Source organism: Ascochyta rabiei, chromosome 14, assembly GCF_004011695.2.
Source record: "Ascochyta rabiei chromosome 14, complete sequence".
NCBI classification, from domain to species: domain Eukaryota; kingdom Fungi; phylum Ascomycota; class Dothideomycetes; order Pleosporales; family Didymellaceae; genus Ascochyta; species Ascochyta rabiei.
In genome coordinates, this window is record NC_082418.1 from 664676 (window position 1) to 1531556 (window position 866881).

General features: G+C 53.2%; 314 protein-coding genes, 2 non-coding genes and 1 pseudogene across 340 annotated transcripts, besides 458 other annotated features; 147 read left to right on the forward strand and 170 right to left on the reverse strand.

Moving 5' to 3' along the window:
- Window positions 1-49: 49 nt before the first annotated feature.
- Window positions 50-195: a tandem repeat.
- A 2821-nt stretch (window positions 196-3016) lies between these two features.
- EKO05_0008149 (uncharacterized protein) lies at window positions 3017-4160 on the reverse strand (the record flags this gene model as incomplete). The annotated part of the gene is made up of 2 exons (XM_038941295.1): window positions 3017-3716; window positions 3763-4160. 2 exons carry the CDS (start codon window positions 4158-4160, stop codon window positions 3017-3019), a joined length of 1098 nt encoding a protein of 365 aa, XP_038796610.1.
- A 706-nt stretch (window positions 4161-4866) lies between these two features.
- Window positions 4867-6061, reverse strand: EKO05_0008150 (uncharacterized protein; the record flags this gene model as incomplete). The annotated part of the gene is made up of 3 exons (XM_038941413.1): window positions 4867-4986; window positions 5037-5474; window positions 5528-6061. 3 exons carry the CDS (start codon window positions 6059-6061, stop codon window positions 4867-4869), a joined length of 1092 nt encoding a protein of 363 aa, XP_038796611.1.
- Window positions 6062-6498: 437 nt separating this feature from the next.
- Window positions 6499-6538: a tandem repeat.
- A 57-nt stretch (window positions 6539-6595) lies between these two features.
- On the forward strand, window positions 6596-8078 carry EKO05_0008151 (Feruloyl esterase; the record flags this gene model as incomplete). The annotated part of the gene is made up of 2 exons (XM_038941335.1): window positions 6596-7114; window positions 7167-8078. 2 exons carry the CDS (start codon window positions 6596-6598, stop codon window positions 8076-8078), a joined length of 1431 nt encoding a protein of 476 aa, XP_038796612.1.
- Window positions 6624-6852: a tandem repeat.
- Window positions 6857-6892: a tandem repeat.
- Window positions 6889-6934: a tandem repeat.
- A 780-nt stretch (window positions 8079-8858) lies between the features above and the next one.
- Window positions 8859-8883: a tandem repeat.
- A 415-nt stretch (window positions 8884-9298) lies between these two features.
- Window positions 9299-11033, reverse strand: EKO05_0008152 (uncharacterized protein; the record flags this gene model as incomplete). The annotated part of the gene is made up of 2 exons (XM_038941241.1): window positions 9299-9562; window positions 9612-11033. The coding sequence occupies 2 exons, from the start codon at window positions 11031-11033 to the stop codon at window positions 9299-9301; spliced, it is 1686 nt and encodes a 561-aa protein (XP_038796614.1).
- Window positions 11034-12091: 1058 nt separating this feature from the next.
- Window positions 12092-13874, forward strand: EKO05_0008153 (Oligo-1,6-glucosidase; the record flags this gene model as incomplete). The annotated part of the gene is made up of 2 exons (XM_038941201.1): window positions 12092-12421; window positions 12474-13874. The coding sequence occupies 2 exons, from the start codon at window positions 12092-12094 to the stop codon at window positions 13872-13874; spliced, it is 1731 nt and encodes a 576-aa protein (XP_038796615.1).
- Window positions 13875-14008: 134 nt separating this feature from the next.
- EKO05_0008154 (uncharacterized protein) lies at window positions 14009-15809 on the reverse strand (the record flags this gene model as incomplete). Its single annotated transcript, XM_038941489.1, has 2 exons — window positions 14009-15441; window positions 15509-15809. 2 exons carry the CDS (start codon window positions 15807-15809, stop codon window positions 14009-14011), a joined length of 1734 nt encoding a protein of 577 aa, XP_038796616.1.
- Window positions 15810-16190: 381 nt separating this feature from the next.
- Window positions 16191-17318: a mobile genetic element.
- Window positions 17316-19182: a mobile genetic element.
- Window positions 19183-20175: a mobile genetic element.
- Window positions 20134-20188: a mobile genetic element.
- A 302-nt stretch (window positions 20189-20490) lies between these two features.
- Window positions 20491-20519: a tandem repeat.
- A 107-nt stretch (window positions 20520-20626) lies between these two features.
- EKO05_0008155 (AAA ATPase) lies at window positions 20627-22623 on the reverse strand (the record flags this gene model as incomplete). The annotated part of the gene is made up of 2 exons (XM_059637223.1): window positions 20627-22503; window positions 22566-22623. 2 exons carry the CDS (start codon window positions 22621-22623, stop codon window positions 20627-20629), a joined length of 1935 nt encoding a protein of 644 aa, XP_059493206.1.
- A 498-nt stretch (window positions 22624-23121) lies between these two features.
- On the forward strand, window positions 23122-23700 carry EKO05_0008156 (uncharacterized protein; the record flags this gene model as incomplete). 2 transcript variants are annotated; one of them, XM_059637225.1, is made up of 4 exons in its annotated part: window positions 23122-23157; window positions 23219-23491; window positions 23564-23613; window positions 23676-23700. In XM_059637225.1, 4 exons carry the CDS (start codon window positions 23122-23124, stop codon window positions 23698-23700), a joined length of 384 nt encoding a protein of 127 aa, XP_059493208.1. The 2 variants fall into 2 exon arrangements, with proteins under 2 accessions (XP_059493208.1, XP_059493207.1); XM_059637224.1 differs by having other exon boundaries at window positions 23219-23700.
- A 2197-nt stretch (window positions 23701-25897) lies between these two features.
- Window positions 25898-26866, forward strand: EKO05_0008157 (uncharacterized protein; the record flags this gene model as incomplete). The annotated part of the gene is made up of 2 exons (XM_059637226.1): window positions 25898-26411; window positions 26466-26866. 2 exons carry the CDS (start codon window positions 25898-25900, stop codon window positions 26864-26866), a joined length of 915 nt encoding a protein of 304 aa, XP_059493209.1.
- A 539-nt stretch (window positions 26867-27405) lies between these two features.
- On the forward strand, window positions 27406-28687 carry EKO05_0008158 (Lactate 2-monooxygenase; the record flags this gene model as incomplete). Its single annotated transcript, XM_059637227.1, has 3 exons — window positions 27406-27646; window positions 27711-28175; window positions 28230-28687. The coding sequence occupies 3 exons, from the start codon at window positions 27406-27408 to the stop codon at window positions 28685-28687; spliced, it is 1164 nt and encodes a 387-aa protein (XP_059493210.1).
- Window positions 28688-28823: 136 nt separating this feature from the next.
- Window positions 28824-29823, reverse strand: EKO05_0008159 (uncharacterized protein; the record flags this gene model as incomplete). The annotated part of the gene is made up of 2 exons (XM_059637228.1): window positions 28824-29568; window positions 29651-29823. The coding sequence occupies 2 exons, from the start codon at window positions 29821-29823 to the stop codon at window positions 28824-28826; spliced, it is 918 nt and encodes a 305-aa protein (XP_059493211.1).
- A 785-nt stretch (window positions 29824-30608) lies between these two features.
- On the reverse strand, window positions 30609-32459 carry EKO05_0008160 (uncharacterized protein; the record flags this gene model as incomplete). The annotated part of the gene is made up of 6 exons (XM_038941514.2): window positions 30609-30730; window positions 30783-31720; window positions 31767-31851; window positions 31905-32107; window positions 32152-32156; window positions 32208-32459. The coding sequence occupies 6 exons, from the start codon at window positions 32457-32459 to the stop codon at window positions 30609-30611; spliced, it is 1605 nt and encodes a 534-aa protein (XP_038796621.2).
- Window positions 32460-33689: 1230 nt separating this feature from the next.
- Window positions 33690-34847, forward strand: EKO05_0008161 (uncharacterized protein; the record flags this gene model as incomplete). The annotated part of the gene is made up of 3 exons (XM_038941251.2): window positions 33690-33756; window positions 33816-34263; window positions 34313-34847. 3 exons carry the CDS (start codon window positions 33690-33692, stop codon window positions 34845-34847), a joined length of 1050 nt encoding a protein of 349 aa, XP_038796622.2.
- A 776-nt stretch (window positions 34848-35623) lies between these two features.
- EKO05_0008162 (uncharacterized protein) lies at window positions 35624-37225 on the forward strand (the record flags this gene model as incomplete). Its single annotated transcript, XM_038946457.1, has 1 exon — window positions 35624-37225. The coding sequence occupies one exon, from the start codon at window positions 35624-35626 to the stop codon at window positions 37223-37225; it is 1602 nt and encodes a 533-aa protein (XP_038796623.1).
- A 594-nt stretch (window positions 37226-37819) lies between these two features.
- Window positions 37820-37868: a mobile genetic element.
- Window positions 37869-38560: 692 nt separating this feature from the next.
- On the reverse strand, window positions 38561-39594 carry EKO05_0008163 (Enoyl-CoA hydratase; the record flags this gene model as incomplete). 2 transcript variants are annotated; one of them, XM_059637229.1, is made up of 6 exons in its annotated part: window positions 38561-38645; window positions 38704-38884; window positions 38965-39081; window positions 39139-39168; window positions 39218-39348; window positions 39402-39594. In XM_059637229.1, the coding sequence occupies 6 exons, from the start codon at window positions 39592-39594 to the stop codon at window positions 38614-38616; spliced, it is 684 nt and encodes a 227-aa protein (XP_059493212.1). The 2 variants fall into 2 exon arrangements, with proteins under 2 accessions (XP_059493212.1, XP_038796624.2); XM_038941211.2 differs by having other exon boundaries at window positions 38561-38884.
- Window positions 39595-40256: 662 nt separating this feature from the next.
- On the forward strand, window positions 40257-41265 carry EKO05_0008164 (uncharacterized protein; the record flags this gene model as incomplete). The annotated part of the gene is made up of 3 exons (XM_038941243.2): window positions 40257-40824; window positions 40885-41102; window positions 41158-41265. The coding sequence occupies 3 exons, from the start codon at window positions 40257-40259 to the stop codon at window positions 41263-41265; spliced, it is 894 nt and encodes a 297-aa protein (XP_038796625.2).
- A 382-nt stretch (window positions 41266-41647) lies between these two features.
- On the forward strand, window positions 41648-43600 carry EKO05_0008165 (uncharacterized protein; the record flags this gene model as incomplete). Of its 2 annotated transcripts, XM_059637231.1 has the most annotated exons (2): window positions 41648-41737; window positions 41786-43600. In XM_059637231.1, 2 exons carry the CDS (start codon window positions 41648-41650, stop codon window positions 43598-43600), a joined length of 1905 nt encoding a protein of 634 aa, XP_059493214.1. The 2 variants fall into 2 exon arrangements, with proteins under 2 accessions (XP_059493214.1, XP_059493213.1); XM_059637230.1 differs by having other exon boundaries at window positions 41648-43600.
- Window positions 43601-44190: 590 nt separating this feature from the next.
- On the forward strand, window positions 44191-45741 carry EKO05_0008166 (Ste24 endopeptidase; the record flags this gene model as incomplete). 2 transcript variants are annotated; one of them, XM_038941341.1, is made up of 3 exons in its annotated part: window positions 44191-44394; window positions 44507-45452; window positions 45509-45741. In XM_038941341.1, 3 exons carry the CDS (start codon window positions 44191-44193, stop codon window positions 45739-45741), a joined length of 1383 nt encoding a protein of 460 aa, XP_038796626.1. The 2 variants fall into 2 exon arrangements, with proteins under 2 accessions (XP_038796626.1, XP_059493215.1); XM_059637232.1 differs by having other exon boundaries at window positions 44507-45741.
- Window positions 44570-44606: a tandem repeat.
- A 361-nt stretch (window positions 45742-46102) lies between the features above and the next one.
- Window positions 46103-46723, reverse strand: EKO05_0008167 (uncharacterized protein; the record flags this gene model as incomplete). The annotated part of the gene is made up of 1 exon (XM_038946458.1): window positions 46103-46723. The coding sequence occupies one exon, from the start codon at window positions 46721-46723 to the stop codon at window positions 46103-46105; it is 621 nt and encodes a 206-aa protein (XP_038796627.1).
- Window positions 46117-46164: a tandem repeat.
- Window positions 46356-46389: a tandem repeat.
- A 293-nt stretch (window positions 46724-47016) lies between the features above and the next one.
- Window positions 47017-47045: a tandem repeat.
- Window positions 47046-47050: 5 nt separating this feature from the next.
- EKO05_0008168 (uncharacterized protein) lies at window positions 47051-47570 on the forward strand (the record flags this gene model as incomplete). The annotated part of the gene is made up of 2 exons (XM_038946459.2): window positions 47051-47121; window positions 47255-47570. The coding sequence occupies 2 exons, from the start codon at window positions 47051-47053 to the stop codon at window positions 47568-47570; spliced, it is 387 nt and encodes a 128-aa protein (XP_038796628.2).
- Window positions 47145-47213: a tandem repeat.
- A 206-nt stretch (window positions 47571-47776) lies between the features above and the next one.
- Window positions 47777-47812: a tandem repeat.
- Window positions 47813-48383: 571 nt separating this feature from the next.
- Window positions 48384-48891, forward strand: EKO05_0008169 (uncharacterized protein; the record flags this gene model as incomplete). The annotated part of the gene is made up of 2 exons (XM_038941485.1): window positions 48384-48676; window positions 48759-48891. 2 exons carry the CDS (start codon window positions 48384-48386, stop codon window positions 48889-48891), a joined length of 426 nt encoding a protein of 141 aa, XP_038796629.1.
- Window positions 48714-48737: a tandem repeat.
- A 229-nt stretch (window positions 48892-49120) lies between the features above and the next one.
- EKO05_0008170 (uncharacterized protein) lies at window positions 49121-50017 on the reverse strand (the record flags this gene model as incomplete). The annotated part of the gene is made up of 1 exon (XM_038946460.1): window positions 49121-50017. One exon carries the CDS (start codon window positions 50015-50017, stop codon window positions 49121-49123), a length of 897 nt encoding a protein of 298 aa, XP_038796630.1.
- Window positions 49527-49577: a tandem repeat.
- Window positions 50018-50034: 17 nt separating the features above from the next.
- Window positions 50035-50081: a tandem repeat.
- Window positions 50082-51103: 1022 nt separating this feature from the next.
- EKO05_0008171 (uncharacterized protein) lies at window positions 51104-52062 on the forward strand (the record flags this gene model as incomplete). Its single annotated transcript, XM_038941192.1, has 2 exons — window positions 51104-51614; window positions 51665-52062. The coding sequence occupies 2 exons, from the start codon at window positions 51104-51106 to the stop codon at window positions 52060-52062; spliced, it is 909 nt and encodes a 302-aa protein (XP_038796631.1).
- Window positions 52063-52900: 838 nt separating this feature from the next.
- Window positions 52901-53943, forward strand: EKO05_0008172 (uncharacterized protein; the record flags this gene model as incomplete). 2 transcript variants are annotated; one of them, XM_038941222.1, is made up of 3 exons in its annotated part: window positions 52901-52915; window positions 52971-53204; window positions 53266-53943. In XM_038941222.1, 3 exons carry the CDS (start codon window positions 52901-52903, stop codon window positions 53941-53943), a joined length of 927 nt encoding a protein of 308 aa, XP_038796632.1. The 2 variants fall into 2 exon arrangements, with proteins under 2 accessions (XP_038796632.1, XP_059493216.1); XM_059637233.1 differs by having other exon boundaries at window positions 52971-53943.
- A 1689-nt stretch (window positions 53944-55632) lies between these two features.
- On the forward strand, window positions 55633-56538 carry EKO05_0008173 (uncharacterized protein; the record flags this gene model as incomplete). Its single annotated transcript, XM_059637234.1, has 4 exons — window positions 55633-55704; window positions 55804-56209; window positions 56263-56387; window positions 56440-56538. The coding sequence occupies 4 exons, from the start codon at window positions 55633-55635 to the stop codon at window positions 56536-56538; spliced, it is 702 nt and encodes a 233-aa protein (XP_059493217.1).
- A 266-nt stretch (window positions 56539-56804) lies between these two features.
- On the reverse strand, window positions 56805-58043 carry EKO05_0008174 (uncharacterized protein; the record flags this gene model as incomplete). Its single annotated transcript, XM_038941212.1, has 2 exons — window positions 56805-57118; window positions 57173-58043. The coding sequence occupies 2 exons, from the start codon at window positions 58041-58043 to the stop codon at window positions 56805-56807; spliced, it is 1185 nt and encodes a 394-aa protein (XP_038796634.1).
- Window positions 58044-58853: 810 nt separating this feature from the next.
- EKO05_0008175 (uncharacterized protein) lies at window positions 58854-59744 on the reverse strand (the record flags this gene model as incomplete). The annotated part of the gene is made up of 1 exon (XM_038946461.1): window positions 58854-59744. One exon carries the CDS (start codon window positions 59742-59744, stop codon window positions 58854-58856), a length of 891 nt encoding a protein of 296 aa, XP_038796635.1.
- A 160-nt stretch (window positions 59745-59904) lies between these two features.
- EKO05_0008176 (uncharacterized protein) lies at window positions 59905-61059 on the forward strand (the record flags this gene model as incomplete). The annotated part of the gene is made up of 1 exon (XM_038946462.2): window positions 59905-61059. One exon carries the CDS (start codon window positions 59905-59907, stop codon window positions 61057-61059), a length of 1155 nt encoding a protein of 384 aa, XP_038796636.2.
- Window positions 61060-61730: 671 nt separating this feature from the next.
- EKO05_0008177 (uncharacterized protein) lies at window positions 61731-62240 on the forward strand (the record flags this gene model as incomplete). The annotated part of the gene is made up of 1 exon (XM_059637235.1): window positions 61731-62240. The coding sequence occupies one exon, from the start codon at window positions 61731-61733 to the stop codon at window positions 62238-62240; it is 510 nt and encodes a 169-aa protein (XP_059493218.1).
- Window positions 62241-63330: 1090 nt separating this feature from the next.
- Window positions 63331-63422: a dispersed repeat.
- Window positions 63423-63907: 485 nt separating this feature from the next.
- Window positions 63908-64283, forward strand: EKO05_0008178 (uncharacterized protein; the record flags this gene model as incomplete). The annotated part of the gene is made up of 2 exons (XM_059637236.1): window positions 63908-64158; window positions 64205-64283. The coding sequence occupies 2 exons, from the start codon at window positions 63908-63910 to the stop codon at window positions 64281-64283; spliced, it is 330 nt and encodes a 109-aa protein (XP_059493219.1).
- Window positions 64284-65174: 891 nt separating this feature from the next.
- Window positions 65175-65231: a tandem repeat.
- Window positions 65232-66031: 800 nt separating this feature from the next.
- Window positions 66032-66406, reverse strand: EKO05_0008179 (uncharacterized protein; the record flags this gene model as incomplete). Its single annotated transcript, XM_059637237.1, has 2 exons — window positions 66032-66177; window positions 66229-66406. The coding sequence occupies 2 exons, from the start codon at window positions 66404-66406 to the stop codon at window positions 66032-66034; spliced, it is 324 nt and encodes a 107-aa protein (XP_059493220.1).
- Window positions 66407-69356: 2950 nt separating this feature from the next.
- Window positions 69357-70237, forward strand: EKO05_0008180 (uncharacterized protein; the record flags this gene model as incomplete). Its single annotated transcript, XM_059637238.1, has 3 exons — window positions 69357-69555; window positions 69602-69875; window positions 69922-70237. 3 exons carry the CDS (start codon window positions 69357-69359, stop codon window positions 70235-70237), a joined length of 789 nt encoding a protein of 262 aa, XP_059493221.1.
- A 1053-nt stretch (window positions 70238-71290) lies between these two features.
- EKO05_0008181 (uncharacterized protein) lies at window positions 71291-74836 on the reverse strand (the record flags this gene model as incomplete). Its single annotated transcript, XM_038946463.1, has 1 exon — window positions 71291-74836. The coding sequence occupies one exon, from the start codon at window positions 74834-74836 to the stop codon at window positions 71291-71293; it is 3546 nt and encodes a 1181-aa protein (XP_038796637.1).
- Window positions 73410-73469: a tandem repeat.
- A 21-nt stretch (window positions 74837-74857) lies between the features above and the next one.
- Window positions 74858-74896: a tandem repeat.
- Window positions 74897-75179: 283 nt separating this feature from the next.
- Window positions 75180-75224: a tandem repeat.
- A 6538-nt stretch (window positions 75225-81762) lies between these two features.
- EKO05_0008182 (uncharacterized protein) lies at window positions 81763-83490 on the reverse strand (the record flags this gene model as incomplete). Its single annotated transcript, XM_038941439.2, has 2 exons — window positions 81763-83083; window positions 83144-83490. The coding sequence occupies 2 exons, from the start codon at window positions 83488-83490 to the stop codon at window positions 81763-81765; spliced, it is 1668 nt and encodes a 555-aa protein (XP_038796638.2).
- Window positions 82509-82618: a tandem repeat.
- Window positions 83009-83046: a tandem repeat.
- Window positions 83210-83281: a tandem repeat.
- A 45-nt stretch (window positions 83491-83535) lies between the features above and the next one.
- Window positions 83536-83605: a tandem repeat.
- A 253-nt stretch (window positions 83606-83858) lies between these two features.
- Window positions 83859-83910: a tandem repeat.
- A 282-nt stretch (window positions 83911-84192) lies between these two features.
- Window positions 84193-84342: a tandem repeat.
- A 52-nt stretch (window positions 84343-84394) lies between these two features.
- Window positions 84395-84438: a tandem repeat.
- A 116-nt stretch (window positions 84439-84554) lies between these two features.
- Window positions 84555-84597: a tandem repeat.
- Window positions 84598-84683: 86 nt separating this feature from the next.
- Window positions 84684-84712: a tandem repeat.
- A 107-nt stretch (window positions 84713-84819) lies between these two features.
- EKO05_0008183 (uncharacterized protein) lies at window positions 84820-85542 on the forward strand (the record flags this gene model as incomplete). The annotated part of the gene is made up of 1 exon (XM_059637239.1): window positions 84820-85542. The coding sequence occupies one exon, from the start codon at window positions 84820-84822 to the stop codon at window positions 85540-85542; it is 723 nt and encodes a 240-aa protein (XP_059493222.1).
- Window positions 85543-86624: 1082 nt separating this feature from the next.
- On the forward strand, window positions 86625-87794 carry EKO05_0008184 (uncharacterized protein; the record flags this gene model as incomplete). Its single annotated transcript, XM_038946464.1, has 1 exon — window positions 86625-87794. One exon carries the CDS (start codon window positions 86625-86627, stop codon window positions 87792-87794), a length of 1170 nt encoding a protein of 389 aa, XP_038796639.1.
- A 568-nt stretch (window positions 87795-88362) lies between these two features.
- Window positions 88363-91060, reverse strand: EKO05_0008185 (uncharacterized protein; the record flags this gene model as incomplete). Its single annotated transcript, XM_059637240.1, has 8 exons — window positions 88363-89005; window positions 89062-89575; window positions 89626-89875; window positions 89928-90202; window positions 90249-90517; window positions 90572-90841; window positions 90895-90957; window positions 91008-91060. 8 exons carry the CDS (start codon window positions 91058-91060, stop codon window positions 88363-88365), a joined length of 2337 nt encoding a protein of 778 aa, XP_059493223.1.
- A 2101-nt stretch (window positions 91061-93161) lies between these two features.
- Window positions 93162-94385, reverse strand: EKO05_0008186 (uncharacterized protein; the record flags this gene model as incomplete). Its single annotated transcript, XM_038946465.2, has 1 exon — window positions 93162-94385. One exon carries the CDS (start codon window positions 94383-94385, stop codon window positions 93162-93164), a length of 1224 nt encoding a protein of 407 aa, XP_038796641.2.
- Window positions 94386-94842: 457 nt separating this feature from the next.
- On the reverse strand, window positions 94843-95916 carry EKO05_0008187 (Adenosine deaminase; the record flags this gene model as incomplete). Its single annotated transcript, XM_038946466.1, has 1 exon — window positions 94843-95916. One exon carries the CDS (start codon window positions 95914-95916, stop codon window positions 94843-94845), a length of 1074 nt encoding a protein of 357 aa, XP_038796642.1.
- Window positions 95917-96783: 867 nt separating this feature from the next.
- EKO05_0008188 (uncharacterized protein) lies at window positions 96784-98691 on the forward strand (the record flags this gene model as incomplete). Its single annotated transcript, XM_038941438.2, has 3 exons — window positions 96784-97099; window positions 97149-98569; window positions 98626-98691. The coding sequence occupies 3 exons, from the start codon at window positions 96784-96786 to the stop codon at window positions 98689-98691; spliced, it is 1803 nt and encodes a 600-aa protein (XP_038796643.2).
- Window positions 98692-99078: 387 nt separating this feature from the next.
- On the reverse strand, window positions 99079-100559 carry EKO05_0008189 (uncharacterized protein; the record flags this gene model as incomplete). Its single annotated transcript, XM_038941400.1, has 2 exons — window positions 99079-100235; window positions 100286-100559. 2 exons carry the CDS (start codon window positions 100557-100559, stop codon window positions 99079-99081), a joined length of 1431 nt encoding a protein of 476 aa, XP_038796644.1.
- Window positions 100560-100736: 177 nt separating this feature from the next.
- On the forward strand, window positions 100737-101599 carry EKO05_0008190 (uncharacterized protein; the record flags this gene model as incomplete). Its single annotated transcript, XM_038941305.2, has 3 exons — window positions 100737-100924; window positions 101005-101309; window positions 101361-101599. The coding sequence occupies 3 exons, from the start codon at window positions 100737-100739 to the stop codon at window positions 101597-101599; spliced, it is 732 nt and encodes a 243-aa protein (XP_038796645.2).
- Window positions 100839-100870: a tandem repeat.
- A 419-nt stretch (window positions 101600-102018) lies between the features above and the next one.
- On the reverse strand, window positions 102019-102825 carry EKO05_0008191 (uncharacterized protein; the record flags this gene model as incomplete). The annotated part of the gene is made up of 2 exons (XM_059637241.1): window positions 102019-102495; window positions 102634-102825. 2 exons carry the CDS (start codon window positions 102823-102825, stop codon window positions 102019-102021), a joined length of 669 nt encoding a protein of 222 aa, XP_059493224.1.
- Window positions 102826-103062: 237 nt separating this feature from the next.
- On the reverse strand, window positions 103063-104412 carry EKO05_0008192 (Protein geranylgeranyltransferase type I; the record flags this gene model as incomplete). Its single annotated transcript, XM_038946468.1, has 1 exon — window positions 103063-104412. One exon carries the CDS (start codon window positions 104410-104412, stop codon window positions 103063-103065), a length of 1350 nt encoding a protein of 449 aa, XP_038796647.1.
- Window positions 104413-104802: 390 nt separating this feature from the next.
- Window positions 104803-104872: a tandem repeat.
- Window positions 104873-105136: 264 nt separating this feature from the next.
- Window positions 105137-105166: a tandem repeat.
- Window positions 105167-105440: 274 nt separating this feature from the next.
- Window positions 105441-108279, forward strand: EKO05_0008193 (Rho-GTPase-activating protein 8; the record flags this gene model as incomplete). The annotated part of the gene is made up of 4 exons (XM_038941441.1): window positions 105441-105492; window positions 105543-105724; window positions 105777-107226; window positions 107273-108279. 4 exons carry the CDS (start codon window positions 105441-105443, stop codon window positions 108277-108279), a joined length of 2691 nt encoding a protein of 896 aa, XP_038796648.1.
- A 401-nt stretch (window positions 108280-108680) lies between these two features.
- Window positions 108681-108757: a tandem repeat.
- Window positions 108758-108976: 219 nt separating this feature from the next.
- EKO05_0008194 (uncharacterized protein) lies at window positions 108977-109645 on the forward strand (the record flags this gene model as incomplete). The annotated part of the gene is made up of 1 exon (XM_038946469.1): window positions 108977-109645. One exon carries the CDS (start codon window positions 108977-108979, stop codon window positions 109643-109645), a length of 669 nt encoding a protein of 222 aa, XP_038796649.1.
- A 711-nt stretch (window positions 109646-110356) lies between these two features.
- EKO05_0008195 (Phosphoinositide 5-phosphatase) lies at window positions 110357-114214 on the forward strand (the record flags this gene model as incomplete). Its single annotated transcript, XM_038941471.1, has 3 exons — window positions 110357-112876; window positions 112924-113368; window positions 113418-114214. 3 exons carry the CDS (start codon window positions 110357-110359, stop codon window positions 114212-114214), a joined length of 3762 nt encoding a protein of 1253 aa, XP_038796650.1.
- Window positions 114215-114678: 464 nt separating this feature from the next.
- Window positions 114679-115739, reverse strand: EKO05_0008196 (uncharacterized protein; the record flags this gene model as incomplete). The annotated part of the gene is made up of 4 exons (XM_038941475.1): window positions 114679-114954; window positions 115035-115481; window positions 115535-115677; window positions 115733-115739. 4 exons carry the CDS (start codon window positions 115737-115739, stop codon window positions 114679-114681), a joined length of 873 nt encoding a protein of 290 aa, XP_038796651.1.
- Window positions 115127-115148: a tandem repeat.
- An 835-nt stretch (window positions 115740-116574) lies between the features above and the next one.
- On the reverse strand, window positions 116575-119442 carry EKO05_0008197 (F-box protein: endocytic membrane traffic, recycling ReCYcling 1; the record flags this gene model as incomplete). The annotated part of the gene is made up of 3 exons (XM_059637242.1): window positions 116575-116845; window positions 116912-119279; window positions 119331-119442. The coding sequence occupies 3 exons, from the start codon at window positions 119440-119442 to the stop codon at window positions 116575-116577; spliced, it is 2751 nt and encodes a 916-aa protein (XP_059493225.1).
- Window positions 119443-120190: 748 nt separating this feature from the next.
- Window positions 120191-120913, reverse strand: EKO05_0008198 (uncharacterized protein; the record flags this gene model as incomplete). Its single annotated transcript, XM_059637243.1, has 3 exons — window positions 120191-120597; window positions 120648-120777; window positions 120827-120913. The coding sequence occupies 3 exons, from the start codon at window positions 120911-120913 to the stop codon at window positions 120191-120193; spliced, it is 624 nt and encodes a 207-aa protein (XP_059493226.1).
- Window positions 120370-120412: a tandem repeat.
- Window positions 120423-120448: a tandem repeat.
- Window positions 120456-120490: a tandem repeat.
- A 943-nt stretch (window positions 120914-121856) lies between the features above and the next one.
- Window positions 121857-121935: a tandem repeat.
- A 2595-nt stretch (window positions 121936-124530) lies between these two features.
- On the forward strand, window positions 124531-124815 carry EKO05_0008199 (uncharacterized protein; the record flags this gene model as incomplete). Its single annotated transcript, XM_038946471.1, has 1 exon — window positions 124531-124815. The coding sequence occupies one exon, from the start codon at window positions 124531-124533 to the stop codon at window positions 124813-124815; it is 285 nt and encodes a 94-aa protein (XP_038796654.1).
- Window positions 124816-125386: 571 nt separating this feature from the next.
- Window positions 125387-125425: a tandem repeat.
- A 666-nt stretch (window positions 125426-126091) lies between these two features.
- On the forward strand, window positions 126092-126622 carry EKO05_0008200 (uncharacterized protein; the record flags this gene model as incomplete). Its single annotated transcript, XM_038941513.1, has 2 exons — window positions 126092-126146; window positions 126297-126622. 2 exons carry the CDS (start codon window positions 126092-126094, stop codon window positions 126620-126622), a joined length of 381 nt encoding a protein of 126 aa, XP_038796655.1.
- A 1124-nt stretch (window positions 126623-127746) lies between these two features.
- On the forward strand, window positions 127747-128984 carry EKO05_0008201 (uncharacterized protein; the record flags this gene model as incomplete). Its single annotated transcript, XM_038941431.1, has 3 exons — window positions 127747-128090; window positions 128145-128191; window positions 128248-128984. The coding sequence occupies 3 exons, from the start codon at window positions 127747-127749 to the stop codon at window positions 128982-128984; spliced, it is 1128 nt and encodes a 375-aa protein (XP_038796656.1).
- Window positions 128985-129449: 465 nt separating this feature from the next.
- Window positions 129450-130294, reverse strand: EKO05_0008202 (Proteasome endopeptidase complex; the record flags this gene model as incomplete). Its single annotated transcript, XM_038941411.1, has 2 exons — window positions 129450-130137; window positions 130188-130294. 2 exons carry the CDS (start codon window positions 130292-130294, stop codon window positions 129450-129452), a joined length of 795 nt encoding a protein of 264 aa, XP_038796657.1.
- Window positions 130295-130674: 380 nt separating this feature from the next.
- Window positions 130675-131409, forward strand: EKO05_0008203 (Proteasome endopeptidase complex; the record flags this gene model as incomplete). Its single annotated transcript, XM_059637244.1, has 3 exons — window positions 130675-130676; window positions 130725-131132; window positions 131208-131409. Coding segments are annotated over 3 exons (612 nt in total).
- A 915-nt stretch (window positions 131410-132324) lies between these two features.
- Window positions 132325-135085, forward strand: EKO05_0008204 (Eisosome assembly protein; the record flags this gene model as incomplete). The annotated part of the gene is made up of 3 exons (XM_038941397.1): window positions 132325-132580; window positions 132640-134187; window positions 134235-135085. 3 exons carry the CDS (start codon window positions 132325-132327, stop codon window positions 135083-135085), a joined length of 2655 nt encoding a protein of 884 aa, XP_038796659.1.
- A 610-nt stretch (window positions 135086-135695) lies between these two features.
- Window positions 135696-141402, forward strand: EKO05_0008205 (Clathrin heavy chain; the record flags this gene model as incomplete). The annotated part of the gene is made up of 10 exons (XM_038941202.1): window positions 135696-135740; window positions 135794-135814; window positions 135888-135914; window positions 135973-136347; window positions 136397-137513; window positions 137566-138265; window positions 138320-139001; window positions 139215-140031; window positions 140083-140996; window positions 141049-141402. 10 exons carry the CDS (start codon window positions 135696-135698, stop codon window positions 141400-141402), a joined length of 5052 nt encoding a protein of 1683 aa, XP_038796660.1.
- A 1911-nt stretch (window positions 141403-143313) lies between these two features.
- Window positions 143314-143349: a tandem repeat.
- Window positions 143350-144146: 797 nt separating this feature from the next.
- Window positions 144147-144185: a tandem repeat.
- Window positions 144186-144208: 23 nt separating this feature from the next.
- On the forward strand, window positions 144209-148384 carry EKO05_0008206 (Pyruvate carboxylase; the record flags this gene model as incomplete). The annotated part of the gene is made up of 8 exons (XM_038941204.1): window positions 144209-144359; window positions 144425-144717; window positions 144970-145514; window positions 145570-145583; window positions 145641-145894; window positions 145946-146868; window positions 146917-148222; window positions 148280-148384. The coding sequence occupies 8 exons, from the start codon at window positions 144209-144211 to the stop codon at window positions 148382-148384; spliced, it is 3591 nt and encodes a 1196-aa protein (XP_038796661.1).
- A 29-nt stretch (window positions 148385-148413) lies between these two features.
- Window positions 148414-148464: a tandem repeat.
- A 695-nt stretch (window positions 148465-149159) lies between these two features.
- Window positions 149160-150539, reverse strand: EKO05_0008207 ([Pyruvate dehydrogenase (acetyl-transferring)] kinase; the record flags this gene model as incomplete). The annotated part of the gene is made up of 1 exon (XM_038946472.1): window positions 149160-150539. One exon carries the CDS (start codon window positions 150537-150539, stop codon window positions 149160-149162), a length of 1380 nt encoding a protein of 459 aa, XP_038796662.1.
- A 142-nt stretch (window positions 150540-150681) lies between these two features.
- EKO05_0008208 (uncharacterized protein) lies at window positions 150682-151351 on the forward strand (the record flags this gene model as incomplete). Its single annotated transcript, XM_038941390.1, has 3 exons — window positions 150682-150749; window positions 150800-151013; window positions 151082-151351. The coding sequence occupies 3 exons, from the start codon at window positions 150682-150684 to the stop codon at window positions 151349-151351; spliced, it is 552 nt and encodes a 183-aa protein (XP_038796663.1).
- Window positions 151049-151079: a tandem repeat.
- A 257-nt stretch (window positions 151352-151608) lies between the features above and the next one.
- Window positions 151609-151627: a tandem repeat.
- Window positions 151628-151749: 122 nt separating this feature from the next.
- Window positions 151750-151774: a tandem repeat.
- A 399-nt stretch (window positions 151775-152173) lies between these two features.
- On the reverse strand, window positions 152174-154018 carry EKO05_0008209 (Rhamnogalacturonan endolyase; the record flags this gene model as incomplete). The annotated part of the gene is made up of 4 exons (XM_038941239.1): window positions 152174-153073; window positions 153124-153252; window positions 153311-153762; window positions 153814-154018. 4 exons carry the CDS (start codon window positions 154016-154018, stop codon window positions 152174-152176), a joined length of 1686 nt encoding a protein of 561 aa, XP_038796664.1.
- A 508-nt stretch (window positions 154019-154526) lies between these two features.
- On the reverse strand, window positions 154527-157553 carry EKO05_0008210 (RING-type E3 ubiquitin transferase; the record flags this gene model as incomplete). Its single annotated transcript, XM_038946473.1, has 1 exon — window positions 154527-157553. The coding sequence occupies one exon, from the start codon at window positions 157551-157553 to the stop codon at window positions 154527-154529; it is 3027 nt and encodes a 1008-aa protein (XP_038796665.1).
- Window positions 154558-154628: a tandem repeat.
- Window positions 157554-157957: 404 nt separating the features above from the next.
- Window positions 157958-160556, reverse strand: EKO05_0008211 (Beta-glucosidase; the record flags this gene model as incomplete). Its single annotated transcript, XM_038941248.1, has 3 exons — window positions 157958-160169; window positions 160219-160385; window positions 160434-160556. 3 exons carry the CDS (start codon window positions 160554-160556, stop codon window positions 157958-157960), a joined length of 2502 nt encoding a protein of 833 aa, XP_038796666.1.
- A 653-nt stretch (window positions 160557-161209) lies between these two features.
- On the forward strand, window positions 161210-162284 carry EKO05_0008212 (uncharacterized protein; the record flags this gene model as incomplete). Its single annotated transcript, XM_038941420.1, has 5 exons — window positions 161210-161302; window positions 161356-161393; window positions 161449-161473; window positions 161552-162010; window positions 162063-162284. 5 exons carry the CDS (start codon window positions 161210-161212, stop codon window positions 162282-162284), a joined length of 837 nt encoding a protein of 278 aa, XP_038796667.1.
- Window positions 162285-162727: 443 nt separating this feature from the next.
- Window positions 162728-164273, reverse strand: EKO05_0008213 (uncharacterized protein; the record flags this gene model as incomplete). The annotated part of the gene is made up of 2 exons (XM_059637245.1): window positions 162728-163944; window positions 164009-164273. 2 exons carry the CDS (start codon window positions 164271-164273, stop codon window positions 162728-162730), a joined length of 1482 nt encoding a protein of 493 aa, XP_059493228.1.
- Window positions 164274-164994: 721 nt separating this feature from the next.
- Window positions 164995-166125, reverse strand: EKO05_0008214 (Protein geranylgeranyltransferase type II; the record flags this gene model as incomplete). Its single annotated transcript, XM_038941185.2, has 4 exons — window positions 164995-165120; window positions 165168-165619; window positions 165671-165956; window positions 166021-166125. 4 exons carry the CDS (start codon window positions 166123-166125, stop codon window positions 164995-164997), a joined length of 969 nt encoding a protein of 322 aa, XP_038796669.2.
- A 399-nt stretch (window positions 166126-166524) lies between these two features.
- Window positions 166525-166561: a tandem repeat.
- Window positions 166562-167694: 1133 nt separating this feature from the next.
- Window positions 167695-167722: a tandem repeat.
- A 273-nt stretch (window positions 167723-167995) lies between these two features.
- EKO05_0008215 (uncharacterized protein) lies at window positions 167996-170163 on the forward strand (the record flags this gene model as incomplete). Its single annotated transcript, XM_038941218.1, has 3 exons — window positions 167996-168353; window positions 168403-169200; window positions 169250-170163. The coding sequence occupies 3 exons, from the start codon at window positions 167996-167998 to the stop codon at window positions 170161-170163; spliced, it is 2070 nt and encodes a 689-aa protein (XP_038796670.1).
- Window positions 170164-170958: 795 nt separating this feature from the next.
- Window positions 170959-175680, forward strand: EKO05_0008216 (bifunctional 4-alpha-glucanotransferase/amylo-alpha-1,6-glucosidase; the record flags this gene model as incomplete). Its single annotated transcript, XM_038941503.1, has 2 exons — window positions 170959-171191; window positions 171252-175680. 2 exons carry the CDS (start codon window positions 170959-170961, stop codon window positions 175678-175680), a joined length of 4662 nt encoding a protein of 1553 aa, XP_038796671.1.
- Window positions 175681-176089: 409 nt separating this feature from the next.
- EKO05_0008217 (uncharacterized protein) lies at window positions 176090-177039 on the reverse strand (the record flags this gene model as incomplete). The annotated part of the gene is made up of 2 exons (XM_038941277.1): window positions 176090-176343; window positions 176460-177039. 2 exons carry the CDS (start codon window positions 177037-177039, stop codon window positions 176090-176092), a joined length of 834 nt encoding a protein of 277 aa, XP_038796672.1.
- Window positions 177040-177693: 654 nt separating this feature from the next.
- EKO05_0008218 (Galactose-6-sulfurylase) lies at window positions 177694-178860 on the forward strand (the record flags this gene model as incomplete). Its single annotated transcript, XM_038941340.1, has 3 exons — window positions 177694-178037; window positions 178101-178493; window positions 178542-178860. The coding sequence occupies 3 exons, from the start codon at window positions 177694-177696 to the stop codon at window positions 178858-178860; spliced, it is 1056 nt and encodes a 351-aa protein (XP_038796673.1).
- Window positions 178861-180222: 1362 nt separating this feature from the next.
- On the forward strand, window positions 180223-181119 carry EKO05_0008219 (Aspartate ammonia-lyase; the record flags this gene model as incomplete). Its single annotated transcript, XM_038941452.2, has 2 exons — window positions 180223-180324; window positions 180379-181119. The coding sequence occupies 2 exons, from the start codon at window positions 180223-180225 to the stop codon at window positions 181117-181119; spliced, it is 843 nt and encodes a 280-aa protein (XP_038796674.2).
- A 158-nt stretch (window positions 181120-181277) lies between these two features.
- Window positions 181278-181296: a tandem repeat.
- Window positions 181297-181562: 266 nt separating this feature from the next.
- EKO05_0008220 (L-lactate dehydrogenase) lies at window positions 181563-182675 on the reverse strand (the record flags this gene model as incomplete). The annotated part of the gene is made up of 3 exons (XM_038941486.1): window positions 181563-181865; window positions 181933-182351; window positions 182408-182675. 3 exons carry the CDS (start codon window positions 182673-182675, stop codon window positions 181563-181565), a joined length of 990 nt encoding a protein of 329 aa, XP_038796675.1.
- Window positions 182676-183069: 394 nt separating this feature from the next.
- On the reverse strand, window positions 183070-184559 carry EKO05_0008221 (Membrane dipeptidase; the record flags this gene model as incomplete). Its single annotated transcript, XM_059637246.1, has 3 exons — window positions 183070-183998; window positions 184049-184267; window positions 184319-184559. The coding sequence occupies 3 exons, from the start codon at window positions 184557-184559 to the stop codon at window positions 183070-183072; spliced, it is 1389 nt and encodes a 462-aa protein (XP_059493229.1).
- A 203-nt stretch (window positions 184560-184762) lies between these two features.
- EKO05_0008222 (uncharacterized protein) lies at window positions 184763-185341 on the forward strand (the record flags this gene model as incomplete). Its single annotated transcript, XM_038941221.1, has 2 exons — window positions 184763-184900; window positions 184949-185341. 2 exons carry the CDS (start codon window positions 184763-184765, stop codon window positions 185339-185341), a joined length of 531 nt encoding a protein of 176 aa, XP_038796677.1.
- Window positions 185342-186096: 755 nt separating this feature from the next.
- EKO05_0008223 (FKBP12-associated protein) lies at window positions 186097-189669 on the reverse strand (the record flags this gene model as incomplete). The annotated part of the gene is made up of 1 exon (XM_038946474.2): window positions 186097-189669. The coding sequence occupies one exon, from the start codon at window positions 189667-189669 to the stop codon at window positions 186097-186099; it is 3573 nt and encodes a 1190-aa protein (XP_038796678.2).
- Window positions 186273-186306: a tandem repeat.
- A 518-nt stretch (window positions 189670-190187) lies between the features above and the next one.
- Window positions 190188-191136, forward strand: EKO05_0008224 (uncharacterized protein; the record flags this gene model as incomplete). The annotated part of the gene is made up of 3 exons (XM_038941463.1): window positions 190188-190285; window positions 190335-190684; window positions 190733-191136. 3 exons carry the CDS (start codon window positions 190188-190190, stop codon window positions 191134-191136), a joined length of 852 nt encoding a protein of 283 aa, XP_038796680.1.
- Window positions 191109-191133: a tandem repeat.
- A 182-nt stretch (window positions 191137-191318) lies between the features above and the next one.
- EKO05_0008225 (uncharacterized protein) lies at window positions 191319-191708 on the reverse strand (the record flags this gene model as incomplete). Its single annotated transcript, XM_038946475.1, has 1 exon — window positions 191319-191708. One exon carries the CDS (start codon window positions 191706-191708, stop codon window positions 191319-191321), a length of 390 nt encoding a protein of 129 aa, XP_038796681.1.
- A 1345-nt stretch (window positions 191709-193053) lies between these two features.
- Window positions 193054-194346, reverse strand: EKO05_0008226 (uncharacterized protein; the record flags this gene model as incomplete). Its single annotated transcript, XM_038946476.1, has 1 exon — window positions 193054-194346. The coding sequence occupies one exon, from the start codon at window positions 194344-194346 to the stop codon at window positions 193054-193056; it is 1293 nt and encodes a 430-aa protein (XP_038796682.1).
- Window positions 194347-195145: 799 nt separating this feature from the next.
- Window positions 195146-195678, forward strand: EKO05_0008227 (uncharacterized protein; the record flags this gene model as incomplete). Its single annotated transcript, XM_038941309.1, has 2 exons — window positions 195146-195330; window positions 195384-195678. The coding sequence occupies 2 exons, from the start codon at window positions 195146-195148 to the stop codon at window positions 195676-195678; spliced, it is 480 nt and encodes a 159-aa protein (XP_038796683.1).
- A 417-nt stretch (window positions 195679-196095) lies between these two features.
- EKO05_0008228 (uncharacterized protein) lies at window positions 196096-197040 on the forward strand (the record flags this gene model as incomplete). Its single annotated transcript, XM_038941378.2, has 1 exon — window positions 196096-197040. One exon carries the CDS (start codon window positions 196096-196098, stop codon window positions 197038-197040), a length of 945 nt encoding a protein of 314 aa, XP_038796684.2.
- Window positions 196634-196695: a tandem repeat.
- A 168-nt stretch (window positions 197041-197208) lies between the features above and the next one.
- EKO05_0008229 (uncharacterized protein) lies at window positions 197209-199650 on the forward strand (the record flags this gene model as incomplete). The annotated part of the gene is made up of 1 exon (XM_038946477.1): window positions 197209-199650. The coding sequence occupies one exon, from the start codon at window positions 197209-197211 to the stop codon at window positions 199648-199650; it is 2442 nt and encodes an 813-aa protein (XP_038796685.1).
- Window positions 198994-199032: a tandem repeat.
- A 172-nt stretch (window positions 199651-199822) lies between the features above and the next one.
- Window positions 199823-205329, reverse strand: EKO05_0008230 (proteasome component M29; the record flags this gene model as incomplete). The annotated part of the gene is made up of 6 exons (XM_038941229.1): window positions 199823-201199; window positions 201253-201454; window positions 201506-204115; window positions 204293-204982; window positions 205034-205077; window positions 205162-205329. 6 exons carry the CDS (start codon window positions 205327-205329, stop codon window positions 199823-199825), a joined length of 5091 nt encoding a protein of 1696 aa, XP_038796686.1.
- A 476-nt stretch (window positions 205330-205805) lies between these two features.
- Window positions 205806-205825: a tandem repeat.
- A 349-nt stretch (window positions 205826-206174) lies between these two features.
- On the forward strand, window positions 206175-207835 carry EKO05_0008231 (Glycerol-3-phosphate dehydrogenase (NAD(+)); the record flags this gene model as incomplete). Its single annotated transcript, XM_038941299.1, has 2 exons — window positions 206175-206664; window positions 206721-207835. 2 exons carry the CDS (start codon window positions 206175-206177, stop codon window positions 207833-207835), a joined length of 1605 nt encoding a protein of 534 aa, XP_038796687.1.
- Window positions 207836-208123: 288 nt separating this feature from the next.
- Window positions 208124-208148: a tandem repeat.
- Window positions 208149-208498: 350 nt separating this feature from the next.
- Window positions 208499-208590: a tandem repeat.
- A 191-nt stretch (window positions 208591-208781) lies between these two features.
- Window positions 208782-208828: a tandem repeat.
- A 17-nt stretch (window positions 208829-208845) lies between these two features.
- Window positions 208846-208878: a tandem repeat.
- Window positions 208879-209038: 160 nt separating this feature from the next.
- Window positions 209039-209068: a tandem repeat.
- Window positions 209069-209279: 211 nt separating this feature from the next.
- Window positions 209280-212942, reverse strand: EKO05_0008232 ([Histone H3]-lysine(4) N-trimethyltransferase; the record flags this gene model as incomplete). Its single annotated transcript, XM_038941526.1, has 3 exons — window positions 209280-209383; window positions 209437-212530; window positions 212604-212942. The coding sequence occupies 3 exons, from the start codon at window positions 212940-212942 to the stop codon at window positions 209280-209282; spliced, it is 3537 nt and encodes a 1178-aa protein (XP_038796688.1).
- A 38-nt stretch (window positions 212943-212980) lies between these two features.
- Window positions 212981-213011: a tandem repeat.
- Window positions 213012-213292: 281 nt separating this feature from the next.
- Window positions 213293-213961, forward strand: EKO05_0008233 (uncharacterized protein; the record flags this gene model as incomplete). The annotated part of the gene is made up of 1 exon (XM_038946478.1): window positions 213293-213961. One exon carries the CDS (start codon window positions 213293-213295, stop codon window positions 213959-213961), a length of 669 nt encoding a protein of 222 aa, XP_038796689.1.
- Window positions 213299-213350: a tandem repeat.
- Window positions 213325-213366: a tandem repeat.
- Window positions 213513-213582: a tandem repeat.
- Window positions 213962-214349: 388 nt separating the features above from the next.
- On the reverse strand, window positions 214350-215094 carry EKO05_0008234 (6,7-dimethyl-8-ribityllumazine synthase; the record flags this gene model as incomplete). The annotated part of the gene is made up of 2 exons (XM_038941290.1): window positions 214350-214945; window positions 215052-215094. The coding sequence occupies 2 exons, from the start codon at window positions 215092-215094 to the stop codon at window positions 214350-214352; spliced, it is 639 nt and encodes a 212-aa protein (XP_038796690.1).
- Window positions 214641-214673: a tandem repeat.
- A 482-nt stretch (window positions 215095-215576) lies between the features above and the next one.
- EKO05_0008235 (Glutamine--fructose-6-phosphate transaminase (isomerizing)) lies at window positions 215577-218175 on the reverse strand (the record flags this gene model as incomplete). Its single annotated transcript, XM_059637247.1, has 4 exons — window positions 215577-217350; window positions 217499-217730; window positions 217820-217890; window positions 217970-218175. The coding sequence occupies 4 exons, from the start codon at window positions 218173-218175 to the stop codon at window positions 215577-215579; spliced, it is 2283 nt and encodes a 760-aa protein (XP_059493230.1).
- Window positions 218176-219732: 1557 nt separating this feature from the next.
- Window positions 219733-222102, reverse strand: EKO05_0008236 (uncharacterized protein; the record flags this gene model as incomplete). Its single annotated transcript, XM_038941329.1, has 2 exons — window positions 219733-219900; window positions 219955-222102. The coding sequence occupies 2 exons, from the start codon at window positions 222100-222102 to the stop codon at window positions 219733-219735; spliced, it is 2316 nt and encodes a 771-aa protein (XP_038796692.1).
- A 5-nt stretch (window positions 222103-222107) lies between these two features.
- Window positions 222108-222133: a tandem repeat.
- Window positions 222134-223081: 948 nt separating this feature from the next.
- EKO05_0008237 (uncharacterized protein) lies at window positions 223082-227176 on the forward strand (the record flags this gene model as incomplete). Its single annotated transcript, XM_038941322.2, has 4 exons — window positions 223082-223247; window positions 223432-224023; window positions 224070-225732; window positions 225845-227176. 4 exons carry the CDS (start codon window positions 223082-223084, stop codon window positions 227174-227176), a joined length of 3753 nt encoding a protein of 1250 aa, XP_038796693.2.
- A 111-nt stretch (window positions 227177-227287) lies between these two features.
- Window positions 227288-227374: a tandem repeat.
- Window positions 227375-227427: 53 nt separating this feature from the next.
- Window positions 227428-228993, reverse strand: EKO05_0008238 (Protein mak11; the record flags this gene model as incomplete). The annotated part of the gene is made up of 1 exon (XM_038946479.1): window positions 227428-228993. The coding sequence occupies one exon, from the start codon at window positions 228991-228993 to the stop codon at window positions 227428-227430; it is 1566 nt and encodes a 521-aa protein (XP_038796694.1).
- A 323-nt stretch (window positions 228994-229316) lies between these two features.
- Window positions 229317-233935, forward strand: EKO05_0008239 (RNA polymerase II transcription elongation factor SpEAF; the record flags this gene model as incomplete). Its single annotated transcript, XM_038941488.1, has 4 exons — window positions 229317-229372; window positions 229496-229636; window positions 229741-232876; window positions 232925-233935. The coding sequence occupies 4 exons, from the start codon at window positions 229317-229319 to the stop codon at window positions 233933-233935; spliced, it is 4344 nt and encodes a 1447-aa protein (XP_038796695.1).
- A 332-nt stretch (window positions 233936-234267) lies between these two features.
- Window positions 234268-235952, reverse strand: EKO05_0008240 (uncharacterized protein; the record flags this gene model as incomplete). Its single annotated transcript, XM_059637248.1, has 5 exons — window positions 234268-234292; window positions 234404-235390; window positions 235447-235545; window positions 235593-235683; window positions 235733-235952. 5 exons carry the CDS (start codon window positions 235950-235952, stop codon window positions 234268-234270), a joined length of 1422 nt encoding a protein of 473 aa, XP_059493231.1.
- Window positions 235953-236988: 1036 nt separating this feature from the next.
- EKO05_0008241 (uncharacterized protein) lies at window positions 236989-237437 on the reverse strand (the record flags this gene model as incomplete). The annotated part of the gene is made up of 3 exons (XM_038941333.1): window positions 236989-237045; window positions 237097-237194; window positions 237251-237437. 3 exons carry the CDS (start codon window positions 237435-237437, stop codon window positions 236989-236991), a joined length of 342 nt encoding a protein of 113 aa, XP_038796697.1.
- Window positions 237438-237495: a tandem repeat.
- Window positions 237496-237998: 503 nt separating this feature from the next.
- On the forward strand, window positions 237999-239371 carry EKO05_0008242 (protein-ER retention protein; the record flags this gene model as incomplete). 2 transcript variants are annotated; one of them, XM_059637249.1, is made up of 3 exons in its annotated part: window positions 237999-238089; window positions 238141-239205; window positions 239277-239371. In XM_059637249.1, 3 exons carry the CDS (start codon window positions 237999-238001, stop codon window positions 239369-239371), a joined length of 1251 nt encoding a protein of 416 aa, XP_059493232.1. The 2 variants fall into 2 exon arrangements, with proteins under 2 accessions (XP_059493232.1, XP_038796698.1); XM_038941462.2 differs by having other exon boundaries at window positions 238141-239371.
- A 296-nt stretch (window positions 239372-239667) lies between these two features.
- On the reverse strand, window positions 239668-240102 carry EKO05_0008243 (uncharacterized protein; the record flags this gene model as incomplete). Its single annotated transcript, XM_038946480.1, has 1 exon — window positions 239668-240102. One exon carries the CDS (start codon window positions 240100-240102, stop codon window positions 239668-239670), a length of 435 nt encoding a protein of 144 aa, XP_038796699.1.
- Window positions 240102-240149: a tandem repeat.
- Window positions 240150-240602: 453 nt separating this feature from the next.
- EKO05_0008244 (uncharacterized protein) lies at window positions 240603-240803 on the reverse strand (the record flags this gene model as incomplete). The annotated part of the gene is made up of 1 exon (XM_059637250.1): window positions 240603-240803. One exon carries the CDS (start codon window positions 240801-240803, stop codon window positions 240603-240605), a length of 201 nt encoding a protein of 66 aa, XP_059493233.1.
- A 1775-nt stretch (window positions 240804-242578) lies between these two features.
- Window positions 242579-243991, reverse strand: EKO05_0008245 (uncharacterized protein; the record flags this gene model as incomplete). The annotated part of the gene is made up of 2 exons (XM_038941184.1): window positions 242579-243602; window positions 243654-243991. The coding sequence occupies 2 exons, from the start codon at window positions 243989-243991 to the stop codon at window positions 242579-242581; spliced, it is 1362 nt and encodes a 453-aa protein (XP_038796700.1).
- Window positions 243992-244344: 353 nt separating this feature from the next.
- Window positions 244345-244703, forward strand: EKO05_0008246 (U4/U6-U5 snRNP complex subunit lsm6; the record flags this gene model as incomplete). The annotated part of the gene is made up of 3 exons (XM_038941401.1): window positions 244345-244462; window positions 244513-244626; window positions 244675-244703. The coding sequence occupies 3 exons, from the start codon at window positions 244345-244347 to the stop codon at window positions 244701-244703; spliced, it is 261 nt and encodes an 86-aa protein (XP_038796701.1).
- Window positions 244704-245383: 680 nt separating this feature from the next.
- Window positions 245384-246520, forward strand: EKO05_0008247 (uncharacterized protein; the record flags this gene model as incomplete). Its single annotated transcript, XM_038946481.1, has 1 exon — window positions 245384-246520. The coding sequence occupies one exon, from the start codon at window positions 245384-245386 to the stop codon at window positions 246518-246520; it is 1137 nt and encodes a 378-aa protein (XP_038796702.1).
- Window positions 246521-248037: 1517 nt separating this feature from the next.
- EKO05_0008248 (uncharacterized protein) lies at window positions 248038-249824 on the reverse strand (the record flags this gene model as incomplete). The annotated part of the gene is made up of 4 exons (XM_038941398.1): window positions 248038-248366; window positions 248416-249169; window positions 249223-249581; window positions 249632-249824. The coding sequence occupies 4 exons, from the start codon at window positions 249822-249824 to the stop codon at window positions 248038-248040; spliced, it is 1635 nt and encodes a 544-aa protein (XP_038796703.1).
- Window positions 249825-249867: a tandem repeat.
- A 1112-nt stretch (window positions 249868-250979) lies between these two features.
- On the reverse strand, window positions 250980-253118 carry EKO05_0008249 (NADPH--hemoprotein reductase; the record flags this gene model as incomplete). The annotated part of the gene is made up of 1 exon (XM_038946482.1): window positions 250980-253118. One exon carries the CDS (start codon window positions 253116-253118, stop codon window positions 250980-250982), a length of 2139 nt encoding a protein of 712 aa, XP_038796704.1.
- Window positions 253119-253637: 519 nt separating this feature from the next.
- On the forward strand, window positions 253638-255318 carry EKO05_0008250 (uncharacterized protein; the record flags this gene model as incomplete). Its single annotated transcript, XM_038941512.1, has 2 exons — window positions 253638-253743; window positions 253829-255318. The coding sequence occupies 2 exons, from the start codon at window positions 253638-253640 to the stop codon at window positions 255316-255318; spliced, it is 1596 nt and encodes a 531-aa protein (XP_038796705.1).
- Window positions 255319-255980: 662 nt separating this feature from the next.
- Window positions 255981-257719, forward strand: EKO05_0008251 (uncharacterized protein; the record flags this gene model as incomplete). The annotated part of the gene is made up of 4 exons (XM_038941281.1): window positions 255981-256362; window positions 256420-256694; window positions 256752-257091; window positions 257151-257719. The coding sequence occupies 4 exons, from the start codon at window positions 255981-255983 to the stop codon at window positions 257717-257719; spliced, it is 1566 nt and encodes a 521-aa protein (XP_038796706.1).
- A 15-nt stretch (window positions 257720-257734) lies between these two features.
- EKO05_0008252 (uncharacterized protein) lies at window positions 257735-259803 on the reverse strand (the record flags this gene model as incomplete). The annotated part of the gene is made up of 4 exons (XM_038941501.1): window positions 257735-259350; window positions 259447-259635; window positions 259700-259728; window positions 259784-259803. The coding sequence occupies 4 exons, from the start codon at window positions 259801-259803 to the stop codon at window positions 257735-257737; spliced, it is 1854 nt and encodes a 617-aa protein (XP_038796707.1).
- A 558-nt stretch (window positions 259804-260361) lies between these two features.
- EKO05_0008253 (uncharacterized protein) lies at window positions 260362-260672 on the forward strand (the record flags this gene model as incomplete). Its single annotated transcript, XM_059637251.1, has 2 exons — window positions 260362-260546; window positions 260582-260672. The coding sequence occupies 2 exons, from the start codon at window positions 260362-260364 to the stop codon at window positions 260670-260672; spliced, it is 276 nt and encodes a 91-aa protein (XP_059493234.1).
- Window positions 260673-260830: 158 nt separating this feature from the next.
- On the forward strand, window positions 260831-261482 carry EKO05_0008254 (uncharacterized protein; the record flags this gene model as incomplete). The annotated part of the gene is made up of 2 exons (XM_059637252.1): window positions 260831-261301; window positions 261342-261482. The coding sequence occupies 2 exons, from the start codon at window positions 260831-260833 to the stop codon at window positions 261480-261482; spliced, it is 612 nt and encodes a 203-aa protein (XP_059493235.1).
- A 72-nt stretch (window positions 261483-261554) lies between these two features.
- Window positions 261555-261893, forward strand: EKO05_0008255 (uncharacterized protein; the record flags this gene model as incomplete). Its single annotated transcript, XM_059637253.1, has 1 exon — window positions 261555-261893. The coding sequence occupies one exon, from the start codon at window positions 261555-261557 to the stop codon at window positions 261891-261893; it is 339 nt and encodes a 112-aa protein (XP_059493236.1).
- A 1937-nt stretch (window positions 261894-263830) lies between these two features.
- Window positions 263831-263867: a tandem repeat.
- Window positions 263868-265069: 1202 nt separating this feature from the next.
- On the reverse strand, window positions 265070-265852 carry EKO05_0008256 (uncharacterized protein; the record flags this gene model as incomplete). The annotated part of the gene is made up of 1 exon (XM_038946483.1): window positions 265070-265852. One exon carries the CDS (start codon window positions 265850-265852, stop codon window positions 265070-265072), a length of 783 nt encoding a protein of 260 aa, XP_038796709.1.
- Window positions 265532-265581: a tandem repeat.
- A 1285-nt stretch (window positions 265853-267137) lies between the features above and the next one.
- Window positions 267138-269682, reverse strand: EKO05_0008257 (Molybdenum cofactor sulfurtransferase; the record flags this gene model as incomplete). Its single annotated transcript, XM_038941276.1, has 2 exons — window positions 267138-269557; window positions 269607-269682. The coding sequence occupies 2 exons, from the start codon at window positions 269680-269682 to the stop codon at window positions 267138-267140; spliced, it is 2496 nt and encodes an 831-aa protein (XP_038796710.1).
- Window positions 269683-270098: 416 nt separating this feature from the next.
- On the reverse strand, window positions 270099-271464 carry EKO05_0008258 (uncharacterized protein; the record flags this gene model as incomplete). Its single annotated transcript, XM_038941508.1, has 3 exons — window positions 270099-270261; window positions 270312-271113; window positions 271164-271464. 3 exons carry the CDS (start codon window positions 271462-271464, stop codon window positions 270099-270101), a joined length of 1266 nt encoding a protein of 421 aa, XP_038796711.1.
- Window positions 270771-270796: a tandem repeat.
- A 40-nt stretch (window positions 271465-271504) lies between the features above and the next one.
- Window positions 271505-271548: a tandem repeat.
- A 245-nt stretch (window positions 271549-271793) lies between these two features.
- EKO05_0008259 (Protein csh3) lies at window positions 271794-272509 on the reverse strand (the record flags this gene model as incomplete). The annotated part of the gene is made up of 2 exons (XM_038941321.1): window positions 271794-272356; window positions 272470-272509. 2 exons carry the CDS (start codon window positions 272507-272509, stop codon window positions 271794-271796), a joined length of 603 nt encoding a protein of 200 aa, XP_038796712.1.
- Window positions 271798-271840: a tandem repeat.
- A 531-nt stretch (window positions 272510-273040) lies between the features above and the next one.
- EKO05_0008260 (DNA replication licensing factor MCM7) lies at window positions 273041-275725 on the reverse strand (the record flags this gene model as incomplete). The annotated part of the gene is made up of 5 exons (XM_038941457.1): window positions 273041-273130; window positions 273184-275101; window positions 275157-275290; window positions 275344-275618; window positions 275677-275725. 5 exons carry the CDS (start codon window positions 275723-275725, stop codon window positions 273041-273043), a joined length of 2466 nt encoding a protein of 821 aa, XP_038796713.1.
- Window positions 275496-275539: a tandem repeat.
- Window positions 275726-275963: 238 nt separating the features above from the next.
- Window positions 275964-276002: a tandem repeat.
- Window positions 276003-276010: 8 nt separating this feature from the next.
- Window positions 276011-276078: a tandem repeat.
- Window positions 276075-279858, forward strand: EKO05_0008261 (Peroxisome biosynthesis protein pex1; the record flags this gene model as incomplete). The annotated part of the gene is made up of 2 exons (XM_038941506.1): window positions 276075-276206; window positions 276265-279858. 2 exons carry the CDS (start codon window positions 276075-276077, stop codon window positions 279856-279858), a joined length of 3726 nt encoding a protein of 1241 aa, XP_038796714.1.
- Window positions 279472-279515: a tandem repeat.
- Window positions 279619-279667: a tandem repeat.
- A 27-nt stretch (window positions 279859-279885) lies between the features above and the next one.
- Window positions 279886-279913: a tandem repeat.
- A 183-nt stretch (window positions 279914-280096) lies between these two features.
- Window positions 280097-280139: a tandem repeat.
- A 15-nt stretch (window positions 280140-280154) lies between these two features.
- On the reverse strand, window positions 280155-280846 carry EKO05_0008262 (pyruvate transporter mpc1; the record flags this gene model as incomplete). The annotated part of the gene is made up of 3 exons (XM_038941394.1): window positions 280155-280425; window positions 280553-280625; window positions 280774-280846. The coding sequence occupies 3 exons, from the start codon at window positions 280844-280846 to the stop codon at window positions 280155-280157; spliced, it is 417 nt and encodes a 138-aa protein (XP_038796715.1).
- Window positions 280512-280538: a tandem repeat.
- A 537-nt stretch (window positions 280847-281383) lies between the features above and the next one.
- On the reverse strand, window positions 281384-282256 carry EKO05_0008263 (Small nuclear ribonucleoprotein-associated protein B; the record flags this gene model as incomplete). The annotated part of the gene is made up of 5 exons (XM_059637254.1): window positions 281384-281493; window positions 281545-281962; window positions 282012-282083; window positions 282134-282142; window positions 282227-282256. 5 exons carry the CDS (start codon window positions 282254-282256, stop codon window positions 281384-281386), a joined length of 639 nt encoding a protein of 212 aa, XP_059493237.1.
- A 410-nt stretch (window positions 282257-282666) lies between these two features.
- EKO05_0008264 (60S ribosomal protein L11) lies at window positions 282667-283244 on the forward strand (the record flags this gene model as incomplete). Its single annotated transcript, XM_038941235.2, has 2 exons — window positions 282667-283004; window positions 283088-283244. 2 exons carry the CDS (start codon window positions 282667-282669, stop codon window positions 283242-283244), a joined length of 495 nt encoding a protein of 164 aa, XP_038796717.2.
- Window positions 283031-283057: a tandem repeat.
- A 994-nt stretch (window positions 283245-284238) lies between the features above and the next one.
- Window positions 284239-284307: a tandem repeat.
- Window positions 284308-284363: a tandem repeat.
- Window positions 284364-284389: a tandem repeat.
- Window positions 284390-284542: 153 nt separating this feature from the next.
- Window positions 284543-284571: a tandem repeat.
- Window positions 284572-284904: 333 nt separating this feature from the next.
- Window positions 284905-284966: a tandem repeat.
- Window positions 284910-284966: a mobile genetic element.
- A 40-nt stretch (window positions 284967-285006) lies between these two features.
- Window positions 285007-285038: a tandem repeat.
- A 207-nt stretch (window positions 285039-285245) lies between these two features.
- Window positions 285246-286798, reverse strand: EKO05_0008265 (uncharacterized protein; the record flags this gene model as incomplete). The annotated part of the gene is made up of 2 exons (XM_059637255.1): window positions 285246-286343; window positions 286376-286798. 2 exons carry the CDS (start codon window positions 286796-286798, stop codon window positions 285246-285248), a joined length of 1521 nt encoding a protein of 506 aa, XP_059493238.1.
- Window positions 286799-288900: 2102 nt separating this feature from the next.
- On the reverse strand, window positions 288901-290523 carry EKO05_0008266 (uncharacterized protein; the record flags this gene model as incomplete). Its single annotated transcript, XM_038946484.1, has 1 exon — window positions 288901-290523. The coding sequence occupies one exon, from the start codon at window positions 290521-290523 to the stop codon at window positions 288901-288903; it is 1623 nt and encodes a 540-aa protein (XP_038796719.1).
- Window positions 290524-291355: 832 nt separating this feature from the next.
- On the reverse strand, window positions 291356-292775 carry EKO05_0008267 (Phosphopyruvate hydratase; the record flags this gene model as incomplete). The annotated part of the gene is made up of 3 exons (XM_038941236.1): window positions 291356-292151; window positions 292202-292677; window positions 292731-292775. The coding sequence occupies 3 exons, from the start codon at window positions 292773-292775 to the stop codon at window positions 291356-291358; spliced, it is 1317 nt and encodes a 438-aa protein (XP_038796720.1).
- Window positions 292776-294053: 1278 nt separating this feature from the next.
- On the reverse strand, window positions 294054-294887 carry EKO05_0008268 (uncharacterized protein; the record flags this gene model as incomplete). Of its 2 annotated transcripts, XM_059637256.1 has the most annotated exons (2): window positions 294054-294773; window positions 294825-294887. In XM_059637256.1, the coding sequence occupies 2 exons, from the start codon at window positions 294885-294887 to the stop codon at window positions 294054-294056; spliced, it is 783 nt and encodes a 260-aa protein (XP_059493239.1). The 2 variants fall into 2 exon arrangements, with proteins under 2 accessions (XP_059493239.1, XP_038796721.1); XM_038946485.1 differs by having other exon boundaries at window positions 294054-294887.
- A 221-nt stretch (window positions 294888-295108) lies between these two features.
- On the forward strand, window positions 295109-296000 carry EKO05_0008269 (Proteasome endopeptidase complex; the record flags this gene model as incomplete). Its single annotated transcript, XM_038941392.1, has 3 exons — window positions 295109-295138; window positions 295189-295336; window positions 295396-296000. 3 exons carry the CDS (start codon window positions 295109-295111, stop codon window positions 295998-296000), a joined length of 783 nt encoding a protein of 260 aa, XP_038796722.1.
- A 356-nt stretch (window positions 296001-296356) lies between these two features.
- EKO05_0008270 (UDP-glucuronate decarboxylase activity) lies at window positions 296357-297485 on the forward strand (the record flags this gene model as incomplete). The annotated part of the gene is made up of 2 exons (XM_038941187.1): window positions 296357-296630; window positions 296782-297485. 2 exons carry the CDS (start codon window positions 296357-296359, stop codon window positions 297483-297485), a joined length of 978 nt encoding a protein of 325 aa, XP_038796723.1.
- A 132-nt stretch (window positions 297486-297617) lies between these two features.
- EKO05_0008271 (uncharacterized protein) lies at window positions 297618-299506 on the reverse strand (the record flags this gene model as incomplete). The annotated part of the gene is made up of 2 exons (XM_038941478.1): window positions 297618-298593; window positions 298644-299506. The coding sequence occupies 2 exons, from the start codon at window positions 299504-299506 to the stop codon at window positions 297618-297620; spliced, it is 1839 nt and encodes a 612-aa protein (XP_038796724.1).
- Window positions 299507-301483: 1977 nt separating this feature from the next.
- Window positions 301484-304373, reverse strand: EKO05_0008272 (Kinesin-like protein kip2; the record flags this gene model as incomplete). Its single annotated transcript, XM_038941206.1, has 2 exons — window positions 301484-303474; window positions 303530-304373. The coding sequence occupies 2 exons, from the start codon at window positions 304371-304373 to the stop codon at window positions 301484-301486; spliced, it is 2835 nt and encodes a 944-aa protein (XP_038796725.1).
- Window positions 304374-304471: 98 nt separating this feature from the next.
- Window positions 304472-304501: a tandem repeat.
- A 277-nt stretch (window positions 304502-304778) lies between these two features.
- Window positions 304779-304801: a tandem repeat.
- Window positions 304802-305070: 269 nt separating this feature from the next.
- Window positions 305071-305117: a tandem repeat.
- Window positions 305118-306365: 1248 nt separating this feature from the next.
- Window positions 306366-308332, reverse strand: EKO05_0008273 (uncharacterized protein; the record flags this gene model as incomplete). Its single annotated transcript, XM_038941469.1, has 3 exons — window positions 306366-307536; window positions 307583-308214; window positions 308297-308332. The coding sequence occupies 3 exons, from the start codon at window positions 308330-308332 to the stop codon at window positions 306366-306368; spliced, it is 1839 nt and encodes a 612-aa protein (XP_038796726.1).
- Window positions 308333-308563: 231 nt separating this feature from the next.
- EKO05_0008274 (U3 small nucleolar RNA-associated protein 13) lies at window positions 308564-311306 on the forward strand (the record flags this gene model as incomplete). Its single annotated transcript, XM_038941198.1, has 2 exons — window positions 308564-308768; window positions 308818-311306. The coding sequence occupies 2 exons, from the start codon at window positions 308564-308566 to the stop codon at window positions 311304-311306; spliced, it is 2694 nt and encodes an 897-aa protein (XP_038796727.1).
- A 291-nt stretch (window positions 311307-311597) lies between these two features.
- On the reverse strand, window positions 311598-313167 carry EKO05_0008275 (uncharacterized protein; the record flags this gene model as incomplete). Its single annotated transcript, XM_038941215.1, has 2 exons — window positions 311598-311634; window positions 311693-313167. The coding sequence occupies 2 exons, from the start codon at window positions 313165-313167 to the stop codon at window positions 311598-311600; spliced, it is 1512 nt and encodes a 503-aa protein (XP_038796728.1).
- A 713-nt stretch (window positions 313168-313880) lies between these two features.
- EKO05_0008276 (Catechol O-methyltransferase) lies at window positions 313881-314840 on the reverse strand (the record flags this gene model as incomplete). Its single annotated transcript, XM_059637257.1, has 3 exons — window positions 313881-313922; window positions 313977-314537; window positions 314586-314840. The coding sequence occupies 3 exons, from the start codon at window positions 314838-314840 to the stop codon at window positions 313881-313883; spliced, it is 858 nt and encodes a 285-aa protein (XP_059493240.1).
- Window positions 314841-316245: 1405 nt separating this feature from the next.
- Window positions 316246-317797, forward strand: EKO05_0008277 (3-dehydroquinate synthase; the record flags this gene model as incomplete). Its single annotated transcript, XM_038941432.1, has 4 exons — window positions 316246-316593; window positions 316643-316671; window positions 316740-317196; window positions 317243-317797. The coding sequence occupies 4 exons, from the start codon at window positions 316246-316248 to the stop codon at window positions 317795-317797; spliced, it is 1389 nt and encodes a 462-aa protein (XP_038796730.1).
- A 1212-nt stretch (window positions 317798-319009) lies between these two features.
- On the forward strand, window positions 319010-320080 carry EKO05_0008278 (Protein-tyrosine-phosphatase; the record flags this gene model as incomplete). Its single annotated transcript, XM_059637258.1, has 4 exons — window positions 319010-319134; window positions 319180-319220; window positions 319270-319345; window positions 319393-320080. The coding sequence occupies 4 exons, from the start codon at window positions 319010-319012 to the stop codon at window positions 320078-320080; spliced, it is 930 nt and encodes a 309-aa protein (XP_059493241.1).
- A 325-nt stretch (window positions 320081-320405) lies between these two features.
- On the forward strand, window positions 320406-322083 carry EKO05_0008279 (Sphingolipid C(9)-methyltransferase; the record flags this gene model as incomplete). Its single annotated transcript, XM_059637259.1, has 3 exons — window positions 320406-320504; window positions 320595-321081; window positions 321140-322083. The coding sequence occupies 3 exons, from the start codon at window positions 320406-320408 to the stop codon at window positions 322081-322083; spliced, it is 1530 nt and encodes a 509-aa protein (XP_059493242.1).
- Window positions 322084-324300: 2217 nt separating this feature from the next.
- Window positions 324301-325595, reverse strand: EKO05_0008280 (uncharacterized protein; the record flags this gene model as incomplete). Of its 2 annotated transcripts, XM_059637261.1 has the most annotated exons (3): window positions 324301-325281; window positions 325332-325493; window positions 325548-325595. In XM_059637261.1, 3 exons carry the CDS (start codon window positions 325593-325595, stop codon window positions 324301-324303), a joined length of 1191 nt encoding a protein of 396 aa, XP_059493244.1. The 2 variants fall into 2 exon arrangements, with proteins under 2 accessions (XP_059493244.1, XP_059493243.1); XM_059637260.1 differs by having other exon boundaries at window positions 324301-325595.
- Window positions 325596-327927: 2332 nt separating this feature from the next.
- EKO05_0008281 (Acetylornithine deacetylase) lies at window positions 327928-329148 on the forward strand (the record flags this gene model as incomplete). Its single annotated transcript, XM_038946486.1, has 1 exon — window positions 327928-329148. One exon carries the CDS (start codon window positions 327928-327930, stop codon window positions 329146-329148), a length of 1221 nt encoding a protein of 406 aa, XP_038796733.1.
- A 707-nt stretch (window positions 329149-329855) lies between these two features.
- Window positions 329856-329894: a tandem repeat.
- Window positions 329895-330080: 186 nt separating this feature from the next.
- Window positions 330081-331919, reverse strand: EKO05_0008282 (histidine permease; the record flags this gene model as incomplete). Its single annotated transcript, XM_038941520.1, has 2 exons — window positions 330081-331579; window positions 331634-331919. 2 exons carry the CDS (start codon window positions 331917-331919, stop codon window positions 330081-330083), a joined length of 1785 nt encoding a protein of 594 aa, XP_038796734.1.
- Window positions 331920-332542: 623 nt separating this feature from the next.
- Window positions 332543-332986, forward strand: EKO05_0008283 (uncharacterized protein; the record flags this gene model as incomplete). Its single annotated transcript, XM_059637262.1, has 1 exon — window positions 332543-332986. The coding sequence occupies one exon, from the start codon at window positions 332543-332545 to the stop codon at window positions 332984-332986; it is 444 nt and encodes a 147-aa protein (XP_059493245.1).
- Window positions 332659-332765: a tandem repeat.
- A 567-nt stretch (window positions 332987-333553) lies between the features above and the next one.
- On the reverse strand, window positions 333554-334102 carry EKO05_0008284 (uncharacterized protein; the record flags this gene model as incomplete). The annotated part of the gene is made up of 1 exon (XM_038946487.2): window positions 333554-334102. The coding sequence occupies one exon, from the start codon at window positions 334100-334102 to the stop codon at window positions 333554-333556; it is 549 nt and encodes a 182-aa protein (XP_038796735.2).
- A 443-nt stretch (window positions 334103-334545) lies between these two features.
- Window positions 334546-334577: a tandem repeat.
- A 155-nt stretch (window positions 334578-334732) lies between these two features.
- Window positions 334733-334778: a tandem repeat.
- Window positions 334779-334788: 10 nt separating this feature from the next.
- Window positions 334789-334829: a tandem repeat.
- Window positions 334830-334852: a tandem repeat.
- Window positions 334844-334908: a tandem repeat.
- Window positions 334909-334969: 61 nt separating this feature from the next.
- Window positions 334970-335059: a tandem repeat.
- Window position 335060: 1 nt separating this feature from the next.
- Window positions 335061-335087: a tandem repeat.
- A 39-nt stretch (window positions 335088-335126) lies between these two features.
- Window positions 335127-335156: a tandem repeat.
- Window positions 335157-335244: 88 nt separating this feature from the next.
- Window positions 335245-335270: a tandem repeat.
- Window positions 335271-335404: a tandem repeat.
- Window positions 335405-335449: a tandem repeat.
- Window positions 335450-335833: 384 nt separating this feature from the next.
- Window positions 335834-335860: a tandem repeat.
- An 18-nt stretch (window positions 335861-335878) lies between these two features.
- On the reverse strand, window positions 335879-338737 carry EKO05_0008285 (uncharacterized protein; the record flags this gene model as incomplete). Of its 2 annotated transcripts, XM_059637264.1 has the most annotated exons (5): window positions 335879-337083; window positions 337135-338194; window positions 338348-338465; window positions 338532-338560; window positions 338693-338737. In XM_059637264.1, the coding sequence occupies 5 exons, from the start codon at window positions 338735-338737 to the stop codon at window positions 335879-335881; spliced, it is 2457 nt and encodes an 818-aa protein (XP_059493247.1). The 2 variants fall into 2 exon arrangements, with proteins under 2 accessions (XP_059493247.1, XP_059493246.1); XM_059637263.1 differs by having other exon boundaries at window positions 335879-338194.
- Window positions 336003-336034: a tandem repeat.
- Window positions 337285-337339: a tandem repeat.
- Window positions 338575-338632: a tandem repeat.
- Window positions 338648-338670: a tandem repeat.
- A 557-nt stretch (window positions 338738-339294) lies between the features above and the next one.
- On the reverse strand, window positions 339295-340350 carry EKO05_0008286 (uncharacterized protein; the record flags this gene model as incomplete). The annotated part of the gene is made up of 1 exon (XM_038946488.1): window positions 339295-340350. One exon carries the CDS (start codon window positions 340348-340350, stop codon window positions 339295-339297), a length of 1056 nt encoding a protein of 351 aa, XP_038796737.1.
- Window positions 340351-340357: 7 nt separating this feature from the next.
- Window positions 340358-340384: a tandem repeat.
- Window positions 340385-340966: 582 nt separating this feature from the next.
- Window positions 340967-342721, reverse strand: EKO05_0008287 (uncharacterized protein; the record flags this gene model as incomplete). Its single annotated transcript, XM_059637265.1, has 4 exons — window positions 340967-341494; window positions 341562-341805; window positions 341861-342287; window positions 342472-342721. 4 exons carry the CDS (start codon window positions 342719-342721, stop codon window positions 340967-340969), a joined length of 1449 nt encoding a protein of 482 aa, XP_059493248.1.
- Window positions 341111-341200: a tandem repeat.
- Window positions 342629-342659: a tandem repeat.
- A 151-nt stretch (window positions 342722-342872) lies between the features above and the next one.
- Window positions 342873-342929: a tandem repeat.
- A 16-nt stretch (window positions 342930-342945) lies between these two features.
- Window positions 342946-342999: a tandem repeat.
- Window positions 343000-343192: 193 nt separating this feature from the next.
- Window positions 343193-343233: a tandem repeat.
- Window positions 343234-343555: 322 nt separating this feature from the next.
- Window positions 343556-346848, forward strand: EKO05_0008288 (Mitochondrial presequence protease; the record flags this gene model as incomplete). Its single annotated transcript, XM_038941492.1, has 2 exons — window positions 343556-344043; window positions 344100-346848. The coding sequence occupies 2 exons, from the start codon at window positions 343556-343558 to the stop codon at window positions 346846-346848; spliced, it is 3237 nt and encodes a 1078-aa protein (XP_038796739.1).
- Window positions 343562-343617: a tandem repeat.
- Window positions 343650-343776: a tandem repeat.
- Window positions 346849-346951: 103 nt separating the features above from the next.
- Window positions 346952-346980: a tandem repeat.
- A 2-nt stretch (window positions 346981-346982) lies between these two features.
- Window positions 346983-347045: a tandem repeat.
- A 226-nt stretch (window positions 347046-347271) lies between these two features.
- Window positions 347272-347307: a tandem repeat.
- A 166-nt stretch (window positions 347308-347473) lies between these two features.
- Window positions 347474-347511: a tandem repeat.
- Window positions 347512-347884: 373 nt separating this feature from the next.
- On the reverse strand, window positions 347885-348779 carry EKO05_0008289 (uncharacterized protein; the record flags this gene model as incomplete). The annotated part of the gene is made up of 2 exons (XM_038941494.1): window positions 347885-348220; window positions 348267-348779. 2 exons carry the CDS (start codon window positions 348777-348779, stop codon window positions 347885-347887), a joined length of 849 nt encoding a protein of 282 aa, XP_038796740.1.
- A 493-nt stretch (window positions 348780-349272) lies between these two features.
- Window positions 349273-350497, forward strand: EKO05_0008290 (S-methyl-5-thioribose-1-phosphate isomerase; the record flags this gene model as incomplete). The annotated part of the gene is made up of 2 exons (XM_038941529.1): window positions 349273-349787; window positions 349834-350497. The coding sequence occupies 2 exons, from the start codon at window positions 349273-349275 to the stop codon at window positions 350495-350497; spliced, it is 1179 nt and encodes a 392-aa protein (XP_038796741.1).
- A 187-nt stretch (window positions 350498-350684) lies between these two features.
- EKO05_0008291 (uncharacterized protein) lies at window positions 350685-350972 on the reverse strand (the record flags this gene model as incomplete). The annotated part of the gene is made up of 2 exons (XM_038941362.1): window positions 350685-350867; window positions 350916-350972. The coding sequence occupies 2 exons, from the start codon at window positions 350970-350972 to the stop codon at window positions 350685-350687; spliced, it is 240 nt and encodes a 79-aa protein (XP_038796742.1).
- Window positions 350973-350996: 24 nt separating this feature from the next.
- Window positions 350997-351035: a tandem repeat.
- Window positions 351036-351313: 278 nt separating this feature from the next.
- On the forward strand, window positions 351314-355657 carry EKO05_0008292 (actin organization and endocytosis protein; the record flags this gene model as incomplete). The annotated part of the gene is made up of 2 exons (XM_038941409.1): window positions 351314-354528; window positions 354580-355657. The coding sequence occupies 2 exons, from the start codon at window positions 351314-351316 to the stop codon at window positions 355655-355657; spliced, it is 4293 nt and encodes a 1430-aa protein (XP_038796743.1).
- Window positions 354858-354889: a tandem repeat.
- Window positions 355056-355094: a tandem repeat.
- Window positions 355466-355497: a tandem repeat.
- A 1092-nt stretch (window positions 355658-356749) lies between the features above and the next one.
- On the forward strand, window positions 356750-358456 carry EKO05_0008293 (uncharacterized protein; the record flags this gene model as incomplete). The annotated part of the gene is made up of 3 exons (XM_038941356.1): window positions 356750-357182; window positions 357232-358100; window positions 358157-358456. 3 exons carry the CDS (start codon window positions 356750-356752, stop codon window positions 358454-358456), a joined length of 1602 nt encoding a protein of 533 aa, XP_038796744.1.
- Window positions 358457-358878: 422 nt separating this feature from the next.
- Window positions 358879-359322, reverse strand: EKO05_0008294 (uncharacterized protein; the record flags this gene model as incomplete). The annotated part of the gene is made up of 1 exon (XM_038946489.1): window positions 358879-359322. One exon carries the CDS (start codon window positions 359320-359322, stop codon window positions 358879-358881), a length of 444 nt encoding a protein of 147 aa, XP_038796745.1.
- Window positions 359262-359332: a tandem repeat.
- Window positions 359333-359630: 298 nt separating this feature from the next.
- Window positions 359631-359754: a tandem repeat.
- A 61-nt stretch (window positions 359755-359815) lies between these two features.
- On the forward strand, window positions 359816-360169 carry EKO05_0008295 (uncharacterized protein; the record flags this gene model as incomplete). Its single annotated transcript, XM_059637266.1, has 3 exons — window positions 359816-359818; window positions 359910-360045; window positions 360108-360169. 3 exons carry the CDS (start codon window positions 359816-359818, stop codon window positions 360167-360169), a joined length of 201 nt encoding a protein of 66 aa, XP_059493249.1.
- A 599-nt stretch (window positions 360170-360768) lies between these two features.
- On the reverse strand, window positions 360769-361708 carry EKO05_0008296 (Glutathione transferase; the record flags this gene model as incomplete). The annotated part of the gene is made up of 4 exons (XM_038941353.1): window positions 360769-360884; window positions 360933-361304; window positions 361423-361522; window positions 361634-361708. The coding sequence occupies 4 exons, from the start codon at window positions 361706-361708 to the stop codon at window positions 360769-360771; spliced, it is 663 nt and encodes a 220-aa protein (XP_038796747.1).
- Window positions 361150-361192: a tandem repeat.
- A 517-nt stretch (window positions 361709-362225) lies between the features above and the next one.
- Window positions 362226-362948, reverse strand: EKO05_0008297 (uncharacterized protein; the record flags this gene model as incomplete). The annotated part of the gene is made up of 1 exon (XM_038946490.1): window positions 362226-362948. One exon carries the CDS (start codon window positions 362946-362948, stop codon window positions 362226-362228), a length of 723 nt encoding a protein of 240 aa, XP_038796748.1.
- Window positions 362949-364112: 1164 nt separating this feature from the next.
- Window positions 364113-366116, forward strand: EKO05_0008298 (Methionine--tRNA ligase; the record flags this gene model as incomplete). Its single annotated transcript, XM_059637267.1, has 6 exons — window positions 364113-364415; window positions 364461-364532; window positions 364586-364672; window positions 364726-364857; window positions 364909-365760; window positions 365808-366116. The coding sequence occupies 6 exons, from the start codon at window positions 364113-364115 to the stop codon at window positions 366114-366116; spliced, it is 1755 nt and encodes a 584-aa protein (XP_059493250.1).
- Window positions 366117-366428: 312 nt separating this feature from the next.
- EKO05_0008299 (uncharacterized protein) lies at window positions 366429-369452 on the forward strand (the record flags this gene model as incomplete). The annotated part of the gene is made up of 6 exons (XM_038941306.2): window positions 366429-366545; window positions 366593-366904; window positions 366956-367147; window positions 367194-367540; window positions 367590-368593; window positions 368644-369452. 6 exons carry the CDS (start codon window positions 366429-366431, stop codon window positions 369450-369452), a joined length of 2781 nt encoding a protein of 926 aa, XP_038796749.2.
- Window positions 369453-369696: 244 nt separating this feature from the next.
- On the reverse strand, window positions 369697-369805 carry EKO05_14t2. The gene has a single exon. It is a non-coding gene; the product is annotated as a tRNA-Trp (tRNA).
- Window positions 369806-369931: 126 nt separating this feature from the next.
- Window positions 369932-369983: a tandem repeat.
- A 173-nt stretch (window positions 369984-370156) lies between these two features.
- Window positions 370157-370209: a tandem repeat.
- Window positions 370210-370265: 56 nt separating this feature from the next.
- Window positions 370266-370414: a tandem repeat.
- Window positions 370415-370424: 10 nt separating this feature from the next.
- Window positions 370425-372442, reverse strand: EKO05_0008300 (uncharacterized protein; the record flags this gene model as incomplete). The annotated part of the gene is made up of 2 exons (XM_059637268.1): window positions 370425-372080; window positions 372134-372442. 2 exons carry the CDS (start codon window positions 372440-372442, stop codon window positions 370425-370427), a joined length of 1965 nt encoding a protein of 654 aa, XP_059493251.1.
- Window positions 372443-372519: 77 nt separating this feature from the next.
- Window positions 372520-372557: a tandem repeat.
- Window positions 372558-372572: 15 nt separating this feature from the next.
- Window positions 372573-372645: a tandem repeat.
- A 691-nt stretch (window positions 372646-373336) lies between these two features.
- Window positions 373337-373368: a tandem repeat.
- On the reverse strand, window positions 373347-375278 carry EKO05_0008301 (MFS sugar transporter; the record flags this gene model as incomplete). Its single annotated transcript, XM_038941437.2, has 4 exons — window positions 373347-373990; window positions 374040-374472; window positions 374546-374926; window positions 374979-375278. The coding sequence occupies 4 exons, from the start codon at window positions 375276-375278 to the stop codon at window positions 373347-373349; spliced, it is 1758 nt and encodes a 585-aa protein (XP_038796750.2).
- A 1397-nt stretch (window positions 375279-376675) lies between these two features.
- Window positions 376676-379919, reverse strand: EKO05_0008302 (uncharacterized protein; the record flags this gene model as incomplete). Its single annotated transcript, XM_038941421.1, has 2 exons — window positions 376676-378658; window positions 378708-379919. The coding sequence occupies 2 exons, from the start codon at window positions 379917-379919 to the stop codon at window positions 376676-376678; spliced, it is 3195 nt and encodes a 1064-aa protein (XP_038796751.1).
- Window positions 379920-380547: 628 nt separating this feature from the next.
- Window positions 380548-380581: a tandem repeat.
- A 512-nt stretch (window positions 380582-381093) lies between these two features.
- Window positions 381094-381136: a tandem repeat.
- Window positions 381137-382099: 963 nt separating this feature from the next.
- EKO05_0008303 (uncharacterized protein) lies at window positions 382100-382784 on the forward strand (the record flags this gene model as incomplete). The annotated part of the gene is made up of 2 exons (XM_038941446.2): window positions 382100-382309; window positions 382362-382784. 2 exons carry the CDS (start codon window positions 382100-382102, stop codon window positions 382782-382784), a joined length of 633 nt encoding a protein of 210 aa, XP_038796752.2.
- Window positions 382577-382619: a tandem repeat.
- A 306-nt stretch (window positions 382785-383090) lies between the features above and the next one.
- Window positions 383091-383120: a tandem repeat.
- Window positions 383121-383826: 706 nt separating this feature from the next.
- Window positions 383827-385141, forward strand: EKO05_0008304 (Glycerol-3-phosphate dehydrogenase (NAD(+)); the record flags this gene model as incomplete). The annotated part of the gene is made up of 2 exons (XM_059637269.1): window positions 383827-383885; window positions 383968-385141. The coding sequence occupies 2 exons, from the start codon at window positions 383827-383829 to the stop codon at window positions 385139-385141; spliced, it is 1233 nt and encodes a 410-aa protein (XP_059493252.1).
- Window positions 385142-386252: 1111 nt separating this feature from the next.
- EKO05_0008305 (ATP-binding cassette transporter snq2) lies at window positions 386253-391165 on the forward strand (the record flags this gene model as incomplete). Its single annotated transcript, XM_038941427.1, has 3 exons — window positions 386253-389605; window positions 389686-390280; window positions 390422-391165. 3 exons carry the CDS (start codon window positions 386253-386255, stop codon window positions 391163-391165), a joined length of 4692 nt encoding a protein of 1563 aa, XP_038796753.1.
- Window positions 391166-391340: 175 nt separating this feature from the next.
- EKO05_0008306 (3-beta-hydroxysteroid-4-alpha-carboxylate 3-dehydrogenas(decarboxylating)) lies at window positions 391341-392566 on the reverse strand (the record flags this gene model as incomplete). Its single annotated transcript, XM_038941188.1, has 2 exons — window positions 391341-391958; window positions 392090-392566. 2 exons carry the CDS (start codon window positions 392564-392566, stop codon window positions 391341-391343), a joined length of 1095 nt encoding a protein of 364 aa, XP_038796754.1.
- A 521-nt stretch (window positions 392567-393087) lies between these two features.
- On the forward strand, window positions 393088-393945 carry EKO05_0008307 (uncharacterized protein; the record flags this gene model as incomplete). The annotated part of the gene is made up of 3 exons (XM_038941245.1): window positions 393088-393109; window positions 393163-393242; window positions 393298-393945. The coding sequence occupies 3 exons, from the start codon at window positions 393088-393090 to the stop codon at window positions 393943-393945; spliced, it is 750 nt and encodes a 249-aa protein (XP_038796755.1).
- A 193-nt stretch (window positions 393946-394138) lies between these two features.
- On the reverse strand, window positions 394139-396454 carry EKO05_0008308 (Translation initiation factor 3 subunit b; the record flags this gene model as incomplete). Its single annotated transcript, XM_038941237.1, has 2 exons — window positions 394139-396098; window positions 396192-396454. The coding sequence occupies 2 exons, from the start codon at window positions 396452-396454 to the stop codon at window positions 394139-394141; spliced, it is 2223 nt and encodes a 740-aa protein (XP_038796756.1).
- A 724-nt stretch (window positions 396455-397178) lies between these two features.
- On the reverse strand, window positions 397179-400889 carry EKO05_0008309 (uncharacterized protein; the record flags this gene model as incomplete). The annotated part of the gene is made up of 6 exons (XM_038941255.1): window positions 397179-398565; window positions 398615-400007; window positions 400057-400123; window positions 400173-400577; window positions 400632-400765; window positions 400826-400889. The coding sequence occupies 6 exons, from the start codon at window positions 400887-400889 to the stop codon at window positions 397179-397181; spliced, it is 3450 nt and encodes a 1149-aa protein (XP_038796757.1).
- A 72-nt stretch (window positions 400890-400961) lies between these two features.
- Window positions 400962-401043: a tandem repeat.
- Window positions 401044-401408: 365 nt separating this feature from the next.
- Window positions 401409-401453: a tandem repeat.
- Window positions 401454-402175: 722 nt separating this feature from the next.
- Window positions 402176-403183, forward strand: EKO05_0008310 (uncharacterized protein; the record flags this gene model as incomplete). Its single annotated transcript, XM_038946491.1, has 1 exon — window positions 402176-403183. One exon carries the CDS (start codon window positions 402176-402178, stop codon window positions 403181-403183), a length of 1008 nt encoding a protein of 335 aa, XP_038796758.1.
- A 774-nt stretch (window positions 403184-403957) lies between these two features.
- Window positions 403958-405009, forward strand: EKO05_0008311 (Phosphomannomutase; the record flags this gene model as incomplete). The annotated part of the gene is made up of 3 exons (XM_038941242.2): window positions 403958-404059; window positions 404205-404452; window positions 404541-405009. The coding sequence occupies 3 exons, from the start codon at window positions 403958-403960 to the stop codon at window positions 405007-405009; spliced, it is 819 nt and encodes a 272-aa protein (XP_038796759.2).
- Window positions 405010-405467: 458 nt separating this feature from the next.
- Window positions 405468-405499: a tandem repeat.
- A 217-nt stretch (window positions 405500-405716) lies between these two features.
- Window positions 405717-405728: a tandem repeat.
- Window positions 405729-405784: a tandem repeat.
- Window positions 405785-405804: a tandem repeat.
- Window positions 405805-406018: 214 nt separating this feature from the next.
- Window positions 406019-406053: a tandem repeat.
- A 266-nt stretch (window positions 406054-406319) lies between these two features.
- Window positions 406320-407309, reverse strand: EKO05_0008312 (annotated as a pseudogene). The gene is made up of 2 exons: window positions 406674-407309; window positions 406320-406622 (listed from the first exon to the last, which is right to left on the reverse strand). Coding segments are annotated over exons 1-2 (939 nt in total).
- A 1770-nt stretch (window positions 407310-409079) lies between these two features.
- EKO05_0008313 (ATP-binding cassette transporter yor1) lies at window positions 409080-413498 on the reverse strand (the record flags this gene model as incomplete). The annotated part of the gene is made up of 2 exons (XM_038941247.1): window positions 409080-409584; window positions 409636-413498. The coding sequence occupies 2 exons, from the start codon at window positions 413496-413498 to the stop codon at window positions 409080-409082; spliced, it is 4368 nt and encodes a 1455-aa protein (XP_038796761.1).
- Window positions 410946-411002: a tandem repeat.
- Window positions 412547-412604: a tandem repeat.
- Window positions 413499-415209: 1711 nt separating the features above from the next.
- EKO05_0008314 (Ubiquitin carboxyl-terminal hydrolase 10) lies at window positions 415210-416895 on the reverse strand (the record flags this gene model as incomplete). The annotated part of the gene is made up of 1 exon (XM_038946493.1): window positions 415210-416895. The coding sequence occupies one exon, from the start codon at window positions 416893-416895 to the stop codon at window positions 415210-415212; it is 1686 nt and encodes a 561-aa protein (XP_038796762.1).
- Window positions 416896-417171: 276 nt separating this feature from the next.
- On the forward strand, window positions 417172-418869 carry EKO05_0008315 (T-complex protein 1 subunit beta; the record flags this gene model as incomplete). The annotated part of the gene is made up of 3 exons (XM_059637270.1): window positions 417172-417183; window positions 417230-417378; window positions 417435-418869. The coding sequence occupies 3 exons, from the start codon at window positions 417172-417174 to the stop codon at window positions 418867-418869; spliced, it is 1596 nt and encodes a 531-aa protein (XP_059493253.1).
- A 1215-nt stretch (window positions 418870-420084) lies between these two features.
- Window positions 420085-420132: a tandem repeat.
- Window positions 420133-420273: 141 nt separating this feature from the next.
- Window positions 420274-423980, forward strand: EKO05_0008316 (Non-specific serine/threonine protein kinase; the record flags this gene model as incomplete). The annotated part of the gene is made up of 2 exons (XM_038941183.1): window positions 420274-422670; window positions 422724-423980. The coding sequence occupies 2 exons, from the start codon at window positions 420274-420276 to the stop codon at window positions 423978-423980; spliced, it is 3654 nt and encodes a 1217-aa protein (XP_038796764.1).
- Window positions 420367-420385: a tandem repeat.
- Window positions 422040-422087: a tandem repeat.
- A 425-nt stretch (window positions 423981-424405) lies between the features above and the next one.
- On the forward strand, window positions 424406-427100 carry EKO05_0008317 (uncharacterized protein; the record flags this gene model as incomplete). The annotated part of the gene is made up of 2 exons (XM_038941263.1): window positions 424406-424881; window positions 424934-427100. 2 exons carry the CDS (start codon window positions 424406-424408, stop codon window positions 427098-427100), a joined length of 2643 nt encoding a protein of 880 aa, XP_038796765.1.
- Window positions 426871-426894: a tandem repeat.
- Window positions 426895-426935: a tandem repeat.
- Window positions 427101-427110: 10 nt separating the features above from the next.
- Window positions 427111-427149: a tandem repeat.
- Window positions 427150-427260: 111 nt separating this feature from the next.
- Window positions 427261-427297: a tandem repeat.
- A 151-nt stretch (window positions 427298-427448) lies between these two features.
- Window positions 427449-428726, reverse strand: EKO05_0008318 (26S proteasome subunit rpt4; the record flags this gene model as incomplete). Its single annotated transcript, XM_038941364.1, has 3 exons — window positions 427449-427569; window positions 427620-428463; window positions 428516-428726. The coding sequence occupies 3 exons, from the start codon at window positions 428724-428726 to the stop codon at window positions 427449-427451; spliced, it is 1176 nt and encodes a 391-aa protein (XP_038796766.1).
- Window positions 428727-428998: 272 nt separating this feature from the next.
- On the forward strand, window positions 428999-430975 carry EKO05_0008319 (pre-rRNA processing protein; the record flags this gene model as incomplete). The annotated part of the gene is made up of 1 exon (XM_038946494.2): window positions 428999-430975. One exon carries the CDS (start codon window positions 428999-429001, stop codon window positions 430973-430975), a length of 1977 nt encoding a protein of 658 aa, XP_038796767.2.
- Window positions 429365-429445: a tandem repeat.
- Window positions 430324-430375: a tandem repeat.
- Window positions 430976-431269: 294 nt separating the features above from the next.
- EKO05_0008320 (Peptidylprolyl isomerase) lies at window positions 431270-433365 on the forward strand (the record flags this gene model as incomplete). Its single annotated transcript, XM_038941481.1, has 3 exons — window positions 431270-431375; window positions 431421-433087; window positions 433228-433365. The coding sequence occupies 3 exons, from the start codon at window positions 431270-431272 to the stop codon at window positions 433363-433365; spliced, it is 1911 nt and encodes a 636-aa protein (XP_038796768.1).
- Window positions 433366-433499: 134 nt separating this feature from the next.
- Window positions 433500-435574, reverse strand: EKO05_0008321 (uncharacterized protein; the record flags this gene model as incomplete). The annotated part of the gene is made up of 5 exons (XM_038941505.1): window positions 433500-433517; window positions 433579-433673; window positions 433788-433958; window positions 434039-435320; window positions 435398-435574. The coding sequence occupies 5 exons, from the start codon at window positions 435572-435574 to the stop codon at window positions 433500-433502; spliced, it is 1743 nt and encodes a 580-aa protein (XP_038796769.1).
- Window positions 435062-435101: a tandem repeat.
- Window positions 435575-436434: 860 nt separating the features above from the next.
- Window positions 436435-439512, reverse strand: EKO05_0008322 (Non-specific serine/threonine protein kinase; the record flags this gene model as incomplete). The annotated part of the gene is made up of 3 exons (XM_059637271.1): window positions 436435-436580; window positions 436630-439258; window positions 439360-439512. The coding sequence occupies 3 exons, from the start codon at window positions 439510-439512 to the stop codon at window positions 436435-436437; spliced, it is 2928 nt and encodes a 975-aa protein (XP_059493254.1).
- Window positions 437222-437254: a tandem repeat.
- Window positions 439513-439700: 188 nt separating the features above from the next.
- Window positions 439701-439738: a tandem repeat.
- Window positions 439739-441768: 2030 nt separating this feature from the next.
- Window positions 441769-444581: a mobile genetic element.
- EKO05_0008323 (cytochrome c1) lies at window positions 443250-444593 on the reverse strand (the record flags this gene model as incomplete). The annotated part of the gene is made up of 5 exons (XM_038941473.1): window positions 443250-443364; window positions 443418-444017; window positions 444070-444132; window positions 444230-444381; window positions 444516-444593. The coding sequence occupies 5 exons, from the start codon at window positions 444591-444593 to the stop codon at window positions 443250-443252; spliced, it is 1008 nt and encodes a 335-aa protein (XP_038796771.1).
- A 1254-nt stretch (window positions 444594-445847) lies between these two features.
- Window positions 445848-445877: a tandem repeat.
- A 122-nt stretch (window positions 445878-445999) lies between these two features.
- EKO05_0008324 (Aminopeptidase 2 mitochondrial) lies at window positions 446000-448913 on the forward strand (the record flags this gene model as incomplete). The annotated part of the gene is made up of 2 exons (XM_038941352.2): window positions 446000-446373; window positions 446423-448913. The coding sequence occupies 2 exons, from the start codon at window positions 446000-446002 to the stop codon at window positions 448911-448913; spliced, it is 2865 nt and encodes a 954-aa protein (XP_038796772.2).
- A 556-nt stretch (window positions 448914-449469) lies between these two features.
- EKO05_0008325 (dolichol kinase) lies at window positions 449470-452340 on the forward strand (the record flags this gene model as incomplete). The annotated part of the gene is made up of 2 exons (XM_038941517.1): window positions 449470-450103; window positions 450161-452340. The coding sequence occupies 2 exons, from the start codon at window positions 449470-449472 to the stop codon at window positions 452338-452340; spliced, it is 2814 nt and encodes a 937-aa protein (XP_038796773.1).
- Window positions 452341-452754: 414 nt separating this feature from the next.
- On the forward strand, window positions 452755-453009 carry EKO05_0008326 (uncharacterized protein; the record flags this gene model as incomplete). The annotated part of the gene is made up of 1 exon (XM_038946495.1): window positions 452755-453009. The coding sequence occupies one exon, from the start codon at window positions 452755-452757 to the stop codon at window positions 453007-453009; it is 255 nt and encodes an 84-aa protein (XP_038796774.1).
- Window positions 453010-453722: 713 nt separating this feature from the next.
- On the reverse strand, window positions 453723-453929 carry EKO05_0008327 (uncharacterized protein; the record flags this gene model as incomplete). The annotated part of the gene is made up of 1 exon (XM_038946496.1): window positions 453723-453929. The coding sequence occupies one exon, from the start codon at window positions 453927-453929 to the stop codon at window positions 453723-453725; it is 207 nt and encodes a 68-aa protein (XP_038796775.1).
- A 977-nt stretch (window positions 453930-454906) lies between these two features.
- Window positions 454907-455505, forward strand: EKO05_0008328 (uncharacterized protein; the record flags this gene model as incomplete). Its single annotated transcript, XM_038941319.2, has 3 exons — window positions 454907-455044; window positions 455096-455188; window positions 455236-455505. The coding sequence occupies 3 exons, from the start codon at window positions 454907-454909 to the stop codon at window positions 455503-455505; spliced, it is 501 nt and encodes a 166-aa protein (XP_038796776.2).
- Window positions 455506-456372: 867 nt separating this feature from the next.
- Window positions 456373-457795, forward strand: EKO05_0008329 (uncharacterized protein; the record flags this gene model as incomplete). The annotated part of the gene is made up of 3 exons (XM_038941355.1): window positions 456373-456701; window positions 456749-457331; window positions 457382-457795. 3 exons carry the CDS (start codon window positions 456373-456375, stop codon window positions 457793-457795), a joined length of 1326 nt encoding a protein of 441 aa, XP_038796777.1.
- A 256-nt stretch (window positions 457796-458051) lies between these two features.
- EKO05_0008330 (uncharacterized protein) lies at window positions 458052-460038 on the forward strand (the record flags this gene model as incomplete). The annotated part of the gene is made up of 2 exons (XM_038941234.1): window positions 458052-458542; window positions 458595-460038. 2 exons carry the CDS (start codon window positions 458052-458054, stop codon window positions 460036-460038), a joined length of 1935 nt encoding a protein of 644 aa, XP_038796778.1.
- A 415-nt stretch (window positions 460039-460453) lies between these two features.
- Window positions 460454-462526, forward strand: EKO05_0008331 (uncharacterized protein; the record flags this gene model as incomplete). The annotated part of the gene is made up of 1 exon (XM_038946497.1): window positions 460454-462526. The coding sequence occupies one exon, from the start codon at window positions 460454-460456 to the stop codon at window positions 462524-462526; it is 2073 nt and encodes a 690-aa protein (XP_038796779.1).
- Window positions 462527-462899: 373 nt separating this feature from the next.
- Window positions 462900-463625, reverse strand: EKO05_0008332 (telomere length regulation protein; the record flags this gene model as incomplete). The annotated part of the gene is made up of 1 exon (XM_038946498.1): window positions 462900-463625. One exon carries the CDS (start codon window positions 463623-463625, stop codon window positions 462900-462902), a length of 726 nt encoding a protein of 241 aa, XP_038796780.1.
- Window positions 463119-463217: a tandem repeat.
- A 7-nt stretch (window positions 463626-463632) lies between the features above and the next one.
- Window positions 463633-463735: a tandem repeat.
- Window positions 463736-463795: 60 nt separating this feature from the next.
- Window positions 463796-463838: a tandem repeat.
- Window positions 463839-463923: 85 nt separating this feature from the next.
- Window positions 463924-463964: a tandem repeat.
- Window positions 463965-463991: 27 nt separating this feature from the next.
- Window positions 463992-464030: a tandem repeat.
- EKO05_0008333 (ARP2/3 actin-organizing complex subunit Sop2) lies at window positions 464018-465112 on the forward strand (the record flags this gene model as incomplete). The annotated part of the gene is made up of 1 exon (XM_038946499.1): window positions 464018-465112. One exon carries the CDS (start codon window positions 464018-464020, stop codon window positions 465110-465112), a length of 1095 nt encoding a protein of 364 aa, XP_038796781.1.
- A 619-nt stretch (window positions 465113-465731) lies between these two features.
- EKO05_0008334 (uncharacterized protein) lies at window positions 465732-468449 on the reverse strand (the record flags this gene model as incomplete). Its single annotated transcript, XM_038941199.1, has 4 exons — window positions 465732-467174; window positions 467221-467784; window positions 467835-468223; window positions 468383-468449. 4 exons carry the CDS (start codon window positions 468447-468449, stop codon window positions 465732-465734), a joined length of 2463 nt encoding a protein of 820 aa, XP_038796782.1.
- A 488-nt stretch (window positions 468450-468937) lies between these two features.
- Window positions 468938-468982: a tandem repeat.
- A 290-nt stretch (window positions 468983-469272) lies between these two features.
- On the forward strand, window positions 469273-469997 carry EKO05_0008335 (uncharacterized protein; the record flags this gene model as incomplete). The annotated part of the gene is made up of 2 exons (XM_038941419.1): window positions 469273-469482; window positions 469533-469997. 2 exons carry the CDS (start codon window positions 469273-469275, stop codon window positions 469995-469997), a joined length of 675 nt encoding a protein of 224 aa, XP_038796783.1.
- A 129-nt stretch (window positions 469998-470126) lies between these two features.
- Window positions 470127-470147: a tandem repeat.
- Window positions 470148-470372: 225 nt separating this feature from the next.
- On the reverse strand, window positions 470373-470924 carry EKO05_0008336 (uncharacterized protein; the record flags this gene model as incomplete). Its single annotated transcript, XM_038946500.1, has 1 exon — window positions 470373-470924. One exon carries the CDS (start codon window positions 470922-470924, stop codon window positions 470373-470375), a length of 552 nt encoding a protein of 183 aa, XP_038796784.1.
- A 655-nt stretch (window positions 470925-471579) lies between these two features.
- EKO05_0008337 (uncharacterized protein) lies at window positions 471580-472212 on the reverse strand (the record flags this gene model as incomplete). The annotated part of the gene is made up of 1 exon (XM_038946501.1): window positions 471580-472212. One exon carries the CDS (start codon window positions 472210-472212, stop codon window positions 471580-471582), a length of 633 nt encoding a protein of 210 aa, XP_038796785.1.
- Window positions 472213-472958: 746 nt separating this feature from the next.
- EKO05_0008338 (UMP/CMP kinase) lies at window positions 472959-473315 on the forward strand (the record flags this gene model as incomplete). The annotated part of the gene is made up of 1 exon (XM_038946502.1): window positions 472959-473315. The coding sequence occupies one exon, from the start codon at window positions 472959-472961 to the stop codon at window positions 473313-473315; it is 357 nt and encodes a 118-aa protein (XP_038796786.1).
- A 24-nt stretch (window positions 473316-473339) lies between these two features.
- On the forward strand, window positions 473340-474064 carry EKO05_0008339 (UMP/CMP kinase; the record flags this gene model as incomplete). Its single annotated transcript, XM_038941466.1, has 2 exons — window positions 473340-473670; window positions 473724-474064. The coding sequence occupies 2 exons, from the start codon at window positions 473340-473342 to the stop codon at window positions 474062-474064; spliced, it is 672 nt and encodes a 223-aa protein (XP_038796787.1).
- Window positions 474065-474339: 275 nt separating this feature from the next.
- EKO05_0008340 (uncharacterized protein) lies at window positions 474340-475714 on the reverse strand (the record flags this gene model as incomplete). Its single annotated transcript, XM_038941208.1, has 2 exons — window positions 474340-475442; window positions 475498-475714. The coding sequence occupies 2 exons, from the start codon at window positions 475712-475714 to the stop codon at window positions 474340-474342; spliced, it is 1320 nt and encodes a 439-aa protein (XP_038796788.1).
- Window positions 474372-474390: a tandem repeat.
- A 2825-nt stretch (window positions 475715-478539) lies between the features above and the next one.
- Window positions 478540-479178, reverse strand: EKO05_0008341 (uncharacterized protein; the record flags this gene model as incomplete). Its single annotated transcript, XM_038946503.1, has 1 exon — window positions 478540-479178. The coding sequence occupies one exon, from the start codon at window positions 479176-479178 to the stop codon at window positions 478540-478542; it is 639 nt and encodes a 212-aa protein (XP_038796790.1).
- A 598-nt stretch (window positions 479179-479776) lies between these two features.
- Window positions 479777-485746, forward strand: EKO05_0008342 (1-phosphatidylinositol 4-kinase; the record flags this gene model as incomplete). Its single annotated transcript, XM_059637272.1, has 5 exons — window positions 479777-479781; window positions 479835-481599; window positions 481650-483337; window positions 483385-484507; window positions 484556-485746. The coding sequence occupies 5 exons, from the start codon at window positions 479777-479779 to the stop codon at window positions 485744-485746; spliced, it is 5772 nt and encodes a 1923-aa protein (XP_059493255.1).
- A 2304-nt stretch (window positions 485747-488050) lies between these two features.
- Window positions 488051-488100: a tandem repeat.
- A 370-nt stretch (window positions 488101-488470) lies between these two features.
- Window positions 488471-488528: a tandem repeat.
- A 1187-nt stretch (window positions 488529-489715) lies between these two features.
- Window positions 489716-489748: a tandem repeat.
- Window positions 489749-489871: 123 nt separating this feature from the next.
- EKO05_0008343 (uncharacterized protein) lies at window positions 489872-492596 on the forward strand (the record flags this gene model as incomplete). The annotated part of the gene is made up of 2 exons (XM_038941376.1): window positions 489872-490820; window positions 490882-492596. 2 exons carry the CDS (start codon window positions 489872-489874, stop codon window positions 492594-492596), a joined length of 2664 nt encoding a protein of 887 aa, XP_038796792.1.
- A 1033-nt stretch (window positions 492597-493629) lies between these two features.
- EKO05_0008344 (P-type Ca(2+) transporter) lies at window positions 493630-496762 on the forward strand (the record flags this gene model as incomplete). The annotated part of the gene is made up of 3 exons (XM_038941510.1): window positions 493630-493747; window positions 493807-493964; window positions 494018-496762. The coding sequence occupies 3 exons, from the start codon at window positions 493630-493632 to the stop codon at window positions 496760-496762; spliced, it is 3021 nt and encodes a 1006-aa protein (XP_038796793.1).
- A 1558-nt stretch (window positions 496763-498320) lies between these two features.
- EKO05_0008345 (uncharacterized protein) lies at window positions 498321-499799 on the forward strand (the record flags this gene model as incomplete). Its single annotated transcript, XM_038946504.1, has 1 exon — window positions 498321-499799. The coding sequence occupies one exon, from the start codon at window positions 498321-498323 to the stop codon at window positions 499797-499799; it is 1479 nt and encodes a 492-aa protein (XP_038796794.1).
- Window positions 499800-501100: 1301 nt separating this feature from the next.
- Window positions 501101-501805, forward strand: EKO05_0008346 (uncharacterized protein; the record flags this gene model as incomplete). Its single annotated transcript, XM_038946505.2, has 1 exon — window positions 501101-501805. One exon carries the CDS (start codon window positions 501101-501103, stop codon window positions 501803-501805), a length of 705 nt encoding a protein of 234 aa, XP_038796795.2.
- A 1151-nt stretch (window positions 501806-502956) lies between these two features.
- Window positions 502957-503496, reverse strand: EKO05_0008347 (Diphthamide biosynthesis protein 4; the record flags this gene model as incomplete). The annotated part of the gene is made up of 1 exon (XM_038946506.1): window positions 502957-503496. The coding sequence occupies one exon, from the start codon at window positions 503494-503496 to the stop codon at window positions 502957-502959; it is 540 nt and encodes a 179-aa protein (XP_038796796.1).
- A 940-nt stretch (window positions 503497-504436) lies between these two features.
- Window positions 504437-506073, reverse strand: EKO05_0008348 (uncharacterized protein; the record flags this gene model as incomplete). The annotated part of the gene is made up of 8 exons (XM_038941314.2): window positions 504437-504808; window positions 504866-504953; window positions 505016-505290; window positions 505382-505393; window positions 505453-505472; window positions 505529-505575; window positions 505630-505637; window positions 505759-506073. 8 exons carry the CDS (start codon window positions 506071-506073, stop codon window positions 504437-504439), a joined length of 1137 nt encoding a protein of 378 aa, XP_038796797.2.
- Window positions 505955-505987: a tandem repeat.
- Window positions 506074-506125: 52 nt separating the features above from the next.
- Window positions 506126-506182: a tandem repeat.
- A 762-nt stretch (window positions 506183-506944) lies between these two features.
- On the reverse strand, window positions 506945-507881 carry EKO05_0008349 (Protein fmp32, mitochondrial; the record flags this gene model as incomplete). The annotated part of the gene is made up of 3 exons (XM_038941386.1): window positions 506945-507002; window positions 507060-507431; window positions 507487-507881. 3 exons carry the CDS (start codon window positions 507879-507881, stop codon window positions 506945-506947), a joined length of 825 nt encoding a protein of 274 aa, XP_038796798.1.
- Window positions 507882-508247: 366 nt separating this feature from the next.
- Window positions 508248-510142, reverse strand: EKO05_0008350 (uncharacterized protein; the record flags this gene model as incomplete). The annotated part of the gene is made up of 3 exons (XM_038941380.2): window positions 508248-508787; window positions 508836-509442; window positions 509490-510142. The coding sequence occupies 3 exons, from the start codon at window positions 510140-510142 to the stop codon at window positions 508248-508250; spliced, it is 1800 nt and encodes a 599-aa protein (XP_038796799.2).
- Window positions 510143-510204: 62 nt separating this feature from the next.
- Window positions 510205-512067, reverse strand: EKO05_0008351 (uncharacterized protein; the record flags this gene model as incomplete). Its single annotated transcript, XM_059637273.1, has 1 exon — window positions 510205-512067. The coding sequence occupies one exon, from the start codon at window positions 512065-512067 to the stop codon at window positions 510205-510207; it is 1863 nt and encodes a 620-aa protein (XP_059493256.1).
- Window positions 511044-511080: a tandem repeat.
- A 1781-nt stretch (window positions 512068-513848) lies between the features above and the next one.
- Window positions 513849-515244, reverse strand: EKO05_0008352 (Ornithine decarboxylase; the record flags this gene model as incomplete). Of its 2 annotated transcripts, XM_038941294.1 has the most annotated exons (2): window positions 513849-514909; window positions 514965-515244. In XM_038941294.1, the coding sequence occupies 2 exons, from the start codon at window positions 515242-515244 to the stop codon at window positions 513849-513851; spliced, it is 1341 nt and encodes a 446-aa protein (XP_038796800.1). The 2 variants fall into 2 exon arrangements, with proteins under 2 accessions (XP_038796800.1, XP_059493257.1); XM_059637274.1 differs by having other exon boundaries at window positions 513849-515244.
- Window positions 515245-516376: 1132 nt separating this feature from the next.
- On the reverse strand, window positions 516377-519479 carry EKO05_0008353 (uncharacterized protein; the record flags this gene model as incomplete). The annotated part of the gene is made up of 2 exons (XM_038941200.1): window positions 516377-518859; window positions 518945-519479. The coding sequence occupies 2 exons, from the start codon at window positions 519477-519479 to the stop codon at window positions 516377-516379; spliced, it is 3018 nt and encodes a 1005-aa protein (XP_038796801.1).
- Window positions 519480-521331: 1852 nt separating this feature from the next.
- EKO05_0008354 (uncharacterized protein) lies at window positions 521332-522338 on the forward strand (the record flags this gene model as incomplete). Its single annotated transcript, XM_038941523.2, has 2 exons — window positions 521332-521482; window positions 521539-522338. The coding sequence occupies 2 exons, from the start codon at window positions 521332-521334 to the stop codon at window positions 522336-522338; spliced, it is 951 nt and encodes a 316-aa protein (XP_038796802.2).
- Window positions 522339-522874: 536 nt separating this feature from the next.
- Window positions 522875-522921: a tandem repeat.
- Window positions 522922-523215: 294 nt separating this feature from the next.
- Window positions 523216-524622, reverse strand: EKO05_0008355 (DNA primase large subunit Spp2; the record flags this gene model as incomplete). The annotated part of the gene is made up of 1 exon (XM_038946507.1): window positions 523216-524622. One exon carries the CDS (start codon window positions 524620-524622, stop codon window positions 523216-523218), a length of 1407 nt encoding a protein of 468 aa, XP_038796803.1.
- Window positions 523512-523545: a tandem repeat.
- Window positions 524623-525080: 458 nt separating the features above from the next.
- Window positions 525081-526241, reverse strand: EKO05_0008356 (uncharacterized protein; the record flags this gene model as incomplete). Its single annotated transcript, XM_038946508.1, has 1 exon — window positions 525081-526241. One exon carries the CDS (start codon window positions 526239-526241, stop codon window positions 525081-525083), a length of 1161 nt encoding a protein of 386 aa, XP_038796804.1.
- A 751-nt stretch (window positions 526242-526992) lies between these two features.
- EKO05_0008357 (DNA-binding transcriptional regulator ume6) lies at window positions 526993-529054 on the reverse strand (the record flags this gene model as incomplete). Its single annotated transcript, XM_059637275.1, has 2 exons — window positions 526993-528860; window positions 528934-529054. The coding sequence occupies 2 exons, from the start codon at window positions 529052-529054 to the stop codon at window positions 526993-526995; spliced, it is 1989 nt and encodes a 662-aa protein (XP_059493258.1).
- Window positions 529055-530409: 1355 nt separating this feature from the next.
- Window positions 530410-530527: a tandem repeat.
- Window positions 530528-530880: 353 nt separating this feature from the next.
- Window positions 530881-530921: a tandem repeat.
- A 1828-nt stretch (window positions 530922-532749) lies between these two features.
- EKO05_0008358 (uncharacterized protein) lies at window positions 532750-535281 on the forward strand (the record flags this gene model as incomplete). Its single annotated transcript, XM_038941223.2, has 3 exons — window positions 532750-532752; window positions 532814-533002; window positions 533053-535281. The coding sequence occupies 3 exons, from the start codon at window positions 532750-532752 to the stop codon at window positions 535279-535281; spliced, it is 2421 nt and encodes an 806-aa protein (XP_038796806.2).
- Window positions 535282-535412: 131 nt separating this feature from the next.
- Window positions 535413-535432: a tandem repeat.
- Window positions 535433-536352: 920 nt separating this feature from the next.
- EKO05_0008359 (Ornithine aminotransferase) lies at window positions 536353-537948 on the reverse strand (the record flags this gene model as incomplete). The annotated part of the gene is made up of 4 exons (XM_038941253.1): window positions 536353-536541; window positions 536593-537294; window positions 537347-537708; window positions 537756-537948. 4 exons carry the CDS (start codon window positions 537946-537948, stop codon window positions 536353-536355), a joined length of 1446 nt encoding a protein of 481 aa, XP_038796807.1.
- Window positions 537949-538830: 882 nt separating this feature from the next.
- EKO05_0008360 (Arginine--tRNA ligase) lies at window positions 538831-540792 on the reverse strand (the record flags this gene model as incomplete). Its single annotated transcript, XM_038941369.1, has 2 exons — window positions 538831-540462; window positions 540514-540792. The coding sequence occupies 2 exons, from the start codon at window positions 540790-540792 to the stop codon at window positions 538831-538833; spliced, it is 1911 nt and encodes a 636-aa protein (XP_038796808.1).
- Window positions 540793-541581: 789 nt separating this feature from the next.
- On the reverse strand, window positions 541582-542662 carry EKO05_0008361 (uncharacterized protein; the record flags this gene model as incomplete). The annotated part of the gene is made up of 4 exons (XM_038941385.2): window positions 541582-541824; window positions 541874-542053; window positions 542102-542410; window positions 542459-542662. 4 exons carry the CDS (start codon window positions 542660-542662, stop codon window positions 541582-541584), a joined length of 936 nt encoding a protein of 311 aa, XP_038796809.2.
- A 2320-nt stretch (window positions 542663-544982) lies between these two features.
- Window positions 544983-545653, reverse strand: EKO05_0008362 (uncharacterized protein; the record flags this gene model as incomplete). The annotated part of the gene is made up of 5 exons (XM_059637276.1): window positions 544983-544993; window positions 545094-545217; window positions 545273-545492; window positions 545542-545577; window positions 545640-545653. 5 exons carry the CDS (start codon window positions 545651-545653, stop codon window positions 544983-544985), a joined length of 405 nt encoding a protein of 134 aa, XP_059493259.1.
- A 3209-nt stretch (window positions 545654-548862) lies between these two features.
- Window positions 548863-548880: a tandem repeat.
- A 653-nt stretch (window positions 548881-549533) lies between these two features.
- EKO05_0008363 (uncharacterized protein) lies at window positions 549534-551709 on the reverse strand (the record flags this gene model as incomplete). Of its 2 annotated transcripts, XM_059637277.1 has the most annotated exons (7): window positions 549534-549541; window positions 549595-549994; window positions 550047-550346; window positions 550394-550873; window positions 550930-551062; window positions 551144-551301; window positions 551347-551709. In XM_059637277.1, 7 exons carry the CDS (start codon window positions 551707-551709, stop codon window positions 549534-549536), a joined length of 1842 nt encoding a protein of 613 aa, XP_059493260.1. The 2 variants fall into 2 exon arrangements, with proteins under 2 accessions (XP_059493260.1, XP_059493261.1); XM_059637278.1 differs by having other exon boundaries at window positions 549534-549994.
- A 4741-nt stretch (window positions 551710-556450) lies between these two features.
- On the reverse strand, window positions 556451-558425 carry EKO05_0008364 (uncharacterized protein; the record flags this gene model as incomplete). The annotated part of the gene is made up of 4 exons (XM_059637279.1): window positions 556451-557179; window positions 557229-557578; window positions 557629-558076; window positions 558243-558425. The coding sequence occupies 4 exons, from the start codon at window positions 558423-558425 to the stop codon at window positions 556451-556453; spliced, it is 1710 nt and encodes a 569-aa protein (XP_059493262.1).
- Window positions 558132-558227: a tandem repeat.
- A 414-nt stretch (window positions 558426-558839) lies between the features above and the next one.
- Window positions 558840-558864: a tandem repeat.
- Window positions 558865-559028: 164 nt separating this feature from the next.
- EKO05_0008365 (uncharacterized protein) lies at window positions 559029-564831 on the reverse strand (the record flags this gene model as incomplete). Of its 2 annotated transcripts, XM_038941417.1 has the most annotated exons (2): window positions 559029-560333; window positions 560383-564831. In XM_038941417.1, 2 exons carry the CDS (start codon window positions 564829-564831, stop codon window positions 559029-559031), a joined length of 5754 nt encoding a protein of 1917 aa, XP_038796812.1. The 2 variants fall into 2 exon arrangements, with proteins under 2 accessions (XP_038796812.1, XP_059493263.1); XM_059637280.1 differs by having other exon boundaries at window positions 559029-564831.
- Window positions 561761-561785: a tandem repeat.
- Window positions 564080-564145: a tandem repeat.
- Window positions 564510-564546: a tandem repeat.
- Window positions 564547-564687: a tandem repeat.
- Window positions 564688-564728: a tandem repeat.
- Window positions 564729-564758: a tandem repeat.
- A 417-nt stretch (window positions 564832-565248) lies between the features above and the next one.
- Window positions 565249-565297: a tandem repeat.
- Window positions 565298-565545: 248 nt separating this feature from the next.
- Window positions 565546-565592: a tandem repeat.
- A 480-nt stretch (window positions 565593-566072) lies between these two features.
- EKO05_0008366 (RNA-directed DNA polymerase) lies at window positions 566073-570332 on the forward strand (the record flags this gene model as incomplete). 3 transcript variants are annotated; one of them, XM_059637282.1, is made up of 11 exons in its annotated part: window positions 566073-566501; window positions 566572-567097; window positions 567150-567496; window positions 567547-567879; window positions 567928-568395; window positions 568452-569322; window positions 569378-569447; window positions 569498-569664; window positions 569875-569992; window positions 570173-570236; window positions 570288-570332. In XM_059637282.1, 11 exons carry the CDS (start codon window positions 566073-566075, stop codon window positions 570330-570332), a joined length of 3438 nt encoding a protein of 1145 aa, XP_059493265.1. The 3 variants fall into 3 exon arrangements, with proteins under 3 accessions (XP_059493265.1, XP_038796813.2, XP_059493264.1); XM_038941467.2 differs by having other exon boundaries at window positions 570173-570332; XM_059637281.1 differs by having other exon boundaries at window positions 569498-570332.
- A 702-nt stretch (window positions 570333-571034) lies between these two features.
- Window positions 571035-571056: a tandem repeat.
- An 83-nt stretch (window positions 571057-571139) lies between these two features.
- EKO05_0008367 (uncharacterized protein) lies at window positions 571140-573729 on the forward strand (the record flags this gene model as incomplete). The annotated part of the gene is made up of 2 exons (XM_059637283.1): window positions 571140-572724; window positions 572774-573729. 2 exons carry the CDS (start codon window positions 571140-571142, stop codon window positions 573727-573729), a joined length of 2541 nt encoding a protein of 846 aa, XP_059493266.1.
- Window positions 571191-571226: a tandem repeat.
- Window positions 571827-571872: a tandem repeat.
- Window positions 573730-573932: 203 nt separating the features above from the next.
- Window positions 573933-573983: a tandem repeat.
- A 54-nt stretch (window positions 573984-574037) lies between these two features.
- Window positions 574038-574073: a tandem repeat.
- A 72-nt stretch (window positions 574074-574145) lies between these two features.
- Window positions 574146-574190: a tandem repeat.
- A 134-nt stretch (window positions 574191-574324) lies between these two features.
- Window positions 574325-574350: a tandem repeat.
- Window positions 574351-574352: 2 nt separating this feature from the next.
- Window positions 574353-574389: a tandem repeat.
- A 403-nt stretch (window positions 574390-574792) lies between these two features.
- Window positions 574793-574921: a dispersed repeat.
- A 1362-nt stretch (window positions 574922-576283) lies between these two features.
- Window positions 576284-577225, reverse strand: EKO05_0008368 (uncharacterized protein; the record flags this gene model as incomplete). The annotated part of the gene is made up of 1 exon (XM_038946509.1): window positions 576284-577225. The coding sequence occupies one exon, from the start codon at window positions 577223-577225 to the stop codon at window positions 576284-576286; it is 942 nt and encodes a 313-aa protein (XP_038796814.1).
- A 692-nt stretch (window positions 577226-577917) lies between these two features.
- On the forward strand, window positions 577918-578952 carry EKO05_0008369 (Succinate dehydrogenase (quinone); the record flags this gene model as incomplete). The annotated part of the gene is made up of 3 exons (XM_038941194.1): window positions 577918-577963; window positions 578026-578576; window positions 578629-578952. 3 exons carry the CDS (start codon window positions 577918-577920, stop codon window positions 578950-578952), a joined length of 921 nt encoding a protein of 306 aa, XP_038796815.1.
- A 1683-nt stretch (window positions 578953-580635) lies between these two features.
- Window positions 580636-580664: a tandem repeat.
- A 204-nt stretch (window positions 580665-580868) lies between these two features.
- On the forward strand, window positions 580869-581645 carry EKO05_0008370 (uncharacterized protein; the record flags this gene model as incomplete). Its single annotated transcript, XM_038946510.1, has 1 exon — window positions 580869-581645. One exon carries the CDS (start codon window positions 580869-580871, stop codon window positions 581643-581645), a length of 777 nt encoding a protein of 258 aa, XP_038796816.1.
- Window positions 581646-582328: 683 nt separating this feature from the next.
- EKO05_0008371 (uncharacterized protein) lies at window positions 582329-582838 on the reverse strand (the record flags this gene model as incomplete). The annotated part of the gene is made up of 1 exon (XM_059637284.1): window positions 582329-582838. One exon carries the CDS (start codon window positions 582836-582838, stop codon window positions 582329-582331), a length of 510 nt encoding a protein of 169 aa, XP_059493267.1.
- Window positions 582839-582879: 41 nt separating this feature from the next.
- Window positions 582880-583755, reverse strand: EKO05_0008372 (uncharacterized protein; the record flags this gene model as incomplete). 3 transcript variants are annotated; one of them, XM_059637285.1, is made up of 2 exons in its annotated part: window positions 582880-583088; window positions 583317-583755. In XM_059637285.1, the coding sequence occupies 2 exons, from the start codon at window positions 583753-583755 to the stop codon at window positions 582880-582882; spliced, it is 648 nt and encodes a 215-aa protein (XP_059493268.1). The 3 variants fall into 3 exon arrangements, with proteins under 3 accessions (XP_059493268.1, XP_059493269.1, XP_038796817.1); XM_059637286.1 differs by having other exon boundaries at window positions 583266-583755; XM_038946511.1 differs by having other exon boundaries at window positions 582880-583755.
- Window positions 583756-585821: 2066 nt separating this feature from the next.
- Window positions 585822-587267, reverse strand: EKO05_0008373 (uncharacterized protein; the record flags this gene model as incomplete). Its single annotated transcript, XM_059637287.1, has 2 exons — window positions 585822-586799; window positions 586851-587267. 2 exons carry the CDS (start codon window positions 587265-587267, stop codon window positions 585822-585824), a joined length of 1395 nt encoding a protein of 464 aa, XP_059493270.1.
- Window positions 586600-586633: a tandem repeat.
- A 1558-nt stretch (window positions 587268-588825) lies between the features above and the next one.
- Window positions 588826-589452, reverse strand: EKO05_0008374 (uncharacterized protein; the record flags this gene model as incomplete). Its single annotated transcript, XM_038941402.2, has 3 exons — window positions 588826-588925; window positions 588988-589231; window positions 589281-589452. The coding sequence occupies 3 exons, from the start codon at window positions 589450-589452 to the stop codon at window positions 588826-588828; spliced, it is 516 nt and encodes a 171-aa protein (XP_038796818.2).
- Window positions 589453-591439: 1987 nt separating this feature from the next.
- Window positions 591440-592264, reverse strand: EKO05_0008375 (Autophagy protein 5; the record flags this gene model as incomplete). Its single annotated transcript, XM_059637288.1, has 2 exons — window positions 591440-592096; window positions 592145-592264. The coding sequence occupies 2 exons, from the start codon at window positions 592262-592264 to the stop codon at window positions 591440-591442; spliced, it is 777 nt and encodes a 258-aa protein (XP_059493271.1).
- Window positions 592265-592520: 256 nt separating this feature from the next.
- EKO05_0008376 (uncharacterized protein) lies at window positions 592521-593312 on the forward strand (the record flags this gene model as incomplete). The annotated part of the gene is made up of 2 exons (XM_038941345.1): window positions 592521-592891; window positions 592958-593312. 2 exons carry the CDS (start codon window positions 592521-592523, stop codon window positions 593310-593312), a joined length of 726 nt encoding a protein of 241 aa, XP_038796819.1.
- A 352-nt stretch (window positions 593313-593664) lies between these two features.
- EKO05_0008377 (uncharacterized protein) lies at window positions 593665-594147 on the reverse strand (the record flags this gene model as incomplete). The annotated part of the gene is made up of 3 exons (XM_038941262.1): window positions 593665-593778; window positions 593832-593884; window positions 593937-594147. 3 exons carry the CDS (start codon window positions 594145-594147, stop codon window positions 593665-593667), a joined length of 378 nt encoding a protein of 125 aa, XP_038796820.1.
- Window positions 594022-594051: a tandem repeat.
- Window positions 594148-594521: 374 nt separating the features above from the next.
- EKO05_0008378 (uncharacterized protein) lies at window positions 594522-595689 on the forward strand (the record flags this gene model as incomplete). The annotated part of the gene is made up of 2 exons (XM_038941507.1): window positions 594522-594570; window positions 594641-595689. 2 exons carry the CDS (start codon window positions 594522-594524, stop codon window positions 595687-595689), a joined length of 1098 nt encoding a protein of 365 aa, XP_038796821.1.
- Window positions 595223-595255: a tandem repeat.
- Window positions 595690-596100: 411 nt separating the features above from the next.
- On the reverse strand, window positions 596101-599337 carry EKO05_0008379 (AP-3 complex subunit delta; the record flags this gene model as incomplete). Its single annotated transcript, XM_038941499.1, has 3 exons — window positions 596101-598304; window positions 598358-598586; window positions 598636-599337. 3 exons carry the CDS (start codon window positions 599335-599337, stop codon window positions 596101-596103), a joined length of 3135 nt encoding a protein of 1044 aa, XP_038796822.1.
- Window positions 596130-596151: a tandem repeat.
- Window positions 596172-596223: a tandem repeat.
- Window positions 596232-596253: a tandem repeat.
- Window positions 596257-596311: a tandem repeat.
- Window positions 599338-599436: 99 nt separating the features above from the next.
- EKO05_0008380 (tetratricopeptide repeat domain-containing protein) lies at window positions 599437-600744 on the forward strand (the record flags this gene model as incomplete). Its single annotated transcript, XM_038946512.1, has 1 exon — window positions 599437-600744. One exon carries the CDS (start codon window positions 599437-599439, stop codon window positions 600742-600744), a length of 1308 nt encoding a protein of 435 aa, XP_038796823.1.
- Window positions 599616-599682: a tandem repeat.
- A 23-nt stretch (window positions 600745-600767) lies between the features above and the next one.
- Window positions 600768-600807: a tandem repeat.
- Window positions 600808-601201: 394 nt separating this feature from the next.
- Window positions 601202-601244: a tandem repeat.
- Window positions 601245-601285: 41 nt separating this feature from the next.
- Window positions 601286-601324: a tandem repeat.
- A 335-nt stretch (window positions 601325-601659) lies between these two features.
- Window positions 601660-601699: a tandem repeat.
- Window positions 601700-601756: a tandem repeat.
- Window positions 601757-601767: a tandem repeat.
- Window positions 601767-601793: a tandem repeat.
- A 166-nt stretch (window positions 601794-601959) lies between these two features.
- Window positions 601960-602017: a tandem repeat.
- Window positions 602018-602089: 72 nt separating this feature from the next.
- Window positions 602090-605048, reverse strand: EKO05_0008381 (uncharacterized protein; the record flags this gene model as incomplete). Its single annotated transcript, XM_038941509.2, has 2 exons — window positions 602090-604814; window positions 604894-605048. 2 exons carry the CDS (start codon window positions 605046-605048, stop codon window positions 602090-602092), a joined length of 2880 nt encoding a protein of 959 aa, XP_038796824.2.
- Window positions 602437-602455: a tandem repeat.
- Window positions 602603-602713: a tandem repeat.
- Window positions 602795-602884: a tandem repeat.
- Window positions 602924-602977: a tandem repeat.
- Window positions 605049-605068: 20 nt separating the features above from the next.
- Window positions 605069-605075: a tandem repeat.
- Window positions 605076-605114: a tandem repeat.
- A 114-nt stretch (window positions 605115-605228) lies between these two features.
- Window positions 605229-605264: a tandem repeat.
- An 81-nt stretch (window positions 605265-605345) lies between these two features.
- Window positions 605346-605427: a tandem repeat.
- A 34-nt stretch (window positions 605428-605461) lies between these two features.
- Window positions 605462-605490: a tandem repeat.
- A 323-nt stretch (window positions 605491-605813) lies between these two features.
- Window positions 605814-605849: a tandem repeat.
- A 307-nt stretch (window positions 605850-606156) lies between these two features.
- Window positions 606157-606193: a tandem repeat.
- A 1-nt stretch (window position 606194) lies between these two features.
- Window positions 606195-606282: a tandem repeat.
- Window positions 606283-606304: 22 nt separating this feature from the next.
- Window positions 606305-606336: a tandem repeat.
- A 56-nt stretch (window positions 606337-606392) lies between these two features.
- Window positions 606393-606436: a tandem repeat.
- Window positions 606437-606451: 15 nt separating this feature from the next.
- Window positions 606452-606496: a tandem repeat.
- A 156-nt stretch (window positions 606497-606652) lies between these two features.
- Window positions 606653-606723: a tandem repeat.
- A 288-nt stretch (window positions 606724-607011) lies between these two features.
- Window positions 607012-607084: a tandem repeat.
- Window positions 607085-607162: 78 nt separating this feature from the next.
- Window positions 607163-607232: a tandem repeat.
- A 183-nt stretch (window positions 607233-607415) lies between these two features.
- Window positions 607416-607470: a tandem repeat.
- Window positions 607471-607811: 341 nt separating this feature from the next.
- EKO05_0008382 (uncharacterized protein) lies at window positions 607812-608150 on the reverse strand (the record flags this gene model as incomplete). Its single annotated transcript, XM_059637289.1, has 1 exon — window positions 607812-608150. One exon carries the CDS (start codon window positions 608148-608150, stop codon window positions 607812-607814), a length of 339 nt encoding a protein of 112 aa, XP_059493272.1.
- A 99-nt stretch (window positions 608151-608249) lies between these two features.
- Window positions 608250-608308: a tandem repeat.
- Window positions 608309-608370: 62 nt separating this feature from the next.
- Window positions 608371-608441: a tandem repeat.
- A 491-nt stretch (window positions 608442-608932) lies between these two features.
- Window positions 608933-609006: a tandem repeat.
- A 142-nt stretch (window positions 609007-609148) lies between these two features.
- Window positions 609149-609180: a tandem repeat.
- Window positions 609181-609328: 148 nt separating this feature from the next.
- Window positions 609329-609356: a tandem repeat.
- A 69-nt stretch (window positions 609357-609425) lies between these two features.
- Window positions 609426-609649: a tandem repeat.
- A 9-nt stretch (window positions 609650-609658) lies between these two features.
- Window positions 609659-609738: a tandem repeat.
- A 266-nt stretch (window positions 609739-610004) lies between these two features.
- Window positions 610005-612374, reverse strand: EKO05_0008383 (uncharacterized protein; the record flags this gene model as incomplete). The annotated part of the gene is made up of 1 exon (XM_038946513.1): window positions 610005-612374. One exon carries the CDS (start codon window positions 612372-612374, stop codon window positions 610005-610007), a length of 2370 nt encoding a protein of 789 aa, XP_038796826.1.
- Window positions 612375-613441: 1067 nt separating this feature from the next.
- EKO05_0008384 (uncharacterized protein) lies at window positions 613442-616176 on the reverse strand (the record flags this gene model as incomplete). The annotated part of the gene is made up of 6 exons (XM_059637290.1): window positions 613442-613532; window positions 613582-614143; window positions 614195-614527; window positions 614574-615777; window positions 615827-615991; window positions 616045-616176. 6 exons carry the CDS (start codon window positions 616174-616176, stop codon window positions 613442-613444), a joined length of 2487 nt encoding a protein of 828 aa, XP_059493273.1.
- Window positions 616177-617671: 1495 nt separating this feature from the next.
- Window positions 617672-617732: a tandem repeat.
- Window positions 617733-618014: 282 nt separating this feature from the next.
- Window positions 618015-618053: a tandem repeat.
- Window positions 618054-618523: 470 nt separating this feature from the next.
- On the forward strand, window positions 618524-621196 carry EKO05_0008385 (ph-response sensor protein; the record flags this gene model as incomplete). Its single annotated transcript, XM_038941371.1, has 2 exons — window positions 618524-618991; window positions 619049-621196. 2 exons carry the CDS (start codon window positions 618524-618526, stop codon window positions 621194-621196), a joined length of 2616 nt encoding a protein of 871 aa, XP_038796829.1.
- Window positions 621197-621705: 509 nt separating this feature from the next.
- On the reverse strand, window positions 621706-622484 carry EKO05_0008386 (uncharacterized protein; the record flags this gene model as incomplete). Its single annotated transcript, XM_038941490.1, has 3 exons — window positions 621706-621874; window positions 622111-622223; window positions 622281-622484. 3 exons carry the CDS (start codon window positions 622482-622484, stop codon window positions 621706-621708), a joined length of 486 nt encoding a protein of 161 aa, XP_038796830.1.
- Window positions 621927-621950: a tandem repeat.
- A 283-nt stretch (window positions 622485-622767) lies between the features above and the next one.
- On the forward strand, window positions 622768-623951 carry EKO05_0008387 (2-acylglycerol O-acyltransferase; the record flags this gene model as incomplete). Its single annotated transcript, XM_038941429.1, has 3 exons — window positions 622768-622790; window positions 622857-623865; window positions 623922-623951. The coding sequence occupies 3 exons, from the start codon at window positions 622768-622770 to the stop codon at window positions 623949-623951; spliced, it is 1062 nt and encodes a 353-aa protein (XP_038796831.1).
- Window positions 623952-624297: 346 nt separating this feature from the next.
- Window positions 624298-624352: a tandem repeat.
- A 302-nt stretch (window positions 624353-624654) lies between these two features.
- EKO05_0008388 (Mevalonate kinase) lies at window positions 624655-626461 on the forward strand (the record flags this gene model as incomplete). The annotated part of the gene is made up of 3 exons (XM_038941449.1): window positions 624655-624700; window positions 624754-624995; window positions 625046-626461. 3 exons carry the CDS (start codon window positions 624655-624657, stop codon window positions 626459-626461), a joined length of 1704 nt encoding a protein of 567 aa, XP_038796832.1.
- Window positions 626462-627093: 632 nt separating this feature from the next.
- Window positions 627094-628126, forward strand: EKO05_0008389 (Translation initiation factor 3 subunit J component; the record flags this gene model as incomplete). Its single annotated transcript, XM_038941296.1, has 4 exons — window positions 627094-627112; window positions 627197-627285; window positions 627368-628059; window positions 628111-628126. 4 exons carry the CDS (start codon window positions 627094-627096, stop codon window positions 628124-628126), a joined length of 816 nt encoding a protein of 271 aa, XP_038796833.1.
- Window positions 627400-627471: a tandem repeat.
- A 2262-nt stretch (window positions 628127-630388) lies between the features above and the next one.
- EKO05_0008390 (uncharacterized protein) lies at window positions 630389-631917 on the forward strand (the record flags this gene model as incomplete). The annotated part of the gene is made up of 3 exons (XM_038941260.2): window positions 630389-630749; window positions 630803-631773; window positions 631831-631917. The coding sequence occupies 3 exons, from the start codon at window positions 630389-630391 to the stop codon at window positions 631915-631917; spliced, it is 1419 nt and encodes a 472-aa protein (XP_038796834.2).
- A 248-nt stretch (window positions 631918-632165) lies between these two features.
- On the reverse strand, window positions 632166-633338 carry EKO05_0008391 (ATP phosphoribosyltransferase; the record flags this gene model as incomplete). Its single annotated transcript, XM_038941214.1, has 3 exons — window positions 632166-632404; window positions 632487-633143; window positions 633194-633338. The coding sequence occupies 3 exons, from the start codon at window positions 633336-633338 to the stop codon at window positions 632166-632168; spliced, it is 1041 nt and encodes a 346-aa protein (XP_038796835.1).
- Window positions 632463-632481: a tandem repeat.
- Window positions 633339-634242: 904 nt separating the features above from the next.
- On the forward strand, window positions 634243-634313 carry EKO05_14t3. Its single transcript has one exon. It is a non-coding gene; the product is annotated as a tRNA-Gly (tRNA).
- Window positions 634314-634688: 375 nt separating this feature from the next.
- EKO05_0008392 (uncharacterized protein) lies at window positions 634689-636839 on the reverse strand (the record flags this gene model as incomplete). Its single annotated transcript, XM_038946514.1, has 1 exon — window positions 634689-636839. One exon carries the CDS (start codon window positions 636837-636839, stop codon window positions 634689-634691), a length of 2151 nt encoding a protein of 716 aa, XP_038796836.1.
- Window positions 636840-637923: 1084 nt separating this feature from the next.
- Window positions 637924-639347, reverse strand: EKO05_0008393 (cyclin-like protein interacting with PHO85; the record flags this gene model as incomplete). The annotated part of the gene is made up of 2 exons (XM_038941359.1): window positions 637924-638100; window positions 638151-639347. 2 exons carry the CDS (start codon window positions 639345-639347, stop codon window positions 637924-637926), a joined length of 1374 nt encoding a protein of 457 aa, XP_038796837.1.
- An 875-nt stretch (window positions 639348-640222) lies between these two features.
- EKO05_0008394 (Proteasome endopeptidase complex) lies at window positions 640223-641101 on the reverse strand (the record flags this gene model as incomplete). The annotated part of the gene is made up of 5 exons (XM_038941246.2): window positions 640223-640544; window positions 640593-640868; window positions 640919-640933; window positions 640984-641029; window positions 641089-641101. The coding sequence occupies 5 exons, from the start codon at window positions 641099-641101 to the stop codon at window positions 640223-640225; spliced, it is 672 nt and encodes a 223-aa protein (XP_038796838.2).
- A 418-nt stretch (window positions 641102-641519) lies between these two features.
- On the forward strand, window positions 641520-642574 carry EKO05_0008395 (bem46 protein, variant; the record flags this gene model as incomplete). The annotated part of the gene is made up of 4 exons (XM_038941442.1): window positions 641520-641623; window positions 641671-642180; window positions 642233-642358; window positions 642427-642574. 4 exons carry the CDS (start codon window positions 641520-641522, stop codon window positions 642572-642574), a joined length of 888 nt encoding a protein of 295 aa, XP_038796839.1.
- A 2723-nt stretch (window positions 642575-645297) lies between these two features.
- EKO05_0008396 (uncharacterized protein) lies at window positions 645298-647451 on the forward strand (the record flags this gene model as incomplete). The annotated part of the gene is made up of 3 exons (XM_038941491.1): window positions 645298-646174; window positions 646228-646817; window positions 646873-647451. The coding sequence occupies 3 exons, from the start codon at window positions 645298-645300 to the stop codon at window positions 647449-647451; spliced, it is 2046 nt and encodes a 681-aa protein (XP_038796840.1).
- A 1196-nt stretch (window positions 647452-648647) lies between these two features.
- Window positions 648648-649253, forward strand: EKO05_0008397 (uncharacterized protein; the record flags this gene model as incomplete). The annotated part of the gene is made up of 1 exon (XM_059637291.1): window positions 648648-649253. The coding sequence occupies one exon, from the start codon at window positions 648648-648650 to the stop codon at window positions 649251-649253; it is 606 nt and encodes a 201-aa protein (XP_059493274.1).
- Window positions 649254-650585: 1332 nt separating this feature from the next.
- Window positions 650586-650629: a tandem repeat.
- A 7-nt stretch (window positions 650630-650636) lies between these two features.
- Window positions 650637-650699: a tandem repeat.
- An 899-nt stretch (window positions 650700-651598) lies between these two features.
- On the reverse strand, window positions 651599-652879 carry EKO05_0008398 (uncharacterized protein; the record flags this gene model as incomplete). 2 transcript variants are annotated; one of them, XM_059637292.1, is made up of 4 exons in its annotated part: window positions 651599-651851; window positions 651901-652436; window positions 652507-652561; window positions 652611-652879. In XM_059637292.1, 4 exons carry the CDS (start codon window positions 652877-652879, stop codon window positions 651599-651601), a joined length of 1113 nt encoding a protein of 370 aa, XP_059493275.1. The 2 variants fall into 2 exon arrangements, with proteins under 2 accessions (XP_059493275.1, XP_059493276.1); XM_059637293.1 differs by having other exon boundaries at window positions 651599-652436.
- Window positions 652687-652755: a tandem repeat.
- A 184-nt stretch (window positions 652880-653063) lies between the features above and the next one.
- Window positions 653064-653102: a tandem repeat.
- Window positions 653103-654046: 944 nt separating this feature from the next.
- Window positions 654047-656511, reverse strand: EKO05_0008399 (RING-type E3 ubiquitin transferase; the record flags this gene model as incomplete). Its single annotated transcript, XM_038941338.1, has 2 exons — window positions 654047-655748; window positions 655811-656511. The coding sequence occupies 2 exons, from the start codon at window positions 656509-656511 to the stop codon at window positions 654047-654049; spliced, it is 2403 nt and encodes an 800-aa protein (XP_038796842.1).
- Window positions 656512-657037: 526 nt separating this feature from the next.
- EKO05_0008400 (Mannosyl-oligosaccharide 1,2-alpha-mannosidase) lies at window positions 657038-659227 on the reverse strand (the record flags this gene model as incomplete). The annotated part of the gene is made up of 2 exons (XM_038941366.1): window positions 657038-657280; window positions 657332-659227. 2 exons carry the CDS (start codon window positions 659225-659227, stop codon window positions 657038-657040), a joined length of 2139 nt encoding a protein of 712 aa, XP_038796843.1.
- Window positions 659228-659863: 636 nt separating this feature from the next.
- EKO05_0008401 (uncharacterized protein) lies at window positions 659864-660946 on the forward strand (the record flags this gene model as incomplete). The annotated part of the gene is made up of 1 exon (XM_038946515.1): window positions 659864-660946. One exon carries the CDS (start codon window positions 659864-659866, stop codon window positions 660944-660946), a length of 1083 nt encoding a protein of 360 aa, XP_038796844.1.
- A 65-nt stretch (window positions 660947-661011) lies between these two features.
- Window positions 661012-661990, reverse strand: EKO05_0008402 (uncharacterized protein; the record flags this gene model as incomplete). Its single annotated transcript, XM_038941320.1, has 2 exons — window positions 661012-661708; window positions 661869-661990. 2 exons carry the CDS (start codon window positions 661988-661990, stop codon window positions 661012-661014), a joined length of 819 nt encoding a protein of 272 aa, XP_038796845.1.
- Window positions 661433-661547: a tandem repeat.
- Window positions 661753-661819: a tandem repeat.
- Window positions 661991-662559: 569 nt separating the features above from the next.
- Window positions 662560-662595: a tandem repeat.
- A 29-nt stretch (window positions 662596-662624) lies between these two features.
- On the reverse strand, window positions 662625-664268 carry EKO05_0008403 (uncharacterized protein; the record flags this gene model as incomplete). The annotated part of the gene is made up of 1 exon (XM_038946516.2): window positions 662625-664268. The coding sequence occupies one exon, from the start codon at window positions 664266-664268 to the stop codon at window positions 662625-662627; it is 1644 nt and encodes a 547-aa protein (XP_038796846.2).
- Window positions 664269-664634: 366 nt separating this feature from the next.
- Window positions 664635-665707, forward strand: EKO05_0008404 (Superoxide dismutase; the record flags this gene model as incomplete). The annotated part of the gene is made up of 2 exons (XM_059637294.1): window positions 664635-664712; window positions 664865-665707. The coding sequence occupies 2 exons, from the start codon at window positions 664635-664637 to the stop codon at window positions 665705-665707; spliced, it is 921 nt and encodes a 306-aa protein (XP_059493277.1).
- Window positions 664727-664815: a tandem repeat.
- Window positions 665708-665885: 178 nt separating the features above from the next.
- Window positions 665886-665920: a tandem repeat.
- A 220-nt stretch (window positions 665921-666140) lies between these two features.
- EKO05_0008405 (Peptidylprolyl isomerase) lies at window positions 666141-667156 on the reverse strand (the record flags this gene model as incomplete). The annotated part of the gene is made up of 3 exons (XM_038941261.1): window positions 666141-666213; window positions 666348-666429; window positions 666610-667156. The coding sequence occupies 3 exons, from the start codon at window positions 667154-667156 to the stop codon at window positions 666141-666143; spliced, it is 702 nt and encodes a 233-aa protein (XP_038796848.1).
- Window positions 666489-666553: a tandem repeat.
- Window positions 666835-666897: a tandem repeat.
- Window positions 667157-667565: 409 nt separating the features above from the next.
- EKO05_0008406 (Ulp1 peptidase) lies at window positions 667566-668638 on the reverse strand (the record flags this gene model as incomplete). The annotated part of the gene is made up of 6 exons (XM_038941257.1): window positions 667566-667656; window positions 667714-668265; window positions 668313-668332; window positions 668383-668432; window positions 668489-668503; window positions 668551-668638. The coding sequence occupies 6 exons, from the start codon at window positions 668636-668638 to the stop codon at window positions 667566-667568; spliced, it is 816 nt and encodes a 271-aa protein (XP_038796849.1).
- A 396-nt stretch (window positions 668639-669034) lies between these two features.
- EKO05_0008407 (Branched-chain-amino-acid transaminase) lies at window positions 669035-670430 on the reverse strand (the record flags this gene model as incomplete). Its single annotated transcript, XM_038941351.1, has 4 exons — window positions 669035-669325; window positions 669379-670139; window positions 670311-670343; window positions 670394-670430. 4 exons carry the CDS (start codon window positions 670428-670430, stop codon window positions 669035-669037), a joined length of 1122 nt encoding a protein of 373 aa, XP_038796850.1.
- Window positions 670431-670873: 443 nt separating this feature from the next.
- On the forward strand, window positions 670874-671484 carry EKO05_0008408 (Thiol oxidase; the record flags this gene model as incomplete). The annotated part of the gene is made up of 2 exons (XM_038941224.1): window positions 670874-671091; window positions 671151-671484. 2 exons carry the CDS (start codon window positions 670874-670876, stop codon window positions 671482-671484), a joined length of 552 nt encoding a protein of 183 aa, XP_038796851.1.
- Window positions 671406-671452: a tandem repeat.
- Window positions 671485-672525: 1041 nt separating the features above from the next.
- Window positions 672526-674304, forward strand: EKO05_0008409 (uncharacterized protein; the record flags this gene model as incomplete). Its single annotated transcript, XM_059637295.1, has 3 exons — window positions 672526-672546; window positions 672647-672769; window positions 672925-674304. The coding sequence occupies 3 exons, from the start codon at window positions 672526-672528 to the stop codon at window positions 674302-674304; spliced, it is 1524 nt and encodes a 507-aa protein (XP_059493278.1).
- A 621-nt stretch (window positions 674305-674925) lies between these two features.
- Window positions 674926-675954, forward strand: EKO05_0008410 (uncharacterized protein; the record flags this gene model as incomplete). The annotated part of the gene is made up of 1 exon (XM_038946517.1): window positions 674926-675954. One exon carries the CDS (start codon window positions 674926-674928, stop codon window positions 675952-675954), a length of 1029 nt encoding a protein of 342 aa, XP_038796853.1.
- Window positions 675955-677400: 1446 nt separating this feature from the next.
- On the forward strand, window positions 677401-679677 carry EKO05_0008411 (uncharacterized protein; the record flags this gene model as incomplete). The annotated part of the gene is made up of 1 exon (XM_038946518.1): window positions 677401-679677. One exon carries the CDS (start codon window positions 677401-677403, stop codon window positions 679675-679677), a length of 2277 nt encoding a protein of 758 aa, XP_038796855.1.
- A 275-nt stretch (window positions 679678-679952) lies between these two features.
- Window positions 679953-680010: a tandem repeat.
- A 53-nt stretch (window positions 680011-680063) lies between these two features.
- Window positions 680064-680843, reverse strand: EKO05_0008412 (Coenzyme Q-binding protein coq10, mitochondrial; the record flags this gene model as incomplete). The annotated part of the gene is made up of 1 exon (XM_038946519.1): window positions 680064-680843. The coding sequence occupies one exon, from the start codon at window positions 680841-680843 to the stop codon at window positions 680064-680066; it is 780 nt and encodes a 259-aa protein (XP_038796856.1).
- Window positions 680844-680920: 77 nt separating this feature from the next.
- Window positions 680921-680955: a tandem repeat.
- Window positions 680956-681100: 145 nt separating this feature from the next.
- On the forward strand, window positions 681101-682702 carry EKO05_0008413 (tRNA(Thr) (cytosine(32)-N(3))-methyltransferase; the record flags this gene model as incomplete). Its single annotated transcript, XM_038946520.2, has 1 exon — window positions 681101-682702. One exon carries the CDS (start codon window positions 681101-681103, stop codon window positions 682700-682702), a length of 1602 nt encoding a protein of 533 aa, XP_038796857.2.
- Window positions 681669-681730: a tandem repeat.
- Window positions 682176-682190: a tandem repeat.
- Window positions 682191-682215: a tandem repeat.
- Window positions 682216-682246: a tandem repeat.
- Window positions 682246-682271: a tandem repeat.
- Window positions 682272-682435: a tandem repeat.
- A 3-nt stretch (window positions 682703-682705) lies between the features above and the next one.
- Window positions 682706-682778: a tandem repeat.
- Window positions 682779-682898: 120 nt separating this feature from the next.
- Window positions 682899-682937: a tandem repeat.
- Window positions 682938-683254: 317 nt separating this feature from the next.
- On the reverse strand, window positions 683255-685007 carry EKO05_0008414 (uncharacterized protein; the record flags this gene model as incomplete). Its single annotated transcript, XM_038941280.1, has 2 exons — window positions 683255-684889; window positions 684948-685007. 2 exons carry the CDS (start codon window positions 685005-685007, stop codon window positions 683255-683257), a joined length of 1695 nt encoding a protein of 564 aa, XP_038796858.1.
- Window positions 685008-685573: 566 nt separating this feature from the next.
- On the reverse strand, window positions 685574-687766 carry EKO05_0008415 (uncharacterized protein; the record flags this gene model as incomplete). The annotated part of the gene is made up of 1 exon (XM_059637296.1): window positions 685574-687766. One exon carries the CDS (start codon window positions 687764-687766, stop codon window positions 685574-685576), a length of 2193 nt encoding a protein of 730 aa, XP_059493279.1.
- A 296-nt stretch (window positions 687767-688062) lies between these two features.
- EKO05_0008416 (uncharacterized protein) lies at window positions 688063-688995 on the reverse strand (the record flags this gene model as incomplete). Its single annotated transcript, XM_038941433.2, has 2 exons — window positions 688063-688487; window positions 688539-688995. The coding sequence occupies 2 exons, from the start codon at window positions 688993-688995 to the stop codon at window positions 688063-688065; spliced, it is 882 nt and encodes a 293-aa protein (XP_038796859.2).
- A 1971-nt stretch (window positions 688996-690966) lies between these two features.
- EKO05_0008417 (uncharacterized protein) lies at window positions 690967-693198 on the forward strand (the record flags this gene model as incomplete). The annotated part of the gene is made up of 6 exons (XM_038941498.1): window positions 690967-691318; window positions 691377-691414; window positions 691497-691610; window positions 691658-691692; window positions 691743-692361; window positions 692410-693198. The coding sequence occupies 6 exons, from the start codon at window positions 690967-690969 to the stop codon at window positions 693196-693198; spliced, it is 1947 nt and encodes a 648-aa protein (XP_038796860.1).
- A 78-nt stretch (window positions 693199-693276) lies between these two features.
- Window positions 693277-693305: a tandem repeat.
- Window positions 693306-693890: 585 nt separating this feature from the next.
- EKO05_0008418 (inc metabolism membrane protein) lies at window positions 693891-695463 on the reverse strand (the record flags this gene model as incomplete). Its single annotated transcript, XM_038941479.1, has 2 exons — window positions 693891-695225; window positions 695281-695463. 2 exons carry the CDS (start codon window positions 695461-695463, stop codon window positions 693891-693893), a joined length of 1518 nt encoding a protein of 505 aa, XP_038796861.1.
- A 538-nt stretch (window positions 695464-696001) lies between these two features.
- Window positions 696002-696052: a tandem repeat.
- Window positions 696053-697158: 1106 nt separating this feature from the next.
- Window positions 697159-699676, forward strand: EKO05_0008419 (uncharacterized protein; the record flags this gene model as incomplete). The annotated part of the gene is made up of 3 exons (XM_038941292.1): window positions 697159-697356; window positions 697563-697816; window positions 697909-699676. 3 exons carry the CDS (start codon window positions 697159-697161, stop codon window positions 699674-699676), a joined length of 2220 nt encoding a protein of 739 aa, XP_038796862.1.
- A 341-nt stretch (window positions 699677-700017) lies between these two features.
- On the reverse strand, window positions 700018-700719 carry EKO05_0008420 (rRNA-processing protein fcf1; the record flags this gene model as incomplete). The annotated part of the gene is made up of 3 exons (XM_038941461.1): window positions 700018-700537; window positions 700594-700612; window positions 700668-700719. 3 exons carry the CDS (start codon window positions 700717-700719, stop codon window positions 700018-700020), a joined length of 591 nt encoding a protein of 196 aa, XP_038796863.1.
- Window positions 700720-701407: 688 nt separating this feature from the next.
- EKO05_0008421 (uncharacterized protein) lies at window positions 701408-702577 on the forward strand (the record flags this gene model as incomplete). The annotated part of the gene is made up of 1 exon (XM_038946521.1): window positions 701408-702577. One exon carries the CDS (start codon window positions 701408-701410, stop codon window positions 702575-702577), a length of 1170 nt encoding a protein of 389 aa, XP_038796864.1.
- A 569-nt stretch (window positions 702578-703146) lies between these two features.
- Window positions 703147-703188: a tandem repeat.
- A 117-nt stretch (window positions 703189-703305) lies between these two features.
- Window positions 703306-703329: a tandem repeat.
- A 584-nt stretch (window positions 703330-703913) lies between these two features.
- Window positions 703914-703944: a tandem repeat.
- Window positions 703945-704938: 994 nt separating this feature from the next.
- On the forward strand, window positions 704939-707223 carry EKO05_0008422 (Protein gts1; the record flags this gene model as incomplete). Its single annotated transcript, XM_038941270.1, has 4 exons — window positions 704939-705053; window positions 705101-705117; window positions 705188-705298; window positions 705349-707223. 4 exons carry the CDS (start codon window positions 704939-704941, stop codon window positions 707221-707223), a joined length of 2118 nt encoding a protein of 705 aa, XP_038796865.1.
- Window positions 707224-708008: 785 nt separating this feature from the next.
- On the forward strand, window positions 708009-708653 carry EKO05_0008423 (uncharacterized protein; the record flags this gene model as incomplete). Its single annotated transcript, XM_038946522.2, has 1 exon — window positions 708009-708653. The coding sequence occupies one exon, from the start codon at window positions 708009-708011 to the stop codon at window positions 708651-708653; it is 645 nt and encodes a 214-aa protein (XP_038796866.2).
- Window positions 708012-708089: a tandem repeat.
- Window positions 708090-708121: a tandem repeat.
- A 247-nt stretch (window positions 708654-708900) lies between the features above and the next one.
- Window positions 708901-708926: a tandem repeat.
- A 155-nt stretch (window positions 708927-709081) lies between these two features.
- EKO05_0008424 (uncharacterized protein) lies at window positions 709082-709859 on the reverse strand (the record flags this gene model as incomplete). Its single annotated transcript, XM_059637297.1, has 2 exons — window positions 709082-709806; window positions 709856-709859. 2 exons carry the CDS (start codon window positions 709857-709859, stop codon window positions 709082-709084), a joined length of 729 nt encoding a protein of 242 aa, XP_059493280.1.
- Window positions 709432-709457: a tandem repeat.
- Window positions 709860-710162: 303 nt separating the features above from the next.
- Window positions 710163-711641, reverse strand: EKO05_0008425 (uncharacterized protein; the record flags this gene model as incomplete). The annotated part of the gene is made up of 3 exons (XM_038941496.2): window positions 710163-710396; window positions 710448-711361; window positions 711569-711641. The coding sequence occupies 3 exons, from the start codon at window positions 711639-711641 to the stop codon at window positions 710163-710165; spliced, it is 1221 nt and encodes a 406-aa protein (XP_038796867.2).
- A 211-nt stretch (window positions 711642-711852) lies between these two features.
- Window positions 711853-711913: a tandem repeat.
- A 376-nt stretch (window positions 711914-712289) lies between these two features.
- EKO05_0008426 (Prenylated Rab acceptor 1) lies at window positions 712290-712928 on the forward strand (the record flags this gene model as incomplete). Its single annotated transcript, XM_038946523.1, has 1 exon — window positions 712290-712928. The coding sequence occupies one exon, from the start codon at window positions 712290-712292 to the stop codon at window positions 712926-712928; it is 639 nt and encodes a 212-aa protein (XP_038796868.1).
- A 128-nt stretch (window positions 712929-713056) lies between these two features.
- On the forward strand, window positions 713057-714319 carry EKO05_0008427 (uncharacterized protein; the record flags this gene model as incomplete). Its single annotated transcript, XM_038946524.1, has 1 exon — window positions 713057-714319. One exon carries the CDS (start codon window positions 713057-713059, stop codon window positions 714317-714319), a length of 1263 nt encoding a protein of 420 aa, XP_038796869.1.
- A 3-nt stretch (window positions 714320-714322) lies between these two features.
- Window positions 714323-714366: a tandem repeat.
- Window positions 714367-714584: 218 nt separating this feature from the next.
- Window positions 714585-714608: a tandem repeat.
- EKO05_0008428 (RING-type E3 ubiquitin transferase) lies at window positions 714607-719342 on the reverse strand (the record flags this gene model as incomplete). Its single annotated transcript, XM_038941518.1, has 3 exons — window positions 714607-715740; window positions 715789-718998; window positions 719049-719342. 3 exons carry the CDS (start codon window positions 719340-719342, stop codon window positions 714607-714609), a joined length of 4638 nt encoding a protein of 1545 aa, XP_038796870.1.
- Window positions 714666-714687: a tandem repeat.
- Window positions 714832-714883: a tandem repeat.
- Window positions 714890-714914: a tandem repeat.
- Window positions 715010-715041: a tandem repeat.
- A 568-nt stretch (window positions 719343-719910) lies between the features above and the next one.
- On the reverse strand, window positions 719911-720660 carry EKO05_0008429 (uncharacterized protein; the record flags this gene model as incomplete). The annotated part of the gene is made up of 2 exons (XM_038941343.1): window positions 719911-720193; window positions 720248-720660. 2 exons carry the CDS (start codon window positions 720658-720660, stop codon window positions 719911-719913), a joined length of 696 nt encoding a protein of 231 aa, XP_038796871.1.
- Window positions 720661-722584: 1924 nt separating this feature from the next.
- EKO05_0008430 (uncharacterized protein) lies at window positions 722585-725389 on the forward strand (the record flags this gene model as incomplete). Its single annotated transcript, XM_038946525.1, has 1 exon — window positions 722585-725389. The coding sequence occupies one exon, from the start codon at window positions 722585-722587 to the stop codon at window positions 725387-725389; it is 2805 nt and encodes a 934-aa protein (XP_038796872.1).
- Window positions 725390-727098: 1709 nt separating this feature from the next.
- EKO05_0008431 (uncharacterized protein) lies at window positions 727099-728292 on the reverse strand (the record flags this gene model as incomplete). Its single annotated transcript, XM_059637298.1, has 5 exons — window positions 727099-727298; window positions 727354-727413; window positions 727458-727541; window positions 727744-727890; window positions 727941-728292. 5 exons carry the CDS (start codon window positions 728290-728292, stop codon window positions 727099-727101), a joined length of 843 nt encoding a protein of 280 aa, XP_059493281.1.
- An 817-nt stretch (window positions 728293-729109) lies between these two features.
- Window positions 729110-729902, reverse strand: EKO05_0008432 (Lytic cellulose monooxygenase (C1-hydroxylating); the record flags this gene model as incomplete). Its single annotated transcript, XM_038941325.2, has 4 exons — window positions 729110-729325; window positions 729409-729582; window positions 729710-729781; window positions 729834-729902. 4 exons carry the CDS (start codon window positions 729900-729902, stop codon window positions 729110-729112), a joined length of 531 nt encoding a protein of 176 aa, XP_038796873.2.
- Window positions 729903-731824: 1922 nt separating this feature from the next.
- On the forward strand, window positions 731825-732784 carry EKO05_0008433 (uncharacterized protein; the record flags this gene model as incomplete). The annotated part of the gene is made up of 4 exons (XM_038941470.1): window positions 731825-731954; window positions 732004-732103; window positions 732172-732524; window positions 732582-732784. The coding sequence occupies 4 exons, from the start codon at window positions 731825-731827 to the stop codon at window positions 732782-732784; spliced, it is 786 nt and encodes a 261-aa protein (XP_038796874.1).
- Window positions 732785-733325: 541 nt separating this feature from the next.
- Window positions 733326-733352: a tandem repeat.
- A 184-nt stretch (window positions 733353-733536) lies between these two features.
- On the reverse strand, window positions 733537-735423 carry EKO05_0008434 (Amino-acid permease inda1; the record flags this gene model as incomplete). The annotated part of the gene is made up of 4 exons (XM_038941393.1): window positions 733537-733791; window positions 733844-734961; window positions 735017-735074; window positions 735139-735423. 4 exons carry the CDS (start codon window positions 735421-735423, stop codon window positions 733537-733539), a joined length of 1716 nt encoding a protein of 571 aa, XP_038796875.1.
- Window positions 735096-735118: a tandem repeat.
- Window positions 735424-738589: 3166 nt separating the features above from the next.
- Window positions 738590-739669, reverse strand: EKO05_0008435 (uncharacterized protein; the record flags this gene model as incomplete). Its single annotated transcript, XM_038946526.2, has 1 exon — window positions 738590-739669. One exon carries the CDS (start codon window positions 739667-739669, stop codon window positions 738590-738592), a length of 1080 nt encoding a protein of 359 aa, XP_038796876.2.
- A 644-nt stretch (window positions 739670-740313) lies between these two features.
- EKO05_0008436 (uncharacterized protein) lies at window positions 740314-742032 on the reverse strand (the record flags this gene model as incomplete). The annotated part of the gene is made up of 3 exons (XM_038941521.1): window positions 740314-741187; window positions 741243-741867; window positions 741918-742032. The coding sequence occupies 3 exons, from the start codon at window positions 742030-742032 to the stop codon at window positions 740314-740316; spliced, it is 1614 nt and encodes a 537-aa protein (XP_038796877.1).
- A 925-nt stretch (window positions 742033-742957) lies between these two features.
- On the forward strand, window positions 742958-746118 carry EKO05_0008437 (Beta-galactosidase; the record flags this gene model as incomplete). Its single annotated transcript, XM_038941300.1, has 2 exons — window positions 742958-743586; window positions 743631-746118. 2 exons carry the CDS (start codon window positions 742958-742960, stop codon window positions 746116-746118), a joined length of 3117 nt encoding a protein of 1038 aa, XP_038796878.1.
- Window positions 746119-746269: 151 nt separating this feature from the next.
- On the reverse strand, window positions 746270-747843 carry EKO05_0008438 (Aldehyde dehydrogenase (NAD(+)); the record flags this gene model as incomplete). Its single annotated transcript, XM_038941256.1, has 3 exons — window positions 746270-747190; window positions 747241-747674; window positions 747732-747843. 3 exons carry the CDS (start codon window positions 747841-747843, stop codon window positions 746270-746272), a joined length of 1467 nt encoding a protein of 488 aa, XP_038796879.1.
- Window positions 746346-746380: a tandem repeat.
- A 985-nt stretch (window positions 747844-748828) lies between the features above and the next one.
- Window positions 748829-748971: a tandem repeat.
- Window positions 748972-749153: 182 nt separating this feature from the next.
- Window positions 749154-749905, reverse strand: EKO05_0008439 (uncharacterized protein; the record flags this gene model as incomplete). 2 transcript variants are annotated; one of them, XM_059637299.1, is made up of 2 exons in its annotated part: window positions 749154-749363; window positions 749468-749905. In XM_059637299.1, 2 exons carry the CDS (start codon window positions 749903-749905, stop codon window positions 749154-749156), a joined length of 648 nt encoding a protein of 215 aa, XP_059493282.1. The 2 variants fall into 2 exon arrangements, with proteins under 2 accessions (XP_059493282.1, XP_059493283.1); XM_059637300.1 differs by having other exon boundaries at window positions 749154-749905.
- A 230-nt stretch (window positions 749906-750135) lies between these two features.
- Window positions 750136-750168: a tandem repeat.
- Window positions 750169-750187: a tandem repeat.
- A 748-nt stretch (window positions 750188-750935) lies between these two features.
- EKO05_0008440 (uncharacterized protein) lies at window positions 750936-753503 on the reverse strand (the record flags this gene model as incomplete). Its single annotated transcript, XM_038946527.2, has 1 exon — window positions 750936-753503. One exon carries the CDS (start codon window positions 753501-753503, stop codon window positions 750936-750938), a length of 2568 nt encoding a protein of 855 aa, XP_038796881.2.
- Window positions 752126-752160: a tandem repeat.
- Window positions 752645-752697: a tandem repeat.
- Window positions 752874-752930: a tandem repeat.
- Window positions 753324-753391: a tandem repeat.
- Window positions 753394-753459: a tandem repeat.
- Window positions 753504-755437: 1934 nt separating the features above from the next.
- On the forward strand, window positions 755438-756819 carry EKO05_0008441 (Salicylate 1-monooxygenase; the record flags this gene model as incomplete). The annotated part of the gene is made up of 2 exons (XM_038941289.1): window positions 755438-756286; window positions 756337-756819. 2 exons carry the CDS (start codon window positions 755438-755440, stop codon window positions 756817-756819), a joined length of 1332 nt encoding a protein of 443 aa, XP_038796882.1.
- Window positions 756820-756863: a tandem repeat.
- A 112-nt stretch (window positions 756864-756975) lies between these two features.
- Window positions 756976-757015: a tandem repeat.
- Window positions 757016-757081: 66 nt separating this feature from the next.
- Window positions 757082-758955: a mobile genetic element.
- Window positions 758394-758587: a mobile genetic element.
- Window positions 758956-764610: a mobile genetic element.
- Window positions 762383-762546: a mobile genetic element.
- Window positions 762386-762546: a mobile genetic element.
- Window positions 764291-764430: a mobile genetic element.
- Window positions 764611-765031: 421 nt separating the features above from the next.
- Window positions 765032-765098: a mobile genetic element.
- A 75-nt stretch (window positions 765099-765173) lies between these two features.
- Window positions 765174-766889: a mobile genetic element.
- Window positions 765732-765985: a mobile genetic element.
- Window positions 765732-765988: a mobile genetic element.
- Window positions 765756-765976: a mobile genetic element.
- Window positions 765810-765976: a mobile genetic element.
- Window positions 765813-765973: a mobile genetic element.
- Window positions 765819-765979: a mobile genetic element.
- Window positions 766002-766126: a mobile genetic element.
- Window positions 766266-766462: a mobile genetic element.
- A 402-nt stretch (window positions 766890-767291) lies between the features above and the next one.
- Window positions 767292-767571: a mobile genetic element.
- Window positions 767337-767572: a mobile genetic element.
- Window positions 767573-767923: 351 nt separating this feature from the next.
- Window positions 767924-767933: an inverted repeat.
- Window positions 767924-768083: a mobile genetic element.
- Window positions 768074-768083: an inverted repeat.
- Window positions 768084-768343: 260 nt separating this feature from the next.
- Window positions 768344-768384: a tandem repeat.
- A 24-nt stretch (window positions 768385-768408) lies between these two features.
- Window positions 768409-768466: a tandem repeat.
- Window positions 768467-768735: 269 nt separating this feature from the next.
- EKO05_0008442 (uncharacterized protein) lies at window positions 768736-770001 on the reverse strand (the record flags this gene model as incomplete). 2 transcript variants are annotated; one of them, XM_059637301.1, is made up of 3 exons in its annotated part: window positions 768736-769024; window positions 769102-769476; window positions 769526-770001. In XM_059637301.1, 3 exons carry the CDS (start codon window positions 769999-770001, stop codon window positions 768736-768738), a joined length of 1140 nt encoding a protein of 379 aa, XP_059493284.1. The 2 variants fall into 2 exon arrangements, with proteins under 2 accessions (XP_059493284.1, XP_038796883.1); XM_038941444.2 differs by having other exon boundaries at window positions 768736-769035.
- Window positions 768774-768799: a tandem repeat.
- A 94-nt stretch (window positions 770002-770095) lies between the features above and the next one.
- Window positions 770096-770542, reverse strand: EKO05_0008443 (uncharacterized protein; the record flags this gene model as incomplete). Its single annotated transcript, XM_059637302.1, has 1 exon — window positions 770096-770542. One exon carries the CDS (start codon window positions 770540-770542, stop codon window positions 770096-770098), a length of 447 nt encoding a protein of 148 aa, XP_059493285.1.
- Window positions 770128-770443: a tandem repeat.
- Window positions 770543-770823: 281 nt separating the features above from the next.
- Window positions 770824-770927: a tandem repeat.
- On the forward strand, window positions 770850-771977 carry EKO05_0008444 (uncharacterized protein; the record flags this gene model as incomplete). Its single annotated transcript, XM_038946528.2, has 1 exon — window positions 770850-771977. One exon carries the CDS (start codon window positions 770850-770852, stop codon window positions 771975-771977), a length of 1128 nt encoding a protein of 375 aa, XP_038796884.2.
- Window positions 770909-770949: a tandem repeat.
- Window positions 771105-771155: a tandem repeat.
- Window positions 771875-771940: a tandem repeat.
- A 42-nt stretch (window positions 771978-772019) lies between the features above and the next one.
- Window positions 772020-772107: a tandem repeat.
- Window positions 772108-772143: 36 nt separating this feature from the next.
- Window positions 772144-772181: a tandem repeat.
- A 75-nt stretch (window positions 772182-772256) lies between these two features.
- Window positions 772257-772296: a tandem repeat.
- A 391-nt stretch (window positions 772297-772687) lies between these two features.
- On the reverse strand, window positions 772688-774076 carry EKO05_0008445 (uncharacterized protein; the record flags this gene model as incomplete). Its single annotated transcript, XM_038946529.1, has 1 exon — window positions 772688-774076. The coding sequence occupies one exon, from the start codon at window positions 774074-774076 to the stop codon at window positions 772688-772690; it is 1389 nt and encodes a 462-aa protein (XP_038796885.1).
- Window positions 772912-772962: a tandem repeat.
- Window positions 774077-774163: 87 nt separating the features above from the next.
- Window positions 774164-776308: a mobile genetic element.
- Window positions 774814-774845: a tandem repeat.
- A 77-nt stretch (window positions 776309-776385) lies between the features above and the next one.
- Window positions 776386-777050, forward strand: EKO05_0008446 (uncharacterized protein; the record flags this gene model as incomplete). The annotated part of the gene is made up of 2 exons (XM_038941315.1): window positions 776386-776509; window positions 776557-777050. The coding sequence occupies 2 exons, from the start codon at window positions 776386-776388 to the stop codon at window positions 777048-777050; spliced, it is 618 nt and encodes a 205-aa protein (XP_038796886.1).
- Window positions 777051-777466: 416 nt separating this feature from the next.
- On the forward strand, window positions 777467-778147 carry EKO05_0008447 (uncharacterized protein; the record flags this gene model as incomplete). Of its 2 annotated transcripts, XM_059637303.1 has the most annotated exons (2): window positions 777467-777812; window positions 777858-778147. In XM_059637303.1, the coding sequence occupies 2 exons, from the start codon at window positions 777467-777469 to the stop codon at window positions 778145-778147; spliced, it is 636 nt and encodes a 211-aa protein (XP_059493286.1). The 2 variants fall into 2 exon arrangements, with proteins under 2 accessions (XP_059493286.1, XP_038796887.2); XM_038941480.2 differs by having other exon boundaries at window positions 777467-778147.
- A 441-nt stretch (window positions 778148-778588) lies between these two features.
- Window positions 778589-779330, reverse strand: EKO05_0008448 (60S ribosomal protein L38; the record flags this gene model as incomplete). The annotated part of the gene is made up of 3 exons (XM_059637304.1): window positions 778589-778647; window positions 778770-778898; window positions 779105-779330. 3 exons carry the CDS (start codon window positions 779328-779330, stop codon window positions 778589-778591), a joined length of 414 nt encoding a protein of 137 aa, XP_059493287.1.
- Window positions 778985-779012: a tandem repeat.
- A 198-nt stretch (window positions 779331-779528) lies between the features above and the next one.
- Window positions 779529-780111, forward strand: EKO05_0008449 (uncharacterized protein; the record flags this gene model as incomplete). Of its 2 annotated transcripts, none has more annotated exons than XM_038941404.1 (4): window positions 779529-779600; window positions 779646-779739; window positions 779847-779893; window positions 779998-780111. In XM_038941404.1, the coding sequence occupies 4 exons, from the start codon at window positions 779529-779531 to the stop codon at window positions 780109-780111; spliced, it is 327 nt and encodes a 108-aa protein (XP_038796889.1). The 2 variants fall into 2 exon arrangements, with proteins under 2 accessions (XP_038796889.1, XP_059493288.1); XM_059637305.1 differs by having other exon boundaries at window positions 779529-779564.
- Window positions 780112-780599: 488 nt separating this feature from the next.
- On the reverse strand, window positions 780600-782764 carry EKO05_0008450 (uncharacterized protein; the record flags this gene model as incomplete). The annotated part of the gene is made up of 4 exons (XM_038941388.1): window positions 780600-781664; window positions 781777-782003; window positions 782050-782533; window positions 782585-782764. 4 exons carry the CDS (start codon window positions 782762-782764, stop codon window positions 780600-780602), a joined length of 1956 nt encoding a protein of 651 aa, XP_038796890.1.
- A 1116-nt stretch (window positions 782765-783880) lies between these two features.
- Window positions 783881-785226, forward strand: EKO05_0008451 (Isocitrate dehydrogenase (NAD(+)); the record flags this gene model as incomplete). Its single annotated transcript, XM_038941472.1, has 4 exons — window positions 783881-783913; window positions 783981-784032; window positions 784114-785092; window positions 785142-785226. 4 exons carry the CDS (start codon window positions 783881-783883, stop codon window positions 785224-785226), a joined length of 1149 nt encoding a protein of 382 aa, XP_038796891.1.
- A 204-nt stretch (window positions 785227-785430) lies between these two features.
- EKO05_0008452 (18S rRNA (guanine(1575)-N(7))-methyltransferase) lies at window positions 785431-786319 on the reverse strand (the record flags this gene model as incomplete). Its single annotated transcript, XM_038941418.1, has 2 exons — window positions 785431-786250; window positions 786297-786319. 2 exons carry the CDS (start codon window positions 786317-786319, stop codon window positions 785431-785433), a joined length of 843 nt encoding a protein of 280 aa, XP_038796892.1.
- Window positions 786320-786584: 265 nt separating this feature from the next.
- Window positions 786585-787452, forward strand: EKO05_0008453 (erv26 super protein; the record flags this gene model as incomplete). The annotated part of the gene is made up of 3 exons (XM_038941288.1): window positions 786585-786654; window positions 786717-786950; window positions 787013-787452. 3 exons carry the CDS (start codon window positions 786585-786587, stop codon window positions 787450-787452), a joined length of 744 nt encoding a protein of 247 aa, XP_038796893.1.
- Window positions 787061-787096: a tandem repeat.
- A 929-nt stretch (window positions 787453-788381) lies between the features above and the next one.
- On the reverse strand, window positions 788382-789305 carry EKO05_0008454 (uncharacterized protein; the record flags this gene model as incomplete). The annotated part of the gene is made up of 3 exons (XM_038941291.1): window positions 788382-788735; window positions 788782-788981; window positions 789029-789305. 3 exons carry the CDS (start codon window positions 789303-789305, stop codon window positions 788382-788384), a joined length of 831 nt encoding a protein of 276 aa, XP_038796894.1.
- A 503-nt stretch (window positions 789306-789808) lies between these two features.
- EKO05_0008455 (uncharacterized protein) lies at window positions 789809-791077 on the forward strand (the record flags this gene model as incomplete). Of its 2 annotated transcripts, XM_038941310.2 has the most annotated exons (3): window positions 789809-790218; window positions 790267-790816; window positions 790867-791077. In XM_038941310.2, 3 exons carry the CDS (start codon window positions 789809-789811, stop codon window positions 790969-790971), a joined length of 1065 nt encoding a protein of 354 aa, XP_038796895.2. The 2 variants fall into 2 exon arrangements, with proteins under 2 accessions (XP_038796895.2, XP_059493289.1); XM_059637306.1 differs by having other exon boundaries at window positions 789809-791077.
- Window positions 791078-791433: 356 nt separating this feature from the next.
- Window positions 791434-791913, forward strand: EKO05_0008456 (uncharacterized protein; the record flags this gene model as incomplete). The annotated part of the gene is made up of 1 exon (XM_038946530.1): window positions 791434-791913. One exon carries the CDS (start codon window positions 791434-791436, stop codon window positions 791911-791913), a length of 480 nt encoding a protein of 159 aa, XP_038796896.1.
- Window positions 791874-791907: a tandem repeat.
- A 3139-nt stretch (window positions 791914-795052) lies between the features above and the next one.
- Window positions 795053-795360, reverse strand: EKO05_0008457 (uncharacterized protein; the record flags this gene model as incomplete). The annotated part of the gene is made up of 2 exons (XM_059637307.1): window positions 795053-795203; window positions 795272-795360. 2 exons carry the CDS (start codon window positions 795358-795360, stop codon window positions 795053-795055), a joined length of 240 nt encoding a protein of 79 aa, XP_059493290.1.
- Window positions 795361-795928: 568 nt separating this feature from the next.
- EKO05_0008458 (uncharacterized protein) lies at window positions 795929-796120 on the forward strand (the record flags this gene model as incomplete). The annotated part of the gene is made up of 1 exon (XM_059637308.1): window positions 795929-796120. One exon carries the CDS (start codon window positions 795929-795931, stop codon window positions 796118-796120), a length of 192 nt encoding a protein of 63 aa, XP_059493291.1.
- A 724-nt stretch (window positions 796121-796844) lies between these two features.
- On the forward strand, window positions 796845-798198 carry EKO05_0008459 (uncharacterized protein; the record flags this gene model as incomplete). 2 transcript variants are annotated; one of them, XM_038941233.2, is made up of 3 exons in its annotated part: window positions 796845-797152; window positions 797199-797686; window positions 797749-798198. In XM_038941233.2, the coding sequence occupies 3 exons, from the start codon at window positions 796845-796847 to the stop codon at window positions 798180-798182; spliced, it is 1230 nt and encodes a 409-aa protein (XP_038796897.1). In that variant the 3' UTR covers window positions 798183-798198. The 2 variants fall into 2 exon arrangements, with proteins under 2 accessions (XP_038796897.1, XP_059493292.1); XM_059637309.1 differs by having other exon boundaries at window positions 797199-798198.
- A 57-nt stretch (window positions 798199-798255) lies between these two features.
- Window positions 798256-798595: a mobile genetic element.
- Window positions 798316-798653: a mobile genetic element.
- Window positions 798654-798664: 11 nt separating this feature from the next.
- Window positions 798665-799022: a mobile genetic element.
- Window positions 799023-799102: a mobile genetic element.
- Window positions 799090-799093: a direct repeat.
- Window positions 799094-799257: a long terminal repeat.
- Window positions 799094-811054: a mobile genetic element.
- Window positions 799103-799368: a dispersed repeat.
- Window positions 799369-804060: a mobile genetic element.
- Window positions 800638-800686: a tandem repeat.
- Window positions 803759-803812: a tandem repeat.
- Window positions 806294-806505: a mobile genetic element.
- Window positions 806624-806856: a mobile genetic element.
- Window positions 807416-808394: a mobile genetic element.
- Window positions 807932-808269: a mobile genetic element.
- Window positions 807935-808269: a mobile genetic element.
- Window positions 807986-808269: a mobile genetic element.
- Window positions 808277-808521: a mobile genetic element.
- Window positions 808277-808590: a mobile genetic element.
- Window positions 808277-808710: a mobile genetic element.
- Window positions 808277-808722: a mobile genetic element.
- Window positions 808286-808524: a mobile genetic element.
- Window positions 808292-808506: a mobile genetic element.
- Window positions 808292-808530: a mobile genetic element.
- Window positions 808304-808542: a mobile genetic element.
- Window positions 808322-808533: a mobile genetic element.
- Window positions 810823-811053: a mobile genetic element.
- Window positions 810891-811054: a long terminal repeat.
- Window positions 811054-811266: a mobile genetic element.
- Window positions 811055-811058: a direct repeat.
- Window positions 811228-812706: a mobile genetic element.
- Window positions 812704-813568: a mobile genetic element.
- Window positions 813563-815431: a mobile genetic element.
- Window positions 814534-814700: a mobile genetic element.
- Window positions 814537-814703: a mobile genetic element.
- Window positions 815432-817997: a mobile genetic element.
- Window positions 817993-817997: a direct repeat.
- Window positions 817998-818152: a long terminal repeat.
- Window positions 817998-820872: a mobile genetic element.
- Window positions 817998-830581: a mobile genetic element.
- Window positions 820893-821025: a dispersed repeat.
- Window positions 821031-823466: a mobile genetic element.
- Window positions 821335-821380: a tandem repeat.
- Window positions 823470-828596: a mobile genetic element.
- Window positions 823949-824002: a tandem repeat.
- Window positions 828597-828653: a dispersed repeat.
- Window positions 828663-830585: a mobile genetic element.
- Window positions 830427-830581: a long terminal repeat.
- Window positions 830580-831165: a mobile genetic element.
- Window positions 830582-830586: a direct repeat.
- Window positions 830830-830839: an inverted repeat.
- Window positions 830830-830914: a mobile genetic element.
- Window positions 830905-830914: an inverted repeat.
- Window positions 831163-831248: a mobile genetic element.
- Window positions 831175-831259: a mobile genetic element.
- Window positions 831249-831386: a dispersed repeat.
- Window positions 831352-831392: a tandem repeat.
- Window positions 831387-837385: a mobile genetic element.
- Window positions 834338-834372: a tandem repeat.
- Window positions 835384-835444: a tandem repeat.
- Window positions 837382-837385: a direct repeat.
- Window positions 837386-837598: a long terminal repeat.
- Window positions 837386-838506: a mobile genetic element.
- Window positions 837386-844948: a mobile genetic element.
- Window positions 838506-838759: a mobile genetic element.
- Window positions 838763-839279: a mobile genetic element.
- Window positions 839280-839304: a tandem repeat.
- Window positions 839305-844944: a mobile genetic element.
- Window positions 842145-842344: a mobile genetic element.
- Window positions 842145-842368: a mobile genetic element.
- Window positions 842148-842368: a mobile genetic element.
- Window positions 842148-842374: a mobile genetic element.
- Window positions 842148-842380: a mobile genetic element.
- Window positions 844738-844948: a long terminal repeat.
- Window positions 844949-844952: a direct repeat.
- Window positions 844953-845046: 94 nt separating this feature from the next.
- Window positions 845047-845196: a dispersed repeat.
- Window positions 845197-845320: 124 nt separating this feature from the next.
- Window positions 845321-845455: a dispersed repeat.
- A 22-nt stretch (window positions 845456-845477) lies between these two features.
- Window positions 845478-845577: a dispersed repeat.
- Window positions 845578-845620: 43 nt separating this feature from the next.
- Window positions 845621-845870: a mobile genetic element.
- Window positions 845870-847737: a mobile genetic element.
- Window positions 846664-846773: a mobile genetic element.
- Window positions 846670-846773: a mobile genetic element.
- Window positions 846778-847010: a mobile genetic element.
- Window positions 846817-847007: a mobile genetic element.
- Window positions 847129-847373: a mobile genetic element.
- Window positions 847129-847385: a mobile genetic element.
- Window positions 847666-847751: a dispersed repeat.
- Window positions 847737-847775: a tandem repeat.
- Window positions 847740-847897: a mobile genetic element.
- Window positions 847895-847944: a mobile genetic element.
- Window positions 847945-847966: 22 nt separating this feature from the next.
- Window positions 847967-847996: a tandem repeat.
- Window positions 847997-848010: 14 nt separating this feature from the next.
- Window positions 848011-848368: a dispersed repeat.
- Window positions 848057-848541: a dispersed repeat.
- A 56-nt stretch (window positions 848542-848597) lies between these two features.
- Window positions 848598-848634: a tandem repeat.
- Window positions 848635-849986: 1352 nt separating this feature from the next.
- EKO05_0008460 (uncharacterized protein) lies at window positions 849987-850525 on the reverse strand (the record flags this gene model as incomplete). Its single annotated transcript, XM_038941365.1, has 2 exons — window positions 849987-850144; window positions 850237-850525. 2 exons carry the CDS (start codon window positions 850523-850525, stop codon window positions 849987-849989), a joined length of 447 nt encoding a protein of 148 aa, XP_038796898.1.
- Window positions 850448-850491: a tandem repeat.
- Window positions 850526-850649: 124 nt separating the features above from the next.
- Window positions 850650-850924: a dispersed repeat.
- A 908-nt stretch (window positions 850925-851832) lies between these two features.
- Window positions 851833-851867: a tandem repeat.
- Window positions 851868-852486: 619 nt separating this feature from the next.
- Window positions 852487-852545: a dispersed repeat.
- Window positions 852546-853165: 620 nt separating this feature from the next.
- Window positions 853166-855034: a mobile genetic element.
- Window positions 855035-855093: 59 nt separating this feature from the next.
- Window positions 855094-855102: an inverted repeat.
- Window positions 855094-855405: a mobile genetic element.
- Window positions 855171-855180: an inverted repeat.
- Window positions 855171-855257: a mobile genetic element.
- Window positions 855245-856071: a mobile genetic element.
- Window positions 855248-855257: an inverted repeat.
- Window positions 855397-855405: an inverted repeat.
- Window positions 855671-855701: a tandem repeat.
- Window positions 856072-856215: 144 nt separating the features above from the next.
- Window positions 856216-856461: a dispersed repeat.
- Window positions 856462-863639: a mobile genetic element.
- On the reverse strand, window positions 856776-857198 carry EKO05_0008461 (uncharacterized protein; the record flags this gene model as incomplete). Its single annotated transcript, XM_059637310.1, has 2 exons — window positions 856776-857113; window positions 857180-857198. The coding sequence occupies 2 exons, from the start codon at window positions 857196-857198 to the stop codon at window positions 856776-856778; spliced, it is 357 nt and encodes a 118-aa protein (XP_059493293.1).
- Window positions 858060-858500, reverse strand: EKO05_0008462 (uncharacterized protein; the record flags this gene model as incomplete). The annotated part of the gene is made up of 1 exon (XM_038941244.2): window positions 858060-858500. The coding sequence occupies one exon, from the start codon at window positions 858498-858500 to the stop codon at window positions 858060-858062; it is 441 nt and encodes a 146-aa protein (XP_038796899.2).
- Window positions 860988-861053: a tandem repeat.
- EKO05_0008463 (uncharacterized protein) lies at window positions 861351-863048 on the forward strand (the record flags this gene model as incomplete). The annotated part of the gene is made up of 1 exon (XM_038941282.2): window positions 861351-863048. The coding sequence occupies one exon, from the start codon at window positions 861351-861353 to the stop codon at window positions 863046-863048; it is 1698 nt and encodes a 565-aa protein (XP_038796901.2).
- A 189-nt stretch (window positions 863640-863828) lies between the features above and the next one.
- Window positions 863829-866656: a dispersed repeat.
- A 119-nt stretch (window positions 866657-866775) lies between these two features.
- Window positions 866776-866881: a telomeric repeat.

Sequence of the window (866881 nt, forward strand, 5' to 3'; positions counted from 1 at the left end):
ACGATCACGCTTCTGCTCCGCATGCAACAGGGGGATTGCTGTGAGACGCGACGACCGACGATAGACGACAGACGACAGACGATAGACGACAGACGACAGACGATAGACGACAGACGACAGGCAACAGACGACAGGCAACAGACGACAGGCAACAGACGACCGACGACCGACGACAGACGACAGACGACAGACGACCGACAACCAGAGGAAGAGCAGAGCACTCGTCGCGCTGGCTGGGTGGGAAGCTTGCGCCTGGTCGAAGGGGCTGTGTCCCCGCCCCACTGCGCCCCGGCTGCAGCCAATCGCAGCTCGAGACAGACACGCCGCGGCAGGACGACGCCGCAGTGGCGCTGGTCGGTCCAGCCAAGATGACGATGGCCATGTATTCCACACATCTCCCGGTTTCACGTCCACCGCAGAAGAATCTGCGATGAAAGCAGCCACGCCACACATTAGTGCCAACCCCGTGCGACAGAAATCACGAAAGGCCAGTGACAAGCGTTCCTGCCGACGTAATGGCGCAGTTTTCCGCCCTGCCCGCCACCTCTCCCATCCGTCTATCCGTGCGCACGTGGGACGGCACATCACCGACAGAGAAGCGTCAGTGCTCGACAAGCACCGCCCACCGCCCACCGCCCCGACCTGACTGCTGATCTGATTTGCTCCTTTTCGCCTGCACGACAGCAGCAGCACGGACTTCGAACGAGTCCGTCACCTCCACCTCTTCGGACGAGAGGCTGAGCGAACGGTAAGCTGACTAGCATGAGGCCGCTCCACGAATCTCTTCGTCGAGAGCAAGAAGCTGCCCAAAGTCATCGCTTTGATTCAACCACTACCTGCGATTCGGCCTCGCAGGTCACCATCCTGCTTTTCCGAATGATAGCCAGGCCACCCCACCCTGGTTGTCCTGTAACTATGTTTTAGGACAGTGATCGGCACACCCGAGTCCTTCGACTATCCTGAGATGCACATAGCGCCACGTACAGCCACTCCTGGGGCCAGATCAACTTGCCGTCGGCACACGCTATGCCTCCCTACGAAGCAGAGTTGCACACGCCTACCAGGGGGGTGCCTAAACGGAGTAGAAATACGATTTGCCGCAGCTAGGGTCTTCTTCTTGTAAAATATCACTAGATGCTCAGTGCAAGCGGCTCGTATTTCTACTCCGTTCAGGCACCCCCCTTGTACCAGACTCTCTCCGCCGCATCGCCACTTGCCGTTGCCTTGTCCATCGGCACAGCTTTGCATGGTCCTATCCTTCCTTGCAGCGTGACATCTGCAGACGAAATCGATGATGATCGTCAGGAACGCCGCATTCGGAATCGATTGCAAGGCAGTGGCGAAGTGTGGCAGCAAACCATGCCAAACTTGGTTCGGAGGCAACCTCCATGGATTTGTTCATCTTCGTTGCCGTGGAAACCTGCGATGTCCTTCAAGGGCAGGTGAGCGCGCTGACCTCAGATTGATTCGTTCACGCTCAACGTTGCCGCATGACGCCTCCCGCAAGTTACCGCTCCTGTTCAGGCATCGACCCATCCAAGACGCTACATAACGAGCCACACCAATCAAGCCACACATGCTGGCCATTTCAACATGTAGAAACAGGGGTGCAGCTTGCTGGCTCGTGGCGCAGCCTGTCTGCTGGACTCACTGTTCTGTTTTTCACCAACCTCTCCAGCTTGTCGATGCGGACTGTGACGTTGTCTTTGCTAACAGTCATCTCACTGGGAGTGAATCTGAAAATGCTCGGGTACCTTCTACTTTGGCTAGACTCACGAAAGGCTAGCCTCTAAGCAAGGTCGCAAAGGCGAATATGTGTACTCACAAGATGTTCCTATGCAAAGTGCAAACACTGTAGGTTGATTTAACAGCATTGTATTTGCTTCTTCCGTCTACGACACAGCTTGCCGCTCTTCCTCCAGGGAGTTGTGGAACGGTGCTGGCATCCCGAGGCCTTATGACTATGCTGAAGCCGTTGTACCAGATAGTGAACTCGCGTAGTAACGTGGTGCAAAGCGTTTCCTTGAAGACATCGCAAGAGTGCCTGTTCCCAACAAGATGTCTGCAGCGCCCCTAAAGGAGAAAGATGCTGCATTTCTGAACTCCTTCCTTCACCTGCTCTTTGCGCTAGCGCCGTTTTGGTCGGTCCTTAACTATAGCTCTGCCATCGTACGCTGCCTTCACCTGCAACACAACTGGGCCATCATGGCTATTAGGATTGGTCTACTTCAACAACATTCAACACACTGCCGACGTGCGCAGTGAAGAGCGGCAAGCATAATCTAGTGAGTGCTGTATCCGCGCCTGAGGCGCTCGCCATCTAGAACCTCTTTCAGCAATCGAAACGAACTACCGCCCGAGCTGTACAATGCAAGCGACTGACGGAACGAGCGTCTGCTCTGTCCGCTACTGCGGGCGCGTGGTCAGTGCTGCCTCGCCAACATCTGCACGCTCCCTACCCAGCTTCAACACCAAGATATATTGCTCTGAGCGCTGTGCTGAACTGCATGTCCGTGGTGAACATTGCACACCTTCTGGACCTCTCGTAACCTGCCATGTTGATCTGAAGGGTGGAGCATGCACACCACCATACCTATTATAGGTTGTGCTCCCAGCAGAGGTGCGTCTCGCAGGGGAGCACAAGAGCATCGAAGTAGAGAGCGCAACACAATACAAGGATGCCTTGGCGCTTGGAAGAATACCAAATAGCATGGCCATTAGTAATATAAATATACATCTACATATGTATCGAGATGTTATAGATAGGAAGTGTAGCTTAGCTGCCAGAAACCCAAAGGTAAGATACGAGCCGCGACGCGCTTGGTGCGATGACTGAAGACTTTGATTTTTGAACATGCACAGATCATGCATGGATGGACATGGTGCAGCGAGCGATGCCTGGTGCATAAACCCAACGCCATTGACATGTTTTGACAGACTCTGCGTACTGTCTCTGGTAGACGAGGAAGCACATGGAGCGCTTGTAATACATCACTAAATCGTGTAAAGCCCCCTTTCAATGAAGAACAGCACGACCGGCGTCATTCGGATGTTGCAACGATACTCCATCGAGCTCAGCCGGCGGCCCGGGTACAACGTGGACCGTCTTGTTCTCGAGCTCCTGCGGCTCGGCTTGAGCCTGAGCCTCGTTTCTCCACTTCCCTGCAATCCACCACTTCTTCTTTGCGAGGTCGTGGTCCTGGTCGGCCATCTCGGACATGACTTGCCCTTGCGTAGCTGGCTGGACTTTTGTCTGACGCCGTCTTCGCAGGCAGAGCGATGCAATGGCTGTGAGAACCGCGACGGCACCAATCGCCGCTCCGATGCCTATGCCGGCTTTTGCGCCCGTGCCGAGCCCTGGCGCTCCTGTTTCGCCTTGTCGTGGTGGACTTGCTGTATTCGTAGGAAGAGCCATGCCGATCTTCCTTGCTAGGGAAGTCGCATAGTCGGGAGGAAACAAACTGAAGTCTTCTGCCTGCCAAGCCACCACGATTGGGTCTGCAACGGCTAGACCTGTGGACAGTAGCGTGGTGCTCGAGGTTGTCCATGTCAACCAACTGCTGGCAGAGGTTATGTAAGTCGATCTCGTGTACTCGTACCATGTCGAGGGTGAAGCGCCACTGTAGGGCGTAGTGATGAGAAGCGCTAGCGCTTGCAATGGAGTAGAAAAGGTACTGATACACGCTTCATAGTACTCGGGCCCAAAGGTCATGCCGCTTTCCTTGGTCAGCAGTGTTTCATTGGGTCGGTTCAGAATCGAACCTTCTGCAGCAACTAGCTTGCCAGAACGTGCGGTACCCCGTAGATGCTTTCACCTGCCACGCAGTGACTTCTGCAATAGTTTGCCCATGTGGACATATGCCGGGGCTGTACGTTGGCGCAAGCCTATATGGCTGACATCTCCGGTAGGATGGATCGGTGGCAGTCCCGTTCAGATCAAGGCTGAGAACGGTGTAGTTTTGGGCGATGAAACCATCTCGCGGTAGCAGTCCTGACGAAGACGTTATGGGCGGAGTAGTGACAGGAGCGGAAAGGCCAAGGACAGATGTTGCTACAATCGTGGCCGCACCTGCTATCGAGGATGTGAAGCTAGGGGGAAGAAGGGCTTGCGCTGTAGCGATTCTGGTTGTTGTGGTGACCACTTGACCGCCAGCTAGCATCCATCGGTCAGCGCATTCCGGTGGCGGGGTGTAGTACGTTGTAAGCGGTGAGAGCAGGGATAGCGATCCAACGAGTGCTTTGTGCAGGAAAGCAAAAAGTAGGCAAGTAGAAAAGTAGCTCTATTCCTTTGTTCTAGACGTTCTATGCTATATTACCTTGACTCTAAAAATGAAAATCAACTGTAACGTTACATCACCTTTAGATATGAACGTAAATTTACCGCAATTTACATTTACATGTAAACATAAAATCCTCTAGTAAAGGCAGATGGTATATTATCTATACTTTTATGTGTACAATGGATGATGTTGATGGTAACTAGTGGTAGTGGTAGTGGTGATGTAGGATCTGCACAGGGAGGGTTGTAGGTGGTCTCATTGTGATGTCAGGATCGGCAATGTACGCGTCTTGGGTCCGCACAGGATCCGATAGTGGAATGGAGTCATGGTGGGTTGAATGGTAAGAGCGGAAGTCGTGGATGATTGTGGGTGGAATAGAAGTGAGTGCACTGAACAATAAGAGTGCAAGTCGTGGGTGACTGTGGATGGAATACAAGTGAGCGCATTGAACAATCTAAGCAACCGTGGTATCGTGTAACATGCTCGTCTCAGAGAAAACCTCGTTGAAAACCAAACGCCAGCGCCATTGCAATGAGTGCCCACTGTACAGTATAAGATGATGATACAAGAGAAAGCAGATACAAGCTTATGCCTTCCACCTGGCCTCGGTCCAGTCGTTGTACTCTTTCATGAGGTCGCGCTGGACCCAGGGAATGGTGATGGCCACCCAGATACCGGCCCACAGAAAGGGCAGGACCCAGCCAACCTAAGGCAAGTGAGCATTTGCTGGTGCGAGAGGAGATGGAATACACTTACAACGTAGGCAGCATCTCGCGGGATGGTGAAGATGATGGCGGTACAGACGGTGGCGCACACGATGGCGCCGATAGCCCAGAACAGGGTCAGGCGGTGTAGCATCTCACGGAAAGCCTTGCTGGCCTGGTAGCGCAGGTTGAGTCTCTGCCTGAACTCGGTGCCTCCGGATCCGTCCACGGCACAGACGTCTTCGATGTAAGCGTAGATACCAGGTCGCAGAGGCGCGCCCTTGGGGAGCGAAGAGATACGGCAGGGTGCTGGGACACCGCGGAGTCGAAGCAGATCGAGGAACAGCAGCTGGAAGCCAATGGCGAACAGCATGGTGGGCGCAGGCATGGCGAGGACGCGGATCGGGGGGTCGTGGGGACAGGTGCCGGCGATGAGCTCAATCATGATGAAGAACCATGCAAAGGACAAGTTCCAGTGGAACCAGTCGAGCTGGGACTGGTTAGCGTTGCTGTGGTGTCATGGGTAGAAAGAAGGCCACTCACATAAGATCGCTTGGCGCCGATGACCCTGCAGTTGGAGTTCTTCTTCCAGAGGCGGTGGAAACGAATAAAGTACTCGACGATGGAAACGGTACCCAGCAGGGCGGTGCTGATACTGAAGACGGCGTTGGCTGACAGCTGGTCGCGCGTGAGGCCGTACCACATGCCAAAGTACAGGGCAATGGGCATGCAGATGCAGTCGAGGATGATGAGGGTCCAGAACCAGAAGATGGCCTTCCTGCGGGTGCGCAGGGTGTACTTGAGGGGCGGGGGCCGCATGAAGTCGGGATCATCGTAGGTGACCTGGGTGTGGGGATATCTAGCGTTGAGGATGTTGTGGCCGTTTGGCGTGACGGGCCGGCTGGGGGTGGCACTGGCGTTGACGGCTGTTGTGCTGTTGTTTGGGTCGACGGCGCCATCGAGGCCGGGGACTTGGAGGGAGCCGTGTGCCGTGTGCGCTGTGGCGGGGCGCTCGGGTTCTGTGAGGGTGGGCGTGGCCGCGCGCAGGGGCTCCGTCGATGTCTGCTCGGCGGCCATGGCGGGCGTGTAGGCGTGCAGGCGTGTGGTCGTGGTTGTGGTGACTGCACTTTAAAGGAGTGGATGCAGCGATGCAACGATGCAGCGAGGCAACATGCAATGCGGCGCTAAGGAAACAAGCGATGGCAAAGAAAGCGGTCGTGCAGGTCGTGTCTTGGCCGGTGGTGTGCGGATGCCAGCGGAAAGCGTGTGTGTGGAGTGACTTGGGCGTGTGTGTCTTCGGCGTGAGGGTGAGCAGGAAGCGCCCGTTTTGCTTGATGAAGGCATCGTATCCTTGCTGTCTCGCTCAAACGCGCCAAAGCCACTACGTCACCGCTGGTCGCTCTCTGCTTGGCGCCCAGCAAGCCACCGGCCGTCGTGCACCGGCAATGGCTGCGCGCCCCGGCCGACGCCTGATCATGTCCGGATGCATCGTCCTCTGACCTCATTCTCGCTCCACTGACAGCGACTGCAGTGACTGACTGCAGTGACTGACTGTCCTCAGCACAGGCCGCCCCCCAGGAGTATGTGATGAAGAAGTTGCAGACAGCCTCCATGGACGCCGTCTCCGCCCTTGTGCTGCCTGTCCTGTCTGTTCTGTCTGTTCTGTCTGTTCTGTCTGTTCTGTCTGTTCTGTCTGTTCTGTCTGTTCTGTCTGTTCTGTCTGTTCTGTCTGTTCTGTCTGTTCTGTCTGTTCTGTCTGTTCTGTCTGTTCTGTCTGTTCTGTCTGTTCTGTCTGTCCTGTCTGTCCTGCCTGTCCTGCCTGTCCTGCCTGTCTTGCCTGTCCTGTCTGTCCTGTCTGTCCTGTCTGTCCCGCCTGTCCTGCCTGTCCTGCCCCGTCTCGTCCTCGTCGCCGCCGCCGCCACCGCCGCCCACGGCCCCCTCCCCAGCACCAACATCGCCAATGCCAACGACACGCTGATCTCGCAGAAGCTCTTCTGGGAGCTCGAGCAGCTCGCGCGCATCGTCGACATCTCCTACTGCGTGGGCACCGCCGGCCTCGGCATCCAGAAGCCCTTCCAATGCGCCAGCCGCTGCTCTGACCGCGACTTTGAGCGCTTCGAGCTGGTCACGGTGCGTCGCCGCAGGCAGCACTGCCGTGTTGACACGCTACTGACTGCGCCAGGCATGGAACACAGGTCCCTTCCTGTCCGACTCCTGCGGCTACATCGCCCTGTCCCACGCCCCTGCGAACCCCCGCCTCATCCTCGCCTTTCGAGGCACCTACTCGCTCGCCAACACCATCGCAGACCTCTCCACCATCCCCCAGGAATACGTCCCCTACCCCGCCGACGACCATGACGGCGCCACGTCCCACTACCTCGCCCCGCATCTGCAGTCCTCTGCCCCGTCTGACCGAGACCCACCGCCTGCAGACCCCCCCAAGTGCACAAACTGCTCCGTGCACACGGGCTTCTACTCCTCCTGGCTGAACACCCGCAAACTCGTCCTGCCTCACGTCGCCGAGGCGCTGGACAAGTATCCCAACTACCAGCTCGTGCTGGTGGGCCACTCGTTGGGTGGTGCCGTAGCCACGCTGGCCGCTCTGGACTTCAAGGCGCGTGGATGGCACCCTCGCGTCACCACCTTTGGCGAGCCACGACTTGGAAACAAGAACCTCAACGCCTACATAGACGCCCGTTTTAACACCACCGCCGACCACGACGCCAACACCTTCCACCGCGTCACCCACGTTGGTGACCCCGTGCCCTTGCTGCCTTTGGAAGAGTGGGGCTACTCCATGCACAGCGAGGAGCTCTTCATCTCGGAACCGAGCCTGCCCTTCTCCTTGGCCGATGTACACTACTGCCACGGCGACCGGGACCCGCACTGCATTGAGGGCAGTGACGACGACCGCCCTGCATGGGGCGTGCCTACGCGCTTCAAGTTCTGGCAGCTCTTCTTTGCGCACCGAGACTATTTCTGGCGTCTTGGCCTGTGTCTCCCTGGTGGCACCCCAAAGGACTGGTACAGGAAGTTTCCCAAGCACAGCAGTGACGACGATGATGACCGTGTACAAGAGATGAACGAACTGTAACGAAGAATGTGGGTGACTGATGACCGTGTACAAGAGATGAACGAATGGTAACGAAGAACGTGGGTGACCTGGTTGAACGTAATTGCCCTTTCTCTAAACATCAGCACGTTTGCATGCATGTCATGGCGTACTCTCACTTAAAAATGGTAATCATAGTTTGAACATTCCACAAGCCTCTCATCTGATCAACATCAAGTCTTGAAGTCACTGCTAGGCATACACGAAACCACAGCAAGAGTCCTGCTAAGCCCTTGCAATAGACTTCCCAACGCATTCGACACAAGATCTAGCAACCACACCCTCTGGAAACACTCGGACGACTACAGCTTGGCCTGGCCATCCCCCTTCAACCGCGCATGATACTGATCCCGCGTTTCTCTCCGCAACCTCTTTCCCGAGGGCGTTTGTGGAATCTACGCTCCTTGTCGGTATCCTTCACAACACGTCGGTACAACGACTCACCGATTCAACAACCTCCACACACCCCGTGAGCCACTTGTGTCTGCTCAGTCTTCCCTTGACCCACTCGTCCATCTTCCTCGCTACTTCCTCTCTACCCTGTTTCCTCCCTTCCTCCGTCACCACGACCCAGGCTCTGACAAACAGACTGCCATCCCCCCTCCCGTTATCCACACCCGCTACACACGCATCCCGCACCAACCCCTCCTCCAGATGCTGCAGCAGCGCGTCTTCGACTCCGGTGGCAGCGACCTGCAGTCCTTTGACCTTGATCATCTCCTTCGGTCGGTCTAGATGGTGGATTCTATCGTGCTCATCCCGCATCACCACCACCACCACCCACCACAGCTCAAAGGGCCTGCTTGAGCACTGACTCCGTTACCGCGTTGATGATCAGGGGGTAGTCTGCTGGAAGCGGGTTCGTCGGTGGGAAGCATAGCTCGTGGAGGTTGAGGATGGGGTGGGGCATGTTGGGTTTTGGACGTGCGGCAGATGCTACGTGTTGACAGCGAGCCTGCGAGTAAGCCACACGCGTGTACTGGTTGGCACCCAAGTACCGCATCTGCAAGTGCCGCTGTTTTTGCCGAGACGGTGAAGAGTCAGTTGCAGGCGTAGTTGTTTCCATCGAGGGAAAGTCAACAAGTGCGTCTGCACAGGTGATTTGATATCATTTACAAACAAGTCTATATATACACTGCGCTGTAAAGTACAACAACGTTGCGCAAAACGTGATTCGTTGGCATCGATTCGTCTTGCCGCATCTACGCCCTATCCTTGGAATGGACGGTCTCCAGATGTGTATGAGCGCCATTCTTCTCCATGCCATAGTCGCTGCTGGAATCGCCATCGACGTGGAAGCTGTCGACAACCGTGTGCTTGAACTGGCGTGCAGGAACCTTCTTCTCGAACAGAGTGTCGAGCTCGGCGTAGGTGCGGCCCTTGGCCTCGGGAAGGCGGAAGAAGGCCCAGACGAAGCAGAGGAAACAGGTGCCGGCGTAGAAAAAGCCGGTTTTGGCGCCCCAATCCTACACGACGTCAGCCACGGGAGTCGAGCAAAGAGGTGGGGAGACTTACCCATGCACCGGGGTTCAACATGCGTGGGGTCAAGACGTTGGCGACGCAGGAAGCCAGATTGTAGAAGTTGCGGGCCAAGACGACCGTCTTCTGGCGGAGACGGGTGGACGGGATTTCAGCGACAATGGCGTAGCAAACGGGGCCGACGGTGATGTTGTAGACGCAGGCGAAAACAAGGAGAAGGGCACCAATGGCCCACTGAGCGCCTTGGTTGCCCTTGGGGATGATTCCACAGAATCCGATGAGGAGTAGAATGGTGACCATGGCCAGATCGCCGTAGACGTAGAGGGTGCGACGACCAACACGAGGAATGAGTATCCAAGCGATGAAGACACCGACGGCGCCAATGGCGTACTGGCCGAGCGACATGGAGAAGGAATTGGACTCGCTGAGACCGGCCTGGACGAAGAAGTAGGTCGATTGTCCAATGAGGGCAGCACCGCAGAAAGCCTGCGTGAACCAGGTCATAGCGGCGATCTCAGTGCGGCGAAGATCAGTTCGGCGGAAGCAGTCAACGTAGGAAGTGCCCTCGGAAACAGCCTTCTCGAGCTCGTTGGTGTGACGCATCATAGCAATGGCCTCGTCGGCGTCGAAGTTGGTGAGCTTTTCAGGTGAGGTCAAGCGCAGCACCATGGCCTTGGCCATCTCATCACGACCCTTGCGGATGAGCCACCAGGGAGATTCAGGGGCGAAGTAGATGCCGATGAGGATGGGAGTAGGCCAAAGCCACTGCAGCGCGTACGGGATGCGGTAGGCCCACTGGTCGGGACGGAGGGCAACGCCCTTGAGAACACCGGAAGCGAGGAACTGGCCCATGACCCAGCAGAGGTTGACGTAGGTGGTAAGGATAGGGCGGAGTGGGACGGGCGTGACCTCTGCGGCATAGGTGCAGGTCAACGTCTGGAAGACACCCCACGGAATACCGCAGCAGATAAGGCCAACAAGGAGCATCTGAATGTTCTGGGCGAAGAAAACAATGAAGATGAAGAGGTTGACGACAAACAATGCGCCCATCATCGTCTTCCTGTAGCCGAAACGATCCGCAATGTAACCGTTGAGGAGCAGACCGAAGAATTCACCAACAAAGGCACCGTTCTGCAGGCCAGACTGCCATGCTGCGGTGATCTCCCAATCTCCATTGGCGAGCTGGGAGCCATATCGCTGTTTGAAAGCTGGGGCGGCGAAAAGAGAGCTGATGAGGACTTTGTCGAATCCCTCCATGATGATAGCGGTGGAGAGCAGGACGGACCAAGCAACAGCCTTGGGGTAGAGCCTGATGCCTTCGCGCAGTGTCATGTTGCGCTCCAGCTCAGTGGCCTTGTTGGCGCTGTGGGAGACGTGCTTGAGATCAGGCATGGCGACGGAGAGCTTGCGCGCCTGGTCGACGTCGACGGCGACGACGCTGCTGTTGCGACGAGACATGGTGGTGGTCTTGTCCAAGTCGAATCAAGGCTCGATCCAAGATAAAGGGGGGAGCAGACTTGAAGTCAGCAAAGACCTCTAGTTCACGGCTTGACCGGGATCCAGGCAGTTGGTTTGCGAGCTTGCCGATGACCCTCTCTTTCGGGTGGAACGCAAGGTCGTCTTATACACCTTGCTTAACCTCAACCCGAGTGTCACGCCTTGTGCATGCTCGCCAAGTGAGCGAATACCGACGGGTGTGGTGAGAAAATGACGCGGGGAGACAGGCGAGGTCTGGGGGCGTCGAAGCTACATTTCTGCAGTCGACCTCTCCATCTGGGGATAGCCGGCTTCTAGTCTGAGGGAGAGGCGCCGACGGGCCAGGCCAGCCAATTCGACTCGCTCAGACCGGGGTCTGTGGTACGTCTGAACTCGGGCCGACTCGTCCAAATTCGGAGCAGCGAGTGCATCCTAGTATCACGTGTGCCATGATATCCCAGTCGATGCTCCATTAGCCGCGCCCAAGCGTGCTTTCCTGTGCTGGAAGGGTGCATAAACTGGGGGAGGCAAGGGTTGTAATTCGCACGTTGTCGGCACGCTGATCTCGAGGCGTTGGTGTCACCGTTCGTGCCTTCCCCGCCCCAAGCCCCAGCACCTCGCTTAATCCTGTCGAGGGGTGTGGAGAAGGCCAAACGTGCACCTCAACTCACACCCCATGGGAAAGGATAGCGTTTTGTGATACCGCACCTAACGACGACTCCCCGCCTCAACTCACTGCCGGACACGACGGCCCGGCCTCAGACCAATTGCAATCCCCCCGAGAGTCCTACCGCCCTTGTGCGTAGAGCTTCAATATCTCCATGGACCCTCGACTACACGTGAGTAGCAGTCTATCACCCACAATCCTCTCCACTGTACGCTCTACTGGAGACGGTGTAGTGCTATAAGAGCCGGTCTCGCAAGCACTCGACTTTCGAAGGAAAAAGCCCCTGATCGTTTGACTTTGTCCGTCTACGTTCAAACTCTTTCGAGCTTTACCTCTGCACTTCTCACATCTTGCTCTTCACAACACACCTGACATGACTGTCACACAGAGACCGTGGTGGAAGGATGGCGTCGTCTACCAGATCTACCCAGCTTCCTTCAAAGACTCCAACGGCGATGGTGTAGGTGATTTCGAAGGCATCATATCGGAGCTGGACTACATCCGCTCAATTGGTGTTGATACAATCTGGATCTGCCCTATGTTCGACAGCCCTCAAGTTGACATGGGATACGACATCCGCAACTATGAGGATGTGTACGCTCCATACGGCACGCTTCAGGATATGGAGAGGCTGATCGCCGAGACACATGCTCGTGGTATGCGCATCATTCTGGACCTTGTGGTCAACCACACCTCCAACTTGGTAGGTCTCCATGTCGCATTCCAAGCAATGGAACTATACTGACCGTCTCGAGCACCAATGGTTTCTCGAGTCTCGCTCGTCGAAGGACAACCCCAAGCGTGACTGGTACATCTGGCGTCCCGCTCGCTATGAGAACGGCGTCCGTAAGCCTCCCAACAACTGGGTGTCAAACTTCACGGGTAGCGTTTGGGAGTGGGACGAGCATACCGAGGAGTACTACCTCCATCTTTTCTGCCCCGAACAGCCTGACCTGAACTGGGAGAATGAGGAGACACGCAAAGCCATCTACAGATCCGCCATGGAGTTCTGGCTTGAGCGTGGTGTAGACGGTTTCCGTGTCGACACAGTCAACATGTACAGCAAAGGTGAAATGCTCGATGCTCCAGTTACAGACCCCGGATCTGAGTGGCAATTCGCTGGATACCAGTACTGCAATGGACCTAGGATGAAGGAATTCCTGGGTGAGATGAACCAAATCCTCAACAAATACGATGCCATGACCGTGGGTGAATGTCCACACACAAAGGACGTGGCACGTGTTCTCGAATACGTCTCAGCGAAGGAAAAGCAACTGAACATGGTTTTCCAATTCGATGTCGTCGATGTCGGCCAGGGTCCTTACAAATTCCAAACCACCCCACGTAACTGGGTCCTGCCTGATTTCAAGAAGGCCATCGCACGCACCCAGGACCTCATCCGCGGCAACGATGGCTGGACAACCGTATTCCTGGAGAACCACGACCAATCCCGCTCCATCACACGCTTCACCTCCGATGCGCCTGAGCACCGCGTTGCCGGCGGCAAGATGCTCTGTCTGATGATGTGCGCGCTCTCTGGTACACTCTTCATCTATCAGGGTCAGGAAATCGGCATGACCAACTTCCCCAAGAGCTGGACCATGGATGAGTTCAAGGACGTCGATTCAAGCAACTACTACAAGATGGTTGCGCGCCGCACAAACAACGACCCCAAGGCGCTGGAAGCCGCACATACAAGCCTACAGCACCTCGCTCGCGACCACTCGCGTGTACCCATGTCGTGGTCTACAGGGCCAACAAACGGGTTCTCGCCTCCCAACGCACACGCAAAGCCGTGGATGCGCCCGCTCGAAGACGCAGACGTGTGCAATGCCAAGCAGCAACAATCCGATAAGAACTCCGTGCTCTCGTACTGGAAGCGCATGCTAGCCGTTCGCAAACAGTACAACGATCTGCTTGTGCATGGCGAGTACGATGATCTGGACGTTGAGAACTTGGACTTCTACGCTTTCACCAAGACATGGAAAGGCAAGAAGGCATTTGTCATTTGCAACTTCACGGATAAGTCGCAGAAGTTGTTTGTTCCTAGCCAGCTTGGCAGTGTTGAGAGGGAACTGCTCATCAGCAGTGTCAATGAGCCGGTGGAGGAGGAGCTAGCTGCTTGGGAAGGTAGGATCTATTTGCTTGCAAACTAGGCCACACGTCGTTGAGGACACGAAGAATCTCGAACCTAGATCAGAAACTCTTGACTCAAACTCAAGAACATACCTGATCCAGCGAGAAGAACGTGGCAATGGATGTGCAAATATCCTCCATGACTTGACAGGTGCTACGAAGTGCCAAAATGTGCCATTGAGAGCCTTCTCGAGATGTGATTCCAGGTAGCCAGCTGGCCAACTCTGACTTCTCTTGATGTTCCCACCCCTTCATCTTGATGTGCGTGCACCTGTCCCGGCGCTTGCCCATCAGCCATCTCTTCGAGCCCTGCAGCGGTTTTGGATTGCGCCACTTGGTACCAGGGATCGTTTGCACAGGGGCTCTGCAGATCCAGCGGCAAACTGGGCGAGCTTGCGTTGCTGACCGCCTCCGGGAACATGGTCTGCAGGCGCTCGAGCTTCTCCAGCAGGATCCCGCGCCGTGTGGCATCAAGCTGGGGGAATAGTAGTATGAAGTCGAGAATAAAGAGGAAGTCGTCGATACGTAGTGCGGTTTCCTCAAGAGTGGCGGCCGGTATGTGGATCAGCACATCGGCAATTGTGTCGGTGATCTCGAAGAGCTTCTGCGTGATCGAACTACCATGCACCTCAATATCTTGGCGTGACATGCTCGACAGCTGATGCCGCAGTGACTGCGATAATCGGACTGGGAAGAGGAGCGACAGGCACTCCTTGGACGATCGCGACGAAAGCAGCGTCTGGCCCATGGCGAGCCGCCAAACTAGTGTGCGGAGCCATTCACGTGTGATGGTCAGGTCTGCGCGCTGCATCATGGAAAGATTCGCTAGCTCGAGCGCGTCGGCTTCTGGATCGCCCTCGAGTTCGCGTGACTTGGCCTCGACCCAGGTACTGGTGACAGGACCGTTCTGTCCAGCTGCACCAAGCCAGCTGCTGAGAAATTCCGTGTCTAGAAGTCGGAAGAGCTTGATGATCTGATTGAAGCCCTCGTGCACCTGAACAGGAATGGTGGGATCGTCTTCGGGTAATGTGTAGAGTGGCACCATGATGGCTTGACGGTAGTCTAGGATTGCGATAAATCGCTCGTGAATGTAGGCCTGCCAATACAGACGCTGCCTTCTCGATCTTTCCGGTGCCGCTAGATTCAAGACATGCTCTGGGTTGTCGATACGCAGGAGCTGGATTGCACTGATCGCATCTCTCATCCAGTGGAACGCCGCGTCGCTACCCTGTAAGCTCATAAGGCAGTTATGTATGAAAATTGACTGCATGGCTCGCATGACGGATGAACGATGAAGTTTGTGTGGAGGCTTCATTGTGTCGATCGATGAATCCATGAGGCTCTCGATGGTCTGCACAACGTCCTCTGTCCTTCGATCCCCGTATCGAGTCAAATTAAGCGTGCAGCCACCGAAAGCATATATGAATGAGCGCATCTCCTGGTCATGGTCCATCGAATGGATATAGTGCCGTAGTTCGAGCTCAGTGATGACAGGCTGCACAGGGTAGACACCTTCCAGATAATCTGGTATGAGATCCAAAAAGAATGCCTTGTTATACTGCAAGGTGACAGATGATTCAGGAGATGCTGAACTGGATCAGTACCGACTCACTGTATTTGATGTCAAGCATTTTTTGATTGCTGAAAGACGTACCTGAACCGAGCCCATCGCGGTCGATGGTGTACGCGAACCCACTGTATGGTTGTATGTGGAGCCCATTCGCCGGTAGTATAGTGGGTGGTGATGTTGTGTGAGCATTGTTCGTCTGGTTCCTGAATTCGGAAATGATATGGCCTCTCTTGCCCTGACTCCGCAGCTTGCCTGTCGCCGAGTACACGCATCTCAAACCAAGGTGACTGCATTGCTGACACCGCTCCTGACCGTTGCACTTCACCTTGCGGCGCTTGCAGGCGTCGCATGCTTTGGAGACTCTTTTCTGAATTGATGGGTCCATTGTAGCGGATCATGTTGTGCAGGCTAGTGCTCTTGTAAAGACATTCATGGGGTGCGGGAAGGTCAAGCTGTGGAGTGCGGAGAAGCCGGAGATCACGCCAGCTAGTGCCCTTTCGGAGCACCCTCGAGCTTACTGATTCGCTCGTTAGTAGTCGTGCCACACTGACAGACAGACACGCGCAGAAGGCGCAGGTACTAGAATCGGGCATGGGAGCAGGGTATGCAAGGACGGGCATGGTGTTCAAACGGGTAATTCTGACGAACTTTGTAACAAGAAGCTGTCGGGCAGGGCGCTTCCACCTCCTTGATCCGCATGGCACGCGCATGTGCTGCCAGGGTAAATAGAGACTTGTCATCTCGTTGACCATTCCACCCGGTCACATACCGTGTCCGTGCGCGCAACAACCGGAGTCGCGCAACGACCGAAAACCACCTCAACGCTTAAAATTAGATAAGGCTATAGAGCCACCCACAACAGCTATTATTTTGTGATTTTGTAGTGTAGTACTAATTAATTACTTGCAAAAAAGATGTACTATTTAAATTTGGCTGGTAACTTGACGTTGCGGCCACGTGATGTGGTTTTAAGTGGGGGAGCTAGGGACAGCAATAGGGGACTACAACCACCAACATTATCCCTAGGACTACGTTTTTAACGCTTTTTTAGCTAGGTTGCTTATAAAGCTTTCTTTTTACCCTTTTAAGGTAATTATATAGCTTTTGCAGCATTAAGCTCTTATTATTAATACTGCTTTTTAGCCTTCTGTTTAGCCTTCTAATTTGCTATATTAGCCTTCTCCTTCTTACGTACTACCTTAGCTGCCTCTTACACTACACGCCTCTCCTCCTTCTCCTTCTCCTTAACCAGCTTCTTAGCAGCTGCTACTTCCTTACTAGTAGCTTTTCTAAGCCTCTCCTCCTTCTTCTTATGTTGTCTGACTTGCTTACAGAAGCGTGCTTTATTAACCTTTCTAGGTAACTAGAACACTGCACTACTATAGTACTCCTGCTGTTGCTGCAAGTCTAAGGTTTTGCTCTTCTTTTTATGCTTCTTCTGCGTCTTTAGAGTCTTTTTAAGGCTATCTATCTTATACTAGAGAAGTAAGGTTTTAACTAAGATATAGTAGATTAATTGTCTTATCTTTTTAACATTACTCTTACTCTAGTTTTTAACTACACGCTGCAACAACGTCTCTATTTTAAGCTAATCCTTGTTGCTATAAACAGACAATAAGGACCTATCTAAATCTAAGCTCTCTAGTGTTTTAATAAAGCAGTAGAGGATAATGTTAGAATTAAGTAGATAGATACCTGTTGCCTTAAAGGACTTAAGTATTAGCTTTTTAGTAAAGCTACACATCTACACTAGCCAGAATAGGCAGAAGAAGTCTGCTCTAGTAATAGGTGCGTTATTTTAAGCCTTATAGATATATATTGTAACTGCTTTTAAGTACGCTGTTAATAGAGGCTTAAACAGTACTATATTAAGCAGCTAGAGCGTTTAGGTTAACGTACTCCACAGGTAAGCAGATTAAACAGGTAAGCGGATCACTCTGCTAAGACCACACCAAATTTCTACCCTATTATAGTTCGCATTAGCCTACTTTAGCCTTATATACAGTAGTGCAGTATATAATATTATTTAGAAATATCTTCTACAGCCTTCTTATATATATATAAGTTATATCTAATATTATAGCACTTTGTACAGCGTCTTTAGGTTACTTCCCCTCCTTTAGCGCGCACTTGCTTCTTTACCTTCTTACTATTACTACGCACCCTAAACTTAGTTAGAGTAGTTAATTAAAGGCCTTCCTTAGCTGTTAGGACTCTCTCCTGCTATAATTGCTTTTTTTTATACAATTTATGTTACGTAGCAACCTTATTTGCTGCTTAAAGCCTAGTAATCTCCCTTTAAGCTAATACTAGCTTATGCGCTACTATAGCTGCACCTTTAGCAAGCTTTTTAAAGGCCTTAACTATTAAAGTTAGTAAGCTGCTTGCATGCCTTTAAATCCTCTCTTAAACCAGCGTTAATTGCAACCCTAATTGCAGGGTAGTGCTTGGGGTTTAGGACTGCTAGGGCTTATCTTCTATAGTAGGTAGTGGTAGGGTATATAGGCGGACATTAAGACCTATTATAACCTGTTCTAGGTTAAGGGGGACTATTCTAGCGCCTTAGAAGCCTCCTTAGATATTGCTAGAAGTAAATATCTCCTTATAGGCGTCTATAAAGCATAGTAGAAACTTAGTTTTAGTAATATAAGTAATGTAGTTATATATAAGATTCTTAGCTTAGCGCCTATATACCTTCTTTAGAGGGGCAAAATAACCTATATCTAGTAGTTATAAGAGGTAAGATAAGTGTAGAGGTATATATAGTGTAACAATCTTTACTTCCTTACAGTATTATTAGAAGTTAAGGGAGTTATAGCTCTTATAGCTGTTAATAAGGAGCAGCTAGTGTACTCCTTAGGTGCGCGTCTTTATATAGGCATTAAAGTGCTTTAACTAGTCTAGACTAAGCTTGTTAGTAGTCTATCTGTTCTTAGAGACTCTAATAACCTAGTTATAGGGCAGATTGTCCTCTTTATACTAGGCAGAGAGGTAGTTACAGCCTTTAAAGATAATAAAGGGTAGAATAGCCTACCCTGTGCTATTAATGCCCTATATAACTGTTATCTACTCTTAATTACCCTACTGCACTGCCTTTAGCTGTCCTTAACGCTCTAAGCCTGTAACAACTGCTTCTGTTAATATCTAGCCTATTATAAAGCCTGTCTTATTAAAGTTGTATATATTATTGTTCTAGATACTATACTTAGCTTTAACATTTGCTATAAGCCTAAACTAGCCCCTAATAATCTCTAGATCCTTATAGAGGGCTCTCTTGTAGTTATACTTATAATTAAACCTTACTTTAAGGTTAGGGTAGCGCTTAATAAATATATTAGGCTAGTTTATGCTAACATGGCCTATATTATACTTAGCACGCAAAGAATTAGCTATATTAGCTATAGTAGCTAGCTAAGAGGCAAATCCTTATGTATCTAGCTTAAGGATATACTTAGTAATTACGTCCTCCTTAGTCTAGTCTATAATCTGTTAAACTGGCGTATAATTAGCTTATGTAGGTTGTCCTATGTATTAAGCGTGTAGTATACTGTAAGGCGCGTTATATATAGCTGCAGCGCATTATAGGGTAAGCATTGCGTCTTATTTAATTGCCTAGAGCGCAAGCTGTATTACAGCTTCTCTTAAGGGCGTAGATTAATGTTGTTGTTAAGGCATTGCGTGGTAAGGTGGAGGTTTGGTGTGGTCTTGGCAGAGTGATCCGCTCACCTGTTTGATCCGCTCACCTGTGGAGTACGTTAAGTAAGGGGGAAGGACAGCTAGAAGGATCTTATAGTTATTATAGTACTTAATAAAGTCTATTATTATATAGGATCTGTAGCTATCTAGTATTAAAAGCCTCTACTTTCTTTATACTTTCTCCTTAGTGTAGCAATTAAACACCTGCTTAAGCTAGGCAAGGCCTATATCCCTATTTGTCCACCCTAAGAAAAATAATGTAACTATTACAGAGTGTTTTCCTAGCTTAATTTTAGCTACCTAGTCTAATTTAATGCTAGCATTGGCTAACTTATAGATGATGCCTAGTAGTAGTACTATCCTATTACTACACACACATGCTATAAGCGTCTGCTAAGCTTAGTTACTATCCTAGATAGATACTTTAATCTCTCTCTTTATCTATATACGCTTACTAAACATATATTTTATTCTGCCTATAATGCTAATTATAAAGCCCTTCTTATCTATATTATATATGTAGCAACCCTTAATAGAGTATTTAGAGATTTTGTGCTGTAGCAGGTTAAAGTAGAGCGTATATTTATTGTAGGAATTAGCGTTATAACATAGTTAATCTATCCTAGTAGAGTAACGCAAGATAAGATAGATAGAGTACTTATTAATAAAGTAGGTAACCTAGCTCTTACTAACTAGATTTTGAGCTACTAGCAACGCAAAATTCTAGATTATCTCTCTAGTAGGTAGTAAGTAATAAGTACTAAGCAACTCTATATACTTTACAAGCTCTATCTCCTGTTATAGCGTTAAACGTTGCTAGTTAATGTCCTTAGTCTCCTAGGAGTCCTAAACGTGCTTATGTCTCTAAGCTAGAGTTATGCAGTTAATGCTGAACCTGGTAGCAAAATACTAATACACAAGTTTTTTGCCTAGTTTTAGCGTATTAATTGCTGCAAGCGCTTTGTTAATAGCTGCTATAGTTGTTAAGTTACAACGCGTTAAAGTATGGTGTAGTTGTGATGATTTGGTTGTTGCGCGACTCCGGTTGTTGCGCGCACGGACACGGTAGTGCATACGTCCAGATTCGCAAACACTTGCACTGCAGTTGTGGGATATTTGGAAGAACGTCACCAGTGGCCACCTGAAACCGCCATGGAATGAGAAGGCGGCTCGAGTGCATCTCGCTTCGTAGCCGCAATGGCGTCGTGGAGCCAAAAGTAAGATCAAAATTACACGCGGCCTGTACATGTGCCAGGCTAACACGCGGCCGAATGCACTAGGAACAGGTGTGTGCACAAGGGGACTAGATCGCTAAGTGAAGAAAAGCTGCTTAATGCCTTGCGACGATGATGGAAACACCGCTCCGACACGCTATGCTATGCTGTACTATGCTATGCTACGAGGCGCCATGCAAATCCTAAGTGTAGACGACTGAGTCTACGCTATGCAACAAGAGGAAAAACGCCAAAGTTTCCTACTATATGTAGCTCATTCTCCTCGAAACAATCATTCATCGTACAGAATCCCTTTCAAGATACTGCTGCCAGCACCGGTGAGAGCTTTCTCCAGTTCCGCAATGCCTACCGCACTCGCAACCCTCCGATCTTCCACGACCACACCGGGAAATCCACTCGTCTTCCTCCCTCTCCTGCTTGGTGTACCAGCATCCGCAACCAGCGATCCTGCCTTGCCTTCAACGGCCGATATCAGCGACAGAGTCTCCAGACTGCCCACAATATCGCGAAATTCAGTGCTGCTGAGCGGGTGAAGCACATTCTCGCGCTTGCAGAGTGCATTGTAGGCTTCGAAAAGCTCCTTGATCGTCGGGGCGGTGTTGTGTGATCTTGATGGCGTGGACAGGACGTGGTCGGCTGCTGATGCGCGCTTCTTTCTCTCTATTGCTGAGAGTGAGCAGAGGACTGCTTTCTGTTGGAGGTTGAGATTCTGTAGGCGTTGAGTGGTGCCGTTGCTGAAGACTGCTGCAGTAATCTTAGCCATATGTGCGATCGTAGCTCGAGGAGCGTTGTCCGCGGTAAGCTGAGCCAGAGAGGCTGTGAGAGCGTTTTGTGATCTGGGTTCGGAGGGAGACCTGACAGCGATCGGTGATGAGAGGTTGATCTTCTCGACTAACGGAGTCTTTGAGGGGGATGGTGTCGGAGACGGTGTGATATCCGAAACCTTGACGGCATGTTGGTTCCGAGTGTCGGCCTCGATCAAGTCAATAGCCCTTCGACAAATATCCAGAGCTTTTCGCAAATCGCCAGATTGTGCAGCGACCTTTTTCGAAAGGAACGTGATGGCGGCCGGATGGATGAAGGGCAACTGATCAGAACCAGATGGTTGCAAGACCTTTAATTTCGAGGCGATGACCGAAGAGATTTGTTGTGCGGTGTAGGGGAGGAAAGGTAGGAGGTGCGGCTTCAGACCGCGAGCCTTGAGCCTGGGCAAGAATCGGTCTGTGAAATCGAGTGCGTTTGCGATGCCGATCAGAACCAGGCTGGAAGACTTCAGCAGAGACCACTCGAAGATGTTGTACAATAAGTCGACGTCCAGCTCCAGCAGGTGATCGACTTCGTCCAATGTAACCACGTAAGATGTTTTGCGCTCCACGAAAAGCCTCCTCAGCTCCTCCATCTCTTTGCCTTCAGTGATCTCGGTGATGTCCACGAATTCCTCGAGTAAGGCCCTATAAAGATCCACGGCGCTCTTGACGCTCATGCAGTTGATGTATCCCGTCTTGACAGACGCGTTTACGGCAACTGTTCGACACACATCGCCAACGAATGCGCTCTTGCCGGTACCTGGCGGTCCAGAGACGTAGATGCATCCGGACTTCCTGTTCTTGCTCCGCGCGGAGATGAAGCTTTGCAGCTCGGTCCTTTCTGCATCGCGCCCGAATAAAATCGTGGGTGCCGATCCGCGTGCGAATACTTGGCGAGCTTCATTGTAGACTGTCGGCACTGTGCTTCGAGGCGAGCCGGTTGTGTGTGGCGTACGGGGAGTCAATGGTCGGCCAGCGATGATAAGCCGTCGTGACGGCGTGACTACGACCTTGTTGGAAAGTGCGTCGCGGTGCCGAGGAGTGGACGGCGTGCAAGAGATCTTCTCTGAGACTCGAGCAGGTGCTTTCGCGGGCGAGTTCTCTTCCGCAGCTGACAGTGGCAGTCGCGATACAGCAGTTTTGGCAGGTGTTGCACGAGTCTTCCTCCCACGTTTTGTGCATGGTTCCTCCTCGACATCCTCGCCCATCTCCACGCCCATTGCATCTTGAATGCCCCCATTCTGCTTCTTTGGCGTGAGGAACGGGTTCTCTTTTTCTGCTTCGTCGAGTATTACAAATGCCGTTTGCCGTGTCGCGCGCGTTGAGATGCGGGGGTTTACATCTGCTGGGCGCGTTAACTTCGTGTCGACTGCGAAGGGGCCATGGAGCGTCTGTGGTACTTACCTGATGCTACTGCACGGCGGGCGCTGCGAGCTCGCTTCCCAAGAACGGTGGAAGGCATTTTGGACGCGTGGAAGGGAAGCGCAATGCGTGGTGTAGGAAGGTGCACCTGGGGTTCGATGATGGAGGAAGGAGCTACACACAGCACGAACGCGAAATAGAAGGCGCGACGCGTTAAGTGCTACCGATTGGGTTAGCGCACGTTCAACATGACCACCCGCGACCTGGTCCGGGCACTGTCCCCCTTCTCCTACGGCCGACAACTTTGTTTTTTTCGCACCGTACCAAGGCCGAATCGCACACGTCCGATACCTCGTGCGGCAGTGCAATTCATCCGACATCTGTCCAGACCAAGAGCGCTGACAACTAAAGTCAATGCCCAACGGCCACCGTCTTGTCACACCAATAGAATCCCTTGTTCGTAGGCTTCAACGCACGTTCTCTGGCGATTCGTGGCGCTCATAGGCAGACACAGGTTGAATGCATTAGTGCTTGCAAGACAAACAGTACATAAGCCCAGCCATCAGCTCACCTCAAGCAGCAGATCGTTCCCAACGCAATGGCACAAGAACTTGAATCAGCAGCGAAAATCAAAGTATGCTCGTGTCCGGATCGCACCGGTAGAAGTACGAAGAAATGAACTCATGCTGCACCAGCTCCCCAGCTTTGGGCCCCCCTACGATGACTGGGGACAAAATCCTGAAAATTCCGCGAAGAAACTTTCGGCCGTCAAGGACTGGCGCCACGCTGTTACATCAATCCGAGAGCGATGCATGTTGTTTTTTGTGAACCAGATATCTGACAAGCCAGGTTGGACACGTAAAGTGAATGACGAAGAGATTGTCGCTAAGTGGAAACACGAAGCCAAGGAACTCGATTGGACTAAAGTCGTCGAAGGCGGCGACATGACTGATAGGATGTTGACATATGTGAGTTTTGGAAAGGCCGTCACAGTTGAGGCTGACGTGTGTTGATGGCGTATCGATGAACTACGCCACAAGGCCGACTTGTACGAGAAGACTGGCATAGTTCCCGTGTTAGACGCTACATTGTGCGTTTTGAAGTCTGATAACGTCGTCTCGGACGAGCTCAAAGCAGAACTAAAGAGGGCAGGTGCGTGACTCGAAGATGTACCTGAGAATCAAAAGGACTGGCATCCAGGGACCGACAACACGGTACTTGACCTGGTACATCCCTCGCTCTTTCCACTTGTATACGGACGCTCGCGTATCATGCCTGATCAATACTATTTCTCTCAGACAGTCGTCGAGAAATAGGCACAGGTGTCGTGATGCCATCTCCGCTTCATCGAATTGGAACAACTAATAGCATTAAACTTGATCACAGCACACGAGAGCTTTGGTCACATCGATTCCAGTGGTTACCGTGTAGCGTATCCTTTCCGGACGGAGAGCATGCACAGATTGACTCACACATCAACAATCTGCATCCAACAGATCACAAAGATCTCTACAAGGTCATTGAGAAGATAATTACCAAGGCCGTTCCTTTTTGGAATGCCGTCTATCAGTGCGTAGGCGACTATGGGCTCCTGGAAACCGGTCTACGAATTGGTTGTTCAAAGTCAGCTACGTATATCCTGATGATGTAGATGGGAACATGCCCTGAGACTTTTCCGGAGACGAATATGATTTCTACAAGAGTCGTGAGAAGCAAAGGGTGTATGATTTACCCGAGCCTGGCGAATTTCGTGAGCCAGACATTACGGTTGACGACGTTGAGAAAAAGTTATCCTTTCTCGACCTCTCCGATGATACCACCGCGAAGAAGAGGCTCCAGGTTATTGTCAAGCTGGCCAACATACATTTGACACCCGAAAAGCCTGAACACAAGGGCGGCTCATGGCACATCGAAGGTCAGCTGAACGAACACATCGTTTCTACCGCTTTGTATTACTACGACAACAACAATATCACAGAATCTCGACTCCATTTCCGTACCAGAGTAGATGCACAGCACTTTGCCGATGATATAAACTACGAACAAGGGGACGATTTTGGGTTTTAGACCATTTTCGGCGTCGACAATCAGGACAGGAACGAACAGCCTCTTGGTAGCGTCTCCACCTGCGAAGGCCGTTTCATTGCGTTTCCCAACGATTTCCAGCACCGCATTGGAAACTTTATGCTCGTGAACCCGACCAGGCCAGGTCACCGCAAGATGTTGGCGCTGTTCTTAGTAGCGCCCACAATCCCGATCATATGAACAGCAAATGTGCCGCCGCAGCAACGTGACTGGTGGCTCCGCGAAGTCAAGTTGGATCAAAGCAGGATCGGACAGTTACCAGCTGAGCTTGCCCAGATGATTGCTGAGGGCGTCGAAGACTTCCCCATTGGGTTGGAAGAAGCGAAGGCAATCCGTCAGGAGCTCATGGTGGAGCGTGGTATGATGAACGAGGCTGTCGATCGGGAAACGTGGGATGAGACTTTCAGCTTCTGCGAACATTGAGCGTACCTCTCTAGAACCTCTCTTGCTCCCTCTCCTTCATTCAGCTTCAGAGGACGGTCTTGCTTCGAGCTTGAAAGGCGGCATGTGTCATAATCGCACCACCCACCTTGTTTATCTGCGCCCTACAGGTCACCTTGATGATGGCAGTGAGCAATGGAGCAGGAGAGATCGTTTATTAAGCCTTCCTTGTTCGTCGCATACTGTGTACATGGATTCTCTCCCAATGCGTCAACGAACCAACCTGATCTCATCACGACAGCAACTCTAATTTCAGCAACATACCCTACACCGCTCTTGTCAAAGACCCCCCCCAGGTGTTCGGCTATGATGCCGAAACCCTGACAACAAGCTCAGAATGGTACTTTGAGAGCTCAGCGTCTCACATCCAGATCGGCGCGCTGACCGTGAGTGGATTTACCCTTATTGCTTCCCCGCCACAACCCCATAAGGAGGGGCAGCAGCGCAAATGAGCACCCCGCAGAGGGTTGATAAAGCTGGGTACACTGGACATCGTGTGTGCATCAACCGCCGCTATTGCTTGAAATGTCTCGATAGCGGCGTCGCGAGTTGCGGCGAAATCCCGGCGATGACGAGTATTGGATAGAAATTTCGGGGCGGTGGACCCAACCAGCTGCAAGAGCCGTAACGAAGCGTTACACCGGTGCAAAATCTTTCGCCTAGGGCCTCCGATACGTCATACTCATAAATGGGTCGATTGCTGATAAGAATGGCGTGGGAGGGCATTTGCGTGCGCACAAGTTTTAGAAACGAACGAATTGCGTGTTGAACACAGAACGACTCAACGCTCACGCCACGGAACAATCATTAACAACAGCTCCCAAATAAACCGAATCTCTACCAGAATCATGTTGGGCCGCCAGAACTCAGTCAACTCGACGCTCTCGAGATCAAGCTCAGGAATTATCGTACCAAATATGCATGCGCCCGTCCGACCTGGCATGGAACGCGCACCGACCAGCATGGCTCTGAACAAACCACTCTCCCGGCTACGACTTGATGGTCAGGTCGCTCTTATCTTTGGCGGAGGTGGAAAGATTGGCATAGAGACAGCAGGGCGATTGCTTGTCGAGGGCGCTACAGTTGCCATTGTGGATATCGACCAGCCAGCGCTCCAGAGTGCTATCCCAGTACTGAGAGCTGCTCTGCCAACTGGAGTGCCCATCGAATCGCGGTTGCTCACCATTGCTGCAGATGCGACAATAGAGGAGGATGTTGAGGCATGTGTTAAAAAGACATTGCAAAGATTTGACAGATTGGACATTGCTCTTTTGAATGCCGGTGTAAGAGAAGAGGCGAAGAGCTTGTTCGACCAGAGCGAGGAGGATTACGAGCACATCATGTCTGTCAACGTCAAGTCAGGTGAGCATCAGTTATCGGAAGTAGGCAGTATAACGTTGCTAATATGAATCCCAGCATTCTTTTGCGTCAAGCACGTTGCAGCAGCAATGCGCGTCCTTGGAAACGGTGGCTCGATCATCTTCAGATCCTCGATTGCTGGCCTGCGTGGTTTCCCCGATCAAGCAATCTACTCAACCTCGCGTTTTGCAGTCCGCGGTCTTGCGCTATCGGCTGCTGAGGAGCTGGGTCAGTTCAACATTCGCGTTAACACTATTCACACTAGCATCATTGCCACTCCCGGGTACAAGGAGGGCTGGAGCAAAGAGAACCTGGCAGAAGTCAAAGAGGATACCTCACTTCCTCGATTTGGCATGCCCGACGACGTGGCGAGCGTAGTCGCATTCTTGGCCAGCGACGACTCGAGGTTCATGACTGGAGGCTGCTTGAAAATTGACGGCGGGTGCGTGAGCTATTAGATCCTGCAGCCTCGTGAGGGTTGGTTTATCGTTGCATTGAGGGAGTTTTGGGACATGCATTGCATGGGTTCGCATCTGGCATAATCTGCAGATTGCCACAGACGTTAAAATTAGACCATAGACATGACGCGCGCTTTAGCACGCATTCAATTACTTCGACACCCAGGAGGTGTCGCACCCAAGCTTTCATGCTTTCCCACCGCCTCCACGCGTCTGCCCCTCATCGCGCTGCAGATTCTGCTATTGGGTTGTGATGTCATCTGAAGCCCCACCACCCCATCAGCTCACTCCACAACTGGAATCACGATATTCTTGGTCAGAGTTTCCATGAATAGAAAAGCCTACGGATCGACTGCTAAGCCTTCATGAAAGCGTTCAGCCGCATATAGCTCCCGTAGCCAAGCTTTTAATCAGGTGTTACCAGCCGCAACCGAGAGCGCCAGCATAACATTACAGTAAACCATACTCTACCTAACAAGCCATATCTATACAGGCATCCAATACTCTTGTTTGAGAGGCGCCCTCGACCTACACCGAAGATGCCCGAAATCCATTTCCATCCTAAGTTTGCGGACCACAGGCCTGAGCAAGATGGTTACCATTACGAGATGGAGATCTACAACAGAGGGCTCGACTTCGAGCGCCCACCTCTTACTTTTCAACGGATAGATGGGAAGAATTGGCATGTTCGCGCCTCAGTTCCGAGGCCAAAGGCTACGTATATGGCTCGGCAAGTACTCGCGAGACTACGAACAAGAACCGCGCCGCCTACAAGAAGTGGTCTAAATCCCGCGCCGCCTCGTCAAAACGGAGTCATTTCCCGACCTTAGCACCACCCTTCTAGGCGAGAAGCTCCAATTCCCCATCGCCCTGGCGCCCGTTCGTGTGCTCAAAATCTTCAATCTCAGCGGCGAGATTGCTGCCACAAAAGCCGCTGCCAAGGAAGCAGTGCCTTATATTTTCAGCTCTGCTGCAGCTGCCACCATTGAAGACGTCGCCGAAGCTATTGGTAAGGATGGCCAGCGCCGGTATCAACTCTACTGGCCCTCACGCGAGCACGACGACATCACTATCTCCTTGCTCAGCCGCGCAAAGAAGGCCGGCTATGGCGTGCTCTTCGTGACACTGTATACATACATCATCGGCTGGCGACCTTCCGACATGGACAATGGATACAACCCGTTCATGGGTTCAGATCGCGTTAACGTAGAACCTGGGCTTACAGACCCGGTATTTCGGAAACAGTTCAAGGAACGTCATGGAGTCCAGATCGAGCAAATGCTGGACACTGCGGCTCTAGAATGGATGCGTACGATCTTCCCAGGAATGAGTAAAGGATGGGAAGATATCTAGTTCTTGCAAGAGCACTGGGATGGACCCATCATTCTCAAGGGCATCCAGACGGTGGGTGATGCGGTTAAGGCTGTGGAGGCGGGCGTGCAGGTTATCATTGTTAGCAACCACGGTGGGCGACAGCAGGACGGCGGCAACAGCAGCCCGGGGATATTACCACACATCAAAGATGCTGTAGGCGACAAGCTTACTATCTTCTTCGATAGCGGGGTGGGTTCTGGTGTGGATATTGCGAAGGCGATGGCACTGGGTGCGGACTGTACACTTATTGGCCGCCCATATGTTTACGGTTTAGCCTTGGGAGGAGAGCAAGGTGTATCGCATGTGCTGAAGAGTTTGGTGGGTGAGCTGGAGTTGACATTGCATTTGTCGGAGATCCCAAGCGTGGATAAGAAGGATCTTAACCGCAGTGTGTTGGTACAGGAAGATGATCTCTTCAACACTGTTAAGGGGATCGATATACATTAGGATGTTCCAATACTTGGAGTACTGCTTAGAGAAATTTAAGAAGAAAAAAGAAGTGAGCGTTCATAACGCGACAAAGACGAGACCAGTATCCCTCCCATCGCCGGTTCTCAGCCAGCTAATACATGGCTCATCTTAACTACCAGTCAAAGAAGTAGTCAATGCCATCCGCCAACGCCGCACCACCAACTGTTGAATGATAGCTGTTTGGGTACACATTAAGCTCCACGTCCCTCAGCGCCGGACTACCCTGCAACTCTGCAAAGAGCTTGTCGCTCAGATCGTTTGTCCTCATTGGCTCCAGAATACTTTTCCTGAGTGCAAATTCCTCGTCTGTCTCTGTCCTCCTCCTCTTCGGAAACTGCTCCAACCCACCATAGCTAATTTGGACAGCGGGCTTGGTCGCATTCGTTACTGTCGCGTTTGTTTTCAGCGGCGCCAAAAAGTCAGTGTGGTTAAATACATAATCGTCATTCCAGTCCAGCGCCGGCGAAGCAGAGAGAAACGTATCAAACAGCTCTGGCCGTGCCGTGAGCGCATACAGAACGAATAAGCCCGCAAAAGAGTGTCCGTAAAGCGCATCCCGATCGAACGTTGCTTCCGCAAAAACCTCTTTTTGCACCCAAGGACGCAAGGCAGTGTCGATGAACGCAATCAACCCGTCCGCGTTAGATGGCACGCCGGGGACCGAAGGCAGAGGGCAGTTGGAGCACACAGGCGGCTGCATGTCGGCGTAGCGACTGGTGCTGTAGGGCGAGTCGGAGATAGTGGTCGGGTAGCCGATGGAGACTATGATGCTGTCAGGCTGCGCGAACTCGACAGGCCGTCTGCGTCGGACAGCTTCTGTTGCTGTCAAGCCCAGAGCGTTGCCGTCGAGAATGTACCTTAGCAGGTCAGTTGTGATGCTGTTGTCGGTGTTGCAATGCACTGAGCATATCGTGGGTCTGTGGGGAGGAGGTGTCTTACATGGTCTCGACGGTTGAGTGTTCAAGCGGAGAAGTCCAGTTCAGTGGCCATGCGAGCTGGATTTGGTACCCCCAGGTGCCATTGCTGGCGTTCCAGAATCCGACGTTGGGTAGAACATTGGTAGGAAACTCTGTGACTAAAGGAGTGAACTCCCATGCACCGATTGAGCTCATAATGGTCGCGATGGCCTATATCTCAGCTCTACCAACGTTCTTTGCTTGCACGACTGGCGGACCGATTACAAACTACTGTCAATCTACGTGAGCCTGGGAGATTTCGATGCGGAAAATTGAAAGCGGGCACCCGCTTTAGCCCCCGAACCACGTGTTATATATGAGCTCAGTATATCTCGTCAGGGATCCCGATCCTTGGTTCTTCTCATTGGGTGCTTAGTACGCGGCAGCCCCAATTCGGGACAAATTACCTCGTAATCAACAGACTTTTTATGCAATGCCGGCCACTGCGACAGATGCAGCTTAACCAACTCTGTAAAATGTCAGATGCATTTACCTTAACAACCAACATGGATACTGTTAAGTGCGCAGTAGCTGGCCACCTTCTACACGTGCTTCGTGTTCGAAACGATCAGTTGGTCAGAAGGCTTGTCGCGCCTTGAAGCTGCGCCAGCCAATATGCACAAATCGAATTCTTGCACTGCGGAATTTATTTATGTCTCAAGGCTTCGTTCTGAAAGACGTATTCTGTCAGGCTCCAGGATCACGAAGATGAGCCAATAACCAAAATAAGCAATGGAAAATGAACTAGTCGAAGATGCCCCTAGGCCCAGACGACGCAGTGGAAGAAGATGGCCTGACCTTGGCGTTGGCTGCGGATTTCGACTTCGAATATTGTATGACAGATATGTACAAAGTGCTCACTGGATGCACGTACTCGAATGCATCTGCTAGCGCTTTTCGATATAGTATTGGGTGATTATGGATTATTATGGATCTTTGTCTTAAAATGCTCCACGTCCAGGGAGTGGGTCGTTCTTTGGAGGACAGGCTTTGTCGTATGCGGTCGCTTCCAAGAATGTTGGTTTCGGACTATTGTTGTAGGCTAAGCCGACAAGAGTCTTGCCTATGAATGACTTCAGTATTTCTCCATCGAGGGGTAGGAACATAATATTTACCGGATTCTGTGTAAGCAGGCCAGCCGTACTGGATCAACCCTTCCTTCGAGTCCCTGGCAAATGCGGCATACGCACCCTGGACATAGTTGATAGTAGCGTCTTCGGCGGCAGAATTGGGCAGACCTGAGTTATCCGCAGCAGTACCAAATACGATGTTGAGATCGACGCCGTGATAGGCAGCACTGCCTCTGGAACTCAGACCTGCACTCGTGTTATACAAGCGGAGATTGTCGAAATCGCCAAAATAACGGTAGCGCCACGTGGGAACACCGTATTGAACTCTGTACCTGGTGGACAGAGCCACTGGGCAAGTGAAACCGCGCTCAGTGAAAAGATTCCATTGAGCATCGGTAAAGCCTAGCTTCGCAGCCCAGCCTGAAATTCGGTACCATCCGTCTTCCTGATCGTTATTGCCGGCTAGAAGGGGGATTCTGGCAAAGTTTCCCGTGGCGGCCAATTGCTGATAGTCATTGAAGATTGTAATGTTGTCCACGGTGGGATGGAAAGTCGCTTGAGCTAGAGCTTGCGTGGAAAGTGCTGGCACCTTCGCAGCAGCAGCTAGTAGGGCTGATGTGTCCTTAGATCGTACGCAGGAGAGTACTGTAGCGGTATCGTCCTTGGGTCCACCACAGCCAACTGTTTGGGAGACGTTGTACCACAGTGTTTGGGCGTAGTCCGGTGTATTGGGCGAGAAACTCAGTGATGTTCCAGACATTGGGATCAAGCCGGCGACAATAGGATCCCTCTTCCAAGCAAAGGACCAGTAGTCGACGCTTGCTCCTCCAGCACTCTGGCCGAGAATGATGATGCGAGAGGGGTCGCCACCGAACGCTGCAATGTTGTCGCGCACCCACTCCACAGCAGCCCGGTGGTCTTTCAGTGCAGCATTTGCTTCAATACCTGGGGCACCTGAGAAGCCAAACACACCGAGACGGTAGCTATTTCATGTCAGCAGAAGCTCTGTGCTTGTTCGAAACAACCTACTTGGGAGTGACTACAACTACATCCTGCGCATCGGCCAGGTACTGACCAATGTATAATGGGCTGTGGGGGCCAGGGATCTGGAAACCTGCAAATGATCTTAGCAGCTAAATTGCGTGTAGTGACTAATGGAAAACCTACGCCCTCCATGGAGGAACACCAACACAGGCTTCTTTGCACTGGTGTTTCCAGCGTTCTTTGTCCAGACGTTGAGCTTCAGGCAGTCTTCCGACGTAGGGTTACTGTTCTGGGCGGCAAAGTTCTTCCACACACGCAACCCAGAAGGCTGGGTGAAGTTCGGGAACGCGCTTACTGGTGGCTTGTTTGATGGGCAGTCGCTGTCTCTAAATCAATATCAGGTGAACCGAAGATGCCCAGGCTTACATACGCCGACTAGTATCGTTAGCACAAGCCACTATGGTGTTACGAAAGAGCATGACATACCCACTCAGAGGCCTCAAAGACACTACCTTGGGGCGCCACATACTTCTTCGGAGCTGCAAATCTCAACACGCCGACAGGTGCTTCGGCATATCTGATGCCCAAGAATTCGGTGACGCTTGTCTTGTTTGATGCCCCGTGTCCAATGATTGTTCCGCCAGTGCTAGTCTGCACTCGACCTGGCTGCACTGGACTTGCAACAGCCGAACCGAGCAGTGTAGCCACGGCAGCAACAGTCAAAACGAAAGGCTGCATTTTGTCAAGGGGGATCAACAATGCTGAGCTCGGCCAACCGTGGAAGCGGCAGGCTGCAGTTTTGAAGGGCCGGTCCTCAGTCCTCTTAGCGTCGTCCCATACAGATTCCGGACGCATGCGATTCAGATCACTCGCCACCTAGCGGTGCCTGCTCCACCCGCTTCAACATGCTGTGCGCGCTAGCAAACCAAGGTGTTGCCGTTAAAGGGCGGTCACAGCGGGAGCGGTAGTGGTTTTGTCGGGACAGTGCAGTCTCCATCGTCAGGCCACCGCGAGAAGAGCAGTGTCATAGAGGGTGTGATCAGTACCTGGAACCAACAAAAACGATTTTATGAGGCATACTGACGTTTCATTTCACTTGCCGTCGACACGGGTCGGTGTTTGCTGATTAGCTACAATCAGGTCCGTGCTCTCGCGGAGGTATATCCAGATCCTTCCCAGTGGCCTGGAAGCTTTCGCTTCCGTTTACGGGTGCCGTTGAATATCTGTCTAGGCGACGTTGACAGCGGCTGTTCCTGTCCGCTCGAGCCAACGAGCAGCATTTATTCCCGAAAGCACGATGTCAACCTCGGCTTGAGTGTCCCTCACCCTACGAGTGTGCGTGTTCAGGAATTGAGGGGCAGAAATTTCAGTCGCCCAAAATCCGGTTGATGCTGATCTTCAGGTCTAATGATAACATGCAGCAATTCAACTCGGCGTTTGTGCCGCTGGGTTCCGTTCTACACTCGGACTTGTAAGCAATGCACTCACTGCCGCCTTACGGTCACCTTCGGAGAGGAGTAATGAGGATCAACGGTAGTTGGAAGAGCTAGCCTAGACGCATTTGCTTGTTCGTCGTGCATTCGCTTCCATCCAAGGAGCCGTGCTGCGGTGCCATCGCTTGAACTCTTTGTAGTGGCTGACCTGCTTTTGAACCTTGCTCGCGCAGAGCAAGGAAATGAGGGTCATCCGATCTTATGGATGAACCTTCGCCCAAGATTCCAGAAGGATCCGTTGTGCTGCGCATATCACCTTTGGCTCAGACATCTGCCATACCGCCGGTACCATTCAGCCTCAGTCTTGAAATTCGACCGCCCCTCATCAATGGCTCCTAATGTTCGTCTTGATGCCGAAGGACCTGTACAACGAGGATGGGGCTTGTGGCTCACTTCAGTGATTGCGGTTGTGATTGCAGCATTGTTCGTGAGCGCACGACTTTTACAGAGGTTTATCAGACGAAGCGGCCTGGGGATGGATGATTACATGATAATTGCAGCCCTGATATCATCAAGCTTGTTGTCTTTGACCGAGTGTCAAGGTATGGATGGACACACGGCTATCATGCTCATACCTGGCTAATATCGACACCTTTTCTAGCTGTTGTACATGGCTACGGTCGACACTGGAAGACCCTCAACCCCGATGCTCGCATGACCGCACGCAAGTGGTTCTACGGTGCCAACATAATGTACAAGGTCGTTCTTATGTTCAACAAGGCATCTATCGCGTGTCTGTACTACCGGATCTTCGCCGTTTCCCAGAACTCGTTCCGCACCGCCTGCCACCTGATGAATGCTTGGATTCTTTGTTCTAGTCTCGCCTTCATCATTGCAACTGTCTTTCAATGCACACCAGTCGCCGGTTTTTGGGATAGGAGCATTCCATTTAAGTGCTTCAAGAACAAGCCCTGGTGGATTTCCTACGCCACTACACAGATCTCAACCGATTTCGTGCTACTCCTGATGCCTATACCGCAAATCGTGACCCTTTCAATGGGCCGCACCGAGAAACTTGGAATTTGTCTGGTGTTTGGCACTGGTGCTTTGTGAGTCCAAATCCCCAAAGCTCTGTGGCAGATGGCTAATATGAGGTAGCGTCACCTTCGCATCTATCTACCGTGCGACCACAATAGCGGCATCTGCAAGCGATCCCGATCCAACATGGGGGCCAATTCCCGCTACTATATGGTCTGTCGTTGAGGCCAACGCCGGCATCGTTTGCGCGTGTCTTCCTATGCTTCGTAGCCCCTTCGTTCGACTGTTGGGACCTGTGTTTGGTCGTACACGCAAAGAAACACGGCCAGATGGATCGTATCATCTCACATGGAGGAGCGACAAGCCGAATGCATCAGCCAATATCTCGAGTCGCAAACGAGCCGCCGACGAAACCATCATGGATCCTGATCGCGACAGCGAAGACGGTATCATGACTAGCGAAGCTGGCGCCACGATTCAAAAGAACGGAAGCAGGATAATGACCCGGAGCCGCAGCCCGAGTGGTATCTTCGTCAGGAAGGAATTCAGCGTGGACGATAATCTTTCCAAAACGAAAAGCGACGCCGAAAGAAGCACTGTAGGAAGTGTCAGTGAAGACAAATCAAGAGGGAAGGCCCCATACTCTCACATTTGAAACTTGAAATACACTCTTTCTCTTCAATCGGCAACGCTACAAAGACACCCAAGAAGGACGGAGTAACGAAGGAACAACGAGACGAGATGACACCTTTCATGACAGCGAGTTTGAGCGTTGCCAGTTTCATCACTGCCCTTGGTCGGCAGCGTTCCTCAAGTTGTCTTCCCTTTTTTCCACATATACCCCTTTATTCTCAATTGAGACTGTTCTACTCACTACCATACGACTTGACATGGCGTGCTTGGCTATAGTGTCGCCTATGTTGTAGAGTTTGTGGTGGGCCACGGCGATGTGTGTGTTTATGGACACCGTGCCAGTCCTCAGCTCTACCTACAGCCTGCCGACAGCCGGCCGCGAGGCCTGCGTGACCTCGTCTACACGTGTCGCGCCACAACACATGGCGGTGACGGACGTCCAGGCAGGCGTGATCAATCTATAGAAGCTTGGTTAACGTTGTGCAACCAAAGCGCACGAATTGCAAGGCGTTGAAAAAGCCTTCAGGGCAATGATCAGCTCGGACCCCGCACGTGCACTTCTTGGGTGCAGTTTCTGCGCCACACCCTCAACGCAACCATTGATCAAGCTTGGAACGGCTCCCTCGACGTCATGCGCACACGACTTTCAACGTATGCTGCTTTAGCTTCACGACGAGCTGTTTCACCATACCCTTCAGCATTTTTTCCAACCCCCATCCTTTGAGCTCGAAGTTGCAACTGAAGTTTCCCCTCCGCGCGAAAAGGTCTGCTTAGCTGGAGAGCATTAGCTACCCCACAATGACCTCAAAAGCAACCACTGAGAGGATCGAGGGCAACACGCCTGGACCTACCAAGGCACAGATCCTGGACAAAGTCTTCTCACTCGCAACGCAATTCAGTACCTGTGTTGAAGCCTTCAACCTCATCCATCCATCCAAAGACAACGATCATGCGCAGAAAGTCGCACTAGTCAAGCTGGGGGTGCAGCAGGGCAGACTGCTCATCTTTGGAGATGCAGTTGGCATTTCGGCTCCGCCTGCGACTATCGCCAGGCACATGATCCCAAGCCATCCTGGTCTTTCAAATCCCGACCCTCATCTTCCTGTCAACTTTGGTGTAAGAGACGCACGTTTGGACAACGATGTGATTCATGAAAAGGTCAGAAGAGCGCTGAACGAAATCGCCGGCCGGCCGGGCCATCTATCGAGAGACGAATTGATGGAGAGATACGGATTGAAAAGTCCCAAGCGGTTCAATATGCTCGAGCACCCCGCATTGGATACAAATCGAATGGAAGCCTTTCGTGAGAAATATGGACTCCTGCAGGACCTTGTCAGACAAAGTGGTTCTCGAGCGAACATCAAGCGGAACATGAGTATGACCACGAACCACTGGACTGTCAAAGACACAACGAGATTCGGTGAGTTTGTCAAGACTGTCCGTACTGAGGTCGACAGCCTGATCGACCTATTTGGCGTCAACGAGCAAGTCGATCGAGGAACAAGAAGCGATATCCGTTGTATGGCATGGCACCCGGAGCTCACGGGACCCGTTGTCCAACAAGACTGGGAAAAGCTGCGTCTAATTCGCGAAGCTTGCGAATTCGATTATCCACAATACATCGAGGTTGCCGACACAGCACTTCAATATATCAACGATGAGCTAAGGGAAACAACACTTGCTAACCAACGCGCTTCTCTCGGAACAGCGACAGGAGATGCAGCTGGTGCACGGCGAAAGTCAGATTACGAGCTACAGGCCCATCCTCAAGTCAGGCGTTCAAGCGGCCCGGAAGAAAAGACGGCTATTCAACTCGCTGCCGAGCATGTATTGAACCCACCTAAACCAGTGAGGCGTCCCAGTAATAATAAGAAGAATAGCTACAATAGTCAGAAAGACAAGCGCCCTGGTTGGCTCAGTGCGTTCAAGTTCAAGTCCTGGTCCAAGAGTCACAGGCACGAAAAAGGACGATCGAACAGTTTGCCCGACATCTCAGACCCCCCACGCTCGCTTTCTGTCCCAGAGCATGAAGTTCTACCGTCGAAAACCACAGAGGAAAAGCATTATGGCCTTGAGCCTGTGCGTTCCAAGAGTCTGGGTAAAATTCCAGCCGGACACGCACTTGACATGGACTCCAGGATGCAGGATCTATCTATCGACGGCAGCAACACCGAGGAGCGGCAAATGCCTGTAGTTCCAGTCAACACGAGGAGTTCATACGATAAGAACACCCTTGGACAAGTCAAGACTGCCAGTAGTGATGGTAATCAACACAACCTTGCAGGAGTCACCACAGTCAATAGTCTCATCGACCGACATGATATGTATAAAGGGATGGGCCGCATTGAAACCAAAGACATTAGAAACGTAGCGCATGAGCCCAGAGGTGGCTTCGAGTGAGCCTACGACTGCGCACTGGATTTTCGGAGTACTGCAAGGGTTTTGTGTGGATACCAATCCGTCCTGTTATTTCTCTCTCGTCACTCATAGCGTGTGAGAGTGCATCCTAATACCATTGTCGTTTGCGCTACAACCACTTTTGCTACCACATCATGCGACTGTGCATTCGTCGCCTAGCAGCAGCATGCAGGCGAGCACGTAAGAGCCTTCCAACGGTGAGTGTAGGCCCGTACCGTGTGACGGATTCGTCCGCCTGTGTACGAAGTAGCTCATTTAATTTGAGCAATCACTTGTAATCCCACTACAACTTGCGCCAGTAGCCACACGCCACAACAGTAGATAACGCTTAAGAAACACCACTAGTATGCCTATGAAGAAATATGATTTGCGCTGTTGTGTTGTAGCTGGATGTTGCTGAGTAGAGTGTTCCTGCGTAAGGGATTGTTCAAAAAAGAACCAACTTCTTTGCATTCGCACACTTCTTTAAAAATAACACCGATCTCGACCCAGGGTCTAGCGTATGTGCACCTGCACCGCAGCCTCCAGAACGCAACATGAACAGTCAGGGGTGTAGAGGCATGTGCTTAGGAGTGGGGAGTGTCAACGTGCACCCCATGATTGGTAACGTGCGCCCCCTTAAGTCACCATTATCAACACAAATAAAGTCACTGTATAGTCTTGTAAATGATGGTAGGAATTGAAACCAGTTTAGCTAAGCCTAAACGTTTGATTGCTCGCAAAATTTTGGTCTGTTTCTACTAGATTTTGAGCTTAAAAAAGGGTTTAAACATAGTTATTTTGGGGTTTTGAAATCCTGCTACGCCTAACTTGGATGTGGGTTCAAGCAGGGGGAGTGACCCACTATAGGGGTGCACGTTGACACCTCCCACTAGGAATCGGATCGACCCTTCCTCCCCGAGGTTCAGCAGGATCGCGTCACAGACGCTTCGCCTCGTCTCGACTCGCGTCTTCCCCACCTCCCTCATTCGTCTCACACGTCGAACGATGTTTTGGCCAAGCACAACAATACCTGTTCACTCGCAACCTTCGATCTCAAGCAGCACATCCACTACACTTGATTACTGTCGTATGAGGGTGGATCCTCGACATTGCCGTACGCTCCATTTGGAAGTCCAGCCCGCCTGTCGTCAACCGTGCTTCGCAGCCCTGTTAAGCATCAACATAGCAATACTGGCAACAAAGACAAACACCGAAGAGATGAAGCTCATGGCTTGGTTTCTAACGTCTACTCGCCAATTTGTATGCCCTTGCAACTTTGTGGAGGGTCCGCTCAATCCTGGAGGAATGTGGCTGGCCGCTTCTCCAGAAATCCTGCTATCCCTTCTTGGCAATCAAGAGATGAAAAAGTACTGTAATACGATGATCTCTCAATTTCCAAACCCGAGTGCAAGGTGGTAGTCTCGGCTTGTTGTCGTTAGCGTGCATACCCTCGGAGTGCGTACTTATCATGGACTTACCCGCCTTCACAGCGTGCTTGGCAAGCCTGAGAGCTGGCGCGGAACGTGCTGCGATGATCTGGGCAATGAGCAGAGACTCTTGGAGAACGTCTTCATCCGCTGACATGACTCGATTGACAACACCACGCCGTTCCATCTCGTTTGCAGTGACAGGTAGCCCAGTTAACACCAGTTCCAGGGCCTGTTGAGTCAGTCTCGCGCCCAGAGAATGAACGCAGAGTTGGGTTTGTGGGCGTGGATTTACGGACCAACGATACATACCTTTTGCTTTCCAATCGTCTTCGTCAAGCGCTGGGTGCCACCCATACCGGGAATGGTGCCTAAAGTGATTTCTGGAAATCCGAATCTGGCATCTGCTGAGGCAAAAATTATGTCGCACTATGACTTGCGTCTCAGTCATTGCTTAGCAAGAACGAACACGAGCGGAGGACTTACTAGTAACGCCAGCTCGAAACCCCCGCCGAACTAATGATTCGTCAATCAATCGCCCATTCGGGCCGGATGCAACACTTACTGCAAACCCTCGTACTGCGGCAATAACAGGCTTACGAAATCTGTCAAGAGCATCGTTGAGGTCTTTCAGCCATTCAGTTCGGAAAGCTTCAGCTGTAGAAATGCTTGCTAGTTCACTGAGATCGGCTCCAGCTGCAAAAACAGGTCAGCGTTGATGCTTTGTGGGCTTGCCTACGGGAGCCTACCACAGAAGGGTCCTTCTTCGCTGCCAGTGAGGACAACGGCGCGCACCGTTGCATCCTGATCCAATCGAGACAAGGTCTTGACCAGTTCATCTATCAGACCCTGCGATAATGCATTACGCTTCTTCGGGCGATTTAGCTCCAACACAACCACGCTCCCCTCGTTCTTCGTTATGATGAGGTCAAATGGTCTCATTGTGTTGGTGCTCGTGTAAGTTGTAATAGCTCACAGGTTCAACAAGAGACAAGAATAGTCTATTTATCTTGTTTGAAAGCTTGGTTATATTACACGACCACAAGCGTAAAGACTAGAACTAGACGGTCAGTATCATCCTAGTCCCACGCGTCCTTACGCACGTGCTGGCTGCCTACCACTTTAGAGAATCATTAAAAGTGCTTGGAACGAGCAATTGACTCTCTTTGTGAAACAAGGAGGTCTAGGTGTTATACGGCCAGCGACCAAGGGAAACACTGACGGTACTGCTTGCCCGATCGAGCTAGTAGTCCTCACGAACCAACGAATCCATATTTAAGTCTATGCGTGATGCCACGCCGAATACCTGCAACCGGGCACCTGCTATTTTGGAAGTATCCCGAGAAATATCCATGCAACACCCAATCTAAAACCAACGAAAGCAAGCTCCTGACATGATGCACGTAACACGGAGCGTAGATGGCACAAGGAAGGACCTGTGGTGCATCAGGGCTATAAATGTAGGCACATTTGCGTGAAAGGACCTGAATATGTCCTTTGATCGCCACACAATATCTTCCTTGTTGTCAACGTCGCCACCACAACTATCTTTTCCTCACTAAATCGACACGAGTGTCACATGCAAACCCTGGGAGGGCCAAGTCATGTCAACTTCCAGGCTTCTCAATGGCCTATCAGGCCTTAGACTTGAAGACCAACAATCTCTCTCACAGTTTGGGCAGGGCTCACATCAACAAGTCCCTCACATGACAGTTCATGAAGCGTTTGAAAGCACTGTTAACACCAACCCTGATTCGATTGCAGCAGTCTTCGAGCAAGCGACTTTGAGCTACCAACAGCTAGATAATGCAGCAAACCAATTAGCCAACCATCTCCTCTTTTCGGGCCTACGCCCGAGAGAACGCGTGTGCCTTGTCGTTTCAAGGTCACTGGAGATGCTTGTTGGCTTGATGGCTATCCTGAAAGCAGGTTGCCAATATGTTCCAGTCGACGGTGGCGTAGCTTCAGACAAACAGATGGCTCATATATTCACCGACACAGCAGCGCGCCACATCTTGTGCCTGCCCAAATTCCAGGGCCGAGTCAGGCAGTTTGCCAACACGAAGGCTCACATCACGCTGCTGAGCTTGGCAAACCCTTTCGATACATCCGTCGAGAGACCCACGGTCAAATCCGGCCGAGCAGACGGTTGCTACGCCATTTACACATCGGGTACGTCTTGTTAGTGTGCGGCACAGATCGCCGTAGTCCATGGCTGACAGATTTTTTCAGGAAGCACCGGAATACCAAAAGGCGTAGATGTCTCGCATGGCAATGTCACCAATGCCCTGTTGCTGGAGCCTGCAAATCTTGGGATCAGGCATGGATCCAAAGTTGGATCTGTGCTGAGTATCGCTTTTGACATGGGTGCATGGGAGATCCTTGCCTGCCTGATGAATGGTGGGACTCTGTACATGAGAGGATCCAACTGGGAGACTACCTTGAAAAAGGTAGGTGACAATCGCTCAGCACACGTCACATTTTCAGGACTGATCAGTCTCACAGATCGATACTCTGATTTCCACACCTTCCATTCTGTCCAAGTATCGAAAAGCCGACTACCCGAACATTAAAACAATTGTGACTGGCGGCGAGCCATGTCCACAGAGGTGAGCTACTCTTGTTGGCAGGTTTCAGATCGCTGGTGCTAATACTCCATAGTCTTGCCGATGAGTGGGCAGAGGAGACCTACTTTTACAACATCTGTGGTCCGACAGAAGTGACCATACTCAACTCGGCGCACCGACATATTCCCGGTACAGCTCTTTCGATCGGCAAGCTTCTCCCCAATACCACGTGTTACATCTTGGATGATGATGAAAACCCGGTCCCACTGGGCGCGAAGGGATCCGCATGGGTAGGCGGAGCCGGTGTGACCAGGGGCTATATCAACTTGCCAAAACTTACCTCAGAACGGTACAAGCCTGATAGATTTATAAATGACGGGCGAGTATCTCTGCACAGCTTATCGACTCTGCTAACATTCTTCAGGTCCATGATGTTCAACACCAACGATATCGTCCGTTGGCGAGATGACGGATCACTGGAGACCTTTGGCCGAGGTGACGATCAAGTTAAGGTTAAAGTCAGTGACGAGACAAACTCGCTCTGTATAAAGACTGACCTTGAACAGGGCTTCAGGGTGGAACTGGACGGTGTATCGGCTACCATTGAAACATACGATGGTGTCTCAAGAGCCGCAGCGTTGAAGATCGAAAACGAGCTCCATGCTTTCTACGCTACGACGAGGACCATTGAAGAAGAAGCTTTACTGACATCTGTCAAACTTGCGCTACCATACTATTCAGTACCAACCTGTTGGCACCTCGTTCATGATATACCTCTCACGGCCAACGGAAAAGTCGATAGGATCAAACTTCGCGATCTGGCGTCCGACCGTCGAACTAGTGCTGATTCTGGTGTTGTCATATCGGAACAAGAACCGCACCAGCCATTGCCCGCCTCTCCAAAACGTGATAGTCTGGATCTGGAGAAGAAACCTGCAACCATTGAGACCGAGACCTCTTCTTCCGTCTCGGAGAAGGAATTCGAAGATACCGAAAAGCAGCTAGTGATAGTCGAGACTGAGCTCACAAAGCATGAAGCGCCTGACGCGCTGCCTCTGAAGCGCGGTCTGCATGGCCAGCGATGGCTTCGGCATCGAGCTTTCATTCTGTACCGCCGCTTTTTCTCCGTCGTGGTCCTGGCCAACCTTTGTGTTGCTGGGCTCATTCTTTACCGAAGGATCGAGCAAGGCCAGCGTGTTCTTGCGGATCTTGCTACAGCGGCCGCCGCCAACCTGTGTATGGCGGTGATGATGCGCTCGGAACCGGTTGTCAATCTGCTGTTTACAGTCTTCTGCTCAGTTCCGACATCTTTCCCACTCGCCATACGCCGGCACTGCGCTCGCATCTTTCACATTGGGGGAATCCACAGCGGATGTGCAATCGCTGCGACCCTTTTCTTCAGCATCTTCACCATAACAGCTACTTGGGAGACGATACATGCGGCAGAGGCACAGCGAGGTGTGTCTACAGCAGCTATTGTGCTGTCGTACTTGATCGTGAGCTTGTTAGCAGCAATTGGGTCGATGTCACATCCTGCAATACGCGCCAAGTACCACGATGTCTGGGAAATGAGCCATCGATTCGGCGGCTGGACGGCACTCCTTCTGCTCTGGATCCAGACCTTCCTTACGACAAGGGACCTCAATTCCGGTCTTGCTCTCTCAACAGCCTACCTCAACTCACCTCCTATCTGGCTTCTCAGCATCGCCACGGCAGCCATCATATTCCCTTGGCTGCACCTCCGCAAGGTGCCCGTCCGCTGTGAAGTACTCTCCACGCATGCAGCCCGACTGCACTTCGAATACACGACGCCGACCGTCGGTACAGCCGTACGCCTCGCTGAGCGACCTCTGGTGGACTGGCACGGCTTCGCAACTATTACCAACCCCAAGACGCCCCAACAACCCAACGCCACAGGCTTCTCTCTGATCGTCAGCCGCGCAGGCGACTTCACAGGGCGCACAATCGAACGAGCACCGACGCACGTTTGGGTCCGTGGGATTCCCACATGCGGCGTTTTACGCATCGCGACACTCTTCAGGTCTGTCGTTCTCGTCGCCACCGGCTCGGGCATCGGCCCTTGTCTCGCGGTGATCCTGGCCAAGAAGGTTCCCGCTCGTATCTTGTGGACGGCACCGAACCCGGAGCATACGTTTGGGAAGGAGATTGTCGACAGTGTGCTTGACACTGATCCTAATGCGGTCATCCACAATACTCGGACGATGGGGAAACCGGACATGAGCCTCATGGCGTACCAGATGTGGAAAGAGAGCGGAGCGGAGGCGGTGTGTATCATCAGTAACAAGAAGTTCACGACAAAGGTGGTGTATGATCTGGAGGCTAGGGGTATTCCGGCCTATGGGGCGATCTTCGATTCGTAGGAGCGCAGGTAAAGGAGCGCAGGGAAGGGGGTTTTCACTTGGTGTGGGGTGCGTGTTGGGTGGCGTTGGGTGGCAGGGTGGGCGTACTCGGAGGTCTAGACTATCGGCTTGTGTTTGTGAGCCTGGATTTGGGTCGGGATTGTGTTTTTTTGGGAAAAGGGGGATTCTGCTGTTTATATGACCAAGTCGGCTTCCCTTCCAGTCCTCACACATGGACTGCAGATGCAGCTGCGCGACGAGCAAGGCTTGATCGAGATTGCGTTGTTCTCCCTTCCACCGGCTGAGGTCGCTCATGGTAATGGCCTGGGACTGATCTCGTTTACCGCCACTGACTGTTCAGAGGCAGCTGTGAGGTGTGATGGGCGGCACGTGCGAGAGTGATGGGCGGCACGTGCGAGAGTGATGGGCGGCACGTGCGAGAGTGATGGTCGGCACGTGCGAGAGTGATGGTGTTGGAGCGCAGACGCGTTCGCGGTGACGGGTAGCGCGTCTGTCTCCGCAGTACCTCCTAGCTCAGGCTTACGAGCCGGAATGTGTCCTCAACTCGCGTGTCTGCTGCCTCGACCCCCAAAACCACGTCCGATTGCAGCATGATCCAGGCATTCTTACAGCGTCTGGCCCTCTGGCTGGACCGGCCGCTCTTCCCATGGAGGAAGCTCGTCGTCGGTTTCTCGCTCGCCGAGTTTGCGCTCGAAAACTGGCTGCTACTCCGCCAGTACCGCGTCCTGCAGCGCACGAGCGTGCCCAAGGCTCTGGACAAGGAGATTGACCAGGAGACCTTTGACAAATCCCAGGTGCGCAACACGCACCCTCGAGGCATTCGACGCACGACGAGAGCTTGAAGCTAGCGGCGGGGCGCTCAACAGTCCGCACCACAGTCCGCACCTGGCAGCTAACACACGACAGGCATACGGCCGCGCAAAGGCCAGATTCAGCTTCGTCTCCGCTCTCTTCAACCAGGCCAAGCATCTCGCTACTCTCTACTTCAACGTCTATCCCCTACTCTGGAGCGTCGCTGGCACGCTCGTTGCACGCTATGCGCCCTCCAGCCTCTCGGGCGAGATTCCACGCTCGCTGTTGTTCATCTACCTCATGACATGGGCGGAAACCGTCATCGGCCTGCCCTTGTCCTACTACCACCACTTTGTCCTCGAGGACAAGTACGGCTTCAACAAGATGACCATCAACACGTGGGTCACGGACATGATCAAGGGCCAGGCTCTCGGACTTGGGTTTGGCATCCCCATTGGCAGCGCTTTCTTGGCCATCATCCGCAAGACGGGCCAGAACTTCTTCTACTACCTGTGGGTGTTCATGCTGGCTGTACAGATCCTGGGCATGACCATCTACCCCATCCTCATCGTGCCCTTGTTCAACAAGCTGGAGCCACTCAAGCCGGGCAAGCTCAAGGACTCTGTCGAGGCGCTGGCCTCGAAGCTCGACTTCCCCCTCTCGGAACTGCAGGTCATCGACGGCAGCAAGCGCAGCGCACACAGCAACGCCTACTTTACCGGACTGCCGTGGATTGGCAAGAAGAAGATTGTCATCTTCGACACGCTGCTGGAGAAGAGCTCGGACAAGGAGGTCGAGGCTGTTCTTGGCCACGAGCTCGGTCACTGGAAGATGAACCACACTTCGCGACTGCTGCTGATTGCACAGGGACACCTTTTCTACACGTTTGCCCTCTTCTCCGTCTTCATCAACAACCGGTCGCTGTTTGCAGACTTTGGCTTTCACCGGGAGCAGCCGAGCATCATTGGATTTATTCTGTTCAACGAAATCTTGTCGCCCACCGACGCCCTGTTCAAGCTGGGCATGAACTTCTGGACGCGCAAGATGGAGTACGAAGCGGGTACGTATCTACTTGTTCATTGTTTGCACGCTGACGCATACACTGACATGGCCCAGACTCGTTCGCCGTCGATCTTGGCTACCGCAAGGAGCTCGGTGCTTCGCTGCTCAAGCTCCAGATCCAAAACCTGTCCAGCATGGACGCTGACTGGTTCTACTCCTCGTTCCACCACTCGCACCCGATCCTCACCGAGCGCCTGCGGGCGATGAACTGGAGCAGCCACGAGAAGCTGGTGGACAAGGCAAAGGACGAGGACAAGGCGGTCAAGGCGTCGGACCGGGAGTTGTAGGACTTGATTGGTAAAGTGGACAAGCGCGTTGAACGAGCCGGGCCCCCCTCTGCGCAAACGGAGGGAGGTAGTGGGCAGGGATGGGCAGGGATGAGCAGGGATGGGCAGGTTGGTGGGAAACTCGGCCAAAGTCGTCCGGGGCGGTGTCGGATAGCCAGCGAGCCCAATGCTAGTAGGTACGCATGCATGGTGGTGCGTGCGTGTGTCCGAATGCCAGGAGTAGCTTCAGGACACCAAGACGCAACCCATGTGTCCCATCTTGGTCCCCTCTATTGTGCGCGGTATGGTGCGCGATATCGACAGGCTCCCGCCTCGCACGTGGCACGTGTCCGCTCAGCGTGTTCTGGTGCTCGGTTTATGCCTATGCCTTCTCGGCCCTCTTCTTCTCGTTCTCCTTCTTCCTCAGCGCATCCCGCTCCTTCTTGGCCTTTTTGCGGGCGTCCTTGTCCAGCTTGGCATCCGCACCCTTGCGCTTCTCGCCCGTGACCTCGACGTCGGGCACGTCGCCCCCCTCGGCCACGACATTGGTCCTGTCGCCCAGATCGCCCATGTCCAACTCGCCTTGCTCGCGCTCGTACACGTCCTTGTCCTGCCACTCGATGTGCACACCGGCTGCGTCGGCGTCTGCGTCGGCGTCGGCGTCGGCGTTGGCAAATGTCGTCCTCTTCCCCTTTCCCTTGTTGCTGTACTTGGCACGAGCACCGTTGGCTTCTTCTTCCTCGGGTTCGGGCGTGGCTTCGGGCTCCAGGTACTCGCCGCGCAGGCCGGCAGCGACGCGGCGCAGGTTGTGCATGACGACGCCGCCCGTGGGGCCGCCGTGCGAAGAGAAGGTCACGCCGGTCGGTGTGATGAGGGCGTCGGGGTGGAGGTGCGGGTGGGCTTCCGAGTTGGCAATGTAGGTCTGCAGCAGGGTGGAAGCGGCCGAGGTGGTGATGGGTTGGGAGGAGATGAGGCGGTGGGGCGGGGGCGCGTCGGGGACCATGGCCGTGGTGGTGGTAGGAGTAAGGGTAGCGGTGAAGGTAGCGGTGGTAGCAGGAGCGCAGGTAGCGGTGGCGGCAGTGGCGGTGGCAGAGCAGGAGCAGCTCGTGGTGGTGAGCCCAGTGCGCGTGCGATGCACTTTTGTGCGCACGGACTAGCGTGGATTTTCTGCCAGTGCGGCCCAGCGAGCGGACGTCTGTTTTCGGACTCGCAACCGATTCCATCCCATCTGTCGCGGCGGCCACCACCCGTCTTCGTCACTGCAAGAGGGACCCAGTGAGCGTGCAGCGGAGACATCCAACCCATCCAACCCATCCAACCCATCCAAGACATGAACGCCCTCCGCTGTCTGCGCGCCGTCGCGCGTCCGGCAGCTCTCGTCCAGCCGTGCATGGCGCAACAGTACGGCGTCCACCACCACCCTCCCTCTCCTCCCTCTCCTGCCTCTCCTGCCTCTCCTGCCTCTCCTGCCTCCCCTGCCTCCCCTGCATCTCTCTCTCCTTCTCTCCCTCCCTACTGACGCCGGCACGCACAGGGCCCGCAACATGTCGCTCCTCAACAGCCGCCGTCCCATGCTCGCCCCCGCGTCTCTGCCCGCGACCCTCGCAGCGCCCGGCAGCGCCCCGTCGTCCGTCACCTCGTCGTCCGAGACCCTTGATCTCGTCGCCAAGATCTCGGCACACCCGGCCTTTGCAGCCCTGCAGATTCGATGCGGCCCCCGCGACACATACAACCCATCGCACATTGTCCGCAAGCGGAGACACGGCTTCCTGTCGAGGCTGCGCACCAAGAAGGGGAGGAAGCTGTTGATGAGGAGGCTGACGAGGGGACGCTGGAATTTGAGCCATTGAGCCCGTCTTGAACTGGCCGCGGAGAAGAGTGAGGCGGGCAACGAGCGACGTCCAATGTGGACATGGACAAGCAGGGCCTGAGAGCACCCATCAGCGACAAGAGCGGTGAATTCTCCACAGAACGCCACCTCTGGACTGCGCCTCAGCCGTCCTGCTGTGCACATGAGGGAAGCACAAGACGGCAGATGCAATGCCCATCGCGGCAATGAGCTGGGCTGGGCTGGACTGGGCTGCGTTGGGCTTGCAAGGGCGATTCGCCAGCTGTAAATCAACTGTATATTGCACCCATACCTGGACGCTTCAGCACATGTACAACATCCATACACGTCGTTTTGGCCATGGCTCGTGTTTCCTTGCACCCAGCCACACTCGATGCACAACCACTGCAGTTGGACCCGTGACATCAACTTCCCACTTGGCCGTACCTCGATGGGCACTGACACGCTCTATGCAGTAGTCCAGCTCCCATAGCCACCCCCGACAAAACATTCTGGAAGCTGAAAACACGGAAAACAAAAACAGGACAGCTATTTGCGCACGCCTGCATTCAGGGGCTATCCTCGGCTCCAAGATCCCTGTACTCGTTGCTGATCGCGTTCAAGTTCTGGCTCCTGCAGTGCGGGGAAGCGCGTATAAGCCATTCGCAGCTGTGCAACCCCCCACTCGCCGTCTACGCGTCAAGCTACCATCAAGCTTCCAGCAATTTCCAGCAAGCTTCTAGCAAGCTTCCAGCAAGTAACACGCTTCAACCATCTCCGTGCATCCTATTCTCTGCTCTTGCCTTCGCGTTTACAAAGACCAAGCAACGCTACAATGTCCAGCGCCCTCATTCAGCTCCCCCAAATCCAAACCTCCAACAAAGCGCTCCTCTCTGCAATCGAGGCGCATCCCGCCTTTCCAGCACAGCAGCAGGCGCGCTCGGGCAAAGTCTACTTCATGCACGACTTTGCCGCTCGCACAGACGCCATGTTCGACAGCATCCTGAACGATGCACCCGCACCCGACACCCCGGCCACAAGAGGTTCCGTACCCCAGGCCAAACCGAGTACCATGACGGCTGGCCAGAGAGACGAGTTGAAGAGCGACGCCATAGGGCGCTGTATGATGTGAGCTTCCCCCAGCAACAAAAGAGGGTAGACCTTTAAAAAAAAAAAGATAAAAAAAAAAGGAAAGAGCTGACCACGCCAGGCTGCATTCCATGATTACAGACACTACGGGCATGACGAGTACCATGTTTGGCGAGCAGCCTGGCAGGGGCGTAGATCTGGGCGATGCCGTCAAAAGGGCGAGCGAGGCGCTTGTGAGAGTCATTGAGAGTTGAGCGACTCGTGTTGGGAATGCTGCGTAACCAGAGCGAGAGGATCGTTGTTTTTCGTACAAGGCGTAAAATCTCCGTACCTGATTTGGTCTCAATGAAGATGAGCGTTCTGTTATACATCTCTGACGGCGAGCGGAGAATGTTGCGTCAACATTTCAGCGAATTTCTCAATCTTTTCCAATCCTTGCAGCTTCTTTTGCGGTTAGCCATGCGACGATTGCATTGTATCCTTTCAACCATTCGTGTCGACTGGATCGTGGGACACAACCTCTCCCTTCGTGTCCTCCTTGGTACTGTCAGCGGTGTCCTGAACATCTGCACTCGGCGCCTTTGCGACTTTATCCAACTCATCAGGCTGGATCTCTGGCGTAATGATTCCTTCAACATCTCCCAGCGCATCATCATCCAGTCCCTCCAGCAACTTCAAGTCCTCATCCGCCTTGTCCATTTGTTTCAAAATCGCTGCGATCGTCGCATCTCTCGCTTTATCCAACCTCTTCAATACGTCCACTCCCGTCTTGGCATACTCCATCCCCTTCTGCGGCGTGACTGGTACTGTCTCCTCCCCACTCAGCCGCGCCTTCTTTTCCGCTAGCAACTTCCTAAGGGCAAAAATACTATGATCCCTCTGTGTCAACTCTTCTATCAACTCTTTCTTCTTCGCCTCATCATTCATCTTCTGCTTCTTCGCCGCCCCCTCCTTCTCGGCTTCTGCCGTCGCAACCTTCCACTTCCAGATCGCTTCCTTGGCACAATTCTCAATGTGCGTAAACCTTACAGGCCCGATGTTTTGGCCACCGTACCAGCGTGCTACTACAACGGTGCCGACGACCTGCGTGTCATTCAGCACGCGTGCAAGACGGGTGCCTGCCCACGACTCGCCGTCGTCATCGTGACTAGCGTCAAAAAGCGGTTTGGCTGGATCCAGAGATTTCTGGCGCGAGGGCTTGCGCCATGCTGCAATTCTGTGTGTCGCTGTGCGAAACTCTGGTACCCGTTGCAGAACAGGGGCCGAGAGTGTGGGCGAGAAACAGCCGATGAAGGAGGAGGTTTGTTCGTGGATTTTCGCCGAGTGGAAGGTTTCTGGAATCGTTGGCATAACTTCTGGATGTGATCTTTTCTGTGCCATTTTTGACTTCTGGAAGCTGTGGATTTGGTGTTGATGTTGATGTTGATGTTGACGTCAGATGTTGGCGGTTTGTGGTTCGGAGAGCAAGGCAAGACTAAGAAAGGGAAGGTTTTGGCGGTGATCGAGGCATGTCTTGCCGGTAGTGAATTTCCCCTCGCACCACGACATTCTTCCCCGTCGTCGTTTCCTTCCCAGATCCATCTTATCAACCAGCATTTGCATTACGGCTGGGATAAGTTTCCTGGACCATCCGTTTGAGGAACCTCTACGATGCCTCCAAAGTTGACGATTGTCTAGTGAAACCTCTTGCCTGTCCGTAGCACTTGGCATGCTGAGTACGTCTGGTGCCCTATGTTAGGAGTTTTGAAAATATACACGTTTCTCGGTCCTTTACCACACGTTGCACTTGAAGACGAATAGGTAAAGGCAAAACTGTCTGCCAAACGTTTTGTACCACTTGCGCTCCTTCCGCCACTATGCCTGAGATAAAAACCCTTTGGCATCGCCTGTTCTCGTCTTTTTGTTCAATTATGAGTTGTCAGCTAAGAATTCCGAGAGATATCGAAGGGTCTGTGTTATTCTTCTCTTTACAATCAAGCATTAGGTGCAATTATTCCGAATTACTTTCACTGCGCTGCAAGCCATGTTGGACACGTGGGAGCAGACCTTCACTTGCTCTGTCCAGCCTGCCCGCCAGGCACCCATTAGATTCTGCACCGAACTAGCGTCTTCAAGCTAACCATGCGTGGGTTCCATATATCTCACACACTTTGACTAGGCTCTCTCTTTCCACCAACCTCATTCAGGCTCAGCTTTAGGACTGCGTGAAGAAAGACCAGTGTTTTTGATCCGATAACGAAAAGTAAGTGCCACCAGTATTATTCAAAATGGCTTCTCTGTTGGGTTTGGTGAAAAAAGGCTTGCTTGTCATTGGAAGCAGTGGTGATGAATGCACTTCCTGTCCTGATAAGTACCAATTCTTCTTATTCCTCCCGCTACAAGCAAGTGAGTGTCAATAACCGCTAATATTGAAAACAGGACAGACTCCTCTGCCCGGATTTGCAACGCCCTCACCACACCGCCAATATGGGGCGCTTCGCAACACTAAATGCCGACACTCAAGACCTTGTGAACTGCCTTCTCCCTGTCCTAGCTGCCGACTTCAAAGTCAAGACCGCGCTGGAGATCATTCCGGTAGACATCCGCATGCGTGCGTGGGACTGTGAACGGCGCGACCACATCAAGGACGAGACGGAGAATGACCCGCGCAATTGGGGTGTCCAATTCCTCAAGGATCTCAAGTCTATCACACGCCTCAACGGCGGTAACCTTGAAGAATTTCAAGCACGCCTAAGGGCCAAGGTCGACAAGCACGAGGCCAATCATCCATGGTGCCGCCTAAGTGACGTCAAGGAGCTCAAGGCTGAGTACGAGCATCCCGATCGCCCAAAGCCGCCATCTGACTGCGAGTCCTACGTTTCTTCCATTGACTCGTACCTGGAAGAGCTACATGAGCCAGATCTGCCCAAGGGTGTGAAGCGGGATCGAAAGCGCAACCATGAAATTTACGAGACTCGTCTGCAACTACCACGAAAGCGTAAGCACCCAACACCGTTAGCGGAGGACTAATGATCTAACACTACACAGAAGGCCGTCTCCGCCGCGCTGAAGACGGCACGGTCTACCGCAAGGTGAAGAATACAGACAAGCGCCGCAAGATCCGCGAATCTACGGAGCGCAGTACGCCCGATATCTACGCTCGTCGTCCTAACAGGACAGTGGCCTCGGATGAGGACGAGGTTGATAACGCGTACTTCGGTGACATGCGTACCCGTCCTCGTTCATCGTTCTCAGCCACTCCACGAGCGTTCTCCCGCTCTGACATTGCAGATGCCGTGAACACATCCAACGAACCACTTGAGGTACAGAAGCTGCAGGCTGAGCTCGAGTTGGCTGAAGCAGAGCTTAGGGCTGCCCGCCTGAAATATCAGTACATTCAAGCGCGAGAGGCCGCTGGAAGAGGTGGAGCACCCAAGTTGGGTTAGAAGGCACACCTACCGCATTCTGCTCGCTAGCGCAATGGTATCAGTACCGCTTTCAGTATGCTCAAGTAGTAGGAAGACCGATTGAGGATAACGGGTAAGCTGCCTACGTGTCGGTGGTAGTGAAATTAAGGAAATCCATGGCTCACGACTTGACGATGTGATTGATTAGCAAGCGGCCATGGAGACTAAGCACGTGGGCGTTTTGAGTTCTGTTTTTTATTGCGCACTTGTGTTCATTTCATTCCATATCCACTCCTAAGTTCCACTGTCCACTACTTGCTATTTCCAGCGAAACCTCTCGACTCTCCTTTCTTTATCACGCCCCATCCTCAACCTATCTTTCTCAATGCATCATTCGTCCTGCTCACTTTGCTCGACACACAGCGGCTTCCTCACCTATGGAAGCTCTAGGCAAAGTTCGATCTCTCTCAGTTTCATCCAGGTATCGCCGATTTGCGATGGCATGAGCTGCGTTTGATCCATTCCCTCTTCTGGCTGTTCTGGAACCTTCCCCATAGGACTGGCTCAGTGTGCAATGTGTCTGCCCCACAATGAGCCTTGCAAACAGCCTCTCATTGGTGCAGGTCAGCACCAAACTGTCTTGCTGTCTCTCTCAGTGGCTGTCGTGTGTTGTTGTGGTCGATGCGCTTAGCTTGGCGTCACGTCTCGTGCCTTCCTTCCTCGAGACCAAAACGCCACCTCACCTTCCTCGATCTATTCATCTTGTTACTTTATCGCAATTGTCACCATACCACCAAGTCAGCTGAGTTTACTTGTTGTGTTTTGCTTCAGCGCTGGAGCTCTGTATCCTACACTGTTGATCTAAACGAGATAGAGAATGTCGAACAACCAGGTATGTCTCACTATCAAGTGAGTTTGACTTTATTCATGACATACTCGCGCTGTAGTACTCGCTCAACTACGCAAGCTATAATCGTAACACCACCGCTACGCACTTCCAAACCGTCAATCCCTATGCGGCTTTGGTGGCAACAGCGGGTCCTGAACACGACGGGAGGAGCTCCTCGTCAGGCTCAGCGCCTTCAATTGGCAGCTCGTCGTCGCTCGTTGGCTACAAAGATGCAGGTCCGTCCAGGTCGTACACACGGAGTTACAGCAGCTCAGGATTGCTACAGCAGCACGTGAGGCATCGGCTCACCTTGCGAGTCTCCCTTCTTGTGCCCACAGCTAATCATGATATAGGTCTCGTACCGCTCGCCCGAAAAGACCCAGAGCCTTGTCCCCGACGCCAACAGCGCACCCACTCGCAACGGCGATGTGGTGTGCTTTGCTGAACAGGGCATCCGCCACACTGCCGGTCGCACCTCTATCAGCTCAGCTTTCCGTGCACTCGCTGTGCCTCATCCTCTTCAGAGACCTCATGCCTCTTCTCTGACCGGTGTTCCCGAGGCTCTTGCCGTCCAGGAGATGGCCTTCCGCCATGGCCAACGCAACAACAGCAGCACTTTCAATGACATTCCAGCTAACCCCTTCGCGAAGCAGTTCGATCAGCTATGGGCAACTTTCTACAAGCTTGGCAAGGAGTGCAGTACTCGACCGGTCTCCCCTCCTGCCAACTTATACTGTCAGAATTTTGCTTGGCCTGTCCTCATCAATCCTCACACGCAGTCTCTGGAGCACCCCAACGGCTCTCTCGATCCCGCTTGGACTGGCAAGATGATTCACATTGCTCTCAACTGTATGGAGGAACTCATTCGCATTACTTGCCGCCGCAACATGGGCTGGGAAAAGTTGGTCGCTGACATCCCATTGCCGGCGCAAGAGGCTTTGATGGCTTTCCCTGACCTTGCTCAGCGCTACGAGCGCCTCAAGCGCGACGCTAAGGAAGCCCGTGCTGGAGGTCGTCCATACGGCTACTGAGTTGCGACGCAGTCCCTTGGTGTACACTACTAAGACCAATGATGCTCCTAACTTGGTTTCCTTTCAACAAAATTTAGATTAGACATCCCAGTCTGTACCGCAAGCGTCGAGCTCTCGTCCGCTCCATGGATGCTGGGCGGTCATGGCAGGCGAAGTTCTCGCGATTTTCTGTTTCAATTTCTGTCAATGTTGGTGGCAAGCATGGTGTCGGCGCAGGAGGTGCTCACGATGGGCTTGTTATTCTGGAAATGGTACGAAGATGTTCAGGAGATTGCGTAAGGAAGTGTCAGTTCGACGATATGTGTCTGCAGAAATGGAACAGGATGATAGCCTGAATAACAGTGTCTCTCACTCAACTGCGACGTGCACATATTCTTCACCACGCCGATTGTTGTATTGCAGCAGCGCCTCGAAATTGGCTTTCGCGTGTGTTCCCTACACAGTGTTCGACTCCATGATCGTTCTCAACGAAACTCTCGAATCTAAACCAAATCTCAATGCAGTCAGCCTGATGACAGCATACTTTCCACTCGAATCAATAGATCTTCTGACAAAGAACACCAAGGATATTATTAAGCTGAGAGTACTATTAGCTTTATGTAGTAGTCAGCTTCGAAATGTTGATGGCAAGCGAAGTCTACAGGTGTTTAGTTCAGTGACAAGGCGTTTGCGGTAAGAGATCAAGATCCGTGTTCAGTGAACAATGACATATGTAGGAGTCAATAAATCAGGAGCAAACAAATCAGTCCAATGGGTCTAACAGGTAATTGTTTCATAGCCACACATTCGGGACGCAAGCAAACTATTCGAGGAGTAGTCTGCTAACGAATGCGGCCGGCAACCTCTACAAGAAATCTTTTTGCATCTTCAACGTTGCAGACACGGCACTGTTTACTGCGAGCACAAACCTTCCTATATTTAGTCATTGTACAACACCCCTCATTGGCTCCAGGTCGTACCTGGCATTGTCCAGCGAAGACAACAATCAATGGAAATCAATAGAGAAACATACGACTGCCTCAGCTATCAGATTCGGGTCTCTGTACGACTGCATTGGTGTTGGGGAAACAATGGTACAGTCATGAGACGGCAGAGATACTGCGGACGTGCTTTACCTTCACTCTGACTGTCCCGCCTCCAATCACCTCGCCTGACTTCCACTGTCCGTTTCCTCCACTCGAAAGTTTTCATTTGGCTGCATAGCCACCGCTCCTAATTAGCTCCTATATTTACTCACATCGTCTTTGTAGTACCTGCTCCACCTTAACATCAAATGAAAATTTCGGATCAATCATGAGATTATTCTGGATCATCATTGCTGTGGTACTGAGATGCGTGGTAGCGCTCTTGAACAATTCTTATCCCCTTTCCCAGTCCGCAAGCTCTTAATGCTGGCACCCCGCTCCCTGCCACAGGTGCAGGTTACATTTATCATAACAATGACAACGACGGCGATGATTTCCCGACTACGTTCCTCGACGAAAACTCATGGGAGAACCTCAAATGTAAAGGGATCAACTTGCTGAGAGCTGTGCATGCGTCTGATGCAGAAGCCGGAATTTTTGGAACCCTCTTGTTTCCTCCGCTGAGAGCCAATGGGACGACTTCCGTAAGTACTGGATACGTCGAACGTATATATAATACCTAATACCAGTAGTTGACCTTGCTGGATGGTATTGGCACCAAGAGATGTCCCCTGAAGAAACAAGGGCCAATTTCCTCGACGAAAAGCCTGGATCGCCGGGATTCGGCCTTGGTTCTGTGCTCGATACTCTAGGTCTACCTAATAAGCAGAGCAACGATCCCAGTACCGGCATTCAGATCATCTACGTCGCACACGCAGACTAACCTCTCTCCCAGCTGGAACGAAATGACCCTAGGTATGTGTCGGTCGATGATCAGACCTACAACGCTGGCGCAACCTACCATGCTACTGGAGGGTACTACAGATTTGGCATCGACACGTCGAATGGCTCTATACTTGGACTCGATCGTCTGGCGCCTGAGAAAGCAGCACAAGAGCGTAAGCCATTGGTTGGAAAGGATGGTCTACCGGCGCTTCAGAGGTACTCAGACGTAGTTTGGTTGTTCTGGGCCAGACAGGCCGCCAGCAGAGACAAGCTGAAATACTTCTTCACGGTCGCCATCACCAACGAGCAAACGCAACGTGCGATCCGCCGAGCTTTCAAAAATGCGAACAAGAAGTACGGTCCATGGCCTGGCGCGACCTTCGGCACTGATTCTGACAAAGGCAAGGTCCTCTTGGGTAAGCGAAGATCTCCAGGCTTCCTCACAGCTAGCAGAACTGATGCAATGTAGGCTCTCCTAATGGTCGTGCGCATGGTTACTCTCTCGCACAGCACAAGCCCCAGCTTGGAGGGAACATGTATATCTCTAAGATACAGGTGTTCCACGGTGAGACGGAGCCGTTTATACCCAACATAGTAAGCGTGTTCACCGGTCAAAACGCCTGGCCTGACGCTGACTATATCACAGGTGCTACACGTCAAACAGCCAAAGCCAGCTACAGAAAAATTGGGAACAACGACGAAGGCGAGGGAACGTGGTTTGCGGAAGAAAAGCGCAAAGATCTGAGTGTACTGGATTGCAAACAGGGTAAGAGTCAAGCGGGATAGTGCAATGGAAAAGCAACTCATCTATTGAATGGCTGCTGATAAAAAAAATTGCCACCGTGGGTATGGCTCGCACGCTGATCCCGAATCGATCTGTCACTACATCCACGCGCGTCAAGGTGTGCGGTGCGAGATTGATCACTACTCAGTTGATTTACTATTGTGATATCTATCTAGAGTCAGACACAGCAAGAACGACTGACCCACATCTTTGTGCGAGGACGTAGGTCAAGGCGAAATTTTGTAAGTCAATCTTCTCGATTTATTGATGAACGAGGTAATTGCATCCGAGAAAATGGAGGCGTTATGCAGGTCCGACGCGCCATCGGGCAAAACTGCTCGATCAACGATTGCTTTTTCGCTCGCAGTCAGAAAGGGATTGTCGTTGGGATTCGCGGATATGTGGGTATTGACTCCGACACGTCCGCTTGAAGCGTCGTAGGGCCTCTGGTCGACAAAGGCCTGCTTTTGTGCTCTAGATCGTCTCTTGTGTGATCGGATCATCATACAGATAACAATGGCGACCAGTATGGACAGGGCGCCTTATCAGGCGTTAGAAAGGTGAGTGAGTGAGAGACGTTGGGTCTGAGACTTACCGAGGATCACGAACAAAATGAGCAGTGTTCTTGCAGTAGGGTGAAGTATACTGCCATCTTGCTGACCGCTTGGCTGGATGATAGGGGTCAGGCTCGCAGTAACTATGACGGTTGTCGACGATACGATGCTCGTAATTGACTGTGCGGCTGCAATGGCTTGCGGGTTTGCGCCGTTTGTAGGAAGGATACCGGTAATGGCAGCGGGTGTTGGGAATGTACCTGTCAGAGCTGTTGTGATTGACGCCTCTCCCTTGCCCTGGGTTGATCGTGTGATTGTAACAAAGGACGTTAACGGCGACAGGACGAACGTGCCGGGGGTGATAGCTAACGAGGTCTCAGCCGATCTGCTTGACTCTGGTGGCACGGTTGAGGATTTCGTGGACTGCGGTGTAGGCGTACTTGATAAGGATGGCAGGGAAGCTGGACTATTGACGAGCGTGGGTGGCGGTGGAGGAGGTGAGGGCACAGGAAGAGGAGCGAGCTCGCCTATGATCGGGTCCGCTTGGTTTTGTCCTGGAAGCGGCTTATTCACGGTGACTGCAGGCGCAGCCGATGGCTCTTTTGGATTCGCTGGTGGGCCAGGCTTTAGCAGTTCTCCCATGTTCGAAGTATCCTGGTTGACACCTGGTAATACTGCAGATTCAATCTTCGATTCATCTAGGTCTGGGTTGTTCGGAGCTTGTTTGGGCGGCTCTTCAATGTCGGCTCTTGCATCTCCTTCGGGCGTTAAAGTTGCAGCTGGTGGGGACTGAATCGACACAGTGTAGGTTGTTTGTGAAAGTGATGCTTGCGGAGCAGAGAAAGTTGGGCGTGCCACTGTAGGCGGCACTTCTTGTGCTGTGCCTGGTGACCTGTCGGTACCATCTTCCATTTTTTGGGACTGCTTCCCCCGCCCTCCACCTCCATCCACCAAACTTTGTCTTCCTTGCTCATCAGACACCTGGCTCGCGGTAGGATTAGTTGTATATATTAGTTGGTGGTCCAGTACCAGTACTGGTGAATTACACCTAGGTGGCGCAAGCATGCTGTTGGTCTGTAGCCATAGAAGCGATGGTTCAGCCAGCAGAACCACGAAGGGATGCGAATGTGGGCAGGTCGTGGATGTTAAACTGCTCAGTGGAGAGGCATGGGTATCAGGAACAGAAGAGGACTTGTTTGACACCCTGGAGACAATTGTGAGAGTCGGAACGTTTCAAGGTGTGGGGAACGCGGCAAGCTGTTAGGTGGGGCGCTGACGATGGACCATTTGGCTCCTCGTATCGCGGGCGATTCAAGCGTATCTGCAAGGATGTGCTGGTGCCTGCACTTTGGTACCGCATGTTGATGTGGCACGTGCTGATTAAGCACCCAGATGTTGATAGTCCAGACATGAGAGGTGTCTGAATTTGCAGAAGCGAAACTCTAAATCGAATCCCCGAAACTTAATGCACCTTGCCCACACCCGCCATGCAGGATGGGGTGGGTGAAGGCCAGTTCGATGCATCTGGGCATGTATGACTAGAGCCGAGGTTTCTGAAAGAGTTGAACGCGTTTCGTTGTGAAGACTTCTGCCAAGCGTTGCAGAAATGTAGGCTTCAAATCCGTCTTTTACAATGCAACCATGAATAGGCATGCAAGAAAAGCACGTCATTCCAGGTGTATGAGAGAAGGTGAACCAGACATCTATTGTACTGACAAGGCACTAACCGTAAAAAACCAGACATCTCACTTCGATGCTTTGTCTGCCCGGCGTGTCCTTTGGTGTCTGGGGGTCTTCGAAGGCTGTGTGTGGCGTTCTCACAGCGAGGCCCTTTATTCCGTTGGGCATGCCCTCACCATATGAGTCGAAGCACTTGAGAAGTAGTACTTCTTCTGGCGTCATATCCTTTTGGTAGTAGTATCGGTGGTTGTCGTTGGGTGCCACGCCCATGGTTTCGCCCTTGACCTCGTAGCCTTCAATGGAGGCATATTTGCTAGGGTCTGGCAAAACCTCCTTGCCACGGTCATCATCGTCGGCGTCCTGCGAGTCTCGACGGGGATACATGAGATCAGTTGCGATAAAGTCAGAAGGCGAGGTCGTTCGCCAGTCAATGACAGCAAGCGGATGGTCCGATGCTGGGTGCTCGATTGGCCTCCATACATTGATGATCTGATAGCGTCCTTGGACAAGCTTGTCTGCCCCGTCCTTGGGCAGGTGGCGCCGGACACGGGCTTCGGCTGCTGCTGGTGTTTGATCGACGTGGACCTGCTGCACGGGCTGGCGAGGAGAGCCCTTTATTCTTCGGCGGATGGTGTGGTCGAAAATGCAGATCTTCTTGATACCAGGAAGCTTGTCACGTAGGAGGCTCTCTACTTCTTGGTAGTAGCCCGTCCTTACGGCGGAGTCGTCTGTGAAGAGCTTCTCCTTGGAGGGGTAGTTGTAGACGGCAAAGCCAGCGTTGTCGGTAGTGAACTCATGCTCTCTGCCGCGAAGGTTGTGGACCTGTCGAGAGTGGTTTTTGCGCTCGAAGTTGTTGCCCGGGCCATCCACCTTGGACCAAGGCTTCCCTGTGTAGGAGGCGGGATCGATGTGGACGAAGTTGGCTGTCGTCATGTTGGCTGTTTCTGACTAGCTGGCGCTGACTGTTCTAGATGGCGAGCAGGCGGAGCAGGGGGAACAGGAGGGCAAGGTTCGTATACTCAAGCTGCGAAAGCTGTGCTTTGAAATGCTGGACCAGGATGACGCCACGGCTCCACTGGGGCCGAGGTGATGGATGCCGGACCAATCGAAAGTCCAAGAAAAACGACAACGACGCCACTCACTCTCGCAAGCTGCTCTACACAGTACAACGGTACGGCTGTGGCACCCAATCGATCAGCATGTAGATGGTACCAACAACACGGTAGGGCAGCTCTCCAAGCAAGCATCTACCAAGTACAATATGCCGCGCCACGTCCGCGACAGTGACAACAATGACATCAACAGCGACGTGGACGAGCTGCCGCTCGAGGACACGACGGCCGCGTTGGCGCTCAAGTCGAAGCGCACCGAGCGCATGCAACGGCGCAGAGTAGAGCGCGAGAAGAAGAGGGAGACCCTGACCAGCCTCAGCAAGCTGCCCACGGAGCTTCTTCTCGCGAGCCTCGTCCACCTGTCGCCACGCGATGTCTTCAGCTTCGGCCTCGCCACGCGCCGCTTCCACGCCCTCGTTGCGGCGCATTCGCACGTGCTTGGCAGCGCCATCATTGCCAGTCGCTATGCGCTTCTCGCCCAGTGCTTCCCCACGCCCAAGTTGCTGCGAGACGTGCCGCCCGCAGTGCAGCCCCTCCTCACTGACCCCAGCCGCCAGACGCAGCTCAACATCCACCGGCGCCCGTACCCGCACATCCAGCCGCCCGACGCCCTCCAGCTATGCACATGCCTCACCTGCATCCTCACTTGGAACAATCTCGGCCTCGTGCTCGACTTTGCCCACTGGCAGACCAACCTCGACCTCGGCATCCCCATACCCACCCTTCCTCGCGGCCACACGGCCGAGTGGAATAGCGAGCTCCTGGCCCGCAACGCCCGCATGGCTCGCAGGGCCGTCGACGACTCGCTGTGGCATGCCCGCATCCTGGAAATTCACCTCGACACCACCGTTCGCTCCATACGCCGTCACGCCAAGAACAAGGGCAACCAGCGCACCCACGTCGACATGACCGACCAAGACGCAGCCGCCGCCACCGATGTCTTTCTGTCCAAGCCCGGGCCCCCGAGTCTGGAGTTCCCCTACCAGCGCGACGAATACTACATGCTGGAGGCCTACCTCCCCAACCGCTGGTGGAAGAAGACCGACGCCCGCTGGCTCTACATCATCGCCGGTCAGCACGACCGAGATCTTGAGCTGGTCCAGCGTCTGGCTGCCACGCACGACCTACACAATTAACCTTCTCAAGTCTGACCTCTCCTTTTACTCGCACGTGCCGCCCAGCAGCATCGCTTCCTGACAGAGCTGCCGCTGGTCAGACCAGAGCCACGCTCGCATTGCTGACTCACGTCGTAGCGTGCATGCCTCTTGGCGGTTGGATGGCAGCAGATATTCTCGATTCAAGACATGCGTGATAGGCAGTACCCGGAGTTTAAACAACTCGTTCCTAATACACGCGTGGCATGGTTGAATCTCTCGGGTCACGGGATGCAAAAGGCCTGCTGCAAAGAAGCCGTACTGTTAGCGTATTCATTCAGCTAGGCCGATACGGCACGGGAAAGCGAGCGTGCGCTGCAGATCAAGAGCATGTCTAAACCATAAAGGCAATATCTCTGCGCGATCGAACAAAAGAGCGCACCAACTCATGCTTGATCCTTGGATCGCCTAGCTGACCGTGCATGAGGAAGAGCTTTGGTGTGGACAGCAATGAGCTCAGAACCTTCGCAGCCACCTGAGTCGTCACAGGTTATCATGCAGCGGTCTTCGGTCTCATCAATATAACGCCTGTTGCAAAGCATCTGGCCATCAAAAAAGTTTGTCCCTCACATCCTACGCTTATCGTGCTTTGGTACTCTGATGTTTCGGGTTAAATCAAGGCTCGCAGCATCGAGCATGTTGAGGCTGAGTCGATGCAACAACAGCAGCCCGACTCAATCTTACAGGCTTTGCGCACGAACCACACACCGTGCGGCCGAGACTACAGAAGGGTGTTTCTCAGGCTGACTCATACGATCGAAATCTGCATCCAGCTGATTTCTTTCAAGCCAGGCAGGAGCAAATCACACAACCTGCGCGAAGTAATAAGGCTTGGAGTGCGACGGTCATGCTTTCGACCGCAACTTTCACCCAATGGATTACCCAACGTTACTCCAGTTGCCTTTACTTGGCATGCGAATTGTTACCATCTCACCGAACTCTGCACGCTGGTTCTGATACGCGCTTGTCGCTGTCTTGTATATGCAGCAGCGATGTATGTCCTTGGCAGGCCCTCAGCATCCCACACTCACAAGCGCCTGTGTCAGAGCAGATCTGAGAAGCTTTATCGAAAACCACATAAGTCACCTCCTCTGAATGATACCTTGAGTCAGCCTTGGGATGTCATCAATCCTGCCCATTCAGCCAGACAAGGCCGAGCCTGAGCTCGATACCTCGAACACACAAGTTGTACCCCACCCTTCTTCGGAACAGTTAAAATCAAAACTGTCGGACATATTCCAGCCAGGATAGTGCTTCTTAGCTGCATTTGGCAGTCTGTGCATTATCACTCTCATGGCTGCACTTGACGCTACGTCGCTTTCCGTAGCACTTTCAGTACGTTGTGAATATCCTAGGCGCCTGCAGGACTACAGCGGAATTCAACGCCTGTTAGATAATGACCAAAGCCCTCGGAAGCTTTGCCATCGAAGATTTCTGGTCGGGAACATCATTCCCATTGACATCAACCATCTTCCAATCCGTCCTGGGCTCCTTTTCGCACATCTTTGGCCGCAAGACTCTGCTTATGCCAGCTTGGCGTTTTTCTCACTGGTTTGGTCATTGCAGAGGTCGCCAAAAACTTCGCGGTCATCCTCGTTGGTCGCTCCATCCAGGGTATTGGTGGTGGCGGCATCATCTGCCTGACTGAGATGGTGGTGGTTGACACAGTCCCTCTCCGAGAACAAGGCAAATGGCTCAGCTTTTCCGGAGCCATTTGGGCGCTTGGTACGGTTGGAGACCCTCTGCTGGGTGAACAGCTCCTAAACCTGTGGTCAAACGCTCAGTATCAACAACAGTCCAGGTGGCGGATTCTCACAAAACGTGAACAGGCGTTGAGTTCTCTGGACCAATCTACCCTTCCTTGGTCTTGGTGGTATTTCAATCACTTTCTTCTTTGAGCTTATTGTGAAACCCAGCTCCTTCATGTCCAAACTTGGACAAATCGGTTGGCTTCTGTTCGAGCTGAGATAACTAGTAAAGAGATTTGGATGGTGAAGGAATTCATCAAGATCCTTTTCTTGTTTCCATGGCAAAGGATCACAAATATTAACTTGTTTAATCCCCCACTAGTCCAGGACCAGGATTGGGTGGGTTGGTAATCCTAGTCCTACTATTCCGACCTGCTTATGTCTCCGTTTTGTTCTACGTGACTGTTATTCTTTAATATAACACACCCCCAAGAAACACAGGTTTTTAATTTTTTTTTTCATAGTAACGTACTCTACAAGCTGTTACAGTCCTGTGCAGGGGAAGTATAAGGTAGACTTCACAAGCATAAAAGTAGCAATCTAGTAAACCAATAGATTCGAAAGTAGAGTAAACAAATTAGCAGACAGCGAGCTATAGCAGTTGTTTCGCTCTGAGAACGACGGACCGCTGGGCTCTCGATCGCTTGGCTATGCTTTCTTTGTTTTCTCGGAGGACAGAAGAACATGATTTGAACAGTCTTTGCTGGGGCGGAAGTAGGCTGACGAAGCATTCATCAAAGGTTGATAGTGCATCGTTGAGTCTGCTTATTAATTGGTCGGTCGGGCTAACGAGCGTTGGGGGCATGTTACGTAGAGATGTTGAAGGAGAGGATGAAAGACAGTACGAGACCGGTCGAGATGGCTCAAGACGGATCAGGACTACCTAAGCCGGATTGTCGTTAGTAATCGGTCAATTAGCGGCGCCTCCGAAACGGGCTGTCGCCTAGTCGCTTTCGAAGGTCTTGGCATCTTATGCCTCCCACCATTTTAAATATTAAAGCTAATCTGGCTATGGAAGTCAACACAAACTCCTATCAAGACACAAACTTGATTTTTTTTAATAGGACTGCATTTTAACAACCATGTCGCGACGCATCTTAATCTTATGTCGCTCGAATCACGATCCCGTTGCTATTGGAGATCTCGCTTGCAAGACCCTTTTGAAGCGGGCGTATTCGTATGATAAAGACTACATACGTTGGGCTGGAATTTTCGACGAATCCAAAACGCAGCCTACGAAATGTCACGTGATACTCGACTGTGATGTTGCGAGCCACGATGGGGTGACTGAGATACCCCTGGTATGCTACAAAGCCATTTCAAAAGATCAGCTGTATGCTGTCCCAGTCCTTTACATGCTGTAACGCTAACGGTTAAAGTACGTCGGTCATCCCTCCTAAAGACCTTCCCCATCGTATAAGAGCTGGTTATGCTTGGGGTCGACGTGGGCCTCCCTGATCAGCCAAACGGCCTCCTTCATCGCCATGTTTGCGTTGTCATCTTCTTAATGGGGTAGTGACAGAGCTGCTGCGCCAATGCTAAGGCGGTTAAGCCGGTGTACAGTCGACCGATGAGGATACCTCAGAGCGGCTATTCGCGCCAATTGCAAGGGAAGGTAGTTGCGCGAACGATCGAAAGCCATAATTACTGTAGTCACAAAGGTAAACTGAAGCAAGCAATCAAAATGACATGTGACAGCGCATGATTGACGAACGATCGAGAGGAACCCGGGCTGCTGGATTTTGTAACATGCCTATGCTAGCTTTCATTTTGTCGGAGCGCCCTGAACCAATACCAATCCAGTAAACAAGTCCCCTAGCTCGATGTGTCACAGTAGATACCAGCCGGTCATGCCTCCACGCCTACTCTCTGCTTTAACTACTCCAGTCATGTAACTAGACTATAGTTAGTGCAGAACAAATACATCAACAGCTCCGTATCGTACCTAAGGAGTGGGATAGGAGCATTCCGGACATTTGCCCTCTTTGGCACCGTAATAGCGTGCTGGCTGCATGCCAGTGCACGCACCTCCTTGTGCTTTACTGGCGCACGGTACAGTATCGCCTACTACTCTGTGACCACAGTCGAAATCGTACGTTTCTGGTGGGCACATAGTTGCTGCTTAACAGGTTAGATTAAGTTGGAAAAAAGAGGTCCTAGACATCTCTAGATCTTAGGGTGAAGGAATACTAACTGTAGAATGTAACTGGCGTTTGTAAGAAAGGACTTAATAAAGAGATTTATTGGATGTCTGAACTGCACAGTGTAAACAGTACTATACTTATACTTAATGCAATGCACCTGTCAATGCGTCCTTTTATAGCATATAGTCGTTTAACCAGTTTAGTGCCTGTCCTGTCCTGTCCTGTCCTGTCCTGTCCTGCCCTGTCCTGTCCCGTCCCGTCCCATATCCAGGTCGCTCTCGTGCCCTCGCTTGACTCCTTTTATCTTATGTGACCAGCATAGTCGTCTGTGCCGCGACACAACCAGGAGTTAGCAGATGCAAGGACGGGCATATTCGCTTTAGGATCTACAGTATAGAACATGATACTAGTAGAAGGCCACCGGCTTTTTTCGGAACTCCGCACTATCAATAACGAGGCGGAATTCTTGCGCCGTTACTAAGAGGGCCTGTTCCCTCTATTGGCGGTAGATCTGGGCGGCACAATTGTGTGGAAGTGCTAGGAAGGATAACCCAGTTCTGCAGATAAAGTCCTTAGAGACCTTGTTCCTTTAGAAAGTTGTCTCTAAAAGACATAATCTAAATTCAGAGCAACAGCGTCCGTCTGTCTTTGAAGCTGATGGTCCGCCTCACGTCTTTATCTCCCAGGCTAAGACTGCCATGTGAGCAGCGCACACATATTCTGCTCACTTCTTCAGTTTGACCTATAGAGGTATTGCGCACTCGCTCTAGTAGGTGATGGGAATGCTGGGTAGGTCTCGCCCTGTTCTAGTAACCACTCCCTAAGCGTAACCAGTTCTGTTCTTGTTTAGGGATCTTCTAAGCTGGCCTTTTGCCAGGGTTAAATATTAGAAGCTAAAGTAACTAAATTGTTATACTAATCTAGATAATTAATACTGCTGCGTACATAGCTACCTATAAGCTCGTATCGCACTATACTCTGCTTGCTTTGGGGAGCATTATCTTTTGTACTAGAGGCCAGCCTGCTTTCATAAGCGATAGCGTCAGCTTCGCTATCTGGCACCTATAGATCCTCCCATTGATCTAGTGAGGCTAAGAAATCGGAAATAGGCCAGTCGTTAAGGCCTTCGGAGAAATTGAAGCCGGACTGAAGTTGGGTCGCGTCTGATGGTGTCTTGTTAAACGCAAAGCTGTGGTTTCGATTGATATCTGTATGGAAATCAATAAATATATGGAGTAGGGTACGTCTTAGAGACTCACTTTGATTCGTAGATTGACTGTGCTCTCTTATTCTTCTAGAGCTGGTTTTGTGAACTCGGAAGTTGGCAGAGGTATCGCGGTGAGGCTTCCCTTGTCGTCCAGCTATTGTTAATTTTTTTTCGTTTTTTTTTGACAGCGTTGACGATGTTTTTCCTTTCCTTAGTATGCTCTGTTCCATGTAAAGGAAGTCCTCGTGAGGTTTTACCGCCTTAAGTGAATCAACAAAAGATTTGAACTTTTCTTCGTAAAGTGTGTCCAAAATAGATTTGACTTTGTTGCTGCTGGTTGCGGTTGCGCAAAGAGCGATAAGCGCGCGAGCCCCTCCATGTTTAAAGAACTAGGCTTCCAGAGATTTTTCTGGTTGTTCTGCAGACAAGCAACTATTTTAGATCCCTTGCAGACAATATAGGCATGCTTTGCGTTCTAATCAAATTGCAGAGCCAAAAGCACTTGACAACTCTAACAATTTAAGAGTTGTTTGCAGTACAGGGTAATTGAGGTAGAGGAACGCTTCTATCAGAGCTTTGAGTGTTGTCTTAGGGCTTGATTGAAACGCATCCGCCGGTTCCAATAGGACCTCACCTACGAGGACTTGCAGCCTAGCAGAAACACTTGCACAGGACTCCATAGGAAGAGTGTAACAGTAACAATCTTGAAAGGGAGATTTGCGATGTCTGTGGAGATTTTGTTAAACTCTTAGGGTGATTTCGAATTCTGTGTAGGAGATTTGGCGATGCGCCGGGTTTTCCACTGAAGATTTGTTGATTCTGCAGGTTCTCTACTAGAGATTTGGTACTTTCTACAAATCTCCAGAACTTTGTTGGCGTAGCCACCCCTAACTTGGCAGGCGATGAATGTCGACGATCGTTACGATGTAGGTCAAGCGCCCAGGGTGATGCATGCAGGTGTAGGGATTATGCAATGTTAGCTAATGCAGTTGCACCTACTCTTCCGCTGGCTCCATACAGACAACCCCCGGTGTTGATCTGCAAGCCATATTGCTCTCAAGATTGGTAGGGGATGCATAGATCGGTAAGAGGTAAATGCTGAGTGCTAATGCTTGTTAGTATTGAAAGGATTCGCGCATTGATTCCGCATTGTAGGATCTACAGCTGACCACTTATGTGATGCAGACAGGGTATACCGACAAGTTTATGAATCAATAGCGCCAATATTAGGAAAGCCAGCTTTACTGACTGGGCATCGTCTATCTGATTCTAGAGAAGAGAAAGGTAAGCTTAATATCCTAAGAGCAGCTCATGTATCCCTATCTTGTTAATGATTCTATTGCTCTTCCTATCCCTGGATAGAAGCTATGAAATTCCAGGAGAGCAACTATGGCGCCGACTCAAAGGATCTTGGACTGCACACTAAGGGGCACAGAGATTCGCATAAGGCAACTAAGAGCACACATTTACTCTTGCAGGAGAAGGTATTGCTGATGTTGGATATTGACCCAAACGCTCAACCTAAAAATTTCGTATTAGCAGTTAGAAAAGTCGACAAAGCGCTGGGCATACGACGACCTAGTTATGAAGCAACACGCCTCGCTAAACAGCTAAGACAGCTTCTGCATAGTTTGGACCTGTTAGGAACAGATAAGACGTTATACCAGTCCAGTTCCCAAGATCAGTGGCGACAGATATTACATGCAGTAGTAGATCTTAACAAACCGGTAGGGCGATAGCGAAGGAGGGTGTGAAGCTGTGTTGACAGTAGCGATAGATCGAACCAGACTGGATTTTACGGTTGCTTTGTCACTCGCTATCTTGTATGTAGTCAGCAGTATCTGTAACTCTTAGCCTTTTTGCTAACATCGCACAGTAGTTGCGGAACTAAACACCTATTTACTTAACATACGTTTCCTTGTCCTAAACGCAATTTTCAGCATCTGCTTCCTCTTGCTGTCTACACTAGAGTGGGTTAGGACTTAGGAGCAGTTGTGGCGCACAAATAATCTTCCAGAGTTTAACAAGCCTGGCTATCTCAAAACAGAAGATAAATTCAAGAGACTTTATAGTTTTAAAATCATCAAAGTTCCCTTTAAGACTCTTAGGTCTGTTTAAACAACCTGGCGTATGTATCTGGGATGTTTACTGCTAAAACTAAAGTTAAATTGTTATTATAAAGTAAGCCATACGTCTATGCTCTCTATATAGTTGTGCATACCAGAGAATTTATGCAAGCCTACAAACAACAGTGGTGATAAGGTAGAGGTTGGTGTTCTTTTAAATGTGGGTGGTAGTGCGATGGTAAGAGTCCCGTTTAATGTCAACACTCGAACAGCAGACTAATGGCAGTATGTGACTGGCCACCCCTTAGATCCTGCTTACCTTTCAGTTACTGGATATTGGATAAAATCTTGGGACACAAAGACCGCGATGGATCTGATGGATGAGACAACAGATTGTCTAAATCCAAACACTACTATACTACTCATACATGGTGCTAAGGACAAGCATGTCTTGCCATTAAGCGCTCAGAAAATGGCGAATAAACCCAGAAATTGGTCTGGGCTGGATGTTGAGTTGCGTATCTTAGAAGGCGAAAAGCATAGATTTGACAACGACATCCCTCTACATGGCAAGAGGATGAGGAATTTGTTGAGTTTCTTGACAAGATAAACAAACGGTCTTTGTGTACGTAGTGTCACATTCCTGCATTATGCCTTATCACTACCCTTGTGCTTTTTAAATCTCTTTTCAGAATCTTGCATCTTAGCTGATACCATGACGTCGACTAAACTCTTCTGTGCATTAGCGCGGCGCTTTCCGCAGACCGTTTTGGTGTGATCTGTCATCTTTGGCTTTTTAGCAAACGGAGTATTAGGTACCCCAGTCTATGCACTTGCTTCCGTATATTGCCATGCCCCAGCTCTTCTAACTAAAAATTTATAATCATAGCCGCTCTTTTTAGTCTGTTACTGCCGCTCAATTGTTTGGCTGACTCCAATAGAAACCATCAAGTAAGGTCCTATCGTAAGCAATATCCAAAGTCATGGTATTGAACTCACTAATAGATCTTTAGTGGTTCGGAACGCAAGCACTAGCCTTTATCACCCTCCCCTCGATTCTCAGACATCCTTTTCAGGATTCTCCAGTCGACAACCGTCTCAATCCCCCACCTCAATGTCATTGTCAATACCCGCCAATTTCATACGCTGTCCACCATGCTTAGAGAGAGGTGAAATTTCCCTAACTGACCCTGGGAAGTTTTTTCCTTCTATTCATCAAGCTACCTACGGCTACACGTTTCCAGCCACCACAATGGATCCAGGGCATCTGGCCGCGCCACTGTCTTTTGCTCGCGAGGCGTGCAACCACTTGAGTATGACCTATCATAATGCCTCTTCTGCCGCCTCTGATAACTCTAGGGCACCAAAAAACGCTACAGTCCTTTTCTCTTGAAAGATGTACTGAATTGAGAGCGTCCGGCAGGGCTGCGATAGTTTTTATCGATAGTGGGCTTAAATCGATCTACAAGGACCAGGTGGATCCAGGAGTTATTAAGACCGCCAGTTTTTGCTTCTATGTATTCAGCTTGATATGCAACTCGTTGGTTCATCAACAGGAGGTGATTCGTCCCGAATTAGTCTACAAGGTCAACAACATTTGCAGTTTCATCAGGAACTTCTTCCTTAAGTCAAAGTATGCTCCCTTTAACAGAATCTGAGAATTATACTAATGTGTTCAGTTTATATCGCTCGCCTCTATCTGATGGGAACATCAGAGAACAGTTCAATCACTTCGAAACGACGTTCAACAGTCTCAGAGCAATTCTTGGCCAATCTGCCTGTGTATACGATAGACATATGACCTTAGGGACTACTATGGAAGATAAGAGGATTACTACAGAGGCCGCTTTGGAAGCGCTCTGGGGTGTGGTTCAAGCCTACTCTCTGTTGCATCGGGTCAACCCCCACCGTAGATCAAAGGAGAGATCGCAGGGCATTCTTAAGACCCGTCAACAGCAACGAAGGTTGGAACAGAAACATAGTTCCCGCGAGTGATTTCCTCAAATATGAATGTAGTGTTTTTGTGGCGAGGTAAGAAAAGGGAATTAGAGACGTCGAGCGTGTCGATGCGTTCATGATATTACACAAACCCCATCGCTACGAAGTATGCAGTCTTAGCTGTAACAGGTCACCCCAGGTCATCGTGGTTGTATTTTTTGGAGCCTATGGGAGGAATTTTCTTGCTAGATCAATTTTATTTTATATCAAATAGATAAGACAAATTTGAAGCACACTGTTACCTGCTTCCGCCTCTTTATGAGACAAGAGACAAGGCTCGATCTGCTGTTTGAATTGATAAGAAGGGGCTCTGATTGGAATAAGATTGGATGGCTGATGCAGAAGGCGAACTCCAAGGAGGCACAAAGAAGGCTAATCAAGAACGAGACATAGTAAGATAAGCTGGCATTGGGTGTTCGTCTACGTTTTTTGGTCTCTATGCTTCCAGTGCCACTCGCAACAGTTTTCAACCCTTAAGTTATACTATAATATCTTTTACTTGCGCAAATTGTAATACCGTAACTTTACAGCGCCTGGTGATCGATTAGGAAAACGTTTGTTTATCTCGTCCCAAGTAGCCTTCTCATTGTTTCTGTAACAGAGGAGACGAAGCTCGTCAGAATCTTTCCAGGGTTCCCGTTTGGATTGGGTATAATCTTTGCTCTCTTCGCTGCTGCTGTCTCATCCTATGTGTAGAGTAAAGTGGCGAATATAGTGGTATCAACAAACCACATGGAAGGCTGATTTTCTGTTGTGCGGCTGAAAGCAGAGCCAAAGTTCTTTCTCAAGGGCATTGGCGCTTAGTCTGCTCATGGATGATCTTTCTGGACTTGTCACCGACGCTCTCTTACTCTTAGTTAGCAGTCATGTGATCTTATGCATGGAGAAAGCTAGCGATTTGCCTCATCGATAGCGGACCAGATAGCGTACAACGCTGCTTCGAATCTATTTTGCTCTACATCTTCCACCGCGGTCGGCGTAAGCTCAATTATGGCGAATGATTGGTAATTCCATACCCAAAACACCCCATATCGCCATGCTCAGCTTACACTAATCACTATCACTGTCACTGCTGCTACTGCTATCATCACTGCTCTCGTTATCATTGACCCCGAGGCCCATGAGCGCCTTACCCTTTGCCAGCTTTCCCAGATTCATTGTCCGTGGGTCAAATTTTTTGACTTGCGTAGCGGCTTGTGCAGCCTTGGTGTCTGCAAGCTGCTCCCTCAGACTCCGGAATCCAGTATATCGCCGACGGTCTGCGGCTTGCACGGAGACGGATTGACTAGAGCGAGGGGCCAGCGAGGATTGTTGAGTGGGGAGTGGATCTAGTACTGGTTGAGTAGGATAGTTGTTTTGAGAAGGTGGGGCTTGACTCGTCTCTGGAACTACAGGCGCTGTGTCTAGCACGGAGCGAAAGGGAGGCGAAGAAGGAGGTACAGGGTTGTTGTTTGAGTTGGTTGTCGAAACAGTGGGAAGGTCCGGCATCTCAACGTCCTCGTCTTCCGAGCTGTCTGAGGAGGAGTCGCTCTCGCTCTCGTCCCTGCTATGTGCCGGAGTCGATGCAGCACGGGACAGCGCGGCTGATGCCTCGTCGGTTTCTTCTTCACTTTCGGATGCATCCGGAGTTGGAGAGTGACTCAGGAAACGCGCTGGTCGCCGTGAAACGGCAGGCGAAGACCGCGTTGATATAGCTACGCTGGCGGAGCGTGATCTGGACGCGTTGTCCTCAATAGCTGTGCTGTAGAGTTCCTGCTCAGCAAAGCCTTCATCGTCTGGTGGGGAAGTTGCAGTAGCTGCTCCCTGGTGCTCTGGTTGATGATCTGGTTCTGGCTTGTAGCTGGAGTTGTGCGTTTGGTCCAAGTTCCCGAAACCCCATACTTCTGCAGCCCAGGGCACGGCTTGGCTCGTGCCTTGTCCCGACGGTGGCTTATCCTGGGTCTGAGGAAGAGCGGTCAGCGTATTGTCTAGGAAATTAGGTATTTCCATCTGGTCCGCCTCCCCGGTTTCTCCTGCGGTATTGTTGTGTGGTGTCGTTGTACTGTCAGTTCGAGTGGATTCTTCACGTTTATCTGAAGCGGTTATTCCTTCAACAGTCCCGTTCATACCACGCTCTAGCACATCATGCTGCCGTTCGTTCTCAAAATCCGAGTAGCCAGTAGAAGAAGGCTCGGCGCTTGAGATGACAATAGCACCATCAGCAGGCTTTGTAGTCGACGTCTGCTCAGCAGACTCAGCAATTGGAGCTTCAGTTGGTTCAACAGCTCCCATTGAGCTAGCTTTGTTGGGTTTTGCTGGTGTTTTTGCAGGCGCAACAGAACTATTCTTGTCGGTCTTCGTGTTGCCATTAGCGAGCGATGAACTTTGCAAACTACTGCTACGCCGCAGACTGCGCACACTGGCAGGCAAAGGGACCTCGCTACGTCGGGGTGTAATTGACACGGTGGGATTTGATGCCATCTTCACTGATGTCAATGACACTGGGGACTCGGGTGTCTTGGTTGCTGGTTTCTTGAACCCACCAACTCCACCAAGCTTTGATGCCTCAGCAGTTTTCTTGAATGTCATCGAGCTAATAGGCGTCGATCTGATGGGCGTCGACGTCTTCACACCCAGAGGCAATGGCACAGGGGTCTTTACCGGTGTCTGTTGCGCTGTTGGCATCTGGGTAGCGGGTCGAGCATTCAGCACTTCGAGACCAGGAGCCTCTGACTCCGGTTCTTTTGCGGTCGAGACTCGAACTCCAGGCGATGATCTGTTGTTTCGATCTCGACTCTGGGTGTTGCTGCTTCGTGCAGGCGAACTTGTGTCATCTCTGCGTTTGGGAATGTTTTGAGAAGCATGAAGCAGGTTTTGCAAGTGTTCCATTCGCGACGTAGTTTCTTGGCTGGGCGCCTTTCTACTCTTTGTAAACTTGGAGCTAGCGGGTGTGGATGGTTTGGCTTTGGCAGCTGGCTTAACTACTGTAGCGCGGGATATTGGAGTGCCAGCGGCCTTGAGCTGTGCGCCACGTTTGGTTCTGGCAGGGGTAGGAGCTAACGAGGCTCGAGATGGTTTCTTCAAGCTGCCCGGTTTGGCAGGCTTGGCGAGCGTCTTTCGCTCAGGGGTCTGGGTGCCGTTCGTCTGGTCTCTTGCGGCTTCGTCGAGGAAAGAGGCAGTCAGATCTGTATCATCATCATCGTCGTCGTCGTCATCGTCGTCGTCCTGAGACTTGCCCTTGTCCTTGTCCACAATCTCGCCCAGCTGGCTGGTGCCACGGCTTTTCTCACGTGGGACTGAGCGCACTTCTTCCTGCGGCGTCGACTCAATCTCATCAGGCTCTGGTCGCTGGAAGGCACGTGCCTTGGTCAAGGTAGAAGACAGTGCTTCGTTTTGGGTTGTGTCCTTTTCTTCGCCGTTACGGGGCATTCGCCGCGCCATGTTCAAGAGCTCCACCTCTCTTTGAATGACGACGGCCGAGCGTGGGGAGCGGCCGTACGTTTTTGGCGACTTGACCGGTGTTGCCTTTGCGTGCATAACATCTGGGGAGCTGGGGACCCGGTAGACGTCTCTGCGCTTCCTGGATGCAGGCATGGGCGCGGGCTCCGCCTCGACTGAAGAAAGGGGCGATTTGTGGATGGCGGTCTCCTGGAGGTCTGGTTTCGGTGATGCTGCAAGCTGGGTAGAAGCGTGGGCAGCTCCACTTGCCGTCTGCACGTGTTTGGCCTTGTCCTCGTTCATCTTGGGCTGTTCGATCTGAGGTGGCTCGCCTGGTGCCGGGTCAATAGGCCGCCCGTCGGACTCAGTGCTGTTGGGGGCGGGCGACTGTGCGGGCGATTGTACAGGCTCGGGCGATTCTTGCTTGATTGTAGTAGCGGTGAAGGGCGTCTGTCCTGTCTCGGTACGGCTCAGCTCGACCAGCGAGACGCCTGACTTGGACCTGGCCGAGCGCTGCTGTGGGTCCATCTCTTCTGCACTGTCTGCATCCTCTCTACGTTCCCCGCTGCCTGCACCATCTGAACGGTGTGTACCATCTGCCACGGCGTGGCGGGACTCAGTCGAGGGGATCGGGCGGTTAGGCGAGGGATCGCGGGCGTCGAGGGTGTCTGGGAGCTGCTTATGCTGGCGCTGGTGGTGCAGCGATTCGACGCGCCGCCGCTTTTGCGTGGCCTGAGATATGTCTGTGTCGTCGGCGTGGTCCAGGTCGTCTCCCTGACGCTTCTGGGCGCGCGAGGGCCGCAGCATGGAGCCCGGCACCACCGACGTCTCGCGGTAGACAAAGTGGGGGATGACGCGGATCAGGTGCATCCTGCGATCGGGCTCGCCCTCGAAGATGGCGCCGACCGTGTCCGTCATGTCGAGGTCGCACTCGTAGGCGTCCTGGAGCTTCTTGATGCTGAACGTGCTCGCCTGGTGCGCGTCGAGGTAGTTCGTCTTGTAGCGCTGCTCAATGTCGGTCCAAACCGTCTCGAACGTGTCGTCCAGCTGCACGGGCATGGCAAACTTGCGCTCCTTGAATACCTTGAGCGCCTCGTCGCGGTACTCGCCGTGGGCGTTTTCCTCGGCCAGCGCCTCGACCACGACGGTCAATCGCATGCGCGCGCCGGGAGCAGCCATTGTCCGAGTGGGCTGGAACCGGTCGTGTCGTGTGTCGTCGTTTCGTCGTTTCGTCGTGTCTTTGGGTTGCGAAGAAGCGCCCAGGCAATTGGGTACCGCAAACACGCAAACACGCACACACGCTGCGCTGAACCGCGCTCGGGAGCAGAAAGTTGCAAGCAGAAAGTTGCAAAGTGGAGCCGCGCTCGCTAGCACCACCGAACCCTGCCCGCGGCCCCGGCTCACCGTGCACGGACGACTCCCCACACTTGATGTACGCAAAGGCCTCCCGCTACCTTTGACTGCGCTCCAGTTGCTTCACTCCAGTTGTCCTCCAACAAAACGAGGGCACCAGGAAGAGGCGGGACTGCTGGACTGCTGGACTGCTGGACTGCTGGACTGCTGGACTTGCAGCTCGATAGCTGCACTGATGCCTTCTTTACACAGCTCGTGCTTCAATCTTCAGCACTGCCGGCATATGAACTATGTCCTTTGCCACCTTCTACGTTGACCTAAACATGCCCGCATGTCTGCCATGGGCGATGAGAAGGAAGAGGCTCGCAGTCCATCTCCTTGCTCAGACCACCCATCAATGCCAGGTCCAGTGGAAGCCGATTTTGCGTGCACGAAGCTGCTGGCCACGTGAGAGCCCGCCGCCGTGCTCGCCTTACCACAACAGTTGCAAATGCACTTGTCCATTGATGTATGACGTAGGTTGTTTACCTTGGACTCCACACTCACACTCACCAGCACTAGCTTTGCAACGCCCACGTTAGCTCCTTTCTTCTCCATCTTGCTTAGTGCACTCACCTGCATACCCATTAAAGTACACGACGAGGAAGCTGATCAATCCGTACACGAGGAAGTTGATCAATCCGCACACGAGGAAGCTGGTCTTGCCAGAGCAAGTTCCATAATATGCTTATGAAATCTCATTCTGACTGATGCAGTCGGGCCAAAGGCAGCCTTCTACCCCGGTAACCATCTTCTTTGAAGACGTGGTCCGTTCATTCGTAAGCAATGTCGCGAACTGATCCAGACTCTTGCAGATAGAATTAGCACGAGGTCCGCTGCTGAGGTAACTTCACGAGGCCCTCTACAGTGACTGCTTCTAATCAAGCTCAGGCCATCCGCATCGCTCAACTTGATGGTCATACTGTTGTCCAGACAGCACAGGACCTCAAAGCAAGCCTCATACGATGTATTCCAAACAGCGCCAAGAAGTTTCAGCATAACAAGTCCAGAGTCGATATCGAGGCTAAATTGACCCCTTGGGTGCTGTCAAAACCCAGTCCCTTTCCGGAACTGTTGTCAGAACCGTTTGTGTCTGCGCACATTATTCCTGTAATCGTCACTGACGCCCTTTGATCGTACGTGGGTGCTGACAATGAACATGAAGCTAGATCTATTGTGCAATTCGCACGTATCGTTCGCCACCTCAAATAAGTCTACGATCAAGGCTCACACTTTCTCTTCCTTGCAGCAGCGAGGAATTGCTCATGTTCGTTTGTCCTATCTTCTGTCAGCTAGTGTTCAGGTGTTGACCATCAAATAATTCCATTCAGGGCCCGAGCTTAGTCCGTATATCGATTCCGGTCGGTTCAATAGGAAAACGGGACATGGATGGCTCGACGAAGCGAGGAATTCCGAAGAGAAAATTGCACCATCCTGCTTTCGAGTACAGGGAGAGGTTTCCTGAACTGAAGTCTACAATGCTAATAAAGACTTGGGAGAGGGAGACAGGACAGATGTGGTGAGCGCCCACAAATGCAAAACGAACATGGGTGCGAACAAGGTCTCTCTCTTCGAATACATAGTGAAGGCGCAAAAGCCGTTTTCTGGAGCTTAACATAAGCATCGATCTCGTCCTTACGCGCAACCAACGTCTGAACCATTGCTTATTCGTGTTCTATGCATCAAGAGCACATTACAAGAGCTGGCCTCTACTTGCTTGGAACTTCTCACCGAGCGGCCTAGGACGTGCACATTTGTGCTTCTTTCGGCCAGTCATTCCCATTACACGGCAGTCGATTTTTCAACGCTCCTGGATTCTGCGTAAAGCGATGTAGAGATATGCGTGCTACTTTGCTCTTGGAACGAGCAAGATGGAGATTGAACAAGTGACTCATCACCGGCCCTTCTGTGCATACCACATACCTACCTGTTGCGACCGTGATACGGTTCGAAAGTCTGGTTGGGCCTAGAATGTAGAGTGATTCGCGATGCGGCTCTTACATCATGACCACCTCCAGAGGCGCACGTCTTGTCTCAAACGCACACCCATGGCGTCTCCACATGTCATGTGTCGCCATCTTTATCGATCCTACCCAGCGCAAGCCCGCCCGAACGCCGTACCGCGTGCCAACATCTATGTTGCATCCATGGTGTGCATGTCCAGAAGATCACGCCCCACACCTTGCATCTCCGCGCTCAAGGCTTCCCTGTCTTGGGCGAAGAGACAGGGACGGCATGCAAGCCTACCCAATCTGCTCAACGTCGGCGTAGGGTTAGTTTGGAGTCGGGGTTGGTATCCAACCAATGAGTCTGGCTTAGCACCCCGCTAAATCTCAATTTGCAACCAAGCACCACGCAATCAACCAAGATCTGTTTTCATCGCCAAGACATGATCTCGTATGTGAGATCTTAGATCGCGGGTTGTGGGCTTCTGACAGCAGTCATTCATCTTATCTCGGCTCAAATTCAGCACGCCACAAGCGTGTCGATTTGCAGCGAACGGACATCTGGTAAGCAATGTCTGACTAATGAACTATGTGCGTATATGTTAAACCTGAACGCAATGGCAGCGTTGATTGCAGGAGAGACCAGCGCGAAAATCGAAACGAATGTCTGGTGTTCCCAGGAAGCTGATCGTAGTACACGCAGGGATCTTCGGTGTATCACGAAGAGTTGTGGGAGGATCAGTAGATCGCGGCTCAAAACTGCGTAGCAAGATGGACATGAAGGTGCGGCTTTTGCATCCTGCCCCGTCCAGTTGCTGATTCCCCCTGCTTTCCGTTCCTGTTTGTCGTTTGTTGGTCAAGAAGGGGCTGCCCGGTCCCTTGCGTGCTTGTCAGAATATCGACCTGCAGGAAACTTCCCTTGGGACGTTGGCGTCCAAGACCTACACGGCATGTTGGCCTGTGTTGGCTATTAGTCACGGTATACAGCCAGCCATGAGAATATCAGTCGCAGCCAGCCATTAATGTGTCCAGCCTATGCGAAAGGATTCAGCCCCTTGCAACCATGCATCCATCGCAAAATCGTCATCGACGCTTCCGTGCTTGCCAACGCAGAGGCGAGGAGCAAATTGCTTGCCTACATAGTACATCATTATGGAGGTGAGAATAACGTCCGGACAAGTCTCCCCGCCAATGAGAGCGTCTGCCGATGCTGCAAATCATTTTTCATTTTGTTTTATTGGCCGTCAGCCAACCGTATGGATTCCGAGATGCGCTTATCGAAATAACTTGATGAATGAGTCTCTGCTTTTTATTACCTGAGCGCTGACAAGGTCTTTGATAAGATGTTGCTGTAGGTAAGGTCGCGGACTTTTGCACACAAAGACGACGAAGGTCCCACCAACTAGCCCGTTTCCAGCAAACAGAGCCGTGGAGTCGATGGCCGCCTGAAGGCTTTGGTATCGATCATAACGGCTTCGACGATGCCGCGTGCGTGAGGATCGATAAGCGATAACGGCATGCCGAGGAGTACGAAGACGGCGAGGTCAGTGGTTACTCAATACCGAACAGATGCGTTGCACTGTGTGCAGCTGTCACGCAGAGGTTGCATCACAGCACAATCGAGACCCTAGATCCCAAAGTGCTCACGTGCCTTGTCGTTCACTTTCTGACATGCCGCGGTAACGACGTTCCCTGCGTTGATCTCCATCTCGATCCTGCATGTCAAGCGTAGACAGTAGACTGACTGGCACTTCTCCATTTCGCAGGCCCACCCTCTTACATCGGTGGACAATATCGGTTTTTCCTAATGGGGACTTGCTTGCAGGCGTGCCGTCCAAGCTTCCGAAACATCTGGACGGCATGCTCGAGTCTCAGAGCAAGTCACGACTTCAAAGCCTCGCAGTAGATGTTTCAGTGATATGGGGACAGGATGAGGCCCCGTATCAAGCCTACTGCCGTGCCGCAGCAACCATGACCCTGTCATGATTCTTTTGCATATTTTTGCACGGCCGCGGTTACTCCTGCCGAGTTGTTGGCGCTAGGCACGGAAGCTGCCTTCCGCTGCGCATGGGGATCGAGTCAGTCCTCCATGGCAAACAGGGAACCATAGTCGTTGAGAACGGAGGGCAAAAACAATGGGCTCGTGCTGCCAGACTGGTTGTAGATAAAACGTCGATGTTGGGCAAACGGAGCTCATTTCTAGCACCAGCTAGTCATTGAGTCGAGGCGAGTTTTTCTGCATGCTTACCTGTGGTCTCGTCGCCTCTCTCCTCTCGCTAAAGCATGGTTCGACAGGGCTGCTTTGTGGGGCCAGCTCAGTTCAGGATTGCTGTGTGGGGCCTGGTCAGGGCTGCTTTGTGGGGCCTGTCCAGGGTTGCTTTGTGGGATCTGTTCAGGGTTGATGCTAAGACCGCTTCTACATCCTTCCTGGATGAATCCACCGACGTTGCACCGCAGGGCTTTACCCAGCATGGCAAGTGGTGCCCTTTCTCCCTTCGGTTAGATTTTTGATAGCCGCCTGCCACCCCACCTCCACCCGCCATTCGCTCGCAGACGCACGGCAGATTTGCGTGGCTTTGGCAGTGGCAAAGGTAGGTCAGCCGACATGTTTACGTTGCCAGTTTTGTTGCAAAATCACTTGCGCGCAACGAGGTTGTCTGTGCATGACCATACGAACGCAGCGCTGATGCAGCTACCTCGCCAAGATGGGGAAGCGGATGAATAGCCATGTGTACAATTCCTGCCGTAAGCTCTGGATTCGGCACGTGAGACCCAGGCTGAGGAACCAGATGAGCATTGGGCATCTCGAATCAGCTGTTTTGGCCGCTTATGCGCATCGAGGTTATGGATGTTGGATACCTCCCAAGTCAAGCCCTGAAACGGAGGCTCGTACGGGCCGCTTCTACGATGAGGGCTGACGTGGCTTCAAAGACCGGGTCCTGGTGACATACCTTCACAAGCGATACTTTGCATGCAGACCTAGCGAGTGACTGAGCTTGTTAGGTTGCTGACCACCGACATGATCGTTTTCCTTCAGCTGTGACCAGGTGATGAGGTCCCAGTTTACATGGTGTTCGTGTTGTTGGCTTAGTAGCTCGCTGAATGTCTCGTCAACGTCACATCACGTGCCAAACCCGTATTTGCGGCTTTCCCGGCGGCCGCTGCCATCTCACCAACCAAGATCCAGGCTCGCACGCAAACCGTTCAACAGCCGATAAACTTTGGGGCTTGTCGTCCATCGACAACATGATTTACCCGAAGCGGATCTTCTTCCGCGATTGACGTCTACGGATACTCACCTTGCTGGGGCATCCCAAATGGTGCATGTCAAATAACCGGACCGCTGGGAATAAATAGGCAAAACTGATGGCTTGGAGGGGATTGCGCTACAGAGCGACTGGACACGGGTCGGTCGGTCTTCGTTGTATCAACGAGGGATCTGCGAAAGGCCAGTGAGGCAACTTGTTGATATATCCCTAGTGGTTGAGAGTGAAAGTTGGTTTGCCGCTGTTGTTGGCAGCTCGACACAAGCAATCGCATCGCCGTGATGAGATTCCGGATGTTCTGGATGGGCACCAGCCCGCTGACGCGCCTGCATTGGTCTGCATGCGACTGGCACGCCCCTGGCGTCGTCGATGAACTGATCTGGGAGAGGGTCCTGCTCTCCTGCTCCATGCATTTTGTTGCGACGCCATCTCACCCTAAACTCCAATTGCCTCCTTTCCAAACTCTGCATCCACTCGGAGGAGAGCCAGTGTGAAGATCAGTGATTGGTTGCGGATGCATTTCCATGCGTTCTTATTTCGGGTAGCCCCGCTCGACAAGCGCCATGGCCAGGTCTGTCTGGATAAGAGAGAGGTACGGGCGGCTTAGGCGCATGCGAGTGATGTTATAGCGCATCCCGAGTGGCTTCAGGTGGTCTGACTTGCCAGCCGTGCGCAACCACGCTGCAGCTGGCCTTCTGGACAGACTGAAGTGGAGCAGCTGGTCGAGCTGCCTCTCACAACGAGCAAGCAAAGACCGCTGGCTTTCACTCAGGGGAGGGGAGCTGAACGCTGTAATGAGCGTTGATCCGCTTGGCAGCGTGTAGCGTTTGTCTTACGGGCCGTTTGGACGCTGGCGCTGGCGCACGAGCACCCTCCCGCGACGAAGCTCGGTCCACTGTTCCGTGACAAAGGTCACTTACAAGGCTCATCGCAGGGTCTTGAGAAAAGATCGATTGCACATTCAGGATAGTCACGAAAGTATGTGCTGCTGAATTTGGAATGGGCCAAGATACGGGTAGTAGAGCACATTGTACTTTGTACATTGCACGTTGCTTTAGCCGCGTGCTAGAAGCAGATTGCGTGTAGCAAGACCGCCCACACGATGATAGTGTTAAGATGCGTACAATGTTTGATACATGAAGGGCGTGTAACAACAGATAGAAATGTAGTTGGAACTAAGAGACATGCAAGTCGTCGGAGGGGCGGGCCAAGTTGAAGAGAAGCCGAGATTCCTCGCTGTTATGGCCGTGTCCACGATCGTAGCCTAGAGCGCCGCGAAGACGTAGGAGCCAAACTCTTGACGACCTTTTGTTCACTCCCTCCACGCCTCATTACTTCTTTTGGTGCAGCGACAGGGGGAACGCGAATGTGCAACATGTGCAGCATAGAACCAAAGGGGTATAACACATGTCCTTCTTTTACCAAGACCAACACCAGTCCAGTATGCAAATGCAAAGTCGTACGTCAAGGAAAAGAAAAGAAGTTGCTTGGGTATCGTTGATCAAAATGACTCGAGCCGACGGGCCGGTGGTGCCGGACTTGTATCCATTCCTCTTTGCTGCTTCGAAGCAGAATGTGGCTCGTGTGGAAGCTCGGATTTGCGCTTGCGGTCCGCTGTGCCATTGGTCGACCCTTCAGCACGAGACTCTGAATCTGCTCGCCTGGGCGCGTCCTCTACAGATGCAGTGGAGAACGGGCTTGCTGGTCGGTAGTTGCAGCGAGTGTGGCGCCACTTCCATTCATCGTACGCAGCGTCGGCCAGCTTGTTCTGTTTCCGCAGCCGCTCAATCATGCTGCTTGCAATCTGCTTATACTCTTCGTTGGTCTCTGCTGGCGAAATGTGGCGAGAGCCCAGGTCAGGTATGGGTCGCCTCCAGGCCTCGTTGCACCCAGAGCAGCGCTCTACAGAAGGCTCACGCTCTCCACGCTCTCCACGGTCCCTGGCGTCCCTGGTGTCCCTGGCGCCTTGTGGTTGAGGCTCAGTAGGGTGGGTGCTTCCATTTGCCGTCGATATCGAGGACTCTTCTGTCGTCGTGACAAGTGCAGGGGAGCTCCTTGGTTGCTCTGGCTCAACAACCACTGCTGGTGTTATGTTTGGTGTGGGTGGGTCGTTGCGAGATTTTTGCGAGGGCGGCATGTTTTCCGAAGTATAATTGGCGGCAAATCGTACGTTGTAGCGTTGTTGACGAGTGCCGTTGCTGCTCTGGTTTCCGTAGAATGGTTCAAGAAGAGAAGAGGCTCCATTGATGTTGTTGTTGTTGTTGTTGTTGTTGTTGTTGTTGTTGTTGTTGTTGTTGTTGTTGTTGTTGTTGTTGTTGTTGTTGTTGTTGTTGTTGTTGTTGTTGTTGTTGGTGTTGCTATTGTCGTTATTACTGTTGCTGTTAGGTCTCGCGTCAGGAGCGTTCCCGATGTCGACAGGGATGCTTCGCTCTGTGCGGTGCTCATGTGCCCTTTGTGATGCCGCCGAGTGGGGAAGAGCCGAGGACAGCGACTTGGAGTGCTGGCGAACTGGATGTTGTGCTCCTGGGTGGATTGAATGTATCTCGCCTTGAGGCGATGTAGACTTGGACAGGTGGGCGTCGTTGGCCGGCTCAAAGCGGTGCTGGCCAATGGCTGAGTCTTGGCGTGCTTGTATCGTCGACGAATGAGATGTGGAGTGCCTGCCAGAGGACAGGTCCGAATGGTGGGTGGGTGCGTCTGCTTTTGGCGACTGCTTTTGGCGGAACTGAGGCTCCTGGTAAACTCTCGGTGTTGGAGTTGGGGTTGGTGTTGATGTGGATGTGGTCAAGGTTGACATGGATGGTGGACGCTGTTCTGTGGGGCTGGCAGGCAGGCAGGGTCAGTACAGCGAGTCACGACGACGACAGTGGCACGCTACTCACCTGACGGGAGGGCTTGTTTGGCGGTGGTGCACGAGGTTCCAATACGGCGGAGCTGCGGCACTGGGATGGAAGTGTGAAGTGGAAGTGGAAGTGGAAGTGGAAGTCGGAGTGCAAGTGGAAGTGGAAGTGCAAGTGGAATTGAGATTGGAGGCAGCGGGCGGTGTGGATCGGGCATGGTAGTGGTAATCGTGGGGGTGGTATGCGGGTACAGGTGCAGAGCTGTCTGCAGAGGGCCGTGACGAAGAGAGCAGCTCGGCGACGCTGGGAAGGGTTCGTATGGGAGCGGGAGGCTCGGTGAATTGTGACAGTGGGTAGGCGCGGGGATCGCGAGGCCAGTCGCCTGCCATGGCGGGCATGAGTGCTGTCGAGGCCGTGGAGAGCGTCTGAGGGGGGCAGCGGCAGCGACAGAGTGGCAGTGGCAGCGGCAGCAGCGTCGGCAGCAGCGGCAGCGGCAGCAGCAGCGGTGATGTGGGAGCAGCGTCGTGGAGGGCGGTGGCACAAGGGAACGAGGGACAGGAGAGTCTTACGGGCAGGCGCACGAGGTAGAGGAGCTAGTCGGTGATTGCCAGAGTGGAAGAATCGAAGATGCCATGGCGCGCTGAGTCTCCGCTCTGCGCCTTGCGCTCTGAATCTGCGCTCTGCGTCTGCGGCGTGGACAACGGATAGGACGACGGATCAAGACTCCCTCCCTGCTGGCTAGGCGGGCGAGGCGGGACCAACAGCAGCAGCCAGCAGCTAACAGGCCAGCTAGCAGGCCAGCTAGCAAGGCTCCAGGGCGCTGCGCGGGTGCCCTCATTTGTGGAGCCGCCGTCGACTGCATGCAGCACGGCGAGGTGGAGCGCCACCCACTCCCACTCCACCCAGACGCAAGGCATACGCCAGGCGCGCTAGGCCGGGGCAGCCCCGCCAGCTGTCGAGCGACGAGCCGGAGCGGGCAAGGCGCGTCCAGCCGTCAGGGTTCGGGGAGCCGGGCGGCGGGGGCATGCATGGCCGGGGAGCTGGGTGCAGGGAGATGGGAGCGAACAGCGAGCAGGGGGCAGCGAGCTTGGGGAGCTTGGAGCTTGGAGCCTGGAGCTTGGAGCCTGGAGCTTGGAGCCTGGAGCTTGGAGCCTGGAGCTTGGAGCTTGGGAGCATGGGGAGCTTGGGAGCATGGGGAGCTTGGGGAGCTGGGAGCTTGGAGCTTGGAGCTTGGAGCTTGGGGAGCTGGCCACCTGGGCGTGGCCGCTTGGAGCTGGCCGTTCGCTGGTGGGCCTGCCTGCTTGCCTGCTGCCTGCTGCCTGCTGCCTGCTTGCCTGGGAGCGGCAGCGCGGCAACCGGCAGCCAACCGAAGTTGCCCTTCGAAGACGACCCTGAGCCACGCCCAGCGAAGCGAACCCCCGCCGTCCCGTCTCTGGCAGCTGCACCACCGTCACCTCGACCGTCGACCGTACCGCCACCTGGCCCTCGGCCCTCGGTGCTTGCATCCACACAACACAGCCCGCAGTTCCAGACACTCACACCCCGTGCTCACCTCACAACTGCCTCTCCACCGCAGCTTCATCGCCGCTGCCGCCGCCGCCGCCGCCGCCGTCTGCATCGACGTCACCTGCCCCCCTCCATATCGTGCAACATGCACCTCTGACATCCCGTAGGCTGCCCTGAAATTGCGCTGCTCACCCTTGACCGATGACCAGCACATGTCAGCGAGCACTCTGCTTGCTTCTTACGCCCAGCTGCATGCATCCTGGCATGCTGCAACGTTGGCCACCCATCGTGCCAGGAACGGAGATCGCCAGCAGTGTGCGAAAGTGATGAGCATAAGCGATGCACCACGGCCGTCTATCCTGGTCGTGCAGACACAACCTCCCTGTCCACCGCCCCCATGGCGAGGCTCAGCCCGAGTCGCCGTGACCCGTCTCCCTGTCTACACCGTCGACTGTCGGGAGGGACAAAGGTCGGCAAGGACGACGTCGTCGACTCTATTTCCTCTCGGCCCGAGCGAGCACATCCCTCTCTTCCTCGCACTGCTTTGCGCACAGTTGCACAAGATACTCCCTACTGTGACACAGAGGCTTTGTAAAGCGGAGCAACGACAGCTTGCAATGTACCTGATACAACCGTACAGCTGCATGTCAGCAAATGCGCTTTCGCAGACATCCTTACCATCCTCCTCCTTCTTTTATGCGCCATGTCGTCTAACACGTCTATCGACCTACATCGATATGGGCTCTGCATGCTTGTCTCCCAGCGCAGACATCTTCGTCTGTGCTTCTCATCACAATAAGCGCGTGTCTCAGGCCGCCTTACAGCTCGCTTCCCTGCGTAACCATGCTGATCACGTCACAACAAGCCAAGTCCAACGACGCGGTTTGCCATGTGATCCTGGGGCTAAGCCCTACAGCCGTGACGAGCTCTCCTAATCCTTACTGCCGGGAATACTTCCCCGGCCACGCTGAAGGGACAGCCTGCGCTAGTCAAAAGCCATGTTCAACGTCCAACATCGAATCGCCTGTCACTCACGGTCGTACACCCCGCAGCGATAAGGCGCCTCCAGAATGCTATAGCCTCGCTTACACACGCATGCGCAACATCCACCTGGGGATCGTCAACCCTCTGGGCCGAAGCCATGGCATAAGTCGTCACCGCAGACGGGCCAATATCACGCCGTGCCAGCCTGCTGGCCGTGCAGCGGTTGTCCATAGTCTCTGACTTGCGCGGCATCAACAATGCGTGCGTGCGTATGCACAGCACGCCAAGAAGAGTCCTGTCCCGGCGGCGCTCGAGCAGAGGTGCTTAGAGCGCTTGCAGTAGGCCATTACCGCAAATTCCTTCCAGCCGGGCCTGTGACACGGCTAGGCTTACTTGGCTCCTTCCTCCTTTAGTCGCGACACATTTCATTTCTGAACGGCGCACAGCGCACTACCATTGTACCCTCTTCTGTAAGCTCTGCATTCCAGTCTCCCAGCCCTCCTAGATCCGAATCCAACCTAAGCATGTCAAATCGTGAAGTAGTAGATATGGTGTTCAACATGACAAGCCCGAAGCAGGCAAGTTGGGTAGCACCAAGGACATTTACTCTCGCCAACCAGGTTGGACAACTATCCGGACTGCTGCTCTTCTGCTAACATCCACGTGAGGCTCGAAAATACGGCCAGTGTATCTGTACTTGCAAACGATCAGTACAGCATCGTTACGAGCAATTAGCCTGGTGGCAGCGAACATGACAGCATCACGACCATTGGACCATTTCAACACTCACGACTATATGATGCCAGCAGGTCTATCCCATGCCGCCTCACATCCTCATCGTCGTGGAGTCGTGTGAAGACGTCGGTTTTGGTCGCAAGAAGCGAATGACGTAAGTTCGGACATCCGTCGTCGCCAGACGTTTCAGGGCCCACTGTTGTGTACATCACTGGCCCCGCCCACGGCTTCGAAGCTCTCCAAGCTCCCGACTTCGACATTCTACCTTTACACCTGACATCACTTACCCTGATACACTATGCCACCTCACGAGGGCCTCGTTCATCCACAAGAGTACGACTGGAGAGACTCCAACATCGAGCTTATCAACTCAGACATCGATCATAAAGTCAAGTTCCAATCTGCAGCCAGTGAGCCTGCATGGAATAACGGCACCGTTGGCAATCAGGCAGGCCTCTTCGTCTGGCGCATTGATGACTTCGAGGTTGTACCCTGGCCGCGTGAGAAAACGGGTAGCTTCCATGAAGGCGACTCCTACATCGTGCTCCACTCTCAGCAAGTCAAAGGCGACGCAGAAATGCACCTGATCCACGATATCTTTTTCTGGCTCGGTCGCGCGACAACGCAAGACGAAGCCGGGACCGCAGCCTACAAAACAGTCGAGCTTGATGAGTTCCTTCACGGCTCGGCTACCCAGCACCGCGAACTGCAAACATCGCCCTCCGATGCCTTCTCTGCCCTGTTCCCACGCCTGAAAATCTTGCGCGGCGGTGTGCGCTCTGGCTTTACCCACGTCGAGACGAATGACGAGCCGCAGCGCACTGACAACCTTCTTCGCGTGTTCAAGCACCCCAGTCCGACTGCTGGACGCGACGCAATTCTCGTCCATGAAGTCGAGCCAACGTGGCACAGTCTGGACGAAGAGGATGTGTTCATACTGGACAAGGGTGACAAGATATTTGTTTGGCAGGGGCGCAAGTGCTCACCCATGGAAAAACTCAAGGCTGCCCAAGTGGTTCAGGATCTGACCATCGCGAAACATGTCAACGTTGAAGTGCTGAGCCAGGAGGAGGCGAGGAGTAAAGTCATAGTGGACTGCCTTGGGGGCCAAAGCTTGGACTTTGGCACACGATTCGAGTGTGCACGACCGATATCTACTGCTAGCGAGAGAAATGTCAAGAAGCTGTTTAGGCTGAGTGATACGGGGGGTCATCTTGCGTTCAATCTCGTCAAGCAGGGTAATGGAATTGGAAAAGAAGACTTGGACGGCGATGACGTATTCTTGTTGGATGTGGGAAAGAGCATCTGGGTGTGGGAAGGCAGCAGAGCAAGTCGAGCGGAAAGGTCAATGTGGTTGAAAGTCGCGCAAAGGTATCTGGGTACGCAGCCCGATGCGAAGGATCTGAGTATTGCAAAGGTCAAACAGGGCAACGAGGGAAGAGCTTTCTGGACGGCCGTGGCGATATGAATCCCTACCAACAGCAGAGTACACGAAACACTCTGAACAAGAAAGGGATTGTAACATGTACCTCTCTCCCCGATATGGGTGGCTCATCAGCAAGGTGAACCTATCCCCCCAACTACTTGCGTTGGCCAGGTCTCTTGAGCGAAGCTACGTCTACACAGATCACGAGGACAGGTGGAGAGGGATCCCAGGGCCATGAACGTGACTCGAATGCTAGCGTCTCGCTCACCTGAGAGGCCTCCTACTTCCTATCGAGGGATAAGAAACAGGGACGCAACTCAGAGCACAAAAAGCTGTGCCTTGAACGAAAACCTATGAGCCTGCCTTTGTTATCTCGCATGTATCAAAGCGTTTCAGCCTGATGCACCATCATGTCGAACCACGCCAGCGCGTGATGAAAATGTACCTGAGATTTTGATGCAAGTTTTGGACGAAAACAGAGAGTTTGTCGCTGTCCAGACCAGGGAGTGCAAATGGTACACAACGATCTGCGCTGTTAGTGTTCGGACCAGTGTGTGCTGGGCTCCACACATCTTTTTACAGAGCTTTGCTACCTATTGCACGGTCGCTCTTACAGCAACACACTCCTATCTGTTCTGAACATGCGAATAGCGATCGTGGCTGCAATGCGTCGAGACCGTGCACGTTGCATTCTTCCATTGACATGTGTCGTGCTCATTTCATGCCCAGTCGAGTTGCAGTCAGGGAATGCACATCTGCCCACCCATGAGGGCCCTACAGTAGCTTCGACTGTTGCTAGGGGTCTATGTACGAAACTGGACAGCACTCGCAAGGTCAACGTGCTGTCCAACGTGTGAGTACGCAAATGTTGCAGTGCAGAAAGTGTTCCATTGCGGTGCTTGGACATCATCTTGCTATTTGCCATCACATCGTCGTTCGTGCCGTCATTCGCTTCGTTCCTCCTACATCTTCCCGTGTAGACCTGAAACTTCCCCGAAATCTTCTCTGTGTTGCTAGACCTCCTCTGCGTGGGGTCTTCGCCTGCCGCGCCGACACTGGCTCGGCGCACAGCATCCTGTTGCTCCTTTTCTTCAGCGCCCTCGAAGCTCCAAAGTGCAGGGCATGGGCCAATCTTCTTCCTCAGAACCCATGTCTTGATCCACCAGGGCAGAACAGTGAAGCATTGGTGGCGCATAAAAGTACGCTGTGGAATCGCGAAGATGTAGTCAAGCTCTTCAAGTGTTCGTTGCTTTCTACAATGCCCGTCAGTACATCTTTCAGATCTAATTGCTATGTTCTCATGACCTACGTCTCTGGCACAAACAGGAAAATCATCACGAGTGCTATGAGGTTAAAGCCTGCGTACAGACCGAACGCACCGGCTGGGGTGAGCGCGCTAAGCATGCGTGGGAAGGTGATGGAGAGAACGGCAGCCCAGAACAAGCAAGTTGCCACAGCCCACGACATACCGACTTCACGGTGGGAAAGCGGAAAGACCTCTGCGGAATACGTGAAGGGGACAGGCCCCTCGCCTGGAGAGTACCAGGCTCCGAAAAGGTAGACGAACAGAGCGACAAGTCCGAGGTGAGCCTTGCTACTTTGTGGGATTAGGTAGCACAGACCTGCAGCAAGCAAGGTCCAAGCCATTTGAGGGAAGGTGAAGAGCAGAAGAGTTCGGCGGCCGAAGGTGTCGATGGTCCATATAGCTGGCCAAGCAAACACAAAATTGACCAGACCGAAACCCATGGATGCAATAAGAGATTCGGTCACGCTGGCGCCAGCCTGCTCAAAGATTGTGCTAGAGTAGAATGTGATGATGTTGACTAGATAGAGTCAGTGCCTTTGCTCTTGCACAATGTCTGTAGATACTCACTTCCGCACATCTGCTGGGCAATCATCACAGTGCCAGACGCGACTGTAGCTCGTCGGAGTCGGGGGACTGTGAAGAGCTGAGTGAATCGGGTAATGTAGTTGTTCCTGACAGTGTGGGCTCCAGCCTCTACACGGAGCTGGGCATGGATGTAGTATAGATCGCGAGCGGCCTGCACCTCGTTGTTCCTGAGACGTAGGAGGGATCTGTACGCTTGGTGATATTTGCCTTTCTTGATGTACCATCTAGGAGACTATGGGCTCGTATTAGCAGTTTTCTTGTTCACGTCTGGAATGCACACGTACCTCTGGACAGAAAAATACACCAATTAGAAGTGGGAGCGCAGGAAGCAGAGCGGAGCCAAACTGCAATCTCCAAGAGATTTTCCCTGTATCCTTGACAGCCAGATTAGCGACTGTGCCCATGAAGATACCGAAAGCGGTCCACAATTGCCAAGTCATAACCAGAGCACCGCGAATGGAGGCCGGCGCGTTCTCGGCGGCGAAGATGGGGACTGTGGCGCCTTTGCATCCCATGCCTATGCCGAGAAGCAGACGAGTAACTAGAAGCTGTTCCCAGGCTGCTCAATGTTAGAGCTTATTCTTCAGAAATGGGTTTGTACTTACTCTGAGCAACGGCAGATACGATGGGAGATAGAGCGCAGAAGATTGCAGACACAAAGATACAACCTCGACGGCCAAAAAGATTGTTCAGAGGATCCGAGCACCAACATCCGAAGAAAGCAGAGGCAATGTAGGGGCCAGCATTGATTAACCCTTGGTACCATTGGTTGCGTTCAGCGTTTGGGTTGGGATTCTGAGGGGTGGACGCTCGGACAGGAATACCAAGAGCTTCTGGGAACGACAAGTTTGCACCGTTAGAACCCGTTTGGTCCCTAGTCTTGTAGTCAGAACGTTGTCACCACGATATTATGAATGATTATGCGTACCAGCCCTGTACGGCTGCACCGATAGAGCAGAGGATGATCGTGAAGTAGAGGACCTTGGGCTGGCGCCACTTGTGCAAGACTTCGTTTGCAACGGCACTCTTCTCTTCTTTGGTAATGCCAGGAACGGTGGCAAAATTTGTAGGGTCGCGCGCAATAAGCGCGCCCTTGCGAAGCAGGGGCTGGATGTCCTCGAATCTGTGCTCTTTTGAAAAAGCATCGACTTCGCGGATACATTCATCCTCGCTCATGTGTATGAGCGGGTTTTGGATTCTAGAGCACATCGTCAGCGTTTAAGGTTGGCCAAAATAACAGAGTCAACTCGCTTCGCGGATTGGACGCCGCTTTGCGGGTTGGTGGCGTTGACCGAGCCATTCTCTTCATGGACACTGCAAATAGTAAGCGGCCTGTTGACAGCGATGAATACTGTGCAGCATACACATCCTGCCACTCGGCGTGCAGCTTATCATTCTGGATCGGGTGACTAGTCATAACGAATGATGTGACGCAGGAGCACTGTAGTCTGATCAGCGACACCGCGGGGGAGAGGGCGAAGTACTTATGCTACCATACGCACGGCAAAGAAGTGAAGGGGCTCCACGCAATGCTGCTGGCGTACGCGCTAGCTAGGTCAGCACGAGTGAAGGCCAATCCGCAGCGGAAATGATCAGCACCATGCTCTCCGCGCGCCCTTATGGTGTAGAAGGCACCCCAGCTTCACGAGGACCTCGTGGTCATCTCTGGCTCTATGGTTTTCCGAGGCGTCTACAGTCCTGCGCTCGAGACGTCCGTCAACCCATGAGCACACATGCATAGAGTCCGGTCTGTTCTGCGCCGCGCGAGGCAATACGGACATCGTGGTCTGACAGAGCCTCAAGCGACATCCCCGTGGGGATTCGTGCCTCCAAACCCTGCTTGCACAACCTCACCCTGGTCGAGAGCTTCCGGTGAAGCATGATACCAGATCACGTATGGCGGCTGTGAAAGCGTAAGCTTGTACAACTCGAAAACGGTCAAATTAAGCCTGGTGCCCAGAAATCTTGTCTCCAGTGGCGTGCTCTTGAGCCCACTTAGCGTCTGCAAAAGGTGGGTTCGAAGAGCTTGTCATGTGCTGAACTCCATGGGGTGTCGATCCCAGCCTCCGCCAAGACGCACTAGCCCACGGGGTGGACGCTGGGGCCGCACGCCGCAGAATCATCAACCAAACGGCTACGATGTGGGGCGTGTCGCATGTCCATGTTCCATCCGCGCATAGATGCGACCTCTTCTCGGCCTTCGTGAGCGAGCTGGCGTTGAACCGATTTTGCAGTTAGCAGAGGGGGCACCATAGAAGTTTTCATGGAATGCTAATCGCAGCTCACACGCAATCTATCTCCACATGTTCTGTTCACAGACCCTGGTGCTCATGTTCTTCAGGCTGAACATTCGAAGCTTCACAGAGCAGACGCCAGTGGTGATGGTGTGGCTTTCTAGTTGGAAATTCTCCAACCACACACATGATCCCATTTCGCGGCATCGAGATTGTATTGCTGTCGGCCAAGTCACTGGACCCCTGCTCTTACATAGTGCCACGGGAGGATTTGCTCTGCTGATGCATCTTAAGCCGAATGGCCTGGAACTGGTAGCTTGGCCACTACGGGCTGGCTCAACAGGCGCCGCCCTATAAGGCGCCTAACAAATCCCGTTACGCGCTGTGAATAAGCCGAGCCTAGTTTTGAGAAAGTAATAACACACCTATCATGGTACCAAAAGGTTTCGCTCGAGTTTCCCATTGCTGTAATGACAAATGTGACTAGTCGGACGGTTTGCCAGGAACAAAGCGCATGCATCCACAGGTCTAGTATCATGTTGGCCACTGCGATTCTAGGCCAGTCCGGCATTGGCCAACACTGTTCAGCTTTGTGTCCGGGATGCTCAGAATCTTTGTCCGCGGGACTGAGCAAGCATACGGGGATGATGAGTAGTCTACTTGTACGCGTGTCTCTTGCCAAAGTTTACCATGCTCGGTAGCTTCATAAACTGAAAATACTTCTCAATGGCTGTTCAGTGTGACACACCCTTCCTGCTCTGATTGACAGATCATTCAAATAACCTTTAACCTTGTATGTCTTCACTCAACACACCAGTTGGATTTGCGTGACCTATGTACTCGTTTAAGAGCGTCGATTGTGCACATCTACCACGCTAGACAATGGGAATTCACAAATCCAGTAGAATCCAAGCAATCTGAGGGGAGTGGAGTCAAGATCGGCGAACCCTCATTGCCGTGCAGGACGTACTGTGTGGGTATCTAATTTCCGTCTCTATATAACATTCTAGGCGCCAGAGAAGGATTGCATGTGTTGCTGGCCCTAGTGCTCACCCCAAAAAAAACGGGAGAGCACCATTTGTCCTTGTAGATAATGGGTGAGGACGAAACCGCAGAGTCAAACAGGAAGGCTTGAAGATAAGACTTGGCAGCGCCCATAATTGGTCAGATGCCGCAGATACCAGCAAGGTCGTTCGATGGGAGAGGGAGAGATTCAGTAAGGTCCATGTGATGCAAGTTGCTTAGACACCAGATTGTTATATCAGGCGAGTTCTGTAGATCTCATTACAATGAAAAAAGGCTCTCGCCACTGTTCGATTTCACCTTGTCTTGCCCAGCCGCGTTGTTCATCACCTCCACGGCGTCCTCCAGTAGGCTCTCCTTCTCCGCATCGTCATTGTACGGCTCGAACAGCCTTCCATCCGCCTCGTCGCCTATAGTCCTCTCGCCATCTCCAAACGTCTTTTTGAACACGCCATCGTAGCTCAGCCACATTCCCGCAAAGACCATGGCAGCGAGTTTCGCAAACCACTTTGGAGCCCTGCCTTTGTCGTCTTGTAGTCTCCGTGATATGGCAAAGATCATCAGGATGAACGGCATCCATATCGCGGTGAATAGCACCTTGCCGGCTGCCTGCTTCCTCGATGTGATGGTGTATGGTCGGATGTTGTGCAGGTACTCCTGGTACTCGGCAGGTAGTTCGCACTCTGTAGCACCATCGGTGATGAGCTTGAGATAGCGGGCAGAGGGCTGGGCGTAGCTGGGGTCCGGGCGTGCTATGCGATCTGCAGTACGCGCTTCGTCTGGCTGGACCGTTGGGGCAAAGAGCGTGTGCGCTTTGAAGGGGGCGGTGGTTGGGTTCGCGGGCACCGTGTCGGCGAAGGGGAGGACGTAGCAGTCGATGAGGATGTCGTGGTAGGAGGCGCCCCCGCCTTCTGTGGCGATGATGTGCGCGTAGTCGCTCCTGGTCACCTCGTAGACGACGCCTACAAGGCCCTTCTGCCAGCGGTCCTTGTGGTACCTGGGTTCGTCTGGGTCGGGGACTGGCGCGTTGGGGATCCGCCGCGCGCTGTTGGCGAAACACGGCTCTGCATAGGGAATGCCAGCGAGGTCGAAGGTCAGGCGCAGAGAGGGTACGAGGACATTGACTTGGGACAGAGGCTCGATGCCTCGCACGCCTCTGAACGTCTCATTGCATAGGTTCGAGCCGTATGCGAGATATAGGACTGTCTTTCCCTTCTCCTCGGCAGCCGAGATGGTCGACGGCGTGGTCGCAGCGGCATCGAGCGGCGCGTCGTTCAACGAGGCATCGAGTCGTGCCTGTGCAGTCTTTGGTATGGGCGCAAAGACGCGCTTGGGGCGGTTGTCGCGTCGCCGCGGCGAGCTCAGGCGGTTGACAAGGTCGCGGCAATAGCTGACCGAGAGGTGTGGCTCGGACGCTATCGACGCTCCCTCATAGGTCGCGTGTGGACTCTGTGGAGTGTGCATCGTCGAGGCCGGCGCGGTCATCGTGGAGCCAAATTGCGTGCTGCTGACTGCCCCGACATCATTGGTTGGTTCCTGCATGTCTATGGCTTTGGGCGTACCACACTTACTGTTCTGGTGGGACCACGATGTCAAGCTGTTCTGCTCTCAAGTACAGGCCCTAGGTGTGAAGCAAGAGACGCTTGTGCTGCTCTTGAATTTCCTTGCAGAAATAACCGTTCAAAGTTTCGTCCGTTAAGGTTCAAGCCTGAGATCATTGATTGATCATCAGTCGGCGCCCCGATCTACCGACATTGCTTGCCCAAACCGCCACCTACGCTGCCCACGGCCCATGGAACGCCAGCGCTCACTGCTTGACGATAGACGCCTCAGATCGAACTCGACCGGTACTGACACTGGGTTTCAATTGAATCTAATGCTGGTCTGGGTATCTTCTCATTCACTCGTCTCTTCCTCTCTGATTGGCAGCCTCAGCTCCACACTACGCGTACTTCTTCAAGCACTCATCAAGCATGGCGAGCAGCTCATCCTTTCGCTGCTGCCCGATCCAGCTGCCGTGGATCGAGTTCTGGACAATGACCTTCCATTCTTCCTTCGTCAGCTCAAAAGCCTTCTGTACAGCGCAGTAGTTCTTGAGGATGTACCCGCCAAAGTAGGCGGGGTCATCGCTGTTGATGCTGAACTTGACGCCCTGTTCCAAAAATTTCCTGATCGGCACCTCACCCACCTCCTTGACGGCCTGTAGGCAGACATTGCTCAATGGGCACACGGTCAACAGAATTTGGTCCTTCACAATGCGTGCCAATAGCTCAGGGTCCTGGACAAGCTTGATACCGTGGTCAATGCGCTCGCAGTGCAAGGAATCCAAAGCACCGCTGATGTATGTTGGGTCGCCCTCCTCGCCTCCGTGAGCAGTCCTGTGCAGCCCCAGTTCTTTGCCTTGCGCGTACTGCTCCTTGAAAAGCTCAGGACGGTACCCCACCTCACTAGAATCAAGGCCCAAGCCAGCGATCACGCGCTCCTTGCCCTCCTGCTTCTTGAAATACCCACCGTCGACAGCGCTCTGCATCGTCTTCGCGGCGCTGCTGGCGGGGAGGTGACGGAGAAAGCACATGATCAAGCGACTGGTGATACCTAGCTCTTTTTCTGCGCGCTCACATGCTGCGTTGAATCCAGTTACGACTGTCTCAAAAGCGATGCCCCGGTCCGTGTGGCTCTGTGGGTCAAAGAAAACTTCTGCATGCTTGACACCATCTGCATGGGCGGTAGTAAAGTACTCCCAGCCAAGCATCTCGAAGTCGTCCTTGGTGATAACCGCGTCCAAGGCAAGGTAATAGCAGTCAAGGAAGTCCTGGAGATTGTCGAAATGCTCATAGCGCTTCTCAAGTGTCTCAACGGACTCGTACTCCGGTTTCTCCTCTTTGCTTGGCAGCTTGATGTTGTTCTTTGTAGCGAGCTTGAAAGTCAAAGACGGTGACAAGCATCCTTCCAGGTGAAGATGGTGTTCGCATTTTGGCAACTCAGCCAGAAAGTCGTGGAGTGGTGTTTGGCACATATTATGAATAGGAATCAGTTTGAGTTGGTCGATTAACTTTCTTTGTGCATGCGCAACTCAAGCTTTTTATGTGTTATCGGAGCAAGAAGTCTTTTCAGTCCACTTTCCCCGTTAGCGGCAGGTTTCGGGTGACGCCGATGTGCGCAGGCAAAGGACCCATTGCACGAAAACTCTGAGAGAGGTGAGACGATAATTGGACCTTGCGCACGCGGACGGGCTCTGCACAACGGCAGCGGTGAGCCTTTGGAAAAACAGTGTGGGTTACAAAAGCATAAAGAGTGCTACTAAAGCAAGCAGCACTAGGCTACTCTGAGAGCATGCAGGCTCCAGTGCAGCGTCAACAAGACTCCTCTCCTTGTTCAATTCGATGATCTGAGGTCTTTGACAATCTGCATCTCATCGCATTGTGATCGAAAGCTCGCCTCATACATGCGGTGACTGCGCTTAACAAGCTACAAGATTTTCCTCTTGTGTATGCAAGTGAATACCATATTGCGACTTCCTTCACATTGATGTTCAGCAGTCGAAAGCGATTGAACATATGTATCTTATTCCACTCTTTCGCTCCAACCATTATACGCTCAATCGAAAGCTCTGACAGCAGCTCAAGCACCCCGCGCTCCCTACTCGGCATCTCACGACGGACGAGCTTCACTTAGGGAATCTGTTTGAGGAAGGCATGATACAACACAGCCGTCACGGCTGCCATTCGGAATGTTCTATTTGCGAACATGGACACGACAGACAACCATACGAAAGACTCCCCAGACGGCAGTACAGAGCGATGCCGCCAACAGCGAGATTCGCCGAGAAGCTCGGTCATGACGTCGACACCCCCCTCCTCTTGAATTGAATTGGACAGTCTACATGACATTACGATCCTGTAGTATACATCAATCAGAGTATTGCTTAAACAGACTTACTTACCGTGGGTCCATGGTACTGAACATCTCCCCACAGCTAAAATCGCCGAACTTCTGCACAAACAACATGGCAGAGATCACATATGCTGTGCTGGCTCTTGTGCCGGTTTTGATATTTTACCTATATCATCAACTACAACAATATCGCTTCAAAATGTTCGCGCACATCCCATCATCGCTGCAGCCTAATATCTTCTTCGGTCATGTTGGCCACATGGCCGCTGGGTTCAAGAAGCTCGGCAACTCCAAAGCACATCCAGGTATAACTGAGTTTGCATCATGTGAAGGTTGACTACTGACCGATAATAGATTATGTCCTCGAGGATCTTTGGATAAACAACGGGCGACCCGAATTCATGTTTCTTGACTTCAGACCCATACAGTACCCCATACTACTCCTCACAACACACGACCTCGCCGAGCAAGTCGTGAGAGCTACGAGGTCACGTCCATACAGTGTTACAAAATCCCCGACCGTTCAAGGAGAATTTGGTGCACTGGTAGGAAAGCGTTCCATGTTGACTCAACACGATGGCGAAAGCTGGAAAGCCCTGCGCAAACAATTCAACCCCGGTTTTGCACCACAGCACCTAGTCACACTACTTCCTGTTATAATCAATAAGACTAGCCTATTCATAGAGAAGCTGGACGCTGCTGCTACGTCCGGTGCAGTCACCGAGATGGAGAGGCTTTGTGTCAACTGCACCTTTGATATCATCGGCGAGGTAATTACAAACGTTGACAGTCATGCCCAAGAAGAGGAGCTCGCCGATGGAAACAACTTTCTACGGAACTTCCGCCTCCTCTCCGAGACCTACGTTTCCGGCAGTGGCCTTGGACTTGCAGCCATCAACCCGCTTACCCAGTTCAAACGATATTTCTACAGCCGACGCATGGATGCCGCCCTTCATGAGATCATCCAGGATAAATTCAACACTATTCAGCAGTCCAGGGGTAGCGAGACCAAACAAACAACGGACCGGTCTGTCCTTGCCCTCGCGCTGCAAGACGTCAAAAGCCTGACGCCTGATATCAGTCAAACTGTGGCCGATCAATGCAAGACATTTCTCTTTGCCGGACACGACACGACGTCTATACTCCTTCAACGCCTCTTGTATGCGCTCTCCATTCACCCTTCTTGCCTTTCCAAAATCCGTGCCGAACACAACTCCATCTTCGGCTCCCAGGACCCTCAAACTGTGCTCCTCTCCCGACCTGACGAGACGCTGAAGTCGCTCGTGTACACCAGCGCATGTATCAAAGAAGCACTGCGCCTCTGGCCACCGGCGGCAACAGCGCGCATGAGTCACGATGGGTTCAAGCTTAGAACAAAAGAAGGCGAACAGGTCATGGTGGACGAGTGTGTTATCTACCCTATCCAACACATCATCCACCGCGACCCTTCTGTTTATGGTCCTACAGCGGACGACTTTGTACCCGAGCGCTGGACTGGCGACACAGATACGTCTACCGCCACCAACGTCGACGCGAACGGGACAACTACCCCTACCGGTACAATTCCAGCCGGTGCGTGGCGGCCGTTTGAGCGCGGGCCGCGGAACTGTATTGGCCAGGAGCTGGCGAATCTAGAAGCTAGGGTCATTCTTGCGTGTGTAATACGGCGGTATGACTTTGTCAAAGTTGGCGTTGGTGAGATTGAGAAGAACGAGAAGGGTTTGCCGCTTATTGATGCGAAAGGGAGGTACAGGACTAAGTCGGAATTGATCAGTGTAAGTTTTGTGTCATGATGGCATACGGTACATGCAGAAGCTGATATGCGAAACAGACCATGAGTGTAACGAGCAAGCCGATTGACAAGACGAGAATGATTGTCAAGCACCGTCAACCCTAACTTCATATGCTGTCTTGCTGGGCTGTAGTGTGGGCTTCCTTGCCCTTCTACGCGTTGCAAAGATGACAGAAGAGAAATGGATGAGAGAGGAAGAACGGTGAGACTAAGAGACAAGAGCAGTGAAAACACTAGATACTCAACGCTTGTCAGACTTCCGTTAAATGAATGGATAGTAATGCGAACAATTACCGTCTACAGACTCAGCGTGTTGCTAAAACCCCACGGAATCGAAAAAAAGGTATCCAAAACAGTACTCCAGGGTCATGATGGAGTAATACACGGAAACAATTTAGCCTCCATCAACATTTAAAATCAGATCACGTTCCTACACACTGCCCGAGCGCGCCTTAGCTGCTAAGGGTGATGGAGGCCAAGTCAGCAGGACATCTACAGCCCCTCTGGAAGCTGTAACTGGAAGTCACCTAGCTCTTCATCAAGGGGGTCGATACCACCCAACTGATCGTTGAAGCTGTTCATCCATGCATCCACTTCTTCGCCTTCTTCGTCTTGGAGCGCCAATAGCTCAAGCTCGCGTTCGACACTCTCTGCCGTTTCTTCAAACTGATCTGCATGCAGCGGGGCGACCAGAGTGGCATTTGTGGAGGTTGAGCTCGAGCGCGAGAAAGGTCGAGATTTAGAAGATGCAGCGGCACTGACGGTGCGTTGATGCGCTGATGAGAGAGACGGAGTCATAGTACCCGCACGCTTCGAAGTTGAGAGGCTAGGACCGACAGGTTTGGTGACATTCGAAAGGGGTGGGCGCATTGCTGAGCCGGAACGCACTGCGCGTCCCTGTGCGTAGCCGATAGTACCCTTGGACGAGGCGACGGCCGACGCATGACGGGCATGACGAGCAACGGTCGGTTCTGCGAGAGGCATTGGCGTCTTCCTACCAGAGATAAGGCCTGTAGGTACGCGTGACTTTGCGGCCGTGGTGGATGCACCGAACCTAGGGGTAGATCGATCGATCGGCGCAAGGGCAGCAGCAGCTGACCTTGCGCGCATCGTTGAAAGACCGGTGGCTGGCCTCACGGATGAAGCAGCCTTTGCGGTGGGCTTTGGCGCCTCCTTCTTCGGTTCTTTGATTCCAAAGTAGCGTCTCGACTCAGCATCATCCTTGGCCATCTGCGCCTCGAAGATCCTGTCGAACTCATCGTCTCGCTTCTTGCGATCACGCTCCAGACTCTCCTCGAACTCTCGCTGTCCCCTTGTGCGGCCGTCGTCTTCGACTGGGTTATGATATGCGCTCGTAATGCCGCGTGACGCGTTTTCGCCTCCGAGAATGGAGAAGTCCCAGTCCCGAGGCAAGTAATCGTCCATGTCGTCCGGAAGGGGAACCTCCTTAGGCGGCATGTACTCAATCTCTGGGACGTCATCTTCCGAGTCCGCCTCCGCTTCAGGCTGGTGGACCTTCACTTTTGGGCGGCGCAGGCGCGGGCTTGCCTTGAGGGTTTTGGCCGAGGAGCCGAGAGGCGCAGGCGTTTGGATAGCTTTCCCCCTGGCGTTTGTCGTCTTTGCACCGAGCGGAGCGCGGTTGCGTGGGCCTGCACATGGTGTCAGTGATTGTCTTGTGGTGACCGCTGCTAGAACGCACCAGCAGGCGTAACGAAAGCACTGGCGTCCAGCTTGCCGCCCTTCCTGGTAGTCAGAAACAGATTCTCGTTTCCCTTGCCCTTGCCCTTGCCATCCCCCCCCTTGGTGAAGATATTCTCGTCGTTGAGAGGGATCTTGTAAGGCGTCTTTGGGGCCTTATTCCCTGGTGTTTTGGCGCCGAAGCCCTTCACGCCGGCGTTGAGCGGCTTCCCGCTGGGGCCGATCTGCAGGTTGCGCACTGCATTCTCCTGGTCGTGTGCTGCGAGAGTAGCCATGTTCGCGGTTACATTGGACGAGTCGTGGTATTGCTGGCGGTCGGTGGCGGTCAGTGACGGTGACGTTGGGTGCGCTCACCGGTTCGTTTGTTTACGTGCCGTTGCTAAGGGCAGGCACGATGGACCCCCGGCCGGTGCTTGGCGAGACAGGGGTACTCCCTTTCGGCAGCGGCGCCCATGCCCGCATTGTCAGCTTGCCAACGAGACACAATTCTCAGACAACAATCAACACGCCCGCCTTTTGCACCCTTCACAGTCTGCTGCGACCTCACCTGCACTCCTCCACACCACCACCACCGCCACCACCAACAACCCCTCACTAAGCAACCCCCCCGCTCTCCGCAGCCATGGACCAGATCAAGAAGGTGAGTTTGCCCGCTACCCCGCCGGACCCTTTCTTTGGACGGCCTGCACCTGCTGCACCACAGAGCTGACGGCCCTGCAGCGCATGGAGGCTCTCCGCGTCGAGGCCGACGAGAGCGGCGCCAAGGCCGAGGAGTACAAGGCCAAGGTCAAGCAGCTCGAGGGCGAGACGACACAGAAGGAGCAGGAGATCACGTCGCTCTCGCACAAGAACTCAGTCCTCGAGGGCGAGGTCGAGAAACTCGAAGCGCAAGTCAAGCAGTTCAAGGACGAGGCCGGTGCAGGTGCTCAGGCCGGAACCCAGGCCGAGAGCCTGCAGCGCAAGATCCAAGTGCTTGAAGAAGAGGCTGAGGAGTCTGACAGGACCATCCGCGAGCTCAACGAGAAGTGAAGCCCCCACGGCCTGTGGACATATGTGCACCGACTAACAGCGCCCAGGCTCCGCCAAACCGACGTCAAGTCGGGCCACTACGAACGCAAAGTCCAGGCTCTCGAGCAGTCCCGGGACCAGTGGGAAACCAAGTACGAGGAGATGGCCAAGAAATACGCCGACACCAAGAAGGAGCTCGATGACTTTGTCAAGGAGATCGGTAACATCTGATCTTCCTGGCCACAACTCTCCTTTGCGGTGGTTGACTCTTGCCAGTGGACTACCCCGTCTAGAGCGCCAAATCTAATCTGCAGTTGCTCCAAGCCATACCGAGACGAGCGTGCGACCGTGCGGATCTACGAGGCTTGAGGTGGAGACGGACACAAGGCAGCACCACAACCCCCTTTTCCCCTATTGCACATATTGCCTTGTCTTCTGCAGCCGTTGGTCATGGGCTTGTACACTGTTGATGTGTCCCGAGGGAGCAACACTGCTGGCGGTCCGCACAATCACACCCTTTCTACGTTCATTTACCGCTCCATGTCTCATTGGCCTCTGTGACGCCGGACTGTGATTGCATCGTGTTGTTTGTAAATGTTTGTAATCTCGTTGCGCCCTAAACTCCGCCCCATGCGATGTGATGCACAACTGGGTATCATCCGACGTTGACCAGACACGATTCATCTAATCTCAACCCACCTGATGCAGGCGCTGAGTGTGAGGCCCCTACTCCTTGGGCTTCCGCTTCTCGGCCAGCTTCTTCTTCTTCATACCCTGCTTCATCCTCTCCACCTTCCTCTCTGCCTTGGTTTCGTACCTAAACTTGACCTTCTTCTTCTTTGGCCTATCACTCCTGGGTTTCTCCTTGGTCCACACCCTCTTCTTCTTCTCTTCGCGCTCTTTCTCCTCTCTTGCCTCCTGCTCCTTCTTCAGTTCAGCCTCTTCCTCACCCGGACGACTGAAGCCTGTGCGGTTTATGCCCACCGTTTCGACAGTCACGGTTGTGTACTTGTCCTCGTCGATGTACTCGTCTTCCTGGTTTATGGGGTCGTCGAAGCCGTGGAAAGTGGCTTCGGCGGGGTCCGCATCCGAGTCCGAGGACGAGTCTTCGGCTTCGCTTGGGATGTCGCCGTTTGCGAGGCGCATGAGGCGGTTCGTCTCGCTGACGTGCTTCTCAAGGTCGGTTTTGCGCTGTTGTCGCAGCTGTGCAGAGTTGGTCAGCTTGAGCTTCCTACCGGTAGTTTTCACCTGTGTTCCTGATTGCGAAAATTTCAAATGGTCGAGCAGAGCATTTTGCGCGTTGTGTGCTATTTTCTGCGCTGCTGCCCAGGTGCAACGTACCTCCCGCCTGAACTTCAGTTTCTCCTCCTTATCTTTCTTAGCATTTTCCTCTTCTGCGTGCTTTCTCCGCGCGACTTTGCGTTTGTGGAAGCCGGTGAGGTATTCTTCGCGCGCAGCTGGGTCGAAGTCGATTTTTTCTTCGGTCACAGTCCGAATCTTGCGCTTTTTCGAGGGCGGTGGTGCGTTCCTCATTGTGTGTTCGTAGAGCTTGAATGTGTGTGAGGGAGTGGTTGCACTGTACAGCGCGCCAGATGTAAAGGTTGCTAGAAATTGTTGCAGGGGTCTGAAGGCTAGGGTAGTATGAGCCGAGTGGCTGGAGTGCTTGTGCAGCTTGTGCAGTAGGAGCAACACCAAAATGGTCCGGATCAAGGGTCTCGAAGGCACGACAGATCGGTTGAGCATGAACACGTGTGATCACCTGCGAGGGCTCTATGAATCTATCTGCGTCCTGTCCGCCGCAACTTGCGTGACACTGCCTTCTCTACCCGTACCACTGCCCTTTGACGCCAATGCCTTGATTCTCCACGGCAGTGACTCCAGATGCCGTTTCGCCCTATCTGTAATACATAGCGCCGCGTCCACGTTTTGCAAGCCTGGCTCTCCAAGCATCGCCAGCACCATCATGCCCAGGAAGGAATGGTACATATCCGGTGGGTCACCCACGACTTTGCCAAACCCTCCAAGTGCATGCTGCGTCTTGTCGAGAAGGTATTTGCGAACTGGCTTGGGCGAGATTATGTCCATACGGCCAAGGATCTGAAGAGGCGCCGACACCCAGTATGCGTAGCAGGTATCTGCAATCTTGTTGCAGCGTCCGTTCATCCCCACCCATGCGAGATCGAAGGGTACCTTTGGTTGCGAGCCCACTGTGAGATCCATCGAGACGGTTGGGTAGGCACTGACTTTGACGAACGAGTGAGCATCATGGCACGTGTTGGCGGTATCGGTTTCGTCGTCGAAAGTGTCAGTACCGTCGTCATCCTCGAGTGTTGCGGTTTGCCTGGAAGCCAGCCAGTGCAGCGTGTTGTTGAGATTCGAGACTCCACGTAAACGACCGTCAGGAACTTGGCCAGGTGGCTGCGGCAGACGATCGACAAACGACAGAGCAGCGATGGCACAGCTTGTGAACCCAGCATGGGCCTCGTGATATGGCGCTTCTGATATGCCCCCATCGTAGGACTCAGCTTCGCGCACGCAGGTCACAAAGTCGTCGACTCTGATGTCCGGCACTCCGTCGTACGGCCCCTCCAGATCACCACGGAGTATCCAGCGGATTGCTGTAGCCATGTAGCCAAACCTCGAGTCGTTTCCGCCATGTACGAAATCATCTGCTCCCAATGCTTCGCCGAAGCCACCCTCGGACCTTTGCATTTTGAGCAACCATTGCAGGATTTCCCTCCTCTTCACCTTCTCCAGATTGTCTCCCAAGACTACAAGAGTGAGCAGCGCGAAGAAAGTGCCCGGCACATGCGCCGGATCCCAGATCTTGTTCTCGTCGTTGCTCCTCCTCCCAAAGGCCGATCCTGGCCAGGGTCGAAAGCCTCCGTCGGGCAGCTGGCAGCTATACACCCAATCGATGTGGCCTTGGCGTTCTTCTGCCGACAAAGCTCCGTCTAGATCTCCCAATATGTCGAGTGCAGAGACGGTGAACAGGGCCAGGGTCATTCGGCTGGCGTCATTGCTGGTGTAATAATGGGGAAGGTAGGTCTTCAGATTTCTCCGCCAGTATTTGATCTGGCGAGCGTAGTTGAACTCGCTCTCTGGTTGGGAAGGACCCATGGCGGTGGTACACGGTAATCGGTACGTGGATGCAGTCTGCCGAGACAATCGGTGGGTGTGCTTTAGCGGGCAATTCAGAGGCAATTCAGAGGCAATTCAGAGGCAATTTCCCGGGCGATGGATCTAGCGGTGGGGTTGGTGGTAATCAGTTTCAGCGTCTGGCGAAATCACGGGCAATGGAGATGACGCGCGCGAGAGATGCTGTAGTCGAGTCTTTGCAGCCCAAGGACCAGCCGATCGAGCACTTGTCAGGCGCAGAGTCGCAGACACACCGAAGGGGACTTGTGCCGCGTTATGGGTGATGGCGTGTGGCACAGCAGCTGTCTTTATTCTGGTGGGCGTTGGAGGATACGGTGTTCGCAGTCTGCTCCACGAAGGCGGTCTAGTCAGGGCTCTGGCTCTGGCTCTGGCTCTTGCTCTTGCTCTTGCTCTTGCTCTTGCTCTGGCTCTGGCTCTGGCTAGTGACCTGTCTCCGTCTCCGATGATGCCTCGACTGCACGTCGTGTGCGGTGCTCGAGTTGCAGGGTCGCGCTCCCTAGGCCCTGCAGGGACTGGCGCTGCTCGGTGAATTGACGTCGATATTTATAGTTGCTAGACAGGCAAGGCTTGCCCAAAGGGTCGCCGCCGTGCCAGCAAGTCACAAACGGCCGACAGGGGTCCTCGTGCATTCAGCTCTGCCACAGCTGGCCTGCAAAACTCCTGAAGAGCTGCCGTCATCTCCTCTTGTTGTCTGTCTGTTGTCTGTCTGTTGTCTTAACGAGCCCGAACCCACGGCCCTCCGTCGCACAGTGTGCCCACCGCCAAACACCGTCCCACCGCTCCCGTCGCCCGAGCCCTCTGCCACCCACGGCAGCTCTACGGGCGTTGCATCACAGGGCCTGCGCTTGCGTGTTCCCCAGACCTTCCTTCTCCACGCTCACTACCAGCGCCTGCCCGAGCTTGTCTCACTCTAGTCTCGCCTTTGGCTTTCTCCACTCGCGCTCTACGGGGAGTTTTTGCATTTTGATACCCCCAGCGACGTCATCACCATGGCCAACACTGGCTTTGCTGCCTCCTTTTGGTCGCAGGACTATGCAGGTGGTAAGCGGGGCCGCGCAGTCGTCGTCGCTATTGTTGCTGACCACCAGCAGGCCTGGGCGTGCTATTCGGAAAGCTGCAGCAGGGCGTCCAGGAAAATCAGCAGATCCTGACCGTGGCCCGCCTGCGCGCCGATGCCGAGGAGCTGTACGCGGGCAGCCTGTCAGGCATTACGCCCGCGACGGAGCGCATTGCAGGAGGCTTCTCCAGAGACGAGGGCGCCAGCGTGCGAAAGGTACGTGGGGACAGCACACAAGGACACATGCACCGCAGCTCACCGTGGCCAGGCTTACGAAGGCGTGCGCACCGAGATGGAGTCCGCTGCGTCCAACCACAAGAAGATTGCCTCCAACATTCGCGAGCTCGTCATAAACCCCTTTGGTCGCTGGTGCGAGGCGCACGCAGCCCGGGTGCAGAACTCGCAGGACGACCTTCAGTCGCGCATCAAGATCCACGACCGACAAGCCGACGCCGTGCGCAAGTTCCGCTCGCAGTACTACAACAAGTGTCGTTTGGTCGAGGATCTCGAAGAGGAGGACAAGCTGGCTTTCCAAGACCCTCAGAGCGAAGCACTGGCGAGCCCCAAGGCAAGGGTCCCCACGATCAAGATGACCGAGCCCGAGGAGAACGAGGAGGAGCCTATTGACCTGGGCGACGAGACCTACCAGCCCGAGCAGATCAAGAAGATCCTGTCGCACATGCTAGACAACATCAAGATCGCCGAAGTCAAGGTCCCCATCATTGGAACCTACCAGAACTGCTCTACTGGCGCGGACATTACCGATTACATCCAAAAGCATCTCGGTGCTACCAGCGTCAGTTACGCGGAAAGGATCGGTCAGGACATGGTCACCCACGGCTTCTTGCGTCTTATTGGTAACGTTGGAAACGCGTTTGCGAACAGCTCCCGCATGAACTACCAGTGGAAGACAAAGGTCTTCACTCTGACGGGCATCCCCGAGAAGAAGACGCCTTTGGCACGCACCAGCACCGCCGCGTCCACCATGTCCAACGACAGCTTCACGGTAGATTCGCCGGGTGGCGTCGTTCAAGAGTACCTCCAGGGCTGGAACCCGCTGAACAACCAGTACCCCAACGAGACACCGCCAGAGAGGCTGCGACGAGAGGCCCGAGAATCCGACGAGCGTTACAAGGCCGCTGTCAAGAAGCTGGACTCCTTGCGGTGCAACCTGGAAGAAGCTATGGTCGACCACCTCAAGTTCATGGAGCGCTGCGAACTGGACAGGCTAAAGGCCATCAAGGCTGTCATCCTCGACTTTTCTGGCGCCATCAGCAACGTCATTCCTAGCTTGCAGAGCACCGTGGATAAGATGATGCTGTTCCAAGAGACCGTTCAGCCATTGGGCGATCTCCGGTACATGCTCGAAAACTACCGCACCGGACCGTTCGTACCCAAGGTCACGACGTACGAGAACTACTACAACTCGGTCGACGAGCAAACCTTTGGTGTCGATCTGGAAGCTCGAGCTCGCTCCGACAAGAAGCGCGTGCCTGTCCTGATCACCACCATCCTGACCTTCCTAGACAACCACTACCCTGATCTCGAAGGTGACGAGGTTCGCCGCGGAATCTGGCTTGTCGACGTCCCGTTGGCGCAGACGCACAACCTGCGATCAACTATCAACACTGGTAAAAGATTTGAAGATGAGATACTGGAAAAGTACGACATCCCCATTGTTGCAAGCGTGTTAAAGCTTTACCTCCTGGAGCTACCCGGTAAGTTATCCCTGGCCTGCACATGAGATGCGACTAAACGCAACAGACTCTCTCGTATCGTCTCACGTTTACGAAATTATCAAGACCATCTACAGTACGACGGCTACAGACGTGGATGAAGCAACACGAGTTGCAGTTCTTCAGTCTACGCTTGGTCAGCTTCGTCTGGCCAACATTGCTACTCTTGACGCGATTTGTACCCATTTCACCCGCTTGATCGAGCTAACCTCAGCTGATGAGACGTACGTTGCCGCATTGGCGAATGCACTTGCACCCTGCATCCTCCGCCCAAGGTTGGAGAACACCCTAACGATGAACGAGCGCTACAGCTACCGCCTCGTGCGCGACCTCTTTGCTCACAAAGACGCTATCTTTGGAGAGTTGAAGCGTGCTAGCACCCTGACTCATTCTGCTTCTGGCTCGCAGCGCCCTCGCGCCATCTCCACTGATGAGAGCAACCGACGTGCCAACATGGAGGAACGTCAGCGCGCAATTGCCGCTCAACGATCTCCTCGAGGCGTCTCACCCGGTCCCAGCAACCGAAGCAGCGGTTCCCATCGCCGCGACCGCAGTCAGACGCGCTTCCCCGTGAACACCAATTCACCCACCGAAGCACGAAAGGCGCCCACCAACCGTGGCTCGCTGGAAGTGCCTGACCCTGACAGCCCCAGCGCAAGTGCCAGTGCCACCGCGGCTGCTGCTGCTTCTGCGAATGGCACAACAGAGGATGAATCTGAAGCACCAGTGTCTGTGTCTGCATCCGCACCGGCACGTGCCGCAGAAATGTACGAACCTACCCCGCTCACGCCTGTTGAGCATCCTGCCCCTTCAAGCACTCGTGTGCCACTCGCACTTGGCCCGAGGAAGCACGCTGGAAGCTTAGCACGAGGCAACCGAGATTCCACAGGGAGCCTTAGCAGAGGCGGCAACCGCGACTCGACTGGTAGCCTCAGGAGTCTCGCGAACGCACTCGAAGAAGCACCCCGAGGAGTCACGCTGGAAGACGCAGCACCTCGGGGCGTAACGCTGGAGGACAAGCCCATGGACGACTAGTGGTTGTTCTGAGGCCCAACTTCAGCACCACCTAACGAAGGACCGATGTCGATGTATATTGGGTTAGAGAGTTTGACGCCTGATGTGATTACGGGTACGATATCAGCGACTAGCGTGTAATCATTTATTGGAACCCTTGGCAGTTATTTTATTAATACTGGCAATGATCACGAGCATAAATACCACAACATTCAAGTTTCCGCACTTCAGGGCTCGACGCTGCCGAGCGGTGGTTGAGGCAGGCCTGTACCTGGGGCTAAGAGCGGCTGACAGGACACTAGAGCCCATGTGGTTGGAACGTCGTCACCAGACTCGGGCTTGAACCTCGACATGGGGTCTGCCATGGATGCAGATGCAGATGTGGCTGGGCCGCTGCCAGCCCGATGGCAGCGGACCATGGCGCTTCTGCCTCTGCTTTTGCTTCTGCTTCTGCTTCTGCTTCTGCTTCTGCTTCTGCTTCTGCTTCTGCTTCTGCTTCCGTTATTTCTCTCTCACAGCTGCCGCTCGTTTCGCGCTGACACGTTGCGCGTCTGCGTCTTCTTGTACACGCACCCAAGCAACAACCTTGGCTCTCTCCAGTCCGTCCAACCCTCGTCGACGAACCCCACATTGATCGTCCCACGAATCACGTCGCGATCGCATTTCTAGCACTCTAGCGTCGCATTCATAGAATCACAACCACTCACCCTTCAAGACCATGTGTCTCGTCAAGGTCAAGCAAGAAGAAGACGTTGTAGTCCCCTACCGCGTGGTCTCGCGACACAACCACTCTCCTCCTCGGCGCCGCGCCTCTCGGCAATCAACGCACCGCTACTCTCGCGAAGTCGTGCGTGAATCCCGCCATGAGTCCCCCCGCCCTTCAGCGTCCTATGTCGCGGTCCCCACTCCGCAGCCCAAGCCCCTCGCCATTCCACCTCCGCAGCCCGTGCCTGTGTTTGTAGAGCCGCCGCCAGCACCCGTGTATGCTCCCGCCCCCCCACCGCCGCCGAGCCATATCAGCAGTCGACACAGCCACCACGGCGCAGCGCAGTACGTGGAAGTCTCTCCGCGATCGAGCTACAGCTCGCGCTCTTCTTCCCTAGGCCGCAGCGAGTACGTGTACCGCGAACGAGAGGTCAGGCGAGAGAGAGCGTATAGTCCCGACCGCGGACCGCAGTATGAGCACTATCGCTACGTGGAGCCAGCGAGGAGTGAAAGCAGTTTTGGAGGCGGGAGAGGGCACGGAGGGAGGGAGAGAAGTAGGTCCAGGGTAAAGGTGGATCACACGAGACAGAGAAGCCGGAGCAGAGGGGACGGCTACAGGGAGGAGAGTACAAGGGTAACAATTGTGGACGATGATGGGAGGAGGAGGAGGGCGTACGGATGATGAGAGCAGATGATGAGTGCAGATGATGAGTGCGGATGATGAGTACAGATGATGAGTACAGATGGTGAGTATAGATGATGAGTACAGATGACAGGTACAGATGACAGGTACAGATGACAAGTACAGATGACAGGTACAGATGACAAGGAGGCCGCTGCTGGAAAGATTTGGTGTGGAGCGAGCTTTGCTGATTGTTTGTTTCGCACGTCGTAGCATCTGGATGTGTCTCTTTTGGGCGTCGTCGTTTTCGTCAGTAATGTCTATCGTAAGAAATGTGTATAGAAGACGTGTGCTCCCGTCACCATGATGGAAGTCTTGACCGGATTGCACGGGCTCCAGATGCACATGCCACAACCCATTGATCTGAGCTATGAGATCATTCGTGACCCTGAGCAACGGCAAGGCGCTGCCGAAGATTCCGCTTGCCATGGAAATAGCGGCACAAGGTATTTCTGTCTTCGCATGTCCCCAGATCATCCACCCATCTCCACATCGGCTGCCTTGGTCAGCGCGCTGTCGAGGAAGCCCTGCACGCATTCGGGCACCAGTTGAACGGCGAGGCAGTTGGACGTGCGGCGATCCATCAGCAGCCGTCAGGCCAACGTGAAGCTGCGGCCTGCGTGTGACCGTCAAAGCACACGTGCTTGCTCGCAACGACCCGTTCATTCGACCTGCGCGCACAAACGCAGCGTGGGAGTCGAGTGCTAGACAATGTCCATCCGCGTGCTGATCAAAGAATACCCGCACCGCGCCATCGCCCTCAGCACGCCCTTGCACGCCCTCGTCCTCCGCCATAGCTCCTCCTCGACCGAGCACAATGCGAACCCGAACGCCTCGTCGACGTCGCTGGGAAGCAATGGCGCCAGTGCCGCGCGCTGCATGGTCGAGTTCGCGCGGACAGAGGACGTCGACCTGAGCGACTACCGCGCCCTGCACTCGGCCAACGCGCACGGCACCCTAGGACTCATCTCCGTAAACGGCGATGTTTTCCTCGTGGTCGTCAACGGGGCGAGCAAGGTGGCGACGGTGCGGCCTGGCGAGACGGTGCAGCGCATCCACTCGGTGGGCTTCTACTGCCTGACCAGCTCCAGCTACGATGCCCTCCTCAACGACGAAGTGAACCCCTATCCCACCGACACCATCGACGACGAGGGCTACGAGATGGGCTTCGGAGGCAGGAAGGAGCAGTCGCCGCTCGAGCATCCGTGTCTGGCGCTCAAGAAGCTGCTGAGCAGTGGCACCTTCTACTACAGCTCAGACTTCGACTTGACACGCCGGTTGCAGGACAGGTCAACAGACGCCGCGACCGTGTCCATTGATAGTCTGGATGCTGGCTTCCTGTGGAACTCATACATGATCCAGCCGCTGGTCGACTTTAGGAGCAGGCTTGCACCGCGGGACAAAGAGGCGCTGGATGCCTCGGGTATCTTGACGTCTGCCATTCGTGGCTTTGCACTTACTGTTACGGTACCTATCGCATCGGCGCCTATCAAGGTTCGCGGATCGGGCATGCCGTCTTCTATGACACTGATCTCAAGATTGTCCTGCAGGAGAGCGGGAACGCGCTTCAACTCCCGTGGTATCGACGACGATGGCAATGTAGCCAACTTTGTTGAAACAGAAACCATATACTGGGCGCCATCGGGTGTCTGCTTCTCGTACGTCCAGATACGAGGCAGCGTTCCCATATTCTGGGAGCAGCAGTCTGGGCTGCTTCCAGGCCAGCAAAAGATCACTATAACGCGAGGCCCTGAGGCTACCCAGCCTGCTTTTGACAAGCACTTTGAGAGCCTCGAGCTTGCCTACGGCGCTATGCATGTGGTCAACCTGCTCAGTAATGAGAAGCCGAACGAGATAGAGCTCACTCATAGGTATCGGGATCACATCAAGAACAGTCCATTGAACTCCGGTGTGGAAAAGAGCGATCGCGAACACGAGCTCATCAAGCTCACCGAATACGACTTCCATGCAGAGACAAGAGGTCCGGGTGGCTACGAAATGGCCAGCATGATCGCACGGTGGATCCAGCAGTCGGCTGATGGCTTCGCATACTATTTGTCCGAAGATGTGGATGAACACATCAGGTCGAATGGACAAGACCATGTCGTGAAGCGCTCGACACCCATCCTGGGCCAGGAAGGTGTTTTCAGAACGAACTGTCTTGACTGTCTGGATCGGACGAACCTCGTGCAGACCATCATCAGCAAGATGGCGCTGGAGATCTTTCTCGGCCACAAAGGACTGGGAGCAAGCCAGGACTTCTGGGTTCGGCATTCGAGCATGTGGGCAGACAACGGCGATGCCTTGTCCAGAATATACGCAGGCACTGGAGCGCTGAAGTCGTCCTTCACAAGACACGGTAAGATGTCGCTAGCCGGTGCCCTGGCCGACGCAAGGAAGAGCGTCACGAGAACATATATCAACAACTTCGCCGACAAAGGCCGACAGAACACAATCGATATGCTTCTTGGCCGGCTAATGGGACAAGTCCCGGTTCATCTGTACGATCCCATTAATGATTTCGTCATCGCAGAGCTCACTCGACGAGCGCCCGAATTTTCGGAAACGGAAGTGATCAACTTACTCGTTGGCACCTTCAATCTGAACGGCAAGACACATGGCATCGACCAGGACTTGTCGCCGTGGTTGTGTCCGGATGTTGATGCTTCACAGCAGTGTCCAGAGATCGTTGCAGTAGGCTTCCAGGAGATTGTCGAATTGAGTCCGCAGCAGATCATGTCGACCGAACCGACAAGGCGGCAGGATTGGGAATCTGCTGTTAAGCACTGTCTGGACAAGAATGCTGCAAGACACGGAAAAGAGGAGTACGTCCTGCTTCGAGGTGGTCAGCTTGTAGGTGCAAGCTTGTCTGTCTTTGTGCGCGCCGATAAACTCAAAAACGTCAAGAACGTCGAGGGCAGTCTGAAGAAGACTGGCATGTCTGGCATGGCGGGTAACAAGGGTGCTGTTGCGATACGCATGGAGTACGCCAACACCTCAATTTGCTTGGTAACAGCGCATCTTGCGGCTGGATTCGCGAATTACGAAGAACGAAATCGCGACTACAAGACGATTAGTCACGGTTTGCGTTTTCAGCGAAATCGATCGATCGAAGACCACGACACCGTGATCTGGCTGGGTGACTTTAACTACAGAATTGGTCTCAGCAACGACAAGGTCCAGAGGTTGTGTCAGATGAACGACCTCGAGACATTGTATGACAATGATCAGGTACATCCCCCATCAAACCATCAGGGGTTGCCTGCTAACCTCTGCAGCTCAATCTTCAAATGGTCGCTGGCTTGACCTTCCCGTACTATTCAGAAGCTCGCATAACATTTCCTCCTACCTACAAGTACGACCTGGGGACAGACACTTATGACACATCTGAAAAGGCACGTATCCCCGCCTGGTGTGATCGCGTGCTACGCAAGGGCGACAACATCAGGCAGATTCATTACGATGCAGCACCACTTCGATTCTCTGACCATCGTCCTGTGTATGCGACGTTCCAGGTCATGGTCAGGAAGATTGATGACGGCAAGAAAGATGCTCTCAAGGCAGAGCTGTACAAGTCAAGAAAAGCATTCGTTGGAGATACTCGAGCAGCGGGACACCTTGGCGAAGATGAGTCGGACGACGAGGATTTGATCGGCTACGAAAGTGTTGAACCCGGTCTGCCGCCCGCCAGCTCAGACCGGAGGAAGTGGTGGCTTGACAATGGTACCTTTGTCCTCCTTCCTATTGTCGCTTCGATGCTTATCTTTGGAAGGTCTACCAGCTAAAGCGCGCATCCAACCACCATCTAATGATCATATTCCGAATCCAAAAAGGCCCAGCAACCCATTCACACCCAGCCCAGAACCAGACTGGGTTGAGATCAACAAGCTGTCAAGCAGACCAGAGCCACCTCCCGCTCGCGGCTCCCAGCGAGCACGCACCATGGACTTCAACAACCCAAACAAGCCAAGCTCTTCTGCGTCAAGCTCAACAACTAGCCTGCACCAGGCGCAACACCCCAACCCCATGGCACGGAGAATGATGGCACCACAGTACGACGCCAAAGACCCCGCACAAATCACGTACATGGATGGCGCACGCGATGCCATCAGCGACCTCCGCCGCAACGCCTCCAACGCATCAACGCGCTCCCTCCCCATTCTACCCAACCGCAACCTGCCACCCGTGACATCTTCCCTGCCAGGCCCTGCGGTGCCCATGGCCAGCAAATCCCAAGTCCTCCGCAAGCCCGCACCGCCACCGATACCCAACAAGAAAGCGTCCCTGCTGAGCAAAACATCCAGTCCGTCTCCCATGCCGCTGGCGCCGAGTTACCGCGACGACCCCACAGAGCCGCTGCCCAGACGATCCATGGCGCCTCCGCCTGCAAGCACGAGGAAGCCTGTGCCGAATCTGATGGATGGCGAGGATAGACCGCCTGCGCTGCCGCCGCGGACAGGGACCGGGTTGGGCGCTGGCAGTAACGGGCGGGCGCGGAACTTTTTGGACGATGAAGGTGATATGAAGGGGTTGGATGGTTGGGAAGTGTTGAGGCCGGATAGGTCGTGAGATGCTGGATGGAAGGCCTGTAGCGTTGTGAGAATAGAAGCTGTTGATACAAGCTCACTTTGGATAGTGTTGGTATTTCTCGTTCCTTTCTGTGTGTGTGTGAAAGAGAGAGAGAGAGAATACTCCAACACATCGACATGCCGTCCTTCTTTCATACACAAGACTGTAAATCATTGTTATCAAGTAACAGTTCATTCGTGGAATGATTATGCACCATGCACAAACACAGGCTCCACTACTCCTTTGGTGTCATCTCTCCGTCTATTCGTTGGCCAAAGATGCGCCCCAAATGGTAAGTAAACCAACGCAATGCGACGACCAGGAAATGCGCACAATAACGCCATGCTAGATATTCACAGTCGAGCCCAACCCAGCCCAGTCTTTCTCCGATTTGTTCCGTCACCCATTGAATCATCTCAGGCAAGAACCATCATCTCTTTGTCCTCCCTAGTCACAGCTACTCCCTACTCCGAGTCAGATGGGACCTGTACCGGCACCGCAGTAATCTCGTCGACGGCATAGAGGTTCTGGTTCAAGATCTTGTTCATGGTGAACATGTGTACTCTGTCCTGTTTGAAGACGGCGCGCATGGCATCGTCGCATCGGATTTGCCGCTTGTCGGCGGGATCTTGCAGATCACGTTCCTTGATGTACTCCCAGACCTTCTTGACGGTTTGTGGGCGTGAGAGTTGCGTTTCGTTGACGAGGGAGGAGAGGGCGGGGGAGAGGGCCATTGGTTTCTAGCGCGTGCATTAGCGGACGAACCGAGAATGTGAGTAGAAGCAGTGGCAGAGCAAGAGGCGAGGGAGGAAACACGAACATGGAACCCTCCTTTCCGGCTCGGGGTCTTCTTCTCCTTCTCGCTGCCAGAGACGATGTCGCTGTCGTCTTCGTCCTTGACGCGATTCGAGCTCTTCTTCTTCGTCTTCTTCTTTGGCGGTGGCGCCTTCCTCTTGTTGTTCGCTCCTCTTGTCGAGCGGGCGCTGCGCGCGTTCTCCTCGGCCTGTAGTTGGCGCGCGAATGCAGCATCGGCGTCTTCGGAGGCTCTGCTCTTCTCTGCTTTCTTCTTTGGGGGCGCGGCATCTTCGAGCTCCGAGGGCGCGGAGTCGGAAGCGGGTGTGCGCTTCTTGTCTGGCGTTGCTGAGGCCGAGACGGAGGCGGCGCCGTTTTCCACAGTAGGGATTGGTCCTGAGGGCTCGGTTGCGGCGCCGTTCATTTCCGAGTGGAACCTGTCGAAGCGCTGCATGATGAGGGCTGTGATGGCATCCTGGGCGCTCTGTTAGCATCCGAGGCAGGTCGCGCGTGCAGCGTCTGACGCACCTTCTGGTTTGCGGTGTCATGGCCGGTTTGCTCTTGCAGCCCCTTTCGTATGCGCTTAGCAGAAATTGTGTTGAGGTCGCTGGCGCGCAGGATCTCGTCAATGACGGCGGTGTAGGTAGCCTCCACTTCGGCGGGGAGAGGATCTGGTCGTTGTGAGTATCTGGCCGGGACGCGCGAGGCCCTCAACCGAGCACGTACCGGACATGGCAGCTGGGTTGTGTGCTCCCTCAGAGGGCTAAGCGGCAAGAAGGTGCGTGTCTGCACCGGCGGGGCTGCAGAGCTGTAGAACAACGGGTCGGCGCGAACCGCGTAGCAGGAGCCAGGATGGTCGGTGCAGAGGGTGGAAAGGCAGTGGGGGGGGGGGGGCTAAGGGCCAACCAGCAAGAACATGTACACGAAAGAGCGCGTAGAGCACTCAGCAGAGTCGCGACCCTGCACAGCCTGTCGCTCGCCAAGCAGCCGGTAAGGCGTGTCTCTTACCAAGCAGCCGGGAGAGCCTGGCTCAACACAGGCGCTCAAGATCAAGACAAGTGAGTGAGAGAGCCGGACGGTCCAAAGCGGCAATTGGTGCCGGCGGGGCGGGCCTGGCAGCAGTGCGTGTAGAGCCGTGGGGAAAGGAGCGTCTTGGGGAGGATGCAGGCAGCAGACAACGAGTCGCCGAGATGAGCTTCAGCGGGAGACGAGCGCCGAAGAGTCAATTGATCCTGCTGCGACGTGGTGAGGTGGAGAGGAGAGGTCATCCGTCGCCGGTGCACGGACCACAGCTCCAGGTACGGATTGGGAAGTGGGAGAGGCTGGGGAAGCTTCCCGCGCTGAGCTGCAGCTTGCCAACACCACGACCAAAAAGAAAACCGACCCACGCGAAAAGGAGGCTCCAGGGCGCAGCAAGAGGTGATGCAGCATGAGCAGCAGCCGGTGTCTCCATGTCATTGTCTTCGCTTGACTTGCTCCGCTCGAAGCACTGCAAATCTGCCCAAATGCGGCCATCACGCTACTTCATGGTCGCAGAGCCGCATGCCTGCCCTGCCCTGCCTGGCCCTTCACATCACCCAACAGCCAACACCGTACATCTGCTTCTCAACCGCGCTCTTAATCTGATACCAGTCCGCTCGTCTCTCCGCATACTCGTACACCTCCTCCGCTCGGAAGATGCCGTGGTAGCGATCCGTGTCTGCTATGATGGTCGCAATCTCTTTTGCCTCCTTGGGCGCAATCAGGTAGATCTGCGAAAGCTCACGCAGAGCAGCAAAGTACTGCATGAGCGGCTTGTTGCGCAACGACACAATGTACGCGTTGTAAGCGTTCATGTCGCTGTCTCGTGTTAGCAGACGAACGGAGAAGCTAGCAAGGCATCAATCACGTCTGCCTTCTTCTTACCTGATCAGCACAATCGCACCGTCGACACTCACTCGTTGCCGCTTGAGGTGCTTGCAGATCGCGGTAAACAGCCGCACCCCAACCTCCTGGTTGAACACGTCCAGCACGTTCTTATCTGTGCTACCAACCAACATGCTCGTGTGTGACGACACCATATCGACGACTCTCCTCGCTGTCTCGCTAGGTCCAATGTCTGCCAGCTGCGCTATTCCATTGGGGCCTACGGGCGGGTTGAAGTCAGACGGTTGCTGCAGGGTACCACACAAGTACTCCACTTCGTCCATGAGCACATCAATGCCTTTGTTGAGCCCTGCAGCCACACGCTCATCGAGCATCTGCTCAAACTTCTTCTTCTCCTTCGCTGCAAGACTGAGAAAGTCGTCGCGATCGGTGAGATTGGCAGCGACCAACTCTTGCAGGTAGAACACTTCCACCATCTGTTGAATCAGGTCTCCAACATTGACCAGCTCCAGGAAGGCCACAAGTGGTGCCACGCCTTCCTTGCTGTGGTCCGCTACTTCGCGAGGTTTGTAGTCGGCCAAGTGACCGACTGCCTTGTCGAACCCTAGCTTCATGTGTCGATTGCCAAGGATTTGCACAAGGAAGATGAAGATCTGTTCGCATTGCTCTTTCGCTTCTTCACCAGACTGTCCACCGAGTCTGACAAATCGTGCCGCTCGCTCTAGGCTTGACTTTGCCTTGTGTGTCAAGTCGAGGGCCACTTCGATGCTAAAGAGCGTTCGGATGCCTTCTAGTCGAGAATTCATGATCGCTGCTTTTGCTGCGAGCTCGGTTGTGGGTGCTTGCAGTCCTGGCGAGCGTGCGCCATCGCCTGATGGTGTGTCTGATCTTGTTGGTGTGTCCAATGCACCATGACCGTTGGCTGCAGGCGCAGCGGCTACGGAATTCCTAGCTCCAGAGCCTCCGATGGTTGGTAGGACGTTGACGGGCATCATGACAACTTTCTTGAAAGAGGAAAGAAAGTCCTGCTTGGCCGCCTTCCGATTAACGTTGGACATGTAGAACGTCTCGGCCGTTTGTTCCTCTTCCGTCAATCGCTTCTCCCAAGCCTCGACCTGTTCTACCGACTTTCGTTTGAAGAAGTCCAGCTCCTCCTGCAAGTACAGGTCAATGTGTTGCTCGAAGCATTGTGAAATGATGCGAACTGCCTCTTCCTGGAAATCTGCCTTCGAGCCCTTCGTCGGCTTCAGTGAGATGGCAAGTTGCGACGCTTGATCGAATACGCCTGCTACGGCTTTGAGATACACGTCGGTACTGACATCATGTGCTTCATCAAACAGCGATGTGATGTACTCCGATATGATGTCTTCAGCAACACGCTCCAAGAAGGGCTGGAGCACGTCGAAGGTGGGCGGAAATACTCGTTCGATAACGACTGTTTCGTCATTCAGGGCAATTGCCAACCCATGGAAGAATTCACGTGATGGCTCTAATGTGAGCTGTGCCAAGCTTGTTCCAGGCAGGCAATCTCGTGGGTTGCCCAGCTGCTCTTTATTCAGCATCAACGGGTGATTGTGAATGAACGAGTCCAGACATGCCGCACCGCCGTTCAAGTGGAACAGAACGGACGCGAATCTCTTCATGCGACCATCATAATCTTTAGCTTCGCAGCCAGTCTCGAATTCTCTCAGGACAGCGTTTTCAAATATGCCGATCATGGTGTCCAACTTTTCCTCGCGCTGACCCCACCCTTGCGCAAAGTCGCTCTTGGCGAACGTCTTCAGTTGCGCAAGCATTTGGGCCTGCTGCTCGGGATCGCGATATGTGCGGAACAGAACGGGATCTGTATGGCTTCTCGAGCGCGCCAGATCGAAATAGTATGGCGCCAGCGCTCCATAGACTTTGCCGTATTCCTGTCGTGCTCTGCCTCTGATGGAGCGAACACCTGAAATGACCTTCAGCGCAGCTTGCGGATCTATCATTGGTGTCCTTGCTGATGCCGCTGTGAACGTGGGCGTCAATGTCATGTCGTTGAAGCCCTTGTCGAGTGTTGTCGATCTTCCTCTGCTCTTTTGTTCTAGCGACTGCCGCTGTATGTCTTCGTCGGCGTCGAAAAGTGTCATGCTACCACGCGGCTGTTCGATCCCGCCTATCCCAAGCCCAGCGCCACTTCCAGGCAAAGGGACGCCCGCTCTTTGCGCCTCTTCCGCTTTTTGAGCTTCGAGTTTCCGGCGCATAGCCTCATCGAAGCGTTGCTTTGCCTCCACATCATTCCAACAGCCCATGCCCTTGAGTCTTTGTATCCACCGGGTATCATCGTAAACCATCTCTTGCATGCGCTTCGAGGTCCGGGCAAAGGTGAACATGTCGGCTATGGGAAGGTAGTCGAGGATTGTATTGATGAGTTCTTGGCAGGTTAGTTACATTGTGCAATTGCAGCCCACGCAATAATACGTGCCTGCTGGTAGAACAGCTTTCGACTCATCCATCATCTGTATGGAGCGCAGTGGGGCCAGAACAGACGGCTGCGCCTGGGGCAGCGCCCGTTTGAAATTGGATCTCGTAGCCATTTTGCTGGCTGTTGTTGGTTCAGTTCAGTCTACATGTGCCGGTATCCAGGCCCTGGTCATGTTCGCGACCCGTCGAGCGGTGGTGCGTGATTGTCGCGGAGAGCAAGTGAACAAGTGTGGGCGGACTCGGTGGTGGGTGGAGACATGACGCTCGAAGCTTAGCACGCGGACTCCGTGTTACTAGGCTCAAACAACACAACGTTCATCAATCAGATTCGTTCGTGTCCTTGCAAGTGCCCAACAAACTGCGATTTACAGTTTGGAAGGTGGTAACGAACAGCGTCGTGTGACTTGCTTGTGCCTGCGTCGGGCACCTGGGTCCAGAAGCGCCTTTGTACGCTAACGCTCATTACAAAGGGTCTCTTATGGGGCAAAAACAGCTGGATACGATTGTTGGTACACTCTCACTAGATGGTATGGGATTTCCAAGGAATCAACAAGATTTTGGGATTCTGGAAGGTTAGCGAATCCACAACCTAGCTTATACAGTTACCAGGTACATAAAAGGTCACTAGACAGCGTTGATCATGTGAGGGCTTTCATGTCTCGCGTCTTTTGCACTGTGAAGTAGGGTCTGAACATGCTTCAAGCAGAACTTTACTTGACAATATGGGGGCCAGTAGCCGACGTCTCCTTCAATAAGACTAAACCTCGTAAATCAAACACATTAAACCCATCCTCGTACACGTTAAACCCATCCTCGTACACTCGTCCTACGTGTCGCCAACAGTGCCATCTAGACCAGCTTCTACAAAGCAGCTAGCATGCCAATGACGGCCGCACCAAGACCAAGACCAAGACCAGCGCCAGCGGTTTGGAAAGCAGCAGCCGCAGTGCTACCAGCAGCGGTTGCCGTCGCACTGCTAGATCGAGAGGCGGTTGCAGTTGCGCTACCAGAGGGAGTGTTCGTCCTAGAGGTGCCAGATACTGAGGCAGAGCGCGAGGCTGAGGCTGATGATGCGGCAGAAGCAGCAGAGGAAGAGGCTGAGGCTGAGGCTGAGGCTGATGACCCGGCAGAAGCAGAAGCAGAAGCAGAAGCAGAAGCAGAGGAAGAGGCTGAGACCGAAGCACTCGAGCTTGCCGCACCGCAGTCGGGGGTGGTGTCCAGGGTTACGCCGGCTCCTTTGCAGAGAGTTTCGGCGAAAGTGATGGTAGCTGGCACTCGCGTCAATCAACTGAAGATATTGGAGCTATGGTGTGCTTACTGTTAATGTCGGCAGCATTGCAGGAAGACAGGGCGCAACATGCAACGCTTGTGATAGTTGAGCTACTGCAAATGCAAGCAACATCGACAAGACTGCAGCCGCCAAGGTTGTCGGTTCCGAAGCAGCTTTGCTGATCATGGATTAGTCATTGTCTCTTCAAAGCTCGACGCTGTACATACGGCGCACTTCGGGATGTTAGCTAAGTTGCCCTGACCGAGGACAAGGGAGCTAAGCGCTGCAACGGTTGCGATGATTGACAACTGCATAGTGTCGTGCGTGGAAGGCAAAGAGCGACGGTATGAGACGAGGATTTGTAGGGTACAAGTTTACTTGGAAGAACTGGAGGATTAAAGCAATGCAGATGAAAGCCTGGGGGCAAGCCGAAGTATATAGCCTGGGTTTCCTACAAGGCTATCTGCCCAGGCTGCGTGATTGGACCGTTTGAAACTATTGGCTGCACCCGGAAAGCGCGCCCAGCTGAGTGAGAACCTGGTTTGCGGCTTCCGCTAATGATCGCGCCAGAGACAGCGCTGCTGTGTCTGGAGCTGGCTACAGAGAGAAAGCGCTGCGACTGTTACATTACATTGTAGTCTGCACTGTTCTCAGCTCGCGGACGACTACCAAGGCGTTTGTTCTTTGCTCTGCTTGTTCTCTGCAGCTACTTTGACTGCCCAGCATGAGCTTCAGCCGTGTAGGATTGTAGATTGTACTGTGTGTTGAAATCTCAGCCTTTGAGGGACGATATCGAAATAACCGTACAATTGGCCGACATTACATCTTATCCGGCTGCATCCGCATGCTGCTCTGCCAGTCAATGCTATTCCGATAATTTCATTGTGTTGTTGTCTGATTTGGTGCCATTTGAGAGGAGCGTAAAGGTGTGATAGATTGACGGGTTGGGTGCGATGGTGTTCACAATGCGTAACGTTAAAGGTACCTACCTACATTTCGACCTTTCGGCCTTTCGGCCTTTCGATACCACAGTAACACATATCTGAAGTCTGACCTAAGTGGCTAGACAGCGAGCAGTGATGCGGCTTGAAGATCGTAATGACCAAAAGGCCGAGCTGTTTGGCGCGGACCGTTACTTTGCATGATGGATTTGCTCTGTGAGAAATGAGCAATAGGCCGAGTACCTAATGAAGCGCTTGCACGACACCATAATGCACCTGAGAGCCGCCGACGAGTCACGTCTGTGCACTACACAACTCTTCTTCTTCTCCTTCTTCTTCTTCTTCTTCCTCCTCTTCTTCTTCTTCTTCTTCTTCTTCTTCTTCTTCTTCTTCTTATCAACAGCATATATACAACATTTGAGCTAGAACTCCAAAACTGCACAGGTTTGCTAAGAGGCATTATAGAAGCATCCAAATAAATTCACAATAAGCTCTGGCTATGCCTTGTTGGTTGCGGCTGGTGTTGGTGTCGGCGGCTCTCAGTTACAGTGTAGCATCTCGAGGACTCGTAAGGCACCCACAACGATATCGCAAGTAGGGCTGAAAAGAGGCTCTCTGAATCCAGGGTCAGGTGACTTTGCCTGATTACCTAGGTACGCTGACCGATGCGCGCATCCGTCAGGTTCCCGCGAAAGGGCAACCAGCGACGATCATCGAGGGACCTTCGACGGACTTTTGGTGGCTTGGAGTCGACGCAATCATGTGTGTGCCGCACAAGGCAAGAAACTCTCCTCTGGAGGGCAGTGCAGGGCGCACCGTGCGGGCTGCTTCGTTGCCCCTTCATGGTGTGTGTGTCTTTGCCTGCTTGCTCAGGCGAGTGGCGATCACAGGGCACAGGGCGACGGGGCACGTCTGTCAAACAATCGCCAGGGCGCAATGGTGAGGGCCGAGCAAAAGGCCCTGTTTCAACAAAGACCGTGCTCTGGCTGCCGATTAAGGGATGAAACATGGGCGCACAGGTCAAAAAGACGCCCGCGAGCAGTCGGCGAGAAAGACCGACACACCACGTCTTGTTCCTGCGTCTGAGGATGCTGCCCGACTGGACCAAGTTCAGCCTTGCTGGTCCGCACATAACGTGACAGCGTGTTTGGTTTAGCTGGCCACACGTGTGACGCCGTGTCGCCAGCGCATGGTGGGTTTGGTGGGTCGGATGGCCTGAGACGCCATGTTTCCGCAACGACTCTGCTCCATCGAAGCCGCGAGGAAGGCGGCTAGAAGCCGTGGCACAAGGGTTGATGCTTGAGCAGGTGGAAGCGCAGGGCCGCAGGGTCCGCTTGCAAGGCGAGCCAATGGTGAAAGTGAAGCAAGTGGACTTACCCACCTTGGCCCAGAGTCCTCCAAGGTCCTTACTCGTGATCTCGCGACAGCTTGTGTTGTCGACCCTGAACGTCAGTGCTGTAGACGTCAGACTTGAGACACCGATTGATGAGGCGGAAGCACGATTGGGAAGCGTGTCACAAATTGTGGGCCACAGACCTCTGTCTCGTTCCATCCCCTTTCAGGTACCGGTCCTGGAGGCACCTGGAAAGGCAATGCGAGCTTCACTCGTCGAGCAATGCTCGGGTGTACGTACTCGGAAGGGCCACGTACTGTCGGTTGCCCTCTCTCGTCTGTCGCCTGTTGCCCCGAGCTTGGGCAATGATGAAGGGCGCTGGAAATAGTCGTGAAGCTGGGGAGGCCATTCTTAGTAACTCTCAGATACAAAAGCATCTCTGTGACCCGCTTGTAACAGAGTACTGATACTTCCAACGCACTGTTACTGTCAAGCTTGCCATTCTATTCCAGTCTCAGACCCCGTCTCACAGTTACACGCTCTTAAACACCCTTTTGGAGCGCATTCTTCCAGACATGCCACTTCCCACTTCCAGCACAATGGCACCCATCATGCAGAAAGCACCGAAAGTCCCGGGCGAAGAGCAGCCCCGCGATGGATTGTAGCGAGTGGGTTTCCATCCAATCGTCTACAGATGGGCCTCGTCGCTAACATGCTCGATAGGGAATCCGCAGACGCCAGCTCGGGCACTTTGAGCGACTGCGCCTAAAGCAACTCGTTTTGCGACTCCACGACCATTTCGACGCAGGGCGTCATACATGGTACTCGGACTTCCACCTAGCCTTTTCCCGGCGCCATGGTCATTGTCAACGCTGCGGCTTGTTGCGCACAGCGCTCAACCTGTCTCGCATTTCGGTTTTCGACACAGCGGGCATCTTGAGCCTACGCTAGCTAGCGCACAATCGATAACCAGAGTTACGAGGCGCAGCAATCCCTGGAACATGGTCCGAACGACAACAGCATCAACCGTACTCACCGACGCTGGGCTGTGTCTCCGGTGAACGAGGCTGTCAGGCAGCGAAGAGTCATTCTCACTGCTCGAAGGACCCCCGGGGAGTACTTATCGAAGTAGGCAGTGACTCTGAGGCATGTTGTGTGCCTTGAAGTCTGCCGCATCCGCAGTAGAGGCCCCCAAAGCGGCTGTGCTCCGGTCGCGCTTTTACGATTTGGTTTAGCCTAGCTAGGCAGCGAACGGGGGTTCGTCAGTGGACAACGCATGCCGCCCTTCTGCCTGAAGGCAGCCTCAAAAAAATGGCCCGTCTCGTACTCCGGCCTCAGTCATCGTGGCTCGGGCCCACCAGGAGACCCTTTCGCGGTGGACCAAACGAGTCACCAGCTCGTTCTCCAGAGCCGTTGGACTTCGTTAAGGCGCGCTAGAAGAATGGCAGCCTATTTATCGCCTTACCCATCAGGCTTCAGCCAATGGTTGTGATCAATTGGCCAGGGGTGGCGCAGCAACATCGTCCTTTATGCTCGACACTGATGAGTGCGATGGAGGAAATGTATCGACTTCTGCGTCATCCTCCGGGCAAGAAGGCAGTTGCAGGCCTCAGGGTGCGGGGAGTTATATACGCCTCAGTCTCCAATATGTTGAGACATGTTCACACACACACACATCGACCTTACAGTCTGCCTACATCCACATACATCGATACGCTCTACAATCAACACGACCGCAGTCAACTACCAAGCCACACAAGAAACACTCATCACATCGACCGCCATCATCATGCAAGTCCCCAGCTTCAACATGAACAACAACTTCAATCTCCTTGGTGGCTCTGAATCCCGTGACGGCGGTTCACCCAATCGATCCGCCAAATTCAACTTGCCAACAATGAAGGCCATGCGTGGTGGTCCGGAGTCTCGGGACGGTGGCTAAGCAGCCAGCTCAAGTATGTTGATCGCTTGAGTTTGCCCTCGACTTGATCTAACAGCTTCAAGATGATTTCTCCAATACGCTCAGTATCGGATGTATCGGTTACGTCTTTCCATCACCACCCTCGGAATCTTGGTGTCTCAGCGTTCGGCGATTTTCAAGGCGTACTCGGTGTTTGGGCTTTGGATTTGGTGTACGATGAACGGCTGCATGATACCACGGCGTTCTTTTGCTTTTGACCTTGCATAGATGGCGCTACTACAGGACACAGGGCAACCTCGGGTTACTAGATGTTACTTGGCATGGTAGACTTAGATTAGACAGGCGCGGGCGTCAGTGCTTTGTTTGGTCCGTAGCACGGAAGTCGATCACAGACGGAGAAGGATAGTCGCGATAAGGACAGTAGTTGAGAACAAGTCAATGAAGCCAGTTGATAAAGCAGCATTCCGTACCTAGTTTCCAGCAACGCATGTGAACGAGAAGTTGAGACTAGAGCTGACATCAAAACGGGCAACCGGGTCACGAAATTGAAGCTTGATATGTTGAGTGGTGTTGGGGTAAAGTGGAGAACTGGTCTGTGATCTGTGATCTGTGATCTGTAATCTGTGATCTGGTGTTCGCAACTCATGTACCCCACGTTCTTGGCATCAGTAATAGCATTACATGCACGTTTGCTTCTTGCCTCTAGATTGCGAAAATCGATGCCGCAACTCGACTTTCTCACACATCCAGATGGTTGTGCTGCACTCAGAGAGACTTGCAAGCGAGCAATCACCGATGCCATTGTCGTATGGAACGACCTCAGACAAGGCAGCAACGCTCTCGGTAGACGCTTCGAGCAATCGTGCACGTTCTCGTGCTCCCCGAAGGGCGTGTCCATGACTAATTCCAACCCGAAAACAGTGTCAGGCAGGCGCAAAACAGCAATTTCCTACCGAGTCGCCAGGCGATGGACCGCGCGAAGGGCAGCCGGCGTCAAACTCGCCCAGACGCGAAATGACGGGCGATGCTAGAGCTCAAGAAAACATGATAACGATACCGCGCGCTGGTTCACGTCCGGGCACTGTCGCCCTTGGAGCAGCTCAGCCGGTTGCTTTGCTCGCCGTATGGCGTGAAAGCCAAGAGTGTTTGAAGAGCATTTAAGGGTCGACAAGCGATCGCGTCATCTGTTGGCTACTGTCTCTGTCGTCCTCTGCCCGCAGCGTTGAATTTTCCGACACAAACGTGAAAACTCTAGCCTGCTGCACCAGACCACGACTTCGCCTAGACACACAACAGAATGACTGCACGACCAGCCCAGGACCGCATTGCCTCCCACGGCCGTGGCGGAGCAGGTAAGTGGTAGCGTTGCAAAACACTGTTCGCGCAGACCTGGGCAACTTCAACACCTTTGCGATTATGCAACGTTTGCGCATCTGCTTGGGCGGTCTGCGCGCAGCCAACAAAGGACGTCATCCCCTCGAATCCTGGCTGACATGGACGAGGCAACATTGCGCCAGATGTCAACACAGCCTACACGAAGCCTGAGGACCTAGTCACTCCCACCATCAAGTCGAACACATACACCACCGGTCGCGGTGGACAGGGCAACATGGCGAAGAACGACAACCCAGACAACGCTCGTCTGGCCCAGGATGTCAATGGCCCCGTCCAAATATCCGAACCCAAGGGAGCCGTGCATTATGGACGAGGCGGCGCTGCGAACATCATCACCGACAAGGAGCGCATGAGCGGCGAGGCCAAGCGCAGCGACTCTGACGCTTCTACTGAGCAAGGCCTCATGTCCAAGGTCAGGGGCTTCTTCAAGTGAGTGAGGACTGCAGGACTTCCATGGTTCAGCGCCCAGATGAGGGGTTTTATGGAAGCAGGGTGTCTTTGTTTGGTCTTGATATACCCTGGAGTCGGAATGCGCTTTTGATACTACTCTCAGTTCATCACCTAGGACACGGAGAGGACTCAGTCTGCAGTACAACGCTGCGCAATATACGTAATATTATGCCTTCCTGTCAACGGCTCTGGTACAAGTTTCCGTCGCCAGTTGATGTCGCAACTGAGCTTGCCCTCGCTACTGCTCAGCCCTGCCCGGCTATTCCCATCCATTCCAGCTTTGGCTTGCATGAAGCCACACACTTAGAGTCTGCAAGCGCTATGCGGGGTCTTCCATGGTGGGGCAGGAGTCGAAAGCAACAAGCAAGAGCGGCCGACCTCCAAATGTTCTTATCCATGTCTTGCATCATGTCCATGTCTGCTTGACCTGCCGTTCCGCTTGGCAGAGATGAACATAGGTGCTGCATGTGGGTAAGGAACCTTGTAGGACCAGGCGGCGCTCTGCTCCGTTCCGCCCCAATAGGCCTAAGCCTGATCGTCTTCTGTCCATCCACCATGTCCCTAATGCGGCAGATTGGTGCAGGATAACATGACCCAACAGCCACTCTCCATTTCTTATGGCAAAATACCTGCACACCACCTACTTCCAGGATGGTACTACGTATAGTGTTCACTATCCACATCTAGACACCTGACCGGAACACTATGCTACAAGCCAGCGGCTCCGCTCCATTGTTACTAGATGAGTGTCTATGAAGTGCATATCGGCAGACGGTTGCATGCATGACAATGTGTCTCATGCTAAGGAGTCGAACTAAACCATATGCTGCAAGACTACCACAATTACCCTCGTCACCGCCAGCTTACCACATGTACCCCTTCGAACCATTAACGTGTTGATTGATCATTGGTCACTAGAAGAATACAACGGGGAAGTTCGTTACGATAAGCTTCCTTGGTAATCTCTTCGTGTAGAGGAAGGCATCTGATGCAGCAACAACAAGCGCTTGATTTACTCGGAAGGGGACCGTCTCCAAAAAGGTCCGGCAATACCTCATCATCGACAGCTGCTTCGTGACATATCACGACTCAAAGAGGATCTTGAGAATGTTGGCGACTGCCACATCCACAGAAGAATCCTGGGTCTACTACCACGACGGGGGCATTCCTGGCCGTCGAAAAGTCAGGACGGGCGTAGCAGCCAACCCTTCTTTCAATGAGCTCCCCAAGATTGACTTCCAGCGCATATACTCAAATGAACTGTCAGATCGTCAGGAGCTGGCCGAGGAGGTCGGAGTTGCCTGTCGAGATGTAGGATTCTTCTACGCCGTAAATCACGGTGTTGATCAAAACCTGCTGGAAGACACTTTCGATGCGTTGAAGAGGTTCTTTGATCTGCCACCAGGAGTAAAAATGGAAACATATGATCAAAAGACAGCAAAATTTAGAGGGTATGCTTGTCCCGACGGTCGAATAGAAGAGATCGTAGCTGACGTGCTGTCCAGGTATGAAGCCTTTCTAGAAGGGAAATTGGACCCCAGTACAAGAGGAGGTATGTTTGCCTCTGGACCTGAAACGACTTGTTTACAGCACTGATGTGATCTCCAGATCTGAAGGAAGGTTTCCTCATGGGCGAAGACGCCACAGATCCAGAGCAGAACCGATCCATAACCCCCTCCACCGTAGAGCCGCGAAACGAATGGCCAACCCACCCCTCGGCACTCTTCTGGCGACCGGCAATCTATCGCTACTACAACGCCATGTACACCTTCAGCAAACGCCTTTTGCGCATCTTCGCCCTCGCTCTCGAGCTCCCGGAAACCGCCTTTGACGAGATAACCACCTCTCCCATGACCAACGTCCGCGCCGTACACTACCCACCCCAGGAGCACGAAACCGACGTCGGCATCGGCGCACACACCGACTTCTGCTGGTTTACGCTGGTCTGCCAATCCGCCACCGCGCAGCCCGCGCTGCAAGTCCTCAACGCAAACGGCGTCTGGGTTCCCGTGCACCCGCAGCCGCACACGTTTGTGGTCAACATTGCGGATTTCCTCAAGCTGGTTACAGGCAGTACGTGGCAGAGCACCGTGCACAGGGTACGCAACACGGGCGGGGAGGAGCGCTACAGCATGCCGTTTTTCTTTAGCCCGAATGAGGATGCCAGAGTCAGTGTGCTGGAGCGGTTCAGGAAAGCGGGGGTGTCGTATGACGAGTTCGGAGTGGGCGAGTATTTTCAAAAAGAGGTTAGATATCGATCGTACGACCCATCTTCGTGGCGAGGAGGCGGGGGAGAAGAGAGGGTGTTGAGGCTTGACTGTGCGGCTTTGGTAAAACGACGATGAAGAATTCAGGCAGTCTGGAAACGCCGATACCTTCTTTTGAAAGCTCTCACTGGCTTGAGTGGAGGTGGTTATGCATTTCCGCAATACGTAAACTTGCGTAGCGTTGGTAGAATTCGTCTAAGGAGAGGTCCTTTGCGTATATAGTGTACGTCTTTCTGAATGGAATAGTACAACAGAGAGGACGTCGAAAGTCCGGGTGAAGTTAGTCCGCGGTTCTTGTGGGAAGAAACAGTACGAGGGTCTTGGAATAGGAGAACGGAGGAGGTGGAAGAGGCGGAAAGGATGGTAACTGAGATGACAGCAAACAAGAACGCAGACAAGACAGCTGGAAATCACTTCAGGTCTCAGTAGTATGTAGTGTTGATCACTGCTTGTATTGATCGTGTCGTGCTGTTCGTACACATCCATTGCGGATGAGTTCATGTCGTTGATATCATCTAACCGCGCTCTGTCCGGCTGGGCCCTTTAGTCCTTCTTCAGTGGCGTGAATGTCTCGTTGATGCCCTCCTTTGTGATGATCATCATCTGCAGCCCGTCACCCACTTCGATATGCCTCTCTACTGCGCTTGTGAAGGCATCGCGCACCAAGTCCTCGACGTGGTTCTGCGGCAGAGGTTGTGGCACGACGGTCTTCAGGTTGTGTCCTGTCCCGCTGCCCGGCTCGTACTGGTTCTTGAAGTTGACCTGGTTGTCCAAGAAGGGCATGATGAGCGAGGCCGCCGCACCGGCTGCTCTGCACTGCTCCCTCTCGTAGCTGCCGACGGGGTCGTACGAGTACAAGGCGCCCTTGCCGTCCTCGTCCAGGCCACCGAGGATAGCGTGCACGTAGTACGGGAAGAACCGCTTGTTGTAGAGGATGTGGCTGAGACGCTGTGCGCATGCAGAGACAGACATGGGCTTGCCGTGCTTGTACTTGTACATCTTGACAATGGTGTCCAGGTGCTCCTTCAGCGCATGACCGTCTGCGGCGAAACCGACCACCGAGAGCACTATCCGTGCGCCCTTGTTCTCAGGGCCCTCACCGCCAATCCGGAAGAGCTTGGGCTCGTAGCGTGTGTTGATGTTGTAACCGGATGTGGATCGAGTGTCGCCGGCGAGGATGGCGAAGTCAGCACCCGAGATGCCAAGCGTTGAACCGCCGTTGTCGGTGTAGCTGTTCAGGTCAGCATGTCGGCCGTGCAGTGAAGGCTCTGGGCGACTCACGGGTAGAAGCCGTGCTGCCTTTCGCCGGAGGGAACAGCTGTGGGGGTGCTCGTGAACGAGTAGCCTGGGCCGCCCTGCGGAGGTGCGCCAGAGAAGATGGCGGCCATGGTGATGGTATCAGAAGCTGTGGTGGTGGTGGGAGACGCGGGTAGAGGAAGAAGGTGGGTTGGGCGACAGATAGCGTGGCGATGGGCGTGTTTGCTGGGGGTGATGTTGGCGCTCGAGTTGACGCGGGCGATTGCCTGCGCCGCCAAGACCCGCCCGGAGCTTGAAGCTACGACCACCACCGCCGCCGCCGCGTCGTGGAGCTGCCTTGACGGCGACAGTGGCCATCAACGACGCTTTCCACGAACAACGCTTCTTACAGTCCAGCCACCGCAAACAGGGTCTGCCTCACTTGGAGCTCCACCCCGTTCTGGAACCAACCACCACAGACTACCTCTGGTCAAACTGAACACCGTCCCGCATCACACTACACCAAGTCAACATGTAAGACCGCTGCACGATGCCTCTGTCGACGTGCTGACTCTCGCCCAGGGAGGTTCTACTTGGCATCACGGGAAAGGACTTCACCCTCATCGCCGCCTCCAAAGCCGCTATGCGAGGCGCCACCATTCTCAAGGCTACCGATGACAAGACCCGAGAACTGAACAAGCACACGCTGATGGCCTTCTCCGGAGAAGCTGGCGACACAGTGCAGTTTGCCGAGTACATCCAAGCAAACATCCAGCTCTATTCGATGCGCAACAACATGGAGCTATCGCCTGCTGCCACCGCCAACTTCGTTCGTGGAGAGCTCGCGCGCGCACTGCGATCGCGGAAACCCTACACCGTAAACCTGCTGCTCGGAGGATACGACAGCATCGCCGACAAGCCCACACTTTACTGGATCGACTACCTAGCCAGTTTGGCGCCCGTCCCCTACGCGGCACACGGATACGCCCAGTACGTTTCCTCCTGATCCCGTCTGCAGCGGCTGTCTGCACCATCGCCTCGAGAACAAGCTAACGCAGCATCTAGGTACTACTGTCTGTCGTTACTCGACAAGCACCATCACCCCGACATCGACTACGAGCAGGGCATGAAGATTCTGAGGATGTGCACAGAGGAGCTGAAGCGTCGCTTGCCAATCGACTTCAAGGGCGTTCTCGTCAAGGTCATCACAAAGGATGGCGTCAAGGATGTTGAGTACGAGGACGATGTCAAGGTCGCGATACCTTGAAGGAGTGGTTGGTAGGAGAGCGTACGACATCTGAGTTATCAGGACGATAAGTAACTGCACCTGCCATGAAACAGGGCCATGGAGCACTCAACATGCAGAGCGCGAGCATTACGACTGAGTTACGATGGAGACGCCATAGTCAATGACAAAACATCATGAACAAAAGCCATTAAGCAGCTGATAGTGAAAGTGTCCTTAGGACTGATCGTCGATCGGCAACCTCCACCAACAACAAATTAATTTGACAAGGAAGCTTACCTGGTCCTGCAGCTGCTAGCTTTTGACTGTACGTTGTTCTTTTGGCAAGTACGAGATGCAGAGACGACGCCAGATCTATAAGACCACTGATTGCCGTTAGAAATCATCACAGATTTCTCCGAGCGTGAGTCTAACAAGCAATTTAGGCCTCTGCATGCTGTGTGTGATACAGAAGGAAAGTCATATTTGGCCACACAATGGATAAGGACTGCCATCGGCGGTATGTTGTGTGACTGATGGTGAACGAGCGTGCATACAAGAACCTACCTGGTTATCTTGACTATCTCTAGGGCTCGTTTGAGCGGACTGTGACAAGTCTTGCCCGCTTTCGTGATGCGGACGATCCGCTTGGGGTTAGAGTAGGCTTGTGATCTCCAAACACATAGGATCGAACCTCAAGGCGGTTAGAGTGGGTGTGTTGCGGAAGATCGCCGCGGCTTACAGTTCGCGCTGTGGCTGCGTCAGTCGTCAAGAATGACATCACCGGACCAAACCCTAGAGCTACACCAGTCCATCATGATTAGCATGGCCGCTGCAAGGCGGCTAGGGTTGTGTTCGTCATATCCTCTTTTGTTTTACATTTCTGCGCTCCCTCAGCTCTCCAAACAGTTTGCTTCCACAACCCTGTGACGATCGCCTTAACCTGAGTTTCTCGAAATGGCGACAACAGGTTTGCCCACGGCTGTTCCCCACATCGGTGATGTTGCACCCCTGAACAGCACGGCAGATGCTCCACCGCGAACCTCCACCGACACGGGCATGCGATGCCCTGATCCTTCGGCGCATGTTCGTCAGTCTCACAGTAATGCTTTGCAAAACCAGGCGTCGACTGCGGCCTTGTACAGTACAAGACCGGCCAACGAGCAGCAGAGAATCAACCCGCTCGGACCGGACGGAAAGCTTTCGTCAGCAAGTGAGTCGCGTAACCAAGCAGAAGCAACTGTGTCGAAGTGGATCTGACATGAACGCCAGGCGCTGCAGCCAGCCTGAAATACGCAAAGGCAAGCGATCTTCCTAGCTTCCCAGTCGTTGGCATCGACACCTCTTCCTCGGCTGGAGCAGCTGCGCTACTTGCAAACCAAAACAAGAAGAGCCCAGAGTGGTGGAAACCAGAGCAATCGTCTACCGCTGGCAAAGCCGCGCTGTTGGCAAACAATTACAAGATGAAGCCTTTATGGCAACCAGAAGCAAGCGCTGCGGGCTCCAAGGCAGCACTTCTTGCCCACCGAGATGGCGTCAAACTAAACCTGTGGCAGCCCGAAGCCAGCGCGGATGGCAACTCAGCAGCCAACATTGCCATGCGCAAGACGGGTTTGGGCCCTCAAATCGACTATGGCTACACCGAGGACGGCAGGAAGAAGGCATTGGTAGCAGCTACTGGGGCCCACTCAGCAGCCGGTCGCAAGCGCGCGCAGTCCATTCCCATGTCTGTTCCACTTTACCCTGACTCAAAGAACTCTGCCAAGAATGCACTGAATGCCGCCACGGTAGCTCACAGCCCGTCGATGAGAGCCTCGAAGGCACCAGCGGTGCAGCTCCAGGACTCGAACCGACTTGGATCTGGCGCAATGGAGGCAGCAAGGATTCAGCATGCTAGGAGCGCCAGGGAGATGTACACGAGTGCTCCACCTGTTGCACTGGAAGTCGAGGAGAAGAATCGGAACGACGCGCTTCGAGCTTCAGCCATTGTCATGGCCAAGAAAATGTACGATATCCAGCAGCAACACATTGAAGGAGCTTCTGGACGCTCCGGTGTATCTGCAGCTCGCACAGGTGCTACTGCTGCCCACGGTCAACAGCCTGCTACTAGCGAGGCGGATATCAAGCAACAAGCTATGCAGTATATTGGGATCCAGGAAGCTGCACAGAAGCTGGCGCAGGAGCGACTGGCCAAGATTGGCTATGACGAGAACGCGGCTTACCGAAGTTACTATGGCTACGACAAGCAAAGCCGTTCTAAACTCTCCATGCGTCGGGGAAGACCTCGCGCTCGCAGCACTTCTGAAGCTCCTCCACAGGACAGCGACTCTGACGAAGACGACTTCCGTTCCAGACGCATCCGCAATCAAATGAAGCGGTTCAATGAGCAACTGGCTGACGTTGATGCGAGGAAGCGCGACCAGGACCGCAAGGGTCTGATTGCTGCAGCGGAACGTAAGGTGCAAGCGCAGATGCAGGGCCTTGACAAGGATATCTATAATAAGACAGGCAAGATGTCGAACTCCATGATGGATGATTGGGATGAAAAAGCCCGCCAGCGGGCCCTCGCAAACTCTGAAGCTCGCATGGAAAATCACGGCAGGGTCATGATAGGTAACGGAAAGTGGATGGATCAGGCCGAGATCGATGCCATTGCGCAAGCCAGGCTCCAACCGACCCTTGACGAGATTACTGAGAAGGCTGAGAAACGAAGAGCTGAAGATGCCGAGAGGCAGTCCGAGCTGGAGAAGAAGCAGCGGAAGGAGCAAGAGGAAAAGGCGCGTCTCGCAGAGATCAAGAACGAAGAACGCAGAGGCAAAGGTACTGCGACACAATTCTGCTTTAGAAGAAATACTGACGTTCAAAAGATGAAGAGAAGAGAGCAGCAAAGGCTCGCAATGCAGAAGAAAAGGCAGCTGCAAAGCAAGCGAAGGACGCCGAGAAGACCAGGAAAGCCGAGGAGGACCGTCTGGTCAAGGAAGAGCAGCGCAAATCCAAGGAGGCTTCTCGTGCGGCGCCTACTGCTAGACCTGCTTTGGGAACTACTGTCGTCGCCACTCCCACCGCCGCAGTTCCGGCCACGGCTGCCGCTGCTACTGACGCGAACAATGATCTGTATGAAGAGCCTACCGCTCCTACGGGACTCTCTAACATCACCGTGCCAACACAAGACTCCACCGTCATGGCCCCTGCTTCGACCGACCCTACATCGCCCACCTCACCAAACTCATCTAAGGGTCTCAAGTCCATCTTAAACAAGCTGAAGCGCCGCTCTAAGCACGACTCGGCTGTCACTACTGGTGCTGAGGGCAAGACCACAGAGAGGGACAACACTGGCTTCATTGGTGGGGCCTCCCTACGCGCATCCGAGTCCAAGTCTCACTCATTGACGACACCATCAACTTCTCATGCTGAAGCAAGTTCCACAACTCGTCCAACTGACTTGGGCGATGTTGAGCCTACAGTTGTACCTCACGTCAAAGATGACGGCTACTCGGATATCTCATCGCTCAGCAGCGACGATGAAGAGATGACAAGGGGTCGTCCCCGCCCCGCACGTCTTCTGAGCGACGACACCAGGGCTTCCTCAGACTTTGAGGAAGCAAGGGACCACTTTGATCAAGACCTGGCTCCTCCTCCAACATTCACGAGTGAAGTAGACAAGGGCCGTCTCAGCAGCCCAGTTCGTGACTCGAAGTTCCATGAAGTCGGTATCTAATCGGATCACGCCGCGCTGGGGAGGAAGTAATGCTTGATAGCGATAATTTGGGAGATTGTAATGGGCGGAAGCTGAAGAGGGCACAGTTACCTGCGGTTACGCTTTTTCCTTTACCCTTGATACCGTACATGTAATGTTTGGACTTGATGAATGAAAGCCGTCTTTCAGCAGTATTGACAGCGCCCTATGGCTTGCAACAACGTCTCGTGAGCTCATTTGATAGTGTCACTACTCTCACCGGCTTGCTGTTTGGCAGTTGCCGTTTGTAGGGTCCGCAAGTCCACCGCCGTTGGAATTCTCGAAAGTGAGTTTGTTGGTGACTTCGTGTGCGTTTGGGCGCGACAATCGACGTCAGCCCGCTTGATGCGCTTGCCTGTTTACGGCCAGCCAAGCCCCGGCTACTCCAGCGTACTGTGGAAACCGTGGACAACCACGAGCTCCTGAGCATCACCAATCCCACGCACCCCACACCGTCTAACGACACCCTCTCATTTTCTATTGCGCGCCTCTGGAGTTGTGCATCTGGATTTAATACTTCTTTCCCTTCCGATACCCCTCGTCGTTGAGCGCCCTCTCACTCCAGTGAGCTTGGAGCTGGTCGGTCGCAAACATGGCTCAGCGCCAGGTCCCATTGCACGTCACGCAGCCGACGCTGGTATGTCTGTCCTTCAACTGGAGCTAGAGGGAAGCTAACTGCTGACTGTGTAGCTCACGAACCTGAACATTCTCGTACGTCAACCTGTGCAAACGAGGCTCCCAATCGAGTCCCGGCCATAGGACAGCAAGCTAACAGGATCCACAGCCGGCATCGATATCGTGGCAGAACTGTGTACGTGGGATAGTTCCTCCACATTGGCCATCAGGCAACGCGCTGACAGCCACCATAGACTCTCGAGTCCGACAAGTACGTTTGCGTGCGCCAGGTCAACAACGACGCCAACACCCCCGCCGAGACCGTCATCATCGATCTGAAGAACACAAACAATGTCATCCGCAGACCGATTCGCGCAGACAGTGCGATTATGCACTTGACTGAGCCCATCATTGCTCTCAAGGCGCAAGGCCGCACGCTGCAGCTCTTCAACCTCGAGACAAAAGAGCGCCTGCAGACATACAGCCATCAGGAGGACATTGTGTTCTGGAGGTGGATCAGCCAGACTACGCTCGCGCTGGTCAGCTCGAAGGCTGTGTACCACTGGGACGTGCTGGAGTCGAAGACATCTACACCACGCAAGATCTTCGACCGCCAGGAGCAGCTCGAGGTTGGTAGTTTGGGCCCCGCGTTTTGACCAATTCTGATATCCTGTCTAGGGCAACCAAATCATCAACTACGTAACAAACGATGACGAGAGCTGGTCTTGTTTGGTTGGCATTGCGGCGGGTCCCAATGGAGGCATCCGTGGCAACATGCAGCTGTTTTCCAAAGCAAGGAATGTTAGCCAGCCTCTCGAAGGTCACGCAGCCACCTTTGGCACACTCCGTCTCGATGGCGCGACAACCGACACCAAGCTCTTCGCGTTCGCTGTAAAGTCGTCCTCCGGCGAGGCTAAGATAAACATCGTCGAAGTCGACCACGCCGCCTCAAACCCCGCTTTCCCCAAACGACTGATCCCGATTCACTGGCCTGCTGAGGGTACTGGTGATTTCCCGCTCGGCATCCACATCGCGCACAAGTACGGTATCTTAATCGTAATTACCAAGTTCGGTTTCATCCACCTACACGACCTCGAGACCGGTACCGCTTTGTTCTTGAACAGGATCTCGGAAGAGACAGTTTTCACCACGGCCCGCGACGATGAGGGCACCGGTGTGGTTGTGATTAACAAGCGGGGACAGGTCTTACACACAACTATCCGTGAGGACACGTTGATTCCTTACATCATGGAGAACCCGGCGTGTGCGGAGATTGCCTACAAGCTCGCATCTAAGGGTGGTCTTCCTGGAGCTGATCAGTTGTACAACCAGCGGTTCGAGCAGTTGATGAACCAGGGCAACTTTGCTGAGGCGGCCAAGGTGGCTGCCAGCTCACCTCGCGGCTTCCTTCGCACAATGAACACCATCAACCGTTTGCGATCGGTTCCCCAGCAGCCAGGCCAGATCACTGTCCTCCTGCAGTACTTTGGTCAACTGCTTGACAAGGGCGGCCTGAACCGGGAGGAGACACTGGAGCTAGCGCGTCCTGTGTTTGCGCAGGGCCGCAAGCACCTCATCGAGAAATGGCAAAAGGAAGGCAAGCTTCACTGCTCTGAAGAGCTTGGTGATCTCGCCAAGCCCCACGACCTGAACCTCGCGCTGGCAATCTACAAGGAGGCCAACGTCCCTCAGAAGGTCGTAGCTGCTCTAGCCGAGCTTGGCCATTACGACATGATCGTTCAGTACTGCAACTCTGTTGGTTATACCGCTGATTACAACGTCCTCCTGCAGCATGGTAAGTTGTACAAACACGTCGTTTCGGCTCAAAGTACTAACTGACCGTTCAGTCATCCGAAGTAACCCAGAGAAGGGCAGTGAGTTCGCTATTCAGCTCGCGAAGAACGAAGGCGGCCCACTCATTAGCACTGACCGCGTTGTGGACATCTTCCAGTCCCAAGGCATGATTCAACAGGCCACTGCCTTCCTCCTGGATGTTCTTTCTAACGATCGTGAGGAGGAGGGTCACCTGCAGACCAAGCTGCTTGAGATGAATCTGCTCAACGCTCCCCAAGTTGCTGATGCCATTCTCGGAAACGAGATGTTCCACCACTACGACAAGGCCCGCATCGCCTCCCTTTGCGAGAACGCTGGTCTGCTTATGCGCGCATTGGAGCACAACGATGACCCTGCAACTGTCAAGCGCATCATCGTTCAGACCGACAAGCTGCCCGAGGAGTGGTTGATCAACTACTTCGGCCAGCTCACAGTCGAGCTCTCACTAGAGTGTCTTGACGCCATGTTGACTACCAACATCCGACAGAACCTGCAAGCTGTCATTCGCATTGCCCAGAAGTACTCGGACTTGCTCGGTGCCACCCGCATCATCGATCTCCTTGAGAAGCACCGCACAGCCGAGGGTCTGTACTTCTTCCTAGGCTCCATCGTCAACGTCAGCGAGGACCCGGACGTCCATTTCAAGTACATTGAGGCCGCGACAACCATGGGCCAGCTGAACGAAGTTGAGCGTATCTGTCGTGAGAGCAACTAGTAAGTCTTCTTATTAATGTTTCTGTTCATACATCGTACTGACCCGAAATCTAGCCTCAACCCTGAAAAGGTTAAGAACTTCCTGAAGGAAGCCAATCTGACCGAGCAGCTGCCTCTCATCATCATTTGCGATCGCTTCAACTTCATCCATGACTTGGTTCTGTACTTGTACAAGAAGCAGCAGTTCAAGTCTATCGAGGTTTACGTGCAGCGCGTCAACCCCGCCAGAACTCCTCAGGTCATTGGAGGTCTGCTCGATGTCGACTGCGACGAGAGCATCATCAAGGGCCTCTTGGCTTCGGTCACACCCTCCTCAATCCCTATTGACGAGCTTGTGTCTGAAGTCGAGTCGCGCAACCGCCTCAAGCTTCTTTTGCCCTTCTTGGAGCAGACCTTGGCTGCTGGCAACCAGCAACAGGCTGTTTACAACGCCCTGGCTAAGATCTACATTGATTCTAACAACAACCCGGAGAAGTTTTTGAGGGAGAACGACCAGTATGACACCCTTACCGTCGGTAAATACTGCGAGAAGCGCGACCCGAATCTTGCGGTCATCTGTTACTCCAAGGGTCAGAACGACCTGGAACTTGTCAATATTACGAACGAGAACGCTATGTTCAAGGCTCAAGCTCGCTACCTGCTCGAGCGAGCTGACTCGGAAATCTGGGACTTTGTCCTGAACGACAACAACATGCATCGCCGATCCTTGGTCGATCAAGTCACCTCTGTAGCCGTTGTAAGTACTCCGTGGGTCCCTTGTGGGATTACATGTTCCCTACAATTGGGGTTTCAATTTCCCCGTCACTAGCCTTTGGTTCGGTGCACTGAGTACCTCCTGGGTCCTATTTGAGGTTCCAGTTTGGGGCCTTGGATGCTTGAATCCTCCGTATCCTCCGAATCAGGAACCCCTTCAATTCTTTCGACCATACTCTCACTGACTCCAATCCAGCCTGAATCAACCGATCCCGACCGCGTATCAGTCGCAGTCAAGGCGCTTATCACCAACGATATGCCAGCTGAGCTCATCGATCTGCTCGAGAAGATTCTCCTCGAGCCTACCACGTTCAGCGACAACCCGTCCCTGCAGAACCTCCTCATGCTCACAGCAGCCAAGTCCGACCGTGGCCGTGTTGCCAACTACATCCAGCAACTTGAGAACTACACTCCTGAGGACATTGCTCAGCAGTGCATCGAGGTTGGCATGTATGATGAGGCCTTCGAGATCTTCAAGAAGCACGGTCAGCATGTCGATGCCGTCAACGTCTTGGTCGATCACATTGTCAGCATCGATCGTGCTCAAGACTATGCAGACCGAGTGGACGCACCAGAAGTCTGGAGCAGAGTCGCCAAGGCTCAGCTGGACGGTCTTCGTGTCACTGACTCGATCGAGTCCTACATCCGCGCTGGAGACGCTTCGAACTTCCTCGAGGTCATCGAGGTTGCCACTCACGCAGGCAAGGACGAGGATCTTATCAAGTTCTTGAAGATGGCCCGCAAGACCCAGCGTGAAGTCCCGATCGATACTGCTCTGGCCTTTAGTTTTGCTCGTACCAACCAGCTGCCAGAGCTAGAGGAGTTCCTACGTGGAACCAACGTAGCAGATGTTGAAGCATCTGGAGACAAGGCTTATGAGGAGGGCTACCACGAGGCAGCCAAGATATTCTTCACCAGCATTTCGAACTGGGCCAAGCTTGCCACCACTCTTGTACACCTCGAGGACTATCAGGCTGCCGTTGAATGCGCTAGAAAAGCCAATTCGGTCAAGGGTTCGTGCATCCCTCCCATTTCTTCTGTGGTAGAACACTAACTCGTCACAGTGTGGAGGCAAGTCAATGAGGCCTGTGTCGCTAAGAAGGAGTTCCGCCTTGCTCAGATCTGTGGTCTCAACCTCATTGTTCACGCTGAGGAGCTTTCCGAGCTTGTCAAGCAGTATGAGCGCGACGGCTACTTCGACGAGCTTATTAGTCTTCTCGAGGCTGGACTCGGTCTAGAGCGAGCACATATGGGTATTTTCACCGAGTTGGGCATTGCTCTCGCCAAGTACCACCCAGAGCGTGTTATGGAACATCTTCGCCTCTTCTGGTCTCGCATTAATATCCCCAAGGCGATCCGTGCTACCGAGGAAGCTCATTTGTGGCCTGAGCTGATCTTCCTGTACGTCCACTATGACGAGTGGGATAATGCAGCATTGGCAATGATGGAGCGTGCATCTGATGCTTGGGAACACCAAGCTTTCAAGGACACCATCACGAAGGTTTCCAACGTTGAGATCTACTACCGCGCATTAGGCTTCTACTTGGAAGAGCAGCCAACCTTGTTGACCGACCTCCTGCAAGCACTGGCTCCCAGGATTGACGTCAACCGTGTGGTCCGTATGTTCCTCAAGTCTGACAACATCCCGCTCGTCAAGCCGTTCCTCCTCAATGTCCAGTCCCAGAACAAGCGTGAGGTCAACAACGCCCTTAATGACCTTCTGATTGAGGAAGAAGACTACAAGACATTGCGCGACTCGGTCAACAGCTACGACAACTACGATCCTGTTGATCTTGCTCAGCGTCTTGAGAAGCACGAGCTCGTCTTCTTCCGCCAGATTGCGGCCGATATCTACCGCAAGAACAAGCGATGGGACAAGTCGATTGCGTTGTCGAAACAGGACAAGCTGTTCAAGGATGCTATCGAGACGGCGGCGATCTCGAGCAAGTCCGAGATTGTGGAAGACCTGCTTCGCTACGTAAGTGATCTTACGTGCACCAAATTGATTTTTCCGTGCTAACCTTCTGTAGTTCGTTGATATCGGAAGCCGGGAGTGCTACGTTGGTATGCTCTACGCTTGTTACGATCTCATCCGTCCTGATGTCATCTTGGAGATATCATGGCGCAATGGACTCCACGACTTCACGATGCCGTATATGATCAACCTCTTGTCTCGCCAGACTGCGGCTATTGAGTTGCTTACGAAGGACAACGAGGAGCGCAAGGCTCGCGAGACATCACAGCAAAAGAAGGAGGACGATACACCGATCCTCGGTTCGAGGCTTATGCTGACGCAAGGCCCGATTGCTTCGGCACCGTCACCAGGTCCTTACCAGATGTCGAATGGGATCGCTCCCCAGCCGACGGGTTACCGGGGCTTTTAGGATGACGGACAGTGATGATGATGTTACCGGTCTTGCATGAAGGAATGATGAGTGATTGCTTTCGATCTACATATTGATCTTTTGGTGGGGCTTGCAAAAGCGAGTGCATTCCTGTACTCTTAAAGGCGTTTCGCTGGAGGTTTCCTGGTCTGCATTTCTATGCACTAGGCATTTTCAGGCTCATGTATAATTATTGCAAATTGATGCTCTACAACTGATTGCTCGGTGGCTTGCTCGGACGCTTGAAATCGCCGTGCAGGGAAGGTTGATCATGGCAGTCGCCATTTTCGTGTGAACAATGTGAAGAAGTCTGTAGTCACTTTCTCGAGCTCAGTAATGTTTGCGCTGAAGACTTCCTAAGAATCCAAGAATGCGCACGCTCTGTGTGTGGTATCGTGGTGCAGAGAAAACTGATCGTGACAGTCACAACTTTCATGTGAATCACGTATTACAGAACCTGTAGTCCTCTAGAGCTCTGTAAATCTCCTCAACTGAGCAGAGTCCTACGCGAAAGGCGTCTCGAAAACCCGAGAGTGCGGACGCTCGATGTGTGGCGTGCTGATGAACCGTTTGAGTCTCTCGTCCAGCTTCGTGGTCCACCCGGCCAAAGTTCGTGCGCTTGCGCTTCGAGCCAGCGACAATCTCGAAGAGCCTCTCAGGGATGATGTGTGGTCGGCTATTCTGGCTCCTCTACGGAGGCCAGGCAACTTCGAGCCCTCTGAACGCCTCAGGGTCATGGGCCAACGGAGGGACTACAAGAGACAGAAGGAGCCATGGACTCGCACTGAGTGAATTGCCTTTGTGCTCAAATGGTTGCCAGCTGAGCTGACTGTCCGGGTATCCAGACCATAACGCTGGCGTTGAGAGGTCGACGAAAGCAGAGAGTCTGATATTGGAATAAAGCAGTGCGACGTAAGATTGATCGGTATTCAGTAGAAAAAACACGCTAGTACCAATCAGGTGGTGCTGATCGGTGGAAACCTGCTCCCAACACCTGAGACATGTAGTCGAGGTTGAAGAAATGTTTGCTCTTCAAGCTGAGTGGGAGGAGACAAGCTTGAGGTGGAGACACATAGGGTGGGTTGAAAGATTGAACGCTGCGATGCGCCAAGGAGCTCGAGACGCAGGGCGGATCCGCGTTTGTCTGACGAAGCCCCAGCCATCCAATGTTGTCAGGGAAGCTCGGACGCAGCCGCTCTCCCAGCTGTACTCCAACAACTACCTAGGCCTGGAGGTCTCTGGCAATATTCCAGCAAAGAGCTCACCTAGGTGCAAAGAGCTGTATTCCCTAGAATATCTCTATACGTACCATACGTGCGCAAAGGTATCCTGAATGCCTCCCGTTGTACTGGGTAGAGAGAAGGCTTGTTCTGCAATGTGAGAAAGAGGCACTACTGCTGCATGATCTCCGCCAAGTCGTCTCCTACTACGATTCATGTAGAACACTTCCAGATGCAGACATGCAGTGCGCGGAATGACTCATGGTGAAAGCCATCACCACAGGGCCGACACAGCGGCTGGAGAAGCCCCTCGCGCCATGCACACGGGTCGCGAGAGGGGACCTGAGAAACTAGGCATTGCCCAGAGGTTTCGAGCCGGTCTTGGTCAGGTCGGCGAAACTGATTGTGCAGCACTCGGCACCAACACGGTCGAGGAGGAGGGTCGGGCAGGCAGCCGAGCCCCCGAGTTGTTCGCGATGCCATGCAGTGAGGGAGGTGCCGGAAAAGGGTAGCAGAACGAGGACATATCTCGGGCCATCAGCACATGTCGCGAGCGTGTTACTCGGCCCACACTGCGCTCGACCGAGGCGCGCCGAAGCAAAGCGGACGTTGGCATGGCATTTCTCCGCAGATATCCCACATTGCCGAGCTGTACCCTACACAAGCTGTGGGACGGAGAATAGCAAACTGACAGGCAGGCAGGCAGGCAGGCAGGCAGGCAGGCAGGGTGGCAGTGGGATGCGTAGGCCGCGGTCGAGCTGGACCGAGTGGCGAGCGCCAGTGTGTAGGAAGTGTTTGGATGAGGCGTGGGCCAGTAGCGTTGAACGGCTTGGCTGCTTGTCAGTTGTCACGACTTCCGCTGGCTGCGTGGGGTGGGCAGAAAGAGGGTTTGATGTCTGTTCGACGCCCCCATCCAGGTGAAGTCAGGGTGGATCTAGGGCCGTGGCATGGCGGCCGGCAATATCTTTTACATGCATGTGAGCATGGGGGGGAAGGGGGGGCTCGCGCGGGGACTTGTCGACAAGCTCGAGCTCTGGTGAGGGGCGTAGCGTCGACAGCTTCACGGCGGGCCAGAAGAACAAAGGCTGTTGAACTGTTGAGGACGTCGAGGGCATGCGAGCTGAACGGATGCCATCATAGCCTCGTCTTGTATCCAGATAAGCATTTCACGTCTACGGAGAGGCCTCGCGTAGTGTACCATGTCATGTACAGCTTGACCAGGCCCGAGTCTGTCTTCCCATGCACCATGCACAGCACCAGCGAGCTCTAGCCAATTCGTGGCCAGCGGCCAGTCTGCTGCGCAGAAAAGCAACAGAGCTGGCGGCGGGCCACGACGACATCAGGTGCGGGTCCTCAAGTCTGTGTTTCGATCTGGTCTTGGCCCTCCAGCTTCCCTAGGTAGCTGTTTTGGGATAAGGTTGCGCTGCTCCCAGTGACTCGTAGCTTGTAGCAAGGCCCTGTCCGATACCGCCTATATAGTTGCCCTCGCCCGGCTATCTTGATCCAACAATCTCTCCTCTCCCACCTCCCATTCCCACCCCTCCCCCTCCCTACCCTACCCTAATCGTTCACTGCAGTCATCCAGCATGACGACGCTTGCAGTTGACAAGAACGCCTCGAGCGCCATCGACGAGAATGACTTCGACGAGGGCCATGGCGAGCACCACCCTCACAGAAACTCGGTCCACCACAAGCTGCGAGCAAGCAGCTCCATCATGCAGCTGAAGAAGATCCTGGGTACGTGCCCGCGAGACGCAATGGCTTCTCTCCAAGCCCCCAGACCCCTCTAACAGCTCGCCCAGTCGCCAACCGAGGAGAGATCCCCGTCAGAATCTTCCGCACCGCCCACGAGCTGTCGCTGCACACCGTCGCAGTCTACAGTCATGAGGACCGCCTCAGCATGCACAGGCAAAAGGCCGATGAGGCCTACGAGATTGGGCAGCGCGGCCAGTTTACCCCCGTGGGTGCTTACCTCGCCGGCGACGAGATCATCAAGATTGCCGTCGAGCACAATGTCAACATGATCCACCCCGGCTACGGCTTCTTGTCAGAGAATGCCGGCTTTGCTCGTGCCGTTGAGAAGGCTGGTTTGATTGTGAGTTCTGCCCTCGGTATCCGCTTTGTTTACCCTATGACGAAATCGGTGGAGGGGTCGCCGTTGCCAATCGCACCTGTTGAGCGTATCTGTGCTCGAGCCTGCAGCGGGGCCGCCGGCGCTCCACCGAGCCAGTCCTGTTGTGCTATCTTTGCAGCGCGGCGCGTCAGCGACCCAGCAAATACGGGATCCATTTTGCTTACCATTTTGCATTGGCAAGCGGGCAGAACCCAGGCTTACCATCTATCCTAGTTCGTTGGACCCTCGCCCGACACCATTGACGCACTCGGCGACAAAGTCTCTGCGAGACGCTTGGCCATCAAGTGCAATGTCCCCGTTGTGCCCGGCACACCGGATCCCGTCGAGAGGTTCGAGGATGTCAAGAAGTTCACCGATGAGTTCGGCTTCCCCATCATCATCAAGGCCGCTTTCGGCGGTGGTGGCCGTGGTATGCGTGTAGTGCGCAAGCAGGAAGAGCTCGAGGACGCGTTCAAGCGAGCAACATCAGAAGCAAAGTCGGCCTTCGGCAACGGCACCGTCTTCGTCGAGCGCTTCCTCGACAAGCCCAAGCACATTGAGGTCCAGCTGCTCGGTGACAACCTCGGCAACGTCGTCCACTTGTACGAGCGTGACTGCTCCGTCCAGCGCCGTCACCAGAAGGTCGTTGAAATTGCGCCTGCCAAGGATCTGCCCGTCGAGACCCGTGATGCTATCCTGGCCGATGCCGTCAGGCTCGCACAGTCAGTCAAGTACCGGAACGCTGGTACCGCTGAGTTCCTGGTCGACCAGCAGAACAGGTACAAACCCTTTCAAAAACTATGGCCACTACGCATGCTAACCATCGGTTTCTAGGTACTACTTCATCGGTACGACACGATCCAGCTTCATCTGTGTCAAGTGCACTCGCTAACAACCCATTCTAGAAATCAACCCCCGTATCCAGGTCGAGCACACCATCACCGAGGAGATCACGGGTATCGATATCGTTGCAGCTCAGATCCAGATTGCCGCCGGTGCATCCCTCGAGCAGCTTGGTCTGACACAGGACCACATCTCCACACGCGGTTTTGCCTTCCAATGCCGTATCACCACAGAAGACCCCTCCCAGTCGTTTGCTCCCGACACTGGCAAGATCGAAGTCTACCGTTCCGCTGGCGGCAACGGTGTCCGTCTCGATGTAAGTTCAGCAATTGATGGCTACAATGCACAAGCGACTCACCAATTGTAGGGAGGTAACGGTTTCGCGGGTGCTATCATCACTCCTCACTACGACTCCATGTTGGTCAAGTGCACATGCCGTGGCTCCACATATGAGATCGCCCGCCGAAAGATGCTTCGTGCGCTTGTTGAGTTCCGCATCCGTGGTGTCAAGACCAACATTCCCTTCTTGATCAAGCTCCTCACAAACCCCACCTTCGTCGAAGGCCAGTGCTGGACAACCTTCATCGACGACACACCTGCGCTCTTCAACCTTATCGGCTCCCAAAACCGTGCCCAGAAGCTGCTTGCATACCTTGGTGACCTTGCTGTTAACGGCAGTCAAATCAAGGGCCAAATTGGCGAGCCCAGGTTCAAGGGCGAGATCCCCATCCCTATCCTTACTGACAACAGCGGTAACAAGATCGACACCTCTCAGCCGTGCACCGAGGGCTGGAGGAACATCCTGCTCAAGGAGGGCCCTGAGGGCTTTGCAAAGGCCGTTCGTGCCAACAAGGGCTGCCTCATCATGGACACGACATGGCGTGACGCCCATCAGTCGCTCCTCGCTACCCGTGTGCGAACCGTCGACTTGCTCAACATTGCCAAGGAGACCAGCCACGCTTACTCCAACGCCTGGGCTCTGGAGTGCTGGGGTGGTGCTACTTTCGATGTTGCCATGCGCTTCCTCTACGAGGATCCCTGGGAGCGTCTGAGGAGGATGCGCAAGCTCGTACCCAACATTCCCTTCCAGATGCTTCTCCGTGGAGCCAACGGTGTTGCGTACTCTTCCCTCCCCGACAACGCCATTTTCCACTTCTGTGAACAGGCCAAGAAGAACGGTGTCGATATTTTCCGTGTTTTCGACGCTCTGAACGACGTTGAGCAACTCGAGGTCGGCATCAAGGCTGTCCTCAAGGCCGGTGGTGTTGCTGAGGGCACTGTATGCTACTCGTAAGTTTTTCAGGATCCAATCTTCTCAACAAAGCTAACTGTAGCCAGCGGCGACATGCTCAACCCCAAGAAGAAGTACAACCTTGAGTACTACCTCGACGTTGTTGACAAGATTGTCAAGATGGGGGCACACGTACTTGGCGTAAAAGACATGGCTGGTGTGCTGAAGCCTCGTGCTGCCCGTCTTCTCATTGGTGCCATCCGCAAGAAGTACCCCGACCTCCCCATCCACGTTCACACCCACGACTCCGCCGGTACCGGTGTTGCATCTATGGTTGCTTGCGCTGAGGCCGGCGCTGATGCCGTCGATGCTGCCATTGACAGCATGTCTGGTATGACTTCGCAGCCCAGCATTGGTGCTATCCTCGCATCGCTCGAGGGCAGCGACTTCGATGCAGGTCTCGATGCACATGCCATCCGCAGCCTGGACGCATACTGGGCTCAGCTCCGTCTCGTCTACTCGCCCTTCGAGGCTGGTCTGACCGGTCCCGACCCCGAGGTCTACGAGCACGAGATTCCTGGTGGTCAGCTCACCAACCTCATCTTCCAGGCCTCGCAGCAGGGTCTCGGTGAGCAGTGGGCACAGACCAAGAAGGCGTACGAGCAGGCCAACGACTTGCTTGGTGACATCGTCAAGGTCACGCCTACCTCCAAGGTGGTTGGTGACTTGGCTCAGTTCATGGTCTCCAACAAGCTCTCCTACGACGACGTGCTGAGCAAGGCCGAGCAGCTCGATTTCCCATCCTCCGTCCTGGAGTTCTTCGAGGGCCTTATGGGCCAGCCGTACGGCGGCTTCCCCGAGCCTCTCCGCTCGCAAGCTCTCCGTGAGCGCAGGAAGATGGACAAGCGCCCTGGTCTGTACCTCGACCCCGTGGACATTGCCAAGGTCAAGGCAGACCTCAAGAGCAAGTGGGGCGATGCCACCGAGTGCGATGTCGCCTCGTCCATCATGTACCCCAAGGTCTTTGAGGATTACAAGAAGTGGACCGCAAAGTACGGCGATCTGTCCGTTCTGCCCACACGCTACTTCTTGTCGCGTCCCGAGATTGGCGAGGAGTTCCACGTCGAGCTCGAGAAGGGTAAGGTACTTATCCTGAAGTTGCTTGCTGTCGGCCCTCTGTCCGAGCAGACTGGTCTGCGTGAAGTCTTTTACGAGATGAACGGAGAGACGCGTACCGTGACGGTCGAGGACCAGCACGCGGCCATTGAGAACGTCTCGAGGCCCAAGGCGGATCCCACAGACAGCAGCCAGGTCGGCGCACCCATGTCTGGTGTGCTGGTCGAGGTGCGCGTGCACGACGGCAGCGAGGTTAAGAAGGGCGACCCCGTCGCCATTCTCAGCGCCATGAAGATGGTATGTATTCAGCAAAGCAACTAGGTGATTTGCAAACGGTATGCTAATGATTTACAGGAAATGGTCATCTCGGCACCTCACTCTGGAAAGGTGGGCAACCTGTCGGTGCGCGAGGGTGACTCTGTCGACTCTGGCGACCTCGTCTGCAAGCTCGTCAAGTAGAGTGACGGGCAAGTACAAAGAGCGTGTCTGATGGATGGAAGTATGGATGGGTGGATGGTGGACGGATGGATGGAAGGGTGTCCGCTATACCTGCAAGGACAGGACAGGACACCTGTAACGATTTTCCTTTTCCCTTGCGCAACGAACGAGTACGAACGAGTATGGTATATGGTTTATTGAATCAAGGAAGTTTATTACCAAGACTATATTCTTGCTCCAAATTCCCTATAGTGAGGGCTTCACAAATGCGCACGAGCGAGAAACTACTCTCAGACAGTTACGTCCAATCTTGACGTGGTATTGAGTCGTATCGTATCGTGCTGTCTTGTCTTCTTCCCTCTTCCAGTCCGTGGCCCAGTCCTGCATTCGGTGCATCTCGATAGGCCTCGGGGGAGTGCTACACCGAGATGGCTCGTGTACCCCAGAGCCACTCCAGACCCCAGACGAGCAAGACGGGTATTCCAGATTCAAGACCCGCATTACCGCTGCTCCCGAAAACGGCCCTGATTGTGCCTATTTGGCGAGGAGGGAGGGGGGGGTGGGGGGCGGACCCGCTGCCCGTTCCCGTAGACTCGGGTGTTTTCGGATCCCGGCATGGCAACTGCATGGGGCACACGACGGGAAGCTTAATCTGACTTCTCCGCGCGAAAAGAGCTTGTGGGCGACAGTGGTGTCCGTTTCGCTACGGTTCCGTAGTCAAGCTTTCTTCCGTGTTGTGGTTCAAGCCCGAGAAGGAGATTCCCAATTTTGATCCATGTGGTAGTTCAGTTCAAGCTCACATGCCGCCAAAGTCAAGCTTTCGCGCGACTTTATCGCCTCGGCTGGCGCCTGCTGGGGTCTCGCCTCCCTTGCGCTTCAGGTCTTCGCCCTCCTTCTTCATGCCCCCGCCCTCGTTGGGCAGGTTCTCCTTCTTGGTAGGGCGCGGTGCAGACGTCCAGTAGCGGTGCTTCAGGGCTTGTTCGGCGGTCAAGCGTTTCTGCGGATCCATGGCCAGCATGCCACGCACCATGTCGATGCCGTCGTCGCCCAGCAGGGGCAGGCGGCCTCGCCACCAGCTCAGCGGCTGAGGGAGCTTGACGGCAGCGCGGTTCGGCGGCGGTTGGTAGTAGCGGAGCGAGGAGACGCCAGGCCAGCTCTCCTCGGTCGGGGTGCCGAAGAGGTCGACAATGACAGACAGCTGCTGGAGGTCAGTCTCGCTGGGCAGGAAGAACTGGCGCAGCGCGAGCTCGGCAATGACGCAGCCAACACTCCACATGTCGACGTTGCCGGCGTAGTGGTGGCAGCCGTACAGCAGCTCGGGGGGCCTGTAGAAGCGGGTGATGACGTTGGAGGTCATGTTCTTGCCGGGGTCAGCGAAGGAGCGGGCGAGACCGAAATCGGCCAGCTTGACGGTGTTGTCGGCGGCGATGAGCAGGTTGTTCCCCTTGATGTCGCGGTGCAGGATGTGGTTGGCGTGGCAGAACCAGATGGCCTGGCAGAGCATGTTGCTCCAGGCTTTGATGTCGGCCGAGGTGTAGGTGATGGTCTTGTTCTTCCACAGGCCCTCGAGGTCGCCGAGGGGCAGGTGCTCGAGGACGAGCGACAGGTTCTGGTCCTTTGTGCTGAAGACGGCGTGCAGCTTGATGATGTTGGGGTGGGCGAGCTCGGAGAGGTACTTGATCTCGCGGATGGCGTCCATGGCGATGCCGTCTTTGAAGTCGGCGTTGAGCTTGATCTTCTTGATGGCGACCAGCTTGGAGGGGTGGTGGCGGTAGTGGCCGGCGTAGACTATGGCGTAGGTCCCCTCGCCCAGACGCGCGCCCGAGACGAACTGCGAGCGCACGGCGTCGTTCATCTGCTCGGCCATGTCGGTGTCGCCGCCGGCGGGGGGGTTGGCGACGCGCGAGAGGCCCGAGAGGGTTTTGGCGCGTGAGAGGCCCGAGAGGGCTTTGGCGCGCTCGGGCATGGCGAGGCGCGCACCGGGCGGATTGGGCCGCGGGCTCAGGGCGGCGGGTGAGGAGACGCCCATGATGGGCGGTGGGCGGTGTTGAGCCTTGGGGGCGAGGCGCAAGTGCAGTCGGTGGGCTGCTCTCGCGTGCAAGGGGATCAAGGAACGGCGCCTCGCCTTTCCGTCTCTTTCGCCAGCGCGGGTCCGAGACGCTGCTGCTGCTGCCATGGTGGTTGGCCCTGCCTCGCGCGGACAATGCGGCGAGCACGCACGTCCCCGAACTTTTGCCTTGGCGCGATCATGGCAGCCACGGCCGCGATTTCTGCGGGGAGGATCGCTCACCACCGAGACATCCACACATCCACACAACATGGCGACACAAGCGCGTGGACCCCCGGGAGCAGTGCCCGCGAACAAGGAGGGCGCCCCCAACAGGACGTGAGTCGCCCCCCAAGCGTCTGCGCAGTCGCCGCGACTAACGACGCCAGCCTGTACGTCCGCAACCTCAACGACAAGCTGCCCAAGCAGGACCTCAAGCGCAACCTCTACATGCTGTTCGCCACCTACGGCGTCATCCTCGACGTGGTCGCCCTCAAGACCATGAAGATGCGCGGCCAGGCGCACGTCGTCTTCCGCGACATCGACTCGTCCACCCAGGCCATGCGCGCGCTGCAGGGCTTCACCTTCTTTGGCAAGGACATGGTGCGTTCGGCCTCCTCTGCACATGCGTTACAGCACCACGCCACTGACACGCCACTGACACGCCACAGCAAATCGCATACGCAAAGACAAAATCAGACACAATAGCCAAGCTCGACGGCTCCTTCAAGATGCCTGAGCCCGATCTCCCCGAGAAAGAGACAGAGGTCGCGTCCGCGCAATCCACTGGCTTCGGTGCCGCCCTGGCAAAGGCCGTGCCCGTCAACGAGCAGGACAGAGCAAAGGGGCAGAAGAGGAAGGCAGAGGACGAGGAGAAGCAGGACGAGGACGAGGATGAGGACGAGGATGCTGAGATGGAGATGGACTCGGACTCGGACTAGGGAGAAACACGTGAACAAGAAATCAATTCCACGAAACAGCAGACACGGAGAGGGGAACAGATACCCACGAAAAACGCCAGTACAGGGGGACACGCAAGGCCGCCGGCCAGGTAGAAGAAGCCCGCGCCACGGCCTGCCAGAGCGGAGCGACAGGCCACGATTTGTTGGTACCAGCATGCACCGGCCGGCCGGCCGAGACGGGTGCTGACACTTCACGCAAGGGTATCCAACGACGCCAGCACGCCGCCCTCGAAGATTACTACTACTATTACTACTCGAGGCGTAGCCATGATAGCATGCAATCCATCATACCATCTACGCAGCCTCCGACATTGAATCCATGATTTCACCACCCTCTGTCCATCACTAGTTTCTCTGTGCACCATCTGTTTCTCTCTACAGTCACAGTCACAGTCACAGTCAAGATAACACAGACCACACCTCTCACATCGCACTGAGCCCCAGACCCTCTGTCAGACTAGCCAATGCAATCATACAAACATGTAACTGTATAGAAATATAGTCTTATAGAAATGTTCTTCTATAGAAATACAGCCCTAGAGAGGTGTTATCTTGTACGGCTATTATCTAATAGAAGTATAGTTTAATAGAAGTATGATTTAATAGAAGTACAATCTTATAGAACTATGATCTTATGGATGTATAATCTAATAGAGGTATAATCTAATAGAGGTATAATCTAATAGAGGTATAATCTAATAGAGGTATAATCTAATAGAGGTATAATATTATAAAAGTATAATCTTAAAAAAATAAATTCTATAGAATTGCAACTGTATAGGCTACATGTCGTCTCCTGCCTTACAAGACCCACTCGAGGATAATGCTATCCCACAGCACCCCCCGCCACAGTGTATACCGATCCGTCGTAAACGCCAGCACATTCCGGCCCTCGACGAGATCCCCCGCCGCAATCTCGTACTGCAGCAAGTGCCACTCTCCACTGATGGTGCCCGAGCGGTACAGCGCCGGGTCGCTGCTCAGCGAGTCCTTGCTGATGCTGCCTATCGTCTTGTTGCCGTTGAGCTGGATCGTCACGCTCGTGCTCTGGCTGTATCCCGCCAGCGACACGGAGAGGCGCGCTTTGGTGCTGGCGCGCGGGCGCGTCGTGTTGAACACGACGGCCCACGACCCCAGCTTCGACGACGCGTAGTTCCACTCGGACGTCTTGGAGGTGCCGATCGTGTACGTCAGGTTCGCGGCGCTCTTCTCCGTCAGCCCGTGCACGTGCGGGCCTGAGTTGGTGAAGCCAGTGGCCTTTTTGTCAAAATCCCCTATCTGGAAGATTCGCTTCGTGTTTGCGGGAACTTGCCATGTCAGGCTGCCTAGGTTTGATGTCTTGCCTTTGCTGACGACGATGGGAGATGATGTGAAGTTGGTGTATACGTCTCCGATTACGCCGCCGTTCGACGCGGCGACGAGCCCGTAGGAGCCGGAGCGGACGTTGTGGATGGAAAATCCGCCGCTGGCATCGGCGAAGGTGGTGTAGTAGTAGTTCGACCCCTGAACAAGTGGACGAGTAGAGGTGTCAACGTCGCCGACGAAGACCGCTGCGCCTGCTGCAGGACGACCGTCGGAGAGGGTCAGTTTGCCCTCAATTTTCCCGCGGGAGTGGTAGGCTGTGTTGTTCAGGAAGGCGTAGGGGAACGTTGCGCGCTCATGGGCAGCACGAGCACGAGCATCCGACACAGAGCCGTCGTTCTTGAGATGGGTTAGACAAGACAATCGAAGTCATTAGAATAACAGCATACCAAGTACCAGAGCCAAGGGCCCCAGACCTTACCAACAGGCTGAGGCGTCTTGACACCGACGCGGAAGTGGGACGTGTCTTGCACTACATTGAGCTGTACAGCGTCTCCTGTTGCCGACTCGCGATGGACCTGATCCCATTAGCTTCTCGCGCTCATCTGCCTTTGAGAGCCTCCAGGACGGACTTACCGTCAATGTCTGACTCAGGTGGTTTCCTGGCTGATACTCATTCGTTGGGTGGATGTACCAACTCCCCGTCTTGTCTCCGTAAACACCCACAAAGTCTCTCTCTCGAACATAGTCTGCAAAATCGTATTTTGTCACATAACTTCTATCGGGGAACTGAAAAGTCTCATCCTGGATCTCTGGGGCATTGGCGTACAGGGCAAAGTCCGGCAGCTTCTCGTTCTTGTTGGTGTTGAAGCCGTGCGTGAAGCGATCCGGGTCAAGACGCCACAAGGTGCGGAATATGGAAATGTCCGGCAATGCTTTGTTGACAAAGTATTGATAGGCCCCCGTCAGATCCGGGTAGATGACCCAGTGGAGGTCGCCAAGGGACGAGGAGAAGGAGACGTCGATGTACTCGGCGGCAGAGTTGGAGACGATGGCAGCAGACGTGAAGACCAGGTTGGATTCGCCATCTATCGTGAGGTCAGTCAAGTCTACTAACATGCGATATACAAATGACGCACCATATCCAGCATAGTGACCTTGTGCTTTCCCTACAGCATCTGAGCCTTGGTATTGCAGGTTGGTAGCGTATGTTGCGCCCTGGGTCACGTTCCACAGGTCATTACCAATCACCCACTGATCCGAGCTAATCTTCTGGAGAAACGGGCCCTTTGCGAGTATCGTCTCTGCCGCAGCAAGTGCTGCAAAGATGGAAGTGGTTCGCATCTTGGGAATGCTGCTGAGCCTGAACAACTGCGAGAGACATAATTTCGAGGTTTTCGAGTGCTTTTATTGATTGTGTGCGTTTGCGAGCACGCAATACTGTCGCGATAAGACGAGCAGCTCGTGGTATCGGAGATGAGGGCGAGTGTAGGACTTGAGAAGGCAAGGGGAGCTGACCTTAATCGAAAGAAGAGGGCGCTATGGACCGTTGAGCAGGGGTAATAACATCCGTTGTGGGTCTACGCAGTGTCAGCGCCTTGCGATCTTCTGTTGTCATGCGTTATCGCCGGAAAAATTGTGTCGTGATTGCAAGCCTTCAAGACGTGAGTCGCTTACAAAAAAAAAGGAATTAAATCCCATGCCTCTTCAAGCGCAGGATTGTAGCCGAGCCTTGGAAAACAAGCATCAGAGAGCCGCCGTAATGGGTATACCCTAGAGACAAACACAAAGCCTTTTCCGCCCGTTGCCGTAACCTTCCCCACCATAAATCCGCTGTACATGGTTGTGCAAATCACTTCTTGCGTGCGCGTCCGCCACCACTTCTGCCGCTGCCACTGCCGCCACCACTTCCATTTGCACTTTCGGTTGCAAGTGCACCAGCACTCCCACTCCCCTCACTCTGACCAAGCAGTCTCGTCAAATCACTCAGACCTCCGCTTCGGACATTCTTTTTCTTCCCTCCTTCTTTCTCCGCAAACGCCATTGCCATAAGTCTTCTCTTGTCGCTCTGGATGCCCAGCACTCTCTCCTCAACGCTGTCCTCGACAACAAGCCGGAAGACAGTAGTCTCGCGCTTCTGTCCCAGACGGTGGACGCGGTCCACAGCTTGATCCTCGATGGCAGGCGCCCACCAGCTGTCCGCCATGATGACCTGGTTGGCGGCGACGAGATTCAGGCCGACTGAGCAGACAGAGAGAGATGCCAGCATGATGGTCGTGTCTGGGTCGGAGTCGAGTGCTTCGAGAGCCGCATCGCGTGTAACGGCGCTCATGGAGCCATCGATGCGTGTGTATTTGTAGCCTGCCGCCGCCAAGTGCACTTGGATAAGATCGAGGAACGAGATCCATTGACTGAAGATGATCGTCTTGTTCGTTTTGTCTTTGGCGCTAGCGGCGAGGATTTGCAGGAGTTGCTCGACTTTGCTGGACGTGTTCTTCTCCAGAGACGCCTTGTCTGCCTCGGATACGGCGGTGTGCTCGTGCTTTACAGATGTCTCGGCAGCGGGCTTGACGGTTGTAGAGCCGAAGGATTCGAGCTCGGCGCGGCACATGGGACATTTGCCCTGCAGTTCGATGACACGTTCTAAACAGGGTGTGCAAAATGTGTGAGCGCATTTCGTAATCACCGGGTCTTTGTATGTGTCGAAACAGATCGGGCAGTCTTCCTGGGAATCGATGGAGAGCTGAAGCATCTTCTGCAGAGCTTCTTTGTTCTCAGCGGTGAGGTCGACGACGCCCTCGGCCTCAAGCTGCTTCATGATCGACTCGAGCCGCTCTTCACCAACAAGCTGCCAGTGGTTGCAGAGCTGGCGCATTCGTAAGAGGACTTCGAGGAGATGGCGGTAAGTGTCAAAAGCCTTTTGGTTGCCAATGTTGCTCTTGTAGATGTCTAGTGTGCCCTTGGCCTGGGCTTCGAGGGCATCATACTTCTCCTGTTCATGGGGGTGAAGCTTGAACTTATGGACATACTCGGACAGCTCAGGGAGACGCAGGTCGATGAACGGCATCTCTTTCTTGCGTCGCAAACAAATGCCGCCCATGAGCAACTGTAGTGCCTTGTTTCCTTGCGGATCACCGGCCAACACAGGACGTGAGATAGCACCGTGGAAAATCTCGAATGAATCAAGCCCTCCCGAGAGGCGCAGAAAGCGGAGTTGACTATAGAGATCTTTGAGATTGTTGATAATCGGAGTGCCTGTCAAGGACCAGCGTGATTGAGCCAGAAGATTGCTAATGGCGATAGTCTTCTTGGCTTTGGGGTTGCGAATGTTATGGCCTTCATCGAGAATGACCCGCCTCCAAGTGATAGAGAAAGGACCTGACTTCCTTGGTAGCGCAGTACTCTTCTGCGAATACCAATCTGACGACACCGATTCGTATGTGCTGATGACTACATCGTAGTTCTCGATTTGCTTGGGTGTGATAGGCTCCTTGCGCGTACCATGCCAGAACATGATACGGAGGGCGTATTCTGGTTTGATGTGCCTCTTCATTTGCGTGCTCCAGTTACTCATGACGGAAACTGGCGCAAGGATGAGTGTCGCGTCAGCTGCACTGGGAGAACGACGTCCGAGGGCTTTGTCGGCCACGATGAGCGAAATGACTTGGATAGTCTTCCCTAGTCCCATGTCGTCCGCCAGAATACCTCCAGATGCAAGAACGGGATTAGTGACTGTGTAGTTCGTTGCCAAATTTGTGTAAGCATTGGGCATCCGAGAGTGACACTGCCAGAGCTGAACGACGTCCTTGGTGCCTTGAGCTGGTAGTTGTGGAGATTCCTTGTCCAACATCCACTGCAGTCCCTGAAGCTGGAAGGGGTGCATCTCGGTCTGCAGTGCCTCTGGCTGAGTTGCCTTGGGCATGGCGGCGAGGTCCTGTTCTTTGACACCGAACTCTTCGACCACGTTCTCGAAATTCCTGGGATTGAAGCGCTCACTGCCTCCGATGATGTCTTCCAGACTCGGCCCTGGGCCCATACCATCGGACTGTGACGAGCCAGCCATGTACTCGCTCATGCTGTTCTCCCAATTGTAGCCGCCATCAACAGCAACAACAGTACCCCCATTCTTCTTTGCCCTTTTGGCAGCCTCCTTGGCCAGCGCCTGCCTTTCTTTCTGCGCTGCCGCCTCTTTGCGTTTGCGATCTGCAGCATGCCCGACAGGAAGTTTGTCAGCCCTCATTTGAGCAACCAGCTTCTCGCGCTCAACTGGGTCATTCGTGCCATATAGTCTGATCTCAAGAGGGCAATCGAATTCGCCCTTGTGCCCGGTGATATGCGCCTCCACTAGGAGACTGCGGTTGTCCATGTACTTGGCCAGCTTTGAGGCCCATGTCTTTGGGATATGACCAATCTGCTCTCCCTGCACGTTCAGAACCTGGATTGCGTTTCTGTCGTACCGATTGTGAGGCTCGCGCCTGCAAATGACCATCTCTCCGACCGTTGCGTAGCCATTGTAGTATCTGACGCCTACAATCTTGTTCTGGAGCATGCCATAGAGACCGTAGCTGTACTGCTGTTCATTATAGCCCTGTGTCGAGTCGAGCACTTCTTGCGACGCGTCGTCGTCGTCGTCACTGTCGATGACTAGAGGCTCATGCTGGGAGGAACCAGAGATCATACGCGACGGATGCGCATTCTGTGCGGTACGCGGCTGCTTGGGTGCGCGGGCATATTGCTGAGACGGCGAAGAATGCGCGTAACCCTGCGACGAAGTTGGGTGCGTGTACCGTGTGGAGGAAGACGAGTGCACGTTCTGTGGGGAATTGAAGGGCGAGGGTTCATTGCCAAGATCGCCGAACAGGCGTTTCTGGGGTGGCATTTTTGCGGGCGGAGTGCGACAGGAGGGCGGCACGTACGACGGCCTCTGGGTAGGATTTACATATGTGGGAGACAGATGGGGAAGCAGAAGCTTCTCGTCGCGGATGTGTGCGGAGAAGCAATATAGGTTGGGCACTGGGCATTGGGCATGGGCATGGGGACGCGCTAGAACGCGAAACCTCGTGACATCATCGCCGTCGGTACACACGCCGGTTGCCCTTCCGCATAGGCCGGCGGTGTCACAGACTCCTTTGAAACATTTTGTCTCAATGTTCGATGATCAGCATAAAACGAACTCAACGTTCGATTTGATCTTTCTGTCCAAGATAAACGCCGTGGTTGCTGATGCGTTCTCGCATTCTGTTGTATTGAGCCTTAGAGAATTATGCATTGAGAAGGATTCACTCAAACCTTCAGCTCTCGACTACCCTCAACCTCCAACGTAGCCACACTCTCAACGTGTGCCGAGGACTGACCAAAGGAGAAGTCGTATTGCCCACGATCAACCTTCCAACCCTTCGACACCTCATCGAAGTACGCAAAGTCCTTGAGTGCCAACGACAATTCCACTTGCTTCTCCTCTCCGGCTTCTAGATGCACCTTCTTGAATGCCGCCAACGTCTTGACTGGGTGTTCAGGAGATTGCTGCTTCCTGCCGACGTACAACTGGACTACTGTGGCCCCTGGGAGGCTGCCGGTGTTCTTGGCCGATACAGTAGCTTTGAAGGCGTCTGCAGAAGTTTGCTCAATCTCTCCATTCTTGAAGGCAAAGGTAGTGTATGACAGGCCGAATCCGAAAGGGAATTGAACTTTATCCTTTGACACACGGTCGTAGTGGCGGTAGCCGACGAAGACATCCTCCTCATACTTGACAGTAAGTTGGTCGCCCTTCTTCTCGCCAGGGAAGTTGCCGTAGGCAGGTGCGTCCTCGAGGCGCTTGGGGAAAGAAACAGGCAGTCTCCCTGAGGGATTGACAGCGCCGGAAATGATGTCAGCAATCGCATTGCCGGCTTCCTGGCCGGGGAACCAAGCCTGCACGAGTGCCGCGACCTTGTCGAGCCATGGTATAGCGACGGCGACACCAGTCGAGTTGACTACGATGGTCTTACGGTTTAGCGACGCGACTGCATCGACAAGGGCATCCTGAGATCCATCGCGAGGTAAATTGAAGCTTTGTTGGTCCTGACCTTCAGTCTCCCAAGCTGGAGTGTGTCCAGTGAACACAATCGCAACATCAACCTCTCTCGCAAGCTCCTTTGCCTGAGTGAGCATGTCGACATCGTGCTCTTCTTGCAACATGAAGCCCATCCTGAACCCAGGAAGACCGGCTAGGATGCCCCAGTCGGATCCGCCTGATGGCGGGATCGTGTGGATCTGAATTTTGTACCTTTCAACTTCCTTGAATGGAATGGTGAACTCTTTCTCGGGATTTCCACCAAGCAGGAAGCCCATTGGGTCTGGGGAGTTTCCCTTCTGCTCGAAGACCACCTTTTCGTTGATGGTGACAGTTGTGGGACCTATGCCAGAGCATCCGAGATAGTGTTTGCCTGTTGCAGATGGGATGAATGTTGTTGTAAGTCTGACTTCCTTGCCAATCGCTTCGTTGTCCAAAATAGGGCTAAATGCAGACTCTTTGAAAGCGTCGACGGTCTTCCAGGGCTTTGAGTCGCCGTCTTTGAAGAATTCCATCCTCCAGCCGTGGTTTCCTTGGGCATCCTTGCAGTGTTTGGCAAGAGGTGGCAATAGGCGATACGTCTGGGCTCCCTTTGCGAACTTGAGTTCAACATCGTCGCCATATGCAGCCTTCAAGCCTTCCTCAGGTGTGATGCGGTAATGGGCGTTGAGACTAGCACTTCCACCTCCATGGATGAGTGCCTCTTTGGCAAGCCCAAAGAGTCCGATCTTCTTGCCCCTTGCCTTTTCCTTCCTTAGTGGAAGTATTGCACCATCATTCTTCAGCAGCGTAATGCCCTGACCAGCGACATCTCGGATCAGCTTGCTGTGCTTCGGGTTGACGATGGACTTTTCAGGGGGGATCTCAGGATTCTCGAATGCTCCAACCTTTTCGATGAGCTTCAACACGTTCCTCGCGCGGTCAGTGATCACTTGCTCGGATACTTCACCATCCTTCACAGCCTTTACGACAGCGTCCTTCGTCCGCCATCTTGTAGGACCAGGCATTTCGAGGTCTAAGCCGGCATTCAGCGAGTCAGCCGTGGAGTTTGTACCTCCCCAGTCGCTCATAACGAGACCGTCCCACCCCCATTCACCGCGCAGTACTTGCTTGAGGAGAAACGTGTTTGAGTCTGCATGTGTTCCATTGACCTTGTTGTAGGCGGTCATCACAGCCCAAGGGTTGGCCTCTTTGATAGTGATCTCGAAAGGCTTCAGGTAGATTTCTCTAAGCGCACGCTCGGAGATGACCTCATCCACAGCCAAACGCTCGGTTTCCTGCTCGTTGGCCGCAAAGTGCTTGACGGTGGCTGCGATACCCTTCTCTTGGATACCGTTGACCACATTGGCAGCCATCTTGCCGGTCAAGTAGGGGTCTTCGGAGAAGCTCTCAAAATTGCGGCCTCCAAGAGGATGTCTATGGTTGCACATGGTCGGTGCAAGCCTGGAAGAGATGTCAGACATAGCTCATTGTGGTCCGGAGCAAGACTTACAGGACTCGCGCACTCTTCGTCTTAGTCTCTTCCGCCAACGCGTTTCCTATTTGACGGGCGAAGTCTGGGTTCCAAGTTGCGGCAGAACACACCGCTGCTGGAAAACATGCTGCTCGTGTTCCTCCAGCAAAGACCTCGCCTCGTGCACCATTGGGTCCGTCACTAGTCTGTCTATTGTCAGACGACGCATCCGACTGTCAGCCCGTATTGCGTACCTTGATAGCTGGTACTCCCTTGTCCGAGATTGGTACAGTCTCCCAGAAGTCTTTCCCAGCGAGCAAAGAGACCTTTTCCTCCAAGGTGAGAGACCCGAGGATGCTCTCAATCTTTGAGCTCATGTTCGTCGAGTTCTTCCAGTAGACCACCTAGTAGAGTGATGTAGATCCTCGAAGCCGAATTTATCGTAACCTTTGGATTGAATGCAGTCCAAGAAAGAATTCAGAAGAGTGTCGTTGCTGGCCTAACACCATCCACTACAAGCGCCGTCGTCACCCTTATAGGATGCGGACCTCGTCATCTCGCGACCGCTACCGGCAACGCTCGCCGTGTCTCCGTGCCAGACCAATACCCATAGCTAAGGCATCGTGCTACAGAGTGGATCTTGCACTTTGGCTCGAAAAGGAAAAGCAGGTTAAGCAGCCCGAGGTTTATCCAGCAAGATCCATAGCAAACCGAGCTGCGATTCGCGGAATGGACTGCGACGGATCTACCGAGCACCGAAGTCCTCCCGGTTGCACGAAGAGGGATCTGTGGAGAGACGCGGGTCGTTTGGTATGTGAAGACGCGAAAGCCTGCAGTAGACGTTGAAGGAAAAGGCACGGGGGCGCAGAGTGTTCGGTGGAAGGAGCTGCACTTAATCCGCCCACGTGGGGCTATTGGCCTAGGCAAGACAGCTACAACACGTCATTGATTTTGCCGTAAACTCTGCGAGGCCTTATTATTTGGATTCCACTTTCATCCTCGTGTTGCGTGACAATCGATCCACGCCACAATGGGCGCGACTGAGGTAGCAGCTGAGCTGGGCCGACGGCATCCGCTTCAACGACTCGAAGCTCCATCGAAGGGATTTTCAGGTGCCCTGCATGTAAGCACACTTCCGCGTCTCCAGCAGCAGTAGGGAGATTAACGTGATGCAAGGTCGCTGGTCTTATCAGCTTCTATAGCTCCTTCAAGTTGTACGTACTCGTCTCTCCAAACCTTTGGTTCGGACCATGTTGACGTCATCTCAAGCTTGCACGATAACCCCAATCAATTCGTGAGTATGCCTATCGATTGCAACCGGCCCAGGAGGATGTTTCATGCAAACAACGGGACAGTGGCTGACCATCTCCAGAATCTTTCGTACGGCTGGCACCTCCAATTCCTGACCATCATTGGCATATCAATATCAACCCTCTGCTTTGCCTTTGGTCTTCTTGCCGACATCCTCTCCTCCTCATCCACATCTCCGACCACACCGACCAATGCCTCTGCATCATCCTCCCGTACTTTATCCGACTACTTCTTCACCGCCAAGAACTATCTCTCCCTTGTAGCGGCCCCTGTTGAGATCGTAATCAGCATCCTGTACTGGGGTCTCCGGTTTATTGACACTGGGCTCGTTGTGCCGCCGGACCTACCCCTGCCACCGCTCGGTGTGGATCTTTGCTTCCACTTGGTGCCTGCGGTAGTACTGACTATTGATGCCATCTTGCTATCTCCGCCATGGCCGAGTAGCCCAATGAATCCTCAGGCGCCGCTGCTGACTTTGGGGGTTAGCACAGGAGTTGCATTCGCTTATTGGTGGTGGATTGTAAGCGCCATGCTACTGTCGTCGAGACTTGACGGCACTAACAAAGTCGCAGGAGATCTGTTATTCGCATAACGGGTACTACCCGTACCCAATCTTTGGGTTGCTGACTACATATCAGCGCATTGGTCTGTTCACGATGAGTGGGGCGACGATGTGGGTCGTTGGTGGCGCTCTACGAGCTTTGTATGCGTATGTCAACGGCTACGAAATAACGGAGGCTCTGGAGAAGACGCAAAGAGCACGCAAGATGGGATCAGAGGGCAAGTGGGAGTGAGCTTGACAAATGCGGGGACCTTATCGTGGATGCATGGAGGCTGCTGGCGGCGACACGGGTTGAGCGGATGTCCAGAATGCAGAGCCATGTACCAAAAATCTATTGAGCCATACATAACGAAAAAGCACAACCTGCAACCCATCTGCATCCACCAGTAGGGAAATCGCACTTCGTGATCGTAGTGTACTAGTTATTTGTAACCATATGAGAATGATAGAATGTCGTTAATCATGATCCATATCGCATGACATCGGTAAGTGAATCAGCACCAACACAGAGAAGAGGCAGTCACAAAGGTAGTGATATCCCGCTTGTCGGAACAGAGTAAATAAACAATGTGAAGCGAGAGTGTGTCAGTCTGGTGTTGCGCCCTTGAGTCGGCAGCTGAGAAGATCAAGTAAATGTTGGCGCGCTGCCGAAATGATGTCACTCATGGCATGCATCTAGCTTGTAGTTGGAGACGGGGGAGCTGTTATCGTACGTTGATCATCGTCGTCATTATCGTCCAGCTGCTGACGCTGCTCATGTTGTTGCTGATAGGCATTGTTTGCATTGAGATATTGCCCACCATGTTGGAAACCTTGCTGGCCTTGATCGAGACTGTAGCCATACGCATGGTAGTGGTAACCGGGGATCTGATGGTTGTGGAGGTTGCCATAGATTGGCTGAGGGAGTGACGGAAACACGTTCTCCTTGTTATCATACTGAAAGGGATCATTGAGTGATTTGTAAGAGCCATACCCAGGGAGGGGTGACGGGGACGGCGATGTCTGATGACCGAAGCCTGATGTGAGGTAGTTGAAGTTGGCTGGTTGGGAGAAGGTTATTTCGCTGTCCTGAAAGACGTCGAACGCTCGTTTACGCTTGGGAGCGCGATCACCAATGCCAAAATCATAGCTTGAGCGGCCACGTCTCTCTTCGTATTGGCTGCGAGTCTGGAACGGAAATATGGCAGCACGAGTGCTTTGTCGAGACCTACGGCTGATGTTGGGGTCCATGTCAACAAGGACAGGTCTCGAAAAACTTGGTCGCGGGCTTTCAGTTTTGATCTCAATCTCTTCCTCATCGTCGAACATTGAGCTAGAGATTCTTCGTTGCCGCTTGAAGGACCCCTGCGGCGTGAAGATGAGCTCGGTAGCCTCCACGTCCAGTGAGTTGAGCTCCAGTTGTTCAACAACCGAGTGATCTTTCTTCTGGTTCCTCTTACGCCGCATGTCTGGCGTGGCAGAATCGAAGATGGCCATGCCGGGCCAGTATACGCCTTTCAACTTGGTGCTTTCACTGACCGTCATAGTGTCTTCAGCATGCTCGGGAGGATCATCCTCAATTGCGCATGTGTCCGCTGCGGTATACTGATATCGCCTCTTCGGTCTCTCGCCTGGGTCTGAGTATTCGCTCGAGGTCTCGTAGTCTGGATTGGTATAGCTACGCGAGCTGGCACGAGACTCGGTGGGCCAGTATTGCAGGTGAGGTGCGAAAGACCTTGGGCGCAGGAAGGGACCTGGTTGCGGTGTAGGTGTAGGGGTGCCAGAGTCTGGTTCGACCTTGATAACCTGTTGTTCTGAGAGACGCGGATCGAGAAGATTGCTGACTGCGGCGCGACGAGCTGGTCTTGGAGCCGGAGCCGGAGCCTCAATCCTGGGAGCAGGAGTAGAGCGAACTGCTACAAGCGAAAGATCAGTAACGGTCTCGAATGCACGGCGCAGATGGAGCAAAGACTATACCAGCGGGCCTGGTACGCGTGCGGCGCTTGTCCTTCTGATTCATCCGGTCTGACATGAGCTCTTCGACACTCCACTCGGCATACCATCGATCGTAGGTGTCAATGATACGGCGAGAGGCATCTTCGTGTGTCGATCGAACCTTGACCTTATAGTAATGGGACAAATGGCCCTTGCTGGCGATGTGCGTGAGTAGGTGGGAAACATCGCTGAAGCTCGGCTTTTTGGGGCAAATGTTGCATAGAAGCGGTATGTTGTTGGACGCCATTGCAAGACGCTGCAGCGGGGCAGCGTATTGGTAAGGAACGTGAGTGGTGCAGACAAACTCAAGGCGGAAGGACAATGCTTGCAACGCAATGGTGCACAAAGTAACGACGCGAAAGGAGCGTATTGAGTGTATGAAGCAGGCGGAGTGGTGGCAGCGGAAAGCCTGCAGATACGAGAGCGGCTACCAGTCACTGCCGCAGTTTCATGACCGTCTCTTGCTGCGAAAGAGCAACGAGAAGGAGAGATGCATGAGTGCCCCTTTGGACAGTATGAGGGAAGGAGGCCGCTGTGATGAGAAGAAGGAGAAGATTTGTAGGTGCAGGTTTGGCAGCTGGAGCACGTGGAAAAACCCAGCTATGACCCAAACAGGCAACACCGTCACTTTTCTCTGGCTTTGTATCTCACGCCTCATTATCAGGAAGCGTGAGTTATTAGATAGCGAGAGGTGATACTATGGAGCGAGGTGAAGGTGAGGCTTGATATCGCTCTGCGTGCATGTAGCTTGAGGCGTCGTCGGCAGAGCAAGCTTGCCGCGTCTTCACCACCAACACCACTCTTAGGTTGCACTACAACCTACGCACAGCATATGGATAATTTTTTTTTGTTCTTCTTTGATTATGTTCTCGAATTTCACTTACCTAAGCACCGCCTTGTTACAGAACGAGGCATGCAGCTGCAATGGCGTCAGTATCTGTACCGGCGGTTGGATCCAGGATCACTTACTACACAGGGTCAACTTCTTCCAAGCCAGGATACTTGAGCAAGCTGAGTCCGGCAATGCCAAAGACTGTGTGGAAGACATCTACCATGTCTCCAGGTCGATCAGCTAGACCCCCGAGTTCAGGATCCTGTCCTTGTCAGCTTCGTGTCGACCAGCATGTTCAACGGTCCCAACCTGGCACTGCAAGATGAACTGCGTCAATTTCTCGCCGTCGATCCAGTGAAGCTTGTTCAGCATGGCCATGCTGCTCATCACCCACCAGCTGTAGCAGACGTCTTCTTTCTTCTCTGGCCTTCCGTTCAGGCCTCCGTTCTTGAGTTGTCGTTCGCTTAGCCAGGCTCCCAGTTTTTCATGATCTACTAGATCAAGCCTCCCCGCGATGGCCAGTGCTCCCACACACGTAAACACTTGGCCTGAGTGAGATTCTGCGCCCGGGCTCGTGCCATAACCACCGTCAAAGTTGGCACAGGAGTGAACGTGCTGAACCGCCTTTTCGACGTCGACTGAATCGAGAAGGCCCAAAAGAGACAAGGCGTTCAGTGCACCGTAGAGGAAGCGCGTGTCTCGCTCTCCCCACTCATCCCCCGCGAACGTGCCTGTCTCAGGGTCTTGGAGATCTGCAACGACTGAAAATCATGAGCATAGACACGGTAGCAGGGGTTCCATGGCGGACGCACACTTGCCCACTTTCTGCTTCCCGTCTTTGACGCGGCCTTCGAATTCTTCGAAAGCATCCAGGGTCGCTAGAATCTGCACTGCACTGACCGTGTAGAGCATGTGGGCGTCGTGTCCCGGAGCAGCGCCGAAACCACCGTTCTCGTGCAGACAGGAGCACACGAATCCGAGGATTTCACTGCGTGGGAGGGCATCCGGCTGGCCCAGCAAGTGCAGAGCCGTCAGTCCCCAGTACAGGCCATTGAGACGCAGGTGCTCCGTGAGCCAGTACTCGAGCTCGTCTTTGCGCTGGAGCGGGTCAGCGTGGCGATGGTGGGGTGGCTGCGTGCAAGTCGGCGAAAATGGCACGCACCGTGTCGAGGCTCTGGATGTAGCGAACGTGTCTGTCGACATGAAGCTGCATTTCGGCGGGCGTGTTGCCTGCGCCTGCGCGACCCGGGCCTGATGCCAGCGACATGGCGGCAGTCGAGTCGAGAGGTGGATGCAGGACGGCCTAGTTTCGAGACGCGTCCGCCGTCCAGCTACCCAGCGACCCATGTCGAGAGGGTCCCGCTTGGCGTTGTGGCGGCAGCTCTTGTGCACGATGAAGCTCGCACTGCGACAGCCCAAGCAGCGAGTGCATCGTGCTGAAGCAGTCGACCACAGCGCCGGCTCACTCACGGCCAGACGCAGCGCCACGCCGGCGCTCCCAAGCCCACGGCGCTGCACTCACCAGCGCGGGTGTTGGTCGCCGTGAATGCAGCGCTGGGCCTCGCAAACCATTGACTCGGAGGTTCGTACTCGTAGCCTCCAGGGGGCCGTGCATCCCATCACTGGATTCAGGTACGGCCGCCCATCGCTGCCGCCGCCGCCGCGCTGTTGGAAGTGTTGGAAGTGTTGGAAGTGTTGGAAGTTGGAACTAGGCACCCTCCTGCCTTTTGCAGGTCGCAGTTTGGGCTCGCGCTGAGACGTGAGCCATTCGCGCCCAAGACGTGAAGACGTGTGGGCGTGCTGCACGGCATTCAATCCGTTGTGGGCGCTGGGCGACACCTCCAGCACTTGCTTCTGTCTCTGTCCCTCGGTGTTTCTGTCTCTCTGTCCCACGGTGCTTCTGTCTCTCTGTCCCACGGTGCTTCTGTCTCTCTGTCCCACGGTGCTTCTGTCTCTCTGACCTCTGTCCCTCGGTGCTTCTGCCTCTCTGTCCCTCGGTGCTTCTGTGACCTGTCTCTCCGTGCCTGCCCCTGTCCCTCTGCCCTCTGCCTCTCGTGACGCAGCGCCCCTCGACCGCGCGCCGTAGCCTGCGCTGACGCTCCTCTACAACGGGCGACTAACGCCTGTAGTCAGGGCCGCACGTTCGCTGAGCCCCAAAATAGCTCCACCGCGCCGAGCGAACCACTACCTATCAGAGCGGCCAGCCCGCTATCGACTTGGTGTGCGCCGGTCCTCCGCACGCAGACACCACGGCCACCACAGCCGCGTGCGCTTCTTGGTTTTCCCCTTGTTGCTCTTGTCGACGTTGCGATTGCAGGCGTCAAGTGGGTAAGTGATGCATGCCCGCCAGCGATGGACCCTCTCTCCCCGCCAGCGCCTCTTTGTTTGTTCCACTGCGGTACCGGCCCAATGTTGTACAACATGTCGCCCGTAGCGCTACCGGCCCCTTTCACGTCGCGCAACCACTGCTGACACGGTAGCCCAGACTGCTGCTTGCTGTGCGCGACGACCTCGACACCGACCCCTCGACGACCAGTAGCTGTGCACACGGGCTGTCCGAGTAGAGAGCCGGCAGTCGCAGCTAGCACGCGCTCCACACCCCGAGTCCCTGACCGCAGCCTTCTGCAGACGAGCCTCACGCTGCCAGCGCGCACCAGCCTCGAGTCCTTGCCGCACACGCATCCGTGTACGCCTGCAGACCGCGCTGGCCAGGGGACACGACAACTCCCCCAGCGCTCTCGACGTTGGTACCACCTCCCGCGCCCTTTAACCCGCTGCACCGTGCCATCTGCCTTTCGCACCTCCTGCACTCGCTAACAACATGGGCAGCAAACAGAGACACAGACACAGACACAGACACAGACGCGTCGACAGCGCCATCACCCTCGACCGTTCGTCCGCGACTGCCGCGACCCATGTATCGTATTCACTAAGACCCTCTTTACTCCACCCGTCTGCGACGCTCCGCTCCCTCGAACGCACACCAGCCGGCCTGCAAACAGAGGCAATCCTAGAGGACTGCTCTCCCGCCGAGGTACCTCGCCCACGACCTCAGCACAGCCAAGTCACACAAGCGTCGACGAGTAGCACTAAGCGGACAGCAGCCACAGAACCACCCGCGCAAGCAAGTTCGCAAGATGCCGAAATCCTCCACGCTGTCACTGGCTATGCGTTCCAAGTCAGGAGGAAAGGAGAACAGCAATGCGCCCATGAGCCCACACAGTCCTCGATCGCCGAGCATACCGGAGTTCGCCTCCCCGATCCCCCCGTTTCACAGCATGCCAGAGTCGCCGGCATCGCCAAAGCCACGGAAGGACTCGAAGAACATATTCTCAAACTTCACTGCAAACAAGTCTTCGTCACGGTTGAATATGCAAGATAGCTCCAACCGGCAATACCCCGCACAGCAGCCTTCACCGACATTGTATGCCAACGGACGGGGTGGTTCTTCGACACCAGATCTGAGTCGCCCCGTTCGAACACCCAACTCTGATGGTGAGCGTCGTGCTGTCCGCAGGGACGACTGACATACTGACATCTACAGACAACCGCTCAGAGATAGTTCGACTCGATCAGCGAACCGGCTCAGGCAAATCGACCGAATCAGACCCCCATGCCGATTCGACAAAGCGAGCGGGGACGAAGACTAAAAAGCAAGGCACACTGTTCCGCTCCAAATCAATCAAAGGGGACGAGACTACTGGATCTCGTGGCAAACTCAACAAAGCCCCACCAGGCCAGCTTTCACCAGATGTAGGAGCAACCTGGACCACGAACGGCGACGGTACGCCGCTCAAAACCACGCCTGCGGACAAAGGAAAAGCTTGGGGCAACAAGTCGGCACTGGGGAAGCTCAGAACACATTCGGCTGATCGCCATGATGCAGGCCAGCTGGTACATCGCGAGAACGATAACGGCCCCAGGAGAGACAAGAGCGAACAAGGCTCGTTACAGTCAAGTTCCTACAACGACAACAAGGGTGCTTCACTCATGTCTAGTCTTGGCTCCGGCGCTCGTAAGATGGGAGACAAGATGGACTCGGCTCGAAAAGGCATTTTCGGAAAGCTGGGACGCAGCCACAGCAACCACGAAAGTCCTACACACATCTCGAACGAACCCTACGTATACAAGGTCATCCATACCCCCCTTGTCGAACAAACAAGGTTGACCAGGATATCGTCGCGACTGGAGCAGTCCAGGGATAAAACAGAGTTCTGGATGCCAGCGCTCCCTTGGCGCTGCATAGACTATCTGAACATGCGAGGCTGTGAGGAGGAAGGCCTGTACCGAGTTCCAGGCTCTGCCCAACAGGTTCGATACTACGAGCGGAAGTTCGACCAAGGTGAGACTTGACTTCTTGTATCCCAAGATCAACTGCTTACATTTGACAGATCGTGACATTGACCTCATATCTGACGACAACCTCAACGACCCTAACGTCATTGGATCGTTGTTCAAGAACTGGCTGCGTCAACTACCCGACGAAATCTTCCCGAAGGCAATTCAACACCGCATCCAGCAAGAGTGTCAAGGCGTAAAGACTACACCGCAAATGCTGAAGGATGAGCTCTCCAAGCTACCCCCTTTCAATTATTACCTACTCTTCGCAATCACCTGCCACATCAGCCTCTTGCACTCTTGCTCGGAGTTCAACAAAATGAACTACAACAATCTGTGCATTTGCTTCCAGCCAGCCATCAAGATCGACGCTTTCTGCTTCCAGTTCCTCATTCTTGACTGGCGTAATTGCTGGCAGGGTTGCTGGACGGAGAAAGAGTACCTCACGGAGGAGCTCAACTACTTGAGTGCTCTGGAGCAAGAGAGCTCGGAGCGTCCACAGCCAACACCTAGCCGCAATGGTCAGTCACAACCGTCTGGCCGGAGCAAGAGCTCAAACGCGTCGCCGCACGTTGCTCAATCACGGAAGTCCACCTCGACGAGAAGCAATTCCGGCGATCAGAGCAAATCATCTGTTCGCGCTCTGTCGTCAGACAGAAATGGACGCGCTACGCCGCCTAACCCTCCTCTCAGGGATGCAGACGTGCCGCCACAATCAGCGCCACGCCTGCGAGGTGGACATGGCGAATTTGATTCTTTGGCAGAAAGGGCAATATCGACATCAGATGGACTCAACATCCGGGGCGCGCCTACGCGCCCGCCGCCTTCAGTCAGTACACAAAATTCGACCGAAGGAGAAGACGGTGCAACACCAACACAAGCGTTGCATAGTCGTGGTCCTTCGGACACGCAGTTTCGCTTGGATCTGAGTAACCCGCCTAGCTCACCTTTTAATATCAAGTTTTAATAGATGGACGGACGCATGGCGGGCGTTGTGCTCGCTTGAAACGACGACAAAAGAGCGGTTGGATCTGGGCTTTGAAGTTTCGCATTTTCTGCTGGTTGTGAGCTGCCAAGAGGTTCGCGATACCCATGCACCAATCTTTTGGACTCGTGGCGGCTGATCTTTGGTTGTGTGTTTGTATCTTCGTATCAGCGGTGGAGTTGGGCCCTATTTTTATTAGCTGCGATTTGTGGCAATCTGCCGTTCTGCTGCATTGAGGCGTTACTTCTGGCCTGGGACGTTTAGCATCTTGCGGACAGGATGGAAAGAGAGTATTGTACGATATGCAAAGGCTGGGCGGTGAGTAGAATTGAAACGACCCTCCGCGGGTCAGCAAGTTTTTGTGCTTGGAGGCTCAAATGCAGTTAAGTTGCAGGGATCATTATTGGCTGCTTGCGTCCCCATGGGCGTTAAGCCCGGGAAACTGGTGTTGTTGAGCGGGAGCCCCACGCCAATGACGTCTGGTCTGGGTCGCGACTGCCACAACGCCGATCGCTCACGTCTCTCACGTCTGCAGCTCTTGCTTCCTTCCTCATACTGAGAGGGCAATTGTCCCTCGGCGCCTGCGTGCGAACTCTGATAGTGTTTGCTACTTCGATCGAATCCCAGATCGCGTCCATTCCCCTCCCACCACACCCTCTCCATCCGAGCCATCCCGCACTATTGCTATCACGAGAAGTCTCTTACACCTTTGGCCATTGTCTACCAGCCTGTCAATATCGCATCATAGTCTCTCGCTGTTCGTCTGCACACACAGTCATGTCTGCACCACACAAGTCAGCCGCGCAGGCCGTATACCTGCTGCCATTGACCGACGCCGGCGCACCAGACGTACCGGGGACCTACATCTACCTACCACCGCCGACTGAACCTGCCTACTCCGTTCGCTTTCAGATCCAGGGTACCAGCTCGATATGCCGTCAAGGCAGTCTCTGGGTGAACATCCCAGCCAAGGGCGAGCAGTTCAGCCGCGGTCACTACCGCGAATACAAGTAGGTGTCCAGGGCAATGCTACATCTCGTTGCAGCGCACAGCACTGACGTCTCATACAGACTGAAGCCTGACTTCAACGGCATCACCGAAATCGATGTCCCCATCTACGAGGCCAACGCTTACTCTTTCTACACCACCTACACACCGCTGCCGCAGTGGTCGTTCACAGATGTCGCAACACCAGAGCCCACACGGACGTCCACATACTACATCGATGTCTGCCCGCGCCTTACCCTTCAGGGCCAGCAGCTACCAATTGAGGCTGTCTCGCTCTTCTCTTGTCTCTCGAAATTCATGGGCGAATACCCTAGCGACTGGGACAAGCACCTCCAAGGCATCAGCCAGCGCGGCTACAACATGGTGCACTTCACTCCTCTCATGATCCGCGGCAGTTCCAACTCGCCCTACAGTATCTATGACCAGCTCGCCTTCGACTCGACCGTCTTTCCCAACGGCGAGCAGGATGTTGCTCGTATGGTCAAGAAGATGCAGTCTGATTACAACCTTCTTAGTATGACGGATGTTGTCTGGAACCACACAGCAAACAACAGCAAGTGGCTCGAAGCGCATCCTGAGGCTGGATACAATGTTGATACCGCCCCATGGTTACAATCGGCGCTGGCGCTCGACACCGCACTTCTGCAGTTCAGCAAAGATCTCAAGGCACACGGCCTCCCAACCAAGTTCAACAACACGGAAGACCTCTTGAAGGTGATGGAGGTCATTAAGACAACTGTGTTGGGCAGTATCAAGCTTTGGGAGTTCTACGTTATCGACGCAGAGAAGAGTGCCAACGCCATCATCGAGAAGTGGATAGCTGGCCAAGCCAAGTTCACAGATGACAGCTTTAGTGCGGCTGGTCTTCGTGGTCTTGATGCTGTCAAGAACTGGTCCCTCAAACAGAAGGCTGATTGGCTCGTGGAGCACGCGCTGCAAGGCGGTGATAGGATGGGTGAGCGCTTTCGTCGTCACATCGATCCTGCCGTGGGCGCTGGTCTTCTTTGCGCCCTTTTCGGTCGCTATGACAGTCGCACTGGTAACACACCCGACGAGAAGGAAGCTCGTGACGCCATCACCGGTATTTGCAACGAAATCAATCTACCCTTCTACCGCGAGTACGACAGTGACAAAGCCGAGATCTTGGAGCAGCTCTTCAACCGGATCAAGTATGTTCGATTGGACGACCATGGTCCTAAGCTGGGCGAAGTCACTGACGCCAACCCTCTCATCGAGCCTTACTTCACTCGCCTGCCGCTGAACGAAACCACCAAGAAACACAACCCAGATGCGCTTGCACTGGTCAACAACGGTTGGGTCTGGGCTGCGGATGCCATGAGGGACAACGCTGGGCCCAAGTCGCGCGCGTACCTGCGAAGAGAAGTCATTGTCTGGGGTGACTGCGTCAAGCTTCGATATGGCAATGGACCTGAGGATAACCCCTTCCTCTGGGAACACATGTCGAAGTACACACGGTTGATGGCGAAGTACTTCCAAGGCTTCCGCATCGACAACTGTCACTCCACGCCGATCCATCTCGCCGAGTACATGCTCGATCAGGCACGACAAGTCAACCCCAACGTTTTCGTCGTCGCTGAGCTGTTTTCAGGCTCAGAAGAGATGGATTTCAAGTTTGTCATGCGTCTTGGCATTGCCTGCTTGATCCGTGAGGGTATGCAAGCGTGGAGCACCCAAGAGCTGAGCAGATTAGTGCACCGCCACGGTGGTGTTCCAATTGGCAGCTTTGAAACGGACGAAGTATTGAACGCTGACCACGCGAGCGGTACGACTGGTTCCGCCAAGAACCGCACGAGCATCAAGAAAATCAAGCGTAGTCCTGTACATGCACTGTTCATGGACTGTACACACGACAATGAGACACCTGCTCAGAAACGGGATGCGCGCGACACTCTTCCTCAAGCCGCTCTAGTTGCCATGTGCTCCTGCGCCACTGGCAGTGTCTTTGGCTACGACGAGGTCTACCCAGAACTCATCGAACTCGTCCACGAGAAGAGACTTTATTCGTCGAGCAACTCGACTGGAGGCCCGATCAAAGCACAGGCCGGTGAAGGCGGTATTGGAGGCATCAGGAAGATCATCAACGACATTCACTACAAGATGGGCAAGGAGGAATACGACGAGACGTACATTCACCACGATCAAGAGTATGTTACCGTCCAACGCGTCAATCCTCACACCCGGAAGGGTTACTTCTTGATCGCTCACACAGCGTTCCCTGGATACGGGAACGGTAATGGAGGCTTTGGTCAGACCAAACTACCAGGAACGAAAGCGAAGCTCATTGGCAGCTGGAACCTGGAAGTTGACAACAGTCCTGAGACCAGGGCCCGGATCATCGGCGACAAGACTACGCTCCGTGGTTTGCCTGCTCAAACACACGACCTCAAGGGCGTTGTAGTTGAATCTGTTGGCGACTCGACTACCATTAGCATCCCCGACAAGTTCCCACCTGGCAGTATCGCTCTCTTTGAGACATGGGTGCCAAGTGCAGAACACGCTGACGGTCTCGACAAGTACGTCACAGGTGGCGCTCGTGCTGCTTTCCGTGATGTCGACCTGATCGACCTGAACTACATCTTGTACAGATGCGACGCTGAAGAGAGAGACGCCACGGACAACAAAGATGGGACATACAACGTGCCAGGACATGGCAACCTCGTCTATGCTGGTCTCCAAGGTTGGTGGAGTGTGCTCCGCGACATTGTTAACGAAGACAATCTTGGGCATCCTCTTTGCAATCATCTCCGAGAAGGGCAATGGGCTCTTGACTACTGCGTCGGTCGACTTGAACGCATCTCAGAGAAGAAGGAATATCACAGAATCAGAGGCCCTGCCAAGTGGTTGAAGTCGAGGTGTGACGCTATCCGCAAGCTACCGAATTTCTTGCTTCCTCGTTACTTTGCTCTGGTCATTCAGACTGCCTACAACGCTGCGGTTGACCGGTCTATCGAGCTCATGGGCAACAATGTCCGCAATGGTCAGCAGTTTCTAAAGAGCCTTGCCCTTGTCAGCATCCAGGTCACCGGATACATGAACAGCGCATCGCTCTGGCCTGAAAAAAAGGTTCCCAGCATGGCGGCCGGTCTCCCTCATTTCGCATACGACTGGGCTCGTTGCTGGGGCCGCGACATCACCATATCAGCTCGTGGTCTATACATGGGAACTGGTCGATATGCTGATGCAAAGGAGCACATCTTAGCCTTCGCCAGTGTGCTCAAGCATGGCATGGTCCCCAATCTCCTGAGTGGCGGCAAGCTTCCCAGGTACAACTCCAGGGACTCAGTCTGGTGGTTCCTGCAGAACATTCAGGACTACACCAAGATCGTTCCCAATGGCTTGGACCTGCTCCAGGACAAGGCCAAGAGACGCTTCTTGCCCTATGATGACACCTGGTTCCCTCATGACGACAAGCGGGCTTACTCTGTGTCTTCTACGATTGAGGATGTGATTCATGAAGCGCTGCAGCGCCACGCCTCTGGAATAGAATTCCGCGAGTACGATGCCGGGCCGAACATCGACAGCCAGATGAAATCTGAAGGCTTCAACATCAAGATCTGGACCGACTTCGAGACGGGTCTGACTTTCGGCGGTAACCAGTTCAACTGTGGCACCTGGATGGACAAGATGGGTGAGAGTGAAAAGGCTGGCAGCAAGGGTGTACCTGGTACCCCCCGTGATGGCGCACCAGTTGAGATCATTGGCATGCTCTACAGCACCGTTCGCTGGTGCGCAGATCTATACGAGCAGGGCAAGTTCAAGTACGAAGGCGTTACTCTGCCTGATGGCAAGCACACTATCACCTACAAGGCGTGGGCGGACAAGATCAAGGCCAACTTCGAGCGTACCTTCTACGTACCCCGATCCTCGGAAGAAGATGGCGACTACGATGTCAATCCTAGTATCATCAACCGTCGCGGTATCTACAAGGACTTGTACCGATCCGGAAAGGAGTACGAGGACTACCAGTTGCGACCAAATTTCCCTGTTGCGATGTCCGTGGCGCCAGATCTCTTCGACCCTGAGCACGCTCTGTATGCTTTGCAGATGGCCGATCGCGTGCTGCTCGGACCGCAGGGCATGAAGACACTTGACCCTAGCGATCTGAACTACCGTGGCTACTACATCAACAGCGAGGACTCGACTGACTTCCACACCTCAAAGGGTCGCAACTATCACCAAGGTCCTGAATGGGTCTGGCCGACAGGATTCTTCCTCCGTGCACTGCTCAAGTTTGACCTCAAGCGCCGCAATACGCCTGAGGAGCGCGTTGAGAGCTACCAACAGGTTACACGCCGCCTTGCTGGCTGCATGAAGGCCATCCAGGAGAGCCCCTGGGCCGGACTCACCGAGCTCACCCAGAAGGACGGAGAGTTTTGCGGTGATTCGTGCCCCACGCAGTCGTGGTCCGCTAGTTGCATAATCGACTTGTTCCAGGACGCGCGAGAGTACGAACTCAAGGAGTCTTCGTAAGCTTGAGTCCATCCAGGTTTCACATGGTCAAGCTCGCAGGCTTCGGTTCTGGCAGGGGCACTCAATCTGAATCATGGGCTTGTTGTTGCGGGATCGAAGGTCTTCACCTTTGTACATAATCATACCCTAATTGACCTCGTTATCTATTGCATCGTGGCATCTTTTGAGCTTGTCGTACATGTTCTCGGCGTTGCATATTCATAGCTTTGCTGGCTCACACATCACCAAGGGTCCTATAGGTGGTCGCTCCGTGATGATGATCGCAGAAAAGATGCTTTCACTCGCACAGACTTGTTTTCAATCGAAACGTATCGGAGTCCTCAACTTTGAGAAACGTGCAGTAGTTGCTCGACTTGTCAAAATGAGGAAGTATACCATGACGCTATCGTTGATGTTTTTGAGGCCGTCTCTACACCTTTGTGGGCCTCAGCATCAAGTACCTTACGCATTCACCTGCACTTTCTCTCCTTGCCGTATCCACTGGTAATCTCACTGCTTTCTTCACTTGAAATCCCAGTTCCTCATACGTTGCCTTGTCGGCCGAACTGGCTTGGACGTAGACACGTTTCCCCGCCTCATCTGCTTGCGACAAGCCCCACGAGATCATGTCCCGCCAAACCGAGGCGTGCTCGTGCGAGGGCGCGAGGAAGACGAGGTAGATGTCTGTCTCCGTCAGTACCGCGTGCGTGGGGAGGTAAGGAGGACGAGGAGAGGGCTAGGGCTACGAAGAACGAGGGGGGAGCAGTGTGCGGTGAATATATGTGTGTGGTGGGACCTACGCCAGATATCATAGTCGCCCTGTAGAAGCTCGTCTCGGCTTTGTGCAAGACGGTCGTCGATTTCCTTCTCGATGCTGCCTGTCTCTTCCTTGCGAGAGGGCGCGGTCCATTGCAGACCGCATACTTTGTGGGTGAGGAATCCGGCGGCGCCGATCAGGGTTCCTCTTTCGGTGGCTTTGACGATCCTAGCAAACGGGTTTTGAAGGGCTAGCGTCCATTCTTGGAGTCGGTAGTCGTTCTTCTCTGAGTCGGAGAGATGAGCGCTTGTTGTGCGTTGGAGCGATTCGTCGGCGGTGGCAGTGGCGTGGGCAGCGATGGCAGGGGGGATGTCGGCTTCAACGAAGGGACTGAGGGTGAATGTCATGGTTGGAGTTGGTTTGCGAGTGGATAGCGGGCTCGTGACGGTAGTCGTGGCAAGATGTAAACTTGTGGCTATGGCTGAATCTCGTCTCGGTGGTAGTGCCCGTGAGACGGGGGTTTGAAGATTGTGGTCGCAGTTGTAACTCAGTCCTTGATACCGCCTACTTGAGTCGCGGAAGATGCTCACTCGCGGAAGATCTGCTGCGTCGAAGAAACTCATGGTGACTAGTGAGGTTCTAGAGAAACAGGATCCAAGATCGTTGTTATACGTGCAGCTGTTGCTGCTCAGAACGAAGGAGCCTTCAGAACATGTTAGAGTAAGAGTGCGCACCTTGCTACATTGGGTACAGACACCTCAGGAGGCGTTATGGCGGTCGATGTGCAGAGCGGAACAATACCAAGGCTGACAGAGAGGAGACGATGAGGAACAAAGGGAAATGCTGGGAGCGAGTGCATCAGGCGGCGAGAAAGCCGGGGTGTACTTTGAGCTGTGCTGTGTGGACTGTTGGCAGAGAACCTGCATAATAACGATACGTGAAGTTGGTGGTGTTCAGCTTGGAGGTAGTGATTGAATTCAGCGATTCAACCGTCAAGTCATACCGAATATCAACTTCCAGTACGAGAGAAGCTTTGGAGAGTAAACCTGCAACCCAATACCCTAACACCTACTGCTTGAGCATGTCTTTCATTCCGTTGTCATTGGAGTGCTGGATGTTGGTGTGGCACCTATGATAGAGGGCTGCCCTGTCTGACTCGGGATTGGCAGTGAAGAGCAATATTGCAGGTGCACTTCGATACTCGAATTGAGCTTAGCATTGTTCTGTGGATGTACTTGAAATGGGAATGGTGGCCGCTCCTCGTACGCGACCCCACCATGTCCCTGCAGCTGATTCGCAGCTTCATCGCCAACATCTTTGTGTCGCCATTCCACGTTCCACGCGTCATACTCGCCCAACTTCGCAACACTCTCCAAGCCAGCTCGACCGACGCAATGCCGCCGCCCAGATTCTACCACGACGACGAAGCCTGGAAGGATGTTGAGCCTCTCCCGCAGGACGACGGCGGAATGCACCCGCTCGCAGCCATTGCATACACGGAGGAATACAGCGAGGCTATGGGCTACTTGCGCGCGGTCATGGCGAGCAACGAGTTTAGCGACAGAGTGCTGGGGCTCACAGAACACATCATCAACATGAACCCGGCGCACTACACAGTTTGGTACGTTGCGCATACAGCCAGGCCCGGCTGTACAGTGCCAGAACGTGGACTAACAGACTGCAGGTTGTACCGCGCAAAGACAATCTCAGAGCTCGGCAAACCACTGCAAGACGAAATCAAGTGGCTGAACCCGACTGCGCTCAAGCATCTCAAGAACTACCAGATATGGCACCACCGCCAGACCATCATCGATGCACTCGGCTCGCCCGAAGGAGAGGCCGACTTCGTCAGCAAGATGCTCGAGAAAGATGAGAAGAACTACCACGTCTGGAGCTACAGGCAGTGGCTGGTCCAGCGCTTTGATCTGTTCGACAAGCCGGAAGAACTCGAGTGGACCGAGAGCATGATCGATGCAGACGTCAGGAACAACTCGGCCTGGAACCACCGCTACTATCTGGTCGTTGGCGGTCGTGGAGGCAATGCTCCAAGTGAGCATGTGACGAAGCACGAGATTGCGTATGTTTTTAACCTCCTTGCGCCCTGCAACCATTAACCAAGGCCTAGATACACTAAGGAGGCTATTCGCAAAGCACCTCAGAACCAGAGCTCGTGGAACTACCTGATGGGTATCCTCCGCGCTGCTCAGCTGCCAAAATCGACCGTCAAGGACTTTGTAACCGAGTTTGCAGACATAGAATCGCCGGATGATGTCTACTCCAGCCATGCGCTCGACTTGTTAGCAGACATCTATGCAGAAGAAGAGAATAACAAGGAGTCAGCAGAGAGAGCTTTGGATCTGTTGGCGACCAGATACGACCCTATCAGAGCCAACTACTGGAACTACAGGAAGGGTCTGCTGAGCCAGCCTGAAGTTGCAGCTTGAGCGTTGGATCGATAGACGACATAAAGACGTGAGATGTTCCCGCGGGACGTCCGTCGCCGCGATGGAGTTAAGTGTGATGAGATGGCATTTCTACATGCAACATCGTCCGGTTGGGGTTCCAGATCCAAGGGTGGTATGCACATTGACACAGCACGTGCGGCTCCGCATGATGTGCAACACGGATGCTCGACCAGGGTGCCCTCGGGATCAATTGCATGTAACCACCGCAACGTGCCTCATAAGCAGTCTGGACCATGCACGGACTGGATGTGCTGCTGCGACCAAAGCCCGCAATTGCGACCCTTTGCATACAAACCCCACAACTCATCGATGATACCTCAGATCATTGTTGTTTACCACTCCGGCTTATTCTCGACCACCTGGACCAACCTTCTCCTTACACTCAAGCGCTGACGCAAATGCGGTGTAATGATAGGACACCACTTGCCAAGCTGGTCCTATCCCCTAGGCGGTAAGCCATGGCAGAACCCTGATACCGCGGATACCCGTTTTAGGGCACTGAATCCACCGGTACTGCTCCCGAATCACGGGGTTCATTTGTGTCATCTTTCGGTCGTACCTAGCGGCTTTGGCCTTATCGAGAATCTATAGGGTAATTCCTAGAAGTTACATGGTAATCAACGCTAACATTGCGGTATTCACCATAACTATCCCCGACGGAAAACCCACGGGCTGCGGGATTGCGCGAAGCTGATAAGCATGGCGTTTGAGGTAGTGATCTTACTTCTATATTTGTGATACCAGCAGTTGTTATCAAGTCGACTTGGGTGCATCCTCTTATCAAGTTCTTCCAGTTACAACACCACCTCCTCTTCGCCTATTCTTCTTCAAATACCACTTCTCTTCGTCAATCTCATATTTTAGGAGCGTTCAACATGACTGTCAACATCAACTCTCCATCCGAGGAGCAGTCAAACCCATGGGTTGAGACCCCCTTGAGGGAGTCGTACGCTCTGTCTGAAGCAGCGGGATGGTACGGTCACACTTCCTCCGCCCTTTTCTATGTCATCCTATTCCAGTGACATCCGTATCAACCCCATGTAAAGAGATTTCTAAATCGTAGAAGCAGAATTTTCCTGAAGTTGGAGAACCTACAGCCTTCCGGATCCTTCAAATCACGGTAAGCGTGCATCCAATCATCAGTTCTGCAAACGACCATACTAACGATGCAACAGAGGAATCGGCAACTACATCCTCCGCCGCCTTGAAGAGCTACCCGCTGGCTCCCAACCGCATATCTTCGCCTCCAGCGGTGGAAACGCAGGACTTGCTGCCGTTCACTCCGCCCGTGCCCTAAACTTGAACTGCACTGTCGTCGTCCCTACAGCGACATCCGCTTTGATGGTTACCAAGCTCCGCGCTGCAGGCGCATATGATGTGATTTCGCACGGCGCCGCATGGCGAGACGCTGACATGTACCTCCGTGAACACGTCATGCCATATGTACATCTCTCTCCTTCCAATTCGTGTTGTATTCCATGCTGATCTGCTGAACAGTATGAAGGCGCAACCATCTACTGTCCGCCCTTCGACCATCCAGACATCTGGAACGGCAACAGCACGGTGATGCACGAGATCGCGTCCCAAATGCCCAGCCGCTCCGCGCCCGACGTCATCATCTGCTCCGTTGGCGGCGGCGGCCTTATCAACGGCATCTGCCAGGCCATGGACGACATCAACATGCACACGCCCACGATCCTCGCCGTAGAGACAGCAGGCGCAGATAGCCTCGCCGCCAGCCTATCCGCAAACGAAGTCGTCACCCTCCCCAAGATCACGTCAAAAGCGACAAGTCTGGGCTGTGTGCGCGTTACAGATCGAACTTTCAAGTACTCGCAGCGCAACAACGTGCGCTCCGTGGTGCTTCCAGATGGTGTCGCGGCAATGGGATGCTGGCGCCTGGCCGACGACGAGCGCATGATGGTCGAGCTTGCATGCGGCGTCAACGTCGCGCTGTGCTACGACGGCCGTCTGGAGAAAGCCCTCGGGCGCCCCGTCAAGCCTGATGACAAGGTCGTCATTGTCCTGTGCGGTGGCAGTAATGTCACGAGCGGCATGCTCTGCGAGTGGCGCGAGGAGTACAAGCATGTCGTCGACGACGAGCTGGAGTCGCTGCGGAGGGATAGCGCCTACACAAGTGCCGAGGCCAGCCCGAAGACGGCACCGACAGTACCCAGCGAGTTGACCATGCCAGTCATTGAGGGGATTGAGGTTGGCTCCTTGGCAGTGAGGGCTTGATCCTAGCCGTGTGGGCAAAGGATTTTTTTCAACCATGTTACCGGCGTTTAGGATAGCGATTGAGCACGATTCCGCTTTGCGGTGGTAATGATGAAATGCAAGAGCTCTGATTTCAGACCCTATCTATCACTTGTGCTTCATCCTCCGAAGTGAGTCTTCCCCCCCCCCCCCCCCCCCGGTCTTTAATTCAGAATCTGACGCGTTGGCTGATGCCCACGGCGTTGCAGAACAAATGGAGTCTAGTAGCTGCCAGTTCAAAGCTTCTAGGAAAAAGTCTGGGAATCTTTCCTGGGTTTTATGCAAAATTCAATCATGTATGAGACCGTTGTAGGCTTTTATCTGTCTATCAAGTAGGAAGTGCTAAACACAGCCAACTTGACAGGCATCCAGTAATTGGAGAACCGGAATGTCTGTCACCCGCTTCTTTGGAAACATGAGTCCACTTAAGCTCCCTTGTCATCTTCCAATGCCCTCTTTAGCTGTTCATCAGCAGCCAATTCCTTCTCCGCGCCCTCAATTACGCCCCGCAATCCATGCGCACACTTTTCCAGCTCTGCCTGCTCCAATTCATCGAGCTGAATAGGCATCGGTTTAACGATACCCTTACGGCCGACAACAGCCGGCATCGAGAGACAGCAGCCGAGGGATGGTTGGTAGAAGGACAGCGGGCGTACCGAGCGGCTGTCGAAGAGTATGTACTTGCAGATAGAGGCGGCTATGTTGCCGATGCCATAGGCTGTGCAGCCCTGTAGGGTGTCAGTAACGGTATCCTTTCAGCCCAATAAGTGCTGGAGGAAAGAGCGTGGAACGTACCTTTGCAGCGATGATGCTCCCCGCCGCTCCTTTCGTGTGGCTTGCAATCTCGGCCTTGAATTCGTCATTCAACTGGTCCTGCAAGACAAGCTTCAGAGGCGTCGTCCCAACACTCGCACTGCTCCACGCAATGAACTGGCTGTCGCCATGCTCACCCAGCACGTACGCGTCGATACTGTTCGGCGCAACCTCAGTCTTCGTGGCCAGGATGCCGCGCAGGCGCGCAGAGTCAAGAGAGGTTCCTGTGCCAAGGACTTGGGATTCCGGCAGGCCAGAGAGCTTCCGCGCAAAGTAGGTTAGGATGTCGACCGGGTTGGCGACAAGTAGAAGGATGGTGTGCGGGCTGATGGGGGACATAGCGCTGAAGATAGCGGAGAGGATGTGTAAGTTCCGCGATAAAAGAGAGAGGCGCGATTCACCTGGCCGCCGCCGTCAGTAAGTTCGGATACTTTTTCGTTCAAAGATTGAGTATTACCTGTCTTCTGCTTCGCTCCCGCTGTGATGACGACAATATCTGCTTGCCCGGCGTCCTTGTGAGTGCCCGCACGTACCTTTACGCCACTACCGCCGCGGTATGTCGCATCACCCAGGTCTCGTACTTGCGCCTCTAATAGCTCTTTCTTGGGATCCACGAGAATTACTTCGCTGCAGATTGGCTGGAGAATGAGCGTGTACGCGAGTGTTGCGCCAACATCACCGCAGCCAACGATCGCGATGCTGGTCTTGAGCTTGGGTCCGGCCATTTTGGAACGGTGCTGGGTACGGACTTGAGTTGTTGAGTTGTGTTGCTCTTGAGGAAGTAGTTATCAGCACGTGAAAGTTGGTGTCCGGATGCGGAAGCAGGTATCTTCACTCTTCGGAAAGCAGTATTGTTGCGAGTCTGACGTGCACGATAGCCTGAGCAAGAGTAATAACTGTCAAGTATTCGGACTATATAACCTGTGCTTGGTGAGATTACATAAGGTAGAAGCACGCGGTTGTTGTAACAAGATACGACCTGCCAAGGCCTGGGCTGAATGGGCGGTGGTGTGATGTGGATCACCTGCAGCCCGCAAACTCCGCCACACATGAGATTGTGATATTGAATTTTCTCTTTTATGGCACTGAAGATGCAATAGATCCTTATGAGAACTGCTCTTAGACCCAAGGGTTCTGGATATCATCCTCCAGAGGCAACATGTGCTTCTGCAGCTTCTTTGCGATTGCGTCAGCCTCTTTCCATACTCGTAAGACGTTGCCGCCTGCGATATTAGCAGCGTCTTTGTCGCTGACACCTTGACGCAGAAGCTCAGCGATTAGGTCTGGAAATTTGGAGACATCCTCAAGCCCAGCAGGTGTCGCTGCGATGCCATCGTAGTCTGTGCCAATACCAACATGATCGTAACCAATGAGTTCACCGATGTGCCTGATGTGACGAACGACCTGATTCAGTGTGACATCTGCAGGGACAGTCTCAGGAAGACCAGAAGTCGAGTTGCCTGGCACGCAAGAGATGAAATCGGGATTGAATTTCACCATGACCACAGAGTTGCGCTTCTTTACCAGATGAAGGATGTCGTCTGGTACATTGCGGGGATGAGGGCAGATGGCGTATGCTGAGCTGTGGCTGAAAATAGGTGGTGCAAGACTGCCCTCCCAGTCTCCATCGCCTCTGCCAACGAGCACATCTCTCATGGTGTCTGTGCTGACATGAGCGAGATCGACGAGCATGCCGAGGCGATTCATCTCCTTGACAAGGTCCCGGCCAGCAGGGCTAAGACCTTTCCAGTATGGAGTGGCAACGCGGGCATCGGAGTTGTGTTCCGTCTCAAGAGCAGCATCTGCATATTTGTTGTGACAGTTCCAGGTAAGGGTTGCATAGCGGACGCCCAGTTGATGGTACAGGCGTAGATTGGATACTGAGTTGCCGATCTGGTGCAGACCCTCAATGGCTGCAGGTGAGATGAGGCGACCATCTTCGAAAGCCTGGACTGCTTCATGACTGTTCGACGACGGTGTAAAGTACTTTGGGTAGCGGTCTCCAAGACGCTTGTATAGGTCAAGCTGATCAATGGTTGCTTTCACGACTGCTGCTTTTAGTGAAGTATATGTTGAGAGTGAAGTCTTGTTAACCTACTTCCCGAGTATCGCTCATCAGCGAAGTCTGTCGTGTTACTTCCAGTAGGGCAGACGTAGAAAGCGCTCCAGAATGCACCGCCTTGCAAGCCCTTCTCCAGACGCGGAATATCTACGTGTTGCGCAAGTCCTCCGTGCTCAAACTTCTCTTGAAATTCGTTGCCGTAGATATGGTTCTGGTACCTTCCTCGAATGAAGATCATCAAGTCATTGTGGCCGTCTTCGCAGCATCAGTATAATAGGTGACATGGTGTTGTGCGACTATGCTAACCAATGAGCGGATGCTTCTTCAATATCCTTGCAGCTCTTTGTTCCGTCGTGAGCTTATGCTTGCAGCCATGGAGTCCGATTGTAAAAGCTGGACGGATGGTCGTGAACCAAAAGGTAGCAACGAAGAAGAAGAGTACGGCAACGATTGCGTGATTCGTCCGCTTGGAACGACGATGTGGAAGTTGGTCTGGCTGCCTCGTAGGCAACTGATCGGCCTTGAGAAGCTCGAGATCTTTTTCCATGGCTCTTTAGATGGTCAACAACTCCCAGAAGAATGTTGAAATGTAGTGGATGACCGCTCAAGACCTTGGACGGACGATAAGGCGTTGCTCGTCATCCGCCTAGCGCGTTCGGAGTTTAGAGGTCTTCTCCGGGCGACATTTTGACACAACACCAACACCGACACCACGTCTCCTGTTCTCACGAGAAGCCCACTACCGTAAAAATGGCTATCATATCAGCAAACTCGATGATCCGCAGCTTGGCGCTGTTCCATCTAACGCTTGCGGCGCTGCTGGTCAAGAACCCAAAGCTCGTAGCGAATCAGAGCGTCATCATGGTTCTTGGAGGTTCGATGCAGCTTGTATGTAGCTTAACGATGTAATGGAGCACAGTGCACTGACGTCTCTAGCCCACACCACGAGACTTTGCCACGCCCTCCGCAGCTGTAGCCTTCATCGCTGTCCTCTTCGCGTTCATCGGCATTAGCGACCTCACCGCAGCCTCACTTCCCGAAGAGGTCTTTGATGCATACTGGGGCGCCCAGACGCCCGTCCGTCTCGTGTTCCTGTTCACACTGACTGGTTACACGTTCTTGTTCAAGGAGGGCGGGATGTTCGGCGGAGCCAAGGGTATCGGGTACTCAACCAGCCCTGGTAGCTTTCTGAAGAACAGTGTAGTGTTCAGCTGGGGGTTCATCGAGCTGTCGATGTGGTTCTGGATCTTCGTCACTCTTCGTGAGGAGCGACGCGAACGTGCAAGGAAGATTGTCGAAAAGCGCAAGGCGGAAGCCGACAGGCTGTGAGCTGCTCCGGAAATACAACACGTTAGATCAACGTTTCCGCAGCTTTACAAGGCGACTGAACAGACCCGCTTTATTACCGCAAAGAGGATGATTCCTGCTCTACCTACTAATAGAGCCGCACCGTGTCAAGGACAGCGGCGCTATTACGATGGGAACATAGCAAAAATACCTGCTGCAAAGCAGCGTGAACCAAGCCAGAAGCATGCCCCACAGCGGCCATGTTTAGAAGTTGATAGCGACAACCAAGTGAAGGGCAGAAAGAAGTAGAAGTAGAGGCGCACAAATCAGAACAACAAAAGATGGGCGCTTCAAATACAAAAGCCAACCATCTAGTTCACTCTACTTGTTCCCATCTTCCACAAAGATCCAATGCAATGACACAGTCCGTAATCCTTGTACGAGACCTCGCGGCTTATGAGGGAAACACTATGTACGAGTTGTTACTTCGCTTGGTGAGTGGGCGATGGCTATTTGTGTGATTGAAGTTGACAGTGGCAGATTGTGAGTATCGATGTCGAGCTGAGAGAGTGGGAGATGTGTCGGTGATGGATGTGTTGGTTATGACATGAGCTTTAGGGTACGGTTGCGTGCAAGATGATATGCCAGTGTGACGTTAAGTTGAGGCGAGCGATAATTGAGGCATCAGCGTTTATATCGCATTCAGCAAGATGCATTTATCGAGAGCTTAAGCTTTTAGGTATTATCGAAGTCGTATTCTTTGTACTGCAGCTATCTTGATATCAACATCAAAGCCACTACTCGTCGTCTAGATCAGACCATCGCCCCAGCAGTTCACCAGCTTTAGAAGAAATGGGCGTATCGTCTGAAGAGCCCTCGGCAAGGCCTCTGCTTCGGGGACGTGAAGGACCGTCGTCTTCACTAACCGCTCCGCTGGTTGCACCGCTGTTCACGCCACTGACCCTCTCTTTGACTTCTTTTTCTTCCTTCTCTTCTTCTTCTTCCTCAGCGGCTTCCCAGTCTTCCGCAACAGGGGCCGGCTTCTCCTTCTTCTTTTTGCTGCTCAAGCTGAGAACGGCAAATCCACCCTTGTTCCCAAACGGTGTACTCCTCTGCAGCTGGCGTACAGGAACGCCACGGGAGGCGGCAACTTGGCTCCATCCAGAACCTGGGCCGATGTCCGACTCCTTGCGTAGCACATTGAGAGATGCGTCGAGGCGTGCTAGCTGTAGAGAGCCAACATTTTGTGCGGTGAGAGCCTGTGACAATGGCGTCTTCACAGACTCGAGCATTGTCTGGATCTCTCGCTCCTGGATATTAAGTCGAGCAGCTAGCGGCGGCTTGAGGGCAACCGCTTCACTGGGAAGAAAACTAATCTCAAACTCGAGTGGGAAATTGGTTTGTGGAAGGACGTTCTTGAGGACCATGCTGACTTCTTCGATCGTGAGAGCGAAGCGTGGGTTTAGAATTAGGAAGGCGTTGTAAGGATCACCAGTAGTGTTGCTTGGTTTCGGTCGGAGTGGAGCTGCTGCCGTCGGTGCAGGAATGGGGCGCTGAACCTGGCGAGTCCTTGCACACTCGGCGAGTGTTTTCATTGGGGCCATCACAAATTTTGGCGTCTTGAAGACCGCAACATGGCGATGAGGTTCTGGATCCATGCTTTCGGTGTCAAAGCCAAAGTCCTCTGCGAGGTAATGGATGAACTTGCGCTGATGCTTGGGCATCGGCTTGAATCTGAGCCGCTTCTCTTCTTCGTCAGCTGCGAACAGTCTCAGTCGTTTCTCGTGTGCAGCCGCCCAGGTCGAGTGCTCCACATAAAGGTTTAGCGTAATGTCGGAGTAGGGCACATGATCTGTCGCATGCTCTGGATCGACGTTGAGTGCTAATGCAAGCTTGCGGTTGCGTTCAAGGCGCGAACACTCTTCATCGCACTTCAGCGTCTTCTTGTTGTTGCCTTCGCTAGACTTCGAGGCGTTGCACTTCGCTTCCTGCTTGATTCTCTGACATTCGCAAGTGATGATAATCTTGTGTTGGCAGGGCTTGTCTTCCTTACAAGGTTGAGGGAAGTGACAAGGAGCCATATCAGGATGTCCACATGCACTGAGTTCTTTACCACAAGTCTGCTTGCAAGGCTCTTCGCACTCGCCAGCACGGTGACATTGCTTCTGGCATTTGTGGATACCACACTTCAACGTACGTCCGCAGATCTCACCGCAACGAACTTCGCTGAGCCAGCAAGGCTGGTTCTTGATGACATTTTTGCCACACATGCAAGACTTGGTCGTCAGGTAGGGGCACTTGGGGCAGTCCTCTTCGTCTCCGTGACAAGTGTGGCCGACTTGAGGATGGCCACAGCTTTTTGGTCGCTCGCAAGGGAATCGACATGGAGGTGGCCTAGTACCGCAAGGAAGCGGAGGTTGCAGAACAGTGCGCCCACAGTTGCAGCTGATCTCGTCGAAGATGGCGTCTCGACAAGACCCGCAAGGACCCTTGTGACAGAGCTCCTGGCAGCGATGCTCAGGGTTGCCGCATTTTAGCTGACGACCACATGAACGGGTGCAGATGTGTTCTGCCTCGAAGTTTTCTCCAGGCCGTTGAGGGGCTGAGTCCAGAGGGCGTGGCTTCCTTCGGTTTGCTTGCCGCTCGGCGGCTTTGCGCTCTCCAGCGCAACAGTGCTCACCGCACTCGTGTCGTCCACAGTTGAGCGCGATACGACAGATGCGCATGCACTGTGGAGCCTCCTCGGTTCCTTGATGGCAGATCGTGGAAGACGTTGTACGACCACATCTACATGCAATCGTGACCTTCTCCATACAGGGCCGGCATTCGCCTTGATGGCACGCCTGCTTGCATTTGTGACCACAGTTGAGTGTTGTGTTGCAAGGCTTTGAGCAGTTCGGAACGGGGTCCCCACAGTTCTCTCGACGAGCATTTGATAGCTGTGAAAGACGCGTCTTGCCGCAAGGACAGTGGGTGACAACGTCGGGAGATCGTGGACAGTGAGCCGAATCGGCGTTCTGTCGGTGGCATGCTTGTTCGCAGGCATGCTTGCCGCAGTCGAAGAGACGACCACACGTGTTTGGACATTCGAACGATCCAGTCCATTCTTCGACTGTGGTAGTACCATCCACTGCAGGATGACGCTGACGGCTGTGCTTCGCCTCTTCGCGATCGCAGCACATGATGTCCTTCTGGATCTGACCGCAGTAGCAGCGCGCCGGAACACGCACATCACAAGCTCCACAGGGACCTTCGTGGCATGGCCGGGGACAGCGGTGCTCTCCACAAGCCATCATCTCGCCACATACCTCACCGCAGCTCCAGCCGTGCTCATAATCTGTGTCTACGCAGCGTCGAGTGACGGACTTCCCCCCGCAGAAGCAGTGCTGAATAGGGCCCATCAAGGAACAGGGCGGGCAGGGACCGGCGTGGCAAGTCATCCCGCAAGGATGAGGACATTTCTTCGGCAGAATTCTAGGGCGAGAGCAGGTTTGTCCGCAAGAAAACGGCGGTAATCCTGTAAGAGGCTTCGGATCGAGTTCCTTCTCACACCAACAAGAGAAGTTCTTCGGTAGAACGTCCTTGGGTAGGTTGCACCCAGGACAGCGCCACTGCCTCGGTGGTGGTGCTTCGCCATCCTGCGCTTGCTGGCGAGCTGCTGCTGACCCCTCGTTGGTCGACCACTTCTTTATACAGCCCAGGTGGAAGACGGTCCAGCAGGTCCGGCATGACCATACACCCTTGGAGCGCCGCTTGATGTCCTCTGTACAGATGGCACACTCGTAGTGACCGTTGTCGATGTCCTCGTGCGTTCGTGTGGCGATATCTGGTGCGGTCGACTTTGGTGCTTGGGGCTGCTTCTCTTTCGGTGCTCGTGGCTTGCAGCCCACAAGTGGCCTGCCTGGTTCGAACTCGGGCGCATCTGCTTGCAGGCTTGCAGAGGCTACAGATTCAGCATCGTCTTCGGTTGTCAGCTGTCCTCCAAACTGGCGGCCGCCTGCGGCTGTGCGCTGAGGAAACCTTTGTGCGCCACCTCTCCCTGGCCCTCCTCTCCCTGATCCTCCCCTCCCTCGATGGCCTCCTCTTGTCGGTGTGGGTGTCGGCGCTGTATCTGAGCCTTGGCCAGGCATTGCTTGCAAAACTTGGGATGGTACCAGAGAGTGACCTCCTCGCCCCCTCCCTCGTCCCCGTCCGCTTCTTCCACCTCTTTGTGACTGCTGCTCTCCGCTCGATTGCCCCTCATTCTGCGCGTCGGATGTCTCGTTTGGTGCGCGGTTGCGGTTGCGGTTTCGTGGTCGTCTTCCTCGTGAGCCTCCGTCTGCCCCTCCAGACGCACCGACTGGCGCTTGTGCCGTTGCAACGGTCGACATGCTGTGTGGTGAAGACGCAAATGCTTCCTATGGTGACCGAGTGTTGATTGGCGGCGACGGCACCACTCGAAATGTAAGAAATAATGTCCAGGCTCTGATAAATGTACGGCCTGGTAAACGCAAAAAGAAAAGGTCGGGCTGTGGAAGCTTTGTGGTGGGGAAGAGTGCAAGTGGCGTGCAATAATTATATTGCCTATTGCCTAAGGAAAGAAGGCTAGCGCGAGGTTCCAGAAAGCGCACTCGATTGCTAATGAGTCAAAACCCGTCACAGGCGGCAGGGCTCCGAGTGCAAGGGTCCAGTGAATTTCAGGCCCGGAGTCGAGTGGCGCAGTGCAGCTGAGAGCCTCTGACTGTGCTCGCCCGTAGTCGCGATACGGCGGAATTTCTGTGACAGCGCGTCATAGCAGGCGGTGGCGGGTTATCTTCGGCCCAGAGCATCGCGGCAGCATCGCAGCGGCAGGCATCGTGGCAGAGCTTCGTATCATCGCCGACCCTCAACACCACGAGCCGACGACAACATGGCCAAGACACTGATCGGCGCTCTCGCTCTGGCGTCGCTACCCTCGGCGCTCGCCTTCAGCAACACATCGCCCTTCTTCCTGTTCTCTACCGCTGAGTACGCCTCGCCGCAGCTGGTCCTCACGCTTCGACGCTAATGTCTGCAGCTTGCTACTGGAGTCCTCTGGCGCATCGATTGCCCAGTCGACCAGCATCACCGCTGATGTGCTGGAAGCCCTGAAGGAATGCCCGACGAACAACTACGTCGTTGTTGAGCAAGAGGGTGTCTCCGCTGCCGACTACGCAGACGGACGCTCGACGCCACGGTTGAGGCAGTACATGGCTGGCCAGCACGAACAAGTCAAGTCGACCGTTTCCGTCCCAGACGTCGTTGGAAAGGTTGATGTGGCCGAGATCACCAAGTACCTCGAGACAAAGTGCGGCTCTGTCAAGACTGTACAACTCGACACACCGCCAGTGTCCAAGGCGCTAAGGGAGCTGTATATGGGACAACAAGGTACGCTCGACCCATCGAAAACAAGTCTGCATCCAATAACATCCACAGACCAATTCCTTGAAGACAGCTTCTCCAAGTACGCCGAGTCGCAAGACTATACCGTCATCTACATCACCACCCCTCCCACCGAGTCACAAGCCAAGGCCCAGCTCGAGGCCGAGCAGCACACCTACGAGATGGAGAACTCCTTTGGCGATGCCGTGCAGATGGAGCTGAAGCGTGACACCTCTGCGCACTACAAGCGTGCAAACTCGACCAGCAACGAGGGTGGTCTCTTCGAGAGGTACCAGTACTTCACACCTGGCCTGTTTATGGGCTTCGCTGCTATTATCCCGCTGTTCTTGATTCTGCTTGTTGGCATCCGAGCCCTGACTAGCCTGGAGGTGTCGTACTTTGCTTTTAGCAAGGAGATGGGTCCAAACGCGCAGAAGAAGCAGCAGCAGCAGCAGTAAGGTTGTCGTGAAAGGAGTGGAGGGTTCAGAGAGTCCCTCATGGGCGATGTAAATCTTGTATCTTCGTAAGAGCATGGGCATCAGGCGTTTTCGTGTGCTTTATCAGGGTTGCAGCGAACAAGGTATCAAATGATATACACAATTGAAATACTTTCTTCGATCCTATCACCACAAGACTCCACCTAATCGAACTTGCCCACCAAGCGATCAAAATGCACAAAGCAGTACTTGCCGCCCACGAAGCACGTGGCCATCCACTTCCACCAACTCGCGCTCAAAACCTCGACTCCATGCTTGCTCAGCCGCTTCGTAAACACAGCCGTCTCAATTGCATGCGCGCCAAACAAGAAGTAGAACAGCCCGCTCTGCGCCCACGAAGCGTACTTGAGGCCGTTGGCGGACAGCCGCGACAGAGCGTAGTCGTACAGAGGCGAGCCAGGGGAAATGACTTCGCGGCGCGAGGACAGCGCCATGATGACGCCACAGATGAGGATCGGTTTGAGGTAGGGCGCTTGGGGCGCGATGTACGTGTTGCGCAGGTTCTTGGGAGGCGTAGGCTGAGGAGTCGGCATGATGGGTGTGGTGGTTGTAAGAGACAGCTATGAGCTTGTGGTGAAGAGGTGGTGATGTGTTGCAGGTGCGGTTGCTGTCACAAGAACACCATGGTCTACGGAAATGAAGTCATCGTCGTCCCCCTAGAGCTCCTCACTCGTCTACTGGTACCCACAGCTCTCTGCTTGCTCAGCAGCCTCGGTCGGTGGTGCACGCTAAACACGAGTCAGTTCTCCAGCCTTTCGAACTTCCCTCTTGTGCATGACTTGCCGCTTCAGGCAAGTACCACAGCAAGGCTGTCGATTGCTGGAGCGCGAACGCCTGCGAACTGGAAGAAAGACTTGTTAGCGTTTGGGGGGTTGGTACAGCGTCGTGCGATCACGTGCGTTTGAAGGACAATTCAGGTGTGCTCATTGGTTGGAGCTTGGATAGGGTGGTGTGCCGGTGAGAATTGAGCCCGAGGAGGGTGCGTGCTTGGCAAGAGAGCGCCTTCGTTGTGCGAAGGCGTTTGTGTCTTTTCCTCGCCTCATATATAGATGTCGTCGCGTTTCTCGAGCCCGCAGTATTCTTACCTCCAGTCATGGGCTGCTGGGCACTTCGACGAACGTCGTTGGACTGTGAGAAGTCCCGAGTTTAACAATACCGGCAGAGCCCGCACAAAAAAGTAAGGATTAGCATCAACTGCGCAGACTGATTCGTTCGGCACTGCTAGTCACACATGGAATCGTCCTTCCCGCGACAGCCTCGCTCAAAACGCCTAATCTGGACTGCTCACAGTTCAAACCCACCCTAAAGCAGCCAATTCCATGCAACCCTACTCTTGATGGCCGCGCATTAGGGAATTCCTGGAAAGCCTTCCTTGCGCATGAGCCCACATTATGCAACCATTTTTGTGGTGTCAGTTTGCGATTGGTGCAAAGCGCAGCATATCCTGGAAAACGACGGGTGAGTGCCTTCGTTTACGACAACCATCACGATCTTTCATGGATCAACCTTCAAGCTCCACAGCCATCGACGGAAAACTCTTGTCTTGCCTGAAAAGGTAATAGCTGCTTGACGGGGAGCTGCTGCGATTGTATGGTGCTTTCAAACTCATGGAAAGTGTCGTTTGGGTGGCGTTAGGCTTTCGGAGATAGGTGTGGTAGCACAAAGCTAATAAACTCAAGTTATTGGACCTCTGGTCTCCACTCACAACTCCAATGCAGATGGCGGCGCAGAGGAGCATAAGCTACGAAGAACGACCAGACAACACTGCCACTTCTACCACGCACGGTAAGCTTTCAGGCCCTTGAACTGCTTTGGATATAGAACAACTTTTCAGCTTCGACAAACAGTGATTTGGATAGTTATTACACGCTATCTGGATCAGTATCCTATCTCACAGGTCGTAACGTCTTCCACAAAGTGCTTCTCCCGATATCCCCTCGTCCACCACAAATACCACGGTACAACATTCATCTTGATGCGATGCCCAAACCATCCCACCTCCTGCACAGTCTTAACCACACTCTGGCTCTCATCCCACGCCGTCTCAATTCGCGCCCTCCTCAACGTCTCATACACATCAAACGCTTCTTTGACAGGCGTCCCATCACTCCCATTCCCACTCTTCTCCATCCACCGGGCCAAAACTCGCGAGAACAGCACTCCGTCTTCAAACACAATCCCTGTGCTTTCTCCCTGCGGCGGCATAGCGTGCGCAGAATCGCCAATCAGCATGACCCTATCTGTAGCCCACTTCCCACTCCTGGAGAGCGTGAACACAGGCCACAGATACAGATCCTGCGCTTCTTTGATCCACTCTTCGATCGCTGGCTCCTTGGCCCCGGAGTACCGTTGTAATATGTCGCTCCTCGTCTTCTCTGCGTCGGCACCTATCGCTTTCCAGCCGTCTCTGCTCTCGACCTCGGGGGCGGGGACTTGCATCAGCGCGCCGACGTATATGCTGTCCTTCTCTGCACTATGGAAGGATGTCAAGAGCATGCCGCCGCGCGCAAAGTTCATCCCGGAGGCTTCGAAGTGAGGCGTTTGATGCGGTCTGAGTGGGGAGAAACCAAAAGCGTTGCATATACCGGAGTAGGTTGCTGTGCGCTCGGGCTCGACGTGTGTGAGTCGTGCGACGCTGTGGATGCCGTCGCAGCCGATCAGGATGTCGGATGTGCTTGTCGTGCCGTCTGCGAAAGTGAGTGTCACATCGGTTTCTGTCTCGTGGATTTTGGCTGTCTTTTTGCCACAGGTCAAAGTGATGTTTGGAGCTTTGGCAATCGCGGAGAGTACACCCTTGAGGGCTTCGCCGCGTGTTATTCGCAAGGCTGTGAAGGGTGGTTTGCCCAGTCCTTTGCCATCTGGTCCTCGGAAACTTGACTCGGCAATCTTGGTCCCGCTGTAAATGTCGAAGACTTCGACAGCCGAGCACTCTGCGCCATAGTTTGCGGCTCGGATCTCTTGTAGGGCGCCTAGGTGAGAGAGCAGACGCAGGGCGTTTGGGGTGAGGTTCACGGCACCGCCGATTGTTGCGGGCTGTGGGCGGATCTCGTATATTGTAATGAGAGGTGGTGGCGAGTTGGAAGGGGCAAATTTTGTGAGGGAGAGGGCTGTTGTAAGACCGGCTATACCACCGCCGAGGATGGTTATGCGCAGTGGTTTAGTGCCCGACATAATGAATAGCACAAGATGTAGGAGCTGCAGTTAGTACGGGGTCGAAGCTAAAATGCTTTGTTTAGCCTGGGTCAAGGTCGTCAATATCGTTTTCACTAAAAGAAGTTTGGATTTTCGACATCTTGCTTGGCCAAAGTCGTGCTTATGTATGTAGATAGACGTGTTCGGTGGTAAGCACTTGATACGCCATCGGCAGAGTCGGGGAACCGAGTGTAAAACATCAACGTAGAGCCACATAGCCGGTCGGGAGTCTTACGGCAGTCAGGTTCAGGTCCGGGATATCATATTTTGAGCAGCACGTTCATGTTGACTGGCAATCAGGGTACGCATTGGGATTAATGGTTCTTGACAAGCAAGCTCAGCAGTGAAGGACCCAGGATTGGGCATTGATCATGACGCACTCATCTTCGTGGTTGATTCTGCGTTACAAAATAATGGTGAGAAGTGCGCATGAAAGTGAGCCCCATAAAGCGCAGCGACTGGTGTTGAGTGCCAAACTATCTTGTTGTCGTGTTGCGGTGAGAGAGGGAGATCAAACTTCCAGACTGGGAAACTTCGTGTCGCCGTTGAACGCAGAACGAAAAGCCCTACTGGGCTGACGACGAACCTCCCCCTTAATCTTCACCATATCTTGGCCCTGAGATAAAGCAATCCTTTCCACATGATAGAAAGCGTCCGAGACTTTTACTGACGATGTATTGAGCATGTTAGAGCTGTTCGGATAGCCCAATGCGGGGTTCCGGAGGAGTTTATATGAGAAGCTGAGTGCAACTACGTTCCAACATCGAAGTCCGCCATCATGTCCAAAGTCAACCCACTTGATGTCCTCGCCATCAAGAACGTTATATCGCGCTATTGCGAGTCACTAGATGCGAAGGACTTTGCGCTTTTGGATAAGGTCTTCGTCCAGGATGTTAGCGCAGACTACCCCTTCAACTCGGATCTGCAGGGCGTCGAAGCAGTTGCAAGAGCCATTCGTAATCGGTATTAAAACTTCCTGGGCCTCCTCTCTGATCTGGGTTCTAATCACGTCTTAGTCTGGGCCCAGTCCGAACTCATCACAACCTTACAACGCAGAGGATAGTCTTCGACAAAACAGGGAGAACTGCGCACGCAATCACTTACTTCCAGGGCGCACATTTTGGGCGAGGCCTGCACGAAGGCAAGCTACTATGTGCTTACGGCAGGTACATTGACGATATGGTGCTTCAAGAAGCCAGTAATGGTGACTGCGAGGGTGTCCCGGGTGCAAGTGGCATCTGGAGAATCAAGCAGCGCAAAGTAGCTTTCACGCAGAGGATCGGCGACGAAAAGATCATGTCCGAACACTGAACCCGATGCTGTGCGGCGAGTAGGGGTTCGAATCAAATCGGCAGCTGCATACCAGCGTTCCTTCGTGCTTGTTCCTCCACTCGTACTGCCTAAACGCTTCGTCCACGTCACCTTCACACGCCGCAATAGCAATTCCCAGCAAAAGATTCAGCATCATCGAATTAGTTTCTATCTCTACCCCACCGCACACACCATGTCGGATGGATCTAAGGAAAGCGCTGTTTCCAAGGAAAGCGTTGGTGCAAGCGAACCGCGATCTTAGGAAGAAGCTTGGGGCTTGGGTTCATGCCAGGTATGCATGCTATTGTGAGTTTGTGGCTGCCTGCTAGTGTCTCATGTGCTTACTTGCCTAGTATCTACGATAAGAACCTTGAGCTCAAAAGAAGAATACAAACTCTGGCCGCAGAAGACCCTTGGATGCAGAACGAGTGTGCAGAAGATCCAGAATCTCAATACGACACGAACGGCCGAATGTGCTGCGTATACATCTCCAACTTCTTCAGCAACGGAACCGGTCTTGTTTGTTACATCGGTGGCACGCGCAATGTCGAGATGTTCCTCGGCGGCATGCACGGGATGCAAGCTTTCAACGGCCCAACACTTTTTGCGGTCAGCTCGTACGACCTGTCGTACATAACAGAGTCTATCACTTTGAGTACACCTCCTGGCAATCGCAGAGAGAGTGTGGTCAAGGACGAAACACCGCTCGGACGCAATAAATGGCGATACATATACGAGACTGGCAGACTGGCGTGGAGTAAGGCCGATGTTGATACGGAAAAGCTGCGAGAACTTCAGGAAATGGCATATGATCATAGAGACCTCAACACAATCCGCTTGGACGCTGAACGAATGGATATCGACCCAAAACATGACCAAGATGGAGGCGAAGCATCCGAGACAGGATCGGGAAGCATACCGCAAGACACAGAACCGACAATGAGTGCAAAAAAACGAGGCAAGATGAAGGCTGTGGAAGAGCAATTAGCAGATCCAGACACAGAGGTAGAGGCAGAGCGCCCACACGAAAGCAGGATGTTCGACATCAGACTTGGAGGCAGTGTCAGTAAGACTGATACAACGCTCAACAAAAGAATCAGGGGATCCTACGCTGTACACTCGGAAGAAGACCGTATAAATCTCGAAGCCTTCCAAAAAGCAAATCAGCTTGACACTATGGATAAAGCATGGGTCTCGCTCAAGGACTCCATTCGCCGCGACAGATTCGATGGTGTCAAACTGGACGCAGTTACAATGGAGCTAGCTGATCAAATTACTTCCCTGGAAAGGCGTGAGCAACGACTAGCCCAGACGAAAGCAACAGCTTCGAGCAGCAGCGGAAATTCGAAGATTATAGCATAGCTTGCTAAATCGGAGAGAGAAATTGCGACTGATAGATTTCGCCTTATCCAAAGTACTGCCAATGCTTCTGCTCACACGTGGAAAAAGCACCGCAAGAGGAAGATCACCGATCGGATTCGTTCGCTACAAGAGGGGGATGCCAGCAAACAACAGATAAAGAACTCTCTTATGGACTTGCTGTTGTCCGCAAGTCGAGACAAGCCTTTGGGGGGAGCGCACAATGCCCTGCAGACTGGAGAGATACAGGCTGTCATGAACCTCGTTGACAACATGGAGCTTCAGAAAGAATATTTTGAAAAGGTACAAGGCATGGATAGCAACGACGTCAGCCTCAAAGACCTAGGCAATACACTCCATCTCGACAGTCAGAAACATGTGTCAGATGTTGTAGCCATCTTGTTCAGATACAGTCATGACATTCAGGTCAGAGGCATGATGGACATCACGAATCGAGACGAGGCTTCCGTCGAAGGACTGTCGGATTATCAGGAGCAACTTGTAGCGAACGTCATGGAGACAATAAACCAGAGCAGACTTGTTGCAGTTGGCTTACTGTACAAATCTTGGTGGAACGTCGAAGTAGCAATCACGCGATGGTACGAAAGTGAAGCTCCTGTGGAACCAAAATTCAACGCCAACATTTTGACCAATAACATCCGTGAAAGCGACCCGTCGTTGCCTGGTTCTAGCGGCCTGGCGAAACGACCGTATGAGGCGGAGGCTGGACCAAGTGGGTCAAAGAAAAAGCCAAGGACAACCAGTCCTGACCAGCAGAGCTTGGGAAGCCCTGAAGAGGATCTCAGCGCTGCTCGAGCTCGACTCGATCGAATCATTGCTGAGGAGCTCGCAGCCGATTTGAAGCGAGCGAGGAATTTTCAGCAGGAGACAGACAAGAACAAGAATGCACAGGGAAGCTCGGAAGGTCCGAAGCCAACACTTCAGGGGAAACTCACCGTCGGCTTTGAGGGTTATAGCCTTGAAGCATTGAAGAGTATGGTTGCAGCCGAAAAAACTGCTCCGGTAGGAGGCTTACAAAGTAAGGAGGTTTCAGAATCGAGCAAGGAGACCGCCCCGCGGTCCTCCACAGCCGACCAATCGTCAAATATCTTACCGGAAATCAACAGGAGGTACAATCTGAGAGATCGAGGGGGGAATATTGACTACAGCGACGTGAACAGGAAGACAGAAATGGTACTGCAAGACGAGGTGGCAGCGGCAAAGCTATCGACGAGAATGAGACAGCAAGTCAGTGGAGCGGAAAACAATGAAAAGAAGCTTGAGAAGCTGGGGCAAAGGCAATCAACACTACCTCCTGCGAGTAAGCCACCTTCGTACGACCAGAAATCCGTAACCCTCTGGCCCGAGAACACACCCCTGGGTATGTTAAACCCTCGAAGCAGAACACCCAGCGGGAGAGAGCTTAGTACTACCCTATTGAAGAGCCTCCCAATTCCACTTTTCAACAATACATTTTCTACCATAGGCTCGTCTTCTCATCTCACGAAGGCATCAACTAGCCATATTCCAGATATCGAAGGCTTTCAAGCGCATTCCAAACAGTCGTGGAGCACAGAAGGCCTTGATGGGAGCGGAAAAGACAGTCCAAACAATTTCACTCCACAAGAAATCGGAAGATTGGCAGAGCGCTACACAGATTTGCAAAGACAGAAAATCAGTCAGCCCTTCCTTCCGATGACCCCAACTAAGACATTGATTTCGGATCATCTGAGCCCAGGAGAGGGTATGCACAAAGCGTTGAAATTCCCACACAGCGGTTCTCTCACCCTGTTACCGCAAATTATGCCTTCCATCGATCAGCTAAGAAGCACGACACCGAGTAAGAGCACTCCTGAGGTACCATCGCCACGAAGAGGACCACCAGCCACACCAAGAGACGCTCCAGACATGTCTCCAGCACTCTCTTTGCCACTGCAAACATCCCGACCTGCAAGTCCATCACAGCCGTCACGGCCATCACAGCCGTCACAGCCAAAAACTTCCACACTAGACCAGTCCCCACATGGCTCGCCCCAGGCACAGTCCAAATCCAGCGGCCACACAATAGAAGGCGTCCCGTATTCTACCGTCCCATACACTTTTCCGTCCTCACCTGCGCTCCGACCATCCTCAGGTCCTTCTCTGGCCTCAGATCGCGATCTTTCATCACTTTCCGAGTACTCACCACCACCGACCACACACCCAGACTCTGCAGTTTTGGGTCATTACGGTGCAAAGATGAACGATCCTCTGTTTCAAGACAACCCAGCTAGTCGGGCCCCACCCCTCGACGGAGCTGAGATCGCGGTCTCGGGTACAGAGAAGGTAGACAATTGGCGGAGAGACAGTGCACAGAGAATGAGTATTGCGAGCGCAACAGCGCTTGCGCAGAACCTACTTGATGCGGAGGAGGCGGCGAAGACGGCTTCTGAAGCCCAGCCTGGTGTTGATGAAGAAGCAGGGAGGAGAGTGAGGTTTGCTGATGATGAGCAGATCATCGCTCTTGGTAATGGCGGTGATGAGCTGGGTGTACAGGACAATAGAACGCAGAGTATGGTGGACGAAGGAGTGGGTGAGGCAGAGTGCCCCGAGGAGTGGTTTGAGGACGCCTGAAGTCTCAATGATAACACAATTGTTAGCACAGATAGACAGTGCGCTAGTATAATGCACTCGATTGAATAATTGTTGGAGTCAGCTCAATGCTAGATATTCCACGAAAAGTCGTCAACGGGAAACACAAAGCAGAGCGCTACACATCTTCCACCGTCTCCACTCTATATGGTCTCTACGCACTACCCGAATGCTCCTTCAACTTCTCCAACGCAGGCCTAACGACCTTCTCATTAGCCCCCTCCTTCCTCTTCGCCTCCCTCGTAGCCACCTTCTCCAGCTCCTTGACCCTCGCCCCCTTACCCTCCTCTTTCCACCACGCGTCCCCGCGCTCCACAAACCTGACAAAAGCATCCAGCACAACCTCCTTTCCGTCCCAGCTCTTACCACTCAGCGCCTTATCCAGCACGGGCCAGATCTTGTCCGCTGACGCCTTGTCCAGGTTCTCGCTCCCGACGGCCGAGGTGATGGACAGTACGGCGTCGGCAACGGCTTTGGCAGCCGTGTGCTTGATGGCCCACTGTCTGCTCTCGAGATGTGTGTCGCACAGGGCGAGGATCTCGGCGAGGTACAGCGCCACGCTGCGGGGGCCGGCGACGTGCTCGTCCCATGTCTCGGTGAACACCTTGTTCACGTTATCCTCTGCGTCGTGCTTGGCGAGGAATACAAAAGGGAGTAGCTCCGAGGCTAGGCTGGTGAAGCGGTCTGTGGCGTGCTGGCTGATGGCGTGAATGATGTCGCCGGAGAGTAGGCGCGCGCGGTCGCTTCCTTCTTCCGTTTCGAAGTACTGCGTTTTGGCGAAGGTGATGGTGGAAAGAAGTTGTTTGTCGGATGCCAGACGCGCAACGTAGCCGGCTGCGGCAGCGTACGAGGATGACACGGTCTCATTGCGGTCGTGGATGTGCTTGTGGATTAGCTTGAGGAAATAGTCGGCGTAAGGGCCGAAAAGGAAGCGGTGTCGTGTTGCCAGCGTGACAAGAATGCGGCTACAACCCACTTTGCTTGGAAGGCCGACAGCAGATTTCATGGCGGCCTCGAGGCGAGGGATGAGTGCTTTCATGGTCTCCGCATCTGCAAGATCGAGACAGCGCTCTATCGACTCGGTGAGGGGCGATGAGCGCACGGAGGCGAGGCGCATGTCGTCGATCTTCTGGGCTGTGAGATTGTACTTTGAAGCATTCAGGTGAATGTAGTTCACAGCCTCAGGCTCCAAACTACTCAGTAGTCCCAGCAGGCGCTCGACCAGCTCGGGAACGTGCGGGTTCAGAGTTTTGGCACTCGCCTTCTTGACGATCTGAAGGAGTGTGTGTACAGAGAACATGCGTACTTCCTCAGCTGAAGACTCGAGACCGGATGTCGAGAACAGAAAAGGGAGAACGCGGGATAGTTGAGCGTTGGCTGTTTTGATTGATGCATCGCCAGCTTCGAGTGAGCGGGTGAGGATCGCGGTCAGCACGCGTGCGAGAGATGCAGCGGCGACACGGACGGTCTCTTTGATGTCATCGAGGACCTTGAAGCATTTGTCCCAAACGGATGTCAGATACTTCTCGTACTGCATAAAGTCAATAGTTGTCTGGAAGCTTCAATGTACAGGGTTTGGCTTACCTTGTCGATGCCTCGTCCTTGGATAAGGTCGGCTACCGCAGCGCACGTAGCTTGTCGTACACGCCACTCTTTTGCTAAGATGCTTACAAGGAGATCGTCCATGATTGCGTCAAAGTACTTGTCGATAGTAGCAGATGAGTCTTTGACTAGTGCGTTCCAGATGTCATTCATGGAGCGCTGGACGTTTGGATTTGGATCAAAACTGATTGTGTTAGTACAGCTGATACTAAGAGTAATACATGAATGTACACACCGGTAACGATAAAGCTTTGGATACAGTTTTGGGTTCTGCGCCAGGTAGCCATCGACGCTCGAGTCTGAGAAGATGTTGCTGAGGCCGAATCGACCAAAGGCCGCTCGACTGGACCAGATAGAGTTGTTGGATGCCATGGACATGAAGCGGTACACAAGGCTTGAATCACCAACTTCAGCCGCAAGGCTCATGATGTCTTTGTACGTTGTGATAGACTTCCCGTCGCCTGTAGGCAACGCACCAGGTTCGAAGAGCTGTGTGTCTTCAGACACTGTGCCTGACATCTTGGATTTATTGTCGGAGAACGAACCAACGAGATCGCGAACAAGGTCATCCTTGAGTTCCCGATCACCCTTCTCATAGACAAGACCAAGACCCCGAGATGCGGCTTCCTGAACAACCTCGTCACGATCGGAAAGACAGCTCTTGAAGGCGACCTGGCACTGACCGAGGTAGCCCTGCATTTCAGGCTCGTGGCCACAGTACTGCAGTAGACACAGCAACCAAATGACCGACGCTTTCTTTAACGAAGGCTTGGTCTGCACGCATCCCTTCAGTGTCTTTTCTAAAGTAGCTTTTAGTGTCCTTTCACGTGTTGGTCCAGTCGGTGTCCGCAAGGGTGCATCCCATGGGTCTTCAGGTTGTTCCGGATGTAGGATGTCGAGTTCAGCGATCAAAGCCTTTGAATCCCAGCCGATTGCGAAACAGCTCAGTGCTTCACCTACTGAGAACTGCACCTCGGGCTGGCGAACTTCATGGAGCTCGCACAGCTTGTCACCAATGAGCTTGTAATCTGTCGCTTCTTCATTCTCTTCGCTTTCGTCAGTAATCATCGACAGGTGACCCAGCGCCAGTATGGCACTTGTAACTCCAGTTTTTGCCGACTCGTAGATCTGTGCAGCAACATCCTCAATTTTTGCATAATTCGAGACGGTTGAAGGCGCGATGACATGAAATAGACTGAGCTGGTCAATGCATGAGAATGTTGCGGTCTTAAGCATTGCGTCTCGTGTGTCTTTCATAATCTCAACCAGAGTCTGCAGCAACCGATGGACAGGATGATCTTCTGGGATATCACTGGCCGACTTGCTACCCCTCCAGTGCGTTCTACTGAAGTAGAAACCAAGAGCAATGATGATGCCGCTGATTTGGTTAATGTCTGCGCCAACAGCTGTCTTCCAGGTGCCGAGCTTGTCGAAGAAACGGGTCTGTGAAGTCTGAACCGCTGCCTGATCACAATCTGGATGAGATGCCAGAAGACCGTACGTGTGGGCAGCAGCAAGACGACGGCCAGGATTATTCGACAAGACGGAGGGTTCCAATGCACGGAAGTCTTGGATCAAATGCGCAAGGGTCCAATAGCGCTGCGGACAGAGCGACAGCAGTCGCACCATTGTGCTGCCAATATCGCCCACATCGCTCACATCGTCTCGAGTGAGTCTGTCGAAACTGGCTCGAATGATAGCAGCAATAGAACGGCCATGCGAATTGTTTGCTGCAAACGCGCGGAAAGCTTGTCTAGCACGTTGATCCGTAGACATCAGAGTGTCGAGCTTGCGACCCCAGTCTTCCGAGACGTCGTCATTGATGTTCTTCTCGACAAGGGCAGACTGTAAAGCAACTTGGGAGCAGAAGCTGATGACTGTGGGCAAAGCGTCTGGGTAGTGCTGGTAAAAGCGCTGAACTTGTGTGAGGACGTCACTCGATCCTTCAAGATCCATGATGTCTTCATCTTCTCCTTCTTGTGCAAAGATAAAGTTGACGAGCTGATCGAAGTCAGGAAAGTGGAGCTTCCGCTGTTCATGGCCTATCTCGGGTGCCATGTTTGACGTCTGGAACCAGTAAGGATCCAACCCTCGTCTCCCTTCTTCGACGACTTCGTGACGCTCTGCGGAGCCTCCGCTGACAGCGAGAATATCGATCCATCTTGCGAGAACATCCTCGTATGGTAAACATCTGTTAGCAAATCTCGTGGCCACATAGCGTGTGCTTCTTGTAAAATGAGCAGAAGCTGGTGTGTTGACTTGTCCGGCAGTAGCATATCGTAGCAGAATCTGTCGAAACCTTGGCATAACTGATTTGTCGAAGGGCTTAGAGAATGCGCCAAGTACAGAAGACAATGCCTCCTCTATGCTAACAGCGACATCTTTGCCAGCCGAGTCCTCTCGAAGAGATCGAAACAGCCACTCGAGCATGTCTAGTGTAGGTTCGATGAGTATCTTCTCGGGCGCAGCTTTCGCTAAAAGGCCAATTGTCTCGTAGCCATAACCGCGCAGTTCCATGTCCTGATCACGATCGGCGGCTGGCCAGCCTTGGTCCTGGATGAAAGCACGCAGATTGCCCACAAGACCGACTGCAATTGCAGAGAGGTCAGATGCTCCGCCACGGCGAGCGACAAAATTGACGAGAGAGAAGATTGCGGATCGAAATTTAGAGGCCTCCCTACCAGCGGTCTTGTTTGTTGGGTTTAACTCTGCTGATAGAAGACCGTCTTCGACAATCTTTGCTATATTGTGCGGATATGTTGTGCATTTGACCGACTTTGACAGTACATTCAGTATGCGTATCCGCAGTGGAGTCTTCACTGGCAATGTTCCGTCGGGGGAAGCGCTGGCAATATGTTAATGAAATGGATCAAAAGTCAAGAACAAGGCCTTTTCGTTCTGAAAACTGTGAAGTAATGTTGGACACATGATGACCGCTGTCCATAGTGTTCGCCTGGTCAAGCCCAACAGTGTAAGACATGTGACACTACAGCACGTATTTAAGAAAACCAAGAGCACTTACGAGCCAAAGTAGAGTTCGAAGAGAGCTTCCACGGATTTGGAGTCTTCCAGATCTTGGGTCAGTGTGACGCGCTTCAGGATGTCTTCACCAACCTCTGAGATCCGCGAGTTGGTATCCGCTGACGCGAACAAGGCCGGAAGGAACTTCTCGTCGTCCTTGAACATGCCGCTCGCTAGGAGTCGTGTGACCAGAGCCTTGGACTCGGTCAGACTAAGCCCGGCATCGGAGCTAGGATCCCAGGCGTCCGGTTTGCCTTGCTGAGTAAGGAATTTGTAGTCCTCAACGGATAGTCCGGGGCACCTTGTCGTGCTTGCGGCTTCAGGCGTACTTTGCCGTACCGAAGTGAGAAGCAAAAGTTTGCCGAACCACTTGGAAAGAAACGCAGCATCTTCGTCAGTGACGCCGAGAGTGGACCTCAGCTCGCTGTCTTCTTTGTTCCCTCTTGCTGGAAGCTTGAAGTGAACGAGGAGGCGCAGAATGAGGTGAAAAAGTTGAGAGGCATGCTGAGCAGACTTCTCGTAGTCGGTAGATATCCCTTGGATCAGAATGGGTAGAAGCTCTAATCTATCGGATACTGGCAGCCGCGAGATGCCTTGTTGGATGTATAGAATGTCGAAGTGGCGTATTAAGGCTACATCTGCGTTTTCTTTGTATTGTTTCAGGAGAGCAGCCACTGGAAGTTTGAGGTCCCTGGGAAGCGGTCAGCTCTCTATGCGGCCGTTTCTGGTGTTCAAGGCGTACTGTGATTTGATACGAGTGTTGATGTGCTGGCAAATGGAGATGACCTAGAAGATGGACCGCAATCAGCGATGTTCACCGAGCAAACAATCGAACCTACGGCCAAACGACAAAGTGGGTAAAGACCTTACCTTGTTTCTTACAGCCACATAGTCAGAGCCCAGCTTGAGTAGTAGAGGGGCGAGGTACACTTTCAGCAGATCTTCAAGCTTCTTTTCTGAATCCGCCAACGCAATGCGCATCTCGACCTTGCCCACCAGAGCAAGCTCTTTGGCTTCTGTAGACTGTGCTGCAGCCATGATGAGGTGTGAGGTAGGAAGCACGCCCAAGGAGGGTTGGATTGTAGAGATGTGGCGATGTATCAAAGCATGCACGGCAAGTGGAAGGCGGATAACGCGACCTGTCAGCTGTTGAGAACGACGAGCGGCCGGGGTGATGTTGCGGCTCTGCGTTTGAATAAGACGCCTCAAGCTTGTTCGTCCGGTGCTTGCCACATGTCGTGCCGCCGTGTCTAGAGTGAATGGCTAGGGTGGCACGGACGCGCCTCTTGAAGTGCGTCACGGCGCTGCCTGCAGCAACAATTAGTCGCGTCCTTCGACTTGCTTCTGTCGACGTCGAAGGTTCTGTTTGCTGCACCCTGTTTGCCCACAGTCACAGGCTTTTTCGCCGCTCAGCGCTTGTTCCAGGCTTCACTTTTCACAAAATCGCATTATATCCAACCAAAGCAGGCATACCGAGCTTGCGCAGATCTATCGGAAGCCACCATCGTTTTGTGCCACCACCACCACCACACACTGTGCAGTCGTTTCGCAGTGTTCCCACCTTTCACGCTGCACGGCTCTGTAGCGACCAACACTTGTGGCCCCTGGATTTGAAAGTATACCAACAGCCACTCGCCAGACACGAAGAGAAGAGCGAACTACCCCACCGCCCCCCACCCCAGCTCCAACTCGCCACCCAGGACCGGTACTCGCTACCGCACTCCTACTGCAAAGCGCACAATCTGGGAGGTACGGCGAACTAGCAACATCCCGATTCGAGCTGAAACCTGCGCGGTGAAGAGCTACCTCACCCGTGCAGTGCTTATCTCAGTACTCACTGCGAATTCACTGCCACAGGCCCAGCACGCAAGCAACTGCCCACCATGGACGAAGAGAACGTACTCAACTTTGTCAGCATCACCTCGTGTGACCCTGACAAGGCGGCCCAGTACCTGCGCCTCACAGACAACAACCTGGAGCAGGCCATACAGCTCTTCTTCGACAGCCCAAACCTCGACTTCGGGCCTGCGACCACAGCAGCCACGTCCACTGCTCCTGCAGCTGCCTCATCAGCGCAAAACCCTACCACCATCGATTCGGACGACGAAATGTCCGACTTCAACCCCGGCGCGCACACAGATACCCCACCCGTACGGTCACAGCAGAACTTCGAGAGTGACGAGGAATTGGCACGGCGGCTGCAGGAAGAAGACTATGGCGCTCGTGGCGCAGGAGGCGACCCGGACGAAGTCCGCGCTCCCATGCAACGAACGACAGAGACATTGGTAGGACCTGGGTCAGATTGGGGGCCTGCAGACGCAGATGACGACATCGACGCCATGGTGCAGGAGCAACTGGCGCGTCGGCAGCGAGGTAAGCATCCACAAACCCAACCTTGACAGGCTCGAGAGCTAACGTTATGCCTCCAGGGCGAGCCGGCATCTTCAACCAACGAACCGCGCAGAGCTCCGTATGGGATAACTCCGCCGACGCAGAGGCCAGGCGACGAGAGCTGGCGACGTCAACGGGCGGCGCGTCGGAGCAGAGCGCGAAGATGAACATGCTCGCAGAGCTGTTTCGACCTCCATTCGAGCTGATGTACCAAGGGTCGTGGGAGAAGGCGCGAGACATGGGCAAGGACGAGGAAAAGTGGCTCATCGTCAACATCCAAGACCCGGCCATTTTTGACTGCCAGCTTCTCAACCGTGATATCTGGAAAAACGACGACATCAAAGCGACTGTACGAGAGAACTTCCTCTTTATGCAATATGCGAAAGACGACCCCCGCGGCCAGCAGTACGTCAACTACTACTTCCACGCCCGCGATAGCTCGGATGCATACCCACACATCGCCATTGTCGACCCCCGAACAGGAGAGCAAGTCAAGGTCTGGTCTGGCCCGCCTATCCCCGCTCCCGTCGAGTTCCACGCCCAACTTCACGAATTCCTCGACCGCTACAGCCTCAACGTCAACGCCAAGAATCCTGTAGCCAAGCGCAAAGCGGAGAATAAGAAAGTGGATGTCAACCGCATGACTGAAGAGGAGCAGCTGGAATGGGCGTTGCAGAACAGCATGGACAACGGCGGCAGCGGCAACGAAGGGCCTAAAGACAACGATCCGGACGCGCTCACAAAAGACGAAGGCAAGGGCAAAGCGCGCGCCACATCACCTGTCCCAGAGGTGGCAACACCAGGCGCAGTTGCAACACCAGCAACAGAAGAGCCTGCAGCCGCTGCGAACCCGCTGTTCGCCTCCATCTCCTCCCACGTACCCCACACCGAACCCACGGTCACAGACCCAAAGATCACAACGCGCATCCAATTCCGCGGGCCGTCCGGTCGACCCATTGTGCGGCGCTTTAACCTGTCGGATCCTGTACGACGCGTGTACGAGTGGATCAAGAGCGACGCGCCGTGGGAAGGCAAGCAAGGCTCCGAGTTCGATCTGGTGTTCATGGGCAAGAACTTCATCGAGCATCTCGAGGAGACGATCGAGGCCGCAGGACTGAAGGGCGCAAGTCTGATGGTCGAGTTCGCCGAGTAGACAAGACGCAGGGAAGAGAAGAGAAGAGAAGCCCAGCGTGGTACGGTGGATGACAGATCGTCGGATTGATAGCATCGCTACGGCGTTTTCGGGTATGCTCACGGCGAGGAGAAGACAAAGCGTGTTAATTAGCTAGACCTAGACGTGTCCAGCTACTGATGGGCTGATACCCAATGTCTCTCGTGCTCAAATGGGGTGCATAGTAGGTGTAGATGGCACGAGACACAACGTCCCCCTTTATCTCTCAGCATACATGGCAAACCAATAATCATACTATATTCTCCAGCCCCCTCCCTCCTTCCTTCCTTCCTTCTCACTCCCCCGCTCCGCTCGTCTTGCCCGCTTGCCTGCCATCCCCACGCGCCTCCCAGATCCCACTTCCCGCTCCTTGCACTCCGTCAAGCCTCCTTTGAGACGGCCTGAATAGACTGCCTAGACTGCCTAGACTGCCTAGACTGCCGTGCCCGGCCCTGGCCGTACACGGACTTGTTCATGTGCAAGTACAATGTCAGCACGAAAGGAGGGCCGAAAGCGCCGCTGCACGACGCGAAACGGTGGGGTTTGATTTGCTGCTGAGTGCGCTGCTGGATGCAAGGTACTGTTGGTCGGCTTGGAGCTTGGTGAGGGACGGATGGACGCATGTATCGGTTGGTTGGTTGGTTGGTCAGTCAGTCAGTCAGTCAGTCAGTCAGTCAGTCAGTCAGTCACTCAGTCACTCATTCACTCATTCACTCAGTCATTCAGTCATTCAGTCATTCACTCATTCACCCATTCACTACCATACACAACTAGTCAAGGAAGCGACACGGTCATACGCAGCTCAAGACCTTGGTTGCATTCATTCCATGCCGATAGATTCGTTGATTCAACGACACTAGCCAAAAGCTTGCGACGAGCCGTAGCCAGCGCCGATAGAATTACTTGTTTGCCGCCTGCGCGAGCGATGCGTACGTACGTTGTCCGTCGTCCGTCGTCCGTCGTCCATCGCCTGTCCCATACGAACCAGCCATCCGACCAGCCGCTCAACTGACCGACCGACCGACAGTAAGCCACGACCAGAGAAGCAGAAGAAAAATAAAAAAAAGTACAATGTTGGGAATCTCAACACTAGGCGTGATGCAAGAAACAGACCGCCGCCTCGACATGACCGTGGTGCCAAAAGGTGACGAAGACGCCTATCCATCTTTTGTTCGAATAATACATGGTGGGAGGGTAGGTAGGTAGGTATGTAGGCTATGGGTGAAAAATAAAAGTATAACGCCGATGAATGCAGTCTTGTTCCGGAAAAGAACCGCAGCCAGACTCTTGGCCTGGGGACCCAAACACCCTTCCGTCCTGATCCTGTTCCTGCTAGTGTTGAAGAAGCGCTGAAGTACGCAATGACGTTTCGATATGGCCTAGTTGAAAGCAAATGCAAATCCAAGTGTTGAAAGATGATGTGCGGTCAGTTGAGGAAGCCTTTGCAACCAATGGAGCCGCAGAGACAGGGGATACGGTCCGTGGCATCCATCTCGCGTTCGAATTTGTAGTCGTAGGTGAGTTCCTCGTCTGCAACATGGTCAGTATGAAAGTGTGGTGTGCCTCAGAAGCATGCAGCTCACCTTGGCTGATGTCTCGCAAAGCATAGATGACAATGCGCTTCGAGTTGTCGACTCGAATGATCTTCGCTGTACAGTTTGGCGTACAGCTGTGGTTGATGAAACGCGCAATGCCACCCATCTTTGTGGCATCAATGACGGTATCCTCGTCGATACGGAAGAGGTAACTGGATCCAACCCCTTGCATGTCGTACTTGGCTTCGCGCAAATCTGCGACTCGCTGTCGCACTCTATCACCAACGTACTCGATAATCATGTCGTTGGCAGCAATGTTCTCCTCCGCGTACAATCCCCAATTGTGAATGGCAGATCGATCGAACTTGACGAGCTTCTTGCGCTTCTTCAGCTGGTTGAAGCGTAGAGCATCACCCTCAGCACCAGAAACCTTGGAAATATTGATATCGTTGACCATACGACGGTTGTTCGCACGGTTTGCGCGAGAGTTGGCGGTGGATGTCTTCTGGGAGCCGGTCTGGAACTTGAAGCCTTCCACGGAGATGACGGACTTGTCTTCCTGCTTCGCGCGACGTTGACGCTCTTCGCGCTCCCTGACGACGCGGATACGATGCGGCAGGTATTTCGACTTCTCGGACTCGCGGATCTTCTTAACACCCTCGGTCCTCGCTGACCCGGTCGGGTTGGGTACGTAGTAGCCTTCGATCTTGGTTTCCTTGCGAGACACACCTGCCTCGCCAGAATTGTTGAGGTGCTTGATCGACTTCTGTTTCCAGGCCCATGACTGCGCATCCTGAACCTCGGCGGGAGAGACTGACTGCATGGCCGTGTGGAGGTACTTGAGATCCTCCTCGTCCTTGAGCAAATGCTGCCAGCCGTCGATATCCATCACCACGCTGAAATCATCCTCGACTGTTTTCCGCGGCTCGACCGATGACACGCCACAGTAGACAGAGCCGCGATCGTCCTCTTCTGGTGTCTCAGTAACAGGTACTTCAGTCACTATGTCGGGCTTGACTTCCGCAAGCTCCTCTTCAACGGCTTCTGCGACTTCTGTGACCTCCTCTGTAATCTCCGCCTTCGCAGCCTTGATCTCTTCTTCAAGCTGTTTCTTCGTCTTCTTCTTGGGTTTGGCAACACCCTTCTTCGCCGGGGCAGGTACTTCCTTCTCAGTGGTTTCGATGGGTTTGGCGGCTTCGTCGTCTTGAGTGATGGTGACTGTAGGCTCAAGTTTGTCTTCTGGTGGTGTTTCCACCCCAAAGATTGCGTCCGCCTCTTGTTCGATCTTTCGCAATCGCCGGAAACCTTTGAGTGCTTTGTCTGCTTTCTTCCAAATGGGCGAAGAACGCGGAAGAATCGCAAGCACTTGTTCCAACTCTTTCTCTGCCATGTTCTCTGGGTCTTTGTGAATGCAGTGAGCAAGCAAGCTCCTGGCGTGGGTATCGTCCATCTCTTCATCACTGTCCTCGCCCCACCCGGTCTCGATACGCCGCCGCTTTGCGCGGTGGGCTCTTGAGGACTCTTCCTCATCTTCAACGTCGGTGGAGTGGGCACGGCTGATAGGTCGGCTTTCCTGCTCTTCGGTGCCGCGTGTAAGAGTACTACGGCCCTCGTCATCCGACTCGTCTTGGGGTTCGAACATCTCCAGCATCTGTCGATGAAGACCACGCGCGATCTTTGGCTTCGGCGCAGACGCTTTCCTTCGCTCGTCTGCAAAGGCATTGACAACTCGAAGAGGCTTCTTTCCTCGCCTGTTGTGATCGAGAGGCCCAAGCGCGTTGCGACCACGTCGTCCACCGAAGCCCCCGTTGCGTCCTTTGGGCGTTGCTGCAGCAAATGGATCCAGCGTAGGGGTTAGCATGGAGGGTAGGCTCCTACTGTTCTCTTTCGTCTGCGGATCCTGGATGTTCAGCTTCCGTCGCTTTGCCGCCTGGCGTTCTGACGACATGATGTCTAGCAAAGCAGGACCGGCGATGCGCGTCTTGATATCTCCAAGCAGCTTCTCCGACAGCTCATGCTTGAGCTGGTCGAGAGCTGCTAGAACGGGATCCAGGGAGTCAGCCCTTTGCTTCTTCTCCAGCTCCAGATCCGCGGCTTCCTCCTCTGCAATACGATCTTCAACAGCCTTTCGCTTCTTGTCCGCCATGACCCGCTCGGGGCTCGGGCTTCGCTCGTATTGTGGGTCGCCGTACTGATTGCATTCCATGTTCATCACGTAGGTGAACAGTGCTTGCATGTGGCATTCGCGAAAACAGCGTACCGTTTCGTCCTCGCCTCGCTTCGACTCTTCAAAGGTGACATAGTAGCCCGTCTGATCGCAACGGACTGCGCTCCATTTGAAGTTCTTCAGGCGCCTCTTCAGATGATCGATGGTGGTGCTCAGCACAGGAACGTATTGGTGGGCGATGAACAGGTACGGCGTTCGCTTCATCGTGGGCTTGATCGGCTCTCGTTCGATGAGGTAGGAAAGTGCTGCCTTGCGCGACAGGGGCTCTCGAGGTATCGGTATTGGTGGGCGCGTGCCCTTTCCCGAAGGCCCCTTTGGCACGTTTGCTGGCAGATCGAAGCCGGCAGGCGCAGAAGGGGCGGAGCCCTTGGCCGTTTGGGCAGCAAGCTTCGCCCTCAGCTTCTCCTGCTCCCTGCGAGTCTGCTGGACCGCCATACCCACGAGCTTCGCGCATCTTCTGCCTTCACGATCTGTGTGGACTCTGACTGGGTGTGTCCCTGTGCCAATGCGCTGCCCTGTGCCCTCGCGCTCTGCGCGTTTCGCCGATGTCGAGGCTTTGACCGCTGGCGTGTTGCGCATAGGCGCAGTGTCGCGGAACTTGATGAGACATATTCCCAGAGGACTGCCATTGTCGGGGTGGACCTGGTTTTGCAGCTTCTCGATTTCACCGTAGATGGAGAAGAAGCCGCGCAGTTGCGCGTCCGCGGTCAGTGGATCGAAACCAGTCACGACCACCTGGGTGGCGGGGCCAGGGCCGCAAGATATGCGCGCATCGAAAGCGTAGGGTTTGGCGACATAAGGCGCCAGCCGCAGTTTCGTCTTGGGTGCCGCTGGACCGACGGTCTTGATGGCGTAGGCACCCGTGCTGTAGCCAGCAATGGCCAGACGGGGATCGGGAGGGGGAGACGGGTCGCCCTGTAACACAAGTGAGTTAGCCTTGATGTCACAGGGCGACCAGCTCTGGTCATATCAAGTGTAACCTTCATACCTTGTCCAGTATTTGTTTGTATGTCGGCGGCCGCGACTGGCGAGCCTTTTTATCCAACTTGGAATCGAGAAGCGGGTCGTAGGTGATGCGTTGGCCGAGGACGCCATCTGGGGGGAATATGGATATCCGCGTCTCGGGCGGCGTGTTTACGGGTGTGATGGTGTCGGTGCCATTGGGTGGCGCGCTCGACGGCGGTGCACGCGAGGCAGCAGACTTTGGCATCGTGTCGTATGAGGGTCTCGTGGACCGTGGGCTGGGCTGCTTGCCCGGCGGAGACGAGTCTGCGTTGGTCAAGGGTGTGAGGGCTTGCAGTGTGAGGTGTTGGCCAGAGTGCGACATTGTGCTCTGCGCCGAGGATGGGGGGGGGGGGCTGTTGGACAGGCACAGGCGCAGGCGCAGGACCAGACAGGGATGCGGTGGGTGGTGGTGGTGAAGACAAGCAGGTCGAGAGCGTTCAGCAGGTGGTAGGGGCGCCGCTCATGGTTGACAAGCCAGGACAGGTCGTGTTGGAGGGGGGCCGGGCCTGCGTGGGGGCGTTTGGCTGCGCACGGCGAGGCGTGTGGGAGGCCGAGTGCCGTCGTCTCTGCACACGCTGTCTCTCGGTGCCGGTCTCGAGATGTGCGTCTCCCACTGCAACGGCGCACCGAGGTAGCTGGTGTCCGTGGGTTTAGCAGGCCGTTGCTCGCGCCATGCCCGTGTCTGGTGTCTGGAGTCTGGGGTCTGGGGTTGGGTGTTGGGTGTTGGGTGGTGGGTGGTGGGCGGTCGAAAACAACGTCAGACGCGTGCTGGACTCGGCGGCGCTGCAGGGTTGGGAAGGATGGGATCCACAGCGACGCGGTGCGTGCGAGCGTGTCGGCAGCTCACCACTCGCGCGACGCAGCGGAGATGCAGCGGGAAGCAGAAAGACGAGGCGGGCGGGCACGCAGCAGCAACGGCGGCGGTTTGCGCAGGCAGACGGCGGGCGGCGGGCGGCAGGCGGGCGCTGGCTTGAATGCGAGGTCGTCTGGAAGATTGGCTCCAGCGAAGACGGTCGCGCACGGGCAGCGCAGCGCAGCGCCTTCCCAGGAACCGCCCCTGGCCGACGCGGTCCTGCACCGACAACCAACCATCACCCGCGCATCCAACCCCTCCACACGTCGACGCACTCTGGAGCCGTCTTCTGCACGATGGACTCACTCTCGGCCGCCGTCCCCCGCGCCCGCATCGACTTCTCTCACCGTCTCACCGCGTGCTTCACCCACCGCGTCTGGCCCAGCGACGTCATCGCTCCCCGCACCGACAGCACACGGTCGAATGCACAGACGTCTTGCTCCACGACACTCGAAAACTATGGCCTTGGACCGGGGACAGAATCATGACTGACAGCACAGGGCACGCCGTAGCGCACGTGAGCGCTGGTGTCTGCTCTGACCCTGCACGCGATCGTCGAGAGCGCGGGAACAACGGCCGGACGCAGCTGTTCACTCGCCCTCATGCTCGGGTGGGACGCCATATAGTGGGAAACCCGAGTGTCTGTTGTGCCTGTAGCCCTCAGCGTATGCACCAATGCCCTTGTTGTGGAAACCAGAACGAGGACATCGCAGTGACCCGTAGGATCGTCGATTCTATCTAGGATTGGGCAGCCGTGGCCTTTTTTCTTTCTTTCAGTCTGCAGAAGCCCCCTAGTTCTGGCTGGAGCCTACGTAGGGTCTGCACGCGTCCGTGTCTTGTTGGACTCCTGCAAACGCTCCCTCGTGCATCTGACGCTCAATCAACGTACTTGCCCTCCACCCACCCCTTCCTCTTCACGCCCAACTCGACCGCCGCACTCCCCCAATCACTCCCGTGGTTGTGCCCCTCGTTCTTCCCCGCGCCCGCAATCCCCGCGCGATACAGGCCCTGCTCCTCGCTCAACAGTGTCAGCAAGCCAAAGATAACCGGCACGTTGCCGTCGAGCTGCAGCCGCATCAGCCCGTGGCTCACAGCATCGGCAATGTACTCGAAATGCATCGTCTCGCCTTTGATCAGCACCCCAATGGCGATGATGGCATCAAAGGGCGCCGTCGACGTGGCCGACGACGACGACGACGAGCCCGAGACGTTCAGCTTGGTCAGGTCCGACGCCGAGCCGAGCAGGTCGGCAGCTGCGCCCACGACGCCCGTGGAGCTCGACTGCACCTGCGAGGCCGAGTAGAGCTGCTTGACGGCGTAGGGCAGCTCGTACGAGCCCGGCACGCTCTGGATCACCAGGTTCTCGTCCTTGACGCCCGCGTCGGCCAGCGCTTTCTTGGCCCCGTCGACGAGTGCCTCGATGAGCGTGGCGTTCCACCGCGCGTGGATGATGCCGATGCGGAGGTTCGAGCCTGTACCGCGTCAGTCCGTGTCTGCCTACAGTCGCACGCTTGCCTCTGCGCCATGCCACCTCCATGGACAAGGACACAGCGTGGGGGAGGAGGGCGGGGTACACACCATCGTAGCTCTTGGGCTCGCCGGGACCTTTGAGGATAGCCATGTCGATGTGGAGTGGATGATAGAGGACCGTCGATGTGGAGTGGATGATAGAGGACTGTCGATGCGGAGTGGATAACAACGACACTCGATGTGCGTGCGGTATCGCTTTCGTTGCTTGGACAGCTGGACAGCTGGACAGCCGGAATGCAGGAACGGGAGTCACCAGCGAACCGCTGCCCCGCAATCGCGACAGGGGTTCTGCAGTCACGTCTTGGCATGATCACAGCGTGCCTTCGTCTGAAACACCAACAGGAACATCACCATTTCCACATACGAAAGCACAATGCAGCAGCAGTCTTCACAGGCTTGCAACAGGTGATTTCGTTCATTCCAAGCTTCGCATCGACCCTCTTGGGTACAACACAGCCGATCCGTGTACATGATCATGACATGCAGCTCCGTCCAAGGAGCTGTCGTAACACCAGCCAATCCGTACCTATCGTAGACCAACTCTAATCATTAAAACGCAAGCCGCTCGCCTACTTACTCCACCGTGACCGACTTGGCCAGGTTGCGGGGCATGTCGACGTTGACGCCCTCGGCAACCGCCATCCAGTACGACATGAGCTGCAGAGGAATGACGTTGATCAAACCCTGCAGGCAGTCGACGTTGGTGGGGACCTCGATCTTGTCCGTCTTGTCTGTGGGGAATTCGGGGTCGTCCTGGTTGCAGATGATGATCGGTCGTCCGCTACGCGCAATGACTTGCTGGTACGCGTTGAGCGACTTGGCGAAGATGTCGTCGCGCGTGAGGATCATGACAATCGGCAGGTTCTCGTCCACGAGAGCAAGAACACCGTGCTTGAGCTCTCCCGACATGACAGCCTCGCAGTGGAGGTACGAGATTTCCTTGATCTTCAGGGCACCCTCGAGAGCAGTGGCGTGCTGGGAGCCACGGCCGAGGAGCAGCAGGCTCTTCTGGTCCTTGAAGCGCTCGCAGAGCTTCTTGATGGGCTGGTCAAGCTTGAGTGTCTCCTTGAACTGCTCCGAGATCTTGGTGAGACCAATCATAATCTCCTCGCGCCTCTTCTGCTTGGACGCACGGTCCTCGCTGAGAGACAGCGCGAACATGACCATGCAGACGAACTGGGAGGTGTAGGCCTTGGTGGACGCCACACCGATCTCGGGACCGGCGTTGATGTGGACACCGCAGTGGGTGAGGAGCGAAATCGAAGAACCGACGTTGTTGACAACACCGACGGTCAGGGCACCGCGCTCCAGGCAGTAGCGGAGAGCCATGAGCGAGTCAGCCGTCTCACCAGACTGGGAAACGAAGACGCACGTGTCGTCACGGAAGACGGGAGCCTTGCGGTCCAGGAAGTCAGAGGCCAGCTCGACAGCAATGGGGATCTCGGTCAGCTCCTCGAAGATACCACGGACAGCCATGCAGGAGTGGTACGAAGTACCGCAGGCAATGAAGATGATCCTGCGGCATCGGCGGATGGTCGCAAGGTACTGACGGAGACCACCGAGTGTGACGGTCTTGTTCTCGGCGTCGAGACGACCACGCATGGCGTTGACAACCGACTCGGGCTGCTCGAAAATCTCCTTCTGCATGAAGTGGTCGAAGCGGCCCTTCATGATCTCCTGGAGCTGGATCTCCAGAGTCTGGATGGCACGCACGTTGGAGGTGCCGTCATCCTTGTTCAGACGGTGGATGTTCAGCGAGCCCTCGTGGATGTGCGCGATGTCGTCGTCCTCGAGGTACAGGACCTTCTTGGTGTGCTCGACGATCGAGGCGGGGTCCGAGGAGAGGAAGAACTCGGTGGGCATGGGCACGCCGTCGTCGGAGAGGAAAGCGCGCGACTGCGAGCGGTGCAGAAGCGACTTGTCAGGGGGTGCGAGAAGGTTGTTCGACTTCTTCAGGGCAACGTTGTGGGAGGCGCTCTCGGCGGGGAGAGCGGTGTGCTCGTCGTTGTACTCGACATCGACAAAGTCGACCTTCATCTTCTTCTGTGTTCGGACACCGATGACAAGGGGCGAACCCTTGCGGGCGGCGACGACCTCATGGGGGTAGTGGATCGACTTGATGAGAAGCCCAAAGGCACCCTGCAACTCCTTGATGACAGCCTTGACCAGGGAGGGGAAGCTGAGGTCAGGGTGCTCCGAGTGGATGTACTTGGTGAGCTTTGCAATGGCCTCAGTGTCGGTCTCGGTCTCGAACTTGTAGCCCTTGCTCTCGAGCAGAGTCTTCAGCTCCTTGTAGTTTGTGATGATGCCGTTGTGGACGACGGAGAATTCCCAGTTGGGGTCAGACCTGCAAGCACGAAAAAGTCAGTCCCCGTCCTCGGAGGTTGCGTAATGGCACGGGTGGCACGGCGGGGTCGGCGAATCCGCAGGAGCTCAACAGTTCCGGCTCGAACACGCCACGCGCGGTGCAGCCCGCACAAGGAAAAACCACGTACCTGTGGGGATGGCAGTTGACGCGCGAGGGAGGGCCGTGGGTGGCCCATCGCGTGTGGGCAATGCCGGCGTGTGAGTCGAAGACCTTGTTCAGGTCGAAGTTCTGCTCGTCGACGAGCTTCTTCAGCGCGGCGACCTTGCCGACCTCCTTGACGGCGTAGACCTCGTTCTTCTTGTCGCCGTCGATGGCCAGACCGGCCGAGTCGTAGCCGCGGTACTCTAGACGTGCAAGACCTGTTGGGTGCGCTGTTAGGAGCTGTGCACGGGGCGGGAAGCAGGCTGTTGTCGCTGCGAACTGCAGGTGCAGCCAGATCGCTACATACCATTGACGAGTGTGTTGAGAATGTACTTCCTGTCCTTCTCCACCAGGTAGTTGATGTACCCGAAAATTCCACTGTTGGTCGTCGTCAGCCCTTGCCTGTTGGGCCCGTGGCGGCTCAGCTCGCAAACACGGGCGGGGCAGTTCCACTTACCACATGGCGAGGAAACGAAAGTACTGTGGGAGACGAGAAGAAGAAAAACGATCGTAAGGGTATCTCGTGCAGGTGGGCAGGTGGGCGGGTATGGAGCAATATGCAGGGAGAGAGAGGAGATGGTATGAGAGGAGCGAAAAGGCGGTCGGTGTTGATGATATTTGTATCTGAACAGGCCAAGCATGCAGCGTCCCACCATTCTCCATATCTACCCCCGGCTAGGGTAGCTCGTCTCTGCGACCAGTGGCGCCTTGACACTAACCACATCATCCTTTCATCTTGCCTCTGCCTTTGCCCGTCCACCCTGTCGTGTCCCGAGCGCTGATTCCACCTCGGATCGCAAATCCATTCCCAACAAGACGACTCCTATTCTGCCCAAACGTCATGGCTCGCCCGTCCACCGTGGCCTCGGACACGGCGGCCGCTGAGGTTGTTCCTGATCTGCGCTACCGTCTATTGATGCTCAGGGACGCGAGGCTGAGCATCCTAAACATAGCAACACCATGCCCGCTTTCTGTCTTTTCACCACCACGCTTGAGGATTTTCTCTCCGCGACGCTATTTTGTGGCGCATTCAATTCTCGTGTCTAGTAGCGCACATCGCTTTGGCCGTGTCGAACGTGCCCGTGGTTCATGGTCCATCGCTTGCTTACCACGGTATGTTTGAGAGGCGTGTTTCTAATTACACCGCAGTGCCGAAAACAGGTGCTCAGGCTACGTCAGCAGCGTTATCCATGTCGAAAAGTGCCCCCCCCCCCCAGACAGTGCACATTGGAGACGCTGGCCCACCCATCCCGGTTACACGGGATTTGTTTTCTCGTAAGTGAGTATGCTGCCTTGGTGTCTGCTTCACCCGTCGCCTTGCAAACACGGCAGGAACCACAATGTGTCTGTGTTTGTGTGTCGCCCTGGTCACGGTCGTTGTCAAGAGGCCCCACTGTCCGCGATTCATGCAGCTGCCATCAAGCAGAGTTGAGGATGTATTCGCCATGCAAGAGCGTCTTCTGCATAGCTGTTATCAGCCCGCAAGCCCTGTCTCACACTGCACATGTGTATACAGCAAACCTCGTCTCAGCCTTCCCCTCACATGAACGAGATGCATGGGCTGATAGGTGGTTGTCCTCACGCCGCAAGCCACCATGTTTTGAGCTCACCCATGCACCGCAGTACTGCCTGAGAAAAGGCTTGTTCAGGGTTTTCGATGTTTTGTACGATATCAAAATACCGGAAATGTGCCTGTATAGTGTGCGATACACGACTGTACGGTGAAGGGTGCAGCACACTACTGCACGTTGTGGCGAGCTAGCTCGTCGATGTTGCGCATACCGCAACTCCAACGGCGAGGCAGGCTTGCCGAGAGCAGACCGTGAGGCTACGAGAAGGATCTCGTGGCGGTCTGTTGCGGGCCGTGTATCAAGAAGAGGCTTTTCACTGTGGAGTCTTGTCAGACAGGCTCACCGTGTGGCGTCGCGCTATCAGCCGCACTTCAGCCTTACAGGTGAGGTGGCAGCTGACCAGTGCTGGCAAACTAACGCCCTAAAAATCCTTGCGGCTCAACATGCACCGCTGCATGTCAACTTAACGCTGACCATGACTTGTGAACATATGTATATTCGAGGCACAGCTCCCTGCTTTGGCTCGTACCCAGTCTGAAGGCGCTCTATACCCCACCAGCCAGCCTGATGAACAAAACTATGTTACAAGGAAACCGCCTGCCCACATGCATGCTGCGTGAAGATAGATGAATGAGAGCTGACGTTGCGCTCATCGGCCGTCGCAATACCCGGGAGCCTTGGGTTTGCCTCCTTCGACCCAGCTCTGTACGGTGAGAGAGGTAGTATAGATCATAGCAACCAAGCCCACGACGCACATGACAACGTCCAGGGTGCGTGCAAATGTGGTTCTGGCAACAGCGCGGTAGTGGAGCATAGGCTACAAGCATTGTCAGTCGTTGGAATCACACCAGGAAGGGGGGAGAGGACTTACGGGGTAGATAAACACCAGCGGAATACAGGCGAAGCTGCCCACAAGACTGACGAACTTGTCGAGGTCACCAGCACCCGCCCAGGCAATGCAAGCGCAGAGCACAACCATGAAGAAGCGGAAGAAGTTCTTCTTCCACTTGATGAGAGGGTTGTACTTGCCAGTCCTGCTGAACAATTGCTGGCTGGTGATTTCGATAGCCGGGTAGATTTGCAGGGGTGTCGAGAGCAGAATAGCGAGGGAGTAGATGAACTGTACGGCGTTGACGAATCTGTTGTCCTGCGGCATGTTGAGCAGAACAACAGTCTTGGTCTTGGAGCCAAAGGCGGCATAGGAAAGGGCGCCGGCGCTGACGAAGATCACAGTGATGATGATCATGACACCTCCAAGAACCTTGGGGAATTTCTTGGGATCCTTCATGCCGCTCTGGATTGGAATGATCAGGCCAATGCCTTCGAACGTGAAGATTGCTGTGCCGATGAATAGCGTCCAGTCCTTGGGGTTGAAGTTGGCAATGTCGGAGATGCCGCCTTGGTGGACGATTGTGAACAAATCGTAGTAATACAGATAGACGAGGCCCAGAAGGATGAAGGCGTCAGCAATGAGTGCAAGCTTCTGAATGTTGTTGATGTTGCGGTAGAGCGATAGCGGCAAGAAAACGACCATCTGCATCAAGATCATGTACTTGATGTCGATGAAGGTTGCGCAGTTCGTGACGGCTAGCACGAACGCTTGCAGATTCTCGGAGACGAAGACAATGTAGGCTGACGAGAAGCCTATCTGCGAAATGACGAGGGAGAAGTTGATGAGATTTCGCATCCATCGACCGTAGAGATGGAGGCCCATGTCGCCGAACGAGCTCTCGACGGCGAGACGTGTGTCAACGAGCAGCACGAAGCAGAAGTAGGACAAACCAGCTACAGCCAGAAGCACTACGTTTGAGAAAGCCATACCACCGTTGAGAAACGCTCTAGGCAGGAATAGGACACCCGTGCCAACGAAAGACTTGAGGAGCAGCATAGCCGCACCTGTAGGCGTGCCCTTGCCCTCGGGCTTCGGCTTCCTCTTTCTCCGTTTTCCTCCTGGCGCAAGGAGACCGCTGGATTCACCGTACTCGCGTCCTTCGTCCTCGGATTGGTCGCCTGAGTCCAGGGCGTCGGAGGAAAAGTACTCGTCGGGGCCAAGCACTTCATCGTCGTCTTCAAGCGACTCACCGGCGAAATGGCCATACAGGGTCAGGAACTCTAGGAAGTTGCTTGTGAAGGGTTGGGACGGTTGCCGAGCTGGTTCGCCGACGGTGCCGTAGCCAGAGGGGCCGGGTGCAGGGGACTGGCTAGGAGCGTTCTTGCGCAGGTACTGCCGACGAAAGCCTCCTGGCTGCCGAATGGACGACGCACTTATGTCGTGGTCGTCCTTGGGGCGGGAAGCGTGGAAGCTCTTGCTGCGAGACATTCTGCCTCGCTCCTCGGCAGCCTGCTGCTCGCTCCATCTGTATATCTGCCTGGTGATGTCGCCGCCCTGTAGCTGCAGGCTGGAGAACTCTTCGTCCTCGTCGTCGTCCCCTCTTCTGCTCTGGGAGTCGTCGTCGCCTCCAAAGCCGCGGGTCGAGCGGCTGGGTGAGCCATACTGGCCGACCAAGTGCCGGCGCACAATCTCAGGGTCCTCGTAAGGCACGGGAGAGCGGCCTCGGCCGTCGTAGGAGCCGAAGTTGCTAGGGGGTCCGCGGGTTGAAGCGGCAGCGTTCACGGCAGGCGACTGCGGTGTGGCCGGTGGTTGAGGGAACCTTGGAGGGCTCTTGCCGAGGGAGTCCTTGAGCGCCGAGGACAAGGCGGAAGTGCCGGGGCCGGGCAGCGACGACTTCTGCTCAGCACGTCCAGCCAAGGGCGTCTGTATCGGCACTGGGGAGACTTCCTCGAGCTGGGCAGGCGTCGGAATCTGGCCGACGGCGGGCGCGCGGGACTGGACAGACGAAGGCACGGGCGAGCCGAGCCTTGCGGTCGAGTCTGCGCGTGGGACCGACTGCGGGATGGACTGCGAGATGGACTGCGAGATGGACTGCGAGATGGACTGCGAGGGAGAGCTGCGGCCGGAGTCCCTCGACGATGAAGGGACTGCCAACGGCCGCGACGAGTCTGGGGCGTCTGTTGCCATGTTGCTCGCTGTCGCTGTCGCTGTCGCTGTCACTCTCGCTTTCACTGTCACTACCGCGTCTGTCGCGTGGTGTCGAGCTCCCTGCTGGGCTTCCAATCAGGCTTCGGCTACTCCTGTGTAACGTCGGCGATGGATATTTCTGCACCGCGGAGGTTAGCTGCAAGAGCGCTGGCGGGTCTGAGAGCTGCACAAACGTACCGAGAGGCTCTCGTGTAGCGTTCGAGAGCGTTGCACAAGCAGCGAGCGAGCAAAGATGGGATGAAAGCAGATACGAAGCTGGTCGAGGAATGTGCCCATGTGCACCAGCACCCTGGTCTGAGGTCATTGGATACCACCGCGCGAGCGTGCGCCGCGTGGGGCGCGCGTGGGGTCACCTGCGTCCGACACCCTGGCAACCTGCAACGGCAAGGTCAGGAAGCGTTGCAGAGCTGGATCGTGCTAAGCCGCCAGAAGGAGCCCCAGTTGTACTTGGCTGGAGACGGTGACTTGTCCCATCGTCATCGCCAAACGCGCGAGTTTCAACAGCTGGAGCCCGTCGCCCGCTGTTCCCCATGCCTTCCTCACCGGACTCGACTTCTTGCAAGCATCAACGGGCCGATAGGCGGCCTGCACACCCTCGACCGGTGCCCTGACCCACGATTGGAACCGCCGTGCCATCCTCCGTCAACCGGACTGCACCATGGCAGGTGTCAGCCACGAACAGACAAGTCGCGTGTTGCCGAGGTCCCGCTCCAACTTTGCAGCACGAACAGCAACAGATGCTTCTGAGCGGCTGCGTCGACGTTCCTTTGCACAAAGCTCCCCTCCACCCACCGAGAGAACGCCACTCCTACCCGGTGGGCGCCAGGGCTCAAGCAATCCAGAGGAGGAGGGCCATGGCGTCGAATGGCTGAGGAGCTGGTTCTGCAACACGTTCCACCTGTCACGCTCAAGGTCGAGTTCAAGCAATCCCAATGGCAGACAACGAGACAGCAGCGACATGTCCAAGCCTCGGCCAGGCGCCTTCCCTAGACCCGTGGGAGACACTGACAAGCTGGGCACATTCGCTGGTGTCTTCGTGCCTGTCACCCTTAATGTCTTGAGCATTCTGATGTTCTTGCGGTTTGGCTTCATCCTAGGCCAGGCCGGAGTCGTAGGCATGATGGGTAAGATCTCCAACCTTCGGCGGTAACAAGGCTGTGTTTCTCCGTTGCTTGCCTTGAGGCTTGATGGCAACTAGGCCATAGCGCCCAGTGACATCGCAAACCACCAAGCGCAAGTGGCAGTGGAGAAAGCTCGCAAAGCGTACTCGAACAACTCCACGGTATCACGTGACGCTGACGAAAGTAGGTATGCTTGTGGCCGGGTATGCAATCAACCTTCTCACCACCATGTCCATCTCGGCCATAGCTACCAACGGAACTGTGCGTGGGGGAGGAGCCTACTACCTCATATCCAGGAGCCTTGGCCCGGAATTCGGAGGATCCATTGGTATCGTCTTCTATCTCGGACTCGTCTTCAGCACCAGTCTGAACGCAGTTGGTCTGGTTGACTGCACCATTGAGAACTTCGGCAGTCGTACCGGCTCCATGTCTCAGTGGATGCCTCAGAGCTATTGGTGGCAGTTCCTCTGGGCTACAGTCGTGCTTCTCGTCTGTACACTGATATGTCTCGCTGGCAGCGGGCTCTTTGCACGCTGCAGCAACGGTCTGCTAGTCATACTGCTAGTCGCCATCATCAGCATACCGGTGCCAGCAGCGATCAAAGACCCTTACCTGGATGCAAAAAATGGTATCGTCTTCACTGGATTCAATCTGGATACCTTGCACGAGAACATGATGCCTAACTTCACCAAGGGCGCTGCTGGAAGTGTCACCAAACATCGCGAGAACTTCCGAGACTTGTTTGGGATCCTCTTCCCCGCAACAGGGGGCATCTTAGCGTAAGTGCCATGTGTGAATACAAAGCTTTCGACTAAGCGGTTTTAGTGGAGCCAGTATGTCCGGCGACCTGAAGCATCCCTCCAAGGCGATCCCAAAGGGAACTTTGTATGGACTCGGATTGACATTCGTGTTGTACGCTGTAGTGATTATCGCACTGGCGGCCTCCATTGGAAGAGAAAGCTTCTACAACAACACCAACGTGATCCAACTCACCAACGTATCCGGTGTTGTCATCTTACTCGGAGAATATGCAACGTCGTTGTTTTCGGTTCTGATGGGTGTCATCGGTTCAGCGAAACTACTTCAGGCACTTGCACGCGACCATCTAGTGCCAGGAGTGTCCATCTTCGGCCAAGGCACCAAGGCATCAGATGAGCCCATCTATGCTATTCTTTTCACGTATGTCCTTGCACAGCTCACGATGTTCGCCGACATCAATCAGATAGCTTCTTTCATCACCATGACCTACCTCATGACTTTCCTCGTTACCAATCTGGCCTGCTTTCTGCTCAAAGTTGGCTCCGCGCCGAACTTCCGGCCATCATTCCATTTCTTCAACTGGCAGACCGCGGCAGTAGGTACGTTGGTTTGCGGAGCGACTATGTTCTTCGTCGACAGCTTCTATGCCTCTGGATGCGTAGTTCTACTCCTGGCTGTCTTCATACTCATCCACTACACAACACCACCAAAGCCGTGGGGGGATGTCAGCCAGGGATTGATTTACCATCAGGTCCGAAAGTATCTTCTTCGTCTCCGACAAGAGCACGTCAAATTCTGGAGGCCACAGATCCTGCTGATGGTGAACGATCCACGACGCCAATACAAGCTAATTCAGTTCTGTAACTCACTAAAAAAAGGTGGTCTATTCATACTAGGACATGTTATCGTATCTCCAGACTTTGGTGCAGCTGTCCCTGAGGCGAGGCGACAGCAGTCGTTATGGACCAAGTACATTGACTTCTCAAAAATCAAAGCTTTCGTCAATGTTGCCATCTCTCCAGCGGTAGAATGGGGTGCCCGAAACCTTGTCCTTGGTGCAGGGTTGGGCGGCATGCGACCGAACATCGTCGTAATGGGCTCCTACAACCTTACTGAACTTAGAGAGTCTCAACCTGGCCTTGGTATCCCATCCCCTCAGCCATCACGACCATCGAGCAAATCCACAAATCACTCGATCTCTCGCAAGGCAATACAAGCGACGGCGAGACGCAAGCAATCAGATAAGTTAAACGAAATACTGCCAACCGATACGATAAGACCAGAAGGTTCGGTGGGTATCCAAAGCTACGTCACGACCATCGAAGACCTCGTGCTCAGATTACAAATGAACGTAGCCATTGCGAAAGGCTTCAAAGATTTGGAATTACCACATGCTCGACCTCCTGTAATGAAGCGTGCACTGGGTCAATGGGGACTTGCAGATATCGAAGTGGATGAGCCGACTAAGACCTACATCGACTTATGGCCTATTCAGATGTCGGCTGAGGTGGCTACAGCTGGGGAGGACCCAAGCCGTAAAAACGTGCTGACCGCAAATTTTGACACATACACGCTCATCCTCCAGCTTGGGTGTATACTGCATACTGTTCCATCCTGGAAACGAGCATACAAGCTTAGAATCTGCGTCTTTGTCGAGTATGAGACGGACGTTGAGGAGGAACGGGGACGAGTCACTACGCTGATACGAAACTTGCGGATAGAAGCCGAGGTAGGTCACTCCCGCTCTTATTGGCCCCAAAGGATCGTATCGCGACCTCGACCTAGCCTCGGAGATCGTCGCTTGTTTCCCTCAAATCATTGCTAACACGTCACCTACCTAGGTCGTTGTATTTTGGCTCGCAAGTGGCGACCTGAAGACGTACGAGGTAATCGTCAACGGACAGGACGAAGGCGAGTTTGAACAAGCAGCCAAAGATATCGACTACTCACTGGAAGACGAGCGTTGGTGGCAAGATATCAAGAGATTGCGCCAACCGAATGCAATGAGCGCAAGTCAAGAATGGGCACAAGCCATAAGTCTTCTGGAGGCTGTCAATCAATGGCCGATTGCCTCTTTCCAACATGGCAGACGCGATAACAGACCGAGGCGGTTTTCTGCGTTGCAGAAGATGCTTCGTAGAGCCAAGAGCAGTGGTTCTGTCGACGGCAATATCCCTGTTGGTCAGCTGCCCGCCAATATCCTGCCTGAGGACGACAGCGATTCTGGAACTGCTCTCAGTGATGGAGACGAAGCTGATGACGAGGCTGCAATTACGGAAAGCGAGGCGGGTGTGAGTGGCAGCAACTTTGACGAGTATGATCTGGATGCCTCGGAAGACGAGAGCGATTTCTCAGATGTCCAGCGACCGCGATCGCTTGGAAGGGCAAAGACTATGCCATCTCGCATTGGCATACCTTTCCTTTCGAAGAAGCTCGATCTCAGGAAAGCGATGTGGAAAGGTTCACCGAAAGACGGTTCACCAAAGAACAGCCGCCCTACAAGTGAATCTGTCACACCTCTCAAACCACACCCTAATGCTGCTGCATCCGATACCGCCATCATGCACTCCCCGCGCCGCAGCAAAAAAACCAAGAGCACTGGAAGCAGCACTTCCCAGCTTTCCACATCCCAGATCTCTTCCTCTTCCCGAGCACCTCCACCCCTCCCTCCAGGATCATTCACTTCCAAACCAGTACCACGAACCGCCGTCGCGCAACAAGAAGCATCAGGTCCATCGATCATGTTCGTCGACACGCCAGCAGCACTACAACGCCAAGACCCCCTCGCGACCGCCGCCCTTCCTCCGGAAAGCCCCACACCCTCTGCCTCCCACTTCACCTCCTCGCTCCAACACTCCCCCGCCCCATACCCCTCACCCAACACCCAGCCCGCCGCCTCCCCAGCCTCGGGCTACCCGGCCCAGCAATCCATACCACTTTCCTTCAACGACCTGCCCTGCCGCGCCCAGCATCTTATTCTCAACGAGCTGATACGCGGCCAGACCGAGGATACGGCTGTCGTGTTCACAACGCTGCCCAGCCCCATGGACGGCACGTGTAAGAGCGAGAGCGAGAGCGTCAAGTATGTCTCTGATTTGGAGGTTCTGACCGAAGGGTTGGGGCCCGTCTTGTTGGTTAGTGGGGGCAGTATGACGGTGACTATGAATCTGTAGGGATGGGGATAGGTGTGAGTTGGAGAGAGCTGGGCTGTGGATCTGGTTGAGTAGGGTTGTGTTTGCTGGCTGCGCTTCGAGTTGTGACGCGAGGCAATATGCATTCTAGGTAGATGGAGATGGAGATGGAGATGAGATGGAGATGGTGATGAGATGGAGATGGTGATGAGATGGAGATGGTGATGGTGATGGTGATGGTGATTTAGCCCTGGTATCATTGTATAACTATATAAATCTCATAAATCCTACAACTACTCGCTATCTTCGCTCTCACTCTCGACCTCAATCTTCTCATCGATAATCTCCTCTTCTCCATCTTCTGGTTTCCCCGTCATCGGATATGCCTTGAGACACGTTATCCGCGTGCCTGTCGAGTACGTAGCGAGCAGTCTTCCAATCTGGTTAGCGGTGAACCCGCTGCCCTTCTCTGTTTCCGCGTCGCTCTGCAGCTCCGAGGCATTGATGAGCCAGAGGCGCACTGTGCCGTCGCTGCTTCCGGTTACGACAAGATACTGAGACTTGTTTGTCGCGGAGTAGGAAAGTACTTCGAAGTCCTTGATGCGGCCTGTGATGCCTGCTGCGGGGCCACCGATCTGCGCAATGAGTTTGCTGGAGGGCAAGTCGTCTTTCTTGCTTTCCGCGTCCTCGTCTTGCGTCGTGGAGCTCGTATCGTAGAGCAAGATACGACCGTCTTCGGTTGAGACGAGCAGCGTGTTCGGCCCATCGGCCGATGGGAGGTAGTGCATCTGGTGGATCTTGGTTCTGGGCGTGGGCGCGATCTTGGACTTTGGCTTTGAGTCAATCCCAAACACGACCACCCCGCGCTCAAACGCAACGGCAAACTCCTCCCCCTCCTTGTCCCAAATCACGCGACGGCCCTCGCCGGACTGAAACCGCCCTTCGCCAACCGAAGCTAACATCTCGCGGGAGAAGTTGAGCACACCGGCCTTCTTGCCAGTCACCAGATTCCACAATCTCATGCACTTCTCGCCTTTGCCCACGCTCACCATGAGCTTCATGCTTGGGTGCACAGAGAAATCGTTGATGCCGGAGGGGACTTCGCCGGGTCCTGCGGTGTCGCCGCTTGGTCGGCCTTGGGGTTTAGGGATGGGTGCTTTGATGGTGGAGAGTGCGGTCCAGTCGCGGGTGCGGGTGATTGCTATCGTGCTGTCTTCCGCGGCGCTGAGCAGCTTGGCGCGTGTGGGGAAGTAGAGTGCTGTGATGTTGGAGGAGTGATGGAGGAGAGAGCCCAGTTCCTTGTTCTTGGAGTTCTCGGTAATGGCGATTCCTGTTAAGCTGGGAAGTTTGGGGTTCTTTGAAGGTACTGGTGGTGCCGTTGAGAGCGAATACAGGTTGATGCGCTCATCCGTTGCACCGGTCGCTAACGTGACTTTATTTGTCTCGTCGGAAAGCGGTGCGAGGGCTAGACACCGGATGGCTGAGGCATGAGCGTTGAACAGAAAGGTATCTGTGAAGTCCACTTTGGTCTTTTCGGCCTCTGGTTTTGATGCATCGTGCTGTCCTGTGACGAGTTCTGACGGAATCGCAGCAGCAAACCCGTGCAGAACTCTCTCGTATGATCCAGTGATTATTTGGAAGCTCGAAGTTTCCGAGGCTTTGTCTGTAGCTGTGGGAGCTGATTCCACTACTGCCTTGCTCTTGCTCGGAACGATTTTCCCACTGCCTGCACCTGCCTTGCCCTGTACTGCTTCTTTCTTCGTAGGCTGCTTGGTGACCGGTGCACTCTCTTCTTTCCTACTCTTCAACGATTTCGGTACCCGCGCAACTTCCACATTGTCGTTCTTCCTTTTGGCCATTTCTAGGTTGTGATGTCATGCGTGTTGTTGCTATGCAGACGTTTTTCGTGGCCTAGAAATTTTGAGAAAGCCGGCAATATTTGGTTGGCTAGCCGGATGCAGTCCTAGCGCAAAGCTTATCTGGGCAAGTGAGGGCGGTGACGAAGACGCGCGCGGAGAGAGGTAGGCGGCCCTCGTTTCCTCACGAAACTCCAGTCTCCCATCAGTTCAGCGGTATTGTCAACTACATTTTCATCAACGAACGCGCTCTACACCCCCCATAATCCATCACATTGGCGACACTCGTGAACAACGGATGTCGGCCACCGTTCGGCGGTCCTCATATGTCCCTCGACGGCCATCGTGATGCATTACTTAGGGAGAAGCGGAACGAGAGCGTGTAAGTACCACGCGTCGAAATTGTCGCACTGCGGTCCATATGATTCTTTGAATCGATGCGACACCGAAAAATCGCTCGTTTTGTTTTATGATGTCGTGTTGGTGCTGATATCGTGGTCCCTAGGACGTGCAATGAGTCTCGCAAGCGCAAGCTGCGCGAGCTTTACAAGTATACGGTCTACTTGGAGGTGCCCGACAAGTGGGCCACCAACACCCAGCTGGACCAACTTGAAGGTCGCTTTTTAGACGAGAACGACATTGAAAAGTAGGTTTTTTTCCTCCGTCTCTATTATTCGTCATTTTTGCAACATGGATTCACAAATTCCATGTTGTTATTGTCGTTCCATTCCACTGACCGCAGCCCTGCAGAGGTCGACGCTTCAATGATGCGACAACACTTCCATTCCCACACTCTGGACAGCAACCAACCTTACCATCGACACTACCCTTCGCACATCCTGGAAAGCCTGTGTTCTCCCCATTTGCGGGATCGTCGCCGTCTCCGCTTACTGGCGCCAGTCTGGAGGAGCAATTACGTGCAGCATCAGCCTCGCCGTCCGTTGTTTCGCAACCACTGCCACCTTCTGATGCACTGACACACAGCGACGAACATCGCACTTCGAGGCCATCATCAATCGCCCCCCCGGCAGGCACCCCGTCACCATCCCAGGCGTCCTTTGCAGAAGAGCGGGTTTCTAGCAAGGCCTCCACCACGGCGCAGCCCATCACCGAAGTACCGGGTGTCCAGGAAGTTGGAGTAGGAAGCTTGGTTGACCGAGAAGATCCTTCTGTTGATCCAAAATCTGTTGCTGATTCGGCCGTCGGAGACCAGGACGCGTCGACTATTCCTGCGGTGAATGAGAAGCCTAGGACACCCAAGGTTGTTCATCTCCCGTCGAAGGAGACTCAGGAATCACGATTGCAAGAGACGGAACGCAAACTGGACCACGTAGCGAACAAAGAACGGAGAGAGGATGAACGATTTACATTACCACAAAGCAACGGTCCAACCGAGATGGTCTCATCGCCGTCCTCGACGGTCGGACCGTACTCTCAAGCAACACCGCATGCGCCCCACCACTCTCCCGATACGAGCCCCGATACAGAAGCCTTCCACGACACTACCCACCCGCTCGAATCCAATGAGGATATTCTGGACCCTGCAGCACAGCAAGTGAAGGAAGACCACGAGCGCGCTTTACAGAAACAGATGAAGGAAGCTCGAGAACGCGCCCGTAGGCCCGATTCTCCGACATCAGACGTTGAAAAGCAAATCGAAGACGAGCAGGCTATACGCCTAGCACGAGATGGAAAGAGTCGACTTGGTGAATCGACAGACAATACAGGCCATTCACTGACGCAGGAAGCCGAACAGGTCATCAGTGAAAGTGATGTTGCACAGAGCACGAAGGAACAACCAGAGCATACGGCAGACTCACTTCCTACACCAACCACAACTGCACCCGAGCCATCTGTTCTGGATCGTGAAGCCACCGAGACCGTTATGGCGCAATCGAAGGAGAATCCGGCTGCAGACCACCCTACGCCTCCTGCTGATATCGATCTCGACATGACTCAAGCACCGGCAATGGCTCAGGAAGAGGCCACACTTGCGCAGACCTCGCCGCGCTGTGAGCGTATGACTACTCGTGTGTCTTCCGGTGCTATCCGCCAAAGATCGGTCTCAGAGATCATCAGCGAGCATGCAGCACAAAAGACGTTCCTGACACCACAGTCGAGTAACCTGTCTAGTCCCCAGCGCCCTCGACATCAGGACAGAAAGTCCATGGAGGTGTCAACAGTGGTGTTTGCGAAAAAGAACCCAGTCAAGTCTTACAAGACGACGCAAACCTACGACCAAGACTATGCATCGTTGCAAGGGGCTTCTGAGGATTCAAGTCGGGACTATCTCGAGGGCCTCTTCAAGTTCCAAGCTCATCATCCACCACGGTCCGTGCCCTTGCAAGAGCTCGTTGCGTCTGCTCGGAAAACTGTTTCTACAGCTGGCACCCTTGCTATGATTCGCGAAAACCAAGATTACAAGATACTAAAGCGTGTTTACCAGCTTCAGAATGCAAACCGATGGTCTTTGCGACAACTGCAAAAGTCTGCTGAACCGGAGCGTCCTTTCACACATCAAGATCTTCTTCTTCTGGAGATGAAATGGATGCAAACCGATTTCAAGGAAGAGAGAAAGTGGAAGCATGCTCTCGCAGCGACCCTTGCAGACTGGTGCGCCGAGTATGTTCACAGCAGCCCTGAAGAGCGCATAGCTCTTCGAGTTAAGACAAGCATTCCAAAGTCCATACTGGAATCCACAAACGACAACGATATGCACGATGCGCCGACACCAGATCTTGTACCTTCGGGCGCTCACGAAACCGAGAGCGAATCATACGCGGACGAGGACGAGCTTCTGACGCCGTTCCATGCCGACCCTCCTGCTGGTGTGTTCTCGCTTGGCTACAACGACGTCGTCATTAAGATCGATCGTACTCCGGCCAGCGATCACATGTTCCGCGAATTGCCGTTCTACGAACCCATGCTTGAAGGCGCTAGCGATGTTACGCCTTTTTCGATATCCGAACCTCCTATTCTTCCTGTCTCGAAGTTTGTAACTGGCAAGTTGGTTTCACAGATCAGAGGTCCACCTAGAAAGCGCAGCAGATACGACTATGATTCTGAAGACGAACCTTCCACACCGCCTAGCCGGGCTGGAACCTCTGCAGAGCACTCAATGCCCTCTACTCCAGGAAGAAGGCTGTTCTGTCGGAATGATCTTCCTCCTGAGATGACTGATGTTGCCCTGTTTAATGCCGAGAACAAGCATGTTCGAGACAGACTGCAGGCAGCGCACCAGTTCAGGCCACCGACTGAGTTCAACATGCCCTCAGTTGCTTTCTTCGAGAATAGAACTCCGTCGCAGTGGCTCTGGGAAGAAGATCAGAAGCTCCGTGCTCTCGTCAAGGAATACACCTTCAATTGGTCTTTGGTGGCGCAGCAGTTAGCATTGCCATCGAAATTTACTTCGGGGTCTGGGCGCCGCACGCCTTGGGAATGCTTTGAGCGCTGGGTACAGCTAGAAGGGTTACCTGCTGAGATGTCCAAGACGCAGTACTTCCGCACATACCAAGGTCGATTGGAGCAGGCAAATAAAGTCGTGTTTGCTCAATATCAGGCGCAGCAACAGCAACAGCAACAACAGTCTGGGGGACAAACACCAGGGCAGCCTCGGAGACGCCCTACGACCACACCAATTCGCGTGGAGAGGAGAAGAGAGAACCGCCACCTTGCCATTATCGATGGTATGCGCAAGCTCGCCCGAAAGCGGGAATCGGTCGCACATAAGCAAGCGGAATCGCAAAAGGCTGCGGCGCTCAGGAAGGCGCATGAGCCTGCGCCACCCAAGAACAATGTGCACACTCCGCAAGAGTTCAGCCGTCTCAAGTGGGAACGCGAAGAGAGGCTGAAGCAAAAGCAATTGCAACAGGAGATCGCCGTCAGAGTAAGTGCGGTTGGCGCCCTTGATGAGCAAGACACTAACAATTTGCAGAATCAGATGGCGGTGCAGCGCCAAGCTCAACATAACGCGCAGAACGGTGTCCCGAACGGCGTACCGCAAATGCAACGCAACGGCACACCCGGCGGCGCCAACTCCAACATGCCCGCGCAGATGGCTAACAACCCATCGCAACAGGCTCAGAATGCGGCAGCAATGGCAGCGCGAGCTCAGCAAAGCCAGCAAGGAATGCCAAACAACCTTGGCAATGCCAACATGACTGGTATGTCCATGGGCACACCCGGTGTTCCCCAGGCACAAATGCAGAGCAACATGCAGAACGGCCAGCGAATGGGACCTCCAGACCAGATGCGTATGGCGATGCAACGGAACCAATTCAACAGTCCGAACCAGCAGCAGTTTCACTTGCAACAGCAACAGCAACAGATGAGTATGGCGAACGCTCAGGGCATGAATATGAATGGCATTCCCAATGCGAACATGATGGCGTCAATGAGCAACCAAAACCTGAACGGAAACATGAACGCCTCCATGAATGGTATGCCCAACGGCGCCAGTTCTCCACGAGTGAACCAGGCAGCGCCAAACATGCAGCGTCCGAACGGAGCCAACGCAGGTGGCCACGTTCCTCAATATCTGCAACTGCAGAACACCATCAAGATGCAGCATCCGGATTGGACGCCAGAGCAGGTGCAGAAATCAGCTTCTGACCAGCTCCAGCGATACATGGCTAAGCAACGTGTGCAAGCAATGAACGCTGCGGCGGGCTCTCCAGGAATTTCATCGCCATCGCCGCAGATGGCCAACCAATTCATGCAGCAGAACGGCGGCATGGCTAACAGCCCGCCTGTCAATGCGGTTCAAAACTACCAGCAACAGTTGGTGCAGCAACAACGACTAATGAGCCAACAACGACAACCGCAACAGGCCGGCAGCCCGGGAATGAATGGACGACCACCGAGTAGAAGCGCAACACCACAAAACCCGCAGCAGATGCAGCAGAGTCCCGGCTTGGTACAAGCCCAGCCCAACCGACCTACCTGATCAGGCCATGGATGTCCTCTGCGAGGCGATCCTTTATCTTCGACGCCTGTTTTGCACTGTATATATCTTGTAATGTTCTTTCTTCTTTTTTTTGGCCTGGACGACAGTCGTGCGTGTATTCAAGCCTGTTCAGGCGATGCGCAGACGATGCAATAAGCATACATGTCAGGGGATATGTAAGCACGGTGTTGGCGGCGTTCAAAGTCGCGGGAGCTCGATATGGGTGGTCTGATGGGTGGGCAACAGTAGCTAGCGCAAGCGACATGTTTGATGGCCAAGAGGCTTGTCGAACTTTGAATACAATTCGCATCTGACATAAGTCAAGACCATGATCAGAGCATCCAATCGCATCCCTTGCTACTTTGATGTCAAGTATCAGCTTGGTTTCGCCAAAGCACTAGATATGAGTATTCTGCAAAAGCTCTCTTGGAAAACGCCTTGTTATTCGTAACAGCTAGACGTACTTACACGACATGCGTAACATTCATGGCCTCGACCCACGGCTTCCAGAACTCCTCGACGCCCCTCTCATACTGCCAGCCCGTCCAATCCGGGGTAGTCATCCCCCACGTATCCGTGAAGCCTTGGACTCCTGATCTGATCCTGTAACTACCCGCAACGCCCCACATCATCCAGCTAATGCCGTTCTCAACCGTGTACTCCTTGAGACAATTCTGGAGCGTATCGTTGAACAGCGTCTCGTCCTGTGCGGAGCCAAACTCGGAGATGATGACGGGCGTCTGGGCGACGGCAGGCGGACAGTCGTTTGTTACGTTGCATGCCGGCGGCGCGTCGATGCCGAGGGCATTCATGCCGTTGCGGTAGAACCCCGCTTTGATGATGTCGCAAGTACCCGTGTCGACGTCCTCGCTCATGCGGTACAGGTGCAGTTCCCAGACGAGTTTGTCGGCCCAGGCGTGGTCTTGCAGGTTGAACACGACGGGGTCGCGGCGCGCGGCGTCGCGGATCGCGGTGCATTTGTAGCAGGGGGCGGCCAGGATGTTCTTCCCGCTTGTCAGCGCGCTCAGATCCTGCCCGTACTGCATGCCGGACCAGATGATGAGGATGTCTGGGTTCGCGGTGTGGATGGCGTCAGCGCCGGCTGTCATGTTGCCCACCAGCGTGTCCCAGTTGTAGTACAGGTCTGTTTTGTTCCACGACTCGCGCAGCTCGTTGCGCAGCGACATGCTGACGATATTGGGGTGCTGTTTCGCCCAGTCGGCGACGTAGGAGATGCCGCGGCGCCAATGTGTGGCGTTGAAGTTGATGTCGTCGAACCAGGCGTTGCCGTCGATGTGGGAGCAGCACCATTGCGCTTTGCCGACGTGCACGTCGGGCGAGATGAAGATGCCCTTGGTGGCGGCCAGGTCAGCAATGTCGGACCAGATCTGGAATCGAGTCGTCTGAGATGTCCATCCGGGGTTCTTTGCGATGATCTCGTTGGTGACTTTCGTGCTGGGGTTTGTTAGTCGAGCCGAGCGTTGCAAGCAGCGGAGCCTGTGTGAACGAACCCGTTTACATAGCCTAGAGCATTGATGAGAGCAACCTCGAGAGGAACATCTGTTCCATTCCTGTCGTAAACTTGGTCGATCATTTCAATGGCATAACCCCTGCACATGTCAGCTGGAAGTTCTGTTTTCTGGCCCAGGTTCCACACATGCGGATGTAGTTCCAGCCAACACTTGCAATGTCGTCAAGAATCTCGTCCGCTGACGCCCACTCAAGGCCTTCTGGAATCATGGTTTCTCCTACACGGTTGTCAGTAATTGCTGTGGCCGACTTCCCGGGTGTACATACCAGACATGGGCCAATTGACACCCGCCCATGTTATCTTTTCTCCGCGACTGTCGACAATGTCTCTGCCCTGCGTACTGTACGGGCCGTGGAAGTTCGTCCCGTTGCTCTGCCTTTTAAGGTTGAGTGAGAAATGCGGGTTCTCAGCAGTGGGAGGCAGGTAGCCAGCAGACGCAGCAACGGCTGCAATTGCCGCTGCGAACATTAATTGTGGTCCCAGCATCTTGTCTTTCGTCCTCCTATAAGATGGAGTACTGGGGGAAATACATGCATCAGCAGGTAGCGTGCATTTTATATTCCCCACCTGACGATGTTCCCAGCATCGTAACCTGTATAGCCCTTCTAAGTTTTTCAGTTACTATCCTAATTGACGTAGATGTCTGCTGATCGCAATCGGGTTATCGGTCCATTACTGAGCGACGGACGGGCAATTACTGGGAAAGGTATACCGTCCGTCAGTGCACATGTGGGGAAGCGGTTGTCCAAGACTGAAAGGCGCTCTCCGTGTGGAGGATGAGCACTCGATTGCGGAGAAAACGCCGCGCTAGAGAGATTTGAGCCTCAGGGACCGGCATGGCTGCCGAGGTTGATCAGGGCCGGCTGTACACACAATCATGCAGTCGTCGCTACAATATTACCTTTGTGTTTCTTCTATTGGTGGATACATGGGTGGAAGTGTTGCTACGAAATGGAACGGCAGATATAGGTTTTCGCACGCGTTCTGTGATGGTTGCGGGCTCACAGCCGCAACTATGATCTGCAAGTCACATAAGTTACCAAATATCAGATTGAGCGTCACGACAGAGATGCGTGGATGCCCTCGATTGAGTGGTTGTTTTGGGGTGGTGTTTCTATAATTTTCCAAGTGCCAACTCATGTTGCGATTCGCAAGGACGATCAGCCGCCCACAGCTCCGTGCTGTGTGAATGGCCGTGACGCGGGGAAAATGTCACGATGCGGTCGCCAGACATCCTTGCAGTCCTTCCACCTCGTGTCAGCTCATCCGCGGAGCCACTGCACAACATGCGCCTCGCACGCAACAAACGGCAATTGGAAGGTTGAACGTAGTTTACATTTTGGTGTCTCATCTTGACGACGGAAAGTCGACCAGTGACAGAATACATGTACACCAGGACTCTCTTTACGCTCTCCAAACGCCGAATCCCCAACTGATGCCTCGAATGACCTCGGAGATCTCGTGGTGCCCATGTCGCACTATGCTTTTGTATACGCACTCAATGTCGGAGGTGGTGGGCTGCTTATTTGCCCTTGGGGTTGTTGAGCTGCTGCTCGTAGAACTTGGCCGGCCAGACGCCCTGTACAAAATCAGCCATTGATTTCACAACGCACCCGAAAGGAATGCTTACGTCGCTCTGCTGGGACGAGTGGTTGCCCTTGAAATGCTCCGAGTCGGGCCCTTTGTTGCTGCCACCCTCTTTCCTGCCCTCGTTGTCTGATGATGAGCCTGCATACGCGTTAGCACGTAGATCTCTGTTGGGGTCTACGCGACATGATTAGTACCTCGCATGCTTGCCTGGGCAGGCGTGTGTGTGGGGTGGCCTCCACCAGCAGAGAAGCGGTCTTCAATGTTCTGCACACCCTGTGTCTTGTAGGGGTTCGGGAACCAGTATTGGCGCATGTATAGGTAGTAGCCGAAGCCGACGGCGCCGCCAGCCATGAAGATCTTGGGTACCGAGAGGGGAGACATTGTGTGTGGTGTTGTGCTGTGTGGTGTTGTGTGTGGTGCGTGACGTGCGGTTGTGGTGAGAGGTACGGTGGTGAGAGCTCGGGAAGGCCTGGAATGCAAGATGTGATGAGTAAGGGTACTAAGGGTAGATAGAGGGTGTGGACGACGTCAGAGTCCTGGAGCTTGGGGAATTGCAGGTGATGTTACTCGGCTCTCAGGCCAATGGTACGGCAGCGGAAGGGCGTCGCAGTTATTCGGTCTGCTCGAATGGTGTCGTCATGTCGACGACGCCCTACGTAAAGCTTCGTGGAGCTGGGACCTTGGGCGAAAGCCGTTAGAGCAGGCTGCGTTTCAGCCGCATGTGTGGCTGACTGTGGCTGCGAATTTGGCGGAGACATGGGCTGGGGTCTCCTGGAACAGCAATTGGACACGCAACCAACTCGACAATCACCCCTTGCGCTTGCACCAATTGCTGAGGGACGAGGCCGTCACTCGTTTCCTTGCGCAGGCTCAGAGCGACCTCCATGACGATACGGCAGGAGCAGATTTGGGAAGCAGTGACCGCGACAGCCTCCCAACACCATGGACGGCGATCCAGCCGTTGAACCAGAACTCGATGGCTTCAGCCGCGTGCTGCCATTGCCATACCGCGTGGCCCTGATCATCGTGCTAGGTACGTCTGGTCAGAATCCGCCCGCCAGATGCGCATGCTAACCACCCACAGGTATCTGGGCATGGGGTCTCAACCTGCACTACCTCTCTCTGATCCGCATCGACGTCCCCTCGCTCATTCGCTATCCTTCGCGCTCTTCGCCGCACCACCTCCCACACCACCTCTCCTGCTACCGCATTGCGACCTTCCTCTCCATCCCGCTCGCCTTCTCCCTTCTTCTGTTCTGGACCCTCACGAACGGCAGCCCAGCAGACATCGCAGCATGGGACATCCTCCCGAACCTATACCTCCTCGTGCTGGTAGTGGGCTTCATTGCACCGCTCCCCTTCGTCTCGCGCGCAGGACGTAGCCGTACACTTGCGACCCTGAAACGAATAAGCATCGGCGGGATCGCAGAAGCCGCCGACGGCAAATTTGGCGACATCCTGCTCGCTGATGCACTCACATCCTATGCCAAAGTCCTGGGCGACCTCTTTGTGTCGCTCTGCATGTTCTTCTCCTCCTCGCACAGCAGCACCGGCCCTCCGAACCGAAGTTGCGGCGGTGCCTTCTGGGTACCCTTCATCATCAGCATTCCTTCGCTGATTCGCCTGCGACAATGCATAACAGAGTACTTTCGCGTCCAGCGCGCAAACGCACAGACGGGTCAACCCTCCAAAGCAACAGGGTGGGGTGGGGTGCACCTCGCCAACGCGCTGAAATACAGCACCGCATTCCCAGTCATCATACTCAGCGCCCTGCAGCGCACGCCAGCGCCAGAGAAATACGGGGTCAGTGAGGCAACGCTTTTTAGAATGTGGATGGTGGCCGTGGTGATGAATTCTGGCTACAGTTTTTACTGGGACATTGCCCGCGATTGGGACCTCACGCTGTTCTCGCCGGTGCGCAACAACCCCGAACACCCCTACGGATTGCGACGGCACCGGTATTTCCACGCCAAGGAATTCTACTACGCCGCGATCGTCATAGACGCTCTGCTAAGGTGCACGTGGAGTCTCAAGCTCTCGCCCCATCTAGACCATTTTAATGATCTCGAGGGTGGGATATTTACCATGGAAGTGCTCGAGGTGTTGAGGCGATGGGTATGGATCTTCTTCAGAGTTGAAACAGAGTGGGGTGAGTACAACTACATCTACTATGCTTTCAAAGAGCAGGTCCTTGAGTGTGAGAATGCTAATGAGCGACAGTGCGTACCCACCGTGGTCCAGCTCCAGATGATATCCTGCTCGGCGATGTAAACTCGAATCGATACGATGACAGTGAAACAGATCGCTCAGATTAGCATTGAACAGGGAAAGTGTCATCGCACATGAGATGAACCCATCTGCAAGTTTATTAGGCAAAAAGAGCAAGAATGCTTCCTTCACATATATATATGCCGTGACTGTAGTCACGTCATGTTATCGTCTGATCTATGCCAGCATGCCTCCGAGCAAAAATTAGATACCCATAGACTAGACCTTTACTTTGCAATGATACCCATGTCGCATAGTTCGACCCCCACAGTTGAAAACGACACGAAATTAGCACCGCTCAGTATAACCACAAATACCACTCAACCAACCCAACCAATGTTCATCACTTCCACCAAACATCTTTCTCAAAAACCCTGACACCCTCCCAGTTGACCCAGCTCCGCCCCCAACGAAACTCCCCCTCTAGCCGCCACTCATCCTGCCCACCCGCCTCTCTGGTCTCCACCTCATCCCGCCGAGCAGACACGCGCGTCAAGCGGCACAATCCCATATCGTCCAGTACCCGCCCATCCACGGCTCCAGATCTCTTCCCCGTCTCCCCTCCGCGCGACGTTTGGGGGTCAGACTGAGTGTGTGGCGCCCAGAACTTGCGTACGCTTCGAGGCATGTGGAGATGGCGTTTTACGTCTTTGATGATGTTGCTGGGGTGGAGTTTTGGTTTCTGCGGTTCCTGCGGGTAGGGGCTCTTTGGGCGGCGGTGCTGCGGATGTTCGGGTTTTGGTGGGGCTGTGGGTTGGAGGTGGAATTTGAGGGCCATGGCGGTGGTGATGGTGGTGGTGGGATGTTCGGTGTGTGTTTTGGTGGAGTTTGGAGCTGAAGCCTTTGTGCGGGATTTCTGGATCTTGATGTGGAAGCTCTGCTGTGTAGAGCTGAGAGGAAGTTGAGATAGATTGGGTTTATGTGTGTTGTTGATTTTGCTGGATTTTTCGAAATGTGGTTCAGTCTCCTTGGGATGGCGGTGAACCAGATATCTGTCGTTGCTGAACCATGACTATATTTCCAAACACCATGTTTCGCAACGGCGAGCATACAATTGAGCGGGAGATATCGCATTGTTATCCTTCCTTCGCCCAATTACGTGAGTGCCGCCGGGATAATGTATGGTAAACCATAGTTGTATAGACAATTCAAGCGACCCATAAAAACCAACACCAACCATACACGGTTGTTTTCAGTCTGCAAATAATTTCTTATAGTCAAATAAGGTATCATGAGCAGAAAAAGACAGGAGAATATCAAGTCTCGAAGTTCTGTCGACTACATACCGCATTCCGATTGCAAAGAGGTCTTGTCTGATATCGATCTTGGCGTACGTGCAAGTACCAGAGCTAGCGGAAGGAAGCGGTGAAACAAAAAGAAGCAGTAATAATTACATGAATGAGTCGAGTAAGATTCGAACCTGCAAAAAAATGGTAGCTTCTCTTTGATTGAGCGTGTCATCCTTAGTGCAGGGGCCATGCTAATCTTCTCTGTATCGTTTCAAATTGACCATATGCCCGAAGGCAAAAGAACGCCGAATATTTAACAATATGTCCTAATAACGCCTATACAATGTTGTGCCAGAGGGGCCTCGGGATGACTTTGAGGCACAAGGCAGCAGTGGTCACGTGGGTTGCACCTGGTCTGTGTCAGTGTCAGTGCAGGATCTATGGCTTGAACTTTACTCAATTCGGAGGTGTGCAACCTCATCCCTCCTGTACATCCGGGTTCTTCCTTTTGCTAAGCCCTCCATCCAAAATCATCTCCTGTCGCACATTCAGCTGAGCGTCCAGGTCGTTTATCGAGATATCGACATGTATTTGTCCGCTCATGAAACCGGCGCCCATCGCATACTCAATTGCTTCAGTGATGTCTTCTCCCTGACCCACCCGGCCGGCGAGGTGCTGCCTGTGGTGTATTTCACTGTGATTTTCCGCCCAATCTCTAGCCTCGTCTTTCTTGCATCATCCTCATGTGGCGCTCCTGTAGTTTTTGTAGCCGCTTTGTCGCCTTCTTTGCATTCGTGTGCGACGCTGACCCAGCCTGGCGAGATCATGTTCACTCTAATACCCCAGCGCTGGCAAGACACCGCCATGGCCTGCGTCAAACCTAGAAGTCCAGCCTTTGTTGAGCCATAGCATTCGCAATCAGTATCTGACTGGTGAGCTCGGAAAGAGGAGATGTGGAGGATGGAGCCGCCCTCGTCAGATTTGTCTTCACCATGCAGGTCATCTTGAAGATCCTTGAATTCTGCTTGTCATTTGGTGTCTTTGCCGCGTTCAACACCTTTCTGCTCAACGTTCCTTTGCCTTTATTTTGTGGGCTCTGAGCTTTCATGGACGGGATCACAGCTTGGCTCACCCAAAACGGCGCGCTCAGGTTGGTGTCAATCTACGCTTGCCATTGCTCAACTGTGGTTACGTTTTCCATGGTTCCGTTACCAGCCGTGAAGAAAGCAGGCGCAATACCTACACGCTCAGGTTACCTCGTATTCGAATTGTTTACTGATCAGATCAGAATCCCTGCGTTATTCACCAAAACATCAGCTCTGCCACGAAATAACTCTGCAGCTTTAGACGCAGCCGCATGTATCTCTTCTGGGCTTCGAAGATTTGCCGTCGCTTGGCCGACGCGCGGAACATACGCAGACAGATGTTTGGCGGTCACATATTCACATATTCGAGCTCGTCGCCACCAATGTCAATGAGGTAAACGCGGTGGGGAAGTGGCTGCGAGAGAAGATACCGCGCTGCGACACGCCCGATACCGCGGGCACCACCCGTTATTATGATGTTTTTGCTCTTTGTATTGACCATCTTGACGCTCTTCAGTACAGGTCGCGGATAACCTAGACGAGTCGACTGTTACTATAGCAACAACAAGTACTCAACTCTTCATCTGGGGTAGATAAGGCGGGCGGAGGAGAAAATGAGCGCATTACACGACTTCGATTATGTATTGCTAAAAGCAGGATCGACGGGATGCATCGTGAGATGCACGTAAGTTGTCACATTTACGTCAGGCCGCGGTCTGAGCTGCCCAGGATGCATGAACAGCATCAGTACATCTGCCAATGCAGCCTGATCATACTAAGCTCATTTTCTCTAACGTGGTCACGGTGGATTTCAATCATATTTGAGAATTGAAACGCCTTACTTATTGGGGTATCTACCACCAACGCCACGCTTGCAATGTCCCAGAGCAAATGCCGAGATTCCAAATCAAACAACGACAAATTTATACGTGCCAATTGCTCATTTGAGCATCACGTCAACAGCATCCATGTCTTCCAGCTCAGTATCCTGCACAGTATCCATTGGCGACAAGCGCTCTCCATCGAACATAAGCGTCACAGGCTGCGTCTTTGGTATGTTGCGTTTTGTTCTAAACGCATCTGCGAGTTGTTCGAACGTGGTGTCAGGTTTCACTTGTATCTTTACGTCTTCCATTCCCTTCGCCTTCAGGTACAGGCGGTACTTTTGCGCTACAGGTGTGGGTTCAGGTGTAGGCTCGCGCTCCTCGACAACAGGGTATGGCTCTGCTGCTTTTCGTGCCGCTTCAGCCTCTGCGGCAAGCTCTCGCTTGTGCTGTGCAAGTGTCTCGTCCGTCCATGCCTCGACATGTACTTTGGGTAAGTTTGTTTCGTCATATATGTTCGACTCATCGCCTTCTATGGAAACGTTTCCGTGATCATCTACTCTGATGCCCAGGCGTTTTATGGTGGTGCTGTCGTATAATCGAATCCCTCGCCATGTGAAGAAAATATTCCGTGTCATCTCGGGCGTGAACTTCTGCCTCGCGCACCAAGCCTCGCGAGGTTTTTCGATTGTACTGTCTATACGCACTTTGACCATCAGGGGCGCTGTGTCTGGCAGTTCTGAGGCGATGAAAAGCTGCGCAACTGGTGCTTTGCTCCCACTTGCCGCTGCCGCTCTCTTCGCTGCAGCGCGAGCGCGTGCCCTTACTTCTATGGCTGCGATCTCTGGATCTTGGATCTCCTCCAAACCATCGTCGTCTAAGGGCAGACCCTTTGATGGACGTCCCGCCATGTCATGCTTTGAGTCGACGCCGTACGGTGCATCGTCCCAATTGTCCCCGAAAGACTTCGATTTGTAGTCGGAACCGTCGCCTTCGTCGTCCGAGTCACCCAAGTCGACAATAACAGGTCGCGGTTTCGAGTCTCGTGACGACGTGGATCTCGCAAGGGTATCGTACCGCGCCGCGAGAGAGTTTGGTGGTATTGCTGGTGCTGTGGGGGAGAGGGGAGTCCTGCTTCGTCTGATGGCGGTCAGCTACGCCCGGCAAGGTGCACGAGGAAGGCAAACTCACGCTCTGTCTTCTGATCTGGTTACCCTTCCAGAGCCCCCAGAGCCACTTTGAGGCAAAAGAGGCTCATTATAGTCTGTCGACACTCTACGTCTCTTGCTCTTCTTCTCCTGTGTCTCAGCTTGTTTGCGCTTTTGCTGTTCTTCGGCTTTTCGTTGCGCCTCAGCTTGTTTTCTCTTGACTTCCTCTTTCTGCCTGTTCTCTTCTGCGACTATGTCCTTGAATTCGTTGGAGTGGCTAAATATGTCCTCGCTCTCCTTCTTTGCAGCATCTTGCCAGGCTGCTCGCTTGAAAAGAGACCGCTTCTTTGGTGCAGGGGCGCCTGAAGTGGTTTCCATCATCTCAGATGCATATGAGCGGGCAGTGGTGTGTCCAAGTCAGCGCAGATAAAAAGGCGTGGAGCAGTTTTGGTGTGTTTGTCCAGCATGGTGAGGTGCAGGCGCAGCATTGACGCGCGATCACGTTCTTCGCGACTGCATTGTGGAGAAAGGTCCGTGCACGTCGGTGCCTTCACCTTGCACGCCAACCACAGCTTGATCGTCACGACACCTGCAGTTAAACATCAGTGCTTGGATAGACAGTACCAAGTCAAAATAGACCAGAAATCTTGTAAGCTAGACTTGATGCAGCCCGTAGGTTTAGCTCTGACGTTGTTTATAGAATTTTCCTCCCACAAACACCACATTCGTCGACCATGTCTCAAAGCCCAGCGCCAGAGAGCAACGGCGACTCGAGGGACCCCAGCGGCTTCTTGAGCGAGATCATCGGTGCTCCTGTCACTGTCAAGCTGAACTCTGGCATCGTGTACAAAGGTGTGCCAGCACGTGATTACACACCACACGTCTAGCTAACCGCTCTTCAGGTGACCTTCAGTCTGTCGATGGCTACATGAACATTGCTCTCGAGCGATGTAAGGAGGTTTCAGAGGGGCGTGTCACCCGTAACTGGGGTGATGCGTTTGTACGAGGCAACAACGGTATGCAGACAGCGTCCGTTGAGTTGTCATGAAGCTAACATTGTGCAGTCACATACATCTGCGCCGACAACGCATGACAAAACTCCCAAAGAGCCTTAGTAGGTGGATATACGTAGCCACACTTTTGAATGACGGCACCACGAAGATACCATATCCGTACTATCAATGAACAAGTTCCATTGATCGATCGCACGGAGTGATTGTTATTTGGTATTTGCCAAATGCCAATCCAGCATCCCGGAACTACTGTTTGCTGGTTTCTACTAAAGCAAAGCACTCTCGATTCCATATAACTTAATAATGCAATGCTCCGGCTCTTACAGCTAGTGTGAGTCGCCCTAGGTCTTGCCACGCTGGCTGGCTTCTCCACCATTATATCTCGTTTTCCCGTTAAAGGTCCCGATATGTCCTCACAATATCTGACACTTTCACCGCATCTTCACCTACACACCACGACCCTCGGAAGGCTGGTCACAATGACTGAATCAATTCACCATCCTCCACTTGCTCTGCGTACTGTACAGCGTCTCCTTTCCCTGCATGTGCTTGTCAGTCACTCTGCCCCGTCTCCAATCTGTCTCGCCATCTCCTCTCCCGCACATAACTAAGCAATGCTTCTTTCTCTTGTCATTGTTTATCGCTGCGGTCAAATGTACTGTTCAGTTCATTTGCTGTCGCATCACCATCTGTATATCGGCGTCTTCACCTTTTTCGTGTCGTTCTTCCTGCAGCCTTGCAGTCTCCTGGTACAGCTGCCATGCTGATTCGTAAGCCGCGTGTTCGGTTCCAATGGCAGAGCAAGAAAGGCAAGCGGGACGATGCCGGGAAGGCACAGCGCGAGCCTGTGAGGACCATTCACGTCGGCAACCCGGAAACGACACTGTTCGAGGGAATTGGCGAAGCGTCACTATTCGCAAGGAAACGGGTTCCATCCGTTGATGAGCTTGGCACTATCTTGCGCAGCAATCTGAGCACTTCGCTCGCTGCAGCGAGAGCTTCCTCAGTGAAGCACAGTGCGACTTATCCGCCATCGACACCGACTGGCAACGTGGTAGCACAACCTCATGAGCGCGATGATGATCCTCCAGCTTCGTTCTTGGAGTTGGCGCCCATGTACCGACCGGTCGACGACCATCTCGTGCCAACGGACTCCCGTGGTATCATGGACGACGAAGGTAACGGAGACGATGGACCGCCGGCATCTCTGTTGGCCACAACAGCAATCTACCGGCCAGTCAACGATCGCCTCGAGCCAGCAGCTCAAGACCTAACGACTGCTGTATCTATTGCGGAATCCTGCGCCATTGAGGACGATGACGACCCTCCGGCATCTCTTTTAGTAGAGAATCGAGAATCGTTGATGAATTACATCAAATCAGCACCACGGTCAGGAACAGAACCTCTCCAGCCGTCTAAGTGTCACCTTACCTTGTTACAGAAAGTCGTTGGACTCTTTGCCGGTCGTCGACAGTGTTCATTCATCAGCGAAGACAGGCCGGAAATCGTTTCCAATCAGTCCAAAGTCCAAAAGCCATCCTCACCAACTGCCACCAATCTACCTTCTGCTCCGCTATCTCGACGGATAGTATCTGACCCGAACCTACCGCTTCGAAAATCCATTCCTCGGAGAAATCTGCCTTTGTCCCCTCCAATCCTCGTCACCCATCATCCATACCGCCCATTGCAAGAAAATCTTGATGAGCCCTTCATCGCACCAGCAAAAGAGCACGATTACACGGGTGACTACTCGGTGGCTCAAGACGTCTTCAATCCCGCAGAGATCCACCAAGGGTTTGCATCACCAACCAGCCCTGTGTCAGCTACACTAGCGATCCGCCGCCAGAACTCTGCCGCAATGCTGCTCGACCGCGACGCAACAGCCTGGGGGAAATGATATGCCAAGACAGCAAAGCCTGAGCGCCTACCCTTTGCAAGAGCGAACAGCAATGGGCGGTCGAGCGGGCTGGATGAAGAGCTCACAGAGCAGCAAGCCTGGGATGCCCACCGCAATGCTCTCATTCGGGCACGAACGGAAAGCGATAGACGCACGTCGGATATGAGCGAGTCTCAACACGCAGAAGTTGCGGAGCAGGAACGAGCTTCGCGACTGCGGCATCACCAGGGGCATTGCTTTGCCGCGCTGACGGGGGACGTGTATCCATTCCAGAGTGGGCGCATCGTCTAATGGGGTTGACACCCAGAGTGAGAGAAGGGCTCGTGTCGAGTAGGCGGGGACAGTCGTCACTCTGCAGCAGTGGAGAGCGACTTGCTTGTATCCACTACTGCCCAACGCTTACGCACGGGGGAAAATGCCCACGTGCAGCCAGCGAGTCTGTGGAGGAGCCAAGGGGGCAGTGGGCTCCTGCAGCACAGGAGTGGAGCTCCTTGGAAACTCAAAGGACGACATATAGTTGGTGCATATGAGTGGATCTCCGAGTCTACCCGGTGTGGCATCTTAGGGTCTGTACGAGCTCGAAAAGGCTTGCACGTGGACGCGAGGCCCTCAGCATGGTTCGGCGTTTGATATTGCATTTTCTTGGCGTTTTATACCACTCTGGGGCGACGATCGCATTATCGGCGTTTGATCGCTTCTGTCAGGACTCCTGCTAACCCGGAGCTCTCAAGCCTTGGGTTGATCCGTTATGGTCCGGCTGTCAGCCATACTCTGTACTAGTGCTCACGGGTCACCCAAAGGATATAAGGGATATGTGATTTGCTCCAGTTCAGTAGCGATCCGTCTATCCTTGCCTGCAATACATCTTATTCCCTCTGATCATCTCACCCTTGAGTCCTGCTACGTTACATGATCCTGACAGCTTTGGGGAATTTTGGGGAGGGGGTCATCATTACATCACTTGGCATGTCGAGTATTTCTAGATGCAGCAATTGGCCAGATCGGCCCAGGAGGTGGTTGCTATGTTGACGATCTGGGGGCTTAGTGATATCGAAGGCGCCAATACACGATCAAAATCGAAGGAATTAGTGTCCGCATAGTTCAGAGCCCTTTGGAATCCGTGAGCACGTTTCTTGTATTGCAGCGAGTGCAGATGTTGATGTTGTGTTCTCAACGTTGAGTGTCCAGGATCTGACTCTGAATCTGAATGTCTTTGATGAGTTGAAAACTCCACTACACTTGGCGAACAGTTAGAGGACTTCAACTTTCTGAAGGAACCTGAAATTTTGGTGATTCAAGCCCAGTCTTAGCAGCTGCTCATGACGAGACTGCTTGGTTCGCACGACATCGAATGGGGGCTTGTAGTAGTAGTGTGAATATTGCTATTCTGGTATCATATCGTGACAGTCATGAGAGATCCCGGGATCATGTACGGCGCTAAGAAAACGAACAAAAGCAACCCTAACCATCCATGCTTAACAAGTATTCTACAACCCTCCTCCGTGCATCTGGCACGCCTAGTGACCCATCGCGGGTCCCTGGTTCGCAGCGTTTATCTTCGCAAACTGCTTGTTCTCCTTCTGCCACCTATTCGCGTAGCGGACACCGAAGCCGTGCTCGAAGACCTGGCGAATGTGCTCGAGCGGCATGCCCTTGACTTCAGGGAAGCAGAAAACGACGAACAGCCAACCGAAAAAGCAGATTCCGGCGTAGAAGCCGAAAGCTCCGGAAGGGGTGATGCCCTTCATCATCGTAAGGAACGTCGAGGAGATGATGATGTTGGTCGACCAGCATGTCACTGTGTTCAACATGGTGCCAACAGCGCGGACCTCCATAGGGATCAATTCTAAATTTCCGTTAGTACTTTTCGATGGAGGAAAAGGAGTAAAGCTTACCCGTTCCAATCCAAGCGACTGTGGCTACTCCAGAGCTGTAGAAACCAACGAAGATGATAATGGTGGCGATGAGCACCATTCCTGGCCAGCCGATCGAGTCGCTCTGGACCTCGAGGGTGTGGAGATCGATCGGAATGTACGAGAAGGAGACAGCAGCGACGACCAAACAGATGGTCATTCCGAAGACGGTGACGAGAAGGATCTTGCGACGACCGAACCTGTCGACGATGACCAGGTTGACGAGCGAGAAAACAAAGTTGGTGGCCGAGACAGTAATGGCAACTGCGGTGGCGTTGTTGAAACCAACAATCTTGAAGAGGGTTGCGCTGTAGTACATGAGTGTGTTGAATCCACTGAGCTGAGAGATAGCCATGATGGTGCAGGCAGTGAAGACAGCGCGGAATGTGGCAAAGTTGGTGAAGATACTGGCCAGCGTCTTGATGAAAGAATCATCGACCATTGTTTGGGTGGCCTCCTGGATGCTCATCTCGATTGAGTGAATTTTTGCGCGGCGCTGCTCTTCGTTGGAAGTCGGGTAGATACGGGTGAGAACGACACTGGCCTCATCCACCTTTCCGTGTGCGACGAGCTGGCGCGGGGACTCAGGGCACAAGGTGAGAAGACCGGCAAGCAGGATGGCGGGTGCGGCACCAATGCCGACTGTGGCTCTCCATGCCTGGGAGTTCGCGCCACCAACTTGCGCAAATCCAGCACCAATGCCAGAAGCGAGGAATTGACCGAACGTGACAGACATCTACTCAGAATTAGCTCACTGGTGTATCGTAGGTGGTGAAGAGGAAAACGAACGTTGTTGAACGCGATCATGCGGCCCCTGTACTTCGCGGGAGCCAATTCTGAAATGTAAAGGGGCACGACCATGGCGGCGCCGCCAACGCCAAGACCAACAACGAATCGACCGACGGCGAATTGAGGGAGGTGGTACGCGGCAGTTTGCAGGACGGTGCCAATGACGAAGACGATGCAGGCGAGGAAGATAGGCATCTTGCGGCCATGCTTGTCTGCAATCAACCCAGCAATCACGGCTCCCACGAGGGCGCCGCCCGATGTGAGCGAAGTAACGAGCTCCTGCTCAGAAGAGGTGAGTTCGTGACCGAGAGAGGTGCCAATGGTGACGAGAACGGAGGAGATGTATCCCGTGTCATAGCCTGGTGATGTCAATTCGGTATCCAGAAGTGAAGTGACTTGTCAGTCTCACCGAAAAGCAGTCCTCCTAGCGAAACAGTGATGGAGATTAACCAAGCAGCCTTTGAAGCAGCCGTGGCCTCGATACTCGAGAGTTCAGCGAGGCGCTGGGCATGTTCTGACTCGGCGACGTCCTCGATCTTGTCTGTGGTCGAGTTCTCAAACTTGACATCCTTCTCGTCGAACGACTTGGTTTCGTACGCCATTGGGTGAAAGTGGGTGGAAGTGGGTGAAAGTGGGTGAAAGTGGCGAGGTAGGTGTTGATGGGGGTAGAGTAGAGTAGTGTGGTCGTTGTCCAGTTCAGTGAGAGCCGGTGATGAAGCAAGACACAAGGTGGAGATGACAGTCGTACTTATGCCTTCTGGAGTTGAGCTGGATCAAGCGTGTCGGGGCCAGCTGCGGGACAAGGATTCATACGCTACGACGATTCAGGATTTGCTACGTTAGGATCCATGTGGTGTGGTCTGTGGGCGACCCATCTGTGGTGCCGGCGCCGACAGCTTCCCCAGATTCAACTCTCCGCACAGCATCGGCCCGACAACCAAGCGAACTCTGGGGCTCTGGGGCGGGGGTGGACCCAACCGGACGCGAAGACGACGCTGTTGGGAATTGGGAATCACATTGGTGTAAATTTGCATTTGCCGGCAGACGGACCCAAGGCGTTAGGCTGCAGATGCTGCGCGTAATTGTGCGGCGCTGCATTGGCTGGAGCGGATGTGAATATTCGAGACAGACACGGGCTGAAGCGTGATTGGATCGGAGGCCTGCAAGAAGCGCGGAAGCAGGGCGGGGCGGCATTGGCAACTATGTTGGATAGCGAGGCAAGTCTCCCCTTACGTCGGCGGATTTGCCATGTTCGACCATGTTCGATGATAACGTTCCAAGGCAGCGTGGTCGTCGGCGGTGTCAAATGCCTCAGTCATGACGTCACGGGCGCACGGTTCGGCACATGACCGAAACCGCCAGACCGTCCGAGGCCGTTGAACCCCACAGCAGCGCCTTGTCTTCAAGCCGGCCTGACTTGGCCCCGTCGCCTCGAGCGCCGAAGGATTGTGCGGCTGAGTTCAAATGACGTCCGTTGCCCGTGCTGTGCGGAGCCTCAAACCTGGACGTGACCACGTTGCCTTGGGCACCAACTGTCGACATGCACGTCGAGGCCAAGTCGCCGAACGTGCACGTCCACCACCGTTCCATCAGTGAGCTGCAGTCATTGGCCACCCCACCTAAATGCGCAGTAAATGTTGTAATACAGGCTTGCTTGGTGTCACAGGCCACCATGTATGTGCGTGAGTGCGTGAGGATGACGATGTTGAACAGGAATCAAGTTCATTCAACTCTATTTGTCCTGATACCATGAGCAGTCAACCCCATACGTCAGCTTTCCACTTTCCTCTCTTCTTGAGACTGTCCGCCCATGCTTTGACCTCGCTCTCACCCACGCCCTTTGCCTTGCTTACGGCGTCTTCCAGTTTCATGTCGACCTCGCGCGCCATACTTGCCTTGCCGCAAATGTACATATTTGCACCGGCATCGAGAAGCTCCAGGACTTCGCTAGCGTGCTCACCAACGCGGTCTTGCACGTACGTCTTCGGCCCGTCCCTGGAGAACGCAGTGATGATCTTGAGCTTGTCACCCAATTCACCCTGAATCTTGTCAATCTCTTCGCGATAGATGAAGTCATCCTTGTTGCGGCAGCCAAAGAATAAAAGAATCTTGCCAGCCGGCTTGCCGATTGCATGCAGTTTTGCGCGTTCTTGCAAGAAGGCTCGGAAAGGTGCGAAACCAGTGCCTGCACTAATGAGGACCAGTGGTGTCGAGGACGTGATGGGCAGCTTGAACTTGGATTTGCGCACATGGGCCAGAATCTTCGATCCTTGCAGACCCTGACCTTCGCTCATTCGCTGGTACGACGGTGTGGGGACGGAGGCGTTGGAGGCAACGTTGGACGCGGACAACAGATAGTTCGACGTCAGACCGTGGATTGTGCATGTCGATTCATCACCAATACTCTTGTTGACGACTAGAGCAGTCACAGCGATGCGGCGAGGAGCGATGACGGAGCTGGATGAGATGGAGTAGTAACGCGGCTGCAGTGACAGCAGGCTCTCCATGACAAATTCAAAAGGCAGCGATGTCCATGGCACACTGGGGCTGGCAAGCTGTAGAAGCCGAGCAAGCGTGATATGCGAACCTGAGATAAGCTGCTCGTAACACTCACGCTTCTGTCCAAGCTCGAGCAAAAGTGCCTTCGCTTCGGGCGTCGGTGCGAATTGAGCAATCTCTTGCACTGTCTTGCGTGCAACTGGAGCACAAATCTCAAGATGGTGCCGGAATGCAGTTTCAAGCGTGGTTGGCGAAGGAATCTTTGGCCTCACAGACTCGTTGTCACTCGTGACGCTAAAGCGCTCGTTCCTTCTTGCCTGTGCTCCAAGTGCGCCCAGAAGTCGCTCAATCTCCTCCTCTGGATTGCATGGCCAAATGCCAATGTGGTCTCCAGTCTTGTATACAATGTCATGATTTCCAAGGTCGAGCTCCATGTGTATGCAGTTTCGGTCACCGCCAGCGAATAACTCGTGGGCGCTCTTGATGGTCAAGGGAACAATGCCGGACTGTGTCGAAGTCTGCTGATGAATCAACGATGTGGCAGGACTCGAGTCTTTGTCGCTGTTCGTCTCGCCGCTGAATTTGATCTCAATCGTTGGCTGATACTCCACGGTCTTCTGTTCAAAGCCAAGCTGGCGGAACAATGCGAAGAGATCGTCCTTCCAAGCCTGGAAGTCTTCTTCTGTGCCGCCGTTGGCATCATCAGCTTTTTGGCGGGGCATGAGAGTGGTGGCACCGGCATTGTCGAGTGCGTCGGCAACAACGTCGAGTACTCGATTGTAGTACTTGTAGTTGCTGTTTCCGAGACCGAACGCGAGGTATCGCAAGTTTTCAACTCTGGTCTTCTTGTCTTTCACTTGCTTGATCCAATCCCATAGTCCAGCAGTGTTGTCGCTAGGGTCGCCCTCGCCGTACGTGCTGAGGATGAAGATCGCAAAGTGTGTCGATTCGATTTTAGAGATGCTTTCCGCGTCATAGTCTGAGATATCCGCTACCAGGGCATGTATACCAAAGTATGATAAGCATTCGCGCCCAAGGGTCTCCGCGAATCGTTCAGAGGTACCAGACTGAGAGCCCCAGAAAATAACGCATTGGTAGTCACCTTCTACCAGCTTCTGAGCGATATCTCGAGTCACAGCAGCTCTGCCGCTTGATGCACCGTCCGCTAGTTGTGGCTTTTCGAACCAGATACCGTGATGAGGATCAGGCTTGTCCCAGACACGGCCATGTGTGAGGTAGCCGAGGGCCGAGAGAAGAAATAGAAGAATAGCAACACCATCTGCGGTGCTGGATGGCTTGGCACTTTGTACTGCTGGCGAAGCAAGCAGTGACTGAAGAAGCGGATTCAGCTTCGTCTGTAGATCCGAGAGGTCGACTGGGAAGCTGAGAGACTCCATGATGGACAGTAGTAAAACAACGCTCGGTATGCTTCACAAGGCCGCATCCATTGCTCGTACTTGAACTTTTTGTGTTACAACTCTGAGGCTTGAGGACCCTGAGAAGTTAGCTCGGACACTGAATGGGGAGAACTTCCAACTCTGACGTACTATCTACTCCTGTCAAAGAATCTGCCGGCAAGTTCTTTACGTGCCATCTAGTGCTTGGCTCTTGTTGATCTCGTGCTAACTGTGATAGACTGGGCCCACATTAGCCCCGACTTTTAGCACTTACCCCACGTCCACCCCGCACTTGCACTGCCAGATATGCATATCATCCGCTCCAGTAAGCCACGTTCGATCTGGTAAAGTTCTCCGTACACTTCTGTTTCGAATGCCCGCTCCACTTCGTTGCAGCCCGCCAGTTGGCAACGAGAATGTCTTATGGAACACTTAAGGGTTTGTCGGTCTCCTTTGAGATTTACATCGATCAAGTGTTCTGAGCTTCTCAAAGTACACTGCCTCAACTTGAGCCGCATTATGTCGACTTCTATCCTCTCCAGTCCCTACGCTGCCGCGCTAGGTGCCTGCGTTTTCTTTTATTTCATCGTATACCCAGTTGTGACTTACTTCCGCGATGTCAATGGTCTGTGCCCCTTTTCACCCCGCTCATCCATGTCTCGGTAGATCGTTGCCTGATTTCAGTTGCGGTTTGATACTTACCCAATCAGGTCTTCGTCGTTATCCCGGCTTCCACCCTCTTGCTGGATTTTCCAATATCCCTTTCATGATCCTCGCCCACACCGGCGCTCGATCTGTTTACCTCGAGAAGTTGCACCGAAAGTATCCGGTACTTCGGACAGGTCCGAACTCGTTGTCGTATGGCGACCTGCGTGCCATCAAAGACATCTACGGCCACAACACACCTTGCACGAAGGACGGCGCTTACGTGGTCACCGCCGGATCCCACTACCATCTCGCCGATGTTGTCGACAAGCATGACCACGCCCGCAAGCGTAAGACACTCAGCTCTGCGTATGCAATCAAGAACTTGGAGGGCTGGGAACACAAGGTCGCCGACAAGACACAAAGATTGATCAAGCACATTGACACATGCTGCACTGCGCCTCTGGCTCCTGGTACATTGCCCAAGCCCGAGGATATTAACCTTGACTACCGTAAATGGACCAACTTCTTCACCCTTGATGCCATCGCCGATATTGGCCTCTCGGAGAAACTTGGATTCCTTGACCAGGGAACCAGTATGGTAACAGGACGCAAAACCGATGGCACGACATACCAGTGCGATCTTCGACCTGCTCTTTACCAGACTGCTCGCAAGCAGTCCCTTCTGCTCTGGCCTTACCAGTGGTATTCGACCATCAACAAGCTCGTCGATATCCTGCCATTCTATCGCCGCATGGCAAACTACTCGAAAGAGTGGGATGGCATTCCCAACGAGTTGGCGCACAGACGCCTGCAACGCTACCGTGCTGGCGAGAAGTCTGATGATTTCTTCCAGGCTCTCATGGAGGACAAGAACGGATCACCGAACAACCTTGAATGGGGTGAGATCGTTGCCGAGGTCAGCATCATGATGAACGCCGGCTCAGCAACCACTGCCATCGCCATCGCCAACGCGACTTTGCAGTTGATCAAGCACCCAGAATGCATGAAGAAAGTGAGGGAGGAGATTGATGCCGCGCTCGAAGACAACGAGGATGTCGATGAGACAGGTGTGATTGCGTACGATACCGTCAAGCATTTGCCTTACCTGCGCGCTTGCCTTGATGAATCACTTCGGCTCTTCACACCCACGCCTCATGGTCTTCCGCGTGAGACACCTGCGGACGGTGCAAATATTCTCGGTGACTACATCCCAGGAGGTGTGACTGTCGCGATGTCGGCCCATGTTGCACACAGACAAGAGTCAGTCTTCCCGCAAGCTGATCAGTACATTCCAGAACGATGGCTCGGCGAGCAGGGCAAAGCGCTGCAACCTTACTTTCTCTCTTTCTCGGCTGGTGCGCGTGGATGCATCGGCCGCAACATCTCTTACCTAGAACAGACCGTAGTGTTGGCGAGTCTGCTGCGGAGGTACGAGTTTGCGTTGAAAACCCCTGATTGGGACATTGAGCGACTAGAGACGATGAACTGGATCCTAGGTGAGATGCCAGTCAAGGTCTGGAGAAGGGAACGAAAATCAGCGTTGAGCGGCTAGCCGAAACACGTCTGCCTCGTCTTATTTAGCGTCTGTTTGTTGCACTTGCATCTTCCGCTCAGCATTTTTGCAGGACACATGTTGAGACGAATCAATGAATTGTTATTACTTCCTCCAGATTGCATTGCGACTTTGTGTGATGAGAGCCCAGACGCTAGCCCACAGAGGCTAATTGCCCCCCGCAATTCATCTCTCGATACAACCCGAAAGTTCCGAGCTCCAATCACGACATTTGATATTTGGCACTCGACTCTCCACAAGCTCCTGCGACTGCTGTTCGGACACAATACACTAGACGCATGTCACAGCTGGCACAGGAGCAACAGCAGCCTGCAACTCCCGCAGGGCTTGCTTCGGAGCAGCCTCCATCTGCGCCCCGACCAGCAAGGTCCAAAAACGGCTGCAATGCTTGCAGGTAGTCGATCGGTTTGCTTTGTGTTAACCTGTGCTGATTCTTATGGAGAAGGAGAAAGGTCCGCTGCAACGAACGACGGCCCAGATGTGGCCATTGTGAGAGACTGAATCTCGACTGCACATGGAATCGACCTGATTCAGTACGTAGCGGCAGTATTCAATCGACACAGTCGTTTGTTGTTACTACACCCCAATCGGCTTCTCACCAACTCTATAATTCCAACGTGACGCCCTTAGAGGGGTTTGGGATGGGCGGAAATACCTTCTTCGATTTCTCTGGGCCTCTCGGGTATGGGGCATGGGATGAGGCTATGCTTCTCAGCCCCAATTCATGGCCTACAGATCCTACAATAGCTGCAGCTACTTCACACTTGGAGACTGTCCCACAACCTATCTACCACCTACCACTCGGCCACCAATCGTCAGGTCCGCTTGTGGCCCCCGCCCCATCAACACCTCAGATAGGCTTCCATGCATCGACAGGGCAGGGAGATGTGCAGCAACCTGACCCAGCATCGACTTCGCCCTTCTCTCATGAGGATACATTGAGTGGAGCCACTGATGACGACTTGCTTGTGCAAAAATTCTTACAAATGCTCATGCCACCTATCCTGACGCCAGTAGAGATTGGTGCGTTGGAAAACCCGGCTTGGTTTCATTTTGTCGTTGAAGCTGACTCCATGTTAGGTCCAAAGTGGGCATCTACACGGGCCTTCTTCGAGGCAATGGCATCAGAAGCTCCTGTTGTTCGAAGTGCAATTGTGGCTTTCGCAGCTATGCAGATGCAACGGAGCGGACTTGGTGGCGAAGCTACGAAACCTGATTGGAGACCGCTGTACGATGCTGCTGCCAGACACTTGTCGAATGCTCTTGCAAAAAGGCGGAAAGAAGGAGGTAGCGAGACGCCAAAGAGTGAGCTGAAGCACATCCTGGCATCACTCTTCCTGTTGACATATACTGACGTGAGATGCCTTTATCTTTGGTTGCTGCAGAAGGCTGGATGCTAATAATGGCTGCAGCTACTTGCAGAAACTCTTCCCAGAGCGCATGCAAACTTACGTGAAGCTTATACGCTTATACAAAGCACAAACAATACGAACTTCACTGTTCCAGAAAAGCGGCTGATCTCCTGGCTGCGTCTGCTAGATGCACGAGCAGTGTCCACTAATGGTGGCGAAGGACTCTTCCTTGCCGATACAGACGAATCTCTATTCGATGCCTCACCAGCTCCAAATACAACTGCAGACCCCGAAACACAGGATACCGAGATCGAAGAAATACTGTTCGATGTGCTGTATCACCCCGGGGTCGTGTTTTATCAGAAAGTACAGTCCTTTGTCGGGCGCATCACACGCATTGGTGAAGTTTACCCAACCAAAAAAGACTTTTGAGAAGATGCTCGAACTAACAAGTCCCAGATCCATGGCATCGCAGCCGCGGCACGGTTCAGGATGAAACTGAAGTCATGGCACTGGCAGCACAAATTTGCAGAGATCTCCACGCTCTCTACGGACAACGACCAGCTCTTATGGACCATGCAGTCGCAGGCAACCTGACCGAGAAACACCTTGCACAAAATCTAGCTGTTCCACTCACGAGGAGTTTTCGCACATATCTCGCAAATTATTATGCTTCGTTCATACACTTACACCGTGTGGCGTATGTACAATATCCAAAGACGAAAGACGTCACTGTGGCCATCGCCAACATCAAGCGCCTCTCACATCTCATGGCGCAAACCGACGAGTCACTACCAGTAAATTTGCTATGGCCGCTTATGATCTGGGCAGCAGAAGAAGAGAATGTGGACGAACGCCGATGGATTCTTGAGTCCATCAGAGGTCTCGAGAGCATTGCATCTAATGCAAAAGCCACTGGGGACCTCCTTGAGGAAGTGATTCGACGGCAAGACGAAGAAAAACGAAGGGTTGACATACGGAGTGTCAGCCAAGAATACTTTGCGAGCCATCATTTTGCGATTGTTTGAGTACGAACTACTGATTCAAGCCGACCATTGCTCCCTTAAATCTGCTATGACCTTGTCGGTCCTCCATCCTATCCTTCTCTGCAAGCTTTTCAAGTATTCTACACAAGCTTCCTGCTCTGCGGGGTCGACGATATACGCACCACATGCGCTCAGTATGTGGCTGCCTTGGAACATGGCATTGCCGCAATGCTCGTTACTTATACCGTAACCGATCGTTATGCGTATGTGTTTCCGTATCGAAGAATCTGTTGCCTTACGTGCCCTTACCCCCGCAAGCCCGACCAGCGATGCGTTGGGAGAGTAAATAGTGAGAATGATCTTGCACAAATGGTAATACTGCAAGCCTATAGCGACCACACCCTGGGTGCAGGGAAGGTCAGGCCAGCTTCCATTGTACTTCTCCCCGGCATTAGGCTCGACATGGAGCGCAGTAAATGTCCATGGCTTGGTGCGTTCCCACTCATCAATCTCAGCATGCAGCTCAGACCACTTCTCCTTGGTCAGGCTGTTGGTGTTGGCTTCGCCGCTCTCCTCGAATATGCTCTGGAGGATCGTTGCGAAAAGGAAAATGGCTCGGTTCGTCCAAGCCTCGTCATCGAACTCCCGAAACACTGACGAGTGGCGGTAGTTCTCAAGGCTCAAATTCAATGGCTGCTGCGATGTCAGAGACACATAGATGTGCTGTCGAAGCGACACCCAACTTGCTGATTCTCGAAGGCCGCCATCTGCTGCAAAGGATGATATGCTGTTTAGTATTCGGGCCGTGCCAAAGTGGTGGCACTGCTCGTCTGCGTCGCCCATCTCTTCATGCAATCGCAACAGGATCACGGCGACGAGAAAGTTCTCATCCCAGTGAGCAAGAGGGTCTTCTAATGCTACAATGAGCGCGTTCAAACACTGGTCAACCCACAGTTGAGAGTGGTCTTCTTTCTCCTTCCCCATCAACCATAAATGTCGAGCTGCTAATCCAAGAATACCATGTAGGATGACTGGGAAATGTGCTGCGCGCTTCGGCACTTCTTTCGCAAAGTGGCAGCGTGGATCACATACGTCTATCCAGCTTGTACAGTGGATAATGTAGTGGTGGAAGAGCCGAGCTTCATAAGCATTGTTCACTGGCCACTTCGGTGTTAAAGACGACGAAGGACTTTGGACGAAGGTTGTGGAGTTGTAGGGCGAGATATTGTGAACTGAGTCGAGGGGACTTTTCTTGAAGACCTGTGGCGAAGAAGGCGTCCGAGGATTCGAATCGGGACTGTTGTGCCAGTTGGTTGTCTTTTGCAAGGCATTGGGTAGCGAGTCGTTTCTTCCAAGGTGTGATGCCTGATAGTCGACTGGAGAGATGTCGTCCAGGGTGACTGTCCGGCTCAACACATCATGAATGGAGGGCAGGCCATCGGCTTCGCTAAACACAGGTACGGAGATGCTCGAAAACGGGGAATGATCGTTGTACGACAAAAGCAGGTCCGTCGAAACGGCATCTTGATCGAACGTACTGTCCCTGTTCCCTTGGTCTCTTTGGCTGTCACTGGATTCATCTGAGGCAGTCTCAGGTGGGGCCTCGACTTGGGTTTGTATTTCGAGTGGTTCCACCTCATCGTCGCCATCTGTGTTGGGTGCAAAAAAGTGTACTATCAACAGAACATGTCAGCTCAGCTTATCCGCCTTGTTGGGAAGCGCGAACTTTCATTCATTCATTGCAGATCAACCGGGCCAGTACGACTTACGCAATCTGGGTATCTCAACCCATGTCTGGCCAGCGCCAAACTCTAGGCTCTGCTCAGCAGAACCAATGTCCTCGCCAGCGTTGAACTTTACCGCCTTGACAGGTCGGAAGCGAAAGGCATTACCCCTGATGCAGGGTCTCTTCCGTTCTGTGCAGTACTTGCATTTCTCGGTATCGCGCAGCTTGACGCCTAAACAGGACGGGGGTTAGCACGGTCGTTGCGCCCACGTCTGTTTCACAATATTGCGCCTTACATTTGATGTGACGTTCCCGGCATGCCTTACTGTACGCAGATGTTCAGTCGTACGTCATATATGGAGGTGGACGGGATAACCTACCACCCGCTTCGTTGTCGCATCTCCTTGATTTTGCGATGATCCAGGAAGGCGATCTGAGTACCGTGGCCGGTGGAGTGAGAATTGACAAAATTGCCAGATTTGAAACCGGGAAATGGCTCCCGTTTTGTTCGGGCTCGAAGCGACAGGACTTGACGCGCTTACCCCGCAACTTGCCCCAGACTTTCCTGGAGCCGCAGGCCGCCAAGGTGTGGGTATGAGCGTGGGTTAGGCGGAAAGACACGGGTAGTAGCAGGCGTCGTTTGAGAATTGTTTGGGCGTTGCTCCAGTCATGGCAAAGCGGCACGCACTACCCAGTAGGTTCCAAGTGATCACCCTTGGCAGGCTGAGGAGGCCGATGCTGTTTCCGCAGTGCAGTGAGCCTCAAAGTCGTATCTTCGACGTCGATTCTGGTAGACACGTGCCTGGAGCATGGTGTAACAGCCATCAACCAATTTCCAAACTGCCAACATGTAGTCTAGAGTGTGATTGAACCATTCAACAACCTGACATTGCGCGTCCTGGTAACCTCGGGCAACTTCGCCCTTTGACCCGCAGCAACCTGCAATGCGACTTGGCGCATGACGCTCGACCGTGGATTCGTGTATTTGACCAACTCTCTCCCACGCGCGAAACCCTCCCCCGAAGCTACCAAAACTTCCTCCGAATATACATTCGCCAACCGTTGCACCCAAAGTACGAAACCACCCACCTACCGTTCCGCTTGCTTCCAACAACCAGTTCAACAACAATCCCGCGCCCCGCTGTAGTTGCCAACTTGTCCTTGTTAGGGATCCGTTTGCCAATAAGAAGAGATGGCTCTGAGCTTCGTGAGGTTGCAAAAACCTCCTCCGAGCACCGCAGAAAACTCTATAACCCAGCGCACAAATAACATAAAACCGATGATTCAATATATTCTCTCTTTCTCTATTTGTCCCCTCCTGTCTAAGTCACTCCCTCTCTGAATCCTGCATTTCTGCTCTCTTCAAATCTCTGCATACCACAATGGCACCCCACAAGCTTTAAGTCGCAGTCGCAGGCCTCGGTCGCATGGGTGCTCGTCACGCCCTCAACTTCCTCGACAGCGTACCCCGAGCTGAGCTTGTCGCCGCTTTCTCCCCAGCCAAAGAACTCGAGTGGGCTAAGACGCACCTTGAGCCCTTCGGCGTCACGCTATACGACGACTATAAGAAGATGCTAGAGCACAACGACCTCGAGGCTGTCTGCATTGGCACAGTAACATCGGTACATGCCGAGGAGTCCATTCAGGCAATAGACAAGAACCTACACGTGTTATGCGAGAAGCCACTTTCGACCAGCGTGAAGGTCAACCAAGATGTCGTCGACCATGCTGCGAAAAAGCCGCATTTGATGGTCATGTCTGGCTTCTCGAGGAGATTTGATGCCAGTTATCGCGACGTAGCAGAGAAGATTGAAGCCGGCAAGATCGGCCGCCCAACGATTCTGCGCTCACAGACGTGCGACAAGCATGACCCGTCAGGTGCGTTCATCCAAACTCTAGTCATCTTGATCTCAGAGTGCATTAACTAAAACTCACCAGGCTTCTTCGTCGCCTACGCTGCATGGTCTGGCGGAGTCTTCGTCGATCGATCTCACACTATGGTACTTCGGCTCCTCTGTTGTACCCAAGAGCATCTCCGCCTACGGTGTCGTTGCTGCCCAGCCCGGTCTCAAGAAATAAAACGACTATGATAACGCTGTTGGTGCTGTCGAGTTCTGGGACGGGCGTATCGCACACTACTACGCATCACGCATGATGCCGCACGGACAGGAGGACGTCACCGAGATCATTGGAACGGAGGGCAAGCTCACTGTCAACCTGAACCCCCAGAAGAATTTGGTGAATTACTACCACAATGGCGGTATTACAAGGGAGGTGCCGCATGATTACTGGGGAAGGTTTGAACAGGGTTTTGTGGGCGAGGCGAATGAGTTCACAAAGGCATGTTTGGACAACACGCCTGTGCCGCTGGAGTTCAAGAATGCGGTCAAGGCGGTGCAGATTGGTGCTTGGCTGCAGGAGGCGCTGGTCAGTGGGAAGCAGCTCAAGTTTGACGAGAGTGGGAAGAGGATTGAGAAGTCGAACTTGTAAGGATCGAGATGCTGAAATGTGGATGCACACTTACGCAGATGGAGAAAATTTGCAATAGAACGCACGATTTTCAAATTTGGTTCTCAACACTTTACTGTCGTGTTCGGAGAGGCGATCAGCTCGACGGCGGATCTTTAGCCTTATAGCACCTCAGCACTGACAATGTGGATCGTGGATATATCTATGCACGCATTGCAAGCCGATAGATCTCCCTTAATCACAACAACCATGAATCTGGTCATTAGAGTTTGTAGGCATCACACGTAGCGCTCCCAAGTGATTCCAGTCTCGTATCGAAAACGTCTCCGCCAGGAGGATCCATACACGTCCGCTTCACTGACATATGTCACAGCCAATCCACAAACTCTACAGACGGTGACGAACATGACGGGGGCTGCTTAATGCTATTTTTGATAAAAGCTCAAGCTAAAACACTCCATGCCATGTCTGGGACGTTTGAGCCTTAGAACTGGACTGGATACTTTGCAGTGATATCCGAGCTGAAGCCTTAGGCGACTGCGGTTTTGTTTCACATCCTCCATGAGGGAGGCTTACCGACACGATGATTCGAGTGGACATCTCACACACAAACAAGAGACATGCACTAGAGAAGCATCAAAGGAGACCATTGACTGAGAGCAGTCCCTCATGCACCGACTCGAGTTCCGTCTGATTCGAGAGCAAGGCAGTTGAATTTGCTGGAGCTATGCCACATCGAAGGCATCTTCGTCAACAGTGCTGACCCACCTCGGGAAGCTGAGCCACTACAAATCAATGCCGGGCGGTATAGACTTGCGGTTTCTCAGAGGTAGCTGAACGAGCATTTTCATTGTACGCAAGTATACTTGAGATGAAACGGCCCGAAGCTCTCCACGATATGTCAGGCAATGAAAGAAGAGGTTAAGCAGCGGTGCACCCAAGGAGTACTCGGAAACTTGATCAGAACCTCAGATTCCAAAGGACCGCATCCAATCGACTGATACATTTTGCTGGACAATGTACAAATTTGTAGTACCTCAAGCCACTGTCATACAGGATGTAGTTACAACGGCTGCGTACGAACCACACGATACTTCCGGCGTCCAGTTATATTGTTGTTGGGAAGATGAGCAGACTGTTATGGCTGGGAAGGAGGAATATCAGTCTAATGGAACAGGCAGCTTATTCATCTTGAGAGTCATAGAAAGTTTCCAGGTAACTCACATAGTGAGCAGAGAGTAAGTGCATGCACTGATCCTGTCCTCTTTTCCACACGCTGCTTTTTACCTGGATCAACACACCAGCTATCACAAAACACAACCACAGGCTAGTTGACACTTGATCGTCCTGCATCACTATACATTTCTACCCTCATGGATGGATCGTATCCCAATTGCTATCGTGAGACGAGCCAGACGGCCACGGAACTACGCTACTCTACCCCGAAAGTCCAAAGAAAACTTACGCTTGAATCCGACTTGACTTGCAACGTGAGAAAACGTAACACTTGAGCGGAAAACTAGGTATAGACGCGCCGCATCAGGACCCTTCACGGAAGACTCAGTACCTACAAATACCACACGTCGCGCTCTACGATACAGTTGCAGACGCGCCACAGCTTCAATGCAGGCAAGCAGATACACTCCTTCCAAAAACCCTCGCCTCGCACCCTCCACCCTTGGCGATACTGCACGCACCCTCTCATCGAGCCTAGCACGAGTGCGATCCCTGCACGAGCAGCTCGTGCACGACGATACCAAGCAAGCAAGAGCACAAAGCACAGCATCCTTCCCCTACGCGCGTTGCTCGAAGCTACACACCGCTGCGTGTATCGGGTGCCCGCAGTGCGCACCTCCTCCAGAGCCCCCCCCCCTCTCAAGCTGGGAGAGCAACACGATCCACATCCACATCCACATCCGCGGCGCGTTGCCAACGCGTACTTGCACACTTCTACCTGTCACCCAACCAACCACCCAGCCAATCACACCCCCTCCCTCTCTCCTCGCAATCCCAGCACCGAAAAACCTAAGCGCCGACCCAGCCATGCCAACCCCTGCACCGCCCTACTTCGGCACTGTGATTCGCTGCGCCCTAGCAGCGGCACGCGGTCCGCGACCTCGTCACCCTACCTGTGGGTGTGATGGGGAATGAGAAGTGGAGGGTCGGAGCTGTGGTGTGAGCAAGTGCGCGGACGGTAGCGTTTTTAGAGTGGGTGGTGGAGTGCCGTGTTGTTCAGGGTGGACCGGAGTGTGTGATCTCTCACAGAGAAAGAGTTCTGGTGGTGATGTTGAGTGTGTGAAGTTGGGATTTGCAAAAGAGAGGCAGAGTGGGGATCTGAGGGTCATGTGAGGTCGTGTAGCTGCGTGTTGGGTGCTATGGATCACATGCGGGATTGCGGCGGCGCTGTCTGTGTGCGGCGTGCAGCAGCCAAGTTTGACGTTTGAACGGCGACGTAAAATGACGGTTGAGCTACGTTGAAATTGCATCACGAGCACAGGAAACGATTCAGCAGAACGGAAGGCGTTTGGAATGAGCATGTTGATTGGTTTGCTTCCTCATGGGAAAGATGAGAAAGCAGTCATGCTCGGTTGGTGGCTTCTTTGCCGCCAGCCACACCCCAGGTACTCCATCCAAATCCCCTCTCCTCGCTCGCAACGCGCCTCTTCCTCTCGTAATCAAAAGAAAACCAGGATCCATGTGATCCTAGTGTTGCGCCTTAGAACACCGCAAGCGCCTGCGCACCAAAAGGTATTCGCGATCGAGAATATCCGCAACACCTAGGAATTTTCCGGCGCCAATCTCGGTCCATGTTTGAACCGTACAGGTCATGAGAGAACAACACGAACATAACTTGTTCCTCTGATAATGGATAAACAAAACAAAAATTGTGGGTAGGTGCACCAGTTCCAAGATTTGAACGTTGAAGAGTCGAAAGGAATGGTAGGTGCGATTGAGTCGCCAGGACCCAAGTATTAGTTGGTAGGGTAGGCTGAACGTCGTGAACGTAAGACGTGATCGTGACGCATAAGCAAGGAGCAGAAACGTGTGGTGATGATTTGTGACATCTCAGGCGCCGTGGCAGGTGGTGCCGAAAGATCATGGCCTCCAGGAAGATTGGTGTCGCACGCGGTGGTTGCACACCCGCTCATGCTCGAGGTTGGGCTGCAGTACAGGCAAGTTGTGCGACCATCCATTGTCTACTCGATTTTTCTCCTCTTGCCACGCGGTGCGGGGTCAATCTGCGGGAAGCTTGGTGCTTTCTTGTCGACAGGTGTGCTGCTATATGTCACTGTTCGGGTGACGACCTCTCGCACGCTGACGCGCCTTGAACGGCCACTCTTGGCTTCCGCTTCCCAGACCTTGGGTGAGGCAGTGGGAAAGGGAGAAATGGCTGAGTTGGTGGCTGAATTGGTGGCTGAGTCTGCGCTGGTTGGTGACCGTATGGCTGCTGGCGAGAAAGGCGACTGGGGAATGTAGAGACGTGGTGTGCGCGCCGACTGTGGCCGTGTGAACGGTGATGGAGGTGGGATGGTAATGGTCTGAGTCCTGATCTTGGTTGGCGGAGCAGACATCGGGACCTCGTCTTTCCCGTCCTTCGAATCACTTCGACTGCAACTGCTTGATCTTGAGGTTGCGGGCGAGTCTTTGTCTGCTGGGCCGGATGTGGATGTGAAGGAACCGCTGGAGGTTGATGAGGTGATGGATGTGGGGCGACCTTCGAAGACAAATCTGGTGCTAGTTCCAGTAGACATAGGGCTCATCAAGGCGGGTGACAAAGTTTTGAGGAAGTCCAGGTAGGCTGCCGGCGGGGTGATGGGTGTCTTTAAGCTGTCTTCCCGCTTGATCCAGGCGAAGGTGGGTGTTGTTGCAGACAAGATCATGGGCGACTTGAGCTCAGACGGGTAAGTGGCAGACATCGGCGTCTTCAATGACGACGGCAGAGGTGCCGGTGCCGGCTTCGCATCGGTGGTGGTGGCCATGCTGGCGATGTTTGCCGCGTCGTAAACGAAAGACGGTCGCTTCTTGTTGATAGTCCTGCGAGCGAGGGTGGGCTGTGCTGTGCCTTCCACAGTTGAAGTGGACAGGTGAAGACAAAGACAAGGCAAGACGGAAAGGCAGGTACTTTTGTCGCCGGGCAGGTGTATGTTTATTGCGTCGACTAGCCTGACGCGTGTGCTGTGTTGGTGGCCGCTGACTGGGTCCTAGAGAATGGACAGGCTAAGAATAGGCGGGCGCGTAGCAGAGTGCCAGTGTCAGACGGGGGCTAACGAGCGACCGTCTTCTAACAGCCGCCTACTCCTGCGGCGCTGCAAATCAAACGTCGAGCTGTAGGCGCCGGGCTGGCCTGTGCGTTGAGGAACTGCCTCTGCCGTCCAGAGATGCAATTGGCCCGAGGCAATGAACCAAAGCGTGTGACCCGTCTGCGGCCCCTGCAGGTCTGAAGAGCAGAGTGGTCTTCTGGACCTGTGATTTGCTGCGTGGCTCGCGGAACTGTGATGCAAGCGTCGATGTGCGGGATGGAAATACAACCAAGTTCAATTTAGTTCGGCGGAGTGAACCTGAGACAAGCGTATGAGATGTTGATGTCTGAGGAAGAAGCGATGGAAGCAAGTACGCTACTAGAGCGAAGTGTTGCCGTGAATAGAATCAAAGCGAATGTGCTGATGCAGGTGAGCTGTGCAGCTGGTCTTGTGGGATTTTATGTATCGCTTCCAGCCGCTGCATGTCTCTATGCCTGCGTATATCTGTCGCGCGCTTCCATTTGCTACCGTCTCCACGCCGCCTGGCTGCCGCAAGACCGGCCGTTGAACCACTGCGAGGGCTACCTCTGGTTCGCCCTTGAGCGCGCGCCTCTCAACGCCAGCGGCACGCCCATGTCAACACACATGCCGTGCGGGAGAAGACTGTCCAAAGCTTCCTTACAGGTTCATGTACCTTGAGCACATCTTCCTTGAAACCGCAATCTACAGCGCCTACCCTTGCTGTTTGCTGCAAGCATGGTCATCTTGGCCAGACGAAGCGCCATACTTCCTCGTTGCCATGTGCGATACATCGTGGCCGTTCCAGGTTCGTTGCACCGCTGGCACTACAAACCTTGCCAACCAATCATGGACTTAGTTGCGTACGACGCGAGCCACGCGTAACAACTTCCCAGATGCACAGTGTACTCCTGACAGGTATATTGATGCTCGTAGCATAGCTAAGTATAGTGGTCCTTCGAGCCTTCATCGAGACGCCGACCAAGAGGCATCGCATCCACTCTCCCTAACCTACAAGGGACAGGAGTCGATTGTCTTGACTAACCTCTTCGTCGCGGTACGGCTGTACGACATCGCCGACCATGATGGTGGGGTTTTGCTCGAGTGTAGACGAATCTTCTGTAGGAAGATGACATGTATGCTCCCCAAAGTACACGCGGCCGTCGAAACGGCGCGTCTTAGCGAGCGTGGTAAACGGCTCCTGGTCCCGCTCGGCGGTTTGCTGATCAATACACACCATCTGACACCTTCGGCAAGCACCCAGCATTTCGAAGTACTGCTGCCCAATCTGGAGATAGCGCCAGTCGTCTTCCGCATATGGGTCTTCGAGCCCTGGCGGGTAGTCTGGGTTCTCCGCAACCACTATGTTGGCTCGGAAGACTTCTGCTTGCGCCGCTTTGCCGCCATCCGCTTTGATCAACTCGTTCAGGCGATTGAGGCTTGATCGCGAGATGGTCAAGATAGGACTCTCATTTGACAGTAGAATTGCTTTGGATACGGACGTGCCTGGTGTAACGGGCGTTGCATCCGGGTAAGCGCCGGGTATCCGCATGCTGCGGCCTCTTTGGTATTTCTGTAGATGCGCTTTGGAATGCCTGGGCGAAGAGCCGCTCCCGTTGCCGGCGGCTGGGAAACGGGCGAGATGACAAGCCACCCCGAGGGCTTGAGAGAAGAAAGCTGACACTTTGCTAGACTTGTATGTCTTAGCTTGGACCGAATCTCCACACACTTTGGCGCTGGCGTCTCTGTACATTGCGCTGTCGGCGAACATTCGTGGATCGGCCGAGAGGGGAACCGTAATATGATCAACTGCAGTCGTGCCCTTCAGCAGACCTGCTAATCGAACACGTAGCACACCCTCCTCTAAATCGATACTGGGACGAATGAGGGCCATCTTTGGGTAGCGCTTCTGGCTTAACGCTGCACCAGTGCCTTGATGGACAAGGCACCACTCACGATCCCAGGCAAGTCCCTCTGGATAAACCTTCCAGGCCTGCCCTGGCGGTACGCTGAACCCCGCACAACTCTTGATAGGATAGATTGACAGGCTTTCCACGTGCAGGCGACTCGCTGGCAGAACATCGAGGCCACCGCATAGAGCTGCCGGCATCGCGCTGGGTGCCTTGTTCTGCACGAAGAACTCGCGCAGAAACGCAACGAACGAGGTCACATCTTTCAGGGTACTCATTGCTCCCAGGCTGACACGTATCATGCCAGTCGGCTTCCCACGCATGACGTCGTTCTCATTACCACATCGCTGACCAGCGGAAAAGTTCTCATGCATCTCCCACGGAGCCAACTCGAGCGAAGAAGCAACACCGCCTGGGTTGCAGAGCCCGCCTGTGCGTAGATGAAAGTTCTTAATTGCCGCCAGCTTCTCCACCTCTGCGTTGCTCACCCAGCCGCCAGTTTCGTTTCGCATATTGAATGCAATAATCGGTCCTTGTGTAGCTGCATTGCTATAGGTAGATGCGGGATCCTTGTATATCTGACAAGCCTTTTGGCCATTGGCGTGCTGTAGAGACAATAGCTCGTTGTACAAGCTCGTTGCTAGAAAGCTCGTATGATGCGAGACGCGTGCTAACGAGGTGTACAGTTCTTTGTGAACAGCCATAGCGGAGTCAAGCGCCATTATGCTGTGAATTGGCAACGTACCGTCCTCCAAACGTTCGTGAAGCGAGTCTGCCTTCTTCGCGTGCCATTGCTCTTTAAGACACACAACCATCTCGACTGTGCCTCCACCAAAGTAACGGCGCTTGTCAAATGCATGTGCTGATGCTTGCCTGACTATCAGCGCACCCAAATCGGGGAAACCAAACATTTTGTATAGGCTGAGCACAGTGAAGTCAGGCGCAGCTTCGGCGTCACTCAGGTCGAGTGGCGAGGTGGACACGAGGGCTGCGGCGTCCAGCAACGTGAAAGTCTTTCCTTTGTTACTTGCGGCGCGGATGTGTTGGGACCATTCTAGCGGCAGTCGACGCCCATTCATATTCGACTGGGCGGGATATGCGAACAACCGTGTCCGTCCCTCCTCCTGCGCCGGTCGATGGATCCAATCCACGACTTCTGCATCGGTGGCAAAGCAGCGATGCTCAGCTGCAGTTTCCCGTATGCCTATGAGGCTTGTATGCGCATCCCTGTGGTATCCGTACCAGAAGCCATCCTCATGATCCCTGAACGCATCCATGACCAGCTTGATGCCCGCAGTAGCGTTGGCTACAAAAACCACGTCAAACTCCTGCGGGTCCGCGTTGAAGAGCTCCAATAGTCGTAATCGTACATCTTCGATGCGGCGCGTCGTCAGTTGGGAGGCGTTCGAGGCGGAGTGAGGATTGCCATAGAGGTTCGAGACCATGTCAGTGGAGAAGCGTTCGATGAGCGATTTGGAGTAGAGGGTGGTGCCGGCATGATCAAGGTATGTTGTGCCTAGTATGCAGTCAATACAGCACCTAAACTGTGGCTGGACAGAACGAACCCTGGAGCATGGGGTATTCCCTCTCTCGGAGCTCTTCAACAACCTTATCGTACGCGATGTGAGCTGCGTTCTCCATTGTGTCGTGTTCTAGTGCATGCTACACTTGTCACCCGTGGTCTACAAAGGCAGAGAAGAAAAGGAACAGAGCTCGGCGGAGCCCCATTTGGTCGCAAGCGTGGTGGATGGTTGCGAGAGTGGGGGCGCTCACGGAGGCAAATGGTGGAGTAGGAGACCCTGAAAACGGTCAGCTCCGAGGTCGTCGCTGCGCAAGGCGGCCAGAGCCGATGCGCTAGTCGTGAGAGATCGCAGCTGTCAGTTGAATTATGATCCTGCGCTCAAATAGACAACTAGCCGCATGTACAAATGACTACAGACATCCTCACTAGAAACTACAAAGAAAACGCTGATTTGACGAGCGTCTGGCGTCTGGCGTCAAGAGTCCTATTCTCCAACATCGACCACAAGCTTGCTCACATGCATGTCTACATCAACTCAAACACCCTGCTCCACAGCCAATCTGACATGGACTATCAGCCCGTACACTTGGCCAGTCATGTATGAAGCCTGAATAGCAGCTTTTCTGCTAGACATGTTGATGTGAGCAGTCTGAGTACGCCTCAGCGGATCCCTGTCCGGCAGGAGGGCAATGTTGACACTACAATCGTTGATATTAGCAACGAATGAGGAAGTTCTGTGGTCACTTACATGTCGAGACGTTGCTTGCAGAAAAGAAGCTCCAGTTCTTGCACATCTGCGCCGGCCGCCAAATTGGAGACCACAAGGCGCCTGTAAAGCTTCATCTCTTCTTCCTTACGACGAAAGCCTTCCTCGAGCTCCAGGACACTGTAAACAATATTCTTCAGCGCGTCTTCTGCACGTGCTACTGCAATCTCCTTGTCTTTGCAGGCCTCGTAGCCATCCAGACTGGAGCTGTACTGATATGTTGTCCAACCTTGTGCGTGACACGAGTGTTCCAGCTCTAAAGCAATAACGTATGGTATGACCTCTGGGTCGATACGAGTGTTGAGTCTTCCTATTGTCTCTTCTTGTTCATAGTGACCGGTTGTCTTATCGACGTGAGTGGGGTTGCGAGAAGCCATCTGTAGAGGGATATTGAGTTCCGACCGCAGGTCCTCAAGCCTCATGCGGAGTACGTTGATATCGTCATCATCATCATCATCATCATCATCGTCGTCACCATCGTCGTCTTCGTTGGTGAGCGAGCTGACTTCTCGGCGATCAGTTGCTGGCAACGCTGCGAGTTCTGCAAGCATTTGTTGTGGATCGTCATCTGTAGGCCCAACTGCAATCGTAAGTGGGGGCGATGCTGACTTGTCGAGCTCGACCAGCATTTGTTCAATATCGCCATCACCATCATCATTACTTTGGCTGTCCGACATGTATGCGACATCTCTCAGACTTTCCGGTTCACCGAGATCAGCCCTGGCATCGTCTCCAACGTCTGAGGTGCCATATGTGTGCACGGTGGCAGCATGCGCATCGAAGTCTGCGGAACGTTAGGTAGGCCTGGCAAAGAGTGTGCGTACAAGCGCTCACTTGTTGCTTTTCCAGTTGCGTGCTTTCTTGCGCACAGGTCACTGGCGGTAGCAGCTGTGGCATCTAGCTGCGCGGCTGCTGGTGTAGGATGAGTCTGATCCGGCTTGTTGACAGGCACGGCTGGCTCAGAGACAGAGGCTGGACCTGCTGTCGCTGGGGATACTCCAGCAGAGCATTGCACCTTCTTGAGCTCCGCATCACGCCGCTGAGATGCTTTAGCAAGCGTGTCCGTGATGCTCGCCAACTGCCTGCTCAAGAGATCTTTCGATGCGGCCGAGTCGGCTCTTCTCCTGCGATTCATACTTGTGGGGTTGCTGAAGTCAATTCGGACAATGTTTTGCGTTGTTGTTGTTGTTGTTGTTGTTGTTGTTGTTGTTGTTGTTGTCGTCGTCGTCGTTTGATGTTGTGAAGTGGTGGAAGCCGCGAGGGCGCAGCAAACGAGCGGTATCCGGTCGGCGGGACCCAGAATCGACGATATCAGCATGGCTCAGGAAATAGAACTTAAGACGCGAAGAGATTGGTGCAAAACTGAATTAAACACTGAGGCGGTCTTCTCCATTACCACGAGTGTCGCGCATGACCACCCTATACATGCATAATTACTCCCTCTGATGCTGACTGACATCATGCTTAATTCTTCTTCTTGCCCGCCGTCTTCTTCTCCTCCTCCTTCTTCTCAAACTCTTTAATCTCGTTCTCCTCGGCCCTCTTCGCATACCACTGCCCAGCCTGTAGGACCAAGACACCCACCAAGACCAGCGCCAGGATGGTGTTACTTGCAGCAAAGACTCGCAGTGTGTCCTCGCGGCTGATGTAGTCACCCTCGCCATCATCGGCAACAGCATCCTTCATCTCCGGCGTAACGTTTCCGTAGATACCCGCGGTGACGACCCTGAATCCCTTGACAATGTTCGTCAGGTACACCGTGATGCCTGCCATGTAGAGCACCAGACTCGCGCCATCAAACAGCATGTTGCTCTCGCTCGCGCGGAAGAGCTTGAGTAGGAAACCGAGGATGCCCGTGCCGATGACCATGTTAAGGATGCGCGAGATGATGGGAGGCGACGCGTAGAGGAACTTGATGTGGTCTTCGAGGATCTTGAAGTACGCTTCGCGGTCATCGGGCACCGCCCAGAGCGCATTGTAGTCATAGGGCAGAGAGGCGAAGAGTATACCAAGGAAGAAACATGTCGCTATGCTCTGTCAGTTCTGCTCGCCCTTTCGGTAGTCAAAAGGTGCTTTGGAGAATCGTAGCCTGAGGCGCACGCATGGATGTGGGGTAGATCTGGAGCCAGTGGGTACATACGTCCAATTACCAAAAACTGCGCAAACGTGTTGCCGGCCATTGTCGCGATCTAAAGCTGAAAGTTCGGTGTCGCGAAGCTTTGCGCAAGGGTTTAGCGGTGTTCAGTGAGATTGAGAGGTGGTGTTGTGGGATGGAGCTCTGGGCGGGCCGACGGGCTTATCGGTTGCGGCTCCAAGACTGACTACCAACTAAACACGGTTGGTAACGAACGGGTGACCGGTTCCTATCTGAGAAGGTGGGCGTGAGGACTCGTCCTCACAATCGAAGCTTCAGTTAAGGACGGAAGATTTAATTCTTAGCTCGTCGAAGCAACAGATTAGCTTTGCATAAGAAGCGAGCTTCAAGACCAAGACCCCGTAGGCGCGGTGATGTTGAGCTGCATATCGAGTCTTGGCGTATGCTCACGAGGAACAACGGAGAATCCAAGATGGAACAAGTGATATTTGTTACTACCAAACAAGCATGCCCATTTACTACAAATCTTGCACCCGATGCTGATGGGTTTGTGAACGCCGTTATGCGCCATAACCAAGAACTCCACTGCCCACCAATACCGTCACTGTCGCATCACTCAAAAGTCGTTGTCTGCATCCATGTCTTCGTCTTCGTTACCAGCTTCGATGAAAACAAGGCGAGTGCCTTCGCCAGTCGTTTGCCAGACCTGTGCACGATGGTTAGCAGTCGCGCTGTGAGTTGGAAGATGATGTGACTTACATCGAGCAAAGAGTATTCGTCGATGGCCTGCTCGAACTGGTCGGCGGTAAAGCCCTTGGCCAAAACTCGTTCCCTGACCCTGCGAAGATCCAGTTCTCCTCGTGTGCCGTCACCAACAGCCGCAGCTCCACTGGCCTCCATAGACTTGATGAGGTGGTAGATCTTGCTGCTGGGGGTGTGATCATCCCTGCGGTTCTCGTCGGCGTACAAGCTAGCCTTGCTGACTTCCGTGAGACGCAATGCCTCGTCAACATCCTCCGAGATGACCTCCTCGGCGAATCGTAGACGGGCCAGAGCTTGTGCAAGACGCAGTACACCAAGCAGGGTACGAGGCGAAGTATGGGTGAAGGCCTTCTTTGAGTTCTCGTCGCGCTTTTGCTGTTGGCGCATGCGAACATACGCGCCGACCATGTAATCAGAGACCTCCTTGGGCACGGTGGGCCTGTACGAGCGTGCGCGAGCAACCCACTGGCGGACTTCAGCTGGGCTGAACACAACACCTCCAGCAGGCTCAGGATGAGCGTTGTGCATGTGAACGTAAGCAACGTGACGCGCAAGCTCCTCATCAGAGTCTCGCGAAGGGGTATCAAGAATAAGGAATAGAACATCGAAACGAGACAAGAGTGCTGCGGGGAGGTTGATGTTCTCGACAGGCGAGATGCGAGGGTTGTATCGGCCATACAGAGGGTTGGCGGCGGCGAGAATCGATGTGCGGGCGTTGAGCGTGGTGGTGATGCCAGCCTTGCTGATCGAGATCGTCTGCTGTTCCATGACTTCGTGAATTGCAGTTCGGTCACTGTCGTCCATCTTGTCAAACTCATCAATACAGCACATGCCATTGTCCGCCAGGACCAGAGCACCGCCCTCGAGGACCATCTCGTCCGTCACAGGGTCGCGCATGACAGCGGCAGTGAGACCCACGCCACTGCTGCCACGACCTGTCGTGTAGACACCTCGAGGGGCCACTTTGGTGATGTACTTCAGCAGTTGCGATTTGGCAACACCAGGATCACCCATCAAGCAGACGTTGATATCGCCACGGATGCGCATACCGTCCTTGACTTCCTTGGTAACACCACCAATCAGTTGCAAGAGCAAGGCTTTCTTCACGTCGACATGACCAAAGATTTCGGGGGCAATCGAACGCGAAAGGTATTCGTACAGCTGACCGGTCCTCTCCAGCTCGTTCATCCTCTTCAGTGTTGGCTGGGCAAGGATCATGTCATCGTAAGCCTTCTTGTGCTGCATCACGAACTGCGCCTCCAGATAGGTATCTGTAAGCAGCCCAGCGCGAATTGCCTTGAAGCCGGTGTACGGTGTAGGAAGGAAGATACCCGCAACGTCGACAACGTCACCGGGATTGATCTTGCGCACCAGAGCGCCGTGGCAGTGGATTGTCAGCTGTCGAGGGATGTGACCAACAGGCACCTGATCAGCCATCTCCTGGATCTTGACTTCCTGGAAGGGGAGGAATTTGGAGGCGCGAGTAGACAGGAAAAGCTGGCCCTTGGTCTTGTTGTTCTTGCAGTCTTCTGAAGGGCACTCGACGAGCGGAGTGAACTGTTTTGTGCTGACAGGCTGGAAAACCTCGCTTCCGCAACGATCGCAGGAGTAGGCATTGACCAGCACGGCTGGCTTTACGTCCGAGACCCTGGTCGCGATTCCACGGACGGTGATGAGGTGGCCGAGGTGCTCTCCCTTGACGTTGCGGACGGCAAGAGCCTTGATGGGCCGCTGGCTGCTGGAGCCAGATGCTATCCTGGGTGCAAAGTTGAGCGTGTATCGTCGAGTCAAGGCTGCGGGGAAGATGGACTCTGGTGCAGCCTGGGTGGTGTCCTCGACCCCCTGCAGCTCTTGTATTCTCTCATTGCGTTTCGATCGCTGTGTCATGATCACGTCCAGGACATCGTCCTTGAAGCTGTCTCGCATTAGCATTGCCGCGTTGCGCTTGGGCGGATCGAAGAAGGCTGTACTTGATGTCTCTTGTCGGTGGTGGCAGGCATTTGTCTACTGCGCGAGAGAGAATCTCGAGGTAGTGGTGTGCATTGCGCTCGATTGACTCGACTAGCCTGTAGTTGTTGTCTTCATCCATGGCGGCCATCTCGTACTGTTGTGGTGCGTTAGCTCTGCGCTCGTGCTCCCATAATGCCCGGTACGTACTGCCTCGATGTCGTTCAGGTCAATCAGAATGTCGCTGCGCACGCGGTTCGCTACGTCCTGCAGGATGTCCATGTACTTGAACTTGGATGGGCGGTTGCGTTGCGGGCCGGGCGCTGGGTCGTCCGACTGGTCAACCATGTCATACTCGTCGTCGTTGGCATTGCCCTTGGCGTTGGCGTTGGCGTTGGCGTTGGCGCCGAGGGTCAGGCTCTCCAGCTGCTCTTCCGCCTCGGTCGACGAGGACTTGAAGTGCTTGAGGAAGTCAACAAAGGCAGCTGCGGTTGTTTGTGCTTAGCCAGGGTCCTGCTGTGTTTTGCGCCCGTGTTTACCCACCTTCCTGCTCCTCGTAGTTGACCAGCGCCTTCTCGGTAAGAAGCGCCATTGCGTCTCGGGCTGTTTAGGGGGAGGGAGACGTCGAGTGCGGGCAGACAGCCGTATGGAGGATCGAGCGGTGCGGCGCGGAGGGGGTGGAGGGGGTGGAGGGGGTGGAGACAAGAATTTGGGAGTCGCGTTGCTACACGCCAGCGCGTCGCGTAGGAACAGCCCGCCCCACCGGACTGTGATTGGCCGGCGTGTGCCAGCAGCGGCCGCCTTCATCGGCGCTGACGAACCTCGGCAGCTCGAGGTCGAGGTCGAGGTCGAGGTCGAGGTCGAGGTCGGCGCTGGTCCACCACCGCGCACTCGGCACCACGCACGACACATCCCCCACCGCTCACCGCGCACCGCGCACCATGCCGCCGATGCCGCCGAAGAAGCCTGCTGGCAGCGTCGTCCAGGCTGAGGTCGCCCTGCAGCAGTCGCTGAAGAACTGCCTCGTCAATCTCCCTGCATCGCTCGTCGCGGTGCTTGTGAATGCGAATGCGGTAAGTCGTCCTCGGCCACTACAAGCTCACAACGCCAACGCCCACGCCCCCGCTGTAGGTCGCGCAGAACGTCGTCGTCGAGCTCTCGTACCGCCAGCCCCCGCCCCCCGGCGCCTCGGACGCACGCAATGCCTCCCCGCCCAAGTCCGTCTTCGTGGGCTGGACGGGCATGCAGAGCAAGCGCAGGCTTGCAGCCGTCGTCGATCGAAATGGGCTGCGCAACAGCCCAGCGGCCAGCCAGCAGGACATGGCCGCCGTCGAGGTCGATGCCACCTTCGCCAGGCTCATTGGACTGAGCGAAGGGCAGAAAGTGGGCATACAACTGCACCTGGACCCCCCGCAAGCGCACACTATCAACATCGAGCCCCTCACGCCCGTAGATTGGGAGATGATCGAGCTCCATGCCCAGTTCCTCGAGCTCAACTTCCTGTCCCAGATTCGCGCACTGCCAAACCCTCAGGCGCAGACACCGCACCCCTTGACCCTCCACCTCTCCCCAACCACCACCGCAAACATCGTCGTAACCTCGGTTACACCTGCGCCCCCTGCAGGTTCGCTCTTTGTCAAGATCTCTCCCGACGCCGAAGTCATCGTTGCCCCAAAGACGCGCCAAAAGCCAGACCGAAGCTCGGCGAACCGAGAGAGCAGAAGTGTCGGCGCTGTGTCGAGAAAGAGCGGGAAGAGTACGGCAAGCACGGTCCGGCGTCGAAGCGGTCGCGATGAGGCTGCTAGCAAGGGCGCAGTCTTCCTTCGCGGTGTGGACCGCAGTGTGGCTCACGAGTCGTTCGACGAGGAAGATGATGCAGATGCAGACGGCCTGAAGATCTGGGTGGACAAGCATGTCCTCCTCACAAAGGCGCTCCGAGGAGCGACATGGGTCTCCGTCGCTATCATCAAGCCTGCCGGCTTGCAAGAGCCAGTGGACATGTCGAAAGAGCAAGACCAGGAGAAGACTGCTGCTCGCATAGTCGCGAGGATATCAGCATGGGAAGATGCGCCAGACAGCCGACATGTCGCGCTCTCCACCGATCTTTGCAAGGTCCTAGGATTCGAAGGGTTTGTAGGAGGCCTGGTTCGCATCGAAGGCGCCCCGAATCAGACCCCAAAGCCATCAGCCATCAAACCCTCTACTCCTGCTTCAAGAGACGCGAAAGAGGCAGTCGTAAAGTCTATCAAAGTCATACCATTTGCTTCGGCCGCTTCTTTGGGCAATGCAAACCTCAAGTTTGGCGGCGAGTCAAAGCAAGAGCAAGAAAATGCCATACAGAGACTCAAGGCTATATATGGGAAAAAGAACGGCTTGTTGGATGGTCCAGTTACAGACGGCATGGTCTTACCGCCGGTGATAGAGCCTGAGTCGACCTGGCAAGGAGGCATCGTCAAGTTCGACCCTCCACAGCCATCTAATGGCATATCTTGGGTATTGTTCCCTGAGAGAAAACCGGCCATCGAACTGGGAACCGAAATCGCCACACCATCAAGTTGGGCCAAGAGCTGGCAGCAGGGCGATCCGTTACCCAAAAACCCGCCAGAACTTGTCGGCATCAACCCTCTCATCGATCAACTGCGCTCGCATCTGACGCATAACTCATCAGTTCTGCTTAGCGGTGGACTAGGTGCGGGTAAGTCAGAGTGCGCTCAGCTTCTTGCACATCAACTACGAACGGAGTATCTATTCCACACCATCTACTTCCCTTGTCGAAAACTCATAACGGATGAGATAAGAGTGGCGACCATCAAGGAGACCCTAAACCGACTCTTCGCGACTGCAGCATGGAGTGCGCGGTCGGGCGGCAACGCTGTAGTCATCCTAGACGATCTCGACAAGCTTTGCCCGGTGGAGACGGAGCTTCAAGTGGGTAACGAGAATGGGCGCAGTCGTCACGTCAGCGAGAGCATCGTCTCTATCGTAAGACAGTACTGCTCGATCGACTCTGGTGTAGTTCTTCTCGCCACAGCACAAGGCAAGGAGGCGCTGAACAACGTCATTGTCGGTGGGCATATTGTTCGTGAGATGGTCAGTTTGAAGGCACCGAACAAGGATGGAAGGCGAAAGGTGCTGGAAAAGTTGGCGTTCAAAGATGCCAAACCGCAGCCACCACGACCACAAACGAACGGTCATGCTTTCCCACCATCACCGTCAAACAGCCGGCCGAGCACATCCCACCGCAGCCAATCCAGCATCGGCGGTATACAGCACGATACTTCAGACGACTATGGTTTCGTCGTCGACTCCACGATTGACTTCCTGGATCTTGCCGGGCAAACGGATGGGTATATGCCAGGCGACCTTGTACTGCTCACTTCACGAGCCCGCAACGAAGCTCTCATTCGATCCGTGACCGACTCGTCGAACACCGTCACTCTCACAAGAGACGACTATGCGTCGGCTACTAAAGGCTTTACCCCAGCATCACTCCGAAACGTAACACTGCAGTCATCGACGACCAAATGGGACTCGATCGGAGGCTTGACAGCAACACGCCAGATCCTGCTGGAAACACTGCAGTATCCCACCACATACGCACCGATTTTTGCTCAGTGCCCACTGCGATTGCGATCTGGACTGCTGCTCTATGGCTTCCCTGGCTGTGGAAAGACTCTGCTTGCGTCGGCGGTGGCTGGTGAATGTGGCCTCAACTTCATCTCCGTCAAAGGCCCCGAGATCTTGAACAAATACATTGGTGCCTCTGAGAAGTCTGTCCGAGACCTCTTTGAGCGCGCCGAAGCAGCACGGCCATGCGTCCTCTTCTTTGATGAGTTCGACTCCATCGCGCCAAAGCGTGGCCACGACTCCACTGGCGTCACAGACCGTGTTGTTAACCAGTTGCTAACGCAAATGGATGGTGCTGAGGGTCTCAGCGGCGTCTACGTCCTTGCCGCAACATCTCGCCCCGACCTCATCGACCCTGCGCTGCTGCGTCCTGGACGTCTAGACAAGTCTCTGCTCTGCGACATGCCCGACGTGGAAGAGCGCATTGACATTCTGAAAGCCGTAACCCGCAAACTGCACCTCGCACCCAGCGTCCTCTCGATAGACTCAGCCGGGGAGAATCTGCGCGAGATAGCCCAACGCACAGAAGGCTACTCAGGCGCCGACCTGCAAGCTGTAGTCTACAACGCACAGCTCGAAGCCATTCACGACGTACTCGGAGATACGGATCTCAGCGCGCCGCCACAGAGTAAGAAGAATGGCTCTTCCACCCCGACCAACGCAAAGGACAAGGGCATCCCAGACTTTTCCTACTTCCGCTACGGCGACACCCCTTCTCCATCTTCTACCTCCCCCCCCTCCTCCCTCTCCGCCTCGCACCAACTGACCGAGCGCGCCCAAATCGCCCTCAAAATCCAAGCCCTGCAAGCCCTCCGGCGCAAGCAAAAAGCCCTGCAGCGGCCACAGAGCAGCGGCAAAGACGACAACGACGACGACGATGACGATGGGGCTGCGGATGACGACGCCGCGGAGAGGAAGGAGCCGCAGATCCTGTGGAAACACATTGATAGCTCGCTGAGCAGTGGCCGCAGCAGTATCAGCGCGCAGGAGCGCCTGCGGCTGCAGAGAATCTATCGCGAGTTTGTCGAGGGCCGCGAGGGGAATCTGCCGAGTGGGCAGGGCGGGAGTGAGATTGGGGGGCGGACGAGTCTGATGTAGTGGATTGTGGGTGGATGAATAGTTCTATTGTCGTTGTCGTCGTTGCTGTTGTTGTAGCATTACGGGCACGATAGCTGTATGCGGAATCAACGTGTAGTACCTTGTCCAACGCGTGGGTGTTGAGCACGTGCAACTCGTCGATCGATTCAATGGTGCTCGAAATAGCTTCCTTGATGCAGTGTCCGGTATCGCAAATAAATATACACATGCACACACCTGGCCCTCTTCTCAACCACGTCCTCCCTGCCTCCCTTCCTGCCTGCCTGTCTGCCTGTCTGCCTACAACCACAATCCCTCTATTTCGAAACAGCAGCCTTCGCCTTATCCGCGACCTCCTTGGCCTTGCCGACCGCCTCGGCGCCGACCTGCTTGGCCTGGTCGCCCAGCTGCGCCTCTCGCCCGCCAAAGTGGAAGTAATTGATGTAGCGGTAGCCCTGGACGAGCTGCGAGGTGAAGTTGATGGCGTGGCACCCAAACAGCAAGTAGTTTGCGGGGCTGACAGCCATGGCGTAGCGCATAAAGGTGGCCGAGTAGAGGGTTAGCGCGCCGGTCATGCGGCCGGATATGCTGGGGGGTGGTGTTAGAAGGGAATGTACAGGTGGCTTTGTGAGCGGATGGGTGGAAGGGTTGGGGAAGCTTTTGTTGCGGGCAAGTGTGCTGTGCTGTGCTTTGGTTTGGTGCCGTTCAGACGTACATCTCCGGGTCCTTGCTCATGTCTGCAATTGCGGCAATGGGGATACCAAAGTTACTGACGGGGCCCCAGAAGTCTGGCGAATAGTCAGCACTCTTTGTACGCAGCCTCCTCTGCCCACACCCGAGATCACGACCATCCCAGAGCTCCCAATACCAACACCCCCCCCCCCCCCCAAAAAAAAGGACGCCGGGACAGCCACGGCGGGAGAGGACGCAACGTACGGGTCGAGCAGATGTAGTCGGTGTACTTGTTGGAGCGGATCTTCGCATTGAGGGCTTTGATTGCGGCGGCCATGGTGGGCGGGTGGTGCGACGGCGTGGGGTGAACGGGCGGAAAGGTGCGTTGCGCGTGAGACCGTTGGCAGAGGCAGGGTGGAGCTCGGGGCGTGAGCCGCAAGCTTTGGTGTTGAGATTGCCAAGCGTTTTCCGGACAGCCGCCCTGCGAACGAGCGCTTTTCGGAGCTGGCATGTCACGTGCGCCTGTCAGCCTGGACATGGTAGGTTTATCATGGTCAAGAAAACGAGCACTGAAACAGTGTTTGCGATTCGTGGTATAATAGAGCAGGCGTTCACTATATCGCTGCTTCTGGCTAAAACATCCAAAATTGAACGCTTTTGGCTTGATACACCTTCCAAACAGCACCAGACACTTTTTCAAAATGCGCTGGGCCACCGCTGCTCTAATTGCACCCTTTGCGTTAACCATCTTTCCAGCTCAGTTGGTGCGCGTTGACTGCGCCAGTTCGCCAGACGCTTCTTCGTGGTGTCTTGCAGTGAAACAGCGAGGCGGATTGCTGGGAGACTCGAACGTCGAATAAACTGCCTCCTCTGTCTATCGTCCGCCGAAACCTGGAGGGCCACCGCGCCCCTGGAAACCAGGTGGTCCACCAAAGCCAGGGGGACCACCAAAGCCAGGAGGTCCGCCAGCAGGTGGGAAGCCAGCTGTGACATGTCAGCATTGAAGTCTACTGTTACTTTCTATGTGCAACTTACGAGGTCCACCCGGGGGACCACCACGACCGCCAAAGCCAGGAGGCGGTCCTGCGAATCCTGGTGGGCCGCCAGCGAAGGGCGGTGCACCGAACCCAGCACCGGGTCCTCCTACACCAGCAGCAGGTCCAGTGAGACCGACGGGCAGTCCACGTCCTGCCGGTCGCGCAACACCAGGTCCAGCAGCCAGCGCCGCAGCCGTCGAGGGTCCACTAGCGGCAGCTCCCAGTCGTGCGGCAGGGTCGGCGGGCGGTGGTCCATCTACGGACAGCGAGATGACGTGCGCGCCGCGAATGATGGTGAGGCCAATGGCACGTCGCTCCTCGGTTTCGGTGACCTGCTGGGTTGCGCCCGGCGCGGCCTTTCCCCTTCGTCGTGTGCGGCGGAACTCCTCCGTGTCGGCGAGGACGAGGTTCATGTGCTGCGCAGAGAATTAGCAATGGACCTGGCGGGCCATTATCCGAGCCTACCTTGTCGAATGCGAGCATCTGCCCGACCATCTGCCTGCCGTCTTGAAGTGTCACCTTCATGCGGTAGTTGATCTGCGCAGAGTGAGTTGATGGCGAGCGTGTGCGGATAGGAGGGCGCTTACTAGGTTTTGCTATATCCACGCACGTCAGTCAGTTTCTATATGCGCATCTTCTCTCAGGCTCAAGGACTCGAGCGTGCAGAGAGAGGCACTTACCATCTTGCCCTGTCTGTTGGCGGCGGCCATGGCGGCGGTTGCGCGTCCGAGGACGACTTGAGGCTCAAAAAGTAGGCGACGGCGGTTGTCTGCGCGCGAACCCCTTCCTACGTGGTGTCGGTGAGGTGGGTGTGGATGTCGCGGTGGAGCTGCACGTGTGTCCGGTGCTGGTGGTGCTGGTGGTGCTGGTCGAGAGCTTCAAAGTTGCGACGCGGCGCTCGGGCCAGCCAAGCCATTCGTCGTCTAGCGCGCCGCACGACGCCCACAGCCGAGCCCAAATTATCCTCGTCTGCACTTTCGACCGTCCGCCCTTCCCTTCGACAGTCCACCTCGCCTACTAACTCCCGTAGCAGTCACCATGGTATGCGCCCGCCGCCGCCCACAGCTCCTCGACGGAATGCTAATTGCTATGCCAGTCCGACTCCAAGGCCTCCAACCCCATGCGGGAGCTCCGCATCCAGAAGCTCGTCCTCAACATCTCCGTCGGAGAGTCTGGTGACAGGCTCACTCGTGCCGCCAAGGTGCTCGAGCAGCTGTCCGGTCAGACCCCCGTCTACTCCAAGGCCCGCTACACCGTCCGTACCTTCGGTATCCGCCGTAACGAGAAGATCTCCGTCCACGTCACCGTCCGCGGCCCCAAGGCTGAGGAGATCCTCGAGCGCGGCCTCAAGGTCAAGGAGTACGAGCTCCGCAAGCGCAACTTCAGCGAGTCCGGCAACTTCGGTTTCGGTATCTCCGAGCACATCGACTTGGGTATCAAGTACGACCCCAGCATTGGGTACGTAACATCAGGAAGACGACGACGAAGAAGAAGAAGAAGAAGAAGAAGAAATCACCGCGGCCATCGCTAACACGGCGCAGTATCTACGGTATGGACTTCTACGTCTGCATGACCCGCCCTGGCGAGCGCGTTGCCAAGCGCAGGCGATGCCAGAGCAGGATCGGCGCCTCCCACCGCGTCAACCAGGCCGAGACCGTCAAGTGGTACAAGAACCGCTTCGAGGGCATTGTCCGATAAGCGCGTCATGAGTAGGGTGAAGAGGGAACGAAATGAAGATTCTGAACGATTACCAGCATATTCCGTCTCGGAGGGTTTGGTCCTGCGGAGTCCCGGAGTGTACTTAAAAGAGCAAGCATTGAACTTGCAAGTTCAGGCCTATCAATGGAGCTGACCTCGTCTCGAACGAGCGGGTCTTCGATCACATTACAATGGAGGCTTCACTTGGGTGATGTTCCGCACAACCATTGGTGATCATCTATCATGTCCTTGTCTTGTGCGTGCGTGTTTGCCTCTGTGCCGCTGATCGTGTTCGCCCAGATTGCAGCTGCATCTATCGAGCCTTCTCATCTACATACCCAGGCAATGCATGATCGCTACCACGTCAGCAGCTCCTCTTCCCGTACTGCATTTCCACATGATGTACACTGACAGCAGTAGGTCTTTTACACGGAAATTGTGGTCAAACTTGACGTGAATAACGGCGCACTGTTGACGTATTTTACACTTGGACCCGCACCTGCTCCGCACACCTACCAGACTTCTCAACACTGCAAGGTACTTCGATGCTCGTGTTAACAGTACCTGCACACGACGAACATCTGGTAAACCAGCAGACACACTACGTCATCGCCTCTAAACCGCGGCGTTGTCCGTGTACATGAACACTTGGCTCCAGCACGTCCATCACATGTCTGGTACTCTATCCAGCTAGTAGCCCTAATCAAGTACGACCAGAACTAGAGGTACGAATCAGTATCGTGACTTTGCACACAAGTAATCGTTGTGTCCGACTGTAGACACGCATTCATAGCAGCACAATCAAGAAAAAAATCTCTATTTTTTCTCTCCTTCTATCATATGCAAACGAACTACCCTCATCCCTCTCTCCCTTTCTCCCTTGGACCCCCCCCCCCCCACCACCAAGATTCTACCTTGCAGCTATACACATCTAACGCTCATTCAAAGAGGAGTACCTCCTAGCTTCTATCGTCTACAGGACTACTGCATCCGAACGGCACAGCATGGCAAGGCAGGGCATGGCACAACAAAGCACGATACAACACAGCCCAACACAGCCCAACACAACACGGCACAACACGGCACAGCACGGCACAGCACGGCACAGCACGGCACAGCCCAGCCCACAAACCGCAGCACAGAACCCCCGCACCGAAACCAGCTTTCGACAAAGGAACAAACACGGCCAGAAAGCAAGCAAAGACGAAAAGAAAGACGAAAAGAAAGAAAGAGAAATGTTTTCCGCAACCGCCCGAGCCAAACACGCTGATGAAGATGTGTCTGCACGCCGAGTAGGATGTGTGTGTGTGTGTGTGTGTGTGTGTGTCTGTCTGCACGTGCACGACCAGAGCGGCCACGAAGCGCGGTGAGCATGGACGGATGCACGTAGAACAGCGCAGACTCAGCACGAAGCACCATCGCCAACCGCGATCGTGGCCGCGATGACGACGAGTAGAAGAGCGTGATACACGCGTGTTGGGAACCGGGTGCGCAGGCGAGACGGCGCGGGGTTCAGGGACGTGATGGGAGATTCACAGACGCTGAGGAGTCGGCCTGGAGCACGGGCATCTTGACTCTCGACGTGCGAGTAAAGGGCCGATGTGAGTACGAGCGAGTGTGAATAGGTTTTTGATTCGTCTGTACGTGCCAGACATCTAGTCTGCTCTTACTGCTATTGCTGCTGCTGCTGCTGCTGCTATCGGCTACTGCTATTGTAACTGCATCACATGCACATATCAATCTTGCTCATCGCCGAGGAGAGACTCAAGACGCAAACGCAAACTCAAACGCAAAGGTATCTCGCGGAGATTCAATGAACGACGACAAATGAAACGACGCACTCCAGCCAGAAGCCAAACTCATGTATCAAAAGGGGAAAATGTACAAAAGCACCCGTGATCGCCAGTCATGCTCAATAATGACCCTGATCCCAGATGGAAGAAGAAACAACAACGATTTGCGTGATACCACTTGAGCTGGGAAATATACACACGTGCAGGCTCATCGACCCGCATGAGGACCAAAGTCGAATCCTTGCTGTTGCTGTGCCGGTGGGTACGAAGGCGATGCCAGCGGTGTGTATGCTCCTGGGATGGGAACAGCTGCGTATTGCTGTTCTCCCGGTGCGGCAGCCACGTGGTCGTTGTGTCTCTCAATCCCAGGGGAAAGAGTCGGCACGGGTGGTGAGACGGTCTGTGTTCGTGAGGGTGTATCAAAGCCGTCCTGGCTGATCTTGGGTGTTGCGCCAGTGACCTTGATCGGTGGCGCTTGCAGGGTGAACGGCTGTGGCTGAACAATCTCACGGATCTGGGCGTACTGAACCTTGCCGTTCTCGCTGTCTTGAGCCATGGCGTTGGGGTCGACGTAGTCAGGGTGGCCTGGGGGTGGGCGCCAGCCACCGGAGCGGGGCGAGAGAGGGCCGAATCCGGGGGTGTTGGGTGCTGACTGCGAGCGGAGTTGGGCAAGGTAGAGGTCCGATCGAGCTTTGTCGCGGACAGCCATGGACTTCCTAAGCTTCCTCTTGGACCAGAAACGGTAGAAGACAATTCCGTAGATGATGATGCAGAGGACTTCAACGACGACTTCGATGATGCAGCAGACGAGTGCCCAGTTCTGCAGGCGGCAAACGAGACCGTAAGCAATATCGTCCTCGAACAGATGCCGCCGCTTGTTGTCGACGCAAGACCAGCCCCACATGTCTTTGTTGCTATTTTGCGCTTTGCTCTGGTTGAAGACTGCTGCACCTACAGCCCACATGATGATGCTGAAGATGAAGAAACCGACGGCGAAGATGGTGTAGTAGGCTGCCACCTTCTCGGCTCGGTTGTGACCTCCTCTGCAATACGCAATCATCACGGTGATGGACATGACAAGAGAGATGATTGCAATGACCAACAGGAGAATCTGCGGCCATGTCTTCGTGTTGTCGGCCCAAGGAGGAAGGTTGTTTCGTTTTGGGAGTGACTTTGTTGCGTGGAAGATTGCCAGTGCAGTTGCGACCATGGAGAGAACGATAAGACTGCAAGCGAAGTTGATGCCGCGCAAGAAGATCTTAGCGATCCTTACTCGGACCTTGACTTTCTGCTCGACGTTAGCACTCTGTTGAAGTAGTTCAGTCTACGATGACATACGATATCCTTGGCCTGCTCCTTCTCCAACGAAGATTCTTGCTTCTCGAGATCACGCTCCTCCCTGAATGTAGGGCTGAGGATCATGCTGGGCCTGCCAGGTGTCCGCGGTGGCGCGCCGGGCGACTTCAACGCACTCTTGAGGGGACCTCTTGGTGTCGGAGGAGGGAGGTATTTCCTGTCGGTCTCTTCCATCTCGACGGTTTGGACGTAGCCAAAGCCCACGTCCGATACTTGAGGCTGCGGCTTGTAGTGGTTTGTGGGGTAGGAGCTGAAAGGTGACTTTGGAGCGTCGATGGGTGAGTAGACTGATGTCGCTTCAGCGAAGCGTGCTGTGCGTGGTGTCTTGACTTCTGATGTGGTTGAGTCGTCGGTGTTTCGTCTTTCAATCGTAACTGTGAGACCCTTCTTATTGTTGGTGGACATGCTTGAGCTTTGCGGCGTTCACGTGGCGGAGCAAAAGGCTCTCATGCGTCAAGACAGAGGGGTAGAGAGGTGTATGGAGGGAGGACGACTATAATCCAGGCCAGCTCAGACCAGTCGCAGGAGTACAGAGGTGTGCAGCAAGAGAGACAGAATGCAGAGACGCACAAGGTATTACAATGAGACCTGCTAGAGAAGAGAGAGGAGGCAATGGGCGAAGCGCCCGGTATCTAAAGCGGGCGCTTCGAAGGCCGCGAACCCGTGGATTGGATAGAGGGGAGGCACGGGCAGCTGCCGGTGGAGAGAGATGGGAAGGATAGCGGGCGGGTACTTACAACGTGTAAAAGGCAAGATGCTTGCACGACTGCAGGTGCCCGTCTGATAGGCTGGCGGGGGAGACGAGTAGGTTGCAATGGCGCGCAGAGGAGGGCGCGGAGTGGGTGGCTCCAGAAATAGACGCCCGGGAGAAGTCAATAGACGAGGACCAAGAGATGCACGTCCAGAGCAGGGCGCTGTTGTGCGAAGGTGGTGGTCTTGATATATCTGACAGCCTGCTGATCCTACTAGTCAGCACGGTTGCAGAGGGCAGTCCAGAGCGGTAATCGTGCGCGTCGTCAAGGTCGCACGCAGACTGTCTTGCGCCCCAGAGACGGTGAGGTCTTCCAGAGAAGAGGAAGGCGGCAGAAGGGGGCCATGTTCACACCTCGTGCCCCTCGGGCGCAGAGCGCTGCCGAGCGTGCGGGCGTTGAACGTCCAGGACACTGGACACTCGACGTCCAATTGCTGCACGCTGTTTCGCGCCTGCAAAACGCGACATGGCTGTCGTGAGAGGTGAGTGGTCGGAGGATGCAGGGACTGTGCATTCGAGTACATTTACGCTAACGCGGGCTCCCGCCAATCGTGATCCAAACTCAAAGGCGCCGCCCCGCCGTGGGAAGCCACAGCACGACCTCGAGAGTCGAGTCCAACTGTCCAACTGTCCAAGACGGTCGTCGTGGGCAAGACGCTCGCTCGAACCAAACCTTGTTTTCCTCGCGTGTCTCCGTTGCCGCCCGTTCATGGCATGCGAGCACCCTGCCGTCCGCGCTCTTATTTTAACCCAAGCTGTCTGCCTCCGTTCGCCACAGCCGTCAGCTCAGCGCACGTCTCGCCAGGCTGGGAACGTGAGCAGTGAGCACGGTAGCGCCGCTGATCCTTGCGCTGCAGCTGCAGGACGAGGCACATCGCATACAACGAACGCTAGTGAGCCACGCGTAGACCCAGCCTGTGCAACACACCACCAAGCATCCAGGCTATTTACCTGGACACTCTCCATGCTCTAGCCATAGGAAGACTCATCTGTTTCGATCATCCCCCGCCTATTCTTGGGATCTCTTGCACGATGTGAAGTGGAGTGGCACGCGGGCCGCAAAATACCTGCCATGCCCCCAACGGTCGCAGCAAGTGAGTGTGTTGGCATCTCTCTACAAGTCCACGTTGTCTGCGAGGCGTGCTTGCATCTTCGTGTCGTGCGTGCAGCTCTTAGCATTGAACACGACCAGGTAGAGAATCCCCCTCCCTCAGCCCTCCCTCCAACATGGCAGCATGTGCAGAATTCCAGCCAGGCACGCCGCCGCCACGAAGCGGGCGCTGTCGCTATCTACCGGACTGCTATGCCTTGCTTGCGGTGCAGTTGAGACATGCGAGATGGAAAGCTCACGCACGGCTGCTGTGTCAGTCCTGGCTGCAGACATGGCTACTTTGGCCCGGCGCCTTGCGTGTTTCCGCGTCTCACTGCCACGCTTTCGGCCTCTCGCACGCACTGCGTACCACCGTCCAGCCGTCTGATGACGTCACGACTGCGCGCCCTACCGCCAGCCCATTTGAGTTTCTTTCGCATCGAGCTGCAGTCCTCAGCAGAGCAAGAGTAGCGAACCTCGCTTCAAGCGTGCAGTGTCGTGCGTGGTGTACATGTGCCACAATCTCAGCAGAGAACAAACACGAACACGCTTCTCACCTACCCAATGCCAACCCCTCCACAAAGTGCAAAGAATAAACTTCATATCCACCTACCAGTCTTCCTCTCCTCAGCCTTCTCATCCTCCACAAAGTGCAGAGAATATGTTTCATATCCACCTACCCGTTTTCCTCTCCTCAGCCTTCCCATCCTCCACATCACAGTAACTCCCATCAAACATTCCTCCCGTGAACAGCGGCTCAGGCCGCATCTCATCTTCACGCCCCATCCTCGCCCCATCCTCGCGCACATCCCGTTCCGATTCAGTCGTGCATGCACCACACACCAGGCCCTCGACCACCCCTTGGCACGTGAAGCTTTCCTCCAAAGCCAGCCGCTTCGTAGCGCGAAGCACCCAAGGCATCCAAGGCCGTGCAGGATGCGCAAGCCTGTCGAGCCCGATAGCCGAGGAAAGGGACGTTGGCTTACCTCGTGCCTTCTCGCTCGCCGTGTCTGGATGAGGAGCGGGGCGTCGTGGGGAGAAATCGCCAGCGACAGCAGCAGGTGATGGGGGCATAGGTGCGGAGATTTTGGCTTTCAGGACGTCGTGCGCTTGCTCCGCTCCGCTTGGCTTGCACGTACCCGTGGGGCTGGGCTGGGCGTCTGGGGCTCTGGTTGCTGGGCTTCGGAGCAGCCGTGTGGCCAGTTGCGGATCCTGGGCCACGTGCTTCAGGCTACCTTGACTTGGTACCTTGTTATGACAGTCTGATGACTCCGAACCTACTGTTGCTGTATAGGTAGGTGGCCATGGTGGCGCTACAGCTGATTCCTCACTCCCTTCCGGGGGCTTTGGTGGCATGGGAAAGCACGGGAAGGGCGTCCGAGGCAGAGGCTTGTTCAAATCCAATCCTCTACCCTGATCACGCTGCGAACGTCCTCTAGGGGCATCACCCAACGGAGGCTGTGGTGGCAGGCATTTGTTCGTGTCCAGTTCCAAGACGGTTCGGCGAATCTTGATGGGTACTTCGCGTGATGTGCGCGAGACGTCGCCATAACTTACCACAGAGTCATTTCGTAGTCTCCGCTGGCCTCCACCTTCGCCGGTGACGTATGCCGCTGTAGGTGAACGACGTTGTCGTGGATCTGCAACTTCCTCTTCCACCACAAACTCCGGCGAGGGCACACGGCTGCTTTCATCGGTAGGGTGAGGTTGATACATCTCGAAGACTACACCTGTCCGCCTTTCCCTCCAATAATCCCTCAAGCCTCTCCAGAGCAGCTGACCCTCGCCTGGCGGTCCCGCTCGGTAGATTTCTTTGAGCCTTTTGATGTACGACTGACCCTTACCGCGTTGGTTCTTCAAATCCATCGTTGTACGCTGTTCGACGTCAGTATCAACATCGCTCCACTCTGAACTCGAATCTGGGTTGGATTCTTTGACCGAAGCTTGGAAGCTTGGGAAGACAGTCACAGTTGAAGCCGTCCTCGCTTCCGTTGTACGCAGTGTGCTAGGTTTCAGGTAGGTGGGATCGCAATGCGTCGATTGTGCGTACCCTTCCGTCGTGTAGAGGTCGCAGTAATAGGTCGACGCTCTTGGGGACAACTCTTCATTCTCACTAGACCAGGATTTTGTACTCGGAGATTGCATACGAGCTGCTGGGTGACCTCTGTCGTCGTGTTTATTGTGATCAACAGAATGACCTACGGTTTGGGTTTGATCTTGCACGGCTTCAACACCAGTGGAAGTCCCTCCGTCGTCTTCTGTGTTGCGTCTAGGGCAGCTCTGGCTCATTACTGGCGGCTCAGTATTTGTTCGATGCTCAGAAATCGTCAGTGGATAATACTCTTGCTCAAAGTCTGTTCGGTTTGGACACGGTTCATGTGCCGGGTGGATCAAGGGCGTTTGTTGTTATATAGTCCTTCTTAAAGCTGCACTGTGCGGTCATTGAACAAAGAAGCCACAATGGCCGGAGCATCTCAAAGTTTCTAGAGATGGCAACAAAGACCAAGCTGTCCCCAGAATCCACTCTATCGACTCGGTTCGCTAAGTACTTTCTAACATGATCTGGGCTGACTAGGTTTTTGCTGGTGGATTGTACTAGGTGTTTGTACATGATGTTCCGTTGAAATTTTGCACGATGAGCAGTAGAGAGGTCGACAAACTGGGGCTTCTTGTTGACAGCGGATCGAGCGTGCCAGTAAATTATCGTTCGGGTACGATGCTGCAGCAAGTCTATCAAATACCGGAGAAGTGCGGAAGTAATGGTGGTCGCGCACCTCGGGACGGCTGTGCGCCAGAGGGTAGTCCCGGAAGCACGCACGTACCCAGAGGACAGCTAGGAGCTAGACAAGGGAGTTAAGGGTCTGCATTAGTACTGTCGTAGCGTAGAACAGACAAGCTCGGATCGGAGATGCATTCACAATGCAACAATGCTAGACCTTGACTACGCATTTTTGTAAGCTGGTTCGTGGTGAGAACAACGGATACAAGACTCTTCGAGTGCATCATTAACTTGGGTATTGGATTGCATTTGTTGCATCTCGTGTACAGAAAATCGCTATATCATAATCATTGCACTTCTTGGTGGTGCTTTTTCGTCACTTCTTCTCTCAAAAGCAACCTCTTACATGTTGACAGAAGTCCTGAACTTGGTGCCAGCGTAGACGGCGTTGTCACCAAGCTCCTCCTCGATACGGAGGATCTGGTTGAGCTTGGCGAGACGCTCAGATCGGGCAGGGGCACCGGTCTTGATCTGACCAGCACGGAGACCGACAACGATGTCAGCGATGGTAACATCCTCAGTCTCACCGGAGCGGTGGGAAACCATGACACCCCAGTCGGCAGCGAAAGCGTCCTTGGCGGCCTGGATGGCCTCGGTGATGGTACCGATCTGGTTGACCTTCAAGAGGAGGGCGTTGCAAGACTTCTGCTCGATGGCCTTCTTGATGAACTCAGGGTTGGTGACTGTCAGGTCATCACCAACGATCTGGAAGTCAGAGGTCTTGAAGAAGTAAGACCAGGCCTCCCAGTCGTCCTCGGCGAAGGGGTCCTCGATAGAGACGATGGGGTACTTCTCGGAGAGGGTCTTGTAGAGCTCAGCGAGCTGCTCGTAGGTGAGCCACTTGCTCTTATCGCTGTCGGGGTTCTTGAAGTCGAGGTCGTACTTCTTCTCATCGGCCTTGTAGAACTCGCTGGAGGCAACGTCCATGGCGATCTTGATCTGACCAGTGTAACCAGCGGCCTCAATGGCGTCAGTGATGAGGTCGAGAGCCTCCTCGGCGGTCTGGACGTCGGGGGCAACACCACCCTCGTCACCGACGTTTCCGGCAGACTGGCCGTACTTCTTCTTGGCGAGAGACTTGAGCTGCTGGTAGACCTCGGCACCCTGACGCATGGCCTCGGTGAAGGTAGGAGCCTCACTGCTGGTTGTTAGACCATCTCTTGGGAATGTCAACGTGAGGAGACGTACGAAGGAACGATCATGAACTCCTGGAAGGCCATGCGGCCACCAGCGTGGGAGCCACCGTTGAGCACGTTCATGAAGGGAACAGGCAGAACGTAGGGCTTCTTGGTGCCGGCCAAGTCGGAGATGTGGGCGTAGAGAGGGACGCCCTTCTCGGCGGCAGCAGCCTTGGCGATGGCCATGGAGACACCGAGGATGGCGTTGGCACCGAGCTCAGTCTTGTTCTTGGTTCCATCGAGCTTGATGAGGAAAGCGTCGACAGCGGACTGGTCCTTGACGTCGAGCTTCTCCTTGATCAGAGCAGGGGCGATCTTGTCGTTGACGTTGGCAACGGCCTTGGTCACGCCCTTGCCACCCCACTTGCTCTTGTCACCATCGCGGAGCTCGCAGGCCTCGTGGGAGCCAGTGGAGGCACCGGAGGGAACGATGGCGCGGTGGAGGCCAGTCTCGGTGACGATGTCGACCTCGACGGTGGGGTTACCCTGGAGGCAGTCAGCATGCTGTCGACGGGCAGTTGCATGATGGAGACACGTACGCGAGAGTCGTAGACGGAACGGGCGTGGATCTTGGTGATGGCCATGGTGTCTGTGTTTGGAGGCTACGATGGCTTGATCAGTGAGAGTCAATGGCAGAAGTGGAGCTGAGCGGCGTCGAGTCTATATAGGCGCAGTCCAGCCCTACGACGCGGTGCGTGGCAGACTACAACGTTCTGGTCAAGCGTCACCGGCCGGCGATGAGGTGGATCCCGAAGAAACACTCGACCACTGCCCAGCCCTTGACTGTCAGAGGCCAGCGGAGCCTCAAACTGGCATTGGGTGTGGGATGGCACGGCCGGCCGCGGATGGAAGGCTGGTGAAGAGCTTGACTTACCAGGTGGGTGAAAAAAGTTGCACTGGGTGTTTTGTTTGGATGTGTCAAGGATCAAGTAGTTGATGAGAAAGAGGGGCACGTCGCGACCTCGTTGAGCACATCGCCTGCCCCGCCATGCCGCAGGGCTCATTGGCCGCCGCGCCGTGTGTCGTAAGAGCGTGCGTTGATCGTATCACAAGAGCATTGGCGCAGCTGTCACGGCCATGACCGTCTTCTAGAAATGTTGGGAGGAGGCTTCCACCATGACTGCCTTCTAGAGTTGTTGGGAGGAGGCTTCCACCACGACTGCCTTCTAGAATTGTTGGGAGGAGGCTTCCACCTCGACTGATCGCCGGTTGGATGTACCCCTCCAGTCTCTGATCGTCACCACATCTACGCACTCAGCTTCGAGAGGCTTCTCCGGTGCACCTCACCTGAAAGCTACCCAGAGCTTGTGGCAGCTTGTTCCAGCTTATAAGTGATACAGCTTGGAGCAATTCGCCGTCTTCTCTCTTCAGATACACGGTTGTCCCAATGCACAGCCGTTGGCCTAGAATGGTGTGATGAACCCCCCCGAGCAGTTCCAGGCTCAGGCAGACAGCAGCCGGGGACCTACTGGCGGTGACCACCGAGCTCTCTAATTGCAAGTGAAATGCTGCGTGTCACGGTATCTGGTATCTGCAAACGGCCTTGTGCTGAATCTTTACATTACGTTGAACGCGCTACCGCCATGTACCTGACAAGGCAAGTACCCGGATGACGCCAGTGCGCCGATCGCGCCTATCGTGCAAATTCGCCCAGGCTTCAGTTTAGCGCTGGATGCGCTGGATGCAGACTCCAGACACTGCGCAACAGAGGGACTATACCGAGGTTTCAGAAAGAGCTGCATCGGATCTGTGTTCCTGCGTTATTATCGTAGTTGGGTGCAAGCTATGCGCAACGCACGATTCGCCGACAACGTACGCGCCTGCACATTGATTGGACGTGTCTCACGATAATGCGCTGGTAATCACCGTCTTCTTTTGGGTGATCTCGATGTACTCCTCCGTTCGCCTCCTGCCAATGATCCTTCTCGACTTCTGTGTTCCAGCTCCTTCCTCTTGCTTGCGCTTTGCGATGCAGAGGTCCTCCCAGAAGATGTACTTGTGCGACTCGAGGTATCAGATCTCGTCGCAGAGACAAAGTCAATAGCCTCTCTCGGTGTTCTGGCTTTCTCCTGCTCCTTCGCCTTCAAGATCCGCTTCTGCGAGGCCCTCAACTCCTCTACATATGCCCAGGGTGGAAACACCACAGGCACAGCCAGACTCTCGGGTAGAGTAGATGCATGTTGCTCCTCATCGCTGATGCCAGCAAAGCTCATCAACTTTTGCGAATGACCGGGGTCGCGCAGCACCGAAGAGCTCTCCAGCCGTTGATTAAAGTGCTGCCCCTTCTTCTTCAACTCGAGAAATTGGGCAAACTTCTTTGTCGCTCGTTGTGGCGGCGAGCCCGGCGGCGAAGCTGGGATCTCGAAATTGGGCACGGTGGGTAAGGTTAGATTCTGAATGACAGCTCGATTGGACGTGTACGGCGAGCCTGGAGGAACATCGTCGGCTGCGTCGTTGTCTGCTGGAGGAGGCGACGCAGTTGGGCCTTGCGCAGGCCCGTTGACTGGAGCAGGCGGCGGTGAAGTGACCTTCTCGGGAGCAGCTTCGGGGACGGAGACGGCTGCTACAGGAACGTTTGCCAACTCGATATTAGTAGCTATCGAAGTCCTCCTAGGTACATATGCGAGTCTCACCTTGGCTGTCGTCGCTGGGAGCTGCTCCTCCTCGTCACTGCTTTCATAGTTTACTCCCAGCATTGTGTCTTGTACTGAGGTGAAAGAGCAACCACCAAGATCTCGTGTGGAGTGTGGCCCGTGCCCAAGCTACTGCCAAGCATATCGTGGTGGAGCTGCCTGCACGGCGACAGTGACCATCAACCACGCACCTCCGAACACTGCCTTCTCGCCAACACACGCCGTCAACTCCCGAACAAGACATCCAACGCCACAACAAGACATCCAAGACCACCAAACGCACGATGAACCACCTTCCGCAAGCCTGGGGCCGTGTAAGACGCCTCCCCGCTTGACAAACACCGCCATACTGACATCAACACAGCCTAGAGACGATGTCTACGGCGCGTATGACCACTCACACTTCCAGTCGATGGGTCCGACCCAGCACTCGCAGCAACCCATCGTTACGGGTACTTCGGTGCTAGCGGCAAAGTTCAAGGACGGCGTGGTCATTGCGGCGGACAATTTGGGTATGATGCAGCCTACTGTCACCGAGCTACAAGACTTATGTGCTGATCTTCTGCCACAGCCTCGTATGGATCACTCGCCCGCTTCACCGATGTCAAGCGACTACGGAAGTTCAACGATGAGGTAGTTGTAGGCTTCGGCGGTGACGTCTCGGACATGCAGTACCTCGATCGCCTCCTCAACTCTCTCGATATCCGCGAGAACTACTCGTCGACAGATGACTCTCTCAACGCCAAGAACCTCCACACATATCTCGCCAAAGTCATGTACAACCGCCGATCGAAGTTCGACCCACTGTGGAACCATCTTTTGATCGCTGGCCTGGATGGCGAGGGCAAGCCTTTCCTTGCGAGTGCAGATCTGCTTGGCACCACATTCTCCTCCCCGTCGATTGCCACAGGGTTCGGAGCGCATCTTGCACAGCCCATCATGCGGACAATATTGCCTGACGAGGCATCCGTACAGAACGTCACCAAGGAGCAAGCGGTAGAAAAGGTCAAGGAGTGCATGAAGGTCCTCTTCTACAGGGATGCCAGGAGTATGGACAGGTACTCTATCGCCGTCATCACCAAGGACGGTGTTGACCTGAACGAGGACGTCAAGCTGGAGAACCAGAGCTGGGCTTTTGCCGAGAGGATCAGGGGATATGGCACGCAGACGGCGTAAGGCTGACCTAGATGTTGCATGATAGCACGGAGATGATGATACGTCCAGAGCCAAGGAGCTCTTGAAGCTAAACGGCTGAACGATAGGCATGAATAAATGTACAATCTGATGGGATCATGATCAATCTCAAACTCATGCCGTCCTTGGGGCAAGCCACACGCTCCCGTCTGCAGTGTCCACCACTTCGGCGGCAGGCCGACCTTGCCAGAACGGCCAATCGCGCTAGAGCCGGCGCGACCACTCCAAGCCACGATGCGGGGAAGCTCCGCAGTTACCACCCTCGTATAAAGACTTCAAGATGGAGAAAGCCCTGTTGAAAGATCCTGGTACCGGTTCATGTTTCCCCTGCCGTAACTATGTCGAACAAAACCCCGTCCAGTTCCAAAAAGCGCATAGTGATCACCGGCGGCTCAGGCGTAGTAGGGCGGTGTGTGATCGAGAAGCTGCTCTCGTACGGCCATGAGATACTCAATGTCGACCAAACACCGTTGGACAACCCAAAAGTACACACGCTGAAAGCCGATCTCACAGATGGCGCGCAAGCATTCAATGCCTTGAGCTGCCACTTCCAAATCAGCGAGCCTTTTCTCGAGGAAATGCGCGCGCCGGACGTCGTGATACATCTCGCTGGTGCGTATTCCGATATCGCAGTGATATACGCGAAAGAAGTTCAAAAGGAGAATACAAACATATAAAGTGAACTCCACACTATAGAAAGACTTGAGACTGGATTGTTTGTTTCCATCTGATTGATCATCACACGGCTAACAAACGCACTCAGGCATCCCACAACCCAACCGCATCCCAGATAACGAGACCTTCCGCGTCAACATGCTCAGCTCGTACGCGATAATAGAAGCCGCGTGCAAACTGGGCATCAAGAAGATCATCCTCGCCTCCAGCATCACCGTGTACGGCGTGACATACGCCGAGGGCAATGTTTCGTTCCCGCACTTCCCCATCACCGAGGCCACGCCCACGGAGCCCATGGACGTCTACGCCACGTCCAAGGTGTGCATGGAGCGCGTGGCTGCCTCGTTCGAGAAGCGCTTCCGCGCAATGGCCCGGCCCGTCGACATGTACTGTCTGCGGTTCGGCGCTGTGGTGACGCCGGGCTGCCATCAGAGGACCATGACGGCGTATCTCGACCGCCCGCGCGACTGGAAGGTGCACGCCTGGAGCTATGTCGATGCGCGGGATCTGGGCAATCTGGTGCAGTGCTGCATTGAGACGGACGGGCTGGGCTTCGAGGTCTTCAATGCCGTGAATGATGAGAACACGCTGCCCGATGGTGACGCGCATACGATTGACTGGCTGCGGCACTTTTGTCCAGAGTCGGAGATTCTGGACGAAGAGGCGCTGAGTGGGAAGAAGGCGCCGATTAGCAACAGGAAGGCTAAGGAGCTGTTGGGGTTCAAAGAAGAATTTCCCTGGCGCGCCGAGAGGACAAAGTGGGTGGCGCAGGGGATTAGGGATGAGCGGTGATTGTTTGTACAGTGCTTTGTATAGTACGAAATCAGGGTTCGATTTTGGGGCGAACGGGGTATCTTGTCATTCTTCAAGCAACAGTAGAGAGGGAAAAGAAAAATGGTAGCGAATGCGCCAAAACAAAAACATCTACCAGTCCTGGCCTCTCCAGTCAAACTCCCCATCCACGTTTCGCCAGTTGCCTTGCTGGATCGCCTTGTCCCATCCCATCATGACAGCGAGTAGCCGGCATCCGATACTGCTGACGGTGCACACCATGGTATCGGCCTTGCCCAGCACCGCCAGGTCAAGCAGATACGCCCGACCCACGAGTTCCCTGAGCTTCATCGCCTGCTCGGGCACGTTGTCGTTGTCGAGCTTCTGCATGTCGTTTGCGTTGCCCACAGGCTGGCCCAAGCTGAAGAAGACGTCGCGGTAGAAGCCGCCTTCCCAGCCCGTGATCTCGTCGATCCACGGGTTCTTCTTGCCTTGGGCGGCCTCGAGCGCGGCTTTGGTGGCAAGCACGATGCGGTCTTGGGCGCGGATCGAGTTGGGGCCTACTTCTGACGACTCGTAGACGAGCGGGTCGTCCGAGGCAAGGACCATTTTTGACGTGGTATGACGTGTGAGGAGTGTGTTGCCTGCATCTAGGCTGCGCTTCTTGGACTTCTTGCCTGCGCTCTCGACCAGATCAATGTAGATCTCGCGTGCTGTGTCGGTGTAGCGGTCCAGCGGGATGTAGTCTTTCTGGTACTGATACTCCAGAGGGTGCCTGTCACCGTGGCGAACGTGCATACCGATGCTAATGCCGCCCTCCGACTTGATGTCGCCGTACAGTTCCAGGGCGCGGTTAAGAACGTATTTCGCATCATCGGTACGGAGTTTGAAGAGCGCCTCATAACCTGTGCGCAGCAGGCCGAAGATTTTGTGCTGGCGTTGGACGCGCATCTTGGTGGCGTCCTCCCACTCTTCAGTAAAGGCATGGCCGAATGTTGAACGAACTGTCGCTCCAGAGACTACGATGTGTCGGGCGTTATGCGGGCAAGGAACCATATGCGACTTGGGCGGCGGGAGACACCCTGCTGTAGGAGGGTTGATAAAGTATGACAAGTATTTTCCGTAGAGCCTGTCAGTGGTTAGACCCGATGAACACAGGTAGTTCATATGTGGACGTACCATCTGCTGTCGTCGATGAAGAAGGCTCGGTTCTCAGCTTTCGCCAATCCATACGACATCCACAAACGCATCAGAGAGTTTCCGAAGCCCGCGTCTTCTGTCTCCAACACATATGTCAAGGTCTTTTCACAGACCTTGAGTCCAGTAGTCGATAGTCCATCCGCAATCATCTCGTCCTCTACAAATCCCTTGGGCCTCCCGCTCGGCTTCGATGGCGGCAACAGTGCCTGCTCTTCCGCTTCCTGTACATCAATGTAGTACTGATCTTTCTGATAGTAGTTGAGCATGCGCTTCGCAAAGCCAGCTGATGTATGCGCCTCCTGACGCATATCCTTGGACAGCTCCTCAGCCTGGTGGCATATGTCGCGATACTGAGCAGGTCGCAGAGGGAAGTCAAAGTTCGAAGGAATCGACACGGTCCACCTCATCTTGCCCGCGTTGTCTGCCATGGCAACTATAGACGGTTCCTGGGGTAACTGTGTTCCTCCTGCCATTTCCCACTCCTCCCCATCTGTATCATAGCTCGAAGACTGGGCCGAGGCATGCAGTTGGCGGACAATCAGCCACAGCAAGAGGATTACTGCGAATGCTCCGATAAGAACACGCTTAATCAACCGGGTGTGACTTGTTTGTGGTAGCTTCTTCCCATGACGGGGGATCAGAGACGGAAGGCTAGGCGAAGCGGGTGGTGACCGTGAAAGTAACCCGCGGCGGGAAGCTACTGTTGGAGACAAAAAAGCACCTGAAGTCGCGGACTGAATAGGTGGGGTAAGCTGGCTATATGCCGCCGTGGACTGGATAGACAGATTGGGATTCCGTCTAACATGCATCTTGGAGAGCTTCTGGGTTGCTTGGTTCAGCATGTCGAAGGTCAGGATCCAGGATATTCAAATTGCTGATGTCAGGTTCGGCACTCTGGGCTGCTGCAGTGCGATGATGAATGCTGCAGATAGTCACCTGTCCCTGCAGGAGTTGTGTAACGGAAAGAGGGGACGAAGCACCGTCAAGATGCCTTTGGTCAAGGAGTGTAAGAATTGAACAAGGAAAAGAAAAAGCAAGCTTTGGTTGGACTTCAAGAAAGCGTAGAAGTCATTGAAGAGAGACAATGAAGGAGAGAGGGGGAGAGAGTCTATGCCTCAGAAGTAGAATCCCGAGCGCGAGAAGTTTCACGAAATTGAACAGATGAGCAGGATCTCCATCAAGGAGTGTCCCGAGGCTCGACACCGCGAGAGGGATCGTGGCCTGTTCTGGTAGGTGTAATTTGAGGGCACATCCATCAAGGGAAGAACCCCATGATAGACCTAGCGCCAGCGGACACGGCTTGCATAGCTCGCATGTTCAGGAAGGTCGAATATGAAGCGAGAAGCAAGCGAGCACCGTTTGGAGGGGCAGCCTGGTTGTGACGATCTGCAGGTGCATGGTTGGTGTCCGTGTCAGAGTCTGAAACACTCCAGCATGTGCGATGATGGAGCCCTGTCAACGGGTTTCGCCCAATCTGCACAAGCTCCTTGCACATCACGGTCCATCTTCAACACGACATCTCCGAGTAACGAACTCACAGACACCAAACGCTTTCATGCCGCCCGCCACTCTTACCTTCTGTTCTCCTGTCGACGCATCGCTCTGTCGCAGAGAGCCTAAGGGTGCGAAACGGACAATGTGTGTGAGAACCTGAAACACTCCAGTCTGTGTGACGTTGACGAAGTGGAACCAACGGAGCGCTTGGCGGCACCCATGCAGCACTTTAGCAAAGCGTAGCGCCGACCCGACTCGACCGGCTTCAACGGCTGCGAGTACCATGGGTGGCCTGTTTGGCTGCCTGTTTGAACGACGACTTAGGTAAGATGAGAGAAACAAATGAAGCGTGTTCGTTTGACGCTCGATGCAGATGCCAGCCTTCATGGCGCTAGTCGAACGCTTGCCTATCACAACTGAAAGAGCAGGTGTTTTGGGTCTCTACATCCACCCTCGCATCATGCAAATCACTACACGAGTATCTGAAAGTCTCTCATAGGCTGTCTTGGTGCTGAGATTACTTTCGTAAAGTTTGCTCTCAACGTTTACGGATGTGAAGTAGGTCGTATGAGCGGCGTACAAGCATCTGGGAATGAGCCGGTCCTTCTGCGTGGAATGATACGATCGCCACCAAGGAAGACGAGCCTTGAGCGGTTACTCCCAGGACCCTGGGAAAGTGTTACGAGTCCCACGTACCCTTAATCTATACCAGACAGATCTGTACCGGCGCGCGCAGGAAGCAATCAGCTGGGGGCGAATCGCCTTGCTGGGCGGCAGCACGTAGCGGACCGGAGGTGAACGTTTGTCTACGACGCATACCAGATACAAACGTCACTCAGCACTCTCCGGAAAACAGGGCTCAAGATGAATATAAAGGTATGAGTTTTGCTATTATGGTCTCCTAATCAAGACCTTTTGTAGACGAGCATACGGGGTATCAGATCTTCCTCCCTCGGCGCGACAGGCAGAATGCCCTCTCAGCGCCAATGTATAGTATAGTACAGTCCACGTCCGAGCAATATGCGAGGATAATATAAAAAAAGCGGCCATGCGTCGCTTTGTGTACAACGCCTGCGATGCGGGGTACCGGTTCCCCGCCAGCATTCCAATGTCCCAGGTAACGCCAGGGTGTGCCCCAAAAGAATCAGTGTGCAATACCTTCTCTTTCGCCATGCTGGTGCAGGGCTCTGTCTCATCTTCATTACGTGGAATCCGTTACGATCATCATGTCTCTCCTCAGCTCGTGCGGGGTCCCTCAGAGGACGTATCCGCGTAATCACAATCCTCAGTTCGCAGTCTCGTGTCTTGAACGCCCTTGCGTGCCTTCAAGACCGTCGAGCCTCGGTGCCAGACATAAAGCTGGTCCGTCTTGCAGCCCTGTCGACTCTCCCTGTGATCATCTCGTCTAGCATGCGAGTCATTTCCTCGATGTTCTTGCCCGCGCTCGAAGGAACAGGAGGGAAACAGGGAGGAGGAGGGCTGGTGGGTGACGTTGGGCCTTTGGCGTTTAGTACATTAATACTGCTGCCCTCGCTTCGTTGGTAAGAAGAGGTTCGTCGGCTGCCTGGTGAACTGTCACTACCGACGTCGTGTGCGGTATCGTTTCTCTTGCGCGCTGCTGTCAGCGCGGTTATCATCCGCTCCTTATCTTCAAGTTGTGCCCGCAGAGACAGTATCTCGGAATCGCGTTCAGCAATAGTTGCAAGCAGACCGCCATCCTCGCTGCCTCCGTGTCTTGAGCTGATCGACATGGATACACGAGAGTGGCTTGACCTCCGTGCTTGCAGTAGTCGCTTCTCCAAGGTGGCGATGTAGCGATTTCTGTCTGCAAGATCAGCTTGTAGCGCCTGGATCTGGACGCCTTGGCTCGCTAGACCGTCCCCGTTCTCGCCAACCGAATCGTCTTCTTCCGAACCTTCTATGGGCAAAGGGAATGACTGAACCGAAGCTCGCGGCACTTCAAGGGTGGCGTGACTTGCAGAAGATCGTACAGACATGGGTCGGAAGTCACTAACGTGACTAAAGGTAGAAGTGCGCTGGAGGCTCAATGACGAGTATGTTCGACCGTTGTTCACCCCAAGCGACTTGGAGCTCAAGATCAATCGGTTGAGATGCTCAATACGCTCCTTGAGGGCAGTGCGAGCAAGCTGCATTTCCAGCATCTGCTCTTCGTGTCGCTGCTTGTCTTGCTGTTCGCGTGCTCTTTCTTCTTCTTTGTCTCGCCTGAACTCATCCTCCTCTTCATCTCTGGCCTCTCTGTTCTTGCCCTCTTCTAGTTGTTTCTTGAGATCCTGGATTTCAAGGCGATAGCGGTCCAACAGAGCCCGGCTTCCGGCATCACCGCCAGCGCCTAACGAATCGTCCGCTTTCTTTGCATGGCTGACAATGTTGTTCTTGGCTCGAGAAGCGAACTTCAAGGTGTTCAGTGTCTCATTGTTATGGCTGGATGATGCTGCGACGCTGCCACTTGCACCGATCTGGATTGTGCAAAGAATGCTGACCAAGGAATTACCAGACAGGGCGCCCTGCAAAAGACGTGTAAGCTTGCTGTCTCTGTATGGTAAGTGGTTGTCCTTTTTCCCATCTTTTTCCGTCTTGTTGCCCGCCAATCCACCGACAACAGCTCCTAGTGTGAGCAAGCTCTTGTTGATGTGAGATCCCTCGGTCCGTCTTTCCTTGTTGTCTGCTGCCTTTTCCGATCCAGCCAAGTCAATTAAACTGAGTGTTGATACACGAACACCACCGGGCACGATAGCTGATCGTTTGTCGCCGCTCAGACCAGGTCCGGGTGCTCGTTCTCTGCTCTCCACAACAATCTGTACGACAGCGTGACTGCGGGAACTTCGAGAATTGAATTGTGTGCCAGCGACTCTTCGAGCCTGATCACCACGCGAGATGACGCGCAGCAGTTGTGTTGGACTCTGCACGATCTCTTCCTTTAGCGGCGTCGCGTAGACTCCCCGTTTGCTGTCCTCGCGCAGCTTGATTTCGTCCTGTTGACCAGGCTGGCCGCCCATGCCAATAACGGGTCCGGCCAGTAGGTCGTTTATCTTCTCGTTGTAGATTTCGAGGTAGCTGACTCGCAGAAGAAACTCTCGGTGTGGCGTTTCCCGAATGTAGGAGAAGATATCAGTAATCGCTAGTGGAATCACACCAGGATTTGTTGCCGTTCCTTGCATCGAGAACGTCTTTCCTGTCCCGGTCATACCATACGCGAATACTGTTCCGTGGTAACCTTCCATGACTCGCCTGACGAGGCGTTTTGCTGTAGCATCATATACGCGAGCGTTGTTGTCTTGAGTATCAAAGACATTGTCTGAGATGGGGTCAGTAGGCTGAGGACCAATACGACCTTCATAGTATGCGCTCACCATAGATGTAATCTCCACCTCCGTCACGACCGTGGTACGAGACGGTATGACGCTTGCCGTTAACCTCCCAATCTCGGTCCTGCTGGCCGTCTTTCGGTCCTACATCTGGCCGCACTCGCACACTAACAATAACGTTGCCTTTGTTGGTTGGCTCGCCGTCTATCTTGCTACTCCCCCTCCCTCTTGCTTCGTCGTCACCGTCTTCGATGGTGGTTGCGCTCGTTGATCGCGATCCGTGAGGCGAAGTGTTGCGACTCTGTGGTGGAGACGTCAGGCTGAGATGACTGGTATCTATTGCGACCGACTCTGCACTGCCATTACCGTTGAGGAAGCTTGGCGGCGACAACGGTGACTTTGGCAGTAAGCCTCTACCTCCACCTATATTCGATGCTCTGGGTTTCTTCAAACTGCTTTTTCTTGACGGTATCGAGCCTTTGGAGCCTGTCGACAGCCGCTGGTCTACCGAGTCGCCGTTGATCGAAGCACTGGAGGCCAGTGGGCTGCTCGGCGTTCTCCCTACGTGTTTGGGCGGCTGCGGGAATGCACCGATGCTAACGACCTTGCGCAGCGACTTTCCAGTAGGCGGACCACCTGGCGCATGTTCGGCTGCTATGGTGGGCACTGATGGGGATGTGATGTGTTTTGCGTTGCCTGGACGGTAAGGCGAGGTTGAGTACGAGACGGCGCGATTCGAAGGGCTGGAGAGTCCGCTGGGGAGTCCGCTGGAGGGCGTGCGGAGAGCTGCGGGGCTGACGTTTGACGAGCGTTGTTTCGGTACTGGCAGCGAGGGCAGAGGCCCTGTGGGAGGAGCGATGGAGCGACGAGGAAGCGTGTTGCCGGACATGTTGGCAGAGTGGGTGAGTGGGTGGGTGGAGGGCAGCTGGTGTGCTGTCAGGTTGGTCCAGACGTTGCTCCCACGAGTGCGCAGACGGCCCAGACGTGTTCTCTTTCGCTTCTTTTGTTTTCCTTTCTCTCGTCAGGCTTCCTTCACGAGGTCGCACGCATGACAGACGTCACGGGCAGGCGTCGTCGACGAAACTCTGCTTGTCGCCTACAGTTTGCGGGGCGCGCAATCTGGGCAGCGCTGATGCAGCTCGCCCACTGGGGAGCACCTGGGACAGGTGGTGCGGCAGCAAGCGACACGGTGACAAGCGCGTGGTGCAGCTCGAGCGGGTGGTTGAAGCGGGATAGGGTACCGGCGGCTTGGCTATATTGGCATTGGCAGGCGCTGTGCCAGTGCAAGCGAGGCGCTGCTGCTGCTGCTGTTACTGCGAGTGGGCGATAAAGGAACCGCGGGCTGTGCGCGACAGAGGGTCCTACGTCTTTCCTGGGTCGTGGCAGCAAAAGAAGGAGAGTCCGCGGGGAGAAAGGAGCGCGTAGCCAGAGGGTGGTCGGCGGCCCAACAAGCGTGTACACTGTGCAGGGGATACTCGGTTCATGCACAGGCCCCAATGCGCCCGCAAAGCATCGACAGTCCCAACTGATTTGGTGGGGAGACGCAGGAGAGTAGAGGCCAGCTGGTGACCTGGTAATGAACGTGGAGGGAACGGCAAAAGCAAAGACAAAGGCAAAGGCAAGAGCGAAGGCAGGGCTGACCTCGCGCGCGCAGACAGAAAGGGGTTCGCATCGGCGTGCTTCTCATCAGATCGTTGCCGTGGTGGTTAGGTCGTCCCAATGCGGCACAGCGGAATCTCGCCACAGCTTCCCGCCCATCACCCTGCATCCGTCCCTGCTGCTTTAGGCCGACTATACCGCAGTCGCTGCACGGTTCACCACCCTGACGAACGACCTTGCTCACGCTCGTTAGGGGTACGGTCTGACCCTCGTGACTCTCGTCACCGCCGTTGAGCTGGATGCTCAACCAAGTGTGGAGAGCCAATGCACGTGTGCACAATCGTATTCGTTGCCGCGCCGCGTCTGCCACCGGAAATATGAAGCCCTTTCTGCAGAGCGCCTCATGCCGTCACGCTCGATTGGCCACCTGGATTCGAGATAATCTCCGAATCACAAAAGGATTTCGAAGCTGCGTCCTCATTCGCTTTGCCGCCAATCAACACCTGCACTCCGCGGATGCAACGCTATTGCACGTGTTGTTGCCCCCGTACCCTCCCATGCTCCGACACGCTGGTGCCATGGCCAGATGCCATAGGACGAGCTTCGAAAACACAGTAGTCGAGCTCGCTTCCTTTCCGTCTCCAGATGCGTCCCTGTACTAAGACCTGTTGAACACGACTACGGTGCCGTAATCAACATGACTCGAATGTATCGTACCTCATACGCGTTCTTTGGTATACAGACTCTCTGCATGTGCTCAAAAGTGTGGTATAGTGTGGTCCATGCCTATGGGACTGCTCTGCTCCGTACTACGTGTCGGACCCCTCAGAACAAAGGTTCGTCAACACATGTACATCTGTATTGTGAGCAATAGTTGCAGCAATCTCTGCACTGTCCTGGAGTTTTACAAGCATGCAACTGCCGAGCTGTCGTAGTCAACAGCGCATAATGCCAACACCTCCCCATGTGTCAGCGCTCGCTCTCGGTATCCACGGCGCCATCCGAGAAGCACGAAGATCATCGGGCGCTGCTCCGTTGGACAAGAGACAATGAATTCGGTTTTGTGCACAGGCAAGGACCACAACAATAGACTCGGAAATTCTCCGCTCAACGCTTGCTGCTTTGTCGAGTCTATTCGGGCGCTGGTGAAACCTCGCAACGAGCCGTCCGGGAACCTCTGCGGCGGTATCCCACATCATATTTATGCGAGCACGTCCCACCCATGCAGGAACACACAATGCTAAAGTTTGTCCTTTACACGTCTCGGCTCCATAGCATTCTGCTAGAGATGGCCCCATCCGAAAAGACGCTTGCCAACGGTAGTGACAGCCAGGTATTGCGCGCTCCAAAGACTGAGGTCGATCGCCAGTTCGAGAGCTCCACAGAGCGCTAACCGCGATACTCCGGTACCAATGGCTCGCAAGCTTAGGTCGCTAGTGGCGGAAAGCGGTTCGACAAATCGTGGTACAATGCCATTGTGTGTCTGACTAGCGAGGTAGTGAGATGCTACCAGTCGAAGGACAACAAGCTTGAACGGCAGAACGGCAAGTCCAACAAGCTGCGCCTTGACAATGGCGCCTATCATCTGTGAAGGTTCTGTGGAAAGCTGGGTAACGCGATGGTGTGGTCGAGATGCTGGCTGGCGACGTCTAGCCCGCGACGCATCATGGTTGTGTCTCGCAGAGGTTGGTTGGGCGTCAACGACTTCGCTGTGCGAAGAGATGATTCGTGCCGGTAGTCGTACTTCCATCTCCACGATTCCCTCGCGCGAAGTAATCCTAATCCTTGGGTCATTGTCGTCGTGATCAGAGACCGTGGGTGTTGGTGGCGTAGCTGGACGTATCCGATCGTGTGCATCCTCAACAGCTACAGTGGCGACATTTTCGTTGACGCCGTCGGTTGCAGGTCCGTCCGTATGGGAGATGGGAACATGGAGAGGCACTAGGTTTGTGATCTGCGCACTACCAGTCTCTATGTTCTGCACACCACCCAGTATAGACTCTGGCAGCGGTCTTCTTTCCGTCTCGCTCCAGCCAAGCAACATGAGTAGTTTGTGAACAGTGTTCCGTATGAGAGGCTGCGATCTCCGATGCAAGCCCAGTATAGAGGTAGCACGATCTTTACTGATGGCGTCTGGACTCTCTATATCTGCATTGTCGGGTCGAATGATGAAAGTTTCCACAGCTTCGAAGATTGCAGAGTATATCCAGCGCTCATAGAAGTGCTCCGCAATGATCAGTACCATGGGAGATGTCAAAATCGTCCTCACAGCACCCATGGCGGAGTCCGATACATTGTGGTGGATTGAGAGTGGCGTGAGAGGTGACCACGGTGAAAGAGGGATGAAGGATTTCCAGTAGGGCAGCAAGGGTCGTGCTGGAATCAGTCCTAGCCTTTGCAAATTCGCGTGGTAAGAGAAAGGATAGAAAACGACTTCGAGGGCTAAGCGGAACCTGTTGCCAGTCAGTCCTGCCGGGTTGAATACTCAAACGTACCGACCCAAATGTCAACACGCCCCTCGAACGTCGTATGAAGCGACGCGTCTTAGCGCTCGCGCGCGTGGCTTGTACCAAGCGTTCGATGGGCTGGTAGACGTATGCACAGTAGACGAGAGTTTGGATGCCAATTGTGGAGACCAATCGAGAAGTGAAGCCAGTGTACGCGATGGAGTTACCCGAAGCGGCGCGCTCGGAGGCCACGATCTGAACGTACGGAATCGCAACTGGGATTCGGAAGGTTAGTATGCGATCTCTGATGGTACCGATCCACCAGGTACACAAATTTTCGACGACAGTCGATGCTAGTGCGAGTGTATTGCCCGCTGTCTCTTCAGACTCGAGCTCTTCGAGCCGCTCCCCGTAGGAGCCAGGAAGCGCCTCGGACGGAGACCTTCGCCTCTCCACCACACCCACAGAAGCTAGCACATCATTCTGAGCATCTCTGAGTTTCTTGCCGTATGTATGAGAGCGCGGGTTGATGGGATTGCCGCGCTCGTCGTACAGTTGAATGTAGTTGTTGGCAGTGGCTTCACGATATCGCCGAGGCAGAGGCTCGTCGGGCTGAGAGGCACCAATCTGTATGTACTCCTCTGACTCTGTGACTTGTTCAGCAGGCTCAAAGGCCGATCGCCCCTGCGGTTCCTGTTAGTCACGTGGGGGCTGGAGCATGGCGAAGCTCTTGCGTTGCAACGCTCAGAGAAGCGGATTGACGCACGAAAGCAATCTTAGCCAGGTAGGCTTGCCGGCCCATAGTCAAGAGCCTCAGAAGCGCTGCTCATTGACGACCAACGAACACGTTGCGGATGAGAGAGTGGATGAGAAGACGAGTAACGAGTCGTGGTCCCTGGCGCCAGTCTCGCTAGACGTCAGATCACCGACCTGCCCTGCTGCCCGGCTTATCGATAAGGAGAAACTTGAACTTTTCTTACTTCCTGGCGTCTTGAAGCAGCACCCTCGGCTCGAAGCAACGCAGCGCATCGACATGGCGCAAAGAACAACCGTCAGGACGACCTACGAGGTCGAGCGCACGTTGCAGCCAATCTACTCTGGCGGAAGCATTGCGCTTAGTGAAGATGGGCGCATCTTGGCCGCATGTCTCGGCGAGGAGGCACTGCTCACACATCTTTCGACCGGGAAGGAGTTGGGCAGGGCTGAGGGCGACGGCGAGGCCATTACATCGCTGGCTCGTGAGTTCTCATCTGTGAGAGATTGGCTTGCAGTGGCTAAACGTAATAGTAACACCCTCCGCCTCGCACCTCATTGTATGCTCGCGCTCGCTGTCGATGCGCATCTATGCTCTGCAACCCTCGGAAACGGACGACGAAACCATACAAATCGAGCTCCTTCGATCGCTGAAGCCGCATGCGGGCTCTGTAGTGACGCTAGCCGTGGACAGCACGGGCACCCTCGTGGCAACCGGCGGTGCAGATGGCGTCGTCAAGATCTGGGATATCCGCGCAGGCTACACGACACATACCTTCCACGGCCATGGCGGCGTTGTGTCTGCGCTCCACTTCTTCCAGGTCGAGGTGACGGCAAAAGACGACACTGCAGACAGCAGCAAGAAGAGGAAACGGAGCAAATCCCAGCAGAGATCGGACGAAGCCCAAGGCGAAGTCACGCTGGAGTACCGACTGGCTTCCGGTGCCGAGGATGGCAAGATCCGTGTTTGGGATCTACACAAGAAGAAGAGCATCGCTGTGCTGGACTCGCACGTATCCGTTGTGCGTACGCTGCAGTACTCGTCGCAAGAGAAGGTGCTGGTATCAGGAAGCAGAGACAAGACGCTGATACTATGGGCTTCGGCGAAATGGAAGCAACAACGCACCATTGCTGCCTTGGAAGGCGTTGAGAGCGCAGGCTTCCTCGCGAACGGACAAATCATATACTCGGGTGGAGAACATGGCAATGTTCGATTGTGGTCCACAGCAGCTGGCCAGGAGCTGACAGAAGAGCAAGAGCCAGGAAACGAGACGGATGAGATTGTCAACATACTCCACTACGCCTCCCTTCCCTACCTGATCTCGGTCCACGCTGAGCAGGTCTTGAACTTCCATTCGCTGAAATCAATCGAGCTACCTTTCGTCGAAGAAACCATCGAGCCACTCTCCATATTCCGGCGCGTATCGGGTACACACGACGAAGTGATTGACATCGCCTACGTCGGACGGGACAGGTCGCTCCTAGCCCTGAACACAAACTCCGAGGACATTCGTATAGTCACTTTGAAAGAAGATGCAGCTGAGGGGAGATATTTCGGTGCAGATGTGGGCGTGCTAGAAGGGCATGAAGACATTGTCATTTGTCTGGATGTAGATTGGTCAGGGCATTGGCTAGTCACAGGTGCCAAAGACAACACTGCGCGACTATGGCGACTGGACCCGGAGAACAACTCCTTCGAGTGCGCCGCTATTCTCACCGGTCACGCCGAGTCTCTTGGTGCAATCGCTCTTCCCCACACAGTGCCCCAAGAGTCCTCGGCCGCGTTCACAGACCCACTGTCTCACCCACCAGCGTACATTGTCACAGGTTCCCAGGATCGAACAGTGAAGCGATGGGACATCACCAAGGATACAAAGAAGCTACGTGCAAAGTACACACGGAAGGCCCACGACAAAGACATCAACGCTATCGATGTCGATCCTTCTGGCACCCTCTTCGCATCAGCATCACAGGACAGGACAGTCAAGATCTATTCGGCAGCGGAAGGTGAAGCCGTCGGTGTCCTTCGAGGGCATCGCCGTGGCGTCTGGACAGTCAAGTTCGCACCAAAAACGTCACAGGTTCCGAACTCTGGCAACAAGGGCCTGATAGCCACAGGAAGTGGAGATAAGACTGTCAAGATTTGGAGCCTATCAGACTACTCCTGCTTACTGACACTTGAAGGCCACTCTAACAGTGTGCTCAAGCTCGCATGGCTACCCTATCGACCCGTCGACGCGCGCGACAAGCGTGGCCCGCAGGTAGCATCCGCCGCTGGTGACGGTCTTGTCAGGATCTGGGACTCTGCTTCAGGTGAATCCATGTCTACACTCGACAACCACGAAGACCGCGTCTGGGCTCTCGTCGCACACCCCGAAACAGGCGCCTTGGTGTCTGGTGGCGGAGACAGCATCATCACTTTCTGGAAAGACACAACCACCTCAACACTGGAAGCCGCCACAACAGCCGAAACAGAGCGTGTAGAGCTCGACCAGAAGTTGCAGAACTACACATATTCAGGCAACTACCGTGAAGCCATCACCCTGGCGCTACAGATGGATCAGCCAGGCCGCTTGTTCGCTCTCTTCAAGAGCGTTGCCGAGACAGAACAACCAGACGAGGGGAGCCTGTCTGGTCTCAACGCCGTCGACGATGTCCTAGGAAACCTCGCGGACGAACAACTCTACAAACTCCTCCTTCGCCTGCGCGACTGGAACACAAACGTCCGAACCGCACCCGTAGCTCAAAAGATGCTCTGGACAGTCGTCAAGTCGTATCCTGCCTCGAGATTGGCCAGCCTGAGACCAAAAGGCAAGGTCGGAGCCAAGGGCAGCCTGAAGGATGTTCTCGATGCGATACGCGCGTACTCGGAGAGGCACTACAAGAGGGTCGAGGAGTTGGTGGACGAGAGCTATCTCTTGGACTTTACGCTCAGGGAGATGGACGAGGTGGGCGATGTGAAGGCCATCACGAATGGTACGTCACGGCTGGAATTGGACCGTGATGTGGTCATGGCGGAATAAGTCATGGCCTAGCTGAAAACCAATATACCCCGTTTTACATCTACATCTATGTCCACGTATGTTATCTTCCTCGCGCCTCGTACGCCGTTCTAATACAGGCAATCCACGCGCACATGGTCGTGGAAAGAAGGCGATTACCGTGAGTTTGACGTATATTCAGGTGGTGACGCTACTCCCCTAATCGGTGGACAGTAAGCCTGTCCAAGACAGTGTCGAGACCCAACGATAGCCGCTCGACTGCCCCCTCCAGGATTCCGTTCGTGCAACACCTAAGAGGTGCCGCTGCTGCGCTCAGATCTCAAACATCTTGGTGGTGCTGACATTGATTCTACACAACGAAGTCAGCCATCTGTGTTCGACAGCAGGAATCCACAATCTGTACTCACCTGCTCCACGCCTTGCCTTTGAACAGGCACTCCAAGAACCTAGCAGGCCAATACACATGGTACAGCACGAAGAACGGCCACGGGTCCGCAACGGTCAGCGTACCGTCTTTCCAGTTCGAGAAGTGGTACCAAAACGTCGAAAGGCCGTCGAGGAACTGGCTCCACGAGCCTGCACCGAACATGGCGTCCAGGAACGGCAGGATCAGGAAGCTGACCAGATCATGTCCGAACCAGTAGTAGCTGCTCGTCGGGGTCCGTGGGAAGACGGGTTTCTCCTGCTCGCCAGAGTCTTTGCGGTAGTCCAGCGCGGAGAGGTATGCGTCGGCCATTTCGGGGGTCTTCTCGAAGAGCACAACGGCCGTGTGGGCGCGTGGGTTGCATTCAATGGGATACAGTTTCACGTTATCCTCGTCTTCGACTAGGAAGTCAAAACTGAGGTGTCCGCTGAAAGTTTTGCCGCCGTCAGCTACTACACGCTCGGTGAATGCGAGCATCTCCTGGTTGAGTTTCGAGTATGCTGGCAGGGGCTCATAATGCATGAGTAGCTCCAGAGATGGACAGCTGCAAAAGGCCTTGACTTTTCCACGAATTACGAGAGCGTGCGTGCAGTATTCGTTGCCCTTGATGAACTGCTGGAGCTGGAAGGGGTTGGAGGCTGAAATGTTGAGGCTGTGAATATACTTCTTGGTCTGCGAAGGCGAGTCGAAGGGCAGGAGAGTCATCATTGCGTTGCGAGCGTGGTCATCTACGCCGATGGGTTTCATGATGAACTTCTTGTTGCCATCTTCGCTGTTGCCGACATTGCGAAGAAGCATGCTCAGCGCCTCCCCAGGAGATATGATCCGGTGCGATTCGGGAATCGACAAATCGAGAGATTGAATGTAGTCGATGAACTTGTCTTTCTCGTGGAATTTTTCGACAACATCTTCGTAAAATTGAATCGCCTCGAATCGCCTTCCCGCGTCCTTTGCCTGCTTCTGCGCAAGTCGAACCACCTGGCCGTCTTCGACTGCCGCAATTACCGATGAGCAGCTAATCCAGAGGTCGACCTTCTCGTTACGGATAACCGACAGGATGGAATCGATGTACGGCTCCGCATTGTCGCCGTTGGGTGTGTCCAATCGGTAATACTTTGCTATTGCGCTGGAGAAACGGCCTGGAGAGAGGGGAGAAATGTCTGCGCCAATGACACCGTGTTGCGTGTTCTGTGATAGAACTCGCGCAATTGAGAGGCCCTTGGTCATTGAGATCCCCGTCACGAGGATGGTCTTGCGCTGTGTTACAGCCGTGCTTCTTTCTTCTGCTTGCAGTACTTTGTCGCGACCATTAATCCGCTGCACGATGATACTGAACAGTACGAGAACCGCCGAGACGGGCAGGCAGAGTACGCTCAGCGCGACAAGCGACACATTCTTCCAAACGTGAGAGTAGTAGAACGGCTCTAAGCCTTTCTGCTTTTCACCCTCTGCGCCCATTGCCGTTGTTGAGGTGTTGCTACAAGCCTTTCTTTTCGCGAGGTAGCTAGCTTTCCTTAGTCGTTGCAAACAAACCTCGTCAAAAGGGACAAAAGCCTCGGACTTCATCAGCCCGAAACAAAGTCGCACAACAAAGACTAAGAATCCCTAGCGGCTAGCACGGCTGCTAGAACAGTTGCTACCACGCAAGAGCTTTGCATGCAAGTCGTGTATTCTTGTTTCTCCGAATGCGGACATAATCTCGACGTCATCGTTATACGTCGACTCGTATGCGGACCCTGGTAAGTGCTGATTCCCGCAGTTCTTGCATGCTGCAGGGTTCCAGCGGATCAAGGTCCAGGCGCCTGCAATTACAGAGAGATTTTGTTTGGTAATACGATGTGCATGGTGGGGTGATTTAATTGTTTGGGTGGGGTGTTGGATCGCCAAAGGTCAATTGTAACACCGACAACAAGATCAGCATTGGTAGTTTGGCGAAGGTGCAGAAGGAGTTTGTTGACTGCTCGATGAATCGATAGATTGATTGCAATTAATCTAGTTGCGAAGCTGTTGCTACAGGGACTGTGCATACGTGCTGGAAGCAGCTGAGATTGTCCTGAAAGCTTTGCCTTCCATGTCTATCCGCGGGTTCCTACGTATCTTATAGCACACTTGTACGACCAGAACTCAACGTCAAGTCTGTTCCAATATCCCGTGCCTTTCGAGTTCATTGCTCATTTCTGTTCTCCGGTACAGCGAGTAATCTCGATACCATCCTACGACGAGTCAGTGTGTGATCAAGATGGTTGGACTTGGATGTGAGAACTCACAGGTACACCTGTCGGTTCATAACTGTTCACCAACTTGCTCTCGTAGATGAGAGTCGGCTTTCCAGGGCTTTGATTGAACTTGGCCTCGCCGTACCTCTTCTCGTACATCTTAACGTTGGTCTCCGCAATACCCTCGGTGTTGCTGGAACCACTCTGCTTCGCCTCCTTCACTTTTTCCTCTACAGTGCTCCTGACATACTTGAGGTATGGTGGATTGCCGGGCTTGATCACGTTATCGGCGGCCAATACTGAGCCCTCTGTGATCAGACCCAGTTCTTCGCACAGCTTGAGGTCGGTTGTATAGGCAGGCTTGTAATGGTCCAGGAACATGAGATCGATGTGCTTCAGCTGACCAGATTGGTACAGGCGAGCAATTGATTCATCGCTGGAGCCAACAATGACCTTGACGACGTCGGAGAGACCTGCTAGATCCACCAGAGACATGGTGACTGCAGCGAACGCAGGATCACGCTCCAAGCTGAAGTATCGTTGCCCTCCAGCTTTCCGGACTGCTGCACCAAAGAGCACGCACGAGTAGCCAACGTAGCCACCAAGTTCGACCTTGGTTCGTTCGTCAATTGGGTACTCAAACTCTACCGTTTGACTTACCATTGTCTTGGGCTTGGTTTCCGCGATCAGATCTGTCACTATGCGGCCCTTGTCCTCTCCGACGTTCATGAGGTACTTCTTCGTTCGCCCATACTCGTCAATGGCTGCGAGAACGTTTTCGGGTGAACCCCGGATCTTCTCAATGTTAGGATGGGAGTAAACGAAGTGTAGAAGCTCAATTTCGCGACCATCGTCAAAAAAGGCACCCTCCTCCTCCTGCGCTGCGTATGCTTTACTCTGATCGAAGCTGCCCATTGTTGTTTGTTGTGCTGATCGTGAGCGGTGCCGAGTAGTGGTAGACCTGGGAGCTCGACGCGTCCACAAGGCGCCCAGCATACCCCTCAACAGAATGCCCCGCAACGCGTAACTTAGTGCGGGGCATCAGATCAACGATGACGGCGGTACTGCATCGTTCGCGCTGCAGACGGGTCCACTCGTGGGGCCTGGTGCAAGCCAGGCACTTCTCTCGGGAACGAACAGCCAGACAAGCAGCATGGTGTCGTCAGTCGTTAGGCAATCATCTTAGCAACTATGCTCCAGCCATGCTCATTCGTTCCCTAGTCCTGCAAGTAATGTTGCATGTCACTGCAAGTCACAAGTGCAATGCACCGTTTTCGCCATGGAGCGCGTGTCAATTGGCTCCTTCAGCCCAGTTCCGGCGAGCCTGTCGCAGACATGTGAATACGCGACAAAACGCGACATTGGCGCGGCGTTGCGTGGAGCACGCAATTGGTGCATTTTCGCATTCCCAAAAAGTCTTGACGTTGAGAAACACGTTCCTGATCCAAACGGTTCTAGGCATGTTCAATGTATCCACGTTAGCGGGTACTTGCTCCACAGAACATGACATGACTAAATGCGCTTGCCTGCTATGGCGATATCCCTCAAAGATCCAGGATCATCCAAACTCTATCTACCCGACACGGGAGCTAAGATCGCAAGATCTCACTAGACGTCATGTTGACTCTCGAGCCTGGAGTTGAGGGATCGAAGATCAAAGTAACGCTTGCTGTGGCTCAGCTGCAAGCCAATTCGCTGGCATACGGTCTTACATTCTATTGTTGAGCTGTCCCTGTTTCTTGACATGTCCAAAACGGGATAGTGGCACGGCGATGGAGTGATTCTGCTGGGTGCCCCGCGACGCAGTCAAACCGAATGTATCTCCACACCGGGATGTACTCCGTGCGCAGCACTAGATTGGTTAGTGCACGTACTACGCTCTTTTGGTTCCTGCGCCGCAAACAATTACGATTACACTGCTTTCTCCAAGCCATGTGGAAATCTCGGTTTACTGTGAGGATTCGTGATTTCCCTGTGTGTCGGGACCGGATTGTGCCGCTGGCAGTTCGTTGGCCACCAAGTCATTTCATCATGTTCAGCCAGTAACAGTTTAGTTCTCCATGTATAGTCGTACCGTATCCACAGAACAAGGCATACGCAGACCCTCGGCATAGCTGGCGAAAGATTCTGCGAATGGTTGACATTTCTGTGAAGCGTTGCCGGCATGTGTGAGCCAATTGAATGACGGCGTGTCCCCAGCCTGCTGTGCCTGGTCAGAGACGACATCGGCCTGGAAACAGTTTATATAGCACCCAGGACCCCGCACATTGGCTCAGCAGACACTCAACGTATCTCTCTCTTACATTTCCATATTTCCATCATGTCAGACCTTAAAGCTACTGTCGCCGAGACTAAGAACGGCTTCCACGTCGAGGGTTATGAGAAGATCGAATATGACTTCACCTTCATGGATGGCGTCTTCAACCCCGCCAACCCTCAGCTTGCCAACTGCTACGAGCGATGGGGCCGCTGCCTTGCCATTATGGACCTGAACATTTACAATGTCTATGGCAAGGACATGCAGGCATACTTTGACCACTACAACATGCCCTTGACCATCCACAAGACCATGATTGGCGAGAAGGCCAAGTCGATTGAGACCTTCTTGAGCATCGTCGACTCTATGACCGACTTTGGTATCATCCGCAAGGAGCCCGTCCTTGTTGTTGTAGGTTCAAGCCTATCATCGCTCCCATAATATTGCTGACATTAGCCAGGGTGGTGGTCTGGTGACCGATGTTGCTGGGTAAAATTATCTCTAAGGCACTCTGGCCTAAAAGCGTTGCCACGACAGAACTAACTCGAAAATCGTAGATTCTCGTGCGCAGCATACCGCAGGAATACCAACTTCATCCGTATCCCCACCACAGTCATTGGTCTCATCGACGCCAGTGTCAGTATTAAGGTTGCCGTCAACTACGGCAACTACAAGAACAGGCTCGGTGCATACCACGCCCCAATCCACACCTTCTTGGACTTCTCGTTCTTGAAGACCCTGCCTGAGGCACAAGTCCGAAACGGCTTTGCTGAGTTGATCAAGATCTCGACATGTGCTCACAAGCCTACATTCGATCTTCTTGACAAGTACTGCGAGAAGCTGATCACTTCTCGCTTTGGTCGCGAGGGTGATGATCAGGAGGTCCGTCAGGCTGCTGACACCATCAACCGTGCTGGAATCCATGAGATGTTGAAGCTGGAGACACCCAACCTTCATGAAATCGGCCTTGACCGTGTCATTGCCTACGGCCACACATGGAGTCCTCTTCACGAGGTATGTTACTTGTAATCTGAGACCGGATAGCACTGACGTTTATCAGCTCTCCCCCCCTACTCCCCTTCGTCACGGACACGCCATCTCCATCGACATGGCTTACTCAGCGACCTTGGCCAACCAGCGTGGTCTTCTCTCGGATGAGGAGCACCGCAGGCTGCTAAACCTTTTCAGCCGTGCCGGTCTGTCCATGGACCACGAGCTATTCGATGAGGACATGCTCGACAAGGCTACACAGGCCATCCTCAAGACCCGTGACGGTCTTCTTCGCGCTGCTGTTCCTAACCCCATTGGTACCTGTGTCTTCTTGAACGACGTCTCCGCCGAGGAGATGAACAAGGCTCTGCGAAAGCACAAGGAACTAATGAAGGAGTACCCCCGCAACGGAGAGGGTCTTGAGGCCTATGTCGATGCTTCCGACACAGGGTACACACAGAACGATGTACCCATCGAGGATGCATTGCAGAAGAACCAGGTTGCCGAGAAGCTAAGCAATGGTAAGGCTGACGGGCTGCCTAACGGCAAGCAGCAGGCCAACAACGGCATTCCTGCCGGTCTGCAGGGTATTGCCAACGGCTACTCCAATGGTTACAAGAACTAAGTGGGGTTGTCGTCGAGAAGGAGAAAGAATGAGGAAAGCTCAGGAAAAGCACTTCATTTGGCGGCAGCTTGGATAACACCAGGAGTTTAGACCGCGTTGCATCTGCAACTTATACCTCCTTAATACCAACTATTTCATTTCGCACACTTGATATTCCAGCTGCATTACAAGTGATAAAACGATAACTGTGCTACAGTTTCGGAGGTTGGGATTATTCAACTGCGTACCTCTATTTGTTGCGATGTTGGTCCACCACATGTCTCAGCCTCAGTGTTCGGAACCATCCATGCTCACCTGAGTCGTAACAACACACACATGGCATGGCGATATCGCAGCGCCCCACGGTCCGACAAAAAGCCATTTAAGCAGCTACATTGACGCGCGTAGCATGCTCATCTCGTTCAGATGTTCGACGAATGTATTCGCAAGCATACGTCAGATGAAAAGCTGTCCAGCCATTTCTGGCTTCACACATGCACTGCACGTTCATTGGTGCACAGGCGTGCTGAGTACAAAGATATGTGCTCCCTAAAATCGACACCGACATCCCATCGCCATCACTGAAGACGACCCAACGAGAAACCAGTTTCCTAACAGGAGAGTTGTTCGCGGGGCCCACGCCACCGTAGTGACTGGCAACCAAAAGCAGTAGATGATGCTAATGGTCGTGGCTGGGCCCCTGAGCTTTTTTGATGAGGAAACAGAAACGGGTGTGGGCGCTGTGAAGGTTTTATACCAGCGGCGACGGAGCAATCGGATTGCCGACGCGCTAACCGTCCTCGTCTAGAGGTCTTCTCGAACTTCTGCGACAAACCAACACACACCGTCATCAAGTGACCAGCTATCCGCACGGTTTAATCGGTTCATCAGCTACCGCTCTCATGGGCACGCAATATACAGTTGCAATTGTAAACTATTCCGTATCCAGTGCGGTGGTGCTATAGCACGCTGGAAATAAGATCCGCTCTTTCCTCTTTGATCCTCCTATCGTGCGTGGAGTGTGAAGTCTACACGTCGCAACCTTGTGCAACTGTTCTGGTGATTCAGGTAATTAGTAGCATCACAAGCACACGCGACCGCTGTCCCAAAAATCAGGAATTTGACACGGTTCAACCGTCGTTAGCGTGATCTGCAGTAATCGACGTCAGCGACATCTTCCGTAAACATACATTTTGCCCAGTCTCTTGTTCGCACCTTCACAGCACTAACACAATGGCTTCAAAGACGGCTGCGCAGGCAATTAACCCGGCCGATGCCGAAGATCTCAATACGCCACTCAAGAGCGTGCTCAACTTTCGTGATGTTGGCGAGTTTATAAACAGAGCCACGGGAACAAAGTAATTTAACCTACATCTGCAGTTGGCAAGACTGATCAGTCGTAGGCGTTTGAAGACAAGATTACTGTATCGAGGTGCTCGACCAGGCAAGTAGCTCGCTCGAGGTCATACGCGTGCGTCTACTGATCCCAGCAGACGAAGCAACAGTTCGGGATAGGGAAAGACTTGTGAAGGAGTATGGAGTCAAGAGCATTATCGACCTTCGAACAAAGTATGCATGCCACCTGTTTCCGGAGATGCGCAAGCTCACAAAAACAGAACCGAACACATCGAACAAGCCCAGAAGCGAGACGCCAAGATCAAGGCGTCAGCTGCAATTCCTCAATCCAACGACGATGTTGCCGGGCCGCTGAAGATGCCCGAGGTCACGTACCACGAGATCAACTTCAACGGCTCCGCCTTCTCGCGCATGCTTATCTCCAAGCTCACCTGGATGGAGTTCTTTCGACTAGCTGGACTTATGATTTTCGGACATCGTCTCAATGCGATCAAGATCCTCTCGCCCCATATGGAGGCAATGGGCCTCGTGGGTCTGGCAAAGAGCTCAATAGACGTATGCACCAAGGAAGTCAAACAGGTCTTTGATGTGTTTGCAGACGACAGGAATTGGCCTGTACTGGTCCACTGCACGCAAGGCAAAGACCGAACGGGCTTGATTGTAATGCTTCTCCTGTGGTTGGCCCAGATCGACGATGAGGTTATCGAGGAGGATTATCTGCTATCAGAGCCCGAGCTTGCACCAGAGAAGGAGTCGCGAATGAAGGAAATCGGCGCGATTGGCCTATCTGAGCAGTTCGCCGTGTGCCCGCCAGGCCTGGCCAAGGAGGTCCATTCGCACATCCAGGAGAAGTATGGCGGTGTTGAGAAGTACCTAGTGGAGAAGGTTGGGGTTAGCAAGGAGACGCTAAGGAACGTAAGGAGGAGGATGCTGGCAGCTGATTCGTAGAGAGCGTCGGTGTATCACCAAGACTCAACTTTTGAGCCTGGTCGCTGTTGAACAGATACCATATTGCAGCATCGACGGTCGCACAATACTACCGAGTGCAACACAGCTCCTCAAGAGATGCGTGACTCAAGACTAGCCGCTTAATTGACAGTTCTGTCGTCTCTGTCGTGCTTCTTATCTTGGGTGTTGGCGTTTCAGGTGTAAAGCTAGGACTCGAAGCTCCCGGTTCGCTTAGTGGACTCACCGCCAGCTTGGCGCATGCAGCTGTCTTCTGAAAACACCACATCTACTCTTCATCTTGCAAAATTCACCAGTGTTGGGCAAGATGAGCGGCAAAACCTCTGAGGAGACTTTCGAGTTCATCGAAACGCCTGCGGCGTCTTCGACCGTCTCGGAGTTCGATTGCGGGGTCAAGACCACTTCGGTACGTAGTATCTCAACATTTGGGCGCGCACTCGGCGAGCCATTGAGCGCTCAAGTGAGGAGCAATTGAGCTAACATTCAATGTGTACAGTACCCCACGATTGCCAATGCTCCTCTCCCCGCCGAGGGCTCCGGCCGCGAGTCGTTCTCGAATTACTTCCTCATCTCGCTGCTTGTCGGTGTCCCCGCCTACTTCACATGGAACCTGGGCGGAGGCTTCAAGACTTGGGTCTTCCTTGCCCTTCTCTTGGCCCTGCCTATTCTCGGTCCCTTTTGGTGGCTGACCTCTGAGTTTGCGCCCCGCAAGAACGAGAAGGCCAGGCTGCCTGGCAAGAACATCGAGCACTACCTGAAGTTCAAGAAGGAGGAGGATCGCGACGCCTACTATGGCAAGAAGAAGATCCCGATCGAGACTTTCCAAGAGAAGTACTTTGATGGCGAGATTGAGCTCAACGGCGATATGCTCGAGATCCTCGAATGGCGCCACGACTGGTCCAAGCCCCGCTTCACTCTCGGTCTGATCAAGCACTTCCTCTTCGGCATGATTCCTGAAATGATTGTTCACTCCAAGTCTCAGGGTATGTACTTCCCCCTTGCAAACAGCTATTGCGCTGGATACGGCTAACATCATATCAGACGAAGAGCAGGTCCGAGACCACTACGACCGCGGTGACGACTTCTACGGCTGGTTCCTCGGCCCACGCATGATCTACACTTCCGGTATCATCTCTGACATCAACAAGGAAGAGTCCCTTGAGCAGCTTCAGGACAACAAGATGGCTATCGTTTGCGAGAAGATCGGCGTCAAGAAGGGCGAGAAGATGCTCGACATTGGCTGCGGATGGGGCACTCTCTCCAAGTTCGCCTCCGTCAACTACGGTGCCCACGTCACTGGTATCACACTCGGTCGCAACCAGACTGCCTGGGGCAACAGCGGTCTCAAGAAGGCTGGTGTCCAAGAAGACCAGTCCAGGATTCTCTGCATGGATTACCGCGAGATCCCCGTGCCCTCTGGTGGTTACGACAAGATCACTTGTCTCGAGATGGCTGAGCACGTCGGTGTTCGTCACTTGAGTGGCTTCTTCCGTCAGGTTTACGACATGCTCGAGGATGACGGTGTCTTCTTCCTGCAGATCGCTGGTCTCCGCAAGGCATGGCAATTTGAGGACTTCACCTGGGGTCTTTTCATGAACAAATACGTCTTCCCTGGTGCTGACGCTTCTACTCCGCTTGGCTTCGTTATTGACACTCTCGAGGGTGCTGGTTTCGAGGTCAAGATGGTCGACACAATTGGTGTCCACTACTCGGCTACCCTATGGAGGTGGTACCGTAACTGGCTTGGCAACAAGGACAAGGTCAATGCCAAGTACGGCGCCCGCTGGTACCGCATCTGGGAATACTTCCTTGCCTACTCCACGATCGCGTCTCGCCAGGGTTCCGCCACTTGCTTCCAGATCACCTGCGTCAAGAACCTCAACGCTGTTCACCGCATCGATGGTATCAACACTCAGTTCTCTCTGGCTGGTGCTCTCGAGTCAAGCAAGGCTAAGAGCGCCAACCTCCTCCCCAAGAATGTCTAGATACTTGCTCGGTGTGCTGCTTCGGCACAATGCAAACAGTATCGTCGATTCGATGGAGAATATGCTCGGGGTGGATTTGAGCGATATGTAGACAAGAATATGGATGGAGCCTCATTCGATATATCAATATTGGCCTGGTAATGAGCATGACTCTAAGACGACACGGAACAAATACTGTCATGATATAACGCTTATAACAATGAAATTTTCTGTGACGTTCAATATTTGCCTTATCTCGTTTCATCGATCTCTACTTGCGGTCTCAACCTCCGCTGTTGGTAAGTATACACAACCGTTTGCAGGATCGCTTCCCCGATTTGACAGCCTGGTCTTCATTCGACCGACCTTGCATGGTTATCAGTAGCGTTACATCCCCTGGTAGAGGCTTCAGTTGTGTACTTGGACGTCTTGCGTATTTGTACTTGAGTATGGAGCAGCGGGCCGGTGTCCCGACCTTCTTTCAAGACACTAACGTCAGGAATTTTTTTGAAGCAACCCCACCATCTTTCAAGCTTCTGGAAGTGGGGCATAGTATCAGAATACCTCAACTGAACCTATTGTAGCTGGTGGGGATTGACTGCAAGCAAGAAAACGGCATGCTGAATAGAGGCGACATTGAAAAACGTACACTATATTTGTTTTAATGGAAAAATCTTTTATCAAACAACACCAATCAGATCCCAAAATCTGACCTACGGTGGTATGGTGTAAGTTCAATTCACCAATCGAAGCTCTCTCGCAGCGTCTAATAAATCCTCAGCTAGTGGTATGACGTCGCGTTGTGGCTGGCGAACACGTAGTGTTCCGATCCAGATCCGCGCCAGCCCGTGTTCGATTCACGGTACCGCCAATAAGTGCGACATTGTTTTTTTTGGGCTTTTCTTGCTTTTCGAGCTACCAAGGCCTGATCGTTGCAACCAGGTCTTGTGTTTTTGCACCCAAGCTCTGTTTCATCGCTTGTAGTAGTCAGCGAGCTTCTTGACATGTGGTGCTGTATTAGCGTGTTCGCTGGATCGTGTTTGTTGTACAGCTCCGTATATATAGTTACATTGAAGCAGTTCCTGACAACGAACGTTATTGAGTGAGTACTTACGTGAGGAAGGATACCTTCACGCAGACCCAGGGGCTGGTGAAAGTATGACGGCCTACCAAAGCCCTAGGTGTCTACTTAGCACTGAGAGGTAATACTTCACAGGAACATTACGCTTGTCTTTTCCCAAAATCCAAGTGCTTCCTTCTCGTTCGCGCCTACCTTACCTCGCAATACGAATTTCAAGTCTAGCTCTCGCCCTGCTATACCAACTCTCTGGTCAGTTTACGTTTGAACTTCTCCAACAAGCTGTCGCGTACTTTATTATCAATAATACCCGGGGCCTCAGCACATACCTTTGGTCTCGCCTTACAAGAAACCATCTGCACTTAATATCAGTCTACACATATATACTCTTTCTCATCATTTCATGTCTTGGGCGTGCTCGCTCGGCGTTTTGTGTTTGACACTCAGTCCTGTCTACTCGATGTCCTGACAGGGTTATCTCGTGTCAATTGGTACCGTATCAGTATAGAACCTACGGACTTGAGCGATACTACTAGCGTTTTGGAAGCTTCACTCTGGACTAATTGGAAGGAAGATGGGGCAAGCCAACAGCCTCAGTGAAAGAGGTCATGTGGTGAGAGTCAACCAGTGTAAGTGGCTGTTAAATTGCGTCGACGATATTGCAAAGACCGTGGGAAGCCACAGCTTTGTATGCCTTTTAAAAATTGGACACTTCGACTGTTGAGATAAGAATGTGGACTTGACCCTACATTCTAGTTCCAGCCCGCGCCTCTGTTCGTGGCGGATTGGCTTCATGAAGAACCTGCTGACCCAACTCTACGCTCGAGCCGACTGAACACCATCTAATTCTGGAGGTTCGATCTGCTTTGAACATAGTCATTGGCCTTGCGCAAGCTTACAACATCCCGCGAAATCTGGGCATGAAATGCGCATCGAAACGCTGAAGCTGGTAGCTCACTCAACATCTACATCACATACACTGTGATATTCCTGAAGTCTTATCTTTTTCGTGTTCCAGCAAATGGCGGGTCAAGAGTCGTGCATTATACCCAGGGCGACACTGATGGTTGAATGTGGTCCAAATTGAATCCACTTGAAAGCGTATTAATATATTCAGGACTGTGGCCCCAGAAGGGCCCCAGAAGGGCCTCAGAAGGGCCTTATGTTACATGGTTCTGCAACGATATCTTGCTTGTCTTGTGAATATGACCATGGCTACTTTCGCCCTCGCTGGTCGCTGTTGTTGGTCTTTCTTTGCTCTGTCTGCCCAGGCTGTAAGCATCTACGCCACCTCCGACTTGAGTATATGGTCCATCAGCAGTTGAAAGTGCTGTTTCGCTCGGTCGTCTGTTCATACGCGTGCTGCCGATAGTTGTCCTTTTCCATTTAGAGCTGAGACCCAGTTCAATACCATAACTCACGCCACCGGTCGTTCGCGTGCGACTTCGTGAAGATGATCCAAGTAATTTGGGCAGAATCTTTACAACAAATGGTTTGATGCCGGGCGCAGAGGCGCATAGCAAGCTGACATAAATTTCCGTGGATGTCCAGATTGACACATCATACGAGTCCCAGCTAGGCTCGAAATTCGGCATCTCGATTGCGGTGCCAACCCGCACCATGCGTACTATACCGGCAGCTACAACCAGTGAGCCGAGAAGCACGATGCTGGTCAGTGCCCACTTTTGTCGTGGATGCAGCTTTAGTTCGAGAACACGAGGTAAAACAATGGCCATGAGCGCAACTTCGACAAATATGTTGAGGCTACCGCTGAGTATAAAGCCTGGTAGATCTTGAATGCACTTGGCAGCCGGTCGCCCTTCAGTCCAATAAACGTGCACTGGTCGACACTGGAATGTAACTTGGAAACCGAAGGGCACAATCAGAAGGACAAGAAGGACCATCAGTGCCTGAATCATATATCGTCCGCGTTTATCAAAGTAGAAAATGCGGAGATAGGTAAGGCATATGCTGAACTTCGACAGTGAGAGAGCCGGGAAGAGAATGATCTGGGCCGCGTAGGCGTATTTCCGTGCCGTGATGTGTGCTTGAGGGTTTTTAATGGCTGTCGCAGCGGCATGGCTTCCAGCACCGTTGCTGATTTGACCGTACTGGCAGACGCTGAAGCCCGTGCAAAATAGCTGCTGAAGCGTGAGTTTAATGAAGGTCAAGAGGATTGCATTGTACCTACCCAGGCTAACGCAAGGACATGGTCTTCTGCTCTCCATGATTTGGTGATAGCGACTCGGGAATATGCTCTCGCAAAGAAGAAGAGAGAACCGACGGTCTGGACAACGACGTTGCCTACAATCATCTCCGGTTGGCGTGATTGTGCAAGAAAGCCCGATGACAACTGTAGCCCTTTGTCAATCAGTCTGCATCTCTGTCTGTGAGCTTGCTGTCATACCTCCAGGCTGCCATCATCCTGACGCACAACATGCTGAATGAGCCCCATTGACTCCCGTTTACGTCTTCACATCTGCAATGTGAAGTGGATGCAGAAGCTGTCAGATTCTACGGGGGCTCAGCGAGGGTCTTTCGCGGAGTGTCGCCAACACACCATCAGGGGTGATGCAAGTCAACACATTCGAGATGTCAAATCAGCGTACCCCAGACGCAAGCACCCCGATGCTAGTGCCATCCGCGTTGTCCCGCAGTTTGAGGCCAACCTAGTGATCAATTAGAGTTTCGATAGCTCCACTCTGACACAGCCACAGCAGCGAATTAAAGGCTTTATGTGTGCAGGAACGGACTGTCAGATCCAGGTACGCGTGTTTGCAGTCAGAACACCAAGGACTCTTGGACATGGTGATTGTACATCATGATGTCTAAGCAAAGTCACTTCTGGTTAATGATATGTGTCTCGGTTGTGTGACCCACAATGACGATCCGGCTCGGGCAGTGATCGAACATCGTGAGATTGATCCTTGTGCATATCGATCTCACTACAAGGGGTGTGCCTGAATGAAGTAGAACTACAATTTGCCACAGCCGGGGTTTTCTTCTTGTAAACGATCACTAGATGCTCAGTGCAAGAGGCTCGTATTTCTACTCCATTCAGGCACCCCCCTTGTACCTGAAGTGCAATAATCCTGGCATCTAGGCTCAAAGTCGAGATCTCCCCAGTGGATAAAAAGGCATGACCTGAGGTTTACGTACTTCTAGAATATAATTGTGATCAGCAGTGGGGCGACTCATTGCAACCCAACGTCCTGTCTTGTCAAAGTAGCATGGTTGTCACGAACTTCGTCAGCTGAAACCGTAAGCGCGACAGACGAGGAGTCGCGGATTGGAGTACTTCACAGCTCGCAATGGCGTACATTTGGGGCAATTTTGCCGCTCTTGTATTAAGCGTGATAATTCGTAAGCTTCGCTCTTCACTCCTGAAAGCCGAAGACACTAACTAGCTGGTCGCCTGAAGGCCAATCTGCGAGGATTCGACAAGGCTGCAGATTCTGGCAATCCGTGGCGAGGTGGCGACCGTCTTAAACCTTATCCTGAACTGCTGGCTTTACTACAGGGAAGCTGATGTGCAGGCCGCTGCAGCGTAGACAGGGCGTAAAGGGCTCGTTGATTACAACAAGTGTTGACTGGAGTCGATTCTGCGCGTTCATACCTCTACGACCATATAATTCGACGAACGGAAGTCATCCTGACACTTGTTCCACTCGTACCGTCATCGTACCGCGCTCCACACCGATCTACTACAAGGGGGTGCCCTGAACGGGCGAGAATACGATCTTGCTTGCACTGAGCATCTAGTGATCTTTTACAAGAAATAACCCCGGCTGTGGCACACTCGTATCCTGGCCCGTCCGGGGCACCCACTTGTAGGAGTAGACAAGTCATCTCACCCATCAAGCGGAATAGCGGCAGGCTGCCGATGCCACTATGATGCCTCCAATGGCAAGAACGAGTTAATCAGAAGCCCATCGCGGCTGTTGCGTGATTCGAGCTCGACTACAGGGGGTCTCTGCGATACGGCTCTGAGGCTGTGCATCATCGATGGAAGGCCGGTGCTGTAAAGAAAGGTCTTCTCGCTGTCGTCAACATACCATGCCCTGTACCTGAGGCGTCATCCAATCTTCTTCCACCCTGTCTCTTCTTGAAAAGGCTGCAGTGATTGTTCAAGGAAGCGTCCCTTCAATGGAATAGATTGTTCCGGACTTGGTGATACTTTTTGTTGTTGCCTTAATGTGCTCTCCCATGAACGAATCTCTAGTATTCCTTCGCGTGACATGGGCAAGACCATGCATAACAGCCAACCAATCTTTTTCCATTGGCTCGAAACCACAGTAACCCTCTTGTGGCCGAATTGGCGGCGTTCATGGTAGAGCATTGCATGATCAGTAAGCCTCACGGTCCCTTTCCTTCCGCGCACGAGAAGGCTGCAAGCTTCCAAACACCCCTCTTGGCAAATCCATTGTCACCTATATGAAGCGTTCCCGGGTGGTAGGGACCTGCAGCGATACTTTGTCGGGAGCGCGGAGACAGGAATTGTGTAATGATTGTCAGCCCAGCTTTCGAGTAGCATATAGAGCAATATGGCCAAATTGCAGCTTAAGCTATAGTATGCACCCAGGATCGACAGCGATTCAGAGTTGATGCAATTCGACAACGCACGATGTGAAGCGTGATCAAAGAGGCAGGCACGAGATGGTGTTGCTCGCTCGCTCGGCGCTCGTCATCCCGAAGCGAAGCTCGAGCTTGAGCACCGCCATCTCCAGCTCCCCTCCCCTCAGTCTCTATCACCCAATCGAAGCGCTCCAGCTTCTCCGCCTTCAAGCATGCTCTTCCAGAAGCTCTCACTGCTCTTCTTGGCCCTGGGGAGCTATGCAGCCACACTCCAGACAGCTTCCTCGGAGGTCACCACGCTCGACTCTTCCACGTCCAAAGAGCTGCTCGCCCTGCACAAGAAGCTGGTCAAGATCGAGTCAATCAGCGATAACGAGCTCGAAGTAGGAACATGGCTGGCATCGTATCTCGAAGACAACGGCTTCACGGTGGAAAAGCAAGAAGTTGCAAAAGACCGCTACAACCTCCTCGCCTACGGCAGCAAGCGCGACACCACCATCCTCCTGTCCTCGCACATCGATACCGTTCCCCCATACTGGCCGTACTACTACAACAAGACTACCGATGTCATTGGTGGTCGTGGTAGTGTCGATGCGAAAGCCAGTGTTGCAGCGCAAATACTGGCAGTTAAAGGGCTTGATGAGGACGGCGAAGCCAGGATCTTGCGCGACGACATCTCGTTGCTCTTTGTTGTAGGCGAGGAAACTGGTGGTGAAGGCATGAAGGCTTTCAGCTCGTGGAAGAATCGTCCTCGGTATGACATCGTCATCTTCGGTGAACCAACCGAGGGCAAGCTGGTCTGCGGTCACAAGGGCATACTAGGCTTTACGATCCATGCAACGGGCAAGGCAGCGCACTCGGGCTATCCATGGCTTGGTGTGAGTGCTAACGACATCTTGGCCGAGGCTTTGAGCGCGTTGCTTGAGCTGAGACAGCATTTACCCTGGAGTGAGAAGTACGGCAACACCACCATGAACTTTGGTCGCATCGAGGGCGGCGTGGCAGCCAATGTCGTCGCGGAGACAGCGAGCGCAAAGATTGCGACACGTCTTGCGGCTGGAACGCCGGAGATTGTATCAGGCCTCATCATCAATGCTGTGAAAGATGTGAAAGCCAGCGCCCAGAAACAAGGCGGTGATCTGAGCTTCGACTGGAGTGGCAACGGTTACGGTCCGGTTGACATCGACTGCGACATTGACGGGTTCGAGAAGCTGACCGTGAACTACGGGACTGACGTGCCTAACCTTGAAGGCGACCACAGGCGGTACCTATACGGTCCGGGCAACATCTTTGTCGCACACTCAGATCACGAGGCGTTGAAGAGAAAGGAGCTTGAGCAGGCAGTCCTCGACTACAGGAGGCTCATCATCCAGGCCTCGAAGATGGAGCCCAAGCAGAGTTCGGACATTGACAACGAGCAAGTCGAGTTGTAGATACGCATTTGGTCTATATGTATATACCCTTGGAGGGCACGTAGAGGAATCGATCTTGACCACAGGCCTTTCCATCACTACTTTTGCCAGCCGTGTTCAACTTGAGCATGGGTGAAGAAAGCTACTAGAAGGAGTTTTGAACGCAAACCACGGCTGTGCCTAACATTGGTACATCATGGGCCACTATGAGGATCCACCAGCCAGCCCCACTTCCCCACCCCGCTACCACCTGTCCGAGACCTGCACAACGACATCGCACTGCCTTACATACTCCTGTCTGTGATCATTGCGCAGGTTATAAGGTGTAAATAAGCTGGAGTTCTCATCAATAACAACAACAACTTCGGTTTTGTAGTGTACGTTCTTCCCTGATCAAATTAATCCGATCAACCACTAATCCCTAACAGGTAGCGGTTATCACTCCGGATTCTGATCACCTCAGTATCTTCCGGCAACCCCGGTTCGATTCCGGGCAAGACCTCTCTTTTTTTTAACGCGTCGAGAGGCATCTTTTCGTGCGCGTGTTGTTTTTGCGCTTGCGTGGGCAGAAGAAGTGGGGGCGTTAGCGAGGACAGCCGATCTTGCTTGTTTGGTTTGCTTGCAGGTGCAGATAAGAGTCATGCGATTCATGCTCCGTGTTGGTTGGATGGATAGAATGTCTTCATTATTTGGCGTTTTAGGTCGTCTCTGTAGTGCTTTGTCTGCTGTCTCTCTCTCTCTCTCTCTCTCTCTCTCTCTCTCCCTCTATCCACACTTTCTGCAGCAGTCTAATAATAGCGTACAACATAAAAACGTGCAAAGGCTGCGCAATGCTGTTAAGTTGGCATGCCGCCTGGTATCAACTCCAACCTCAGCTAAATGGAATGCGATGCGTGAACGCTGCAAGTGACGAAATAGACATGAAAACACCAAAGCGCTTGACACGAACGGTTTCAGCAAAGGAACTTGTAGGTTTTCTTCCACTTGGGCCACTTCTTCCGCTCTTCGCGCTCCTCTTCGATCAGCGCGTCGATGTTCAGCTCGCGGATGCCCGTGTGCAGGTCCATGTTGTGGGACCGCACTACCAAGGTGCGGTAGTAGAATTTGTAGGGGATGTAGAACGCGATAGTGACGGGTAGCGCGAGGTAGATGCTGAAGAAGCGCTGCAGACGGTCTGCCGTAGATAAATACTTGTAATCGAGCGGTACCACGGCGACCCAGAACTGCGCAATGAGGACGAGACAGTTGAAGAGGAGGCCAACGTAGGATCCAATCAGGCCGGGTTGTGAGCGAAAGGCAAGTTCGGACAGGCTGTGCCCCTGTACGTGCCAGCCCTTGCGGAAGCGGATGTGTGCGAGACAGATGGACAGCCATGTGAAGACGGCGGAAAGCGCAGAAAGGGCAAGCAGCCAGTTGAAGACATTATCCCGGAGATCGTCGTTGGCGCCAGCGAGGAAGGCGAGAAGACCGATGGCCAGAGCGAAGGCAATCGATACGAGAGGGCGGCCCTGACGATCGATGTAGGCAAATATCCTCGGAGCCTGATGTTGCTCTGCCAGAGCGGCGAGTGTGCGAGAAGAGCCGTAGATGGACGAGTTACCAACAGAGAGTACGGCGATCATGATGACTGCGTTGAAGACGGAGGGGAGCCCTTCGATGCCTGCGTTCTGAATGGCGATTACGAAAGGAGAAGCCACGGCATTCGCGCCGTTGTAGTTTTGTAGGAGACGCTTTTCGTTGTACGGGACCAAAAGGCCAACGATTGTTAGGGAGACAATGTAGAACAAGGTGATCCTCCAGAAGACCTGCTTGACGGCCGTGGGCAGTGACTTGCGAGGATTGGCGGTTTCTGCAGCGGCGAGACCCACGAGCTCCGTGCCAGAGAAGGCAAAGGCAGCGTTGACGAAGACGCTGCAAAGACCCTTGAACCCATTGTTGAAGGGGCCTGGGTTTCTCCAATACGTGCCGCCGATGTAGCCACCATCAGGTCCGCCACCGATGTTGATGATGATGCCCAGAATGATGAATCCTATTACGGCAGTGATCTTGATGATGGCGAAAACGAATTCGGCCTCGCCGTAGCCCTTGACACCAAACAGGTTGATGACGACGATGAGGACCAGGAAGACGGCCACGTAGGCGTTGTTGTTGATGGTGCCGGCATGGTCTTTGGTCCAGTACTCGATGGTGAATGTAGCGGCGACGATTTCCAGAGGCAGGACGACGAGCCATTGCAGAGCATAGTTCCACCCCATGGCGAAACCCCAGGCCGGGTCGATGAAGCGAGTCGAGTAGGCCGAGAAGGAACCAGCAACGGGAAACAAGACTGCCATCTCACCCAAGGCGTGAACGGTGCAGTACAGCATGATACCGACCAGGCAGTACGCTATTACTAGCGCAGCTGGCCCACCGTTGGCTAGTGCTTGGCCGGAACCAACGAAGAGGCCAGTGCCTGACAGAAGGTTAGCAACGGATCGTGACTCGCGCAACAGAAGAACGAACACACCTATGGAGCCTCCGATTGCAATCATCTGCAAATGACGACCTTTGAGTCTCCGCGCCAGTGGTGAGCTTGCCGTGTTGGCTGCTGCTTGCTCGACGTCGTATACGGTACCGTCGGCACCCAAACTACCCTTGGGGGTCATGTGAGAATTTGGATCACGCTTGAAACTGTCCAGCACCCTCATGGCTATACCGTCTCGATGCACCGAGCTCTCACCATAACAGTCCGAGTTTTGCGATGCCCTTCCGAAGCTCTTTTCTGTGCCGTACATGTCGTCGTCGACAACCATTTTCGATGACAACGACAGCGAAGGGACCGGATGCGTAGGCCAAAGAGAACAGCAGCGGGCGCTGCGAGCTCGGGGGGTGTCGCGGCAGTGCAGCCTTGGGGCGTGGCTGCTCGTTCTCGTGGAAAGGGCGCTGGGAGATAAAGACGTCTGTCGTGCTTGTGCGTAGTCGGCAGGGGCCAGGCTTATTTTCACACAGTTGACCAGGGTGAATCGACCAGGGTGAATCGACCAGGGTCTGGAGAGACGGTACGTGAGGATTAGGCGCCGGGGGTGGGAGGATATTGGGGTTAGAGCGGCGCAGCTTCTATCGCGGCGCGGGCTGCGTCTATCTATCACTGGCCTGAGATGCGGTTCCGCCGTGGAGACGTGCTCTCGAAGATGGAAGAGGGAGTGGAGGAAGTGCGTGACTGGGTGCGGCCCACCGCCCACGAGGGTGCTGATCCCCCCAGCAGGTGATGATCAAGGCCGCCCTGTGGTGCCTGGGAATGGCAAGGTTGATTCAATTGATTGCGACAGTTTGGTCCCATGTCTTGGAGGCTTGGAGGCTTGGAGTCCAAGCACACCAGTAGGCACCCGCTGCTCATTACACCGTCTTGCGGAGAGCGCCGACATCGATACGATCCATGGAACGTCCACCTGTCACCCTTCAGCGTTCCAAGGTGCCACAGCCACTTTCATCTGGCGGCCGCCACTGTTGTCATGCCTCGGCGACGTCTGGGTGGCGCTTGACGGTCTACGATCTACGGTCTACAGTCTACCGTCTACCGTCTACCGTCTACCGTCTACCGTCTACAGTCTACAGTCTACCGTCTACCGTCTACCGTCCACCATCCACCGTCCACCGTCCACCTTCCACAACTCTCCAAGACGCCAGCCCGTGCCCGACTTCGTTATCAACCGAGCGACAGATCTGGCATGTGCTCGCAGGACCCACGTTTCCTCATTTCCTACTTGGTGCCTATCTCGTCTTGATAACAGCACGAATAAAACAGATACGCTGCTTGCCCGGCCTTGCGTCCGTGTCTTCGATGCTCGACGCTTGTGCCCGTGCTCGAGTGCTGAGGTGACATGTTGCGTGTTGCGTGTTGACAACCATTGGCGGAGAAGCGCCGGCAGGCTCCTAATACGGATCCCAACATTGCCAGACACACCCTACACGGGCCATCTCAGCAGGTAGCGTCTGCAGAGTGCAAACCCCGCATCATGGTTCGCCGTCCAACGGCTGCGGTCAGCCCACACCGCTGCAATCCCTCCAATCCGTCGACACGAGGAACGCGTGAACAAGGCGTCAACGTGGATAGCCAGCCGAGATGGAGCTCACCAGCCGAAATCACGCACGTTCATCAACCTATTGCCAACGCTGCGGCTGTTCAGGAACACCCCTTTTCAGCCTGTCGTATGCAGGTACAGCTCTCACACTACTCGTTCCACTCTTCTTTTGCACACCACCCTGATGATGCCAATACTGCGAACCACGAGTACGGAGTGTAGGAGCAACATTTTCTCGCCGCGATCCGACCTCCTCAAGTCCTCCACATCCCGAGCTGGAGCCGGTTCGAGAACTGTGCAACGCTCTGCGCCTTCCATTGCATCAGCACCGCCCAAATGCGTTTCCAGCTGCATTGTGCGACGGCCTAGCCGGGCCAGGTACGTCCATTTATGCGGTTGGTGTTCATCTCTTGGATTTGTGTCCGCTCGTCAACACGATCAAAGTTCTGGTCCCTGAGGAAGTTCTGTCCCAAGTAGATGCGCGGGTTGAATGCAGGCCCAAGGCGCAGGATCATGCCTTGGGCTCGTGCCTTCCTCTCCCGGCTAAGTGGATGCATGCCATACACCCTCAGCCCTGCCAGTCGAAGCGAGCAGGCCTGATGCCTTTTGCGTCCTGGGAGGCGTTGAGGCATTTCTCGTGCGGTTCGCAGCCCAGACGATGGAATTGGCGAGACCCTGGCATGTCGCTGGAAGCTGCAAATTGATTGCTTGATGTATCTATCCAACGCCGTATGGGAGCGGAGAACAAACCCGGCTCTGGTGCATAAGACGGTCCGAAGCATGCATGTACAGTACAAGCAGCACTTTGCTTCTTGCCAGTTCCATGGCACAGACATGCACGTCTCCATCCATCCGTCCGGCGCCGCCGTCGCGTTGCAATTCTCGCTGTTCGAAATCCCCTTTGACCAACACATCCCAACCTCGCCCTCGACCCAACTACGCCTCCTTGCACCCACCCCTTCCCCTATCCAAGACACGTCGAATCCATGTCTCACCGTCCCCCAATAACGCGAAAACACACACCCTTCGCACCCGGTCCCCACGCCGGGCGCCCGTAACAGGCCATCTTACATGTACGTAGCGCGCCGCGACCCAGACCTCCGGCACCGCACGTGCGCACCGCATGGCACCATGCTACTGTAACGACTGGCCAAACCGAATCTACACCTATGTACTTCTCCTCCTCCTCCCACCCTCCCCCTTTGCGCGAGGTGTTGTGAGATGCCGTGACTTCCGTCCTTGCTGGTCCCGTCAACCCGGGTATCGTCTGCGCGAGAACCCGCAGGTGGTGTCGATGGCTGGCGCGCGTGCTGTGTCGTGCAGTGTCGTGCAATGTCGCACGGCGCTTGGTAGCAGCCGTCGTCGTCGTCGTCGTCGTCGTCGTCGTCGCTGTCCTCGCTGTCCTCATCCCGTCCTGTGCCGCAGTGATACGTGGGGTACCTCGATAGAATCGCCAGACGTCCAGTCCATTAAACCGCCTAGCTAGTTGGCGATTGCATAGCGAAGCTTGTTCTTGTGTCTGTCTCTCGTGATGGCGTTGTGGATACTACTACTACTACTACTACTACTACTACTACTACCACTACTACTTTCACCACCACTGCTGCAGCAGCTGCTGCTGCTGCTGCTATTGCTATTGCTAGTGGCTCCGTTGTTACTGTACTTTACATTTGCGTATGGATATCCACATCCACATCCACATGAACATGAACATGTAGATCCAGCGTCGTAAGAAGCGTCAGGAACCCACATTGCTTGCACCGTCCACACAGAAAGCCATGCATACATACATACATACATACATACATACATACATACATACATACATACATACATACATACATACATACATACATACATACATACATACACGCACGCATGCATGCATGCATGCACGCACGGACACGAACGAATACAGCATAGAGATGACAGTAAAACGCGAGCGAGCTAGCGAGCTAGCTGGCTGCTGTCCTGTGCGAAAGAATCCGGCATTGAGATTCTCGACTGGGAGAGTTTGGGATTGATTGTGCTCTTTTTTGAATTCGATAATAGCGACGGCATAGCAAGGCATAGCAAGGCATGGCAAAGCATGGCAAAGCAAAGCAAAGCATAGCAAAGCATAGCAAAGCAAAGCAAAGCAAAGCAAAGCAAAGCAAAGCAAAGCAAAGCAAAGCATAGCAAAGCATAGCAAAGCAAAGCATAGCAAAGCAAAGCAACAGCGATGCAACGGCAGCGGCGAAGTAACGGCAAAGCAACACAAGATAACACAAGATAACAATAGTAATAAAGAGAGGTATCTAGTCGCAATATCGCAAGGGGGTGAGCAAGCAAACAAAGTCTATAAGACGCGCCAACGGGACGAGGAAGGGGAAGGGGAAGGGGTAGGGTAGGGTAGGGTAGAGTAGAGTACAAGATGGGATGAGGTAGGGAAGATGAGAGGGATAGGGAGGGAAGGGAAGGAGAGGGAAGGAAAAGGAAAAGGGATCATGTAGGTACAGGTGATGGGTGGGTGGGTGGATGATTGGTGGACCCTGGGCAGAAGGTGGAGAAGGAGAAGGGAAGGTAGAGAAGGGGAGGATGAAGAAGAGGGATAAGCCAATGAAGTGCAAACAGGATCGAATGCCATCGCTGCTTTTCCATCCAATCAAGCCAATCAAGCCAAGTCAAGCCAAAGTTCGACTCGACTCGACTCACGTCTTCGGCGGTGTAGGCGGCGGCCTCTCCGTCTCCTCCCCATCATCGTTGACCTGGACAATGAACTCGCCCGGCTTGAGCCCCGGGCTGAAATCATCCACCTCTTCAATGTCCTCGTCTTCCTCCTCCTCCTCCTCCTCCTCCTCCTCCTCGGTGATGCCCATGATCTCCCCGCTGCGCCGGCCCTGCACGCTTGCACCCCTGCTCCCCGCATCTCCTCCGCTGCGACTCCGCCATGGGCTCGCTGTGTTGCTGGGCTGCCCTAGGTTCGGGCCCTTGAAGGGCGAGCGTTTGCGCTTTGCGAAGATGAGGCCTGGGGAGGGAGGTGGTGCGGTGCCGAATGCAGCGCCGCCTTCGTTGAGAGTGCTGATTCCTAATGGAGGAGCCCCAGCTCGCACGAGTCGGATGTTGGACGGGAAGGTGGAGGATACGGGCGTTGCTGGTAGGACCTTGATGCTGTTGTGCGGACTCTTTGTTTTGTGCGAGCTGATGTGGCCGCTGATGGTCGATACACTGGGCGAGGCAATGGAAGCGCTGGAGGTGGAGGAAGCTTTGCTGTGTGTGTGGTGGTGGTGCGGCATGGACCGAATGCTTGATACAGAGGAGGATGTTGATTTGCGTCCCCGAAGGCCGCCGGAGGAGCGCCGGTAGGAGGAGCGTGGTGTCAAGGGCGCAGGCGAGGCGGACAGTCTGCGTATCGAGCCGGAGCCGTGGGTTGTTACGCGCGGGCGGATAGGCACGTTTTGTGTCGATGGAGGCGGGTGTGTATACACTGAGCTGCGGTTTGCATTGCTGGCACGGCGGCCACTTCGCGATTCACCCTGGGATCGCGTGCTTTCGGGGATCTTGGGAGACTTTTCGCTGCTGGCTTTCGAGTTTGGAGAGCGTGCGCGCTTGGACGTTTCTTTGATCCAGTTGCGGAGTGACAAGAGGTGGTTGATAAAAGGTTGCTTGCGGCGGCGTTTGGGAACGAAGCCATTGGGGTGAAGAAGGTCAGGATTAGCGCCCACAACTTGCAGCATGCTACTGTGTGATCTCCGCTTGTGTCTCTCGAGATCCTTCGCTGGTGGTGGAGGGCGAGAAGATGAATTTGATTGCCGGCCGAAGTCTTTCTCGAGAGGTGGCGGAGGCCGCTCGACGACAAAGTTGGGACTCGAACTTGACTCTGGAAGGTCCGGCAGGTCTGGGACGGGCGGCGCGCCTGATCCACTGGTCAATACAGGCACATCACTCGGCAGGCTCACATAGTTACCATGCGTGCTCCGGCGGTTGATCGACCTTCCCCGACTCTTGGGAGGATCGCCTAGGACTGGGTAATGCTGACCTTCCTCATCTGTTTCTCTGATTGTGGGCGCGAGTTTGTCGAGTCGACTGCTAGCCGCGCTCAACCTTCTCAAGCTCTTCGCCTCAGCCTCGCGCTCTCTTCGCTTGCCTTCTCTTCTCCTGGCCTTGCGCTCCTCCTTCTCCAGCAACAAGGCCCACCACCCTGCTAGGGAGTCACAGCGTTGCGCCAGCACGTTTTCGATGACCATGTCGATGTCCACGCCAGCCGCTCGCATACGCTGTAGGACCTCCTTCTCCAGCTCCGTCGAGAAAGGCGCGGGCTGTTGCAGCTTCAGGATTTCCTGCTGGCGTGGTGCGTATTCTGACAGCCACGGGTTTTGGAGAACTTCGGCCAGCGTCGGTCGCAAAATCGGTCGTTTCGAGAGCAGCGACTGGCAGAGCTCCCGCGCTTGCGGAGGGAAACTGTCCGGATAGCTGGCCTCCTCTTTCAGTATCTTCATCTTGGTGACCATCTCGTCGTCGTCGTCAAACGGCAGCTCGCCCACCAGGAGGGCGTAGAGAATGATGCCCAGGCTCCACACGTCCACCTTTTCGCCCGCGTACTTTTCGCCCTTGAGCATTTCGGGCGCGCTGTAGCACACGGTGCCACACCATGTCTGCAGGTAGTTGCTTTTGCCCTCATACTCGCGCGTGAACCCAAAATCCACCAGCTTCACATCGCCGTGCTTGTCCAACAGTATGTTCTCGAGCTTCAGGTCGCGGTGGACGCAGGACTTGTTGTGGACGTAGGAGACGGCGCCGACGAGCTGGGTGAATATGCGCTGGACCTTGGGGGGCTCGAGGGCGCCCTTCTGCAGCAGGTAGTTGTAGAGCTCATCGCCGGGGCAGTACTCGAGAGCCAGCCAGACCAGCTCCTCAGTGACGATGACCTCGTACAGGCGCGCAATGTGCGGGTGGATGAACTGGCGGTGGTGGTGGATCTCGCGCGCGAGGTTGGCATCGTCCTTCTTGGCCGATTTGAGCACGACCTGCGTCCTGTCAGCATGCCGTCGTTTGGTTTGTGGCGCATAGCAGCCTCGCGAGTCTGTAGCGCATAGCAGTCGAGTCTGTAGCGCATAGCAGCCGCGTTGAGCCTGTAGCGCACAGCATCCTCATCGAGTCTCTCGTGCAGGGCTGCGCACCTTGCGGCCGTTGCTGAGCTTGTGCGAGGCAAGGTAGACTTTGCCAAAGCTGCCCTTGCCGATCAGCCTGCCCAGCGTGTAGTTGCCGACGCTCTTGAGATCCGCAGCCGCAAATTCACTGTCGCATCTAATCAGTCCACGTCTCTCTGCAGCGCGGGGGGTGCGCGCGCGCGCTCTTGCTTACTCGAGAAGCTGCTTGTACGAGTTGGCGAGCTGGGCGCTGGTCAGTGTGCTGTGTGTGTGTGTGTGTGTGTGTGTATGTGTGTGTGTGTATGTGTGTTTGTGGGCGCGCGCTGCCCCCACACCCACCCACACACACACACCCTCTCTCTCCCCGCAACGCACCTTCTTTCGTTGGGCCTGCTGTTCCGCGGTGGCCCGGGGATTCATGAGAAGCGCCACGTGTGCGTGGAGACGGGCGTGCTTTCGCCGTCATCTAACACGTCCTGCGGTCTGACGACGGGCCTGAGCCGCGCCGTGGTGAAGGTGAATGTGGATGTGGATGTGGACGCCGCACAAGCCAGGCCGTGGGTGGTGCGTGGGACGGGAGGCAATGGGGGAGGATGGGCTGGCCAAAGAATATTGGGCAAAGGGCCGCACTTGTCCGGGGGCTGCGAGTTACGAGGTTGCGCTGCGACGTATGCGTAGTCGACGATCTCGAGAAGCGGAGCGTCCCCTGAGCTCCGCGGTGGTGTCGGTGTCGCCCCAATGGCCCCCCCCCCCCCCCAGCGCAGATCCTCCCGGCGCCCTGCGGCGTCACCGTCACTGGCAGCCATGACCTATATTTACGTACGTGTGCAATGAATGGATATGGGTTGCTAAGCGACTGGGAAAAACTGGACGTGCACAGCAACGTCTTGTGGTGCTTTTTTGTACGACAGCCTCACGAGAACCGATCCTGGACACGGTACTACACGGTACCTCTCTGCTGTCCAGGCTCCATCGCCCTACAGCTTACTCCCCAACGGCGCAGCTTCAACAAACGTCTGCCCTAGCCTGAGCATGTGCACGGCTTCGCTCACCATGTCGTCCACAATCTGTTTCGCCGGCTTGATGTCCTGGATCACACCAGCGACCTGTCCCATTAGGAATGGAATATCCACATCCTTGCCGTCGTCCATATCCTGCGCGAGCGGCACAACTCCCTTGTCCAACAACGCCTTCATCTCTCCTTCTCTTGCATGCCACGCGTTGATGTAGTCATTGTACTTGACTCGGAGTGGCCGCCCAGAAACAACCAAGGTTCGCCCTGTGTCGGCAAAGTCGGCTGTTACGACGTTCTCCTTGTGCATCTTGGAGCACCCAGCTTCTGTCGAGGCAACGAAGCGTGTGCCAACCCAGACGCCCTGTGCACCCTGCATCAGACTGCTGGCGAGACTGCGGCCGTTGTAGATGCCTCCTGCAGCAACGACCATGGCGGGCTGACCGGTGAGCGGCGACTTGTACTTCCGTGCGACGTCGACGACAGACGGGATGAGGATGCTGTTGGCGATATCTCCCGTGTGTCCGCCGCCTTCGCCGCCCTGCGCGCACACAATGTCCACACCAGCGTCGAGTGCTTTGACGGCGTGCTTTGGATGTCCGACCATGTTCATGATTAAGACCCCCGCTTCGTGAAGCCTCTTGATGGTACGCGCGGGCGGCACACCAACAGCACTGACGAACAGCTTTGCGCCGTTCTTGATCGTAACTTCGATGAGGTCGTCGAGCTGTCCGTGGGTGTAGTCGTGGTTCGTCTTGCGTGCACTCCCACCGACTTGGGGGAGGGCGAGGTCGACACCAAAAGGTAACGCCTGGTCCTTGAGATTGCTCTTGAGATCGTCGATGATGGACTGCAACTGCTCAGGTGTGTAGCCGAGCCCTCCAATGACACCGAGTCCGCCAGCGTTCGAGACAGCAGCCGCAAGTGGGCCTCCAGACGTTCGTGCCATACCGGCAAGGATGATAGGATACTGTATCCCTAAGAGCTTCGACAGTGGTGTTTGTAGCGAAGGCGTCGACATGGTGAGTTGTGTGTGTGTGTGTGTGTGTGTGTGTACTGTACAAGTTTACAACGGACTTGGTAGAGTTATGGAGGGAAGAAACAACAAGAATAGACACGGCGCGAGGCCAGAGGAGGGAATGAGCTAGTTACGAGATGCATGAGGAATCTGGGGTCGTTGGTGCTAAATAGTCACCCGCTCGGAGGTGCAGCTCCCCCCCCCCGCAAAGAACGCCTCGGCACGATTCGACTCGACACTTGACGGATGCTGTGCCGCAATCCCAAGATGCCGAGAATCGCTAGACTGCGAGCGTCAGCACAAACAAACATGTCGTCGACTTGATTCAGTGCAGAGTCCTTGCACGAGCAAAGATGGGAAGAGCGGTACAAGGGTGATGAAGGAGAAAAGAGGATGAGCAGTCCAGACTAGTGTCATTGCCTTGCGAAGAATAGTGTACAAATCATGGAGCGAAGCCAGGCGTATCTTTGACGTCCTCTTGCTCTTGGTACGGCAGCACAGTCGTACGGCGCATCAGTCAAGATGTTCGTAGAATCTGCCGCGTACCGGTGCATGAGGCTGCGTCGGGACCGTAGAGGACCGCGCAGAGGGACCGGCTTGCGACTCTGAGACATGGCAATTAGCGCTTGACTCCATTGATCTGCCCATTGGGCTGTTTGTGGCTAGCCATCTTGCCATTCACAGCGTTCTGCGGCGGTGGCGGAGGGGGTGGAACGGGCCCGAATGGTTGACGTTCTGGTGCGGGATCGATAGCATCCTCTTCCGTGTCGTCGTCGTACTCGCCGCTCCCTTCCTCGTCGTCTTCTTCGTCTTCGTAGTCGTACTCGCTCTCCGTGACCTCTTCGTCCTCTTCCAGCTCAGGCATGGGCACCTGGCCTCGCCCCTGGGCTTGCATCCCACGGCAGAGCGTCTCCAGGCGAGCAATCTTCTTGCGTTGATCCTCGGCCTCCTTGGTCTTCCTCGCAAGCTCCTCTTGCATCCGTTGCCGCTCTTCTACCATCTCGCCAATGTTGCGGTTCGTGATCTCTTTGTGGCGTTGTAGGTTTTGGTTCTCCTTTTCCAGGCGCTTCGTCTTCTTGGACATCTCCTCCATCTCCTTGCGGAAGGTCAGGAAGAGATCGTTTGAGTTGTTGAGTGTTTCCTCAACCTGCATCTAGTCAGTATTAACCAAGATGCTACCAGAACAACAATGAGGCGCATTGGGGAAGACTCACCTGCTTGAACTTCTCGACATAGATGTTGAGTTGCGTCCTGAGCTCGGTTTCGGTTTGCGAGAAGGTCGAGACCTGTCTCGTCAGCTGGTGTGATTTGGAAGACTCGGCCTCTTGCTGTTTGCGCTGCTGCTCCAGCCGGGCCATCTGGTATTGTATTTCGAGCTCTTTGGTGCGGAGGAGCGAGTGAAACTGCAGTTCGCGCATCTCGTACTGATCGATGAAGGACTTGAACTTGAGTCGAAACCTGACGGGCGTCAGCACGCGTGTCAGAGAGGGGAGGGGTTAGCCGTGCGACGTACGCTTCGTCCAATTCGAGGTCGCGGTCGTCCTGACGCTCCGGTCCCTCTGCCACTCGGATGCAATCGTCGACTTCTGCGATCAAGGTCTCGAGGCGGGTGTGCAGCTCGTGCCTCGCGGTCGACTCGCTGTTCTCGAGCTTGTGCAGTTCGTCCTTTAGCTTCTTGTTCTCCTTGGCAAAGTCTCGGGAGAGCTTGTCGAGCTTGTCCTTCATGGTGGTGACCTTTGTCAGTTCCGACCTCTGTGCGTCCTTTTCCTTCTGCAGCTGGTCGCCGCGCTTCTTCGCCTTTGCGTGTTCGCGCTCCATTCGCTTCATGTCGGAGAGGAGGTCGGTGTACTTTTTCTGCAGGGCCGTCAACTGGGACATGGGGCCGTCCATGTTGGAGAGAAGCGAGGCGATTTCGCGGTTCGCCTTCTTGACCTCGCGCTCTGTGCAGTCACAAGTCAGCCCATGGCGGTGGAAGAAAGCAGTGACGTGCCCTATGCCATGACATGTGCCATAGCACACCTGCTCCACGGTACGCAGACGCGGCGAGTGGCACGCGACAGGTGGGACCCCCTCCCCGCTCCCCCTTCTCTCTCCTCGCACGCACGACGGAAAGGGATGACGCACCGACTTCGAGTTCCTGCTCCTTGTCTCCGGCAGCGTCGAGCTCGAGCTGGGCAATCTTGGCCTGGATCTGCTTCTGCTGCTCCGAGGGGTCGGTGGCCTTCTTGCCCTTTCCCTTCTTTGCGGGCGCGGGGGCCGGGCTGTGGTGGGCGGGGGCCATGGCGGGCGAGGGCGAGGCAGAGGCGCTGCGACTGGAATCAGGGTGCGGGCGGGACTGGGCGGACGGCTGGCGCTGCTGGGCTACGGTGGCCATGGAGGCGTGGGTGCTCGGTAGTCGCCCCAGTGCCGTGCTCGACGGGCGGCCGAGCTTGGTCAAGGAGCGCCGGGCGGGGGGGGGGGGGGAGGGGGAGGGAGAGCGGGTTCTTCACGGGGCACGAGGGCGCATGCGCAGTCGCGGCGGCCGACGTCTTCTCTCGTCGTGTCTCGTCGTGTCTCGGCTCGGCTCGTCTCGTCTCGTCTCGGACGGGGTCGAGGTGCGCAGGCAGGCAGGCGGGCAGGCAGGCAGGCGGGCAGGCAGGCAGGCAGGCAGGCGGGCGGGCGGGCTACAGGGCGCTGGGGGCTGGGGGCTGGGGGCTCTATGGGCACACGGCTGTCTCCAGGCTACGAGCAAGCGGGTGGTCGCGCCGGGCAGGGTCTCGCGATGGGATGCAGCATGGATGGGGGAGGGGAGCTCGAGTGCAAAGTCCCTTCCTTCCCTAGTCGGCTCCGGCCAGCACGACACGCTTCTCGTCTCTCGTCTCTCGTCTCTCGTCTCTCGTCTCTCGTGTCCAGTCTTCTCGCGACCCTCTCGGCCGCGCGCGTGCAGCGGTCTGGCGGGCACAACAGGCATGCCGCAGCCGTTGCAGCCTGCCTGCCTCGCTCGCCTGCACCGCACGACGGCCGCATGTGCACGCTGCACTGCGGGCTCGCGGCTTAGTCACGGGCGCATTGTGCCGAGCGCGCCAGACGAGCGCTGGTGGTGGTGCCCAGCGCCGGCCAATCGGGCGGGGAGGCGGCGCTGTCCCTCCCACGGCTGGCATCATCGCCCTTGCCAGGCCCGTCACCTTTTCCACGCGCCGCCCACGACCGCCTCGACACCACCGCGAACATGTTGCGCACCGCCCGGCTGCAGACCGCCCGACTGCAGACCGCCCGACTGCAGCCCGCCCGACTGCAGCTCCGCAACCTGCGCACACCTGTTTCCACCACCACCGCCACACCTGTTACCACCACCGCCACACCTGTTGCTACCACCACCACACCTGTTGCTACCACCACCACACCCGTTACTACCACCACCACACCCGTTACTACCACCACCACCACCACACGCGGGTATGCAGCACTCACCGACGTCACCAACTTCCCCCAGGTCGGCGAGCAGCTCCATGGCTTCACCCTCAGGCGCGTCAAGCAGGTGCCCGAGCTGGAGCTGACCGCCCTGCACCTGCAGCACGACAAGACGGGCGCCGAGTACCTGCACATTGCCCGCGACGATGCCAACAACTGCTTCTCCATTGGCTTCAAGACCAACCCCCCCGACGACACGGGCGTGCCCCACATCCTCGAGCACACCACCCTCTGCGGCAGCGACAAGTAGCCAGCCCCTGCGCATGCACCCCCACGCTGCCACACCCCCTAACAGCCTCCAGGTACCCCATCCGCGACCCCTTCTTCAAGATGCTGCCGCGCTCGCTGTCCAACTTCATGAACGCCTGGACCTTCCCCGACCACACCGCCTACCCCTTCGCCACCACAAACGCCCAGGACTTCCAGAACCTCATGTCCGTCTACCTCGACGCCACCCTGAACCCGCTGCTCAAGGAGAGCGACTTCACCCAGGAAGGCTGGCGCATCGGGCCCGAGAACCCGCTGGCTGCCGACACCGACGACCCGAGCGCCAAGAAGCTGGTCTTCAAGGGCGTCGTGTACAACGAGATGAAGGGCCAGACGTCCGACGCAAGCTATCTGTTCTATGCCCGCTTCCAGGACCACCTCTTCCCGGCCATCAACAACTCAGGCGGCGACCCGCAGAAGATCACCGACCTGACCTGGGAACAGCTGCGCAAGTTCCACGCCGACCACTACCACCCCAGCAACGCCAAGATCCTGACCTATGGAGACATGCCACTGGCGCACCACTTGAAGGAGGTGGACCAGCGTTTGCGTACCTTCGACAAGATCCCCGTCGATCAAGAGGTCAAGGCGCCCATCGAGCTGAACAGCCCCAGGGACGTCACCGTCCCTGGCCCGCTGGACCCTCTGGTGCCTCAGGACAAGCAGTACAAGACATCCGTCACCTGGCTGATGGGCGACACCGCCGACTCTGTCGAGAACTTTGCGCTCGGCGTCCTCAGCAGTCTGCTCATGAACGGCTACGGATCGCCTCTGTACCGCAACCTCATCGAAGCAGGCCTCGGCGCAGACTTCAGCGCCAACACGGGTTACGACAGTGCCGGACGGCGGGGAGTCTTCTCAGTCGGTCTGGATGCCGTCAAGGCTGAAGATGTGCCCAAGGTCAAGGAGGCCATCGTCAACACATTCCAGGAGACTCGACAGAACGGCTTCGACAAGATCAAAGTCAACGGCATCCTCCACCAGCTGGAACTTTCCCTCAAGCACAAGACCGCCAACTTCGGTATGGGCATCATGCAAAGACTGAAGCCCAGCTGGTTCAATGGCATCGATCCCATGGACGCCCTCGCGTGGCAAGACACCGTTGACGCGTTCCAGAACAAGTACGCCGAGGAAGGGTACTTGGAGAGCCTCATTGACAAGTATCTCCTTACCGAGAACACGCTCACCTTCACGATGAAGCCATCCGAGACCTTCAGCCAGGAGCTCGTCGAAGAGGAAAGCCAACGATTGGCGCACAAGATCTCCGAAACCACGAGCCAGTTTTCCAGCGAGGACGAGGCGCTGAAGTATCTGGAGAAGCGTGAGCTGGAACTGCTCGAGATCCAAGAGAAGGCTAGAACCGAGGATCTCAGCTGCCTGCCCACAGTACACGTCAAGGATATCCCGCGAGAGAAGGAGCGGAAACCTCTTCGCCACACCGATATGGGCGATGTCAAGGTGCAGTGGCGCGAGGCTCCCACGAATGGTCTGACGTACTTCCGTGCCGTACATCGGCTGGAGAACCTCCCGGATGAGTTGAGGGAGTTGATCCCGCTCTTCACCGACGCTCTCATGCGTCTGGGCACAAAGACCAAGACGATGGAGCAGCTGGAAGAGCTGATCAAGCTCAAGACGGGAGACATCTCGGTCGGCTACCACTCCAACCAGTCGCCACTATCGCTCGACTCCTACGAGGAAGGCATTGCTTTCTCAGGCTATGCCTTCGACCGCAACATCCCCGACATGTACGAGCTGTTATGCACAATCCTGCAGGAGACGGACTTCGAAGGGCCAGAAGCGGAGAAGAAGATCAGGGAACTGCTCCAAAGCTCGTCAAGCGGTGCGATCAACACCATTGCCTCCTCCGGCCACTCGTACGCCATGCGCTACGCCGAAGCAGGTATCAGCTCCATTGGTCGCTTATCAGAGCAGACTGGCGGCCTGACCCAAGTCAAGCTGACGACCAGCCTCGCCTCTCTTGAATCCCTCACACCCGTCATTCAAAAGCTCAAGGCCATCCAGTCCTTCGTCATAGCGAACAACGCCCAACTCCGTGTTGCTCTCAACTGCGGCGCCGAATCCGCAACCCCCAACCAAGAAGCCCTCTCCAAGTTCCTCCAAACGTTACCAAAAGCAGTCTCCGTCCCCACAACAACCCAGCAAAACACGTACCCGCGCAACTCCAAATCCTTCTTCCCCCTCCCCTACCAAGTCTACTACTCAGCCCGCGCTGTGCCCACAGTGCCGTACGTCGATCCAGCCGGCGCCCCGCTCGAGATCCTCGCCAAGCTACTCACCTTCAAGTCACTGCACCCGGAGATCCGCGAAAAAGGCGGCGCGTACGGCGGCGGCGCGTACGCGCGCGGCCTCGGGGGCGTGTTTGGCATGTACAGCTACCGCGACCCGAACCCGGTCAACAGCCTGAAAGTAATGAGCGAAGCGGGCGTGTGGGCGCGCGACCGCACCTGGAGCGCCCAGGATCTCGAGGAGGCCAAGCTCAGCGCTTTCCAGGGCTACGACGCCCCTCAGAGCGTCAGCCGCGAGGGCATGCGCCTCTTCCTCTCCGGCGTCACCGACGACATGCTGCAGACGCGCCGCGAGCAGCTGCTCGATGTCTCGCCCGAGCAGGTCCAGCGCGTGGCTGATGCGTTCCTCGTTCAGCGCGCCAGCCAAGCCAACGTGGCTGTGCTCGGCGAGAAGAAGGACTGGGCGGACCCCGCGAGCGGATGGGAGTTTAGGGATCTCGGTATGGCGGAGAAGGTTGAGGAGGCTGCGGCTGCGTAGTCGCACATGTTCCCGCCTCTGCCTTCCGCGCTGTACGTCTTGTTTGTATACCATCTTGTACATTACTCTACTCCAGTTTAGACCATTGTCGTTGTCAGCATCGGTGCTGGATCTGTAATGTACTGTACTGTAATGCATAGCATAGCATAGCATAGCATAGCATAGCATAGCATAGCATAGCATAGCATAGCATAGCACACCAGCACCGCACCCACCCGGGCGCCTTGCACCGCCCCTCTTCCCCTCCCCCCTTCCTATCCCCCACGCCCCTTTTTATATACAAAAAAAATATTCGTAAATCCAGCGCTCGAACAGATCCACAGACGTCCCGCCTTCGCTCCCCCATGGCGCGCGACGGTCTGCCCCCGCCTTCTCCTCTCGCCTCTTCACAGAGAGAAAAAGAGAGAAAGAAAAAAAAAAAAAAGAGAGAGAGAGAGAGAGAGAGAGAGAGAGAGAGAGGCAGAGGGTGGAGACGGCGCAAGAGCAACGTCTCGCTATGCACCCAGGCTCGCGATGCTTGTCGTCGCCGCCTTGGGTGTAGGTGCGGCGGCACTTCCTTTCAGAACTGCCTGGTTGAGTGAGAGCTTTCTCCTGGCAGACTAAGTGTGAGGGCACATTACTTGACTTTTTTTTTTTTTTTTTTTTTTTCTTTTTATTCTTTTTAACCTGTGAAGACGGTTGGGTGAGTGTGTGGGGAGGGATGGATAGGTTGCGGTGGAGTCGAGGCGGCTCGTCACAGGCATAGTTCCAGGTAAAAGACTTCTGGGGGTGGCAAAGTATTGCATTCTATCAGCGTTTGCCAAAACCTGTCCCTCCAGTGGTCCAAGTCCATTGCGTCTGGCGAGGAATCATACAAGGCCTTCCACATCCTGGCACTGCGTATCCGCAGCTCCTCGTCGTATTCCCATTCCTCCCAAGGCGTCAAGGTCAGTTCCTAAAGCCACGTCTCGAGTTTCTTGGTGACCGCGTTGAGAAGATCTTGTATGGCATCGCATCCTGGAATGGCGCGCAGTGCTCGCGAGCCACCAGCCGGTCTCTATTCGTTGCTGACTGCTTGCACCAGCGCGCCCTTTGCCGCCTCGTCCAGGCTGTCCAACTTGGCCATGTCGTCCTTGTCGAGCTCGAAGCCGTAGACGTCGGCGTTGCTCGCGATTCTGGACGGGGTGTCACTCTTCGGGAGTGGAACGAAGCCCCTCTGCAGACTCCAGCGTACGAGCACTTGGGCGTCGCTTACGCTGTGCTTCTTCGCGATACTACTCAGTGTCTGGTCCTCCGCTTTTTGGTTGCGGACGAGCGGGCAGTATGCTTCGACGACAATGTTGTTTTTCTGGCAGTACTCGACGGCGTCCTTTTGCTGGCACCAGGGGTGGAGCTGAACAGTTTTAGTAGGCTAGCCTGGGATATACAAGCCAACGTACCTCGATCTGGTTGATTGCAGGTGGCCAGACCTTGCCAATCTTCTTGATCTCCTCCATGTGTCCAATGCCATAGTTGCTGACGCCAATCTCGCGTGCCTTGCCCTCAGACTTTGCCTTTTCGAGCGCGAGCCACATCAGCTTCCTCTTTTCAGGGCCTGCGTTGGGGCTGTGGATCAAGAACAGATCTACGTATCCGTCCTTACCGGCGAGCTTCTCGACGCTCTCCAAGACAGTTTGGTAGGTCGAGTCAACGTCGTCGCCTGGGCTGAGAATCTTGGTCGTGAGGTAGACTTCCTCACGCTTGAGGCCAGACTCCTTCAGCGCCTGCCCGACCTGCTCTTCGTTCGCGTAGTACTGCGCCGTGTCAATGTGTCGGTAGCCGGCCTTCAAGGCAGCGAGACATGACTTGACACATGTCTCTGGGGGCGACTGGTAGACACCGAAGCCAAGCTGGGGGATCTTGTGGGGGGAGTTGGGAAGAGGAAGGGTGGAGTTCAAGCTGAGCTTTGACATGTTGGGCGTGCTCTTAGTGATAGTTGAGTGACGATGTATCGTACGAGTGACTGTCGAGGTACAGATGGCAAAACGAAACAAACAGATCAGTCGAGGTGCAGTGAACATGGGAGAAAGCTGCAGAGTGGACAGCTGTTACCAATCACTCTTGCCCTGGCGGCTCTAAACGCCGCCCTGCGCATACCGCACGCTCGTCTGGGTAGTCCTGATGTCATTGTATTGGAACTCTCTAGACTGGACAGTGGGTCGCATTGGCAGACGCGAGCTTTATTGAAAGCGACCAAACCAGACTTGGGTGTGGTTTGCATGGAGAGCTGCGAGGTGATGTCTCAATGGTCCTCGTGGAGGTTTTGTTTCTGGGTACCTTGTTCATGTGCTTGCTGCCCCTCGATGAGGGTTGGTGGGGTAAGAACGACGACGACCCAAGCTTGTCGTCATCTTGAATTTTTCTGCCTTGTCCAATCACTCCACAGCCAACTTCAACAGCAACAACATGGTGCTCCAAGCGATCAAGTACTCGCGGGGTTATCTTGAGATCCTCGATCAGCTCAAGCTGCCCCACGCTGAAGAATATGACCACATCTACTCCAGCACCGATGCGTGGCATGCAATCAAGGAAATGCGAACGCGAGGAGCACCCGCGATTGCCATTGTCGCTGCTCTGGCTCTGGCCGTCGAGCTCACCAACATGAAGCTTCCCTCGGTGGCGGAAGAAGTGAAGGTGTTCATCACGGAAAAGTTGGACTACTTGGTTACCAGTCGGCCAACTGCTGTGAACCTTGCCGATGCGGCCGGGAAGTTGAGAAAGAGCACCGGAGACGCTGCTGCGCAAGAGGGTGCTAGCGGAGATTCTGTGAGGGACTCGTATGTCAAAGCTGCAGAGCAGATGCTGGTCGATGATGTGAGCGACAACGAGAACATTGGCAAGCATGGCGCAGCGTGGATCGTGAAGAAGACAGAAGCTGGCAAGAAGGGGCCGGTAAGCATGCTGACGCATTGCAATACTGGGTATGTGCTTGTCACCGGACGCAGGTACCATGGTTGACTTTTCTAGATCACTTGCCACTGCTGGGTACGGGACTGCTCTTGGTGTCATTCGATCTCTGCACTCTAGCGGATCGCTGAAGCATGCCTTCTGCTCAGAGACTCGTCCATACAACCAGGGCTCGAGGCTGACTGCATTCGAGCTGGTACATGACCAGATACCGGCTACCCTGGTCACAGACTCGATGGCCGCGGCACTGCTTCGACTCAGGGGTGGCAGCGAAAACATTGCTGGCATCGTTGTCGGCGCTGACCGCGTTGCTGCCAACGGTGACACTGCTAACAAGATCGGTACCTACTCTTTGGCTATTCTTGCGAAACATCACGGAGTCAAGTTCCTGGTTGCTGCACCCAGGACCACCATCGACCTCAAGACCAAGTCAGGAGCGGACATTGTGATTGAGGAGCGCCCTGGCAGAGAAGTGACTCTCGTCAAAGGGCCACGACACGACGGAGTCAACCTGGACCTCGCAGCCGTGGAGACGGTCAGCATTGCGGCAAACGGGATTGGTGTGTGGAACCCAGCATTCGACGTGACTCCTGCCGAGCTCATTGACGGCATCATCACCGAGGTGGGTGTGTTTGAGAAGGACAGCGAGGGCGCATTCCACCTGGACGAGGCGTTCCAGGCCAAGGGCTCCAACGCGAAGCCGTCGACCATTGGCGGGTTGTAGTCGAGCGTGTGCAGGCGTGTGAGAACAGATACCCAGCCAGATACAGACGTGAAACGTGAAGCAGTGCCAAGACGACAAGGCGACAGCCGCCTGTATTCCTATTCATCTATATTCGTGCATCTCGTCGTTGACTCGGTCGAAGTCATGGGTATCGCTCTGATCTTCCTTGGTGGCACTCTGGAACGCTTCACGAGCGCTGTGCTTTGTCTCGTGAAGGCGGCTCCCCGCTCGTCGACGCGGCACCGGCGTGCATGTCCCTTTCCGCCTTCTCCGCCTGTGCGAGGAGCTCTTCGATCTTCCTCTCCAGCGAGTCGAGGTGGCGCTCGAGGGCAGAAGCGGTGCGTTCGCCGCGCGCCAGCTCCTTGATCGCCTGCAACGGGGATTAGGCGCTGTTGTGCAGCGTGGAGAGGCGCCCTACCTCGGCGAACTCAGCCTCTGTTCTCGGCGCCGGGGCTCCGTTGTGCTCGTGCGACATGGTGGGTGGGATGGGATGCAGGGAGGTTGCGGGTTGCGGGTTGCGGGTTGCGTTGCGGGTTGCTGTCTGCTGTTGCGGGTGGCCCTGACGCGCGTGCGCGAGTTCGTGCCCAATGCCACACGGCTGCATGACGAAAGCTCCTGGCCTAGCGTTAGCGCGACGGGAGCTGGCTGGACTCGCTGGAGAGAGCAGCAGCCAGCAGCACAGACGGAACCCAACCTCACACCTCGCCCTCTCCACCCGTTCCGTTCGGTTCGCGCGCACTCCCTCCTGCGTCTCCCGCAACACCTCGCATGTGCAGCACCCGAGCCGCCTAATCGACCCGCGACCGCTCGCCCGCCATGTTCTCCGGGTCCAACTCGTACCTAGGGGGCGGCAACAGTGCTCGAGGGCCACCGCAGCCTCCGTATGGCCAGCACCCGCCCTTCGGCCAGCAGCCGGGCTTCCAGGGCGGCATGCAGCCCCAACAGACGGGCTTTGGACAGCAGCCAGTGCAACCGCAACAGTCCCAGCAGACGGGCTTTGGAGGAGGCCCCATGCAGCCCATGCAGCCCATGCAGCAGCAGTTCACCGGCTATCCGGGCCAGCCGCAGGCCTTTGGACAACAGCCCCAGCAGCTGCAGTCGCAATTCACCGGCTACCCGGGCCAGCAGCAGCAGCACCAGCAGCAGAACCAAGGCTTCCAGCAACAAACACCGCCACAGCAGCCCTTCCAGACCGGCGCACCGCCACAGCAGCAGCACCAGCAACAAGCACCCCCGCAGCCACAGCGACCCCAGCCCACGGGCATGACCTCGTCCGCAATGGTCGACTCCTTCAGAGCGCCCTCGTCCTCGGTGCCGCCGCCTGTTCCTGCAAAGACGGGCAGCAAGATCCCCAGCATACGCTTGTCCTTCATCACGGTACAGGACCAGGCCAAGTTTGAGCAGCTGTTCAAGTCCGCCGTAGGAGACAGCCAGGCTCTGTCAGGAGACCAGGCCCGCGACCTGCTGCTGCGCTCGAAGCTGCCAGGAGACGCCTTGGGACACATCTGGACGCTGTCCGACACCACCAAGTCGGGCCAGCTGCTGTTTCCCGAGTTCGCCCTCGCCATGTACCTCTGCAACCTCAAGCTGACGGGTAAAGATTTGCCAAACAGTCTGCCTGACCGCGTCAAGAATGAAGTCTCGAGCATGGTCGATATCATCTCCTTCAACACCGCAGATGACCAACCCAGCCGCCCTGCCCCGGCAAGTAATGCTCCATCCTTCAACGAGCCTCCTGCCATCCAGCAGCCGCAACCCCAGCAATCGAACAGCCAGCTGCTCTCCTCGTTGGCCCCTCAACCCACCGGCTACGGCCAACAGCCTATGGGCATGCAGCCCACAGGCGTGCAGCCTCAGCAGACTGCCTTGGGCCAAGGCATCGGAGGCGGATACAATGGCCTGCGGCCTCCGATGCCCCCAATCCCCACTGGCTTTGGCAACAACCTCACCCCCCAACAGACCGGCATGGTACCGCTCAATGCTCAGCCAACAGGCATGCCTGGTCAGTGGGGTCTGGTCAACACACCCTCCACTGGCCTCCCCAACATCGAGGCACTAGCAGGCCGAATGATGCCCCAGACTGGGCGAGAGGGTGGCAACCAGACAACGGCTGGACTTACTGGAAACGCGACCATCCCGTGGGCTATCACAAAAGGAGAGAAGAAGCTGTACGACGATACCTTCAGAGCTTGGGATGGCATGGGCAAAGGCTATATTGCAGGCGCGCAGGCCATTGAGATCTTGGGTCAAAGCGGTCTGCCAAAGGCCGACCTGGAAAAGATCTGGACACTTGCCGACTCGGCGGATCGTGGCCGACTTAATCTAGACGAGTTCGCTGTCGCCATGCATCTGATCTACCGCAAGCTCAATGGATACCCTGTTCCGAATCGTCTGCCTCCCGAGCTGGTACCCCCGTCTACGCGCAACATCAACGACTCGATCGGCGCAGTGAAGAATCTGCTTCGCGGAGATGCTGAAGACAGGAAGAACTCTGGCGCCTTTCTACAGCCTCAACGCACTGGTGTCAGCTATCTCAAGACGCACTCCTTCCGCTCTGGGAGTCCAGCGGCTGGGGGCCGAAAGGACGCCACCGTGTTCCGGAATAACGACGACAACGCTGGCTACCGCTCAAGCGCAAGACATCGTGTAGGCGCTGGTGGTCGCTCACCTTCGCCTGCTTCTGGCGCATCTTCGCCTATCCCTGGGCGTTCGGACGAAATGTCTCTGGATCAGCTCAAGAAGGCGGTCAGGGAGAAGCAGATCTTGCTGGATGCCATGGACACTCAGGACGAGAACGCTGCTGATGAGGATGACGCGCTCGATCGCCGGGACCGTAAAGAGGCGGAAGAACTGTACCGCCGCATTCGCAGAGTCCAGGAAGACATTGATGCTCACCCTAAAGCATCTCTACGAGGCAACGATTCAGATGCCGAACGCCGTGCACTCAAGCGGCAGCTCCAAACCCTGACGGACCGTCTGCCCGAAGTCGCTTCGAATGTACGCCGGATCGAACGTGAGATCGCTGAAGCTCAACTCGAACTCTTCAGACTGAAGGATGCCAAGGCGCACCCTGGCTCTGCCTCTACGATTGTCGGCACCGGACCTGGCGGAGCGGTGACAGAGTCAGACCGATTGAAGGCACGTGCCAAAGCCATGATGCAAGCACGTTCCGCCGCCTTGACTGGTAGGCCTGCCCCTGCCAGCGATGACACAGGTGCCGCAGCCGAGCGTCTGGAGAAGGAACAGTCCCGGATTCGATCTGAGAAGGAAAACAACGAGCGCATGATCCGTGACGTGGAGGATAGCGTTAAAGAATACACAAAGGGACTGGAGTCCAGCCTCAAAGAGGGTGGGCACGACAACCGCAGCGAGCACGAGCGACGCAGGTGGGAAGAAGCTCTTGGTGTTGAGGATGAGGTCAAGGACTTTATCTTTGATTTGCAGCGAAGCAGCCGTGCTGCTCGCGTCCGCAAGGAAGACAAGTCTCGTGATACTGGTCGCGCTTCATCGCGCTCCAACGAGACCCAGTCTACCTCTCGTTATGAGAGCCCCGCTCGTGCTGCTGAACCTCAGCGCTCGACACCCACGCCTGGTGGCGCGTCTTCATACAGGACGCCAGCGGAGCGAGCTGCTTTCATCAAGCAACAAGCTGAGCAGCGCATGGCTGAACGTTTGGCTGCCTTGGGCCTTCGAGCCCCCGTCAAGGCTGGAGAAACTGCCGAGCAACGTGCAGAACGTGAGAAGAAGGAACGTGAGGACAAGCTCAGGCAAGCTGAAGAAGAAGATGCACGTCGCGAGCAAGAGAGACAGAAAAGACTGGAAGGCGAGTCGACTGCGCCTCCCGCTCCATCTAAGACTGCTGGCAAGAAACCCGCGCCTCCTCCGCCAGCCTCGCGCAAGAACAAGGTCGATGTTGCGCAGCACGACACACAGCAAGCCGACGCCGAGGCGAAGAGGGCAGACAACGAGATCGCCGAGCAGGCCCTTCGAGAGCAGCAGCAAGCTCAGGAAGCGGAAACCAAGCGCATGGAGTAAGTCGACCAAAGAGCAAACAAGGCGTAGTTGCTAACGATTATCTCAAGAGAGGAAGAACGCCGCCAGGAAGACGAGCTAGCCAAGGAGCGTGAGGCTGCTCAGGCTCGCCTGAGAGCTTTGGAGGAGCAAGTGCAACAGGGTAAGCTCAAGAAGGCTGAAGAGAAGAAGCGTAGAGCTGGCGCGCAGAAAGAAGAGAAGGAGAAGGAAATCAGGTTGGCCGCTCAGCGTGCCGAGATCGAAGCTGCTCGTGAACGCGAGCGCCAGCTGCAGCTCCAATTGGAGGCTCTCGATGACGAGGACTCCTCTGACGATGATGGTCCTCAAAACATCACACCACAAGAGACCACACCCACCACAAGTCAAGAGCTGCCCCAAAGCACCGCACCGCCGCCAGCGCCACCCATGCCACAGCTTCCCGGATCGTTCCCTAGCCCGCCCGCATCAGCTGTCACCAGTCCCCATCCAGTCGCTGGGGGCGAGACCACCAACCCCTTCTACAAGAAGATGGCGATGTCTACCCAAGACAACAACAACAACAACAACAACAACAACAACAACAACACTCCGCCGCCTCCGCCTAGCAACACCAGCGAGGTATCTACCAACCCCTTCCATCGCCTGACGCAGGAGAATGCCAACAAGGCTGCCGTACCAACCTTCAACGAACCTGCTGGCCCATCCGCTCGCACCGCCCGAGGGCGCCAAGATGATGACGACTGGTCCGTCGTTGATTCGGACGATTCGTCGTCTGACGACGATGAGGCTTCTACGCAGGGGGGTGCCAAACATCTTGCCTCGATCTTGTTTGGTACAATGGCACCACCGCGTCCCTTGTCCTCGATGGACAACAAGGATTCTCATGCTGAGAGTCCAGCTGTGACATCCCCACCAGCGGGCATTCCGCCGCCTCCACCGATGCCTGCAGGCTCTGCTCCACCTCCACCCCCAGGCCCACCACCGCCCCCTATGGGGGGTGCTCCTCCACCACCCCCAATGCCTAACATGAAGGCACCGGGTGGCTTGGACCGTGGCGCCCTTCTGGGTCAGATCCAGGCTGGTAGAGGTCTGCGAAAGGTCGAGACCAAGGACAGGAGTACGTCATCGACCGCCGGTCGGGTTTTGTAGACAACAGCAAGTCGTGTGTGTGAATAGGTTATAATGCGGGTTGCCCGTTTGATTGCTTCCCATTGTACATTGAACTATCGACATTGTGATGTGCTCCGTCTTAGCAACGACCTTTTCAGCAAACATTCTCGAACGTTGTAGGGTTCGGACCGAAAGCCCATGGCCTGAGAAGCAAGTGGATCGGACTCGAGTTGCCGGAGAGGTGCGGAAGAGCGAGGATCTGGGGATCAACCCGCTACAGCGGGGCTATTTCACCTTAAGCCAACGTCGCATGCTCTTCATTGAGATTTCTACATGGTCCATGTCTTGATATCCGATACAACATGAGGCATTTCATTCCCTCTGGAAGGCTGCAGCCAGGTTTGGGTAAGGGTGTAGGCCTACTGGAAGCAAGGCAATCAAGCCACTACGCTTCCGCGGGATGCACTGCGAGCACCAAATACCAGCACCTCTACACCTCACGAGCAGACAGCAGACATCAGCCCCGAGACATGCGCACGTTTAAGAGGGGACCCAGGAACATCGTAAAGAGCGTATTGACGACTAGTCAACCCCTAAGATACATCGGGCGGCTCAACGACTCCCTGGAATGCTTTAGCCCTCGGCTACCATTTGTGCCGACCCTCCCTTTATCTCCGCTGCGGCGTGCTCTCTGCCGTGTTCAAGCTTGCCTCGACCGTGGCTAAGCTTTTCCCGAGCAGGATCAGCGGCTTCTGATCAACCAGCGCTCGCCGTGATTGGTGAGTGGGTTCAGTGTGTGTAGATGCGAGTGCGACACGCTCTCGCTTTCGGACCATCCGAGATGTTTGGTCGTTACCTCCTTCCCCACTGCCTGGGTTCCTAGCACAGCTCCGAGTGACTGGCCATCTCCTCAATCGACACGGATACTTGAACACCACTGCGCGCACGCCGGCCAAAGGCATACAGCAGTTGCGGCTCGGCCTCTTTCCACAACGGGTCGCCAACCATTGTGCACTACCAGTGGGTAAGTCTTCAGCAGGAATCACCTTTCTTGCCATGTCAGCTTCCCATGCGTAGCCTTGCGCAAGCACACCAACAGGTCACCTTGTAGTATACTCCTCAACCTACACCATGGCAACGCCAGCGACATTCCCCAACCCTACACGGGAAGCACAGGGCCTTCAGAATGAGAGGGCCAGCGAAGCCTATCAGCACGGACAAGATGCCGACACATACACCGCAGACGTAGAGAAAGGCGCACAAAGCCAAGCACTATCAACACACACTGACAAAGGCACACTGAGCGGCGACGCAGCTGCACAAGAGGTACGAGATTCGAACGTCGTCGACTGGGACGGACCAGACGATCCTGCAAATCCTCTCAACTGGCCAGCGAAAAAGAAATGGTCCATCATCGCCGCGCTGGGGGCTGTCACCTTCATCACACCTCTAGCTTCATCATTTTTTGCACCTGGTGTGCCGCAGGTCATGCGTGCTTTCCAGGAGGAGTCCAACCTCATGGCTACGTTTGTCGTGTCAGTCTATCTCCTCGGATTCGCCATTGGTATGTTGCTCCGATCCATGCTCATTGCTCAGACTGACGCCTGCTTCAGGCCCCCTCGTCATCGCACCCATGTCTGAGATGTACGGACGCGTGCCCATCTACAACATCTGCAACGTTCTCTTCATCGTCTTCAACATTGGCTGCGCCTTGTCCCGATCCATGGGCATGCTGATTGCTTTCCGACTGCTGGCTGGCTGTGCTGGTGCTTCCCCGTTGACATTAGGTGGGGGGACGATCGCCGACATGTTTCCCCCGCAACAACGCGCTGGTGCCATGGCCATCTACTCCATGGGTCCTCTGCTTGGTCCGATCGTTGGTCCCGTGTGCGGTGGATTCCTCGTCGAGTCGCTCTCCTGGCGCTGGGTGTTCTGGATCCTGGCCATCTTCGGCGGCGTCTTTGGTGTCTCTCTCGCTCTCGTTGGGCGTGAGACGTTCCACCAAGCTATCCTGGACAAGAAGGTGGCTCGTCTGCGCAAAGAGACGGGCAACATGGAACTCCGCTCGAAACTCAACAACGGTCTGTCACCCAAGGAGGTGTTCTTGCGCGCCATTGCGCGCCCCATGAAGATGCTTTTCTTCTCGCCTATCGTGTTTCTCATGTCGCTGTACATCTCCGTGAATTACGGTATCTTGTACCTGTTCTTCACAACCATGACTTTTGTGTTTGAAGGACAATACCACTTCTCTTCCGGCGCCGTCGGGCTTGCGTATCTGGGTATGGGCGTCGGCATGATCCTAGGCATGGGCGTGCTCGGAACAACGTCAGACAAGAACATCAAGAAGCACCAGGCCAAGGGCAACGCGAAGCCCGAACACCGTCTTCCCATGTTCCTCACCATCCCAGGTGCTGTCAGCTTACCGTTCGGTATCTTTCTCTACGGCTGGACGACTTACTACGGCGTACACTGGATCGCACCTGTAGGTCGTCCGCAACCAGGCCCTAGCATGGAAACAGTCGACTAACAGCCTTCCAGATCATCGGCACAGCCTTCATCGGCGTAGGCAACCTCACCGCCATGATGACCATCCAGACCTACCTCGTCGACGCCTTCACCGTGCACGCCGCGTCCGCCATTGCCGCAAACACGGTCCTGCGCTCCGTCTTCGGCGCCGTGCTGCCCCTCGCCGGGCTCGACATGTACGATAAGCTCGGCCTGGGCTGGGGGAACTCGCTGCTTGGCTTTGTCGCGCTGTGCTTCATCCCCGTGCCCGTGCTGTTCAGACTCTACGGAGAGCGCATCAGGACGAATCCCAGGTTCCAGGTGCAGTTCTAGGGTCTTGCTTGAGTCTTTATTATACAATGAGTCTTGGTTGAGTCTTTGTCATATAACAAGTATTGCTTAAGTCTTTATTATATAATAAGTCTTGCGTAAGTCTTTATTATATGATAAGTGCATGCTTGCCATGAGGACGAGCTGGTAGGTCGCCGAGGTTTCCCGCCCTATCCTATCTGAGCCTCGCATTGCCGCCCTATCTGCGGTTGATCGCTTTGAGGTGCGTCTCGGAGCCACACGTCTTACCTGCACATACTATACACGTGCTCTGTGAAGTCCTCCCCGCTCGGGTCTCGCGAGTGCCTGCACATGACTGGTGGCTTCGCGCGTCGATGATGTACCTCGAGCTGCGCGGTGCACGTGTCCGCAAGAGCCAACCGCAGAAGCAAGTCGTCGAGACCTAAAAGCTTGGTTCGCTCTGCTCACCAAGGCCACCAACCCCCCTTCTTCACGCGCGCAGCAACACCCAAGCCCTCTGTCGCCTCTCCCGCCTTATCCCCGAGCTCTCCCACCCTGGCTCCCACGCCCTCCATGGCACTCTCGGCGTCTCTCCGCTTGGCAGCAATGACACTGGCCAGCTCGGCGTGCAAGCCGCTCATCTCCGTCTTCTTATCGTGCGCCTCCTCGATCGCCTCGAGCTTCATCCATCCAAAGTACGCGAGCTGGTATGTGAAGAGGGCGCCAAGGAAGCACTTGAGGATGGGTGCGGAGAAGGACTTGTAGAATGCGCCGACTCGGGAAGGCTGTTTGGGGGGCTGCGGTGGCGGGGGCTGCGGCTCGATGGAGAGGGTGCGGCGTGTGGTCCGGGGGAGGAGTTGGTGGGCTGTGGTGCGGCGTAGTAGGTGGGTGGCGCTGGTGGTGGTCATGGTGCGGGTGCTTCCTCGCTCGTGTGGTTGTGCAGGTTGTGCAAGCATGCCACGTGCTCTTCGTGTGGAGAAGCAAGGTCGGCGGCGGTAGGGTTGTGTTTTCGCCTCGCAGTGTGGGTGGTGGGTGTGGGCGTGGGCTGTGTGGGACGGTAGTGAGGCATGTTGGAGCTCCCATGCCATCACAATCCCAAGCAAACCTCCGCCTCCCGCGCGGAGGCCCGCACTAGCGCCGTCTGTGCGCTACCCTTTCCGAAGGGAACACCTTGCATCACTCGCACATCCCTACGCACCACACCACGCGCCCGCGCCTTCTTCTTCTTCTTCTTCTTCTTCTTCTTCTTCTTCCCTCCTTCCCTCCTTCCCTTCTTCTCTCCTTCTCTCCTTCTCTCCTCCCCTTCTTCCCTCCTTCTCTCCTTCCTTCTTCCCTCCTTCCCTCCCTCCCCAGCCTCGCCTTCTCTCCCCGAACGGCGAACTCCGCACCACGTCCGTCGCAATGGTACGCTATCCGCTAGTCCCCCTGGCTGCTGCGATGCTCCTCCACATCAGGACAGCTCTGCGGGAGCAAGCTGGCTAACGGACGCGGTCAGGCACAAACACCACAGCAGCGCCAGGCCAACATGCGCTTTGCGAAGGCGCAGGAGAAGAAGATGGGCCGCCCCGAGACGGTGCAGGTTGTCAAGCCGCGGGGACCGCAGAAGAGCCCCATCAGCAAGGTCTGGATCAGTACGTGGCACACCACCTGGCACCACGGGAATAGGGCACGCGTGCTGACTGCTTCGGAATAGTCTTGCTCGCCTTTGTCCTCTGCGGTGGACTGCTTTTCGAACTCCTCAGGATGTTCTTCTAGCTTCCTGCTCCGCGCCTCGACGTCCGAGCTCGGCATCCGCACCCCCCTTCGACCGCGAAGGCCCGGCCCCTTTACCGCTGAGCCCGTGGTGGAGGCGCCTACGCAAGACCTGGCCTTGCAAAACGCCCATGGCGTCTGTGGCGAGGAAGCGAGGCGAACACGGCGGCGCGCTTCACGAAAAGCACTTCTTCTCTTTCCTTTTAGGCCATTCTGTTGGACATAGGGCGCGGCGTTTGGGCGCACTACACCTCTGTGCATAGAGCACTTTGGAGTCGAGCTGAGGGCATATACCAATGCAACTTTTACTTCCTCGTCTGTTCATGACACGTTGACAGTTGGCCGGACAGGAATCGTATAGGCTAATGGCTGGACGGCAGAGCTGGGAAGCAAGGCGCTCAATGGGCAGCAGCACCACTCGTCCATCATAACACGTTGCGGCGCGTCTTGGAGATCTGACGCGCAAAGTTCGAATACCCGTGCTTCCTTGCTCCAGCATTGTGGAAGAAACGTCCAAAAACACTCGATCCTCCACACTATTCAACCCGATTATGGAATACCTCGCCTTGATCTCCTGCTTGGTCAATCTCACACAATCCCACCTACAACAGCGCCTTCCAGCCCCTCCCACTCGGCCTCTCGAGCCCCAGATGATCCGTAAGTTGTCCCATATGGTCAACGCCCCAAAACCCCTCCGTCTCGCCTTTCGCATTCGTAGCTATTGAAACAGTCAGTCCAGCTCATCTCCCAGACACCACGCACTCACCAACAAAGTACGGCAGCCCAAACGCCCCATGCCCAAACGCCTGCTCCGTGTTCCGCGTAAGCGCCTGCTTCACCTCGTCCGTCTGAGCCCGCTCCAGCACTCTCCTCGCCTCCTCATCGCTCCCGACAAGCGTGCGCAGGATCGCAAGCAGGTTCTCCGGCTTGGTGGGCTCGCCCCACTGCACCCACGTGTTCTCGTAGAACAGCGCGACGGCGCTCGCGACCGACTGCGGGTGCGAGAGCGAGAGCGAGACGAGCGCGCGTTGCACGGGCAGCGTGCTGATGGGGAACCCTGGGGGTGGCGCGCGCGAGATGGGGATGCTGAAGTAGCTGGCCCAGCGTGTGCGCTCCGTTTCTATCCACTTGTCTTTGTCTGTCGGGGTGTTAGCGCGGTCGTGACTTTCTACGATTTCACACAGCACGTGAGAGAATACAGATGCGATGCTCGTGCTGCTGTACATGCCCCTACACGGTAGCGTCGTGCAACGTACTTTTGATCGCCAACGGAGGCGTGTTGCCGCAGCGCTTCATCAAGCCGCCCAAGAGTATAGGCACGTATTTGATATCGCACTGCTTGAACACCGGCGAGTTCTGCGCGCACCCCGATTAGTCCAGCGCTCGATGCTGCATCCAAACAACGCACACCCGGGCCCGCTACCACAACCACGTAGCATCCACACCGTGACAAGAGCTCCAACGTACCTCCAAGACAGAAAAAGCAATGTACGCAAACGGCGACACAATGTCGACGTACAACGTCATCTTCGACTGTGCCATGCTGCGGAGTAGTCTGGTGCAAGGGTCCGTGGAGCTGGGCTTGTCGCGTCGCTGCGGTGATGCAGACAGATGGGTCTGTATCCGACAGCCGAGGCGTGCGAGGTGGAGAACGCAAGGGAAATCCGGGGGGTCTTTGGCGCTACGCACCACTAGCCCCGTTTCCATGCTCTGGGAAAGAACTGAACGGGGCCAGGATGCTGGAACGTCACCATCACACAAGGCGGTAAAGAGGTGTGAGACCATGCATAACAATATATTGGTGCGGAGAAAGAGGCCAGTATCCCATCGTCGTCACAACATCCTTCGTGCAGATGCCTCTGATCGCTGAGAACCCGTCCTGCCCTGTAGAGTCCCCAACGGAGACAGACCTGTCCCGCGCTGGACACGGTGTATTCAAGAGCTTCATGTACAAGATGATCATATCCGTCGTATCGCTGTCGAGTCCGTCGAATATGCAGAAATGGAGAAATCGCGATGCGTTCCTTGTCAAAGCTCGTAGTCGTCGGCGACGGAGAGCTTACTCCTGGGCGTCACGCTTGCCGACGGGGAGACCGATGGGTCTGTAGGGGGGGCTCCAGACCCAGTTTCCCTTTCCAGCCTCAGCCTCAGCATCACGTTTGCCGACCGGAAGGCCGATGGGTCTGTAGGGGGGGCTCCAGACCCAGTCACCCTTTCCAGCCTCAGCCTCAGCTTCAGCATCACGTTTGCCGACCGGAAGGCCGATGGGGCGGTAAGGAGGGCTCCAGACCCAGTTTCCCTTTCCAGCATCGGGCTGAGCGTCACGCTTACCGACTGGGAGACCAATGGGCCTGTAGGGAGGAGACCAGACCCAGTTTCCGGCCTGAGCTTCGGCCTCAGCATCACGCTTGCCCACAGGCAGGCCGATCGGGCGGTAAGGAGGAGACCAGACCCAATTGCTTTTTCCAGCCTCAGCCTCCGCATCACGTTTGCCGACCGGAAGGCCAATAGGGCGGTAGGGAGGAGACCAGACCCAGTCACCCTTCTTGGCCTCAGCATCGGCTTCGCGTTTGCCGATTGCTTCCTCGGAAGCGTCCTCGACGTAGTAGTAACCCTCGGGGATTTCGAAGACATCGTCAGCCGAGCCGGTGGTTTCAATACCCTCAGTCGTCTCAGGGGCGATCTCAGCGACCTCGGCGGCCTGAGGGGCGGGGTTGGCGATGGCAGCACCAGAAACGGTGGCAGCCAAGATGGTGGCGGCGATGACAGCGTTGAACCTCATCTTGAACGTTCAGAAGAGTACTGTTGAGTGAATGAATAAGTTGGTAGTTTGGATTGACTGTGACCAAATGATTGACTGGTGTGTTGTCGATGAGTCGATGGTGAGTATGTTGCGGTCGCAGATAAGGTGTCTTATAGTCGAGAATCGTTATGGAGAAACAAAGAATCGAGGCCATGTCTCTGCTGTGATATGTCAATAGGGTCAATAAGGTACACTGAGTGTCAACAGAGCTGACTATAGAGACGCGATGGCGTCCAATAGACGAACGTTCGTGAAGGTGAAGGATAGTCTTTCACAGGGTTTCCCTCCGTTTAGATACTTAACACCCAATCATAATGCTCTTTGCAGATAGAGGAACCCGTATAGAGCAGCAAAAAACCCGCTCAATAGCATGCACTGATACTTAGGCATATCGGTACCATCAAGCTGGTCAGTTTGGTGCCGGAGGTACAAAGAACATGTCAACTCGCAGGACGTTTGAGAAGGGATTGCTGTTCGCTTGAGACAGCGAACGTGGTGAAAGCGAAGGTTGATAGTTAGCGTTTTCAGGTTTGAATAGCATCTGAATAGCGAGCTGATCCTTGGCACGCCGCACGTTCACCTACGCTGACCACTGACGACGCCTCTCGCGCGGAATCGGTGAACGAGACAAAAACAAACGTAAGGGCTGACCAGATACCAGAGGTCAGTGGCGCTGCGCAAGCAGTGGGCGTTCGCACGTCGTCCTGGACATTTAGCCAGCCTCAACACGTGTGGTATGGCAGCGCCGCAACCGAGACTGGAGCTGCTCGAATCCATAGCCAAACAGAACAAAATTCGGGTTTCTTTGTATCAACATTTCCCAGCTCTTTCCCTACTACGTGCTCTTTGTGGACTTGACTTTGATTGTGGCGAGCTACATTTTCTCCACACTCCATATGCCTGCCTTGTAGCCTGCATTTTAGGTCCAGAACGGATGTTGATGCAAATTCCAGAACACAGCAGTAACCACTGAAGAACGCCGGACGATTCAATTGTGATTGTGGATGTATCGTCGGGCACGTCAGTACAGAGTATGAGAGGTTCTAAGCTTAGTCACATGTGCTAGTCCAGTCGCAGCTAGCTTACCTCGGAGCTTTGAGCCCAGTCGCGAAACAGTGCGCGTCGTGATGCCATTGAGACAGAATGCGTACACGAATAGCCAACTCGACGGTCCCAGCATTGCGTAGCGTGTACTCGACCTTTACCAGGAGCTCGCCTTGGAGCCGCCGGTCATGTCTGGTTTACAGTAGTCACAGGCGATCCATCTCGACCAAACCTGCGCCCGAGAAGCCCTACTACATCACTACACCCATCTTCTACGTCAACGCTGCCCCTCATGTCGGCCACTTGTATACCATGGTCCTTACGGATATTATCAAGCGATGGAACGTGCTCAGAGGGAAGAAGGCGATCATGTGCACCGGCACAGATGAGCATGGATTGAAGGTAGTTGGTCTTGCAAACTTATATGCATGTGCTGACTGTGTGAAGGTCCAACGAGCAGCTGCCAAAGCTGGCGTTGATCCTAAATCTTTCTGCGACAAAGGTGCAGATATCTTCCGAGTACGCACTACCATTCCAAGTACATAAACCCGTCTTGGGCTCACACCACCTAGGACCTTGCGCTCAAGGCGGAAATCTCCAACGACCACTTCGTACGAACAACGGACCAAGACCACAAAGATGCTGTACAATATGCTTGGGTATGGGAGCATGCAGGAGTATGACATGGACACTGGTGGCTGATAACGGACAGTTCTTGTTACAAGAGAAGGGCCTCATCTACGAGCAGAAACACGAAGGATGGTACTCAGTCACCGACGAGTGCTTCTATCCGCAGTCAGGTGTACAGCCATGGATTGAACCATCTACGGGAAGAAAGATCATGGTATGAATTGGCTTGATATTTAGTCCGAGCAGTGAGTTGACCGATGCACAGACGTCCATCGAGACAGGCAGTGAAGTCGAATGGTCCTCCGAAGAGAACTATCACTTCCGCCTCTCTGCTTTCCGTGAGCCGCTTCTCGAATTCTACAAGGCCAACCCGGAGTGGATAGCGCCAGAACACCGCATGAAGGAGGTTGTGCAGGCTGTGGAGTCCGGCCTTGAAGACCTGTCGATATCTCGTCCTTACGACCGTCTCACCTGGGGTATCCGAGTCCCTGACGATGACTCGCAGACCATCTACGTCTGGCTTGACGCTCTTATGAACTACGCGACCAAGGCGGGCTATCCTTTCACGCCAGGCAAAGAACGAGACGGAGGCTGGCCCGCTGACTGCCACGTCATTGGAAAGGACATAGTTCGCTTTCATTGCATCTACTGGCCGGCATTTCTCATGGCACTTGGCCTCCCTCTTCCCAAAAAGATCTTGACACACGCCCATTGGACCCTTGGAGGCGCGAAGATGTCAAAGTCGACCGGGCGGGTTGTGGATCCTTTCCACGCCTTGGACCGATACGGACCGGATGTCATGCGATTCTACATGGCTCACGATGGCGGCATACAAGACGACTCGAGCTACGACAACGTCCACATTATTCGACTGTACAACAAGTTCTTGAACCAGCAGCTAGGGAATCTCGCGTCTCGCATAACCAGAGGCAAGAAATGGAGCGTCCGCGGCGCAGTCGAACGCATCGGCAGTGCACCAGCAGAGTACTGGTCCGAGGGACCTGGATCAAGCTTTTGGACCAATTCTCTGAGCACCGTCGCATCCAAGGTCGATGGCTCGTTCGACATCTACGACCCCCGGAAGGCATTGTTCCAGGTAACAGAATTCGTACGAGGAGTAAGTGTACACATTGTATAGCGAAAGCATCGACTAATATCCCTCAGGCAAACGCGTTCTTCCAAATGTCGAAACCATGGGATAACATAATCGAGTTTGCTCCTGGCGAGCCCGGGGAAGATGTTGACCGTACCATTTACCTTGGCGCCGAGGCTTTGCGCATGACTGGCATCTTGCTCCAACCTTACATGCCGAACAAGGCAAAGAAACTGCTGGACCAGCTTGGTGTCCAGGAGGACAGAAGAACCCTGGCTTATTGTCAACCTGGCGCTGATCTTGATTATGGTACACCCATGATCACACTAGGATCGAAGCATGAGGGCGTTCTTTTCCCTCCTCTGGCAAGTGAAGAGTAAGGATTTGGGTTTGTCGTGTCACAGTATTGTAGCATATGTACTCTAGGGCCCGTGGCGATATCTCAGACGGATGGGTGAAAGAAATCAAACATGCCCTGTTCAAGCTCTTTTTCTCGACTGGCCTGTCAAAAACACTGCTATCGCACGACACTACCTACAGGTAAGTTTGCGCAACAGTGTGCACGGGCCGACGTGCTCGTCCGCAGGGCAGGTGCAGCCGAGGTTCGCGAAAGGTGGGCTGTCTAGCCTTTTCTCGCCCTTACGCTTTTGTGACCCAGCATCGCTTCACACACTCTTTTGGTAGCGGTCGATATGGCTTTCAACTGGGACAAGCTTTCCAAGGCTCAACGCGAATACCCGAAGCCCAAGTTTGCGCTGTCTTACATTGATAAGTTGCTGAAGAAAAATCCAGGAAACCCATATCTGACCGTAAGTCAATCCATATGTCATGTGATACATCGGCTGATCTCCAATAGACATGGAGAGCCGATGTCTCTCTACAGTTGCAATCCGAGCCCGAAGTAGTCGCCAAGTCATTGCGGGATGTCTGTCAGCATAAGACAACGCTCGTGGATGAACTGTTGCTTGAATATGCATATAGGCTCATTGTGGAAGCAACCCTGAGATCGAACTCCAAGCTTCAGCACATCAGCTCTGTAGGTAATGAGGGTGTCAAAGCATGGCAAAACGCGGCGGCCCTCAAGACTACCAAAAAAGGCCGCAAAGATCTGTGGGACGGTCTGTTCACGACAGCCATGCGTCAGGGATGCTGGGAAGACGTTCGCACCGTATGTTGATGCAAACATAAATATTCGGCTTGACACTATTAACGCTTACAGGCGATTGTGAAATACCGAGCAGAAGGAGCATCGTCCGACAAGCTGACTTACTACACACAAATATTCGCACAGCAAATGTCGGCTGAGCAGAAGATCCGCGCAAGTCAAGCGACAGGTGTTGCCGACCGAATGGCCGAAATTCAGCTGGGTGTGGCCTTGAAGCAGATGAAAGATGCATACGAACGGCCCGAGGTAGGCCTTAACCCATCAAACATACGGACTCTTCTGACAGACTCAGACCGACCCGATCAGCGTGAAGGATATCCGGGATTTACGGTTCATGGCCAAGATCTATGCGCGACAAGGAAAATGCGCTGAGCTCGTGGAACTCTGGAATGCACCGCCTGCTCATTTGCAACCTATCATGGAGAAACAAGCGCTCGACATCTCGTTACTGACGGTCGATGTACTCGCGAGCACCCAGGAACACGAACAGCTCGAGAAACACATTTTGGCGTTGGTCGAAGATGCTACCGTAGCCATGAGCAAAGACGATCTGGAGCCTCTGCGACAGCTCTGCTCAGCGAGGGTGAATGTTTGGATTTACCTCATCGATGCGTCTACGAAGTTGTACACCCCTGAAGAGTGAGATTTCCCACACATGAAGTTTATGACTGCCAGCTCATGGGAATAGGTCAAGGAACAAGATTTCGTCGATCAAGAATCGTGTCTTCGGTTCTGACACGCTAAAGCTCGATCGGCCACTACTCCTTGTACGCCTGATACTGCGTACTTATCTCGGAGAGAGCCTGCTACAAGACTGTAAAGAATTTTGGAAGCGCTTCTCGCGGATACCCAGCTGTTTTACCGACCTTCGCCATGCTGTCGAGAAGATGAGCGACGAAGAGAGGACAGGCTTCCTTGCGCACATCGAAGAAGACATGACCGTCACCAAACCGAGTGCTGAGGATCCTCAGTCCAAGCTTGAGGACTGGGCGCGTGCCGAAATTTGCGTATTAAAGTTCACATACCTAGCCACCGTCTCTCTGCCGGCATCGACCCCTCCCACAGAAGTGTTAGTATCACTGATCGAAAGGGCATCGAAGGTTAGCCAGATGTTGCCAAAAGATCCCGATCCGATCATGTTGATAGCTTACTGCCTCACCAACATGCACCATCAGGGTCTGAGTTCGAGCGATACCTCCAGCCATTCCCCTCGCATTCTTCTGCAAGCTGCAATGTTAGTACGCGCCGCTGTAGAGCGAGACTTTGAGAAGGAGAACCGCCCTCTAGCTTTTCTAGCTGCTCGTCTGCACCTCAACCTCGGCTTAGGAAGGGTTGCATTTCAACTATGGAAGCACGTCAAGGTGAAGGAGATGCTTGTAGACACCTTATCGCCGTACCTCCTCTCACGCATAGCCGAAACACATCCATTCGACGTCAAACATCACCAGGGGTTCTCCGCAGACAGGGAGCTGAAGCATGTCATCGACACCATTGACAGAATGAGCAAAGTGCAAGAAGGCTTGATCTTCAGGGACATCAAACGCTTCCACTGGGATTCTGCAATGGATCTGATCTCTATGAACGAGAAATTGACTTCCTCTCTGACAAGACATACGGCCGTCCTCGAGCGCCGTCGCATTGCTCGTCTCAAGGGAGAGTCAGCAGGCGATCTGCCTGACGTCGAATATAGGGGTAAGATACATCGTAGCCCGCTCAAGCACTGGAGCTAACTAGCAAACCAGAGACCCAAAGTCTCGCAGACAACATCGACCGTTCTGTTTTCCCAGCATACGAACACTCGAGCGTTCACCGACCCTACCCAATCCTCATGCCCGCCGACATCCCATCTACAGACTACGTCCTCACGCAGGGCCACGAGCGTGAATCTGTCTGCAAGATCCTGTACCGCGACGGTCTACCCACGAGCTGGGCTCCAAACGCAGCGCCAGAAACCACCGCAAACCAGACACCAGCCGAGCGCCTGGTCCGTGAAAACTTCTGGCATCCCATCTCCACCCTGCTCTACGCAGCGCTCCATCCCGACACCAAGGTCGACGCAAGCATCTTCACCACCCTGATGGCGAATCTCAAGCAGCTCCGCGAAGACCAGGAGAAGCTGATCGCACCCTCGTCAAGTAGCAAAGACCCAGCAGACGAACCAACCATGATACACGAAAACATGCTGATCTCGAGCTACTCAGCCCTTGAAGTCCTGCGCACGCTACCCCGCCTCGCAAACGAGATCAAAGAGCGCGTGACGCAGAGCAAGACGCCGCACCCGATGAAATCGCAGATCCCCAAGGACTGGGCCAAGCAGCTAGACACCGAGGTGAAGAGCGCATTCGACGCGGTTGGCAGGGTGGCGCAGTCTTACGTCGTGTTGTTGCAGACGAAGGGTGCAGCCGCAGTCAAGGCACAGGTGCGCTGGGGCGCTACAGGCGCGGCGTTACAGTTGCTGATCAGCGAGGGGGACGTGGAGTACTATGCACGCGAGTATGTAGACAGCGCTGTCGAGGCGTGGAAGGGGGTGTTACAGGTGAAGCTGAAGTAGTAACGCTTGGAGCAATGATATCGCTAGATGGGTATCGAACAAAAGCACCGTGAATTCAAGAACTGCACACACACTCTCTCTCTCTCTCAACCATACAAATAGCCATTCGACGTGAACCAACTACATCCCAGCACCCTTCCCCCGTCCTGCCTGTCATTATGCACCACCCATCCACCCACTCGACGCCACTACTCCCCAGCGACAACCACCACAAAAAAAGAAAAAGAAAAACAGGAAAAAAAACTGACCCGAAGGCGATTTGAACGCCTAACCTTCAGGAACCACCACTTACTTACAGTAGACGACTACCGTAACAACTGGAATCTGACGCGCTACCGTTGCGCCATCGGGCCTAGTTTCTGGCTAGCATAAAAAGACCTTGTGTTTGTGTGGAATATTATCTTGATGCGTAGATGGATTGATATAGAGTGGAGTGAAGCGGAGAGGACATGAGAGGGGAGGGGAGGGGAGAATACAGTGTATGGTATGGTATAGTGTAGTAAGCCAAGGTAAGGTAAGGTAAGGTAAAGTGGGTATCTTCATCTCGGTAAAGAGAGCGTGTGTGCGGTGTGTGCGGCGTAATTGAATCGGCACCTCCCCCCCCCCCCCCTTCCCTCTCTTTTACCTCCTTCTTCCTTGCTGGCGAGCTGGCGAGCGAGCTGTCTCGGTTCCGGATGAAGCGTAATCAACGTGAATGGAAGAGTATGAGATAAGATGAGATATTATGAGATCGGATAAGACAAGATGGGATGGGATATGCGCTTGAAAACGCACAAAGTTGATCTTGGAACGAGGACGAGAATTCTTGAGACAACGACAATGACAACAATGACGACAACGACGACAGCACGACAACGACGACAACGACGACAACACGACAACGACGACAACGACGACAACGACGACAACGACGACAACGACGACAACGACGACAACGACGACAACGACGACAACGACGACAATGACAACATCTCATGGCTGGCCGGCTTGCACTTCGGCCGTATTACTCGCTTCATTGCGCTGCACCTTGCTCTGCCTGGCTTCTTCTCTCTGGCGCGCGACGTCCTCGTTGTCCGCGTTGGCGGGGTGATGCTTCCCCCTCCAACCTTCGTGGTTGTTGCTGGGCGTGAAGTCGGCCATGTGGTGTTTAATGGCGCCGGCCTTGGCGCCGGCCACGCCCTGCACCTGGTGGCGCAGATGGGATTCCTCGCGCTCGCCCGCCTGCTCGAGGTGGTCCAGGTCGCTGATGTCGGAGCTGCTGACGCTGCTGCTGCGACTGGCTTGCGTGTAGACGACGTGGTCGCCTTCCTTCTTCTTCCTTTCACGCTGCTCGTTCTTCATGTGCTCCATCTTCTCGGCGTCGCCCTGGCAGTCGAGCGTGCGGACGTGCAGGCCGGGGAAGTTGGCTTCGAAGAACTTCTTGAGCTGGGGCAGAAGCTTGGCATTGGGCCGGTAGGTGCCGCTGTCGTTGTCGATGATGAGTTCGTAGTATGCGGGGTCGGTCTTGGGCTCGGTCTTGGGCGGGCCGTCGTCCAGATCTTGCGGGGGGTGGGATTGTTGGGACGTATCTTCGGGGGATTTATGCGGGTGTTTGAGGCGCCGAATGAAGAACTCGCCCGAGAAGGCGATGTAGGCTGCTACGTCGCTGTGCATGGTGTGTTTGGACAGCATGTCGATGCCGAATTCCTTGCCGGTTTCGGTGAAGCGGAAGAGGGCATCAAGGGTGAGGACGTAGGTGAAGATGCGGCCGCCCTGGTCGTAGTGGACGAGGTCGAGGAACTTTTGCGTAAAGGCTATGCAGGGCTCGGAGAACTCCTTGTACTCGGTGGCCTGGTCGAAGTTGTAGACGCGCGCGTGCTGGTGGTGGAGGGCCTTGGACAGGATGAAGCCGCGGACGCCCTTTGCGGTGAACATGCTCTTGATAAAGGGCTTGAAGACGACATAGCGGTGGTACATGTGCTCGGGGACGGGGCCGCGCAGCTGCAGCTGGTTGGACTGGAAGTTGTAGCGCTCTGCCTTTGTCTTGCCGGTGCGCCGCGAGACACTGCCCGACTCGTCGGGTTCCTTTTGGCCCAGCAGACGGCCCAGCAGCGGGGAGAAGTGGCGGATCCAGAACTGGGGGCCGATGGTGTAGACGCGGCCGCCGTGCTCGTCCTGGGTGCGGCCCAGGACCTCTACGCTGACGGTCAGGGTGCCGCTCATGTGCTCGGCCTTGCGGATGCACACGGCGACGGCGCGCAGAACGAAGGCGCGCTTGCTGACCATGCGCTTGCGCAGAGGGAAGGCCTGTTCGCGGATGCCGCCCCAGTTCTCGTTGACGGCGGCCGACTCGACGTGGACGTTGCCCAGGCGGTCGTCGTGGTCGGCCGGGTCCTCGTCGTAGATGCGGCATTTCAGGCGGAAGCCGCTCGAGGGCACGTTTGCGACAATCCACTCCTGGTTCCACTCCGGGTTGGTGCTCTGGCGCACGGTGCGGGTGCGCAGCATCAGCGGCGGGTCCTCCTTGTGGCGGTTGGGCAGGGCTGTGGTCAGCTCGGCGAGGATGAAGGGGTCGGCGGAGAGGGTGTTGATGTCGGCGAGCGGCAGGTTGCTCGCGCGGTGGAAGGTGAACTTGACCGTGTAGCCGGGCTGCGGTGCGTTCAGCGAGTGGAGCGTAGGGGGTGGGGAGTGCTACTCTGTACCTCTCTGCGCACTATGGGCGTGTCGTCGTAGCCGCCCTCGGGGCCCTTGTGGCTCTCGTTGGTGCTGCTCTTCTGAGGCTTTTGCGGCGCAAAGCCCTGCTCGTCCTGCTTCTCTGCGTCGGCCATGACGCCCGTCGCCTGGCCCTGGTGCGTCTCGTGTATGTGGCTGTTTTGCTGTGTATCGTCTGTGTGGCCGTTCCGCTGTGTCTCGTCTGCGTGGCCGTTCCGCTGTGCCTCGTCCACGTGGCTGCCATGTGGTGTCTCGTCCATGCGGCTGCTGACGGCGTGGCCCTCCTGTTGGTGAGCCATCGCCTGAGGCGGGATATACGCTCCGCGCTTGCGGTGCGGTGGTGTGTATTCTTTGCGCCTTGCGCTCAATCGGCCCTTGTGTGTGTGTGTGTGTGTATCTGGGAGGGTGGGCGTGGAGGAGCGTATCTCGGTCGCAGTCACAGTCGCAGTCGCAGTCACAGTCGCAGTCGCAGTCGCAGTCGCAGCCGCAGTCGCAGCCGCAGCATCACCGTGTACGAAAGAATCGCAGGAACACGGCGCGACTTGCTCATCACCCCTTGCACGTCGCAGATTGCAGGTGGGCAGCGTGCGGCGGGCGGCTGGGAAAACAGGACCCCGCGCGTCGAATGCGGTGGAGCGCGGTTCCAGGGCGCACCTGCTGATGGGCGGCTAGTCGTGGCTAAGCTTTTGATGGCCGTCTGGGCAGAGGCTTGACGCCGCCAGCCATTCCTGTTTGCAAGCCTTGACATGGGTCACACCATGCCTCAACCGTGTTCGCGATTCCCTTTTGGTCGCCAGTCTGCGCGTCTCCGGCTACCCGGCAGCATGTGCCACTGCACCGTGTCATGCCGTAATTGCAGTTGCTTCGGTCCGAGTGCAATCTGCCTAAAAGAAAAATCAGCAAATGGAAACGAGAACCGGAAAACCTTGGACATGAGGTCATGTCATGGTATTCACATGGAGAGAGAGGTTACCCTAGTCTACTGCCAGTCATCCATATGTTACGTATTGCATCCAAGCTGAAGAGAGAAGTTGCTCTAATTTACTGCGAGTCATCCATCTATGGCAATCTACAATGCAAAGCCCTACCTGATACACCGGTAATCACACAAGCGCCTGCTCGCTCGTGCTGTCCGCTCCAAAAGGGTATCATACAAAGACAGTCGTCCAAACATGCTTCTCGCCAGTGCTGACTCGTCGTCGCCTACGCCATCGCCATCTCAATCTTCTTGCCCTTCATGCTCTTCCACTCCACAAACGCCGCCCCGACTATCGACATGGCGCCTGCTGCTACAGACACGTAGAACGTCTGCGTCAGCGTGAGGTTGTACGCTGAGAGCACACCAGGCAGGAACCGCTCCTCGATCTGCTTCTTCAGCTCCGTCGCACCCACCGTCAGCACAAAGCTCGCATCCAGTTCAGGTACCACCGTGTGAAGGTTCTTGATCAGCTGGTTCGTAAACACGTTCTGCCCCACCGAGATGAACAGAGCACCACCAAGCGTCTGGCTGAACATCATCGTGGCCGTGCCGATGGGTATGTCGTCGGCCGGCAGCACCGTTTGTACGGCAACCAGAATCTGCTGCATGCCGAAACCAACACCCGCTCCGAAGATGAACTGGTAGCCAATCCACTTGGGCGAGTTGGTGTCGGTTTCAAACGTCGACAAAAGACCAGCTCCGATGGCCATCAGGACCGAGGAGAGGAGCATAAAGGGCGTGTAGTAGCCAAAGTAGGTGACGAGACCACCAGCAAGCATCGAGACGATAACGAGGCCGAGAATGGCAGGTAGGTTCATGATGCCGGATTTGGTGGCCGATACACCCTTGACAGCTTGGAACCAGATGGCTGCGCTTGGTCAGCTTGCATTCTAGACGCGCTCAAGGGGCACACTTACGCAGATAGTAGACCATGACGAAGAAGGATGAACCGAGCATGGCTCCGAACAAAGCCGATCCCCAGACATTGCGGTTGAGGAAGACGCGAGGAGGCACGGTCGCGTCCTCTTGCTTCCACCACTGCACAGCAATGAATCCACTGATGAGCACAACGAAAAGGACCAAAAGCGCAATGATACGCCCGCTGCCCCACGCGTACTTGCTACCACCCCACTGCAGAGCAAGTAGTAGGCAGATGATGGCAGGCAAAAACAGTGCGGTACCCTCGAGATCAAACTTCTTGATCTGCTCCCTGAATGTAGCCTCGCTCTTCTTGCCACGGCGAGTGATTGTGAAGAACGGAATGATGAACGCAGCGGTGACGGCCCCTAGGGGGAGGTTGATATAAAAGCACCATCGCCATGTCAGGTGATCGGTAAAGGCTCCACCCATCTAAGACTGATTAGCACACGCTTGGTTGGTGCGAAGACCCGCTTCTCCGCAAATCATGGACATCTCCACTTACCAAGGGTCCAGCAACTGACGCAACGCCGTACATGCCACCAATCAGACCCATGTAGGCCGGACGTTGGCGTAGAGGAACTGTGCTTGCGATGATGAGAATGGCACCGCTGAAGATGCCAGCAGCGCCCACGCCGGCGACTGCGCGACCGATGATGAGTGCGGTGGAGTTGGGCGCAACACCGCAGATCAGAGAACCGACTTCGAAGATGAACAGGGCAGTGATGTAGACCCACTTAATCGAGTAGAACGTGTAGAACTTTCCGTACAGAAGCTGGGTCGCGCAAGTGGTGAGCAGGTACGACGAACCATACCAGCCGACATCGTTGAGTGCTTTGAACTGATCTGTTATACGAGGAATGGCTGTTGCGATGATTGTGTTGTCCTGTAAGGGTCAATTTGCCAGTCCGGAGACAGTCAACAATGGGTTCACCTACCAGCGCCATGCAGAAGACAGAAAGACACAGTGCCAATGTGATGATGGCAAGCTTCCATTTGGTGGGATATTCGAAGTCGTCCTCCTCGTCGCTGTTGCTGGGTTTCGAGTTGCGCTTCTCGTTGACCTGTGCCTCCTTCTCGTCGGTGATCCTATCGTGCACGGAGGCAGCGCGCGAAGGCAAACCGCTCTCGCCAACACCCATCTCCTTCTTCTCGAGATCGCCCACGCTACGCGCAGCTGTCTTTTCTGAGTCGGCCATGCTCACCGGCCGTAGCGTCTGGTTCTTTGTTTGGCTCATCTGGTCGGTGGGTTACAAAGGGCTGTTGAATGAGGTAAGGTAAGAGTATGCGCCAAGGCGAGGAAGGGTCCAGGTAGTGTTGTGTATTAGTGTAAGGAAGGAACAAGAAGCCTGAGGGAAGGAGGGACTATAAGTAAAAGATGGATAGGAGCGAGATGATTCAGAAGGGCGGGCTTGATGTTATGGTCAAGCTGGAATACCAAGACATTCGTTCATTCGGTACAGTTAGGGTGTGCGGGAGCTAGCCTTTGTTTGCGCCCCGGGGTGCGAGACCAGGTGCCCCGAACCGCCGTCGGTGAAGGGCTGCAATGACGCTGGCATGTTTTCGTGGGCAGAATCGGATGAACTTTCGTCCCTGGTCTGCGACGCCTTGCAATGTTTGGCCGCATGGAATCTTATGATTCATTCTTCGTGTGTGACCACAACAGCGGGCGGCTGCGTCAGTTACACCTGCACGTCGCCATGTTGCACTGGGCTCGTTGACCGGGTGCAGCTCCCCAGACTGCTGGCCAGCAAGCAGTGCGCTGCATCAAAATCGTTGCGGACTTCTTGCGCCCCAATAGAGCGATTCCAGACCCTCAGATCTACGACCAACTGATCCGCAAACGTGAGTCGATCGCTCTCATCTTTAGTGGATCTTACAGAAGTGGGGCGCGTCAAGCACAGGAAGGCTTGAAATTCTACCACAGGCTAAACTATTCCATCGCTTCATGACTGTTCAACGGGAACCACAACAGGTTGAATTCGCCATACGTCCGTAGAAACTTCATCACAGGCGCCAGCGTGGTGTTGAATATTCGTCCGTCGATACATGGCTGACTTGGTTGCCTGAAGATCTGGCTGGATATGCGCCGGTGATCGGTTGCAGATTAGGAACATGGCTTTCCACCCGTCTTTGTTTCGTGACAGGAGTCGGTGCGGCCAGAGAAAGTCGTCCGACCTCCGACATCTCGTCTTCGTTTCGATTGTTCCGAGCTGTCATCGTGTCACGCTAAGAAATCATACCGTTTAGAATGTTGCTGCCTGGTGATTTGGCGACCCACCGCCTCCCTGATGGGCGTCAGGGGTTAGTCTTACAACAGACATATTGTTGACCCCCTCGCAACAAGGTATCCGCGTCATCAATTCAGCCTTTCATGTTAGCCTCATGTAGACCATGCAGCACACTGCACAGTACGTATGTAGCACGCAACTCACACGTAGATGATTCGCTAATCTCGTAAATGAGAGCATTGCGTACATATTCTTCGAGTATATGATGCGTTTCTCCGAGAGGCACTACAGCAAGTCTTGAAGCTCAGCTCACCGATCACTACAGGAGCAAGTTCTCACTCTTGAATTGAATCGTCGGTGAGTGTGCTAGGACGGCGTTGACTACCACCGAGCGTAAATCTTACTCAGCGCACATTCGCTTGCACCCACTCCCACACCCTCTGCATATATGACTCGTCAAGCGGCTTTACATCCCTCAGGCTCGGCGCGCGCTTTTTGCTCCCTGTCATAGCAAATTGCGGTCTTTGAGATGAAGGTTCCTGAACACCATTGCCGTAAGCTTCCTTCCACAGACCCAGCAATTTCTTCGCAGGATGCTCGGTATCGCTGTCCTCCAATCGCTGAAGCCAGTCCTGGGGTGAGACAATCTCAAAGTCTGCCTGCTTCTTCAACCAAAGCAGCATCTCGTGCCAAGTAGGCTGGCGGTGTGGGTTCAACACGTGGCAGACGGACATGTGTCCCTGATTGCAATTCTCTTCCCTTGTCGTCTCGAGGAATGCTTGGGCCGCGATATCAACAGGTAGCCAATCCAGTGCCTCGTCACCCAGATCAGGCAGGCACCTGATGATGTTTGCAGTACTCAACATCATTGGCCATGCTTCTTTGGTGTTCCATACCCCTGACAACGAGTCTCCAGCGAGTTGTCCAACACGGACGATAGCAATCCGACCGCGAAGAATGGTCCGGTTGTCTGCTTCGGCGCAGATATGCTCTGCTACCCACTTCGATCGTGAGTAGCCAAGTGGAGACGCTGAGGACGGGTCGGACAAAAGCTTCTCAGGCCAGCAGCCGGACTGATCTAGCTCACCGTTCATGACGGCAGCTGTGGATGAACAGTATGCAAAGCGTGGAGGCTCAACGCGACCTGCCTTCAAGGCGAGATCGAGTAGGTTTCTGACACCAGCGATGTTATCCTTCGCAAAGCTCCTCAGCTTGAGACGGAAATTGACGGTCCAAGCCACATGGATGATTGACGTGGCTTCTTCTGCCAGATGATCGTACAGTTCATCGCTCAGGCCAAGACGTTTGTCGCTGAGTTGCGCGAGAACCACTTTGACTTTATCGTTTGCCATGCCAGGTGCGAGGATACTTGTCAGACCTCTTTGCTCAAGAGCCTTGCTGACTCTTTCCTTTGCTGCATGTTCATCTGCCCCTCGTACTAAGCAGTAAACACTGTTGACTGTGGCAGTCTTCTGAAGAAGATCCAAGATGTGCGCCCCCAGAGCGCCAGTGGCTCCAGTCAGTACAACAACATCGCCCTTCTTGCTGTCCCTAGGCTGACCAATTTTTGCAGGTCGCAATGCGCTTTTGTCAAACGAGCCGTACTCTTCTACTAGGTCCTTCATCAGTTGCTTCTCGTCCTCCTCTACCACAACAGACTCCCCATGTCTTCTCCGTAGGACGTAATTTGTCAGACGCTTGATCGAACCACAGTCTTCTATGACACTCATCGGCAATGGCTTGTCGCAGTTCGGTATAAGACCTCGAAGTCGAGTCCTGAGTTGCATACACGCGATGGAGTCAACTCCGTACGAGAACAAATCCATGTCCTCTGTCAAGTCGATCGATTGAGATGTAATGGACTGTATAAGACCTTTGAGATGCTGCGGCAACTGTCCATCTGAGATGTCGGATGACTCGTCTGAGACTTGCTCGTCGTATGCACGGTTGATGACTTCCTCAAACCTCGCTTCAGCCACCCTACGAATCAGAGTCCCCTTGCTGCTCTTCTCGAGTGGATCCTGGTGCGGTAGAGGAATTAGCATATCAGAAGGTATTCTAGCATGGTCTTGGCTATCACGGTTGATTCTCTCGATTGCAGGCTTGACTGCATCAAGTAATTCCTGATCGGACATTCCGCTGGCTTGTTCTGATCGTAACAACAGCGCTCCAGGGTAAGGTCGGTTTGTGCCGAATATCAGGACGTCATCCAGGTGGGGCGACGTAGCTATGGCATCCTCCAGTGGTGCAGGATCGAACTTCTTGCCCGTGATGAGGGTCAGCTGAGAATCAGCACGTGAGTCGTATATCCATGCATCCGGGATCGTGGGATGCGGTGCGAATAGATCCGCAGTTGCGAAGGAGCCATCCGGTCGGTTTTGTTTTGCCTGCAAGGAACATTAGCGCGTGTGCGTTCATCTTGAAAGCTGTACGCACCATATGTGGCCAGCCTGGTCTGATCACGAGCTCAGCCAGGTTATCCTCTCGTGGTTCAAAGCTTAGGAGCTTTCCTGGATTGTAATTTCGCAGATACTGCCAGTCGCTGTCTGCCGAGAAATCGCGGAATGAAGACATCACGAACCCGCATTCTGCGCTACCGAATCTTGAGATGAGGTTCACTCCACTCTTCGCCAGCCGATCGCCTACCTCTGCTGGTAGCGCTGCACCGCCGACGCCGACGATATCCATCTTTTGCAGTAAAGCCAGACCTTGTTCGTCAGATTCCATCATCTGGAGCACGTATGGCACCGAAGAGAAGTACTTTACTTCTGGAAGACCTTCAGTAACAGAATATGACGCGGCTACTTCGAGGCTTTTGCAGATGTTTCGAGCCGTGATGGGAACGTCCTTGCCTGGGAACAGCCAGATGAGCGCATTGCTGGTCCATGCTCGAAAAAGGTCCGCAATTCCACCATGGTAAAGAGGTGTTGTAGTGAAGGTTGCCACTACAGGTATCCGGGGTAGATGAGGAAGAACACCCAGCCCCGCGCGATGGGATTGTGGTATGGGCTTTGGCAAACCAGACGAGGTTCCAGAAGTGTGGTGTAGATAGGCAACTGTCGTCTCATCCAAACTAGGCGTGTCGAAGCTTGGGTCTACTGTCTCGCTAGCCACCTGATAAATATCCTCTCCCTCCTGCAGTGGCAACAGATGAGAGTCGAAGCTAGTCACAGCTTCCTCCTTGGCCAGGCTGGAGGTCTGCTGCGCTCGCTCTGCATGTGCAATGTCATAGAAGAAAGCGGAGGCTCTGCACGATTGATAAAGGTGCAAGATAGCAGCGGGCTGACATTGAGGTGCAATCAGGAGTACCGAATAACCCAGCCTCATCAAAGCCAGCCAGGTAAACAGAAACTCAGGTGAGCTGTGACACAATAGTGCTACTGTTTCGGGACCTTTTGGCGATCTACGCAACGCTTGAAGTAGTCTTTCCGCAAACACATTCGTGCCTTGGTTGACATCTCCGAAGGTCAGAACCTTATAGTCCCATTTCTCTTGCTCCGGATGAGGAACAGGAAATCCAACGGCTGGCAAGTATGGATGGTGGTGCGCTTGATAGTCGACGAACTGGCCGATTGTCGTGTATGGGTTGGGTCGGCTGTTTAAGGTGGCGGCTTGCCCAAGCGTGCAGACGAAGTAATTGGCCTGCATACCGGTGGCTGGAGGTTATGGTCCTGACTAGATTAGTATCCTCAATCAAAACCTTGGAACAGGTTTGCACGTTGAGCAAAATCGTACTCAATTGTGAGTGAACGCAAGAACGAAGTTCCAGGAAGGCGCTTAAGTCGTGACATCATGCTGCAACTAGATCTGCCGAGCACTTTAAATCTTGCATCAGAACCAGAAGGACCAGACTGCAGCAGACAGTGCAGAACCAAAAGCACAATTCTCTGTTTTGAGCAGAGCATTACCAAAAGCAGCCACAAGGAGTCGCATCCAGCCAGCATGGAGAGAGAGCCTAGTGCACGGGCTATTTCCCAATCTGCGGGGAAGCATGTCCCGATGACATGAGTGCACAGCCTGCCTCAGACAACAAGCGTCAACTCAGCCAAGCACCTCGTCTTGTAGGGAAACCATTTTCTACACTCAAGAGGTGTACTGCTGATCAACATTGCTTGCTGTTCGTAAAGATTCACTACGCCACACATTTATATGGGAGACTGCGATTGAGCTCATGTTTAGCGCTCTATCTATTCATAACAGCAGTTCGCAGCCTGGATGCAACGACGACAATCGCCAAGAAGAATGCTGCAGCACTGCCTCTATCGTCGTAAACTACCGTCGTCAATTGTCGTCGTCAACTGTCGTCGTCGCAAGTGGGTGATGGAGCCGCGGAAGAACGTCGTCGTCCTCTTAGCGTCGTCATCTGCTGATGACGTTAAGAGAATGACCACCAATGAGTTGCAACTTGGTGCGATGGAAGTAGTGAACTACACTGCCCATAGGAATGCTTTATTCCCGGATTGGTGCGTGTCTGGCAAGTGCAACGTGCAAGCATGCCAATCTGTACTATAGCCACCAGCAAACACTTGGAGCGCGGGCACATGCATCCTCGCTAGCATGAGCGATGTGCAGATCCGGCAAGATAGCTCTGCAGTCCTCCGATGGCGTGTGGCGAGACAGCTGGTGGCGAGCGCATCCGAGGCCTGTAAGAGCGTCTTTTATGGGAATTTGTCAAGCAGGGAAGGTGGTGTTGAGTTCGCGATGGCCTGTGCGGCCCGAGGTCTTGGGTGGTTCATGCAAGGCCTTGACCGTATTGGGCAACCGTGGTCGGAAAAACAGGAAGTTGACGCTTTGTTGATTTGGCGACGCGTCGGACTTTGACTGGCGTGTTGGCGTGTTGGCGTGTTGGCGTGTTGGTGTGTTGGTCAAAGTCAACTCGCCAGCCACTGTCGCGCACAGTGCCCCTGCTCAAGGGAGGCTGTCCGAGACAGTGCGACACCAAGCAGGAGGATGGGGGAGAAGCAAGGCTGGCAGCATCGCAGCGCCGCAGATGATGCAGCCTGTGGCTGACGTGGAGCCCGGCCCGTTGTAAGATGCCTGCTCAACACTGGCACGCCCGCCGGAGCCGAAGTGTCAGTGACCGGGGTTTCCATGGAAATGAATGTTGAGCACGGCCACAACGACACGGACTCGGTCTCATTGCAGGTTGCCCCAGCCCCAGCTATACCGGTAGCCTCCCGCCGTCGCAAGTCGATGTTTTCTGCGCTCTTTTGGTGCTGGTGCGCGTCACTTGGCGCGTGGGACTTGTGGAATGCACAGCCAACCGTGTTTCCTTAGCGTGCGACTGAAGGTCGCGGCAGCGCGGCACGGACATGGTGGCCATTCCTTTGAAACAGCATCTGCTGCAAGAGAGGGAGAGGCTGTCGAGGGCTCCAAGCCAGCGCGCGTCACTTGGACGAGCGTGCGGTGTTGACGAAGAAGAGTGCCAGGTAGATTGGCCGCGGCTCCCCAAACTTGCCATGGGAAGACAGAGCCAACGGCAAACCGTCCGAGCGTATCGTATCTCTCTTGCGTTCAATGAATGAATTGGACTAGTGCAGCCTAGTGCAGGTGCAGTCTGTGCCGCGTATCATTTAAGACTGCCTCGCCCGCCCGGCACACCCGCCTCCCAGCACCCGCCTTTCTCATCCCAGAAAACAGCCAGCACGACAGTAAGTCATATAGCTCTCCGCAGTTGCATGTGCTGGACGCGCCTCCACTCCGCCCGTTGCGCCCTCCACTTGTCTCTCCACCGCGCAACTGCTCTCCACCGCCGATCACTGCTGATCTCCCGCTGACTCTGCTTTTGCGCAGGCATTGATACTCTCTGCGCTATACAGCCCTTCACCATGCTCTACTCGTCTCTCGTCGTCGCCGTCTCGGCGCTTGCCGGCTTCGCCGTGGCTCAGAACAACACCGTCATCCCTTGCTGCACAGTGCCCATCAACAACGTGCCCGAGGGCGACAGGGAGGACTGGTGCAATGCCCAGGAGAACACTTGCGTCGACCTCTGCGGTGGCCAGCGCAACGTTGCCAGCAACGGCAACACGTGCGATGCCGTATGTGACCCTGGTCTTGTCTCGTGCGTAGCTATACTAACGGTGCCTGCAGTCTACTCTCAACTTTGATTGCAAATGCACCAACGGCACCGACATCTCCTCGGCCATGAGCGCGTACGAGCAGACCGTCCCCGCCCAGATGTGCTTCTTCTGGTACGACGCTTGTGTTAACGCCACCATTGGCCCCAACGGCGAGGGCAACGCTGCACAGCAGTTCGACTGCGAGACCGCCCGCAACAACACGTGTGGTACACTCACGACCGATGATGGCTCTTCTGGCTCTTCTGGCTCTTCTAGCTCGTCTGCCTCTCCCTCCGCTACCCGCTCGTCCACCGGTGGTGCCTCTAGTTCCCAGGCTTCCACCACTGCGTCTAGCACTGCTGCTGCTTCCTCTGGTGCTGCCATGGCCAACCTTGCTCTCGGCACCCCTGCTCTTGCCGCTGGTCTTCTCGCCATATTCGGTCTTGCCTTGTAAGAAGGTTCACCTATCTCAGCGTGGATGGCGGGCCGGTCCCTGGATGTGGTAATTATGGAGGAGATGAGAGGTTTTACGAAGCTACTTTGGCGTCACGTTGCAACGTCTTGCATGCTCGCTTGCGTACGGTATGGAGAAGAAGCTGGGGGAGCTTTAATGCGACGACATGAAGGACACACGACTTGCAATACCCCGAATCACATTTTCAATTGTTCACAGTATCTTTGAGCATGCGTACGTGAAGAATTGATACACATGATCTTACACCCGTCCGGCCTGGCAACCGTTGTGATCCGTCTCGTCCTTGTGGTGGTGCGTGGTGCGTGGTGCGTGTTGCGCACCAGCCCGGAAGCATACAACGCGAACTTTGCTCTTTCGCAGGGTCTTGTAAACAAACAAAGGAACTTGGGAAGCGAGCTGTCACGCTGTCACCTGCACCACCAGAACCGCAAATGTCATGGTCTCCGCCAGTGTCAGCCTCGATGCAGCGATGAATGCCATTGGTCAATTCGTGCTGCAGCGTTGATCAGTTGGCTCGCCCCGACTTCCGGCGTGCATAATCGGTAGCGATCCTTGCAAGGGTGTTGACTGAGCTGCATCGTTCAACAATCTCCAGTATTTTGACCTGCCAGCTTCGTTCACGCCCCATCTCGGACGCCCTTCTCTTCACGCAACTGCAGCAAATCTTCGTCGCGACCCTCCGCCTTGTCCAACACTGCCTTCGGCCTAACCGTGTCACGAGCAGCCGAGGCTCGAGTATTCCTTCCGTTTTAAGAAGCAACGAGGCAATCGGTGCATTGCAGCTGAAGTCGCGAACCGCAGTGGCTGGACGTGCACTCTTCCAACTTCCGACTCCTCACACAGACTCCGCAGTGTACATAAGCTGGCTCTCTTCACGTTGCTGAGGTCATTGTCCTCGCCGCGCTTGCCAGCAAGTTACGTCAGAGCTTGTCGACGCCCCATACCGTTTGCGCGAAAAGCACCGACGAACGTCAACCCGTACATCACACTCTCGCAAGCCGCAAAGGAACCACACAGGACCATGGCGACGCTCAGTGCTCAGCGCAAGCACAAGGTGACCATTGTGGGCTCCGGCAATTGGTATGTAGCATTCTGCACTGGCTGCACACACCCTGAACACGGTCAATCTCTAGCCCTACGAACGTCGAGCTGATATGTGTAGGGGCACCACAATGGCCAAGCTTGTGGCCGAGAACACCAAGGCCAACTCCTCTCTCTTTGAAGAGGAGGTGCAGATGTGGGTCTACGAAGAAGACTACGCAATCCCAAAGAATTCGCAGCACTACAACGGCTCAGACAAGCCCGAAAAGCTTTCACAGCTCATCAACAAAGTCCACGAAAACATCAAGTACCTACCGAACATCACGCTGCCTCCGAACGTCGTTGCCAACCCTGATCTGCCCGATGCGTGCAAAGACTCCACAATGCTCGTATTTGTGCTCCCACATCAGTTCATTGCAAGGACATGCTCCCAGCTTTCAGGCAAGATCTTACCATACGCGCGAGCTATTTGCTGCACAAAGGGTGTCGACGTCAGCGAGAAGGGTATTCAGCTCATGTCAGAGGCTATTGGAAAAGGCTTGAACATCTACTGTGGTGCTTTGTCAGGCGCAAACATTGCCTCTGAGATTGCTAAGGAGCTGTACTCGGAGACCACCGTCGCATACGACCCACCACCAATGGACTCCCGTCACCCAACACCAAGCGGGTCACCGAGCTCTTCGCAGGTCAACTTGATCAACCCTGGCATCGAGCCTGGCACACGCTCAGCCAAATTAACACCTCTACCATTCGAGTACCCTCCGCTATCGCACGAAAATATTCGAAAGCTCTTCCACCGCCCCTACTTTCACGTCCACCTGGTCAACGATGTTGCTGGTGTGTCCCTTGGCGGAGCTTTGAAGAACATCATCGCTCTTGCGGCTGGTTTTGTCGATGGCTTGGGCTGGGGTGACAATGCCAAGGCAGCTGTTATGCGTGTTGGCATACTCGAGATGGTCAAGTTTGGGAAGACCTTCTTTGGGGAGAGTGCCCGTACCAGCACCTTCACCGAAGAGAGCTGTGGTGTTGCCGATGTCATCACTTCGTGCTCGGGCGGTCGCAACTTCCGATGTGCAAAGATGGCCGTCGAGCGTGGAGAATCGATTGGCGACATTGAAGAGAAGGAGCTTAACGGGCAGAAGCTGCAAGGTACCAGCACTGCCATTGAGGTGAATCAGTTTCTCAAGTCACAAGGCAAGGAGGTCGACTTCCCATTGTTCACTGCGGTGTACAACATCCTGGAGGGCAAGGCCAAGCCTCAGGACATCCCTGAGCTCATTGAGCCAAAGCATTAGACACATCGTATTCTGAGTTGGATGGAGCAAACATGTGGGGCCTGATGCAGGTGTACGAATTTGCAAGCAATACCCACTATAGATTTCTAATGAACCATTGTTGTGTTTTTTTGTGGACAAGGACACGTCTTGATGCATATTCGACATCCATGCCTACTTGTATATTGCACAAAGCAAATGTATGAAATCTGCTGACAATACCTGAACCTGCACTGTGGTGGGGAACGATGGCAACAGGGTGCAGATACTATGTAGCAGCCAAGGCTGTTGATGTCAATCTTATGCTGCAGACAGACCGCAAACTCCGACATTCAAGCTGCTGACACGCTTGGCACCAAACAACCGATAGAGATAGAGAAGGGTTTACATCAATTACGACGTTTGCAAACACCCTGTCGCAGACTGATCCAATGTCAACATAGGCATTACTTGGCGCTTAGTGAACTGAGTTATGCCTGCCACCGACGTATCTGTTCTAAATGTTAGAAGTGTGCAACGCAGTGTTCTTTCCTTATCTCGCTCCATGTCCGCGGAGCCCTGCTTAGAAATGCGCTACGGAACTGTCCAACCAGAGCTCATGGGCCGTCGCCGAATTTCTGCGCGACGATCGCCGCAAGTTTGTCAGACATGGCTTTGCCTCATCCACCACTTGATTCAGGAAAGCATATTCCGAATGTGATATGCAGGGACATATCTTCATTGAGCGGTTAGCTGCCGGCGAAGTGGGTACGGCGATTGGTAATGTGTGTCGCACTTGCTAATTTTGCAGCTTGGAGCCCAACAAAGTGTAGCTTTGCGATGACGTTGTGGAGTTTAGACGCGGGCAATTCTAGGCGCAGGGCATCGCTACTTCATCGTTTTTCGGAATGACGACAGAGCATGGCTTTGGGGCCGGCGTTAAGTCCGTATCCCCTACGCCTGTCGGGAATGGCTGGGTTTTCGTTGAAAGGTAAAGGCGCGTAGCGTTACTCTCAATTCACCATTGGTTGCTCTTGGTGTCTACGCTTCCTCTTGTCTCGCCGCACGTTGTTGTTTCATCATCATCATCGAGCTGGATTGCTCGTGCCTCATTCGGCCATCGACTACGTTCTAAAGCACTTGAACCGCGAAGATGTTATGGGGTTCTAGTCTCCAGGACCCGCGCGACCAGGATCGCAGGAGGAATCCATGGCACAACGAGACTGAATACCTCCAGGATGGTAGAGAAAGAGTCGCAAACGGGGACGCCAGCAGCGACAGCAGCGGCACAGAGGGTGTTCGCAGGACTGGAACTTGGGGCGAACCTGACGCTGGTAGAATTGATCACTCAATCGCTGCAGCAGACATACATGCTCTTAGAGAAGAACTCGCAACGCTGTCCCGTACACGATCACAAACAGCTCGCTCAGAACGAACCCATACTGATAGCCTTAAACGAACGATTAGCAGGAAGAGCACACGCCGCAGCGTGTCTCGCCAGGCTTCACGCGTATCTCATACGCATACGGATGGGTCAACAGCTGCAGAAGACGAGGAGACGACAGGTGCTGCTGTGGCAGCCGAGAAGGAGGATGAATTTGAGCTCAGCGACTTCATGAAGGAAGGATACTTCGAGAAGAGAAAGGACGGAAAGTCGGCTAAGAAGGTGGGCGTTGTGTGGAAAAGCCTGAACGTCAAGGGCGTTGGGTCGACAGCAACCTTTGCAAAGACTGTTCCCGATGCCATCATTGGCACATTCGGTCCTGACCTCTACCGCCTTATTACACGCTTTATCCCTGCTCTGCGCCTCGGGCGCAACCAGCAGACCCGAACACTTATCAATGACTTCTCAGGCGTGCTCAAAGATGGCGAGATGATGCTTGTCCTTGGGCGGCCAGGCTCAGGATGCTCGACTTTTTTGAAGGCCATTGCAAACAACCGAGAGAGCTACGCGGCAGTCGAGGGCGATGTATCATATGGCGGTATCTCGGCTGAGAAGCAGGCGAAGCAGTTCCGTGGAGAAGTCAACTACAACGAAGAGGATGATGTCCACTTCGCCAACCTGAACGTCTGGCAGACATTGACATTTGCGCTCACGAACAAAACAAGGAAGAACAAGAAGGATGAGATCCCAATCATTCTTGAGGCGTTACTGAAGATGTTTGGTATCTCGCATACAAAGTATACGCTGGTAGGAGATGAATACGTTCGTGGCGTATCTGGTGGAGAACGAAAACGTGTGTCTATAGCAGAGACACTTGCTGCGAAGTCCACCGTCGTTTGCTGGGACAACAGCACGCGAGGCCTTGATGCCTCGACTGCACTGGACTATGCAAAGTCGTTGCGCATTATGACTGACCTGAGCAACCGAACAACATTCGTCACCTTGTACCAGGCAGGAGAGGGAATATACGAGCAGATGGACAAGGTCATGGTAATCGACCAGGGTCGCTGCATCTACGAAGGCCCGGCGAAGGAAGCGAAGCAATACTTCCTCGATCTAGGCTTCTACTGCCCCGAGCGACAGACTACTGCCGATTTTCTGACTGCAGTTACTGACCCTACCGAGCGTCAGTTCCGCGAAGGATACGAGAACAGTGCACCAAAAACCCCCGAGGACCTCGAGAAGGCTTTCCGCGGCTCTGAAGCCTACCAAAAGATCCAAAGAGACATCAACGCCTATGAGGAAGAGCTCAAGAGGACCGACTACATCGATGCCAAGGAGTTCGAAGGCGCCGTGGCTGAGAGCAAGAGTAACAGTAAGCTCAAGTCGAAGAAGTCACCCTTCACTGTGTCCTTCGTGCGGCAAGTTCTAGCGTGCACAAAGCGTGAGTTCTGGCTTACCTGGGGCGACAAAACAACGCTATACACGAAGTTCTTCATCATCATCTCCAACGGCTTGATTGTCGGCTCTCTGTTCTACGGACAGTCTTTAGACACCTCTGGTGCCTTTACCAGGGGCGGTTCGGCTTTCTTTTCCATTCTGTTCCTCGGCTGGCTTCAACTTTCCGAGTTGATGAAAGCTGTCTCTGGCCGAGAAGTCGTCAAAAGACACGAAGAGTACGCGTTCTACCGACCGAGTGCTGTCAGTCTGGCCAGGGTCCTGCAAGACCTGCCTTTGCTCTTGGCTCAGGTCATCCCGTTCTCAATCATCATGTACTTCATGACTGGACTTGATATCGATGCTGGAAAATTCTGGATTTACTTCCTGTTCATATACACAACCACCTTCTGCATCACCTCGCTCTATCGAATGTTCGCGGCAATGTCGCCAACGATCGACGATGCCGTGCGCTTCGCTGGACTTGCGCTCAACATCCTCATCGTGTTCACTGGTTACGTTATTCCGAAACCGCAGCTGTTATCTAAATACATCTGGTTTGGATGGCTGTTCCACATCAACCCTGTCGCATACTCGTTCGAGGCGGTTTTGACGAACGAATTCTCAAACCGAGTCATGGAGTGCTCGCCTTCTCAACTCGTTCCACAAGGCCCAGGTATTGATCCTCAGTATCAAGGCTGTAGTCTTACTGGCGCACAACCTAACGCGAACACTGTCAATGGAGCCTCGTACCTGCAAACCTCATTCGAGTACACACGGTCCCACCTATGGCGTAACTTCGGAGTCGTCATCGCGTTCTCTTTCTTGTACCTTATCGTCACTGTCTGGGCCACCGAGTGTCTGTCATTTGCCAAGGGCGGCGGTGGAGCACTAGTCTTCAAGAAGTCGAAGCGTGCAAAGAAGGCTGTGAAAGAAGAGTCCACTGACGAGGAAAAGGTTGTAGCCGGCAAGTCGAGAAATAGCTCTTCCGGTGACGGTACCAACGAAGAGGAGGCACTCGCGTCAATCTCGAGCAGCGAAAGCGTATTCACGTGGAAGGATGTCGAATACACTGTGCCATACCAAGGCGGTGAACGCAAGCTACTCAACAAGATCAATGGTTTCGCAAAGCCTGGCGTCATGATCGCCCTCGTTGGTGCTTCTGGTGCTGGAAAGTCAACTTTGCTGAATACACTATCACAACGTCAGAGTACAGGTGTGGTCAGTGGAGAGATGTTTGTAGACGGCAAAGATCTCGGCAAAGCCTTCCAACGTGGTACCGGATTCTGCGAGCAAATGGACCTACACGACGGGACTGCAACCATCCGGGAGGCCCTCGAGTTCTCTGCGATCTTACGTCAAGATAGCAAGATTCCGCGTCAAGAGAAACTTGATTACGTCAACAAGATCATTGACCTGCTTGAGCTCCAAGATGTTCAAGATGCTCTTGTATCCAGCCTGGGTGTCGAGCAAAAGAAGCGTGTCACCATCGGTGTAGAGCTTGCAGCAAAACCTTCGCTTCTGCTCTTCTTGGACGAGCCCACCAGTGGACTTGACAGCAATTCTGCCTACTCAATCGTTACTTTCCTCAAGAAGCTAGCTGCGGCAGGTCAGGCGATCGTCTGCACTATTCATCAGCCTAGCAGTGTCCTCATTCAGCAGTTCGACATGATCCTTGCACTCAAGTAAGTTCGTAAATATTCGTTCTAAATAATCTGGAGGTCTCTAGGCCCTACGAAGACCCGCGCTAACGATCCTCTTCTAGCCCCGGAGGTAACACCTTCTACTTTGGTCCCGTCGGCGAGAACGGTAAAGATGTTATCAAGTACTTCGGTGACCGCGGTGTCCAGTGCCCACCAAGTAAGAATGTTGCCGAGTTCATCCTCGAGACAGCTGCAAAGCCAGCCAAGCGCAAGGACGGCAGCCGCATCAACTGGAACGAAGAATGGGTGAAGTCTGACAACGCCAAGGAGGTACTCCAGGAAATTGAGCGCGTCAAGAGCGAGCGCAGTCAGAAGGCTCCAGCTAAGCAAGACGCTGAAGAGGAGTCTGAGTTCGCCGCTCCTGTCTGGCTACAGACCACAATGCTCACGAAACGCACTTTTGTTCAACAATGGCGCGATCCATCCTACGTCTACGGCAAGCTCTTCACCGCTGTCATCATCGGTATCTTCAACGGCTTCACCTTCTATCAGCTTGGCAACTCTATCGGCGACATGCAGAACAGGATGTTCACCTCCTTCTTGATCATCTTAATTCCGCCTACGGTCGTCAACGCTGTTGTGCCTAAATTCTATCAGAATATGGCATTGTGGCAGGCAAGAGAGCTGCCTTCTCGAATTTACGGATGGGTTGCATTTGTGAGTAACTCCCCATTTCAACCAACAAAACCTGTGCTGCAGTCCTCTGCCCTAATATATCTCCGGGCTTGCGTACCTTGAGACTCTTCGACGAATATCAGAACGTCCAGACTCTCCAAACAATTACTAACCATATCCCAGGTCACCGCGCAAGTTGTTGCCGAGATCCCAAGCGCTATCGTCGGCTCGGTGTTGTACTGGGTTCTGTGGTACTACCCATCCGGTCTGCCTACCGACAGCTCCACTGCTGGCTACGTTTTCCTCATGACGATGCTTTTCTGGCTGTTCATTAGCAGTTGGGGACAGTGGATTTGCGCATTCGCGCCATCCTTCACCGTCATCAGCAACGTGCTGCCTTTCTTCTTCGTCATGTTCTCCCTCTTCAACGGCGTAGTTCGTCCGTACTCCATGCTGCCTGTCTTCTGGAAATACTGGATGTACTGGGTAAACCCTTCTACATATTGGATTGGCGGCGTCCTCGCTGCAACGCTCAACGGCATCCCGGTTGAGTGCGCCTCGCAAGAGACTGCTCAATTCGATGCACCGCCCGGCCAAACTTGCTCCAGCTACGCAGGCAGATTCCTCGAACAATCCCCTGGCTACCTCCTCAACCCTGACGCGAGCTCGGGTTGCATGTACTGCCCATACACTACTGGCAACGATTACCTCGCCACGCTTAACATCCAGGCTAGTCAAAAGTGGAGGGACTTCGGTATCTTCTTGGCTTTCTGTATCAGCAACTGGGCGTTGGTTTACTTCTTTGTGTGGAGTGTGAGAATCAAGGGCTGGAGCTTTGGTTTTGGCAAGCTATTTGGAACACTGGGGAAAGGTGTGGACAAGGTCAAAGGCAAAGGCAAGAAAAAGCAGGATGACGGCGAGGCGTAAACAGATGGGAAGCGACATACAATGACCAAGGTTAGAGGTCTTCACGTACCTTTAGAGTCAAACGACTTTTGTTCGATCGTTGAAAGCTAATGACCACGTGCTTTTCAGTTTAAACACACCTTTCATCTACGTTCTGCCTGGGTATATTTATACACCAGACAAGTTGCTTTCTATTTCACGACCAACCATCGTTATATTTCTTTACCGTCCTCCGCCCTACAACCCCCTTGTACCACTCACAGCTCATCCTTATCCCCTCATCCAATCCCACTTTCGGTCTATACCCCAAGACCCTCATCGCCTTGTGAATACTCACATACCGATCTCGACACGCATCATCCACAGCCCCTCTACTCAAACTACCCTCCACACCCGTCACCCACCCAATCATCTCAGCAGCAAGTCCCATCCACCACGCCAGGCGTTCAGGGACGTTAACCTCAAACGGCGGAACATGGCCAAACTCGCGCCAGATGCCACGACACATATCACGCAGCGGGACCGGCGCGCCGTTGGTGATGAAGAAGGCTTCACCAGCCGCAGTCTGCGAGTTCAAGAGGTTGGCGACGGCGAGCACGTGAGCGTCTGCGACGTTGGTTACGTAGACGTAGTCCTGCAGGTTTGTGGCCGAGGTGCCGAGGATGAAGGGGGTTTGGTAGGCGGCTATGCAGGCGTGCATTGTGGGTATGACGGTGGGGTCGTTGGGACCGAAGATCGGGGCTGAGCGGAGAGAGCAGGTTGCGAAAGAGTTGTCTGCGGTGTTTGCTGAGAGGACGAAGGTTTCGGCTGTTGTCTGCGTGGTTTGTTAGATGATGGTGGGGAGGAAGGAGGAAGAAGCATCGTGGGGTTGGAGATGGTGATGATTAAACTGTGTTATAAGGAAGAGCTGAATGTCGAGAATCAAGCAAAGAGGATCTAAATTACCTTGCTCTGCCCGTAAGTCGTTTTCGCCCTCCCAGTAGGCCATTCTTCATCCACGTTTCTAAAGTCCTTGCCCAATTCATCAAGCAGCACGGTCACACTACTCGTGTAAACCAGCCCTTTTGCACCGCACTCCCTGCTCGCTTCGAGCACGTTCCGAGTCCCATCGACGTTGATCGTGAATTCGCCCTCCTTGTTCTTCGTCGAGTACCGCGCAGTCCCTAAACGGTACACACCTACTGTATGCACCACCATAGCCGGCCTTGCCTCGTCAAAGACCTTGTGGAGTGCCTCCCGATCCATGATGTTAGCCCGCACATACCGTACAGATTGCGTGAAGGTCGAAGTGCCGAGAGCCGGGGGGTTGATGTCAATGGCGGTGATTGCATAGCGCTTTGTAGCTAGCAGCGCAGACACAATTTCGGTACCCAAGAAGCCGCAGCCACCGGTCACGAGAACGCGGACCTGTTCTGTTGACATCCTGGTGTTGATGTTGGGAGGGTGAGTGAACAACTGGCTGTACGGCAGGATTCATGTGCTGCCAAGTTGGCTTCTCGCTTTTGTCCGCATGTTGATCCGCAGCTCTTCGTTGAGGGTATTGGTTTCCAAGCACTTAGAATTGCCGCCCGGTTTATGAGCTCTTTGACTTTGATATCTCAACCTCGCGTGATTGACTCGATAGGGAAAGGACGAGGTTCGTGATGAATACAGTAGTTAGGCGGGTTAGAAGATGGCCTTGCTGGATGAAGCTAGCCGTCAACACTTGATTCCGAAATTTCGGAACTGTTCGAAGCCATCACAGCAGCAACTTTTGCATCGAACAGAGACTTGGACTGCTACTATAAGCCCGTATCGTCATACTTACTCGAGAACCAACTCGGGTTGAGTCGGTGTATATAACTGCTCCATTATCAGGTCTCTATAGTAGCAACCACCCTGTCAAGCCATCATCAGAGGTTTGAGAATAAATCTTGTCCATCGTATACTTGAGTACTGCAGCGATGAAGATCAACGAATACTCCAGTCAGTCACACCAAACCTACACCAAGTCATTTTCCCCTTTCTGAATGTCACAGGTATTATAACTCCGCGCATCCTCCTCGTCCCGTACAGCACCCACCACGTGCCCACGTACCACGAGTGGATGCAAGACGAAGTAACTACCCAACTCATCTCTTCTCTCGCCTCCCTCTCGCTAACACCGCTGACAGGATATTCAAAAAGCCACAGCTTCAGAACCGCTAACTCTAGAAGAAGAATACTCCATGCAGCGCTCCTGGCGCGAAGACGGCGACAAACTGACCTTCATCGTGTGCACACATCCGGGAGAGCAATATTACGACGACATGATCAAACACTCGCGGACACGCTCCATCAACCCGGGGAATCAGGACGCGCCAGAGAACATGATTGGAGACGTGAATTTGTTCCTCTGCGATGACGAGGACGACGATGAGACGGTGCAAGAGCAAGGGAAAGTAAGGAGCGTAATTGGCGAACTCGAAATCATGCTCGCCCGCAAGGATATGCGGGGTAAGGGGATGGCGCGGGAAACGCTGACAGCGTTCATGTCGTACATACAGGCCTCTTTGGATGGCCTGCTGGTCGAGTACGCGGGGAGGGAAAGCGTTGTGTTGAAGTATCTACGGGTCAAAATTGACAAGGGCAATGTACGGAGCTTGAGTCTCTTTGAGCGTATGGGATTTGTTAGGACGGCGGCGGGGCCGAATTACTTTGGGGAGGTGGAACTCAGGACGCCGGTTGTGGACGGGAAATTGAGAGATGTTGAGAGTAAGATTGGACTGGTCGGGTTCGGGAAGCCTGTAAGGTACGAAGTCGAAGGCTATGGAGAGAGGTGAGCGTTGGGCTTCTGGGGCATCTAGAAGTGTTGCTAAGGCTTTGCTAGTGGGTTCAGTTGGTACTAGGAGTTTATCTTTCATGTGAAAAGGCATTCTCCGGATTCCATTGAACCTAGCAATCGTATCTGCGATCGTCTCTCGTACATCCATTTTCGCATCTACATACACAAGACTACCCCACGTTGTGTGGTATCTAATTGATGATCTCCTCAGTCTCCTCAATGATCTCCTCGACGATTTCCTCAATCTCCTCAGTCTCGGCATCGCCAGCATCGCCAGGCACCTCGCCCTTTCCAGCGCTGATCTCAAGCTCAGCACCCTCCTCACGCAGCCTCTGCTGCACCTCCTCACGCCACTGGTTCCATTCCTGGAGCGTTTCCCTGCGAGCCTCGACGACGGCGCGGTTGGCGGAGCTCTTCTTGGCAACATCCTGCTCGTCGAAGATCTTACTGTAATTACGAAGGTTCTTGCGGATCTCGGCCTGCTCCTCCTTGGACAAAAGTGTAGGAGGACGAGGACGCCACAGAAGCTGCTTAAAGCCATCAATGTGCTCTTCACGCAGAAGAGCACCCTTGAAGTCGTACAGGTGGTAGCCGTTCTCCATGCGGTGACGGAAAGCACTAGCAACAGTGGCAACATAGCGGCCCGTAGGGTCCCACTCGATGTCAGTTACACCGTAGTGCTCAGCCGTATCCATGAGCTGCAAGTTGGCGTTGAGCTCCTTCTCGCCCTTCTCGGCCTCATCCTTTGGCTTCTCGAAGCTGAGATCCCAGAAGTCAAGGTCGAAGGACTGTTGAGACTGGAGAGCAGCGACAACAACGAATCGACCCTTAGGCGACCAGTAAATGGCGTTGCTGTTCTTCTTGTCGACAGTGCGAATGTGGCGGAAGTTACCGGGAGCACCGCCCTTGAGCTTCTCGGGGGCGAAGAAAGAGACAGCAGTCTTGGGGGGGACAGCAGCCTGAACAACGACCTCACCAGTGGTGATGAGAACGAAACGGTTGCCCTTGGGTTCCCAGGCGAAGTTGATGACGGCATCCTTGATGGAGTCGACAACCTCGACGGGCACACCCTTTTCGCGAACGCGGAAAATCTCGAGGTTTGTGGCCAGAGATTTCTTGGACTTTGAGTGACGATCAACCTTGACGCAAACGTAGGCAGCCTCAGATTGCCAGTGAAGCTTAGCATCAGACACGTTGAAGAGGTTTCGTGTACGAACAATCTCCTTTGAAGGAATGGACATAAGACCGACCTTTGCGGGGTTGCTGCCAAGCTCAGGAGTCCAGTAACAGAAAAGTTGCTCGTATGTCTTGACACCATCGCGCTTGGGAGTAGCAGGAGCCCACTCGAAATCTACAACACCCTCAATCTTGATGGAGGACTTGTCCAGCAGGTTCATCCTAGGCAGCTCGTAGACTGAGATGGACTGGCCCTGGGTCAGACGAGCAACGTATTTCTCGTCGGCTGACCACTTGAATGTCGGCCACTGCATCTTCTTCTTGATGGGATTGCCCTCGGCATCAATACCGCTGGGAACGTCGATTGTAGCAAACGAACGCAGCGGCTTGCCAGTCGCGACATCCCAGATGACGTAGTTCTTGCCGTCGTCCTCCAATGACAGGGAGGGGACCGGGTGGTTCTCATCGACCTGCAGCGGGCGGTGCGACCAGGTAGTCAGGTAGTTCTCACCAGGCGAGTAGTCGACGAGGTTGACACCGGGATGTGCGAATCGCTTCTGCCTGCTCCATGCCTTGCCACCCCAAAGCTGCACACCTTGTGCGTGAATTGAAGTAAGGTATGTCCCTTGTGGTGACCACTGGATGAAGGATTCGGTCCAGTTCTCACGGTCAACAACAACCTCGGGCTGGTCTTCCCGGTCATTCCAGAAGACACCGACCTTCTCACCGCGGTACATGGCGACCTGGTCACGGCTGTCTGGGTCTCCCAGCCACCACCTCAGGTGCTCCTTCTGCTCGAAAGGCGCGATCTCGGGCTCGTGGTACTCCTCGTCGATGCGGCCTTCCTTTCCGTAGCGGTCGATGTCGGTGAGCTTGTTCACGGCCATGATGTGCTTCTTGTCGAGCGGGGTTCCGTGGAGCTGCTTGACAGCTGCGATAGCCTCTGCGGGCGCGCTGTACTCAACGAAGGCATAGCTGTGAAGCAATCAGTAGGTGGCCACCTTCCAGCTGCGCGCGCAGTCGCAAGAATGATGCCTGCGATGCTTGCGCCCTTGTATTCTCACGTACCCCTCAGTCTTGCCATCCTCGCCTACGGGCATGTGCACGCCATCGTCCTTGACGCGCCCCACGCTGTTCAACTTTCTCAACACGAATTTGACGAGCTTGGACTTGCTGTCCTCGGGGACAACAGGCAGGCCGTCGATAACGACAAAGGCATCGAGACCCTCGTCAAGGCGCACTTGGAACTGTTCTTCGATGTCGGTGAAGTCGATCTGAGACTCGTCGAACTCGTCATCCTCCAGCGGGAGGTTCTCGTATGAAGTCGCCATTTTGTGTTGTCGTTGCTTAGGTGGGGTCGCCGCGTCTAAATTCGCCAAAATCGAAATTCTGCGTGCTGCGCAGTCCGCCGCTAGTGCACGTCACGTGCCAGTAGTCCGACTCACTGCTGCGGGGAATATACTCACACCAACCACGTCTAGGTAGCCTTCCCAAATGATACAGGAAATTTGACTCATTGCAAAATCCTGACTGCGAAGTAGAGTCATGTGTGACCACAACAGGACAAACCGGGATCATTGTTGTACGCAAGTCCACTGTGTACTCAGGGAACTTGGGCCAAGAACAATAGCTAGCTCTCGAAACTCGCGCTGTGAATCAGGAATTATAGGCAACAAGTTTCTTAGGAGACAGTACATTGTCATATTGCGCGCTATCGTCACGTTAGTCCACTAAATTTTGGTGGGATTTAGTTGACGTGAATATCTGAACGGTCTTTCCAAGTCCAGGATGTTAGTCAAAGCCAAGGATACGATATGATCGAAGAAAGATGGTCTTTTCTCAACGAGATTGCAGTGTAGACATTATCGAGGCTATCCAAAGCCCGTTAAGCAATAGCTGTCATTCCAGATCGCTTCGCTTTCCAACACACCGTCATTCGCCAAAGATTCGTGTACACATTGCCATCATCCTGTCGATGCCCATCGAGCAATTCCGCAAGCCACCCAGGGCAGGTATAAACTAGAAGCAAACAGAACTAGTAAGCGTCGGCTAGCCCTATGAGCCACGCTTACCTTCAGCGAAATCTTGGAATGTGTTCTTGACCAACCTTCCGCTAGCAGAAACACGTTTCTGTAACCGCGCGTCTCGCTCACGAGCTCGCTCGGAAGGGGTACTACCGTTGCCGGCTGTGATGTGTGGGAGTGCCGGGAGAACGTCGCCACTGGGGTTGGGCTGCCCCCCGGGTATTACAGGTACTACGCGTTTGCCTGCCTTCTGGTCCGCTTTGAAGTCGAGATATTGACGCGCAGATTGGCTGAGTGGGATGGGTGCCGCTGTCATGGGTAGGTCTGCACCATTCTGCAGCAGTAATTCCGCTACAGGGAAGGGCTTGCGTATTGGCTGCGGTGTTGATGGGCGGGCGTCACGGCCAGGTGAAGTTGCGGGAGATGCTGATGCAGAGGGTGACGCAGGATCGGCTGCTGCGAGGGCTAAGAATACAGCATGTGTCCCTCTTGATCGGTCTCGGGAGTTAGGATTTGCGCGTAGCGCGAGTGCGTACAGGACATTCTGGATATCGTTCTTCTTGACCGAGGCGAGTAGTGTCTCATCCGGAGTGCCATAGTGTGAGATGGCAGGCGATATTGGGGAGACGTATGCTCGGTCCGAGTATTTGGCAGTGATGAACCGCAGTCTTTGTTCTCTTGTAGACATTGGCCCTGGTTTGATAGCAGGATCGAGCCTTGCTTCCCAGATCATGTTGCTGACGCGATTGCCGATCTTCAGCAGTATGTCGATAATATCGGGCGTGAACGAATTTACGTCGAGAGTCAAGGACCGCACCTTCGTGATGTGCGTACCCAGCGAACGATGGATGCCACTGCACTCGATGCAGATCACGATGCCGAGGTTGATCGACACCCAGTCGGCCTTGCTTTCTGAGCTGCAGTCCGCGCATACTCTGTTCCCAGCGTCGGCTTCTCGCACTTGTCTGAGGAGCTTACCATCGTCCCCTGCAGGCTCCTCGCGCCTGTACCCAGGTTTGTCGCCAACTGTGGCATGTCGAGCGGGTGCCCTGGAACTATAGTTGGTGCGGTTGCTGGAGAGTGAAGGGCTTTTCCCTGTCAAGACCGATGCAATATCTCGACGAGTCTGACCAGGTAATGAGTCAGTCGAAGGACGATCGTTTTTTGGTGCAGTTTCCACTGCAGTCTGCAAGGCGTTGTTGACGGCGGATATCCAGGATCGAAGGTCATCCTCATTGGTAGCCTGGTAAACGCGTGTGAAGTGAGGTGTAATGACCTCGAAACAGAAGCGTCGATCCGCATTACGAGCTTCACGCACCGAGGCCATGCGCAAGTCTATCGGCTCCATATGTAGTTCTAGACTTTGCTTCCAGTTTGTGTATTCGGAAAGTTTGCCTTGATCTAGTACAATCCAGAATCTGACAATGTTAACCCGGTGTTACCAAACAGACATATGCGGGGACTCACTTGTGCCAAGCTTGCTTGTTCAAGCCCTTGGGGTCAACATGGCTGCCAGGCCTACTCAGAGCCCACAACAGACCCTGCTTGCGATGAGCGCCGGGAGTAAGCTCACCTATGCAGGCTCGATCTTCCAGGTCCCTGATGCCTTTAAACTTGTCTGGCTGAGGGGTTATGGTAGCTAAGGTTGCTTTGCCGGCCTCTGGACTCTGCGGCGAGCTTACGAAAGGATTGCTCGCCGATGTGGGAAGTGGAGGTGGGCTAACAGTGCTCTGGAAGACGGGCGCTATGCTCGATTTTCGTCCAGGAAGTTCTCCGTCTGCACTTGATGGGGCCCTCGGTGTGCTGCCATTGGCAGTTGTCGCGGATGATACTGACTGAGACGACGGTGCATCAAAGGACTTGTTGTCCTTTTCCAATGCTCTCCTCTTCTCTTCTCTCCCGGTCCTCTGAAGCTGGAACTCTTTGTCTGCTTCCCTGACTTCTTGGCTCAATGCTTCTAGCTGAGGGAGCATAGTTTCGATGATCTTTGCGGTTGAGAGGAAGTTATTAGCCTGTGTGTCCGCATACCTTGTCAGGTTCGAGAGAACTTCTTGGTCTTTGCGTCCACCGTGAAGATCTTGCATAAAGGAAGAGTAGTCGAACCGCTTCAGCTCAAACTTCCGTCTCTTGTCTTGGTACTTCGAGTCTGTCTCGGCACGCTTTTTCTCTTTCAACGAATCTTGCCGTTGTCCGAGATATCGTCCAAGGTACTGGTAGTAGTCCTTGCTCTCCTCTTCGAAATCTTTTCGCTTGGTTTCTGCTTGCTTAATGTCGATGTTGTAGAGCTTATGTATTGGATCGATAATCAGCTTCTGAATGTTGGTCGCATTTGAACGCTCATAGGCAAGAATGTCCTTGGCAATCTTGTCAAAATAATGATCAATCGCAGGCTGCACCGCATTCGCATTCGAAGACGAGGCCTCTTTCAAGGCATCCATCAAGTGCGACATGGCGTTGTTGCAGTTCACTTGCGCTTCCATTGCAGACTCTGCTCGCTTCAGAACTTTCTTCCACCGCATACGCATGTTGCCCGTCTTTTGCTCGAGGGATTTCATGGTCGCTCGGAACAAGGGTCCATCATCGGTTTGACTAAGGTCCTCTCCGGGTCGCAAAACGTCGACTTTGACCGAGGCGCTTGTGAGTCCCGTAGCTTGCGTTGGCACAAGAGACAATCCATTTTCTGGTATGGCCTCGAAGATGGGAGACCTTGGAGGTATGTTATCCCAATCCCGGTTCTCGTCTGCCGAGTCGCTGACCCGCGAGTCTATCGATTGCGCCGAGGGCACTCGTAGTCTTGGCGGTATGCCGAGTTCTAGTCGCGGTGTTGTCACCTTCGGACTGTGGAGGACCTTTGCTGTATCTGCCAAGGTCAGTCTTCCATGCTTGCACTCCAGAAGCTCAGTACATACTCTGCACCCAAAATGCAAAGTTGGCCAGTGTCTCTAACCGATGTGCCCGCTGATCATACTCTACAAACTTCATGCTGTCAGTAGTTGGTGGTGTAGTGGAAGGAATGCACACGAACACTGCAGCTGGTGCGCCAACCTCCACCTCGACACTCATTTGTCTTGGGAGGCGTAAACTTCCAAGCCCACTGAAACGAGACCGAGGAGCTCCCGCTCGTAGCATAATCCCCGACAAGTTCGACCTGCGGATTCTTGTGGAGGTTGGGATTGGCGTGAAACTCCCGCGTGACCAGATTGTCGAGCTCCCTCGAGCTGGACGCAAACACAAACGTCAAGCCATTGATAAATGTGTCGATGAGACCAGCCGGGGCCACTGTGTTCGATACGCTGTTAGCGTGGTAGCTCGAAGGTACAGCTAGTTGCTGGCGGAGTATGAATGTGAAGTTGAACGTGAGCTCTTCGTCGTTGGGTAGGCGAATAAGGAAGGACGGCGGTCCGTCGGCGGTAGGCGATGTGTCTGGATCCTATGCAGGCCATGTTTAGCATTGCGCGCTGCCAGAGGCTTGTGAAACCCGTACCTGGATATACTCTATAACGCTCTCGTCGCCCAGCTCCCTCCTTGGGCTGTATCTTGTCGCGGGGAAGGCATTCGGTGTAATGTTCAGGAGTGTGCGACCACGTGCATTGGTGATGTTGCAAGCAGCGACCGAAACTTGAGAGTGTTATGTTAGCGGCGCATTCACCAGCTGCTTCAATGGGAGGGGTCGCCTACACCGAGTCTGGTCGCGTAGGTACAGCGGCCCGCCCTCACCTGCTTTACTGGAGATCTGGCCCATGGTCTTGAGGATCGAGGATCAGCGTGCAGCCAGCGTGGGCTTGAGGCGCTGCGGGCAGAGTTGTCAGCTGCCAGTCGCAAGTCGCAAGTCGCAAGTCGCAAGTCGCAAGTCGCAAGTCGCAAGTCGCAAGTCGCAAGTCGCAAGTCGCAAGTCGGTGCTCAAGGCGCGCAGATCAGAGTGAGCGGGCGAAGCAGCATGCCTGGCCCGAAAGAAGGAGACGACTTCTCGAGACTCGGGTATCAATCGAGGTCCAGGATTGTACGCTTAATTAATACAGGGTTGCCCGGCGCGCGGGTCGTTTATGGAGGGGATGTCGCGCGCTACGATGATCAGAAGCGCTGCGCGGGGCGGGTTAGGGAGCTCAAGACTCAAAGTATGCTGCTGGGTAACGCTGTACGTTGACGATGGTCAGCCAAAGTGCAAACTCTGCTGCGCTGGAATATTGATAGAGATCCAGTCGAACGTTGAGTCGCAATCAACCGTCTTTGTGCGCGTCGATCACAGGCAGGCGCAGTGCGGGACACGCAGACACGCAGACACGCAGACACGCAGACACGCAGACACCACGCTACAGCTCGTCACGCAGGAACGTTGAAGGTGAGACATGGGACAAAGCGCTTGTTGATGACCGCCTGCATGGCAGTTGCCTACTCTCCTACAAAGAAGCCACATCGTACTGCCCGTCCCGTGCTTCGCCATCCTCCCTGAGACAGGCAGAAGCATTACTTGCAGCATGGCTTGCTGCGTCACCCACCAATGGGTCTGTCCCTCGATGCATGCTTGCCTAGGTATTTCGAGCCCTGAGCCACATGATCAACACAGCTGTTCTGCTCAGCCAGACAATAATGACGAGTGCCGTTCCAAGCACGCCAGCGTTCATTGAAACGTTGCCCGCGCCCCAATCCTCCGAGTCCTCCTGTTGTTAAGAAGACAGCCACGAGACGAGGGTCCACTACGAACTGCATTCCTACACTTCATGCCCATGTTGGGCAAGTATATCTTCCCTTCTGCCTTCACGCAGCACGCTTTGCACTACCTGGCAGTTCGGTCTCCTTCAACCTGAGATGATGCTCGTTTTGCAGCATCGATTCACTCTCGATTTGTTGAATGGTTGTTCATCTCCGAGCCCGAACTGGGTCAATGCCGCGGTCTTGAAGTAGTAGTGATCACCTCTCAGGTCCTTGCGTTCGATCAGCCAATAGGAGTCCACGGGTGGCGGCGACGGCATCTTGTCGAATTGCCGTTTCAAGCTCCGTCGTTGTCGACAAACAATACCATCAGTAGCCATGGCCCTTCGCATACCGACTCTACGGCACGCGCTCCGTCAGCCTCTGCCCAACCCGAGACTGTGTCAGCGCCGCTGGGCCCAGGTCCAGGACGTCCGCTTTCTTGCAACTCACAGTGCGGAAGAAAGGATCTTGTCCAAGTACAAGGACAAGCTCGCCTCCAAGGCACAGAAGGAGGGGGTGAAGGACATCGCCGAGCTGAAGGAAAAGCATCGAGAGAAGATTGAGGAGCTGAGGAAAGCCGCTATCGTTCCTGGCGCAACAGGGCCTTTGACACCACCGCCTTCGCCATCACCATCTGGCTCCTCGCCATCATCGCCTTCGTCTACATCCACCGTATCATCCTCGCCATGGCCTTCTCCGCCTCCTCCGCCAAAGCCTCGAGACCCTAAAGCGCCACCGCCAGGCATCAAGACACTCGCTTCTTTCCTCGATGTCTCCAAGATTAGCTCGCTGCCCGAGAAAGAGATTCAGACTCTCTGGAGACTGCGCCACGCCTCGAACCCGCAGAGCATACACTTTTCCGTCCCTGCTAGCACGTTTTCTTCGCTGCTCCAAACAGCGAAGCAGCACCCTGCATTTGTGCTACCGGTACCGCGAGAGATTCCTGTCGAGCAACAAGAAGGCGGGCAAGCCAATGGTCAAACACAGCAAGCTGCTGAGCTACACTACCTCCAATTCGCACACCCGCATGTGGATACGACGACATTACTCTTCACATCGCTTGCCGAGTTCAAGCTACGAGGCGAATTCGCCAGCCCGCACACAACCATAACATTCCATCAAGAGCTGGCAGATAGTCACAACCTGGTTCTTGGCCAGGGCCTCGTAATGGAGGACAGGGGTATTAAGGTGGATGAGGCGAGGTGGTTGGTCATGTGCATGCAGAAGTTTTACGTACAGAGTGAGGAAGGCAGAGGAAGAGGTGAACTGCTCAAGCAATTCACGTCAGGCGATGCAGGGTTTAAAGTCGAGAGGCTGATTGACGAAGCTGAGAAGGTCTTGTGAAGGCCAATCTCTGACACGAATTGTACGACCACCGATGTAAAATACAAGTTGTGCATATAGAAGCATATCGTATCTATATGAACTAGGGCTACATGTTCTTGACATAGGCATTGTTCTGGTATAAACACGCTCTGACTATTCGTCGCTCGAATTATCAAGGATTTCAAATATATTACAGAGTTGGTACATGGATGACAGCGTCCCTGACTGCATTTGTGGACATATCGAGGCAGCATGCCCCCTTCAAGATGTCGTCGTTTTCAAGCTTGGCTCACGTTGAGAACATTTGTCTTCACTGGTCACATGCAACAACACCAACAAGCCATGGTCGTATCCTCACCCAAGGTGTTGCTTTGACTCGTACAAGTACACGCAAGCAGCAAGCCTCTTATCTAGCAGTGAAGCTGGCAACCCTCGCATCAAGTATTCAAAATCATCGAGACTACATGCAGTCTTTTATCTACCTTTACGTTGCAGAGAGCTCGACAGAGTTGCTGTGACAGTCTTCCGTTCAAAGAACCCTGACAAGGGAGACCGAGCAAAGTGACTGGACCCTGGCGGTAGTCGCAATCGAGTTAAACTGCAGCCCCACGCGTCCTGAGGCGGTGAGGATCATGAAACCCTGTCAGGCCCCTCCAAAAGACACGAAGTTCATTGAAGCTCCCTTACATATTGTCAGTCCGTCCGACAGTTGAGTATTCAAATTGAACAGTTGTTGTCTACATAGTTGACAACCAATCATCCCCACGAAAAGACATCGACTCGTATTTCAAGATGGCCGCCGCTGCTTCTGTTTACCCGCCGCTTGACCAACGTCCGGTCAAGAACACAGTGCTTCTGTTTGACGTTGATGACACACTCACAAAGCCGCGACAGGTACGAAGACTTTCTTTTCGCTCGACAAAGTTCCCGACTATCCTCCCAGGTCCCTCAAGATTTAACAGAACTGCAACGAAACCTGGGCGATCTACACCATCACATACATCCACGGTCATGAACGCAGTGCTGACAATAAATCCAGCTTGTCAAGCCGGAGATGCTCCAGCTGCTCTCTGAGCTCCGTCACAAGGTCGCCATTGGCTTCGTAGGAGGCTCGAACCTGGCCAAGCAGCAAGAGCAGCTCGCAACCGCGGACATCAACGTCACATCCCTCTTTGACTTCTGCTTCGCCGAGAACGGTCTCACTGCGTACCGGCTGGGGGAGCAGCAGGCTAGCCAAAGCTTCATTGGCTGGATTGGCCAGGAGAAGTACAACAAGCTTGTCAAGTGGTACGTCCCCCTCTGTTTACGAGAAGCTTCATGACAGGTCAATCGACCAGACGTCCAAAAGAGCCCAGAGCTAACAAACTTGTTCTAGGATTCTTCACTACATTGCAGACCTCGACATCCCCATCAAGCGCGGTACCTTCGTCGAGTTCCGCAACGGCATGATCAACGTCTCACCCATTGGCCGTAACGCCTCGACCGAAGAGCGCAACGAGTACCAGAAATACGACATCGAACACGACATCCGACCAACCATGGTCCGCAAGCTGAAGGAGGAGTTCCCAGACTACGGTCTCACATACTCGATTGGTGGGCAAATCTCGTTCGACGTGTTCCCAACCGGCTGGGACAAGACCTACTGCTTGAACTTTATTGCGAAAGAGAAGGAGAGGGAAAACGGTGTGGATTACCAGACGATTCACTTTTTCGGCGACAAGACCTACAAGGGCGGAAACGACTACGAGATCTACAGCGATGAGAGGACAATTGGACACTCGGTCAAGAACCCAGACGACACATATGCGCAGTTGCAGGAGTTGCTCAAGTCCTTTCAGCAATAGCAGGCAAGTCTGTGGGCGATTTCGATGCGAATGTGCAGGCTGGAGATGTTTCCGCTACGAGAAGTATGAGGTGAGCATAATATGATAGCTGGCATAAGTCGTGTAGTGTGTAGCGGTGTCCACGGGTACGGACCGAGAACAAAAAATCCTATTATCCGGTCTAAGCCAATACGATTAACACTGGCTGCTGACTCTCATGCTGTCTGCCCTGTGCAGAGTTATAAAAATTGCAATATGCAGTGCTTGATCACAAGGCACTGCACGACCCACCTACACAACTCATGCCAGCTACCATATCAGAGCGAGCGTTTCCTATAATCAAAAAACCATTTAACATGGCATCACCACGTGCAGATGATATCCGAGTTCCAACAAACACGTCCAAAGCACCACTCAAAACCAACCCCTGAAGCACGCACTCAAGTCGTAGAACCAAGAACCAGCCCAGCGTCAGCATTCCTCGTCCCTCGTCCCTCATCCCTCGTCCCTCCCTCAGACCCCTTATTCAGAGCCCCCCTTCCTCCGCACATGCCGACGAGACCCTTGAACAAACCAAAAAGCCATAACAAACGAGTCGTAACAGCGTATTCCCGATACGGAGGCGGTCGTATTCGCATCTACATCCTTAACTGCGATTGCACTGGATCGAATAGGATGGGATGCGGTAGGTAGGTAGGGTAACGATGGAACATGGTGGGACATGCCAACTAACTACCTGACTACTTACCTACTTACCTACTTACCTACCTACTTACCTACTTACCTACTCACCTACCTACTTACCTGCCTACCTACTGTGTAGTGCTGCGCCTCTCCCGAATCGAATCGATATCCCGTCTCATCCGATCCTATACACACATGCTATATACCTACCTACAGCTGTGCATACTATACTGTATGCATGCCGATCGAATAGTCAATAGTGCGATCGAAGCAGGGACCCGGCGTGTTTTCGATGCGCGGGTCCGATTAGCTTTTTGATTTGTGTTTTGAGGAGGAGGGTCGGGCCGCAATTGCAATTGCAGTTGCAGTGCTGTGCAGTTGTGCATCAGTCTAATTGACAGTTTCAATGACCGCGTTTCGCATTAACGAACACGTCAGAAATGTTTGTCCTGGGGGCGCGCGTTTGGGAACGGGTCACGTGCAAAATATAAGTCGTGCGCGACATGCCATGGTACAGCAAGTGGGGGGGCTCTAGTGAAACTATTGAGGGACGGACACAGATTTGTTCGCAATGACGTGCAGTGCTACCATACTGAGCAGGAATTGCGACTTTGGTGTTCAGCCTTGCTGTACAAGCAAAGGCCATGTTAAATTCGACTCTCTCTTGTGCGTGTAGCTCTACTCTGGATCAGTCGCAAGTGAAGAAAACGCCTTGTAAACACCGAGCTCCTTGTTTCCGGCCCAAATGCATTGATATGCCCTGAGGCGGAATGCGCCCGGTACCCCCAATCGCCGTGTCCTGTCGAAAGAAATATAGGCAAAGACGAAACAGAAATATGTACATTAGGTACAATCAATAACGTCAGGAAGAGGATATCATAATGATACCTGAGAAAGGTACGCGCGTAGTCGTAGTCGATGATCATGCTCGAACGATATACTGAGTGACTCTAGCAGATGTTAGCAGTACTCTCGTGTGTGTGCGATGCAGGATAACGGACCTGTGACAGTGTTGTTGCTAATGGAGCCCATTTTGGAGCTCAGTTGTGTGGTATCTCCTTGCTCTTACCGTCACCGGCCCATACACCACCGCCAACCGCTCGCGAGATGCCTACGCCAAGACCGACCGCGGCGCCCACGACGAGGAGAGCGATGATGATCTTAACCCATAACCTCTGCTTGCTGGTCAGGCTTTGGAAAAGGTTGCAGCCCTTCTTGCGCTTGTGGTCCTTTCGCTTGTCGAGCACAGCTTGCCTCGAGGGCCACATTGTGCACTCCTTGACTTCCTTGACGCGACCGTCGACCGAAACCTTGGGCAGCTGCTGTGTGGTGGCGGCTGATAGTGGAAGGCCAGCCTCGAGGTCTCGCTCGTAGGGGTTGATCTCGAGAAGTGTCTTGCTCTGTGGTGCGCTGAGGTTGTCGAGGGAACGACGAGCATCAGGGTGGTTGTAGAAAGCAGAGTAGGGGTTCGACGAGTCGATAGCCATCTCTTTCTTGGCGGCTTCTGCCGTGGCTGTCGTCATTGTCGACGCGTTGGACGATGGGAGCAGGGGTGTGGGCGACGATATCGACTTGGGGATGTCCTCAATGGTGGCGCCAAAGGTGATGAACTCGTGCTTTTCGTTGTTGGCAGCCATTGCGATGTTGCAAGAAGTGGTTCACGCGGAGGGAAAGTGTAGTAGCAAGGACAGTGGTTGCAGTCGTGGTGTATGTGGTGTACGTGGTGCCGCAGGGACTGGCTTACTGCAGATGCAGATGCAGTGGAGTAATGTTGTGCGACGTTTGGTGACCAAGCTGAGTCTACGAGTCTACAGCAGGTGATTTGACTTGGTGTCGACTGCCGCGAGGAGAGATTCAAGTCCTGAGATGGAAGGCTCAACACGATAGGGGTGCCGTTGTGCCAGGAAGGAGCGAACAAGACAAATGAAATACAAGGTAAGGTAAGGTAAGGTAGCTGGTCGACCGGCGCACGTCAGCTACGATTGCTGCAGGGGAGGAGCAGAGAACGACGAGAGAGCAGCGGAGATGAATCGTTCAGCTAGCAAGAAGAGCGTAGCTGGTGGGCGCAGGGCATGATAATGAGCGATAATGAGCTTGGAGGAGAAGCGCAAGGCCCAGGGCCGGGGGCAGGTCTGAGCGAACGTTGAGTTCCAGGCTAGAGGGCCGATCGAAATGCTAGGCCGGATACAGCACACGATCCCTGCAAAGCGACGACTCTCGGCCCTTTCGTTTGATAGGCTGAGGAGGCAGCCACTGCTCTTCACTTGTGTGCACTTGTCTGTCCCAGCAGCCGTCTGCGCTCACCCCCAACGCCCGCTACGGTCCACGTCGACAAGCTTCTCAAACACCGCTCTTTCGTTTCTTGGACTGCAGCCGTCTTGTCGCAGCTGAGGAGCTTGTTGCAGCCCCCCAAGAACAAAGTGTCTTGACGCTGCTGCAAGCCTTCCATGGACTCGTCACGGCGTCCCTGAGCCAGTCCTGAACAACACCGCGCTGGAAGCAGACAAGCTTGCTTGGTCTGGAATCCGTGCTGAACGACTGGAGCTTGGCGAGCAAGCATGAGCGTGGGCGAGCAAGGTTGCGATTAGGGCGTGCAGGACTTCCATGGCTTGCCCGCGCTAACAGCATCCTGCCCACGCGGAGAGGCTGGCCGAGAGCTTGGGCGGCGCCTTGGCTTCATGCAGCTTGCTTGCGGCGCGAGTGATGGGCAAGTGACCTACTCGTCTGGTCGTGACAGACCACGCACCAAGGCGAGTCTGCTGAGAGTCTCCAGACTTCTGGAACAGCGTCTCGACTCTCGACTGCGAGCGTCGGCAACGCCGCACCGCCGCCCCGCCGCCCTGGCACAGCCAACAAGCCTCGCCGGAGCGACTCTAAGCGGCTGCTGGCGCCCGTGGATAGTCGAGTTTTAACGCACGTGAAAAGACGCTTGAGGAGCAGAGGTGCTTCGACACCAAGCCGCTAGCTCCTACCACGGTTTCTGCTGTCGCCTCAAGCCTCGCCAGCTGGTGAAAGTGTATCGAAGCAGCAGCCTTGCCATCAGTGAAGCTCCGCCTGACGCGGCGCGTAATTGGCCCTTGCTCAACACAACCATGATTTGAGTATGGTCAACTATCGAACGTTGCATGGTTCGCTCAACATAACGCAGTTGTCATTGACTCTCCCGCTGGTGCGAAACAGACCCCTCGCTACACATGCCCCACCCAGCCCAACATTGGAGGAAACCAAAAGATCCCACATGCCGCCACAAACGCCACAAACGCCATAACCATGCGCATCAAGCTTCGCAAAATTACTCGTGTACGAATTAAGCCGGTCATGGTGGACTGCGAGTGCCTTTGACCCCTCCAACGCACCGCGATAAGACACCATGACCGCTAAGGGCCACACTGCTTGCGCCTTTGCCTCTATCGCGCGCCTGCCCCTTGGTTCTTCCCAAAGAAGTCATCTCGCCGGATTCCACTGCGCTCACACATGCCCTTGAAGATGCCACCCTGATCGTAGAGATTGATGGGCGTATCAAGCTCAGCAATCTGACCCTGGTCCATAACGCAGATGCGGTCGTAGTTGATGATGGTCTTGAGACGATGCGCGATACAGAGAAGCGTTTTGCCTCTGAATCCTTCGACAATCGTCTGCTGGATCTTCTGATCCGTCTCGAAGTCGACGCTCGACGTAGCTTCGTCACAAACAATAATTTGTGAGCCACGAACAAGTGCGCGAGCCAGAGCAAGCAGTTGGCGCTGGCCCAGGGAGAAATTGAGTCCCTCCTCCTCCACTACAGAGTCGAGGTGGATACGCCCTGTCTTATCGCCCATCTCTGCATCGTTTGACACAAGATCAGCCTGTCGCAAGGCAGACCACAGATCTAGGTCGCTCTTGGTGTGGAAGGGATCCAAGTTACTTCTTATACTTTGCAAAGTCAGTATGATCTTGATCAAGGATGAAGAAGGTTGTACTTACGTTCCCTTGAACAAGGTAGGGTCCTGAGGGATGATGGCCAAGTTCGATCGTAGATTCTGAAGACCAATCTTGCTAATGTCCATACCATCGATGGTGATGGAACCGGCAGCCAGCTCCTGAAGACGGAAGAGTGCCGACATGATCGAACTCTTACCTGCTCCCGTGCGGCCCACGACACCGATACGCTCGCCAGCACGTACATGCATGCTGAGGCCCTTGAGCACCAGAGGCAGACCGGCACGGTACCGCATCTCCACGTTGTCGAAGATAATCTCGCCATGTTCGGGCCATGTTGGTCGAACCTGGACGTCGGTGTGCAGAGGAGCTTCCTCCTCGAGCTGGGTACCGTAGTGGTAGATACGCTCGGTCGAGTTCATGTCGTTCTCTACTTCGGCCAGTTGGCGGACTGTGAACTGGATCATCTGAACAATGGTGAGGATGTAAGACAGCACCAAACCAGCGATACTGGGGTCGACTGAGAAGCGAGATGTGACGACCAGAATACCGGTGGTAAAGACGAGCAGGATGCCAACAATGTCTAGACGGGAGCTCAACCATCGCTGGTTAGCAAAAGTAAGGTAATAGGCGCTGTTCATGTCGTCGATGGCCTCCCTCACAGTGCGAGAGAACTGGTCCTGCAAGCCATAGGCGCGGATAGTAGGTGTACCCATGACAGCCTCGCCGAAACGGGCGAACACTGTACTGCGCATTACAGCTTCATGACGCTTGACTTCGCGAGCCGACGATCTGTAGAAGGCTGCTGAGAAGATGAAGAAGATGAACAGCGGACCGAGGGCGATGGCGTAGTAGTAATAGTAGGCGATGATCAAGATGAACACCGAGATGATCATGGCGAGGGTAAGGAAGTACATACGGATAGCATCGGTGAGTGTGTTATCCATGACATCGATGTCCTTCGAGAAGCGGTTCGTGATGCGTCCGAGAGGCGTCGTGTCGAAGAAGGACATCGGTGCGCGGAGGACTCGATTGATAGCCATATGCAGCATCTTCTTACCAGCCTCGGTACCGAAGACTGAGACGCTGAACGAGAACAGGAACATGAGAAGCGCTTGACTGAAGCCAAATGCAGCGTAGGCCCCAATGTATGCGCCTTTGCTGTAGCCAAACTTGTCCGAGGTCCAGTACGAAAGCCACAAGCTGGTGACGATGTTGGCTCCCTGCGAGAGGACGAGCAAGATGAAGACAAGTGGTCCTACCCATATGCCGCCTGCAGCTCTGATGTACTCGATCCAGACATCCCAGGATACGTTCTTCGTGGCGCGTTCCTCGACTTGCATCAGCGCTGCAGCCTTCTTCTGCTTCTTGGCCTTTTTAGCCATCTTTTTCTCGTCTTCCACTTCATCCTCCAGGACCTCATCCTCTTCTTTGTGCTTGTCCTCCGAGGCAGTCATGGTCATGAGCTGCTGGAACCCTTTGTTGTGGGCCATCAGGTTATCAAAGGTGTCAACGGCCTGAATACCGCCTTCCTCGACCCAGATGATCCTGTCGCATCGATTGAGGACGTGAAGCTGATGAGTAGCCAGGATACGGCATTTGTCTTTGAGCAGCCCGCAGATAGCATTATCCATGATGTGACGGCCGACGTGTGCGTCGACAGCGCTGAGTGGATCGTCCATGAGCACAATGTCAGCATCGAAGTAGATAGCTCTTGCAATGTTCATTCGCTGCTTCTGGCCTCCAGAGACCGTGATACCACGCTCTCCAATCTCAGTCGCGTCGCCCACGGGAAGCATGTCCAGATCCGGCCTGAGAGCACAGGCATCGATGACCTGGTCGTACCACGTCTGCTTGAACTCCTTGCCGAAGACAATGTTCTCGCGTACCGTGGCGTTCTGGATCCATGCGTACTGCGGGCAGAAAGCACGGGAAGCACCCATAACGACTTCACCGTTGGTTCTGCGCATATCGCCAGCGAGTGCGGCGAGAAGAGAACTCTTTCCGGACCCAACACTTCCGATGATGGCAACAAGCTCATTCCTGCCGAAACTGAGGTTGATACCCTTCATCTCGAAAGGTTTCTCTTCTGCTGCATCCTTCTTCCTCGCCGTATCTGCGTCGTGTTCATCCTTCTCTGTTTGCACTCTAGCCTTTGTTTCGGCCTTTGTTTCCTTCCCGATCTTCTTTCCTGACGGCCCATCCTTGGCCTCGTCGTTCGTAGGATGGCGCTCCCAGGTGAAGTCTGCATTCGAGAGTACGATGGCATCTTTGGCGTTGTAATCCCACCTGGCGCTGTCCTCGGCTTCTTCAGCCATCAAGAACTCCTGAATGCGCTTCACTGATGCGTTTGCATCAATGACCTGGCCAATGACCAGTGGCAGAAAATTCAACGGGATTCGCATGGAGTTGAATAAAGCCAGGGACGAGAAGATCTTCGCTGGGTTCAGGGTGGGGTTGACCTGGGAGAATGTGATGAACGACAGCATAGAGGCGAAAACCGGCATGGACATTCCGACAGCGAGAACGGCGTTTCGAATGGTCAACAGGATTTGGATGCCGTGGATTTCCTTTTTCCTTATATCCTGGATGCGTTTGAGGAAGCTTGTCTCCCAGCCGAAGAACTTGACAAATCGCACAGCTTGAAGAATTTCTTGTGTCAAACCGACACGCTGATCGGTAACCTTATTGATGGCTACACGGCGACGGAACAACGACTTGACGGATCGTGCAAGTAGGGGCATGGCGATCAGAATGAGTCCGAGACCGGGCAGAGCGCTGTAGCTTAGGTTGACAAGAAGGAGGGCCGTCGTAATCAGGATACCGATTGGTGCGGTCCAGATCATATGGAAGAAGCCACTGGCTTGGTCGACACGGTACGTGTCGGTGGACATCAGGTTGACGATTCGGCCATTGCCCCAGCCTTCGCCACCCCCAGCGATGCCTTCAGGGCCCGTCTTCGCCTTCTTCGCCTTCTTCTTGAGGATCTTCTGGTACCACTTCTTCTCCTCTTCGCTGCCTGGCTTGACGTCTGGGGGTGGCGCTTCTATGACAGCTTGACCACCTGCCTTTGCTCTGCCTGAGAGCCTCATAGCCTTGTCAAATATAGCTGTGATTAGCACAGCACGGGCTTGTCCACCAACCATCATACCACGATACATGAACTGGTTAGTCGCTAAACTTTGCAGAGCCTGCATCGCTGTGATACCGACCACGAGTCCAATGCCTTCTCCAATGTTCGGCGCTGGCGCATCTGTTCGCTGAGCGACATAAGCTCTTACAGCAAAGTTGATCAGATATCGCAGGACAAATGGTGCTACAGCCTGAATGACGGATGCCGACAGCTGACAAAGACCTCCGACGATGAACTCCCGCTTGAAAGTGTCGTACATGGCCATCAACAATGGTTTGTCGCCTCCCTCCTCCAATCGTTTGGCGAATGCTGCATTCAGGCGCTCTATCAACACCTCAGCGCTCCTGTCGGGGTTGACGGCCCAGATATCAGTCTTCTCTAGAGGTCGTTTGTACCCAGTGGCCATCAAGGGTTGCATCCACTGGAACGAGATTCGACTGAGGAGTCCAGCGGTGTACTCTGGGCATATTTCTCGCTCCTTCGGTATCGGTGACTTGGGGCCCCATTTCAGAGGATTGAGCCTCTTGTAAAACCTCTTGTTCTTCCGTATCGAGCTCTTCGTACTTGTTTCACTGTCGCTGAAGTCTGATGTTGCGCTGGTGCTGCTCTCGAGCCGAGACAAACCTTGTCGCCTCTTGGGATCCGCCTCTGGGTCATGTGCACTCGGTTCCGTCTTTATAGGCTCATATTCGGTGGGATTCTGTGCTGCTGCCTGTGGGTCGCCAAGTCCAATGTTCTTCTCTTTCTCTCCAAACGACGACGCTGAAGATGACATTGTATGTTGATGTTCGCCAGAGGAGGCGACAACGGGAAACCGACTTCCGAGATCTCAAAGTCAAGAGGAGCCGGTCCGGACAGCTCTGCAATTTCGATTCTGCAACGCCCTTGATCAATGAAAGCGACTGTTAACTCCGAGGGATAGAGGTGCAACGAGTGAGTGTCGCGAAAGCCGTAAGGAGGCGTTTTTTCGTGTCTGCGCGATGCAGGGCTAGATCCTATGTACTGCCTTGCGGCAAGTGATGAAATCAGTACGTTTCCTGGAGCTAGCCCTTTGACATATTGCGTCACCAATCAGGCACCACGCGAAGGGCGGCAGAATCTGGGGATCTGCTAAGCATCAAAAATGTTTTACGCCATCGGGTGCTGTTCCTGCCCGATATCCCGAGCTTCAGCTTCGTAACCGTCCGTGGAGCGTTGCCTTTACGAGCAGAACGCCGACAGTTTTTGTTCTGACTAGTAGAATGCCAACCGTTCTTGTTTTGACTCATTGTTGATCTCTTAAATGCGACGACTGTAGTTTGGCAATTCCCTACGTCCCCTTGATAGCCGTCTGTCGCGTTGCTGTTTCCATGGCTCAAGAATCGTACTGACGTATCTGACGTCGCCAGCTGACCCAAGCCCACTTTTCGATCACCCGACTAGCGGCGGATGGTTAAAGCTTGTGGTCCCGAATATTGGTTACTCACCGGACGGACTGCTCTCCAACATAATCATCGTTCTTGAATGAAAGAAGAATGTCCTGGGAAATCGATTTCGTACACATTCTCGCAGGCTTCAACGTGAAGCAGCGAGCTGTTGTGCTCCAAGGTTGGCTTCTTTCCCTATATCGCTCCGACGGCTCTCCACCCGCAGTAGTGGAAAACCTACAGCAGGTGAGGTGGCCGCAACGGGTGCAGCTGCCATGAGCTGCATGTAATGACTCCCGTTTGCTGCGATGCTTGTCTGATGGTCGAAGTATTGTCTGCACAGATCGCTGACGGTGTCCATGCTGGAATAGTACCGCAAGCAGCTCGTAGCTGGACCACCTGCCTGGTATCCACAATATGACCTAGCTCTTGATTTCTCACCGCATCTACAGCTTAGGCGTCAAGGTCGGGGCAACGATTTGTCCCTGCCGTGCATCTATGCCCCTCGTTGACTGACCAGAACAAACCTAGCGTCCGGTAAAGGTGGGAAATCGGAGAGCTGTACGTGCCGAAGCAATGTGGATTGATGTTAAACCAACTACTCGTATCAAGAGCTAATGAGTTCGTTCGAGTTGCGTGTGCGCTGATGCCGGGAGCATGTGTACAAGTGGCGTCACTGAGCGGGCTGAAATTGCTAGAATATTCTACTCTTGTGAGAGATCACTGACTGCTCGGTGCAAGGCCCCTTGTATATACTATATATCCAGATCCGGCGCATGCCGGATCTTCTTGACACGTTCTCCGAAATGAAATGACGTTTGAGATAAATGCAGATCGTTGCTGGTGATGTACAAGACGATTTTGCACTTGAATATGATTATTGCAAAATCCTTCAAGCCACACAAGAAGAATTTGAGACACATTGTACCAAGCATACATTTGAGAGGCTCGGTAGGGTTGCGCAGTCAGCGCTAGCAATTATTCCCCTATACACGCCTATTAGGTCTGGCAGCATACTAGTCTAGTCTTACATTTGTAATGCCTGATCCTGAACGGATCCCTGCAAGGGTTACATGCTCATCAAACCTTACCCTTGCCATTGCCATTGGCAGCCGGCTTCGCTCTCCGCCGCTCCCACACCATGACATACGCCTCTTTTGTGAACAGTGTTTCGCCTTGCTCCTTCTCTACGAAGAGATCCTGAATACCGTACCAGTCGTCCCGACTCCTGTCTTTGAGCTGTACTCTCCACACCTTCGATTCTTGTTCTCCTTCTACGCTGTCGTCCTTCTTCTTGACGGCTTCGTGTGTGATGTTGGCAACGAGGTCGTAGTAGATTGGCTCGCCAGGTGGGTATTCCTTGGGATTGGGCTCTACATAGGGCGACATGTCCAGAGATGTGACTGGAAACGTGACAATGGTTGGGTTGCGCTCCGAGACAAATTTGTTCTTGCTGAACCGCTTGATGTTGAAGAGCAGGTAGGGTGGCAGAGGGTGTAAGAGGCGGTATCGCACTCGATCCTTCATCTTCTCTTGTGGTTGTATGCCGTTGTATTTGTTGAGGATAGTTGTCAATGGCACCTGAGGGATGATGTTCTTCTCCAAGGCGTCCTGAAAGAGTGGTGCAGCTGGCAAATCTAGCGTAAGGACCAAGAATTTGGAAACATTTGATTTGACTGCAGCGTCCTCGAACCTCAGACGATCTCCGGCATCTGCACGGGCTGTGATTTCTTGTGACTCGATCTTTAGTGTTCCCTGAAAGACCTTCTGTACGATACTGGACCCTGGTCTAGTCTTTGAGCCTCCAACAGCCAAGTGGAGGTTGTTGAGGAACCAAGACAGGAAGTCGACTGGGTCTGACTGCTCGCTCAGGCTGAAGCGCTTCGAAGACCGCAGGGCGATTTCTTGCAGCAGCTCATGTGGTGATACATGAGTCTTGAACGCGCGGGGATTCCATATCTTTCGAACCAGAGTGCTGAACCGTTGCGCGATTTGCGGTCTTGACGAGAGATCTTCGAGCATGAAGTAATTTCGCAGAGGAACAACGTGCGACAATGCTTGCACTACTACATTGAAGTAGTCGTTCGCTTTGATGTTGTTCATGCCCACGAAGCCTGGTATGTACTCTCTGTTGAAGAGGTCCCATGATACCTTTGGCTCCCTATCCAACCGCGCTACTTCTGCCTTGTTCATGCGCGGATCCACCACGAATTTGATGTCGTCGAGTGATTTGGACTTCACTTCATATCCTTCTGGTAATACGTAGACTTTCTTCGTTTCCATATTAACGTATACGTGGTGACCTTCTTCCAGCGCATGGAAATACGCCTGCGACCTCGGTCCTCGACCCTGAAAGTACTTTCCGCAGACGAGACAGGCGTAGACGTTGATGTTGGACAGTGTGACGGAGCACAGCTTTTCGAAGTCGAAGTCGAGTACTTTGCGGTTGATCGTATCGAGGTACAGGTCGGTGTAACCAGCTTCAGGCGCAGTCTGTCGTTTCGGCGCAGCCATTGTGGACTCGTCGTCGTCGGCATCGTCCAGCGCTCCAGCTTCCTCGAGCTCCGCGTGCTCTTCTTCATCTGCGCCTAGGATGTCGATCTTTTCCTGGTCTTGCAGTCGCGGAGACATGAGTCGTCCGTTGGTTGGCGCGCCATTTATCTGAGGGCTGTCCATGTCGACATCGTCTACTCGCGCTCGTTTCGAAGCTGGCGACGGCGCATCGAGGACATGTTCAAGAGGCTCAAAAGCCTGTCGCTTGGACATGGCAGCCGTGCTGAGTCGCGGGAAGAGCTGGTCGTCGGCGCAATTTTACTTTGGCAGCTATACAAACGGGCACTGTAAGGCTGGCGCTGTTCTAAGAGTTGTTGTATGCGGCATGCTGTGTGTTGCATGCTCATGATCGGAGCTCTCAGCGCGAGGCACGGGCCCAGGACCAAACAGTGCAAAACTTCTAAAAAGTCGCGTCTGCAGGCCACCACAGCCTGCAACCCCACATCTCCTTAGATACCCCTCCTTGCTTGTTTACCACCCACTTGCAAGATGGTATGTAGCGTACCATGGCTGAAATCAGCAGCATCCGCTTACCACCCGTGTGCAGTCGAACCCCACTCAGATCTTTGCGGACGATGTCACGGAGGAGAAGGGCGAGAATGCGCGTCTCTCGGCATTCGTAGGAGCCATCGCCGTCGGCGACTTGGTCAAGAGCACGCTGGGGCCAAAGGGAATGGACAAGATCCTGCAGTCTGCGTACGTTATACCCCGCCATAGTCGTGGGTGAGAGCCAAACTCACACACACGTGCAGTTCCACAGGCGAGATCATGGTCACAAACGACGGCGCGACCATTCTGAAAGCCATCGCCCTTGACAACGCTGCCGCCAAAGTTCTCGTCAACATCTCGAAAGTCCAGGACGACGAGGTGGGCGACGGCACAACCTCCGTCACAGTCCTCGCTGCAGAGCTCCTCCGCGAAGCCGAAAAGCTCGTCGACCAGAAGATCCACCCCCAGACGATCATTGAGGGGTACAGGATAGCAAGCCGCGCCGCGCTGAGCGCCCTGGAGAAGATTGCGACAGACCACAGCAAGGACGGACAGGTCTTCAGGAAAGACCTCGAGTCTATTGCAAGGACGACGCTGAGCTCCAAGGTTCTGAGTCAGGACCGCGAGCAGTTCGCTAAACTTGCAGTCGATGCTGTCCTCAAGCTCGGTGGCTCGACCGACCTCACACACATCCAGATCATCAAAAAGGCGGGAGGAAAGCTCAAGGACTCCTACCTCGACGATGGCTTCATCTTGGACAAGAAGTTTGGTGTCAACCAGCCCAAGAGGATAGAAAACGCCAAGATCCTGGTCGCAAACACATCCATGGACACAGACAAGATCAAGATCTTCGGCGCCAGGGTGAAGGTCGACTCGACAGGCAAGCTGGCTGAGCTGGAGAAGGCAGAGCGCGAGAAGATGAGGGCAAAGGTCGAGCGCATCAAAGCACACGGCATCAACTGCTTCGTCAACCGACAGCTGATCTACAACTGGCCAGAGCAGCTCTTCGCAGATGCCGGCATCTGCTCCATCGAGCACGCAGACTTCGACGGTGTCGAGCGATTGGCATTGGTTACTGGCGGAGAAATCACATCGACGTTCGACCACCCGGACCAAGTCAAGATTGGCGAGTGCGACTTGATCGAAGAGGTGATTATTGGCGAGGACACCCTGATTAGGTTCTCTGGCGTCAAGGCAGGCAAGGCGTGCACGGTTGTGCTCCGCGGTGCTACCGAGCAGCTCCTTGATGAGGCAGAGCGATCGTTACACGATGCCCTTGCGGTTCTTTCACAGACAGTCAAGGAACCCAGGACAACACTCGGTGGCGGCTGTGCCGAAATGAACATGGCAAAGGCCGTTGCGGAGGCTGCACAGAACGTGGAGGGCAAGAAGGCGATTGCTGTCGAGTCCTTCTCCAAGGCGCTCCAGCAGTTGCCTACCATTCTGGCCGACAACGCTGGTTTCGATTCCAGCGACCTCGTCACACGGCTCCGAAAGGCGGTCTACTCGGGTCTTACCAGCTCAGGACTTGACCTTCTGTCGCCCGGCGGCGGTATCGCGGACATGAGGGAACTGGGTGTCATTGAGAGCTACAAGCTTAAGCGTGCGGTCGTCTCCTCGGCGTCAGAAGCCGCCGAGCTGCTCCTACGTGTTGACAACATCATCCGGTCGGCTCCCCGTCGCCGTGAGCGCATGTGAGCGCGTATGACGACGCGAGAGGACAAGCGTGACGCCATGATGGAACAGACGAAGTGTATATCACGAAACGAAATTCATGCAGTCAAAGACGTCTATTGAGTGTGTGCCAACCATTGACGTGTAGCAACGAGTGCAGTGAAGGCAGCCAGTTGACAGGCTGCTCCTTGGATCAAGAGCTGTACTCAAACATGACGTCGATGAGCGAGCCAGGACCGAGGCGAAGCCATGTTTCAACGGCGATAGACCTTGCAGATGGATCCTCGCTCGACAGTTTCACCCGCCGATGTTGAGTTCGACACAAAGCTGCAAGGACATGATCGAGGACCGCTCTGAGCCCAGGCGACACCACCGAGTAGGACAACCGCTTCTATGGTCTTGTCCCAGTTTCTTGCGAACCTTTGGGTGCAACAAACAGCCTCTTGAAAACCCTTGGGCGCAACAAACAGCCTCTTGAAACCCTTTGGGCGCAACAAACAGCCTCTGGAAAATTTGCCTACTCGGACCGTTTTCGCAGCTAGAGAACCTTATGTGAGTATGATGGCCCAAAGCCTACAAAGAAACCGCAAACCGGCCGCTAATTGGAACAACGATTGTTTGACACACAAAGCGCGCGTTGCTGTTGCTTGTGTGATGCAAGGACTTGACTTGTTCACCAAGGCTCCCAGCCCAACACCTATATGCCAAGACCATCCTGTTCGTGGTTGTGGTACGTTGGCGTGGAGTGTGTTTGCAGTGAGCTCATCACAACCGTGTCAATGTGGCGATGGTGGTGAGCCAAAGGCCTCCCTCCGTCTCGTGTCTTGCAAGCCCAGCGGACACACGTGCAAACCCGCGGTGAAGCGGACCTAATGCAGGAGCAGCTGCAGGCGACGCAGGGCTGATGTAGATGATTGCCGGTTTGGTGGTAGTGGGCGATGCTCCCTTCCTGGGGTGATTTTGGAAGGGAAAAGGCTGGACCGGCGCTGAAGTGGTGCTCTCGGTGCTCTCGGGGGTTCACCAGCCAGCGTGCCACTGCCTGTCACACGAGTTGGCACACGAGCGGACAGCCTCGCTCACGTCAAAGTTGGGAGATGGTCAGCACGGCGTCTACCATCAATCCGCCGTTTTACACCTCTCGCTCTAGCGCCGTGGGAATCTAAATCAGGGAAGCCAGGGATCCCGCCTAGCCCCTCAGCGACCCAAGCCTGTGCTAACGCTCCGCGCCGACGGCGAAGGCGCACGTCGCACGTCGCACGCCGCACGTTCAGCTCGCTCCCCGCCCGCCGTAATATCGAGGTTTTGAAATTCGGCCATCCTCTCCCATCACCCTCACCCCATCTCTCACCCCGTCCATGACCCATCCCCTCGACCACCACAGCCCGCCCCAGGCTTCATCCCGCGCATCGTAGACGCCGCCCATCCGCCATGCCACGCCCGCGCCGGCCGCCGGGTGCTGGCCTCGCGCTCACGACGCTCCTCGCGCTGGTCATCCTTGGACCGTCCATCCTCGCCGTCGCTCAGCAGCAGCAGCAGCAGCCAGACCACAGTGTGCTTGCACACACCATCCCCTCCAACCACGGCAAATCCACCCACTCCCACTCCCACTCGTACTCACAGGAGCGTGCGGGACATGTCGCCAGACGTCGACCGAACCCCCCCGTCTTCGCCCAGGATGAGAGCGCCCTTGCAACAAGAGTCTCCTCTGCTCCAGCCGTCACCGCTGTCAGAGCCCCCTCCGCCAGCAACGCAGCCACAGGTGCCCTCGCACCGAGTGCGCGTTCTTTGCAGGACTGGGAAGTTGAGGACTTTGTGCTCTTGGCGACCGTCGACGGCCGCATTCACGCACGAGACCGCTACACAGGAGAGGAGATATGGGAGTTGACCGGTCAGCCCATGCTCGAGACCATCTACAACGTCTCCGAGGGCACCGGCAAGCTACAAGACCAGCCTTTCGTCTGGATTGTCGAACCCAAGGAAGATGGCGCCCTCTACTTCCTCACTCCTGGCCCCTACCCAGCCCTCCACAGGCTCGGCATGACCGTCAAGCAACTCGCCAACATAGCCCCCTACTCCAGCGAAGACCCTGCGCTCCCAGTCGTCTACAACGTTGAAAAGTCCACCTTCATGCTTGTCGTCGAGGCAGCATCGGGCAAGATCAAGAAGAGCTTCAGCCCTAGTGGAACCTACTCTGTTGACGACGAGAGCTGTGCACCCAAAGGCAGAGACTACTTCCACGCCCACGAGCGAGAGTGCTCAGGCTCCATCAACCTTGGACAGACGCAATACACCATTAGCATCCACAACAAGCAGACGAACGAGCACATCTGCACCATCAAGTACGCAGAATGGGCTCCGAACAACCGCGACCGCGACCTGCAGATGCAGTACTCAGCTACCATGGACAACCAGTATATCTACAGCATGTTCAACGGAGAAGTGATTGCCCTCGACCACAACCGACTCGGAAAGTCTCGCCAGCGGCCTCTTTTCAGGCAGGAGCTACCTTATCCGGTAGCACGAGTGTTTGACGTCGCCCGGCCTACCAACGATGACTCCCCTGAGCCTGCCCTGATCCTACTTCCTCAGCCAGCTGGGAAGGCGGGTTCAGAAGAGAAAGCCAAACACGTATGGTTGAACACTACCGAGACGGGCGCCTGGTATGCGCTTTCGGAGCAGAACTATCCTGTAGTGACGGATGGCGCTCCGACAGCATCTTGTTACATGCAAAACGACCTGCGCGACTGGGATGGCTCTCACACCCTTCCCGACCAGAAGAGCTTGGTAGGCGTGCATGTGCTCGACCACAAGCTTGAGACCCCATCCAGGTACCTAGCAATTGCAGCCCCTACAGCCTATCACCCAGATGAGGGTCAGCCAATCTCTCGACCACCAGAGACTTCGCCTATGGAGAGGCCAATGATTGACCCGCCGCCTCGTGCCGAGACAATGATTGAGACACGCGCAGCCGCCGTCTATACCGTCCTGCTGTGCTTCCTGGTCATGGCCGGAACCGTTTCAGTGATGAAGTATCCTCCGCAGCTCGACTTACTGAAGAGCCTCTTCTTCAAGCCAGCTGAGACTCGCAAGATGAGCGAGGCACCCATCTCTATCGCTGCCTCTATGGCCTCAGAGCCAGATGCCGAAGTTGAAAGCCAGGCAGAATTTAAACCGAAAGTGCACTCAGAAGTACGGCCTGAGCCCGAGTCTGAGCCTGCGTCTGAGCCTGTGTCTGGGCCTGATGTCAAAGAGATCACCACGCCAGCTACCGAAGAGTCTGTTGCCGGAGCTGCAACCGTATCAGAACCGGCAGAAGATGCTGCAGTAGAGCGACCCATCAATCATGAGGTGAAGGAGAAGAAGGTGGTGACCTTCAATATTCCTGAAGACGAGGCAGACCTTGAAACTCTCTCTCGAACTACTACAACAGAACAGGCGTCTCCGACAGAGGGTGATTCCGACGACGCCATGGCAGACTCAAACGGAGAGACCACGGCCACCACTACCAACGCCGAATCATCCACCCAGGATCCCAACACTGCGTTGACCACCCCAACAAAGAAGAAGAAGACACACAGGGGAAAGCGAGGCGGTCGCAAGCTTAATAAGAATCAGCAAAAAGAGGAAGATGATGTTGATCGTATCGTCGACGCCGCAAAACAGCTCGATCCGACACCTACCCTACATCCTGATGAGGTCACCATGAATGGCGACGACATGCAGGATGTCTCCAATATAAAGAGAATCGGTAAACTCACTATTGATCAAGATCGTCTCTTGGGTAACGGCAGCGGTGGCACCTTTGTGTTCGAGGGAAAATGGAATGTATGTTATTCAGGTCTTGCATTGTTGGTCTATTTGGCTGACCGATTATCTAGGAACGCGACGTTGCGATTAAGCGAATGCTACCCCAATACTTTGGGCTGGCTGAGCAAGAAGTCAAACTGCTTCAAGAGAGCGATTTACACCCTAACGTCATCCGTTACTTTGACGATGAGAAGGACGAGAATTTCCTATACATCGCCGTCGAAATGTGTCAAGCTAGTCTCTTCGACCTGTTCCGAGATGGCAGACCTGGCGAGGATCTCACTGATTCCCAACGACGCTTGGTGAACGAGATCAACAGAGACGTGCAACGCGCCCTGTATCAGCTCGCCAACGGCCTCAACCACCTTCACAGTCTGAGAATCATTCATCGTGATATCAAGCCTCAGAACATTCTGATTGCTTACCCGCAACGAACGCAGAATAAAGGTCCACGTCTGGTGATCTCTGACTTCGGACTGTGTAAGACATTGCCGGATAACGTTAGTACCCTCATCGGTACTACCGGCAATGCGGGCACAGTGGGTTGGAAAGCCCCTGAGCTGATTTCGCAGCCCAGAGATGTAGACCGCGGCAGCTCGACTGGCTATTCTCGCGATTCTTCTACCTCCACAGATCCTGTCGCGCAAGGTGTCAAGCGGGCTGTGGACATCTTCTCCCTTGGGTGTGTGTTCTACTACGTACTCACCAATGGTTCGCATCCTTTCGATGACGAGGAAGGGTGGATGCAAATGCGTGAATACAACATTAAAAAGGAGAAGGCAAATCTCGAGGGGCTTCGCCTTGGTGACGACTCGGAAGAGCCGTACTGGCTCATCCAGTGGATGTTGAAGACGCGCCCTGAGGATCGTCCTACCGCTCTTCAAGTCATGAACCATCCATTTTTCTGGTCAGCAGAGAAGCGCCTGAATTTCCTCTGCGACTGTTCCGACCACTGGGAGCGTGAGCCACGCGACCCACCTTCTCAGCACTTGTCCATTCTTGAAGACTGGAGTGACGAGATCTTGGATAAGAAGCGTAACTTCCTCGGCAAGCTGGACCCTGCCTTCATCAACTCACTGGGCAAGCAGCGCAAGTACACAGGAGATCGGATCCTGGATCTACTCCGTGCTCTCAGGAACAAGAAAAACCACTACGAAGATATGGACGAGAACGTGAAAGCCAAAGTCGGTCCTTTGCCTCATGGATATCTGAGGTACTGGACTACAAAGTTTCCGACGCTGCTCATGTCCTGTTATGAGGCTGTACAGCAATGTGGGCTTGAAAATGAGCCTAGGTTCAGGCCATACTTTGAGGGGCAGACGATGTAGTTGTCGGAGCGGTGTGTAGCTCGGTGTATGTATATTGTTATAGGACATGTGAATAGCGTGCATAGCTCAGGTGTCGATACCATAATCATTATCTTGAAGCCTTTCACCAACCTTTGCAACACCGCTTGCCACGTGATCCGTGAACTCGTAAGACCCCTCTTTTCCCTGCTCGCGGTTATGGAACGCGTCGGTCAAAGTTCCGACCCCCACCTGCTCAAAATAGCGACTGTGCGCCAAGTTTCGATACTGCGTTCGGGCATCAGATTTGCGCTAAACATGAGACGCCGATTCGCTTAGACTCGAGTACAAGCCTCACCTCCTTGATTGATAGCGGCGCAGCAGGTATTCGTTGCTGCCATTTGTTCTTTTCTTCGCTTTGATGTGCTGTCGATACGTCACAACCCACGGCAGTCGAGCGACTGAAAATGACCGTCCGTCCGATCCCCGCTGTAGGACTGGCCTCGGCCATTCTCCAGCTCCTGGACTTTGCGATTAAATGCCTGAGAAAGGACAACCCCGTCTACCAGCCCGGCGAACCTGAAGCGACTCTGCCTGTGGAGAACGCGCAAGTCCTGCAAAAAATTGTCGATAATCTGTACCGCCTTACCGACGCGATTGACAACAGCGAACTCAAAAAACTGCACGATGGAAACAAGGGCAAATTGAGCGAGCCGGCGCAACACCTCCTCAAGCTCAGCGAGGAGACGAAAGAGTTGACGAATCCGCTGATTGATGCGCTTCTTGCGGCCCAGGCGAAAGGCAGTTTTGGCGACCCGAGATGGGGCACCGCACGTGAAGCGCTGTGCAACGGGGTCTGGAAAGAGAGGGATGTCACAGGATTGAAGAAGAAATTGAGGGCTGTGAGAAAGGAAGTTGATGTCGCGCTTCTGCTGGCGCTGAGGTACGTGTGTTTGATGATCTGAAGGGGGGGAAGGGGTCTAACTGAATCACAGACAATATCTCGATCAATCCGCTGAGACAGGTCTCCCTGTCTTCAGCGATGGAAATGGAGTCACTTTGCCACACTGGGAGAAGTGGCAGAACGAGGCGCTAGATGCTGTGCATATCAATGAGTGGAAACCGAAGAGTAAGAAGGATATCGAAGAGTTCTCAAAACAGGTCGACCAGCTAATCTCTGCGGCAAACGAGGCACATTTCTGTGATCAGATTTTTGAGAGACTGGCCTTTGACGAGCTGGACCACCGGCTACAGTCTATTCCTGCCCCGCACGAGGGCACGCTAGAGTGGGCGTTCGATGACCAGCAGACCGATGAGGGGGGTGTGCTCGAATGGCTGGGGAATCAAAGAGGTGACAATCTCTTCTGGGTTACGGGGAGACCTGGCGCGGGAAAGACGACACTGATGAAGAAGCTTTTCCGCAATGATCGAATTTTTGACTATCTGGAGGCTTGGTCTGGACACGCACCTGGGATCACATCTGGGTTCTTCTTCTGGAACTGCGGAACTGAACTGCAGAGATCTGGGCTCGGACTGCTACGTTCGTTGCTGTACGAATCGTTGCAGGATATGATTTACGGACCTCTGGAACAGGATATAGGCATCGTCCAGCACGTTTTCACCGACCGATGGGAGCAATTCCGATCTTACGGTGGCGGTCTCTACACGCTCTCGTACGCTGAACTACGCCGCGCATTCGAACTCATGATTTCAGACGCCAACAAGAAGTTTCTCTTCATGATCGATGGCGTCGATGAGATTGACGAAGCTAGCGACCTCGTCGACGTAGTTCCCTTCCTCATCAACGCCAGCAAGAAAGAAAACGTCAAGATTATTGTCTCAAGTCGCCCGTCTCCAGCGTTCCAGGAAGCCTTCGAGAAGCGCCCGAGACTGTGGGTAGACGACCACACCATGAACGACATCCACGCTTACGTCCTCCACGGATTCAGTCAAGACGAGTCTCTCGCGAAATTGCGTGGAAACACTGATGTACCTGAAGAAATGGATATCGTACACCTGCTTTCCGAGACAAGCAGCGGTATCTTCCTCTGGGGCATGCTTGCGACCAAATTCTTGCTGCAGGAATTAACGGGCAACGACAACTTCACCACGCTACAAAACCGCGCGGAGATGTTGCCATCAGATCTTGACGAACTTCTCTCACACATCATGAGCAACTTCGAACCCACCGACCTCGAGCGAGCGTGGAAGGTCAGCGTCCTGGTCGAATCGCACGGCTACCCGTCTCTCCTCCCGCTCTCTTTCGCCCTCTCAAGCGACGAGAAGAGCAGTGTGGCAGCAGGGCGGCGTCCGTTGAAACTGGCAGAGGTAGCACAGAGGATCGACGACATGCGGCACACCCTGACCTACCAGTGCCGCAACCTATTCTCCATCTTCAACACGCAAGCGCCAGAACAACGAACAGCGTCTATCGAGTCCCCAGAAACACTAAAGGTCTACTACACCCACCGTTCCATCCGCACATTCTTCCTCTCGTCGCCCGCGCAAAAGGGCAAGCTCCTCACAAACGACTTCAACCCCACCGCCGCATGGGCAAACGCGCACCTCATGACGCTCAAAACCCTCGTCCCGCCCACGAGCAGCGGCACGATGCCCGTCTGGGCCCCCTTGACCCGCTGTCTAGAATCCAGCCTAGGCCTAACCCAGCAAACGAACAAACTGCACCTGAGCTACGTCGACAGCGCGCTCGAAACCGCTCTGGCACACCACACGCAGACGCCCAGCAGCAGCTCCTCGTCTTCGCTCGCATCCAGCAAAAGGCCCACCAGCAGCTACCCGTCGGCCCCTGTGCACATCACCTCGGACCTCCCGCAGTTCCCGGGCGTGCCGCTAGCCAGCGCCTTGGATCTCGCTGCCCTGCTGAACCTGCAGCTGTACCTGGGCGCGCGCGCAAAGGACGCGGATCGCAAGACGGCGCGCCACGCGCTGGACTACAGCGGCGCGGTGCGGCGGCGCATCGGCGTCGGCGGGGAGGCGAGGTGGTTGGGCAACAAGGAGCCGGGGGGTGGGCGCGGGCTCGAGAGGTTGCGGGCTGAGTATGGGCGGAGTCGCGCCGAGGCCGAGGCGCTGCTGGAGTATTATGCGCAGGCGGTTAGGTGGGGGAAGAAGGCGCCTGTGCTTGAGGTTCCGGAGACGGTGTGAGGAGGGGACGGGGAGGGAGGGAGGGAGGGAGGGAGGGAGGGAGGGAGGGGGCGTTGGAGGGTTGGAGGGTTGGAGTGGAGGTTGAGTTTTCAAGAGTGATATCCTGGGTAGATCTTAAACCTTTTTTTTTTCGTTGTTTTCTTGACGCAGAAGAGTAGCAGTGGTTGTTGTTGTTGTTGTTGTTTCGACGTTGTGGTATCATTCTCGCAGTCATGTTTCTTACAAGACCAGGGTGGATGCAGAGTGTTCATTGATCTGCTACCAAGAAATGTCATATTATCGTACATGAAGATCATGCTGATGATCATGCTATCGTGCAAAGCCAGCAATAGGCTCTCATGTCCTCCCCTACAACTTCTGGTAGTCCAGCTTGCCCTCCAACTTCTTCGATTCGGCCATCTTGCGCACGGCCTTGTTGAAGTCATCCTGGTTGATCGAGTCTCGGTAGTCCTTGATAGCGAAGAGACCTCTGTAAACACGTTAGTGATGGTACGAGATGTACTTGTTGACGTGACTCACGCTTCTGTGACCACGTTCCGCAGATCGGCACCGTTGAAGCCGTCGCTCATCTTGACGATGCTCTCGAAGTCAATCTCGCCGTCTGTCTGCACGCTGGCCGAGTGGATCTTCATAATCTCAAGACGGCCGACCTCGTTGGGGAGGGAGATCTCGATCTTACGGTCGAGACGTCCGGCACGCAGCAGAGCAGGGTCGAGGGTATCCGGTCGATTTGTCGCCATGATGATCTTGGTCTGTCCGAGGTAGTCGAAACCGTCCAGCTGGTTCAGCAGCTCCATCAGCGTACGCTGGATTTCACGGTCGGCAGATGTGCCCTCGGAGAATCGTCGTCCACCGATGGCGTCGATCTCGTCCATGAAGATGATGCAGGGCTCGTGCTCCTTTGCGTAGCCGAACATCTCGCGAATGAGACGCGCCGACTCTCCGATGTACTTGTCGACGATGGCCGAGGAGACGACCTTGAGGAAGTTGGTCTCCAAGCTGCTCGCCACGGCTCGCGCCAACAGTGTCTTTCCGGTACCGGGCGGCCCGTAGAGCAGCACACCCTTGGGGGGCTTGATGCCGACTCTCAGGAACAGCTCCGGGTTCTTCAGCGGCAGCTCGATGACCTCTCGCAGCTCGCGAATCTGCTCGTTCAGACCACCGATGCCGCCGAAGCTGACCTGGCCGGGGTCTTCCAGCGACATGTTGTAGACGAGCGGGTCGACTTCGCGGGGCAGCATGCGCATGATGGTGAGCGTCGTCATGTCGAGGGCGACTCGGGTGCCCTGCTTCAGCTTCAGCTTGTCGACCTTGGACCGGCATCCCACGACGTAGCGGGGCCCCGAGGAAGCCTTGACAATGACTGCGAGCGTTAGCCTACCACGCCTGTCGCTGGTGCTGGCGCATCGACGTACATCTCTCTTCGTCCAGCTGCTTCAGGACCTCTCCTATTATCTGGCCGACGCTCTGCAGGGCCTTGATGTTATCCTCGGACACGTCAAAGTCATGCTGCAGGCCCTTGATCTCTAACCGCAGCGACTTCAGCTTTGCCTCCCACTCTCGCGACTCCAGCAGCTTGCTCTTGTAGCCATCGAGGGCGTGCTCGCGCTCCGGGTCGCTGCTCATGGTGACGGGGTGGCGGCGTGGGGGGGTGTGAGATGACGGGGTCGTGGGCGGACGGCGGTCGGAGAGGCGAGCTCCAGGTGGTGATGTCGTGTAGACGCGGCGCTTGCGGTGCCAAGCAACGAAGAGAAGCGCGCACGGGGTGGGGTGGACGGCGAACGGGCGGCGAACGGGCGGCGAACGGGCGGCGAACGGGCGGCGAACGGGCGGCGAAGGGTGAACGGCGGACGGCGAGCGGGGGGTTGGCCTGCTTGGGCGGTGTGCAGGGCGGGTGAATGGGGGATGAGGGCGATGGCCTTCTGCTGCCGGAAGCTTCTCGCTCGCACGCCGCTGGAGCTCCGAGGGCAGGCGGCGCACAGGCCCGAGCGCGACGCAGAGGGGCTTGGCGCTGGTGTCGGTCGGCGGTTCGGCGTTGGAAAAAAATAACTGGAAAGGAAAGTGCAACACACGAGCGCAGGCGTCGCCCTCCCCTCACAGCGCCCGCCATGTCTTCCTTTTTCACCACGCCCGCCTCGCAGCGCAAGCGCAAGCGGCCCGATGCCAACTCGACCGTCCCTCGGAAGCGCAACCCTGCAGCGCCGCCGTCGAGAGCCCCCGCCCGCACCGAGCGCGAAGACTCCATCACCGAGAGCGAAAGCTCAGACGCCGAGCGCGCCCACGCCTTCGACGACGACGACGACGACGAGTCTGAGACGTCGGACGACGAGAATGAGACGGCGGCGGAGAAGCGCCTGAGGCTGGCACAGCGCTACCTCGACAACCTCCGCGGCGAGGTGGAGGAGGAGGTCGGCTTCGATGCAGCGCAGATCGACAAGGACCTGATAGCAGAGAGGCTGAAGGAAGACGTGGCCGAAACAAAGGGGAAAATCTACAGGAACATTGCCGAAAAGCTGGATTTCGTCCAGGCACCCCACGTCTTTGGCAAATCAGGACTGCACAAGGCCATCACCGGCTGCGCCGTCAAGCTTCCGTACGCATGGACAATCAGCAAGGACCTGGTCGTCGAGAAGTGGGAGATTGCAGACCCAAAGTCGTATGCTGCCGACCCCGGCCGTCCGTCCAACATCTCTCCACGACGGACCCCCAAGAAGCTCTTCTGGAGAAAAGGCGACAAGAACAAGAAGGGCGAGAGGGAGTACCTGGGTCACACGGGTGAGATCATCTCCATTGCCGTGTCCGACTCTGGAAAGTACCTGGCGACGGGAGACAAGCACGCACGCCTGATCATCTGGGACGCCGAGTCCCTCACCCCGCGCAAGCTGTTTACACGGCATCGCGACGCCGTCTTGTCGCTCTCGTTCCGGAGAGGTACTGAGCAGCTCTTCTCGGGAGGAGCAGACCGAGCCGTCATTGTCTGGAGCGCGCCCGAGTCAGCCTACATCGAGACGTTGGTCGGACACCAGGACGCGGTTGTAGGCATTGCGGGCGGAGTGGAGATGAACCAGGAGACATGTGTCAGTGTCGGCGCACGCGATCGCACTGCACGATTATGGAAAGTCGTCGAAGAGAACCAGCTAGTCTTTCACGGCGGTGGCACAGTCCGACAAAAGGGCCTGGAGAAGCTGCGAAAGGGTCGATTTGGCAAGAACGTCGATTATCTCGACGAGAAAGATGAGGACAAACAGGCCAACGGTGACGACGACGACGACGACACACCCATCGCCTACGCAGAAGGCTCCATCGACTGCGTTGCTCTCCTCGATGCCAGTCTGTTTGTTACAGCATCAGATAGCGGCTCGCTGTCACTGTGGTCCGTTCAGAGGAAAAAGCCGCTGTTCACATACCCACTCACTCATGGTCGAGACCCCGCCTTGCCTGCGGAGGACATGTCAGCGAACCACGATGCAGCAACCTCGGGAAACAAAGGACCTCGTTTACCCAGATACGTCACCGCACTTGCAACAGTACCCTTTGCCGACCTCATCCTCACAGCAAGTTGGGACGGCTGGATACGAGCATGGCGAGTGGGCCCGGAGAAGCGCACCATCGAGCCGGTAGGGAAGGTTGGCCGGATCCCGGAAGAGGAGGGCGCAGATGGAATCCTCATTCGCGGCATCGTGAACGGGCTTTCGGTGCAAGAGAGGGGCGATAGAGGCAAGGAGGGGTTGTGTGTGGTAGCTGCTGTTGGCAAGGAGCCCAGACTTGCTCGATGGATGTCAGGGAAAGTCAAGAACGGTATTTATGTTTTCGAGGTCCCGAGAAAGGCTCTCAACAAGGATGCCGCAGTTGACGACGAGGACAACGAGGTGTAAAAAGCAACATACTTTGCATTGGAGCGGAGTCCTGCATTTAGATACCAATACCATTCCGGCATCTGTTCTGACACTTTATTCACCATATCCCATGACTCTTGACGCTATCTACATGTCTTGCTCTTGATTGACGTTCAAACAACTCTTCCAACGCAAGTATGATGTGCCTTGGCCATGATTGTGCACACGAACCGTGGGTGACACGTGAGAGCGCGATCCGACTGACGAACTTCAACTTTTGCGCCCGGGACTGCACGCTTACCAACAGTCAATATACAACACACCTCCGCAGCCATGGCTTCCAATGGATCAGAGTCGCCTAGTAAAACAAAACGCTCTCGCGCAGATATGGAGGCAGGGGACCAGGATATGAAAGAGCCTGTCGCGCAAGCCAATGCTGGTATGCACCTTTATAATCCACGCGCAAACCGGCTGACAGATGTAGACGACTCTTCCTCTGACGATGACGACTTCGGCCCTGCACTCCCCTCGTCCGCGCCCAAGAAGAAGAAGCGTAGGCTCCCCTACGAGAAACTCTATGTTGCTGCGCTGCCTGCTGCCCAACGCTACAGCAAATCGCTGATGCACCGCGACCAATTGTGCTTCACCACCTTCACACCGTATACCGACTTCCTCATAACCAGCTCTATCGACGGCGTGGTCAAGTTCTGGAAGAAAGACTTTGGAGGCATAGAGTTTGTGAAAGAGTTCCGGGCGCATACGGGCGAGATACGGTCGGTCAACGTCAGCGCAGATGGACGCAGTTTTGCCACGGCTGGGTCAGACAACACAGTCAAGATCTTTGATGTGGTCACGTTCGACCTGCTGGCTATGCTGAGCTTGGATTACAGCCCCAAGGCGGTATGCTGGGTTCACGGTCGCGGCGCAAGCTTCCCACAGCTGGCCGTAAGTTCAGAAGACAATGCTTGGATACGGATATACGACGGTCGGGGCGAGAACCTGGAACCACTGCATACCTTGAAGAGCATACACCGGGCACCTGTAAGCCTCATGGCATACAACAACGCATACGACTGCGTGGTCAGCGTGGATCAGGGCGGCATGGTAGAATACTGGCAGCCGTCAGGCAATTTCTCAAAGCCCGATAACGTCTTCTCCATGAAGTCCTCAACAAACCTCTTCGACTTCAAAAAAGCAAAATGCGTACCCTCGACCCTCACCATTTCGCCAACCGGCCACCAATTCGCAACCCTCTCCTTCCCCGACCGCAAGATCCGCATCTTCGACTTCGCAAGCGCAAAACTCCACCGCACATATGATGAATCCATCGAAACCATCACATCCATGCAGCAAGCCGGCACCGCGGTCCAAGTGCTTGAAGACATGGAATTCGGGCGCCGCCTGGGCATCGAGCGCGAACTCGACACGCCGCAACTGCGCACGCGGCAAAACATCATCTTCGACGAGACAGGCAACTTCATCCTCTACGGCTCCATGTACGGCGTCAAAGTGCTCAACACGCTGACCAACAAGCTCGTCAAACTGTACGGGCGCGAAGAGCCGCTGCGCTCACTATGGCTAAGTCTGTACCAAGGCCAACCCGACAAAAAGCGCGTGACAACCGTCGAAATGGCGGCGTCAGAAAACCCCCTACTGCAAGAAGCCGAGGCCAGAGACGCCATGCTGGTCAGCACCGGCAGCGGCAAAGTGCGCTTCTACATGTACACCAACGAAACCAACACATCCAAGGATCGCGACGTGCAGAACGAAAAACCGCTCTCAGCCACACGCACGAAGAAAGACAGCGAATCCGCACAAGCCGCCACGGGCAGCACAGCCATCCTACACACGACCTACGGCGACATAACCCTGCGGCTGTTCCCCGACGCAGCGCCCAAAGCGGTCGAGAACTTTGTCACGCACAGCCGCAACGGATACTACAACAACGTGATTTTCCACCGCGTGATCCGCAAATTCATGATCCAGACGGGCGACCCCCTCGGCGACGGGACAGGCGGCGAGAGCATCTGGGGCAAAGACTTTGCCGACGAGATCAGCGTGCTGAAGCACGACAAACCATACACCCTGTCCATGGCCAACGCGGGGCCGGGAACCAACGCGTCGCAGTTCTTCATCACCACGGAGAAGACGGTGAGTCCCCCTTCCTTTCTGTTCACCCCTTCCTTTCTGTTCACCCCTCCTTTCTGTTCACCCCTCCTTTCTGTTCACCCCTCCTTTCTGTTCACTCGACACGCATCTATGCACGCGTTGCTGATCGAACACGTGTACAGCCCTGGCTCGATGGCAAACACACCATCTTCGGCCGCGCGGTGCAGGGTATGGATGTCGTGCACAAGATCGAGAACGCTAAATGCTACAAGGAGAAGCCCGAGGACGATATCAAGATCATCAGCATCAGCATTTCGTAGTCGAGGGCTGGATTGGAGCAGATGGTGGTTAAGGATCGGGAATTGCTAGTTGATCGAGTGCTACATGTCTCAAGGCGAGAAAAGGTACATAAGCCACACAAACATGAAAACCCCCACAAGACGCAACCATCGCCCTATTTACGGCTGAAAGGCTGCGGGAGGGGATTGTTAGTTGCTTCATACTTTTTTTTTGAAGGGTTGGAATCCACGTACCATGATCTTGACGATGCCGTCTGCGACCCAATCGCTAGCTTTGAAGAAGACGTTGTGTCTGTGGAAGAAAGAGCGGTTCTTCTTACCGAGGACGTCTGCGTGATGTCAGCTGAGACTTCTACAACCGGGACGGCTGTCGTAGACACCGAGACCTGCTTGATAGACGAACGCGATCTGGTTACGAAGAGAGAAGGTCGGCGGTTACTTACACATAGGAATCGACAGTGCGCAGATTGCGACTTGCACGCTCCCGAGCGCAATGAACATGTTCTTGGTGCTTTTGGTTTGGACCAGCCAGTCGAAGCCCTCGAAGGTCAGGCCGAAGGAGAACAGGTTCTTGAAGACGAGGAGGCAGGTGAAGCCCTCTACACTCATGTCTCCTGTGTGGTGTTAGCAAGTACATCTCCCAGGACATACCGGGAGATTCCTTCACTGGCTGTCAGAGAGGAGGGATACGTACGGTGAGCATCCACAATGTACAGCGCAGACGCGACAGCACCACACACCATGCCCATGATGACCAGGGCGAAGAAGAAGTCTGGCCACAGCCAGCCGTACTTCAGCGGCTCGCTTGCCGTCCATCCGAACCCGTACAGCCCTGCGCCTCCCAAGACCATCTGCGGGATGACCAGCACCATTCTGAACTCGGGCTCGTAGACGCCGTTGTTCCAGCGCGTAAGCAGTTTGGCGCTGGGATCGCTGATCAGACCGGTCAGCAGGAAGCCGAGGATCGCGCCGATAAAGGCCCCCGTGTACATGTATCCTGTCTCGAGCTCGCCGAACCAGAGTGGTGGGCCGAGGAAGAGGGCCGCAAGGGTTACACCAAGGAGCACTGTGAAGCCGATCATTACGCCCTGAATTAGACAGGCCCACAGGATGCCGGGGTGGAAGAAGAGCGGAAAGGGGCGGAGGAGAAGGTGGATATAGTGCTCGTCGGTTTTGCGTCCATTGAAGAGTTTAAGGGTTTGCAGGAACGTGGCTTTTGGTGGTGGTGAGGAAGGAGCGGTGCTGGGTTGATCAAACGTCTTGTGGCCTTTTAGGAAGCCCCCTCTTTCGGTCTCGCCTGACGTGGAATTGGAGTTTCTTCGGTTGTTGCTGGCGTCCTTCAGCTCTTGCCCTGGCTGAACCACCAAATTACCCATGGTGTCGATGTCGAAGTGCGCATCCCTCCTGTAGCTCGTCTCCGGACAGAAGAGGATGAGCAGGGGCAGCAATGCGGCAGAAAAGATAGCGACGAAATAGAACGTCCACTGATACCCAATGCGATCTGCAATCATGCCCACAAACACTGGCGTCAAGAACGCGCCGCCGAACAACGCAAGATTGGACAGCGCCATGCGCAACCCACGTTGGTGGACATGATATAGATCGCCGACCGAAGCGTTGACAAGCGCTTCAAACGGTGCGAGTCCTACGCCCTGGAAGATCCTCGCCCATAGGAAGGAAGTATAGTGTGGTCCAGTCGCGCCGCCCCAGATGCAACTGAAGATGACGATGACGGTGCCGAGGATGTAGAGATGTCGCTTTCCCCATATCCGTGCGCTGGGTACGAAAAGGAAGCCCGCGAGTCCAACGCCGAGGAGGTGGTACCCGGTCAAGAGGGCCATGTCGGTAAACGAGCGTTTGAACTCGATGGCCAGTGAGACGGTGTTGGCGGCGAGGATGGGAGAGAGAGTTGCAGCTATGACACTCAAAAGCGATAGAATTGCTACGATGAGGTCGCGGCGCCAGAGGGGCCAGTTCTGTGGGTGTCAGTACACAGGTCTCGACCTTCACACCTCACATATCGTGTAAGGCTGAGGTTTGGGTCGCAACTTACAAGGGGATCATTTGGATCATCTGATGGCTGCGGGACAAGCAGTATCTTGCCCGTCTTGTCATACTTCAGATGGCTTCGCGCTGCATCTTGCACGACACCTCTTTTCTTGTCGCTGTCGAGCACAGCCGTTCCGGGGACGTGCTCGAGGTGACGATCTTCCAGGATCCCGAGACCCATCGTAGACGGGACCAGAATATGTCACGTTCAGCCTTGCGTGGTTCAAATATACATTAAAGAAGTAGTAGAGAGTTATATTGGCGTATGTTCAGGGTCGGTAGTTTACATGACAGAGGAAGCGAAGAGAAGTGTCAGACGAAGAACAAGCTTATCGTTGGGCTTAGGCTGAGGTTTGTCGGAAGCGCGGAAACTCTGGAGTAATAGCCCACGTGTGTCAGTCTAGGGATGCTGGGCCGGACCCTTGTCCTCATCTAAAGGGGACAGTCCTCATCTAAAGGGGACAGTCCTCATCTAAAGGGGACAGTCCTCATCTAAAGGGGACAGCCCAACTTCGACCCGGAAAATGCACCAAAGACGCTTAATAGATTGCAACACCTGTGGATGCCAGCTTCATATGCTAAAGATGTGACTTGTTTTTGGATTTCGATGCTATTATCCACTAGGCATGATGACGTCCTCCCAAACACTGCTGACCATCCAATCACTCTTCTCGGTCGTCCATTCTAGGTGCTCACTCATCTTCTCCATGCTCCATGCCGGTCGTAGCTGTGTCATTCACATGCTTACATCCTTTGCGCCTGGCCATACCCAATCCCGTGAAATCAAACGCCGTATATTGGAAAATGCAGTTGCAACCTGGTATCTATGCTGATGTATGCTGCGTACGCCGCAGAACACCGGACCTTACGTTGAGACCACGTAGGTTAACAAGAGTAAAATCAGTAAATCAAAACAGACACTATGTGAGAGTGGGGCGTTGTGACCTGAACACCCCCATGAATATGATGAACGCCAACCAAATGCAATGCTGTAAAGTCAATCTGTGTGCTGTGTCAATTTCGCCCGAGCTCGATGAAGATTCATCGGGCAGTTCCCTGAGACGAGGGTGAACTGCGGCTGGTAGGATATGGCGAAGGCGCACTAGTAACCGATGTGCGCTTCTGTGCCTTCTGGATTTCGAGCTTCTTCTTCAATGCTCGGTGTCGACCCCTCATTTGATCAAGGACTGTAGACTGTTAAAATGCACTCATGACATGGAGGACGAGTAGACTTACGCTTCTGAATCGATTGACGGTCCTCTGACTCCAGTCCATTGATCTCTTCACCATCAAGCTTGCGGCTGGACGATTCATCTTCCTCCTCGAGTATTGCTTCGAGCATGAGAATGGCAGTCCAGTAGTTGAGATCGCAGCCTGGCAAATCTGTGCTGACAAGTTCGTTCACGGCAGCCGTCCTGCTCATTTCGAGTGCTCGATCATACATCAACTTCTCAGCTGTAACGCCGGTGGTGAGAAGTATGTTCTCGGCAGATCCAACAGTGGTTGCAGAGCCTGAGGCGGCCGAGAGGTTCTGCGGATGGCTAGGATGATCGTCTGGCAGCTGCTGTTGGGCTTGCTTGAGCTTGCGAGCCACAATCTCAGACTTGATGCAGCATTCGTTGAATCTGTCTCGAGTCCATGACACAACTCGATTTAAGCGGTCGGAGTTTGCGGCCGCGCGGCTCATTGCTTCAGGAGAGGTACCTCCACGACGTTGTCGGTTCCAGTAACTGCCAGCCACGTCCATAGCCTTATTGAGCATGGCGAGTGACTTGACGTAGAGGACCAAGGCTTCTTCGGAGATGATCAGTATCGTCTCGGGGGTGAGGTCTTCGTCCTCGTCGTCATCCTCGATCACGTCGCTACTAGGCTTCCTTGCAACTCCAGTGGGGCCGACTCCTAGTCCCTGATCACTTGGCGCGACAGGTACTAGCTGCTTGTACTTGACTTCAGCAAAGCCGTAGATGACATGGCTCAGTTGAGCTAGCTCTTCGATCTTCTTCACGGAGTTTGCATCTTCATCTCTGGCTGATATCTTGCCACTGTCGCCAACGAGTAGGAGACTGCTTTGGGCGGTAGGGTATACAGGAAAAGCAGCATAACCTTGCGGCGGCGAAACACCCTTCATCATGGGTGGCGAGAGGCCGAGACCTCGAATGTTTACCATGTTCATGGCCTTGGAGAGTGCAGAGGTGGCGCTTTCAAAGCTGGGACGATACTGTCGGCGTCGCTCGTAAGAGCCTGGTCTCTGGATGACAGCCGGTGTCTTCTGTTGGATGGAGATTGCTCTTGAGGGAACAGTCGCGCCTGTCGTGGAAGTTGGTGACCCTTGGGTTGTGGCCCTTCGCCGCAACGCACCATCTCGATTAACCAGGCGGTCCCTTGGTGTCTGCGGACTTGCAGCAATCTCGTCGGCAAGAGCATCGATCTCCACACGGCGCTTCTCCACAAACACAAACCCTTCGTCTAGGGCTGTATCTTGTGCAGCTCGCTCTGCTGCATCCTTCATAGCGCCAGCCTCTGTCTTTTGCGGTAAGCGCTCACGCTCAAGGTGCTGCTTCAACCCCGACGACACAGGGGGAGGCTCATCTCGTGAGAAGCGGCGGCGGAGGCCAATTGCCATCGATGGGTCCTGTACCATGGGAGGGCGTGCAGGTGCCGTCATTGCATTTGGAAGGTTTGGACGCCGCTGTTCACCCACAGGCGCGGGTACGTGCTCCTCGATAGGTGCTATGGGGATATTGCTCGCTCGTCGGGTTGTCGGGGCACGAGGAGGAGTACCGGCAAGGTTGCTGGGACTGGCTCGCGACGCTGGACGGATTGGCGGCGTACCTCCAAGACTAGTTCGGTCTCTGGGCGACCGCGAGTACGGGCTCTCCGAAGCTCGTCGTTCCATCTCGACAGACATCTTCTGGACTCGCTTGGGTTGCTCAACCGGTGGTTCTGGTTCTGAAGCTTGCATGTTCAACGGAACGTCCTCGTCGACAAGGCCAGGAATTTCGTCACGAATCACAGGATCCGAAAAGAAGCTCTCATACGACATGCGCTCAGTAGGCTTGCGCTTCAACAACGCGCGGATGAGCGTCTTCATTGCTCTGGTCGAAACTAGGCCTTCTGGAAACCTGATCTGGTCTTTTCGTTCCTCGATCTTGCGCAGAAGCTCGACGTGGTTGTTTGCTCGGAAAGGTGGGCGTGCAGACATCATTTCAAACAGCACAGTGCCTACAGACCATAGATCGGCCTTCGCATCGTATTTCTCGTAGCGCAGAATCTCAGGAGCCATGTAGAGAGGAGAGCCGCAGAGTGTTTCCGCCAGCGAAGTTGTTGGGAGAATCCTGGCGAAGCCGAAATCAGCAATCTTGAGCATGGGTAGCGTCTCGATTCCAAGCGCAGGTATCAGCGAGTTCGCATCAGCAGCCAGTGGCATACGTTCGAGAGTACCACTTTGGGAATAGTACAAAGATGATGGGTTCAGCAGCAGGTTTTGCGGTTTCAGATCACGATGGATGTAGTTCTTGGATCTCAGGAATTCCAGGGCGCTGGCCATCTGTTTTGCGAAATGCCTCACTACGACTTCGTTCAGTCCTCCCACCGGTGGGTTCGGGTACTTTTCGATCATGCGCTGGGTTTGCGGGTGGTTGGTCAGGTCTGCTCGTTTCTTGATAAATGCTGATAGATCACCTAGCTCACAGAACTCCATGATGATGTGCATGCGAGACGGTGTTTCCTGGCAGTCGATGAGAGAAACGATGTGTGGATGGTGGAGGCTTCGAAGGATCGAGATCTCGGACACGAGGTTGTCTTTGAGCTTCTTGTTGAGCTTGTTCATATTGACAGACTTGATAGCTACGGACGCTTTCTTCTCCTGCTCGAGCATCAGAAGGTTAGTAGTTGTTTGGCCGTGTAGACTCTGACGTGACGTGCAATATGCATGGGACGTAGAGCAGAGGCAAGGTAGTGACGTACGATGTGTATTCCTCGATAGACTTCAGCGAAGCTTCCCTTGCCGATGTGTTCCAGACGCTTGAACTTGCCGATGACCTGTTCGGTGGAGGCTGAAGAGGCCGGCGACGCGGCCGACCTGCGCGGGGCGTAGGCATTCGATGCTGGTGCTGCCATGATGGCGATGCTGGCTAACCAGCCAAGACCCAGCTTCTTCTCAGAGGGCTTGCAGTTGTTCAACTACCAGCGGAGATGTGGGTACAGAGTTGCCGTGAGGGCGTTGCACATGGACTGGCGACAGGAGCGGAGACGTGCGCGGGGGCGGTTGAAGTTCGTGGTCGAGGCGGTGCCGGGGTCTTGTACTCGGCGGCGAGGCGGCAAGGCGGCAAGGCGGCAAGGCGGCGGACAGGGATGAGCACCCAGATGTACAGCCAGGCCGGTAATGTGTCGTTGTTGAGCTTGCGCAAGCTGCGCGGCGATGGGTTCAAAGTGTCGGCGTAGGCTCCGGGTGCCTGGACTGTAGGCGGCCTCGAGCGACCGGCTGGGGATCTTGTCCGGCGAACAGTGCGGAGGTGCAGGCGGACTGGCGGCGAGTCAACCTGGAGAGGTCGATGGAGGATCAAGGGCGAAAGGGGAGAAGAAGAATACACAAATTAGTCAGAGAGAAGAGAAGGCTCGCAGGAGAGGGGGAGGCGCGCTGTGATGCAGTCCAAGGTGTGATGATGCATGGGTATGGCCGTCCTAGTCATTCACGCCAGGCGTACGCGCTAGTGCTTCCTATAGCGCAACTGATAAGCCGTATCGCACGCGTTGTGTACATGCGCCTGGCGACGGTGGGCAACTTTGATCTCGGCGAGCAGACCTGACCTCTACACTGCATGCGCAGCCTCGCGGTGAGTCTTCTTCTACACAGTCCTGGCGGTGCCACTCTCGTCTCGTGGCGTCGCCGTCCCCGCTGCCTTAGACAAGACAAGTCATGTGGCCAACATGGCGGAGGTCCGAATGACGCCTGAGCTCGCAATCCGCCGTACACTTGCGCCTTGTGCCACGCCAAAGACGTCTTTGCCGCTTGACAGTCCTCGACACCTGTTCCAAACAGGCAACTGCAGCTCTATGACTGCAGCAGCAGCCCATCACAAGCATGGGATTTTGCACACCATGCCGACTTGCCGCGTTGCGGGTTGTCCTCTTTAGGGCGCGTCTGGCTGTCTGGCCAATCAGAGAGTGTCCCGCATCAACGCTGCCCTTCCTCTCCTCATATGCTTATCGTGGGGAAGACCGTCACAGCATTGATAGGCTGTTGGCGGATTACGACCCCTCCTCACCACCCTCTCTGCATGCTGTTCGTCATGCAGTAGAGAGTACCATGGGGCTCCGGACAGCCCTGGCCCCTTCGCCGCTTCCTTCTCAGCCAACCGCGCTAAGTCGCGACATGGAGCCGAACGATGAACGCTCTTCGCCCAGCATCTGACGCTATCCTCGCTCATGCCCAAGCAAAGCAACGCTAGCGACAGCCTCAAACGCCCGAATGGCGGTACCAGACGACCGGTCATTCGGACGAGCCTTTTGTTCTTCATCGATCAACCGTCCTAATCGGCATGCGGTCGGCGTTGAGCAGTCATGGCGTGTTTCATTCAGCCTCAAGCTAAGCTACTGTGACAGGAGCGACATGACCTTGGTACGATCTCAAACACACTACACGTGATGCTTCTTCAGAGACACCTCTGATCACGCAGGTACGAGGTACAAGCTGCCGAGCCAGCTACGTCATCGAAGGACCTCTGGACCCTGCGTTAGGTCCTGGGTGAGACTTACTGCTCCCACGTGAACCACCCGCATGCAAGCTAAACGTCGCTTACAAGAACTGCTGAATGCTTGGAGTTGATCGCCGATTCCGTCACTGAACAACTTGTCAACAGACCAAGAAAGACTTTGCATGATTCCACGGTTCTAGAACGGATGCAACCAGCAAACTGTCCACACATCGTGTCTAACTTGCGCTGCTCAACATGTTGTATGAAGGACACAGTAGAGAAACCGTAGATATACGTGTACTTCCCAGAGCGCATAGCCAGATCCACCAGTATCAATCATTTCTAAACCCGCCGTACCCAATCTCAAGACTATGCACAGCTGAAGTACGGTCGAGTACCCAATACAGGCATAGCTCTGCATGTGCATGTACTCTCACGTAAGCACAATTTATTACAGGAGCGAATCTAGCAAAACATAACAATGGCTCTAGCATCTATACATACTAAGTAATACGTCATTTATATGCTCACATATGCAGTACCTCTACAAGGCTTCAACAAGGCTACCGAGGAGTATATAGGCAGTGAGAGAGCACCTCTACTAACAGACCGCGACAATATAGCAGTGAACGCTGTCGTCAGTATCAAGAAAGAAATAGCATAGAGCGTCTGCAACGCCTCCCTACTAATAATCTCATAAAGCGTATTCGACTCTATATAAGCCCAGGCTGTAGCTGTTTACGTCACGCTCAATTCTAAGCTTCTGTGCAACCTCTCTCTAAACCACCGAGCTCGCGATTGTAGGCAGGTGCTTTGTGCCTTTGAGGAGCCAGTGATAAAGCTTACTTTGAGACAAGACCGGTTGTAGGCGATATCTCCGTTCATGTCAAACATGTATTCCAGCACGTGTAGTTATCAGGGTATACTTTCTAGCAGCAAGATCTACTCATACACAATGAGTGCATGACAGGAAAATTACAGATGCGAGGCGTCTGTTCGAAGGTATCCAGACCTCACTTTACAGCGCGCATACAGGGAAGCAGCTTGAGATGCTCTCGCTACCCAACGAGCCCTACACTCTCGGGAGAGAAACGGATGGAGAGTCCTCAACTGCGACTGAGCAGCTCCATTGACCAAAGCTGCAATCAAGCGTCGAGTATCACATACGCTTCCCCAAATCCCGAATACAACTACCGAGAGAAGTGGCCCCTTGGGCACGTCTACTGCGTCATATTCATGAGTGCTTTCTACGCGGTGTGTCGCCATACACGCCCATAGCCGACCATCTCGAGGCTTTCATGGTAAGCGTCCACTCGCTTGCTTGTGAGTAGGTTTCATACAGGCTGTCTGCGTACCAAAGCATGCCCCCCAACCGGCGTTGAGGTTGAGCGCAAAAATAGAGACAGTGGGGATATGAAAGATGTTGCGAAGGACGGGGTAGTGTGTGATCATCTGCGTGTAGGGCAAGGAGAGGGATTGTGCGGCAACCTGTGCGTTCAGTGCTGCGGTTAGCTATGTGGGATCTGATTGCCACACAACTGCACGCAGTATAACACCACACCATTCCAGTACACCAAACACCATATCCTTCCATCGCGAAAGACCGGTACATCCCAGCGTATACGTTCCACCCACTACAACGCATGTCGCTTCTCCCCAACACCCTCTTTCACAATCGAGGAGCTGGTAGTCGTTCGTACGAACGTGCGGAGTTTTTGGCTTCTGTGAATACATTGCCACATCTGAACTCTTTCGCTGTTGGTGGGTCTGCGCCGTGGTGGCTGGTCATGTGGGCTCGAGGTGCTGTTCATCGAGACGATGATCGAGATGGTGATCGTTCAGCATGCCTTGTGTTTGTTCCCCGCTTTCGACAATATAGTCTGTGGCACTCAACTGCTTCCTGAGAAAGTACGCTTCTTTGTCATCGCTGCTACAGGAAACGAGCCTGTATCAGCGCTGTAAGCTTTGCACAGCACTAGATTCTCAGCAAGATCCGGCTCTAGAACAAATGAAAGATACTTGGGAAATCTACAGCATATCACTAAGCTAGAAGGTTCCAGAAATCGTATTTTGGAAGTAGCTGGCACTGTACAAGATATAGAACACACGCTTCCACTGCTCGTTCCTCCCAAAACCACCAGATGCAAATCTACGCCACGTCTATTGGTTTGTCTTGCCCTGGTTGTTGGGCTTGGGAACCTGGTCGAGGATGCTCTTCTTCTGAGCGGGCGGGCTGTAGAGGATCTTACGAGTCTTGAGCGGTGCCCACTTGTACCTGTTGTATGCGTCAGTCCCGTGGTTTCTAGAAACATCCTTGCCAACACTGACCTCTTCACCCAGACGCTGAGGGTGAACAGCACACTTGTGACGGCCAGAACCTTCCAGCCCATCTTCTTGCGGTCGTCCATCTCCGGCTCAGCAGCCCAGTTGAGGAATTCAACGACATCCTTGGCCATCTGCGAGGTCGACGCCTGTGTTCCGTCCTCGTACTCGACCAAGTCGTCGTAGAGCACACGGGCCATAGCAATACCGGTTCCAGGGAAGTAGGGATTGAAGTTGAGACCCTCTTGGACAACAGCTCCGGCAGGGGGCTCCTCGGGGTAACCGGTGAGCAAGCTGAAGATGTAGTTGCAGCCGCCGTGGCGGGCCTTGACGATGAGCGATAGATCCGGGGGCAGAGCACCGTTGTTGGCAGCGCGGGCAGCCTCGTCGTTCTTGTAGGGGGCGGGCATGTAGTCGGAGAGCTTTCCGGGGCGCTTCTCAATCTCGCCCTGGTCGTTAGGCTCGGTGTCGTACTCGTTCTCCTCGGCGAGAGCCTTGGCCTCATCGACGGTCATCATGGTACCGACGAGCGATCGGTAGGGGACACGGGAGATGGAGTGGCAGGATGCGCAGACCTCGCGGTAAACCTGGAAACCACGGCGGAGACTGTCGACATGGTTAGAGTAGAAAGCGGCTGACCGGGACTGTGTACACTTACGCCTGGTGGTCAAAGGTCTTGTTCCACTTGGTGTGCTCCCATGGGTACTGAGTGGGGTGAAGACTGTCATGGTCTTGTCAGCCTCTGAGCGTAACCGTATTCTCGCGGCCATGATTTCGCCGCGACCAATTGTACAATTCTACATTCCAGGGCCACTCACCCTTCCTCAGCAGGTGTCATGGCATCAGCATTGCCTCCGTAGAGGTGGAGGTACCATGCCACGGAGCCAATCGAGAAGATGGTGGCGCCAGCGGGGAGAGCGTTGTTCTTCCAGGAAGAAGCAGCTCCCTCGGCGGAGGTGGAGGCGGAGCGCTGTATCACCCAATTCGTCAGCAGTTGTACCAATGGACAGAACAGGTCCCGTGACCGATGTCGCAGGGCTGTAGATGGATTTGTCGAAGCTCGCGGGAGCTGAGCGAGTGGCAGAGGGCTTCCGGGGGTCGTACCGAAGCGGTTTTGCTGGCAGCATTGCGGGCTGCGGCGCCGGCTGTGCGCGCCGTACGCAGTGCTGATCGAGCCAACATGGTGATGTGAAGGTGGCTCGGAGCCTACGGAGGAAAGAGGGGGTCGATGGGGTTGACGGCGGTGATGATACTAGACGTTGAGCGCAAGAATCTCGCAGAGGCACGATTTGCCAAGCCCGTTCGTTATTAAGCACACTTGATTGGGCGACTCCAATGGTGGACTTACCAGCCCTCCAATGATGGACTTCTCATCACCAATCTATGATTGCATGGACTCCGGCTGCCCAATGCCACAGATATTTGAAGATGTGTGTTTGCTGGCGTTTTAATACCAAACCAAACCAGCGGCATGGAGTCCATTTGGGAAAGTCTTCACGGTTGATGGTGGCAAGCACACACAGCGTGCTCCTTCCTACATGAAAAGGTTTTGCAAATATCATTCAGCGAACAATGTGCACTTTCATCTCCACCTATCTTGAGGTGTTCACGACGTCTCATCGCTGCTGGATACATGCTCTGCACAGTCAGCCTGTTCTGGCCTGCAACCTGCATTACCCGAGTTCTCCCGAAACCCTTCGAGGTCACGCTTGCACTCAAAATCGACGAGGTTCGGCTCCAAACCAGATTGCAGGCTGCTGTGAATCAAAACACAGCGTGTCAACTTCCACACCAGACAGGTGTATGGTTAGATCGGCAACTGACGGTGGAACTAACCAGTCACATGCTCTGTGGAGAGCGGCGACACTGCAAGTCATGCATTGCAGCAAATATACAGTGGAAGACTGCTTTTGGATGCTGCAGTGTGAAGGCTAGCAGCTTGTGCAGAACAGCGGTCAGCACGAGCAAGACTTGCAGGAAGCTCTATATATCATACTGGGTTCAGGGCTCCTGCTTGAATGTACACAGTACGTATATTTCAGGGCCTAATAAAGTATAGTTGTTCAATATGATCTTCCTGGAACACTGTGGAGAGTATGAAATATGCAAACATGGTGTTTTGAGTACACAGACACGTTCACCTGGGGTCTACCGAGGTGAAAGGCTTCTCGTGAGGCCTGACCTCTTCTCAAAAGTAGATACAGCTCTTTTCATCTGACATGTTGCAATACTTCTATACCCGACGACTCATGGAATTTCGTGAAGGGCTCAAACGAGTGCGGATAGTCTGGCAAAGACTGACGACATGTCGCCAGACCCCAGCGCATCCGTGAAGGCGGTGCGCTGGAGCTGTGCATTGCGGTGTTAAGAGAAGAGACTGGCCGTGAGCTGCAGGGTTTTGTGGCCCAGGGGCGTGCGCCCTTGGCGTGATTGTGCGTGCCTGTGCTTGCGACTTGCGTGTGCCTGCAGCTTCGCATCTGCTTCCGGCGCATTCACCCCCAGTGTTCGCTGCATCGCAGATAGACGAGTAGATGCGTTGCTTCAGGCACAATGGCGGCCTGCGCAGAGCAGATCACGCGCTCACGACAATGGGAGGGCGGCTGCCCCGGCGCGCAGTCACCGCCTCGCTCCCATTGTCTGTCCCGCTGCTGAGCCCTCGCCGCAGCTTGCTGCATACAAATAGCCCCACGAAAGCTGTCTGCTACCCCACCAACACGTCTCGCATCACAAACACAACCCCGCGACGGACCCCCCAACCCTCTCGACACACTCCCTACATACCCGTCAGACACTGCTCCCACCGCCGCAACATGTGCAGACACTCTGGCGCAGACGTTCACTCCCACGTGGACGTCACCAAGTCCCGCGAGGTGCTGCCCACCAACGTCAAGCCGATCCACTACGACCTGACCCTCGAGCCAGACTTTGAGAAGTTCACCTACGAGGGTTCTGTGATCATTGAGTATGTACGTCACTGCAGCATAGCGAGGTTCCCCTACTAACCTGTCCAGTCTAGACGTTGTTGAAGACAGCACCTCCATCTCGCTCAACACCAACGAGCTCAAGATCCACTCGACGAAAATCACCGCCGGCGACGAGCTCATCTCCAGCAACCCAAAGCTCTTCCACGATGGAGACAAGCAGACGACCAAGGTCGACTTCGACCACACACTTCCCGGCGGCAGCAAGGCGAAACTCACCATGACCTTCACCGGCACGCTCAACGACGACATGGCAGGCTTCTACCGCTCGTCGTCCAAGGCTGCAGACGGCTCGGACACATGGCTGGCCACATCGCAGATGGAGCCCACTGACGCTAGGCGGGCATTCCCCTGCTTCGATGAGCCAGCACTGAAGTCCAAGTTCACAGTGACACTGGTCGCAGACGACAAGATGACCTGTTTGAGTAACATGGACGTGGCTTCGGAAAAGCAAGTAGACTCCAAGGTCATCAGCGGAAAGAGGAAGGCGGTCACCTTCAACCCCACTCCTCTCATGTCGACATACCTTTTGGCCTTCATCGTAGGAGAGCTGAACTACATTGAGACCAGGGACTTCCGTGTCCCTGTCCGAGTTTACGCTCCCAAGGGTAGCGACATTGAGCATGGCAGATTCTCGCTCGACCTTGCTGCGAAGACCTTGAAGTTCTACGAGGAGACGTTCGATAGCTCTTTCCCGCTCCCCAAGATGGACATGGTTGCCATTCCTGACTTCAGTGCCGGTGCCATGGAGAACTGGGGTTTGATCACCTACCGTGTGGTCGACGTCCTCATTGACGAGAAGAATGCTGGTGCCTCTACCAAGCAACGCGTTGCGGAAACCGTACAGCACGAGCTTGCTCACCAGTGGTTCGGTAACCTGGTCACAATGGACTTCTGGGAGGGCTTGTGGCTGAACGAGGGTTTCGCGACCTGGATGTCTTGGTACTCTTGCAACGTCTTCTACCCTGACTGGAAGGTCTGGGAGGGTTACGTTACAGACACACTTGCGAGCGCCCTATCCCTTGACGCGTTGCGCAGCAGCCATCCCATCGAAGTCCCCATCAAGCGAGCGGACGAAATCAATCAGATTTTCGATGCTATTTCGTACTCTAAGGGCTCGAGCGTCATCCGTATGATCTCGAAGTATCTGGGCGAGGACATCTTCATGGAGGGTATTCGGAGGTACCTCAAGAAGCATGCTTACGGGAACACACAAACTGGCGATCTCTGGGCCGCTCTGTCCGACGCCAGCGGCAAGGACGTAGAGAAGGTCATGGACATCTGGACCAAGAAGGTCGGCTTTCCGGTCGTCAGCGTCACCGAGAACGCCGACTCCATCCACCTCAAGCAGAACCGTTACCTTCGCACAGGTGACGTCAAGCCTGAGGAAGACGAGACCCTCTACCCCATCTTCCTGGCTCTGCGTACCAAGGAGGGTGTGAACGAAGAAGTCACACTATTTGACCGTGAAACCAACCTCAAGCTGAAGGACACTGATTTCTTCAAGCTCAACGCCGACCACTCGGGTTTCTATCGTACTTCATACACCCCTGAGCGATTGGAGAAGCTTGGCGTTGCAGCGAAGGAAGGCCTTCTCACCGTCGAAGACCGCGCTGGTATGATCGCTGATGCTGGTTCCTTGGCTGCATCTGGCTACCAGAAGACTTCTGGCATTCTGTCGCTGCTCGACAGCTTCAAGAAGGAGCCTGAGTTTGTCGTTTGGTCAGAAATCGTCACCCGCATCGCCACACTGCGCGGTGCGTGGCTGTTCGAGGATCAGAAGGTTAGGGACGCGCTTAAGGCATTCCAGCGTGAGCTGTGCAGCGGCAAGGCACATGAGCTGGGCTGGACTTTCACCGAGAACGACGGCCACCTGGAGCAGCAGTTCAAGGCCATGATGTTTGGTGCAGCCGGTCTCACGGATGATGCTATCACCAGGGCAGCGTTCGACATGCTGGAGAAGTTCAAGGCTGGAGACAAGAAAGCCATCCATCCCAACCTTCGAGGCAGCGTCTATGCCATCGTTCTGGACAAGGGTGGTAAGGCAGAGTACGACATTGTTGAGAATGAGGCTATCAACGCTGAGACGAGCGTCGAACGCAACACTGCGCTGCGTGCTCTTGGACGAGCCAAGTCTCCGGAACTCATCCAGCGCACACTCGACCTCTCGCTCAGCAAGGATGTCAAGACCCAGGACATCTACCTGCCTTTGTCTGGCCTTCGCGGACATGCGGAGGGATGCAATGCGCTCTGGAAGTTCATCAAGGACAATTGGGATGAACTTGTGAAGAGGCTCCCCATCAGCCTGCCGCTTTTGAGCTCTGTTGTTGCCATCGCTACATCAAGCTTCACACACCGCGAGCACATCAAGGATATCGAGGCCTTCTTCAAGGACAAGAACACCAAGGGCTTCGACATGTCACTTTCCCAGGCTCTCGACAGCGTCAGCGCGAAGGCTGCATGGCTAGAGCGTGACTCGGAGGATGTCAAGGCCTGGCTCAAGGAGCACAAGTATTTGTGAAGGGGTCCTGTAGTGATCACCATTTACAACTTGTGACATCCAGGACAGAACCGAGATGATCTGAAAGCAAGTGTATAATAGGAATAAAGTAATAGACACATCACTCACATTACGACCCGTTCGCTACTTCGAGTGCATGTGAATATTGGGAATGCACAGACTTAGTACTGACAATTCGGGTTAAAGTTGCCGTGTGCTTTCCGAAAGTGGAGACGCAACGTCAGCACAGGTTTCCCCAACACGCCATCCCGCTAAACATGTGAGAGCAGCCTCTCAAAGCTTCAAGTCTAGCTCAGACACGAAATTCCATAGACTATGCAAGACTCGACGCTGACGCAAGCCAATTCACTCGTTATACCCCTCCAAGTCTCACACGACTGGCGTTGACTACCCTCGCTGACCTTGGAGCATCACAATGCTCATCGAATCCACCGAACACGACGCTTTCGTATAACTCCAGACAACCTCGCCAGACAAGACCAACACAACCATCGAACCATTATACACTTTGTCTCACGTACACAACGTGTGCAAAGCTCCGAAATTTCACGGCGCAATGCATGAACCAGACCCCCCAGATGCGCAACTGGATGCGCCTACGGCTTCTGAGGTTGAAACACTCGAATTATTTCGTCGCTCTCCGCACCCATACCTCCGCCACAGAGCAGAGTTGAGTCATGCTCAGTTACCTAGCGAGATTCCCAGCAACGATGCCTCGGCAGCCCGAACACCCCCTCGCCCGTCCGACCGCACAATATCAGATGAAGAGCACAGAAAACGCCGCAAACGCAACTCGCAATCACCTAGCGAGAGTGGCACCGAAGCAGACGATGAAGGCTATCAATTTGTGAAAGCATTGCCTGCCCCTCCCTTGAGGCCACGCAAGGGTCTCCGCGACAGACAAGGGCTCGGGCGAGAGGGGGGACTTAGCCCTTTGTTGACCCCAACACAAATCGAAGAGGAAGTGCGCAAATACTCCCAAGAATACTTCCACGATAAAAAGGACACTTCACAGGGTGGAGTTGCATCTCCAACAGACAAGGAAGCAAATGCAGCCCGACAAAAGTACATCAAGAGGCGGCGCAACGAGGTGATTAGGAGAACCACAGAGACAGCGCTGCTGGCTGTGATAGGGCTTCTTGCCATGAATGGTTGCGACTGTTGGCCTAAGCTGCTGGAGTGGCATAGAGGTGAGTGTGAATAGTAGGGAGAGAGCACAAAGGACATGGCTAATCTATACTTGGCAGAATTCGCTGTACATGCCGCAATCATGGCAGGTGTTTTAGGACTTTATCCTATCAGACTGCTTTACCACTCATGGAAGGCGGACCCCCCCTCGGCACTACGACTTCGCCAGCGGATACGAGTACCTGCATCATTCGACCCGGCGCCTATTTTATACCCAGCTATCTTGCCCGCTCTGATATCGATTTCCCTTTTTGCATCATACCCGAAACCTTTGCTAGCTAATATCATACTTGGACTGGCTGCTTTGCCACCACAGCTCGTGCCGTTCGGCAAGCCATTGCTGGGCTATTCTTCGGCTCACTGGCTCATCTCCATCCTACCACTTCTAGCCTCGGAGAACACTGATATACCCTCAAAGCTGCTCGCATCGCGACCATACAAACTCAAACTTCCCCCACCGGAACAAGGACTGGACCCTGAGAGACTGGTGTCGCTCTTCGCGCTTCACCAAGCTCTGCTCCCGCCGCTCTACTACTTGACCACAACGAGTCTGTTGTCTACAGAGTTACACTTGCTCTCTATTGGGTTGATCAATCTTCTTATCTTCACTGAATCGCCGCAGGCGGACATTCTTAAGACACTGATGTGGCTCGGCGGCGTAGGACTCTTCGTATCATGCGGAAAAATCCTGAAATGGGGTGTTGCGCTTGCTAGGATCCCACGATGGCGCTTCAGGCGTGCTGGGCAAATCATCAGAAACCAGCAATCTTTTCTGCAGACCTTGAACGAAAGCCTACGGCCCAAGCGCACCCGGAGTGTGGCGAGGGGGCATGTCTCGGACAGCGACGCAGACGACGAACCCATACTAGGAGGGCCACTCCGGAAGACCATCAGCTTCAAGCCGAACCTACTAGATTTGATGCGCAGCAACAACATAGCTAATGGACATGAGCCACAGTCGGCGGTGGATTATAAAGAGACTGGTCTTGACGAATTTGACAACAATCCTAGTCAAGCAAACGGTTCAAGAAGACTGCGAAGCAATACATTGCCCGCTTTAGTGGCCGACGACCATACGTCGAAACACCGGCTTTCAACCCGGAAACGTTCGAAGTCTATCGCACAGTCTTACCTATCCTTGACACCAACACAGGCCTTGGTCCGGAAGTGGGCATACGCTGGGTACTTCTACGTGGTTGTTGTGGTGATGATACTCGGCCCGTTAAGATATGTCATTAGCAAGTATGCACTTGGCAACCACGAGCCGTTTGGCTGGGCCATAGGTTACCTTTTCGGGAACCTCCGCAGAGTACGGTGGGAGGTCTTCCACTGGAACCTGGATTGGTGGATACCCCTCCCTCCCATACGGGATTCAGATGACTTGGCACAGATAGCTGCGACCCTTGCACCAGCAGACTACGTCCGCAGCATATTATTCGGCGAAGCAAACACACGGCTACTGTTATGCGTCTACTGCGCTGGTACCATAGTCGTTGGTCTACTGTCCGTCTTCTCACTCTCCGCGATAGTCGAAGTCGACACGCGTAGAAAGGTCTTCCACGGTACGATGGTAGCCATGTTACTGCCGACCATCTATATCGATCCATGCTTTGTCGCGCTTGCACTCGGTCTCGTACTCGCCATCTTCCTGATTCTTGACCTTATTCGAGCAAGTCAGCTACCCCCTCTCTCTCGACCTATCGCCAGCTTCCTCACACCATACGTGGATGGACGAGACCTACGTGGGCCTGTTGTCGTCTCGCACATCTTCCTGTTGATCGGCTGCGCCATTCCGCTCTGGCTATCTTTGGCTGGGGTTGATCGCGCTGGCGACGAGCCATGGGAAGGCTGGGAAGCTACTTCAAGAGATGTCAGTATGGTTGCGGGAGTCGTCTGCGTGGGCATGGGTGACGCAGCAGCATCGCTCATCGGCAGGCGCTACGGCAGACGCAAGTGGCCGTGGGCTGGTGGGAAGTCTCTTGAAGGCTCGTTGGCATTCGCTGTTGCCGTCACCATTGGTCTTGTGTCCGCTAGAGTCTGGCTGCATTTTGGCTGGGGTAATGTTAATGCGACACAAAAGACGGCTGTGGAGTTGGCAACCGATGCATTGATCACGGTTGGGAAAGCTGCGCTCTGTGCTGCAGGCGCCAGTCTCAACGAAGCGGTACTGACAGGTGGGAACGACAACGTCATCGTGCCTGTGGTGCTGTGGGTGCTTGTTAGAGGCGTTAGACTCTAGTCATGTAGACAATGCATAGATTTAACGAACACATTCACCATCCAGTTTGTAGTGTTGGAAAATAGTGAAGGGTGAAAGGCAATTTTGGTCACTGAAGACTGTATGATTATGTCCGGAGGCCTTCACATCTAAGCTTACCGGGGTAGTTGCCCTTCGGCCTCAAGGCTCTGCAAGAAAGGGCGATTGGCCTCATACTCAATAACTACATAAGCACCGCACTCCTGCACCCCTCTCTCGCCGGTCTTTCTCGATTTCCTGCTACCCTTCGCACGCCACAACAATAGCCTTCGCCTACCGCTACCGCATACACTCACCGGCTTCCAGCAACCTCCTGTACGACCAACCTGTCACCAAACTCACGCCCTTCAGCCCCACCGTTGCCCTTCCAACTACTTCAACAACAACGAGTACAGCATGCAGCTCGCTGCACTTGAAAACGATCCCTCGACGTACGACAGGGCCACGTTGCGAGAGGAAGTCGACGAGGCTCTACCTGACAGTGGTGGCTTGTTCGTAGACATTACGCTCGCTTCACTCCAGGAGGAATCCACGGACGTCGATTGGCTTCAGCTTGATCAGGAGCTGGAGAACGGACCTTGGCGTGGCGTCTTTGACAAGGACACTTGCGTCCTGGGCGCTGACATGCAGCTTCTGGCCAATACGAGGTGAGTAAAAAAAAGAAACAGGCTAACAGAAGGGCAACAGTGTCGAGTATCGACTGGGTTTACGCATGGCTATGGAGCTGCAGGTCCAGGTTAGCGAACCTGTGCTAGAAATCATCCATCAGTCTACGGTCATGTCCACGGAAACCACACCTACTTTCGTCTGTCATGTTCAGTGCTGTAGGTTGAAGACTTTCAAGCGTCGTGCTGAATTAGCTCGACACATGCTAACGCATGCTGACAAACGACAATTTCCCTGCCTAGCAGAAAATTGCAAGTACGCCTTCACCAGGAAGGACAAGCGTATCGACCATATGCGCGCAGGTCACGATAAGGAAACACCATTCGTTTGTCCGAAACCGAATTGTATGGCAATGCTCACTCAAGACATTTTACCTTTGCACGTCCAGCAGCTCGCATACATACAGAAACAACGGGGTTGCCCCATGCCGAAATGCAAGTTTGGCATCATAGTAGGGCCTCAAAGCTCTCTAAATCTGCTGCAAGATCACTTGAAGAGCGAGCACGATGCACGTGGACGCGCGCAATTTGTCGGCCTCCTTTTGGATAGAGGCTACGAGTGTGCCTCCCTTCAGGTGATTTGTCATGTTTGTCCAGATACTGGTGGATTCGAACATCATGCCGATTTCTGTCGTCATTTCCTCGTTACCCATATTCTCAGAGACGTACCTTGTCCTCTGTGCCCTGGAAAGGGGTGTTCTAAGTCAGGAAGACTTCGAGGTTCATGACGGTCAACATGATACGTATCATGTTGAACGCCTTACGTCCAAAGCTCTGTCCACTATGGCTCAGGGATATGGTAATGGGACCGCCTGCAAGGCTATTCGCTCGTGTGAGGTCGTCCCCGAAGGGGTTCGTAAACACTGCCGTACGGTGTTGAGCCTCTGGCCCGACTTCGAGGATCATCCTGTATGGGACGACATCAAGCTCTGTTGATCTTCAGGTGGTGGATGATTACTCCTCATGGGGTTCTACATGTGTCCTGCTCCCCTCGCTCCCTTGTCTGTATGGGTGGGGGTCTGTTCTTCACAGGGTTAGCGAAAACTACCGCACGGTGCCAGAGGTGTGGTTCTGCTTCGATAATCCGCTTTTTGAGACGCTATGGAGCAGTGCACTTCTCAGGCTACTACCATAGCTGGTGACGTTCAAGGTGGATTCTCTTTGTTTGGATTGAAATTTGCTTTAACGTCCCAATTATGTACCCTTATGTTACTTACTGTTGTTCCTATTGAAGACTCCAAGTGCATATCTTTTCATTTCCTTTTTGGCTTCTCTAGCATTCAGCATGTGATTTTCTTCCATAAGCTAAAGAATGAGAACAAGTACATGGTTCTCCTGGTAAGCTTCTCAACTGTTCAAATTAATACCCTCTCAGCACAATCTTCGGGCCAGCCCTTGACAGCATTGCGACAATGTGACCCCCCGAGCATCTATGTGGCTGTAATATCCCAGACCATGGGTGCGAGTAGAACCTGGGAAGTTTACCTGCGAGACGACATGGCAATCTGCAATGACCTGAATCACGCATACCCCCTCTTGTCTTGCCGTGATCTCTCAGAGTCGTCGGACAGTCCTCGGCGAGTCTCGATGAGGCAATTCTCTGGTGTAGTAGCGCAATGACCGACTGGGGTTGCGCAACCCCAGATCCTCACATGCACGGCAGATCATCCCCGGAGACTGCAGCGGACGACTTGGACTGGATGGTAGTGCGGACAGTTCGAGTTTGGATGCCGGGAACGCGTGGAGTGTCTTCCAGCACGCCATGTGCGCTTGTTTCGGCAGTGTGCAATTCGGCCGAGCTGGCTGTATACATATTGTGGGTTCGGATCGTGGAGTGAGTGCACGGTACATTGGAATGCGTTTTGCATGTCCTGATTGTTGAAATGGCAGCCTCGTCGACAAACGATAGCATCGAGCGTCTTGACGATAAAGCGCGGGCTAGGTATGCTGATGTCGAGAGACAGCCTGCGGTTGAGAGTGACGAGCCTGACAAAGTCGCGCCGAAGAGCTTGGGATCTGGAGTGAGTTGACTGTATCCATGGTAGTTACTCGATCATCACTAATCACTGCAGACTGCCCTCGCGATTGGCGTCTTCGCGACAACACTGACTACGCTCTCGCTGAGTCTGATGGAGTGGCGCGGCGTGAAGACCAACAACGTCTTCGTAGGTTCAAGCAGAGCTCCATGACCAACGTAAACTGACTCCGTAAGGTTGCCAACTTCTTCTTCGCAGCGGCGTTCGGTCTCGTGGTTACTGCGCAATGGGAGCTTTCCGTCGGCAATGGGTTTGCATACACGGTGTTCAGCGCTTTCGGTATGTTGAGGAGTACATTTCAAATCGGTTTGATGCTGATCATGCAAGGCTTGTTCTACGCTGGCTATGGAGCAATATTGACCCCGGCGTTTGGAGTTGTTGCAGCTTATGGAGACAACACTACCGAGCTGAACAATGCGCTGGGATTCTTTATGATCTGCAAGTAGATATCCTGACCTGATTTTGGAACAATACTAAGCAGCTGCAGTATGGACGGTATTCGCAGTAGTATTCCTCGTCGCCTCACTGCCGACCAACCTAGTGTACATCGGAATCTTCTTCACTGTAGTGTTTGGCTTCTTACTCGTAGCCTCAAGCTACTTCGCGCTTGCAGATGGCAACATTGCAGCCTCGGAAGCACTCAAGAAGGGTGGAGGCGGTTTCTGCTTCGTCTCTGGATTGATTGGCTGGTAAGCTCAACACTGTCTGTCTTCAATACACGGCTGAGCATCAAACAGGTACTTGACGTTCCATCTTCTCTTGAAAGACTCTATTGTTGAGCTGCCATTGGGCGACACTTCTCGGTACTTTGCAAAGTCCAAACAGGCATAGAAGGGGAAACGTAGGGTTCATGGTGTTTAGCGGCAGGTTGGGGAATCGTTGCAGATCTTGGTTCCATCCAACCTCGTGTATATGCCGGAGAGACGGAGGACGCGTCGTTGTCCAAAGGAGTTTGAGTTGCGCTGGATGAGGTGATTGCGATGATTGATTGCGAACGCATCGGATGTTGTTGGTAGACTAAACTCAGTTTAGCTAGTTCTGCTTCACTAGCACCATCTCCAATGCTCCTCACGTTCTTGACGGACGGGAAATCAGCAAATCGGCGCATGTCGGCTGTACTCACCTGTGTAAATGGTTTGTTGTAGATAAACCGCGGGGTTGTCTCCTGCTCAGCTGTGAGGCCCCGCACGATGGGTGACATGTGGGTGTATAGCACGCAATATGTAGCAATTGCAGCAGCCATAACTATGTGATAGCCGGCACCCACCTAACTGTCGGTGATTGTCTCTGCCCACGACTGACTATTTTCGACAATGACTTCGACGAATGGAACAAACGGTACTCACGGAAACGCAAAACAGGTCCCTTTTCGCGATCCAGCTGCCTACTCACAGTATGAGAAGCAGTGGAGCAGTGCCCCTGCAGACGAAGCTGCCTGGCTCAAACGCGCCCAAGAAGTAGCTGATGTTCTCGCTGTTGATGCTGTCGTGAGGGACCAAGAGAACAAGTCCCCACGAGCCGAAATCGCTTTGCTGAAGCATGCTGGCCTACTGAAGATCCTTGGCCCGAAGAAGTATGGAGGTGGTGAGCAGCCATGGAGTGTTGGATACAAGGCAATTCGTAAGGTTGCAGAAGCAGATGGGTACGTTGGATCTAAAACCCCACCTGCGCTTGTACTGACAGACGAAGCTCGATTGGCATGCTCCTTGGCTATCACTTGCTGTGGAGTACGACGGCGAATGTGGTCGGGACTGAAGAGCAAGCGGATCGCTACCAGAAGCTGATCATAGGGAACAACTACTTCATCGGTGGTGCAGTGAACCCACGGGACAATGACCTCAAGATCACCGCCGAGGATGACAAGCTTGTGTTTAACGGCTTCAAGCATTTCAACACTGGTGGTGTCATCTCAGATTTGACTGTCCTCGAAGGCGACTTTGATGGAACTGGCGACCACATCTTCGCTTTTGTCTTCACCGACCAGCCGGGAATCCAGTTCTCTCATGACTGGAACAACATCGGACTGCGGCTGACCGAGTCCGGGAGCGTAAAGATCGAGAACGTATCAGTGCCCTGGTCAGATGCGCTAGGTTGGGATGCCGAACAGAAGAAGCCCGATCCGAAGGTGTTGCAGATACCATTTGCATCCCTTCTGCTGCCTACGATCCAGCTTGTCTTCAGCAACTTCTACCTTGGAATCGCGCTTGGGGCGCAGCAATTTGCATCGAACTACACCGTCAAGGGTACACGAGCATGGCCGTATGGTGGAGATGTGAGTCTCAGACCCTTGTGAATGTAATCGAGATGCTGACGGTCCACCAGAACAAGGAGCGTGCGATAGACGAATTCTACATCCTCGAGCGGTATGGCAACTTCCACGCTCACCTGCGCGCCGCTGTCGCACTCGCAAACAGCGCAGGGGAGCAGGCCAACAAGATCTACGCCAGCTACTCTGGCCATCTCGAGACTCGAGCGAAGCTCACCGCACGCGAGCGAGGTGAGCTGGCCGAGTGGGTTGCAAGCGCCAAGGTCGTCACGACAGACACTGGTCTAAGAGTTACTGCGGGTGTTTTCGAGGTTACAGGTGCTAAGGCGACGAGCCAGAAAGTCGGTCTTGATCGGTTCTGGAGGGACATCCGCACGCATACTCTGCATGACCCTGTGGCGTACAAGAACCGCGAGTTGGGGAGGTTTCAACTGCTGGATGAGATACCAGAGGTGACGTGGTACACTTGATGGTTGAGAAGCAGAAACGAGTCGAGCATATCGGACTTGAGTTGGTCAAGGTCTCGTTCTGGGGAGAGGTGGTTGGCATGCAGCTCTGTGCCGACGCGGAGTGGGTCCGAGTGCGCAACCCCAGACGTCGATGATGTTTGCCATGACTTTCGCCGCTCGTTAGCTTTCAATGCCTAGAGACTTCTCAGCACCTACGCACCATGATAGCACACTCTTCGTAAGCTGTTCCGCTGTGGGCGCTTGTTAGGCGAAAGACATGACCAAATCCGTGGCGACCGCGACCGCGGTACCGGTAGACCTCGAGGTTGGAGGAAGCAGGGACCAGATCGCCGCCAGTGGATCGGCCTCATTCACCCCAGACGACACCCCTTCGAAAGCCGCAACACCACGGACAAGCCTCGAGTTCGAGGACCGGCCTTCACGACTCTCATTCGTGGTAAAGACATGGAGAAAGACCGAGGAAAGGTTACCCGCGCCCGTCACGCGATGGAGCCGTAAAGCGATGGCATGGATCAAGGGTCCGGAAGCACCTGAGTTGCACCGCATCAACCCCCTGTTCGAGCCTATACAGACTCTCCCTGCGCGTTTAGTTGCGCGTCTGCCCAAGCCGGTGCGCTTTTGCCTTTTCGTAACTGCATTCGTAGTCTGGGCAGTGCTCTTTGGAGTTATCATCAGCGATTACAGCTTGCCTGCGAATCTTGCGGGCTATGGAGCGCCAGTCAGGTTGGGCTGTACTGCGCAACTATGGTATGTGAAGCTCAAGGTTTATTGACTCGTTGGCCACGCTGACCTCAGCCAGGCCTAATGCGCAGAGCTGCGGTGTAGACGGACGAAACTGCCTTCCTTTCGACAACTCTGCGTTCGCGTTCAACTGCCCGGCAGACTGTGCAGGTACCCAAGTCTTGAACCCTCGTGCGATCGGTAACCAGTCGATTGTTTATCGATCGTTGGTGGTGGGAGGTACGTCGAATACCTCAGACGATGACGCGCTTGTATATCGTGGTGATTCGTTCATTTGCGGGGCAGCCATACATGCAGGCGTCATCAGTAATGGAAGAGGCGGCTGCGGAGTCGTCTCTCTCATAGGAGAGCGGAGCGGCTACGGTTCGAGCAACAGGAATGGCATCTCGAGCGTTGGGTTTGACTCGAGCTTCCCTCTGTCGTTCGACTTCAACCGAACAGAGACTGTGCTGAGTGCTTCAGACAAGTGCCGAGACCCTCGATGGGATCTTCTTATCTTGTCTACTATCTTCACAGCTCTGTTTGCTCTCTTTACGTCTAGTCCTGCCACGTTCTTTGCACCGATTTTTGTCATCATCTTCTTTCAGATAGCCATGGCCTCCGATCCACCCTCGTACTCCAACTACCCGTCGCTGGCTTCTACAACACTCGGACGCTTCCTCCCGGCGGCGTTTGTGGCTGCGTTGATATATCGGTTCAGCATTGGCAAAACTCTGCTCAACTGCAGAGCGCACATGGAGAAGACGATCCTTTGGGTGGGTGGGTGCTGGGTTGGGGCACTGGGCAACTACACCTTCGAGCAGATTCCCATCCAACGGCTCACATCGCATGACCTACATCAACAGCCTGGCGCCATCACCGCATTGATCATCATTGTACTCGTCCTTTTTGCCATTGTTCTGTATCAAGCTTGGTGCTTCAGGACGGAAAGGCGTCTTCCCAGGATGCTAGGGTTGTACGCGATCCTGGGGACTGGTTTACTCATCTGCCTTGGTATTCCAAAGCTGAGCCTGAGAATACACCATTACATCCTTGCTTTGCTGCTGCTCCCGGGCACTTCCATGCAGACGCGGGCCAGTCTTCTCTGCCAGGGTATCTTAGTCGGACTGTTCATCAACGGCATCGCACGCTGGGGGTTCGATCCTATCCTGCAAACAGCTGCAGCGTTGCGAGGCGACGCACAGCTCGGCTCTGGCGTACCGTCTATCGTTGCAGCAGTGCGCGGCAGCAACATCACATTCACGTGGGACGGCATACTGCGAGGCTACGAGGGCGTCAGTGTGATTGTCAACGATGTGGAGAGATACAGAGGCGTTCACGCTGGCAGCGATGGAAACTTTACATTGACACGGCAGGCTGCAGGTAGCCCGGAGTACTTCAGGTTTGGATTCATCAACTATTTGCCGTTTGGCAGTGTGTCGTACAGCGACTTTACCAAAGCGGGCACTTGGTTTTCGAACGGGACGTGGAGTGATCCTATGCCCGGGCGTACTTTGTACTGAGTGCGGCGTAATGAGCCTTACCATTTTTCTCGCGATTTCCCCAACTCCTGTCATCCCGAGGTGGCTAGCATGACAAAGTTGGCGTTGGCCAATCTGCAGTGAAGGCTAGTTGTCGCTCGCATTCACTTTCACTTCGACTCGCCGCAGCCACGTGATGATTGTTGTTATTATCTCTTGATCGACGCGCCATAGCTTCCTCGCAGCTTCCTCGCACTACCTCTACACGCCGTTGTCGCTCGATCCAGCAGTTTTCGGTATGTGATGAATTGCGGCATGCACGAGACCACCACTGACCTCTTTCTAGTCCGATCTGTTCTTTGGTGCCCTCGCTCGACTGTTCTTTCTGCAGTTGCATCTCGAGCGAGCGATTCCGCCTACACGCTGAGCAGGCAGGACTGCTTCCAAGCCATTGATCATGTCGCTCAACAAGCGCACTGGTCTCTACGTGATGCCCAGCCATCATGTATATGGTGCAAATTTCACACCACGGCCCACGTTCAGCAGCATGGATTCTGTAGCTGGTGAAGCAGAGCTGCCCAGCGTCGATGGCGGGTCAGTCCAGTCTGCGAAAGACAGTAGCACTGCTAGTATCGCAAGAGAGAAGAAAGACAGGAAGAAAAAGAAGAAACAGTCCATTACGGCGCAAGGCGTTCAACAGGTAGATGTACGTACACCGGGAGCTTCTACTCCGCTCGTCAAGGTGACGCCAGCCACTGGCAGTTCCAAAGGCAAGAAAAAGGACGGAGCGCAGCCTGGCAAGAAGCGCAAGCGCAAGAGTGAGCAGGACGACAAGACGCTGTCAACGGCCCACACGTCGTTAGGCAGTGGTGGCTTTGTTGTCGGAGAGAACATGCTGCAGGACGTGCAGACTTTCGTCAAGGCCGCTGGCAATGCTTTTACCGAACGCCCTGCCCCAGCAGCAGCAGCGGAACAGCCTGCGAAGAAGAGGAAGGCAGAGGCTTCTCGCAAGAGCAGCGACAGCGTCGATTTCGACCGCATGGCGAAGGAAACTCAATCGGTTGATAAGAAGGCGAAAAAGAAGCTGAAAAAAGAGAAGCGTCGCAGCGCCCGTGGTACCCCAGCTCGTCCATCCGTGGCAGCCCCAGCTTCTGTCTCTCTGCCTTTGGTTCTCTCTTTGCCGCCTAAGAACACGCCAGTGCCTCTTCCTGCAAACGCTCGCAAGGCAGATAGGATCGGTCACAGCGAGTCCCGTCTTGTCGTAGTAGAGACACCCCCCTCGCAGCTTCCAAAAACGCCGGTCAAACTCCCTGGCTCGCCCATCCCGTTCAAGCTCCCAGAGGCGCTGAAGGCGACAGGACGCAGGAAGTCGGTGAAAGAGGTGGAGGTATCGCCGCCAACGCCGGTCGTGGAGGAAGCACCGTCGTCTGCGCCTCGCACGCTGAGCGAGGACCAGAGGATCGAAGTCAAGCCGGTTGGTCGCGTGTCACTGACGTCGTCCCACTTGATGAGGTACACGCAGCCGCTGAACGACGAAGCCAGGCCCAAGCCCGTCTCGCGAGCAGCATCCGTCGCAGCGTCCACTGCTGGCTCAACAACGTCCGGGGGAACGACTCCAAGCATCCAAGAGCTCTTCGCCCGCGTCGGCAAGCCGTACTCTCGATCCGGCGCCGAGATCGACCCTTTCGTAGTGCCCGAGGTCAAGAAGAAGGCACACCGGGAGTCGCACGACGAAGCCGACGCAGAAGCGTTCACGCAGCGCTACCGCGCCGCGCAAAAGGCCGTCAACTTCTCCGACGAGCTCGAGTACCTCGAGCAAGCGAGCTCGTGGCGCACCGCAAACGCCGCCCTGGGCCCACCCGCGTGCCTGGGCATCAAAGCCTCGGGCTGCAACACGAAGCGCGAGCAAGTCCTGCGCCTCCGCAGAGGAGACGCCTCGAACGCGCTCCACCCACCCGCCAGGAGCGACGCCGAGCAAGGCGCTCTCTCAGCAGCCAAGCAGCGCTCCGCAGCCGCTGAGTGCTTCCTCGCCCACGCCATCTCGGCCCGGGTCCCTGTCGCGCTCGGGCGGCTGTCAGGGGTGTGGAAGCTCTTCTGCCCAGCGTACTCGGACAGGCACGTGGACAAGTACGGATGCGGAGCGCGCACGCTGAGCATCTTCTCCGTCGCGGGCCTGGGCAACACCGCGCAAGCCGCTTACACGGCGCGTCTCAGCATCCCGCCGCGCTCCATGCTGTACAGCATCCTCTCCTTCGCTGCACCGCCGCACGCCAGCTTCCGGCCCACGACGCTCAGGACGGCGGCCGAGGGGTACGCCATGGATGTGGTGTTCCTGGGCAATGGGTATCTGAGGCTAAGGCTCGACTTGGGGTTGCTGCTCTGTGGGAAGCCGACGCTGACGAGGCTGGGGAAGGGGGTGCGGATGGAGTTTCTGGGGGTTCATGAGAGTGCGGTCGTGTGGCGCGAGGAGAGGGATGAGCTCGAGGTGGTGGGGAGGAAGCTGTTTGCCAAGTACGACGGGGAAGTGTAGGTGGTGGGGTGGAGATGACGTGGGGGTAGGATGGTGTAGCTGGATGTTGGGTGAGGTGGTTGGATGGGATGGTTGGATGGGATGATTGGATGAGGTGGTTGGATGAGATGGTTGGATGAGATGGTTGGGTGAGATGATTGGGTGAGACGGTGGGTGCGACGGTCATAGGTGGTGAATTCGGGGTGAGATGGCGTGGAGTCATGGGTGGTCAAGGTTGCAGGTCAAGGTTGCAGGTGTAAGTGTGCTTTGTACGGGCAGTCCAAGTACGCCAGGAGACGAGTCGCTGGCCAGAACCGTGGTAGTGTACATTCTCGAATACACGCTCTTGTACAGTGTTAAGAGAGAAGAAAAACAACAAGAAACCAAACACGCTCTACCTCGCCTTCTCCTTGTTCTCGGCGGCCCTCCGCTTCGCCCTGACCTCGGCCCTCCTTCGCTCGCCGCCGTCGACCTTGTGTCCGCGCGTGTGCTCCCACATGCCCTCCTGCAGGCGTATGCGGGCGCGCAGGCCGTCGCTGCCCTTGAGGGGCTCGACGTAGCTGCCCTTGATGGTCTTGGCGCCCTTGAGCAGGACGCCGTGGACGGGGCGCAGGGCGGCGAGCGGGGCGGCGGGGGCGTGGCGCGGGGGCACGTTGACGACGAGGCGGCGGGTGCCGGGGGTGTGTGTGGCCGTGGGGCTGGCGGCGCGCGGGCTGATGGAGTTGCCCAGGTGCGGGTTCGGGGCGACGGGGGCCTCGACGACGGCCAGCTCGGCGACGCCGTCGGCAACGTGCTGGCAGTCGCCGCCGACGCCGTACTCGCCGTTGCGGAACTTGTCGCGCCAGTGCAGCAGGTAGCGGCGCGAGCGGGCGGGCTCGATGCCCAGCTCCTTCAGCTGCGGCGAGGTGAGGGTGAAGAGGGCGTCCCACGAGGGGATCTTGGTGGCGTGCGCCGACAGCCCGCGGCCGATGGCGGTCAGGAAGGCGGCGGTGTCGGGGATGAAGGGCGTCGCTTTGGGGACGGGCCGCATGGGGATCGAGTGCTGCAGCTTGCGCACGCAGGTCCTGGGCGCGGACACGACGGCCGTCGAGGCGTGGAGGAGCGGGCGTCGGAGGATCATGGCGGCGGGTGTGCGGTGGCGGTGGTGGCGGTGGGTGGTGCTGCCGGGGGTGGTGCTGCTGGTGGTGGTGGTGGTGGTGGTGCTGCGTGTGGTGCTGCTGCCGGTGCTGGAGTCGTTCGCTGAGGCCCCGTCGACGAGCCTGAACTTTTCCGCCCGAGGCGCCAAGACATCCAGCTCCCGCTCCCGCACCCACGCCCACGCCCACGCCCACTCGACGCCGTCCGTGCGCCAGCTCCTCGACACGTCCCCGCCCGCCGTCACCGCTGAAACACCGCCCCTCTGCCTCCACCTCCACCTCCACCCACACTCACACCCACACCCACACCCACACCCACACCCGGCAGTAGTAGAGAGTCTCCTACTGCTCCCCGCCCCGCCCCGCCCCCTCCACCATGGCCGCCCCCGAAGTGCACCACCTCTTCCACCACCCCATCGCCGACCACTCCTTCTCGGCCGACCGCCAGACGCTCGCCGTGGCCCGCGACACCCACGTCGACTTGTACGCAAGGTCCGGCAGCACCTTCAAGCTGCAGGACGAGCTGACGGGCCACGACAAGACGGTCACGGGCGTCGACATCGCCCCCAACAGCCGCAAGATCGTCACGTGCTCCCAGGACCGCAACGCCTACGTCTGGGAGCCCTCGCCCCAGGGCTGGAAGCCCACCCTCGTCCTGCTGCGCATCAACCGCGCCGCCACCTGCGTCCGCTGGGCCCCCTCGGAGACCAAGTTCGCCGTCGGCTCCGGCGCCCGCCTGATCCCCGTCTGCTACTTCGAGCAGGAGGACAACTGGTGGGTCTCCAAGCACATCAAGAAGCCCATCCGCTCCACCGTCACCGCCGTCGCCTGGCACCCCAACTCGGTCCTGCTGGCTGCCGGCTCCACCGACGGCCACGCCCGCGTCCTGTCCTCGTTCGTCAAGGGCGTCGACCCCCGCCCGGAGCCCTCGGCCTGGGGCGAGCGCCTGCCCTTCAACACCGTCTGCGGCGAGTTCCTCAACAACACCGCCGGCTGGGTCCACAGCGTCGCCTTCTCGCCCTCGGGCAACGCCCTGGCCTTTGCCTCGCACGACAGCACCCTCACCGTCGTCTACCCCTCGGCCCCGGACCAGCCCCCGAGCGCCGTCGTCAGCATCAGCACCCAGGTCCTGCCCTTCATGTCGCTCGTCTGGAGCGCCGAGGACGAGATCATCGCCGCCGGCTACAACTGCGAGGCCTACCGTCTGCACGGCTCCGAGCAGGGCTGGCAGCTCGCCGGCTCGCTCGAGACCAAGGGCCGCCCTGGCCTGGCCGAGGCCCGCGACGAGAGCGCCTTCAACATGTTCCGCCAGATGGACCTCAAGGGCAAGAGCTCCGCCGACGACACCAAGCTCAACACCGTCCACCAGAACACCATCAGCACCATCCGCAGCTACCAGGAGACCGCCGGCAAAGTCACCCAGATCAGCTCGAGCGGTGTGGATGGAAGGGTAGTCATTTGGAACCTCTAAACAACCTACAATCTACTACAACATTCGATGTGGTATATGTCTTTTACCAGGTCCATCTCACAAGCTAGTCATGATTGATTACCAATTCATTTCCCCTTGTAATCGAACAAACAAACCATGTCTACATGTCCTTGCCTAACTAGCACAAGTAGAGTATTAGAAGTGAACACTAAGTAAACCCTTAAAAAACCTACATTGTACTATTAATTAAGTTAACTTATATTACATCCTATCTTATAAGGCAGTTATAATTAATTACTAATTTATTCTCTCTTATAATTAAACAAACAAACTATGTCTACATGTCCTTGCCTAACTAGCACAAGTAGAGTATTAGAAGTAAACACCAAGTAAACCCTTAAATAATCCCACATTGTACCATTAATCAAGATGATTTCCATTACATCTTATCTCACAAGGCAGTCAGTCATGATTGATCATGAATTCATTAAATCCCGTAAACAAGACAAAAACCAAAGCAAAGCAAAACAAGCCAAAACAACGTTTGCCTGCATTGCGTCGCCCAAGCAGCGAAAGTGGAGTATCGAACGTAAAGAGCAAGAGAACCGTTGGCAAACGCATATCATACAATCCATCTCCAGCCCGTCTCCAACCCAGCTCATCCAAAACCGGTAAAGCCGGTAGGAAAGGCATCCATGGTGCCCTGTCCCACAGGCAAGGCGCTGCCCACGCCGACACCCTGCGTCTGGTTGTCGTTGAGGAACCAGCTCCAGTCCTGGTCAATGTCCATGGGCATGTGCTGCCAGCTGAAGTTGTTGGTCGGCAGCGGGAAGTTGCTCATGCTGTCGTCGTTGATTTGCGTCTGTACGTTTCCACCAGAGCTGGAGCCTAGTTTCGGAAGGACTCTTCCTCCTCCTCCGGCTGTCGTCGTCGTCGTCGAAGGGGAATCCTCGGCGTTGAGCGTCGTCCAGTTGTAGAAGCCGTCGTACGCAACAAACGGCGAGGGGTCCAGCGCTGCAAACGTCGACGGCGTGTGCGTCGGCGGCGAGAGGGTGGATTGGGGCGTCAGGTTCATCGACGCCGGTGCCTGCTGCGGAAACAGACTCGCGCCGCTCAGCCCGCCCGTCTCGCTCGTCGGCGTGTACAGCGCCTGTCCTGTGCTGGCGCTGCGCCCGGACACCGAGCCTCCCGGCGATAGCGAGGGAAGTGGTGGCAGCGGGCCCTTGAGCGTGCGCCCCCCGCGCCGGATCGAGATGGTGCCAAAGTACGGGATGACCATGTCGTCGCATTCGCCGTCGTCGCAGGGGCCGTTGGTCGGCGTACATCCGCTTTTGAATTTGGCTTGCATCTTCTCAAGCACCTCGGCCGACTGGAGCGCCACTTTGCCGCCCTTTTCGCTCGACGCGCGCCGGAAGATGTCGATGCTGATCTCGATCAGGCGGACGTCGCCCTCGAGCTCCTGCATGCTCTTGGCGTCTTGCACGACCGCTGCGAAGTTGAACAGTCCGATTTGGATGAGCACGGCAGAGGTGAAGCCGATGAAGTCGACCGCCTTGCATTCGTACAGGGGCTGCACGGTGCCGGTCCGCAGGGCCTGGTACAGGCGCAACACCTCACGCGAGCCGTTGAGACAGGCGGTGCGTGAGTAGGTGAAGCGCGAGTTTGTCGCCGACTTGAGCATAAAGGGGAGGTGGAGATAGACACGGATCTGGTGGTAGACCATCTGCGCCATGATACGCTCCCGGAGCTCAGCAGCGTTCGATTCGGGCGTCGCGAGGAGCTCGGAGAAGTCCAGCCAGGTGGGATCGACCTTCTTCCAGAGCGTCTCGAGCTCTTGGTCGAGCTGCAGTGCCCAGGCAAACGACTGCTCAGCCGTACCTTGGTTGCGGTCGATGACGCGTCCTGCCAGCTTGGACACGTTGTTGATGAATACCAGGGGGTGCATAAACTCCCCGCCAAAGTCGGGCATACTGAGATCGCAGTGCGAGTCGCTGATGCCGTACGGCAGACCAAGCAGAAGAGACAGGAAGCGATCGCCATGGTAAAGACCCCACCAGATGGTCTCGTGAGCCACCGATGCAGTACGTTTGCGGTGGAGCCCCTGCGGGTGTTAGCTGCGATGCGCGTGATCAAGTCACTCAACATACCATGAGCTGGGCGTACATCAACCCCTTGCGGTAGCAGATCCACGCCCGTCGCGGTTGGCCTACGTCGGCGAACCATTTCGACTTCAGAATGAGGCATTCCATGCCTTCTAGACTAGCGGCGTACTCATCATCCGACAGGACCCATCGATCGACCGTCTCGATATATCGCTCCACGTCGTCGTCTTCGGCGGAAGAGCAAATACCAACGGCCAGGACAACTGTACCGATGGCTCCGATATTCCCACTTGCCAAGGCTTGCGCAGCAAATTGTGGCAGTGTTTGCTCCGGGCCAGATGTACCGCTGCACTTCCGCCTCCATGTTTGCCACCAGTCGCTGTTGCTGTTGAGGATCTTGGTGAGCTGGTCGTAAGGAGGTAGCATAGCAATGAGAGCCTGCTTCACCCTCTCCCTCTTCGCTGATGTGGCTGGTGACTCTTCGGGTACATCGTCAGGATGTTTGTTGACGACAGTATATCTATCATCAGCTCCATCGTCCGGTTGTGGAAGCAAAGGCTTGTGTTGTGGTCCCATGCGTGCCTTGATCTTCTCTTCGGCATCGTTGAGCTACCAGTGTAAGCAAGCTTGACTCGGAAGGATAGGCCGAAGAGACTTACAGCATCCTCAAACACTGAGAGGATAGGGATATGGTGACGTCCGTTGTTCGATGCTGGCACGCGTTGAATGTCCTGGAGGATGTTGGATGAAGCTTCGGAAGACAGCGGTGTTGGCGGGAAGGTGTCCTTGGTGTACACGTTTCTTGGTGACATCGTCTCTGCTTGGCTCCGGTGACTTGGGCTGTCGGATTTGACACTCTTCTCCTCCAACAAAGAATCAACGAGGGCCTCTAACCGCGAGACCCTCTCGCGAAGGTTCTTCCTGTGGTCGACAACGACATCTGGACTTGCATTCTCCTGGTCGATGCATCGACTGCCCCTGGCGAAGCACTCGGAGCAGACATCTGGGTTATCGGACTGGAAGATGCATCGGATCTTGCGGCGGCGGCCTGGGGTACGTCAGAGACGGGCAGGGAATGGAAGCGTACGCATAGAAAGCAGAAGGGTGGAGTAGATGGCAGGCGTGATTGATTGTATGCAGTGTACGACGAGAAAGAAGAGCATGTGTGAGACGAGCGAGTGCAGAAGGCAAAACCGGACGCACGTACATTCGAAGCAACTATGCGTGCCCTTCCGCATCTTCTTCCGAGTCGGCAACGAGTCTTCCTTGGGCATATTGATGGTGGGTGTCTCTTCGCACCAGTCTCGCACTGTTGCACTGCTGCGAGAGTTTCGTCCGGACTTCAAGAGGTTGCGTGCACAAGCCTATATGAAGACGAAATCAACGCGCACCTGAAACCCAGGTTCTGAATAGAAAGCAATGACGACTGTGAGACGCGGAAACTGCAGAAACCGCAGATGACAGGGTCTGGGACAACGGTGGTGGAATCAAAGGGAATCGAAGAGGGTCGGACGAGAGTTCGTCCGCGATGTTGGTGGATTGGTCAAACGCCCAGGACTGCTGACAGAGACGGGTGCTTCGGTCTTGGTGGCGAAGCCCAAGCCAATAGGCATCTTCGCGGTGCGATGAAGGCTGTGCTGATTTCTCGATTAGGACCTTCCTGGAGATTGCGGACAATGCGAGCTGCCGCGGGCACCCGAAACACCGACATGTAAATCCTGCCCCCGCGTTGTTCGAAGGGCTTTCCTTGGGGGCGGAGGTCGGCAAGTGCGATGGCAGTGGCATGGCACTGGGCAGCATGGCATGGTGCGCGTTAGGACCCGGGCAACTCCCTGCGATCTGCGCAGGCCAGCAGCCCTACCGATTGATTCATCACAGCCACAAGACAGGACGTCATCCCTGAACGCATACACGAGCTCCACGCACGAGGCTACACGCCGCGCGTAGGCCAGGGAAACACGCTGGCCTGTCTACCAGTACCTACACCGTCGTGACCGTCTACCCAATTGCACGTGCTCTGCCCTGCTGCCCCGTTGTGCACAGGATCCGGGCTTCCGCATAGGGTACTTTTGCGCCTAGGCTTGTCCATGCTACACCATGGACGTCCCTGCACAGGCTGCATCACACAAGCACCGCCAAAAGCAATTCCTGCCGCCCAGTCCACCTCTCTCTCCACCAACTGCACGGCGCAGACACAAGAGGCGCCACGATGACGAATTCGCAAAGCTGGCAGCCACGCCGTTGCCGTCTCCCACTCTGTCTGCGGCATTCGACAAGGAAGACAAGCCAGAACCGCTCCTCACGAGGGTACGCCCTTGCTCCCATGCTGCTGGAAACCCGACTAACAAGAGGAGCAGATCGTCTTGACTCCAGTCCTGTTCACATCCTTCCTCTTCTCCCTCTTCCTCGTCAACGCCCAAGACCGCGCCCGCCGCGCAGCAGCCCACACCCCGCCTTCCTCCTACCTGGCCTACCTCTTCCCCTCCGCCTGGCTGGACCCCGAACCCTACCAGGACCACAGCGACTCCACCTGGGGCCGTCGCGGCGCTGCTGGGCACGTCGAGCCCCATGGCGCCGTAGCCCCCAAGCCCGGCCAGCTTGACGGCGCTCAGGGAGACGAGCGAGCGAGGACGGCCAAGGACGGGAAGAGGAAGAGGAGCTGGCACCTGAACAAAAAGATTGGAAAAATGGCGAGACTGGAGGTTAGCGATGCGTTTGACAGCCAGGGAAAGGTGGTCGTGGTTATGATGGCTACCATGGTGTTTGGTGTTATTGGGCTTTGGGTCGGCATGCGGTGGATCTGGAGATCCATGTTTGGGTGAGCATCACGTCTTATGGGAAGAATGACAGGTAACGAGTCGGGTGTTTTTGGGCATGGGCATTTCACGAGGCGTTGTGTAACGAGATGGGAGGCACGCAGCTACACGAATGGATAGACAAAATATAGGGTGTATATATATATATATATAAATTACAAGCAAACACAGAGAAACCTGACTCTCATTCCGAGCCTTGATAGTTCAAGACGTCGTTTGCTCAGACTACGCTTCGTGTGTGTATCATACAGCGATGGCTGCCACTACCCACTTCGAACCGTGTCCCTTACACTCGTCGTGTGCTACCTTCGTTGCAGTCTGACGCCCTTCAACCGGCGAGTCAGTGAGGGTACCCGCTCTCCTCACTCGAGCGTGTCCGACTCACGTTCCCTGCTGTCGACGCCCTGCCTCCAGCCTCCTGACATACATGATCAAAGAGTTGTTCTCCTCGTTCAGCTTTTGAATCTTCCTGTTCGCCTCCGCCAGCTCGGCCTTGACCCTCTTGTACTTGGTCTCCGGCACCATCCTGACCCGCTCCGGCTTAGGCGCAGGCTGATTCTCGGGCTTCTCCTTCAGCAGATCGCAGATTCCCTCGATCAAGAAGTCCGCATCCACGCCCTCGCTCAAGGCGAGTTCAAGAGCGGCCTTCAGCTCGTCCAGGAACTGTGTCATCTTGGCTGGGATGCCTTTCGAAGCATTCAGATTCTGGAGCCGGCGCCGGAGTTCGCTTTCGAGTTGCTGCAGCTCCTTGTAGACTTTCGAGGGTGTGTCTGAGTTTTCGGCGCGCTTGTATGTGGTGGTCAGAAGCCCGTAGGTGGTTCGGCAGTGCTTGTATCCAGGGCGATCGACGGTGTCAGGCGGCAGGTATGGCCCCATGTCGCTGATCATGGCCCCAATGGCAGCGTGGCCGCGGCGGACTGGCGGTGAGGCCATTGTAGCCGATCCGAATTCACTGGAGGTCGAAATGTATGTTCGTGGTTAGTGGTAAGCAGGTTGGCGCGTGTCGACCATATACGTCAGCAAGTGAAGGCGCTAGCAAGTGAAAGAGGCAGCGATGAGGAAAGTGAAGTACGAAGCTCGTAACATCTGCATTCAAAGGATAGAATGTGCCACTATATGGCTTTCTATGGTTTTACAATGTTGAGAGTTCAATGCTTGCTGTAGCATCTCGGCCAAAACACGAGCGCGTTTACCCTACATTCAGTCAAGGGCCTGTCTTTGCTGGCACAATCGCATGTGATCTGGGATGGCAATTACACTTCAAGCTACGTACCATCGTCTCCCTATCGCATATTGCTCCATGAGAGGAAGCGCTTGATGTGATGAACGTGTGGGTGTCTGAAGGTGAGGAAGCGACTGCCAATCACAGTCGTAATAAGCAACCATCGCCGGAACAACAAAACACCCAGGCTCTCAGAGGGTTTGGGAGAGATGTTACGGTGCACAATGTTGATTGCAGGTTTCTACGCGATTTTCTTTCACGTCAGACATTCTCATACGGATCTCGAACGTGGATCGTGATCAGGAATTCTTGAACTGCTGAACCGCGCGTTCAAAATCAGACACATACACCTCAGCAACCTAGTGCTCACCAGCCTGTCTTTGCGAAGCCAAGATGGTGCTGCCATATCTTGTACTTGTCGTTCCACGCCGTATTGAATGCAGTCATAGCTTCCTCTTCCTTCGCCCCAAGTATAGCACGGCTGATTCCCTGACCGAACAGTCTGTGCAAGTGCTTGCATGCTTTTGACAGGCGCGTGTTCATTTCGAAGTTGTGTTTCCATAGCCGGGATTTGACTTTGATATTGGCTGCCTGCAGGGCGTGCAGCTTCTGTGTGAGTTCCATACTGCTTGGCTCGCCGTCCTTGTTCTTGTTCAAAGATAGTCGCCGAAACTGCAACAATGGCTGGAGCCACTTCTGGCGAAGGTTGAACTTTGGAGCATCTTCATTGATCCAGATCTCAATCGCAATCTCTCGCAAGCAGGTGAGACTCTCAGACGCAACCTTGAATGCACGCACCCAGCTCTCGACATGTTTGTCCTGCCAAGAGACGTCGTTCGCCGATAAAGGACTGCCGTAGGTGTTGTAGTAGAAGTGTAGCTTCGAGACGTTGTCGAGATGCTGCTGTGGAGCCCTCCGAAGGAAGCTGATGATGCGGCGAGGCGCTTCGAAGACGAACGTTACTCGCTGATGCAGCAGTGGTAGAGTCTCCGTATGCATCTGTTTGCAGCTAAGGATCAATCCACAGAAAGAGTCGAGCCAGCACGTGCGGGAGCCAGGAACAGCGTGGTGTCTCCCGCGAAGGCGCGGTGGAAGTCGTACGATTAGCGGTTCGGCAGACCTGAGATTGCCCTGGTACTCTCTACGGCGTGGCTTTGAGTTTACTGACTCATTGCGCAGTAATTTGACTGTCTTCGGCACGGCAGTGGTGAAGTTGCAGCCCTGCCCTACGAGCTCGCAGCGAAAGCTATCCTGGAAGCAGTACTGATAGATTTGATTTCTGACCTCTCCGGGCAGGTCAAAAAAGCCTCGAGTCTCTCTCGTCTTTGGAAAGGCCACTCTAGGTCGAGCCCGTGAAAAGAGAGAGGTCTTGGGGTCTATTGTGGAGTTGAATCCTATCGACGGTCAGCAGGTAAGAGGTTTGGATAAAAGCGAGATGCTTCACGCCAGTCAACGCCCCCATGAGATGAGTGGGCCATTGTCGAAGGTGAGCCTTGGGTGAGATATCGCGGTTAGTGACATTCAATTGGCTGAAAAGTCGCTCTGTGCAGTACGTAGCTGTTTGTTAGCAGCCACACTCAAGAGCTCGATCAGGAGCATGGATTAGGCAGAAGGACGCAGATTTGCACCTTCTTCACCTCGTTGATGATGAGGTGAAGAGCACTCTGACCGCCATTGGCCTGCATGCACATGCCCCACGCTAGCAACGAAAAGAGCCGATGCACAACACGGTGTCCCGCATCGTCATGGCCACTCCCACACCAACCATGCCTGCAACACTCACCACCCTCAAGATTCGCACCGCCCGTCTCGCTCTGCCCACAGCTGCCCGTCAGTTCAGCACCAGCTCTCCACGCTTCTACCGCCGCCAGCCCGGTGACCCCACAGGGCCCAACGAACCCCCGACCCACATCAGTGCTCCTAAGAGCAAGTCCCCCCTGAAAGTCTGGCCCATTCTCGCCATCTTTGCTCTCGGTGGTTTTCTCTTCAAGAAAATCGTTGATGAGCGCGAGGGCCAGTACAAGCCCGTTGGACCTATTGCCGGCCACTCTCCCAGTTCCAAGCCAGCTACACCGCGAGCCAACAACCCCGTACCCCACTAAGCACCGCCTTCTCTACCTCCCACGATGCCTGCGATTGAGAACCTCGGCGCCACGACGCGCACCAGCCCTCTCTGGTCCCCGGACAAAGTCACTGTCATCTTCGTCCTCGGTGGCCCTGGTGCGGGCAAGGGAACACAGTGCACGAAGCTCGTCTCGGACTACGGCTTCAAGCACCTGAGTGCGGGCGACTTGCTGCGCGAGGAGCAGGATCGTCCTGGGAGTGAGTTTGGCGAGATGATCAAGACATACATCAAGGAGGGTACAATCGTGCCCATGGAGGTCACGATCCAGTTGCTGGAGAACGCCATGAAGAAGGCTATGGAGATTGAGAACAAGAGCTTGTTTCTGATTGATGGTGTGTTAATTTCCCAATTCTAGGGAAGAAACGCAAGGCTGATTTGACAACAGGTTTCCCTCGCAAACTTGACCAGGCCCACGCCTTTGAGCGCTCCGTCGTCCCGTCCAAGTTCACTCTCTTCTTCGACGCTTCTGAGGACGTCATGCTCAAGCGTCTGCTGCACCGCGCCGAGACATCTGGCCGTGCCGACGACAACATCGAGTCGATCAAGAAGCGCTTCAAGGTCTTCGTCGACACCAGCATGCCCGTTGTCAACGAGTTTGAGACGCAGGGGCGTGTTGTCAAGGTCGATGCTGTCCAGGAACCCGACAAGGTGTACCAGGATGTGCAGGAGAAGATCAAGGCACGGGGTGTCGAGCCGATCAGCTTGAAGTTCGTGCAGACTGCATAGGTCACAAGGAAAGGATCGTGGGTTCGATGCGTATAGATGTACAGGCAGTGTCGGTAGATTCCAACTGGAAGCAAGCAACGTTACAGCGAATCCCTGTTCCAATACATGTGTGAAGTATCTGTATCGCATTTTCTAAAGCGCAGCGCGAGGGCTGCTCATTCATCCATTACCCAGAAAGAGCCGTGGTGCCATGCGCTCAAATCCCTACTCCTTTTGGTCGTGTCGAGACAAACGAAAGGAGCACTTCCACTCCCACATGTCAGCTCCATCTACATCTACTCCGCATCCTCGTCAATCGCAGCCCTGGGCTGCTTCTGCTGCTGCTGGCCCCCTCGGCCCTTGAACCTCGACGCCATCTCGGCCTTTTGATCGGCCTTGTTGGCCTCGTCCTCCTTCTCCTGGATGAACCTCTGCTTCTCCTGCTGAATGACCTCCAAAACACCGACCAGGCTATTCCTCCACATGTCGAGCCTGCTCGCAACCTCTCTCCACTGGTTCTCGCCAAAGACGCGGTATGTGGAGCGGTGGATCAGGAACGTCTGGTTCAGCTGGCTGAGCTTACCCTCGACGAGGCCGGCGCGAATCACGTCGATGACCCACATCTCGACGTCCTCCCCGGGAACTTGCAGCGCGTTTGCGATCTTGGCGTAAGGGAGCGACCTCTGCTGGCCTGATGACGCGGCGATCGAGGCAAGTGTAAGGAGACGAATCTTGCGGTTGAGAGCTGCGCTGTCAAGACCTGACTTCTCGATCCAACCATCATGCTCATCCTTGAAATCGTTGAAGTCGTCTACCACGTCGGAGTTGAAGATTTCAAGGAGCTGGAAGTAGACGGGTTCGGAGTTGCGGAGGGCCTGGATCGAGTCAAGGTCGGTGAGGTCCTGGAAGTCAAAGTGGCTTGGGTGTGTGAGCGCGGACTTGAGCGCGCGGAGAGACAGCTCCTGGGCCTCTGTGGACGAGGCATCCTCAGAGGGGAATGTTCGGAGCGCACGGAGGAGGTATGTGTACGCCTGCTCGTCCTCGCCAGCGGCAGCAGCCGAATCGCTGACTGCGAGGTACAGCTTGCGCTGCTCCTCCTCCTCGACGTCCCATGTCTGCAGCCAGCTATCCAGCTGCTTAAGCTGTGGGCGCAGGTACTCGAAGTTCGTTGTGGCGCGAATGACGCGGAGGATGGCAAGCAGAACATGGTAGCGCACTTCGCTGTCTGCAGGAAGAATGTTGAAGATTGTGCTGAGAATCGAAAGGGCGAGGCCGCTGCCGTTGGCGGGCGAAGAGGTGACCGGGGTGCTCAGGTTCTGGCAGATCTTGGGCAGGAACATGGAAACGTTCGGCGACTGGTTTACGAGGTGGATCAGCAGATTGTAAGCTGCTATGAACTCTGTTCACCGCCGTGTTAGCCCCGCCTCCCATGCTCATGACTGTTTCTCGCATACCCTTCTCAGGCGCCTGGTTCAGCGCCTGCGCGCCCACGACGAGCTTCTTGAGGACTTCATCCTTCTTGTTCTCCTTCAACAGGTCTGCGCTCTCCTGCTGGACGTTGGAGCTCTCGTCGCCCTGGGATTTTTTGAGCGTATCGATGTATTGTGCGAACTCGTCGGTAAGCTCCTCGAAGGAACCTTCGATCAAGAGCGTGTTCTTGGGGCCCGGCATCGTGTTTAGCGTGTGCGAGTATGCCTGGAGAAGTGGGCGGGCGGGGTCGTCGAGCGCTGGACGTGATTTGGGCGTTGTGTCGTCGTGGGTTGCGCCTGCCGTGGTGGGATGTGCCAAGCCAAAAGTTCAAAATCCCATCGATAGACGACGCTGGCCAATCAGCGATGGCAGTGGCGGGGCCCTTTCCGAGCCCTTTCCGTCTACGACGAGCGCCAACAGGACAGCCAGGACAGCCGGATACGAGTTCGCGCGAGACAAGATCTCATGTGATGGCTACTTTATATCGGTACTGGGGTGGAGAAGAATGAGGAACGTCGGCAACCGTAGACAAAGTTTCGTAGAACCCACTCACTCTGGTATGTATCTACACAGGTCTGAATTTTGCTGCTAGAACAGAATGCTACCGATTGTACGGGGGCTGTCTCATCCGGTAGCCAAAAGGCACAATAGTCTCAAGACTGACTTTCGTCGTCCATATATGGTCTCACGATATCTGGTTGGAACCACTCTCGACCATAGCACTTCACCGTAGATACCAGTATTCGAACATGTCTCAAAATCTGCAGAAAAAACACAACTCACTTCCTCTCCCTCTTTCTGTCTTCGTACACCCACCTCATTCAAGCAAAAAGAGCGAAACTGTCAAGACGAACACCATCGCCCTCACCATATCCGCCCTTCAGAAAATGAATGAAGAATGGGAACGCACCTCGCTTCCCTCTCCTCCCCCCTGCTCGTCAAAGCCTATCCTCATCGACTTGGACATCAAATCAGATCAGAGCTGCGACACTGAAGACATCGGTAACTTCGACCTCGATGAAGATAATTCGTCATGCGCTTCGGATTATAGCTCCACGAACAGCGACGTCAGCTATCTTGACCTCGATAAGGTTGATGAGGGCAACCGATCTGATGGCAAAGGATATGGGTCTGTATATGGAACTGTAAGGTACCTACTTTTTAGAGTTATTCATGCTGATTACATGCAGGAGCGTCCAAGTCAAGAGAAACAGAGAGGGGAAACGAAAGCCGATCAACACACAAAGGTAGTCAGATACTGCTTCGTTACTGTATCCTGCTCGGAATCTGAAATCGAGTGCGAGATCGATGTGTTAGAGGCCATTTGCACGGTCTCGCTGGGGCTTGTTTGTCGGCGCTCATATCGCTATCATTCTTAAATCTTGTTGGCGAGGGCACATGAGGTAGGTTGATCACATCAGATAGACTGATCACACATTTGAAAACGTTTTGCTCGTCTGTTTAACTACAAAGAACTGAAAACGCTAAGAACCACAACCCATCCCATGGAGCACCACTACCATCCTAGCCGACCTCGCCTTGGCCGCTCATGATAGGGAGTCCTGACCGGCGTGAGTTGTACGTCCCGCGCCAACTGCCTCAAATGACGAGAAATGTTCTTGTAGAGCGGATGATGTCCATGAACGTCGTTGATCATCAGAGACATCTTTTCGAGCTGCGACGACACGTCGTAAGTCCTACACTGTTCTTGATGCATCAGGTCGCAGAGCATCATCCAAGGGTTGGCAAATTGTATATCTTCGAGCAGATCCTCAACCTGTATGGTAGCTTTAGACAAATATCATGGTAACCGGTGGGAGCACAGTACTTACAGCTTCTCGAAGGTCACTCTTGAAGAAGTCACACATCCCGCAACCACACCCCCGACGCGTGTACCTCAGAGGAAACGATCTCATCGGGCAATATATTGAGGGGTCGAGATATCGTGGCGCCATTCGTGCTCCACCAAAGTCATCGTCGTAGTCGAATGCGTAGGGACGGCGGGAGCTGTTACGACTGAACCTGTGATTCCCGTGAAACATGTTGTTAAGAGAGTACGTTGTTGCCGAATCGATGATTACTATATAGCGATACTATTGCGAAAATTCAGATGACAATGTAAGGAGTTGAAGGGTAAAATGTATAAAAGGCTATGTGCTCACTCTTGCTCTTTGTATCGGGTAGAATCCTGGGGTGAGAAGCATGAGGACGCAGTTGTACAACATTCAGCATTTTCCCAACAGTTCCAATGTGGGCGCAGGGTATCACTAGATGGGGCAGAGGTGTGGGCAGTGGGTCATTTGGTAGTATTTCCATGCAGGAACCTCCAGTTTCAGCTCGTTCGACTGCAGGGCTGTGGTGCTTCTGCAGTGAGATGGCAAACAATAATCCCTGTAGCGTATGCTTGGTGCAATGACTTTGATCGGTAAGCGTGATCTGAGTTCGAAAAGGGTGGCCATGTCTGTTTCGCAGCCAGTCTGCAGAGCTCGAACACTGCTGTAAAAGAGATACCGGAGGACAGTGTGGAGAGAACAACCTCTTCCAACTTTCATTCAAAGCCAATAATCGATCGTCATTTCTCATTGCGCGTATCTGATATCGGGTGTTTGCATGTGTTCCAAAGATATGAAGTACTCAAGTGTCTGAAGTCTAAGCACGACCACTGAACATGGAGTAACAGGTAATCAACAGTGCACATGACAATACCCCTGTGCAGTGACACTGTCATAATACACTGGTCGACTTTCGCTAGAAAGCCCTGCAATGTGTTACTGGAGTTGAATATGCTTTGATGTTGCAGGGTGTGATATGATGTGTCTGTCAGCATACAGGAGTGTCGTCAAAAGTGGCGGTGACTTGAGCTACACGTTTGGACTGTTCATAGGTTGGAAGCATATGCCGTGCTGTCCTCGATGTGTTCTTGTACAGAGGCAGCATCGGAGGTAGCAAGGTAGCACACCGATGAAGTAGGCCAATCCCAGTGCAGGCATGGATGTAGGAAGCCGCACCCAACGTTATGTATTCCTCTAGCGCGGTTTCGACAATCGTTCGTCAACGTTGATCTCCCGCAGTAAGACCAGGAGGCGATAGCCATACTTTGAGCCCCCGTGACCAGCGGGTTTTTCGTGTGACCGTACTAGCCTCCCACCCTGTTTCAACCAGAAAGGTCCATTGAGGCACTCGACAGCCTGAATCCAGATGTTCAACGACCCATGCGGCCCTGTAGTATCTGTTCCACGCTTCGAGTTCTCCTGCCTCGCAAGCTCGTCGATCAATGCATCTACACACTGTCCTGCCAAACCTCTCTTCATCCAGTCCACATGTGTTGTGACCATTTTGATCTCCCAGCCTGACTCGCCCTCTACAGCATAGCCCTCAAGGTCGGTATTCCATCTCTTTGTCGCAGCACATGCTATAGGTATTCGCATGTCCGGATCGTAGGCGACAGCGAAGAGGCCATCGTCGCCCAAGGCTTCGTGGATCGATTCGGCGGAGGCCAGCCGATCACTCAGATCTGGTTCCCACCGCCCTCTGTTTTCCGGCGTCATGTATCGATAGCCTTCATTGACGAAGTCCGTTAGATTGGCAGCAAGCCTGGGTTCTGCGCGTATGGCTGAGGCATGATGGATGCGTGGTGTAAGTCGCGAGTCTGCCTGAGGAATCATCCTAGCGACTGGCGAAAGCCTCATAAATTTGTCCAAGTGTCGGTCGTACCTGTCTAGTTAAGTCAGCGGACTTATTGTGCATAAAAGATGACTCTTCTATGACTCTCCTTCCGAGAGTCTTGGGTCGCAACCTTGCCCTAAAAGGCTCATATTGAATCCTGCCGTACAGCTCAGACATTTGTTTAAATGCACAATTCCATATTACACTGCTCCTTCAATATGCTGGGAGGGGAAATACCGTATAATTATGAGTGCAACAGCCTCGAGAGTGATTAAATGCTAGGATAATTCGACCGTCGCAGACTGTAAATATGGCTTTCCAACGACTATGTACACTGGTAACTGTCAAAAAGGATGTCAGTTCTAGAAAGATCAGCCGCGTTTTCTGGGATTATCCTGGCATCTCTGGTGTTCTCCATTGCGCCTTTGGAAGAGCGAGTGCAAGGCCGTGAGTGTGGAGAGCATCCAGTTGGCAGGAGCCACACCGCTGGACCCTGAGTCTCTGCCGGGGCATTTCGTCACCCGTCAAGGCTACGTACGACTGCTTACCGTTCGCTACGCGCATTCAGTCGCGCAACGCGTAGAAGAAGTCTGCAGCATGGCGTATATCTCTCTGAACCCACTCCAAAGATCCTGCAGCTGATCAATATATATAGACGCACAATCCGAGGCAATGCGCTTGAGAAGCTTGCTCGCCTTTCCGCGCAATCGCCGAATTCGACATCGCCCACCAACGACTTCGAAAGACTATACAAGAGATGCTCGAGCACTTCCAAACCTTTCAATGGAGATAGTGGAGTCAAAATTACAGAGCTCGAAGCAATCCTGGCTCTGTGTAAAGCTGCTCCGTATGTCGCATCCATCGACGTCGCAGCGCCGCTCCTCGACCGTCTCGCTGCCTATCTACCAGGCATATACGCCCGAGTATTGCTGCCGTCGCCGAGCGTTGGCGGGATCCAGCCCTCACCGTATGAAGTGCTCTCCTATAATTTGACCTCTGCAATCCTGCAACTCGGCGCCAAACATGGCCAGTTGCGAGCAAAGGTTACGGACACGCTGGCAAGCTATGTGCAAGGATGGACTGCTGCTACTGCCGAGCTCTCGGCGGATCAGTTCGATGAAGATGAGAGGTCTGACTTTGCTGCAGACGGAGAGCTTTCGCAGGTCATCACGCATAGCTTGTCACTCCTTGGCTTCCTAGATGCTGCTGCTGAGCATGCCAAGTTCTGGAACGCATATGAGAGGCTTCAGTTTGTCGAAGAGGTCAAGGCAGCGCTCTCGGAAAAATTCCTTATTGCTTTCGAGACGGCTTTGTCTATTGCGCGTAATGCGCGCTCACATCAGCTCGGCTTGAGGGAGTGGAAACGCTACACGAAGCACTACGCAGCTGTAGGACGACCACTGGGAGCTATGATTTTACACGATTCATTCCTCAAGGTCGTGGCCGCATCTGCGTCGCTGCTCGTGGAGACTCCTGCGCGCAATCATCGCGAGTCCATATTGGCCCACCTTCAAACATCGTACAACAAAAACCGTGCAACTGGAGATACGTCTGAGGATGCCCTTGCTGAAGGGCTGACTAGCATAGCGGCCAATGAAATGAATCGTCTGGAGAACGATCTTGACTACCTACAAAGAGTAGGTTCTGCGTGGCAGCAACGACAGGCGTCATCGGTCAAAGCTAAGGTTATCACGACTTATCTGTGTTGCGCTGTCTACGACGAAGACATTGCAGACGACGAAATTCTGCTGACCTGGCTTGACAATGTGCTTAATGACCCTGCACAGAGTGCTGACCACGAGTTGGCATCTGCTGCGTTGCAGTCAATGGCTGTATTGGCAAAAGTATCGCCATCTACAGCGTCGACTTTGGGTCGTTCGCTTCCCAGACTCATCGTTCAGGCGAACTTCGACCAACGAACCTCGTCTGTGGCAGCAGATTCTCTCGCAGCTGTGTTGAGCCTTCTTCCTCAAGATGCTATCATCACAACTTTGTACAGCCTTGGAAATGTCATAAGCGCCGGACCTGCTGCTGCTGGTGCCTCGTCTTCATCGCCCTCTACGAATGGTACTGGCAACACTTTGCGCACTCCAGGGATCTATGCGCATCAATCCAACGGCAGCGCAATATCGCTTACCTCCAGTGATATCGAAGAACCTCATCATGTGCATACTACCATTGTGGACACCGTGGTATCCGTGGCGAGCAAGTGCAAAGATGAGAAGATCACAGCATTGGCATTATCGATGCTCATACAGAAGATTGGGAGAGCAAGCAAGGTTGTGGACGTGAAGATCATTACCGATGCCGCCTTATTGGGTATTCACACTCCACCTGCAGAGTTCAGATCACTGCTCAAGCTCTACACCAAACTGTGCCATGATGCCCTTATCAAAGACGACGCTGCTACCTTGGAAGCTGTAAGTTTTGCGTCATGAAAACAATGTCGACCCTATTAACACAAGCTCAGGTTATGAACGCGCGACTCAACATCTCGAGAGTGGTTTCCGAAGATGAAGCTTTCGAAGTGTACCTCACCCATCTACTGGATACAATCGTCAGTAAAGGTGACGCGCAGGAGACATCTCATAAACATCTGCGGGATACTGAGTTGGCGTCGCAAGAGATTGCTCAGATGTTGAAACCTTTGGCCACGCTTCTAGCTCGCAACGCTCAACGAGCCGATTCCATCGAGCTTGATGATTCGATTGTCAACTTGCAGCGAGATGCTTGGTTCAACATTGTTGTTCACGGGTTTGACACCAACTCGGATCTCGGGCGACAGTACATTGAAGAGCTCCGAACGCTCGCTCGTTTCAGCAAACCTCTCATTGCCGAAGAGCGCCCAATGCTGTCAGAGAGCGATATCGAGCTGAACACGGTACTGCGCCGTGGTAAGTCACCTGAGCACACAGCTGAGCAAAAGAGACGCCTGGTGAAGCTCTTGCCTTCGTGTGAGGCAGACACTAAGCCTCTCACCTATCCTGAAGCTGTGTTTTTGAACACAGCATATCTGGTAGAAGAATTGCGGGCCAGCACAGGCGACTGCACAAAAGCGCTCGCCTACTTCTTGGACCCCAAGCTGCGGACGGGCTCGGTCGGCAACTGTATGTCCGCGATCACCCTTGTGGCAGTCAGGACATACTTGGTGAAGACGCTTTCTGGACAGCATCACACCTTCTCCACACCATACCTTGCACAGCAGCTTGCACAGATCTTTGCCGCCTGCTGTCACCGTATTGCTCGTGTCCAGCAAGCTGCAGCTGCATGTGCTGATATCATCATTCGTGAAATACCATCAACTCTGTGTCAAAAAAGTGCTCTTTTTGCGCTCCTCGAGCTTCTTTCCATTATGTGGTACAGCTGTCTCGAGGGCGAAACCGACGAGTATACATGGAAGTCGACATTCACTTCGAAAAAGTCCGACATTACAGTAGAGCTATCGGATGATTACAATTTTCGTCGAGCAACTCTAGAGACCTTGCATAAGCGCGCTACCTCTTGGGTGAAGGGAGTCATAGAAGCAGCTCCTCTGGACATCAAGGGACTCCTCCAAACATACCTATCGGAGTTCGATGATGAGACATCTTACGGCCATGTCTCTCTGGGTCGATCATTTGCCCTGGAGATGGGATCTGTGATACCTGTCAATGATCAACGTCTCGGTGCTATTGAACGTCAAGGTATCAACATCAATACCGCTTCCGACTTCATCACGCAGTATACTACGCGACAAGAGTATAAGTTCCTCGAAGGCAGCAACGACCAGCAAGAGGAATGGCTCAACGGTGGAAGCTCAGCCGGTCCTATGTCGGCATATCTCTCTCGAAGTCTCCAAGACGCAACAAAGCTTCTCGTCGATCTTGAACAGCGTACACTACACCACAAGCACGTTACCATTGCTGAGCTAAGAGACATACTTCGACGAGCGGCTGCTCTTCTCTGTCGAGTAAAGAGAGACCAATCGCCAATCGTTCAGCACCTGGTCGGCATTCCTTTTGCAGTCTTCTCAAAGCAGTCGATCAAGTTAGGCATTTCGCTTTGGACTAGTGTCATCAAAGAGAACCCTCGCATGGAGTCTCGTGTTCTGATGGCAATTGCTGAGAACTTTGAGAATACGGTGCGCAAGCGGAGAGGTCTCTTTAGCCCTTCGTTGAGGTATGTACGCACCCGTTACTATCAAGGCAACTGCTAATACTATGAAGGCATCCAGATCCCTTTTATGGTAAACAAGAATTTGCTGCTACCGACAAAGAAGCTTTGAGCAAGCACCAGCAACACATCTACAATCTCATTGCACCTCACTTCCGGCTGGTTCAGTTCCTCTCGAGCCATTTCAGCGCCTCTCGCCTCAGCAAATCGGACTTCGAGCGTGTATACGTCCGCCTGATTCATGTCACGCTCCACGCGATGAGCGAAGGATGCTCTCAGCCTTTAGCTAGGGAGGCCTATTTCCATGTCATTCTTCTGGCGCTGCGAATTGTCCGCCATAGCACGACCATCTCATCGGCTGCTAAGTGGCGCCTCATGGACCGTCTCTTGACTGCGGCCTTAGCGTGGTTTGCTCACGCACCACAATGGTCGTTCGGCGGCAACCGCCTCCAGATTAAAGCTGAGACTCAGGTTTTGTCAGATGTACAAATGCACCTCGAGGCTCTTGGGAAAGTGGCTACAGTCCTGGATTCGGCGTCGAGACAGGTCAAAGCTAAGCAAGACCTATTGTCTGTACTCATCTCTAACGAACAAACGCGTCTGACGGTCTGGCTGTTCCCTCTGGATAACGGTAAGAAACACCACTTTGGCTCAGGTGGTGCCAGAAGTGGACTCCTAGACGCTGCTGTATCGGTCCACACCAAGACGGCATGGGCAGAGAACCCCGCCATTGCCATCCATCTACTCAAGCGCTTCCAGTCGCCGCGCTTGCAAAGTGAAGTCCGGTTCCAGGTTCTTAACTTCCCTCACAAGGTCTTAAATGAACCGGATGCTTTGGAGATCATGCTTGGAAACCAACTGCCAGGCGACGTCTCTTTCCAGCTTAAGTACCTGCTGTACTGGGCTCCTCTAAATCCTATTACAGCGGTAACGCTGTTCATGCCGGCTTACGGCAACCATCCGTTCATCATTCAGTACGCAATGCGGGCACTCGAGAGCCACTCGGTTGACGTCATGTTCTTTTATGTCTACCAGATCGTCCAGACACTTCGATACGACGTGTTGGGCTACGTTGAAAGATACATCATCGAGACAGCTAGGTTCTCTCAGCTGTTTGCTCATCAGATTATCTGGAACATAAAGGCGAACTCTTACAAAGACGAAGCTTCAGAAATAGTAGGTCTTCTTAGTCGACTTCCCGATACATGTACTGATTTTCACTAGCCCGATCCTGTCAAGCCCACCCTCGACAAGGTCATGGCAAGCCTTGAGTCCAGCTTCTCGAAAGAGGATCACGAGTTCTACGAGCGCGAGTTTGCCTTCTTCAACGAAGTCACTGGTATATCTGGTACTCTTCGGTCCGTCCTGCACGAGCCGAAGGAAGTCAAGAAGCAGAAAATTGCAGAGGAGTTGCGCAAGATTGAAGTAGAGGTTGGCGTGTATCTCCCAAGTAACCCTGACGGCCAAGTCATTGGTATTGACCGCAACTCCGGCAAGCCACTGCAGTCGCATGCAAAAACACCCTTCATGGCTACGTTCCGCATTCGCAAAAACAAGCCCGACACTGGCCTCATCGAAGACATTGAAGAAGAGCCTCGTTCTGGCCTTCCTGTAACGAACAACACCTATGAGACTTGGCTTTCTGCCATCTTCAAGGTTGGCGACGACTGCCGTCAAGACGTCCTCGCCCTCCAAATGATCGCCGCGTTCCGTGGCATCTTCAACACCGTTGGTCTCGACGTCTGGGTATTCCCTTACCGCGTCACCGCCACAGCGCCCGGCTGCGGTGTCATCGACGTGCTCCCCAACTCCATCTCGCGAGACATGCTAGGTCGCGAAGCCGTCAACCGGCTGGACGACTACTTTGTCAGCCGGTACGGCAACGAGGACAGCATCCGCTTCCAAGAAGCGCGGTCCAACTTTGTCAAGAGCATGGCAGCCTACAGCGTCATCTCGTTCCTGCTGCAGTTCAAGGACCGCCACAACGGCAACATCATGATTGACGACTGGGGCCACATCATCCACATCGACTTTGGCTTTTGCTTCGATATCGCCCCGGGCGGCATCAAGTTCGAGCGCGCCCCCTTCAAGCTCACCGCCGAGATGATCGCCGTCATGGGCGGCAGCACCACGTCGCAGCCGTACCGCTGGTTCGAGGAGCTGACCATCAAAGCCTTCCTTGCGAGCAGGCAGCATTGCGATCACTTGTGCCACATTGTGGAGCTCATGCTGGACAGTGGACTGCCGTGCTTCAAGCCCGAGACGATCAAGAACTTTAGGGATAGATTTGTTCTCGATAAGACGGAGAGAGAGGCCGCAGACTATATGAGGGGTCTTATCCAGAAGAGCGCGAGTAGTTACAGCACCGGCACGTATGATCGGTTCCAGTTGATCACGAATGGAATTCCGTACTAAGGGGCGTGGAGGGGAGTGAGAATGTAGAGGTAAGAATAGACGGCAGCAACGACAACAACAAGGTTGTTCTTACCGAGTTATGTATTTAACTAATGTGCAGCGTGATATTTACTTGCTTGCTGGTGATGAGGTTCTCTACAAGTTCGCTACCTACGATCACTGGAATTTGAACATGTTCTGTGCCGTCCGTCAGGCTCATACAACTTGAATGCGAGATCGAGTTTGCAGATGTGGATTGGCGAAGCGAATGTTGCATTGCAATCTAGAGGCTATCCATTAGCACCTGTATGTGTGAAGTGACGATACGTCACAATTTTGCTCTTGCTGTTGCTGTGGCGCAGGCCTAGACTTGTGCACGGCTGAAGCCACAAAGACAGAGCTCGGTTGTCTCCCATCCGAACGTTGTTACAAATAAGTAGGCTTGCAGTTGCCGTTTCACAGAACACATCATGAGTATGCTACCAACGCCAAAAACTCCGTAGCATGCGAGTTGACGGAGGTGCGGGCCATGGCCTAGACTGGGCGGCAAGTTGCGTAAGGTGTGTGAAACATGGCGAGCGGTGTATAGTCCTAAGCCGCTGGGTCAGTTGTAGCTAGAGGCAGGTCTTCTGAGCGTGGCAGATATGACGGTCTTTGTAGAATCTAGATATTCTATCAACCGTGTGTTCATCAAGCGCAAACGAGGACTCCATTACGAAGACGCGTCTTGCATTCAACTATCATAGACTATGGTTTCAGGCTGTGCTTGCATGCAGAAACGGTGGCCCACCGACCAGCGCAACAATTGTTCAGACGCAACAACGATGCTGTGAATCTGCAGTGTATTGGCCAGACGCGTAAGTTGCAGCCGTCGTCTGTAGCCGTCGTGTCGTGTTGTATGGAAAAGGCAGGTGCGGTAAGTGGAAACGAAATTACGAAGAGCTAGGCCAGCCCAGATGCAGCTTGCATTGAACAACCACGGGTGTTGTTATCGTGCACTTCCTTTTTGGGACAACATGGAAGCTGCAACACCGCACGTTTGCACTCACATTAATGTATTGTGTCGTCGATCAGGCGAAAGAGCGGTCGCGATGGTACGTTCGTCCAGGTGTCAACTTGTACGAGCGGTGTATTTGGTCACGATCTCGATTGTGGGGTCTAGACCATTGTGTCGCTCGAAGCAAGTGTGAACGCTAAGCTGACAGGCGACGCCGGGGCGTACGCCTGTGCACTTCACTGACTGTCCTGTCCCTGTGCGGCCAGGCATGAGGTCCGATATAGACGTGGTCCAGAACCGTTGCCAAGAGATATAGGTTTACTGCAGCGGCTGCAGACGCCCATGGCGTCATGCATTTTGAGTATCGACGTGGGCTGTTGATAGTCGAAACACTTGTGAGTTTGATTCCTTGTTGGCAGTAAAGGCTACAGCGTGGAGAATGTAGCCCGCGCGATTGAAGAACAAGGCGGAGGCTGTCGTCTGACAAGTCCAGCCCTGAAGGCTTCCTTCCGCGGGAGGACTAAACAGGCTGAAACGCAAAACTACGGGCTGTTATGCAGCGGCATGCAGTCTCGATGGAGGGCAGGGTGGACGGATGCATGACTGTGTCGTGTCGTCAGCACGTTTCTGCCAGGAATGGACCTTGCAGCCATGGCTGTCGGCATCTGCGCGCCAACAGTCGGTGTTCGGCGTCCGGATATGGTGAGCTTGCGAGGGAGGGGTTCAGGGCCCCTTCATTCTAGATGCTTCTGAGTTCTGACGGTACTACACGCGTTTGAATGGTAAGTTCGGAAGACGCCATTCTCGATGCCCAAAAGCGCAAGACGCTCAATGGACTGCGTCGGCGCATCGGCGCATCTTCTGTGACAGCTCGTTAGCAAAAAGGGTGTAGGGCGGGATACCGCTTTCAGCGGATCTGTGGTTTTGAGTGGGCATTTTGGGAGGAACTGAGGAAGGCGCGCCAGGGACTAGTTCCGGATAGTAAGATCCCGTGCCGGTTGCGAGCTATTGACTTGGGTAGCGGCGTCTGAACGACTCTGTCTTGACGGCACGTGGTGGAGTGGACGAACTACTGCTGGAGTTGAGTAGAAAGGATGGAGAGGAAGAACGGATGCGGGGTGCTGTTGTGGTTGCTTGAACACCTAAGCATCCTTTGACCGCGAGTAGAAGTTGTGATCGGCGAGCACAGTACATCATTGCCATTCGCGGTAGGCGCACGGGACACACGTATCACGTGTTTCCCGTTCGGTGGTTGGGGAGTCGCAGCAGAGCCCGATGCACTTAGTCGGGGGATGTGCGCCGCCAAGGATGAGGGCTGAGCATCTCACTGTTCAGGTGTTCAGGTGTCCAGGTGTCCAGGTGTTCAGGTGCTCAGGTGCTCAAGTGCTCAGCATCTGGAGTCTATGCTCGGGCAGCTGCTCCAGCCATGTAACGTTACTTCACGGGCCTCTCGAGTGCAAGCTGCGGACTATCAAGCCGAAGCCAGAACCAGAACCAAACATTGCGGAAGGAAGCTGGCCCATGATTGGCCTGCTATATGGAGGTAGCGGCATGTCTGGAGTTGAGCTCATGTCCTGCGGCCTAGAACACAAGACCAACACATGGCACACAACAACCAGAAGATAGCAATTCGCCGAGCTCTTGCTTCGGCCTCATTTCACGTGTCAGTTTGGTGATGGCACGCGCAGCTTCGACCAGGCCCACACGGTACTCTGCCACGGCGGTATTGATCGGCACTCGGTGCGTATTGTGTACAGTGTACTGTGTACTGTACTGTGTACCGTGTACTGTACTGTGCACTGTGTAGGCGAGCCTGGTCCCAGCTGTAAGACAAAACACAGCTTGTTGCACACCTGCTCGGCCATGCCAATGACGTGGACCGCAGTGTGTGATCATTGATGGATGGCAGCAGCAGCCGTGTGGACGGTACCGTGGTGCTCGCTGCGTGCTCACTGTTCAAGCCCCAGAGCTGGCAAACAAGACATGCATGGAGCCACTTGGTCACTTACACAGTACCTAGCACTCGATTCACTCTTCTCCACGATCTTGCACTCGGTGCCGAGCATCTCCACCAGATAGATTGCGGCGAGGCAGGTTAGCGGCTTGCACAATCCACACGGCCAGTCGTCATCATGTCCCCCAGACGCCCTCTCTGCGCACGCGATCCCACTCGCGTCGGCGGTGTCAGTAGGCAGGAAGTGGCTGGCTCGGGCTTTAGGAGGCTTTGAGACCTTTAGCGGCGCAAATCGTGCAGGGCGCACTTTGCACCAAGCATTCTAGACTGGCCGTCAAACCGCGATCCACTATGCCAGGATGCCAGGATGCCCGGATGTCAAACGTCGAACGCCCGAATAACAAGCGCAAGCGCAAACCTGCACGCCTGCAGACCAGCCGTCAGTCCGCACTGCGCAGAGCTGCTTCGGCCCATCTGGCGAGCTCGACTGCCTTGGTGCCTGTGCTGTGCTGTCCAGCACCGCTCATAGCACCGCTCGCAGCACCGCTCGCAGCAGACCACCACCGCCGTGCTCTTCTCCAAGCAAGACGCAACGCGCTCGCTCGCAGGGGGCCTCAGCGTGCTTAAAGAGCATCACCGTCCAGATGCAGCAGCTAGGCAGGCACCAGATGCGTCTCTTTGTGTCTCCACTACAGGGCATCCGCCGGAGCGCAGGGGCCGCAGAGGCCTTTTCTGCTGCAGCGGAAGGCGTTCTAGATCGCCTTGGATGCGCAACCTGCGGCCAGCCCTCTTATGTGCGACTCTAGCAGTCCGTCTGCCAGTCCAACCAAATGCGCAGACTCAGCCCTCCTCCCTCGCAGTCTTCGATTCCTTCTGCACACAACCGCATTCCTCGCCCATCCCAGCTGCTTCTGCACCTTACCACCATTTAGTCAGCCTGTTCCGGATACGGCCCCGTTCAACCTTCGTCACCCATTTCGTCAGCCAAGTCTCGGACATTGCTCTTCACCACAGCCGTACTGCTGTGTCCACATCCAGTGTCCACCGTCCACCGTCCACCGTCCTCCGTCCAGTGCGCCTTGCAATCCTCTACCCCGGCGTGGGTACTCTACCCACCACCTGGTCCAAACCTGACCACCACTCCGGCCCACATCTACCTGGAGCCCCACCTGCCGTCCGGATGGAAACGTAGAAAATGGGAGAATTGTCCACCAGCCCTGTTCCACCTGATATAATGGAGCGCCGCTCCGTTGCTTTCTCACGACCTAGCCCAGGCGTCGTCGTGCAAGAGGGCGAGAGTGGTTTCAAAGAAGAGCTCTCTCGACTGTATGACCCCGCTGAGAGCAACGCTGCCGAACAACTCGTCCAACTCAAGAGCACACTGAGGACCGCCGATATCGACACCTTTTGGTCTCTTCTCACAGAGGGTCTAGCACGCATTGCCGACGCACAGTATGCTTTCGTTTCAAAGAGGATCTTAGTCGATGAGAAGGATGTTGCAGTGGAGATGCCGCCCATCGGAGAGCCTGGGTCATGCCTGATGGGAGAAGCTTTCTACATCAACGAAGACCATGGAGATGGTCCTGGTCACCTTCGCAATTTCAAGTATCACGCCTACCAGTGCCCGTGTGCCTACATGAAGCACGATAAGATTTTCGTCATCCCAGAGCGATTAAACGACTTCATCGTCGACAACCCGAACGATCTAATTATTCCTGGAGAGGCTTACCTTGGAATTCCACTTTTCGCCGAAGGAAAGTGCTTTGCGCACTTTGGAGTAATGTGGGGCGAAGAGGGGGCTGCCAGACGCACACTGAGCTGGGGCTTCCTTGAGACCCTCTTTCATGCTTTGGAAGACCTGATTCTGGACCGAGTTCTGGAGGGGAACAATTTCGCCAAATCCGCACAGCCGGTTCAGGACCAACAGCCCAAGGTTGTTCCGCACAAGGCCATCTCCGTTGCCCAGTCGTTCAAGCCTTATGCTAGAAGCCTATCCCATGAGCTCAGGACACCTATGCAGGGCGTTGTTGGTATGCTCGATGTCATGATGGCAAACGTGAAAGAAGCAGCGGAAAACATGGACATTGATGTACGAACTCGTCGCATGCTCGATACCCTCAAGGAGAACATCGAAGCTGTGCAAGGTGCGTGAAACCGTGCTATTTTTTCAAACAATTATCCGCATCCATACTGACTCTAAAGCAGATAGCTCAAGGCGTGCTGTTGAGGCCGCAGACAACGTAGTCCATGCTTACGATATGAACATGGGTGTTCCCGAAACACCTGTTTCGCCACTAGACAAGAGTCCTAACCAGTGGAACACATTCTGGCGGGAGGCTCGACCAGAGCTTCCGGTTGCACGCAGCAGCATGGCCCGAGAACAGCAGCGTGGTGTGAAGAGGAGAAGGGAAGAACTCACATGGGGAGAGAACCAGACTCGCGTCGCACGCCCCATCCGACGCAGGACTCGGGATACCTTCTCCGAAGAGCCTCCTTCTCGTGGATCGATCTCCTGTCCCCCGCAGTCTAGTTTGAGAGAGATTGAGCAGCTGGAGAGCTGCGCAGGTCGCTGCGGTGGCTCGACGAGCTTTCCCAGATTTGTTGCTGGGCACCAGAAAACTCCGAGTCTCCGCCATACCAACCTCAGGGAGGTCCTTCACTATGTGATTGCAGATGCACTCAAAGTTGGCGGGCGACCAGACTCAGCTATTGCTGAGTCGACGGACAACGGCGAACGAATTGAGGTACGGATGCGAAGCTCTTATGGAGAAGCGTCTACCAAATGGGTCGAGTGGAGCGTGTCTTCAGACGTACCAGACTCGATTTTGATCGACGAGAAGGACTTGGCCAAAGTAGTGTCTTGTGTGACCTTGAACGCCATCAAGTTCACCCAGAACGGTACAATCACACTTGAAGCCACTCTGAGTGCCAAGGGACGCTACATCGTAATCAACGTAAAGGACACCGGCTCTGGCATCCCCGCAGCATTCTTGCCCAACTTGTTCAAGCCCTTTTCTCGAGAAGACGACTCGACAACACGGCAGAGTGAAGGCCTCGGCCTAGGACTCATGGTAGCCAAGGGCCTCGCCAGAAAGCTTGGTGGTGATTTATTCTGCTTGCGCTCGCACGTAAGTGGACCAAAGAAGGGATCGGAGTTCGAGTTGCGTGTTCCACTCACTGCGGGTGAGGTTTGCAGCCGGCCCTCGTCACCCTTTGGTTCACCCACGCCTTCTATTCGAGCTCGCATGTCTGTCGATCCTGAGGTACCCCATCTTAATGTTTCCCAGGAACCGATCACGCCTCCTTTGTCTTCAGAGCCCTTTGCGAGCGACCTTGGACAAAAAGAGTACGCTACAGGGTTAGATACGCCATCCGTTGTTGTTCATCCTACCCCGTCGGCGAATATTTTGGGGCTTCTGTCACCACGCCGGGCATCGTCGCCTCTTCGCCACATGTCGAAAGAGCCTGTCCGCGCACCAGCATCTGCACCCAAGCTCGCAGAGGAGCTGCCTCTCAACTTTCTTGTCGTCGACGACAACGCCATCAATAGGCGCGTTTTGGTCAATATGCTCAGCAGGCTGGGCTACAAGAACGTCATCACAGCTTTCAACGGCAACGATGCCGTCGAGGCCATGCACCGCAACGCATACGCCCCTCCTCCTGAGGCCATTGACGTGATTCTTATGGACCTCTGGATGCCACTACTTGATGGCTTCCAGGCAACCGAAAGCATTCTCCACATGCCAGAGCTCGAAAGCACAGGTCGCAAGCCTACCATTCTGGCTGTGACTGCCGACGTCACAGACGCTGCGCTGGACAAGGCGGCAAAGAGTGGCATGAAGGGCTATGTGACCAAGCCATTTGTGACCAGAGACCTCGTCAGGTTAATCCGGACGTACTGCGCGACTAGGGAGTCGTAGACTACCCGGCGCACTTCGCTTCATCCAAGACATGGACACTGTCTTGGTCTATGCAAAGTATATATTCAGCATCAGCACATTCGATGTACAGTGATTTGGGGTACCCGAGCAAAAGTCCCATGGCGTATGGATTGGGTATGGGCACGATGATTACGATAGCGTTTTGCAAGACCGGTGAAGTTATCCCGGCATTCGGCTTGATTCCCCCTGGCCTGCGGGCCTCGTTGCAGCTCTGCGACGACTGCACGGTTGCGTTGTTACCTGATGCGTATGTAGTACTATAAACCATTATCATCATGATCACCTCAAAGCATGAATACGAGTCTGGTGCCAGGGTCTGCAGATACCGGCATGCGGCTCTTCGTAGAATTCGCTCTGCAGGGCGACGCAATGCAGAGCCGCATAACCGTGTCGATGGTGATGCTGAGTGGGGGACCTGAGTTCGTGGGGCAGAGCCGACATGCCGGAAACAGCGAAGCGGCCGATCGAACGAATGCATGGAGATGCAAGCAACAGTGTGTCTCCATAAGGAGCGCGGCTTCCAAAAGAAACAAGAGTCATTCGAAAACACGATACAAGAGCACGAGAGCAAATCGCAATCGCCGACTCGAAACGTGGGCCTGCTCTGCGGTGGCTGGTGAGCGTTGGAACCCTCACGCGGCCTAGCGCCAGTGTGGAGTGTGTGGCGCGTCGATGAGCTAACTGAGAGGACAGATTTCTTGAGAAGCTCCAGATCTCTTCTGCCGAGTTCCAGATTCGCTTTAAGCCGTCTGCGCCCCGAGGTTTCGAAGATTCGAGAGGTTTCACCCCCGTCGGTCCTTTGTGCACCAGCTTTTGCACCTATCACCGCAGTCCGACCAGCCGAGCACCCTGCGCATAGAATTCGTAGCAGCAGTGTACCGCAGTTCTATCTTCAACGACGTCGAGCCCCACACGTTCCCTCCCACGACCGCGCGCCGCACACTTCGATTGACAACGGGCAGCAACCCACGAGTTTGAACAGTACCCGCGGAGTGACTTTTGTACACAGAGCATGGAGAACGCATATACAAGAACGCCCGAGGAGGCGCTCCAGCATTTCCAGGTCACGGAAGAGAAGGGTCTTTCAGAGCAGCAGGTGAAGAGCCTGCGAGAGAAGCATGGCAAGAACGGTATGCTGGCGACAACCCTACCAATTACGAGAACGTGCGTACGCTAACGCAGAGAACAGCCCTGCCCGAGGAACCACCTACACCCATCTGGGAGCTCATTCTTGAGCAGTTCAAGGACCAACTGGTCATAATCCTACTCGGTTCCGCAGCGGTATCCTTTGTGCTTGCACTTTTCGAGCAAGAGGAGGGCTGGACAGCATTCGTAGACCCGGCAGTTGTAAGCAGCCTCTTCACCTTGGCCACAGGTGTGCGCTAACAGCCCGCTCTCAGATTCTTACAATCCTCATCCTGAACTCCGTCGTTGGTGTGTCGCAAGAAACGAGCGCTGAAAAGGCCATCGCTGCGCTCCAAGAATACTCGGCAAATGAAGCAAAGGTCGTTCGTGACGGAGCAATCAAGCGCGTCAAGGCTGACGACTTGGTTCCTGGAGATGTCATCTCTGTGGCAATCGGTGACAGGATCCCCGCGGATTGCAGGATACTGTCCATCTCGAGCAACAGCTTCAACATTGACCAGTCCATCCTGACAGGTGAGAGCGAGAGTGTGAACAAGGACATCCGCGTTGTTAAGGATCAGAACGCGGTCAAGCAGGATCAGATCAACATGCTGTTCTCCGGGACAACTGTCGTCACTGGGCACGCAAACGCGCTGGTAGTTCTGACCGGCGCGAACACGGCCATTGGAGACATCCACGACAGCATCACTTCTCAGATTTCACAGCCCACCCCTCTTAAGGAGAAGCTCAACGACTTTGGTGATCAGCTCGCCAAGGTCATCACGGCTATCTGTATCCTCGTCTGGCTCATCAACATCCGCAACTTCAACGACCCGTCCCACGGAAGCTTTGCCAAGGGTGCCATCTACTACCTCAAGATCGCGGTTTCCTTGGGTGTGGCTGCCATTCCTGAAGGTCTTGCCGTCGTCATCACAACTTGTCTGGCCCTGGGTACACGCAAAATGGCCGCCAGGAACGCTGTCGTTCGTAGTCTTCCGTCTGTCGAGACACTGGGAAGCTGCAGTGTCATCTGCTCGGACAAGACTGGTACCTTGACCACTAACCAGATGAGCGTCAACAAGCTTGTCTTCATCAATGAGGCTGGCAATGGGCTCGATGAGTTCGATGTCGAGGGGACCAGCTTCGCTCCCGAGGGTCAGATTTCTTTCAACGGCCAGCCTGTTGAGAATCTCGCTGCGTCTTCCGCTACTGTTCGCCAGATTTGCGAGGTTTCTGCACTTTGCAACGACGCTTCTTTGGCCTACGACTCCAAGAACGGCACCTATGGTATCGTCGGTGAGCCTACTGAGGGCGCTCTTCGCGTCTTGGCCGAGAAGGTCGGTACCCCTGACGCAAGGCTCAACTTGAGCAAGACCAGCATCTCGCCCGAAGGCCGTCTTCACTTCTCTAGCAAGTACTACGAACAGCACGCCTCCCGACAAGCTACCTACGAGTTCTCGCGCGATCGCAAGAGTATGTCTGTCTTGGTCGGCAACAGTCAAAGCGGAGGTCAGAAGCTTTTGGTCAAGGGCGCTCCGGAATCCATTCTCGCCCGCTGCACATCAGCCCTCGTTGGCAAGGACGGAAAGAAGGTCCAGTTGAACAACCAGTTGGCTAACCTGATTCAACAAGAGATTGTCGACTACGGTAACCGCGGTCTACGTGTCATCGCCATCGCCTCGGTTGACGACGTCTCCAACAACCCTCTTCTGTCCAAGGCCAAGACCACCAAAGAGTACGCTCAACTCGAACAGAACATGACTCTGATTGGTCTCGTTGGCATGCTGGACCCTCCTCGCCCTGAAGTTCGCGCCTCGATTGCGAAGTGCCGCTCCGCTGGTATCCGCGTAGTTGTCATCACCGGTGACAATCAGAACACTGCTGAAGCTATCTGCCGACAAATTGGTGTGTTTGGTCAGAATGAGAACCTCACTGGCAAGAGCTACACTGGGCGTCAATTCGATGACTTGAGCGAGGCAGAGCAGATGGAGGCCGCGAAGCACGCTTCGCTCTTCTCCCGTACCGAGCCAACCCACAAGTCCAAGCTGGTCGATCTCCTCCAGAAGGCTGGTGAGGTCGTCGCCATGACTGGTGACGGTGTCAACGATGCACCAGCGCTGAAGAAGGCCGATATTGGTGTCGCAATGGGCTCCGGTACTGACGTCGCCAAGCTCGCCGCCGACATGGTCCTTGTTGACGACAACTTCGCCACGATTGAGGGTGCCGTTGAGGAGGGTCGCTCCATCTACAACAACACTCAGCAGTTCATCCGCTACCTCATATCTTCTAACATCGGCGAGGTCGTCTCCATCTTCCTCACTGCCGCTGCAGGCATGCCTGAGGCTCTTATCCCCGTTCAGCTCCTTTGGGTTAACCTTGTCACCGATGGTCTCCCCGCAACAGCACTCTCGTTCAATCCTCCTGATCACGACGTCATGAAGCGCCAGCCCCGCAAGCGCGACGAAGCCCTCATTAGCGGCTGGTTGTTCTTCCGTTACATGGTCATCGGAACCTATGTCGGCGCAGCAACCGTTGGTGGTTACGCGTGGTGGTTCATGTTCAACCAAGAGGGTCCCCAAATCTCTTTCCACCAGCTCAGCCACTTCCACCGTTGCTCTTCCCAGTTCCCCGAGATCGGCTGCGAGATGTTCTCGAACTCGTCTGCACAGGCCGCTTCCACCGTCTCACTGTCCATTCTTGTCGCCATCGAGATGCTCAACGCCATGAACGCACTCAGCTCCTCGGAGTCTCTGCTGACCTTACCGCTCTGGAAGAACATGATGCTCGTCTACGCTATCTGCCTGTCCATGGCTCTGCACTTTGCGCTCCTCTACATACCTTTCTTGCAGGGTTTGTTCAGCGTCATCCCGCTTAACTGGAACGAGTGGAAGGCTGTGCTTTATATTAGTCTACCCATCATCCCACTCGACGAGGGTCTCAAGTACCTCGAGCGTAAGTTCTTCCTTCAGACGACACAGGTCGATGAAGATGCGCCGAACGGACGACCCAAGAAAGAGTAGAAGAAGAAGCAGTATGACCCGCTCGTGAGAGTCGTTGGGGAGCATTTGTACTATATTGGTCGTGTATACAGAGAACAAGAGGTTCGTTGCAGCGTCTGATGTAGTCGATGTTAGCTCTTCGATACCATTAGATTACAGAGTCTCGCCCCAGCTACTGGAGCGGACAGCGTACTTGTGTATATTGTGCATCCACGAAGAATAAATTCATACTACGCTCCACTGTCCGGTGTCCTGTGACTGAAACTTACAGATGTGCGTTTGAATTATGCATGAGTGCGAGTGAGTCACCAGCAGCTGCTACCTACCGTCTCGGTTCGGATGTGCATCTCTCCTCTTTCTGTCCTGGATAAGTCCTCTCTTACCAAACACTGCGAACAACCAACGCCGCACGCGTTCTCACCGCTCTCTTACTCCTTCAACCGTAACGATGGTCATGTGGCGGGCGACTGCCGGGGTCCAGGTCTCCGCACATCGATCCACAATTCAAATCAACTTTTCTTCAGCTTAACCTATTGGCCACTCATGGTTCTTAGAGTGGATCATACCGAGAGATGGCAAGAGGTCATTTTTTTTTGAATATTCTAGTAGCTTGGAGGTGTCTCTAGCTCATGTTACTACTAATCATCTGCAATTCATGTGTACTCCAAACGTAGAATGATTCCTTTGCCTTGTTACTAATAATCCCTTGTCAATCTATAGTTTGCTGCTCAAACTGATCTACGGTCCTACATATACGTCTAACTCTTGTCACCTAAGCCATCTTCAGACACTTCTTTCTGTGCCGCACAAGACAAACTTACAATCAGCAGTACTAACTCCGGCATGCAGCGAGTGTCTAGATCGCAGCTCGAAGAATGGGAAGAGCCGCAGGGTGCCAGACAAACTTCCTGCTGCAATTGTGCGCACCCTTCCCGCGCGGTTGTGGTTGTCGATGCTGCACTGAAGTTGCTCAGGTTCCGTAGCAAGTATCACAAGCCGGTTGTGATCTGCGACTGTAGTTGTCACACCAACAAGAATGGAGGCATGAGATGAGGAGGTGACTTTCTTTTATCAACGGATTGTGGGCACGATGCTGGTCGGATATTTCGGATGCTTTCTTGAACGCTACTTACCTGGATACAATCAGAACGTGGCGAGAACAACGGGGTCTTTAAGCTCCAATAGCGCTCGTTCATCATGTAATGCAAGGTTAAATTAGAGAGTATAGAGAAAGCACGACTTGCCCATGGCCCTTTCCTTCTGTTGCAAGTGAGCAACGTTCAAGATAGTCGTGACCGTGGTGATTGTGGACCCGCACTGAATCGAGTTGTGCGCGCCTTTCACCTCGATCAAAATATGCTCATCGTCATCGGTGCAAACGCGTTACGCAAGCTCTCACTTGAGATCAACATTTGTTACTATTCAACCTCCCAGCACAGACAACCCACGGAAGATTTTAGAAAGCAGCGAATCGCACACTCTTTTGGGCTCGAACCAACCATATCTCCCCGGTTCGTACCACCTAGAGCTGACTCTAGCAAAGCTTACACACATCTTAGCTCTATTCTTAACCATCACGATGTCAATTGGCTCTTTTTGGCATCATAGGCGATTCGATCGGAGTGAGCAGGTCAATGGCCCCTCCCAGGATACGGGTCAGACTCCCAGTACTTCGGATCAGACTCCCAGTACTTCGCCGAACCACGACCAGCATTTCAACAGCGATGCAACGCCTGTAATCAATAATCACACGCTCAACGCTTTCCAGTTTCAAGACGGACCAAGCGTTTTACTTACTCCGCCCGACGATGGCCCTACAGTACACAATGAACGAGGCGCTTTCTATCAGTTCGGTGCCAATCCGACAGGGATAGCATTGAGTGAAGTGTCACGGGTGCCGCCTCGCCCGCTTGAACAATCCTCGTGGAGGTATGGGAGGGATCAGGCATGGAAAAGAGATAGCTCGGAATCTCTCTTGAGTACGCCAACAGACCAACAACACTCCTTCAATCCGAACACGGCCAGTAAGCGGCATGGTACGATCGCTCTTTCGAACTTCGATAGTGTTCTGAGCAGTCGTCGCTCGAGTGCGGTGCCAGACAGCATCCTGGGACAACTCGAAGAAGCGGCTTCGGAAAGAGGCCGTCTGAACCATCCTGAAGGTGAGGAAGCGCAGGAAGTTCCAGCTTCAGCGCTACACGATCAAAATGCGGACGATGCTCCAGTGTTTCTTCTCCAGGAAGAACATATCACAATCAGTAATGACATCCCACCCATCGGCAAGTGGCGTTGTTGCGAGTGTCAAAGAGGACACGAGATCTACCGCTTTGAGGCAGGTCAGCATCTGATTAGTATTCTCAATTGCTTGTGCAAGCATCGTTCATGTAGAAGTTGCACCTTCCAGGGCAACGTAAGGCGGTTCGCTCCGATAGACGATGCTGCTGGAGTGGCATCCGTTCCAGTCCTCGAGGGTGATGGCAGAACCATACGTTTCGGCGTGATCTGTCGCACTTGTGGCTTGTCCTGGAGAGCAAAGAGAGTCGAGGAGGCAAAGCGCCCGGGATTGCTCCGTCGAAAGCTGTCCATCTTACCAAAGAAGGTCAATCCATTACACAAGCTGCGCACTACACGATCGATGATCTATCTCGGCATTTCTCACGACTCTCGTACGGATGTGGGCCGTCCTGGAAGCGCATTGTCCACGTCTCGCTCGATCTTTAATCTCAAGTCGGCTTCGGATGCGCAAGGGAAGGACGCAAAACTTGCAGAACAGGCTCAAGGCGCCTTTGTCAGGTTCTATGGCATCGAGTGTACATGTGGCAGTATCACCAATGCGAGTTCAGTTTGCTTCCAAGTCGTCGACACGGCCGAGGTCAACGACGATGGCAAGCCGAGGGGACAATCCAGCGTTCAAGTTACTGAGACAGCAGAGTCGTGTTCTACGTCTGAACTGGAGGCTAAGGGCTATGGTACGCCTACCCTGCATCTCAAGGGTGGCTTGCATCCTAACCCGCTCCGGCGTAATCCGGTGAAGAGGTCCGAATCGCCGCAGGGCTGACACAGTCGAGAAGAAGGGAGATGAATACAGTCATATGCTCGTGTAGTGCAGCTTGTGGCGTCTGTCTGATGAAAACAGTAGTACAGAACACCTTGAGATGCGAATTGATGTCTGGCTAGATGATGATTCCTTCATGGTGCCTACGCTTGATGTCTTGCTGTAATCATGAGCCGAACCGGAAAGGCTGGAGAGGCATTGCTCGAACAGGCCCGGGGATTACCTTGTAGGAGAAAGATGGAATCAGACTCACCGCTTCGTTAAGTTGCCCAGGCGCGCGCTTGTCATACGGAGCATTTACCAGCCGCGTGAAGGCGGTACCGACTGCTGAGCCTTTTCACACTACTCCACAAACCCCACTCGTACCGGTCGAGCGACTGCGGTAGCGTTTACATTTTGGCAAGTGACTGACAGCGGCGTAGCAGCCTCCACTTTGACAACTGGTGCTGGCCCTCGTAGTCGGCTTACTGCAAGTGAGCGGGTCCTTTCATCAACCTATCATTATCATTCATCGCTCCCTCCGATATGCCACGGTCCGATATCAAACAGTTTGTTGTTCTGGAACTTTGTGTTTCCCTGGTTCGAGATGCTGGAAGGGTGGAGTTGCGATTGCTCGGGGACAAAGGGCTTGAAACGAAAGCCTTGGAGTCAGCCGCGCAGGCGCTTAGAGCTCAAGCGACAGGTTACAATTTTATTTGAGGATCAGCCTAAGGATTCAGTACTGGACCAACGTTCAGGCACCTCTAGAGACATCACTGTGGACGGATCGCAAAGTACGGTGATAGGTTTGCTGGAGCCTGAGGATCACTTGTGCTACACAGCCCGGGCCGGGGCTGTCATTCGCCTGGTGATGTGGGGCCCGGGCTCAGCCCTGTTTGCAAACAGTTGGGCTTTGATGCCCACGACATCAGAACAGTCAGATAGTTAAATTCAACTTGACCGCATGCGAACAATGGAATTCATTCACAACATAACCATTGTCTCCAGCGGTCTTGAAACACGTTGTTTGCAGCACACAAGCAAACACCAACTCTACTGTCTCAGCCCTCACAATGTCACTAGCCGCTCACTCGGCGTCGTCCAATAAAGCCCTCGGTGGTCCCTTCCAGACTTCTTTCCCCAACGCCTCAAGATCATCGACCTTTCCAAAAAGAGCTATTACCGTGCGAGACCGAGTACGCAAAATTGCGAGTCCCCTATTGAGATCCTACACCTTCACTCTGACCCAGCCTTGTGGACGGACAGCATCACGCGACACAACAACACTGAACTTGAGAAGAACGCACACCAACCAAGCCCCGACCATGACATCAAAGCAAGAGCTAGAATCCAACGCATGCCCGACGTGCAAGAGGAAGTATGAAGACAAGCTGGAGGAGAAGCCGTCAGAAGAGAAGCCCTCCAAGCCGGCGAAGACGGACACCACCATCGATATCGACGCGATTGTCGAGGACAAGCACAATCAGTTACCTCCCCTACCCTCACCTCCTCTCAAGCAACATCCCCGGTTTGTGCATTGCATGCCACCTGAGAGCCCCACCTACCGCGAGTTCTCGGTTTTCCTTGCTGGCAGCATCGAAATGGGACGAGCTGTACAATGGCAGAAGCACATGGCGACATTCCTCTCCACACTCCCCATCACAGTCAACAACCCACGCAGAGGACACTGGGATCCAGCAGCGACGCAGGAAGCCAAGAACGAGTCGTTCAGGCACCAGGTGGAGTGGGAGCTCTCGGCGCTGGAGAAGGCGGACGTGGTCTGTTTCTTCCTGGACGTCAGCACCATGAGTCCTGTGACGATGCTGGAGCTAGGCCTTTGGGCAAAATCCAACAAGGTGATTGTCTGCTGTGGCAAGAAGTTCTGGCGCGCTGGCAACATCCACATTGTTTGCGAACGCTACGGCATCCCGTTTGTGGAGACGTTTGAGCATCTCGTGCCGGCCATCAAGAACATGCTCGTTGAGAAGGGCATGAAGCTCGATGAGAGCGGCGACCTTGTCAGACCGTAGACATGTGCATTTCCACGGTCATCTGGGCAAGTCTTCGATTTCTGGCGTTCGGCGTTGGGTGGAGGTTTGGGGTTGGCAGGTTGAGCGCGAGTGTTGATATAGATGGAGGCGGGCAGTTGTAGCATCCTTCCAATGAACCGAGTACCTCCAGATCCTTTCAATCTAACATGTTTCGTGCGTGGTTTAGGCACCATAGATTATCCCTTCTGCATTCCCGATCACGCACTTCGTTCCACCACACTACAGAGCTGCAGCTCCGCGCGGAAGCAACCCACCAACCACAGTCCTGACAGTCCTGAGGCATTGCTCAGACCACAAGTCATGCTTACACGTTGACAGTAGCACACCAGAGCTCGTCTTCAGCCCGACCATCTATTGTAGCCCATGCATCAGCACCAAAGACTGCACCAGAGTGGAACGAAGAAGCCCCGTCTCCCTCCAGCCCAGCCCCAACAACAACAACAACCTTCTGCATTCTAGGAAGCCGACCCAGCAACATCCACGCCCGCGAAGCCCCCTGCCCCTGGACGACACCGACTCCTCCAACACCAACAAGCGCACGACCCATCGACAACCTCCAGTCGAGCAGCAACCGCCACAAAGCGCGTACAGGAAGCGGATCAGACGTGTCCCGTGGCCCCGGAGGAGATCCGTGATCGGGGGCGGCGCTGATGCATGTGGACGTGTGTATTCTTCTTTACGCGCGGTGTACTAGCGATGCGCGGAACGGTCACGCTTGGTGGGATTCGCAGAGGCCTGGCACGAAGTTATTTGTGAGAGGGGGGTTCTGGGGTTATGGTGTACTGCGCTTGGTGGGAAGGGGGTGCGACAACGAGTTGAGACGACCTTGGATTGGTGGGATGGGGATCTTCGAGAGACGGTGGGTGGTGTCTGTGTAGAGTGGTTCGGGGTGGGGCTGTAGCCTAGCCTGCGAGTGATGGGGGGGGGGATCGTTGGAGGAAGATTTCTTTTGGGGGGCTGTGTACGTTGCTCTCCGTGCTGCTAGGATCGTAGGATCTCTGCGGTTGGGTTGTATTCTGCAGTAGTTACCAAGCGTCCTTGCCGTGATGGGAATGCTCCTTCCAAGCGCGTGAATATCGAGGCTACCAAGAGAAGACCGACCACGACAGCCCGTCTTCCACATGTCGTCCTCAACCCTCCTCGACATCAAACGCCACCCGCACCCACAAACTACACCCCCCGCAGCCTACCAGCACCTCCTTCTCCCCCCTCTGCTCCGCATCCACGAGATCATCCTCCCGTATCCTGAACCCCTTGTCATCCCCACATCTACACGCCCTCGTCCACTCCGCCTCATCAGCCACCTCGTGCTCCTCGAAATCGCTCAAATCCAACAACTCGAGCCCGAGTAGGAAGTCCTGACTGGACGTGTGCACCCCAGCACCGTCGTCGCCGCCCTGCGACTCGGTGGCCAGAACGTGCGGGTTTCGCAGGAGCCAGTTGTCGTACTGCGCCCTGCTGGCCGCGCTTTGGAGGATGCGGAACGCTTCGCGCACATCGTCGACGCTGTGGCTGCCCTTGCTCGTGGCGGTCTTCTTGTCTGGGTGCGCGGCTAGCAGGGCATTTCTGTAGGCCCGCCTCAGCTCGGCTGCGGGGTGTCGATTCGATAGAGAGCCTGGGCTGGGCGCACGGAGGCCGAGGATGTGGTAGTAGTCTTTGGTGTAGGCCATTATGGCTGGCAGTCTTGGGTTGGAAGAGTCGCTCGGTATCTGACTGTGCTTGACTGCGCTCGGTGTCTGACTGCGCTCGACTGCGCTGTGCGGTACAAAGATTGGTACGGTCGCGCTGGTCGTCTGTGACACGTTGACCGTGGGTAATCTGAGCCTCAAGGCATGTTTGCTGTACAGTGTACGTCACAAAGTACTGCACAAGTCCTCGAGGGTGGTAGTCGCACGAGTTGCATCGTGGAGGTGGGGAATGAACGTGGTGAGGATTCACTCAGAAACCGAGTGGGGCAAACCCAGATTCATGGCACGACAAGACAGGGTCCAATGCACGCATATACGAACCCATCCGAGAGCAAGGAAGACTGGAAAGATACGCCCAAAACTCAGTGACCGGGCGCGGCACCAGAGTAATCCCATCCTTCTGAATCTATAGTTCTTGAGCATATTCGACATGGCACAGTCACGTCAGGCCTGCTGGGGTAGGTGCAGCTGCTCTACAGACCCAAGGCATACCGAATACTGTCCCGAGGGATGTGCTTGTCCAAATCGCCATGTTTGTAAAAGAGATGCTAGGAGCAAAGTCGCAGAACAGGGGAATAGGGGATTGCATTTGAGGAACCACGCCAAAACCTCCACCTCCGCGTGCAGTAGTAGTGCCCTCCGTACGAAGGATACCAAGTATGTAAGCGATCGCGCGATTGACGCGACCTCGGTAGACTGCATGCTCAATGGAAACAGTGCGGGTGATACAGGAGAGTAAAGGGAAACACATCAGTCATGGGGAATTGGACCATCCGACCCGCTCGCTGCTAAAGCCAATTTTCGAAATCACAGGACACATACAACTCCATAGGGCGCTCGCTGCCGTGGCAGCCTCCTTCGTCTATCTGGGAAAAGGAGACGGTGACTGGGGATGAACCAGGTCTAGAGAGGTAGGAACTGCTTAAGCGGCAGCGGGGGCGGCAGCTGGTGCCTCCTCGCTCTTCTGCTCGACAGGCGCGGCAGCCTCGGCATCGGCAGCCTTGTCCTCCTTGGGGGCGGAAGAGTCGGCAGCCTCGGCCTCGTTGCTGTCCGATGATGTCCAGAGGGTGAGGTTGTCACGGAGGAGCTGCATGATGAGAGTGCTGTCACGGTACGACTCCTCAGACAGGGAGTCGAGCTCGGCAATGGCATCGTCGAAGGCCTGCTTGGCGAGGTGGCAAGCACGGTCAGGTGAGTTCAGGATCTCGTAGTAGAAGACCGAGAAGTTCAGAGCCAGACCCAGGCGGATGGGGTGAGTGGGGGTGAGCTCGGTCTGGGCCACGTCGGTGGCCGTCTGTGGGAGGGCGTCAGTGGTTGCATCTGCGTTGGGCAGGCAGTTATTGCGTCATACCTTGTAGGCCTCGTGTGCGGCAGTCGCAGCGACCTTGCGCTTCTCGCCGGAAGCGAACTCGGCGAGGTAGCGGTGGTAGTCACCCTTCCTGTTGCAGCGGTCAGCCTCGCGGTGTCCTGTGCTATCTTGTGCCGAGCCGTGTGGACGCACATCTTGTGGTAGAAGACCTTGGACTCGCCAGACTCGGCCTTGGGGATGAGGGACTCGTCGAGGACGTTCAGGACATCCTGGCAGACCTTCTCCAGCTCCGTCTCGATCTTCTGGCGGTAGTCGCGGATGGTGCCCACGTGCTTCTCGGAGCCCTTGGACTCCTCCTTCTGCTCGATCGAGGAGATGATGCGCCACGAGGCACGTCGTGTGCCGACAACGTTCTTGTAGGCGACGGACAGGAGGTTGCGCTCGTCCACGGTGAGCTCACCGCCAATCTGCATCGTGTTAGGGCAGGCTGCTCGGCGTTGCAGGGGCACGGCGACGGGGGCCGCGTGTTGGCACAGCGTGCGGGCGGCGTGGGCATACCTTGGCGACTTCCTGCGAAACAGTCAGCTCGTGAGTCGGGGTGGCTACGGCGGTGTCTGCGGCGGACTGACCTTCATGTACGTGACCATCTCTGTGGGCGGCAGGGTTAGCATGCGTGGGCGGCGGGTTGGGCACACCAGCACTTACCATCGTAGCGCTCGGCCTGCTCGCACAGCCTGGCGAGGAAGGTCTTGCTGTTGCGACGTCAATAGGGCGGTGGTGCGGGGGCGGCAGCAGATAGGCCGTACCTCTCGCGCTGTTGGGGTGGCCAGGTTAGCCTCTGTTACTGTTGACCATCATCGTGGGCCGGGGTTGAGCGCCCGAGGGGCATCCCGCCGGCCAGCAAGGGCGGGGAGCGCAGAGAAAGGGTCACGTACCTCGTTCGCCATTGTATCGGACGTGTGGTGGACGGGAGTGCTGGTCGGATGGGACGGGGGTGGGTGCAGAGGTGCTTGGGGAAGGATACAGGCGGTGTGGGTGTGCTGCTGACGTTCACGGAAGAGTTTGTCGACTTGTTTGGGGGAAGATGGGAGGAAGCGAGCGGCTGTCTGGACAGGTGAAGACGGCGCCAAGGAGCGACTGAGCGACTGAGCGACTGAGCGACTGCCCATGGACAGCAGGACCAGCAGGACCAGCAGGACCCCACTGCGCCTTCTCTTCTCCAGAGGGCCGCCAATACGGTCGACTCCCATGGCCGCTGCCTTGGCCGCCCACGACCCGGCTTTTTCTTCTGCAAACGCCGCGCTGCCTCTTGCTTCTACTTTGCTGCTCTCTGCTCTCTCTCTGCTGGTCATGTGCTCTTGGCAAGGAGGGGAGGGGTCCAGAGGGCTAGCAGCCCGTCGCTCGTCGTGCACACAAACAGACGGCCACAGCCTGCACACACGCTCTGCTCTTCTCGCTCCATGTACGCTCCGTCTTGCACGTCTTCCACGTCTTCACGTCTCCGCAATGGCGATTGCAATTACTATTGCCGCCGCTGTCGCACTAAATCACGCGGCTGCCAGCGAGTCGTGCGCTGGTTGGCCCCCGACGTGGCATGGCCCATCAGCCAAAGTGAAGCCTGAAGCACGCCCATGAGTCGTGTCACTTGAGATGAACGTTGCATTCACCAAGCACCTCTCACTCGGTGCACGGGAGCCATGACAATGCGCACCTCGTCGATGCGTGCACACCTGCGCACATGGCCTGAAACAGGTTGTTGGCCAGCAAACTGCTTCATCATACGACGGCCAGCTCGTCTTCAGCGCCGCAACCAATGCCGTGCTTTCCTCCTACCCAAGCCACCGTATTGCTATCGCTGCTGTACCGGCACCTTGCCTTGTCCAGCCTCTGCCTTTCCTACCCCAGCCCGTCAACGGCTCCCCGTCCGCTGCAGCACGCATCCGTCATGCAGCGCAGGCCTGGGTGCGTCAACTGCAGCACGTGAAGCTTCCATGTGCCCGTCTGTAACGCGGCCGCCATTGTCCTCCCGGGGGGCAACCTGATCATCTGAGACGGCCCTACCCAAGTCCCTCACGGCGCGTCTATGCCCTTGTCGACTGCCTGTTTCGAGTGCCAGTTGCTTCACATCAACAAACGCCAAACACCGAGCATGAGCGCCGCAGTACCCGTGCAAACACCCCTACAAACTGGTCAGCAACGGCACAGGAAGCCAAAGCACAGGGGGGCTGTGACGTACATCAACCACTGTAGCGTCGAGAACTTGACTGCCTCGAGCCTCTCTCGCAGCTGCGCTGTCTCCTGCTCGATTCTTGTCTCCGTCTCCTTCAGCTTGAGCTCTTGCACATTTGCCTCCTCCCTGATGCGACCCTTCTCGAGATTCAGGTCCAACCGCACAGACGCCTGCGTCCGCTGTATCTCGTCCCGCAGTCGCGAGTTTAGCTTCGCCAGCTCGTTGGTTAGCCGCTCGTGAGATGCGCGCGTCAGCGACGACTCCGTCGAGTCGGCCGTCATGAGCTCAGACCGGAGCTTCGCGAAATCGACCTTCTGCGTGTACGTAGCCTTCTCTTGGTCCTCGCGAAGCACCATGGTACGTGTGAGGTTTTGTATGCTGGAGACGATCAACCAAATGCTGTAGACGTGCTGTGCGGTACGAGCTGACCGACCTTTCCTCTATGACGTCCCCGAGCACTTTCATCATCCCTTCTGCTTGCTCGTCTGTGAACCCTTCCTCCTTGAGACGCTGAACAAACTTGAGCGTATCGAAGTGGTGATCCTTGAACTGCGGTGCGCTGGCGCTGAACTTGCGACGGAACGCGACAGCGGAAGCGTAGCCAGCAGCGAAATGGGTGCCCTCCTTGTGCCATCGCAGGATGCCTTGCCGCTGCAACACCGCGCTTACATGCTGTGTGGCGCTTCGCTCAGGAGCTGGAGCAGGCCGACGCCGTCTTGCTTCTACCAGACATTGCGCCGCCGGTCGGGAGGCAGCCGTGATCGTCCATGAGGTTCGGGGTAGCCAGAACCGCGGTATCGCCGTCCTCGCGATCGTAGGTGCTGCCATGGTGGTGTTGTGGTCGGGAAGGGCAATGGTCCGCTGCCGCAAGAAAGCGTGTGAAGCTCACTCGACTCGCCGCGCTAGGGACGGCGGCCATGTCATGGCTGCTGTGTGGCCAAATACGGCAAACGCTTCCCGTCATCGGCACGCTTGTGACTTGTCTGACGCGAGCAAGGATCTGGTACTGTCGACAATGGCATTCTTTTTGTCAAAGGTAAGCTTGGAGTACGTTGTAAGTTATCGCTGATGGTATCGCGCCAAAGTCTGGTAACCGCCGAGAGAAGCGCAACACAAATCCCAATCATCCCCTGCTATGCAACCGCTCAAACGCAAGAACAAAGCACGCCAGCTTTCACCGCACATTACCACACTTCACCTCCCATACTCCAAGCTCGGTACAATGACAGGGCCATACTTCATGGGCGCGCTGTAGCCGCCGTCGTTCTGCACCATGAAATCCACCGCCAAGCTCAGCTTCCCACTTCCATGGCCGGGCACGGCTTGGCCGAATGTGCCATTGACAATCTCAGGGTCGTAAATGACACAAGCGACATAGTTTCTGCGGCCCATGAGCCGCTTGTATTCCCGAGCTTGCCCGTTCACGTCCTGCGTGAAGATCTCCATCATGTCTTCCTTGGTATCCGTAGGCTGTTGACTGCTGCGATGACCGTTCTGCGGTACGTAAAGCGCCCGATTGTTGTGCAACAGTCGAAGAACGTAGTTGCCAGGTGGACCATTGACCACAGAAGACGAAATGATTTGGTACATGGTCTTGTGGTCTTGCGGTCTTGCTGGGTCATGTACAAGACCAGCACCGCAGCAGTCGACCGCTCCAGAGAAGAACGTCATGCGCAATGACTTGTTGTGAGCGATGCCTTGCAGAGTCCGGATCAAGTAGGTCCGCTCAAGGTCCTAATCTCATTAGCACGGTCCGGAGATGTGAGCAAAAGAGACGGTTACCTTTGATTCGTGCGTCCACATATCTCTCAACTCATCGAGCAAGTCGATTTCTCCAAAAGGACTGAGAACACCGCTCATCAGACCAGACTTGCCGACAGCCTTCTTGATTGAATTGAAGCCATCGCCAACCACGCTCTTCGCGCCGACAACGCCAGCAACACCGGCCGTGACCTTTCCAAGCATGTTGAAGGTGCCAGTAACCGCCTTCTTCCCCGTTGCCATTGAGTGTGCCAGGTGCTCGACAGACTCCAGGCGAGGATAAACAATTGGGACCGGAACCATCCAGATACAATGCTGCACGCTCGGAGGCAGCGTTGCAACTTTGGGGAAGATACCTTGGTATGTCGGACCGGCCATGACCTGATGCGGGTTGCGTTCAGACCGACAGTCTGGACCAACGACTGTGACGCAAGGTCCGAGGTACTTGATGAAGTGCCAGCCAGTTCCTGTAATTGTAAAGAGGTCCATGTCATTACTGACGTTTCGGAGAATCTCAAGTGTGGTGTGGTGTTGGAAAAGCAGATACATCTCAATGCCGAGCCGTCCAATGTTCTTGAACATGTTAGAGAACTGCATATACTCAGGGTAAGAACCGAATCCATCAAAGCTGTTTGCTGTCAGCACCGTGCTTTTCCGAATGTGCAAGATACGTACATGTCGTGATCATCCAGTGCAAGGATATGGGGAATCTGAGCAAAAGCTTCTCGCAGGTTCGGTTGATCAAAGTGGCTGGTATAGTAGTGGAAGTAGGCATGGCAGACCTCTTCTTCATGCTTTGCTGTCCAAGGGGCATTCTTGCGTGCCTCTTTGCCGCTTGTTGCCGTCCATTGCTTCAACAACGGAATCTCCTTCCAGAGTCTGTCTGCGTAGATCTGACCGCCGAGTCCCAACTGCACGTGAAAGCCGCCGCACTCGGCGTTCTTTTGCAGTATGTCTTTCCACATGAGTCCTACACCACCAAGCTTTGTTCTATCGTTGGCGCTCACATTGAGCGCGAAGTCGTTGCCAGAATGAGCAATGAATCTCCAGCTGGTCTCGTGGCGTCCGGCAACCAGGAACTCGTAGCGCGTACAGCCCAGGTGTGAGGTGATAGCGTAGGTCCACTTAGCCGCATGCTCCTCGTCCATCCTCAAGTCGATGTCGTATCGGTAGAATATCCATGTTTGATGAGTGTAGATGGGGTTTGCCTTCAACTGCCGCGGATTCGGTGACAAATCCTGGCTCTGATGGATGTGGATGGTTGGAGGATTAGGAGTGTTTGTAACCAGTAGGATGGAACCAAGCCACAATCCTCGCTCAAGATCCATATTTGTATATCTCAGGTACGGCCCAAAATACACTCCATTTGTAGGCTGCACTTTATAAGTATCTACACCTGCGGTCGGTGGCGGGCCTGTAAAGCCCCGGCGGTTGGCGTTGCCAGTGGCGCCATTCCAAAGTCACTGGAATATCCCACAGTTTGAGTGGGGAATCCTGGTGAGGCCAGAGGCTGCTTGCCAAAAGATGGAGATGCCAAAGGGTTGACGAATGTGCCTGTAGGAGACAACGGCTCATTCAAGTTCAGTGGCGTCGGACCCTTGGGAAATTCCCATTGTGTTGACTGTGTAGGCAGGTGAATGTAGTAGTATTGTCCCGAGGAAGGGTCCAGATGTGCAATCCATCCTTCAGGCAAAGGCGGGGGAGACGCTGGACCTGCTCCTGGCGCTGGGGCTGGGCTTGGGGTGTGAGTTGGCTGCGTGGTTTGTATCTGCGGCAAAAATTGCTGTGGTGTAGGCGTTGGCGAGACAACATTGACGGGCTGCGATGGTCCAGCTTGTTGGGGTCGTGGATCGTTTGCAAATGCAGGATGACCCTGCATTGGATCGCTCAAGGATACGCCTTGGGGAATGGGCTGAGGCTGCTGTCCTTTCTCGTTTGGGTATCGCTGTGCCTGCTGAGCATTTGCCTGCTGGATGCTCGAGTAAGATGGTGGTGGTTCATCGTTAACGTTCATCCGGCCCATATCCTGGGTCAAAGGGTGTTCTGGTCGCATGCTGCTGGGAGGTGGCGATGACATATTGCCAACACCGTTGGGTGCCTGCGGAAGAGGGCCTTGAGGAGGTGTGCTGGAAGCGCCTGGTTGGGCCTCTCCCATACCCTGATACACTTGTGGCTGGCCGTACGGTGTCTGTCCTGGCTGCTCTGTGGGCGTCCATGGCCTTCGTATGGGCTGTTGCTGCTGTTGCTGCTGCTGCTGTTGCTGCTGGCTCGGAACTGGCGAGCTGTGTACTGGTCGAGGCTGTTGATTTGCATAGATTTGGTTTCTTTGCGCAGCAGCCGCATTCTGGGCGCTCTGTGCCTGCAGACTTGTCAATGTGGACGTCCCTGCAATGCCGGCTGCTGCAAATCGCGCTTCGATGCCGCCACCAGGAGGTGGAATAATGGGAGTCTCGGGGGGTGGGGGCGAGCCTCGCTGAGCTTTCACTGTGGAGGTGGAGGCTGTCGAGCTCAGACGGTTGATGCCTCCAGGGGTTGGAATGTTTAGTGTTTGTGGTGCTGGCTGGTTCGAAGATGTCCCTGGGGCAGTGCCTGCGCTCGGTGGAGGCCAGTACTGTTGGTGGTAATCTGGAAATGGGTTCGGGTCTGTGCTGCCTTTTCTCTGTGGCGCTCTCGCAAACAGGCCCTCCTTATCTGGTGTTTCTGGTCCTGGAGAGTCCGGGAGCGGCTTGGGCGCAGTCCCTCGTCGCTCTGCCAACCGCGAAGGCTGGATCGAGCCGTCCTGGTTTCTCCCACCGTACCCTCCTACACTCGGCCTGTTGGGGTCGTTTGCATCGAATCTCGCGCGCTGCTCGGGCGAGATTGGGACGGGCCCGGTTGCATGTGAGCTTCGTCTGCGGCCCTCTGGCTGTGGCGGAGTCGCGTTGCGTGCTGGGCGCTCTCGTTCGCCAAGGGGGGTGTACCGTCCTTGGGTGAGCGCGGGAGGCGCATCGTCCACTGGGTAGGGCAGCGGAGCTGTTGGTGGTGGGACTGTTGGTGGACTTGAAGGAGGCGCTGGAAACGAGGGCATGGGCGGCGGGCGCGAGAAGGCTGGAGGCTTGCTCGCATTGCCGGCCGAGTCTGCTCGCGGGGGCGGGCTCTTGGATGTTGGCGACTGCTTCTGTATCCTCAGGGGACCGACGGTAGGCGTGCGCGCATCTGTCTCATACCGCAAGAAGAGCTCCTCTTCCGGTCTTCCTTGCTTACGGCCCTCCATGCTGGTTCAAGGCTGCAGTCTGCACGCCGTCTTTCTATGCGTTCGTCCCTGTATCGCCTGAGAGACTGGAGGTACTCGAATCTTGGTTCACGCTGACCTGAGTTGGGCGCTGCTTAGCGACCGTCCCAGGTGGGCAGGAACGTGGTGGGGCAGTGACAGATGACGTCTGACGCAGGAGCGCAGCAGGTACCTTCACATGCACAGGGGCCAGTGGGGTTATATGTCGAGGGCTGGAAGACCGGCAATGCACCTGACTCCTGATCCCCGCTGCCGTCCGAGGCCCTCTTACCTAGCCTCCCTCCATGACTGCACTGCAACACGTTGGGCTGCTGCGGGTCTGCTGCTCTCGACGCGCCCGCGTCTCTGGCCTCCTATCCTCCTATTGGCTGGCTACACCCTCCTGGCTGTGCCCTCTACGCGCCGGCGGCCGCTTTGGAGACCACAAATCACAGCTTGGCGGGCGCATAGCAGCCATGTTCCAGGCGCTCGAGCTGATCCTCCAGAAAGGAGACGTTCCGACTCGACGGCTGCGTGCAGCTCTGGGCTTCATGGTCCCTGGACCGCGACGAAGATCCTGGAAGAGTTGGGCATGAAGACCTTCAAAGACTCCAGGCGAGGTGAAAAGAAGGCGAAATCTCGAAAAGCAAGCCACGCAATGCGCAGACTGCATTGTCTTGTACAGTTACAACACTAGAGAAGGAACGAAATATTCTCGACCGTGTAAGAGCATAGTGCACATTCATGTCTGGTTGCAGCTTCGGCCAGACGCCAACGACCCGAGAGCGCGTTCCATGCACCGGGACGATGCGTGCGCCCGTCTAGGATTCACACGAGCTCGTCAAAGTAGCTAGCTTTGTCTCTGTTGGGGAAACGGCGCGGTAGCACAAGCAGCGTCCCATGGTTGTGCCTCAAGGACCCTGACGACCTTCACACCGCTGTGGTACCCTGGCCACAATCTCTCGCGCGCAGCTACTCGGCATATCAACCCTCTTCAACGACACACAAGGCTGTCACCTTGAAGTCGGCTAAAAGCATGCAGATTGTAAAGCGTGGGCTCATTTGGTCGACAGGGACCGCTGCCAGTCACCAGAAGTGGTAAGCACAAAGCCACAGGACAGGGCTGACTTCAGCTGCAAGTACGAGCTTATCGTCCACCCTCCACAACTGCTGTTGTCTACCAGGCTGGGTAAAGGTCTCCATCGTGTCATCTTCCCCACTTCTCTCTCTCTCTTCTTTCCAGAACCACTGCATTGTACACGCTCATTCTTATATGCTCGTATAAATCGTAGAGCTCATCGAACAGAAACAGTGGCTCGACATGCCTATCGTACAGCAAGCGCCAACGGTAGCATCGCTCGACTCTCAGACGCCAGGTCTCCCACCACATGCGATGGAGATGTTGTAGATGGGGAGAGGGTGGGTACGGCGAGGGCTAGGGTGGTTGTGTTCAGGTGTTGAGTGAGGGACAGAGAAGACAGGACGGGTCTGGACCAAGGGCGTGGAAGGAGCGACGTAGAGGAAGTGAGACCCGAATCTTGAGTTATAGATAGGGTGAGATAGTCATTACTAGACATGGCAGAGTAGGCTCAGGCAATGCTTGTTTAAGAGAGGAGAGTGCAGAGAGGAAGCCATGTACAGATGTATTAGAAGTCACGCATGCTACAAAATCTATCAAACGTTCAAAGAAACCAAACCAAACTTTTCCACAGCAACACAACGCGGTTCACACCGCCTATTGTCCTTTATGCACATAACGCTCGTCAAGATATGTACAACACGATTCAAAGACCCATGAGAGCCTGGGCGCCCGGCTCGCTGCATACGTACACAACATCGTGGCTGTCGGTGAAGCCGTTGAAGCGGGTGGCAGAGCACTTGGTGTACGCACCCATGTCCTCAAAGTACAGCCAATCGCCGACGTCCAGGAGCTCGGGGAAGGTGCTGGACGAGGAGATGATGTCAATGCCGTCGCAGGTTGGGCCCCAAATCGAGTACTCGACTTGGGACGGCGTGTCGTAGCCCGAGCGGCGCGCGTCGTACAAGACATCGTTGCCTGACTTGAGGACCCTTGCGACAGGGTGCTGGTGGTCAAAGATGATGCTCGAGAAGTTGCCGTAGACGCCGTCGTTCAGGTACAACATGTAGTTGGTCGTGCCCAGAGTAGCGTCGGTGACAGTGCGACGGGCAATGACGTGGCAGGCGATGGTGAAGGCCGTGGAGACGTAGTAACGTCCAGGCTCGCCGATGACGCGAATGTGGGGCGGAAAGTACTCGTCCAAGGAGGCAGACAAAACCGCAGCCATGGGCTCGAAAGTGGCATCGCCAGTGAAGCCACCGCCAACGTCCAAAGTATGCATGTTGAAGCCAAGGGCAGCCGCTTGGTCGAAGACAAAACGAGCGTCCTGCACGGCCTTGATGAAGGCCTTGGGGTCGGATGCGCCGGAGCCCACGTGGAAAGCTACGCCCACAACATTGAGCTCCAGCTTTTTCGCAAGCTCTAGCAACTCGCTGGTCTGATCCATGGCAGCACCGAACTTCTGGCTCAGACGGCACAGACTGGCCGTGTCGTCGGTGATGATGCGCAGATACAGCTCAGCACCAGGGAAGAGCTGCTTGGTCTTGTAGAGCTCGTCGGCATTGTCAAAGGTCATTTGCTTGACACCAGCATTGGCGGCGTAGCGGACGTACGACTTGGTCTTGCAGGGCTGCGCGTAAATGATGCGAGAGGGGTCGACGCCAATGTTGAGGACTGTCTCGATCTCGTTCTTGGAGGCGCAGTCGAAGCCGAGCCCAAGCTCCGTCATGAGGCGCAAGACTTGCGGGTCCGGGTTGCACTTGACGGCTGGTCGCATGTTAGTAAAGACAAGGTACTGTAGGGGCGATGGGCTGCGGCTCACCATAGTGTGGCTTGACACGAGCCAGGTTCTTCTTCCACCGCAGGTGCTGGCGGTAGACCTCGCCCAGATCGGCGACGAAGAAAGTGTCCTCGTCGCCGACATCACAGACATCGTGATCGATAGCCTCGACACGGTTCTTCAAAGCTGCGCCAATGAGCTGCTTGGCTTTTCCCACGCCATGGTTGTCGACGCTGCCAGGGGAACAGTCGTTGAAGTACGATTTGTGATTCAACGAGATGTTGTATTCCTCTGGAGGGGGCGTAAGAGCAGAAGGTGCCATTCCCTTACTAGTGGCCAGTTGGGGAGCAGCTAGTAGTGATTAAGAGGGGTTGCTGGATGGCGAAGGGGCGTTAAGGCGGCTTGAAGGGCGCGAAGCCGAGGCTCGTTGTCGGGCGAGGCCTCCTGTCAGACTGTTCCTCGACGGAACAGACCGCAAAGAGCGTGCTATGCGGCAGCTGAGATTCGGGCGGCACTGGGGACTGGTTGTTGTACGAAAACAACACGCGCTCGAGTTCCTTCCTAGAAGTGTGTGGCAGGCGGCGGGGGGATGTTGTTGAAGACGTGTGGCGCGGGTCGTGCAGAGACAACTTGAAGATTGATCAGGAAGAGGTGGCCGCGAGCCGTCTTTAAGGGAGGCCTTTGATAGCGACCAAAGGCTGTCGGTGCGGTATTTTACGTGAGCAGCGAACGACAGTCGCGGAGTGATCCAGCGGCTGTGAAAGGCAGAGACGAGACGGTGAGAGGAGGTGAGGTGAAAGGAACGGAGCGGGTGGCTGCGCTGAAAATTGGACTCCCCCGCCAAGTGTGTTCATGGAAGGGATCCATGCGTTGCCTGGATTCAGGGCAGCGTCACAGCCATTGGGCATCTGCGGAGGCCCCACACTTCAACAAACCACTCACAGCTGCGTCATTGACCCGTCGATGATCGGGCGCATTCTCAGGCACGGCTGGAGCAGGAAAAAAGTGGGATCCTCGGTGCGCCTTGTCGAGTTAGTCATTTCCACTCCTGCTGGTTCCGGAGATCGACACAATTTGCACACACACATGCATTGACTTGTGTTGACAGCTGTCACAATACCCATACTCGTTTGCACGTGCTCTCACATTCCTCGGCCCTGTTGACCACGACGCGCTTTTTCGACGCACTTGGTCGATGCACCCTGTCGATGCACTTGTTTGGTCGATGCACTTTGTCGATGCCCCTTGTCGATGCACGTTCATCACAAGTACGCAATGCAATCAGAGCAGCAACCACCAATAGCAAAAGGTCATAAATGTGTTCGTTTCAACGCTGCTTGTATGTGCGTGGGTAGGTTCCGGAACGCTATCTAAACGCTCATAGGTGCTCGAATCGAAGGTCATTATTAGTATCCTATTCCAACGCCGTCCAACGTAAATGCAGGTCAAGGCTTCTATTGCCGCTGTACGAATATCGGCACATCAGACCGATCCACGCCGTAGCTCTGCTTGAAGTGCATGCTCTTCGGTGCGGCGTAGCTGTGCAGCTGCCGGGTGCCGGCTGAGCCACCAATCTGGCCACGGCCGTCGTGGTCATAGTCGAGCCCACCACTGAACCGCCCAAACGTAGTCAACTCATGCGGCGTGTAAGACATTGGGCGAGGACGACGTGCAGGTGCGGTGTTTTCTTTAGCTTCAACCGTTGGTCGCGCTCGCAGGATGCCGCCGATGGACTGGCGACGCTCGCTCCATTGCATGGCGTGCTGCTCCCAGTTGACCGTGTGCTCCCAATCGACGTTCTTGTGAGCTGACGGCGGTCGTGTGTGGTTGTGCCTCAGCGGTGACTGTGGACGGGAATTTGCGCAAACGCGAGACTGGTTCGCTGCTGGAACATTTGCGTTCTCCAGTCTGGGCTTGGCCGATAGTGGCGCTGGGTACTTGGAGTGATCGATGGTTGGCATTGGTGGAACCTCGTCAAAAGAGAAGGTTTGCGGACGACGCTTCGATCGCTTCGCCTCACCGATCTCCATCTTCGGCTTTCTGCGTGGTTTGCGCTGCTGAGGCATTTCTGGCATCTCTGCTTCGGGGAGAGCACGATCCTTGCTGCGCATGCGCGCATATTCTGCGGCAGTGTCGGAACTCATGCTCACCACTGACTGTGACCGTGATCGTGCTTGACCAAGCTGATGAGGATGTGTGGGGTGCTCTGCTGCCTCTCTCTGGAAAGAACCAAACATCGAAGGATCGTACGGTGAAGCACCGAGCGATACCGCGATGGTACCGAGATCAAGCACCTTGGGTGAGGGAATTTCTTCTTCGTGCTCGTCTGCCGTCTTTCCTGTCATCGACTTCCTCCGGAAGAAGGACATGCTTCTGCGGCGACTACGAGTTGGCGATGCAGGTGTGTCGTCGGGCTCAAGCTGGATTGGTATCGAGACCGAGTCGACAAGGCTGAAGTCAGCTGCGAACTCAGCTGAGTTTACGTGGTCTTTGCTGGGGTAGGTGTGAGTCAAACACTCCATGCCAGGTGTGGTTGATAGTCGTCGAGTAAACTTGACTCTTACGTTGTCCGGAACTTCAGGAATAATCTCGCGGCTTGGCTGGGATGACTGAACGACAGGAAGCTGAGGCTGCGATGGCCGGCGCTTCTGTAGGCGTTTCGTCTGCCTCGGTAGCGGCTTCTCAGAGCTCTTAGAAGTCACTGATTGTGGTGTACTGGGCGCAAGCACCGAGTCCATAGACGGTAGCTCTGCAACTTCCCGAGGGATGTCTAGCGACAGTGTGCGGCCGTGTCCGTGTCTGGGTACAGTGGCTAACAGAGTCCGTTCGGTATGATCCAGCAACCCTCCTTGAACAGGCAGTTCGAAGCTCATCGTCTGTCTTCTGTCGGCACTGTATTTGGAATGCGGCGATTCGTCAAACGCTGGAACAACCACTCGAAGTGCGCTGGGGTGTTGCTCGCTTGTGAACGCTCTTGAGCTGCCACCAGATGAGCTGACAGAAGAATAGCCAGAATCGGATGTTCTTGGTGACGGCCGGAGCATCTGATGCTTGGGTGTTTCCAACGTATTGACGCTCGTGGCTGTGGAAGGAGGTGAGAGTTCGGTCACATCAGTGATAGTTGCTGACAATTCCACGAGGTCTTTGTGTGGCTGAGATTGTAGGTCTTCGAGAAAGAGTTCGTCGGTTACTGCTTCCTGGTCCTGCCAGATGTTGTGTACAACCATGCGATTTCCAAACGGACTGTATGGGATGTAAGCCTGATAATCTTTGGCAAGAGTATCAGCACTCTGGGATGACCGCCTTGTGCTGATAGCAACGCTCTGCGGCCGCTTTCTTGGTTTGATCTCTGGTTTGATGTAGGTGATGGGTATCTTTTCTTCGCCTGCTGGGTCTGGGGTGCTTCTCGCCTTGCTGTCACGCAAGCCAACAGCTGACCTACTCCTTCCATGCGCATCTTTCTTTTCGTTCTTCGCAGCCAATGGACTACGGCTGGATTCAGTTACCGAGAAATAGTCGTTGTTCTTGTTGGCTTGGGCAACGCGCTGGATATTAATCGTGCTTGATGCAGGCGAGGCGGCACCGTTGACGACCATCAGTGAGCCTGGCTTGTACATGCCCAGATGGGAATAATCCAGCTCTCCAGGAGTCTGCGCTCGACTGTTGTCTGCTAGATCCAGAGCTAGTAGGCGACCCGGAGGAGAAAGTCCTTGCTGTGGAGCTCGCCATTTGAATTCATCTTCGGGGTTCACGTCCGGCGCCTTCCATGAGTTCCATGTCCGGCGTTGGCCATTGACAGGCGAGATGCGGGTCGCCACGCCTGGTGTCTGAACGAGCGACTTCCTCCTCGTCAATGCGCCGCTGATCTCTGGGCTGGACCTGTCGTACTCTTGTTCTGAAGCGGCCACCGATGCTGTTGGACGTTCCAAAGCTTCGCCTGTAGCAAATGCTGTTAGAAAGAAGCTACATGTAGGACGGTACCTGTGGGTGGATGGCCGATATGTGCCACCAGGAGTACTTACGCAGCGCTGCCAATTCCTCGGGAGACGCATTCCGTTTGACTTCTTGCAGTAGCCTTATCGCCGCATCAATGTCCGGTTGCGTAGTCGAGGCCAATGAGACCTTGGAATCCGGCAGGTTCTTGAGGTTGGCTGTCGAGTTCCGTCTGCTTCGTACAAAAGAGCGCAATGCAGAAGCCGACCTTGAATGCGCACGTGAGTTTGATCTTGAAACGACTGTCGAGCGACGTCCGCGCCCCTCCGCTACTCTTTCGGTGTCGAATGTGTCTTGATCGGGCCCAGTTGCTGATTCGGCCTCTTTGCTTGCTGGCCACAGCATCGAGTCCCTAATCTGTTGCCGATCTGTCGCACTCGAGTCCGCATACTGTGGTGAGTCCGGGCAAGGGATGTCGCTATTGACGATAGGACTTGCGGGTTTCGAGTTCGAGTTCGAGTTCGTGTTTGTCCTCGGCTTCGATAGGCGGTTGTGTTGAGGGGTGCTCTGGCCGTTGTACGTCTTGCTACGGCGTGCGACGCGGTCCTTGAATTGAGAAAACATATTTACAGAAAAGCTATGGACAAGAATACATTGAACGAACGGCTAACGCAGACGCTGTCAGTCCCAGGAACGAATGCGGGGGTGATCTTAAGACATGCGCTCGCCCTATATCAGGCTTGAGGATGGCCGGGACACTTGCAGTGTGGGGGCTGGGATAGTGTTCGACTGGAAGCTTAGTGCAACGCGGGCAACATGGAGCTCACGGCTTGTCTAAGTAGGAAGACATGCAGCTCTCCTCAAAACAAGGCGCCTGGGTCGGTCAAGGCCCGCCGACCTGCATCGCGTCTTGTCAAACGTACGATTACGAGTCTGTGCATGTCGCAAAGTGGAGAGTGCAGCGAAGCAGCAACAAACTTGGAAGAACTCTGGACTTGAAACCAGGCGCCTCCACCCGCATCAGCGATCACGCCTCGGCTGCCAATCAAGCAACGAGGACACAGGAGGCTGCGCAATGTGCCAGCCAATGAATGTAAAAGGGTGCGTGGCTGAAAGCTTGACCCCAGTGTCGATCTCGTGTCACGGCTCGTTGTCCAGGTCCAGATCCTGGATTCCGAAGTGTGCACTGTGAGGCTCGCAATTCAAGCCAGCAATTCCCTGAAGCTCTGCCAAATTTCCATGCGCGATCCTCCCAAAATACCGATGCACAATGGGGATTGCAGAATCTTTGCAATTTCTGTGTAGGGAACATGGGTTTCCCACAGCGCACTCTCGCATCGGCCCGCGATAACCAGAGTCTGCTGCCGTTGATTGCATGAACGATAACGGCTTCCTGGATGGAAGTCAACGCCAGCGTTCGCTGAGGCCTGGACAGGGACGACTCGAGAGACACGGGATCTTGCTGCACGTGTCAATTTCGCTGGAGTTGCATCTTCATTTCACATCACAGGATGTAAATCACCGTCATCGCAATTCTTCCATGGTCTCTCGGAGAATCCCATATTTGCACGTGCCATCGTTGCCAAGTGATCTCGGTCTGAACGGCGATTCGTCCTTTCATGCGTCGGTGGTTCAAGTTGCAGTTCGACCTTGGAATCAGAGAGCCGACCCGGACGCGCACGCCAGGGCAGTGCTGCAGACAGCGTAACTCTTGACTTGTAATGACATCGCCATCTAGCGGTGCCTGGAAAACCGGACAAGCAACCGCGGTGCTCGTTCGGAATCGGCGGTATCGTGAAGCGAACGCGCTGCCGAATTGCCTGCCGTCTTTCCCGACTTTGGAGATAAAGGCCTGGATCCCACTACCTCTGAAGAGTGATGTTGAAACCGCAGTTGTCAACGCACACATCCTGCACGGTTGCCCGTGCAGGGCAGAATGGGGCGCACGACCGATTGACCAACCGCTGCGGCAATCGATCGTGCCTGCCGCAGATGCACCCGTTGTCAGCTCAGCGCCCCCAGCAACGTCAACCACATTTCGTCCCTTCACGGCCACCGCCTTGCAACGGCCACCGGAAGCACGCGTTTTCCGTAGATGAAGGCCTCCACACTTACCCTGCATCCAGTGACGTGGAGACGATGCGCAGCCCGTCGGACGGTCGCAGATCGCGGGAGCTGGCGGAGCCTACAAGGCAGTGACGTCAAGCTTCGCCCGACAGCCATAATAGCGTGTGTGGGATTCATTTGCGCGCAAGACCAGCTTTTCGTTGTTTCTGCGACGACCCTTGATTCATATACATCATTCTGATCTGCCCAGGAACTGCCCTGTTCACTTTCGGCGGCCTCCTACTCGTCTTCGACACGTAGCGAACGCGCAGCTTCCACATCCACGTCTCAACGCAAGTGCCTATTCGACTAGAGAGACGACTCCTCTGCACCCCTTAGACCGCCGTCTTACCGCCTGACGTCAGCCATCATGTTGGTGGCTTCGTTTTGGGTTGTGCCCATATTCAGTTCGGTAGTATGGATGGCCATGTTAATCACAATGCTGGCCTATTGGAGCGCGAAGGGACACCCAATACTACCTACTATGGCGGACCGGCCGTCGACAATTCCTTACATCTCTGGTATGCTCACCCTGTTGTGTCTGCGGTCAACGTGCATCAACTCTAACGTGGTCCAGATATCGGTGCACAAACCCTCAAGCCTATGTTCATCGCCATGTCCGCAGTCACTGTGGTTACGTTCGACCTTGCCTTCATTCTCGAGCGCTACCTGCGCCATGCTGGCAAGCTCGCGCCCAACACTTCGGTCTGGCAGAAGGTCTATTCTATGATCAGCACAATAGCTGCAATCGTAGGCGCAGTCGGTCTCATCCTCCTCACCATCTATGACAATTACCACCACGACCGCATGCACAACATTTGCTTGGCCGTTTTCATCATTGGCTACATTGTCAGCGCAATCTTCATCTGCTGGGAATACCAACGTCTGGGAATCCATTACCGCGAACACTCGATTCTCCGCATATCCTTCTGGGTCAAGCTCGCGTTCATCATCGCAGAGATCATCCTATGCATAATTTTTGGTGTTACCCAGATATACGACTACTATAACGTAGCCGCTGTGTTTGAGTGGATCATTGCCTTTGTTTACACCTGGTACGTGTTGAGCTTCTTCATCGACTTCCTGCCCGCAGTACGCGGCAAGCACCACCAAAGCTACCAGACCGAGATGCAAATGGCCGAGGAGGCTGGACCTCAACCCAGAACCATGGGCGACGGTGCGGCTGAGAGCCAACAATACTTCCGCGGTCAGCCGACAAATGATGTGCCTCACGTCGACGGCAACGGACGAATTACCGATGCGTACACCAACGGCTACGGCAATGGAGAGCCTGGTCAGAACTTCTATCCCAACGCCAACGGCTACAACAACCAGTATCCTAAGCCAGTGGCGCCTCTACCATCGAGGAACTTCTAGGCAGCTTTCCTACGACTATTTTCATGTTTGCATGCCTTTTCCTCTGTACATACCCGCCTTTGTTTTGTATTAGTTAGCGTCGAGACGAGCGATGACGTGCGTCGACTTTGTTTATGGCCTAACGATATATCGTATCTTGAGCAAGGTCTTTCTTTTGTGTGCGCGTACTGGCAAGGGTTTATATAAACATACCATGGACTCCTGGACAATGGGAGGTTCCTACTGCATAGATAGAGCTTACCTAATCAACGATTGAAAACACGCCCTCTCTCGTATGTATGGGGTTTGAAGTCATCCGCCAAGTGATATAGGTGAATCAAGTGCCACATGGCGTACAACCTGTCTGGGTTGTCGTCTCGTCTGAGTATCAATGGCAGTTATTTCACGAACGATGACTATTCGATTCTCCACGTACAGCAATCACCTGCCTCGTATCACAAGCCTGCAGCCTACTCTTCGGTACACATCACCTGTCAACACAGCGGTAGAAGGGAATTTCTCTTTTGCTGCTACGTCGTAACACGTCGTCGCCAAGGGGCAGGCAGGCAGGCAGGCAGGCAGACAGGCAGGCAGGCAGACAGGCTTGTCCATGTCAGCACTGCTATTTCCGTTTGCCGTTTCCAGCGCCCGTCCATCGAGCACGGCGTCATTGATCTTTGCAACTCGTGGCCTGAAATCGATATCTGCAGCTGCGGGTGCCGTTTTGCTTCGCTGCTGGGTTTGTGTCGGCTGTGGCTGGATTGTGTGCCTGCGAAAGAAGAAGGGAAATGTCTGGATCCTGCCGTTGTGCGTCTTGGGTACGCCGTCTGGAATGTGTGTGTGTGTGTAGATTCGATATCGTGCTAGAGACTGCGTGCTTCTACGCAAAGGGACCACGCTATCTCCTCGAGCTCTTGTCGTCTCTATCTCTCCTCCTCCCTTCACTTCGGTCGTCATCGTAGTCTCGCTCCTTTTTCCTCCGCCGTCGGTCGTCAGAGTCGCGGCTTCGACTTCTGTCCCGTCTGGCGCGCTTGTCCTTTGAATCGCGGCTTCTGCTCCGGTACCGATCGCGCCGCTTGTCGTCGCGAGGACTGCGGCTCCGGTCTCTCCTGTCGCGATCTCTGCGCTTCTCTCTCCTTCGTTCGCTGTCGTAGTCGTCTTCTCGGTCCCTGCGCTTCTCCCGCCGTCGATCACTGTCGTTGTTGTTGTTGTTGTTATCGTACTTGTTTCGCTGGCGGTCGTCCTTACGGTCCCTTTCGCGTCTTCGTTCGCTGTCGTAATCGTCATCACGCCGCCGGTCGCGATCTCTGTTGTCTCGCCTGTCTCTCCTCCGCCCGCTCTTCTCATCGTCATCATCGCGCCCGCGCGAGTCCTTTGAGGGTTTCTCGTCTTGTACGAGGTCCTGGCCCTCCAATTTCGCCTTGAGCTCTTCTTCTGTAATGACCTCGCCCGTCTTTTTGTTCCGTAAAGTAACGGGGTTGTAACCTTGCGCCGCATCTTTGTCTTTACCCTTCTTGCCTCTCGCCTTACTGTTGAATTCACCCAGCTCGACATCCTTAGCAGCATCCTCCTTTGCGCCGATGCCCAGCAGTGCAGGCCGGCGCTTAATTTCTTTTGGTGCTTTCGCGCCGTTCTTGCGTGACTCTCCATCGCTGTCCTTCCAGCCCATGCCGCGCAGCATTGCCAGGCCAAAGCCTTCAATGGGTGTAGCCTCGTAGGCGTCGAGCGAGGGCTCGTCGGGGGCCTCGTTGAGATCGTTTTGGAGGGCTTCTTCGTCAGTTATGGCGGGGACAATGCGCGAAGCGTCGGTGGATTTGCCATTGAGGAGGGATTCGAGAGCCTGCTTTTCGAGCCGTTGCGCCTCCGTCAGGTTGTCTTGTGGATCTACTTCCATAGGTTCTGCAGGTTCGGTAACTCCGTTTTCTTGCGCTTCTTCTGGTTTCGCTGGTACGGTAAGTCCATATACGACCTCCTTCTCCGGTTCCTCCATTACGACGTCGACACTCTGTTGTTGTGTATGCGGCGCCTTCTCCAGTTGCTTCTTCCGCGCTTCTTCGCGCCAGTTACGATTTGGCAATGAAGGTATGACCAGCGGCCCTTGCTTTTCTTTGGGGCCATTGATATCGATTGCGCCGCCTGCTGCTACGTCGAATCCTGAGATCTCTTGCTGCTTGTTTGTGTCGTCGGGCTCGTCGTCGCCAAGAAGCGCTTTCTTTGGTTTTGCGTCCTTCTTCAAAGCGATTGATTTGAGGCCTGGCTTCGCCTTTAGGCCGCCCAGCGACATCTTAAAGCCGCCCGCGGCCATGGTGGTAAGAGTGTAAGTTGTCCAAAATTTTGCTGCAGTCTGGAAGCGTTTGCTCAACCCGAACGCGATGTAACGTTGAAGCGCGCGATTTGAGGCCCGTGATCCAGGGAGAGGTGTTCAATTCAGGGCGTTGGCGTTGCCTAAGCTAAGTTCTCTCCGGCACCGAAAACTTGCCCTGATGACATCGATGCTTGGCAGGGTTCAAGGCAGGCAGGGTCATCACGTGCTAAGTAGTTCCAACGCAAAAAAGAGGTGCTTCCCATAGTCTTGAGATCAGCATGTTCAGGGCGATGCATTTCATGTATGCAATTCATTCAGTCATAAAGCTATGCTCTTTCAGGAGGGAAGTCCCAGGTATCAATACGCACAAAAATGTCTGCTAACTGAAGTCTACCTACAAATCAACCACCACTTCGAAGTAAAGACGAGACTTGCTCTCGCTCCTTCTCTCGTCAAATCTATGTGGCATGTTCCCTATGCAAATACTTTGCTGTGTCGTTTCCCGCAAACGAGAATGGACTCTTTCCTATTTCAGGACTTCTTGGATCAATTGGGCTTGCAAAAAGGCCTTCGTCTTTATCATCATCATCTGCAGTTGCCGGTGCTCGAGATTGGAAGATAGGTGCTGGACTTGAGAGTGCGTTGAGCGACGCCATTCCGGTAGAGTTCTGTCGTGCAACAACCGAGGGAGGTGGAACCTGGACCGCAATTTTTCGTGGCGCTGCTGTTTGTGAGGACCGAGGCGGTTGGGGTGGCTTTGCTGCCAGGGATGATGGGTTCTCGCCTTTGAGCATAGCGAATGAAGAGAATGAGGATACAGCGACGTCTGAGCCTTCTGGCGAAAGGGGGTTAGCGAACCGTGCGTCGCCGTGTGCGTCTTCAGATTTGGGTGTGAGGTCTCGCTGGTTGGTGTTGAGCTTCAAGCCCGCGAGCTTGTCCAGCAGTCGTCCCCCACCGGGTGACCTGGGGCTTGCTGGACCGCTTGTGGGCGGTCCTGTTGGGAGCGAGATGCTGAGGCCGGATGGTCGTGCATTGACGCCGAACGTTTGCTCGATCCATTCCTTCTCTTGTACCGCCATGAGCAGCCCAACGCCCTCTACGTTGTCTCGCGACTCGGCCTCAATCTCCTTTTGCAACACCTGTAACCTCTTCTTTGCCCATATCGTGTGCAGGACACCTTTCTTCCCGGCCGCGCGTGCTGATGCTCCCAGCTCTGGTGGGAACAGCGCAGGCAATGGGTTCGTGTGCCAGACCACGGGCGTCCTGTCAGCTTCCCGCGGCTGGTGTGTAAGGGTGACGCTCTTGGGCACTGCGACGCCTGGTGGCAGCAGGAAGTACATGCGGTTCACATCGCTGGCTTGCTGGTCGTCCGCCGGCAAGACTCGTGTGCTGCCTTCCCACGACACATGCCAGTCTCCACGAACCCCGCGCGTTGAATCATCCTCCTCCCATTCTACCATGAGAATCTTGGTACCCCCTGGCGTGGCATGGTCGTACTCGTAGCGTGCTAGCGCATTCGCGACAGAGATGCTCGGCGACTCGACCTCATCCTTGTGCGGTCCCTGTGCCGTTGTGTCTACGGACGTAAAGGGTTGTGTGGCCGCGGACGCCATGGGCATGTGCGGAGTACGATGATCGAAAAGTGCGGTACGGAGGCGTCTACCAAAAAAGGTGGGGGCGGAAAGCGGAAAGCGGAATACGAAGTCAGAGTGCTATGTTCACACAGGGCGGCTGATTAGGAAGGGCCCTGGAGGTAGGCGCGGCACGTAATCGACGGGCTCCAGATCAGCTGGGGCTAATTAGACCAAGGCAAAACCTTCTTCCGTCTTGGTAGAGCGACCAGAGAACGCGCTGCAGACAAACTGCAGGACAGAACCGTCTCTCAGTAACCAACTGGCTAATTTTAGACATCGGTCTGTCAGAAACGGGGCAGGACCTACCGACAACATGCGCCACCTGTCGACGTCGCAGCCTCGAACACCAGCAGCCAATCACGTTTTGTAATGCAATAGGGCGGCAAAGTGATGTGGGCGATACGCCAGTGTTGGCTTCGATTCTTCTCGAGCTGGGCAATGCCCCTACCAAGTACTGTACAGAAAGCGGGAGCTGCGCTAGCTTCCCAAATGCCCCGTTCCCACTCCAAGATATGCGGCCGTATCGTCATAGTCCTGCATCATCGTCCAGTCGATGCTCCGCGCCGAAAAAATGCTTCTAGCTCACCAGAGCCGACAATGCTGGAAAGTACAGAAAATGGGTATAGTGCGAACAGAAAATATGTGCAAGGAAGAAGCAAGTGCTTTTGGGCGAAGGTCGCCCGAGAGAAGTGTACAAACAGAGGATGATGCTGGTCCAGCAGACTGGCGAGGATGCTCAGATGAGCAAGAAATCCCAGCCCTTCTGATGCATCGTATCCCGCCAGTGGACACTCTGTCTGATACCCTTGGAGAGATTGTGGTCGTTGACTGCCCATACCTCGTTGAGCAGCGCCTTCATCCTTCCGAATGAACCAGAGTTGGAGGCATCTCCGAGACGGCTGGTGCGCTCGGAGAACATCTTGCGGAAAGACGAGTTGGGGAGAGATACTGTGCCTGCAACAAGCAGAGGCCAGACGAGGGAGCGGTCGAAGCCGTCAGGTCCAGCCGGGATGTAGTCCATAGCCTTGCTGAGTGCGCTGACAAGATTGGCATTGATGGGCTGAGTGCGGTCGAAATCTGGAACCAGGCTGCAGAGGTAGATGCGAGCCGCCAGGCGGTAGACTGCAGTCATATTTCTGCGGAGCTGTCGGGGGAGAACTTCACCAGTAGATGAAAGCGCACTGTTGTTCGAACCAATCGGTGGCTCTGTCAGGCTGATTTGCTCCCCAAGAAGCTGAATGTGTTGACAGAGCTGGACGTCGTCCATGCCCTCCTGCTTCAGGGCATCGAGACAGGCGATTTCCGAAATCAAGTACATGATTCGGTCTTCGCAGCCCATGAGCTCAGCAAGACCGGATGGTGCATCAGCAATCAGCTTCTCGCGGTAGGTGTCAGCGAAGGATGGTGTCCTGCCAAGCATGGTTGCGCCGAGAATGTCAATCCATGAAGCGAGGGTCATGTTGAAAGGAGGCTGGGGCTGCTGTTGACCATTCATTGCGACAAGCTGGTTGGGAAGCTCCAGCTTGTGGACCAGGCTCTGAACAGCTTGAAAGTGCTGGTGCCACGGGATGTCGACCAGAGCATCGTCGAATCGACCGACCGAGCAAGGGAAGTAGATCATTCCGAGAGTAGCATCGAGGGTCTCGGCGTGGTCGCGATCGCTCATTAGGGAGTCTGTGAGCTGCTGGACAGCCGCGAAGCGATTCCTGTAGACATCGTGGTCGATTTGCTCTCCTTGCAGTCCCTGTGTGGTCTTCATGTGCAGCGCTGAGACGCTCAGACAGGCGTGCAAGTAAGCCTTGTTGGTCTCAAGCGCAGGCAAAACAACTTTATCGCGAGCCGATCCGGGCTGGTTGGCCTCAAGCACTGGGTACACCATGTGCATGACATTGTCGATGAAGTGAGTAAGAAGGTGTTGATCACACTCGTCCACTTGGACCATGGGCTGATGGGAGGGGCTGAAGGCGCCGTGGGTGGGGAAGTCGAAGGTATTGAACTCAAGTGGCTCCTCAGCAAAAGACTCGCGATGGCTCTCGAAATAATCCTGCTGGACCCAGTTGTCGGTAGGGTAACCCTGGCCGATAGCGGGTGGTGTCTGGTAATGGCTGAAGGTGGAAAATGTAGAGTCCCTGCGAGTGGGAATGTCGTTGATGAACATCTGACTCTCTGTTTTGATGTCGATTTCGTAAGGTGCGAATTGTCCAGGATGTTGGTAGACGGGGGCGAACACTGGCGGTGGCATCGCCGCGTTATAGAAGTCAGGCGGCGTAACTGTGTTGAAGCTGTAGTCCAGAGAGTTTTGAGAGTCAACGGATGGTGCGCGAGTGCAAGCAATACCGTCAGAATAATGATCAGCGGTCTGGGCTGAGTGGCAGAGACTTGGTGGTGTGTTGGCACCCATTGCGACTCCTTGTGCGGTCTTCTCGTTCAGCTTGGTGCGCTTGATGATGTTCTTGATGACTTCCTTCTGGTTTCTTCTCTGTTCATTGTTGCTCCACCACACTGGCCTCTTGTATTCGCACTTGAGACCAAGATGCTTGCAAGCACGACACGAGTGTTTACCCTCGTCACACTTCTTCCGTCGCAGACGGCATGTGAAGCACCCTGTGTAGATGCGATGAGCTAGGTGTTCAAGCGGGACGCATCCCTGCATGGTGATGGAGAGGGTTGTTCTTACCTGTTCGTGATCGACGGTGCATCTTTGCGGCAGCTTGTTTTGCTGCATTCGCGGCAGCTGTGGTTCCCACCATGGTTGAAGGTTGCTGGGCTGTCGAGGAGAGTGCTGAGGAGGGCGACATGGCGATGTATGTATTGCACCGGGCAATGGTACAAAAGGCTAGTAAACAATGCGGCAATGGCGACTAATGCGCGACGGGACGATTTGCAAGGGACAGGATGGCAGGGCTCGGCCGGCTGCTCTTAATTAAAGGTAGGTACGCGAAGTTCGACCAGCGGACTTCGATGTGAAAAGAAGGCGAGAACCAAATTATGCTGCTGTCTGGTTCCTTTGGTGGGCTGGGAGTGACCTATATGTACCTTAAGAGTACCACGAACGGCAGAAATGTGAGCAAATCCTGCTCGGTCTATTCTTGGACGCCATGCTATTGACCCAGTGGTCAAGAGAAATCGTCCAACGGCATGGTGTGCGTGTCGTACCGCGTGGTAATTGGTCAGACTAGCTGTACGCTGCAGGCAGATATCGAAATTTGGGGCCTTTCGAGATTGCACCTATTTTGGGGCTTACTTACCCGCCGCGCTAGAGGCAGCTGCAGGATTAGGCTTGGGAGGGGTACCTCTCTAGACGGCTGTCGATCGGTTGGAAGGCTCTCACGAGCGTGTCGAGCACGTTGATTGACCTAGTCTGGACTAGAGAGAGGATTTCCTGGTCGGGCTCGCGAACTGTGGTAACCAGGTCCGTGTCTCTTGGCTCGTCCATGTGCCCAACCTCTTGCGGGACAGCAAGAATACAGGCGTGAACACTTGCAGCGGCTGCGATAACTGGCCGGCCCGAACGTTGCTAGCGAGTTGATCCGTCTGTGCAGATCGCTGGCTGTGAGATGCATGTGGAGCGTTAAATGAACGTGTTCGATGTCGTGAAGCGTGACAGCATGAGGTTGGTTCCTGCTTTCGAAACCAAAGGCTGGTAGGTCGTGGTAGCGCAAGATGCGGCTGCTCCTCGAAGCCATTCGTTGGTGCAACGCATGGCCAGAACGCCGGGGCAAAAGCGAGGGGTCCTGCAGATGGAAGCTGGCCCCATTCGAGGTCGCAGTTGTCGTGATCATTTCCACAGCGGGCCTCCACCACCGAGCTAGTTGGACCGAGGAGAAGACAGAGAGCATGGTCAGACCCAACAGGGCAGGTCGGTTGGTGCGTATTTCCGAGCTATGCGAGTTGCAAGTTCTTGTGTGACGCGGCACACTGGCATGGGCGCAACATGCAGTAGCGATGACTGCTCCGCGCGGGATTGCGCGCTGAGTGGTGCAGATGGCAGATGCAGGCGTGGGCGTTGGATTTCGCCTGACAAGCTTTCTCTAGTGCAGCCAATGGCGATGGGCAGACGGCTAGCTTCCATGGTGGGCCAGCCAGACGACAGGGGCCGCTCCGCACAGCGTTGCCGCTGCCAATGGTCCCATAATTAGGTCATCGTGCTCCAGAAAAGCGAAGAGCGAAAAGGGAAAATGGAAAAGGGAAAAGGGAAAAGGGAAAAGGGAAAAGGGAAAAGGGAAAAGGGAAAAGGGAAAAGGGAAAAGGGAAAAGCGAAAAGGGAAAAGCCAGCTAATTAGGCTGGAGGTGGTCGGAACCCTGTGAGCATGGAGTGCTTTGCTCTTTCCTGTTCGGATGGCTTACGGCCACTGCAGCCTGCCATTGGTTACCGACCACACAGTCAATATTTGGTAGTCCACGAATGGCTCGCGAGTACACATGTACCCCTCTGGCGTCGAACACGCGTGAGGTCTGTTCACCTGACCGCGTGGTTTCTATGCTCACAGGATACCCACTTCGACCCGTTGCCTTCACCCTGGTCTTCGGTAGACCCCTTTCTTTCTCGGCCTGGTGTGCGCCTGGCCAGGATGGCAACGGACGAAGGTACACGTCCAATCTTCGACACGTCTCCGAAAACCCTTCCTTCCCATCCTTACCATCCTTACCATCCTTACCATCCTTCCTTCCCATGCGTTAGCTACGGCGTAGTGCCCAGGTAAACTTCACGGGCAATCACCGGCAAAACGCCTCGGAGGCTGATGCAGGCCTGGACGAGTTCAGACTCTTGCGCACGCCAATTACAGCAACCGTTGTGTCGGCGCTGTGATCGCGAAAACTGCGCAAAGTAGCTTTCCACATTTCTCTTGGCAAACACGGTCGAATGTGGGCTTAGGAGGATGCCTGCGAGCACGCTCTGTTAGCGAGTCGTAGTGCGCTTTCCAGAGAGCTGCTTTACGAGCTGATTCGTCTCGCCCTACCACCCTTCAACACCCCCATTGCTGCAGAGTGGAGGGCAGGAGAGAGAAGACTCAGTTCGACCCGCATCGGTTTTCAGTCACGGGAGCGTCGTGTGCCAGCTTTCTGCCACTTCGTTGGCTGACCACCCTGCGAGGGTTCCATCGCGACCTCTCACAAGCTGCTAACTGGAGTAGTGAGCCTGTTACGGCCGGAACAGCGGTCAGCACTCACGACCAACCGTCGATACCGCCGAGTCACGAGTGGCCGAGTGCTGGTGTTGCAACGAGTCGATGCTCCATCCGCTATCGGTCGCAGATGGGCGCGTTGTACAGCTGCCTGGGCCGAAAACGCCTCTTCGTCGATTCCATGCGCACGCAGGTTGAGACCGAACGAGAGACTGATGACGTGCAACCGCATGGCTGTGCTTCCGAACACGCGAGAGCACGCGGCTTGTCAGTAGCCGTGCGTCGTGTGCTGAATCCTGACACTGTCTGTGATGAGCTGTTGCCAATATCACGCGTTGCAGATGGCTTGGGGTGAGGCTGTCGCTTCATCCCTGCCGGAAAAGCCCGTCCGCATCCCGCAATCTGTAATTCATCTCAACCATTTCCATCCACCCCAACCTCGCTGGCCAGCCACGACGCTTGCAGCCCGAATCTTCACCGACAGGGGGCCCTCTACCATCGAAGCCCAAGCCCCGGCCAGAGTCAGTTGACCGCTGGACAGGCAAACTTGTTCGCGCAACGGAAAACAGAAAACTGGGATTCGCACACACCATGGCTCCGGAGGTACCCATGCTACCTGCCATCGCGAGGCTGTGCGGCCTATCGACTCATCGACGCAGGCACCGTACATGGCACCCGTACACACCACGGCCAACTCAGATCTGCAAAGAGTGCATTTGGCGCTCGAAGCCGCCGTCCGCGATGATCGCCTCTAGCGCCTTTAGACGAATCTCCCTGTAGACTGCACCGTTGACGGTGCGCCCAGTGCCGTCGTGCCGAAGCGAGCCTAGATCCAGTCCAGTGCGGGCCACTTTGAACCCCAGCCTAGTGCCGCGTGACCTGTGGTGAAAGATATTAATGGCATTTACATTGCCTGATCGGGACCATTTAGGCTGCTCTCCAATCTGCAGAGCGACGAATAGCGTTGCTGTCGTGCCCTCTCAACGCCGTCGTACAAGCGCCGGCCTCACATAGACCACAATGCGGGCGGGAGACCTCCGCTCGCGGATTGGCGGAGGCTTCGTGTCTATCTTGGACTCGAGAACTCTCACTGGGGGATACAACCCGGCAGATGTGCTCTCTCTGCAGCGGTCAAACTGTGACAGTCTTGAGCCACCAGCATCTACTGTCCACCGTCACTCGACCACGCTCTACAAGAACACCTGCAAGCGCCCTCCACCCGAAGGGCCCCGTTTCCGATCCTCCAACGTCGGTCTGACACTGTGCGCTTGCCATGCTTGAGAGCATACCTCGGATACTTGTCACATCACCATTGAGCGATTAACCCTTTTCCTTCGACTGAGTGTGCGCATCGCAAACCCGTGATCATGGTAAGCCGGGAACACGGGCCCAAGGCACCTCAAACAGATGGTTCTAACGACCTTCAAGCAGGCCATGATGCCCATCACCCCGTTAGAACCGGGCGTCGAGATGTTCGAGAGGGGCAAGGCAAGAGATTCCTTCTTTGCCTCAACCCTCACAGTACGCTCGTCGCTTGAACGGCCAGTGTCGGGGATAAGTGTTGCATATACCGACATCGAGGACGACTCTAGTGAATTTGAAGAGTACAGTGGCTCGTCTGTAAGGCTTCCCCGCTATGGTGGTAGTTGTGTGTGGCTGACGTACACTAGAGCGATAACAGACGGAGCCAGACCACAATCTCAACTTTCGAAGAGGTGCGTACACCAGGAGACGACATACGACCACAGTATGTCGATTGGTACCTGCCAAAGGCTGTAGAAGGGCCCAGAGGTCCGCATCTCTTCCGCGCATCCCATTCTTCCAACGACTTCGACTACGCCTTGCAAATGTCACCACTTCTGCCAAAGGACATGCCATCCCCCTTTCCAACCTCGTTTAGAGAACCCACTCCCGCTACAATCGTTCCGCAACAAGAGTACAACAACATTGCATCAGCGGTGGCACATTTAGACAACAGTGAAGTGCGTGCCTGGTGCTCGCGCGATGTTGCTACCTGGATGTACCAGAATGGGTTCGAAGACGATGTGATTGACAAATTTGTGACTCACGACATCACTGGTGCAGTATTATTGGACCTGCAATTCGACGATCTGAAAGAGCTGGAAATTCAGTCTTTCGGCAAAAGGCATCAATTGTGGCATCAAATCGATTCTCTACGTACGGCAGATGGCTTTGCCTTTCCTATCGCTCCTGCTCCGATACCCACCCCATTCGAGGATATCGAGCGCCCTTGCACCGAGGCTAGGGACAGATCAAAGAGCAAGAATCGCGGTGGGCGTCGCCGACGCAATCCTGCAGATGATCTGATCACACCTGCAGAGTCCGTCTCCATCGTTGCCATCGAACAGCTATTGCCCAAGCCGCATGTGTGTGCCAAAGGAGAGCGTTGCGCCAAGTGGAGAAAACAACAGCGTCAACTGGCCAGACTTCAAGACGAGCATGGGTTCCCAATCTCACCAGAAAAGGGCGGCAAAATATTCATCGCAGGAGATCCTGGTAACGCGAACATCGCATATCGCGCTGTAGAGAACGTACATAGACCGGTCTCTGAAGCGGCGCCATCTGTGATCGTACCGTCCGTGGTAGCATCTTCCGACGTACTTGGACCGGGGCAACTGCCAGACTTCACCTTGCAGGATCTTCAGAACCTGGAGCAATGCGACCCCCAAGACAATGTGCGACACTTTCTTTCACTCCAAGGCATGGATCACCCTTACGCAACGGCCACTCCGATTGAGGCTCCGCCAACACCGCCAATGGACATGTTTCCTGCTCGTCCCCAGCTGGTCATACCACAGACACAACACTATCCGCAAGTCTCAGCTTTCTCTGCATCCACGTCTGCCCACACTATGAGGTTCGACCCGGCAACACTCCCAACCCCCGTCCTGTATTCTCCAGAAACCACACCAGCCCCGCACTCGAACCTCAGGAGTCTCCCAAAATTGACGATACCACGTTCCACATCCGCCCACCCGCAGGGCAACGGACGCCATGCTGTACCACAGAGCTCGTACGTTGCACCAGACACCGCCTTTTCGCCAGCTTGTGAAACGGCCGTCTCGGGCGGCATCTACCGATTTGGTACCCCAGCCTCCATGATGGACGTACCGGTAACGGCCGTCCACGTAGAACCTGTGGCTCGTGACACAAGCCAATCTGTGCCACCGAACATGCAGTACAAAGTCCAACTCCAGAGGACTGGATCACGCAACGAGCGACGCCGGCCGTCGTTGACCATGCCGGCGCTTAATGAGAACCATGTGTTCACGCCAACAGGTGCACACTCGGACGATGACACGTACCGTGGAACGCAGTTCTTCGACAATAGCCCTGCATCGTCGCCCACAAAGGCCACAGAGCCTGCAGGCATCCAAGAGGCCGAAGACCAGCTTGCGCCGCTGCCCAAGGGCGGCTTTGCATACAAGGGTGTGAACCACCATGGCTGGATGAAGAAGCGTAAGACAAAGATGTTGCGCCACGAATGGCAAGACCACCACTTCCGCCTCAACGGCACCATGCTAGCCATGCACCCCAACGAGCTGCCGTCCTCATCGGCGCTGCAAACCATTGACGTCGACGACTACGCCGTCGCATGCTCGTCGCTCGCCTCTAACAAGCTGTCCGCCAAGCTGCGCGCCCTCAAGCTCACATCGAGCAAGCGGGAGGAAGTCCTGGCCAATCCGTCGGCATTTGAGTTCCAGCTCGTGCCTACCGTTGGCGAGACGAAGAGGGTCATGCCGCATGGCAAAGTGCACCACTTTGCCACCAAGGGCCGCGATGAGCGCATCGACTGGATGCGCGAGCTCATGCTCGCCAAGGCCCTCAAGGCCAGGGCCGAGGGCTACGAGGTCACTGTCAACGGCGCTGGCGTGTGAGTGCAGTCAGTATCTCACAGCCGCTTATTTTTATTTTTTTTGATCATCTGTCCTGTCTTGTTTTCTTCCTTTACCAGATCACGGCCGCTATTATACCCTTCCGAGTATTTCTTATCGCTTGTTCGCATTTCCTCTCCTCTCTCTCTCTCTCATGTTCATAGCATAGCATAGCATTTCTCTTCCGTTCACATCACCGTAAAGACTTTTGGTGGAATCAAACCGCAAGGTTGAAGTAAGGGAAACACGGCACACGCACACACGACGTTGGCTAGTAATGGACGGGGCATCACAGCATCACAGAAGCATCTAGCGTCCGTACACAAAAGCCGTCGTTACATGGATATTAGAATGGACTCCGGCGGAGGTGATGGATGGGTTAAGGGGGGATGGGCGCGGATTGGGCTTAGGTAGAATGAATACCGCAATGAAAAGGGATCGATCTTGACCGCATTCTTGGCTATTCGTGCTACGTGCATAACTTCAGACAGGTTGCGAATTCACGTGCCTGTAGAGTGCGCAAAGGCTCGCTCACCACTGTCACGTTGCATGGAGACTTCGGCTGGCAAGCGAACGACTGTCACACCGTTCGACGGGTCACAGCTGGGGTGGTGCTGATCACAGCGCTTTGCTCCTGGATTGGATGTCGGCCGGACTTGTTACCGCGAAGGTGGTAGTCGAGTAGAACAGAGTGGTGGTAGAAAGAGTGACAGCGGGTTACAGCAGTAGTAGCAGTCACGTCGATTCACACGTATGGTACAGATTCATTGGTTGCTGAGGGCGTGATCTACAAAACGCCATGGTCATGCTATATACCCAGCTGCACAGATGCAAGCGAAGTCGGGTGTATTGTGCTTTGAGTCGCATACGATCAGATGCGATAGGCTCGCATGCATTTCCTACCATATCTATATTTGCTTTTTATGCACGAAGTTGTCCGCAGAGTCATGTTATTTACTGTGCGGATTCACTTCTCAAGAAGTGGTAGGATGCACCCAAGAACGCCAAAGCAGGCTAAAGCCGCAGTCAGACTTTGCAGGGTATCGTGATTTAAGAGGTAGGACGCCAATTTTTTCAGTTGTCAACTCCGATGTGGACGTTCTTCTCGCTGGCGTCAGGAATGACCTCCTTCTCCTTCTCGTCCTTGAGGGATGGCAGCTCCTCCATAGCCTCCTTGATGATTGTGAGAGCGCTCTCAATCTCTTCGTCGGTGATGACTAGGGGTGGTGCCAATCGAATGATGTTCTGGTGAGTGGGTTTTGCCTGTGGGACACGTTAGGTTCCTATGTCCACGATATGCTGGTTTGAACTTACCAGAAGACCCTTGGCCTTGAAGAGCATGCACAAATCCCATGCGCTGTGGCCATTGGTCTTGCTTTCGTCGATAACAATGGCGTTCAACAGACCCTTTCCACGGATAGTCGTGATCATTGGGTTGTTGATGTTCTTCAAGCCCTCGCGGAACTTGTTGCCCATTGTCTGCGCACGCTCGACCATGTTCTCCTCCTGGATGAGCTCCAGAGCACGAATGGCGACGGCCGAACCCAATGGGTTGCCTCCGTAGGTCGAGCCGTGCGTGCCAGGCTCAATCGTAAGCATGACTTCGCGCGAACCAAGCACTGCCGACACGGGGTACATGCCACCAGAGATGGCCTTGCCGAGCAGAACAAGGTCTGGCTTGATTCCACTCCACTCGTGGCAGAGCATCTTGCCTGTCCTTGCGATACCTGTCTGAATCTCGTCGCAGATGAGAAGGACGTTGTGCTTGTCGCAGAGCGCTCGGACTTCCTTCAGATAGCTGTCGTCTGGCACGACGATACCTGCCTCACCCTGGATGGGCTCAACAAGGAATGCAGCTGTGTTCTTGCCGTGCTTCTCGAGAACTTCACGTACGTCGTCCACGTTGTTGTAGCGAATGGCCTTGCCCGTCGAGGGGTTGACGCTTCCGATGTTCGGTAGGTACGGGCCGTAGTTCTCGCGAGACTCGGGGTCGGTGGACATGGTAATGGCCGCAAACTAGGCGGGGGTTGTCAGCTGTGTCTGCTTGTGTGTCCTTGTTCGTGCTTACTGTTCGCCCGTGGAAGTTCTCCTCGACAGAAAAGATCAGAGCCTCATTTTGTGGGATTCCCTTGACCTTGTATCCCCACTTTCGCGCAATCTTGACGGCGGTCTCAACAGCCTCGGCACCCGTGTTCATGGGCAGAATCATGTCGAAGCCAAAAAGCTTGGTAGCATACTCAGCAAAGCGTGGGAATACATCGTTGTAGAATGCACGGCTGCTGAGTGTCAACCGCGAAGCCTGCTCAGTCAAAGCCTTGACAAGCTCAGGATGGCAATGGCCCTGGTTGACAGCGCTGTACGCAGAGAGAAAGTCGAGGTAGTGCTTGTCCTCGGGATCCCATACGCTGCACCCGCTTGCGCGAGCGAACACTGGGTGCTGTCAGTATATGCGATATCGAAGAGAGTGGCGGACGCACCGATTGGGAGTGGGTGGTAGTTGTGAGCAGCATACTTGGCCTCCGTTGCGGTCGCCTCAGAGGACGAGGATGCATGGTACTTGGAGGGATCAGGAGTGCCAGAAGGGTGGAACGAGCGGGCAGTGGGCTTCAAAGAAGTGCCGCTGCTCGCAGGCGCAGGCGCAGCCTCAACCTGAATTGCGCCAGGTGCCATGATGTTTGCTGCGTAATCGGAGGTGGATGTGAACGTGGGGTAGGAGTGGTGGGGGAACTTCGCAGTTGTTGAGCGTTGTGGTAGAGAAGAGATGCAGGAAAATCAGGAGAGGTCAGGGGCTTTATTTTGAATCACTACTGAATCATGGTGCCGACAACAGCCTACAAGTTCCATTAGAGTACAACTCTTTGTAGCCATCGTGTATACCTGCGCTTAACGGACAGAGCCAACGGCAAGCCCTCGGTTCAGAGCGGCCGTCTCCATTAGCGCATCTGCCATTGGCTCACAGACGTGATCTCGTGGTGTGGGGAGCAAGGTCTCGAACAAGAAGACACACGCGGAAATATACGCAAACGTAAGAGTGTCCAATATCGAGAAACATCAAGGTTGGAGGGAGGTCGTTGATGGAGGTTGAGTTGACTCGCAATGTCCGGCAAAACTTGTCGTGGAAGGTCGCGCAGACTGTCGCGTGCTGCCACCCTGCCAATAGCAACGCGCTTGCGCCATTTTCCCACCTTCAAAGTGCAAGAATAACCTCACAACTTCGATCCCTCCGAGATCAACAACATGCATTTATGCGTGCGCGTCATGATCGCGTACATTTTCACTTCGTGGTGTGATGGGGCCGGCCCACCATGCAGTGGCGGACAGGCTGAAGAAGAGACGCAGCAGCAGGAATCATAATTGCTGACTTGACAGCCTCCTAAGATCACAGACGTGAGCAAGGCGAAACGAGTAATTGCGGACGTTGATAAGAAACCGCATATTCAATAAGGAAGAATACAATGAAGGGTGCTGTTGGATGACCACATCCGTCAAGAGACAAAAGAACTATATAACACAAACAACCAAACACGAAGAGACAACGGCAGTGCGATGCTTTTACCCTGCTATAGGTGTGTCTGCCCTTTCTTGTGGCAAATCTGAAATGGGGACAACCCCGAGCAGCTTCATACCGTTCTGCAGCACAATCCTAGTGGCTTCCAGCAAGGCAGCAAAGCCTGGTAAGATGTCACCGTCATTATCATCCTCTCCAAGACAATCAGACAGCTGCTCAGCAACGGCAGTCAAGTAGGTAACGATTCCAGCTGGCTCGAGCGAATGAATTGTGGCGTTGACAACCTCAGGATATTGGGCCAGTACGCGCAGGAGATTGGCTTGGTCCTCGTCTGCCAACGACTTGAATTGATCTTCCGCTAGATCTGCGCTCATAGTCTGTCCACTCAGCAAAGCGCAGACCTTGGTGCACCAGAATTGCAGATCAGATCCAGTCCCAGGCTTGAAGGACGCAAGTGCACTTGTGTCGAAAACATGAGCGCTGGTTGCACGCGTCGATAGCTCCTGGAGTAAGAGCGCAGAGATCGCCAAAGTTTTGTCAGTCTGCTCAGAACTACCCAGAAACGCAGCTTTGTATGCATCAGCATCCGGCAGAGCTTTGATTGCTCGCTCGCACTCGTCGATGACAGCTTGCGGCTTGTATCCTTTCCCTAGAGTAGCCGCCATCTTGGACACCTCGCTGAATCGGACATGTTGCAATTTGCTGGCGAGGTCTTTCAGGTCTAATGCCTCCAAAATTCTGAACAATTGCGCGAAGTGGACGCTGTTGTCGCTCGCCACAACATAGACCATCTTGTCGAATGCGTACTTCCTCGAGCGTTCCAAGACAGCAGCGAGATCTCGCAGGAGGTACGTGCTGCTTCCCGACCGGTCTCGAATGATGGCAGTTCCAGCTTTGGCGCCGAGTTTTTGCATGTGTACAATCCACGCTCCACCGCTCTCCTCCGAAAAGCCTTTGTTTTTCAACAGCTGTTCGACTTCAACCATGACCTCCGGGGAACCTGTCGACTCGCCTGCGTACTCATCGAACCGAACGCCCAGTCGCTCATAGAATCCAGTGTAGTTGTCGATATTTGCTTCTCGCACACGCTTCCAAAAGGAAACGATCGCTTCATCACCAGCCTCGAGCTTCTTGAAAGCTTCGTTGCGTTCTGCAAAGATACCCTGGCTTTCAATCTGGACTTGTGCCTCGCCCTCATCTCTACCTTCTTTGGCTGCATCATCTCTGGCTTTCTTGCTCGCCGCCTGTTCAGGCTGGAACAGGCTTTCGATCTGGTGGTACACGTCGAGTAGATGACCAACTGGATCCATCGCAAAAGCCTCCTCTGAGCCGAACTTGTCCCAGCCGACTTTTAGTAGGGCAATTGGTTTGCCCCAGTCGCCAAGGTAGTTGATACGCTTTACTTCCCATCCTAGGGATTCGTACAAGCGGCCGATGAATGCTCCGATGATTGTACTACGCAAATGTTTTCCTTGGAACTCACTCGTTATGTTTGGTGACGAGAACTCTACTACGAGCTTTTTGGGTACACCAGTCGACAATTGGGAACCGTAGCTGGACTTTCGATCTAGGATATACGGCAGCAGGAGGCGTGCCACAACCTCGAGCTTCAGAAACACGCGCAGATGCACGCCATCAAGAAAGGGTGGATCGAAGAGTGCATGGTCTTTTGGAAACTGTCCTCGAAATCAGCTAGATGGTCTACAGTGGGTTTTGCCTGTGATTACCTTGTCGACCAGCTGGGAAGACAACTCGGCGGGCTTCTGCCCGGGACAAAGCTTAGGAACAGTCACAGACAGGTCGCCGTTGAAGATGTTATTGGGCCAGTGGATAGACTTGTATGCAGCCTGGACGTCGCAGTCCACGAGACCAGCCAGCAGCTCGGCAAGCGTTGAACGGCACAAGTCGAGTGGATTGCTCAAGGCGGTAGCTTCGGCAACCTCCGAGGTAGGAATCGATAGGCTCTCCAACAGTTGCATCAGCCCAGCCTGATCGAGCGTCGACATTGCGACAACACGGCTGTACCAGCCTTGGGCAGCGAAAAGGCGAAAGTGAGGCGTGGAGTTATCAGATGGTGCCCGATGGTACAAACAAAGCGCAGAATTGGGAACGTATCGCAGGGCAAAGAATGCTCAATGTCTCTAGATTATACGCATTCGAGGTTGCGGAGTAGCCGATATTATGACAGCATATCGGTGTTCAGCCTCGTCTCTATGTGGCTGCCACGCTGTTCAGCAGGTGCTTCACTCGTGGTCATCCCGGATTGGCCATGAGCTGCATGCTCTCCCATTTGAGTTGCCCACGCATACGCGGGGTCATAATCACGACGCAGAGGCCGACTTAAGCTTTTGCGAGAGTAGAATTTGTCCGCTGACATCTTCAAGCCTGATGTCTTACAGAAACACCCGCTATTAGTGCATGAAAGAATGTATACACCCACCCCAGATTTACACTGTTGCGATCGAAAATACGGCATAGACAAGCGAGAGGTTCTAACTGGCCAGCTATAACTAGTTGACAGTGAAAATGACAGGTTGGGTGACAGCATGCAGGACAAGACGTGACAACCACAGAAAGCTAGTCACCTGCTCACCTGTCCGCATTCATATTCTGTGTTGACAAATCAGCGATCCAGATTTGAGCGGGTGCATACATCTGAGCAGCAGTTATAATGCGCAGGGACGAAGAACACTGAGCTGTATTGGGAAACACTGCAAACACAGAACCGGGATCTGGAATCAACTAACGCCTGTAGGCACCAGATTACCGTGACAATAAGCCTCCTTTCACGGTCATCACACATCAACCTTGTCGCAACCTTCGTCGTCATCATCCATGTTTCGGCGACTCTCTCGACGGATATACTCGTACCAGAACTTGTTCGCGTACCCAAGAATACACATCGCCAACGGTAAAGCACATAGTAAAATGGCGCATGTGATGCCGAACGTCTTGGGGCTGCGGTCAAACGAGAAAATGTCCTTTTCTGCGCCAAAATACTGTAATGCTAAGAAGAAGGGTGTTGTGATGAGGAAAAGCTGAAGAGGTCAACAACAAGCGGTGGATGCATTCTTGGGCTATACGTACTTGTACGTTGATTCGAGTGGTATGTGTGGTTGCCTCGGTTGCCTCAGTGCTCTTCCTGTTGAGTTTGTACATGCTGTGGCTCATGCGAACGGTCTTCAAGTTGTATCCTTGGGCTTGGCGACTGAATTCTCGCGTCTCTGAATTTGCAAGGTTGCTGTCGTGTTCAAGATGAAGAGAGAGCTTCAGAGGTGTTAGAAGTGCCCCCAGTTATGGAGGAGACTCACTTACAAGCCGTTGTGATTCGTTGCAACTCTTCTTCAGCTGAGACAATTTCTTTTTCAGGTCAGACATCTCCTCAAAAGAATTCTTGAGACTGCTTAGCATGCATATTACACGAGCATCTCGCATATCAGCAAAGTAGCCTCGGTCACCATCGTGAGCATTGAAGCGGGCCCAAAGTTGATTTGTTTTGGCGAACCTCTCATTTAGCTTCCGTAGGAGCTGCATTGTCTCGATGGTCCACTCGAACAGCTCTTCCAGCTCGCTGCGATTGCCATTGCCCGTGTCAGCTGAGCGACTGATTCGATGCTTGTCTTTCTACCCTTTCTGTCAGCTATGATGGTGACTTAAGAGAGTAGCACTTACCCAATCTTGCACACTTTCTTCGATGCTGAACACCAAGAATCTCCATTGTTGCAAGGCCATACGCACACGGATCTCGACATTGCGCAACCAATACTTCCGAGGATCCCATTCTGGAGTGTTGGAGTCGACGACGAGACCTTCTTCCGGGCCATTCCCGTCTGCGGCAAAAAAATCCTCTTCCAGACCACATTCTTCCTCGTACATCGTCGGATCGCCCGGAGTATTTGATAAACCCCATCCCACCCATTTGTTGTGGTCGTGGCCACAGATGACGATTGAGATAGCTGCATCTTCAATGACGAACCGACAAGGCCCTTCATGACCTTCGGAGCACTCTATGTCAAGAAAGCTCAAGTCGGGCCATCTTTGCGTTACACTTTTGTCTTTGCAAGCCACATTATCCTTTGCTGTGCCACCACAATGCCGGAGAGTCAAGAATGGAAGATGAAACTCCAGTCGAAAGAAGGTAAAACCATCCAACTAAACGGCAAAATTAGTGTCTCAAGGTTATTACAAAAGGCTTTGTGCAGAAATCGTACCGGAATAATGACGCGAAGAGATGCTTCGAAGGCGATATGCTTCCAAATGGTCTCTCGTAGCGCCTGGACTTGGTCACTATGTGCGGTTCGCACGAGAGCCAGAACGTACTCCGGGGTCAGTCGGTGGATATAACTGGTGGAATATCAGCTCATGTCAATTATTTGAGGCCATATCTTACATCAAGCGGCGATCTGCATTCTGATCCTTGTTTACTGGGCAGTTAAACCGCTACCAAAGTAAGTAAAGGTCTTGCGCAAAGGTTAGGAGTCGCACACCTCAACATCCAGGGATTCGCGAAGGGCCTGTGGAGTGAGCCATGGCGAATATATGCGCTTCAACTGAGAGTGATGATCCCGGTCGTCAAGCTTCGCTCGAGCCTGGTCCTGGTTCAAGGTTGCGCCTGGCTTCGTGGCCTTGAAGAAACGCCGAACGACACGGAGCTCCCATGAAGGTATGGTAGTTTCATACTCTTCAAAGAAAGATTCCACAATCTGTTTCGAATCCTCTGTTGGAATAGCTCGGGATCCAAAATAGAGCTTGTCTCTATAATCACGATCCTGGGAAAAGAGTTTCCTCCATCGTTTCGAAGCTTGGTTCCTTCGTGGTACTGCTAAACGCTTTTCCATCTCACTCCCTTTGATGTTCCTGTTGGATGGTCTCAGTGTCTTACTGTAGGTATGTCTTGGTTGGTCTGATCGAACTGTCATTGATAAAAAAGTTTTGATGCCGAGGATTCCGCTATGTGTTGCAACGCCCAATACATGCTTCTGGCGCAGAGTCGTGAGCGTGCGCAAAGTTCTTTTGTCTAAGGTGTACGAAAGGATGGGTCTTAGATATTGCTTCTTTTGCAAAAAAATCGGTGGCTACTGCGTGTTGATGGCCTTACAGGTGAGCGTCTGCAACCGCTGCGGCTGCGTGAATCTCTGGCATGAGGAGGCTTATATCCATTGTCGAACTCAGCGCTCCATCTCTCGTCAAGGCTATAAAAGCTCTCTAATGATAACAGGGCTAGTTCCCTCTCGGAAGAACAGCACGCCATAGAGTCCTATCAGCGAGCTGGAGTTGAGCGCGAGGCAAATTGGGCTCCTAGACAGCCACGTAACGACCCTTGAATGGAGTTACACGTATTCACAATGTCGTATGCGACCTTAATCTCTGGATCTGCACATCATTTCTATGAGGCTGTGTTCTTCGGAGAAGGGCGAGGCTTTGACGACGCTCATGTAGCCCAGCGGTGTCGGCAGATGTGATGTTTACGATTCGCTACATCAGCGCCCAGGGCTTAAATGTGTTCGAAATGCGTGTAATAGAATGAAAACACGGTCAGGTGGCACATTTGCCTTCTCTTGCATGCTGTGGGAAATGAGTTCTCGTGCGTCACCCCGCAGAGAAGGACCTCGAGATTCGTAGGTGCCAGCACATCAAACACTCAAAATCAGTCATGCGCTTATGGTGTCCAAGGTATGGAACCGGCCCGCCCCAACTCTGCGCATGGGTTGATTTTGGTCGCGAATCAAAGAAAAGGTCGTCCCGAGAAGGCTGCGAATGGGGTGCCCGACGATAGAGCACGCGGCGCATCTACCCAATATGTCATCTAACAATCACACTGAACCCAAGAATGAAGACGATGTAGGTTGACTTCTGTATGCGACTCACGTTAAACCACATGCTCGGGTCCGTTGGTTAGTGCCCCATGGACAAATAGCTGGGGAAATCCACTTCAGCCTTAATAAGGTGGAGCCCAACGGCCCGTAGCCACGTTGAGCTATATGCACCAAGTCTGAGATGATTGGACCAGGGTATGATTCGGCCTGCTCACCAGTAGTTGATAAAAGAGAGGTATTCATTGTAGCAGAATTCAAAAGAGCAAGCCCGGGACATGCTGAGAGACAGTGGAACGAGATTCAGATTTGTGTAGATCACGCAATATAGATCACTGCTATTAGTCGCCCAATACGATTGGTCGTGAATTGAACCGGATGTCTTACACGGGAGCTTGACAAAATCAGCTACTGCAATTCATGACCACATTAACCTCAAGTCCAATGGCTGCATATTGAAGTACTGGGGAGGCGCAAGGTCTCTTCAAACTTACATGAAAAACGAAATTGGGAGGTATACGCAGTCATTTGGCTGTTGTAACTGCGCAGTATGAATAAGCAATCTTCAGCCAACCCCTTGTGCCTCGAAGTTGGCCCACGAACTTTTGGGTAAGACAACTACGAATTACATAAGTACAAAAGCTAAGACAATCAGAATAACGTGCGAATGTACAATAGCTCTTGTGAAATATGACGAATGATTCCAAAGTTCGATAGAACAAATCCAGACGTCCATTGACTGGGGCATGGCGAAGAGGCTCGAGTCGAAAAGAGGAGTGTCGGAAGTCCTAACGCAGCGTGACTTTGGTGATGTGACAGTTGCCACAGCGGGCGTACCCGCATGACGGGCATCCAGCGCTTCTATATGGTATAGAAGGGTTGCCACAATAGCACTGCGAGCATGTTAGGTACAGCAAACAGCAATCGACGAGTAATACTTACGCACTGCCACACATATGTGTGCCTCTTCTTTGCTGCCTGTGGATCGTTTGTAGTGTGAGCGTAGTACACCCAGTTTTACCTCAGGGCGGGTGACGTACCATTTTTTGCACATGATTTTCAGATGCGTCAGATACGAGGGGAAATGTTCGGGAAGGAACGGGAGCGGCGTCCATCACTTTGGGAAGCCTTTCCAACCCTTTTGATAGGCATGTACGACCTCTGTGCATATCTGAATGGTCACACACACATGCGCGGTGGTAGACTTGGCAAATGAGACTTTGCGATGGTATGCAGTGCGTTTGTATTTGCTGCTAGCTCACGCCTGCTGGCAGATGCGCAATGAGGTCAATACTCGTGTCTTTAGACGGCTATGGTCTTGATCTAAATACTTATATTAGCCAATTTGAATCGGAAACGCGGAAAGTTTTGATAGCTAACCTTCAGGCATCAATTTCAGGTCTCAGTGTGGAGTAGGGTTCGGACTAAAGGTTTGGATTTACCCCACAACTTTACGTCGTGCCAGGCCACGTCGATCCACTATCGCAGGGATGAGTAAATGAGGACGTCGATTCTGCTCTTTTGACTACCGCAATATAGTGTCGAGTGAACATCAACACCAATCTGCTCAATCCAGAGTCTGTCAAGATGCAATTGCTCGAGAACAAGAAATTCATAAGATGGGCCCGTCACGAATATTCGGGCATTTGTGCGGCGCTCTACTCACTTTAAGTACACCCTTGGCCTGTAGCCAGTGCACAACCACTGAATCTCTCCATAGGGTCGAGGACCGTCCTTTTGTGAAACGTATTACCAGCATAGCTGTAAACATGATGCTTTGGCTCGCGCAAGCGAAGGCAACACGCGAATACTTCATCACACACTGAATTAACGCGTGGCAGAACACCCGCTATTATGTCAGACAAGTGCAACTCGACCAGAAGTCCGTAACTATGCAGGAAATACAGTACTGAAACCTCTCAACACGAACATTGCGGCGGCTTCTACATTGTGGTATGCATGGTCTGCTGCAGATATAATCAGCTCGTCATTCTCTTGTGTGGAAAAAAGCGCACACTGCCCACCGCACTTAAATGACACTCAAATCGTTTCGCCTAAGTCGTAAAAGCTAAGACAAAGAAGAGCAATAGCTGCACTATGAGTATTGGTTACCAACGTTCGTACTGATTGCCCATTGGGGCAGTCATTCCAGAGCCAAGGACTGTACGAATCGAGAATGACCAATACCTCAGTTGTCGTAGTTGTCTTAGCAAATAGTCCCGCGGTACAAAAACGTACTAGTAAAGAATACACAAATACGTGTAGATGTATCATTTGGGAATGACTGATCACTAAACCGCTAAGAGCCGTGAAGATCGATAGGAACAATCAAGTTTGTCAAGGGCCTAAGATGGTGACAGTTCGGGTCACAAGCGCATTGGACCTGGAATCAGAGGCTTTTTAGGGATGTGCAGAAGCGCCTGTGGTACATCACCACTATTTGCAGCCAATATTTATCACGTAGAATAGATCTGGTGAGTGAAAGATCGTGTTGTAGTCTGACTCAGAGTGTGCCCTACTCGAACCTGGCAGTTGAGTCAAAGAAAAACCCAAGTCGTTGGTGGGGCAGTAAGCATTCTTAGTGCAGTTGGTTTCCGAAGCTCAGGAACCTGATGAGGGATGGGTACTAGATCTTTCATAGTGGAAAGCGTCCAGAGGCAGGAGTCCAGAAATCTGTTCTAAAGATTTTGGCACCTTTGTGACGTGGCATTCACCACATCGTCCTTTACCGCACGATGTACAGCTGTTGCTGCTGTACGGTATAGATGGTACGCCACAAGAACACTGGTATAAAGTCAAGATAGCTCTGGTCTTCAGAAAATTGCCGCGAAGATATAGTAACTCACACACTGCCAGGTGTACGTGTGCCCTGGCTTCTCACGAACGTGTGAGTAGCCCAATCTTATTTCGAGCTGTGTGGTGTCGACGATCCAGGAATTTGGCATGTTTCAACGCGTGTCGGCTTTGATAATTCAGCTTGAAACTTTGCAATAGATATGGCTTGGCAAATGCTGCTATCGAGAGCTACGTTTCGAATCGAGATCTCTCGGTTATCCTTGGGCAGATGAATCAGGATTGCAAACTACGTGCCTCCCTGTGGTGAGAACAACAGGGATGAGGGAGACTGAAAACAACAGACTAGAACAGTTATGACAAAGAAAGAATGTATGATTTGCTGCAGCGATTTGGCAAGTCAGTCTGGCGAGAAGTGACTTGGTCGATGTTGGAGGTCATTACTCGAGAAGAGAGCATCCTAGTGGGAAGGTATAGAAAAACGATTCCCTACTACAGTGTTATTAATATAACGCACCTTGGATCGATATCTGATGTCTCGGTCAGCGAAGTTACAATGTCACTCGATGTTTGTGACTCAATGTGAACTTAACCAGGGGACGACAACTTCCAGACAAGCACTTGTGGAGCACCTAATTCGAGATGTTTCGTTACAATACATCACAAATCCCTTGTTGCACACCGGAAGGCCTGTGGTCCCTTGTACGCCACTTACGTAGATTCTCAACAAGCCTCCGGTGTCACAAGACCCAAGTAAATGAGGTGCCAATTCATCAACAAGAATACCAAAGATTCACCGAGCGCAGACTAGAGATATTCATGCCAAAGGAATTGTCATGCGCACGGCGATCGATCGAATCCGAGATCCTCATGTTTGATCGTTCACGTAAGACGTTAATCACACTGGCGTGATTGTCGGTCGCCTAAACATCGTGAACGCATCGTCTCAAAATCAGTCCCAAGTTCTCAATGCACTGAGGCTCGCATAGTCAGTTCTGAAACGGAGTATCTCGTGAAGCGATGCCAGGGTCCAGAGCGCACGAACTTGTACGAGCGCGTCAACTTTCGGATTTACGCGCAAATTGGCTGACAGATACTGATATTACACCGATCAAGACGACAGATGAGTTCTAATTCCCATTAATACGGTCCTCATTCGGAATGAAGAAAAATCCTGTGCACCTGAGACTTTGGGGTCCCTTGCAGAATGTACAATTCACAGGTTGATGATCAACGCGTCAGGAGGCTTCGGAGCATTTGCTTGTCCGACGGGCGATGCGCCGAAGCAGAAATAACCAGGTGTCCTTCTGCTCTTTGAGGATCACGTCTGCAAGATGGATCTCGAGGCTAACAATGGAGGCCAGATCATCATCTCCTCACACTTAAGCTTTGGTTTGTCTCTGTGAATCGTCATTACCTCGACATTGATCTCGTTTGGCAGGTATATCAATGACGCATCTGCAGCTTTCTAAAAAAAAAAAAAAAAAAGGTGCCTGGAGACATGTAGCCGTGTCTGAGAACTACTTCACGCGGGTAGGTAGATAATTAGCTAGTATTCTGTAGTTGTTACCCTTTGCCCTCCACGCTGTCCTAACCTATCGTTTTCACTGCTAACTAGCTATAGCTAGCCATTCAGAACCTCTCGGTTGTCTATGATGTATTTTTGATCGTAGCCGTGCGAATCTGGGGTGGGTGTAGTGAGCCTTTGCACCTAGAGGTTATCGAGTCTTCTATAAAGTGCTAATGTACTAGAGAGTTCACGACAGAATCTGAACCTACCCTGCGATTTTGTAAATCCATCTTAGGCCTAATCGTCGCTCAGCCTCGTCTTGACTTGTCTGTTACGCTGCAGGTGAGAAGCCTCGAGTCGTGCAATATCTTCCCCGCATCCGTCATAGACGCATGTGCAACCCCATCAATTCTTGCCAGCATTGGTAACGCAATAATTACCGGATGGTACACTTTGGGTGATTTCAGTAGTTGATTAACTCTAGCTTCAAATCACGTTCGATGATCATTGAGTATTTCTCCACTACAGAACTGAACGGCAACAAGGTATTGTGAGGTTGTACAAAAAGAAATACAAAGAAGAGACAACGTTACAAGAATATGAAGAGGACAATCAGGAGTATCACGTGCCACTAAACAACTGTGGAATCATCAGCTGTTACGACTGGGCATGCGGTACAGTTGTGTACTCACTGACAGCACCTTCTTTGTCTTCAGGTCCAGTTTTGCCAAAGATCCTTCGAATCAAGTTATCCCAGGTTCGATTGAGCAAGCTAAGAGCATAGGTCAGGATGGGTAGGGCGAAAAATAATACACAGACAGTGTAGCTAAAGGTTTTGGGGTTGCGCTCGAACGAGAAGATGTCTTTCTCTGCACCAAAATATTGCAGAGCTAGTATGACGGGGGTGGTGATCAAGAACATCTGCATGTTGATGCGTGTGGTACGACTCGACTCGACTGCTGCAGCTGTACTCTGACGATTGAGCTTGGCTGTCTCTTGAGTAATAGTGATTTTCTCAAGATTGACTGCATGGGACCGAAGACTGAGTGCCTGGCTCTCATTGTTGATCTTCTTCCCCATGGAGAGCGTGAGCTTGACGAATATTAGAACTTGCCTTTTTCTGTAGATTTTTGGAGGAGCTTACAATCTTCTCGGCCTTCTCGCAAGTCTTCTCTAAGGTTTGCAGCTTTCGTTTTAGGTCGACCAGGCATTCGAGGATCCTCTTGTGGCTAGTCAGAGCTGATATAGCCGAAGCTTCCTGCAGATCAGAGAAGCAATTCCTGTCGCCGTTGAACCGATCCCATGCTCGGATTGAGTTTCCGAGGTTCTCATTGAGCTTTCGTAACAGCTCGATCTTCTCCACAGCCCGATCAAGCAATTCCCCCAGGCGATTATGCTGGGTGGTCTCCAAATCCTTGGTTGAGAAAAATCGGTTTTTACTGACCTACACGTACGTCAGCAAAGCTACGATTTTATGGGTGGCAAACAAACCCAAGCTTTGATATCGGCTTCTGTACTTCGCACAAGCCACGTCCACTCCTTGTGCACAATCTGCATACGAATATCTACAGTCTGCAACCAATACCGTCGAGCACACCAGATTGGTTGTTCCAAATTGATGGTTCGACCATCTGCGGGCCCTTCGCCATCGGTAGACACATAGTCTTCCTGATATATATCAAATTCTTCCGAGGGCTCCTCGTTCCGTGTGGTGGGGTCCAGATGAGTGTTAGAAAACCCCCAACACACCCACTTCGAATGGCTCCAACCGCATATCACCACAGATACGTGCGCTTCCCGGATCACATACTTACAAGTCCTCATGTGCTCATGGCACTCAATATTTAATGACGCCATCTCCGGCCACGCATCATCAGGACTCCCGTCTGAGGTTCGACCTCGGAGTATGCATTCTCGTAAGGTAAGGAAGGGCATATGGAACTCCAAATGGAAAGTGGTGAAATTGTCAATCTAATGCATGTGTCAGGATTTCGTTGCCGATTTTTCTGAACGACTTGTCTACTCACAGGAGCCTGCACGCGCACCAAAGCCTCACCAGCGATGTGCTTCCATATGGCTTCTCGAAGTGCCGCCTGCTGATGATAGTACGCTGTTTGAAGGAGAGCCAAGATATATTGGGGGCAGAGACGGTAAATGTATCTGTTCAACAGTCAACGCATGTCTCTCAGGTATCAGCTCAGTGTTGGAAACAAAGATATACGAGCTAAATTGAATACTTACACTATCTGGCGATCAACATCCAAGAATTTAAGTGCTTTCGATTGGACTCCAGACTGTTCCTCGGACTGATCTCTAGATTGACCTGCGGCTGGTGCTTCAAGCCAACCCTCGGACTCATCTTCTAACGGACCTATAACTGGCCTCTCATGCTCAAATCGCTAATCTTGTCAACTCATGTGCAAAAGAAGGTCTGGTAGCCGTACCTTCTCGTTCAGATACCGATATAGATCAGATGGCGTTAGCCACTCAGGACATCTGCGCTTTGTTCCTCGTACAAGACCACGAGCATCGAGCTTGGCCCGGGCCTGTTGTTGTTGCGTCCCTGTAACGTTTCTTGCATAGGTCCGGAAGAACTTGCGCACAACGTAGATGTCCCAGGATGGTATGGAACTCTCGAAATCTACGAAAACTTCCTCAAGGATATCTGGCTCCTTCAGCAATATAGCTGCTCTGGTTTCAAGAAATCGGAGATCTACGAACCGCCGATCATGGGTTGGCCATTTGAAGTTTTGCTGCCGAGAAAGCGCTCTGTCGCGCTTTCGCATCGTATTCTCGAGTGTAGCCATCGTGATAAAGTCGAGGATGATTGGAATGAACGTACTTCTGACTTTGACTTACTTGAAATTGCTTGTCAGGATTGTTGTCTTTGATATTTGAATCGATCAAGACGATATTTCAAAATACATGCTCGTAAGTTCCTTAGTGCTAAACTTTGGACGTCACTGCCCCACGTTCGAAGAGCTCAACGCTAACCAGACCTGTAGGGCGTGTGGTGAGAGAAGCAAAGAATATTTTCAACACATGGAGCGTATAGTTTATATCTTCAAGAGAGTCCCGCTCGAACATTCGATCTGCCTATTCGCGCGTCGTGAAAGCTGCAGAGCCTATCAACAAGCAAGCGCGTCAAAGGTGCAAGCTTGTGCAGTCATATTCAGACACGTAGTAGCTTACCGATAGACATACATGAACTGAGAATTAGTCCTTCGCGTACACCACGAAGGAGGCTATGTTACCACTCAAGGCATGCCTCTTCTTCAGCGACAGTGGCCGATGTGCCCTGTCGAATCCAGATCATTCAATTCGTTGTGTTCAGCTTCGAGGCATAATAACGTTAAGATGAGACCTTCCAAATGTGGTAAGCAGACGAGTCTGCCTTGTAGACTGTGTTTAATTAAGCCTAGTTGCATCATCCTGCATGAAGGACTCTACGTCTGCATGAGCCAACGCACCGAAATGTGCAGGACAGTTATGAGCCCATAACCTCCAAAGAGACACCTGATCCGACACTGATGGATGCGTGGTTATCTTGGCCTGATCTGGGGTAGCAGTACGGTCGAACAATCGCGCAGTCGACGGGGCACGTTGCCGCAAGCAATTGCAACGCGGAATCGATGCTGTGATGCCTGGTATCATCTCAACGAAGCGAAATTATCGTCGTGACATAAGCATCTGGCATCAGATATGGCAAGGCTTGGGTGGATCCAATGGGCAGATGACACGTCGGCAGCCCAGCGCTCTCCTGCTCTACATTTTCCCTCCAACCAGTCCAGGAAGGTGCGTCTTGGAGAGAACTTAAAAACAGGAAATTTTATTGCATATTGGTATAGGAAGACTCTTTCTCGCTAGACTGTGGACAATAGCTGGTTTTCAGAAAGCACATCTTTCGTCTACCCTGTATCAAAAAATAGCGCGCCGTACGGACGAAGTGATGCGAGCGAATTAATGTTGAATTGCTGAAAACCAATGTGACGATGTCATGCTGCAAGGCAAGATTCAGTCAAGGAACATTGAAGACGTTCTGCGACCTCATCTGAGTAGAGCTCCCCAGGAACGCTACTGAGCGATGCTCATCGGTGTTCGCCTTGGCTCAGCGAATTGTAACTTTCGTTATGCAGCAATCGCCGCAGCGAGCATAGCCACACAGCGGGCAACCATAGCTTCTATATGGTTGGTATAGAGGGGTAACCACAATAACACTGTAGGCTGATTAGTCTGCGCTCGATAAAATGTTTGTACTACCAGTCTTACACATTGCCACACGTATGTGTGTTTCTTTTTAGCTGCCTGGTAAAAGAAATTCCATCAGCCGAGTTTTGAGTCCACGAACGATTTACTCACGAATGTCTGTTTAGGAGTAACTGTTGTAACAGCTTCTGATGTCGCCATGGCTGATGTCGATAGGGGAACCACGGTTGGTGTCACCTACGCATCCATATCCCCCACACCTATAGTGGACCTTTCACGCCTCATTTGTAGATTCCATCCCCAGCTGGTCCACCAACCCAAGTAACGACGAAAATCCGCAATGACGTATCTTTGGAGAGAATGCGCTCGATCTTGACACCTTGCGTATGGCCTGACGCGAGGTGACTAGGTCCGGTCCAGGCCGATCGTATGCTATAGCTCGTTAACAAAAGACCGTTTACACCTCATCACGATATATAGGAACGGTAGTGTACTCGGTATTCTGCTATCGTACACCGCCCCAAGTCTAAGGTTTAGCGCCCTTATCAAAGTGGAATTACCTTCGCATTAAGTGCACTTTTGAAGATAAGGGTAGAGGAGTCTGCGCTTAACAAGACTTCGCTCCTTTGCTAACATAAACTTACAGTATTTTTTTTGCAATTAATTAACAGAATCTCACTCCTAGTACTCCTGCCACAGGATGTAAAAGCCTGAGTTGTCAACAAACAAAATTGATCGACGTTTTGATACGTGAACAGACCAAGAGCCAGGACTTGCACAGCTCCACGGACAGCGGTATGCAACGTGCACGCCCAAAATGATATCAAACAGGCGATCAATTTTGTTTGTTGACAACTCTGGTAAAAGGTCTTCCGTTCACGTCTTTAATCTGCTGCGAGCACATGTTAGTAAGAAGTATGGTATAAAGACTAGGGAATGATGTGAGAGCCATCTGTTACATATATACTTTTCGGTGGACATACCGAGTCACAGGACGCGATGCTAGCTGCAACGACGCGGAACAAGTGCGTAGGAATTAACAACATGTCCAACGTAGGGAAAGGGGCTCGGGATTCACCTCAAACAAGGAGCGATGAGTTTTTTGGAGTGGAGAATTTAGTCAATACCACTTGCTCTTTATACGGTTGGAAGGAAACTGACAGCAGCAGATTCAGCGTGGGTTTTTATCCCAGTGTTGAGATCGTGTCGCAGCAGCAGGGGAAGTACATAGTGTCCAACCCTTTCCTTCAGGCAGTAAAATTCCAAGGACACAACTAACAGAACGGAGAATATACGCCTACCGAACAACCAATGTCACGGAGCTAGGCGTCGTGGAGTCCGATGGTAGGTTTACCGACGAGGCGAAAGCTTTGCGGTCGAAAATCCAAGGGATGACGAAGTATCTGCATGAAGATGAATTGTGAACCCCAGAAAACTTAAGATTGGGCACGGCTCGTAGCGCACAGACATGATCATTGAATCTGTGCCTAAGAGGTTGTTCTACTCTTCATAGTACCATTGGCGCTTTTGCCTCATACTGTGCACCTATGCAGTAGAACGTCGCCAAGCAAAGTGAAGATGAAGGATATATCACTCATTTGTCAGTGGAAAATGCTCTTGCGAAGTGGTTGATACATGAGTTGTTGATGGTAAAAGAGCAGCCCGGCCAGGTGATCTGCTCACAAAACCAATCGTCCGTACATTTGTTGGTTGTAAGCTTGATCTAGTCCTGCTACGGTCTCCGATCAGATACCCTTGAGCACCAAACAAGTAACTTCGGTTTTGTGGAATTATCAAGGCCAGAGTTCGAATTGAGTCAGAGAGTTTGGTAGTTTGGACATGGCTGAGCCGTTTGATCAACTATCTCACTTGGATCTTCGAAATGTTACAATTCTCACAGCGTGTATAGCTACATGACGGACAAAGATTGCTTCTGTAGGGTATGGAGGGGTATCCGCAATAACACTACGAGTTTCAGCTAATACCTCTTTCTTCAAAGTATTCTCGCTTGGGCTTTATACTTACGCATTGCCAAACATAGGTGTACTTCTTCTTGTCTCCCTTATCATGTCAGTAACCTCTAAAGGCTGTGGGACCAGTCACTTACAGGGCATGCAACGCTATCGCTTTCTGACAGTACTCTCGTATACATCCTTGATAAGGGCCCGGCTGTTGGTCCGCGCGTCTGGCAGTATGGCTAGCCGATATCGACTACGATCGACTCTAAGCTACAAACTGGCGGATAGGTCGGACGTTTAAGAAGCCACAAGTACCGATACTTCGACAAGGCAATGATATCAATATCTACAGCATTTGTGAGTGGACTGTCTTTACTATTTAATGTTCCTGAGTACTTAGACCGACAAGTCATGGTTAACTGTGGTCGTACGTCCAAGTCTTCTTCAAGGCTGCAATTGTTCCACGACATGGAAACCCTCCGCACGGTTCGGCCCAAACAACTTCCTATCGTAGATCAAACCGAATTTTTTAACAGCACAAAGAGGGTACTCTGCAGTTTGGCGGGCACATGGGCCTAATGAGAAAGAGACTTTGGAATTTGACATTGTGATCGATCTGCCGTGGCGTCTGCTCGCGATGGTTTCATTCGATGTTGAGGAACGTCACGCGCAGAAGCGATGGAAACACACCACGAACAGGACGTCATCGTAGTACATATAATTCTCCGATTCGTGGGACGCTTCGAGTGTAAAAGGTCTGGAGAGCTGAGCTGAGAGAGTACCATGTGAGCACCAGGCCTGAGCGTCGCAGATGTCTCAGGAATGAGCCTCAAAGCATCCATTTCAGTTGCGCTTACCCACCGCTTAGGTGGTGGTGGTGATAAGGCTTGGCGTGCGAACTGTGAACTGCAAGCTACAGGACGCTTCAACTGGCCCATTGTCATGCCAACTGCCATGTCAACAACGCGCTGCCTCACATTTGGCACTACAAATATTCGTGCAGGTGAACAATGACGGAGATGTGCGTAGATTCACCGGTTTTGAGTTCACCGTCACACATACTGTATCGCAATCGATCTTCCGGGCGACCGGAATGCTAGCGATTGGCATGGAGGGGTCGTCCAAATGTCACGGGCGGAAGATATGCGAGCAGCCCTGACATCACGAGCCAATCAACCATCAGTCGGGCATGCTATGTTCTCCCAACAAAGAAACACTGTAGCCTTCCATGATAGTGAAGAGTCACACGTCGGAGATCCTGCACAACTGCCTTCCGTGGAAGGGCCCGAAAAGGTACGAGGGCTTTTATCAAGCCTCGCAAAGCAAGAAACAACAATTGTATTCGCCCTTATCTAAACTTTTCACTGTTGATTTTTAGATAGATTCACCTCTCTTCAGGGCGTTCCTTCTCTTTTCGTAACCCAGTGACGGTCTCCACGTGTTCCGTCCCCAAATGCGCCGCTTCAACGAACAGACTGGCAACTAACGAGAGGAACGCAATCACCGTCAACATAATCCACATGTTGCGCGTTGCCCATGCAAAAGCCTGCTTCGCAGCGAACTCCCAAGCCGGGTTGTCAAGTGTACTCGGCAACATGACGTTCGCCAGGGCATTCTCACCGTCCAGCTGATCCAGCAGGCCCTGTGGCAGACCAGCAGCACGTAAGTATCCACTGCGAGCCGACATGGAGTTCTGGAAGATAGTCCCGCAAACGATGACGGAGATGGAAACAGCGATGTTGCGCACGAACGCCATGGTTGCGGTAGCAGTCGCTACATCAGCCTGCTCGACCTGGCTCTGGATGGCGATGAGCGGTGCCTCGAACAAGATGCCCTGTCCTAGGCCGGCGATCATCTGGAAGCCTACTACGCGACCGGTCGATGCGTTTGCGTTAAAGGATACGAAGAGGCCGAATCCGAGACACATGAAGAATGAGCCGACCCACATAATCTCTCGGAATCGTCCGGTGCGGTGGATGATGACGCCGCATACTACACCGAATACCGCTCCTGTCACGATCAGAGGCAGAAGGAGCACACCGGATCGAAGGGGAGATGCTTCCAGGACAGACTGGAAGAACAACGGCATGTAGAACTCGGCCGCGATGAAGACCTGTGGGGGTGGTCAGACCGTGTCCAGATGTGGAGCGTAGAACACTTACGAAGCCGTGGAAGAAAACCACCAAGAAGGTAGCCACGTTGGTCTTATTCTTGAACAAAGACATAGGAATGAGGGGATACTTTGCGAACCTCGCCTCACTGTAAATGAAGGCAAAGATCATGCATCCTCCAACCACAAGCAACGCTATGATCTTCGCAGAGTCCCATGGAAACAGGACACCTCCAAAGTCGAGCCCAAGGAGAAGCATGAGCGTGCATCCAAGGAAGGTAAAGATTCCAAGCCAGTCGATTGCCTTCATACCGTCAATGAAAGACGTATGCTCGTGCTTGATATCGAGGAAAATCAGGATTAGGATAGCTGCAAGTCCGCTGATGGGCAAGTTGATCCAGACTGCAGAAAATGTCAGCGCGAGGAATTCGAAGAGAACCAACAGAACCCACAACACCACCTCCAGTTCACCAAACTGGCAAACACACCCCCAAGAATTGGTCCAATCCCGCCAGCCAACGCCCAAATCCCTTCAGTCAGCCCCATAAGCAGGCTCCGCTGCCTCAAGCTAAACATATCACTGATACAAACATGCACCAACAGGATCAGCCCACCACCAGCAGCGCCCTGAAACGCACGGCCAATAATCAACGCCTCCATCGTCTTGGCCGTGGCGCAGACAGCCGAGCTAGCAAAGAAAACAGCAAGTGCAAGCAACACAATAAGCTTGCGGCCAAAAATGTCAGAGAGCTTCGCCCAGATGGGTCCCGATGCGGCATTGCCGAGCAGAAACGCTCCGCCAATCCAGGTGTAACCTGCCGCAGACTGCAGGTCGTGAGACATGGTGGGCGCGGCCGTGGAGACGATTGTTGCATCCAGAGCTGCTACGAAGAGGGAAAGCTAGGGGGGTGGTAAGGTTAGCTAGCTGGCTCCATTACACACGTAACTGAGTGTGGAGAGAGAGAGAGAGAGAGAGAGAGAGAGAGAGAGAGAGAGAGAGAGAGAGAGAGAGAGAGAGAGAGAGAGAGAGAGAGAGAGAGAGAGAAAGAGATGTGGCTGAACATACAAAGAGCGCTGTTAGAATGGCAAACATCTGCAGTTTGCTTCTCGCCTTGCCATCGGCCGGCGCTTCGTCTTGCTGCTTCGTAGACGCCTTGTCGAGAATTCGCTCCAGCGAGGCATCGGCATTGTGCTGTGTCGAGGTTTCGCGCTGCGACTGCCGAGATTCCATCTCAATGTCACGCTCCATGGTTAAAGATGTATATACCAAAGAAACAAAAGAAGCAGAAATGATTTCTTTTCAACTCATCCTCCCATGGCAAGACGTCGTACTTGTAAGCGCTGACTGAAAGTCCGGGGAAGCCCTTTTTTCGCGGAGTCACTGAGAATTACTGGCCAATAGGGAATGCGTGGGTGGGGACGATCCGTCACAACTATTGCCAACTGGGGCTGGCGTGCGCCCTTGACGACCACCTTCTCAATTGAGAACCCTAACGAGTCAAAAGCGGATGCAAAGATGTTGTGATAGGACCATCAAAGATGTATTGTCGTGGTGTTGCTCATATCATACACCGAGTATAGCTCTCTGCCACAGTCATTCCTGTTCGTGTCCACCAAATCGTTCATACATGGCAAGAAATTGCGCCAGCAATGCTTGTGATCGCACACACCCACACGCACACTCACACTTCCCAACCCTTTCCGTATGCGCCGAATCAACCCTAAGCGGTATGTGGAGAAGCTGAAATTCAAAAATTGGGGAATCTCGAAGAACGAGGGAAGATGGAAAACAGGCAAGGAAATGAGCCGACGCGCCCACAAATATTCCAAACATTCAACACATGCTGATGGTTCACGCGTCTTCAGGAAGTATACGCGCAAAATGCTTCTCCCAAATCCAGCCAACCGTTTTTTTCGAATCATCTTGGTTGCGTGCCAGCCACAACTCGCCTTTCATACCGATGACATCGAAAATCTCGCCGGGAACGTAGACAAGATACGGAATTCCGCCTTCGCGACGGTCGTGTGCAATGTTAAACTCGAAGAGACTTGCAGCCAGGAAGAGAACCTCAGGCTCGTCGGTGTCGCCAGGGGTGATGGGGAGCTCTTCAGCACTACCGCGCATAGGAGTTTCAGACATCGGCAGAGCTGAGTTGAAGACACCGGACTGGCGAGTCGAGCCTGGTAAGGAAGGAGGTTGAGAGTTCGGCGCGGACATGGTGAGCATGCTCGATTGTGTAGGCGAGAGGAAAGAAGCGCCAAGTTGCGGTGGGAAATCAAAAACACTCGCAGTAAAGGAAGAGCGATCGTCAAAGTCGACGACGCCATCCATGCCTAGGTAATTGTGGTTTCTCGAACGAGCCGAATTGCGACGCTCCTGTTGAATGATGGTTGCTTCGCTGTTATCGGAGACTGCGCTGAGCGCTCGAGCTTCACGGCTGGTCGTGGGAGCCAAGTTGTTGCGAGCCGAGGAATTTGTGTTCTGATAGAGAGATGGATAGGCTGGACCTGCAGGCGAGGAACGTGGGGGTCCGTCCATGGAGCGCATGTTAGATCGTGTACCATAACCGCCACTGTTGCGATTCCGTGAATCAAAAGCAGATACGTCACTGCTCATGGATTCAGTGCGCCGAGACGAAGAGTTGCGTCCCGAGCCCGCGCCATCAGACGGCACGGGTGATGTCATGCTTGAAATCTCCTTCAGCAGCATGTGACTGTTCGTAATGCCAAAGCTCTTCGCCCTCTGCTCTTGCACGTTATAGTCGGACTTGAAGCGCTCCGTGTATGACTTCAGATCGTAGTCTATCGAAGTGGTGTGCTGTGGTTCGGTGTCCAACAGCGGGAGGATCTTCTTCGAGCAAGTCTTGTACCAGTCTTTCTGTAGGGCCATGAACAGAGTCATCACATTTCGCATGACACCCTTTGTCTTTTCGTAGAGTATGGGCAGCTCGAGTTTCAGTGTGTCGTTGATTGTTGTGAACTTCTCCGCCGATGACACGATCTCCGGGTCGGGTTTCTCGCCACGATCAACAGCCTGTTTGTGCTTGACGTAATAGAGTAAGAACTTCTTGCGCTGTTCTATAGTCTTCTGGTAAGATACCCACATCTCCCAGAGATCTGAGATTGGCTTCAGCACACGACCGCGGACAGCGGCTTTCTAAGTTCAAGTCAGTACAGCCATTTGAAGTACATTTCCGGATACCCACGTGTTCTTCAAGAGCTTTGTTCTGGAGCTCAAAATGAGCCATAGCCCACTTTCGCCATGTGCTTTCAATCTCCGGGTTGACCGAGGGAGCGACCTCGCAGACAGTAATGAATCCTAGGAAGACGATGTTGAGCTGTAGATAATGCTCAGTGATTGACTCGAGGTAGTTCTCAAAGTCACGCATGACAATTTGGAGCTGGAAGAAGTGACCACCAAACTTTTGTTCTTTAGACTTGTAGTCTTGGTCCTTGAACATCTTCTCAGCTTCGTCATACGTCTTCGTCTTGTCTGCCTTGGGGATGAAAGCTTTTACGAAAGCGTTCCCAAGCCCTTTCCCTTTGCTCTTCTCTTTCTTGCCTTCTGAAGTCGCAGCCCGGAAGGTATCCGCGCGCTTCTTTGCGTCATTGATACGTCCACTGATGGCAAGAAGGTCGAGGCGGGCCTTGTTGATGTTCGCCAGATCAGGGTGGTCCGCATCGGTGACTTGCTCGAGGGATTCGAGAAGTAACGGGTACTTCAACAAGCGCTGTGCTGGCTTTACAAGTAAAGAGTCAAGATCCCAGGCCTGTGTCATATTCTCAACTTGTTCAAAACACGCAACGACCCACCCGGTGAGTTCCGGGTTACTCTGGTTCTTCTTGATGTACGCGTGTTGGTTCTGCGAATTGAGGTAGTAGGTCGTATACAGTCGTTCCATTTTCTCCAGATTGTCGAGAAAGACTCGGCCGATCGAGGTTTGATGATCGTTCTCTAGCGTGCAGTTCTCGAACTGGTTGAACTCGTCGGACCGAAGGTTTGCTGGCAACTCTGCAGAGCCGAAAGATTTGGAGTCGGTTGAATCGCGGCTCCAGGGACCTGTCGGTGGAGGCATGTCATGGTTGACAATGGGTTTTGCCGCTTTCTTGAACGCTCGAAATAGCGAAAGTGAGAACTTCTCCAGGTCTTTGCAATTACTGAACAGCGCACGCTTTTCTTTTTCTGTCATGATACTGCCAGCCGTCGCCTCGAAGATGTTGTGAGCGATCATCATGTCTATACAGAATTGATGCTCTGTTGTCAGCATCTCCTCGAGAATCCGATAGCGCTTGTTCAACGCTTGCTTTGCTGGGTCTGGGGGAGTGTCTCCAGGCGCTGCCGGTGTTTTTTGTTCCGGCATGTCAATCTCAGGTAGTGGTTTGTCACTAATCTCTACCGAATCTGATGCGCTATAGGGACCATCGTAATGTCTGTCGTGCGTATGACCAACGGGCGTGTGCGCACGCGCAGGATGTAGCTCAAAACGCTCGTCGGTCTGCAATGCAGGGGACGGCCGAGCGTGCGCTGAAAAAGTATATGAGGGGAAGGAAGGCGAAATCGGTGACAGCTCATCAATAGACTTGGGAGGCGGAGGTGGCGGCGGCGGCGAGTACACGGGCCGTGGAGGATGCTGAGCCGTCGGTGAGGGGACTGTAGGTGAAGGAGGCATATAGTTGTTCATGGAAAGGCCAAGACCTCCATTGGTCCATGCAAGCTGCGGCAAATCAAGCCCGTTTGTCGAAGGTGACGCATTGTTGTACGCTGTATTTGGTAACAAGGTTTCCTGAGACGGATTGCCGAAGGAGCTGCCTGACGGGGATGCATCTTCCTGTATGAGTGTGGTTGCCGACCCTTGAGAGCCACGAGAGTAGCGGTGTGACTCGGGAGGGAAGACGAAAGCCGGTATCTGGTTGGCAGGATCTGGCGAGGGTTTGCTCGCTTGATATACGTTTGGCGTGAGAAGTGGCAAAGATTGTTTCTCGCGAGGAGTTTCGTTGGCGTTTCCCTGATCTGATTCGTTGGCGTCACTTAAGATCTGTGCTAGGTAGGTTTCTGTGACCTCTTTCGATGCCCAATCCGGATGCTGCGCTATTATGGGCGAGACCTGCTGAACTCTTTGTCTTGAAAGAGAAGCTAATTCTGGCGAGATGACTGGCGACTGGTGATAAAGATTCAGCACGGAATTGATAACGCTGTACATATCGCTTTTAGCATGTGAGGGTCTAGCTGATCGGTACGGGGCGACGCTGATCGAGTCATCTGGGTGCAGCGAGTCGCGGTTATAAAAGGAATCTGTGGGCAAGTCCTCTCCCTTGAAATGAAGTGCAGGTAGTAGAGTCTCATGCCCATACACCTGCACCGAACGTCTGGGGGGAGGGGGAGGCTGCGTGTTTTCTTCCTGTGGCTTTGGAGCGCCGTTTAGATCGGCGGGCAGATGCTCATTGTTGAACATGATCGGTATCGATTCTCTGACGCCCAGTATCGACTCTTCGACTGGGGGTAATTCGGGGGCTTGCTCGCTACCAAGTGCACGGAATACAGCTGGTCGGAGTAGCTCCTGTTCGTGTTGAGATTCTCGCGTATACTCCTGCTTAGGCTCCAGTTCAGGTTCACACGTAGTCTGCTGCGTCTGCGCTTCTTGCGACTCTTGCGACTCTTGCGGAGCTACCGGAGGGGTCAAAACGAAGCTGCCAGGAATGCCCAGTGTTGGAGACTCGTCGAAATCTGTCACCGCAGACCACGGCTGCGTAGGTGGCGGTATACCCAGGCTAGAAGTTTGCAAACTCAGCGACTGCTGGCGCCTTGGAGATAAGGACTGGGTGTCCTCCTGTGGATGCTGAGTTGGAAGCGGTTCGGTGTCTTGCTCATGCGGAAAAAGCACGCTTGGCGAGAAAGAGAAATTCAGGGTCTGAGATTCACTTTCACTATCCAACAGTCCCAGTTGGCTCGCCAAAGGGTCTGGTTTCGGGTGAAGGTGGTCGGCCAGTGAAAAGTACTCACGTTCGCCATGCGAATCGGGTTGCGCATTCGGAGACTGCAACGGTTGTCGTTCTCTTGAATTACGCAATCGTGGGGAGGGCGGTGGAGGTGGGGCAGTCACGACTGCTGGTACGCTGGGCCCGGTCCTTGCGGGAGATTTCCCTCGTTCTCGATATCCACGGTAGGCTAACGCAGGTAGCGTAGCATGATCCGCACCGTTGGTCTTTACGGGTGTGGTACCTCCCACTGGGTTTCTGCTCATGTTGCGGTTCGGGGAGGATCGGTTGCTGCGAGTGGGTGTGTACTTGACTGACTGGGCTGTAGAGCTGGCCTCTGACGCGTTGCTCGACCGCCGTGAGCGCTGCGACATGACTGGTATTCGAGAAGGTGGAGATTGGCGCGGTGGGGACTGTAGAGACCGCGAGGGGGGTCGTGACTGTCGTTGTCTGGTAGAGGTTGTCGTGGCATTGCTCTGTGAGCGCTGGTGCTGTGGCGAGGCAAAGGTGGTTGCAGGGAGTTGGGTCTCGTCAACCTGTGTGTCTTGAGCGTCGTTGGCCGGGGGCAGAGGGATCTGTGCGGCTTGTGCGGCTTCTTCGCGGGCTGCGCTCGCGAACGTTGGAATCATGTATCCTGGCAAGGTCGCGTCCTGCCCACCTACGATTTCCCCAAAGAGCTGTCGCGCGCTCGAAGACGCGCGTTGGAGGCCAGGCCGTCGATTCGGCGAAGAGATTGACTGCTGTGATGGCGAGGTGACCGAGTGTCGTGTCGGCGAAAGGGTCTGGTCGATGCTGCTTCTGCTTGCATGGCTTGCGTTTGTTGCGCGTCGTGCTGTTCGTGGAGGTGACGTAGGTGCGGGTTGCGTTCGTTCGCGTGGCTTGAGGTTGTTGAACTTGTATGATCCATAGGTGGCTTCCTTGGAGTTGCGCGACGCTGACGCCGACGCCGACGCAGACGCAGGCGAGGACGTTGGGGCGACGTGACGCTTGACGGGGTCGTGTGCTCCAGCTCGCGTGGGCTCCCTCGACCGCGCGCGTATGACAGAGGGGATGACATCGCCGCCCGGCGAGCGCTCGAATCGTTCGGCGAGGGCCTTTACTTTGTTCGACGCCTGTGGGGGCGAGCGTGAGGAGGCGACCGAGGAGGCGGGGCCAGAGACGGAGCGGGCGGTGGCTCTCGGGGGCGAGCGTATGTTGGTGGAGCTCGCGATGTTCTGGCGCTGGCGGGCGACGTGCATGTCGAGGGGCGGCACAGGTATGGGGGGCGCGGTGGCGGCTTCGTGCTCGGTCATGGGCGTGTAGGCAGACTTGTAGTAGTCATCGGGGGAGGGGCTGTCTGGCGCGTCGTCGGCACGGCGGTGGTGGTGGTGGTAGTGGAGGTGGTGGTGGTGGTGCTGCTCCTGCTGCTGTTGTTGTTGTTGCTGTTGTTGTTGCTGGTGGTGGTGCTGGTAATGGTGCTGCTCCTGCTGCTGCTGCTGCTGTTGTTGTTGTTGTTGTTGTTGTTGTTGCTGCTGCTGCTGTTGTTGTTGTTGCTGCTGGTGCTGGTGCTGCTCCTGGTCCTGGTCCTGGTCCTGGTGCGGCGGCGGCTGGTCCAGGTGCTGCTCCTCAATGCCGGCCAGCGACATGGACTGCACCCAGCTGGCCACGGCCGGGTTGTATGCATAGTTGGGCTCGGCCATGTTGTCCCTCCTCTACGGTTCCATGCTCCTGTCTGCGGGAAGCGAGGGCGCGAATCAAGGCAGCGGCCAGCACCGTCGTGGTCCAATCGACCGTTGGGGCGTCGGTACACCAAGGTCGCGGCGACAGCTCAGGCCTGCGAGGCTTCGGCGGTGCAGCCAATGGTGGGCGGTGCAGCCAATGGTGGGCGGGGGAGCGGCCGTGGCTGCGCGTGTTTCAGCCAGAGAGCCTGGCAGCAAGGCGGCCGGGTGCCGGGCTACAAGGTCGCTGGGTCGCGGGCAGAAGCGCGTTGCTGGCCTTGCTGGCCTTGCTGGGCGTCACGGGTCAAGCAGCAGGCGGGCAGAAGCGCGTTGCTGGGGTCAAGCAACAGGCGGCCAGTATCAAGCGTCGGGCGTCGGGCGTCGGGCGTCGAGCATCAACGGGCAGCGGGCGGCAGGCAGCGGGCAGCGGGCAACGGAGCAGCGGGCAACGGAGCAGGAACGTGGGTTCGAGTGGTGTGGAGATCTGCCGCACGCCCAGCCCAGCCCAGTTCGACCGTCTGTCGCTGCCTGCGAGGGCCTGGTCGATACGGCAGCGGGCAATCCACCTGGCACCCACTCAACCCAACCAGCCCGCTTCAACGGCACTGCAGCACCTCTGCACAGCTGCTTGTGCCCTATGCTATCTATTCTACGAGGCTGCAAGGGGAGAACAGGTCCAACCGCTCTTTTGGTGACGCTGCTGCTGCTGCTGCTGCTGCTGCTGCTGCTGCTGCTGCTGCTGCATGGCTGCCTCCTCTCCTCGCAATCGTCCTCGACATGTGCGTTTGGTGGAGCCAGCCCCGGTCGTCGACTGTCTGGCGCCGCCTAGCGCGCTCCCTAGCTCGAATCCAGTCTCCATGCCTTGCTGCTCCCACACATGGACCTGCAAGTTCCTGGGAGCACTCGGAACTCTACTGCAACCACAGCCTACCTCGACTGCTCCCGTCTCCCCGGCTCGCACACCCAGAGACAGCTGTCGTCCGTGTCGCAGCATCGTGACGAGCCGTGCAATGGGTGTTGAAATACGCTGCACATACCGGTAGTCAAGGTGCGCGCATCCAACATCCATCGCCTGTCGCTGGCGTACCTTCTTCTTCTGGCTACCCAGATACAACAACGGCCCCCAACCACGCACCAGCCCACGATCCTCTGCCACTTCATCTACGCCTGCCCTGTTCGACGCCTGCACGCAGCCGCCGTTACATCAATGCCGTCAGGCCAGCATGAAACGGAAGTGCACATCCCACGCGGCTGGCTCTCGCAAGAAGGCGCACCTCGTTGACCAATCTGCGAGCGCCACACCAACAGCCATCCAACAGCCTGTCTTGCAACACTTCTATCCCCGACTGCTTACACTGCGCCACTACCTCTTGTCACAGCTGCCCAACTCATCCAAGAACAGACGTCGAAAACTGGCCGAGCTGGGCCTGGCAGCCGCGACCAAGACCGCTGCAGCGTCAACATGTGATCCTGACTACGAGCTTGGACAGCTGCTCGATTCCACTGTGATCGGTCAGCAGAGCATGGCAAAGACGGACAACCAGCAACAAATCACAACAGAGCGTAACAAAGACATCGAGGCTTTCATTCAGCAGCTGTCGCCTGCCATCACCGGCGGCACCTTCAAGCCAGGCTATTTGCTGCAATCCGAGGTAGGTCTTGTCGTGCAGTGACATGTCTTCGTGTGCCAAAACATACACAGGCGGGTGCTAAGAAGCACAGATTGTTGACATCGTGATTTGGCGCCTGTTCAAAAGGTCTTCGTCCCACAAGATTCGCCATCTGATCTGCCATGGCTTTGAACGATCCGGATCAACGTACCGTCAAAATGCTCTCGACAGGGACAACAGTTCCTCGATACCTGGCCTGGTTGCGCGCTACCCTAACAACTATGTGCGTACACTGAAAGGGCCGCTATGGTGTCGACTACAAGCTGTCCTTGGCGAAGGCGGTGATCGAATCATGATGGACATGCTTATGGACTGCGCTATATTCCGCCCCGTCGACGGGACCTTTTCAAACTACCATCAGCTGAGCGGTCCTCCCATATTCGACTTGAAGCCTTGTGTCCCTCTGAAGGAGCCTGCAGCAGAACCTCTATCGATGAATCCCAGATCGAGACAACCTTCGGATTCCGCCAGCGACTACCGAACACTGTGCAAGATAGCCTTTGTGCGCAACCGAATGTTGTATGCCAAACCTGCTCTAAATGGCAAAGGTGGTATCACTTTCGGCATGCGCCATATCCGTCCGTGTGCTCCTGAGGTCCATGTGGTCTTCATAGCTGACACGACTTACAGACGTGCTGAATCGTTTTTCCCGCCGAGAAGACAAGCAGCAGGTCATTCAAATTATGAGATATATATTTCCACGACAGTTCGGCTTGCACAATGTCTTCACTTCCAAGGTCGACGCGCGTGAGACGGCAATGCCACTCAAAGACTATACCTTGCGAGAGAAGGAGATTCACCAAGGCATGTGCCGAGACTTGGGCGACAAAATTCACAACCCAAATGAGGTGGCCAAATGGAAGTTACGTGTACCAAAGAGGCTACGAGGCGATGTGGTCTTGATGATCGAGAAGCTCCGCATACTCAATCAGAGATGTTCGTATGCAGAGATGCTACGCCACTACTGCCCAGTCGAGGTATGTCTTCATACAAGATAGGTGCGGAATTGAAAACTGAAAAACCCCAGGCTTTACCTCTATCGTCAAATCCAGTGTGGAGGAAGTCTCATCTTCACCTGAAGTATGCTACCACGGAATCCACAGGCGTTGCGAGCAGAAGGAAGAACCACGCTATAGCTCAAGCAGACGAGCAATCGAATGAGGAGGCATGTTTTACAGACATGGCCTGTCCCACAGCAAACGTATCTGCGTTCTGCAGAGCTATTGTCTCTAAAGTCATCCCAAAACGCTTTTGGGGCGACAAAGACATCAAGCGTACAATCATGCATTACATTGATCAGTTTGTGAGTTTACGGAAGTTCGAGACATTGACGCTGCACCAGGTTACACAGAAGCTGCCGGTACGTACCATCCAAGTTTTGGTTCATTCCGAAACTGAGACATCACAGATTACGAGTCTTGCGTGGCTCCGGCTTCCTGGTCAAGACGAGACCGCCAAGCTAGCGCGGTCTGACTTTGAAAAGCGCAAGGAGATCCTTCAAGAATTCGTGTATTGGCTCTTCGATTCATTCCTGATACCCCTGATCAGATCGAACTTTTATGTCACAGAATCAAATGCTCACCGCAATCGACTATTCTACTTCCGACACGACGTTTGGCGAATGCTCGCAGAGCCGTCGCTATCGACCTTGAGACTGAAGATGTTCGAGGAGATGCCGACAGAACGCGCGAACAAGCTCCTGGCTGTTCGTCCACTCGGCTTCAGCAAGATACGCCTTCTGCCGAAGAAGCAAGGTATTCGCATGATCATGAATCTGAAACGAAAACTACAAGTGACGCGATATGGCGCCATGACCCTCCAAAAAAGTATCAATGCGGTCATGGCGCCTGTCTTTCATGCCATTACATATGAAAAGGTCTGTAGTCGACACGACACGACACAACACAAGTATATTGTCCTAATCTGTGGCAGACCCTTCAACCCGAGAAGTTCGGCTCCTCGCTGTTTTCAGTGGGCGATATGTTTCCGAAACTCGAGGCATTCAAGAAATGGTTACAAGAACAAGGGTTGAGTGGCAGGCCTCTGTACTTCGCCAAAGTTGACGTCCTGTCTTGCTTCGACACCATCCCTCAACAACGTCTGTTGAGTATGATGGACAGCCTCGTTCCAGCGCAAGCATACCAGACAGGTAAGCATGTAGAAATCAGTCCAATGGGTGCCTTACAGCGTCTCGACGGTCAGCACGTCAGTCCAGCCCCACTGAAGCGCTGGGTTTCGCATACCGTAGCTGCCAACGACACACAGTCATTCAGCCAGCTTGTACAAAACAAGCTGGTAGGCTCGAAGAGCAACACCATCTTCGTTGACGCGAACTTGCAGCAGCAAGAGACAAAAGCTAATCTGATGCATCTACTTGGCGAGCATGTAGAGCGTAATCTTGTCAAGATCGGCAAGCGCTTCTATCGCCAGAAGAGGGGCATTCCACAAGGCTCGATCCTGTCGAGCATCCTGTGCAACTACTTCTACGCTGAGCTTGAACGTGATGTACTAGGCTTTGCACTGAGCAGTGACTGTCTGCTCTTACGTTTGCTCGACGATTTCCTGCTGATAACAGTCAACCGCCAGCATGCAGAGCGCTTCGTACGCGTCATGCATCGCGGCCACGCAGATTACGGCGTTGAGGTCAAGCCTTCGAAATCCATGGCCAACTTCGATGTGACCACTGAGGATGGCACTCGGCTCCCCAAGTGCAGCCCGGCCACGGATTTTCTGTACTGTGGAGTTTGTATCGACACCACGACGTTAGAAGTGAGGAAGAATAGTGAACGTTACACAAGGACTGGTGAGTGGGATCGAGTGGCTTGCGGAAGCTGGACAGGGAGACTGACGTGCAGTAGATGTTGGGGACTCGCTGACCACAGAGTTGTCGAAAGTGCCAGGACAGACGTTCCATCGAAAAGCACTCAAGTACGTGGGCAGCTGTTCCCAACCTCCAGCTCGGCGCTGACATGACACAGTGGGTTCAAGATTCAGCTTAAAGCCATGTTCATCGACACGGCATTGAACAGCGTGTCGACAGTACTAAGCAATTTGCACCAAAGCTTCCATGAAGCGGCGGTGAGATGTCTCGAATACGTGCGCGTGTTGGCAAAGGTGCGAACAACGTGTTCCAGCCTGCTCATCAGTGCGTTCACTCCAAGCCCGACCCTTTCCCCAATGTACCCGCGAGATAGGTTGGAATCCTAATGGGCTTGCTTCTCCAGCCAGTCGGAAGAGAGGCAGGCGCAAGCGTGGGTTGGATGCACAGATTAAGCGAGGACACGAGTAATCTGCAGTGCAGCGTCGATCGTCACGGCTATCTCTACCGATCATGAAGGACTGACGAGTTGCACAGGGACTGTAGACAGCATCATCGCGCTAGCATTTGTGATGGTGCAGCGACGTGCGCGTTCTCGCAGCGACAGAAGCGTTGTGCATGTGCAGAGCGTCATCTCACGCCGACAGCTCCAGTGGTAAGTGTGGCTGAGGCCAGCGTCTCACAGTGGGCGGAGACGGAGCTCGACGGCTCTTTCCCCCATTGCGCAACCCAGGCCAGGGGACCTTCGGACGAACGCCAGGGTGCGCGAGACGGTCTGGCGGGGAAGTGGTGTCACGGAGAGTTTGATGGGCGCCAAAGGCTAATTTGAGGACAGGCTCGCTTGTAAAGCCTTCCACACGGTGTTTCAGCGCGCGCAGACCAAGCATAGTGCTTTGCTGGTATGGCTCAAGGCATCGCTCAAGGCGGCTCGCATGTCTGATGCAGCGCAGAGAGAAATGCTCGAGGCGGCTGCCAGTGCTTGGCAGCGAAGATAAGAGACGCTGATCGTGCTATGCGGATGGTGTTGTGGACGGCAGGCAAGCTCAGAAAGCTGGCTGCAGCGTGGAAGCAAGCAAGTCAAAGCGCGTTCAACGGGGTCAAGATCGGACGATCGGACCCGGGACATGTGTTAGCGGCGCGGCGCCCGAGGCTTGGCTGCATGGACGGCGCATGGCGGAAGAGCAGCAATGTTGACGTTCCCAAAATCCTGCTTTCGTCGAGCAACCGGGAGGTAATCATCATGGAAGTTCCCATTTTGTGCACTCGGGGCGATCAGCCAGCGGGCAAAGGTCCAGCGAGCGCTGATTGCTGGGAGGAGCCGCAAAAAGTGGTGCCTCAAGCGTGCCATTGGTCGGCGGTGGAATTTCTCTGATGTCAAGTCCAAGTCAAGCGTGTCAAGGCGTGCACCGATGAATTGCAGGGGCCGGGAGCAGCGGTACCAGCCACAACGAGCCATGACGGACTTTGACGGTTTCACGTTGGACGGTCGTCCAGTCCCCAGATGCGGACGGGCATGGGCGCTGCAGACGCCATGGGAGATGCCCGTTTAGAGCTTTTCTGGTTCAAAACTCCGGCATCCCTTGCGCGCGTCGTGTTGGAGCTGCCTCATTACCCACGAACATGCCCGCTCGATACACCAGTGCGCCCTCCCCACCCGTGCATGCAGCGACCCTCTTATCATCTCCATTGAAGTGCGAGCCTGCCCGCCTGCCCGCCTGCTCGACGTAACAGGACGAGAGAGCAGCCGTCCGCGCGCCTGGAACAACGGCTCGAGCAGGGATCATCAGGGGTCTAGCGCAGCCATGCCTTCCCGAAATTGCGTCGCCCAGTTGGAGCACCAACACCAAGTCTGTGACGAATACGACGACGACAACGACGACAACAACCACCCAGCGGCGGGCGAGCGTTATTTTTCAAAAGGCACCGCGCTGTACATTATTTCAGAGCATGACTACGGCAGGCAGCGCTCGCTGATTCCGCTCCCGGCCTCTCGCGTCTGCGCCCAGCGAACAAAGTCGACGTCTGCGTACCTTCTTCCTCACCGCATTGGGGCCCCAGTCCCCGTCCGCCCGCTTGCTCAGCGCCAGCCACGCTCGCTCATGGCCACGCTTGCATACGCCCAGGGCATGCAGCCCACACAGCACCACATGGCCTCCTCGTACGAGCTGGAGCCGCCCGACCTCACCAACTCCAAGTCGAGCAAGTCGTCCAGCTTCCACTCGGAGACGCTCTCCGACTACATGGGGCCGAGCGACCTCTCGCACTTTGAGGAGATCAATCTCGACGACGTCAGCAGCGGTCCCAATGCCTTCCCCATGGCCACGAGCCCCGACCACCGCGTCGTCTACGAGGCCCGCAGCATCTCTTCATCGTCGCTGTCAAGCATCCGGAGCACTCCGCTGCCGCACCCAGCCCAGCACTCGTTCCGCGACCTGACAGGCAGAAAGCCACAGTATCCGAGTCTGACGGGCCACGTCAACCATGCCGTGCGCCAGCCGCCGCCGCTGCCGCCGCCGCAGCAGCAGCTGGCACCCGGAAAGATGCGGAGGGGGTTCACGTCGCCATCAGCACCCTCGCTCCAGACCATGAACCTGAACCTGGCAGCACCGCGACACGCCTCCCGCTCGCCCTCTCCGTCGAGTGCACACACATCGGCACCACGCACACTCTCGCAAATGAGCTCGCGGACACTAGACGTCTTGCCTTCGCCCTCGGTTAATGCCCGGAGGCAGTCGTGGCAGGACGCAAAGCGCAAGACAGTGAAGGAGAGGGAGGCAGAGTGCGACGACGAGGACGACGAACTGCCCGAGGACGCTGTCATCTGGAACATTCCCATCTCACCGCGCCCCGCTCAGGAGCGATCACCAGCCCCGTCAACTAGCGGCAGCCCCCCACAGCCCTCCCCGGCCGCCAGTGCAGCCAGTGCGGGCCTTTCGTCGGCGAGGACATCGCCAGCCCCGAACTCACGCTCTCCACAACCGCCATCACCACACCCCTTAAATAGAACAGAATCACCGCCCACACTAGAAAGACAGCGGACGTACACATGGCAGGATGCCTACGGATCTCTCGACCCGGATGCGAAGACAATGACGGAGAAGCTGGAGGAATATCAGGTGGAATTCGAGCGGAAGCAGGAGGTCAAGCGCCAGCAGCCGGGACTTGCAAGATCGACCTCCCTAAATCAGCCTAAGCCCAAGACGAAGAAGACCACATTACCACCCATCCGCAAGAGTGACCCTCTGATCGACCCGTTCCAGCCATCCGCTGAGAAGCAAAAGTACCTCTCGCGCACTCGCCCTTCGTGGTTACCACCCAAGAACCCGAAGGAGGAGAAAAAGCACCTCAAAGAGTACCAGCGGATGCTGGCGCGGATCGAAGAAGCTGGTAAGCTGCACAGCGTTCGTGTAGAGGTGTCGCAGACTAACGGTTGTAGAACGCCTCGAAGCCCAGCGCGCTCAAGACGAGACCCTTGCACGCGAGAAGGCCACTCGCATAAAAGCAGAGTACTGGTCGAATCTGCTACTTCCCAACTGGGCCACTGAAATGACGAAGCCTGAGCTCCTAGCTTCACACCGGAAAATGTGGTGGAACGGCGTTCCTCCACGGTTAAGAGGGCAGGTCTGGTCAAAGGCAGTAGGAAACGACCTCGAAGTCACAGAAGGCACCTTCAAGATCGCACTCGAGAAAGCACAGAAAGAGATTGCGCAACTAGGCACCGAGGCACTGGGCGGCCGCTACGCACAAATCCTCGAAAACACGCGCTCTGTCTTCCCTGAGCTGAAGATGTTCGCCGCTCCCTCCTCCTCAGCCGCAAACGACGAGCAACCACTGCATCAAGACCTGGTCAATGTGTGCCTGGCGTACGCAACCTATCGCCCCGACATCTCTCACAAAGAGAACGGAATTCACCACATCGCGGCACTGCTCCTGCTCAATCTTCCCACCCCAAACACTTTCATCGTGTTGTCGAATCTGCTCAACAGACCCCTTCCGCTCTCCTTTCTTGTCCAGGACCCAAATGCTATCCATGCTGCATACTCCACCACGCTTCACGCCCTCTCCAAGAAGTCACCCAGCCTCACAAAGCGATTGGAAGACCTTCGCGTGGAGCCGAGAGACTACCTCTACCACATGTTCAGCAGCCTGTTCTGCGGGCGGCTGGGCGTCGAGCACGCAGCCCGCGTCATGGACGTGTACGCCATTGAGAGCGACAAGATCCCTCCGCGCGTCGCTGTGGCGATCATGCTGGTGCTTGAGGGCAGCTGCATGGAAGGCGAGAAGGGCGCTGTGGAGAAAGTGCTGGGCGAGAAGAAGGTAGCCCTGAGTGTCGACGAATTCATGGCCAAGGTGTATGAGGCGGGCAAGATGAGCTCGTCGCCGACGCCTTGAGCCCTTTCGACGCATGGAGGAACGAGCTGTTGTATAAAGGAAGGAAAGCAGGAAAGAAAGAAAGACGACGATGATACGACATGACGCATCGAGCTTTATTCACATCACACGGCTGCGACCTGCTGTCAGCGCGACGCAGCGCACCACTATATTGAGCATTTACACCACGGCGTTGGTTCTATCAGCTTTATACTGCTACCTATCTATCCTTTCCTTTCCTTTCCTTTTCGTTTCTTTCCATTCCCTTGTCTTTCGTCAACTTTGTCATACTACATCCCCTTTTACCATCTACATCTAGTTGTATATACACCTTTCCACCTACTACCTACCTTCCTACCTTACCTCTCAATAAGAAGCGCGAAACCCCCCAACACAAAGAAAGGGGCGAGTAGCTATATTCTTCCTCTTTCCACCTACTCTTCTTCTCTCTCTGTGTGGTCTTTCCTCTCTTTCTCCCCTCTAACTTGCGATGGAGGAGGCTGGGAAGTCGCCTGCCTTGTTATGCAATATTCGTCAGTAACGGTTCCTTGTAGTTATGCATGTGTGAACATTTAAATGTATATATGTATATTCCCGTTTGTCAGTGTCCCTTAGACCCCCCCCCCCCCCCCCCCCCCCCCCGACTGCAACCCCAGACCCTGAATGCTGGACCCTGAACCCCCGACTCAGTCCACATGTCACATGTCACACACCCTGTCATTCCGATGCCACATGCCAAACCCCTGCCACTCCACCACCCATCCTTGAAACGTGGCGTCGGCGTTGGTTTTTCTGGAATTCTCTGGTTGTGGCGCTCGTGGGTTTCAAGCAGGGTTGGCTGGCGGCGATGCAGAGCCGAGGGGGACGCTACGTTTCAGTGCTGTGTCAGCACTCGATACGGTGATGTGGGTTGGTGGTTTGTGAGCTTGAAGAAGGCGGTCAAGTAAAGGAAGGGGAAGGCACGTGGTGAACAGAGTGTGTGTGAGAGGGCTTGTGAACTGGTGTTGCTGTTTTTTGTTTTTTTTGGGGGGGGGTTTTTTTGGTGACACTTGTCAGGCTCTGGCTAATGAGGCTCTCGGATATCGGCATCTGGCAAAGCGTCTACCTTTGACTAGGTTTGGCAATAAGTACTGTTCTGGCCACGTGCTCACTATCTGAGTGAGCATTGATGCCTTTTTGGCATGCCTTGGCACGGTGGGCAGAGCTGTGTCCTGACACCACACAGTAGCAGGAGTTCCGGCGAGGGCTCTTGCGCTTTGAGATGAGTCGGTTCGTTCTTCTGATTGCTGGGTGTGGTGTGTATAGACACACATTTCCTGGTTGTTGGTACAGTCGTTGACTCGATGGTAATATCTGCTGCTGCGTCGCTGCTGAGGATAGAAGCAGATGGCTTCTGGTGCTCGTGTGATATTACCAGGTGGTCTAATGCCTGCGGACAAGATTGGAGATGACAGTGGAAGTGTGGCTATACTGATGACTATAACCATGCTGATGTTGGAGTCACGGGTCATTATCTACACAGTCGGAGTGAAATCCTTCTCATGTCCAGTATACAAGGATTCGGTACGTCGAGTTTTCAGCACAGAGGCTCATGGACGCATGGGTCTATAACGGCCTAGTCTTGCAATCACATCTGATAACACCGGTAATAGGCTGTGTGGATTCGACACGGTGGGGCTGCTGGTTGGTGGAAATGCATCATTTGGAGATTCGTGTTGTGACGAAGAATTCTTGTGTTGAAATATTTGAAAAAAGGGTGTGAGACTTCGAACTCCTCGGGCTTTTCAAACCTTACATTGAGGATGATGCAGATGATAGGGGATCAGGTAAAGGTATCAAGCATCTATTCGCTTATATGACTGGTGTGTCGTATTGTCAGTGCGGTACTGAACACGTTTGATACTCAAGCACTGACGGGGATTTCTCCACACCCCAGATGCTGTCAAATGTCATCTCGTCCCCATTCAGCGTGAATGATCCCAAGTCCTCGGTGTTGGGTGTCCAACCGTAAAGTAGCAGCTTCTCCCAAGGGTGCAATGACGCAGTCGAGCTCCTTAGACCAATCTATGATGTGATAGACTCAAATGTTCCTCGTCTGTGGCTACCGCGGTCCGCATGCGGTGCTTTTGAAAAGGCTTCCATTCTCGCGTACGATTTACAGATCAATATTCTCGTTCTTAATGACTCGGCCAGGCATGGCCAGTCAGCCCTTGCTGAATTAATCATTCTTCGTGATCGCATCTGAGAACGAGAAGACCTGACAAGAGGTAGAGACCGCACTGCCGTGCGCAGCTTTCGGTCTTCAAGAGCAGATAGAGATACGGCCGCGGATCTACTTTCACGAAGACACACAACAGGAAGCGATATACGGGATAGGTATGGAGCGTACCCAGATCCAACAGAGGCAGTTGGAGTATGCGTTGAGCTGAATTGTTCGGGCTTTCACGTAGGCTTGGATGATGTTGGACAACACGGGTTGCCAGGGAAGAGTGCGTAATCTTTGCGGTCAAAACCTCCAGCATGTGGCCACCTGAAAGCGGGAAGTATTTTCGATCGAGAATAAAACAGGTCATGGTCAGCGTATGCTTGCGTTGTGCGCTTCAATCCACGTTTGTATCTCAGCAAAGTCGCTCGCCCACACCATCTGCCACTCGTCTGCACACTTCCAGTCCTGCAGACGAGGACAGCAGATACCAAGGTCTTGCAATCGCTCGGCCAGCTTCTTCTGCGAGCTACCGATGGGATCATCGCGAACGCAGATGCCAAGGTCGGCTTCCAAGAGGCATTCTATGTCTGTCCAGCTGTCCCCAACATATACAATTGGTCTGCTGGAGCCGGGACATTCGTTTCTAGATTCGCGATTCTGCTTCCGTAACCGCATCAGGTATTCCAGCTTATCACCACTGGATATAATCTTCATCATCGCGTCCTCGACGGGACTGATCTTTCCGGTAGAAACCAAGTCCCTCTCGATGCCATCAAGCTCATTTGCGTGGACTGCCTGTGGGTCCATGTAAGCTTCTCCAGCTTCCAGGCAGGATCTGATGAAGTGACGACTCCAATTGACACTCAGAATGTCTAGTTCATCGCGGTCTCGGCTTTGCATGCGCTGAAGGAATTGCGCGAAACCTTTGCGCAGCTCTACTTCTCTTGAATCGATGACGCGTTTTGCACCTTCGGCCAAAAGCTTCCTAGTCAGGCCCGCGAAAATCCCAGATGAGGAGACACGATCGAGACTCGCTTGCTCGACACTTTCAAGCGCCCGAAGCAGATCTTTTTCTTCTTGTACTGTCGTTGGTAGATTACTACCCGGGGCAAGCCTCTCTATTGCAGCAGTGTAGTCGGTCATGTAGGCCTCCGAGACGCGTTTCCATTCGTCGAGTACAGGTGAACTAGGCTTAGAGGAAGCCGCGATGCTGACGAGTGCATCGAGAGTGTCACGGCGTGTAATGGTGCCATCCCAATCCAGGACCCAGTGTATTGACTGATTTGGATCAAGGGGTGGTTTGGCGGTCATTGTGTTTGCTCGTCTTCTGAAGGCGCGTGTAGGTGAACAACGAAATGCAATCACTTTAAGCTTGTAGGAGCGTGACAATATGTGCGACATTCAGAAGAGTTGCCGACTCGACGTTGCTTGCGTTTGCACGCATGGAGCTCGGCTCGTGCAAAAGGAGAGCACGACAAAATACTCACGTGACCTATGTGAGGCAGACGAACGCCTCTCCAGCGGCGGTTGCAATGCACAGACACCGGAAAAGCACTCAAGTGTCCGGGTTCCTGCATGTTACGACAGTCTTTGCACATGATTTCGTGTTCTAGACGTTGTTGACTCTGACAGTTGGGCGAGGGAACAGGTCGTGGCTACGTCAGATCTTGTGAAGACAGGAGCAACTGCTGCATCAATGCTCCTTGTTCCAAGGTCTGATCATCTAGATAGAATCCGAGTATATTTTGAAAACCGACGTCGAGCCGCTGACGTCCAACAAGCGCAAGATAGCGGATTCGAGTGTTGACGTTTTCGATGTTTAAGATCGTGGCAAGGGTCGGAAACCAAGTCCGGCTTTGTCCGAGGCTTGCACACAATTACGTGACGCTTGATTGGCCACACGGTGGCTCTTTGCTCACCCATTGCCGAGGACGTTCGAACTTCTAAGAAGGCACCTATCTGACAACAGGACATCCCGCACTCTCCACTCCACACAACCCACAATGGCCTGCACACGCACTTTCGCTCGTCTGGCTACAAGGCAGACAGGTATGCACACGACCAACACCAGCTGCATGCGCCATTGAGCCCTGCTGACGCCATTCACGTAGCCTTCCGCCCGGCTGTCTTCTCGCGCGGTTTTGCCTCCGTCACCGACACGACCGCCCGCGAGCCCATCTCAAAGGTCGCTGAGAGCATCGTCCCAGACCCGGCCCGCAAGCCCGTCCCCGAGACCAAGACATCGACCAAGCAGGAGCCCGAGCCCAGCAAGGATGCGAAGACCAAGACCTTCCACATCTACCGATGGAACCCTGACGAGCCGTCATCGAAGCCCAAGATGCAGTCGTACACGCTCGACCTGAACAAGACCGGTCCCATGATGCTGGATGCACTCATCCGCATCAAGAACGAGGTCGACCCCACCCTTACCTTCAGGAGAAGTTGTCGCGAGGGCATCTGTGGAAGCTGCGCCATGAACATTGACGGCGTCAACACCCTGGCCTGCCTGTGCCGCATCCCCACAGACACCGCCAAGGAGTCTCGCATCTACCCGCTCCCCCACATGTACGTCGTCAAGGACCTCGTGCCCGACATGACGCTCTTCTACAAGCAATACCGCTCCGTCAAGCCCTACCTCCAGCGCACCACCCCCTCGCCTGACGTAAGTACCAACGATCACCAGCAGCAACAGCCCACTCACTAACACGATCCAGGGTCGTGAGTACCGCCAGACCAAGGAGGACCGCAAGAAGCTCGACGGTCTTTACGAATGCATTCTGTGCGCCTGCTGCTCGACATCGTGCCCGTCCTACTGGTGGAACCAGGAGGAGTATCTCGGACCCGCCGTTCTCCTCCAATCCTACCGCTGGATTGCCGACTCGCGTGACGAGAAGAAGGCCGAGCGCCAGGACGCTCTCAACAACAGCATGAGCTTGTACCGATGCCACACCATTCTTAACTGCTCGAGGACATGCCCCAAGGGCCTGAACCCCGCGCTGGCAATTGCTGAAATTAAGAAGAGCATGGCTTTCACCTAAGCAAGACGACGGAAGTTTGGATTAGGGAGAGAGACGAAGGAAGATGGTGATGATTAGCATTCGCTGTGTGCACACAGGATCGACTTTTTGAGTTGGTGTTTTCGAGTTAGGCCTGTATTTTTTGGAGACATGTACGCAAACCAATCCATTTACATTCTACCAAACCCTTGCTTTCGACAGTGTCATGAGAAACTCGTGTCCCAATGGCAGTCGTGTGTTGCGAGACTTGGGAAGTGGTCAACCCTCTGGAACTGTTTCGCGCAACGTACACCGTTTGATGTTTGCCACAACGCCTTAGACACAACTGTGGCATTGTCGTCAATTGCATTAAGCGACACTGCGAGCCTCTCGTTCGCACAGCTGATGTCCACCAGAAGGTTGGAGCGAATCGCAGCCAGCAGCTGATTTGCTTCGCGTACTCGGTCGCTCAGAGAGGCTGATTAACCTTTAGGACGTTTGTCATCGTAAAGTCGGACAAAGACTACTCGTTTCATGCATTGCACTGTTGGCAAGATGTAGGTTGTTTTGCAGCACCCGTTTCACCTTTGCTCAAGCCTCAGGCTTGCAGTACATCGAAGTCACGTAGTCAAAGGACTTCTAGGAGATGGTTCAACCATTTCGCATAATTCCTGGTTGAACAGATCGTGTTAGCCCCCGTTGTATCTGATCAGCTCATCACGTCCAGGTAGGCCTTCCAAGCCTACGAGTTTTGTCCGCAGAAAAGCCTTACGATTGGACTGATGCAAGCAGGTTTGATGGTATGATCACAGGTTTCTAGTCAGTGATCTAGGGTTCTCAAGACCGTGGGGTGCACTGGATCTGACATCAATGCGAATGCCAATAAAAACAGCGTAACGTGATTATCTACGCGCATATATCAGTCGGTCCATCGAGCGCTATCTGTGAGTGATGCTGCATGACTTGTGCTGTGATTCAAAAGATCTTGCCGCTTACCTGAACCTACTGTTCTTCTTCTTCGACTAAGAGGACGAGAAAATACAGTTTTAGATATATCCTCGCATCAAGCAACAGATACTATTCACGTCGGCACTTTCCTTCGGTTACTGCACTGTGTCATACCATCTGAAGAGAGTATGAGGTAGTTGATGCGGGAGAAGGGTCCTTCCATCAGTTAAACGTATCCTTCCACTGGTGACAAGCACACTCTAGATATGCTCTGACTCCCCATGGCCTCTCGGATGAGTATCGAAGGGCATGCATCGTGAAGAGCCGTTTACGTGGTAAGGCTCCTTCAATGCTTCACATTGGCCTACGAAGTGAGCTGACAGCGAGAACCACCAGGTAGTATCCACAAACGAGAGGTGGAACACAGCGGAGCAGAGCCTCATCCTGCACCCACGCGGACGACACGAAAGACGACGAACATGGACATGTGATGGGTTGACCGAAGAGGAAGGTGCGATGATCTGTGCCACCCCATCCGGGCGTTCCAGGCCTTTCCCCGCCCCCAGACTCCGACAACGCACCAACGCACGCACCCAGGGTCCATCGTGTTGATTGGTCTTCTGACCAACGGTCACCTGCCCGTCTCCTTGGACACGCCCAAGACGGGCTTGGGGTGTTGGCCTAAACCTAGATGTAGGATGCCGTGACTTGTGCGGCGCGCGGCAACATGCTCGTCCCGAGCAAGACCCCTCTCGGCACGAGCTATAGCGATGGCTTGGAGGGACGACGGACGGCCGGCCGGAGGAAATACCGGGTGACAAGACGGGCTGCGCATATATCGACGGCAGGATCGCAGCACTTGTACGTGGAAAGTCGGATCCCGGTCTGCTGTGAAAGTCGAGAGTCAACAGTACGTTCACACCTCGGAACACAACATCGAAAGCCTCCCTAAGGTGGTCCGTTGTATCAACATCAAGATCATTACCAACGAGGACAAACATCTCTCCACAATGCCGACATCGTTCCTTGACCTCCCTCGCGAACTGCGCGACCAAATATACGATTCCTTATGGATCGCCACCCCCAAGATCTCTCTCCTTGACCACCCGTCCATGGGTCGCATCGTCGCCTGCTACAAATCGCTCCTTACCCCTGAGACTGCCCTACCAACATGGCTCCTCACCAACAAGCAAGTCCTCGCAGAAGCAACAGCACAAATGATCCGGCACGGGACCTGGGTCGTACGACTGCGCAGCGAGTACGATGAGCAGCGAGTCGGCGCAGTGCTCTCTCCGTTTCTGGCTCGGCGATTGACGGTAACGCTCACCCACCCACTCGAAGGACCACGACCGCGGTGGCCACACGTCGTTTCCGAAGCCACACTTCGTCCATCGAAAGAGAACGTCGCGTGTTTGGCTCGCGTCATGTCCCAAATCTCCTCCACGAACAACGCGCAGGATGTCCGCTTAGTGCTCGAGCTCGTGCGGGAAGAGCCGGATGCGCGGATCGACCTCTCGCCATTGGAGGTTGCGAGCTGTATGAAGCCCGGTCTGAAGAAGCTGGAGGTGGTGGTTATGAGGGAGCAGATCTACCGGATGTATAGCGCGGAATTTGTCGAGGCTGTTGGTGCCGAGGTCAAGAGGGTGGGCAACAACATCATGGGCAACGATGAGGACCCGAGTGTGTGTGGATTCTTCCAGAATAGAGGGCTGATGTATACTTTTGAGCATCCGGCAGAGATGGAATTGTGTCGGGTCGACTCAGGGCTTGGCGGGATGGCATACTAGGGCCCGGCGTTGTGCGGGTGTGATATACCCCGACTTGGCTATAAATAATATGCTGTGTGAATCAACACTTCTACTTACACACAGCATGAGGAGCGTTCAAATCGCGAGTACGATCTTCGGTCATCCAGACCATAGTGCTGCTTACTTTTTGTATCGTTTGATGCTGTAGTGTAAGACTTACACCAGGCAAGTGGCCTGATTGCCGTCAGACTACTGGCACCCCTGAGGACCAGGTCAGACCCAGTAAGAGCTGCGCTTATCTGCGCGCTGAATCGACACTTGGATGTTGCACGTTGGGGCTTGTCAGGAACGTATGCTCTTACTCAATGTTCACGGATACGCATCCCTGAAACATGAAAATGAAGATCGTGACGAAGGCAAGTGCAGATACGGAAAGGATGTACATGTGCAGGTGCACATCACAATTTACAGTGTTGCACCAATGTCAATTCCAATTCCAATTCCTCGGAACACACAAGTTTGGGGTTCACGCAAGGCTCGGATTTATATGATTGTATTGGTATGGTCCTTTACAAATTTCGAGTATACATCCGAGAACCACAAGAGCTGTCGCTGGTCTGCCCTGCCCTTGGTAGTTTCGTGCGCGGAGTTACACATTTGTTAATAAGAGTAAACAATGCCCCCGTCGTAAGATCATAAACTCCGGCCTTGACATGAGCCTCTCAAGACTTCCAGCAATTTGGTGTCGCCGTCCATACTCCGTCAGACTTTGTTGAGACCTGTCGAAGTTTAGTGAAAACAATGTCAGCGTGTGACGAGCAAAACGTCCATGAATGCTTCGAGATACCCCCAGAACGAAGCACACAATGGGCGAGGAAACTCGAAGCCTGCGTATCTAACAAGAAACTCCAAACCACACCTTCGATGAGCGAGAGGTAACGCAGCGGTGCGTATGGATGTACCGGTGGGCGTCGGCTAAGCTCAAGTATGGAAGCCATGTTTAACGAAAAGTGTGATGAGAAGATAAGCAAGCATCCGCTCAGTGGAGTCATTGCGTCCCCCATCCTCGAAACCTCGAGTGATGGTTTGTTCCAGAAAAGACGTGGCGTAGATATGCATCGCTCGTGAACGCTAGGTAATGCGGGTCGTACATCTTCGTGAAAGTGTGGTTGACAGATCTGTTCTGTATATGATTCTGACGGTGGAGTCAGTCCTTGGAAATTCTGAGGCATGGGCGCTGGGGGACGTCAACATACCACAGATTGATCTCCATCTAATCCATGTAGAAATCGCCCTTCAGGATTCGCTCCTGCATAGCGTCTGGTTGCTTCGGCTGCTTCGGCATCTCACGGACGGGAGGTTCCATAATGGCAACACTCTTCGCACGTTGGTGAGTAGGCGCGCTCAGCATCGGAGACGGGCCAGAGATTGAGCCACGCTCAGCTCGGGAGCGGAGGTTCTCCGCGAAGTTGTAGCCTTCGCCTGTGGATGACCATGTCAGCGAGTGTTCATACTCGGGATAGTCTTCGACATTCTCTGCGATAGTGTGCGGCCAAACAGAAGATATAGATATGGAACGCCTCGAGGAATGACCAGGAGGTGACGAAGAGTGCAGGAAGGGTGCTGAAGTGGGCAGAGAATTCGACAATGAAGACAGACCTCGTCCTCGACCACCAGTCGGGGGAGAGGCTTTATGGGTGGAAGGTCTACCATTTGGGTTTCCAACACTACCACTGCCCTGCCTGACATCCCGCAGTGCTCGTGCACCGAAGCTGAGCCGTCGAGCGAAGGGGGTGGCTGGGTTGCTACCAGGAGCGGATGCGGAGGGGGCGTAGTCGTCTTCGAAGGGACTTTCGTCCACTGAGCCAGAGTTGACGCTGGAGAGGCTCTCAGTTCGTGTGCGGGGGTTGCCGAGGAAGGGTGACGTCTGGCCCGGCGATGCCGATAGGCCAATGGTTGTGAGTGAAAGGCGCCGCTGCTGAGCGTTGACAGCAGCTGTTGTGATGGGGCCTGACCGTCCACCTTGCTGTCCAGAATAGCTGCCTGGGCGGCCGAACAGATCTTGAAACGTCTGTCCGGTGATCGAGGCACGCCGGCGGTCCGTGGGGCCCGGAGACGCGTGAGGTGGTGAGTTGTTGCCGGAAGACATGGTGTTGGCGAGAGGTGTGCCTCGGCGGTAGTGTCGGTTGTGTGGGATTGGATTGCTGCAAGTTGGGTTTTGTGTACGTGTGTTGAGCTGAGCAGGTTGAAGGATGCGTCGAAAGGAGTAGGGGAGGGTGATAAGGTGGTAGATGTATGTGGCGCACGGACTCAGGGTCTTCGCAAGTGCAGTACGTCAGCGGGGCGGAATGGCGTGATAGGCCAAACTCGGTTTCGGAGGGAGGCGCGATAGCAAGAGCGTGGTGTGAGCCTGTGAGGAGAACTAATAGTGGAGCATAAGGAGCTACGTGAGACAGAGGCAAGGACGAGTGATGGACTGTAATATAGCATCCGCAGCGGTGGGTACGAAAGGCGCGACGGGGGGATCATCCAGTTGAAGCGCTAGCAGCGAGATCGGCCTAGCGTCTTCCCCCCGCAATTCGACCTGGAAGGAACAAAGCACTCCATGTGGATAGCATCTGCATCGTGAGCCAACCAGATGGTGGCTACGCGAGGCTAGTTTGTTGCTCCCCACAGCCCGACCAACCTTCTTGTGCCAATGCCAACTTGATGCACCACAGTCATCTTGGCGCCTCCACCTCTGCACAAGCCTTGGTGCTAACGGTGCCTCGCGTATCCGCCCACATGCCAATTGATCAGGTCGTCCATCTGCATAAAGCAGTGCTGATTATGAATCTCCTATCATCATCTTCTCGGGGGGCTTTTGGGCTTATCCAGCTCAGCACATGACGACTGTGCTACCAACCTCCTGCAAAAGCCATGCTGCCATGCTTGTAACGGAACCCGACGCAGCTGTTTCATCCAAGAAATGACTTCGCCTGCGCTGCACTGCGGGGTTGGCTTACAGCAAGTGCAAAACACTCGTCAACGAACAGCAAGATAAGCAATCCGTTCCAGTAAGCTCTCTAGAGCTCGATGCAGGCCTCGACGCATAGTTCTGTGGGCAGTTTGTTGGCCTCACCGCTGGAATGAGAGCACCTGGACAAAGTGATCCTGATGTGAAAGGGTTCCAAACGTCGTTTGATCCACTGTATCGGGGAGCGAACGCACACTGCATCGTCCATTTAGCGGCAACGCCAGCCGGCCAGTTACACAGATGAATGACCGAGTTGCTTTGCAAAGCGTGACAGCCCCTGTTCTGATTGGTTCCATAGATGCTCACACAATCTTCAACGTAGATGATCGACAGACCCGACATTCAGTCCGACATTCCTGTACGCTCAAACGTCCTTATCTTGCTGGTAGACCCGGCCATGAGAAGGACGCACATACGGGCGGTCCTTTACTACACTCGGTCCCATTATCGTACTCGGCCGTACCTCAGTGATCTTACTGCATAGCTTAGCAGCTGCCGGCCGCATCCTAAAGTTCTGGCACTGCACAGTCTGGATCTTGGCAGCGCCTACTGTACGGATGCGGGGACGTATCAGCTGAACATCTTACGACTCGCGTGCACTGCCTATTGACATGTTACGAAGCCCTTGCAACTTGAGTGGGTCATCACCGCCTGCGGCATGCTGTAGGGCTAATTAGGCCCGCACTGCAGGACTTCACGTGAGCATAAGGTGCGAATCGTACGAGTAAGAAAGCTAAAATGGTTTGTGTAACGTATGTACAGCGAATGTAAGAAGCGAAGTAAAGAGAAGAAACCACATCGAACGTTGCTCACAATTGTTGCTTGGAAAGGTAGGGCTTTCATCTCAAAGAAAGGGTAACGCAAAAGTATAGACCAGACTCAAGAACACATGCCGATGCATGATCAAAGAAAGTAAGAAAGGTAGTCAAGGGTATCAAGGAGAGTATAGAACAAGAAGAAGGGATGATCTAGATACGAAGGAGAGTACAGAACGGCAAAAACAGTCGAAAACGCTCAAATATTAAGACTGGAAAGGAGAGAAGGCCCAAGACATGAGAAGGAGTGGAGGAGATGCAAAAATACCACCAACTCCAAAGACCGCAAGACAAGAAGAAAAAAAACAGAAGCCGATAAGTGCCAGCTATGAAAGACTGGTAGGAGGATTGAAGAAAAGAGAAATCGGTGAACGGGCTTGCCTTTCAGGAAGCTGTTCGCTTGACTTGCCCACCACGAGCTTCTGAAGCAGCTCTCTTGCGACTGTCATGGACAACTCTGCGAAAAGCATTCAGGTAACTGACCGGGGTGTTGTGCTCGTCGAGTTTCTTCTCAATGCCCTGTAAGGTTGCCCAATGGTTGCGAATGACATCTTCGTGAGGCAGTGACTGGAGTGCATCCAAGACGAAGAATGACTTGCTGGCTGCCGGTGCGACGATAAGAGCGTAGTACAGGTTGTTCTCACTAGGACTTTCAGGCCGCATGCCCCACGTGATGTCCTCGTAAGCATCGACGTTGCGATCTGTAACCAAGTCCAGAATCCGTACCAGGGCTGCAGCTGCTCGAATCGCAATATTCTTTGTATCAGGGTCATCCTCGTCTTGTTGTTCGTAGAAGTCGCTGATAGCTTCGACCAGGGCTCTGAGCTTTTTCGCGGTGGTTGGCAGGTCAAACCGCAGCGCATCCACAGAAGCGTCTGTAGGACCATGGTCGATGTACTCAGCTAAGGCGTTGAAGGTTCGCGTGATGCGATTCTCGATCTTTTCAAAGAACACGCGACTCTGAAAGTTTGGGTCGATGATGTCGCGCATACTAAGAAAAAGTCCAGGGTCTGCAGCGGCGTACTGGGTGAACAGCGCAGCGAGCTCTTGATATTTCTTCGAACGTTCTGATGTAAGAGGCGACTCAGGACATTTGAACTCCTCAGGCAATGCTTCCTGGGGCTCAAAGACTGAAAGCATACTGATAACTGTTTCTCTGATGTCATCTTCGTCTTCGGGCACATCTTCGTCCTCGTAGACCCAATCCAGGTCGTTTGCAATATCTTCTAGACCCTTCTTGCGCAGCACGTCTGCTGGCTTGACGTGCTGGAAAGTTGATCCATCTGTCGAAAGTTGCAAAGGCTGATCTTTGACGATATCAGGAACCGTAGAGACAACGTGATCGCCAATCCAATAGATGTGCTCGACGAATGTCAGTTAAGCATTGCAGACTCGGTAGGTGACTCGACATACCTTACAAGCGACGCCATTTTCATTGGCGCCACATGAGCATCGAGGTTTTTGGAAGTTTCCACCCATGGTCACTTCAACGTCGTCGTTGATGTAGAAATACTGTGTTTGGATGCTTGGGTCTTCATCGTCGATGTTCGTCGTACAATACTTCATTCGGATTCCATTATCCTGGAGTCCTCTTTTGACCCGTCGCCGTTGGTTGGCATCGAATGTGGATACATTGTAGCTGAGATTGTTTGTCGATATGATGAGGGAGGGCGTGGGTGATACGGGCGAGACTGGTTCGACAGAAGGTAGAGGTGAATCTTGATCGAGATGTTGAGGTGGGCTTCCTGTCCTTGATGCCTTGATGGCCCTGGCTCGAGTAGTCACCATGGCCTCCTCGAGCGAAAGCTGTGAGAAATCCTCCACTGACATGAAGACCGAACAAGCTGGAGTGCTACATCTTGTTCAAAGCACATCGCAAAGATATATATCGTTCAACCTCGCATGTCCTGCGCCCCAAGGCTAAGGAATTCCCCGAGCAATGCGTGAAAGTTGTCCATTCTGTCGTGGGCGCTTAGGACGTTGGCCCTCCGTGCCGTCGAGCGTTGAGGCGTGTGGACCGGCTGTGGCTGTTCAGAGCAGAATGGTAAGAGACCAAGACAATTAGTGACGCCACAAGGCTGCGCGACCAACCACGAACAGACACTGAGCTTTGAAGGGGCCAATGACTGTTCTCTCGGGTATCTTCTGGTTCCTGAGCTGCACCGTACTTGCCGTCAGCAACATCGTGTTCCTGACACACATTGCGACAAATATGCAACTTCTGGCAATTTGCTGCCATTTGCGCACCAATAGACGTAGACCGCACATCACCTCCAAGGCAATTTGCCCACATACGGCGCTATTAGGGTCCAATTACACCTCGCGAACTTCCGCATGCGGTCAGTTATAGTCCTTTTCCGCCGTACCCCTGACCTGAATACGCCGTTAATATACTCTGTCAGGCCATTGCGGGGGAGCGTTCGTGTGCGCCGCTGCAATGCAGGACATTTCACGTCACTGCAGCCGCATTCGAATCCGTAATCGATGCCGCGCATTTCAGAACACAGGCGCATAAGCGCCGTCGATACACGTAAGTGGTGCTCGGAATCAGGCACAATGCGGCTGTAAAGTTGCGATGATGAATGCTGTTGTTGCAGCGCCGGCCATGTGGAGATTGAGAGAGGGTTGGCCCGCTCAGCCCTCTGGAGCCACCGTACCTAAGGACTCTATGAACCCTGCACCCGCCAGTCGTCCTACGCTATACCACGTTTTGTCCAAAAATTGCGAGGCTGATTAGCTGAAGGGATCGATAGCCTTTGGCACAAGCTTCTGACTGTTTCCGGACTTGCTGTGCTATGTCATGCAAAGACACCGCCCTCATCGTTGAGACTGCCTTGGGCCAACTTCCGGAGGCCAGCATAGGCAACTATACTCAGCCGCACGCCAGTGTTTAGGCAGCACAAATCCGGGCAGGAGAGCAATGCACGAGATCGGGGTTCAAGTCGTCTGTTTGACAAATGATACGTGACTTGTATGTACGTCGGTATTGGAACATCGCACCGGGCCCTTCCCGAAGAGGTGTGCAACAACACAGCGCGGCAGAGCGTGCCTCGTTCGAAATTTTCGCAGCGAAATAAGTGACCCAGGAACTTGGGAATACCGAACCAGGCTTTGGGGAAGACAGGGCAAAATTCACCCATGTCGATAATCGAAGATTTGACATTGGCCACTAAGAGAAAAGATGTAGCCGCCGAAGGACATGGAGACATAAATTGGGACATAGTACAGGCATCAAGCCCTATCCGTCCAGTCGGACCACTGCAGCTCTGCGGCTATGTTTTTAGAGCATCAACCTAGCCAAGCTACTCGGCTGCAGTAGTCGGATGCGCGTGGTGCACAGTGTTGTAATATCAAGACAAATAGCGAACGTCACCAGGCCCAGCTCGACTCATGATTCATACGGTTTGGAGAAGCGCTGTGTGAACGTTCCAAAAGGTCCCCACGCTGCGTGGCCACGAGCAAAGTGATCGGTAAGGCGCAGTCCTAGTCTGAGGTCACGTTAGTTGTACGGACACCGAAAGAAAGCACAAACTCACGCTGGATCCCTCACCTGTTGCTTCCTCCCGCTCGCATAGCGTAGACAAAGTTTTCCCGTGAGCTCTGTTGAGAGCTATGTTCCTTGTTCTGTCCTACGGCAACGATGTGTTTGAAAGATATCCCTCCCCAAGGAAGACCTGAAAGTGTATGATGGTCGTCAAGGTGGGCCGCTTCTGGGGGTGTGTAAGAGCTTGCTGCCTGTCGTACGTTCTCCATCTCACGCTCTGCATCCTCTCTATGCTCCTTGGCTTTGGCTCCTGTAATAAATTAGTGTCCGTGATCTGCATTTCGAATGGGACCACTTACTGAACCTTTGTTGGGCCAACTTGTTCTGGATCCTCCGTCTCTCCGCCGGATCTGTAACATCTGTCCATTCCTCAGACCGTACTTCAGTAGAAGATGTATTGGAGGTCCAGTCCCCACCGACCGGAGACGGAGACTGTGACTGTTGGCCTTCACCACTTTGTCCGTAAGACATACTGTCCAGGCCTTGTTGAGAGGGGGCTCGTATGACACCGTTGACAAGTCGACTAGAAAGAGCTGTTTAGAGTATAGGCGTGTGAATGCGATATTGTCGGCAGGTCTCGCTTCAGATTTGTGGTTTGGCAAGACGAATATGGAAATGGAAATCCAACATCGAAAGGTGTCGCATAGCTTGGTGACCAATATGGCCGTGTTGGCCGGCCCTGGCAGGAAGAGGTAATATAATAAAGTATTGTTCTCCAGCTGTTGGATGTTGTAGCCTGTTCTATTACTGTATGGACACAAAGGTGATGTTTGGGGCTGTAAAGGGACCCAAAATAGACACGCATATATATCCCAAGAAAGGTAAGAGGGTAAGACTTCAGAGAAGAAGGTTATGTACGTCTCTGGAACATTGCTCAAAGTCTGGCTATCAAGTCAATGAAGAGAATATGTCGGATGTTGAACGGGATTCAGGTTCATGTCCTGGTTCACGGCTAAGCAAGCTACGGACACACCGCAGCGGGCCACATCATTGGTATTCACGTGGATCTTACGTCCGAGGGACTAGGTCACGAAAGGACCATGGGGGCTTACCCAGCCTAGGCTCCGACACATGGTCTTCAGCCTTTTGCAATGGGATTTTCTGTGAACGACCCGACGAATAGAAACGCAGGGAGCCTCATACAGTCGGCCCTCCCGTAATGTGGAGTATGAGCCGCACCGATGACGTTCCTGTGATAGTTGCTGCTTACCGGTGAAGAACAGGATTCAGTCGAAAACTCCGCAGCCCTGCAGGGTGGCCCGTTTCGTCACCGTGAAACTTGAGTAACACAGTCAGAGCCAACGCCTGATTGGTATCCGAGTAATTGAAGTAGCGCCGTGCACCTCTCGATGAGTGAAATTGAAGGTGTCGGAGGAAGTACCTGCATGGGTCGCTACCGCGGGAATGGCATGCCATCGGCAAGGCCGGTGACAGCCTTATCACAGGGCTGAGGTACCATTGATGTCAATTGACCCTCAAATTTAGCGCAAGCCTTGGGCAACCGTTTGATCTAGCCAAGAGCAGAGAGGGACAGTGCTTCAGCCTTCGGTTCGTACTGCCCCCAACCTTATCTTCCTCATTGTTCGTACTTGTTAGCGTACGATAGTCGTGGTATGCGACAAAAATGCCTGACCCTATTGAAAGTGCACCTTGCTTGTTGTAGATTGCTGCATAGTTGACGTCTCACCGAATTGATCCCCTACGTAACGTCGAACCATGTGAGCGCAGACGATGTGCCGAATAGGTATCGCGTGCGAACAACCTCAAGCTTAGCCGGGTTACGAATTCACAAACCGATGCAAGAGCGGAGATGGGTGAGGACACCCGGTGAGCAATTCAAAGGTTTGGGTGCACGCGGCATGTAGGAGTATGAAAGACGCGAGTGAGGAAGTTGCGGTCTCGGGAACGGCGCGATGCTCGATCAGGGCTCTGGTTCATCAAATCCGCCAATGAAGAGAGCCGGCCCGTGCTCAGCCACTGGAAACGAGTTCGGCGTCACCGCTCATCGACACTCAGGTCCCCTGATATAGGATATCATTGTTGGCAAGGGGACCCACACGTATGCCTGGAGATCTTCAGTACCTTCGCATTCCCTTCCCAAGTTATGCATCGACAGTCACTGTTCGTGCAGCAGGGAACGAGACTCGGTAATCCTTTCGCATTAGACGGCACTATTGTGAGATCACGGGTTTCGCATTCACAACCCTACGTAACTGGCGAGCAATCGTTTTACGCCATCATCACCACAGCAATGTGGAGCCATCCATCCAGATATGCAGTTGCTCGTAACAGATCCTCGACACTAGCACTTAACGGCAAAACTGCACCGTGCAAAACTGCTTGTGCAAGGAGCGGACTACGTCTGCTGGGAAATAAAGTCGGCAAAATTTGATTTAATGCTGTGCCAATAGTTTGCGGTTGACCTGATGCATTGTCAGCCTGACGATTTGCAGCCTGCTCACCGCATTGCCCACTTACGCGATGGGAGATTCGGCGCGACCAGACTTTGTACAACTCTCAAACTACCAGGACTAGTTTCCTTTTGCTCGCTGTTATTCGCAGCATGTGGGAGATATATGCGTACAGGCAGGTGTCGTAGTGCAGCTCCTTGAGGGTTTAATAGCTTCTGGTTGATAGGGTTGTACAGCGAGAAGTCGTGTCGCCTGACTGCGTCCCAGAGTTGTGTGCTATCTTTCTCACTCAGAAACATGACGGTCTTCCCAGTTCCGTTACGTAGATAGTCGGCTTCCTTGACGCTGTTTCTGAATAGATCGTGCATGACTTTGTCCTCGATGTCAAGCCGAACGAGCTGCTCCGCTGGATAATTGGAGAAATGGACTGTAAGCTTCCATGGCAGGCTGCGGTGCTCGTCTTCCGAGCTTTCAGTTCTGTGGGATGGCGACAAAGGCGACGAAACGTCTGAGGGATATGCTGGCTCGGCTCCAGAGTAGAGATCGTACAGCAATCCGAGAGGGTAGTGCCACTTCAATGGTACACCTTCGTATGATAGCCACAGGTCTGTTGAAGAGACATCAGGATAGATCAAATTTGGTGAAAAGAAGGTATGCAGATTGCGAACAAGTAGGCCAAGATAGGATAGTCTTGGGAACTGGATCTACGAACGCATGTTAAGATTAGTTCAAGGTGCTGAGTGTGCTCTTACCAAGTATGGATCAGACTTGTCGAAGGTCCTACAATCTTCGTTATGCAACCGCACTTCTAGAGGTATACTACCATTCCAGACACTCTCACGCAGTCTGCTCGCGACGTCTCTTGAGCCCATCACCAAAGATGTATAGACTAAAGTGTCTGTGGGGCAGGCGGCGTTCCGGGTAGCGTGGGGTGCAGGTGATGCGCAGGTGCAAGGGACCTCGGCAGCCGCCAACCAAAAGACCAGCAAAAGCAACTTCGTAAGATTGCGCGTTTTTCGTTTCTCACGCGTCTCTACAACAACGAGCAATTTCGCTATGTAATATCCTGTAGGACTGCTGATCTTTCCCATTTACCTCAACACGATCCACGGCAATGTGCGCACGCAAATGGTCGACCTCCTCTTCTTCCCACGACCGCGCACCATGAGTGCACGACTCAGTCGCAAACGATCCCGCCTAGCAACGGAGTCAGATGATGATGAAATACAACAGTTACGAGAGCCTTCACCAGCACTGCCTTGGCTCGGCGACACGCTGAAGAGGTCAAAAACTCAATGCGAACTCGACGAGCTAGACATCGTTGAGCCCACAGATGCGTGGACTGTCGACGTGGACGCTATCCTAGCCAGCACAACGCTCGCTGCACCACAAGGCAGTAGACTCAAGTCTCACAACAATTGGCAAAGATACGAAAAGGGAGGGTCTACTACAATATTTTGCGTGCAGGGCAATCTACAACTGCACTATGATCTGTTATGGTACGTATTTCGAACCCTTAAACTTGCCATCACTGCAGTACCAGATCGAAGTCTAACTAGTCACAGCTCTGCTCTAGATGAGCTCTACGCAATCGCACCCTCGCTACAAGCCTTCGTGCTATGCTACGATCCCGCTACACACAACCTTTCTGAGACTGCGCCCTTCTCGCTCCCCTTAATCTCGGCCGTCGATCCGCCGAACAACCACTTTGTCCGCCTAGGGCTGTTGCATCCGCTAGGCGGAGGTAAGTTTCCTCTAGATGCGTTGGCAGTTGTGGACAAGAAGGGTCACCGAAGGCTAGTGTTGCCGTTTGGCTGGGGTGCTGGCAGACATGCAGATACGCCGGCTGGCCGCAGCATACAGAACAAGATGATGATGTTGCTCAAGCATTGCGTCGAGACCCTAGAGAGGGAAGCATAGAGCAGAGAGGCATCTGGTTGCGGGTTGCTACTGTGTCAAGGGAGCACACGTTGAAGACATTTAGAGAGCACATGATACCTAGAACAATGAGAAGATCCATGCACAGAAGATACGATACTGCCACAAGATCTTTCTCAGAGCCTTCAAAGCGCTACCTCAACAGCAGCAGTGGTTGTGGTCCATTACTCAATGCCGACTCCCTTGACTTGATCAGTAGGGTACCCCGAAGATCACAATAGATATGGGGAAGAGATTGGAGATTTTCATTTTCAATTGATGAGTATAATCGTAACTTCATGACCATGAAGGCTGCTTCAAGTCGCAATGTGTCAAGCCTGGGCGAGTGCAAGCTCTAGCCGAGCCTAGTCTCCTTGTCTTTGATGGGGATATCTGAACCGGTAGTGGTCTTGTACTGGCCTCGAATGAAGTCGGAGATTTGCTCGTCCTTGGCCTGCTCGACAGCAGACTATGGCTGCATTAGCATGTGTGCAATGTTCCCCGGTGCAAGTGACGACATACCTCGTTGTCCTGAGCGCCCTGTCCAAGGAACTTCTCCTGTACAAAGTCGACGCCTGTGGCAGGTAAGTATCCGAGCAATTGCAGCACACGATCAGGCCAGCTTACCCTTGTCGAGGTAGTCCTCGTTCTTCTCGCTCTCACGGCCGCCTCCAGCAGCAGAGTTGAGCTTGTCGCCAATACCGCCGAGGAAGCCGCCGCTGCCACTGCTCTGCTGCTGCTGTCCTCCAGCAGATCCACTCGACTGAACCTGCTCGTTCGAGGTCTGACCCTGGCTCTGGCTGTTGCCGCTGCCGGTGAGCTTGTTGACGAAATCCATTGTTGTTGAAGGTGTTGGTTGATGGGAGTTGATTGTATGGGATGAGGAGGGGTTAATGCAGGTAAAGGCAGGTTATAAAGCTGTTGCAAAGCTCGAGCTTGGTAGGCTGTGTAGGGGAGTAAACAGGATCTAGGCGGTCTTGGTAGTAGTAGTGCAAATGATGCGCTGTGGGATAACGCGTGCCTGACGTGCTAGGAAGGCGCTACGTCATTGTCGGCCGGACCCTTGCCATGCTACGCTCGGTGACCCCGCTTTGGATTGGAAAAAGCAGCCGCGACTTGACGCGGTGCCAAACATCCTCTCGGCACCTCCGATTGATCTGCGAGAAAGGGGTGACACAGGTCTCACCGCACGACTGTCGGAATAGCGTCATCATGATACCCATCACCATCGTCACCGGCTTTTTGGGGTCTGGGAAGACCAGTAAGTGTCTGGACTGCTCAACAATGTTGGTCAACTCCCAAATTTCAATACGGAGACTGATGTATTGTAGCGTTGATCTTGAACTTGATACAACAACTACCCAAAGACTACAAGCTTGCCCTCCTCAAAAACGAATACGGTGATGTAGCCGTCGACTCTCAGCTGGCTTCCTCTCAAGCCATCTCTGGCGTGCAAGAACTTCTGAACGGCTGCATATGCTGCAACCTTGTAGGCCAATTGTCCGATGCTCTGGAGCAGCTCTCCAACGATGTCCAGCCAGACCGTATCGTCATCGAGACCTCTGGGTCAGCGTTTCCCGCTACCTTGGCAATGGAAGTGAACAGATTGTCGCGAGACACAGGCAAATATGTACTTGACGGGGTGATGAGTGTTATCGATGTCGAAAACTGGAAAGGGTACGAGGACACCAGTTACACGGCGAAGATCCAAGCAAGGTACACAGACTTGATCGTCCTTAACAAGTGGGAGCTTGTCGACGAGAGGCGGCTAGAAGACGTCGAAGACAGAATTCTGGATCTGGACGTAGATCCTCCAATCCCCAGGCAGAAGAGCAGCAAAGGCTGGGTAGACAAAAACATTGTATTCGGTCTGGATGCAAAACTAGCAAAGTCTGTCGAACAGCCGAGCGAGAACGGCAACGGCCACGGCCACGGCCACGGCCACGAGCACAACCACGACCACTCAAGCGAGGTGGAGGTGCTCAGCATCACCCTATCAAGCAAGAACAGCTCCGACGCAGCCAACGTCGACACAGAAAAACTCGCAAAACTTCTCCAAGACCCCACCAAAGACGAAGTCTACCGCATCAAAGGCGTACTCTACGCATCGACGCCTCCACAATCATCGGACAAAGACATCAGCACGCCCACCACCGCCACGGGGCGGGGACGGTACATTCTAAACTGGGCGTTTGGCCGCTGGACATTCACACACGTCCCGGAAATACCGTCCACGAGCGAAGAAAGCGAGCCAGCGCTCCGCTTGACTGTCGTCACAGCGCGATTCGAGTCGAACAAGTGGAAGAAGCAGATCGAGGGCAGCGGGCTCATCGCCCTGCAAGACGGCGCAGAAGCGCTGTTGACGGTGGAGAGGAAGTGAGAGCACGATACCCAGATAGCGATGAATCTTTCAAGTCCTTGCTGCTATGCACACTGTTCTATTCTGGCCTTGGCTCGTTTCGTGACGTGGAGCAGGTCCGTCGAATTGGTGTCCTCCCAAGGCAATCTATGAGATCCGGGTCCTAGTATGGCTCTGGTTTCAAGACTCGCTGGTGGGCGAGACGTCGGTACAGAAACCATATCTGCCTCTTCAACGCCACGCCGTTGCACCCCCACGCCATTTCCAAGCATAGGCTGTTGCAACGACGATAGGTTTGAACCTGGATCTAGTGACAACGAACAAAGCATGAGTATGTGATCACGTGAAAGCTTGCTGAGCACGACTTCACAAGACGACTCGTCTGACAGAGAATGCAACAATGGGTTGAACGTCCAATGTATCGGATTTCTCCTACATACCCTCATCCATGATGACGACTCTCTTCTTCTTTTTCTTCTTCTTGACTTGCTCCGCGTCGGGCGCCTCGCCCTCACCCTCTATCTCTGCCTCGACGCCACCACCACGCTCGCCCTCGGGCTTGGTCTTCTTCTTTTTCTTCTTCTTGAGCGGCGCCGCGCCACCGCCGTCGTCCTGCGCGGCCTGCGCGGCCTGCGCTTCCGCCTGAGGAGTCTGTGCGTCGTCGCCCTCGACGGCAACCTTTCGCACCTTCTTCTTCTTTTTCTTGACTACGCCCTCCTCCCTGACGTCGACGCGTTCGGTCGCGCGTTGCATTTCCAAACGCGAACGCTCGACGGCCTGTAGCGCGCGTGCCATTTCTGCTTCTTCTTGCTCTTTGCGCTCGATTTCTAGCGCGGTGAGGCGGCGGTTGCTGCTCGTGCTGTCGTCGTCGAGAGACAGCGAGCCGAGGCCTGAACTGTCGACTTGCAGTAGGGATTTCTTATTGCGCGTCGATGCGGGTTTAGGCGTGACAATGTCCTCGCGCTCGGGATCTTGGGACGCCGGGCCGAGCGTCTCGTCGCCCATGATTTCAACCCGTCGGACGGGTTTGCGTGGGCTACGTGCGCGTGGGATGTTGTCCGAAGATGCGTGTCTGCTGTTTGTAGAAAGATCGAGATCCATAATGGGTATCGAGTCGATATCCAGATCGTTGCCGTCTCTATTCCCGTCGCGGACGATTCTGCTGAGCGGGGTGACGGCGCCGCTGCCGCCTTCGGGGTCGATGTAGAAGGGGTCGTCTTTGTAGCGTTCTTTGCGTTCTGCTTTGCGGCGCGCAATGATGTCGGCGTCCAGGTATTCTTCCTCCACGGCATTTTGGTAAGACGCGGGCTCTTTATGGGGAGCGTCAAGACGGTCGGCTGCTGGAGCAGAGGTGGGTTCTGAACTAGTGTAGGAGGCGACGGGTTCACTGTAAGCAGCGTACACCTCGTCTTCGTCTGCTTCGAAACCGTCTTGCTCGGCTTGAGAAAGAAGACTGTGCAAGTTCGGGTTGATTGGGGTGTCGAGATCGAGATCGTCTGGTATGGGGACTTTGCGCTGGGCGCCCGGTGCAACAGGGTTGAGTTCGGCGCCGGAGAACAGCGCAGGTATGGCTTGGGTCAGCAGGAGTGGTGGTTCAGTGAAGTCTCCCTCTGTATCTGTTGGTGCTCCAGATGCAGCCTCGGCCGCTAATCGCATCAACTCGAGATATTCGACTGCGCGTTCCTGAACCTCAAGGCTGGGGTGTGTGGAGAGCGGCTCGAGGAAGTGGATGATGCGTGCCATCAGGAGAGACATTAGTGTCTTGCGTTCTGGCGTCCAGGATATCCGCTCGTTACCAGCCATGCTCGAGAAGACCTTGGGTATTGCTTGGAGATACACCGCGAGCGTCTTTGAAGAGAGCTGGAGAGATGCAGGATGGAGCAGCGAAGTCATGACGGGCTCCGGTTGTGAGAGGTACGAAGCGTATTCACCGACGAGCCAGCCAGCATATTCGAGCACGCCTTGTCCACCATTACCTGACGCTGGGAACATTCGATCTCTGCGGTCCACGAGCACCAGGGACTGTGCTGCATCTACAGCTTCGTGGCGTACGCTGCGGACTCGAACAGCAACGTTCTGTAGCTCGTGTCCAATGCCAGCGCCGACATCGTCAGAGTGCTCTGGATCCTCCTCCTCTTCTGTCATTGCTGCAAGCTTGGTAGCGGGCGAGACGCGAACAAGCTGCGTAAGCACATCGATATACCATTCAAAGTCGGTGACGTTGCTGTACGTGTCGCGCGAACACATCTCTAAGATCCTTCGAATGACATTGGCTCTGTAGTCATCAGGCAAAGGCGGTGGCTGGTCAGATCTCTGCTCGTGCGAAGGAAGTGCGTTCTCGGCATCCTCATCATCAGAGTCGGCGTATGGCACAACACCGGTATTCCTAAACCGGTCGTTCCCTGGCTCGTCTGCTGCGGTGGCTATGGGTGCGTTCCGCAGCTGGCGCATGAGGCGTCCTACAATCGCGGTGAGGTTGTCAGGATTGACCATGCCAACGACAAGATCAAGAGCACGCATTCGTATCGAGATGTCAGGGTCGTCGATGCATTCCAGTATGACATCCTGTTGTTGGCCAACGAGGTACGGGTGCGAGCCAACAATCTTGTCGAAAGCGAGTAGCGCCACGTATTTTACTGCAACGGATGAGACTGGGCTTGAGCAGTAGATTCATGTGGAATGAGCTTACAGTTGGAGTCGCCCTCTATGACCATCATGCCTCGCAGCTTGCCGACGCATAACTTGGCTACTTCTTCGCCTTCCGAGGTGCCTTCGACGGCTTCCAAGATGCCCCCCTGTATTATGCCGCTGATGCATTCATACAGCAGAGACATGGCGGATGTCTCCCGGATGATCTTGGTCAGCGGAGGCAGCAGTTTCTTGATCAGTCGAGGCTCGAGGGGGGTCAATGTCGCAAACTGCACGTGGTCAGCACGGTGAAGAAGGCAGGCAAGGAAGGAAACGTACGAGCTTGATGAGCTTGATAGCCATCCAGTTGTTTCCTCCCTCGACCAGAAGGTCGAACAAGCGCGGGGCAAGCGGCAGGAAGTCCTGTGGTCGCCTCCAGCCCAATTCGCAGACGACGTTTACAATCGCAGCCGTCACGCTGGGATCCTCATTCTCGTCGAGGAGGCGGTCTTTAATCTTCGGCCATGCAGGTCGCAGGGTCTCGGGATAGACCAGGGCCAGTCGGTACAGCGTGACGACGGTCTTCTTGCGAATCTGGGGGTGAGAGTGCGTCAATCGCGGGATGAGGTCGGAGAGGACCGAGTTGGCCATGCTTGGGTTGATGACGTGCGGTATGGCGGCCAGGGGCAGCGAGATGAAGGGCGGCGTGGGCAGCATGATGTCCTTCTTCAGCTGGTTCTCGGCGAGCACCAGGACCTCGGTGTCGCGGCGGAAGCTCTGCACGGCGGCCAGGTAGCCGGTGCGCTTGTGGCGGAACTTGGGGCTCGACATGACCTCGAGCACGTTGAAGCTTGCCCAGGACATGTCGTGGCCGAACATCTCAAGGTAGGTGAGCTTCATCAGGGCGGTCGACTTGAGGTCCATGTCGTTGGAGCGGATTTCCTGCCGACATTCCTTGATGCTGTCGGCGATGTACTCCCTCTCCGAGCCCTTGTGGTTGCGCAGGCCCCGGATGAGGTCGTAGAGGGATTTCTCGAACATGGCGCCGGCTGGTCACGCAGCGTCGTGCGGGTGGTGGAGCGGCCGAGGAGGGGCAGGCGGGCAGGTGGGCGGGCGGTTGTGAAGAGCGAGCCAGTGGGCATGATCATGGAGAGGCCGAGCACATATCCAAGCTCGTTCCAGCCGCAGCAATCGGGTCTGCAGGGGCGCACGAGCGCGGTGCGGCGGTGTTGGCCATGGAGAGGGAGCGCGAGTCGAGGCGCATCATCCCGCCGGCGACTCGGCGCCGACCCCAAGTGGAGCTTGGACGCCATGTGCATGTGGACGGGGACGTGGACGTGGACGTGGACGCGGACCGGGACCCGGACCTGGACCTGGACCTGGACGCGGGCCGCTGGACCTCCGCATGCACGACGAGAGCAGGCAGCCGACTGTCGGTCCACAGTGCACACACGCCCTCCCCCTCGCCAGAACGCCCACAATGGCGACCGCCAACCTGCTCACCCCGCCCACCCGCATCCCCCGCCGACCGCCCTCGCGCTCTCGCAGAAGGCGCCGCTCATCCTCTCCAACCCGCCCACCTCGTCCCTGCCGTGGCCGCTGTCGCTCCTCTTCTCGCGCGAAACGCCCGAGTCGTGGGCGATCCACGAGAACCTCCTTCTCTCCGCGCTGCGCACCGGCGACGAGTCGTCGGCCGCCCAGATTCTGTCGCGGCTGGAGTCGCGCTTCGGCGAGCGCAACGAGCGCATCATCACGCTCCGGGGCATCTACAACGAGGCAACCGCCCAGACGCCCGCCGACCTGGAGCGGGTGTTTGAAGGCTACGAGAAGATCCTGCGCGAAGACCCAACCAACGCCAGCATCCGCAAGCGCCGCGTCGCCGTGCTGAAGAGCCTGGGCCGCACCAGCGACGCCATCACCGCCGTGACGGTGCTGCTGCAGAACTCGCCCACGGACGTTGAGGCCTGGGCCGAGGCGTCGGAGCTGTACGCGAGCCAGGCCGCGTGGGGGCAGGCCATCTACTGCGCCGAGGAGGTGCTGTTGATCGCGCCTCTGAGCTGGAGTGCACACGCGCACGTCGCCACGCTGCACTACCTGTCCAGCACAAGCAGCAGCCCCGCGAGCACGAGCGAGCTCGCCCTGGCGCTGAAGCACTTCTGCCGCGCCGTCGAGCTGAACCAAGGCTACCTCCGCGCCTTCTACGGACTGAAGCTAGTCGCTCCGAAACTCATCCCCTTGCTCCCCGACGCATCTGCCTCGTCGAAAAAGAAGAGCGACCAGGACGACGACGACGTGCCTCTCCCCTCGCTGACGAGCGTGCAGAAGCTGGACGAGATGGCAACCAAGAAGCTAGGCGACTTTATCCGAGACTTTGCGAGCGCGAAAGAGGGTCAGTCCGGCTACGACGAGGCCGAGATCATCGCAGCGAAGGAGCTGTTGAACCGGTAGGCTGCTGCTGTACCATCCAGCCAAGCAGAGCAGAGCAGAGCAGAGCAGAGCAGAGCAGAGCAGCGAGTCCATTACCAAAGCAAGGAGTTGAGGCGTTGATCAAGACGCCCAGACACAAGACAAGTGGTGCACATGTAGACGACCACTACTGCTCAAGACGCAAAGCCATCAGCCCGCACCCCTGCAGACCCATCTTCTACAATAAACATTCCAGCTGTCAGACACCACCGATGAACTCCATCCATGCGCATATGCCTAACCCCCCCCCCCCCCCCTCTTAATCGTAACTCCAATGCACTCCACCTACCTGCCCTGAGTCTATTGCACTCCCTCCCTGTACTGCGATGCCATGCATGACACCCCAGCGCTCTGAAGCACTCACCCACCCTGGTCGTTTCTTCAACACACGCCCACCGAAGCACTCACGCCTATAGGTATGCAAACAAACATGTACACATCGCAGTCTCAACTCTCAACTCTCGAGTCTCGAGTCTCGAGTCCGTGGGAGAACGGGAAAAGGACAACGCACCAACAGCAACAGAGAGAAAGAGAGAGAGAGAGAAAGAGAAAGAGAAAGAGAGAATCAGATGAGTTGAAAGAAAGGGGGGGAGGGGGGGATATAGTTATTATAATTACAGCGAAACCTCTTGGCCTAAACTCCAAAGAGGTTCTATTTCCAGATGCCTCGAGATGTCTCGAGATGCCACAACACCTTTCCAGATCCATGGCCATGTTCATGTGCATTTCTTCCTTGACCAACTTCCTCACAACGCCACGACGCCTCACACTCCTCGGGGCTCAGTCCAGCGCTACTCCATCTAGACCGAGGTGATAGATTATTGAATAGAGGGGAAAAAAAAAAGAAAGAGCCTTCTACTAGGAGGCTTGGGATAGATATGCATAGATGCGATGTGCTCTTTCTTCTTCTCTTTCTTCTTCCGTCTTCCGTCTTTTTTCTCTCTCTCTCTCTCTCTCTCTCTCTCTCTCTCTCTCTCTCTCTCTCTCTTCTCTCACTTTTCTTCTCCCTCGCTCCGTCCTTCCGTCCGTCCACCCCCTCTCCATGCCATGTATGTATGGTGATTCAATCAATGAGCAAAAAAGGGGGTAGTCGCGCCGATGAGTCATTTTCCGGTACAGCGCAATGATGATGAAGAGGAAGAAGAAAGCAACTCAACCAAAAACGCCATGTAAATGCAGTCAGCAGATAGAAACCCGAGAAGAAGAAAAAGAAGAAGAAGAAGAAGAAGAAGAAGAAGAAGAAGAAGAAGAAGAAAACGCTCCCATATCACACGTGGCCCGTCAAATCGCAACGAAACATCTTCAGCCTCCGAAGAAAGCAGCCTCCCTAGAGGTTCAGGCCGCGGGTGAGGTCTTCCAGGCCCGAGCTCGCATTCTCTTTACCCTTGCCGAACTTGCTCTTGCGGGCCGCCATGGAGCCCCAGTCTTCGTCGTCCTTTTCGTCTACATCCAACTGCGGGCTGCTCTTCTTCAGGATGCCCTTGATCGCGCCGGGCTTGTTGCCGCCGCCGCTCGTGGCTTGCAGCGTCATCGAGGTGCCATTCGAGACTGCATCCGAATGGTTAGTGACCGGTCGGTAGCGCGCAGAAAGACCAATGTTGGAACGCTCAGAAGGTGCTATCGACGGTGTGTATCCCGGACCGGGTCCCATACCCATGCCAAAGCTCGAGTACGGCCGCTGCTGCTGCTGCTGTCCGTTTGTAGATACCAAAGACATGGTTCGATTCTGAGGAGGTTGCATACCATTCTGCATGCCTGGCACATTCAAAAAAGAGTTGTTGCCCATCATGTTTTGACCCTGGCCCATCATGCCGTTGTTGAAGGCGTTGTTTGGCATAGCCATCGGCATCCGGGCATCTTGCTGCTGTTGTTGCATCTGCTGCATCTGCATCTGCTGCATCTGCATAGCCATCATCTGCTGCATCTGCTGGTACTGCTGCTGCATTTGCATAACGTCGTTTTGCTGTGGCATGTAGCCCATGCCCATCATCGGCATCTGGCCAGGCGAGCCCATGGCTCCTCCCATCATGGGGTTCATGCCGTTCATGCCGTTCATGGGGTTCATGCCGTTCATGCCGTTCATGCCGTTCATGCCGTTCATGCCGTTCATGCCGTTCATGCCCATACCATTCATGCCCATACCATTCATGCCCATAGCGTTCATGCCCATGCCCATGCCCATGCCCATGCCGTTGCCCATGCCGTTGCCCATGCCGTTCATCATGGGCATCTGCGGCACGCGCGTGGGGTTATGAAGCTGGCCTTGGCTGTTCATCTGGCTGCCCAGCATGCCAGTAAAAGGACCTCCCTCGGGCTTCTTGCTCGAAGCGCCGCCCAGATACTTCTTCTTGGTCATGTCGCGCATCTGGATCTGGTCGACGAGGGAAGGCGCTGCCATGCCGGCGTCTTGGTACATGAGCGGTGGTGGTGCGCCCATGGGTCCTTGGCTGTAGCCTCCACCGGTCATTGCATCGCCGGCGACCGACTGTGGGCCACGAGGGAGGTGGTTGAAGCCGAGCGATTCGCGGTTTGCGTGGTGCACCAGGCCGCCGCCAATGAAGGAGCTGTGTGGGTCCATGGGCAGATTTCTGGCAAAGGCAGGAAGGGCGGTTCCGCGATTCCCACCCATGGCGCCGGCAGAGGCTGGGCGGTCGGGGAGGTAGGAGGGCATGGCGTTGGTGGGCTGGCTGGGTACTCTGTTTCGCGATGTGCTGGGGAAGCCGTGCTGGGCAAGTATGCCCAGAGGAACGTCCTCGTCCTCCCATTCGTCTGCCTTGATCGAAGTCTCCGAGGGGAAGCCCATGGTGGACGAGGCAAAGGCGCCGTCGACGATGCTCTCGGGCCTGTTGGGGTTGCCTGGGGCTGTCGTGGAGCGACGCATGGCTTCTCTCGCAAACGTCATCTGTTGGTTCTTCCGCCTCAGGACCTCCTCCTCTTGGCGCTTCCGGATGGCCTCCTCTTCGTCCTCGTAGTCTTCGTCGGAATCGCTGTCTTGCGGGGGCGGGGCGGCGGCTCGCTTCTTCTGGTACTCGCGAAACTCAGCCTGTGACATGACGCGCGAGCCTGAAGGGTCGAGGGGGCGAGGGGGGTCCTTTGGGACGGGAGGGGCTTGCTTGGGTGCAGGCGGGGCCGGTGGTTGGGGCTTTTGGGGCGGCGGGGCGAAGAGGTTGTCCTCGTCGTCATCGTCGTAAGCAATGGCCGAGGGCGGCAGGGGCGCTCTCGGGGTGGCGTTTGTCGAGGCGGAGCGGGACGAGAGGGGGGTCTCCAAGGAATTGGCGGACGAGGTGGAGAGGGAGGTGGGGTGCTGCTCGGGCGAGCTGGGGGGGTAGGTGTCCTTTTGCATAAAGGGCTGGCGAGCTTGGTGGCCGTTGGGGTCGTGGAAGGTGGCGGACGAGTGCAGGTCGGGGCTGTCGGGGGCCATGGAGACGGGGGCGTACTGCTGGTACTTGTGTGGGGGCGGCAGGGGCGGTGGGGAGTCGTCGTCGTCTGAGCGCGGCGAGCCCATGAGGTTGTCGGCGGAACCACGGCTGTCCCAACTCCTTAAAGGCGGCTCGACGTGGGACTGGGACAGGACTCTGATGGGCTCGGGCTGGAATGTGCGCTTTTCCGCAAGGAGCGAGCGGCCCGGGGGCTCAGGCTGGCGGGCCATGTCAGGGGATTCCTTGCGGTTGAGGCCGCTGAAGATGTCGTCAAAGGAAGCGTCTTCTCCAAAGGACAGGTCTTGGTCGAGCTTGGGCGGCATGGCGGTGCTGGCATAGCTCGAGGTGGTCATGGCGCGATCTCGCTTACCAAAGCCAAAGGGCATCGTGTTGCTATTATTGGCGGGTGCTCCTGAGCTAGTCCGCGGCAGGGCAGGGAGCGTCTTCTTGGAGCTGAAGTAGGAGCCGGGCGAGGTGCTGTGCGGCGCAATGTGGGGGCGCGGAACGGTGGCAAAGAGGTTGTCGTCGGAGCCCGTGTCGGTGGACGAGGGCAGGGTTGAGGTGGAGCCGTGGTGGGCGTTCATGTAAGGACGCGAGGTGGAAAATTGCGTCCCACTGCTGGACTTGCTGTCACTAATGCAGGAGTCAGTGTCAAGGGTCAAGGCGCAGCTACAGGGACGCCGGCGCTACCGCATGGGCCAGGCTGCCTTACCGCTTTGAGGATCCTGGAGAGTCGTCCTCGAAGGATTGATTGCGCGCCTTGGAGGTTCCGCTGCCGAAGCCGCTGAAGCGCGGGAACTTGGACGACTTTTCCTTTTCCATGGTCTTGCGGCGCTCTGCCAGCTTGTCCACCTCGGGCCGGCTCATGAGGCGGAAGCCGCCCGAGTCGGTGGTGGCGGCGGGCGGGGCAGGGGCCGGGGCCGGGGCAGGTGCGGCGACATCAGGGCTCGTGGGTGCGCCGGCTGCAGCCACGTCGTCCAGCCCATTGCTCTGCGACTTGCGGCGGGCGGTGAAGAGGCCGAGGCCCGGCTTGCCCATTGCGTGCGTGTGGGTGGGTGGATGGGTGTGAGGGGGGATGCGGTGCGCGCGAGGCGCTCTCGATGCCTGAGGTGGCCTGGGACGAGCGGGCGGGCTATCTCATGTAGGTGCGCGCGAGCGGGCGGTGGACAGGTGGACAGGTGGACAGGCGGATAGGCGGACAGGTGGACAGGCGGATAGGCGGACAGGCGGACAGGCGGACAGGCGGTGGACGGCGGCCGGCTGTTGAGGACCGGCGGGTAGGCGTGGGCGTGGGCGTGGGCGTGGGCGTAGGTGGGAGAGGCCGAGGGAGAGCAGGCGGAGGGATAAGAATGCGGTGCGGCTAGAAGCGAGTGTGAGTGTGAGGTTGGGTCTGAGGGCGTGATGTCAGCCGGGGCGCACGATGCAGAGGCAACGTCGAGCCACGTCGAGCCACGTCGAGCAATGTCAGGCAGTGTCGAGCAATGTCAAGCAGCGTCGAGCAGTGTCAAGCGGTGCAGTGCAGGGCGGTGCAGTGGACGGCGTGATGGGTGCGTGGCAGGAGCGGCGTGGAGGGTGCAGGCGGCGAGAGGGCCAACATCAGACAATCTCCATCAGACGCAGACGCTTGCTTGCGGTCGACGGTCGACGGACGATGGTCGATGGTCGATGCACTAGCAGCCGCCCGGCGACAGCTCCCAACTCCCAACAGCCGCACACGCAGGAACGCAGGCCACTTGCTTGCGAGGCGCCCTTTCTGTCACCACCCTTGCCAGGCCTGCCAGGCCTGCCAGATGCTGGCTGTAGCTGTCTCTCGCCCTCGCTCTGCTGGCGCTGACGTTCCACGCTCGCTCGCCTGCCTGCCTGAGTGCCGCCTCGTCTACACAATGCTCCCAGCGCGTCGGGAGCCCGGGGTTAGGGGTGGGTAGTGCGGCCACTTACCAGACAGTCTCCTGCTCTGCAACCAACAACAGCAGCAACGACGACGACGACGACGACGACGATGACGATGACGATGACAATGACAATGACAATGACAATGACAATGACAACGACAACGACAACGACAAAGACAACGACAACGACAACGACAACGACAACGACAGCCAATGACTATCAACGACAATGGCAAAGGCAAAGGCAAAGGCAAAAGCAAAGGGTGCGGGCGAGGGTGCGCAGAGGGAAGAGGGTGGAGAGGGCGCACGGGCGTACAGCAGCAGAAGCAGAAGCAGAAGCAGAGGCTGAAGCAGAGGCAGAAGAGGTGATGCTGTTGCGGGAGGCGTACGAGCAGGTGGTAGGGGTAGGGGTAGGGTAGGGGTGGACGGTGGACCACTCGCAAATGTCCAAGGATCTACCGATTGCAATAGAAATTATAGAATCGTGCCGCAGACAGGCTAGCGCCTCCGGCTGGCCAGGAGTCGTGTCTTGGTCTTGGGCCTGGCTGGCAATACGGAACAGGGAGCAGAAGCCTACTGAGTGTGTATGCTGGAGCGTCAGGTGGAGCGTGTAGCGTGTAGCGTGTCGAGCGTGAAGAGGAGCGAGCAGCAGCAAGGCCGTCCTTGCTCGTCCGTCGCCTGCCCTCATCAGCACTGCACAGCAGACTTTCTGCCACTAGAGCCTAGCGTGTGCCGTGCCGGTGCTGGTGTGGCCGGCGCACCATCCCACCGCGGCTGGCTTGATGCTATGCTGGATGCTTGATCCCCAGCAACCGCGCCAAACTCAGTCCAACCACGACGCATCCAATCATTGAATCCAGGCACGCCTTTCGCCTGCACCTCTGTGTTGACGCGCAATCGCCTGTCAACACTTGACCATCGAGCCCACCTGCAACACGCCTCCTGTTCACCCTCCTCTTCGTCCTTGTCCTCGCCCTCATCCTCATCCTCATCCTCACCCTCACCGTATCCCTCGTTGAGCTGCTGTTTCAGATGCACCGTCACACACCCATCCTGTGCGACCTGGGCCTGCGGCGTGCGCGAACTTGTTGACCGTGACCGTGACCGTGGCCGTGACCGTGACCGTGGCCGTGACCGTGACCGTGGCCGTGACCGTGACAACGGCACCCATGAGGAGCGGCTCTGCTCCTGCTTGGGTGGCCATGGTCCAAGCACCAGCCACGCCTTCGCTCTCGGCCAGACCATTGGGTCTCTGCCGCCGGGGTAGAGCCCTGCGAGGCCGTCGAGCAGCAAAAGGAGACGCTGCATCGGTGCATCCAGCCTCCCCTCCTCCGACCCATCACGCCGCGCTGCGCTTTGTGCTCGTGCCCAGCCTGCACTTGACTGCGCTTCGCTGCATTCTGCTGCACGCTCGTTTCCGGGAGCGGAACACGGAAAAACGGCCCCTCTTGCCCTGTACAGTGACATGCTCCCTCAACACAAACACCACACCATGCTCCCACGACCCTCTCGACGTCACTTTGACCACTGCATCCCAGCCCCTCTTCGTCCCTTGCTCTCCCACTCCCCACCCCACCTCGTGCTGCACATGCCTCCCATGGACATGGTTGCATGCTCATTCCACTTCCTGAACTGCTAGACGTCCATCCTTTTCTGACTGCGCATTGGCTGCACCGCTCCCGGCCTCACGGGCGTGCAGCGAATCCCTCTGTGCCGCCATCCCACTCGCTCTCAGCAGTCACACAAGCCTGCCGCTGCCGCTAGTCCTCCCGTTCCTCGGATTTCCGCCGTCCCTCACCACCCAGAACGCCTGCAACGTGCCAGCTCTAGCATCCCCCGCAAGCCGGCCGCCGTTGATGGCTGGCCGTGGCTCGTTGACTGCTGATCGACATGCTTTCTGCCGCAAGACAAGCCATTGTGGACGCTGTGGAGGTGCAACGCGTGGGTTTATGACGATCAGGTGGGGATCGACACGCACCGCGCCTGTCAACATCACACATGGACATGTCGCGCATGCATGACCTACTGCCCTAGAGCGCCCGTCCTGCTTAGTATCGCAAACATGACCTCTCCTCATGCTCCATTACAAGCACACAGCCAGTCTGCCTGGATTGCATTCTCGCTCAACTCGCTGTGATGCTCATACACGCGTGCACGGCTCATTTCGTCTCATCTTATCCATCTATCCATCAACCCAACCATCCATGAATCTCAATCAACGAATCTATCAGTCAACCGCGCCCTCTCAGCCTCTCCAACCTCTCCAGCCTTTCAGTGCATTGGTCCGTTGGTCCGTTAGCCCTCCAGCCCTCCAGCCCTCCAGCCCTCCAGCCCTCTTGCCCTCCAGCCCTCCAGCCCTCCAGCCCTCTTCAGCCTTCTCTTTGCATCCCAGATCCCAACCAACCCCACTCCACCGCTCCACCAGCCACCAACTGGACTCCTCTACCCATCCACTCAATTATCAGGCCCTAATACCCACATGATTTCCGCACTGGCTAGGCAATACAACGGATCCAACTTCTCTTCACTTTTAGCGCCAGCTTGATTTCTCCTTTTAGCTCCCCTCCGAATCCCACTCTTGGTCTTAGCTCGAGTCCTCCATCTATTATCGCCTGCAAAGAGGGAAAGAACAAGAGAAAACGCTACTACGTATATCGTGAGCGTGACTTCTTTAGACGTCGATTATTGATGTTGGTGGGATTTTCTGGCTTTGATTTACTCGGTTTACTAACCCTGCTTGCTGTACTCTATCATATTCTACTATCATATCTACTATCATATTCTACTATCATATTCTACTATCATATCTACTATCATATTCTACTTACTACACCCTACTATACCCTACTACACCCTACTACATCACATCACGCCACATCACACATCACAACCCACACCCTCCACAACCCAGAAACCCCCCGAACCCAAAGCCAAGAAAAAAATCACAAAGCAGGGCCGATAGCGAAGGGAGAAATAAGAAATAAAAAAATTAAAAATAAAAAAATTAAAAAAAGGGTGCTCGTATAATCCACGTAGCTGGGCAGGGGGGTGTTTCATCTCCGAGGTACGAGCGAGGTCTTGTCTTTGTCTTGTCTTTGTCTTGTCTTCATCATCACTGCCATCATCACTGCCATCATCACTGCCATCATCACTGCCATCATCACTGCCATCATCACTGCCATCATCACTGCCATCATCACTGCCATCGTGATCGTCATCAACATTATCGCTATCACTATTATTATCACTATTACTATCAAGATCAAGATCAAGATCAAGATCAGAGTCAGAGTCAGAGTCAAGGTATCAAGTAAAGAGGTAAAGAGGTAAAGAGCACCGACGAAAGGACGAGAGAAAGAAAGAAAGAAAGAAAGAAAGAAAGAAAGAAAGAAAGAAAGAAAGAAAGAAAGAAAGAAAGAAAGAAAGAAAGAAAGAAAGAAAGAAAGAAAGAAAGAAAGAAAGAAAGAAAGAAAGAAAGAAAGAAAAAGAAGAAAGAAAGAAAGAAAGAAAGAAAGAAAGAAAGAAAGAAAGAAAGAAAGAAAGAAAGAAAGAAAGAAAGAAAGAAAGAAAGAAAGACAAATAGACAATAGATAAAAAGATAAAAAGATGAATAGATGAATAGATAATAGATGAATAGATAATAGATGAATAGATAATAGATGAATGGATAATATATAAAAAGACAAAAAGACAAAAGTTGAATGAATGAATGTATGAACGTACGAGTAGGTAAAACCAAAAAGGTGCTAGCAAGACAAACCCACCCAACTTCTACCCAACATCTTCACACATCCCCCCGCCTCCATCACGCATCCCGACAGCCAAAAACATCAACCTCCTCCACAGCCAGCGCTCGGGGCAAGCGCCTCAACACAGTCGACGCTCAACCATTCAACCCCACGCCCACCCTTCGCTCGCTCTGCAGACGCTCCTACTCGTCTGCATCTCCAGGAACATGGCCCGCGCCAGCAGACGGCGGCGCATCTCCTATGACCACGTCGCCCTCTCCATCGACTTGGTACGCCTCGTGCACAAGGCCGCTGCGATCGAGGCGCTGCGTCGACCGTACGACAGCATCAGCCGAGTTGCGCAGCCGCCACGTCGTGCAGTGCGACGAGAGTGTAAAAGCCCAGATGAGGACATCGGGATGTGTGTGAATCGCCAGCTCGCAGATGCCAGGCAGTGTGCCGATCATGGTGCCTGAGAGGTAAACCGGCCAGACGGGACGGTCGGCGCCGTGATCGGGGCCTTCCTCCCACCAGTTGAGCCAGTGGTCTGGGTGTCTACCCCCTGGCGACAAAGGGGGCGCGCTGTACACGTCCCAGCCCTCTGCTGCCTGCTCGAGCCGGGAGAGACCGAGGACCGCTGGGGGGACGCTGTACAGCATCATGGTGTTGTCGTAGACGGCTACGATTCGAGCTCCGCAAGACATGTCCGCCGCTGCCGTGTATATACGCGGCACAACCTTGTCTGCTGGCGGGTGGAAGACAAGCTTGCGCACTAGCTTCGTAGGTCCACCTAGCGGTGCGTCACATCCCAGCGCGAGCCGGCCGTCGGATGCATCGATGAAGAGGACGTGGTGCCCGTCACTCAGCGGCACGGCGTGGTAGTGATCGCAGTTGGGCGCGTGGACCGAGTGTGACTCCAAGCCAAACGAGCCCCAGAAAGATCTTTTGGCCGCATGGTTGAACAGTCGCCGGCTGATGGCTGGGCGATGGCTGGGGTGTGCGGCACTCGAAATCAGGCGTAGCTTCTTGGCTGATTCGAACCCTGAGCGAGGCGAGAGGAAGTATAGATGGTCGCTCGGTGAAGTAAGTGGGAACCAGCGGCTCAAGCTCTGTCCAGTCAGGGCGTCAATCCAGTGTAGCTCTATGCCTGCAGAGCACCCAAATGCAACGCAACGGCGTTGCGGGCATATCGAGACGTTGCGCGGCGGGTCGTCTTCAGAGCACAGATGTCGGTAGAAGGTAGACGTGCCGCTTTCAATGGGTATGCTCTGCACAGGCACGGTTGCCTTGGAGTTGGATCGGAGATTCTTCAACGGTCTGCGAAGGCTCAGATTCCACGTTTGAGTAATCAGGTTTCGATCATGGGCGCGCGTGTCGTCGGTGCCTCGGAGACTGAACCCTTGGTCGTGCGTCTTCAGCTCGATCGCGTTGAAGGAATCCACGTCGGACTTTTCGTCGTACGGAAAACTGCGAGGCAGTAAAGGCGGACTGGGTTCTGCAGGATTTATCGTGTCGTGTAGATCTCCCATCACCCCAGTGGCTCTCGAAGATGGAGTGCTCATCTGGGATGGACGGACGTCGCCTTCGACGCAATGTTCACCAGGACTGGGCTCCGGCGCTGGATGACCATATCGGAGCTCGCATACCATGCCCATCCTCCCCTCCAAGAGAGCGGCAACAGCATCCCGCCCCACAGAAGCGTCCATGCTCATGGTCAGGATCCTCCTCGGACACACCACGCTGGTAAGCGGTCGCAACAGCCCATCCTCCAGACCGTAAATGTAGATCAGAGTATCTTTCGCAACGAGCAGATACTTGCCGCAGACACTTGACGTGAATATAAGGCCACCGCTGGCTCTTGTTTTCTGACAAGCATAGCCATGGGCTAGCTCTGAGAAGTCAATATTGGAATGTTCCACAACCGCAGGCCTGGCATCCAGTCCATTGCCAGTCCAATGAGCGGCTAGAGCACACTGGCGTGACAGTCGTCGGCTGAGAATCCACTCATGGCTGGATTCGGTAGTCGAGTGGTTTCGCGTGGCATCATCGTCCTTCGTCCGGCCGTCGTCATACCAGCCTCCACGGCGCAACATCGTGATGAGGAGACTCTTGTTCAGGCTTGCCAACATCCAACCTCGACAAGTTCGCCGAGCAGCGTTGAAGTCTTTCGCGGAGAGGTCGTTGTAGACATTGAGTAGTATTTCGGTAGGTAGTCTGACAGAAGCTGGGCGTGTAGGCCGTGCAAAAAAGCCAACAGCATTGTACCACGCTCGACACGTCAGCCTGAGATTGTTCCTTGTAGTGGTATCCGAATACCGTAGAACGAGGGCTGCCACGACGAGGTTCTGAGGGACGTCGTTCGCGATGAGCGAGTAGACGCTACTTGACTGGAATCTGTTATGCGTGAGGCTACGGTCTGACGAGTCAATACCGTCTTCACAGCTCGCGAGTAGGGGGCCCTCCAGCTCTCCGACTGGCGTATCTGCTCCGAGGAACACGTCCGACATGCTCCGCACTACGCCTTGACCAATGCACTCATGCAATTCGTCTTTAACACTGGCACTCTCGACCATGGAAAACGAATCTGAACGTATACGACGAAACAAACGTGCGTCATCAAAGGACTCCGTGATGCTCGGCAGTCTCGAGATGGAATCGCGAATTGACCCCGCAGACTGAAAGCTGGGTCCGCTGAATAAGAATGCGCCAGGGGATATCAAGTCAAAACTTGGGACCGAACCGTAGATGGAAGATCCTGGCCTCGAATCCAAGCTTGATGCTCTCGACCGTGCCTGCGGACTATCACTGTGCGCTCCTCGTCCTGAAGTGTGTCCGAAGAACGTATTGAAGACCTTGTGAAATGTGCCTCTCGGTTTGAGCTGTTGTCTGTACAAAAAGGCACCTCTGTAGTGATCGGGTTTGGAAACACGGGGTACGGCACATCGGCGGCTAGGTGTAAGACGGCGTGAGGAGCGAGGAAAGACATGGCGAAGGACCTCTGAACGCTTTGTTGCCGGCGTAGCCTGACCAGTGTGTGGACGGTAGGATGACTGCTCAATCACCTGCTCTTGGCTTGTGTGAATGCATGGTAAAATGTCAAGTAAGGGTTCTGATGTGTGAGACATTTGTCTAGGCGGAGGCTGACTGGGACTGAGAGACAGTCTGCGAATGCTCGGCGATTCGAGGGAAAATGTAGCCTGTGAGGATTCGAGATCGAGTACAGGTAGAGCGGGTTCGGATCTGGTTCCAGCAACTCCTCTCGAGAGGTAGATCTGAGAAGACGTTGTTGCTGCACCCCCACTTGGAGGCTCTGTAGAATGACGGCGCGTGTGGTCGAGTCCACGTTGTAGTAATAGGTGGTTGCTGTATACTTAGGTGGATACGGTTAGGGATGATGAACGATGCGGAGAGTAACATTAGCGATGTTGTATTTGCGAGGAGAATGCTGGCGCATATCAACCAGTAGCGATAGTTGGGGGCGAGCGAAAACGTAGATTGCATTTTGCTAGTGGGTATCAGAATGGAAGAGGAAGAACGCCACAGGCTCATGCAGGAAAGTACAGACAACATGTATGCTACAAGAAAGTGCTATGCCAAATTGAAATGTACAAGGCAGAAGGTGCGGCCGGTCGCTATCAATTTAAGTACTGCCGTTTGTGTTGTGTGGAGTCGATCCATTCGATCCACTTGTGGATCTTGCGTTCTTGTTGGCGAGCCAGACTTCGGTCAAGCTGCAGTTCTCGTCAGCATTTTGTATACCAAGCGCATTACTAGACTTACGGCATCACCAAGCTTGGAGTCTCAAACTTCAATCCGCTCTCTCTGGCCTCGTCGAGAGTAAGTCGTCCGGCTGGTCTTCGTCTTCCCTCGTGCTGCGCATGCACAGCTTCTTCTTGAATATCGCGCCCAAGATTAGAACGTTCGGGATCTTGCAAGCTTCGCAAAGCGATGAACTTCATCAGAGGCCTATAGGTTCGCGCGTAGACAAACAAGAACCACACTGTGCAGATCGCCAGCGGCGCGACCAAGATGGCACGTTTGAACGCTTTCTTCAGGGCTAGCTGCCCAGCCACGGTGGCCTGGAATAGTACTACACCAATGATGACGCGATCGCACATCATAGTCCAGCCTCTACCTGTCGAGTGTTGACGATGCTCCATCGCATAAAGCAGCTGGTACTTGTGAACGAATTGACCGATGATGAAGTAGGCCAGACCCGTGAGCAAAACCTGCCAAGAGTCTCTCAAGACACTGTAGACGACACAAATGATAAAGATGAGTATAGTCTGCGGCAAGAAGAAACCGTAGCTGAAGACAGGGGGCTGAACAAGTTCCGCGTAATCTAGTTGGATGGATGTAAGCGTTGGTCTTTCTTCTGAATATAGGTATTTACCTCGGGGCGTCTTCGCTCCAATCAGGTAGATTGGATAGAGCGAGAGGGCACCAAACTCCAGGAGGCGAAACGGAAACAATCCAAAGGCTTGTAGTATGATGAAGTTTGTGTAGAAGCCAAGCAACTGCGCAAGAGAGTTCGCCAAAGCAAAAGCGATTTCAGTGGCACTTGTCAACTTTTCGCCAAACTTGTTCAGCAGATCCAGAAGGTTGGAAGCAGTTCCAAGGATCGTGAAGAGTATGAAGAAATTGAAGAAGGTGAAGAAGAAGTTCTTCGATATGACGGAGAGCTCAACGTCGCCCTGCGATATCATGCCTTGCTTGTTTGCCAGCCCTGAATGATGTCAGCGAAATTAGGCAGGTTGCAGCGGATAACTCACAGTCGTAGAGGAATGGTACGAGCACGTTTAGCAGCGTTGCTGAAAGAGTCGGCAGTTGTGTGTTGACAAGAGTTTGCAGCAGCTTGTGTCGACTAAGCGCACCCGCGATCCCGGGAAAGACTTCGCTAATAGAGCATGTGTTCAAGGCGCCCGCAATCGGGACAAGTAGGACCGTCCAAAAGATACTCAACACCCCAATGAAGAAGGTGATGGACCAGGATCGGAAAATGCGCTGACTTCGCGATAGATACGTGTTGGGCCAAACGACGTCGGATGGGGCAGGACTGTTGTTCGCGAGCAACTGCAGCGGCGACGGGTCAAGAACGGCCTGGATGGCCATTTGCGCACTTGCTACACTGTCCATAGTAACAAAGGCTAACGGTGTTGGTTCGAATTCTTTCTTGCGCAGCTCTTTGACTTCATCATCCAATCTGCGAAGCTTCTCTTCATAGTAGTCGATGGCGTCGACTGTCCTGTAGCGCAATCGCAAAGGGCCATACCATATCTTCGCTGTTGGACGTTGGCGTGCGTACGGAGCCTGGCAATCGGGGTCTCTGTCTGTGTCGCTGAGAAGTCTACTGTCTTCCCGATCGTCAGCATTGGCCTCGGGTGGGCGAGGCTGAACCACTGGCAAGGTCTCCAAGCTGCGCTCGACTCTTCTGCTTCCCAAATGAACCGTCCAAGCCTCCTCAAGCTTTCTCAGTATGGTTTGCCGCCGTGTGATTCTCTCGTCCAACTCTTTCCAGTTCCTGCAAAGTGTCACGCTTTCGACTTTCCCGATCCCAAGGTCCTCGATGAACTGTTTTATCTTGTCCTCGGAGCGGAGGTCTAACGGGATTCCCGACAGTCTGATGGTGCGGTCGGTGATGGTAGTCTGGCTGCCCAGATACTCCTGCCTGACGTCGATAATCCTCCTGGTTTCAGAAACGATCAGGTAGAGAATCAGAGCGGTAAACAGATATACGAAGACAAGATACATCCACAAATAGTCGGTGTAGTATTCGTAGTCGTGCCCAGCAAATGTTGTCCAAAGCGTGGTGGAGCGCATCTCCAAACGCTCGCCTTCCTTGTCGCCATCAGCGCCGGAACGGGGCTTCTTGCCCTCCTTTTCTTGATGTGTGTCGTGGACCGGCTTGATTACGGCGAGGGCAAAGAAGAGCGTAACGAGGAGGAACTTGATGGCCATTTTGAAAAAGGCAAGGTACTACGGCTTTGTCAGCTTGGTGAGCCTGAGTGTTGGGCCCTCTACATACCACGTAAGCATCAAGGCCAGCCGAAGCCAAGACCTGCTTGTCGGTGATCTTCCATAGGGGTACAATCCAGCCGAAGAAGGTGTCTGGAAGCTCTGGAAGCGCCGTTGCCAGATTGTTCTGCTTCTTGCGCGCAGAGTACAGTCCTTTCCATCGCGGCCGCAGGAACTACAAGGGCTGGTTAGCCCGTAATTGTTGAGTCGCATCAGGTGGGGTCATACGCAAAAGAGTAGGAATGCTCCCACGCCCAGCGTCAAAGAGATGTAGAGTTGCAGTAGGATATCGCGCGGACGATCCCTGCCATATATGTCGTCGTGATCGCCCGGGCACGTGTTGTTCCCGTAGTCTGTCATGGCCGAGTGTTGTGATTGATAGCCATGCCAGAAGGTAAAGAACAATGGAGGGTCGAGGTAATTGTCAAGGCGCGTGCACGAAGTGTGGCCAGGCGGTGAGCGTCATCGTGCATGCGCGACGTATCCGGCTGGACCCGACGCTTTGACAGCAGCCCTGCCGTTCTGACACAGCCTGAGCCTATCAATACTCACAACATGTCACAACGTGGGGCATGCACAACACCGCAGGCTCGGTGTTTCACGTACAGTCTGTCTGGAATCGCAAAGCAACGTGGGCATTGCCCCTGTGGATCGCGTGACACTGCGAGACCAATAGATTCGACCGCCGACAGCAATCCACCCACCTGCCATGATGGCTGCAGCTTGGAACCATCATGGTCTGCAATGCAAATTCGACGACAGTTTGTCTTATGGGCTAGCACCTACGAAATGCGTCTGGTTTTTGGTCACATGACCTCTTCATCCATGCTGCTTCACTCTCCTGAAAGTGTTCAAGATCCAGGCAGTGATCGTTTCGCAAGGGCAAAGGTGTGAAACCGTGCTGGTGCACCTCGAAGGTACGCTGAGATTATGCAAACAGCAGAGGCAGCTATGCAGACCGTTGAAACAGAGAGCTGGAAGAGTGTTTATTGTTCACAGGCCAATTCGGGGTAATTCGAAGCAAAAGAGCGAGCGTTGCAGATCCTCGGTCAGCTCGCCGAATTCGGGAGGCCTTCGGCAGGTCTCAGAAAATCGTCGGCTGCGTACAACTTGACTCAGGGTCTCTATTGTCTTTTTGAGCTAGGAGAGTACGTGTACGTTGAGCACCTTGCGCAAACCGTAGAAGCAGGAATCTCATTCGGCAGCACAGGAGGTTCATGGAATACAGACAGTTCAACTCACTACGAAATGCGCTCCCCATTTCAGCGCGAACACATGATCTGTGTGGGAAGGAGATGTACCCCCACCTGATAGCGTGGAGAGACAAGCATTGGAGGCTTCTTGGCAGAAGCTTAGCTGTGTGATGACAGTCGCAGTCTTGCGTCTCGAACACTTGAAAATGTTGGGTTGACGAGATCCGATCCGGGACGCGCAATCCGTGTTTCGAGGTGCGGTCTCTTTGTCGTCTTGACAGGCGGTAGTGTGACGGTCAAAGCCCGGCTAGGAGGATTCGACGACGCCCGACGTAATTACGAGGCAGAGGCCGGCGTGCGGATGTGAAGCCACGTCCCCATCTGCATCTGCGACACGGGCGGGCCGAAGGGAAGGACAAGGCTCGTTTAGCGGGAGCTCTTCGTTGACGCACAGGTGGCCGACAGAGTGCAAGGTTTGCCTGCGATCGATGCTGCGTCAGCTTCTTCCGCTGCTTACAGACCATATCCCAGGCGCCTTCCCCGTTCCGCAGGGCATGGATTGGGCCCTGGGGCACGGTGCGTCTCTAGGGCAGCTTTCAGAAGACGCATATCGCCCATCTCTCTCCTCACATCGCTCGCAACGTTAGCCTGGCGCTCCAACCCTTCTTGGCTTCTTGACTTCTTGACTTTTTGACTTGTTGACTTGTTGACTTGTTGACTTCTCGACCTCTCCCCTTCTCCACTAGACGCCGTGCGCCGTACGCCGGTCTTGTCGACAGCAACCGCAGCCATCGTATTCGCGCTCTCGTTCTGATCTGCGCTGGCCGACAGACCCTGTCCTGTGTTCCCGCAGCGTGCGTCGCCCTTGGCAGCCAAGATTGGTGCGGCTCTTGGGACAGCCTTGATTCCCTGCACCGACGTCAAGTGGTACGCACCATGTAAGTCGCCACCCGCACTGCGAATCTCGGCCTCTGCCAGCGCCTGTGCGAGCGCTGGGCACGGTGTTTCTGCGCTTCTGCGCTTCTGCGCTTCTGTGCTCCTGCGATCGGCCTCGCTCCCTCGCGCTAGAGCTGCACTGCCCCGATCGATCGCTCCCCACACCCGCAAAGACGACTCTACTTGCCACTACTGCGTGTGTAGCGGTCCGCAATGCTGACTGCAAGCCAGCGCATTCCCGCTCCTGACCACCGTCGTCGCCGTGCTGCTCTCTCCACAGCCCCCTGCCGACCTGAGACAGTTGCCCCAGCGCCGGTGCTGCCAGTGCTGCCAGTGCTGCCAGCTGCCAGCCCGCCCCAGCACGCGTCCTCTGCGCAGTCGCATCCCTCCACCTGCCCGAGCACGCCCTGCCCACCACCACGCCTCCACCAGCTCGACTCGCGCTTCCAGGCACCCCACCCCCGCCCTCGCCGTGTCCCTGCGCAGACGCAGCTTCGCGCCCCCTGGGTGCTGTGCGGCCCATCTCCCCACCACACATTGGTCGCGGATAGCCGCAGCATGTGCGCGTTGCAAGTAGCATGACTTCCAGCTCCAAGCGTGACTCCGTCTCCTCAAACTCCCCAGCACCCAGCAGATCGTTTCTGTCGCGACTGAAATCGCCGCTGTCGTCCAAGTCGCGCAACTTCACCGACTTCTACATCCAGTCGGACGACCCACACCGCCAGTACCTCCCCGGCGACATCATCAGTGGCACCGTCATCATCAAGGTCGTCAAGCCTCTCCGCATCACCCATCTCGTCGTCTCGCTGCACGGCTATGCCCAAGTGTTCAAGAACCCAAATGCGCCGGGCGACGCTTACAAAACCTACTTGGCAACCGTGGGCTCCGGCAGAGGCAAGAAGCAGGGAAGCTACTTTGGCAATGGCTTCGTATCACTTTTTGAGGACGAAGTAGTTCTCTGCGGTGAAGGCAAGCTAGCAGAGGGCGTCTACCATTTCAACTTTGACCTCGAGTTTCCCTCCAAAGGCCTGCCAAGCAGCATTGACGTAAGCGCAATGCACTGATCTGCTCACTGACCCTCCCGTCGCTGACCATCCTTCTAGTTCGAACGCGGTACAGTATGCTACATGCTGACCTCGACTTTAACCCGCCCTACGACCATGTCGCCTACCGCCACATGTGACACCAAGGTATCCCTCAGGGATGTGATCGATGTTGCCCCCATCGCCGAGCCCAAACCTCGCGTCATATCTCTGGAGCCCATCTCACGACGGACGCGGACCAAAACGCCTCGAACCCGGCCGGGCACGGCAAAGACGGACAGTGTGCCTCCCACCCCCGGCCGCTTGGAAGCACCACGCTTAGCTCCGAGGTCAGAGCCACCACTTGGAACACCCGAAGAGAGCGTCCATCCACGCAGCCCATCCCCCAGCGAAACCAGCTTCGCAAGCCAGATGAGCAGCAGCGGCGCTTCAGGCACAGAGTACGGTGTTCGTTCTGTCAACACCGTGACTGATGCCGGTGGCTTTATAGCTGCCAACGGAAGCCGACCGACGGTCAAAGGGAAGACTATTACAGCCACCATCGACGTCCTGAAAGGTGGCTTCCTTGGCGGCGATCAGATACCTATTAGGGTCACTGTCAACCACAACAAACACGTAAGGAGTCTGAAAGGCATCATCATCACACTCTACCGCCAAGCAAGGGTGGACATGCATCCTGCACTGCCTGTTGGGCCGAACGGTAAAGGCGACAAGACAAAGTCGGAAGACTACTATCCAAAGTCCAGGACTGGACTCGGTGGTCTGTCTCTGTCGTCCGCTGGATCGAGTCATACCTTTCGCAAGGATCTCGGGCAGTCGTTCGCACCCCTGTTTGTCGATCCACGGACGCTGACCGCGGACATCAAGTGCTCTGTCCGAGTGCCTGATGATGTGTTTCCCACAATCTCCAACGTACCTGGTGCAATGATCTCGTTCAAGTACTACGTCGAGGTCGTCGTGGATATCCAGGGGAAGCTCACTGGGTTGGATCGTATGGTTTCCAATGCTGGTGTGGTTACTGTCCCCTCTACAACAAACACACCTGGCGGGATGGGACGTGATGAAGCCGCGAGCAACACGTTTTCGACGTGGGGCGGGAATTTTGTCGACACAGATGGCATTCGCCGAGAGAAGGGGGTCATTTCTTCCCTGTTTGAAGTTATTGTTGGCACCAAAGACAGCGAGAGGAATGGCAAACGGAAACAGACACAAGGACTGCCGACCAATGATCATCACGGAGTCCACGAAATACCCTATGGATCCTACGACGACCCCAACGCACCAGGCGGCTACGATCAGTACGACTATGGGTACGATGAGAACGGTCAATACTATGATTATAGATACGATCCGGGGTACTACGACGTCCCAGGGTACAACGATGGTGGTGTTGGAGGGAGCTCGTCCTACCATCCGCCCGCCCCAACGCAAGAAGAGCACGGTCTGTCAGAAAAAGAGCGACTGCAACGAGCGGAGGCACTTTTGTTACCCTCTCAACCGCCTGGCGCTGCCAATGGTCTCTCAACTGCCAATGGGGGGTTTCAACATGGCATGCCTGCATCTGCGCCAGTGCTACCTGAGGATGACGACCCTAACTCTTCGTACGTCCCCGAGGCTTCATCGTCATCATCATCAGCGCCTGCGCACCCGCCTCCACCATTCCGTGCCGCCACGGACCCCTCAATGTCCTTCAACGCCTCCGCTCCCCGCCCTTCAATACAGCGCCATAGGACAGGGCTCCTAGATGGAGCACCGCAGATATCCGCCACTGGATCATCGTCCACCATCAACTCAAGCCAAACAGCTACTGCCCCACCAACAAACGGCGCTGACGACCAGTCGAAACCTCTACCTTCCCTCCCGCCTCAGTCGCCACCCAGCACAGCACCCGACTATTTCCCCTCTTCCTCCCACGTGCCTGCCACAGACGACAAGCAAGAAATGCAGCGTCAGCGATTGGAAATGGAGCGCAGTGCGCCACCGCCTGCACACGGCCACGACGAGTCAGGAGAGAGCTCACAGGGTCCGTCCGCGCCGCCGCCCGCCGACGGCATGCGCGGACTTAGTCTCGCACCTGGGCATCTGGCACCTTCGGCGCCGATGCTGGATGACGAAGACGAGGAACTGGCGGCAGCCATCACGCCCGTCAGAAGTCGGGTGCCGAACGACAGACCAGTCAGTGAGGCGTTGCCCGAGTATCAGCGGTGACGTGGGTAGCATGGGCCAAGGGGTTCGCCTGTTGATGGTCTTGATCTGTAGATGTAGGGTGCTTTGCTTGTTCCGTGTAGGGGTTCAAGGGTCAAGCCCCGGTTCCTGGTTTGTACATGGCAAGTTTGCAGCGTTGGATGTATGCGATACCCATATTTCAAAGGCTTAGTTTACGTTTAACACGAGTACACCGTCTACACGGCATTACATGCCCAGACAGGAGGCCGCCGAGATTTTGACAAGACATAAGCCTTCCTGTTTCACGCTTGACCGTTCGCCCAGAATGTCCCCAATACGAACGCGGAGAATCCCACGTGCCCAGTTTCACCGACGCCCATCTGGCGGTCTCCTCACCCAAAGCAGGCCCAGCCACCATCAACTCATCCGCTAACCCAGTACCAGCACGATAGAAGCAGTCAAGCACCTCTTGGCTGCCGGGTAATCGGAAGCCACGCTCTCACCACACGAGGAGCGGTTGGGAGTCGAGACTACCGTCCACGACCACCTAGTCACTTTAGCTCCTTGATTCGAGAGTCCACGGCCCTGCACAGCTCCTCGGAGTGGGTGTCGTAGGCTGCGCTCAGATCGGCTAGTTTGCGTGCCATTTGCGATTCGAGCGAGGCTTTCAGGGCGAGCAGGTCGGCGAGACGGGCCAATTGCGCGCGGTGAGCCGTGTTTCTGGGAGGGTTGTCAGGAGATTGTCATTCGAAGAGACGTGTTGGTGGGTTAGTGGATAGATGGATGGATGAATGGACGTGTCAACGTTTTTGTGTTGGCGAGGTTGTGTTAACCCGAGACTCGGGTGGAGAGAAGTATTTGGCAGATGCAAGAAGACGCAGGAGAAACCAAAGAAAGAGGACGAGGAGGTGGAATAGGAGGGAAGTTCGTGGGTTGCGGGTAAGTCAGCGACTCACGACTGGTCCTCATGCTCATCGAACAGCTTGTTGATGTCGTCCTGCAGACTGGACTTCGTAGCGCTGTATGCCTCCTTCACTCCTTTCTTGTTGGAGGCATGGCGCTTCTTCTGCTGTTGGACTGTTAGACTGCCCTGTATTGGCGGCTAGGTAACCAGATCACTGCACACATCATCGAGACTCTGGAACATCATTTTCTGGTGCTTCGGGCCCTGCAACGCGTCGGGCTCGTCGTCTTCTGTCTCATCGGCCATGTCCGTACGATCAGCAAGAGTCTCTTCGTCAGTCTCCTCATCGACGGGTCTGCGACTTTGGCGCGACATATTCTGTGCAGTCGTGGTACTTGACTTCTTGGATGCACGTGGGGGGGCCATGATGCTGGGTGAGTGCTGATCGTTAGTGATTTGACGGTATGCACTTGCAACAATGCAGTATTGTGTTCAGTTCAGAGCTCGAGGCTGACAGTCCTGGAGTTGTTTTTCTGTCCTGGAGCTGTCAGAAACAAGCGGCTCGAGAAGGAAGGAAGCAACAAGGGTCCTTCGAGTCGGGCCCCCACACGTGGGTCGAACTCTTGGCGGTCCGCTCTCCACAGAAATTTATCTGGCGATCCGCGAACACTCTTGCAGCTCCTTCAACCCAAAGCAACCAGCCGTCAAGATGGGTCTCGCTCAGCAGAAGAAGTACGCCACATTCATGCTTATGTTTTGCAACTTATAGTTACGCGACAAATGCTAACAGTCAGCCAGTCGCTCCAAAATCTCCAACGACCCGCAGAACACCACCTGGGCGAACAATACTGAGCGCTTCGGGCACAAGATTCTTGCCGCACAAGGATGGAAAGCCGGCGACACACTCGGTGCCAAAGACGCTGCCCACGAGGCGCACTACACACAAGCGTCGCAATCGCACATTCGTGTCTTCCTGAAGGATGACAACCTAGGTCTGGGCGCCAAACGGGGCAGTGAGCGTGCGGAAAACTTTGGTCTGGCCGGCCTAGAGAGCATCTTAGGGCGTCTAAATGGCAGGGAAGAGGAAGTGAAGAAGGAAGAGGCGAGACGGGAGGAGATTGAGAAGAGAGCCTACGTGTACAGGAAGTTCGGCTCGATGAACTTCATCAGTGGTGGCTTCCTCGTCGGCGACAAAATTCAGAAGAGGGAAGAAGTCAAGCTGGAGCCTAAGATCAAGGAAGAGCCGGACAGCGACGACGGTGCGAGCAAGAAGCGCAAGCGAGAGGTGGCTGATGCTGTTGAGGAGGGCTCAGGAGACCAGAAGCTGAAGCGCAAGAAGAAGAGCATGGACTTGCGCGAGGAGGCAGGCAAGCAAGACAAGAAGATCAAGAAAGAAAAGAAGGATAAGAAGGATAAGAAGGACAAGAAGGACAAGTCTAGCAAGAAGATCAAGAAGGAAAAGGCTTCGTCCGACCCAGAACCGATGTCTGATGATGCGCCCACACCTGCGTCCGACCCTGAACCGCTCACAGACAAGGCGAGACGGAAGGCAGAGAAGAAGGCTCGCAAGGAAGAGAAGAAGCTCAAAAAGGCCCTTAAGAGGGCTGCAAAGGAAGCCAAGAAGTCCAAGGGCAGCGCAGAGGATTCTAGTTCGGAGAGCGATGACGACGATACCACACCAAGCTCTTCAGTGCCAGCGACAGGCACATCGACACCCAGCTTCGTGCCAAGGGGTGTGCAGACAGCCAGGCACAGGCACATCATGATGAAGAAGCGCGCAAGCATGGATCCACAGGCACTAAAAGAGGTAGGTGCCGACCTCGTACGACAGATTCGCATCTTGTTGCTAACACATGCATACAGATTTTTATGATCAAGACGCCAGTAGCATAGTCGGCCAAATCTGGTTGGTTTCACGTGCATAGCGAGGCGTTTGGGATATTCTTTGTTAGCATGATCATTGACACGTTGTGCTTCGTTCCAGTCAAGTAGAGTAGACAACCAAGAGACCAGTATGTGCTTGTGCGCAGTTGCATCCGCTCCCAGTTGGGATTCTGTACATGACATTGTGTGCGTTGCAATCGAGGCTGTGTCGTCCGGTGCACTCCGCGTCAGGAACCGGTCAGTAAATGGCAGCACAGGATGCGTGTGTGCATGTCATCTCGAGCTGCTGTGAGAGTACGAGGGAGACAACTTGCAGCAATCGACCCCCTCCCTCTTTTACTGATTTGGTGTGAAAGGCAGTTGGCAGTTGGCAGTTGGCAGTTGGCAGTTGGCAGTTGGCAGTTGGCAGTCTTATGCGCAGCGATCAGTGCACGTTGACGACGCCATGCGGCAGTGAATGTCTTGGTAACCAAGAAGCGGCCATAGGGCAGGCGAGCAAGCGGCAGGGTCGACTCCACACCCCCGGTTACGCCGACGTTCCTGCATGGCCGCTGGGAGCGTCGCGCGATTGAGGCAAAGGCTAGCGCGCCATTGGCATCGCCTGCGTAATGAATGTTCGAGGTTATCCAGCGGACCAGCGCTCAACGCCTCCTGAAGAGCGCCCGTCGACGCATTCTGCCCCACCCAGATTTGCCCTCTGCGATACACAGGCATGGCAGTCGACGGCAGTGTGCACAGAGCCACCTTTGACGCGCCTCGTGAGTTGGAGAGCACCGTCAGCCCTAAAGCTACGGCTAATCTTGGACTGAAGTCATACACCAACAGCGCTCGACATCACGCTCGACCTCACACTCGACGCAAACACCTGAACACTCACCTATCGACACTGCACGCGCCCAATTGGCCTCGAAAATGCCTTCGGTCGCCGCCTCAGCAGCAGATGTTGCGCCCGCCCTGAAGAGGAAGCAATCGTCGCCGATGATGCCTCCCTTTATGGTGTCTGCACCTGGCAAAGTCATTGTGTACGGAGAGCATGCAGTCGTGCATGGCAAGGTACACTGTGCGCAACACTGACCCCGAGACTGCAATCTAACAGCGTGCAGGCTGCGATTGCTGCTGCCATCTCGCTCCGCTCCTACCTCCACGTCTCGTTTCTCTCCAAATCGAACCGAACCGTGAAGCTGCGCTTCCCCGACATACAGATGGAACACACGTGGAACATCGACGACTTGCCCTGGGACGCTTTCGCCAAGGCAGGGAAGAAGAAGTACTACTACGATCTGGTGACCGCACTGGACCCCGACCTCATGGCCGCCATACAGCCCTTCATCGATGAGGTCTCGCCCAAAGCCCCCGAGTCAATGCGCAAGATACAGCATGCCTCGGCTTGCTCCTTCTTGTACCTCTTTCTCTCGCTGGCTTCGAGGAAGACACCACCGTGCGTGTACACACTGCGCTCGACAATACCCATAGGCGCCGGACTGGGCAGCAGTGCCAGCATCTCTGTTTGCTTGAGCGCCGCTTTGCTCATGCAAATCCGCGCGTTGAGCGGGCCTCACCAAGACCAGCCGCCGCAGGAATGCGAACTGAACATTGAGCGCATCAATCGCTGGGCATTTGTTGGAGAAATGTGCATTCACGGCAACCCTTCGGGCATCGACAACACAGTGTCGTCGGGCGGCAAGGCAGTACTGTACCAAAGGATGGGCGAGGGCAAGCCACCTCGCGTTGAACCGCTCCACAACTTCCCAGAGCTTCCCTTGTTATTGGTGAACACACGACAGTCTCGCAGCACAGCTACTGAAGTCGCAAAGGTCGGCACGCTCCGGACCCTGCACCCAGCCCTCGCCGAGAACATTCTCGAATCCATTGGTATGGTCACCGAATCCGCTCACCAACTTCTCACATCCCCCGATTTCGATCCTACTTCTCACGCCGCACTCAAACATCTCGGCGAGCTTGTGACTATAAATCACGGCTTGCTCGTCTCGCTCGGCGTTTCGCACCCCAAACTGGAGCGAGTCCGCGAACTCATCGACCACACCGGCATCGGCTGGACGAAGCTTACCGGCGCCGGCGGAGGAGGCTGCGCCATATCAATCATCAAGCCCAAGCCACCGGCGCTCTCCAGCGGCCACAGCAACGGCAATCAGGAACTCTCCTCTGACGAGTCTGACAATTCTTCCGAAGCCGACTGCAGCGCATCGGTGATCTCGAATGGTACCAGGCTCAAGCACAAGATTTTGGATTCTCTTGAAGCCAAGCTGGAAGACGAAGGATTCGAGAAGTTTGAGACGACGCTCGCCGGTGACGGTGTCGGCATCTTATGGCCAGCTGTACTACACAACGGCAACGAGGAAGAGGGTGGGGAGGAAATTGACCAAGAAAAATTCCTGATGGCTGAGGGTACTGTGGGGATAGAAAGGTTAGTTGGCGTGGCGAGCCCTAGAAGAAAGCTTGCGAAGGACGTCCGAGAAGGCTGGAAGTTCTGGAGACCGTGGGTCACGCACGAGGAATGAGCTACAGGGCCCCTTTTTGGCCCCAGCTCGTTCCACTTCCTAACATTCACTTCAGAACCGCCTTTTGGTATGTATGTTGTATAATACAGCAGGGACTGTGAAAAGGAAGACGCAAGAATTTGGACGCAAGTCATTCTACTACCAGTGGGCTGGTTCTTTTGACAGCTCTGCATGGTTGTGTCGCCTATACTCTTTGTCAATATCTAATAACTATCATTCGCACAAAGCATGCTAGTTGCTTCCCGTCTGATCGAGCTGAAAGTGAATGTGCACGCACACAACTTACCCAAGGTACCCAACCAAGGTAACCGCAACGAGTACGATGTCAAAGACCAACTTCGACACCATGAACGCGTCGATGGTAGCACTCCAAGTTCACATTTCACATGTCGAGACGGCTGTCAGACATGATTGGACAGGGGACACGGCAATTTTGACGTAGATGGGTAGCGAGCCGGGCTTTCGCGTGAGCCCAACCATTGTTGTCCGCGGTCAACTTCTTTCGTAATTTCGAACCAGCCCACTTCTTTCACCTTCTCTTCCAACACTCCACGCGCACACACCAAGCCTCACCCGTGAGCACTTTACCGCACTCGACAGCCCCGTTCGCGCGTGCATACCCCGCTGCAATCATGGCTCCTGGAAAGTGGGGTACGTCACATTCTCATGTTGTGCGCCTCAAACTATGAATGCGCCTTGCCCTGTGAATAGCGTGGCTGACCACCACGACCGCAGACGACGAAGAGTCCGGCTCCGACTCATCCTCACCCGCCGCCGCCCCTATCGCCCGCCGCAGCAAGTTCGACGATGAGGAGGAAGACGATGTGCGTTCACCCGCCATGCCCCGCGCCTGCACAACTTTTACCCCGCCACGCACAAAAGAATACGTGCTAACCCCCAACACAGGTCCTAGACGCATGGGACGAAGCCGAGGACTCCGAAGTCGAGCGCGAGAAGGCGAAGAAGGCGGCCGAGGCCAAGGCCAAGGCTGAGGCCGAAGCAAAGGCAAACCACAAGAGCAAGGCACAGCGCATCGAGGAGCACAGGCAGGCGGCTCTGCGCCGACGACAGCTGGACGAGGACTACGAGTCGGAGGAGGAGACCGAGGAGGAGCGCCGCCAGAGGCTTCGTCAGGCCGAACAGGACGGCTCGCGCGCCCAGGCCGAAGAGCTCTTCGGTGAGCTCAGCGTCGGAAAGGCCAAGACTGCAAAGGCTGTCACCGTCTCCGACGAGAGCGACCCCACCAAGTCTGTCGACCTCAGCGCTCTCTCCATCTTCAACCCCAACACCAAGGACCAGTTCACCAAGCTGCGCGAGACCCTTACACCTCTCATCGTCAACAACTCCAAGAAGGGCCAGTACTCGTTGTTCTTGCAAGAGTTCGTCAAGGGAATCTCAAAAGAGCTGCCTAGTGACCAGATCAAGAAGATTGCGTCTGGTCTGACTACCTTGAGCAACGAGAAGATGAAGGAGGAGAAGGCCGCCGAGAAGGGTGGAAAGAAGACCAAGGCAGCAAAGACCAAGACCAGCTTGAACGCTACAAGGGATGTTGGTCGTAATGCGGACACATCAACATACGACAACGACGACTTTGGCGAGTAAGTACAGACGGTCGCAAGATGAACGATCTGCCACTGATAATTTCATAGTGACGACTTCATGTGAGAAGCGACAACCTCATAGTGGAGATTCACCTCTCCGCCATCCCTCTTCCCGTACGAAGAACAATCATCGGGCAGTCGCCGAGTCCGCCTTCAAGAGCGTCAGCCGGTGGCAATGCTGTCTGGTGCCCTTCCACGATTCCCCATTTTTGCTTCGTTGGCTTTCCTAGGGTGGGACTGGTATAGTTTGCATGCATAGCATAGGACGAGTAAGGAGTGACGGCAAGACACAGATAGACGTTGCCGATGAATACACGATCTTATACTTATTCAACGGCGTGTTTACGTACTTTTAGTTTGCTCCGTGGGAATGGAGCCTTGGTTCGTCAGACAGACGTTGGTAGCAAAGCTCGTACCCTGAATACAGCATGGCCATAGAGAACACCTTTCCTAGACTGCATGGACGGTGTCTTCGGATTCTTATTGGTGGTACACTCTTTCATATGGTAGGCTATTTGTGCTATTCAGCTACAACCTCAGCCCACGCTCGTGCGGCTGGAGCATTCACACTACACCAATTCCAGGCACGTCTGGCGTGATGTGTCTTCCATCGCTAACGTGGAAGATTCGATCAGAGGACGAACGTATCGATCAGCCACTTGGAGGGCGATAGCTTGCATGTGTTGTGTCGCGAGATCGAGGTTGGCAGGATCGAACCAAGGTGACGCAGGTGAAAGATTATCTCTGAGTAGTTTACCAGTTCATATCAGGTGACGCTTGAATGGCAGCAGAATTTCGCAGGGAGCAATTGATGCGAAAGCCGTCAAGTTGAGGTGTGATGCTTACCCCACGCTTTAGAACGTACTTACCATCGGAGGTTATCTATGCCGCAAAGTCTAGAGCTAATGCAGCTCCTTTATCGCAGCTCTAGTCCATCCATCGAACGCAGAGGCATACAAGGCAAAAGCTAGCCACCTTTCGCACAGGTCCAAAAGCATTACGCCAACGTCCAAGAGCACCTCGTTCGAGCAAGGACTCCTGCTACATGCGCCACGCTGTCGCATGGCGTGCTACACATGCCCTCGTTGCATCGTATAGTGTCCGGGAAGCCCGCGAACGTCCCCGCTCCCAGAACGACTCAGCTAGAGGCTCCAGCTCTGCAGGTTATGATCGCTCGCCTTCCGTATAACATCTCGTAACTAAGGCGCCGGGACATCACTGCCGCCCAATCTGTATTTGTTCGTCACAGATTGACCCACTTCACAAATGCCTCGCCCAAAGAAGCCCGGCGTCGAGCCGAAGAAGAGATCGCGTAACGGCTGCTGGCAAGTCGATGCATGCCCATTTACACTTGTCGGAACTAATCCCTTACGTAGGCCCTGTAAAGCGCGCAAAGTCAAATGGTGACTATCACCCGTGCAATGTGTGATACTGCTTGTTATAACAATTGTGCAGTGGAGAGGAGAAGCCGAATTGCCTGAACTGTGAACGCCAGAGAGAGCCATGCGATTATAGTATCAGACTGAACTGGAGTGGACGTACGAAGCGGGAGCCAGCCAGGTCGGGCTCCGGAGCATCGACTACAGGATCTGGCAGTCCTTACATGTCGACTTTCTCCTTTGAGAATGATGCCGGATCGCCGTTGCATCCACCAACCCCAGGATCATCAGTGCCACCCAACACTGTAGATCGACATGTTCGCTCGATAACAAGAAACTCCCCTACTCGATCCAGATCCACCACCATCGACCCTGGTTCAATCAGACTAAGCCGGTCAGGATCTCACCCAAATGGCAGTCAACTTGGACTTCCTCAGCAAGGCCACTACACCCAAGCTGTGACTGGTCTGCCTGCTCCGGCGCCCTTCCACCAAATCCAGTTCCATACACAGTTCGAAACTCCGTCGCCATCAGACCCTGCTTTTGAGGGCTTTAGTTACAGCAATGTCGGATTCACTTCTGTCAATGCCGAGGAATCACTCTCTCCATCCTCCATGCCTCCGCCAAGAGGATCAGCAGACTCGATGTACAAGCGTCATAAATCCAATCATTCAGCAGATTCACCTGCAACGACTCTTTCAGATACATGCTCTCCAAATACAGGTCCGCCCACACCCTACAACCTCTTTGCTGCGATGCCGTTGACCCCGAACTCTTCAGTAGGCTCTGAAGATCCAACCGCGCGCTCTTCAGCGAACCAAGAAAGCCCAGCATATGCGCCTCTTGACCTGCGCCGGCTATCAGTAAAGTCCTTAATCAATAATACATATGACGGCAGTCTACAAGAGAGCAACTCGGAAGGCGAACCCAGACGACGATATCCGGTAATGGACTCTGTATCAACAACCTACGGCTACGACATGGGTTTGGCGGACTGCGACACACCCAGGAACAAAGACGACTCTGCTATTGCAATCTATAGTCCACCAACGAACACATTGGAGCTCAACGATGACCTTCCACTCGCCGGATCAAAACCTCAGAAAAAAGATATGGCTTTCGGCAAAGGGGGTTACTATGCCAAACCAGTTCAGATACGCATCCCGAAGTCACTGGAGCCACTACCTCCGTTGCTCAACGAGAACAAGATGAACCTACTCTACTTTCACCACTTTATCAACCACACAGCTCGCATCCTTGTTCCGCATGATTGCGAGAAGAATCCCTTTCGCCAGATTCTACCAGAAAGTAAGCAAGCATGTGTCCAATCTCCCGCATTACACATCAGCTGAAGCGAACAGTGGCCGTACGCGATGAGAATATCATGAACCTATTACTTGCTTACAGCGCTTCACACCGGGCTCGAATGCTCAACCAGCCAGAGCCTGCTAATCGCATTGCTGTCTGGGTACAGGATGTATTTCCAAGACTACGTCGAACAATTACGGAGAACCCTAACCACATCTCCAACAGCACACTAGCTGCCGTGATCATGATGGCAAGCCTGGAGATAATCGCCTCCAACACATTCGAGGTTCCCATTTCCTGGCAGAGCCATCTGCAAATGGCGCGGCAAATGGTCGTAGCAAGAGGAGGACCGCAGGGCGTAGACCGACAAGATCGCGTCGCCTACTTCCTCTCACGCTGGTTCGCATACCTCGACGTCGTCGGCTCCCTCAGTGGCAACAAAAACGACACACCTCTCGGGTCTTTCTACTGGTCATCGGAAAACGCTTCGGCTGACGAAGATTTCGAGATCGACTGCCTGATGGGCTTCACGAACCGCTGCGTCGGCAGCCTGGCCAAAATTTCCGAGCTCGCAAAACAATGCGAACCACTGCGTATCGACGAGGAGGGCAACATCCGCGAGAACTGGCACCCGAGCCTTGACGTCTATAATCAGGCAATGCACATCCGCCACGAGCTCGAGGAAGGCCTGTCAGACCAGTACATCCACCGGGGATGCAACCACGGCAGCGAGTCAGAAGGCGCGTGGGACGCCACGGAAATCTACGCCACGAATGAAATGTTCCACTGGGGCGGGCTAGTGCACCTCTACCGCCGCGTGCTGGGGAAGCCAGCCACAGCCGCGGAAGTGCAGAACGCCATAAGAGAGATTGTCGAATTGCTGTACAAGGTGCGTCGGGGCTCGTCGGCCGAGGCGTGTCTCCTGTTCCCCATGTTTGTCGCAGGGTGCGACGCGCAGGACGAGGGACAGCGCGAGAAGATTATGGACCGGTTGAGAGGTGTTGAGGGGTTCGGCATGACGCAGGTGAGCATCTCGGAGCCGCTTTTGCAGAGCACGAAGATTGGCTAACAAGCTGCTTAGATCGATAGAGCGAGATCGCTTATGCGACGTGTTTGGGACACGGGAAAGCCGTGGGAGTCACTTGTCTCGGGCGAGTTCTTTGGTTGAATCTCACGGCTTCTACATCGCCTGATAGAGACGACGATGAAGACATGACGAGCGCGAAAAGGAATCGGTCGCACTCCACGTTGTCTATCCCGAGATATTCGCTTTTCTTCTTTCCTTTTTCCATGTACATCACCTCACAGTTCTGCGATACCCCCATGTAGACTCTCCTTTGCAACGAAACCACCCATGTCATATTGCGTTCTTCTATCAAAAGCGCCGTCCATGGCCGTCTTCTCGTCCAACCCGTTCTAATCGTGAGTCCTCGAGTTCTCGATCTTGGTGACCAAGATGTCGCAGGCGCCGGCCTCGGTCAGCTTGTCCATGGCAATGGCAATCTGCTTCCGCTGCACCATGACGGAGATGGCAACCCAGCCGGTCTCCTCGAGCGAGGTGACAGTCGGCGCGCGGTTGCCCGGGGTGATGGTTTTGGCCTCGTCGAGCTTCGCGCGCTCAATGTTGTATGTGCAGAGGACGTACTTTTGGGCAGCTATCGACAGTCAGCAAGGACGAGGACTCGAGAGTAGAGATGCGCAACGCCGGTGCGTGGGGGGGGGGGGGGGGGGGCTTACTGATGACACCCTTTATCCTGGCTGTGATCAGATCAACAAGCTTGGGGTCTGAGGGGTGCTTCGACTTGATCAGGATAGCGCTGGACGAGACGACTGTGGAAATGGCCTTCAGGCCCGCCGCGCGCATCGTCTCTCCGGACTCGACGAGATCCACAATACCATCTGCAACACCGAGCGCGCATGCCGCCTCGACACTGCCGCCGACGTATTTGATGTTTGTCTTCAGCGGCGCATCCTTTGCGTCGCCGTTTGTCGACCCGCTCTGCTCAGCCTCCAGCTTCCTGAAGTACTGCTCCGCCAGGTTCGTGAAGGAGGTGACGACGTTCTTTCCAATCAAGTCCTCAGGCTTGGCCAGGTCGCCTTTCGAGGGCACCTGGACCTGGAGACTGCACTTTCCAAAGTCGAGGTCGAGCACTTCGACGACGCCGGTCGTTGCTGTGGGGGGTACGCCGCATTCGTGCTCCTCGACCTGGTCGCGGCCAGTGATTCCGAGGTCGACGCGACCCTCGCCGACGAATGTGGGGATGTCGGCGGCGGGGAGGAAGACGAGCGCGAGAGGGAGGTTCTTGACGAGCGCAATGTCGAGGCGCGAGTGGCGGTGGAATTGGATGTCTGAGCCGTGGAGCAGGTCGAGACAAACTTGGTGAAGACGGCCCTCTGTTGCAGTGGTTAGAGACGCTTGAGGACCAATGGGCAGGAGAGCTCACTCTTGGGTACCGCGAAGAGTAGTCGGTCGTTCAGGCTGTTGCCCAATGTGTCAGTCATGAATGGCAAGCTTCGACTGCCTTGGCGCGCTCTTTGCATGATGTACTCCATCTCGTTTGGCCCGTTGGCTCCATTGGCGTGAGGCATCTTGCAAAAGTTGTGCGGAAAGGAAGGAGGAAGCGGGGCAAAAGCACATACGAGTTGACTAGATCCATGTTGTTTATGCTGAATACGCGACTTAAGTTATGGGGTATTGCAAATAGCGGTGCGACAGAGGATGGCTAGACGTGATGTTTTGCGTGCGGGCTGAGACCAAGTGCCCACGTAGGAAGGTCCAATTGGGTGCTGCTGCGTCTGGCGGAGGACGGAGATATGCGCGTGCTGCAGATGAAGTGGGTGGGATGTGTCGTTTCGTGGTGTACAACTTTTGCAAGGTGCGAATGGTAATGCGCCTTTGCCTATCGTGCCCGCAGGTGAGTCAGGAGGGGTGTTTCTTGCACGTGTAATGAGCCAGTGGCTACTAGATACTCGCAGAGCTTGGCCACAGCATTCAACAGATACTAGAACTGCTACTGCTACTTCGTCGTCCGCTCTGTACATCTGTTGAACAAAAAACTGCTGACCATAGCTCCGAAGTACGGCTTTGACTTTTGAAGGATGACATCAATTGGCAACGAGCACATGCAGCTGCCCCGCGGCGGGCGTGCTAAGCGAGGCTGCTGTGAGACCAGCATCACCAAGCCTGACAACTTGCGTGAAGCAATCCGCAGAAACAGGTAGTTTATGGAAAGTATGATACCAGAAGACTCGAGTTATGACGGTGATACTCGACATGAATTGACTTTGTACGATTCGCCGCAGTTGCTTATTGAATTGCAACAACTGTAATGCCAAGCGCGGATTGACTTCCTAGACGGGCCGGGCATTCTGCTTCCAGCTCCCTAGCATTGGTTGGCAATCCAAGGAGAAGTACAAAGTACGAAGCACGACACCTCTGAGCGTATCTTGCAAATACATATATAATTTTTAAATTTGATTCTGGTTTCATCAAGCATTCTTGGTCCAACGGTAGGATAATTGCCTTCCAAGCAATTGGCCCGGGTTCGACTCCCGGAGGATGCATAAGATCCTTCTTATGATTGACTTGGAAATAACCGTTCTTTTTGCCCAGGTGGAGCCGACTACTGCAGCTCACGACTTCTCTTTTTGTACGAGTCATCGAGAACATGGTCATCGCGTCGCTACACAGAGGTTGTATTGATGTTACTTCAGCTTCAAGGCACACCTTTTAGGTAATTCATCTTTCTGGAGTGTGTTGACCACGATTGTGGTCTACTTTCGTTCTGCAGCACAGTTACTCACAACAGTGTTATGGCCTTTCGTGAAAGGAGTGACAAGGATATAATAATCATTACATCTATGTTGCTAACGCTACACAAGACCAACTAATCAATCAGGGTATCACGTAATGTCAGGCCCCTGGGCTCGTGTGTCCGCTTACGGCAAAACCTTGGTCTCATCCTCATGCCTGATGCGATAAGGTTCCAAGGCGATTGGCACGTCACCGGAATAGCCAACCTCCCCCTGTGCTTTCTCCAGCTTCCTCGTGATCTTGCCCACCAATCTCGCGATCCAGCGATCGTTGGCCATAGCAGACACTGTACTGACGCCAGCTTTGCGCATGTTGGCAGCTGTTCTGCTGGACGCGTCTTTGAACCCAGTGTCTACTTTGCGTAGGAAAGACTTGAAACTCTTGTCCTCGCTGACAGTAGCGTCCGATGCCGCACTGTTCATGCTGGATACAGACTCGCTGTCAGAAGCATTAGTGCTGACACGCTTGAGCTCACGCAGCACCTTTGCATCTTCAAAGTCCCTGTCGCTCTCGATGACCTTGGTCGCTTTGACAATAGCGGCGATGAAGTTGAGCATCTCCTGGGAAACGACCATCGGAAGGTGGGCGTGTGCGCTGACATGCATGTTCGCTTCGTCTTTCTTCAGCTGTTTAAGCGTCTTGTGTGCCTGCGTCACCTTGGCTGTGTTCTCTGCCTCTTGAATCTCGGTCTCCAGTTCCAATTTCTCGAAATCGGTTGGCACCTCGGGGAAGATGTGTTCATGGTGCGGGAACAAGAAGATAGGAACGTTGAGAATGGCGTCTAGGCCTCCCACCTCAACGACCCGTTTGAGATCCACTGCATCCGCTAGCGACCGGTAAGCCATGATGTCCGACACGTCGAAGTGGCATTTTATATCGTAATTCGTGTTGATCGGAAACGATGCGCTGCTCACAATCTTGGTCATCTCGACACAGAAGTTGGCCTCTGAGAAGAAGGACGAGATGCGGGCCTCCAGCCTGCGGATTTCGCCATCCTGCGATGAGTAGTGCTTGAACAGATACTTTTGCATCAGTGCAACAAACCACTTCCCAGAACCCGCAGCTGACACCGACTTGAACTTGACAGTGTGAAAGTAGCAGATAGGAAATAGCATGAGTCGATACAGGAAGGGGAAGCGGTGTAGCCACCTTTTGACATTTGGATACGATGTCTTTCGGAGGGTTGAGACTCTTATCGATTTAGAGGGAGGGTGCGGGATCGAAGGACCGCTGTGGATTTGAGCGCAGATAGCCGCACGGAGGTCGTCGACCTTATCGGGGTCCAGGTTGTTTTCGTCTTTGCGCGCTTTCTCGATCAGTTGCTTCTTCGCTATCTGAATCGAACTGGTGTCATTAATGTGCTTGATATATTGCTGATACTTGGCGTTTGCTTTCTCCTCGACCGGGGATAGCTGCTTGACTGAAGAGAAGGCAGATCTGGCATCTTCGGAATCTGTAGGGGGCGCGTCTGCTGTCATGTTCCTAACCATCTCTGCAGGCCGTGCTGCAGCTGCAGCTTTTAGAATGGCGGTATCGGCGACGATCATCGAATCGTCGCTGTCTTCTTCAGGTTTGCCATAGGGTACATCTCCGAATGTTACCTCCCATTCTCCTCCCTTGATGTTGGCGTACACATCATCGACATGAATTGTCCTAAAAAGGGGTACAGTCACCTTGTCGACCTGAATTCCAAGCTCAATCTCATCTGAGAGCTTGATGCCTGCTTCGATTCCATACGCTACCAGCGTCAAGGTGGAGAGCGACAGCGTAATACCCCTGATGACGAACAAGCCCTTAACTTCTGTGTCGATTTCCAAAGCAGGGAGATCGAAAAAGGCTATCTGATCGTTGATAAAGTGCAGATCTCGAAGGAACGTCTTCCGTGAGAGACGTCTCGCAAGACCCGCAGGAGCGTCGAACTGGAACAGACAGGCTATGATGAAAGTCGGCCAACACGCAGCCCAAAACACCCAGAACAAGAGCCAAGATGTCGAGCATACCGCATACACGAAGTTGACTGTAGCAAAGATAGTCCACAAAGGTACGAAAGGCAAGACGCGGTTGCCTTTGGCCTCGCCCAAGAGAATGGCGTAAACCAGCTGAGGTGCTCCGGACATTATCCAACGGAAAGGCCATGCGAAGACCAGGGCAGCTACTGCTGTGGCTACTAGGAAAATGAGGTGCAGGCTATTCGTGACACCAGTCTTTCGTTTGACGGCAGGTGTTGTGGAAACAGGTTTCCGTCTTGATACACCCGGCGACTTTGATGGCTGCATGGTGATAGCAGCAAGATGCAGACTACAGGTAGAACAGTGTGGTGGGTAGGTTCAAGGATATCAGGCGTTCATTGTGGGCGTGGGGGGTCTGTTACGCAGGTACAAAGTGAAAGGTGCAGTGTGGCCAGCGGCAAGAGGTTACTTGTGATCATTTATTCACATGTGACGTCACGGCTCGTCGGTTTTAGCCGCAATGCTAGACACATTCTAGACGGATTCTAGACACGGATCTGATTCAGATTTATGCATCTAATAGGAAAGATGTCCACTAGCTCAGTAAAGCTGGGTTTCCAATTTCTACTCACAGAGGCTGTCGATCGTCTAGGGTTGACTCTTTAGCCAGGCCCTCCTAGTCCGCAACAATCTGATTCGCCGACATCTCAGGCTTCGAGGCCCTAGTTCGAGACGACACCTCTCAATAGCTGCCAAAGGATTTCATGAGACAGGTAATTTTCCGCAAAGAGGACTGAGTGGATGGCATGGTGACCGACTGTACGTCTGAGTAGATCTGATGCGCTGCAGGATACAAGCAACATGCTAAACACTTTCGAATCCTCATCACGATCAAGGCGCACTGGTTTGCAAGTTGGGAGCGGGAAAGATTGAAGATAAAATCAGTCCTGTTCAAGATATTATGCTCGCCTCCGAACACCTCTATAAACGCCGCCCTAATGGTCTTCGAGAAAGCAATGAGAGTGACTGAAAGCAGGGATCAATCAACAAAAGCATTTGTGATCTCATCTGGTGTCAACCACTCCGCTGATGCTGGTGTTCCGATGCTTGGGCAAAGTGAAGGTTCGCTCTAGGATATTGGTAAGACAAAGGCCGTTCAAAACTAAGGACCAAGGGATCGAAGTCTTGAAGAGTTGAACGCCTTTTCCCAAAAGGATGAGGTTCGAAACATCCATCTGTTCAGTTGTGAGGCAGATGGGAAGAGCGTCGTCTGTCTCGTTCGGTCCATACCCATGTAGCCAGCTTCAGTGCTGGTTGGCACCGAGGGCTCCTTCTCTCGTCTGTGCCAGGGCCACATGGAACCTATTATGAGCATACTGTGAGTCGCTCCCGTAGACGCGCAGGCGTTGATTTACTGTCTTCCTCCGTTCTGTCGCTCGTGCTGTTCGGCCACCTCTCGCGCATAAAACTCAACCAGCATAGTCCCGTAAGCCTCCATCTCTTCGAGAGGCACAGCCAAACGGAAATCGTTCAGCAACAGGAACTGCAGCTCTAAATGGTTCAGCTCAACCAATGGTAGACCACCAACCTATGTTGATTAATTAACGGACAAAAGGCGGGTTACCAATGCCAACATACCTTCGCGTATCTAGAGTTGGTGTAGAACACATCGGAGAAGAATTTGCTGGCGCAAGTAACACCAGCGATCACAAGTCGGTGAATGTTGAAGCTATCCACTACAAAGAAATGGGAAAGGTTGTATGCATCAGAGTCCAGGTCTTGCTGGGGCGGGGACGGAGGCTGAGCAGCGTGTGCTGCAGGCTCTTGTGGCCTGCCGAGAGATCCAGATGGGGGTGGTGTTACGCTTTGAGCTGCAACTGATGGGGTCTGCGAAGCCGCCGCAGCAGTCGTGGTCGCCGAAGCAACAGCTCCTGAGCGTTCTAACGATTGCTGGTTGGCCTGGCGGAGGTTGAGCATAGGTCCCGCGTTCACTCTCTCTGTCATTCTGTCGAAGTACACAAGAAGACTGAGGAAGACCTCGTAGGTGGTAGGACAATACTTGTGTATGCGGCTGAGATAACTCAGTATCGATATACTGGGCACATTTTTGCCGTGAAAGGCTAGTACACTGGTTGTCTGCTGGCTGAGTCCGGATGCTCCGTCTACGGGCGGTATTTGGCGATGCAGATGATCATGCTGTCGATCGTTCGTGGTAGTGATTTTGGTCAGCAACCCAGCGACCATCTCGATGATATCCGAGACAGGCATCTCGCTGATCTCATATTGTGGTCCGACGTCTGCAGGGTCTCGTCGTTGACGCCGCGACAACGAGCGCGTCTGGGAAAAGGGACTCGACTCATCGACGGCAAAACTTTGGATGTGGGCCAGGCTGGTGACCTTGATCTTTCGAGGCGACGCTGCGTTCGACTCGGCAGGTGAGCGCTGCAGTTGTGCTGGTGAGCCCTGGACAGATGATGGTCCAGATGAGGGCACGGTTCGAGGCTGTGCGGCAGAGGGCGTGGGCTGCTGCGAATGTGGGCGAAAGCGGGGGCTAGAAGGAGGTGCCGGCTGCTGCTGCTGGGTGGATGTGTGTGGGCTGGGTTCCGGGGGGTTGTGCTGCTGCGCTCGCTGAGCTGGTGTTGAGCTGGATGGTGGGGCTCCCGCATCGGCCATTGGAACGTCAGCCACGGCTCGAGGCGGCGCGTCCACTGACGACGAGGGCCGTCCCGAATGCGAAGAAGGAGGTTCTTGCGCCTGCTGGTGTCCACTGCCACCACCGAACACGGGTTTGTGAAAGTGGTTCCCACCGAAGTCGCTCACTACTATCGATCCCATTCCGCGGGTCGCAGGACCAACTGAACTCTACGAGGATGGCTGGGTCTGAGCAGCGCAGAGGAAGGCACGATGCCAGCACCGTCTTGTCTTGAAAGGAGCGTGTGTTGAGCGTGCGCCAGGTAAGAGAGGCAGTGCGGCTGCTGCTAGGTTCGGCCGGTGCGAACAAGCTCTTATCGTTGCAGAGCCAGCCGGGGGAACGCAACGATTTAAGGACAATCGAGGGTTAACATGCCCAGCTCTTTCGTGCCGTGACCAAAGTGAATTGGACGGCAACGCGTCTATAACAAAGTGAGGGGGACGGGTGTGGGCTGCAGGGTCAGTTTGTGGTGTTGAGGGTTAGATGTTGTTTCGGCCAGTAGCGCGCAGACTAGGTTCGTCATATGGCGGCACGCTGTGCATCATCTCCTGCGTGTCCAAGAGCGCTGCAACATACGAGACCCTGCACGGTACAGACAAGGGTGCATTGGCCAAGCTCTTTCGAGCTTCCACCGCCAACTGAACTCAACTGCGCTCGATGCTGTCGCAATCATCTTCTGAGAATGGCTGGGTGGCCCACGTGAACATTTAGTTGGTTGAGAGAACACAAAAAGCTGATTCTTGATTGGATTGACACCGGTCCACTTCAAAGTCTCATTACTATCGCGTTCAACCGCCGCTGTAGTGCACAGCAGCATCCAGCTGGACAACCAAATAGCTTTATCTGGACGAAGCCATCCTATTCAATACATCATATCGCCTCGTTGTGGTTTGATTGTCGCCGAGTTTGTACAGGGCTTCGTTTCATCATGATGGTCATGCCTCGCTCAGAGTTGCAGATCTATGTCTTATATCTCGAACGCATCCCCCTCAAGCCTGGGCTGTTTACCGTCTTCTGCTTACTGCCTACCAGGACCCTCGTAGTTTTGGTCTGGCAGGTACAGATGTCGCTGTGCGCCCGTGGCTGTGAGCACCACCATGCGAATCACACCGCCAGAGCTTCCGTCCCACTTGATGGCCTCAGAGAGCGCACCCTTGACGAACTTGATGCCTTCCTCTTCCGTCATGTGTTCCTTCCAGTTTGCGTCACAGTATCCGTAGATGTATGTGGACCCCGAACCGCCGATCGCGTACGCTTGCTTGTGCAGGGAACCTCCGAGTGGGATCGAGTATACCTGGCCGCCATGCTTGTGATCCCATCCCGCAATGATCAACCCAGCCCTAAGCTCCTATCAGTGCTGTTCAAACCAAGGTCGCTGCATCACTCACGAAAGAGAGTCCTTGTTCGAGTAGCAGAGCTCTTGGAAGATGGCCGCTGCAGTCTGTGTTGTCGGAGGTTCATCGTTGGTGATGCCGTACATGCCGAGGTGGTAGTGTACGATATCAGCTACGGCCTGTGTGTCCGCTGCCGAGCCGGATCTGCAACACCAGATCGTGTCGTGAACTTGTGTGAGCTTGTCGGTGACTCGATTCGCAATGTACGCGCCGGTCGTCGTTCTGCTGTCTGCGGCTAATATCACGCCGTCCTTGAAGTTGATCGCCATACTGTTGAAGCTGTCAGAGACGGTAAGATGGTGGGGCGCGTTGGGACGGACATGGAGGTTCCCAGGCTGTCGTGGTGTTAGCACTGCTTTCCTGAGGTTTTAGCGATAGTCCTTACTTGACTTCACCCTTCTTCAGGTGATTCATGTCCACGTGGATGCCATCTGCGCAGTCTGTAAGTACCAAGCTTGCGTGATGGGGGCAAAGTCACTTAGTCACCTACCCTCTCCTAGCATTCCGGTAGACATCATCGCTTTGGTTTGAGCTGACTGTAGGTAGAAGCTGAAAGACCGGAAAAAATGTGGTTCTGTGACTGTGGTGTGGGGGACAAGGAAGCTGTAGCGTTACAGACGTGCAGTTGATGATGGTAAACGCGCAACAGCTACAGCCTGCCCATAGTCTTGGCGCCTCATTGCGCTTGCTGAGTGGGGCAAATTGGCCCACCGTACCGCGTGGACGACGCCATCACCTACGGTTCCAGGTGGCCATTCATCTTCATCGGTGGACGATAGCTAGCTGTTACACATCAACTCATGTAGAACCAAGAGGTAGATATTCTTTGTACGGACTTTTCGCCTTCAAGCCATCAGAGAGGCTCCGAACCCGTTCACCGTATACTCCACCCAGCAGATCCCCCAGATTGTGTCGGTCGACATGGGTACCGCTCTCGATACGCTCATGTCCTATCTGCGAATACCGCTACTTGCCTCTTCCGGCATCGCGGCACTGTGTAGTGGCCTCCTATACTTTAAGCAGAAGTATGTCTCACTTGATGGCGACGCCAGCTTTCCACTGACGTGACCAGTGAGCTCATCTACCCAAGAGCATTTCCACCTGATGCTCGGACCAATGTTCCGCGTCCTTCACAATTCGGTCTTACTGACTACGAGGAGCTTTTCATCCCGACTCCGGACGGCGAATCACTCAGCGCGTTCTACATTCGGCCAAACAAACAACATGCTCGCAACGTGACTGTTCTTATGTTTCACGGTAATGCTGGTAACATTGGCTATCGACTTCCGATCGCTAAGGTCCTTACGAACGAACTTGGTTGCAATATACTCATGCTTCAGTATCGTGGTTACGGTCTATCGTCTGGCAATCCCAACGAAAAGGGGCTTATGATTGATGCTCAGACTGGCCTGGACTACATTCGCAATCGATCAAAACTTCGGGGCACGCAGATAGTCATCTATGGACAAAGCATTGGGGGTGCTGTAGCTATTGGACTCGCTTCGCGCAACCAGAAGCAGGGTGATATCGCTGGCGTTGTGCTAGAGAACACATTCACTTCACTCAGAAAGCTTATACCATCGTGAGTAGCTGGTCAGACCTGGATGAGTACCTTGTCATCTAACTCCCCGTAGTGCGTTTCCCCCAGCTCGGTTCCTCACGCCGTTATGTCACCAGATATGGCCCAGCGAGGATACACTACCAACAATCACTACGATACCGTTCCTGTTCCTCTCGGGACTGAAAGACGAAATTGTTCCGTAAGTCTTCCCTTTTGTGCATAGGCATGAAGACAATGATGAGTTCGATCACTGATTTGTTGCATTAGAGCCTCGCACATGGCCCGTCTATTCAAGGTTTGCAGAGCTCCCAAAGTATGGCGCGAGCTTCCCAATGGGACTCACAACGACACAGTAGCAGAGCCAGGGTATTTCCAACATATTGATGACTTCCTAAGAAAATTCGTCACAGCATGAGGGTCGTCAGGTCATGTCACGCATCCAGATGGCACAGAGAGTCGGCCCTTGTATGGATCGCCAGCGAGGCGACACTGCGTGCTTCGACAGGGCCAAGGAAAGACAACTGGAGTCATGAAGGCCCATCGAAAGGGCGAATTTGCGCATGCAACGGTCGCATCGTGGAATCATGCTCATCATCGTGTCGTAAGGTCTGTTGTTGGCAGTCGTAGTGGTGTGAAGAGTGCAACGAGAGCTTTTGGCGCTGAAAGTACGGAACACTCCCTGATAGCTACAGTTCCAAGATAGCAGTGATAGACACTCATGTGACCCAGACATTCCAAACCTGCAGCATGGAGCTCCACACCCGTCGCTGTGCAAGCTTGGATCCAACAGACCGAGGCGTAGACGCACATGCTAAGGAAATGTTTCCTTCCATGCTGTGAATGCAATAAGCTCGAATGATAGTCGTCGTGTCACGCGTGCCTGTGTTTCTAAAGTTGGTACGCTCAGGGTCTAAGTCCAGACTCTGAGCACCAAAACACTTGTGGAGTCCAGATCGCCAGGGGAGCCATTTCACGGCCTCGCCCCAGACAGGTACGGGCATGGCATGGCGTGGAACCCCGTCATAGCAAAGATCCCCATCACAGCCACTCTCGCGCGAACTCTCGCCACACATATGGACTGATCGTTTTCGCGTTCGGCTTCGCGCGCGCTGACGAATACCGCCAAACTGCAGAGGCCCCGCAGTAGTGGTTGCAGGGAGCGGACAACGACAGCAAGAGTCGCTTGAACAAATTATTCGGTTGGCGTGCCCATGACTATTCCCGGCAGTTGGCACAGGAGCGTTGCGCTTGCACGAACAAGAACAAAACTTCTGCAAGCTCGGGTTGCGCCACATCTACGTCATGCCAGAAGCACTCTCCGCCATGCCACGGGTAGCGGAAAGGCTCGCTTCAGCATAGGTGACGACGCAGCTTGCAATGCCTTTACATAGCTCCCACCATGTGAGACACGAAGAACCAGGTTATCGATGCACAGTACAGGAGTGTGACTGCAGTAGGACAACATGTACCGTAAAGCCTGTCAGGCGTTCTCCTACTGCTCTCCCTTGCAACGGATCTCCACACTGCAGTTTGCGGCTGTGCTCAGCGCTACTGTCGATCCCGACTGGCATGGCAGGTGGAGCTTGTGATGGTCGTCCCCCGACGCGGTGTCACCGAGGGTGGCAAAAGAGCTTTGTTGCACATTTATTGGTGGGTATCGTTCCATGTCAATTCTTCACGACAACGGCTGCAAGCTATACTTTTCAGCCGCCGAGCCGCTGCCGAGCGAGTCGTGAACTGGCGCCATACGTCTTTCCTACAACCTCCTCTTCGTTCTCTGCAGGTCTGGTTTCGGCCCGCCAGGCGAGAGTGCAGTCTGGCGCACCAGCCCCGGCAGGTTTGGTTCCAGATGCATGCTCCACTGTATCACGCTGCTACCAGCCTGCCTAACATGCTGCTCAGGCACAGGTCACTGCAGTGTCAAGCTATCTTCTCCTAAGCATCTCTATTTGCCAAATCCGTTGTCGCGCATCGCCCATGTTAGTTGGACTTGACCGACAGCGAGCGGCGCCGAGTGGCCGTGCTAAGTCCAAACATTTCCTGGCACTTTGTACCCTCTCCCACTGGCCCGCAGTCCATGTTCGTTTGGATTCGTTCGGGTGGATGGTCAGCCTATGAATTAGTTCATGATCTTTGACTAGCCTAAAGAGTATGGCCGGACGTTTTGTTGCAAATTTCTCAAGCACGTCTGCTCTCCCTTGTCGGCCATGTTCCCCACAGTCGGCACTTGATGAATTTCAGGGTTGATCTAGCGCCTGCGTGTCGAAGCCTGAGGTGCTCTGCCGTCACTGCTTTGTTTTGCGGTCATAGTTCGAACTCTCCCGCATCTCAAATGCCAGGGTAAAAGAGGGTCCACTAAGCTTCACAGACAAGTGATCCAACAGCAAACGCCACCGGCCCATTGATGATCTAGAAATAGAGCCACTCGCCACATTCTATCATGTCTTCTTACGCTGCACCTACTTTACCTTGCAATCGTTTCGTGGCACCCAGTTGCCTCGTCTTTTGAAGGATCTAGTCGATCATTTCGCCTCCAGAGCATCGGTTCCCATCCCGTCATTACACAGCCATTCCAGAAGCTACAATCTGCAGTCGAGGCAGAGGTCCTGTAAAACCCTCGCGCGGCATTCCCGTTGTTTCTGGGTCAAGCCAGTCAGCACTTTCTCCGACAGCCCCTCGCTTTCCAGTATCTAATTGCCAGTCCCCACGTAGTCGCCAGGCTCCTCCTTCTTCCGGCCACTGCCGTTATACTAGCGGCCTTGTAAGGCCTCAAAGACTCGGCCTCGCCGTGTGAGTGGCCGCGCGATTTTGATCATCATCTCGCTCCGCTCCAAGCGAACACTCTCTTGAGTGGGCCCTCAACCGCAGCCGTCAGTCGTCCACTGACCGGCCTTATCTACTCTAAGCTTCTTTTTTTACACACAATCTTCCTCTGCTTCGTACCCTCATTGGCACACTCAAATATCAGGCATTGCGAAGCCTCATCCTCTCGGTTCCCAATCCATCCGGCTTGCCACATCTGCCTTGGGCATACTGATATAGATTCAGGTACGTTGTATATTCGGGTTGAATCTTGTCTCGTTACATTTGCATAGCCGTTCACTAGTCACTCGTTTTGCACATAGAGCATGGACTGACATGTCTTTCGTTTGGGTACAGCAGTGGGTTGCGCTTCCTGTCGTTGTCGAGAGAGAGATGGGTGATATACCGTCCGAGTCCCGGTCCCACCCCATGGACTTCACCGCAGCTGGTCTTGCGCGTGATGACCAACATGCGCCAATTCCATCCTCATCGCCTTACAAGACGCATGACAACAACGCCCCGTTTTACTCTCAACTAAGCTCTATCCCCCAAGCACAGCATCGACCCGACCATCGTTCTTCCGCACAAACAACTCAGTACTATCCATCGCAACAACATGAACCCTCCACGTTTAGGATGGGTGCAATGGTTGGCGCATTGCCCGAGTATAGCTCCGAAACAGCGTCATTCCAACAACAGTCGGTTCCTCGTTCGCTATCCGGTGCATCCACGTCTGCCCTTGTCTATCAACTCGGCCAAAGTTTGCAAATGCCTGCGCACACTTCAGGCAGTATGTCCGTCCACCCTTCGTACGGCTCAGGTTACGCAACCAGTCCCTATCAACAAAGCTATATGCCACCGCAAAATGCGCAGAGCGGAATCTATCCTACGTACAACACAGCTCAGTCACAGGTCCAAGGCGTGAATCCAATGCACAATCCTTACCAGCAATACCCGCAAACATCTCAATACATGTACTATCCCACGCCGTATGGAGCACAGGGACACTTTTCTGTAGGCTATGCAGTGCAAGGCGTACAAGGTCAGGCAATGTTTGGAAGGAGGGCTAGTCTGGTGACAGCACCCATTGGAAACCCTAGCCAGAATGCCGAGCTCTCACCCCACGATGCTAGCTACACAGGTGCAAGAATGGTACACGGGGACCCCCCTACAAATGCTGTGGCATTCGGCGCACCATTTTATCCAGGTCCTGGTACGTGTTATATATCACACGGTGACTCTGTTGCGCCAACTGACTCTTCCCAGCAATACCTCGCTCTGCATCTGTTAGCTCGATTCCCCGTGGACCGCCTCGGAAACCAAAGCAGTCTGGTCATGCCCTTTGGGTAGGCAATCTCCCACCAGGCACGACAGTGGTATCTCTTAAGGACCACTTTTCCCGCGAGGCTACCAAGGACATTGAAAGCCTTTTCTTGATATCCAAGAGCAATTGCGCTTTTGTCAACTATCGTACCGAACACTCCTGCACTGCGGCCATGCACAGGTTTCACGATTCACGCTTCAATGGCGTACGTCTTGTCTGTCGATTGCGTCGCAGCTTAGCGCCAGCATCAGGAGTGCCTATAGGTCCCTCAGCTATGGTTGGCACTCAGCAGACGAGTGCGTCTCCGCCAATGTCTCCCAAGCAGGCTAGCGAAGCCGTGGATGGCTTGCAAGACGAGGCACCGGAATCGCCTGTACACCAGAGTGGCGGTGAGACTCTCAGTAACTCCACAGCCGCTAACAAGTATTTTATTGTCAAAAGCCTTACCTTGCAAGATCTGGAACTCAGTATACGGAATGGAATCTGGGCCACCCAATCTCACAACGAGGATGTATTGAACAAAGCCTACCGTGTAAAACCCGCTTCAGACGTCGCGTTGCTTGTGGAATACGACTAACTCTAGACAGTCTGCAGAGAATGTGTATCTAATCTTCTCGGCCAACAAGTCCGGAGAGTACTTTGGCTACGCACGTATGATATCGCCCATCCTAGAAGATGGTCCAGACCTCGCACGATCAGCTCCAAATCCCGAGAACATTATCGATGCACCAGATGTTCCCAAGTCGATTCCTACACCAGCAACGGAATGGGCTCCAAGGGGTAGAATCATCGACGATTCAGCTCGTGGGACAATATTCTGGGAAGCAGAACTGTCCGAATCAGAGGGCGAAGGAGAGGTGACGGAGAAGGTTGAGAATCATGTTGACGAGGACTCTGCTGTTGTCGCGCAGAGCTGGGGCAAACCGTTCAAGATTGAATGGCTTTCTGCAAATCGCCTCCCCTTTTATCGCACTCGCGGCCTTCGCAATCCCTGGAACGCCAATCGCGAAGTCAAGATCGCACGAGACGGTACTGAGCTTGAACCCAGCGTTGGTGAACGTTTGATACAAATGTTCCACCGTCTGGGCCCGACAAGCTCGGGGATTCCGATGATGCCACCAGTACAGCTTGGTGGGCCCGTCATCCCTCAGATGCGACCCTTTTAGGCGTGTGCTTTGATGGACACGCTTGTTGCATGATTCTGGTGTTTTGCATGGCGTTGCTCTGGGAGTCTTTCGCTTTTGGTGGTAAACGAAGAGACATCGAACAACGGCGCCACTCAACACTGAACCTCGTCATCCATCCTGGACATATATCGATATGCCAGGTAATTACAGCCAACGCTCTGCGTTCGCTCATTCGGCTGGATCGAACGTCAACAAGTCACGAAGAACCACCAAAGATCAAGACACAAGGCCATGACCCACTTACGTGCACAAGCACAGACGATTGGTTTCTTTTAGGCCCATACGCCTATCATCCCCGGTGTATCGTATTCGGCGTCCGGGAGTCCTGGGATCCCATGACGCACAACAAGTAACAATAATTGCATGGTTTCCACAACGTCTCCCTCATTACCCTGGTTCTCGATTCTTCCTTGCCTCCCTCTATCTCTCGATATTTGCAATCCCGTTGAATTCCATCCATAGCTGCATGGCATGATGTGCGCTTGCCATTTAGTGGATATGGTTTCTGAGGCCAATCAGCAGCGCCCGTGCAATGGAAGATCCTTCGGCATCTGTTCGGCCATACATTGTCTGACAATCCGCTGTGCGACTGCGCCTAGCTATTCGGAGGTTCTGGAGCTGCACGTATTTTCTTTTGAGCTTGGGAGTTGCAGAAGTAAGGAATGAATCGCATTGAGCCGCGCCAAGTCCGAATATTCTTCGGCCTACCACGTTCTTCTTTCGGCCCTTGCAAGGAACGGGGCAGCAAGCGCGTCAATTGAGGTCCGGCGGTCGCAGATGATAAATTCCTCCGCCTCGGTGCTCGCTCACAGAGGCAACGAAGCGCTCGACCGCCAGGCCCGCTTGCGCTGCCTAAACCCAGACAGCGCAGATCACATCATGCCATGCGCCACCCATGATCATCTCCGCCATCTCCGAGCCCATCCATACGTGCGGTCCCCTTGGCTGTTGCGCTGTTTCGAGGCCAGGTTGGTGACGTATACGCACCCGTGATTGACAACGCAAATCTCGCATCTGGTTTCTGATGCAAATTTCAGGTTTTGCATGTGAGACCGTGCATCTGTGGCGGTGCAGTAAGTCACGGTAGCTAGGACCATGCTACCCAAAAACAGCTAGCGCCCGTGCAGCTTCCAAGCTAGCGTGGGACGAAAGGCGGGTCGTTCAGACCACGAGTAATGATGGAGAACCTGGCAGCAGAGGACTTGACAGAAAGCAGGCAGGTCGAGCGGCTAGAGTCTCAAGCTCAGGATACTTCAAGCGAGGGGGTTGCAGTGCCTGTGGGTGTGTGTGCATCTGCAAGCACTATCGTTGGTACACCTAGGCCCGAAGGTTCTACCGCACATAGTGACTCATCACAATCCAGACTAGGTCTCGTGTACACAGAGATATGCAGAAGCCTGGCACCCGGCTCGAGTACACGACGCTTTCGCCCTGTGTCTGCCCATGTTGTGTTCTACGACTGTCGATCGGCCCTTTTCTACACCTCCAGCCAATGCCCGCATTATTCTGGCATCTTCCACAGCTTCAAAGGAGACACACCCTGGCCGTTGTTCATCCTCCGCGGGCGCACCTTTCAACTATGCGGAGATTGCCAGATGCACGACAGCAAACAAGATACGGAACCGATCAGGTCGAAAATGCACCTTGCTTTCCGTCTCCACCGGTCGCTCTGCGCTAACGACCCTCCCTTCAGAGAAACCAGGTTAGGCTACATCCTCACTCTCGGTATCTGGAGCACGCTGGCAACGATCTTCCAGCAAGCTTCGGCGGCATCCATCTAGTAAAACTGTACGTTGGGTTCGCTGCAGCTTGTCTGCGCATCGTGCTTGATTACGCCATGAACGGACTCACTTCTACACTACAACTGCACAACTCGATACAGCTCGTCACGTCGCCAGACCGAAGGCGAAAAGTAAACAATACCAGCAGTGGCCTCGAAAGTAGGCAATCCCGCACGCACCCATGAGACGCCAAGGCAGACCAAGCTGTAGAACCAGTCCAGAGATATGATACGTAGGTACACACGACCGACGACAAGACCCTAGGAGCGTAGGCAATAGTCAAAAAAGGCATGGTTCTGTCGAAAAGTGGTTCACAGCTTCCGCATACCAGTCAACACGAACCCAGGGAGTTGTAGATTCGGTCACCGCTCCATGCCTCTCCGATATCGGATGACGGTGGACCGTACAACGTCGAGATGAATGACTAGACTCGAGCCAAGGGTTACGTCCCTGTGCGGGAAAGGAAAGAGACTTGCACTTGAAAACAGTCAACGTACCCAGCTTGTAAAATTTCAGCTCCCATCCACTTCGAGTGGCCGCTGGTACTGCAGGGACAGAACCGGTCCACTACCGAACCCTACTTCTTGGACACGACCTCTCGTGTCATGGGTGGAGTGATCTCGCAGCGCTCCAAGGTTCACCGTACGCCCGGACATTCGTGGACCATGTCGCCCTCGGACAGAGAGAGCTGTGGCTACAATCTAGAAGCCCCGATGTTGGAGCTGTGTCGGGCTTAATCTGCCGGTTTTCGTTTTTCGTTTTTCGACAGCACGCAGGTCCATTCGAGCAACATCTTTTCCAAAGCGAAATATCTGCACAGTTCAATAGTCATCTCAATGCTACACACAGACATGAATCCAACAATCCACGACCGACCCTCCAACATGTCAATTCCATCTCCACACACCCCGTCCATGTTCAAGCGATCGAACCTCTCCATCCCAGCAATGCACCCCAGTTTTCCGTAGCCCAGCTTCCGATCCGCCATCCCCTCTTCGAACCCCAAGTCTCCCCCCCCTAGCGCACAGCGACCTCCGCCCACAGAACCCCAATCAACCACCCACCGCTCTCCCAAACCCAAGACGCAGACCCAAGAAACCGCTTTGTCCACGCTACGTCCACTCACCACCGCAGCCACTCGAAGCAGACAACCACCACCACGCTCCGTCCCCCGCCCGACATGTCTCCACGCAGACACCCCGCTTCCTGACAGCGTATGCCACTAGTTGTCCCCGACAACGTCACGCGCGGAGGCGGAAGCGCAGATGTGGTCCAGAGCTTCAGGGTTGCGGGTGGTGCTGTATCGTAGCGTGTGAGGTGGGTACGCAGGTACTGTCCTGTCCTGTCCTGTCCTGTCCTGTCCTGTCCTGTACTGTGCGGTTCAATATCAAATATCAGATATCCGACATCAAATACCAAATACCAAATACCAAATACCAAACATCAGGAATCCACCCACGCCACCGCCGCCCCCCCCAAAAAAAATCCTTTCGGTCGAAAACAAACTAACAATCCACTGCCTCGGCGCGGCGCGGCGCGCATGCCACACAACCAGGTGCACAGCAGCGTATCCCTACGCGCAGAGCCCTGCCGTGCATCTCAAGCACGATCAGAAGGCTGGAGTAGGACTTGCTGATTCGTTTATCTCGTCGTGAGTTTGGATTTCCATCGCGCCCCGTTGCGTGGTGCGAGGCGGGGAGGCGTTTGCTTGGAACTGGGCCCGTGTCGTTTCCTCGCTTCTTGTTGATTTCGTGCTGGGTTTCTCCATGCGATGCGTTGTCTGTGGTGGAAGTGTACTTTGAGCGTTGCTGGGGGATGAGGTCGTGGGTCTGGCCATCGGCTTGGAAAACATATGGTTGTGGGGGTTTGGGCTATGGAGGTTGGGAGGAGGGGTAGAGTGTCCATGTCGATAGTTGCCAACGCCTCCCAACAGGTGATGGGTGGGTGGTCTTGTAGTCGGGAGGCATTTGACTGAGAGCTGGTGTCACACATGCACACACGCAGAGACACTTTAGAAACACAGTGCATCCCATTCACCGTCTACTTATGGCTCATGTTCCTCTGTTCTCTCCCGTTGTTTATCGTCTTCGCAGTGCAACAAGAAAGGCCACCGACGCCAACTCGTCTGTCTCACTTTGGTAAGGACCGAGCCATTAGAGTACAACACTGGTGTGGTGAAGAATGTCTTCGAGAGCCAGCACCAGGCATGATGTGAAATCGAACTGAAAGACTGGATGAATGTCGTGATGATCGGGGTTTGATAGACGTTGATTATTGTCGTCTTTACGAATAAAACCCTCGGTCCGCGGATCTAGATCTTCGCATGTGATGACGTCCCCCTTCGATCAGTCATCGGCGTCAAACTCAGATTGGTTGGCCAAGCTGCGGGGTCCGTCTTTACGAATAGGTATTTTGATACCCTGCTGCGCAAAGCACTTGCTGAGCGTCGTGCTCTCAATGACACCAGGGAACTTCTTCGCCGAGTACACAGTAAACGGGTCCGAGAAACAGCTAGCAAGCATGGGGGTTTTCTCGCCGTGGCCCAGGATGCTGTTGAGGTTTTCACCGCTGCCTATGTTGAAGATCATGAATTTGAGTCTGTATTCGTCAATACCGTTCAGATGGGTTATATGGAAGAAGAGCTTGCCGGAAAGTACCCTCCGTGCGCACAGAAAGATCTTGGAGGACGAACCAGAAGCCGGGTTTGCCGTCTGGGTCGTTCAGCTTGAAGGCGTTGACCGAGGTCTGGCCAATGAGATTCCGTGTGTGGTTGGAGCTGGTGCTTGGTGCACTCACAACCTGCGGGCTGTAGCTTGCACCGTACGGCGGATACCCAGGAGGTGGCTGGCCGGGATAGTACTGTTGCTGGGCATATGGATGAGGGGACGGCACTGGCTGGCCATAGGCGTTGTACTGATGTGTCGGCATACCTTGGGCCAGGAACATCTGACGATCTGGCACCGGAGGGAAGGAGGTGGTTACACTGCTACTAATACTCACCGTTGGCGCTGCGCTGCTATGACGGACCAAGTTGCATGCACCGCGCGAAACGTCCTCGTGCCAGAGATCGACGACGAGTGTGTAGAAGGTGGTGTCGATATCGTTGGCGTCAATCTCCTGTCCTGTTGTAGCGTCGCACATGATGAGGCGGATGCAAGGAGGCGGAGTGATGGGGCGTCGGTCCTGTCATTGGCCACATGTCTCAGCGCTGTGCGTTTACCAGAGCAATGGGTTGCTGCGCGAGCTGTCTTACCTTGTCGCCAAATCCACACATTCGGGCCCTGATGGGCTGCTGGTCGACTCGCAACCTGCCTCTTGTGAGCTCACGTGCAGACGACTCGACCGCAAGATGCGCACCTGTAGGTTGAACCAGCCTGCTGGCCTACGTAGTCGCCATTCTGGTCAGCAGGAGACACGTCTTGGTAGACCATTGTGCGCTGCATCTGCTGCTGCTGCTGTTGCTGCTGCGGTGGAGGCTGCGGCTGCTGCTGTCCTGGTGGTGGAAGATGCATCATCTGGTTGGGGTCGTGAAGCTGCGGGGGTGGAGGCAGGGGAGCAGCTCCAGGCCGCTGCTGCGGGGGTGCTGGGATGGGATACTGATTGCTCTGACGAGAATGGGTATACATGGTGGCTAGGAGGCGACGTCTGCGCGGCCCGTCTCGTCGATCTGGGGACCTGACTAAGTGGAGACGCACGGCGCTTAGGGGGCTCACAGGAACAGCGGCGACCAGGGCTCAGGTCGTCCAGGGGCTGCGCTGCTGGCGATGAAGGTCGTGGTTGGGATCCGCGCAGTTGCGCGCTGCTGGCGAGAGCTCAAAGCTCAAAGCTCAAAGCTCAAAGCTCAAAGCTGTCGCGCCGGAGGGGTGCTGCGGGAAGTCGCGACTAGCGGCCTGTGGGGGAGAGCGTGTGTAGATTACGCTCTGGGTCGAGGACGGCGCCAACGGCTCTTTGCGCTGGATCCTGTCAAACGGGCCACACGGTGCGAGGCTGCGAGCGTTGTGTGTGACTCTGGTGGTGGTACCCGCCGTCACAGCTGGTACTGAAGCCACGGGGGTTTGTGGCAGAAGCGTTGGAGACAAGTGTGGAGGAAGAGGCGTGCGAGCGAAAACGGACGAGAACTAAGAAGCGCACCGCATCGACTCGATTTTCGCGCCTATGGGCTTGGTGCGGTGCTTGCCCAGGTGCAGCCTCAGTACCGTGGGTCACTTGGTCGGAAGCGTCGTCTGAGGCTGAGGCTCCATCCAGAATGACCGTTGCAATGCTTGTCCGCTCCTTGCCACAACGCGCCGACGGTTCGTCCCATTCGTTCCCACTGCAAGGGCCGCGGGAACTTGCGCACCATTTCCGTCGCAACGGTAGCCGGCGCCAGCCAGCCTCGCCGGTGCTGCAAGCCATCTTTCTTTCGCGAGGTGCGAGTGAGACACCGCCTGGACCGCAACGTCCTATCATGCATGGGCTTGCGTGCTGCTGCTCTCTGATGCCGCTGCACTGCCGAGGCAATGCGGGCTGGGCTAGGCAGCATCCGCAATCCTTGGATCGCTGTTGGTCATCAACTTTATTGGAACTACAGATTGCTGCGACCACTCTGGAATACCGGATTTGGCTCTTTCTCTTCACGCATGCCGTCAGCCCTACTCTACACGATACATATGCACGTTTGGAGCGCACTCTTCGACACTTTGAGCTTATCTGGCCAGCACCTAAACCGTGTGTCTATGCTTGCTTCTGCCTGGTCACAGTCCCTTGACAGCCAGGCAAACCATCCTCTGTGATCCCTCGACACCACGGATCGTCTAGCCGAAGTGGAACAGTGTCTGCTTCTTGTTCTTATTGCCTTTCCTCTTTCCACCCGCGCCATCTTCAACCGTTGGTGTTGTGGAGCCACTTGCGCCAGCACTTGGCGCCCCCCAAGCCTGGTTGACTGGCGTGTTTCGACCGCTGTTGTCTCGTCGCAGACCTAGACCTGTGTACCCAGGGCTGAAGATGGTGCTGGTTGGCTTAGGTGCTGCCGGCAGGGCGGGAAACCCGTCCGAAATCGCCTTGTTGCTCTTGTTGGCCAGTCCAGTCGATGAAGCAGCGCGCGAGGGTATGGGCGACACGCCGGTGCTGCGCACAGGCACAGGCTTGGAGGATGAGGACATCCATGGTGTCTGGCCCGGTTTGGCTCCAATGCCGCCGCCGCCGCGACTCGATGAACCTGCCGCTGGCAATGCTGGGAACGAACTGTTGCCTGATGACGTAGTCGACCAACTTGCCTTTCGATTGGCTTGCGAACGCTGTGACTGTGCTGTCGAGCTCTTGAGTTTCAGCACTCTCGATCCTCCACTAGTTGCAGTGCCGCCGTTGAGCGCGAGCCCTGTTGCCGAGCCAGGCAATGACGGGTAGTCCTCGTTGATTGCTTTCCAGTCGCTCCAAGCCTTCAGCAAGCCCTCCCGCTTGCTTTGGATCTCGAAGATGTCGGCCAGCTCCTTCACTAGCTTGCCCAGCTCCTTGGAATCGTTGTCGAAAAGCGCAAACAGTCCTTCAATGAACTGCGCTGGCGAGACCTTGGAGTTACGGTACGCCGATACATCAGCGCGGAACTGCTGCAGCTTGATCTGGTCGTTGCGCAGCATGTTCGTTGCTCGCTCGGTGACGGCGTTGTGTCGAAGAAGTCGCGCTTGGTCTTGGGGAGTCTGCGGTACGCTAGGTTGCGAATCAACGCTCAGCTGGCTGACGCTGTTCGCGATGTCATTTGCGGCCGGTCGACTGGGTCGTGAGGCGGTCTGAGTAGCCGGTGCAGATGCATTGGGAGCCGGTCGCGCTGCAAATGCTTCGCCAGGCGTAGGAGCTGAGAGCTGACCGCCGAACGTGCGACCCGTTGCTCCGGACTGCTGAGCTTCGACTTGTCGCTGGAACGCGAGCTCTGCGCGGCTGAGAGTTTGCGCAGAAGACGCGGGCAGTGCCTCCGCGTTCGGATCTCTGCCTCGCCCACGAGCTCTGCCACCTTCCCGTCTCCGGTCGTCTCGTCTTCCGTGCTCCTGTTCGTGTGGTGCGCGGAACTGGAATCCAGACATGTCCACCCGCCTCGCATCCCGGAGAGCATCCTTGGTCAGGCCATTTGGATGCGACTCGATCTGATGGGCCTTGAGATCCATTTCAGAATCAAACACGACAAACTTCTTCTCCAGGCATTCCCGGTCTGGACACAGGAAATGATCCTTCCGGAAGTGCTGCTCGAGCGAATCGTAGTTGACGTAGTATTGCTGCTGTCGGCCGCCATCTTGGCGGTCGCAGATGTGGCAGCGTTCGTGCTTGTCTCGGCAATGTGTGTACAGCTCATCGTCTCCGTAGAAGCGCTGACGACAGAAACCGCATTCAGGGTGTCCCTTGAACCCGCTCTGATCGATTGCGCCCGGATTGTCATCACCGAACTTCTGGTGCTTGCGGAGGTCGGCAAAGGAGAAGAGCTCGTGCTCGTGAGTGAAGACTTTCTTATTTCTCGTACACAGGTCGCTAGACGCAATCAGCATCTGGCTAGAGCAAGAACTGGACATCAGGGTACTGTCGATACTTACCACATAACCTTGCCGTGCGCCGTCTTTGTATGGCGATGCAAATCCGGCCAGCCCAAGCACGCAACATCACACTCGCTGTCCGGGCAGTTGTACTGCAGTAGCAGTCTTGTGTCCTCGAAGATGTCAGGGTTCTCGAACCGGATTCCTAGGTTATCGTCGGTCTTGAAGAAATCGCCCGGGGAGAACTCCTGGTAGGGCTTCTCGTGATTGTCAGTGAGTACGACATGGTCAGACTCGGTCCTACAGTGCGCGCAGGCTTTGGTCTTGTACAGTGCTCTCATTCTAATCGAGCAGATGTGGCAGCTCCTGTGGTTGCATGGCGCGACGGCGGTATGCTGAACAGGCGAGGCGCAAATGAAGCAGACCTCTGCATCATCATCGTCGTCGTCCACCGCCTCCTCCACAGATGGTTTTGCGGCCGCGGATAGCGCTTCGCTCCGCTGTTCTCCTTCTACTGCAGGCGCTTTGCCCTTTTCTGCTGCCGGCCGTCCCCCGCGGTTGTTTGCGCCGTCCCCTCTCCCATGACCCCCTCGTCCGCGACCAGCTGCGGAGCCACCTCGTCCTCGTCCTCGGGCGCCCGAGTTCTCGTGTCCATCCTCACGCCCAGAATGTGCTCCTCTTCCACGCCCTCGGCCTCTTCCCCCTCGCCGCGCTGGGCTGGTAGGTCCCTGTGAGTTCTCTTGAGCTCCAGTATCGGCCATCGCGGGGTATTCGTCTGCGGTGAAGCTTCTGGGGTGTGCTATGTGCAGGCAATTGAAGTGCCAAATGGTACAGAGAGCAGGAAGATAGGTGCAGTGAAGACAACACGGAGAATTGGGCGGCGCAGGCCAGCGAAGGCGGTTATTAAAGCGTGGTTGTGACAGTGAGAGTTTGTGAACGCTACGAGGATGACGCTCTTCTGCAAGCGAATCAATGACGGGAAAGTTGGCCCATGCGCAGTGTCAGCCACAAACGGATAGCCTCAAACCAGTCATGGGGGGTGACTCAGGCACGCATTGGGACCTGGTGCTGATGATTCGAAATGAGGAATCTGCATGGTGTGCCAAAGGGAGTGCTGATGAATACACACAGGTGGCGTCCGAAAGACATCTTCCACGCATGTCAACCTCGGCGTTTGCACGTCACATGCTGTGATGGTACGCGTATTTCTTCGGTGCGACAGAGCGCACAAGATGACCTTCTTACAACGCCAGCAATGCATACCGTCTATACACCAAAAGATACGTCTCAGCCAAGGCTGCTCGAGCCCCCCGTGCTCTCCTTCGCCGCATCTTCCTTCTTCTCGTCTTCCTTCTTCAAAATCATCTCTCCCTTTGCATCCCTCGGTATCCTCGCCCACCCCGTCTTGAACCGCTTCTTACTCGCATCGAAGCGCGGGAAGGCATGCGCTTCCGTATTCAGCACGATCTGGTCGAGCGGCAGGACATCGTCGGGCCCGAAGAGGAGGTAGAAGTACTTGAGAGTTTCGGCCTGTGCATCGTAAGCATGGTTCGTAGTATAGAGACAAAAGAGTGGACCTACCAGCCAGAAGCTTTCCATGTTGTCCCTGCTCGGCGGCGGGACCTTTGTCACGTCATTCACAGAGGTGTAGCCACCGCCACCCTCGATGGCAGTGTGGTTCTTGAAGGCCGAGAACATCTCCCACCCCCATTCTCTATACATCTCGTCTCCAGTAATGCGCCACATGTAAAACAGCGACTCTACGGTCTCAGGTCGTTGGAGGTTGTGCGCATCAGCCGGTTTGATGATGAAGTCCTTCTTCCACCCTTCTCCCTCCGGCGTATCAGCCTCCAACTCCGTCTTGGAAGCGAGCACCTCTGTATGGTACATTTTCGGCTCGTCGTCGAGCTCGAAGTGTGCGATCTCTGGTGACAATCCAGTGGCAGTGGAGCGGTACATACCCATGCAGGTCTTCATCAGCTCGCGCGCGAGCAGCATGTTCTCTTCCTGCGCTTTGCCCCAGGAAGGTAGCTTTTGGGCGTCGGAGAGCGAGAGGCCAGAAGTCTGCGCGAGAGCAATGGTGCCGGGCATGAAGCACACCAGATGGTCCATTTTCGGGTGCAGCTGTCCGTCTAACCCGCCGGGACGCTCGGCAAGGACTGTCAGGTGGGCGTCCTTTGTGTAGGCGAGGAGGTGTTGCTTCACGCCTCGAAGGGTCTCGTCCCACATGTCCAAGTAGATGGGCTCTTGCTTCTGAGTCTGAAGGTATTGCTTGATGAGATACTCGTAGTAACTATCTCCCCGAGAGCCCAGGCGAATCTCGCTGCCCCTGAAGGTGCCACGATCAGCGTAGATGAAGATTGGGACGAGTCCGTCTTTGGCGCCGTTGTCGTCGACGACCTGCATCACCTTCTCTGCTTTCTCCCAGTAGTGCGATTCTCCCGTGAGGTAGGCGAGGTATTTCATTTCGAGCTGCAACGTGGTCGCTTCGGCGGTCGACGAGGCGCCGCCGTCGGCGTGCGAGGCTTCGCCTTTGCTGTCCTTGAGACGCACACTGGCCCAGGGGATGCCAGATGGAGACTCGTAGGCGCCCATGAGGCGGTCTGCGAGGTCGGTGGCTTTCTCAAGGAAGAGGTCCTCCTCGTTGGAGTTGTCGGGCTTCAGCGCAGGGAAAACATCCTGCAGGTAGTGCGCAGACAGCAGTCCTCCGAGCATTCGTATTGTGGTCTCAAAAGTGTTGACGTCCTGGTCCTTGTCGTAGTCCAGGGTCGTCGAAACCCACTCGCGCGCGTGCCTGAGCTCCCTGGTCAGGTTCATGAGCATCATGGTGTCCAGCGCATCGACGATGATCCAGCCCAGGCCATTGGGCTCTGCCATGTATCGACCGTTCTTGGAGACGGGGTGGTATTCGTCGTAGCCCCACCCGTGCTCCTCGTATGCGTTCCAGCTGAGCAGGAAGGCGTCTTTGACTTCCTGTCTCCTCTTCTCCCAGACTAGGGCTTTCCTGCTTGCTGCGCTTCCACCGAACCAGCTCCTCCCAGCGCCCAGTCTTGCAGCTGGAGACTGGCTCGAGCGCGGCACCACCATCCAGTACAGGAAGCCCAGCGCCAGCAGTGCGATTGTGGCCAGGCCCTTGTTGCTCCTCACGAATCCCCTCTTCCCCCTGCCACCCCCGTACCCATATCCCGCAGGCTTGTCCTTGTACATCGGCAAGCCTTTCTCGTTCCCCGTGACCTTGTTCCAGACATTCTCCTCGAAGCGGCGTGATGCAGACTCAATGTTGCGCGGGACAGCGAAGGACATGTCGGAGTCGTGGAGCGCCTGCCTGGTAGCCTCGACGGCCTGCTTGGTCGATTGCTTGGTCGACTCGACGGCCTGCGAAGTGCGCGTGGCGGCGTTCTGGAGGAGCGAGAAGGCCGAGGGCGCTGCTTTGGATGCTTTGCTGCGGAGGTTGAACGGGTCGCGTGTTGTGTACATTGGCGACGCGTGGGCCGTCGTAGCGTGTCAGGGCCCAAGGCTAGCTCATGGTTCCACCTCCGCGGTTGCTGCAGTCTCGACCTTGTGACGAGGCCGGAGGACGCTGACTTGTATGCTTCCGAGTCGCCAGGTGGCACATGCACAGTAGCTCCCTCCCATCCCAATCGAGACGACAGGGGTGTGCGGAGATGCGGTCGGACATCACATCACAGCCTCCTTCACCACCAACCACTTTTAGACGCTGACCAGGTTGGCCCACGCGGCCTCCACAGTCCACACAGCCTCGCCCTGTGGCGAGACGCTGTAGCTACAGGAAGAAGAACACGCACGATAAAGCTGCTCAGAGTGAAGCACGGGGGAAGCTCAGAAGTGTTCAGTAGATCCTCCCGTCCCCATCATCATTACCACGTCGTGCTGGCGTCATTGATCGCCAAACATGGCCCTGTGCGCCGAAGAGCTGCGCTTTTTGTTCTTTGTTTTCTGTCCCCATCTTCCTCTGTACAATAGCTACCGTTGCAAGCGCACAGACTCGGACGGACCAGCTACTGGCAAATCAACACCAAGCTTGCACAATTGGTTGCGCAGAGCAGAGTACGAGACAGCGTCAGGTGCAAGCTTCTTGGAACCACAGTCGCCATGAAGCACCTCCAGCTCACCCCCGGCGAAGGCACCAAGCCCCTGAAAGACGGCGCGTCCGTCCCTGCTGCATTGCCAGAAGCCAAAGAGACCAAGCTCCACCCGGCAAATGCACCCGACGCCTCGACTAACGCCTCGCTCTTCTTCGTTGGAACAGCGACTACAATCCTAGAGTGGGAAGGCCTGCGCATACTCACAGACCCCAACTTCCTCCACGCAGGCGACCACGTCCACCTCGGGCCCGGCGTAAGCGCAACGCGGAAGACGAATCCAGCGATCGATTTGGAAGAGCTCCCTCACATCGACGCCATCCTGCTCTCCCACTACCACGAAGACCATTTCGACAAGCTTGTTGAAGACAAACTCTCCAGGAGCATTCCCATCATCACCACCCCTCATGCGCATGGCTGCCTGACCTCCAAGGGCGCCGACTCCTTCACCAACGTGCACGCCCTCGACTTCTGGCACGGCCTGATGATCGACGTCAAGCCCAAATCCGTCACCACCGGCCCAACGCCCAGCCTGAAAATCACAGGCATGCCAGGAAAACACATCCCACCGGGCCCTCTCGGCGCCGCAAACGACATCCTCGGCGCCGTGCCTCCCACCAACGGATGGATGATTGAGCTGGGCTACTCGTCGCCCAGCGCCGCCAATGCAGACGAGTTCAGCAGCGGGTACCGAGCGTACATCACCGGCGACACGCTGATGGTGGACGAGCTCAAGGAGATACCGGAGCGCTACAAGGACCACAACATCGACCTGATGCTGATCCATCTCGGCGGGACCACGATCCCCGGCCCGAGCATGCCGCTGCTGATGGTGACCATGGACGCCAAGCAGGGCGTCGAGCTGATGCACTTGATCGACCCGGATGTCACGATCCCCATCCACTACGACGACTACGACGTCTTCCTGAGTCCGCTGGACGACTTCAAGAAGGCCGTCGAACACGCCGGGTGGAGCGGGAAAGTAGTGTATCTAGACCGCAAGGACCAGTACAAGTTCCTAGTCAAGCAGGAAGCGGACAAGGAGCAGCAAGGGCTCGCGCAGCTTCCAGAAGCCAGTCGAGGAACAAAGTAGCATTGAATGTGAACACGAACCCAGAGTGAATTTCCCGTTCCACCACGACTTTCCCCCCCGCCTTCTCACTCCCCCCCTCTCAACCACCCCCCAAGGACCACCAACCGATCCTCCGTCCTCCAGCTCCCCCCAATAAAAACCGCCTCCCCCTTCCACTCAAACACACCCCTCTCCTGCACCCCACACCTGCGCATAACCGCGCGACTAGCCGGATTCCTCTCGTTGACAACAACGCGCATCCACACGCCCTCCCAGCCGGCCCAAAACGCCTCGCCCTGTTCGCTTCGAGCAGCGCCCAGCACGGCGGTGATGGCCTCGGTGGCGAACCCGCGACCCCATGCGGCGGGCAGGAAGGCGTAGGCTAGTTCCACGACCAGGGTGCTGGGTTCCCGGGCTGTGGGGATGGTGAGGTGCGGGGGGAGGGCGAGGTGGTTGTCTGTTGTGGGGAGGAGGGAGATGACACCTATGAAGGAGGGTTTTTCCTCTTTATTGTTGCTGCTGTTGTCGTTGTTGTCGTCGTCGTCGTCGTTGTTGTTGTTGTTGTTGTTGTTGTTGCCGTCGTCGTCGTCGTCGTCGTTGTCGGCGGCGGCGTCTTTGTCGTGGGGTTGAGAGGCCAGCGGGAGTCGATGTACGGCGTACGCGATTCTAAACCTCGCCTTGTCTCCCGCGTCCACGGTCTCGTTGGTGCGAACTGGTGCGGAAGGGAGGAGGCCAGAGATTAGTTTCTGTGTCTCGGAGAGTGTTTTGCTTGGTGGGTGGATGCTAGATCCCAGTATGTCAGCTTGTGCGTGTATATAAATCTCCTATATCCTGTATACTATGTCCCGTATACTATGTCCCGTATACTATGTCCCGTATCCCGTATCACGTATCGTCGCGTCGACGGTGGGTGATTGACCGAGTAGAAGGAATGCAAACGTACCTCCACGCCATACTCGCTGCATTGCTCCTCCACTCATGAAGCCAGCCCAGCTCCTCACTGCCTTGTTCCGCGCTGGTTAGGAGCGAGAGGCGCAGGCGGGGGGTGTGGAGAAGGGGATCCATAGTTTGGTTCTATTCTCCGACTTCAGACCCTCTATCTTCTGGAATGTATATCGGTAAACGAATCAAGACCACACGACTGTGGTGTTTCACTGTCGATACGCGGATCTAGGTGATGTTGGGTGATGTTGGGTGATGTGTGGTTTTGTACCGCAGCTGTGTTTGGCGGACTAGGTGTGAGATTCAGGCCCTCCGCGCCCTACCATTGCTATCGAACCATTGCGGCCCAAAATGGAGTGTAGATGCGTTTCAGACACGGAAAAATACCGTAGAGGGCGTGGAACGGGAAGTGCGCTGCCGCTCAGGGTGGGAGGTGCGCCCTGTCGCGCGATGGGATGTGAATGTGTGATGGTGGGTGGGCGTAGGGCGCGAACACGAATCGACATGACGAACCACCTCGATGACATGGAGTTTGGTAGGCGTTGCCTAAGGAGAGGCGTTCGGGGGTAAGGAATAGATAATGCTATCAAAGCTATATAATCAAGAATTGAAGGAGTGGTCTCATGCCTGGTATCTTCATATGTACGACTGCCGTGGCAAGCGGCAGGGACAGCGCGGCTGTCCGGGTTTCCAAAAAAAAAAAAAAAAAAAAAAAAAAAAAAAAAGAACACATTACTTGGTCCATCGTGCCATCACGCTAGAACCGCCCTGCGGGACTGCTGAAGTTCTTGACGTCCCTGTTCACGTCGTCGTCAAACCCGGCCCGCTCCATCAGCTTGGTGAAGGTAGTTGTCCCTGAATCGCACGTTGCTCTGTTCTCCCGCATCCCCGGCGCCTTGGGCGGCGCAAGGAAACTCAGGTTCGGCGCTGGCATCAGCACGTCGATTGTCTCGGTGCTGTCCTGGCGGTCTGGCGGGGGAGGACGCTGTTCCATCTCCGGCTCGCGTCGACGGTGGCTGCGCGAGGACCTGCTTGTGCGGCGCTGCGAGGGAGCGCGCTTGGGCGTGAAGGTTGGCGTTTTGTAGGGATCGCGGTCGCTGCTGCCAGCACGGACTGCCGGAGCTGGGCGAGCTGGGTTAGGGTTGGCGGGCAGGCCGGGGCCGTTGGTGAAGCCAAAGTTCAGCTTGGGTGTGCGGTCCCACATACTCCTAATCCGTGGCGTGAGACCGGTGCCTACGGTGGGCTTGCTCGGCATGCCGTTCGAGACCATGCCCGTGTTGGAGTTGTAAGAGTTTGGCGAACGGTGGGTAGAGTGCGACGGGCGTCTGATGAAGTCTACTCGTGCGGCGTGCTCGGGGTCGTAGATTGGGTCGCTGATGTGCCGGGCTACGTGGCCAAAGTCCCCAGAGTACTTCTTCTCGCTCTGTGATTCGCGGCGCGTGTTGATCAGCCACATGAGACCGATGGCCCCCAGGGCACCGATGACGAGACCGGGGAAGAGGCCAGCTGCAAAGGACTTGCCGTCGAAGCCCTGCTTCACGGGCACAGGCGCTGGGCAGCCGGAAGTCTGCGACGAGGACGCAGGCCTCGTGGGCGATGGTGTCGAGGTGGCCGACGAGGTGGGTGATGGACTTGTGTCGTCTTTGGAGCACATGCCGCTCTTGCATGTGTAGCCTAGCGGACAGCACTGAGTGCCGCACGTAGGGAGCTCTATGCCGGCTGTGTCGGAGAGGTGCATCTGGTTGTCAGGATGCAGGGTGGCGTTGAGCTGTTTGACGTCGCAAGTGATGGGCTGGATGAAAGCACAGTCTGCGCCGGCAGGGCAGCAGATGACGGACTGCACGTCGGCAGTGTTCAAGGACATGCACGTCGAGTCTGTGGGACAGCAGAAGTCGGACGGGAAGCTGCTGCCGCACTGTTGCAGGCCCTGGACGCCGCCACATGTTTGCGCCTGTCGAGAGAAGAGGGTCGATGCTTGGGCTGGTGTGACGGCTGAGGTGAGAAGGAAGAAGACGGACAGCCTGGACAGCCTGGACAGCCTGGAAGCAGTGGTCGAGGAGGGCATGGCGTGGATGTGTGAGGAGCTGAGCGAGCAATTACAGGCGTGTTGAAGGGGGTGGAAAGACAGCTCGGGTACCAGACTCGACAGAAGCGAAGAAACGAGAGAAGTGAAGAGCAAGAGAGACGAAGAGACGAGAGAAGTGAAGAGACGAGAGACGCAGAGACGAGAGACGCAGAGACGAGAGACGCAGAGACGAGAGACGCAGAGACGAGAGACGCAGAGACGAGAGACGCAGAGACGAGAGACGCAGAGACGAGAGACGCAGAGACGAGAGAAACAAACAGCGCGGAGACAGGAAGCGGTTAGAGAAGCAGAGAAGACGAAGACGAGTTCATACATCAGGAAACACAGCGTGTCCGCCGGTGGCAGCTCCCGCGCGCACCTGGGCGCTCTCGTGGCCAGCCATGTTGTGGCCCAGGGCTCCAGAACAGAGCGGTGAGGCGGCGAGTGGACGACAGGCCGTGGAGGAGGGCTGCAGGTGGGGGTCAGTCACGTAGGGTCGCGTTGCAGAATGCGATGCTCGACGTGTGGTTGTATGGCTGTGCGGTCGCGCGCAGGTGGGCGGGTGAAACGCGCACGGGCGGCTGTGTGCTGTTAGCGCGCCGTCGTGCGCCCGTCGTCCCCCCGGCGAGAATTGTTAGCCTCGCCTCTTGCTCTGGCGGCCCTGCACCTTCGGCCTGGCCTTGCTCTCACCACCCACACGACATGACGGTTCTGCGGTGCCTAGCCAGACGGCCCGCCGCCACGCCTTTCCGGGCTGCGGCCTCGGCTGCGAGCGTATGCGTATGCAGACCCCCGATGCTGATGCTGATGCTGATGCTGATGCCGATGCTGATGCTGATGCCGATGCTGATGCCGATGCTGATGCTGATGCTGATGCTGATGCCAAAGCGAATGCCAAAGCGAATGCGCGTCCGAGACTGACGGCGCCTTAGAGAGCAGCAACACGACAAACAGCAGCAGCACCGCCGCCCGCCCGCAGCCTCTACACCGTCCCCACGCTCGCCAACCACGACCAGCTCACGGCCAATGGCGTCCCCGGCCTCTTCTCCAAGCAGGCCTTCCGCACCGCCTACACGCAGTACCAGCAGCACATCATCGACGAGCTCAACGACTCCACCGCCGGCACCCCGTTCGAGGGCCAGGACACCAAGTCGCTGACCATCGAGTTCGCCCGCGACCCCACCAGGGCCTACGGCTTCAACCTCGCCAGCATGGCCTTCAACAACCACTTCTTCTTCCGCGGCCTCAACACAAACCCAGACGTGCTCTCGGCGCCCCCGTCCGACCTCGCCATCCAGATCAAGCGCGACTTCTCCTCTATGGACACCCTGCGCGCCACCTTCCTCGCCACCGCAGAGGCCATGTTCGGCCCGGGCTTCGTCTGGCTCGTCCAGACAAAGGACACGGAGCTGGGCAGCTTGCGCATCCTCCCCACCTACCTGGCCGGCTCGCCGCTCTCGGGCGCCCACTACCGCCGCCAGTCGCACGACCTGAACACACACAACCCCGACTCGTACGCCGCCGTCAACAAGGTCGGCAAGTTTGGCCACGCCGCCCAACACGACGCCCGCCCCAAGAAGCCCCTGGGCGGCGTCGACGTCGTCCCGCTGCTGTGCGTCAACACCTGGGAGCACGCCTGGCTGCACGACTACGGCGTCAAGGGCAAGGCCGCCTACCTGCGCGCCTGGTGGGACAAGATCGACTGGGACGTGGTCAGGCAGGGCGCCACCATCTCGCCCGTCGAGAACAGGAGCAACCAGTTCATGTACAAGTAGGCGAGCCCTGTTCACGGCATGTAGCATAGATGTACAAAATCGCCCCAGTCTTGCGCTTGTCACCAGGTTCCATTGCAGTCAGCATGTGGTCCCCGTGTTTGAGCAGCCCGAACGCAGCATGTAGTGGTTGCGTGGGATGCTACCATCACTCCCCTGCACACATGGACAGAGAGGCCTCACCACCCCACGAACAACAACCACAACCACAACCACCTCATCGACAGAGAATCCATTAGATAATGACATCTACTACAGCCCAGCCCCAGACAATCCAAGACCGTGGCATGCATACCATCGCATCGAGAGAGAAAGAGTCTCAGGCCAGCCACTCTGTCACCCTTACTACTCCCCCCCACTTCCACTTCCACTGTAGCAGCATCCTTCCATCTCCCATGTACCCCGTCTGCCTCTTCCATGAACAACGAATGCCTTTTCAGTTGATCTTCTTCAGCTCCACCTCGAAGATGAGCTCAGAGTTGGCCGGGATCAGTCCGCCGCCGACGTCCCTGGTTGGTCTTGTCAGCACAGCATCTTGCATAGCATCTTGCATAGCGTGGTATCGTGGTATCGTGGTATCGTGAGCGAAGCGTAGTGAAGCGTGGTGAAGAATCAAGTGCAGTGCAGCGAATGCTAAACGTACTGGCTGCCGTAGGCAAAGTCGGAGCTGATGTCCAGCCTGGCCTTCTCGCCGAGCTTCATCTGCACGACGCCCTCGTCCCAGCCTATGTCATGAAGAAAACGTCAGCTTTACAGTTCCCAGCTTTTCAACCTCTCGACACGAGGAGAGTGATGGAGTGAGTGATGGAGAGTGATGGAGAGTGATGAAGTAAGTGATGGAGAGTGATGAAGTAAGTGATGAAGTGTGATGAAGTAAGCGTTGAAGTAAAAGAGTCAAGACGCACCCTTGATAACGCGGCCAACACCAATAGGCGTCTTGAAAGGCCCGCGGCCAGGCTTCTCCGTCGTGTCGAACTGCTTGCCCTTGCTGTCCTTCTTGCCGGCCTCCTTGAGCCAGCCTGTGTACAGCATCGTGACGGTGTCGCCCTGCTGCGGGGACGGGCCGTTGCCCTCGACGAGAATGGTCTTCTGGACACCCATGTTGCGAGCTGTGTTGTGGAAGAAGAACTTGGTGCTGGTGCTGGTGCTGGTGCTGGTGCTGGTGCTGGTAGCGTTGGTGATGGTGGTGGTGCGGGAGATGCGTGGGAGAGAAGAGAGGGCTCGCAAGGACATGGTCGGTTGGGTGCGCGGGTGGAGGGGTAGTCGTAGTGGGTCAGAAGTGCACAGCCACCAGAGATGCGTCTTGTCTGCAGGAACGTCGCCGCTGAGGGGGGAGAGAGCAAATGATCGGCGCAGGTGGGAGCACGCCTTCGCCGATCTGAGCTTCGGCACGGACGTGGGACCCTGATGCTGGGAGCTGGATGCCCGGAGCTCAGGCTGAACATGCTGCATTCGATGCAGCGACGGTCGTCTGCCACGTACGGTCACGTCTCATCTTCTGATTCAACTGAATGATACAGCACCTAGTTCTGTCAAATTGGACTCTAATGCATCACTCCTACTACTCCGCCGCTGATGCTCGTTCTACCAAAGCGCAGTGCATCAAATCATATACATAAAACGCGTTATTCGTCTAGTTGTTTCGTCATGTCGGCGTATATTCATGTTCTCAACCTCTTCTCGCAGACGAGATGGTGGTGGAAGACGTGTGAGAACCATCTGAACAGAGGAGCTGCAGAGCGACTGAAGCTGCGAACGTAACAGTAACAATCTGCTCGGCGCAGTGTCTTGAGTAGTCCTGGTATTAGGCAGTTCGACAACTCAGGCCGTCTGGACCGTATCGCTATATCTTCATAGACCATCAGTGCTGCTTCTCCTCTTCCTGCTCCGCGCCGATGCGAGGTGGACTCTTGGACTGCGCCGAATGCGGTCTGTACGGCGAGTGACTGCGTCTGCAGGACTGTTAGCATATCCGCCGCTGTCGACGCACCTTGATCCAAAAGACTTACGACCGCCTTCTCTCGCCTTCCTTCTTCCTCTCCTCAATGACCTTCAGCATCTGCTTACGCCCATCGCGTGCGTTGATGTGTGCGTCCTTCATGCTCATGCTGATCTTTCGGCTTGCATCTGCCCTCAATAGCCTCTTAAGCAGGAGATGCTTCATCAGCACGCACACAAAGACGCCGCAATCGCTGCCGTTTTCCTGCTGCGGTGAGTCGTGCATTGGTATGAAGCGCAGCCTCTTTCCAAGCAGTTGTTCCATCTTCATCGTTGTGCTCCGTGCTTCTCGGTCGTTGGACGCAGACATGGAATCGTAGTGGAACGCTACACCGTCGATAACAGAGACGAGCAGTAGTGACCAGTGTGACCCGCCTTCTGCGGCTGTCACGTCGGCGTTGTCGTTTATTGGCAGGAAGACGTGCGTGGTGGTGCTGAAGTTCGGAAGGGCTTCTTTGAGGGAGAGCGGCTCGGGTGTATTCATGAGCATGAAGCTCATGGACGGGCGGAGGAGTACGATGCAGGCTTTGGGAAAGGCTTTCAGGTCTTCGCGCTCGAGGTATCTAGGCACAATTAGGCCGGCCTAGATTTTTTGTACAGAGGTACGGACTCTTGCCAGAATGCAATAGCCTGTGCGACAGATTAGTTGAAGCAGTAGCAAGACCAGAGAGTACACGCACATTGTCCGTGAGCCAGTCATCCTTGATGCTCTCGACATCCGTTCGCATCACTGTGGCGCGTCAGCCTGGTCCGTGGATGCGCGCGGAGCTGACCATGCGTACTCACACCTTATATCGTGGTCTGTCAACGTTAGCATCTTAATCTACTGCACTCATGTCTGGACTCACAAGAGAGGTACGCATCGTCGGTTGGACTCAGGGTCTTGTTGAAGTGGTGTCTGCCCTTGTCCATTAGCCGGCTGAGACCGCCGGGCATGGTGCTGCTTGGCGCGCTGCGAGAGTGTGACTGGTGTGACTTGGTTCTCACTATGTGCAGTACGTTAGAGGAAGCTGGGCGCGGAACAATGTTGTCTGGGGTTCGTTGTAGTTATGCAGGCAACATCTGCCTTGCGCAAGGTCTCGACTGCCGAGGGGCGTGGGGCCCGCGCGGAGGTCCAATGCTACGTCATGCACGTTACTCCATTGGACAATGCACGAGAGCAGGCTGGTGTTGAATTGCACGGCAAGATGCTTTCTGCAATGCCTAATGAATCATCTATGAGGATCTCTAAGTCGGAAGCATCCTCGCGGGCTTCACTCGGTTGGTAATTTTTGTCTAGCTCATAGTCTTGTGCATCTATCATGCTGCTCGTATGCTTCAACCATAAACCGTTCAAGGCAACTGTCCGACCATCTTGGCATCGCCGCTCGTCCCAGTCTTGCCAAACTGCTCTGGCCTATCGACCTTGTACAGCCAGCCCTGCTTGTCCTCGATCTTGCCCTGCTGAAGACCTCGCAGTGTGGTGAGCAGCTTGACGCAGACTGGGCCCGGCTCGTTCTCCGCCGCAGGGAAAGTAATCTTGTCGTTCTTTGACTCCAAGGTGATCGACTTGATAGGCACCAAAGCTGCTGCAGTTCCTGCGGCCAGCACCTCATCAAACTCCTTGATCTCATCGTATGGGATCTACTTGATGTCAGCACATGACTCGTTAACGTTGAAGGTGACTCGTCTCATACTTCTCTCGACTCTGTCTCCCAGCCGAACGACTCGGCAATCTTGAGCACACTGTCTCCAGTGACACTCTTGATGACATTCTTGCTGCCGGACGCAACGAGCTTGACCTTGTCGCCATCCTTCTTCACACCAATGAACGCCGATGTGGAGAACTCGTCGACCACGCTGCGAGTCTTGCTGTCCAAATGCAGAGTAATGCCATAGCCTGCCTTGTACGCCCGCTCGCTGTGTCGCAGAACAGGGGCGTAGTTGCCGCCAATCTTCGCCGAGCCAGTTCCCTCAGGTGCCGCCCGATCAAAGTCCTCGAGAATGAGAGCGTCGACAGGGTTTGTTCCGTGGTAGACTCCAGTGGGAATGCAGTAAACCACGAATGTGTACTCCTGAGGTGGGTTCAGGCCCAACTGCGCCGAGCTACCAAACAGCAATGGACGGATGTACATGGCCGCGCCTGTCTCGTGAGGAGGCACATACGCTGCGTTCATTCCCACAGCCAGAGTGCAGCACTTGAGGTAGTGGTCTGTAGGTACACCGGGAATCGAGATGTAGGAGGCCGAGTGCTGCATGCGCTCGGCGTTCATGTTCGGCCTGAAGATGTTGATGGTATCATTGGGCGCACGGAATGCCTTCATGCCTTCGTAGCACTGCATGCCGTAGTTCAGGGCAGGTGCCATACCATGGATCCGCAGAAACGGATCCTCGACGAATGTTGGCTCTGTCCATTTTCCGGTTTCGACAGAGTAGCGTGACTCTACATGTCCGGCAACTACAACATATTAGAAATCGACTATGACTGTCCTTCGCCAGATATGTAAAGGAAGGCAAGGGTTTGCCGCAATGCCCAATTTTAACCCTTTCTATTCCAGCGCGGCAAGAACAATAGCATCTGATAGGTCTTGACTTCGCTAAGTGGAATGTGTAACGAATTATATCTCACCTTCACGGATCTTGAAGCCTACGTTGCTCCAGTCTGTCAAGCTGTCAGCTACGCTTACGCATAGTATCGGTCGAGGTTCATACCAATGGTATCAACAGGCTTGGGAGGGAAGTCAGACATGTTTGCAGTAGATGTATGGCTGCTGTTGTGGTGTGTGGAGGGCGGAGGTATAACCAAACTCGGCTTCTTTGGATTTTGATTGCTCTTAACGTTATGTGAGCACTTGCGATGTCGCCCCGGCGATATCCGAGTCAGCCACAGCAGGCATGCCAAAAGCGCCTCAACTGCTACATCTGCGGAGGCATGTCTTCCAGTCGCCGCCTTTATTCACGCTGACAACACGTTGCATCGGAAACCAACGACTACGTGAATCAGCAAGGGCGATTTGTTTCGCCACTGGTGGTCCGGACATGGGCTGTTGTCAGAGATGCCTTGGCGTGGCCTGAGAGATGTCGACACGCACCAGGACTTCGAACCACGGTTTATATTATACACTCTTGCACTCTAGTGACGACTGCCTACGGAGCCTCTCTTCTCTCCTCTGCTACCACAACACACCTATCATGATACGCACATCAGGTCCCAGGAGTCGGTTCGCCGTCCTCGCCCTACTCGTCTTCGCTGCGCTCACATTCCTCTTTCTTGGACCCTACAAAGCACAACTGCCCAGTGCAGCCTCAATAATTCACGATGGCCAACAGCAGAGTCGTTCTAGTGGAGAGAACCAGGCTCTACTCACAGGGCATGCGATTGCGCCAAAGCTAGGAAACGCGACGGCCAAGTAGGTTGACGTCGATGGTTGAGGTCACAAGGACACCACGGCTAACACAGCATGTACAGGGCAGAACTCGGCCGCGCGGCTTGGAAACTCATGCACACGACCTTTGCTCGATTCCCAGAAACACCTACAGACGACGAGAAGGAGGCACTCCGATCCTATGTCCATCTGTTCCAGCGACTGTATCCATGCGGAGAGTGCGCCGAGCACTTTGGTCAAGTCCTCAAGAAATACCCCCCACAGGTATCGTCGCAAAAGGCAGCAGCGCAGTGGGGCTGCTTTGTACACAACGTCGTCAACAAGAGGCTGAAGAAGCCCGAGTTCGACTGCGACGAGATAGCGAGTCACTACGACTGTGGCTGCGCGGACGAGGAGAAGGAGCCGAAAGCTGCGTGATCACCTTGACGCACCGCGCTGAGGAAAAAGCAAACACGACCTGCATAGCATAGTCTTGGATACAATGCGCCACATCAAAGTCACTGCTCCGTGTTGGGGACGAGAGCTCATGTCGAAGATGGCTTCGAGCCAACACGTGCAGACTAGCCATTCGTTGCACTGGACCCGACTTTGGCCCTTGACAAAGAGGTCGCCACCTATGCACACCTGGAGGTACATGTCTCACTGTACACAAAGCAGGTGATGCAACGAGCAAGACAGGTCAAACATCGCGGGCAAAGAAGACGGTACCCGTCCGGCCTTCCGGCTGATCGTAATTCGTGCGCGTCAGCCGGACTTGATAGAGGAGTGTCCTAAACAGGCCCGATGCTGCTGCTGTGTTCTGGTAGGGAGGTGTGGACCCAGGCACTGGACTTGAGATAGTACATGTGGTCGATGAGCAAATGAGCAAATGGGAGCTCACGCGCGCGCGATCAGCCTGGGAATAGCCCTGCAGGAGAGCCACGCGTGCAAGCGCGAAACCAATGTGTGTTCGATCAACGCAATCAAACCTCGTATGTGGATGCTTGTCTTCGCGCGACGACGTGACAGCATGTCTCTTCTCAGCAAACACCATGAACATGGGACACCGGAGTGCGTGGTGGTACGAGATCGTCACGTCGCAAGTCGCCCGCGAAACACCCTCCCGCAGCAGATGTGCAGGCCAGCATCCACCTACCCACCAGTTCTGTGACGTCCCCGTCGGTGGCTTGCGTCTGCGGCCCAGTCGCTGGCGTCTGACAATGCCGGCGCGTGATAGGCATGGTATTTCGGGAGCTGTGCAGCACCTGTCAGGGGCCACGATTCGGGATGCCCCACAGGAGCTAGGCTAGTCGCATGGATGATTTCTTGTGTTGATACTGCGAATCTCTCCATCTGAAACCTTCTGGGCACAGGAGGGGTGTATATGCTGGCGCCCACGCTCACCGACCTCTGCGCCTCTATTCTCCCCTTGCCAGCTGTTCACCGCTACCAACATAGCGCCCCCGTCATCGTCCCACTATGGTCTCCTTCTCGTGCGAAGTGAGTGTTTACTTATTTGTGCCCCTCTGCTCCGCCGCGCACTCCGCGAATGTCCCCTCACCCTCTTGGAGACGCATTGAAGCTGATTGCGACTCGCTAGAACTGCGGTGATGTGCTCACCAAGAAAAAGCTGGACCCGCATAGAAACCAGTGCTATGGCGCATCTTACACCTGCCTCGACTGCATGGTGCACTTCCCAGGTACCAGCTACAGAACCCATACGGTACGCGCCCAAGCCCTCCAGCTCTCCGGCCCTCCTCTACGAGCCTCTCTCTACGAGTGGCATGTATGATAACAACTGCGCTGTGTGCGCATGTTATGCGCTCCGGAAAATTTGCGTTTGTCCTACCACAACGATAACTAACCGACACCCTGCAGGCCTGCATAACGGAAGACCAAAAATACCAGGGCAAACTGTACAAGGAGAAGAAGCCCAAGGGCCAACAGCAGAAGCGCGACAACGACTACCAAAACAACTCACAGGCCCTTACTTCTCACAACGCCTATGTCGAGGATGCGTCTGGAGCAGACAATGCTGTTGCGCTCGTCGATGCGCCCCCTCGCGCCCCCACTCCGCCGCCCACCGCTCATTCTCTTGGATATCATGAGCAGGCTGCCCTGCCGCCAGTGAACGTCTTCGACTTCCTTGACAACTCCGCAACACCAAACACCCGCCGAACTGAATCGCACATGATCGAAGACAGCGCACCGCCAGCGTATGCAGAAACACCCATGCCTGCAATCGCAGATGTCATGTCCTTCCAGCTGCCAGACGATGCGTCTTTCGTCCAGCCTAGGTTTGCATACGGCGATGAGCCTGTTCGACCGTCAAACGAGCGATTCGATTCGTACACCACACCAGCCCCCAAATCCAAGAAGTCAAAAAAGGACAAGGACGTCGAGACGACTTCCAAGAAGAGCGAACGCAAGCGCAAGCGCTCGCCTGCAGAGCTCGACATGTCGCTCGTGCGTGCTCAGGACGAGAAAGATACAATGATGGAAGACGCACCTCCCGTGCTTCATTCTGGCCTCACTGGCGGACTCAACAGACTGCTTGCCCGACCAGAGCTCCCGCCTTCGCCCGACGACTCCGGAGACTTTGCCAACTCCCCACTGAGTCCCATGAAGCGCGCCAAGCAGGGTACATCGAAAGCGTTGATGCGCGCGCAGAGAGACTGGGAGATCCAGCAGCAGAAAGAGAAGAAGGCGGATATCAAGGAAGAGAGGGAGCGCCAGAAGGGCGAGAAGAAAGGAGACAAGAAGGAAAAGAAGGAGAAAGAGAGGGGTCGTGAGAAGGAGCGTAAGGAGCGCAAAGCTAGCACAGCACTTGTCAAGATCAGACCGAAGAAGAGGAAGGACGAGTCCACCCAGGTCAGACGTCGTCGCCAGTACTCTTCGTCGGTGTCGCCCGCGCCACGAGAGCGTAAGCCCAAGGCCATTGAGTACAGTCGATCGACCTCGGGCTCGCCGGCTCCAGATGGCAACGGCCAGCTTGTGGTACGTCCTCAAGCTGGTGAGCTTGCTCTGCCCATCAGCACGCGGGCTGAGTTGTTCATGTCTTTCATCAACAAGGGTCCCGAATCTGAGCGAGGCGTGAGCGTCAACAAAGCTCTAAAGAGGTATCACCGCGAGCGCCACGAACGACGAGAAGACGATCTGCACAAAGCAGACGACGAGAAGGAGCTCTGGAAAGACATGCGCCTTAGGAAGAATGACAGAGGCGAGATTGTCCTTTTCTTCGCCCCCGAGTCGTCCTGACTAGACCTGGATCTCGACTTCGTCAAGCAGATGCGGGACTGCAGCTGCTCCGAGCCGTCGCCGAGTCAAGAGTCGCACGACACCGACGAATACGTTCTGGTAGCGAGTGTCTGAACCGACAATCCTCTTTCCTTACTTCTTTCTGGTAGATACCCGACACTCGTCAACACTGGTCTGGGTGGCTTGGTGCATGTGTACATCTCTCTGGGCGTTGAATTTCCTCTCCTCTCCTCTCTCGTCGCAGACCTATATCTGCATGATTGTCTAACCTCGTGTTTTCCATTACGACTGCAACCGTACTCATCATACCAATGGCCTCAGATGTCTTGCCTTTGGAAGCTGATTTCTTATGGTCAGTCTTCGTGCCCCTAATGCTCCTTGGGCTGGGCCCGCACACATGATAGCGAATGTTGATGACTTGAATGCTCAGAGAATACACACTCAATTGCAGTTATCCGGCTTCCTACTTTGCAGTGAATCTGCAAGATTTCTTGATAAGGCGGTAAGCATTACTTCGTAGTGCTTACTTTGTGTCACGATGATGACTCCGCTCCCTCGACGCCACAGCTCCATATCCTAGCCCAAACCCCCTCACATCGTCCCTTCAACAAGAACATTAACATGACCATGAACCGCGCTACCAAACACAGAACGCACTTCTCTGGCCCGAGGCAAGACATACGCCCTATATTCACATCTCTGAATGGCGACAACTCGTGGCTCTTGTCGTTCCCTCGGCCAGTCGCAGAGCGTAAGAGTACAGGCAAAGCATACTTCCATGTAGTGCTCGAGCCTTGGCTCAACGGCCCTCAAGTGGAGTACGCATCGTGGCTAGCCCACCTCAGTCTTTCATCGCAGCCAGCCGTCAGCGATGGAGCGGGTGTTGAGAATCTTGTCCAGGAGGTTGAACAGGCAGCGGCAGACGCAGGCATTGTCTCCCCTCGGGCCGTAACACCAGAAGCCAACTCACCGATCGATGCTGTTTTCATGAATTTCCACTATGGAGACCATCTCCATGTACCCACTCTACTTACCTTCAACCCCACCATCACCGTCTTCGCGACTGTGGAAGCCGCAGCCATCATTAAGAAGCTGAACCACTTCGATAATACCGTCACTTACAAAGACTTGGACTCGAAAACTTTCAATGGCGACTGGACGAATTTGCATCCTGGCCGCCTCCTCCCCTCGTACCTAACACTCTTTCGCATCCGCGGACATCACGAACTCAACTTCCTCAGCGCGCTCATCTGGAGTCCCTCGCCAAACAACCACGAAGCAGTGTTGTACTCTCCGCACGGTCTGCACACGTCCACACCGGCACTGCAAACGCTACTCCACCACTCTGCTCCCGAGTTCAAGACACTAGCGCTCCTCCACGGGCTGAAAGAGAGCTGGACGTTCAACTGGCAGACGACGTTTGGAGTGGCTACCGGTCTGGAGCTGCAAAGGGAGACGAACGCCGAGTACTGGATTAACACGCACAATGACCGATTGGGATACTGGGGCCTGGTGTGGTTTTTTGCCAACGACATCTTCAAGACGATTGAGTGGGGGCTAGGGCAGGAGAAGAAGGGCGAGAACGGCGAGGTGAGGAAAGAGGTAAAAGTTATCGATGTAGAGAACGGGGGATGTCTTGTGCTAGAATAAATCGAATGAATGTGGCGCTTTGAGAATGCACGACTGATTGCGCGCAACCTATCCTCATTTCCCTCGCCGTTGCAAGACGCAGAGCCGGATGTCGACAAAGGGCCCTGAGTGAGGCTCACTAGCTGCAGCGATGCAGGACGCTGCGTCAAGGTTTAGCGACGCCTTGACGTTTGCCTGCATGAGGCACTTGTTCGGCACCGGCACCGTTGTTCCACTGCGAGGCACTCCACAAGGCGGCTTCGCGAAGGTTGTCAAGATGGGGTTAGTGCGCTGATTGCTCAGCCCTGCAACTGAACCCAAGCCAAGGGCGTCGGGAATATCTCCATGCAGCGGGAAGTAGTCAACCAATGACGCTGTGGAGACAGCTCACACGTGTGAGCACAGTTGTTTCTTCCTGCTGCGCGATTGCATCAAGCCGGGTTGTGGGGCGAGGGCCAAGTCCGCTAGGCATGATTGCGCGAGCTGGACGTGTAAGTGGCCGACGCAGTAGGTATACTTCCACCCATTACTAAGGTCAGGCAGAACAATCACACGTGTCTCTTGGAGGACGTGCAACCTGTGGTGGGCGTGCGACTTGGCTCGGAGGATTGGAGTTGAGGCGTATACGCGGCGATCTGTCTGAGGGTGAATGTTTAGTTGAAAGGCCATGAAAGCTACCGCGACATGTGCCCTTTTCCCCACGATGACATGACGTCTGCACAGCTCATCCCAGCATCTCATCAAAACCTTCATCATCAAAGATCGCCGCAACGTCGACAACATGCGTTCGTACGACATACAGGTGGACATCCCAGCGCAGTGCCACAATATCTCGCAGGGCGCAGTCCTTCCAGAAGCCTTCCTCATTCTCACTCGCGTCAAAATCCCGCAGCTGCATCGAACCCACATCTCGGCACCTATTGTGCATCATCTGCACGCCTTCGCGTCTGATTTGACACTGACGTTAGGCGGGGAACTGCATCCGCTGCAAAGGTGAACGCTAGCTCGACCGTTTAGGTTCACCGGGCGCAGCACAGTCGCTGCGTGACCCATCTGAACGCCCTTGCTCTTGTGGTTTCGATGCAAATGCTCGCCAGCCGAACAACTCTGACACGGGAAATACACTGATTGACGAATGACGGCCAGCAACGTGATAAGGGCCCGCGAGCCTACTCGTTCATGGCCGGCGGCCCTAGTTGTGAGGCAGAGAGGTCCTTGTCAGCCGCAGTGCTCATAGCACGTAGACGGCTACACGGAACGTAGGTATAACAACACAGCCTGTCGCACCTATGGCCGCCATCGCAGCCTGACAGCACTCTCCCCTCACCTTCGACCTTTCGACCCTCTTCTCCAGTCAATTGGCATTTGCATGATCCCTCTTTCCGAGGGTAAGCCGTGACAATATTCACCAGAAGACATTCGAATTCAGCCTTGTCCGTTTGAAAGAGCCTCTACACCATAGCCGAGATGTCCTTTCAAAATTATACTGAGACTCCTATTGAGGAGTGGCAAGACTTCGTCCTTTGGGATGACGACTGCTACAACAACCCCACGGTCACGCGAGGCAACGGCCGTCATGGCTACTTAGGGGTTGAAGTCTCTGGCGTCGAGTCACCGTACGTGACATCGGCACCTCCTTCGAACTACGACGGCCCTTCATCGTTCGACTATGTCGTCTCTGCACCACCCTCCATTATTGATGAATCGTCCTCCTACGGCCAATTCTATGGCACCTCGCCGACATTCTCGTCCACCGCGACGTCCCCGCTTGTAGGTCGAGACGATGGTCGCTACTTTGACTCTTTCGGAGCTTGTGACTACCTTCTCCCCCCCGTTCGAGAGGCTACAGAATCGCCTCTCTTAGACACCACTCGCGAGCGGATCGTCGATTCACCCAGCTCTCTAGCAACAACCGCGGGCACGTTCCTCAACCCACACGTGGCAGGATCGTTCCAAGCCTTCAGCAGACAAGATGTTGTGGCATCTCAGATCCTCGCGAGCACAGGTGGCTGGACCGACCGGACCTTGATCAGTGAGCCCATTGCAGAACGTGGCGAAGATAGGGCTTCAACATCACCGATACCGATCATACGAGCACAGAGTCAGAGCTTGAACAGCTCCTTCGAATCCTACGATCACCAGATCTACGATCATCGAACGAGGGCCATCACCATTCCACAGCCAGGTGGTAGGTCTACCGGCCGTAGTGCTGGAATGCCACACCCTCAATGGGCTTTGAACGCACCACCAATGCTTTCAATGTCCCCTGTATCTCAACGGCGACCCCGCAGTGCCACTCTGTCAAGAAGCAGCTCACGTACTGAACAACGCAAGAACCGAGCATCCCCGTCACCAACATCTGCACATTCCTTGGGCTGGATCTCCATGCAGATGAACAACCAGTCTGGACGGATGGCAGCTGCATCTACTGAAGGCACTCCAGGACGGATTCCAAAAGGACGCAAGAAGGGTCTTGATCCTAGGCAACGAAGCGAAGCGGCCTTGATGCGGATCATTGGCTCGTGTTCAAACTGCAAGAAGCGTAAAGAGAAATGTGACCCTGGCACACCTTGCAAGTCCTGCCTCAAACACTACAAAGGCGACTTGGTCAAGAACCCTTGTCGGAACCATTTGCTGGCCAACCTCACCAAGGCGTTCCTGTCTGATCGCCACGCATGGCACCCTACAGCCCGGTCACTCGAGTCGTGCATCAAGTCTGGCGCATTCAATGTCTCGACCGATGTCACCCACAAGATCGAGCTTTACTTCGGCTTTGGGCAGCCCATGAAGGTCAGCGTTCACCCAGTCGAGATAGACAGCCTACAGCCATTGGTGCATGAACATCTTGTCTACTCATGGCCCCCTCAATCTTCGACCTCTTCCACTCACATCCAAGCCGTTCTGCCCGCAGTCCTGACAGAAGGGAGTATAGCTGGGCTCGAGGATGCACTTGATGCTCACCTCGCCCATCTTGTCATGTCGGAGTTCCAGGCTTTTCCGTTGTATTGCTCGCTGCTCCGAACGCTTCACAGGGTCTACATCTTCTTCCGCTCCCTGCAGCCAGATTCTGCACCCTGGCGTCTTCTCCTCGACGCTCTCAAGCTCCTCGTACTTGTGCATGTTGGGGGCGACATCACGCTCCCCAAGCAGTTCGAGAGCGCTCCTCTAGCACGTCTTGTGCGCAACACCATGAACATTTCTCCAGACGACCAGCCCTCGCCTTGCTTCATCAGAGCGCAGTTTGGCGGTGTGATGCCCACGCTTGCGAACAAATTGATGGAACGGGTACTCTCGTCCGTGGAACGGCTCTTGCTCAGCCGCAACGGCGACCACTGGCCTCTCGCGCTCGCCACCCTCCTCGTCGTCCTGATGACCGTCGAATCGATCCACTACCACGCAGCCAAACTGCCATACCACGACGCGTACGACGCCCACGGCGCGACCAACTCAAGTGACGGCCTCGACGCCGACGACAGCGCGGTAGACACCATACTAGCCTTGTACAAAGCCTGCTTCTCCGCTTGCCACACGCGGCTCCGGCCCGATTGGGAAGGCGAGCTCGGTACAGCGACTGGGCCCAGCTCGCCGGCGGATCAGTTCGTCAAGAGCGTGCGCGAGGCCGTGGGCAGAGCCCGTGCAGGCGACTATCTGGAGAGCAAGGTCGGCGAGAAGAGAGTGGACGAGGAGGACATGGGCTTCTTCTTTGACCGGCTGGTGGCCAGACTGTTGCTGTTGGAGTCTTGATCTCCGGCTTCCCGTTGGCGTAGTTGGGTATTTGGCGTTGAGCCATGGCTGGCATGACTTGACGGCTTACGACTTGATGACGCCATGGCATTTTTGGGGGGGTTGTGTTGGCGCTTGGGGGCTGTTTGATATCTTCGTTTCTCTAGATCCGGTTTTGTATGTAAGCTAGTGTACGCAGAGTGTTTGTCCGTGTTGGATACCAAGCGAAACTACTTTGTTCAAGCGGTGTCTCCCACGGTGTCTATCCAGGAATTTCTGCTTGTATGCACGATATCTATACAATCTCTACCATGCTACAATATACAGAATCTACGATGCTACAATATACAATATCTACAATGCTACCAATGTGTCTATGCTTCTCTTCTGTACAGTGTCCTACACGCTCACTTCTTCAGTCGACTCCCGTCCAGCTCCTCCAGCTTTGCCGTGGCCATGTCTGGGTTCTCCCTCAACAACACCCTCACCCTCTCCTCAAACGCCTTCACCATCGCCTCGGCCACCTTGGGGGCAGCACCGCCGCTCAGCGCCGCGTACAGGGGGTTCGCAAAGGCAAACTCGAGCGCAATCTCGATGCGCGTCTCGCTCTCGCCCAGCGCCTCGACCGTCCATTGACTCCGCAAGTGGGTCAGCAGGCCCTCGCTGCCCTCGGTCTTGACGCGCGCTTCGGCGGCCCGGCCCGCGTCGTCTAGGTGGTGGGCTATCTGGTCTGCGGACAGCGAGGTGGACGTGTCCCCCCCGACGCTCTCGACGACCTTGCCCGGCACGCAGTAGATGCGCGACGTGAAGCTCTCGGTCAGGTTCCCGAAGCCGCTCGTCAAGATGCCAATGCTTGGCCAGCGGCGGCCCGTCACAGCGTCGGGGGCGGACCAATGGGTGATGGTGGAGCGCTGGCAGTAGGGCAGGAAAGAGGCGTACGAGGGCACGTCGGCGATGATGGAGTAGATGGGCGCGCTGGGGTAGGGCAGGGTGCGCGAGGCGCGGAGGGTCTGGATTTCCGAGGTCGAGGCGAGGGGCGAGAAGATGTTGGGGAGGAAGTGCCGTGTGTTGGATGCAAGGCGAGGCGCTTGGAGGGCGGGGCGAAGGGCGGGGCGAAGGGCGGGGCGGAGGACGGGGCGGAAGGCGGGGCGGAAGGCGGGGCGGAGGAGCGGCGCGGGAGTCGCCATGGCGGAGGAGTCAGTCGGGGGGAATTGCTCGCGAAGGACGTCACCGTCTCATGCTGGGGTTTGTGTAGAAGACGCTGTGGACATGGTCATGGACGCGACATGACGCATGGACCCCTGCGCAGCCGCATGTCAGGGCCCTGTGCTAGCGCGCAATCTTATCGATTAACTTTTCTCGCTCTGCAGAACCGCCCACCAACCCCCCCGCGCCCTCGCACCGCGGCAAACAAGAGACGGAAATGGCGGCGAACCCAGACAACATGGCGGCGGCGGCAGAGGAGGCGCGCTTCCAGACGGACAACAGCGTGTCCGCCAAGCAGCACCCCAAGCAGCAGCTCTCCAAGGCCATGGAGCACATGCGCTTCGCTGTGACCGTCGACCCCGTCACGCCCCCAGCGGCCACCAGCACCGCGCCCCCCGCAGAAGTCACAGCGCCTGCAGAAGCCACGTCCCCGCCCGCGGAGAACGACGCATACGGAGTCCCCGCCGCGATCCAGCCGCTCCGCAACCCGGCCTCGCGCTCGCACGACCCGTCCAACAACCAGAAGCGCTCCGACCCCTTCTCCTTCGGCTCGCGCACGCTCGAGGAGGGCGACAACATCTTCGAGTTCAACGCGTGGGACAACGTCTCCGTCGACGACACGTACAAGCACTTCTCCGAGGAGCAGTTCTCCAAGCAGCGCGCCGACCCCGTCTCCGACTTCGACCGCAAGCGCTTCAACGACAACCCGGAGAAGTGGTGGAACACCTTCTACAAGAACAACAAGACCAACTTCTTCAAGAACCGCAAGTGGCTGGCCCAGGAGTTCCCCGTGCTGAGCGACATCGGCCGCCCGGACGCCCCCGCCGCCACCGTCCTCGAGGTCGGCGCCGGCGCCGGCAACAGCGCCTTCCCCATCCTGCAGAACAGCGCGAACCCGCGCCTCAAGATCCACGCCTGCGACTTCTCCAAAAAGGCCGTCGAGCTCATCCGCGAGCATGAGCTGTACGACACCTCCAAGATCCAGGCCGACGTGTGGGACGTAGCGGCGTCGCCCGACAGCGAAAACGCCGGCCTGCCACCGGGGCTGGGCGAGGGCAGCGTCGACGTGGTGCTCATGATCTTCATCTTCTCGGCGCTCAACCCACGGCAGTGGGACCAGGCGGTGCGCAACGTATGGCGCGTGCTGAAGCCGGGCGGCCAGGTGCTGTTCCGCGACTACGGGCGCGGCGACCTCGCGCAGGTGCGGTTCAAGAAGGGGCGGTGGATGGAAGAGAACTTCTACGTGCGTGGAGATGGCACGAGGGTCTACTTCTTCGAGCAGGACGAGCTGGAGAACATCTGGGGCGGGAAATCATCTACCTCTACATCAGCCACAGCCACAGCCACAGCCACTACAACGACACCACCCACATCCACATCCACAGAAGAAAAAGAAGAAGAAGAAGAAGAACAACAACAACAACAACAACAACAACAACAACAACAACAACAACAACAACAACAACAACAACAACAACAACAACAACAACAACAACAACAAACACAACAACAACAACAACAACAACAACAACAACAACAACAACAAACACAACAACAACAAACACAACAACAAGAAAACAAAAACGACGACGATACCCCCACATCCCCCTCACTCCCACGTCCAGCCTTCGACGTAGCCCACTTCGGCGTCGACCGCCGCATGCTGGTCAACCGCCAGCGCCGCCTGAAAATGTACCGCTGCTGGATGCAGGCCGTCTTCAGGAAACCCGGGTCCGCGCTGGGCCTGCAGAGCGAGGTCCCTACCAGTACGCTGCGGCAGGACAAAGCGGGCGAGGGCGAGGGCGAGGGGGAAGCACAGGCAGAAGGTGAGAGTGCGTAGGGTTTGGTTGGGTGGATAGATTGGTTGGTTGCTTGGTTAGAGGGTTAGATGCTTGCTTGGTTGCTTGCTTGCTTGGATTAGGGGTGCAAAATACCCACTACTTCGCTTCTACCCCGTCGTCCGTTGGTTTTTGCAGTGATCCTCCTCTTCACACTCTTCTCCGATATTTGCAACGTTCCCATGAGACGTCGCTACGCCTCGCCTCGCCTCACCTCACCACACCACACCTCCCCTCTCGCCATCACTTGCATCTTCTGTTTCGGCCCACCACGACGCCGAGATTGCCCGCAAGGGACGTGAGTCGATGTCGGAGCGTTCGGAAACTTCGAAGTTGGCAGATTGCTTTGATTCAATGACCCGCGTGGCGGGCATCCTTTTCCAAACACTAGGCAGTTTGGTGGTGCGGTCCTGAAGGCGGTTGCTTGTGTTGAAGTGTTCCTGGGTGGTAGTGGCGTTCAGACTCGGGCGGCTCTGGTGGTGTTGTTTTCTGGACGGTGGCGATGGTGTCCGGCTGAGGACAGGCCATGTTACTCGACGACCGTGTCGCGACACTCACGTCGCGAGTGCAGTGCCGGCACTGAATTCCGCAAACTTCGACGGCATCGAGTTCGACTTCAGCATCTCGTTTACGCTGTCGGCTAGCACAACCGCCTGTCTCGTGCCGATGCGCAGAGCTACGAAATGCAGCATGTCGACCACCCACTTCCGCATCTCGTTGCTCGACAGATCCGACATTCCTGCTGCATACAGCGGCCAGATGAGGTGGTGCATGCCAGTCGGTCGCGCCGGGTCGAGGAAAGTGCCTGGTGGATGGAGTTTGAATCTGGGGTCGTTGGGACCAGGCACTTCGGGCTGCCACCCAGTAGACGACCCGTCGGGGCTGGGAGCACGCCATTGCGGGAAGGCGACCATACCGGTGAGCTGTGGTGCCGACGCGCATATCGCTGCCGTAGTCGTGCGTACGACCTTCTCGGCTGCTTCGATCTGAGGCGCGGCTTCTTCCCTGGAAAACAACGGCGGTTGGCACGTGTGTCCCTTCCAGAGCTGCTCGCGAATGACTCGGTACAGGTGCATCCGGCATGACCTGAGGTTGTTCCACATTTGGGCGATCCAGGAGTCCGTGTAGATGTGATAAAATGTACCGTACGCGTACTCAGCCGACTGCTGGAGCTGCACGGTCTCGTACTGCCAGGTCCTGTTCATCAGCGCTTTGATCCGGTCAAGTTCGCGATCGAGGCTCGTGGCTTTCGTGATTAGAGTGATTGGGTCACTTTCTTGATCTTCATTCAGATTGATGGAGTCGTGCATGAAATGCGTGAGCCTTGTTGTCCATTGACGGCCATGCACGGCGTAGTCCGAGGATGGATTGCCGTAATCGTATAGCTCTTTGATACCGCTAGGAACCGCCTGGCCCGCTTCAAGTGAAACCAACATGATGAGTCCGTACAGCTGATGAAAGATGCGTCTCGCGGTGTGGGACTCGAACTGCTTCTTCCCTCGAAGATTCAAGAGAGCAGATGCTCCCTGAATGTGCTTCGCCCACGCTTGAATCGACCGCTTGTCCTGGAAAACGAAGCTTTCGTACAGACCCAGCATGATGACAGAGATGATTGTGCTGTCTTTCACCGCAGTCTCTCTTGCGCATAGAGCGTTGTTCGTCATGCGCAGAGCCGAAGCATAGGCTGCATGCGCTTTTGCCAAGATAATAGGATTCTTTGTAGAATTCGCGAGTCCGGCTAAGCTTGCAGCGTTGACACTGCTTCGAAGAACTTCTTCGCAACCAGGCTGTTTCAAGGCTTCGAGCACCCAATCGTACTGCCCTCTTGGTACGAGTGTTGGTTGCGATACGTGGTTCGAGATGAAGAACCCCATGGCTTGATCTTCGATCGAGGGTACAATTTCCCGCGCCATGCTCTCAGGCGTCGGATATCTCGTCATCGATGCAGAGTGCGGTCCCAAACTGTGGGAGTTTGCGTCTGTCCAGACCATAGTCGGATACTCTGAGCTGCTTCCAAGAGTCTGCTTCTCTCTCGACTCCGAGCTTGCCAATGCTTCATATCGTTTCTCTGCCTTTTGAGTCACAACTGCAGTTTCGTCCTTGAACATCATTGTCAAGGCATCGCGGTAGCCATTACACTCCTTGCCGGATCGTATACATTGCGAACAAGAAGGCCGCTTTTGATCGCACTGGAAGGGTCTCAGTTCGAGACCATCGAGTTTGGATTTTGATCCTTGATAAACGTACCTTGACCTTCCTGTCTCTGCATGGCTTACATCCTTTTGATGGTCTTCCAACATTTGGCATCGTGTTCGATGAACGACATTCGAGCTGATTGACTCATGCATGCGGACTGCCCTAACACTCGTTTGGGGGCGGCTGCCTAGCCTGATTCATCAAACGTAGGCTTCGTTTCCACTCCGTCGGCGTATTCGGTTCTTCTCGCTCTCCTGCAGATACCTGTATGGAATTTTCAGGATGACAGAAGCAAATGACTCGGCAGCAGTTACTGGTCGATGCCCGCAGGAAGATGGAGGGCTGGCTAGCTTGTTCATGTGGACGGGCTGGGCCGAAGCGAACAGGCTCTTGCATGTCACTACGTCATGCTCTCCACGACACCTTCACAATCTCACCAACCATGTTCGTTCTATGTAAGGTTCGTTGCATTCCGACTGCTAGGGTATATAAAGAAACGAGCGAGAGGACAGGTGGAACTCCTATCTCCACTTCTAACACTACATGTATTTTGTGAGCCAGTTCTGAGCGACTCTCTCTTCAGCAGCTCTGGCCACAACCTTTCTGGGCACGACGCCGCTCAAATCAGTCTCTGCTGTTGTATAGCTCGACCTGGAGCTTGGTCCAGAGGCACTTTCCTAATGCGCGATACCGTTCGTGGTCAACCCGCTCACAGCATCGCCATTCACGTAGCCGTTGGAGTATCCATTGATCGCATGTCCATTGGAGTGTCCGTTGGCCCCGTTGACTCCGTTGACCACCGTCTCATCGTCGTAATGCAGTGTGAGACTGGTAGGTATCGGGCTCTCGTTCGCGCTAGCATCAAGGTAATGTCGCATTGTGATGCCAGCGAGCTTGTGCTCAGTCGTTGTAAAACGACCTTGCTTTCCAGGCGCACGACGGACGTTCTTCAGCTTGAAGACCTCTCGCAAGGTTGCTGCGATTGAAGGACCGACAAGCCTGGCACCGAAGCAGAAGTGGAGGCCATGGCCAAGGAGGGTGTACTCCTTGAAAGATCGATGAGGGTTGAGGATTTCGGGGTTCGGGAACGCAACAGGATCCATGGCTGCTTTTGATGTGGCAATCAAAACTGTGTGGCCCTTTTTGATGTGCACAGGTCCGCGAGCGCCATCCATGACCGTCACGTCTCTGGTCGCAACGCGAGGCAGGCCTGGTACAACTCCCCTATGGCGCATGCCTTCGTATACGAACCCTTGTAGTTCGCGATCGGAAGCTGCGGGGTCCATATGTGCAAGCTGAACGATACGTTCTTTGTACTTCTCATAGCCGGGGCTGAGGTACAGGTCGATCAACAGAGAGGCCTGTTGCGTAATGTTGCCGGCAACAGGTGCACCCATGCCAATGCAATCACCAACCTGATCTCCAATGGGCAGCTTTGTGTCGGCGAGTGCTTTGTATATGCGATCAGCATGGGGTCCGACCTCGAAAGCGCTCCCCTTCGCCATCCAATCGACCAAACCCTCCAGCCGACCAGTCTGGGTCTTAAGATGGGTCTCGAAGATCGACCGTAGCGGAGCAGCTGCTTTCATGGCGCCTTCCTTCAGCTTCCATTCGTTGGCCGGCATGATGTTGAAGCTCTGGTACATGAAGAGCACAAGGTAGGCAGTGAATGCTTCGTGGAGAGACAGCAGACCTTTTGGCTGCTCCTGCGTCTTAAGAGGCAGTGCAAAGCGCTCTGCAAGCCAGAGGATGGGCACGATGTTGGTCACATCTCGGACAATGTTGATTGAAAGCCTTCCTTTGGGTCCTTTGACGGAATTTTTCAGAATTTGGTTCCGAACATTAACGCCGAAGAAGTTGTTGATGTTCTTCTCAAACCCTTCTTCGAAAAAGATCTTGTGCAGTATGTTGGAACGATCTTCATGCTTTTTAGCATCGTCCCAACCAATCATGAAGTCATGACCTGCAGTACAGTTGCGAATCGCAGCCTGATACATGACGACGAAGCTATCGCGATCTTCGAAAATCTTCTTGCATCCCTCTTGTGTCTGGACGCTGACTATGTCGTAGTCATTGGCCGGTCTCTTGAGATCGTACTTCTCTAAAGCCTTGTTGCCTTGCACGATCCCCTTCGCCGCTTCTGGAGTGTAGAAAGGCAAGAGTGCGTACGTCGAAGTACCGGTGAAACCGCCGGGAAGGCCTTGGAAGATGAGTCTTGGGAACACTCCACCATAAGCGCCGGGCGTGGTTTGCTGCAACAGCGCAGCTCCCCAATTCGTCAGAGTGTTGGCGTTAAAGTCGTAGCTGAGGAAGCGATCGCCACGGACCAGGGCAACGGCATCGTCCAAGATACCTCGTCCAGTGGTCTGCCCTGGGCAGACTCCGCTTCCTGGCATAGCGGGCTTGGTGCACTCGGCCATCAAGCCGGGGTACAGTTCCATGTTTTCAATGTGACCATAGAGTAGCTCTGCGGCACGGGCTGTCTCCTTGTCTGCATTCCAGTCTTCGAATGTTTTGTACGGCTTCAGGTTCAAATACCGTCGGAACTCGTTGAGTGTACAGACGTTGAACATATCACGTGCCTGTAGCTGGCCCATCAAGTCAACAACCTTTAGACTGGCTGGGGTGCCATGTGCGCCAAATGCATGGGCGGGCTCTTCGATGCAGCTCTTCATCAGCTCAGCAAGCTCGCTGTCCTTGAACCTTCCGTCCGGTCCTCGTTGGAGGCCTCCGAAGGTCCAGTCTCTTGCTTCTGTGCCAGGAGCAAAGAGCTTGTGGCCATAGACCTTCATGACCTCCTGGAACATCTCGACGGTCACGTCGTCGATACTGCCCAAGTTAGGGTGCACTGAGCGTAGTATGTCCTCCATCCAATGGTCGTCAGCAGCACTGAGAGCGGCATGCCAATGGTAAAGAACGGCAAATTCTACGGACACGGCACTACCCGTGCCACGTTCGACGCGGGTGCCACCTTGTTTGATCTCTTTTCCAAGATCCAAGGACCACTCTGAATTGGCTCGAGGGGTATTCAGAATTGCTGCGACATAATCTTTCAGGACAACTGATGCAAAGAAACCAACGTTGATGTTGCGTGTGATTTGGAAGATGTCTTCGTCTTGCCTGGTGTGGAGGTGAGCGTCGTGCTGGGAGAAGGAATTTTGGGATCTTACCATTTCCTTGCCTTCTCGTCTAGCTGGTCCCAGGGCTTGTACTTGCCATCTTCGTTGACCGAGTACAACGATTCGGCGACATGGTTGTGATTTCTCGAGAACATCAACAGCACTGCAACGACGCCTGGCGGCATCATCATGATACGTTCCGATGCGATTGAATCTGGATAGATCAATCCGTTCTTGTATGTTCGGACCCGTTTTTGGTGCTCCCCTGTGTTGCCGTATAGTGTGCTCAGATCCACGTAGCTGGAGGTTTCGTTTATCCAAGGGTTCTCTCTGGACGTCTGGAAACATTCATGGATCACGATTGTTGCAAACGAGAAAAAGAGACGGTTCAAGCCTGAAGGATGTGGACGGAACGGACCGTCGCGCTTCAGCAATGCTTCGTACACGTCCTCGACGTCGGGAAGATTTGGCCCTTCATGACTTTGTCAGTTGTGCAATGTTCAACAGAGACCTTGACGCGTACCTTTTGGCTTGGATGGCGGCACATTACGCGCGTAAGGCGACCCAGCCTTGCCCATCTCTGGATTCCAAGGGTTGTTCCCACTACCATCATGTCGACGGTACCGTGCCGTAGGGCCAGCCATGGTGGGCGTGGGGTGTGGAAGATCGTGCCATAGCATTGTGATGAAGCCGTCCGAAACCTTCTCGCTGAGTCCGCTATTGGGCGGCAGCCCCTGCAGCATTTCGACGCCATGCTCTAGCAAAAGATCCTTATCGTCCAGAGGATCGCCAGACGCCAGTGTAGTGATTGCCTCAAGTGCGAATCTGGCGTTTTTAACGCCGAGATTCTTGAGATCATGGCTCATAGTCGTCTTCTCATTATTCTTCATACCGCTCGAGGCTTCAGCTGACCGGCCATCGCTGGCTTTGGTTGGCTTCTTCCTAATGGTGCCCAGCAATGATCGCAGTTGGCCAGGCATAGTGAAGGATGGCACACGTCACCACGTGCGAGCGCAAACAATGGATGAAAAGACGAAGAGAGTCAGGGACGTGTAGGAATAAAGTGGAGGTGGAGTTGAACAATATGGAGGAAAAGATTCGGGGTCAGGAGCGTCTTTGAGGCAACTACAGCACATGCCGAACCGCATCCCCACGGTAAGAGCAACGCAATGACATCGCTAGCAAGCACGATCATGCAGTGTACTGGTCGGCGAATGCCTTGCAGACCCTCACCCAGTCAGTGCACATGGTATCACGCCCGTATTGGCATAATGAGGATTTGGGTGGGATACTCAATGCCAAAGCTTCGGTAGATCCAATTAATTAAATCTCATTGGTGGTGGCTGGCTGAGTGGAGTGCAGTGTTCGCTAGCCAAAGCTGAATTGGGACAAGAAGCGATGCACACCAAGACTAATAAATGAACAGCATGTGAGCGGCGATCTCGTCTTCACCGATTGCCTGTGGCTGGTAGTCAATGTACGACATGTCGTTGCGTGCAGCGAATGCAAGGGTGGTACGCGATCATTGGATGTGGAGATACCTAGGGGCTGAAGGAGGTAGCAGGCGTAGATCAGTGCTAGCTAGTCGTAGTGACCACGCATATGGATGGTCGATCCCAGGAGCTTAACAGTAGATCGCAGATAGACGAGGTATGATGGAGGGGCTGGCTTTTGCGGACGGCAGTCCGCCAGATGCTTGAGGTCAGTAGTTCCTGGATGCATCCCACACCCAAACCCCACCCAGCATGCCGAACCAGACGCGAGCAGAGTGTTGACAGCTGGAAGGCATAAATCCACCATGCCAAGTGCACCAAACGCGAAGCGAAGCGGCGTGTGAGCAATGGTATACACATGGCCCACAGACCAAGTTGCACTGCGCACGCTGCTGCAACGATGAGACCGGACTGTCCATTCAGCTGGTGTGGGCCCACTGCACGAGACTCTTGCGCCACACACGAAATACCGGGGTCTTGCACGAAACACTCGGGCAAATACAAACGCGATCGGCCTGTACCGAGACGCGGTTCGGGTCTGGAAAGTTGGAACAGATGTGCGGAAGAAAGGACGATCGATGCGGGCCGCTTCCTAAAGTGGGGCCTCCGCCCGATCCGGAACTGCTTTCTCGACGACGTCGCCGAACTCGACGATTTGCTCAAGATCCGCATCATCGATCAACAGCACTGCATAAGCGAGCTTCCAATTCGAGCCAATCACTAGCCGAGCGATCATGAAGACGTGCACCATGCTCTCTGCACTCCCTCGCTCCAGTCAAGTTGTGAACTCAATGTGCAGCAGTTCCCCACTTCCAATATATGCTCGGTGTGGCCGTCAGAAGATCCCATTGGCACGTCTGGTCGTTGTTGAATACGTGTAATCATCTGCTCTGGAAGCAGCGTGTCACGAGAGGACGCTCTCGCATTGCAGAAATAGACGGACCACGCGGTCTCAGCGCCAGCCCTTCAAGCAGTACCGCTAGCGGCCTTCAGCGTGATGGTTATTGCTCTGCAGCTTGAACCATGGTTGCCAATGTCTTGCTTTCTAGATTGCAAATGAATTCCACGACGACATTGAATACCTCTTGTACAACCGAGGACTGTTGGCTTGTTTTGTGCAACACGATAGGGACGCACCAGCTGCTGTGTAGCATACCAAGAGCTCTCAGAAAACGCTCATGCAACATGTGAATCTCCACGAGGTCGAAGGATCAGAGAGCTCGGAGCCTTTTTGGGCGACGGTGATCGACCAGCACATGCATGGTGGCTGATGAAGCAACGCCGGACGTGGAGTTAGCGGTGCACCAAACCTGAACGGTAACCACAATTGCAGATGGAATCTGTGTAGACGATGGCCATTACCCTGGCCACAGAATATTTACGTGAGTCGCTATACCGGTCATTGCTCCCTTGCCGTCAGTCGCGACTGCCTACTTCCTTTCTCACCAAATCTGCAGAATGGTGCCACAAGAGACCGAGCAACAACGCCCTCAGGGCATTCCGTCACGTGCTGTTTCCCGCTCACAGCAAGACAGAATGGAGTCTGCCGCCCCTCTGCAACGTCGAGGTCACGTACGCAAGCAGTTCGTCCTGTGCTTCGATGGCACGGGTAACAAGTTCAGCGGGACTGATGCCGATTCCAACATCCTCAAGGTGTATCGCATGCTTGACCGCAATGGCGATGATCAATTCCATTACTATCAGCCTGGCATCGGGACCTATGTTGCGCAGACTAACAGCTCTATGTCTAAGAGAGGGCGAATCGACAGACTCAAACACTGGTACGCAAAGGCAAAAGACAGCGCCGTCGGTAGGTCCTCCTATAGTGTTCAACTCAATATTCAGGAGACGTTCATTGACGGTATAAGGCACGTCGTTTGATCTCCACGTTATGGCTGGCTATCGGGTAAGTCGACTATGCTGAGCCCTTGCGGGCAGCTCTGAATCAGAGCACGAGATATCTTCAGCTCCTTCCTGACGCGATCCAGTTCTTAATGAGATACTACACACCAGGAGACGACATATATTTCTTCGGCTTCTCAAGAGGTGCATACACCGCTCGCTTCTTAGCGGAGATGCTTGATCACGTCGGTTTACTATCAGTGAGTTACTAACACATCCGAAGCCACGACGTTACTGACATACTAAGGCTGGTAACGAGGAGATGTGCCACTTTGCCTGGAAGTAAGTACCCTTGAAACGGCTCTAGGCTGTGAAGCTAACAGGCAACGTAGGACATTTCAGAAGTGGCAATGCCGGTTGGAAGGCGACGAGGAGGAGAAGAAGGAGAAGAGGAAGCTGCTCGAGTTCATGTGCGCATTCAGGGAAACGTTCAGCCGCCCGGTGCGTGCGATCCGCTTCCTCGGTCTTTTCGATACGGTCAACAGTGTGCCACACTTCGAGAATGCATGGATGCAGCGCAGCCGGTTTCCCTATACCGCAAGGAGTTCAGCGCGGGTCATACGGCATGCCGTTTCGATTGATGAGCGGCGTGCAAAGTTCCGGCAGGACCTCATCTCACAAGCGAAACCAGACCATGCGATGCTTTACAAACGACACCATAGGCGTCATCACATGAAGGAGCCTTCTAACAGCGGCGACACGAACGACGATGATGATATGTGTCAGGACGAAAAAGACGCCGAGCAGCCTAGAGGGCGTCGCGATACCCTCGCTCCGCCTCAAAACTTCAGAAACCCACACGAGACTTCAGGCGTGCGTAACTTGAGCCCAAACTATTCGTGTAGTGGCGTATCGATACAATCGACGGATCCAATTCACACACAGGACTCTTGGGATGAGGATGAGGGTGAGCAGGATATTCAAGAGGTGTGGTTTCCGGGCTGTCATGCGGTAAGTGTGATGGGCAACCTCGAGAGCGCACAGCCTGACTTCTATTAGGACATTGGCGGAGGCTGGCCTCTCGACTCAGGTCACGAAGCTGCTTTGAGCCACGTGCCTCTAGTATGGATGGTTCGCGAGGCACAGAAAGCTGGCTTAGAGTTTGATGACGAGAAGCTTGAAGCTTTGAGCTGCAGCCACGAAGATCGCACATTTGGCGGCCCGCGTCGTCAGACAATAGTTCCCGCCATCGCTGTCGACCCAGCTTCGCCCGCTCTCGACGGTAGCCAAGCCAACAGGAACGAAGCAGCTGACGTCTTTATTGACGCCCAGCACACGCTGATCCATCATCACACCCACCCGGACACTAGTTTCCACAGAAAGCTTCACTACGCCGCCACACAGGGCCGCATACACGACGTGCTTCGGTTTGACAACGGTGCTGGAACAATGGGCGTAGTATCCTGGAACATCATGGAATACCTGCCCTTCCGCCGTATGGATCTCTGCGAAGACGGGTCCTGGAAAGCCATCCGTTGGCCACTACCCAAAGGCGAGACACGCGACATCCCAGCCAATGCCACGATCCACTCCAGCGTCATCAGGCGTATGCTCGCAGATCCGACCTATCGGCCCGGCAATCTGATTGTCGGTGGCGGAGGGCGAGGCGTAAGGAGAGCCCCCAAAGATATGGGTATCGGCAAGTGGATATGCTCTGGCGAGGATGGACATCCCGTGGGCGAGTGTTTTGTCAGGAAGGAAAAGCCGGTCAGGAAGGCGACGGAGCAGAGCTCGCATTCTAACGTCATGCCGAGTGGACCTCAGGGGAACTACTTTTCTGGTCGGTGAGCTGGTATACTCGTGGTTGGCGAACGATGCGGGTCTGTGTGTTCTGAGGCGTTGTTGGTGCAAGAGTGCCTTGACGATGATCCTAGATCCTAGATCCTAGATCCTAGGTACAATTTCTATCCATTATTGCTGGCAACCACGTACGGAAGGTGTGATCTTGCTCCTTTGACTCGTTCGGCATAGATGTGCTCGGTTTTGGGATGAAGTATCATCGTGTCTGAGCAGACTCAAGTCCAAATAACAAGACTCTTCTTCCACGAACTCACACGGTTAATGACGATGAAACGTATTCTAGTGCGATACCACGGGGTGCTAGTAGTCGCTGCGACAGAGGTGGGGGAATAGCAAGTGTCGTGCTGAACCATGTCACCGCGCACCATCCGGTCTGCAGTCACACGTCTCTGGATCGAAGAGCATCAAACGTAGCATGGAAGACGGGTGTCGTGATTGTTCAATTGGATGATAGTGATGTAAGAAGAAGAAAGAAGAAGAAAAAAGAAAGAGAGAAGGAGAAAAAGAGAGAGGGTCATCAACAAACTCCGAATCTTATGCGCAGATGTCGAAAGCGCATCGCGCCTCTCTCTCTCTGTAAAAGAAACGAACGTCTACATGCCTCCGCATCAAATGCTCAGTCGCTCAAATGCTGCAAACCAACGGCGCACAGAAAGAACAGTAAAGAAAGTAGAGAGAAGCTAATAGACCGAGCAGCTAACTTGTGCCCGGGTCATGGCCGACGTGAACATGGCCTGCATGGCCATGTAGTGGAAGACGATACCTCCCAGTACGGCGAGGTGCCAGATGTTGTGGCTGCAGCCAACGTAATCGAAGAAACCGGGGAACCAACGCTCAGGGCACTTGCTTGCGTACAGCACCGCGCCGGTGATGTACACAATCAGGCTCTTGGTGATGGGCGCATAGAAGTACAGCGCCCATTGAGGGCCGCGGGTCCAGGACAACTGGAAAAAAGGTATGAATCCCGTCAGGGCGAGAGAGCAATAGAAAGCAACACGCAGCCAGGCCATGTCGGCGCGATTGAAGGTTGGCTGCCAGGGAAGGATAACGCCACCAATACCAAGAGCAGCTGTGAGGATCATGTACGACCAGCGAGAGACAGGCTCGCAGTAGAAAGCAGCGTACTCGGTGGTGAGGATGGAGGCGGCGACGAGAAGTGAAATGCCTGTGTAGTCGACGCAGGCGAAGCGCTCAAGCAGCGTCTGTTCCGAGATACTGCTCATGGTGTGCCAGATGGTGGAGCAAGCGAGGCACTTGCATGCTGCGAAGAAGAAGACGCCAGCAATGAAGATGTCGGCCTTGCTTGATTGGCTCCAGTTGACGCTGGAGGGGTAGAAGTAAAAGGCCAAAGCGAGGACCATGATGAAACCCAGGAGATGGGACCAGATGTTGACGAGCTCATTGTGGAGACCGAAGACAGACCGCACGCAGGCCCACTTGCCTTCCGAGAAGCGGTAGCCCTTGAGGATGTGGGGGTTGATTCTCCAAGGCTCAGGCAGGTCGTCGTAGTGAATCAGGCCACGCTCCTTTGCGCGGGCCAGGGCGCGTTGCACACCGTGCTCGATTGTGATCTCGACGGTTTCACGAGCTCGGCGAGCCTTGTCGAGACCGCTGTCGACGACGCCTTTGGCAGCTTCGATTCCTTCGTCCATCTTCCTCCGACCACTTTCGTACATGTCGTGGGCGTACGAGCCAAGGGTACCGTCTCTCAAGGCATACGCGCGTGTTTCAAACTCGGTCAAGTACGAGTCCATGAGCTGGATTCCTTCCATGACCTTCTCGCCCAGCGTCTCTTGCGACTCGAGCGCTTCTTTGTATCGCTCCTCGAGTGTCTCGACGAAGACGGAGGCCTGTCGACGTCCAGCTTCGAGAGCGCCGTCGGAGATCTTCGAGCATGATTCGCGCACGGTAAGGAGGGTGGTGTATGCATACTCGACGCCTGCGTCGTATTTGAGATGGCCATAGTCGTCGAGAAGGTCCAAGCGGCAGTTGAGGTCAGCCAGGAAGTTGCGGAGCTGTACGTGGCGTCAGTCAGTCATGGCGACGGCACTCGCGGAATGAGAGGCTTACCATGAGGTGGAAGTTTTCCGCTTCATGAACGCAAGATTTGGTATGCCATGAATGACGTCGCTGGCGGTGCTCCTCAAAGGTGCCATAGCCGGGGCGGCGCAAACGCTGGACGGGCTCTTCTTGCAAAGTCATGACGGCGGTGCTCACACCCGCAGAAGACGTGGAGCGCGGCATGAGGGGCATTCAATTGATATGTACAGGCGCGCGGGGCTGGTGGAGGCGTGGCGAGGGCCGCGGTTGCTGAGCGGTCCAATCAATCGATAACGGTCCCTGATCAGGAAGGTCGGAGGTTGACGGCGTGACAAGACGGCTGGCTGACCTTTGCATGTGCGCGCAATGGGGCTTTCTGGCTGGGTGGCTTGCTGTCAAGGAGTGAATGAGGGACTCCGGGCTAACGAGTTGGTGGGCTGTTCTCTCCGCGAATGAGTGGAGTCCAAGGCGCGGCGTGGATGGCGGCCGAGAGCAGAGTGGACGGGCGCTGGTCGCAGAGAACTACGAGATCATGTACAGGAGGAAAACCGAGAGCAACGGCGCTGTGGGCGGCAGAGTGCCGATTGAAGTCTGGAAGAAGGCGGGAGGGTGGAAGCGACGGCGCCTTTCGCGTTGGCGCTCGTCATCCAAATTTCTCATCCGAGGCATCGAAAGGATGGGGCTGCTTCGGTGCGTCCCGATCCCTGCAAGTCCTGGCGTTGTTCAGGGACAGAACATGCGTTCATGCTAGAGCTGAGGGCTGAGGGCTGAAAGCTGACAGCTGACAGCTGACAGATGGCAGGCGAATTTTCCACGCATCGCTTTCAACGGCGCATATACAATGCAATTGCTTCCCATCGAGCATGATCCAGAGCAGCAGAGCACGCGGGAGCATGTGGGGAAAGCGGCTCGAACGGCTTGGCACTGGCTGGATTCGACTTGGTGCCCTTTTGCTGCCAGCAGCATCCATCGCGCTTCGCCAACGCACCGTTTGCTTGATCTTAATTGTTATGAGCAACAGTTGATCATCTACTTTCTTTTGCAGCACATTCCACTCGATCTCATGTTCAATCCATCTTGTTTGGTTTCTGCCGCTGCGTATGCAAGGCTGCTGGCTGACCCACGAGCTGGCTGGTTACCCCTGACTGCGTCATGCCAACCAAGCCTGTGATGCCAGACATTGTGGAGCGTAAACTGATAGCAACGTGAGACTAACATCTTCCTGCGCAGGTTGCGCGACTATCGTGCAGTTTCTATCGTCGCTGCTCATCTGCTTCAACATCTACGTACGTCTGTGCAACCTTGCTTCGACTGTGCAACATGTACATTGTACACCACATGCGCCAAGCACTCGGCTTGCACTCTCTGCAAAGTTGCAAATCGAGAAAATCAGCCTGAGCCCTGAACATCACACACACTCGCACCTTCACGAACATGAGCACTCACCGGACCCTTTGTACGGGATCCCTTGTCAAAGCGGCATCACCTCCAGGTGTTACCAACAGAGCCTCACCCCTCACGCGTGGCCAATCGTCTTTGCGCTCTCGGCGTCAGGTGTGCAATGCCTTAGCGCAGCTTATCCTATTTCATACTTCGTACGGAGTACTGCAGCGCGAACCCAGTCCAAACTATACTGGGCTTGCCCGGCAACGCCACCATCTCGCCGAGCTTGCGTTCACCAATTCCTTTTGCGTATGCAGATTCGTTGCCTGCTCGCTCGTCAGCCAATCACCGACGCCTTGAGCTCCGCTTCGCATTCCCGGTCAGTAGCGATGCCCTGCATATCTTAAACCTGCCATGACCTCAGATCACGAGCATCACAACCTTGCGAACCATTCGGCAATTTTCTTGACTTCTCCACATAACACTTGTCAGTCCGAATTTTGGATGCTTCGATAGTAACCAACCATGGCCGTACTCGCGGCAATATTACCGGTCGTTTCGCGCAGCTCTTGTCTCGTACTGGAACTGTACCATTTCGCCGCTTCGTCACCCGGGGAAGCAAAAGACTTTGTGAAGGTTGCGAAAGCAATCAACAACTTTGCCTCGATCCTGAAGCAGGTCGGAACTATCATCAAGGAAGACGACCGGCTACCTTCTTACGAGGTATGTTCCTTTCTGCAAGCCTGCTATGCCACCGCTCAACCCATAATTCGCACGTGTCTGGCTGAAGGGATGTTGGCTGAGGACAATTTCTTGACAAGGCCGATATTCGAACCAGTCTTCTGGTACATGTTAGACACGGAGATAAATATGGTGTTATCGTAGTTTCATGGTGGTACTATGCACCTCTAGGCTGACACTACAGACAGGCTCTGGATGTTCTGGAGGATGTTACCGTGCAGTCACAAACCGTGTTAAAAGAGATCGAAAACGCGACTGAGCTCCGCAGAAATGAGCACAGCGGCGGAAAAAAAGAAGCCCCATCGTCCAGGAATCTTTCGCGAAGCGGATCGCTCAATGCGACCAGGCTGGCCTATCTTGCTGCACATCTCGAATGTCTGAGATTGACACTAGCCGTTCTCTTACAGACTTTGTATGCTGCCCAGAGCATCATGTGGTCGAAGTAAGCTGACATCCCCATTTTCGTACGCCTGTATAAAGCGGAGCAAGCCGCCATCGACACCTTTACATAACTTTGCTGACAATCCCCGGCAGGCTTCGCCCCACAGTATCGCCAAAGCAAGCGGCAAAAGCGGTGACAAACGAGAGGATTCAGCTCCAAACACTCATCATAGAGCAGCAAATGTCGATACTCGCCACATCTGTGCTCCATGAGCAAATCCCTCGTCATGATGCTAGATTTCTGATGGAAGCGGACAGCTCCCAAAGCCTTGTCATGACAGGGTCCGAAAACACATCGCCCAATCCGAATCACCTCTTTCAGTATCAAGACAAGTGTCTTGGGAGTCTTGATACCTCCGGTTCCACAGAGGATGAGTGGCTACCGACGGTATGTAGCGTCGCTGGCGCGCGAACTGAGCAGCTGTTGGAAAGGTGGACAAGTCTACCAGACTTTGACCACCGCCTCCGTGATGCAGAACGCAGAGCGCGTACCCAAAAACACGAGAACCAGCAAGCAACCGTCGAATCGGATAGTGAAGAGAACAAGCGATCAAGGTACGGTCCTAACGGTTCAGGCGTCGCTTCACATACATCTCAGCGATCTGGCAGCGTGCAGCCACTGTTCATGGATACGACTTCTTTGCCCATTCCTGTGCCCACCTCGAAATTTGGGCCGTCGGCTCCCATTTCACCAGCGGCCTCACCGAGAGCTTCCCGTACTACATTCGAAACACCCGCATCGCCTCATACTAGCATAGGCAGTTTACCTATGGAAGCAGCTGCAGCAATCGAAGCTCAAGAGGAAGACGAAGGTCTGGAACTCGAGATACCGTGGAGCCTCCGCACCTCGAGATATGAATGGAAGTATATTGATGGTAAAATCGTTAGCTCGAATACCGATCTACCACCTTCAACTGCATATGCAGAGCGTCGGAACTGGACAGAAGTCATGGCCAGCTGGGTCTGCAAAGAAGCCATCCAGGAAGCTGGCTACAGGTTCACGCAGGTGCAGAAAGAGAGAAAAGATGGACGGAGGACGAGGTTCGACACCTGCTTCTGCATCGAGCAGCCACTGAAGTTCGATCAAGTCAAGCACCTGGTTGAGCGGACAGTCGAGATATATCGAAAGAACGTACCAGCAACCCCGCCTCAGCCCGCACCGCCACGCATCAGGCGTACTTCCTTTGATCGACCACCTGCTGGCCCGTCTCCAAGCTATCTGGCTAAGATGGCTGCCCAAGACCGTGATCGAACACCCACTGCAAGTAGGCCTCAGGTGCCCTTGGAGCGTTCATCAAGTACGCTGTCGTATCCTCCGCCACCACCGCCATTGGACCGCTCGATGTCTATGCCGGGGCCAGGCATGTTCGCCCCACCACCCTACCCACCAAGTGTCAACTCGCGGGCATCAAATCCGCCCTTGACAATGCCTACCCCAGGGACAATGCCTGTACCGATGCCCAACGGCCAATACTCGTCACTACCGCCGCAAAGTCCCTATTCTCCACAGATACCACCTCCACCGCCGAACGCACAACAATACCCTTACCCACCACCTGGTGCGCCTTACAACAACTACCCTTATCCGCCACACATGCAACCCTACGCCAACCCATCGAACGTGCAGTCGCCACTACGCCAGTCGTATCCTGTCCTCAGACCAATGGACAGGTATGACGACGACTCCATGACCTCGGACTCGGGCAGTGGGGAGCGGCGGAGACGCAGGTCGAAGTCACGGAGAAGGTACGACAAGGAAGGTGAAGGGAGGAGGAAAAAGCATGGGAAGAGCGCGGCAGTGGGGACATTGATGGGGATTGGAGGGCTGACGGCGTTGCTGGATGGGCTGGGTGGGTTGTGAGGTGTGGAAGGAATGATTGAGCGTTTCCGTTTGTTGTTAGCGGAATGGAACAGTTTGATAATGCACGCCTTTTACCATGTATGCACAACACCACGTTCTATGAAGAGCCTGGTTTTGATCAAGCTGTGACTTTGACCCAGGGAGCATGCACAAGCCACCACACAAAAAAAAAAAAACGAGCTTCGTTATGTATCGAGAATCCAGTTGCAGAAGTTGTTTAGTAGGAGCCACGAGGCCGTCCGTGCCACTGTATCTTGCGATGTGCCATCAATATCCCAAACGCCGCGCTATGCATGAAGCAGATCTTTCCTTCTTCTTCCTTCCCGGCTTGCGCGCCTCGTTCACCGACTATCAGCGACATCCGGCAGCCTCTCGATGACGTACTTGCCCTTGGCCACGCTCACAATCGGCACACCGGGAATCTTTCTGATGCGCCTCTTCAAATCCCTATCGTTGGTCGCGACCAGATAGATCCTGTGCTTCATGACCCTCTCCACGATACAGTCGTCGGCATAGGTGCCCTTGTGGTCGCACTTGAGGCGCTCCCAGCGCTCATCTCTTGCAATGCGCAGCGCGATTCTGTACTTGGGGCCGAGTTTTTCCAGCTCGGCCATGACGCAGGTGGTGATGATGGGCGTGGCTTTTGCGTACAGGAGGTCCATGAGGGCCTTGTCGAGCTCGAGCTTGGCGTGCACCGTGTGCGAGAGGAAGTTGGTGTCGACGAGGACCGAGTAGGGCGGGCCCAGGGCCGTGTTGGCTTGGAAGAAGAGGGCGGAGGAGACTTGGGGGATTTCGCGCTTGGCTACTTCGGCGGCGGCTTTCTTCTTCGCTTCGAGCTCGCCGTCTTCTTGGTTCTTCTTTCTGCGGAGGGAGGTCAGTAGAGTGGACGGAGAGGTGGCAAGGCGCGCGGCGCATACAGTCTTCCATCCTTTTGACCTGTGAGTTGTCAGCGCTGCACACGTTCGCAGCGTTCCTTTTGTGTGAAACCTACCGATGACTCTCTTCATCTGCGCAAACTTGCGCGTCTTCTTTTGGACACCCATGGCTGCGAGAGGCTGCTGTGCTGGTGCGTTCGTGCTGCGAATGTCGATAGGGCGCTGATACTTTTTGGTGGAGTTGATGCCAAGAGTTCGAAAAATGTCGGCGTAAGCAACGACCGATGCCACGCTAGCGACAGGGCAAAGGCAAGCGGGTCCAAAATAGCAACAGCAGGTGCAGCACGCAGGGACACGTCTAGCAGGCAAAGGGTTCACGATGAAAGTTTCGATGCCCTATCCAGGTCCCCGACAAGGTATGAGTGAGCCCAGCAAGTACATCACACAGCATATTGTTTTCTTGCCTCTCGCCGTTGCTCTTGAATCGTCTTTGGCAAGTCTGTCATCGTCCCTCGCTCATCTCGCCGCCCCATTCCGATCGCTAGCCCGTGCCAAACACCAAGCGAACTGGGCGCTCGATCCTCAACTCCGCCCCTGCAGGCCCGTTCTCTCTCCGCCAACAGCCTAGCACACAGGGCCGTCTCCACCTCTCGCTGTGCTGTCGCTCGCTCTATCCAGGCATCACCGCATTTGGCCCACGAGCGACACTCTTCACCGGCCACGAACAGCCTCGGCCCCTGAGACACGGTCGGTCGCCTAACTCGGCGTCACCCTTCACCACGCCGTCCCCTCGAGCGGGCCCCTCAATACCCCAAACCACACGACAACCCACGTCGAACGTCGTACGAACTTCGGAATGCGCTCCTCGGTAGGGTTCCTGGGCCTGCTGCTCGTCGCAGCGCCTGCCGCTCTTGCGCAGGGCAACAACAACTTGCCGCAATTGTCAACAATACAACAGCCAGACGGAGAGGGAGCGTCATCCAGCGCAGCGGCGTCGTCGTCGGCGGCACCCTCCTCGGCCCAGACATCCACCTCAGCAGCAGCGTCGAGCCAGGCGCCGTCAGGAACAACAGCTGCCACCGCTGACAATGGCGGCAGCTTCCCAACCGTTACGCAAGGCATCGTCGGACTGTCCGGCCTGCCTACGATTGCTGGTGTTGGTGTGCCCAACCAACAGGTCCCAGACACAGCTGGTGCGCTCTTCATGCAAAAATCAGATCTCCCAGACGGAACCGTGTTCATCTGCGTTGGCGCAATCCTGGGTTTCCTTGGTGCTTGCGTGCTTCTGTGGCGTGGTCTGGTTGCGTGGTCGCTGCACAGATCTGTCAAACGCGCTGCTCTGGCGCAGAACCTGGCTGATATGAAGGCCATGTCAGCAGTACCTGGCAAGAAGCGTGGAATGTACACCCACGTCGGTGCCAACTCTACCATGTCTCTGGATCACCTTGCTGCGGCGCCGACTGGGCATTCAAAGCCCCAAAAGCCATTTGCTCAAGCTCCTGGTGGCACACCTCCCCGAACGACGTCTTCCTTGTTTTTCTCGCCTACCGCAGGTGGTGCAGCTGGCCTCGCAGCCCCGGGCAATCGCTCGTCAAACTACCTGCCTGCAGGTTACTATGCCAGTGGCAACGCAGCGCCTGCTGGCGGAGCTCCCATGGCGCATGTAGGCGGACATGCTGGCCACTTATCAACCAACTCGCTGGCGCTCCCAGGCAACCGCTTCAGCCGAGCATCTGGCGTCTCGCCGCCAGGATCGCCGTCGCTTCCGCCCTCGCGCGGCTATGACCGTTCTCCGCCGTCGAGGGATGGTTACTCGAACTATAACCGTAACAGCGTCGCTGGCCCCAACACAGCAGGCAATACAAGAAGCAGTGTCTACGGCCACGGCAACGGCAACGGCACCATGAGCAACCTGTCTTTGAACGTGGCCGGCGGAACTACAGAGGCTGGTGGCCGAGCGCCGAGTGCGTATCTTGAGGATTTGTTTGAGAACCACGGCGGTTCGCACTCGCAAGAGAGGTTCTAGAAAGATCTCGAGCAGCAGCAGCCCGTCATGCAAAGGATGTCGAGGTCGCAATCTTTGATTGATCGCACGGCTGATATCTACCGCGCTGTATACACGACGGGTCGAGAACGGGTTTGGGATATCGAGATGGCGTTGGAGAGATCCAGGTCTGCATGCATGTGGCAGCAGAGCAGGGAGGGTCGGCGGAGACCAAGATCCGCGCCTCTGTTATGATTTCGACACACCACATTAACCAGGATCTTGGTGCTAGGTATCCTTGTGTTGTGTTGAGGTCGTGCTGCATGCGCGGGTACGCGTAATACCTCGTCGACTGCGGCGCTGTGCCACGTTTGCGAAACGAGAAGGTGTCACCTCGCTCGTTCATTGTTCTTATGATTGTTGCAGCCCCGCGCTTGTTTCCCTCTTTTTTTTTTCCTTTTCCCGCATGAGCAGGTTTTGCTAAAGCATCATGGCTGTGTGTTTTGCTTTGATTCAGTTCTTGTCTATAGATACCTTGAGATAGCTATTGTTCGTAATGACGCGAGGAAGGAGAACATCATCATGCTTTTGGTAGTACCCATGCCCTAGCTTGCCGTGTCGTGCCGTGCCGTGCCGTGTCGTGTCGTGCCGTGTGATGTGATGTGATGGACGTGTTCTGTACACTGCAGTCTCGTTCGTGGTATCCGCGTCGTGATCGCATGTCCTACGCACCAATCCAGCCAACCCGCCCCTGCTGATCTCGGTCGTTTCGTGCGTGCGTGCGTGCGTGCGTGGATGCACTGTAAGCAAGCAGTACATGCACATGGGGGCAGGAAGGGCAGATTCGACGTGAAGAGCAGCAAGGTGTTCAGCAAATCATGCATATACGTCTTCCGGTATCAGGATATCTAGTTCGCGATGACAAGGCTCCCGCGGACGCGTCGTTCATTGGCTGGTTGGTGCTGGTGTACCGGGGCTAGGTAGCTGTTGATTATCTTGATTCTTGTGAGGCGAACACGTTGGCAGCATGGCATGTATGAGCTGGTCAACACGTGCGGAACCTGCGCAAGACGCCAGAGCCGCCTTTCGAGCATGCAGCCCACAAAAGGGAGCACGGCATTATGAAAAAAAAACGAAAGAATCATGTCACGAAGAATGTTTGTCGTAAAAATAGTCCTACGCATCTAAAGAGACGGCAATGCGTAGGGTGGAGTAGACACGGTCCTGCTAAAAACCTATTTTCCTCTCCCACTCGAAGGATATGTTGCTCTCTGGCCATCGGGCGAAGATCCAGAAAGCAGGCAATCGTGGGGTATGTGTGTGTGCATGTATCGAGGTAAGTCTGTCGAGACTACCTGTACCACAAACGCACTTGGCGAGCAGCGCAGCAACAGCAGCAGCAGCTGCAGACGACAGATGGATCGTCTGGATAAACAGCAAGCCGGCTCGCTGGCGTGCAAAGTGTTTGTTGGTGGATGTGGTGAGCCAGGGGAACAAAAAAACTCAGAGACGTAGGCGTTTTGCGGCCAATCGTCGGCCCGGGGCGGCTTGGCGCTTGCGAGCCATCAAAATCTGCAGCGCGGTCGCCCATGGGGTTTTGGTTCCTTACACACACACAAAATACATTTGGACGATTAATCAACGGCCACGACGGGCACATCTACCGCGTGGTTGTCATATTTGCGTTCTAGAGTGAGATTGGCACTTTTAGGCTTCGGGCTGGTTACGCTCTTTCTTCGGAGAGGGTTCGATAAAGCTTGGAGCCACCTGCGTGACCCTACATACTCGTTCTTTGCTGCGTGAGGGTGTTGGCGACGATTCTTTGGGCTTGGAGGTTTAATGTGGATTGCTGGGACGATCTTGCTTGGCCAATTTCGCTGGTGGTCGCCGGTCCGTTTCGTTCAGCATGGAGGCTTCCTGGTCAGTTCCGTGTTGAGCTTCTGGCAGAGATGAGAAGCGTGTTTGGCAGATGACCAAGGAGACGTCAAAACGCTCGCTGCCGATGTGCAAAGGGATATTGGGACCGATGTGCACAGTTTCTGCATGCCAGCTACTGTCATGCCAGCGGCTGTCATAGCAGCCACTGCCAACGCGAACAGGGGCAAGGCTGAATATAGCCAGCGCCAGGCCCAGCAGGCCCAGGGTTCTGGATGGAGCGACGCCATGTGCTGAAGCGGAACGGGGTTGCATTACTCGTCATCGCGTGCGAACTAAGCAACTCTTCGCGGTCTCCTTTCTTCTCTGCTCTCGTGTCTGGCTTGCGGTTGAAATGTCCGGGCGTGCAAATTGATCGCTGTGCTGTGCTACGTGTTCGCCGTGCCGTCCTCAAGTCCCCGCCGAATACGCACGTTCTACCGCTCCTGCACTGAGCTCCGGTCTGCGTAACGCTTACGGCGCGACGACATGGCTTCCGCTCTGAACAAACGCCAGCAGGCGCGTAACGAGCGCCAGCTACAGGAGCTGATCAAGACAGTGCCTGGAAACGGGGCATGCGCCGACTGTGGTGCGAAGAATCCAGGTAAGGGGAGCGTGCATACTCAAGGAGCCAGGCTGACGAGGACACAGGATGGGCAAGCTGGAGCGTACGTCTTCCTCACAGCGAGCTCTACACCGTCTCTCGACAGAGAATCCAGTACTGACTAGCGATCGCAGTTGGGCATCTTTCTATGCATGCGCTGCGCAGCCTTGCACCGCAAGCTGGGAACACACATCTCCAAGGTCAAATCGCTGAGCATGGACAAGTGGGATAATGCGCAGGTTGATGTGAGAGGAAACATGACCAAGCCGGCCTGAGACAGCACTGACGGTAGTAGAACATGAAGCGCATCGGCAACGCAGAGTCGAACAAGATATACAACCCGCGCAACGCGAAGGCGCAGATACCAATCGATGTCGACGAAGTAGACGGTGCTATGGAGCGCTACATTCGACAAAAGTACGAGCAGCGCATGTACATGAACGCATCGCAACCGGGCACGCGACACAACACGGGCAGTACGAGCTCCGAAGACAGACCGCCGCCACTGCCGCCGAAGCCCACAGGGCGGTTTGGCTTTGGGCTGAGGAAGACGTCAACATCGAAGAATCTCTCGCCTCCAACATCTCCAGGCTTAGGATTTGGACAGGAAACCTCGCCGCCGCGAGTCAACAAGCCATCCCGAGTCTTTGGGTCCAACATACACACGTCCGGCGATGGTCTCGACTCGAAATTGGCGACGCTGCGAGACATGGGTTTCCCAGACGACAAGCGCAACTCGACCGTCTTGAAGGGCTTGAACGGAAATCTAGACAAGACTGTGGAGGCGTTGATCCGGCTGGGGGAGCAGGGTACTGGAAAATCTGGACGCACGACGCCGACTCCACCTGCGAAGAATGCCGCAAATGGCCTGTCGTTTGACAATGTTCCGCACAACGCATCTGCTGCGACTTCGACCAATCCGTTCGACGCGCTGGATGCGGCGCCTCTGGCTCAGCAGCAGCCTCAGAATCAGCAATTCAACTACAGTGGGCAGCAACAGCAGGCAAACCAACAGGCGAACTCCTACAATCCATTCTTGTCACAGGGCCAGCAAGGCCAGTATCAGCAGGGAGGAGCACAGCAACAACAAAACTACGGCCAGCAGCAGCAATCCCAGCAGCATCAACCAACTCAGCAACAGCAGAGCTATGGCCAGCCGTACAATCCATTCGGGCAACAGCATCAGCATCAGCCTCAGCAGCAGCAGCAGCAGCAGCAATCGCAACAGAGTCTGGAGCAGTCGTTCCATGGTATGCAACTGTCCCAGCAACAGCCTCAGCAGTATCAACAGCCACAGCAACCTGCACAGCCGTTGTTTCCAAATCGGACAGGAGGACTCGCCCAACCTAACCCTCCGTTTGCGCAAACGAATCCTTTCCAGCAGTCTTTCACACCACCGCCCATGCCACAGATACCCGAGCAATACAGCTCATTTTACACAGCTCAACCACAGTACCAGACGCTGTCTCAGCCAGCAAGCCCAGGAAACCCCTTCTTGAAGTCTTCCAAGAGTCAGCTATTCGCACCTTCAGCAAACGCCAATCCTTTTGGCTCCAGTCTTGCCCAAGGACAACCGCAGCAACTCCAGCAACAGCAGACGTCGCAACAGCAAGCGTTCAATCCCTGGACGTCCCAGCAGCAGACACAAACGCCGACCACACAAGCTCCGAATCCGTTCAACAACATGGGGTCGAGTTACCAACAAGCGCAAACACGGACGACCCAAGCGGCCAACCCCTGGCAGTACCAGCAACAGCCCGGTCAGCAGCCCAGCTACCCTCAAAACAACACGCCATTCGACAAGTACGCGGCATTTTCACAGTACAGCCAACAGCAGTCTGCGCCCCAGCGGTCAGCGACAATGCCAAACCTGCTGATGGGTCAGGCAGGGGCTGGAGCACAAGCACCAGCCACACCAGCCACACCCGCTGCGCCCGCGGCGCCCGCGGCCACCGCGGCCACTGATGCTTTGTCGTTCTCGGGCCATTCGAACCCCTTCACAAGCGCAGCACCTACGCAAGCAGCGCCACAAGCCAAACCCCTGTCTGCCATATCCCAAACACAGGGCATTAGGCACGCGAGCAATGAGAGCGTGGACTTTGCAGGATTGATGGGCGGACGGCATTCGCCTGATGCGTTTGGATCGTTGAGCTCGAGCTTCAGGAGATGATGTGTCTTGACCTACAGCGCGTGTTGTGTGTGTGTCAGCATGTTTATGGAATGCATAATTAGGGCCAGTTCGTAGGTAGACGAAATGCACTCCAGCCTGCGAATCGAGTAGCCTAACCGTTTAATTCAAGACTTTTCTTACGTCGGGACTGTGCTTACATCACCACAAGCATGGTGTGCTGCTGTTGTGGGAATGGCTTGTTTCGTCGCAGATAGCCAATCAATCCTGCCGTCGACGGGTTCACGCAGAACATGGCACACGTGCATAGTCTCTCAGCATCGGACAGCTCGACGCGGCATGCAGCTGCAGGGGTACCCGCCTCTCAGCAAGAAGCGGTGAATTAGCTCGTCTCCCTCCGCCGCCTGCAACGACGATCATCCAGCGCAGCTCCACACGTTCGCGCACCGATCCGATCCCTCAAAACCCCTCTGCGGCCCCAACCGTGCTCTCGCTCCCGTCCTGACACTTTCCACTGACATTGACACGCTGCACTACGCGCCCGCCCTTGTCGACGCCGGACTCGAAGCTTGGGAGACGGACGATTCCAGGGTCCAAGCTACTGCTGTTGAACGCAGGAGAGCGCAGGGCGACAGCGCATTGTTAAGACAGGGAAGATTTTAAGAGAGGCGGCCTGTGGAGGCCCAATTCGACCCACTTCCCAACCGGCCAACCTTCTGGACCTGGATTTGTTTCTGCACAGCTGCAGAGGGAGTCATTGCGACTGCGCAGACACGGCTGGCGTCGATAACTTGAAATCGAGCATTGCGCGCATAGCTACGTCGTGGATGCACACACTCAGACCTCACACTCAGACCTCACACTCAGACGTCACACCACCGCCGTCCCAACGACCAGCTACAGCCTTACACCTCACCTCATCTCACACACCACATCTCACAACCACAACCATGCCCTGGAACCCCTTCTCCACCTCCCCAACACGCAGCAGTCACTCCTCGCGCCCCCGCAGCAACTACGCGCGCAGCTCCGCAGGCAGCAGCTACTCGTCCTCGCACCGCGCGTCCACATCCCGCTACGGCCGGCAACCGCGCGACGGGTACCTCCAATCGCTGTACCGCAAGCTGCGCCAGCTGTGGCGCGAGCTGGTGCAGTACGCGCGGCGGCACCCGTACAAAGTCTTCTTCGCGGTCGTGATGCCGCTCGTCAGCGGGGGCGTGCTGCACAAGCTCGCGAGGCAGTTTGGCGTCCACCTGCCCGACATGGGGCGGTCCGGGGCGAGCGGTGGGTTTCCTCGCCGCGGCCATGGTCGGGCGAGCGCCGGGTACTACGGGAGCGAGGGGTATGGACCGCCGCCGTCGAGTGCTGGTGCTGGCGCTGGCGGTGTGTTTGGGGGCCTCGATGTCCAGAGTGTGGCGGGCGGGATTGGGAATCTCGCCACCATTGCGCAGATGGCCAGTAAATTCATCTGAGCCCGAGACGAGAAGGGGGTTCAGCCGTCCCAACGCGGTTGAATGACGGGGGGTTCCCAAGTGACGACGAATGACGGGGGGTTCCCAAATGACGACGAGCGACGGGGGGTTCCCAAGTGACGACGAGCGACGGTCTTGCGATCCTGCTGTTTCGTTCCTGCTGTGCTTCTTCTAGATGGATCGATTGTTTTTCTCTGCGGGCTCGTTCATGGTAGATATCCCGGGTGTTTTTGGCGTACTGGAATGTCACACACACACACACACACACACACATGTATTGTTGGCTGTCGATTTCGATTGTTTGTTCGTGTTCATCAGGATATCATACTGTAACCAAGAGACGTCTCCACCCACCTCTCTCTTCCTGCACCGAGCAGCGAGTGGTGATTGCACCCACCACCTTCTTCCTGCACCGAGCAGTGAGCGTCTCACCCACTCACCGCCGAGCTCAACACCTTGGCGGCAAGACTGCTCAGCAACCTCGCCTTATCCGCCTGCGGCATTTCCTGAAAGACGGCGTAGACGCTCTTCCCCTTTGCATCGCGCACGCTGCCCAGTCGATTCCCCGCGACAGCACCAGCGACCATGCCAGGGAAGTTTGCGACAATGAAGCCCATGGCGCCACCGCTCAGGCCGCCGACCACGCTCCAGAACTTACCGGTGGGGCCGGCGTCTTGGTCCGCCATGCCCTCCTCGCGCAGCATCTCCTCGAATATGCCGCCGAACTGCTCTTCGCTGAACTGGTTGTGCGACTCCTCGGTGCTGCCCGCTGGCTTGTCGCCGCTGCCGCTGCCGCTGCCGCCGAAGCCAAAGGCGCTCCAGGGGAACCCGCCGAAGCCCCCGCTCGACTGCCCGGCGCCTGCGTCGGCGGGCGGGACTTCATCGTCCCAGCTGTCGTCGGGCGTGGCGGTGCTGCCGGTCCAGTGGTTGTAGGAGCGCGCGGCGTCGTACTCGCGGCGCCGCGTGGGGTCCGACAGGGTGTAGTAGGCGTCGTTGATGGACTGGAAGCGCTTGGTGCGGGCGCTGCGCTCGGGCGAGTCGGCGGGCACGCGGTCCGGGTGGTGCTTGAGCGCGCATTTCTTGTACGCGTCGCGGATCTGCTGCTGGCTGGCTTTGGGGTCCACGTCGAGGATCTTGTAGTAGTCTTGTGTTGCTGTGGCTGTTAGTGGGGGGCGCACAGTCTGCCGAGGTGCTGGGCTTACCCATGGCGGGCGGTGGGATGTGCTGGTGGAGGGCTACAGGGCTACGTTGGGGGAAGTCGGGGCAAGTGTAGGAGGGTGGAGAGCACGGTGAGAGCTCGACGGGCAAGGTGGTGTCGCGTCCGCTCGATGACGTAGCCGTCCGGACAGAGTTCAGCCACTGTGGCTTCCCTTGACATGCGCGTATCTTGCATCTTGAGATGCATCGTGGTAACAAGGTAACATTCACTTTCACTTTTGAGATATCTATCTTACACGCCCCTTGGTGGCCACCCCATCCATCGCCTTCCCACCCCATCCTGCGAGCGCACTACCTGGCGCGGCTCTGAGCCTTGGTCTTGCGCTTTCTTGTCTCGCCGTTGATGTTCTGAGCCGTGGCCGACTGGATGGCTGCCTCGTCCTCGGGAAGCTCAGACGTCTCGAGCAGAGGCTCGTCAACGAGCTCCTTCTTGCCAAGGACACGGCCAGCAGACTGGTTGTAGATGAACCTGGGAAGCTTGAACAGGAGAGTATCGAAGAGGGTAGGCGCAGGCTCCTCGTCGGGCTGTGTTGGTTAGCATGCGGTTCGGATGAGGGTAGTGGCAGGTCCACTTACATCGAGCAGAAACTCGGCCTTGATGCCATCCGCAGTCTCCTCCTCGAGGAAGACGTTGCCAACCGAGTCAACAATCAAGACCTTGCCGTTCTCTGCCACAATGCGCTTCTTAGCACCCTGGGGGCCGGAGATGAGCTCCGTCTCGACGGGGGCGCTGATGCCAGCGGCGCGGGCTTTCTTGGCAACGACCGGCTTCTTGCTGTTCTTGCGCTGGTCCTTCTCCCAAGCACGGGCCTCGCGGCGGTTTCTTGGGACGAACTCTGGCTCCTTGTCCTCTTCTTCCTCGCCGTTGTCCGACTGCTGGGCGTTGACGGGGACCGGGGCCGGGGCAGCGTCGGCGCCGGGGATGCCCCGGATAGCGGTCTCGTCGCCCCAGGCCGTCTTGCGTGCGTGTCGGATGTAGCGCTCGACAAACTCCTTGCGGCGCTTCCAGCCCATGAGCAGGGCGAAGTAGTGCATGCCGCCTCCCATGACGATCAGGACACCGATGAGGACGGAGCCGAGGCCAGGGCGGAAGCGGTCGTAGTAGTAGCCAGAGCCCTTCCAGGCAGGGAAGCCGTTCTTCAAGAAGTGGTCGTAGCGCTGGCGCTCAGGACCCTTGAGGATGTTTGCCACGACGGACAGCTTCTGGTAGCGAGCCGTGACCTTTTTCATGTGCGCATCGATCTCCTTCTTGGAGGGGCCCTTTGTGGCCTTGACACCTGGCGTCTTGCCGGCCTTGGCTGCCTTGTTGGCGTAGTTTGCGAGGAAGGCCTTGCGCGCCTTGTCGGGGTGGAGCTCGCGGCCTTTTGTGCGGTAGGCCTTGTTCAATTCGTCCTGGCTGGCGCCGGGCTTGACGCCGAGCATGTCGTAGAAGGTGACATTGGCGCCTTCCGACTTGACGACCTCGTCGCGCAGACGGAAGATTTCGTGGTCTACGCAGTGAACTGTTAGTTTGAGGATGTTAATGCAGCGGAGAGGATGGTAATGCAGCGAGAGGATGTTAATGCAGTGGAGAGGACGCCCATGAGGACGTCCATGCAGTGAAGAGGACGCCCATGCAGTGAAGAGGACGCCCATGCAGTAAAGAGGACGCCCATGCAGTAAAGAGGACGCTCATGCAGTGCAAAAGGGAGACATACCCTCTTTTGACCAGGCGGCGGCAAAGGCGACAAAGACGCCCAGGAGCAGGGCAAGCACGGCGGTAGACCTCATGGCTGTTGGTGGTGGAGGTTCCCGTCGAGTTCAAGCCAGATGGCGGACTGGACAGCCGTGGGAAAGTGCAGTGGCTTGTGCGTCGAGTAGCGCGGCGGACGGTTGAAGATGGCCATGGAGAGAGAGAGAGAGTGCAGCACGGTTGTTTCTTCACACACGCTCCCAAACTATAGCACAAGCAAACCTATCATTACCCCGTCTTCATGTTTGAGTCCATGTCCAGTCATGTCCATGTCATGTCCATGTCATGTCCATATCCATGTCATGTCCATCGAGATGGTACCAGGTGTCCTTCCAGCGGCGTGTAAGACCAACTAGGACGCTAGGAAGCTGCGATCCGGTCCCTTCTTCTGGCGCAACAGCCCCTGCCGCGAATCCCTCAACAGCCTCCAGCCTTCGTCTCGCCAACACTCATTCCACGGCCGCGTCACCACCACCCTCTCTCGGCACTCTCTCGACACTCTCTCCTCACTCTCTCCTCACCCTCTCCTCACCCTCTCCTCACCCTCTCCTCACCCTCTCCTCACCCTCTCCTCACCCTCTCCTCACCCGCTTCGTACTGGTAAGGCAGTCACCCTCTTCACCTACGGCCCAGAAGCCACCTCTCCCCTTTTCCCTCCATCCAGGCACGCGCAACCACAACTGACCATGCCCTCCTCCTCCCCTGCAGACGTCGAAGAACAGCAGCACACGCTCATCACCCCGGACGTGCCCCCATCTCACAACACCCACACAAACAACCGCCCCGACTCCATCATGTCGCGCTTCAACATCCCCATCTCCGCCCTGACGTCCCGCATGGACCTCTCCGGGCGCTTCGACGGCCTGCGCTCCACCTCGGTCTCGTCGCGCTTCGCCAACCTGCGCCCCGTCGGCGAGTTCCTCGACTTCAAGCGCATCTCCAAGCCCGCCAACTTTGGCGAAGCCCAGAGCCGCGTCAACTACAACCTGGGCTACTTCTCCAGCAACTACGCCGCCGTCTTTGCCATGCTCAGCATCTACAGCCTGCTCACCCACCTGCTGCTGCTCTTCGTCATCATCTTCGTCATTGCCGGCATGTACGGCATTGGCAAGCTCGAGGGCAACGATCTCCAGCTCGGCACCTGGCGCGCCACCACCTCGCAGCTCTACACCACCCTCGCCATCATCGCCATTCCCCTCGGCCTGTGGTCGTCTCCCTTCTCCGCTGTCCTCTGGCTCATCGGTGCCTCCGGTGTCACCATCATTGGCCACGCTGCTTTCCTCGACAAGCCCATCGAGTCGGCTTTTTCCGAGGAGGCGGTCTAGATGGTCGGCCGCGAACTCTTCATACTTTGCCCAAATGGGTAAGGCCATTAGGGGGATCAGGTGTGGGGAGATACTTGGAGGGTGGGGAAGACGTGTATTCCTTTCAGGACGAGGGTAGTGATACCGAAATGGCTGGCGTTGAGATAGACCAAGCGCACCACCAAGCTTCAAAAGGCAGGCAACTGCTAAGCAAGGACGATTTGTACTTCAACGACATGGACATAAGAGCATGGGAAAGACGGACAGCGGCGCTGGGGGGCGCGCCCAACAGGAACGTCCACGGCTATCCAGAGGACGAGGGCTACTACGACGATTCTGGAGAACTCATGTCTGCAGCTGAATACGAAGAAGTTCTCTTTCAACGTGTCCTCGACAAGATCCGCTTAGCAAGAGCAGCAGACATGCCCGATGTGCAGCTTACTCCCGAGGAGCTTGATGCCTACCAATCCAAACTTCACGGCACCAGAGCATCCGCAGCGCGCTCGCCACGAAGCCCACGGCCTCCGCCGCTGAACGACACGATGAGTGTTGCAAACACCAGCGCGGCCGGCAAGAAGGGCGCCAGCAGTTCACGGAGCAAGAAGGAACCGCAACGCTCATCACTGTTCGCGTCGAAACCTAAAAAGGACAAGGTTAGCAGCCACAAACGCACAGCTTCAAACGCTGCGCCTGCGCCTCCACCAGGATTTATGATACCTGGCCCGGATGGACAGCCGATATACACGCCGATCAATGCATACCAAGGCAGCCTGGCCCGCGATCCAGTAACACCACCTCAGCCCGCACCTCCACCTACCTCGTACAGCGAGCAGCCTCCAATGCCAGTGCGCACTGCTATAAGAGAAATGCCAGGAGCTTTTCCAGGCGCGCCCCCCACTTCTCCACACCTGTACCGCTCTTCAACCCCTTCACGAGACGTTCATCCTTCGCTGCGAGACTTGGATCCTGGCTTCCAAGGTCTGGGCATCAGGGATCAATCCTCTTCAAAGCAGACCTCGAAACGCAAAACTACGCCTGTCGAGCCCTACCAGTACCACAACTTCAGCTCGTCTTCCTCCACGCAGTCCTCGCCTAAGCAAAAGTACACAAGAAGAGTCTCCTCGGCTGAGAGCAGCTACACCGCAATGCCGCGCCGCGTACCCGTGCCAGCGTCACGTCCAGCGCCAGCTCAAGCCAGCTACCCCGAGTCCACCCTCGGTCCTCGCGCGTCTAGTTCGCGGGTCGAGAGGCCGCCAGCTGTGCTCGACGAAGACCTCGCCGTGGCCGATGTCGACGTGCAGACCGATAGCGGCAAGTCGGTCAAGAGCAGCTCGAAACATGCGTCTGCCAGCGGTGGCGGCAAAGACGGCGAGAGGAGGCGGAAGAGCGGGAAGAGCAGGAAGAAGCACTGAGGTTTGTGGCTTGCTTGTGTTTGTGCTTGCGCTCGGGTTGTCCTTGTCGGTTGGAATGCGTAGATGTGAATTGTACTTGAAAACATTGCATGCGTATATCCTTTACGGCCGATTCACTAGAACCGAATCCCCACCTTTCTCCAAAGCTTGCGCAAGAATCTTCTCAAACACACCGCATACCTTTCCGCTCACCAAACAGGACAAAACGGATCATGAGTGCCACGACGGGGTAGAAACCTCCACACGACCAACCCCCCACACAGCCTCCCTCCTTCCTTCCTTTCTCCCTACAACCCCATCGTAACCCTAAACCGCCCCTCCCCCTCGTGCCTCAGCGCCGCCGTCACACCACCCCCACCACCACCACCCTGGCCGTCTCTCCGCGGCTTCCCAAACAAACAGCTCCACAGATCGTCGTTGCGCACGGCTTCGCCCCCGCCGCCTTTGCTGAGCAGCTGCTTTAGCGGCGCGGCTTGCATTTCCGCCGAGTTTGCCATGTCGAGCGAGGTTTCCTGCTCCTGCTCCTGTTCCTGCTTCTGCTTCTGCTTCTGCTTCTGCTTCTGCGCGGCGGGTGGTGGTGGTGGTGGTGGTGGTGTTCCTGTCGATGTTCCTGTCGATGTTCCTGTCGATGTACCTGTCGATGTACCTGTCGATGTACCTGTCGATGTACCTGTCGATGTAGATGCAGATGTTTCCGTCTCCGTATCCGTTTCCGTTTCCGTCGATGCAACGTCGGCGCTCTTCATGTGCTGCAGGCGGCGGGCGACGGAGATGTCGTAAATGGCCTCCTCGACCGTGTTGGCGACGAGGTACATGAAGACGGCGGTAGGGCGCTGCTGGCCGATGCGGTGCACGCGGGCAATGGCCTGCAGCTCGAGCGCAGGGTTGATGAGCGGTTCGCACAGGAACACGTAGGTTGCGTTGACGAGGTTCAGGCCCGACGAGTCGGATTTGGCGTCGAGTAGGAAGGCTTCGGTGGCTGCGTCTTGCTTGAAGCGCGAGATGCCGTCTCTGTCGCGGATGCTGGAGGTGCCGATCTTCCATGCTTTGAAGGCTGTGTCGAGCACGTCGAGGAAGTCGCGGTATTGCGAGAAGATGACGGATTTGGCGCCGGGATCGTTTGCGCGGATCCAGAGCAGGTGTTTTGCAATCATGTCGATTTTGGAGCCGTATGAACCGGGCAGGTCGATCATCTTGATCTCTTTGACGGTCGTGTCACTCAGGTCCGAGTATATGGCCATGTCCTTTCGCTTTGGAGTCGACGCCTGAGGAGAGGCTTCTTCTGCTGGAAAGTCCGTTTTCGCAGTCATCTCACTTGGTTTGAGACTGATATCTTTGAAGTCGGAACTCTTCAGTTTCTGCTTGCACAGCGGGCATGTGCGGTGCGCGTGCCACCACTGATTGATGCATTCTTTACAGTACTGAAAACAGTGTTAGTTCAGCTTGACGTCGAGATAGACTTTGCTCACCTTGTGTCCACACGTTGTGAGAACACCAACCTCAATGGCTTCCTGACAGATGATGCAGTCGGCAGCTACGTTTTTCTGATCTTCGGCTCTCAAGTTTAGCAAGTAAGCATGCTTTGCCCTGAAGGCATTCACGGCCTCCAAACTCTTGCCTCGCCGGTAGTCAAATACCTGGAAAGTCGCTTGGTCGAATTTGTCGTCCAGCTTCTCTTTGTATGAAGCGACCGTGTCCGAGATGTGCTGGAATTGGCGATAGTATTCTAGACGTTGATTCATCGTGCCACGGAATAGTTCTTGCTCTTTTTCCATTTCGACAAGGGCTTTCGACTGTTGTGTCATGATAACTTGAACACTGCTCAGATGCTTGTGGAGCACGGTAGATTCAGCTGCGGCGCGGTTGTCATCGTTCTCTGCTCTCCATTGCAACGGAGTGATCTTCGAACGAAGCTCCGCAATCACGCCCTTCAGAGAGCTGCCGTGCAGAGTCGACAACAGCTCTTGGCGTTGTTTTACAAACTCGAGTAGTAGCTCAGGCGCGTGGCCATTATCTTTCTCAGGGTCCGTGTTGCGAGCTTTCTTTTCAGCGGTCCTGAGCTCTTCATCTATAAGAGTATCCCGCAACCCGTGGACTGCAAGGCTCCGGTCTGCGACAAGAGTACGAAGTGCCATGATCGACACATACAGCTCGTCTTGCGCTTTTAAAGAAGTTTCATACTCTTCTCCGGTGGTTTCCAAGTCATCATCGTCGTCCGTCAGACGCATCAACAGGATGTCGACAATCTTGGTCCTCCATTCTTCAATCTTTGCAGCTTGCGCATTCATAAAATCGCTGATTTCATCGATCGTTTCCAAAACCCGACGGCTCTCAATTCCGCCAAGATCCGGAAGTTCGTCAACAATAGGCAGTTGGTGAAAAGGTTTCCGGGTCTCGATTCTTCTCATTTGACGTTGAGTAGTAGTCTTGACTTCTCCCAGTAGTTCGCGTCGAACTGCCTTGGCCTGGTCATACCACTCTGTTTCAAGTTGCTCTTCACGAAGAGACGTTTCCGCATCTGTTTGTTGTGCATCGAGGTATTCCTTCTTCTGATGATGCGTTGTGGCGATGAAAAACTTGCACATGTGCTCAAGTTCCAAGAATGACCGCAGCGTTCTGCGAATGGAAGATATGTTGCCTAGGTTATCTTTCTCCAAGCCTTCTTCAGCGTCAGAATCTCCATCGCATTTGAGTGCGACTGATACGCCTAGCTTCTTCTGCTCTTGCTCGAGTTCCTGTCGGCACATGGAAACATACACTTTCGTATCCTCCAAGGCCTCGACGTAAAAGGGCAATGCAGTCTCTGCACGGTTCTCGACATTGCCAGCATACGCCTTGACGTGGCCCATTTTGATTCGATTCATGATTGTTTCACGTGCATCAGCCTTCCACCTGGTACTGTTCTGATCGATCATAATTTCTAGAACTTCATGGACTGTTCGCAGAGGTCCATTTCTGGTACCTAGAGCTCTTCTGTTCTTGCGTCCGACGTGTGCATGCAAACATGTTTGTCTCAATCGAACAAGCCACTCGCGCATTCGCTCAAGAGTTTCCGGGCTGGTAGGATCACTGTCTGCGTCCAACGGCTCTCCTTCTGGTCCCAGCCAGCACTCATCACACATCTGACGGACCAGATCGGCGTAATTCTGCTCCTCGATGGCCGTGAACGGAATAGTGATGACGGCCCGCTTCTGCGGAGGAAGACGAAGATCGTTGCGGACTTTTTCTTTGGTGTGCCGCAGAGTTATGTGATTGAAAATGGCGTGAAACGAGGATTTGTCCAAGCGTCCCCATACAAGCTTGTTCTGAGCAAAAGTGTCGCATCTCAAGAAAGTCAAAAGACCACGCAAGTCCTGTATATCTTTCCGCAGTGGAGTCCCCGAAACAGCCCAAGCATTGCATCGAGGTATGACACGAGCAACTTTGGCCGCATTGCTCACTCCACTTTCCACCATCTGTGCCTCGTCCAAGCAGACTCTCCACCACGATATCTCGACAAGCGGGCTTTTGCGACGCTCATGGCGTCTCTCATATCGAGACGGTCGATCAGGAGGAGGCGTGGCGTAATGTATCTCTTTTGACAGTACGCCGTAAGTGGTCAAGACCACGTCATACCGCATCAGCTCATCGACCGTCGCTGTCGTGTGTTCCTTCTTCGATGCGCTTGATGGTGGCAGGCCTTTGTAGTGGAAGACTTTCAGGTCTGGCGCGTGCGTGTGTATTTCACTTCGCCATTGCTCGAGGATACTGGGAGGAGTGATGATAAGGGTGGCACCAGACGTCCGAACGTGAGCTCCTGCATTCGCATCAAAGACTGTTCCGTCCAAACTTGGCCGCTTGTGATGTGAGATCAGAGCAATCAGCTCGACGGTCTTGCCGAGACCCATCTCTTCCGCTAGAATTCCGCCCTTTAGCGATTGCAGTGCATCACCTTTCGCAGCCTCTAAATCCGCTACGACCATGCCTCGGAGCCCACTGACGTAGCATGCAGTCCCGTTCGCATCTTGCGCCACCCTGAAAGATGCAGGTGGCACATCTTCAACGAAAGGCACCAGAAGTCCAGCCTCCGAATACGCCACACCTTCTCGTCGCAACAGCCAATCAACAGCCCTCTGTTGAAACGGATAAAGGGTAGTATCGACCAACTTGTGCTGAATTTGGGGAGAAACGTGCAAATCGGTAGGTGGGACATGAACTGAATTGTAGAAATCTGAGAGTTCCCACAACGTGTCAGACTGTGCGGCCGCGCCACGAAGGTATGTCGAGAGCAAGCGCAGGTCTTCCTTCATGTGATGGACGCTCACAGAAGGATCTTCTACGACAGATATACCCAAGAGCCACCGAATCTCAATCTCCAACATGTATAGGTGCGATGCTGCAGTAGAAGGTGTAAGCAGACAGCGAGAGAAGGCGGCCCGCGGCTTGGCTCGATTTTTGCGGCGTTGCGTGTTGTGCGCGAGCGATGCGGCGGCTTTAACGTGCGCTTTTATCGACTGTAATGCGCCGACCTCTATGGTGGCAAGAATTTCGATGCTCGAGTTTGTGGTGATGTCGAAGAGCACGATTCTGGACTCGCTCGCATCGAATTCGGAGAAATTGTCCAGGCACAATACAACGGGCTTCGCAGTGTCCCATAGCAGTGGTGTTGGGCGAGATGCTGCTAAGCTCGGAGCAGGGTTCTAAGGAATTATTATTTCGACATGTTGAATCGTTCGACATGGTTTCTCACCAGATTGATGGAAACTTTTGCGAGGAGTATGCTCCGATTGTCTGGAAAATATACGGGATGTGCCTCGGCCAAGGGGTTGCCTTCAAGCTTGCGCCTCTTCTGCGGACGCTCTTCGCCGTGGCATTGGGAAGCAGCAGCGGCGAAGAGACCATCCAAGGCTTCGAGGCCGTGAACAGCATCTTGGTGTATCAGTGGCGTTGAAAGTGATGCACTGCCAGAGCTTGCTCCAGGAGGGTCGTTGGCTGCATGCGACCAGAGAGCCAGGACCCCCGCGTCGACCTGGAGACAAGCCATGCTAGGCGGCTGCAGGTGAAGAAGCGGCCGTGGAGAGCGATTGCGATTGCGATTACGATTGCGATGAGGGCGTGACGGGCGCCCGCTAGTTTTATCGATAAGCAGGGATCCGCCGACCCACCTTTAGGCAGCTGTCAGACTAATGCAGCAGTGAGCACATCGTTCTGTCAGCAGTGAGCACATCGTTCGGTCTGGATATTGTACAAGCGGAGTGCCTGAACGGAGCAGAAATACGATTGGCCACAGCCCGAGTTTTCTTCTGGTAAAGTATCACCAGATGGTCAGTGCAAGCAGCTCCTATGTCCATTCCGTTCAGGCACTTCCCTTGTACATGTCTGGCACCGAATGGTGTTTGTGGATCAACACGTATCGCTGTAAGTAGCTTTGAGCCGATCTTGACTGCGCGTTTCAGTACGCATGCTCCCAGCTCTGAGTCGCATTCTGCAAGTGCACGTCGACAAGATGCTCGAGCCCAAAGTGAGGTTTGAAAAGATCGTATGTACTTTTGTTGGCTGTATAGGGTATCAAACGCGGTAAAACAAGTTCTGTTTCGTTGCCGTGGCATCGATCACTCGGTGGCAAGGACCTTCTTGATGGGCTCAGCGGCCTCAATGAACTTCTCGACCATGGTGTCCAGCTTGGTGAGATCATCCTTGCCCTTTTTGACCTCGGCAATAAGCTTCTGCTTCTGCTTAAGCTTCTCTTGTCGCCGCTCTTCCAACTTGAGGCGGACCTGGTGTTCGTGCTCGATGCGTGTTGTAGTCAGATCGTGCTCGGACAGGTCTTTATGCTCAGGGAATTCTTCGAGGAACTCGTCGACAGGTATAAGGGGTAGTTTCATGTATTTGTGACTGCAACGTTGCGTCAGCTTCAATAGCACTCCGTTCTTGCCCATTGGCACGTACTCATAGTTCTCTGCAGCTGAGATCTCAGACCGCAGTGATTGCTCTTCATACTTGAGGTTGTGCAGTCCTAATATCAATGCGTCGTTTACTGCCTTTACGTCTGCAGTATTTGCCTTTTCCTCGCGCACGCGCAGCACGCTCTGTCGATACAAGGTCTTGATGATTGAGAGTTGTGCCCTGATGTACTTCTCCTTCTTCTCGATCTCGGTCTTGACCTGCTTCTCCTTCTCCGCGGAAGCCCTCTCAGCCAGAGGATGCGCTGTCTGGTAGTCCACAAGTTCGTTGATGAGCTTCTTGAGCCTTTGTACCTCCTGGTAAAGGCGCGCGTTGTGCGGTGTCTTGAGAAAGTCTGGGATGTTGAAGCTGGACAGGTCAACGGGCAGCGTATCGCTCGACACCATTTGTTCGTCCATGGTGCGCGTTTGTTGCGGTCATGACGCACAGGCACAGGTGGGCTCTGGCGGTTTCGAACATTGCCAAGACATCACCAGGTCACGTGCGCGCCGCAATCGCGAATCCACCCATGACAGAGTGTGACGTTCGGGGGCATCTAGCCGTTCCAAAGCCAGTGGCCCTGCGCCATGGCTGTCAATAAAGAACCATTCGGCTTCGCTGGTCTTGTGAATCTCCATGCTTCCATGCGATTTGCAGGCCCAAATCATCAGATAGCCCCATAGGGCTAGGTAGGTCAGGGTGGCTGCATCTCGACACCCTGGGAGAGATCTCTTCGATCTGCTGGGCCGCGTCGGTCACCCCGCTCCCCAGCCCTGAATCTGAGACCTACCTACACCCTACATCTATACCACTCTCTGCTGCGCTTGCTATCGTCTTTATTGTCTTGTTAAGGTCTATGTCGATCAAGACGTTCAACAACAGCAGACAACAGACAACACGGGGAAAAAAGGCCGTTTCTACTAGCTAGCTAGCAACGGCGGAGGGCTGAAAGAAGGTCCAGATTGCCAGATTGCATCTGGTATGGCGCGGCAGATTTGCATCTCGTCAGCCTAGGTTCCAATAGCGCGGGCACGGAGATGAACGGCGTCTCGAAGCTCAGCTAACCATGCGGACCACCCGGGCACAGGCGGGGAACTTGTGAAACCTCAGCACGCATACAACACACAATCTATACAGATGCAGATGCACGTAACCGTTTTACACGCTTTGTCTTTTGGTTCATCACCCGACACGGCAGTGGAATTTGCGCGTCGGGCTTCCACTCTAGAAGCTGTTGTCTTTGAGGTAGCCATTCGGGTTGATACCTAAGTACGCTCGGGTTCGGTTAACGTTGACCTAAGGTGGTCGGCGATCCAACCACGACAAAGAAACGCGAGACAGCTTGGCTCGCCCTTGACACGCGCGACTAGAATCTTTGCATTGGAACGCCAGTCGCACGCAGAGGAAATACAGTGCAGAGATCCAATAAGGGTATTCTCCTAGCAACACCATTAATATCAGGCGTCAATGCTAGGCCGAGCAGGTGGTGCCCACCTTGTCAGCGAACTGACGGCTTAGCTCTCATGTCCAAGATGTACACAGGTTCATGGATAGGCACCATGCAGGATCGATTGAGGCACAGCCTGAGACACCTCCGATTGACCATCAATTATTCACACTCATATAAGGCTCGACTAATTTGTACAATAAGGCGTGCCAGTACTGGCGCTCCAGAAGTCGACTTGAGATCATATTCTGTCACACGAGTCGCAAAGCCAGCTAAACGTCACAATAATCCTGGAGGATGTGCGGGCCTGCATACGAGATTGCGCTGATGTTGGTGGCGGCACGGGAGGCATCCTTGTCGATTGTAAAGCGCACTCCTGTCACGTCTGTTATTGCACGGCACTTGGAAAAGATTCACTGGATGCTACTGGTGCTGGGCAATCAATTTAGTTTCACACATGCGACGCGTCTAGGACAAACTCTGAACGTTCGTGCGTGCCCACGTGGCGGTGCGGCTGTCAGGGTGTAGGGCTTCCTAGGATCTCCCTAGAACAACATCAGATCTACGCCATCTGGCTGGCTGCGCAGTGGGGTGGGTCTTAGCGCTGGCTCCGGGGCAGGCGATGATCTGAACTTTATCCCGAGCCGTCGGTTGCCCTCGAGTCCAATGGTCCATCACCAAAGTTTCATTCGTGTGAAGAACGTGATTCGCGGATTTGCATTACCCAACTTGGACACGCTTATAGAACTTTTGTGCTGGCGTGGCCCAGAGCGGGCGGACGGCGAGAGTAACCATGGAACAAAGACTGGGCCACAGCTCGCAGTCGGGAACAAAAACCGAGAAACATCCCAGATCCTCTGTTCCTGTTGCCTTGTTCCTTTCGCAACGCTTCTGCAATGGCTCCACCAAAGAAGGAGACGTCGATCCAGTTATGCCAACGGGCAACCTCTCAGGGCAACACCATTTCCATTCGCATGCTCGAGTACCTTGGCACGTCCAAGCATGCCATTCCAAGATTCGAGACCCTTGCCCACGAATTCATCGAGCTTTGCCGATTGCTCTGGTCTATCGAGGCTGGGCTCATAGAATCCTCCAAGAAACCACGCAATGCCATCCCCGTTGAGGTCACTCAGGAACTAGACAGGCGGTTTCGTCAAGTCAGCGACGAGTTCACAGTACTGCAGCAAATGGTGGTCAAGTTCGTGGACAACGACGCTGGAAAGGGCGGTGGTTTTGGGCGACGCTTCCGCATGATGTTTGCAGACACTGATGTTGACAAGATGCGTACAACTCTGTCAAAAAGCCGGGATTCGCTCAAAGTTAGCTCGGCTATGTTCCGCTGGACGATTGGCGATGCCCGGGCAGATGCTACCATGGGCATTGGCTACGCTGGCCTGATCGCTGCTCTTGAGCGCATAAGCCCCAGCAAGGCCTCTTCTCTGCCACCAATTGGCCCTCCACCAGAAACGCGCCTTCCTAGTCCCCCGGTCAAGGACGTATTACACCACTCTGAATCTCTCCTGCCCCCGAGTCGTCTTGCCGACAGGCCATCACTAAACGACCTACGATTCACAGCTGGCAGCATACAATCCTACAACGCTGATTCCCGGTCATATGCGGGGGAGAGGTCGTTACGCCACGATGATGATCTCGGTTTATCCCCTGGCATTGTTGACCTGCACAAGAATTGGAGAGCGCCAAGCGTGCGCTCAAGCGACACCACAGGCTCCGTCAGAGACACAATCTACAAAAATAACACAAATCCTGCCAGACACCACTCAGAGCCGGTCTACGAGGACTTATCATCCGAGGATTCTCACCGATCAAGGATGTTGATGGAAGAAAAGATGAACGACCTCAGCGTTCATGAGCGATACATGCACGAGAGTACGCATAAGTACGACCCTTCCAGACTAGATTCTCCCATGGCACCATCATGGTCACCGCGCCACCACGCGGCATCGAAGGCATCAGGTGGCAGGTCTGCCATTGTGAACGCCGTGGAGCAGAGGAAGCATCGAACTCTCGAGCAGTTGCTGGACGGTGGCGCGAGGGCAGAGCCTCAGGTCGAGGCTGGTATGCTCCGAACAGCAGCTCAGAACCGCGACATCGAAAGTTTAGCGTTGATGCTGCAGTACGGAATGGACGTCAACGGTTTCGATAGAGAAGGAGTCACTCCACTCTTCGCCGCTACACTGGCATCCTGCTTCGAGAGTGCAAAGATGCTTCTCAAGCAGGGCGCTGATGCCAATCTATCCGCTGGTCCCAACTCTGAATCTCCCTTGTCTTTGGCTGCAAGCGAGAACCAGATCGATTTTGTTCAGTTGTACCTCAGCAACGGCGGGGATGTCAACATGATCATGGATAACGGATCTACCACGCTTGTCCAGGCCATGAACAAGATCGTCTCGCCAAAACTTGTTGAGCTGCTGCTCACTTCAGGCGGTGACGCAAATGCGAAAACCGGTGAGGGAACAACGGCTCTCTTTCAAGCTATCCAGGCAAATCGTGTGGACCTCATGACTGTGCTGCTCGATCATGGCGCCAATCCCAACTTGCCTGGTCCCAAGCATCCGCTCTGGCCGTCAACCTACAAGCCGAAATGCCTCCAGCTTCTCCTTGCTCGTGGAGCTGACACCAAGAAGACACCTGGTGTTATGGAACTGGCGTCAAGTTTGAAGAAGCTTGAATCTGTCAAAATTCTTGTTGAAGCTGGAGTATCACCTAACCTGAAGAAAGACGGCGTTTACACACCACTCTGCTCAGCTATTCGTGATGACACTCCTGAGATTGTCGCTTACCTCCTCGAAAACGGTGCGGATCCTAACCTGAACGCCGCGGAATACCCTGCGTTCAAGTGTATCACTCACAAGCGTATCTACTTCCTGCCTCAGCTCGTTGCCGCTGGGGTCGATCTGAACACACCAAAGGGCATCATGGAGACAGCTGTTCAGTTCAACGACAAGGACGCTATGGTGTTTTTGTTCGACCATAACGTCAACCCTAATGACCGCACACCCGAGGGCAACACAGCTCTTACAACCGCGATCCGAGAGGGCCGCGGCGACCTGGTCGATCTTCTTCTCTCCCGTGGTGCAGACCCGACCGTTCGTGGCCAAGATTGGCCTCTCTGCATGGCTGTCAAGCAGCCCTCTATCCTCAAGAGAATGCTGGCTTCCACACCGAACCCCCGTGCTTTCCGTGGAGTCGTCGAAATGGCTGTCGTAGCCAACCAACTCGAGTCCATCAAGCTTCTCCTCGCAGCCGGCGTCAGCGTTGAAGACAAGAACTGCGGTGTTTTCTCGCCTCTCACTACCGCCATCCGGGAAGACCGTAACGACATCGTCCGCTACCTGCTCGATGTCGCCAACGCCGACGTCAACGCCCCCGGCGAGCATCTCCCCATCGTCAAAGCCCTGCGCAGGTACCATGGCGACGCTGAGATCCTCACCATGCTGCTCTCCCGCGGCGCAGACATCAACAAGATGCACCGTGGCTGGAACGCCATCCTACAAGCCGTTGAGAACGGTGATGCCAAGATCCTCAAGCTGCTCATCGACATGGGCGGTTCAGTTGATCTGCAGGCCCTCGATGAGAATGGGAGGCCTGTCATTGATATCGTGAGCGAGAGAGGTTGGGAAGAGGGTCTCGCGCTGTTGTTCCCCAATGCTACGACGCCGGCGCAAAAAGCTAGGCAGTAGGTAATTTGGCCCAACATCTCCCTTCTTATGAATCGAATACCAACACATCACAGACATCGAAGAAGCTTCTCCATCTCAGATTGGAAGTGGATGGCTGCCTCGTTGGAGCGCGGGGAGAGGTACAGCTCAGGCGAAGACACGAGGACGGTGTCAAGCGGCTGTATCCCTAGCTCCTGACGGGGGCGCACAGTGCTGTGACGGTGTAATGTGTACTGGCATGATGTGGAAAGGCGTTTCTGGCATACCATTTGCTTTCTCCCCGGATTTCTTTTGTTACTAATACGTCTGGTTCAAGATGACGGAGGCATTTTGCAGCGTAATTCCCCTTTGCTAAAACTTGGTCGTGTCGTAGATTGTACATGGTACCCTATGTATTGGATCACATCGTATGATGTGTTTGCGCGGTATTGTTTGCTTTCAAGATGATGTGCTTCGTAAATACTACGCTCGTGATTGGCAGCGAATTAGTTTGCTTTCCCTAGCGATTGATCTAAGGGCATTGAAAGCTCTGGTAACGAGGGTGTATGGCTTCCACTCCCCCTTTGAAGAACAATCGATATGGAGCAATGCATCACTTCGTTTTGGCTTGGCAGGAAGCATTTCACGAACTACTGAGGTACATCAGTACTTCCGTGGGCAAGTGAGGTGACAATGTCTGGCGTGCAGAAGGTCATGACAGGAAGAGATGGGGGAGCAAAACTGGCAACGTGAGATGGCACAAAGAATTTATGCGGAAGATGCTTGCATGGAATGCAAAACTAGGGACAGAGATCTGGCAATGCAGATCATGTTACACACTGCGTGTGAGCTGCTTTGAGAGTCTTGCTATTCGTGCACTAGCTCTTTCTGTCCGGTGGCCTGCCTCATCTTCATGCATTGCAGGTCTACATGCTTCCCGCAAGTGTTTCAGTCGGGTTCAGGGCAGCTACGTCGATATTGTGGAGAACTGATTCGTTGAGAGTGTCAAGTGATTTGATGTTCCTTTCATGTTCGTCTTGAGAAGGCGACGACTAACAGCAGTCGTAATCGAGGAGCTGCTTTGAGAGGTGTTTGTCGGTGTCAGCAAGTTAGCACCCATGCCCAGGATTTCAACCCAAGACCAATCAGATCGAACAAAGTGTTTTGGCAGCGTCTCGACTACAATAGATCTGCGTGTGGGAGAGTTGGCTTTGGATATGAGAAAGTAACTAGATTGATGGAGCTTTGTAGTCCTAACATACAATTTTTGGTCATTGAGGCCACAAAGACAACCCGGAAAGTCAAACATCAGCATCTTAGGAACAGAACAGAGAAGAGGCAACACCGGGTTCCATGGGATGCCATTAACCTCCAGTCGCATGTACAATCTGCAATAACGACAGGGGGAAGGGTACAGGTGTGAAATGGCAACGGTTGCTGAACAAAGTACAACTGTGATCAAGGGGACTTTGAGAACGAGACTGACAACCTTCAAGGACTCTTGAAGCAGTTTTGAGTTTATTATCTCGAGGCGATGCTGGACATCGTGTCCGGAGTTGGTTTGATATGGGAAGGAAATAATGGCGAGTAAGATAGCGACTCCTTGTAGACCAGCAGGAACTATGTTCGACAGGTGTGTATCTTGAAAGGTCACAATGACCACCACTAGGGAGAGAGTGTTGCTCGTTGTGAAAGAAAGGCTACTCAAGGGCGACGCACCATGAGCAGGTTGTATTCGAGAGACAATGAGGCTACCGAGCCGTCGTGTAGCTGCGAGGATATGCGTATTGTGGTTGCGACGTTGGAGATCCGCTGGCACCGCTGATGGCCTTCCAGGCAACTTCGGCGGCCTCCTCACGCGACTGTTCCAAGTACCGGTAGTCTCGCCATAGGTGAGCTCGGTACTCTCGACCGTGTACGAAGACGCTGCTAGACCAAGCCGTCCTTACACCTACGAATGTGTTAGCGTACACTGGTTGGTAGAGGCTGTCAAGGGCTGTGCAAACCTCGAGGGTCAGAGTAGTCCTGGAATTGAGGTTGTGCAATCTGGTTTGTCGCGCAGTAGTCTAGGATGCTTAGCTTTGCATGGCAGTGATGTTGACGAGCCTACGCTGGAGCTTCTGGACGTAGCTTTCTGAGCCGTTGGATGTCATGACTGAGTGTGACTGGTCTGTCAAAGTTTGGTAGCAGAATCCTACAAAGTAGCGTTGAGCGGGGGTGTTTCTCGCAAGTGGGGATCTGTAAGGATCTGATTGCGCGCCGTCTCTGCAGAACAATATTCGTTAAGGGGACATCAGGACCATGTTTATAGTTCGTGACAGCTGTCAGAGCCTCATGTTTCTCAATCCTCCGACAGCTCTGTTGCCACATGGTCGTTCCGAAGAGACCGTTCTTACCTGCTGTAGCACATATCATTTCGAGGCATGCCATCAGCTTGATGCTATGCTGCGCTGGCAATCGTATTCGCTGTTCATTGGGCTGCAGATAAGTCTGTGGGTAAGAAACTGCGGGGGTATTTAGGAGCAAAAAGCGGCAGATCCCCACTGCAAATCGTTAGAGCCAGGTAACGCGATATACGACATGCTGCTTTGACCATCAGGGACCGAAAACTCGGACACGAAAGACCAATCAGCTGATGCGGAAGAAGTGGTGAAAGCTGCTGCGTTGCCGTTAAGAGCTTGGACTAATGTATGTGCTGGCACTTGAAGGACGACCGCAAGACTTGCAAGGCTGCCCTCTCGAGACCGACGGGTGCCAGATGTATTGAGCAGATTGGCCCAGCTTTTTCTCGGACAAGGATCCACTTTCGGTAAAGGCAGAAGCGTGCCGTGCCGCTTCCGTTCCACAGTCCATCCATGGGCGCGCGTCATCTTGAACGTTCTTCCTTCGCGTGTCGATGCTGGGAAAAGGCCTGCAGAGACATGCCGCTTATCGAGCGGACGCATGCGAATTTTTGCAAAAGCAACCAATCGGACCCACAAAAGCCGGCAGCATGCAGGCTCCACACGATTCAAAAGCAATCCGTATTGCTTGGAAGAGCAATTGATGTCTGATGTGTTCCTGGCATGAACGGCTCAGCCCTGAGGATCTCCTAAGCGGTGCGTGATGCAGCCCATATCACTATCACAGTTCCCCAAACGTGCCCGTTCCTGAACACACGTGCAAAGACCATGAGTTCAGTTACCCCTTACGGAGTTGGCGTGGTCGTAGTTTAGCAGTCGCTGAGCGCAACGACGCTCGGTCGATGTCGGCTCCTCACGGTCCTGCGCAAGTGGACTGGGGGAGTCACGGATGACTGCGCAAGCCCAGATGTGGGGGTTACCACCCTCCATTACCTCTGCTCTGAGCTGGCAACCGTTGTGTTGTTCACCGAACGTCTACGGCGTTGAGTGTGGCGGCGCGTGGAAGATGTGTGACGTGTTCCACGAGGTGCAGATTCTCGCTAACCGGATCTGTGATGCAACGATTTCCCAAAAGAAACTCCAGATTCATGCATGGCTTTCGCAAAACAAGAGAACATATCATAAAGTGGAGCAGAGTGGAGCAGAGTGAGGCGAAGTAAGCCAAAGACAGTAAATTGAGCTGCATGAAAACCCACATGTTTGCCCATGAACGACATGTCATTGAGGCAGCTTTGACAGCGCTTGACGCAGTAGTGGACTGTCGAACACTTGGCTGGACTCACGAATTAAGACGAATCGACGATGCACAGCATGCCCAGAGTGCGGAGCAAATTTCTGGATCTCGAAAGTCTCGGCGATATCAGTACCGCATCTTCGCCAACATACGTTTTCCAGGTGTTGATCTAGCCTTACCAGCAACAGCTTCGGTGCCTCCAGAGATGACAGCCGGCCCGGGAGCAACGTATTGGGTAAGCTTCTGAAAAATGTTGATCAGAATACCTGGGCCATATGCTTTGTAAGCGCCAGGAAAGCTAACGCCGCTTGGGTTCGTGGTTCCTGTTCCAGTAATGGTAAGCTGGCAGCAAGTAAGATAGAACTGTTTTCCGATAATTACTCATAATTGCACGTGCTGAAATTTAGGATGGCTTTAAATCTTACCTGAGCCCCACCAGAGCCACCTGCAGAGTGCAGGGCGATTGCCTCTGCTCGCAGCAAATAATCACCTGGGGCAAGTCCGGTAGGGATCTTAACGTCTAGCTTTCCGCAATGCGTGTTCAGGTCCTTGGTACCCCAGTAGTCGTCTGAGCCAGAAGACCCAGGAGCGTTCTTGCCCTAAGTGTCTTCATAGATCTTGAAGAAGGGTGTCGAGCCATCAGCAGTGGCTGAATCAAAGGCTTTGCTCAGGTAGACCTAGATTTTGTTAAGTAGTAACGAATCAGTAGGTGTGTAGTTAACTTACCAAGACAGGACCGTAGTGTGCTCCGCCAATAGCCTCGTTTGAACACGAGCGGTCTAATGCATCTCGATTGTTCTAAGTTGCCTTTAGCTCTATGTAGTCGCTGATCCTCATATGCTGTTATGACTTCCACGGTGCCACCAGCAGCGACACTGCACTTGGAAGCAGCGAAGCCTTGGTTGGCGTTACCTGCCATGCGTGTAAGTAGAAGATTCCACTGAGTTTGGTCAACACTCACATCGAATATTAGTACTCGTCACGTCTGTGACCGGGCTGTTGCTTGTTGGGAGCCTTGCGAATATACCTTGGTGCTTCGCTGTCAGTCAAAACTATCTGCTAACAACAAGAGGAAGTCTTATCTTGTCTACCCCGTTGACCCAAAGGTCTGGAAAGGTTGCATGCCCGGCCACTCTCGCTGCAAAGGCAGTCACGCTGGCCAAGATGACAGTCGTTTTCATGTTGTTTTGAAAGATCTGGATATCCGAGTTGCCAATGCTCGCGCGTTGTATTGTCGTCTCGCACAGTGACGATCACCTCTCTTATATGAGAATCGCCCTATCTGTATTCACAAGCTCATACATGTAGATATTTCGTATCGCGCCATGATCATCAAGAAAAGTGGTTCCGCGCGCTTGTGTGACCTCAGAATAGATTAAGAATAAAGCTTGTCGAAAGTTTGGACTGGGCATGTCAACCTCCCAGATAAGTCACCTTGATCTCCACCTTTCATGTTCGAGGATGAATAGGGTGAGGGATGGAAGGAGTGGTAGCAGCTGTATTGCTAGTGTCTTCAGCCACCTCAGATCAGGTTATTTTGGCTTCTCGTGTTGCCTTGATGATGTTCCATGCAGCTCTATTGGCAATTGCGAGTTGTGTTAAAGATGAGCAGGACACGTAACGGACAGTGAAGTATCTCTGCCGATGGCGTAGTGCTCAAGCACCAAGATCTGCATACCAAAATTCACTTTGAAATATAATGCATTTCCCGAGCTCTTTTACTTTCAAATTGTGGCGCGAATCCACTCTTCTGACTTATCCAGAATGGTGGAAAAGGAGTCTACACACCGCCACCTTCTTCCTTTCCTGCTATATCTTCTCTATCCTTTTCGCCTACATAACGCCTGGTTTTTTTAATGCATTATCGTATGTTATGGACACGTAATCTATTCTGCTGCGACGAATGGCGGTGGCTTTTCTGGTTTGACTACTTACATGGTTGTATCCGTGCCAATTTTCGTTCCACGCCATGCTTCCTCACTACTTTCCTCATACGCCTACACGATAAGATTTGCTCTAATGGCGCTGCAAAAACTCGTCAGTCAATTCACCTCGGTATCTTCCGGCGGTAAGGCAACATTACGACATGAGGACCTTGTTCCTTTAGGTCCATGTGATCGGACAATTCCGAAGACGACTGACGATGCGGATCATCCAAAGCCTCATGAAAACCGCTATCTCCAAGGTCTAAGGCTGTTTGAGGACATAAGGACAGATCGACGAGGGGTCGTAACTACTCATCAAAGCCATCGCATCGGCCATGGAGGCATACCTCTTTGCCTGCGAACAATGGGGAACAGCCTCCGTTACGATGTCGTGGTTTCTAAAAGAACCCCTTTCACGGAGGAAGATGCTGGCCGTATCCATCGTGGTGTCGCGATTCGATATTAAACTGACGTCATTGAGCTAGCTACCAATCTCGCCCATAGTCCGATTGTCCTGATCTCGACTAGAGATGATGTCAAATCCAACACACAGCCCCAGACATGCCAAAGCAGTCGCACGCTGCCAAGCCAAGATGAACAGTCGATTGAGGTATCACACGAATAGGAGCGACGCAGCCCGGGAACTTGGCTTTCCAAGACAAGGCGAGATGAAAGCGATGGACGAATCAGGAACTTGCCCCGCGCTTGATTATTTGTCCCACAATTTTGGCCCGTTCGCATACTAGAATGGTTCCGAAGCACTTATCGTCGCTGACATCTTTTGGTCTGGGCAGTCTGTGCTTCTGGCGTGCGAGCTGCAGCTGACTGTGTTCGCCCTTTCTTCACTGCTTGCTGTCAGGCCAGACAGAACTTTTTACCTGCATCAGGATTTGCTGCCGTTGCTTTAACAGTCAAGATGATCAACCTGCGACAATGCCTCGTTGCAATAGCGAGCGCTGGTACCGCGCTAGCTGCATCCTCCTATGCGACCCTTGAAGTTCGAAACGCTGGAGTGCCTGCTGGTCAATTGAAGAACGTCAGTGGAAGTGAGTGTATGCTCGAAGTCGGTTCTGCGAAGGTTCTTACACAATGTAGTTGAGATCTACCATTCGTACCCACCCAACAACAACACTTCAGAAAAAGCCATCATCCACCTGACCGACATCTTCGGTTTGCCGCTGTTGCAAAACAAGCTGTAAGTTGTCTACTCATCAATTCCAGCCACACGAGACCAACTTCCGTCAAATACTGATTGCCTCTAAGACTCGCCGACTCCATCGCCAGCAACGGCTACCTAGTCCTTGTCCCTGACCTCTTCGCTGGTGATCCCGTAGGCGTGGAAGAGCAAGAGGCCGGACTTAACCTCACCGAATGGCGCGCCCTACACCCCCAATCCGCAGTCGAGGCTGTCATCAACAGCACGATCCAATATGCACGCAAAGAACTCGGCATCGCAAAGATCGGCGGCGTAGGGTACTGTTTTGGCGGCAAGTATGTAGGACGGTGGCTCAAGGGGGACGACACGGGCCTAGACGTAGGCTTCGTCGCGCATCCAAGCAACCTCCTCGAGACGGAGATCCAAGCCATTGCCGGACCGCTGAGCATCGCCGCTGGTAGTGAGTCCCCCTCCCGTCCCCTATCACATCCGAGGGCGTAAACTAATCTCAAAGCAGCACTCGACGCTAGTTTCAACGCCACGGCCAAGGGGAGGGCAGAAAGCATTCTCAACGCGAACAACATCACGTTCCAGACCAACTTGTACGCGCAGGCACCCCATGGGTTTGCCGTCAGGCCCAATCTCACGCTGCCGCTGCAGGCGTACGCGAAACAAGCGAGTTTCGTGCAGGCGGTCACGTGGTTCGATGCGTGGTTGTGAAGAAGACGAGGACGACGCGCCGCGAAATGGCGGTTGTGTATCTTCGTTTCACCTCGAAGAGAGACTGTCGAACGAAAGAAAAAGAAAGAGCTAGGACTCGAACTAAGCACGAGAGTCACGAACGATCGCAGTGAGCCATCAATTCCACAGAGCTTCTTTCACTCAAAACCAAGTTTCCATCATGCAATATACCCGCTCCTCTCTCCTCATTCTGTGACGTGCATGCATCTATTCTGCCCACAGAACTGCACACAAACACGAGCGTCACCTTCGATATTGCAGCATGCAAAACGATACAGATGCTCTAACAGCAACTAGTTGGAAGTTCATTGATTGCGAAAAAGCGCTCGAAGCACCGTGCGGGTTGACGAAGAACCCGCTAGCGCGTTCGCGACGATCACGGCGGGTGGGTTCGTGGGTTGGGTAGGTACGAGGCGCTTGGCGTTCGAGGTTGGGAAGCTCGAGAGGCAAGCGAATTTGTTTGTGGGTTTTGGCAGCGGGGGCGAGTGGGAGAGAAGGACGTGCGTGGGAGAGAGCCTCTGAGAGAGAGAGAGAGAGAGAGAGAGAGTGAACAGTATGGTAGTGGTGGAGTGCGAGAGTGGTAGAGATTAAAAGCCTCCATTCATACAAGTGAAGGTACACATTACACGACTAACTAACAGGTATCATCTATGCGCCAACTGCGCTGCAGTACCACTGCGGAAGCATCCTTGAAAACACCAACACACAGTAAATCAGCTTCACTGATGCGCTTAGAAGACGCGTGCGAGGAAGCGCTTCCACACAGGCCAGGTCTTCATCTCCTCGCGCTCGCGGTTGATAAGGTCCCAGTCGAGCTCGCGACGGCCCGTGTCGACGTCCATCTGAGCGGTCCTGAGCCATCCGGCGCGCTTCCAGAAGTATCCGGCGACCCAGAAAGCGGCGACGACGAACAGAGCCAGGTAGGACTGGAAGAATTGTTCGGCAGTACCGAGGTTCGAGCCGATGGGTGAGATGGCAGTGTAGAACTGTTTAGCGTTAGTTTGTGCCGTCCTGACTTGCAAAGTGAGTAAAACATACCTGAGCTGCAAGAACGATGAAGATGATCGAAAGACCGAGCCAAGATCCGTAAACGCCAAAGGCAGCCTTGAACGGGATCTCGTCAACAGTGTGGCCGTGGTAAGCCCAAGCCTTGCGGAAACGAATGTGTGCAAAGCAGATGGAACCCCAGGTGAAGAGGGCGGCGAGACCGGACAACGCCACGAGCCAGTCGAAGACAGTGACACCAGTAGCGCTGATCTGCATGTAACCTAGGGCTCCCCACGCGAGGATGAAGATAACGGAGTAGAGCGGGCGACCGGAGCGGTCAATGTGGGTGAAGACCTTGGGGGCATAGCCTTGTTCAGCGAGAGCTGTCAGGGTACGGGAGCCACCGTAGACACCGGAAACACCGATGGAAACGACGGACACAAGAATGACGACGTTCATGAAGCTGTCAAATCCGGCAAGACCACCATCGCGAGCGGCAATGACGAAGGGGGAGGCGTTGGCACCCGTCGCACCGAGAAGATCGGGGTTGTCAGAGCGGACAAGTAGACCCACGAAAGTGAGACCGAGAACGTAGAAGAGGGTGATACGCCAGAAGACCTGACGGATAGCACCGGGAAGCGACTTCAGGGGGTTCTTTGTCTCAGCAGCGGCAAGACCGACGAGCTCGGTACCGGAGAAGGCAAAGGCAGCCGTGACGAAGACGGTGCAGAAACCTTTGAACCCGTTGTTGAAAGCACCGGGGTCATACCAGAGGCGGGCGCCCCAGTACTCGTTGTAGATACCGTTGTCAGGGCCTCCACCGAGAACGAAGACCAAGGCGATAATCATGAAGATGATTGTCGCGCTCAGCTTGAGGCAAGACGACCAGAACTCCTCCTCTGCGTACCCCAACGTTCCAAGCACGTTGATGATGACGATGAAGAGCCAAAAGACGGTGATCCAGACACCTAGGTGGACGTTTGCGGCGCCGTCCCAGTAGCCCACGGTAACACCGGCAACGACCAATTCGAGTGGCAGGACAATTGCCCATTGGAAGACGTAGTTCCAACCCATGGCGAAACCCCAGGACGGATCAATGAAGCGAGTAGAGTACGTGTAGAAACCACCAGAGACGGGGAACATGACAGCAAGTTCACCAAGAGCGTAGACTGGAAGCTTGTCAGATACACATTCGTCAGTCAAAAGTGCCACAAAGCCACGTACCGACGTTGAAGATCATGATACCCATGATGGAGAAGTCGAGGAAGACCGAGGCAGGGCCCTAAGACTTGATGTGAGCACGGATTTATTGATTGATAGATTGATGAGAAACAGCGGTAACGTACACCATTGGCCAGAGCTTTACCAGAACCGACGAAAAAACCAGCACCGATGGAGCCACCAATGGCAATCATGTGCAGATGGCGTGTCTTCATCGACTTGTCGAGGATGACCATTGGGCCACCTTTGGGGCGGCGCTGAAAGGACTTGAAGTTGAGACCGTTGCGGGTCGCAAAGTCCTCCTGTTCACGCCACTCGCCCACTTCGTCGCCCTCCTGGGAGGAGACGGTGGGCTGAGTGTGGCCATGAGGGGCCTTCTCGTCAATGGGCGCGACCTTTTCGTGGTCCATGGGGGGCGGTCTGCGAAAGAAGGAGAGGCAGAATAAAGGACAAGAGCAAGGTCGATGCCGGGCGGGCGGGCTCTTTAATGTGCAGTGGGATCAGCGGAGAGGGAAGAAAGGCTATGCCAGTCGTTTGCCTAGCCTGTTCCGCAAACAGTTGACCTGGGGGGGGGGGGGGATCCTCTCCGGAAGCCATGGATAAGGCACACGGGGCGCACAGAGTAGGAGACGGCGGCCCATCCTTCACAATTAGAGGCCTGGGATTCTCGAGCGAGCGACTGATACGCTTGCACCCGCTCTGAGTGGCTGTCTGCTCGCGAAGAAGCGTTGGACGAGTGTGCACTAGCTAGGGAGCGGCGCGGCATGTCTTGGCTCTTGCCGTCGCGGGGAGGTTCTGCGCATTGGCATCGGTGGCGGGAGTGCTTGGCATCCACTAGCCGTCCAGTGACTATTGCGGTGGATTCTGGGGAGGCCTGTTGGTCAGCCCACAGGCCTGGCGCGGAGATGAAGCCCAACGCGGACTGATAACGACCTGGCGATGCCTCTCTTCCCTACGCACCGCGTTCGAGCAGTCTTTCTAGAACCGCAGCACCTCCTGGGCGCCTCTTGGCTAGGCGTTCACTCACCACACGGAACGCCTGTAGTCTTGTCAGCTGCCCATCCTGGCGTGTCCATTGCCTCCATCACATCCATCACCGTAGGCGCGGCTGTGCCCTGCAGATAAGACACGCGCGCTATTTACAGCACCCGCAACCTTCGAGAAGAGGTTTCTGAATTGCTGCACGAGTCGCCAAGCAATTGCAAGGGAATGGCTAACAAACCACTTCGTGCTTGGCACTAGCCATGCTCACGTGCGCCTTCCCCGTCCTCTGCGAAATGCGTGCACCTTCCGTCTTAGGCTAGCCCGCGGCGTTGACGAGCAGCCATCAAAGACATCGCGCGCTTGGCTCCAACACATCGAACACATCGCCAGTCACTAACGCTCCCTCGCATTTGTCTTCGTCATAATCGAAAAGGTGGCTGCGCAGCCATCACACTCTTTCGCCTGCGCGCGCGAGCTGACGGCCGGAGTAAAGCTGCCAGTCGTCCAATTGCCAGTTGCCATCTCGCACCAGAGTAGCCAAGCCCACATGAAGTGCGTGGCGCACTGGTGTACTGTGTAGGTATTACTTGGGCGCCTAGGTACTTCTCAACATCCTTGCGTCACACTAGACCCCGTTGTCCCACGGACACGGATACTCGGCGCCTGTTATCAACACAGCTGGCGCCTGTTTCACTTACCTCAACACCACCAAACGCATGTTCGCTGATCTTTGGTCGCTACGTGGCGGCTCGCTCTTGCCCGCAGGGGGCAGCGCCGCCGTGAGAGGCTGAGCAGCTCATTCTTCAGTCGACTATATCCACCTCGAATCCACGACGCTGGCCATCTTCAGACACCACTGTGCGTTATTGTCATCTTCCAAAAGAACGCTCATCGCATTGGCGACCATGTTCACTGGCCAATGGTAGCCAATTGCGATCAATACGAACCGCCCTCGAGCTTACTTGCGCCGTTCACTTTCGCCAAGAGCCTACACGCGATCAGCCTAGTGTCTTCTTAGCTCGAATCTCGCATGGACTGGACCACATGCAATTTTGCCATCTGGAGACGCCGACAGCATGATTCGAGAGCCGCCAGCGTTTGCATTACACAGTATGATTGAATCACTCTTATCGCGCGACGTCAGAAGAGAGACTCGGCAGTCCACTTTTCTTCGTGTTAGACAGCCCCACTGATAACTGACTGTGGGATTGTTAGTGTCTAAGCTTCCGATCCCCACCCACACAGACATCCTGCCACGATATCAGGGTCCGCCCACTTACAACCACCATACACTCTCAGCTTTCCAACGCGTTTTGTGAGCACGACACTGCACTCTCCTCGACTTACCGTACACTGTAGTATGATGTACCCGCATCGTGCCGCTCCGCAGAAGGGTCCGCTCGTAATGCAGGGCTTCGCCCGCACGTTCCTCTGCCAGGTTCTGATGTCTGCCTTGCACCAGTGTCTCACACGTGTGGCTGTCCTGAGGCTATGTGTAAACCTGGTGCCTCCACTTCTCACCATTCCTGACACTTGTGTCACAATGTCTCGATCTTGAGCAACAATATATTAGCCGCAGCGGAAACCTATTCTGGGCGCGCTTTAGGTTCCTCTGGCACGGTGCGTAGACATTGAAATATCTTGGGGCACTTTGATGCTCAGTCGCAAGCACGCAGAGGTACCATTTACATCCACCGCATGCATGCAATGACTTCCAAATGGTGCTCCCAGTCCCCAACACTGGCTGAAAAGCGGCGTTCCGATAAGCCGGCGGAAGCCGCAGCGCGACACCAACCCGCCGGATCATCCCCAGATTTTCTCCAGATCACCACAGCGAGACTTCTCTGGGGTACATTCCCGCCCGTGTTATTATGGAGCTGTTACGTGAGAGAATCCCTTTAAAACCTCGGACCAGGCGGAACCAGGCACGTCGTGGCTACTTTTCGCGCCGTGGGGATTGTGCTGGCTTGCCTTCCCCAGACTATCGAATTTGAGCTCTGCAAGTCTGCGGGGTGTGTTCTCGTCAGCCTTTGGGTGCGAGACACCCTTGCGTATGTGAAGCTATCACTGCAGCTGCCATGCAAGAGGGAAGGTAAGAAGGCTAGACCGCGCAGCATGAATGCCCTTCACGCGCTCGCATAGGACGGGCTTTGGCGAACGCAACAGTGCGCTTTATATAATGGACCCTGTATTAGGTATACACTTTGAAGCCCGATGTCATCCCGCTTACCGGTACAAACATCGATCGCTGCACGGTCCGACTCGCCCACGCTCGAATCTATGAATGTGCATGCAAGATCATCGAAATTCACAGAGACTCACCAACAGCATACATAGATAGACCCATGTATGTGCGTCCCACGTCTGAGCTTCCCACGTCTGGACTCCGCTCCTAGCGTCCGCCAGCACTGAATTCCACCCCATGCACGGCACCATCGTCGAGATCACGTGCAGCCAGAGCATCGGGCCGACGAAACCACCACTAGGAACGGACGCAAGATAGGAAGAAGAAAGAGCAGATATCTTGAGAGAAGTCAAAAGAAGAGCGGGACTCAACAACTACAATGCTGTTCATCTGCGACCCATGCCCGTTCACGCTCGCGATATCCAGCCGCGCCATCCGCTGATTCGACGCAGCCTGTCCGGCTCGCACTGCCTCGACTCGACTCTGGCATCCGGTGCGAGCTTTTCTCGCAGCTTCGCGAGGGGTCTCTTGGGGAGCGGAGAGGCGCGTGTCGGCGCGGCGAGGGTTTGCATAGCGGCTGCGCGCCGGGCGGCGAGGACGTGGTAGAAGGCGACTTTCAGTTTCTTTCGCTCTTGCGAGGGCGTGGTCGAGGGCGCGCTGGGGGATGTTTCAGCGCTGCTGTTCAGAAAAGGAGGGGTGGTGGTGGTTGAGTAGCTTCGCTGCAAGCTTTGTTCGTTTCCCACCTCGATGCTAGATGGGCTTATCGTGTGGATAGTGCGCGGCAAAGAAGGTGCAGGCCGGGGCCAGAGAAACGTCGGACTCAAATCCGCACACGCATCACCTCCTTGCTTCTCCTCGCTTCGACTCTCCTCACGCTCGCCATCTGCCAGTGATGGCGTTGCGGTCCGCAGGAACGTGTACTCTGCCCAATTCGGCGTCGCGGGCGAGGAAGGCGCTCTGCTCAGTAGAAACGTCGGCGATGTGGGCGAGATGGCGCGGTCGAAGATTGATAGGGGTGATGCGGGAAGTAATGGGGAGGCCAGGGTGATCAGGGCCGTTTCATTCCAGTGTGGCACCGGGGGTGAGAGGAACGGGTTGTGTGGGGATTGTGGGGAGGTGGGCGAGATGGGTGAACGAGGTGGTGCTGGGAGGTATGGTGAGACTGTGGGGAGCAGGAGACTTCTTGGTCCCGGTGGTCCTGCTGAACGATCCAGATGTGGTGGTCGAGTTGGATCGTTGGGCTGCGAGTAGCAAGATGACAGTGCGGGCGTAGACGAGATAGGCGAAGTCGTTACTGCTGAGCACGTCGGCAAAGGCGAAGGCGTCTCAGGAATCCAGAAAGAAAGCGGTGGCACCGGAGGGGCATCGTAGTCGGCAGGCAAAGGATACGTAGCCCGTCGAGGCGTGGGCGGTCGACACAGACGCCAGAGCGCCGTCGTCGGGATAGGAATGAAGAGAGACATGGCTCTTGGACGAGCTGGCGGCATATTCAGTCTTCACGTCTCAATGAACCGTTGCTCAGTATTGAGATATCCGAACAGAAGACGGCCATTGTTGTGCTTTTCTGCCCGCTCGCTCCGCCAAGTTTTGTACATCTACATCAGTGCGTCTCGACGCACCGTCGATAAGCGTCAGAAGAGCAAACAGCCCAGGCTAGAACTTCTGCAGCAAACCGCCTTCTGAACGACACGCGAATCATTGACATTGCAACGCAACACGTGGAAGTACATCTATCTACCTTCAGTGGTCGATGAGTCGGTCTTAGGTGCAACCTTCCTAACACGAACAATGCGTTGTCTTGAACATCAACTTGATTCGGAGCTATGTGGGCTGGTGGCCAAGACACGGGAACGTGCGTTGGTCAGTGTGGTGGTCTCATGGCATACACGTGGATGCCATGTGGAGGGTCGTGCTAGTAGCTGGGGCGGGGCTGTATCAATATGAGACAAGGGAGACGAAGTATCAGGATGACGCCCGTGCGTGTAGACGGAAATAGAGCTCATGAGTAGGGTTCAAATCGAGTGTTGTTCATTATTATCGATCATTAAGTATTTAAAATTGATGGATGGGATCCAAAAATCCCATGTGGTCATGGGTTGTGGGTATCAAGGTTCTCGGTATCCATACAAACTCATGCGTCGGTAACGTTGTGGATCTGGCCACCAGCGACTTCGACCTTGGCGCGCTTGAGTGACGCTTTACGCGGGTTGGGCGCCTCGAAGATGCCCTTCAGCTCTTCGAGCGTCTTGCCTGCTGTTTCAACGAAGAACAGGTAGATGAAAGCAATCTCAACGCAGATCCAGCCAATGTACACAAGGTACAACTTCCACCCAATCTTCTCCATTCCAACCGAGATACCGTATGTGTTGACGACCATGGCAATGTTCAGGAAGAGAAAGTTGGCTCCACTGCCCTTCGCCCTGGTCCTGTTTTCCAAAACCTCCACGGCGTACAAGGTCTGGAGCGGTGTCCAACCCCATGCAAAGATGATGCCGAAGCAGTAGATCGAGACAATTACGCCGTAAGCAAGATCGTTACTAGGCTTTGCGGTGGCAGTGAAAGCAGTCAACAAGACGTAGAAGAAAAGGCCACCACCCAGACCACCGAGCAGCATTTTGCGACGACCAAGTTTGTCGAGGAGGGTAGCTCCGTAGATGGCACCAAGCATGCTGAAGATTGGGTTGATTGCGTTGATAAGGAGCTGTTTGTCGGGGTCGGTGATACCTGCGTTCTTGACCATGGCAGGCATGAAGTAGGATACCACGTTGTTACCAGACCATTGACCAAAGAAGGCCATTGCAATGACCATCATCATGCGGTAGCGGGCTGCCTTTGTGTTGTACAGCTCGCGGAAGTCCCACCATGGGTTGTCATTGCGTGTGACTGAGAAGTCTTGGGTGATTTCATGTAATTGAAGTTGGACAAGAGGATGATTGGCGTCACCATCACCGTGGTACTTGGCCATAATCGCAATTGCGTCTTCGCGTCGGTCCTTGGCAAGCAACCTAATTCATGGGTCAGTTCTCAATTCGTAGTCACAAAAGCATGATTGAAGCGTACCAACGAGGTGTTTCCGGGAAGAACATGATGCAACACATGACAAGGCCCGGAATGAAGCACTGAACGACAGTAGGGAGTCTCCATGCCCATGAGTTGGCGAAGTTCTTGTTGGTTCCGTAGGTCGTCCAGCCCGCGAGGATGTTGCCGAGCCACCAGAAGTTGTTGTACATACCAGCCATGGTTCCTCGGTACGCAGGGTGGGCCAGCTCGACAGTGTAGGCAGGTCCCGCAGCAGATGCGATCGATGCACCGAATCCAAGTAGGAAACGGCCGCCGATAAACTGTTCCATGCTGTTTGCAGAGGCCTGAACAGCAGTGCCGACAAGGACAAGCGCGCAGCCAACAAAGATGCAAATGCGTCGACCGTATCCATCAGCGAGGAAGCCGCAGAAGGGGAAAGCTGCAATCTGTCCCAAGTTGTAGATGATGAAGATGATGCCAGTGCTAGATCCCTCGCCAGACAAACCAAACGTGCTCTGATAGGGCTTCATGGCGTTGATGGCTCCCATGAGGGATGAGTCGAATCCGTTCATTGTCGAGACCAGGTATCCAATACCCATGATCATATACAATTGAATCATGCTTTTCGACCATAGCTTAGGTTTTGAGGCCTCCATGGCAGCAGCTTTGCCCAAGTTAGTATCGACTCCTGGCAAACCGGCGCGAGTGACACACCTAGAGCTACTGATGCCACGGTTTTCTCCTGAACGTCACCATCTTTGCGCAAGTCGTCGTCCACGGCGCTTAGTTGGTGGGTAACGGCACCCATGTTCTCTTTGTTGTCCGCCATCTTGAGACTGAAGCACGATATTCTGCTGTCGAACCTAGGTATGCGTAGCGGTTGAGTGCGATCGACAACGACCCATACAACCCGGGGTAGCGGCTCACTTTATAGACTTGGTCAAAGGACAGGCTTCTCCGCAAAACGGGGAGTTCTAGAGCTGCATAAAACCTGCACCGAGGCAGCTGCCCTGTTTCGACATGCTCCGATGCCCGCTTCTCCCCCATCAAAGTACGGCGGTTACTGCCACCCAGTACTGCCAAGTGAGCTTGCACGATCGTATCGAAGTCAGCAAATTCAAACGCGCTTTAGTATGGACGCAGGGCGCCAGAACGGCGGATGAAGAGCTTCGAAAGGGATAGGCAGCGGCTACGACTCCCAGAACGTCGCAGTCATTACGAGATGGCTATGGAAGCATAGTCAAACATGATTCGCAAGCGCACAGCGTTGGTCGCTCTACGATTCGTGGCAATGACCCTTGACGACGTCGGTTGCGCTAAAAAATCGTGGAGACGACTTTGTGGAGTGATCCGGAGAAAATGCGGGTCCAGCTGCGGAAAACGTGATGGAAAAGTATTGGCGCTAAGAGGGAAGAAGTGAAGGCCCAACAGCATTACACTGAGACTAGGCCAGAAGTAGTAGTTACACCGCCGATCTTGGTTGGACCCCGCCCAGTCCAACACTAACGCGATTCGAGCAGACTTCAACACGCAACGCTCCGTTGCAACCTGTCAGCTATTGCCAGGCCACTTCATCTGCATCACATGAGGAGCAAACCACCGTCTTGGCTTCGAGATGCACCCGCGGACGGCTTGCCCAATCCGTGCAGGCCACGCTCTGCGGGACACAGTCCTCCGTGTATTGTGGAGCAACATGGCTTTTTATCAATTGAGCCGATGCTCTCGCTGGAGTTTCTGTTCCCAACACCTTCATCATGGCTTCAGGCGCGCATCCATCAGGCCTCCCAGATTGGAACAACCTTGATGTTCTGCACAAAGGCACACTTCCAGTCCGCGCCTATTTCCACAACTACGCATCTGAAGCCGACGCGTTGACTTACGATGTTGTAAAGTCCAAGACGCACAGCCTCTCCGGGACATGGAAATTCGAGCATGCTTATTCTCCCTTCGAGGCTCCTGAAGGCTTCGAGGCAACGTCGTACGATACATCCAAATGGAGCGATATTGCTGTACCTGGCATGTGGCAGCTGCAAGGATTTGGAAAGGGCCCGCAATACACGAATGTCCAGTACCACATCCCAGTCGACCCTCCCAACGTCCCTTTCACGGAGAACGAGACTGGCTCGTACGTGAGGAAGTTCAGCGTGCCAGAAGATCTCAAGAACGGCCAGATTCGCCTCAGATTCGAAGGTGTTGACTCTGCATTCCATGTCTGGGTTAATGGAAAAGAGATTGGCTATTCTCAGGGAAGCAGGAACCCTGATGAGTTTGACATTACATCGGTAGTTGACTTGAACGGCGAGAACACTCTTGCAGTTCGAGTGTACCAGCATTGTGATGGCACGTACATCGAAGACCAAGACCAGTGGTGGCTCTCTGGAATGTGAGTGAATTCGACCCTTCCAACTCCACGGTCTAACTCTCCAGATTCCGAGACGTGTTCTTAGTCGGGTTCTCTAACAACTCCCGCATCGAGAATGTATTCGCTCAGACCATCTTGGACTCCTCGTACGTCAACGCCGAGCTCAAGGTCAAGGTTAGCGCCACTGGCTCTGGTACGATTTCCATCAAGCTCCTGGACGCGGAGAAGCGTGTTGTGGCTTCGAAAGAGGCGGATGCAATCACGGGCTCTACAACAGATTTCAGCATCCCTGTTGAGGATCCCTTGAAGTGGACTGCCGAATCGCCCAACTTGTACCATTTGATCGTCTCGCTCGACTCGGCACAATACGTCGCGCATCGTATTGGTTTCAGGCAAGTCGAGATGAAGGATGGACTGATTAAGGTCAACGGCCAGAGGATTGTGTTCCGCGGTGTCAATCGCCACGAACACCATCCCAAGTTTGGACGGACGATCCCGCTCGATTTCCTCAAGCGCGACCTCCTGACGATGAAGCAACACAACGTGAACGCTATTCGGACGTCACATCAGCTGAACGACCCAAGACTGTACGCATTGGCAGACGAAATGGGATTCTGGGTCATGGATGAAGCAGATCTGGAATGCCACGGATTTGAGTGCATCGCCGATGCTGCGCTTGACTCGAAAGAGCGAGCACTTCCCTTCCGCGAGCGCCAGCTTCTGACCAGATCTAAGGCGGCTGAGTGGACCACGAACAATCCAGACTGGACCCATGCGTATGTTGATCGTGCTGAGCACTTGGTGAAGAGAGACCAGCTACACCCCTCTATCATCGTATGGAGCTTGGGCAATGAAGCCTTCTTCGGTCGAAACTTCAAGGCCATGTACGAGCACATTAAGGCATATGATGACAGCAGGCCTATCCACTATGAGGCTGACATCTTCGCCGAGACCATGGACATGTACTCCAGGATGTACCCGCCAGTCGATGAGATTGTCAAGTTTGCCGAAGATAAGAGCAAGACTAAGCCTCTCGTGTTGTGCGAGTTCATTCACGCAATGGGTAACGGGCCCGGCAATATCAAGGAGTACATTGACGCCTTCTACAAGTACCCCACACTGCAGGGCGGTTTTGCTTGGGAGTGGGCAAACCACGGTCTCCTCACCAAAGACAAGCAGACATCGGAAGAGTTCTACGCCTATGGTGGTGACTTTGACGAGGAAGTCCACGATGGTACCTTCGTTATGGACGGGCTGGTCAACTCGGATCACAGCCCTAACGCTGGCTTGGTGGAGTACAAGAAAGCAATTGAGCCTGTGCAGCTACTCGAGTCCGACGGAAAGAAAGCCAAGTTCATCAACCGATATGACTTTGTGACGCTGGATCACCTGACGCTGCAGTACTCTACCGTATCCGAGTCTGGCGCGGACGCTCAGAATGGGTTGATCAAGATTCCATCTGGAGTTGCAGCAGGCCAATCGTTTGAGATTGATTTGCCAGAGGTTGGTGATTCTGGAAGCGAGGTTCTATTGAGCCTTTCGTTCCAGCTGAAGAACGGAACGCCCTGGCTGGAGAAAGGCTTCGAGATCGCCACTGCACAAGTGCCTGTCGTGCCGTCTCTTTCGCTGAAAACGCTGTCGACCTCAGACAATAAGCTCACCGTCGACACCACCTCGCGAAACGCTCTCAAGATCACCAGTGGCAAGTCGACATGGATCTTCAACACCCTACACGGCACTCTCACAACTTGGAGCCGGGACTCGACCAACATCATCACCAAAGCGCCAGAGCTCGACATTTTCCGGGCGCCCACCGACAACGACATCCCGCAAGACGGCTGGGACTGGGACGACAAGAAAGTCCACCTTGCGAAGCCGTTTGTGCGCAAAGTCGAATGGTCGCAGCCCAGCAGCACAGAGCTGCAAGTAACCGTGCACCAGCGAATCGCACCTCCCGTCTTGTCCTGGTCCATCAACAGCATCCTACTGTACACATTCCGCGCCGACGGCTCGCTGTCCATCCGCGCCAACGGCATACCGCAGGGTGAGAACCTGCCGCGCACACTCCCGCGCATCGGGCTCGTCACAGAGCTATCCCCCCAGTTCCAGCACGTCGAGTGGTTCGGCCGCGGTAGAGGCGAGTCGTACCGCGACAGCAAGCTCTCGCAGCCCGTGGGCAGGTACAGCGTGCCGAGCATCGACGAGCTGTGGGTCGACTACGAAGTCCCGCAGGAGAGCGCGAACCGCACCGACACGCGGTGGGTGCGTATCAGCGACGGCACGACGGCGCTGCTGGCGCAGTTCGTCGACGTCAAGAACGGTAGTCAGAACCGGACGACGTTTGATTTCCAGGCCGCGCACTACCGCATGCGCGACGTTGCTGCGGCGAAGCATCCGCACGAGCTGAGGAGGAAGAAGACGCAGCAGGTCGTGCTGAGGCTCGATGCCCAGCACCATGGCCTAGGCAGCGGGAGCTGTGGACCGCGGACGCTGGACGAGTATGCGCTGCTAACGGGGCCGTTTGAGTTTGAGATACTGCTGCAGGTCGAGTAGCGTGATAGAGAAAGGCGGTGGATCTAAGAGGGTGGCACATTAGCTATTCAATGACCATGATGGCATGAAACTCATGACAAGGCCTCAACGCCAACTTCATCTAGCTAAAATACGTCTAATTCGCTATCCACCCTATCCCCTATCCCACGCCTCACGATCCCCCAATCCCCCCAACCCTCACATACACACTCTTCACCTCGAGGTAATGCTCCATACTCTCCAACAAGCTCTCCCTCCCCGTCCCACTGCCCTTCCACCCACCAAACGGCAAATCCCAGCAGTTCGTCGGACTGGTGCAGTTGACGCCCAGCATGCCACTCTCGAGCTTCTTGGCCACGCGCAGCGCCCGTTCCAGGTCGCGTGTGTACAGCGACGCGTACAGGCCGAACTCGGTGTCGTTTGCTTTGGCGAGGGCGTCGGCTTCGGTGGCGAAGGTGTTTATGACGACGACGGGGCCGAAGATTTCTTCTTTTGTGAGGCGCGACGTCTCGGGCACGTCGGTGAAGATTACGGGGTGGATGTGGTGGGGGGACGTGCCGGTGTTGTTGGGCGCGCTGGGGCTGGTGTCGATGGTCGTGCCGGCGTCTTCTTTGCCCAGCGCGATGTACTTCTGCACGGCTTCGAACTGGGTTCTGTCGGCTTGCGGACCGTGGTTTGTGGCAGGGCTCGTTGGGTCGCCTAGTTTCCGCGCGCTGGCTATGCGTGTGAATGCCTTGATGAACTCGTCTTTGACGCTGTCCTGCACGTAGATTCTGCTACTGGCGAAGCAGGCCTGGCCAGAGTTGGAGTTGATGCTGAGTTCCAGCTCTTTCGCTGCCTGGTCGATGTCTGCGTCTTCGAAGACCAGGGATGGCGACTTGCCGCCGAGCTCGAAGACGACTTTCTTAAGATTCGACTTTGCGGCCGCAATGGCAATAGCGCGACCTGTGCGGGTCGAGCCGGTGAAAGATAAAGCGCGCACTCTCATATGTTCAGCCAGAGCTTGCCCTGAGGTCTGTCCGTGGCCCGAGAGCACATTTACGACACCAGGAGGGAACCCGCACTTCTCGATCCACTGCGATACTTTCCAAGACTGCAATCATGTCAATCAATACCTCCAAGACGAGTGATCATGAAACCCACTGTCAACGGTGCCTTCTCGCTGCTCTTCACCACAACGCAATTCCCAGCTGCCAGCGCAGGCGCGACTTTTTTCGAGAAGAATATCAACGGCGCGTTCCACGGGATGATGACCGCAACGACACCAAATGGTTGGTGCAGGCTCATGTTCAAAAACCCCGGCGTGTTTAAGCTGGTGCGACCTTGCGGATACGCAGCCTCGGCGAAGTAGTTGTACTGCGTCACGGCATAGTTGACATCGACAGCGTGCGTGCTGATCGGTTTGCCCATGGAGATGGCATCGAGTTGAGCGAGTTCATCCTTTTCTGATACGTGCAGTTGTGCTAGTTTCTTGAGCGGTGCGCCACGCTCTGCTGGAGAGAGGGCACTCCATGCGGGAAACGCGGCTTGGGCAGCGTCGACGGCGGCGTTGACATCGTCGAGGGTTGCTTCTGCGACTGCATGTTCTGTTAATACTTTGTACGTTGAAGTAAGTACTGCAGAACGAAACTCACCCTTCGCAACAAGCTCCCCAGTATGTGGAGAGAGGAGCTCGAACGAGCCATTATCGCTTGCTGGAACCAGTTTATTGTTGATGAGCAGCTGTGTCTCAACTACATCTGTCATGTTTGCGTGGGCAGGACTGTAATCGCCCTGGGTGGAGCAGTGGTGAAGTACATATTGCACTGCGCGGTGACGTCAACAGGAGTTTGCACAGGGCTGAATCGCTAAGTCCGCGAACCGAAGTGCGATCACGTCCGCCAAATCCGCTCTGCACACTGAGCACCGTAGTACGCACCAGACCGACCCAACAAACCCAACAAACATCCGAGAGTACAAGCACATTCCCAAATTAATCCTGCAGCCCCACACACCCCTCCAGACCCCCAAAGCCCCGAGACACATGATGAGCAGCATCTCCCCTCAGCGGGAGAACTCGGCGGAATCAGAGTCATTGGAGTCATTGGAGTCGATGGGAGTGACTTGCAGTAGTCCACCCGAGTCAAGCGATTCGACAACCCCTCGAGCGTAGGTACTCTAGATCCACCCACAACAAGGGATCTACCGACCAATCCGCATCCTCCAACCCCCAACATGCACCGGCCCCGTATCATTCTCCACCGATGCACCGCACATCTCTGTCTGCGCAATTGCGTGTCTACAGTGGCGTTGCAACCGTCCCAACTAGCAGAAGTTGTGCAGATGCTGGGTTCTAGGCAGATGGATGGCGGAATGGTGGATTGTGTGGGGTAGTCGAGATGAATCTTGGTTACGGATTGTGGTACTGTTAGTGCTACTATTACCACCTCTCTCTCTACCACAAGACTAGATGCTAGCAAGTACACGTACATCTTCAGTGCATAGACACTATACTGCTTCCGAGCTATAGTGCGTTTATTTTTTACGCCTTTCAATAAGTATTTTAGTTGTTAGTAAGCGGATTTAGGTTGGGTTGCTCTAGCGGGGAAAGGAAGACGCTAGGTGTAATGAGGTGTATGGTTTTGTAATCTTACAGAGAGTTTATGGAGACATGAAGACGGTGGGGAGGATAAAATGTGGGGAGTTGTTGTACATGTATTAGTTTCGCTTCCTGCACATCCATCCATCCGTAATCAATCCATCAATCCATCAATCCATCAATCCATCAATCCATCAATCCATCAATCCATCAATCCATCAATCCATCAATCCATCAATCCATCAATCCATCAATCCATCAATCCATCAATCCATCAATCCATCAATCCATCAATCAATTAATCTATATGACTCAACGCCATTGCACACGCAGTATACACGCAGAACCCATCCCAACAACCGCTACCCACCCCCAGATCGCGGGTCACCGGACGCCAACCATTTGACCCCGGCTAGGACCCCATCGCATTCGCTTGTGCAAAAGCGCTCTTCATCTTGCCTCCAGCCAGCACGTTGCATCACTGCTTCCCCCTCACAACCTGGGCGAGGTACCGCGGCTCGCGCTGCTCACGAGCACGATACACATCATCGGGCTGCTGCAGACCCTGCTGCACCATCACCTCCTCATTAGTGCCGCGATTGAGGACCGAAGAGAGCGGTTCCCCATTGCGCGATTTGCGCGAGTCGCGGAGTTCGCGGATTGCAATGGCCAAGGCGTAGAGTTCGAGCTGGTTGGGGTTGGGTTAGCAGCTGCGTGTAGCAGGTGTGTGAAGAGATGTGGCGAGGGGGTTGATACGGAGGAAGGGAGGATATAAGGGAGGGGAAGACACACTTGATGATAACGGCGAGTCCAACGACGACCCAGCTCAGATAGCATATCACGCCATCGCAGCGGGACAGGTTGGCCTGCATTACGCGGAAGGCGACGGCGCCCCAGAAGACGATCTCCGACAGCTGATGATAACATTTGCTTTGTAGCTGCGCCATCTACGCAGCTTGGAGACGTGCTCCGTGGCGAGCATGTACATGAGTAGGATGAGTGATTTGGCACCCTGGCGGTTGTTAGTATCTCGCTTTCGTGCAGAGCCGGCGAAGCCCATACCATGCCTAGGGCGATCGTGCCGGCCCGTGTTCGTGGCTGGTTTTTCATGAACACTCGTGGTACTGAGAGACCGATGACGATGATGACCAGGATGCCGGTGAGGATGTGGATGCGCAGCTTGAATCGGCTATGGAACATGAACTTGTCGAGGATGTCGAGAATGGCCATGTTAGTGATCGATTAGTTTGTCGATTCGGTTCTTGGTGTCGATAAAATCGCAGAGACAGGCTTTTTGTGATTCTTGTCGGTGTGCCGTAAGAGCGGTGATAATCATATTCTGGGGACCACCGCCCAAGTATATAACATCGCATATGGAGTTTGGCGTTGAAGCAACACCGCACAGCACCGTCGACTCCGCCGCATTTGTTTAGTGGTTTGGTGTTGCAGATACAAAATATCGAGTGCGAGTGCGAGTGCGAGCGCGAGAGCGATCCCTAGGACCGAGAGCGACAATAGCAGTCGGCCCGAACCACATCAAATCAGCCCTACCACACTTGTCACTGTGTTTCAATTGGCCATGACTGATGTCAAGCTTTTGTAGATCTGGGATGAACCTCATCTGTAGAGGCTTCTGGTATGGAGAATCCCGTCTGATCGCTGGGGCTCCGCTACATCCGTCAGATCGTTCTGTTCCTGGTAGCTGATCATTCATTTTGGATATTCGCGGGTGCAGTGCCGGTTCCATGTGCTCTTAGCGTCACTCAGAGCGCCATTCGGGTTTACTTTGACCAAATGAGCTGACCTGGCTGGTTTCGTGCGTTAGGCTTGCGAGCCGAGAGGTTTTTTAGTTGTTTGTCCTGCATTGAGTTGATCGTATTGCTCGTTCCCGTATTACGCTGTCCTCGAGGCGGGGCGACTAGGCAGGGGCTCATGACAGTAGAAGCTTGACTGCGATGTAACTCTTCTGCAGGCATTGACTGTGGCTGGAGGTGGAGATGTTTTGTTTACGGCGCTGATGAAGCCGTACATTGAAGAGAAGGACCGAATGTGATGGCTTTGATCAGGGTGTGAGTGTGTCCGGTGCACTAGATCGCTCAGATGAAGCTGTGCGTCAGTAATGGTCAGATTCGCGGAACCGTCAGGGTTTGTGTCGATTACGCACATGAAAGAAGGAGAAAAGGGAGAAGGCAAAGTCAGGTTTCATGGTTGTGATTGTGCAAGGGTTGCGTAGTAATCGTTCGTATTGAGATGATCCTTGTTACGCAGGTGGAGGATGGCCATTGGGTACGTTTTCGTTGCCCAGAAGGCTTCCCAAGTCACCCCAATTCCAATCGTGGATGTTGTTGATGGTAAAGTCCATGAAGCTTAGCTGGGTATTGCGATCAAATCGTGCAGTGGAATAGGTTGGCGCTGGATACTGTGGCTCTGGATAGAATCGGCCGGGCATGTGGTCGGCGAACATGTAGGCGCCGCTGTTTGTCGAGACTTGGTGGAAAGGGTACGCGGCGGGCGCTGGTTGTGGTTGTGGTGGCGGTCGGGAGGTTACGTGGCCGATGTTCTCGGGGGGCTCTGGCTTGGGCGCAATGGAAGCCGGTGGCCTTGCCTTCATTGCGTTGACCATGGACTGTAACTCAGGCACGATGGAGGCAAACTTCTCGATAGTGCCGGGCATGTGCGGATTCCGCTTGTGTCGCTGGGCCAGATCGGCAAGCTGTGAGAGCAGGATGCGAGACGCGGACATGTCTGTGCCGGTGATTTTGTTTAGGCAGACCAGATCAAGAACCAGCACTGAGCTGGATGCCAATGCATACCAGATATCCCACCAGACAATGGCATCGAACCTGCCAATGGCCTCGAGCTTGAGCAGTATGCAGGCCAAGGCGCGCCCGGAGTCTGAACACGAGTCTGCCATGGCGGCGAGGGCAGTGTTCTTCGCGTCTTTCCCTTGCTTGGACAGGATGTTGGCGCGTGTGAGCAGCGCTGAGCGGCACAGCACGATGACGGTATAGTGATACAGGCCGTGCAGCATCAAGATGGGCCGCTGGAAAGGCGGTGGATTGGAGTCCAAGGGGTCCATGCGCAGATGCTGGGGAAGCAGGTCGGTCCAGCGCTCCAGATCTCTCAGGACGCCCGCAGCGGGTGACAAGGGCCCTACGTAGGACTCGTCGCTGGCGTTGGCTCGCCCCGTTTTGGGGGCGCGGCAGGCGGAGCCCAGATGAACGATGAGGCGGTTGTACCACTGGCTGTACTCGGGCGGGTTGTGCAGGTCCGAGTCCATTAGACGCTCGTTGAGACGGCTGATCTTGCAGCCAGGATGCTCGATGGCGCTGGGGCGGTCGTAGGACGAGACCTGCATCTGCTCGTAGCCATACAGAGTCCACCACAGGCGCTTGCGCAGCTCTCTGGCAAGCGGGGTTTGCATGGGGTTGACCTTGTCCTGGTGCAGGCCGATGGCGAAGGCGATGCGCACGGCGGTGCCGGTGAGGTTCCAGCAGGCGTCGCGGTGATTCGTGTTGTGCAGGTGCAGGGCGGCCAGCATCAGCGCCTGGACGGCGACGACGCTGGAGGTGAACATGACGACGGGCAGCAGCGTCTGCACTCGGCGCCACCACAGGCGCTCCTGGGCCTCCTGGAAGGTGATGCGGGCGACACGGCGCGAGAGCAGCAGGACGCAGAGGAAGCTGCACAGCCAGGAGGGGTCGGCGTTGGCAGGGTCGACGAGCCAGGCCTCGTAGGCTTCGCGAAACGACGGCTCGTACAGGACAGGGAAGTCTGGGTTGATGTGGTCGAAGTAGGCGCCGATGAGGGCCTCGAGGCTGGGCACGTCGCTGGGCTGGGCGCTGGAGTGGGCGTGGACGGCGGTCTGAGGAGGGCGGGCGGGCGAGCTGTGGGCGATGTGGTTGATGCGGGTCATGTGGTCGGTGGTGGAGGCGGCGCTCGGGGTGGAGAGGGAGAGGCTGCGGGCGTCGTGACCGTGAACCTGGCCGTGGCCGTGGCCGTGACCGTGACCGTGACCGTGAGCGTCGCCTTCGCCCTCGACGGGCTCCTGGTCGTCGGCGGCGTTGCGTCCAAACAGCACAAAGGAGCGCAGGGCGCCGGCGCCTATCAGAGAGCGCAGTTTCAGATGGAACGCAAAGGAGCTGGCGGGGCCGATGTACTGCACTTGGCCCTGCTGGTCCGGTAGCAGCGACATGGAGTCGTCGTCGTCGTCGCCGTCGTCGCCGTCGCCGTCGCCGTCGCCGTCGCCATCGCCACGGCCACGGCCACGGCCTCGCCCACCGCTGGCCTGCTCGCCGTGCATCTGAGCAGCAGCAGTCCCTGGGCCGGATTCGGGCAGCGGCATGCCCAGCTCGCTGGCCAGGCGTCGCAGCTCATCGACGTCTGTCACGTCGGCCTCGGGCAGCAGGCCCTTGACCAGCGCCTCAAGCAGCGCCAGGCGGTGGCCCAGGCCCTCGACGCTGCCGTACAGACGTTTCTTGCGCGGCTGCGTGGTGAGGCATTCGATGTTGTGCACGGCGCAGTACCGGCACGTGTTCTGGCCCGGCTCTTTCCTGCATTTCTGCTTGCGCGACTTGCACTTGTCGCACGATGTCTCGGTGCGCTTCCGCTTGTCCAGCGGCACCCGGCGCGAGTGCGAGCTGGCTGCGGTGGTGGTGGTGGGCTTGGCGGTGGGCTTGGTGCTGGTGCTGGTGGTGGTCGTAGTCGTGGGCGTGGGTGTCGAGGTCGAGGTCGAGGCCGAGTTCAAGGTCGAGGTCGAGTTCAAGGTCGAGGTCGAGGTCGAGACGTACGAAGCTGCTGCTGCCGTGTCGCACATCCCAACACGCATCACCGCGTGATAGACGAACGTGACGGTGGCATGTACCGCTGACTCGTTGGCGTTGGCTCTGGCTCTGGCTCCACGCAAGCAATGGTTGATTCCGAGGGCGGCCGGGGGCTTTGGGTGCGGGTGAAGCAGACAATGCGCCTGCAGCAGCCCGGCAGTACCAGACTAGGCCACTCTCCCTTCCCTGCCCGTCCAGATTCCAGGCTTCCAGATGCAGACAATGACTTCAACACCGTCTCGAGTCGCCCGGCCATCTTCGGCGACGTGCACCAGCCACATGTCCAGCCACATGTCCAGCCACATGTCCAGCCACATGTCCAGCCACATGTCCAGTCACATGACCAGTCACCACACCAGCCACAGCCTTCCACCGTCCGTGTGCTTCCTATTCTCCATCCACTTTTCCGACCTCTCTCGCACGCTGGATGTGCGTATAGCCACACTCCGTCTGCGAGCCGTCAGGCGAAACTCTAGCCCGTGGCTCCCCACGCCTTGCCTAGCACCGAGCACCTCCTGATACATGCCAAAATTTCCCATCTTCAAAATTTCGAACCCCCCACGTGTACCAAAACCGACGGCGTGGATCATCCTCGATGGAGTCCTAGCCCGGTCGCCGTCAGGACCTTGTGCAACAGAGCTCTCTACGACACCATGACTGCATACAGCCCCGTCCAGCGTCCATTAACATCTTCCACCTGCTGCTACAACATGGGCCACATAGACTGCATGGACCGCACGGACGTCAGTGGCCGGTCTCAATGAGCCACCGTCAGAAAGCGACCAAGTGCGGGCACCTGCTACCACTTTGACTCAGCAACATGTTTCCTTTCGAATCACCGCCAACAAGCAGCGGCCTCGGGATCTGCTCAAAGACGTGCAATCCTGAGGTGGCTCTAGGCTGCTCCGCGAGTCCGTGCCGACTGGAGTCGACTTCTTGCTGAACCACTGATCAATGTCTTCTCCCGTGTCTGTCGGGAAGGCCTCGCGCTAAACTCTGCATCCTCTTCGGCGTTGACTGCGGTCTCCTGGCCAGCATCACGGACGGCAGACGCGCCTCTACACGGATGGTCAGCCAGGACGAATGATCCGACGCCGGTGACGGCTTCGACGGGCTCGACAGCTCGACATGGCTACTCCACCGTGATCGGTGTGATGCAGGGCCGGAGAGGCCCTGTCGAAGCAGGGTTTTGACTCTCCAGCTACGAGCGCTGTCTTGCGCGAGCCACGGTTCGGTGGTAACTCAAATGCAGCAAGACATCACCTGATGTTGCCGTTTCTCCCGCACCACCCTAAGAGGAATCGCATCAGCGGAAGTTCTTCCGTAAGCGAACTCTCTGTGGAAAGGAACGGAATGGTCTGTGACACGCAAGCCGCAATCCTACAGCCATCATGGAGCTGAAACCGAGTGTCTCCGCGGAGTGTTTGTCCCACAGCCAACACCTTGCAACGGCCTTGGCAATGACCTTGCGGTAGCCTCACGTAATAGGCCCTCAGAACAGCCGAAGCGGGCTGTTTTCTCGCAGATGCCAGCATAACCAGCGGAAAACTAGGCGCTAGTTGGGCGGCACAACCTGCTTCTATCTCGCGCTACTCTCCACTATTTCCCCGTGTCCTATTCTTTGCACAGAAGGGACATTTCGCCCGCGCCTCTCAACCCATGATTTCATAAGCAGTACACTGTTCCCGTCTCCTATCCGCTGACCCGGGTCGGCGGGGCCGTGCTTTAGTCGTTTGTGGGGCTTACTGTATGGTCCTTCAAGAAAAAACCACATGCTGCCGGGCTTCTGCAGCGCTTCGCATGCCAGCTGCCGACGACATGGGCCGCCTCAAACGTACACGTTGTGTAACTGAGAGTATGTCTCCTTGAAAGGCATGCATTCAGTCACCGTGAGCTCCTTTGGCCTTACCCTTCTGTGTCCGACACGCGAATTTATGACATGGCGGATCAGCAGTCTGGCATAGCCATTGTGGGAGCCGGCGTAGGCGGCCTAGCTTTTGCTATTGGCCTCACCCGCCACAGCATTCCCTTCACCATCTACGAATCCGCGCCAGCCTTCTCGACTGTCGGCGCTGGCGTAGGCCTGGGCCCCAACGCGCTCCGAGCCATGGACCTCATCGACAAGCGGTTCCGCGACATGTACATGGATGTTGCCACGGGGAACCTGAACCCTGAGAAGAAGCACGTCATGATGGAGGCCATGCGCATGGAAGAAGGGTTGGGTCAGGGTGAGAGCTGGTGGGGCCATGGCGAATGGGGGGCGCCGTACTTTGAGCGGACAGGGGCTCACAGAAAGGACCTCCTGGACATCATGACAAGCCTCATCGACAAAGACGCCGTCCGGTTCAACAGCACAGTGGTGGACATTGAACAAAGCAACGACCAGGTCGCGTTGACCTTTGCCGACGGACGGGTTGCAGGCCATGCGGCAGTGATAGACTGCGGTGGCATCAGAGGCCTCGCGAGGCGCATCGTCCTCGCGGACCACTTCCCAGAGGCCGTCGAGCCGCAGTACACGCACAAGTACGTCTACCGCACGGTCGTGTCTACTGAGGACGCAACGGAGATGCTCGGGGAGCTGGCCACGGACGCGAAGATGTTCGTCAGCAGGGACGCGAATCTCTCAACGTATCCGATCAGCAAAGGCAAGCAGGTGAACGTGGTCGCTTTCAAGCGCGATCCGCATCCATGGCAGCACGCCCGAGGCACTCTCGAGGTCGACAGGAAGAGCATGCTGGAAGACTTTGGCGGCATCGGCATGGACAAGCGGTTGTCGCGATTGCTCGAGGTGAGCCAACAACACCGCACCCCAACCACAGAGTCCACTAACCCACCCAGCACGTTGCCCCGATCCGCTGGCCCATCTTCGACCACCCCACCACCCCAACCTACCACAGCGGGCTGCTCTGCCTCCTCGGCGACGCCGCGCACGCCAGCACCCCCCACCAAGGCGCCGGCGCCGGCCAAGCCCTCGAAGACGCCCTGATTCTCACCGTCGCGCTGTCAAAACTACACTCCACCCTCCCTCTCTCGCTTCTCGCCACTCCATCCCCCGCCCGCACCGCCGCCTTCACCGCCGCCTTCACGGCGTACGACGAGGTGAGGCGGCCGAGAGCGCAGAGACAGGTCGCCACGGCGCGGGAGTGCGGCGAGCTGTACAACCTGCGGGATCCGAAGACGGGGGACGCCATGGGTGTGGAGGAAGTGCTGGGCGAGTTGCGGGGCCGGTTCGAGTGGCTGTGGAGCCATGATCTCGAGGGGGACGTTGGGGGGGTGGAGGACAGGGTCCGGGTGTTGTTGAGAGAGGGCGGGGTGTTGTAGGCAGGGCGGTGCGGTGCGATGCAGTGCAATACCATGCAGTCCAGCTCAACATGCTAGAACCAAGCCCACCACCCCACCCCAGTCACCGCTCCCTCCGTCCAGCGATGTGAACAGAGTAGAGAATCTAAGCTGATCTAACCATGCACAGCTTCGTTCCTCTTTCTCTCTCTCTTTCTCTCTCTCTCCCTCTCTCTCTTTACTGGGGCATTGACTTAGACGTCTACCTGTCTTTTGCGCAGAGGGCTGATATATCGTAAGCTATTATATTATAACGTACTCCACAGGTGAGCGGATCAAACGGGTGAGCGGATCACTCTGCCAAGACCACACCAAATTTCTACCCCATTATAGCTCGCATTAGCCCACTTTAGCCTTATATATAGTAGTGCAGTACATAATATTATTTAGAAACATCTTTTATAGCCTTCTTATATATATATAAGTTATATCTAATATTATAGCACTTTATATAGCGTCTTTAGGTTACTTCCCCTCCTTTAGCACACACTTGCTTCTTTACCTTCTTACTATTACTACACGCCCTAAACTTAGTTAGAGTAGTTAATTAAAGGCCTTTCTTAGCTGTTAGGACTCTCTTCTGCTATAATTGCTTTCTTTTATACAATTTACGTTGCATAGCAGCCTTATTTGCTGCTTAAAGCCTAGTAATCTCCCTTTAAGCTAACACTAGCTTATGCGCTACTATAGCTGCGCCTTTAGCAAGCTTTTTAAAGGCCTTAACTATTAAAGTTAGTAAGCTGCTTGCATGCCTTTAAATCCTCTCTTAAACTAGCGTTAATTGCGACCCTAATTGCAGGGTAGTGCTTAGGGTTTAGGACTGCCAGGGCTTATCTTCTACAGTAGGTAGTGGTAGGGTATGTAGGCAGACATCAAGACCTATTATAACCCGTTCTAGGTTAAGGGGGACTATTCTAGCGCCTTAGAAGCCTTCTTAGATATTGCTAGAAGTAAATGTCTCCTTATAGGCGTCTATAAAGTATAGTAGGAACTTAGTTTTAGTAATATAAGTAATATAGTTATATATAAGATTCTTAGCTTAGCGCCTATATACCTTCTTTAGAGGGGCAAAACAACCTACATCTAGTAGTTATAAGAGGTAAGATAAGTGTAGAGGCATACATAGTATAACAATCTTTGCTTCCTTATAGTATTGTTAGAAGTTAAGGGAGTTATAGCTCTTATAGCTGTTAATAAGGAGCAGCTAGTATACTTCTTAGGTGCGCGTCTTTGTATAGGCATTAAAGTGCTTTAACCAGTCTAGACTAAGCTTGTTAGTAGTCTATCTGTTCTTAGAGACTCTAATAACCTAGTTATAGGGCAGATTGTCCTCTTTGTACCAGGCAGAGAGGTAGTTGCAGCCTTTAAAGATAATAAAGGGTAGAATAGCTTACCCTGTACTATTAATGCCCTGTATAACTGTTGTCTACTCTTAATTACCCTGCTATACTGCCTTTAGCTGTCCTTAACGCTCTAAGCCTGTAACAACTGCTCCTGTTAATATCTAGCCTATTATAAAGCCTGTCTTATTAAAGTTGTATATGTTATTGTCCTAGATACTATACTTAGCTTTAACATTTGCTACAAGCCTAAACCAGCCCCTAATAATCTCTAGATCCTTACAGAGGGCTCTCTTGTAGTCGTACTTGCAATTAAACCTTACTTTAAGGTTAGGGCGGCGCTTAATAAACGTGTTAGGCCAGTTTATGCTAATATAGCCTATATTACGCTTAGCACGCAAAGAATTAGCTATATTAGCTACAGCAGCCAGCTAAGGGGTACATTCTTGTGTATCTAGCTTAAGGATGTACTTAGTAATCACGTCCTCCTTAGTCTGGTCTATAATCTGTTAAACTGGCGTATAATTAGCTTATGTAGGTTGTCCTGTATATTAAGCGTGTAGTGTGCTGTAAGGCACGTTATATATAGCTGCAGCGCGTTACAGGGTAAGCGTTGCGTCTTATTTAATTGCCTGGAGCGCAAGCTGTATTGCAGCTTCTCTTAAGGGCGTAGATTAATGTTGTTGTTGAGGCATTGCGTGGTAAGGTGGAGGTTTGGTGTGGTCTTGGCAGCGTGATCCGCTCACCCGTTTGATCCGCTCACCTGTGGAGTACGTTATATAGTAAGTAGGAACACAACCCTTATAGTTTGTGTTTAACCTTATTAATTAAGTTTGTCTTTAGAATCTTAACCTGCTCTTAAACTAGACAGTCTACTCTGTACTATTTATTGCACCCTATCTTTACAAGCTTTGCTTAGTTAATAACCCTAACTAATCCACTAGTGCTTATCCCTAAGAACCAATAGAATCAGTGCTTACGGTCTTTAACTAAAGTACAACTTTAACATTTTGAACACCCCTAAGATAAGTACTATTAGATCCTGTGCTACCTCTAGCAACTCTACGTCTAGCAACGTTAACATAGATGTAACTGTTACTACCAGCACTATAAACGTTAACAAGCCTAATCTCTATTACAGAGATTATAGCAAGCTTAATAACTAGCTTATATAATAGGACCTCTTCTTTACCTTCTAAGGCAAGAAGGTTTCTAAGGTTAAACAAGTAGTCCTTGCAGCTAGCTACATGCGTAGCAAGGTGTTAACCTAGATTAAGCCCTTTGTACAGCAGTACTAAGCTGGTAAGGCCCTAGACAACGTAGATGTATAGATAAGAGACTTTAACCTATTTAAAGAAAAGATTAAACTAATCTTTAGAGTCTCTAACAAACCACACATTACCTAACGCAACATTTAGAAGATTAAGCAGGACAAGTCAGCTGCTAACTACGCCGCAGAGTTTCAGCAGCTTGCTGCCAACACTAACTAGGACAACACTGCCCTAATTACTATGTTCTGATAAGGATTAAAGCCTAAGGTTAAGGAAGAGCTTATGCGCACCAGCGTGAGCACAGAAACCCTTAACAAGCTTATTAATACTGCTATTAACATTAACGTACAACTCTACAAACTTCAGCAGGAACTTTAAGACAACCCTAGAGCACACACTACTGTTATTGCTACCAACCATCTGCTACTAAGGAACCAGTAGCGCGATAACCTAAATTAAGGATAACAAGGAGGCCGCAATTAGCTAAACACTGGATGTTGCACCCACAGCAACACACAGAGTGGATACTACAGACCTGAAGTAATAGACCTCTTAAACCTCAACAAAGGACTACCTAAGCGATAGAACAAGAAACCTAGAGGGGGTAAGCAATTAGAAGGCAGTAAGGACTGCTACAACTGTGGCAAACCAGGCTATTTTGCTAGGGACTGCTGGATAAACAAGGTTCACTGCCAGTTAAACGTACTTACCTGTAATTATAATAACACAGATGCCAGTAAATAGGAAATTCTTACTAATAACATAGGACGACTGCTAGAAGACCTAGAGTCTAGCCCTAAGGACAATGACGACTATATTGTACCTCTGATTCATGTAGCAACACCTTACCAGGACGCCTAGACAGGCAAAGAAACAGAGTACTACTCTAACAACAATTAACAATACTACGCGGTAGAATACAAAAGGACTAAGAGTAGAGTCTAAGTAGGCAAGAAGTATGACAGGCCCTTCCACAAACAAGGAACGCGCTACCTCACCCCTAATAGTGGAGAATTAATAGTTATAGAACCAAAACCTAAAAGCGCACAGAAGGACAACATGCTTAACAACATCATAACCTACAAAGAAACGGACGACTACCAGCAAAAGATAGACAACCTGCTAGACACCTTAGGACGAGAGTTTAGCCAGATTGGCACCCTACTAACGCGCAAACAAGAACGCATAAACTAACAGCGTTAGAAGCGCGAGGACAAAGAAGCCTATTGCTAAATGTGTTAAGAACTTGTCAGCCCTATAGTAGGACCTCCAACTAGAGAATTCACACCAGAACTCTAAGAACTTGTTTAACAGTTTAGAAAAGAAATTAACAACAGTAAAAAGTTTGCTAATAACCTGGAAGAAGCTAAAGACTAGCTTTAGTGTAAGTAAGAAATATAGCTTAGCCTAGAACGTATGCAGAAGTAGAAAGAAGAGCTACTACTAATTAGCCTACAACCACAGTACATCCTAGACTACTAAAACATAAAACATAGAAACCTTACGTAGACAGCATGCACTAAAGACAGGTGTATAATCTACTACAATAAGAAGCTTAGTAGAGGATGGTTCCCTGTATAACAAGGCCTCTGTTGTAACTAATAGTACTAGTGTTACAATAACCTGTGTAAACTTCATCTTATTAACAAACACTAGAAAGCACACTTTCCTAGAACAGATAACCTACAGGCCACAATACAAATGCAGTTAGTAGTTAATAGAAACTGCTACAACGCACACTAGCAGAACTGCCTTAACGCAGACTGTAAGAAGCACTACACCACTAAGGAAGCTAAAGGGTTCAGTAACAAGGGGACTTTTTTAGGCCAGCGCCTACGAGCCCTAGGGATCAATCCATTAATAGTATTAGGAACAATCACCTTATTAAGCTACCTATTAAACTAAATAGGGTAGCCTTAACAGCACTCTTAGACTTAGGAGCGTAAGCAAGTTACATATCTAGAACAGTAATATAGTAAGCTAGACTCAGATTATATTGCAAGGAGAACACTTACTTGCTCTAAGTAGCTAATAGAGAATTAATACTAGATAAACCGCTAATTATGTTTAAAGTGATAGCAGCACCCCTACAGATACAGGGGCACTATAAGGAAATAAACCTAGACGTCTTTGTAAAGGCCACGCACAACGTTATACTAGGACTTCCCTAGTTACAGAAGCACAACCTAAAGATAGACTAGGCATAAGAAAGACTTTTGTTAGAAGGATATAAATGCGGCACTAATACATCTACGCCTACGCAGCGCACGCAGCAGCTAGTAGATAAGAAGGAGATTAACAATGTCTCTTTAACACATAAGACGCGCTAAGATAGAGCAGTTAACTCTGCAGATACTAAACGCCCTACAGATTACAAAGCAAGAGTTAAGGAGAACAAGAGTGCACCTCCTGCTATCCCTATTGTTTACAGACAGTATGCAGAGATGTTTAGAGAAGAGCTTACAGTAAAAGCCCTACCTAAGCACAAACCCTAGGATTACAAGATTAAGCTCTAGGAAGAAAAGACACTAACTTTTAGGCTATTATACTAGTTATTAGAAAAGGAACTTAAAGTACTTTACAAGTATATTAAGGAGAACCTTAAGAAGGGATTTATTAGAAGATTAGAATTACCTGCAGGGTACCTAATTATGTTTGTTCCTAAGAAGGATAGCAAGCTATAACCTTGCATTAACTTTAGGAAGCTTAATAAAATTACTATTAAGAACCACTACCTGCTCCTGAACATTACAGAGTTGCAGGACTGGCTAGCAGGAGCTTAGTACTTTACAGCGTTAGACCTACAAGGCGCATACAACCTTATACGCATAAAGGAGGAAGAAGAATAGAAAATAGCATTTAGAACGCAATATAGACTCTATAAGTACCTTATTATGCTGTTTAGTCTAACAAACGCACTAGCTACGTGTTAGGAGTTAATTAACAACGTCCTTAGAACACACCTTAACAGGACAGTAGTAGCGTACCTAGACAACATCCTAGTGTACTTAAAGACACTAGAAGAGCACACAAAACACGTCACTAAAGTGCTAGAATGCCTAAGACAGGCAGACCTACAGCTTAAACCTAAAAAGTGTAAATAGCATAAGGAGGAAGTTAAATTCCTAGGGTACATTGTAGGACGATATAGAGTTAAGATTAGTCTAACAAAGGTAGAAGTAGTTAAGACTTAGCAGACGCTAAAGACGGTTAAACAGATCTAGGAATTCTTAGGATTTGTTAACTTTAACTGACGCTTTATTAAGGACTACTCTAAGATTGCAATCCTGCTAACAAAGCTTACGCGGAAGGATACACCATTTAAGTAGGGATAAGAACAGAACAATGCGTTTAAGGCACTTAAACAAGCCTGTATTACACCTCCTATATTGATTATGTTTTGCAGTAGTAAACTAATACGCATAGAGACTAACGCCTTAGATCTTGCATTAGGCGCCTATATTACATAAGAAAAGAATGGACTATAGTACCCTATTGCGTACTACTTACGTAAGTTCTTAGAACTAGAAGAACGCTATAATGTGTACAATAAAGAGTTGCTTACAATTATATTAGCCCTAGAACATTAGCAACTATATGTAGAAAGCTGCTTAGAACTTACTATCTACACTAACTATAAGAACCTAGTATACTTTACTACCACTAAGGTCTTAAATTAATAACAAGTATGTTAGTCTAAGATACTTAGGTAATATAAATTTAAGATATTGTATACGCTAGGCAAGGACAATAGCAGAGCTAACGCACTTAGTTGACAACACAGCCTTACTAGAGAAAAAACAATTAACTAGTTCGCAGTGTTAGGCATTAACAATAATAGATTACTTAGACTATTGCAGTAACTAAACAATATAATGCAAATTAAAAACAAACAGCGCATTACATTAGACGTACTAGAGGAACTTTAGGACAAAATTATAGCTAATTACTACAATAACCTACTATATAGACACCCTAGAATTACACGTATAATAGAACTTATTAAGTAATACTATAAGTTTAGCAGTATAAAGGACAAGGTTACTAAATATGTTAAGAACTGTGTTAACTGTTAGTAAAATAAACACAGTACACATGCAAAATACAGAGAAATGCAGGTAATAGAACCACCTACAGCACTATAGACGAACATTACAATAGATTTTATTACACAGCTGCCTATCTTAAGAGACCCTGTTACTAGATACAACTATAACTTAATCTTTGTTATAGTTAACAGATTTACTAAGTACGCTAAGATAATACTGTTTTAACATAGTTATACTGCAGAGCAGCTTACATAAGTGTTTCTAGATTAACACATAAGGCATTATAGCATACCAGAATTAATTATTAGTAATTAAGATAAGCTCTTTACGTTAAATTACTGGACTACGCTCTTAGCAGCTATTAGTACCAAGAAGAAGCTTTTAACAGCCTATTATCTGCAGACAGATAGATAGACTAAAAGAACAAATTAGACTATAGAAACATACCTACAGATATACAGCAACCAGTAGTAAGACAACTAGGTTTTACTGTTACCTATAGCACAGATTGCATATAACAACAAATTGTTAGAAGTAATAGGAGAATTACTATTCTTCCTAAATTACAGGATGCACCTAAATCTCTTTACCAGAAGTCTAGACACACTAATTTAGACTAAATTAGCAATATCCTTAGTAGCAAGACTAAAGGAAGTGCATAAAAAGGTATAAGAAAATATTAGCAAGGCTTAAGAACAAGCAATCTCATATGTTAACTAGAAAAGAAAAACAGCACCTTAGCTAAAAGAGGGGGATAAAGTCTATCTTCTTACAAAAAACCTTCGCACATAAAGACTAACAAAAAAACTAGACTATGTTAAAGTTAGACCCTTTTTTATTTCTAAGCAGATAAGCGTAGTTAACTATAGACTTAATCTGCTAAAGGATGTAAAGATCTATCCAGTGTTCTACATATCGCTATTGGAACCAGCCAATCCTAGAACGCCCGTCCAAGAGAACTTCTATTATTAAGCTAATGGCGAGGATGAATAGGAAGTTGAAAAAATAGTTGCAGAAAAACGTACCCTACAAGGCATTTAATATCTAGTTAAATGGTTAGGATACCCTAAATTGGAAAACACATAGGAGCTACCTACAAACCTTACAAATTGCCAGCAGCTACTAAAGAAGTTTCAGGAGTGTTAAAACCCCAGATAACAGACCAGTTGATCACTTTAGCCTGGGCAGGCGCCTCCGGGTTAACAGACGCAATTGCTGAGTTTAACACTTCCTGCTAATCTAATCGCTCTAAGTCTTTAGCATCCGCCGCACCTGCATTAAAAATCTGCTGCTCCTTCTGTTTTAACAAAACCTTCTGCTTACGCAGTTAGCAACCCTTTGCGCGCAACGCTCGCATCTCTGCTAGCGCAGCCTCTGCAATAGCTTCTTGCGCTTCTAGCGCCAAATCAGTTTCTTCCTCTTGTCTCCTTAGTTTTTCTATCTCCGCGTCAATGCAAGAGAAGTTTAGAGCTGGAACATCTACTGGTACACACGGCGCAGACCCCACGCAGACACAGTGTCCACACTGTTCACTTAACGTGTTTTATAAGCGAGCGCCGCGTACAAGCGAGCGCCGCACCCCACCAGGTTTGCACATATCTGTAAGCGTGTATCTTAACAACGTAATAACATAACAGTTAGACAATTATAGAGTAGATTAAGCAGTATCTAAAGTATCTTTCTTACACGTGCGTGAGTTATAACCAGTCTCTCTGCACCTTGTACAGCGCGCAAGAGCCTAGCGGCTGAGGCCTGATTGCTCGCCTCCTTAACGCTCTTCACGAGCAACCTGCTGATCAGCCTTACGTTAAGCAAGTATATCCTTGCTAGCTCCCTTTATTAAGACTCCTTGCTTCTGTATACGCTTTTTCTTGCGTTATTTCTGCTCTAATACTGCCTTATTAGCCTTCTTAAGGCTAGCGATCTAATCGCTTATTAGCTTAGCAGAGAGCATTATTACCTTAGCGCCCTTTTTAAGCTAATTAATTGCTTTAATAATTAAGGCAGGTAATAAGCTCTTATGCTGACGTACACGATTACGTATTAATATTAATTAAGCATTAAGCTTACGTACGTTGCTTGGCGTACAAGCCTCCTAGAGGGTCTCTGTAAGAGCAGCAGGAGAAGGTGTACGGAGCTGTACGTCTAGCTTTAATAGAACAGCGTCTGGCTAGAGGGGAACAAGGCCTGCGCCTTAAAAAGCTAAGCAGATATTAGCTAATGTGAATAATTAATTAAAGGCTGCCTTAAACGCTGGTAGAAACTTAAGCTTAGTAATGTGGTTAATGTGGTGGCAGATTAGGCTCTTAATCTCACGACTGTACGCGCGCTTCAACAGCAAGAAGCAGCTAACATTAAGAGGCTGTAGCAGGTGTAATAAGTGAGGCGGCATACAGAGCGTGTAGATGTTGTTCTCCTTGCAGAGCTGCTTAAATTTAAGAGAGTGGTGGCTCTTGTGGCTGTTAAGGATAAGCAGGCGACGTGCGCCTACTACCTAAGCCTCTGTATGCTTAATAAAGTGCTTCAGCCACTTAACTCCAAGCTCGTTAGTTGTCCAGCCGTTGTTGCTGACTGCGATCGCCCAGTTGCGTGGGATCTCTGCCTCCTCGTACCAGGCAGACAAGTAGTATTAGCCAGCAAAGATAAGGAAGGGTGGGATTGTCTAGCCAGCAGCGTTAATTGCAGCGATAACTGTCACCCACTCGCGATTGCCAGGCTGAACAGCTTTTAGCCTGCCTCTCCTCTCTGACCCTGTCACAACAAGCTAAGTTGTGATCTTGCCTATTATAAAGCCAGCCTTGTCAAAGTTGTAGACGTTATTATTGCAGATGCTGTACCTAGCCTTTGTCTGCTCCACAAGCTTAAACCAGTGGCTAATTAAGACTAGATCCTTACAGAGGGCTCTCTGCCTATTGTACGCTTGGTTGAAACGCGTTGTAAGACTCTTAGTACGCTTAACAAAGTTGCGTGGCTAGTGGACGCTAACCTGACCTGCACCGCGCGCAGCTAGTAGCTTATTAGCTATATTACGTACGGCTGCGTATATAGGCCTAAATCTACATTAGTCTAAGTTAAGTATATACTAGACTATTACCTCCTCTTCTATCTAGGTTAACTTCTTTAAGTTAGGTTAGCAATCACGTTAGGCAGGCTTGCTAGCGCGTTAGTGGCGGATTGTTCGTTCAGACACGTTATAGACAACAGCAGCATTACAATTACTCTGTATTTAATAGGAATTAATAGATAAGATAGCAAGCTAGATATCTGCTTTATTTGAAGCTAATATAGTAGCGCTGCGTTAAGCCATTGTACGTTGAGATAGGAGAGGTGCGCAAACTTGGTGGGGTGCGGCGCTTGCTTGTACGCGGCGCTCGCTTATAAAACACGTTAACAACAACAGCTAACATAGTAACTTTTCTTTAGTACAGCGCTTACAGGTAACTATAACAGCCTAACCTTTGTTGTTTATGCGATTACTACGCTTGTGACAATAGACAGTACTGCAAGACGTTATTTAGTTAGCTTACAAGGACATAAGCCAGAGAGGAGGAGGATAGTGTTACAAACATGAATCCTAAGAAGGGAATTACTAGGTTTTGTTGATGGATATTACAAGGCGGTACAATAGCTAGTAAGGAGGCTATTACTCTGCAGGTAATAATAAGACAACTTACGTGTAAGCCGCTAGGGCCCTAACAGGTAAAGCGTCCTATAAGATAAAGGCTAAGTAAGCTATAGGATTTATAGGATAAATAACTAGCGTCCTATAGGAATCCTACAGGATCCTATAAGACTTATAAGACTATAGAACTCTGTTCTATAAGACTATAGGACATCTTAGGTATATAGTAAGTAGGAATACAACCCTTATAGTTTATATTTAACCTTATTAATTAAGTTTGTCTTTAGAATCTTAACCTGCTCTTAAACTAGACAGTCTACTCTGTACTATTTATTGCACCCTATCTTTACAAGCTTTGCTTAGTTAATAACCCTAACTAATCCACTAGTGCTTATCCCTAAGAACCAATAGAATTAGTGCTTACAGTCTTTAACTAAAGTATAACTTTAACACTATGTTGTAAACTACTATGTTATAAGCTACTATGTTGTAAACTACTATGTTATAAGCTACTATGTTGTAAGCTAAGATATTGTAGTCTGCTATATTATAAGCTAATATGTTGTAAACTACTCTATTATAAGCTACTATGTTGTAAGCTAAGATATTGTAGTCTGCTATATTATAAGCTAATATGTTGTAAACTACTATATTATAAGCTACTATATTATAAACTACTATATTATAAGCTACTATGTTATAAACTACTATGTTATAAACTACTATATTGTAAACTACTATGTTGTAAGCTAATATATTGTAGTCTGCTATATTGTAAGCTACTATGTTGTAAGCTACTATGTTGTAGTCTACTATATTGGTAAACTACTATATTATAAGCTAATATATTGTAAACTACTATGTTGTAAACTACTATGTTATAAGCTAATATATTATAAACTACTATATTGTAAGCTACTATATTGTAAGCTACTATGTTGTAGTCTGCTATATTAGTAAACTACTATGTTGTAAACTACTATGTTGTAAGCTACTATATTATAAACTACTATATTGTAAGCTACTATATCGTAGTCTATATTTCTGGGTCAGGGGATGGGGTTAGGTTTGTTGCGCGTGGCAAGTGGTGACTACTTGGTTGTTCGATGGATACCGCGTAGCAGGGCGTCAAGATCTCGCGGGGGAGCAGTGAATAGTGAAGAAGAGCACCGTGTACAGAGAACCAGGAGTCCTGAATGTCGTGGGCCATTGTATGTGCTTAGGTTTTTTTTTTTTTCTTTTTTCTTAATATTTTTCTTATTTTTGGGTTTCGCTTGCTTCTCAGCTCAACTCACCAACACACAACAAATACACACACACCCTCTCAAAAGCAACAACACTCACCCAGTAGCATGCCCGTAGCCAGAACAGATCTCGGACAGAGTCTGGCTCCTAGACGAGAGCTCCCAGGTACCGGTGTGGGACGTGGCAGCGGCGCCCGGCACATCGGTGGCCTGCGTGACCTGGACGGGGCTGTTTGGTTGCTCGAGCGTCCCTCGTGCGAGGCTGTGCCTTGGCTGCGACGGAGCTGGCTTGGAGGGTACTGGCTGTGGATTGCGTTTCTTTTGGCTCTTCTACGGGCATTGGGCTCGCTGCAACAGCCACTGACAGCACACCTAAACCTCCAACTCTGCACCTAAAAAGATAGAACGGGGAGAGAGAAGAGAAGAGAAGAGGAAGCTCTCAGCAACAAACATCAGCCCCTGAATCGGTAAACATGCACATCGACCCTCTCCTCCCCCGACTGCATGTCGCCCGGTAGGTCGTAACGCAAGACTGCCGTCTCGAGGAACCCGGCGTCGGCCATGAGCGAGAAGAAGACGCGCTCGCTTTCGTGGCGCAGTTTCAACGCTATGGCTACTACAGTGTGTGGGGAAGTGCGGGTGAGTGCAGTTAGGGTGCGGACTAGTGCCGGACTGGGGGCGTTAGGTCTGTATTCTGCTCTGAAGCAAGGGGAGTGATAAGGGAAGGGAAGCACACACCTGCTATCAGGATTGTACGTGCAGTCAGCCGCCAGCACCATGTCGAGTTTGGACTCGGACTCGGCGAGCCAGGGGGGGAGGGGGGCGTCCCAGTCTAGCTCTGCGAACGAGACGAGGGAGCCCGGGGCCAGGGTGGAGTGGCTCAGGGAGAGGTTTGCCGAGACGATGTCGTGCGCTTCGGGCAGGTCGGTCAGGGTCACGGTGCAGTTTGGAAGGAGAGAGGCGAGGGTTATGCCGACTATCCCACACCCTGTGCCTAGCTCCAGGACGTTCAGGGTGCCGTTGGGCGGGGAGGGGAGGAGGGCGGTGGAAAGGGCGTGTGTGGAGTCGGGGAGCAGGGAAGACAAGTGGTGGGCGAGCGTGATGCCAGCGTCCCTTGGTGGTGGTTAGTAGGGAGGGTGCAGACACGGCGATGCGTGGGTACCATAGATGTCGTGCTATGCTCTCCCCCGTCTCTTCCCACACACTGACGACGGCCTGTCCGATTGTGAAGCGGCGCTGCACCAGCTTCGCACCTCCAGCGTTTGGCGGCGAATTGAAGTCTGCGCTCCACGCCGACACGATGCCGTGTGCGTCGGGGTGAGACAGGTCGTGCAGAGCATCAGACTGCGCCTTGGGCTCTACGCCAACGCGCACTCGCAGAGCACGGGAGGCGTAGGATTTCTTCAAGGGCAAGGAGATGGCCAGAGACCGCATCCCTGCGGCCCACTGGACGGTGCGCCACACGCACATCTCGCCGCCACGCTCTGGGGAGACGAGCTCGGCGGCCAGCTCGACATGGTGAGGGAAGAACGAGTCGCCCAGGTCCGAGGTGATTGTGACCAGGCAGAACACGTGACTCTTGGTGGCGCCCTTGTCGGTGGTGATGCGCGGGGGCTTGAGGAAGCGGACGTACCGCATGGGTGCGGAGGGGGAGGGGAGGGGAGGGGAGGGGGGCGGACGTGGGGTTGGGGATGCACTAGCTTCTTTGCCGGGTGAATGGCGCGCAAGGGCGTCATCGTTGGAGGTTGATGGACTTGGCCGCATCACGAGACGAGACGAGACAACACAACACGATACGACACGACACGACACAATACAACACAACACAACACAATACAACATAACACAACACAATACAACACAATACAACATAATATAACACGACACAACACAATACAACACAACACAACACTACACCACACAACACCACACAACACCACACAACACCACACAACACCACACAACACCACACAACACAACACCACACAACACAACACAACACCACACAACACAACACAACACCACACAACACCACACGACGTTGATGGACATTCGCAGCATCACGACACCACACCACACGGCTCCAGGCGCCTCCAGGCGACGTCCGTCTGCGGTCCACCATGTACCGCCGCGGTGATCCTCGCTGGAACCGCACGATCCAGCACATCTCGGAGAACATCGAGCACGCCAACGAGGCGGCGGCGGAGAACCTCTACGGCTTCACGCAGCGCTACGTCAGCCCGTGCGTGGCCTCGCTCACCACGTGCTGCAACGCCGTGACGGCCCCGTGCTTCGCGTCGACCGGCGGCCGGAGGCGCAACAAGGCGCGCGCGCGCGGGCGGGCCGAGCTGAGCTTCGACTTCTACGACGACTGGGAGCACGACGAGAGCGACGGCCTGCTGGGCTGGGGCAACGACAGCCTCGAGCGCTTCCTGGGCGCCGCCAGCAACTACGGCACCACCGCCCAGCCCGCCCGCCAGCGCGCCATGAGCTACGGCCCGCGCGCCCGCGACCCGCGCTTCGACGCCGCGAGACGCAAGTCCGCCGCCCACGCCCACGCCCGCGACGCCCAGGACCCCACGCTCATCCCCGGCTCCTCGTACTTTGGCTTCCTCGGCCGCCTGCCCTTCAAGCTGGGCGGCCACGGCCTGCGCTACAAGCCCAGCGCCGCCGACCTGACCGACCACCCGGGCGCCCAGCACCAGCGCCGCAGCCTCGACGAGGAGCAGCCGCTGATCGAGGACAGCGACGAGGACCGCGACGGGCACAGCGACCCGCACCGCGCCACCACCCTCGCCCACCCCGGCAGCGACGTCAGGACGCACCGCCGCGCCCGCAGCGACACGCACACCTCGGGCCACACCACCGACTCGTTCAGCTCGCGCGGCGACATCTTCCCCTCCGAGGACGAGCTCGACGACGCCGTGCCCCTCGACGACGAATTCACCATTGCCCTCGAGCGCCGCACCACGGGGCAGTGGGACGACGGCGTCAGCCCTGGGAGCGGACGCAACACGCGCAGCAACAGCAAGCGCCCCAGCCGCAGCGCAAGCTCACGCACCGTCAGCAGCGGCAAGCGGAGCGACGACGACCCACGGCCGGCCCACGCATCCAACAACATCATCGAGGAGGTCGACATGGATGCTGACCTCAACATGCCCACCCTGGACGAGCTGTCCCGCGAAGAAGACCAGCTGCGACGAGCCGAGGAGGCAGGCGTCGCGCGCAAGAGACACGAAGCCAAGCAGCTGGCCCTCCAGCGCGGCCTGGCTCCCTCGGCGCCTGCAACACCGCACTCGACGATGGACGGCCGCGATGTAGCAGACTTTCCATCCCCTAGCTCTAGCGAGCCAGTCCTTGAACAAGACGGGCTCCCACACGCACTCGATGCAGGCTCGCCGGCGAGCACACGGCCTAGCACCGCGGTCAGACGGGGGGATGCAGGTGTTGATGCAGATAGCAAAGCACACGTCCAAGCCGACGTTGGTGCAGATGGAGACGCACCTGTAGCAGCAGAAGCAAGGCAAGGGCAAGAGGAAGAGCAAGAGAAGGCGCAAAGAAAAGCAGAAGAGCTAGAAGACTTCGTCCCAGCGCGATTACCGCGTTTTGGCTAATGTAGATGTGGATGCAAATAGCTACCTCATTTCAGTCTAGTCCAGTTCAGTTCAGTTCAGTTCAGTCCAGTTCAGTTCAGTTCAGTTCAGTTCAGTTCAGTTCAGTCTAGTCCAGTTCAGTTCAGTTCAGATGCAGAAACAAGGTCTCTCCAAGAACACGTCCAAGCAGAAGTAACAGAAGTAATAGAAGTAATAGAAGTAACAAGAAAACAAGAGAAAAAGCAAGATGACTTTTGTTCCACCATAACCACTCTATTCCAGCCAACTACAAATCACCACCACAGACACAGACACAGACAGACAGACACAGACACAGACAGAGAGAACAGAATCCCACAACCATGTATATAACCAACTATACCAGTCATCAAGAAACCACCAACCCACGCAAGAGCACCGCACGCTCAAACGCAGCAGAACCAACGCGGGCTTGATGCCGAAGCAGCAGAGTGTTTTTCATCGCAGTCTGTAACGTGATGGAATATTGATTCTGCGAGTGATTTTCTTTCTCTCCCTCTATAATGTAATGGTATGTCGATCGTGCGAGTAATGACTTTGAGTGATGTTTTCGAACCATGTTTTTAAGCAATGTTTCAAGGTATGTTTTGAGTGTGTTTTTGAGTGTGTTTTTGTGTTTTCAAGTGTGTTTTTGTGTTTTTGTGTTTTTGAGTGTTTTTGAGTGGTTTGTATGTTTTCGAATAGGTTTCAGTCTACAACCCCATATTCCCAAACGTGACGTTGCGCTTCGTCAACCCCGCGTATATATCGTCCAGGACAGCCCTCTTCCTCTTCCGCCCCGCATCTTTGCTGATTTCGTCTTCGCGCTCCTCCTCCTCCACCTCGACGTCTTGCGCTGTCCGCGGCCTCCACGCGCAGATGCGGCCGTCGGCGTGTGCAGAGTACAGCTCCACGTCGTGCGCGCGCCACGCGAGACTGGTGATGCGGGAGGAAGTGGTGGTCGTGGACTTGGTGGAGGCGTTGGTGGCGACGTCAGCAGCCCGCTTTTGGGTCTCGGGCTGCCGCATGCGCCGCAGCAGTTTGCCGTCGAAGAGCTCGTAGAAGAGGATCTCGTGCGCGTTTGGGTAGAACAGCACGTCGGAGTGGGCAGGTAGGTAGTGCCGCGGCGGGAGGACGGGGATTACAGGCGCGAGGCCGCTGTTCTTCACTGCGGGGCCAAAGTTGGCCAGCGTGTTGGCGTACGTGAGCGTATCCCAGACGCGGATCCGCTGATCGTGGCCGGCGCTGACGAGGTGCCGGCCGTCTTCGGTCCACACGAGTCCGTTGACGGCGCCGCGGTGTGCCTGTGCCTGCCCGTGCGGCTGGCGCTGCGAGTACGAGGGCGCTTGTGCGCTGCTGTGGCCCACTGAGTCTTCGAGATGGAGCGTGCCGAGCGAGCCCACACTGCACCGGATGTCCCAGAAGCGCACTGTGCCGTCTGTGGCGCCGGAGGCAAGCAGGTGGTCCGTCACCGGGCTCCATGCTGTCGAGAGCACGGCGCCCGAGTGGCCGGCGAGGCTGTGCGCGGTTGCGCCTGAGCGGAGGTCGACGAGGCGCACATTCGGGCCCTGGGCGGCGCAGGCAACCAGGAGGTGCGACGCGATGGGCGAGAGGGCGATGTTGTAGACCACGGCGCCCAGGTCGAACGAGGCCGATACTGCGAGCGTCTCACTGGAGTACAGCTTGACCGTGTGGTCGTACGAGGACGTGAGGAAGGCGAGAGAGTCGAAGGGGTAGAAGGCGAGCTGCGTGACGCCGAGCCTGTGCTCTTTCGCCGTTCTGTTCACCGCGCTGAGGGGGAGGTACGCTTCCCCGCTCTCGGTGCTGACCGTCGCGGCCTCGAGGTCCCACATTGCGACCGACGAGTCTGCGCCGCCCGAGAGCAGATAGCGGCCCTCGAATCTGTCAATTGTCACGGCATTCACGCCGGCGACGTGTGCTGGGATCCGCGCATGAGGGTCGTCTGCGGAGGGGAGTCGCCGGCTGAAGGTCACGGCGGCGGGCTGCAGCGCGTCGATGAGGCGTGTGGCCGTCGCGCGTTTGAGAACATCCTTGGGTGTGAAGCCATATGCGCGGTCGAGCAGCTGCTGTTGGCTGGTCATGTGCGCCTACATGCTTTGCGCGTGGAGGTCCGAGAGACGGTCGTGGTCGTGGTCGTGGCTTGGGATGACGTCGGTCGTGCCTGGCCTTACCGTGTCCGTGCGCGTGATGCCCGGATTCGCGTGACGCCCCACCAACCGCCTCAACGCTTATACAGAGATGGGGTTATATAGCCACCTATAATAGCTATTATTATATAATTTTATAGTAGAGTAGTAAAGTAATACTTATAATTAATTTAGCCTATTTATATTTACTTAGAAGTGTAATGTTGTAGCTACTGCAGGTAGTAATAGTTAGGGCAGCTAGAGGCAGCAATAGGGGACTACGTCTACTAATATTATCCCTAAAAGCATGTTTTTAACGCTTTTTTAGCTAGGTTACTTATAAAGCTTTCTTCTTACTCTTTTAAAGTAATTATATAGCTTTTACAGTATTAAGCTCTTATTATTAATACTGCTTTTTAGCCTCCTGTTTAGCCTTCTAATTTGCTGTATTAGCCTTCTCCTTCTTATACCTCTCCTTAGCCGCCTCTCTTACTACACGCTTCTCCTTCTTCTCCTTCTCCTTAACTAGCTTCTTAGCAGCTGCTACTTCCTTATTAGTTACTTTTCTAAGTGCTTCCTCCTTCTCTTCTTGCTTTTTTATCCTTTTATAGAAGCGTACTTCTTTAATCTTCCTTAGTAACTAGAAAACAGCACTACTATAGTACTTCTTTTACTACTGTAAATCTAAGGCTTTATTCTTCTTCTTATACTTCTTCTACTTCTTAAAGGTCTTTTTAAGGCTATCTATCTTATATTAGAGGAGTAAGGCCTTAGCTAAGATGTAGTAGATTAATTATCTTATCTTTTTAGCGTTGCAACTACTCTTATCTCTAGCAACCCTCCACAACAACGTCTCTATTTTAAGCTAGTCTTTGTTACTATAAACAGAAGATAACATAGTATCTAAATCTAAGCTCTCTAAGCTCTCTAGTAGTATTTTAGCAAAGTAATTAAGGATAATGTTAGGATTAAGTAGATAGATACCTATTACGTTAAAAGACTTAAGTATTAGCTTTTTAGTAAAGCTAGAGATCTATACCTAATAGAAGAGCTAAAAGAAGTCTACTCTCTTAATATTTATATAGTTTTAAGACTTATAGATTTCTATTATAACAGCTTTTAGGTATACTGTTAATAGAGGCTTAAATAGTACTATATTAAGCAGCTAGAGTGTCTAGGTTAAGTAAGGAGGTAACATAGCTAGGAGTATCTTGTTTTAATTATAGTAGTTAATAGAGTCTATTGTTACATAGGATCTATAGCCATCTAGTATTAATAACCTCTACTTCCTCTAAGCTTTCTCCTTAGTATAGCAATTAAACACCTACTCTAGCCACGTAAGCCTAATCTTATTATTTAACTATCCTAAGAGAGATAAGGTAACTATCACCAAGTGTACCCCTAGCTTAATTTTAGCTACCTAGTCTAATTTAATGTTACTTTTCTTAGACGTGTAGATAAGCCTAGGTAGTAACACTAATCTATTAGCACACACACACGCTACAAGCGTCTGCTAATCCTAGTTACTATCTTAAATAGATACTTTAACCTCTCCCTTTATCTACATACATTTGCTAAACATATATTTTATTCTAGTAGTCTGTCTAATTATAAAGCCCTTCTTATCTATATTATATATATAGTACGGCTTAATAGAGTATTTAGCAATCTTAAGCTACAGTAGGTTAAAATAGAGCTTGTATTTATTATAGGAATTAGCGTTATAACGCTAGCAATCTATCCTAGTTAAGTAATGTAAGATAAGATAGATAGAGTACTTATTAATAAAACACATACCTAGCTTTTAGAGACTAGTTTTTAGGCTAGTAGTAACGTGAAATTCTGTATTATCTCTTATATAGGAGGTAAGTAACAGCTAGTAAGCAATTCTATATACTTTACTAGCTCTATCTCTTATTATAGGTTAAGTTATTGTTATTTAATAATTTTAGTTGCGTGTGATGCCTAAAGGCCTTAGTGTCTCTAAGCTAACGTTAATCTATTAACACTAAACCTAGCTGCAACTTTGTTATACAAAAAATCCTCTCCTAGTTTTAAGGATTTAATTGCTTCTATTACTAATTAAATTAGATCTATATTAGTTGTGTTGTGACGCGTTAAAGATTAGTGTATTTGGTGTTGGTGGGGCGTCACGCGAATCCGGGCATCACGCGCACGGACACGGTAGCGCACCGACTTGCACCACGCTAAACTTGTCCGCGCAAGCTCCATGCTACCGTCTTGCTGCACACCAACAAGCGACCATGTCGGCCAGGCGACACTATGGAAACTTCACTCGTCCGCCTTCCGAGTCCTCCGTTGACGACGCGAGTCTGACCTCGGAACAGCCGTCAAGGCGCCCTGCAAACGTCTACGATGCTGTAGCAGGTGATTGATTCCAACGTGCATGTAAGTTCGAAACTGACGACGCCAAGGACGCGTCACACAAGCTGGGTTGATCGGAAACATCACCGACGTGAAGAGCTCTCGGCAACCCCTTCGCCCGGATGAGGTCCTCTTCAAGCAAGCCAACGCGCCAATCCGGTATGAGGAGACCGACTACTACAACGCCCATGCCAGCCTGCCGGCAGATCAGCAGCTGCCGAGCGGCGAGCTTCTCACTGCAATCCACGCCTATGTCTCAACACTGTACTCGCGGACCGTCGAGGGCGACAGCCAGCCCACCTGGAAATGCATGGATGAGACTGCACTGATTGCCTTGGCCATTCTCATGGAAGAGACGGCGCGAGAAGTACTTGGCGAGACCGGTGACTTTGCCTTTGTCGAGGCGGCCGATGATGAGGAAGAGGAAGTGCTTGGAGTCAGGGATGAGCATGAAGAGCCGGAGGAGGACAGCCTTGAACCGATCGAAGTGGGAAGCGAGTCGACAAGTGACGGGTCTCGTTACTCTTCTGAAGAGTCAGACTGAGCAGCGCGCAATCAAAAAGAGCAACATGCCTGAGAGTGAGGATTGAGGTGGAGAAGAGGAAAAATGCATGAGCTGAGCGGCGCTGAACGAGCACAACGTCAGCGGCCGTATGAGACTGCAAGGAATAGCATCATCTGTAATTCTGCAGGGCCAGTAGAATCCGCCTTTTGCGACGCGGATCGTGTTCGACGTTGGAAGGTGGGTTCAGCCGCGTGACTGCCTTCTCGAGGAAGGCACGCCCGGTCACACCCAACACTATCCGCTTCTCTTCTTTCCCTACCTGCCGCTCGGGCTGCTTCCACACTCGACTTCTCCGACATCACAATCATTACAGACGTCATCAAGCATGGTAAGCCACTGACACTCACCCCTGCACACCCACTGACCTCAGCCAGGCGCCCAAGACTACAATCAACATGCAGAAGCAGGGCACGATTCTCGCCTGGTTCCACAAGACCGCACTCGCCTACAGCATCAAAGACCTGGAGAAGCTGATACCCTCGGTGGCCTCGATCAACGGCATGGCGGTGAAGGATTACCTGCAAGCGCTCCAAGACGACGGCCTGATCCGCACAGAGAAGATTGGCAGCGGCAACTGGTACTGGAGCTTTCCGAGCGAGGCGAAGAAGGCAAAGGTGGATGCATTGGCAAAGGCTCAGAGCGAGTTCGACAAGATCAGCGCTACGGCTGCCGATCTGCAGGCGAAAGTAGACCTAGCTGGTGCTGCGCGCGCGGAGGACGAGGAGGTGCTTGCGGAAACAGGTCCGTCTCGTGCATCGTCTCTCGCTGGTGGTACTGACAGCCCAGGCGGTGACCGCAGGACACTCGTTGCGAAGCATGAGGATCTCACCAAGCAAGTCGAGAAGCTCCGCACGGAGCTGGCTGCGTACAGCGACTACGACCCAGTCGAGCTGGACAAGAAGATTGATGACACGCAACGCTTGCGAGCTGCTGCTGATCGATTTACCGAGCACATCTACTGCATGGAGGGCTGGCTCAAGGAGCGGGTGCTCGATCGGGAGAGTCAGACTAGAGCCCTGAAGGAGCTCTACGGCGACGAGTGGGACGAGGACGAAGGTGGACTCCGGGAGCTCTGATGCGCTGCATCCGGAGCATGGTTTGTGTAGTTGGAAAAGCCGAGTCGAGATGGAGGATGTGAGAGTACTGCAGCTACAGAGATTGCGGGGAGCATGTCGATTGAAAGCAATGACAAGTCCAGATAGGCTTTCGCCGGTACTCTTCTCCCAGAGCCGCGTCCACATGCAGGCCTGATGGTCACCCCCACTCACACCATCACAATTTACTTATCCAAAACACAGCACAGCACGATGTGGGAGGTTTGACGTTTTATCATTCCAGTGGTGCCCCATAGTAAAAGGGTCCCTGTTTCGGTACAGCCTTTGCCATTGCCAGAAGAAGAGCTTATCCCATGTGACGCCCTCGGCCAATGCAATGCCATGTCCTAGCTTCACGCCGTTCCATCCTCGCCCATTCGTAAACCCGCGCTCACAGCATGTTTTCCCATCGAAGCAAGGCGTTTACGCGGCAGCGTGCCTGCCCTTGGGGTTCTTCTTGCCGACGTCGGAGATGGTGAGACCTGGGGCTGTTAGAAGGTGCGCAGTGCAGCGGTACAGAGCGAACGAATGAGATGGGCGGGTATGTGTCGAGGAAGACGAAAAAGGAGGAGATGAAAAGGAAAAGAAAGAGAAAATGGCGTACCCGGGGGAAGCGACTGCTTGAGCTTCTCGGCCTTGTCGGTGTCCTTGAGGACGAGGGTGTAGACGTTCCTCGAGCAGCGGACCTTGAACTTGATGTTGTTGACCTTCTTGTTCTTCTTCACGCGCGCGGCTGTGTGAGGATTGTCAGCTTCGTGAATCGCCTTGAGAGGGTAAGAGTTGCGCAATCGCTGGACAATGCGCATCGCAGGTGCATTCGCTGCTGCTCCGCTCTGCTCTCCTCGCTGCGTGCGCGTTTTTGCCTCTCTTCCTCGTCTGCGATGCGCTGTCCACCTCTTCCTCGTGCGTGGTCGTCTCGGGGTGTAGTGGGCTACGTACACTGGGCATCCTTGCGGCGGCAGATCTCGATGAACTGCTTGATGTCGGAGACTTCGGAAGGCATGTTGGCGGCTGGTGGGGTGGTCGAGTCGTGGAGATGTTCGTCGAAGAGTCGCTGGAAAGACCTCAAGACGGACCGCCGTATGCCACCCAAATCGTTGTGGTCTCGCTTATTTGCCGCACGGGCTTTCATGGGGCGGTGTTGCGCTAGATGTGCAATTGGCATGGTGGGGTTGCGGAGTGGGGCGCCGTGTGGCGCAGAGCGAGACGTTGCGGGTGCCTGGAACAACGGCGGACGTCGTCTCGAAGAGGTGGTGCTTGCGACACGTAGTATCCTTATACCTCCTTAACTGCACTCTTCTTCCTCACTCGCACTCATCGTACAGCGCGAAAGATTGCAGTTTAGCCATAGCTCTCCTCGATCATGCCGACGCCCCTCGATCGCGCAACGAGCCAACGTGTAGGTGACTTCTGGTCCTGGAACCTGATATACGTTGTGTGTAAGCTGGTCAGATGAGCACCCAAGCGCTAACAGAACCAGGCCCCCTTCTTCGCCTTTGCGGCGCTCGTCACGGGTGTTGCTGCGTGGAGCATCTGGGGCCAGGACCTGTTTCCCAGCTCAGACCCTACTGGTGGTATGCACCCTTGTCTTGTTCGTCGCAGGTGCCCTCGTGCTGTGCGAGGCTCTGTGGATTATCTTGTGATGTATGGGGAGAATGCTGGGCTGACGCTTGCTTGCTAGATCCGGACACATGGACACACGACCAGTGCATTGCCTGGCTCAACCACGTAAGTACTGACATGCGCCATTATCCTGTTTTCTTCTGTAAAGATTCAGATTTGGAACAGTTCACTACTTCAGTGCCGATCTTTGGGGCTGACAGTCTGAATAGCGAAACCTTCACCCTTCTCCGCTCGCCACTACAGCTGAGCTGCTAGAGCGTATCAAGGCCAACCTGAGGGTCGCCAGAGATGGCAATTACGGTGCAACTGGGCGCCAAAACTAGTTGGATGATCGTAACTGCTTTGCTACAGATTGCCTTGGGCGTGGAGTTCCGGTCGTCGGCTTTTATCACTTCAAACACCCTACTCACGTATACATCAAGTTTCCGAACTTGCAATCTCGTTCCTAACATCGAAGTCTTGCAGCAATGTAGTCATGGCCTCGAACATTGATGCAATATTGAACTCGGCCAACCATGTATTCGCAATCATAATTCGATCACCGTAACACCTGGCTATACGATTCCCTCCCATTTAAGACGTTTGGCGCTGTCTGGCAAATGGAAGGAATACACGAGTAACCACCTTTCTGATTGTGCCGACTTTCATCGAGAACCTACGATGATCGTAAGGCACCACAAAAGCGGCCCGACTGTCCGACCATGATACCGCCCGCCCAGCTAGAGACCCTCGAGACTCCAGAATCTTCAGAAATTCGGACTATATTTCGATGGAGGTACCAGAACATCTTCAAGGCTTCAGAAACGCCACCTTAAACACCATTGTCACCCGCACGTTCGAACTCGGCCAGCATCGCCTCGCTAGCATGTATCTCCTCCTCCTCTTCGTCCAGCATGCTCTGTTCGGCGGCCATCTCTTGTTGAAGTCGCTCCAACTCGTCAGTCATGCGCTGTTTATAGGGTGCCATACGCTCGTCGATAACAGCCTTCTTCGCTGCCATCTCTGCCCGCTTCTTGCGCGTAGCTTCGAGTCGCTTACGCTGTTCTGCGACCTGAGCCTCGATTGACATCGCACGAGGGCTTGGCGATACAGAAGAAAGACGCGCAGGCATGGTCGGCGTTGAGGGTGGTACCAGGTCGGTCTTGATGCGCTTGACGTTTGGTGGTGGGGTCAAGGTGCCTCCTGGAGCGCGCTTCACGGGCGTAACGGGCGAGAGAACGGCCATCGGTTTTTTCAAGAGCGTGGAGGTAGTCGTGTCGAGGAGCGCAGGCCTAGCCGTAGTCTTCCTGAAAGGCGGAACGAACGGCTGAGCGCCATTTTTGACGATATCCTTGGTGCTGGACGTAATAGCTGACTGGGCGACAATCGTGCTTAGAGTTGCAGGAGGCTGGAGGATGCTATGAAGGTCCGCAGATGTCGACATCGCTGGTATGTTGTCCGCCTTCGTAGTAGAGGTCTTGGGGGCTACATCTGCCATTCCAAGCTGCAGTTCGTCGCTGGGCTCCTCGACTTTCTCGACCGATTCCTTGCACTCAACAGGTGTGTCTGGCATGTCAATAGAGGCCTTCTTTGCTACCTTCTTAGTTGACTTCTTTGAACACAAGGTGAACAAATTGCCGTCAGTGTCCTTGGTAGCAGCGGAGGCGCTGTCAATCAGCTTATCGGTTTCGGTGCCCCTGGCAGTAGTGGATGAGCCGTCCTTGACTTGCGGAAGTGCAGACTGACCATCGTCAACATCCAACGTATCGAGAGCGTTACGAGTAGATAATTTAGCAACCGTTGCAGTTTCAATGTCGATAATAGGCATCATTGGTGGATTTGAGTTCGTAGTGGCAGAAGTCGTTTTGGTGTGTTGCTTCCTGACGACGGCTTTGGGCTATATATGAAGGTCAGCAGCAGGCTTCAGCTGTCTTTTACCACGGGCGCAAAGCCAAAATGACGTAAGCCAAAAAGAACGAGCTACACAAAGAAGAAATACGCTCTCTCACCTGAGAAATATTGGTCCTCTTCGAGCCCTTGATGGGGGTTGATGGCATGTCAGTAGGTGCAGGCGACGAGGTGCGCACTGAACAGTCTCCATCGTTCTTACTTGCTGGCTTGGATCCTAACGGCAACTCCGGTACAAGTTCGAACTCAAGAGCATGAGGTTCTGCTTTTGCGAGATTTTTGTCGTCCGCACAGAACGTTAATTTCATGTCGCTGCCGAGGATTGACTCTAGAGTCTTGATTAGCAATGCTCTTCGAATGAGAAACAAGCTTACCTTTGCTGCGATAGTGGAAGCGAAAGATCGCCCAGGGCTCTGTGCCGGGACGCTTCGCATAGACTTTCCTTCTCTCCCGGTTGCCCTTAGCGCCGTCAAGTGTGGAGCAATTTTTCTCAAAGGTCATATGAAACTGAGGCGCCACATCTTTGTAGCTCGCAACTCGAGCGCCGATGTTTGCGTTATCTTTGATTTCATCGTACTTGTGAATGTCGTTGATGTCGTGCTCGATACCCAGCTGGCGCGTGATATAGACGCGTAGGTCCATTGTACCAATGGTTTCAGGTGCATCCTTGCTGTGGGTTACGGGTTCTGAATGTGGGGAAACCAATATATCCGTGTCGATGACACCGTCTGGTGTTTGATAGAGGAATTTTTCGAATTCAAGCTTCTTGCTCTTTTGCAGTTGCACAGATTTGCTGGCGTAGATATGGGCCTTGCGGCATACCCCATCTACCAAGAAGTCATAGGAAACGGCCAGAGTCTGTGGACTTAGGTGTTAGTGTGAGAGACTGTCGTGAGGATCGCAACATACCACGCCTGAAAAGCGACCATCGACCTTGATCTTTTGTCCTTCCTCGACAGCAACATAGCAGCAGACGGCGTTGTCGCGAGCATCAATGTACTGGCCGTATTCTTCAAGTGGCTTTACTCGACCATCGACGTAGATGTGCGCGGAGGCCGTGCGGTCAGTGCCAGTTTCGGCGACCTTCATGTTATTGAACTGAAGCTGCTGCGACCAGGTGGATGAGGGGTGTGAAGAGGAGGTACTTCACCAAAGTGTGCGCGCGGCGTGCCAAACACTATACGGCGAGTGGGTGCCGGGTAGAGTGGAGGCACCGTCAACGCTGGGAGGGGCTGGTAGATAAATGAGGTGCATGGAGCAGCAAGGCGATCAGCTAAGTATTCAACAATTGACTGGTGGTGTAGGCAGGAGGTGTGAAGTAGATAGTCGAGACGAAGAAGCATATGAAGGCACTTATGAAGGACAAACGAGTACCGTGGTAGCGAGGAGCGTCCAGCTCGTTGGCGCAGGTAAGAGAGCGTGGATGTAACGGAAGGAGCAGAGTTTGGTGAGATTTGCTGGTGTCAGGACAGTGGCTGCACCCTTCTCTAAGCCTTGGAAGGCTGCAACAAGTGCGAGGAAATTTAGAGTGTATTTGATGGGAGGGACAGTGAAGAGTGGTTCAAGCTCGATACTGGGTGGTGTTGAGGTGAACGTCAATTGCACCTTCCGTCTCTTTGAAGCATGACCTACACATGTTGTCTTCAATGCCAGTGTCTGCAGCGTCTATTTTGAAGCATAGCAGACATTGTTTTTAGCCTTCACACGTACAACGGTTGTACCACGTCGTTCGGAAAAGCGCACCCAAAAACAAATTCATTGTTCTTGTCCAAAAAGGACGTCAGAAGAGCCATCAACTGGATGTGCGTGTTGAAGATGCAGCGACGACGACCTCAGCTCGAGCATGACGTTGTGCGCCCCGACGCACTGTCACATGCCAGAGACTCTGCGGAAGCTCGTCGTTGGGGCTGGAAGACGTCGAGCGGCTGCGTGCATCGAAGAAGCAAGAGCAGTAGTATCGCATGGCTATCTGCTGCCTCACACAGACCGCAACATGCCGTCAGTCATCGTGCAAGAGAGCGCAGTGAAGGGCACGAGAATGGGCCGGAGATGGATTGATTGGATCAAGCGGCGGAAGGACGGATGCGGCAAGGCTGCGTCGGCGTACTCGCTGCCAAGCTTTTTTCGCAGACGGCCGGCAGCTGCAGCTCGTTTCTCTACGACCTCATATCCCTCACCAGCACCACCCGCTAGACGCCGCACAACATGTTGTCCAGGACCTCCCAACGCACTGCGCAGGTACGGAAAGGCGCACACTGCCGCAATTGGGGCTGTGCAATCGGCCAAGTGCTAACGCGACACGCAGACACTCCTGCGGGGCGCCCAGCGCGCAGCCGGCCCTTCGATGGCTGCTCGATGTACGTCGCTGCTATGCGTGATGGCACAGCATTGCCGTCACGTGCCCCTCAAACACTCGGTCAACGTCTAACAGCCCGCAGCCTTCGCTACCGTCGGCCAGGACATCTTCAAGCCCACCAAGTTCGGCGGCAAGTACACCGTCACCCTGATCCCCGGTGACGGTATCGGTGCTGAGGTCTCCGAGTCGGTCAAGGAGATCTTCAAGGCGGACAACGTGCCCATTGAGTGGGAGCAGGTCGATGTCTCTGGTGTCGACTCGGGCAACGTCCACTCCGAGGAGCTCCTCCGCGAGTCCATCGCCTCGCTGAAGCGCAACAAGCTCGGTCTCAAGGGTATCCTCCACACCCCCGTCGAGCGCTCCGGCCACCGCTCCTTCAACGTTGCCCTGCGCCAGGAGCTCGACATCTACGCCTCGATCGTCCTCCTCAAGAACATCCCCGGCTACGAGACCCGCCACAAGGACATCGACTTCTGCATCATCCGCGAGAACACCGAGGGCGAGTACTCTGGTCTGGAGCACCAGTCGGTCAACGGCGTCGTCGAGTCGCTCAAGATCATCACCCGCGAGAAGTCTGAGCGCATTGCCAAGTTCGCTTTCGCCTTTGCGCTCGCCAACAACCGCAAGAAGGTCACCTGCATCCACAAGGCAAACATCATGAAGCTGGCCGACGGTCTCTTCCGCAACACCGTCAAGAGGGTCGGCGAGGACTACCCTACCCTTGAGACCAACGACATGATTGTCGACAACGCCTCCATGCAGTGCGTTTCGCGTCCCCAGCAGTTTGACGTCATGGTCATGCCCAACTTGTACGGAGGTATCCTGTCCAACATCGGTGCTGGTCTCGTTGGCGGCCCCGGTATTGTTCCTGGATGCAACATGGGTCGCAACGTCGCCCTTTTCGAGCCTGGATGCCGTCACGTCGGTCTCGACATCAAGGGCAAGGACCAGGCCAACCCCACCGCCCTGATCCTGTCCGCCGCCATGATGCTGCGCCACATCGGTCTTGACGACCACGCCAACCGCATCTCGCAGTCGGTCTACAAGGTCATTGCTGACGGGTAAGTTGATCTGCACCTGAACGGCAACCACGTACTAACAACTTGCCAGCCAAGTCCGCACCCGCGACATGGGCGGCAACTCGACCACCAACGAGTTCACCCGCGCCATCCTCGGCCAGATGGAGAAGGCATAGACATAGGTAACACTTGCTCTCTCACGTTCTGCTTGACGATTGGATGCTCTACCCTTGTACAACTAGATCAGCGGAGTGTGGATAGAGCTGTACTTCTAGTTGGTATATAGCATGCTGCATGATTGAATTGACATTGTTATACCCTCCTGGAAACGCCGCAACCCAAACGCCTCGCTATGCATGGTATCGTAACGACTCTTGTATCTAGAACTGGATCCTCCTCTTCCTGCCGGTGTACTTGGACGATGCCTTGACGACCTTGCCCTGTCGTTCCTGCTGCTCCTTCTTCTTCAGAATCCAGCCCTTGCTGCCCTTCTTGTCTACGCCTCTCTTCATTGTGCCGGCCCTTCGTCGTGTCTCCATGACATCCACACCCTCCATGCCGCGCACGACGCCCGTAATGTCGCCGTCCAGCTCGCCGCCTCCCACTGTAAGCACCAAGTAGGTCTTCGCACTTTTTGTCCCTGGATCGTCCTCAAGCAGACCGGCGCCAAATCCAGCCTTGATGGCCGCCTGGGACACCATCTTCTTCTGCTCGTCGTTCTTGGGATAAAATTGGCAGCACGCTCGTCCACCCCTCCTCAAACTAGCGTACAGCTGATTGAAGAACCTGCTCAACCTCCCAGCGGGACTGTCCTCGCTCGTCTCGGCTTGACACAGCCATTGGATGGCACTGATGCTGATTGCCGCATCGAATGTACCTGGGCGAAATGGCACGCCCTGCCCTGCGTCTGCGAGCAACAGATCCCCTTCGACCTCCTTCTCAAGCGCAACCCCCAGCATCGAGGCGCTGATGTCGAACCCCACCCATACGTGCGGCCCCGCGGGTGTGCCTTCCTCGGTCGTTTGCGACAGGATCTCGCCAGACAGGCAGGAACCACAGCCCACGTCGAGGATCATGGAGGGCTGTGTGAGGCCAATCAAATCGAGCGCGCGGTGCGTCATGTCGGCCTGAATGCGCTGGATTCGCGAGGAGGTCGTGTATTTGCGCGATTCGGTGTCATTGTAGTGCAGGTCGGGGGGTCTGAAGGCGTCAGTGTGGGTGCGGTGAGTGATGAAGCAGGACGCACAATATATCCTCGGGGCGCGACATGCTTGCGGCGTATCTCGAATGCACTCAAGTTCAAGCAGCGGTGAGGTGGTATCGAAGTCTGGGTTTTTATGGTGTTGCACGTTTTGGTGGAGTCGACTTCGCGACCGTGAATCTTTACTTTTTGGTGGGCTTGACCCCACAAAGATGCCGCACCAATCAGAAATGAGGCTGCCCCGCTTATTCGGGGCCTAATGCCACCTTTGACCTCATCGCTCTCCAGGTGTCTGGAGCTGTCCGTGTCCAAATCTCACACTTCACAGCCAACATGTGGATATTACCAGCCCTCGGGTATATTGGCGTCATTCTAGGCTTTGCCTTCCTGACCCTAGCTATAGGTAACCAACTCTCTCTCTACCCAACGTAACATTAAGTGCGCGCAGTGCTAATGGTCATGCAGCATCTGGACTGTACTACCTCTCCGAGCTCGTGGAAGAGCACACTGTGTTCGCGAAGAAGCTGCTCAGCCGCTTGATATACGGCGTCATTGGCATTCAAATCCTCCTTCTCCTGATCGACGGCTTCCCAATCGGTCTCAGCGCGCTCAGCGTCGTCAGCCATGTCATCTACGCGCAGAACCTTCGACGGTTCCCAATCGTCAAGCTTACGGATCCGCTGTTTCTCCTCTCTTGTGGTTCGTCTCACGCATCAACAACACAGGTTTCTCAGTTCAACACACTAACGGTAACACAAAAGCCCTTGTAATAGCCAACCACTACCTCTGGTTCCGCCACTTCAGCGGGCCCTCCCCCTCCTCCTCTCAGTACTCCTCCTACCCCTACGACCGCCCCGACATCCCCTCATTCACCGAAATCGCCTCCTACTTTGGCCTGTGCGTGTGGCTCGTGCCCTTCGCGCTCTTTGTCTCGCTGTCTGCAGGCGAGAACGTGTTGCCGAGTATGGGCTCCGAGTACGCCACAGGAGAAGGAAGCAGCTACATCACTTCTGGAACTGCGCCTAGCAGCGGAAGCGCATTCGGTGCTGGCGGTGCAGGCGCGCCGGGGAAGAGGAGAGCACGGAGCGGGACGAATCAGGGCATGGCGAAGCAGGTTGTTTCGGGCGTGAAGGATTGGGTGGGCGAGACGGGGGAGGTTATGGGGCTTTGGAAGGGAGAGCGGACCAGGCCGACGTTCTAAACCGGGCAAGAGTCATGGTTGTATGAAAAATGGACCGCAGGTTGATATCTACGTTCTTGCACCGCTGCTCTGATGTTCGCAAAACGCCCACTGACAATCCCTCGCAAAGTGCATATGCGCTGGTCTCGATCACTTCTGCCACGCAACCGGGCCCACAGGATCACGCGGAGTACTTCCCTAGCCTGCATTGCACAGCAAGACCGCTGCTCCAGCCGCACCTCAGGTTCAGAGCGAAAGCACATGCCCCGTCTTTCTGCACGCTTCAAGCCCTCCTCTTCTTTTCTCTTCTCTTCAAATCGCTAAACAGCGAGCCATCACCATGCACGACGGTATCCGCTTCAGCAAATCGAACACCAACGATTCGTCACTCCGCACCGCACCGGGCTGCGAACACCGTCACGGCGAAAAGCAAGCGCGCGGTTGTGGTACTGCAGCTACAGATACGGCAAGCGTGAAGCATCTGGCTTGCATGTAGTGATGGCTGAAGTTAGAATCTCTGTCGTTGCAGTTTGCGTTGTTGGCTTCTTTGGAAGCGTGGACATGTGCAGCAGGGGTTTGGTGCGGGGGTGAGAGTGCTTCGAGGACGGCTGCGCTGTGGCGTGGATGGACGACGACTGAGGAGGTGAGGTCGAGATGCATGGCTGCGCGGTAGTGAGGGGGGTCGATGGTGAGGTTGGAGGTTGGAGGCTGAAGTACCGTTGATCAAAGTTGTGCTGGAACTGAATGGATCTTAGTTCGTTGATCATAGTTGGAGTAAGAGAAATTGGGAGTTGGAGAGAAATTCAGATAAGTTTGATCATGGCATTATATCGTTTGTTCATTCTCGTCAAGACATGTAACAGCAAAGTGTTCTTCAACGGCGCACAGACAGAGAAAGTCTTCGTCCTCCGCAGAGGCCGCTGGAACGTCCCCTACGCAACCATAGTGATTCAAGCAGAAGTCGACCCGGGCGGTGTGCTCAAGCTCTTCGCCCTCAGCTCATACGCGTCTTTGCTTTTCAATCCTGTGTTCTTCCCTCGTCTCCACAGAAAGAAACCAATGGCGCCCAGAAGCGCAAGACCGCCGACAACCGCACCAACAGCGATGCCTGCCTTCGCGCCGGTGGATAGACCACTGCCACCACCAGAGGAATGGTCTGGGGAGGCTGATTGTGAGATCGAAAGGCCAGTGTTTGATGGACTAGTGCCCGAGGCGCTGGCGCTGGGTGTGGGTGCGTTGAATTCATCGCTCGTAACATTGAAGCAGGGGACTTTGATGGAGAAATCGATTGTTTCGACAAAGGTCTATGTCGTCAGTCATATCACATAATACTTCACCACAGGAACTCACAATGTCAGCACAAGCAAAGAATGACTGGTTATTCCCATTGTTCTCGCCTTCGTACTCAGACCAGTATTCTAGCTGGATAGTCGCGTTGGTGCCGGCCGGTATGCCTTCAAGCCGGTCGATCGAGTAGCATTGGTGGCCGGGGTCGATGTCGGTTACGTTGTTGACGACTTGGTCGTCAAAGTCTGCTTGGGTTGTAGGGTCTGTCCTCGTCAGTCTCGTAGCACACGTACAGCTGAGGCGATCTTACTATCCGATACGGCTAGACGGAAAGCAACGTGCCACGCTTCGTCCGCGATGCTCAACGCGACCGCACCCTGCGACAGTGGGTAGATTGTTCGGTTCGACGGCTCAGCCGAACTTCCGCAAGGCGCTGTGTTGTCGTGCTGCGCGTCCCACACTCGGTCCGGTGGCCAGAGGAAAGCTACTGGGCCCATGCTACTTCCTTCTTCACCTTCGCCATGAGTTTGTGCATTGCTCAGCACAGCTGACACAGCAATAAGGACATACAGGAGGGTTGTGCGCATGTCGAAGTCTTATCAGCAGGTCGGAGTGTCCAAAGCAAAGTCATCCGTAAGGTGCGTGACGCGACCGCCGCTATATGGACACTTTGCACCGTTACTCACACTCCCTGCGTGTCATGTGTAGCCAGCCCGGGGGTCAGATAACGACATAGAAACCTCGTATTCCGACCAATTCCTGTCGAACGTTGCATTGCCAAGTGCTTCGAGTATTGCCTTGGTCTCTGCACTTCGAATCACATGTTGCCGTCTGTCGCAGCCCACTTTCTCTGGCGACCTCTTCGAGCGTCCAACATCTCCAGCAGTACATTGCATCCAATGGGAGTAGAGACGGCAGCAGTCCCCGCATGCTCGGATATTGCAGATAGGAGGATAGAGTTATCAGATGGTGCTAACGAGTCGTGGTGGCGCCGCCCAGCGAATAGGCGACAGCCACTCCACCGGTTCTGGCTTAGACATTCACTCGGCATGCCATCTTATCAGCTCATCTGATAAAATTTGCATCTCCGATGTTCGGCCGATTGGATCTTGTTCAATGCTCTGTATGCCTTGAAGGAAGTTGTGCATGTGAACCTGCAGAGCCTGGGATAATAGTCGCACGCCGCGGGAAGAACAGCTCGGGATCCGGCATGAGACGAGAGCGCCTGCGGCGCCTGTCAGAGCCACAAAACCCGCGTTGCCCGTTGTCAAAGCAGCACTATATCCTCAATCCGACTCTTCAGCGTCTGCCTTGCAGTACCGAGAAATTCGCTCAAACACTCGTCAGGTCTTTCACTATGGTCGCTTCCCAGATCCTTGTAGCTGTGTTTGTCGCGGCTGCCAGCGCTACCAGCTTGGTCGGGCGTGAAGATGTATCCTTTGCCTCGCTCTTGAAGCGGCAGGAGCCCGGCACGCCTGCGTACAACTGTCACGACAACTGGTGCGTAGTAATTTTGGCAGGCCGGAATATTTCTAATATCACCGTCAGCGGCTCTGCCATCACTCTTTCCCGCACTACAAACCCATGCGACAACCCAGCATTCGTTGCCGACTACAACAACTGCTTGAAATGCTCCGGACCTGACAACTACAACATCTGGCGCTACTATGGCGGAACTTTGAGTACCGCTGGCGCTGGCTGCGGCTTCGACACCGAGCCGCTGAGTGGCAAACAGGAAGATGTTCCTGAAGCTGGCAGCACCGGTGCCGCATTTTCAGCTGCCCCTACACAGACTTCGGCTGCTGTACAGTCGTCTACAGTTTTGTCTGGAACTCCGTCTACGGTGTCCTCAGCAGCTTCTTTGGCTTCATCTACCGCTGCACCAATAAGCAGCCAAGCAGCAGCTACGACCCAGGCGGTGACAAGTGAGGCTCCCGTCTCTTCTGTTGCGACCCTTTCAGCTCCGCTTACGACCGTTAACATACCTGCGGTTTCTTCTGCTGCAATCCATCCCACTCTTATTGCGAACGCAACGCTGAGCTCTTCTGTACCAGGTGTGCCATTGCCCAGCGCCAATGCTAGCGCGAGCTCCACTACTGTAAGTACGAACTCCGCTTCATCGCCGATGTCGTCTAATGTGTTATATAGTCTGCTCCTGCAGAGGTGGCAACCAATGCTGCTTCTAGTCGTCGTACTGCTGACGTTGCTGGTGTTGTCGGTGCGATTTTCTTTGGTGCGCTGTTCGGCATGTAACTCAACTTTTGATTTCGATTTTGACAGGATGCTGATTGAGAATGTATGGCCAACAGCTGACTATTACTGTTATCGTATACCGCATTTTGATGAAGCGCGGGTGTGATTCTGAGGGGTCGTATTCAGATGTAATTATGAACGAGTTGCCTCTTTGGCGTTTGGTTTCAGGCTGACGCCCTGCTTGATAGACCATATTGAGCTGGGCTATCGACTCACTGCTGACGGTAGACATACATCTTTTAGCACGATAGTAGAGCACGATAAATACTTTGTAAAGTTTAAGATGTTCAAAGTGGAGGATTTTTTGCCGTGACAAGAATGAGACAGCCTGGTCTGTGCGGGTCTGAATAACCTCGGCGCGTCGTCGTCATAGTCACTCTTCTTTGAACACCTCAGTGCAACATAACATATCAGGTGCAACACCGAATTTCCGTTTGGCTGTCAATTCCAGCTCCATCAGAAATGTCGCGTCCTCAATCTTCCACACGCGGAATTCCTTCTTTCTACCGCGTCTTCTTCACTATCCTCGACCCTATCATCTGCATCTGGGGCGCCTACATGGACTTCTTCGACCCGCGCATGGTCCTGTCATCACACATAATTGCCGACACGCCTGACATCGGACACATCATGATTCTCAAGCAACGCGGCGGCGCCATGCTGAGCTTCGGCTTCATTTCCGCTGTCTTGCTTCGCTACACGCAGGACATCAAAATCTGGCACATTGTCGAGATAGCGCTCCTGCTTGTCGATTTTGCGTACTTTCCTGCTGTGTTTGGGGCGTTGAACGCGCAGACAAGGGTGCTGCCGGAGACGTGGAGGGCGGAGGATTGGGGAAGCTTGGCGATCACGGGCACGGCGACATTGGTTCGGCTCGCGTTCCTGGCGAGAGCTGGGTTTGCGGACGAAGACGAGGACGTGGAGGCGAAGAAGACGCAGTGAGCCGAGGTCGTTTTGTGTGTTACTTTTGATGACTGGAAGACTCCTTCGCTTTTGCGTTCGCTTTTGCGTTCTCGATGCTGGCTTTGTTTTGGTAGGATTTCTCTGACCGAGATGCCTAACTACTTGGACCTTCCAAAAGTGTTAAATCGTTCTAAAATCTGAGGATCGATTCTACGTCTCTGCCGCCTTTCACAAACGATAAGCAGCCTGGCAATACTCCCACTGGCCGCTTTCTACTTCGCCAAGGCTTTGAAGAGCGGGGCTCATCATCTGCAAAGGTTGCGTCCGTCATAGTGCTGGAGTTTGAGTGGGTGTGAAATGCCTGATTACCCGTTCCAGTTCAGGGTTTGGTCGTACCGCTGCGCAAACTCGCCTATTCGTGTAAGCGGAGTTACTGGTCTCCCCGCGGAAGCTGTTAAATTCCCGGAAAGGCGACCTGCCCCCTCCATCGTGGATTTGTTGTCATTCATAGAGGTGTTCGAATTACTAATCCGTTCTTCTACGAAAGACGTGGTGTGAAAATTCAACAGTGGACTCACCACCTCTGCTCAACATTCCACTTCCATACGGGATATCAACCTTGAGTGCATCATCATGGTCGGTTAAGATCCTCCACATTGACGTCAACGTCACATCTAAATGGGCCATTGTACTTCAATTCGGATTCGTTTGCTTCGTTGTTCAAGCTATAGCCTCGTGAGCGTCACGCGCTTGGTACGAGCGACAGAAAGGATGCAGCGCCATCCCTCGCTACCCAAAAAAGATTTCCTGCATGGAATTCGACATTGCCTTTGGAATAGCCAAGTCACTGAAAGATCGCACATTCCTGCTTTGGTTGCGTAGTCTGCACGACGGGTTTCCTGGCAAGTCGAAGACATTTTCCACTGACATTTTCAATTGACATTCTCGGTAGACACATCATACAAACTATCGAGCCCGACAACATGAAGCATTTGTCTTCGATTGTGTGGCAGGACTTTCGTATTTGACTCCTGTTCTCTTTGGAGGCGGCCCAGACGTTGTCCAGCTCAACTTCTAGTTACTACTGAGGCTAGCTACATCATTGCACGATTTTGTCGGCGGTTTAAGACGTTAGAGACACGTGATGGAAGCGACTATATTCCTGTTATACGAGCTGGTCCCGTCAACACCAACGGTATGAAGAGATCTGTTACCGTAGCCTATGAAAAACGGCTCTGTTAGCACTAAAAATATAGCGACAACAAACAAAGATTCAGAGCGCTTTCATTCTGTTGCTCAGACAATTGTAGTTACAATTTTTTAGATTTTCGAAACAGCATATATATCGTATTTTATGAAATAGTAGGTTATATACAAGGCCTTCTACATTGTAAAGTAGTCTCGTAGAAAAAGGAATAAGCTTGGCTGGTTCGTTTCGTGACCAAACGCGACCAACCCTTGAAAGGTAAGAAAACATCAGCACCAGAGGCTTCGTAAAAAACACAGCGTACGCTTCCAGTCGTCGCATACCAGCTAAAGCACAACGCCCCTTTAGTGACAACCTATCAGAATTCAGCCTGAGCTAGATGCTACATGTACTGATACTGAGTCCCACCAGTCCGAGTAAATGCAAGAGGGAACATTTGATACCGTTGATTCAATGCATAGTTGCTGCGAGGGGAGTTCAAAGGTACTCTCCCATAATTGGCGATCAACGAGCAATCGAAAAGGTCGTGGCTGCATCTGAGATACTGCTGCGCTACTATGCATCTGGAGACGCGTACAATCGTAGCGATTGTCAGTCTGAGTAGGCTTGACACCTCCGCGTTGTGGTCACTAGCTCGGCTCGCAAGCTGCGGAGCGTTTTGCTGCTTGCACTTGTTCTGGGGGATGCTCACGCCGTAGATGGGGATGAAGGTCAAAAGACATCTAAAGGAAAATAGCACGTATAAGTATCGACATTGGATCCCATACCTGTTCGCATAATTGAACGTACCACAGGCATACCTAGGTTAGGTTTTTAAATCAAACCAAAAGTGTCGAGATGATTTCGATAGCCAATATCCTAATAGATTGCTCACTGCATCATTTCCTAGATCTTGCTCAGAGCCCTATAGTAGCTGTCAACGATATAGATCTACTCCAAGGGTTGTGCCTAGGGGTGATAACAAATAATATCTACACAAGCAGGGCCTCAGTAACAGCACACTAGAGAATGAATCAGTACAATGTTGTTTGGAATATGCTCTGTAGATGGAGATAAACACTTCCTTGGATGATAGTGCCATATGCTTCGGCCCAATAAGCACAGGAACCTTTATTCTTTTAGTCATTTGATTTTCCTTATTACAAGCCTCGTGTACAGAGCCTATACAACACTTGATAAATCAGTTATATTTTATGCTTTCACTGTGGACAAAACTTGTCACTCTCACCAAACTGATACCACCCATTGTTTGCAATTCATACTCGATTTGGTGCTCGGCCCTATACAGAATAATAAGCTGTAAGGGAGAGATGAACTACAACTGTAGCAAGATGCATCTTGAATGTGTTAATACGTGTGTCGAAAATTACCAGAGATGGAGATGTTAGTATGTTCGGAATAATCCTGCATCTTCTTAGATTAGACGCCTATAGGTCAGAAGCGAGGTGTCTTCTAACCGTCTCTCACAAGGTCTCAGTGGAAACCAAAGATGTACCTTGATGTTGTACGAAAGTCCAAAAAACCCGCGTACAGTATCAACGCCCATATAGCTGGCACGTGTCTCGGATTTTCTTGACAATATCAATGCACAAGTGATGTTATGGTGGCTTCGAAGCCTGTTGAGTGTGCCCAGTTCTGCTTCAACAAACATGAGAAGCCAGTGAATTGTGGCCAGCTCCAACGTGGCTAGAAAAGTCTCTCAGCGGTCTTTGAGGTCCCTATGAATGCTAATGCCACCAACAATATCATGGAATTTATTGCACTCTTCTTCGACGTGTTCATTTCCGTTATTTTACACACCGTACCTCCTACTAAGAAGCCTGAGCTCTCCTCTCGTGCACTTGGATTGCTTCGGTTGGGTTGACAAGGGATGGGATAGATCGAGTTGGACTGCCTGCCTGCCTTGGTTGGCAACCATTTCGCCTTCAATGCTTTTAGTTTTATCACGCCTGAATGCGCTCTGCAAAGGAATTAGTTTGATGCACAATCGGTTTTCTCCAACAGGCTGCAAGCCAAGAGCGGCCCAATACGGATTGTCACGAAATGAATGCCCTCTGTCGTGATCGAGGTAAATTCCACCACTGCACCAAAACCGCTCACACGCCGGTTTGGCTCTTTCGCCCTACGTCACGTCAAACACATCTCTTTGGAGTAAAACTCGCTTAAGCAAGCAGAGTTCCCAGTGCTTACCCTGGGTAGCTTTTTGCGGTAATTGTTGCAGCCATTTCGAGCGCGGAGCGTCGCCGTTTTCCCGGTGTCAGACTGTGGAGATTGGGCATGATTGGGTCACTTTTTGTGACTATGGAATACAGCTTGGAAGATTAGATCTGGCATAGACGCACACAATGTTGAGGGTCCATGTCGATGTAATCAAGGCAGTCATGGTGTTGTTGAGAGATGAAGCGCACCCTGTAATCAGGCGTCTGCAATTAGTTGCGCAACCTGCCAACGGAGGCAGCAGGGACCGAGCATAAACTAGAATCACATTCTTTTTCCCAGAACTACAGTGACTGTTGGCATAAGTTTTGTAAGTGGGTCGCGCTGTAGCTAATGATCAAGCCTTGCGTATTGAGTTTTTTACAGCTTAGCACAAGGAGACAGTAGGGATAGTGAGCATCTAAGTTTATCCTCACACTGTATTGGTCCGGGTAGATAATCCGAATTTCTGCGTCTTCAGTATGTACCCCAAAACATATGCAAGCATCCACAACGGATGGCGCTATACTGCTAAAAGCTAGAAGGTAAATCCTCGACCGTTTTTGGCAGGCCTACCGATTTGACTGCGCGCACGGATACTAGAGCGCTTTGCATTCTGTGGGGTTCCAGACCGGCATAAGTCACTTTGATATGCGCGGTCATCCCTCCGATGGCGCTTGTTACGCCTCTGCTCTCTTGTTTGTTCTTTTGGTCGCCTGCCCCAAATGCTCAAATACGGGTGACTTGACCCTGTGCATCGTTCTCGCGCAACTCATTAGCCAGGTCGCGAATGCCTATTGTTGTTTGTTTTTGCGACTTTTTTTTTTACCACGGAACTTTTGACTTACGTTGAAAATCATCTAACACACAGTTTGATTCTTGTGAGGCGAATATTACATCTAACTGTGATAAGCCTCGAACATAATTCGCCCAGGCGTGGCCAAGATGATGGTTAGCGGAACGCCATAGCAGGCAAGAGGGATCCACAGCCCCATCTGGACTTGTTTCTGTTAGCGTTTCTGCGCTGCACTGGAATTTCTTATGCATAATTCTAATTCTGTTGGCTGTCCTGATGGTAGTTCGAATCTTGCAAAAGTGCCAAACCGCAACTCGAACGCGCTTTGTGCTATGTGCACAAGCCGCCGAAAAAAGCTTTCCATCTAACGAGATTCGCGTCGCTCGCTAGCTACTGTGTTTCTGTGCTCGTATTCGGAAACCTTATCTTCGGGAGAGCTAATCTCCATCTTAGGAGACCCCGCCGTACATGCTAGGTGGTCGAACGTGAAAGCTATTTAGCAGCAACATTGGAAGAAAGCACCTCCGATCGATGTGTTAACTCCCCTGTCTGAAACTCTGGTTCGCATCGCTAGGCAGCTGATATGCGAGCTGCGAGACTCCTCATCCTGCGCATGCTCGCTCTTTATTAGGAATTGCACAGCTTATAGTGCCCAGAAATGCCCGCCCCCTTATCCAGACATAAGCATTGCTCTTTTTTGCCACAAAACGACGAACCAACGTCGTAAACTCTCATTTGGATATTGGTCGCACACAAAAAGTCAGATCTTACATGGCACCAGTCAAAGACAACAAGTTCCTGCCTGAAATCTGGGTGTTGTACTCTATCGGCGTCTTATGGGTGGCTTTACGCTTTGCAGTGCGGATCCGAACGGTTGGAATACGTGGACTACGAATAGATGATGGATTCGCCTTTTTCTCAGTGTTGTGCTGGACTATCATTGTTCTCGGCATACACATCACGTACTTCACGGGCACGAACGTTGACTACTCAGCAACAGAGGTATGGGACCTCACTGAACGCCAGGTCGAGAGGGCGTCGTATGGGTCCAAGCTATACATTATCACATTATACGCGTAGTGAGTACATGATGAGCTCGAGAGTCCAGTGTCTAACTTCGACCAGCATTGCGATGGTGTTCAGCCTCAAAGCAGTTGTCATCATTCTATATCGACGGCTGGCCTTCGGAAACTGGCAGAAAAAACTACTTAACTTCACAGTAGCGATTTGTATTGTCGGGTTCGTATCAACGACCTTGATGCTGAGTCTGATGTGCCTACCCTTCGAAAGGAGATTTCGAATACGACCTCTTCCGGATAACACATGTACGGCATCATCGACCTTCTTCATCGTACTTAGTTGCTTCAACGCATTCACGGATGCACTTTTGCTCACCGTACCTCTTCCGATGCTTTGGACCCTACGGATACCGCTGTACCGACGAATAGTGGTATTCATGCTGCTTGCACCAGGCATATTCGTCATGGCCGCGTGCATCATTCGCGTCGCTTCCACTGTCGTGCCGGACATAACAATCCGCATTATCGCCCGCTGGGGAGCTCGAGAAATAGCCATCGCCCTTGTCGCTGTCAATACCGCAAGTCTTCGTCCGAGTAAGTAGTGGGTTGGAATCGGAGATAGTAAAAGCCATTCAATACCTGACATGAGTACCTAGTGTTCTGCAAATCATTTTGGTTGTCAGAAAAGGCCCGCGTCGAGCAAGCCCGATTTCCTCGTCGAAACCTTTACGTTTGGGGCTCCTTACACCGCGTCCAGAAAAGGCTCAAAACTCATCTTCCACTGAACTCGACATCGGCAGGCGAATCTACTATCAGAAACTTTGCCGCCGAAGAGTGTACAAGATCGCAGATCTCTTTTGAAGACCCCGATTACCAAGCTATTAGTCCGCCCAAGGCAGCACTTCAATCGACTATCGAGCGAAGAGACGGCTTTGCAGGTAGCTTTATTGAAAAGCTTGCCTACAGACAAGCGGGTAGCCGAGGCACGAGGGTAGAGAAGGAGCAAGATTTAGAGAAAAACGAAACACAGCGCACCGAAAAGCCGATTACAAGAACAGTAATTGATTCGTTAGATACAGGCTTAAATTAATACATCATACAGAAGCTTTAATTCACAATTTAAGACCAAGAGCAGTTTTATTAAAAAAAACTTTTAGGCTAAGAGGTACTCGTATGTAGCAGAGTGTATTTCTAACTTAGTATAACTTACTCTATAAGTATACTGTAAAGAGTATACAAATCGTTTATAAGAAAGAATAGGGTTAAAGAGGATAGCAGGTGTATTAAGGTACGTAGTATATAGTAACAAGACTAATTACTAGTATATTAGTAATAACCTCTAACACCCTTATATATTCTAGGCTAACTAGCCCTATAGTAGCTTGCTAAGAGTAGTAGAGGTACCTCTAGGCCTAGCGCCTAATAATGCCTATCTTCTTTAGATTATTTAATTTAAATAATAGTATAGTTAGCAATAGTATATCTTATTAGCCTAATTTTAAATACCTTTACTCTATCTGTTAGACTATACTATTATACCTAAATCTAGCTAGTTTTAGGCACCTATGTTACTATTAGGCGCTAGGCCTAGAGGTACCTCTGCTAGTCTTGGCGAGCTACTATAGGTTTAGTCAGCCTAGACTATATAAGGGTGTTAGAGGTTATTACTAATACACTAGTAATTAGTATTATAAACACATACTACGTACCTTAATACACCTGCTATCCTCTTTAACCCTATCCTCTCTTATAATTACCTTATATACTCTTTATATTCTAATTACTTCTATATTATAATTAAAGATAGACCTTAGCTACTATAAGTCTTAAACTAAATTATTTAGGCTTACTGTCTTTAGAGAGGGACTAAGACAACCTACCTGTAGGAGAGCTGGTAGAGCGTGAGGTAACACCTCCCCCTGCAGATAAGGAGATACATTAACAGACACTAAGTGTCTATAGTGCCTTAAGAGGATCTGTAGGCTATCTAGGGGGTACACCTGTTAGATAACCGACCTTGCCGAACCAAGTTGGGGGGTTTAGGGTTAACCTTGGTTAACTTAGGGGCTAGCGGCACACACACATAAAATGAGCCATTAAGACAGATAATTATTAATTAATCACCTTTATTATTATCTTTGCACATTAAGCATATTATCTAACAATTAAGAGTCTTACTAACACTACTAAAATACCCTTTTAATATGTTGCTATTAACTATATATAATTTAATAATAACTAATTCTTATAGATTATATAACCTACACACCTTAGTTGTATTAACTGTAGACCTGCTGCGCCTCTCTAGACATATAGAAGAAGATAGACCTAAACTAGACTATCCCTCTAAGGACTAAGCTATAAGTACCTAACGCCCTAGACATTACTAACTATAAGAGGATGCTAGCCCTTAGCAATAATAAATAAGGAAACCCTTAGCTTCTAGAAATCCTATCTAAACTATTAGCTAATAGCCTAAAGGCATAGAAGGAAGATAATAACTATTAGAAGAGCTGCCTTAAATCCTATAAGATAGCAGATAGAGACTACTATAAGGAACAGACTAACCTAGACAAGGTAGTAATGTTTATCTAAAGCTTAGTATTACCTTACCTTATAAAGAACTGCTGCTAACTAGGTAAATTAATTTAAATATAGCTTATTAGCCTTAAACACATAGTTAGTATTAATGCTAAAGAAGAATAATTACACGCACGCTACTAATACCTAGCAGCCCTTAAACTAATAAGATAACCTAGGAGCTAGGATACCTAGCTCCTTAAGTATAATTATGCTGCAACTAACGCTAAAATAGAGAGTATTGCTGAAATATACAATATACAAGATACTATCTAAGACTTCTTAGATTTAGTAATAAAAATAGCGCTAACTTAGGTAACAACATTCTAGGACTATAGTAGATAATAACAAAACATAACTTATAAAGAAATAATAAAACGCTTCTAAGAGTATATAAGTAAGTACTACCCTAAGGGGAAATAGTAAAGGGGCACCTTTACTACAGGGAATAACTTAACTCTTACTACTAGTAGTAAATCTACCCTAGACACTCATAGGGACGCCTCTTATGTTATTAAAGACGTATTATCTACTCCTACTATATAGGGGAGTTAGGGAAGACCTTATTAAAAACAGAATATTAGTTAAATAACTACATCTAAGCAGTCCCTAAGAGGGGATACAGCAGCAGCTAGAGAAGCAAAATGCCCTACTTATAAACAATGCTATAGACTAGAAGATTACTACTATGTCTGTAAAGATAAAGCACTAAAATAGTTTACCCTATATAATAGAATTGCTAAAATAGTATAATTTAGAATAGAATAAAATGCTAACCTTTAAGATTAGGTTAGATCTGCAAAACAAGCTTGCACTAAGACACTAGCTATTAAGACATCCTAAACACTAGAGGCACCTCTAGGATAACTATAGGGATAGAAGATATTAATAATTAATATAAGTCTAGTTAAAGAATTATACAATATAGAGCTACTAAGCTACCCTCTTAGGAACTCCTTTATTCTTAACTTAGAATTAATAATCTATATTATAAATAATAAGGACTAAATATAAGACCTTACTCTACCTGCATTAAACAACTACCTATAGGTAGGAAACTCCTAGGTATAGATATAGGGATATAGCACTGTCTATCTCTATCTATTAAACACAAGCTAACTAACTACTCTTAAACTACATAACGTAGCATAGTGCCTAGACATACTTTGCAACCTTGTCTCTTTCTAACAATTATGTTAACAGGGCATCTAGTAGGACACAAAAGGAGATCTAACTTAGCTTAGATAAGTAGATAACACAGCTATTACATCCTTAGATAAACAACATAGATAATAGGTACTTAGGGAATAGCTATAGGCAGCATTTATAATATAATTAATATAAGGCTAAATACCTAAGACTGCTACTACTCTGCTATAGCACAAGCAAATAGGGCACCCTAGAGCTGCTACTATTAAACACCTTATCTAACAATCTTAGGGGGTAAGAGTTAGGGGTATTACTACAGTCTAATGTAATGCTTACAGACAAGCTAAGACTAAGAGGCAAATTAGTTAAACACTACAAACAAGCGATAAAGGACTAGGAGAATATATAGTAATTAACTTCTACTTATATAAAGAAGGAAGCTTTACTAAAGAAAAGAGCTAATTACTTGCCATTAACAGGCAATCTAGCTTCCTCTAGGACTTCTATTTTAAAGATAATTAACTAGAAAAGACAATTATCTACTTCCTAGACACTCTTACATAATTCCTGTTAAAACAATATAAGGTCTAGGTTAAGGTAATTAAGTGTAATAGTAAAATTACTATAATAAAACTAGAAGTATTAAGATAGTGCGCTGCACAATTAATTAGGCTTAAGCCTTCTGCACTAGACACCTAAGCACAGAACAGAAGTGCTAAACGCTTAGGGGGTATAATAAAAGATAAGGTACGCACTATAAGATTAGACGTAAACCTACTATAGGAAATATAGCTAGAGATTATAAGGGCAGCAGTGTACCTACATAATTAAACACTAAGGTTATTAAATAACTAGAAAATACCCTATAATGTGTTCTTTACCTATACAGCTTAACTAGCTAGCCTAAACATATAAAGTAGGAAACTAAACTAGGCATATCTAAAAGTATATAGATATAAAGCCTTTACTCTTATAAGTAACACCCTTTAAGGAAAATTATAACTCTAGTAACTAGACCTAAGAGCATACGTAGGATACCTAGTAGAATACTAATCCTTAAATATATACCAGATATAGATTCTAACCTTAGCAAAAGTTATTAGCATAAGAGACGTAATCTTTAATAAGGATACTGTCTTTAGCGGCTAGACTTAGGACCTAATAGACAACCTTATGCACAGCACTCTTAAAGAGATAGTAATATAGATAAGAAGCGTAGAGCTTCCGCCCCTACCCTAAAATAAGGCTAAAATCTAGTTATTCTATAAGGATAATACTATTGCACACTTAAATACTATAGATAATTAACTAGGATATAATAATAGACAGAAAGCTAGACATATATATATAACTCCTCCTCTAACTCTGCCACTAGTTGCGCTGTTAATAAACATGTTGTTGCTATCCTAATTAGCAAGAGGTAACAGCCAATTAGGAGTTAGCAGGTAGCACTAGTTAACTACTAATTAGTTAGAATTAACGCTAGCGCAATCTTAAGGAACTTTACAAAATATCCTATAGAAAGCTGTATTTATAGCTAGTATATAAGGTAGATGTATAGGCACATACTAGAGTAACAAAATTAATAAGGCTAGGTTAAAATAAATGCTAATAAAAGGGCTTAAGCCTTATTAAAGCTAACTCCTACTAGAGCCAACGGCACAATTAAACCTAGAGGACTACCCGCTTTACTAATAGTTTAGAGAAGCTAAGCAAGAAAACCTTAGCAGCTATTAGAATATAAAGTTATAGTCTAAAGTACCCCTAATAAAGACTAAGGTAGCAGGACACTAGATACTTAACTGTATGTGGGTATACACGTATAAGCTTAATAAGAACTACTACCTACTTAAATATAAGGCGCAACTAGTAGTCTAAGGTAACTAGCAACAAAATATTACTTCTAAAGATACCTATACAGTAACACTAGCTAGCAGGTCCTTTAGAATGCTTATAGTAATTTTAGCAGCATATAACCTAGAACTTAAGCAGTTTAATATTATAAACGCCTTTATTTATATATTAATTAACAGAGAGGTCTATATAAGGATGCTACGTAGGTATTAGAAACTAGGTATAGTCCTGTAGCTACACAAGGCACTATATAGACTAAGAATCTCTCTACTCCTCTAGTAGAAGGAATTTATATCTACTCTAACAAGCTATAGATTTGCAGTTGTTCCCTATAAACCCTGCTGCTTACTTAAGAATAGAGTTACTATCTTCTTCTATGTAGATAATATTATTATAGCTTATTACCTAACTAGAAGACATAAGGCAGATAAGGCCCTTAGCTATATTACTAATAAATACTCTGTTTTAGGAGGAAACAATCTGTAATAGTTCCTAGGAGTAGAGATAACCTAAGATTAAGACAACCTAAGGATCTTCCTCTTATAGGCGTTATACATTAACAAAATTATCTCCCTAGTAGATAAGACAGACATATAACACAACATACTAATATTAAGTATTAAGCTTCTACTAAATAAAGAGGAAGCTGCAGCATTAGAAATTAACAGATACTAGAGAAAGATTAGATCTCTCCTCTTTACTGCAGTTACTACTAGGCCTAACATTGCCTTTGCCACATCTAGGCTGGCACAGTTTCTAACTAACCCTAGACAGTAGCACTATAATGCAGTAGATTAAGTATCATTATACCTACAAGGAACACAAGACCTATCCCTTACCTTTAGAGGCAATAAGCACCTAGTAGTTGCTAGTAATACATTATTTGCTAATAATACTCTTAATAGGAAGAGCTTCTAAGCATATACTATTAAACTATATAGAATACTTATTACCTAGAGAGCTAATAAACAAGACATAGTTACTATATTAACAACTAAAGCAGAGCTACTTGCCCTAGCACAGGTAGCTAAGGAAGCTATCTTTATCTTACAACTATTATTAGAACTTAGCATACACCTCTTATAATTAATAATTACTATTTAATATAATAATACCTAGACTATCTAATTAATTAATAAGGAAGTCTTAAAACTCTAAACTAAACTACAACATGTAGACATTTATAACTACTAGCTATAACAAGAGGCAAATAAAGGCACTATAACAGTAACCTATGTCCTATCTACTAAGATGTTAGCTAACAGACTTACAAAGGCTCTGCCTGCAAGCAAGTAGTTAACCTTTCTAAGGCAGCTAGGACTAGAGAAACATACTAAACAAAGAAAGCTAGCTAACACCTAGATAGAATTACTTAACTAAAAGCTCTCTGTTAAGGGTTAAAGTGGCCTTCTAACGAGTATGCATTTGTCCTATACTACAGAAGCAGAAAGATAAGAGAGAAAGACAGATTGCCTCTTCTCGTACAAGATATAGCAAGATGCCAAGCTGTGCTCTATAATCACGTGCGTAGGTTTAGTGCGTAGTCTTGTACACTTAGGGCTTAGCCCATTACAATACCCCTCTCCTTTACTTTAATACTTTTGCTTGTACGTAAAACTCAGAGCAGTAACATAACAGCAAAGCAGTTACCTAGAGGTTACTGTTCTTAAAACAAGGCACAGCGTCTAAATTAGGTAATCTAGATTTTGCTGTAGGGCCGTGATCTTGTTGTGTGCGTGCTCCTTCACTTGCACTTGTACGGCACTGGCCAATTACAGTCTGTTTGCGTACAGCTTTGGCACTAACAGCAGTCCTAAATTGTTGTGTTGCCTTGTCTTGTAACTTAACTCGCGATTGCTCTCCTGTATGGTAACTGTTAGTCTGTTAACTTTACCTTAAGACCTCTGTAGCCTTGGCGGGGGTATGTAGGTCTAAGTCTCCCATATAAACTGTACAGACCCCTCTCTAGAGGCTCTTCTCTTTCTTTACCTCGCGCTTAACTTATTAATTGTTCTACAGGTTTTATACGCTTTTCTAGAAGTCTTTCTTTTTAACAATCTTCTACTCCTATATGTTGTTATGTCTGCTCCCGCTCGCAGTATGTGGGGTCCTGGTGGCCAGCCAGGTGGTGGTCTCAACCATCTTCAAGGTTCCACTGGTGGCTCTGTGAACAGCACTCACTCTGCTGCCTTTGACTACCTTGTTAATGTTGCTTACCAGCTTGTTACTTGTACAACTGCTGGAAGTGTTATCCCAGCTAACATCAACATTCCTTAAGGTCCTGCCAACTTTAACTAGCACTACACTGTGTGGTACATTATAGACAAGGCTGTTACTAACAAGATCTGCCAGATTCTTGCGTTTGCTCCTGTACGGTGCTCTTCTTTTTATAGTCTTTTCCTTTGCTAACACTCTATGCAGATCAATATCTGTCGTGTTGCTAACTACTTCCTCCGTCCTCGCAACCAGTCCCTGTACGACGCCGTTTTCGGTACTAGTGTCTGCGATTACTCCCCTGTTGTCGCTCGTACGACCGTTCACGCTCGCCAGCTGCTCACCCAGCGCCCCTCCTACCTTAAGGCTTTCGTCATTCACTCCTGTGGTGCTGTTAACCTCACTGGTTATACCAACAACTGCGCTGCTGCTGTCTAAGGTAAGAAGACATTCACAGCTTTCCTTAGCTGCGTGTCTATTAGTAGAGAGTAGAATAGGGCTTGCTCTAACTGTGTGTGGAGTGATAGTGGTGCTCAATGCCGCTTCGCCAACCCTCGTACGGGTACTTCCTCTGAGTCCACCAACGGTGCTTCTGGTGCCTCTGGTCGTTCCGGCGGACGGGCTGTCGTTGCTCCAGTGGAGGAGGGACACTTCAGCGATGCTGAGTAGGCTCTTAGTAGTGTGTGCGGTCCTTCTGTACAGTTGCTGTTCGCAACATAGGTAAGGTTCTTCCTCCAGTTTCTGGCTAGTCTTCCTGTAGGTAGCCGTACATCTCTTGTACGAGCCATCCAACTTTTATAGGCTTCAGTATTAATAACATTAGCTCTTAGCTCCCAAGTCAGAGCTTTATAGCCTGCCTACTTAACTTAATATTATAGTTAATTATTCCGTACGCGTTTATTAACAATGCCTTTAACAAGGTATTCTAGGTGTTCCTCTTAGTCTTCATCTCGTACGACAACTGCTCCTGGTGCTTGATTGTTGTGTTGTAAGGGCAGCGGATCAGTCGCAGCAGGTCGTAGTAAGTCAACATGGTAGGACTTGGTCTGCCATAGGACATCAAGTTCAACCCAGTAGGGGTCTCGTACGCGGGCTACTTGGAACTTCCCATTTTTCTAATCTAGCTTTTTACTAGGTCTGTTAGTCTAAACATTCTTTAGGTTTAGCCAGACCTAGTCTCTAACTTGGTATTTAGGCGCTGGTTGTCTTATACAGTTGGCCTGAGCTTCCTGTTGTTGTTAGGCGTATGTTATTGCTAAGATTGCCCAGTCTACTGCTTGGCGTAAGGTCCGTCTAATTGTTTCAGCCTGCTTCTTTAGATCTGTCGTACGATCTATTGGGTCGCCTTTAGCTAAGTTATCTGGCAGGTCTGGAGGGAACAGAGTGTTCTTAAACCTGTGTTAAAGGAAGAAGGGTAAGACTCTAGTTGTTGAGCTTGTATGGGTGTTAAGCATTAGTTCCAGTATTAGAGTAAGTGTAGCCCAGTTGTCTTGCGCTTGGTTTGCGTACGTACGTGCCACTACTTCAATATCACTATTAGCTCTCTTAGTAAGTCCATCTGTTTGTGGGTAGAATGCAGTAGAAAGGTTCTGTTGTACGCCTAGAAGTTTGCACACTCTTCCTTAGAGTTCACTAACAAACTGAGTACCTCTGTCTGATGTAATTAATCTTAGGAGTCTGTGTAGCCGGTATACTTCTCGTACAAATGCCTAAGCAACATTGTCTGCCTCAATCTTCTCTAGGGGGACTAAGATTGTACCCTTACTTAGTCGGTCTTTTATAACTATAAGGTTCACACAGCCTAAGGAGAGTAGAAGACCTGTAATAAAGTTAACAGTAAGGTCTTGCCACGTACGGCTTGGCACTAGTAATAGTCGCAGGTAGCCATGTTTCCCATCTCTCCAAGGGGTACTTTGTTGGCAGATGTTACAATTCCGTACGAAACGGCGGTTATCTTCGCTCATCCCTAGCTAGTACCACATTCTCGCGATTGTGTAGTATGTCTCTTCTCTTCTAGGGTGTCCTGTCTGGACAGTAAGGTGTGCTTGCTGTATAATCCCTGTACAGATTAGCTCGCTATCAGGTACCTATGTCCAGTTTCTCCATTAAAGCTTGTTGTTGCCTGTTACTGTACAGTTGCCTAGAGAGACTGCAAGCTTCTTTGTAATTGTGTTTAGAGACCTTGCGCCACTTTGTACAGCCTGTCGTACAGCCTAGTAAGTTTCATCTTGTTCTACTGCTTGGTCCCAGTGCTGGGTTATTAGGTTGTCCAAGGATGGTGGTTAAGGCAGATAATTTGGTAGAATGGAGCCTTCTGGTGTAAGTGTTGGCGCCTGTACAGGTGCAGCGTATGTTAGGTCTTGTTAATTATATAGGACAAGCATTATAAACTCTCTACTAGCAAGTCTTTTATTGTCCTCTCCTTTAGGCATGTCTTGATCTCTTCTTGAGAGGGCATCCGCTCGTACGTTGTCCTTGCTAGGTCGGTATTGTATCTTCATGTTGCTAAACTGTGACATAATCTAAGCCTATTGTACGTGTCTTTCAGTAAGCTTCTGTTTCTTCGTAAAGTACTCTAGGTTTTTGTAGTTAGTAACAACTTTAAACTCCTGTACGCTTCGTAATTCAGCGTCCCATTCCTGCAAGCAGAATATTACTGCAAGGAGTTCTTTATTGTGGATAGGGTAGTTTGCTTTATAAGGCAGGAATTTCTAAGAGAGGTATGCCACCGTACGAAGATTGCCAGATGCGTCTTCTTGCGAAAGGGTGGCTCCTATGGCAAAGCCAGAAGAATCACATTCTACTACGGCTCTCTGCTCAGGGTTAAGGGTAGCAAGGACCTCTTCTGACAGGAAGGCTTCTTTTAGGGCCTGGAAAGCTTAATCTTGTTCCTCTGTCTATTTGAAAGGGAGATCCTTCTTAGTGAGTCGTACAAGCGGTTCTGACAGTGTAGCAAAGTCTTTAATAAACTTCTAATAGAAGTTTGTAAACCTAAGGAACCCTTATACGCCTTTAACTGTAGTAGGTGCTTGCCATTCCTAAATAGCTTGTACTTTTTTAGGGTCTATTGATATACCCTTCCCTGCTTCTAGGATAAATCCTAGGTACTTTGTACGCTGTACGTCAAATTCGCATTTGCTAAGTTCTAAGTTTAACCCAGCTTCTTGTAGGCGTTTAATTACCTGTTGTACGTGCTTGTGGTGTTTGTGTAGAGAACCCTCAGTAAAAATCAATACATCGTCCAAGTACGCTGAGGCAAAGTCGTCCAGAAACTCTCTAAGGGCCCAGTTAATGTACCTCTGGAAGGTACTAGGAGCGTTAGCTAATCTAAAAGGTGTTACTAGCCACTTGTACGAACCAAATCGTGTACAGAAGGCAGTCATCTATTCCTGTCCTTCTGCTATCCTAATCTTGTAGAAGGCAGCTGTAACGTCTAGTTTAGTGTACCAGGTGGCTCGTCCAATCATGTTCAGGGTCTCCTTGATTAGGGGAAGAGGATACCGGTCCTTCTTGGTTAGGGCATTCAGTGCTCTGTAGTCCACACAGAACCGTAACCCGCCTCCTGGCTTCCGTACGAACAGTACCGGTGATACAGCTAGGGAGTTGCTGGCCCTAATAAACCCTTTTTCTAACAAATCTAGTAACGTACGGCGTAGGACTAAGAGCTTATCCTGAGACATAGCGTAGAGGGGACCGTACAGAACCTCCAGGGTCTTGCCGTCTACTTTATTTAGCTTGATTGTATGGTCCACTGTTAGGCCACGGTAGGGAGGCAGTTTATTACCTTCTTCTGGGACAAACAACTTAACGTACGACTGAAGGTACGCAGGTAGCGCTGCTTTAACCTCCTGTATAGTCATCTGGGTCTTCAGTTTTAAGGCCTTCTAGATATCCTTTATGCTAGCAGCAAAGACTTAGATTCCTGAGTTTTCCTTGCGGCTCTTTCGTACGTGGTACTGGAAGGCTACTGCTGATACTGGGTAACAGTCTAGTAGGGTAAGCACTTCAGTGCTTCGTACGGTAACGTTATACCGTTCCATAGATAGGAGCTTGTCCTTAGTGCTGATTACACCACCAACATCTTCTAACCATGTCTTTCTAAGGATTATGTTGTAGTCGTACGTTAAAGGGGTGATGTACGCTGTAACACGGTGTTACTGTACGCCTCTAACATTAAGGGTAAATTCTGTAATAGCAGTAATAGTGCTTCTTTAACTGTTGACTCCTTCTATAGTTATAGGTGTAATTAGGATGCGTAGTAAGTTTATCTTCCGTACGGACTGTTCGTTCACCAGGCAATAGGTACAACAACCATTATTAACTATGGCAGTAGCTGGCGTGGTAGAGTTGATAACTGTATGAATTGACATTAGTTTAGTCGCAGCTAGTTAATAGAGCAGTGAACGTGTTAACCGTACGGGCTTAGGAACTTGTTAAAGAGGCCCTAGCGTACGACTTTCGGCTAGGGCTGTTCTTTTCCCTCGTCTTCTGATGAAGAGGTCTCTTCAGCTGGTTGTATGGCTGCTACCTTAGGGATTCTTAAGGTTAACTTTTGTTTGTTCGTACGAGCAGGTAATTTGGATAGAACGTTCTTCTTGCAATCACGTACCATATGGCCTTTGTTGCCACATTTAAGACAGGCTCCTGTAGCCCTTCTTTTACAGATTTCTTTATCTGTTCCCTAGTATTCTCTTTTCCTTGTACGGGGCTGGTGAGCGCCTACTGTAGGCTGCCAGTCCATTTCATTGCTGTTCCTACGTGGGTTTTCCTGGGAACTAGGGCTGTTATACGTCTGGGTGGAGTAGCTGTTACTTATAATCCTGTCTACAGCCTTAAGGTTCTCCCAGGTTATCCTAGCACGCTGTACGAACTGTTCGTACGTCTCAAGTCTAGGTAGTTGGTATCTAGCTTAAGCTCTTAACAGCTTGCTGTTTAAACTGTTCTTAAGATAGTTAATCTTCTAAGCGTGGCTTGCTCCGTCCAAGGCTGCCTCTTGCAGCTTTAAGTTAAACTTCTGGATATGTAGATTAAAGTCGTTTTTGCCTTGTTTTGTCGTACAGAGGTACTTAAGGGCTTTCTCCTGGGCAGTAGGGTCCTTAAAGAACCCGTCAAGGTATGCCCAGGCCTTCTTAAGCGTTGGCAGGGTAGTGCCGTTTATAAGGCTTATTATTATTAGAGATAGAGTATTAAACGCTTGACCAGTTGTACAAGTAATCACGTAGTTGACTTAGTCCTTCTTAGTGGGGTACGCCGGCTGGTCCCTGTACAGCTTAGCCTGTACCTTTATCTTCTATTAAAGATATTATTTATGTGATCCTTTGTTAAATACTTCTACATTAGGAAGCCTGGGCTTTTTAGCCTGTTAGACGGTGTAATCTTAGTAGTCACTCAAAGGGGTAGGACTAGAGGAAAAGTTTTGTCTACTTCTTTCTGAGGTTTCCGGACGAGTGTTGTTGCTCAGCATCCCCCTAAGTTTGTTTATTTAGGATTATAGCTGCTTGTACAGTTGTCTCTCTTGCTTACTTGCCAGTTTATCTAGGTTGGCTTTTAGGGATTGTATTGTTGCTATCAGATCGTCCACTGATAGGTTGCGCAACAGGTCTTGCTGTTGCTCGTACAGATGCTGCGATTGCATCTGCTGTTCGTACGTTGGCTGGCTGCTAGGCAGCTGTTAGTTGTGAAGGCTGTCTCCTTCCATTGTCGTACGCTTAGGGGGTTTGGTTAGTTTTAATCTTTCTGCTTATGTTAAGGGTTAAAGTAGCCTTCTAACAAGTATGCATTTGTCCTATACTACAGAAGCAGAAAGATAAGAGAGAAAGACAGATTGCCTCTTCTCGTACAAGATATAGCAAGATGCCAAGCTGTGCTCTATAATCACGTGCGTGGGTTCAGTGCGTAGTCTCGTACACTCAGGGCTCAGCCCATCACACTCTCTAACCTAGAGGTATAATAAGAGCCAGTTATGTCTAACTTTAATTAGGGCCTTAAAGCTAAGGGGGTGTGTCAGATAACTAACCTTGCTAAACCAAGTTGGGGGGTTTAGGGTTAACCTTGGTTAACTTAGGGGCTAGCGGCACACACACATAAAATAAGCCATTAAGACAGATAATTATTAATTAATTACCTTTATTATTATCTTTGCACATTAAGCATATTATCTAACAACACCTTACCCTAGAATTTATATCTGCAGGGCAGCTTTAGCTAGAGAGGGTTAGAAAAACCTAGAAGTAGGCAAACAATAACAGGAGTTAGAAAACTTGCGCAAATAGTTATAAGAGAGAAAAGACTAAGAGGAACTTTTCTTTTTTTATAAACTTAGACGCCAATATAATAAAGGAGATCTAGTAACTATTTTATCCTTTTAAAAAGTACTAACGTACCCTACAGGCGAGTTAGACAAAAGGCAAGTTAGACACTTTTACTAAGCCCCTACTAAACACCACCCTATTATAGCCTAAAATAACCTAGTTTAGTACTGTAACGTGCAGTATAGTCTGTAATACTATTTAGAAACTACTTCTACCTCTTTTTTACACGTTTGTACGTTATGTCCTGTCTAATTACACTGTCTGCAGCGCCTTTAGGAGGGCTTACCTCCTTTAGCACGCACCTACTTCTTTGCCTTCTTCCTATTACTATGCGCCCTAAACTCCTTAAAAGCTGTTAATTACTAGCCCTCTTTAACTGTTAGGGTCCCTTCTGCCTAAACTTACTTTCTTTTGTGTAATTCTTATTGTGTAGCTGCCTTATTAGCAGCGTAAAGCTAAGTAATCTCCTGTTGCGCTAACACTAGCTTATACGCAATTATTGCTACCCCCTTTACTACCTTATTAAACGCCTTAACTATAGAGTTAGGCAAACTATCTATATACCTCTAAATCCTTGTCTTTATAAGCATTAATTACAACCTAAGTTTAAGGGTGTTGCTTAGGGTTTGCGACTGCTAGAGCTTATTATTAACAGGTAGTAGTGGTGATAGAGTGCGCAGCTTTACATTAAGGGCTATTATAACCTAGTCTAGGTTAAATAGAACTAATCCAGCACCTTAGAACCCTCCCTAGATATTTTTAGAAGTAATTACATTATTATAGGCGCGTAAGAAGTATAGTAGGAACTCTGTCTTTATAATATAGTTAATCTAGTTCTATATAAGTACTTTAGCTTAGCGCCTATACACCTTCTTTAGAGTAGTAAAATAACCTATACTAAGGGGCTGTATAAGGTGCAATAACTAAAAAGGTAAATAGAGAGTAAATATCTTGTTATCCTTACAGCATTGCTGGAATTTAAGAGAGTTGTAGCTCTTATAACTATTAATAATAAGTAAATAGTAGGTGCTAACAGTACGCTCCTTTATATACCTGTTAAAGTAGTTTATCTAGTCTATACTAAGCTTGTTAGTAGTCTAGCTGTTATTAGAGACTCTAATAACCTAGTCTTAAGGCAGTTCTTCCTTCTTATACCAGGCAGAGAGGTAGTAGTAGGCCTTAAAGATAAGGAAGGCTAGAATGGCCTATCCTTTAGTATTAATGCTTACTATAGCTGTAGCCTACTCCCAGTCGCCTGGCTAGATAGCTTTTAGCCAACCTTATTGTTCTAAAGCTGTAACAACTGCTCCTAGCGAGATCTGGCTTATTATGAAGCCTGTCTTGTTAAAGTTGTACATGTCTTTATCCTAGATGCTATACTTAGCTTTAGTGTTAGCTACTTGGCTAAACTAGCGCTGTATAACCTTAGGATCCTTACAGAATGATCTCTTATAGTCGTACTTGCAATTAAACTTAACTTTAAGTTCTAGGTATTGCTTAACAAACTGTTCGATGTGATAATAATTGTAGTAGGTTGATGATGATGTGTTGATGTATGTTCTTGTTCTATGTAAGGGTCATTTTCGTCTAATCTAGGTTCTAGTAGGGGCCCCTGCACGGTTTCTTGGCAGGTATATTGCCTAACCTATTTCCCTAGTACCTTTTATTTAACACACCCCCTTAGCTTAGAATCTCATTGCAAGCGGCGTAGACTTGTTAATTTACTCTTTAACGTAAGGTCCTCTAGTTGCTCTTACATCTTCTTAAGTAGGATTTCCCTTAATATACCCTTCCAGCCCTTAATAAGTCCTAACTAATTAAGAAAGCTGGCCTATTTGTTAATTAGCAACGACTTTATAAATGTATCTGCAATTATGTTGTTAGATAGGATATATTCTACTTTAATTATTTTGTAGTTAACTTCTTATTATAACTAGTGGTGGTGTATATTAATATACTAAAGCTTAGTTTATATCCTAGCAACGTCTGTAGTAACTAGACATATTATCTGCATATTGTTATATTTAATTGTTATTGTTAAGTTGCTTAGGGTTACCTAAAGCTCCTTTAGTAATCGCAAGGTAAATATTACTTCTTTAGCCACTTAAGAGAGTGCTAGGAGCTTAGCCTTAGTAGTAGACGTTATAACTGTTTCTTTTTTGTTTGCTCTCTATGCAATAAGTCCTCTAGATAGCTTAATTATGTATCCTTAGGATCTCTTTTAGTCTATAGTGTTATTAGCAAATAATGCGTTACTTGCAACTTTAAGTCCTTCGCCCTGTCTAAAATTAAGCGACAGGTTCTTTGTCTTTTGTAGAGACAGGAGCACTTAATTAGCAGCGTTCTAATAATTATTATTTAGATTAACGTACTCCACGGGTGAGCGGATCAAACGGGTGAGCGGATTACTCTGCCAAGACCACACCAAATTTCTACCCTATTATAGCTCGCATTAGCCCACTTTGGCCTTGTATACAGTAGTGCAGTACATAATATTATTTAGAAACATCTTCTACAGCCTTCTTATATGTACGTAAGTTATGTCTAACATTATAGCACTTTGTACAGCGTCTTTAGGTTACTTCCCCTCCTTCAGCGCGCACTCGCTTCTTTGCCTTCTTACCATTACTACGCGCCCTAAACTTAGTTAGAGTAGTTAATTAAAGGCCTTCCTTAGCTGTTAGGACTCTCTCCTGCTGTAATTGCTTTCTTTTATGCAATTTACGTCGCATAGCAGCCTTATTTGCTGCTTGAAGCCCAGTAATCTCCCTTTAAGCTAACACCAGCTTGTGCGCTACTATAGCTGCGCCTTTAGCAAGCTTTTTAAAGGCCTTAACTATTAAAGTTAGTAAGCTGCTTGCATGCCTTTAAATCCTCTCTCAAACCAGCGTTAATTGCGACCCTAATTGCAGGGTAGTGCTTGGGGTTTGGGACTGCCAGGGCTCATCTTCTATAGTAGGTAGCGGTAGGGTACGTAGGCGGACATCAAGACCCATTATAACCCGTTCTGGGTCAAGGGGGACTATTCCAGCGCCTTAGAAGCCTCCTTAGATATTACTAGAAGTAAATGTCTCCTTATAGGCGTCTATAAAGCATAGTAGGAACTTAGTTTTAGTAATATAAGTAATATAGTTATGTATAAGATTCTTAGCTTAGCGCCTATATACCTTCTTTAGAGGGGTAAAACAACCTATATCTAGTGGTTATAAGAGGTAAGATAAGTGTAGAGGCATACATAGTATAACAATCTTTGCTTCCTTATAGTATTGTTAGAAGTTAAGGGAGTTGTGGCTCTTATAGCTGTTAATAAGGAGCAGCTAGTGTACTCCTTAGGTGCGCGTCTTTGTATAGGCATTAAAGTGCTTCAACCAGTCTAGACCAAGCTTGTTGGTAGTCCATCTGTTCTCAGAGACTCTAATAACCCAGTTATAGGGCAGATTGTCCTCTTTGTACCAGGCAGAGAGGTGGTTGCGGCCTTTAAAGATAATGAAGGGTGGAATAGCCTACCCTGTGCTATTGATGCCCTGTATAACCGTTGTCCACTCTTAATTACCCTGCTGCACTGCCTTTAGCCGTCCTTAACGCTCTAAGCCTGTAACAACTGCTCCTGTTAATATCTGGCCTATTATAAAGCCTGTCTTATTAAAGTTGTACGTGTTATTGTCCTAGATGCTATACTTAGCTTTAACATTCGCTACAAGCCTAAACTAGCCCCTAATAATCTCTAGATCCTTACAGAGGGCTCTCTTGTAGTTGTACTTGCGATTAAACCTTACTTTAAGGTTAGGGCGGCGCTTAACAAACGTGTTAGGCCAGTTTATGCTAACATGGCCTATATTGCGCTTAGCACGCAAAGAATTAGCTATATTATCTACAGCAGCCAGCTAAGGGGCAAATCCTTGTGCATCTAGCTTAAGGATGTACTTAGCAATCACGTCCTCCTTAGTCTGGTCTATAATCTGTTAAACTGGCGTATAATTAGCTTATGTAAGTTGTCCTGTGTATTAAGCGTGTAGTGTGCTGTAAGGCGCGTTATATATAGCTGCAGCGCGTTATATAGTAAGCGTTGCGTCTTATTTAATTGCCTAGAGCGCAAGCTGTATCGCAGCTTCTTTTAAGGGCGTAGATTAATGTTGTTGTTGAGGCATTGCGTGGTAAGGTGGAGGTTTGGTGTGGTCTTAGCAGAGTGATCCGCTCACCCGTTTGATCCGCTCACCCGTGGAGTACGTTAGCTAGAAACTGTGTAAGTTGTAATATAGTAAACGCTATATCAGGTTATATAGTTACTGCTGCGTACAATAGAGATCTAATCTTTTATTAATATTAATTAATCTCTAGTAGTTTAGCTAGGCTGTCCCTAGGCTTAAGTTTAATTCTAGACATTAGCGTATTTTGCCTTATGTCCTGTCTAGTTGCTAATTAACTAATCCTGTTAACGTATGCGGCTTATAACAGTTAAATAGTCTATTACTATCTGTTTTGTTAGATTTCTACTCTAAGGAACTATTAAAGGTCGTCTCCTCCGGTATACAGGTATTGTTCCTATATCTATTTAATAGCATTATCTGCCTCTTGCTTATACTTTAAGTGGTATGTAATTATAATATTGTCTATATAGAAGAAGATAATTACTTTATCCTTAACTATACAGCATAGCTCTTATAGTACTTATTTAAATCTAATTCTAGCTAATGTTGCTATAAATTCTTTCTGCTATAGTAGAGGAGAGATGTAGAGTCTGTATATGGCTTTCTATACCTTTACTAAGGTGCCTATCTTCTAGTATGCTCTTAGTATCCTTATATATAGTTTGCAGTTAATAGCTATATAGACAAACGCATTTGTAACATCCTATTACTTTAGTTTAAGGTTATATTTTGTAGTAATTGCTATTAGTATTCTAAGTAAATAACTAGCAAGTGTTGCTGTATACGTGTCTTGTAAAGTAATGTTATATTATTAGTCTCCTCTAACTACTAGCCTTACTTTATACTTATTAAGGTAGTAGTGTTTATTAAATTTGTATGTATAGACCTACATGCAATTAAGTATTTATTATCTAGACTTCTAAACTAGAGTTAATAGGACTTCAGTCTATAACTCTATCTGTTTGTAACTTTGCAGATGTTCCTTTTCTGCCTGTTTAAACATATTGTAGAGAAGGTGCCTCTCTAGCTTTAAGTATGCTGTAGGTAATAGCAGAAGCTTATTCTAATACAGCTTAATCTCTTTTACTATAAGTTTCTTTAGTTAAGCTTTATTAATTAGTTTTTCTTTGTATTAACTAGGGTGTCCTACCTTAGCGCTAGCTATAAATGCAGCTGCCTACAGGATTATTACAGACGTTCCTTAGTCTTGTTTAACTTAGTCTATTGTCTTGTTATAGCTTATCTACTTAGTTAGGAAAGCTGCAGGTAGAGGAGTTAGTAGAGGCGTTAGGTATGCCTCTATGATCTTTCTACCTTAGTGATATTAGGGTTGTTTAGTACGTAGAGTATCCTCCTGCGTTGTAATATCCTTCTAGAACGTTTTAGTTTTAGGTATTTAGCTCTGTAAAGCTAGGAATTTAACTGTACTAATCTAAGTTATAATCTCCTCTAACATATTATACATAAGGTTATCTATAATATCCTCTGTCTTGTTATTAAATAATATTTCTTTATTAAATACCACATCACAGGTGCTAATTACTTTAGCTATTAATAGGACCTAGATTTGGTATATGTTAGTAGACTAATATCCTACTAGGTATCTAATCTATGCCTTTTGGTCTAGTCTTTATAGCCTTAATTTTCCTTAATAGGTGTTATTAGTTATAGCGAATGCCTTGCATCTATATACTCTTAGGTAAGCCTAGTTTAGTTTTTAAGGTCCTGTAAATATGCTATTTAAAGTAGCTGCGCGTATAAGGAATATTCTGTACAGTAATCTCTACTTATTTAGATAGTTTAGTGTTTAATTGTATAGGTATACTGCCGCTCTAGTGATTTCTAGCTAGAGTTCCTATAGTAGATTTACGTCTAATTAAATTGCGCATACCTTTTCTTTTATTACACCCCCTAGGTGTTTAGCTTCTCTATTTTAAGATTGCGTATCTAGAGCAGAGGGCTTCATTTGTATTAATAGGGACGTGTACTATCTCTTAACTTCTTGTTTAACAGTAACAATCTTGTTGTCTATCTTAATTACCTTAACTGTAATGTTAAACTGCTTCTTTAAGAACTAAACAAAGATTCTAAGGAGTTAGATAATAGATCTTATAGGTCTGTTGTCTTTACAGTAGAAGTCCCACACGTACTAAGAGTGTTGGCAGGTAATAAGCATTTAACTCTTCTCTTTATTAAAGCTTCCCTCTTTGTATTTATAGAAGGCTATAGCTATTTATTTACCTAGACCTTTATTATTTAATTGAAGGGTTCTTTGTATTTAGCGCTTTAATTTAAATTGTCCATTTGCGTTATATTGCACTGTAGTAATATATTTAATCTTTATCTCCTTAGATTAATTTACAAGGTGTTTAATAGCAGATAGTCCTAGGTGTCTAAGCCTCGTATGCTATATTATAGCTGTTGCTCTTTGTAGTAATCTTTTATTTTAATTTATATGTATATAGAGCGCTGCTGTATATATATTTAGTTGCTTAATTACCTACTGTCTAAAGCTTTCCGTTAGGATAGCTATTATAGAGCTGTCTCTTTGTTATAGCATTATTAGATTTTCTTAGTTATCCTACCATATTCCTTGTCTTTAGAGTAGCCTAAACAATACTAGGTTGCAGAGGAAATCTAGGCACTACGTGTTATGGGCTTAGACCTTGTCTAAGCCTTAAGCGAGATAGGGCGGTTACATGCCCTATAGACATATTAGAAGGACACGCAACGTGTTACCTCCTTAAGAGATATAATACTATATTAACCCTTATTACATCCTACCTTAAGGCTAGTCTATAACATTTATATCTCTTCTTCTAGAAGAACAGCTAGCATTTATACTATGTTAGCTAGCTCCTAGAATAACCCCTTAGACAAATCTGTCCCCTTAACCCTTTAGGAATTTATAGCCTAGACGTTATAGTTTATAACAAACTTATAGTAAGCTTTATTAGCTGCTAATAAGCGTATAGTATTGCTTAAGCGTAATAATTCTAATATACGCGCGTTTGTAGAGTCTCTAGCATAAACAGCTAACGCCTGTACTAGACCTGCGTTTATAGTCCTATTGTCCTCCTTAAGAGCAACGCTGTACCTATTAACGTCTACCCTAGCCCCTAACCCGCCTTATAAAGCGCTGTTTTTAGCGTCTACCCTAGACCTGTATACCCTTATGCAGACGTCTGTAGCCTATAGTAAACCTCTTCCTATAGGTAAGGCCTTTACTAGGGACAAATCCTTATTTAAGGTGTAGTAGGTTATAATAGACTACAAGCTATAGGTAGATGTGTTCTTTATTAGTAGGCTATAGGACATGTTTACCTTTATATAGTCCTAGCTTAGTATATCTATATAATAAGATATAGCTCTGTTCTATAAGATTAGAGGTACCTAAGGTGTATAGAGCCTAGAGGACTTCCTAATATACCTAGAATTCTGCTACAGCAACAACTACAGCTAGGAATAAGCCTAGGCGAAACTAGAGAGCGTCTGCTAGAGTCCTAATAAGTTGTTCCTAGACTTTTTTATCTAGGCTAAGCAGCTACTAGTATAAAGTGGCAGCCTCTACTAGGACAGAGAATAATGCCTATTAAAGCTCTGCTAGGCCCTAAACGCAAACATCTATAATATAGCAATAAACTAAGGAGTAACTTATATAGATTATAATATAGCTGTTGCAGAGTATAAGTCTATTACTATAGACGTTAAGACTATAGCTATAGAAAACTAGCTATGCTATATCCCTACCTAGACGCTACCTAAGTATAATAAGGACAGTAACGTTAAGATAACAGTTATGTCTGCAGTTTGCACTAGCAGTAGTGCTAAGTGTAGGAGTTAGAAGTAGTCTACTCCTAACCAGGCTACGTAGGTTCCTAATAAGGTATTTTAGCAATGCTAGGAGGCTAACCTGTGTACCTATTACAGTAAAGAGGGACATATTTACTAGGATTGTGCTAATGTAGTAGTAACTACAGTATAGGAAGTAATAATCTTAGGTAAGAAAGAGGCTAGTTTATTTAGAGGAAACTAGCTGCTCCTAATATAAGTCTAAGTTAGGAGTGCTGTAGAAGTATATTAGTAGAGGAGACTACTAGTGCAGGGGCATTATAGGCTGCTAGGGGAGCTATTACAGACTCTATAGATAAGCCCCTATTCTGCGTTCTATTATTTATTAATAGGGCAATTTAGGCTAACGTGCTAGTAGACTTAGGGTATAAATGCTTTAGTGTAGTAAGTAATAACTTTGCTGCGCATTTAGGAGGAGACTTTATTAAGGTGCTGCTATAACGCTTAGCATAAGCAGTAGGTACTAGTAGGAAGTCTGTAATCTCCTGTTTAGTCCTGTTTAGGTATAACTTAGACAGGTAGCACTTGCAGGCTGTAGCCTACGTAGTGCTAGGTCTAAGCTAGGATGTTATTTTAGGGAAGCCCTAGCTCTAACAAGAGGGTGTAGTGTTAGACGCAGAAAAGGGCATACTAAGGATATAATAGGTAGGGAACCTTATTATCTATAAATCCTTATAGTGTATAGCAAACATTTACATAGCTCTCCTATTAGCAACTAAGTTTAATAAGACCCTAGCTAATAGGCTCTAGAAGCGCCTGCCTAGGGACTAGTTTGTCTCTACAAGCCTCTACAACATCACTAAAATCCTCTTAGTTTAATCCCTAGGAGCGTAAGGGACGGCGGAGGAGGTAGACCCTCTTCCCCCTAAGTTAGTCTAGTTTTAGGACCTATTTAATAAGAGTAAGGCCTCTAGCCTCCCTTTATATAGGGGCTAGATAGATTACTATATATAGTTGCAACGCAACCAGTCTAGGAAAGAGGAGCCTCTACCCTAGGGTCCTCTGTACAACATACTAAGGGACCAGCTACTTAAGCTACAGAAATAGGTGTTAGCACTAATAGACAAGGGGTAGATCTACGCCTCCTCTTCCCTAGTAGGGGCCCTAGTCTTGCTAGTTAAAAAGTCCTCTTGTAGGTAGCGTATATGTGTGGACTATTACGCACTTAATAGTATTATAATTACTAACTAGTACCTACTCCCTCTTATTAAGGAAACCTTGCGTACACTAGGGGTTGCTTATTAGTTCTCTAAGGTTAATATCTGTTTAGTATTTTACTAGATTTGTGTTGTAGAAGGAGATAAGCACCTTACTACGTTCTGTACCTGGTTTAGGCTCTTTAAGTAGCTAGTCTGCCTGTTTAGCCTAGCTAGAGCACTAGCGTCCTTTTAGCGTTATATTAATAGCGCGCTTTAAGAGATATTAGGCAACTATGCTACTGCGTACCTAGATAATGTCCTAGTTTACAGTAGTAGGTCTAGGACAGACTACTTAAGGAAGGTTAGCAGAGTCCTTACGCTTCTACGCAATACAGGGCTATATTTAGACCCTAAGAAGTGTATATTTATAATAAAGGAAGTACACTACCTAGGATATATTATAGAAGCTAGAAAGGATATTTATTCTAATCCTAAGTAGGTTAAGGCTATCTATAATTAGGAAGCCCTACTGTTAGGCTCTTAGCCTTACTCTCAGCCTTAGGCATGTGGATGCGTCCACCTCTAACCTATAGGGCAATAAGTACTGTTCTAGCCGCTGTCTCACTATCAAAGTGAGCATTGTTACCTTTTTGGCATGCTTGGCACGGTGGGCAGAGCCGTGGCCTTAACACCTATAGTCTTTACGCGGGGTCTACAGTTTCCTAGGGTTTGCTAACTTCTACTAAGACTTTATTACAGCCTTCTCTAATATTACTGCCCTACTTAAATAACTTATAGGGAAGGATATCCTGTTTAGGTAGGGGCAGGAAGAGGATGTAGCGTTCTACTAGCTAAAGAACACATTTATAACAGAACTAGTCCTAGCCTAGTAGGACCCTAAGTAAGAAACACTATTAGAGGCAGACTGCTCTAGTAAGGCTCTAGGTAGCTGCCTTTCTTCATAGCATAGGAAGGTGCTTTACCTAGTAGCGCACTACTCTACTATACTTATAATAGAATAATAGAACTACACTATCTATAACAAGGAGTTAACTGCTGTTATAAAGTGCCTAGAGGTCTAGGCAGCTAAATTAGGGTCTATTGCTAGGCTGTTTACTATCCTAACTAACTATAAGAACCTCTAGTACTTTACAACAGCGCGTAGGCTAATTAAGAGACAGCACTAATAGGCAGAGGAGCTGTTAAAGTTCTGTTTCTACCTTTGCTTCCGCCTAGGACGCCTAGCAGCCTAACTAGATGTGCTAAGCCGCTGGGAACAGGACTATAATAGGAGGTTAGGGGGGGTCTATAGGATAATAACCCTAGTTTTAGTATTAGTAATTAGTATACTAGGCTCTAGTACGCCTCTACTTTTTATTAATACACATATATAATTACTGTAGGATAAAGGTGTTTAGTAGAACGTAGAGTATATAGTGCGCCTGTCTACTATCTATAATAGGGCCTACTAGTTCCCTTCTAAGGCTAAGACTACTTAGTAAATTGCAGATTGCACGCTTAGTGCTTACAGCACGCTGCTATAGTGTAGGGTTACGTAGGTTCTGTGTTAGAAGCTACTTACAACTATAATAATCTAAAGAGCACACAAATCTAACCTAACAGGCTATCTAGGTGCTAACGCCATGTTCTACATTATTAGACGCAACTTCTACTAAGAGAGGATATTACAGGATGTTTAGTGTTATATCTGTATCTACTACTTTTTTAGCGCGTAAGTATTGCAGCGCTAACAGTAGGGCTTACTCTAGCTATTACCTATTACTAACTGTTTTTAGTCCTAGATTTCTATAGACTTTATAGTTAACCTTTCTTAGGCTTATAAGAACGTACTACGCTATTTCTTAGTTATTACAGATTACCTCTCTAAGTATGTGTAGCTTAAGGCAATAACTTCTATAACTGCAGAATATTGCGCTAAGGTCTTCTGCAACATATAGTAGCAGTTCTAAGGCTTTCCTAGCTCTATAATCTTAGACTGTAGCTTAGACTAGCTAGGATATTTTTAGACAACGCTGTGTAGCCTTATAGGGGTAGACTAGCTACTCTCTACAGCCTACTACCTGCAGATAGATAGAGGGACAGAGTGTGCTAACTAAGAGGTATAGGCAGTCCTACAGGTTATAGTTAACTTCAAACAGAATAACTAGCCTAACTATCTTCTAGCCTACTAACTAGCACTTAACAATTGCAACTCTTTAGTTACTAGGGCTAGTCTTAACCTGCTCCTCTATAGTTATAATATAGACCTCCTACAGACAACAGTACTACTAACTATTAGCTAGAACACACTACAGGGACAGGTAGTCTATTTTCTAGACTACCTCTAGCAAGGTATAGAGCTTACCTAGGCAGCTATAGCATAGGTGTAAAAACGCACCTAGAACACAACAGACTATAGCTGTTAGCCTGCAGAGTAGTACTACGTAGGAGATAGGGTGTAGTTTTCCCTCTACAACATAAAAACTAACAGGCTAAGCTAGAAGCTTAACTAGTTACAAGCCTAGTATACAGTAGTTATAGTTCTTACCCCTCTAACAGTTACCTTAGATTTACTAGGTAATCTCTATAAGATAGTGTATGTAGACCTACTAGAACATACAGCTTCTAACCTATTACTAACACAGCGCCTGTAGGAAAGTAGACTAGGCCTGCTGGTTATCCTAGAGGAGGACAACCTAACCCTAGCTAAATAGGAGGTAGAGTCTATTCTAAAAGAAAAGAGGGCTTGTAGGTAGAATAAGTTATAGGTTCTAGTTAAATAGAAGGGATATACAAAACTAACATAGGAACTGCTAGAAGCGTTACAGGATATAAAGGCCTAGGAGGCCTTTACAGCAATACACACAGCACGTAAGAAGTAGATATAAGAAAGAAGAAACTTTTATTATTTATAATAACCCTTATAGGGTCCTATTAGGAGATTCTGTATAGGGTATAAGGCCTAGCGCAGGAGAGCTTAGGGACCTTACAGCGTTAGCATAACGCTACCTTAAGCTCTATACTATTAGACAAACAGTAGTAAGCCTTAATGCTTAAAAAAGATAGAGTTGTCTACAGACAGGGAGCGACAGGCAGCAGTAGCTATGTCTTAGGCCTAGTTCTGCGCAATTGTCAGATAATATGCTTAATGTGCAAAGATGATGATAAAGGTAATCAATTGATAATTATCTATCTTAATGGCTCATTTTATGTGTGTGTGCCGCTAGCCCCTAAGTTAACCAAGGTTAACCCTAAACCCCCAACTTGGCTCAGCAAGGTCGGTTATCTGACACACCCCCTTAGCTTTAAGGCCCTTTTAAAGCTAGACACAATTAGCTCTTATTATACCTCTAGGTTAGCAAGCTTTTAGTTAAGTAATTCTATCTAGGTGTTAGCTAGCTTTCTTCGTTTAGTATGTTTCTTTAGTCCTAGCTGCCTTAGAAAGGTTAACTACTTGCTTACAGGCAGAGCCTTTATAAGTCTATTAGCTAACATCTTAGTAGATAGGATATAGGTTACTGTTATAGTGCCTTTATTTACCTCTTATTATAGCTAGTAGTTGTAAATGTCTATATGTTGTAGTTTAGTTTAGAGTTTTAAGACTTCCTTATTAATTAATTAGATAGTCTAGGTATTAATATATTAAATAGTAATTATTAATTATAAGAGGTGTATGCTAAGTTCTAATAATAGTTGTAAGATAAAGATAGCTTCCTTAGCTACCTATGCTAGGGCAAGTAGCTCTGCTTTAGTTGTTAATGTAGTAACTGTGTCTTGTTTATTAGCTCTCTAGGTAATAAGTCCTCTATATAGTTTAATAGTATATCCTTAGAAGCTCTTCCTATTAAGAATATTATTAGCAAATAATGTATTACTAGCAACTACTAGGTGCTTATTGCCTCTAAAGGTAAGGGATAGGTCTTGTGTCCCTTGTAGGTACAATAGTACTTAATCTACTGCGTTATAGTGCTGCTGTCTAGAGTTAGTTAGAAATTGTGCCAGCCTAGATGCGGCAAAGGCAATGTTAGGCCTAGTAGTAACCGCAGCAAAGAGGAGAGATCTAATCTTTCTCTAGTATTTGTTAATTTCTAATGCTGCAGCTTCCCCTTTATTTAGTAGAAGCTTAATGCTTAATATTAGTGTGTTTTGTTGTATGTCTGTCTTATCTGCTAAGGAGACAATTTTGTTAATATATAACGCCTATAAGAGAAGAATCCTTAGGTTGTCTTAATCTTAGGTTATCTCTACTTCTAGGAACTATTGCAGATTGTTACCTCCTGTAATAGAGTATTTGTTAGTAATATAGCTAAGGGCCTTATCTGCCTTATGTCTTCTAGTTAGGTAATAAGCTATAATAATATTGTCTACATAGAAGAAGATAGTAACTCTATTCTTAAGTAAGCAGCAGGGTTTATAGGGAACAGCTGCAAATCTATAGCTTGTTAGAGTAGATATAAATTCCTTCTACTAGAGGAGTAGAGAGATTCTTAGTCTGTATAGTGCCTTATGTAGCTATAGGACTATACCTAGTTTCTAATACCTATATAGCATCCTTATATAGACCTCTCTATTAATTTATATATAAATAAAGGCGTTTATAACATTAAACTACTTAAGTTCTAGGTTCTGTGCTACTAAAATTACTAAAAGTATTCTAAAGGACCTGCTAGCTAGTGTCGCTGCGTAGGTATCTTTAGAAGTAATGTTTTATTACTAGTTACTTTAGACTACTAGTTGCGCCTTATATTTAAGTAGGTAGTAGTTCTTATTAAGCTTATGCGTGTATACCCACATACAGTCAAGTATCTAGTATCCTACTACCTTAGTCTTTATTAGGGGTACTTTAGACTATAACTTTATAGTCTAATAGCTGCTAAGGTGTTCTTGCTTAGCTTCTTTAAACTATTAGTAAAGCGGGTGGTCCTCTAGGTTTAATTGTGCCGTTAGCTCTAGTAGGAGTTGGCTTTAATAAGGCTTAAGCCCTTTTATTAGTATTTGTTTTAACCTAGCCTTATTAATATTATTGCCCTAGTATGTGCCTATGCATCTGCCTTATATACTAGCTATAAATGCAGCTTTCTATAGGATAGTTTATAAAGTTCCTTAAGATTACGCTAGCGTTAATTCTAACTAATTAGCAGTTAACTAGTGCTACCTTCTAACTCCTGATTAGCTGTTACCTCTTGCTGACTGGAATAACGACAGCGTGTTTATTAACAACGCGACTAGTAGTAGAGTTAGAGGAGGGGTTAGATATATATGTCCAGCTTTCTGTCTATTATTATAACCTAGTTAATCTTCTGTAGTATTTAAGTGTGTAATAGTGTTGTCCTTATAGAATAACTAGATTTTAGCCTTATTTTAGGGTAAAGGTAGAAGCTCTACGCTCCTTATCTATATTACTATCTCTTTAAGAGTGCTGTGTATAAGATTGTCTATTAGGTCCTAAGTCTAGCTACTAAAGACAGTATCCTTATTAAAGATTATATCTCTTATGCTAATAACTTTTACTAAGGTTAGAATCTATATCTAATATATGTTTAAGGATTAGTATCCTACTAGGTATCCTACGTATGCTCTTAGGTCTAGTTGCTAGAGTTATAACTTTCCTTAAAGGGTGTTACTTATAAGAGCAAAGGCTTTACATCTATATACTTTTAGATGTGCCTAGTTTAGTTTCCTACTTTATGTGTTTAGGCTAGCTAGTTAAGCTGTATAGGTGAAGAACATATTATAGGGTGTTTTCTAGTTTTTTAATAACCTTAGTATTTAGTTGTGTAGGTATACTACTGCCCTTACAATCTCTAGCTATATTTCCTATAGTAGGTTTACGTCTAATCTTATAGTGCATGCCTTATCTTTTATTACACCCCCTAAGCGTTTAGCACCTCTGTTCTGTGCTTAGGTGTCTGGTGCAGAAGGCTTAAGCCTAATTAATTATGCAGCGCACTATCTTAATACTTCTAGTTTTATTATACTAATTTTACTATTACACTTAATTACCTTAACCTAGATCTTGTTTTGTTTTAACAGGAATTATGTAAGATTGTCTAGGAAGTAGATAATTATCTTTCCTAGTTAATTATCTTTAAAATAGAAGTCCTAGAGGAAGCTAGATCGCCTGTTAACAGCAAGCAGTTAGCTCTTTTCCTTAGTAAAGCTTCCTTCTTTATATAAGTAGAAGTTAATTGCTATGCATTCTCCTAGTCCTTTATCGCTTGTTTGTAGTGTTTAACTAATTTGCCTCTTAGTCTTAGCTTGTCTGTAAGCATTACATTAGACTGTAGTAATACCCCTAACTCTTACCCCCTAAGATTGTTAGATAAGGTGTTTAATAGTAGCAGCTCTAGCGTGCCCTATTCGCATGTGCTATAGCAGAGCAGTAGTAGTCTTAGGTATTTAGCTTTGTGTTAATTATATTGCAAATACTGTCTGTAGCTGTTCCCTAAGTACCTATTGTCTATGTTATTTATCTAAGGATGTTATAGCTGTATTGTCTACTTGTCTAAGCTAAGTTAGATCTCTTTTTATGTCCTACTAGATGCCCTGTTAACGTAGTTGTTAAAAAGAGACAAGGTTACAAAGTATGTCTAAACACTATGCTACGTTGTGTAGTTTAAGAGTAGTTAGTTAGTTTGTGTTTAATAGATAGAGATAGACAGTGCTATATCCCTATATCTATACCTAGGAGTTTCCTACCTATAGGTAGTTGTTTAATGTAGGTAGAGTAAGGTCTTATATCTAGTCCTTGTTGTTTATAATATAGATAGTTAATCCTAAGTTAAGGATAAAGGAGTTCCTAAGAGGGTACCTTAGTAGCTCTGTATTGTATAATTCTTTAACTAGACTTATATTAATTGTTAATAGCTTCTGTCCCTATAGTTATCCTAGAGCTGCCTCTAGTGTTTAGGATGTCTTAATAGCTAGTGTCTTAGTGCAAGCTTGTTTTGTAGATCTAACCTAATCTTAAAGGTTAGTATTTTATTCTATCCTAAATTGTACTATCTTACCAATTCTATTATATAGGGTAAACTATTCTAGTGCTTTATCTTTATAGACGTAGTAGCAATCTTCTACTCTATAGCGTTGTCTATAAGTAGGGCATTTTGCTCCTCTAGCTACTGCTGTATCCCCTCTTAGGGGCTGCTTAGATGTAGTTATTTAACTAAAGTTCTATTTTTAACAAGGTCTTCCCTAACTCCCCTCTGTAGTAGGAGTAGATAATACGTCTTTAACAACATAAGAGGCGTCCCTGTTAGTGTCTAGAGTAGATTTACTACTAGCAGTAAGAGTTAAGTTGTTCCCTGCAGCAAAGGCGCCCCTTTACTGTCTCCTCTTAGGGTAGTACTTACTTATATACTCTTAGAAGCGTTTTATTATTTCTTTATAAGTTATGTTTTATTCTTGTCCACTATAGTCCTAGAATATTGTTACCTAGGTTAGCGCTATCTTTATTACTAAATCTAAGAAGTCTTAGACAGTGCCTTATATATTGTATATTTCAGTAATACCCTCTATTTTAGCGTTAGTTGCAGCATAATTATACTTAAGGAGCTAGGTATCCTAGCTCCTAGGTTGTCTTATTAGTTTAAGGACTGCTAGGTATTAGTGGCGTGCGCGTAATTGTTCTTCTTTAGCATTAATACTAACTGTGTGTTTAAGGCTAATAAGCTATGTTTAAATTAATTTACCTAGTTAGCAGCAGTTCTTTATAAGGTAAGGTAATACTAAGCTTTAGATAAACATTACTACCTTGTCTAGGTTAGTTTGTTCCTTGCAGTAGTCTCTATCCGCTATCTTGTAGGATTTAAGGCAGCTCTTCTAATAGTTATTATCTTCCTTCTATGCCTTTAGGCTGTTAGCTGATAGTTTAGATAGGATTTTAGGAAGCTAAGGGTTTCCTTGTTTATTATTGCTAAGGGCTAGGCTCCTCTTATAGTTAGTAATGTCTAGGGCGTTAGGCACTTATAGCTTAGTCCTTAGAGGGGCAGTCTAATTTAGGTCTATCTTCTCCTATACGTCTAGAGAGGCGCAGTAGGTCTGTAGTTAATGTAACTAAGGTGTGTAGGTTATATAATCTATAAGAATTGTTATTAAATTACGCATAGTTAAAAGCGACATATTAAAAGGGTATTTTAGTAGTGTTAGTAAGACTCTTAATTGTTAGATAATATGCTTAATGTGTAAAGATAATAATAAAGGTAATTAATTAATAATTATCTGTCTTAATGGCTCATTTTATGTGTGTGTGCCGCTAGCCCCTAAGTTAACCAAGGTTAACCCTAAACCCCTAACTTGGCTCGGCAAGGTCGGTTATCTGACAGCAATACAGCGGCAGCAGTTAACTTTATAGTTATTGTTATTATCTACCTTATCTACCTTAATAGTGCTGCTATGTGTTAGCTATAATATCTCCTTAAAGTTGTAGTAGGGTGTGTGCGGCTCTATAATAGATAGTAAGCAGTAATAGTAGGTAAATAAGCGCAGCTCTATAGGGGAGGGGGAGTAGTAACAGCGTAGGGGCACAGGTAACTCTATAAGGAAGGGAGCGCAGTAACAGCACAGGGGTGTAGGCAACTCTATAGGGGAAGGAGAGTAGTAATAGTAGGAAGGCAAGCAGAGCTAACAGACAGATAAGCAGCGCTTATTAGGGGAATTAGAGCAGTAGTAGTAGGATAAGCAGGACAGTAGAGCGTACTCTAGGCGGTAGTAGAGCGTAGTAAGCAGGTGCTTAACTTAGTTAATAGCATCCTTTAGATTAAGTTAGCTGCGTACCTAATATAGGCAGAAAAACTTATAGTAGTATAGGCCTAGACTACCTCTATCTAGTTTATACGCTTAGTCTAGGACTAGAAGGCTAACCCTATAGTAGCTATAAACTGTTAGAGGTATATATTAAGCTAGTTACTACTATAACACCTAGACAACAGTGTAGTAGGCAGGGTAACCTAGGTACTAGGCTTAGCAGGGGCATAGGCAGCGTAAGAGGTAGTTAGCCGCTTTGCCAGCATAGGGTTAGCTAGGGCTAAGTTAAGGGCAGCCTTATACACCTGCCTATGCTTATAGTAGGCGGCTAATAAGACTGTTATGTTAGAAAGGAAGACCTACAGGGGTGCTAAGGGGGTAACTTACAGTAGAAGACAGGCCAACGCCCTTAGTTAGCCTTGTTAGCGCCTATACCTTAGGTGCTAGGTGTCTTAATATAGGCGTTACTAGTACGCACTAATACCTTAACTGTAGTTAGTTAGGAATATAGGGCTAGGACAGAGATATATACTTAGATGTACTACTTAAAGTTACGCTAGGCGTAGTAGAGCTTAGCGTTTATAGTAAAGAGGTTGTTATTATATATATAAGTGCGCTTATACTTAGCGCAGGTATAGCACGTCTTACTAGCGCTAGAAATGTAGTTAGCTGTAGAAGGTTAGTAGGTAGGTAGGCTTATAACAGAAGTAGGACACGTATAAGGCTAACTAGTAAGGATAGTAAGAAGGTAGTATAGGCAGCATAGAACAGCGCTAGTAGAGATAGGGACTAGGTCCTTATTATCTAAATTGCCCTTAACCTTATAGTTGCCTATATAACAGCAGTAAGCTTTCTATATACACTGTTAGGCCCTATAACTAAACTAGAAACTATAGAAATAAAAATACTAGAGGTACATTATAGGCGGAGGGGAGGGACTGTAGCAGACTATAACTGCCCCCTCTAGGGGGACTACCAGCTCCTTAGCTAGTGGCCTAGTAGCTGTAACTAGAAGTAATAACAGATATAGCAGGTTAAGCATAGGCGTAATATAAAAAAATAGGGTAGGTGTAAGACAGGTAGTTTAGTAGGAGTGTAGAGTGGTATAGTGGCTAACTTAGGCAGGTACGCTAGATAAAACAAAAACAACCTAGGTGCGCGTAGGGACTACCCTAGGTAAACTACAGACTAGACTAGCAGCTAACTTACTAAGAGGTGGGCCCTTACGTAACTATAACTAGCTCTAGGGTTTACCTGCTACTAGTGTCCCTCTAATCCACGTAAAATGTAGAAAGGACCTTGCAAAATATATTTAGCTAGGGAGAGATAGGGAAAGGAGGTATGTTATAGGCTTAGACCTTGTCTAAGCCTTAAGCGAGATAGGGCAGTCACGTGCCCTACAGACATATTAGAAGGACACGCAACGTGTCACCTCCTTAAGAGATACAATACCATATTGACCCTTATTACATCCTACCTTAAGGCTAGTCCATAACACTACGCAACATTGTCTAAGCGTAGCATTAGTTTGCCTTAAGATCCCTCTGCTGATACCTTAACAGCACTGTATCCTTTTATCTAGACTTTAGAGTTCCTAGTCTAGATATAGTCTTCTATTCCTAGTTAGTATACATCCTTAAATCTTAAGAGATTATTGTAGATGTGCGTAGTTGTGCTAGAGTCTAGGATAAACGCATCCTTTAATAGACATCCTTATTAGCTTACGCTATATACTGCTTTTATTATACCTTCTATAAGTTTTACTACTTTATATCTAGCTAGTTAGTCTATAACTATATTAGGAGTTTACAGTGTCTTAATATAGAGGGTAATTAATTATAACACTGTTATTGTTTAAGGTTCCTTAGTTCTAGAGACATTTTCTATATTCTTCTCTATAAGCTAGTATTATGTTCAAGCTTATAGTATACTAGTTTTATAATACTTCTATTTAGCTTAAACTACTAAGGTGCCTTAGCTGTGTCTATATAGTAGTAGTTAGATATACTATAACACTATTTACAGGCAGAATATATGTCTTTAGCTCTTACTGTATTCCTCTCTAGGAACTGCTTAGTTCTTATAAAGAGTGTAAAGAGTGTACAAGGCGATTACAAGGGAGGATAGGGTTAAAGAGAATAGTAGGTGTATTAAGGTACGTAGTTGTTAGATAACTAACCTTGCCGAACCATGTTGGGGGGTTAGGGTTAACCTCGGTTAACTTAGGGGCTAGCGGCACACACACATAAAATCAGCCATTAAGACTAATAATTATTAATTAATTACCTTTATTATTATCTTTTATTATAGACTAGCCTTAGAGTAGGATGTAATAAGGGTTAATATAGTATTGTATCTCTTAAGGAGGTAACACGTTGCGTGTCCTTCTAATATGTCTGTAGGGCACGTAACTACCCTGTCTTACTTAAGGCTTAGACAAGGTCTAAGCCTATAACATACCTCCTTTCCCTATCTCTCTCTAGCTAAATATATTTTATAGGGTCTTTTCTACGTTTTGTATAGATTAGAGGGACGCTAGTAGTAGGTAAACCCTAGAGCTAGTTGTAGTTGCGTAAGGGCCTGCCTCTTAGTAGATTAGCTACTAGTCTAGTCTGTAGTTTACCTGGGGTGGTCCCTACACGCACCTAGGTTGTTTTTGTTTTATCTAGCGCACCTGCCTAAGTTAGATACTGTACTACTCTACGCTTCTACCTAACCTACCTATAACGCACCTACCTAACATTTTATACACGCCTTTACCCTACCTACTATATCTGTTATTACCTCTAGTTATAGCTATTAGGCTACTAGTTAAGAAGCTAGTAGTCCCTCTAGAGGGGGCAGTTATAGTCTGCTATAGTCCCTCCCCTCTGCCTATAACATACCTGTAGTATTTCTTATCTATAGTTTCTAATCTAGTTATAGGGCCTAACTATGTATATAGAAAGCTTACTGCTGTTATATAGGTAACTATAAAGTTAAAAGTAACTTAGATAATAAGGACTTAGTCTCTATCTCTACTAGAGCCGTCCTATACTGCCCCTACTGCCTCTTTACTATTTTTACTAGTTAGTCTTATAAGTGCCTGCGTCTGTTATAGGTCTACTTACTCGCTAATTTCTTCTATAGCTAACTGCGTTCTAGGTGCTAGTAAGACCTATTATACCTGCGCTAAGCGTAAGCACGTTTAAATTTATAATAATAACCTCTTTACTACAAACGCTAAGCTCTACTATACCTAGTGTAATTTTAAGCAGTATATTAACATACGTGTTCCTGTTCTAGCCCCTTATTTCTAACTAACAGTAGCTAAGGTATTAGCACGTGCTAGTAACGCCTATATTAAGATACCTAGCACCTAGGGTATAGGTAATAACAAAGCTAACTAGGGGCGTTAGCCTGTTTTCTACTTTAAGTTACCCTCTTATTGCTACTGTAGGTTATCCTTTCTAATATAATATTTTTATTAGGTACCTACTATAAGCACTAGTAGGTGTATAAGGCTGCGCTTAACCTAGCCCTAGCTAACCCTACGCTAGCAAAGCGGTTAACCTCTACTTACGCTGCCTGTTCCCCTGCTAAGCCTAGTACCTAGGTTACTCTACCTACCACGCTGTTGTCTAGGCGTTATAGCAGTAACTAACTAGATATCTACCTCTAATAGTTTATAGCTACTATAGGGTTAGCCTTCTAGTCCTAGACTAAGCGCATAAACTATATAGAGGCAGTCTAGGCCTATACTACTATAAGAATTTCTGTCTATATTAGGTGTGCAGCTAACTAGATCTAAAGGACGCTATTAACTAAGTTAAGCACCTGCTTACTACGCTCTGCTGCTGCCTAAAGTACGCCCTAGTATCCTGCTTATCCTGCTGCTGCTGCTCTAACTCCCCTAACAAGCGCTGCTTATCTGTCTGCTAGCTCTGCTTGCTACCCTACTGTTACTGCTCTCCCTTCCCTGCAGAGTTGCCTACGCCCCTACGCTAGCGCTGCTCTCTCTTCCTTATAAGGTCCCCTACGCCCCTTGCTATCACTACTTCCTCTTCCTTATAGAGCTGCGCGCGCCTACCTGCTATTACTACTTACCTTCCCCTATAGAGCTGCGCACGCCTAACTACAACTTTAAGAAAATATTATAGTTAACGCGTAGTAGTACTATTAAAGTAGATATAGAGGGTAGTAATAATAACTATAAGGTTAACTACTGCTGCTATAATATATATAACTAGGCCCTAGATATAGCTACTACTACCTGTTATTCCCTATCTATAAATAATAACATCTTTTTTAAGTCTTAAGGCTTACTGCTAGTTACTAGGTAGTGTATAAGTAAGGCGGCAGTATACTGTTGCTGTAAGGTCCCTAAGCTCTTCTGCGCTAGGCCTTATGCCCTACACAGTATCTCCTAATAGGACCCTATAAGGGTTATTATAAATAATAAAAGTTTCTTTTTCTCTATATCTACTTCTTATGTGCTGTGTGTATTACTGTAAAGGCCTTCTAGGCCTTTATATCCTATAATGCTTCTAGTAGTTTCTATGTTAGCTTTATATATCTCTTCTATTTAACTAGAACCTATAACTTGTTCTGCCTACAAGCCCTCTTTTCTTGAAGGATAGACTCTACCTCCTATTTAGCTAGGGTTAGGTTGTCCTCCTCTAGGACAACTAGCAGGCCTAGTCTACTTTCCTGTAGGCGCTGTGTTAGTAATAGGTTAGAAGCTGTATATTCTAGTAGGTCTATATACACTGTCTTATAGAGGTTACCTAGCAAATCTAGAGTAACTATTAGAGAGGTAGGAACTATAACTACTATATACTAGGCTTGTAACTAGTCTAGCTTCTAGCTTAGCCTGTTAGTTTTTATATTATAGAGGGAAAACTACACCTTATCTTCTATATAGTACTGCTCTACAGGCCTACAGCTATAGTCTATTGCGTTCTAGGTGTGTTGTTACACCTATGCTATAGCTACCTAGGTAAGCTCTGTGCCTTACTAGAGGTAGTCTAGGAAATAGACTACCTGTCCCTGTAGTGTGTTCTAGCTAACAGTTAGTAGTCCTGTTATCTGCAGGAGGTCTATATTATACCTGTAGAGGAGTAGGTTAGAACTAACCCTAGTAACTAAAGAGTTGTAATTATTAAGTGCTAGTTAGCAGGCTAGAAGATAGTTAGGCTAGTTATTCTGTTTAAAGTTAACTATAACCTATAGGACTGCCTACACCTCTTAGTTAGCACACTCTGTCCCTCTGTCTATCTAGAGGTAGTATGCTGTAGAGAGTAGCTAGTCTACCCCTACAAGGCTACACAGCGTTGTCTGAAAATGTCCTAGCTAGTCTAAGCCGCAGTCTAAGATTATAGAGCTAGGAAAGCTTTAGAACTACTACTATATGTTATAGAAGACCTTAGCGCAATATTCTACAGTTATAGAAGTTATTGCCTTAACCTACATATACTTAGAGAGGTAATTTATAATAACTAAGAGATAGCGCAGTGCGTTCTTATTAGCCTAAGAAAGGTTAACTATAAAGTCTATAGAAATCTAGGACTAAAAACAGTTAGCAATAGGTAATAGCTAGAGTAAGCCCTGCTGTTAGCGCTGTAATATATGCGCGCTAAAATAGTAGTAGTTATAGACATAATACTAAACGTCCTATAACATCCCCTTCTAGTAGAAATTGCGTCTAATCATGTAGAACATAGCGTTAGCCTCTAGATAGCCTATTAGGTTAGATTTGTGTGCCCTTTAGATTATTGTGGCTATAAGTAGCTTCTAACACAGAACCTATGTAACCCTGCGCTACAGCAGCGTGCTATAAGCACTAAGCATGTAATCTACAATTTACTAAGTAGTCTTAGCCTTAGGAGGGAACTAGCAGGCCCTCTTATAGATAGCGGACAGGCGCGCTACATGCCCTGCGTCCTGCTAAACACCTTTATTCTACAGTAATTATATATATATATTAATAAAAAGTAGAGGTATACTAAGGTCTAGTTTACTAATTACTAATACTAAAACTAGGGTTATTATCCTATAGACCCCCCCTAACTTCCTATTATAGTCCTGTTCCTAGCAGCTTAGCGCATCTAGTTAGGCTGCTAGGCGCCCTAGGCAGAAGTAAAGGTAGAAATGGAACTTTAATAGCTCTTCTGCCTATTAGTGCTGCCCCTTACTTAACCTACGTGCTGTTGTAAAGTACTAGAGGTTCTTATAGTTAGTAAGGATAGTAAACAGCCTAGTAATAGACCTTAATTTAGCTGCCTAGACCCCTAGGCACTTTATAACAGTAGTTAACTCCTTATTATAGATAGTATAGTTCTGTTGTTCTATTATAAGTATAGTAGAGTAATATACTACTAGGCAAAGCACCTTCCTATACTATTAAGAAAGGCAGCTACCTAGCGCCTTACTAGAGCAGTCTGCCTCTAATAGTGTTTCTTACTTAGGGTCCTACTAGGCTAGGACTAGTTCTGTTATAAATGCGTTCTTTAGCTAGTAGAACGCTACGTCCTCTTCCTGCCCCTACCTAAATAGGATATCCTTCCCTGTAAGTTAATTAAGTAGGGCAGCAATATTAAAGAAGGCTAGGATAAAGTCCTAGTAGAAGTTAGCAAACCCTAGGAAACTGCAGACACTGCGCAAAGACTGTAGGGCTTCCTAATTACAGATAGCCTTAACCTTCTTAGGATTAGAATAAATGTCCTTTCTAGCTTCTATAATATATCCTAGGTAGTATACTTCCTTTATTACAAATACGCACTTCTTAGGATCTAGATATAGCCCTACATCGCGTAGGAGCGTAAGAGCTCTACTAACCTTCCCTAAGTAGTCTGTCCTAGACCTGCTACTGTAGATAAGGACATTATCTAGGTACGCAGTAGCATAGTTACGTAATGTCTCCTAAAGCGCGCTGTTAATATAACGCTAGAAGGACGCTAGTGCTCTACCTAGGCTAAACAGGCAGACTAGCTACTTAAAGAGCCTAAAATAGGTGTAGAATGTAGTAAGGTGCTTATCTCCTTCTATAACACAAATCCTGTAAAATACTAAACAGATAATAACCTTAGAGAACTAACAGGCACCCCCTAGTGTACGCAACGTCTCCTTAATAAGGGGAAGTAGGTACTAGTTAGTAATTATAATACTATTAAGTGCGTAATAGTCCACGCACATACACCACCTACTAGAGGACTTTTTAACCAGCAGGACTAGGGCCCCTACTAGGGAAGAGGAGGCACAGATCTACCCCTTATCTATTAGTGCTAACACCTGTTTTTATAGCTTAAGTAGCTAGTCCCTTAGCATGTTGTACAGAGGGCCCTAGGGTAGAGGCTCCTCCTTCCTAGACTAGTTGTGTTACAACTGTATATAGTAATCTATCTAGCCCCTATATAGGGGAAGGCTAGAGGCCTTGCTCTTATTAAATAGGTCCTAAAACTAGACTAACTTAGGGGGAAGAGGGTCTACCTCCTCTGCTGTCCCTTGCGCTCCTAGGGATTAAACTAAGAGGATTTTAGTGATATTGTAGAGGCTTATAGAGACAAACTAGTCCTTAGGCAGGCGCTCCTAGAGCCTATTAGCTAGGGTCTTATTAAACTTAGTTACTAACAGGAGAGCTATATAAACGTTTACTATACACTATAAGAACTTATAGACTATAAGATTCCCTATATAACATATTTTTAGTATACCCTTTTCTATATCTAACACCACGCCCTCTTGCTAGAGCTAGGGCTTCTCTAAAATAACATCTTAGCTTAGAGCTAGCACTACGTAGCCTACAGCCTATAAGCGCTACCTGTCTAAGTTATACCTAAATAGGACTAAACAGGAGATTATAGACTTTCTACTAGTGCCTACTACTTACGCTAAGCGTTATAGCAGTACCTTAATAAAGTCTCCTTCTAAGTGCGTAGTAAAGTTATTGCTTACTACGCTAAAGCATTTACACCCTAAGTCTACTAGCGCGTTAGCCTAAATTGCCCTATTAATAAATAATAGAATGTAGAATAGGGGCTTGTCTATAGAGTCTGTAATAGCTCCCCTAGCAGCCTATAATGCCCCTGCACTAGTAGTCTCCCCTGCTAATATACTCCTACAGTGCTTCTAACTTAGACTTATATTAGAAGCAGCTAGTTTCTCTATACAAACTAGCCTCTTCCTTACCTAAGATTGTTGCTGCCTCCACTGTAGTCACTACTACGTTAGCGCAATCCTAGCAAATATGTCCCTCTTTGCTGCAACAGGTACACAGGTTAGCCTCCTAGCGTTACTAGATACCTTATTAGGAACCTACGTAGCTGTAAAGAGTGTACAAAGCGATTACGAGGAAGGATAGGGTTAAAGAGGATAGCAGGTGTATTAAGGTACGTAGTATGTAGTAACAAGACTAATTACTAGAGTATTAGTAATAACCTCTAACACCTTTATATAGTCTGGGCTGACTAGCCCTATAGTAGCTTGCCAAGACTAGTAGAGGTACCTCTAGGCCCAGCGCCTAACAATGCCTCCCTTCTCTAGATTGTTTAGCTTAAATAATGGTATAATTAGTAATACTGTATTATTTTAGCCTAGTTTTAGACGTGTTTACTCTGTCTGTCCTGTTATAGCTAATTCTAACTAGTTTTAGGCGTTTTAGACGCCCTGTAAGGCTAGATAGGGCTTAATACTAATTCTGCCTTTACCTAGTAAAAGTTAAATAGAAATCCTCTCTTACCTCTTACTTTACCTCTAGGGTCTAGGCAGCCGTCTGCGCAGGCTAAAGCTCTAAGTAGGTAGCTAGCAGCATAAAAGCTATCTATACCTCTAGTTTTATTAGTTACTACTATATCCTACTTTATTTTAGTAAGTACTAACCTATTCTGTCTAGCACTTTTGTAAGGATAGCTAAGGGATTTTCTAGGTCTTTCTAGCTCGTTCTAATACGTTTTAGCAGATAGCACCACATAACACGCCCTAGTAACCTTTTTAGACTATTTCTAACCGCTACTGCCTACTACTAACTATTACTAACTGTTACTAACTACTATTTGCTATAGCTGTTATGTTAATACCTGCTTACTACAAGATTAATATTGCTAAGAATAGTAGGACTGCTAAGTGGTGCTGTATGCTCTGTCTCTACTATATTGCTAATAGTAATATCTATAGGGACTATTGTTTCTCTGCTAACCTAGCTTTGTAGGGTAGCCTGTGCTATAGGGAAGCACAGGCCTACTACTACAGAGAGTGTTATAATAGCAATAAGAATTACCTATTAGTATGTGTTTTGTCTCCTTTTAGCTTATTTTAGCATCTTTTAACACGTTTAGGGCCCTAATAAGTATGCTAACAGCTATTTAAGGCTTTCTAGCAACATAGCGCGCCTTTACTCTAGTTGCTACCTAGTTACTACTGCTTGTGCTGCTATTGTTAATGCTGCTGTGCCGGTGCACACGGTGACTTCCTTAGTAAGAACTAGGATGCTTAGCTAGTGTACGTAATCTGGCCGGCAGAGGGGTATAAGAGACCTTAACAGGAACTGTTAAGGCAGGACACCTACGACAACAACTGGTAACGCTTACTTATGGAATTCAACTACCGTATCACTCGTCTCTTTAACCCTTAACAATGATGATGATAAGTATCCTTCCTAATGTGCCTGCTAACGAGATGCTTCGATACTTATACTGGAACACTGCTAGCGTTAAGACTACCCCTGTAACACCTGCTACTACTACGCCTATATCTATTAATAAGAAGACTGCAATAGGCAAGTCTATTATTAACTAGGCTAGCTTGTTACTAGGTATAATTTAAGAGTATGTTCTGTCTTATTTAGGCTTATTATAGTATAATCTAACCTTTATAGGAACTATTTGCTGCAGGAAGAGCTACTTACACTCTATAATAGCAACACTTATACACGTAAGTTAACCTTATCTAGCATCTACGTTAAGAAGTAAGATTAGTCTAAGGCTAGCGCTGTTAAGGCTAAGATAAAGCGAAAGAAGACGTTAGAGGAGAGCAGTGGCGAGTCTGATCTAGATGCGCCTATTACCCCCTGTAAGTAGGTATTATAGCACGTTTTAACCTATTTTAATAATATCTAACTTCTCTTATAGTTGAAGTAATAGATTACAGGCACTAGAAAGACACTTAGTTAACTCTAAGAGGAGCGGGAGGAGCAGGAAGCTGCCAAACAGGCTGCCGCTAATGCTGCTGCTGCTGCTGCTGCTGCTAAGAAGCCTTATAGTGGTTGCAAGGCTACTACTTATACCTGTAGAAGTAGTTATAGTTAGTAGATATTTCCTATAATAGAAGGTTTAGATTAATAATACCTAAGTTTGTAGTTAGTAGATAGTTTTAGGCTAATATAGCAATTAGGTGTATTACACTCTTAGATAGTCTAAATAATACTAGGAAGGTGTTCTTCTATACTGATTCTCCTATATTTGCTTATAATTGTAACTGTATAATATAGTATATAACTTTCTTTATCTCTTTATATTAGAAATAGCTTTAATAGGCTAAAAGATATCTGCTTTAGCTAGTCTGTATTTCTTAGGGTAAGGCAGGGTTATGTTTTCCCTTAGCGTAAACTATTAAATACATATTAATTAAAAAACTCCTGTAGGGAAAAATTATAATTAAGTAAAGGTATTTAGCCTTTTTGTCCCCCCCTTTTTTAGACTTTAACCTTAACGTCTTATTACGCGGTCTAAGTAGTTACTTTATTCTTCTCTAGTATTGTTTTAGCGCTTCTTTAGAAAGATTTGTGCTAATTTCCTAGAAGTTTTCTAAGTTAGGGAATCTGTCCTACTTAATAAGGTATTCCTACTGTCTGTTGTCTAGTTACCTTCTGTTAAGGACTTTTTCTAAATTCTATACCTTCTCTTCTCTTTTAACTATAGGTTCTTATATTTATTCCTATATAATTAGGAGTTAACTTCTTAGTGTGTATAGGTCTAGCAGTAACGCATAGAATACTAGATAGATCCCTTTTATTCCTAGCAGGTCTACTCTGTATACACTAGGGCTAATCTAGGCTATAATAGTCCTAGGTCCTAGGTATTTCTAGTCTAGCTTCTTTTTTAGGCGTACTGTCCTAATGTTCTTACTAGAGACTAGTACTTTGTTGCCTACTTTAAAGGGTGCCAGTAGTTGTTGCTTATCTAAGTGTTTCTTTTAATACTTATTTAACTTTTCTATATTTACTTTGCAGGTAGCCTGTAAGGCAATAACTCTAGCAGCTAATTCCTTTGCAAGGGGAGAATCTCTACCTTTTAATGCTAAAGTAGGCTAATCTATGCCTCTTAGATCTATACTGTAATAGGCTTAGAAAGGTGTTACCTTTATAGATGCGTAAATGCTATTATTATACGTAAATTCCGCAATTAAAATCTATAGGGCCTAATTGTCTTATTCTAGAGTAGAGTAGCAATGTAAGTACTATTTAAGAGTCTAATTTTACCTTTCTGTTTAGCTATCTGTCTAGGGATAATAGGCTAACCTTAAGACTTGTCTTAAGTTTAAATAATAGTTAAAGGTTTCCTACGTCTTTAAGTTTATTAGCAGCCCCTAATCTAAGATAATTTGTACTAGCGCGCTGTGTAAGTAGATAATTTCTCTAATCTAGGTGTGTACTAGGTCTTTTCTATCCTAATTATCCCTAGCTGGTATGTAATGTGACATTTTAGTTAATTTGCACACTACTACTAGTATTAAGTCGTACACTAACCTAGCCACCTTACTAGAGGGTAGTTCTGTAATAGAATCTATTATTACGTCCTTCTATAGTTAGCTTAGCACTAGTAAAGGTTATAATAACCTGTACAGTTTATGTTAGGTAGTAGTTAATCTCCTACATACTAAGCAGTTATGGCAGTAGTTAGATATATCCTAAGTAATGCCCTTCTAGGTGTATCTGCGCTAAATCTTCTCTAAGGTCCTTTGTGTTCTAAAGTGTCCTAATATTAGGTTATTGTAACGTTCTTTAATTACTTATACTTTATCTTTTAGCCTTATAAGTACGATACGCTTCTCCTTAGCTATATTATCTTTTTCTAGGTTATTTTGTCCTATTTTAACGTTGCTTAACTCTTTTTTAGTACTAGAGAGTTTGTCTGTGTTGTCTAAGTCCGTTATTAGCTCTGTGTAACTGTTCTCTCTTAACCCTTCTCTTTTAAGATCCCTTATTTTCTTTCTTTCTTTTACAGACAAACAGAGGGTTATAGCCGCTACTAGGGGAGTATTAGGGTTCCTCCTAGTTAGGATCTCCTAAAGCAGTTATATAAAAGCCTTATTATACTTTTATAAGGGGTCTTACACCTCTCTTATGTAATTAGGACACTGTAAGGGTCTATCTGCAGGGTTTGTAGACCCTAGGTAATAAGTAATTATAAAGTTAAACTTAGATAACACTAAGTATGCCCTTACTTGCTAATAGCTAAGAACCTTTGTCTCTATAAACTATTTTAGGTTTTAGTAATCTGTTAGTATCTTAAAGAAGGTACTGTCTAGGTATCTTTGCTAATGCTGTAGGCTCTAGACAATTATAAGAAGTTCCTAGTTATAAGTATTATAGTTGTACTCTACTTAGATTAACTTCTTTAAATAGAAGTCTACAGGCCTCTATTATGCCAGCTTCCCCTCCCTAGGGACTAGTTAACTAAGGATTCCTAAGATAGCGCCTCTAGAGGCATCTACTTCTATCCTAGTCTGTCTCCTAGGTACAAAATAAACTAAGATAGGTACGTTAATAAATAAGTCCTTTATATTCTGGAAAGCTTATAGGGATTCTTTGCTTAGCTTAAGAGGCTAACTCTCCTCCTTCCTTATTACTTAACTAGATTTAGCCAAATTTAGCCCTTTCTAGGTTAATTAGGTTAATGGCAAGGCTAATTTAGAAAACCCTATAATAAACCTCTAATAGTAGTTTATAAAGCCTATAAATAATTAGATATTACAAACTATGCGCAGGATTATCTATTCTTAGATTATTTTAACCCTGTCTAGGTTAATACTTACCCCTTTAGGTAAGACTATATACCTAAGGTACTCTGTATATTAACAGTACTATTTACACTTATCTAAGCGCATATAGAGGTTTGCTTTGTAAAGCCTCTCTAAGACCTCCTTAACGTGTCTAACGTGGTCTTCCTCTGTCTTAGAGTATACTAATATATCGTCTAAATATACAATATAAGTTATATTAAGTAATTCTATTAGTACCTTGTTTATATAGGTCTGAAAGTAGGGAGGAGCATTTATAAGTCTAAACAGCATTACTGTATACTTAAAATGTCTAAACCTAGTTTAAAAAGCAGTCTTCTACTTATCCCCTTTCTTAATTTATATATAGTAATACGCCTTACGTACATCTAGTTTAGTATAGAACTTAGCTTACGCTAGTTGTTCTAGTAACTCTGTAATTAGTAGCAATAGATAGCAGTTTTTAACTGTTATCTTGTTTAGACCTCTATAGTCTACACACAGTTATAGGTTGCTATCTTTCTTCTTTAAAAAGAGAATAGGCGCCCCTGCTAGTAACCTTAAGTGTTATATCTAGCCACGTTGTAGATATTCTACCAGATACTTCCTAAGTATCTCTAATTCTGTTGTAGACAGCCCGTATAACGGTTAGTAGGGGGAAGTAGCTCCTTCTACAATATTAATTGCTAGGTTATGCTCTCTATGCTCTAGTAGGACCTAAGTATTATCCTCTAATCCTAAGTACATATATTCGCAATACACTTCTAGGATTAGGCTCTTTTTAGCAGATATTAGGTTATATATACCTACTAAGTTTACTATACATATATAAATGTCTACTAAGGAACTTCTTATAGTGCGTTTAAACTCTTTAGTATCTTCTAACACTATTTTTTCTAGTTTAGGAGAGTCCCTATACTTCTTCCCTTAGAAAAGCATACGCTAGTTTAAATATCTTAGCTTAGGGTTTGTCTAGTTAATCAAGGGTAATCTAAGGTATATCTTGTACCTTTATAGGTCTATAACTACAAAAGGTATCTATTAGACCTTCTGTCTTCCACAGGAGTTAACAATAGACACTTCTGCTGTAGTTACTCTGTAGATAGGCAATTCTGCTTCGCCTACACCTTTAGCTACTATTTTATTTAATAGTGTAACCTCTAGATCCTGCTCCTTTACTAGGAGAACTAAAATTAAGTTTAGTTGTAACACTCTATCTATTAGGGCTTCTATATTCTCTGTGTTGCTAATAGATACTTTAACTGTAAGTAGGCATATATATTCTAAGTACACTACCTTATAAAGAGAGATATTCTCTTTCTTCTTCTTAGACAATTTAATATAGGCTATAAGAGAGGAGATTAGGTCTTAGGCCCCTTGACTTTTCCTAACTTATATAGGGCAGGGTCTTTCTAATTTAACTTTAGCTTTACGTAGTTAGGGCAGTAGTAACTGGTTTCTCTGCACTTAAGGCACGCATTTTAGGTCTTGTGTAGCCTATCTTAGCCTTTTTTGCCCTTTACTAGCTCCTTACAGAACTTCTTAGACTTAAATAACTTTTTTAGGGTTTTTGTATTCCCCTCTAACCTAGAGTTACTAAATTGGCGCTTCTGTAGTCCTTTATTAGTTGTCTTACCCTTAGCTAGAGTCTTCTTAGGTAGCTGTTAGCTATACTAACCTAGTCTCTAGTTAATAATATTAGCTTATTCCTCTACCTCTAGGATTATGTCCCTTTAATTATAGGGAATAAGGAATAAGTCCTTTTATATGCTAGGGAGCAGTACAGTAACATATTCTAGAACTTAAAGCTCTAGCGTATGTAAGTTGCCTAGTTCCTCCTATAGTAGACGCATAAAGTCTAGCAGATCTATAAGGGACTAAGATTTCTACTACTTATATTACTTTAAGGATTTATACGCCACTTACGTGCGTTTAGCTAGCATTCCTAGGGCATCTAGCATAATTCTTTTTAGCTCTTGCTACGTTAGTTCCTAGATTAGCTAATTACAGTAGTTAGTTGTGTAGTAGGCCTACTATAACATCTTTAGGTTCTCTAAGAGGTACCTTATACTAAAGTTAATCTTTTGTTCCTCTATAAGGAAATTAACTAGAGATTAGAGGAAGTATCCCTTATAATCTTTCTCCTAACAGTTATATTTAGCATAGTTGCGCTTTACGTACTTCTATAGGAGTTTAGGTTATAAAAGGTTTACAGATAGAGAAGATTGTAGTTTCTCTACCCCTTCTAGTACTTTTTAGAAGGATAGGATTATTGCTAGATCTCCTTTGTTGTATTTGCGTTAAGGTTTGCAAAGAGAAGAAAGTTCCTTACAGTCTTTTGTCTCTTACAACTATTTACGCAAGTTTTCTAACTCCTGTTATTAATTACCTACTTCTAGGCTATTCTAGCCTTCTTTAGCTAAAGCTGCCCTATAGATGCAAATTCTAGAGTAAGGTGTACTGCCTAGAGGACCTACAGATCCTCTTAAGGCACTATAGACACTTAGTGTCTGTTAAGGTATCTCCTTATCTGCAGAGGGAGGTGTTACCTTACGCTCTACCAGCTCTCCTACAGGTAGGTTGTCTTAGTCCCTCTCTAAGGACAATAAGCCTAGATAATTTAGTTTAAGACTTATAGTAGCTTAGGTCTATCTTTAATTATAATATAAGAGTAATTAGAATATAAGAATTATACAAAGCAACTACAAGGAAGGATAGGGTTAAAGAGGATAGTAGGTGTATTAAGGTACGTAGTATGTAGTAACAAGACTAATTACTAGAGTATTAGCAATAACCTCTAACACCTTTATATAGTCTAGGCTAACTAACCCTATAGTAGCTCGCTAAGGCAGGCAGAGGTACCTCTAGGCCCAGCGCCTAACACTCTTACTTTAGCACAGATACAAGAAGGGGAGAAGGCAGCTTTAGATAAGCTAGATAATCTCTTTAAGCTACTAGCTTGTCCTAGTCTAGAAACAGAGATTATAGAAGAAGAGCAACACAGTAGTAGTACTAAAGAAACTAGTCTATTACCTCTATCTCGGCGAGAACGGCGGCTGCAAAAGAGAGTAAGGCTACTACAGTATTAGGATACATAGTTCTGTAATAAATAGCTGTTATAAATAGAGAAAATCCCAGAATTCTGTCCTCTATTTAAATCTTTTAAAATTAAGTGCTTTGCGTATACAGCATTTCTAAGTAGCATACTATTAAGTATGTTGTCTGTAGTATTATAGAAAATTAGGTAACTTTAACCTACTCTACCCTACCCCTACCTAACCTCTACCTAACCTCTACCTAACCTCTACCTAACCCTACCCTACCTAACCCTACCCTACCTAACCCCTACCTCTACCCCTAGTCCGTGCAGACTGTACCCTACCCCTACCCCACGCTAGAGGTACCTCTACCCTACCCCTACCTAACATCTATGTAGACCCTACCCTACCCCTACCCTATATAGACCCTACCCCTACCCTACCCCTACCTAACGTCTGTGTAGACTGTACCTAACCCCTACCTAACCCTAGAGTACCTCCTACCCTTTTGCTAGCGTACTTATTACTAGTTTATATTATATAATTCCTAGAGGTAGTAGTGCCTTTAGTTGTATGCGTTAGAGTTATACTCCTTTAGGATCTACTAGCAGCTATATATATTATAATTAGCACTTATTCTTAAGTTAGCAGTACTAGGAGACCTAGTTGCTTAAGTTAGTAAGAGTAACCGTCGCGTCCCTCTAGTTCTGGTTTGTTGTTATTTTACTTATAGTTGGCGCTTATTATAGCAGCAGTAAGACTCTTAATTGTTAGATAACGTACCCTACGGGCGAGCCGCTCAACAGGCGAGCCGCTCACTTTTGCCAAGCCCCCACCAAACTCCACCCTATTATGGCCCAAAACAACCTAGTTTGGTGCTGCAAAGTGCAGTATGGCCTGTAATACTATTTAGAAACTACTTCTACCTCTTTCTAACACGTTCGCGCGTTGTGTCCTGTCTGATTGCACTGTCCACAGCGTCTTTAGGAGGGCTCACCTCCTTCAGCGCGCACCTGCTTCTTTGCCTTCTTCCTATCACTACGCGCCCTAAACTCCTTTAGAGTTGTTAATCGCAGGCTATCCTTAACTGTTAGGGTCCCTTCTGCCTAAACTTGCTTTCTTTTGTGTAATTTTTGTTGTGTAGCTGCCTTATTAGCAGCTTAAAGCTAAGTAATCTCCTGTTGCGCCAACACTAGCTTATGCGCAATTATTGCTGCCCCTTTTGCTACCTTCTTAAACGCCTTAACTATAGAGGTAGGCAAACTATCTATATACCTCTAAATCCTTGTCTTTACAAGCGTTAATTGCGACCTAAGTTTAAGGGTGTTGCTTAGGGTTTACGACTACTAGAGCTCGTTGTTAACAGGTAGTAGTAGTGATAGAGTGCGCAACTTTATATTAAGGGCTATTATAACCCAGTCTAGGTTAAATAGGACTAATCTAGCACCTTAGAACCCTCCCTAGATGTTCTTAGAAGTAATTGCAGCATTATAGGCGCGTATAAAGCATGGCAGGAACTCTATCTTTATAATATAGTTAATCTAGTTATATATAAGTATTTTAGCTTAGCGCCTATACGCCTTCTTTAAAGCAGTAAAACAACCTACATTAAGGGGCTGTGTAAGGTGTAATAAGTAAGGAGGCAAACAGAGAGTAATAATCTTATTATCCTTGCAGTATTACTGGAATTTAAGAGAGTTGTAGCTCTTATAAATATTAATAATAAGCAAATAGTAGGTGCTAATAGTACGCTCCTTTATATGCCTGTTAAAGTGCTTCAACCAGTTAAGACCAAGCTTGTTAGTAGTCCAGCCGTTATCAGAGACTCCAATAACCCAGTCGTAAGGCAGATCCTCTTCTTTGTACCAGGCAGAGAGGTAGTGGTAGGCTTTGAAGATAAGGAAGGCCGGAATGGCCTATCCTTTAGCATTAATGCTTACTATAGCCGTAGCCCACTCTTAGTTGCCTGGCTAGATAGCCTTTAGCCGACCCCGTCGTTCTGAAGCTGTAACAACTGCTCCTAGGGAGATCTAGCCTATTATGAAGCCTGTCTTGTTAAAGTTGTACATGTCTTCATCCTGGATGCTATACTTAGCTTTGATATTAGCTACTAGGCTAAACCAGCCCTGTAGAACCTCAGAATCCTTACAGAGGGCTCTCTTATAGTTGTACTTGCGATTAAACTTAACTTTAAGCTCTAGGTGTTGCTTAACAAACGTACTAGGCCAGTTTACGCTAATAGGGCCTAGATTGCGCTTAGCGCGCAAAGAATTGGCCATAGTAGCTACATCTAAGAGCTAAGGGGAAAATCCTTACGCATCTAGCTTAAGAACATGCTTAATAATTACCTCCTCCTTATTGTTGTCTAGCTTCTGTAAGTTAGCTATAGAATCTGTGCGTGAAGGTTGTCCTGTGTGTTAGTTGCTTAGTGTCTTTTAAGGGACCCTGTAGATAGCTGCAGCGCGTCGCTAAGAGAGATTTGTGTCTTGTTTAAGAGCCTGGAGCGCAAGCTGTATCTGAGCTTCCTTTAACGCGTCTAAATGGTGTTGTTAAGAAGACATTGGTGTAGGAGGAGAAGTTTGGTGGGGGCTTGGCAAAAGTGAGCGGCTCGCCTGTTAAGCGGCTCGCCCGTAGGGTACGTTATAATAATAATTATAGTAGGTTAATAATAATGTATTAATGTATGTTCTTGTTCTATATAAGGGTGATTTTAGTCTAATATAGGTTCTAGTGGGGGCCCCTGCACGGTTTCTTGGCAGGTATATTACCTAACCCATTTCTCTAATACCTTTCATTTAACACAAACGTACTAGGCCAGTTTACGCTAATAGGGCCTAGATTACACTTAGCTACGGTGGCAAAAGTGATGTACCCCTACCCTACCCTACCCCTACCCACGCTAATTCCATGCCAAGAGGGTAGGGGTAGGGTAGGGTTCACATGGGGTAGGGGTAGGGGTTGGGTAGGGTAGGTGTCAGCGTCCAACTCTTTAACTAAAGCAGTTATCGCAAAACTTTGTACTGCAGAAATGTAGGGCAAAAGGAGCGCCTTCAAACGGTCCATATACTGTGAGATTCCGAGCAAAACTGGTAGAGTTACAGCAGTTGTTGTGTAAATCCTAGGTCGTTACAATGTAGGCCTACGTAACAACTACTCTAGCTCTACTAGGTTTGCGCGAAATCTCACGGTATATAAACCGTCTGAAAGCGCTCCCTTTCCTCTACATCTCTTCAGTACAAAGTTTTGCAATAACTGCTTTAGTTAAAGAGTTACACGCCGACACATACGGGCCCTACTTAGGCCTACCTCTTCCCTACCTCTACCCCTACCTGTAACTTTTACAGTAAAGCAGCTATTAAAAAATTCTGTACTAGAAAGATATAGAGCAAAGAAAGCGCTTTTAAACAGTCTATATTCCGTGAGATTCTGAGGGAAACTGGTAGAGCTGATTCTCCACCGTGCGCATTTCCTTTTCTACCGCTGCTCTGACCGTACCCGCCGGAATTTTGCCATTTTCGCCATTTTCGCCATTTTCGCCATCTGCTCTGGAGATGTCGACTGTGACGTTGGGCACGTCGATGGGAGCGAGGTTAGCCCTGTTAGTGTGATGCTGGCTTGGTGCCGTTCTAGGAATGGCGCTTGGTCCTGCAGGTACGCTTGCACCAGCCACCACAGCCCAGGAACGCGCGCCTGAGGACGCTGCTGCCGCCGCAAGGTCTTTAATGCGCGTCTTGAGCTCAGCGACTTCGTCGATAAGCTTGACGTTGTGGTCGATGATGGCTTGCTAGTTCTGTCTGATCTCCTTGGTTTCGCGTTCAAGGTTCCTGGTGGTCTTAGTATGTCACCGGATAATCTCGGTTATAGCGACAAGCTGGTCTTTGTTAGCTCCTCCTAGTTTGCGAGTTGGGTTAGCTGCTTTCAATCAGGATGATGTCGGAGTTGTTGGCTGATGGGTTTGGCTGTGATAGTGGTCTGCGGTAGTGTCTACTTTGCGCGGTGGTGTTACTTGGGTGTCTCTTTCGTGGTGCTGGTAGCTTAAATGGCAAGGATAACGCATCGCGATCACGTTTGCGGTCACTTCCCGGTCGCGTTCAGGGGTTGAGAACGCCACCTCTCTCACCCGCCCAGATCGCAAGCTTATCCCCAAGGTTCCGTATCACAGTTTGAAACAGTTCTAAAATAGATCTCCGCGAACCCCTTCCTTTGTTGCTACTGTAAAGCCGTACAGGTTTGCATAAAATGCGCATCTCAAGAAGATTTTTTAGACTCCTCGCTACATGGAGAAAGTGCAAACCTATTAATTGTTTAGACGAGCGCATATGTGTTTTCGCCGTCATCGCGTGTATGTCTCCATCTTACTCAGTTTCACACAATCTACGAGACTGTTATACCTCTAGTTTCCCACCACAATTGCAGGTCCAAGTTCACAACTATCCTTCCTGTTGACATGAGCTTGATACGTGGCAGAGCGACACTAGTGACATGGGGATCTGGCTTGGAAAGCCCGTCGGAGCAGGAGATAAAGACAGGCTTCATGTGGGACTCTTAGACCTTGGGATTATTATCATATATGAAGTTGGTCAACTTTATGTTTTTTTACATGATAGATGCGACTGTGCGTACCTACTGCATTCTGTGCCTAGGAAGTCTTTAATAAGCCATCACCGAACACGGAATTGGCACAATAGGAGGAGCTGCAATATGGACAAATAAAAGGTCCTCTACTTATGTTTTTATTATATTGCATCAAGAGTGCTGTATATGAAGATGATAATTCTAGCGTTCCACTTTCCTCTCCTTTAGATATGTATCCCAACCATTGGCCCTGACATAACCTGTCTAATACTCTACATCCCCTTCCGCAAAGCTTTACAAGTCTCCAATCAAGACATTTACGCAACACCAGTAGTAGCCTGAAAAGTGATGTTGTGAGCGGATCCACCCTTGCCGCGAATAGGATCGAGCTTAGTAGTGAAGGGCTGCGAGGTACCCATAACAGTAACATTAGTACCGCTAAGCTCTACAGTCTGAGTAAGGGTCAAAGAAGAATCTAATAACATATCTCGTTAGCAACCGATAGCACAACAACCACATACTCCACGCTCAACGACATAAGAGAAATTTGGGATGAGAATTACGTACCAGTGGTGTTGTACACGTAGCTGAAAGACGCAGGAGTGCAGGTCAGGGTCGTAGGATCGTTTCCGGAGAAAACCTTTCCATCGCTCACTGTCTGCAAGAGACAGTCGACAGCAATGTTGTCCTTAAGCTCCGCGTTGGCGTATACGCCGTAGACGTGCTCAGAGTGCGACCTGTCGGCTCCGCCGCTCTGGACGTAGGATACGTTCCAGCCGCCGAGGTCGGAGCGCGGGAGTACGGTGGCGCTGGCGGAGGCGGCTATGGCAGCGATGGTGGCGATGGTGAAGCGCATGGTGATTTTTTGTTGTTGAGGTGGGTGGCTTGTTGGTGTGTGGGAGTGTGGGGGTAACGACTGTGCTTGATCAACGGAAAGCTTGAGTAATGTCTATCAGAAAGCAGAGAAGTAACCTCTTATATACTATGGTAGCTGGCATAAGTAGTGTAGGTGGGTCCGGCATAACTAGGGTGTCATCCGAATGACCCGGAATGGCCCTACTGACTAGATTACACCGAATCCCCCCTATTTTAGTATATAATACAGTGTAAACCTGTCTTTAACTACATCAACGTGTCATAGATGCCCATGGTGGGTACACAAAGTACTGAGTAATCAATTCAATTCACCTGAAAAATACAGCCGAACACCCCTGTCGTGCTTCCCCACCTACACTACTTATGCCAGCTACCATAGTATAACCAGACAACACTATTCCTCGTATCCGACGTTAGTGATGACATGAGGGTCGACATGGTATAACGCAGGAGGCGTGTTTATTTTTAGGAACGGCATTATATAACCTGTGGCGGGACGTGCACATCGTATTTCTCCCTACTAAAGATAGACACGAAGGAGGGGGAAATGTATAGGGTGACTTTCGTACAAACTTGTTGTTTTTCTTGCCCTGTCCCCCATATAGTCAAGTTGCGCAAGTTACAGCTGGAACTGTTCCAACATGCTACACAATCCTTTGTTTACTAGACCCCGACCCCAAAAAGGCTTGTTCTTAACTGCAAGAAGGGCAGCGTACATGATCGTGCGGATAGTTCCTTAGCACAGGAAGTTTAGACCGACGTCGTACAACGCAGCATGAAGGGCGGATCGCAAAAACTGCTGCCGCGGCTAATCGAAATTTTAGGGATGACGCTATCTCAAGGGGGAAAGTATGGGAGCGAAGCCCGTTGCTGGGTACTGCATGTGCATGTGTGATGGGCGCGTTAGTATTAAGAATACTAAACACAACGCTATGCTAGACGTGGGCAGTGATAAATGTTGCTTTCTGGTGTGTATGGGTGGTGTGTATCTAGCTGACGGCGGCGTGCCCCTTCGTATCCAGAGTTTTGTTGCGCTACGGACTAAGTTTCCTAGACTGACGTACGAGCTTCGATACTGGCAATGATTCCCAGACAACTTGCTGGCGGTGAGAAATTGCAGGAAGGTGCACAGGTAGGTTGCAGAATACCCACATTAACGACCCTCCCTAGCTAGGTGCTGGGACACACACTGCTGTGGCTTATGCAGGGGCAGCCCTTTCGCACTGCAACGGCAGCTGCGCAATCCTACAGGGACACAGATCCTATGCCGCGATGCCATCGGTTTTTGCACAGCACAGCACAGCACAGCAGAGTACAGTACATACAGTAGTGGCAGGTGACGGGGATTTCGTCGAAGAGCTTCTATGGAGCCCGTTCATGGTCGCCCCTTGCAGACCTAGTGGCGGACGGGGCTTTAAACATCCGACAAAATGCTGAGGCGCAAATAGCGTCTATGATCACAACACCCAAAACCAAGGCATTCTCCTGATACACGTTCTTCTGGCTATTTCCCACTTCCAGAAATTTGTGCGTGTGCCATCCACATGCAGAACGACGACACCTGTTCGCCTTCCTAGCTTGGAGATCTCAAGCTCATCAACCCCACTTGCCACTTACAGTAGTGGCGTCCGTCTTGGGGAACACGTTGCTGCTCAAGTCCAGGACAGGAAATGGGCATGAGATGTTAACATCTTCGCAAGCGGTTGTAACGCACCAGTCACCCAAAGCCTTGTCCGATTCCTCTCCGACTCATCACCGACTCAGTGCCGTTACATCCGTGTCCACCCCACACCCCAGGCCAGCACTCTGATTCTTTCTAACTCTTATAAGGTATAAAAGGCACAAGGTTAACAGGCATAGATAGCTAGTTTTTAAGTATTCTTTTGTACAAGACCTATAGGAATAGAACAATTCTCTGTGTGAACTATCCCAGTGCTCCCATACACCTCGTAGCGGATGCCCACATCTATCAGAGACTTCTATCATCCTGCGTCGTTACAGCAGTGAGGATAGCTAGATACCAATAGTGCACAAGACCCATAAACCCAAGACCTCCTACAATGTGAGCAGCTTGTTGATATGCTCTAAATTGGCCTTTGTTGTGTCGTGCCATACACAACAAGCTAGTAGTGGCAATTAAGAATTACAGCATAATTAGGTAGAAGAAAGTTAAGGTGAAGAACATTTTGAGATCGTGAGGAGCGACGGCACCGTGGAAGCCGCGAAGGAGGAGAAAAGTCGTTGTACAAGGGCCGGGAAGCTACTAGAATCGAGCAGCGATAGGCCCTTTCATGATGCAGAAAAAGCGGGATATAAGCCCGGGCCACCCACCAAAATCAGCAAGGCACAACCACAGTAAATAAAGCTCAATTGCAGCACAACTACGTAGTATTAATAGCTAAAGTTTTGTTACACGTTCTTGTGTAAAATTCTAGTATTTTATAAGGCGCTTTAGATAGCCTTAATAGTTTTATTAATGTTACGTAAGTCTAAACTTACCTATATCTAATAGAACTAAACTATTCTCTTACATTTTGACCTATATATCTAGGTCTCTATAATTAATAGGTCTAGAGACTTTATAAACTCTAAGATATAGTTCTAGCTATAAAGATGTATATAACGTACTCTACAGGTAAGCAGATTAAACAGGTAAGTAGATTACTCTGCTAAGACCACACTAAACCTCCACTATACCACGCAATGCCTTAATAATAACATTAATCTACACCCTTAAGAGAAGCTGCAATATAGCTTACGCTCTAGGCAATTAAATAAGACGTAACACTTACTCTGTAACGCGCTGCAGCTATATATAACGCGCCTTACAGTATATAATATGCTTAATATATAGAATAACCTATATAAGCTAATTATACGCTAGTTTAACAGATTATAGACTAGACTAAGGAGGACATAATTACTAAGTATATCCTTAAGCTAGATACACAAGGATTTGCCTCTTAGCTAGCTGCTGTAGCTAATATAGCTAATTCTTTGCGTGCTAAGCGTAATATAGGCTATATTAGCACAAATTAGCCTAATATATTTATTAAGCGCTGCCCTAATCTTAAAGTAAAGTTGAATTACAAGTACAACTATAAGAGAGCCCTCTATAAGGATCTAGAGATTATACAAGGCTAGTTTAGGCTTATAGCAAATATTAAAGCTAAGTATAGTATCTAGGATAATAACACATATAACTTTAATAAGACAGGCTTTAGAATAGGCTAGATATTAACAGGAGTAGTTGTTATAGGCTTAGAGCGTTAAGGACAGCTAAAGGTAGTGTAGCAGAGTAACTGTAAGTAGACAATAGTTATACAGGGCATTAATAGCATAGGGTAGGCTATTCTACCCTTTATTATCTTTAAAGGCTGCAACTACCTCTCTACCTAGTATAAAGAAGACAATCTGCCCTATAATTAGGTTATTAGAGTCTCTAAGAATAGATAGACTACTAACAAGCTTAGTCTAGACTAGTTACAGCACTTTAATGCCTATACAAAGACGCGCACCTAAAGAGTACACTAGATGCTCCTTATTAATAGCTACAAGAGCTATAACTCCCTTAACTTCTAATAATACTATAAGGAAGTAAAGATTATTATACTATGTATACCTCTACACTTATTACACCTCTTATAGCTACTAGATATAGGCTGTTTTGCCCCTTTAAAGAAGGCGTATAGGCGCTAAGCTAAGGATCTTATATATAACTACATTACTTATATTACTAAAACTAAGTTTCTACTATGCTTTATAGGCGCCTATAAGGAGATATTTACTTCTAGCAATATCTAAGAAGGCTTCTAAGGCGCTAGCATAGTCCCCTTTAACCTAGAACAGGTTATAATAGGTCTTAATGTCCGCCTACGTACCCTACTGCTACCTCCTGTAGAAGATACTCTCTAGTAGTCCTAAACCCTAAGTAATACGCTGCAATTAGGGTTGCAATTAACGCTAGTTTAAGAGACAATTTAAAGGCATATAAGCAGCTTACTAATTTTAATAGTTAAGGCCTTTAAAAAGCTTACTAAAGGCGTAAATATTTTTGCGTATAAGCTAGTGTTAGCTAAAAAGGAGATTACTAGGCTTTAAACAGCAAATAAGGCTGCTATGCAACGCAAATTAAATAAAAGAAAGCAGTTACAGGAGGAGGGGGTCCTAACAGCTAAGGAAGGCCTTTAATTAACTACTTTAACTAAGTTTAGGGTGTGTAGTAATAGTAAGAAGGTAAAGAAGCAAGTGCGCGCTAAAGGAGGGGAAGTAACCTAAAGACGCTGTACAAAGTGCTACAATGTTAGATATAACTTACGTACATGTAAGAAGGCTGTAGAAGATAATTCTAATTAACATAATGTCTTGCACTACTATATATAAGGCTAAAGTAGGCTGATGTAAGCTATAATAGAGTAGAGGTTTAGTGTGGTCTTAGTAGAGTAATCTGCTTACCTGTTTAATATGCTCACCTATAGAGTACGTTAGTTAAAATTCTTTTATAGTATATATAATAAGTTCTTATCTATATACAATGTCTACCTACTACTATAGTAGAACAGCTCTGTCTATAATATAGATAAAATAATTCTAGTAAAGATCTTACTATTTATTTTACTACTACTATAAGTTGTCTTATTAGATATATACTATATAAAGTTATATTCTAGTATAATATACTCTATATATAAGTTGTCTAAATAGACAAGTTATCTACTTTTACTAAGTCTCTACTAAACTACTCTTTCTACACTAATACCTTCTTAACACTACTATTTAGACATATTAAAGAAAGCTTAGATATAGCTTATAATCTAGAATTTTAAACAAAACGTAACTCTCTCTTAGTAATATACTATAGCTATCTATAGAGTTTCTTAAAAGACACTAAGTAACTAATATATAGAATAATCCCTACATACTAATTCTATAGCTAACTTATAAAAGCTAAATAATAATAATGAAAAAATATTTATTAAATATATTTTTAAGCTATACTTGCAAGAATTTTCCTCTTAGCTTTTAGATATAGCTGCTATAGCTAATTCTTTACGCGCTAAGCGTAATCTAGACTCCATTAGCATACACTAGCCTAGCATGTTTGTTAAGTAATACCTAGAGCTTAAAGTTAAGTTTAATTATAAGTATAACTATAAAAGAGCTTTCTATAAGAATTCTAAGATTCTAGAGAGCTAGTTTAGTCTAGTAGCTAACGTTAAAGCTAAGTCTAGTTACTATAGTATATAGAATAAAGATATATATAACTTTAACAAGATAGACTTTATAATAGGCTAGATCTTTCTAGAAGTAGTTGTTATAGCTTTAAAACAACAAGGTTAGCTAAAGACTATCTAACTAGATAACTAGAAGTAGACTATAGCTATAGTAAGTATTAATACTAAAGAATAGGCTATTCTAGTCTTTCTTATCTTTAAGATTTACTACTACCTCTCTACCTAGTATAAAGAAGAGAATCTACTTTAAAACTAGATTATTAAAGTCTCTAATAATAGCTAAACTACTAATGTAGTGGAAGGTTATGCTTGATGCAAAGTGTAGTGTATTGTTGATCGTCCCCAACGAGCCCAATGGCTCATTGAGTCTATCTCGTCACGTGCTAGCTTTGCTACCTTTTCCGAGCCCTAATGAACCATTGAGATGTAAGCCTATTGGAGGGGATTAGGTGCTTTTCTGTGTCGTACTTACTAGATTTCGGCAGCCAACTGGGTTGGGTATAGCGGGTCGCTCACCCCTAACTAGCTCTGGTGGGACTTTAGACAAGACAAAAAATAAGGTTTACAGCAGAGGGGTTTAGGTTAATTAAAGTACAGTAAATCTGGCATATTAGCAATTGTCTTTTTTTCTTAGATTTGTTAGCAAACACATATATAATATAGACCCTAATTAACACCTCCCAGTGATTATACGAACAAAGACAGTGTATTTGTTCGCTTTGCCTATGTAAATTTTAGCGTGAGCACAGACACTCGACTGTATTTGTTCGCTTTTTCAGCGTGAATTTGTTCGCTGTTCCTGAAGTCAAATATTGCTGCAACGATTGCGGAACGTGTACAAAGTGCGTCCCAATTGTATGTTGAATTTCTAGAAGAATCGAGCATACAGTACGTGAGTGGAATATAGTAGATGTTTCAATATTGATGTTTGCAATGTTATAGGGCAGTATCGATAAGGTATGTAGCACAATGTTCAGAGTTAAGCGCAGGTAACATCTACTCTACAGGATGGAACAATTCAAGCAAAGTTAGCTGACGCAACCGCAGAGCTGGCATAGGACTCTTCAGCGAAGCATGACTTTGCTCTCTAGTGCTGTCGTCAACGCTGTTGTCAGTTTCGTCGTCTTCGCTGTCTTGAATCTCTTCCACCTCGTAGATGGTTGCTGGCGCCTCCGCCTCAATGCTCAGCGTTTTCTTCTCGTTGATGGGCCCGCCAGCAATTCCCTCTGGCCCTAACCAGTTCTTAAGTGCCTTGCTAGCTGCACAAATGTCTAGACACTCCTTCTTAAGTAGCTCAATCCAGACATGCAGCTGGCCTATACAGAGGGTGCGTTCTATCTAGCGATTTACAATCTCGTCGTGTGGTATCAGGGTCAGAATGCCCCAGCCTAGCTCCTGACTAATGGAGTACCAGCGCATGGCTTGGCCTAACCGTCGTCTAAACACCTGCTTGTCCTTCTCAGTAGCGTTAGGACTAACTAACTCTACTAGCGCTGCAACTGCCTCTGTGCGGATCTGTCCCTTTCCGTATCAATTTTGCGTCCTGTCGTTGCTAGATACAAAGTTGTTATGCCAGATCTGCGCTATCTTGTTAGAGTATGCTTGACCTAGGAGAGCTGACGCCCATCGAGACTCGATATAGACAGCTGCTAGCTCTGCTTCGTAACATGTGCACATGTTCCAGGCAAAGCAGAAATCCCTGTCAGCATTATTGCGCACACTCAGCAGCTGCAAGCGCTTAGCTCCCGCACCGGTCCTGCTCTGGCTGCCAGCGAGCTCGCCGCCACCTCTGAAGGGTGAGCCACGTTCTCGCTAAGCCTGCAGGAACTGGGCAGCGTGGTACCGAGAGGACTGGTTTCTAAGCACGCGCACTTTCTCTAGAAGGGTGCAGGCCGTAAGGTAGGGAGTTTGGGTGGAGCTGTAGAAGTCCGTGTCATCAGAGACCGGCTGCTTAATGATCCAGGCGACGACAGACTCGTCCTTTTGCACAATAGAGGTGTAGGCAGCCTGCTCTGGAAGAGGAGCCTTGTTGCCAGGTGCTACCAGACCAAGGGCAAGCCGCTTCTTCGCACGCGAAGTGGCGAGTGTCCTGCTGCGTTTTTGCTCCGCACGGCGGTTGTTGTTAGAGATGGTAGTGATGTGCAGAGGGGAGTCTTTTAGCTGCTTATCTGGTTCGCTAGGCTGTGACAGCTAAGGGCTGGCTGGATGTGTCTTATTGGTAGTTGTTCGAGCGCGCTTTGGTGTAGGGGCCGGCGCAGATAGGTGTGGCCGCTTCTTTTGTTACGGGGGTGGAGCGGAGGCCTGTTGTGAAGGGGAAGCAAAGGGCTTCTGCGCAGACGGCGGCTCTTCCATCCCGTCCTCCGCAAGCGACTCGGCCGCGCAGACCAGACGATCCCAGATATTGTCAGGCAGGACGTCGTCGGCGAGCGTCTCGCGCAGAAGCCAGATCGCTGACAAGACGGAGTAGGCAATGAAGACGGGCTTGCAGACGCTGGCATCGTCACGGGTGGGGATCAGCCATCCTGCGCTGTGCGGACGAGCACCTGGATCACGCTGCGAGCGTAAGATAGTCGCTCGGCAGAAGAAGAGCTTCTTGTAGTCCTCATTCGGCGGCTCGTACGCGTAGTTGCGAACGAAGTCAGCTTCGCTGGCCAGAGGAAAGCTCCAACGACCGCCATCAAACCGCTCTGCGGCGCTGTCTAATGCTGCCAACCAGTGCATTATCGACTTGTGTACTGCAAATGAGGTTGCAAGCAGAAGTTTGGACGAAGGTTGTGCGGAAAGGGGGTTAGGTGTTGTTGAGGTTCTGACGCGGTCACACCGCGGCACCGAAAGTCAGGCCGCACACGGATGTACCACGACGCCCTCACCAACCAGCATTAGCAGAGCTGGGAGCGCAATTAAACCAAAAGCAAGATCGATACACAGTCTGTCGATCAATATGCCAGGGGATAGCAAACACTAGGCCAACGGACGTGTTGCATAGCGCCCACTTGTGTCCCTTCTGCTCCTTACACTATAGAACTATTTGCGCAGCTGTTTAAACACCAGCCTGAACTTCAAGTCGTAGTTTGTAAACCATGTGCCACTGCTATTCCACCAGCGCAGATCGTTACGCACCTCAAAGAGCGCCATCCCAAGGTCACAGTCGCTACGCGCAAGAGCCTGGCGGCAGCTGTACGCGCGCTACCAAACCTTGCGTAGAGTCCAGGAGACGTGCGTGTACCAAGGCCGGCTAAGGAGCCCATCTTTGGTCTGAAAAGCCGAGAAGACGGGCTGGTATGCTTGTCGGAGCGTTGTTGGTATACCTGCATCTCGCTGCAGGGCATGCAGAAACATTGCAAGGATGAGCATGGCTGGGTGAACAAACAAAAGCGAGGGGGAGATATAAGGCAAAAGAGCAAGCACTCGCGCAACCAAGTATGGCGAGACAGCCAATCCTGCCAGCGCTTGTTTAGAGCTGTTGGCTGGCCGGCGTATGTTGCAGTCGAGACGAGCGTTGGAGCTGCGACTCTAGCAGACATCTCCCAGAGAGTGAAGGCAGATCGCCAGCATCAGCGAGAAGAGCGTAAGGCAGCAGCAGCGCAGGATAAGATTAAAGAGGGCATCCGTTCGCAGGCTGATCCGTGGCTAGAGCTCACAGAATGGGTCCCGCACCTACAAGGTATCCCAAGGGCGGCACTTCTGCGCGCTAAACAGCTAGCTGGTGGGGAGGTAGACGCGCGTGGGAAGGAAGAAGTAGCGTTTAACGACACGGGCTTACGCGATGTTTGCAAAGCTATAGAGCGGCTGATACAAAAAGCGTTCAATAGCAGCCAAGCTGAGGTTGTCGGCAGACTCGCACTGGAGATTATCGAGCGACGTGAGGCAGGCGCAGAATCGAACGAGCGGCCCTTCTACGCTAGGCATTGAGTCGGTACGATCAAGAAGTACAGCCAGAAGCTGGTAAGCATCCTCTGCTACCTGTGGCGCACATATGACCAGGTCGAGCGGCCGCCATACAAACTTACCAGCACGCAAGACGCCCTCTTGGTGTCACTCCAGCAAATAGCCCGCTCAGACAACGCTGCGAAGAAAGAGAAACTAGAAGAGCGATGCCTGCGCTTTTGGATCGCCTTGCTCAACCACAGCCTGACTGGCGACGAGCACGAGAGCGCACTGCTGAGCGGAGTGGCTGTCCTCGGCCTCAAGCCTGATCACCATGGCGGTGGGTGGGTTCCGGCGCACGAGTTCTCGCCAACGCTGTCTGCTTTAATCACTACCTCGAAAGCGCTTGTAGTGCATCATGCCCGCTGCCAGCGAGATAAAGCGCTTCAGAAAGACCCTTGTACAGCACCTACTGCGTATGAGCTAGTTAAAGACATGTCTGAACAGTTTATGACGCTGTCCGACTTTAAAGGCACACCTAGTCCTATGAATCGAATGCTCCGCTTGCGTACGCTAGCTAGAACACAGGCAAAGCGACGTAATACTCCCGGTATCGTGTCGTGGGATGGAGATCGGCTTCTCATTGACAAGCAGAGCTTTTCGCTAGCCGATCTCCGGTCGATAGTGAAGGGACTCTGCGAGACAGTGCGGTTGCAGCTATTTAAGGACGTCCTACTCTTGGATCTAGACGAAAGGGGTTGCGTGCGACCCGGGACCACCCCGCTTCCAGAGGTGTCCGTGGACAAACTCGTCGATCAGCCAGCCGAGCTGGCTACGGGCTGGAGCTTTCTGAAGCACCCCGACAACCAGCTAGATAGATAGCAAGACTGGCTTCTAGACCGGGTGTTGGACGAGGCTCCGCTAAGGGAGAGATTCATTCGTGGGATAGATAGCACACAACGGCCGGAACGGACGCTATGGCGCAATGACGCTGTAGCTAGGTACATGAAAGGAGTGCGTTAGTTTAAAGAAGGCCTCTTCACGCTTGTTCACATGTCTGGCGGCGGGCCTGGTCGCGGGACAGAGATTACCTCGATACAGTGCGAGAACAGTGCAGACGGGGTAGGGTATCAGGGGGTGTTTGTAGAGGGTGGCCTGGTATCCTTCACCACTACGTACCACAAGGGGTATAGCTTTAGCAAGCGTGTTAAGACGATCCACCGCTATGTTCCCTGGGAGGTGGGTGAGCTGGTGGTGTACTTCCTTGGGCTCGGTCGACCGTTTATAGATGATCTCCAGATGCTGCACAATGGCGTTGCCCGCCCTACCGCTTTCATCTGGGAGCCAGAGCCGGAGGAGCAGTGGGGCGACGAGAGCGATAGCGAAGAGAGCGACGACGGAGACGAGTACGGCGAAGCCGACCGTAAGAAGGCACGATCCGCTAACCCAGACGGGTACTGGGGCACCAATCGCATACGCCGTGTCCTGCGCAAGCAGACCTTTCAGTACATGAACACCGCTCTCGGCACCCGCGCCTGGCGGCATGCCTACCCAGCCATCCACCGAGAGCTGGCAAGAGATGGACAAGCACGCGACTGGTTGGAAGTGCTCTACTAGAACAAAGCGCCGGCGAAGAGCAACGCGCAAGCGTTGCAGTCCGGCCACAGCCTTAAAACAGAGGAGGGCAACTACGGCCGCTCCATAATGGAGTCTCCCTTTCAGACCATGGCTAAGCAGGAGGAGTTCCGGCGGGTGAGCATGGACTGGCATCGCGTGCTGGAGTTTGCATCCGCCTGGGAGGACGGCCGCATGCACCCCGGTGTTTGCGCAGAGATGGTAGCGCAGCAAGAGAAGCAGGCGCTCCAGCGCTGGTCGTCGCTCGCGATGGTGGACCTCAAGGCAGAGTTCAGGCGACTCGCTGGACGGCCGGACGCCGAGTATCGTGGCAAGCAAGAAGAAAGCCTCAAGGCTGTGATGCAGCGACGGCTGCGCGTGCTAGTTGTTATGGCTACCGGCACCGGCAAGAGTATGCTGTTCATGCTGCCCGCGTCTGTCTCGCCAGGCGGCGTCTCCGTGGTCGTGGCTCCGTTGAATGCCTTGCGAGACGATCTGCAAGATCGCTGCGACCAGCTCAGCATCCCCTGCGCGAAGTGGGATGGAAGAAGACCGCCGTACTGGGCTCGTATTGTGCTAGTGACGCCTGAGAGCGCAGTCACGAAGGCGTTCGGCAGGTTTATTAACGAAAAGCGCATGCTCCATCAGCTAGATCGTATCGTGATAGACGAGTGCCACGTGCTGCTGGAGTCGACACAGGACTGGCGGCCAGACCTCCTCAAGATGGTGGAGATGACGGAGAAGGGCACACAGGTTGTCTACCTGACTGCAACCTTGCCGCCCACGCTGCAGCCCGCCTTCTTGCACACCGCAGGGCTTGATGCCCAGACTGTAACCATATACTGCGATGAACGCACCACGCGAACGAACATTACGTACCAGGTGCTAGAGTACACACGTAGCACGCTAGAAAAAGTACTTATTAAGCTCGTGGCTGCGAAGAGGAGTAGGTACGGACCCAAGGCGCAGATCATCGTCTATTGTCCAACTGTGGACGAGACGAAACGGCTTGCGAAGCTTCTGCAGTGCTCTGCATACTACCGTCAGATGGGCTCAGACGAGGAAAAGGCACGCATGGTGCGAAGCTTCACCCTAGGCATAGAGAAGCTTTGTACAGCCACGAACATGCTAGGTCTTAGGCTTGACGCTGCAGGCGTCTGGGTGGTGATCCACGTTGCCATGTGTCCCCTGCTGCTCCAATATGTGCAAGAGAGCAGCCGGGCGGGACGAACGGGGCTCGACAGCGAGTCTATTGTTATGAGAGCGTGCTATGTAACAAAAGAGGGGAGGGTAGAGAAGGCGCTCGGCTACAAGCTGGAGCGACCTGCAAAGGAGTTTATGACAGTCGAATCCTGTCAGCGAATCGCGATAGACAAGCACATGGACGGCAGACAGAACAGGCAGCAATGCAAGATGGGAGAGTCGAAGTGTGATCTATGCGAGCGACACCCCGGTAGTACCAAGCGACAAGCCGTCGAAGAAGAGCAGGAAGAGCCAGAGGAGACGCAGGCCGACACTGCGGCGGTGGCAGCAGAGGAGCAGCGCAGATGTATAGAGCGAGCTATAGTCGTTAAAGAGCGGAGGGTTAAGATCTGGCAACGGCGAAGGACAGAACAAAAAGTATATGACCTGGAGCGGCTAGAGCAGCACTTCCAGCGCTGGAGCAATGCGTGCGCCATCTGCATGGCCACTCAGGCTGACCCGGCGCGCCACGACTGGAAGGACTGTTCAAAGGCCAGCGGAGCGCAGATGATATTAATAGAGTCTAAGGTGAAATCTATGCACTAAGTGAAGTGGGAGAAGTATGCGCGGTGTTTTTACTGCTGGGCGCCCTAAGCCATCTGCAACAAGTGGGAGGAAACAAGCATACAGGGTGCGTTTAAGACACAAGGGATGCATGTGCCTTGCTAGTACGATGGAGTGCTCCAGAGAGCAGTAGCTGCGCTGCTTGCCTGCCAGCCACTGATGTGCACGCCATGGCTGGAGCAGCAGATGCAAGACGCCGCGATTGTGCACGGTAGCGATGAGCTCCGGCTTTACAAGTGGCTCGGATTAAAGATCAAGATGGGCTAGAGAGACGCGAGCCAGATGTGTCGTTTCCTATATGCTTGGGAGAAGGGGCATGTGCAGTCGTATTTAGCAGACTAGAAAGAATGTGTTTGATATAACCGTAACCCGAAACCTTAGGTCAGGAGAAGTCAGGAGAAACGTGCTGTAGGCTGACTTGCGACTACACAGTGATCACAAGTCAGAAAGTGCAAAACAGCCAAATAGCAACACAGACACTTCAGAGACGTAGAAAGAAACGCCCAGAGAAGGGCCACCAACCAAAGTAGTCCCCACAACCCGAGTGATACCCGCCAACCCAAGTAATACCCGCCAACCCAAGTAGAGCCCCCCAACCCAAGTAGAGCCCCCAACCCATACGGATCCCCCAACTTAAGTAGAACCCCCAACCCAAGTAGAGCCCCCAACCCATGCGGATCCCCTAACCCAAGTAGAGCCCCCGACCCAAGTAGAGCCCCCAACCCAAGTAGAGCCCCTGACCCAAGTAGAGCCCCCAACCCATGCGGATCCCCCAATCCACGTAGTCAGCACCAACCCGCATAGTCAGCATTAACCCGCGTAGTAAGCATCAACCTGCGCAGTAAGCATCAATCCACATAGTTACATGGTCAGCATCAAGCCGCGTAGTCAGCACAAACCCGCGTGGTTCCCCAAGTAGTTCCACAAGTAGTGCGTCAACCCAAGTGGTTGCCCCACCCGAGTGGCACGTCCAACCCGAGTAGGTCCCCTAATCCAAGTGGTTCCTAAGTAGTTCCCTACGTGGTTCCCCAAGTAGCGCGCCAAGTAGTGCGCCACCCTAAGTGGTCCGAAAGTAGTCCCCCAAAGTGGCCTGAAAGTGGTCCCTGCAAGCCAAGGGAGTCCACATCAGTGCCCCCAAGTAGTAAGAGCCAATCATTTAAGAAGAGCCCCCGATCCAGGAAGAGCCCACAATCCGGAGAGAGCAGACCAAACCAAGTAAGTCCCCATCCAAAAGCAGCCGTGCGTATTGAAGAAAGTGAGAGTCAGGACAAAGTAAATTTGGATAGATAGTAGAGTAGTTGAGAAAGACATGCGCAATAGGTAGAAGAGCCAGCAGGATGGTGGATGGGAGAGGTACAAGAAGTTATTCGTGCAAGAGGGCGTCAATCGCGTTAATCGCGCGAATTTAGATTAGGCAGGGTTGGTTGCTTTGTAAATCGGGTATAAGAATGAATGGTAGAGGGAAAGGGCATTTGAACAGGGTATCAGGTAGATTGGAAAGATAGAACAGGATAAAAATGACGTGGAGCAAGGTGTTTTGGGCGTTTACATAGTATTGTCACAAGATAGAACAGTAGTTAGGGGAAGTTTGGCAAATCCGATTGTGGTGCCGCAGCCCAGAAAGGCATTCCTGAACCTGTAGATGCCGTAGTGCGTAAGAGAGGGGCGGGCGGAGGGCCCGTCAGGTGTCACAAAGCAGTTGGGCAGGGCGGTAGAGGGTAAAGGAGAAAGAGGGGAGGTGGGTGGGGCCGTGATAAGGCATCACGAGCAAAGGATGAAGGAGAGAAGAGAGTAGAATAAGGGTGGGCGGTGGGCCCGTGATAAGGTATCATGGGAGAGGGGGGTAGAGGGTTGGGCGGGGGGGCCCGTGGATGTGCCCCCGGAGCGATGCGGTTAAGAGTGAAGGAGGGGAGGTGTTTAAGACCGTGAAGCGGGATAGAGAAGAGTAGCAGGTAAGCAGGGTGAAGAAGAGAAAGTGGGTGGGCGGTAGGCCCGTCAAGTGTTACACAAGAGTGAAGAGGCAGTTATAGAGATAGATAAGCGGTATAGAGAGCGGTTTTAAGGCGAATTTTTTTCAGCAACACAATGGTAGTAGCAATCAGAGTAGTGTTGTTCATGCAGCAGTATAACAGCGCGCAAGTAGCAGAGATAGGGTTAAGAGATGTATAAAAGAAGAAAAGGAAAGAAAAGAGAAATGAAAGAATTGTTAAGAGAAGAGAATAGTAGAGAGGATAAAGTAAGAAGAGAAGTAGAAAAAGGTAAAAAATTGTTAAAAGAGTGTTAGTAGGATAGAAAAGATAGTTAAATGTAGTATTTAATAAAGAGAGAGTGTAAAAGTATTAGAAAAGATATTTAAAGTGATTAAGATGTAAAGATAGTAAATGAAGAAAAAAGAGTAGAAAATAGAGAAAGATGAAAAGAAAGAATTAAAAAGAAGAGAAGAAAGTAGAAGAAGAAGTTAGTTTATTAAAAGATGTATGAAATAAAAGAGTAGTTAAATAGAAGGTGAAAAGAAAAGAAAGATTAGAAAGAGTAAAAGTTGAGAAAAGAAAGAAGGTTGAAGAGAAAAAGTGTAGAAAGAGGAAGGAAAGGAAAAAGTAAAGTAAAAAGGAAAGTTGTAGTTTGTTAGAAATTTAAAAAGGTTGAGGAAGAAGTAAATAAGGAGAAAAGAAGAGAAAAGGTATAAAAAGAAGTAAAAAGTAGAGAGTATATGTTTAAAGAGTTTATAAAGAGTTTAGGGAAAGAGATAAGAGATAGAAAGAAGAGAGAGATTGAGAAGAAAATTTAGAAAAGTAGAAAGAATAAGAATAGAGTAAAGAAAGTAAGAGGTAAGGATAGAAGAAAGAAGTAGAAGAAAAGGAAAAGAAGTTAAAAGAGGTTAGTTAAGAAGAAAATAATGTTTAAGAAAGAAAGATAAGAGAGTAAAGTAGGTTAAGAAGAGAGTAAGAATAATAGGTAGGTGTTAGTATAGAAAGAGAGTATAAGTTTAGAAAAGAAAAGTTAGTAGGGTAAGAAGTAAAAGTAGAAATGGGGTAAAAAGAGTAAGAAGAGAGAGGTAAAGGTAGAAAAAAAAAAGGTAAGAAAGAGTAGGAGAAGTAGAGAGAAAAGTAGGAGAAGTAAGAGGGAAGTTAAGAGAAGAAGGAAAAGGTGAGAGAGTAAGTGTGAGGGTTAGGGTTTTAGTGTTTTAAGAGGAGTTAGAAAGAGAGGTTAGAGAAGTTTAAAGGTAGGGAAAAAAAGGGTGGAAGAGGAAGAAGTGAAAAGAAAAGAGAGGAAGTGGAAGGAGAAGAGGAGGAAGTGAAAAAAAAAGAGAAGAAAGTAAAGTAAAGTTTTAAAGAGTTGTAGAGAGTTGAGAAAGAGGTAAGGGTGAGTTAGAAGAGAGTGTGAGTGAAGAGTTAGGGTTTAGGGTAAAAGTAGTAGTAGAAAGAGAAGTAAAGGTAGAAGGAAAAGTAGAAGAAAAAAGGGAAAGTGTAGAGAAAAAGAAAAGAAAAGAGAGGAAAAGGGAAAAAAGGGTGTAGAGGTGGAAGTAGTAGAAGAGAAGAGGGTTAGGGTTTTAGAGTGGGAGAGTGTTAGGGTTAGTAAGTAAAGTTAGAGAGAAAGGGGTGTTGAAAGGAGAGGAGTTTGGATGGAAGAAAGTGGTAGTTGGGAAGGAAAGGAGTAAAGAAGGGTTTAAAAAAGGGAGAGAGAGATGAGATTGGAAGGGGGATTGGAATAGGGTTAGGGTTAGGGTTAGGGTTAGGGTTAGGGTTAGGGTTAGGGTTAGGGTTAGGGTTAGGGTTAGGGTTAGGGTTAGGGTTAGGGTTAGGGTTAGGGTTAGG